At 37.3% G+C, this 1,153,433-nt stretch overlaps 1 protein-coding gene and 1 long non-coding RNA gene across 9 annotated transcripts; one reads left to right on the top strand and one right to left on the bottom strand.

Annotated features, from left to right (window-relative positions):
• Nucleotides 1-197,703: 197,703 nt before the first annotated feature.
• Nucleotides 197,704-200,755, bottom strand: LOC116408468. The gene is made up of 2 exons (XR_004220953.1): nt 200,623-200,755; nt 197,704-198,531 (listed from the first exon to the last, which is right to left on the bottom strand). It is a non-coding gene; the product is annotated as an uncharacterized LOC116408468 (long non-coding RNA).
• Nucleotides 200,756-483,193: 282,438 nt separating this feature from the next.
• On the top strand, nt 483,194-1,063,892 carry tenm3 (teneurin transmembrane protein 3). 8 transcript variants are annotated; one of them, XM_031895440.1, is made up of 35 exons: nt 483,194-483,764; nt 525,899-525,953; nt 557,577-557,641; nt 640,933-641,231; nt 676,433-676,711; nt 736,014-736,073; nt 882,024-882,233; nt 911,378-911,609; nt 941,153-941,391; nt 954,247-954,369; nt 956,309-956,523; nt 965,297-965,507; nt 966,138-966,239; nt 966,427-966,621; nt 968,796-968,996; nt 973,094-973,279; nt 985,666-985,692; nt 989,303-989,320; nt 990,399-990,545; nt 996,128-996,344; nt 1,000,089-1,000,208; nt 1,001,911-1,002,172; nt 1,006,074-1,006,341; nt 1,008,953-1,009,096; nt 1,016,158-1,016,407; nt 1,019,398-1,019,418; nt 1,031,285-1,031,517; nt 1,033,264-1,033,418; nt 1,034,119-1,034,993; nt 1,047,160-1,047,335; nt 1,050,398-1,050,633; nt 1,052,303-1,052,599; nt 1,054,291-1,055,902; nt 1,059,028-1,059,158; nt 1,062,311-1,063,892. In XM_031895440.1, the coding sequence occupies exons 4-35, from the start codon at nt 641,000-641,002 to the stop codon at nt 1,063,064-1,063,066; spliced, it is 8,430 nt and encodes a 2,809-aa protein (XP_031751300.1). In that variant the 5' UTR covers nt 483,194-483,764; nt 525,899-525,953; nt 557,577-557,641; nt 640,933-640,999; the 3' UTR covers nt 1,063,067-1,063,892. The 8 variants fall into 8 exon arrangements, with proteins under 8 accessions (XP_031751300.1, XP_031751304.1, XP_031751301.1 ...); XM_031895444.1 differs by lacking the exon at nt 736,014-736,073; XM_031895441.1 differs by lacking the exon at nt 989,303-989,320.
• Nucleotides 1,063,893-1,153,433: the final 89,541 nt, after the last annotated feature.

Genomic DNA, 1,153,433 nt, shown 5'->3' with positions numbered 1-1,153,433 from the left:
ATTTCAATAAAAGGGTCTAATGAAAGAAGGGACATCAGTGGTTTATCATTTTAAAGATGACATCTACATATTATCATTTAGAAATTGGTAACAAAATGTGTTTTTCATGTTTTACTTTAGTTTTACTATTTTTTTTAAATTAATAAATCATAAAGAAGAAAGGAAAAAGAAAGTTACTAGGGGTGAAGGTAGAGCCCACATTAACCAACCAGTAAGAACATGTATTTTACTGATGAAAGACATGAGGTTATTATAATGGCAATTAGTGTGATTTTCAGGTTCCCATCTCATTCAAAACAGAATTAATTTAGCTTAAATAAATAAATATACAACCTTTCTGTTAAATTTGAATCTGTTATAGAATGGAATGCCCTATTCCTAACTTTGAAATTGGTCTTTATTATGCATTTTTGATTGTTTTTGCCTTCCTCTTCTACATCTTTCCAGCTTCCAAATGGGGGTCACTGACCCTGACACCTAAGAAACTATTGGCTCCACTGGGATCACCTGACTATAGTTGGGAGGGGTGGGAGCTACAGAATGTACAGATGAAGCCACTTGGATTTGTGAGTCAAATGTGTCATGACTCGAGATAAACTGAACAAACTGTGTTATCTTATGTCATGTAAACTCATTTAGCACATTTAACCTTTCAAAGAGCACCATTGTTTACATAAGGCAAGTCCTTAATTAGATGGGACTCTGGGATGCATATTCCTGTGTTTAATGGGATAAGTGAGTTCAATTAGTTTAGTTATTCTGTGTTAAGGTCCCCTTACACGGGCCGATAGAAGCTGCCGATATCAGTCCCTTGGACCGACTCGGCAGCTTATCGGCCCGTGTAGGGGCAGAAACGAGTGGACTGGCCGACCAATATCTGGCCTGAAATTGGCCAGATATCGATCGGCCAGGTTAGAAAATCCCGTCGGATCGGGGACCGCATCGGCTCGTTGATGAGGTCCCTGAACCGACTGCCCCATTGCCATGTGCAGAATTCGATCGTTTGGCCACAGGGCCAAACGATCGAATTCACCTACATGCCTCCCTGATATCGCCACCCGTAGGTGGGGATATAGGGTGAAGATCCGCTCGCTTGGCGACTTCGCCAAGCAAGCGGATCTGCCCGTGTATGGCCAGCTTTAGACACATGAACCATAGTGGCTTCATCTATAGCTGGCCACTGCTCCTGTATAAACTATAGCAAAAAAGTGAATGGTTTGCTTACCACTAAACAATGACCCAAAACGGCATTATGTCAGCCAGATTGGAATGATAAATCTGGAAGCCTTGGGCAATGATAAACATAGGTATTAATCTGAATTTATCAGAAATATTGATAAAGTTCAGTTTCTGAAAATATTGAATTATATCATACCAAGTTTAATCAACCTGAATAGTGCACTTTTCCGGTTTTAGGCGGTAAGTCAGTCTAAAAAATTGGGGCAGTTAAATAAGATCATGGAAATTGAGATTAAAATGAAATAAATTGAATAACTGTTTAATTTTCAACGAGCATTTACATTTATAATTGTCAGGTTTTCTTTAGCTAAAGAATAAATTCAAAGGATAAGCCTATGGTGGTATTCCTTTCTATCATAGATAACATGTTTCATTTTGGCAAAGTATGAAGTTTCTTCAAGATCTCACTGCAGGGAACATTTTCTTAGAATGTATATACATGCATGTATAAATGATTAATGTAAATAGTCCCACAGTGCTTTACATAGTTACAAGCTGACACCACAGTCCCACTCCTATGGTATACTGCTGTGTCCATATCCCATGAAATCTTACTGTTGCATGAATTTAATTTAACATAAATAATGCAAATAATTAACATAGTGTACTAAAAATGACTATATAGTATGTATGTATGAATATATATATAACTGAAACGTCGGACTAATAAAGAACCTCACTTCTCTACTAATCGTTTAAAGCCTCTGATGTTTAAATAGCCTGTGAGTGCCGGTCTATTCCGCTTTCCTATATATATAGATATATATATATATACACACTGTATATATATGTGTGTGTGTGTGTGTGTGTGTAACAGATAAAGTAGTCATTCCTAAATGTTACATTATCTAAACAAATGTTTAAGGGGAATGGTATCAATTATTTAATATTTATTTAATATAATAAAACTTTTAGTTGTCTAAACAAAGATGGCTTCATCACTTGTACATATTCTGATCCCTGCCCCTTTCCCACACATTTTGCTCATTTTGTAATTCAGCAGCATTGCTGTTGATGTCAGTGTTGTATCAACATGTGATGAAAAGACATTAAGAAAGGTTTTATTAAAGGAGAACTAAACCCTAAAAATGAATAGGGAAAAAAATGCTATATTTTATATATTGTACTTACTGTGTCAGTCTAAACTTTCAGCATCTCAATAGCAGAAATGATCCAGGACATTAAACTTGTCACAAGAGCTCCCCATCTTGGAAAGTTCTGCACTTCCAAGCTAAGTTTAGTGGTTGTTGCTTATTATTAACCAGAAAATGAGGTTCGCCCGACATATAAGCTCATACTACTGGGCTGCAATTTAAATTCTAATGTTAATTGCACTGGTTTCTGAGCTGCCAAGTAGTAATTCTGTAATAATTACTAGTCAATCTTACAGTATTTTGTGACTTTTATATTTTACATGTAAAGTATATTGTGAGTGGGCCCCTAAGCTCAGTAAGTGACAGCAGCACAGAGCATGTGCAGGGAATCAGCAGAAAACAAGATGGGGGGCTACTGGGGCATCTTTGGGGGCACAGATCTTCCTGCTAAAGGGCTGTGTTTTCCTAGGGCTGGTACAGAAGCCCCAAACATAGGGGCTGATTTATCAAAATCCGAATTTAGGACCTTTAAAAGTACGTTTAGTATCAAATATGAAAATTTCTGATGTGCGTTAATTGCATGAAACATTGTGGTCCTACAAAAATGTTGTGGTACGATCCAAAAGTTACAAAATTTTCGTATCCGTACAATCATAAACGGCGCAAAAAACTTTCTGACTTCAGTGCATGATTTTGGAAGCCTCCCATAGGACTCAATGGCACTCTGCAGCTCCAACCTGGCCCAAGGAAAGCCTCCCATAGGGCTCAATGGCACTCTGCAGCTCCAACCCGGCCCAAGGAAAGTCTCCCATAGGGCTCAATGGCACTCTGCAGCTCCAACCTGGCCCAAGGAAAGTCTCCCATAGGGCTCAATGGCACTCTGCAGCTCCAACCTGGCCCAAGGAAAGTCTCCCATAGGGCTCAATGGCACTCTGCAGCTCAAACCTGGCCCAAGGAAAGTCTCCCATAGGGCTCAATGGCACTCTGCAGCTCCAACCTGGCCCAAGGAAAGTCTCCCATAGGGCTCAATGGCACTCTGCAGCTCCAACCTGGCCCAAGGAAAGTCTCCCATAGGGCTCAATGGCACTCTGCAGCTCCAACCTGGCCCAAGGAAAGTCTCCCATAGGGCTCAATGGCACTCTGCAGCTCAAACCTGGCCCAAGGAAAGTCTCCCATAGGGCTCAATGGCACTCTGCAGCTCCAACCCGGCCCAAGGAAAGTCTCCCATAGGACTCAATGGCACTCTGCAGCTCCAACCTGGCCCAAGGAAAGTCTCCCATAGGACTCAATGGCACTCTGCAGCTCCAACCTGGCCCAAGGAAAGTCTCCCATACGGCTCAATGGCACTCTGCAGCTCCAACCTGGCCCAAGGAAAGTCTCCCATAGGACTCAATGGCACTCTGCAGCTCCAACCCGGCCCAAGGAAAGTCTCCCATAGGACTCAATGGCACTCTGCAGCTCCAACCCGGCCCAAGGAAAGTCTCCCATAGGACTCAATGGCACTCTGCAGCTCCAACCCGGCCCAAGGAAAGTCTCCCATAGGACTCAATGGCACTCTGCAGCTCCAACCTGGCCCAAGGAAAGTCTCCCATAGGGCTCAATGGCACTCTGCAGCTCCAACCTGGCCCAAGGAAAGTCACGATACCGACACTTGAATGAATAACAAAACTTTTGTATTCTTTGCGACAAATACGATTTTCTCGCACAAATTGTCACAAAGTACAAAAAAAGTTACGGAAATTAACGAAAGAATCGCAGAAAAAAACGCACAGTTCTAAAATGAATTTTTAGCATTTGGACACAATCGTACTTTAATGAATAGGCCCCATAATGTACAACATTTCTGACCTCCTTCTTTAGTTAGGCTTTAGTTTTCCTTTAAGTAATGTTTAACTTCTAATTGAACTCATAAAAAAGTTTTTACCATTACAATAGAAGTTAATCCTCTGGATTAAATTGAATCCTCTGCGTTACATCCATGTACACTAGGATGTCAGTTGCAAACCCAAGAAATTAACAAGCATTTCTCTAATACAATCCAAGTAAATGGGGTGCATAGCTATACAGAAAGAACTCTATAAAAAATAGTGCTCATTCTTCTATCTGCCGCATAGATATAGATTTTTTTTCAAAATCCATAAATACATGCATTTGGAAAAACATACATTTACTCATAGGGGTATATTTATAATGCTGTGTGAAGGTAGAGTAAAACATTACCGGTGATATTGCTCATAGCAGCCAATCAGATGCTTTGCTTTGGTTTTCAAACTCTAAAAATCTAATTACCAGTAATGCTTCACAGCATGAAAAATAAACCCCATATATTTGTTTCAGTTTCACTTTTCACACTATTTTCCAGAATTCTTATTTTTAAAAAATATATATTTTCTGAGGTCAGTATACTGTTCTGGACTTTTTGCCTTGTAATTCTGTACCATGTTAAAAAGGTAATATAAATAAGGTAAAAATAGTTTGGCCCTTTATAAAGCACTCATAAGCCATCATCTAGAACTGAACAAAAGATTTTTTCATGGAACCAGAGAATGTGGCTATTTTTATAAAAGAAAGACAGACTAGCAAAGTGGTTTTGTTTATATTTTGTTTATATTCAAAAGTGCTTAAGTGGCCAGAATGATAAATTTAATCAGTACATGCAAAAATTGTTTACGTATTTTTTTTAACGGAAAGATGCTCCCAGAAGAACACATCTTGCAATTCTAAGAGTGTAGCTTTACCTGCAACTGTGAAAACATTATTTTTCTTCTCTCATTTACAATGCAGACAGCAGAACTGTTCTTTAATATACTCTCTGAAGTGGTCTCTCTAGCTTCCATAAATGTCTAAGATATTTTTCTTTTTTACAAAACTTTATTAGATTAACGTGTGGAATTCCATGTTGATTCTGATTATAATGTGATTAGCATTTTTAATCAGGACTTCTTCCTTCCTTTATGTAATTTAATGGCAGCTTTAGGCTCCTTCTTTTCCTTTCTTACTTCCTTAGTCTCAGTAACTACTGAGTAACACAAGGGGTCTGAAATTCACTTCAGGGATAATAACTTTTTTTTCTAAAAAAAACCCAAAAAACACCATTGTAATCTATGGGAACATATTCATGAAAAGTCTTGTGGAGTAATTATGTACTGTATATAACGTATGTTTTCCCTCAGGGAGGAAGAGTGATTTAGTGAACAAAACATCGGACTTTTCCAATGCATTTTTTGTTAATTTTTGTTATGTGGTACTTTTTTTTTTACATCTATGGACCAGGTACTTGATTTTGTAAAAGAAGTGCTCCTCATTGTTCATGAATATGTGCTTACCAGTGCCAGGTCAAATGACATTGGTGCCTGAGACATGCTCCTCTAGCCCCCTGCCTGGGCAAGGTGGGAGAGGTGGTGACATCTTCATTCCACCCCACCTAACTGTCTCTGACCTACTTGGCAGTAAATCTTCCCCTCCACTCACTGATGTACACAGACCTAGGGGCAGCCAGGCAAAAGAGGCATGTTCCCAGTGACCTACTGTAGGTATAAGTCTCTTCTGCCTACCACTAGTTCCAGCCCTGGTGCTAACATATGTTTAAAACATTGGACACAGTACAGTCTGTTCCATGTGTCAATGGGTGCTATCAGCAGAGATAAATAGAACATTTGTTAAACATTTTGGGGGGGAATCTACTGTTGAAGTTGCTACTGGAGATTTTATCAATGTTTTACATGGAATCTTTTAAAAACTTATTGTTATACTGCTCTCAAGTTCTGATCTCATGTAAACTCAGTAAACATTTCCAAATGATTATTCTCTATTGAAAGCCCTTATTAAAAAAACCTAAGAATAATGCACACAATTAGACCTTCTCTATAATAAAAATAAACTTTCTACCACTAAACAGTTTCCACGTTTGCAAAGCCCATACAGGTATAGGACCTGTTATCCAGAATGCTAGGGACCAAGGGTATTCCAGATATGGAGTCTTTCCATATTTTGGATTTCCATAACTTAAGTCTACTAAAAAAATCAATGAAACATTAATTAAACCCAATAGGATTGTTTTGCATCCAATAAGGATTATTTATATCTTAGTTGGGATCAAGTACAAGGTACTGTTTTATTATTACAGAGAAAAAGGAAATCAGTTTTAAAATTCTGAATTATTTGATCAAAATGGAGTCTATGGGAGACGGGCTTCTGGATAAGGGATCCCATACCTGTATTAAATTTATGCAAAGGCAAATTTGTTCGCACAGAGGCATACATTTTCGTATTTGACTAATTTTTCTGTTACCGACTTTTATTACATTCCCCCCATAAACTGTGAATAAACAAATATGAATAATTATTATTATAAATGTAATTTATCTCATATATAGCAGTAACATCAGCCTTTTATCGATGTTTAGAATAGTAAAATGGCATAATGCACTATATTTTTGCCGTATTGTGATCGCAAGATTTATGAAACGGAATAGATTCGTTCATCACTACTGGTGGTAAATTCATCACAGTTTGTGTTCTTTGTAAGTTAGATGCTATGTATGTATGTACTGTATATATGTTAATGTTGACTCTTTACTCCTCCTAACATCTGTTGTTCAGAAATTATGTTCACTCTAATGATCATATCCAATGAAAAGCACACATTTGGGCTGGGCTCTAAAAATACATTAGTTTAAAATTAACTATTTTTTTCCATGAAAATTTGAAAAACAAATTACATATATATATATATATATATATATATATATATATATATATATAATTAGTTTAATTAAATGGATCATTTTTAGTGATGTAAAGTAGTTTAAGTGTTAGAAATGACAGTTTTGAAGTTTTGTAAAGTCTTCATACTGACAACAGAAACTGAAACAGTTGGAGAAGAATGTACAAAGACGATTTTCAGGCAATTAAATCATGAGAGCAGAATCATGATAGGAATGAAACTAGTAAGTGTCCTTTGTACTGTATCTATTAGGTGGCGTGAATTTAATGTTAATTAGCACAAAACTTAAGGGAGCTTGATCATTTTGTAAGACATTTACATTTGTGTAGCCTGACCCAATGGTAGAAATAAATAATATGCAAAAGAACAAAGAAAGATCAATACCACATCGCCCCTAGCATTTCAGTACTAAATCTAGTAAATCCCCAAATCACTAAAAATTTTACACATTTAGGAATTCAACCGTAGACATTTTTCAAATTATAAAGGCTAAAAAGTAAAAAAAATGGCTTAAAGTAAAACTAACAACAACAAAACATAAATTAATATGTGTTCCCACCAAAACATAATGAAACTAAAATGTAATTCTAAAGAACATTGCAATATACATTAATTATTAACTGGTTTTAAAAATATTTTCAACTGAAAGCAACTGTGACTGCTTCCTATTCTTTAGTTCTGACTCATCATACCAGAACATGGTAGTAGAAGTCAGTTCTCTGGCTTCAATAAGAAACTGCATTCAGGGAGATGGGTGGTAACAATAGAGCAGTGATCCCCAACTAGTGGCTCGGGGCAACATGTTGCTCACCAACCCCTTGGATGTTGCTCCCCAATGGCCTCAAAGCAGGTGCTTAGTTTTGAATTCTTGGCTTTGGGGCAAGTTTTAGTTGCATATTACCAAACAAAGCCTTCTGTAAGCTAAAATTATGTATAAAGTCTACCAAACAACCCATATTTGCCACCCCCTTTTATGATATTTGTGTTGCTCCCTAAGCCTTTTTGCATTCAACTGTGACGTACATGTAATAAAAGGTTGGGGACCCCTGCAATAGAGTATGCATGTCCTACGACTGCTGTGGGGACAAGAGGTATAACTTTTCCACTGGGCCCCCTATTAATAGTTATAATTTTACCCAGTAAAATGTTATGTTTGTCAATAAACCAAAAAAATTATTTAGGAAAAAAGAAAAAAAGGCAACTATATGAATTAGTACCCCTAGAAAATCCTCCCACCGCCCTTCTAAACCAAACAAGTATGCATATTCTGTTACTGCTGTGGGGACCAAGGGTGCAAAGTGCCCACTTGACCCCCTATTGAGTATATTTTACCCAGTAAAACATTATTTTTCTCAATAAATCAAAAATGCAGTTATAATCAGCACCTACCACCCTCCCAAACTGGATTAGTATGCCTCTAGTACTGCCTTGTTTGCCTAACTTGCCTACTGATACCTGTGTTGAGAAGAATATGATTTTTTGAAAAAATTACAGATTACAAAAAATGTTTATGCAGTAAAGCAATAATATGTGCTCTTCCTCTGTGTCCTTTTCTTCCCTACATTGTTTGGTTACACTAAAATGTTAACTGAGCCATCAAATTAGCCGGTAGTTTCCAAATATTGCATTTCAGCATAAAGAGTGAAACGAGTTGAGTTACTGTTGTTGCTAAGCCCATGTGTATTGTCAGGCGGAATTTGATTACATCTAGGGTATGATCAGTAATGTACAGCATCCAATGTTCATGCACAGTACATATAGAAAAAACAGAACTTTCAATAATGACAGCTCAGCTAATATACAGTAATAGGAATTGTTAGCCAATTGCCATGGCATCTGCTGACAAATCACTAACTCAACAACTCAAATAAAAATAACTGGTCCATGCTATCAGTACTTACTGATTCCTTTACTTTCTGACAGTACAAAAGCAAACAGATGTTAAAAGCAATCATCAATTATTTAAAGAATAAAAGAATTTGTTTAATTATTATTCACTGTATACGCAACAACTATCCATTAGCTGTAATTGTATTCATGACAGTACAACATTCACATTTTTTATTCGCTGTGCATGCCAATCTGGGCTGAATAGTAATTGAGTTCATCCATTCAAATATTCACTTTGTTATTATATTTAACAAGCTTGAGTGCGGGTTTGACTCCCATGACAACTCCCCTGTTACTTTCCTATGATCTTGGGCAAGTGACTAATGTCTTTATGCCTCAGGCACCAAACTTAGACTGCAAGTTCTACTACTGGGCAGGGACTCACTTTTCCTGAAAAAAATCCTCTGTGCAGAGCTTGTTGCTTGGTATAAGTGCTTAAGAAGAAAGATAATAATAAAGTTTACATTGAGCAGTACTGCATGCTAAACGATTAAATGTATAAATTTACAATTTATGAATATACCAGTTAGGTCTGATCTTTCCTGCTGTGCGCATGGCTCCACATGGAGTATTATGATTTGGCTGTCCTGCTGGCAATAAACATGAAAATGCACTGTGGATCAGAACTTTTCCCTAATTGGAATGGAACCCAAGCAGGCAAACTAAATTCAAAGTAAGTCTGAACTTTCATTAACCAAGGAAGGCATGGGAGCATAGTGGGGACTACTAAAGTAAAGTACGAAAGTCATGTTGTTTTATATTATAAATGGAAAATATATTTTCGAAAAACAAGAAGATAACAGAAATTCCAATTATGTTACATATTTATGTATATAATGGTACTTTTTTTTTCTTTGTTTGAAAGAGTCCACGGTGGTTAGCAGTCTTATAATTTTCTGTCGTGTTTGTAAAAAGCAGCTTTGCAACTGCAGTTTGGCCTTGAGTATGCATATCTTTGTTGAAACATTAATATATGGTATGTACAATGTACAATATGTATTGTTGTTTAACAGAAAGGTACAGATATGTGCAACAAAAGCAACAGATTGAAAAATAGTTATCCGAATTTTTGTATGATTGTGTCAAAAATGTTATGTAGTAAAAATCGCTTAAAACCATAAAAGTACCAGAAAAAAACAAATGGGAAATGTAGATTCAATAATTAAATAAGCTTCTTTTATTAATTCGTTAAAATATCATATATACAGTAGGTGTACTTTAAGGAATCCTCCTAATGCTATATGCGCAAGAGTTGATGCTAAAGGTTCTTGCCTTATTGTAAGTCATTGTTTCCAAAAGTATTAGAAAAGCACAAAAGTGGGTGTAGGGGTGAAACTATCTATACTGCAGCCTTGCACTTCGTCCCAGAATCTTCAGGGGCCCACTAGTGGCATTTCTTGTGTTATTTGACTGACTGTGAGGGGTAGAGAGACAAGCTTTCCTCCCACATATCAAGAATTTTGTATGTTGAATGTTTTCTTACCAAATTATTTTAAAAGCTCAGAGCTTAAACTGAATGATTTCCGTTACTCCTCTGATCCAGAAATTAAAAAATTCTTCAGTTGCTACACATAGGGGGCACATTTACTAATCCACGAACGTCCGAAAGCGTCCGAATGCGTTTTTTTCGTAACAATCGCTATTTTGCTCAACTTTTTCGTCGCCGTTACGACTTTATCATATATTTTCTGCGACTTTTTCGTCGCCGTCACGAAACATTAGGAGTGGTTTTTCCGCTGTTTACTATAGTGCAATCCGAAAAAATCGCGACGGAGACGAAATAATCGTGCAAAATACGATAAAGTCGCGACGGCACCGAAAAAGTCGTGACAAATATGAAACAATTGCGACGGCGATGAAAAAATCGCTAAATTTTCGTTTCCAATCCGTTTTTTTCCCATTCGGGATTCGGATTCGAGGATTAGTAAATGTGCCCCATAGTCTGTAAGAAAACTCGACTGAGATTGCGTAAGAAAAACTGAGAATGTCTGGTGATTTTTGATAAATCTCCTTATCAGTAACTAGCTATATTATTACCCCAAGCCCTTGCAGGTGCTTCATTTGGATTTAAATAAACTTTAGGATTTTTTTTCATATTCCTTTGTTCTATTATATGAAAGAACCCCATTAACATTTTAAACTACTTTGAACTATATTTTGCTCTAGCTTTAGTAATATCTGTTGTATATTTATCATAATAAAAAGAACAATAGCATATTCAAGATTATAACTGATGACATCACTAAGCACTGTGTATAAGGATATAATTTACAGGATATTCATGGCTCTTGTGTTTTATAAGGATACTGGACATTTGTACTATGTATATATAGCATCAATTATTGGTGGTTGCATAGCCCAAATACAGAATGACCAGTAACAAAATGAATCATAAACAAGTACAAAAGTGATTAAAATGCTTCCACATACTATGGGCTGCAACAATGAGCAATGAATTGTTTGAAAACATTTTCAAGAACTAAATTGGAATTAAGTGTAGATGCATATTACTAAATCCACCATAAAACAAAGAATGGTAAATAAATATATACTAGAGATTCACATTTAAACGAGAAACTTTTAAATATAGATAACCAAAAAGAGTCCTTCCAAATAAGTCAGGTGTGGTGTTTGGAAGGAACAGATGGATCAGTAGAATGCCAATATTGCAATAGAAAATGAATCTAGAATCACTATATAATAATTCTTTTTGACCTCAACATTTAACTGTGGTCATGGTAGGGTATTATATCACTGAGGACACACGCTTAAATCTCCTACTAATTAGCAACGCACTTTAAAATGCAACATAAGGTCAAGAATGTAAATAAAATAAGCCTGCACACAAATACAGTGTCCTTTTGCTAATGTCATGTCAGTATTATGTAATAAAGTCTCTTTGGAGACATGGCTAATATGTATTCCAAAATGTTTCCAGGACACAAATACATTGGTACTTAAATTCAATATTAGTTATTATCTATATTTACATAATGAATTCCTATAATTAGTAAGATCCACTGAAGTACTTACAAAAATGCCAATGGTAAGTTCAAGTTGAAGCTAATAAGTACCTATCAACAAACATTTAACAGATAGTGTTACAGGTCTGTGCTCTGTTTTATTTCTATACACTGAAGCATAACCTGTCAAAAGGAATAAATGTACAAAATTAAAGCTCTTTTATGTTGAAGTTGTCTAGAATTCAAAGCCCACATCAGCTTCTGCCTCTTACAGAAAACCTGTACACTCTAATAAAGATTAGTGTTTTCAGTTATTAAAACTATCTTACTGTAGAATATAGCCAAATAGATTATAGGTTCATTTTGATACTTGCATGAATGTGATGAAAACATAAATATATAAGACAGATGAATTAACTACATATCATATTTTACAAAGGACTGTCATTCTCTGCAAAGCAGTTTTGTGATTTTATGGTAATGGCACAAATCAGTCTCCTATGCAAAATATATAAATCCAACAAATATCTAAATTGAAAAGAAAGGTGATATGCTTAGCCATGGCATGTTATTACAGTGATAATGAATTACTGATATAACCATTCATTGGCACAGTATAGCATCACCAACTAAAGACATTTAATTTGAAATGATTCGTTTTACAGGAATTCCCTATTGGATTCGAAGGCTATTGAATCTAAAAAGCATACAGAGTATACTAGGAATAAGTATAAAGATATAGATTACTAAAGGCAATTTGTACAGAGATACAAATTGTACAGAGATAATTAGTGGTAGAATGACACCCTGACTCACGGTTTACTCTATGTAAGCATATAGTATATGGGAAAGGAGCCCAAGGGTTGTTGCATTTGTTGTGGATGGGAACAATCTACAATGAACAATCTCAAGTATCACAACTAGATCAGCAAACTGCAGTACTAAGAAAGGTCAAGGACCTTGAGAGTTACCTACTAATTGCTGAAGAAGGACTTGGCTGGAACAGGTGGTAATGAGAGTGTTGATCAATAGTTAAAAGAATACTGTTAGTTAATAGAGCTTCTCCAGCAGAATCCTGCATTGAAATCTGTTTTTCAATGCAGGATTCTGCTGGAGAAGCTCTAAGCACGGATTTATTTATATTTAATTTATTTAGATTTTATATTAGATTTATATTTTATTTATATTTAATTTAATATTTATTTATATTTAATTTTAATCCAGGTCTGTCTTGGGACTCCTCCGGTTACATGGGAGCAGGAGAAACAATAGGTTATAAAGCTGCTCTAATGTGTAGCTCTGGCTCCTTCTAAAAGCTCAGACTCAGGCACAATGTACTGATGGTAGAGTAAATTATTAGCTATGTAAATAGTATAATTTAGAAATAAAAAGTATACTATAAAAATCATGACAGTATCCCTTTAAATAACTTTTTAGACTGTCAGAAACATTTCCCAGTCAGTCGAGAAAGTATAACAAATTGACACATTTATCAAATTTCATAGTATTTATTCTTCATGTGTCCAGCTGCTTTGAGCATCCAAACACCATGCTGTTTGAAAGGCAGGTAGCGAACAGAGAGCATCAGTATGTATCTCCTGTCTGAATTCTGACACCATGATGCATATTGCATGTACAGAGTTAGGATTTCAACATTTATTTTCCACACTGAAGTGAATTGTTCCAGTTGAACTTGACACTGCTCAGTCCTTCCATTCTGAATGAAACAAGGTGCCTATTTATGCAGGAGAACCTGGTCTAGGAGGGGGACGTACTGTAGTTCCAGGGTTTCCTACACACCTAGCATTAATAGGTGCAACATACTTGTGCCTACAGAATTGGGCACAGACGTTACTCGCACACTAAACACTGCAAATGACTCCCAGCAGACTTCTACACAATTTCTTTCAATTTGAGATGAAATGCGCAAATAGTTGCATTAATATTGACAAATCAGACACAACTGCTGTAGATGTAGTACAATTGGGCCAGTCACTGGGAAAATGTGGCATTTACACTTTAAATTTCACTTTGCTTGCTGCACTTGTGGACATAAATGTACAATCTTGCCTCTTAATGGGCTTCTAACCAGCACAGATTAGTCTTCCTGAGAAACAAGTAGTACTCCTACTGCCTGTCGCCCATGCAGAGCATATAAAACAAATATAATAATATTATCCAACTGAGGTATCTCAGGTAGACATAAACACCTGGGTTGGACTTGGACTAGGATCATGGGAGATATGAAAGCACCATCCTGGATTTTTTTCCAGGTTTTCTGAATAATTTGACAATAAATAAACCTTAGTACAAAATTCTTTCTGTCAGCTACGACCGAATCTTATACCGAATACCAAATATAGTTCAAATTTACAGCACCCTGTTCTGTTTAATCTCTATTATACATTCGCTCATCCTAAAGTACAAAGGTGTTGCAGAAATTATACAACAGTTTTGGAGATCTAATCCACAACAAAAATAAATATTTTTTTGAATGAAAGAAATAAAATAGACAAAGATAGTTTTAATGTGGAAGTGACAGTAAGAGATGTTTTATCTATGAAATCAAGGACCATACTCTTTCCTTATAAAAAATGTAAGTACTGGAGACAGAAGGCAGTTTGATAAGAAAGGTCAAGTCAAACCATTTACCAATTTAAGCCAGGGAAAGGTTGGCAACCAATTGTGCATTTTAGCATAGTGAAAAAACACTGCAAACTGATTTATATAACTCTATATGCAGTGCAATATATTTCCTGGTAGAGGTTCTCTTACACAGACAGTCAGTGGTATGATATTGTTTTTTGATGCAAAATATGTGTTTATATACAGTATATTTTAGCACCAAATACATGCTTATGACGTGTGGTTGCTGTTAAATACACATCGTTATGATATGCTGGTAAGACATTCATTCAATACATTTAATGCTGAAACATTAGACTGCGGTTGCTCTGAAATGTAAACAATCAGTGTTAAAATTTACAAGAAAATCAAAATAGATTTGTGTTTATACATTTTTGCAGTACTGTTTACAAAACAGTCTAGATTAACCTTTCAGCTTCAAATTGATTTTTTCAGTTGTGTATGTCCTTATATTGCTCTTCTGCTTGAAAGGAAGCCTCATAAATCATATTTTGCATATAAATCATGCATTTCTGCTGCCAATAAAAATGAAATTGTTTGTATACTGCTGTCCCATATAGCTCAAGCATCTGCATGAAAAATTGCATGCAGGCATTTATAACAGAGACTGCAACGATTATAGGACTATGCTACATTGTAGTATCTGGGCATTAGGTATAAAAATTATCCTTCAGTGCAATAAAGGAGATACTTTCCCAGAGTAAACATGTGTCAAATAAAAGAGGGATTGTAAAGTATTCTCAAAAATACAAATTTCTTTATTAAGGTTCTGTAGAAATGCACCATATACAATTATACAGTGAATGATGATGATTGGAAGACATCCATTCATAAAGCTGACCCACAGAAAAGAAGGGAAAGCTTCCAGAAAAAATGACTGCTATACTTGCTGTAAAAATACATTCCTTTGCAAAGGCAACATTGATATCATATGAATGGAACTTTGTACTCTGATAGCCAGCAGGGCCCTAGTGTCTCCGATCCTCATCCAATGTAACATTTTTGTGTATGCTTTATATGTACATGTTAACTGTTATGTCTTTTGTACCCCTCTATTCTGTAAAGCACCTCTATATAAATAATAATAATGATAATTGTCTTAGTAAATAAACCATTCAAGTCCCTTTTTACCAAGTTAACGCTTCTTATTATTATTTGTAATGTCGTTTAAAACTTTAATTAAACTGGCTACTCTTTCTTGAACTTACCATTGTTTCTATTCAGTTTTAAACTGGTGCCTTTAATGACCTTACAAAGAATTTACGCATAAGCATAAAAATATACACTCTACTACACTATATTCCGAAAGCAATTACATGCTGTGTTTATAAATGACCCTGCTATGTATTTGATTCTACAGTAGAACTGCATTTCTCTATCATCTGCGCTTGTATAACAAACTTCGTCCGTATAAAACACAGTTTATATATGTGTATAAATAAAATCCTAGACTAATAACGATGATATGACCTTCTTTATACCATGTTACTTTAAATGTATTTACTATTAAAAGGGCATATTAGAAAACTATTTCTAGCTCATTAATAGAGGACTAATGCACAGTGGCATGAAGAAATATGGAAAGATAAATTGCATTACATGTATTTATACATTTTGTTTCAGTTTGCAAATCTTAAAGGGGCAGAGTGTGCCTATATATGAGCAAAAATAAAGCAAAATAAATACAACTTAAGCTGAAAATGTATTCTGTGTATTCTTTTAATTGTCTTTTAATAAAAAAAATAACATTTTCTTATTATAAAGGCATAATGGAAGGATATTTACATTTACTACCTCCATTTAAGCCAACAAGTTAGTTTAAGCTCTATAAAAGCAGTACCCTTCCATTAGTATGATAAATATATGGTTCTTAAAAATGACTAATACTATGGGAAATACTAAGGTAAATGGGCTGTTTGCCTTTTGAACATGAACTGTTGTTTCTTATGTAGGCAAAAACATTCTAAGTTGGTGAATAAAATAAGCATTATATAGTACCATCTATTCTTGGATCTCTCATTATATGGCAGCTCAGAAACCAGTGCAGTAAGCATTAGAATTTAATAATCAGCCCTGTAGCATCACTTTATATGACAGGCCAACCTAATTTTCTGCTTGATAATTTGCAACTTCCGAACAGCTGCTCAGAGCACACTGAGCATGTTCATGTCACTGACACTGAAACAGCTGTAAATACCTAAATCCTTACTACTATAGAGATGCTGAAAGTTTAGGCTGTTGCAGTAAATTTAGTATATAAAATATGACATTTCTAGTTTATTCTTGTTTAGGTTTTAGTTTATCTTTAAATCATCCTTCAGTGTATTACTGCATCAGGCGTATCAGCCGCCCAGTGAAAAATTCCAGTTTACTGTCTTGCAGGCTAGAATAACTACAGTGAATTTAACTGAGATATTTGCTATTGCATCTCATTGGCACTTTCCAGTGGTATGTCCCAAAGGCCAAAGGGTTGGATCTCTATAAAAATATGTATGAAATACTTTTTAATCCTACTTACTTTGTGGATAATGTTGTGTAGAATTGTTGCAGAATTTGTCCTTATCTACCTATAAATCTGGACTACAATTCTGCATGTGTATATATAAAATTAGAACACAATTCCATTATCCATATCCTGTATCAGCCACTGACTAGATTGAGCTGATCCATCAACAAGTTTTTTTTAACTTTATTAATAGTGTAAAGATGATGATTGAGAGTGCGGCTCTGTTAAATAATGGAAATAAATGGATTATAAAGGATACAGAAAAGGCACTACTATATAGTGGTTCTTGAAACTCTGACTCCTCAATTGTATACAGTGAAAAAAAAATTTGATTTAGAACATTTGCCTTTTCTGTATCATTTATAACCCATTTATTTCCATTATTTAAGGGAACCACACTCTCAATCATCATCTTTTTACTATTAATATAGTTAAAAAAACTTGTTGGGATTAGTTTTAGCCACTCCCACAATGCGCTTCACAATTTCTATCTTTGCCTTCCTGATTGCTGCTTTACAAAATGTGTTATAGTGTTTATATTAGTTAAACACAGCTTCTGTGCCCTCTGAAGTAGTTTTAAACATATTTTCTTTGTTCTTTTTTTACTTCTGATTAAACCGCATTTACTTCTTAAGGGAATAAATTGGGAACAGTAGTGATTTAATATAATTTTAAATGACAATCATTTCTGTTCGGTGTTTTTAGTGGAAAACCTAACGCCCTTAAGGAACTAACATTTGCTTTTCTGAAATTCTAACTTTGCTTTTAGCAATAAACATTAAATAAGATTACGGTCACAATATTCAGTATAGCATGGTTTCTGGTTGGCTCCTCAACAACCTGTGACATAAAGTTGTTATGCCAGGAGTTTATAAACTTGTTCCCATTAACTTTCCTGGCATTAATTGCTTAGCTTCTCCCTTTTCACTAACTTAAGAGGGACTATAGTATACCTTTATAATTAATTTGCTGGACTCTTTACAATTTGTGACAAGCTCCACTCATAAGGCTTCAGCTACCCCATTTTCCATCATCACTCATTCCTTTATATTGGCATTTAAATCCAGCTTAACAAACAGACAAACCCCTCCTCCAATATTTAATGCCCAGTCGTGTAACTCTTTCAGCCATATACTGTATCTAAAGCAAGATAAAAATCAAGCATATGTATGGCAGTTGTTATATTCACTGAATTGTTTAAGTATAAGAGGCAAAAATAATTTTATGTATGCTTGCTATTACAACTACGAAGTCATACAAACCCATAGTTTTGATACAGTTTGTGGGCAATTAGTCCCATATCCCTTTTTTCTTTGTTGTTCTGTTTATTGTGCCCACTAAATGTCCTCTGGTGTAGCAATAATCTCAAGTTAAATGGTAATTGCTCTATTGACAACATTACTGTACATTTTTGACACATCATTATTCATAGTTAACCACTTGACCTGAAATAAATGTTAAGGCAATTACCAATGAGAGCTTTTTATGAGAAATGAATCAAAGTTTAGAGATAATCTAAATGCAAAGCTGATCATGATAGCAATTGGAAAAATAGCAAAGCCAATCAACAGATTTTTATTAGCCAAGTTGATGCCAGTAGATATTATCTAGTAATTTGGTCTTATTAGAAAGAAAATAAAGTAGCTAATTGTTTACTATGCTAGAATTCATTGCTTCTTCCACTTTGCAACTGAATTAGTCTATATGTGTTTCATCTATTTTGTCACTTTGAAATATGAAAATAGTTTAGGAAAAGGAGTCTGCTTTTTCCATTTTGTCACACATGTATTTCTTTTATCACAATGGCGTGTACCTGCATATTATGTATATGTATGTTTAAGGCTCTAAATTATTTGATTCCTTTTGCCCACATTTCACACCTCTTGGAAATGAAATATGTCGCTTCAATAAACTCCAAGATAGTATTTTTATGATATACGATCATTGATTAAAACATCATTTTTGTGTCATATTTAAAGATGTTTTAGGTTAAATTATTTTAGCGGCCAAATTCGGATAATTGTATTATTATTGTGGTTGTGTTAAAGAACCATTTATATTATTCAAATAAACATTCAAGCATTTTTAGAAAAAAAATAAACACAGCATTCCCAAATTATATATTAAATACAGGTACAGGATCCCTTATCCGGAAACCCATTATCCAGAAAGTTCTGAATTACGGAAAGGCCATCTCATATAGACTCCATTATAAGCAAATTATTATAATTTACTTTTTCTCTGTAATTATAACAACAATAACTTGTACTTGATCCCAACTAAGTTATAATTAATCCTTATTGAAGGCAAAACAATCTTACTGGGTTTATTTAATATTTAAAATGTTTTTTAACAAACTTAAGTTATGGAAATCCAAATTACAAAAAGATCCCTTATTCAGAAAACCCCAGGTCCCGAGCATTCTGGATAAGAGGTCCCATGCCTGTAGTAAAAAAAATAAAAATGTTGCTGAACTTTGGGAAAGCTGTCCCTTATGAATTTGCATTAAAGGGGCAGTATAAACCCTTGTTTAACATGAGTTCAATGAAAAGGCCTCGTGATAACCATACTTTTTTCCTATTGTTTTACGCTCAAAAAGATCTATGGATTTAAATTATTTCCTGAGCTAAATAGGGCAAACAGAGAAACCAAACTACTCCATATTTGGTCCATGCAAGAAAGATAGTCAGGTTACCAGTATACAACCCCCTTGCTCCTGTGTTAGGATTTTTTTGTTAGTAGAAAGTCCTTGTGTATTCAGTCTAGTAGTTTTTACAAATTAAAACTTATGGAGCAACATTTGTTGTGGTCTGGTTACTTAACATAATCAGTCTGTTTTCAACAAATGATCACTAAATGCTATTTGCTCATTGGTTACTGTAGTTAAGTCTACTAGTAACAAACTAGGCACCTTTTATTACATCACATGTTGTGTCTGTTTCCCAGACAAGTCCATAAAGTCATTTATGGAATACATGCCAGAACAGTTTTAAGGAAACACAGAACATGTCAAACACAGTAAGACAAAAAAACAAAATGTGGTACCAATGGATTATTCACAAAAACAGGATCCGACAAGCCGATGTTGCCAAGCAAGCGGATCTTCTCCTGATATCCCCCACCTATGGGGTGGGCGATATCGGGAGAATCCAGGGTAATTTGATCGTTTACCACATCAATAAGCCGATGCGGCCCCCGATCGGACTAGATTTTCTAACCTGCCCAATCAAGATCTGTCCGATTTCAGGCCAGATATCGGTCGGGCAGGCCCGTCGGGAGTGCCCATACATGGTCCGATTAGCTGCCGAATCGGTCCAAGGGGTCGATATCGGCAGCTACTATCGGCCCGTGTATGGGGACCTATAGTCTCTAATGGCGCCTGATTGGTGCAGACACAACATGCAGTTAACTCCTACCTTTGCTGGAACAAGTAGCAAGTCTAACATATTTTGAACTAGCCTGCACCACATATAAAAATATAGCCAGTAACACTAAATAAGCAGTTTTCATATATGGAACTGTGGCATATTTTAGCTTATTATAGCAGTGACCCAAAATCCCCAGTTTCTATTGAATGTTTTATGCTTTTTCATGAAACTATAAATGCATGTGGATTTGTTCTCACAATGCTATTATTTTACTTGATGTTCTCTCAACTTGCACATACATACATGTGTATATATCTGTATTAACCATAAACCTTAAACCAGAGGTCATCAGACTTTTAAAGGGAGTTCATAACCCCCTTTGTTGCCAAAAACTTGTATTGCCTCCCCAGCTCATACGTTTGACAAGCATGTAGAAACATGGTCATAACATTGTAATTTCCCCTTAAACTTATCTTTGCCATGGGTTCGTTCTACCACTGAATTTGGTCACCCACATCCCCATAATTGAGAAACCACTGATATATTTATTAAGAAGTGACTGATATATTTGTAAAGAGTATATGTGTAAAGAGTCTCTGCCGCTCAAGCCCATACAACTGTTATTATTCATGTATCAAAACTTTTTTCTTTTGTTTTTTTTAAAGCATACAAAAGAATTGTTAACCGTAACATTATAGAGTATAGATTCTAGCATGGAATCAATATCTCTGAAAGCTAAAACCTTTACTTTGGTAATCTTAAGTACAGTAATAACTATTTATTTGTTATACACTTAAGCTTGGGATGATTTGGTTAAGCATTTTCTGTATGTAGCTGCCAGGGTTTCAGGGAATTAGTACTCTTACTGCAATTACTGCTGGAGAAACACTTCCCTGTGTTCTAATATATACCTGATACACTCATAAAGCCATTCCTGTTAATGCAATGTGTTTATTCATCTATTCCTTTATAGGTTTCACTTATTCATATACAATATATTTACATTTTAGAATATACTGAAATGTAATTATAATTGAAAAGTACATGATAATGACTTTCATTTTCTCCTGTGTAAACCATTAATTTAAAAAAGAACTTAGGAAATACATTAAAATAAATTAATACAAAATTGCCAGACTTACGCTTATTCCCAATATACACTCAATTACTTGGCAGCAATAAATGGTTAGTTTGGATGCTTCTGGCTTTGCACTTAACCTTTATCTTTGCAATACCATCAGTTTGTTATTTAGGTTCCCATGAGCGCCACATGTGCCCCATTTTGTAGCCCTGTCATTGTGTTTAGGAATATACATTACAGTTTTACTGCACCTAAAACAGCTCCTTTGAAACAGAATGTCTTTCTTCTTATAAGAGATTGTCAAAACATTAAGCAAAGTTGTTATGATCATCTGTTTTGTTGCAAATCTGATATATTGCCATGCCAGATGAGACTTGTGTCTAGAGAGTAAAACTGTGCAAAGTTCATAGAGCAGTAAAACATGAGGAGCATCAGTAAGGTAAATTAAATGAGGCCATTAGCTTACAGCTACTTGGTTCCTCATAATGTATCATGAAAGACCAGCTCCTGGAAGGATAGCACAGCGGGAGGATATTCCGCTATAACATGAAAATGCTGAGCTAGCATGATCGTATGGGCTTTGGACATCAATGATATAAAGTGCTACTAGAAAGTCTCGTATTGCTTGCAACATTTTATTCAAGGATACAATTTGTGACTGCAAAGGAAATGAAATGTCTTTTAAATAAATAGCACTTAATATGACTTTAGGATTCTTTTTAACATATAAGTGCAGGATAGCTAGTTTGGAGAACTCCATTTAGAAGAAAAGGCATAAATAATTTGGTAAAGAAAAAAAAGCATACAGGGAAGTGCCGAAAGGCTTGTTTCAATCTGGTAAAAAAAACAAACAAAATTGAGCTTCAGTTCATCTTTCCCAAGGGAAAGCCAAAATTACAGTGGAGTGGCTGGAACAAAAAGGTAAATGTCCAACGCGGGTTCAGTTAAAGTCTAGAACTTTATTCAACTGAGAATCTATGACACTATTTAAAAAGTAAGTCACTCAATGGTAAATTGACACAACAGTTTGTATTTGTACCTGATAATTATTTATTTTTAGTAACATAAAGTAACTTGGGGGTGGGGGGAATGATTTGCCTAAAGCCATATTATCACAATGCTGATGATATTGATAAATATATATTTATGTTATGGGTTTTATTGATTATATGGACTATGATCAGATAACCAGTCTTCCATTTGTCTCTAATCTTGGAGTTTAAATCGCCGATATGTACTTCTTTTTTTATTGTGTTGAATAAGGCTGGGAGTCAGACTAAAACATCAACTTGTATTGTTATTTGAAATAAGTATTGCAAGTGCTAGAAGTGTGGGTCTATGTGTGATATACTGTAACATATCTTATATATAAAAGAGTAGCACCACTTAGTAACTGTCTGGGTGTTAGAGGTGATTTAAATAGAATAAAAAAAAAAATAGCACTATCAGGAATTGTGAAAAATGAATATAAATTAAAAAAATCACATTACATTAGTCAACAGTTTCACAAGTCTGTGAGTACTGTTGTTTGTTGTTAGACAGATATATGGGTGATGTAGTTACTTCAAGCTTCATTTAAACTTGACTTAACTAAATCACAATTACAAAGTTGAGTCTTATTAACTTCTTATATGGTCTGACCATCAGTATTCTCTGTGCCTGTTAGGAGGGCACTTGTAAATAGAGAGATATAAAATTTGTACATGTGTGCTTGTATTAGCAGGAATTTATTTTGTTGTTTCCAAAGAACTGTGTTGCAGTTAAAGTAATTTGCAATTTGGGGAATTGGAGCCAGGGCTAGCACTAGGGTTGATAGAAGAGGCTTGTGCCTAGGGTGCAACACTGAGGATGTGCAGGGCACATACCTCTAGTGCCTTCTTACCCATAGTTCTGGCCCTTCTCTATTTCTGGGGCCTGCCAGCTTTGGGGAGCAAGAGAGTTCTCACAAGATTTAGGGGTATATTTATTATGCTGTGTAAAAAGTGGAGTAAAACATTACCGCTGATGTGCCTTTTAGCAGCCAATCAGATGCTTTGCTTTGGTTTTCTAACTGTTGAAATCTAATTGCTAATTGGTTGCCCTGGGCAACATCACTGGTAAAGCTTCACTCCACTTTTTGTCATAAAACAAAATTAGAATTATACTGTTAATATTCCCATTGATTTGTGTTCATTTTACATAGATCTTAAATGCACAAAATTTGGAGACAGATTTAGCAAAATTCTAATTTTAGAATTTCTAATTTCAACTTAATCACTTAATGTAAAAAAGTGACTCAAGCACAGAGAACTCATTTTTAATGAGTGTTTCAATTTGAAATTTAGATTAAAAAATATATTGAAATTTGAAAACATCTTTTTGCCTGTGATAAAAGCCGAAATTTGGAGTTTCGTAAACTCAACTTGAAATTGCGATTTTTAAAAAAGTTTGATTCGTGGTAAGAAGGTGAATTTGAATGTTGAGGTTTTGCACAAACATAAAAATATTGTATGTGTCTGTTTTGCCTCTATTAAAGAAAATTGCATCCTATTTTATATATGATGTATTTGTCTGTTAGATGTTCACAGTGGCTGAGCCCGGCCATACAGTATGTTAAAAGGAAAATATTTGATGTCTTTTCAATTATGTATTCTATCTAGTTATTCAGTAACAACAAAAATACAAGAGAGCATACAATAATTAGTAATGTGTTTTTCAAGGTTGTGTTTCCATTTTATTTGCCTCATCTGCAATGTAAGGAGAGAATGGAATTCATTTTGTGCTGTTTTCAAAGTATTAAACACTAAAGGTGCCATTTCAGCTTTCATCACTGAACTTGGAATGAAAAAATAAAGTTGCAGTAAGTCTTGACACTGAGAACTATTATATACACAGTATGCCTTGTAGTGAGAGCTCTGAATATAAATGAAACATTTATTTCTTAGCTGCCCGAGGGCAGGAACAAGGGACATTAATAATGCAGCATTTATTTGAAATATTTTATTATAATATACATTTAGAACAATGATAAACAGCAAATAAAACCTTTTGCACATTTTCAGTATCACAAACTAGGGATGTGATTGGCACTTAGGTTACAGTTCATAGCTGTTTTATTACAATCGCAAAATAAGTCCCAACACAGTGCCAATTAGATAGACCCATCAATAGTAAATAAGGCATGCACTGAGGCAGATGTGGCTTTAAGCTTTAGAAAATGGATGCTGCTTCCTGCTGGTGAACCTTGTTGGTCAAGAGAAGTTTATTTTTACATATCTATGGCTTAGCAAATTAGGTAGTCTTAATGAGGAGGCAAATACTTCTCTCTGAGGAATGCTGTTTGTCATAATTTAATTGCACACCATGGCAGTATTCTGTTCCAAGTAAAGAAAAATGTAGCACATGAATGTGCATGTCTGAATAGATACTCAAACACTGCTGCAGAAGCCCAATACGTAATGTACAACATTTTCTTAAGTTAAGCTTTAGTAGAACATAGGACTCATTTTCAAACACAAGTAGACCATGTAAAGAAAATCATCATGTTGTTTACACACAAAGAGTATTTTACCAAAACTCTGCTTAAACAGCAAGCACCATAACTTGCATACAGTTTACAGGTGCTATTTTGCATGCCCTTAAGTTGGCAATTTGCTTTAATCAATTCCTCAAGGCAGTTGTTAATTCCAGGGCTTCCTTGTGTTCATGTACCCTGTACTTGGCACCTTGCACTTTTGTTTCTCGATAAAGGTTGATGAACAAGTTGCCTAATTTAGCTTTCTGTTGAATGAATAACAGTATGGTAGGTAGACATTAATGCAATTTATACCTGTCCCACTGTTAGTAATTGTTTTGTTTCTGACTGTCATACTGTGTACAGTGCTGTGGAATATAATGGTACTGCAATCCAAGTCTGCTCGTGCAGAGCATACAGATGCATTTGACATTGTGAACAAATTCAGTTTATTCAGATATTTTTAAAAAACGTATATGTAACAAAGCTAACAGATCTCAGTATAGTATAGTATGGCACAAGGATTTTTTTGTACAGCTGTAAAAATGTTCCAACACATTCAAATTAATCAGCAGTGTTGTCAGTGTACATTGAGATACCAGTAATGTAAATGGAGCCATGTTGCAGAGATAAAGTGAAATCAGGAAATAACAGAGATTAAGATTTGAACAAAGATGCAAAAAGAGAGAATTACATATAATATAATCATAAATATAACCTCATTATTTAACCTTTTTAAGATTTAATGCCAATTTTTATTGTTTGCATTGATAAGTTACATACATTAATTTAACTTCTTGCGACATAAAATTCTTTACTTATGTAAACAATGAGTTTTATACAGAATCGGTGACCAATGTCACAAAATAATAGGGTAATATAGGTTTCCCACTGGCAGAAGTGCAAGAACACATCTCCACGCTGCTTGGGAGAATGGCTGTGCTGTGCAGCAGAAAAAAAAATAAAATAAGTGTACAGTGTCAGGGGGTGTAGTAGGCGAGCCCTGTCCATATGGGCTGCCAGGAAGGTGGCAAGGACATGGTTCTGAAGCTAAATGCAGGAATTATGGGATGGGTAGGGATAGGTAAGCATATGTGTCTCCTTCCCCTCTTGAATATAGTACAGGTATGGGATCTGTTATCGGTAAACCCGTTATCCAGAAAGCTCCAAATTACGGAATGCCGCCTCCCATTTTAATCAAATAATTCAGAATTTTAAAAATGATTTCCTTTTTCCCTGTAGTAATAAAACTGTACCTTGTACTTGACTCCAGTTAAGATATAAGTAATCCTTATTGAATGCAAAACAAGCCTATTGGGTTTAATTAATATTTTATTGATATTTTAGTAGACTCAAGGTATGGAGATCCAAATTACGGAAAGCTCCCTTATCCAGAATATCCTTGGTCCCAAACATTCTGGATAACGGGTCCTATACCTGTACTGCCAAATGCAGATAGCCCTTAAATTCAAGGGAGTAGCCTCAGAGGTCATAGATGACCCAAATGTGTTTCAAAGTTTGGTACAAACTAAGGACTAAGCATGATCGTAACTATTTGAATATACATGCACATACGTGCCCCAACGTTTCAGTTATTTCAAAATAACTTTCAAAATGCACCTTACAAAAAATATAAAGATGCAATCCTTAGGTAAAAATAGCAGTTTTATCCTTGCATGACAAAGACACTGATATCTGTAGATGCCATTCAGTTTGTATTTTTTGTGTTTTTAAAAATGTTTTAAAATGTAGTTGTTAGCATCATATCAGTTTGTTTGTTTGTCACTATTTTCACTTATCCTTCTATTATTTTGACACGGGCAACAATTTTTGGACGTGCGGTGAATTTTTCTGCAGCAAATTTTTTCATCCATTTCCTGAAACAATCCGCCAAAGGCGAAACGCGGAAATTCGCCGCGAATCCATGCCTGGCGAAACATTTCACCCATCACTATATGTGACTGCTGCTTTGGGGTCTCCCAATATTAAGGGATGGAACTGACTTGGAAAAAATTCAAAGGTTGGCTTTTGTGGAAGTGGGCATTACCAAATACCCTGGTTGACATAGTAACCCCTTGTTTAACAGCCTGTGATAGTGATAGATCAGCTAGAGATTGTTTTGTATCTATTTCCTTAATGCATACATTGGCAGGGGAGCACTCAAGTCTTTTATCCACCTGCTTTGGTGCCAAGGGATGCATTCAAATATATCTCTTTCAATTGGTGGCTGTATAATGCACATATGGTTCTCTTAGTTCCTCTGTTGTTTCTACATAAAATGTTTGTTTTCCTGAGCTAGAAACCAGAAATCTTCCTCTGGTATTTGCAGTCTGCAGATGTTCAAAATCCTTCCTTTTGTTTACTGTATGATGTTCCATGATACTGGAGGAAGGTGATTATCCCCCTATATTTCTCTCAGAGGAGAAAGTAGTGTAGTCTAGAGATTGGTCTATTTTTTAGGATATTGCTTATGTTGTGTTAACAGTACCTTTTCTGCTGTCTAACAGCCCAGACCCACCATGGGTTTACAGTAAGAATGTTCTAGCTCTCCAGTAAAAAGTCAGGCTATCTTTGTGTCTTGAAACTTTTTGTATTGGACAAAATATTAACTGTATAACTCAGAGTAACACTGAACAGAACATAATTAGTTACATAGGAAGAAGAATTATTGGGTTTACAAATTATAGGCCCTTACCCCACATGGTCTAAATAATATATCCGATTTAATGATTTAACATATTTTTACTTATGTTAATATTCTTCCTTTTTCTAGTGATATTTTATACAGCGGCTTTATTTATTCATAAGTAATATTGTGAATGAATACACTTGTGATTTTATATAGAAACATTTTTTTAATGCCAATTTTTTTTTATAAACAATCACTTCTGTAGAACAGGCTTACTAACTGCCATGACAACAAGTTGTGTCTGGATAAGCAAATAATCATTCCCATAAGTGTATTTTATTAAAAATAAAACACTGCTTTTACAATTACACTAGGGAAACACACCCTTTTTTTGATTTGTTTCTTAGATATCTTTAAGTGTTCTTTTACTTTACTGTGTTTTAAAATGTCCCCAAAGTCTAGATAGTTAAAGTACAACATTCTGTTCATTTATGCAACTATAGGGCTAATTTATTAAATGTTTAGAAGCAAGTGCTAGATCCCTTAGGTGTGCAAAATTGCTGCCCTTAGGGTTCATGTTCACATCTGTACCCTTTGCATCACTTGGTGCCTTGTAGAGTGCAAATCTGGTGCAAGATCTATAGCACAACTCCCAGAAAGGACATTCTTTATCTAGGATACAGAGATACAGAAATACTGATGCTAAATATCACCAGTGGATGGGATTCCCAGTCTCTTTTGGGATTGATGTAGTCATTATGTCAAGGCAGCAGTGGTATCTACCCTTGGTGAGACACTATGTTGACAGTTTTCCTCTTCTTACTGAGAATGAGGACCCTTTTATTTGCTCAAAGAATTGTGATTTTAGGATGAGCTTTTCTATTGTCCATCTATTTAATTCCCTTTCTCCATGAAAGCTATGAAAGAAAATATATACTGGAGCATTTGTTTGTGAGAGATAGGAATGCTTTTTAGAAGAACAATGGCTATGACGCTGACTTAGAGGCTAAACTAGTAAAATTCAGATACTAATCTGCTGCTTGAATTATTGACTTATTACTCATAAATGCCTATTATTCTGGTTCTTTACAAACCTTGCCATTTTGATAAGTGCAGATAGGTCTAGGTGTTTTTGTGACCTTATTCTAGAGAATTTATAGCTACATCTACCAAAGAATGGCTAATGGTCTGTTCTATATTAGATAAAAGAAGTTGTACATTGACCTTTATGATAAATTCTTAATTTTCAATTCCAGTTTATCATCAGTTATCAAACCTAAAATTTCTTCACACGTTTATTAAAATAAATAAATAAGAGCCAGTCGTCATAAGATGGGTGAGGAGTAAAGATGGGAAAAACTGTCTAATGTCTTGAGTAACAACAGGAACAGCACTTGCATTTAAGGCATTTAACTGATTTTATTGTGTCACAGACTGGCTTGTGATGAAATGTAAATTCTTTTCACAGGCATTGCCCTCCCTTCATCAGGAAACAAAGGAGTACTGAATTTCAACACAGATCAGCATGTGGCTTAAATATACAATTCTTGTCCAGACAGCGATATAAGGTGGTCATGGCTAGCTGAACACCCAGGGGGTAACAGCACCACCAAAATGTTGGCCATATAAAGTGAAGGTGATTTTTTTTCTAAAAACATCCCTCTACTCATGGGTGTATTATACATAGGCACCCAAGGGCTTGTGCCTAGGTAGTAGCTTTTTGTTGATGGTCCTTTGGGTGCCCACTAGCCACCGGCAGAGAGTTTCTGCAGAAATTCAGTGATGGAGGGGGGATGATGGGGTATGTGGCCATGACATGCGGAAGTGATGTCACATATGGCCAGAAGTGATGTCATGGTCATGCTGTGCGTGCTGTCACCTCTGACGACTAGGGTGGCACTGGACCTAAATACAGCCTTGCCTCTACTGCAAATTTACAGAAAGAGAGGGCACAGTGAAAAGACAGTACTTCCACTTGCACACTTAGGGGTATATTTATCATTCTGTGTAAAAAGTGGAGTAAAACATTACCGGTGATGTAGCTCATAGCAGCCAATCAGATGCAACCTAATTGCTGATAAGTTGCCCATGGCAACATCACAGATAAGGCTTCACTCCATTTTTTACACTCCATGATAAATATACCCCCTAATGTCAGTTATAAAAAAAAATCTACCCAAAAGCTACCACTAGGAGGTCTGTTGCATGGCACTAAGGAAACTTGTAGGGCCTTCAGTGAGGGGAGACAAAATGAATATTCTATCCATGTTTTGTAGCCCCCAAAGGTTGCGGTTAGCATGACAAGCTGATAACAAAGATCACTAGTAGTGCTACTACTGGTACTATTTTTTCTACTAAATAACATGTAGGCATGTACCTATTCATCTAATAGAACTTAGATTATGCTAATTCTATTGAGGAAAATGACTGCTACATGTGCACATTATAGCATACCTAGTAAGTTTTGTATTTGTGTACATAAACATAAATGATGACATTATTGCACACCCTAACCAAAAAAACTAAAATGAACTTCATGTTTTTATTCCCACCAATACTAAACCCTGGCAGTGCCATCGTCTCCATGTCCTGTATAGATAAGTTGGGAAAAAATTGTAAACTGCCAAAAAATTATGAAATCCTCCATTGGTATGTTAATGTATCAGTGAATTAGATTGATTACTGGTTAATTAAAGGCAATAATAATCTAACAAAATCTAGGATCTGTATTGCTGTGTATTGCTACAGCAGGAATGTTCTGAGGCTGGCTACATTCCCTTTCTCTTACAGATGTTCCGTCATTGCTTCTCCTAGTCATTACTGGGCAGTTCACCTTTCTCTTGTTTAGGAATTCAACCAATGCCAAACATTAAATGACCTGCTGTTTGCACCAGTCTGGCTCAATGCAATACAATCCAGATAGCATTCTTTTATTTTTAGCAAATAGTAGGTTATAATCTTTTCACCAGGAAATAAGGGGTGTTAAAAAAAGCAACAATAGCATTAAGTATAATCATCTTATTACTTTGCTGCTACTGTAACGTAGTTAAAACTTCCTTCTCACATCCTTAATCAAGATGCTCTACAGATATTTTTAATGCATTTTACAAGTATAGATTAGTAAAAAAAAATGTCTTAATGGACAGAAAAGACACCTTGGCACTAATGCAATTTGAATGTAGCATCGCCATTAGCTCATTTCCATTCCCTCAGTTCCGTAATTCTTCATATTAGTATTAGTTTTCACTAGTAAGAACACACACTTTTCCAATATCATCGGATGTGTTTAAGACAGCAGTTTAAATTGGCACTAATGTAAACTCCACTAGCTGTGGTCATTGCTAATAATATGGAATGTTGTATATTTGATTAGGCTGTCTTAAAAATTATCTTCTAATTGGAGGACAGCTCAATCAGGTTGCTAGATATACAGTAAATATCAAGGAGATGTGAGACCCTAAACTACGGATGTTAAAGTAAAATAATAGTTTTAAATCTATATAAGTATTAAGACCTTGATGTGTTTAAAGACCTATTTAGGAAGCATGGGACATGGTTTCACATGTTTTTAAAGGACTTGTAAACCCCACACACAAACATTTAACCAGTGAAGAGCCTTTTTTAAAATCATTTGATACTGTACCTGCCACTCTTGTTGTTCAAATACTGCAGCATCCCCTTAGTTTACTTACATAGTTACATAGGGTTGAAATAAGACCAGAGTCCATCAAGTTTAACCCTTCCAAGTAAACCCAGCACACACAACCCACACCTACCAATCTATACACTCACATACAGACCCATACTGACCTATCTATCCACTCACATACAGACCCATACTGACCAATCTATCCACTCACATACAGACCCACACTGACCAATCTATACACTCACATACAGACCCATACTGACCTATCTATACACTCACATACAGACCCACACTGACCTATCTATCCACTCACATACAGACCCACACTGACCTATCTATACACTCACATACAGACCCACACTGACCTATCTATCCACTCACATACAGACCCATACTGACCTATCTATACACTCACATACAGACCCATACTGACCTATCTATCCACTCACATACAGACTCATACTGACCTATCTATACACTCACATACAGACCCACACTGACCTATCTATACACTCACATACAGACCCATTCTGACCTATCTATCCACTCACATACAGACCCATACTGACCTATCTATACACTCACATACAGACCCATACTGACCTATCTATACACTCACATACAGACCCATACTGACCTATCTATCCACTCACATACAGACCCATACTGACCTATCTATACACTCACATACAGACCCATACTGACCTATCTATACACTCACATACAGACCCATACTGACCTATCTATACACTCACATACAGACCCATACTGACCTATCTATACACTCACATACAGACCCATACTGACCTATCTATACACTCACACACATAAACCATATATACCAACATCAATACTAACTGTAGATTTTAGTATCACAATAACCTTGGATATTATGCTTGTTCAAGAACTCATCCAGGCCCCAGAGAATCTTCCATCACAACATCACTTGGAAGGGCATTCCACAACTTCACTGCCTTTTCTTCTACTCTTCTAACCCACTCAGCCCCCTTCCTCAGGAATTTTCTTGGGCTTTTGGCTACTGGTCATGCTCAGTTCTTCTCAGCTTAGGTTACTAAACACACCATCCAGTCGAGCAGCCAGTGAAGAGATGACATTGCTAGTTCCCATAGAAATTTTGCTCTAGATGTCTGCTCTTATTTTTTTCTCCTAACCCCTGCCTGGCGCCCTAGGTTGGTGCCTCTTCTGTCTACCTTTAGTTTCAGCTTTGGAGTACTGTGCTGCCCTTTTCCCACAGTGCTGTACCCTGTGATAGATTTAGTGCAAAGCACAGTCTGCACTAAAATCCTTGGGGTACAATACTCTGTAGATGGGTTCTAAAGGGGGGCATTTTGTTCCTTTTAGAACTCCAGCACTTGTGCCCTTAAAATTTGTAAATGGCAGGTATGGAATCTCTTATTCAAAGTCCTGCTATACTGAAAGCTCTTATTTGTGGAAGGGCCATCTCTCATAGAGAACATTTCAACTTAAATAGCAGTAAAAAGTTGAACCCAAATACAGGTATGGGACCCGTAGAAAGTTCTGATTTACAGAAAAGCTGTCTCCCATAGACTACATTTTAAGGAAATAATTCACATTTTAAAAAAATATTTTCATTTTCTCTGTAATTACCTTGTACTTGATCCTAATTAAGATATAATTAATCTTTATTGGAGGCAAAACAATCCTATTAGGTTTATTTAATGTTTACATGATTTTTTAGCAGATTTAAGGTATGTATATCCAAATTACAGGAAGACCCCTTATCAGGAAAACCCCAGGTCCCGAGCATTCTGGATAGCAGACCCCATACCTGTATTGACAAATGTTCCCTTTCCTTATATAATATGGGAAGAGTCGAGAAGTCTTGTCAATGATTAATATGGGAATCGCTGCTACAAAGAATATTTTTGGTTTTACGACTATAACCTTCAAATGGTAAAGTGAGCTCTTTCTAACAACATTGTACAATGCTTTTCAAGAACAATACAATGAATGTTTTGTTATATTGTCACCTTTAAAAGGCATATTTACAGCATTTCTTACTGACAAAATAAATTGGTGCAGTATCTATTATGTGTGCTTGATTTTGTACATCATTTACTAATTGCTGTTCCTTTATATTGTGTTTCTTTTCTATTAATGTCTTGCTATACTATATAATAAAATGAAATTATACTATTGCACATCAGTAAATTTGAGGTCATGCAATTTAATTGTCTGTAACATGCAGTTTTAACCAAATTAACAGAAAGATAATTCAGGTTTTCAGAGTTTTTGGAAATTACAGTATATCTACTCGGCCCACATTATGAGTGCCTGGGTTTAGTTATGATTATAGGTTTAACAGGAATTCTCTCCATTAGCGGTGTCAGGGCAGGCAAGGATCCATTTCAGATAGAAAGGTCTGATCTAGTTCCCCTGGTGTGAATTTACTTTTACTGTACACCTCTAATCAGGCATATTAATACCAGGATCTCATTTCATGTGAAAGACTCCATGCAGTCACAAACATATTTATTATATTTTAGTTGTTGCAAATTTCAATTGACTGTGTTTTATTGGTTATTTGAATTTGTACTTTTATCTTCATGAAAAATGATTATGTGAGATACTAGTAAAAAAAAAGAGGAATAATGGGTTGGTATTTTAAAATAGACCCGTAACAGAAGGTTGTTCATGTAGATTACAAACTGTGCATTTAACATTTAAATGTTAAAAGACTTAAGGAGCAACACAAGCATAAAAAAGTTCCTGGGGTGCAACAAGGGGCTGTGATTGGCTATTTGGTAGCCCCTATATGTACTGGCAGCCTACAGGAGGCTCTGTTTGTCAGTGCACCAGGTTTTTATGCAACAAAAACTTGCCTCCTAGTCAGAAATTCAAAAATAATCACCTGCTTTGAGGTCACTGAGATCACTGCATAAAAAGAAAGGGGTAGGGTACAATTTGAAACAGTGTCGTGTAGCACTATTTGGATCATATTAGCAAAGTTCCATGACTAAGACACAATGCAGAGTATAGAGTATTTGCTTTTTCCTTTTACTGCTTGTATCCTTTACTTTATGTCCTGCAATAACTGGAGACAGTCTACAACCTACTGCTCACTATTGTGTTACTGGAGTTTATTATGCTACCATTATTATCTTTGTCCTTGTCAAATACGCTTTTCTTCTTTAAGCATCTATCTAGAAACAAAAGCAACCGCAATTCTCTCTTGGTCTGGTCAGGGTTCAAGCAATGGTTATAAGAGATGCTGATTTGCCCCTTGCTACTCACAGCAGAGCACTTGTTACATCCAACTCCCTCTGTTGTGATATAACAATTTTTTTGCACAAGTATCCAGCTAATCTTTACTTTGCTATATCTATGTGTGTGCTGTATTATACTGTACAACTCCAATGCTCTAGTGTCAATGGGTTGCCATCACCCTCCTAGAAAATGTTACCTTTTTTATTGTCTTTGCAAATATGTTTAGATGAGCTAATGTGCTTATCTACCTTAAAACATTCAATTGATCAAGCCATCTCTCATAGGTAATGTTATGTAATAAAATAATCATTTTATTAGAAGGGAAACCTAATGCACTTCATTTACTTCATTTGATACAGAATCTTTTGAATCAGTTCTCTGTACAGTGTTTGCTGTTTGTGTTCGTAAGGTATACTCAGTTTGTTTCTCGCTTTGTTTTTATACTTTTTCCATTGAAAGCCAGCCTACTTGATAATTTTGCCTTAAAACTCCCCCATTTTACTTTGTCCTTTAAAAGCTGCCCCCACCTTATGCCTTAAAATAGACCTAAAATGAACTAAAATATAAGGTCAAAGAGGTCTAAGTGTAATTTAGAATTTTGGCTGTATCATTCAATTAGAAATCATCTGCAAAGATATTTGTAGTTTTTTTGGAGCAATATAACATTTCTTTAAACAGTGAGCTTTACAACTGACAGACAACTGTTCAAGTTAATTGGCTAATGTATGGAGAAGGCCCCACCTCCGTGACACATTGGCATTTGGAAAAGTTGCTTAGCCTTTGTGAAATGTAAACCTACAGACACTGAGGACCGTTACCTGAAGCAGATCGGGGTGCATCAGGAAAGAGGATATATTCCCACACTGTAGAGCACCATCTGTCCAGTTGAAGGGCAAGGGCATGCAACTTAAATTAGGTGATAACAATTATGCTGCTAGGAGCAATGCCCTTTTTGACTACTAATACCCAATTTGCTGTATTGGAAGGTCAATTAAAATTACAGTTTCTTTCATCATACAAAATAAAAACGAAAACAGTTTTTGAGTGGACACCTGCCCCTTTAATGCCACATGGAATCACAGAGACATCAGCAGATCACATTTGTAGAGTGGACAAAGTAGTGGATCTAACAAGACTGTCTGTGAAAGCTGCATAATTGAGACAGTCATACATAGCCAGATGGTCAGGCAATAAGGTCAAATGCAACCAGATTGCCTGACCATCTGCACAAGCTTTGGTTCAATAACTTTCATTTATTTATTACTGTCTGCAAATATGGGCTCTTTACTTTTTAGACCATCTTCACTGCCATTAATAACAATATCACAAAGGACTACATGCAGCACAAATATGTGTCATGCTATGGTGCTTGAATAAATATCACTTTTCTGCTTAAATTACTGCCTTTTGCATACACTTTCATACATCCTTTCCACCATTGATCTCTAGGGTGCCCCACTCACATCTTTGGCCTGCATGGAAACATTCTATTTATAACAAATGCCTGATCTCTGTGACAGTTTTCTCCCCAAGTACCAACCTTTTGTCCTAGTTCCCTGATTTTATACTTCCACATCTAAATAAACCTCTTTGTTGCTGTACCACAATCCAGGTTAATATTTACACATAGAAATCAAATCCATCTGAACTTTTAAAGCAATTTCAAAAACTTTTGAAAACTATGAAAAACATTCACTTATCCTTGGGGAAAATAAAAAACCAAGACCTACTCAGGTCACTATTTAAACAGTTAACTTTGTTGACATTATGTTTCATTTCACAATCTAAAGCTAAGTATGAATGTTTCACTGATACTGTGCATTCCTTTTGGGAATGCTTGTGTTTCAAACCAGTCTCTTGAGGAAAGAAAGCAAGTGTCACAGCATCTCAGCAGCAAGCCAATGAAAAGTAACTGACACAGGAATATATATCTTGACCCATAAAAGTCATTCTGGTCCATTGGGCATCATTTGTCACTTCACTGAAATAGACTATGGCTAGAGTATCTCACTTCTGCAATGCAGAATTTATGACAATGTGTGTTTGTGTGCATTCTCCTGGAATTCAGTTTTACTATGAACTACTGAGATGGGTGTCTCAAGAGTCTTGGGCAATGCTGTTTGCCTCCATTTGACTGATTTGTTGTTTCTTCTACCATGATGTTGTTTTCTGTTTGTGACAGCCTATTTGCAAATTTCTGAAATGTTTGCTAAGCATTTTCACTTCAAAACGCAAAACAAAAGAATGAAAGATGCACACAAGTTGATGAAATATACATAGAATGTCTTTTATTCTTGGAACTCATGTTTATGACATATATATATAACCATATCCTGTGATGCTGATAGATTGTGGTAAGATTATATTACAGAACAAGGAGCGGTGCTTATTTTCTTATATTATCACTATTATGGGTGTAACCCAGTTGTCTATGCTGCTTCAGGCTAATGCAGCTTGCTCTTAGGATGAGCTAACTACATTGTGAAGTCATAAGTAGGGGCATACTGACAGTGTGTGTGTGGGTGCATATATCTTGAAATTTATGAAATTTCATGCGTTAATTTGTGCACCGAAATAACACTAACGCGTGATTCACAAACACTTAGACGCGCTAAATATCGCATTAGTGTATGCGAAAATTAACACCTACTTGGGGCAGGCGGTAATTATAGAAAAGTACAGTTCGTGAGCTTTTGGCAACACAATATGGACTTTGCAGTGGGATTTATTCAAGTCTGTGTTGGCCCTAGAGTGATGCAGCCTCCAGTTTGCAGGGAAATGGGCATTTTCAGTACAGTAATTTGTAATGGCATGTATGGCTAACATGGCGTGCGTTTTTTCGCACGCGGCAAATATTTGTAAGCGCTCGTTCCATCAAATACCGCACAAAAATATTCTTTGCGACTAAAATAACACAAGCAGCATTGCGCGTAAATTAACGCATTTATGCTTTTAGTGAATTGTGCATTAAGACGCGAAAAATTAGATGCAATGAAATTTTTAACGCATGCTATAAATAACGCACGTTTTATCGACCTTTAGTGAATCAACCCTATACTGTGATGCCTATAGTTAGTAACAATAATTTTACTTTAGAGTGCAAAGCCCTCTTACATCTTATGTTGGTTATACATTTTTGTATGTATATATTTTTGTATATAATCTATAGGGATAATGTACAACCGCAAGTGCAGTTGTGGTGTTTCCCTGCAGTCATTTGCATGTAGAATTTCTATTCATTAATGGTACTTCAAAATGGTATCAAAATGCACCCCTTGCACCATATAGTTGCTCCCAGCACCTCTCAGTCCTTCCTGACTCCCAGCAATCTGCGTCGATGGGTGCTTAAAGTATAGGGTGCAGACGTCAATAGCACCCAGAGGAATGGAAATTACTTCAACCGCACTTTAAAAATATTCAGTGCAATTGTATCCAATTTATGACAAACGTTAAAATGTAGGCGCATCATCTGCAATTGTGTCAGGAGCAATGCCCCCTTGCGACTGCAGCAACTCTGAATCTCTAGAAAACAAACACTACATTATGGGAAAAAATGGTGATTGCACTTGAAATCGCACTTTGTTCACTATATGTTTGATGTATGCATCCTTCTATTATAGTGTTGCAGAAAGCTTTGGTGCTTTATAAATATGTGTATAAAATAATAATAATAATGTTTTTGGTTTTTTTTGGAATAAAGTAATATTATCAGTTTTATAGGGAAAAACACATTTTTATGCAAATAAAAGCTTTGACTTTGTGACATATATGGGAGCAATTTACTTAAGGTCAGATATTTTTTCCGATTTGGATTTTTAGCGGTAAGTCACAGAAAAAAAAGTGACTTTTTTCTACTGTGCAAAAAAACGGCTAAAAATTGGAATCCAGCAACTCGCCAGCTAAAACTTATCAAGATCATATAGAAGTCAATGGCAGATGTCCCCTTTCTTTCCTGAAAAATACTTCTTTGCTTCAAAACTTTAGAGCTTGATGCTGTTTTTTGTGCGCCAATTTGAAAAAGTAGAGGTTTGGGTGTGTCAACTTTTTCAGTTCAGACTTTTTAATAAATTGCGGAAATGAGTTTATTCGAAGTTTAAAAAAAAGAATTTTAGTCTGTATGTGTTGAATAAATATTTATTTTAATGAATAACTAAAAGATAGACTATTGTTAAATATCACCTAAAACAGTTATACATAAATCTAATGTTGATACATTCCCTCTTTATAAGGAACAATCATGTTTTTATAAAAAAAGGTGAACAGTAATTATGTGAATGCTCTCAATTATTACTATACCAGCAGCAAGTGGTTAGCATTACTACACTAGATTCAATTCCAGTCACTGTGTCCAAGGAGTTGTATGTTTCCCCCGGGTACTTCAGTTTCCTTCTAAAACATATTAGGAATTAGCTTGTCATAAAACTGACCAATAACATGTGTGTGAATGTGATAGGGCAGAGGCTGATTGATGTGAATAATTTACAGCTTTGCGATCCTTTATAAAGAAAATCAATATCCAGAAAGTTCTAAATTATAGGAAGACCATCTTCTAAAAAGTCAATTTTAACCAAATAACTTTATTTTATTTATTATTTTCTTTTATTTCCTGGTAACTAAGCTAACTAAGCTAACTACAAATCCTCATTAGTGGAAAAAACAGTTATATTCTGTTTATTTAACGTTTATGTTTTTAATGAGATCTAAATGACAGGAAAGCCCTTATCTGGAAATCCCCAGATTCCAAGCATTCTTGATAATACATCCGATACATGTATAAGCTCAGTTAAATCACAGAGGAATATATTGGTGCTGTATAAATAATCATTTCTTTGCTGACATTTTGTAACACACTTTATGCTTATTCCTTATTTTGTTATTTTTTCCTTTCCTTGCTTCGCTTTTTTTAAGTCCTGCACAGATTTGTTCTCCGCTCCTTATCATGTGTTTTTTCCCTTTGTAAAAAGCAAAACGACTCTGACATTTCATAACTCTTTTCACCTTTTAATCTGTGACCAACTTTGAAGAAGACAAGGCTATAATCAACCTGTAGCCAAGTATTGAATAAGAATGTTCCCTGCCTCCTCCTAATAACAGCAATGAATGTGTGGCAGCATAGCCAGGAGAAATTGAAAGCAAACTGGTTTTGTATGCATTTGCACAGGTTGCTGGTAAACGTTGTTAAAATTCACCAGTTCGGTCAAATTGAAAGGCCAATAAGACTTGATTTTTTTTATTTTAATAAAACATTTGTTAAAATGTAAACAAGTTGAAATTTTAGAGTGAAGTTAGAACTGAGTCATTCTAAATTGGCATTTGGCATAATAAATTGCAATGTTCTGGATTGATTAATTATGACTATTGATAAATCGAATGTGTGCTTTTACTACTACCATTCAGCTTTGCAGTAGGACCCAACTTTGCACAACACAGGGATCCCCAACCTTTTTTAGTCGTGACAACAAATGAAATGTGGACTTCCATGAAAATTCGCTGCGGAAAAATTCATTGCGCGGAATTTTTTGCCGTGCGTCAAATTGGGCGCGGCCGCATCAAAAAAAGGGAGTGGGAGCAGGTGTGTCAAAAAGCACAGGAGACAGAAAGCATATACGCGGGTGACAAAAAATAGATGCGGGCGCCAAAAAAGACATGGGTTCGCAAATTTTTTTGCCGTTTCGCAAATTTTATGGTGAAGCCAAATGGGACAGATTCGCTCATCCCTAGTAAAAAGTGTTGATGAGCCACACAAGAATGAAAAACATTATTTGGGGATTCTAAATATGGACTGTGATTGGCTATTTTGTAGCCCAGTGTCTACTCTGTTTGGAGTAAAAAAGTGTCCCTGTGCTTCCAAAACTTACCTCCAAGCCAGAAATCTAAAAATGGCACCTACTTTGGGGCCACTGGCAGCAAAATCAAAGGGGGTGGTAAGCAGCATGTGCCTCCCGAGCCACTGGTTGGGGAACAATGGCATAGCAGATAAACTGGTACAACTGGTTTTACTACTAAAGTAGAGATACAGTAGATGGGGGTCCATTGATATCCTCTACAGATCTATAACATTAGTACTTTCGAGATATACTAATTACTAAGACATATTTCTGGACAAACAGTTATTACCTGTAGATCGATATGAAATATTTTGATTTTCTGGTGTTACCAGGCTGTTAGCTTGATGTTTCTGCTGTCATTCTTTGGTTACAGTATTTTTCTCTGGTATTCTGTGTAAATGAATAAATACTGTTAATAATATAATGTGGCCGAATGCTGTACCATCTGGTGGCTAGCGTTATTTTGAAAGTTACTTAAGCTTATAAAGACCACCTGTTTTATACAGTGAAAAATTAAACATGTGTTTACCCTGATTGTATTTGCCATTGCTGGTGATTTACATTCTCTATGAAGAGTATTAAATATTCATTTGATATTAAACTAATACACTAATTTAGAGACTGTCTCAATAACTAAAGGAAACTACATTTACTTTATATGGTACCCAGGTCCTTTTCACTGTTTTTTTTTTTAATGTTCATAAACTGTTGGCACTGCTGGGGGCTCATTATGTACTGCTGCGTTTTGAAGGTGGGGGCTTATAAGTGTTACAAATTAGGTAATCAAGCAGTTTTATTATGAATGACTTAAGGAGAAGTTAAAGGGGCATCTACTATTGCTCAGTCATTTTGTTTTTTGTTGCAGAAAACACAATTTGATTGCAGAAAAATAACACAGATTTGTAGCAATTTATTATTGCAACAAAAGAGATTTAACCGTGAGTGGACAGAGACAGAGATTTTTGGAAAAGAGTTATGGGAAGCTCCGTGTTTTGTTTGCACCTATCTTGCAATGTTGTTTATTAGTTGCTCAGCAGTTAAAAATATCTTGTTCCTATCTATACATACATTTTTATTTGTTTAAACTTTTTTTTTATTCCACTATTTCAGTCCTACTGGCATATAGTTAGTTAGATTTATTAAGACACGAATGCTCTGAGTGTTCATTCGAACGATCCGAGCGTATTTTCACAGATTTTTTCACGCTTGCGCAACTTTTTTGTACGCCCGCGCAGCTTTTTCATACACTTGCTCAAAAAATTCGGAAAGGTTCTGCTGCTGTTAACAATCGTTCAGTACGAACATTTTTGTGACTTTCAGCATTTTCGTGAGATTTGTGATCTTCAGAAATTATCGTATCCAATCCGAATTTTTCCCATTCAGGATTCGAACTCGTGTTTTAATCAATCGGCCCCATAGATTGTTCACCTTCAATGTCAAATCTTATTAAACCACCAACAATGCTTTCAGCATATCAGAAATCCATTTTCCATTAAAACATTTTTTAAAAAGCCACTGTTAAAGCTACTTTTTATACCAGTCCTTCTTCTGTCTCTCTGAAGGGATGGGAGTGGCCTATTTTTAACCCAACACACTGATACTGATGGCGCTCTTATCAACCCTGTAGACTCGGCACGTTGTTTGGGGGTGATCTTTGACTCTCCTTCTCTGGTCATATTGACAGCACCACTGTCAAAATTTCTTACGCAATATTGCGAAAGTCTGTCTCTTTCTTTCTTTCTACTACTTCTATTTCTATCCTGCCTAGACTACTGTAACCTGCTACTAACTGGCCTCCCTAACTCCCATCTCTCACCCCTGCAGTCTGTATCAAGTACTGCTGCCAGAGATCTCCTCTTCTCATCTAAGAGAGTTCAGGCCATTCCATTGCTAAAGTCCTTATCATTGCTTTCAATTAAACTCCTTCTCCTAATCTTCAAAGCCCTCCATTCCTCTGCTCCTCACTACATCTCTTCCCTTGTGTCTCTGTACGTTCCTGGCCGACTCCATTCCTCACAGAGCAATTGTTTGGTTGTGCCCCCCCACTACTACTGCCGTTTCCCGCCTTAAACCTTTCTGCCTTGCTGCCCCTTACATTTGGAATGCCCTCCCTGATTTCCTCCGGAGAGAATCTTCCCTCAGTCTTGTTAAAACGATACTTAAAGACTACCTTTTGGAGCACTCACCCAGCACCTGATCTGGGATCTAGCACTTATATTGTCACCCACTGTAACCTCCAGCCCTTATATTCTCCTATCTGTGTCTATAAGTTACCCTCCCATTTAGATTGTAAGCTCTGTGGGGGACCTCCATCCTATGGTGTCTTTGATTCTTAACTTATTGCAACTGTACATTGGATTCATTTGTATTTATTGTTATACTTTGTATTTATCTATTATTTTAATAACCACCTGTTGTATTAATCTAATGTTCTACTGTACAGTACTGCGTACATAAGTAGCGCTTTATTAATAAATAAATATAAAAATACAAATGACAATTTTTGTTATTTAAAGCATTATATTCACTTTGTCATTGTGACAATGAACCAAATGGCACTACTTCATTGCTTCATTTGTGCTTTATATACACTATTAATGTAAAGTGTTTTATTTAGGCAGAATAATAGTATGTTTGAATGTACAAGAACTGTATTGTTACTGTATTTACTTTAACCTCTTTGATCTTATTGTGTTAGCTGAATAACCCTTGTAGAACAAAAACCTTTTAAATGGTCTGAGAGAAGCCAATAATACAGTGAAATGCACAAGGCAAATAAAATGCTGTTGTTAAAATATATAATACATACACTGTATCACACAGAAGGCATTTACTGTATAGTTATACTAAAAGCATTTTTAGTTTTTCCATTTTTTTTACTAATTATGTTTATTATTTTATTTCATTATTATGTTTTTACTTTCTTGTGTCAGGAGCTGCTGACCCAATGTTTTGTGTGTGGGCTAAGGAAGAAGCAGAAACTGGGATGTAAGCATGCAGGTATTGGAACACAAGATACTGTACATACTGTGCTAGGCACAGGAAGAATAGACAAGGCAGGAAAGTAGGTACTGGGGCATGATGGGCAATGGCTGACAAAAGTCCATCAGTAGGCGAAAGTGCAAACAAATGGCAGATTGCTGCCTTTTTGTCACTTTTCACATTGCATGGGACATTGGAAATGAGCCCTATTGTGTTTAACATAACAAACCCAATGCTTTTTATGTAATTTAGATTTCTACAGTTTTTCTTTCTCTCTTTTTCACATTTTTTGGGTTGGGTGTATGTTTTCTGTATTTTACAGGGAAGTTGCTATATTGTGGCTATATTAATTGTGGCTATATTAATGCCAATAGTTCCCCCCCCCCCCAAAAAAAATGATACAATATACATTATACTTTGATTTTTACGCACAAACAACATTTTTTTGCTGTAGTACTATCTTTTTTTTTTAAGTTTGACATCAATATAAATATAAAAACTTGTTAAATGACATGTTTAAAATAAATGAACAGTCGTTGAACTCTGCATTTGAATCTGCTTGGTTAATAAAGCATGCATCAGTATGCCCACCCCTTGCTAAAAATGAGCCAATTATCAAACAGCACTTTTCATTGCACATCATGAATGCCATAAAAAACAAAATTATTAGTGATGGGCAAAATAATTCACCAGGATTTGCAGTGAAAGATTGCGGCGAAAGATTTGCTAACTTTTTGGTGAAGCGAAATGGGACAGATTCGCTCATCACTAAAAATTATGTTTGCAACTAATGTGAAAGGTAGAGTACAAATAAAAGAGATAACAATTATGTAGAAAAGGGAGGTCTCATAGAAGCCTAAAACACTCAAAAATCAACAAATTAAATAACATAGACATAACAACTGAGTGCTGGTGGGAAACCACAACTTTATTATTATAGAAAAATATAAATGTAGCCCACTTTATAAACAGTTGTGGCACTACCTGCTGAATTACTCTGTTTTGGCGCTTCCAGGAGTCCTGAGCTCCGCTTACTATGGGGGAAGCAGGGACTTCTCTGTTAAATGGCGTGCCTCCACCCAGGGCTCTGTTATGGGAGAACTACAACTCCCTCCCTGGGACTTGATACTTGGGTGTAGTGCTGCCTGAGACCTCACACAACCCCCAAAGGGAATCCCCTCCCTGGGGCATTCACTTACTGGTATGTAGGTGCTCCTTGAGGCAGACACGATGAACACACAGTTGTGATGAAACAGTGGGTTGTTTATTAGGCAGGACCTCTCCAGGAGTGGCAATACAAACACAGTGCAGGGGACACTCTCCTTCCTTAAACCTTTAGAGTACCTACCCCTGTTGGGTATCTTATCGGTACTCCCGCCAGGATGATCCCTTTTAGATGTCCTCCCCGGTACTACACGCCAAGAGACCCTCTCTAAGGGCTCTCCCCGGTACTCACGCCAAGACGGACCACCTCCAGGACTCATCCCCGGTACTCACGACTAAGTACCCTCAGAGTAGTACCCCTTCTAGCGGCAGCCTAACCACCTACCTAGACTCTTGGGTCCCTACACTCCAGCTGATGTAATGCTGGGGGAGCCTACTCCCTCTACCACTCCTGGAGGGGCTATTTCTGCCCATTCTACCTGTGCCCTAACTACATCTCACTCCTAGAGTGATCTGACACATGGAAACTACTAACTACTCACAGGGGAGCTCCTCTCTCTAGAGGCTCCCAAACTAAGATGGCTCCCAGCACATGGCTGTTTCCCTTATATGGGCCTATGCACCACCCTGTGGCCATTACCCGAACTGCTGGGATACTCCCCATTAACTATAGATATACCAGGCTATACCCATTGTACCTTAACCATTACCCTCCCGGGGCCTATCCTAGGGGTATACATCCTGTGGGGCCCATTTTAGCAAACCCCTACATAAATAATCAATGTTTTGAATCCACTGATCACAATAACCATCCAGCCACTGATTTCCACTTTTCAGCATGCTGCCTTAAAAAAAGCATTTGCTTAAGCTCAGCTATTTGGCAGCAAGAGTTAAATAATGAAATACACTCCATGTCTACAGTAATTCAGTATAACAAAAAGTTTAGAAAATTATTTTTTTATTAATAATAAATAAATAACATATAGAATGGATAGAACAGAGGTATATACCAGATTCAATAAGTACAGCAACTAAGCACCTGCCTACATTGATTGATTGTATACCCTTTGCTAGTGATGAGTGAAATTTTTGCCAGGCATGGATTTGCTGTGAAATTCCGCATTTTGCCATTGGCAAATATTTTTGCGAAACTGGCTTAAAAATTCACCACAACAAAAATTTGGTGAGTGATGAAAAAGTCAAAGTTGCATCAAATAAGTCTGGTCATGTCAAAAAAGTTGCACGCGCGATAGCCGTACAGTATGTCAACAAATTTTCATCCAACAGATTCACTCATCACTACCCTTTGCCCCACTCAACCAATCCTGTGCATCCTGTGCCTTGACTTTCAGCTTCCTTCCAATGGCAGTAAGACATGCCGTCCAGCAAGAAAGTAGGGTATATAACTAGTGATGAGCGAATCTGTTCTGTTTCGGTTCGCCGAAAAATTTGCGAATCTTTCAAAAGATCCGCGAAACGGCGAAAAATTAGCGAAACGGCACGGCTATTGTTTCATCGCCCGCGGCTATTGTTTTGTTGCGCCGCTGTTACTTCGTCGCCCGCGGCTATTATTTCGTCGCGCGGCTATTGTTTTGTCGCCCGCGACTATTCTTTTTTGACACTGGTGACAATTTTTGGACGTGCAGCGAATTTTTCCGCGGCGAAATTTTGCATCTGTTTCGCAAAACAATACGCCAATCGCGAAACGCGGAAATTCGCCGCGAATCCATGCCTGGCGAAACTTTTCACCCATCACTATATATAACTTATTTAGAGGGTCTGAATTATCAAAGTTTGAGACAAGATTATGAATATCAGTCCACTTGCTCAAGCATTATTAGTTGCTTTACCATCAAAGGTGGAACCATGTACAACATGATGGGAAAAAATTAAAGAATAGACTACATATGGTGAGAAGAATTTTTAAGGTTTCAATTAATCTGCCCTTAAATAAATATGGGCAAACTAATATTCATAAAGTCTTGTAAGTTATAGGCCATGAATATTTTGCACAATTTACATTTCCACCTCTTGTTTGTTATTGTTTTGCATAGAATGTATTATTTTTTCAATTTGAAATCTAGTGAACATATGCTTTCCCAATTCTTATTTTCAGTAAGGTGCAGGTGTTATTTGCTTAGAACTCCAATCTGCAGGTTTTCGGGTTGTTCACTAATGATCATGCAGTGATGAATAAGTGAATGAGTTACCACAACAGCTCTGACAATTCTAATGAGCTACACCTGTTCTCTTGTGACAATAATCCCCCCACACTAACATTAAAAAGAAACACACAAACAAAAAATAAATGAAAGAAATAAAAAAATTAACTATGGCTGTTTTTGGGGGGTGGGATGGAAAGACAGACAACCTGGAATTGAAAAGAGTAATATAGTAAAATACAGTAAACAGCAGAACAATTACATTTGTTCTCCTTATACTTTTGTAGTTATTTTTTTAAATTGCAGAGTCTCATTAATAAAGAGTAATCAAAGCACACAGTACAGATAAGATTTCTACAACTGGCCATTAATAAGTAAGAGAATATTGTTCTTAGATCACTCAGTAAATGTAAGCTAATGTTAATAATATTTTGTAAAAGCATGACTCCCCATCATGGGGTATATACCTCCATATTGTTTTCTATTTTCTGAATTATGTGACTACATAATTGTCCTTTTTTTCCGTTTGTATTATATTCAAATAACAGTTCGCGCTGATTAATTTTGCATTTCTAACAATTATTAAACACATTTTAATACTGTACTTAGTATTTGTGTAAACTATGTTAAATATAGGTATAAATTACTGTCCCTGATTCACTTCAATTGAATTAAAGGAACAGTAACACTAAAAAATAAAAATGTTTTAAAATAATTAAAATATAATGTGCTGCTGCCCTGCACTGGTAAAAGTTGTGTGTTTGCTTCAGAAAGACTACTATAGTTAATAGAAATAGCTGTTGTGTAGCCATGGGTACAGCCATTTAAATTAAAAAAAGATACCAGATAAACTGTGTAGAATACAATGGGAATCTGCTACTTATCTGTTATCTGCTTAGTAACCTGTGCCTTTTCTCCTTTTTTCAATTTAAATGGCGGCCCAATGGCTACACAGCAGCTATTTCTATTAACTATAGTAGTCTTTCTGAAGCAAACACGCAACTTTTAACAGTGCAGAGCAATAGTATATAATATATTAATTACTTTTATACACTTTCATTTTTTGGTGTTACTGTTCCTTTAATGTAATTTCCTGCTCTTTTAAGACTCTTAAGATTTTTTTTTTTTTTAATTATTTTTGGTTTAATCTTTTTTTTACTGTGTAATCTTTTTTTTAGTACTTCTTCTATCTGCTGTGAACTGCAGCACTGTTCTGGGGTGTGTATATAGCCTAAATGATCTTTTCCTGTACTATCACCAATGCATGGCCAAACTAGGCTTGTGCTTGCCCTTGTCTTAATATTGTTATTTTTGTACTGTATGTCCATACTTCTAACCATTTTTGTGGATCTTTCATTGATGGATCTTTATTGATGTATTGATGTATTGATGTATTGAATTGATATAAAATAATATGTAAAAGAATGCTGGTACTAATGAATCAGAAATATTGTGCCCAGATGCTGTCCACATACCATCCAATGCCCATATGCTGAAGAAAATGCTCATTCTCATTCACACAACTTATCTTGGTACACTATTACCTCTTCTTGTCACGCCTGTTGCCTTGGGGTTATCCTCGATTCTGCCTTGTCCTTCACTCCTCATACCCAGTCACTTATCAATTATGTCACTTTCAACTAAGAAATATTTCTAATATTTGATCATTCATTACCCAAGATGCTGCCAAAATTCTTATGCATTCTCTCATTGTATCTCGCCTGGACTGCTGTAACTCTCTATTAACTGGCCTTTCCCTCCAGAGACTGTCACCTCTCTAGTCCATAATGAATACTGCTGCCAGGCTCATACACTTAAGCAACAGCTCTTCCTTTGCCGTGCCACTCTGACAGTCTTTGCACTGGCTTCCGCTGCCATCCGGGATAAAATTCAAACCATTGACCCTCACATTTAAAACAGTTCATAACTCTGCCCCTCCCTACATCTCTGATATTATCTCTACATACCAACCAAACCACGTGTTACGCTTCTCTAATGACCTGCTCCTCAACTCCTCTCTTATTATCTACTCATACACTCGCATTCAAGATTTAGCAACGGCTGCGCTCCTTCTCTGGAATTCAATCCCCACGTTTGTCCAACTTTCTCATTCCCACACCTTGGGGCACATTTACTAACTCACGAATCCGAATCCGAAAAATTACGATTGGAAAACGAACATTTTGCGTCTTTTTCGTATTTTTTGCGATTTTTTTCGGCGCCTTTGCGACTTTTCGGAAATCGACGCGACTTTTTCGTTACCGATACGATTTACCAAAAAGTCGCAGCAATTTTCTGAAAAATCGCCAAATACCGATCATTACGAAAAAAACGCAATCGGACGCATTCGGCCCGTTCGTGAGTAAGTAAATGTGCCCCCTTGTGTCTCAACCCCTTCTCCTTATAGAATGTAAGCTCTTTTAGTCAGGGCCCTCTTACCACGTGTATCCATTATTGGTTGCTTTTTATGCAATTCTGTAAGTCCAATGTATAAACCCACTTATTGTACAGTGCTGTGGAATATGTTAGTGCCTTGTAAATACAATAATGAGTCAAAAAGTCAGCATGCAAAGTCAATGTTTTGATTGTTATACCAGCCATTCTGTCACCTTTTTAACTTAAAATATTTACTACCGAGTTTCTATCTCCAAAAGCATTATCAACATAAAGAACTTTTGTAGGGATCTTAAATTAAGAGACAAATTAGAGACAAATAAACTTAACCTTACGGTGTTCGGTGCCATGCATTGGATAGAGCGGTATAATGGTAAAAGCCATTGGAGCAGTGGAAATGTGTTCTCTGGAGTGATAAATGGCATTACCATCTCGCAGTCTGACAGAAAAATCTGGGTTTAGCAGATGCCACATCTGCCTGAATGCATAATTCAGATGGAAAAGTTATGTTAAAGAGGAATGATGGCATGGGGTTAATCTACTGCCCCTAGTTCTATTGAAAACAAACCTTAGGTCTACTGCATACAATTATATTTTTGACAATTCCATCATTCAGGAAAAATAGATTTGGTGATATGGCAGTGAAGGAATTTGAAAGGCCTTCGCAGAGCCCTGACCTAAACCCAAGTGAACCCCTGTGGATGAATTTGAACAATTTGATAATTAGCGAGATATGTCTTGTTTTTCACTTTGTTGAAAAATTCACAAAACAGCATTTTTTTGCCCATACTGCGAATTTTTTACCGTGTGACTTTTTTTTCTGGCCATTGGAGTTTATGGCCTTTATTTACTCATCACTATTAGCAACAGATATGATTTAACATTGCTCAGGGATTAGATCTTTATAGTGTCTGCACTCTGATGCAAAAAGTCACGTAAAGCAGGGTGCACAGCAAAATCAATTGTATAGAATATTTTGAGCAGACGGGCACACCCTTTAAAAATATATTTCTGCCTATATATATATATATATACAGTATATATGTGTGTGTGTATAGCACAGTACAAATGCCGGCACTCATGTTTAAGAAGAATATCAGAGCTTGGGTGCAGTCTAGATGATAAGTGCTCCACAATAAAAATCACTTTTGCTGCATTATAAGCCCTGTGAGTGCAGATTCCTTTATATAATGGGAACTATATATATATATTTATTTTGTTTTAATATAACTAATTTTATAATAGTTATTTGAATCATGACAGGTGGTGTGGTGGTATATTTTATTATAAATTGTTTAGTTTTAAAATCCGTCTGACGGCAAAACAACTGATTGCATGGAGCATATTGCTAAAAAATACTCATTTTGTTTCATGTCTGATTTCAAATAATTCTTTTCAGACAGGGCAGCATACTTATGCACAAAAACTCCCATTATGGTCTATGTTTGCCTAGAAGCTAGGTTCTTTTTGTTCCTTTCTCTATTTCACACTGTCTAGTTACACTATCAGTCATGTTTTCTGGGAAGGGAATACAAATTATTTTGCAAGTACCTATTATATAAATGAGTATGCAAGATTTTAAACTAACAAGGGTTTTTAGGAAGTGTGTAAAAATGTACATTTCGAAATAAAAATTAAAAAAAAGTCACTTGTGAAAAGTTGGGTTTCAAAACTGAAAGGTTAATCACAGATTGGAGATCAAGAAACGGGATTCATTCTACTCACTGAACAAATCTAACATGAATCAATGAGAAAGGTACCAGCTCTTGTGATTAAAGTGACATATTTAAAACAGCGTTCCAAAGAGTAACAGTTTTAGGTATAAATGATAATATTATTCAGCAGTTCAGTACTTGGTCTTTGTCAATACTCATTTTGTATCTGATTACTCCTTTGAATTTAATTAAAGTGCTAAGTAATAGAACAAAACCTTTTGAGTCTCTCTTTTACAGAGTTTTAAAGTCTTTCTTTTATATTATACTTTTGATAATTGTATAACATATTTCTCTCCACTGCTTGGATTAAGCACCTTGTGCAAGGTCTTCAACTTAACCAGACATTCACCTCTCTATTCTATAACATATGTTGCTACCAGACTAATATATCACTTTGATCATTTCTTTTTTTTCTCTCAGAGACTTTCATTTATGACACAGAAACACCAACCACTTTATAATTCAAAATACAGAACGTATAATAAAATCCTTTACTTATATTTCTACCTTGATACCAACACATCTAATACTTCTTAATGTTGCTAATATAGATTAATTGCAATATGTGCCAAAGTCATACAATAAAAACTAATTATCGAGTGGGCTGGTTTATAGTGATGGGCAAAATAATTCGGCAGGCATGGATTCACAGCAAATTTCCATGTGTCTGCATTGGTGGATTGTTTTGTGAAATGGGCAACATAATTCACCATGGAAACATTTGCAGCCCATTAAAAAAATTGTCGGCCATATCAAAAGGATTGACGCACATAATAAAAAGGCATAAAAAGTTATAACAGATATACCGCATGTGGCAGCTTCAAATGATTCTTATAAAATCTTATCCTGACACAGGAAGTCCAATAATAAATTATGTGATCAATAGGGATGAGCAAATCTGTCCCATTTCACTTTGCCCAAAAATTTGCGAATCTTTCAAAAGATTTGTGAAATAGCGAAAATGTTGAGAGCCCAAAAAATCTCATGTGTGGCAAATTTTTTTTTTTACGCATTTCATCATTTTTACGCTTGGAAAAATACTGTTCTATTCATTTTAAGTTTTCATTTTTCTGGGAAAATCAATACAGGTAAATCAGGGAATATTCTTATTGACTTCTTTTGAACATCACCAGCTTTTACTTGCCAAACATTTTATGGCAATTTTTTGTGATTTTTTTTCTTTAATAAGACCTGACTTCAGAAAATATTTGCATGGGTAGTTGCATTTGCATTTTTTCTTGCAACTTTTCACAGATTTTTTTTTTTATTAATAAATCCCATCTATTTGAGGTTGTAGAAAATACTCACATGAATTTTAATATTTGCAAATAATGCTGACGACTTTTCACTACAATTTTTTTCAATAAAACCCAAATAATTCAAGGTTACAGAAAATACTTGCATATGTATACTTGTTTGCATTTCCTCTTTTTGTTTTTTAAATAGAGAAAAATTGCAAGCTCAATTTGTGATAACTAACCCCCTCAGAGTGTCAGCTACATGACTTGCTAAAACTGATTTTTAAGGACTTATTTATCAGTTTTCAACTTTGTGAATTTGAGTCTGTTTTTTTCTAAATCAAATAAACTTGCATATCGGATACTGGCTTATTTATTAATGTGGTTAACTTGTTCGAATAAAAAAATAGGAATACCTTGAATTTTAAAGTTTACGGACTTGAATTAAACTCGAAAACTCCAATATGGCAAAGTTTTGCATTCAAGTTTATGGGGGTTTTGCACTTTATAAATACAAGTATAGGACCCATTATCCAGAATGCTTGGGACCAAGGGTATTCCGGATAAGGGGTCTTTCTGTAATTTGGATCTCCATACCTTAATTCTACTAAAAAATCAATAAAACATTAATTAAACCCAATAGGATTGTTCTGCATTCAATAAGGATTAATTATATCTTAGTTGGGATCAAGTACAAGGTCCTGTTTTATTGTTACAGAGAAAAAGGAAATCAGTTTTAAAATTCTAAATTATTTGATTAAAATGGAGTCTATGGCAGACAGGCTTTCCATAATGTGGAGCTTTCTGGATAACAGGTTTCCGGATAAGGGATCCCATACCTGTACCAGACATTCAAGTTTTTGAACCATAATTTGAATTTTTTTTAGTGCAAAAAAAACTCAAATAGTGAAATACAATGTAAACATTGATAAATCACCCCCTAAATATGAGAGACAAATGGATGAAATAGTTGCTCTATGATAGATTTATATACAACTTCATGTTGGGGAGTGAGCTCAGTAGGGCTTAAGCTGCTATTTGTTAAATATGAACCACCCGATTTATGTTCAATGAAAAGAGTCATCGACATTTTTCTATAGATCATATTCCAACGATATTTTTTTTTGTCTAATTAAAGATACAGTACGGGAGTGCTAATGCCCTGTAAGTTGTAATTACCTTTTAATGCACTGTACTCTGCACTTTACAGATAAAATCATTAGCAACTAAGATGGAAAAACCTACTTGATTAGCATTCTTTGTGGATTTCACTGAAGTTGTGTCTGATGCATGATAGGCAATATCTCTTAATTCAAACTACAGTACAGTAGATGGAAATTAACTGAACCATTACATAATGTTATAGAAAAGCCGAGCTGTAAAATGCCCCTGTGCAGCATACTGTATACACACACTTTGCAATTAAGAACTCCTAATGCTGCAACAACACTTTATAGACTCTTTAAAGTTTTACTTTAACACAACTTTAATGTCTTAAGTGTCTGCATTAAAGCTTTTCGGTATTTTCTCCCCATCTCCCACAGCAGAAATTAAATCAGTTTTAATTTATTTTATTTGCTAACACTGTGAATATAATTATTGCTGTAGAGACTTTTTAATTGTTTTCAACTCAAAGCTGGTCTTTAAGTTGCAATAGACATCCAGTTTTGCGCTGCTTATATTCCCCTGTTCACTCTGACAAAGCATCATAAATCCAGGTATTTAGGTTTATTGAATTTTTAAATGAGGTGATTAGTCGGTGCACAGATGAATGAATTGATGCAAAGCAAAATGAATTTTATGATTTACCATTGCTTGTATATTCCCCTGGAACCGTTCTTTAGAAATTGTTAAAAAATAAAGAAGCACATTGGTAATCAACTCCCTGAGATTTGATCAAATAAACATGCAGAAATGCTCTAAATAAGCATGTGGTGCACACTATTAATTTTCATTACATATGTTAACTATGATTAGATTCGAAGGAAAAAACATAATACATTTCAATTTAGCATAACTGACATGCAATCCGCTTGTCAGTGCTTTCTGTTATTGCTTTAGCATTATGTGCTTTTTAGTTGTCTGCTTTCTCTACTTTACAAACTAATACAAACACAATTTTATGGAACCTGAGAATTATAGGAGAGTAGTGTAGACATTTTTTTAAAGAAATCTAGATCTAAATGTTATTGTAGCAGCTGATCTTCTAGGTAGTTTCATGAAAAGGGAGTCTCAGCTCAAGTTAAATACATTACTTAAGCCACTGTGTCTCTTTACCCATAACAATTCAAAAGAGCACTACATTACTTATAGGGATATCTTTGCAAAACATTTTAAGTAATAAAACTGTTACTGGGGAACTTTTCAAAATTGTATGGTCTCCTAGGGTAAACCTACAGTTAGTGGAATTTTTTAATTTGAATTTTGCAGATTAGTGCTGAATCAATCTGTTATTTAAAGGTTGGGGTTGTTTTCTCTGAAAAAGAGGCATTTGCAAGGGGGCATGATTACTCTGTACAAATACATTAGAGGGGATTATAGTCAGATAGGGGGTGTTCTTTTTTCCTATAAAATTGGAGGAACGTAACTTTTATTTGAAGCAGTGTCGGTGGTTTTTTACGATGAGGGCAGTGAGGTTGTGGAATGTCCTTCCTAGTGATGTGGTAATGGCAGACTCTGTTAATGCCTTTAAAAGGGGCCTGGATGAGTTCTTGAACAAGCAGAATATCCAAGGCTATTGTGATACTAATATCTACAGTTAGTATTGATGTTGGTATATATGGTTTATGTATGTGAGTGTATAGATAGGTCAGTATCGGTTTGTGTGTGCTTCGTTTACTTGGAAGGGTAGAACTTGATGGACTCTGGTATTTTTTCAACACGATTTAAGTAACTGGTACGATACAGCATAGTAAATCTCAAGTAATACACGGGGGCCTAAAAATAGGTACACTATTAATACCACAAATGGGTATCACTGCAATTTCATCAGGTGTGACCAAAATTACTCTGGAATAAAGGACCAAAAATTATGGTGAATGTACTGAAAAGGCCTCTTAGCCCTAAATGGTGCAGTAAGTAAAGGATCCCTTATGTCTGGACTAGAGCTATAGATCAACACATTTTATAAATATTATTTAGAAATTCCTTTTGTCATGTATACATGTTCAGTGGTGGACAGGACTTTGTGAACAAGGTCATTCTAAACATTAACCAGATGCCATATTCTACATCACCTTTAACTATGATAAATTTATGTTACACTGGAATGTAGCAGATTTATTAGCAAACAGCAGTTAACAATTATACTGTTAAAGAGACAGTATACACCTAAAAACATATTTACTAAAAATAAACAAAAATAAACACGATAAATGGGACTTGTATTGATATTACATTCTGACAATTGTTTTAATTAAAAAAAAAATCCATAATTCCTATTTTCTTTTGCCAATATAAAGCACTACATTGAACACATTTTCAAGGGGCTGGTAATATGTTTTATCAACTCCTCTTGTTCTCTGAAAGTCACAGGAAGCTGTAGTGTGAAGCTTCATATTCTTGTGCCAAAATAAGTGAAACCATAGATCTTTATTCATTGGCAAAGAATATGTTCAGTACAAGCCTATTCATGTTAAAAGGGGGAGTACACCGTTCTCTCATGGCCAGTACCTGTAGCCATCATTATGTGGGAGCTTATGGCTTTGTGAGACCAGAGAAAATATCACAAGTGCAAGCTTATGGCTTATGCATAAAATATCTTTGAAGACCTGCTTCCTGTAGGCTAAACAGTGTTCAAATGTGTTTGCTTATTTTACATTCTAGCACTGCAAGTCAGAGTGTTGCAAATCACATTTAGTGACAATTATCTGTTGGCATTTCATGAAGGAGAAACTACTGTGATTAATGAAAAGTGACATTCATCAAATACTTTGGTGTGCTAGTCTCCTTCACGTTAGTGTGCAAGTTTGACACTCGACAGGTGACATGAATAATTCACTAATATTGTCAAACAAATATACAGTTTAGTAAACAAATAATAGTAGAATCTACAAAAGTATGTCAGGTACAGCAGAAAAAGACTGTTTTGTATTTTCCCTGTACAGCGTTTGCTTTTAACAAAAGTGTTATATGTGTAATAGGTAATTTTATTTTATTATATGCATTTGTATTTTTTTTTAGATATATTGCCTACAGAATAGCTAAAAATAATTAAAAATTTCTGAAAAGTGTCAATTATTAGCATCTTAACTGTAATTGATAACACCATTTTAAAAATAAGGTTCATATACTATACAGACAGAGCACATCAGGCTGCAGATGCAAGTACCATTAGATACTAGTGTTAGTAACAATAATAATCTAATATTAAAGAAGGGAAGTTACACGGGGGGTGCCAAATGTTAATCACTTACCTGATACCCTGGGTTGGTGTTCCTTTTAGCAGAAAACTGCACCAGATCAGCATGCACTGGCATATTTCTCCTCCTACCACATGCACCTTGAGATCCACTCTTTTGGAAAGATCACAAAATGGCCAGTTTTCAACACCTACTTGGATCAAATTGGTCTGATGAAATCATTGTAGCGCTAAGACTGCAACAACTACCAATGCAGACCGTGTCCAACAAATTTACACCTGCCCAGTTGATATATCTCTGATTTTGTTTTGCTGTTAGGAGGTCTCCATACATGGGCCAATTACACTGCGTACTAGGTCCGGAGGGGCTAAGTTTACAGCTTCTGTGTGGCTTGTGTATGGTAACTTAACCAATGAACATGTTAGAATGGGTGGAACATTATTTTATATATATAGTAAGATTATATAGTTGAGATATAGTAATTAGATTCGTTTTAGGTAGAATAGTAAAAGATGTGTGAAGATGCAGCGCTAACAACAAACATATTGGATTCAGAGGATATCAAGATCTGTTATGTCAAGAAGTATATTTTTGGCCTTGCTAGCTTGCTAGTTGGGATGTGCAAACTTTTTCCACTGCTACAGTTTTGCAGCAAAATTTCAGTTTTTGCCAGTGACAATAAATGTTAGTGAATCTTGCCATGCAGTCTGTTTCACTGGAAAAAAATGGTCTGTTATACAAGAAAAACAAATTAAGACATTATTATCCATCTTTTGCCTTCCACATCATCTAATGAGATCAGAGCCTGCCCAGATCTCTAGTCGTCCATCTATGGAGCTGTTCCGACGCCATGTTTATAAGAACAGTTGTAGCGTGGAAAGGAGAAAAGGAAAAGTAGGGCAAGGTAAATGCTATTGCGGAGAGGAAGAAAAAACTTAACTGCCTTTCTATAGACTCCAATACATTACAGAGATATTTCATTGTTTTGTAAACCATTTCCACTGTTTCATAAATGTTTTCAGTGAAACACTTTTACTAAAGCTTTGTTGACTCAAATATATTTTATACATGAAATGTCAAATAATAAACTTTCATTTTCATTTGAAATAAATGCCGTTAGAATATATTTTTCTGTCAGTATAAAAAAACGAAGGGGAAAAAAAACGTCCATTTTACATTTATGATCATAAAATGTCCTTCTGACGGTGCTGAATTAGAATCAGCAAGACATGTATGACTGCACTGTCCTAGGAAATTGGGCGTCACTATCAACGTGGTATGTATAACTGTAACGCCACAAGAAAATGTAATCACAATAGTTTCTGTCAGCATGTCAAAAATACTTAAAGAGCAGCCACTGGGAATTCCACCGTAGCCCAGAAATGTCCTACCTTTCCTTGTTTCTCTTATGATAAATCTTTGGTGACCTTTACAGAGAGATGCCATGTTTTGTGTTATAGATATATATTTGGAAATATTTCCCTGTAATATCTTTAGTATACGCAAAATAATAAAGTAAAAATATACTCACCTTGAAAACTTTATCCACACTTCCAATATTGTTCTTATGCAATTACATAATTTGTTATCGATCTGTATTATATATATATATGTTCATAGGTAGGCTGGTGCACACCGGGAATCATTTTAAAAATAACTTTTATTAATTTAATTTAGTTTAAACAATACATGATCAGGTCGACGTTTCGGTCTCCTTATAAGACATTTCTCAAGACCACGGTCTTGGAAGGAGACCGAAACGTTGACCTGATCATGTATTGTTTAAACTAAATTAAATTAATAAAAGTTATTTTTTAAATAACCAGCCTACCTATGAACGTGTATTCTAATGCTTAAATGGTAGCACCCGGGTTGATTTGATATATGCTTAGGAGTGCGGATTTCACTTGGATTTTTTATCTTTTTTATATATATACAGTATATCATTCTATCTAAAGAAACTATAAGATGTTTGCTTATTAGTGGTTACACCTCTAGAAAACTTTTTTATTTCTTTATTTTTTTTTATTTCTTTATTTTCTTGAGCAAAACTTAAAGTGATACTGATGCTGAAAAAAAAAATATGTGCATAAATAGTTACCTATAGGGCATGTTTCTCATTTTTTGCTGATAGGGCTGCTTTTGTAAGTAATTGTTACTAGTGATGAGCGAATCTGTCCTGTTTCACTTCACCGTAAAATTAGCGAAACAACAAGAAAATTCGCAATACGGCGAAAAATCTGTGAAACGTGTTTGTGACACGACTTTTTTTGACACCCGTGTTTTTTTTTGTCACACGCGTCTTTTTTTGACACGACAGCGCCTATTTTGACGCAACCACACCAAAACTGAGGCGACCGCGACCAATTTGACACGGCCACAACTTTTTTTGACGTGCGTCCAATTTTTCTACAGCAAACTTTCGCAAAAGTTTTGCAAAACAATTTGCCCGTGCCGAAATGTAGAAATACGTTGCGAATCTACGCCTGCTGAAAAAATTCACTCCTCACTAATTGTTACTTAAAGTTCCTAAATCTGACTGTTTTGCCAACCTGACTGTCCCTTCTCAGCCTGTCAGTTATAGCTTCTAATGCTAACGGACTCCTGCTGCACAACTATGGCTGCCCCCTCATAGAGGGACATGGGGGATCAGATAGGTAATGTTAAAGCATCAGGCAAATACTTTTATGACAAAACTATTAATAGCATGCAAAAACAATGTTATAATAGATGTAAAAAAGGTTTGATTTCTGGTGTCAGTATCTCTTTAATGGTAGTTGGGTATTAACTACCCTTTATGTCTATTTGTGAAATTTTAAAATTGTTTAGTTGCACATGTGATTGTATAGGATGGTAATTTGCAGTTGGATTTATTTTTATTCACACTAAATTGTCAAGAAGTCATAATATATATCCCTATATAATATATATAATGTGCAGCAGTTTTTGACACACTTTTTTCATGAGCCGATGAGCAAAATAACTAATAATCAAATATTGTTTTTCCCTAATCCCTTATTACTCAGACCATAAGTACCGTAAAAATGTTGGAAACAATATTTTGAAGAAATTACTTTTTAATTCTCCTACTGATACTTTGTATTTAATGCATTTCCTTTAGAGAGAGAATTAGAAAAGCTTGACATGACTAAAAGAATATACTCTCCTAATTGGAGAAAATAATTGGATGGGTTAGAAAGTCACAAGGGTTGACATTTAAGTTATCACATATTCAATTCATGAAGTGAAACATATGAAGCTTCGTCAAACATATGGCTTCATCATATGAATTTTTTTGCTGCTTTAATGTTAACATCGTAAATGTTGAAGCCTGTCTAACTAATAGCTGCCATCAGCATTTTAGTAGTTATAGTTTTCTATGAAATAATTTTGATCGGCCTGAGCAATTTGACAGAAAATTAGCCTTTTCTTGGAAATACTCATAACAAAAATGACCTTGCTTTTATTCTGTGCCTGAATTTATGGTGGGTTTGCCAAACAAGTTTCATATTAATCCTGTAACATACCTACACACACCCATTTGATGGGATTAACCATACAGGGCCTTATAACAAACAGATGTTTGACTTTCCTGTTTCCTGCTGGCTAGCATTTGTTACAAAATGAAAAAACTATGATGGTCAAAAATGTAATTTTTATCTGAAATTCAGTTACATTTTCAAATACAGGTATGGGATCCCTTATCTGGAAACCCGTTATCCAGAAAGTTCCGAATTATGGAAAGGCCATCGCCCATAGACTCCATTATAAGCAAATAATTCTAATTTTTAAATATGATTTCCTTTTTCTCTGTAATAATAAAACAATACCTTGTATTTGATCCCAACTAAGATATAATTAATCCTTATTGGTGGATAAAGCCTATTGGGTTTATAAAATAATTAAATGATATTTATCAGACTTAAGTTATGGAGATCCAAATTACGGAAAGATCCCTTATCCGAAAAACCTCAAGCCCCGAGCATTGTGGATAACAGGTCATTTTACAAGTGTGCATTTCACTGACTGAGCATGGCTTTATATTTCTTGAAAGAGTCAATAAAAATTAGATAACCACATACTGTAAAATTAGAATGCTGCTGTATATTCTATTTGCAAATAGATTTTTTTTTCCTGAAATCCTTTGTATGATTTTTACGCAGAGTAGACTTTTCCATTGCTCTGTTTCTTTTTACTTGTCCATATGAAGCAGCAAAAAAAATGCTTTGTAGAATGGGAAGGAAGAGTTTCCTTGTTTGTTTTACTTTTTTTTTGGCAACAGACTTTATATTATTTAATTCTTGTTACCCACTTTTCTCCTGCCATCAGATGCCCTGTTGTGGTGGGCAGTTTTTTTGTATTATACACAGACACTAGACTATCCCAACAATAGCAGCATGACCTGACAACACGCAGGTAATTACAACATTTAATCAAATTCTGTAATTACCTGGTAGCCATGTGGTACTAAAATCTCATTTGCTGAAATAGACTATGAAGGTGTTAGCAGGACTAAATTGTGCAGATGCTGCTGTATTTCTATCCCTAGGACAACATTTTATATCTATATTGCAACTTAGGAATCTAACCCTGCCCTAAGGCTGCTATTGACTACTCTGCTTGTCCTCGCAGTGCTAGGTGGCTTTTTATTTACTACTAAAAATACAAACAGCTGAATCCACAAAGCAAAAGCATGCCAAATCAAACAAAAGCAATTATCCTACTGCATATCTCAAAAATTACAAAAAAATGGTAATAGCAACTATGGATAATGTAATCATGTTTAAACACTGTAAATATTTACATAATTGGTCCAACTTTTTTATTTATTTATTTTTTCTCACCTATGATAATCATTAATTGTACAGATATAGGATCTACAGTATTATCTAAAATGCTTGGGAACTCGGGTTTTCCCAGTTAGATATCACTATTCCTATACTAAAAATTATTTTTTGCAAGGCATGGTTTCGTGGTGAATTTCCAAGTTTCGCCATTGGTGGATTTTTTCACGAAACAGGCGTCAAAATTTGCAGCACAAAAATTGTCGCCCGCGTCAAAAAACGCTGTGCAACATTTTTGCTGTTTCATGAATTTTCCGCCGTTTTGCGAATCCTTCAAAAGATTCACAATTTTTTCTGCAAAGCGGGACAGATTGGCTCATCACTACCCAATAGGGTTATTTTTCATCATTGTGGATTTGTCCAGTTTAGTTACCATCAAGCACAGGGTACTGTTTTCATATCATAGAGAAAAAGGAAATATATATATTTTTTAAAATTAGAATTATTTTTGTAAAATGGACTCTATGGGAGATTGCCTTTCCATAATTTTGGGCTTTGTGCATAATGAGTTTTTAAATTAGGGATCCCATACCTGTATATTATTACTAACAGCATAGTTACCAACCAGACCAAAGCATTTAGTTAAATAGATGACAAACAGATATAATCAAACAAAGGAAACTGTGTTTATTTCACTTGCTGCAAACTGTTGGATGATAAATACTCTCTATGGGGGGGATTCACAAAAGTGGAGGTAGCCCTTTTTTGGAGTAAAAGTGGTGGAAAAAATGGTGGAAACGCTTTCTCCAGATTCACAAACAGAAATCTGCCTAAATTCCGACTCAACTGCCACTTTTCCGTTTTTGGTGAAAGAAAGACAGTTTACAGACACTTTTGTGAATTTGTAGTTTAAACGACATTTATACGATGTTTTAACGACATTTTTTCCCCGACATTTTCAAAATGGAGAAAAGCTCAGTGTAACTCTGTTAGATTAATTCTAAACTTTTCTGTTTTGTTTCACCCAGTCTCCATTTCACACCTCTGGTTGAGGCCCCATTGGGGGATCGTTAATATATTAATGGGGATTAGCAGACTATTGTTAGGGGACAAGTTTCTGTCTAACCCTAGAACAATGGGTGCAAAAAGCCTCATTAACATTTTATAAACAAGTAAAACACTGATTAAAAAAAGTTTAATTTACATCTTATATATAAAACGTTTTTACCTCACATTTGTATGATTATGCTAGTTTTAGATTAATCAATGAGGCAATAATAACATTTTGTGTGAATATATTGTAAATATTTTTATTAAAAGGAAAAGTAAAGCATCCCAGTGTCCCCCTCTTTAATCACTTCACTGACATTTGCCCCAACTTATCTGTGCCCCCATAGCATGTCCAGAACTACAGAGCTGCTTGACAGCATTGGTCCCCACCTGTTCCCAGCAGCCATCTTGGTGATCAGCAAACAGCACATATACACTGGCACCCAAACTGGGATATTGGGGTACAAGGTTGGACCGGCCCCCAACAGGGCACTGGATAAAAACCCAATGGGCCCTAGTCCTGAAATATAGGAAACATTAGAAAGGCCAGCTTGCCCTGAAAAAAATGATGCATAGTTTCCCTGGGCAAACTAAAATTACCCTTCAGGAAATGCCCCCAAAGTGAAATGACAAATGGCACATGAAATGCAAAAATCTTCTGATAAAATCCTTATTCCAAAATTCATGTAGCTGTGGGACTGGGTTTGATGCCACAGACAGATTTAAGAGCTAAAGGCAAATTCATAAAAAAAAAGTCGGTAAAATGACAAAATCTGAAAACTCTGTCTGTTTAAAAGACAAATTCACAAAAGTAGAGATAGAGGTTTGTGAATTAGGTGGAAAATCCACTTTTATTTTGTCTCAATATCACCACTTTTGTGAATTCCCCCCTATGAGTTAGTGCCAAAAAATTTAGCTTATCACTAGTTGTCTCATATATTTCATATATACCACAGTTCTTTTCCGATATAAGTTGTCTATAAATTTAGCATCAAGGATTGTATCATACTCATCTGGCCAATGCGGTGAATTTTATAAACCATTTAATTTTAAACTATTTTAAATGCCCCTAACGGCATTGATTGCTCATACAACCCACCCATGTCAGTTTATAAAGCTCAAAACCCTTTGACTGGTCAGACCTACTCAGTCATATTTAAGTGATTAACCAATCTTGGTGATGCTTCTCATATTAATGGTGCTGTTATTCTTGCCAGCTGCCTTGAGGAAAACTGCATCTCAAATTAAATTACAAAGTCAATAGTCAGTTTTAGAATTATTTATAACTGCTAAGGGTTGGTACCTTTACTTTTTTGTAGGAAAAATTATTTTATTATTCAGTAGGAAGAAAAAACTTGGCCAATAATACTTATTATCTTGTTACAGTTTCCTTCAGGCTAGCCTCTGTAGCAATAAACAGCAGGGTCAATTCTCACCCTGGAGCCACCCTGAGGCAGCTACAGCAATGCTGCCCTCCCTCAGCAATTGCCTCTCCTGTGCCAGAGGGGTCCAGGGGGGACCGCATTGCAATTGTATTCTCTGCACTAGTAGAGACAAATTTACAGCTTAAGAAATGTCACCCCTGGAAACTTTGGGTGTGTTATATTTATGGTGGTAACACAGGTGCTTGCCCTCTAAACATGTAGCCAGAGGCATGACAGCAGGGCAGAGTGCACAGTACAAAAAATATTGTGGGATGTGCACTTTAGTTTAAAAGTTGTTGGTTGATTAAAAAGTGTATGTAAAAAATGAACTTTTAAACTAAATATGTTAGTAACCATTGTGTAAAAGAATAAATAATACAAAAGATTATACAAGACAACACTGAATCCTAATTATCTGATTATACGGGCACTGTTTTTTAGTTATAAACATAACATCTGTCCCTAGAACCTCCTTATTCATATACTTGTACTTCTTATACTTCTGTTGATCCAAGGAATAACAAAACCCCTCCTGAAGTAATTTACAAATTTGCTCTTTTTAATTCAGATTTCCAAAGCCACTACTTATAAATAGATTATATATATTCTGGAATCAATAATCTTTCTGCTTCCAATATGTTCGTAACCTTGTCTTGATTATAGAGACATTGAACTGTTTTTGTAGATAGGTAGCTTGATGCACACACCCTGTAAACTAGGTGTAATAGACTGAATCACAAAGCTTTTTTGTGTTATTTATCAGCAAGAATTCACACTTCCAATAGCATGCTTTGGTGCACTTTGGTGCAGGAAGGTTTATTGGTTTAAAACTTAGAAGACTAAAAATAAATTGAAACAAATCCCTAAAAAAAAAGGATTCATACAACAATACATTAAAACTAGCAAAACTATAATTAGTAAGAAGCTGAAATGCTTAATATAAGTAGTCTTGTTCTACTACCTTAGGCATCTTATGTTCTATGCAGTGTTTACAAAAATAGGAATAGGGTTTTTTACTATGGTGTGGTGTTTAAATATATTATTATTTAATTGTAAGATATAATTAGTATTAACTGGAATATGACTTACAATAAATTGGACAGTTATACAGTTATATTGTAGAGCACATACAGATGAAGCAAGCTACAGAACATTTAGACAAAATCCACTGCTCTCAAACATGATACCAAAGGGAACTTCAATAAAATATGGTCAAATTCGGACTATGTGGATAACCTAAGATCACATTAAGGGGAAGTAAACCATACTTAAATGTAGTATGACCCGAGAGTGGTGTGACCTTTGATTTTCTGACTATTGCATTACTTGTTTTCAATACTCATAATATCACCTTTGTTATTTTTTTGATGCTATAACTTTCTTTTTTCTTCTTTTGCACTATCCTTTTTTGCCTTCTGTATTTCTCTTTATATAATTAAAATTCAATAAAAAGACAAAAGAAAAAAAAAGATTGAAATCCACTATTTTTTCTGTCTAGAAACTTCAAAAAGCATCTTCCTTTGCTTACCTCTAATAAAAACCTAAAGAAGCTTTTTTATCTTCTGTAAAACCAAAGAGAATTGTTGGATATGATAACTCAAGACTGGGAAGACCCCCTTAAACCCATAGCTGGCATGGGAAATGCAATTTGTTATAGAAAGGCACTACTGCCAATGCCTTGAAAATTAGACCTGTTTTAGCTGTTTATATATTATGAAAACAGGAAACTAAGGACAAGGTGATGACCCCCCCCCCCCCCAAAAAAAGTGTAGTTTTTAAGATTTTTAAAAGGACATGTATCCAAGGCCCTGTTTTAAGGTAGTAAACATTTAAAAAAATGAATTCCCAGATACTTCTCTTCACTGACAGAAAATTATCCTTAAGTACCTACACATTTATATCTGAGAAGCACTGATCTAAACAGCAGAATAGTTTTGAAACTAATGTGTCTATTTACTTCCCAATCCTGCAACAACCAAAAACTCTGATGTGTGATTTCTTGAGCAGGTGTTCCTTGTCAGCTACAGCTATAAGTCACATAATGGAGAGGTGACTTTTTCAGATTTAGATATCATGGCCTCCTCAACTAATGCTGAGCCACTAATATCTTAAAGAAGGAAAAAGAGTTATCGTAATGGCATCCTTAATGGAAAAGTACCCATTAGTTAAGTCCTTTCTCCTACAGTGACATGTTTCAAAGCCATTGTGACCTGGTGTGTGGGAAGAGTATCTAAAATATTTGTCTTATATCATAATTAGAAGACTATAGGGCTACTTCAGCTTGATGAGTCTTTACACGCAGGAAAGCCTTGTAGTTACTACATTTCTTACATTTGTGGTAATAGCATGGAGGCCTATGACCAACATGTATGTAAGAAAGAAATTAATAGATTAACTGAATGATCGCCATAGATTATAAAATTTATCTGTAGCATTTCACTACTAGAAAAATGCTGAACTGGCTTTTAAAGCTGACCCTACATTTCTGCTTGGTTTTACATACCGATACAATAAGCAGAGTTGGGAAATTGGTGAGACCTGGGATGAAGGGCACAGGACAACAGCAGACACAACTTGGAAACCATATATCTGCATGTCTACTGTTGCCTACACTTCCCCTCCATCACTGACCCATGTGACTAGGGCCAATGTGTGGCGTTTGTGCATACAGCACCCAAATGCATGAAGATTAAACAATCAAGTCAAGACTCAAGCTGAAACATTTTAAAATTTAAATATAAGAATGTAGAAATGTAATTGGAATATATATTTTGTTTTATTGAAAAATCACAAAACAACTCATACTGCATATGAAAGGATTAGGATGGGGCAGAATATCGACTAAACTTCAGAATAAATCTGACTCAGTCCATTATCTGAGGCTTCAGGCTGCACAAACTTGAATAAACTGTAAGGAAGTATTATTTGCCATATTTTCCCTAAGTGTCAGTAAACAGTGATAAGCATAATTTTTCGGCAGTCATGGATTTGCGTTAAATTTCCATGTCTTGCTATTGGCTACTTTTTTTGTGAAACGGGCGAAAAAATTTGCTGTGCAAAAAAATTTTTTTTTCTACAGTTTTCTATTCCCTGCACTGCTAAAACTAAATATTGAAACAATATAGGAGGAGCCAGCCGATGAACAGACCAATAGGCTATGTAAAAAATGACCTTTTTGATAGACTCAGCAGTGAAAGTATTACTTTTATTACAAGTATATATATGTTCCCAATTGGAAATAATTAAATAATATTGGAAAGTATTGCACACATTTGCTTTAGTGAAGGCAAAATCTTGTCTAATTTACTTACCAAAATTACCTAAATTGTGTTATCAAAGCAGATGAATTTTATCCACAGGGACAAAACATTTCTCATTAATAACCATTTCAGCTTTTGACCTTCTGCCAGGTGTTAGCTGTACAGATACTGCAAACAAATGTGATTCACCACAGGGCAGGTCACACATGGTAATCGCCGCACAGCTAAAAGCCTGAGTGACACTGAACTGACTTTGTGGCTCCATTTATATACTTAAGCTAAAGCAAAATTTCAGAGATTAATTGTATGTAGTAATTATTGATATATAATTTGTAGGTGCAATGTAACTAATTTATATACTAGTATGGGTTCTATTGCCACTGAAAGGGGTTTTCTCCACAGGGATTTTTTTCCCTTAAGCCTACTGAAGCATTAAATAAACATTAAATAAACATTAGATAAATCCAACAAGATTGTTTTGTCACCAATATGGATTCATACAGCTTAGCTACCATTAAGTACAATATACTGTTTAATTAAACTTTAAAGAAGAAAAAACTTTAAAAAATATAATTATTTGCTAAAATGCGGAAGATAGCTTTGTCATAATTTTGAATGTCAAGTTTCTATATTAAACAATGTCCCTGAACAATGTAGGTCTCTATAAAAGTATATCACATAAAACCCATGTGTAAAACCCTGCTTCATCTAAATAAACTATTTTCATAAAGTTATACTTTTTTAGTATTGTGTGCTATTAGATAATCCTAAATAGATTATTGCCATTTTAAGTACAAAGGGGATCATATGACTCATGGTACACACGAACAAACCAAGGGCACACATACATGTTAGGCCAATTAATGGAAAGAGCTTTTACTACCACATTTCTTTCTGTTACAGTTAGAGCTGCATTATTTCTCTCAGGTGATCTCTGAGGGGTCACTTTACTCAAACACTGGAAATGATGCCAATCAGACTATGAAAACCAGGCACAATTGTGTATTATGCACCTTCAAGCACAATTGCATTTATTTTGATGTTCTGGCCACATCAGGCACAACTCCCCCTGACAAGCACAATGATGTAAAATTCTGGGAAATCCATTCATTTGGCATGGTCACCAAATTAACAGATTTTTACACCATTTTGGCTACTGAAACACTAGTCAAGGATAATCCAATAGCTTTGACTGCATCAGTGCACAATGTGGCCCTCACTGTGTTTTCTTGCCTGGTCAGTAGATGATAAACTGGCTGGTTGTTGGGGGGGGGGGGGCTCCGTACAGGGGTCAATAAGCTGCCAATTAATTCTATAGGAACCTAATCACCAGCTTTTAAGTCATAATTAGCAATTTTTCATCAGGTATGGATTAACAGCAAAATTCTTCATTTCATGATCTGCAAAAATTGTTGCAAAACTGCAGCCAAAATTTTATGTGAATAAACACGCACAGACCCCCAATGTATTCTGCACAGCAAAAAAAATCACCACAAAGAAAAAAAGTCGGCATAAAAACACTTATAGACTCCAATGTATTTGACATGGACAAAGTACACAAAAAATTCACCACAAGAAACTTGCTGTGAAAAGTCCATTGACTGCAATGTTTTGCAAATTTTTCTGTGGTTTCACAAATTTTGGAGTGGCTCATCACTAGTCATTAATCTAACATCAGTCCTACCCCAAACTAAGTAGCAACTTAGTCTACTCTATATGCTTTTAACGGGGTACCATCTCTATTATACAAAAGTACAGTCAATTTTTAAGAGTGTTAATGAAATGTGTTTTACAATAAATCTTGATTGTTTGGTATATATATGTATATATAATATATACAACATCATATAAGACTGCACTCACAGGTCTTGCAAAGTGAAAAAAAAAATGATAACTTATTGGTTCCATAAATTACCATTTTTTTCACATTTTCACATCTATCTATCTTATTTTATATTTCATATAATATAGAAGGACCCACAACAGGACAGCTTTTTAGGATAGTCGTACATGAAAGTCTTACATGATAACATAATCACCAAAGGATTCATTATATATTTTTTTGTAAAAAAAACGTAACGTAGAAAACTAAAAAGCAAAAGGTATGGATTAATAGTCCCAAATATGTGACCTTTTCACAGGATAAAACTGCACCCTGTGTTGTGGCAGATTAAATATATAGAGGGAACTCTTGAACACTGCATGACATTTTTCATGGTGCTTGTCCATTCCTGTAGAATACATTTTCTCACAAGCATAACAGCATTAACCACTTGCCCCTAGATGTTTTAAATGGGGGTTTAACTTTATATTATATGATTTATTAACTGAAAGTCAGAAGCATGTTCAGGTTTATGATTTAATGTAAGAGTGTGGTGCTCGGTTGGGAATTTTGAAATCTCATCTTATGACAGTGGTCACCTCTACAAGATCAAAATAATGATTACAGTTGCTAATCTGTAGTGCTTGGGGATCAAGAAGATAGATACAGATAGTGTCCTTGATCCTATGGTAGCCCCAGGAAGGTAACTTTGCTGTCATATATAAATATTTTTTCAACAGATTAATGAAAATGTCAGCATAAAACTATTTTGAGATGTATATTACCATAACTATATATAGATTTTTGGAATTTTATCAAATGAATTAAGGAAAGCATATAATAAAATAATGCAGAGTTTGTATTTGTGTGTCATACAAACTTTCATTTCACTTTTATATATCATTCATTGTTAAATTTAGTTTAATGGTAAAAGTAAAACCAGAATATTCTTGCCATTATAAAATACATGCAGTCTTATAATTCACCAAATGACTCATTTATGACTGCACATGGGCACTCATTTATGATACTATATAAATAATAATAATCATAATAATAATAATACTTGCATCCAACGACATTCATTCACTTTGCTATGATCGTGGTTGGCGCCATCCTGTTCTGAATCATGCACCAGAGTGTCTAATGACACAGGAAAATCTCTGGAGCTGTTACCTCCAACCTGTTGGTAATTCCAGGCTTCTCACAATGAGCTGCGTCAAAAGGTGTAGCAGACATGCACTCATAGAATTACACACAGCCATCACTTTTGATGGTAAGTGCCAGAAATGATGCAATCCTGACTCCAAAGATTTTCTGTGTAATTTTACACAATTGTGCATGGCACAACTCCCCTTTGTGATCACATTCAAAGCTGCAATTCGCATACTGCTCTTGTATTTGTAAACCTGAGAACTACATGATCATACATACCATTCTGTATTACAAAATCAAATAGGCTTTCTATTTTATCTACAAAGAAAAACAAAATACTGCCCTTCCAGAAGCTGCTTCATATTCACAAGAGCAAAATGCTCTAAAGCTGCTCCCTTTTTTAGTCTTTATATTGTATATTTATTTGTTTGTGCAATTTTCTCTTGGGCAATTTAACTGCTGAGACATACCCTTGGAAATACAAGCTGTTTTAGTCAATTTCTTTCTCATTCCTCTCATTCCTTACATAAGCTTACCTTGAGCCTTCCAGAATCTCAATGTACTGTTAAATGAATTCTGGATTCTGGATTTTATTATTGATTACAATATTTACATTGCAAATAATTCATTCTACCATTTCAAATATTATTCCTGAACCAATAAATATATATTTTTATAGTTGTAATACTGTTGTGTTGACAGCCATCTCAGGTCATTGTGCCTGATTCCGAGCTTTCAGAAGGAGCCAGCACTGCACAATGCAACTGCTTTCAGATAACCTATTGTTTTTCCTACTTAATCTTATTTCTCAAGTTGCAAAACACAACTTGGCTTTCTCTGTCATTGGTGCTATTCATACCTACCACTAGGTGGCGCATGAGGGCATTTTTAGCAATGCAAATGATTTCTGAATTTGTTTTGACCTATACAATGCTAACATTTTCACCAGTCCAGTAAACCTGCTTTTTGAGCGGCAGAACTTTCAACTTTAACTATTCAAAATGTAGGAGATGATTGAGATCTACCCCATGATAGAATGTAATGTGTTCATGTATGTGTCAAGTTAAATAATATTGTTCAGACTATGATGTGGAGCTGCTCAGTCATTACCATTAAGAATCCCTCATTTCCAACTGTTATAATCATAAAAGGATTAGTGCTAAGTTAGGTATTAGGGATGTAGCGAACCTTAAAAAAACAAGTTTGCGAACACGTTCGCGAACTTACGCCAAAAAGCGTGAATATTCACGAACTTTGCAAACCCCATAGACTTCAATGGGAAGGCGAACTTTAAAACCTAGAAAAGCCATTTCTGGCCAGAAAACTGATTTTAAATTTGTTTAAAGGGTGCCACGACCTGGACAGGGGCATGCACGAGGGGTATCAAGGGCAAAAATTTCTCTAAAAAATACTTTGTTGAAAAAGCGTTGCGTAAAAACGGGCAGACCTAGCGGAAATACACGGCGTTTTTTGCTATTTCGCGCTATTGGCACCATGGAAACGGGATTTGCTTCCACCAGTACTAGGCTGAAAAACGCCATGTGTGGTTGTGTGGCGTTTTTTAGGCTGAGAAAAAACGCAGTGAAAAAAAAACGCGGCGAACCCAAATTGCGAACATACGCGGAAAGTTCGCGAACTTGCGCGTTCGCGAACACCCGCAGTTCGCGCGAATTAGTTCGCCGGCGAACAGTTCGCTACATCTCTAGTAGGTATAACCTGTAGTTCCTAAGGTACTGGTGGTTTAAGTTGGCAATCCTTTCTTACATATACATATGACCCTATTTCAATCCTAAAATTGGGAAACATTGTTAGTCTGTATAATGTCCAAGGCATCAAAATGTTCTAATATATACATGTATGATCCATGCTTCATAAAAAAAATACTACAAATGTAATCTTTATGACATTTTACTTAAACATAAATGATTGATCGGTACATTTAACATCATTAAGTATATTCTTTACGCTTATTTTTTTTTTTTTTTAATTAACTTTGAGTAACTTTAACAGAACACCTAAAATCACTTTTTACTTATGACATACTGTCTTTTAGAATCTAATTAAAACTTTCTTTTTATTCCTTAGGTGGAAGATGGTTCTGCTGAGATATGCTCTTAATTAATGTAGAGATCCTGTAAGTCCCACCTCTCAACTGTAATGATTGACATCCAAGGATACCTAAATTACACTAATTGAGATTTGCGTTCACACAGAAATTTTACAAATAATCCATCAGAGAAGGTAAGTGAACAAAACAGCGGTACCACTGAGAAAAAAAAAAAGAAAATGTTAATTGGTATGCTTTATTTATGGCATAAACATTTACAGACTGCATTAACATATTTGATAAACATTTTTTTAATTAATAAGAAAGGGTTATTCTTTCATTTCTTAATCAGCATATTTGTAATTATTCACTGTAAGTGCTGTGAACTTTTTCATAACATACAATACAGTAGTAGACATTGTTTTCTTAAATACAAGTCTAATGAAACAGCTAAGTCCATAAAACGCATATAGTATTTTCATTGAAGAAAATGGGATATTGATTCAGCATTTGGGGCATTTTCTGTATTTCAGATGTTTGTTAAAAAAAAAAAAAAAAAAAAAAAAAAAGATTCACGCTCAAAGCAACTTGAAATAAAGGAAATGAAAATGTATAAGGTTTTCCAAATGCAAGCATGTTCATATGTAAACTATGAGCCTCATTCAGACACTGCTTGATCTACTCTTTGGAACATTGGTGGTAAAAGTCCCTCTTGAGTTTATTCCAGCTCACCCTTTTGTGTGCAGGTTTATCAGTATTGCCATTACAACTTCATTCAGGATGCTAATACTAATGAAACTTGGAGACCTGCTGGGAGTTTATATTTCCCAGGAATTGCAAAATAGCTTGTTCATCCCAAACAATGTTTAAAAGCATACAGAGATGGGCTCCTGATCCTGCTGTACAAATACATTAAGTTCCTTGATGGTGGCACAGTTTAGCCAAGTCATGATCTCATCATCGGGCAGAATGTCCATGACAAGTATGCACCCTCTAAATGAATGTTGCCACCGAATTCTGCATCCTGCTGCCTATCTTTTTCTCTTCTTTTGCTTTCTCTTTATAGTCATTATCATCCGATTCAGGCATGATGCAAAGAAAAAAAAATAGTTGCTGTCTGATGTCATCTAAACATCAGTATATGGTTGTTTATCTTGAAAATGAAAGAAAATGGTATAATTTTCATTACTTTTCCCCCATGATTCTGAAAGTAATACATGCCTTTAACCCTTACCAGTCTATTTCATTTAAAGGTTTGGAGATAGATATATTGAACATATTCCCCCATAAATCAAGCAAAAAATGGAAATATCAGCATTCAGAATATTTATTTATAAATACCAATAGAACATATATACAAATGTTTTCTTCTCAGATAGGCATATTAAAGAACTAGAATGCTGTTTTAGATTGACTGACAGGTGTTCTTGGCATGGTCTATGAATGAAAGATTCACAGAATTATTTTACTGGATCCAGGCACATCAATAACAATTGCTCCTAATATACAACAGACAGAGATTTTGTTATTCCAACTGTTCAAACCAGACTGAATGGTAACATTGGGTATGGTAATAGGAAGAGATTACTGTAGGGATACTTGCAATTTAAGAGAACTAGTTAAAAGGCATTACCCACAGTTATACAGTATCTAGTAGAATTAAGTCTAAAACAACTGGACTTTTTCTGGAGTTTTACCCAATGTTAACACAGCAAAACCTAAATTTTCCTAAATATCCTAATATTAAGTTTTCCTTCATTTTTTGTAGTCCCATCAATATATAAAACAAAATGCAATTCCCTAATTTTATCCCTCCTACCGTTACATTGTTGTTATGTGATCAACATTATGTACTTATGCATTACTGTACTCTTACTTAGTGTCAGGTCCAGATTGTTTAATTATAACTGAAGCAATGACTGTATTTTTTAAATTAATAATTTCCTCTTAGATACACCTGAAGAGATCAGTTAGTGTGAAATTTGGGGTAAATATATATTTGCTATTCCTAGTTAAGAATGACTGATACTCCAATATAACCAATATTGTCTAATATCTATATTTATTTCATGAGCTAAAGGAAGCCCTTACCAAAGGCTGGACCTTCTAGAGGGGAATGGAGAAAGGTTAGACCTTCAAGCATGCTTTGCACTGAAAAATTTTCAGAACCAATACTCAACCAATAGATTCTCTATAGAAAGCATTTTTGAGTAGTATTTGAGCACAAAGTACATAGACATAGATTTGTCCTTCGGAACTTAGTGGAGGAATGATTGTTTTGAAATACTGCAACTGAAGTACTGAAGTCCATGTGTGAGGAGAGAAGGAGGAACCAAAGTGCAAAAGTTTGAAATAAAAACTGTACAGATTTTGTAATATTAAAGATATGAATCAGAATTTCTCATAAAACCTGTAGAATTGACTTTACTGTGAAGTATATCTGCCATAATTACAACTAGTACTGTAAACACTGGCTCTTTGTGATTTCATTTATAGTTATTATAAGGGAATCCATGTGTCAAGTAATCAAGTTGATGACTTGTAAGTCCAATATTTGGATATTGCTTGGAAGACAAATTATAAGTCATAATATATAATTAGGTGCTCTCTTGAATTTATATTTCACAAGATGTTTCTGTTCTTAGACATATTTTTATGAAATGTAATCTTAACAAGTAAGAGTTATTTCCCAACAAGCGAATGTTTATTGACACTATTTTAACAGTATATGTAATAAAGCTGTCTTGCTTCAATTAAACATTCACTAGCAAATATTTCAAAATAGCAATTTTCCAAATGTTGAATTCACTTTCTTTTTTAAAATCAATTTATAATGATTAAAAATAAGTGTATTGTAAAAATACACACATTGGTTGTATCTCTTAGACAGGAAACTGAATGCTTTTTTTTTTTTGTTTTACTTTTTCTGTTATACAGTATTTGTTAATTTGTTATGTTTTACTTCTCCATATTACTCCATATATTCTTATGTTAGCCTAACAAATTTCTACCAATATATTTTTTATAGATCTGGTCTTGGTTTAATTATTAAAGGATAATTTAAGATATAACGGGGGATTCCAAATATTAGTCATTATAATCGCTTACCTGATGCCCTGAAAAATATTTCTGTAATCTTCATTAACCTGGGGTATTTCTGTAAAAGCTCACTCGCTATACTTTCCGCTTCTTTCTTTTTATCTTCAGGCCAGGCAGTTGAATGTGCTGTAGAGTAAAAAAGCCATATTTTTGCTTTTAAGTTAGCTTTAAGTTAGCTGCACACCCAGACCCGAGCAAAGAGAAGATGGAAGAAGTGAAAGAATATGATGTTGACTCAAGTGACTGACGTATTCTTACAACTAATCAACAAGTAGTCTTCATCAGTCTACTAAAAGTTGAAAAAGGAAACCCAAGATCTATTAGTGTATATATATATATATATATATATATATGTATTCCAACTCAGTCGTATAAAACATAGCATTTATTTACGATTTATGTTAAAAAACACTTCCGATGCATAGGAAATAATAAAGCAAAAGCTTAGTAAGCCAGTTTGCCACACTCACGCAACGTTTCGGGAATATTGTAGTCCCTTTTTCAAGCGCAGTATCGTGGCTCCCACATGTCATATGGCGTTCATTCGTAAGAAAATAACGTATATAGTTTAAAGCCGGATGTGACGTGTCGAGTCACCATGGAGACAGGACGCAACGGCGTCCTACCTACACAGGAGCCAGCACATTACCCCGGCTACAAGTAGAGAGAAAAAACTAAATAGAATATCACTTCATGTACTTTTTCAAGGACTACTCAAATACAGCATATACAAAATGATCAGGCGAAGTGTACAAACAGAGTGCCTGTGAGGCTCATTGAGAGATTTACGTTCATAACAATATACATACATATGAAGAAACATGTCCAATATGAGCAATAAAGGATAAAGAAACCTAAACCAAAAAACGAAAAAGAAAACGAAAACAAAAAAGAAACCTAAACTCCAAAGAAGTCTATAAGAAGTCTATATATATATATATATATATATATATATATATATAATATATATATATATATATATAATATATATATTTGGAGTAAGAAAAAAGTCCCATGTAAAAAAAGTTGCGCATGTAAGAATAAATTGTCGCTTGGTAGAAGTGCACACATAGAAAAAATTGTTTAGTTATATAGGAACCAGGAAATTGGACCACTGAGAAAAGTCTGATTTTTCAGTAAGTAAGGGGTACCCAACCAGTCCCGGTGTTCACTGACGCCCTTTTGAGGCCCCCGACTTTCTGCTGTGGTACTGGCTAGGAACCTGCTAACTTTAGAGTTTTAAACTACCAAAATGCAAAGTACAGGTATGGGACATGTTATCCAGAATTCTCGGAACCTGGGGTTTTCCGGATAAGGTGTCTTTCTGTAATTCGGATCTCCTACCTTAAGTCTGCTAAAAGAATTATCTAAACTCTTATTAAACCCAATAGGATTGTTTTGCCTCCACTAAGGATTAATTATATCTTAGTTGGGATCAAGTACAGGTACTGTTTTATTATTACAGAGAAAATGGAAATCATTTTAAAAAATTCAGAATTATTTGCTTATAATAGAGTCTTTGGGAGAGGGACTTCCCATAATTTGGAACTTTCTGGATAATGAGTTTCTGGATAAGGGGTCCGATACCTGTACAGGCAAGGATGAGACAAAAACGTTGTCAATTCAGGCTAAGGTCAAGGCGGGCAACATGTTATGACACCCGCACCCGAACCATAAAAAAAATCAGATTTATTTGAAAATTCTACTTTTCTCTCCAGATCTTGTGCCACATACCTTTTTTGTTTCCCAAGCATATAACGCTTGTCACTTGAATTATCGTGAGTTTGGCCCAAGAACATTTGTCTTATTAAAAGATGTCAGCAAAATGCCATGAAAACTTATACCAAAGTGACTGAGAAGACCAAACTAAATGTTTATCTGGACCTTTGTTGTACCTTTATCACCAATTGAGATTTTCCCTTAGCTCGTTCTCCACTAAAAAAAATATACCTATCAAATTTTCTCACAAAAACATTTAACACCAATAACAGCAATAGGCACACCAGTATTTCATTTATCTGTATTATGTCTCTCACGCCAAGCTGAGTTACCATAAAAGGTTATAGAAACTACACACAACTCAATAACATATTTTTATGTTTGAAAACAATTGTCAAGAGAAGTGATGAGAGTGAGAAACTAACACTCTAGAAAGTGTACATGAAAAATTGAATTGGGAATTCTTAATGGTCTAATTAGCTGAATGAAAAATGAAAACAATTTTAGGGTTTTTTTTTATAACTTTGTCCAAGACTCAAATCTATTGCTTCTTACAAAATGCTTAAAGACATTTAGGGGGGAGATTTATTGACCATCAGTTTTTCGTAGTTTTATAATTTTTTAAAACCTTGACTAAACTCATTTCCACCAATCTCAGTCATCTATCAAAAGATCCAAATTGAAAACGAAAAAAACTTTTTTGCATGGTCATACAAAAGCCAGTGTCAAAACCCCCCCGAAAACCTCTAAAACCACAAAGCAAAAAAAGATCTTCCAGTTGTAAAAGGGGCATCTGCCACTGACTTCTACATGATTTCCACAGGTTTTTAAATGGCGTATTTTTTATTTGGATTTATCTTGGTTTTGGCGCATAATAAATTGTGAAAAAAAAAGTATTTTCTTTTGCTACAAAATAAGGTTTTCAGTGTCACAAAACCCAAACCAAAAAAATTGAGCAATAGCAAATGCCACCTAAGATATGACAATCCACACTCACCAGCACACCCTGGCCTTTCCACTCTCCACCACGATCCAAATAGCACAAAAATACTGGCACAACAGGACTTAATTAAATTTAAAATGTGTTGTGCCTGTATTTTTGCTTTATTTGGACCCTAAGATATCACACTTAATAACCCCCCCAAAAAAATATATATATATATAGCTGGTATTTGACTCCAGACAGATGATATAAAATAATGACACAAATAAATGCTGTTTAGGTTGTAATGTTGTGGGTAACATTGTTCATACTTTGTGATTTTTGAAAAATGTATCTCTTCCCTGTGAATTCATAGAATCTATAGTAAAATTCAGTACAAAAAAAGCAGTACAAATTATATAGCTGTGCAGCAAGTTTTAGTATTTGAATTTTGTTTTCATCTTGACTCTGTAATTACACTTATGGATTATTATAAAATGTACTTGGATTATTACATTTGGGAGAGAATAATGTGAGCTAAATGTGCTAATGTACAGTGAGCAGATGCTTTACACAGGCGTGTTCAATGTCACTTAATTTGCTTAAATAATATAATTAGCTATAGATACTGCACTGTCCACCATGTCATCTGTCATTTCCAGTTTGCCTTTTTTCACTCACAAGAGCATAATGAAATAGTCTGAGCTTTATTAACTTCTATTAACATTGCACTGTGCGTTTGCACTACTACTTACCAAGCAATTGAAGAGTTGGCAGTCTTATCAGTTCAAACTGAGTCTTATGATATCATAATAAAATATATGCTAAGGAATGCCAATATTGGTCTCAGAACTGTCTTTCAGAAGCCCGTCCTGCTCTGCATTTGTTTGATCATATAATCGGATGCGTTTATTCGTGTTAGATTTAGACAGAAACTCTTAAATTGAGTAAGTACTTATTTTAGCATTACATATGCAGCCGCAGAGGCAACCCAAAAAAAGTCCCAACCCAGGAAAATTCTCATATTTTTTATTTAGCCTGTTTACATTTACGGCAGTTTTAAAAATGATTCGTTTTCTACCGATCCTGTGATTCTGTTAGCATAAAATGACATCCCTGTTTTTATTTGGATTGTTTATAATCTATATTAAAGCTAATTAACTCATGAAATATACATTTCTTTTGTTATGAGACATCTGAAATAAAAAATTCTGCATCTTCTAAACTTTATTCTGTATCTTTAAACTACTTTTCCAAGATAGATAGATAGATGGATGAATGGAATAGGCTTTTAATGATACAAAGAGTGAAACTACCTTGCACGTGTCACTCAGTATTTTGTAGTTCATGACATGACAGTTCTGCAATGTTGGAACCATGTAAACCCACTGACTCTAAAGTATTACAAAGTTCTCAAGAGCGTAAGTGAATTTCCAGTGTGAACAGTATTTTATTTTTAAAATTTGGTTTTTAGGTGCAGCTAAATTCATTCCATGGAAATATAAATGAGTTAGCTGTTTCCTGTAATATAATAGTAATTATGCTTCTTACTTACTTACTTACTTACAGATGGAGTAGTGATGAGCAAATTTTTTCACCAGGCATGGATTCGTAGCGAATTTCCGCACTTCGCCATTGCTAAATTGTTTTGTAAAACTTCTGCGAAGAGTCGGAAAAATTTGTTGTGCGTCAAACAAATTTACTGGTGTGTCAAAATGGGTGTGGTTACATCAAAATGGGCATGGTTACATGAAAAAAATGCAAGTGACAAAAAAAGTCACGCAACAAATGCAGTTCAAGGATTTCTCACCGTTTTGCAAATTGTTTGCACAAATTTTATGGCGAAACCGGGACAGATTCGCTCATCCCTAATAGAGATGTAGCGAACCTCACAAAAAAAGTTTGCGAACCCGTTCGCGAACTTCCACCAAAAAGTGCGAACTTTTGCGAACTTTGCGAACCCCATAGACTTCAATGAGAAGGAGAACTTTAAAAACTAGAAAAGCCATTTCTGGCCAGAAAACTGATTTTAAAGTTGTTTAAAGGGTGCCACGACCTGGACAGTGGCATGCAGGAGGGGGATCAAGGGCAAAAATTTCTCTGAAAAATACGTTGTTGACACAGCGTTGCGTTTTGTGCTGTAAAGGGCAGAAATCACACTACATTTCTAAACTTGTGTAATAAACTGCTTTAAAACATCCGGCGTCTACATGCCAATCAAGTCGTGTAAAGGTTACAGCCGGTTCACACGCAAAGACAAAACGCCGCAGTAGTGGATACAGAATATATTATTGCTGGTGGAAAAACATCGCTCAGGTGATTTTATTGCAATGCAATGTCACTACTATGTGTGACGTGTTTGGTGCACTACTATGAATAACAGCAAACAGCACTGGACACATTAAAGAACAGTAAGTTAAATTAAAAAAAAAAAATTAATAATAAAAAAAAAGTGATCTCTGGTTGGTGCTGGGGGTGAACTACTAGGAGCAGCACACCAGTCCCCAACACAGCTAGGCTAATAGCACTGGGCTCTATAAATTACAGTAGCAAAGTAAAAAAACACAAATAAAAAAAATGATGTTTATGTGTGGTTGGTGCTTAGTGCACTACTATGAGCAGCACACCTGTCTCCAACACACACAGACGGAGCTGCAGTACACAATGAAAAGAAGAGTAACAGTAATCAGAAAATAAAAGCAGTCCTTACAAGGACTATTGGGTTACAGCAGATGATCAGCACAGGACAGCTGCCTGCCCACAGCAGCTACATATAGAGCAGTAGAAAGTTGATTACTAGTCAGACTCAGCAAAGCTACCTAAACTGTCCCTCAAACCCCTGCACAGCTCTCTCCCTATGCTAACTCATCAAGCACACACAGGCAGAATGTAAAATTGCTGCTGGGCTTTGGTTTATATATGGAAGGGAGTGGTCCGGGGGTGGTCCAGGAGGGAGAGCTGCCTGATTGGCTGCCATGTATCTGCTGGCTCTGGGGTGAGAGGTCAAAATTTGGCTCCAGCTAAGGCGAACCCAAAATTGCGAACATCGCTAAAAGTTCGCGAACTTGCGAACTTGCGAACACATGATTTTCGTGCGAATTAGTTCTCCGGCGAACAGTTCGCTACATCTCTAATCACTAAGATGAAGCACTAAAATATAGCTAGTTATCCATCGGACAGACAAGTAACAGGTTATGTTAGAGTGTCTGAGACATCATAATCTGCACCAGACTAGTACAATTCTCACAGTTTAGAAAGTATACTGCTTAATATCAGCACTATTTGACCTTTTATTGTAATCTGTACTATAACCCTCTTTATCCTTTTGCCTGCCAAGCACAGAGATGTTTTTTTTAGCTAGCAGGTAAAATCTTGAAGTGTTAGCAATGCAAAAATACAAATTTGCTGTCACTTCTACATTCCCACTGTGGGTTTTGCAGATGTTTTTTCAGGCTATACAATGAGCATAGAAAGCTGTCATCTTGCTTCTGGTATCCTATCATCCCAGGTGTGACTCCCAATAGTAGACAAGTGACAAGCAAGTGTCCTTCTGAACTAATCTGCAGCTGGAGGAAGAAATGAGGGAAAATGGACTTCTAAAGCTGGATTAAACCTGCTTCACCACTATTGAAAAATCTTCAGTATTGAATATGGGACATATAGATACAATTCCTTATATAAAGAGACGTTAATAGTAATTCTTATTTTGCTTTAAAGTTTTCCATTTTCATAGAATACTCTATAAGTTAAAATGTACCTACTGGGTTAAATACAGAGCTGGCTGTCTAATGTGCAAAAAAATTGGTCTATACACCTTCACAGTGCAGCTGAAGCCAATGACCAGTTTTTGGGCCTGATGCACGTTGCATTTTGCCTGGCAACTCCATGGAAAGGGACACTGCTGAAACAAGGGTTAAAACATGCTACATGATCAGTCATTTCTACTTTGCTATGCTAACCCTATGTATCTTTATTTCATGACCTTTCTCAGTCAATAACATCATTTAAAAGTGCTTGTTCAATAGCATTTATGTACACTTGGCATGTAGCCATCTACATCTATATTGGACCTATCAAACAAAAAAAGGCTTATTACGTATCAGCCTCTCAATCATGTTTGTTAAACGCAGTTTAAAAGATTTTCAATATGGGGTTGCACTCCGGGTATGAAGTGTTATTCTACTGCTTGGAGGATGCCTGCACTGATCATTCATCCAACATTTATCTTCACTGACCCATTATGGTCATCATCTATTTTCTTCATACACTTGATTTTATTCTTCTAGAATTTATTCATCAGCTATTTTGTTTTTCAATATGTTTATCCATATTGGTTTTATTTTTATATGCTTACTTTTATACTAAGACTGCGCCCCCTTTGCTTATTCTTATTATTACAAATATATATTCTGCAAAAAACACCCACTTTGTAACTCTGTATATGAAGATCTGTATAAAGATGCTGAAGTTGAGAGAGGTGTTGACTAAATGAGTCCACAACAACAGTCTACTTTCTCTTTAGATTTTTTTTTTATAACAATAGGTTTGCATATGTAACGTGACATTTATGTTTTCATAAAACACTATGTTGTAACCATACGAGAGAAAATAAAAGCCACAGATTTCTCCTAACAAATACAAGGAAAATATCCAAGTCAAATATAATGAAATAATGCAGTTAAATTGCTCTTATAATGTGATAATGCATAATCTAGAGTAATGGCTAACCTGGCCACAGTAAATGTTGTAACAGAACAGGAAGTGTCTTCTATTACATCTAATTGTATGCTTTTAATCGGAAAATATTGCCAGTATAAATGGGAGACTTTATTGTCTTTCCACTGCTAATGTGTAGTCTGTAACAAATTAATTAAGTCCATAATTCGTTAGTCTTTATAATATTGAGAGATATATAATCTTCATTCAGAAGGATAGTATTAATTTTTGTAACAGTCCTTCAGCATTTCACTTAAAGTTACACTATCTTCAAAATAAAAGTGTGTATATGCATGTGTTTTGTGCATGGTTTAGTGAATGAGGGTAGCATTTGCTGGTACACAAAGCTGTATCACCTTTCTTCACGTGAAGTGAATTTAGTTCAGTTAATTTATTATTGTAAGCTTCTCATACATTGTGTATATAATTACTGCATATCTGTGGCAGGGCTTTCACTTACAGATGGGGACAAAGTTATTTAACCTTTAAACTCAGCACATTAATTTACATTCACATCTGACATTTGACTTCTGATGATCTTTATGTTTTATAGTCTCAGGACTAATCTTCTTTCTTTTATTGCTGGGTGATTTTAGGTGGTTTGACCACCACGTATCAAGTGAAAAAGGAGCCAAAAAGAACCTTCATTAACTTACATGTGAATCATATATATGTGCATCTCTCTCTCTCTCTATATATATATATATATGTGTGAATATATATATATAGAAAGAGAGAGATGCAGGAAAAGGTGATGTACCCTGCTAGCCAGTCAAAATGTTACAGGGTACCTCCACCTCCACTTTCTCTCTCTCTCTCTAACTATATATACACAATACACATTACCCCAGCACTCCATTATATAGCTTTAAGAAAAAAATATAACCTAATCCTGCACATAGTAAAGGAAAAATATCTGCATTTGGTAAAAAAGAAACACATTTAGTTAAATAGTATGCATAATCTGGCGCATCCCATCAATGCACTGTCTTTGGTTCAGTCCTAACCTAGTAAAAAAAAAGAGTATATTCTTTGGGGGGAGGAAGACCATACCTGTTTTTCTCCTTATTTGGCATTACCTCTTCCAAAGAAAGAAACCATTCAGCTTTTGAGCTTATAAACACATTCTTAACTGCAAAGATGTCCTTAAAGGGGCACGGTTGAGACAGCAAGGCATCAAACTAGGAAATAGCCACCTCCACTTACCAAATATATAAATGCCTCTCATACCATGGTTCAATTAAAACTTATTGGGTGCATATAGGCTTGTATTATATTTGCCTTGAAGGGGCATGTCAGCTTATGCATACCTTGTACAAATCATGTAACTAAAGGTGTTTTTTTTTACCAAATTTAAAATATATATTTATGAAAATCCTTTGTTGCCATATAAAAAAGTAATTCTACATGGTTCTGATTTACATAGAAAAATGTTCTTTCTAATCCATAGCTATATAATGTATAGCAGGGATCCCCAACCTTTCTTACTCGTGAGCCACAGTCAAATGTAAAAAGACTTGGGGAGCAACACAAGCATCATAAAAGTTCATGGAGGTGCCAAATAAGGGTAAAGATTGACTATAAGGCAGCCTCTATGCACACTATCAGCTTACAGGGGGCTTTATTTGGTAGTAAATCTTGTTTTTATTCAACCAAAACTTGTCACCAAGTCAGGAATTCAAAAATAACTACCTGATTTGGGGGCACTGAGAGCAACATCCAAGGGGTTGGTGAGCAACATGTTGCCCCTGAGCCACTGGTTGGGGATCACTGGTGTATAGTATATAATACAAGCCACTCACCTACATGCACCCAATTAGTTTTAATTGAACCATAGGATGAGTGGCATTTTTTAATATATATGCACTTTTTAACACTCAAAAACTAAAATACAAAAATATGATTTGCAGAATGTAGAGTTCTTGCCATCCTTGAGAACACAATGATCAGTGCTTGGCACCTAGACATCAAAATGTGGTGGAACATAACCATTAATTATAATATACCATTAAGCTTTAAACGTACATTAAAGTGACCGTAAATTTTGTCTGACCTGTTTTCTTGCATCAAAGGAAACAACATTATTTTTATATCATTTAAATGTCATTTTGAGACATTTTGTTCCTAACATAAATTGCTGCAATCATTAAGAAATACATGCAAACTCATTTTAAACTTAATTTGGAAGCTGCATATCTAAAATGAGTTTTCTTTGACATTACAAATATTTCCATTGATTTAAACCACATCTTCCCCTGCGACTGTTTTTCAGAAGTACACTCGCACAAAGTCAAAAGTCAGTCTGAAGTTCTGAGACAAGTGCATGCTTAGAATAAAATTTCTAATTAAATATCAAGATGCTAAATTCTATACAGTACAAAGTCAGAGCTCAGTTGCATTAAAGTAAATTGCTTACTGGAAAGATTATCATTTGTCAGTTGTAAAGTAATTCAGCTCTACTTCAAAGGAATGCTAGTAATGTCTGTCTAATCTAAATAGTAAAATATTTTCTTAGAGAAGGAATTTCAAGGGATATAATAATCAACACAAAAGCAATTATTTGTGTTTAGAAATCTTACTTTAGATTGATTAAAATATTGAGGCTCTATAAGTATTTGTTTATAGTTATTTTTTTACTTTATTTAACTTATTTTCAATTGTTAATATTAATGTATGTTATTTTAACATTTCTTCACTTAATGAGCAGATGTTTGCCTCAGTTAGAGTCGACTTGTCAGGATACCAAGTAATACCCTGGTGGGTCTCTAAGGGGCTGATTTACTAAGACACGATTTCGAATCCGAATTGGAAATTGGAGTTTTTCGGCGTCTTTACGAAAGTTGCGCAAAGTCGCGATTTTTTCGTAGCGTTAACACTTGCGCGCAAAGTCGCGCCTTTTTCGTAGCGTTAAAACTTAAAAGGCGCGACGTTTCGCGCAAGTTTTAACGCTACGAAAAAATTGCGACTTTGCGCAACTTTCGTAATGGCTACGAAAAACTCGCGTTTTTACGCAAAAATCGTAAAGACGCCGAAAAACACGCGTTTTTACGCAAAAATCGTAAAAACGCCGAAAAACTCGCGTTTTTACGCAAAAATCGTAAAGACGCCGAAAAAAATCGCAAAATTACCGATCATTACGAAAAGAACGCAATCGGACGCATTCGGCCCGTTCGTGGGTTAGTAAATGTGCCCCTAATTGTCACATCAGAACTTTGATTGGCTTATGGTAGCAAGCTCCAGATACACTGCATCACTGTTGCTGTTTCCTTTATTTTGCCCTTTACCCTCCATGATAATGACCTGCAGCGAATGGATTATTTGGTGAAAATTTTAAACCTGTCCTCCCCCTCCAATGACCACTCTTCAACTTGCCAGCTTTACTGCAGCCTGCCTTCAAGTATGCGGGAGTATGTCTGCTGAACTGCACACCGACTAGGATTGTGCGCTGGTGTATGGGGATTTCTTAAATTGTTTAAGGTAGCAGTAGAGAGAAGGACATATCAAAGGGGTGCAAAAGACTGAAAAAACAAAGTGTAGAAAACAAAAACATATAAAGTGTATGAATATAGAACTACAAAGATAACAGAAGAGATAACTGTCTGTAAAGGTAAATGGGAAGGCATGCAAAAACCAAAAAGAACATATAGGTCAAAAAAGTAGGGAGAGATGAGTAAAGTAGGAGGAATGAAGTAAAGGAAGGAAAGGAGGAATTGAAAGTAAAAAAGACTGAGGGGATAGCATGGGGTGAAGGACATAAACAAATGAAAAGGGGGGTTACAGAACCACAAACTGTGTGCCGGTATAGAGTTGAAATTATGTTAAATTAAAAAAATTAGGTAGTAGACTTGTGGGCTATTGGCAACTGGTCGTCTGGTGGGCCTAAACTATCCCATTCCAAGACTAGTTTCCTAATATCCAGATTATATGGGAACAAGGGTGTCTAAAGAGCAGTTCATATCACAAGTAAAGCTCAATATCATGTAGACAGTTAGTTCTTGGTTTTCCTTTATCTAAGGATTTTACGAGAATGTATTTGTTTTCTTTGCTGCTATGTTGCTATAATCATTAAGCAACAAAGACATTATAAAGAAGTCCGGTTTTAGGTAGTGAGGATGTATTATTATTTTTTTTTAATTACGTGTTTTGTTTTGCCACAAATCACAACAAAACACAATGTAAAAAAAATAGCCCCTAGATGTTATGCAATTAAACATTCGCGAAAAATAGATTTAGGTTAATAGAGAAGCAAATATACAATTTTACTGATGATGCTTATGGTGCATAAACCATGGAGCAGTAAGCATTCCTACAAAAAACACCAGATGTGGATAGCTACTTTATAAGTGGTCATACAATTTGAAATTTGCAGACGAGAAACAAACCTAAAAGCACTGCAGATGCAATAGCTGCACGGGGATACCGCTTTCCAGTAAAAGCAGAAGATCAGTAACTACAATAAACATGTTGGACCCCTGGAAGGGAACACCATGCAATGACCCACAGAAAATGCTTTCTATATTAGAGTGATCACTTTGTGGGAACCCAATGCATCAGCAGACCTAAGCAGCAAACTGATATCTATTATAGCAGCCAGCAGGTATTAACTATCTGTCAGGTCCAGTGGTTTATCATATAAAGTTGGCAGCGCTGCTTTCAATTTGAATTTCATTTTATTTATTTATTTATTTATTTTTTTTTTTTTATAATGATGTACTAAACATATAAAACTGAATCATGTATAACTCAAAAAAGCTTTAGCTGATTTTAACATCAAAATGTACATATTTTAAAGAGTCATTATCAGCCAAGTATAAAACATTTCCCTCAGCCAGGTGGAATAAGTGTAAGGCTAATGCTTATACTGTATGTACCTATCTCTTGTTAAGAGTTACATAGATCAGCAGGAGTTTTAGGTGCTGGTGACAGTAATGGGAGGTGCGTCCCTGTGGCCTCATTGCTCTGCAAATATCTCCTGCTGTTTCCCAAGTAAGCGTCTTAGCTTAAAGGGTAACTTTGCATAGCTGTTTCATGTGGCATTTAAGTGCCATGTAAGTCTTGTACCAGTCTCATACTATATTTATTAAATGAAACCCTGCTGATATGTTGTACCTTTCATTTTTATATGGTTATATTTAAAGCAGCAGGTGTTTTGTACCATTTTTGCAGAACAGAAAACATATCATATACTGTATGAGCATCAAACTGACCATATATATATCTGCAGCATTGTAGCTCTAAGCAATGAATGTGTGCTGTGCTTTATACATACCCAGGCAATAAATTATGGTGCCTTTCTACGTATATTGCATATTCAAGTAGTACCACTGAAAACAAATATAAGAATATGACAAAAGTCAGATTAGATTGACAGATATCTTATTTTTCCCATATTGGAATGTAAAATTTTCCAGAAAATTTAGCCAACTCTGAAAAAAAAATAAATGGGGCATAATATTACTACAGGGCAAAATGAATCAACCATCCCCATACGTATATTTTATCTAAAATGCAGTAAAATTCTAGACATAATGCTAATTTTAAAGTTAATGTTCCTGTATGGTTTGATGCAAAGCACTAGTATTATAGTGGGGAGATGTCTGAGACAATAAATCTAATCAGAAAGATTCAAATTACTATTAGGAACAGGCAGCAATTCAAACTAGCTAGAAAAGGCGTGAACAATGATCTTCTAATAGAACACATGTTACGGGCTGCACATACTGCGATTCCAAGGGGAAGGGAACAAATCAATTCTCTCGAATGAGGAAGAAGGGTTTAGTACAGTAGAAGAAAAGAACAGCAGTTGGGAATAATAGTAAGATACAAAAAAGACAAGAAGTAATGAAACACATGCAAAATGTTCTAGGGGAAGAATTGTAATGAGACAGAATTCTACCTTAAACTTTCATAAATTATTATAACAAAAACTAAGACCAGAATACAAACCTTTGGAAAAATTAGACCTCTAGAGAAGATGTCTTAAGCACAAACTGGACTGAAAAAGCATTAAATATCTGTACCTCTACCTCATTAACTACCCTTTTGTAATACATGTGGCCAATGTAAAAATACGAGCTTCATCTAATTTAGAATAAAAACCAGTTGTTCTTTAGTATCCCCCAATTTGTCTCTCTTCATGCAGGAGTTAGGGTCAAATCCTGACAGGTGAAATACATAGGTGTGTGCTTCCTTTACCTAAACAATGTATAGGAACTTACGTTCAAAACGTTTCAGAATAAATGGCTGCTACACAAAGCTGCATGTAGAGACAGATTGAGGGGGGGGGGGGCAGCGCAAAGTAACTTGATTATTTCAGAACCAGTACTGGATTTATTTTTTATAAAAGTTTCTTATTTCTGTGAGATGAAGCTTTTATTAAACTTTAAAAATGGATTAGAAAGAAAAATGAGTGATTTGTCCCATTTCACTTCACTGCTAAATTTGTGAAACTGTGGGAAAAATTGTTAAATGGCGAAATTTCCCAAAACAATGGGTGTTTTTTTCATTGGCAAGTTTGTCATGGTGACTTTTTTTTGTGTGTGGCTAATTTTCATAATACATAATACATAATACATATACAACTTTTTTTCTAGAGACAACTTTTTGCGGCAAAATTTTTTTACAAGAATACAACCACAAATCCATACCTGGTGGAAATTTTCACTACAGAAGCTCATCACAATAGTGCATAGGTGAGCATTGCACTGGTTTTCTTAGTTTGATTCTCACCTGGTCACCGTTTGAAAGGAGTCTGTATATACTCCTCATGTCTGTGTGGGTTTCCTCCCACACTCAAAAACATACATATGTGTTTATTGGCTCTTGATGGAACTGAACGTATTGTTTTCATTTTCTGTGATCAAGATAGGATACTGATGTAAAGCATCAGTGGAATGGGTTGGCTATTTCAAGAACAACGAATAAACATTTAAAAGTGCCAAAGGAAGAACCCATTACTTTCCCAGAATACTCCAGATAAAATTAGTTCAGAAATCTGAATCTGATTTTTAATTACAGATTCTAAAGAGTTCAACAAAAAATTCAGTTGGGGAAAAAAAGTCTGATCTAATTTGTGTAAGGCTTCTCTACATATGGCCATGCCCATGGAATGTGGGGTAATGGTATACTTGCCAACTTGCTAATTTCCTATATGAAGCGGCTACTGTAATGTATGTAGCTAGGGATGCTGAACCAGAGTAAGCAGAAAGGAATCTACATAAACTGACAGGATTAGTGGTGAGTAAATCTGTCCCATTACGCTTTTGTGAAACTACTAAAAAATTCATGAAATGGCAAAAACAAAAAATCACAAAACGCTGGTGTAGCACAGCAATTTTTTTGTGCGTGACTTTTTGTTGATGTGCCCGCGGCCATTTTGATGTGCCTGAGTCCATTTTGATGCAACAACACCCAATTTACCGCGACCACAACTTTTATTGACGTACGATTAATTTTTTCATGCCATCTTTTTGGAACAATTCACCAACGGCAAATTCACTGCAAATCCATGCCTGTCGAAAAAAGTCACTCATAACTTGACAGATTGGTCACTTGCAGGTACGCCAGGCCGGTGCAGTTTTCTGCTAACAGGAACACCAGCCTGGGGTATCAGGTAACTAACTACAATTGCTGGGGGGGGGGGCTAACATTTTTGAACCACCCAGTAATTAAACCTTGCCAACATGCAAGACAACGGGTCCACCTGGAGAAGAAAGATTTGTTCACTTTGGGTGGTGTGTGTACTGGGATCTTAGGGAAATAATTAACAACTCTTGTTGAATACTAGTATCAATCCATCTGTGAGGGTATTCATTAGGAAATCATTAATGGTGACTCAATATAGAATCACCAGATAACAAGGTGTAGGCAATGGCATCAGACAATTGTTCAAATAATTCCTGTGTATAATACTATACACTATAATAAGAATGCCCCACCTTTATGTGCGGGTCTGATCACCAGTTGGGACTGTTATCTGATTGTAAAGATTTAATAGCTTCCCTCTCATCCAGTGTAAGATTAAAATAAAAAGTGTGATGTTTAAGTTTATAATGTTGGCATTCCCAGTTCAGCATTTACTGAAAAAGTCAAAAGTACTGTGTGCAAGATCTGAAAATTGTGCAAGATTATTGGGGTGTGCATTCTTTATAATACTCTCTCAACTGTACATTCAGGGTAGGTTATGGCAAACTATTATGTGACATATACCTTTCATTTACAACATACGAATAAAATTATATGAGTGTGTGTGTTTACTGAATATTTTAAAGTGACACAAGTACCGGGAGAAATTGAGTTGAAGTAAGATAACACCCTGTCATGTGGGGTTACTTTTCAAAGTATATGTTTTTATGACAAGCTGTGACAGTCATGAAGCAATGGAGCGGAACAATGCCAAGTGGCATTTTGCTGTGCACTCTGCGACCGTCAAAATATACTTTTATAAACTAAATGTTACTTTGAAAATACTCACAACTGAAATAACCATTTCATACTCTATCTTGATTGGATTTGTTTCTACTACAATGCAGTACATCTACTTGTGAATACTGCAGCTGCATCCTTTCTTAGTTAATTAGTGCATTTTGCTGACACATAACAGAGAAATGTCAAAACACTGTTCTAATAGAGAACCAAGATATGGCATCTGTTTTACTGATGGCTTCAATTCAAATAAACAGGCACATCCTACAGCCTTTATAATGTTACGCAGAATGTTTCAAAATTTTACAGAATATTGTGCTCAAATATATATATATATATATATATATGTCAATAATACATGTTTTTTTTTTCATATATATATATATATATATATATGAAAAAAACATGTATTCTTGACATGGTGCAATACTAGACCCCCTACTATGCCAATATCAGGAAGGTTAAAGATTAGGAAAGCTGCCTCAATTATTGCAGCATTAGACTTTTAAATGGCCCTTGTTTGCCTCACAGTGGGATGGAGTGGGATGCAATGGGTCAAAAAACAGAACATGTTTATATAACATATAATAATTCTTATTCTAAGAAAGCAATCTCTAAATCATTCTTGGTTGAGTTAAACTTTGATTCTGTGAGTGACAAGCCAGAAAATAGACATGAACCACCATACATTGTATTTGCACTATTTACATATGGTGCTTTGCCTAAAATGTTGTGAAAAACTTGAGAAATGGCAAAAAAATGTGCAAAACACATTGATGTTAATGGGTTTTTCTTTTGCATTAAAGGTATTGGGTTTTTTTTTTACTGTTTTTTTTCACCAAAATGGGAATGTTTTTGGTATGTTTTTTTCACGCAAAGTGCATTAGTCCATAGGTGCTTTTTCCAAGGTTTTTTTTTCCATGCAAAATTCCATGAGTCAATGGGCATATTCCTTGTGGCAAAGATTATTGCGGCAAAATGTTTGCAGTGAATATATGCCTGCTTCGTAAATAGAAACTAAGTGCCATTTGATATACCTTAGCTACTGGATACTATACTAAATAATATAACAGTTACTTTTGACTCCCAGCATGGATCTGAAAAGGGATGTAAACAGAAATAAAGTCACATCAACTTTTCATCACATACTGTAGCTCAACTATAATGCAGATGAAAAACTGCAAAAATACCCAAGGCTGTGCTGTGTGTCAAAAGCTTTATATTGTATTTAATATCAGTAGCTTTTGGGTAATATTCAATTTGATTTGCCAGTTCTTTAATAAAAATAAGGGTGGAAACTTTTGCAATATACATTTTTACTATGATATTTTAATAATGTAGAAGCTTTGAAAGTACAATGAAATGCTTTCAGATGCCACCTACAGCAATAATATAGCTAAAATAGCTATTAGTCTCCACAGTATATGGAAAAAAGGTCAGAACAACAGAGAGACTCTTAGGAGGTTATTTATCAATGTTCACATTTTTTTCTGTGATTCAAGGTTTTCGCACTAAAAATAATGAATTTGAATTATGGTTTAAAAAGCTCCAATTTTCAATATTTATTAAGCAAAAAAAAAAAGAACTTGAATGCAAAACTTCAGCACCTGAAAGCTTGCAAGGTCATATAGAAGTAAAATAGGGATTTAAAGTTTTCAGTTTTTTTTTAACTTGGATTTTTCAATAAATATGGTAAAAAAAATATGAAAATGAAACAAATATAGAGGACACGTCTCCGTTTCAGGATTTTGTATGGGTTGCATTGGATTCTGGCACTTTTTCCAGTGTTTAAGGTTTGGGCTCAGTAGACAATTAAAGGTGCCAACAATTAGTTTTCAACTGTAAATAAGGCAATAGGGTTTCTGATTTGGCTCAATATGCAGCTTTCATGAAGGGTTTGATATTCTATCAGTTCAATGTATCACTACTAAAAGGTATTTAATTGATTATATTACATTTAAATGTACATGAATGATAGGCATAAAATCTTTACTTTTTAAAGTCGTAGAAGTAACAAGACATTCTTATTGGGTAGATCTAACCATTTTTTGGGGGGTAGATCTCTAATTCTAATGCAAAAGTAACATAGGTTACTTTACTCGGGTAACTTATTCTCAGCCGAGTGCACTACTTCTAACCTCTATACATTCACTAGGGACCTGTTTTGAGAACTGTTTAAAAGTCACCAAAAAGACTTCTTTGGTTAGAGTGATATTGGAGCAGTAAAAAGTAATGTCTATTGAATGGCTGAACTATATTGACAAGGGTCTGTTTTCAACCCAGATGAACTGTCTAATTAGCAGATTAACTATCTGTGATGTTTGGCAGTAAATGAATCCAGTAATACTGTGGCTCTTCTTTAACCAACCCGCTGTTGGTACACCTGGAATTACTGTAAATTACTTTATATCTGATTTTCTGACCAAATGGGTTAACTCAAAGATCTCTTATATTTATTGTAAAAGAAGAGGTAAAGTAAATGAAAACCTTAAACTGCGTGTTATGTATTGACTCTAAATTGATTTTGATAACAACACATTTTTTTCCTCTTCATCTCTGGTAGTGTCTAGCTTTCATTTGCTCTATGATTTGAAAGCTACTATTATTATTTATGTGTTCTACAATTACCACAAATGACACCTCCCCTTCTCAGCCCTAAGTCACAAATCTGAAACAAATAAATGCTGTTTATTGTGACAGTCTGCTTCTTTGTCTGTAGAACAATGACAAACAACACTGCTGACAACCACTTACATTTTATACTGCTTCTCCACGGCTTATTTCGAGAGCATTCTCTTGAAAATGACAGAATAATGGTTTGAATAAAATGGTTAGATAGAATCTTCCAAACACATACTTAGCATACCATTAAAGGCACCGTCCCCGTCCCCAAAATAGTGTGGTAATTTTCTGATCATTTGAAAGCTATAAATGTAAAAACAAATACTGTTAATAATAAAAAAAGAAAGCTATAGACAAATATTTAACCCCAATTGATATCATCTATGGCACCTGACAATATTACACGCCTAGGCTGCTTACCTGTTGTCACTGGACAACCCTTAATTACTCTGCAGTGGCTTTGAACCACAATGGTTACCTGATATTCCCCAGCCTGGTGCCTCCAACTAGTGGTATCCAGCTCTACCTACAGCATGAACAAAGGCACAAACGTATTAAAGGTCAGTAAACATCTTTTATTATTAACATCCTTTATAACTGAAAAAGAACATAGGTTATTTAGAAAAACTTTAGTAATCCATTATGCCTTTTTTATTTATTTTGTTTTTGATTTCAATGAATTGATCTTCTGAAGTTGAATTTATCCCTATGAGATGTAAGAATGAAATGGGACTGGCTTAAATATTCTGGTAAATGAGCTGGGGGCCCTATAATTATTTATACTTTTTTGTCAGGATGCATTTAATAATTGTAATAATTAGAAAACTAAATAGAATTGCTGGGAAAACCCCAAAGAAAAATTATTCTAGCTTTTGTAAATTTTCCCTAGAGTCTGAAATAATCTAGATGACAAGAAACTCCTAGTAAATGCTTTACTAACTAACTATGGACCCTTAAAGAGTACTCCAGTGAATATCCCCTGCAAGTGCTAGTTCCTACAGCTGGATTGTGAATACTTTGTTACACTGTTTCTTTGTTTGTTCATTACACAGTTTGTTTGCCTCTAATCACCCATAAAACCTCACACTTCCTATAAATAGTTCTAATGTTGATCTAATGTATAAAAGTGCAAAGTACAGGATGCAGAGGAGCCCCAGAATTACAACCTGCCCTGAGGAGGTATTATTTACAAATTTCCTTTGCATGTTGTACCTACGAATGCAACTGATGTGCACCTGTGAATCAAACACAAACATTAGCTAAGAACATTTGGTGCTTCAACTTGACCTTTACAACCCTATTTCCAAACAAATTGTTTTTTAGGGGTACGTTCTTTAACATGAAATTACAAATAACTTAGGTATTGAGTTATCTACAGTACATAATATTTAAAATTAAGAGAAATCTTTATTTGCAAGGGAATGGAACGTAGGGAATGGAACGTAGGGAATGGAACGTAGGGAATGGAACGTAGCTAATGTTGGATGGCCATGCACTTTAGGCCCCCAGACAGCACTACATTAAAAGACAGGCATGCTTCTGTAATGGAAATCATTGCATGGCCTCAGGAATACTACTAAAAAAATTGTCTGTGAACACAGTTCATTGGTGCACAAATGCAAATTAAAACCCTACCATGCAAAGAAGAAACCATATATAAACTTAATCCTGAAAATTTTAAATACTTTTTGGTAATCATGGATCATATCTAGTGATGAGCAAATCTGTCCCGTTTCCATACAATTCGCAGAACGGCAAGAAAATTCGCAAAACGGCAAAAAATTTGTGAAACGCATTTGTCGTGCAATTTTTTTGTCGCCTGCAGCTATTTTTTGTCGGCCACATCTATTTTTTGTCGCCCGCATTGATTTTTTTTTTACGCAACCATGCTCAATTTGACGCGCGACAAAAAAAAATTACACACGCCGAATTTTTCTGCTGCGAATTTTCTCCGAAGTTTCGCGAAACAATTAGCCTATGGCGAAATGCAGAAATTCGCTGTGAATCCATGCCTGGCAAAAAAATTTGCTCATCACTAATCATATCTGCATACTCTGTCCGGACTAGAAGGAGAAGGACCATCCAGCTTGTTATCAGGTTAAAAGCAAGAATTCATGATGGGACGGCAATGCATTAATGCATATTTCATAGATAGATTGTACATCTGGAAAGACACTTGGGTGAATAATATAAAGTAACACACTGATTCTACATCCCTGGATTTTATGTTTTCCTGAAATTATTTACATGTTTTGCCTCCCCATACAGGCAAGCCACACTTCTCTTTCCTAGATTTTATGCTTTTCCGTTTTGATGTGGTCAACTAAGAAGCATAAAATCAGGGTTCTAATTTGGAGCAGTGTATACTGGAGTTTTGGAGCAGTGTATACTGCCTTCCTGACTGGTTTTTTCAGGGAAGGTCAGGCTTAATTCAGCAAGACAAAGTCAAGCTGTATCTGGGGTCTAACTGGCCTGTCTAAAGGTGGCCATACACGAGCAGATCCGCTCGCTTGGCGATGTCGCCAAGCGAGCGGATCTTCCCCCGATATCCCCACCTACGGGTGGGCGATATCGGGGACCATTTAGGTAAAAAAAATAATAATCCGATCGTTTGGCCCTGGGGCCAGACGATCGGATTATGTGGGCGGCAATGGGGCAGTCGGATCGGGGACCGCATCAACGAGCCGATGCGGTCCCCGATCCGACCAGATTTTCTAACCTGGCCGATCGAGATCTGGCCAATTTCAGGCCAGATATCGGTCGGCCAGGCCGCTCTGCTCTCCCCATACACGGGCCGATTAGCTGCCGAATCGGTCCAAGGGACCGATATCGGCAGCTATAGTCGGCCCGTGTATGGCCACCTTAAGGTCCAGACTTTGTCACCCTTTAAAAACATTTGGCATAATTAAAATTATGACAAAGAAAACTTTGCACTGTGGAGCAGCTGAAATTCTATGTTAGGCACGAATGGGACAACAGTTCACTTTGGAAATTACAGCAATTGGTCTCCTTAGTTCCGAAACGTTCACAGAATGTTAAAAGAAAAGGCGATGCAAATTTTGAAATGTGTTGCTGGCATCAAATTCAAAATAAACCTTTTCAGAAAACAATATTTATATATTACTTTTGTGATAAGCCATAATTAGATTTATTGAATTTAGACAGATTTTCTAAACTGTATTTAACTGCATTTAATGAAACAAAATGGGAGGCCAATAAGACCTCCCATGCGTTCTCTTTTGGCCCTCTCCCACCTCTGGTATAATCTCATCTCTGGAATTGATTTTGTTGGAATTGAGTGTGAGAGAAAATATTGCTAGCAAGTAAAGCAAATGTGTTCCTTTTCCCTTTTCACTTTTATAGATCAGCTTCAGTCTAGAAGGCACAAAATAAGTCATGCTATTACTAACAATAACTTCCATTGATCTTGGTGTCTATAGGGTAGTGCTCACCTGCTGGCATTGGACAAACCATTGTAAATCTGCAGGTCTTCTCTTTGCAGGGGGATCCTCAGCTCAGCATCGTCTCTGCAGTCTCCCCCAGGTTGTTCTAATCTGTTGCTACTTTTTGGAGTGGAGTTCCAGCTTCAGTCCATTCTGTGTAGTGCTAGTCCAGAAGAAATTATATATATATATATATATATTTATTTATAATATGCATAAATGTTTGCTTAATAGAGGCAGAATAGGTAGTGTCCACATACATTAAATGCTTTCCTTCAAAAGCCTTGTTGTTTATTTTTAACCCTATAATTGACCACCCATGGGTACAACATAAGGTTTGCTTCACCCCATGCTAAGTTTGTTAAGTACAATATTGATATATGTAAATAAACACAGATTTTTATTGATCTTGAGACTTGCTGCTGCTACATTTCACCATAAATACGAAAAGACATTTCCCTTGTGAACAGTCTTGACATCATATTTGACCCTGTGCCCCCCTAAGCACATGCCTCCATTATCTTCTGTTAATATTTTTTATATACTATACCTAGAGGTGAAAATAGGGTTGTTACAGATTATTTAATGCACTATACCCAGCCGCATCTCAGGGTAAATGCTTTGCCAGTGATATTTCTAACTATTGTATTGCTGTTCTTGATTTAAAAGAAAACACAATAACATTTTAGTGGCCACCATAAACACTATGGACTCCAAGGCAAATAAAATAGGATGTTGGAATATATTAAGGTGCCTTTGAAGCATTTTTAATTCTACAGGAAGAAGAAATTTCCTGTGTTAGAAATTAAAAGGAACATAAATGAGTTCTAATTACTGACATGCTGCTAAATATTTATGAAGGAAACATAATAAGCAGTATCACAAATAAAATGGAAAATCCTGTCCATAGTAATGCACAGATTATGGCATGACTCCTTCCTATTGATTTTCCAACTCCTCCAAAGTACAATGTTTCTAAATGCCACATACCAGCTGGTGCTGTCTTACAATATTCTTTACTACATTTATACAAAAGAAAAATCACAGTTTATTTATCATTGCATGCATCTGGGAAGTCAAGGGATACAGCTGCAATGGAAGCACTTTTTTTCATCAATTTTCTCAATAAAGAAAATGGGTGGGTGTACAACATTTACATCTAAATGGCATGACCATAAAACAATGTAATAAAATAACTTACTCCAAATAGTCTGTGACTTTCTAATGTTTAATAGTGCAAAGAAATGTGTAATTCTAGTTAGCTATTTTGTGGTTACAAAGAAAGAAACTATTTAGCATTTTATTCATAAGAAGGAACGAAGGAGAGAGATTCAAAATAAAGTAATAATAAAATAAAGTGCCTAATCTATAGTTAAGGAATCAGCTTTGAAATGGCTAGTATGTACGGAGAGTTTATGTACACTGAACATACTGTACATTTGAAGCTATTTTGACTGTGTTAAGTTGATCTTACCTTAACTTTTTTTTTTCTATTATTGAATTGTATTTATTGTTGATTTAGGGATTGTTTGTTAAATGGAGCTCACCCCCAGGCTATAATGTTGCCTAATGTCTTAAATAGTGATGGGCAAAATAATTCGCCAGTCATGGATTCACCGTGTGACAAATAATTGTCACCCGTGTCCAAAAAATGTCGCTCGTGTAAAAAAAAAATCATGGTAGCGTCAAGAAATTGTTGCCCACATCAACATTTTTGCTGTTTCGCACATTTTTCGCCATTTCACAAACCTTTTAAAGGATTTGCTAATTTTTTGGCGAAGCAAAACAGGACAAATTCGCTCATCTTTAGTCTTTAATATAATGATGCTGGCAAAACATACTTTATGTTTTCCCACCTGAAAATCCTACCAAGCAAACTGCAATACAGGTTGCTTCCTATACACTCTACTCACTGGGAGGAGTCACTTGTATCCCTAAATCAGTGATCCCCAACCAGTGGTTCGTGAGCAACATGTTGCTCCCCAACGCCTTGGATGTTGCACCCAGTGGCCTCAAAGCAGGTGCTTATTTTTTAATTCCTGACTTGGAGGTAAGTTTTGGTTGCATAAAAAACAGTTGTACGGAGTCTCATTTAGGCTGCCAAATAGCCTATCACAGCCCTTATTTAGCACCCTCATGAATATTTTTCATGCTTGTGTTGCTCCCCAACTTTTTTTACATTTGAGTGTGGCTCACTGGTAAAAAAGGTTGGGGATCCCTGCCCTAAACCAATAGCCTGCACTTCTTATGCACAAACTATCTAAATCCATAGACTAGGAAGTTTTAGGGTTTAAAGCCATAGGGGCATGTTAGCCCTATGGGTCCCTACACTAGTAAAGGGCAATAATTTTGTATTGCGACTATTATTCTGTTACCAATACAAGTATGGGATCTGTTATACAGAAAGCTTCGAATTATGGAAAGTCTGTCTCCTATAGACTCCATTTTAATCAAATAATTCAGATTTTTAAAATGAATTTCCTTCTTGTCTGTAATAATAAAACAGTATCTTGTATTTGATCCTAACTACAATATAATTGATCCTTATCAGATGGAAAACAATCCTATTGATTTTTTATGGCGATCCAAATTATGGAAAGACCCCAAATCTGGAATACACTATTCTAGATAACGGGTCCCATACCTGTACTATACTAATGCTATATAGAACTAAATGGCCAGGAAACAACCTGGTTTAGCAAACAAGCACCACGAATAATAGAACCGATAGAACTTATTGAGCAGTTGCTAAAGTGAACTGTGTACACACTATTCAGCAAGGCAAAGAGATAATAAGGCATGATTCCTCTATAATAGCATAAAAAATGTCCATGGCACACAGTGAGCTTTCTGAAATATAGTGCTAAAACATCTGGAGAATAACTTTGATTCCATTTTGTTGTAAGATATTGTAAAGTTGGAGTGCGACATGTTATTTATTATTATGGAGAAAGATTCAAAAAAGCAATGTAAAAAAGAGCAATAACAGACCAGTTACCAAGGGGGGCTGTATTGGGAATGTGTAAAGTTAGTACTGAAGTGATGATAGAATAAAAATAGATTCATTTCAAAGTGCAATTCAAGAAGGACAGTTTTATCATTGTGTGGGTTAGGTGTGAATAACATTGTAAAAGCAATGTAAAAGGTTGACATTTTATAAGCATTAAAGTGAAAAACCACTGAAAGAGTACAAGTTAGGCAGTTTCACGTAATAAGCACAGGGGTTAAGCAGACACCTTAAAGTGTTTTCCCTGATTACTCTAAAAGTAAAACAAATAATAAAATAGTTTTGGGAAAATATGTTAACAGATTAAAAAAGAAAGATTGTGGGTCTATATTGTGTTTATAGAGAACTAGGAATATGCGGTTTGCGATGAATTTGAAATAATGTTATGATGGAACATTGATCAAGGGTATAATCTTGCTGTGAATGTGGCGTAAGGAAATCTTTTTCCCTCAATTGAGATGAATTGTAATAGCTTCATTGAGTGTTCTTGACCCGGAGAATGAGAATTATTAGTAAGGGAACAGGTGAACATGAAGGACCAATGTCTTTTTTTGCAGCATAATGAATACTTACAGTATGCAACTATGTACACGTAATTATGTAAGGATCCGGCATGGCAGATGCTGAATTGCCTTAATTAAGTGTTTATGCAGTTGATGCTACTGTTGAAGATTTTAGAGATGTAGGAATGACAGGAGCCATAATTAGAATGATTTTGATGATGATGATGAAAAAGAGCCTGTTTGCACAGAAACATTAACTGTTTCTTTTGTTGTTGCTAATTATGCTGATAGTATAGGAACAATTTGAAAGAAATCTGTTGTTATGACTCAGAGTGAAGTTCGTAAATATAAAACCACTGCTTAATTTATGTCTGTATGAGGAAGAAAGAAAACAAGTAAGTAAGAAAGTGCTGGCTTTAATAATTTGACTAATACAGATGAGGGCACCTTTATTTCCTTGGCTTAATTGTCTACAACTTGATACATTTTTTTAAATAAAACATTTGACAATTTTGCAGATCTATTTTGCTAACATTAAATTATGTGATATATGGCACAAAATAAGATACAAAATAGCCCTATTCATCAACCAGCGTTTTTCAAGTAACTCTGCAAATCATGGAACTATGCATGATTCATGTCCAAATGAAACATGTGGGTGGAGTATGACCGAGATGAGTAATTATATTAATAACATTGTAGATGCTTTTAAGTAAGGGGCACATAGTTGCAAACACAAAATTTTGTAAAGTTGTGCGGTGTTTAACATTTAGACATGACAATGTTTGGTATGCTTTGCACATGAGATTCAATCGGGACAAATATAATTTTGTGCACCATGGCTGGAGTTGCTTGCATCCACTGCAAAATGTACCTAAGCACACGCATCGCATCTGCCAAGATTCCACATTATCAGCTGCACAGAATAAGGGCTGTTACCTTATTTATTAGGATACAAATGTGTTGCCTATGGCACAAAGAGAGAGACTCTGACTCTGACCACTCTGAATCTGAATCAGAGTGGTGAAAATGGCATCTCTAACATGTTCAAATGTTACTGCTCCATGTGCGTCATACATGTCATTTCTCAGTTAGTAGTATTAGCATTGGTGTCAGGTCGGCATGAGCATTTTGATTGCCAATAATCTATACCAGAGGACAGCCACAGTTTTTACAAAATAGCTTCACTGCTGCTGGACATGGTCTTCTTAAATACTGTTGGTACTTTCTTCTCTTCCTGAACTTGTGTCTCTGACTTGTATGGGATAGCAGAGTAAATTTCGGCTGTCAGGTAGTTTAATATAAAATATAAAATAAAAATACACAAATAAATAAAAATGCCAACTGGACTTTGCAGTGTATTCTGACAGCTATTGGAGAGTGTGTCCTGCCTCAAGTTGGTGCTGGATTGCAATTTTTTTTCAGTGCGTTGCCTGAAATGCTTCCTTGTGATAGGCTTTGGCTGTGGTCACAAAGCATTTCCTCACTTCTCTCCAACTGCGGTTTTCAGCTAGGCGGAGAGAAGTGGATCTGCTCTAATATGCATTTCCCTGTAGCTGCGCTGACAAGTATAGCTTCCGCTTTCATGCAGGTACGTGCAGTGGAATGGAGCAGAGGTTGGCCCCCCCCAAAAAAGCAGGCATTTTTGGGTGGACCTCAGCTCTTTTGCGTGTTTGCATGCATGCAAGTGGAAACTATAGCTCATTAAAACTTATCTATACTTGTCAGTGCAGTTTTAATGAAGTGCGTATGGCAACGTATTAGCTGCATATATTTCTGTAGCTGCAAGCGTGGTCGCCTCTTCCTGCTTCCTTCTTAGCGCGTTTGTGCCTGCGCAGTAAAGTGAAAAGCCAAACTTGTGTTAACTGAATAACCAGTTAGAGACAAAATGCATTAACATGGTTAAGGATCATGGCTGAATCTGTAATATGGTTATCCTATTTTCCTTTAAAGTAATGCACAAATATATGAATAGTAAACATATATATTGTTCACCCACAGTATAGTTTCTCTTTATTGCTGCTATCATTTTATTGGTCACTCGGACAGGGTTCTGTTTTGGGTCCACATTTATTTAATTTGCACATTAATGATGGATCGGTGGCAGATAAGTTTGTAGATAATAATCTTGACTGAAGCAAGCAGGGCCAGCAAGGTCTTCAGCTGTATTAAATGGGGCATAGATTCACTTTAGGAAGGGGTCATTTTTTCACCTTACAGAGCGCTGGTAAGGCCCCATCTAGAATATTCCATGCAGTTTTGCCCTCCAGTGCTCAAACAGGATATTATTGAGTTAGAGAGGGTCCAGAGAGTAAAGGCTAAAGGTTATGGTAAGTCTTAATTATGAAAAAAGACTGGCATAACTAGGCATAAATATAAAGGGGGATCATATAATAAACTCTCTAATGTTTTATTTACCAGTAGGTCCTTTCAGCAGACGAGGGAATCACAATTAGATGAAAAAAGGTTCCATCTAAATAATAGAAAAAGGTTTTTTACAGTGAGAGCTGTGATATTATGGAACTCTCTTCCTAAACCTGTCATTCTGGCAGATATATTAGACATTTTCAAGAATAGGTTGGATGGATTTTTACAAGTAAGAAAATACAGGGTATTGAAAATAACTGTTAGTACAGGTTGATTCAGAGACTGGTGTAAATGACATCTTGGAGTCAGTCTCCCTCTTAAGGAGAGGCTTCAGATGAGGTTTTTAACCCTCATCTGGATCAACTAGCTGTTAGGCAGGTTTTATATAGACATAAAAGGTTGAACTTGATTCAACATGAGACTACAAAGCACAGAAGGTAGTCTGTAAGATGATGATGTCTGTATGCTAGAATCATATTGATAACCATCAGCTAATCTCCTTGTGTATCTATCATCTATGTGTCTGTCTGTCTGTCTGCCTGTGTGCCTTTCTTAAAATTAAAAAAAAGGAGTGCAGAACACATATAAGTCTAATCCTAGAACACTTTATATTATATTGTGTTATAAATATTGCATTTTGCCTTGTGAAAAAATCCCCCTTCTGCTTTCACTTCACCATATGGCAAATATGCTGTAAAGCTGTAATTCATTCAGGAAACAATGAAAGCACAAATCAAAGCACTTGATATTTAGAACATTTTTCTTTTTTATTATATGTAATATCAAGTTGTATTGTGGAAATGTGTTGTCGATGCACAAAATGCACAAAAAAAGAGTTAGAGAGCTATATAAGCTGTTACTAACAACCAATGAAATTAGATGGTGCATACTTCTTCAAAGGGTAAGAGTATGTTTATTTTTATTTTTCAATTCTTAATAGTGGAGCAAAATCTATTTAACTTTGTTTTTTTCTGCCATCTATGTATGATATTATTGCTTTTTTCAGGATTCTGAAATCATTTTGGATGCCCAAGTTTAAATTTTTAGGGAATTATATGGATAATGATTGTAATGAAACATGCATATGCATAACATAAAGGGGCACATTTACAAAAGCACGAATGCACGAGTGTTCATGCGAACGATCCAAGCGTATTTTTGCCGATTTTTTCGGGCGTCCGCACGACTTTTTCGGACGGCGCACGACTTTTTCAGACGTTTGCACGAAAAAATCGGAAAGGTTTTACCGCTGTTTACAATTGTTTGGTATGAATATTTTGTGACTTTCGGATCGCCAATACAATATTGTCGTGACTAATACGATTTTTTCGTAAGCATTTTCGTGATATTTGCGATCTTACGAAATTTTCGTTTCCAATACGATTTTTTCCCATTCGTGATTCGGATTCGTGGATTAGTAAATGTGCCCCCAGTGTGTAAATGCCTTTTTTAGAAGGATATCTTTCCTTTTCTATTTTGTAAAACAAACAAAATGGTTTACAGTTAAACAATCCTTGTTATAACCTTAGAAGGGGTTAAAATAGCAATAGATGAGGGTTTTTTCCTTATTTTTTTTTGTTTTGATTATCTATGCTTGGGAAGCTAAAATGGAACCTCAATAATCAAGCAGCTAGTAATTTTTCTGTTATTCCTGTATTTCTTCAGGACACTGTGAACCTTTAAGAGGGGCCTGGATGAGTTCTTGAACAAGCATAGTATCCAAGGCTATTGTGATACTAATATCTACAGTTAGTATTAATGTTGGTTTATATGGTTTATGCATGTGAGTGTATAGATAGGCCAGTATAGATTTGTGTGCTGGGTTTACTTGGAAGGGTTGAACTTGATGGACTCTGGTCTTTTTTCAACCCTATGTAACTATGTAACCTTATTGCTCTTTCACCAAGAGTGGGTATAAAACCACCACTCAAGATTATTTTTTGGAATGACACCCTTGTTTTCTTGGATGTCTTCACATTGCTACCCATTTGCAGATCTCTATTGATGTTTGATTTCCTTTTAAGCTCACTTACCCCAAAATTGTCATTCACTGAGATTGTATGAGCTGTTTGCTCAATATATGCATAAATAAAGTGGGGAAATGAATAAAACAAAAGATTCATCTTGTATTACATCTCAACCTGACCTTGACAGTTGATTTGCTACAAAATAACTTATTTAGAAAAAATAGTATTAAAAGTATCAACTAGCAGTTAGGCAGGTTATATATAGGCATTATGGTTGAACGTGATGGACGTACGTCTTTTTTCAACCTAACTTACTATGTTAATACGATATTTAAATAATTTAAATGTGTATATTGTCACTTTAAAATATTATCTCAGATTAGCAATCTGTTACTTTAGCTAAATCATTATTTTAAAAGTAGAAAACACTTAATAGGACAATAATCTGTATATCCCAGATTAATTAAGAATGTTGACTTTTTTGTGTACATGCCAAAACTGAGTGGCATAATTAGAACTGACAGAGCCCCTAAGCAAAATATTTCTCATATTGCAATGGTATATAATCTGGGACCCACACTAGACCTCTTCACTCCCTAAGCCTGTTGAGTCTTTTGTTGCACCCCATAATTCTGTATTCTAAGAACTTTTTTTTCCTTTTACTTTTAAAGTCTCAGTACAGTAAAACACTTTCCTCTGGCTGAAATATTGTGAGCTATTATTATGTTACCGTATGGAGCTGAATTATCAACTGTCTCAAACATTCAGCCTACTAACTAGTTTTTCATAAATTATAACAGGCATTAGAAAGCTTCAAGAATTTAGCTGCCACTTCTAATTCAAAGACAATAATGTATTAATCCATAAATAGTTCCAGCACTAATGGCCATCATTTGAATATATCAGTATGCATAGACCTGTATGTGGCACAAAGAACAGCTTGCAATATTTCTATGCAGATACAATATAAACATTTATTTGGTTTGTATGAAATAGCCCAACCATTTTAAGTATTAGTCTTAATGTCTCATATTAAAATCCAATTAAGTGTGAGACTCCAGTATTTTCAAACCCTGATTGTTTTAGCATTTCCAGCATTAATAACATAATATATTTACCATTAATAAAATATTTATTGTTACTGTATAATTTCTAGATCTAAACAGGGTAGCCGGTGCCTATTTTGCCTTTTTATGTTAGCTCTAATTGTGCAAAATCTGCAAACAATATAAGTTGATTTATGGTTATGAGATATAATACCTGGATATCAAATATTTATGAGACATAAATGTGACTGGCTGTGCAATTAAAATATAAAAACGAGATAAGAATCTAAAAGGTCTGAAGGAGAAGGAAAGTGCCATGTTCATCTAGAATCTCATTTTCCTCCTTTCCATTGTAAGATTTTCCCTTGACATTTCTTTTTTCAGTGATATTTTTATTTTAAGGACACTCGTGGGTATAACTAAAAAGGTTTTGTAAGCACATCGCTCTTAAGATAATTTGGTTTAATTAATTCACTATTATAGTAGGATTTTAACTACAGGTATATGCCAGCATTTTTGTTGAATATGCAAAGACTACACACTTTTATGGTTGTTGAACTTCAAAGGAAAATCAAAAATTATAATTTTTCATAATTAAAAACAGTCATGTCCCAGTTTTTGCAGACAAAAGCATTATATTGGGCATTCTAATAGCAGACTAAGTTTGAGTAAATAAATACATATTATCAAATACACATATGGAATATTAAGCATTGTCTTTGTTTTTATTATTGTTTTGATATTTGAGCATTTTGAAGTTCATGATTTAGGGGAAACTAGGAAGTTCGGAACAAAACTCTGTACACAGCTTCAGTCCATGCCATGAAGTACTGTAACCGCATGTGACTAAATGTACAGTAAAGATAGCCCTTTGGGCATGTACAGAGTATACTAATGAAATGAAATGCACACAAGCTCCTGATAAAGGAAAAGAAAAAGGACCAAGTGACATTGCCTAAGAAACAAAAGAGCAAATGGACCATTATTATCTCAAATTTTGTTCAAAAGAGATATAATTTAATGGCCAATTATTCTTAATAAGGACTAAGGCATTACATTAGTTGGCTAGAATGAAATAGTCAGAATGAGATGTAGACAGATACCCACATTCTGCTATTGCAACACATTTTAAGTGTTCTGTGAATGTGGGGATAGTATACTTGCAGTTGCATTTTTTTTATAAATAGCAAAAAACAAAAACCCCTTTTAAAAAAAAAAAAATTGTACATTAGAAGTATATTGGCATAGGGAGTTAGATTTACATACATACATTTTCCCCATAGGGGAAATTCTTGCCCCTTGAGTGTTGCTTATCTTTCTGTATTGGCATTGGATTATTTTGGGCTTAGATAGTCATTGAACCATGTAGGGGGCTAATGTCATTTGTTATAGGGTGTCTGTCCAGTGACGCCAGATTTGTAGAAATTTGAGCATCTGTCCCTTTTTGTCCAGAATAGTCCTTTCAAGTGATGCAAGGTCGTCCATCGCTCACTGTCCTTCCAGTGGAGGGTCAAAATTCTTTTAGCCTGGAACAAAGCCTTGGTGATGAACATTTTAGTGTGTAACAAAAACCCTTTACTCAAATAGCAATCTCAGATTTTAATAATTTTACCCCTACAATAAAATAATAGTCCACAGAGTCTTCTCTGAGTGCATCATATAGATACGTCTATATAGTGGTCTAAGTGGTTCACCAGGTTTAGTAGTTGGAGCTTAAGTTATACTGTACTTCCTCATTGGTTATAGCAATAATAACCTACCGAGAGTGTAAAGAACTACTGTACAAAAAGGGGTGGCAAACAAACACACAGGAATCTAAAAGACAAAAAAGCCCCTCCCCCCCAGCCAGGGCCTCCAGGTCCTAGCAAGAACCCCTTCGGTCTCCTTTGTCCATAACCATCTAGTCATAAGACCTATAAGGGAAAGGGTGATCTTTGAAACCAAAAGGGTTCCAGAACATTGTGTACCCATGGCAGAGCAAGGGTCAAGGGGGTAAGAAGCCAGATGGTCACACATCCCTCCCATAGATCTGAGGCACCCATTTATTTAAAGAAAAACAATACAAAAATAGAAGTGAAAGTGAATTAGACTGTAAAATGTGTAAGCTTTTTTGGCACTGTAACAAGTATTAAAACACTGTAAGACTCTTATTATATACCTTTGAGTTAGACATGAATACATTGTTGGTCATACATATGCGTATCCCTTTTTTACAGAATATAATGATTAATGATTCAGAAACATAGAACATGTACTGACGCAGCATATTGTAAAATACATCAAAGTTTACTTTGTTCTCATGCTACTACTATAATATAGTTTTCATTAAAATAACCAGAAAAACATAGTCTATTACAGTAAACATATAGGTTACATTTCATTGCTTTAAATGCAAAGTGAAGCTGTAAATTGGTATTTGTGCATTTTCATAAACATACATTAAACACATTATCACACTTTATATTATTTTTCCATGTACACAGGAGAGTTATAATAGGATGCCCCATTGAATGTCATTTGTAATATATGTGCAAATCAACATTCTGGAGAGTGTATAGTTTGCCCAAAGCCAAAGCATGAGTTCTACTTAAATCAAAAGAAGGTTGTCAGTGCAGTTTTAGAATAATGCTTGAAAGGGAGATCAGACGTTTAATGTATCCTACAAAACTAGCAAATATAACTTTGTTGTTAAAAACTGCAAGTGACAGTTCTTGGTGTTCTAGACAATACACAAGGAAAATTCTAAACATCAATATGATAAATGATAGATAGAGAGAGAGCGCGATGATAGATAGATAGATAGAACAAAAATGACTGTAAATAACGTTTTCTTGTGACTTTTTCAAAGGTAAATCTGTATACACTATTAAATACATTGTACATTTTCTTTGATTTCACTGATTATAAATTGGAACACTTCCAGTTCCGAATCTACTTTTTTTCTAATTATCTCTGAAGTCATTAAATATTAGGTGAGCTAAGAACTTGATGCAAAGTTTGTTTTACTTTTTGTATTTAATAAATGCTTTTTTTTTCTTTTTATCATAGACCATTAAAATGTTACCTGTGAGGTTTAGCAAGGCTATTTATCCTGTACAGTGACTAAATATCTCCATTATGCATTAGCAAAACCGTTAATTTAAATCTGATATTAGAAGGTTAGTTAGTTAAAACAAAATAACACTTTGTAATGTTTAATGCTCTTGAGTGTAAGATAAAATGGTATAATTTCCAAACATGGCTAAATTGAATGAACATGTTTACTGACAATTAAATATACTAAAAGTTCTATATGAAATAGTACTGAAGTGTAAGAAGAAAAAAAATAACATTTTTTTAGTTAGAAACATGTGAAAATCTAGCCCAGATAGAACTGAGGTTTCCAGACTTTTTGGTTCAAGGATATCCTTTACAGTCAAGCATATGACTGCCTCCTTAGACTAGACTATAATGCGCAAACTAGAATTTTGTTCACGGTGCATTTAGAGGTGTAGAGCTGAACGTGCCATGAACTTGTAAGTGCTACATCAGTTGTTGAACCAACTTTGCTTGCAATAAACATGTATTACATTTTTTTTGACTATTCATTAATGGACTTAAGCAAACACATAAGGGATTATTTACTATGCATAGTGAGGAGTCAGTATACAAAAGCACTTGCACTGTAACTAACAGATGCTTTGCACTGGATTAAAACACCTGCCTTGTACACATGAAGTGATTCTCACTAATAAGGGAGAAGTAGATCTGGGCATGATCTTAAGGTGATCTTACGCTGAAAGATCCACTTGTTTGCATAGGTATCCAAATGAGCAGATATTTTCCTGATATTCCCACATTAGGTGGGTGATATTGGATTGATCTGATTGTTTGGCCTAAGGGCCAAACATCAAAACCACATGCACGGTATGTAGGCCATCATAGCAAGGGCTGCAGTTTTAAACCTGCCCAATTGACATCTGTCTGATTTTCAGCCAGATATTGGTTGCATAGGCCCATCTGAGGGACACATACATGGGCCAATCCGTCTGTCTGTAGATTTTATTGGCCTGTGTATGGCCACCTTAAGAACTAATAGCGGCTGACTTTTATTTAGCGACATTCAGGCACATGCAGACTGGACACATATTGAGGCCCATTCATTAAAGCATAATGACCGCAATTGCAAAAAATCTTATTTTTTCTTAAGTTTATAACTTTTTGCACTGTTAATGATAATTTCATTAAAATAGTATGACTTTTTCGCGATACATTTCTTATTCCATGAAAAAAGTTGTACTTTTCGTACTTTGCGCAGCGGCAGCGGAAATTTTGTTATTCATTCAAGCTTTGGTATCGTGACTTTCTTTTGGCCAGGTTGGAGCTGCAGGGTGCAATTGAGTCCTATGGAAGGTTTCCAAAATCATGCATTGAAGTTTCAAAGTCAGAAAGGTTTTTGCGCTGTTTCTGATTGCTCGTATTGAAACATTTTTTAACTTTCGGATAGTAACCACAATATTGTGTGTCTAAGAAACAAATTTTCGTGAACATTTTCGAACATCAGAAATTATCGTGGTTACTCCGAATTTTTTCCAATAGTACTTTTAACAATCCAAAATTTGTACTTTAATGAATGGGCCCCTTTAACTAGGCTTTTGTGCCAAATTGGCTCACTGTGTTCTGCAGTTCCACTCTGTTTAAAAAATTATCTCACCTTTCTCCATTGAAATAAATTCTATGACATGCTGTGCCATGTGATCTCAGAACAAAGGTTGCTTATATAAAAATATGGTTATGAGGCCTCTTCAGCTGGAAATGCAAACCTTCATCTGGTGGTTCCCACTTACCCTAAGACTTGAATACAAGTGTTTTTTTTTTATATCAGTGCTATTTATTAAAGGTAATGCATCCAAATACATTCCTTGCTAAGTGCAATTGCTTCTTCTGAATAATTGTATGCAAGTGCACCTACAGTATTGTATCTTAGGAACCCTGAAGCCACTGATGCCTGGACTTGGTGGTAGTTACAGGGTTTCTACAGCAGATTTCATCAATAGCCTTGAGCCAAGAGAGCCAAGAGAATTACAGACTAATAGTATTTCACTGATGAGCACTGGAAATAACTGTAATCCCCACAATGAGAATTTTGACTGCATTTTGTACACTGTCTGGTAAGTAAATGCCCTTTAAGAAATTGAATAGTGGAGATTCTAAACAGATACATAGGTAATATGTTATTTATAATAACTTTACAAAGTAAACCTGAGGACTAATTTGATTTGTAATTGCCAGGGACTCTAGAAACTTTATAGTATTTTAAATTCTAAACTCCCCCTTCCAGCTTGGGACCTTAGTAATGTGTATTGATAATGGACAGCCTATCTATGGGTTGTCAGAAAAATGATGTACCCTTTTTACCAGGCTGAACAAAGTAACTTTTTTGAAAGGCTGTCAGAAGGAAAGAAAACTGAAGATGAACGTGCCAATTGCTTCAATAACTTTTCACCTTTGCTTGAAGTTGTTTCTGTAGCTGAGAGACATCTGTCATGGCCCAGGTTGCATGACACCTGATCCAGTTATTTAACACTCTTTGGTCTTTTTTGTCTCATCTTTTGAATCTCCAAAGTATTGTCTTTTTTTTTTCTTCTTCAGTTTGATGTATTCCCAGAAATTGGTGGGGGGGTGTAGCTAACACTGTATTTTTTACAATCTTTGTCATGTGTACTGCATTTCAAATTATTTAATGACAATTTATATATAAATCTGTCTCTACATAAATTTACAGAAATATGTTATAATGAACTCAGACTATTTTGTCAAAATTGGTTGGATTGCGTGCCGTCATCTTCATTATTCAGTAACAATGACATGATCGAACAAAATCCAGACATTAATTTACAGCTGAACTGAACAGCAAATGGCTAGCACATAATTAGGTAGCTTGAAAAGATTCTTAGTGCCGAAACCTCATTTGATTATTGTATTTCCGTGTACATTATGGACAGCGAAACATCCTAAATTATTTAGTTAAGTAGCTTGAAACTAAACAGACACCACTAAAGCTTCATGCCAATAACTGTAAATTTCTTGGGACCGAAATACATTCAAATGAATATGCTGAAAAATAAGAACCACAGTTTTTAATATATGTTTAAAGACATATGGAAACAAAAAGAAATGTAACATAAATACACAATGTATACAGTATATAAAGGCAACAAAACAAAGCACCAAAAAAGCCCTTTATGAAGCAATCCATCAAAAAATATTGCATAAACATATTTACACTAGGCAAATATTACATCCATGTACTCACTCTCAAAGCAGCGCATAAAGTGACATATAGGGCAAAAGTGAGGAGTGAGGAGAAAGCAGGTACTGGAAAACAGGCAGAACAGCCAAGGTAGATACAGGAAAAGGGCATGACTGACTAAAACAAGGCTGGCAATGCCTGATAGTGTCAAGGCACTGGGCCTTACTTTATGGTTGGAATATGGACCAAAGAAGTATAAACACACACAAAATCCAATTTCCGGTGCCCATGACTTTTTGGAAGTGACTGCAGCCTTTTTTATGTAGCTGCAACTTTTTTCTTACTCTGCAAAATTTTTTTGTGGTGAATTTTTGTGCCCATTTTGCCAAAAAATCTGCCAGTGGCAAAATGCAGAATTTCTCCACAAATCCATGCATGGAAAAAAATTTCACTTATCACTGTTTGCAGCCAAAGCCAGGGCACAGTTCAAGTCAGGCCTGAATCAGAATCAGTCAGAATGTATACTGACCAAAGTCAATATTTAGAATTTCTGATCAGTAACAAATAAACACTGGATCAGATATAGTGTTGATACCATTGTGCAAAGGCAGAATGCAGGACTGGCACAGCCAGATATCTGGCAATGAGCTACACATCCTGGATAGTTCAGTGCTTTTGATCCCAAATAGTAGTGATAAGAACATGGACATGCATTGGTAGATTTTTCAATTGGGAAAGCCCAGTGCATGCAGCCTGCATGTTTAGTCTAGTGAAAGCCCAGTGGCAGGTTGCACATTACTATAACACACTATACAAGCCCATATGAGTTTGTACAAAGGCCTTACTATAATATTAAATCAGAAATGATATAAGCTACCGTTATGGGGTAGTTTCTGTGTTTGTGTTTTCTCTTCTATATGGGAGATGGATGTAGTAGTATAGTGTGTTGTCCTTCCCTACCCAAGATGGGTATGGCAAGGAATTGAAACATAATTTGTTGATTTACTTGTTTTAAAAAAAAATTTCATCACCAAGAATGAATTACATCTTATTGTGGTGAATATTATCTATATCAATGGCCTGTCTCCTTCATCAAGTGCAGAAGGGGAGTGCTCCAGCACATTGCAGTAGGATGCAATAAGCTCACTCTTTTTTTCTTATATTTGCTCCATTTTGGAAGGGTGTGTTACCTGAACAAGCACCAAGCAGTATAATTTCCAAAGGCCAGGGGGAACTGATTCAAAGTTTCAAGTAGCAACCCAAATATCCTCAGCTATATCTATTCCATGAAGTATATCTCCTTTCATTTCCAGGAACATGGATACAAATTCCTGATGTAGTTTCTGTTGAAACTGCAGTCCAGTATCTAATTTAGCTCATTAACCTTCTTCTTTTTATTTAAACAAGCTATGCTAATGGTCCTGTATTTTGTTTACCTCTGAAGACAAAAAAAATATCTCTAAATAAAAGAGACTGTGTATTCGCCAGTCATACTTTCTGCAGTTACTGATGTGTAGAGTGTATCTTATACGTCCAGCTAAAAGGTCTGTGTGCTAACTGTCTCTGAGTCATTCATGTACTTGCATTTGCCTTGTTCTAATATGTCTCTGACATTTGTCATCTCGGGGTGTTTTATCATGAATTTCTCATTATCTGTGAGCACCAAGCATATGTTTCTTGTCTCTGCTGGAGCAGTACAGAATGTACAGAGATCTACTTTTCCATACAGTACACTAAAATGTTTATAGAGTGTAATTTTTTATTAAAATACACAGTTGCCCTGTATTATGTATTGTGTGCCTTTGTTTGAACTTAATATGCACCTCTCATTATGCATACTGTAAGTGTTGCATCTGACTATGAGGGTTTTACATCTATCATTCTCTCCAAGAACTTTACATAGAAATGCATGCATTTCATTTGCTTCTCTTTCCTTCTGCAAATGTTTCATATGCTTGCCTCATTCTCTCATTGCATATTGTCCATGCAACTGTTCTTCAACTGTGTTTCATTCTTCTTCATTGGTATCGTGACTATCTTTAGGCCAAGTTAGATCTGTACAGTGTCATTGAGTCCTATGGAAGGCTTCCAAAATCATGCATTGAAGTTTCAAAAGCCATAAATGTTCTTGCACTGTTTACGATTGCTTGGATCTGGAAATTTTGTGACTTTCGGATTGCACCACGATATTTTAGTACGATCGGGAACATAATTTTTTATTACATTTTTGCACATCAGAAATTATCGTAGTTACCGAATTTTTTCCAATCATGCTTTTAACCACACAAAATGTATGCTTTCATGAATGGGCTCCTTAAAATATGGTGATTTAATTTATGGAAGAAAGGTGTTGTACTGTGTTAGCCATTAAAAAAAATGCCAAAAATGTAACGTTAGGTGATACTGTACCTTTTATTTGCTAAACTAAGAAAAATTGTAAGGTTTAAAGATGATAGTATTACATCCCTTCTTCAGGCTGATAATGTTAAATTATATTAAATTGTACTAGAAGACAGTTTCCTATGCTCTCTGCGATTGCTTTCATATGATGTGTTGTTGTATTGCCACAAACCTTTGTAATTCGCTACAACAGCCGTGTTCTTTAGAAACAGCTGGAATGATAATACACATTTGGACACAATTGCAAAGCTGGTTATGACAATCATTAGTGATGAGTGAATTTGTGTCATGAGAGCAACTTTTTTGATGCAACCTTGATTTATTCAATGCAACCATGACTTTTTTGCTGCGATAGTGACTTTTTTACTCACTTGGTTAATTTTTGTGCCTGTTTGCGAAAAAATTCACCAATGTGTAATTTCACAGTAAACCCATGCCTGTCGAAAAATTTTGCTTAACATTAACAATCATTTACAGTATGCTGAACATAAAGCTGTGTAAAAAATACATCAGACATCGCCACTTTAATACTAGGGTACAGCACTGGATTTCAAATACAGCACCCCTAGACCGCCCCCCATTTGCGCCCCCTGTGCATGCGCAAACAAACCTCCTCCCCAGCGCCACACCACGCCGACACAAGTGCGCATGCGCGGGCATTTAAACTCCTATATGGAGCAGTGGGGAGATGTTCCCATTGCTCCGTATGGGAGCAAAATGTCAAAATTTTGTTGTGGCGGGGCGGCATGTTGCCCCTAAATTTGTGCCACCCTAGGCCTGGGCCTTTGTGGTCTCGCCACAAATCCACACCTGCTAGGGTACACTACTTGATATCATGCATTGCATTTTGGATTAATTTGTGATAGCAGTGAGCAAAATGCTAGTGTGGAAAAAGTGTTGATCTCCATTGTTCCTTTGCTACTTTATTTAATCCTGGTCTTGATGTGAAATATGCAATCAGTGGGCTACTGGGAAATGTAAGGGGCCTTAAACCTGCTAGGTTCTTGAAATACTGTTTAGTCTGTAAGAATGGGTTCCATACATTATAATTGTTCATGCTGCAGAGGTAAAAGTAGATTTTTAATCACAACCCTGCCTGCACAGCACGAGAATGTACCATTCAGCTACTATGCATGTGAACTGACCTGACAATGTATTTAAATGTCAGTTATACTTACAATCTCCAGTAGACTCGTGCCAAGTACGACATTTGCTAACATATACAAGCTATATATGCAAATATAAAATCAGTCAGATTTCTGATGTCTCATTGGCCAATAAATTGTTGAAGGAAGTCTATTTAACAATCATTGTGCACCAACAACCCAAGCATTTCTACCCAAGCATTTCTAATAATGATGTTAAAGATATCTTTCACTGACACAGGGCTTACAAGACAACCAGGAGGAGCTTGAAAAAGGAAAGGGGTTGTAGGTTAAATTCAATGCCAGCCATACCTTTAAATGGTATATTTTATGTATAGATAAAGTTTAAGTTGCGTGGTATGGAAAAATGTGTCATAAAAAAATGGGCATTGACTTCAATGCATTTTGCAAATGTTTGCTGTTTCGCAAGATTTTTCAGCAAAGTGAAACGGGACAGATTTGCTCATTATTAGCTCATGGGCCCCTCCTGGCTTCTTCTAATGTGGTTATAGATGCAAGTGAAACATATGGAAGACAATGGCTGCTTAGGTAAGGCAAAGCCTGGGGGCATTCAGGGCACTTTCTTAGCAAGATTATGCAGAAGCTGAGAAGTACAGTATCTAAATCCACCTCCCCTCCGACTCCCCTTAACTGTATGTGAAAGGTCTGAAAGCACTAGATATATCATTTCTAAGCCTGTTAATGCACACTTGAATATTTCTGGGTCTGACAACTGATATTACTGAAACTTACAGTGGATTCCATTATAATCATTGGGTATTAGGTGTTTCTATGGCCTGTGTGTTTTCAAATACTGAGATGAGCCACTAATATTTTTACAGTAACTTGTGAAACAAAGCAAATAAAAAATGTAATATATCAAAAACTAAACTAATAATCAAAAACTAAAGACAATAAGGCCTACTGGCCCTTTAAAAATGAACAAATGCTCTGTAGCTGCTTTGAAGATTGTACATGCTCTACTGTTATTGCATTCCATATTAAAATCCCTGCATCAAATGAAACTCTTTTCTAAGCTACAAAATGCATTGCACCTGTCTGTATTAGATGTTGAGCTTTTCTTTTTTTTTATTATTAAATTCCCAAATACAGTAAGATTTGTGTAGCACATAGCTTGAGCTTTGCATGACAGACCTACTCAGTTTAGAAACATAGGGAATAAGAATGTTACCCATATTGTTGGCTGTGACTGTGATGACAGATACATGATATACACAGGCCATACCTGAATTGGTGTTTTCACGCCTTTAAAATGATATTCTTCATCCTTAATAGCTGTGATCTACAACAGGGTTGCTGCTTAATTTAATCATCCATATGTCTAGACGCATAAGTGGATACATTCAGCATTGTTATATAAATAACTCCTGACTTTCAGAAATAGTTGGTTTATACAAATCAGTCAATCAATGACTTGTGCTTATTTAACCTACTGCGTGTGATATAATCAGCAGAAGCACCAACCAATTTCTTCTGCAATCCACAAAGGCTCAGAAATGAAATGAAATACTTCACTGAACAAATGGTGGGCTAATGTTACAACATGCTTGATGTACACTTCAAAACCAACCTTAATTTCATTCTTTTAGTTCCTTAAAGAGATACCAACATCAATATCATTTTCTTTTTCTTCTTATTAAAGCCCCAGAACAATGTTTAATGTTAATTAGATAAAAATGTGATTTATATTCCTTGTAAAAAAGCCAATGTTTCATGCAAGGGTGCAATTGCAGGTGCGATTGCAGGTTTTTTGCTCCTACAGTTACAGCTTGGTGGGAAGGTGGAAAAAAGCTTGCAATTGCCTTTCCATTGACCTAAATGCTAATTATCTAGACACTTCCAGTGCACTCAGGGGTCATAAGATTGATGCTTGGAAATGGTCATTAGCACATTTTAGACCAATATGGTCAATGAAGGACCAATTCCAAGCATTTTGCAGCCCATAAAGCTAGAAATAGTGTGGGCAGCTAATTGTTTTAATGGCGATCTGTGCAAATACTTATTTATTGCATTCTTTCATTTTTGCCTATGGTTTTCTTACTGCTATGGATTTTTTTTTATTAGAATTAGTTAATCACTTTCCTATCATGTGTAACATTTTGTAATAAACAACTTATTAGGGGGATCAGATTCTCTGGTGAACTCCTGGGGCCCTATTTTGACTCATTGCCTCTATAGGGTTGATTCACTAAAGTGCGATAAAACGAGCGCTATTTAAAACATGTGTTAACACTTCATATGTATTTGTGAATCGTGCATTAATACTATTTTTATTCAATAATTAACACAATGCGTTAAAATTAACGCATTTGGTTGCGCGCTATTTAACGCACGCGATGTGCGACCTAACACATGCGATAATCGTTTAGTGAATAGTGCATTTTTTTGCGTCAATTTTAACGCAAAAAAAGTATGAGTTAACGCTTATCGACCTTTAGTGAATCAACCCTATTGTATGTTAAATGATTTACCTGAAAGTGGTCAGATTTCTGAAGTCTCATTGGCTAATAAATTGTTGGAGGAACTATATTGAGCAGTCATGGTGCCCAACAACATAAAATAATGTTAAAGATATCAACCAGGAGTAGTTTGAAAACGGAAAATGGTTGTAGGTTAAATTCAATGCCAGCCATAACTTTAAATTGTGTGGAGGGTCATTTCTTTTTCCTTTTTTCTGCATTTGTCCATCCCTTGGAGTGATCGTGAGTATTAGTACTGGTGAAATTTGCACTTGTCCTCTTCAATAATATTCACAAAGCCGTGAAGTTTAATGTTGATCCTTTTGATTCTGTAAACACAAAAATATAAATCATTTTGTCAGAGAGCATTATTTTCCAAAATCATATTTTATCTTCCGGAACATATGATTAGCTCAGTTCTGCTCGTAGACAAGCAGCTAGATAATAGCAGTATTCTTGGCAAACCTTTTATTTGGGATTTATTAAAAAAAGAAGGCAACATTTTGGAAGTAGTCCAGGCTTTCCAAAGTTTCACAAATCCCTTTCAAGGTCATATGAGCCAGGAATTACAACATATTTCTACTAAGCAGCCAACGAGCACAGCAGAAAGTTTTCTCCATGCTAATTGGAACAAATTTTAGCTCTTCGGGTATCCTTCGCTCTATGGTAGACTTTGGATTGTGATGTATCTCTTAAATAAATTGGGGAAAATAATTACTTCTTTCACCTCTCTTCAGGCAGTAGGGGCACTTGGCAATGACATTGTTCGATTACAGGCTGTGTATAGGAGCATAAACTTTCCCACTGTATAATCCGGTCACTGATGCAGCTGCTTATAGCTGCTCAATAATCAGAGGGCATGGTAATTTTCTTACATGGCTTTCCTGTCTGCCATTGCAAAGTCTACTTCACCTGGTGCTTTGATCCTATATTCTAATTAAGATGACTGCCATCATCAACCCTGTGGGTGACAGAACAAATTCTCTAAGCTGGCAGCTAATACCACAGCTTGTTAAGCAACCATGTCAGGCTGATTTTAGGTTCCTTTCTTGCACTTCACTACAAGGCTTTCTAAAAGCACCAGGAGTCTCAATTGAGAGAGACAGTCTCATTGTTTTTCAAAATAACGCCTTCAGTATGCAACTCTGATATGGCTTTGAAGACACAGTGGGAAACCATTTGCAGAAATAGTACAACAAAACACTTTAATATCATCTGTGCATTAATATGAAACCGGTGATAAACATTCCCAGGATATAGACTTCCTCTTCTCACTTACCCAGCTCTCTGCACGGAACTTGAATTTGGAATTAGATATATTGTTAATTCTAAATAGCTTTGCATTTTCTTTATACTAATCCGTAGGTTTGGGTGTGGGGGTGTGACAGACTTATTCATACATTTTTTAACATGTTTTCATTATTGCAGAAACATGCTTTACAACAACAAATATGTACATTGCTTACTGCTATGCATATGCAAACCTCTGGCAGTTTTGTGTCAATGAAACATTCATTTCAGCACTTGGAATTGCATATTTCTCTTTCATTATACTTCACTTATATCTTGGACCTTTGAGACAACTGATTTCCCCTTGCATCACAAGAAATTCCATTGAAATAAAGAAACATTGCTTCTAGACTTTATAGACAGTAGAACTGACAGTTTAATTAAATGGCATAAAAACTAAGGCCTGTCCTATAATATATCAGCTTAAAGGGAAAGTTAGCATACAATACATTTTCTGTCTTGTCAACAAAATTGAGTTAAAACAACTTGCCAATAGTTTTTTTATGATTATGTTTGTATGTTTTTGTTCTTTGCACTTTTTTGTTTTCATCTTGGAATTTAAAGTGGAAGGAAATGTGTGTGCACAAGCGGTTCAAAGAAAGAAGAAGGAAGAGAATCGCTCCCTCACAGCTACCCCGGACTGGTGCAGTTTTCTGCTAACCGGAGCACCAGCCCAGGGTATCTGGTAAATGTTTACAATCATGGGAGGTGCCTAACATTTTGTTACCCCCCCAGTGATTGTATCTTTTCTTCTCTTTTAAACTGAACTGTTGTCGGTAACTCCCACAGTCGGAGGACAAATACATTTAGAAAACAAGGTTTTGCTGTTTTTTATTACTTATATTTTTTACGCTTTTTATTATATATCTTCTTTATTATTCATCTACAATTTTACAGAGGGTATGTAACTAGTGATGAGCGAATCTGTCCCGTTTTTATTCCATGAAAAGATCATGAATCTTGCGAAAGATTGGCAAAACAGCGAAAATGTTGCACTGGCAAAAAACATTTTTTCAACGGGCGTCATTCCTTTAACATTGCACTGAAACAAAACATAGGTTTTTATCCCAGTGAGACTTTGAGGGCTCTGCCTTAACTATCTAAAAATAAACAAGAGCCAGTAAGTCAGCCTTTATACAGTGAATAGCAAACGTTCAAAGTAAGTGAGCAGCGTTGGCAAAGCTTACAGCCTACAAATCTTTTTTTATTGGTCTTCATTTCTGCTTTTGGAAATCTCTACCCAACCCCACAAACATCTGTAGTTTGATTGGTTTATTTTACTGTCTGTCAAGTGAACTGCACTCTGATTGGAGAATCCACAAAGACAAAGATCCAATCAGAGAGCAGTTGTTTGCAAGAGAACCAGCAGGAAGGAAAAAAGTGTTCCACTTTTTAAAGTACCAGAGCAGCCAGTAAGTTACATGGTGAAGTTTTTTCAATTTTTAAGGTGCATGCTGGTTTGGGGAGGCTTAGCCTATCTACCTAATCTACCTATGGCAACACACGACTTGGCCATGGGTGTCAAATTTAATTCCCATCAAATGCAAGAAGCCTCCAGCCAGTGGATCACAAACATAATACAATAATCTTTAATAGACACAGGTGCTAGGATTTCTGCAACAGCCATATTATGGTCACTATATTAAGGGTCAGATTTACTATAACTCTAACATTTCCCATTTTTGTCTTTTTAAAAATTCAAATAAACTTGTTTCCACAAATGTCTGGCATTTACTAAAAAGTCAGAACTGAAAAAGTCTGTTGGGAAAAAGTCGCAGAAAAGTCGCAAAAAGGACATCTGCCACTGATCTCGGCACGTTTTAGCTGGTCAGATTCTAATTTTTAGCTGTTTTGTCGCATAGTAAGGGGCTCATTTAGTACTATCACTTCTGAATACCAAAAAAACAAGTATTTTTTTAATTTTTTGTATTGTGCGTTTTTTTGGCACTTTTTAGTTAATTTGCCCTACTTTTTCGTACTTTGCAACAAAAAACGATAACCCTAAATCAAGAAAAACTTGCAACTTTTTCCTGTTACTTTAGCACAAAAAAATCAGAATCAGAAAAAAATCTTAGCGTTAGTACAAAGCCCTATAAGTGTGGGATCCATGCTCATATGACTTTCATAGTCATAGGTCAAAACATCAACACATAAAGAACCTTACAGAGTAATGAATCACATCTATTGGCAAAGGTATACATTTTAAGTCACCTATAAAAATCAACTAGACCAAAATGTAAACCATAACCCCAAACATCACATAAAATAACCCATATGTAAAACCCTGTTTAATGGAAATTAAGCAATTTCATGAAAAAAAACAAAGTAGCAAACCCTTTTCAAGTAGCAAGTGCCATTGGAATATCCGATATAGAAAAACTGACATTTTAAGATTTATTAAAATTCTGATTTCCATGGTTTTAGAGGTTTTTGAAACCACAACTAAAACCACAAATGTCCAGTCATTTATTAAAAGATCTGCATTGAAAAGCACAAACAAAAATATACAGAAAAAAACACAAAAAACAATTTCAGTAAAAAAAAAATCACAACCTTTAATAAATGCCCCTACAATTACTAAAATGTGACCTTCTGGCACCTACAAGGCTCTATGCTCACATACAAACCAAGGGCACATGCTAGGTTACATCAGCCAATGAATGGCTGGAGCTGTGCTTTTTACTGCCACACCACTTCCTGTCACAGTTAGAACCTGCATTATTTCCTGTCAGGTGACACTCAGAACATCAAAAATTGGTATAAAATGGTAAAAGATGAAATGGCATAAGATAGTATAAGAAATTATATAAGATCCTATAAGAAATTATATAGGACGTAAAAGGGCATTTTTTACATGTTATAGACACTTTAACTTTCTAAGGGCAATTTTTGTGAAGTCTTTTTTATCATGTCCAAGTCTCAGCTTAATCATGTAGGTGTGCCTCAAGTATGCTCAATTACACTCCAGCCATTTAACCTGCTTCACCTCAATCCAATATATATCAATCAAGGGAACTTCTGAAAAATACAGAAAATTTGACAGCTCTGATATCTGTAAAAATAAAAAGGGTCTTTTTGGTTTCTTTGGTTCATTCTTTGGATATTGGGTCATATGGCCAGTGGTAACAGCTTCTATTTTTGTTACATGATTTGAATATTTAACAAGAAGAAAGTAAATCCTTATAATGGTAATGTTAAAATATTGTGTTATGTAGCCCAAATAGGCTGAAATAGATTAAACCATTTGTACTTTATATAAAGGGATGTATTAAAGCAATGTGGTTTTTTTTTAAGAAAAAAAAGGATCGTTCTTGGAAATTTCTAGCACTACCACTGAGACTGTTCTGTTTTTATGTAGTGGTGAGATTGTTTTCATTCAGAAGTGAAAACCATTTCTTCATAACTTGTTAGCCACAAACATTCTGTGATTTAAAATTCAACTGTCTGTATCTCTGGGGGTTATTGAATGTCAGCAGCTCTCAGGCACACAATATTGTCTATGGTTCTGTTAAACAGCAACTGGAACTGCTTGTTTCATCTTTTTTTCCATCTTGATTAAAGCCAGGAAGTGGAAGAACATTTTACAAGTTATTGTAATCCTAATGTGAAAATACTGAATCAGCAAGTAACCTCGACTATGCATAAACTAGAATGACAAGTGCATCAGCAAGGCATCTAAAATAAAAAAACACACATTGATGAATGGGTCCTGCACTCTAATGTGCACTAAAGGTTCTAAAATGTTGCATGATGGACATCAAAATAAAATAGGGATAATTATAGTGTTTGAACAGAAACAAATACATACATATTCTTAATGCGGTACAAGGCATAAATATGGACCTCTGGGCTATCAAAGCTCTGCAAAGTTTGTAATGCTTCTAGTAACCCATAGCAACCAACCTCACAGACCTTTGCCTTCAAACAGGGAATCAGTAAATGCTACATGCTGATTGGTTGCTTTAGGTTACTAAGGGGCAGATTTATTAAAACTCTAACATTTCTATATTTAAAAATTCAACTTAACTCATTTCGACTAATGTCTGACATTTACAAAAAATCCGAAATGAAAAAGTTTATAAACTGGGACTTTTTCTTATTGTCACCCGAAAACTTTAATTTTTTGAAAAAAAATAGCGTAAAAAATCCAAAACCTAAAGTTTTGAGGCAAAAGTAAGATCTATCGGGAAAGAGAAGGGACATTTACTTCTACATGATCTCGGCAAGTTTTAGTTAGCAAATTGTCAGATTTGGATTTTTTAGTCTTTTGGACCCATAGTAGATCTCGAAAAAGTTGCAACTTTTTTTCAGTGACTTTTAGCACTAAAAATCCAAATTAAAAAAAAAATCAGATCATTAGTAAATGACCTCCTAGAAGTAGTGTAAATTTTGCAGCTGGTATTACCATACATTAGCCTGTTATGGACAAACATATTTATAAAGACCTATGTGGTTTAAAAACACCTAGGTAAGTCTAACACACACACTTTTTACAAATAATCACACAATTATTATATTGTCAATAAATTATTGCAATTATTGTAATTAATGTAAGGTGTTCCTTTGAAAGCATATGGGATTATTACAATTTGATCAGTCAAAGGTCTACTGATAAAATCAGTTGCCCAATATGAAAATTGCTTAATACATGGTCATAACACTTAGGGGCTGATTTACTAACCCACGAATCCGAATGGGAAAAAATTCCGATTGGAAAACAAACATTTTGCGACTTTTTCAAATTTTAGCGATTTTTTCGTAGCCGTTACAACTTTTTCATAAATTGTCGCGACTTTTTGTAGCCGTTACGATTTGCTCATATCTTGTCGCGACTTTTTCGTATTGAGCGCTCGTAAACTGCGGGCAAAACTTTCAGACTTAACATGATTTTGGAAGCCTCCCATAGGACTCAATGGCACTCTGCAGCTCCAACCTGGCCCAAGAAAAGTCACGATACTGAAACTTGAATGAATACGAAACTTTCGTACTCGGCGCGAAGGCTACGGAAAAGTCGCGACAATTCGCGCAAGTTGTAACGCTACAAAAAAGTTGCGACATTTTGCGAAAAAGTCGTAACGGCTACGAAAAAGTCGCGACAATTTCCGAAAAAATCGCAAAATACCGATCATTACGAAAAAAACGCATTCGGACGCTTTTCGGACATTCGTGGATTAGTAAATGTGCCCCTTAGGGGTCAATTTGTTAAAATTTGAGTCTGCATATTTTTCATGATTCAAGAAACCCCCCCCACAAACATGAATATACTCAAAAATATTAAGAGCCACAAAAAGTCAGTATTTATAAAGTAAACAATCCTCAAAAAGTCACCAGAAAAAACTCGGCAAGTAACAGCCGGCAAAAAAATGTTCACAGGAATATTCTGTCAGGGTTTTTTTTTTGTTTGTTTTTTAATAAACTAGAATAAGAAAAGTCACACAACTTTTGTAGTGAATTTCATTTCACGTCCAAGTTTTTATTTTCATGAACTCAAAATTTTGATAAATCTGCCCCTAAGATTGCATGCTAAAACTGGTAACAGGTTCATAGTGGTTATTTGAATTTCATATTACCTTCCACTTATATTACTTTAAATCATCATGAGTTTACTAAATACTTAAAAAAGTATACTTGTAAAGTTTACCGCTTTTATTCTATGTCTGGTTCTTGTATACATTAACTTTATAACCCCTTGTTCATAAATGGAAGGTTTTGGCTATTGAGTCATTGTTACTCTTTGCCATAAACAGATCATTCACCCTTGGGTTCCTTCTTTATCTGTCAGCATAGCTCTTGTGTGAGTACTCAAGTATTTGTTATCAACTGATTATTGCATTTCATGGTGCTTTTCAGGCAAGTTGTCTCTCATGCAGCTTCACAGCGGAATGGAGTGGTTCTGAGCTGTAATAAGGGTATCAGTCTTTCTGAAATCAAATTAAATATCTAATAAACACTGGTATCCTGGTAGAATGGAAAAATATAATGTTCGTGCATATGCAGTATAATTTGAGATACTTTACCGATTCATGAAATGCAAACAACAGTTCGGAATTGTTCATCTTTGCAAATAATTTCCTGAATGAACTGGAGCTGAAAATGCCCTTTGTGCCTCATAAATTGTAGTAAACTATCAAACACTTATTCATTTAAATTACAAGCACATTTCAGATGGAAAAAATGCGAAAGCATTCAATTCACAGACACTATAAAAGTGCAGGTATAGTCCTTATTGTATCAGAGTAGTGGAATATACCAATTGACAATAAGAAAATAATCGTTCATGTGCTTTATGCTGGACTATTTTTAAATGCATTTATTTCATATGCCTAGGAAGATTTGCCTTTCTATTCTGTTGACTTAGTGATAAAAGTGTTTCTAACATTTAACAGAATGCTTATTGTGTTGTCTGCCATTATTGGATGAAAGCAAGTACTGTACATGCAAAGAACACAAAAAGACTATAAACCTAACATCATGCTGCACTGATTGTTGGTTTCAATATAATGTTAAATAGCAAGTTCCATGCTGATCTGTATATCTACTGGTAGCCGCGAATAAAGACTGGTCTTAAAGGACACGAAGGTCACAGTGTATTGATAAAGAGGATAGTTAATTTATTGTTATGATGCATAGAGATGCACATAGAATAGTCTAGAGTCCCTTTTACATTTTGAATGTTTTATTGTCTAAATTCATTATGTTTTTCACTCTGCCATACTTTATACTTTCAAGGGAATTTTATGTAATTTATTATAAAATTGAGGTGCAAATTTATGGAAAACAAAACATTTGGATTATGCATCCCACCTATTGATCTGTCTTTCTGTCCTTCTACCAATCTATCTATATGGAATCAATCTGTAATAAATAATAACAACAATGTATGATATTGGCCAGGTGTCTAATGCAATTTAAAGTGAGATTTATCATCATTCACCTTTTTTATCATTAAAGTTACTTTATTAGAGCCAGAGCTATATATAAACATCAAGAGGACATATTTATTCATTTTTTTTGAGTTGTGAATATGCTGTGATTTGCACAAATCTTAATTTGTGAACATGATTTTTTTTCTCAGTTACATTTCTTTTCCAACAAAGTGAAGTTGTTTTTTTTTCATTAGCCCAGGTTTTTTTTTTAAACTAAAATTGCATCACCTAAACCTGTTGAGGTTTTAATTCAACCAGGGGGAATACAATTTGATCAAGATTTTGCTATGATTTGCATGAATAACAACTAAAGTGTAACATATTTGCCCCTAGATTTTGGGAGATAAAGTTGAACCTAAGGCACAATCTTTAGGCACAAGTCAGTATCTTTGCTCTTTCTTAATAAAGGTCCATCAACAGGACCAAGTTATTACATAGTGGCCATAGTTCACATCAAACCCTCACAGAATGTGTGCACCTCATGTTTACTGCCTGCCAGTGCGTATATTTATTAGTATAGCTACCTATGAGAAGAAGCTGAGGGAGTGCCTTTTCCACCTGGATAACTATTCAACATACCAATAATGGCCACTTTTGCCACAGTGCCAACTTGTTATCCAGTAAGCTGTGGATACCAGACTCCTTGTCCACTAAACTTCAGCCTTGACAATAAATTATCCTTGCAGAACTTTCTTAAGGAACTTTTGACAGGCCAGAGATATTTACCACTGCTGTCTATGCTCACCCTCAATACCCTTCCTTCCACTCTAACACTTATATTTACTTTATGTGATACATTTTTTATTTGACTCATTCATTATATCGAAGATATATGCAATGTTAAATTTAACAAGTGTTGCCCTTTCTTTAATCCAAATATAGTTTCTTTTAATTAAGAAATCTCTTTAGACTCTTCAAAGCTTAGGCTTTGGACCCACTGCCTGGAAACATTAATATAATGTATTTGTTAACTCTGTTCCAGTATTCAGTGTACCTCAGACTACCTTGTATGAAATATTAGAACATTTATTCTCAAAGTAGAATCTAGAATTTCTATGTTTTATCCGTTTTTATCTGTGTTTGTATGTTTGTGTAGAAACGTAGCAAAACTTGTTTTAACATCATCCCTTATACAAAATGGCAAACAGGGGCAATACATTTTGCGGAATGCGTTTCAATGGTAAAGGGTTTAATAGTTATCTATTTTATTGGATATACATAAAATGAACTATTTGATCATCAATTTACTCCATCTCTTATGCTCTAGTATGCTCTAGTTTATAAACCTTGTGCCATATACAGGAAGGGTAAGTCATATTAATACCAATTTTTATATATGAACAAAACATATAAGGGTTGATTCACTAAAGTGCTATAAAATGGCATGCGTTAAAAATGTTATCGCGTCTAATTTTTCATGTCTTAATGCACGATTCACTAAAAGTATATTTGCGTTAATTTAGCTGTTTTCGTTATTTAAGTCACAAAGACTATTTTTGTGCGGTATTCAATGCAATGCGCGCTAATTAATGCAGTGCGCTACTTGTCGTGTGCACGCCATATTAGCCATACACACCATTACGTTCGTAAAACTACTTTTTTTCAAAAAAGGCCATTTCCCTGCAAACTGAAGGCTGCATCACTCTAGGGCCAACACAGACTTGAATAAATCCCACTGCAAACTCCATATTGTGTTGCCAAAAGCTCATGAACTGTACTTTTGTATAATTACCGCCTGCCCCAAGTAGGTGTTAATTTCGCACAGACTAATGCGATATTTAGCTCGTCTAAGTGTTTGTGAATCATGTGTTAGTATTATTTCTGCGCGAGAATTAACGCAATGCGGTAAAATTAATGCATTCGGTTGCGCACTATTTAACACACGCATGCAATATACGTTATCGCACTTTAGTGAATCAACCTTATAATATTGGATATATATATATATATATATATATATATATATATATATATATTAATGAACATTATATTAGGAATTTGTATTTTTTATTTTATTTCCATGTGAGCTATAAAGTTTAGGTCACTTTTACTATTATAGTTTGGGAGAATTATGTTCTTTATAAAATAAAAAGATCATTAAAAAGTTGTTTAGTATATTTACATACAAAATATATAAAGTAATAGAAGAGATCCATGCTGTTTAATACAAATAATGTTTTCAAAATACATTGCAAAGGCATTGCCTTGAAAGAAATAATTTCAGCAGTTTGGCTGCCATTGATCTTAGATTTACAAATCTATAATTTGTTGCTTACTGTGCATAATTGCACATCTGTTTTATGGTACTTGTGCTATTGACCTTGTGATAATTAAGCCCTTGAACATTTTACATTTCTCCAAAGCCAAGACTGAACTGAGAATAACAAGGACAAAAGGGTCATTTACTCTTCATTTAACTGCTTTTTATGAGTTCTACACATGTACCCCATAGATTGTGTCTGCTCAGGTTTTAATCTCATCTTGTACTTTTAAAGGAAACAAAAATCAACACTTCTGTCTTGAAGTATTAAAGATAAAAGATTAAGAGAGCATATATGTCTATAAGAGAACAATTTGAAATTTGCAATTCTGAGGGCAAAGGGGCAGCTTTAAAGAGGACAAATGCATATTTATTATATTGGTTCTATTGTTAAATCACATAAACAATAGTTTCTTCCACCATTATTTAAAAAATCTGGCATCTACCCCAAAACGTCCATGTTGTGGGCAAAATGGACTAAGAACTGAGCTTATGTTCCAAGTAAAATTAGTTGTTAAGCTGAGTGCTTAGTGATTTTTGAATTGTTTAATGCAATTTTCAGCAACTACTTGTAATGTGTTTAAAACTAATGTGTTTAAAATAGAACAAAATTTGAGACAAATTATAAAAAAAGCAAGCTATAAAGATATGACTGGAAACTCTGGAGTTAAGATTGATCAGTTAATACTGGTAGTGCAGAGATCGGGCCTTCAGCCCTTGGAGGAGCTGACTGCATTACGTAATAATAACAATAGGAAGAAAAATAAATGTGCGTTATGGTAAACTTTGCAAAGTATATAGAACAACAATGAGTACTTTTATCATTGTACGAAAATAGGAAATAGCAAACTCAATTGCTGTACGTAACACAAGGTATGTGGGCTAAATTACAAATGGGGAAACTTGTCCCCTTAGAATGATATTGCACCTCTCTCTGAATAGCATGCTGCCCGTGCCTAACAGTATACTGAAGAGTTATCACTGGGACTAGATGTGGGTGAGTCCTTAAATGCCTAAAATACCTTGCATGTAAGGCTGGAGAGGACAAAAGAAGCAAGTACATTTTTGTAACCCTATTGTATTATTATTATTATTTATATAGCTCCATCAATTTACGCAGCGCTTTACAGAACAGAGGGGTACAAAATACAGAACAGTTAACGTACATATAAACAATTCACAAAAATGGTTTGCAGTTACATTTGGATGAGGATCGGAGGCACTAGTGGGAGGGCCCTGCTCGCAAGAGCTTACATTCTAAAAATTTTAGCCCAGACACCAATACAGCATATAGAGCATTGCTTTCATTGAACTCTCTTTCAGCTAGGCTGGAGATGTTACTGAACTAGACCATACATCTGATCAAACAGGATTTGTAGACACCAGAGGTTCTTAACCAGATAATAAATGTTTATTTAGCATACACAGGAAGCGCTACTCATGAAGTACCAAAGTAGTAACTGAGGTAACATGGTTACAGCAATAGTCAGTTACAGAGAAAAACTCACACCACCACCAGACTTGGCAGGATTCCACTTCATCAATTCCTTTCCACTATAAGTCCTACACTGCCTGCACCAGGAGGGAGCTCTTGGTGTGGGCGGCCATGTTTAGTGACATGCATGCGCATAACCAGCAGAAGCTGTGCCACTAGCACTTGGGGGGGGGCACACTGCACCTCTGGTGGTAGAAACAATTTCTGGGGTGACATGAGCCCTTTAATAAATGAGTTGGTTTGTCAAGAAATAATCTAATTCCACTTAACAGAGATTAAATGACTGATTAAGGTGACTTCAGATAAGTTTGGCCTCTTCATAGTTTTGTACTACATAGTAAACATAGTTTAATCAGAGATTGACATGAAGGAAAAAATGACATAAAATAACAGAAAAACTAAAGAAAGCATTTGGGAAATAATGAAATTGTTCCATGGTTGTTTGTGATGTTTTGCCAGTTTGTTAATGTGGAAAAATTGGTAAAGAGAGTCATTATTTAGTTTCAATCCATGTATAGATTCTGATGGGGGCTGCTGGACACAAGTTGTAAACTTTAACAGACAATTGATAATCAATCAATTTTATTGTTTAGTAAGTCTTAGGACTGAAGGCATGTTATAGGTTTGGGTTATAGGTTAAATTGGAATCTCATATGGTCCATGTATATGTAATTAGTGATGAGCGAATCTGTTCCGTTTCGCTTCGCCGAAAAATTCGTGAATCTTTCAAAAGATCCGCGAAATGGCGAAAAATTCGTGAATCTTTCAAAAGATCCGCGAAATGGCGAAAAATTCGCGAAATGCCGAAAATGTTGTGTGACAAATTTGTCGCCCGCGGCTATTATTTCGTCACGAGGCTATTGTTTTGTCACCCGCAGCTATTATTTTGTCACGCGGCTATTATTTTGTCGCACGGCTATTGTTTCGTCGCCCGTGGCTATTATTTTGTTGCGCGGCTATTGTTTCGTCGCCCACGGCTATTATTTTGTCGCCCGCGGCTATTATTTTGTCGCGCGGCTATTGTTTCGTCGCCCACGGCTATAATTTTGTCGCGTGGCTATTATTTTGTCACCCGCGACTATTCTTTTTTGACGCCGGCGACAATTTTTGGCCGTGCAGCGAATTTTTCTGCAGCAAATTTTTTCATTAATTTCGCAAAACAATCCACCAATGGCGAAACACGGAAATTCGCCGTGAATCCATGCCTGCCGAAACTTTTCGCCCATCACTATATGTAATATAGTTGATGCAATGTTTCTATGTGTGCACCTACTGTTCTGATTTATGCACCGGATAAAAGGTTGCCATGACCCACAAAGCTGTGTTTTCATTGTTCAGTTCCTAGTAAGCATCATACTGTACTACATATTTAAATAAATGCAAAGTTTGCTAGCAGTGTATAAGACATAATGTAGGATTATTTACATGGTTTGTCTTAGGAGATGTTAACAGTAACAAGCACAGTATATTTTCTATGAATATTATGTTTCTTATTGAAGTCTTGAAATTTAATTTGCATACACAAGAGAAAGATGATAACAAGCTTGTTTGTGAGTGAAGGCTGTAGACATTGTTGTGGCTTTTTTCCCCTTCATTTTGTACACAGTGGAATTTACACAGTCATACCGTACATTTAAGCTCAAAACAACAAAGTAGAATTTCTTTTGTGGGCTGATAGAAAAAACAGTAGGTATGCTATTTTTGAAATCATAAATGTCCTTTCATCAGATATTTACCCCTTTGAAATAGTAGATCTTGCTTTGTTCCTCAGCCTTGGCTTTATTCCAGAAAATACTTGTCAGGGAAAAAATGCTCACACAGTGAAATAAAACCTCCAAATAGATAAAGGAAGGAGATAACTTATTTGCAAAACTAAATACTTTAATGCTACGGTGCCTCACTGCTGAGTCTCGATAATCATTGTATTAGATTGTGTGTTAATATGTAAGAGGAAATGGTTGAGCTGTATTTTATTTCCATTTGACATTACAGGTCACAATATTAACATAGCAATCATTTTCTTAACCCTTTTCAGATTATGTTTTGTTTTTACTTTTCATTTTATTACCATATATCCAGCTAGATAAGAAGGCAAGAAACATTTAATATTCATAAGCAGAAAAAAAGGCAGTCTTTAAAAAGAATCTTCTTACATATATAAAATATAATGTGACCTCAAATTGCGTAAATCTCTTTATGTGGGCTAAGTTGCAGTATATGTTACATTTGAATTTGCAGAATTTTATGTATTTATATACAGTCTAAAAAATGCTTTTCTAAGGGCTTAGTGTGATGCTTCTGTGTATTGTGCATACAGTCTGCTAATTTGACAGGAAAGAGAAAATCTAGGGCAGAGAAGTGTAAGAAAGGCCAGGAAGATGGAGAAACTGGAGGAGAAGGGTGTGATCAACAGCAGGACAATTTGATGAAAAGTCTAGTAGTAAGGAAAAGTTTTTGGTTTTGCTTTTGCAGATAGCAGGTCATGGATATACAGTTTCTATGAATAATTTGACTAAAAATCAGATTGTAGGTGGTACAGCAAACTTGGATTAGAGAGAAAGCAAATCAGCTGATTTTATATTAACGGATAACTATACCCCCAGAATGAATACTTAACCAACAGAGTATCTTAACAAACTGGAATATATATATATATAGGAACAGGTCAAAGCAGGCACTCATATATAACAAAGTAATAATTTGCCTGGGTGCAGTATAAAGTGAGCATACAAAAATAGAAAGAATATAAAGGGAGTATATTTTTATGACAATGGTTTATTTAGATAAAGCAGGGTTTCACATTTCATCTGGTTTTATGCAGTTTATTTTTATAGAGACCTACATTGTTCAGGGGTATAGTTCTCCTTTAAACTTTCAAGTAGTTTAGCAAGAAAAGGAAGCAAAATGATGGGACATAGGCTATAAAGATTAGAGGAATTAATAATGGTTTTTAAAGAATTAAGGGGAATATTCTAATGAACATAGCATTTGTGGTGATTAATAGTGTGTAACCACCTTGGGAGAACTCTGGTTTAAGCTGTATGCCAAGGCTGGTTTTGTATGGGACTTGTGGGATAGGAGAAAACTGAGCAGAATCTAGGAATTATTAAAAATGGATTTACATTTTGGGTGAGTGAGGAAATCAGAACACAGATATAAGCCAAATTTAGTAAAAGGGGGCAGCAGGGACATTAGAGTTGATAATCTTGTTATAAAAGTCTATAAAGTATGATGGCAGTTGTATCAGAGAAAAATAATAAGAAAAACTAAAAAAGCCAAAGAAGTTACTCAGGAGGTTGGTTTCTGACTGCAATCCAAAGCACTACAGAAGAAAAAAGCCAAATCAAGTCAACTTTTGAGAAGGGAAATGACAAGAATGGAGAATGTAGAATAACTTTAAATGCAGGTTGGATGAGAGGGAGAAGGAATTCTATCCCACTTTTTACCCTGTCTCCTGATCTTTGAGTGTGATGAAACTGTAGTCCACAGATTATAGTTACAGACAGGAGGTTAATAGAATTGGTAATAAACAGATTACAGATAAATGCCGGTTGCAAGCAGAAGTGGAGAGCACAAAACAAATGATCATTGCCTTTGGAAACCATTGAAAGGTTTCTATTATGTTGATGTTACATGGAAGAGGAGGGAACATGGTTGTGATGGAACAGAGATCAGGTAGGGCACCAGCTGCCAGTAATACAAAGGAGAGGAAAACGATGTAAGAGTGGGCTATGGTTTATATGTGGAAGATGTTGCTGAAGTTACTGAAAGGAGCATTTATTGTTTTCCAGCTTGCACTGTGTGTGTCTTCTTTGTCCAAATGCCCTGTTTAACTACCATTTACTAGCACTGAAATATTAGCATTTAGGAAATATACTGTAGCACAACTGTGATGTTCATAAAAGGTGTTTGCATTAAAATCAAGTATTAGGAAATCCCTGTATGTGAAAAAGTAATAATAATCTCCAGGTACATGGTTGTCTTAACACAGGCATTGTAACACACGCATGATGTAACGGGAAAACGTTCAGAAGCGGAGCTCTTTTTCCGTTTCCCTGGTTCATGACAGTTTGCAGAGCTCTGCAAATGAAATGGAAATGTGCATTTTATTAAAGTGCAGTCAATTAAAAAGTGCGGTATATTGTTCTGTAATAAGATGACAGCAATTAAACAGTTACACATCTTAAAGAATCATCTATTTCAACAATTTTCCTTAAGAGATTTGCATTTCACATGGAAAATAAACCAATGTGCCATAAACATTAAAATTCTAAACTGCTTTTTTTTTTTTAAAAAAGGATGTTTAGTTCAGTGAAAATGAAAACTACATTACCCAATGTGTTGACAGCTGCTCCCTGGAGCTAAATATTTCTGTGGTGAAGTCTTCCACTAATAAATATAAGAAGTGAACATATAGCAAGTGCTGAAATTACAAGAATGATTTCCATGAAACTATTCTCTGCATCCCATGTGGCATTTTACATGATTTCCAAACTTGATATTTGAAATAGACTTATTGCAAAAGTCATGTCTGCATTTGACTAAAGGTAAAAACAACTTGTATGCAGATGTTGAACATGGTTTTGCCAGATTCCTTACATCCTAGCAATCGTCCTCATATCTATTGTTGTACTGATAATCATCATATAATAAGGCAAGAACCATATGGTTCCTGTGACATTTTTTATCTTATATTTTTATATTTAATGCCACATACCATTGTAAAGTTCAAGATATGTCATATTCTGGTACTTTTGTATAACTGCCCTTCTGTGTCCTTACTCTTTATAACTTGTGTATAAGCCTTCTAGTTATGATCTAGTTGGTTATTAATTAAGGTACAATCTCCACATAGAGAGAGCCAGGGAAAAATATGATTCCACAGTTCTGCATTACTTTACTACCCCACATACTGTGTAGCTCTGGTGGGTCTAGGAAATGTTACAACTAAGGGGCATATTACTTAGGTGTTAAACCTCAGTTTGTCTTCACCAAAATGTGCCTTAATGCATTAGGCATATTGTTATTGTGACACTGCTTACTAAATATAATGAAGCCATTGCAAGATTAATACACATCATTTTTTGTGATGAAAATAATATTTAAAAAATATTGTTGAAAATGCTAAAATGGTTGTTTAGGTACTAAAAAACACTGTTGTATCGACCGATGAGCAAAATATTTAAAAATAGCTAGGGTAGCATAAAAGTGCTTAGCAAAAATGTCATTATATAATTGAAAGAGGTAATAAAGAAATGATATATGTAGAATTTTAGCATGCAGGACACAATATAGATAATGAGATGCTAATGTGATTGCTCCACCTTTTTGATGGCAGTTTGCCAGCCTAGAACTGGTGAAATTACTGGTATGGGCGAAAAATTATGATAGAATCCTATTGAAGGCATAATGGGTACCTGATAATGAAATGGATAATTTGCCGCAGTTACCTGCTCTGCAAATGGCAGTTTATATTGGTAATGCTGGCTGCTGTTTTCACCTTCCACTGTGTAACATAGTAACATAGGAAAATAGGTTGAAAAAAGACATACGTCCATCTATCAAGTTCACCTTAATGCCCATATATAACCTGCCTAACTGCTAGCTGATCTAGAGGAAGGCAAAAAAAACCCCACCTGATGCCTAATTTGCCACAGAGGGGGAAAAATTGTTCCTGACTCCAAGATGGCAATCGGACCAGTCCCTTGATCAACTTGTACTAAGAGCTATCACCCATAACCCTATGTTTGATTTGTTGTTCTGTTAACATGCATTGTTTGCTATTTATTGTCTTTTGTCTTACTTGACTGGTCAGAACTTGCTTTACACAGTCACCTTAGTGACTATTGCAGTCTCCCTATCCCTCAGTCTGCCCCACATATCTGTATTTATAAGCCATTTTCCTATTTGCAGTCTTTAAGCAAAATATATAACAAATAGTCCAGGAAATGAAAATGTAACTCATCTTTCACTCATCTGTATTACCTTACCTCGCTCCTGTTCCTTGTCTCAGGTGATGTCAATCCCAATCCTAGGTCTGGCTCTATCCCTGTATATTCTTCTACATGGAATGTTGCTCTCTCTCTCTATTTAAATAACTAAACCACAAATGATACAGTTGGCCTTTCTCTCCTGTTAATATACCGCAACATTTAAACATCCGCAACATATTACTTGCTGGTCTTCCAGAATCTCCTCTCTACCCACTTAAATCCATCCTTACTGCCGCTGTCCTTTATCTAAATCTCTCTCCAGGACCTCCCAAGAAAGCCTCTTTCCTGGTTACTTGTGAAGTAGTGCCTTAAGTGTAAAAGTATTATACTGTCTTTCAGAGCCCTGTATTCTTCTGCTTTTCTCTATACAGGTATGGGATCCATTATCAGGAAACCCGTTCTCCAGAAAGTTCTGAATTACGGAAAGGCCATCTCCCATAGGCTCCATATAAAAATAATTCTAATTTTTAAAAATTATTTCCTTTATCTCTGTAGTAATAAAACAGTACCTTGTACTTGATCCTAACTAGGATATAAGGGAGACAAAACAATCTTATTGGGTTTAAATAAGGTTTAAATGATTTTTAATAGACTTAAGGCATGGAGATCCAAATTATGGAAAGATCCCTTATCCGGAAAGTCCTGGGTCTCAAGCATTTTGGATAACAGGTCCTATACCTGTATATCTACTCTCATGCCCCCTGGGCTTTGCACTCAACTCTGGACAATCTATGGGTCATACAGTTCACTACAAGAGCCTGAATTAAACCTTCCTTGCATCATGTCATGGAATGCAATACCACATTGTATCAGGACTGCTTCTACACTAGGGGGCACATTTACTAATCCACGAATCCGAATCACGAATGGGAAAAAATCGTATTGGAAACGAAAATTTGGTAAGATCGCAAATATCATGAAAATGCTTACGAAAAAATCGTATTAGTTACGATAATATCGTATTGGCGATCCGAAAGTCACTAAATTTTTGTACCGAACAATTGTAAACAGCGTTAAAACCTTTCCGATTTTTTCGTGCAAACGTCCGAAAAAGTCGTGCGCCGTCCGAAAAAGTCGTGCGCTGTACGAGAAAGTCGTGCGCCGTACGAAAGACGTGCACCGTACGAAAAAGTCGTGCGGACGCCCAAAAAAATTGGCGAAAATATGCTCGGAGCGTTCGCACTTTTGTAAATGTGCCCCTAGCTCTCATATTAAAGTTCCATAAAAAAAAAAATCACTTTCTAGAGAGAGCACTTCACTAGTTTTCATCTGTAGCAATTTATACATAAACCATGCACTTGTTCCTCTCCCAATTTTGTTTCTGTCTGTTTCCTCTTCTTTGTTTTCCTCTATGTGGCAGGGACCTTATCCCAAATGTGTATTAAAACACATAACAATTATGTGTGTATTCTCAATGTCTAATTTGTAATAGTTGTGTGTTATTAATTATTTGTGGTGCTATATAAATAAAATAATACTATACAATACTAACAAAATTGGGGCTTTTGTTAAATTGGGGGATTTTTGATTAATCTCATTGGCGTAATTAAGCTTGAAAAAAATGCATATGTTCACAATGTTTAAATGCAAACATTGTTTGTACTTTCTTGTTACTAAATTGTCTATATCATGATGAATTTTCAATGTTGGTGAAAATACATCATATTGGACATTTTGCACTTTGCTAACTATGCCCTTAATTGTTTGGTACCCCAGCTAGTGGGCCTGATCAGCAAAAAGATCAAGGGTGTTTTTTTGATAAACATTTTACTATAATTATTGTCATTTAGCCTAAACAATAATGAAGGCATAAGAGAATCTCAGTAATATTTTTTAGGCATCACTTGCCACAGAAAATAACTAAAAAAATAGAGGCAAAAGTGGCAATGTCAGAAGAAAAGAAGGAACATTGTCTTGGTGAAACCTGATTTTTTTTTTTACCAAAAAAAACCCTTCCTGCTGAGCATTAAACATATTTAATCTCTTGAGATGCTGGTGCTAGCACACACACGAATACTTGAGTCACGGCACCTTATGAGGGGTAGCATATTCATTTTGTTTAAGACTTTATTTAAAATAAATGTTTGCAGGCAGGTTATTCAGAAGTTACCATCATTTTGGGTCATAGACACTGAGATCTGAGCCACGAGAATATTTCAAACAAGACTTGTTTTGCAAAATAATTTCTTAAATGACCTCTATTAAAAAAAAGCCACATGGGGAACTGGGAAAACAACAATAACTTCTTAAAAGATTCACATAGAAGAAGCTGTCTGCAGGGTGAATTTAATTTTCTTTCTGATAATTTCTGTACTACTTTATTGAAGCAAACAACTAAAATGCTTATTAAAGAATATTAATACTTTAGTGTGCCAGGGGGCACAGAAGATATCCTACATTGATGACTTCTATAAAAGACACCTTTTTAATAACAAAACATTCTTGAATACATTGCTGTGGTAATACAAGAAAAACACATGGATATTAATTAGATATGAAGGATATTCAGAAATACATTAACTTCTATTATCACTGAGCATTGGTTGCTTAATTTGGCAGTGAAATGAAAAATAATTACCATGTGTTAATGTTATGTGCATTTCTTCTTGTGACATGCTTCTGACTGGATGCAATCCGAAACATAAAATGCAATATATTTGTTGGATTAATCACATTTCTTTGAAGCACAGGGCTTTCTTGGATGCAGAACGCTACACTGTGCATCTCACATTGGAACATTGGATCAAATGCACAACCTGCACAAGGGTACAGAGCTGTACTGGGGATAGAAACAGTTTCCCTTTATTTCAGCTTCTGCCCTTAGTGTAGGTCCAACATCCTTGTCTGTCTTCAATAGCACCCTTGTAATTCTACACTTGACTTGTTGGCAACCAAATAATATAAGGGGACTCACAAGTAGAAGTGGTCATGCAGAAGAGAATGCCCAACATCCTCTAAGATGCTGATCCCCAACCAGTGGCAACATGAAAAAAAACAGTTATACTGCCAAATAGAGCCTCCTGTAGGCTACCAAATAGCCAAAAACAGCCCTTACTTGGCACCCTCATGAACATTTTTCATGCTTGCATTGCTCCCCAACTCTTTTTACATTTGAGTGTGGCTCACAGGTAAAAAAAAAAAGTTGAGGATCCCTATTCTGAGAAGTGCAGTGGTCTCTGGGTTTTCAAAAATATTTCTAATGGTTATCAGTTCACGCTTTTCAACTGCAATGATAACTGAAAAGCATTTTAAAAAGTTTATAACCTTTTGGCCATGGAGGGATACATTTGAATAAACATTCTGAGAGACATATAATGAACTCACATGCTCCTTATAGCTAAGAAATATTTCCCCTATATTTCTGGTCAATAATATTGACTACCCTGAGATTTAAAGTCGTATTTATCAAAATTCATATTTGCATCATTTTCATATTTTTTTCCTACTGTGATTCACCTCAAATTTTAAAAAAATGTGAATGTTGCCTAAATTCAAATATCTCTTTTATTTTCTAATAATTTGTAATGGATTGCAAAGCTCACATTAGAAAAAGACCGGAATTGTCAAACTGACTATTACATAACCGTACATGCTTTTTGATTCTGAAGCTTTACTTTTTTTTTTTTGCTTAACAAATACTGAAAATTCTCGATTTTTAAATTTTTATTCAAATTCATGATTTTTAACACAAAGGAAACTTGAATTACTGGAAAAAATAGGAATATTGATAAATCTGCCCCCTAATGTCACCAATTTGATGTTGCCCGTTTAAGTCCAGTTTCTCTGGTATTCAACCCCTGCTTGCCTATTTCCTGTTTTTTTCTTTTACGATCCTGTTCTTACTATTACATGATGTGAGATATGTTATTAATATTAGGAATATACTGTACACGGGGCCCTCTTTACCCTCAGTAAGTTTCAAAGTACTCATAAAGACGGCTGGGATATCATTGATAGTATCATTACAGTGATGAATTGCTGATGGCATAATGATTATGGAAATAATCATTGACTTATCATCAGTCACAATTTGTTTCAAATCAGTTCCTTCAGTTTTGCTTCCTGAATACAAATGTTAATTTAAAAGTGGTTTATTGCAGTACAGCGACTTATAGCTAACTTCCAGAAAACATTAAAACTGTCACACATCATCAGCTACTCACGAATGAAATCACTCAATGAATTTTAAGCCTCAACAAACTAAGTTATATAGAATGCTACCATAAATGTTCATATTAACTGATAATAGTTTTGAAACAGGATATAGACGTTGAAAATAATTCAAGCCAAGTAGCAATATAGTTCAATTATTTGGCTATATTGTTTTCTGTGAATAGTCTATACGCAGCTTGCTGTAAATGGTACATGTAAAAAGTATTTTCTACAAAAAAAACATTTTTATAGAAATATGTTGTATGTACTATATGCCTACCCTTTTAGTTTCCATAATGAGGACAAATAATGCATGACTATAGTCAAGTGTTTCTTAAACTCTAAGGCCAGTTTGCAAATCCTTCCTCCCAAGACAACACACTGTGATTGGTGCTACTTTTGGCACATAGGCGTCCGTGCACTAAACCGCACTTAAATTGTCTATGACTTTCCGCAGGTTATCTCAGAGAATATTATTGCGCCAAGAATATTCAGTGATGTATGTGGAAATCACTGCGATAATTTGCGTTAACTACGTAAACGTAGCAATTTACATTGACGTTCATTTTAGCGAGTTGCAAATATTCTGGTGACAAAATAAGTTTGTAAATATTTCTGCTATACAATAGTCCTCTATTATGGCGTTTATTTTTACTGACACATTTATGGCCAGATATGCATCTTCAAACCTGCTAAACTTTATTAAGTGATTGTGAAGATACCATCAACAACATAATAAACACATTTTACCCAATTAAAAATGTATTCATCATGTAATCCATCCAGTCACAAGCCTTACTCCCATCAATACAATCAGATAAACAAATATAAACCAGTTTCACCAATTGTTTGCATCATATAAATGCACAGTTTAATCTAGCCAATTACAATGAAACTGAATGAAAAAGAATGATGGGTAAAGAATAGTGTGTTATGGGGTATTTCCTGCCCCCTTGAGAACTACATAGATGGCATTTTGTTTTGTTTTTTTGCAAATATTTCAGCAACAATATTATCTTTAGGCCATTTTGCTGAATAGTAAACCTGGCGATAATTAGTATGTAGCATATTTTCTGCTGAATGTGATAACTGGCAATCACATATTTTTGCGCCAGAATAATCACAAATTTATTATTTGTCACCATTTAGTAAACTAGCGTTAACATATTTGGCGTTAATTTTGTCTATAAATTGTGTGACGCCATAGTGCCAATGACTGTGCCTAAATATTATGAAGAATTTATTATGGTTACTACCTTCAGCAAAGTCTATAACACTGTGACCCTATTTTTAATTTTGGTTTGAGTGTTTAAATCTGATGTGATCTGAATAAAGAAAAGTTCAGAGGATGCTTAGACAGAGGACTTTGTAGCTCAAACCAGGCATAACCAGGCAAATTCGCAAAAGGCATTGAAATCAATAGGCACAAATTTTATGCGGGTGACATTTTTTACGCACAACTTTTTTTCTTACTCCATATGCATTAAAGTCAATGGGCATTTTTTCCAGAGACTTTTTTTGTCTGCAACATTTTGGCGACTTTTTTTGTCTCTTATTATATATATATATTATATGTATATATATATATATATATATATATATATATATATATATATATATATATATATATACTGTGTATATATATATTATTTTGGTTATTTGGGAACCTGGTGTTAGCAGTGGAAAAATATATGACCTAGTTTAAAGTTTACTTTAATTCCAAAACATCCAGTTTTGTTTTTTGTTTTTAAACAGCAGACTAGTCAATGCTACCTACTGACTGGATGCTCATTGCCATCCTCATATCAGATGAGTAGAGAAGATGTACTATAAATGAGAATGAACAAAAACTACAGGAAGCAGCAGCTGCATGCAGAGATGAAAATACTAGTCTGGATTGTTTTGGCAAAGCATTCAAATATTTTAAAATTCTGCAGATATTTCAGATATAAAACTTGATATTAATATTGCACTGTAAGAAGAATTCTTGCTAAACTCTACAGAAGAAGAATTTAAATGTCCGCCTTGCATATATATTTAGCTAACTCAAACTCAGACCTCAACAACTACCACAATAGGAAATAATTTAAGACAAGCCAGATTTTTCATTAAATCTATATCCATTGCTGAAAAAGATTCTAAATTTTGGGATTCTCCTCCAGTAGTAGTTGCTGCATTGTCTCGCCTAACACGTCGAACTACCCTTCCGGTGGAGGATGCTTCGAACTTTAAGACCATGGAAAGAAAGATGGATAACGAATTAAACTTATTTAGCAGCTGGAGCAGCAATCAAGCCTGTGGTAGCCTTATCCTTGTCTAGAACCTTTAGATATTGGATCTCATGGAAAATGACGTGCATTTTATATTTAATTTTGAACATTTGATGCACTAACTTTAAGAGCATTTCCTTGGGGGGGGGGGTAGCTTTAGGCTTACCTACTGAAGGAAAACTATAGAAACCCCCTCTCCCCATCTAGGGAAGCCTATTGTTTAGAACAGTGATCCCCAACCAGTGGCTCGTGAGTAACATGTTGCTCACCAACCCCTTGGATGTTGCCCTCATTGCCCCGACACCAGGTAGTTATTTTTGAATTCCTGACTTGGTGGCAAGTTTTGGTTGAATAAAAACAAGATTTACTAGCAAATAAAGCCTCCTGTAAGCTGATAGTGTGCATAGAGGCTACTTCATAGCCAATCTTAGCCCTTATTTGGCACCTCTATGAACTTTTATGATGCTTGTGTTGCTCTCCAAGTATTTTTACATTTGACTCATGTGGCTCATGAGTAAGAAAGGTTGGGGACCCCTGGTTTAGAAACTAGTGGCAGAAATACAAATGCTGCGCACAGGTAAGGGTAATGTGTGAAAAGTCCTCCAGAATACCAGGACTGTGGGCCCAAGTGTTAGTGGGCCTTCCTGATTCTAATCTTTTGTCCTATTTCATTGCCATTCCCTATTTCTGTATGGGAACAAAAAGGCCAAATAGATGTAAAAATAGAGTATAGTATGTAGAGAAGAGACTAGTAGTATAAAGAGGTTAAGTGAGAAGAAGAAGAAAAAGAGTTTGAAGAGTGGGGCCATGGTCAAAGCTTTTTTAGTGGGCTGCTGGCATCCCAGTACAATACTGGTTATATCTAACACTAGCCTGACTTTTTTCTAGTGATACCACTGGTTAAAATAGAAGTAGGTAATAAATCTGCCTTTTGCATTGGAGCATGTTGTGTAGTTATAACTTATATTGATAAGCACGACAGGCAGCCAAGCTGGACATAACAGCTTTTAATTCCACCTGCTTGTATTGCAAATTTTGCTTTTGAAATTTCAACGTGTGTATTTTACTTTGTTATCAATTTTATTACTTTAGTTGTTTATAACAGTTAATTTTTTAGCTTATCCCTTGCCAAGCCTGAAAAATAAAAGAAATTATTAAGCAATATTATCGACCACAGCTTAAGAAACATCTGGATCTCAGCTTGTTTTCCCCATGCCATACTGTTTTATTATATTACATACTGACATGATTTTATGCAAATTTCTGAATTTTTCTTAATGTTTTATCACCAGATCTTACATAAACAGTGCATATGCATAGACAGATTGTCTAGCAGCAAGCAATTTATGGGTCTAATGACACACATTAGCACAAACTGGAGTTCCAGCACATTCAGGTCTCTAATTTTCTATCTCTGTGGAGATACATGTCACAAAATAAAAATTTAAAGCATTTTCTAAGGGAGGAAACATGCCTTCAAAACACAAAAGCATCAAGTGTAATAGTAAATATTTTTCTTGTGAATTTCTATGTACAGAAAGGATTTTCTCTGGTCATGATAGAGAGGAAACTAGACATATGTATGGTTTATATTTCGTTTTAACTCCTTAGTGAAGAAAGTGAAAATCTCCAGCCAAAGGAGAGCAAGTTGTCTAGGCTTGGAGAAAGTAACACAGACAGTTATAGCAAGGCTTAGCACACATACATTGCTTTCAATGGGTTTCTGGTTTAAATCTTGAGCCTTTATTACAGCACATAATTCAATGGACTCATGTGTTTCTCTATGCAGCTGATTAACCATTTAGGCACTAGTTCTTTCACCACAGATTCTAGGTTTCTGGCTTTTGCTTTGATGTTGCCAAGCAGCATGATGTCTGACAACACGAGGAGTAGAGACATCAAAGAGGCCCAGTTAAATATGTATTTTTTAGCAACACATTTACAAACTGATTTGGCAGCAGTAATCCAGTAAAATCCGTGTAATTTCAAATTTTCAATACTTTACAGGGGTACTTCAAATGTATTTTTATTATAGTACAGATTGGGCTATTCTTAGCAACTATTTACATTGTTGTTAGTTTGTTGTTAGTGGATGTGTATGGTTTTGTTTTTTTAATATCAGCATTTCTATCGTATTACATTGAACTCCAAGCAAATAAAACAGTATAATACTGATTTTCATTTGAAATCTAATCAGAAGACATTGGCAGGATTTAAAGCACTATTATATCTGTAATAATTAGTCACATGAACTGGGCTTGGTGTGTTTTTTTTTTTTATTGGAGCTATGAGCTATGTGTTATTAAACCATCCAGGGAGAGGTGCCAAAACAACATTGAATGTGGCAGACAATAGCTGACTTTTTTTTATAAATTTTTGAGTGAATTCGAGTTTTCTTTCTAAACGGAATAAACTTGAAGTTTTTGAGTTTATAAGCTCTAAAAACTTGCGTTTGAGAACAACTTGACGTTGCCTATGACAACTCCCATTGACTTCTATAGAAACCCGCACATTTTTAGTTTACAGGTTTTTTGCACTTAATTAATACCAGACATTTTCAAACCATAACTTGAATTTGAGTTTTTTAAGCTCAAAAAAACTTTGAGAAAAAAAAAATCAAACTCCACTTTGGACACCCCAGCTACATATAGGAGGACCAAGTTCTTTCACTTGTCATTAATTAAAAGCACTTGTACCTAAAAACCCTCTATGTGTGTGTGTTTGAGCTAAACATTTTTTGATAAACTGTATAGATATTTAAGTATGCACATATATGTGCAGTGGCGTTAATATGGAGGGATTGAACTTTATGGACTTGATGGTCTTTTCTTCAATCCAATAACTATGTAACATACGAACCCTTCTTGGACCTTTATTAAGACCATGTCAAAGAAGGGGAACAAACATTGACCTGTTAATGTTTTAATCAATTGATTAAAATCTATTTTTTATAAAAGGTTCCCTGGAGTGAACCAACATTAGGTGACTGTACAGGATGCACTAATGGTAGCACCATAGTTTTAGTGATTATTGGTTGTATCAGAGTTGAGATACAAAAAGGGGAACTTTTACCCACTATGGATGGTACGGTGTGTATCTCTTTCAGCCTTGGGTCCTCTACCAGAGCCCTGGAAGTTTGAGGGTGCTGCTCAGTATGTTGGATGTTCCTAGCACTGCACTATTCTGAGTTCTTGTCTACTAACATGATGTTCCTGCACACAATCGCAGTTACTTGGTTGTGCCACATCTAAAAAATATATAAATGTTATATAAATATCAATATAGTATATTATACACATGAGTTCAGTTATTCAAAATTACACTAACTATGGCAATCCAAAACATTCAGGATAACTGATTCCATAACAATACATCAATACATATATACAGTTTATGCTGAGAAAAAGGTTTAAAAGTTCCATTCTGCTAAAAGTTCATCCTCTTGCAATTTGCTGAACATTCCTATTCTTTTCTCCTTTTCACCTCCTTTCAAAAAGATGAAGGCAAGTTTATGATGAATAGCTTGACAGCCCTTTACTAAGTACGTTATTATAGAAGCTGCAAGGCTACTGAGGCATGTTAGAAAGCCTGTTAGCCAAAGCATCTATGCATAACAGGAGGTCTCCATGTGAGTGTTACCATATCACATAGTTTAGGTTCAGCATTTTATAGCTGACATCTGCTATTGATTTGGGAATAATGCCAGAGCTTCATTTGCTTGGAGTTTATATTTTCACCTTCATTGTGAAAGTTCTGCCCACGAGAGGCAAATCTATTGTTATCCTGTTGCAGATGAACACATCTTGACAGACTTTTTCATGGCATTTTCTGTAAATATAATTTTACAACCAATGTAGCCAAACTCTTTTCTACAAGTTAAACTTTACTGAGGCAATTTACTGTTGCTTTCATTCTTATTTGTTTGAATTTCAGAATTTTTGACATTTAAATACCCAGACACGGTAATGACTATGGGGTTATTTAAATAGATATCACTGTGTATACCTTTACCAGCCCCTCCTGAAATAAATACTTTCCTGTGTTTTGCCGGGTTTATCTTCTAGCTTTTTATATTTCAAGTACAATATTAATGCTTTAAAAGGATCATGTCCCAAGGCTATTTATAGCAATGTGCGTCAGCCGGATCAGACTACGCTCCTTGTAAAAGTACACTTTTTTCTAAACACCTTAGCCTTTGAGAAACATTACGCAGTTCAGTCTTTTAAAAGAATGTTTCTCCGTGCATGCCAATGGGGTGTTTTTAACAGATATAAAATGTATCTTGTCTCCTTGTCATTGAAAAATGTAGGGATCGCAAGATACAGTACATCTAAAATATTCATCATGTAGACAAAAGTCTGGGCAGGGGAGGAAATTGCTGAGCATTGCTGACTGCTCTTATCTCACTTTTTTCTGTACTTCTCATCTTAAATGCTTTCAAAATTCTGGCGGTTGTCTAAATGCATCTGGTAGCTAATATATCTCCATAATATCCCTAGTGATTATATTTATGCAATTGACCTTCTAGAAAACTTGGATTATTATCTTTCATAAAACAGGAGAATGCCACATTATTCGTTAATAGATGTTACATTCGAGGTCCATCTGTGTGTTCGCAAAGCAAGACTTCCTCAAACAACTCCAAGAAATGATTTTTTAAACTAATATGAAAATATATTTATTTGTCGTTATTTCAGGGGTTTTTTTTGTCACATTTGATACATGCTATAGGGTTTTTTTTTAAAAAATGATTTTTAGCACTGTGTTATAAATGTGTTATAAATTAGGACATTTCTGTACTACCTGTCTCGGAGTAATCATTTCTTCCATCATTAACTTAGAGCCGCATGAAGCAAGACATCTAAATGAACCGTGACCTTTCCATATGACCCAAGTCAGGAACTTTATTGATCTTTTTTTTTTCCTTCCTATGGAATACATTTTACATTAGATGCATTGTTGATGTAAAGACAAGATTGCTAAAATGTTCTAAAATGGTTCCTGGTTGGTAAGTAAAAACAATGCAACTCAGATATCTAATAGTGAATTATACAGACATAAACAATATTAATTGTTCACACATCACGTAGATGACTTTCTACTTTGTTGCATACGGCATATATTTAATTTTACTTTCTGCCTTTTTTTTCTTTTTTTTTTTTAAGTCAGATGAATATTGCAAGCTTTCCTTAAAGGGACTCTCGCTTTCATTCCTGCCTGAGATGTAAAATAATATTTGATTGTCAGGATTACTGATGAGGAATTCAGGAAACAGATTAGTCCTGGGGTAGATTTGTATAGAAAGTAATATTTGTATTAATATTATTCTGTTCCAGTCCTTTTCTATTAATCTCATAGTCTGACATTTAGAAACCACAAAACAGTTTGCATTCAAACTTCTTTGTACAGCACTATTTAATTGTTCCTGGTGCTATGAAGCATTAAACACACTATCAATGATGAATGAACATGCAAGTGTGTGTATACAGCTATCTATATACAAAATACAACTATACATCTCTGAATACTGCATAGCTTATTGCTGCATGTGTGTATATATATATATATATATATATGTATCCTGAAAAAAGTACTGCATTCTCAGGGCTTTAAAAAGTGTATATTTTAGTATAATTAGTTAATTAGTCCAATATGCCCAATTATACCCTTTATGCTCGGACACCACTGAGTGGTACATCAACCTCACACACCTTTGTGAAGTGCACCCCAAATCACCCCACAGTAAGAAAAAAAGCGTATCTGTTAACAGGGAGATTTGGTGCACCAGACAGAGAAGGGCTGAAGAGACAGAAGAGGTATGTGCCCAGCTCTCTCTTCTGCCTACCCCTGGTTCCGGTCCTGCATGTGCTCCAGGTCATCACAGCTAGTCCCCACAGACCCAGACCCCTGAATGTTGCACCTATTCATTATCGTACCATCATTCCCAAATAGCATTTAGTAACATGCTCACCTTAAGCACATTAATCAGCTGTAGCTTACTGTACTCCAGGGCAGGATAACTGTTAATGCACACCCATCAATCGCAGAACTTTCCTAAAGCAGGTGCTCGGACCTCTGCAGCTCTATTGTATAGCCAGGACTATGAGATTTTATTTGATGCTACAGCAATGTACTTAGTGGCACAATATGGGACCCTAGGGGCAAATAAGGTCAGATTTGAAGGAATGAACCTTGAGCAATTTATTGTGATTATTGCATTATTAGTTATTGTTCTGTAGCAATTTTTTCCTGAATGAGTATTATTGCATTATTAATTTATATATAAATGTCAGCATTTAATTGTAGGCAATATATAGAACCACATTATATTTGGGAATAGGAAAAAAGGGATGATTGGATTATTATATTACATGGTTATCAAGACAAGCATTTTTAATAAACTGTATACACTATAAAATGTGCAGCAAACACAACAGTAGCAGCAAGTATTTCTAAGTAAGTTTAATGGGTCAGGGGAGGAACAGTCGGGCAGGGGGAGTGCTGGCAAGGGTTGGTTCTGTTACTCAATGACAAAGTGAAAACTTCTAATTCTAATTTTTTAAAGCTTTTTATGGATTTTATATGGTCAAATGTGTGCACAACCTGAACAAAAAAGGTCTCATTTACAAACACAATGCAGCGTTCAAAATTCAGAACAACATCACCATGTTTGTTTAAACACAATGAGCATAAGCCTCAACTTGCACATAACGCAACATTATTTGCATCATTTACCATGGCAGATTAGCTTCTATTTTGCCAAATAGTGTGCAAATTACAGTATTCCTTTGTGAATAGCATCAATTTTGCATCCAATGTAGTGCGTAACACTCATGCTGGTTTTTCTAAATTAGCCCTTTATTGGCAATAACAGCTTTGAATTGGAGGTTAGGAAGCCTTAAAGGGCCCGTCAAACTTTACTGATCAAATATTCTATGGGAAAGTTCAAATTCCCAGTACATTTCTCTTCAATTAGAAGTATACTTACACTTATATAGAAATATGGGCCTACTAGTAGTTTAGGCAGGCAAATCTTCCAGGATTCTCTTCCTCTGTCAGAGAGAGCGGTTGTCTTGTTACCTGCCCATTCTCAGGTTTGGCTAAAGAAAAAGGCTCTGTTCATATCTGCTGTATAGGGAGGGGGCTGGTGGGATTATGGAGATGCATTATTTATAAAATAAATAATGGCAACAAGGGCAAAGGAGAACATCTCTCAGATTTGGTTAAACCTGTCTCTAAAAGTATTTAGCAATAGGAATAAAAGACAGCACTATTAGTAGTAAAGTTTAATTGAAAAAGTTTATTTATGATTAAAAAAAAAATATATAACTTAAATGATAATTTACACATATTACCGCCTTCAAGTAAGAAAAAGGCTTTGTTCAATTAAAATTTGCAATACAATAATACGGTAACATTTGCTAAAATAAAAAGGAGTAGAACATTGTCAAAGATGTTTTTAACTAGGGATGCACCGAATCTAGGATTAATCCACGGTCCTGGCCAAACCGAATCCAAAAATCACGTGACTTTTTGTCACGTAAACACGGAAGCTGAAATTTTTTTTTCAACGTGCCAACATTTAACCCTTCCAAAACCTAATTAGCTTATGCTAATCAGGATTTGGAGTCGCTTCAGTATTCGGCTGAAGCCGAAAAAGTAGATTCAGTGTATCCCTATTTTTAACTTCCCAATTTTCTACATTTTTTATTCAATTAACAACATATATTACAGTCCACCAGTTGTGTTTAAATAGAATTTGATCTTTTTAAAACCTTTTATTAGTAGATATCATAACTTCAATTTTAAAAGAAAACAAGTCAAATATTCATGCATTATTCTGGTAAATAAAGCAGAGAAATGTTTTCCAATGAGACAGAATTCTAATATTTCCTGACAATATGTGTAAAAATCTTCTGCACTGAGGTCCACAGCAGGAGAACTGCAAAACAATAGACTTCATGTGGAAATCTGTCACTTGTCTCTTTTTTCATGCAGAAAATCCTTCCATAATAGTGATCTGTATAATGGAAGTATCTTGTAGATCTTGAGATTACAAATAATATGTACACATACTGTATTTAAAGTCAATTATATATACATTTATTTGTTTATCTATACATTTACATGAATGTGTGTGCGGTTAAATATAAACTATAATTTATTGTAATTCTAAAGAAAGAAAAGTTATTGAAGATGAGCAGATTCTTATTGCTAGTGTAAATATCACATACTCAAATTAGGTTTACAGCTTACCTCTGCTTCAGCAGTTCCTAGCAGGGCACTGGGAGAAACCCCAGCGGGCCTTGGCCATCATAGGCCCTGCCATCCCAGACCCACTGCTTGATATGCAGGGAGATCCAACTGTGGTGGGCACAGGTAGCAGAAATGAAGTTAGCACAATTCGGGGTGATGCGGCTAGAAGGTTCGTGTTGGGGATAAGGGTGCAGCAGGGGGGAGAGAGTGATTTGCGTTAGTGGCCTCCATGACTGGGGTGGAGGGCCCTCAAACTGGCAGCTCTTGTGTGTCCCAAACATTGCCAGTTGACCCTGGGAGTTCCTGTATAGTTGTCCATTATTAGAAACTGGCTACACTCTACATAAAAAGCTACAGTATGAAGCACAGCAGCAGCGTGATAAACTAAAATAGTACTAGTTACCTTGATTGAACTATTGGAGTCTCTGAAAAAAGAGAGCTCTCTGCAGATGTTACTTACCCTATAATCAATTAGTTAAAGTCTACTTTCAAAATCTTCTTTACACTGAGCAGATCACACAGTAAAAGTCCATCAGGAACAGCAGTAATAGAGATGGACACAATTACATGGGTATCTATAACTCCATAGATTTGTCGCTTGACATTTTATGAAATCACCATGAGTAAACATTTTACCAGCCTTTTGCTGGTTAAAAGGGTAAAAAACCAATGGAATGACATTTAGGACATTTTTTGTATTTTTTCTAACTCAACATGCCTTGTCATAAAATAAGAAAAGCCATTTAGTCATTTATTATTCGGACAAAATACAAGTCTTGTGGAAGCAGTCTCTTTAACACACCGACCGAAGCCACAGCATGTGTTAGGGGCTTCAAAACAATACAATAATGGTCTGTCCTTTTATAAGCTTTTATACATGATAGTTTCCATCAGATATGCAATAGCCTAATGGTTATTTCCATATAAAGCAAAAATAGTTAGTTACAAAAACATCTGTTATTATGATCATACAACCTTATTAAACTTAAAGTTTCCTGTAAAATGAAGAACTAGATGCATTGTTTATTATCACCAAATGTGCAGGGCTGTTTGCTAGACATCAGATAGTCTCATCTCTTAAAAATTTATTAACCCATTACTGCCTTTTGTCATTCCTTTTACTTCGCCCTGCCTTAGACCCATGCATATTGGGGACACAAGTTCAGGCTATAGATGAAATAAAATGGGAGGTGTCCCATCCTCAGATAGGTCCATCCGGACAGTCTCTTTAATTATCAACAACATGAGCTTAGTTCTTACCTCCATTAATAATTATAATCAAGTGGGTAACAAGGAACGTTGCTGTTACCTTGGGATCTTGTTTTCATTTGTTGGTTTATCATTCCTACCTGTAGATTTTTTTTTTCTTATTTAAAGAATGAACAGTGAAGCAATGGCTGAACTAAAATAGAAAGGTTACTCTGTCTGCTTTGCTATCATTTCACTTATGCTAATAGATTGTGTTATCAATAGTCAGGTTTCTGGATATTGTTTTAATTTTGCTTAGGCCAACTTTGTACATACTATTATTAAGGGTTAAAGAGAACAGGAGTCAAAAAGTGCAGTTGTATTTTTGGGTCATGCAGCACACAAAAGGTGTGTATACAGTGCTTGCATTGTACAAATGGTGTGTCTATGTCAGATGCAGATAAGTCTTACATGTTGCAATATTTAGCATCTGGGAAAGACATAACATAAGCCTTATGCATTGCATAATGAGTTCACTCCTGGCTGTGTTTCTACTAGATTACATATGAGTAGTCTTCACTTTTAGCTATGCAGGTGCTTTAATATTTTCTGCAATACTGAAGACCCATCTTAGATTCTATCACTTTACAATGGAACAAGATGAAGGAAAGGTTGAATGACTCTTTGATGCTTCGGGGGGTGGGAAAAATATTCCCAGTCCCACAAGTAGAGATACACTATAATGGTTTCCTTTCAGTCTGTGGATTCAAGCATGTCTGCATTAAGAAAAAAAGAGTATGTTAGATTAATAAATTAAGAAAGTGTTTATGCACCTTTTTACAAGCCCACATAAATGAACTAACGTAAATAAGAGGGGAGGGAAATATTTTCCCTTTAAAGAGAATGTTGCAAGTTGAACATGCATTTAGCCATTTGTAAGAAGCAGCCTGTTGTATAGCACAGTCTGTAACCTCATTAATTGGTTGGAATTTCCCTTTCATTAAACAATGTTACAGATTTATTACAGATTTGTTTTTAATGTTTTTATGTTATATACTACAGTTCTAAGAATTCCCTTGCGATATGTATGGACAGAGGGGCCTATAACCAGAACAATTGTTTGCTGTTTAATAGATAGTGGAAGTAAAATAACTTTCATCCATAAGGACATTTCCAGATTGCTTAACTTCCTGTGGAAGGGAAAGAGATAGACTCAATCTCTATCCTTTGGGTCCAAAATCCTTGTAAGTGCCAGTCAGAAGAGAGTCAAGTTCATCCTTAACAACCTTCACAGCAGTGACAAATGGGTAGAATTGGAGGCTCTAGAAACCCCAACTATCAGCAGTGCAGTTATGAAAGTCCCAAAGGATCACCTACAGTTTGACTCCAGTTAAGATATCCAGTGTAATCAGCATCACAAGTGTTGTGTTGTCTCCAGTCAACTGCAAGCCTTTTGAGAATTGAAATCTTTAGGCATGACTGCAGAGAATGTTATAAACACAGAATCAGAGGAAATTCTACAGTGGTTCTAATCCACAGTTAAGTACACTGCAGGAAGATATGTGACCTGATCGACTATACTTAGCAAACAACTTTACTGTGGCTAAAGGCAGGTTTAATTGCTTGATGAGAAGGCTGTCCACAGATTTCCCTCTCTATTACAGGTACAATAGTGTAATCCAGGAGTACCTCCAAAAGGGCATTGTTGAGGATGTGAACATAAGTGAAACCCCAACTTCCTTAAATGATAAAGTTGAGTGTTACTTACCTCATCATGGAGTGATAAGAGAAGAAAGGGCAACAACTAAGCTAAGAATTGTGTTTAATGCTTCTTCTTATGATAAAGGACAATAATCACTTAACGATTGCTTACTGACAGGACCAAATCTTAATCCTGACCTTCTCAAAATCCTGATTAATTTCAGATTTAACAAAATTGCCTTGATGTCAGATATTCCAAAAGCTTTCTTACAAATCAGCATTGTAAAAACGGACAGAGATTCTTTCAGATTCCTTTGGACTAATGATATTCCAAGGCCTAACCAGGAGTCATCCTTATGTGTTTTGAAGATGGTAAGAGTGTTGTTTGGGGCATCACCCAGCCTATTTCTCTTGACAGCTACCATCAAAAACTATTTAAAACAGTGTGAAAGATCGTATCCAAGGTTTGTCTAGGTTCTTAACCAATTTCTTGGTGTGTTTAGAACTTCCACTGTTACAGACTTAATTATTTCACAGACAATACTGTCAGTATCCTTCAGGTTCAGCTGTTAATATGCATGTTTTCTGTGATGCCAGTGAATCTGTTTATGCAGCAGTTACTTACTTACAGTATATCAGGGAAGGTTTTGCATCTACTTACTTTGTTGCTTTAAAGTCACAAGTTGCACTATTAAAGAAGGTCACTCTGCCAAGAGTAATGAAGTATTTACTAGACTGCTTGAGTATCCAGTCTATTCAACCTCATTTAAGGACAGGCTTCATGACAGCATTGCACCGGATCCAAAGTCCCACAACCATTTGTTGCAAATAGAGCAGCAAAGATAAAACAGCATGGTCATACTGTACTTACAGGGATAATCCTGAAGATTTTTAGGATGGCCATAAATGGTTACTAGTGTTGCAGAATATAGGGATATTAAATCGGATAACCAAGTGACTGTATGTGTTAACTATAGTGCATAGATTTCTACAATTGTATTTGGTTGCAGCACAGAGCAACAACTAGGAGCTAAAGCTTTTGTATTTTATACAAAGTTCACCGACAATTTTTAATTTTTGAGTGCAGAAATCAAATGTGGTCGATAGCGATGAGCCAATTTTTTTCACCAGGCACAGATTCACTTCATATTTACACATTTCATCATTGCCAATTTTTGTCTAGAAACTGCCACAAAAATCCTCGTGCCAAAAATTCACAGAGCGAGAGAAAAAGTTGAGGTTGCATCGTGGTCACGTAACAAATGTTGCGTTCCCATCAAAAATGTTGCGGTCACGTCAAAAAAGCCACGGTTGCATCAAATAAGTCATGGTAACATGAAAACAGTTGCATAAAAAAAGTTCAGTGTCAAAAGAGTCGTGTAATAGACGTATTTTGCTAATTTTTCACTATTTCGCTCATTTTTCAGCACTTTTGCGGATTTTTCGGCAAAGCCAAACAAGACAGATTCGCTCATCAATAGTGATCCAGTTTTCCCTTTAGAAAGATTAAGTAAAGTATGTACTGTATACAGAATCACTGCCTGGATATACAGATTTATTCAAAACACCTGCCAGCCAACTAAAAGAATTATTTGTGAACTGTCTGTAGAAGAAATCTTAAAGCATGAAAGGTACCGGGTCAAATTCTCACAAAGATGTGAGTTCAGTGATGAAATCCTCTGTCTTAACACTTGAAGGAGCTTTCCTAACAACTTCAAAATATGACTTAAATCCATGTATTGATTAAAGATGAACTCTTGTGTGTTACTAGAAGCAAATTGACTGAATTACAGGATGTTCTAAACTCTAGGCTGTTAAACTTTTGTAAGAGTACCTGGTGGTCTAGTGGGGCAGCAGTGCCAATTGTGACACCTTTACTCATAGTGATGTTTAGGGTCCCCAGCCATAAACACCAGGACACCTTATTGGGCAACAACTTACAGCATTGCCACAATCTAAGGTTCCTACACTGTCTCACAACTGGTCCACTCAAGAGTCATTGTCAAGGAGGTGGAAATACCACAAAGTGTTTGTGACAAAATTCTGGAATAGGTGACGTAAGGAATATTTGCTGGATTTGAGATCAGCTCGCTACACCAAGGGAGGAGGAGGTGCATTTTTATTTAGGATTGGAATTTTTGTGTTGGTAAAGAAGAGGAGATTCCAAGACAAATATGGCAGACTGGAATCACATCTGTTCATGTTCCTTAAGATTACCACTAGGGTCTGTGCTGAGGCAACCAGTATAATTTCTGTACCCTCTGGAGATCTAAAATGATGAGAGTTCATGTGGGTGGAGCATGTTGAATTTTTATTACAGATTTCTATTTAATGTTTATGTTATGTTTGTTTGTGTTATACAGTATATTGAATACTACAGGTCCTATAATTCACTTGCAATATGTTAGAATGTTTGTAATATAAGCCATTGCTTATTGGTTCTAAGTTGCTTCCTGAACTATAGTCTCCTGTTTAGAGAGTTTCTCTGTGCCTGTGAGAGTATGTGCAATCTCTCTAAAGCTGCATGTTCTTATATGTGTCTCTTTTATATAATTATTTATAACAACAAGACAGAGTTGTGTGGAGCTACACCACTCTGTGACATAATCTGATACCAAGGATCTCATATCCTTGAACTTAAGAGTGCTGTACTGCATAGTTACAACAAACAAAGCTGCCAGAAGTAAAAAGAGCAAGACAGTGCAGTTGATATCTCAAAATGCTGTGCCTGCTTATGATGTACAGTCACATTATGTTATGCTTCTGTTTGATCAAACACAGGATAAAAACTCTGTAAACAATTGGTAAAAAAACATGGAAAAACAAATAAACAACACATTATCCATATTGACTTTAAAGGATAAAACAGCCTCTGTTCCATTATTTTGCAGGCTTTTTGTCATTTACAAAATCTTTTGGGCATTATCCATGCTGAGCTTTTTTTTTCCATTGGAAAGAGTTGTTTTGTGTGCCTTTTGGAGAAATTTGTGATAGATAAAAGGAATATATATCTCACTAACTGCTAGCCGTTGGCGGCAAAGATTATGCTCTGAAGAGTCCAAACTACACTTACTCAGTGGGAGTTATGTGACCAAACAATCTTCACTACGTTTACATCAGAGATGTTCAAGATAAGACAATTCTGTCTTTGAGCAATGAAAATACTGACAGTGACCTTAATCATTGGCTCCTTTATAGATGTACAGTAGTGGAAGAAAATCTAGTTTTGCATGCTGTCACCGTTTTCTTACAAATTAGTTTTCAGAGCCTACAACCCTGACCTGAATATCCAGCAACCAGAGGAAATTGGACATTGTAGTTTAGTGCCTCTTGACTTTGTTCTCATTTTATGTAGATCAGTGCCACCTGTTATTAAAAGGTAACATAAAGCTTGTATGTCAGCTCCCATATGGCGAGAATTGGAACATATCCTTTCAGCATGGAACAGAAACTCTTTTTTTTCTGATTAGATCTGATCTCATTCTACTTGTATCCTCACATTTATGAAACCATTTATATTGGGTTACTTTTATTCATCACGAAAAAATGGAAAAGTAATTTTAGTAGTCATTATTAAACCATCTGCTATAGAGTTTTAGGATTCCCTTGATAACCACCAACCAGGAAACTCTTTCTTTTATGATTTAGATGCATATATATTATTGTATTTCTAATCCTTTGTTTTACATTCTATTCTAAAATATATCTGAATTCTTATATTAAACTTAGCTATGTATACAACTAAGTAGCAGATGACTGAATCCCAGTATTTTAATGTTGTTTTAGAAAATAGCTACTTGACAGAGATAGTAGCAAAATCATTGTGCTATTTATGGGCTGTTGGAAATAGACTTTCTGCTTCATATAAAGGCTGAAGAGAAATGGGAAAAATGAATGATGTGATAAAACCAAGTGGATCTTTTCTGATGTTTGCTTATTGTATCGTTGCAATGCAACCTACTTTAGAATAATTTCATGTTTGAGTGAATTAACCAGGAGATAGCTAATTGGAGATAATAAGATTCTTAACTTAGCATATTTGTTTTTCTCTCCAGCCCATTCAGTTAGCTAGCAGTTTATTCAATAACATTAGTTATAAAAGATGTTAATTCATAAATCAACTGAAGTCCTTCAAAAGATCTGAATAAACATGACGCACCTGATACCTATAAATCATTGCACCAACAACAACATTATGGCAGTGAATATTGAGTCCCCTGATGTTTATTCTGATAGTTTCTTGTCTTTATGAAAATAGCTGGCCCACTTCCTGATCATCAGCATTATACATGCTCATTCTCCTGAGTTGCTTTAGGTGCACATTAAGAATTTATAAGGTCTTATCAGTGTGCTATGTGCATGCCAATTGATAACATCATTGCATTTGGAACTCTTGTGGAGTCATTGTGAAAACAAAAATATTTGCTTGTGGAGGGCTGCTGCAGCTTTCAACACTTTCTAGGTGATGTTTTTACAAAAGGATTCGGCTTGTAGAATGCTTGAAAATAGGGTTTCCATGTTTGGCAAGATGAAAATGTGGCTGCTCTTGCTCTGTCAATTTAGGCTGCAAGGCTTATGTGCTTCTGTGCCTTTTATTAGGCATGTCCTTCCCATACCTGACATCACGTTAATGCCATGTGTGTGTACATTACCTGGAAACCAGCACAGCAGCCAGATGCCAAGTTGGATCCCCTAAGTGAAGTTGGGGCCGGGTGAAGCAAATCATGCGATATGTTTGCATAGGCCATCCGATCACATTTGCAATCACACCTGTACCATGCTTATTTTCAGTTTCAACCCAGGAGAAGCAAGTAATCTGGCTCTGTGAGTCACATGTTAGGATGTGCAGGTATGTGTGTAGGTCATATGGGTTGCAGCGGAAAGCCTATGCAGACTGCTAATTTTTTAAAACCACCTTGACGCCCGAACAGGGGCTCAAAAAAGAGCATATGTCCGTAGAAAGTTGGACATATGATAGCCCTGTCTGAATATATTATGGCTGATTTATTGTCTACAGGTGTCGTACCCCTTATCCGGAAACCCGTTAACCAGAAAGCTCCGAATTACGGAAAGCCCGTCTCCCATAGACTCCATTATAAGCAAATAATTCAGAATTTTAAAACTGATTTCCTTTTTTTATGTAGAAATAAAACAGAACCTTGTAATTGATCCCAACTAAGATATAAATAATCCTTATTGGATGCAAAACAATCCTATTGGGTTTAATTAATGTTTTATTAATTTTTTAGTAAACTTAAGGTATGGAGATCCAAATTATGGAAAGACCCCTTATCCGGAATACCCTTGGTCCCGAGCATTCTGGATAATGGGTCCTATACCTGTATTACCTTTTTACAAGTGGCACTTATGCACACAATTTAAAGTTGAAGATTTAACAATTTATTTTCAGTTCCGAATCAGTTCATCCATGGTAAAAATTTTCTGAACTGTCAATACTTTCATGTGACTTGCATAGAATTAATGATTCAAACAAAATCCGAAAAAATTCAGGTGTTAGCACTCACTGCTGCTGCTGAACAGTGCTTTGTATTGACCCACATATGAATTAATGTTTCCACTGCTCATGGAGCCACAGCTATCAGCTTTGATGTGTGAATGTGTTACCACTTTAAGAAAACAGTTAGGATTCCTTCAGAATTCCCCAGTTTACCAAAAGTTAAAAATCATGGAACAATTAGTAGGGTCATTTGCAGGTAAAATGGTTTGCTCAAATATAAAATAAAAATAATCATAGTAACATTTGTGCCTAATTATGTGTAATCAGATAATATCCTTATTTGTCTTATCTTATTAAAAGCTTAACATCATAAAAGGAAACTATTCTAATATGTTTTAAAATATGTAATATGTATTTAGTACCAGAATAACTGTCCAACACTAATTAGTGCTTTCAAATGAAATAGGAATATTTGAAAAATTGGGTTTAACAGTTTCCTTTTAATGAATCATTAAACATAAAACAAACACTAGGACACAATAAAATAAAAAAAAGGAAGCAGATCGGTTTTATGGAATAGTAACTGTGTTCAAAGAAGATAGCATTCAAGATTTGGCCAATATATTATAGAATCCTATTAGTTTAGGCATCACATTTAATTGTTGTAGCTTTAATGGAGGATTACATTGTTGCATTCTCTTGGTGCTGTCTGTGCTACAATAATGAGAGCTATAGAGGAAACTGCTGCAACTTAAACATGTAAAATATTCATTTTTGTAAATATTATGCTTATGATGTCAGTGAGCCTAAGCATCAATAGAGCCTCAAGTCATCTTTGTGTTGCAAGAACAGACTACAACACAGTGAAAGCTATGGTTTCAGGCCCTCTATCCCCACAGTGTGCCAGATAATGGCATAATTGTCACCATCCTTAGGTCCAGAGGGCATCTAAGTCAACTTGGCTTCAGTGCCACATCTTTGGCTACACAGTGGAGATTTCTGCTCTTGATTTGTTTCCTATGTTTCCCCATCTGACATAGAGAAGGAAAAGTAACAAGAAAGAAATGAATGAAGCAGAGAAAGAAGGGATGAGAAAAAGAATAATAGGGCAAATAATAGAGAAGAGGGAATGCCAGCGGCAAGAGTAGGAAATATTGTGTGCACAGGATAGAAAACCAGTCCAGGTCTCAGTTGTGTTCGGAGATAATTGTATATATACTTTATATATATATATATATATATATATATATTTACTGATAATTTTAACAAATTTGCTGATAATTTTAACAAAGCTATCTCTTGCAATCTTTTTATCCACAGTATTCACTGCATTTAAACTCCTTTTGACTCCACTGACCACTATTTTCTGGTGTATAATTTCTATAATTTACTATTCTTTACAGTATGTTATAGTTTATATGTCCTGGTAGGTTAAACCTGTTTCAAATATTTGAAAACAACTTGCTTACTAGTACCTTTAATAGGTCTTACCCAGGTTGGCTTCAATCTGCAACTAGTGGTAGGGCACTTGTTACATGCGGCACTTCTCTTTCAGGTGGGTCCTTGCTGTACTGTTGGAGGAAGGGTTAACAACGCTGTATTTCACTATAAAATAGATCTTTCAAATAACTTGGGTGCCAGTGGTTCTTTTAAAGTAGATACACTTCTTCATTGACAACTTTGGTTGGTGGAGTGCTAATGCAGAAGTTACACATCAAATAATCACTGTTTCAAATGCTTTCTCAGTCATTAATCACCCAATCACAGCTGTAGTGTTCACAGCACCCAGACGTAGTACTGACTACCTTGATGAAACAACCCCTAGCACTAGGCAAAGCTTGCGGTAGTCTCTTACTTCATGAATCTATCAATTCCTGAGTCTTACCACTTGAGTCCCTATACTGTCAGCATTGAAACAGCAGAGTACTAGCACTTGCTAGCATCCCTATTGGAGCCTCTGACTGCTCTACTACCCTGATCCTGCCTCTCACTAAAAGAGGGAGCTATTACAAATCTTTCCTGGCACTTACTTAACATAGTGAAACCTACCTCTGGTCCTCAGCCAAATACTAAACTGCCAAAGGACTTGCCCCCTGCCAACTGTAACTTTTACCCCCTACATAATTACTTGTGTCTCATTCCTCACTATATGCAACAACTTTCTAAGCTACTCTACTGTCTCACTAACTGGCTATTGAAACATTAAAAATGGAATCACATTGCTTTGAATTGAAGGGTCTGGATCAAGGAGCTTATGCATATATTAACTACCAAAGATAAGTAAGAATCAGGCCCCATGTTAGACAACCACCAGAAGGAGACTTCACTTACAAGTTTGTGCTGTACAGGTAAGAAGCAGCTCCTCTCCTCTGTCTGCAAATGATGGGTGGAAGAGCTCTGAAGGCAGAATGGTTTTACTGCCATAACAGTGACAGGAAGGTAGTCTGCCACTCTAGCTACAAAATAAAAGTGACTCTTTCTTTTTCCTTGTGGCAGATGGTCTGCTGGGGAATTTATTCCTCTCTTTATTTTGAATTATGCCTTTTTCCATCCTATGGTAACTTACCTTGTAGTTACTACTGAAGTTGTATTTAAAAGGATTACCTCTAGCAAAGTCTAGTTACACACTTACATTCTATGTATATATTTGGAGCAACAAAGAAAAAATAAGTATTTGGAGCAACAAAGAAAAAAATGACAGTTAAGCACTGCCAAGACAATACATGTAAAGGTTAAAAATATGGTCTGAATGAAATGCGCTTACTACGTAAGTTAATAAAAATTGTCTTTGTCCACACTATAAAGTTTATGTAATTCAGCAAAGGATCATTTAGCTTTGAAATAAAATGAAATAGATGTGTCAATTAAAAGGCACCAGAAAGATGGAAAGTGGGACATTTTATGCTTTCTTTATAGCCCACTGATAGTGCTGAAACATATCTCCTATAGGAAAATCATTTACTAGGGTGTTTTTCTCTACTCATCTTGACAAAAGGACATAACTGTGCAGCATCCATCTGGGATCCTGTCTATCACCTTAAACATTAACCTTTTATATACCACCACTTACTTAACCAAAAGGAGACCACATTTTTGCCCACAATGCAATTGTCTCTCTGGGCGTTGCAGTGGGGGGCATGAGTCAGACATTGAGTACAGGACCTCCTTGCACCTCGGAAACGCTGTGTTTTGTGCCCATATTTTCAATCTAGCACTGAGCATGGGTTGCCCTCCTTTTTGCACCATCAGCATCTATTAAACACCTGCAAAAATATAACATTCTATGGCTCACCAAAATGAAACTTTTTGAATGAAATTCAGATTATTCCATGTTTAAATTGTTGGCAAAGGCAAGTGGGTGTATTGATGTTTTAACGGATAAAGTACATTGTGCTTCATACAATATGCAAGTGGCACATTTTTTTTCTGGACCCTGAACATATTTTTACTCTTAGTGCAAAATGCATATTACTTATATGTTAGTAGGATTTCTACTACATCCTTAAAGCAACATGTTATTGTTTCTCATTGAAAAATGAAGTCCCTGGAATATCATGCAAATGCAAGTGTCATTTTGTATAGAAGGTATGAAGTTTGTCATGACATTGAACACAAAGTGAACTGTAGTAACTGAACATGCTTAGCTGCAAGCCAAATGGAATGTTATCCCTATAGAAGAATGATGACTATAAGCTTTGTTTTTGAATGAATAAAGTGTTATGTTCTGCATTCCAATATAATAAGGCATTGTTTCCTTGAACTTAAACCAAGCAAAAAATACAAAAGATTTAGTTTGTTTGTTTTTCTATTGCTTCTCATAAATGCAACTCTCGTGCTTTTTCCACACACAGAAATGTTAAGGAAAATGGCTTTATGTTACGTTATAAATGGTACCACTGCTGGAATTTTTCTATCTGCCACTCCATACATCACTGACATTGTATGACGTTCCTTTTTATTCATTTAAATGGCACTTAGTCTTTTCGGTAATTTTTTAAAAGCATTTTTCAAAGCTGTCTTACCTTGAAGTGTTTGGTTTATCTTTATACTTCATGGACTGTGTAGGCAAAAACTATTGTAAGCAAGATCATATTTTGTAAAATGAAGCATGTCAGATCAGAATGTATTAATATAAACCACACCTGTGCATGTACTGCAGCTATTTGAGTCATACTATTACTTTTAGTGTTGCAAACATTAGATAATGCTAACTGTCCATGACATACTGATCCAGCTATCTTGTCTTATCTGATACGCTCTGTTTTTTAATAATTAGAAACTATATACATAGCAATATAGTAAATAAAACATCTGTCTTCTAATAACAATTTCATGTTGTACTATATGTTGACTGATTTGATGTCTTTGCGCAACAATTGCAACTGATTCCTATGAGGGTGTAGTTATTTCATTCACAAGTTATTCCATTTCAAAGATCAGTTATTTTGTTTGCAGCAGAAATAATTCCCAGTGGTGCAGTTTGTCCCAGCCTATGGAATAGATTTGGCTTCCAGCAAAACAGGTAAATAAATATTGGCATCTAAAGTTATGTTAGTCAGTATTAAAGTTCCTGTGAAACCTAGCCAAAAGGGAGGTGTCAGGGCTTTGGTAGTTGGGACCAGATTTCTGGGGGGAAAAGCAGCCCCCAAGGCTCATGAAAACTGAGTAACTTTTAGGCAGTTTATATTTGACTTCAAAGAAAAACAGAACAACATAAAATCCATACCTCTTAATGCACTTTCAACTAGCCCAGTTCAGGCTATCAGAGAGCAGGCCTAACCTCCTGTTGCCCAAACAGACCATTTAACAGAAATTCCAACTTTGTTGTATTTAAAAGCCTCTGGCTCAGCCATACAGACAGCTCCCCTGTGTTTTCCCCATACAGGAGCTCTCCTCATTGTGTCTTTGAGCTGCCTTTTAAGGTGTCTCAGGCAGATATAAAACACCCAGGCTGGACTAGCAGACCTAGAACCACTCTGTTAGGAACCTGGGACAAATGTTCCAAATTAACATTTTTAAAAATGCATTAGATGGATGGTAACATTATATATATTCTGAATGGCACAGTTGCATATACCTGAGCAATGCACCTAGGTCTGAGATAAATCATAAACATATGTGAAAGCCTGCAAACATCCCTTTAAAATATATGGAGAGTTTCTCCTTTCTCTTCTAAATTTTATTACCCCGAACAATTAATACTAGAAGATTAGGGTATTAAGCTACTGTATATACTCTGGTTATAAGCATTTGAGTTGCCTATTTTAATTTTGCATCGACAAAGAAGAAGTGAACAAAATATGCACCCGATGATTAAAAGAATTATTCTCTCATTCCCAGGAGATGCTTTTATTAATGTTCTATCTACAGCAGCATGAATCTGTTTCCAAAAACTGGTTAAAGAAAGTGCAAGGAATAGTCTATAAACTATTTTTCAACAACTTTTATATTCAACTATTTATGGCTGTTTAAGTAAGGCTACACTGCTACAACCAAAAATATACTGGCTACATGCCCTTCTCCCACTTGCTTAGGCCAGAAATTCTCCAAACCAGGTGGACAAAAACCTCCTTTTCATTTAATTATGCGCTGTATGGAATGCAACCATCTCTCCAGACTGCAAAGAGCAAGTTTGGAAGTCAAGTGTCATCCACTGGGAGTGTTTTTTCAATTATTCCAGCAAAATGGACTGTATAGAAAACAAATCTAGCAGTAATCTATGTAAAATTTCAGTGATGTTATCTCAGCTAGTCAACATCTCGTTGTAATAGTCAATCCCCAATGCCTTTAAGTGGGGGCTTGTATATCTTCTCGGACAGAACACACATTTAGGGCTACAATTTGTGACGGTAACTACGTTATATGGGGAGATTTATCAACGTCTGACTTTTTTTCACAATTCAAGATTTTTTTTGTATTAAAAAACTCAAATTCAAATTATGTTTCAAAAATTCAAATGTCTGGTATTTATTAAGTGCAAAAAATCAGAAAACTCAAACGTAAAAATTTGCCATCTAAAAGCTTGTGAGTTTCTATAGAAGTCAATGGGAGTTTTCCTGGGCAATGTTAAGCCATATCTTGAAATGCAAATTTTTCGAGTTTTTTGAGTTTGTAAACTTAAAAATTTGAGGTATTTTTATTCAAATTAGCTTTCCTTATTAATAAATAAGCAACCAAGCATTTGATATGCAAGAATTTGAAGAACAAACTCAAACTTACAAACTCAAAAATTAAATTGATAAATAAGCCCATATAAGCCCATAAGGGTATGGGAGGAAATTTGTAAGTGGTTTGAAAGTATGGGGCGGGACTTCTTGCTCTATATATACTGTATATATATTGTATATATATTTATCTATATATATATATATATTGAATAATATGCATTCTGTGTATGCAGTATGCTCTTCATTTTTTTTCTATCATAGAAAGAGACTTTCAAAGCTGGGCATGAAAGATGAATGGTTCTTTCACAGCTATAATTCTGAATAACATTAATAATAATAATATTTTCCTTACAAATGTCAGACAACTGCTATAAATTATAAAAGGAGCAAACAGTGTCAAATGCATTTAAACATTTATTTTGTTACCTACATATGAAAAGTTTTCCAGAAAAACCTTGATTTGACAAAACCATAAAACCAAGATAAAAACCATAATACACATATTGTTATCTATAAAAGATGTTGTATCTACATTTTTCAGAACTTATTTAGCAACAAGGGCAAAGTCTTCTTATTTGTGACAGACTCACCCTTTATCATTTCTGTCATCTCTTGCTGTAGGCTAATGTGTGGTTGTTGATATATGGGTCCCTTGTTTTCATAACTGAGCATCTCTTATATTAAGGATTGATTCCCTTGCACTCCTGTATTATTTCCTGCACTGAGCAGAACATTTCTTAATCTGTATTGTGTCAGCTGGCTACTTATAAATGAAAAAAAAGAATTGTTTTTACACTGTTATCATGCACCCATGTACTATTTACTTTTTATCAGCCATGGAATTTTTTGTTTTTATTTGTATTGTATTTACTATTTTAGTTGGTGTTATCATTCTGTTGTTCAGATGCTGAATGTCTCTTGCTGAAATAAAGGACATATGCCCCTGAGACCATGTGAATCAATGAAGATGCGTGTAACTATACGAAAGCAATTTAGCTGGCAACCATATAGATTTCTTTCTTACAAACACCTGAGAAATAGCAGGATCTGAAAATCATGTATCTCTATAGTACTTCCTTTGCATTTTCTCTGCTGAGATGGAAAGTGGAGTGGTCCAAATGAATGCAGTTAAAATTCATTCCAGTCCCAGCAGTAATATACTGCAAATCCTCCTCAAGGGTATTCCTTTTCCAGATTTGCAGAATTTACAAAGGTTCATTTAGTAATGTGCAGAATTTAAAGGTATTTCACATTTATAAAAGAGAAAGAGAGGTTCTAGAGCTCCTCCAACCAATTAAAAGCAAAAGTCACTAACTTCAGTTGTTTGGTCTGCTGCACCCACCAATCAGATCTGTGGATTTGTTCAGTGCATGGTAAACATTGCTTACTAGCAGATTACAAGGCATACTGCTAGCATTAATATCTTCAATGCTATTTTGCAAATCAAAGAGTATGAATGAACTATGCCACAAAATTCAGATTTGTGTGTGATAATCAGCTAAAAATACCTTTTATAAATGTAACTTCACATTTCCTTCACCTGTTATATTTTTGCCTTCGATAAAGTTTGGTACTGCCCTAGTGAAGCGCTCCTCTGGTACATTACTTTTATATTGTGTAAGGAAGTGTGTAGGAACTTGTAATAATGAACTATCCAGATACTTGACAAATGAATAGAAGGGATTCCAGAACTGTATTAGCTTGTAGCGACAGATATTCAGGGTACCGGAAATGACAATAATGCTTCGTAATACAGTATTTGTTGTTTATTTGGAAGGAATTCCAAAGGATATAATTATTATGGTGTGTAAAAAGTGGAGTGAAGCATTACCGGTGATCAGCAATTAGATTTCAGCAGTTAGAAAACCAAAGTAAAGCATCTGATTGGCTGCTATGAGCAACATCACCAGTAATGTTTTACTCCACTTTTTACACAGCATGATAAATATACCCCTATGTGGTGCAGTTGCAACTGTTGGTGGGTGGAAACTCTCCCATACCTCCCCTAATTTGTGTTGTGCAGATTGTCACAGTTACACCTGCGTAACTTAATTGATAGGGACACCTCCTTCTTTTAATATACCTAATAAAGGTATTAGGTTTATTAGGTACCTAATAAAGGGATGCAATTCTCAGATACATATGTTGAAAGGGAAGGTGCGACTCTAGGGGGCACATTTACTAATCCCTGAATCCGAATCCAGAATGGGAAAAAAACGGATTGGAAATGAAAATTTTGCGATTTTTTTCGTCGCCGTTGCGATTGTTTCGTATTTGTCGCAACTTTTTCGGCGCCGCCACGACTTTATCGTATTTTGCACAATTTTTTCGTCACCGTCACAATTTTTTCGTATTGCGCTATAGTAAACGCTGGAAAAACCAATCCGAATTTTTCGCGACGGCGACAGAAAAGTTGGGCAAAATATACGATAAAGTCGTAAGGGCGACGAAAAGGTCACGCAAAATACGAAACAATCGCGACGGCGACGAAAAAAAAATCGCAAAAATACAGATCATTATGAAAAAAACGCATTCGGACGCTTTCGGACGTTCGTGGATTAGTAAATGTGCCCCTAGGGGTTATTCTCTTTTTGCTGTGAATTTGCTGTAGTTGGATTCCTAGCATTAAATATGAAGTCAAAGTAAATATATCATTCTTCATAGTCCTTACAGCAATTCTCCCTCCAACCTCCAAAAACCTTGTTTTTTTAAATAGAAACACTGCATTAGATTTTTACCAACTAAGTGGCCCTGAACCTAAGCACATGTTTGTACTTTTAGGTTACGTATAATATTTTACAGTTAATAATTTTCACAGACCAATTGATCATTTTTTGTTTTTCAAGTGCCGTTTATATACACAGTGCTTGGAAAAACTATTGAGACCCGTCAACGAATTCTGCATTGAAATTTGGTTCTATGTTTATTTTGATGCACTGAAAATTGGTTTTTAATGTCACACGGTATTGTATTAAAAAATCCTAAGAAAATGTATTTTTTAAAGCATAATTATACAGTCCCTATTCCTTAATATTTTATACAGTGACCACTATTGATGAGCGAATCTGTCCTGTCTCTATTTTTTTGTCGCCCACGTTTTTTTTGGCGGTCCATGTTTTTTTTTGTTGCCCGGGTTTTTTTTGACTGGACTGTATCCAATTGGGCGACCACGCCCAATTTGCCACGCAATAAAAATTTTTCCAGCAATTTTTTCCCCAGTAAATTTTCACTGAAGTTTTGTGAAAGAATTCGCTGCATATCCATACCTAGTGAAAAAATTCGCTCATCACCTTTTGAAGGAAGTTTTAATCTATTTGGGGAAATTATCACCAGCTTTCCACAGTGTTGGCCCATTGCCCTGGGTTGAAAAAGTGGTTTGAGATCAGAGCTGTCACTGGGCAATAATAAGATATTATTAATACCTTTTTGTTCTTGACTAGTGATGAGCGAATCTGTTCCATTTCGCTTCGCCGAAAAATTCGCGAATCTTTAAAAAGATCTGCGAAACGGCGAAAAATTCGCGAAACGGCGAAAATGTCGTGCGACAAAAAAAATTTGTCGCCCATGGCTATTATTTTGTCGCGTGGCTATTGTTTCATCACCCGCAGCTATTATTTTGTCGCGCGGCTATTGTTTCGTCGCCCCCGGCTATTATTTTGTCGCGCGGCTATTGTTTCGTCGCACGCGGCTATTATTTCGTTGCGGGGCTATTGTTTCGTCGCCCGCGACTATTACTTTGTCGCGCGGCTATTGTTTCGTCGCCTGTGGCTATTATTTTGTCGCGCGGCTATTGTTTCGTCGCACGCGGCTATTATTTTGTCGCGCGCCTATTCTTTTGACGCCCGCGACAATTCTTTTTTGATGCCGGCGACAATTTTTGGACGTGCGGCAAATTTTTCCGCGGCAAATTTTTTCATCCGTTTCGCGAAACAATCCGCCAATGGCGAAATGCGGAAATTCGCCGCAAATCCATGCCTGGCGAAACATTTCGCCCATCACTATTCTTGACCCATTCCAGTGTTAATTGTATTTGAGATCACTGTTGGGCTAAAACGTGATCTTTCCCCCCTCATTTCTATTCTTCGCTATTATTGGGAAAAGATGATTTCTTTTTTTCTACACAGACAATAGAACAATGAAAAACAAAGCTAAAGCTTGAGGGACCCCACCCTCTTTTTCCACAATAAACCTTTTTGTAAAATAAGTATATATTCATAAAACAAAGAAAGGTTTGCAGACAAAACAGCTCTATATATTCAAAAATGAAGACAGTTTTGACAAATCTCTCAAATATGTCAATTTATGTATTTATGTATGTATGTATAACTTTATTTATAAAGCGCCACAAGGGTACGCAGCGCTGTACAATATTACAGAATACAAAATTACACACAGGGAGGACAAGTGATATAATAAATAAATACAATAAATATATATATATATATAAGTGCATGTGGTATGAGACACAGTAGGAAGGAGGTCCCTGCCCCGTAGAGCTTACAATCTGAGTTAGCATTTGTACAGCTTGATTCCATAGAATTCACTTTTTCCAGCACAAAAAAACGCATTAAATATAACAGAATCTCTTTTAAAGGAACAGTAACACCAAAAAAATTAAAGTGTTTTAAATGTATGAAAATATAATGGACTGTTGCCCTGCACTGGTAAAAGTGATCTGTTTGCTTCGGTTTATACAAATGTGTAGCAATGGAGGCAATTGAAATAGGGCTAAATGGCACAGGTTAATAGCGTATAACAGATAATCTCTGTAGAGCACCATTATATTCTACATAGCTTATCTGCTATCTGCTAAGCAACCTGTGCATTTTTTTCCTTTGAATGGCTGCCCCCACAGCTACACAGCAGCTGATTTATATAAAATATAGCAGTCTTTCTGAACCAAACATGCCAGTTTTACCAGTGCAGGACAACATTTCATTATATTTTAATGACTTTACCGTGTTAAAGAAACACTTGCTCCTGTAGGTCTGTCTATTGTATGCTACTGAACCAAAGCTTATAGAATATAGAGTATACAACAGTAAGCTTGTACAACTGTATATATACTGTATGGAATACGAATTTATTGTCATGTGGCAAATGGGCTGTGATTGTCTAAAATAAAACATTTGAGGTACAAGGATTGTAAGAGAAATACAAATATGCATGTTGTTCTATATATTATATATATATTATATTATTATATATTATATATTATATTTATACTAGGTATAAAGAATGTACCAATCTACACCAGTATAATAGTATATACTGATATTTCTTACTGCTGTCATTTTCAAACTCCCCTGAATTGTGATGTTTTTATCAAAAACCACTTATAGCGATCTGTTTTTGTTTCTGTTTCTGTTTTCTCACCGTAATTGGATTTAACAAGATCGGGCAGCTGTATGGAGCTCTAACTTTTATTTTTGTTTCCAAAGTTTTAACATTTAAAAGGTATTTAGCTTCTAGGAATTGAGCATTAAGCTTACCAGATATAATATGTTTAAAGAGGGATTCATTTTTAATCATTAGCAAAGTTGTGTAAATATGTTGGGCATTTGTTCAGTAACACTCCAAACATGATTTTGTTTCACGATAAGAAAGGAAACGCAAACCTGAACATTTTCGCTCAGCTCCTGCTGAAATGTCACACTGATAATGAAATGGCAGCTTTAGGGCAAGGCAATTTTATTTGTATTTTTCCATTATCGCCTAATTTGTTCCTTGTGCCAAAAGTATGGCATTAAAGGAATGCATGTAAATTCTTTGACATTCTTAATGGACTTCCGCCAGTAGTCATTGATACATTTACATACAGTGAAATGAAATACTGTAACTGTGAGGCCTGAAGCTAAGAAAATGAAGACAGCAAACATAAATATATAATGGAACCACATAAGAATATATATTAATATATGTTAAGGAAGATTAAGGACCCCTCAAGCAGTGATTTGCCTATTTTTTATTCAATTAGGTAATCATTTTTCCATTGCTATAAACAATGCAAAGTCCTGGCAACTAATATAGTTTTAAGGTTAGTTTTTCTGAAAGGCATCCTAAGTAAACATACATTAAAGAAGCTCTAAAGCCTCACATTAAATGTGTAACAAACATATATCAAAATTATCCTATCTTGCTAAATAGAGTAGAAGCCACTGATAAGGCCTAGCCATAACATACCAATTTTCTCATTTTTTAGACAATTTTCCTTAAGATAATAAAAGCATCCCTTTCCATCACTTTTCTAAGCATTATATAGAGTATGTACAGCATTTCAGCTGCTTAAATTTTTATGCTTGTACTTCATGTTAGACAGTATGACCTTTTTCTATGTTTTTCATGATACTGTATATCATTGTTCTGTTATGTTTCAAGATTTATACTGAAATTTGATGTAGTATCTTTCTGTTAATCTGCTCCCTTGACTACTTTCAACACAGGAAGGGCCACTGTACCTAACCATATGTTACCTCTCTCTTAACTACTGCCATGGATAAAATCTGTGTCTTGAAAAATAATTATCTTATGATCTGTGATTGAGTAACTATTATAGGAACCTTTTTATCTTTGTTCTCCCTAACTGATTAATAAATGCATCCTACATGGAGCTATTATTCCATACACAAATGATTGCTGTCCTTCTTATCCTTTTTTTCCCTTAATTAATACAAAGCATGGACTTCCATGAACATCCACTTAACCTTTTTCTTTTTAAAACACAATACTATAGGCGATTATATAATAAGTTATCCTATTGTAGATGGCTGAGATTGAATAGCAATAAAAAGGGAAGTTTAATGGTGCCATAGTGTGACTTGATAAGGTTATTAGAAGAGACAGAGAAGTAATAATGGGAAAATGAAGAGGGAAGAGACAAAGAAGCATGTTCTTGAGAGGGCCTTTGCAAATGTACTGGTAAGAGATTTGGTTTAATTCCCCATGTTTTGAATAAAAATAAGCTAGGGCAAGATGTGCCGACACTTATGCAAGACAGAGACAAGCAATTTGACAAATAAAGACAGTAAAAATAATATAAAAAAAGTATTTCAACATACAAAATATATACAAAATAATGAAATAATTAAGAACTGACATTATGCAAAACATGGAAAAATTAAAGATTTTTAAAACCTGTAATAGTGACTTTGTAAATTATAATTGCAATATCCAGTAATATCTAGGACAAACTAGTTGCAACTTGAAAACTAGATTTGCAGTGCATTTGAGAAACACTTAAGCAGGTGTTGGAATTTCAAAAGTGAACTGAAGAAGGACCATAATCTAGATCAGAAAGGTGTACAAGTAAAAGGCACCAAACAAGTGCTTCTCCATGGTAGAGAAGAAGCCCAGATAATCATTCATTTGACAAAAGGGTTTTCAGTTTAACAATTAGAAACAGATATGGTGGTTATGAATTTATCAGATCTGGTCAATTATGACTTGGAGCTTTATCATGAAAAATAATGAATCTTTTCTCATTTAATCTAATTCTGAGCAATCAGGCATGTAAGATGATCTGTACTGATATTGATCAAATAAACAGAAAAAAAAACAACAAACTACAGACAATGATAAATAGTGATTTTATTTTCTTGAAATCAATAGGTGATTTGAATTGATTTAGCAAAAATGCAGGGGAGTCCTGCAGGAAGCCATATTGATTTAGTAGTATCCTTAAGCGAAAACTATCATGAAATTCTTTTTCACTGAAAAAAAATCCTTTCATTGAACAAATTTTTTTCTAAATATTAAAATACTGCTTTTAATATATCCCCATCCCCCAAAGCATATTTTCCCTTCTCCTGCTCTGCCAACTCTTCATCACCAGTCAGTTTTCATTACTGAGTCCTCCAGTGTTTGTTATTGATTTAGTGTATATGTCTGAATTCTTGCAGCAAATCAAAACTGTGGTCTTAAATATTTCTGGTGGCCTGTGTAAAGATCTCATCCAGCTCTTCCAACATGACTGGAGGCTTTCAACTAGATCTTTGCTCCTTCTCCCACTGTGCTACCCCATTCTTCCTCTTTGTTCTGACTACAGAGAGGGAAAAACATGAAACCCCTGAGTACAAAACTCTTGAAACCATCTCACACAGACCTGAAAACACAGAACAAGTGCTTGTGACAGAGCTTGTAAAGCAATAGTTGCCTCAACGAGTTTTTAGAATACAAATGTAATGAATGGTGAAACAGTGTCACCTGAAAGAGACAAGATTAAGTAACCTAGAATAATTTCAAATGCTTTAATAAACATTTGCCACTTGAAGAGATTTATGTTCTGATGTTTGGAAATACAGTTTTGCCAATGTGCAACCACTATTTACCTTTTAGCCAGAGGTGACGCTGAGCTGTGCACCTCCTCCTCCAATCCCTGCCCTCAGCTACACACCCCTTCAGGCCCCAACTCCATCTCCGTCACAATCACAACTCCATGGCTCCTAATGAAAGTCCATAATTGCATTCAGCTGTTGTTGACCCCTTTGAACTCAGGCTTTAGGTCGTTAACGCTTTCTCCATTGTTAGTAAATGCTTTGTTTCATCAATACATTGCATAGTTCTGCAGAATTTATTGTTTTTTAATAATTACATTATAAAGATGCTAATGACTGTTTGCATAGTCATCAGTATTGTTGTCAGTATAAGACCTGTATTTCTGGGTTCAGCTGATAAGATTTATTAACCTCCATCCACACTGACCTAATGGGACAGAGGTATGGCTAATTATCTTGGGTTCCTTGAAACAGAGTACACAAGCAACCATGCAGATATATGCTCCTGGCCAGCATAATGTCCCCTGCTAATACATAGACAGTATATCGAATTTCAAAAAGCTGTCTTATTAGATTCATTAAAAACTGATTACATTTGACCCTAGGTAATGACCTTAGAACCCCTGATCTATATTACTGAATTAATATACATACAGTAGTTGGGAGAATATTTAACATATTTAGACATGTACTGGCAGTTATAATTAAAAATTATAGATAAAACTATAAACAGGTTAGATATTGATGTGAACAAAAATCTTTTATTGCATGACAATTACTATACTGTTAAAAGGTTTATAAATGTCAACATTCATTATGATGTGCCACTTTTATTTGCATTTTCCTGCCATATAACAGCTTTATCTTAATGTGCTAAACATAAACCTTTTGCCTCATTATTAAGAAATCAATGCCTTATCAGAAAGCTCATTATAATCTGCTCAAGGGCCAAGTTTGCTTGTATTTCTGATTATAGATCTCTAAAACATGGCAATCTGGTTGAAAATATTGCACATAATATTAATTGTCACAGTAAAAAGAACAAATAGAGATAACAACACAGTGGAAAACTATGGTATTTTTACAGTGATAATGGTCACAAGGGTTACTGTAGATTTATTGTAGAGTAGAGTACAATATTATTTATGTAATAGTACTAGATAATTAAACTATACCTAAGCAGCAGATTAACAGGACTAAGCCTCTTTTTTCACAATAATCATTGTCATATTATTATATTTTATATTATTTTATTTACAATGAAGTGTATGAAAACAAATCATATAAAATTTAATATGTTAGTCACCCCCTTTGCATTCATCCTTGTTCTTCCACCTCTTACTTCTACAGATGAACTGACCTATTTTCAAGAAAGCTTAGTGTATGGTTGTATCCAGTCCCTACCTGTAGTTTAATGGGCTCTTCCCTTAGTAAAGCTGTGCATTAGACTGAAATCAGATCAGAAAAGACAAGTGATTTCAACTATGTATGACACTTGAACATCCTATTTACTGGCCTCAAATGTGTGTGGCTTTCAAGTGAGCAGGAAAAGGTTCTCCTTTAGAGTCATAATTATAACTACTGACATGAAGGGGCACATTTATCAAAGTACGATTGTTTTTGAATGCAAAAAATTTTTTCATAGTTTTCATACTGTGCGTATTTTTTGCGACTTTTTTGTTAATTTGCAAAACTTTTTCGTACTTTGTGACTATTTGTGTGACAATTTGTGTGACAAACTCGTATTTGTAGCACCGAGTACGAAAGTTTCAGATTCATTCAAGCTTTGGTATCATGACTTTCCTTGGGCCAGGTTGGAGCTGCAGAGTGCCATTGAGCCCTATGGGAGACTTTCCTTGGGCCAGGTTGGAGCTGCAGAGTGCCATTGAGTCCTATGGGAGGCTTTCCTTGGGCCAGGTTGGAGCTGCAGAGTGCCATTGAGCCCTATGGGAGACTTTCCTTGGGCGGGGTTGGAGCTGCAGAGTGCCATTGAGCCCTATGGGAGACTTTCCTTGGGCCAGGTTGGAGCTGCAGAGTGCCATTGAGCCCTATGGGAGACTTTCCTTGGGCCAGGTTGGAGCTGCAGAGTGCCATTGAGCCCTATGGGAGACTTTCCTTGGGCCAGGTTGGAGCTGCAGAGTGCCATTGAGCCCTATGGGAGACTTTCCTTGGGCCAGGTTGGAGCTGCAGAGTGCCATTGAGCCCTATGGGAGACTTTCCTTGGGCCAGGTTGGAGCTGCAGAGTGCCATTGAGCCCTATGGGAGACTTTCCTTGGGCCAGGTTGGAGCTGCAGAGTGCCATTGAGCCCTATGGGAGACTTTCCTTGGGCCGGGTTGGAGCTGCAGAGTGCCATTGAGCCCTATGGGAGACTTTCCTTGGGCCGGGTTGGAGCTGCAGAGTGCCATTGAGCCCTATGGGAGACTTTCCTTGGGCCGGGTTGGAGCTGCAGAGTGCCATTGAGTCCTATGGGAGACTTTCCTTGGGCCAGGTTGGAGCTGCAGAGTGCCATTGAGTCCTATGGGAGGCTTCCAAAAACATGCACAGATGGATCAAAGTCAGAAAGGTTTTCCCGCCGCTTACGATCGTTCGGATATGAACATGTTCCCTAAACTTGCAGTTAGTCACTGTGTAACTGCAGTTTCAGATTAGAAAAAGTGGGTGGAGCTACCAACCGCCAATCAGATGTCACTCATTGACTTTCAATGGGGAAATTTAAATTGCTGCCATTCAGACACTATTAAAACCAGGGTCCCTACTTTGTGGTTTTAACTATATAACTGTGGTCCAAGGTTAGAAAAAACGGGCGGACCCATAACTGATTTCATTCAGTGACTTCAGTTTTTTAAACCAACATGAAGTTTGTCTTTAAACTTCCCTTTCTAGTTGATTTTGTTAGCTTTTCCAGTTAGTAGGGAAAAGCTAATGACATGAATTCTGTTTGGATGTATTTTTGTATATGGTCTTCAGATATCTCTTTACACTTACACTTTAACTGTAACTGAAAGGCCAGTTACGAAGCACTTACATAACATTTATTACAGCAACATTGAATCAATACCTGTTATCCACCACTTTTCTTACATTTAGGGGGGCATTTATCTACATTCTGATTCTTGTGGTTTTAGAGTTTTTCGAAACCACCACTAAACCCACTTTCTCTAAAAGTGCGAATGTCTAGTCACTTATTAAAAGATCCAAATTGAAAAAGCATGAACTTGCAAGCTTTTAGATGCTGAAGTTCTACATTTGAGTTTTTAAATTTTTTTGCGCTTAATAAATGTCGAACATTTTGGGAACCATAATTCAAAATTGTGCAAAACTTTGGATTCCAACATGAATAAATCACCCCCATAAAGCTGGATACAATACACATACATTTACAATAAATATCTCTTTTAAAATCCATTTCAGTTTCAAACATTCTATATTAACACTAACAAATATAGGCATTTCCCAATAAACAGTTTTAGCTTTACATCTTTGAAGTTTTTTGTATGTAGGAAAACTAATGATTCCTCTCTATGCAATACATATTACATTTCTAATTTTAGATTTTGTCATAAGAATGGCAATGTTTCTGTGTAGAGAAAAACAATATGATAGATGTTTTTTAATTAAACTATTGTTAATAAATAGAATAGAAAAACACCCTTTAAAATAATTTTCAAGTAACAGAAATAAGTAACTGCTGGTACATTTCTAGATAAGGAATGCAGTGTATGTACATCACTAAGTGAGTGATTCCAATAAACAGGCATTTTCTGTTATCTCTTTGATTAGTAATAAATTGATTACTGATTATCTGTCCACTTAGAAGCCCCTAATAATAATGCGCTTAAAGGCTGTTGCTTAGAGAAGGGAGGATATTTTTTGTTTAAAGGAGACATATCCTATAAAAATGATGAATGTACCAGGGAATTATACTCCTCTAGATATAGAAGGATTGTGCTTAAAAAAGTTGTGTTTCAGACTGATTTATTGAGAAATTCCCCCAAACCCCACTAGCCCCGCCCATCTGTGCCACTTCCTGCTGGCTGAATTCTCTGGATGAGCTGGGGAGCCGGCGGCCCTCCGTACCCTGCACTGTAGGATAGGAACCAATCAGCAGCTAGGCTGACCTGATAGGGAACTAAAGCCTGTCTGTGCTTGTGTGACTGCAGGGCTGTGATTGGCTCCCCCCCTCCTACTGTGCTTCTGGCAGGGACCGTTAGGACACGCCCACTCTTCATTTCAAACTCGGACAGAGAAGTGAGAGGATCTAAAGGGAGCTCCAATAAAGGGGCCATTGTTACAGATAGGGTTAATGTTTAGCCCAAAGGGAAACCAGCACCGGATATTATTCATAATTGCCTACAAAATTACCTTTTTTTCCCATTTATCCAATATGTCTCCTTTAACGGCAGATAGGGAGCTCTGACCAAATTGAAACATAATTACCTAATAAAAATATTAGACTTATAGAAATAAAGGGGGGAAATCTAGATCAGACCTGTACAGCTGGAGGCCCGCAGGTCACATGTAGCCCTCCCATGACCGCTAGTCTGTTCAAGGGCTCCATAGACATCATTGTATGATGTCATAAATTTTAAATAGCCTGGACCTCTACATCTGCTTTAAGTAATGTCAATATCTGCTGCGTTTTACCCTCATTATCATTAACAAGGCAAGACAACATGAGGTGCAAGAAATCAGCAAAAATTACTTGACACGAGTTTACGTTTAAGGAAGGGGTAAATGAACTAAGACTAAAGGAAAGATGAAGTAGGTGATTTAGAGAAAACTAAGAAAAGGTGTCTAAAGACATGTGGGGAGCTACAAAATACACTGACGGGGGTATAACTGGTACATGTGCACTAGTGGGAGTGGAATTGGCAAGTTTGTTCTTGAAGGTAAACAAGAATTACGGAAATATATGTACATGAAAGTGAGAAAAAAATATGCACCAAAGGAATTAGTGAAGCAATTTGTATTTCTGGGGGTGGAATGATAAAATCAGTTCTGGGATAGTATATAGGGGCAATCAGTGTGCAAGCTTCCTTAAGAGGGCTAGATACATGAGTTGCTGTGGAAAGTCCTAACTTCAACAACTACAACACTCCCTATGTTACAGTATAGAAGAGCAAATTTAGCACAGTAGTTAAGCCTCACTGTATTGCCTGTCACACTGAAAATCTGTTTTGCTTTACTGCCACAGCAGATGTTAAATTATCTTTTAGATGAGAAAAACATTTACTTTTCAGTGCTACAGTAGTTATCACACATAACACAGCCTTTGCTAGTCTGACATGAGCCTCTGACATAAACAATTCGGAGAAGGTGATTTATTTGACATTAACATTTTTGGAATTTGTATGGTTTCCTAGACCAGTCAGTTTAGTGTAAAAGCCAAATGCCGCAGTTTTGGTCTAAAGTAGATTCAGACACAAAGGGGCACATTTACTAAGCAATTATGAGATAAAGTTGGATTTTTTCTTACTCCTAGATAATTTCGAAATTCACAAGTGGGTTTTCACCAGAACTCGATTTTTTGTTATTATTCTCAGAAGAGTTTTTTGAAAATAACTCCCATAGTTCGTGACTTATTAATGTTTAGTTAACTTTTTTTTGTAAAATAAAAATTCAACAGGTTTGATCTGTCAAGTACCATTGAGTCCTATGGAGGGTTAGAATAGTAGAGGAATAGTTAGTGACAGCCTGTCCTTTAAGGACAAGTTAATCCCCTCATCCTCTTGGAAACACATTATTGCTTTCCAAGAGTGCCAATTTTGTAACTTTCAGATCCCACCGCAATATTTTCGTGCGACCATGAAATTTTCGCGCAATTAACGCCAGAAATTATCATGGTTAGTCCGATTTTTTTCTAATCGTGCTTTTAATTGGCGAAAATTCGTACTTTGGTAAATCTACCCCAGAGTGTGAACATTTTGGATACTGTTTGTGGTGAAACTTCCTTAATACACATTTTAGATTCTGTGTTTCTGTTTTGAAACACTGTGTTAATTGAGGGTAAAACTCAGAGTGCAGCTCTGCTCTGGATGCAAGTGCTTATTGAATGAACAAGCAGGGGAAGATTTATCATCGTTCGAATTTGACTTTGAATCATGTTTCAACAACTCAAATTTCTGGTATCTATTAAGTGTAAAAAAAATGTGTAAAAAAAAACCTCAAATGTAAAAATTTGCCATCTAAAAGCTTGCAAGTTTCTATAGTCAATGTTGTCTTAGGCCAAGTCAAGCCATATTTTTAAACTCAAATTGTTCAAGCTTTTCGAGTATGTAAACTCAAAAAACTATGGGGCTGATTTACTAAGACACGAATTCCGACCGAATTGGAAAAATTCCGATTGGAAAACGAACATTTTGCGACTTTTTCGTATTTTTTGCGATTTTTTCGGCGCCTTTACGACTTTTCGGAAATTATCGCGACTTTTTTGTTACCAATACGATTTGCGCGAAAAACGCGAGTTTTTCGTAGCCATTCCGAAAGTTGCGATTTTTTCGTAGCGTTAAAACTTGTGCGAAAAGTTGCACTTTTTTCGTAGCGTTAAAACTTAAAAGGCGCGACGTTTTGCGCAAGTTTTAACACTACGAAAAAATCGCAACTTTTTGCGCAAGTTTTAACGCTACGAAAAAATCACAACTTTCGGAATGGCTACGAAAAACTCGCGTTTTTCCGCAAAAATCGTATTGGTAACGAAAAAGTCGCAATAATTTTCCGAAAAAATCGCAAAATACTGATCATTACGAAAAAACCGCAATCGGACGCATTCGGCCCATTCGTGAGTAAGTAAATGGGCCCCTATGTGTTCAATTGGAGCTGTCCAAAGCAAAATATAAACAATTCGAGTACATTTTTTTGAGCTTGTAGACCCATTACAAAGGATGAGTAACAAAAAGTTTTTTTTTTTCAGTTTTATTCTTTCACTTTTTTAATAAATAACCAAACACTGGAGTTTTATTTGCATTATAATAAAATACACAAAATTACACAAATTCTAATAAACAAGGCCCAAAGTAATGCAATTTTGCAAGTCATTGCATAAGGACAGAGAGAGAGCTAAGCTTCACTGTAATTGATGATAATTATGGCCTTATTGTTACAGTTAAAATGTTTGCACATTATGCTTTTATCATTATATATATTTATATATAATGATTAGTAGTGTGTGCTTCCATGTTTTTTATATGCTATACTCTCTCCCACTGTGGACAACAATACTTTGCGATGAGTACAGCACTACCTGTGTTTTGCAGCATTATAGACAGGAATGGGGGGGGCATATAAGCATCCCTCATCCTGCTACCCTTCTAAGTCATTTACACATGCAAGTAATATAGCATGGCAGTCAGTGGCATACCTTTGTGGGCCCTGGCCCCCTGAAAAAAAAAATATTTCCAGAACCCAAGCCCCACACACATCACAGGTCACTCACTACCCAGGGGCTCCTCCAATTCGCCCCACCTTGCCCCCCAAAACAAGAGGCTTTTTGCCACCCCTGGTAACTTTTGCGTTGCTGCCACCTGAGACGAGTTTCTTAACTCGCATCATGGCAGTCCCTGTGCCCCAGGACTACATTTTATCTGCCAATGCATTCAAAACCATGTGCTGGATTTTTAATCCAGAACAAGGTTTCAAACTCATGTAGTGCATTTCTTTATTATTTCAAATTATTCAGTTTATGCAACCTCTTCAGTAGTTTTTTTTTCATTAGCTGGAGAGAGTTTTCAGTGTGATTAATGAAAAATAAACGAAATGTAAAATAGGAATATTCCTTTTTGCAATCACACCAGCTGGCTACCGAGGATTGGACTGTAAAGAAAGCTCATTAATATCTAATTTGAGCAATTGCTGAAAGTAAACTTGGAACAGCTGATGCCACATTGTTACTTCTGGCATCAGAAAGTTTAGCTAGTTATGGGCACTGGCTGGCATAGACAAAATCACTTGATGCATATTTGTTGATCCTAATATCGATATAAAAATGCAAAGCACTAATTTACAGTGGGATATTAGACACAGCTGTTTATGTAAGCAGGAAAGTTTTTCAGTTCGCTACAGGTAGAAATTTATTATAATGGCCTGAAAAGCATTTCTAATTCCATGATAAATACTTATAGATGTGATTTTTTAATAAATCGGCAATCACAGATTGCTTCCCAAAATTAGATGTGTATATTATAGCAATAACTGCCTAAAAAAGCAAGTAAACTTATTATGATTATGTTGTTTGCATTTACCAAACACAGATGTGATACACGGGAAAGTAAATAGTAACCATTATATTCATTTATTTTCATGAATTATTTATTTTATAGTCTATTCATGCCTAAAAATCAGGAAATTATCTTGAAAGAACAGTAACTCGCATTGCAGATTTTCAGATCGTACAGCTTTGCAAGAACGGAGAGCTGAATAAAGGGCAGCTCTGGTTTGAAGTGGCAGAAGTTCAGCTGGTAGATAAAAAAATAGAAGAGTCATACTGGGTAAGAGTTATATAAATCAAGATACATCAAAAATAGGCTGGAATTTTAATAAACCAGCAGATACAGTAGTTTCAGATTCTAAGATTTTGGCGTAGAGCTCCTAATGGACCAAACAAGTTCAGAATGTGTGTGATTTATAGATTGAAACTCTGCTGAAATGTTAAAATCTTCCTTATATAAGCTTTCTTTTTCTTTTTTTTTTTTTTTTAAATGAGTGTGCGGTACTAAATAAACTACTACAGGTTTCAGTTTTCAGCACAGCGGGAAGTTTCAATCAATGGTTGTTGAATTTGTAGACTTTTTTTTAATATTTGGTTGCCATACATGAAAAAAGTGCAGCTACAACAGAAAAAATGTCCCAAAGGGTTGGAAACCTAGATGAATCAAGATAAAAAGAACACTAAAACACTACTTAAGCTTAGAATTATATTTATCACACGCTAAAATATTCTTTCTTTAAAGATAGTTTTACTCACCCTTAATGTTCTTAATATTCTGTCACATAATAAAAACTATAGATAGAAAAGAATGTCTTGAAATGTATATATCTAATAATTGTATATTGTTAGTTTGCTAGAACTGCAAAGGATTGCTTTCTTCAATCTACCATAGCTATTGTGTCCCAGACTGAAAGTTGGAGCTTACAGAGATAAAGAAGTAACTCTCAGAAAATTCACTATATTCACATCAGTTAGTAGAAATAAAACAGAAAGCTGTTTTATATATATATATATATATATATATATATATAGAGAGTGAGAGAGAGAGAGAGAGAGAGAGAGAGAGAGAGAAAGAGAGATTGAGAAAGAGAGAAAGTGGGAATTCACGCAATTGACTGTTTTATTCACAATGGAGGTTTTCAAGAGAGATATGAAACGTAATAATGCATAACAAATTAACAACAACTCAGAGTTTTTGATCATTAGGCAGAACAACCTGGTTCACTGGCATTTAGGCCATATATCTGGAGGAATGTAGGCTGGGCATTTGAGTAATATAAATCCCCCAAATCAAAAAATAATATCGTACAAATATATTTAGTGGACACAAACACAAATTTACTTAGGTAACATATTTAATGAATACTTTATTGATTTTGTAAATAACATTCAAAATCAAGTGTAATTAAACCAATCATTTAAATAAATTATTAGATGCCAAGGGGAATACCAATAAGAAAAATACAAAGCTAAAGGTCAACAAGCCAGGTCAGGATCAGACAATGGAGTAGAAAAAGCTAGGAGAACAACCAAACAAAGTGATAAAGGCTTGTTGTCCTAAAATAGCTATTGCACATGTGCATTTACAAAAAAAATAAATATGAGAGTGGTGAGGAATTTGTACAGGTATGGGATCCCTTATCCGGAAACCCGTTATCCAGAAAGCTCCAAATTACGGAAAGCCCGTTTTCCATAGACTCTATTTTAATCAAATAATATAGAATTTTAAAACTGATTTCCTTTTTCTCTGTAGTAATAAAACAGTACCTTGTAATTGATCCCAACTAAGATATAAGTAATCCTTATTGGGGGCAAAACAATCCTATTGAGTTTAATTTGATTTTTTAGTAGACTTAAGGTATGGAGATCCAAATTACGGAAAGATCTCTCATCCGGAACAGCCTTGGTCCAAAGCATTCTGAATAATGGGTCCAAACCTATACTATATATTTATGCTTATAGTGTAGCATTACTCTTTATGCATTTTATCACTTGCCTAGATATCAATTCCATAATATTGCCATACTTTGATTGGTTTTAATCATACTTTATTAATGCTATTCATGTAGTAGATAGTGGATAGTTAAAATATGTTATGTATGTTTATGCATGTGCCCAAACTTTATCTCTAACATATATTATCTTTGGGCCTTGAAATGAACCTGTGTTCAATGTAAAGCTCACCAAATGAGCAGATTATTCCCCATTATGCCCACCTTTAGCTGAGTGATATTAGAGTGATCTGAATATTTGGCCCGAGGGCCAATGATTGCAGGCCATTGTGGAGAAGACTGCATCAACATGCTGATGTGCTCAGCACCCCAATGGAAAAATCAACCCTGCCCAATGGATATCTGGACAATTTTTGGCCAGTGTATTGGATGGGCAGGCCTGCTGGCTGGCCCCATAAGCAGCTAATAAGCTGCTGACTAGGTTTGAAAGACCCAAATCAGTAGCTTTTATTGCTTCGTGTACAGACACTTTTCATTGCTTCATTCTTAGAATGTGGTAGCAACCTTAATACATTTGCAAACACATTGAAAAAATATCCAGTATGTGTAATTTTTAAATAGCTTATCCCTCTAATTGTGATGTATTTCTCATTATATTTATGTACATTTTCATTCAGTGATTTTTAATGTTGCAAACTGTACGCAAATTATACTTTCCAAAAATAATTAGATTTTTTTTTAGGCTCTGTGTTGACCTGAGCACTTAGGAGTGTCCCAGCTTGGTGGTCAGGCAACTTTTAGATTATGTTTAGTTTTGACTATGTTACCCTGAGGTAGGGTGCAATTTGTCATACAGCTATATCTTGTTCCTCTTCAATAAATGAGACTGAAAGTACAAGTCTGTAGAGTTTACTGATTTATTAGGATGATGTGAAACTGGGGACCTAAATAAAAACAAAAAACATGCAATACGTACTGGGAATGATATTGCAATAAACAAAATGAACAACAACTAAATGCAAACAATAGAATAGTATAATAAGCAATATTACAGAACATGAGTCTGTTTAAACTGAATCAATTTTAACAGGAACACACATAGATATTAACACAGAAATGTCATGTTTATAAACCACATTACATTTACAAGTGGTTTTACCATAAGGAAGAGGGTGGAAAATTATGTGTTTCTTTCAAAGTATAGTCTACACAATTGTGTTTGCACTCTAATGTATAGCTCTGCAGAACATGTCGGTGCTATTTATATAGAAATGTAATAAAAACAGTCTCAGTATACAGTATATGTTACTGAATTCCATTAAAAATGTACAAATCATAACATCTTATCTATTGAAATTCAATGTCAATTTTTTAATGCATTTCACAGCGAACATTACTTCCACCAAAGCAAATCTGCTTCTTAATTGCTGAGATCTCTGTAATTAATTGTTTATAAACAAATGAATATGAACAAATGAGAATAAGGAATGAAGAACAATCACATGAAAGTTAAATGCAATTACAATTGTAAGAAATAAAACATGACACCCTTATGTGAACATGCATTAAATGCACTATTACTCTTTATAAAAACATTATAAATGGATATACAAATATGGACACTGCAGTTCTAACTTTTATTTTTCTTGCTAATTGATTCTGCTTTCAAAATAAATGCTAAACTGGGTCCAAACATTCACTGTCACTGAATGACTAAATCAATTCTTTCATCTGTATTTAGAGGTACTATTGACATGCTCTCTTGTTGTTTTACTCTATATTTTGGCACTTTTAATTACACACAGACTGTTTTGACACTTTTAATTACAAAATAGATTGTTATATTAACCATGTAAAATGATTTTACATTTCCTCATTTTTTACAGTGCTGGTTAAGAACATATAGATTTTTATAAGGGTCACATATACCTGTATGCCATTTTTACAATGATATGATCCAGTGCAGTTAGAGTTGGCATTATATTTTATAAAACAACATGGTCAACATCTAGAGCTAATGCCCTTGATTCATATCCAGACATTTAAAAAACTTTAATTATCCTGTACCCATTTTTAAAAAAAAAATTTCTTGTGAAAATGATTCTATCATACTACATGCTACCATACTGACTTTCTTCATCTCTAGTCATCTCTGTCATCTCTTATTCTGAAGCCTCAGCACATGGACTTCTAAGGGCTCTGGCACACGGGGAGATTAGTCGCCCGCGACAAAACTCCCTGTTTGCGGGCGACTAATCTCCCCGGATTGTCATCCCACCGGTGAAAATGTAAATCGCCGGTGGGATGGCATACGCGGCGGCGCGATTTCACTGAAATCGCGCAAGTTGCCTCGAGAGGTAACCCAAGTGGGATGGCAATCCGGGGAGATTAGTCGCCCGCGAACAGGGAGTTTTGTCGCGGGCGACTAATCTCCCCGTGTGCCAGAGCCCTAAGATGTCCAGTAGATGTCATTTCCATGTCAGGCTTCATTCGTGTAACAATGAACCTTGCTTATAAGTATAGGCTCCAACAATCTCATTGTTTATTCTACACAATAAACTTTTGTTAATAGACCGTAGGCATCTAAATGTTTCTAGTACAGTTGATTATTAATGGCCTGAATGCAAGCATTTAAAATTGCTACCCTTTAGTCTTGAGGGAAGCACTCACAGATCGGACCTCTACATTCAACAAAGCTGCCATTCAACACCACAGCTATTTAAGATTTCCTCTTTCCTATTTCATTTTCCGCTAAAGTATTCTTCAGCGCAGACCACACTTCTCTTTGATGTAACGTTCATTACAGTAAGATTTGTAAACATGGTATCATTGTTATAGAAATATATTAGCATGCCTCCTGCACTATCCTCACTTTATTAGTTGATGTTTCTTCTGCCTTGTCTGTTATTGAGTGCCCAATTTTAGGGTTATCTTTTTAGTGGGGGTATAAGCTACTGATTGTTCTGCAGAATTTACATTTAATAATATTTACAAATTAGATTACAATAGCTTTTGGAATAGCTTTTTGATGGAACCTATGAATACCCAAAAACTTACTGTAGATCTAAATGAACCAAAAAAGATCACTAACCTTAAAAACCCTGTGCATTTGTTGTGTTAATAGAATATGATAATAACTATAAATGTAGCTGGCCCTATGTAAATAAATTATGATTTTAAAATGAAAAAACAATCCAGAACCCTACCTCCAGGGTTATTATGTCTAATTAAGTGGATTTAATTTTTAAGTGTAAATAAATTTAAATAAATAAATAAAAAAATAATTAACGTTTAAAAAAAACTTGAACTTTAAAATAATTTTGAAAGGTTAAATATTGAGGTTTTTTTTGTTGTTTTTGGCATAGACCACAGAAGCCAAAGGTCTGACTACCACAGAGTACAGAATGTAAAGAAACTACCCATTTAACCTCCTATCTTCTAAACCTGGGCTTTTATCCCTTCAAATAGGTTGATTTTTATCAAAAGTAGAAGATACTTTACAACTACCACTGGTTAACCCTTTCTCCACACTGGAATCTTTTCTGATAAATATAATCGTATGTCTTCAAAGCTCTGTTGCTCTAAGGAAGAATGATAGGACAAATGTCAACTGTTTCTGTTATCTGAAAGGAGGACAAACCTTGATCTTCTCATAAAATTCATCTCCTTTTAAAAAGTATCAGCAAGATACATTTACTTGGATCCTTAATAGTTTCCTTTTACTATACTTAGCTATACTACCTTATAGAGACTTTTATTATATACTCCTTTTATTAGACACAGTCACAAACATCTATTTCATTTTTACTTCTGAAGCATCAAGGTTTAAAATTTATGACTTTACATGTTCTATTCATCTAAGTTGTACCAAACAGAACATTAGTTCTATTTAGTTATATAGTGATATAAAAAAATTATAGCAAAAACTGCATTTCCTTTTGCAATGTTCTTTTGACTGGAGGACAGTATCTAGTTAAAATGCATTAACCATGTGGAACAAGCCAGGAAAATATTGCATCTAAATCCAGTAAGCTTAACAAATATAGTTTCTTCTCCAATTTCAAATTGTTGGAGATAGGGAAACATTGCCATTTTTTAATATACAGTGGTCTTGTATCTTTGTAAATACATTTTGGAACTGATTAAATATAAATGCAATAACGTCCCTAGGTTTAGGAGAGTACACGTATACTGCTAAATAATAGCATCCCACCCATTAGAAGAAGCTAGAATTGCAAAGGCTGGAAACTAAAAATGGAAATCACCTTCCAGACCATTTATACATGAATTAGCTTGAAAATTACGGTAACTAAAGATGTTGAGATTAAACATTATACAAAAGTGATAAATATGTTAAATATAATACGAACTACTCAAAGATCTAAAGCTGTGAAATATTATATAGTACAAATTATAAATAGTATGCCAATAGTCATGTTATGACAGTTTGTATCTGTTTTCTTGGCAATGCTAATTATTGATATTTATATATACTTTTTGCATTTGAACTTAATAAAAATATTTTTTGCAAAAAAAAGTTCATATATAAAACATTTTCTCTTTCATAGATAAAGCACCCCTTTAAACTACCTAGCTTACTTTACTAAATGTATCTGGCCAGGGGATGAAAGCAGGGCTATCTAAATGACCACTAAATAGCAAAAGAGTTTTTTAATGCTTATTTAAAAGACAATGAAACATAAAGATGCCAGGGGGTGCCAAATTTTAAGGCATTCTCCCCTTAACTTTAATAACTTGCATTTAGTGATGGGAGAATCTGTCCCATTTTGCTAAATTTGCAAAATGCATTGAAGTCAACTACCTTTTTTCAGCAGCAACTTTTTTTCCCTATTAGTGGGGGCCTTTATTTTTAGCACTCAATACAATGGAGTCTAAAGGTAAGAGAAGTCTATGGGTGAGCCACTTTTTTAAAATGACACCAGCGGGAGGATTTTAGCAAACAGCCTATAGGGTTGATTCACTACAGTGCGATAAAACGAGCGCTATTTATAGCATGCGGTAAAAAAAATTTCACGTCTTATTTTTCGCATCGATTCCCTAAAAGAATATTTGCGTTAATTTAGACGCGATGCTGTTTGCATTATTTAAGTCGCAAAGACTTTTTTTTGTGCGGTATTTGAAGCAATGCGCGCTAATTAATGCAAAGTCTGCCCAAAGTAGGTGTTAATTTTCGCATAGACTAATGCGATATTTAGCGTGTCTATGGGGCACATTTACTAACCCACGAATCCGAATTGGAAAAATTCCGGTTGGAAAACGAACATTTTGCGACTTTTTCGTATTTTTTTCGATTTTTTCGGCGCCTTTACGACTTTTCGGAAATTGTCGCGACTTTTTCGTTACCAATGCGATTTGTGCGAAAAAACGCGAGTTTTTCGTATTGAGCGCTCGTAAGCGGCGGGCGAAACTTTCAGACTTAGCAGAATTTTGGAAGCCTCCCATAGGACTCAATGGCACCCTGCAGCTCCAACCTGGCCCAAGAAAAGTCACCATACTGAAGCTTGAATGAATCCGAATCTTTCGTACTCGGCGCGAAGGCTACGAAAAAGTCGCGACAATTTCCGGAAAAACGCCAAATACCGATCATTACGAAAAAAACGCAATCGGACGCATTCGCCCCGTTCGTGAGTAAGTAAATGTGCCCCTAAGTGTTTGTGAATCATGCATTAGTATTATTTATGAGCGAGAATTAACGCAATGAGGTAAAATTACCGTATGCAGTTAATGCACCAGAACTTACTTAGGGTGTAACAGAAGTTGTAAACAAAACAATAAATGGCATATTTCAAATTTAAATTTTGCACAGGTCATTTTTACTTGAGGGTTGCATACATTTTAACACTAGAATAATAATATCATTGGTATAAACTAAAAACCCATCTGGTGTAAAAAAAACATTTTTTCTTTAAATCTAGATTCATTACATGCAAAGTATAAATGGCTCTCACCAAGGAAAAATTTTGTATTTTGCATATTAAACTTTATATATGTCATCTTAATTTCCTATGCAGTTTTTAACAGAGTATAATAAGACACAGACCCAGACTTCGTGTGATTTCATGGTAAATTTACCTATAGGGTCTTTGCGAGGCTTCTTAGTCTTAATAATCTTGAACAAGGTGAAAGAAAAATAGGATTATTGCCCTGCAAGCAAAAATTTCTCTTCATATTATACAGTCTTTTGTGTCACAAAGTAAATGCTGGCAAGAGCAAAGGGGGTAATAATCATTTCATTACTCCAATAATCGTGTGTATGACAGCTGGCTGTAGGTAATGAGGGCTACCTGCTTTGAAAGTTGCTGGTTAGCTGTACTTGCTTTTATTTTCTATTATTTCATTGCTAATTGAATACTGTACAGTATAATATGTAAAATGGGACCTCATGAAATTATTTTCTTTATTGTTTTACTCATCTCTAGTTTTAATCTAAAAGGCAATTCCCATGTAAGGTACAATTCAATACAAATTCAATAATAGACAAATATGACTTTTACTGACCTTTAAAATTAGGAAATATCTCAGTATCACAAAAGAAAAACAACATTGTTTGTTGGCCAAGGGTGGGTCTCAACAAAATGCACCAACACCAACCCCCCATCAACGTTATGTGATAAATGCATTAGTAAATCTGACTCTAGATGTACTGACATTTTCTGAGCCCTATAAAATGTGATTTTATTCCTTCCATTAATACTCTTTCCCCCCCTCTATCTCTCTGTGCAATACAAGACAAAATAAAGGTACAAAGCACTGTGCTCATGCAGATAAGCAAAAATAAAAGTCCTTTTCATTATATTATTTTTTAAAACTTAAAGCATTATTGTGTAAAGCATTGGTGCATTGGGTGGGGAAAAAAAAAATCAAGAAATTCCTTTACAGATTTTATAGGTCTAGTGATGGTCTAGGACTAGTGATGAGCAAATATGTCCCACAAAAATTTACAAACCACATTGTCAATGGGTGTCTTTTAGCTGCGACTTTTTCCTGTACAACTTTTTTTGCAGCCATTGGAGTCTATGGGAATCTTTTTTTGACAAGTACTATAAGGACTGGTTTTGTAAGGATATTGTACACAAAGAACAGATTGCTATCAATAGCCTATAATCCAGACAGAGAAAATAGAGAAAGGATTGGGATTGTGTTAAATAATAGTTAAAGAGCATGGAGGGTGGGGGAGAAGCACTGTATTAAATACAGAGTTCTTTTTCCAGTGGATATTTCTCTGCCTGATATATATAGTGAACTGGTAACTGGAAAAGTGTTTGAAGGGAGATATATTTCTCCTAGTTTTATTTCATACTCACTCATGTATAGCAGTTCTGAGTATGTTCATTCTCCTAGGAAGCCTTACCTGTGGAACAATTAGCAAGTTAGATCTGCTAGCAGCCATAGAGGGATTGGGTGCCCAGACAGACTGAGAACTGAGACCTGAGAAAGGGAAGGTCTTTGCCTTGTGGAACAGCATGGATTGCTGCTGGTTTTTCCAAACAAAAAATGACTATGCAAAGTTACTGTGACTCTGTGATTCTTTGGGTTTAGCTGGAAATCTGAGCAGGGGACAAGTAGTAGTGATGGAAAGCACCTTGTGCAAGTGTGGCAAGGGTTTTGTTTTATTTTGTTTATACTTCCGTTTGGCAACAGAGTCTGGAACTGTATGTAATAAACAGACTTTATCATGTGAAAGAACTGATCCTATATATAGGACTCTATGGAGTGTATTTATCATGCTGTGTAAAAAGTGGATGTTGCTCATAGCAGCCAATTAGATGCTTTCTAGATGTTGAAATCTAATTGCTGATTGGTAACCGGTACTGATCCTTAACAGAGATGGAAAGGCTAAATCGCTATGGGTGTCAAATGTAATGCACCTTTCCGGGGTATATGTAGGTGGGTGATTTCTTCCTTTAGCTTTTTCACATTGAGCGAAAAAGCCAGCTTTTTGTGAAAGTTTCACGCTTGCTCCGGCCGGGGCAGTTTTTTTCTAACAGGAGCACTGGCCAGGGGTTTCAGGTATAAGATTTCCATCTCCTTTAAGTTCTTTTGTATTATATGTGCTTGAAAGTAAGATGCCTGCTTCTCTGACATATTTAACAATATATAGTTAAATGTTATATTTATGCCATAAACATATGACAGTATACTGTAGCTTTATTAAACAGTATCTGAAACTAGAAAAAGAAGTAAAAAGCGGATTATTAACTGTTAGTTGATAGTAAGATTATTTATCACAATTGCAGGGGTTCAAAGAGCCCCCAACAATTGAAAGATTGATCCAAGAATTTCAGTTATTTGAGAGCTGGAGATATTTCTGCTATTTCGATATGTATGTGTTGTCCTGGGGAAGAATAAAATTCATTTGTTTTTCTTTTAGTATCTACCTCAATGCCTATTCATAATCTTATCAATTCTAAGTAGATATCGATCAGCTTATTTAGAAGAAGGCGCACTGAGAGTCAGTTTGGCCCAGACAGGCCACTTTCATTTTCCAATGTGTTATTTTGCCTAGGGGTTGGATATGTTTTACAGTAAAATATACATTGATCTCAGACATTCCAAGCTATGGCAATAAGCACTGGGAACTCATAAGAAAAAATAGACATCAGGCTATTAATCAGTCAAACTCGTCATCACAGTTTGTGAAGAACTGCTCAACACCTTGATTTCATCTCAATTTATATGAATTTTATTATGCATATCGATTGAAATCATACTTGATTTATGCATTTCCAATAAAAATAATGAAAAAGTCATGGGCATTTGCTGAATATGTATATTTGCAAATGTTTCATTGTTGAGTCCAATAATCAAAGTAGATAAAGCTACAGCATATGAACTACTGTTTATTTTGTACTAGCCTTAACTTTGTACTAGACTTAAAAATTGATTTTTTTATTCAGCAAATATTACTTGTGATGCCAGACAAAAAAAAAGGAGAAAAAAAGACATTGTAAACTAGGCATTATGATTGTAGAGTACATAAAGAAGTTATAAATAAATGTTGTCCTTTGTATGAAAAGGTGAAATGAAAAAATAGAAATTATCAGATAAATGATTTATACCAGGTTCGGAAAACTAATATACAATGTGTTTTCTGCTTCGGGAAAAGCTCTAAACAACAAGATGTCGTTCATAATAAAAAACATTATCAGTTTAAATTAGGCAGCAAAATTAACATTTTATTAAGCTTTGTTATCTGCTATGTATTGTTAATGTAATCAGTTTAATTTTGTTGTGTTATAATGAATGGTCACTGACAGACAGACGTTTATTACACTGCTCTTCTGGAGTTAAAATCAATATGTAGTTCATCACATTAAAATACTCAAGGAATATTGACCAGGCAATCAAACTGTACATTTACAGAAAAGAAATTAAAGCAACAAGAACCCGTGTGACCCTCCAGAAGACCAGACATATAATTATGCTGTTTTTAGAAGCAAATGTATATTCAAAATGTAATTTCTTTCTTTTGGGAAAACAATCTGATTTATTGTACATCATATGCCATTGATCTTTAAACACAGCGTATGGTATTAACCTACCATAACATTTCCATACAATACAGCAAGGGCTAATTAATTTGACTTTATGACTGGAACCTTGCTATTTAGAAGTACAATGTTAACATTACATCTGATCAAAGCAGACCAGTATTCTATGATATGATAGGTATGATGATACATGATACAATGGAGATTGTTTTTATTTTACTTGTGTTACCCCAGTACAGCACCATTAACAGAAACATGAATTTATCCTAGCTTATAATAAACTCTTGGTAAAGTCATCAAGGAGCCACCAATAACTTTTATTGCACTGTATATTTTTTATTAGTTTACAATAATTGTGCAGAGAAGCATTTGTATAGTAGGCATAACAGTCGGAAGGAACCAAACCCATTCTCAATATTAACAAAAATGTATGCTGTTCATTTTTCATATGTTTCCCAGTTTTGAAGAACAGTTCTAGTGAAGTTGGTTTACAAGGAGTGGTCAACAGTAGTGATGGGCGAAATAATTTGGCAGGCATGAATTCACTGTGAATTTCACTTTTCGCCATTGGGGGATTGTTTCGCGAAACAGGTGACAAAATTCACTGCAGAGAAACTTGAAAAAATGACACACATCAAAGAAAACATTTTTGACGTGCAAGACAATTTTTTGGACATGCAACATTTTCACGGTTCACAAATTTTTTGCGAATCTTTTGAGAGATTTGTGAATTTTTCAGCAAAGCGAAATGGGAAAGATTTGCTCATCAAAAAGTGTGCATGTATAAAGCTGTGAACTATACTTCAGCAGATCCCCAGTTTGAATCACATATTTGTGTGGCCATATATAAACTCTACTTATCATCTGCGCTATATGGACCAATAATCCAATGGGTGTTTATGATTATTGCTTACATATCCATCATGGAATATATAACCTTCTGCTAAGGCTACTGATATCATCATCATTATCCTTTAATTCCATCTGGTTGCCTGCTTCTTGCTATTTATTTCCATCAGTTGACTTGTAAATTGGTTTATCTGTCTTTCACCATGTTAACTCCTTTCCCTAAATGTTTATGAATTAATTTGGCACCACTAAGGGGTTAATTATTGAACATTCAAATTTAGAATTTTTGCTGCAATTCAAATGGTTTTGCCCTAAAACTTGTGATCACAAATAAGTGCTTCCAAAACGTGAATGTTTTTATTAAGCGTAAAAAATTAGGAAATCTCAGATGTTAACTTTGGTATCTAAAAGCTTGTAAGTCCATGTTCAAGTCAATGGGAGTTGTCTTAGGCATTTAACTTGTGATTTTTTAATCAAGTTTTTTTTTTGGAGTTTTCAAACTTTGTCAAAAAAAAATTCAGAGTTTGTAGACCCATTAAAAATGATGAGTAGAGTACAAATTTGATGCATTGAGTTTTTTTTCATGGTTTTATTTGATCAATTTTGATTCCAAATTTTGTAATAAAAAAGCAAACATTTGAGTTTTGGAACATTTCAAGCTTATCTGGTAAAATACACAATTTTTAATTTTGTGTAAAATAGAATGTACAGTAAGTATTGAATTTATTGTGACATCATGATTTTATTATGCATTTAGGCATATTAAATTGTTAATGTAAGCATGTGAGATACCAAGAGAAGCCCATATAAGATGTTTACACTTTCATTGGTACAGGAATGCCAGTTGGTTTTATCTTAATGTGTCTAAATGGAAGGGGGGTGGTTATATACTTCTTTTAGATGCCCCTTAGTAGAAAGGTGGAGGTGTGTCTAGAGACAAGGGTAAGAGTAACAAAAAATTCCAGTGAGCCCAATTATAGGGACTGTGTGAATAAGTAATAACTTGATATTTATATTGATAATATTAATTCCTAAATGTTGTTAAAAATAACAAAATGGCACCAATACTCAACTCAACTCAAGTGATTCAGCACCATACTAAGCAATCATAACATTCTACCAGGCCAAGCAAAGGCTGTTTGCTTAGCAATAAAGGTTTAAAGCAGTATTTGCTTGGACTATCTATGAAGTTATTATTTTACCTTATTGTACCTAAAATTACATACTGTTAATTAAAATGTATTCATATATGGTTTAAGTCTTTTTGATTAGGGATTCATGTGGGAAAAAAGGCTTCATGCAAGAAGTTTGTATGTTGTCCCCATGTCTGTGTAAGGTTCCTCTTACACTCCAAAAACCATACAGGCAGGTTAATTGGATCCTGGTAAAATTAGCCCCAGTGAGTTAATGAGACAGGGACCTTAGAGCATAAGCTCCTCACTCGCAGGACTGATTTGAATGATGTATGACCAGTGGCTCAGGGGCAACATGTTGCTCACCAACCCCTTGGATGTTGCTCTTAGTGCCCCCAAACCAGGTTGTTATTTTTGAATTCCTGACTTGGGGGCAAGTTTTGGTTGAATAAAAACAAGATGTACTACCAAATAGGGCCTCCTGTAAGCTGATAGTGTGCATAGAGGCTACCTAATAGCCAATCTTAGCCCTTATTTGGCACCTCCATGAACTTTTATGGTGCTTGTGTTGCTCTCCAAGTCTTTTTACATTTGACTGTGGCCCACAAGTAAAAAATGTTGGGGATCCCTGATGTATAGTCTTTGTAAAAGCACTACGGAATATGTGGGCACTAGTGACAAGCGAATCTGTCCCATTGCACTTCGCTGAAAAATTTGCGAATCTTTCAAAAGATTCGCAAAATGGCGTAAATGTTGCGCACCAAAAAAAAAATTTTCGCCCACGACTATTCTTTTGACACGTGACTATTCTTTTTGACACCCGCGACTATTCTTGCGTAAATTTTTGGACGCGTGCAAATTTTTCCATCCGTTTCGCGAAACAATCCATGCCTGGCGAAACATTTAGCCCATCACTAGTGGGCACTATATAAAGTACAATAAAAATGTTTAACATGGGTACTGATTACAAAACGTCCAAAAGGTTGCAGTCTTGTAGTATTGCAACTATTAGTACCATTATATATTTACTTGTGCTACAATTATATTGTGTGTGTGTATTTTCTAAGAACTTTATAAGTAATATTAAAAAAATCGATTAAATTAATTTGTTCAGAATTTTTTTTTATAGGAATTACCATAATGCAGGACAATGCATAAACAATTTTATAGCAATTTAAAAGAATGCCATATTAATATTTAAAGCTGCTGTAATTGCTTCTTGCTCGGGAAGAGGTTTCATTTGTTACTGCTTATCTACAGTAAAAAGAATGTTACGCATGAAAAAAACAAGAATCCTTTAGATAGCTCTAATTATATTCTGTTTATATTGAGTGCTTCAGATACTTAAATTTGATGTGCAACTCTTGCAACAAACAATAACGTTTATTGGTTGGCTTTAAATTATTGTTATAGATTTAAAATCTGAGAGAAGAATGGGATTCATGTAGTGAGCTGCGCATTAAACATAAGTATGACCAATATGGCACAGTCAGTAGAGAATGTTTGTCCCTTTACACTACCATTCCCTTTCAGCAAAATCAGCATGTTGTTGGGAGGATTTATTCGTCTGGTACAAGTTATCTAGAGCACTAAAGATACCTGGCAATTTTTTGTTAACAGTCATTCTATAGCGAATCTATAATATTTATTGTTTTAAATACATAGTAGGGATACACCGAATCCAGGATTCAGTTTGGCAGGATTGAGATTTGGCCGAATCCAGAGCGAATCTGAATCCTAAAAAATCACATGACTTTTTGATACGTAAACACAGAAGTTGAAAAATTTTCACCGCACACGGACATTTAACCCTTCCAAAACCTCATTAGTGGATTCGATTTGGTATTCAACCAAATTCTTTACGAAGGATTTGGTGCATCCCTAATAAAAGGGAAAATTGTATCATACTTACCGTGATTTTCCTTTCCTGGGAGTACTCCATATCAGCACTATCTGGGATATCCCCGCCCCCATGCCCCATCAGAAGGATCCTCCCCAAAGCTTTAAAAGCCACCCCCACCCCCTCTATGGCGTCTTTGTTACGAGCTTTAAGACTACCATTGCATAAGGGATGGGAACATGCTGATATGGAGTACTCCCAGGAAAGGAAAATCACGGTAAGTATGATACAATTTTCCCTTTTCCCTGGTCGTACTCCATATCAGCACTATCTGGGACATAGCAAGCTAATACCCAGTTGGGAGGGAAACTAGGCTCTGGCAGACTTCTGGATGGTACTGCAATAACTTTGCTGAACGTCATAGTAACCTATCCATTGTCATGCTAACAACTTCAGGAAAAGAACCTAGCAATGTATTGAAGACTTCTAATAGGATTGGCTGATCTCAAACCAAACCAGGAGAAAGAATGAACAGTGATACTAAGGAAAGAAGATCCTGCTAGGACCCAGACCTACACAGAGAAACACACACAGTGAGTGTGACCCCAAACTGACCATCTCATCGCCACTTGGTTAGAGGTGGACAGTGCCTGACACACCATAAGAACAAACTCCCAGAATTTCACAAAACTATTTAGAGACATACCATTTGACAGCTGTGAAATTCACCGCAAGTGGAAAATACCTGCTAAACCATAGCAGAGAATCCGGTCTCTATACATATCAGTATCTGGAACTAATGCAACATGAACATTACAAGGTAGAAGATATGCATCATGAAGGAAGTACTATAGGCAGAAACCATGTGAGCCCTGTCAGACCTTTATGAGTCCTATATGTGCTTATGCTGACCTCTTGACCGCTAGTAGCACTCTATCCCATAATCTTTAAAGGTTGCTCTCATGCCGAGGTCACATACTAGAATGATAACCCTCCACAAGAGTAACCTAATTCCAGGAATCTCAGGTACTGCAATGACAAAACAGTCCCTAATTTTTGGGCTATATGCTGTCCCTTTATGGGGACTAGCATAAAATGAGACAAGCAGGGCAACCCATGACAGAAGACATGAACGGCAATGCCACTACATATGATATACCCTGGACGGGAAGGCATACTCATAGCCACCATGCCGCTAAACTAATATATAGCATAGGAACAGGAAGACAATCCCAGCCAATGTAGACAACTGGGTAGGAATAAGGAATGTCTTTCAAGTATGAGTTAAGGTTAGAGCTTCTAGACCTAACCAGTGTGTATGCCCTGTATCCGGACTAATTTGATGGAAGTCAAAAACACCCTGTTTCAAGCTTCCCAGCTGGAGGCACCCTCACCCAAGGGAGAATACTTCAGGGCAAGTAATTTACTGTTGCGCAGGCAATACTATGGGCCAGATAACTGGGCCCTAGGCAGGGAGATGTAGGTAGAACTTACCTCTAGAGACTATGATGGCACAGTCCATAAATTGGAAAGCATAGGTCATCCCAAGCAGTGCGAATGTGACATCCCTTGAGAGACCAGGTCATTCCCTGCCATATGCCCTGCAATCAGAACAGTGTATAACAGAAAACCCAAAGAGCAAACACGTGTCCTCTTGGGGGAACTAGGTATGGAATGGCAGCTACCCCAAAACATTTACTTACAGCATGTAATTGGAAGCCAGGTGAACCTTTATATATTCTCAAGCCCTGTAGAATGTATACAATATGCCTAAACAGCTGTAATCCCACAGCCAATTCAATGCAAGGGTTAGACCCTCCGAACCCAACAGAAGTGACAATGATAGCTTAGCAAGGTAATGCATAGTCTATTTAACGGCTGCTTGCTGGGCAAAAAACACCTAACCCCTGTCAACAAAAAACAGCTTCGAAAACAAGCGTTTAGCTGTGAAGCTATTCAAGGCAGAGAAGATACCCAGCAACATAATTAAGATGTAATGTACATGCCATCTTATTACCCTGCTTGAGCTACTGCGATCCCGCAGATGCCATGAGATTGGCTGCAACCTGCCAGCCTTTAGCTCCCAAGAGGCAATACCAACAAGTGTACTGGCACCTTTCAAAAAAGGCTAGTGTTATACACTAGCAATGCGGAGATTCATGAACACACTGATGGGTTTGCTTCAAACCGGTCATGGAGCCAGCCCCTATTTAACTATTTAATGTTTTTGGACTGACTTACCATGTAGATCAAACTCATGAGAGAGCCCTGTCGAACATGCAAGTCAGATGCTGTTCGCCAAGTGTATATACTACTAAAGTGATGCCTCCCTGCAGCACAAAGGAACGCATGTTGCTGGGCTCTAGAATAACTGCAAACTCAGAGGAATGTTTGTTTTGCAGCATATTATGGATCATGGTTTTATGCCAGGCTCAATAATTACTACAGGCCCAATGGCCCCACAGTTGAACTACAGCATGTGAGCATAACCCTTTTGGTTCAGATGTAGTTATAACCGTAATGCATTCCGCTTGCATACCCACAGGGCCCAATGAAACCTGCAGCTTGGCCCATACATACTACCTGGTCTTAGAAGTACTGCAAAAAAGGCCTACAAAACCCAGAACTGGCAACAGCTTATGAAGCTTATCAATAATAGGACACAGTGAACCATGAATTGTGCTGCAGCTTTAGGCATGCTAATAGCACAGATAAAAGAAATGCTGGAGATAGTACTCTGTTTGGGCTGCAGATTCATAAACATGCACATTGCCCAGTACAGCAAACATTCAGTCAGCTAAAGCTCTAGGTATGCTTACTGCCCAAACTGGTACCAGACTCTGGTTGCTGCAGAAACTAATGAATATTATTTTGTACCCCGGCATTTGCAGTTTAAGCATGCATAATACAGGAACCATGAATTGTGCTGCAGCTTTAGGCATGCTAATAGCACATATTTGGAGATGCTAGAGATGCACTCTGTTTGGGCTGCAGATTCATGAACATGCACATTGCCCAGTACAGCAAACATTCAGTCAGCTAAAGCTTTAGGTATGCTTACTGCCCAAATTGTTACCAGCCAATGGTTGCTGAAAAACTAATGAATATTATCTGGTACCCAGACATTTGCAGTTTAAGCATGCATAATACAGGGTTCTACAGGGTTGCTGAAGAACTAATGAATATTATCTGGTACCCAGACATTTGCAGTTTAAGCATACATAATACAGGGTTCTAAACCTTAGAAAAGTGAAAAAAAAAAAAAAAAAAATCTGCTGGTGATTATTGTACAGAGAAACATACAGCATAAGTATAGGAACACTTAATGGCAATGTGCCCATGCATAGCCTGAAAGAAAACTACATGGCAATACACTATTAACACATATGCAGATAATGCTAATCACAAATCAATAATTGTGTTAGTTTACTGGTAGCAACACAAGCCTGGCCTGGGGACCCCAAAGCACGGCCAATAATTGCTGCTAGCTGACAAGGTAGGATTACAGCCCTCTGCAGTGTGCTACAAAACACCTTTAAGTGATCAGAATAAAGGGCTCTCGATTTCTATAATACTATAGCTCTCTAAGCCAATAGTTATGGCCTACCTTAGGCATCAAAAACTGGAAAGAGGTTCCTAAAGGAGGACTGATATAGGAAACCAGCAAACAAAATCAGTATACAGAACCTTACCTTCCCAGCCTATGGTGCTATACTCTGGGAACTCAGGACTGGAATGAGAGCCACAACACCTTTGGCTAATTACATAATTACCTTCAGCAGAGGTACTCTGGTTACACCCCAATTAGCCAGTAGGGTTATACTACAGACCCTTATACAGAGTTTTAAACATAATTAGCCAGGCTACTACTAGCGAGGCACCTGAACAACTTCAGCCCTAATGCAGCAATACAATCTGGCTACAATCGTGATGGCAAAGTACTGGATCCATGTGCATACACATAATTATACCCAGCTAATGCAGATACAGATCTCAGAGTTACTTCAACTCTATAATGCCCTGACTACTATAAACACCTTCCACAGTAAGTGAAATATTAGTGCATTACCTGGTGTAGTAGCAGTAGCCATAACACAGAACTGGTGCAACTCTCTGGGAAGCTCAGCTGGAGTGTAGCTGATCACGTAATCACATTCACCTGAGGCTACTCAGGAATGCATCTAATTAGCCAGTTCTTAGTAGTAACTACACTACAGTGCCCTAGCAACCATAACACAATGCGGGCAGCTGAAAGGAGTTGACGCATTACCCCATGTATCAGCAAGTAGCCATGACACAGGACTGCTGCAATCTCTGGAAAGCTCAGGTAGAGTGTAGCTTAGCACATAATCACATTCACCTGAGGCTACTCAGGAATGCATTTCATTAGGCAGTTCCCAAGGTTACTACATGGCTCTGCCCTAGCAACTGTAACACAATCCAGAGCAACTGAAAGGTTCAATGAATCACCCAATCTGTCTGCAAGTAACCATAATATTTGACTGGTTACATTCAGCTAAAGCTATCCAGGTATGTAGCAACTAGCAGGCAAACTAACCCATTTGTAGTACATAATGCAGCCCAATGTTTAAAGACAGTGGGGTGTCAGGCCCTTTTTTTTTTTTTTTTTTTTTTTTTTTAAACACCTCTTAATACAAAACCTTAGGAAAGACTTTGTGAGGGAGGCAGTAGGCTTTGAACTCTGGCTCTATTAAAAAAAAAAAAATCTCTCCACACAGTAGAACAAAAAGGAATATGGAGATCGCCAGACTCAGGCCACTAACTAAATGTTGAGGACTGCTAACTTCCACCTCCCTCGCCCATCCGCAAAAATATTAAGTGTGTCGGGCCACACACCATTGCCACCAGACACTCACGGCCTGGGAGGGCATACGGATGGGGGGACTAGCACTTGCCATTGGATGCCATTATGACAAACCAGAAAGGCACATGGGATCAAATATACCAACAGCATTGTCCTACCTTATCAAGCAGAACAGAGCCAAAGATCCCAGGATATGAGGTAATGTGCAGGGGAAAAGATCTCATGGACCAAAAAACCCCAGTCCCTAGGTGCCATTTCCGGTCACCTAATGCTTTCCCAAGGCTAAAAAGCAAAAACGTTGCTTCCAATGGAGCAAGGAAAGCAGAAGGAAAAAAAGACGCCATAGAGGGGGTGGGGGTGGCTTTTAAAGCTTTGGGGAGGATCCTTCTGATGGGGCATGGGGGCGGGGATATCCCAGATAGTGCTGATATGGAGTACGATCAGGGAAATATGTGTTAAGACTGCTATCCTTGAGATTTTCTTTCTTTTGATTGCTCTGCTCTCACAGGTGTAAATTACAGATTGCTAATTTAGCCAGGAAAAAGGAAATTTGCACAGATATGTGGTAGACTGAAAGTACCGATAAATTACACTTCATTGTCATTCAACATTTTCCATTTAGTGCACCATACCTGATGTTCCACATTGTAATGGGAAGGATCATTTTAAAAATTATTTTATATGGAAACATACCTTTGGTAGCCCTTGGTTATGCCAGGGCACATGGTAGTCCTATGGAAGGTCACATCTGCTTTCAGGGCCTCCAGCTGGCCACAATATAGTTTACTAATTGATATTGGTTTGGTTCAGGGATCTCCAACCTATTTTACTTGTGATCCACACTCAGATGAAAAAAGTGTTGGTGAGCCACACAAGCATGAAAAAAGTTTCTAGAGGATGCAAAATAAGAGCTGTGAGTGGCTATTTGGTAGCCCCATGTGGACTGCTATCCTGCAGAAGGCTCTGCTTGGAGTAAAATTGTGTCTGTGCCTCCAAAACGTGCCTCCAAGCCAGAGATTTAAAAATGGGCACCTATCTTGAGCTCACTGGAAGCAACAACATCAAATGGGGTTCTGAGCAACATGTTGCTCACAAGCCACTGGTTGGGGATCACTGGTTTAGTACCTAGCTTCTTCATACCAAAAAGATCAGTGAGGTACAAGTGGATACTCTTAGGGGCACATTTACTAACCCACGAACGGGCCAAATGCGTCCGATTGCGGTTTTTTCGTAATGATCGGTAATTTTGCGATTTTTTTCGGCGTCTTTACGATTTTTGCGTAAAAACGCGAGTTTTTCGGCGTCTTTACGATTTTTGCATAAAAACGCGAGTTTTTCGTAGCCATTACGAAAGTTGCGCAAAGTCGCGATTTTTTCGTAGCGTTAAAACTTGCGCGAAACGTCGCGCCTTTTAAGTGTTAACGCTACGAAAAAATCGCGACTTTGCGCAACTTTCGTAATGGCTACGAAAAACTTGCGTTTTTACGCAAAAATCGTAAAGACGCCGAAAAACTCACGTTTTTACGCAAAAATCGTAAAGACGCCGAAAAAAATCGCAAAAAATACGAAAAAGTCGCAAAATGTTCGTTTCCAATCGGAATTTTTCCAATTCGGATTTGAAATCGTGTCTTAGTAAATCAGCCCCTTAGTATCTAGGTACAGCTGGCACTGTTGATTAAATTGTATGATTTAAGCCTCATTTTTTAAAGCCTTAAGGGACGATATATGATTGCTTGAGCAATCGGTTACTGAAATTTCACGAGAGTTTCTGAACTCCCAGAATGTCTTTTTTGGGGGAAAAAAAGCTTGTCAGGTTTTAGGTGCTAAAGTTTGTATCTTTTTCAAAAACACACTAACGGAAAAAAATAAATTTGGCACATAGCCGATGTAATCGGATACAGAAACCACACAGGGGTTCAGCAACACTGCTTGGTTTCATTAACCAATTGCTCAAGCCCGGAGGCCAAAAATGGACCTTCTTCCAACTCCTGCCTTCTCTTAGATACATACACAGATAAAGCAGACTATAGATGTACAGCTGCTGATCAGCACATAGCATATCAACCATCCCTATGGGACAAAAGACTATGTTCGTGTATAAGGGATTATCTATATAAGATTTTCCTCTGTTCTGATCTGAGCGGTCCCTTCTAAATACAATATTCACTAATCTTCACTAATCCTTTCCATATGCAGTCTTCATATACTCCAAAATCCTTTATCTACAATACATGCACATATTCATCAGAGTAAAAAGATTTGTAATATCATAAGATATCGTAAGATCTGTTTCAATCCATCTGTAAAGAAGTATATCAATTATTTAAGAAGAGTGATGCAATAAACAACTTAGTTGGGTGTGCCCTAATAAATCCATTCACTGTCTAAACCTTTATTTAAGAGGCAGAACTGTTTAATTTGAGCCACATATTTCTGCTGGGCTTCAGTGGTGCTGCATATTACTGCTGGGGTACTTGGTTGGCCTTGGCCATGGGTAAATACATTTACCCAATTACTGTATACCTTAACAAGCAGAGAATTAACTCCTTCTCAGGCCTGTTCTCTTAAACCATAGGGGAGTAAGGGATATTTTTCTGAAGAAGTGCACAGCACAAGTCAGTCATACAAACCCTGTGATTGATTGCATTGGAGCAACCTAAAAGGGTCGTATATGTTGATTTCCCAAAATAAATATAAACATTATAAGCCTATTTATATTCAATTTGGTGATTTGTAAATATATTTATTGCTTAGGGCCATGATACATGGGGAGATTAGTTGCGCAGCAACAAATCTCCTTTTTCGTGGGCGACTAATCTCCCCGCAATGCCATCCAACCGGGTAGAATGTAAATCGCCAGTGGGATGGCATACGCTGCGCCACGATTTGCCGAAGTCGCCGAAGTTTTCTCTCAAGGCAACTTGGGCAAATCGCTGAGCCGTGTATGCCATCCCACGCGACAGACTAATCTCCCCGTGTGTCACAGTCCTTACAGATATTGTACTCTGAGACACCAGGCCATTCTTTTGACCTTTGCCAGATGTAGTAGGCCAGCTTTCCATACTGAGGGCAACAACACCAAATTCTGAGTTTATCATCAATTAGAATGTCATTAACAGGTCATCTTATTTTGTTAACTTAAACCTAAAAGTCGCTGTACTAATAGTTGCATAAGCAGAGTAAGCTGTAATACCTCAAAGGCAAATGTAATAAAAACCAGGTCAGTTTTGGTTCTCACAGTGTTGGGGATGTGTGAAACCGAACCAACACCAACAGATGCACACCTTTCAGAATCTGTCATTGCACTGCACCAGCAATATCATCATCAAGAAACAATGGACCTTTTTTCAATGTGCGGAAAAAACATACTTTTTTTTGTTGTTTAGCCTGTATAGCCTGTTATTATTTCACTAAAATAACAGTTTGAGAGAGATTCCTACAGACTTGATTGAGGTATAAAATTTCAGTTGGGAAATTCATTTCTGGGATTGTACTATGTCCCAAACTCTTTTCTGCCTCTTGCTCTGCATGACATTAAATTGAATTTAGTTATGGTTCTGTACTTCAGGAGTGATAGACCAGAGTCAGGCATAATAGTAATGTCTATCAAAGTGAAATAACCCAATACTTTTCATTGTCTCTCATTTTATTTGCACATAGAGTAAACCAGACTGGGTACTGTTTTCTGTCTGATATTATCCTTTTTCATATATATATATATATATATATATATATATATATATATATATATATACACTGTATATATATATACTGTATATATATATATATATATAGCGAACCCAGGGTGGCACTCTGCTTCAGCTCTTAGCTCGGGTGCAAGGTAAATGACTTAAATATCCAAAAAAGACCAGCAACACCGAGTTATGTTCCAAAAACAATCAATTGTGTATTAAAAACGCATGAACAGCTGTTCATGCGTTTTTAATACACAATTGATTGTTTTTGGAACATAACTCGGTGTTGCTGGTCTTTTTTGGATATATATATATATAAATATATATTACATTTACTCAAAAGCCATACCGAAACATATAAATTAAAGTATGATTCCTTATTTTTTGGGACACCAGTGTATTTTTTGAGAGATCCTTGTTGATATGCTCTACAATTATTTGCTACTGCAGGCACGCTATATTTTTGCCTCTTTTCAATCTTCAATTTAAGTATAAAAATGCTAGTTTGTGTCTGCAAAATAACGGTCTCCCCTGAGCTACAGGATCCACATTTAAATTTAGTAGAATAATCTATTCATTCTAACACTAAACATGCTAGGAATAAACTGAATCATTTATGATTTACAGAAAAATGCATTTGAACACATTTAGATAAATGGTTTAAGACTTTAGGCTACTTGAAGGGAACCACTAATCTTTTGATATCTTTGTGATATACACTTATGCTGACTCCAGAAAGTAATACCTTTTTCACAGCATGGAAGGAAGCAATTTTTGTTTTGAAAAATAAATGCTTAAAGCCCCCTTGTATAGGCTACTTCATTGATGAGTTTTATATGCATCAAGTTGTACGCCAAACTGTAAATGCAAAATTGTTTGTAATCATCTGTCCAAGAATTGCTTTTGCAAAGAGTCTAGGTATTAACAATGTGGTCAGAGAATTATGGCAGCAGAACAGTAGGAATGGGGTTCTTTTAGCCTTATGTTGCCAGTTGTGGTACAGAATATAAACGTTTGCATGGACACTATTGGTGCGCCAAAGACAGTAGAAAAGTGTGGGGTATTAGTGTATAAATATTTGTACTGCTGGCACAAGTGCTGGAGTGTTAAGGAGCTTGTGCATTGTCATAAGGTGCAGAGGAACCCTGTGTCAAAGTAAAGGGATCCCAATGCCTTGAGTTCTCTATTTTTTGCAGTTGGGTCAAAATTGAATGGCAATTTGTGAAACTAAACATTTAGTAAACATTACAAAAATGTTAAAGTAATTTTTAAATGTGCTTAGTTATTTAAAAATAAAACAGTAGGAGGGGGTTAAAGGAATACCCTGATGGGAAAAAAACATGGAAAACCTGTTAGATACAATGTAAATTAGGTAACAAGTTAGAGATGAGCGAAATGTTTCACCAGGCATAAATTCAAAAAATAGTTTTAAAGCATGTGATAATTTTTTTTCTGCTGATTTTCGCCACAAATCTTTTCAAAGATTAACGGATTTTTCGGCGAAACGGACAAACAGATTCGCTCATCACTAGTAACAGTGGTTCTTCCACAGTATGACTTTGCGATTCTTTTTTATTTGATCTGTATTGCTTATGCTTTTGTGATAATTGCCTAAGTTTTATTAAATCCAATAGGAAGCATTTTCTGTATATTCCTGTAGATACTTGGCATTTGGGAAAGTGATGTTAGTTAGCCCTGGAATGAGAGGACAATCTCTCCTATTTGTTGCTTTACATACTATGCCAAGCAGGTGAAAAGTATTAAAATGACAAGAAGGACACGCAGGGGAGGAGCCCTGCAGGGTGCATGGAAGCAGGAAGAAAAAGGTGCAGGGCTGAGGGAAGAGGCAGGAGAAGATGGGTGGAGCAGTGCTATCAGGAAGTGATGTAACTGAATGGTGTCCTAGCTCTTCCTAGCCACACCAGGACTAGCAGCATTCTTACCACCTATTTTTGTATTTGTTTAGTATTTTGATTCACTTTTAGTTATTTAAGCAGTTGCAAAAGGGAAGGGGTAAATATAAATAGGAGGTTGGGGTGTTCATAAGTTCTGTTGGCTTGATGTTGCATTGGGCAGGGCAGTTTCGCTTTCACTGCACTTCATTGAACCCAGTCTTGGTTAATGTGCACATATATAGTGCTATATTGCTAACATAATATTTAGATTTCCTATTAACTTGAGTTTCAATACAGGAGTATTACCAAAAATGTGAGAAATGTCAAAAACGTTCAAAATAAGGTCATAAAACAACAGCAAGTAGATAACTAACAACTAAAATATCAGAATCCCATTTAAAAATAAACTGTATGTGCCATTTAATGTAAAATTATACATGGTGGGTGGTAACCCAACTAAGAATAAATAAGGCAATTGTCTTTTCCTCCTAAAACAATAAATGTAGAGGGCTTATAGAAAAGTACAAACCTTTTTTTACCTATTTTATACTGGAATACAAAATGGAAACTTTACAGGTCTTTAAATGCTGAAAATACAATCAACTGCTAAAAAAAAGTTTAAGAATCTTGTTGCACTTACTGAACATCTTAACCTTTGGTGTCAAAAATATATTCCAATCAATGCCAAAATCTTACCCATAAAATGAATCTGTTAGGATTAAGGTTTTGACCATAAAGATTCATAATGGAATACTGTCCTTTCTCTGATTGTTAAACTGATAAATTGCCACATGTTGGATAGAGGGGTAGATTTAAAGCTAAATCATTTGCTAGCACTGTTCAAATTAGTGTTACATTTGTAAGGTAGGGATGTTTGTTTTAATAGAATTTACATTAGTACATATTTTTATAGGAATTTAGTAACAACTACATTTAGTTTTGTAACCCTATATTGGCCTAAAACTGCCTGTTCCGTTTTATTGTCAAAACACCAATGGGTTTGCTCAAAGTATTGAGTGAAGTAGATATATAAGATCAGATAGAGTCACAGATTGAACTGACAATGTAACACCCCTTTAGAGCTATCAGCAAGTGGTCCTGATCCTGCAGTAGAAATGGTTCAGGGAGAAATATGCTAAGCCTGAATATAGATAGATAGATAGATAGATAGATAGATGATAGATAGATGATAGATTGATAGATAGATAGATAGATAGATAGATAGATGATAGATAGATAGATAGATAGATAGATAGATGATAGATAGATAGATAGATAGATAGATAGATAGATAGATAGATAGATAGACAGACAGACAGATACATAAATAGATAGATAGATCTCCTGATTGTTTGAACCTGGACTTTTCTAGATAAGGTCTTTGCATAATGTGGGGCACTGTGCCTTAGCTGCTCTTGGACACAATTGCCAGGGAAATGGTTAACATATAGACAGACAGTTTTAAATAGTGCCTATTTATAAAGATGTCATTATGGCACATAGATAATGATCTGGCCCTTGATTGTATTCCAACTGAAAGTTAAATAGTAACAAATAGCTTTGGAATTCTAAATAAGTTTATTAATGTGCTAGCTTCACTGAAGTATAAAAATACATGTTTTAAGGTAGCCATTGTGCTTTTGTGCTATAAAAAGAACTCTTAAAAATAATAGGCAGAAAATATTATTTCTAAAGCTGTAATACAGGTGCCTGTATTTGCCCTGTTATCCAGAATGCTTAGAACCTAGGGATTTCCAGATAAGCAATCTTTCTGTAATTTAGATAATCATACATCAACTTAAAAATCATTTAAACATTAAATAAACCCAATAGAATTGTTTTGCCTCCAATAAGGATTAAATATAATTAGACAATATAAAGTACAGGTATCGGACCCCTTATCCGGAAACCCATTATCCAGAAAGCTCCGAATTACGGAATGCCCGTCTCCCATAGACTCCATTTTAATCAAATAATTCAGAATTTTAAAACTGATTTCCTTTTTCTATGTAGAAATAAAACAGAACCTTGTAATTGATTCCAACTAAGATATAATTAATCTTTATTGGATGTAAAACACTCCTATTGGGTTTAATTTATGTTTTATTGATTTTTTAGTAGACTTAAGGTATGGAGATCCAAATTACGGAAAGACCCCTTATCCGGAATACCCTTGGTCCCGAGCATTCTGGATAATGGGTCCTATACCTGTACAAGGAACTGTTTTAGTAAAAAAGAGAAAGAGGAAATAGTTTTTAATCATTTTAGTTTTTTTTTTATTAAAATGGAGTCTGTGGGAGATGGCCATCCCAAAATTTGAAGTTTTCTGAATAATGGTTTCTAGATAACGGATCCCATACCTGTATAGAATTGAACACAGTTTTTTCTTTGAATCCATATGTCTGCATATTGGATCTCCAAGTATTATCAGAATTTGTCAGAAAACTACTTTGCCAAAGCTCCTACCCAGCCATATAAAAAATAAAAACTGAAAATGGGGTATACCTAGTCCAAGCACACTGCTGGTACTCAGCTATGGTTATTTGCATTAAAATATCCTCTCATCAGACTCTGTGTATAAAAGGGAATTTAGACATGAAAGTTTAAAGCAAAAGAGCAAAACAGAAATTTGTTAATATGTAATTTCACTATACATAAAATTGTTTCTTTGCACAGTTTAGCATAATTATTTTCCAATGAACGCTATAATGATTACTTAACAAGATTAAGGAGTAAAGGAACAGAAGTGAATGTTTTGTAAGTATTAGACCCAGGTTAATTAGCAGGTGTTAAAATCATCTTAAGGACGATTGCTTGCAGTAGTACGCCATTTGATTTAACAGTGAGCTGCCTTTATGGTTGCTCTGGGAATTAAAGCTGGATGCAGCTATTAAATATGGGGGTCCCTAAGGAAATGAATCTCACATTCACTTATATAATGAAATCAAATTCGCAGAACTGACGATAGCATTTTTAGATGATATTAATTGAGATAATCAAATGCGTCATCATATGCACTGTCCATATAACACTAATATTGTAATCGCCCACTTGACGTGTTTGTATTCACACTGTATGCATTGACTGAATGTAGTAATAGCTGCAAATTGGGAACATTTTTAAATTATGGATTATAATTGCATATCGCACCTTTTTTAATGATGTGCTTATAGATTACATTTGTTTTGCAAAAAAAACTGCCACAACTGAATAAAAAGCGCTTTTAGCTCTTTACCTCTACCTCAACTATTTATTCTTAGGCACCAAAACTTGCTCTTGTGTCATTCCCTATATATGCTGTTTCCTAAATCTTCTGCAGGAACCCTTTATCTTTAGATTTCTTATATGTGTACCTCCCCCTCATATTGTTCTATTGTTTCTCCAAGCTCTAATCAGTCAGGTTTAAGAATAGAACTTCAAGTAACAATTACTTACAAAAGAAGCCCTATCAGCAAAAAACTAACTGGTTCATATTTTTTGAATATTTTGATCTGGAAAGTCACATATATGCAATATTTTATATACTAAAACATTACATTAGGTTTAGTCTCTTGGTGCCAATAGAGGTTTTATTGCACATTATATTTCTGTACCAGCCCAAGGCAACTGTAGCCCTTTAGCAGGAAAGATCTGTGCCTCCAAAGATGCCCCAATAGGTCCCCATATTCTTTTCTGCTGATTCACTGCTTAAAGAATAAGTAAACCTTTTCTTTTTTCTATAAGTAAAATTACTCTAAAAAGCCTCCAGAATTACCTACCTTTGTCCCAGCATTCTGTGTGACCTTCTTACTCAGTTAGAAGTTAACCCTTTCCTTTGCTTACTTGTGCAGAGTGAAGCCCCACCCCCTCTTCCTGTTCAGTTCTCTCTTCAATTCGACTACTCTAGTCGACCTGGAGAGCCTTCTGGGCATGCCTGGAGGCAGCAGGGGCCAGTCTGTGCATTAGCAGGGTTTTTTTTTTTTGATGAGAGACCTGAACAAAAGGATTAACTTCTAACTGAGGAACCAGGTCAGAGAGAATGCTGGGACAAAGGTAGGTAATTCTGGAGGCTGTTTAGAGTAATTTTACAAAAAAAGGTTTTCTTATTCTTTAAGGGCCAAGTCACAATATGCTGCATATGTAGAATATAAAAGTCACAATATAAGGATAATTAGTAATCAATTCACATTACAGAGTAACTCAGAAACCAGTGCAATTTACATCAGAATTCAATAATCAGCTCTACAGCATCAGTTTCTATGACATGAGAACCTTGTTTTTTGCTTGATGATTTGCAAGAACCCCTAGGCATATCTTCTCAACAGAATCTAAGATGGTCACCCCCTGCGCAGGGCTTTGACAGCCTAATCTGTCCCACTTCACTTTCCCGAAAAATGTGAAAAATTTGTCAAACGCGGGTGGTGCACTACATTTTGGCAGGCACGAATGCGTGGCGAATTTTCACGTTTTAGCATTGCTGAATTATTTTGCGAAATGGGGAAAAAAATTTATTGTGGAAAAATTTGCCGCATGACAATAAAAGTGTCAAAAAAAGCCGCAATTTTTTGTTGCTGCAGGAGAAATTTTTTTGCCACGCAGCAAATTTTTACGTTGCGCAAATGTTTTCAAAGATTCACAAATTTTTCATTCATCACTTGGCATGACCTCAAATTTGTGTGCCAAAATTTTACTAAAGCTTTGCAAAACAATTTGCCAATAGCGAAATGCAGAATTTTGCTGCGAATCCATGCCTGGCAAAGAAATTCGCTCACCACTAGTGAGCGAAAAATTCGCGGCTATTATTTTGTTGCACGGCTATTCTTTTGTCGCCTGCGGCTATTCTTTTGTCGCGCGGCTATTATTTTGTCACCCGCAGTTATTATTTTGTCGCGCGGCTATTCTTTTGTCGCACGGCTATTCTTTTGTCACCCACGGCTATTATTTCGTCGCGCGGCTATCCTTTTGACGCCTGCGACTATTCTTTTTTTGTAGGCGGCGACAATTTTTGGACGTGCGGCGAATTTTTTCATCCGTTTCACGAAACAATCCGCCAATGGCGAAATGCGGAAGTTCGCTGCGAATCCATGCCTGGCAAAACATTTCGCCCATCACTACTCACCACTACTGTTATAGAAATTCTGAAACTTTAGGCTGCTGCCGTAAGTTTATTATGTAAATACAGCATTTATACCCATATATGTTTTTAGGGTTTAGTTCTCTTTTAAAAGTGCAAAGAGGAACTCCCCCTGACTATATAAAAACAACATATAATTTTCAAAGAGCTACATTATAGTTTAGATGTTCACAGGCTTCAGGGTCACTTGGGTCACTAAGGTGAAAATATCCATCTGCTGTTTTTAAGGTCATATATTTATGTAGATCTATTTATATATTGTAGTTGCACACCAACTCTTCTCTTCATTCCTCTTTTCATCAAAGTCTATTTCGCCTGCTTCTGACTTGCGAATTGATGAAACTAGATCCGCAAATTGACTGTATCAGTGATATAAAATCCTGCATTCCAGGCGTCAAACCGCATGTGTTTTTTCATATTTGAAATGGTATTCTTTAAATAAGTTGTAAATGTAAAACATATTTGGCCCCATTAAGTTTTTACTTATTATTATTTTTTCTGTTAGCAATTTTTATTATGTAAACCCAAATGCACATAAAGCTGTATGGCTAAACACATTTATTTATTGTATTAGAAAAATCCACCACTAAATTCATGTGTAAAAATACCACATTGTAAAATCATTTCGGAAAATGACAGATATTCAATATGTTAAATTAACATTATTGAATGCCAGTTGATATTCTGAGCAGATTACTTAACATGGTTGTTTAGTTAATTTTGGGTGCAAAAAGACAACTGTCCATCAAATTCAGTCCCCCTGGTGTATCTCCCAGCATCATTTAACCACCTTAGGCTATTTTTATGCAGACAGATATACAAAATTAATGGGAAAATATTCACAGTCCCTATGAAGTGTTTATTGTCAATTTATTTATTCCCTCATACTTTACTGTGCTTATAAAACATCTGTCTGAATATTTACATGTATTTATTTAAATAGAGTATATACTGTATATATATTGCTTATGTTAGCTCTCTTAATAGCATGAGTGTAAATTCTAAACATATGGTGCACTTGCTGATGCAGCCCATGAAGGGTAACTTGTTGCATTAATGAACATCCACACATGCATAAACAGGCAGGTATGTTAAAGAGAGCTTTTTCTATACATAATAATATATTGCTAGAAATGAGGAAAATGTTTTTTTCAATTTAGAAATGTTAACATTTTTATGGTTTGTTAAATCCTCAAAAAGTTGCTAAAATGCAAAATGCAAGGATTAAATACATGTTTTTAAATGGACTATAGCTGTCTCACGTGAAGCTTTGTCCAAGGGACCGTTTCTATAGTAGAAGTCATTATACCCAAGGCACTCATCAGTTCTCGGAAGAAAGAGGATTCAGAATAGTCCTTTGACATTCCTTCACTGAATTAACAATAAATCCCAAGAACTGGAAAACACTGGATATTGTAAGGGTCTATCATTTTGTTGAGATGTTTCTGAAGCAGAGACTCCAAAACTCATCTAGGTAAGGTTCTACAAGGCTTAGTCACAGAAGATGTCTGAGATTCATTCCCAAATGTCCATGGTATAGCTAACCCTTCTGGCTAGCTTGTGGGTGAATTCAATAGGGAAAAGTGCTAAGAACTTTTCTTCAGAGGAGGAAAAAATATCTTCTCCTGAATCCTCCAAGGCAATATTGCCAAATAGACTTTGATACTGCACGGTATCAGAAACTTTTATGGCAGTTTTAATAAAGTTTTTAATACAGCTGTCAGACTCCTTCTGTGTATTCCATGCAAGAGTTACAAAATATTTTTCCATAATTATCCAGAAGTAATTACTCACAAGCTCTACAAACTAGATATCTAGATTTCCTGTGCTTCTTAGCAGCATGGACATCAGGATTAGTAGTGGCCATCTGAAAATAAAACAGACAAATTAATAAAATAATCATCATGCATAATACAGGTAATAGGAAAAACCGGGTGCCAGTCAGAGTAGGCGCACAAAAAAACCACATCATCAAAATATATAGGTCACCTTGCGCCAAACTCTCGCAAGATATCATGTGCGACATCATATATGTTACATATGACAAGTGAACCAATAGTGTGTCTATTCTCAGACAGTAGAGATGTAGCGAACCTCACAAAAAAAGTTCGCGAACCCGTTCGCGAACTTCTGCCAAAAAGTGCGAACTTTTGCGAACTTTGCGAACCCCATAGACTTCAATGGGAAGGCGAACTTTAAAAACTAGAAAAGCCATTTCTGGCCAGAAAACTGATTTTAAAGTTGTTTAAAGGGTGCCACGACCTGGACAGTGGCATGCAGGAGGGGGATCAAGGGCAAAAATGTCTCTGAAAAATACGTTGTTGACACAGCGTTGCGTTTTGTGCTGTAAAGGGCAGAAATCACACTACATTTCTAAACTTGTGTAATAAACTGCTTTAAAATGTCCGGCGTCTACATACCAATCAAGTCGTGTAAAGGTTACAGCCGTTTCACACCCAAAGACAAAACGTCGCAGTAGTGGATACGGAATATATTATTGCTGGTGGAAAAACATCGCTCAGCGACAGCAAACAGCACTGGACACATTAAAGAACAGTAACTTAAATTTCTGGTTGGTGCTGGGGGTGAACTACTAGGAGCAGCACACCAGTCCCCAACACAGCTAGACTAATAGCACTGGGCTCTATAAATTACAGTAGCAAACACACACAGACGGAGCTGCAGTACACAATGAAAAGAAGAGTAACAGTAATCAGAAAATAAAAGCAGTCCTTACAAGGACTATTGGGTTACAGCAGATGATCAGCAGGACAGCTGCCCACAGCAGCTACATACAGAGCAGTAGAAAGTAGATTACTAGTCAGCAAAGCTACCTAAACTGTCCCTCAAACCCCTGCACAGCTTCTCTCCCTATGCTAACTCATCAAGCACACACAGGCAGAATGTAAAATGGCTGCTGGGCTTCGGTTTATATATGGAAGGGAGTGGTCCGGGGGTGGTCCAGGAGGGAGAGCTGCCTGATTGGCTGCCATGTATCTGCTGGCTCTGGGGTGAGAGGTCAAAATTTGGCTCCAGCTAAGGCGAACCCAAAATTGCGAACTTTGCTAAAAGTTCGCGAACTTGCGAACTTGCGAACACCCGATTTTCGTACGAATTAGTTCTCCGGCGAACAGTTCGCTACATCTCTATCAGACAGTCCTGCTACCACCACTGAAGATAAGGGAGCACAACACATCTGTTCTAAGCAGACATGCAGAAACCAAAGCACCATCTCCCAGGAATGAGCATACTCTAAGTACCATCTTGGAAAAGGGTTTACACAATAATACAAGGATAAAAGAGGCATATATCCTGCCTCCCAAATGATCTACCCCTGGGGTAGTGAATTATACAGTCATTGAATCCCACAGGAACCTAGGATAAATATATCTAAGAAAAAAGAAAAGAAAAAAAGATAAAATAAAACAGACAAAAAAACAATAATGGGACTTCCTGGTTACTCCTACTTATAGGTGGGACTGTTTAATAGGAATTTTTAATTCTTTATTCACTTGTCCTACATGTCAGGAAGGCCACTTGAGATCTCATGGTGATGCCATATGGGACGTAAGGGAAATATATAGATATATACTGTATAAATATCATATTGTGAAATTAGTAATGTCAAAATGCACCCACATTTGAGAAGCACCTTATGAAATTGACTTGCATTTTCAGTTATATAGTCATTCTTAATTTCCATAATTTTCTGCAAAGGTGATTCATTACTTTTCTCTTTCCTATCATAGTGAAATTATCTATTGTTTGAAAAAAGACATTTGCTACTGTTTTAATTAAATATTTCTTTTGTATTGTTTTAAATAATCAGTCACTGAGTCACTGAGCATATTGCACAAGTGAAAACATTCATTTCTATTTAAGACAGAAGGTAATATTTTATTTCAAGGCATATGAGCATTTTACTCTTCAAAGTTGGCCACTTCTCACCACATTTTTGTTTCTCTCTCCATTAACCTTTGCAATGTGTAAACTGTTTGTTAATCAAATCTGTCACCCTTTAAGTTTACACTATCACAGAAAAACAGTTGTTCTGTTTTGTTTAGGGGTTTTGGGCACCCATGCTTAGATACATTTGTGCAATAACACCTTTGGTTAATAAACATCTTTCCCAGGTATTAATTGATTGCCTTTAAAGGAACAGTAACACCAAAAAATGAAAGTGTATAAAAGTAACTAAAATATAATGTGCTGCTGCCCTGCACTGGTAAAAGTTGTGTGTTTACTTCAGAAAGTCTACTATCATTTTTATAAATAAGCTGCTATGTAGCCATGGGGGCAGCCATTCAAAGGAGAAAAGGCACAGGCACATAGCAGATAAAACACTATTGTATTCTACAGAACTTATCTGTTATCTGCTATTTAACCTGTGCCTTTTCTCCTTTTTTCCAGCTTGAATGGCTGCCCCCGTGGCTACACAGCAGCTTATTATATAAATTATAGTAGTGTTACTGTAGCAAACACACCAGTTTTACCAGTGCAGGGCAACAGTGCATTATATTTTTATTACTTTAAAGCTCTTTCATTTTTTGGTGTTACTGTTCCTTTAAGGTAGGTTATTTGTTTCTGGTTCTGTGTTTTGTCTTGTTGAACTCAGTGAAAACATCTATCAGCATATTTTCAAGTGACCAAAAGGCTTATTTTAATGAAATTAATTACAAAGTGTAATGTGCTAAAATGGACACAGATGGCCTTGACTTAACCACAATGCATTTTTCCTTTAGAATGCTAGCACCATTGCCAGAGCATTATATTTAACATACTGCTTCTGTGTGATTTCCTAATCACTCTAGTTCAGAGTAAGGGTCAAAATTTAACATCCACTTGGATCAATTTGACATGTTTTGCATTTTGATGTTACTAGGTTCATATAAAGTTAAAGCTCCTTTGTGTTTGTGTGCCTTGTGCACAATTGCATGGGCCTTCCAAATTACTACAGGTATGGGATCTGTTATATGAAAACCCATTACCTCAAAAGCTTTAAAGTATGGAAAGGTCATCTCCCATGGACTCCATTTTAAAAACAAGTATTTCCATTTTCTCTCTAATTATAAAACAGTACCTTGTACTTCATCCTAACTAATTAATCTTTATTGGAGGCAAAACAACCCTATTGGCTTTAATTCATTGCTGGAATTGGGGCACAGGGATACCATTCCTCTGCTTCTTTATTTCTGTAAAACAGCATCCCTATGGGGGTGCAAACATTTTGAGTCCCGGAACATTTTTATTGTAATATCAGAGCTTTCTTTTGCTCCTCCCCACTTCCCCAAAACAGCATATAGAATAAAAGAAATGGAGAAAAGTTATACAGATAAAGAAGGTGAAGGTGAAGACATCAGAGAGCGTTATAGAGAACAGGAAGGAAGAATTATATAGGGGAAACAAAGAGAGAAAATGAAGGTTTGGAAATGTAGTAGATCTATGTCTATGAAGATTTACATTTATCCAGGTCATGGTATATCTAGTATAAATTTAAAGCAACTGGACTTGTTTGGTAATCATTGAAGACGTTTCACTACTCATCCGAGCAGCTTCTTCAGTTCAACTGAAGAAGCTGCTCGGATGAGTAGTGAAACGTCTTCAATGATTGCCAAACAAGTCCAGTTGCTTTAAATTTATTTATACTAGATATGTAGTAGATCTATGCATACTAAGCATCAACCTGTTCATTAGAAGGAAATTGCAAAATGGTTTTGCTTTCAAGTGGGTAAAACCAGGAAAGTGCTGGTGGGTGAGGCTTATTATAACAGTGAGTGCGGCTTATAATTGTGTAAGGGGCCTATATTTAGCATTTAATGCTACACACTGCGTACATACTATCCATTTACTTTTTTCACTCAAATTTTAGCGCTGCTTTAATAAATGTAAAAAAAAAAAAATTGAGCAAACTTAGGGGATGGGAATCTAAATTATAGAAAGATCAGTAAGATTTAAGGAACACGTATGAGATATGTTTGAGTGCCTTTATGAAAAACCTGTGCTTGCAATTTTGCACCTATTTAAAGGACAATGAAAGGTTAATATAAATTAAAAGTAAGTCTAAAGGCATTCTTTTTAAGTACTTACTGCATATCTAAATTCCCAGATCCCTGCTTGCTTCTCTGAGATATGGTGCTGGCAGCCTACAGCAGTGTGAAGCCTACAGTGACATCACTGAAATCTCTCTCCCCTTCCTGTAGGTGCCAGCGGCAGCCTTTCTATTCTCTGAGCATGTGTGTAACTTGATCCTGTCTCCTGTTCTGAGCTACACATGCCCACCAGCCAATCAGAAGTGGATCTGGCAGAGGGGAGGGGGGAGGGAATGAAACACATGTGCAGTATGAAGCAAGGAGGGAAAGGAAGGGAGAATACCTTTTTAGAGATGGCTGCCTGTTCTAGAAAATGTGAAGTAAGTGTGACTGAGTAAATATTTGATTAGGTGAGCCAAAAGTGTGGCGTTTTTACTAAACAATGGGAGGACTATTGGGCAGTATGCTTTTTAAATTTTGACTTGCATTCTCCTTTAAGACCTTTACATGTGTGCTTGTCTTTAAAAATAAATCTTATTTACTGGCAGCACCAGATCCCCTTCAAACAATGAAACCAGTATTTCAGTATTTCATAATTTGGACTGTTTTTCTGTGCAGGCAATAAAACACTAGGCCAAATTTGTTAGTCTATTTGAAACAGAAATGTTATAGGAAAATTACAAGCCTTTGTAGTTTGTGCAATGTAATATTTCTATGTGCCTATATCATTCTATTTTATTAGTACCGTATAGTACAATATATCTTTGAAATGTGTTTTAGAATGTCTTTGTATAAAAGCCTATGTGCTATTCATTTTACAAGGTATTTTATTCCTTTTACAAAATATTGTATTTTTTTATCTTTAAAATGTATATTTCCATTCTAGCACTGCAATTTCCTACAAAAACTTTCTATTGTGCCAAGACCATCATTATGTGTCTAACAAATAGCTTTGTAACCAGTTCAAAGAAGGATAGCACAGAGATGATGGCCTCTTAGAAGTGTGGAATGTGCACGATGCTTCACCAAGTAGCCTTTCCTCTTTCCAAACAAGGATTCCGTTTATTGAATAGACAGAATTGCCTATGCAAAAGTAAGCCAATTTTGTTTTTCCTTTTTGATTTTAAAGCCATTGTGCATTTCTACTAAGTGCATACATATATTTTATTTCAGAAGCTCCATAAATACCCTAAGCATAATAGCAAATAAAAAGGTGTTTGTATGTGTCAGACAGAGCATGATAAAAAGTAACACCAACAATTAAAATAATTCTGAAAAACAACCTTTTCTTTTCATTGAAGTGTGCTGTTATCAACTCTGCCGTGCCCAGCCATATTCTGTTGTCTGAATAAAGTGCCATCATGGAGCCTTAAATAATAAATATTCACAATGTTCCTTCAAAAACCTGAAAGAAATGAAAGAATTTTCAGATATAAAGAAGATGTTAGCATTACATTATTGACCTATTCAGGGTGACTTCGATTTTTGGTGTTACTAACCCTTGAAGGATGGCTTTAATCACTATTTTTTTAATGGACCTTGTGTCCAATCTATGTAGAATGATGTTATGTAATCAACAAAAGATAATAATGATACAAATGTTTTGGTGACTTCATATTCAGCCACACTAACCTACCTTTCAGGCTCCTTATACACAACTGGGTTTATTTGCTGAAGCAGTTTGAATTGCACAACTACATGCACAGTGCAACCATGCTACTCAAATGGCACCCTGCTAGGTTATTTCTGAGTAACATATCTAAATAGCACCTAGTGTACCATATTTGGCTATTCCTTAGTTTTCACACAGTTTTAGGGCACCAGTGTGGCAATCCTCAATGTAACATAGTAAAATACACACCCGTCAAGTTCAACCTTTTATGTCTATATAAAACCTGCCTAACTGCTAGTTGATCAAGTGGAAGGCAAATAACCCTTCTGTAGCTTCTCCAATTTACCTCAGAGGGGAAAAAATTCCTTCCTGACTCCAAGATGGCAATTGGGCCAGCTCATGGATCAACTGTGTGCTAAAAGCTATTTTAATAATCCTGTATTTCCTTACTTGCCAAAGAGCTAGCCAATAGTGATGGGCGAAATGTTTTGCCAGGCATGGACTCGCTGGCGAATTTCCGCGTTTCGATATTGGCAGATTGTTTTGGGAAACGGATGAAAAAATTTGCCGCGGAATAATTCGCTGCACTTCCAAAAATTGTCACCGGTGTCAAAAAGCAATAGTCACGGGCATCAAAAGAATAGCCGTGCGACAAAATAATAGCCACGGGTGACAAAAGAATAGCCGTGCGACAAAAGAATAGCCACGGGTGACAATTTTTATTTGTCGCACAACATTTTCGCCATTTCGTGAATTTTTCGCCGTTTCACGGATCTTTTTAAAGATTCGCGAAGCAAAACGGAAAAGATTCGTTTATCACTACTAGCCAACCCTTCATGGAGCTTTCTAATGTATTGGTCAGTATGACTGATTCAGGACATTTCGCCATTGGTGGATTGATTCACGAAACAGGCCATAAAATTCACCAGGTAAAAATTCACCGGGCAACAAAAAAAAATGACATACATCAAAAATAATTGTTGCGTGCATCTCGTTTTTGCCTTGCGCGCAAAAAAATCACAGACGACAATTTTTTTTTGACGTGCAACATTTCCGACAGATTTGCTCATCACTAATTATGGCTCTTACTGTACAAAATGTAAAAGTTAACACAGAGTTGCACACAAGCACTAAGGCAGTCAGGGTGCTTATCCCATTTCTATTGACCACCCATGCATCAGGTGGTCACAATAAATAGAGTAAGCTTTCCGACTGTACATAAGAGCGTGTGTCTTGTTTTGAGGACCCTGCAGGTCATGCGGAAGGCCTACACAAGTGAGTAAGTGGTTTAAAAAATGGGTGTGAGGTGAAGGAACTGTATTGGACATTATTATGGCTCACTGTAAAAAACCCTTTCTGAAAATTACAATGGAACATCTTTTTTTTTTAATTGGAGTGGCTGTATTATATTTTATATTTTGAAAAAAAAAACAGAACATGAGGAATAAAGAAAGGACAAGTGAGGTTTAATTGGAGACAAAAACGTGCTGTACAGCGGGTGAACAAGATTTCAACATAAATGGTTACAGAAGAGCATTGAACTATAAAAGACAAATATGAATTATTATCGTAAAGAGTAAGAGGAACGGAAAATGTGAAATAAAGTGTATTCAGGGCTGCAAAAGGAAATCTGCTAAAATACATCTCAAACTGCTGAAGTTAATTTAGACAGGTTTAGGTTTTTACTTGTCAGATTACAGTAGTAGCCATAAAAAAGAGATCTACTGTAACTGAAGTAGCTGAACTCCTGCCTATGCACTTTTCTCCAATGAAAGGAAAAGTGTCCCATGTGCAAGATGGGACAATAAAGTCTCTCTGCAAACAGGAGAAATAATATGAGCCCATCCCTACTGATTGAGTTAGTCCCATGGGATAGAATCTATCTGAGTACTTTCTGAGTATGATACTAGAAAGCACAAATCACTTTGACTTTTAAAGCAGCTGGTAAAGCATGGCATTTTTTTCTTGAACAACCCATGTAAAATAAGAAGTTAGATTTACGGGAGGATTATATTAGATTTGACAGCTTTTCCCTGTTAAATCCCAATGCTGTCATTGTACGAGAAAAAAAGCTGACAAATTTACTTTTGTATTGTATAGTATAAGAATATGGGTTGCTAAAACTAATAATTGTTTGCCATTAAATAAGCCTGTTATGATTATCATTATTTTTAAGGGTTTATATATTTTTTTAACACGTCAAGATTTAGACTAGAATATTGGAGAAATATACAAAATGTCAAGCCCTAATGTTGTGCCAAAATCTCTTCAGCAAAACTTTTACTCCTTTGTGTGTGTGTTTGTTAATGTTAAGAATAAAAATAAAAAGTATCTAATAACTTTATAGGACAAAAGAACAATAAATAATATGTAAAACAAATATTATTTTCTTTGTCCATGTACCAGAATGATCATTTCTGTATGCAGTTTGTAGAAAAGTGGGTGGAATTATTAGCTATGACTAAATAATGTATTTCCACAAAATATTTTTCCTGCGTGCAAAACAATTTGTGTTGGGGCACAAGGTTTGCACAAGTTTGATAGAACATTGCACAGGAGCCATTAAAAAGTTAAAATGAAATTAATGTAACCACTATTTAAAAATATGAGGATACTGATACCATGGCCTTTAAAAAAAGCACCTGGCCTGTGGCATTATGCCTTTATAAGGTCGTGAAACTCATCGGTGCCTTCTTTTTACAGTAAGAGGGTACATTAGATGAGCTACCTCTCTTTTTTGTATGAAACACAGACCAAAAGTGCAGTAATAAAGAACGTAGAATGATAGAGTAATTCTATTTAATTGAAGTCATATAAATTTGTGCACATTTATTAAAATAATTTACGTGGAAGTCAGTGAGAATGTTGCTATGAAGGATGGTGGCAGGATGCAAGGTAAATGTCACTGTCTTCATAATGCCACCCTCTTTATAATGCTAGATGTCCCTTGTGTTTAAGATGAACACAACACAGTAACAGAAAAAATGTAATAAGTACTAGTCCCTTAGAGAATATAGGAAGCCTTTTGTATCATAAGTGCATTGTTTGGCTTTACTGATTAAATTATACTTCATTGTAGACTAAAATAAATACCAGTTGTTAAAACCACGGCAGACACATGTAATGTTCAATAGAATCTTGCTGGCCCTGTCTTGCCCTTCACCAACGCCCTTTTTGGGCCCTGGAAATTTCCCCTGCAGAGTCCATCAAGGAACCTGAACACCCCAGAGAATTACCAGTTTCACACAGTACAGGCAAGGGAGAGACAAAACCTTGCTCAGGAACAGGCTAAAGGTCAGGACTGGCGGGTGGAATCGAAGACAGAGTCAGGCAAGGAGCCAAAAACCGGAGATGCAAACAGAAAACAAAGCTTAGGCAGGTTTTGTACACAGTAGCCAGCTTGGGCAATAGACAGGAACTGACCTTAATTACTTTAAAAATGGCACCAAAATTTATGTTTGAATAAGTACTTGTGACATCATGCTGCACTTCACCGTGCTGTGATGCTGAGCCAATGGTTGGTGATGACTGGGGGGCGGCTTTCCTTGCCTGTCTTGCACATACCTGTATATGTAAACTCACAGAGCAGCAAGGCAATTTTATGCGCTGCCTCTTGTACCTTTTAATTGCTTGTACTTCTTGACTGGGATATTAGACTTACCCCTAAATTTAAAAAAATTTAAATGTTTCTGATTCAGAACTTAAACTCTCTTTTTTATAGTTATGATAGCATAGGGGGCTTTCATTAGATGTAGCAAAGACAGAAAAGTTACCAGCTTTGCAGACTTGGTTATTTTCCTATCAAATTGGTGCATGCACACACATTGTAGGAGCTTTCCTAGTCCTATCAGATGGTAAACAATATCTCATTTACTGTCCAGCAATCACAGCAAACAAAACAAAGGATGCCTAATGAGCAATAACATGCTATAGATACAGTGTGCTACCTATGGAGTATCCTTGAGACCAGATCTAAGGGGGACAACCAGAAAGGTGGCGTATTGTAAGTTAACATTTTAATGACGCTGGGGGTGATATCATATCAGTCAAAATCAAAGGAATTCTCTTTTCAGTGAGTGCCTTTTTCTGAAGAAAATAGAAACTGAAAGTATTGTAACTCTTTAAAGTGTTTACCAGTTAGCTGTGCACTCACACTTTGAGAGTTATATTTCTTCAATACATATGACAGGCACTCACAGATCCCACAAGCAGGCAATAGTAGATAAAAACAAAGAAGCTTTATTGTAGACATTTAGACCACATTGTATCCTACAATGTGAACCCAACACATGTTGCAGCAACAAGGATTAGAACTCTGCTGTCTGGACAGAGCAGCAGAGTAGAAAAAGTGCATAAAAGAGAACTCACAGGACAAACTTGAGATCCGCTGCAGACATGGCTGCCCTGGGACACATGGAGGAATTTGATGTAAGTGACCCTGCTTCTTGGGACTCATATGCAGAGACTTTCCTACTTCCTAGAAGCAAACACTATAGATAACCCTGAGCAAAAGAGTTCCTAGTGACTCTCTCCCAGATGGAGTGGCTACCCCATTCAGCCAAGGGACCAATAAACCTAATATTCCACCAGAGAATGACTCTGCTCCTATAGAGAACTGTGACAACTCCTCCCAAGATGTCTCTTGTGGTCAGACTTCTGGTTATGAACGGCCACAATGCAAAAGGGTGCCTCCAAAGTGGATGGACGATTATGTTAGCTAGGGGGGAGGAGTGTTGTGTACCACTGGAGGGAGCTGCATGCCTAAATGTTAGCTCAGCTACTAGGTGTTATCTAACTTGACTTTCTGCTTGATCTCTATGGTTAGATACACTTCCTACTTGCAAATGTCTGTATATAGTTTGCCATGTTGGAGCTCTAATAAATAAGTTATTAAAGCATTACCATTGAGTCCTGTACAACTCCACTGCAAACCCAACAGAATCCGATACCTGTACTGGGAACAAAGTGTAAGCAATTAAGAAAATTAGGTAGGACTGAACCAATACGTGCAACTAAACTGGTTAAGGGGATGGAAGATTTAAGCTATGAGGTTAGACTGTCGAGGTTGGGGTTGTTTTCTCTGGAAAAGAGGCGCTTGCGAGGGGACATGATTACTCTGTACAAGTACATTAGAGGGGATTATAGGCAGTTGGGGGATGTTCTTTTTTCCCATAAAAACGATCAACGCACCAGAGGTCACCCCTATAGATTAGAGGAACAGAGCTTCCATTTGAAGCAGCGTAGGTGGGTTTTCACGGTGAGGGCAGTGAGGTTGGGGAATGCCCTTCCTAGTGATGTGGTAATGGCAGACTCTGTTAATGCCTTTAAGAGGGGCCTGGATGAGTTCTTGATCAATCAGAATATCCAGGGCTATTGTGATACTAATATCTACAGTTAGTATTAGTGGTTGTATTTATAGTTTATGTGAGTGTATAGATTGGTAGGTGTGGGTTAGGTGTGCTGGGTTTACTCGGATGGGTTGAACTTGATGGACACTGGTCTTTTTTCAACCCTATGTAACTATGTAACTATGTAATACACATCTTCAGTGTAAGTGCTACATATGCTAAGATATCTTTGATTTTTTTTTTTATTCTTTAAAATTTTGTGTTTGTATAATACTTGCCTAATCAGTAGTCGGGGTGTTTCTCATGTTTCTCTAATTCATCCTGAAGTAGGACACCTAGGGGCCCATTTACTTACTCACGATCCGGCCGAATGCGTCCGATTGCTGTTTTTTTTGGTAATGATCGGTATTTTGCGATTTTTTCGGAAAATTGTCAAAACTTTTTCGTTACCAATACGACTTGTGCGAAAAAACGTGAGTTTTTCGTAGCCATTCCGAAAGTTGCGCAAAATCTGCCAATTTTTTCGTAGCGTTAAAACTTGCGCCTTTTAAGTTTTAACGTTACGAAAAAGGCACGACTTTTCGCGCAAGTTTTAACGCTACGAAAAAATCGCCAGATTTTGCGCAACTTTCGGAATGCTACGAAAAACTCGCATTTTTCGCGCAAATCGTAAAGGCGCCGAAAAAACCGCAAAAAATACGAAAAAGTCGCAAAATGTTCATTTTCCAATCGGATTTTTCCAATTCGGATTCGGATTCGAATTCGTGTCTTAGTAAATGTGCCCCCTAGGCTGATTCTTATTTTATGTTTTTACATTGTTAAAATTTAAAGGGCTATCCTCTACATCCTAAGCAAGGCTTGCAAGCATATCTTTTAAATAGGCTGCTTTACTGACTGCATGGATAATGTACCATTTTTTTTTTTGTTTAAACTAGAACCCACACGAAAAAATGTTTTATGTTTGAGTTTAAATCAAAGACTTTGTTGCTGCAGACTATGGACTACTAAAAAATTCCACCAGGTGCTGCTCAATGTAGTTGTACCTTGACAAAATGACAGCTAAAATCTGAAATGTCATTTTGCCTGATATAGTGGCCATATGATAAACAAAGTCTTTTCTTGGCATGTGACAAGGTCTGCAAGTACAGTATTTCCTAACATTGCATTCACTGCCTCCCTTTCCCTATTACCTAATATTCTCTCCTAAGGTAAGACCTTGTCATGCTCTGTTTGTTTCTACTTCTATGGCTGCAAGATAAAACTATTCCTCCTTCTACAGAGCTAGCACACGCAATAAATATCAGATAGGAATCTGAAATATGTTGCTTTGTATTTATTTTAAGACATATAAGTAGTGATGAATGAATTTTTTCAGCAGGCATGGACTCACTGTAAAATGTAGCATTTCGCCATTGGTGAATATTTGCTCGAAACTGCCACAAAAATTTGGAGCGACAAACATTTTCAGAGAGAGATAAAAGTTGCGTCAAGAAAGTTGTGGTTGTGTCAACAAACATTACAATCGTGTCAAATAAGTTGCATCAAAAAAAGTTGAGAGAGCCAAAAAATTTGTGTTTAATGAACATTTCATGAACTTATTGCCATTTTCCGAATTGTTCAGCAGCTTTTGTGAATTTTTCAGCAAAGCAAAAGGAGACAGGTTTGCTTATCACTACATACTGAATAATTATTGTCAGTTATTCGTTGTTTTTGTTTTTTCAAAACACATCAGTTAACAATAGGAAGATAGCAGCTCCCAGTAGATATTAGAATAGCACTCAATGGTAAGAAACCAAGTCTGGCTTGGGACTCCTCCAGTTACATGGGAGTAGGAGAAACAATAGGTTACCTGAAAGCAGTTCTAATGTGTAGCGCTGGCTCCTTCTGAAAGCTCAGACTCAGGCACAATGCACTGAGATGGCATCTACACACCAATATTACAGCTAAAAAAATACATTTGTTGGTTCAAGAATAACATTTTAAAGAGTAGAGTGTGTTATTTGTAATGTTAACAGTGTAATTTAGTAATAAAAAGTACACCATAAAAATTATGGCAGTATACCTTTAAATTCATTGCTAACTAATAGCATTAAATAACTTGTTGGCTTTAATTTAAAAATGGTTAAACACATCTAAGCGCATGATTGGTTTGTGGCATGCTTTACATAGAATTGTTATTGAAAGTACCTTTAAATATTCTCTAAACAACAAAAACATTATTGCTTTAGGAACATAGCAAAGAAAAGTGCCAATTTCAGGCTGCCCAGTATTTAGTATGAATGGCAACATCACTGCTGTCCTCTTATCTTTGTCTATAATATGACAGCTTAATGAGTCTGGCCTAGACAGAAATTCACTAAGCTCCATGTACAATACCTCATTGCTATACTACTTAAGTGTCATTCAAATTAATGACAGTTATCAAAGTGCTATAAGGCTCAGTATTAATCAGTGACTCCAGATGTGAGTCAACATGTTATTTGGTATAATTACTTTTTCAATGAAGCCTTGTTCAAGAAAATGTTGAATAGTATTTCCTTTCCATGTTTATTAATTACTCCTGTGAACTGTATTTAATTCAAGTTTTAGATCCCTGTTTATTTCTTTCTCCAGTGCAGATTAGACTCTATTCTTATTCAATTAAATGCTATTTAAAAAAAAAAACATAAAGAGACATAGGCACGGCTTGAAGGCAATAGGCGTATAGCCTAGAAGCCCTTTCTGAATTTAGACTACATTCCCCAATGACTGTAGAAGTTGGAAAGGCATCCTTGGTTTGTTTCAGAACCACATGTTATAAGATTATTCCATGTCTAGGGATCTTTTTATTGTTGATCTGCAGTTTTGATTTTAAATGGAAAAGTATCTGGTTAATGACACTTTTATTGAATTTGAATAAAACAAAATGGGCATAACTTTTTTTATGTCAATTGGGGTCATTTATCAACACTGGGCAAATTTGCCCATGGGCAGTAAACCATGGCATTCATTGTTCTACCTGCAGCAGGCTAAAAAAAAGCCAATCACTGTATGCTTGATATAGGTTACTACCCATGGGCAAATTTTCCCAGTGTTAATAAATGAGCCCCAATGTGCCCATAAGCAAGGAAAAAAAATTCTAATTTATACCCCAGCAAAAAGTCTAAAAATCATAACATTAAGATCAGAACTGATGTATCTGTGTATGAGCCCTAAACTAAAATGTTGCCTACATCTGATCTAGGTTTAGGCCTATATCATACATATCAACTGTGATTCTACATCAATGAATAGTTACATAAACTTAACTTGATTAACCACTTTAGTGGACAAATGGGGCAAAGGTCTGCTCATTCATGATTTTCTGTGTATGGTCAACTATTTGATCTGTTTATTTGATTCTGTTGTGAAATAACCATGCAAAGATTTTTTTAAGCAATATCGTATTCATGAATTTGCGAAAATGGCTAAAAATCTGGGAAACACGGTTGGCATGCAATTATTTGGTCACATTCATCTTTTTTTGCCCAGATCATGCCCATTTTGCAACGCCCAATTTGACGCAACGTTTTTTGATGCACAACAAATATTCGCGGAAGTTTTGTTAAAAGATTCGTCAATGGCGCAATGTGGAAATTTGCTGCAAATCCATATCTGCCAAATGAATTCGCTCATCACTAGTTATAAAACTTTCTAAAAACTGGCATTGTATTGTGTTTACAAAAAGGAAACAATATCATAGGATTATAGAAAAATAAGCCTTTTTGTGCTATCAGAAAAGGTGACCCTAGCTTTAAATAAATCAGTTTTCACTGCTCTATACCCCACAACTCAATATTATATGACCTCTTAAGTGTTCCAAACACATTGTATTCTTTAATCTTTCAGGGTTATAAATTCTAGTTGAACTAGGCAAGCAACAACAGCCTGTCTTCTGCTGGAACTGGATAATATAAATGTGTAGTTTTACAATGAACAATTTGTAAGCTGTAATTATCTGCAAATAAAAGGCTTTTATTGATATTCCAGATAAATGTGATTGTTGTTTTAATTAGTTTGCTACATAAAAAGATACAATTGGAATAGATAAAACATACAAATTTAAAAAACAAGTGTTAGTATTTATCCCAGTCATTCTGTTGTATCATAAATATTAATTGCTTCCAGATGTTTTTAAGAAATATTGTGTAGGCTTTGGATTTAAATAGGCAAAAGCATAAGGGCAGATTTACTAATCCACGAATCTGAATCCCGAAAGGGAAAAAATCATATTGGAAATGAAAATTTTGCGATTTTTCGTATTTGTTGCGACCTTTTCGTAGCCGTCGCGACTTTATCGTATTTTGCGCAACTAATTCGTCGCCGTCGCGATTTTTTCGTATTGAGCGATAGTAAACGGTGGAAAAACCAGTCCGATTTTTTCGCGACGGCAACGGAAAAGCCGCGGAAAATATACGAAAAAGTCACTGCGCCGAAGAAAAAATCGGGGGACATACGGAAAAGTCGCGACAGCGATGAAAAAAATCGCAAAATATTGTAGGATTTGGCCAGATCTTAAACTGAATCCTGGATATGGTTTGGCCAAGCATTTAAATCTGAATCCTGCAAGAAGTGCTTGGATTTGGACAAATCCTGGATTTTGTGTATCCCTGAAAATAATTACATGATAATTGCTCTTGGTTATGAATAACAACATGGGGAGAAATAAATACACATTTCAGTTTGCCTTCCTTGTTCTCGTGTACATTTTTACTTGTTTGCTGACGACAAATAAGAAAATAGTGAGTGTTAAATTAGTGAGCAGCCTTTTATTCCAGCAAGTGTTACAGTTCCTAGTGCCCATGCTGATTTGTACCAGCGTAGGGATGCTAGTGGGTAGTTCATCTACAGAAACTTTGTGCAAGGAGTTAACTATAACTAGTGATGAGTACATTTTTTCAGCAGATATGGATTCTGAATGAATTTCTGCATTTCGGGCTTGGCAAATTGTTTCCCGAAACTTCAGCGAAAATCCTCTCGATCGTCGAAAACAGGCGTGGTTGCATCAAAATGGGCACGGTCACGTCAAAAATAGGCGCAGTCCTGGCAAAAATTGGCTAAAAAAGATGCACGCATTTCACAGATTTTTTGCCGTTTTGTTAATTTTTCAAAACTGGACAGATTCACTCATAACTTACTATAACCCCTGATTTACTGTGTGCCAGAAGGAGCCTTTAGTTTCTGGATGGATACGTTTTTTGTACTTTACTTTAAGCTGTTTTTTTAATTCTGTTACAAGCAGAACATCCAGTACACAATAATTTTAAGAACATTTTGCCTCCTTTACTATGTTCCAGACAACAAGAAAATATGGCAAAATTTTAACACTAACAATAAGAAGCTGATGATTCTCTGAGTGCAGCTCCATCAATAATACTTAGCAGCAATGGATGATATTTTTAAAATACTGCATGTTGGACACAATTCAAATATATATATTTTTTTTTTTTGCGTGCCCTAGTACAGATTCTCCTTCAGCAATAATCCACATATCTAATTGAGACAGCACACTAGGGACTTATTTAGTTGTAAAAAGCTATTACATTCATTTCAGTCTTTTGGCTGATATTTCAGTCTTTTTCAACATCTCGAAAAAAGGCTCAAATATCAGCCAAAATGTTGAAATAAATAACTTTTTTGCTGCTAAATAAGTCCCCAGTGTGCTTTTCCATTAGAGACATGTAAAAAAGGAGGAAATTAGACAGTAGTGCCGCAGAAGATGTGGTCTACCTAGATTTTGCAGAGGCTTTTGATCCAATGCCATGTATATCATTTCCCAAATAAGTTAAGGTCTATTGCTTGTGGGAATTCTATACTCGGATAGAGAATAGACTGTACAGACTTTAGTAATTAGTGCTTGTTTCTTCATCTGGACAAATGTTAAATGTGGTTTTGTAAAGCGTTTTGTATATCCTGTTTTCAAGAACCTATATGGATTATACAGTATATGCCTGTGCAGAGGGTCTAATAGCATTGGTGTTTTATATGAATAGTCACTTGGAGGGGGGATTTACTAAAACTATGGGTTTTTTTTAAATATGTTTGAAACCATGAAAAAACTAATTTCCATGAATGGCAGCCATTTATCAAAAGATTGGAACTAAAAAAGCACAAACGTTTTTGACTTGTCGCATGATATCCACAACTTTTTCAAATTGTTACACAAAAGCCAGCATCAAAAAAAACAAAAACCTCTAAAACGAGGAAAAAAAAATCTTCCATTGATATCTACGTGATCTCGATAAGTTTAAGCTGGCATGTTTTCATAAACTGAATTGTTGTGGTTTTGTTGCATTATAAATGCTGAAAAAATGTTTTTTTTTTCTGCAACAAATTTGGGTTTGCGGCAACAAAAAGCCTGATCCCCAGAAAAATTATGCTTTAGTAAATGCCCTCTTTAAAGGGTTATTTTACCAACGTTCTCATTTGTGAATTTTTAGAGTTATTTCAATTTTAATAAACTCAAAATGTTACCAAACTTAAATGTTTGCCAATCTATTAAAATATTGACTCTCAAAACTAGACTGAATAAAACTCAAGTACACTGAATTTGAATTGTACTCATGATTTTCATTGGGCCTACAAACTACAAATTGCTTAAATTTTCCCTAGGAGAACTCCATTGACGTCTACTTAAACTCACAAGGTTTAGGGGTTTTACATTCAAATTTTTTACATTTTTTGTGCATGATAAATATCAAACATTTGAGTTTTAAAAGTCATAATTTATGAGTTTTAGCACTAAAAAATACATTTTGACAAAAATGTTAATTCGAGTGTTGATCAATCAAGCCCCAAGGATACTGGCACAAGTTATTTTAAGCACCACATTTTTAAAGTGGATCTAAAATAAATGGATGTAAATTAACTCCGACTACTTCCCTTTCCATTTGTATGTATGTATATCTTTATTTATAAAGCACTACTTATGTACGCAGCACTGTACAGTAGAATACATTAATACAAACAGGGGATTATTAAGATAATAATAGATAAATACAAAGTACAACAATAAATACAGATAGATACAAGATAAATACAGTTGCAATAAGTTAAGAGTCAAAGACACAAGAGGATGGAGGTCCCTGCCCCGTAGAGCTTACAATCTATATGGGAGGATAACTTACAGACACAAATAGGCAAATGCAGTATAAGTGCTGTAGGTCACAGTGGGTGACACTACGATACATTTACATTCATTTTCCATTTTTAGTAGTTTCTGAGATGTTTGCCATCTCATGGTAGTTGATTATTTCTCTGAAATATGGAATTCCATAAATGGGATAAAAAAAACATGTACTCGTCTGTGTAACACTTCTTATTTAATACATTCTATACACCAATACGACAAATCCAGAAAAAATAGATGAAAGAGGGATTTTATGGATCCCATGATAAGATGCCTTCCATGTTTTCCCCAATGGTTACATCTATAGATCTAAGCCCTTGAATTTAGAATATGAAGTACATTTTTCTATAAAAAGCTCAGTATCTCAGTTCATAACTTATACAAAAATACAAAGGAGGATTGACGTTGCACTAAAAGCAGTTGGTGGTCAAGTATTTATATCTTATTTAATCTTTCCGTTATTTATTTTAACTTCCACACATTAATTGTTCACTGACATAAATGCATAGTGCTGTATTAATCTGAAATAAGATATTTATGAAAAGTGGATTTTTTCTCTGGCTATTTTCAAGGGATATGCAAATGTGATATGAATTGACTTATTCTGAAGGATGGGTATTTTTTCTTCTAATAATCCTAATTAAATATATTCAGTAAGTCTACTGAGTAAAATGGATTTTTTCATATTTACTTTCTATTTCATAAAAATGGAAAATATTTGAGTGAAACTTGGCTTTCATCCCAGGATTCCATATGTTGTTCATATTAAAATGTGCCTTATAATCTAGACTTTTTGTTAGCTCAGTGCCATAATTGAGTGCTCACCAAGGGATGAAGAAAATGATAATGCAGGTATAGGATCTATTAACCAGAATACTTGGGACTTGTTTTTTTTTTTTTTTTTTAATTTAAATCCCAGTAGAACTGCTTTGCCATAAACATGGATCCATGCTTGCTTATGTAGCCCACTTTAGAGAATGTGCTGCTACCTGCTGAGATCTAGTGGCGCTAATAGGATCCTGAGCCCCGCTTACTTTGGGGAACAGATGTTGCTGTATTATTTGGCGTGCCTCCACCCAGTATAGGGACAGACTGAACTGTAACTCCATTCCTGAGAACTTTATATTATACTTCTGCTTGGGGACTCCCAGCCCTCCTGGCACCTTGCCCCCTCCCTGGGGTAAATTCTTACCAGGAGTGGATCCTCCAGATAGTAAGACACTGCACTCAGATGTTATGATGAACTAAGTGATGTCTTTTATTGTAGCTTGACAGACAGGAGTTGCATAAATCACAAACACTCGTGGGAACACTCTTTTCCCTTAGGAGGCCCTCTCTCCTAGGATACCAGCAATACCCCTGCCAGGTGACCCTCCTTTGGGGTTCCCTCCAGTACTTCACGCCAGAAGCCCCTCTCTAGGGCATTTCCCGGTACTCCCGCCAAGCGGACACCCCCTTGAGACCTCACCCCGGTAATATCCACCGGCTATCCCCTATGGATTAGGCTAACCTCCTATTCCTTCCACTTAGTTCCCTGACTCCAGCAATGAGTACTGGGAGATCTTAATCTCATCTAAGCTCCTGTCGGGCCAAGCTGCCCAGCTAAATTACCTGTCTGCCACTCCTAGAGCGGCCTATAACAGTTAACTCTCTCACTATGCCCTGGCCTGTTATTAACCTCTATACCAAGAGGGGTCCCAGGCAGGAAGACCTGGCAGCACATGGCTGCACAGCCTTATATACTAAGTGTACCACCCTGTGGCCATAACCCTGAACTGCAGGGAAGCTAACTCCCTGTTAACTATTTAAGTGCCAAAGCACCCAAGGTGTTGCACTGTTGAGGTACTACCCACCCATGGGATCTAACCTGGGGGTAACCAACCCAGGGGCCCAACATTTGGAGATCCCTACACTTACATAGAATATTGAATGGCACACTGTGGTGAAACATATGTCTGTCCTGTATTTCAGAGATCTTGAAATAAAAGGTTTCCATTATAGATTCTGTACCTGTAATACTAATTTTAGAAAACAGATGGGTCGCTTGTATAATTTTATGACAACTGGTGGTCAAAAAGGATAATCATTATGTTCATAGTGAAAGAAGATTTCTAGTTTGTTTACTTTTGCCAAATACACAATAAATCATCGCATTCCCACTATAATCCAGTGCACAACTGAATTGAAAATGCAATACAAGGTGCTAAGTACAGTAACTGTATTCACAGATCCTATACTTAATACATTTCTGGATCATGCCGTTGGCACAAAGCTATAGTGATGTATGAAACTGCCACATTTCACCTACAAATTTGCATAACCACAGAAGTTAGCTGAATGCATTGGAGTCAGTGCTCCCTTTTTACCATGTTTTTTCTTGCGTCATTTGCATGTGATTCAAGGAGCATTTTGTCTTGCCCTTTTTTTGTGCCAAATGCATTTGAGTCAATTATCTTTTTTTCTTGCCTCACATGCATTGGTGTCAAAGGGAATTTTTACTAACACACGAGAAAACAAAAACATTGTGCACCAGGCTTCTTTTGTTGTAATGGCAGATTCTGTTAACGCCTATAAGAGGGGCCTGGATGAGTTCTGGAACAATCATAGTATCCAAGGCTATTGTGATACTAATATCTACAGTTAGTATTGATGTTGGTACTGTATATACAGTGTGTGTGTGTGTGTGTATGTGAGTGTGTAGATAGGTCAGTATGGGTCTGTATGTGAGTGGATAGATAGGTCAGTATGGGTCTGTATGTGAGTGTATAGATAGGTCAGTATAGGTCTGTATGTGAGTGTATCGATAGGTCAGTGTGGGTCTGTATGTGAGCGTATAGATAGGTCAGTATGGGTCTGTATGTGAGTGTATAGATAGGTCAGTATGGGTCTGTATGTGAGTGGATAGATAGGTCAGTATGGGTCTGTATGTGAGTGTATAGATAGGTCAGTATGGGTCTGTATGTGAGTGGATAGATAGGTCAGTATGGGTCTGTATGTAAGTGTATAGATAGGTCAGTGTGGGTCTGTATGTGAGTGTATAGATAGGTCAGTATGGGTCTGTATGTGAGTGTATAGATAGGTCAGTATGGGTCTGTATGTGAGTGGATAGATAGGTCAGTATGGGTCTGTATGTGAGTGGATAGATAGGTCAGTATGGGTCTGTATGTGAGTGGATAGATAGGTCAGTGTGGGTCTGTATGTGAGTGGATAGATAGGTCAGTATGGGTCTGTATGTGAGTGTATAGATAGGTCAGTATGGGTCTGTATGTGAGTGGATAGATAGGTCAGTATGGGTCTGTATGTGAGTGGATAGATAGGTCAGTATGGGTCTGTATGTGAGTGTATAGATAGGTCAGAATGGGTCTGTATGTGAGTGGATAGATAGGTCAGTGTGGGTCTGTATGTGAGTGTATAGATAGGTCAGTGTGGGTCTGTATGTGAGTGTATAGATAGGTCAGTGTGGGTCTGTATGTGAGTGGATAGATAGGTCAGTATGGGTCTGTATGTGAGTGGATAGATAGGTCAGAATGGGCCTGTATGTGAGTGGATAGATAGGTCAGTATGGGTCTGTATGTGAGTGGATAGATAGGTCAGTATGGGTCTGTATGTGAGTGGATAGATAGGTCAGTATGGGTCTGTATGTGAGTGGATAGATAGGTCAGTATGGGTCTGTATGTGAGTGGATAGATAGGTCAGTATGGGTCTGTATGTGAGTGTATAGATAGGTCAGAATGGGTCTGTATGTGAGTGGATAGATAGGTCAGTGTGGGTCTGTATGTGAGTGTATAGATAGGTCAGTGTGGGTCTGTATGTGAGTGTATAGATAGGTCAGTGTGGGTCTGTATGTGAGTGGATAGATAGGTCAGTATGGGTCTGTATGTGAGTGGATAGATAGGTCAGTATGGGTCTGTACGTGAGTGTATAGATAGGTCAGTATGGGTCTGTATGTGAGTGGATAGATAGGTCAGTATGGGTCTGTATGTGAGTGTATAGATAGGTCAGAATGGGTCTGTATGTGAGTGGATAGATAGGTCAGTGTGGGTCTGTATGTGAGTGGATAGATAGGTCAGTGTGGGTCTGTATGTGAGTGGATAGATAGGTCAGTGTGGGTCTGTATGTGAGTGGATAGATAGGTCAGTATGGGTCTGTATGTGAGTGGATAGATAGGTCAGTATGGGTCTGTATGTGAGTGTATAGATAGGTCAGTATGGGTCTGTATGTGAGTGGATAGATAGGTCAGTATGGGTCTGTATGTGAGTGGATAGATAGGTCAGTATGGGTCTGTATGTGAGTGTATAGATAGGTCAGTATGAGTTTAATTTAACTATGTAAATTGTTGGGATTTCTTTTGTAGTTTGCTGTCAGGGTAATTTAAAGTTTCTTTAATCTTCTTTTATTCTGATCTATATGCCTTTATAGGAATTATTTCTTGACACTACAAACTTGTTGTTTTTAAAAAAACCTGTATAAAATATATTTTTTGGTATGGAAGCTGTTACAAAACTTAGAGCTTTAGGAAACAAAATCTAAAAACTGTGTGGTTGACATATCATCTGTGTAACGCTGAATTCTGACAGCTTTATTTTTACAAAAATATTGTTCTGTAGTTTGAATATGTCACATATCAAATTTCAGTGTTTGATATGCACTGCTACTTTTCTAAATCTTGTTTACACTTTTGTATGAAAACATCAGTAATATTCCAGACAAGTTGCTTTTGGGGTGAAAAAAATATCTTTATAATTCTTGACATGCATTTAAAACTTCCCTGATTAATAAAACATCATGTTTCTAAATGAATCAATGTCAGTCTATTTACCCTAATGATTTTATGGAGAGTTACTGAATTCTTAAAAATAATGCTATACAGGTATTACTTATTATATACCATAACCCACTCTATCTTGAGAAAAATGCATGATAACTAGTAGGTTAAATTAGACTTCAGCAGACTGCAGAACACATATGCAAAGACATTTACAGGTATGGCAACCCTCACCCAGAAACCAGAAAGCTCTGAATTATGTAATAATAAAACAGTGCCTATTACTTGATGGTAACTAAGCTGCATAGATCCATATTGGAGGCAATTAAATCCCATTGGGCTTATTTAATGTTTACATTATTTTTAGGAGACTTATGGTATGGGCATCCAAATGATGAAAATATCCATTACCCCTTATTTATCCCCAGTTGTGTCTTAATACACAATTAACTACCTTTTACTTAAGTATATTGAGTATTTTACTTCCTCTACTGACATACCACAAATAAGGTGGTGAGGTCCAATTCAGGGATTTTAATTTATTCTTTTCCATTCAATAAACAGAAATGTGTCCAATATCAGTTATTTTGTGCAAATATTCTTACATTTCCCTTGAGGATACTTATATAGCTTTATGGTATAGTTCTGTGATATAATATACACCTTCAAAATTCCATCTTCAACAGTTTTCAACTAAACACACCCCAAATTATTCTTCTTCACTGCTAGAGGTGCCTGAATGTGAAGCAGAAATGAAAACAAAATAATGTCCAGAGCTCTGCGTTTTGCCCAAAGCAAAGGAGGTGGGGATTTTTTTATGAAAGCATTTTATATCCAAATTAATGAAATAACATTATAGCATATAAATAGTAGCACCTTAAAGATATGACAAAAGCAAAGAATTAGAAATTTAAGATGAAAAAAAAATATACATGAACAGCACTAAGGCTTATGTTCTACTGCAAGGGAGGCAGACACAAGTAGAACCCTTGTGTCTTGTGTCTAGGCCCTTCCCCTTTTTGCCATGGAAGAGAGAACTGGGCGCTAGAGATGTAGCGAACTGTTCGCCGGAGAACTAATTCGCACGAAAATCGGGTGTTCGCAAGTTCGCAAGTTCGCGAACTTTTAGCGATGTTCGCAATTTTGGGTTCGCCTTAGCTGGAGCCAAATTTTGACCTCTCACTCCAGAGCCAGCAGATACATGACAGCCAATCAGACAGCTCTCCCTCCTGGACCACCCCCGGACCACTCCCTTCCATATATAAACCGAAGCCCAGCAGCCATTTTACATTCTGCCTGTGTGTGCTTGATGAGTTAGCATAGGGAGAGAGCTGTGCAGGGGTTTGAGGGGCAGTTTAGGTAGCTTTGCTGACTAGTAATCTACTTTCTACTGCTCTGTATGTAGCTGCTGTGGGCAGCTGTCCTGCTGATCTCATCTGCTGTAACCCAATAGTCCTTGTAAAAGCAGTTTATTACACAAGTTTAGAAATGTAGTGTGATTTCTGCCCTTTACAGCACAAAACGCAACGCTGTGTCAACAACGTATTTTTCAGAGAAATTTTTGCCCTTGATCCCCCTCCTGCATGCCACTGTCCAGGTCGTGGCACCCTTTAAACAACTTTAAATTCAGTTTTCTGGCCAGAAATGGCTTTTCTAGGTTTTAAAGTTCGCCTGAAGTCTATGGGGTTCGCAAAGTTCGCAAAAGTTCGCACTTTTTGGCAAAATTTTGCGAACGGGTTCGCAAACTTTTTTTGTGAGGTTCGCTACATCCCTACTGGGCGCTTTAACTGACTATAAAGGAAAAATACAATATTGGGCAATATTAAGAAATGTCTTTAAGCGTTAAAGTTGCGGTAGTTATATACATATACCCTATATATATATTCATATGAACCAGCACTTTATTTCTTGTGAACGAATATTTTTTATTTGGGATACTTGTGTATCCAACATATATATATACTGTATATATATATATATATATATATATATATATATATATATATATATATATATATAAGAAGAAAAAGAAGCCGCTCTCTCAGGACTTAGGTGCAAAAATAAAAAGTAATTTATTGAGTAGACGAACTGACGTTTCGGCTGAACACCTCAGCCTTTCTCAAAGTCAAAAACACATTGTGAATGCTAACATTAGACTGGCGGGAAAATACAAACAGAAACTGGGTGTGACGTCACAGTTTCACGTAGTCCAATACACATCAAGCGTGAAATACTCATTAGCATAATAAACAAATGCGTGTCTCATTGTTTATGTATAAACAAATGCTTTGTACATCCGCAATAAACATAACACCTAAAGAAAGAACCGATACCAGTGGACAGAAAGAGTGAAACTAAAAGTATCAACTCAATATCTGATACATTGTTTGTTTATACGTGATACTTTTAGTTTCACTCTTTCTGTCCACTGGTATCGGTTCTTTCTTTAGGTGTTATGTTTATTGCGGATGTACAAAGCATTTGTTTATACATAAACAATGAGACACGCATTTGTTTATTATGCTAATGAGTATTTCACGCTTGATGTGTATTGGACTACGTGAAACTGTGACGTCACACCCAGTTTCTGTTTGTATTTTCCCGCCAGTCACTGTATTTAATGTTAGCATTCACAATGTGTTTTTGACTTTGAGAAAGGCTGAGGTGTTCAGCCGAAACGTCAGTTCGTCTACTCAATAAATTACTTTTTATTTTTGCACCTAAGTCCTGAGAGAGCGGCTTCTTTTTCTTCTTATCTCGGTTTCACTGTGAAGACTGCACCCAGGCGGATTTGAGATTTATACGTGAGTGCCAGTATTGCATTATGACTTTCTATATATATATATATATATATATATATATATAGCAAAAAAAGGGAAAGTTGTGCTCAACCACTAAATTTTAAACCATTAGGCGGGGGTGCAATGATGTTGTGACCACGAAATACATAGAAACAACAACAAGAGATCCTCTGCACTCACCCATTATCAATACATAGAACATTAAGACATTCGGTGCTACTAAGAAATGCCCTTCCCTTTAAGCAAAACAGGGATTGTTTGTCCATATATTGCAATATACTTCAAGCTGGCCAACTGCGTCAAAGTCAAAAGGGATGACCCTTCAGCATGTTTCTGGTTGTCTGGTTGGGGAATGAGGACTATAGCTAAAAGCTTCTCCATGATTAGATAGTCATGAAATTGGGTGTAAATGGGTGGGGTCCTAATTAGGAAGAATTGGTGGAGGATTTTCAAATTCAATTATACAGTTTTACACAGTTACAATTAAAACCATTTTTTAATTGTTTTATTTTCAAGGGGCCTGTATTCTATATTCTATCAGTGATGAATTTTTTCGGCAGGCATGGTTGCACAACAAATTTCCACATTTCGGCGAATTGTTCTGCAAAGCTTCAGTGAAAATATGCCGCGCAAAAGAAGTTTCATGAATTTTTCGCCATTTTACATATTTTTTAAGCAAAGCGAAATGGGATGGATTCGGTCATCACTATATTCTATAAATACAGTGGTCTATATTAACCAACCTTGGATTTGTAAAATGATGTATATTCATACGTAGAGCTTGAATAATTGTGGGCAGAAATCAACGTACTTACATTTCTTTTTTTTTTCTAGTCATCGGTAATTACAGAAATCTACATGAAGTCAAACAGTGCAGTTTAACAAACCAAGCAAAGCTAAATCATGCTACTCTGCTGACAGTGTTTTATTAAAAGCTGACAATGAAATTAGTCTCAAAGAAACCATTGCATTTGTGTCCAGTGGCGTTGAGTTATTTAAAATGTGGATTTGCGGAGAATGATATATAAACCTGACAATTTGAATGAGTACTCTGATGATTCCTGTTTTAATGTGCTGTAAGGAGTTTGCCGCTGATTGGGACTGCAACTGAAGGCATCATTGTGCTGAGTTTTAGTTGTTTTATGTTTCTCTTTCGGGATTTTCCAACTGTTTAACTGCTTATGTCTGAAAAAAATATCTTGAATGTACATTTATCATAATAATACAGCAGGATGGCACAAATGCTAAAAAGCGCTCCTAAAACAACCAAATTCTATTAAGAAGTTGTAATGCCTGCATATTTTGCAGTCATAGCTATAGTCAATAATAATGTACACACTTATCAAATAATGCTTCTAGTAGATTATCTACTAAAGATTATTTATTTTCTTTCCAATTCCAGAAGACAAAATGCTTCTATAAATTTGCTAGTAATAATCTATTTCCTTATAATTTTTCTCCTGCTAAGAGAAAGGACGATATAGTCAGTTAAAAATGGCAATGTGCTGGGTCTGTTTGCTACTGAAACTATTTGTGTGGCTACCAGAGAGAATTACTGCCTGGAAGGCAGGGTCCCCAGTGTTTCATCCTTAATTTATATTTCAAATATGACAGGTTCATTGCCACAGCCCCATATGGGAAGAAATCATAAAATACTGGACTAATATTTTTAACTTTACCCATGCCACCAGTTTAATAAATAAGTCTTTTTGTAATCCTTCTCACATACAGTATTTATATTATTGGTATGTAAATGTTTTTACCAGCTGTGCTGGTATATTGCAACACTCGCTTGGAACCTCCTAGTGCTCTGTTTTATCACAGATAAATCGGAGGGATCCAAGAGAGTGCCAGGAGATGCTCTTACAAAATCATAAGAATCAGCAATTGCGCAAATAAATATGTTTAAAAAAAAATGTACAGATGTGCAGAAAATCTATATAACCTACAGTATATCACACTGATCTATTTTAAAATTTTGTTTTGCTCTCATAGAAGCAGAGGCTGTTTTTTTGGAGGGGGGGGGTTGAACTGCATCATGTTATTTATATAGTGCAGACATATTTACACACCTGCTCCATGGAGCTTACAATCTAAATCTCAATGAAAGCTATAAAACAGACATCCACTATTTATCCAATATTTATTTTGTATATATATATATATATATATATATATATATATATATAAAATAAAACACAGCCAGCACCAAGGGTCTTATAGTTCAAAACAATCTCAAGTATATTGCATGTATAACCGACGTTTCGGTCCCTTTTGGGACCTTTATGAACTATAAGACCCTTGGTGCTGGCTGTGTTTTATTTTGTATTTTGTATTCCGTGCACATGGGCGGCTATTTATTAGCATTTTGGAGTGAGGTACTGTCGTGAGAACTTTATATATATATATATATATATATATATGATATATGATATATATAAGTGTCTTCACTCTATCTCTGCTTTTTGTTGGAGGTGTACAGTGGTCAAAATATGAAACATTTGCAAGTAGAAACAGCACACTATAGATAAGTAAAAAAATAGTAAAACATTTTATTCACATATCAATGTGACCAATGTTTCGGTCTTAATTAGGACTTTGATTTAAAAAGTCTCCCCTTGTTTCCCCCAATTGTTGCCACAAGGCATTTTATGTTATGTATTAAAAATGCAAAAAACTAAATTAAAAAAAAATGCCCTCCACAACAACAAGGATTGTTTGTTCATATATTTCAATATATTTAAGCTGGCCAACTGCATTAAAGTCATCCCCGGTCTGGCCACGCACTCTCATTTGATTCATTAAAAATGTTGCTGCCTCAGTATATATTTTTTACTGTAGCTGGGAAGGGTGGGAGCTACAACATGGAGTTGGCCACATCACCTGTATAAACTATAGTAAAAAAGGGAAAGTTGTGCTCACAAATACATTTTAAATCCTTGAGGGTCGTCCAATGAGGCTGTGACCACAAAATTCATACAGACAAAAACAAGCGATCCTCTGCACTTATTATCAATATATATATAGGACATTAATACATTCTGTGCATTAATGTGCCACCTAAAATTGTCCTCCCCTTTAAACAAAACAGGGATTTTTTGTCCACATATTGCAATATATTTAAGCTAGCCAATTATGTCAAAGTCATCCCTGTATGTGTGTGTATATATATATTAAAGCACTGTAAAAATGGTTGGTCTTTTTTACACCTACAATACTTCAGAAGAAAACTAATGCTTGAATGTGAATCTGATGAATGTATGAATGTAAGGTAAGAGCTTCTGTGAAGAAATGTTTTCACTGGAAACACAATGCTGATCTCGAGTTTCTTTTAAGATCTTATAATGGGCAAAAAATCTGCATCATTCAGTGCACAATAATGCAGAGATTGTATAAGCCCCAGAACGATGGTATTTTGCTCCACTCATTCTCATTAAAGATTACACTTTCACTGTTGCTGATAAAATAAAAAGCTTAAATACATTATGACACCATTGCAAGACAGAACATGTTACTAGGTGTACCTGTTCTGTGTTTGTATTATCAATGCTATGTCAAATAAACTGTATAATGAAGGGTATTTTTTTTTTTAAATCCCAAGAGAAAATTGCTTACAGTGGAATCATAAAGGTGTTTAGGGGGTTGAGTGAGCTGTGAAGATGTGTCCTTGAACAAGGAACATAGGGGAAAAGTACCTCAGGAGGATTTTATTATGTGGGGCATAGAGGTGAAAGCAAAAGGAATCTTATATTATAATGCTTGAGGGAAATAGCACTTGAAAATGGAATATAGCGCATACATAGACCTTTCCATGACATTTTCTTCTTGGAGTGCAAAGAGGGGAATCCATTTTTAGCATATGATAAAATTTAAGAAACATATTGTGCATTTGTAGTAGTTTTTCTAACTGAAGAAGGGAAACAGGGTTTCAATATATTTCAATATGATTTTTATGATGCAGATACACCAGTTTATTTATCCCTTGTTGTGGTGTGTCAGACTCCACTGGTATGGGAAGTAAAAGAGTAAATATACTGTAGTAAGGGTAGCTAACCATTTATTAAGACACAACTGGGGATAAATAAGAGACAAAGAAAAGAGTCACATACACACGTCAAATAAATTGGTTTATAATTTGGATCCCTGTACCTTAAGTCTCCTAAAATCATTTAAACATTATATAAACCCAGTAGGATTGTTTGCCACCAATATGGATTCATGCAGCTTAGCTACTATTAGTTACAGTAGTTACAGTATGGTCAGTACTTTTTATTATTACAGAGAAAAAGGAAACTCTGCCATAACGCCGCCATATGCATGTATAGGGACAGTGCACCCTGAGCATTCTTATACAGAATATACTCTAACGGATGAGATCAGAATTATTTGAAACAAAACTTCATAAATATGTTATGCATTCCAAATGTTACTCTTTGTTTTGTGTACATTTAACTTTATAAATAAGTGCCTCGTTGGTCTAGTATGACCAGTATGGTCTAGTAGGACTTAGTATGTTTATCAACCTTCAACATTCCTAGGGAATAATGTATAGAAAAAGCACCTTAAAGTTTCATAGCCACAGAAGGCCCCAAAGTCACATTTTACAACAGGACTTTGTTGTGTATTTATTGTACAAATGACATCACTGAGCACCAATTATGATTAATACCATAGCAAGCATAGTTTATAAGAATATATATTACAGGATATTCATGACTCCTATGTTATACGCAAATCTTTTTCTGCTTATACTCCATTAAAGGGAATGTAAAAAATGATGAATAAACCTTACTTCCATTATTTTTCACGATGGCTTTAGAATATTTCTACTAGTTTGAATCTTATTAGTGAATGGCAGGCATTTTTTTTCACATTGAAGCACAAAGCCTTGGCACAATTTATGGAAATTGCAAAAGAAACAATCAATAGCTTTCACCTCTGCAAGTTTTAAAACCCCCTATAAAGGAATATCGGTTTAAACAAGTGACTGCCTCAAAATTGAAATCCAGCTCTTAATGTATTTTCAGGGAATTAGTGCTTTAAACATAAGCAATGGTAAGAAATAAACTGCACTCATTTAAATTGGAATGAGAAGGAATGCAGATTAGTGCAGGACATTATTCCATTAGCACCATACTGTGAACAATAATGTACATTCATGAAATCATCAATAAACATCCAGTAGTAATTATTACTGGGGCAGGATACCAGGTAAACACTCAAGTATAAACTTTCCATTTATGCTTATCTATTTACTGCTAATTAATAACAGTTAATAACTAGCATATAATTGGTTTGTTATTCAGTCATACTGTAACTATTGTTATATCCCACAGTGTGAATGCTGGGTGCTTCTTATACGGAGACGTGTGTACAGTAGGGTTCTATTCCCATGTCTCTCTCCAGCTGGTGCTGATCTTTTATTTTGCATGATAAGACTAAATGCTTTCAATTGTAGTTCAACAGCAGTTACAGTGCCAGCCTGTGAATATTTTTTGCTTATACTAAATAATTTTTGAGGTTTAGCTTAGACTTCAGGACAAGCTTTGTAACACTAGACTTCAACGCACTACCAACTAGCCCTTTGCTTTGCTGTGCTGCACTGGGATGCACTATGCACTATGGATTGTTGACTTACTCTAAGTTGCATTATTTGTGGCGATATTTGCTTTCTTTATTGGCATGGGTATTGAGGTATTCCTTTAGTTATTGAGAAGTGACTGAACTCAGCTTTATGCTTGTATATACTGTATATCAATGTAAAATATTACCTTATAGTTATTGTACATGCTTCTGGTCATTCCCTGTAAATAGTAGAAGCCCACTTGTGATTACTTTTACTTGGATGCAGTTTGTGGGCACTAAGCTAAAACTCCATTCCATACAAAGCCTAAGGGTCAAGCCAGTCATTGCTGAAAGTGTTTCATGCTAAAATATTTACAGGTATCGGAGCCCTTATCTGGAAACCCATTATCCAGAAAGTTCTGAATTATGGAAAGGCTGTCACCCATAGACTCCATTTTAATCCAATAATTCACATTTTTAAAAATGATTTTCTTTTTCTCTGTAATAATAAAACAGTACCTTGTACAGGTATAGGACCCATTATCCAGAATGCTCGGGACCAAGGGTATTCCGGATAAGGGGTCTTTCCGTAATTTGGATCTCAATACCTTAAGTCTACTAAAAAATCAATAAAACATTAATTAAACCCAATAGGATTGCTTTGCATCCAATAAGGATTAATTATATCTTAGTTGGAATCAATTACAAGGTTCTGTTTTATTTCTACATAGAAAAAGGAAATCAGTTTTAAAATTCTGAATAATTTGATTAAAATGGAGTCTATGGGAGACGGGCATTCCGTAATTTGGAGCTTTCTGGATAATGGGTTTCCGGATAAGGGGTCCGATACCTGTACTTGATCCCAACTAAGATATAATTAATGCTTATTGAAGGCAAAACAACCCTATTGGGTTTACTTACTTTTTATTTAATGTTTTTAGCAGACTTTAGGTAAGAGTATCAAATTACGGAAAGACCCCTTATCCGGAAAACCCCAGGTCCCGAGCATTCTGGATATTGGGTCCCATACCTGTACTACTACAAATGTCTTCAAAATGTATGTAAGTCACACGCGAACCGGTTATCCAGAAAATGTAAAATGCCAATAGCGTACTTTTTTGGTATCAGTAATAATACAGAACCTTTTCATTTATGTTTACAAAGCTAGCATGAATAAGTGTGAGAGAATCATTTTTTTGTTGTTTTTATTGTTCATTGTTTAGTCCCCTTAAGGCAGTGGCTCCCCAAGCAGAGTAACACGTTGCTCACCATCTTCTTTGATGTTGCTCCCAGTGGCCTCTTTGTAGGTGCCCATTTTTACATTTCTGGCTTGGAGGCAAGTTTTGGAAGCTTAAAGAGTTGTACTCCAAGCAGAGCCTCTTGCAGGCACTGGCAGATTGCTCCGTGGAAAAATTTGCAGCGCGACCAAAAATTGCAGTCTGCGTCAAAAAAATTATGCGCATCAAATAACTTGTTGAGCACCCAACTTTTTTTTTGCTGTGCAACATTTTTGTTGTTTTGCAAATTTTCTACTGTGATTCGCGAATTTTTAGGCAAAGCGAAACAGGACAGATTCACTCATCAATAATCAACATGCCTTAAGTGTGCTAAAAATCATTTAAACATTAAATAAATGGTTTATAATGGTTCAGAAAAATATACTTATAGTAAAAGACATTTAAGTAGCTTGAGTGTAAAATATATATAACACAATCTCCAGAGATACCATCAAGTGGCATTTTTCAGGATATTTATATCTCTCAATATATACCAAAGAGAGTCAAAGTGATTTTTTTTCTTTTCTATATTTTTAATTTTCACTACTGAAAGGTGGAGATAACTGTACCAAAGCTTTAGAAGTAGATTTATCATGCTAAATCATAGATCCCAGTGCCCCGGTGTGGAGGTGTTAGTAGAACTTATTTAAGTTTGGTTTAAAAATACAGATGGGAAATAGCAGGGACCTTCTTCCGCATTTCACACTCTGAATTTCCCCTGACATGTCTCAATTTTTTATCAATCGAACCATTTTATTTTGTATCATATTATAATCTCTTTTGTCTACCTGTAATCCCAATGTTTTCTCCATCATAATGTGCCATAGAGCAGAGATGCAATTCTAGGCATAGCTGTATTATCCTCCACATGCCTTGCCTTTTACATAGTCATTAACAGATTGCTGGAAATTGTAGTTAAGTAGAAGAAAGGAGACCTGTGTCTTTGTAGATATTTTAGTACATTCTTTATGTTTTTGAGAAAGAGATTTTGCTCTGGTCAGACGAAACCCTTGTGATAAATCTGGAAACAGTGGATTTAGCAAAGATTTAAGCAAACTGTGTTTGCCATCCTTGTACTCTAAGGATGTGTACTCTTAGAATTGCTATGCTGTTATAGGATTATTTTGATGTTTCGGATAGTTTGACCTTGCAGAACACATGATGCACATAAGATGAGCAAGATGAAAAGAGCCTTCTGGGAGTTGGTCAGCTTGGGGGTTTGTTTTGATCTTCATACAAGTTATTTAAAACTATACACGTGTAATATCGATGTGCTGGAACACTTTTATCGTGTATTTTAGCTTTTTTCATTGAGGCTCAATAATTTTGTGTTAAATTTTTAGCAAGCCTTTTCAAATATGCCATTTCTAAAAGCTGGTTTGGAACCTATAAGATATACAGAAAAAAGTATATGATATAAACTCATGTTGTATATTTATAATCTAGAAAATGTTCTGAAAGTATGTTGAGTACTGTTTCTGTAGAAAATGGACAAAGCATTGCACACAATTGTGGCATTTGTATACCAAGTGGGCTACTTATAATCAAAATCAGAAGTTTGGATCCCTGCACATTTTTGTAAAAATAACAAACACATGCAGAGGAGCTAATGTTCCTTTTGCAACTGTGGTTGTGCCCAATAGCAGAGGCCACCAACATGTTTTCATGTACAGCTTATAGCAGGATGCTTCCATACAAAGGGCCCCTGTTACCTTGAATTGGGATTAAGTACAGGACTAATGTGACAGTCTCAGGGTTATCTGATGTGCTTGGAACACATGCCATGAATTCCGTAGATACCACAGTGCATGAAACAAACTTCCTTATTGATGAAGCCTAAACTTCTCCAACAGGGTCAACTGGAAGCACTCTTTAACAACACTACTATAGCTTTAATCTGTGACATTGTAGTGGTAGTGCACTGTCCCACGTAACAAGGGCCCTAGTCTTTCCCTCAATCCAGCATTAGCATACTCATTGCCAAAATGGTCAAAGCTCCTCCTGTTTTAATAACCAACATCAAAATAAAAAACAATAAAAATAGGTGTATTTACGTCCAGTATTTAGGTCCAGGGCTGGCCTAGGCATTGGTCCCAGCATGCCCCTTTTTCAGCAAGTAGTGCATTAGCAGTTGGTCATTCTGTACTTCACATCATAGACAAGACAGGTACAGGTAGATTTAGCTGCAAGTATCCTGTAGTGGGCTGAAGAAACTGGTGTTTTTTTCTGCCATATTGCATATTACCATATTGTCATCTAAAGCATTGCCACTATATGAAAAATTTGATCAATTGTTACATCTAAAAGAACTTGTAGAACCCTTCTTTTCTTTGTTTAATCATAAAGACTTTTCCCTTAGCACAAAAAAAGGGCAGATAATTTACCAAGGAAGTTACTGAGATGCTTTACCAAACCAAAAGAGTGGTCATATAGTCATATAGTATAGTCTGTCTCACGTCAAGGTGACTTTTTCCACTTTTCTGCTCTGAATGTTAAAATTTGTTATGCACCCAGATCAAAAAGCATAATTTAAACTTAAACAGAAATTTAAATGGACAATGAAAGAGAAACATTGACAAGAAATCCATAAAACCTAACAAATTGCATACATGGTCACGATTTTGCTCTGTCCAGAATATATTTCACAACACTGCACCTTGATAAAGAATAGAAAGTAATCTTGCAATAACCTTGGGGAAAGTTCCAGTGGCAGAGCAAACTGATATTTTTATTTTAAAGACTCTATTTTTTTTAAGAAACATATATAGATATACGTATGTATGTAATATATATATTAACCTATATTTTGATAACCACAGCTGTTAGCAACCTAGTTGCTAAACCAGTACCTATGATATGCTAAAGTGTGCAAGAATGAATGCTTAAGCCTTTTTAACACAATTTTCAATAATAAAAGGACTGGTTAACTATGATTAACATTTTATGAGCAGTATTGATGAACATTACTCGTTTGGCAGACTAAATGGCACAAAATGTTCCTACAGTCAAAGTGTTGTTCAATCTTAAAAGAAAATGTTTATTGAAGGAACTGTAGAATTTTGGATTCCCATTTGGTCAAGTTTACATTCATTTGTTTTTAGGGTTACATTTCCATCAGTGCATGAGAGTAACACTAGGGGGCACATTTACTAACCCACGAACGGGCCGAATGCGTCCGATTGCGTTTTTTCGTAATGATCGGTATTTTGCAATTTTTTCAGAAATTATCGCGGCTTTTTCGTTACCAATACGATTTGCGCGAAAAAACGCGAGTTTTTCGTAGCGGTAAAACTTGCGCGAAACGTCGCGCCTTTTAAGTTTTAACGCTACGAAAAAAGGCGCGACTTTTCGCGCAAGTTTTAACGCTACGAAAAAATCGCCAGATTTTGCGCAACTTTCGGAATGGCTACGAAAAACTCACGTTTTTTCGCGCAAGTCGTAATGGCTACGAAAAACTCGCGTTTTTTCGCGCAAATCGTATTGGTAATGAAAAAGTTGCGATAATTTCTGAAAAGTCGTAAAGGCGCCGAAAAAATCGCAAAAAATACGAAAAAGTCCCAAAATGTTCGTTTTCCAATCGGAATTTTTCCAATTCGGATTCGAATTTGTGTCTTAGTAAATCAGCCCCTAGGTAAATGCACCACTGAAGAATGCTGACAAATCTTGCTTTTATTTTCTTACTGTAGAAGACTCATAAAAGCTGTGTGCTGATCAGAAACAACTCTGGTGCAGTTTAGCAGCCATGTTATTATATCGCCCCTGCATGCTAGAGAAAGAGAATGTGGATTTGATCTACTATTGCTGATACTGTGGGTAACAAGTAAGGAACAAGGGATTCTATTGCTGCTGTAGTATCATTCTTCCTTGTTCTGGCAATGAACTGTGGACAATTTAAAAAATGTGTATTAATTCAGCAATACATTAAGAACAAGGGATTATAGAATGCTTTATCCACTATACAAAAACAGTAGCATCTCCTGTCATACTGGCAAAATTATGTCAAAGAGAAGACCCCCCTACTGTTTAGAATTACTTTTATCTATAAAATCAATTAGGCTTCCTGTCAATGGACTGTCTACCTAAGCTCAGCACCCTTGTAAACTGCTAGGTATATGTTTTCTCTTTTGCAGCAGTACAGTGAGGAGAGGTTATCTGAACTATGGAATTGTGCAGTCTTTTAGATAAGCAGGCATGAGATGCTGGGTTAATAATAACAATAAGATAAAGCTAAACATGTTGCTCAACATGTTTTGTCTTTTGTCCTGCTGAGTAGTTCTTCATTGTTGAATTAAGCAGTCTCATTGGAAATATAGACTATGCAGGAATTTGGGGCTAAATAGATGGCAGACTGTTTTGTTAAATTTGATTGTAACCTGTGAAATGCTAAAATCTGACTGGTGGGCAGTTGGGTGGAACTGATTGTTTGTAAACAAAAATAAGTTGTTGACCTCTTCCTCAATGACATGATGGCCCCTAAACAAGGCTAGTTGCATTCTGTGTACAAATGCAACACAAATACAAAGATGCGAAGATGTGCAGAGCAGTAAGAGCACGCCCCTAAGGCTTATGCCACATGTAATGGATTCACAGCCTGTTGATAATCGCAGGCCTGCGCATTGAGATGCACCATAAATGGTCAGCAGTGCATGGCTCAGTACTAGTGATGAGCGAATCTGTCCCATTTCTCGTAAAATTAGAAATTAGCCAAAGGTGGGCGCGTGACTTTTTTGACGCAACCACGTCTTTTTTGATGTGCCCCTTTTTTTGACCCAACCACCCCTTTTTTTGATGCAACCATGCCTATATGGTTGAGGCCCCGTGAAGTTTCACAAAACAATTTGCCAATGGCAAAATGCGGAGATTCGCTGTGAATCCATGCTTGGTGAAAAAATTCGCTCATCACTACTCAGTACTGATATTAGATGCAGTTTTCAGAATGAAATGGTTGAATATGATACTTTGCACAATAAGAGTTTTCATTTCTGCAATTCTATTTAAATATACATGTCATATGTTTACAGTGCAAAGGGTTTATTTCCCCGTGCTTGATTTACTCCTTCAAAGACAGTAAAAAAAACAAAACTGGAGATTTTTTATTTTTTATTCACAGCTTTAGCTGCAACTTGTAGGCACAAGAGCTTGGCTCAACATTATCGTGGGAAGCTTTGAAATATTTGTAAGATGTTAGGCTAAAATAAACTAATGGCTAGCTGTTTTCCATTTTCTTTTGTAGTTTGTCAAAACAGGAGGGTAAATAAACCACAAAGGCACGTTTTCTTTTATTTATCTTTACTTTGGACTTAATGCAACAGATGTTTTGTTGAGTGTATGGCTAATCTGCCTAATTTATCTCTATATAATTTAAAGCAGGTAACTTCAATTAACAATGTAATTAGTAGTTTTCTTAATGATTTCCCTTCATCTCTGTAGATTGAAAATACCCTATTCTTTCAATGAGTGACATTTAGATATTTATTTAAAGTTATTTGACCATTAAAGCATTCAAGATTAAACATTTTTTTATGGGACCGGAGTCATAAAGCAACAGCAGATGCTTCCTGGGGTTACCATAGGAGTTTTCAAAAGAAAAAAAAAAGCAATTAAAAAATGAAAAAGATGACTTTTTTGAACTAATGAACTATAAAATTAATTAAGAGTTAGTAGGCAAGTCCACCTAAACACTGCTATTCCAAATATGTGTAATAGAGTGAACAAATTTACAGCTACACACAACTAGAACATATTGCAACAGTTTCATGCCACAATACACAGACATTCATGACTGAGGATGATAATCCAGAAAAAGTCAGTTTGAATAAATTTTCCCTTCATCTCTGTCAAAGATTTGAACTTAGTGCACTTCTTATTCAGTTCATTCACTAGTAAATGCCCAGATTTACTAACAACATCAAGATAATCTAACTTTAAAAATATTAGGGTACTGGCTCATGGGTTCGATTTCCAGATCCAACTGAGACAAAACACTAAGGGGCACATTTACTAATCCACGAACGTCCGAAAAGCGTCCGAATGCGTTCTTTTCGTAATGATCGGTATTTTGCAATTTTTCCGTTGCGACTTTTTCGTAGCCGTTACGACTTTTTCGTAAATTGTCGCTACTTTTTCGTAGCGTTATGACTTGTGCGAATTGTCGCGACTTTTTGTAGCCGTCGCGCGGAGTACAAAAGTTTCGGATTCATTCAAGCATCAGTATCGTAACGGCGACGAAAAAATCGCAAAAAATACGAAAAAGTCTCAAAATGTTCATTTCCAATCCGAATTTTTCCCATTCGGATTCGTGGATTAGTAAATGTGCCCCTAAGAATTGTTCATCCCTTAATTTGAATGGTAATTAAATCACTATTTAAGTCAATGGAGGGGCAATTCTGGGCATTGTGAGACGAGCTGAGCTGTAAATTGGCATACAGATGGGGCATCAGTTACTTTTTACACTTCCTAAATGTCACTGCACCCCTTACATTCCCACTCCATCCTTTCCTGCCTATAATAGTGTAGGCAGTATATTGGCATGGACATCAGGTCCCCCATTTTAGTGATTTTGAGATGATGTTAACACTTTGGTTACACTTTTCTCAGGACTTTCGCCGGGTTTAATTTGTTGAGTGCCATTGAGTTCTATGGAAGGCTTCCAAAGCCAGACATGGAAGGTATCAAAGCCAGAAAGGTTTTGGGGCATAACGAACTTTTCAGCATGAAAATATAATGACTTTCTGGAACACAATTGTGATATTTTCGTACAAACAATTAAAGTATTTTCAAGACATTTTAGAACTTCAGAAATTATCGTGGTTACTCCGAATTTTTCCATATCGTGTTTTAAGCCCAGAAAAAAATCGGATCTTAGTAAATGTGCACCTATGTGTGTCTGCTAGTGATGAGTGAACTTTTTTGCCAGGCATGGATTCACAGTGAATTTAGGCATTATGCCATTGGTTAATTGTTTCGTGAAACTTTAGTGAAAATTTGTTGCGGAAAAATTTGCTGTGCGTCAAAAAAGTCACTGTCAAGTCAAAATAGGCATGGTCACGTAAAAATTAGGCGTGCTTGCGTTAAAATGGGTGTGGTTGCATCAAAACCAGGCGTGGTTGTGGCACTAAAAGACGCATGAGACAAAAAAATTTGCACGACAAACCCATTTTACGACTTTTTTGGTAAAGCGAAACGTTGACAGATTCGCTCATCACTAGTGTCTAGTGCATTTTTATTCTCACAATGTAGTTTTAGGAAAGGTTTAGGGAAGGATTACACACCAATGTCCTATTTTACATTGTATGTACATCTCACACTAATATGTTTTATAACACCAAAGATCAGAGTAGCTTGGGGCAAGGGAGACATTTTTTAATATTCTATAGCAAGCTATTTTAGAATCACCTTCATGCCCTTATTGTATAACTGCACGTGTACATACATAACATCATGTGCACATAGATTTATAAAGAATTTCTTACTTTTACAGGCTATAATGACCAATTCATCCACTTCATTTAAGAACAAAAGATTTTGTTCAGTGTTATATTTGATTAACATAATTGAACATTGATTTATCCTGGGAGGAATCAAATAACTTAGCTGAGATGAGGAAAGAATTTATTTTTCTTGCATTAGTTTGTGTTGGCCTAGAATGTTTTACTTTTTATTAGCGTGTGTTTGTATTCTACCTAATCAATGAGAAAGAATCTTTGTGATGTTTAACTTGATGAACTACTGTGTTTTTTCCAACTCATTTACTTTCTTAGTATATTTCAGTTGATAAGTGCATTGTACATTCCTTAGTACAGAATACTTTTATTGTGCCTTAGAATATTCCTATAACGACTGAGAATATATTTCTTTTGAATGATGCTCAGGGGTTGGGACCTCTTTCTCTTTTTGTGCAACATCGTTTAATTAAGTTACATCTATAGTATGTGGACTGCTACATAAAGGGCCCTAGTTATAAACCCTCAAAATAGGATTTTTCCCTACCTGTAGGACTTTCTTATTTATGAAATGTCCGAATGAAAATAGAAATGTTGGCTTTGTGGGAATGTAAATGCCATCAGAACAGGAAATGGTCATTAAAATGCTCTTGCTGTCTTGGCATTTTCATTATTTCAACAAATTTATCAATGTATGGAAAGTTTTGCATTTCTTTGGTTATTTTGTCTAAAGGGTTCTATAGCTAATGTCTGTCTGATGTTAAAGAAAGTTCTTTAAAAATAGGTGGAAATGAGAAGAAACCATTGAAACAGACTTGTCAAAAACGTGTTTGAAATTACAGGTTTTATCATCATATGAGTTTAATAAGAAATTAAAAAAAGAAGAGCAAATACATCAACTGATTTTACATTTGTAGCATTTATAAATATGGTCAGTTTTCAAAGAATTATTAGTAAGATCAGGGCTGCCATCAGAGGGGGCATAGGGGGACAATCATCCCAGAGGATTTTCCCTTTTAAGGGGGGCCCAGCTATGCTACAGTTTTCTGATTAGCTTGTGCCCCCTTTAATCATTTACGGGCCGTGTCCTCCTTAAAATTCATATTAAATTTCTTTGCCCTGCATCAATAGATGCAGCACACTAGCACCTAAAGCACATGTGTCAAACACAAGGATCGTGGGCTCTTCTGGCTGTTTAATGTGGCCCCTGGTGACTGTGCCTGACTGTGCAGCACCAATTGTCTGACTGCCCCGTGACTGTGCCTGATCGTACAGTATCTGAATAAAAAATGTGGCTGGCAACTTAGCCCGTGTTTTAGATTTCTAAATCACTAATCACTTATGTGATTTCGTTTGACACCCCTGACCTAAAGGATCGGGCGCAGACGTCAATCACACGCCAGAAACTGGGAGTGACACAAGTGAATAACGAAAATGACACAGACTTTGAAAATTTGGCTCATTTAAGCCCAATTTGCAACAAAGTGCACAGGCAATTACATCCATGACATATGCATTCTGGGAAGAAATGGTGCATTGTTGGAAAAAAAACTAGAAATTTCTCTTGCTCACTGTGCTAAGTGGATGTGCCCTATTGTTATATGCCAAATGTTTAAATCTTAAAATCTATACTATAAATAGGGTGCAAAGTATAAACTGGATACTTTCACCAGCATCAAACATCACATTAATAAATGCTGCTGGTTAAGCGGCTATTTTTCCATCAACAATGCCATAAATGATAGGCACTCTGTTCCGAAGTGATTGCTTTGATACCGCTCTATTGCAGCTAGGTTGTAGTGCAGCTAATAAACTATAAATTCTTTTTTCAATAACTTTTATCTGCAATAAATTTTGAACAAAGCGTCTCCTGGAATGACAGACCCCTCATTAAAATCAGCTAGAAGAGTTCTACAACATATTCATTTGAAGTGAAAACAAGTGTATACACTTTTTTAAGTGGTGCACCCCTTTTAACAAAGAACAGCTTGTTATGATCATTAAAACTTGGAACTATTTTTGTTTTATCAAATGAAAAAAATGTGAGAAAGAACTGAACCATCTAGATGTTTCATAAAAACAACTCAAAGCAGATTGTGCTATATTTTAAACACTGGTGAAAGGACATGTAAAATATCTAAAGAGTGACTACTACCAGGTGTTTGTTCTTGTAAACAATAATGTTCACCAGATGCCTGATGTACCATTTCATCAATGTATTGTGTGTAAACACTTGCAGAGAAATGTTATAGAATATGAGAAAATCTTTAATAACTTGTCTTTATTTAAAAAAAGAGTCAAGCGTTGTTACCACCTTTCTTCAAACATCTGTTTGTCTATGTAGTGCCAGAATCTGCTTACAGTCAATAGAAGTAATTTCTGTACATTAGTATAGCAGGTTTGGGAAAAAATTCATGTAAGGGGTTATATTGTTGGTTGAAGTATGTTAATTTAAGCAGAATAACAGTGTATAATTATAGAATATCAGGAGTTATGACATTCATACCTATAGCTGAACAGAGAATTTTGTGGGCCAACCACTTTGGAGCCACAGGCATTTCCAATGAACTTACATAGTTACATAGTTACATAGGGTTGAAAAAAGACCAGTGTCCATCAAGTTCAACCCATCCAAGTAAACCCAGCACACCTAACCCACACCTACCAATCTATACACTCGCATACATAAACTATAAATACAACCACTAATACTAACTGTAGATATTAGTATCACAATAGCCTTGGATATTCTGATTTATCAAGAACTCATCCAGGCCCCTCTTAAAGGCATTAACAGAATCTGCCATTACCACATCACTAGGAAGGGCATTCCCCAACCTCACTGCCCTCACCGTGAAAAACCACCTACGCTGCTTCAAATGGAAGCTCCGTTCCTCTAATCTAAAGGGGTGACCTCTGGTGCATTGATTGTTTTTATGGGAAAAAAGAACATCCCCCAACTGCCTATAATCCCCTCTAATGTACTTGTACAGAGTAATCATGTCCCCTCGCAAGCGCCTCTTTTCCAGAGAAAACAACCTCAACCTCGACAGTCTCACCTCATAGTTTAAATCTTCCATCCCCTTTACCAGTTTAGTTGCACGTCTCTGCACTTTCTCCACTTTCTTCAGTAAGTTGGTAAAGTCGTCCAGCTGAGGAATAACTGTGAAATATTATATAATCAGATATTACAAGTTTCCAAATTTTCCGAACGTCATGTTCCTAGTTATAAGCCTACCCCTAAGCCTAGGGCACCTTAAATTTGGAGACAAATAATGGAGCAACATCATATTGTACAGTAGAATGTATATATATATATATAAAGGCAGAGAGCTTTACACACAGGGACTTTGCAATAAGTGAAAAATGTGTCCCTGAGGAAGAGCACTGTTAGTGCTCGAAACGTTGGATTTTTTTCAATAAATTTTTCACTTATTGCAAAGTCCCTGCATTTCCTTGTTTTTGCCAGCACCCAGGGCATTTGAACTACAATAGGGTGTGCTCTGTTCAGTCTTGTATATATCAAGTTTCAAGTTTTATTGTCATATACAAATAACAATGAAGCATCATTACTGTAATGAAATTTTTTTGACCCGTGTTCCTCCCAACTTTACATAGACATATTACATATTAAATATAATAAAAGTGAGCAATAAAGGTACAAGTATTTACAATAAAAAAAAAAATATATATATATATATATATATTAATGTTGCAAAACAAGCAACATAATAATAACAAATACATTATTATAAAACACCCAATATTTTATCAAGATTTGGTATGGTTTGTTTTGCATATGCATTGATAATTTAATTTCATAGATATGGGGGAGGAGTAACATTTTTCACCCAGTACCGTTTTGTGGTGAAATTCTGCATTTTGCTATTGAATAATATTTTCACAAAACTGCTGTGTTTTTGTTGTGTAAAAAATGTACTGCGAAAACTGATAAAATCCAATGTATTCTGTGTGGAAAAAGTATCCATGAAAAAATGCCCATTTTCAGCAAAGAGAAAACAGGATATTTGCTCATCACTAGTGGAGGACAATACCTTGATCATGATGGGTCTGAACAACCTGCAATGTAGTGGTTCGGTTCTTAATAATTACAGTTGCTTTACAGCAGAGTCCATTATTTTCCAAGGTTATAGAAAGCACCATCCATTCTGTCATGTTGGGAGCAGCTAGGCTGAGATGTCAAGTGCAGAAGATTGCACATACAGTTCAAACAGAGGTTCTAATTCCAGGCTTATCAGTGTAGGTAAGACTAGTTGGGAACACTACTCAGTAGGTATCAAACAGCTAAATGATAGACAGAGGAGTGTTTCACTAGAGTCAGAAACCAGAAGCAATAGAAACACAACAGAGAGCAGACATCCTGCGCAAGGTTGGGTTTTTATTATGAAAATCAAATGTTTTTTCAATAATGAGAAGAGCCATTAACTAATGGACCACATTTAATGAATAAAAAAATATGTTATGACACTTCAGTGTTTGTAGACAACAGTTTGCTTCATTATTTTGGATTTAACGTGTAGTTGTTACCGTGCATTTGCCTAATTTTAAAAGACATTGATATTCATACATATGTGATGGTTAATTAGCCAACTCAAATAAGTTGTTCTTGAGAAGAAACCATTAAATGTGCCTTGTGCTGGGATGCATCCTCCACTGCTGTACATTTATATTCTTTAGTCCAATAAAATAAAGTCCAATATATGAGTTTGAAGAAATAGTGAAGATCACACTATCGCCATCTATTACTTTGTAATTATGACCAAGTTCCTAAACCCATTACATCTGTAAATAGCTTTATACCTATAAACCCAGACAGCATGATCTTACTGCAATTTCTGAACATCCATTGTTTTAATACAATGCACAACACTTGCATCCATCAAAAGAAAACAGACTTCTCTAACAGACTGTCTTCATCCCCATTCAATAATTTATTTGGTGTAAAGTGCCCTCACCATTTTAAACAGACAATATAGTTTTAGACAAAAGACTAAAAAAAAAAATTGAAAAGGCTGTAATGGATACAGAGCCCCATTAGTGAAGTCGGCAGATTACTAATTCACAAACTACACTGATTAAGCATGACTAATTTCTCATAATTTAATCATGTAAAGCTCAAGGTAATATTCTGACTAGTTGAAAACTTTCTATATATTGTGAATCTTCAGATATATTTGTGAGGTGGCCTTTATATTCTGCAGGCATGTAAGAGTTATTGATAACTAAAAACACCTTCTAAAGGATAATAACATTTTCTCCGAAAAAAAATCTTCTATGGAATTTTTTCAAGATTTAAGAGACCCTTCTTCAATTGTATCAGGTACGTACTCGATATTTTACACATAATCAATTACATGGACTAATTTATACATGATTACATAGTAAATGTAGTGCATTTCTGTGGGCAAGGTCATAATTAGAATTAAAAGTATGTTAGACTAGTATAGGATTTTATAAGACTAGGCCAGGCAACCTTGTGTGTATTACCCACCTTGTTTCTTGTTTAATTTAATCATACAGCTTCACTTTCCTTTATTATTGCAGTGCATATGCACCATAGAAATTAGCCACAACTTAAACACTTCAGAATTTTTCTGTCATTAAACAACAAGGTAAACTACTCATCCATGGGCCATCCTCTGTACTTGCATTTTCTCATCAAGAATGCTCTGTTTGAGTTAATGTAGAACACCATGAACAGGTTAGGTTATGGTATAACTTAGCACAATACGTTCCTATAGGAAGTCCTGAAGCAACCCCTGAACATTTGAAGCTACCACATCCCATGCTAGATAACCAAAACTGATAGTAACAACTAGAAATAGCTTGGTATGTATTCATTTGCCCTTTCTACTTAATATTTTATATACTTAATTGTTTTTTACATGGCCACAAACAGAGGAATGCCCTAGCTGCAGTAGGCCAATGAATTAGATCTCTGTGCAGAGGTGTGACTCCCTCAAGTTCTTTTTTGGACTTAGATGTGCTCTGTTCAACTTGACTTTGTGTTTTGGATGATCAACTCTAGTTCATTTGCATCAGGTATTGTTTGTTCAAAATTATGCTAAAGAGGCCACACCTAAATCAGTGGTTATTTGGTTGGTTTAAAATGATTGAACTATATAAAAGCAATCCTGTGTATAATAGGTATGATAATAGTACAGTTTTGACATGGCTTAGTTGCTAGAATCTATGAAAGTGGGTTAATTTTAAACCAAAGGTAAATGGTGCATATGCTGTGAAGCAATTACTCAGATAGGACCATATGATTTATCTGCAACTCCTACTATCATTGGTGGGAAAAAATGTTAGATTGTGCATATACTTGCAGCACTGTGATGCACTTTCATCTGCTGGTCTCTTGTCCTATATACAAAACTATGACAACCAACCTTTGCTTTTATATAAAGAAAAAAAATGTTTTGTGATTGTATTTAAAATTGGAGTGGAGTAAATTCAAGAGGGCTGGGTCCAAAAACGGATTAAAAAAATACTTGAGTCTAGTATGTCATTCCTCTAGCTTTAGTTAAACAACTCCTGGAAACCCATGATGCTCTTTGTCAGCTGTGTTATCATGTGTTAACATCTGATGTAAATTATATAAAATAAATATTTTGTTTTTTTACCAGGGGCATTTTTTTAGCCAAGTGGCACATCTCTCAAGCTGAGGGCAGTTACCCTGTCTAGAACAACTGTACCACCAGTTTAACTAATTACATTGAAATGAATAGGTTAAGAATGGATTAACAGAGTAGCAAGTTTGGTGTTCTTAGAAAGCAGACATCAGTAGGATGTGCAAATGCCATGGTTTTTTTACAAATCCCAAAATACGTGCGTTATTGCCAAAAAATAGAAAATCGCCTTTCTTTAATGAAAAAAAGCATGCAGCCATTTCCATATCATGTTAAACTGAGATATTTTGGTATCCCATAGACTATTGCTTTCATCTACTGATTGCCTGTTTCCCTGTCCTGGGCATTTAATAAACTTCAATCCCCTTGAGAAATGGGATTTTGCTTAGACTCTTGACTATACATACGGTGCAATCAGACAGTCAAAAACTGTTGGGATACAGCTTGCGGTGCCTAATGCTGTAACAAAGTCATTTTTTCTTTATTTTTTAATCTCACTGCAGGATCTGGATTATCATTAAAGAATCCCTGCTCAGGGCCTCACATGTCCCCAATGTGCTGTTTGTATGATGATAACCCTGCTAATGCACTGAGATAAGATTTAAATTTCAAGGATAAATGAATGTGCAACGCTAGTAACAAGGTTTATTTGTGATACTGTGGACAATTAGCAATAAAACAAAGAATGCAGTGTTTGTTGTTCACCCTGAGAGCTATATATTTTTCACAAGAGGTATTTTGTATATGCGGAAAACAACCCTCAAATCTGTTCAATTCATGAGGGAAAATACAGAAATATGATAGAATCGTAGTTGCTTACTCACAAAGCAGGCATTTCTGCTCTCAAGAGTTCCGCGGTGGTATTTGCATCACTTAGAGGATGAGGAAAGCTTTATACAGATGTTTGACCGGTTAAGCAAATGGGAGATAAAAGCTTAAATTTCTTTGTGATTTTAGAAACTCTAAAGTGGAGAATGTCATACAAAACTTTCCCATAAATAAGAAGACAGAGTCTGTTGAAATGATTGAAAGGGGGGTTTATAGCAGAAATAACCCAGACAGGAAAACATAAAGGAAACATTTCCTTTACTAGTTTGCATTTAAAGTGGCAGTATATGCCCATATATACAGTATATAACACATTTATACATTTATATTCTTCAACCATAAAAAAGTATTCTTGCTCTTTTATTACATAGCAGTAGCAGATAATCCTTTGTTCCTTTCTCTTATTACCGCCCCCTTTAATTAGCTAGTTTTAGTAAAAGATCTGAGCTCTGTATAAACAACATCCTACCGTATTCCCTTTGCTGAGTCTGTTTCTGGCTTACTGATAGGGGGCACCATTATGTCTGGGTTTTATATGTACAATTTAATCTGAAAAATCCCATGACTGTTCCAATAGTGAATAATATAGTTACAAAATTATTGTACTGCTCATCTAATGACTTTTCTATTATGTGCTTTTAATCACAAGGGGGGTCATGTAATAAAAGAAAGAAAAACAATCAGCAGGTAGCATTTACTGCTCACCTGTTTAAAAGCAAACATCTTATTGGTTGCTATGGGCTACTGTTACTGGGCAAACTAAGTGCCTTTTAGTACATGTTGAATCCTTTAACACATATCAAAGAAGATACATATCACTTTATCAAAATCTGTACAACTACTTTAAGCAGGTGAGTGCCATTCTACTCAGGGGTGTTAGAGGTCAGGAGCAGCGCTGGGATTTCTGCATCGTTAGTCTCTGCCGCAGTGAACACGAATGGGGAGTCTAATTATGTTTGAATTAATGAATTGTTTCAGCGCAGAAAGCAAATGGTTAAATCTGAAATGCCAAGAGTTACCATCGTTACAATATTGGTGTATGATGAATCTGCTCTGTTAAATTAGATTCTGTTTTCTATGATGTATCTCAGAAAAGTTCAGTTGTAGTCTACAGGAAATGCAAAATTAAAACTGGAGATCATTTTTTCTCATCAAAATCAGCCTAGTCCATTATGTATAAAAATATGTGTAATATGGTTTCTAAATCTCTCTCAGAGTACAAAATAGACCATGTATATTCCATCATATATTAAGATATTATAGAAGATTTTTTATGCAGGAGAGCTCAACTGTAAATATAGAATGGCATATTCTTAGCAACCTTTCAGTTGGTCTTCATTTTGCGTTTTTTTTATACATTCTTTTTAATTATTTGCCTTCCTTTTCTGCTTCTTTCCCAAGTTTAAATGGTTATCACTGACCCCAGCAGCCAAAAAACATTATTATTATTGTGACTTTGTATTACTTATTTTCCTAAACAAACCCCTCCTATTCATTTTTCAGCTACTTAAAACCCAGTGGGTTTTTTATTCTTAAAAAGTTACATGAATATAAGAGAAGAAAACTTATACCAAAGTAAGACATCTCTGAAGTTTCCTGACATTGCTTATTACGAACAAGATCATTGATCGACAATATGCCTCTCAGGGGCTAATTTATTAATGCTTAAGCCTCTGGGCTCGAGCAAACGGTTACTTAAACCGTGAGAAAAAAAAGCCAAGGTAACTGGATACAAAAACCATGCGTGAGTTCAGTAACTTGAACCAGTTCAACCAGTTGCTCAAGAACTCAGCCCCTCAGAGTTCATATTTGATTTGGCTGAGTGCTGTGGATTCAATATTAAAGTGCTGATATTTAGCCTAATTCCTTAACTAAATGCTGGACTTGGTGCACCCACAGAGAGAATAAATACTTTACCATATAGGTTATGAAATTTCCTGCCAAAAGTCATTTGTTTGTATAAAAAATAACCCCCCCCCCAAAGCACATATTTTATTACGATTGTTTTCATTCATCCATTATTAATTGATGCATGATATCATCTGGTTGATATTTTGGGACTGCTTTTCAAGAGTATGTTTTTACTTGCTCTTGGAAACACAAAACAAAACATTGTTGAGATACATGGTGGCAGGAATTGTAGGGTTCACTTGTGTCCCTGTGTGTGTAATTCAACAGCACAAGCAAGATGAACTCCCCACAAGTAGTGTATGGAGTATGTATGGGAGTTAGTTCCACTTTGAATGGTATCAATACATGCCTAATGTGAAGTTGCCCAAGGCTTTTTATATTGTTCCCATATGTAGTATGTGTGCAAGAGGAACCTTAGATTGTAAGCTCCAATGGGGCAGGGATTGCAACAATAATTACATGCCTCCCAACATTTTGAAAACGGAAAGAGGGACAAAAACAAATGCCGCGAGACCTTTCTGGGCTCTCTGCAAAAAGCCCACTTATTTAATTAAAAGCGAGAAACAATGTTTCTAAGTGCAGGTGATGCTCCTTGAGATTTCTGGGCTCTCTGACAAAAGCTACTTTTAGGCTGATGCCACACCAGGCGTATGGCGTATATTTTCGGCAAGATGAAAAACGCTTGCCGAAAATATGCACCATACGCACCATATGCCCCTACCAGTTCCTGCACCGGAATGAATGGAATACGCTTGGGTGCAGGCACATGTAGCCGATATCCACATAAAAACGTGAGAGAATGCAAAGTCTTGCATTGTTATGCGTATTTCAGCTACATGTGCCTGCACCTGAGTGTATTCCATTCATTTTGGTGCAGGCACAGATAGAAGCGTATGGCGCATGTTTTCGGCAAGCGTTTTTCAGCTTGCCGAAAATATACACCACATGACTGGTCTGACATTAGCCTTAATTAAATTTGTATCTTTTTTTAGCTTCAGTGCAGGGATCAAAGGGAAATGAGGGACTTTTCAGTAAGAATCCGGGACTGAGGGTTGAGCTGTCAAAAGAGGGACTGTCCCGTGAAAATCACAACAGTTGGGAGGTATGTAATTTTAACTAAAAAGCTGTTCACTATTTAAATGAATAATATACAACTTTCCCTGTTGCCAGAGTTGTTTAGCTGTAATTACCAACAAATCCAAATAGACATAAGCATCCAAATCTCTCTGTGAAGCCAAACACACATAATGGGACAATAAATGAAATATGTTATGTTTGCCCACATCTAGTAACCCATAGCAGCCAGTTAGATGTTTGTTTTCAAACAAATTCTACCTGCTGATTGGCTGCTATGGGTAGAAAATTTTACGTTTATTACATTACTCCAGTGGTATTTACTAAAAGACACTATGGGGCAGATTTACTAATCCACAAACGGTCCGAAGGCGTCCGCGACTTTTTCGTTGGCGTCGCGAAAAAATCGGATTGGTTTTTCCGCAGTTTATAATCGCTCAATACGAAAAAATCACGACGGTGACAAAATTGTCACGCAAAATACGATAAAGTCACGGCGACGAAAAAGTCGCGACAAATACGAAAAAGTTGCGCCAGCGACGAAAAGACGCTGAAATTTTCGTTTCCAATCCGAATTTTTCCCTTTCGGGATTCGGATTCGTGGATTAGTAAATCTCCCCCTAAGGGACCTATTTATTATGCTGTGTAGAACGAAATTCACCAAATAAACGGTGTAAAAAAAAAGAGAAGTCATCTGAACACCAGATTTTACACTGTTATTTTATGTAAGTTCGGGTGGAAATAAAAAGTAAAAAAAGACACCAATTGAAGCTGCTTTTAATGCAGCGAAGCTTGGTGACATGTGGCAAATTTTGTCACTGTTTTTTACACAGCATAGTAAATCTGACCCTAAATTTGCCCAGGAGCAGTTGTGTTTAAAAGCATACATCTTATTGGTTGCTACGTGTTACTACTCCTGGGCAAACATTTATTACATACTGTATGGGAGTTAGTGTGTTAATAAAGGATATTATCCTGTACATCTTATCATCCAAGAACAGTCTTTACCTATGGGAACAAGATGACATAGGAATGTATAGTTTCACAATTTAGCTGCTGTTGGCTTTGCATTGTGGGACAGCACTGATTATATATTACTCATTTATTAAAAACCAGAAACATGTTAATATAGAGTTCGCAGTTGATATTATTCCCCGGGGAGGTGTGTAACACTTTGCTATATAATGCTTTTGTTGCATAGGGTTTAAAAAACAAAGTTCATTTTGTGCGATTATTCCACTCTGTCGCTATCGAGTTTCATTAAAGTATATAAATCAGAACCACTGTCAACTCTGCCATTAAGTATTCAATAAGAAGAGGCTTAATGCAATTAATAGCAATTAAAATTATGCTTTTATGATGTCAGCTACCACATTGTAAGAGTATAATTGCCTGTAAGGAATTTTGTACAGTATTTATCCTCTAAATCTGTCCACTTTATATGAAAAATGCCAAAAACATATCCCATATGGGTGCTATTATGTTCTTGTTTTTTCAAGAACTAATCTATCTTAACCAGCATATGCACATTAGGCTAATTTGCTTTAATTAGTTTTTTCCCCTCATTTGATTGTAAGAACGTAGCAGCTGACTTTCTTTTTATATTCAAAGGTACACATGGTAAAAATTTTACTCATTAAATTTCCATTAAGAGGTCAACTGCTCAATAAATATATATTATAACGGGGTCTGAATTTGGCTCTAAATTTAGATGTAGAGTATCAGATATATTGGAAAATAATAAGTGCATAATTACAATCTAAACATCGAGCAGCCTAAATGGAGTTAATTGATTGGCACCTTGATGTAAAAGAGAGACTTTGCTGATTCTGCTGCTGCCGGAAACTATTGTCTGGACATGATTAATTAATGAACTGATTCATGTATCCATCCGTTAAGCTTTTGAAACATATTTGCGGATGGCAGAATATAATACTGTAATAGATTTCCAACCACAGGCTTTTGCATGCACTGATGCCAAGCCTATAGATTGTCATTTTGCTTTTCAGTAATGCAGTTGTATTATTTTATGGACTTTTTTTTCCCCTAACAGTAGCTTAGTTGGTTTAATAGAGCAATTATGCGGCTTTGTATAAAGATGGCATTTCATTAAATCACTTGCATGCATCTTTCTTATTTTGTATAATAAACATTGATTGGAAAATGTATTTTTAAATTGTGAGAATAACATTTTTTTTGTTGTGTAATGTCATTTAGACATTATTAGACATTATTAGACTTAGGGGATTTTCTAGACTTAAAACTGAAAAGATATATTTTTGTATTAACCAGCATTAAAATAATACATAATACAGCAATATACACACTGATTTAGTCAAATGACATATAAGCGCAAGTGTATAAAGTGCATTCAGGCAAACACTGTACCATGCCACACATGCTCACAGTCCAGTAAGAAAATAATAAATTTGGACTTCTAAAGAAAAAAATAAAACTAGAAACTGAGAATGATGATCAGTGTGTATTTTATTGTATACCTCCGACTTCAACTTGACCTATTAGATGTGGTATATATATAAAATGTGGTAGAATCAGTTGGAAAATAAATGATTTCATTACCATAAGTGTGAGGGATATGCTTTAGATGCAAGGTGAACCAATAAGCCAACGTTTGATCCACTGATAACTAGTGATGAGCGAATCTGTCCCATTTCGCGGGAGATTTCACAAAACCACAGGAAAATTATCAAAACATTGAAAAATCAGTGAAGCACATTTGTTCCGCAGGTTTTTTGTTGCCCGCATCTTTTTTTTTTTATGTGACCACGGCTATTTTGTCACGAACACGCTTATTGTTCTGTTGTGACCGCACCCAATTTGACATGAGAACGACTATTTTGCCAGGGCCGTGACTTTTTTGACACGCAACAAATTTTTTTGCAACAAATTTTTGCTGGAGTTTCGCAAAACAATTCGCCAATGCCGAAATGCAGAAATTTCGCTGCGAATCCATGCCTGCCAAATAAATTCGCTCATCACTAATTCTAACTTAGTTTGCCACTTGGCCAAGTAGGTCTGTAATTTTAATATACTCTACCCCAGTATCTAATAAGCAATAAAACAATAAAATCAGGGGCACATTTCTCAAATTTGGGTTAGAGGAAAACTAGTGTTTCCCTAGAATGCTAGCTTATTTAAGGAAAAACTGGAGCTGAATAGTTAAGGGGAAAAGTCACATGCCAGTGAGATTAACATTCACTCCGTCTGTTTTTAATGAGGCCAAAAATCCTAAATGTTTTAATAAACTGGGAAAATAAATACATTTGTTAGACACCATTCCTATTGACTTCTGTTGAACCTTGAGAGCTTTACTTGGTTTTACTTGCTTGTTCTATTTTTTATAAATCCTGTGCAAATATTTTTTCATAAATAACTGCCTAAACATGCATTTGAATTAAGAGTTAACTACTGTATCAAACAATCTCCAGTGTGTGTCAAAAACACTGGGAGCTATTGGTAGTAAATGATGATAAACTAGTAAGGGCTAGGTTGAATACAATATTTGAATTTTATGTTCTGCAACTTAGATGCTCGACTGCTGCCTGGTTGTGAGGGCTTAATTACCCTAGAGACTAAGTAGCAATCAATGGAAGAACAATAAAGGATTACATATACCTGACTCAACCTGTCCAGCCCATTTTGTAATTAAAAATAACAACAGCCATAACACCCTAACATGTTGCAGTTGTTGGTGCTGAACAACTGAATAATCTACATAAGAAAGCAGTTATAGGGCAGGCTTTAGCTACCTACATTTGCTTGTGTGTCCTCCGGATACAGAAAATATACTTTATTTTGCTGTGAAATATACAAGAAAAATACACAGTAAAGAGAAAAGCAGAAATGATAAACCACACAATCTTTTCCTCTTCAATGTGTTAACAAACCCCTCCTGAGCAGGCTTTAGCAATTCTGCTTCATTAGCTCAGCTGGAACCTTGTATCTACAGTTTTATGGAAAGGAACAGTTTTTGTATGATAAAATCCATAGCTAAGTGTGAATGGAACAACAATTTCATGATTGCTGTCTTGTTGTTTAAATTCTCACTTTATAGACTGCAAGCTCTTGTGAGTATGGTCCTCTACCCTTTTTATTTTTAACATTAACCCTTTAACTGACAGCAATATTAAACGTTTAAAAGTTTCTGGCATAAAAGTTACAGGGTGCTACCATCTTAGATTCTACATTTCAGATTTGCTTTCAGATTGATAGAAAAATGCTGCTAGATAACCTTGGGCTTGGCAGTTTAAGGGTTAAATAACATTGTATGTCTGATTCCTAATGCACAGCTCTGTAGAATATGTAATTTGAAAAAGTATTATCTCAGAAAGAAAAGTATCAAAGTAATGTCTGGCTATTGTTCATATTTTTGTACTGTACATCCAAGACCTCATGGTTGTGCTGCAGCCATGTATCATGCTTAGTGATGAGGAATCTCTCCCATTTTGCTTTGGAAAAAAATTCACAAACCTCTCAAAAGAAAATGTTGCGACTTTTTTTTTTTGCCGCGCGTCATTGACGCACACATTTTTTTTGACACAGCGACAATTTTTTGTTGCCCATTTTGTGAAAAAATCTGCCAATGGCGAAATGTGGGAATTTGCCGCAAACCCATGCCTGCGGAATTTTTTTCGCCAATAACTAGTCATGTGGTAATCTTGGTTCAGACTATGAGAATGTTAAGTACAATTTTAATAATGTGTCTACTTATAGAATAATGCTCAGCAGTCTTAGAGGCTGATTCACAAATGGTCGAAAAAACGTGTTATTTTTAGCATGTGTTAAAAATATCACTTCTTATAATTGGAGAATTAACGATCGATTCACAAAAATAACACTTGTCTGAATTAAGAAGCAATTTTATTGTCGTTCTTGTCGTTTTGTATTTATCTGGCCATGACATATTTTAAGCAATATTTTAAAGCATGCAATATATTTATGCATTATTTCATAGCACGAGATATTAGCGCACGCTTTTACGCACGTAACCGTTACTTTCTGAAAACTACCGTTCTGAAAACTCGAGGATGCATCACTCTAGAAGGATCACATACTTGATTCTCTTCTTCACAATCCAACAAAAATCCGACTGCAAACTCCATCTTGTCTTCACAAACGCTCACCAACCACAATGTTTTTTTTAGTAACGCCCACTCCTAGTAGGTGTTATTATTAGCACAAATTATTGCAATATTTCATGCTTTTAATGCTTAAAATATGTCTGTGAATTATGCGCTAGTACTATTTCTATTAGATAATTAACGCAATGGGCATAATTGAGATCTTTGCACATGCAATATGAGTAGTAACGCATGCGAAATTACATTGATGAATTGGTACTTAATTAACGAACACTTTTTATTGCATAAAACTATGCGTTAAGTGTTAACAACCTTTTATGAATTGGCCCCTTAGTGTAGAGTTGGATGAACATGCCCCAGACTTGCAGCTTGAGGAGTAAAAAAAAACACCACCTTATCTGCTTATTGGTCCAGGAGGAGTCTAAAAATACCTGCTGTGTTTTTAAAGCAGGAAAAACAGGCCCGGATTTATGGCGAGGCCACAAGAGAAACCATGCCTAAACAGAGGCAGGGGCCTTCGACACCATCTGTCTGCTACATACAATGCTGTTCTAACATCTGTACCCCGGCAGTTTCAGAACTCTTCACACATCCATTCATGCACTCTCACAAGTAACACCTGCCTCTATGAGTTGCATGATACTTTGGTAATCCTTTCAAAGTAACTCCACAGCATTCACACCTCTGTGAGTTTCAGGTGTCACTTCTCTGAAGAGTTACAATGAGCCATTGTGATTGGATTGAGTTCATATGCGAAGGACTTCCCATACCAGTCATTTGAACTGAAGGAGCTGCTCCGATGCGTAGCGAAATGTCTTCAACGTTTACTTAGCAAGTCCAGTTGCTTTAGATTTACTTACACAGGTATAGGACCCATTATCCAAAATGCTCGGGACCAAGGGTATTCCGGATAAGGGGTCTTTCTGTAATTTGGACCCCATACCTTAAGTCTACTAAAAAATCAATAAAATATTAATTAAACCCAATAGGATTGTTTTGCATCCAATAAGGATTATTTATATCTTAGTTGGGATCAATTACAAGGTACTGTTTTATCTACAGTGAAAAAGGAAATCAGTTTTAAAATTCTGAATTATTTGATTAAAATGGAGTCTATGGAAGATGGACTTTCCGTAATTCGGAGCTTTCTGGATAATGGGTTTCCGGATAAGGGATCCCATACCTGTACTAGATATACCATGACCTGGATGAATGAAAATCTTCAACTTTAGTGGCAGAAAAAATATTCACTAAACTGATTTAGCCAATTGCAAATTTATATTTGCAAAAATGTATATTCGCACATAATAAATGCGCACAGAGGGCATGCTTATGACAATCGCAATCTCATCTGTGAATTTTTGTGCACAATTCGCATTTCTCTGCGATTCGCAAAAAAAGGAAAGACAGCATAGCAGGGCAAAATGTAAGTGTTTAGGGGAAAACATGCACAAACAACCATATGAAAAAATAAAAAAATATGTGGTGCACAAACCTTATAAATGAACCCCGATGTCACGGTCAGGTGTCCAGGAAAAAGCAGAATACTTCTTAGGAAGTAATTGTCATAAAGGGATATTTCATATTTTGGTATCTACAGTAGAGGTTGCTGATAATCATTTAACTGCAAGAGAGGTGGGAATATTGCTAAGGGCCTTCCAAAGTCATTATATGAGGAAAACATCTCTAATAAGGAGCCCATAGGGAACTGCTGATTTGGTATTACCTTGGGTGAGATTTCTGCTACATATAATAGAGACCAAAGATAATATTCTTCATAAAACCTATGTAAAAAAATATATACATTTCAGGATGATGGCAGCACAGTAGCATCTCATTTGCACCAATAATGATATGGAATGTTATTTATTCATTGTTACTCTTTACCCCAACATAAAGTACTTTTCTAGCCTTACCCACATCCTGTATTAACAGTGACCTTTGCAATATTCACCACAAAGACTTTAGCTCTTTTGTGTATAAAGATTTGATGGGCAATGTGTCTACACTGTCAATAATATTTATCTGAATATTCTATTAAATGCATAATATATAGCTCTGCAAATCTATTGTTTCTATTGAACTTCTTTCTTCCTTCATATTGCTCAATACTATTTAGTATGTCCAATAGATATTTTTTTCTATTATCCCAATTGCATTCTGTCCATTCATTAAGATAGATAGAAGCCTATAGCAGTGTAAAAATAGTACACTGTATCTGTATATACACACTAAAGATAAACAATAAAGGATATATAAAAGATCACTGTCCTAAAAAGCTAAGAAACCTAAATATACATTCTTAATTAATAAATATTTGTCACTATTCTGAGTGGTACAGAAAGAGAGATTTATTTAAAGTATTATATTTCACTTTCTTATTTTGTTTATCATAGCTACGTGTCAATAATAAAGCATTAAAATCTGATTACGCCTGCGGGTACCAAAACATTTTGATAACAATCACATTGTCACAAGATAGTGTTTTTCAGTTGGTCACATAACATTTATTGATTCTTTAAGATTACCCGTACAGTTGAATATTTACAAATGACATGAAAGATTACGTGTTTGTTCTCCACTCAACTGAATTCTCCACAAAAGATTTGTCTGAATACAAAGCCAAATGTGCAAATTAAAATTTGAATACAACAAAAACATGTGAGAGCAAAATGTTTTCAGAGTTTTAGCACAGGACATACAGGTGCTTTGCTTTTAATTTTTTATTTTATTATCCTGCAAGGTTCATATTCGGTGATACTACATAAAAAAATGCAGAATAATAGAGACTCTGGATGGACCATGATGCAGGAAATAGGACAGTGACAGGGCTAGGAAGGTGCAGGAAGTGACATCAGTGGCAGAGAGAGGGAGGAATGGCACCATTTTAGGTGATTTTGAGTCCCACGCGCCCTGTAGGGGAGTTAAGGGTAGTTATCTGTGGAGGCCCACTTGGGTTCAGAGTCTTTGTCTGTCACAGCAGGCGGTGGAATGCTTGCCCTGGTGGCCTATAGCCATGGATTGTTATGGCTGAATAGCCGACAGGTGGTGGTGCAGGGCATGGGTCTTGCAAGAGGGGTGACAAGTTGGTACATGGTTTTAACTTGCCCATCTGTTAATCATGTTAATGTACATGTATCTTAATCTGTAATTAAAGCTGTGACTTTCTCTATCCCAAACCTGGATGTTGTTATTTGTGTTTTGGGGGGAAAGGGTTCCAAAAAGTGAAAGTAAAGTGGTACGTTGGTGGTTATCCTTCCCGCTGGGGCTTCACACTGCCCTGGCCATGCTTTTTTTTCTTCTTACTCTTACCAGGATTTTCTTTCCATGGTTATGCTTTAAGAAAAAATTGGAAATGCAGTGAAATCACATTCTTCTCTTTATTTTCAGTGAATCTGCCAAATATTGGTGATTGAATCTTTTAAAATTGTAAATTAATGTAGCTTTTTAAAAATACAACTCCCATTGACTTCTGCATGAACTCACCACAAGATATCAAATTTTTCTACTCCTAGTTCTCAGTTTTTTGAGCTTAGTAATAATAATAATAAATGGTATAATAACTGCCATGTGTACTGGGGGACATTTGTCCCATGTTTATGTTTTTTTTTAAACTATACATTAAAAGTGAAACAAATAACCTAAAAGTTTTTCGATAATGTTTGGCACCAATTAATCTTTGGCACTCAAATTTTGTCCAAACTTGGATTTTATAGTATCACAAACAAATAACAGGGGTCTTGAGTTACATATTTGTTGTGTAATTCTGAAAGTAACGCTTTTTGTGGATGGAAAAGATTATTATAAATATTTATGGGGAAATTTACCAAAGGACAAATTGAAAATGCTACCATTAGTGAAAAATTAGAAAATTAGTAATATCATTTTCCAGGAAAATTATTTATAAAAGTTGGACCATTCAGTCTATGTATTGTATGTATGTATGTATAACTTTATTTATAAAGCGCCACAAGGGTAAGCAGCACTGTATAATCTTACAGAATACAAAATTACACACAGGGAGGACAAGTGTTATAATAAATACAATAAATAAGTATAAATACACGGGGAGTAAGTGCCACGTGGTATGAGACACAGTAGGAAGAAGGTCCCTGCCCCGTAGAGCTTACAGACTAAGTGGTTGGGTAACATATAGGCACAAATTGGAAGGTAAGAGTGCACCAGGTATGGGCATTTGCCCTTAAGTGCAGGACTGGGCAAAATAATGTTTTAGTGCTCCAGAAGGTAGTATCTGAGTTTAATCTTAAAGAGAGTTAGTGAGTGTTCCCTACGGAGGGATTCAGGGATAGAGTTCCAGAGGTAAGGAGCAGCAAGACAGAAAGGTTTAAGACGAGAGAGAGCAGAAGGTGTGGATGGTGTAAAAAGACGGAGGCTCTGAGAGGAGCGGAGGAGACGACCAGGAACGTGCAGAGAGACCAGTGAAGAAATGTAGTGAGGAGCAGAGGAGCATGTATTAGTCCGAATTCATGTAAAGTACAGTGCAATGCTATGTGCATTTTATTTGTACAAATATATAATATGAAAATCTCTTATATGAAAATTAAAATCTCTTAAATGACACAGTCTTTTAAATATACTGAATCCATTTTGGTTTAGAAGAAAATGCCATAATAAGGTGGCATTTACCAAATTAGCATTAACATTTGAATATATCTACTGTATATCTAATAACGTATGTAGTTTTATTGTAACATACTCGCTATAAGTTATCCCTTAGTTTCAATGTGAATCTGAACTGGTTAAATATCTTATAATGTTCCCTATGGAAAAATAAAGAAAATGTAAAAAAGAGGGGGGGAAAGCCTTTATCTGATATGGGAACAAGCAGAATGTCAGTGATTTTCTCTCAGCAACATCAAGTGAATGGACATTTGATATCCTCTGCTCTCTGAAAGATGAAGCAGCATTCTACGTGCCTGTCACAGAAAAGCACTATTGGCAAAATGAAATTTACAATCTTAATTTTAGCTCACGGCATCGTTATTGATGCATATAAATTAGTAACAGCCTATATCCTCCGTTATGTATACCATGTGACAGGGTAATAGGAACTAATGACTAAACATAATAATTATTATACAGCCATATCAAAGGACAAAAATTATTATTTGATTTCAGAACATTGTTTATTAATCTATCTTTTTAGAATGATAAAGAATATTGTAAGTAATATATAATATTATATTATGGTTATATTACAATGAGCTTTGCTTCGTTGTATTGAACATTAGTAATCATTAGTTATGACTTATGTTTTTTTAACAGGATTACATTTTCAGAGCATATCACAGATATTAGTGCCATAACTCATATAATCATAGTATATTGCATTAAGGTTCAAAGCAATAAGCTTTTTTTTTTTAGTAGTAATATAGAGTTTACTATGTGTTATTTATTCTGGGGAAATAATATTTTCAAAAGGGAACATTTTGCTATTATTTTTGTCATTGATAATTTTATTACGTTTATAACTAATTACATTAGTTCTCGTGCTGATTATTGCAACAGTGAAAATAAATGCATCATTGCTAACATGATCGGGATAAACCAGAAGCGACTCGCCACCACTGCCCCCTAAAATAAAAGCACAAATAGCCGACGCATTCTTAGATAGATTAACATTCAACCTTTAACAGCCATTTAGCCAAAAATATAAAATTACACACAAATAAAGTGCTTAATTGGACATGGTACTTATTTTTCTACTACGTTTAATAAGGAGATTGCAAGAACGCTGCCTACACTTCCTAGGTGTGCTTATGCAAAAATATTTTAGAGATTTATTAATGGTGGTGATCATATATTCTAGCTTTACAACTGCTTGTTTACTGGTACCAAAATGATTCCTTGCACCATTCATGGCTATATATTGTTTATCAAATGCTATGCAGACATACATAGTTGTGAGGGTGTGCCCACTGGGCTAATATTATTGTGTACTTCTATGTATGTAAGTAGTACGCTATCTACTTCCTACAGTGCCATGCCCATAAGTAGTAATTAAGGTATACTGGGAAATCAATAACCTTATTTAAGGAATGCCTTTATAAGCATATGTATGATATTAGATGTCATCTATATGGGCTTAAGACAACAAAGGTATGACACTTTTCAAAAGCAACATAAGGATAAGAAAGACACATTTTGTTGAAGTGCAGTTTTCCTGTGGGTTTTTGATCACTTGACACAAGTTGGGAGCAAGAGACAAGAAATATATTTCTGTTATAAAAATGATGAATAAAATTAGCAGAACATAGTTATTTATTTAGGGGTCATTTATTTTCTGCAAGTTCAATGTGAAAAATGGACATAATCACCATGTTTTTACCCACAATGCAGCATTTTTTTTAAGGACAACTATAGGGAAGTGCAAAAAGTCGGAATGGATAAAATTACCTTGTATCCAATCCTTACCTTGGATACAATTCTATGGCACAACTGCAACCATTTTGCATGGCCGCTGCTGCTCTTGTGGGTTGTAAATGACCCTCAATTGTCTGCTATTAATTTCTAAAATTTTGTGTTATTGAGTTTCCTGCCTGGTTCCTGTATTACTTCTGCGGATTTCTGTGGACCTCTGGTCTCTGCCCACCACCTGCCCTGACCTCTGGCCTATGTACTTGACTCTGCCTTTAGAAATTACTTTTCCCTACCACTACAGTATGTGTGTGTGTGTATATATATATAGATTTTAATATCACTATTTCTGTTCTATTTATGTACAGCAGAACAATAAATTGATGGAACAAACAGGGGTCAATGTAACAATAATAAATAAATACAAAGTGCAGTTACATTGAAGATTAAGTGCTAAGAGTGAAAAAGACAAGAGAAAGGAGATCCCTGCCCCGTAAAGCTTATAATCTAAGTGGGAGGGTAATTTACAGACATAAATAGAAGGATATTAAGTGCTGTGGGTTACAATGGTTGACCCTGCATTGTAAGTGCCAAGATGTTAGGCGAGTGCCCCAAGAAAAAGTCTTTCAGTTTATTTTTGAAGAGACATTCATAGAACTACTTATTGGTCTTACCCAGCACATATGCTCCAGACTTGTTTTTGCATATTGCATGGAAATACTTTTTCCTTTCTATCTGCAGAAATTGCTGACGGTAAAACACTTGAATTGTGTAATCATCTAAAAATGTCTTCTGTAACCACCACTATTCAGTCCTATTTCGCTTCACCTAAAAATTTGCAAAACTGCTAAAAAATTTGTGAAACGGAAGAAAATTTGCAAAATGTGCACTACTTTTTTGGCAAGATCACCCCCTTTGTTTTATGCGACCATGCCTTTTTGATGGGACTGCAACTTTCTGTTTACATGACTGCTCCTTTTTGATGTGATTGTGGCTTTTTTTGACGCAACTGCAAATTTTTTGCAGTGAAATTTTGTGGGAAATTTTGCAAAACAATTCGCCAATGCGAATTGCCAATGCAATTTCGAAATTTTGCTCCCATATGGAGCAATGGGGACCTCTGCTCCATATGGGAGTCTAAGGGGCAGATTTATCAAAATGCGAGTTCAAATCCCGAATGGGAAAAATTCGGATTGGATATGATAATTTCTGATGATCGCAAATATCATGAATATGCTTACGAAAAAATCATATTAGTCATGATATTATTGTATTGGCGATCCGAAAGTCACAAAATTCTCGTATCCGAATGATTGTAACATGCAGGAAAACCTTTCAGAACCTTCTGTGCATGATTTTGGAAGCCTCCCATAGGAATTAATGGCACTCTGCAGCTCCAACATGGCCCAAGCAAAGTCACGATACCGAAGCTTCAAGGAATCCGAATCTTTCGTACTCATTTTTTTTTTTTACGCACAGTGCGAAAAAGTTGTGTTAAATAACAAAAAAATCGACGAAAATTCGCAAGGTACGAAAAAGTCGCAGAAAACATGAACGGTCCGATCGAACGAACGATCGGGCCGTTCGTGGATTGATAAATCTCCCCCTAAATGTCCGTGCATGCGTGCTGACGACAGCGGGGGGGTACATTAATGGGAGGGCAGACAAATGGGGGGCAGCCTCGGGGTGCCCAGATTGGAGATCCGGCACTGACCTTGTGAGATTAAATTATACAAATACACAAAAGTTGTGTTAAGATACTAAGAAGAAAAGGAAGCAAATGCCTATGGTTTTTATGATATAGTTTTTAGTGTCCTTTTTTTCACTACATTTTCAATGCATGTTACTTCAGGAAAAGAAATGAACATGAATTCTGTTTTGATCACCATTGTATTCTATTTTTACAATAATCCTTAAGACATCTAAGAATGTGAATTTCTTCAACGGCTCCAAGCAGCTGCTTGCCCTGCACCTCTTCAAGGATAAGTTGTTAATATACATCCTAATCGAAAGCAGATATATGCAATGACCCAAGCCTGCTATTCACCTAGTTACTTACCAGCCAGCGGGAGATTTTGTTTCTGACTTTTCAATGTAAATTGCTATTACTGGACCTTACTTTTCCCTAGTAGTAGATGGTGTTCTTAATACAGCAGAGATTGTCACTCAAATAAAAGGGAAATATAAATGCTTATTAAATACTGTGTTGCCATGGAAACAACACAACTCAGACGAAGAGAGTCAAAGTTTTGAAACGTAATTTTTAAAATGCAAAAAAATTTGATCTGCAAAATACCCCTTGTAAACAATAATAAAGAATGCAGCATATAGTTTAGCTTTCAATGTCACTTTCTTTATAAATCAAAGTTATTTTAGTATGTTTTCTTAAGTCATTTAATATTTACAAGTAAAAGAAGTGGCCCTCAATATCGTAGCAATATGCACGTTTACATTAACCAAGATTTGTTTATTTAAAAAATATGAATTATATTGATTACAATTTTCTCATTTCAATCCATTTTTATATACATAGATTCAGATTAAGAACACTGTGTTTTTCCATGAAAAAATGACATTGTCAAAAAATGTCATCTACTTTTTAATCAAGAATTCATGTCAACCCCAAAAGTAATTTTTTTTCCTAATAAAGCAACTTTCATATGTGAGTTTATTGAATTTTTTCAGTGCTTTAAAAGTTATTTGTAAATGTAATTGGTATAAAAAGCAGTATTTGCTGAACTCCCAGTTGTTACTTTTTAAAGAATGTTGCAAAGGTCAGTCTCCTCCAGCAACACAGGTCTGTTGGCTTGTCTTACATTGTTTCAAGCCACCAGGGCAGAGAATAGAAAAGGATGGACAAACACTGCTTTTCATACAAATTATATATAATTAAAAAAACATTGCAAATTTGTAATAAATATTAGTGATGAGCGAATCTGTTCCGTTTCGCTTCGCTGAAAAATTCGCGAATCTTTCAAAAGTTCCGCGAAACGGCGAAGAATTCGCGAAATGGCGAAAATTTTGTGCAACAAAAAAAATTGTCGCACGCGGCTATTATTTTGTCGCGCGGCTATTGTTTTGTCGCACACGGCTATTGTTTCGTCGCCCGCGACTATTGTTTTGTCGCACGGCTATTGTTTCGTCGCACGCGGCTATTATTTTGTCGCGCGGCTATTGTTTTGTCACCCGCGACTATTGTTTTGTCGCACGGCTATTGTTTCGTCGCACGGCTATTGTTTCGTCGCACGCGGCTATTATTTCGTCGCACGCGGCTATTATTTTGTAGCGCGGCTATTATTTTGTCGGCCGCGACTATTCTTTTTTTACGCCGGCGACAATTTTTGGACGTGCGGCGAATTTTTCCGCGGCAAAATTTTTCAACCGTTTTGCAAAACAATTCGCCAATGGCGAAACGCGGAAATTCGCCGCGAATCCATGCCTGGCGAAACTTTTTGCCCATCACTAATAAATATGTATTTTAAAATTGGTAAGAATTATGTTTTCTTTTATTAGGCAAAAAGATGTTTTTTTAGGTTGACTTGTCCTTTAAATGTATTAAATAGAAATTCACACTGTCAATAAATAAATAATACATATATTCGATAAATAAATAATCTATAAATTCCAGTGAACTGAAATTTGATGTTTTATGTCCGCTGTTTATTTCCACGACCTTTGAAAACCTCTTTGCTTCTAAAAAGAAAGGATATTTGTCTTGTCTTTTAGTTTGAGGCTAATATTATTGCAGAATTCAAAACAAATGGGAAGTCTGTGTATATAAAGGTTAAGACTGCAGCATCTGAGTTGGGCTCTGCAAAATCAATAACATTAATACATCGGTAGACAGATCAAATTTGAAAAATATTGCAGGTAGCACAAAATAAATAGATGTATGTTTTCTGTGTGTGAACATAGATACATTGTACTTCGGTGCTCAGTTAGTGGTTTATTGATTTTATTTTTCTGGTGTTTAGTCATTTTGTATTCAAGGTTGACAAGGGCAATTATATGAGACAAACATTACTCAATCATAGGTCCTACTGCAAAAATAATGTTGATGTAATAATTTTCCATCTACAGAATGTTTTTTTCCCTTTGTTTTGAAGAACTGCTGTGTTTTTAGCATTACCTCAAAACTTCTACTTGATTTTCCTGCTATCTCTCTTTTACCCTACCTCTCTCATAACCCCCCTTTGCAAAGGAATCGTTATCTGTGAACCTGGATTGCAGCCCAGTGCAAATACAAAATGTTGTTGGATGACCCTTTGACATCAATTCATTGACTTGGAGGTGCAAACCTTTCCAACAGAATATGCCTCCATGTCTATGTTAGGAAGAGAAATGGTGACAGAACAGAGAAATGCTGAGATGGAGTTTTCCTATTTATAGCAATAACTAAAAACTAAATTTGTAAATTCAATATAGAGAATATAGAGAATATTCGAAAGTTTTAAAGTTGTGTTTTGAAAAATATCCAAAGCTTGCCTCTGAAAAAAATCATAATGATTTTTCGTGAAAGACTTTCTTTAAGATAGAACTAACCAATTAACATTATATGTTCTCTGTTGAATCTGAACAAACTATACTTTGCACAGTATGTTCACAGTCTATTGCGTTATGGGAAAAAAAAAACAGTTTTTACCAGTTCATAGAAATGACGGACACTAACAAGAACAAACAGAAAAATAACTAGCAAAATGCTTGCTTCCTGTGGTGCAGAAATAAAATAAATAAAAATAAAAACAGCAATACAGAAGACACAAAGGAATGGCAGAGATTTGTCTTTTAATGGGATCTTTCCACTTGGTTAGTTTTTTTTTTAAAGAAATACCTATTGTATAATAAAACATTTAATAACTATGATACATACAGTACATATATAACATTTAGTTCTTAAATAATAAAACATTCCTGCTAAAATTAATTTCAGTGCCATTTAGCATTTTTTAGGTATATTAATGAGTTGGAAACTAGTTCAGTTTAAAAAAAAAAAAATGTTTGCTAACTACACATAGGTGTTGTGTATTATACTGTATGCACTAAATGTTCATCATTTGGATGTCCATTTTTTGGATAATGTGCATTTTTTTAATAGCTAGATAGGGCATTCAGTACTACTTTGTGTACCTTATAGAAACACTAGCAACAAACTTCCCCCTATGTTCACTATATGTGCTGTTTTTTATGCAGTCAAACAAAATGGTAGTTTCCAATTATGCAGATGGGACATTGAATATTGGTATCTGTACAAGTCAACCTGTAACCTTTGAACATGCTGCATTGCATTAGAATACATCACTATTCTCAGAATAAAGTTCATTTGGACTATGGGGAAAGCATGCCATGGTAGTAGGAGCACACAGAAAGGTTAGCGATTGCATGTATATGTACAGTAGAAAAGAATGCCTGTGGAGAGTGAGTCGGGAATTGGGAATGACAGGGCCATGACAAGGCTAGGAAGAAGGGAACTGAAAAAGGTTGTTAGGGATTATGGAGATAGGAGGGGTTAAAAGGGAAAGGAAGTATATGGGAGTGTTCCGGTTTTACCTTGAACAGCTTCCGCCCTTCCTTCCCAGAACAAGGGTGGTAGGGGTGTATGGGGAATGTATTGGAGTGGTGTTGTAGTGGGAGGGGATCCCCGGGAGGGTGGGGGTGGGAGCCTGTGATAGTGGGGTCAAGTGTAGGGCATAACAGGTGTTAGGTCTGGGGCCCAGTGGAGTAAAACACAGAGCCATGCCTAGGAAGGACAGCAGACGGGCCCCTCTCTCTTGGGGAGAATTGTGTGCAGTCTTTAGAAGCTATCAGATGTAACAAAAGTTAACAGTTAAAGATTATATAAATGAGATTGTACATTTCCCTACACTTAACTGCTGTTAGGTTTATGTTGGTTGTTATTTATAATTTATATAACTTAACTAAAATTAAATAATTTTATCTTGTGTGAAAAAGCTCCCTGTATGGATAGAAACTTTGGTGCTATAATCATATTGTCTATCATTTAAAGAGTGATAAAACCCCCTAAGTTGTTTTAACCATGTGCCTCAACCATAGTCCCAACTGCATAATCCAGACTTCCAAAAGTCACTCCCATTCTTCCCTACCTGTATGCCAAAAGCAGAGCTGCACAGTGAGCTTTGTAGTCATCAAGTCTGACAGAATGTCATTCATAAAGGGGTGGACACACACCAGACCCAATCCAAATGGAAAAGATCCCCTGGGTTTACTTGGAAGGGTTGAACTTTTATTTTATTTTATTGCAAACATAAAACTATGGGTTGCCATATGCCTGTCAGAATTTCTGAGGATTGCGGATAAATAGAATTATTTATATGCACTTGAACTGTGTGTCATGATTCAAACTGGCGAACTATAATTCCAGTTATCTATCTCTTTTGTCTTATTTATTTTGTCACTTGGTTAAATTGGCTGTACAATTTGGGGTTTTTTTTGCTTTTTTTAAATGCCAGTTTGTGCTGAGAAAGAAAAATATAATACTTTTATTATGAATTACCTTTTGGAGCATGAGCCCATTGATTATATCACAAAGATGATTATACTTTAATTCTGGTTGTTCCTATGATACCAATTATTGTAAGCCATTGTGACACATCATTGGCAGCGTTTTGTATCTCTGCTGGATTCAGCTTTAATCCTTTGAAAGTAAAAATGTGAAAAAAGGAAAACAGGCAATGTGCACTTGTTTGTGTGGGCTAGCCATTTACCAATGCAGTTAATTAAGATATTGTTTCAGGGCAAAGAGGCAGAAACTTCATGTTCTCCTTTATAAGTTCTAAGTGGTTTACTGTGAAGAATATGGCAAACATGAATGGTTTCAACACTTGTGGCATATGTTATCATTTTCTGTTCCCTAATAGCTGCCTATGGGTTGAAAACAGCTTGAATTCCACTATAAACTTTATGCAGCATCCAATTTTTAACTTTGAGGGAACACTAGCAGTAAACAGACAGAATAAGGAAAAATCCATGTATGTAAAATGTCAATTAATTATCAAACTTGGATTAAAGCTGTCTGCACATAGAGGGACCCGTTTTAATAACCAGGTATGGTCTACCTTTCAGTGAATCTTAAATAATGCCCTTTCCAGACTGTGAGAAGGACAAAGGGAATGGACTTCCCAACTGTGATTTTTTAATTGCAAGCTTTTAAAAATGGCAATAGAAAGGGTTATTGCTATTCTAATTAAATTTTTAGTTTCACTCTGATTTTAATCAAGAGCTTTGGTTGACCACATGGGAAGAACCTTTTAACATATATACATAATAATAAACTGCCCCTCAATAATTAAAGTGCAAACTCCCATCTGATCCCTCCCAGTGCTACAAAAAAGTGTGTCATAGGTCAGAGACAATTATAAGTTTATATGTATTAAAACATTCCGCCTACAAGAGGGGTAAGCAGACATGTACTCGTGTTGAGTAAAACCCCAGCCGATGATGGTATTTAGGTAAAAATTGTATTAATATTTACCCCCATCCCCTTTAGACTTGGATAAAGAAATAATTTATGATGCCCACAGCTACTGAGGTGCTTATATTTTATCACCTCTAAACAACCTAACACAGAGTAGCAAAATAAAGTCAGAGCAATCACACCTGGTCACGCAGAGGTCCAAGCAAACCACACATTTTTAACCACCACCAACACAATTGACCCTAACCATATATACAGCTATGATAGCTATGATAGCTATGATGGACGCATGCAATGCATTTATAGTTAATATGGGGTAAGCTAACTGTTTCATTACTAGAACTGGAGTTGGTTTTTCTAAATTGTACCCCAGGAAGTGAAGTAAGTTCTCTATGGCAAATTTTCTCTAATGAATGGAGGATGCAATGAATGGTGAGTAGTATGGTAGGTTTGCCATAGGCCTTAAAGCACTAAAAACTGAAAATAGCAGTAAGGCAAATGAAAGCGAAAGATTTATTGTTTTGGACAAATGTACTGGGGAAATTTAGTACAGGTATGGGATCTGCTATCCAGAATGCTTGGAGGGGTGTTTCTGTAATTTGGATCTCCATCTTGAGTCTACTAAAATGTCAAGCATTAATTAAACCCAATAGGTTTATTTTGCCACCAATAAAGATTAATCATATTTTAGTTAGCATCAAGTACAAGGTACTGTTTTATTATTACACACAAAAAAAAGGAAATGGAGTCTAGGGAGATGGCCTTTTCATCATTTGGAGCTTTCTGGATAAAGAGTTTCCAGATAACAGATCCCAAACCTGTACCACAATCTTTTAACATAAAGCCTATAAACAGAACATAAAACAATGCTTAACATTCATTCATTTATTGCGTCATTGGTATTATTCACAATTAAAGAAACAATTACCCAGTTACAGTATTTTTTTATAACATACAAGCTATTTTTAAACGATTGTACATAACAATATTCAAATGTAAATGTAACCTATTGTCAAAGTATAATAACATTAATATCATTGAATCTTCCGTTTAATTGTTAGAAATGAGCAAACCAATGTGTACCAAAACGTCTTGTCGTTGAGTGTTGAGGTTCGAAGCACATTTCATAAAATCATTGGAGACTCAGTAAATCATTATGCACACAAGATTTAACTAGTGATGAGCAAGATTTTTTTTATCAGATTTCACCACAAAAAAAACCCCCCAGTAAAACAAAAAGTTGTGTGGTATGGAAAAAGTCACCACTAAAAAAGCCCATTGACTTTAATGCGTTTGGTGAATTTTTGCTGCTACGCTGAAATGTTGTTTGTTCTTTCAGAGTATATATCATTATATATAATAGGGCTAATTTACTTTACAGAATGCAGCACACACACTGGAAAAAAAAGACACATTGGCTCTTTTTTGTACTTAGCACATTGTGTTCTGCTAACATTATACTTTCCCAGATTCACTGGATGCCTGTCTGAATATCACATGCATTAAACTGCATTATGTGCAAAATGTATAATTTGCCCTAATTCTAGTCACAATGTCTTTGTTATAAAGGCAAAATATCAATACAATTAAATATTTATGTTTAGATTTTGTACATAACACCATCCTACTTGGTGAAACCATACAATTCAGTTTTATACTCATAACTTCTACCTATGATCAAGGGTGTCTGCTGTTCTGAAACAACAGTCCCCTTCTCTGTGTATACTATGTTTTCTGGGTCACATTATTAACCTCTTGTCTCTGATATCATCTATTTTCTGTTGACCGACAGCCACATATTAGTAGTTCAGACCTCACACCTGCCTTTCAGACATACTGATTTTCTAGAAGGAATACTGAAATGGGGACACATTATTTCTCCAGTCTCCTTGTGTTTAGCCAAAGTATCATTTCATGAAGCTAGTGACAATATTTTCTTTCTTGTAATGCTTTATATAATTCATTATTATCATGTCTTAAGAACATCCACTACAGCTTATACTTTTTTTTTATTTTCCCACATGAAATGTAAACTTTAGTCCCATTACTTGCTCAAGTGTAAAAGAATAAGGAATCAGGATTCATAACTCCTTTCTGCATGATATAAAGCAACAAAGCCATAAAGGGGACTGCTTTTATAAGCAGCTGCATTCTCCTCACTATGATATCAGGGAAAAGTGCTTAAACCACTAGTGATAAGTGAATCCGTCCCATTTCGCTTCACTGAAAAATTAGGGAAACTAGGGAAAAATTTGTGAAATGGTGCACAACTTTTTTGACGCGACCGTGCCTTTTTTTTTTTTTCACAAATGCAAAATTTCACAGAAGTTTTGCGAAACAATTCTCCAATGGTGAAATACGGAATTTTGCTGTGAATTCATGCCTTTAAAATAATTCCCAGGGAGACCATATTTTGAGAAACAGGGGGATTTCATTCTGTATGTGAGCTAGACCATGTTCAAATAGCTTGATCCCATTACTTCTCTGCTTCACTTCTGAGAGAGAATGAATGGTCTGCAACTTCCACTTAGCTGCGATAGAGATGAGGGCTGCAGAAAGCACCTGGTTTACCAGTCTCAGAGCATATTTTGACAATCGTTTGTAGGGCTTCCCCAAAAGGAGAGTGAGAATGTCTTTATCTAGAGTCTGGGGTGTTATCTGCCATAAAAGGGTCAAGATCTAATCCCAAAACATCTGTATCTGGGGACAGGGGCAAAATATTTGGGTTATCTCTCTGGGTTGCCCAAAGCCACTCCAACCATTTTGGGATGTTTCAGTGAATAATGCATGAAGGCTAAATGGGGAATGATGATATAAAAACATGACAATTTTATAAATGTTTTCCCTTTTCCGAATACAGGTATAGGACCTGTTATCCAGAATGCTCAGGACCAAGGGTATTCCGGATAAGGGATTTTTCCGTAATTTGGATCTCCATACCTAAAAAAAAACAAAAAAAAACATCAATTAAACCCGGACTGTTTTGCATCCAATAAGGATTATTTTTATTTTAGTTGGGATCAAGTACAAGGTACTGTTTTATTATTACAGAGAAAAAGGAAATCAGTTTTACAATTCTGTATTATTTGATTATAATGGAGTCTATGGGAGATGTGCTTTCCATAATTCTGAGCTTTCTGGATAATGGGTTTTCGGATAATGGATCCCATACCTGTGCAAGTGATTCCCCATTTAGTATTGCCCTGCATGCTTTTTAACAGCCTCTTTGGCTCATTTGCAAAACTTTACTTTATACCCAGTCAAGTAGAAATATAAATGTAGAAACTTTTTGGGATTTGTTGACACCATGAAATTCTGAATCAACATATTTTTCCCTTAAAATGGTACATTTTCTCAGTTTAAACTTTTGTTCCGTGATTTATGTTCTATTCTGAATAAAATATTAGAAGTTGGCACCTCCACATCATTGCATTCAGTTTTTATTCACAATTTGTTTAGTGTCCCAACTTTTTTGGAATCCGGTTTATAGTTAGCCTCAAATGTTATCTTAGGGCAAATACTCCATTATCAGTTTTTCTACTAAATAACCCCTTCTGAGATCTATATCTGTACCTTTACAAAACAAGTGTACGACTGTGGATTGGAAGGGGTTAATCTCTTATTACATCTACAGCTTGCATATTTAATGTATATGCTTTTGGTTATCCTGTATTTAAGATTTGTTTCTGCTAATCTCTGGATAGCCTGTGATTTACTTTTTTCTCAAAGACTACATATTCTCTTTTCCTGCTTGTATTTTAATCTTTAGTTTTGATCTCTCATTGCATTTTTTAAGCTTGGCTGTAAGTTCATATTTTATGTGAAGCTTCATATTCAATTATTAATTCCATGCAAGTCATTTAGCATGCATGCAGCCGTACAAAATGAATTCAGTGGTAATCCTGGTAGAGTTAAAATGTACATTTGCATGACCATTTTGGTAATCTTGGGGTGTCTTCACTACGTTTTACTGCTATTATTTTTTACATTTCAGTTGAATTGCCATATGTATAAACGTAATACCTCATTAGCCAGTAGAAGTAACCTTTATTATAGCATCTTGGAATCAGTCTGTATTCATTTCTGACTGTTCAGTCAAGGATTCCGATTCTCTCACTTATAGCTGGATGAGAATGCATTGGACATTCATCTACAGGTAATACATTAAATACTGAGTATTTTATTAAGGAAATTACATGTTATAAAAATTAAAATATAAGTAAGAGGAACTATCAAATAGATAGTAGTTAGTCCTCCACAGGTTGAACTAGAGAAAGACTGTCTCCAGCCAGACCTGGTTCCAATTCAGCCTTACAAGAGAAAAGAAATAAAAATACTTCCAGTTATAAACCCTTCCAATTACTAAAGTATACATTTTTCTCTTGAAAGGGAATTCAATAACCCACCTATTTTGGATTTAATGTATAATTCTTCTGTAAGTAGCAGAAACACTGAAAAGAGCACCACATTCACATGGACATTAATCTGGCTCCACACACAGATTATTGTTTTACACTGAATTCAATAATGTACCTACCTTTACATTAAAGGAATCCTCAAATGACAGAAGTCCTCAGTAAATGTACTTTGACTAATATAATGTGTAAACAGTACAGAAGAGAAGCACATTTGGGAGCCCCTTGTCCAAGAACTTGTTACAGGCAATCTGTGGATTCTGGCAAATGCAAGAGGGGATGCTATAAGATGCCATATACAGTCAATATATAGTGGGTTGGTAGGGGGTAGTGATGTGCGGGTCCTACCCCAACCCTAACCCGCCCGCTACCAAACCTAACCACACCCAACCTGGCTTCTCCCTGCTCCCGCTCCACAATGACGTCAATAGGCGTGTCAAGTGCGGCAGTGTTAGGTCGCGGACTGGGAGGGTGAAGAGCTCAACCCGAACCCACCCGTGACTCGCAAGTGATGTGAAGTGAAGTTAACCCATGGGTCCCGCGGGTATCTCATCAGCCCGCACATCACTTGTAGGGGGCTGCTTAGGCCTGTGTGTAATTGAAATACCGGGATGTATTTTGAATCCAAGTCTGAACCTGACTTGTTGCATATTCTTTGACTGTATTACCGCTGTTTCTTTGAGGTTCACCTAGCAAGTGCCTATTACTCTATGTTACCATAACTTCTATTAGTACAACTGACAAAGGTACTCAAACCATTGTCTTAACTCTTGTGTCAAGGCAAGCTACGGCATGAGCTGTCTGGGTTACAAGTACTATATCAAATCCATTAAGATATCTTAGCCTGTAAGAGCTCTTTAAGTCAAAAAGTGCCACATTTACCTGGTGAAGCAGGAAGAGAACATTTTAACTACTTTATAGTCTTTTGATGCAATTAAACAGTTGTGTGATAAACTTTGAGCATTAACTTTATAAGAGAAGTGATAGATGCCAAAGATGTAATGTGCGGGATTTTGTGATCATGTGTCTCCAGAATTTGCTGGACTACACCCCCCAAAATGTATATTATTATTATTTGTATGTGATATTATGCTGGAATCTGCAGTTTGTAACATATGAGGACTAATGATAAGTCATGCTGGTAACAAGGGATGTAATTAATTGTGGAAGGATTAATAGACTTCTTCAGACAGAAGGAAACAATGTAAATATTTTAAAACCACAGTGGTGCCTCCAACAGCTGCACATGGCAGCCTAAACGAACTCTCATATTTATACTTGTTGGCTCTTTTGTATTCAGTGACACCAAGGCCTGGAGACTTATACAACCCATGAAAGCACTTTTTCATTTTGGAAGATCAAGCAAAATGAATAGAACCCAAAGTCATTTTCATATTCTTTGTTGTCTGTTAATCGCCTCCAGTACAGTAGTCTTTGACAAGCTAATGGCTATAATGAGACCATGTGAAGCAGTAAGAGCCATCTCAGGAGTTACTTTGGTTACACTAAAACACAAGAGCATGTTTTCAGAACATCCTTACAACATCATTTAAAGGACATCTCTTAAAGGACATATACCATGTATAAGTCAGGCACATCACCCCCAACAAACCACACAATTTGTACTGCTTATCTCCCCTCCATTTACCAGTACCCTCACCTTAACAAATAGCAGCTTTCACCCAGTGGCTATTTTCCCTCTCACACATCTTCAATTATATTTACATGTGCAAACAGCACATGTGTACTGTAAAGTTCAATGCAATGAAGAATGGAGGCTTACACAGGCAGAACTTATTTGATAAAAAGTTCTGCTTGGATTGAGCACTGTAGTGGTTAAGCTGAGCTCAGAAGAGGAGGTTAGGAGAAAAAAAACATGTTTCTCCAGCAGAGTTCACAGCTAGAGCAGAATTTCTATGGAAACCAACAGTGCCATCTCTTTATTGGCTGCTATACTGGAGGGTGTGTTTGGTAACCTGAAGTGATAAGAACCGAGCATGCTCAGTAAGCCAAGAGCCAAAGTCAGTTCCTAAGGGAGAAGGCTGAGTGGGTTAGAGGAGGAGAAGGAATCCCACGTAATTAAGGCTGCAGCCTTACCATTAACCTTTGAACAACAGGAGTTGAAGGTATTTAGAGGCAACAAAGAGGCTGTTCACTGATTAAATTCTATGTGGGATGGTTTACTTATTTACGTCCTTTAAAGGGAATCTGACAATTAAAAAATCATGCAAACTCCAATTACATACTATGAAAAGATTTTATGTGTTTCATGACTAAACAAAGTCACTTCCTCAGAAAAGACTTTGTTTAGTCATTAATCGTGTATAGCCCTTCCTACCTGTCCAATGTTTGTGATTTTAAATGAACTAAAGTTTATATCTTTTATGGATTGAATGACCTGCCTTATGATGCAGTTAGCATTGTTGCTGTTTCTGTGGCCAACGTAGATATTTTGGATCACTTGGAGTAGCGGGTAAGCTGTTTCTCCTTCTTCCCCCTCTGTTTTGGCCTGTAAGTGTCTACTAATTTTGACTGTAAAATAAAAATTCATACATTTGTAGCACCCATTACTAGTGATGAGCGAATCTGTGCCATTTCGCTTCGCCATAGAATTTGCGAAACGGCAAAAAATTTGCGAAACGCATTTGTCGCGTGATTTTTTTTGTCGCCTGTGTCTATTTTTTGTCGCCCGAGCTTTTTGACGCAACTGCACCTTTTTTGATGTAAGCACGCCCAATTTGACGCAACCACGCCCTTTTTTGGTGCGACTGCGCCCGATTTGATCTGCGACAAAAAAAAATTACGTGCAACGATTTTTCCCGAGGTGAATTTCCACAGAAGTTTTGCAAAAAATTTGCCAATGGCGAAATGCGGAAATTCGCTGCGAATCCATGCCTGCCAAAATATTCGCTCATCACTACCCATTACCTAGGAAGTCTGGCAGCTTTTTCCTTGTAAAGAAGAATGAGGGCAATGGTACAAATTGATTGTAGAATCCTTTGTTTTAAACAAAAATGTGTTAGGAAACTGAAAAATTGGAAATAGGACCCTGGAATGATTCAAACTGGAGTTTTATTTGGTGTCAGTTTCCCCTTAACATTTTTACTCATCAATTTTATCATTTCAGCTTATACCATATAGAGAAGCCACTTATCATCCCTATTAACTTGACTGAGGAGGTATATTGATTTGTGTCCATGCTGCTTCTTTTTTGGCACAGCTTCTTTATTATATTTGTTAATGATATCTAAATTGGAGTTATGTAGAGCCATTCACTGTGATTTCTCTTTCCTAATTCCTGTTGCAATACAATTTAATATTAATTTTCTCTTGCTACAAGACATTGACAATGCATTTCAAAGACGTTATCAAGATGTCCAATATTAATTAGATATTTAAAATTGAGTAGGGCTATAAAATATATTCCTCTCTTCTGTCCATTAGCAAAATACGCTGATTTTCATTGCACTGTTTGCTTACTGACTAGCTGTCTCTCTGGAATGTAAGTGTCTCTCTTACTGTGAATTGAGAATGTGCAGATTTGGTTTTGTTGTAAATCATAATGACCTCCAAAGACATTTTATCTCTTTTGCCTTAGGTATTAAAAATACATAATAAGCTCCTCGGGGCAGAAAACTAATATAGATGCATTATTGCACTAAATATAGCACTGTGTACAACAGAAAAGAATTAATACCACATTTTCCTAAATTCTTTATACGCTGGTGCTGTTATTTGATTCTGGTGCCTAGAGTTTAACACCTCACTTTCAAACCTGAGTGAATACACTAATACATAAATATTTATCCTGAATACTAGAGGGGGAAGCAGATGCATTTTATACCACAGAAAAAAATAGATTTGGCTAATTCAGTAGATATGGAAAGTTTTTTAAAGATATATAAATGTGAGTAAGTATCTAACTGGGAAGAATAACTTCCTGCTCAGTGCAGATAAGGTACCATTTTCTAAAAATGTGGCCGCCACTCACGGATCCATGATTAGGCATTTAAATAAATGAAAAATATCACTTTATTACAAAACATAATGTGATAGCCTTATGCGATTCTGCACAAATGCACTTAATTACAGGCAATCAAATGCATATGATTAAATGCATTAGTGCACAAAGCACATGAGGCTGTCTGGACACCTTATGATTTTGTAGTAAAGTAATACTTTCCTTTTATTTAAACACTATCGGATCCATGAGTTCCTGTCACATTTTGGTATAAATTACCTCCTTGAGATGCACTCAGAGCCTAAATTTCTTATGCTGAGCTTCAATTGTTATTAGACTTTATGCATATTGTATGATTTTTTTTAATTATTTATGGTACAGGAATATTTACATACTATTGCAACACTTAGGGGCCCATTTATCAAAGTACGATCGCTTTCGAATACAAAAAAATCATATTTTTCATAGTTTTCATACCGTGCGCATTTTTTGCAACTTTTTCGTTAATTTGCGCAACTTTTTCGTACTTTGCTACAAAAAGCACAACAATGTGTGCAACAAAATCGTATTTGTCGCGCCGAGTACGAAAGTTTTGGATTCATTCAAGCTTCGGCACCGTGACTTTCCTTCGGCCAGGTTGAAGCTGCAGAGTGCCATTGAGTCCTATGGGAGACTTTCCTTGGGCCGGGTTGGAGCTGCAGAGTGCCATTGAGCCCTATGGGAGACTTTCCTTCGGTCGGGTTGGAGCTGCAGAGTGTCATTGAGCCCTATGGGAGACTTTCCTTGGGCCGGGTTGGAGCTGCAGAGTGCCATTGAGCCCTATGGGAGACTTTCCTTGGGCCGGGTTGGAGCTGCAGAGTGCCATTGAGCCCTATGGGAGGCTTTCCTTGGGCCAGGTTGGAGCTGCAGAGTGCCATTGAGCCCTATGGGAGACTTTCCTTGGGTCGGGTTGGAGCTGCAGAGTGCCATTGAGCCCTATGGGAGACTTTCCTTGGGTCGGGTTGGAGCTGCAGAGTGCCATTGAGCCCTATGGGAGACTTTCCTTGGGCCGGGTTGGAGCTGCAGAGTGCCATTGAGCCCTATGGGAGACTTTCCTTGGGTCGGGTTGGAGCTGCAGAGTGCCATTGAGCCCTATGGGAGACTTTCCTTGGGTCGGGTTGGAGCTGCAGAGTGCCATTGAGCCCTATGGGAGACTTTCCTTGGGTCGGGTTGGAGCTGCAGAGTGCCATTGAGTCCTATGGGAGACTTTCCTTGGGTCGGGTTGGAGCTGCAGAGTGCCATTGAGTCCTATGGGAGACTTTCCTTGGGTCGGGTTGGAGCTGCAGAGTGCCATTGAGTCCTATGGGAGACTTTCCTTGGGTCGGGTTGGAGCTGCAGAGTGCCATTGAGTCCTATGGGAGGCTTTCAAAAACATGCACTGAAGGTTCAAAGTCAGAAAGGTTTTCCCGCCGTTTACGATCATTCGGATACGAAAATTTCGGACTTTCGAATCGCCAATACAATATTATTGTGACTAATACGATTTTTTCGTAAGCATTTTAGTGACATTTCCGATCATCAGAAATTATTTTATTTAATCTGAATTTTACCCATTTCGGGATTAGAACTCGTGGGGCCGATTTATTTGACCTTTTGTGCACAGGCTACCATAAGGCTATCATTATACATCAATTAACTTCATAAATCACAGTCATTAAAAGCATCCCTTATAAAAGGCGTATTACTACATTGCTTTCCATCCACACTATCTTACTCTTTGTCCAGGTACATGCTCTGCGGCCAGTTACATTACTTCCTAGCTATCTACTTTTCTCTGCAGCAGGTTTTACTATTCTGTGACTAGTTCCATTACTAAGTGACAAGTTGTATTACTTTATTACTCTAAATTGCATTGAATTTTCATTTACATTGTTTGCTCTTAAGTTGCATGTCTTGGTATAATTTCTGCAGTTTTAGGAGAATGCTACCCCAGTAAAGAAATAAGTTACTAGCCAATTAGGTCTCCTTCTCTATATATTGCCTCTGGCAAATATAGGAGATTCTGTCCCAGATTCTGTCCCAGATGCATAAAATGGCTTCATCCATTATTATAACCTCGCCTCCCATATACAGCATTTCAGTTGCTCTTGTAATCATTGGAAAGCATAGACTTTTTAACACTTATTAATGTTATTAGTAAATCATTGAGGGAAGTACTAAGCAATGGTGTAGTGTTTAAAAATGTTCCTTGGCTGTGTTACAGGCATGCACAAGACCTTAGTGGCATCTGCAAATATGGAAGCTTTGATTTATTACCCAGTGTGTTAATAAACAGATTGCTTGCTTACTTAGAAAAATGATAAAAATATATAACATTGCTAAAGATAGTATTTAGTACATTTGTCGTGTTAGAAAAATGAATCTGGATCCCAGCTTGGTGTATGTCAGTTTCTTTGTTTAGTGTAGATTAATTAACATGCAAAGATTCCCCTTTGTAGTTTAGACTGGAGCCTAATGGCCCATTAACCTAATTTCCTGTAGCTAGCTTTTTATTGTTTCTGCTACAGAAGGGTTAGTTGAAAGGTTTTATTTGGTAGCCATTTATTTCCAATCCTTATAATTTGTCACTGGCACCTTTCCAGAAAAAAGGGAGGAAAAAACACAGAAAAAAACATTAAAAATGATGAAAAACAAATTAATTTTACACATTAGAATCATATGATTACTTATGTTCTGTAACAGGCAATGGTTCACCAATGTAAATAAACATTGTGAAGAAATACCTTGTCTTTTAATGCTCTTTACTTGGCACACACAAGGAAAATCGGACTCTGGTCCTATTGTTATCACTTTCTGTATGGTTGGCCCTGAAACATTTTGGGTGTAACTGGTTTGCATATGAGCCCCCTAGCCTCCATTGTGCATTGTAAGGCTGTTTTGTGGTTCACATTTTAATAGTATACTATACCAGATGGTATTGCTGGGGATTTTGCAGCACTGGCTTATGCTTGGGCCCCCCCTAACCACCTAGGTATTTACACCCTGATGATGAAAGCACCTGAGTGATACCTTAGCAGAGAATGTTGAGGACACTAACCTCCTTTGACCCCACCTACTCTACAGGTTGCAATATAGACCTCTTATGGGTCATACTTAATTGGCCACTTTATTATTTTATCTTGAGTGTTATTTAATATTACCTAATATTAGGAATAGAATTTAGTGAAAATTTTGCCCATATTAATAAATTTGACTATTTCAACTGCATGTGTTTTTACTCTTGCACTGTAACCTTGACAAAGGTCTCTGATGAGACTGAAATTTTAAATTAAAGAACACTTACTTTTTTCACTTTAAACTTCTGTGAGTGCAGTTTTTTTGCTGATTTATATATATATATATATATAATAGTCCTTTTGGTGTCTGCCCTCTGATGCCTAAATAATCGCACAAGGCAGGGTGCACAGTCAAACCAATTGTATACAACGAAATATAGTTTCAGACCAGACCACACTAATTAAAACACATGCAAGCACATTGCACCAAAATCCTACTTTTCGGTCCTTATTAGGAAATAGTCCATGAAGTTTTATTAAGGGTGGTCTGGTCTGAAAATATATGTTGTTATATATACAGAATAAATAATGAGCATCCTCTTTCTGTGATAATGAAACATTAGGGGCAGATTTATCAAAAAGTGAAATTAGAGCTCACCACAGTAAAATTCTGCTGGTCTCTATTCATTCCTATGGGATTTTTAGAGGTGTATTTATTAATGTGTAAAAGTTAGAGTTGACCATTTGATAAATATGCCTCTCATAATTCCATAACAATGAATAGAGAATGGTGGGATTTTTACTGTGGTGAGCTCTAATTTTACACTTTAAAAAATCTGCCACATAGAGAGGCATGGGTGTGTTCAAATTAGCACACTCCAATTTTTTTTAAATTGGATTTTATATATTTATTAGAATTTTTGGTGTTCTCAGAAAGAGCCTGTATGATAGTCTGTAATGTGAATGGAGTCCTACCTATGTGAGAGTGGGGCAAATGGCTCTGTGTAAAAGTTTGTGCCAATTAGTATTGAGTAGGGTGAGCATCCATGGAACAGCATAAGTGCAACCTCTATCTCAAGCACTAATTTATGTTAAATGCATTCCTGCAGGAGGAAACTTTGCGCAACTTTAGAATACAGAAGTGATGCAAAGGGCTTTCCACCGGCTACTACTATTTTCCAGTGGAAAGCCATTTTGGAGATCTATCGCATGAAACTGAACCACTCTATAGGTCCTTAGCCTTAACAGGGCCCCTGTGTGATCCAATTACTGGCCCTGCAGTCAAACAATCAGCCTAATTTAGACAACTATTTGCTCATTTAGCAATCTCAACAAATGATTGTATGGGCAACTTTAGTTATCAATGTCCCACAATGACATTGGGTCATTATAGTCAAGTGCCATGAGGTATGTTCTGCTGTTGAGGAATAATGTAATTTGATGCCTCTCTGTATTCCACTTCTTTAAATATGTACTTTACTTCTTTTTATTCATTCTGTTTAACAGTGGAAACTCATATCTTTTTTTGCCTTCTGTAAAGTACTTCTTTCCTGTCTAATGCTTGATGTGTTGGGCTCCCTAGATCTGTTTTGCAACTTCTTCAATCTATTCCAAATCAGTCAGAGAGGCTTAACTTTGATGTCTTGTTCCAAAGCCTGAAATATGAATAAATATAGAAGTGAATAAAGTATGACAGACCTTTCATGATTCGCTTCTTATCTGTGTGATCGTTCTAGTGTCTTTTCAATAGATTCTACTCCTTCCAATCACAACAGTCTATAGTTATCACAGGTATGAAAGCTACATGTAGGAGAAAGTTCTTTGCTGTCTGCATATTTGTACCTCTGGATTGATACATCTAATATCTTATAGTCACATCGAGGACATCATTGTTAAAGACCTAAACCTTTTCTTACTTTTTTTTCTTACCTGAAGAAGTAGCAATATACAGGTCAAGCTAGAGGTTTGCCTTGGGCATATGACACGTTTAAATAGTCATTTTTCATACAACTAATTTATTTATATTTTGCTAGAGAGAAATGTACTTCCTTACAGAAATATCACTATATAGCGAATGGAATAAAGGCATATTTCACAATTAGCTTTAAAGGTTACCTATAACACCAACAATGTTCTTCCTACCAGGTTAATAGAGCCAGGGTTGGAAGAATGATTTTCATAAAAAATGCCCTGAATACTAGACCACCTGCAACAGGAAGGAGCTCCTAGTATGGGCAGCTATGTTGTGGCACCGAGAATAGTGCCACAGCTCTGACTCCTTATAAACATTTATGTGATTACACATGCATGTGCATAACCAGTGTGCTGGAAAAAGGGCCCATTAAAAGCATATGCGCTACTAAAGATTGGAGTTCTGTCCTGGTGCTGGGTGGCCTAGAGCTTGTGGGGGCACTTTTTTTTTTTAAATATTGTTTCCCCCAACCAAAATTCATACTCTATTAGCCCACAGCTCCAGTGGGGTGTGTGTGTGTGTAGCTGTCAGGATTGAAATTGTAACTGCTACAACAGTATCTTAGTATTACCCAGACAAGTGTATGGGAGTTGTTATACAATATGCATTGTCAAGGGCTCAGCGTATTTAGGTGATCAGGTAATCCAGTATAACATTTCAGGGTAAAACGCAGTAGGGGCAGATTTATCAAAATTTGAGTTTTTAAAAAAAAACAGATGTAAAAAAAATAACTGCAACAAAACTCACATGACTCTTCTTATCAAGAAAAAAGCACAACAGCATATTCCTGGCGATAATCTTATTGTTCCATTCATTTTCAATGTGGCTGAAAAACTTGAATGTTTTAATAACTATAAAAAGAAATAAAGTTGTTAGAGACAATTTTAATTGTCTTCTATTGATCCTCGCTCGCTTTTTAAAGATTTTTTCTTTAATAAATACTGACTATTCGTGGTTCTTAAGAATATTCTAAAAATGCAGTATCACAACGTTTTTTCACTGTTTTTTACACAAATATCTGAATATTTTCCATAGTCTTGGATTGTCAATGCCATGTCTGTATGGTGTAAATCAATATATATATATATATGTATATACAGTATATATATATATATATATATATACTGTATATACCTTTTTCTGCACAGGAATTATCAAACACACCACATGCCTTAAATTCCATGAGTAGTTCTTTTCAATATGAAATGTTAAGGATTACAATGGACATCATAAAACCATATCTAAGGAGAAAGCTGTTGAGCATCCAAGCAACTTTTGGGTCAAATATTTATATCTTAAAGCAAAGTTTTCTGACTTTTGTGGTTCAAGTGCCATTTTGAGGGTTATTTGGCCAGGGCTTCCCTTAGCTTAATGCAAGGTTACAGATACTGTATATGAAAACATCAGCTATTAAGACTTAGGGGCAGATTCATCAAAGTACGAGTTGGAATCCCGAAAAGGGTAAAATTCGGATTAGATACGATAATTTCTGATTATCAAAATGTCACGAATATGCTTGCAAAAAAATCGTAATAGTCACGATAATATTGTATTGGTGATCCGAAAGTCATGAAATTTCTGACTTTGATCCTTCTGGATCTCATAGTACCCAATGGCACTCTGCAGCTCCAACCTGGCCCAATCCGATTTTGTCGCACAAAGTGTCGCAAAGTACGAAAAAGTTGTGCAAATTAACGAAAAAGTCGCAAAAATATGTACATTATGAAAACTTGGAAAAAATACAAATTTTTTGTCTTCGGAAACAATCGTACTTTGATAATGTGCCCATAGTTCCACAAATTTCTAGGACAGCAAGGGGTCATCTCAGTTATTATCCTAACTAACTTTTAGGATTAGGTTCTAGGACTAAATATGAAACCAAATAGTCTTTACCCTAACTGGCCTTTTCTTTGGGCCACTAAGCCATTGCTTTAAGCTCCCTTTGGGGAACGGAGCTCAACATTTTTAGAAACACTGAGCTAGAAATGTTCTATAATTTTAGGACCCCTGAATATACTGCTTGATCTCCAAGCTTGCCTAAAACTTGCACAATGTTTCTACACTGCAAACTATGTTCTTTGGTGACATTATTTCAAACAACGACCATATTATACAATGGGCCTCCAAGTTATATTTATCTGCTAAATGAACTATTCTACGTGTGTTCTATTCTGTTCCATTCTACTTTCTTTGGAGATGTTATTTACTCAATCTATAGTTTTAAAATCAAATTCTATAATGTCCATTCCAGACCCGTCATAGCAAAGAAATCCATCTTCTGATGGTGAGATCTTCTTTTCTGTAGTCCCTTGTGGGAGGGGGCAAAGAAAGCATTAAACACTTGCAAATCATACAGTGTATGTTATATATTCTATTGTTAGACTGGTTGAGACCAACTTACTTTATAAGTAATGTCTTAGCTGATGGACTACCCTACTTGGCTAATAAACCTATTATAGTCTACTAGTTTTTGGATAAGATTCATCTTTTATTTATACTGTGGAAAGGTTACTTTATTTAATCAGTGAATATTAATACCTAAGAAAACAGCCTGCAATGCAAATGGTATCCAATGTAAACACATGCTAAGCAATCAAACTTTTGTGCAGTATAAATGCATTGATTTCCCCAAACCATTTAATTGTGCTTTGTAGTTTGCATCTGGAAGAATACCAAAAACAAACACAACTGCAAAGTGCATAACAGTTAATAGTATTTCAATCGTTTGAATTAAAATAAGAATCAATACACTACCAAGTTTTTCTGTTGTTTAAATATCAAGGAGTGTCAAAGCAATTACAGTGGTCTGCCAACTTTTAGACCTGCTCTTGCATATATTTATTGTATTGAGATGAAGGTATTTATTTAGCCTGCAAACCCATATGCAAATAATTTTCTTCTAAGCATTCGTATTGGAAATATATCCATTTAAGAATAATGAAAAAAATGGTAAGTTATTCAGAAACTGCCTGGAACCAATAATGTCTGTTGTAAATAAGACTCCCAGAACTGTACTTACTGATAAAGTGAAGGCTATTTGTCAGATGGTACTTCTGTGGATTATGCATAGTATAAACCAGCAACAATAGGAGATGCATCACGTACTGAGATAATTAAAAACAGCCTTTTTTTTACAAAGCTATAATTTATAATGAGTTATCTGTATTTTGTGCCTATTCATTTTTATATTTTTTCATCTTTTTTTTTTATAATAATACAGCGGAAACAAAAACCCTATTATTGTCTCCTAATAATTCATATATTCATCTCAAGTTTAACCTTGATACTTTTATTAATATATCTTTTATTTGTATGCTAAAGCACAGACAATGGCACCAGCTGTCAGGATTACTCTAACAATACCCTAAAATTAGTTAATAATTGCATTTTTAATGCTTCCTTGCAAAATGTTAAAGTGCTACTGATGCTTCTAAACTAATAGACTTTATGAACATAAATTACCTTATGGCTGTGCAGTTGAAATGTTAAGCTCAGAAAAACCAAAGAGTTTTGCTGCACATCTATTGTTCAGAGTAGAAGTGGTGAAGCTTTCCTTTGTGTTAGAGTCCTATTTAGGTCTAAACCCAGACCCAACCCATATCCCTCACTCACAAATTTTTACCCAGTGCCCAATCTGTCTTACACCTGTCCTATCCGCAACCCAGCCTGTTACCTGATGGGCATCATTAAAGCAGTAGCAACATCACCAAAACTCAGAAATGACATCAACACAACTTTAGAGCAATGTCATCAGAGGGCAAGCAGGAGAAAAGCTTATATTGAGACCTTCGAACCCAACCCACTGATCTGCTGACCAGCCAACTCACATCCATACCTGCAAGTCCTACCTGAACACCACAACCTATAAGCTTTTTATGGGTAACCCGCTGGTATCTGACACACTGTATGACTCTACATTGTGCACTGCCTATGAGCAGTGTTCAGGTATGGCAAACAGAATGCATTCCTATACTCAATTCTTACTTCTTAAGTCATGGCTACAGTCATTTGAGGGGATGCCATTTTTGTATAAGGGATACATTGCTTTTAAATGCACAGGCTCCAGATTCAGCTGAAATACAGTAGATCCTTACATCAAGAATGGAACTAAGTACTATTACATCCTAAAATGCCCCCCTTTATTAGGTGGAAGATGAAAAAGATTTTCAAATGGATTACTATAATGGGACCTGGAAGATGAAAAAGGCTTTCCTTCCAAATAGATAACTATAATAGGACCTTGTACCATTCATATACCAACACATACTTATACTAATCTGGAACTTTTTTGAAACTATGACTTCTGGTGGCTTAATTGTTATCAGAATGGTAAAATTATCTTATATCAACCAAGAGATTCTATTTTAATGGAGCAAAGCTTTCATGTCTTTATGAGAAGTGTACTTTGAGGGCTTTGCCACCTAAAATGTGTTTCATTCTAAGGCTAAATTTTCAGCGTGAATAAAATCATACAATGTATCTTGCTGTTGGCTAGCAAGAAATTCCTTAAAACTCAAAATGAGCTTAATTAGCTCATTCATAATCAACCTTTGGATCACAAAGGGTCTTCTCCACTAGGATTTGCTGTATTCAAACAGGTTTACTTGATTTTAATCACAGTAAAGCAACATGCAGACCTGCAAACATGCAGGTTTGAACAGCTGCCTTATTTCAAAGAAAACCCATTCTTTAATAACTGTTCTGGAAGTTTCTGGTCATATCACATTGCAAGAAATAAATATGTGTTTGGATAGTAATAGTAACTACATCAAGAGTGCAAAAACTCAAGCTATTGGATTGGATACACTTCACATCTGCTTCAGATCAGAATAGAAAATAGAATATACAATTCATACTGAAAAGATTCAGTTATGTATCCTGTCACTCACAGCCAAACTGTTTCTAATGCAGGAACTACCTTGCTGAGTGCTACAAGACCACTAGGTTTATGACTAGTTTGTAGAATGTGAGACCTGCCTCCAACAAACAATCCCTGTACCTGTCTATAGCTAGGTTCTCTAGCATAAACATATGCCAACTGATTTTCTTGACATCTCCTGAACCTTGTTAAAATCCCAACAGGGCTATTATCCTTGACAGGAGGCATTCTTCATACATGCTTTTGTACACACCCAACATTGTATGCTTTAGGCACATGCATTTCTGCTTTTACTGCATATTGTGCCATAATAAAGTAAAACTTGTCCTGAAAAATATGCTGTCTAGGAATGCTAATTTTAGTTTTAATGTTTGAACTGGATACAGAATAAAATTTTATTTTTTTAGGTTTAACTATTAGATCCACAAAAGGAATGGATAAACTAAGTGGTAAATATTGTAATTATGATATTACCTAAGAAAAACTGATCATGTGTCACAGAACATTTACATTGTAATTAAGAAAAATCAGTTATGTGAGCATACAGTATGTTTAGATAAAATGCACCTTTACATTTTGTATAGAAATATACCTTATATCGGGTTCAGAGCAGAAGTTTTCATTCATCCTGCAAAAACTGGTATAGCCCCCCCAAAAAATGTTTTGAAAATGGTCCCATATTTTTCTGAACTTGGCAGGTCATCCTCGTGCCATGTAAATAGCCCCAATATTTATTGACTTGCTTGCATTAAGATACCTATTTTTACAAAAAGATACTATATAGATATTTAATAAATGATGTATGTTGCTTTGAAACTACCTAGAAAAATGTGCTAAAAACCCACAGCATGCTAGCGTAGTTTTAACAAATTATCAGAGAAAAAAAAAATATCTTTATTTATGAATCTTTCTAGCTATTAACTTCTTTGTACCAAACAAGGGCATAACTACAGAGAAAGTAGACCCTTGAGTTCCTGGGGGTCTAGCAGTGTAGGGGTCCAAAAAGGCCCCAATTAATGAACATTTTCAATGTATCTTGAAAGAATAGGTCAACTTGCTGATGTTTAGGTGCCCTAAATTGAATTTGCTGTCAGGCCCAGTGTAGTTACTTATGCATGAAAAGCCACTGATAGTCTGACAAAGTTTTCCTGCAACTGGCAACTCAAATTCCTGAATTTTGGAATGAAATCACCTAAAATAGGATAAAAAAATTAAAAAAAGGGTGCGCTGATACAATGCATAACTAAATATTGCATGCAGCTCAAACACAACATGCACAACCTATAATTTATATGCAGAATAACCAGGTAAATAGTAATACATTTTGTCCCCCTACCTCTAGTGTCAGGATTGCATATTTATTTCCATTGTTGGCAATGGGATACATCAAACAACAATGCTGGGTATTTTGTAACTGCATATTAAAGAGATAAAAAAAATTAGTTATCTCTTTTATTTTCTTATTTGGTAAATTTGGAAAATAAGTATTTCTAATAAGCATTGCATTCATTAACATTTGCTCAGTATTGAGCCTGTAAGCATTTATAGTTATCCGAAGCAAATCATTCCCAATTTGCCTTCTCCCGTCAAGTTTAATGGGTTGAGCTCTTTGTGAATCCATACCTCCTCCTGATTGATGGTTTGTTTCTTCTTTTAATACGAAATTCAGAAAAAAATTCCCCATGGTGAAAAGTGCTTTTTAATTATAAAACCCCAGTGTGTAGGAATGATTCAATTTACACATCAGAAAAGTTCATTCACTTGACCATAATTTGTTTTGTACTTTGCATTCTTCAATGCGGTAAAAGTCATTTTTCTTTTAAATTTGTTCCAATATAGAAACACAGGGAAGGTATAAAAGGGTCATCATTCCTGTAAATGAATTTCTATTACTTAAAGTACATGCAGAGTGTGGAAAAAAAGCCCAAGTACATAACTCTGTAATGTAAAAAAAAAAACGGTAAAGTTGACACTTAATCAAATGCTTCATCAAGCAATCCGAAAAAGCTGTGGGGATGCCCATTCTACTCATTGATTTATTTTTCTCTCAAGGGGTTTAATAGACCATTGTATTCTAATTAAACAAATTACAAGAAATTAATCATTTGTAAAATATGAAGTCAGTGGGAAGTTGACTTTGTTATTTAATTTTAATAAACAGAGTGGCACTGCAATAAGCATATCGGTATGAAATACTTACCAAAACACAGTAAACTTTTTTATTTGTATTTATATGTTATTTTAACTTTAATGTGTCAATTTTTTTGTATTTTTTTTTATATATGAGTGGTTTATATATTAGTGGTCAAGTACAGCCAGAATAATAAAAAATAATACATTGAAAACAAGCAGGTCGTTCTCAAAAACATGTACATTTTGGGGGTTAATATTAAATTTTAGGGTTTGTTTTTACGTGATTTGATTATTTTTTGCACTAAAAATCATTATTCATATCTATTTGAATAATGGATTAAAAAACACAAAAGTTCAATATTCATTAACCAAAAAAAAAAAAAATAATACAACATCTGAAAGCTTGCACGGTAATGTGGAAGTCAATAGGAGATGTCCGAGGCAACATTCACGAAAAAGTAGAAAAGTAGAAAAAAAATGCAAAAAATGACACAAATACGAATGTTGATAAATATCCTACTTAGTATGGATGAGATAAATGAACAAGTCGGTGAAGTGTATTACAAACATATATTAAAAGACTAAAGCCTATGGCACTTGGGGTATTTTGAAAGCCATAAGGATCAAATGGTAGTTAATTTCCTAATTTTTCCAATTCATTTGAAAAAGGCTGCAAGCAAGGAAGGGCAATTTGACTTTAGCATGCATGCTCTACCTCATTTACATTGTAAACTGACTTGACTAAAAACTGTTTAGTCCACTAAACTCTTTCATTTTCAAGGTACTATTCAATAATACTTTCATTTGTAGGAAAGAAGTAGGTATTCAGCATTGCTCTAAACTGACCATTGTATTTTAGTTCTACCAAGAGCTTATACTGGTCTACCATGATAGTCTCTCTTCTTGCTGGCCTTTGTCTTTTCAAAAGGTTTTTTTTTTTACACATATTACTGATATATGTAAATATAATGCATTCTTTCTGTGATAATGAACATTTACGTTAACCATTAATAATTATTTTTATGACAAGATTTATGATTGAGGAGTTCTTCTTTCAGTAATCCGTATACCATTCCATAACCATCCCACAGCAAATATTGCAAATTTGTCATGGTCATGGGATAACACTTTTCAGGTGGAATTGTATATATAGGAAAAGATCAATAACATAATAAAGTAAAAAAAAAAAGAGGTTTACATTATGGGTTGGATTAAAAATATATATACTTATGACTATTAAAAAAGAATGTGAGAGGACCAGCATTGCCTAGCTGTGAACATAGTATGGATGCCTCAACTGAAAGACTGAAACTGGTGCCTTCCCACACCTTAACCAGTGGTGTAATGGAAACTGGGGAATGTAGTCTTCTACTGCTTTCAAGTTGAGAAGTTTTTGTAATGTTTCATGATCCATTTTTTAATTAGGACTTCACACAGCCATGTCATCCTTGTCATAAGTCTCTATCACAAGACGTTCTATCACAATCGTGTGCAAAATAGTATATCTGTTCTGTATACCTTAGTCTAAAGCAAATAAATTACCAAATTATTTTGCCATATCCACTTTTTAGACAGGATCCTGCATTTTGTATGTACTACTGCTCTTGTTCTCAGTACAGACAAAGGTAAAGCTGTGATTATTTAATTTGTGTGTACTTACCTATATCCCATTCTGAGGTGGGTACATTAATTTTTATCATTGAAATAGAGCCATTGTGTAAATTTAGATTTAGTTTTTTTTTAGTTTTTGAGGGTGGCATTTGTTAGCATAGTAATTTATACAGATGTATATATACCACAATCTTATATAAAATGAGCTACTATTTTAATCTCCATTCAGCATTTTAATCCTCCATCTACTTCTGTTATATTTTATTACATGTCACTCTTGGCTTATTTTTATAAACAAGGAGCGTAGCCTTGGGCTATTTTTCAAGAGTGAGAAAACAAAATAATGTATTTCATATGGTTTGGGTATAATGATGCACAGTGTTTGTACTTCCTGGGATTTCAATAACTTTCTATCTCTGCACCTCTCTGTGCCTTGCTGTCTGTCTTTATATTTGCAGCTCTGAAGGTGAAGAAAAATATGCGAGAGCTTTTCTGAAGCTTCAAAGATTTATTAAAACAAAATCAACCTATATCAGCTAATATTAACAAGGCAGTTTACCTTTAAATTAACTCCACTACACAACTGAGACAGTTTGCAACTGATTTATTTTTAATTTCTGTGTTGCACTGTAGTTCTATATAGATCAGAAATTATACTGTGCTGACCCATAAGTACTGAGACTCAGTTTGAAGTATCCAGATTACTTATTGTTTAGTGCTCAAGTAAGAGTTCACAAATTACTGATAGTAGAGGTCAAAACTGGCCAGTCAAAAAAGGACCAGAGTTAATGGGATACTGCCCCCAGAGTAAAGGGCATAACTAGAGTCCATATCAATAAAGTATCCCAAACTCATTACAACAAATTAAGAAAAAATATTTTATAAAAATATCCATGTTAAAAAACATACAAACCTCACAGGATTAAGCCTTGTGCATTTCATACCCTTCTGGATTACATGCAAGTAATTGTAATATATGTTCAACATCTAATTCTCTATTTTACAAATTCCAAATGCAAAAAAATTGAGCATGTTGCATTTTATTAAAAAAAATATTGCTATTAACAAGGTTGTTTTACCTTGAATTAAGTACACAAAATTCTGAGACAGTTTGCAACTAATTTCTTTTTACGTTCTAAGTAGTGATGAGCAAATATGTCCCATTGTGCTTTGCCCAAAAAATTTTGAAGCAACAGAGAAATTTGTGAAACGGAAAAAGATTTGCTCGAATTATGGCAAAATGCTGAAATTCGCTGCAAATCCATGCCTGCTGGAAAAATTCGCTCATCAATATTTCAGACTTATCATTGCCTTTCTGCTCTTTCCCACCCCATCCTAATTTTAAAATGTTATTTGGTTGCCAGGGGGACTAGAAAGTAGATAGCAGAATATGTTCATTTCTATTCTTAAAAGTCATGATATTCAGCACTTGCTTTGTTAGCTTTAGAATATTTCACCATTTATTAGAACTGAAGAAGTGCTTGAAGGTGCAGTAAAACCTTTAGCTCCGGGTACCTGCCTCTTTCATATCTTCCCTTATTATTAACATGTAATTATAAAACTCCAACATATTACACAGCATTGTACAATAAATGGGTGTATACATTAATCATACAAGAAAATATTCAAAAGCAACCAATAACCAATGCAAGGAGTAAAGAGGGTCCTGCCCAAAAAAAGCTTACAATTTAAAAAAATACTTACACACTGGCGTTTGCATGTGCAGCTATTTAAATAAACATAGAACACATCACAGCATATTTATTGTATTTATATACATTGTAATCATTTATAAGCCATATATATCAAATTCTACTCTGCTGACCCTCAAGAGCACCAGCATCATCAAATAATAATCAATGAATAATAGATTACCTATTATTCAATGCTCAATTAAGATTTGCCTGCCAACTCATTAAAAATTTGGATTCAGTTAATTGGATCATATGGTCAACATCCAATTCTCTATTTTAAAAATGCCAAATGCCCAAAAATTGATTATGTTGCATTTTATTCTAAAAAATATTCAGTGAAATGTGATCCACATGGGTACAAACAGGTAGAGTAAAAATGAATTAGCTCATAAGCATATTTACATCAAGAGCATGAATATACAGTAAAAAACATCCTTATTTATGAACTCAAATGAATCATGATTGCTGTTGTTGCAACTTTTACAATAAATAATAGAAAACATCCTTTCGGAATGTTATTTTTCTTTTTTATTTAATTAAAATGTTTTGGGGCAAAGTTCTCCTGGCATTACTTAATGTATGCTTAGTACTATCTAGGCACCATTAGTATTTGGCCTATAAAATATAGTTTGCACATTAAATCTTCCAATACTTCTTACCACAGCATTAATAAAAAATGTGCAGAAACGTAATTAATACAGCATTTGGCAGCAGATAAAACATTGTTCTATATAATATTCCTATTACTTTAGAGATTTGATAAACTTTTTGTAAACTTGACACTGATATGTAAAAGCTAAGGGCTAAATATGTAATGAAATGGACTGAAAAGGGTTAAAACATTTCTGAAAATAAACATAGGCATCTTGGGCCAAATTAACAATCTCTAAAAGCTCTAAAATGATCTTATCTCTAACTGTACAAGGCCATGCTCTGATTTTTTTAATGGTTACAGGGGGAAATGTAGCTTTATTTGTAATGTTTATAATCTAATATTGTTCCATATAAAATAAACTTTTTTTGTTTTGATCAGATGTTGCTCAGAATTAGTCAGATTCTCCACAACAGGCAAATATGTTTAGAGGAATGAATTATTCTTTGATAGATCCTGTCCTACTTGCTGGTCCGTAAAACATCTGACAAGGGCAGCATCAAGCATCCGCAGGATGGATAACCACCAACTTACCCCTTCACTTACCTCATGCGTATATCTATTTCTGGAACCCCAATGCACAAATAATGATATCCAGGTTTTGGGATAGAGAAGGTCACAGCTTTAATTACAGATTAAAATACATGAACATTAACATCATCAATGTATTAATGTATCAACCAATATGTTTTACAACTTTGAGAAAAACACATCCAAGGAATGCTTGCCCAAAACCACAGTTATACACCTTCCTGGGCTACCCCAGGAAGGCATACTTGCATATAGTGCATACTTTTTCTCCATATTCTGCCTTTAATGCTGTAGTCTAAAGAGACAGAGGAGACTCTAACATATTTGGATTTACTATATACATTGCAAAGTAGTTCTCCCTTCAAGCTCATTTTCTGTGTTTGATGGTCCAGATAATCCTGTATCATCATTTTTGCATAACCATTTACTTTTATTAAGAATCTAAATTTCTGAATTTTTAGGATCTTGTCCCTGTCCTGCTTAGGGCTGTCAGATTTTCTGGAAAAAATCCCGGCCTTCCTATATATGTTTTCTATTAATAATATTGGCACCAAGTATCATTTCTACTGACCAGGTGGCAGTCCTAGTCCTGATGGGGAACCTTAAAAACAGCCAGGTTCTTATACAACAACTTTCAAATAGTTATTTATTATTATTATTATTATTACATTAAATAATAGATTTAATAGTAAAGCTGCTCAGCTGTGACTAAATAATACATAATCCCAGGATATAGTAGTACTAGGGAGTCCACATAACCTTCTAATGAATAAATATAGGTTCATCTCTTTGGTATTCAATCAAAGAGTTTTTCATACCTTTGCCCCAAATATATAAAAGGGAGTATAAAAAGGAACTACAAATAAAATAAATTAAAAAATAACATATCACAAAAATAAATATTTCATTAAAAAAATGTTTGCAAAAATTTGCCATTTGTATGTTTTGATTATAAAGACATATTTACTCAACTTGAATTTGTAAAAATATGTACTTTCTAAAATTATATGGTTTTCTGTAGGGCATTTTGGGCCTTGCAAACTTAAGTGTGCTTAGTTGTGATGAGCAAACATGGGCTGTTTCACTACATCAAAAAATCTGTTTTCAAAAGCAAAATCTTTTCCAAAGCTTTGCCAAAAACATTGGAAAAAATTCATCAACTGCTGAAAAATTTGCTAAATGTGACTGCCACGCGTCTTTTTTGACAGACATGACTTTTGTTGACGCAACCGCAACATTTTTTAAGTGACCGTGACTTTTTTTACCACTACTTTTATCTTGCTCTGCAAATTTTTGTTGCAGAGAATTTTTGCAGCAGTTTTTCAAAAGAAATTAAAATCCATGCCTGCCGAAAAAATTCGCTCATCACAATCAGTGGGAGTTTTTTGCTGTGTTTTTCTCAAGCTAGATGCACTGAAGTCAATGGCCATTTTTTGCCACATTTTTTTCATGCCTAATAAAGTGATGTTTTTTCTCAGGTTTTTTTCTCACACCAAATGCATTGAAGTTAGGGATGCACCAAATCCACTATTTTTGGATTCAACCCCAAATCATTTGTAAAAGATTCAGCTCAACACCAAATCTGAATCCTAATTTGTTTATGTAGATTAGGATACAGAAGGTTTAAAGAAAGGTGCATGCTGGGAAAAAATTTCAGCTTCCATGTTTACGTGACAAAAAGTCATTGATTTTTAAGACTTGGATTAGGTTCAGCCAGGAACTCTATCTTCAGTATTTTCTGTTGTTTGTTTTTCTACATCCCTAAATAATTTTGCATTTCATCCATATTTCCTCTTATTGTCAGTGCTCTTTTTATGTACTGACTCTTTTAACTATTTAAAAAGCACTCTTCTTTTAATGCTGCATTTTCCTGCATGAAACATTTAGCCCTCAATAGCTCATCCATAAACCTGAATGCTTTAGAGCTCCTGTGAGACACATATTAAATGATAACTTTGTACCATGTGAATTTGCCTTTTGTTGGTTCAGTACTCCATTACTTCTGAGAACTAAACAGATTATATTGTGTCACAGAAAAAAAAATGTTGGTAAACTAACAGCCGATTTGAAAAAAAAATCTCATGAATTATAGACACAAGAAATTAAAACATGCAAATATTTGTACTGTTCATTTCACTGCCTATCCCTCATTAGCAGGTCTAGTTTACTAAACTCAGGGGAGTAATAAAAGGGTCAGCAGACCCAGTGGCTTCTAGGGTTCCCAAGAGTGTATAGAGACCAGTTGGCTAATGTTTGTGAATTATCCTCCTTAAGATTTCATTTACACAGGTTATGATATAGAGCATCTTTTAGCAGTCTAAAGAATCCAAGGTAATTGCAACTGGATTTTTTGTTTAACTCAACTGGTGATTTGATGTTCAACTTGAGTTGAACTGAATTATCTTATACAGATTCACAATGAAATCCCATTTTCAAAAGAAGAGAAAATGTTCACATATCTGTCCTACAATTTTGCCATGCATTTTGTTTTACTGGAAAATACCTTTTTTGTGCAAAAACAGTGTTGGACTGGAAACCCAGGCCCACCAGAAAACCTTAGACCTAGGCCCACTTTCCTAACTATTCCTTTCCCCCTTTGCTCACCCAACCTCTTTATTCTCCTAGTCTCTTTTATTTACATGCTAGCATCTATTCTTCCATCTATTTCTCCTCTTTCTTCCAATTCAGAAATAGGGAATGACCATGAAACAGGCCAAACGGTGAGGAGCAGTTGGGCCCACTGATACCGGGGCCCGCTGGGAGTTTTCATGGTATCCTGGTGGGCTAGTCCGACACTGTGCAGGAAACAATGCAACGAAAAACACCCACTGACTTAAAAGCATTTGGAGGCAGAAAACTGGGCAAATAGCCCCCCATTGATCCCAATGGGAATTTTTCTGCAGATTCACATTTTTTTTTTCGCAAACGTAATGGCACCATTTTGCTCATCATTACATATTATGAATACCAAGTCAGACTGAGATATCATTTCATTAGCATTTTCTCAAAGCTCAACTCTTCAATCTCTCCAACCATGAGTTATTGTTTAACGCTTTAATTTTCTTGCTGCTCCCTCCACCTTTAAAACAGATAACACAACATACTGTAGCACTAAGGAGAGATGAACATTCCAAAGCAAATTAGGATTTGCATCTGAACTATAATTACATTAACACACGTATCAGTCCAAAGACTACATAAATTAATCCAGCATTCATCCAAATAAACAAGTAATTCTGTTTGTACAGATTTTCATTTGATTCATAATAGCTTTGCGGGAATAATGAATCTTATTATGGAATGCAATAGATTCACATAATGAACCCTATAACTATTCTCAGTTTGTAGTTTAATAATCATATTCTAGTTCAAGAGTTTTGTTTGGAAACCTGAAAATATTTTGAGATATCTTTAATTTTTAGTTTAGTCTCATATAATCAAAAAGGCCTGCCCCTGTGCGTAAACACCCACCCACACATGGACTGATTCATCTACTTATCCATCTGGATTTTAGAATTAAACCTTTTAAACAAGAATAATTTTAAAGGGGAATGGTTAGTTACAGTATAGGTAGAGTCCATGAATGTGTATCACTCAGATTGTAAGCTCTATGGGGCAGGGACCTCCTTCCTACTGTGTCTCATACCACATGGCACTTATATATATAACAGTTTTGTTACTTTTCAAATCCTGTGAGTGCCATAATCTCTCTTCTCTATTTAAAAAAGCCTCATTTTGAAAAATAATTTTTAAGCCCAACTATTATAGTTTGGTTGCTCATATCAACATCAGTTTCCCTGTGCCTGGACTGTGTGATGATTTAGAAGCGCACTTCCTTGTTGTGCCACTGGGGGCTGGGAAACACTTTTCCTTACAGACCCTGTTACTTCAGCCTTCTCTTTTAGACCAAAAGATGATTATTGTTTAATATAAATTGATTGTTGTTTTAATATAAAGTGCATTAATAAGTTTTATATGTTACATTTTATCTAGCAGCTCATCTAATATAATAAAAGAATGTATTCAGATTTAAAAAATATAGTGTCTCCAAGGGACTCCAGGAATTTTATTGCTTTGAGGAGATAAATGACATGCTCAGATTTACTAGAGCTTCAAACCAAAACATTTTAGCTTGATTGCCAGGGTTTTTCTATTTAGTAAACATGCAAAAAAACTATAAAGTACAATTCGTTCTGGTCATTAAATGTCCATTATTGTTTTATTGCATTCATCATCATAAATGGGAGCAGCCGTATAACTTGCAGTTAGAACTGCTACTACAATGAGAACATTACTTAAAGGAACAGTAACACCAACAAATGAAAGCATCTCAAAGTAATTATAATAAAAGGTACTGTTGCCCTGCACTGGTGCAACTCGTGTGTTTGCCTCTGAAAGACTATAGTTTATATAAACAAAGTTTCTGTGTACAGTGATGAGCGAATCTATCCCGTTTCACTTTGCAGAAATTTTGCGAATGATTTAAAAGAATCATGAAATGGCGAAAATGAAAACTGTTGCATGCTTAATTTTTTTACACCTAGCTAGCTAGCAGTGTAGCCATGGGGGCAGCCATTCAAAGGAGAAAAGGCACAGGTTACTTACCCCATTACATCCTACACAGCTTATTTGTTATCTGCTATGTAACCTATGCCTTTTCTCCTTTTCCCCAGCTTGAATGCCTGCCCACATGGCTACACAGCAGCTTATTTATATACATTTTTACCAGTCAGGGCAACAGTACATTATATTTTATTTACTTTAAAACTTTTTCATTTTTAGGTGTTACTGTTCCTTTAAGGTGGCACTTTTCTAGAGCTTACAAAAAGCTGCCCTGTTTTACAAAGCCCGTACAACAGACACTGTCCTGTTTCACTGTTGTGTGGCTACTAACTTCTCTACAGTCCGCTGCACAAAATACTCCATTCATTAAACATTGCACTTTTGTATAGTCATGCTCGGCACTTCTTCCTGTTCTGAATAAAGAGTAAGTGCACCTGTTGACACAGGGGGACTCTGGTGCAAACTGCCACCTCCAGACCAGGCAGTAGCTCCAGGGTTCCCACAGCTGCCAATTGCTGCAGTGTGCTGACACCTAAAGAATCGAATACACATCACTCTCATGCTGAATGCAGAGCCGGATTTATAATCCGGACGCCCTGAGGCTGGCCCCATTTGCCTTTACTTCATTCTCTGAGGTTGCTGACCTTCTTAGGGTCTGATTTTGATACTGGGGCCTTATACTCCAGGCTTCTAGCACATTCACCCCTGGTACTTTGGAGACCAAAGAGGAAGAGTCATGTGATCCCTCCTTTTTTAATAAATAAGGGACAGAAATTGTTCACTAGATTCCCGAGATTGTGAAATTGTGTTTTAACCCATTTATCCCAGCTATATGCACAGCACACTTTCTCTACACTGTAATAGCAAGTGACTGACACTGTGTAATATACTTTGATACATAACAGTTCACTGTACATTTTTAAGGTTAAGAAGATGCTTTACATGAAATTAATTTACTATATGCATATAACTTAAAAATAAACACTGCTTGCTCTAGGCTAGCTAAGTCTCGGTTTCATTTAAATTAGAGATTATTTTTCCCAAATTAACATTTTATTTAGGCTTCACTAATTATCCAAAATTTTGCATACAATTTGACAGAATATTTAACAATCCTTATTGAAAAAATGTTATAGTATATCAACAATGGTCATTAAACATTCTGTAGAATGTTCTGCAAAATAACTGGAGCCAAGATTGTCCTTTAAAATATGTAGGAGTTATCTGAGAAATTCAGTATGTCTTTTTTCAGTCTCAGCAACTATGTAGTATGTGCTATGTTTTTCAAAAAGGTACACTATGCAGCTTAACTATAGATCACTGTTTCTGACCAAGCAGCAATGATAGTAAGAGTTCAGTGCTGTTTTTGTGGCAAAAATCTTAAATTCAAATTAGAGTTTTTGAAACTTGAATTTTTCAAAAAAATCAAATGCAAAAGCTTGCCACCTAAAAGCTGGTAAATTCAAAAGGAGTTTTATTTTAAAAATTGAAGCTATTTTAAAATGTAATGTGTAAGATGAATTTGAATTAGGCAGACTTATTGAAAATGGAGGGTAGAATTTATTCTATTTAACTCTGATTAATTTCAAATAAATGTCTAAAGCTTAAATTGTCAAATAGCCTGAATTACGGAACTCTAATTGACATATATATATCCTTGCCAGTTTTGGGAAATCAAATTTGAGATTTTTGTCATATAACTCTTGAATCAATGTTAAAAGCACAAATGCAAATTTTGATAAATCTGCCCCTTATAGCACAGAGAGTGTTAATACATAGCATAATGTGAACTACAGAGATTCAATCAGAAATGCACAGTTTAAATTCTAAAAATATTCCCCCTTGGACTTCATTTCCTGATAATGAATTCTTATTCTTTGCTCCTTCTTAGTAGGAATACACCAGTTAATGGAGAAGATTTGGGTTTAATAATGATTTTGGATTTGGAGGGCAAAATTGGGTTGAAGAATTATTTAACCTATGATATTCCTGGAACTTATATCAAGGTCATTATTATAACAATGTTTTATCTGCAAGTTCTAAGAGCTAAGGTTGGTTTCAGATAAGCCTATAAAATATATATGTAAAGTAATGTTCATTGGAATATTAAACACAGAGCCATTATACAGTTATTATTTAACATAGGTTTAAAACAAAAAGACAAAAAACTAAGCTATCAAGGAAGTGTAGAAGGGTAAAGGTTTGCCAAACTTTAATTTCTTAGTTCCCCAGAAGGGTTTTCAGACAACTAAATGGGGTCCATTACTACAGTAGGGAGGGGAAGTAGATCCCTTAGCAATGTAAGGTGTCAGGTTTCCCCTCGTTTATAAAAAAGGAAGGTTCCATATGCTCGCTCTCTTTTGGTTACCCCACTAGCCAGAGGATGTGATGTGTTTGGAACAAATACTTAGATTGTAAGCTCTGTGTCTCATACCACATAGCACTTATTCCCTGTGCATTTATATATATATATATATGTATTTATTATAACACTTGTCCTCCCTGTGTGCAATTTTGTATTTTGTAAGATTGTACAGCGCTGTGTACCCTTGTGGTGCTTTATCAAATAAAGTTATACATACAAAGAAGATTCTATTATAGGAGTGTAACGCTTTTCTGACCCAATTTATCAAACCCAGGCTAGTAGTGATATTGTGAGCATGGGTTACATTGCGACACTTAATACAAAGGGGTGAGCCTCCGCTATATGGGAGAATTAGATGGAGCTGAGGGTGTAGTTGAACTACAACTAGCTGAGGTGTGTAGTGCAAATAGAGAATAATGGACGCCAGAGGATTCTTGCTTAATAACTATAGTACAATTTATTGGACAAAGGCACAACTTTATAGTGCAGCAGGGTATACTCACAGACACAGCAGTGTATGATGTCACAGATAGTACAGCAGATGTGACACTTTAGGCACAGAATAACCCACTTGGAGGATGCACAGAGGATTAGTTGACACCTGAGATATAGACCTTTCAGAAGGGAGTGTTCCGGCCGACTGTGGTCCAGGGGAGAGCTCCTAACACTGGTACCTGGCGTCTAATAAAACCGGTCCCTAAAGAACGACTACAGAGCCGGGGTGGACTAAACCTTTTGTTACAACTCCTGGTTGGGGCTATAGACTGCCCTTGCTAAATAAGCTAACTACTCTCACCACTTCTAGAGGGTGCTATAAGTAAAACTGTCTGTGCTGGCTAGTTCTCATTCACGGGGCCCTGTCCCCGACTTATAAACTGGCAGTTCTCTTTACTGAGACCGTGTGTCTCAGGCCCGATGACATGCAGCCTGAGAGAACAGCAGCCAAAGAGGAAGACACTTCCTGGTGCAAGACACTATATAGTCTGCACAAGGGGAGTGGTCAACCTGGGCTAAACCTATAGAGGGCAGCCTGATAACAGTAATCTGAGTGTAGAGGGCTCTGCCCTATTACAACACAGATAACATAAAGATAAGGGATAACACCATAGGGAGCTTAACCCTATGGCTCCCTACATTCACCCGGGGGAAAATTCCATTCCGACCCGGCAATGGCAAATAACATTAAGTACACATTTCAAGCAAAAACAGTAGTGCATTGATTTAGTGCAAAAATACAGTATCCTTACATCCGTTTCTGATACCCTCTCCTGAGGAGTATCTGGTACACTGGATAGCTGTAAAGAAAAGATTAGGCACATACAGCAACTTGTATTGAATCATATACACTTTGAGTGTCCTGTAGGATCACTCCAGTGCACACATGGGAATTCTCCTGAAATACAGGTTCCCAGGCACCATCTTAGCTGTAACAGAATTTTGATTTAAACAAAATATTAACTGTTTCGTTGCTAGTTACGTTACTGTAAACCATATACAATCATGAGTGTCATAATAGATCACTCAGGCACTTTACTTATAGATCCATGACATACCATCTGACTCTGCAACAGAGGTATGACAGGCACAATACTTAGAATTCTTGAGTCACCTTCCTGCCCCTAAACAGTGGTGCTCAGGTACACACTTAGGTATCCTTGATATACCACCTGTAACCTGCAACAGGGATATAATAGATACACTTACACATGAGGACGATCCTGCCTTCACTCAGGGGTCCCCAGGCACAATGCTTGGCTGTAAAGAAATTGTTATTGGGCACAATTTAAACTGTAATACATCCCCACCCATCAACTTTATTAAGTCCAGGCCTTCCACCCAACCCCAGTGTTCATGGATGTCTCGACATGCACTTCGTGGTGTGGAGCAGGCAATGAAGTAGAAGTTGTAGTGGGATGGGGCGCAGCAGTCTTTTGATTGTTCACCCAACTATTAACAATTTTACAGTCTCTCCTTGAGAGCTTCAACTTAAGAACACAAATCCACCACTGTGGATAACTGAAAGAAGGGGTCACACCCTATGGCGGCAAAACACGGCAGTCTCTTTAGAGGTGTGCCCAAAATGGTGGGTGGTTTTCCCTTAACCTTAAGGAAGTATAAACCCACCTCCCACCCGGGGGAAAATCCCATCTGGGATGAAGATCCAGACCGGCATGGGATTCTCAGAGGAGATTGCGGTCATACTTATCCTTGGTCACCTTGAAAGCGACATAGTAGGCCGGATGAGGCTTGTCGATCTTGGCCCCTGATGGTAGGTTAGACAGCAAGGCAAAAGTGCGGTCCTTTTGGAATTTACCGCATGACCGGACTCCATGTTTCAGAATGGTTCGCCCGAACCACCATTCTCTTGCCAGGTTTGCCAGGTACTCGGCGTCCTGGTTCCTCTTTGTGGCATTTTGATGCAGGAGGCCTCCAGGTGTCAGGCCCTCCCGGCGGATGAGAACTCCGTAGAGCCACTCGTCTAGGAGCCGCTCCACTTCATCGAATACCCACTCAGGGGCATAGGGCATATAGAAACCCCACATCTGGTAGACTCTCTCATTTATAAGTCTTTGGACCCGCGAAACAGATCGAAACTTACTCGGGTCTGCTCTCCCTTGTGCTACCCAGCAGGAGGTGTCCTTGCTGAACACATGTGGGGGAGGTGGAATGGTGGGCCAACCTGGTGGATCTCTAGACGGTTTCTCGTTTGGTCGAGGTGGCTCAAATGGGCGTTGCTCCTCATCGGAAACGCTCTTTGGAAGGGGCCCAAAGTCCATGGCCATCCAGTTTGGGACTTGGCGTTGTCTAGCCAAGGAACTGCTGATAAAAATATCACTCCCGGTGGATGGGGTGGATACAGCACTGGCTCCTTCTGGGGTAGGTGAGCGTGACCTGCCCCTACCCAAGTTTAACTTCAACAGTGCCATGTGGGGTTCCACGTCAGGCACATCTGTGGGTGTATTAGGAGATAACTGGGCATCTGTATAACGGTCACTGGGCCACACACTTTCAGAAGCTACTACCGAGATGGCATCAGCAACCTCCTCAGGACTCACTGATCTGGAGGATAACCCTCCCCCTCTCACTTTCAGCGTTGGAGAGGGATGTAAGGGGTATAAGGCCGTTAGCGACGGGGTTTCCGACCTGGAGGTACCCGGACAGTCTGGAGTAGATGCAGGGCCCTTCCTGGACTCCATAGGCCTCACCCAGCAGCGGGTTTTGCAAAAAGGACAACGGTCCTCTAGTTCCTTCCAGGCCTGCACAATCGGCTTTTGGCAGCGGGCACAATAGGGCTCGACCACTATGGAGCCATCTTCAGTCTCCCTCTCCCCAAATGTGCCTAGCCATACTAAACGGTCATTAAGGGGTATCTCCTTCCCCTCACTTTCGGGGTTAAGCTGGCGTGGCTCACTAGCATCGGCCATCACTGGTGGTAAAAATGTAGCCCTGCACCCGCAGCAGTATACTTCAGATCCTTGGTATAAACTGGCTAACACCGATAGGGCAGCCGTTAATCGTTCGTATGGATCAATAATTACTGACTGGGCAGTACGTCTCTAACTACCACCCGGTCGCAGCCGCGATTCCCGGACAGGTAGATATCAGTTAGATGCAGCGGTATAGTTATGCAATCGGTCGCAGCCGCGATCCGATCAGCGATGCCGCTGGCGGAGGTAGCCCACAGCCGTGGGGTACTCACTGTGTGGTAAGCGCTCCTTGCGTTGTCACCCGGGCCGCAGCCGCTGGTCCCTGAGTGATGCACCCAACAGTCCTTCTCGGCAGCCGCGGAGTAAGGTGGGCACTTGTGCACTGGTAGCGTAGGTGATGAAGCACAGAATAAGTGATGGCAGCCGCACAACACTGTTAGTATCCGGGTTAACTCTCGAGTAGTGGCACACGCGTCCTCTCTCTTGGGAAGTACAACCCAAAATGGCCGCCGTGATGTCACTATCTCTGGGAAATGGGCGCCCAAATCTCACAAACAACCCGCCTCTCGCGGGATTTCGTAGGAAAGGCGCCAAAAATCTATATGGGCGGTGATAGACAGTTCCGCCGGCCAATGGGATTACACGGGGGGAATCCTCAAGCCCGAACCCACGGCCAATTAGTTATCAGGGATTACGATCAGGACTGCGGCGCCTTTTGCCTAACGCGTCCGGCAGTGCCTGTCAGCAAGTTTTAAAGCAACACACACACTTTTACTCAGCCCCTCAGGTAATGGCTCCGAAATTTTCAAAATGAATTTAACCCTTCGGGCCCCACGTTGGGCGCCATAAATGTAACGCTTTTCTGACCCAATTTATCAAACCCAGGCTAGTAGTGATATTGTGAGCATGGGTTACATTGCGACACTTAATACAAAGGGGTGAGCCTCCGCTATATGGGAGAATTAGATGGAGCTGAGGGTGTAGTTGAACTACAACTAGCTGAGGTGTGTAGTGCAAATAGAGAATAATGGACGCCAGAGGATTCTTGCTTAATAACTATAGTACAATTTATTGGACAAAGGCACAACTTTATAGTGCAGCAGGGTATACTCACAGACACAGCAGTGTATGATGTCACAGATAGTACAGCAGATGTGACACTTTAGGCACAGAATAACCCACTTGGAGGATGCACAGAGGATTAGTTGACACCTGAGATATAGACCTTTCAGAAGGGAGTGTTCCGGCCGACTGTGGTCCAGGGGAGAGCTCCTAACACTGGTACCTGGCGTCTAATAAAACCGGTCCCTAAAGAACGACTACAGAGCCGGGGTGGACTAAACCTTTTGTTACAACTCCTGGTTGGGGCTATAGACTGCCCTTGCTAAATAAGCTAACTACTCTCACCACTTCTAGAGGGTGCTATAAGTAAAACTGTCTGTGCTGGCTAGTTCTCATTCACGGGGCCCTGTCCCCGACTTATAAACTGGCAGTTCTCTTTACTGAGACCGTGTGTCTCAGGCCCGATGACATGCAGCCTGAGAGAACAGCAGCCAAAGAGGAAGACACTTCCTGGTGCAAGACACTATATAGTCTGCACAAGGGGAGTGGTCAACCTGGGCTAAACCTATAGAGGGCAGCCTGATAACAGTAATCTGAGTGTAGAGGGCTCTGCCCTATTACAACACAGATAACATAAAGATAAGGGATAACACCATAGGGAGCTTAACCCTATGGCTCCCTACAGGAGCATAAGGACAGTTTTTGTCTTTCCAAAGAGGAGGCCAGGAAGGTGAAAGGGCTGCCAGTAAAGGAAATCAGCAGGCTAGGCTTAGGGATAGAGAGACCCTTGGAGCATCGGACCACTGTGAAGTTTGCCTAATGCTGGGGATTGTGCACCAAGGCAGGCAATACTACCTCTGAGTTTTGTGAATGCTACATCTGGCATTGTGTGAGTAAAAACAGACCCAACAAAGAGAGATTGTGAAGTTTTTATCAGTAAAGTTTTTAATTTGTCTTGGTCAAGTTTTATACGTGGGATTAGTGTGGTTAACCCTTTCTCCAACAGTAAAGCAAAAGCCCACCTGAAAAGGGAGAGTCCTGTGTAACACATACCCTACCGGGAGTTGCTGGGAGTTGAGCCCAAGATAACTGAGGAAATCAGTTTTGGTAACTGTGATTTTAGGGTACCCCAACGCTATCTACTGGTTACAGAAGGAGAATATAATGCTGGGAATCAACAAGAGGCACATTCTCTGGTTCTCTTCGGTCGCCCGTAAGAAGAGAGAACAGAAACATGTCCTATAATATTTTAAATGTGAAAGTGATTGCAGATATAATAAGCCAATTATCACCTAGTTCGGGTTGCAGCTTGATAATCAAGCTGACTCCAATACTATTGTATACTATGCTTTGTTTTCTATGCCTGGCACTTATACAAGATAAATAAAAAATATCTAATGCATTTTAATTAATTTCCAAGAAAAACAGACATTGCTTCTTCAGTATAGGATTTTGACCTTCAGCCCCATTGTAGAGTAGCAAAGAAGACATGTAAAAGGTTGATTTCATATTCAGGGAACAGGTTATAAGTGGAAGCATTTTTAGCTCTTCTTTCATTGTGTTTCCTGACATCCTAATGTCCTTTCGTATTGTCCACACACTTTCCTTTACCTCAAAACATCTGCCTTTAGGAAGTGGCATGGAGACTCAGCAGTATAGAAGCTATTGGTATATAAAGGAGGCAGCTAACAAACAATTTTACAATCACTTCTATTATGGACAGTAACACTGAAGGAAAATAGGTAAGCGGATACACATATAGGATTGCTCTAGACGGGACTGTGAAAAAAAAGGACATTTGAATGACACTAAACAACCAAGCAAAAACAGTTGGCTGCAAAATTAGGGTCAAATAACTCCAATGGTTATAGTGTATGCTAGGGATAACAAATTGAAGAGATCCTAAAGAGAAAATATTTCAAGAGAAATCTCCAGCTGGACAATATTGAAAGGAAACTGTGCCGTCCAAAATAAAAAAAAAAGGTACAAGATGAAGGTGAAAACTGGTATTTAATGGATTTATTTATTTCCTTTATTAAAACTAGTCTTAGTATTGATTTGTGGTACATTGCTCTCTCCTATGCCAAAAAGCATCTCAATTTTCTGTGTTGACATTGTGTAACACTGCAGAAATAACAAGCGAAAGTATGACTAAAGAAAAAACAGTGTTATATGTTTTCTCCCTTCTGCTCAGATTATTTTCACAAGTCGCATCTTCTAACAAAGATAAAACTACTCATTTATTACCAAACTTTCTAAATGATAATATAAAAAGTTAGCCTCTGTATTTTATTTGCAAAGGAGGAGAATTCAAGTAATGAATTATAATCTCTCATATGATATAGGTATTAGCACACTGAAGGCTTGTGTCTGTATTAATTACTCTGTACCTACCCTGTACCTAATAATTGGGTTGAGGTTTTCCCCAGAACTTTTTTCCTTTCTACATAGCAAAATAGAAAACTAACTACATATATGAGCTTTGTGTGACTTAATATGGCAATTGTTTTGACTGTGTGGCCACACATAGACTATGCTGAAGGGCAATTTGGCTGATTGAAGCATTGCTGCCTGACAGTACCGGCATGTAACGATACCTTGCAAGGTACTTTTGTGGCCCAATATTACAATTGTCTGATGAAGGGGTACACTGCCGAAACATTGCTGCTACACTTCTAATAAACACGCAGAAGCTAAGCCCCATTTGCTTTATACTCATTGTGCCAGTCATCTTCCTTCCCCAGTCTTACAATTACCAACCTTTCAGTCATGGACTGAGTAATAGGAATATCTGTATTCATTGTGTATGGGAGCTTGTGATAAAGTTCAGAGAACATCCAGCTTCATGCGATTTTGTTTTGAATTGTGTTATATTGCTGGGCTGTATGGTGAGAAGAGCTGGAACTTTGTTAAACTAAATAAAATCAAAACTCGAATTTTTAATAACTCAACCCCATAATGTGTTTGTAAAAAAATAATTTCAAAACTGAATTTTTGGGCCTTGACACTGTCACCATTTTTGGAACTGCTAAACTACTTTTAAACAAACTTTTTCATCGAAATTTGACTTCTCCACACTTGAACGGGCATTGTTTGGTATGTAGCATATGAAGTTTATTTATTAAAAGATTCTGTAAATGTTTCCATCTAATTGAAAGCAAACATATATTTATATATTTATTTATATATATATATACATTATACTATAGGGCTCATTTGCCAAGCCATACACAGTATGCAAAGATACCTACACTTGCCCATTTTTTGCAAAGTTTGGCTGTGTTCAAATAGCCGCAAAGCTCCCCTCCCTAATATAGTGCTGACACAGCATTCCAGTCCCCTATCTGCCCCCTACCTTGGCAGCAGGAGGCACAGCACGCATTGGTGCCCAGTCCTTACCTCCTGCCCTAAAGCAGAGACCAGCAATCTTGGGCGTGCTAGAGCGCTAAAGCTACACTCATTATTAAAGTGCTGACTCTATTAGTCAGGGCTGTATAAGTGAGAGGAGGGTAAAGGTGGCCACACACGTGGCGATTTGCGATCTTTCGTGCGACCATCGGTCGCACGAAAGATTGTCAGATCCGCGACTAACCTTCAGGGCTGAAACAGCAGATAAGGAGGTAGAACAATAGGATTTCTACCTCCTTCTGCCGATTCAGCCCTGAAGGAGTCGACCGATATCAGCAGCCTCCTGCGATATTGGTCGACTTACCGACTTGCCATACATGCACTGAATATCGTACGAAACGGGGTTTCGTACGATATTATCGGTGTGTGTATGGCCAGCTTTAAAGAAGTCCCCCCTCTGGCTCCCTATCTGCCACTACCTTGGCAGCAAGAGGTTCACATTAGAGCCCTGTGCTTAACAACAGCCCAAAAGCATATGGTAAGGACAGGTCTGAGCTGTGCCTCCTGGCTTTGCTCTCTGCACCAAGGTCCAGAGCTTTGATTCAGAACTCATTGCAGAGATCAGCAACTCCGGGGGCACATGCTCTATGTAGTTTCTATTTTTGTTCTCCATAAAGATTTCATTTTTGTCAGTAATGACTTGTACAGTGTTTAAATTGCAATGTTATTTGACCCATACAAATTGTCAACGTTTCAAAAGAGAATTCAACCATAATGCTTTTGTAAAAGAGGATGGAAACCCAAAATAACATTTTGACCAATAAAAGAAAATTTAATTCTAAGCAATTTAACATATATATTATTTTCACTGGCGAAAGTGGTGGCTCCTGTTACATTGTTCCAACATGCAGGGCAGAGAATAACGTTAAAACCACTAAAATGTATAATGAATATATATTGTAAAATTGCTTCGAATTACATTTACTTTAGTAGGCAAAATTTTATTTGGGGGTTTACATCCCCTTTAATAGGAACTATTATGTTTAAATTGCACACAAGCTTTTTCTTATGAATAACAAACATTTCCTGTTTAATGCTGATTATAACTTTTTTCCTATTATTTTGTTAGATGAACAATCTTCATCCACCAGCAAATGGATGGTTACAATCTGCCCTTCAGCTCCTATTAACCTACTCTAGCAATAATACGACCCAGGCCAAGATTCCGCTCAGTACACAGATGGCGTGTGTGTGTCTCCTGAAGGTAGGACAGTAATCTCTTGAATGGCACTGACACCATCAGTCAGTGGGACTCTGCTCTCTTGTGTTTGGAAACTGATGCTGAATTTCTGTACCCACCAGAGCTTCCAAAGAACAATACCAAACAGAACATGTAGTGTAGTGGTTAATTTGATCAGCTCTACGTATTACAAGTGTAACAAATACATTATTCAGAGAGCTTAGGTTGTACAATTAAAAAAGATTCATATACATTAATATATGTGAGAAAGGGAACATTACGCTAAAGTTATTCCATCACACCAAAAAGAAGCTTAGCTTGTTTGGCATGCATAATATTATTCCTCATTTTAAAAGCAAGACTTTATGAAATTAACATTTGAGACAGTAATTTAAAATGCAATAGAAGCAAAATGTAAAATATTATGGCAAACGTCACATAATGGTTAGTACATTACAGTATATTACCATTCATTATTTTTCCAACTCTGACCAGAATAGCATACTTTTTCTGTATGTAATGCATTACTGTCATCCTTGTAAATATGTTGCTGCAGCTCTGGGATTTGTACAGTATTTGTATATCTATTATGTAACACACTGCCACACTGTATATTTACTGGCTTGCTTTCATTGAAATGGTCTAGCTTCCTAGGCCTAATATTATAACGTTCTTTAGGGCGATAATTTGAAGGCAGTTCATGCCTATAGGAGCTTACCGATTACTGTTTTTAAATCTGGTTAAAATGTTGGGATTGCTTGGGTAATGTCTTTATAGATGCAAGACAGAACAAAGCAAAAGAAAAACAAGTTATACATTCAACTATTTGTGCTGGTTGGCAGGACCAGATGTGTCTGCAAAATAATTTTTCTTTTGTGCAAACTTTATGTATGTTTTGGGAATACATACAGTACAACTCAAGCAACAACAGAAAAAAAGATTATGCATCTTGTTGATTATAAATTATTTCATTTATCCAAGTCATGGTATATCCAGTATTTGTAAATCTAGAACAACTAGACTTGCAGAGTAATCACTGAAGACAAACGTTTCACAACTCATCTGAGCAGCTTCTTCAGTTCAACTGTTCCACTAATCCAATCACAATGGTGCAATGTAACTCTTGAGAGGTGGCAACTTGAACTCACAGATGTGTAAAAGCTTTGAGGTTACTGTGATAGAATTACTAAGGTGTCATGCAACTCACGTGTTACATGTAAGAGTTGCATGAATGTATGTGTGGAGTGTTTTGAAACTGCCAGGGTACACAGTATCTAGTAGAATTAAGTCTAAAAACAACTGGACTTTTCTGAGTTTTTCTTGAAAACTTTTCACCACTCATCCAAGTGGCTTCTTCAGTTCAAATGACTGGTAGGGAATTCCCCGCTATTAGGGGGCCTGCGACACTGCTTGTCATCAACATACAATGCCGCTTTGACATCCTTACCCCGGCGGTTTCACAACAGTTCACACTTCCAGTCATGTATTTTGAAGGATTAACACCTGCATCAATGAGAATCATGGTACCATTGTGGCTGGATGATACCTTCTTACACCTGCCAGTTTTAGCTAACACCTAATTGAATAAGTTCAATAGAACCATTGTGATTGGTTGTCTGTGACTGTACTACCATCAAGGGTTTAAATACAGGGGAACTCCAGTTCACTATAATATGTAATGATTGGCACAGAGTTTTCTCAGGTGCAGTAATCTAGAGCAACAAATAAGATGTTTGCTTTTAAACAGGTGACCAGTAAATGGTACCTGCTGCTTGGCTACTATAAGGGACTAGACCTGTAGCAAAGTTTGCAACTTTATTACATAACACCTAGGGGCACATTTACTAACCCACGAACGGGCCGAATGCGTCCGATTGCGTTTTTTTCGTAATGATCGATAATTTTGTGATTTTTTTCGGCGTCTTTACGATTTTAGCGTAAAAACGCGATTTTTTCGGTGTCTTTACGATTTTTGCGTAAAAACGCGAGTTTTTCGTAGCCATTACGAAAGTTGCGCAAAGTCGCGATTTTTTCGTAGCGTTAAAACTTGCGCGAAACGTTGCGCCTTTTAAGTTTTAATGCTACGAAAAAGGCGCGACTTTGCGCGCAAGTGTTAACGCTACGAAAAAATTGCGACTTTGCGCAACTTTCGTAATGGCTACGAAAAACTCGCGTTTTTACGCAAAAATCGTAAAGACGCCGAAAAAATCGCAAAAAATACAAAAAAGTCGCAAAATGTTCGTTTCCAATCGGAATTTTTCCAATTCGGATTCGAAATCGTGTCTTAGTAAATCAGCCCCCTACTGTATGTTATTAAAAAAAAATCTTACTATAAAAGAAGTTTAAGCCAAAAAAATAAATTATTTTTCATTTTTCCTTTTATTTATGTCATTACATATTTTATTAGCTGACACCCTTACATGTATATTTGTGTAGACGAACATATTTAGGTATAAATAATTTAATACATATATGTATAAAATACATTTCTTTAAGGAAAAAAATGATTTAAAGAACTGGAATATTAGTGGCCACTGTATAAAAAGAGAAAGTGATGTTTCATCACATATAGTAGTAACCTGTAGAAAATGCAATGTTTCTGTAGTAATGGCTTTCTTTTCCTTGGGGAGCTGAAGTATTATGTTTGTAAGTGTGGGGCTGTAAGTGGTATGCGCACAATGAGCAGAAGTAAGTTCCCATGGGGTTTGTAAAGCTGTTTGAAACACAGACGCTACTGCAGTTGGAAGAGTACCAGCGCCACAGTTCTAAAGTACACCTGACTTTTTCCTTTAATAAAATAAATATGAATGGACTTTCCAAGATACAATAATGTGCTTACATTCTTTGCATGTGTGTGCTTGTGCTTCTGGCTCCAGAGAAACACAAATTCAAGACACAACGTGCCATAAGATAATATGGAAATACAAAGCACTGCATCTCCAATAAGTGGTGCATATATCATAAAACTATACCAAAATAGGTACAGTATTTCCATATAGTTAATACAACACTGGAAAAATGCGAGGGTATAGTGAATCTTTAAAAGGATTATGTAGCAACTAATTTTATTCTACCACACCCAGTATGTGTTGGGACAACAAGAAAAGGGGCAAAGCAGTAACATGACAGCTGTGTCTTTATGCAAGATTATCAGAGCACCCATGTGGAAAAAAAAAATTATCATTGGTGTATGCTACAAACCACCCTGTATAAGTGAGGCCCAGCTACTATTGCAAATGAAGGAGGCTTCACAACTAGGCCAAGTTGTTATTGTGGGGGACTTTAATTATCCAGACATTATCTGGAGAAATGGGGTGACCAAGTCAGAAAAAGCTAGTAGGTTTGTAAATATGCTAAATTACAACTTTTTTACAATTTCAGGAGGAAATTCAAAAGAGACTTGAAACAAAGTTCCAGGGTAAACCCCGGTTCATGTTCTTCCCGCCCAAACCTAGCCCTCCTCCTCCTTTCACCATTGATATTGATGGCATGACCATCAACCCTGTTAATTCTGCATGCTGCCTTGGGGTTATCTTTGACCAGTCCCTCTCCTTCTCTAACCATATTAATAACACTGCCAAAACCTGCCGCTTTTTCCTCCGCAATATTGCCAAGATACGCCTCTTTCTTTCACAAGTAACAGCTAAAACACTAATCCATGCCCTTATCCTTTCCCGCTTTAGATTACTGCAGTCTCCTACTAAATGGTCTCCCAGACTCCCACATCTCTCCCCTGTAATCAATCTTTAACTCTGCTGCCAGGATCCTCCTGCTCTCTTCGAAGAGGGAGCCTGTTCAGCCTCACTTAAGCTCCCTAGTGTGGCTGCCTGTTAAGCAAAGGATAGCATACAAAATCCTTCTGATAACATTCAAAGCCCTTCACTCCTCTGCTCCTCACTACATTACTTCACTGGTCTCTCTGCACGTTCCTGGTAGTCTCCTCCGCTCCTCTCAGAGCCTCCGTCTTTCTATACAAACCACACCCACTGCGCTTTCTCATCTTAAACCTTTTTATCTTGCTGCTCCTTACTTCTGGAACTCTATCCCTGAATCCCTCCGTAGGGAACACTCACTAACTCTCTTTAAGATAAAGCTCAGCTGTTACCTTCTGGAGCACTAAAACATTATTTTGCCCAGTCCTGCGCTTAAGGGCAAATGCCCATACCTGGTGCACTCTTACCTTCCAATTTGTGCCTGTATGTTACCCAACCACTTAGATTGTAAGTGTCTCATACCACATGGCACTTTATATATTTATTGTATTTATTTATTATAACACTTGTCTTCCCTGTGTGTAATTTTGTAAGATTATACAGCGCTGCGTACCCTTGTGGCGCTTTATAAATAAAGTAATACATACATACATACAAACAAAGTTCCAGGACTGAATGGTATTCATCTCAGGGTATTAAACAAGCTTAGCTCTGTGATGTGGTTCTATTATTCAAAAAGGAATCTCATTCTTAGCCTGAAAGTTATAGGTCTATTAGTGTGACATAAGTGGTAAGAAAGTGTTTCGAAGGGGTAAGAAGGGATAGGATACTTGAATACATTGCAAGTCATAATACTATAAGTTTGTTCTAGTGTGGTTTTATGCATAACAGAACTTGCCAGACTAGTTTAATTGACTTTTATGAGGAGGTGAGCAGGAACCTCAGTGCTTGAATGGCAGTGGATTTCATATACAGAATTTAAAGATCTACAGACTTTGCTAAAGCATTTGATACTGCATTTGGTACTGCACAGAAAGTTAATGATAAAATTAAGGAATATTGGCCTGAAACATAATATTTGTAATTGGATAGAGAACTGGCTAAAGGATAGATTACAAAGAGTGGTGGTAAATGGAACATTTTCTAATTGAGCCAGTGTTGTTAGTGGAGTACCGCAGGGGTCAGTCCTTGGTCCTTTGCTTTTTAACTTGTTTATTAATGGAGCTTCCATTTGAAGCAGCGTAGGTGGTTTTTCACAGTGAGGGCAGTGAGGTTGGGGAATGCCCTTCCTAGTGATGTTGTGGCAGATTCTGTAAATAACTTTAAGAGGAGTTTGAATGATTTCTTCAGTTAGTATTGATGTTGGTATACAGTATATAGTTCATGTATGTGAGTGTATACATAGGTGAGGATAGTTTAATGTATTTGATGGGGTTCGCTTGGAAGGGTTGAACTTGATGGACTTTATTCAACCCAACTTAACACTGTAACTATGTAAATATGTGTTCTAATCATTCCATTTTATAGCTCTCTGTTTACATTGTAAAGAAATTGTATTTCAGTGTACAGAGAGATGCATATTGTAGTAACTTAAAATTTGCTCTGATATTGCTGGTAAGCTTAAATACTGTTGGTTAATTTTAGGCTAATTATCAAGTTTCTTTTATAAATAGTGCAGACAGTTTATTATATGTTAAAAAAATGGAAGTGGGTATAACCAGTCTCTGGCTCCCTTTTAAAACCTGAGGATTCTGGGAGCTAGAGTTCATGGGGTTCATCTCAAGAGATAAGTATTGGTTATCTCTGCTGTAAATTGTATCTTGATCTGTATAGTGGATATGTCTAATAGTCATAATGCATTTAAATAAAAAGAAACATGATGATCATATTAGGATCCTAGTTGTTTTTTCTTTGATCCTTTTCCTTCATCGTAGGTTTTGGTAGTTCTCTTTGCAGTTTCATGTGAGAAAATATTGCAGCATCTAACTGAGAACAAGGCCAATCCATAAAAAAAAAGATTAATGATATCTGAAAGCAATTTGGGGTTCCCACTGGGACTTCTATTCTTGTCCTTGTCCTCTCTCTCTCCATGTCTTTCAACAACAAAGTCCACCAAGAACATTTTGCGCTCTCCTTCCATTGCCATCCTGATTCTTTTGATTTAAATGAACAATCAGATATTTTTTTTTTATTTCTGAAGGCAATTCAGAATGAGAAGATTTCATTCGCCCCAAGTGACAACCATCATCAGGAGACATTACTGGCTCTGACACCAGATCCCTAAAAATTGCACTTTCTTGTCTTTGAATTTGAGACCAACTGCTGAGTATTCACATAACAAAAGGCATGGGAGAGGGAGCTTGAAAAACACAAACCTTCGAGATTAAAAATGAACGCTGCAGAGATAAAGAATAGTTAACTTGATGAGAAAGCTCAAACAATCCTTCTAGACATTTATAGGACTTTAGTTAAATGACATAAATGATGAAGTTGATAATGCTATATGCTATCCTAAACATTTTACAGCACTATAAATAACCATACTGAACAGATGTGTTAAGAACCAAGTTATCAGGATATGGAAATTTGGAATATATTTTTCCCAGTAATAAAACAGTGCTTAGTCTTTAAGCATAATGTTTTAATGGCTGTGCAAGAAAGGCCAGTACAAAATACTTATGGCTGACAGATGTGAAGTAATGAACTAAACTTGTCTACTTATAGCATATTAATGCAGCTGGGTGATTGTAAAAGGGCCATATTACATATAAATATATATATATTTTTTCTTTATGCAGAGTGAGCCTTAGGGGAAATAGCATCCTCTTCTTAATTGTGCATGAGTGTCCATCCACAATATTTTAAAGCAATGTAAAAAGTCAATGGGGCCGATTCACTAAAGGTCGATAAAAGGAGTGCTATTTTTAGCATGCGTTAAAAATTGTATCGCTTATTTTTTAAGACTTAACACTCGATTCACTAAAAGGACAGGCGTCAGAATTAAGAAGCGATCTTCCTTTCCGTTATTTAACTAGTGATGAACGTTTTCCTTGCGCTATTTTCCGTCGTGTGTGTTATTTCCTGCTGCACGCGATATATTTTGCGCTCGTGCATGCTATTACACACGTAACCATTACTTTCAGAAAACTACTGAAAATCACCATTTCCTTGAAAACTGGAGGATGTATCACTCTAGGGCCAACACAAATCCCACTGCAAAATCCATGTTGTGTTGCCGAAAGTTCACAAACCACAATTTCCTTTAAATAATGCTTCATATGTGCTTGTAAATCATGCATTAGTATTATTTCTATATGAGAATTACCACAATGCGAGGTAAAAAATGTTTTTTTGCGCATGCGATATGACTTTGATGAATCGGGAATTAATTATCGCATGCTTTTTAATGCAAAAAAGCATGTGATAAATTACCTTTCTCTCTTGAGCAACTGCTGCTTTAAAAACACAGACCAAAGCTGACTGCTATACTTTATCTTTCATTGCATTCACAGGCACTACTATTTACAAATGTTTAGTAGTTTGCACATTTCAATTACTGCAAATACACTACTGACTCGATTTCCTGTGCCTCCCTTTCACACACCCCAAAGGCTCTGGTTCTCTGATGGTGGCATGACTCAGCCGCCTTAGCAATATTTGAGTCATATTTGTTATCTGTCTGGTTAGTCACAACTAAACTTTTCTTAGTTATACTATTATAATGTTAAAATCCAAAAATCCAGTATTGACCCAGCATGGACATCTGAAATTTTATAGAAATAGAAAACTACAGACATAGCATTTCAGTAACAATTCCCTGCTTGTAACTTGTATAGAAGGTATATATAAATACAGTATATGACTGTACTTTACCCTTATTTAGAAATACATTCCTGCAATGTCTATAGAAATGCATAGAAAACAATTATCGTTTCTCTATTGTGATTATGTGATTGTGATTATCTAATGCAAACATGCATTTCTTACCAAACTCTTTACCAATGTTCTAACTCCTAAAAACACCCATTTACATGGGTTTATCCTATAGGCCAGTGCTGTCCAACTTCTACGGTGCCGAGGGCCGGAATTTCTCTAGCATACATGGTGGAGGGCCGCTAATGAAAGCCAGTTTTGACCACTCCCCACTTCACCCACTTCAAACCACATCTATTTTATCACAATGGTGGTAGCACAGCAAAATCCCAAATGCTTGGTCCTTACTGTGGGGATATCAACCATCATTCATATGTGAAAGAATTATGTCATATTAAGATATACAATTAAATTCCATATGCCTCCTCCTCCCCTGTGGATAGCACAGCAACCCCCAGTACATAATTACACACCTTAGGGACCATTTAATGGCTATTTCCAACTGCTAACAAACTCCCACAACAAACCCCTGCCAGGTTCACCTCCCACAAGTAGCATAGGGCAAGCAGAGTATGACACACACAGGCAGCACTCTGCCTGTCCTATGCTGTCTGTGTGTGCCATACTCTGCCTGTCCTACCCTGCCTGTGTGTGCCATACTCTGCCTTTTCTATGCTGCCTCTGTGTGCCATACTCTGCTGCCCTACCCTGCCTGTGTGTGCCATACTCTGCCTGCCGTACCCTGACTGTGTGTGCCATACTCTGCCTGCCCTACCCTGACTGTGTGTGCCATACTCTGCCTGCCCTACCCTTCCTGTGTGTGCCATACCCTCCCTGACCTATGCTGCCTGTGTGTGCCATACTCTACCTGCCCTATGCTGGCTGTATGTGCCATACTCTGCCTACAGTACCTACAGTCTGAGGTGTGAAGAAGTGAACAATGGGAGTGATTACAGTCTGAGCCTGAGGTGTGAACACTGCAGGGGGTGAACAATGCAGGTATTAAAAGGTGTGAAAAACACAGGGGATTACATTTTTAAACAATACAGAGGGATTACAGCCTGAATCTGAGGTGAGAACCATGCAGGGGGCCAGTTAATCTCAGTACTGATACCATTTAATGCTTACTCAAAGGTAAGCCATCAAAGCAGCCAGACAGGTGGGGGGCCACACAGAGGGGGGTCGCGGGCCGCCAGTTGGACAGCACTGCTATAGGCTAAAGCTCACCCACTGGGTTTTAAAGCAGAAGCCAGGATACTAGTTGATCAGATTCCCAACTACTTATCCCAGTAATACTCTTTTTGTTCTGATTACCTGCTACTCTTGTTGCAGGCACCATCTTGTATTAAGGCCTGATACATTGCTTTACCAGAGGTGTAAATCAAACCTGCTTAACAGCTTCTGGCAAAACTCAGTTTGGTAGTGGATTTAGCTACTGCGCCCTGAGAACCAAACAAAGGAGAGGAAAGGTATTCCAGATATATCCACACAGTAGATTATTTGGGGGGTTTGCTAACCATTGTCAGACTGGGAACCCAGGGGCCCACCAGAAAACCTTAGACCCTAGGCCAGCTTTCCAAACAATTTTTCCTTCTTTGCTCACCCAACCTCTTTATTCTCCTAGTCTCTTTAATTTACATGCTAGCACCTCTTCTTCCATCTATTTCTCCTCTTTCTTCCCATTCAGAAATAGGGAATAACCATGAAACAGGCCAAATGGTCAGGAGCAGGAGGGCCCACTGACACCTGGGCCTACCGGGAGTTTTCCTGGTATCCTGGAGGGCAAGTCTGACACTGATGCCAACATAAAACAAGGGAGAACAAAGCTGGATCATTCAAATGAATAAAAATGGAGGTAGCTATAAAAGGGGTTTGTCAGATTCTATTTTATAGTCAGAAAACTTGTGAATCCATTTTAGGTCCTGTTGCAGCCCTTGAGAAACAATAGTCCAGTATAAAAGGGAACCACAACATGATAGCATCATCCTCAATAACACAGTACAAACACTGTCCAGTTCAAATGTAATTCTTAGCTCATAGCCATCCGAAAAATATAGCATAAAAAGTACCCCATGAGCCACCAACCTTAAGCACAAAACACATTTAATTAAGAGTTGGTTGCGCCCAGCCAAAAGTAATGGCATTTATAACAATAGACTTCATTTTGTTTAGTTTTGTTAATTACCCTTTCATCTCTCTCATCTCTATACTGAAAGCATAAATAAGGGAACGGAGACAAAACAGTAGAGTCTGACATATGGTACTCTGGAGATATAAAATATTTAGCACCTTATGGTGAACATGTAAAACAATTTGACATTATTGATTAATATTTTAGTTGTGATATACAGACAGTGTACAATTCTGTCTCAATGTCTACTAACAAAATTACAAAGGTTAAATGACAAAGCTCTACTGGTTATTTGTCTATCACAGAGAGTTATAAATTGCAGCTTGTCTCCAAGATAGTGTTTAGCCACAATCTGAGATTAATGGTTTTGCATAGACACTTTGGACTCCAAGTGATTTTGAGATGAACTCCAACAAGCAGGCCTTTCTAATCCAAGCTCAAAGATGTCTTGTGCAAAATTTTATCTTGATAGAAATCTGTTTAGATTTCTGTAAAGCATTCAAAGCTGTCTTCTGTAGGCGGCAAAATGGCCGCTTTACTCCTTTGAAAGCTGAAAGCAATCATTGTTAAAAGGAATGTACTTAAGCAAATTGGTAAAGTTAGTAAAATGTCTTATTTTTCTTCAAATAATATGCTGCATGGCCTAGATGTGGGTTCTAAAGCATCTCTTGCTTTTAAAGTGAAAGATAAATAGAGACGCACCAACTGCTAGAATTGATTTTACTTTGTACACTGTAGCATGCATGGAATATGACTTTATAGATTATATTTCGGAATTATTTATCTTACTGAATATTTTTATGTAACTACGAAGCTGTCAGCAAAATGGAGTCTTTTGCTGAAAATGCAGCCATTTACAGAATTTTCTGAAATACATACAGGTAACTGATACCTTTATAAATAAGGCAGAATAATTTGTATTAGTACCAGAATTTAGCAGAAAAGCTTCAGTCCAGGGGACATTCTATCTGGAAAAATGCTAGAGGGAAGCAGCAACATTCTTTAATCAGAAGCCTGATAAGTTAATGTTTAGCTGGTTGTAGTGGAAAATGCTCTCTTGATCCTGACTTCAGAATGTCTGAGACATTATGGTGAATGGTCACAAGCGCTTCTGTCACTACTTCTGCCAAAAAAAAACATGATTTTTTCCCATTTATTATGCACCAAAACTGCAACAAATTTGAAAATAAAAATACACTATCTAAAAGCAAATGTAGAAGTCAATGGCAACTGTCATTTCCAGTCGGCTAATCTTTCTATGCCTCTTGGTTTTAGAGGATTTCAGGATTTTCAACACTTTTATTTGTGCAACAAAACAAAAAAAATTTGGGTGGTTTTTGTGTTTTTTTCTGTGTCGTTTAATCGTGGTTTTAAAAAAAAAAAATGGGCCTCCCTGTGTGCTATAAGACATCTATCCTATGCTAGCTAACCCTTTTCTTACTCAGTCTCATGATGGGTGTAGTCCTTCTTTCACAGATGGCTTTGCAGTAGCTGTTCTTCCCATGAAGTGCACACTGGGCTTGTGTGTTGTCTCCTTTTATACCCTTCTAGCTACACCTGTCTTTCCTTTCTTCTCTAGCTCCCTGTGGTGGCCAGACACTAAAATTATAACTAACGCTTATCTAAACTAAATATTGCCATGTAGTGGCCAAAAACTAAAATTACTGCAAATTCTCTTTGGTCAGCCCCTTTCGCCTACATTACAAACTGGCTGTGCCAGGCATATTTATATGGGCTAAAACATTTATCTCAGAGACAGAGGCATATCTAAGTCTGCTGCTGCTTGTGAAAGCAAACCCAATGAAAGTCCCTATGCTTACCTCTAGTTCACAAATTGGAGTGAAGGGGAGGATGGAAAAATAAGCAAGATATCCCTAGTAAATTGCATGCATGTTGTTGGTTACTAAGGAAATGTGTGCATGTGCATGAAGTGCTCCAAAGGGCAATAATAAAAGTATAAAAACCATAAGTTGTTATAGGATAAGTGAGTTCATAGAAGTTTAGTCCCTTTTTAATGAAATCAGTGCCAAAGCATGCCATGTTCCACCCATGGTCCGGCCCACCACTGTAAAGAGCCTATGGGAAAAAGAATAATTTCAAGGTGGACAAGATGCTAAATTCTAAATATATGATGCTGTTTTTTGCACTTTCTACCTTGCCCCTCTTTCTTAAATAGGCTTGTCTATATAAGATATACTTTATTGCAATGATGATAACAACAAGAAAACTCTCAGCACACTGTATGAAGCATTCAGATCATTCCGAGGTAATATGTGCCAGTACACAATTTTTGGGATAATAAATATTTACAGGTAGAAAATGGCTTTTTGACCAGCCCCATAATTTTTTAAGCACATTGATACTCAGGACACTTACACTCTATGAGTGGTTTAATGGACAAAACAACTGTGACTGGCAGTTATCTATTGCCAAGCCAGGAGCATGTTTTTATAATTCCTACAGTGGCTCAACCCCATTATGATTTTACTACTGAAAATGAAACTGGAGGAACAGTGTTGCTTTTAACAAAGGGAATGATGACAGATATTACTACTGTCCTCAATACACAACTGTCAATTTCTGTAATGCTTTAATAAAGGGAGAAGAAAAACCAGTCAAAAAAGAACTGCACTGGCTGGCCTCATTCGGGGAACAATGCAGAGAGAATAAAAAGCGAAAACACATACTTGCAAAGGAAAACAGCAATACTTAACTACAATAAACAAGCTCAAGATTAACAACATTTGCTCATTTCTTTTGTACGGAAATGAAATAGCACAGCTAATATGGTCAAATGCCTAGAGCTCATTAGAGCAAAAACATTACAAAACTCTTTGCGCTTATTAGCCGTAATAACATTTTTATTGCAGACAATAAAACCCAGTCTTTTTTTGCATGCGTTATCAAACAGTTTATGCTTTTGCTCTTTAAGAAAAATATTGCAAAAAACAATAATCTCATTTGTGTGCGTGAATGGCGGAGGAAGGGGGGGAAGTAATGGAACAAGATGACTCACTTGGGGGAAACTATTCTGTAATTTTTGCTGATTCATTTACTCTTGCTTTAATAATAGTGAATTAAGTTTAATGTACTACAATAGCTGCACAGTTATGGGTATGAGTGAAAAGAGTTTTAGGTAAATATTCTCACCTCCACCTTGTAATGATACACATTTTCTGTATCTGCTGGCAAAACTGGTTTGTCTTTGTTTGTCCACTTGTTTTTCTGTCAGTACCTATCCAACTTTCCAACATTCTATATCCTATGTGCAGCTTACAAGTTGAATCGCTAGTTAAAGGGGAACTCTGGCTTCTGAACCAAAATTTGCAAATTTGCACAAAACACAGAAACTCCAACTGTATCTTTTACTGTAATCTGTTCCTTCAAAAAGTATGAATAAAGACTATTGTTATATGCTGACATACAGCTGCAAAACAGTGCTTCTCTTTCTGCATCATTTGAAATCCTGGCAGTGTAGAAGAGACTAAAACATTGATGTAACAAATTGTAACAACTTCTCTGCAGCTTACAGGCAACATGTAGGAACTACATAACCCACAATGCATTGCACTGTGATGTTCTTTTCCTTACTGACATCATGTGTGCTGGGGATTGTTGGATTTGGAGGATACATGCCAAAGGCACACTGAGGACAGTTCACTACTATTACTTTTAGTCTCAGTAGTCAGCTGGAGTAGTAGCTGGAGAACAGAAGCTTCTGATGAAGTGGTGTTTGAGCCATGAAACGCGTTAAGCTGGGGGGTCTGAGTTTTTCAATATGATTTTAATCCAAGCTATAAATAAAGGATATTATTTTTATTGATTAAGTAGTCCTGGCGTGCTCCATCCAACCAAACAAATCTTCTGTGGGAATGGGCATGACCAGAGTTGTGAGAGGTTTGGCACAGGTTATTGCTTTTAGCAGCACACTGAGGTTATGTTAAACTAGATTAGGGTAAGCTTCTCTAAATAAGTGTGTTTTTAGAGATCTCTTGAAGGCAGAGAGATTGGGAGAAAGTCTGACAGTTTGTGGGAGTGAATTCCAGAGAAGGGGGGCAGCCCTTGCAGAGTCTTGAATGCGAGTGTGTGAGGAGGGAATGGGAGAGGAGTTGAGGAGCAGGTCAGTAGAGGAGAGTAACAAGCGGGTTGGATGGTACCTAGAGATAAGTTCAGAGATGTAGGGTGGGGCAGAGTTATGAACTGCTTGATGTATATTGCAAAGTTTCTTGAGGGGGAGTTCCCCTTTAAATATATGTCCCATTTCATGTTTCCTTCTGTTATATATATTTTATAGGTGATATAAGTCTTTATCCATGTATGTTTTATCATATCATTGACCTCTCCAACACCTGACCACAGCATACATGCACATGTCCCAATTACTTTACAAGGACCACTGTAATAGTTTTAGTAATGGCCATTGTGGAGTATTTTATAATCAGGTTCCTAATTTGTGTCCATATCTATCTATCTATCTAATGTAATCTAGCTATGTATCTGTTTGTCTATTATTCATTTCCAGGCCTATATTTAAAATTTACAAAATGTAATGAATTGAATAGAAACAGTCACTTTCATTTTAAAAAGCTTTTTACTGTATAGCTTGCTAAAATTGTTGCCTAGCCAAGGTCATGGGTCTTTACCTTTTCATTAACAACTGGTGTGAATACTGGTTGTCAGCTGATGAGTAGTTTTGATGCAATTACTGCGAGTTATACCATGTGCGAGTGAGCAAACATGAAGAAGGACAAGTTAATGAAGTCAGCAATGCGTGACATGTCATTTTCCTATTTGTGTTCTGTGATCCAAAATGTGCCCCTTCAAGATCAATATGCATTGAGGGACTAATAAAATCTCCCAAGTGCTTGATGTACTACATCATTTTCTGCTTTATCAAATATAACAATCTTGATAGATTATTGCCTTGCACTGAGTTACACTGTATTGTATTCTAGGAATAAAAAATCCCTACACAGACAGAGAATTTGATAAAACCAAAGAAGAAAATGTAGAACACTGGTGTAGCGGTTTCACCTCCAAGCAATGTATTTAGAGTTTGCAGCTGATTCATGGCAAGAGCAAAATGTTCAGACCACTGGATATAAATTGTAGTTATTCATTAAAACATGATGCTGTCAAAAAAAGCACCATGTCACAAAAATATATTAACTGAGTGGGATCCTAAATGATACTGCCCAGTCATTTCTAATAGAATTCAGAATGACCTCTTACAATGAATTGCATATTGCCCTTGTAGCTCTGGAAGATTTTTCTGGTACAAATATAATACCTCAAGGGTATGAGGCACTATTATAAACTAGCTAGCTGAACAGTAGGGTCAGTTTCTAACAAATATATTGGCTAGTCAGAATATGGCATTGAATAAGTGAGAACGTAAAGTCTACTGTCTCAGTGGTGCAGTACAAGAATTCAAACGTTAGTCCAGATGATTTTTCAGAACATCAACCAACAAGAGGCATCTCTAGGACATCCCAAGAATGTTGACTCTGGTGGTATTTCTCAAAAAATTCACATCAAGTTTCATCATAATTCTGCTCTTTCACTTCTAACTCTTAGTTTTCATAAATTCTGTATAGGTATGCCTATCTACTTTAGAAGGAGGTGCGACATGACAGCAGAACCAACCCTTTTCTTTTTCCGCCTACATTTTTTCCATTGGCAAGGGTTTGTCCCAAGTGGCATCAGGCAACTAGTTTGAATCAAGTTTCTGCTGCTATATTTCAGAACAGGGACTTGGAGGCTGTTCTGAAATGGTGTTGTTTAAGCTATAATATTTCTATATAATTATATAATTAAGTTGTTATATTTTTGTTTAATTATGAACAATATTTATGCTTTAAAAAATGTTCATAAATAGGGATATTATCTGTTTATCTTTTGGCAAAAGACTCCTGGCCAATATCTTGTATGCGTACCTGTTGGCCCATTTAGCAGTTGGTATAATTTGCATGGTTCATTATTATTTTGCTATTATGAGGGGAAAGGCAGGTCTCTGAGCTTCATTTTGGATTACACTTTGCACCCTGCCCTGTAATTAGTTAATGACATATGTTTACCCATTCCTTACACGTGACAAGATATGATGGCTAGTGATGTGCAAAACGTCCCTCCTTTGCCAAAAATGCTGAAAATTTTTGAAAATGGCCAAATGCATTGGACAATGGGCGTTTTTCTTGCACCCAATACATTGGATTTAATGGGTGTTTTCTCCTCAAGGTTTTTTATTGCACAAAATTCATTGAAGCCAATGAGCATTTTTTTTTTTTTTTTTGAGTTTTCTCTCAGCAAGTGCATTGAAGTCAATGGGTGTTTTTTCTGTTATGAACAAAACACAGTAGGGCTGATTCACTAAAGTGTAATTTTTATTGCACTTTTTTTGCGTTAAAATAGATGCGAAAATTAACGCGTGATTCACTACAGTATTACCGCGAGCGTTAAATCGCACATCGCATGTGTTAATTTACGCGCAACAACATGAGTTAATTTTAACGCATGCGTTAATGTGCACGCCGAAATAACACTAACGCATGATTCACAAACACTTAGACGTGCTAAATATCGCATTACTCTATGCCAAAATTAATACCTACTTGGAGCAGGCAGTAATTATAGAAAAGTACAGTTCGTGAGCTTTTGGCAACACAATATGGACTTTGCAGTGGGATTTATTCAAGTCTGTGTTGGCCCTAGAGTGATGCAGCCTCCAGTTTGCAAGACAATGATCATTTTCAGTACAGTAATTTTCCGCAAGTATTGGCATGTATGGCTAACATGGCGTGCGTTTATTCGCACGACTATTTATATGCGGCTATGATTTATATGCGGCGACTGTTTATATGCGCCGACTGTTTATATGCGGCGACTGTATATATGCGGCGACTATTTATATGCGGCGATGATTTATATGCGGCGACTGTTTATATGCGGCGACTGTATATATGCGGCGACTATTTATATGCGGCGACTATTTATACGCTGGCGTTGATTAGCGCATGTACCATCAAATACCACATGAAAATAGTCTTTGCGACTAAAATAACACATGCAGTATCGCGCATAAATGAACGAAAGTGTGCTTTCAGTGAATTGTGCGCTAAGTCGCGAAAATTTAGACGCGATAAAAATTTTACCGCATGCATGTGAATCGGCCCTAGTTTTTTCCTCAGATAAACAAAAACATGTTAATATTCTAGCACAGGTTTGTAAAAGTTGTGCCACTCATGAAAATTTCTTTACAAGTCCATAACAGGTGAATGATTTGCTAAGATCTAACAATGGCAACATAGATAGTTACTATGTATCCTAACACAAAACAGCAGGATTCGGATTTGCCCAAATCTACAGTCCTGGCTGAACCGAATCCAAATCCTAAAAATCATGTGACTTTTTGTCATGTAAATACAGACAAAGGCAAATCCTTTATGAAAGAGGGGTTTGGCCGAATCCGAAAAAGTGGATTCAGCGTATCCCTAAATATAACTTATCAAACAAGAGTCAGAGGCATTGCTAAACATAATAACAATTATGCAACAACTTCTTGTGTTGCTATTGCTGTAGAATAATATTTAATATAATTCTATAGCAACTATACTTGTAAATTAAACTTAGTACGGTATAAATCTTTAAACTTATTCTAAAAAATATGGTTGTCCTCTTTTAAATCCCACATTCTTTGTTCTGGTTTTCTCAATATTCTGTAGAACTTCTAATTGTAATGTAAAGTAGACACATATTTGATATATAGTTATTATATATAACCTTACAACCTATCTTGTTTTATTGCTTAATTAAAGCATGTCTGAAATAGAATGAATTTTGGTCTGATGTGTCAAGGCAGTGTAAATATTATAATAACCTTACATGCTCATTTGACTTCAGTATTGTATACACAGATAGCGGGTAAATTAATCTTTTGCAAGAGCTTAACATTCCATACAATAGTTTCATTATGGCTGCCAGTTTTATAGTCCTTGTTCAACATGATTGCATCTAACTAGAGACAGATGAGCTAATGTACTCATGCATGTGCAGCTACCAGTATTAACTAATCAGCAATGTGTCCTAATACATTTACTACATTTTAATGCAATAAAGGAAAATACCTGATTGGTTGCCCTGGGGATCTGCACTGGTACACGTTTGCACTTGTTTTACTAAAGCTGGCCCACATATTGTAGCAAAGAATCAAAGATAACAGCACATTCAAGATTCATCATCTTTATTAGGGTTGAGTTCTAGATGTTCCTTCTTAGAGGTGGGGCTGTCACTAGATTTAAAAATACTAAAATATAAAGAATTTTTTGTACACACAAACTAAATGCATCATTATTTACTTCAGGGTTGTACAGCACTCCAACTTTTTATTGCCCTTTTAAAGGCTTCAGTAACCATAGGTTAGTGATATAATTGTTATTAATAGTAATCTCTTGTTGAATAAGGGGCCCTCAATATGAAAAAATATGGACAGCTGACAGATAGGTATTTTGGTGCTTTTTATTTTAATTATATCTCATTATTTTTAAAGGAAAACTATGTAGGTCTCTCTCTATATATATATACTGCATACAGCTTCATCTAAATGACCCATTTTTTCATAGAAATATAGTTTTTAGTAGTACGTGCCATTAAGTAATCCTAAATAAAAAATTACCATTTAAGCACTAAGGGACCATGGGATCATAGGATTCACAGTGCACACAAACAAACTAAGGGCAAACATGCATGCTAGGCCCCATCAGCCAATTAATGGACAGAGTTCTGTCTTTTACTCCCACACTACTTCCTGTTACAGTCAGAGCTGCATTATTTCTGGTCATGTGGTCTCTGAGGGAACACACAGCCCATCACAAAATGGTGGCTCAAGGGAAGAGATATAAAGGTGTAATATTTACTTAATATGAGACAAACTAGCTGTTCAATCTGGGGGTATAGTTTTCCTTTAATAAGCCATAGAAATGTGAAGCTCAGGTAGGCACCCTAATATTAAAGAGTACACCATTGTGCACATGGTGGTCACTTTGTAATGCTAAATTTATTAAAGCACAGAGCTGACCACAGTGTTTAATACAATTATGTTTCTTCTGCCTATATAACCAATTCTCTGTCCTTAATGCTGCCTGTTGTAATAATGCAATAATGCAACAAGATGAGACAACTGGCATGCTCATGACAGTACAATAATCATTTTTATCTGCATTTATGTATACTGCCCCCTGTGTTAACCCAGAGCATGTTGTTGGATCAAAATTGTTAAAATGAAATATGTTTTATAGGTTTCTACTGCATTTAGCTGTCCTTTATTTAATGCATTCAAATGTAAAACTCTAATGGGGTTATGTAATATATGGTGCAAACTTCTTATCATGTATACCAACTAATCAGCATGGAATATTTACTGGACACCTGTTTAAATGGAAGCATCTTATTGGTCGCTATGGATTACTGCTCCTGGGTAAACTTTGTGCCTTTTATTACAAATGGTGAAAATGTTAAAGATGCAGAGTGTGTCTCACCACACTAGTTCTGTGTGGGCCTTATACTGTGAATAGGGCGTTATCATTCCAAATCAGGTAAAAACCTTCTTTCAACTATTGTCATAAAGTAGGGTTTATGGAAATGCCATTGAATACTGCATCAGTGTTTGCTTTTACTGGAACCAAAAATGCTAGGGGAAAACCATGAAAGAACAATTATTGCTTTTCCAGCAAACTTTACAGGTGACATTGGACATTGGGGCGGTTAGTGTTCCTCTGGTATCTGCCAAACCCAGACTCATCTGCCATACTGCCAAAACTGAACTGTAAACCATTACTCCGGCAAGCATGTTTCCTCAACTCCATAGTCCATCGGCTTGCACCTTTACACCATGCCAGCACTTGGTATTATGCATGGTAATGTTCAGCTTATGTGCAGCTGCTAATATATTGATAAAAAAAATGCTCCTGAAAAATAGTCCTTGTGCTGACATTTCTTTCAAAAGAACTTTACAACTTGACAGTGTAGGTGAAGAAAAAAGTGCAACCCCCTGGCAGGAACCAGGTCCATCCTTCACAATAGGTAGTCAGACAGTAATATAAATCTAGTGGCACCCACAGGATCTATCCTGTGAAACAAATAACATTTAATACAAAGCATATATCACTTCTAAATATATATTTGATCTAATGCCGAAATGCCCTACAAACGCAGTGGGCAGTCTAAATGTAGATTGGTTTTACTATATCATATAGATGGAAAATTTCCGCTAAGGTGGAAACATTTGCAGGTCTAAGCTTGTCGTGTTTCATTCCAGAGCTAAAGCTGACTTTATCTTAAAAGATAAGTCATACGTTATTGCTTGCACACAGCTTCCCTAAGATTGACATGTTCATTGTGGCAATGGATTATCTAAGACACTATTATGAATGCTCAATGAGTATGCACATTGATTACTGCAATCCTTTAATGGATGCTCTCTTTGAACTATAATGAGCTAAATAAATTTATTGGTTCCCATCAATCAATAGTAAGCATTATTGTTTTCATTTTAATTGTTAGCCATAAAACAATTATGCCATAGCAGATCTTTCTAAGGTCTGTTAGATGGTGTGGGGAAGGCAATCTAATATCAGATAAGAAAAGTTTGGTGAAGCTTATTTAGTGTTTAAATTGCTGGAATGATTTCAGTACCATGATCTATGCAGCCACTTATCTCATTAGTTCATTACTAGTCTTCAACACTGTACAGCACAAATGAAAATAAGGCATCATGCATTAATCTGTGAATGCTTATCATTCTGAATTCAGTTCTAATCAATTACATTTGCCACTGAATCTGTAATTAACATGTTTGCATTTGGAAAAGTCAAACTGAATTCTGAATACTCTGTTCATGAAAAAAAGGATAGAATGCCTATAATATTATCTCTATTTTGGGACACATAGGGGGCCATTTACTAATGCTCAGATTTTTTTTAGCCGTTTGCTATGTGACAAAATGGCTAAAAATCCGAATCTAACAATTCACCAGTTACTTGTCAAGATCATGTAGATGTAGATGCAGATGTTTTGGTGCAACAATTCAAAAAAGTCACAGTTTTGTGACTTTTCTGTGACTCATTCCCACACATACGTTTTCAGTTCAGACTTTTTAGTAAATGTTAGACATTTGTGGAAATGAGTTTATTCAAATTTTTAAAAAGAAAAAAATGAGAAATGTTAGAGTTTTAGTAAATCTGCCCCATAGTATATATACAGTATATTGGTTAAAATAGAGCTGGGCCACATTTTGACAGAGGGGAATGCCACAGCTTTCTATTTACCGGTTATGGATTTTCTAGTGCCATGTTTACCAAAGGTTGAGCAATTCAGTAATCGCTGATATTACTATAAGCTCTCTTAGCATGAGCATTGCACATATATAATAAAAGTAAGAATTAGTATCAGAAAAGATCATAAAATAAAGATGTTTTGTGGAAAGCATAAAAATACAAGCTTGAAAGAGAAGGAAGCTGTTGGTGTGTATTTGGAATTTACAAATTAATGTAATTATCAATTGAATACACAAAATTTCATTATATAGTACATAGCATAAAATACAACTAAACACTTCTGATCATTATGACTTTTCAAAAGTAAATCAGCAAATTAGCTTTTTAATTTTTTTAATCAAATTGTTATATAACCAATAATATGCAATATAACCACCAAATTGATCCACCAGAATAACTAATGTTTTTTACAAACAAAATAACATAGTCTTAAGGGACCATTTATCAATGTATGATTAGTTACAATTACAATTTTTTTTCATTTTTTCTAACATTTAAAACTGTGTGTATTTTATGTGATTTTTTTTCCGCGATTTTTTCGTGCTTTGCGACAATTTGTGTGACAAAATCATATTTGTTGCAAGGAGTACGAAAATTTCGAAATTCATTCAAGCTTCGGTATCGTGACTTTCTTTTGGCCAGGTTGGAGCTGCAGGGTGCCATTGAGTCCTATGGAAAGCTTCCCAAATCATGCATTGAAGTTTTAAAGTCAGAAAGGGTTTCGTGCCATTTACGATCATTGGGATACAAAAATTGTGTGACTTTCGGGTCGCCAATACGTTTACAATCATTTCAAAAAGAAAATTCAGTAACTTTTGAATCATAAGTACAAAATTTTCGTACATTTCGTGAAAATATGTGACATTTTCGATCATCAGAAATGATGATTCACATTGATGAATGGGCCCCTTACTGTTACTTGTATTTTCTTAGTCTTCCCACACAATCACTTCACATTTATATTAATAATCCCCCTTTGGAAAGACTTGAATTGGCGTCTTCCTCTGAAATTTGATCTCTTTTGACTCTATATGATAGGCCTCGAAAGCAAAAACCATGTAAGTAAGAAATATATATAGAAAAAGTAAAGCAAAAGTATACATTGAATAAGACAGGTATGGCATAGATTAGCAGCAATATGCTTGAAATACTTCTGTTTAAGTGTCAGAACCTTTACGTTTCTGAAAAAAAATGACCTGTTCATGGTAAAATTTAAGGTCTACAGAACACCTGTCATAGCAGTCAAATAACCTACCCCCACCTATGATGACTTCCTGATCAAAAGAGAGTCGGAAACACTCCGCCTATGGCAGGCACTAGCTGTAACAGGCAGGGTACAATTGGAAAACTCTCCTCAGTGTTCCAGTGCGGCCCCTATCTTTTGCTTTCAGTTTCTGCCATAAACCGAGTGTTTTGAATGGGTAGTTATAACATGGTTTTTAAAGGTTCTTTGAGGTTTTTTGACCACTGCAGTTCTTCCTGTCAGCATAGTGTTGGGCACATCACCTAGTATGCCATAGGCCTAGCAGAAAAGAAGCATCAATCTGTACAAAATACATATTTATACATATGTACAGGTATAAGTATATACAATATACATTTTGCCAATGTGTAAAAAAAAAAGGCTTTTACTCCCACCAGCAGCCAAGTGTTAGGTAGAACTGTCCAGTGCAGCTGGGGATAGCAATAGCAAATATGTGTTACAAGATAAGTATAATATACCAATTAAATTACCTTGCTATGGTTCTTTTTTCTTTTGTTTGGTTTAGTGAATTGTTCAAGCAATACTCTATTATATTAAATATGACAGAATTGCTGGTTCTCATTCACCCATAATGATATGTCTTATATTTGTAATTAAAACCATGTGATTTGACACAATTGCCTTTTCAAACAGTAAGATCCTGCTGGAAGAGTTACAAGTCAAAACCATTATTAGAATTGTAGTCTGACAAATGAAAAAAACACACACACAAATACATACAGACTCACGCAAAAATACACAGACTCTCAGATACACACACACCTATAGGAAAGTCAAAATACACTGAATTAGTTTAAGGGAGAAGGAAAGTAATATTAACTGGGGGGGGGGCAAAATGTTGATCGATTTTTCTACATGTCAGTTGGAAATGTGTATGTGAAATCATGACTTGTTTGTGTGGGTAATAACAACTAGTGATGAGCGAATCTTTTCGCCAGGCATGGATTCGCAGGGAATTTCTGCATTTCGCCATTGGCAAATTGTTTTGTGAAATTTCAGTGAAGATTTGCAGCAGAAAAATTTGTTGCGTAAATTTTTTTGTCGGACGCGTCAAAATTGGGTGAGCGACAAAAAATATTTCCGCCGTTTCGCAAATTTTCTTGCCATTTCACGAATTTTATGACACGCCAAAACGGGACAGATTTGCTCATCACTAATAACAATCCCTTATCTTATCAGTTAAATCTTTGTATGTAAGATACAATTTTTAGGTGTTAAAATTGACTGTGACTTGTAAGCACTTGGTAGTCAGGACCTAGCGGATTACAGGTTGGAGTCAGGACCAAGAAGGAAGATGGTGTACTGACTGGGCAGGAAATAATCCGGTTCTCTGTAATCAAGAGGTTAAGAGTCAAGGGTCAGGGCAGGCAGCAGTCAATTGTAGTCAGGAATCAAATCAAGAAGGTCAGGAGCCAGAAATCAGTCAATCAGGAATGATAGAAATTGGGGTGTTGAATTTTAATAAACTTTTCATTAGGCTCATTGATCAGTAATGGTGAGGGCCACTGGAGTAATTTTGCATGCTTTACTTCCTGATTGAAGTCATATAAAAACAGTATAGGGCTTGAGGTTATGGAAAAGCTATTCTGTTGGGTCACTTTATCCATGAACTGAACTGAAAGACACTTCTACAGAGACACTTGCCTTCTGGTACTTTCCAAACATCAGTCCCTTTCATATTGTTAAGGCTATACATTGGGAACATACGATTATCCAAGGCGGAAATAATATACTACATGTTAAAAACTACAAAGTCAATACTTATCTGTAGTTTAAATTCTAGTTCTTTATAAAGACTTTGTAAATACAGGTGTTGAACATGCAGTGAGGTTTAGGGCTCCTATTCACAAAAATGGCTTTAGAGAGCTACAAAGGGTCTGGGCAACTTCTGCCATGAAGCTACTTTCTTTAAACTAGTGTTCTTTAGAGAAATGGAAATTGACCTGACAGGTGCACTTCGACAGCAATAGAATAGCTGATACAAACATTTTTTGTCTGAATAGGTCCTGCTACTTGCACTCGAAGGACTGATGCTGCAACTTTTTCTTTGTCAAAAGATGGTTTGAAGTGAATAAGGTCTCTGCTGAAATGGTGTCTTTTCACATGCCAGAAGTTGCTTTGAATCACAATGAATTGATTACATAGTTCTGGGTTGAACAGATTACAACCAACAAGAAACTAACTTAAGTTACGTGTATGTTTGTAATGCTAGAAAAGCTATACATATAATTCAAGAATTAAAAATAAACATAGTATTACTCATTACAGCATTATCTCTACAAGTGTTACAAACAAGTCTCCAGCTATTAGTAGTCACCATCATTTTTAATTTCGATCTTGGCCAAAAGGCTACTGTGTTTAATTTGATTTAAAAATGTCACAAGAAAAGGTAACCCTAGGGATTTCAAGCTGATGATAACTACTTCTCCTGTCCATGTTTCCCCTCAATTGTTAAGGTTATAAGCACCAACATTTTCTGAGCATACAAAGGCCAAGTGATCAAATATCAGCCAGACAGATGTGTCTGATCAGTATAATAATAATGCATATCAGCCATACATGTAAATAGGCAAATTGTACTTATTTAGCCATTTGGTAATATGCCTGTTTTTTAACACTAATTTCATAAATAAGGCTTGTGCTGAACATACATTTTATCTGTTATTTTAATTAGGAAATATATATATGTTTTTGTTACATTTTGCACCAAAGAGTGCAAAATGGCTTCTCACTGATTTGTTTTAATTGTGCTTGTAAGAACAGGATATAGAATATGACTTTATTTTGATTTTGCCCTGTTTAGTGCAAGTGTGCACTGGCCAATATATTACAAAACTGAGGGGTGAACATTATGCTTCATTCAAGTGTTATTAATAGGGAGAAAAGCAAATAAAAGATTGGAAGGCTAGAATTTTTTTTCAAAAAAGGTGGCAACCCTAAGGAAAAGAAATAACAAAGGCCATAGAGATTTCCTATCTAAAACAAAAGACAAAAAGTGTCTGTCATCTAAACTAATGTTCAAAAAAGAGGGTCTATTTAAGCATCCTTACACTTTTACTTATACTCACAGATCAACTACTCGCTTTCCAAGCAGTAGTGTAATCCCTGACATAAAAGCTAGATTGGGTTTCTGTTGTTTGCCAAAAATAAAATAAAAATAGTCACATAAGCACTATAAAAAGGATTTCCCCATACAAACATATAAAGTGGGTATTTCTTTGCAGCATAACGTAAAACTTCCTCCTCCCCCAAACTGCATTACAAACAATTAAAAAAAAACATAAAAATACATAGCTCCTGGATTGGTTGCAGATTATTGGATAGCAAGAACTTTTCTATTGGAATAGAATGTATTTAAATAATATACTTTTGCTCTGCACAAACACTATTGCAAAGGTACAAGCAAGCAGATATCTCTACAGTTGGCTTTAACTAACAGGATGGGACAGGGGTGTTCCCTTTCCCAATATCCTTGTTTGCGGAAGCCTTTATTCTTTTCGTAACAAATGTTAAAACATCACTAAATGCATTGTGACCTAAAGTATTTATTCCCGATATCTTTGTATAAAGTTAAAGTGATTCTGATATTTTAAAAGTTGAAGAGGAGCACATTGCCCCAGTAAGTAGCATACCATTTATACTAATGCATGCATACACCACGCTCAAATAAAAGACCATTGAAAGACTTGTATAAAGATCTCAGTAAACTAAATGAATTAACAAATAACAAAGCTTAAAGTGGATTTTTCCGCTACCTATTTTGCAGCGACCCAATTTGATGCGACCGCAACTTGTTTTGATGCACAGCAGATTTTTCAGTGCCAATTTTTTGCTGGAGTTTCGCAAAACAATTTGCCAATGGCGAAATGCAGAAATTTGCTGTGAATCCATGCCTGGCAAAATAATTCGCTCATCACTGGTCTTGACATATAGTGGGAATGCCAAAAAAACTCTCACTGTTGGGAAAATGTATTCAGCCTAGTAAAGATCATACACAGTTGACTGTACCATTTCCCCCTTCTTTGCACTTCTCTGCCTAAACGTGCACCTAGACCTAACACTTCCTAGTATACTAGAAACAATAAACTACCCATATTACGAATTTTGAAGTATAATAAATAATACTTCCAAAGTGAACGTCTACCATAGTAAAACTTGAGAACGAATGGATAATTCTGATATTTACATGTTGAATCACTTATTGATCTGAGACAATCTAATGACAAACAATGAAACTTAAATAAATGTTTTTTAAGGAAAGAGAAAAGTTTATATGTTGATGGCAGTAGCGTAGTTCTGTTTCATTGCCAAGAAAGGCATTTCTAAGTTTCAATCAAAAACATAAAATGTAAATCACTTCATAATTCTTGGTAGAGGAATATTAAAGGTTTTGAAAATCCATTTTTAAATCTGAGTGAATGGATACAAAAAAAAAAGGTTTATATTAACAGTCAATACCTTATAACACATTATAATCTAATATTATAAAGGCTAGGACAGCTGGGATGTACATTTTGGAAATCTTATGTTTACAATTAGATTTTTAGTGAGACCTACACATAAAATAACTTTGACCTATCTTTATTCACAGGTACATCCTTACCTGATTGCTTCTCAGTTTGGCCTTTTCAAATGCCTGAAATATCAACCATGTAAATACTGAGAAACAAATGCAATAAACCAAATAAATACACAATTCTATCTACGACCAGTCTAGTTTTATTTTCTGTGATACTTTTAGCTCTTTTTCTATCAGATTATTTTAGTGTTTATTTTGCAAAATGAAATGACTTGCTGAGAAAGGCTTTAATAGACTTGCACTAAGATGTCAAATGCCTACTTTATTATGGCCAGGGACCGACAGTCAATTTAAATTAAAATTTATTGAGAACATTAAGAGCTGGAAGGACTTTGGCTAATCACTGTAATGTCCCCAACAAATGGTAAATGAAAGTATAAGGAAATTGAGTTAACACGAGCTAAAAGTTCACATACTTACCAAATTATATTAGAAGATCTACAAATTAATTAAATTACCTAAATCTGCTCATTCTTGTGATGGTACCATCATATGAAAAATAGCTTATGTTCTCTTAAGGTAAAACCAAGTGTACCAGGTTTACAATATATTTCTGGACTGTACTGAAACTGGTCTGTGTATTAAATTACAAAAACAGGTATAGAATGTGTTGGTGTTTTCTGAATAAGGGATCTTTCTGTAATTTGGATTGCCAGAGCTTAAGTCTGCTAAAAATGAATTAAACTGTAAATGAACCTAATAAGATTATTTTGTCATCAATAGGGATTTACACAACTTAGTTAGGATCAAGTACAAGGCACTGTTATATTATTACAGAGAAAAGGGAAATCAATTTAAAAAATTTGAATTATTTGCTTAAAACAGTCTATGGAGGATGAACTTTCTGGATAAGGAGTTTCCAGATAAGGAATCCTTTACCTGTATTTTGTAACTTTAGTGGGCACTTTCTGCAGAAGTATAATGCTAAAAAAGACAGTAACAGGAATAAATGTTTTCTTTTTTTGCTCTACACATTTTTCCTCTACTCTATTTCACTGGAGCTCATTTACCAGTTCAAAGTTGTGCCAAATTGGTGCCAATTAAGTGCCATCCCTTGAATCCATAGAAATGATTGTTTATGTGGCTCTTGTTTGTTGTCAAACATAAAGGGGCTCTTTTATCAATCCAAAATTGTGCCACACAAATTCAGATTGGCATTTTTGAATTGGTAGTGCGAGATGCTCTCTGTGCAAGATACTTTCTGTGCCTCCCAGTGAATTAAAATTCCAAACCAAAGTGCAAAGTAAAGAAATAATGGGTCCAAGGGAGCCCTATCCTAATGGGCTAATTTATCAGTTTTAAAGTTTGTGAATTTGAATAAACAAATTCAAATAAACCTGCATTTGAATGCTCACATATTTATTAATAAGAAAAACTTGTTTGAATAAAAAAACTGGAACACCTTGAATTTTTGAGATTCTGAACTATTTGAGTTTATAAAACTCAAATATCTGGAATAGAAAATATGACTTGACTTTGTCTAGGACAACTCCCATTCGACGTGCAGCAAAAAAAAGTGCCATTTTTTTGACACGAGTCATTTTTGCCTTTTCACAAATTTTTTGCACTTTCAGATTCATTAATTTTCGGTGAACCGAAACGGGACATAACATACCAGTTACTTAAAAGGCTACCTAACACAATTTTCCACAAAATCTTTATAAACTGTGTTTTTGGAAAGTTAAATATTAAAGTGCTATGCTAGTGGCGAGACAAAGTCCCTTAATTTATTTTGTCCTGCTGTAATTGTATTTATTTATTTATTGTTTGTTTTGTAGCAATGTCATTGCAAAGGCAATAAGTATTATTCCACATCTCTTAATGCTATAGTATCTCTTGAAAAAGCAACATATGATTTGTGTGATTGCATAAGATGATTGTGATGGAGCTAAGGTTGATTTTTGTTTGATTGAAGAGTAGCAAAGTGCAAAAACCAGAGCAGGATAGAATTGAGAAATAGTTTAGAGGCACTGAGGTCAAGATATTACAAATTCCTTTTTGCTTTTTCAGCCAATAGTTTTGTTTAATATTATGATATTATAGAAAGCTCACGTTATAGTGTGCAATGCAACAAATGGGGAGATTCTAATTCATGACATTAATTGTCCATTTTCATAATGAAACTTTGTTCAGTATTGCACTTTACCTGGTTTTTAAATTGTCTTATCTTTGTACAGATCCTAATATGTAAACTTGTGGAGCAACAAAAAGTCCTTTGGGGTGCTATAGAGAAGTAGCCATTGTTATTGCAAAATAAATCCTTGTTTCATTGTTACCTAGTTATTTTGGGTTGAAAAAAGAAAATGTCCATCAAGCTGAAACCCTCCAAGGACCCCCTACAACAGATTAACACACATACCTATACAGACCTGTCAATACACTAACATCTTGCATTAAATACATGGAGATACATAATAGAATCTGCCATCACTACATCTCCCAGCTATTCCCACAACTGTATGGCCCTCCCCCTTTGCTTCAAATGAAAGTTCAGTTCCACAATTCTAAAGGAGTGACCTTTGGTTCTTTATTTTTTCTATAGGAAAAATAAGCCCTTCTATCATCCTATCGTCCCATAATTTCCTCTAATGTACTAATGTAAACTTAAGTAAAGAGAAATCATGTCCCCACACAAGCACAATTTCTCTCAGAGAAAATAACTCCAACCTTGACAGTCTTTTATTCCATTTTGTAAATGTGCCCTATTATGTGCTGTTTAGTATCCATTCTTATTCTTAAATCCTGGAATAAAGCAATGCCTTCAATGCAAAATGCATAAAAGTCAATGGGCATTTTTTCACTCATCACTGATTGTCATGTATCCTTGCCTGTTTAAGATGAAGACTTTACAGGCGCTTAACAATAGTTACTACAATGTCAAAGTCTACTTTACTTCTTCTACTGAGCACATGTATATATTAGTTCTGAAAGTTTTAAAAAAATGACACGTTATTAATGTTCCCACATCAATCATTTTATACCCTCAAAACCCTTCGTTCCAACCTTTCTCATAATTATTTTTTGTTTGAGGACAAGTTCTTATAAATAGCAGGCACAAAAATGGGTTCAAATGTTGCACCTTCCTTTTCGACATATATTTACGTATTGGTGAGCAGGTAATTTTCTATAAGCTCTACATCGATGACTGTGGCTTTTTACTGTGGCAGGGTACAGCTGAAAAGGTGACTTTGTTCAATCCCTTAATGACCTCCCAACACCAGTTAGATTGACAATGGAGTTCAGTGATAGCTCTCTACATTTCTTTGGAGATTTTTATGAACAGTGATAGGTTAGGTACTACACGTTTACATAAAGTTACAGACCCTAATACCATTCTCCATGCCCTAATCCATGAGTCCACCTACAGGGAGGTCTTTTATTCACAATTTCTTCAGGTGATCAGATAATCAGATTACCTTTCTGACTAGAGGTGACCCCCATTCTGACTAGAGGTACACATTACAAAATATTCATTTCTATTATAATTGCAGAGATGTATATCAGTCCTCCATTTGTTATATAACTATAAGGGTAATATGACCACAGGGACAATGTTTACTCCAAGTCTAGTTACCCACAGCAAACAAATATAATAATATAGTAGTATAGTAACTCTGCATACAAAACAAATCAATAGCATTTCATTTGGATTTGGAATTTTGGTTGTACACTATATATCACTGTACATTGTTCCTTTGATATTCGATGGTTTAGCACAGTGATCCCCAACCTTTTATATGTGTGAGCCACATTCAAACGGAAAAGGTTTTGGAGAAAAACACAAGCATGAAAAAAGTTCCTGGCTATGCCAATGAGAGCCATATTTGGCTATTTTGTAGCCCCTATGTTGACTGGAAGCCTACAGAAGGCTCTGTTTGGCAACTACACAGGATTTTTATTCAATCAAAGCTTGCCTCCAAACCAGAAATTCGAAAATAAACACCTGGTTTGAGGCCACTGGGCGCAACATCCTAAGTGTTGGCGAGTAACATGTTGCTGACAAGCTACTGGTTGGGGAGAACCCTCCATTCTGCTGATTTGGTTGCTATGAGTTACTAGAACTGAAGCATACTGTAAACTGTTAGTACACTACCTGTCATGACTACCAGCATCACGCCAGCTTGATGGTTCTGGGATTGATTTATAATATTTGTTTCTTCAAGTCAAGTGCCCCAGCTTCACTACATTCAGCTGTTCTGCCATCTCTAACTAAAGCTCAAGATTCAAATGAACCTGCCTTGCAGTCGAATAAGGGAAAAAAGTAATTAAATTCAAGCCCCCTTAGCGTTAAGGTTACTTGGTCAAGGCCAAGGACCAATTTAATTCTGAAAATATGACAGTCTGTATCTCTAAGAAAGGCTAAAGTGCAATAATTCAAAAGAACTAAACACAACAAAGACAATAGCAATACTGTTTGACAACATTCAAAAAATATCTAGTTCCTTGCAAAGTTTTATTTTAAAAATATATTCTTTTGATTAGCTCGAAGCTTGGGAAGGAATACAATTTGCTACTAAGAAGCATGGTCTCCTGCAGACTTGCTTCAAGCAGCTTGCTGCAACAAAAATATATAAATAAAAAAAAACTCTTCAGAGCAGAAATTCTTATGTGAAATGAAAGGTCCTGTCCAATCCTATTTCATGGTCGCTTTGATTACTAGACTGAAGAGAAGCAAAGGGTGTCTATTCATTGTTCACTGTTGGCATAACTATTCAGCACAAAGCAGAAATTATTTTTAATAATCACTGCAGTCATATCATTTTGTCTCAAGACATTGCTTACAAACTGCTCATTCACATAGTAAAACAGAGATACCTTGTCAAATTAGTACCACGCATTTACAGTTCAACTTTAACTCCTACTGCCCTGAATACATTTGCAGCAAGAACTGCCAAATAAAATGTCTGTTTTTCTAATGGGAGAATGAGAAGTTTGGAATACCATTTGGGAAATATAATGGCCGTGGGGAAGCTATTAGGAATGCCTTTGATTGACCTGGGTGCACGCAGGGTCTCTCTTAGGGGGGATGTAGAACTTACATAGCATGTGCCTTTAATGAGGCTCTTTTGCTTTCACTAATCCTTTCTGTCCCAGCCAGAGGGCCATATTGCTTGGAATGTGGCAAAAATCAATTTTCTCTTCTTTCATGAAGTAGTGCATGTCTTTATATTTTCTTTTTGTATTCAAAGCAGTGCAGAGGCCTGAACAGTCTATCCCTAAAGCCATTGCTGTAGTTTGCTTCCAGATACCCTCCTGGTGCCAGCTACTCTAACAGAATATATCAGATATATAGTATACAAGCAGAATTTCAAATCCAAACACCTATGAAATATTATTTCATGCATATAGAGAGAAAAAAAAATGTGATAAAAAAAAGACCATTGACTTAATTCATTGAGTAAGACAAACTTGAGAAAAAAACACCCTTTGACTTTAATGCATTTTGCTTGGAAAAAAACACTGCGTAAAAATGCCCGTTGACTTCAATGCATTTTGTGAATTGTTTTGCTGATTTGCCTGAGGCTTTGCAATTTTTTCAGCAAAGCAAAATGGGACAGATTCGCTCATCACTAAAAATGAATCTATCAAAGTATTGTCCCAGCATATTCTGTATGGAGGCTTGGTAATGCCAGGGGGTCTTGACATAGGTAGGGCTGCCAGGTAGGTAATACCAGCTCATAACTTAAACGAAAAAATTAAAATGTTCCACCGTACAGTCAGTGGCTCACAATGGACTGGTACTTTTTCTTATAATAATTCTTTTTTTGACCTGTGAAACAGAAGTGATTTCTCCATGCAATTTTTCAAGGATAAATAGTTTTTTTTAGGCTCCACAAATTTGATGTTTGTGAGCAAGAACATATTTTAAGTCAGTAAGCAGAAAAAATTATAATTGTAAATAGCTTGAAATGATTATTCATGTGGTGCACAAATAACTCCAGCAGAAAAGAAAGCAAACCCCAGTGCTGAACAAATATTATTTTTAAACATGGAAGACATAAAATCTTAAAAAGAAAGCACATTAGCATGTGAACTCCAAAGTTGCATTATATGGAACTGGCAATCCCTACATTGATACAGGTATGGATTTCATAAAGTAGCTCCTAGTATATAATAAAATGTAATATATTGGTAAGGGGGAGTGCAAAGCATCAACACAGCCAGGAAAGAAATACAGTACTGTGAGAAATGTTCTTCAGCATTATTTAAAATAAATGCATTTATCTCAGGGTAGGTGGCTGTATTCTGAAACATATAACCACATATAACCTAACATGACAATGTTTGGTCATTGTACCTATGTTGCTTTCACATATATTATATATTATATACTCATTAAGGGATAAGGCAAAAGTGTATCTAAGTATATCTAATATAAATGAGTTTTATATGCAGTACTATTTTACTGTATAAAAGGTGAGACACCTGTGTGCCCATGTCTACCTATGCAGTAAATTTAAAGGAACAGTAACACTAAAAAATGAAAGAGCTTTAAAGTAATAAATATATAATGCACTGTTGCCCTGCACTGGTAAAACTGGTGTGTTTGCTACAGTAACACTACTATAATTTATATAATAAGCTGCTGTGTAGCCATGGGGGCAGCCATTCAAGCTGGAAAAAAGGAGAAAAGGCACAGGTTACATAGCAGATAACAGATAAGCTCTGTTGAATACAATAGTGTTTTATCTATTATCTGCTATGTGCCTGTGCCTTTTCTCCTTTGAATGGCTGCCCCCATGGCTACATAGCAGCTTGTTTATATAAATTATAGTAGACTTTCTGAAGTAAACACACAACTTTTACCAGTGCAGGGCAGCAGCACATTATATTTTAGTTACTTTTATACACTTTCATTTTTTGGTGTTACTGTTCCTTTAAAGTGGTAATTGACAAAATTGCTCCCCATAGTATTCATTCACTAAGTACTTACATCCAGGATCTTGCTGCAGATAGGGGATGCATACTGTATGTACCTCCCCCAGCCTTCCTGCATGATATGCTGCTTGTGATGGGTCTGTGATAAACAGTGGAGAAATTGATTTAATTTCTCTCCACTGATACGCTAAGGCTCCAACAAGTCTGTCCCGGCCTGATTAGGAACAATAGGTAGAACGAACTGGGGCAGATAATTGAGTTGCCCTGGCACCTATACGGCTCCTCACCCCTGCATAATAACGATAGGGACTTGCTGGGAGGAAGGGCCAATAGTCACATAAAAAGAGCCCCTAAGAGAGCTTGGGAGTCAATCTTCAGAGAGAGGAAAGGACTCCTGTACATCGGATCAAATGCTTCAGTTACTCTTCGGCCATTGTTTTCTTTAGACTGCAGATATACTTCTGTGGGACTTTCGAACTGACTTATTGTTATTTTACTTCCTTAGAAGAATTTGTTGCTGTGTGATGTCATTGGACTTTAAAAAAATAAAGTGCTAGAATGGCACAAGGTTCCTCTTCAGTGTTGGGGCATACATCTGTTGGGTCATTTTCATGATACTGGTGAATTCAAGCAGTGTTGTATTTATTCAGAAAGCACAGGTCTTTCCACTCCATTCTGGAGCACAAGGACTTGCACCCATAGGATGTCACTTTGGGGATGGGTTCAAAATGCAAAAACACATTTCAGTTTATATCTTGTCATAATTCCTAGAACTATCACAACAATTAAGTTCTTAGGCAGGGTGATCGCTTGGGTATACCACTTTAAACATATTAAGGGTTTGTTGTGGAAGCATTTGCTGCAGGTTACTATTCAGTTTGTTTTAGAACTGCTTTATACACACACCTGAATTTTACACCAGGATATGTGATCACCTACAATCAATGCAACACTCTTAATTAAGGGCTACATGTAGTGCATTTTGGTCCTGCTTTTTTTTTTTACATAGTTTGATAAATAGGCCCCAAAGTACGTTTTATTAGGATTCTTATATCTCTAAATATCAATTAGAGAATGTTCTATCAAAGGTTTCTTAAAAATGCCATAACAAAAGAATAGAAAGCATGGCCACATTGGAGTCTCCCATGATAATTAATACCCATTCTTTCTGCTGCATAACTATATCAAAGATTTGAAAAACTTGGCAAAAGATGCTGCATATAGTTTAAATAAAGTGAAAAGTTGGATTGAAAGTTTCCTATCAACTGTTACACTATTGTTTAGTCATATGTGATCCAAAACCCTTTACCAGACATAAGACATTGATAATATTCTGGTTCCCAATGCACAAGCAGCTAATAAAAGGGCATGAACCAGACTTTACATCTAATATCCCCTATACAGCTCATGTTCTTCCAGAACCACTGTCTATTAGCGGCAAGTCATGTTTTGATCTATAGGACTCAAATGTCCTACTGAATAATTTTATTTTAATGAGGTTATAGGATTAAATAACCCAAGTACTTTTGTATGAAACTGGGATCAGACTGAATGAAAGCCTGTAATCTTTTAATCAAAGACATGAAGCAGAAAGACTGTACATAAATGAAAATGTCATCATATAAATAAAGAGAGGAAAAAATTGCTGCAACGTGCTTTAGCCATGTTAAAAAATAACCTTTTCTAATAGAATAGCAAGAGTATCAAATTAAGACACCATATAGTATATATATCATAGGGAAGAAATTGGAAGCAAGATGCCAGATTGCTCATTAGTAAATTCCAATAATGTCTCACACTGAAATGGAAAAGTCTATTAATATTTTGTCCTTAGACTCACATTTACAAGAGAAATACTAGACTGCAAGCAAGTATGGCTTGCAAGTTAGTGCAGGAATTCATCAGAGTGAGTAATTTCACTTTCTAAATCTGCTCTGAATAACATAAAACTTTTAAGATTTCTAAAAAGAAATTTTATGATGGAGCAAGAATGAACCAGTTTATGCCTATGTTTCAAAGCACTGACTTCTTCAGTCTTTTCACATAGTGCATTATATTCTATGAGCTTTTGGTATAATTGAGAAGAGCTTTTTCATGGTAATTTTGCTGAAGTGCAGGTAGAGGAAATTTACACATTTAATTACAGTAAATATAACAAATTTAACAAATTATAAATTTACAATGAGAGCACAACTAGTGTGGTCTCAAAAAAGGACTCCAAAATAGAAGCCTGCACTATTCCCATAAAGGAAAGCAATAGGATCCCACACTATCTATCTAAAATGTAACTTTTATTGATCAGAGCAAAAAATAATAAAAAATATTATTAATTCCCAACCGCATCTCCCTAAAAGTATGTACACAACCCACAATTTAAAAATAGTTTTGGATACCTCAAATGCAGACTAGTCTATAGGAAGACTCAGAGGGATAGAAAAGTTAAGAAATACTTGTATCCCTGCCTAAAATGCAAATATGTGCTTTCCCTTTAAATGCTTCTTTATTGTTGTTAATACAGTATGTATACTCAAGACTTGCACAAGTGTTGTATAGTTGCACAAGTATTGTATGGTTGTGTCACTTGCATTATTGTGGTCTTTATTCATGGAAATGAAGTTATAGCTAATAGCAAAACATTAAAACAAAAGCAATCATTTGCTAGAGGGGCTGTTTCACAGGTATAAGGTATAAAGGAGCTTTCTGCATGTGGTGCCCAATTATCATTAATGACAAATTTCACTTTAGGGAGAATGTGAGAGGCCCAGACTGAGACCATGGAATTGTACTTTTAGCAAATGGCAGAAAAATGTATAGAATTTCCCATTTACATTTAATTGGACTCTGGTGTCCCCTGAGGGCTTTACAGAGTGCTGGTAAGTCCCCATCTAGAATATTAAGTGCAGTTTTCGTCTTTAGTGCTCAAATGGGATATTATGGAATTGTATTTTATGAAGTGTTAGTTATGAAGAAAGTCTGGCCAAGTTACACAGCTACATACTTACATAGGGTTGAAGAAAGACCAGAGTCCATCAAGTTCAACCCTTCCAAGCAAACCCAGCACACACAACCCACACCTACCAATCTATACACTCACATATATAAACTATATATACAACCACTAATACTAACTGCAGATATTAGTATCACAATTGCCTTGGATATTCTTGGGGTTGTTTGTGCTGGAAAACAGGTGCTTAAGGGGAGATATGATAACTATGTATAAATATATTAATGGTTCATAAAATCTCTAAAAATTTCCTTACCAGGAGCTCCTTCCAGCAGACACAAGGACATCCATTCTGATTAAAAGAAAGGAGGTTCCATCTTATTATTCGAAAAGGGTTTTTTACAGTGAGTGCTGTGTAGTTGTTGGATTCTCTTCCTAAATCAGTTACTGGCTGATACATTAGATAGCTTCAAGAAGGGGTGAGAAATTACAGGGTTACTGAAAATATCTCTCAGTACTAAACCAATCCAGGGGGTCTATTTGGAGTCAAGAAGGCATTTTCCCCCCTCTGAGGCAAATTAGAAAGGCTTCAGAAGAGGCTTACTGTTAGAAAATGGCATAAGGGTTTATAGAATATCTCCTTTATAGTTAACTGAGCATTGGTGCCCCTATGGATCACTTTCCCAATCTGTGATTGGCTGACCTAGGCTGATGTTACCATTTATTCCTTACTTTAATAGAGTTGGAACTAGGAGGCAAGAACAGCTGAGAGTACAACTTGCTGGGTTTCTACTCTTCTTTTATAGAAGGCAAGAATTAGCTTGGGGTTCCATGTAGATTAAAAAAAGATAGTGCCACCACAGGTGAGAGTATTGATTTTAATTCTACCTTCTGGGCTAAGCAATATACAGGGTCCTATGTTGTGGCCTTTTATTCAGCATAAGGGCCAGAAATGACAAATACCTTTTTCAGGAAGCCAGTTTTTTGGGGCAGGAGGGTTTGCCCAATTTTATTGTAATTACCTACAAATCCTATAAATATACCAGTTAAGTGGACCCTAGTGTGCAATAGTGAAATAACGTGCAATGTGCACAATGTGTACTTACAAGAGAAACATTGGGTGTCTATGTCATGCCATTGGTACATGCAGAGATAATTTGGCAAACAATGAACAGCTTGGCTTCCATTTTTTTCTATAGATCAAACCATGCAGCATTTGCCTTATTTTGTAGGGTCACTGCCCATAATAACTGATCTTCAGTGCAAACATTGTTCTTTGTGTGTTGCCTTTTTGCCTCTAATGTGTGCACTAAGACCTGCTGACAGTTTCTGACAGTAGACACCGGGCTACATCAAAATATGCTAAATGCATAGACCTTCTCATTAAACAATTTTCTGCTGATTTTTGTGTTTTTGTAGTTATTAAATCCTCTGCACAGTCTGCTGGACTTTATTTCAGTTTACATGTGCTTTCACTTTGAACCAATAGATCCTATTTTAGCAGTTTATATGCCATACAAACAGGGTCCCTTAAAAATCTATATTTTTTTCTGCCTATTTACGTCTTTCCATTACAATGGAGGTATCAGGGATGAGGTTTGTGGGCTTGTAGGCGGCTGAGTTCTTCTTCCTAGAATTTCATTAATTTGGGTGCACATTCATAATGCAAATAGCCAGTTAAAGGAGAAATGAGTATGCTTTAGTACATTTTCCCTACATCAATTTAAAATCACTAAAGAGCCTGTGTGTCTGGTGCTGTATGCATGAAGAAATGCTATTTAGACTTAGAGTGCACTATATCAAGAGCTAAATGTATATAATATATAACCTTTAACAATATAATATTATACCTGAAATGTGCTTTAAAGTTCAAGCAGAATCAGAAAGGTTATGCATGCATATAATATATAACCTTTTGAAACTCAATCTAATTCCTATAATGTGCTTTAAAGTTAAAATTCAAGCAGCAATAAAAATGCATGAATTCAAATTAAAATGACTCAACAGCCAAACTGTCACAGGAAGTAAAAAATGACAATAAAGTGTAGACACTTGGCAGGTGACATGTATATCTTTCAATTAGTTATTGCTAGGCAGCACAGAATTCTGATGGATCCCAATAAGATAACAGTAAAAATACAGAATACCTAGTTATCCAATGTAATGATACTGTGGCCACTGGGAGAGCTTTATATAATCAAGTGGCATTTAAATGAAAAAGACTGACATGGTGAATAGTCCTGCAGACTTATTTTATTGGCAGGTGTATTGCATAAGCAGAATTATTCCCTTGAACAAAAGGCAGGTATAAGATTGAATCAAAAAACTCAATTTTAACTTGAACAAAAATAAGCTTGAGATAACCTGAAACATGTGCAGGATGTTATTTCTTGGCCACACTGATGTGTTCTGACCTTTTTTCTAATTCCATGTTTATTCTGGTGACAAAATAACATTATTAAACCCTATTCTCTTGCCTAAACACTGAATTGCTCTTTGGATCAAGATATTGTTTAAAGCCAATGCAAAAGGATTGGGGGTTGGAGATGGAAAAGAATTGCGTTGAAAGCCTCTAGATTTTGGTCAAACCTTATTACTGAGTATCTTTCCAACAGCCAACGCTTTCTTGTAATTCAGTATCAATAGAAGGACCACAAGATGGAAATCTTTAAATTGATTAGTTTCAGGACCCTAGCCGTACTGCATTGCCCTAACTTTCTCCTTCTTCAGCTCCAGTCCTAATTTTTGGAAGGAATAGCATTATAAATACATTTGCTTATGTAACACCAATTTTTTTAGCACTACTTTGCCAGTAACCATACATTTGTATCACCAAGTACTACCAACAGAAAATCCATACTGCCAGCCAAAGGGCCAATGCACACTGGACTTATTTAAAAAATAACTTATATTATTTCCATTTAAAATAGGTTAACCGTTTGGTCGCCATCTTGGACCCTTTACATGACCACATGACCATAAAGTACATGAAAATCAGGAGTATAGAAATATATAAAAATGCACTTACCACAGGGCATGCAGCTTGTACCAAAAGTGAAATCCATGGGACCCACTCCCAATTCAATTGGAAAGAGCATACAAAAATGCACCCGAGGCTATGATATTGGAACAGTGTGCCACCAGTAAGAGACATAATATATATATATATATATATATATAAAATGTATAAATTTTCTAAATAAATAAAACACTAACAGTCCAATAATTTAGTCCTCACGTCTTTATTGATTCAGGTTTTCTGTAATTAGAATCTATATACCTTATGTTTCTAATCTAAATAATTTACACATTAATTACGTATTAGTTACATTTTGCTTAAGATTCAGTACAAGGTACTGTTATTATTACACAGAGAAAGGATTTTTTTTTATTTGACTTATTTGATTAAAATGGAATCTATGTTTCAAAATTCGAAACGTTCTGGATAACGTTTTCGAGTAACAGATCTCATACCTTTAGATACAAAGATAGAAAAAACTGCCTTACAAATAAAAGAAATCTTCCTAGTACCTTCTATTCAAGCATGAAAGAAGCAAAAGTGGAAGCCAAGGCAAGACTCTTATTTGTTCTTATGTGTCTTCATTTCAACCTTTTAATAACAGATTTTTCACTTTTGCATTAACACAGACCTATGGGTGAACAGCTGCTAATAAAATGCATACATTTTAATACAAAGGCTGTGTGACAAAAAACAACAATGACCATTGACATTAATAAAGCAGATTATTGTTATTGTTTATTTTTAAATATACCCCTGTGTATTAGATAGCAATGAGGACCTGAGATTTCTTACACATTAAAACAATTTCAAGTAAATCTTATTACCTTTTTGCATATCCAACACCTTTATAGAGGGAGGAGGGCATGAAGTCACGCACACATGCATGCTCACATACAAAACCAAATATTCTCAGGATTGAATTGGGGAAAAAACAGGTGGACCCTAGTCGTGTTAGGCCCAGCCTCCCTTGGCTCACAACAATGCCTTCAGTTCTTCCTTGTGTTTTGGCCCCCCTCCATGGGCACAATTTACCTGCCCTCATGACCAATTTTGAATCTCCATCCTATTGCCAGCTCTACTGTGTTGCACTGATATTGATGTCCGTCATCTGTTCTACCTTGCTTTATGCGGTACTGGTATGAGCCAGGGAGTGGTGCAGTGAAGGAGCAAAGAAGAGCATACCTGCAGTAGCCTTGCAGATTCGGGGTCCAGCCAACCTGGATTAAAATGCGCCTTCAGTCAGCATTAAGAGGAGGATACATTTGCCAGAAGACAGATTCTGATGTAACCAGTCAGTGAACTTTTCAGGAAGGGGGTGCTTGTCATTGGGTCTTTGGTATGCAGTAGTGCTGTAAGCCTTTTTCCTATCTGATTACCCCACAAATTGTATATTTCTGCTCACTGCTTGCTTAATTTTTTTGATACCTACTTCTCAATATCTGACTAATACAATACCCTCCTCTCCATGCTGTCCAGGGCCCCCAGTCATTCAGTTCCTTCTGTGGGCTCTGCCATGTCACCACCAACAATGTCCTCACTACATTTTCTGTTCTAATCAAAATTACCCAGTCATCCCTTACATGGCCACACTGTTCCTAATTATATTCAGTTGCTCCACCTTCCACCTGAAGGTATAGACTGGCCTGCCCTGGCACACTGACAATGGTACTTTGCACTGTGGGGAGAGACGTTCCAGATTGTACTGGGTTGTAATTGGTAGATGCAGCCATTGAAAGGGGCAGTGCAGTGAAGACAACCAGGGCAATAGGCCCTTGGCTTGGTTTTCCTGGTGGGCCCCAGGTACCCCAGTCCAATACTGTATATTGACTGAAATTCCAGTACAGATTTTTTGTAGCTTTCAGATGATTAATGTACATTTTTTATGCATTGATGATGATTATGTATTTTCCATTGTATATATTGTTTATACACAATATCCATTAGTTTGTGCAGTTATTGTTTGTATTGTTCATGTATCCTTCAGAATAATTGCACATGCTGGCTGCCTGCTCTGGCAAAGAACATTATTAGATTGTTATAGTTATTAGTGTAGTTAACTTTACTCTGTGATTTTTAAAACAACAAGGTATTGTTATGCATATAATAAAGGTGTGTTTATTAATGCATTTTATTCCTCTCTGTTTCTACCCACCAATACTTTGTGGGTCTTTATACCATTTCAAATAGCCAAGTCACACCTGCTATTTAACAACTGGGAAGCCTGTGTTGGGCCCAGTGGTCCACTGTGTACATGAGTTAAGGGCCCACCACCCTGCCAACTTCACATTGCACAACCCAGGAATCTTCTGGAACTTGCCTGGCTTGCTGGCAGACAGGATTTTTTCCCAGAATATTGGTAGGCCAGTTCACCCCTGTGGGCAGCCCAAAGATGTCCACAAGTTGGCTGCTTACTAGTGTGCTATTCCACAGGCATTAAAATGTGTACCTGAGGACTCAAGGCACAGCAATAATCTAGTACTTACTTCTTGCCAAGAACAGGATTTCCTTGCACAAAACAGAGGTCCAACTTATTATATGTAGTGGGCTAATTATTTCTCATACAGTATTATCAAGGGTCAATTAAAAAAATATATTTATGTCATACAGTCAAGCCTATGGAGTATATGAGCAGACTGGGGGCCTTCTTGGAGGGCCACATCCAGTCCTCTGGCCTCTAGTTGGACAGCCCTGCACTAGAGGATACTTTTTATTAAAGCAGAGCAATATGGCCATGAAGTAAGTGATCCACACTTCACCTCTGACAGATCTCCTGCATGACAGCAAATGCCCACCTGCAGTAAAAAATTACCTTCACACACACACAAGGGATGTGCCAGTGGGAGGCAAACAGGCTATGCCACATCAGGCAGACAAGTGCTCTAGATTGACCTTATGTCAAACTCATTACATTCATGATACAATTTCATTCCTTTCTTCCACAACTCAGCTTCTTGTCCTTCTGTGGCATTTGTGGCTTTGTACAGGGCCCACCTGGCTGCAGTACCTCTGTCTGTTATTTGTTCATTCATGGCCTAGCGGGGGGAATAAAAATAATATTTTTATGTTGATGTTAATTAAAAATACCAGTTTTCATTTTTTTCTGGACTCAAGCAATAGGCTAGTTCAAAACATGAAGTTAATTTTAGTAAATACATTTTATTGTGTTTCCCTGGTGTTATTTAACTTCAAGACTAGCCTTTCAAGTAAAATTAATTTATTTCTCTAATTTAATTTATGTGGTGGTAAATACGCATCTATTCACACGCTGACCATAAAAATGATGTTATGACTATTAAACACACAGCGAGAACAGAGAGCAAGAAACTTCAGAAACAGAGTCTTTTAATTATTTCACTTTTTTTCATTCTGTGTGCTAGGCGCTCCGTTAAATTAATTACCAGGAAATATATTGTTTTATAAAAAAAAAAAATAATAAAAAGCTGTAAATGAAAATGATCCTTTACATGGTAAATCTTTATAGTGGAGGTTGGTATTAATCTTTAGTGATAATAATTTCATTCAAATATGCAAAGACATATATTAAACTAACTGATGTGCCAAAATATAAGTACCGTTACATAAAAGTAGGCAAAAATTCCCATTGTTTCACGTAAGTTTATGGCAGTCTGAAAAACGTATGGCTGGCAATGGTATTTTTAGGCTTCGTGCCAGTTTAGTGATGAGCGAATTTTTTTGCCAGGCATGGATTCGCAGCAAATTTTCACCATTGGCAAATTGTTTTGCGAAACTTTTGTGAAAATTTGCCGCAAAAAAATTCTTTGCGCGGAAATTTTTTTACCGCACATCAAATTGGGTGCAGTCACATCAAAAAGGGCACAGTTGTGTTAAATCGAGCGCAGTCGAGTAAAAAAAAGGCACAGTCACGTCAAAATTGAGCACGGTCGCATGAAATAGCGTGGGCGACAAAAAAATACAAAAAAAAAAAGACGCGGACGTCAAAGACACAGCAGACAAAAAAAAAACGCGCAACAAATGTGTTTCGTAAATTTTTCTCCATTTCGTGAAATGAGACAAATTCGCTCATCACTATTTATTATTAGTGATGAGTGCAAATTTTTTTCCGTGAAATTGGCACAAAAATTCAAAGAGTTAGGAAAAAGTCGCACTTGCGTCAAAAAAGTTGCGGTGGCATCAAATAGTTTGTGGCAGAATTAAAAAGTTTGAGCTTGCATCAAAAACATTGTGTGCACCAAAATAGTCACATGGTAGCCGCATTTCACAAAACTTTCACCATTTCGCAAAATTTTCAGCAGTTTTGCAAAATTTTTGGCAAAGTGAAACGAGACAGATTCGCTCATCACTATTTATTATTCTGCAGTATCAACACAATATTTTTTCTTTATTGGTGATCTTTTTTTTCTTTGGAATGTTACAAGAAATTATGTGTTGAATATGATGATGAGAAATTTTTTTAAAACTCTAAATTAAAATATTTTCAAAAAATATCCATCAGCATCATCATAATGATATCAGTCAATGTTGAATTGTGATACAGGTATGGGATCTGTTATTCGGAAACCTATTATCCAAAAAGTTCCGAATTACTGGGAAGGCCGGCTTCCATAGACCATTTTAATTAAATAATTCACATTTTTAAAAATGATTTCCTTTTTCTCTGTAATAATAAATGATTTAATGTTTACTGGAACACGTTTCTTTCTAAATGCATCAGTTAATAGAGTTTCTACAGCAGAATCCTGCATGTTTTTTAAAAGCACCAACAGATTTTTTTATATTTAATTTTGAAATTTCACATGGGGCCACAGCCATGTGACTTGTGCTTTGATAAACTTCAGTCACACTTTACTGCTGAGCTGTAAGTTGGAGTGATATCACCCCGCTCCCAGCAGCCGATCAGCAGAACAATGGGAATGTAGCAAGATAGCAGCTCCCAGTAGATATCAGAAAAGCACTCAATAGTAAGAAATCCAAGTCAGGCTTGGGACTCCTCCAGTTACATGGGAGTAGGAGAAACAATAGGTTACCTGAAAGCAGTTCTAATGTGTAGCACTGGCTCCTTCTGAAAGCTCAGACTCAGGCACAATGCACTGAGATGGCGCCTACACACCAATATTACAACTAAAAAAAATAAATTTGTTGGTTCAAGAATAAAATTTTAAATGGTAGAGTGAATTATTTGCTATGTAAACAGTGTAAACAGTGTAATTTAAAAATAAAAGTCATAAAAGCCCTTTTAGTAGCCTAAACACACACAGACATTGCCTGTGGTCTCAGCAACTCCTGGCTGAACAGAAAAGCCTGCCCAGCCAAATCTGGATGAGAATATTAATTAAACAGGTTTAAAAATGCTGTCATTGACCAACTAATATGTCCCAATCTCAACAACTTCACAACTGATTCCCTTTTTCTCTGTAATAATAAAACAGTACCTTGTACTTGATCGTAACTAAGAAATAATTAATACTTACTGGGGGCAAAACAATCCAATTGGGTTTAATTAATGTTCAAATGATTTTGTTATTAGACTTAAGGTATGGAGATCTAAATTACAGAAACACCCCTTATCCAGAAAATCCCAGGTCCCAAGCATTCTGGATAACGGGTCCCATACCATTCCAACTTCTTGACCTGCTTGTATTCCTGACAACGCAGTCAACGAAAACTCCAATTTATGCCTACAAAATACATATAAAAATTTGTAATAAATTAATTTAGGCATTTTGAATGAAACTGTAATTTATTTAGTAATTCAACAAAAGCAATTAAGAAAGCAGTGATGGCTATTGATTTAATTCTTATTTAAAATTAAAGAAAAAATTAAGTCGAATTCTGGCAAGGGGGATATTTCATTAGAAAAGCCTGGATTTAATGGTAAAACTAGCAAACCACTGTAACTTGGAGGAAGAAACCTGTAATTATAATGTTTATGAAACTAAGTTAATGCAAAAAAAGTAACATATAATTTTAGCTTGTTGTTTCATGAATTCATGAAGTTTTTTTCTGTTATAAAATAGGTCAAAGGAATTGTGCAATAAGTTTTAGACAAAATGCCCTCGAAATGCCCATTGGCAAAAGATATAGGGATATATAAAAATATTTCTGTGAGATTTTACTTTGCCAGGTTTGTCAAAATCTTGGAGAGCAAAATAAACTGGATAAAAAGGAAAATAATAGTATTTAAGGGACTATCATATTAGCAAGTAAAACAAACAGTAGGGGATCCAAATCAGGCCATTTAGGCATGCTGCAAAATAAAAGGTAAATAAATATACCAAGGTACTGCAGCATTGCATTGCCTAAATGCTATTTATGGTACTATTTATATGTAATTAAGCTGTACAAACCTTGCTAAAAGTGTATTTTTTTTTTAATGCCTATCAGACAAACTGCATTGGTTACATTAACAATATCAGCAACTGTTATTTATGCTATAATAACACCTAAACCTGAAAATATAGACAAATATAGCATTTCTTGCATGCACTACTATCTTCTTTCCAGCAAAAAATCATTAACTTATATTCTAGTAGGAAATCTGACCTGCAGATGCTCTGTTATTAAGGCAATAACCAGCATAATTAGAGATAATAAGCTCTCATATTCCACTTCTCTGTAACCCTTTCACAATACTAGCATTTAATGTGTATGTTTCTTAATGATCTAGGGCTACAGCGTTTAAAATACATTTTTAATAAAGTAGCCAGATATTTGATAGAAAATTTTGTTTTTTTTGCCCAACTTCATCATCACCGGTAATATTGCCCATAGCAACCAAAAAGCAATTAGATTTTTTTTTTGTAACTTAAATTTTTATTAAAAAAAAAAAAAGAAGAAGAAGAAGAAAGTGAGAATAGAGTAAACATAAACATGACATACAAAGTACAGTGGCATAAAAAAGGATAATCAACAGATTTCATAGCCTCGTTAGGTATTCCATAAGTTCATGGGTGGGATATTGGGTGAGTAGGGTTTTGGTGTCCAGGGGACTATTTGTGTGGTCATAGCTGTGATTATATGGTCTTACTTTAGTGATGATGGTAGGTTTTTGGCCTGAGAAGAAGTGCAGAACCAGTTGAGATTTCTCTGTTTTGAATAGATAATTGAATAAGGTTTCCAGTCATTTTGGAGCTACGAGTTTCAACATGGCCCATGTCTCCAGGAATTGAGTAGTTTTACTCTGTATATGGGCTATTCTGGATTCAAACTCTTTGTTGCTTTTTACTCTCCTTGCTACTTCGGCCAGTGAGGGTGGAGTTGCTCATTTCCATTTGGTCGTGTGTGCTAGACTGGCAGCTGTTAATACTTGATTTATCAGAATTTGAGAAGCCTTGTGTAGCCCTGGGAAAGGTTTTCCTGATAGAAATGTGAGAGAGTCTTTCTGGAGAGTCCGGCAGGTGAGTCAAGATAGTAAGTCAGCAATTAGATACTGTCAGCAATTAGATTTGAACTGTCACCTACAAGTTAGAAAACAAAAACAAACATCTGATTGGATGCTATGGGTAACATGATTGGTGATGTTTGCTTACACACTATAATCAATATGCCCATTTGTCTGATCAATCCTACCAGTTGGAAGTATCTCACAATACTGAATACTCACTATTTATATTTTCTTCATACAATTGCAGTACTCAGCAGTAGACGCAATGTACACTTACCAACAATACAGCATTTCTCATTGCTTGATACAAAATGTATCGTCATATGATCAGTATTGTGTCCTATGTAGCCCTTTTGTTTTTTCAGGTGGGCCTAAAATAGTAAAGAAGGAAATGTCATAGTGCAGAGTGAAGCCCATATTATAAAGCTTTTCAGATTTTAGCAATTTAATTTAACCTATAAAACTTGAACTTTGACTTTCAGCTTTGACCTCATAAGTCTTTGCAGAACTTAACATGGATCTCAACAAGATTATCTTTCACTTTGCTTTACATCTGAGACCTGCCACTATTTCTTCTATGATGGGTTAAAATGGGTCTTTTGGACAAAATGAGATCTTGGTTTTTCTGCTTTTCAATTATTTTGTCAATGTCATGAAAATGTTATCGAAATAATTTTAATTACTACAAAGTTTAATTACCACAATGACAATGACATGGACATTAAAGCACTGACATAATATAATTTTTCAAATATAGAAATAGCTCCCTAAATGGTATAAAATCATTTACTCATGTCCCAATCAGCCCTGTTGCCCACATGCAAGATTGCACTGACCTTAACAGAACTACAGTGTTGACTAAAAGTTTGAGAGAGTTGTGTTTACTAGAAGGTGCCTCTGCAGGTGATTTATTTTGGGTTTCAGAAAAGCCTGAAGCAAATTGGCTGTCAAATTCTTTATGTAAAAAAAGAAAAGCAAAATCATAAAAGACCTGATTATCCAGCCATGACTGCCTTATGCAGATTCTTCACATTTAAATACTAAATGAATGCTAGACTTGCTAAGATATATACAAACTAAACAAGCATTACAGCTTATGTTATTATGTGTTTTTATTTTTGCCATCTGGATCTATATGTCCTGTTTTAGGCCTGAATTTCTGTTCACACTAAATTATAACATTAAATAAGGTCTCAGAAAGGCCTGGAGTGGATCATTATCTCCTTAGTGACAGGGGGTTGGTTTTCAGCTCTGCAACAAATGTGCTGTGTGTATTCATTGTGTGTCTTCTGGAGTATAGGTGGTAGAACATGGCTTTTATCACAGCTACACAGGCAGGGCTCTTACAAACAGAATTTTTTTTATGGGTTTAAAAATGCATGCTGAGTGTATAAAAATGTATTCTGTTGCCTTCTGAACACGAGTGCAGAAGTATAAAAAAAATGCGATAAAATGTGAATGCCATAAAACACAAGTCCTAATACTCATGAGTACAAACAGGTAGAATAAAATGGAATCAGTTAGCTGATGCACATACTTCTGAAACACACAAAAAAGCCTGTGTGTAAGAGTCCTTAAGGTGACCAATGTGGCTAATAGCTTGTGGGGATTGCAGAAATAATAGGGACATATATGTATATTAGTGATGAGCGAATTTCCACATTGGTAAATTTTTCATCAAAACTGCTGCAAAAATTTGCTGCGACAAATATTCGTAGAGTGACACAGTTGTGTCAAAAAAGTTGCATCAAAAAGTCATGGTTGTGTCCAAAAAGTCATGCGGTAACCGCGTTTCACAAATTTTTCAGTGTATCGAAACGGGACAGATTTGTTCATCTCTAATATATAAGATATATAGGTATTTGATCCGTTATCTGGAAACCTGTTATCCTTTTTCTCTGTAATAATAAAACAGTATCTTGTACTTGATTCCAACTAAGATATAATTAATCTCTATTGGTGGCAAAACAATCCTATTGGGTTTAATTACTGTTTATATAATTTTTTAGCAGACATAAGGGTTGATTCACTAAAGTGCGATAAGGCTTATCGCATGCTTTTTTGTGGTAAAATTGACGCGAAAAAATGCGCGATTCACTAAAGTATTACCGCATGCATTAAGTCGCATATTGGGTGCGTTAAATAGCGTGCAACCAAATGCGTTCATTTTACCGCATTGCATTAATTCTCGTGCAGAAATAATACTAACGCATGATTCACAAACACTTAGACGCGCTAAATATCGCATTAGTCTGTGTGCGAAAATTAACACCTACTTGGGGCAGGCGGTAATTATAGAAAAGTATAGTTCATGAGCTTTTGGCAACACAATATGGACTTTGCAGTGGGATTTATTCAAGTCTGTGTTGGCCCTAGAGCAGCCTCCAGTTTGCAGGGAAATGGTCATTTTCAAAAAAAGTAGCTTTATGAACGTAATGGTGTGTATGGCTAATATGGCGTGCACGCCATAAGTAGCGCACATGCGTTAAATAACGCAAACAGCATCGCGTCTAAATAAACGCAAATATCCTTTTTAGTGAATCATGCGTTAAGACACGAAAAATAAGACACGATAAAATTTTTACCGCATGCTACAAATAGCGCTCGTTTTATCGCGCTTTAGTGAATCAACCCTTAAAGGTATGGAGATCCAAGTTACAGAAAGATCTTGAAAAGCCCCAGTCCCAAGCATATAGGGGAAAAGTATTTAGTTTTAGCTTCCAAAGCTGAAGTGTATGATACTTACCTACATGTGTTCCTGGCACAATGTTGCAGAACAGTCACTTACATATGATTTTGCACTAAATACATTTTCAAAAAGTCCAAGTTTAATAGAAAATTAACATTTAATTAACAAAATAACATTTTTAGAACTCCTCTAACTGCTCAAAACCTCCACCAAGGACCTGGTGGAGTCATGGATCTTCAATCTGTGTACCTATCATGTACATAACATACTGGTTGTCATTAGAATAAAGAAAAGGATGGATGGTTTGGTTGTGCCCCCCACTACTACTGCCGTTTCCTGCCTTAAACCCTTCTGCCTTGCTGCCCCTTACATTTGGAATGCCCTCCCTGATTTCCTCTGGAGAGAATCCTCCCTCAGTCTTTTTAAAACTAAACTTAAAGACTACCTTTTGGAGCACTCACCCAGCACCTGATCTGGGAACTAGCACTTATATTGTAATGTCACCCACTGTAACCTACAGCACTTATATTTGCCTATTTGTGTCAAGTGTAAGTTACCCTCCCATATAGATTGTAAGCACTACGGGGCAGGGACCTCCATCATCTTGTGTTGCAACTGTACCTTGTATTTGTATTTATTGTTGTACTTTGTATTTATCTATTATCTTAATAACCCCCTGTTTGTATAAATGTATTCTACTGTACAGCGCTGCGTACATAAGTAGCGCTTTATAAATAAAGATATACATACATACATACATATTAACTCTGCACTTTACTTTATTCCTTGAGTAATCTGCAAGGCAAAAAAAATGCTATAAATATTGTCTTCTCATTAAAAGTCTGAAGCCTAAACGGACTGACAATGCTGTCACAATATATGTTCTTAAGATTCCTGGCAATGGTTTAATCAAGTTGTGCTACTCCGATGTATATTTACTCCATCCTATTAAACCCGGTATGCATATGGTTTCAAACTGACAAAAACCCCAGATCTGATTTCGTATCATACATAACCTACAGCTGATAGAGTGATATGTTTGTCAAAGCACATTCTTAACAGATCATTAGGCAAAGATGTTTACTCCCTATCAAATGTAATGAACATTTCTGATGCAGAGATATGGGACAAGATGATGTCTGTGGCACAGAAGTTTATGCATATGATTATAATACTACATCAATTAACTCCCCCTGATACTCCTTCTATAAATACTTCCACAATCAATTGCAGACAAGCAATATGTTAAAGCAACTTTAATTGATGGAAATTACCATGATACACTGAAGCAAAGAAAACAAATTATCTTTTGGCATGAAATGCACAAAATTATTTTTTGCATCATCTTCCTTTAAAACAATGTGAGGTATGAAATGCTAATGTACTGTATCAATCTGTAGCCGTTTGACAGAGTGTAACACATAGGAGCTTACAAAATGTACTTTGTGGAAAGGTAATATGAATAATTTGATTACAGGTGTATTGTGTATGCAACAGCATGTGTTTTCCATGGGCCTATTAATTATAATTGTATAATTCCATGTTTGGAACTCCAGCTGTATAAGAACTACAACTCCCAGAATTGCTGTGCTAGGAAACCTGCAATGCAACTTCCAACAAGCCTACTGTGCATTTAGCATTTACCTACTATTTCTCAGGGAAATACACATGGTATTAGTGTGTATTTAGTGTTATTGTTCCTTCCGCAGAATAAAGGAGAAATATTATCTGCTGCCTTTTTGACTTTTCGCTCCATGGTGCACACTGCACTTTATATAAAATAAATCCATTTCTAAATACCTTTGCAATAAGCCCCCACCTACTGACCCTGAGGCTATTATGGAATGCCTACAGATGCCTCTTAATCTCTTGTGGCTTGCCCAGGTTAAAAGCAAATCACATCACCATTAAGCTTATAGCCCCTGTACAAGCAAACAGGTCATCAGCGATTTTGTTGTAATTCACTTCTAAGACACAATTGCTGCATATGTAATAGGAAAATTCTCTTCCATTTTTTGTAGCACAGAATTGCAATAGCCAATGTTTTTCCCATAACAATATAAGATGCTGGATTGTTGGTTTTTTACAGTTTGAATAAACTCAAAATTTTAAAGAAATAATGAAAACCCCATAGATGTACAAAAATGTGTAGACTGACCAGTAGAAACGCTGAGTTTTGGTGCGAATCACACATTATTAGCAAAAATGAACAGGCACTCAAAATCCAATGTTGACAGTTCAATTATAATAAAAAAAGTTTATCTCTAGTGAGGTTTACATGTCCATAAAGGCCTTTTATTTGTCATTTTGCACATTTTGTTGTTACTTTTTTTATTTGGCAGTCTTGTACCCTTGTATATATTTTTGAATATTATTTGAGTATGGCTTGTTCATCTACAAACTATATTTGAAGGGTTGCTGTTCCTTTAAAAATGTTGGTATTGTGTTTTCTCCTCCCCCTTGTTCTGTTCCCATTGGTGTTCTTTCCTTTAAATACTGGCATTATGCTGTTGACATTTAAGTCTATCATCAAGTGTCTCTTGGACATAAAGCTTTTTAATAAATTTTTGTTGGCTTATATGTAGTTCCACTGAGTGCCCAACACCTACTCCTTCCTGTAATATATACAGTTTTTCTGGCCCCTGGAACTGAGGGTCTGGGGCTAAAGCACCTGGACCACTATTTCATACTGGTGAGTTCTCGACCTTGGACTGTGCATCCATATATATTCTTAAAGGTGTCACACCAACAACTTCCATTATTAACTCATGCTTATCATCAGTTACAGTACTGGGAGAGATGGAGAATTACAGTACCCTTATGGGTATACCTAGCTGCCTCTGTTTAAAGAATGGGAAGGAGTACGTTGCCTCTCCACACCAATACTTTAGTAGTTGGTAGTACTTTACTACCAAGTTTATAGTCATAGTGGATGGATATGTCTAAATGAATATGTACAGATATGCTGCTAAATATACTAACCATAGAGAGTGGACTTCACAAGTGCCCTGTTGAAGACTAATATAAAGAGAACAATTTTAGTTGGTCTGGGTTTTTTTCTACAGTATTCATACATAGTAAATGTATCATAGTTATCTATTTTCTTGATATATTCTGTATAATGAAAAAGCTGCAACAACATGTCACTCATTAGAAAAGCCATGCAGGTTACATAATGCTTGATAATAACCCCTCAGATATCCCTTTTAAAGGTACAGTAAAGCTCTGCTTCATTTCCACTGTACATGCGCACGACAAACCAACTACGATTGAAACAAATCAGCACAATGAACCATAAATAACTGGTTTAATTCAGAGACATGAATCCGAGAATTGCTCTGTTGGTCCATTAAACTGCTGCAGAAATAGCATATGACAGTTTTTATCAGCAAAAGTTCTCTCGGACAAAGTGCTGAGTTAGTACAAGAAAGTACCTGGCAAAAAAAGCCAGAGTCATGAGAACAAGTTCACAAATAAGGATTTTCTATCTCTATGCTTCTGTATGATTAAATCATATCGCACATGCCTCAAAGCCCTTTAATATGGTGGCTATACGTTTTTTTTTGGGGGGGGGGTCATGGTAGGTCCAGAATGATAACTGGGAATTATTTAATATGAGGAGTTGAAAAACACACTCCAAATAAAACTCTCACAATTAATAGTGTCAGTTAATATGGTGAGAAAGGAGGATGGTAAACTGCTGTAATGCATGTATTTAAATAAATACTGTTGCCGGAATATAAAAGGACTCCCACAGATGCAGTGGGCAATACGCACTTTTCCCAAGAGTTGTGTGTAACACCACCTTCATTAAAGGTAATTGTGTCAAAATGGGCTCCTTGCACTTCTGCATAGTTTCACTCTGTGCCGCTCAGTGTGTCCTGCATTTCGTTCCAAATTGGATGCTGCTGCACATTTTGATGCATGGAACCCTGCAGCTACAGCCACCTCCAGACCAGGCAGTAGATTCAGGGTTTGTGTTAATATGTTCAGTACACTTGTGCTTAAAGAATCGGATGCATACGTCACTCACATGCCAAACACTGGTAATGACGTCAGGCAGGTTTCTAAAATATTTGGTGTAATTTGCAATGAAACACAGGCACACTTGTATCTCTTTAGGTTAACTCAAGGCAATTGCATTAGGTGCAATGCGACTGCATCAGATACAACATCCACTAGCAGGTGCAATGGTGCTTGCATTCTGGGAAAAAGCACTGCATTGTGGGGGGGGGAAACGTGGCGACTGCATTTGAAATAACACTTTCCTCATTGAATCTGCAGGCTTAAATGAGCCATAAAGTGTTTATTTTAATCTGAACAAATAATCCTTTGCAACAAATAACACAGGCTTCTAATCCTTTATAGCAGAGAAAGGCCAGATGGCAGCTTCTCTTTCTATGACCAGGTAGATGCAGTTTCACATGCAGTAAGTACAGCATCATTTTCTGACCCACTGAAATCATTGATCCAAGCATAGGACAACAGATTCAGCTTTCGTCCCATCTTAGAGCCAGAACCACTTGGAAAGACCTACGGTCAAAAGTCTTTTTGCACTCTGTCTCCACACTATTAAAGAAAAGGGAGCGTGAATCTGAATGGCATACTGGGCCTTGAACCAAAATATTTTTTCTCATGGGAAGAGACCAAGAGTCTACTCAGTAGTATAAACAATGGGCAACAAGGCCAATGAGGAGCCACTAGATTCACCTCTGGTGGCAAGACCACTTGATGTTGTCTATGGGGTTTCCCTGCTTTCCAATGCATCCACAGATTGCATCCAGAAATTTTTCATCTTATTGTCAGAAAATGGAGTCTCCCAAAGATAAACTTCATGGCTTCCCAAGAGAATGCTCATCTTTCAGTCTTTTTCACTTTTAGCCCTGGAGATTTCTGGCATTTTGCTTAAGAAAATTCAGAAAAAAAAATCCATTGACTTCAGAGTAAGCATCTGTATAAATGTAAAACTGCCCCCCCCCCCCCCCCCCCCCAGTAAATCTACCTTTTCTTTTTCTTGTACATTTTAGTTACATAATGAAGCAGTGCTGATATTAACAGTAGCATCTTACTGCAAAGACAGTGCAGCCGTAAGTATTATTGCATTGTAACCCGGTATGCACCTGTTTGAGGGACAACATGGGCAGCTATTGTAATCTAATTATAATTGATGACAGTACGTCTTTAAATTGCTTCTTTCAAATGGATTTGAATACATATGAATATAGTTAGATACTGTCTAATGGGACATGTTTCTACCAAGCAAATTAAATTAATGTGATGTCAGTTGCACACGTCAAATTGCTTTTCCTCAAACAACAATGGAAAATATGTTTAATTCTGAAAAACTAATGTGTGAACACTCATTTAAATGTTTTAGTTCAATAGCATATTGAACCAATAAATATCCAGTATCCACTTACTCAGAGGACACAGGGCAATACATTACAGCTTTCTTTCTGATTAAATTAGTAAGTTTCTAAGAGATCACTCAGATAAAATGTAAAAAAAATGCAAGTTCCATTTTTGTTTATGACAGCATATTTTAGTTACATTATGCATATCCAGCTGAGGAAAGTTAAACCTAATTAGATATATAGAGAGTGAAACTTTGAAAATTGTTCTGGCATGGCAGGAAATAAGGGCCCCTGGCAAAGAAAAGCGATCGTATTTGCACTCCTGGCATTATAATTTAGGAGAACATGAAAGAACACCAAAAATTGTATTGTAATGTTTTCTTCGCTATTTGCATTTTTCAGAAAGCAGTGCTAACGTAGACCTGATTTCCCTCTTTTGTGATTTCAGTTTTCAATTATTTTGAGCAGCTAATTCTTAGTAGCTACTAACTACCTGGTGAATAAATGTAATGTATAATAGAATGGGAAAGAGAGAGGGATTTGTAGAAATGAGGGAGGAATCAGTATACTTTGTGTAAAGCTGGGGCGCAGTTAGCTGAAGCCGGAGTTAGTGGGAGCAGGCAGAGATAGGATGGAGATAGGAACTAGGGTTCAAATGACTAGGATAGGAGAGCACAAGACTAACTGGGATAGGGTGACAGTGGTAAAATACTTCCTAGTCTGGAGTTGTTTTTAATTCCACTTCATCTAGTCCTTTATTCCCACATTTACTTCCTTATATCCACTTTTTCTTATTTCCCCCTCTCCCACTCTCCTACCCTGTTGTTTCTCTGGTACCTTATTATCCTCTCCATTTTCACACAATATTATGTGCTTTTATAATTTGATGCTTCCTTTATATTGCTTTTTTCTCAACTTGCTCAGCTTCCCCAATCTCTTCCTCCTTTCCTTCTTTTTCTGTGCTGCCCTTACCCCAGTCTTTGCTCCCTTTCTTAATTAATGAACATGCACAGCTATAGAGAGACCCCTTTAAATAAGGATCACCGTTCGACCAATGTTTAAGCACAGTGCACATAACTGCAGGTTAGCTTTTATTAAACAAAAGCAATGTGAGATGCAGCTTGAATATTATCACATCAATTTTATTTTTAATAAACACATTTTGTTTCTATGCATTGTGCTCAAACAGTGGTTTCATGGTGCAGTATAGCTACTTCTTTAAAAAGCTGTCAGTTCTGGACATAGGGGTCTTGAAGCTTTAAGCCAAACCAAACACAGAGCACACCCCCACTCCCGCACATACTCATGTATAAAGACAAATCAGCACATACCCATGTATAAGTCAAACTGGACTAGGTACTGTATTTTGCCTGTCATCCTCCTGATTTAAGAAGGCCAGTTGGATGACTGGCAAAACATCTTCAAGAAAAATATAGCAAGTCCAGTTGTTTTGACTTTGATCTACTTATGTCTCTGGTCTTTTCACATTTTATTCTCCTTTTCCTGTCCTTTTGTTTGCTTCATTTTTTCTGCCTAATTTATATATTTCTGCTTTTTTCCCCATCTTCTATTACTGTCTTTTCTCTCGCTCACATTTTACCTTGTTTCTCCTCCATTCTCAATGTGCAATTTTCTCATCTCCTGTTGTGCCTTTCCTTCCTCTTGTCAGATACCATACTAGCCTCACTTGGCCACATTCTGTTATTCTTTGAGTCTCCCAATGTGCCACACTCTTCTTTAGTATGTGCCTGTTTCTTGCCACATCCTCTGCCGATCCTGCCCCTGTCTAATTACAATCCCAAAAAGCATTTAGAAGGACAACATTCACTTCATGTTTCTCTCTATATACAATGTTGTTCCGGAGTCCCGATTGGACAGTTTCAGCAAAACTGAGATGTCTATACTGTGCATGCTCCCTGCCCAGTTGCCTGGATTTTCATTCATTTACTTGTATACCATTGCTGCTTCTCTATTTGAGCGTAACTGTATGTAAATTAGATCCCACAAAACATAGGCAGAATGAAGATTATAGCAAATTACATATGAAAAATGGGCTTGATGATATTCCTTGGATAGTCATCCTTTTAAGAGAATTTAGGGGGGACTCCACCCAAACACAACCTAAGCTTTTAGAAAAGTAAACATAATTTCAAGCAGCTTTACATTTTTAATCAATTATAAAAATATGCAGCCTTTTTATGATTTTTAATGTAATAATATGGTTTGGAACAGTTCCCTAAGCCTGGCCCCCTATTCTGCTGATCTGGCTGACTACTTTGAGACTCAAATAAAATGTAACAGTAGTTGACTGTCCTCAGCCTGCCTTCAGCCTGCATTCTCCCAATCCCACAATTCCCTGCACATGTGATGTCAATAACAAAAGAAACATCACAGTGCAATGCATTATGGGTTATGTAGTTCCTGCATGCAGTCTGTAAGCTGTGGAATTTTTTTTACTTTATAAAACTTTATTTTACTTTATTTGTAACATCAATGTTTTAGTCCCTCCTCCCCACCAGGATTTTAAATGATACAGTAAGAGAAGAACTGCTTTACGATGGGTATTTAGTCCAGGGGGCTCAAACTCAATTTACCTGGGGGCCGCAGGAGGCAAAGTCAGGATGAGGCTGGGCCGCATAAGGGATTTCACAAAAAAAAAGTCGGGAGCTGCTGATTGCGGAAATGACGTTATGCCATCATAACAGTTATTATGGGAAGACGTTCTGTGTGCACAATTAGCTCCTTACGTCTTCCCATAATAACTGTTATGATGGCATAACATCATTTCCGCAATCAGCAGCTCCCGCCCGCCGTGCCTTGCATTATCCCTTGAATCGCAATAAAAATCGCAATCCATTCATTCGGCGTTGGTGCGGGCCACAAAATATTGTACCGAGGGCCGCAAATGGGCCGCGGGCCGCGAGTTTGAGACCCCTGATTTAGTCATACTAGTCATACTGAAAAAATAGATTACATTAATAGGTGTATTAGGGGTTTCTGTGTTGTGTGGGGCTCTTTAACAGTTCCCCATTAATGATTCAAACCAGCTCTATTTCATGCTGGAACAAATGTAATCTCTTACCAATCAGATTGTTCAATATTACAGTAATTAACACAGACAGTAACCTATACATATATACATATGTTTTTGGCTCGCTAGCATCCAATAACTGACAATGTAGATACCAAATTACAGAAATGGACATCATTTAATAAAAATGTAATTTATTTGTGCAGTTGCCAATAGCAAAGTGATTTGTCTTGATCAGCCTCCTACAAGCTAGGAAGTGCAAACAAAGACTGACTGTTTTATATTGGTAACTGAACATGTGTAATTTATTAGCACCTCTGTTAGTAAATTAGCTCAGCATTATCCTATTAAGAACAACATCAATACTAATTGCATATCTTGGAATTTAATTCATTTCCAGGGCTGGTTTTAGGGTGGTCTGACAGGGCATTTGTTCTAAGCCCACAGTTTAAAGGGGGCCTTTTTGGGGTGTAGAAGAATTTACAAATGACAGATTATTTTGTGTAATAGTTACTCAATATGTTCTATATACATCAGGGCAGCCCTCTAGCTGCAACTCCCATGATCCCACTGCAAACTTCTACTACAGGTTTGACATCCCTGATTTATGTTCTTCTCCTCACATGGGGCTCCCTAGCATTGCCAGTGGCCTTCTCTCCTCTAACTCCACTCCACTCTTTGCTTCCCCACTGTATGTATTTAATCCTAACAGTCTAAACGTTAATTAAGAGCAATTCTGATGGCTTCCCGTGCATGTAAACTCTCCTACCAAGCTGAAAATAAGTCAAGAAGGAAAAAAATGGTCTTTTAATTTATTCTACATTCAAATAACCAGCACGCTCATTATAACTGCAGTGATATATTACATAGAAACTTGCCACGGTTCATTTATTGTTTAGCAAGCTGCTCCGAGTCGTGATATCATTATGTCAGATATGTGCAAAGGAGGCTGTCAAATTATTTAATACCAAGTGGACATTTTTATTATGTCTTTAATATGTGGAGCTTGTGGGCGCTTATTGTACTGTCACAAAGCAGTTTTATTTTAAACAATCCCTTTTTAAAGAGTTTTCGATATACAAATACATTCCGCTTTGTGCCAATAAGTGTTGTGTTTATCTGGGGACAGAGAGACAAAAATGGCGGGCATCCCGACAGCAGACACTAATGTAATGAATATAATGTAAAGTCGTTCAAATGGAAGTGCTGGAAACATTAAAACTATATTAAAGCATTAAAACAATATTTGTTGGGGTTTTATTTTAGAAAATACACGTTTGCCCCTCTGATTAAAACAACACTAATGAACTTCTGAAGACTTACTCTATATATATATTTTAGTATGGTAGAGTCAATGCTGCAAGCATAAGCAGAACACTCCTTATTAAGTTACTTTATCATTTTCAGCAGCTGCTGACAAAAGTGACTTGAGGAAACTTGTAATGCTAATGTGATAATCGCATAAAAATGCTCAAGAACATTGGCTTGTCTTTATGTACACAGGGCAATAGGAATAAAAAGGCGTAGGAAAAGCATACTGGTCTAAAATTAGGGTGAATTTTGGTGTAGAAAACACAATAATATGTATGTAAGTGGGCAACTGCATTGGGCTGCATTATAGTAAATTAATTATAGAAGTAAAAATGCCCTAATTTGTCTAATAATTTTTTCAGCACACCATTGTTTTGGAGGTCATGGTAATATGATTTCATCACAATAAAGGCTCCAAGACTGCTTCTTAAAGGGATTCTGTCTTGATTTTTATGATGTATTTTTCATTTCTAAATTACATGGTTTACATTGCAAATAATTCACTCTACCATTAAAACTGTATTCTTGAACTAACAAATGTATTTTTGTAGCTGTAATATTGGTGTGTAGGCGCCATCTCAGTGCATTGTGCCTGAGTCTGAGCTTTCAGAAGGAGCCAGCACTACACATTAGAACTGCTTTCAGGTCATAAGCCTGACTTAATGGGTTATACTGATATCTACCACTTTTAGCAATACAGGTGTCAGGGAGCCTCTATCTTGCTCCCTTCCCATTGTTCTGCTGATCGGCTGCTGGGAGGGGGGTGATATCACTCCAACTTGCATCACAGCAGTAAAGTGTGACTGATCAGAGTTCTAGTCACATGGCTGTGGCACCCTGGGATATGAAGAATATGGATAGCCCCATGTGACATTTCAAAATTTAATATAAAAAAATCTGCACTTAAAAAATGGATTTCAGTGCAGGATTCTGCTAGAGAAGCTCTATTAACTGATGCATTTTTAAAAACATGTTTTCCCATAACAGTGTTCCTTTAAGCATTAACATGGAATTTTAGATTATTCACTAGCTTGGCAGCCACATATTTTGTTTGGCAGTTTGAAGCCAGTTATCATTTGAATACTGTCATTTCAAAATGTTTAATATTTCAATCTCATTTTATTTGTAATTCTGAAAAATCACAATCTCTTACAGTATTTTTAAAAATACATGGATATATTTGCTTCTTTGTTCTTGCTTTTTTTTCTTAGTTTCCCTTCTAATAAATTCTTAGTAGTTACATAGGCAAGTGATACATTGGTTAGAAATATTCCCTATGATATTTGAACAGCAAATGAAAGTGAAGTGTACCCATATGCACCCTCATAGTGAGCATATATAAAAACTGTTACACAAAATAATCTATAATCTGTCGTTTGCACTTTTTTCTATATTCCCAAAGGATAAACACCCTGCTTGACCTATCTTAAAATCAGCCCTGGAAATGAATTAAAATCTAAAATATGCAATTAGTATTGACAGTGCTCTTAATAGGATAATGCTGGGCTAATTTACACAGAGGTGTTAAATTACAGAACTGCTTCTTTATAACGCAAAGTAACCACTAGGTATGTGAACAAGACGTGGCTGCCTTTGTGAGCTTCTGACTTGCTGTAGGATACCAAATGCATAGTGTGTTTAATATGGCACCAATCTCTTACACGGTTTTGTTGAACCCTTACTAACATCAGAAATTAAACCTTTTTTTACATCTATCATAACATTTGCATGCTATGTAGAATTTTACCTTAAAAGTAATTGCCCAATGCTTTTACAATACCAATATGATCCCCACATTCCTCTATAAGGGGGTTGCCATATTTGTGCAGCAGTAGGCTGTTAGCATTAGAAGCTATAACTGACAGGCTGAGAAGGGACAGTCAGGTTGGCAAAACAGTCAGGTTTTGAGATTTCAAGTAACAATTACTTACAAGAGCAGCCCTATCAGCAAAAAATTATCAACATGACCTATAGGGAACTTTTAATGTATATTAAATATTAATATTTTGACCACACACAGTATGGCTGCCAATTTAAGTCATATATAAAGTACCTGATGACCCATCCTGGCTGAGCTTGCAAGCTTTACCTTTGCATTATATTGCTGTTCTTTACTGGTGAGTACACCTCCCTTGTTTATCGCTTAGCCTCAGAGCTTAGAAACTAATATTTACCATTTTCTTTATAAGTGTCCTAAGCACTGGTAACAGAAACCAACACAAAAATTACACTAGCTAGATTTTGTAAAGGGCAGCACATTTAGCTAACACACAAACAAGGGTAATTTGGGTCATTCAGGTAGTAGCACAAATCCATGAGAATGGTACCCTAAAGTGTAGCTTCCAATTCTTGCTCCCAGCTCTCTTCTGCCATTGGTAACAGGTTATATATATTTACTGTAATTTACTAACAGTGAGACATTTTGCAACCGATGCCATACCATTGATTTTCTACATACAGTGTATATAAACTGTGCTGTTAAGATCACATACAACCTTGACTGGTCCCACCCTACAAAGTTAGTTTAGTTCAAACAAACAATTATTCTTTTCCAAAAGCTTATAACATGCTCAGTTTGACTACCATTTAACCCTTCTGAGCTACTGCCATTAATCTTAGAACTGTTTTGATTGATTTTTTGAAAAGTCCCACCAAGTCAAAATTACTTGTGATACCAAATTTTAAGCAGCAAAACAAAATGAGGCTAGACCAGGAGCAGATGAACAGCTTATTTTACAATAATAAGTGACAGTACTCTTCCTAGAATATCATAATACAAAAGAAAATATATGAGGGGAACATAAAAATTATGTTACAAGTTATAAAAATATAACTTGTAAAAGTTAACTCTCTTTATTACAAGCGATGCTCATTTTTTCTGTATGGTGAAGTGAACACAGCTCAAAAACTGTAAAATAACTTGAACAATAATATAATATTCACTTATAATCAGTTAAACACTAGCTAACCCCCTCTATAACTCCTCCATATAAAGCTCAGACATAGACAGCAACTAGGGAACGGGATACCATAGGAAAGATATATGCAGATCCTTTTTTCTCTTTAAACCAACACTTCACATTGCAGGGACAGTTGCAATAATGTCAATAATAAGGGTACAAAATAAACAAAATCATAATCATTAGCCTTTATAACAGAAAACAAATAAAACCATAATATGTTATTCAAACTATAAATAAAATTAGAACATATTTCCAACTCAAGTCCTATTTATTATGAATGTAGGTAAATCTGTAACAAAGATAATTTCAATTTATAAGAACTATAGCATATAGTAATACATATTTTTGATTCTGTTTAGTTGCCCTTATATCCAATTGACCAGTCTAACTGTGCAAGAGGGCTGCTGATATGAACACTCCACATCACTATACAATACGTGATTATTGCTTAGGGGCATAGAACACTCATCCCTCTGGGTGCCGGAGAATATGTCAGAACCAGATTTATAATTGCCATGGAGCTTTCGCTGGTTTAGCTTCCAGCTGTCGGAACACAGCATTACAGAGGCGGCAAAAGAAAATAACACATAGTCTATATCAGTCAAAAAGAAGCCATTTACTAGTAGTTCAGTGGGAATAAGGGTGTTTCTTATGTTTGTTTTTGTGTTTTGCTCTATTTCCAGAAACCAATGGCACTGTATCCTACATGGTTTTTCTATTAATCAGTGAAAATAACAGCACAGTGTTTTATATAAAGTGACTGGTTTTCTTAGAAACTTCACTCACTGGTAACTGTGAGTTACAACCCATTAAATGCTTTGAGGAATTTTGTATACGTCTGTGCAGGTTCAGTTTGCTGCACATCTTGTGCTCTCTTAAATACATATATCTTACATTATTCATATGTATTGAAGAAAATTTTGACAAAATAATGCTTTAAATAGATGAGCAAATAAAAGAGGGTGCATGCCATTCATTTCAGAGGGAAATGTTTTCGCTAAGGCTACTGTATATGGACTGCAAAGCACAAATATTTCAGTAATAAGTGTGCCCATACACAAAGTGATTGTTTGCTGCCAGTCCCCTTTGAACCTGTTTTATAGCACTGTCTTTGCCCAGGCTGGTGTCTGTATTGATACAGGACCTTATAAAGCTCTCAGTCACTATCTATTATCCCAATCTTTGATTTTTGTTTGTAGACCCTGACTATTGCCACCTTTACTGATGCCATGTCTTCATCTTTTTTTAGCTTGGCTGGGCTCTTAGGCCTATGATTTCTGGCAAAACTGCCACATTTAGAGCTCTCTCTCTTAGAACCAAACCACTATCCTGGGACCAACTGTAATAAAGCATAACAATTGGTTTGCTCTATTCCGGGACCAACTCTACCGAAGCATAACAATTGGTTTGCTCTATCCTGGGATTAACTCTGTAAAAGAATAATAATTGGTTTGTTCCATCCTGGGACCAACTCTACCAAAGCATAACTATTGGTTTGCTCTATCCTAGAACCAACTCTACCAAAGCATAACAATTGGGTCTTTTTATCCTGGGACCAACTCTACCAAAGCATCTTGGGACCAAATCTACCAAAGCATAATAAGTGGGTTGCTCTATTTTGGGACCAACTCTGCTAAAGCATAACAAATGGGTTGATCTAGAACAAATACCTATGGACTCATTTAAATTGCCTGAGCACCCACAAGGCAAGGAACTGCACTTATTTCGAGGCACAGAGCCCAGCAATGCCTTAGAGACAAATGTTAAATGAATAAGCATTATGGGGTGCAATTTTGTTCAGCTTGGTTCTCTTGTACATGCATCCAGGGCAACTGTAAATGTTCCCTCTGGTTTCTTAAAAGTTCTACCAGGCAAACATTTGAGATAACTGCACTAATTTTATTTGGCTTTAACGGCAAGCCCTTTTATCTTAATAATCTCCCTTGTTCTTTTTGCTTTATTGTGTGCTTGGTTTTCCTCTGGTTGTGCATTTTTTTTGGTATAACAACGTTATGATTACCACTACCAACTGGGTGATTAGGCACATGTGTGTTTTCAGATAAAATAACTATTGCCTGTGTATTGTTTCCTGATGATTCATGTGCCTTTGAAACAAATATTTCATTAAATTTCCCATCTGGTTCCATGACATTTTCATTAGAGGCTTCAGCAGTACTATATTTAGTTGTTCTCCTACATTTGTTTGGATACTTGAATACGTTTGCTATTCCACATAACAGTTTTCTGCTTCACTTAATGCTGTACCACCAATTGCTGTTCTGATTTACCAGTGCAAGGGTTATGTGACCTGAACACAGAGAGTATATTAAAGGGACAGGATTAATGACTTACTCTTTGGATGAAATTTCATGAGCTACATGGGATTGCTTTTACAAAGCCAGTGCTTCTTAAAGATTAAAGATATTACCAAATATAATAACAATCCAGCCCTGGCTTTCAGTTTTCTGAAAATTGAAAAATAGATGTTTAAAAAGGCAGTTTACCCACTTTTCCAAATTGATATCAGTGAATAGTGTTTCTGCTGTAGTTCTGCTGTCGCCAAAGTTTTTGCTTATTGTTTTAATCATAAAAAAAGCTACAGATTTTGTTGTTTCTTAATCTAAAAGGGCAAACAGGAAAACTGAAGCTTCTGTTTGGTCCTTGTGAGGAAGATTATTAGATTGCCAGAATTCAACCCACCCCACCCCGAACCTTCACTGTGATCATTTTGATAGCAGGAGTCCATTATGCTGGGTGGGGGGTATCGGTGCACTGGTAATCTAATTATACAGGATACCTTGTAAGGAACAAATATGTAGTAGTTTCAGTCTCCCTGTTTGTTCTGTTCAGCTCAATAAATAACAAATAAAATAATAGGCAAACAATATTTTTTAGTTTAAGCTCTATTCATTGAACCTACAGTATATTGAAAAGAGGGACTGACCCTTGCACACTGTGTGCCATGCTTAAAAACCATAATATATTATAGTGTGCATACTGTATGTCTATGCCTTCTGAGTGTGCTTATTTTATGTATTCCATTGCTCTGCTCATCTTTCCAACTCTATTTGGACAGTTTATACTTATAAGTTCATCAGACTTCTGATCATTCCTGGCTATCGATGAGTACTGATTGGCCACCTAACTCTTCTTGTTAGCTGTCCTGATTTCTTGTGACAACAGCCTTCTAACAGCTGCCGCTGGCCATTTATTATTCCCTTTGCCCATCCTAGTGAGTAATATTTCTTGCTGCAGTCTCTGTGATTATTGCCTGAAAATTTTGATGCTTCAAAGGTCTGTTGCCATTACATTGTGTTCACCTGCTGTGCTTTCATGCTGGGAAAATCAGAACAGTAGGTAAGGTTTCTCCATGCAGGATTACTGACTTTGATTGGTACTTGCCCAAACAGTCTACTCATCAGCTTTATCTAGCAGAGTTTACACCAGAAAACTTCAAAGAACTTTGCTGCCCATACGTGCTTAATATACAAGAGGAAGTACATTTTAGCAGGTCAGTCAGCAGATTAGAATAACTACGACTCTCTTTTAATATAAAACATAAGGCAAGTTAAAGAGGTGCATTAAATTGGCCATTGTAGCAGAGGATTTCAGAGTTTAAACCAGATTTTCTAACCAGTGTTCATCAATGGTGGGTTTGATGGAAAGAAGTGGTATAAGCACCAAATGAAGCATGTAAGGGGCTGAGAAGATGTAGTACTTACAAGGGTGGCAGAGACTCGGTGCTCTATTCTTTTAATAAGGGTGAGATCACAGGTAAATGGACTGCTCAATTAACTTTCATAGGTAGAGAGAGAACACATGTCCCTGGGACTTACCTTTCTCTCGGTTTGTGTGGGTAAACTGAGGGCTTCGGCTGCCTGTGGAAGGGGAAGAGAGCACACCATTATATGTATGCATAGGGAAGGGCACTTGGGTCCTAACTCTAATGCCTAATGCTGCTTTGGTATAGGTGCTACTAAATCATAAACCAAAGTCTGCATTTCTATGTCTTTATGCCCCCTCCTGCCAACTCTTAAAATATGACCTGTTAGAAACAGTACTGGGCAAGTTTCTCATGCATAGACTGTTCATTTGCTTTTTCCTTAATATGCATGGATATATTTCAACCTTATATTTAGACTTTGTATTTCTTATATTATAATATTTATCAGATATACTACAACTATTTATTACTATATATATAATTTAAACCTGTGGAGTCCACAGCAGACACTTTCTTCACTTTAAGGCAGTTTATTTAACACAGGGGTGCCCATATCAACATACAAAACATAAATCATAAAAATAAATCCTGCCCTCTGGGCGTTACCTTCACACATTTGATAAGTTCACTCACTAAACTGGGCCCCTCGTGGACTACAAATGTTTGTGGTCACCCCTGTACTCACTATATTACTTTGGGGGAATTTCCCAGCCTCCTGGCTTTCCTCTCAATTCCTCAGGAACTTGCAGTTTCTCAGTCTCTTTCTCAAGGGTTTCCTCTGTTCTTTGTAGTGGCAGGCAGCACCCCAGGCCCCTCTGGTAGTTCAAACACAGACAGATATCCTTCCTGCTCTATGCCCTGCTCTGTAATTTGCATTTGGCTACCAGTTGTGAGTTTGGGATGAAATATAGTGTCAAGCTAAGTTACACATTGTCCGAATGCACCTATAGTGCTGCTTTCATATAATTAATTAACTCACAACTCTGTACTTAGCAACTGAGCTATTGCTTGCCAGTCTTTAGGGAATGTAGGCCATAGTTTGCAGGTGTGTTGATCTACTTTTGCATAAATATTTCTGCTTAAATGCAAGGGAAAATCATTTGTCCTGCTTTATTTGTAGTGAAAGAACAATACTTTATTCAGGGATAACAGTATCCTGTTAGAGGGAAAGGGTTTTTTTCTATTCATTTGTCTTCTGCAGTATTTTCATTTGTTATAACCTAAACACTCCATTCTCCCTGTGGTTGCTAACTACATGCACTTAATTTGCTTACAAAAGTTGCACATCCTCCATTTGCAAAATATATTCCTTCAACCCATTTTCTGCAGCAGTACAGGTATGGCATGCCTTATCCGGAAACCCGTTATCCAGAAAGTTTCGATTATTATAAGCAAATAATTCCAATTTTTTAAAAATGATTTCCTTTTTCTCTGTAATTATAAAACAGAACCTTCTACTTGATCCCAACTAACATTACATTAATCCTATTGGAGGCAAAACAAGCCAATTGGGTTTATTCAATATTTAAATGATTTTTAGCAGACTTAAGTTATAGAGGTCCAAATTATGGTACCCCTTTATCCGGAAAACCCCAGGTCCCAAGCTTTCTGGATAACAGGTCCCATACCTGTACCTGAAGGCTCTGGTCATTGCCTCATTTTTTACATACCTTACAAACCTTGACTTCTGTTGTGTCCTTTGATATAATATATATTACAATACCACCTGAAAATATTGCTGTAGGGCCCAGAAACATCTAGTAATGCTACTGAAGGGGAATTAAAAATACCCCAGGTAGAATAAGAACCTCTCAAAAGAGATCACCTCATGCCTCCTGCATTAAATGATATCCCTAACTGCAATGTATTACATTTTTTGTTGTGATTGTTATTAAGACCCTGGCTGCAATTTTTACAATAATCATAGTTCTTCAAAAATATTTCAATAACTTCTTAGTCTTCAAAATATGTGCGACTGAATGGTAGAATCCTTGTCCCCATAAGGCTCTAGTGAAGTAGCTAATTCTCTCCAAATGACGATACCTAGCATAAATATTAATGAAGTATAGCTGCCTAAGATTTAGCAAGTCTACTTTGTCTCCCAAACTTAGCTTTCCATTCGTTCATATAAAATCCATTAGTACAAACACATTAGCTAAAAGGATAGACAAAAAGCTTTCCTAATTGGGATACACCAAAAAATGACTTTACGTTTAGATTTAAAAGGGTCCATATTTGCTAAACTGCATTGCTGCTTTGTATATATGGGCAGATTAATTGTGCTTTGCTCTTTTCTTTCTTTTGACTCCCAACAGTTCCATAGAGATTATTACTAATAGTGATGGATGAAATAATTTGCGAATTTCCACTGGCAGATTTTTTTGCGAAACGGGTGACAAAATTTGCTGCAGAAAAATTTCCCCGTGACAAAAAAATTGTTGTGCATCATTAAAAAAGTCACACCCATCATTTTTTGATGTGTCAAAAAAATGATGGGGGTGACAATTTTTTTCGCCGTTCCGCAAATTTTCCGCCGTTTCACAAAGCTTTTCGGCGAAGTGAAACAGGACAGATTCACTCATCATTATTTACTAAATGTCCTTCAAACAAGGAAGTAGATTCAATTGAGTACTATAGCTATACAGTTTAAACATATTTTGATCCTATTTAGTCTTTTATATCCTGATACGTGAGCTGTTGCTTTTGCACATATATATGAAAATCCAGCATCATTTTTAGAATTTTCACTTTTACTTTCACTTTGTAGGGCTCTCTGTCCTGAAAAGGACAACAATCTGAGACTGACTGTGTGTGTTTTTATACATGTACAGCATACTGAAGCAGCTTCCAGACACCACAGCAGATAACACTATCTGCCAGTTATAATGAATATTATTTTATTATTCTCCTAGTCCTAAAAGATTTTCTTTTTACCCTTGGCAAAATCACAAGCTTGCAAGTTCTGGCACATTCAAAACTTATTCCTTTCTCTATTAATTAGGCACTGAATGTGCCACAACATCCAAGTCTGTCATTTTGTCTAGGAGAAAAAGACAAGTAATTTTATTTTAATTTGGCTTTCAATTTATTATGTTCCATAAACTGATTAAAGTTAACTTTAAGACTAGACTTTAGACAAAACCCGTTAATCATATCTGTCTAGAATGGGATTTAATCTAATTGTTGAAGAGCAGGTGCCTTTAATGTTCCCTCTAAGCTGTGTGCTTATTTGTGCCCGTAACAAATTGTGGAGCAAATAAAAATTTTGCATGCACCTACACACATAATTCAAAACTTGCTGGGACTTCACACAGTTCTTTTTAACTTTTGTATTGAATTGATGATTTTTTCTTACCCTGCAAATTAGAAGGAACATAGTTCACAGTGTATATATAAATACTTCCTTCTGAAAAAGGTTGAAAGAAAGTCTTTAAAAAGTGCCACAGGTGCAATTAAAATTTACAACATTACAGTGCAATTTCTTTTCTATATTCCCCCAAAATTGTATCAAGTCCTCCCATTATATTGAATGAACGTTCCTTTAGGCTCATTTATGAGCACAAGTGCAGCGTCAAAAGGGTAATTTTGAATGCTACATATTTACCCACAATGCAGCATTTTACAAGTTATTCCAGAGTAATTGAGGCTGCCAGAAGTCTGGATTGTGTCATTTCTGGTGCTTGGTGTCCATGTATGTGATAAGTATGAGCACCTATTGATGTTGCGCACTGTGGGAATTCTGGAGTACCACCACATTGAAAATGGCTCACTTGCACAACTCTCTAAACTAGAGACAGGGTGAATGCAGCAGCCTCTAAAACATTTTTGCAGAAGTTCAAGGACAGGTATTTTTACTGTTTAAGGAGAAGGAAAGTCATTTTGGCATTTTACTGCCAACAGATTTGCCACATTAGTGCCACCTAGAACATTATATTTATTTTGCAGAAAGCATCTTACATCTCTTGGCTAACCCCCAACTTATCTAATCTGGTACAGTAGTTTTAAATTATTGCTTGAAAATGTATTGCATAAACATGTAGGGATCATCTAAAGACACTGGGCACATCAGCACCTAGGCAGCAATCCATGGCAACCAATCAGATGTTTCTCTGTTCTACCTGCAGCTGGTTAAAAAATACTAATCACTGATTGGTTACTGTGGTTGACTGCCCTGGTACCAATTTGCCCACTGTATATAACTGAGCACAGTTTAGTCCGTCAGAGTAAGTAACCCAGAAATAGATTCCCCAGAAAGAGGCAAGAAGAGCTGGTACAGAACAACAGACATCAGTTTTGCTTGTACATCCAATATTGACAATATTGACTGGAGGGCAGATATTTATTTTATTGAAGCACATTTCTCCATGAGCCATGTATCTTTTGTATCTAATATTGCAATAACCACAGTCAAACCATATATCTTTAAGTGTATTTTCATAAAACAATAGCATTGTTGTAAGGATGCTCTGTTTGCCTTCAAACAGTTTTTCTAGCAAAAATTCAGTCCAATTCTGCGAGTTCCCCCCCCAGGGGCTTACTCTTAATAACCTATAACTACAAATCACTGTAGCTTCTAGTAGTCAGGGACAGGAAAAGTCAATATTTTATATTTTTTTCTTGTTATGAACATCCTGGGATGACAACAGTGTCCAAATGTAATAATTTCAGATTTTATATTCTCTCAAAAACCCAAGGAGTTATCAATTAAGATTTGTTGTGCTGATGAAAGCAATACAGCACTGAAGCTCAGTTTAAATTCATTTGGAGATCAAAATGTCCCAAGTGCTGGAAATGTATAGGAAAGGATAACAAACGGAGAGGGCAGATGCACAGAGAACGTGTGAGTATTGTACCAGCAAGTATATCGTTGGCTCTGCATGCTGAATATTAGTCTTGTAAAGGTTGGGAAAATGCTGATTTCCAAAACAATCCTTTCATTTAACAGAAGTAACTCGCTGGCCTTAAGCCAGCTACCGAATCTGTACAGTTAATCTAGATATCATTAGCTGCCCCAGCCATTAGGGAAAATATTCCGTTTATTACTTTGTTCTGTACTTTAAATTTGGCCATTTAATAAGTTCTAAGGCAATATTGACACATGGACCATCGTATTCCTGAGCAACCACTAGCAGAATTATTTTTAATTACTAGGGTTTTATAATTCCTATAAGATTTTCATCATTTAAAAGATTATTCATATCATGGAAAGGTTTATGGGTTTGCACTCAGGAGAATGGCTGAGATATGAAAAATGATCAAGTCTGTTTGCATTGCTTCTAATGTGATTGCTTTGAAATGTTAAGATATTATGCAACACGCCACTGAGAAGGACAGCATTCTCCGGCATGCTGCAGAGGCCATTTACACAAATTGCTAGAATATAGTAAACAAACATTTTTAATCTTAAATAAATGAAGAAATCTCTTAACACACATCATTTGTCACTTTTAAAATGCAGATTCACCAAAATGATGACATTGCCAGAGCACTGGTTATGAAATCTTGTTTTATGTCTCATTGAGCTGCATGACCATTTTCTTCTTAATTTAAATGTCCTACTAACTTTGGAAGGCAACTGTCGGAAAGCTGATACCGCAGCTCAATTTGTGAGTCCCGGTGTCAGACCCAATACTCATTTTAGCATGAATTAAGGACAGGTGAGCAGTCAGATTTACAGAACAACTAATTGCATTTTTTTGCAAGTTATAAATTTAAACTCTAGTCTACTATGGCTTTTGAGACCTGGATTTAAATGCCTAGGCACAGTATAGGAAGAGTTACACAATTTGTTTAAATGACACATACATACTTAGCTATATATATAGATATTTGAAAGCAAAAGACGAGGCGTCTTAAAGAGTGTATCTTAATATAAAAAATGAGCCATGCAGTATGGATATAAAACTGAACTTAAAGTTTTCAGACAGTTCTATAGATGGAACTATTTATGCACAGAGTCTCTCTTTCCAATAGAGCTAAAAATATCATTTTGGGGCTTGAAGCTCAGTGTTGCAGGGCACTAATATGGTCATTTCCATGAGGTTAAACCACCATCTTCTCTGATTCTCTTAGGATTTTATTTACAATTTTTCAGTTGTTTTGGGGGGTTAAATAATTTACAAATTTTCTTTTAGTACATCATTATAAGTAATAATTTTAATTATACTGCATGTTGTGGCATTTGTAGGTATATTGTTATCTACAAAAAGAAGAAAGGGGCTATGGAGTAGACAACATAACCCATTCTTCTACATTACCACGTGTCTTAAACTGTTTTTTCAAGCATTATAACTTAAATGTCTATTTTGGTATTTCTCTTTCAATGAAGACTTGCTTTATGGCTTGCCACCTGAAAGATGTTCTATGTTCCTGCAATCCTTGTTCCATTGCTTGTCAACAACCTATGATTTTTATTAAGCTGAGACATCACTAGCAATGCCCTGGGAATTCCACCAACCTATCGCCATACGCCCTACCTGCTAATTCATATGCTTGCATCTAACAGGAGCAAATGGAATCCAATGGGTCACCTAGTTAGCTCTGTCTAAACATTTACACCTAAACTTGTGCTTATTATTAACTTATTCACAGGTCCCCTTAGCAGGCCTTTTTGCATTCCAGGGTCTATACACATGTTCCAACCTCTTTTCATAGGAAGACCAGATACAGAACATAACTCCCACCCAACATTTTATACCACAAGTACACCTGACTTGCTGTTACCTACTGGACTAGATAAGGGCCAACCCTAAGAACATTGTGTAACTACACCCCCTTCCAAGAGGCCTGCGTAGAAATTAAACTGTAGACCAGTTTGGGAGGTGTCTAGCCTAAACACACTGCCAGAGATTCTACATTATTACAGATGGTACATTTTCTGTAAGGATGCACCTTCCACTACCTTAAAAGAATCACAACTTGTATAATCCATATCATTGCCACCTATGGGTTTCAATCCTTATAGTGGGTGTTTAAAATTAAGGAGAACACCAGCTCTCACTGCGGAGACTGACTGAGCTGAGAAGCTTCGGAGTGTGACATGCAACCAGTTCCTGTAAAGACTGGAACCCTCAAAAACCCAATTACAGTTTCTGCTATAAATATACATTTTATATTTCACAAAGAATTTTAGCTGAATGAAAATGACTAAGGAAAAAGTATAATTCTTAGTTTAATAAATATGAAGAGCCTCTAACATACCTCTTACTGCAGATTTGCATTATAATATTGAGGCATTTTTATGAAGATGATGCTCTCTGATTAGGGTGAGGTTTACATTGTGTTAACATTTGTACAATCTCACATTTTCTAATATCGCTAGATTGATGTTGAATAAGCATAAACAGGTTAAAAATGAATGCTTAAAGTCATGGTTAAAGACTCAAACTATTCACATTTTTACATTCTTTTTCAACGTGGCTGAAAAAACGTGACTACTGGAAATATAACAGAAAAAAAGCTGAACATTTCTTTTGTGCTTTCAAGATTTTTTTAAGTGATAAAAATTAACAATTTGAGTCAAAAACATAATCACAAAAATGGCAATGAATTATGGTAAAGAAACTTGTACTGCCTGTATTTTTTTTTGTAACAGTGAATATTTTGGTGGGGCAGATCATTATTATTATTATTAACATTTATTTATAAAGCACCAACATATTCCGCAGCGCTGTACAATAAGTCATTGAAAATCTTACCAGATTTTTAAGGTGGCACAGATTTTGCATGTCACCCATTCTTTAATAAAGGTGCTCCATTTGATATATATTTGATATATCACAAATTCTGATTATCAGAAATGTCCATGTAAGTACATTTAGGCTGTTTTTTGAGTAGAGAGCAAAAGGAAAAAAATAACAGGATAGAATATATACAAAGCCAGGCTAAATGTTAGGTCTAGGGGCCCCATTATTATATTATGAAATAAAAATAGTACCGTTTTTTTAATATAGGTGCTAAATTGCACTAGCTCAGCAACCAGTAGCAACTAATCAGCTTATCATTTTTATCCCCCTACTTTAGTTTAGAAATGAAAGTAAATATCTAATTGGTGGCTGTGTGTTATTTTACTGGGTAGCAGCCCCAATGAGGTCAGCCAATTATCCTGACAATGTCCTATAGTGCATTCAATAGCATCATTATAAAAAGAGAAAATGCACGAAGCCTGCTTAACTGGTTTGTAGCACTATACCTTGCATAAGAAATATTTCAAACAGATTGCAGCATTAAAATTAAGAACTCATAATAATGGCATAATAACATGATGTTGATAAGATACATAATATTGGTGGCAGCAAAATTAAATGCATAAATTACTTTTAGTGAAGTCAATATAATTTCTGCTGTTGAATTCCTAGCAAAATGAACTAGAGATAGAGGCATTAAAGGAGGGGCCATCGGCTTATCCAGTACATTCACTCCCTTGTAAGTGTTAATTCTGCCTCTCGTAGGGAGAAATTGCTGATTGAAATGCTTCAAGATCAAAGATGAAGACAAGATTTACATTTAAAACTTCCAAGGGACCTTGAAAATCGCTATTTAATCTGTAGCTTTTATTTATGAGAATCTTTTGCTAGATTACATTTTTGTGTGCCCCTTGTCAAAAGCATAAAAACAAAATAAAGCTATGAAAGACAAGACCTGCAGCAAAGCGGCTGCTATTGCATTGCCTTCTACAGAACTCATAGAGGTTCAATAAATTTAAATATAGCAAATCTGCCATAAAGCATTTAGATTGCTACATCATTGTCACAACATTGTCAGGCAGCCTTCTACAATATACTGAAGACGGCCCTTTCTAGAAAGAAGAATTTGCTTTTAGTAGAAGCATGCTTGCATACGGAGGATTGGAAAATCTTTATTCTACATGTGCAGCTGAAAGAAAATTAAAGTGATAATTTATGGCAGGAGCATTAAAAAATGTTTTATATACAAAATGCAGTCCAGTTTGTAATGGATTATAAAGAGAATACTCTGTTAGGAACTAAATAATTGGTCGCATACAGATAAGATATTGATATCAGATAGAAAATGATTTTCACAACCCCTCATTGGTTCTAATTAATATTTAGTTTCTTCTTTAAAAACCAATAATGTTATTTATAAATATATTTAACAACTATTATCATATTAATCTTCATTTCACATAAACAAAAACTAATCACATGCACACATAGGGGCACATTTACTTACCCACGAACGGGCTGAATGCGTCCGATTGCGTTTTTTTTCGTAATGATCGGTATTTGGCGATTTTTTTGGAAAATTATCACGACTTTTTTGTTGCCATTCCGAATGTTGCGCAAAATCTGGCGATTTTTTCGTAGCGTTAAAACTTGCGCGAAAAGTCTCGCCTTTTTCGTAGCCATTCCGAAAGTTGCGCAAAATGTTGCGATTTTTTTGTAGCATTCGGATTCATTCAAGCTTCAGTATGGTGACTTTTCTTGGGCCAGGTTGGAGCTGCAGGGTGCCATTGAGTCCTATGGGAGGCTTCCAAAATCATGCTAAGTCTGAAAGCTTCGCCCGCCGCTTACGAGCGCTCAATACGAAAAAGTTGCGACAAGATACGAGTGAATCGTAATGGCTAAGAAAAACTCGCGTTTTTTCGTGAAAATCGGATTGGTAACGAAAAAGTTGCGACAATTTCCAAAAAGTCGTAAAGGCGCCGAAAAAAATCGCAAAAAATACGAAAAAGTCGCAAAATGTTCGTTTTCCAATCGGAATTTTTTCAATTTGGATTCGAATTCGTGTCTTAGTAAATCAGCCCCATAGGAGCCGATTCACTAAAGGTCGAAAAAACGATTTATAGCATGCGATAAAAATATTGTCACTTCTTACTTTTTGCAAGTTAGCGATCGATTCACTAAAAGGACACTTGTCTGAATTAAAAAGCGATGTTCTTGGTGTTATTTATCTGGCGATGAGCGATTTTAAGCAATATTTTAACACATGCGCGATCAAGTTTCAAGTTTTATTGTCATATACAAATAACAATGAAGCATCATTACCGTAATGAAATTCTTTTGGCCTGTGTTCCCCCCAACTTTACATAGACAAAAAAAATACAAATATTAAATATAATAAAAGTGTGCAATAAAGGTACAAGTATTTACAATAAAAAATGCACCGGTGCTAAGTGTCAGTGTGGATGAGATCATTTCCGCCACGTGCGATATTTTTTGCTGCACTTGATATTAGCGCACACTATTACGCACGTAGCAGTTACTTTCTGAAAACTACTTTTCTGAAAATTACCATTTCCCTGAAAACACAAGCATGCATTACTCTAGGAAGATCACACACTTGAACACATCCAACTGCAAACTCCATCTTGTCACCACAATCACCAGCTGCAATTTTGGGTCTGGCTTGGGAACAACTTGTAGCCAGGGTAATCCAAGAATATGGGACACATTCCTCTGCCACAGAAGAATTTAGGTCAGACTCCCAACCTTAAAAAGTCTGCAAAGACAATCTCCTTTATAATATTGTAGCTTATGCATAGTGGAGTGATAAGAATGTAGCCTAAGTAATTCACTAGCCTAAAAATGTTATTAGCTTCCACTGCACAAATCACCTAGTGGCAGAATGCTAAATATATTCTTAAGCACAAATATAGTTGGATTAAAAACAAAAAAGTACAGTACAGTATGGGATCTGTTATCCAGTAAGCATTATCCAGAATATTTTTTTAAATGATTCCCTTTTTCTCTGTAATAATAAAACAGTGCCTTGTACTTGATCCCAACTAAGACATAATTAATCTATATTGGAGGCAGAACAGTCCTATTGGGTTTATTTAATGTTTACATGATTTGGGGTATAGTGATCCAAATTATGAGAAACCCCAGGTCCCAAGCATTCTGGATAACCCCCATGGTTGATAGCAATAAAAAAAATAAAAACAAAGTAAAACAAAAGCATGTAACTGACCATTGTTAAATGGTTATTTCATTTTATTTTATTTATGGCATCATAATATAACTTTTTATTAATCTGAAAACTTTTTAAATGCTGAAAAGCAAATTAAATATACACTCTTTTTTGTTTTTTGGGGCTATAATGGCAAAAAGACAAACAAACAAGAGTTATGGGTAAATATATGAGTATATTATCAATACACTTATGATGCAAATATTGTTTCGGTATGATATAAGGTATTCAAAAATAGAAACATAGAAAATAAAAAATAAAATATTAAAAAATAAGGTTAGAAGATAACTTTCATGGCAATAAAAATGCGGATATCTTTCCATACAGTGGGCCAGATTGAATTTGCTGAAAAAAATCTTATCTGATTTTGCCCATAATTTTGAGAATTATACCCTTAGGTGCTTCGTTTGTGACATTAACTTACACTGTTCCCTTTCTAGCATTTTTGCTTTATAAATCAGTACCTACATTGACAGAACCATAGAACATCCTATGGGCATATTTATTACCATGTGTAAGCCAACATCACCAGTAATGTTGCCTATAGAAACCAATTAGCAATTAGCTGATGAACAGCCCCTACAAGTTAGAAAATAAAATCAAAGATCCAATTGCTTGTTATGGGCAACATCACTCGTGTTGACTTACACACTATAATAAATATGCCCCTATGTACAGATGTTATAGGGATAAACAAAAGTCTTTTATACATTGATTTATATGTGCTTATTATAGTTATGCAACTCCCAAAAAATATTTTAATATTAATAAAATATGTTCTGTATATTTTCTATATTCATTATATGGGCATGTTTATTTAATTCTGTTTAATTGTATTTATTACTGCCTGTGTGTATTTTTGTTCACTCTTTCTGCAAAGCACCATGTATACCTGTGAGGTAGCAGGAATAAATTCATACACGAATCCTATATTACTCCTGAAGTTAGAAGAAATAGAAGTATTCTAGTGCTTATATCATATATTTAGCATAACACATAATACAGAGCATTATTGGTTTTAGGATTGCTTACAGGCACCGGGTTACTTATATAAACAGAGTTTTAGAAGGAATTAAATACTTTTATAAAGATAAGCAGCATGACTTCCTTTGGTATTTAAAGTGTTACAAAATATTTGCTCTCAAAGAAGGGACTGTAATAATACTCATTAATGAAAAAAAAAATGCAGTGCAAACAGTTTTTCCTTTGCGCAAACAATTCTTTCTTTGTGCAAATTTAAAATAGATTTAAGTATTTAGTGTCCCTATTCCCTAGTAGAAGAAACATTGTGCGTTTTATAGACTGTACCAGTCTATCTTACTAAATCAGTTATTCTTGTGTCAGAAGAATACAGTATGTCACTTTTAAACAGTCCCTAAAAAGGCACTAATATTTAATCTATTAACAAATTTTATTACATATCCCCCCCCCAAAAAAATACAACTTAATTTAAATTCTCCCCTCCGAGGACCAGTTTTATCTATACATAGAGAGTTATTTATCATATTAATATTTGTATTGGGTTTTTTTCTGCTAGGCTACGTTTTTTGCCATCAAAATCGTGAATTTGAATAATGGTTATAAAGACACAAATTTATTTATTAGGCAAAATAAGTGGGAAAAAATACAAACAGAAATTTTGATAAATAAGCCTCATAAAATGACTACACTATTGTCTCTATGTGGGCCCCAGCCTGTGTATAATATATAGGCAAGGATCTAACAGGGCACCTTCCCTGCACAGAATTTGCAAAAGGCTGTGGAATAATTCATGCTTCATTTCTGGTATTTTTTACTCGAAGCCATACTCGGTGCCTCAGAAAATAAATGATAATATATCATCTAATAATTTAAAGCATAGAGAAGGCTTTGGGGCGTCTTTATTTAGATACAGTATGTCTCCTTTTCAGCATCCTGAACTTTCCGAAGTCTCAGCCTTGGGGTTCTATTGCACTCTTGATCCCAGCTGCCACTCGGCACAGTCCTGCATGGCACCAGACCAGCTGTGTCTCAGCTGAGTTGACAGAAATCCATGGCAAATGCCTCACGGTGCTTAAAAAAACAAAATCAGTGAAGCGCGGAGCTTACAATATGTGTCTCTAACAGAAATACACCCATTTAAATGAATTCCTTTACACTACAGAAATACATCCACTGAATAAACATAACTACCAGAAAATGTCCAAGAAATTAGCAAATTGCCAAACTTTTTATATAGCATGTAAATAACATTGGAATAATGTTCTACACACATGACAGTCATAAGTGTATTTCCTAAGTGGTATGGTTTTATGCGTTTACTGTATGGCAACGCATGATTTAACTGATCTGATGTTTCCCAATGGAAATATACCCAAGGGAACTGAAATCACAATTGAAAACAATAAAAAGTAGGTCTGGCTGAGTTTTTATAGTGTTGAGCATTGATTACTTTTCCTGTGGAGACAGAGTCATTGGGAAACATGAGATCAGTTTAATTCATAGGGTGAACATATAACACTGCCCTGCATGGCTAACATGTTTAAAAACAGAACTCCACGGCTGTTGTAAATATGAAGCATAAAGGTTGGAGAGTCAGTTTTCAAAAAGTTTTCTTTCTGTTACTGTGGTTCCACCACACAACGCAGGCCATGGATTTTCACATGGCACAGAACAGGTTAGTAAAGGTGTAAATGTTAATTGAGATGATAGTCAGCAACAAGAGAAGAAGGTCAACGTGGCAGAAAGTTGACAGCATAAATTATGTAATCAAATAAGAAACTTCATCCATACTGTTACTAGTATTGATCATCAACCATCAAGCCCTCCTGTAGGCTAATACAGTAAATGACTTCAATATTGACTGAGCCAGCCTTTAAGACATTATTATTTACTTTCATTTTTAGACCTTACCTTTTACCCACCCAGACTATGACCACATGTGTATGTTGCTAAGCTGGAATCTGATGTAGGTCACCTTTTGTCAGGGCCCCTATTACCCCCTTTATATTCCTATACCCACAGCAGCCACTGGGTTAGTTTGCCCTATTGCTAGTGCAGTAGAACTCCACAGCAAATGCATTAATCTGAATTAAGAAAATTAATGAACCAAGAAATGCTTTGTTTTTAAAGACTGTGAAATTTTCTCTGCATGTGTCATTGGCACTATAAGATAGGTTACCCACATGAAATTATTCTAGTAAATATATCAGTGTTGAGAAGGAGGATTATCATGTTTGCAAAAAGATGTGTTATCATCAAGCAGATGTAAAAAGAGAAAAACCTTCATGTTTTCAAGTTTCAATAATGGCTATCATTATTAGCTGTGTCTGTTCTAAGGAACTTGGCAATGCTACAACATTTTCTTTTTTTCCTTTTGTTACAGCTTTGGTTATATTAACATACACATTAATATTTATAAATATTTGATGCTGGGTTAATTTTTCATATACAAAGATTTATATAATACTACCCATCTCTGTGAGCAAGCATTTGCAGAAGGATTCAGATTTCATTGTCCAAATTGTCTGTGCATTATACACACACTGTGATTTTGGAAGATGGTTTCTAAGTACAATTTGCAGTTTAAATAAAACATAAAGAGAAGGCGATCGCCATATCAATATTATTCCTTTCAGTGCAACATGGTTGTATTTAGCCTTTCTGAAATCAAATAAGAGCTTTCATTATTGCATTATAATGGGCTTTGACATTCAGTATTCCCCGTGAATATGGTCGTAATAAAAACAATTGTGCCATATGCCTTGGACCATTAGTTCTCAGACAGTGGGGATGGTTTCCAAACTAAGGCCCAAAGAAATGGATTGTGGGTCACAGACTGAATGACAATGCATCTTCCCTGAGTTATGCTGTTATGCCACTTACAACTATATTTTCATATCCATTTTATTGTTTATTATTGTTTTGTTGCCAAATCTTGAACCACAAATAAGAGTCTGACAAAAAGAGGCTTTGCAAGGGTTTTATTGGTCAATAGTTGAAAGTTGTTGAGAGCTGAACCTGATTGTTTTAGTTATCTAACTCTCTCTGTAATTTAAATGTGTATGGGTTACTGATCCTTGTGAATATGGGTTTTAATCCACATATACCGCCATATGTAATAAAAGAAACTAAGTTTGCACAGGAGCAGTAACTCATAGCAACCAATAAGATGTTTGCTTTTAAACAGGTGACCCAAAAATGATTGGTTACTGCACCTGGGCAAAATTAGTACCTTTTATTACATAACCCCAATAAAGTTCCTAGATATCTGTCTGATGAAGCCATTTCTTATTTGCTACTAGGATGCATGGCAACATTTTAATCCATAACTAAAAATAGATTGCAAGTTCTCCCGAAGAGAGGTTTAAGTTCTAAATTTAAAGTGGACCTGTCAGCCAGACATAAAAAGCTGTATAATAAAAGCCCTTTTCAAATTAAACAAGAAACCCAAAATAATTTTTTTATTACCACATCCATACCCATTATAAAAGCATTTTAAAATCCCAGCTGTCAATCATATAATGCCTGCCCCGCCTCTATGCCTTAGGCATAGAGGCGGGGCAGAGAGTTACTTTCACTTTCAATTCAGAACTTCTTAGATGTTGCTGCTCTCCTCACATTCCCCCTCCCTCCGCACCATGTAATTGTGTAACCAGTGCATGGACATGGGCATCAGGTCCCCCCATACTGGCACAGAAGCAAGATTTTGGCAGGATGCAATGCTTCTTTGATAACAGTGTCCACAAAATGGCCCCTGCCTGCTTGCTGCAATTGTGAATTCCAAGGCTGAAGAAAATAAGATTAAAATAATTTATATAGTGTAAGTAAAGTTTATTTTGCTTGCCAAAAACAATAGAAAACAATTTGAAATTATATCTTAAGGTGACAGGTCCGCTTTAAAAGATTATAGCCCGGTATTCTCACCAAGGTTATTTTTATTAATTACACTGAAATTGTTTCTCTTCAGAATAATACATTATTATTATTCTGACTGGCTTCATTAGAAATGGGTAATTAGTTTGTCATATGTAAAACCACAACGTCATTTGTTCATGCTAGAAATGACATGCATGTTCCAACTGCAAATGACTTTCAAATGTTACCAACTGCACATTTAGAGGTATATATATATATATATTTCTGAGTGGGTTCTTTTTTTGCAATCAATGTTGTTTTTTTTCTTCATGACGGATTTATTTTTAGCAAAGTCACGTTTTTTAAAACAATACAAAGCATGCCATGTTTTAGAACCCGCTAGCGTTTTCTTCATTCAGTAACCCCAAACTGAACTATAATAACAATGGATTTTGTTTTGCAAACTACAGGTAATTATTCCTGAAAATGAATCATGTTTTTTTTTTCAACATATTCACAGAAATGTAGACGGTTTAGTTGCAAAGTCATGGGATGCAGATTCTACAGATTCTAAGTTCTGGGCTACAGGAAAAATTGGGTTAAAGAAGGTTTAATCTATTTTTCCATTGCTCCCATTGATCTTCTGACTAAGGGTGCTACAAGCCTTTAGATAGTAAACTGTAGTGTAAATGGCCATAATAATATAAAAAATAATTTTTTTTATTTCTATTTTATTTCTATTAATCCAAACACTTTAAATGTGCTCATGCTAAGACAATATTATAGCACTTACATAAGGGGGGCATTTACTAAACCAAGACTTTTTCAGGTTGGGCTTTTTGTCCGTGAAGACCCCAAAATGTAATAGAAAAAAAGCACAACTTTTCCAAGATTTATTATTCAACAAAACTCTGACAATTCTGAATCTGAAAATATCCCTTTTATAATTGGAAGATCTTTCTTTGCTTTGTGGTTTTAGAGGTTTTCAGGTTGTTTTTGATGCTGGCTTTTGTACGAAATTACAAAAAAAGTATTGGTTTTACGTGGTTAGCGTATTTATTAATGGGTAAAAGTTAAAGTTCCCATAGGACTGAACACAGCATTGGTAAGCTTTAATGTATTAAGCTCTACTCACATTTTGATAAATCTGCCTCTCATATATAGACGTTCTACCTTAATCAATTCAGCCATTCAGAGTGAATGTAAACACTGTACCTACTTATTTAAGTTATTTTTTATTATGTAGCCATATGCAAATATTGTGGGTATCTTTTTCCCTATACCTTTAGGGCAAAGACACACTGAGCAACTAGTAGCAGCTACTGTTTCTCATCTACTAAACTCAAGAAAATACTGTGCCATAGACAATACTGAGAATTGCATCTGCTAAAACACATGTAGAGACAATTATCAGTAAATGACCAGCATTGTCTATTTTAGTAGGCAAGAAAAGTAGCTGCTTCTAGTACCTCCGTGTGTCTTCACCCTTAAGAAAACATTTCAAGAGAATATATGGGTTACTTAGTTACATAGTTAGGTTGGGTTGAAAAAGGACCAAAGTTTGTCAAGTTCAACCCCTCCAAATGAACCCCAGTGCACACACACACACACATATATATATACAGTACATATAAATATGCTGAATGTATAAGCAGCATCTCGAAATTAACTATGTTCATGGTCCTACAGCAAAGGGTAACCCCGAGGTACTGAGGAAGACTATAAACACTCAGTACACAATTAATGGGTATTGATAAAAACTTGACTTTTGTGTAGTGAATTTATCACCCATGTGTCCTTGTGCGCAACAATTATGATGCGATGGTAATGATTTATCATAGATTCTTAGATGAAAAGGCTCTTCCTCGATATTAACAGCAGTTTATTATTAAATTGTAAATGATTACAACTCCACCAAGAATTTAATGATTCTCTTTGATCAATCTGTAGTCTCAAGAGTTTGATTTAGAACCTTTTGATAGAACACTTGCTATGTGCCAGGAAAAAAATATACAACTCGAGCTGAGGGTTGTGAAACACAATTTTTAATAAACAGTGAAATATTATTGGTTGGATTCAATGAAATGCAATTCAATGAAAGTTTGTTTAGAGTGGCTGTTATAGGGAAAACATGTTTAGTGTAAGAAGGGCAACTATAAATGTTCAACAACTATACTAGAATGAGTTATCCTCCTATGGATCTGTATTTACCAACTTATATTTTCTTGCACATAGCAATGGAAGAGGCAAATATGTTGCCACCAAGGGATTTCTTTATTTGAAGAAATCGATAGAGAGTACTGATACACAAAACTAAAGATCTGAATGGGTGTGGAAGGGAGTTACAGAATACAGTCTGTTTTTTGCATGGTCTCTCAGAAATACTTTTTTTTTGGTGTGGGGGTGCATTTTATTATGGTGTGCCTATAAACCTTTTGTAAATGACTCTCTGCAAATTGCAGTGATTGGTATAGGGACAAATGTTTGTAATAAGGGAATGTTCTTCTTGTCTTTGTCAGCTACAAGCAGTCAACAAATCCATGTGGTATATGCATTACTTGTCTTTGTGAAAGGGACATGTATTACAGCCAAGCCTGGGAAGCTCATAGAATATCCCATTGATCATAAGGCCTTGGCCCCAACTGATTCATTTTAAGAGGATTACAGTACTACAGGTTGAAGAACTTATGCCTTTAGGTAGATAAACTGGGGTTGTCTGACTGACTGGCCGATAGGCCATTTTTTAAAATCTATTGTCTAATATGAGTACCCATATTGATAGAGAACTGATCCACAAATTCGAAGATCTGAGTGAGAGGAAGTTAAAGTCATATAGAGGAAGGCCACTGGATGACTATATTGCCTAGACAGACAAACTTCAGTTCAAAGAGATTATAGCTCAGACTGTCCAAATTGACTCCTTGTGCCCCTATAGATAAACCAATCTCTAAAGGTGATGAAAAGCCATCTTCTCAACCATACTGATGTATGTATAGGTTTACGGAGTCAGTAACAATATAGCATCTAGTGGAAACAAGGGAAATATGGTAATAATGCATCTGTCTCTCAATATTTTCCCTCTAAAGGCATCTATGGCCAGTTCTACTTGCTGAGGACATCGATAACATCTATGTTTTTGCCACCTCTGAAACAATATATCTTCCTTCTCTTATATGTTGGTCTATTAAAACTTATTACAAGCTACAGAATTCACTGCATTCTGGGAGCAGCACGGCTGTAAACCACATTGTAGAAGTTAGAGGACGACTGTAAATCAATGTAATCATTCAGTTGTGACAATGCAATCAATCTCTCAGTCACTGATTTAGCAACATGTAACAACCAACCTCCCTGTCTGTAGATAAATGAAAAGAGCAGTACAATGGGCAGTGTTTGATATGAGGCTTTTTCGGTATAACATTAATATGAACACCCATGTAAGACTGACAGGGAAAAATACACACACGTATATATATATAGGTATATATATATCTTTTTATCTTCTCTTCATGTTTTCAGAAGAGCAAGGCAGGGGCTTACTGCTCAAGCAAGGTCAGAATGGACACCAGGAGAAAAACAGGTCCTGGAAGACCATGCTGAATATCAGTTAGAGTTCTAGAATGTTCTTGGCACTGTGGCTGTATATGTATGTATGTATACATAATTAGAGGCAAGAGGTACTTACCAGGTCCAATCTACTCTTTATGGCTGATTCTAGCTAGCTGTGATGTTACAGAGCTGTGTATGTGGCAGAGAATTGCGATGATTACCTAACCAAGGTATGGGAAAGACAGGGGATGCTACTGGCTCTAGAGATTCATCGGTAAATGCAGAGGACCAAGGAAGCTGCACTTTTGCCAACTATAGTGAGATAACAGCCACAACAACAATATATAATAAATAAAGCCCCCCTGCAGTAATTTGTGGACTATCCAGGGACACAGAACTCCACTAGAGTGGAGGAATTGCTCTGCTGCCTAACAAGCTACAGTATCTGAAGCTCCGAAAGCTGACCAACAGGAGCTCTTTGAGATCTCCAGTGTATATGATGCCTTTGGGAAATACTGGCAGAATGATATATGCATGAGGTACAAGGCTTATACTGTTCTTGCTATCCTTGGATGCCTGCCTTTCTAAATGGAAAGGTATTTTGGGAAAGATAATACAAATTTAGTACCATTAAGCACTGTTTAGGTGGAAGTGTGTGCATTGACTGATCTGTGGCATGATTCTTTCCCATTCTTGCTCATTTAGAATGGCCGCCAGTTAGTTTGTGCCAGTCTTTCACAATGACCCATTTTATTGTATAGACAGCCACGTGTAGTCTTACTTTTGATTATTTATCATGGTCAAAAACCACAACATACAGCGCAACAAATTAAAAATATGTTTTATTGACAACAAAACTACTAATGGTTTTTAATTATTGCGGCTGGATATGCCCTGTTTACTTTCATAAGAATGCCGAGTCCAGGTACACAATATTGTAAAATGATGATAAAACTTTGATTTATGAGGGTAGATCTACAGCTATTATTGTACTAGTTATTGTACTACAACTCGCAACATCTGCAGTACATACAAATGAAGCCTGAGAGTTGTAGTCTAACCACAACTGCAGCAGCACAAGGTGGAGAACTCTATACAATATTATATTACCAATATTTCTTTCTACCAACTCCAGGAGATCCCTTTAATTCTAGGGTCCATGGCAAATGACCTCTCTGCTCATCCCCAAACCCAACCATGTTCCAAGGGAGCAAAGAATGAAATGAAGTGTGGGAGGTCTGTGGCACCCAAGGAGTTATGTCACACTGCCTCCTCTAGCACAAACTGGCGTGTGAGGTTTGATATGCCAAACAAGGTTTCAATTCACTGCTTGCCTTCAGGAGAGCTAAGATGGAAATTTTTTTGGTGACACTGTTATCAATAAGAAAAACTGCTATACTGTGAGAGAAGTGACAGAGTACAACATCTGTTACTCCCTGTGAAGCTGTTTCACAGGTACAGAATTGAAGGCGGTTATTAGAATGACACATACGTTTACAAAAAAAGAAAGTGATGTGGATTTAAATGCTCATAAATCTGCTAATTGTTATGTTAATCATGATGTTGCACGAGCAGCAGCTCATAACAGGATGGAAATCCTTTCCAGTTTGAGAATATATTTGATAAGTCATTCATGGAAGAACTATGCTGAACGCAACCAATTTTTTCTTTGCAGATATTTAATAAAAGTTTGGCAAATCCTTAGGACCTCACCCACTTGCAATGTATAATTGTGTATAAGTCACTTCTAAAAGTAGAAGGAAAGCTTGAATCACCAGGAGGTGCCCCCCAGCAATTGTACTCTTACCTGATACCCCGGGCTTATTAGGTCTAATAACAAAAAAACGCACCAGCCCAAGGTACATGCAGGTGAGAGATCCTCTTCCATCTTCTTTCTTTGCGCTGGCTGCACATGTGAGCGGAAAGCTGCACTTTTTTACTCTACTGCACATGTGTGGGCCTTTCATTTACACAACAAATATAACAATTTCCCATTGTGGCACAAAAGAAAAGTAAAAATAAAGCAGACATTTGTTAACCCCAAAACCTGGTAGAAACCTACAATGATAGATGTCCTTTGAAGTAGGTAAATACCAGCTTTGCTAATTTGAATTCTGATTTTTGGTCATTCATTGTGGTAAAACTGCTTAAGCTCTGTCGGGTTGGACTGGGATCATTGATGATCAGATATTCTCATGCCTTGTCACAACATTGAGCAGGCCACATTTGGGTTCTTGGTGTTAAAGCACTCCAGTGTATGTAATGTTACCTGTGTGTTATTGGGGCCGATTCACTAAAAGCCCAAAAAAACGATTGATATTTATAGCATGCGGTAAAAATATTATCACTTCTTATATTTGAAGAATTAACGATTGATTCACAAAAAGGACACTTGTCTGAATTCAGAAGCGATTTTATTGTTGTTATTTATCTGGCGATGACATATTTTTAAGCGATATTTTAAAGCATGCAATATATTTATGCATTATTTCATAGCACGCGTTATTAGCGTACGCTATTACGCACGTAACCAAGGCAACATGAAAATGTGGGCCGTGACATTCCATCATATATCCCTCTAACTTTCTGCAGACTTCCTGTTCTGAAAAGATTAAAGGAGCACAGAAGTTTGACAATACCAGGAACACCATGGCTTCTGTGTGTTAGTGGCTGCAGATAAGGCTCCAAAACCTCATACAGGCCATAGATTGCTGCTCTATTTAACCTATAGAGCCTCACTATTTCCTCCTCTGATAATCCCTCTAGAGTTGATCTTTCCCTGAAAATTCTAGGATACATCACTCTAGGACGATCACATACTTGATTCTAACTTGATCTAACAAAAATCCGACTGCAAACTCCATCTTGTCTTGACAAACACTCACCAACCGCAATGTTTGGAGTAACACCTACTCCAAGTAGATGTTAATATATATAGTCACAGATTATTGCCATATTTCATGCTTTTAACGTTTCAAATATGTCTGTGAATTATGCGTTAGTATTATTTCTGTTAATTACCGCAATGCGGTGGTCATAGCGCTTTGCAATAATTGAGATTTTTGCGCATGCGATATGAGTAGTAACACATGCAAAATTACTTTTATGAATCGGTACTTAATTGAGAAACACTTTTTAATGCATAAACCTATGCGTTAAGCTTTAACGACCTTTAGTGAATCGGCCCCACTCTGCAGCAGTCTCTTTCTGATTGAAAAAGGTGGTCCTCTAGGAATTGTATTTGCAAAAAGAAAAAATCGGTTGTGCTATCCAAAATGGAGTCTATAGTAAAGTTAACTTGGAGTGCGATTCCTAAAAGCCGTGGCTTCCGGCTATAGACATATTAAGTGCAAAGTACAAAATGAAAGTCATTCACAATTCAGTAGGTGCAAAAATGCTAGATTGAAAAAGGGAATGAGAGGTTCCCGAAACGTCTGTATCTTTCTCACTGATTACTCCAATAATCCTGCATGGAGGCAGTTTTTTGCACCTACTGAATCATGAGTGATTTTCCACTTAATAGAATTAATTGTATTTGGTACTATCCATATTGTCTTTAGTTCTGACACTTTATACCAAATCCCTGCCAATAAAAAGCAACCCACAACATTATGCAACCACCAAGGGGATCAACTTCAACATTATATATGAAATCCATTTTAATTCCAGGCTCAGGACCCAGGGGTTATTTTGCACTTTGAAATGCTATGAAGTTCTTCCATCGCTTTCTCCTCTATTCAGATCCAGAATTTCAGCTTAAAAAATGCCAAGTGGATGAATAAGGTAAAAGGTAAAGGCAGTCATACAAGAATAGAGAGACCTATAAGTGTTTGAATAACACTTAACTATCATTTCCATGAGCAATACAAAGTTTCATTCAAAACCTTTTAAGTGCTATCCACACTACAAATCAGTTTCAGGTGGTTAATTGAAGCCCTGCAAAAATATCCATTGGCTGAAGATGGTGATGGAATGACTCCAGTAATCTTATACACTTTTTACAAAAAGTTTTTTCTGCAATGGAAAGTGGAGTGGAGCATTGGACAGAAATAGTGGAAATAAATAAGTGAGCAGAAAGCTGATATTGGAGAAATGGTGCCATACCATTCGTTGTTTCTATTTATCCCCAGATCCAAAAGCATGGAAGAGTTCTGTTATTCCATTCACAGCTCATTTCACTTACAGTAATGTGAATATGTAGACACCTCTGTGCAATGCTTAGATCAAATGGAGCAAATATCAGTGGGGAACCGTAACATCAAGGCAGATGTATGAGATACATACCATACAGAGAAGAGTTTCAGATGGTCCCTCTGGCTACTTGCACTGCCCATGAAACAACACTCCTGCTGCTGTGGTTGTCAGTTTTTTATAGATTACATATAAATTAACCCATAGATACAGAGCAATGGTGTTATAATAGGCAGCACTGTCATGGGCACAACATGCTTTAAAACTAGCAACATGCCCTTCCTTATAATACTGTAAGTTTATTAAGGCACATACTATGAGTTTTGTCCACTCAAAATTCCTGCCACAAAGGTATTTAATAATGGCTTTCATATATTCTGCTGCATTGCCCATTGGCCTTGCATCTTATGAATAAGCTATACGTTAGATATGTAGCCCATGCAATGTCCCTAGTGTTGAATTGCAACCCAGCACAAACTAATCATGAACCACCTGTGGGACATTCATGCACATCCCACGCATGGAAAATATGATATTGTGCGACTACTCCACTGTGCTCCTGCCTCTTGGTAAATCATCTTCCACTATCTTATACTTTACTGCATTAATGAAATATAGCATCAGTGCTACTGCTCTTCTGTTCTGGACCTTAGAGTACAAAGTTGCATCCCTGTAGAATCTTGTTTCTTGGTTTCAGGTCTTGATTAAAGCCCAGCTTATCACACACTATGATTTAACAACAAGGTTCCAGGTCATTTCTTCATACTTTTATTCTATTACTAACCAAGTAGATGATTGTGTATGTATGTATGCTTTTATTTATATCTATACACAGCACTGTTCATTCAAACAAGGGCTTTAAAATTAATGAGAAATATTTTTTTGCAATTTGTTCTTTGCATAATTGGCAGCCATGATAAAGATTTTATATATGTAAAGTATTGAAAATTCTCTGTCCTACAATTGTAAATTAACCTTAGCATGTGCTTATCATTTGGTGTAAATATTTGAATCAAATATTCAACTATACTTTGCTATTTGTTAATGGGGGGGGGGGTGAAGGCAGCAGCCCGAGAAATGGAAACATTGTGCCCAATGGTGCATCCGTAGATTAATGCTTCCCCTACCCCTGCTTTGGTACAGGTGGGGTGAGTCTTTGTTAGTGGTATAGTTTTGGGAGCAAAAGAACAATGGGAGATATGTTACATGTTTTAGAGAAATGTATTTAGGAATACATTATGCATTTTATTAGGACAGGTTAGTTTTGATTACAATATTTTAGAATATTTACTCCAAGATACTAGGGAAGGGAAGGGTGTCTTTGGCAAGTGAGAGAGATATGTGAAGCACAGACTCTTGTCTGTAAGGGAACAAAGAGGAAAGTGGAAATAGTTGTAAATTGGCTTTGTGTATAACATGCACTGTGTGGCTCCGAATCACGCCTCAATGGGTAATTAAATTTAATGCACACAAGCTCTAGGGTAGTTTAGTTTATAAGGGCAGGCTAGCAGATTTATAACCGCAGGACCAATGACACTTATTGGCACACATTATCCCTTACATTCACTCTAACCATAGACAGAAATGGAAGATCAATGTTTGCAGTATTTCAGTTCATGGGTTTTTGTAAGCAAGCCTTGCAAGACAGACAGATAACAATGTGGTTGTAAAGCGATTAGTGCCAGTTTACTGAATGAAAAGCTGACATCTCGGCTCTATGATTATGCACATTGCAAAAAGGCCACATTAGCCTTTGTTTTCATTTACTGTTAGAGTAGGTGCAAAGTTTGCTCCAGGTCTAATAATCAATTGTAAGGTAGCATTTATGGGGGAATGTAATACAAGTGGTAAATGAAAATTTAAAAAGTAAATGAATGAACAACAAAAATAAACATTTTGCAATGTAATATTCTTTATTCTTTAGATCAGTGCATGGCGCATTTAACAGACTTGAAATTATTCCTGCAAAAGAAATGTCCTATTTATAACCACAAGTGCATGTGCCATCATGCTAAAAAGCATGTAAATGTTGTGTGTACTGTATGTATATCTTTATTTATAAAGCGCTACTTATGTACTGTACGCAGCGCTGTACAGTAGAATACATTAATACAAACAGGGGGTTAATAAGATAATAGATAAATACAAAGTATAACAATAAATACAAGATACATTTACAGTTGCAATAAGTTAAGAGTCAAAGACACAAGAGGATGGAGGTCCCTGCCCCGTAGAGCTTACAATCTATATGGGAGGGTAACTTACAGATACAAATAGGCAAATATAAGTGCTGTGCCATTCACTAAAGTTACATCTGTCCAGACACACTCCTTGAACTTCCGTATAGTTGTGCAAAGTGCCAATGCATCTACCATAGCACATTGTGTCTGGTAAGTGAATGTGTCCTATATATTTTGATGTGGGTTTTTGACCATGCCAGAAATCTCCATAAAACTATATTTATTAGGTATTGGCGGCTTGTTTTTTTCACACACATAAAAATATATTTCCAATGCATTGCTCTATAATAGAACTTTATTAATTATATAATACTGGCAGACGACTGGAGAAATTTCTAAAAGCCCACCAGCAATGAAGTCACGGAGAAGTTTTTCGAAAACACAAAAAACCCTTAAAAAAAAACTAAAAAATTAATTTTATTGTATAAATCTGTACAAGTGGCTAGCCAGTCTACTAACTAATAAATCCAAATTAAACATGTACATAACTAACTAAAAACAGCCTCTTATTTCAAAGCATAAATTACATGTCAAAGTTGATGCATAATTAAAAATAATATTTTGCAAGAACTTTGGTATTTATTTATGAATCAAATTAGGTGGGAGTTTTTAGTTATTTATTGTGGCTTAATAGGTATGTAAAATTCATGGAGTGGTTGTTTTTGCCCTGGTAGTAGTGTGACCCAATGGACACATGTCCAGAAACTTCAATAGGGGACTTGCCCGAATAAGGGATTTAGATGCTGAATTTAGTTGCATTCTGAACCCAACAATAAAGCATAAAGCAACAGAAATTCAACATTAGAGTTGTAGGATCCATTATCCAGAAACCTGTTATCCAGATATCTCTAAATTATGGGAAGGCCATCTCCAATAGAGTCCATTTTAAAAAAAATAATTAAATTTTTTTTAAAATGATTCCCTTTTTCTCTGCAATAATAAAACAGTACCTTGTACTTGATCCCAGCTAAGTAGCACAAATACATACAGTATTGGCCAAACATCCCTATTGAGTTTAGTTAATGTTCATGATTTTTATCAGACTAAAGGAACATATACTATATAAATCCTAATAAACAGCAGGAACAAAAGGCCAGGTATACAGGGAACACTACTTTGCATTGATTTATTTATTTTTTTGCCTCACACCTGCATTTCACTTTTTAAATGATATTCATTAAATTTACATTTAACAGTAAACAAATGTATCAAGACCTTAATAAATTCCCCTACCGTTAAGCATTTATTTCCATAGAACATTCCCCTGTGTCATACCAGCACTAAGTTTAAGAAAACCAAAAAAGATTAAGCTGATCTATTTAATAATCAAGCATCTTTAGGGATCCTTTTTGTGCTTACTACGAGGTACATGACTCCTGCAATCTGTTCGTTTATCTCTTATCAATACAAGTAAGCGTTCATTAAGTATATTAAAAAGAAAAAAAGTGCAGCGTGTGGCTGTGCAGGTTTCCATATCGGCACGCGCTGACTGGAGAGTGAGGTGCTGTTTACTATGCAAAACAAAGCTTTGTTTGGTTCTACTTTGTCTTGCAAGAGAAAAACATTCCACAGTCACTGGCTAAAAACTGATAGATTACACAAGGGATCAATAATGATGTGTAATTTTGTATCCACTTTAATCTATTGCCATTCAGAAAAATTGATTAGATGGGTTCATTATGTCTTTGCAACCACAACTGAGTTATTACAATCTGCATTTCCTTCTCGCAGAGTTTAAGTGAACAACCTGTCAATTATATATGATTTTAAATAATACTGCGCACAAAGTTCCGTCTGTATATCTTGGGGCTTATACCTTAGATGTGATAAAGCAGCAATTTAGGAGAGCGGATTATTAAAATGATGAAAAGAGGGGCTTTTAAAAGATACATCTGTGACTGAATATCACTTCACATTAACAGGAAAATTCAATTAAATGCCAAAAAAGAAACTCCTGTACAGAAACTTTTCAAGCAAAGTGAATAATTCCTCTTGCCACGTGAATTGCCACATTGTCCTAATTTGCTCATGTAAGTTTACCTAACCGAGGGTACATACCAATAAAGCAGGTTGGCTCTTGTACATTTTTCTGCCCATTCAGACTCTTGTCTGAGCCTTGGCTACTCCACTGTCCCTAAGCTTCAGTGCATAAGGTTCCAGGAGCAAACAAATGGTCAGGAAAAAGTGTCGAGATACAAAATTATGGCCAACCAGAACAAAATTAAATAGAATGAGATACAGGAGTCACAAAATAGGAAACAAAGGATCAGGCAAAGATCAAAACCAGGGGTAGGCACTAGATCTGAGGATAAATTAGAATTGGCAAGGTTCTGGGCAGAACAAGACGAGGCAAGGTAACAATAGGAACAGACTAGGAACACACACCCCCAATTGAGCTGGTAAGGGACTATCACAGGTAAACTGTTATAACCTGTCAAATACTTAAACATAATTGCTTAATTTTCAGTAACAATTCCCATATGAAACCCATATAATTACCATTAGGCACTAGAAGCTTGCTGCTTTTCCCAGCAATTAACAAATCCTGCCAGAGAATGAACTTACACTTGTGTGAAATGTTAAAGCATCCATTGGCATCCCAAACGATAAGGCTTATTTTTTACTCTGGTGTGCAAATGCTTTGCAAGCTAAAGGGTACAAATTGCACAAAAGGGGTGCCATGAAGGACTTCTCAATACTTTTGACTGGTTGTATTTTGGAAAGTTTATCTCCAAGTAAGGAATTCTTAGCATTCACCAATTCTTGCTGTGCAATATGTCTTTATTCATCCAGATATGGGGGGTATCTACATTCCTTCATCAGGGAGGTACCTGTTTGTGCGCCTGCTTTTTCATACTTTACACAATCCACTATTTAAGTAAATGAGCCCTTTGTTTATGAATAGTGATGGGCGAAATGTTTCGCCAGGCATGGTTTTGCGGCGAATTTCCGAGTTTCGCCATTGGCGGATTGTTTCGCGAAATGGATGAAAACATTTGCCGTGGGAAAATTTGCCGCACTTCCAAAAATTGTCACCGGCGTCAAAAAAGAATAGTTGTGGGCGTCAAAAGAATAGCCATGCGACGAAATAATAGCCGCGGGCGACAAAAGAATAGCCGTGCAACAAAATAATAGCCGCGGGCGACAAAATAATAGCCACGGGCAACAAAATAATAGCCTTGCGACAAAATAATAGCCGCGGGCGACGAAATAATAGCCGGACGGCGAAATAATAGCCACGGGCAACAAAAGAATAGCCGTGCGACGAAATAATAGCCGTGGGCGAGTAAATAATAGCCGTGCGACAAAATAAAAGCCGCGGGCGACAATTTTTTTGCCGCACGACATTTTCGCCGTTTCACGGATCTTTTGAAAGATTCGAGAATTTTTCGGCGAAGCGAAACAGATTCGCTCATCAATATTTATGAAACAAGGGTGTCTCCTAGGCCTTTTCTTCTCTCTATGGCATAGTAATAAGCAGAGAGTGGCATGGCTATCCCAGGAACAACAAAAACTAGAATTTATGCTCATGGAGGAGAACACAGACACATAAAAAAAACTGTATTTGGTCCTTACATTCACTTATTACCAAAGGGCTTCTCTCTGTGATCTAGTCAGTTCACTAAATACAAGACCTTGATAGTCAGAGAGTAATGATGGATCTCTGCCAGGATCTCCAGAAAATGACAAAATTATCTGGGCCATTTATATAAAAGCAATGTTTGTTACAACTAAATCGAATCTTATATTTGTTCTCGTGTTTCAGTGGCTTCCTTAAAAATGCCCCTAATGTGTTTTATTTGCTGAGTAACATCAGGTCTCCTGGATGCAATTTACCAAAAGGATATCATATTGTGAATGTCAGCGACATAAATAATACAATGCTTAGCAGGTGACTTGAAGATGCTTGAAAGATTTATCAGTAACTAATTGTATGTGTATGTGGACAAACAAATAGCAAAGCATTATTTGCCACAATGGGGAGAAAAAGAGGCATCAAAATGTGGTCTTTCTTGTTCTAGCATATATTCCATTAACACTCTATGGGTAGATTGAAAGCTGTCATTATGTTGGTAATTTTATTTTAATACATTCATATGGCTTTCTTTTCTATACAAACAGGTGTTTCTGGTCTAATGGGTGGGTGTCATCATTTTATTCATATTAATATTTATATCTATATATATATTTAATGTATGTTCATGATGAGTGTATAAGTGATTACAGCCTTAATATAAAATGTTGAATCAGAATCTAATATAATATAGAAAACTAACCCATTTCATTTTTTATCACTTGGCAAATTTGCCCCAGTGCAGTAACCCATACAATCCAACCTGCAGAAGACTAATCAAACTTTAATTGCTGATTGCTTGCTAAGGGTTACTGCATTAGGGCACATATGTCCAGCATTAGTAAATGAGATTGTGACATGTTATTCTTTTATAGAATAACACAGAGATTATTCATTTAAGGGGAGATACATAGAGGCACACTGCATATATTAATAATGGAAGTATGAGCTGAATTTGAGTGCTGCAATAGGTGTCCTTGTCCTTTTTTAAAATAGGTACGGGACCTGGGATTTTCCGGATAAGGGATCTTTCTGTAATTTGGATCTCCATACCTACCCATAGTCTACTAAAAAATAATTTATATATTAAATGCAATGGAATTGTTTTCCCTCCAATAAGGATTAATTATATCTTAGTTGGGGCCAAGTACAGGGCACTGTTTTGTTATCACAGAGAAAAAGGAAATATGTTTTTAAATTTTGAATTATTTGATTTAAATGGAGTCTATGGGAGATGGCCCAGCCATTATTTCTGGATAACAGGTTTCTGGATAATGGAGCCTATACTACAGTAAATTGAGTTGCAGAACTGTAAAGAAGAAGAATAGAATCGCAAATGCAAACTTCATTTACACTTTAAACATTCATTAAAATCACTGAAAATATCTCATTGAAATATTGGTTTATTGGAAAGCTGTTTGGAATTATATTTCCACGTATGGCCACTTTACCCATTATGCTATATCCATTTCCCATTTATTAGTGGCATGCATAAACTTTTTATTTGACAAAGTATCCGATTACAACAGAAAACTGGGATAGGAAAATCATAAAAACACTGCATAGAGTATGTATTTAGCTAAAGGTGCCTTTTACCTCCTTTTATTAAACTAGAGTAAGTTAAAATAAATCTCATTTTAATTTTCAGATTAAAAAAAAAAAACAATTAAACACACCCAGCTTTTTTTACAGAGACTAATAAAGTCTCACCCAGACCTTCTGTGTGATGCAGTTGTACATCTGCTGCTGAAGCCCTGGTTACTACCTCTATTGCCGCTCACAACACAACAGTGGAACGTATATTGTTTATTTTCTTTCTTTTCTCATTGAACTTTATGCAAAAGCTCTTTATGTTGGATTTTGTACTGAGCGAGACTGGTGATTGAGACTGATGGCCAGTAGGAGGAGACAAGAGCACCAGCTAACAGACATAACACAGCCGAATCAAACAAAGAATCCTTTTGCCGTACTTACACAGGGCATAGCTGTCATTTCTGTAGCAGAGAACATTGTCAGTTCTGCTATACCATTACATGCACAAATAAATACATTCGTCTAGAAATCCATTAGAATAGACTTTACTGATATTTACATTGCTTTACTATAGAAGTTATATAGCTACATTGAATTACAAAGCATGCCATTTCCAGTGTGCTTTCAGAGCTTTGTTAGATCTGCAGTCATTGACAAAAAAAAAATGTTTTTATTACTATAATAATTATTTATAAAGCACCAACATATAAAAATGGGTGTATACATTGTACATACAGATTACATGCAAAAACAAGCAATTAGCTATCAAAGAAATCATTTTAATTGGATGGCAGTTACATTTGTTTAGTGCTTATGTGAAGAGCATCTGCAGATATCTGTCTATCATCTAGATCAGGGATCCCCAACCAATTTTATGTGAGCAACATTTAAATGTAAAAAGTGAAAGAATGTACCTGGGGTTACCAAATAAAAGCTATGATTGGCTATTTGGTAGCCCCTATGTGGACTGGCAGCCGATATAAAGCTCTGTTTGGCAGTACACATGGTTTTTATGTAACTAAAACTTGCCTCCAAGCCAGGAATTCAAAAATAAGCACCTGCTTTAAGGCCACTAGGCATAGCTTATTCCTTAATATTAATATTCCAGAGTTCTAGCTTTGGTCAAAATAACAGTTGTGGGTATAATTGCTAATGCTTTCAACAGGCTACAGGGTTTGCATGTGACTTTTTACAAGGGATGCATCCAGTGTCCAACCTGCCCGACTGTCTTCTACTGTTAGTACATTCAGGAAGTTGTTCTTTGTCTTTCGGTAATGGGAAACATCCAGTGCCTGCTCTTCCTCTATTACAGATGATGTGTATTGCTACTGCTAAAGAAAAGGCACAAATTCTGCTACATTAGGAGGTACTGGTAGTGATGAGTTAATTTTTTTACAAGTCATGGGTTCATGGCGAAATGACGCCTTTCGCCATTGGCAATTTTTTTTCATCAAACTGCTGCAAAAATTTTTCCATAACATAAACATAAACCAAAAACATTTATTTGGTTCTAGGATCCCCTTCCTATTCTAATATTGGTCTGGCCCATCTTAGCTCACAGTCGAAGTAAAAACATTGTTGTAACAATCTTACTGCTGTAATTCCAAGATTATCCAATTATATATATATTATAATATATATTATATATAGTTTTATACTAGATAATAAAACTGTAAAATGGATAGACTGTGCAAAATAAACAATATTTCTAATACAGTTAATTTGACAAAAATTTAATCTATAAAGGATGGAGTGAGTGAATGTCTAACATAATAGCCAGAACGCAACTTCCTGCTTTCAGCTCCCTAACCTCTTAGTTAGTCAGTGACTTTGGGAGGGGGGGGGGCACATGGGACATAACTGTTCAGTTAGTTTGTGAGCATGCAGGCCAGATTCAAATGCAAACTAACTGAACAGTTATGTCCCATATGCACCCCCCCACACACACATGACTGATTGGTTACTGACTGCTAACAGCATAGAGAGCTTTAAATGAAGAAGTGGTGTTCTAGCCATTATGTTTGACATCTGCCCACTCCAGCCTTTATCAAGTTTCAAGTTTATTGTCATATACAAATAACAATGAAGCATCATTACTGTAATGAAATTTTTTTGACCCGTGTTCCTCCCAACTTTACATAGACAAACAAACAAAAAAAAAATAAAAATACAAATATTAAATATAATAAAAGTGTGCAATAAAGGTACAAGTATTTACAATAATAAAATGCAATGCAATATTTGAAATTGTGCAGTGAGGATTTAAAGTGGCTTTGCTTAAAGTGACACTGGGAAGAGTCCAGTAGTTATGGGGAGTGTGTGTTGGTTTGGGTAGAATGTCAGCAGTTCAGAAGCCTGATGGCTTGTGGGTAGAAACTGTCTCTGTATCTGCTGGTGCGGGTCTGGATGCTCCTGTACCACCTGCCTGATGGTAGGAGCGTGAAAAGTCTGTGGCTGGGGTGGCCGGGGTCAGAGAGGATCCGCTGCATCTTCCTCCTACAGTGCTGTCTGTACAGGTCCTGCATGGCCGGCAGTTCAGTCCTGGTGATGCGCTCTGCTGATCTCACCACCCTCTGCAGAGCTTTGCGGTCCAAAGCATTACAGCTGCCATACCAGGTGGTGATACAGCCGGACAGAATACTCTCAATGGTGCATCGATAGAAGTTTGAAAGAAGAGCCGCTGTCTTGCAGCTTTTGTGATCACACCAACATGGTGAGACCAACTCAGATCCTCACTGATATTGATGCCAAGGAATCTGAAGCAGCTGACTCTCTCCACCTCTGCTCCCTCAATGTGAATGGGGGTATGGCCTCCTCCCTGCAGTCTCCTGTAATCCACAATGAGCTCCTTAGTTTTGCTGACGTTGAGCAGCAGGTTGTTGTCCCGGCACCATGATGTCAGGGCTCTCACCTCTGCCCTGTAAGCCGACTCATCTCCATCAGAAATGCAGCCGATGATGGTGGTGTCGTCTGAAAATTTGATGATAGTATTGGAGCTGTGTGTTGCTGTACAGTCGTGGGTGAACAGGGTGTACAGCAGGGGGCTGAGCACACATCCCTGGGGGGCACCGGTGCCAGTGTCAGTGTGGATGAGGTGATGTTGCCCGAACCACCTGAGGTCTGTTTGTCAGGAAGTCCAGGATCCAGCTGCACAGGGAGGAACCGATGTTCAGGTCACGGAGTTTCATGACAAGTCTGGATGGTACGATGGTGTTGAAAGCAGAGCTGTAGTCAATGAACAGCATCCGCACGTATGTGTTTCTCTGGTCCAGGTGGGAGAGGGCAGTATGAAGTGCAATTGCTATTGCATCGTCTGTAGATGTATTTGACCTGTAGGCAAACTGGAGTGGATCATATATTGATGTTACTGATTAAAGCAGGGATGTCCAACCATTTTTAATTGTCATCCACACTCAAATGTAAGAAGTGTTAGCGAGCCACAAAAACATGAAAAAAAGTTTATTGAGGGCTATGATTGGCTTTTTAGTAGCCCCATGTGGACCACTGGCCTGCAGGAGGCTCTGCTTGGAGTAAAACTGTTCTGATGTATCACGTGTAAGTTCACCTACTAACGCAAGCGTTCCCAAAGCTACTAACCCACTGAATGTCACAGTATTGTGGCAAGTGATTCATCAAAATCAAGAAACAATTGTGCCAGGCACACATTTCGGAGCAGCAGAAAATACCAAATACACCACACATCACCAGGCCTCACAGCATGAAAAAACAGCATGCTACTCAAGCTGTGTATTGATTTTCAGCAAACTTGTACCTCTGTGTAAAAATAAGCCGCTTCAAAATGCAATGTGAAAGTGTGCATTAATCCATTGCATATGTTTTACAGAGTGAATTCTGCCAGAACTGACCTGCCACTTGAATTTGACCTGACTTTTAGGGGGGGGGGGTTTAAAACCACAGCTAAACTCATTTTTAGAATGTCAATGAAAAACACAACTTTTTTTTATTTGACACACGAAAATCGCAACTTTTTAGTATTGTCGTACAAAAGTCATCATAAAAAACACAAGCACATGTACCTTCTTCAGGACTTTGACAAGAAATTTGGAGTATCCATCTCTTGATTTAATTCAAGAAACAGAGCCCTAGGGTTGCTGAGTAATGGTTGCTGGTAATGGTCCAACTACTGTATCTTGGGGCTATTTTTGGAAGACAGAATGTTAAGGTAAATGTTGTCAATTGGTAACCACTAATTTAATCAGACCAATAGGAGATGTTATTAGTTACAAATTCTGCCCATGGATTAGATTAGCAAACAGGAGAAACATGACATCAGAAGAACTTTTTATGGTATGTTTTGACACTTTCTAAATGTCCACTGGACAGGGGTGATTTTTTTGAAACAACGGTTAAACTCATTTCCAAGAATGTCAATCATTTATCAAAAGATCTGAATTGAAAAACACACAAACAAATAAAAGTTACAAAAAAATGCGAAAAGCACAACCTTTTCTATTTGACACATGAAAACAGCGACTTTTTAGTATTGTCGCACAAATGGCAGCGTAAAAATACCCCTGACAACCTCTAAAACCACAAAGGAAAAACAGATCTTGCAGTTGTAAAAGGGACATCTGGCATTGACTTCTAAATGATCTTGACAGGTTTTAGATTTGACGCATTATTTCATGAATCATGAAAATGTGGGAGGTTTTTCCACAATGAAAATGTGTTTTTGCAATAAACAAAAGCATGAACCAAAAAAATCGAGCATTAGTAAATGCTCCCATAATTCATTATGCAAGGTCTTTAGTAGTGTAAAATAATGGCATGAAACCTGGCATTTGGACTGGCATAAAGAAGACACACATCTTGATAAATTTGCCATGTTTTTATACCACTTTTTACAATCCCCTGGTGTTCATTGCATTGCTTCACAATCACAATAGCTGGTAATTTAAATTGGGCGTTACTGTCTGTATAATCATTTTCAAAAGCTCTACCTTTTCCTGCATTGTCTGTGCTTGTTTACACCTACAGAAATGTGTCATAAGGGTACAAAGGATAAATGTGGAATGACTTATTTTTTTAACTATAGATAGAGACAAGCAAACATTGTCGCCTGGTAAAGTATTTTAACAAAATGTTTTTGCAAATCCACGCTAGAATTGCTGTGTGTACAGAAACAAAAATGTATTTTTTGGTGCCAGAAATTATTATACAGGTTTAGGATCCCTTATCCAGAAACCTGTTATCCAGAAAGCTCCGAATTACAGAAAGTCTGTCTCCCATAGACTCCATTTTAATCAAATAATTCAAAATTTTAAAACTGATTTCCTTTTTCTCTGTAGTAAAACAATACCTTGTAATTGATCCCAACTAAGATATAACTAATCCTTATTGGTTGCAAAACAATCTTATTGGGTTTAATTAATGTTTTATTGATTTTTTAGTTGACTTATTGTATGGAGATCCAAATTACGGAAAGACCCCTTATCCGGAATACCCTTGGTCCCGACCACTCTGGATAATGGGTCCTATACCTGTATAAGAAAATGTTGTCAATATTAAAATTGCTTTTTATTTTGCTGGAAATGTATATTAAAAAAAAATGCAGAAACCTTATTAACTCACTTTCATTTGGACTAATGTGGTTTCACAAATTTCTCTGTGAATCAGGCCCTTTTCACCCATCATTAATTGTAAATAAATCCCATTTCATTCTTTTTAAGATATCTGAACATATCCTAAAAAAATATTGCTTTTCCTGACAATCGGAGGAATATAGTTATTTTAGTCATGCGATGTGACATCTCTAAACCCATTATAAGTAATGTATTTTATTACTTTTTCATTCACAGTTTCGGTTACAATACGAGTATGATCTCATACAGCATCTATTATTTGTGACTGTCTGTGTTTTGAACATTAGCTGTCTGATAACTTTGATTTTTTTACAAGAGTCAGAGCAAAGATAAGCATGCATCGGAAAAGCAAAGTGTTCCTTTCCTATCACACCGTCCAGAAATGCATCACTAATAAACAATCCACTACATAAGCACAAATCAATGCGAGCTATTTCATAAGCTTACCACAGCCAAGAACTTTTAGACCAGCCAGACAAAATCCCATTCTTTAAATATGAGTAAGTCTACGAGAAGTGTAGCTGGCTATACTGATGCCAACATTTTATATTTTTCACACCACAAGCCACACAAATGAAATGTCAATACCAACTGCACTGTACAGACATAATATATCTATGCAGTATTGTATGTACTAGATAGAAATGGGAATATTGGGTAAACAGCATAATATACAAGGTCATTTTTATTATGGGTAAGGGTGTGCCTCTTTATTTTTATTTATGTTAATAAAAAAATCTAATTTTTCTTTTTAATTCAGGGGTTTTGTTCATATGAATCTAGTGTTGTGGATAAGAACTTTCTGTTATTTTTGTTCTAAAAGCGCAATATATTAATATGGATGATCACTAAGTAAACTGAGTTTTACAATTTAGTTTTAATTTCACTTGAATATCCAAAAAACCTGAACAGAGAGATAGAGAGGTTGACAGAAATAGATAGCTGATATGAAATAGATGAACAATCTATTTATTTTTGTTTTGTTAATAGATTTTTTTTGTAATATTTTAAAGGAAAGTAAAAACTAAGTAAGGGTTATCATTGAGGTCTATTTAAATACAGCCATAAGCACTCACAGAAGTCCTCTATCAAAAGAAACAAAGGGTTTCTTGTCTCCTTTTTTGTAAACATGTTTGTTCTTTGGTATCTGACTTCCTCTCTTCCTGCTCCCCCCTCCCATAATTCATAAAACTCACTCCCCCCACCCTTAGGAATGTTTATTCTAAGCCTACAGCAGGAAGCTATGAAGACCAAGCTAAAATGGCAGCTGCAAACTTAAACAAACAGAGAAAGCTTCTAGGGCTGTTTACTCAGGTATAGTAATGCTTTCTGCAGAATAAATATATTGTTCTTGGTGTTACTAATGTGTTGAATATATTGGCAGAAAAATGCCAAAATGACTTTCCTTCTCCTTTAAATGAGTTATTAGCTATGAAAGTCTATAATACACAAAAAAATACCTATACAAAGTTAATTTTAATTAAATAAATAATTACAATTACTGTAAACAAAATATTAAATTAAAAATGTAAACACGTGCACACTTAGGGGGCCTATTTACTATGCTGTGTAATTAACGGCAACCAAATTCATCACACATCACCAGGCTTTGCCACCTAAAAAACTGCATAAATTTTTTTCTACCTCTGGAACTTACATAAAATGACAGCATCAAATCTGGCATTCGGACAGCGAAATTCGACAATTATTTTACAGAGCTTTTTACACAGTTTTTTTAAATTTCATTTTACATAGCATAATAAATAGGCCCCTTATCCTTACTTATACAAACTAAACCCAATGAGCTCACACCTAAGGATCACTAAAGACATGTAGTTGAAAAAGAAGCTGCACAGAATAAAATCACTGATAACAAGCATTAATATAGCTGAGCAGTAGCTTGTTACTAATTCAGAAATCTTTGCTATACTTTGTAATAGCAAGCATTTATAGGTATTGAGTAACAGGTAAAGCTCAGTCAGGCCACAGGCTAATATAAGAAAATAAAAAACTAGCGATATAAATGTGTTTTGGTGCCAAATAATTGCAATTGCATGCTGATGCAGCATAACACCTCATCTCCAGTTCCTCTTAATGTGGGGGTACCCCAAGGCTCTGTACTTGGGCCGTTGTTGTTCTCCCTTTACACGCTGTCTTTGGGAGATCTTATCCGTTTATTCAGCTTTAAATATCATCTGTATGCTGATGATATCCAAATTTATTTGTCGACCCCTTCGTTAACAGTTGAAACTGAGACTCAAATCTCTAACTGCCTCCTGGCTATCTCTAATTGGATGAACCAACGCCACCTCAAACTGAACCTAACAAAAATTGAACTAATGATCTTTCCGCCTAAGCCTGGTCCTACCCTTTCTATCTCTATTGATGGCACCCTCATCAACCCTGTCGATTCGGCGCGTTGTTTAGAGGTGATATTTGACTCCAGTCTCTCCTTCTCTGACCACATTAACATCACTGTCAAAACCTGTCACTTTTTATTACGCAATATTGCCAAAATCCGTCCCTTTCTTTCTAATGCAACAGCTAGGCTGCTCATGCATGCTCTCATCCTATCCCGACTTGACTACTGTAACCTGCTACTAACCGGCCTCCCTAACTCCCATCTTTCCCCCCTACAGTCTATATTAAATATTGCTGCCATAATTCTCCTCCTCTCATCCAGGAGAGTTCAGGCCCTTCCCCTGCTAAAGTTCTTATCGTGGCTTCCTATTAAACAAAGAATATCTTACAAACTCCTTCTCTTAACCTTCAAAGCCCTCCATTCCTCTGCTCCTCACTACATCTCTTCTCTTGTGTCTCCGTACGTTCCTGGCCGACTCCTTCGTTCCTCGCAGAGCAATCGTTTGGTTGTGCCCCCCCACTACTACTGCTGCTTCCCGCCTTAAACCTTTCTGCCTTGCTGCCCCTTACATTTGGAATGCCCTCCCTGATTTCCTCCAGAGAGAATCCTCCCTCAGTCTTTTTAAAACTGAACTTTAAGACTACCTTTTGGAGCACTCACCCAGCACCTGATCTGGGAAATAGCACTTATATTGTAATGTCACCCACTGTGACCTACAGCACTTATACTGCATTTGCCTATTTGTGTCTGTAAGTTACCCTCCCATATAGATTGTAAGCTCTACGGGGCAGGGACCTGCATCCTCTTGTGTCTTTGACTCTTAACTAATTGCAACTGTATTTATCTTGTATCTATCTGTATTTATTGTTATACTTTGTATTTATCTATTATTATCTTAATAACCCCCTGTTTGTATTAATGTATTCTACTGTACAGCACTGCATACATAAGTAGCGCTTTATAAATAAAGATATACATACATACATAACACAACAATGTGACTACAAAATGATTTTACAACATGAATCAATAGCCATGATGTACTGGAAAATGCAAACACGTAAATGGGGGCACTAACCCTAGTCATCTTAGTAAGTCCTTAGAGTACTTCACTCGTAAGAGGGGCTAAAGGACTACATAGTAAATAAGGATAAAAAGCCTGAATAAGACATGGATCATTAATTTTATATTGCATTTTATAACGGCAACCAAATTCGCCACACATCGCCAGGCTTTGCCGCATAAAAAACTGCATACATTTTTTTTTCTACCTCTGGAACTTACATAAAATAACAGCATCAAATCTGGCCTTAGAGTACTTCACTCATAAGAGGGGCTAAAGGACTACATAGGAAATAAAAGATAAAAAGCCTGAATAAGACAAGGATCATTCATTTTATATTGCATGACCTAAGTACCTTCTTCAGGATTCGAAAAGATTACATGCAAAAAATTTGGAGTATCAATCTCTAGATTAAATTGAAGACACAGAGCCCTAGGGTTGCTGAGTAATGGTTGCTGGTAATGGTCCAACTATCTTGGGGTCAATTTGGGAAGACAGAATGTTAAGGTAGATGTTCTCAGTTGGTAACCACTAATTTAATCTTGTTTAGGAGCTTTCTCTATGTTCTTAGCCAAATGAAATGGACATTAGAAAAAAACAGACAAATAAGAGATGTTAATAGTTGCTAATCCTGCCCCCAGGTTTACTTGTGTAGAAGAAACATCTGATGTTTTGACACTTTCTAAATGTCCACCAGATGGGGGATAATAAGGGATTTAAATCTTCAAATCCTAGACATAGAAGCCGCTATTAGATTGTAAACGTATGTTATGCAAACACAAAATATATTTTTTGAATTGTAAATAGCTGGTGGAAAAAGGGAAATGGCCACCATAATGACAGTTTTTCAAAGGGCAAGGTGGAATAGGCAAGGGAATTGGTGTTTTGGAATGAAAAATAGCTTAACATTGTACCAGTTAGTACAACATATATTAACTTAACCAACTTGAGCAATAAATTTTATTAAGAAAACAGGTAGATGTCTGGAAGTGCACAGGAAACACCAGAAGAAGTATAATTGGGTGTAAAGGAGTCAGTGAAATAACTAGAAGAATGTTCTATTTTTCACAATTTCCATAACATTTCTTGAGAAAACATCAGCATTCTTAATTTAATGTGGGTTCAGGTCAATAATCAAGTTAATGAGAATCCACATTCTCAACCCTGGATTTTTATGTATTGTAGATTTTTGTGCTATATATACAGTATATATATAGTAGATAGATAGATGATAGATAGATAGATAGATAGAGATAGATAGATAGAAAATCCTGATTGAGGGTTTTGAGAGTTTTGAAAGCTGCAAGGGCTGAGTACTGGGTATGCCTTTTTTAATAAAATAATAGCAAATAAACTGTAATAATAAGCAAAGCCAATTTAACATTAAACTGTTTTGGCACGCATAGGCAAGGCCAATGTTAGATTCATCTCAAAGCCCAAAGCAAATGATATACCCCAAAACATTTTTTTGGTCAACACAGAAAGAATTATCTTATCGTCTTTAAAACAAGCAGCTACTAATGCCTGGTTATTACAGTCATTGTCAGTCAGGAATCATGTATTGACTGATGAAATGATTAAACTAACAAATATGCATCAACAGTCAGCCACTACATGACCAGAAATATTAAAAATCTTACTGAATATATTGATGAAGGAGGTGGCATTGATCTCCATAAAGAAGAGTGATTGCATAACCCGCTTAAGCATGTTCAGAAGAGAAACTGGAAAGATGCAGTTCAAACTGAATGAAGCAATAATATATAAACCCCTATAGTCCTGTGGATCCTCTCTCATGAATGGTGGAGGTGAAAACTGGGCCTGAATCACTTGCTAAAGCATAAGAGAAAAAATGAGCTTTACCGAAGTTCATTACTCATTTACTTCTCTGAATTAATTCTGTTTACCTTTAGGTAATTTCCCAATTTTAATATATTGCTCCATTAGTAGAACTTGAGTATTAATAATAGCAATACACAAAGTACATTAGAAGATATAGTAAAATCATATTGTTCTGACAGGCACAGTTCTTTGTAACTTATATCAGCCTCAGTAACTCTTGTTCATCCATCCTGTTATGATCTGAACTCAATCATATCAAATAATTTATGTACCATTTTCAATACCAGCTGAAGAAACCTCTCACACAGAAAGCCTAAACAAGCTATGAAGTGTGCAGTGTGACACCACCAAAGTCTATTACAGTGAAACCGCAGAAATACTTTCACGTAGCCTTGTACTTACAAGAGTGTTCAACTACATTCATTCATCATGTTCAGTTATGGTTACAGAGCTGACAACAAAGCGCATATTTTGAGCTTTTTTCTTCTTTCACAATAATCTATCCCATTATTTACAAACACTTGTTCAGATTTTATGTTTTAAGGAAAAACTTCAATGCATATCCTCTTAATTAACTAGAGCAGAGACAGGGCTGTAGGCCTACAAACAAACAAAAGGGGAAATGATCATCGTATCGTTTTTGGTCTCATATTTTATGAGTAATTCCTTTTTTCCAAGTACAAACATTTTCAGAACAGGCTATTTTTTTATCAGTACATGATCACAGCATTACTATGCTACAATGACAAAGTAAAAACCAAATTTTGGTCCTAACTATTTAACTCATATGTTTCATAGGCTTGCATCTCCCTACTTGGTTGCATTATCTTCAAAAAAATATCTCCAAGACTAATGTATTGGTCCTTCAGGTTTTACTACCCTACAGTGCCTGGGAAAGATCTCAAAGACCAACATACCTATTGAGGCTTTCTCACTGTGGGTTTTTTATAGACCAACACACATTTTTAAAGGTATAAGATTACAAATAATGGGATGTGTTTGGGAACGTTACAGCCGGATGGAAGTTTGAATTTCATTCCTGTAGCGTTACTGTGATACAATACAAAGAAGTTGTGGGAGCACTTCAAGGTTTCAGCATAGTTAAAGTGTACGTGCTACTTCAGATAAAGAAATTTTAATTATTTAAACATTTTTTTCACACTTTAATTATACTGTATACATGTATGGGACTTGTTTCCAGGCGTCTCCATATTTTGAGTCTACTAAAAAAAATGTAAAATGAAATAAACACAATATAATTCTTTTGCCTCCAATAAGGATTAATTATATCTTAGTTGGGATCAAGTACAAGGTACTGTTTTATTATTACAGAGAAAAAGGAGAAAAAATCCCAAGAAACAAATAATTTGCTTAAAATGGCTCTATGGTAAAAGGCCTTCATGTCATTTGGAGCTGTCTGGATAATGGGTCTCCGTATAATTGATCCTATACCTGCACTATATTTGTTGTTTTTAAATGGTCTGGGAATGGAAGGCTGGCTTCAAGATGTTGATTAATTTTGATGTATTGTGTTTTTAACTTTCTTTGTCAGGCATGGATTTGTCTTTTTTTTTCAAATCACAGACAAGTTTTGCCTCAAAAAAGTGAAAGATAAAACATCTATTGATTCCAATGCATTTTTAGTGATCAATAAAATTTTGGCACAAGAAAAAAACACCCGCTGACTCCAATTTTTTCCGTAATCTTTTGCAAATGTTTCAGAGATTTCACACATTTTTCAGCGGGACAGATTACTTACTTTCTAAATTAGAAAGCAAGACAAGTATCATCAGTTTTGTTTAGTTTGTGATGCTCCTTATAATGACATGTTCATTGGTGGGGCGATACCCTGATATTTGTTGTAACCAGAATGGGTTACTGTATATTTCCTCTCAAATGAAATGTGAAGGATACAAGAAAGAAAGAAGTAACCTTTTATTCATCATGTACTATAAAAATGTGAGGAGCATCACATCTGGCTACATAATAATAATACATTATTAATACATTCAGGTTTATCTTCCAGCATAAAAAAGTAACTCTGATAGAATTTATATTCAGACAGAACCACCACTGGATAGGCTAATAGCTAAAAACTGGAAGAAAAGCCAGGGTATACAAAGGGAAGCAGTCAAGCACAGAAAAGGTAAGGTGAAGTTAGCATTACAAAAAGAGATTCACAACATGGCCTGTAAAGCTATATACTGGAGTATCTTTCATTTTTTGCCATTTTCCTTGATCTAAGAACCTGCTGTTAGTTTTTATCTGTTTCTATCTAAACAAATAGATCAAATAATACAATGAAAGAAACATAAAAAAAAACACAAACAAATGTTCTTAAGTTTTGCCTAGGACAACTCCCAATGACTTCTATTTTTCTACAACATTTTACATTACATTCTTTTGATTTTTTTTGTTCTTATTGAATATTCAAGTTTGGGAAGCCCTAATTTGAAGTTTTAAAGCAAAAACATTTGAATCGCTGCAAAAAATTATATTGAAACATATTAAATCAGCCCCTTAGTGTAGTCCTAATTTCAAAAGAAACTACCAAGGGACAGCAAAATAGATTGGTAAATCATGTTTTCAACTGGCAAAATTCAATAAAAGGAAAACATATAGAAATACATTTCTACAGTATTTAGTAAATTCATATGTGATTATTTACACACACATATGTATAGAATATTTATGGATCTGTACATTGTCTGGGTAGCATTATATCTCATGAGATCCCGATTAGCAAACAAGTAATACTAATTTATGTAAGAGAGATATGCAATGCATAAACTATTGGCTGCAAAACTTTACTGAATATATGTGTACTTTGCAGATACATTATAAAAAGCCTTCACAAGTACTGCAGTAACAGAGAGTTCATTAGAGGAAGACAATGAAGCTTATGTAGACACATTGGTCTCATTACTGTTAGAATCAAATTCAAGACTGACCAATTTAAGGTAACTTACTCAACAAGATTTAACTGTAACAGCCCACAGTAATAAAGGCTGCCTGCCGAGAAAAGTCAGATGGCAGTAATGTGATTAGTACTCTGCTCAACTACCTCCCCATACAAACTATCTCACAGGTTTTTTTAATCATTTCAGGTCTGTTAAAAGATGACCTGCTTATTTCTGCTATCATTACTTTTCCAGAACGGTCAGCCATATTTCTTGTGATTAGTGTTAAAGGCATATAAAAGTGTAGATAGGAAAATGTGAATAAAAGAAAAAGATTTTCATTCTCACATACTAAATTTTCTGGCTCTACCTCTGACAGCCCAAAAATTATCTCTGCAAGTCTTTAACAGTGTAGTGTAAAACCATACAGGATCCAAGGACTAAAATACAAGGGCTATTTAAGGATGCCATGGGCTGGTATTAAGCCTATTCTTGTTAATAACGTACATGTATGACTTGTATGACATGTATGACTTGTATGAATTGTTTGATGTTCTAGTCAAGAAACCCAATATCACAGCATAGTGAAAAACTATGAGATTAAAAAATCAAGATGTATTAATATCACTTGGATAATTCTGTAATACCCAATGTGTCCAGTGTAGGATAACTATTTGCTCATGAAAGCAATTCTAAAAATGTTCACCAACTAAAAGAAGCTCATATTGACTTCCATTGGGCTTGCCTGTGTAGGCATGGACTTAGGAGATTTAAAGAGTTTTCTTCAAAGTCTTGATTTACTGCCCACACCTTTGTGGTCCAACCGCTCAGCTGTCTTTTGAAACCTGTTCTAGAAAATACAGAAGTTCTAGAGTATAGAGAACTGCAAGTTACATCTTTTGCTGATGATAATTGATCTCAGCTAGAATATATAATATGTCCGGGTTCACTCAGATGGCAGAAGTGTTACCTTTTCCAAAACAACTGACAGCAACACCCAGTGTCCCTTCAAGCAGGGTTTTATACAAAACAAGGCACCTTTAGATGAAGGGTTTTCTTTCATAACCCGACTTGTCCTGTGGAGGTCTGAACCCCTGAGAACCTGTCCTTAAATAGGCCTGAAATAGGATTCAATCCAGTAATTGCACATATTTTACTCACAGCTTTTGTCTTTTCTGCAATGCTGTCTAAGCTGCACCAGCTTGTCTCATTTTCTAGACAAATATAGCCTCTCTCAAGCACACCCCTTATTCACAGCTGATAATAAATCAGTCCCAACATATGTACTGAACTCTGCTCTGCCTCATAGAGACTTTTGAAAGATGACAACTTTCTCTCATACATACATACATAATAAAGTGACAATGGAAAATTGCTGATGTCTCTCTTCATAAAACGGCACAATGATCATGGTCAGACTGCAGAAATGTAGACCATGCAACCTTAAAAGTGACATTTTTAATAGATTCTTGTGCCTTATGTAAAAGCCCTAAATGAAAGTCAAATTATGAAGCATCTGTGCTTGCTCCCTTTATTTAAAAGTGAATTTTGCAGCAGTTATTGCAGGTGAAACCTTTTTAGAAAAGTCTATCACCCATCTATAGGCACCGAGGTAGAACACTAAGGCTCTCACCCTGAACATGTAGACTGCATCTGTTTACAATATTTATAAACATTGCACAATTGAGAATTTTGTGATGCCTTAAGTCTAAGCACGGCTCCCTATTTTAGCCAAGTGAAATCACTGACTGATGAGATTGATTGACAACAGCAGCATAGGAATAAACACTATTAGAATTGCAGAGATGCTGAAGAGGATGCTTAGAGCATTGAGGATCTGTGAAGACTGACATCTCATGCAAAACAATTGATTTTAAGCCTAAGAAGGTGCTGAGGAGTGACTGATTGCCAAGCTCTGCAAAGTATAATGTAGAAATGGGCACTGACTGTATTTTTGGCTACATGCTATATATAAAAAGCAATTTGTGCATGTGAATAATTTTGAATCCAAAATAATGATTTACTTTGCATTTTTAAACCTGCCTCTAATGATTTTAATGATTAACTTAAGTTGCTTTTGAAAGTTCAGTTCCATATCTTGTGTCTTAATGCTGAGCTCTTTCTGCTGACAGATGAATGAAGTTTATCATTACTGTACCAGCAAATGTGACAATCACAACTTATGCTGATAAATTTATGTCACAGTACCTAATGGGTTTTGACTAAAAATGAGTAAACCAAATGCTATTGTTCAAGGTAATAGGGGTCATTTTAAAGAGTGGCAAGGTGCATAGTGCTGTGTTCTTTGCCCATAATATACCTTACTGCCCCTGGGTTGCACATGGTGCCCTTGAGTACAGCTTTAATGTACTCTCAGAACAGAATACAGAGTTGCCCTCACTCTGTATGTGTCTGCACCTAGCAGCGCAATATACTGGAGGCAAGGAACATAGTGGGAAGTGAGTGTTCCTTGAAGAGCTGAAATCTGCCTGCCTTGTGCTGTGCTGGGACTCCTGCCTTGTGCATTTTGATTTCAGTACAAGACACAAGTACCAGAGTATACAAGATGGAAGGGACCCTGTGCTGAATGCCTACTTGAAGATGACTCCCTTGGTTTTTAAGAGCTGGATTTAAATCTAACTACTGACCCCCTACCTCTCTTATAAATGTGCCCCTGTTCATAATAAATGAGCCGCACTGTATTTTCAGTATTATCATTTATGCTAATAGTGCTTTTTATAAATTGAAAATATAACATGTAGGGGCAGATTTAAAAAAATAAAAATGTGAGATTAGAGCCCACCACAGAAGCATATTTAAGAAATAGTGAACTTTCACTTTTTTGTGTGATCTCATATTTTTATAAATCTGCCCCTTATTCACCCATTGTCGACTTGTATGGGTAATGCTGCAGAGTGTATAATATAAAACTCTTAGGGGCAGATTTATCAAAATGTGAGATTAGCATTTACCAAAGGCAAATTCACCCACCTTCTATTTATTTCTATGGGATTTTTAGAAGTGTATTTAGCAAGAGGTGAAATGTCACCATGTAATACATTTACTTCTAAAAATTCCATAGGAAGGAATAGAAAGTGGGTTAGGTGGGTGTGGTGAGCTCTAATATCACATTTTGATAAATCTTCCCCTTAAACTGATTGGGAAACTCCTGAGTCTATTATATTGCCAACTACCATCTATATTAAGCTCATTAATCTCATTAATCTTAAGGCCATTGGGAAGCATGGCATTTTGTAAAAGCAGTTTTTATAACAATTAAAAATGGCAGGAATTGTCTCTTTTCAGTTTCTCTAATGTACAATCGAAAGCCTTAGAGCTCTGAAAGCTTGCAATGTATTTTTATTGTTAGTCAATATAGGTATCATTTCTACAATACTTGTGTGTTTCTGTTTTTTAGTTATTGTTTTCTCATGTACCATAAAACTAGCACAGTAACAGCTTATGGCACACATGAGCAACTGTTCCTTCAAAAAGAATGAAGAAATACCATTTGATATGCTAAAATCCAGCTACAAACAGCTCTTCTCTTTCTGCATCGTTTGCAATCCTGGTGGGGAGGAGGGACTAAAACAGTGATGTTACAAATTTTAACAACTTCACAGCTTACAGACAGCAAACAGGAACTACATAACCCACAATGCATTGCACTGTGATGTTCCTTTCCTTATTGACATCATGTGTGCAGGGAATTTGTAAGATGCAGGCTGAAGGCAGGCTGAGGACAGTCTACTACTGTTACATTTTTTAGCCTCAAAGTAGTCAGCCAGATCAGCAGGAGAACAGGGGGCGGGGCTTAGATAACTGTTCCAAACCATATTATTACATTAAAAATCATAAAAAGCTACATATTTTTAACTGATGTATATTGCAAAGTTTCTTGAAATGATGTTTAGTTTTCAAAAAGCTCAAGTTGGGTTTGGGTGGAATTCCTTTTAACCCTGTACTTTCCATTATCTATTGTGGCAAGCATTACAATAATGCAGTTTTTATTCCGAACACAACATACCTATAAAATAAAATGTTAAACATTGCCCTGAAGCTTGGACTTGTTACCTTTAGCTCTTGGCAACCATACAGATCAAGCATACTTACAAGTGCATGTTATCTTAATATAGTGCAATATGTAGAAATAAAGGGTGTGTCACGATACATGTTTAGATCTGGATTAATCTTAATACTTTATACAAAGCAAATGGAGGGCACTCTGGGCTCAGTAATACAAATGGCCCAATTTAAGTAAACAATGCTAAAGTAATATAGGTTACTAAGATCCTTAGTCCCTCAATAAGGACCAGTATGTATATTCACGAACCAAATTTATCTTGCAAACTTTAAAGTAAAAAAGAGTCAAAGGTGGTAATGCAAAAACACATCTCTTGTAAAACATGTACATTACATAGAATAGCATACGTCACAAAAAATGTGAATTGATAATATACAGATACATACCATCCAACACAAAATTATCTGAGAAGCAGATAGTCTGGCTAGAGAATTACCCCAAAGCTTTCCATATTAATGAGATGATGGAGGGGGCAATAACCCGTTTTTTAAGTGGAGCAAAGTAAAGTAAAGTTTCCCCATATGTAATAAAAGCCACTACGTTTGCCCAGTAGTAGTAGCAGCCCATAGCAACCAATAAGATGTTTGCTTTTAAACAGGTGACCAGTACATTTTACCTGCTCATCTTTAATTTACGTTTTTTAGATATTTTTAATTTATTACAGTAAATTGTGAATTTGAGATCAGTTTGTTGCCACGATTTTCTCAAATGTCCAATGCAATCTTGAATTTTTATAATTTTAGCCCAGAGTGTTATGGCACCTGAAGCTTTTTGATAATCACTTATTGTGGTGTTGATCAAATTACCAAAAGTCCATTCCCGTTCACAAAAAGACCAAAAAACAAAAATGTATTAGGTATGGTGAATTCTTCCTGATCCAAGCTGAGAGATTTGCTTTTGTAAATAATTGTTACTTGAAGTTCCTAAACCTGACTGTTTTGCCAACCTGTCTGTCCATTCTCAGCCTGTCAGTTATAGCTTCTAATGCTAACGGCCTCCTGCTGCACAAATATGGCTGCCCCCTCATAAGGGAACATGGGGGATCAGATAGGTAATATAAAAGCATTGGGTAAATACTTTTATGACAAAAATGAAGGTCAAGCAAAGACAATGTTATAATAGATGTAAAAAAAGGTTTAATTTCTAGTGTCAGTATCTCTTTAATAAATGTTCAGAAGCTCTTTATACAGTAACCACAAATCTGACCCTGAAATGTACCAATAAATTGTTTAGAAACACCTTCTACGTCACCAGTGGAAATAACAATTCCACTCTAACAGCAGAAATATCCTTGTTGATGTGGCTTGTAAAACCTACTTTCCTGAAGATTCAGTAAATGACAGTTATTCATGTTAGAAACTATACAGCATTCACCAGTACCTGCAGTGCAGATATATTTGCAGTTCTGTCATACTGTTATACTACAGGTATGGGACCTGTTCTCTAGAACGCTTAGGACCAGGGGTTTTTCGTATAAGGAGTCTTTCTGTAATTTGGATCTCCATACCATAAGTCTACTTAAAAATTTAAACAAAAAAAAAAAATAGAATTGTTTTGCTTCCAATAAGTATTAATTATATCTTAGCTGTTTTAGCTTTTAGCTTACTGTTTTATTATTACATAGAAGAAGGATTTTTTTTTTTAAAAACTAATTAAAAAGCAGTCTATGGAAAATTGCCTTCCTGTAATTCAGAGCTTTCTAGATAACAGGTTTTCGGATAATGGATGCTGTACTGGTACTAAAGGGTAGATTTTATTGGTTCTTGATGAAAAAACAGCTTTTCTCCCATAGATCAAATTTATTTTTCTTAATAAATTTGTATTGCATCTTTAACATAGCATTTTTATATGATAATTTGCAGCTCATCTGTTGAGATTTGGTTAAAAAATGGGTGCATTATTATTTGTTTATATGAAATTATTTCTATTACTTCACCTAGTTTCTTAATAGTTGTCAATAATTCTCAATATTCTTTACCGCTGATGTAAATCTAACCCTAGCGCTATTTAAAAAATATTATGTGGCATTTTCATGCTCAGGAATATTAAAGTGACAAGTGATAAATAACCCAGAAATACAATTAAAAAGCGCCATGATTTCTGTAAAACAAATATTCAAGAGAGAAAATGGAATATTACCATTTTGATAAATATCCCCACAATCAACGGAAGCACATTGAACACAAAGGTTAATGACCTGAAATGGAAAGGAAAGCGCAATAAAAAAAAGATTCCACTTTATTAAAATACATTTTGGATGTAGGGCATTTATATCCCACACAAATAGTATTATGGACACAGAGCATTTAGAATAGCAAAATGTGGTGCCTAGAAGCACTTCTATGGGTCTATAATGTCCACTTTCCTTTTCTCTATATGTTTCTAGATATGCAGCAGTATAATATTAGGGTTTGCCATGGGAATTTATTAATAACACAACTCTAGTTTAATACTTTATTTCTTTATAACAAAGAAAGACATTGTAACTTTGCACAAATATTTTACTGTTCAATGTAAATTTGGTGTTTTTATTAAAAACAAGTGTAGACAGAAAATAATTTCCCTTTTAGCTTTCACTAGTATTTCATGTGGTTTATTATCTCTAGTGTTCAAATACACATGTTAAAAAAATTGGCATGTTCAATAAATGATAGATGTTAGCAGCAGTTGACATCTTTCAATTCAACAATCCATCCTGAGCTAGTTTAAATATACAGTAGCCCTGTCTATATATACACAGTGGTTAGGCAGCCCATACTGCTCTCTAGCAGGAAAAGAAATAGCCAGTCACTGCTTGTATTCTTCCTTTCGACAGATTTGCTGGACTCCTAGCAAGCCAATTTGTGTGTTTTAGAAATGATTTATTTTAGGGGTGCACAAAAGCATATCTAATAGTATTCGAAAAGGCAGTCCCAGGAAGCACTGGGAATGGTTTCTATCGTTTCTGCTTCTAAGCTTTCAATTTTGCTGCCCAGCATCAACAAGGCTCATGCAAGGAAGCATTAAACCAAACCATTTTTTTGGATCTAAAATGATTTTTTTTTTTTTTTTATTAAAGCAAAAGTTCCCATGAGTATGGCAGAAGTTAGCTTTTGCAGGCAAAACAGAATGAATTACATTTCTTTTCTTGTCCTTTAAATGAATAGCATAGTTTGGGTAAAATTATCGGGCAATTGCATGCCTTTTATGCAGATAATGCTATTTGATGAAAGCGGTGTTTTGATCTGCTAAGGATAATACAGATCCAGGGTTGGATTCATTGGTGAGAGTAAAGCTGTCTTCTGTGATAACTTCATCTCAGCATGAGGTCAGACGGGGAAAACTGGGATGGGGGATTAAAAAATGACACAGTCGGAGCAGTATTCAGTTCCCTGCTGTGCTCCTGGCTGCATACTATAGCTTATGTTTCTGATCTGTTATGGTATTGTCTGCTTTTTCTCTCCCAGAGCAGAAAGAGATTGCTTGAAACTTTTCTTTTTTCGGCTAGAGGGATTAGTTCTGTGCAGCTTTTTTAATTAAAGCATCTGTATCTTTCTCTCTTTTTTTTTTTTAAAGGCAATTTAGGCCTGAATTACAGGGCGAACTGTATCTGTAAGTTGTTATTAGCTATCACAAACTTTGACCTTTCAGTTCAAAACTGGAAAAAATAGGATCAGAAAACCAAAATGTTGTTTTTATTTCCCCTCCAGTAACACCATGCTGCAGGAAACCAGCGCAACTTTTTTTTCTTGCCTGTTACATTTTCTTTATTGGGATATGTGACAGGTCTGTTAGCCTTCAGTCTGCCGCTCACAAGCTGAACTCAAGGACAAACTTTCATGTTGGACTTAAAATAACTCATAAATAATGTATTTTGGTTTAGAAATCTGGTTTTGTTATTCTTTTTTTGTTTCCTGTCTGTTTTTACATCATGTTCAAGTCAGTGTACAAAAAAAACCACATTTTGGGGATATTTTTTGATATCTTCCTTAGTTATTTCATTCATTTACAAATGACATATGAGTTGTATGGATGGTTGTAATTTTTAAATTTCCAAATGGCACCTATACAGTACAGTGCATCTCAGAACCCTTCTGTGGTCTTCGTTTCCATGCATGGTCAGTGTTTTATGTGGGAACGTAATAAAAACAATTATTGGAAATATGGGTGCACTGGGAACAATCTTTTCTTTGCACTAACAATGTTTTCTTTGCGTGAAATTAATATGTGTCGTCAAAAGTATTTAACAGCTCATCTGCAGGGGAGAAAAGACTGCGCGTTTTATGGTTTGCACCGATGCACAGTGCATGTAATAAAACTCCTACTTGAAGGTGGCATATATTTGTTGCTGCAGCTTTTCCAGTGGGTTCTTAAAAGCAAATGTGGAATTAAAATTCTGTCTAATATAACAGCTGTCTAATCAATGATATTATATTACATTAGCAACTTTTACTGCATTTCAAATTAGTGCCAATGGACTATGGTTGTATTGTTGTACAACAGATTCAAGGTTACAAAACCTTGTTTAACTAAAGTTCTCTTTAATATTACTAAAGAAAACCTACAGGAATGAGACATGTTATTTAGAATGCTCAGGACCTGAGGTTTTCTGGATAAGGGGTCTTTTTGTAATTTGGATTACCATGCTTCAGTCTACTAAAAATAATTTAAACATTATAAATAAACCCAAATAGGACGTCTCATTCATCTTTCTTTGAGTGAATATATAATTTGTCCATGATACCATACACCTTTAGCTCTAGCTAAGCGATCCTCTGGGTAGAGACAATATATATGGATATGTGGGCTACATTTTGAGTTTGGGCATTGTTCATATAGTCATGTTATCACTGAGCGTTTTTATTCTCTTTAGCTTTAATAGTTTTTTTTTTATAAAGGCATATACAGACTCTAAATATATATATATACAATATTGCCAGTGAGTGCTTTATATCTTCTAGATATCTTATATCTGTCTAGCAACAAATAGGCAGTACATATTGCTTCATTTTTATTAGATTTTTCGTATTTTACATCTCTGTATTTAACTACTATAGTTGTATTATTACTTGTTATTACTATACTTGTATTTCTTGTCCATATCCAACTACACTCGAAAGCTATCCAATCTCTTTTTATTATAGACTATCTACAATAACAAGATTGTGTTTTATAAACTGGGTATTGGCAGAGTAGCTTCTTGAGATGCCCACAGCTCACTCCTGGAATAGTTTGCTCAGCTCACATTTAAGTGCAAAACAAAAACAATGTAACAATCTGAGATATGTACAACCTCCTTAACACACACCTGCACAATGATCCAATCTTATAATCCTATACAACCCTTACATTTGATAAACCTCTTTTCTCCCCTCAATTCTATATTGCAACTTATTGCAATGATACGGGACTGCATACAAATATAATGGTGACTCATAATATATATATATTAACAAATATTATTAGACTAATAAGGACCAAAACATTGGATCTTTTGTGCAATGTGCATTTTAAAGGCATAACGTTTTTTAAAAAGGGTGTGCCAGTCTAATAATATTTGTTTATACATTGGTTTTGACTGTTCACCCTGCTAAGTGAATTTGTGCATTTGAATGGGGAGACTTTATATATATATATATATATATATATATATATATATATATATATATATAGGGACAGAGAGCCGCACACACAAGGACTTAATAATAAAGTGAAAAAATTTATTGAAAAAAATCCCAAAATTTTTTCACTTTATTGTTAAGTCCTTATTTTGGCCAGCACCCAAGGCATTTAAACCTCTATAGGGAGTGCTCCACTCTTCCTTGTATATATATATATATGTACAAAAATAGAACAGATGCCACACTCACAGGTCTTAGTGGAAAAAACATTTATTGTGTCAGGCTAACATTTCGGTTGTCTCTGCAGCCTTTCTGAAAGACAATATATATATATATATATATATATATATATATATGTATATATTACGAGCCTCCACTTTTTTTATACAGTCCAGTGTTAATTAAAAAAAATAAATAAAAATAAATATATATATATACAGTATATAAACTATTCCAGTTAAAATTTATTTTGTTTTTCTTTTCATTATCTTCCAGTCTCTGGAATCTACAGATCTTCTTAAGATTCTTTCTACATAAGCATATTCCCTCCACACTACAAATAACTTACTTTGCGTCAGGCCCTCTTTCCGACAGCAGTAAGTGGCTATGTGGCTGCATCTGCAGCTTTTAATAATGAGGAATATGTGATTATTTAACTGGTTGCGACGCGCATGAATTATTTCAACCCTTATTTTACTGTTGCCGGTTAAATGTTAAGTGTATTCTAGTCAAAATAATCTTGCCAAATAATAAAGGGAGGTAAGCTTTATAAATGTTTAAATAACGCTAATTAGTTTCAGATTTACTAAAAAGCTAAAACAAGTGTAATTCCTTTTAGAAAGATCAGCCTTTTCGAAACTCTCCGCTAATAAAGCTTAACCCCATCTCGTGTCTTGTCCTGCAGCATTGTGGTTTCATTGCACGCAGCTGATCATAATTTTAAGAAAATCTGGAATAAAAAATGCTGCTGTTGAACTATGGTCCCTATTAGACCTTTAACAAGGCTGCTGCTTTATGTCAACTTGAGGACAGAAATGACACAGTGTAATACCATGGTGCACCAAGTACTTTTACCAGGACATTTCTAAGTCCTCTCAGAGTCTGGGGCAAGTGTTATCTCTGCACTAGGATTGCTAAAGCAGAACTTCATAGTACGAGATGAATTCACTTGGAAAGGTTAATATAGTCTTTCTTTTACATGTATCAGTGTGCAGGAAATGTCCACTGTGATCAGTGCAGCACAAAGTTCAAAGAAGTGGTTAAATCACTGAGCCATGAGGAGGCCTGAGTTTATTTCCAAAATCACATCCTTGTGACTTGACAAGCTCTAATCTCTCTGTAACAGAAGCACTGAGGCTGTGCCTGAAATTTCTGTGTACAGCATTACCGCTTGTACTTGCAATATTATTAAGGTGGAAGCCAATTAATAATTTACTCTTTAAAATAAGAAGTAAAACATTATTTGTGGATTCAAGATTTTAAGGATTGTGTTGGCCATTGGTAGTTGATATATCCTGAATCTTCATGTTGTATCTTTTGCTTATACTAGACTACAACTCCAGGAATCACTAACAGCTCATGCTGGGAATTGTACTTCGGGTTGCCACCGGTGGAAGGGACATTCCCCATGTCATCCATAAAGTACATTTTCATTTTGCAGTGAATTGTTACTGTTGTCATTATTAAAAAAAATACTCCATGGAACATGAATAAAATCCAAGAGAGCATAGAGATGGAAATAGAAATGCTCAGTAGCTAAAAAGAAATGTGGTACAATAAAAAGCAGCACAGAGTGCAGGATAGTTACAAACCATGCTTAACATTGATCTGCCATAAAATTAGTAACTAAACAAAGAGTGTAAGCTTTATAATTGTGTACACAGAATTGTTGCATAGGGCAACTGTACGGATACATATATTCAATCAGTTTGGTGTATTTGAAGATGTACACACAGATAATTTACGGAAGCTTTGAAAAAAATGCCCACGTTGGTCCGATTATTTAGACATTGTTCTGCATGCAAGCTTCACCCCTGGTATTTACGTAATAAATATAAATATATTAAAATTTATATTTAAAAATATAGATTTTGCTTATTTTTATCAGTTGTTTTTTGTGCCAGAGGCTCTATTAATTTTTTTTTATTTTTTGCATATGGAAAATAGGGAGATGTCACTAACAGACATACTGCATTATTTTGTCATGTGATGATGTAACAGAAAAATGTATTATATGAAAGAACAAAGTTCACAAATAATATGGATTCTTAGAGTCGAGTTACAAATATATATTTGGTAATTAGATACTTGAGTACAGTAGTATTTTAGGATAGGAATATAAAATTATGGTGGAAACGTTTGAGAACATGCTAAATAATAAACTGTAAAATAGAAAATATACTGTTTCAAGCAATGAGCACTCATTTAATGATCAGTTTAAAATGTCCAGTTAAAAAGTATGGCAAAAATAGATAAATATTTTAACCAAATAGTTTTATTACGTACTTCTCTGTCTATCTATCTATCTATCTATGCAGAATTGGTTTCTTTTTTTTTTATTTGGTTAGAGTGTGGAACCACATAAAACTTTATATGTATATATATATATATATATATATATATATATATATATATATAAAGTTTGATGTGGTTCCACACTCTAACCAAATAAAAAAAAAAAAGAAACCAATTCTGCATATATATATATATAGAGAGAGAGAGAGAGAGAGAGAGAGAACATATATACAAATATAGTGTAAGATCAAGGATGAACCCAGCACTCACAGGACTTTCAACATTTCGGAAGGTGAAAAACTTTTTAGATTTTTCCATAACATGTTCAGATTTACAGTGCAATATTATTAGTAGCATGTATTTCACTGTTAATGTCTGACCATAATCAATAGAATTCAGCACATTTGCTAAAGCAAAGTGTGCATTTTCTGATCCTGGAAAATAAGTAAGAACAGTTGTATGGTTACATCTGTGGTTAACTGATGAAAAATAAACCAAGTGTAAACAGGCTTGTTGTACAAAGAATATTAAAAGCATATATTTTATATTCAGTAGGTTGTAGATATTGCCTTATTATTCTTATTGTTATTAAGTCCATCATAATGGGGAAGTGAGATACTCTATGTTAGTTGTTTAACCCGTGTGAGTCTAGCTGTGCAGAGATACTAGGATCTCTTGTTTTAATATAGGTAGAACATCCTTGCATTACGTAGAAGCAGGTGCCCAAGTGATTTGTTGGACCAAATATATGTATAGTTGTGTTGTTTCTTTGAACAATAATACCATATTTTATTATTTATTGTTATTTTATGTATAGTTATTTCATACTGCACACTGAGGGGCATATTTACTATAATGTGTAAGCCTATAGCAACAAAATCAAAATTGGATTTGAATGGTCACCTACAAGTTAGAAAACAAAATCAAAGATCTGATTGGTTGCTATGGGCAACATCACTGGTAATTCTGGCTTACACACTATAGTAAATATGCCCCTAAGCCACATGACACAAGTGGAGGGGGGAGGTGGGGGGAGGTATGGAGACACAAGTGGAGGGAGGGGAGGAGGTAGGGGGGAGGTATGGAGACACAAGTGGAGGGGGGAGGTATGGAGACACAAGTGGAGGGAGGGAGGTATGGAGACACAAGTGGAGGGAGGGAGGTAGGGTGGAGGTATGTATGCACGGACACAAGTGGAGGGAGGGAGGTGGGGGGGAGGTATGTATGCACGGACACAAGTGGAGAGAGGGAGGGGGAGGTATGTATGCACAGACACAAGTGGAGAGAGGGAGGGGGGAGGTATGTATGCACGGACACAAGTGGAGGGAGGAAGGGAGGGTGGGTGCGCGCAACAAGCGCGTTACATCTGCACATCCATCTGCACAACGAGCCAGAGTAAGTAATTGGTACAATAACTTGTTATTTACAAAAATTCAATTTGTATTAAGTCCAGCATCAAGAATTATTTTGCCCTTGTAACGACTATTGTAGTACTGTGGTGGGACTTGTACACTGGGGTCCAAGTACTTGATAATTAGTATGGCCGCTTCCTTAGCGTTCCCAAACTTGCTTTTGTCTGCTGCTGTACCATTTTTCTTTCCCTAAAGTTATCTATTTATTTATCTGTTATTTATTTGATTATTGAAACTTAGCAGTAGCGGTTGCATTTCCCACCCTAGGCTTATACTCGAGTCAATAAGTTTTTCCAGTTTTCTTAGGTAAAATTAGGTACCTCGGCTTATATTCGGATCGGCTTATACTCGAGTATATGCGGTATGTTGCTTTTCAGTTACTGGGTACATCCAAAAGGATGGCACTATTAGAATATCATTACTATACTACCATTCTGTATATGAGCATTGCATACTTGGGAAGCTGCACAGTATTTTCCGGCGTACAAGACGACTGGGCGTATGAGACAACCCCAAACTTTTCCAGTTAAAATATCCTCAAGCTCCCCCCCCGCAGCATCCTAAAGCTCGTCCTCCCCCAACATCATCCAGCTCCCCTTAGCGTCCTCCCCAACATCATCCAGCTCCCCCCAGCATCCTCCCCAACATCCTCAAGCTCCCCCCCGCAGCGTCCTAAAGCTTGTCCTCCCCCAACATCATCCAGCTCCCACTAGCATCCTCCCCAACATCATCCAGCTCCCCCTAGCGTCCTCCCCAACATCATGCAGCTCCCCCCAGAATCCTCCTCAGCATCCTCAAGCTCCCCCCCCCACAGCGTCCTAATGCTCATCCTCCCCCAACATCATCCAGCTCCCCCTAGCGTCCTCCCCAACATGCTCCAGCTCCCCCCAACATCCTCCCCCACATACTTCAGCTCCCCCCAGCGTCCTCCACCACCCCTCCCGCACGCCTGCTGCGTCCGACTGTTTCCTCCGGCTGCTTCGTCCGCCTGCGTCCCCCGTCTCACCGCTGCAGCTGCTCTTTTAATAGGTTGCGCCCCATGCAAGCTGACATCACGCGTACGCACGGAGTGCAACCAATAAAATTACCCGCTGACCACCAATGAGCCAAGGGCGGGCCCCCCGATCTTCTGGGCCCTGCATATGAAGCAAGTACCCGGCGTATAAGATGACCCCCCGACTTTGGCATGGATTTTTCGGGGTTAAAAAGTCGTCTTATACGCCGGAAAATACGGTAAGACAATGTTACTATTAGGGGCAGATTTATCAACATGTTTATTGCTTAGTACATTAAAACTCTCCCATGTTCTATTCACTTCTATAGGATACGTGTCATTATTAAATGTCGAGTTCTAACTTGATAAACGAGTTCTAACTTGATAAACATGCTTCTGAAAATCCGATATAAATAAATAGAGCATGAGTGAGTTTTTATGAATCAGCTCTAAAATAACATTTTGATAACTCTGCCTCTAAGACACAGCAATTAGACATGACAAGCACAAGTTACCATCATTTCAATAGATTAGAAGACATTTCTACTTGCAGTTCTTTTAAGAGCAAGTAAAAGCAACCAAAGCACCATATATATATGTGCGTGTATGTGTGTGTGTGTGTATGTATGTATGTATATATATATATGTGCATGTGTGTGTATGTATATATATATATAGATGGATAGATAGATATATTTTAAATCCCTTGCACAATACAAAATAAATGTAGAGTTGGGCAGATTATATTTTGGAAGGGTGTAGTCGAATGACTCAAACAGTAATCTGTGCTGCAGAGACGAACTCCATCTTTAATTGATGAAGCCAAATGATAAAACCATAAAGATCGTTCTATGAGGGATGAATGAGAATAGAACCTAGGCCATCACAGACACTGAAATGAATGATATCTTAAAATGAAGCATTCTTTCTTCATTATGTTCTTCCATATCAATAGAAAGGCATATTTCTCTGGCTATTACTTGGCAGCCTCCTATCTAACAGCTGTGGCCTGCATCCTGATTTTCACCTCTTAAGGGAAACAAGAGAGTCAATAATTTCCTCCTTTACAAAGAGAATTGCATAGGCAATTAGCACAGAAAGGAAGCACACAAATATTTTCTAGCTAAGTGTATTTGTCAGGAATTGACTGCCAAAATATACTTTTTACTGTACGCAATGTTCTACAAAAGGAAAAAAAAAATCTGCAGAAACTGAACCCAGTAGGGCACAATTCATTCTACAACAACTATGTATTGAATATTTGAAACATTAAGCCCTCCAGCTGTGGTATACTACAGCTCCCAACATAACCAGCCTTTGGTTGTATAGTACTCGGGAACTTAAGGGCCATAAAGTTGGTTCCCCTGCTTAAAAATAATAACTTTTTTTTTGTTAACAAGAATAAGTTCTACTGATGTTACATAGGCATTTATTTAGGAACAATGAAACAATGTGGCATCAATTGTTGGGATTTACATTTACACAAAGGTCATATATTTGTGGCTAACAATTTGCTAAATAACATAAATTGTTGTACCTTTTTTATAGTACCCGGGACCACTGAGAAACTATGTGCAAAAGCAGGGCCCTCTTAAAGGAACAGTAACACCAAAAAATGAAAGTGTATAAAAATAATTAATATATTATGTACTATTGCCCTGCACTGGTAAAAGTTGTGTGTTTGCTTCATAAACACTACTACAGTTTATATAAATACCCTGCTGTGGAGCCATGGGGGCAGCCATTTAAATTGAAAAAAGGAGAAAAGGCACAGGTTACTAAGCAGATAACAGATAAGTAGCATAGATTCCCATTGTATTCTACACAGTTATCTGTTATCTTCTTATGTAACCTGTGCCTTTTCTCCTTTTTTCAATTTAAATGGCTGCCCCCATGGCTACACAACAGCTAATTTTATTAACTACAGTAGTCTTTCTGAAGCAAACACACAACTTTTACCAGTGCAGGGCAAACAGTACATTATATTTTAATTATTTTAAAACATTTTTATTTTTTAGTGTTACTGTTCCTTTAATAAATGGTCAAAAGTGGCATTTGCCCAGGGCCCACCACCAGACTTTGGCAATTGCTTTAGAAATCAACTGAAGTGTTTCCCTGAAATGGCAGACCCCTCATTTTAATCCACTGGGAGAGCACTGCAATACAGCATTTAAAATAAATTCAGACTTTTCACTTTTCACTCTGTTTTTTCACGTTGTAATTATGCCGTTACCTTGACTGTTGTTCAAGGATGGTGCATACTTCTACTTTGGTAAAACCAGACCATTTCTTTATCACTTGTCATATTATATTCAGGTTCTTCTGCTTGAGGGAAGTACTATCACAAATTTACTGGGGTGATGACTGGGGACCCACAATAAGATCTTTGCTCTGGATCTGCTGGCTCCTTAAATCGGCCCTGTGCAAATGGTCCATCCTGAACTAAACATACAATCAGAAAAGGTAGATAATAGATTTTATGGGTCCAGCCTGCAAGAAATACAGCTGATCATTCCGCAGCTTAAACAGATGGGTATTGTGCGATTTGCACTTATGGTAAAACAATATTGTTTTATTTGCCCTGGCCCAAACGAGCAGGTCTTTTCAAACTGCCAAAACTCCTGTGGGGGCCCATTTATGATTGCTTGAGCTCTCATGCTCAGGAAAACCCTGTGTACCTAAAAGCTGCCAAAGCTTTTCTATGTTACTAAAGCCCATTTGGGTTCAGATGATTGCCAAGATTTTTTCGGCACAAAACCCCTATGATGCCCATTTAGGAAAGCTCAGGCAATCAGAAATGGGCATCATTGTGTTGGCTAAAATCCACTAAACTCTCTTTACTCTCTGAAAAGACGAACAGGATTGTTAAAATAAATAGTATTATACCCTGGGTTGAAGCACAGTGGACCAACAAATGAGAACAGATCATTTGCTATTGTATACATGACTCCTCAGTAATTTCTATCAATTTATGATAAAAGACAAGTGCAGCAAAGGCTGTATTGTATCCCCCTTTATGAATAACCTCCCATTGAAAAGCTATTACATCTAAGGTTGCAATGGGAAAAAAAACATAAAATGCTTGCACCTCATCAAAAAACTGGCAAATGGAGCACCTTGACCAATTAGTAAGATTACGGTGTGATGTCTGTAAAATGCTACTTTAAATTATTCATAAAGTCTTGAGAGAAAAATAAATTAGCTGCCTACTGTATATGAAACTCTGTCTTCCATTTTTATTCAGCCTGCATTGAAAGCATTCAGCACAAACTGTGTAGTGCATACTTTATATTGCCAAAAACCTTCTTGTGATAAGGTGTGCATTGTTACTCTAATCCATCAGCAGATAGCTGGGTTTAATATCTCTGCTTGAGAGAAAATGTTACCCAGCTGTGCCACCTTAAGATTTCCCACATCTACTTTTCATGAAATTTCTGATCCCGTCGACATTAAACGCAGTGCTCAGAATTACATAAACTGCTATCAGAGTGCTGTAGATAAATGTGTTAATTACATATGGTGCTTGGCAGAGCTTTGATAATGTTAAACAGATGGAAGAAGGGAATTTTGTTTGGTGTCATCCTGTGTACAAATACCCTATGAATATTTACGTGCGCAGTACAACACAAGTTAATAATACCACGTGAGCCGACCCCAGGAAATACGTTTTCAGCAGGGAGCTGGGAGCACATTTATTGCTTTTGTCTGTCATGCAAAAATCTGTGTTCATTTGTAAATCCTGTACCTGCTTCTTCAAATGCCTCATTGTGGTTTGTGATAACACCCTGTGAATTCTCAAATTAGATCACTATGGGGTTATGTATCACTGCAAAAGTGGAGCAATTCTAGGGCTGCGTATGATTTATTAAAGGAGTGAATTCTATTGATTGCAGTGGGACTTGTTTCTTTGATATGTATAGCACTGTTTTTCTACAACTTCCCATTTGTACATAATGCAGAGAACTCTTACATATTAACAGTTTGCTGTCAAAATAAAAAAGATACATAGTTATAACGATAGCAGCTAAGTCGTATAGAAACCGCATTTAGCAATTATCAATTCAAACCCCCAATAAGCATTTTTAACATTTAAATATTGCCTTGACTACTGTATAAACTAAGCTGTTATTACTAGTAAACACTGTCTTCCTTGCATGTTATCCAGGTGATTGTTCATTGTAGGAAAATACATTTTTTTAAAGATTACATTACAGATTTTTATAATTATATATATATATATATATATCTTCAAGGATTATGTGTACTCCCAACTCATTATTAAACTTTATTATAAATAGTTACATAATTGTTACATCAACGTTCAGTCCTGGTCTAGGACCTTGTTCACAATGTTATACCCTAATTACAAATACATTCAATAAAACTTTATATACAAGATTGACCCCACCCCCATAACACGAATCAGCTGCCAGGCCCCTCCGCCCCTGACAAGCATAAACTATGCCTTACTCAAGGTAAGAGGGACCCATATCTGCATGGTCAAAAAGTACATACATAGTAGTAGTAAAATAATTGATGTTCATTATTTATATTTATATATTATATTATAATTATACTAATTATTTTAGTATTACTATGTATGTACTTTTTGACCATGCAGATATGGGTCCCTCTTACCTTGAGCAAGGCATAGTTTAGGCTTGTCAGGGGCAGAGGGGCCTGCCGGCTGATTCGTGTTATGGGGGTGGGGTCAATCTTGTATATAAAGTTTTATTGAATGTATTTGTAATTAGAGTATAAGATCGTGAACAAGGTCCTAGACCAGGACTGAAACGTTGATGTAACAATTATGTAACTATTTATAATAAAGTTTAATAATGAGTTGGGAGTGCGCATAATCCTTGAAGAGATATACATAGAATACAACCACATGCAGCACCCACGAAGTTGAAAAGAAACTATATTGAGGAGGGAGTGCGGACCGATCGGTAACGATATATATATATATATATAGCAAGTATAAAGAAGAATGTCACACTCACGGGGCTTAGTGAAAAAGTAAAAATATTTTCTATTATTTCAAACGTCAAACTAACGTTTTGGCTGTCTCCACAGCCTTTTTCAAAGTGAATAACAACACACACAGCCTAGCTCATAAACCCAGTCTGGCACCAAAAACGGCTGATGACGTCACTCAATCAGTGGCCAGTAAACACCAACAAACATGTACATATATACAGGTAGATGTAAAAAAACATAAATCACAATATATATATATATATATATATATATATATATATATATATATACAAATGTACACTAACATGGATCCTGATACAGTATTTCTAATGTTACCAGTAACTTCATTCAAGAACAATTGGTCTCCATTTTTCTCAGGTGCTTTTTTCTAACTCCACACAGTGGAATCCTACAACTGTCCAACAAAGGGCCAGCTTCAATTTGAAAAGAAGAAATGAATTCACTGTTTATCACCAGAATACTCCATTGAAGCCTACAGAAACTCTGTAATTAAATTAGGAGATGGTTTTCTAATCAAAATGAAACTGGCTCTAAATTGGGTCATTTAAACCTTGGGTTAATTTGCACCTAAGCAGTAACCCATGCCATCCAGTCAGATGTTTGCTTTCATTGTTCTACCTGCAGCTGGCTGACAAAAACAAATCACTGACTGGTTGCCATGAGTTACTGCCCAGGTGCAAATTTGCCCAGTTTATATAAATGAGCCCCATGTGGTAAATTTCCTGAAAGTGGAAGATCGCTTTACAATGACCTCGTAACATATGCAGTTGTGTTTTTGTTTTTTAATTATATGCTTTTCTATGCAGCCTCTTCGCAGCCTGTATAATTCTCCCTGGTTGACGGGGAGCAGTAAAGCATGGAAACCAGGATAGAGGCTTAACTTGCTATTTCATTGTTATTATGTTTTGTTAAATAACTTTCTGAAAATCTGTGCTCCACAGAAAAATACTGGTTACTTTCTATAAAGTGTTACCGGCCAGATTACACTTTACATTGTAACACGGCTTCCCATTCATCCTGTTACAGTGTGTTAGATTAAATACATTTAGAAAGGAGCACTTTATGCAAAGTATAAAAAGGGGACAGAGAGAGAATACCTAGATTTGTATATATACATATATATATATATATATAAGAGGCAGAGAGAAGCACAACCCATCAAAAATAGACAGCCATCAAGGCTGAGAAAGAGTACCGCACTCCCTGGTTAGTGCGAAGGAATTTTCTTTTTTTTTTTTTAATCTAATCCATGGATATATACTTTAATTTACATTGATACTTCACTTTAATTTCAAGTAAATACTATTCTATGAAAAAATGCGACTGTGAGTATTATGTCAGGTTTTTTCTTTAAGGAACATTTCAGCGTAAAAATAAAATTGGTTAAATAGATAGGTTGTGCAAAATAAAAAGTGTTTCTGATATACTGTAGCATGTTAGCCACAAATGTAATCTATAAAGGATGGAGTGAGCCGATAATTATAGTAATAGCCACAACACTACTTCCTCCATTTTATCTTAAACTTACTAAAAAGATATGCGGTCCCTCTTCAAGTCGCTAAACTCTAACAGGAGATAATACAGGGTAGAGAGATGTTAAAGAAACAGTAACGCTAAAAAATAAAAATGTTTTAAAATAATTAAAATATAATGTACTGCTGCCCTGCACTGCTAAAAGTTGTGTGTTTGCTTCAAAAAGACTACTGTAGTTAATAGAAATAGCTGTTGTGTAGCCATGGGGGCAGCCATTTAAATTGAAAAAAGGAGAAAAGGCACAGGTTACATAAGAAGATAACCGATAAACTGTGTAGAATACAATGGGAATCTGCTACTTATCTGTTATCTGCTTAGTAACCTGTGCCTTTTCTCCTTTTTTCAATTTAAATGGCTGCCCCCATGGCTACACAGCAGGGTATTTATATAAACTGTAGTAGTGTTTATGAAGCAAACACACAACTTTTACCAGGGCAGGGCAATAGTACATAATATATTAATTATTTTTATACACTTTCATTTTTTGGTGTTACTGTTCCTTTAAGCAGGAAGTTGTGTTCTTGCTGTTATGTTAGACATTCATTCACTCCAGTCATTATAGATTCTTAACTAACTTTATTGAAAACATTATTTTGCAATTTGTTTACCTTTTTTTTCATTGAACTGTTCTTTCAAATAAGGTATTGCTTGAGGAAATAAAAAACACAATAGCAAAAAAAAAAAATCATATACATTGTATTGCAGTCTTATTATATTAGTCTTATTATATATTGCATAGCTCATGTAATACAGTGTGCTGGAGATGGATAGCAGGATAATTGTTTTGGTTCAGTTTTACGATTTTCCATTGTTTAAGGATTGTTACCAGAATGTTGCAGTTTCCAGATCTGTGCTACAACAACCTGAATGCCCAAGTTACTTAATAATAATTAATTAATATTAAATGACTTAGTAATAAGGTTGCTGACAGACAGGTGCATTGACTTTGAGTGGTTTTCTGCTCTCCCAGTGTCAGGTATGAAACTGTACATTACCACACTGAACACCATAAGCCCTAAATTCTGAGTCTTAGATCCTAGCAGTGTCTGGAACTCTGGATTCTATCAATTCCATCAGTGGATTTTTTTTGATGGTTATGGAAAATGCCTGCTCTGCTGCCTTAAGTCTCCATATAGTCTTCAGCTGGGTTTAGATCCAGTGACTGGGATAGTCATTGTACAGTATACAAATGACTGGATAAGAGGGCTTAACCAATTATTGCTATATTAGCTTTCTTTGCTAAATTGATTTCCTAGCTGTACAAGTACAGAAACACTTGCTTTTAAAAATGTTTCTATATTTTATATATTCCTAATTTGTCTTTTCTTTATTCTTGGGGAGGCCAATTTATCAAAAATTGAATTGTTTAATTTTTGAGCTTTTCCAATTTGAAAAAATGTGAAAAGCTTCAATAAGCCTGCCAAATTTTGAATTAATCTTGAAACTCAAATTGAGAAATCACTTGTAAATCTCAAAAAATAAGCTTATATGTTTAGGAAGATAACGTTTATGTGACCAAAACAGTGGAAAACGCTATGCAACTTTTTTTCTTTTTTTTTTCCATAACAAAACCCAACAGATTCCAACAGAAGCCATTTTTACTCATAACATCCTCTATTTTTTCTATATGTGCCCCCTAAGGTCTTTGTTAACCAGCAGCTGAGAAAGGTACAGACATAATAAAGCAATTTGAATAAGGTACAACAAGTCCAGATCTGCCTAGTTGCCTGGCTGGTGAAGCACAATTATTGCTCTCATACTTCATACTACACATAGGGGCAGATTTATTAATCCACGAATGCTCTAATCGGACTGTTCGTATTTTGCGCGACTTTTTCGTACCTTGCATATTTTCGCCAATTTTTTCTTTTTACAAAATTGTATTGTTGCAACGAGTAAGAAAGTTTTGGATTCATTCAAGCTTCGTTATCGTGACTTTCCTTGGGCCAGGTTGGAGCTGCAGAGTGCCATTGAGCCCTATGGGAGACTTTCCTTGGGCCGGGTTGGAGCTGCAGAGTGCCATTGAATCCTATGGGAGGCTTCCAAAATCATGCACTGAAGGATCAAAGTCGGAAAGGTTTTCCTGCATTTTATGATTGTTCGAATACGAAAATTTTGTGACTTTCGTATCGCCAATACGATATGATCGTGACTAATACGACTTTTTCGTAAGCATATTTGTGATATTTGCGATCGTAAGAAATTATCGTATCCAATCCGAATTTTTCCCATTCGGGATTCAAACTCGTGTTTTAATGAATCGGCCCCATAATGTAACATGTAACTACAGTGTGTAAAGTATTTATTAATTCACCAAATCAATGCACCTAGACTGCACCTTATATTAGTTTGCATTTACTTCTTAACTTAAAATCTTTTAATATTTTTTTTCCTAGGGGGTCACCCTGTAGCAAAGACTGCAGTTTTTTTATCATTCTATATATACTGAAAAGAGATGTAGAGACCTTTAAAATGACAAGTTATTTTGTGTGCACATAACGTCTTAACTATTTTATAGTGCTATATAATACTATATCCTAGTACTGAGCTGAGTACAGAATATTGAAGGCTCAAACTGGTCCTGCACAGAGTTTTTCTCATGCCTGAGGCACAGGGATAAACAAGTGACATGCCCAAGGTCAGTAGGAGCTCACATGAGAATTAATACAAGCTCCCATCATTCTGATTTCAGCATATAAACCAGTCTATAGTGTCAGTTTAAAAAAGAACACATTTTTTGTTTAAAGGATTAGAAAAATACAGCAAAGATATTTTATTTAAATTTAAATGTTTCATGTTTCATTTGAGAGATGTGTGTGTAAAGAGCTATAAATGGATGTGCATATTATGGGTGTGTAAAGAGCTATAAATGATAATGACCCCTGTTCTTCACCACTAAAACAAGTGTATTATACATTATACATTGTGTTGTACATTATTTACTGGGCAGATGTAGGCTCTACTGTACATCCCTACTTCAGCCCAAATAGCAGCATCCATAGGTACATGGTTGCTTATTTATAAAAGCTATCTGAGAGCTTCTGAAGCAAACACACACATTTTACCAGTACACACAGTATATTAAGATAAAAACCTTTTCATTTTTGAGGTTACTGACCCCTTTAAATGTAAAAGAAGTATAACAACAAATGTAAAGGATTTTTTCCATACAGAACACGTCTGGTGCATGTCTTCTAATCCTTCTAAACCGCCGCCTGAAAACCAAACCAGAGCTCTTGTTACTAAGCACTCTATTAAGGCTTATTTTCTGATGTAAACATGCCCTTTTGATGATTTTCAGGGATCAAGTTGTGCACCCCTGCCTTAACAAGCTTTCACCTGCCATTTTTATGCTTTGGCTGGAGAAAGTTTTAAATGAATAGGACTAAATTCTTCTGCTTGATGGGAAATACATCTTAACACCTTAGTGAAAAGAGTTTCTGTTTGAAGTGTCTGCATGCATTTCTTGGATATTCAATTCAAAGGGGTTACGTGCAATCCCATTAGCTATTTCTGATTTTTAATCTTTGTCTGTTCTCTTAGGTAGAATACAGCCAAAGTGCACGCTTTGTAGTACTTTGAGGTTCAGAACTATTTGTTTTGTGCAACCAGAGGATATTAAGGTTCTAAAAAAGAGGAGCACTGAAAAGCCCTATAAAATTCTCGTATAGTAAAAACAATATAAACAGCGTGACGCTGTTTGTTTATACTTTTTCCAGTCCTGCAAGCGACACTATTGTCTCAAAGAAATATGTTTGGGAATATTCACAATGGTCGTTCTCTTGATTTATTCCCTTTTATTTCCTAACACCATGGCTTTGCTATATTCCTTAAGTAACTAAGGCAGTGCAGACCACTTGTTCATTTTTTTCAGGCTTTATTCACACTGGTTGCAAGAAGAAAGAAATCAAACAGACGTTTGGCTTCTACTGATCTGGGTGAAGTCCTGTAAAATGCACTCAACAGTATTCAGTTTTGACCAGTAAGAAATTATGGTTGTTGAGGGACTTCATTTGCTTTCCTCTTGATCTATACATACAGTAAACTTAATCTATGAAATAATTAACTGGATGGAGCTATGTTTACTTTTAATCTAAGCTATTATGTGATTAAAATGAACCTTTAAAATGTGGCTATGGTTTTACCTTAGACTAAGTTATTATCAGATCCTGGATCTTATGCTAATTTATCAATTAACTATAGTCAAATGCTTCCTAATAACTTAAATCAACAACAGTGATCATTTTAAAGAAAGCATCAAAGGGCATATTTACAAAGTGTGCAAAATATAATATTCTAAAAACATTGTAAAATGAAGCACTTTTTTTGTAAAGCGTTTTTGTTGTTATAATGAGTGCATGCATTGCATTCTGATGACAGAAATAATCAATAGCAAAGAGTTGATCAAGCTATTTATAAACCTTTTTCAAGCATTAGACCTGGTGTAACTCATTGAAGCCAATGGGACAAATTTAGGTAGGATAGAAATACTGCCACTGGTATTCTGTAGCACTTATTGTTAAAGTTTCTCTAGAGTAAGTGCTATTGTAAATAATGCCAGGGTATGGTAACTGGGGTCATATAGGTTGCAAATAAGCCTGAAGCATTTTTGGGCCAGTGCAAGTCAAGCTGGGAAACACTCCCATTGGCTGCAGAAGGACTTTATTAGGAATCAGCTCTGCTAAAAGAATTTGCAATTATGTACATATTTTTTAGACATTTCTAAATATTATTTTCTGATATAAAAAATTAAACTATTGCAGATCTAAGAATAATTTTTCACAGGGGAGACCAAAAGAACTTCAGATTTCCTTTTCATGTGCAGAAACAAAATTCATAATCCTAGAGAAATGTCCATTGCAACATGCAATGAATCCAGATTTGTTCAAATAAAGTCACAGAGAACAAGAAACGCCTTTTTTGGCATGTTGCTTTTTCACTCTGTGCAGCCAGCATTAGTTTAGGTTTAAGTATTTTTACCTGCCAAAATGATTATTTATCACTTTATCCAGGGGGTTGAGGGGAGGTGTAGTGAAGTTAACTTGGCTGTTATTTCAAATATGTCTGCCCCCATTTCCTGTACTGCTAAACTTAACCATCATATGTGATGAAAACTTTATTTTCACAATTTTCTAAGTATCCCCTTGGCAAACATGTCAGCAGAAATCTTCATATATGTTCAATATAAAGTACAACATTTTTTCGATAAAGAGTAAAAAGAACATTTTTATAGTGGGTCACTATAATCTACATTGGTAATACTGCTACTGGTCTTTTTCAGTAGTGATAAACAAAATGTTTTGCTGCAAAAAAAAAACACCCTTCACCTTTTAAACAATTCAAGTATTTTTATTTACCTCTATCATTTAACTTCTGACTGCTGAATATCTACCTCTCGTCTTAGGAGTTCCTCAACTAATGGTGTCAGTGCCCAGGATTTTAAGCCATGGGCCATATCTGGTCTTATCATTGATCAGTAAATGATCAGTTTTAAGTATCTGTTACGTATGCACATTTTAAAAACTTTTTGCAGAGCTAAATATCTTCTTTCACGCACCACTATTCTGAAAAATTCTCCTGTTTTATTGGAAAGCTCTGTACAATACAATACGTTTAGATTTCTGTGTAAGTACTAAAACCATTGTATTTTACAAAGCTTATCTGCTACCTGCTTTTTAACCTTTACCATTTAGCCCTATTCCAGCTTGAATGGCTGCCCCCATTGCTAGACAAAAGCTTATTTATATAAACTATAGGAATGTTTCTGAAGGAAACACACCAGTTTTACAGGTGCAGGTACTGTTTCTTTAACTGCTCTATACTGTAGGTGGCTTTTTATTATGTTAATTTAATGAGGAGATGGTCTGGAACATAGGTCAGACTTATTCCATTACTTTTTAAAAGCTAGTGGAAGCACTCTTTGCCTGTTGTTATCATAAAAAAGTGACTTTTCTACTTTGTCATTCAAACCCCCAATGCAAACCTTGACATTGTGCCTTACAACACAGTCTAATTCCTGTTCTAGCTGTTCATAATAAAGATCCTTGACAGCTTCTTTTGCTTCCTCTGTTGGGGCGTATACATTTGCAAAGGACATATTAAGGAAAAATGCTGATCCATTAGTTGCCTAGAGTTCAATACAGCTGATTTCTGTACTCAGTAAGGGAACCAGTGCTTCCTTACCCGCTATCACCACAGCTGGTTTTACTCGCAGGCTGTGCTGCCATTATAAATATTGATAAAGTTGATATATTTTGTTTCAATCTTTCTGATGAAGTTGTTTCTTTTCTACCTATATTCTGTGCTGGTAATATGGCATTATCATACTACCCATGCTCACAGCAGCCCTTTTCTTTGAAAAAAGAATCCACACTGGTCACCATTATCAGCACAGTGAATTATGCACCTGCTCCACCTTTTTCTGAATTTGACTTTAGAGACCATACCGTTTATATCTTACCTATAACCAACCTTCAACTCTTATGTTTTTAAAGAGGAAATAAAATATAATAAAGACGACACTTTCATTTTAACAAGAACCTGCACAAATCTGAAGTATCCATTGTGCAGTAAAAGAAGCAAAGTAAAAACAAAAAAGTATGTATAGTATATTGTATATGTACAGTATTAATATCATTAAGGCATTCGCATGACCTTTTCTCTTCCCTCACCCCTTTGGCATAAACCCTTCGGCTTTTAAGTTATCCTATTTCCTGCAACTTTTTCCTCAAATCTGGGCTATAACTGATGTTATGGCTGATTTTTAAAATCTTTTAACAAACCAATGAGATATCGAGGTGATGACTGTTGCTTCCTACAATCCAAATATTGTAGGAAGTGTGTTAAACTGCTACGGCGTAAGTTATTTTTAATGTTTATGTTGCAGGAAAAAACAGACAGACGGCTGGGAAAAAAGGAGCAGTCAAAAAAAAAAAGGGAGTCTCTCCCCACGCACCAACCAAAATATTCTTTACAGGAGCTGATAGGACTGTGCACTTCAGCAAAACTTCAAAACCAGCGTGCAGTCCTGTGGCTTCTGTAAAGTTATTACATGTTGGACATATCTCACAATGACATTGTTAACTGTTTTTTTTATATATTGTTGGTTCTTTTTTGGTTGAAATAGGTTTTCTTGATTTTGTTGATGCTTTTTATTATTTCCAGTGAATGTACTTTATGCAGAGATGAGATAATAAACATCTTAGATGGATGCCAATTATTTACTAAATAAAGTAGCCCGTATAAAATATAAGGATATTTTAAGTCACCGAGCAGTTCCATTACAATATAAATGGCCGAATGTTGATTATTTTAACACAGGTCATGGAACTCCAGGGAACTTATGTGATGACATCACTAAACACATTTTAGTGATGTGTATTATATTTTATGTATTTTTTGTGTATTATGTTGCTATTTGGGATTAAATACATAGATCTGGTTAGGACTGTTATTATAATGCGCACTTCAGTTTATGGTGTCCAATTGGCACTGATCATCCGCACACAAAAAGATCACAGTAAAAACTATTGACTTTTTTCACATTTGAAAAAGCCTATTGCAATAGTCCCCTCTCCAAGGATTCACTAAAGGGGAGAATGAACAGCGCAATAGAAAGGTGTCCATACCATGTATTGGTATCAGTCCATCAGGCTCACAATCAGATCAGTCTACTAAACTTTACCTGTGCGATTAAAGATTTCACTTCTGTTTTTGACAGCTGCTTACCTTCTGGCTCTGACTTGTCTTGGGCTCCCTGCCACAGGTGAGATCATGCAAGTGGCTAGAATAGCAGATACATTTCTGGGCAGCCACAAGCAGTCTGTGTGGGTTCAGGAGATTAGCACACTCCAGATATAAAAAGCAAGCAGTTGGGGAAAAAATTAACTGCACATTACATAAGGAAATACCTTGGCATTTTTTTTTTTTAATTTTTTTTAGAATATAGGGCTGATTTAAAATGCATTTACAGTGTGCAATAGATGAAACTGCTTATATTTTATACCCAGAATACAGATTTTTTTCCACAATTTCTGAGCAATTGGTGGCATTAGGGGAGTTGCACCTGATGCAGTTTTTGACAAATCAAAAGCAATTACCCTGCATTTAGCACTCTGTGTCAAATTGACATGTGCACGTGATTGTTTAGGCACAAGTCTGCTTTGCCTATTGAAGCATTTTGCATTGAGAACCCTGAAATTATCACCACCTTTGGGTTGGAAGTAGCTTCAGGGTTTCCTCTGTGTCAACAGGTGCATTTGCATGCAATTCAGAACAGAACAGGACAGGAGACGGGATGGATACCCTGGCGCCAAGTGCAACTTTATGGAGGCGCAAGAAGCCATTAATAAATGGCATCAATGTGCACAATGATTGGTGAGACCACCACAGCAGTTGTCATAAATGGACCAATACATTCCCAATACTGACCAGTACCCAATACATTCCCAATACTGACCAGTACCCAATACATTCCCAATACTGACCAGATACAAATCCCTTTAGCAGCAGTGGAAGTTGAGTTACTGGCTGGGGGGTCTAATACCATAAAACAAAATAATTAAGGATATTATACCCAGACTTAGTTCCTACAGATAAAAGGCTAAAAAAATGTAAATTCCTTTAAAATCCCATTAAGATTCAGTGTTTAAAAAAGAAAAAAGAAGCTTAGGGAAAAATGTTGACTGCTTGAGCAAAAATCTGCAAGAGACATGAATTTTCCTGATTTATTTAGAGGAATCCTTTAAAACAGCAGTCAGCAGTAGGCAAGAACCAAATAATAATGTAATGCATATATGTGAGAAAATGACATTATGAGCGAATGGGGCATGCTTCCCGAGGCTTAAATGATTTGTGCAGCTTTAATCACACCTTCATCCAAACATCAATCTTTTCTTCCTCCCACTGACCAAGAGGCAGTGAGAAAGAACTGGAAATGCAGAGATTAGCACTAAAACAAGCTTTTTATACAAGAAGCACTAGTGCAGCCAGGGGGCATCAATGTCACAGTTCTATTGAGAGAGATTTCTCTTTTAGATATTCTCTTACCGTTCAGCCTGATGACATGCTTTGCTGACTTTTCTTTCTGAACTTATCAATATTAGAGAATTATTGACGTAACGATGTATGTTACATGTTGTCACTAGCATGAATTTTCTGAAGAAGGGCCTGTAACCCAGGACGGATCGATTCAACCTTGAAGTCACTTGTAAATTCTTCAGTGTAACTGGAAACGGCTATCAATCTGTAGATACTTTGGGGGTCATCAGTCAAAGTATGCCAGTTTGGGAAAAACCATGCATTAAAGGGACCAAACACTAACCAAAAACTAGCTAAAGAACGTGCTCCAATAGAGCATAACAAATTGGTTCTAAGAATCTATCAATTTTGTTGTAATATAGAGATAGAAAGATTAATCCTTTCTCAGGGCCCACATGTCCAAAATGTTTGCCAGAAATTAAACCTATTTTACATCTATCATAACATTGTCTTTGCATAAAAATTAAGAAAATTGTCCCCTGAATTTGGCATTGGAGCCAGAGAGATATTTGATGGATGAAATATACTGCAGTAGGATGCTGTCCAAGATCTGTTTAATTTGTTATATATGTTATATGTGATACATGCCACAGGGCACTTGTTATATTGTATACATAAGCACTTAGTTTGCATTTCATTGTGTGCACTAAATAAATTCACAGAATATTATGGGTTAAATGGAGGTGAATATGGACTGATCCTCCTCTTCCTGTGGGTATTTAAACACTTGTTTGTATTTGTAGTAATAGGCTTGATAAAGGGCTGGATTGAAACCCGAAACGTTGCCTTTGGCACTTGAGTAAAGATTCACATTTTTCAAAACAACCGGAGTGCTGCCGTTTTCTTCATTTTTGTATTTTTCTGCCCAGGCAGTGGGTACAGCGTGCACCTGGGGCTGCAAGAAGCTATTTTCACTGTGTAAGCACATGTTAACTGATTCTAACATTGTCTTTGCATGTTATTTATCATTTTGCCATAGAAGTATTTCCCTGATGCTTTTACATTACCTATCTGATCCCCCATGTTCCTCTATGTGGAGGCTGCCATATTTGTGCAGCAGGAGTCCGTTAGCATTAGAAGCTATAACTGACAGGCTGAGAAGGGACAGTCAGGTTGGCAAAACAGTCAGGATTAGGAACTTTAAGTAACAATTACTTACCAAAGCAGCCCAGCCAGTGAAAAACGATCAAAATGACCTATAGGGAAATTTTAATGTACATTAATAATTTGAAGAGTAGGATTTTAGTGTCAGTATCACTTCAAAGTAACCCTGACATCTACAACTAGCTTCTCTTTTCAACATTCAGAATTGAGTTATCATCATTATATATATATATATATATATTACATCAGTCTCTGTCCCAGTGTAACCAACCTACAGTCTAAGTTCCTTTTGGCTAAAATGCCTAAAATAGACACAAAGAATGCCTGCATCGCCAGTACAGAGGTATTTTTCCCATGCTGGACAGGATATTTTGTTTTTTGTGGGGCAAATAGAAAAGTATGCCCACATGTAAAAAAAGCTACTTAAGGGCTCTGGCACACGGGGAGATTAGTCGCCCACGACAAAACTCCCTGTTCGCGGGCGACTAATCTCCCCGAGTTGCCATGACCCGCCATCCCACCGGTGACAATGTAAGTCGCCGGTGGGATGGCACACGCGGTGGCGCGATTTCCCGCGTGTGCCATCCCGCCGGCGACTTACATGTTCGCCGGTGGGATGGCGGGTCATGGCAACTCGGGGAGATTAGTCGCCCGCGAACAGGGAGTTTTGTCGTGGGCGACTAATCTCCCCGTGTGCCAGAGCCCTTATGGCAAGCTACAAGTAGCAGCTACTATTGTCTCACTGTGTGACACAAGCCTTATTTCTTGTTTAAGCAGCGAGAGTTTGCAAGGCAAAGCAAATGGCTCATTTATCCAGATTATGTAGATAAGGAGCAGCGCATATAGATTCTGAGGTACTAATTACCTTATGTAATGATTAGGAAGACTTAATTACGTTAGATGCTGGATTAATAAGTGACAAATCTGCTCTGAATTTGTCATCATTTTTATAAGCTTTGCTACTTAAAAGCTGTCACGCTAATTAATTTGTATAGTTCATTACTACATATTTTAAAGTGGAAATACCTTATATCTGGTGGACATAAATTGTTTTCTCTTCCTGTTCACTGGAAGAATGGTATGGCTATAATTTCATATAAACAAATGATTAGGTTGAAAATGAAGTACCTCATGCACAGGCTCATTGTACCAGATGATTAAAGAGGCAGCTTTGCTTATCTACCTGATCTTAATTGACCCTCTCCATGTGTCCAACAGCCATAAATAAACTCAATGTGATCTCATGCTCTTGAGAAGCCAACCTTATGGAGAGTCTTGAACATTCTTCTTTTTAATGTTTTACATATAGCCAGGATATCTCCCTTAGAACACGAGTGCAATGAATGGGTCTGTGCTGAGCATACTTTGTGCCTATTGTTTTAACTGCAAACAGTTTATGTTTTTTGCTATTTCTTGAAGTTAAAGCTACTTATTGTATGGTCCTTGCAAAATCATACTGCCTGACAATCAGGGCATGTATGGTCAGTGGGGGGGGCATGATCTAACCAATAATCATTGTGGATCAAAATTTCCATTGTTTGTTTGGTTCACTGAGGCTGACCACCCAATACAAAAGTGGTCACAAACTGCTGTACAGTTCAGCCTGTGTATGATCAATATATGATGTATGATTTAAAAAATTTGGTCCCTAGTGGTACATTGCCTATAAAGAAATCTAAGCTTTATTTCTTAGTGTGTGAGCCGACACATTTGCAGTCTTTCCTGCAGCCACCAGGGAATGAACTAGAAGTAGGCCTCAGAGCCACCTTGCAAGGGAAAAAATGGGAAGAACGAGAAGGCAATGGAGCAACAGATGTGGTGGTGATGTGAATTTGTTTTGTTTTATTTGTTTAAATTGTCCTAATTATGATATATATCAATAGTTTATTGGTTCTTGCAGGGTGTCCCTCGCATGCCAGTAGCACGTTCCATTGTATTTAAGACACCCTTTGTGCATAGTTCATTCCATAGTTACCTTCCATCTTCAGCTGGGTGCCTTTAGATCTCATGGAAGAGTGATGAAATAGTATGCTATGTATGGATTTAAATTTGTCATTCATAAAGGGATGGCATGGTGATGACCTGGTGCCTTTCCCATCATGCCTTTGAGTAGGAATCAGCTGATGTTTCTGATACTGGGATATGTTTACCTGGTTTGTATTGCACTGATAACTAAAAAGTTGTGTAATGTAATAAATAGTCTTAAGTTTGCTACTAACCCCTTAGCAACCAATTAGCATTTACTGGCCAGCAGTTATAGGTTACTGGTGTGGCTTACTAGATCATATTCATCAGGTTTGAAGCAAATTCTGCAAATACAAATGTAATGAAGTAACATTTTCCCATCAAATTACAATGCCCAATATTCTCTCCATATTAGTCTGTAACCGACCTGTTTTTGTGTCAAGGCATGAGGTATATAGTTTAATGATTTGCCCTAAATGAATACCATCAGCAACCCAGAGGAATAATGTGGTAGTGTTCCTATATACTTTCATTTCAATTTGAGATTATTTAAGGAATACTGAGTGATGGCATCCCGTATCCATCCTATATACAAATAAAATATTATTTATCAAGAAACCCCCTCTATGGGCTGAGTTATACAGAGTACATGCCCTCCCTGCCATGCTCTACTCCTGCCAATCTGTGTACTGTATAAATCTGCTTCATTCGTGTGATACTATAATACATATATTGGTTAATGCTGCACTAATAATATTATATATATTAGGTGAAATAACAGTAAAACACCAAGGAAAGTCTGCTCTGCTCAGCAGCTTATTTATTTATTTTGAGTTCTGGAATTTGAGATTTTGCCTGTCCATCCAGCATGGTGTAAAAGAAGCCTTCAGCTACACAGCTGCTGCCTACTCACACTGAGCCTCCCTCTTGTTATCTCTTTGGCTGTTTCTCTTATAAGTGTGCATAGTAATTGTCATGCTCTTCCAACTGATCATTTTTATTTTCATCTGCACCCTCCTCTAGAGCCAGAAAACTTAAAAGAACAACAACTGTTAGGAACAAATTATTTTCATATTAAAGAGCAAATTATAACAGTTAGAAACATATGAAAACCCTCCTTTACCTTCAGAAAGCTCTTGATGAAGGAGAAGCCTGTCTAAAGAAATAATTAGTTTCTCACAGAAAACTTTCCAGCTGATTTCTAGTTGTCTATCGGTTTGCCTTTCATTTTGACACTTTCCTACCTACTATTTAGTCTGGCATTTAAACCACTCTGGTTACCAGGCTCAGGTAAAGAAGGCAGACAACATAATTATAAATACATATATATCAATACAGGTATCGGACCCCTTATCCGGAAACCCATTATCCAGAAAGTTCTGAATTACAGAAAGGCCATCTCCCAGAGACTTTATTTTAATCAAATAATTCACATTTTTAAAAATGGTTTCCTTTTTTCTCTGTAATAATAAAACAGTACCTTGTACTTGAACCAAACTAAGATATAATAAATCCTAATTGGAGCCAAAACAGTCCTATTGGATTTAATTACTTTTTAAATAATTTTTCAAGTAGACTTAAGGTAGGAGATCCGAATTACGGAAAGACCCCTTATCTGGAAAACCCCAGGTCTCAAGCATTCTCAAGCATACCTGTACTTCCTGCCCCCCCCCTGCAGCCACAGGGTCTGCTTCCTCTGTAGCCAATACCCTAAAATCAGGTACCCCTCCATCTTAGCTTTGTTGCCAGATTTAGCCCAATGTATCCATGTTTCTTTTTATTTCAGTAAAGTGCATCTTCTTCCTAAAAGGGGCACCAAAAACTTAAAGGCTAAATTCACTTGGTGGTGTCTTTAACCATGTGGATAATTTACAGTTGTGCATGTAAATCTTTTATTTACATAAAAAGGTGAGATATAATTGGTTTAATTAATTTAAGTTTTCTTTTTCTTCATAAACACTCCTAATTAAAAAGAAAACCATTAATGGGGGTTTGGATTACAGGATATATCTGTATCCACTGTAAAACCTGTAAATTGGTTATTTAAATGCATGCTCTGTTTATGGCATAGCTTCTGTAATACTGAGTCTCAGATCTGCTGCTGGGTCTCACAAAGAGTGCAGTTTTTCTGAATATTCACAAAGCAACATTCCAGTCCATTCAGATATATATTTCTGATGCTACTGATCTTCTTCAGAAACCATAAACTATGGGTAAAGCCTGAGGATTGAATTGAGAACATATACTCTGCGGCATTCATTACAAATATATGGAATGTGAACATGCAGCTAATACTAATTGTGTCTTCCTGGTATAAACTGATGATCACATCAATGCTTTTTACACTTGCTTTTTCTAATGGCTAAAAGTACTCATTTCACATAGATACTGGTAAATAAAAACATACATTTTCCAAATGGTCTATTGATAAATATGCATTAGACATGCATACATGTGCATACTTTATACAGTGAGCCACTTTTTCAAGTCATGAAATCCCTTTGCTAATCTGTCTGTATCCTAACACCATACATTGACTTAGGGTATTAACCTTTCCAGTTCTGCAAGGTCACAACATTTCCTTGAGGTACAGTACAGTGTATGAATGCCAATGCAGCCAGTGTTTATGTTTTCAAGCATCAAATTATGCCTGTGACCCGAAGTCGTGTTCTTGGGTGTCAATCATTAAGCCGCACAAAGATCCTTTGCCACCTTAGAGCCATAGCTGGTGCTGCTAACAAGGCTTTGTTTGAATCAGTATGGAAAGCAACAAAAGAAAATATATTGCTATACCTAAAGCTTTGCTAAATAACCTCAGTGAAATAACTGCCATTGTTTGTCTTCTGTTAAACAAACTCTATACAAAATTCCTAAAGTTACATTATGGGGTCACTGCTATAATTATGTATGAAAAAGGGTCATCAATTAAGAATAAGTTGTGTGGTGTGTCTTCTAGTCATAATGTTAGCGACCACCTGAGGTTGAGTATAATGAAGACTTAGGTATAGTTGGGGCAAAGATACACAACGTTCTTTTAAAAGGGTGGTTAATTTTAATATTTTATAGAATAGAAACTTTGCAATTGGTCTTGAATATTTATTTTTTATAGTTTTTAAATAATTTGCCTTCCACAGCTTTCTAGCTTTCAATTTGGGGTCACTGACCACGGCAGTAAATAAAAAAAAACTATTGTTCTGTAGACTACAATTTTATTATTATTGTTGATTTATTTGTTGTTATTTTTCATACAGTCCCTCTCCTATTCATTTTGCAGTCTCTCATTTTAACCACTGCCTGGTTGCAAGTTAAGCAAGACCCTAGCAACCAGATAGCTACTGAAAGTCCAAACTGGAAAACTGCTGAACAAAATGCTAAAGTGAAAAACAATAAAAAAACATAAAAATGAAAATCAATTGCAAATTGGATATCATTTTCTATGTCATACTAAAAGTGAATTAAAATGTGAACTCGAAATGCCATCCCACCGGCTAGAATGTAAATTGCTGGTGGGATGGCATACATGGCGTGGCAATTTGCCGAAATTGCCAAAGCTGCCTTGAGAGGAAACTTCGGTGATTTCGGCAAATCGACGCGTATGCCAACCCACTGGTGATTTACATTCTAGCCGGTGGGATGGCATTTCGGGGAGATTAGTTGCCCGCAACAAGGGAGATTTATCACGCGCCGACTAATCTCTCCGTCTGTCACAGCCCTTAAGTGAAAACTAGGATTTCTGCAGTGTTTCCCCTTGGTATAATTGGAAAGCATCCCATTTGTTTGATGAAGCCCTTAGACCAACTAAACACACACACTCTTTACAATCTATCCATCATTACACAGGTTTCACCCTCATCCTTGAACATCCACATTTGACAACAAAGCTTGTTAAGGAATCTTGAAGTTTCACCTTTGAGCTCAGAGAAATCAGACTGCATATATTACCTGCATCCCAGTTAGGCAGAGATCTACTCTAAACAAAGACAGGAAACATAGAATGATATGAGTGAGTGACACTGGGCAAGAATGTATAAGAATTATGTGGTCTGGTGCAGATCCAGGTATCCTAAGATACCCAGGGTCCCTGGGAAAGCTAAACAATGGAATTTGATTCTATGCTAGATGATGTAGCTTCTGCCTTTTTTGGAAACTTCTAATGTTCCTTTCCCAATGAAACAAAGTATGGATTAGCGTTTGTAGAAAATTAGTTGCTAAGATACCATTTAAACTGCAGCAAACAATGAACAAAGTATGATTTCCAATTCAAATATAGGCTTTGCTTAATTACTACAGATCAGCTGGAGTAAACTTTTTTGTTACAAAAATACAAGAATCGAAATTTGTTCCGCTGTAAGAACTTGCATACTAAGCCTGGTCATCTGATTCTGATTGTCAGGACAAACAAGTTCCCATTCAACATGATCAAAGTGGAAATGATCAAACTCACAAGAAAAGCATTGGGATTCATTTTTGCTGAAAAATATGTTACTGTTTCCGCTACAAGTTTTGTCCTAGTTTAAGGTCTTTGATAAAAAATACGCATCAGTTGGAAATTTACCATCTGCATTCCGCACTTTGCAGTGGCCATTTTTCATTGTGTGAAAATGTGAAAGGCAGGAAGAAGTCATCATTTTAACTGTAAGGGTTGGTAATAGAATGAGAAATAAATAGCATAATGTTTCATATATCTACATTTAACAGAAACAATCTTATTTACAGAACGTATGGCAATTTTATTTAAACATATTCTAATATTCACTTTGTAGTTGAACCAAGTCTAGGGTTGAACTATACAAGAGAAATCTGATCATATTTCTTTTTGATCTTTTGTGTGGACACACAACAATCAATGTATTTAAAGATACAATTTCCAATTCCAATTTCGCCAGTGGAGAACCTCATGGTTTTATTAATTGGAGTGAACTGTCCTTTTACCCTTTGATAAATATGCCCATTTATCTTTTTGTATGAGTTGTATCCAACCAGTTGTGTCATTATCTATGTTATATTGTGCTAATATACCACCTTGCTTTATGCTGTTAATTCATTGGCATAAGTATGCAAAGTATTTTTAGCAAAACTTTTGGCACATTACGCTCACAATGTTGTAGTTACGGTTTTAAGTAAAAAAAGATACTTGTACCAAAAAGCGATCCTTGCACTTTGTTAGAGTTGATTTAATTGCCGATCAGTCCATCCCGCCTCGTGTTGATAACATCTTAGATATATCTTACAAATTGATGCAAATTTTGGTGGAGTCATACCAGGAAAAAGTCCATAGTAATCATTTTTAGAGTGACTATATTTTTTTCTATAAACAGGCTGTAAAACACACAGGGTATAATAAGATAGCACTACTGTCCTATTTTTCTCTCACTTATTATTTATCAGAAAGTTAAACTAGAACTCGCCCAACACTTATATTCTGCATCTCTCTATTTATTTTTAAAGATTTGAAAATAATATTTATCAAAGAATGAACTCTCACTTTCACCCATTGATAAATTTACCTTGAGAAATCCCATTGAAATAAATAGAGAGCAGCGGAATTTTACACTAGTGGACTCCGGTGTGCTCTAGTTTCACTGTTTAGTAAATATGCCTCAGTATCTCTAAATTTTAAGAAAGTGTACCAGGCAGAATTATTATGAAAATATGAAAGAACTGCAGATTCAGTTCACTGTTCATTAACTTTTAAAACTGAGCATTGCTTAAACATGGGATTTTTCAACTGAAAATCATAACATTCATGAACATATCTGGTAAGTACAATGTATTTATATTTTCCTTGGTAAGGTAAAACACACAGAAAGAGAAGCCTGATTTCTACAGTGTCTCAAATCAATTTCTTTTTTGTCGCCTTGATGCAGATTAGCAACTCGTTGACTTTGATAAATGACCCTTGCCACACATGGCTTTATGCAGATTTATTTATCAATATCCCAACACGACTGTCACTGGATTCATTTTCTCTAGGCGCATGGCAAAAAGATATGCAAAGTCTTTAATAAGTCAGGTTATATCGGGTTTCAGCTGTGTATCATCTATGTTAAACATAAAGTCTCCATTTAATCAGAGTCTAAAATATTGTCAGGTTGGAAATAATGGGCCACAGTGGTGAAGGAAAACAAACCATAAATTCTTATTTAGACTGCAAAGTGTGCTACCAGAATTTTCTTCTTTGCAATTTGATTTTCTGAGTGCAAGTTGCAGATTCTGCAACTCAGTATCAACTCAGAAAATTCTTTGAAAATGAGGTCACAATCTATGGCTTCAAGGGCACACATGGTGGCATTTTTGTCATCTTTAGATAATTATTAAGCTACCAGTTTGATACTAAGGGAATATTTTCTACACTAAATAAATTAGACTGAAAATGCAGATGTCTAAAGTGGAAAAAGATTTGTAATAAGAATTGTAAGAATAATTAAAATTAAGTATATAATGACAGTAGTACAAGAGACAAATGAACAAACAGTGACATGGCAGTGAGTGAGACTAGGTGAATAGTGACTAAGTTGGTTAAGGTGTGGCTTAGAGAAGACAGTGTCCGTCCATAATATTACATAATGCAATAAAATACAATTGTACCTCTACAAAGGGTACTTTCTAGTCATCCTTAAGAAGACTGTCTCACCACTGTCTTAACCCAAACTTAACACTGGTTATGTCATCGCAAACAGGAAAACCTTATTTAAGCGACATGTCAGCAGTATTTCAGGCAAGCACCACATGTGACATTAATAAACATTTATATCCAGTGCCAGTAAGGCCCCCTACCATGGATTATTGCAGAGATCAATTATGCTAAACATCAGAGAGGCAGCTCGGCCTCTCGAAGGGGTCCTTATGAGATAAAAACAGCAATAAAAAAACAATAGGCAAGCTCCCATAATCTGTGTTATCATAAAAAACACATGTATTCATTCATAAACCATATATACTCACCAACTCCTAGTAAAAAAGGTGTATAACAGATCATCAGACGTTATATGGACACTCACCTATTGTTTTTAAGACTGTAATATTTTAAGATTGTTCTTTATGTTACAGTGGGTTTTACAATATCTTACAGCATTACAATATCTTCTAGGCGTTCAGCAGTGGAACAATTGCCACACTAAGACCATAATATTTTGAAGACCAATTAAATGCTAAATATGCAAGTTTTTTTATGAAATATTTGTTTCAAAAGCTCCTAAAATGCTCTTCATTGCCGTGTTTCGTTTCACACAGTAGAGTTCAGCTTTGTTAAAAGGTTTACAGTCACGAAATATAACATTCAACCTCAAATATTTGATAAAAATTTGAAATGGAAAATTCTTACAGCACCAACATATACAGGGCACATTTTAGAGATACTGTTGTATTTTAGAATTAGTGCTAGCTTTCTAAATGTAAAAATAAAAATGACTTAAAACCATTGTTCTAAATGGCTCGATTATTATTGCAAAATTGCTTCCATGAAAAGCTCACAACTCCCTGTCACTATTGTTGATTGCCGTGTAAAGACTTCTACATTTCCGAAATCATAACATCCCCAAATCATAAGCTACCCTCCTATACATTGCACTCATAAATACTTCAGTATTTATTGTTGCACTTGCTGTAAAGTCATCCTTTTGTGCGGCACTCAGCATTATACAGTAAACATAGGCATTGATAAATGTATTTACATATAGATAAAATCGTACAAAACCTAGTTTTGCATGATTTTTGGACCGTATGTGGGCTCAAAATTATTGTCCCAATAATTTTCGTACCATGGTGATTGGTCATTTAGTTGATCGCCCAGATTAGAAAATTTTGGTTGGCTAACAAAGAAATCTGCACATGTATTGTGTATCGGACTATATCCTTGGGGGCCTACAATGGAAGTCACTTTCGTATGATTGGAGTCTGCCAACTATTTCATGTTCAGAACATTCTCCAATGTGTATTTTTAGGGTTTTACCCTACAATTTCAGTCTGAATTTTAGTTTCAGATCATGTATGGCCACCTTTACTCAAAAAGGAACATAACAATATATCAACTTTTTCTGCAGATGTTAATAACAAAGGATACATATTAAAAGAAAAAATATGGCATTCATATTGTTATAATATTCTAGTGGTGTCACAAAGGGAGTGCTATTATCAGTCGAGCTGCTCAAAGGCAGTTGTGTGCACAGCTGTCACTATGACATCACTGAGATTCCTCATGAAAAATTGTAAAGAAATAAAATTGGCTTCATTATAGGCTGGGTAGAGCTACTCTGCAACAGACAAATGTCCCATAATCTCTGAAAATTCCCTTTTTCCCTGTGTGCTGATGTGCTGTATTGGAAAAACATAATATTTAGTTCAACTTAAATATATCTTCATATTTTCTTTTGAGTCTAGCATGGAATAAAGGCCTATCCTACCTTATGAAAGAAAAGTAATTCTAAAATGTCCTACTGCTTGGACGTTCATTTTCAAAGAATTGGTGAAGTTTCTTTGAAGGTTTTTGGGCATTTTGTTACTGGTTTTGCTAGCTTTTTAAGTGGAGAATAAATGTGTAAACATCTTAGTTAAAACATCAGGTCAAATTCTTTATAACTTTGATGGAAATCAACTTTTTCTGTGAAATATGATTTATTTTTTTTTCATTAAAAGACAGCTATATTATTTATAAGTTTAAACTTGACCAGAACTTCTTACTGCACCCAAATATGGCTGCTGTGATTGAAGTAAAGCAAATGTGCTTTAGAACACAGCCTTGATAATTTAGGTCAATGGCACATGTGGTGTTTTTACACCTCATTATTACACTGTGGCATAAAAATACCAAATATGCATTTTCTACAAATTACTATACGTCAAAATAATCACCCGAATGTGTGTTTTCCCACCGATATACCAGGACAAATCAAAATCTATTCAAACAAATGAATATGCCAGGATTGCTATATGTAGCATTTTTGAGTTTTGCATCATTACGTGGCATCACTGTGTAACTTTACTACATGGCATATTATGGAGTTCCTACAATATCACAATTCATAGCCCTTTGTTCCAGTCCCTGTATTCATTGTAGGCATTTGTTGTGAATCATAAACATTCAGTGCTCAACTATAGATTGCTACAACAATTTGTCATTATTGCATTTTGCATTATCATGTGCACCAATGCACACAACAAAACTTAAACTGGCATAATGTTATGGTGGTTTGTGGGAAGCATGAATTAGTGCAAAGGTTTCTGGGAGAGTTGAAAGTATCATGGATTAAACAGAAATACATTTAGCTGATATATGCATGTAAAAAAACATTTGCAATTTCCACAGGTGTTTTAATGTTGCATTGCCATGTCGAAAGAATACAGCGTAAAAATGCTACATATGATGTAGAACTGAGAGCTTAGTTCAGTTTAGGTCAGGACCCAGTTCCTGACTTTCTTAAAGACCCAATCTCCTACCACTTATCTGACAGGATACCAAAGAATTGCAGAAAAGCTGGTTTAATGCTATAATTCAAAAGGGAAATACAGTCTCGGCCTGGCAATTATAGACAGTAAACTTAATATCTGGAATGAACAAGTCTGTTAAGAGTACACATTCAATATTATGTTCAATATTATGGAGCATTGCATTACAGCATGGCTTTAGCCTTTATAAAGGAGAGATCATGTGTAACACATGTATTTGCTTTGAATTTAGTAAGTAGGAAGTTGGACAGTGGGCGCAAAAGTAGCTGTCAATGGTGCTTCTTTACCAGGACTAGGGTGCTAAACATTGTGCCTCCAGATTATTTTGTATTAGTTTATTAATGATGTAAAAGATTGTATGCAAAGTAACTTATCTATGTCTGTTGATCTAGGATGTCTCATCTTTGCAGAGGTAAAAATAACAAACTGGTAATCCAGGCAACTAAATTGCATATGAGAGTTAGGATAATAAATGTAAGGCTATTCACTTTAGATTAAACAAATACATAGGCTACTTATATCTTAAGTGGAAATATAGCCAAATCCTTGATGAGAAGGACCTAAGGGCCGTGACAGACTGAGAGATTAGTCGCGGGCGACAAATCTCCCTTGTCGCGGGCGACTAATCTCCCAGAAATGCCATCCAACCGGCTAAAATGTAAATTGCTGGTGGGATGGCATACGCAGCCCGGCGATTGTGTGATTGACGCAATTTCGGCGTTGCGTATGCCATTCCACCTGCGATTTACATTCTAGCCCGGTGGGATGGCATTTCGGGGAGATTAGTAGCCCGCGAGTAATCTCGTCTGCCAAGGCAAAAAAGCAAATGTATAAAGAACTAACTCTATCTATTTATAAAATAACTATACAACTGTTTTTGAGATGTTATTCATCACTAGGTTCCATTTAGAAGACACAATGGTTCCCTTTGAGATTACAAAAAAAGAGGGTCCCTCTTAAAGTGTGAAAAGAGCTTTTTACAAAGATGTAAAGGTGCAGAATTGTCTCTCTGAAGCGAGATGCCTTTCTTTTAAGTGAAAAAATACAGGGATATTGAAATTAACTTAATTAGGTAAAACTGTATCCTCCAGGTTAGAAGAATAAGCTTTTAATAATTATGTCAGTCCCATTCAGGGCAGCAATTTTGCCTTCCCTTACATTAGTGGCTTTCATACTTTTTCAATTCAAGTTCCAGATTTGATCAGGTCCCTCTTGCCTCACAACAAAGTTATGGATTTATTATATTATTTTACCCAATATAGTTTCATAATTATGTACAGTAAATATGTACCTACATAATTGCCATTACAGCACACCAGGGTAAGCATTCATGAATATATCTAGGAACCAAAAATTACAGTTAATGCATTTTAAGCTGGACCCACCAGCTGCTTTGGGTCCTTTAAGAGGAGCCAGCCTCAGTGTTGAGACCCTGTTGCTTTTATTGTGTTGCCTAAATATTAAATCAAATGTATTTTTAATCTGTATTGTTTTATTCTATTTTTAAACATGATTTCTAAGCAGATTTGTAGTGGGTAATAACTTTTTAGCAGTCTTTTTTTGTCTTGCAGCTCTCCAGCTTGCTCTCTTGCAACTATTATAGGAATGTACATTCTTTAATAGAGTTGTTGCTTCTATATGAAGATACACTGTTTCCAGAGAGCCTTCCATTAATAGCATTGACATTGCCTGTATAGTGAGAGGGCTCAGTATGAAACAGCAATTTGTGACCTTAGGCAAGTCACTCCCTACACTACATACTCTGTAATCATATTGTAAGCTGTGGGCTCAGTAAGTAATGGCGCCGCTGATATTCTCTGCACACTGCATGCAGGCCCATAATCACTCTTCAAACATTAATTATCACTAATATTTGTTATCATTTCAAACCTGTGCTGAATATTTTAACTAAACAATCCTGTGTCCTTCAGCTAGCAGAAAGTGAAAACCTTGGTTTGGAACTGAAAAAAAACAACAACATAGGAAACATCAGCTTAAGAGCCACTAAAAGGAATGACCGTGTCAGCTAGAAAAAGCTACTCTCTATAAACACGCTGCTTAAGAACTTGCCCAAGGGCTTCATTGATTTCATCATATTTGACTCCAAACAGTTCTCAGGTAGTTTACTTGTTTCCTAAGTTGGCAAAGAAAATGCCTTAGTAGTCTGGTACCCCAAGGACTTTAGTGGTTAACCTGATGTTGTGTATCTCTCTGGGAGCGAAGAGGTTAATGCTATTATTTTGCTACAGCACAGAGCTGGCTTACTGTACCAAATCTACTGCTAATTGCCTGCCTCTACTGCTAGCTTGGCTTTCGTTTGAACTTTTGCTTTTGATTTGTTGGGAAATTGCTAGGATTTGCTTTCTCTCACACACATAGTAGCTTCCGAAGAAAACAGAGAGGATCATTCACTAAAGGGCCGTGTGCCAAAATGACGCTATTCATTTATAATGCATTCCAAGTCAGTAAAATGAGACCAATTGCACACATAGGGGCACATTTACTAACCCATGAACGGGCCGAATGCGTCCGATTGCGTTTTTTTCGTAATGATCGGTAATTTTGCGATTTTTTTCGGCGTCTTTACGATTTTTGCGTAAAAACGCGAGTTTTTCGGCGTCTTTACGATTTTTGCGTAAAAACGCGAGTTTTTCGGCGTCTTTACGATTTTTGCGTAAAAACGCAAGTTTTTCGTAGCCATTACGAAAGTTGCGCAAAGTCGCGATTTTTTCGTAGCGTTAAAACTTGCGCGAAACGTCGCGCCTTTTAAGTTTTACGCTACGAAAAAGGCGCGACTTTGCGCGCAAGTGTTAACGCTACGAAAAAATCGCGACTTTGCGCAACTTTCGTAAAGACGCCGAAAAACTCGCGTTTTTACGCAAAAATCGTAAAGACGCCGAAAAACTCGCGTTTTTACCCAAAAATAGTAAAGACGCCGAAAAAATCGCAAAAAATACGAAAAAGTCGCAAAATGTTCGTTTCCAATCGGAATTTTTCCAATTCGGATTCGAAATCGTGTCTTAGTAAATCAGCCCCATAGTCTTAAAGAACTGCAAAATATTAATTCGTTTGTTCATGAAATGATCATTGTCTCCACATGGTGGCCATATAGTGGCCCAATACAGTTCTGAACGGATACTGTCTAAGAGGGCAGTATAGAATGACAACCTTTTTAGTGTTCCACTTCCTACCCAGCCGATTCACCATGTTGTCCAGCGCATAGAAAATAAAATTTTCAAACCCGCCCAACCAACCATCCCGTATTTATGGGCTTGACCATCAACCCAAACTACACTATCCAAAAATCCAAAGTATGGCCAGCTTTGTCCCTGTAACATCAACTGCAGTTAGTTACAAACCCAGAAGTGACTGGTGTCCACTCAATTTCATATAATGGCAGGTCCATTATGTCAACCAGCCTACACAAGGAAGGCCCCTATTGATAGTCAGTTGCTTTGCTCCCTAATCATGATATTTCAAAGGTGCAGAAAGTTTATGCAAGCACACCCAAGAGACACAAATATAGTGTATTGTGAATACATTGATAAGTGAAAAGAAAGTGGCATCATTGTACCATGTAGGCCGGGGGTAAAAAATGTGTTTTGCATTTTTAGTCTTCAACCATTGTCTCTTTGCTACTATTTATTCTGCGAATCATGATCTATTTTTGTTCATTTGATTCTTTTAATTTTTGCCATATTTTGAAATATAAATCACATTTGCATTGTTCTATAAATCCTTGACTGAGGTTTTCAAATTAAAAAATGGCCACCTACCTCTTACAGCAGCCCCTCAGATATTTGCCAGAATATCTAGACTGGCAGTTAAAGCCTGATCTTGAGTTAGAACAGCTACATACCTATCAACTATTTATATACAATTGACATTACATATATAAATATATATAGTGCTAAGTATCCCTTTTTAATATGTATTCAGGGTGCAATGCATTTCAGTACACCAGAAAGTGTACTCCCACAAAAAAAAACATTTCAGACACATGGGAAGACTGTGTTTTCTACAACACCCCAATGATATCCATTGCTCACATAAAGAACAGCCTTCTGAGGGTGTGTGTGTCCAAAGTGCACAGCATTTGAGTATGCCTTGAAAACATATTCATTGTGCACCCTAGTACTTGTGTGTGGCTTGCATTACCCACACCTAAACACATTGCCAGTAGGTACACAGGTACAGAGCCACACCTCAACCTGTTGCTAACTGCTCACTGGTATTTGCCCATCCCTCAGCACATGTAGGTGTACACAGGCAAATCTGATTCTGCTAACCCCCTGACCCATAGACCCACAGGATTGCAAGCACAGCTAATAAATAGGGGGTCTCTCTCAGGGGAGTCCAGCCTGTTGCACCCTCCTCTCTTCCTCTAAACCACAACCTACAGCATTTTGGGGGGCTGTTGGTAAGATCCTACAGTTTCCAGTTCAGTCACAGCTGGAGGGCTGCCAGCTGGGCATCCCTCATTTTTATACTAAAAATATGAAACAACTGCTAAACTTTATAAAATGCCATTTGCATCTTTCTTCTCTGTCTAAATTAGGGGAGCACATTGCGCTTGCTGGAGGGCCCAGGAGTTATAGGGACCCACTGGGACACTGACTGATTCATTAAAAAATGTCGTTCCCAGAAGTTAGCAGGGTCCCTACAAGGATTCTGCTGTTGAGCCCAATATCTTGTAGTTATGCCATTGCCCCTGTTGCGCAGGGGGCCCCGGGCCACAGCTCCCTTGCACCCGGCTAATGAAGCTGCAAGTTCATTACTGTTTGCAATCAGCAGCGAGCAGACCCCTCATCAGGGCAGGAGGCTGCAGAGAGTCATTCATCAGCATGGAGTGTTCTTCATGGATGACCCCTAAATCATTGCTGGAGTAGTAGATGCACTGATTGGACACAGCATGGGGGAGCAGCGCTACTTTGCATTAGCAGAGCCAGACGAGGGGGGGTGAGGCGAGAGAGAGGCAAGTCGTGGGCAAACCCTGCATACAGCAGCAGTACAAATAAGGCAGGCAGCTTGGATTCTCTTTTATATACATATATATATGTGGGCTTGGAGGTTTTCCTCCCTGTCGCAGAAGGACGGATGAAAGTAGCTTTCCTGCTGGGGAGGATTATAAATATGCAGCCTGCTGCTACTGGGCGCAGTGTTTAGAGGACGCTGGGCTCCCCCCTCACTCTGTGCCGGGGAGGAGCATGCCCAGCTCCTGGGCAGAGGCAGCGGCGGCAGCTGCTTCACGTGTGTGCCTGGCACTGGTGTAGCCGAAGCGGCTCTCAGCCCGGACAGCGTCTCTCTCTCTCTCCCACTGGCCGGCTCTCCGCCCCAAAGCCGCCGCGGCAGCAGCACAAACCCAGGGATAGGGAAAGCGGAGACGGAGGGACAAAGTGCGCTGCGCTGTTATTCTTCTCCATCCGGGATAAGTGGCTGCTTCCAAGGGGTGCACAAGTTGCAGCTTAGACCTCCCCTTCCACTTGTTTGTACTTGGTACGGGCAGGGTGCATGATGCTTCCCAAGGTGGGATACCGGGAGAGGGAGCTACACAGGGATATAAAGGTGAGTGCTTCTACTTTCCGGGAGTCTGGCTTGGGGGACAGCTCACTTAGTATTGGCACATCCTTCACGGACGTGGGGCTGATTTGTGGGCATAACGTTTGTGCTATTGGCTGTCTCTAATGGGGCACAGGTGGCTGCTACGCCCCCCCTCCTTCTTTGAACTTGGTACGGGCAGGGTGCATGACGCTTCCCAGGTTGGGATGCCGAAAGAGGGAGCTACACAGAGGTAAGTGCTCCCTGTACTTCCCTGTGAGTGTGGGCTCTCAGTGCACCTTACATTGGCACCTTATTCCTGGGTGTCAGGTCTGACTGGTGGCCATGGGGTGTGTGCTATTGTCCATCCTATTCTGCTTCTCATCTCCCTCATTTTATGTAGGTATAACTTCAGCAGAGGTTGTAGAACAGATGGTGCCATTGATCTTTCTGACATTCCCAAAGCTGAGGGGAGGATCTGTGCCAAATGACCCAAGCCAGGTAGTCAGTGAAGAGCAAGGGGGAGAACATCTATTTTGGAATTATTGCAGGACTAGCTGAGACCTATTTTCTTTTTCACTGTACTTTTTGGTTGTGCGTTTTGAGGTTAATGGTCATTCATACAGAGGAGCCCAAATGTCAATTTGTCAAAATGTTGGCACAGTATCTACAGTACACAAATGTTCCTATACATTTTTGTGGTTGTCTTTGTAAACCATTAACCACATTGATAGAATAGCGCGGTTTTGCTTCCGTACTGCGCCTGAAATGATGCGACTCCCTGCTGAAATGGCCATTTGCACATTTCTTCTTAATTGATCTGTAAGTAGCCCCTACATTTATTCTCAAACTTCTGCTGGCTCCCCCACTTACCAGAACAGGCATTCCCAACTTGCATGCCTAGAAACTATTGTAGAGCTTTGCTTTTTAAGGGATTCTGGGAGTTGTAGTTCAAGTCCAACCAGAGTTTGGGCTAATGAGTGCAGCGCTAGGCTAATCTCTATGTACACACCTGTGCCTCTGTAGTTTAGAAGAGGTTAAAGCAGCAGCTGACTGGTCTCCTAGTCAATAGAAGGCTGCAAGGAATGAATGTCAGCGTGTGATCATCCCGACCTTAACCCTGCTGGGAAGAGATGTGTCAATATCACCACCAGCTGCTGGGTTCTTGCCAGAAACTTCATTTTCTTATATGTAGGACAAGGGGGATTTTATTGTGCATTCAGCCCTGACATCGCTGCTTGATTTCTGTTAATTGCAGCAAAACAGCGCTGATTTAAAAAGAAGCCCTCTTTTCCCCCCTCTCATGGCTGGTGGGATTGCCGGGGAGGGCGAGGTCGCATGGTGCTTGTTTTTGTTTAGACGGGGACAAGGAAATGAATCAATCGCTTCCAATCGCATGCAGAGTTAATAAACCCAACTTAACCTTCCATGATCATTACAAATCTGATACACATGACTACAGCATGAGGCAGTGAGGAGGACCAGCACTGTTACGCTGGTTAGAAGGTTTCCTCTCTTCTGGAAACAAAAGAGGCGGCTTTCTTTGTATTTTTGGGGGGTAAATTTGCAGGTGTTCTAGAACGGGTGGGTGCTCGGATAGGCTCTGGGACTCATGTTCCTCCCAAGGTAGTTACATTGACTTGGCATGATGTTATTGTTATAGTGGTGCTTAGAAACACAGAATCCTTGGCATTCATCATGAATAAGTCACTCATTTTCAGACTTATTTAAGCAATTGAGCACAGAAAGGGAAGGATCTTAACCCTGCCCATTGCCATACCCTCTTAGGCAAAGAGCTTTTTTATTAGATTATTCCCATCCACTTGATTTAGGCTTAGACACCCTAGTGCTGATAGATGTGAGAAGCAGAAAGGAAAGTTACCTGTAACATTGTGACCATTTTGTAGCCTTTTTTTTTTTTGTCTAGGGGTTCTGTGGTTGAGCTTCTGTTCTGACTTGCATTTGTAGCATATGCCAGTGATTTGGAAGCAGTAAAAGAATTCAGTGGGTGGTCTTTCATTCTTGGCATTGGAAATATAGTTCTGCTTGTTCCTGGTATTTCTACATTTAGGCTCAGTTAAAAGACTGTCTTGATAAGTTTTTTATTTAAGTACTCACACACTTCACCATTACTTCTCTCTGTGCTCCTTCCTGCACAACTTTGCTTTCTTCATTCATTCAGCAACAAAGTAGTGCAAAGAAATCCCACAACATCAAAGCTAATAGCATGCCAGGGCAGTGGCACTTACCTCGTTTTGCTGGCGATAAATATACGCCAAGCAATCAGAGTTTTTACTTATGGCCTGTTTTAATTGCTCACTTGAACGCTTAAGGAGAATATATGTTAAGAGCACAGGTCTGTGATTCAGCTGTGGGGCTTTAAAGGGACATTTTATTAAAAAGATTTAAGTGATTCTGTCTGTAGTCTGCCTTTTGACTTGCATAAGATGAATATTTACTCAGGGATGCTCTTACAACCTCCAGCAGATTGGATTTAATGATAACCCCTACTTGTGGCTTGAAAACTGATTTCTGTCTTATTCATACCATAAACACTGCCAGTGTTACAGAAACAGTCTCTTACATTACACACTGAGATTTTCTGTTAATACATTTAATTTGAATAGTCATTCGGCTGATTCTTTCTTAAGATGCCTGCTTTGTTCAGTGCTGTAGACAAGGGGTTTTTAGGTTGGATACTGATTGACAATCCAGTTGGTTGTATGATTATAGCAGGAATGTCTTGCAAAATGTAACGGCAGGTGGGGTGCATAGCACTTGTGCTGAGCGTAAGGTAGGCCTTGCTCCTTCCAGTGGATACTTCGTATTTTAGATGTTATTTGTTAGCCTATACAGTACTTGATATGAATGTTTCAGCCAGTGTTTGTGTTAGAAACATTTATTTTAAATATCCCAGGTTTTGAGTAATGACAGAATTATTGGGATAACTGCTCATGAAAACATTTTTCTGTTGATAAACATAAAGCTAAGGGAGACCAGTGTCTGTAATCACTTGTTTAGCAAGTTTCAGCGAGTGCTTTTGTTAAACCCCGCTAAGCCATTGTAATTATGTAGAACAGCAATAAAATTGAAGGTAAACCGGGAATCTTTACAGTGTAAGTTGTAAATTAACCTTCTTTATTTGAAGAGAAGTTAGATGGAATTGAATCACCCATAGCAAAACACTGCTAAACATCCATTGGTACTTTTAATGTACTGTAATGTGTATTTATACCAAAAGAAGTACAGTAGTACTGTGAGAATATTGCCCCTTTTATAGAGCTTGTAAACCATTTGTAGGTGCCAAAGTAAGTTTCTACTAAGACCACAGATGCATCTTTAGTGAACTTTAGAATCATTGAGAGCGTCTTCATGCTATGACAGATGGCAGAATCTTTGTCAAAATCAGTCGTACTTTGTGTGATCGGGAAACCTCAGATAATCACACTGTAGAATAGAAAGATGCCATTCTGTATGTTTTTATTTCTGTCTTTACCTGCAGTAAATTGTAATTCAACCACCCCAAGTATAAGCTGACCTCCCAGTAGTCTTCCAGAAGGTCTAATTGTGCTTTTTTGGTGAGCTATGATCCTTTGTTGAGTCTTTTTCTGGGCAGTGACATGTTTGCTTCCAGATATCATTCATATGCTTTTAACTTCTTGAATGCCAGTGGGAATAAATGGCAATTGGTGGTAGATGTCAATGTGGCTTGGTTAAATCAGGTATATTTGTCTGTAATTTAGCAATTATTGTTGAGGAGCATCCTTAGATGTGTTGACATTTTGGATCATACATAAGCGATGTAATATGCGCTTTAGGAATACATTGCTTAAAAACATATTTTCTTGGTTTCAGAGCTGATTAATTGTTGTGTCTTATAAAGTCTGATTTATTCCATACTTTTTCTTACCAGGCATTATGAAGCTCTCCTTACAATTGAGATTAATGTTCCAGAGCATAGAAGTGGTTTGGAGGGTTGCATACATTTTCAGTGCCATTGTAATCAATTTTAGATACAAGTATTCCACAATGGATCGGTCTGCATCCAAACCTGCCTTATTATGGAGAATTAACTCGCTTGGTGATTGATAGCAATATTTCTCCTTATTGAGGAGCCATTTGTTTCCTACAAGTATTAGGGCTTCTCAGGATCTCGGTGTTGAATCTCAAGACCCTAATTGCATTTATTAGAGGGCTTGATTTGTCACACACCGGAAAATGCTGAAAACTGCATTGTTTAATTTTCCTCTTTACTCTGAAACTGTGAAGATGTATTGGTTGTGATTACAGCATGGATGTTTTGGGGGGAAAAAAGGCAAAATCACACAGAAGCACATATAAAAACATGCAGCTATTGGACATTAACACATTCATTTTATACTGAAGAAGAAAAACAATTATAGGCATATCTAGTATTTTTACAAAATCTTAATTAATAAAACTGTCTCTGGTCAGCTTTGCAACTTTCTTTTAGACCTAATATGTCTAACATTTTAATGACACATTTATCATTTCATATAGATAGATAATGTGTTTATCAAGACACTGAAAACTGATTATTTCAATTACCTTCCATAGGTAGACCTAATGCCTTCTCCTTTCTACTACTTTACAGACTGATGTGCATCTCTTTTGTGGACGAAAATAAAAATGTCTTTTGTAAACTCTGACATTCAGTTCATGCTCTTACATACCACATCACTTTTGTAATCTTTGCAATGTCACAAATGATTAAACCCCCAGTTACAATATTGTGATGGTGTCCCCATCTAGGGTTGTGTGCTTGTAGCTCTGTAAATTGTTCATTATTAAATAGCTTATGTGCTCAGTGTAAATCATTGCTAGAAAGCTGCTAAATGTGAGTTATTATAGAAGCCACCTTTAGCTGTGTGCATTAGGGGAAATAAACTGTAAAGGAATATAAAGGGAATTAATGCACAGCTATTTTGCAGACCAGGCATGCACAACCAACCATTTTCATATTAAAGCATCTCTGTGTTTATTTCATTTCATGTTGATCTTGTTTGAAGGAGAAGAGGGAGACAATGCAAAGTTGCATCCATTTTTACATTTAATATAATACAGTTAATATAATAGTTAGTAATATCACTCTATTTTTAATAACAAGGTCCTAGTATCTACTATTTTTAATTCTAAACCATGCTGACCAGTTTTAGTAACTACAGGTATGTAGTTATATATTTAAAATGCCTGCAACCTTTGGCTCCCTATGTAAGGGGTCTTTGCATAATGTAAAGATCCATGCATCTATGCCTTAAGGCTTAAACATTTAAGCATATAAAAAATACTACAATTAGCATCAAGTACAAGGTACTTTCTTATTATTACAGAGGACAAGAAAATCAATGAAACTTGAATAATTATATGTTATAGGACTCTATTGAAAATGGTACTGTGATGTTTTAGAATTTCTGGATATTTGATCCAATATTTGTACTCGAGTACAAGAATGTTTATAAAAATATTGCAGTGGGGAATATCAGGAACAATGTATAGCTTGAATGTATAGGGGTTTTACAGTAGATAGGGCTGTTTGTGTGTTGCCTAACTGCACTTTAGCAATGCTCCCACCTAATATAATACGCACACTGTAATGGCAACCGGTACATCCCAGGATTATCAGTTTGCATTTCTGCAAGCTAGTTGTAATCAAATCTGTGTCTGTTGATGTCATTGATGCTGTGTTGTCTAAAGGTTCTGTGCTGTTTAATACACCCAATCTGTGCGCTGTTTGAAAATGTGCCTAAAAAATATGCCCTAGTACAAGTATGGGGTGTGTAGGAAGCAGACTAATGGAGCTCTGCTATTTTATTTTAATTGTGCTAAAGCTGTAGTTACACGCTTACAAAGCCAGGCTGGGGGCAGGCAGAGTACAAGTGCTGAAATAATTTGACCCTGGAAAAACCTTCTGTGTAAAATGTCTCTCGGTGTTTGTAGGACACATGCAGAAAAGATGAATAGTGACGAGGTTCCTGATGTGTGTCCATTTTTTGTAACCGTTTTATAAGGTGAGACCTCAATACCCTTCTTCAGCCTGCCTATTTCTCATGTGTTTATACAATAAAAATGATATATTCTAAATTTAAGAAATAGGTGCTTTTTGTAAAGCCTAGACTGGGCAATAATAAAGAATACATTTACAATACATGGTAGCATGTTTATATAAAAGAAATATTTTATCAAAATTCATCAAAACCTACTCTTAACAACATCTACCAGTTAATTTGTTTGGGTAGAATTATCATAAATTTATCTTGGGAAGGTATGCAGCCCTTATTGTTTCCTGTGGGGACAGCAGGTGTCTACTACTGGATAACTCCTTGTAAGTTCCGATATAGCAAATTAGGGTTGGTATAAATCCTGTAGCTAGTATTTACATGCTTTTCACTGGGAAATGAAACAAAGCAAAGGTAGGATATGTTCCTAAACGCTTATTTTTAGGTTACTTAGCCCTTCTACCTTACATGCCCGGCATTGCTCCATTTCTTGTATAGACAGGCTGATAGTGTTCTGATGCTGAATACCAAGTCCCAGTTGGGCTGCCCTTTCAGGGAACAATGAAATGTCATATTCGCTTTTGCTTTTTGTTTCAGTAATGACAATGCATTTGAAGTCTAAACTTGTTCTAGGTTAACAATAAAAAAGTTTCCTTTTGTCCTGGTGTTTGAACAGACTTGTGCCACTTATATTTTGGGGGAGCTTATTTATATACTGCATCCCAGTTGTTGTTAACAGAGTCATAATAATTTGGGTAATTATCTGAAAATAAAGATACTTTGATTATCTACTTTTTCGGAAAGGAAGACTTTAAATACAATAGAGGTATGGGACCTGTTATCCAGAATACTCAAGACCTGGAGGTTTCTGCATAAAGGGGTCTTTGCATAATTTGGATCACCAATAAGTGTCTCCCTAGGTCTACTAAAAAAATTATTTAAACGTTAGTTTAACCCAATAGGATTGTTTTGCCTTCAATGAATATTCATTATATCTTAGTTGGGATCATGTACAAGGTACTGTTTATAATTACAGAGAAAAAGGAAATCATTTTTAAAAATTTTAAAAATTATTTAAAATAGGCACTATGGGAGATGGCCTTCCTGTAATTTGTAGCTTTCTGGGTAAAGGGTTTCTGGATAACGTATCCATTACCGGTATACCAGAATTATGATGTGGAGGACTTTGAGGGCTAAACATAATAATCATTCACTGTTAAGTGGAAATATAGAATACATGCATGCTTCTATGGTTGATTTTGAGAATTCAGTAGCCACTTTCCTCTACTGATATATAGAAACCTCCCAGCCACCTATTTCTGTAGAGCCATATGGAACCAGACACATAACTCAGTGAATATCTCATACCAAATATATGATAAATATATGCCATCATAAATTAAATATTTAAATTTATCAACACATGCCATCATGCTGTATTTCATTTGTGCTATAAAAAGCTGATCATTTAATCTTTTTTTTTTTTGCATTTCTAAATACTCACTGGCAGCTTCCGTACAACATTTTTCTCCCTCATCATGAGCGAAGCATGACTAATGGGCAGTTCCAGCATGCTTTTCTAGTGGCTGTTGCAAAAGCATAATTTATTTATATGAAGGTACTTTATGCAGTCCAACAAAGTGATAAACAATACAGAGCACCTCTAAGTGCTAGGGCAGAAATTAGTTGCCTTGATATTCCTTTAAAGAGCAAGAGACAAGAGTCATGAAATACCAGTATAAATTCCCAATCCAGTTCCCCTTGAAATAGTCCCCCTAAATAATTCTATGTTTTTAAACACATTTAGAGATTACTTAAATGTCATTTTCTAAAGTTAAGATTCCAAAGTTGCTCTCTTTGAATAATTATTGTAATTGTATTGAGTATTTGTACCTTTGCAATGAAAGTATGCACCCGTAGAACAATTTTTTATTTTGTTATTGAAGTGGCTACATTATAGTGTGTTTTTATGCTGTAAGTATGTGCTGTTACATTAATAGATTTTTTTTTAATTATATTTATTTTGTTCCATCAGAGTATTTAATGCACAAGGTTTAAAGTAGTAACATTGCTTAGAATTAACATTGGTGCTCTCAATGCAGTGGCTTAGTACGGCTTAAGTCTGGAGACTATGGCTCTGCCCCCTTTTGGCAACTCATTTCAATAGTTGTTACAATTAGAATTTTATTTTTTAAGTAGATGGGGGTCACAAATCCAAGAAGTCTGAAAATGCTGTGTGCTATTTTTCTTACCATTATTAACTACATACTGTTGGTATTTCTGTAATGTGCACTGAGACTAGATGCAAAGGCAATGCCAACTAAAAACATTCTATTTTTAGTGCAAGAGAGCTCATTGTGCTCTTACATTAGCAGTTGTGCCCTATGCCATAGTCTGAGTGCAAGATAGATAATTGGGTCTGCCACTTAGGGCAGCAAAATTCCCCCTTTTGGCAAATAATAAAAAAATGGTAATTCAAGAAAGTCATGCATAGTACAAACTGCATGGAGGGGACACGTTGCAGTCAGATGGATGTGCAATATTATTGCATGCTCTATCTTTAGAACTCGGCAAATATGTGAGTATTGTATGATATGAGCATGGAAATGGTCTGGATTCTGTAGACAGTGCAAATTTTGTTTCTCTGCACAAAGACTATATAAAGCGGGACAATGCCTATAAGGAAGGGAGCTGAAGGCTTTGACAATGTCCTCTGTGGAATGCAGCTAGAAGCTTTAACATCCACAGGAGTAATTCGCCGTGAAACACAGCTAGATACAATCATTTTAGTCAGGTACTATAGTATAATAGGAAATTGTTTCCATGGAACAGTTGGGTACTATGTTACTGTAGGAAATCATTTTCCTGGATCAGCTAGATACCATAGGAAAATTTGTGCGTGAAGACTGCTGGATACTATAGTTAGCGTACAAAATTTTCTCCAGGTCTCTTGCAAGAGATACCATGTTGTTTGTACCAAAAGGCTGCCTGAGCTTTCAACTTCAGTAGTTACTGTAAAGTGTCTTTACTGAACTGCAGCTAGGTACAGTATTTTCCAGAGAATAGATACTTTTTTTCATTAAGAAATTTGTTTTGCATGTGTTTTACAGATATCAAAGTTAAATGGGACTAATAGATATTTGTCATTGCATTATACACTTGTAAAAATAAATGATTCAATTGTAAACTCTATGGGGCTGGGTCTTACTTCTTGTAGTTGATTAACACATAGCAATTTTTCTCGAATTTAAATGTATTTGTGTTTTTATTCATATTGTTATTTTATTATGCGTTCTATTATTATCCTTTTTAGTATACAGCCCTGCATGCTCAAGTAGCAATCACTATATACAAATATTTAGTCATGTTCAGTAGACGAAATGTGTGTTTTAAAAGGTTTTGATATTGCTTTGATGGAAATGTTCCCCAAAATCTTGCTAGCCTAAGGCAGCTGTTCCACTCCTGACTGTCTTCCCAAGCTGTGCAGAATGTCCACAGCTTGGGAAAACCAGCCAATTGTCATCTCAATGGGGTAGGGGGCCAGCACAGACTTATATATAATAATGTATAAATATATTATAAAATATGTTAGGGGCACAGCTGCGATTGGCTACCATAATTCTATGATTCTTTAAAGAAAATATACATCCACTAGTACCCTATAGGGCATTCTCTCCTGGCTTCCAAACCACTGCCTGTTTAGATATGGTTGCTGGGGTTCCACTTACCCTATAGGCACTGAAATTCCATTCGTATATTTAGCAAATGGCTAAATATGTTTTAAAAAATATTAAACACTAAGGGGCAGATTTATTAAGACACGAACGCTCAGAGCGTATTTTGCGCCAAATTTTTTGTCTTGCGCGACTTTTTTGACGCCTGTGCAACTTTTTCATACGCTTGCGCAAAAAAGTCGGAAAGGTTTTCCTGCTGTTTACAATCGTTCGGTACGAACATTTTGTGTCTTTCTGATCGCCAATACGATATTATCGTGGCTAATACGATTTTTTTTGTGAGCATTTTCATGATATTTGCAATCTTCAGAAATTTTCGTATCCAATCCAACTCGCGTTTTCATGAATGTGCCCCTAAATATAGTCATTTTATATTATATGTCATTTTAAATGTAATTTTAAGCTGAACGGCCCCATAAATATTCTTAACAGGTCCAGAATTTCCAGAAACTGCTACCTTGGACAATGCATTGTTACCTAATATACCACTAAATGCATCAGGCAGCATTAGGATTGGGAAAAGTTACAGTGTATATCATAGGCTTGCATCCTAGGCAAACACAGCAGGTACAGTAGAGCTGTTGTAAAAGCAGTGGTACCTTTTATCCTGGGACAAAGTCTCCCTAGCTTTTTTAATAAGAGCCCTTCATAAAAACATTAACCAGATACCTTGTTGGTGCCATTTATAGCCCTAGGCTAAAAGATCCTATGAATTATCCCATAAAGTCTGTATCTGGTGCTGCCAAGTGATAAAATGTAGAAAGTGCAAATTAAGAAAACCACAGCTAATTGGACTTAAGATTCACTAGTTTTTAATGTAGGTGCTTCGTTGTTTTGCTTGTTCACTGTGTTGCCTTCTGTGATACATCAATCGTGTGTCTTTTTTAATACAGCTATGTCTTTATTTCAGCAGTACATTTGGGTAATAAAGGAGAGACCATAAAAAAGAGGAATGAACTAGTAAATGTGATGCTGTTGGTCTACAATTTTTTGTTTGCATCAGCTTACTGGCTGTGCCATTTACATGGGTTTTGCAAGAATTCTATTTTTTCTTAAAAAAATGCTTCAGTGTCTGAATGCTCAGACTGATAATCTGAATATTCTGGCAAATGCCAGAGTGGCTGCTGTAAGCTGCTATTCACTGGCAATTTTTAAGGGGCCTTCGGGGGGCTGTTTAGGCTTCATTGTAATTGAAATGCCAGCCAAGATTTTGAATCTCAGTTCAGACATGCTTGAGTTCACTCAAAGGGGTTAAAATGTCATTATTAGATACAATATTTTCTAGTGTATATATCATCCCTGTGTAAGTGTGTGCAGGGCAGTATAGGACAGAACAGAACAGCTTTTATAATAACCTATCTGTTGTAACTGTAAAGCATGTTTATCAACCACAATGCTAACTAAAAAGATGGTTGAAGTATAATAAACCAGCTTTCCCTTTGTATTGTGAATAAAGACCCACATATTATACAGCATGTGAATAATTGCTGCCAATATAGATAAATGTTGGCACCTAGGGACCCAGTTAAAAACCAGTCCAAAATAAAGAAATTATTTTATGTTTTATCAATGGAATTTATTACCTTTGCCTTTTCAGTTGTTAGGATTAGGCATTCATTTATACTCTGCTTAATACCATGTTCTCTCTCTCTTTATGTACAATATATTTAGATACCTTGTGTTCTAAATTTTCTTTTCTCAAGCAATGAAAGTGTTAAGTTTATTTTGCCTCTCCCATTTACTTGGCAGCTCTACCCCTCTTCATATTCTCTCCTGAGCATCATTTCTCACTACCCCCTGAGTACCTTTGTACTCTGCCCAGTCCGCACCTTTTTAGACTCTCTTATATCCTTCGGAGCTACTTCCTTTATTTATGAAGAGCAAAGCAGTGCTGGGAGAGGAGAGAAAGCTGCCGGCTCCTCTGTGAGTCCCTACCCTGGTATGACCATTTTTAACTTTCTGTGTTCCTTTTTCTTTCAAAAGGAATATTTAACTGCATTTACTTTTGGTTATAGTTTGTCCAGGGATTGCCTTCCACTATCAATTATGTATTGTATAGTGTTACTTTATTAACACAATTCTAAAAATTCCTTGGGAATCTAAGTCTTTAAGTGCTGAAAGAGCCTAGCAGTGAAAAGCCTCAGAGCATTCAAGGTAAAAATGCAGGGTCTCTTCCTTTGCACCAGAGCGATTAACCTTTTGGGTACCAGTAAATGGTCCTATTTTGGCTCATTAAAGGTTAAAGTAATTGCATAAAATAAATTATACTGAATTCATATAGAAGGGGTTTGCTTGGGGAAATGTGTGAACTGTTTCCCCCAGCATTTGATTTTATCTGCTCTGAATAGTACAATTTCTCTTATTTGGTAATATATAGTAACAAAGTTTTGATGTATTAGCATGCAAAAGGGCACCTTTAGAGATCTGGAGGTTTTTAGGAACTCAGATCATAGAGCATCGATCCTTGTACTTTGACTTTCTGACTTGAAAAGTGTAACAGTCTGCACTATCCATCCTGTAAATCTTCTGTCTTTCTTTCTTGTGTCTCAAATGGCAGGAATATCAGAATATTAAATAAGGGAGGGGTGTGTCTGTTTTTGGTTTGTATGGATATAGATATGTTTGTGTGTATGTGTATATATGTATATGTGCACACACCACATATAAGTTAATCTTATAACTCTGTATAAATTCCATTTTATAATTAGTAGACATTCCGACACTGTTTTATTGCATATAGAAGTCTGTTCATTCTTGACCTAAATATGAAGAAAGCATTTGAAGACTCATGATTTGAAACAGAAAAAAAAAAACCTCTCCTCTCGAGATTGTTGTTAAAATAATTTTTTAGACCGTGTCTGTAACAGATTAGTCGTCCCTGTGATGCTAAGTGACCATTATTATGAATAAGAGCTTCAGCTGAAAAAAAACAGGTCATGCAGTAGGAGGATGAAATTAATCTTCATTCCGAGTCAAAAACCCGCTGAAGCTTTTTCTTACCCTGCCCAACAAAAAATAAAAAAATAAAAAAGCATGTTTAATTATCCTCACTTCAAACATGCATTTTTCACAGCTGGATGTAAGTCTGTTCTTAAATTCAAAGGAATAGGCATTTATTGAGCAATCTGAATCAACATGCAGTGCTTTGCTACCCTTGGGATGCAAAGGTACCCTAGTTGGGAGATTTGTGCCCCTTACTCTGTAGTTTTAGTCCATTAGTCATATTGAGCACACCAACCATTTGGTTATATTGAGATTATGTACAGAACATTGTGCATTCCTCACTTATTGCCCCTTATTAGCAGAGCCTTTCCCATATGCGTCCTGTTTTAATCAATAGGAAGCATAAGGGAATGGTCATATAATATAAATAGTGTTTCTACCTGTGACCAAAGATACAAGTTTGTACCAAGCACTGGTCACAAAGGTTACACTCTGTTTCCATTGTTCTCTCTCTCTCTCACCTACTTGAGAATATGGCTGCATACATACATACAAATACTTAAATGTATTTCAGAAAAGCTCATATTTTTTAAACTTGGCATGGCTTATTTACCAATAAAGGGTACATTTACATAATTGCAGTTACTCATAGCAACAAATCAGATATTTTGCTTACAATATGTGCTACTTCTGGATGTATCACTGCATATTTGGCCACTTTTGGTCAGTAAAAGAGGCCCAGCTGATGCCTATTTGTCTGTCTGTCTTGCTAGATTAAAATGTAATATTTATGAACCACACTACTGAATAAAAGTCAAGGGAATGGACACTAAACTGGAGCACTGATATCCTTTTGACTGTAAAGATGATTGAATGATGAATAAGTCGTATCACATTTTTGATAGGTGTAGGGTACCTTATTTTGCTTCTGCTGCATTATTAGGGTCTTTCAGCAGCTGTATTAGATTTTATATTTAAGAAGGACACAGTACCTAATTTTGACACAGCCTCTGGAGATCTTGGGAAATGCCCCAAGTATTTAAGACTAACCACTTGCACAGAATTATTTGAGTTTTTTGTATGACCACAAAGCAAGGCTTTGTCTGTTATAAGTTAATGAAATGGGTTGATTTTAACACATTAAACACAATAAAACTATATTTATCACAATCAATTGGCATATTCTGTATGGCAGGATGGCATTCAGTTCTAGATTTTAAAGCAAGTTCTACGTGACACACTTGCTCTGTGCCTGTGGAAGTTATTTTCATTGTTGCTGCCACTGTGTGGGCTGGCACTGCATCCATAGGGAGTGATAGGTGGAGTGTATGTGGGTGTCCCTGGAATGCTTCCTAGCTTGTGCACCATTAATACATGCAAGGTAAGGATTACAGAGGGCCTCAAGCTACTGTAGAGACTAATACTTATAACCTATGATGGGTGCTCTGTGGATGAGCCCTTCAAGTTTTTTTAAAAGAGCTCTTTCATATCACCAGTGTTTAACACCAAAGTAAACATATTCATAATTATGTCTATATTTAGTTCTTTTATTAGTTGCATATGTCCACAGAATTGTATTGACATTGTGTAGACTAATTACCAAAAGGTAATATGTTTTGAGAATAGTGTTGACAATTTTCTAGTAAATATTTACCTATAGTATGAACCTTCATCTTGTTGGCTGGCCTGTGAGAGTTTGAAGTTGTTTAATTGTAACTTCTGCCACCAAGACAAAGCATTACATCTCTGTTATGTAGTGTGATTTTGTTGAAGAGCTATTATGTACATGATTACATTTTACATTTAATGAAGATTATATTATGTTTTGCTAACATGAAATGACTATAGCAGGAATATGAATAGATATATATCTGCATGAAGTGTCAGTCTATTAGGCAGTGAAAAGGCTAGCAGTAATCATTGTCAAGAAACAGGCACAGAATGCAGTGTATTGAATTTTGTCAGCTTGGTGAGGTTTGATAATAGACTGGTGCCATGCAAAAGTTTACCCAGGAGATCAATAATGACTTTTAAATTAATGACTTTAAAAAATGTCCTTCTTACACATGCCAAATAAGGTGATCCATGCATCAATAATTCTTTCTTGTGTCTTTGCCCTCACTTCTCCTTCAGCGTGCTGTTCAGGCTTTTTCTTATGGTGAAAAGCATTGATGTCTTCTCCATGAGATTTTTTGAGTCATTAGTGGAGGCAAAACAGTCAATAAAATGCAATACAATTAAAAATTACTATAACATATTGTTTCCCCAGACGGTCTGTACTGTCATGAGTTATGTGTCTAATATCTCTACTTGGAATAAAATGTTAAATTCTTAATTTGGCTTTTTTTATTTTTTTGGCATGGAAATGGTTTGGTTTGTCTGTTTAGAATGTTTAAACCTTCTTCTTTAAGTAGACATATAGAAATACTTTACTTAAATACATTTTGTAAATATTGGGCTGGTATGTAGCTGTGTTTACAAAATCTATGCACATGTCCTGTTTCATTTGGATAAAAACACCTTGTCCAGTAAGAAATACTGTACACTAGTGCAAACTATAAAATATGTATAGTCATTAAATTATTTTCTGGGTTTAGACGATGTGTGTTAAATACACATATCAAGGGTATACATAAACGAGGGTAATGACTGAAAAATGATTAGTTACCGCTTATTAAAGCCAGTCACATGCTCTGCAGTTTTTATGCCAATTGGCCACTAGAGACAATTTATTTACAGATAAATAAGACTCTCTGAACATAGTACTATATTTGCTTAGCATGAACTGAAAAATAATAGACATAAAGCCTTCTATGTAATATTGTCCCTTTAGATCAGTGATCCCCAACCAGTGGCTCAGGAGCAGCATGTTGCTCACCACCCCCCTTTGATGCTGCTCCCAATAGCCTCAAAGTAGGTGCCCATTTTTACATTTCTGGCTTGGAGACAAGTTTTGGAAGCACAGAGACACAGTTTTACTCCAATCAGAGTCTCCTGCAGGCCAGTAGTCCACATGGGGCTTCCAAATAGCCAATCACAGTCCTTATTTGGCACCCCCAAAATAACTTTTTTCATGCTTGTGTGGCTCCCCAACTCTTTTTACATCTGAGTGTGGCTCATGACTAAGAAAGGTTGGGAATCCCTGCTTTAGATGTTGACAAGTGGTTGGAATTCATGTTCTTCAGCAACTGGAGAGCTGCAGGTTGTCTATGCTGTTACAGGTGGCTCTGCATAATCCTATTTATTAATGTACTTATACATTACATGATTGTAATTTAAATAAAGCACATCATTTTAAATCAATCAAACCCTTTATCTTTGTCCAAATAAACATTTTCCCCTGGCTTTACTGCTGAAATTTTAAAGGATACTTTCACCAAAAAATGTATAGAAACTTAAGCTTTATTTTCAAACTAGTACTACTGGATATGTTATCCAGAATGCTTGGGACCTAGGGTTTACTGGATAAGGGATCTTTTAGTAATTTAGATCACCATAACGTAAGTCTTCTAAAAATCATTTAAACATTAAATAAACCCAATAGGATTGTATTTCCACTAATATGGGTTTGTGCAGCTTAGTTGGGATCAATTGCAAGGTACTGTTTTACTATTACATAGAAAAAGGAAATCATTTTTAAGAATTAAAAATGGATCCTATACCTGTATATAAATATATTGTCTAAATGTAGTTTCTGTTTTCAAATGTGTCCAATTATACAATTTCAGTTTCTAGTAATTTGCTACTTTTTCAAACTTTTATTCAAACCCTGCATGCCATTTTTTCCTTTGATGTAAATTACATCTCTTCAAAGAGACCAATCCAGCACCCTCCTGGTACACATTTTGCAGTAAACACATGAAATAGCTTATATGAAACAGTGATCTGCTTTAACACTTTCTTCATCACCTGTCCACCTTCAAACACATTCTCTGGTAAACTGTTTGAAAGAAAGCATGTTTTTGTTTGCTAAACCTTTAGGAATATTTACATTCATCCAGAGCTTCAGCTGACCCCTTCCCTTAGTTTTCCATGTCAATAAAAACTCCTAAAATTCCAAGGCAATTATTTTCCTGAAGTGTTTGTATTGCCAGATATAATTTCATAGTTTTTAAAACTGGATGATGCATTTTTACCAAGTTGAGAAATATATAAAGTACAGTCTTATTTGATACACTTGCTATTTTGGATTCAGGAGTAATTTTTTTTCCCAACATGAAGTATTAATGTTCCAACCATTTACAGTATCTTGTTCCAGACGTTCCCCAGCAATTACGCCTCTCTGAGAGGCACAGAGATCTCTTTCTCTAGCTATGATAGTTAACACAGTGGATAACAGGTAGTGTCTTGTTCTAGGCATTGCCCTAAGCGTGACAGTATGTAAACTATTATATTAACTAAGGAAACACACCTGTGCTAATGCCCTGGGTTTTGGGATACAGTTTATCCTTCATTTGGCTTTTTGTTTATTTAACTGTTACCTGTATTCTATAAAATGGCTCTGTTGGTTCACAGATTAAATACAAAAAGAAATGTTATTGGGGCTGTGTGACTAATACAGGGGCCAGATTGCAAAAGTGCAGTTACTCATAGCTATCCATTGCAGTAGCAGAAGTAAAGAATGCAATCTTGCCTGCAATTCGTTATTACCCCCTCCAGATATTTCTAGTATAATGGCTATCACGATTACTGGTCGACATGCAGTTTATTTCTCTCTCAGGTTCATGCTAGATATCACAGTGACTTTAAGGGTGAACTACAGAACTACTAGTAGCAGCTACATGGCTACAAAAATAGATAATGCTGATAATTTACTGATAACTGTCTCTATGTGTGTTTTAGTAGAGGCAGTGCTCAGTATTGTCTATGGCAAGGTATTTTCTGGAGTTTAGTAGCAGTGACTAGTAGCTTAGTGTGTCTTCACCCTAAAACATAAACTAGCAAAGGGAAAAATAGACTGTAGATTATTTTTATTTCACCTCCAGGTTATTTTCCTTATTCTGAGCTCCTTTCTTGGTTAGGCTGCATTGCTTTGTGTATAAAATTGAGAGAGGATTTTATTGCAAACTTTTGCTTTTTAAAGGTAACATTGTAAAATAATTTGCTTAATGGATGCAGTTAGTTTGTAAAAAGACACTGATATACTGTAAGTCTGAGATAAAGACACTGTATGGGCCATTTATGAATGCACCTGCAAGTGTGTGTTCTCCAAAATTGAAGCCATGGAGAGTGCATATTGAAGCAGTTCATTAAAGTACTTGTGTTCACAAATGCTTCTGCTCTTCCACATGGTTTGCAATGCAGTTATTTGACCCGGGCAGCCCTTCCGACAGCCACCGGGCAGGTAGCAACCCTACCCCACTATGAAACTTGCACCTGATTTGCAGGAAAAACAGAAGTGCAATTGCATCTATTCTAACACCTCTGCAATAATTGTGACACAATGGCTGCAATTATTCTGAGATTATGGCAAAAAATACTACATTAAAGGCAAAAATAACACAAAACAAAAAAAAACCAGGGTTTAAAATGGCATACTGCTCTTTGTTTGTAAATGACCTCTTATCACTGCCTCTCATCTAGCTATTGAAAAGGAAAGGCCTCTCTCCTAAGCTGCTAACAATTTACAATATTAGTTGCGCATTTGACTGGAGATGTACACCCCAGTGTTGCTTCTACAGTTTGTTCCTCTTAGTGACCATGAGCTTCTTATACTTTAACTCTTTACTATACATTGGGGGTGTATGTTGATCACACTAGTAATATGTGCCCCCCTCGTTCTTGTTAGGCTGCTCGGGTATGCAAACATTAGATAGAAACCCCAAGAGCGTTGTGATTACAGTTATGGTTACTGTGACTGAAGAAGAAGAAGGTTCCCTACATCGATGCATATCCGACTTGTCATCCTGTTTCCCACCAAGTGATGCTGGACTACATCCTCTGGATAGTTGGAATTACTTTGCAGAATAGACAGCCTTCCTTGCATTGTGAGTTACATCTCACGATCTATTATCCTGCCCATTTTATCTTTTTTAGCACAGTCATTTCTGTTCCGAATAAACTACGTCGAGACTTTCCTTTACTTCCTAAGAATGAATGTAAGGCTTGCCACCTGTTCTTCTTAGGGCAGAAAAAGAATCAGAAATAAGTACTGGTAGTTTTTAATCCCAGATGGCTTTGTAGAAATGTTGCAGTGCACGGATGTGGCTGTGGGAAAATAGGTCTAGTGATTTTATTGCTGGTTTGTTACCAATGAAGATTGTGAAGTTATTGAATTGTAGTATGAGGCAGAGCACAGATGAGGCATAATGAACAGGATATAGTGTAGGCCAGTCCGATGGCAGTGCATATTATGAAATACTGAAGCACAATTCCATATGTGTTACAGTCAAATCCCTTTTATTGAAAATATGGCAAGTATACAGCTGAAGAATAGCAGTAAGTCAATTGAAAGCATTGTTTTTTACCATGTTATGTATAGGTATACAGTATATCAGTTACATAAGTGGGCACTTTGAGTTTGTTGATTTGTATAACAATTATCAATACAAAATGTATACATTTACAATAATGTGATGTGTTTTTCTATCCACCTGACCCAGTGTCTGGCTAGTAGACTCGGTGAACCTATACAAGGCCTTAGTATAATGGCTTCTTGTGTGGAATATTGCACTGGGTAGGTCTACCTAATTAAGACACCAGCATATAGTGTTCATAAAGTCAAATTAATTTCTGTTTAAGCCATAGTCACACTCTTATTTTTATCTAGTTTTGCCTGGACTCTAAACAAAAGTAAAGGGTGCCATACATGGGCCGATTGTAGCAGCCGATTCGGCAGATTATCGGGCCGTGTAGGGGAAACAACGATTGGCCTGCTTGACCGATATCTGGCCTGAAATCGGGCAGTTTAAAAAATTCACCTGAGGTCACCAAGCGAGCGGATCTTTACGTGTATGGCCACCTTTAAGATGATCTGTCGGTTTTCACTTGGCTGGCATTTTACTGGATAAAAGTGATTCTAATGTCATCAGTTGTTAGAGACAGAAAAGGGTAATTTTCTTCCAAAATGGGAACAACTCTAATTAGTTATTTACTGATCTTCTGTTTTGTTGCTGTATAGACAGTGTCGGACTAAGATGGCAGGGGCCCACCAGAAAGCCCTGGACCATGGGCCCACTTTCAAAACTTTAATTCCTCCTCTCCTCCCTCAAAATCTTTATTATCCTAGTCTCTTTTCACATACTATACTCTATCCTTCCATCTATCAAGCTTCCTTGTTCTGATACAGAAGCAGGGAATGACCATGAAATAGGCTATCTACATTAGAAATATACACAGTTGTGCCTTGTAAGTAAAGATAGATTACAGTTCCTTATATTTCAATACAGTCTTACACTATACTTTTCCTGTCAGTTAAAAACAGCAACATTTACTCTCTTCTCTCTCATGTTCTTTCTCTATCTCTTAGCCATTGTTGGCACTAAAGGGACATTTCATCAGTCTGTGATTGTTCTGGGAACTTACAGTTTACCCATACATAATAAATTAATTTTACTGCACGTTGATGTGAAGAAGGCATTGGGCTGTTGTCCCTTGTATAACTTTTAGATCATTAAGTGGACATTCTGTAATCTGCTGATGTGTTTCCAGTGTCTTCAGAACTGATCTTGCTCTGCACATCTGTCTTTCTGTTGTTTAACATCACAGGTCCTTTGTGAACTTGCCACTGACTTCCAGATGCCAGGGCTGAAATCTGTATAGCAAAAATACCGCTTTTGACATTCAGTGTAATGAAGATTCACAAACTTTGGCTAAACAATATTAGCCTTAGATATATAATATTATCCCTAAGATCACATAGCAATCAGTGACTTCAGATAAAACTATATGGTATGGCGCAAGATACATTTTTGGAATTACTCTGGCCATGTCTGTATTTGTCTTTTTTTTTTTTTTTTTCTAAATTACATAAACCAATAATGGAAAAAAATACCTTTTAACTCCTAATTTGGTAAAACACTAGGAATTTATTTTACAAATCGTGTATGCAGCAGTAGACATTTACTTTGCTTTCAGTTGCTCTCCACAAAGTGCATGGGTTGATCAGTAGGTGCAACAATGCTGGAATCCTTGTTCTCAGCCTGCATGCTGAAATTGTAATATCAGTCCTGTGTTTTGCATAAATATCTGCTTTGTGATGAAAAATACATTAACTCTGTTATGTAGGGGGCTTGTAGAGTGTGACAAATGACAGGCCTGAAAGAAATGGCAAAATGATTTTTTGCAAACTGCCGTCAACTAATATTTCAGCAGATCAGATTATAATGAAGGATTTTTATCTAAGCTTGATGCCATCAGTTTTAGTTTTTTTTTTTTAATCTTTTAACCATTTATGCTTTGGGAAATTGTGCCTGTGGCATGGGGTAGTCAGTCAGGTTTGCAACAGTGTATGTTCCCCAGCTCTTCTGCCATCTAATAAGTTGCCCCACTTCCCCCTGTATGGACAGGGAAATCTGCACTGGAAAAATGAAGAAGCCAAATCACATAAGTCTTAATTTAGTATGTATTTACTGTTTCACATATTTTCCCATGATTGATGTCTGCCTAACAAAGAATCTTTGTGTTCTGCTGTGTAATGTGCTGGGAAGCAGTTATGTTCTATTTACATCTTTTCTGTAGGTTTCACACAATAATTCTACCACATTGTGAGAGTTTTGTATGGTTCAGGGGGGCTGCACATTGGCCTTATATTGAAATGGACTGGCCATTTACTCCACATATAATTTGTAACTGCATTGTTACATTAAAGATACCAAGCTATCATCTTGGTCAGTGGTACTTTGACCAGGTTTGTCCTTGTACCAGTCTTAGAATACATCATAAAAAGAGAATCTTTTTCTCACGTTTGCTTCCAGAACAGGCCTGGGTATGTACACCTTGCCTATGACTAAGTGCACTTGCGCACGAAACACGTCAGGTGTGATGGTTTTAAGGATATGAATAAAGATTAAAGTTTTACGGTATCCTATGGCTGTTCGGAGTGCTATCAAAGCTGCAGTTTGCTTCAATTGTATCAACCTTAGAATACATCATAAAAAAATATTTTTTCACTGTTGCTTTCAGAACTGGTGGTTATAGCTCAGTAGAATTCATATCCAACAGTTGTGTTTGCCAGAAGAGATGCTGAAGTGCAGTTCTACTCCTTGATCCTCAGACCAACAATGAATACATTAAGCTGGTTCCACAAGTTATCTGCTTTTAAAAATTCATGCTGGAAACAATGATTTCAGTATAATATCAAGTCATCATGATAAAGGAACCTTCAAAATTCCATGATATTGCTGCCTGGACCATTCCAGATCCCCAGGCACATTTAACTGTTGATGTTAGGTCCTTAATATGTTTTAGTTGTTCTCCAAGCATAAACATAACAATGTTGACTAAACTACTAAACTGTTGCATTTAGAGTCATTAGTTTTCCATTTTTGTGACCATTACACCGGTTTTGCTTTACTGCTTCAAGGCAGCAGTAGCCGTAGCATCTCTATTGTAGATACTAGCTTAGTGCCACTGTAGTCAAACTATGTCTGTGGGCACAGTGTTGATCAGATGTGCACTAAATATGGGACTTCCCTAAGATGCACTCTACTAAGCTGTCTTGGATGTTCAACCATAATTCTCTCTAGCAGATGCTGATCATTTTACATGCTGGCATCACTATGCCTATAATTTCTCCCAATCCATCATATGAAGTAGCAGTTTTTGTCTCTGCCCATGGTAGATGGGCCTTAACTATATATGCTGGTTGGAATTCTTGCATGTTTTCTATTTCCCTGGTTACAGATACAGAAGACTTGTTAAATACAATTCATGGCCAGACTCTAATACATTCTGTCTTTTATTGTTTGTCCTCCATCTCTATATTCAGAAGAATGGAAATCAGTCTTTCTAAAGCATACTGTTTTATACATGTCCCAACTGTTTCAGTCGAGAAACATATGGGCCAGATTTGAGGGGGGTTGAGCCAAAATAATTCTTTTTCATGCCCCCATGGCTACCAAATACATTATCTAGCAAAGCCCCACACGAGCAACATTGGCAGAATGCATAGAAACTGAAAAACAAACTGTGCTTTTACTGATTTTGTTTATATGCGTCCCTCTTCTTCTTTATTACTATGAAATAAAAAGGGAGGTGTACAGCTGTTATATTTTAATGGTATCACTGTTGTGTCTTTCGATCTAAAATCAAAAATCAATACACACATGTTAAAAAGTGTGCAGCAGCACTGAGGCTGTTGCTGCTGATTTGATTTGTGATCTGTTTAATATGCCCTCAGCCTTGTATATGAGAAGTGGTAAAATTAGCTGTATCTATCCTCCCTAGTCAGACAGTTCCATTGTGATGAAAGCATCTGACATTTTCTCGAGCTACCTTTTGCTAACAGTATAGTCCCTTTCCATTGGGGTTTAAGAATATTTAATCCTTTAACGCTGACACATACAACATGCAGTCATGTCAGGTACAGCTGTTTCCAAACATCACTAACAAAATTATGGACAGGTTTTGAAGCTTCTGTGCTGGAAACGAATACATCTGAGGATTCGACTTGCTGACTGTGTTTATGTAATTTAATTTTACCATCTGGAATAAAGTAAACAATTTTTAGGAATAAAAATGTAAAATAGTAAAACTTGCTTTTTTTCTTTAAATAGCATAGTCAGAGATTTAAAGTTAATAAGAGAGTTTGTAAGCCAGGGGATTTGGTAACTGTCACCTATCTAAAAGATGAATGTACAAAAAATGCAAGGAATTTTTAAGAACAAGCAAAAAAGTACTATTTGAAAAAAAGACCAATGGGTCCCAAACCTAAAAGTATAGAAGCCTACCAACTCACCACTCATGGGTCTCCTTTGTTTTCTTTAAGGTTACCTTTATTCCATTTTAACAAGATTAAATAAATCAGATTATTTATATAGTTTTTTCAAAACCTAACATGAAACATGGGATCTCTTATCCAGGAAAACCATTATCCAGAAAGTTCCAAATTACAGAAAGGCCATCTACCATAGACTCCATTAAAAGAAAATAATTAGAATTTTTAAATTATTTCCTTTTTCTCTGTAATAATAAAACAGAACCTTGTATTTGATCCCAACTAAGATATAATTAATCCTTATTGGATGCAAAACAATCCTTTTGGGGTTACATTAATGTTCAAATCAATTTTTTAGGAAACTTAAGGTGGCCATACACATCCAGATTTTAGTCTTCTTCCGACAAACGTTTGGATATCGGTCGTACCTTTAAATTTGATGATGTAAAACTAACATTCAGACTGAAATTGGAAAATTGTCTGTAAACAAAAAATTGTCATGTTTAGGTATTGAAAGCTTTAGCTTTCCCCTGTGGTGGACCTTTTATGAGCCCACTTCTTGGAAGCAAAGAAATAAATTCAGCAGCCTCTTATTTTCAATCACTTACACACAGGTGAGCACCCAACATAGTTTGGAAAGTAGCATTCCACCTGCATTAAGCCTTAATGAATACAAGATTCAAGAGTCTGAATCCTGGAAAAAAATGCTGGCATTTGGCCGAACACAATGTGAATCCTGGGTTCGGTGCGTTCATTTTTGGCATTTGGAACTCAATGCCTACTGTCTGCTAAGAAGCTTTTAAAAATGTGCACTTTAAAAATCGTTTTGACATCATTTTGTGTATGGCTCAGTAGTAGTAAGGTGGTAGTTCTTTTTGTTCTTTCGGGTTATGATGCTTTATTGTCGTCTCGCTTTTAGAGACAATAAAGCCTCAGTTCTATGGGGGCTGAGTTTCTTATTTTAAACCTAATTGGCAATGTAGGCAAACTGTAATGTACCGAGGACCTGGTTATGCTTTTAATTCTCAGTATTGAACCTAGGAAATGGCAACTAGGACATGGGACTAGACTGCACTGGGTCAAGGGGGTGTTTAGGAGCAGGGGAACCAGTCACTTAGGCAAGTGTAAAACAGAATTGTAAGGGTTGTCACATAATGAAATTGCTTACTTGGCAACTCTGTAATCTGTCTAACCTGCCCAATGTCCTGCTCTGAAGGTTGCTAGTGTGCCTGTTCACATGCTAATGCAGATTTGCACTTCATGACAGCAGCACAAAAAAACTTTACTTGCCCTCTTGTAATTTACACACCTAGTAATTTTAGATTTTATTGTCCTTTAATCCTCAAAAACTACTTTTGTAACATAGTTACCTGCCATACTGACTGTTTCACATCAGATATCGGAGACAGTGCCAGGGCACTGAACAGTAGATAAGCACTTAGATACAAATTCCAGAGACAGAAATACGTCAAACACTCAAAAACTTGAAGATAACTGTACAAATCAATTTTGAGATTTTTATATTTCAAAGGAGACAATTTCCCCCATTGACAGAAAACCACAGAAAATGTGCTTGACTGCTTTACATTTATTTGTCATTTTCAGGCACTTTAAGCTAATAAAATATTGCTGTCTTTAGTGTACTTGTTATAAGAAGGCCTAGCACTTACTGCTCTTACCTTTCCGTAGTGATAATTTGCTTTTACTCGGAAGTTAATCGTCTTTTAATACATCTGCCTCGGAAAGAGGCCTTTGTGCCTGAGTGCAGTCAAGGTGACTTGTCTGTGGGGGGTTTCTGGGAATTGTCCTCTTGCCTGACCATAGGATTAGGCTGTGCATGTTCTATTTTCAGCTAGATAATAATTATTCCAGATTAATTAAACATATGTTTTCAGTTAAAGCCATGTTTTTATTAACATAATTAGTAAATTAGGTAATAGTAGCAGCTTTATCCTGCACTGCAATGCGTTGTATCTATTTTGAGTCATTGTTGGGCTGCAGGAATGTCACATGCTGATTTATTCTTGTGATTTTTATATATATATATATATATATATATATATATATATATATATATATATATATATATATATATATATATATATGTATATGTAATACACTAAGGGGCTGATTTACTAAAATTGTTTTTTTTCTGGCCTTGAAAGTATAAAATTGACATGGTATAAGTTCGAATTAAAATCTATCATTGTTGCATTTATAAAATGTCACAATAATGCTTGAATCTTTTGTAAGAAAATTGCTAATTTCCATTCAAAAATCCCACATTTTCGAGCAGAAGTAACGTTAAAACTCGAAAAATTTTGAATATAAGTGGACGTACTTTTCCACAAATCTTTTTATTTTTCCCCAAACAGGAATTGCTCCAGCAGCCATTTTAGGAGCATTGGCACTCATTCTTGGAAAACAATAATGTGTTTAAATTTCACTTATAACTGGGTGAAATAGAAAACAATGGTGGGATTAACTCCTCCTTGAAAATGTGTCAAGGACAGGCTGTCACTGACTATTCTATTCCTCTACTATTCTAAGCCTGCATAGGACTCAATGTTACTCGACAGATCAAACCTGCTGAATTTTATTTTTTTTTTTTACAAAAGAAATTTCACTAAACATTAATAAAGTCCGACTGGGTTACCTGCAGCCCACCAGGTACCCAACTCAAGGGCCCACCACCCAGCCACTGTCTCTTCCTGCTTCCGCTCCGCCCCCCCGCCACCGCCTCTTGCGCTCTGCTAAAATTAAAGATGGCCATGCGCATGGCTTGCTGGTAGGTGGCAGAGCCTATACGGTTCGGGGCCCACAGGGATTTTTCCTGTTATCCCAGCGGACCCTGTTTATGTCTTCCTACTTGGCAACCACAGGCAGGGTCGGACTGGGCTGTGAAGGGCCCACTGGGACTCCCGTCCCGGGGGCCCTTCAAGTGCACTCATCCGGGTGCGTCCTCAAATACCCCCCTCGCAGGGCCCCCACTCGACGTCCTCCCCAGGCGCATAAATTTGACGCATCAGGGGAGGAGCGTTCGAGAGGGGGAGCGCCGGCAAGGCCACAGGGCTAAAACACCTCTTACTGAATGATCTCTTACTTGTGAGATGCTGACAATGGCTGATGTAGAGAGAGAAGAGCCCCTCTGTCATATACCTGTAATAGTTTCAGCCCGGTGTGCGGCAGACAGAGCTTGCAGCTTTAGAGTGCCAGTGATCAGAAGAGCTTCCATGTGAGGCAAAGATGAAGCTCGAGCCTGAAACCAATCTATGCCTTTTCATAGATGCAATATTTTTAGCAGATAACTGCTTCATGCTGTTTACAATCAAAAGACAAAACTGTTACTGCTGTGTTGTGATTTCAGTGGGCATATCTAATGATCATTTTTCTTTTAACGCTGGGAGAAACATAGATTTAACGGTTTGTTTTAGGATAAGGCTTGTTTATCCGCTGCATACAAAATAGGGGCTGATGTAGGCATGCTCCGTGTTTTAGCCTTGCTACTGTTTTCAAACTACATATCCCAGCATTGCCAGCAACTGCTTTTGAGCAATTCATTTGTAGCTGATTTGCCATAGATTAATAAATGGCTCTGATTTTAAAACCTTTTTAAATGTTTTGAGAAGCAGATTTGTGCTTTGAAATAAGGATTTTAACAGAAATGTGGTGCAGTTCTCTTGAAACTCATGCCATAAGCATTTCTTTGGTAGTACAGGTATGGGATCAGTTATTCAGAAACCTTTTATCCAGAAAGTTCTGAATTATATGAAGGCTGTCTCCCATAGACTCTAAGTTAAAAATTTACATCACCATGTACTTGATCCCAGCTAAAATATAATGAATTCTTACTGGAGGCAAAACAATCCTGTTGGGTTTAGTTGATGTTTAAATTATTTTTTAGAAGACATAAACTATGGAGTTCGAAATTATGAAAAGATCGGTTATCCGGAAAAATGCCCAAGTCGTGATCATTCTGTATAACAGGCACCATACCTGTATTCACTTGGGCTAATGTTGTAAAAGTATTAAAATTTACACCTGTTGTAGCAGCCTACAGCAACCAATTAGATGTTTGCAAATCGGTGGCTAGTAAATACGACCTGCTAATCAGTTGCTATGGTCTACACCTGCTACAAGCTTTGCAACTTGTGTTACTTTTCCCAAATTGTCTTGTATAACAACTACTTCAAATAGCCTTTATCTTCACTATCTACCAGAACGTGGGCTGGGTATGTTGATTCCCACAAAGTGCAAGGCAGCAAGCACCCTGTTAGAAGAATTCTCTTTTCACTTTTGATTCACTAGAAGCTTTATGCGTGTCAATTGAGCCCTTGTTTTCTATGAAGAAGTTTTAACTGCTGGCAGTGATCAAGTCTAATTTTCATGCTTGTTATATTCTCTTGCCAGCATGACTCCACTTGGAAAATCATGTTGAATAATAATATTACATTGGGTTTTTAAAAGTGGCAGTATATAAAAGTGATATTAATCACTCTTATAAGTTCCTATTTACCACTGCACACTCGGCATATCGTCAGCATTATTTTTTTACACTTTTCTTCTTCTGCTGGAACTTATGTAAAATAACTGCATAAAATCTGGAGTTTGGATGACAAACTTCTCCATTTATTTTACACATCTTTTTACACTGTTTATTCAGTGAATTTGATTTTTCACAGCATATACCAATAAATAGGTATGTGCGTGTATATAGTATAGTATAAGTAGGTAGGTACACACACACACACACACACACCTGTGTATATATCATCATGTCATATTGTCAGTAAATATAATATCATATACTATGAAGGCATACTGAATGCCGACTCAGGACAGGGAGCCACTAAGTATATGACTTGTGTATTGTGTCCCTTCCTATGATACATGAGTCCATTATTCTGTAGATGTGAAAAAGTATTAGGATCAACTGCAAGTGAGTCCCATAATTTGAAATAAAAACTGGTTTAAAGCAATATTGTTATTAAAATACAATTAATTAGTACATAAGCTTAAAAAAAAACCTGATTTGATATCACAAATGCTTCTTTTAAAGGAAAAATGAGAACATTTACTATATATGTGTGTGTATATATATATATATATCTCATGCAACAGTCATGCTATAATTTGTACAAATCAAACAAATCTCCCTTTCACCTATTTCATCATCATCATCATCATCATCATCATCATCATCAGTGAATATATGACATGCGAAAAACAAGGTCAGACTTTTAAAGGAGGAGTTCACACAGAAAAACACATTTCCTAATCCTTTCCACACAATAGCTTTCTGATCATTACTAACCGGTTAGTCTTTTCAGACAATTTTGACAAGACAGAGTTTTTGTCAGTTATAATTTCATCCTTGCCCTTCACCGAAGCCCTTTAGCCTCCTTACAAATGACACCATGACATTAGGTCCCATGCTAAGCCTTGGCTTGCACACAAGAAGAGAGCTTGAATGACTGCTTTTCAAGAGCCATTTCATCATTAAAGTTTAATATGGCATGCCAGACAACAGTATGCTGTTATATTTTTTATTATTATGTTTTATCAACACTTAAATTATCTTTTAGAATTTTTATATTTGTACACATTCTGGTAAAAAAGTATTTTGCAATGGCAGAAACCAGATGGGTTGATTGAGGAGGCAGGAAAAGCCCTCTATTGCATTTTTATAGCTTGTACATGCAGCATAAATATTTGTGTGTAGTATCTGCAATTCAACACGCAAGTGACAATCTGTGCTTCTGAAGATGCCCCAGTAGCCCCCCATCTTCTTTTCTGCTAATTCACTGCACTTGCTCTGTGCTTCTTTCAGTTTCTGAGCTTAGGGACCCAGTTACAATATACTGTATATAGAGAATATAAATGTAACAATACAAGGCTGATTAGTAGTTAAAGGACAAGGAAAGGCTAAGTCACTTGGGGGTGCCAAAATGTTAGGCACCCCCAAGTGACTTTAATCGCTTACCTTGTACCCCGGGCTGGTGCCCCTGTTAGGAGAAAACAGCACCAGCCCGGGGTACCTGTAGTGGAGCGCTTCCTCCTTCCTGCTTCATTTTGCCAGGACCCCACGACAGGCGCATGCGCAGTAGAGTGAAAGGCTGACTTCTCTGTTAAAGTTCAGCTTTTTCACTCTACTGCGCATGCGCGCGAGCGAGCAGGAAGAAGGAAGCGCTGCAGCTACCCCGGGCTGGTGCAATTCCCTCCTAACAGGGGCACCAGTCCGGGGTAAAAGGTAGGCGATTTAAGTCACTTGGGGGTGCCTAACATTTTTAGCAGCAGCCTAGAACACACTGAGTATGGGCAGTGTCACTGACACTACTAATAAAATCCAAGATGGGAAGCTCCTGTGCACAACTTTGAATGCTTGCGTCATGAGATGCTAAACCATTAGGCTGACACATATATTTCTAGGTTTTAGTTCTTTTTTTGGATAGAATTACACCAAAACATAAGTGTTCTTTCCAGTATTTAATTCTCCATTGTTTGCACCTTTTTAGCCACAGTTTTTTGTAGACAGACGTGAAATTCACTGAGGCTATTGTATGCTAGATTTCATCCATTACAAACTTTATCCATTTAGAAAATAATTTTTTCACATTGCTGTTTTACTGAGTGGTTAACTGAGCTCTTTTATTCCAAATCAGTTGAGTCAGCCTTTTCTCCTTGGTTTGATTGTATTTAAGCTGTGGTTCAGACCCATGTTTCTGTTATGTACTTGTAATAAACTTTAGTGAATTCTTGATCCTGATACATTCATGCTCCATTTACATGCTCTGTTTAAAGTCACTAGTGCCTTTTGTTTGGCCTGTTCTCACTTTCAAACACGATTCATTGGTATCCACCCAGCTGCTTATTTTCTGCATGGTAGATGGCTGTCACTGGTCAACCTATTATATGGTAAGGGCAATGCACCTAATCAAGTAGCCACTAGGTGTACGCTGACCATGCATTTAAAACAGCCGAAAGGATTTCTTGACATGAATCTTGATAAGATGAAGCAATCATAAAACCACTTTACATTTCTGTACATAACCTTAAGCGCCCCTTTTGGAATGAATCATGTAAGTACAGGAGTGGAGATGGTTATTATGCTTGCTTTATCTTGCTAATATATTCTTCTCCCCTTTGCTAAGGCATGGAGTCTAACAGTTAGGTCTGTATCATTTTTACACAAAGAAATTTGCCTCTTTCCTGTACAGATCCTGGGTACAAGTAACTGTTGAAAAAATCCATAACTATGCCATTCTTTATACAGTGATCGCATTAACTTGTGTCTTGATGGAGAAAAACAATAAGTATGAGAAGGCCATTTTAAGTCTTATTACTGTGTGTTGCTAATGCACATCAAAATGAGGTGCAAAATTGCCCTGCTAAATAAGAATAAGGACACACGCTCTTAACAATACATTTGCTTTCAGTAATTTTGTAATTTTGCTTTGGCCAGTTTGCATAAAAACTTCTACCAATGCATTAGCAAATAATTTCTACCTCAATTCCTGTGCCAATTAACATGCTAGCAAATCAGTGGGAAATGATTTGACCCTTTTACATCTCTGTGCATTCTCAGTGCTTGGAAAAGAAGCATAGAATGCAGAATGTATTGTGGCATTTGTGGCTGGGTTATCACAATGGGTGAGAAGATCTAAAGGTCACATTACACTCTACCTGATCCTTCTGCTCTACTTTTTTCTTATAAAACATTTTTGGTAGCAAAGTAGTTTTTATAGATTTTAGTTTTGACGTTGATTGATTAATACATTTCACTATTCTCCCAGTTCTAATAAATCTCTTTGACAAGAATGAAGATATTGTGACATTATACTATGACCTTCTTTTAGTGACCCCATATGTTCTGTTTATAGGTTTTTACCATAATTAAGCAATGTACTGTCCTTTCCTAGACAAAACTTGGCACTGGTTGTTATGTACCCTCTAAATTCTGTATGAAGTCTAGGGTTTTCATGAAATCTATAGGCTGTTGTTAAATGTTGCTTAAACAGGACTGACAGTCCTTACTTCACTGTTTCTTATGACCTTATGTACTTAAGGAAACTCTTCAACTTTGGAGGTGCCAGTGTATTGCCAAAAAAGATGTTAGCAAGGACAGTCAGAAGTTGCAGACATAACACAGTAAAAAAAAAAAATACACACACTGTCTCTTAAATCTCAAGTTGTCAGCATCTTAACTACAGAGTCTATTTTTAAAATTGTGGAGTCATTGGTACCACACAAGGACAAATTACTAGTGGATTTCCACTCGTCTCAGGAGAACCGTATAAGTCTTGCGATTAATGGAGCAAGGCTGTCGTCTGGGGACTAATTGAAAGCACTAGAGTATAGGAATGGTCTCTTAGGAGAATGCATCCTCTTCTTTACTGCTGCCAGATCTTAGCATCCTTATGCTTTATTAGAGAATTGATGGGCAAAAAGCCTCCTTAGCCATGAATATACAATGGATATATATGAAGTCTTGCTTCTGAGAGAGCATATTTTGTTGCACCCACCTAATCATACACCAGTCTGCTGAGAAGGAAAGAAGCTGCTCTGCTGCTCCGCTTTAATATAATATCATTATTTATGCACTAGTGTATGCAGAGGAAACCATTTCCTGGCTATACCTTCATTTCTTCTGAAACCCCACCCACACAATGTAATTTTAAGTTGGGTCTAGTTCTGTTTCCTATTATTACTGTAAGTGCATTGCATGAACGTGAGTAGTGTTCAGGGAAAGGAGGAGAGGGATGATGATTTGAGGGATTTTAATTTTGACTCGAGTGGGAAGGTTGACTGAGCAAATGGAAAACCTTAATATCTTCCTGGCATATACATTCAATATCTTTTTGCAGGTTTCCAAATTAAATACAGTCTGCTAACTCTAACCTTCAAAACCATTTTTTTTACCAAGCTCTAGTGAATGTTTCTGTAAGGAATTATCCCAAGGCTGGTGCTCTGCTATGTTCCAACCAGTTGCCTTCTGCAATACAGCCACTTGCCTTTATACCTACTATACTCAGGCAGGCTAGAGATTTTGGCTGCATACTTAAAAACGTCCATCAATAGTAGGTTTATCCCAAAAAAAACTTAACATTTTTTGGAAAGAACAGATTCTGTTGAATCCAGAATAGGTAACACTGTCAGTCTACTCCATACTACCTAGTTGCAATGCTTTCCTAAAGTTATTGGTTTTAGGGGTCCACTGAACAGTTTGATACCGAAAGTGTATAGGTGTATGTGGCATTTAGGGGACCCAAGGTGAACATACCCCTTATGATCTATCTTTCCTGTCATTTCCACTTCTGCAAAATCAACACATTTACATCCTTTATGTGGGCTAAAGCTACAATAAAGTATGCTCACCCCAGAAAGCCATTTTTGTGGTTTTTGCCTCAAACCACAATGGGTACACATGTCTTTCTATTCCAAAGTACCAAGCTGCAAAGCTTTCCTAAATTTGCTAATAATGACATTTCCAAAACCATTCTCAAAACCTTTACTTTGAAGCATCTTATTTTCTACAGGTCGTTGAGTAACCATCTAAAACACCATAAATATGAGTTTCAGAGGTCCACTGAACAGTTTGATGCCCACTGTCAAAGCCCATGGCACTTACAGACCCCAAAATATACCTTGTGCATATTCATTTTATGGCTTTCATTTACATAATGCATAAACACACAGCAGTTTTTTAAGTGGGGTAAAAGCTGCAAAAAAAGTAGGGTGACCTCTGAAAGCCATATATCACATTCTGACAAATTCAACATGAGTAAAGACACCTTTTCTACACTAAAGTACCAATCTGCAAAGCTAGCGTTTTTTTTTAATTTTCTGAAAATCGCTTAAAATTGTTGCAATTTGCCACAGAATTTCTTACATATAATGACACATCACCCATTTAATGCCCAATATGCATAGATTTACCAAAGTATTTGATATGAACAGACCACAAATGAAAATTAGTGCATTGTGAATTTTCTCGGCTGCCAACTCTGCTTTGGCAAACAAGACAGCTTGTTCGAGTGTTATGTGTTGTAAGACCCCAAGAAAACCATATATTCTTGGAAAGTAGACATTTTGATTAATCCAACATGAGTAATGATGGTATTTATGACTTTTCTGAAAATTGGCTAAAAATATGGCAATTTGCCACATTTGTCTTGCATAATTTCTTATGTTATGTTATATTATAACAAAGTATGCAGTATGTATGGACCCCAAAAGCAAAATTTCTCGTCTGCCAAATCGGCTTTTAGGAAGGAAAACAGAGAAGTGTTCTGATGTTGCTCTGCCCAGAAGAGATCAGCAGCCCCAGATGCCCTTTCCAAACTCCTACCTGAGCAGAGCAATATCAGAACATATCTCTGTGATGCCATATGCCATAGACAGTCACTATATAGTGGGTTGGTGGGAGGTTGTTTGGGCTCAGTGTACCTGAAATGCAAGGGCCTATTTTGAATCCCAGTCCCAGCAATATTTTCAAGCTTGATGAAGAAACAATCAGCCTGAAACATTGCTGCTTATTGTGGTTTCTTCCAACAGATGGAATAAATGCATTTTAACTTTAACAGGAGTGCTATTTTATTTATTTATTTATTATACATATTCTCTAGAATATATTTGTAGTGTCAACCCATTGGGATAGAAAGTTGGTTGTGCTGCAAATAAACAACTTTAGTGTTTATTATGTTAAAAACACTTTAGAGCAGGCATTCAACAGGTGAGATTCTGTACTTCTGGGGCAGGGCCAGCCAGGTACTTGAATACTTCAGTTATGGGTGGTATTAGCAGGACCAATCCCTTCTGCTGTTAGACTATACAAAGAAATTCTATATTACTCTGCCAACATAGGTATTCCCACTGTAGAGGAATGCTAGGGCATCGTTAAATATTAGGTGAGTTTCTACTTTTCACTGTAGCTATGATAACCCATCTTCATGCAAAGAAAAGAAGGATTAAACCATCCCAAACTGTAGAATTTGGACTTATATGGTTCGCTGCTCTATATTGCTTACTGCTGGGACTTAGCACTTGTATGGGAAAACCTAATAAAAGGTTCTAAATTTGCTACTGGTCCAATCTCCTATAGCAATCAAAGGAAGACGTTACAAAAACTGTATTTCTTCAGGAAACAAACATGAAATGCACCATGTATATATCTGGGGTAAATGAAAAATATACAGGGAAACAGAAACTTATTTTATGTTTTGCCACCTATTTATAAACACAGGCATAGCTCATTTTAGTAGGGACATAGTTACTGATTGTGTCTGATTTCCAGGGATAGTATTTGGACTTGGAATTTAAGTCATAACAGGATTCTGGGAAGAAATTCCTTTATTTGGAATTGGACTTGTAGTACATGATTTGATATAGATGCTTTTTATATGGTAGAAAGCTAAACTTATCTTATATTTATTGCTACTGGAGGGGCTGCTATTTGCTGCAAGTGACATGAGAATCTCATCAACCATCCTGATTTTAGTTAGGAATCTCTGAATTTGCAAAGGTGAAAGATGACAATCAGCACCTGTTTAGCAATGCTGACTATATTAGGCTTTTTTTTTTTTTACATGAATAAAACACTATAGACATTTTGGAATGTTAAATACCTGTGCAGTTCAAATGGCAAAATCTCCTGGGTTGACCTTGGACAACTTATTTTTATTTCTCTGCTGTAAGCTTCTTTGCCTTTTAATATTTGCAACTGATTGCGAGGTTAGCAGTGGGACAGAGCACTTAGCTTTTCTGTGCAGCAGAATGAGAAGCAGCTGGTTACACGTGTTGCTCTAGGCATTTGCAGCATTTCAAGGAAGTATTTCAGAGTTGCAGAGCTCCATATGGTCATCAAGGAAAATCCATTTTAATATATAAGCACTTATTTTGTCAAAATGTGTTGGGTTTTTTTTGTAATATAAACCATGCACACACCATAAGTGTATATGGGGCTGTGTAAATAGTTTTAATATGTAGTATATATAGTAATTATTTCTGAAATATAAAGGGACCAGTATAAGATTTATAAGGATTTTTAAAACAATATTTGGTATGTTTTTTTTTTTTCTTGCTGAGCTAAAACCATAGGTTTGAGACAGGCATAATTGATTAGCGCTCATTCTGTCAAATACCGCACAAAAATAGTCTTTTGTGACTAAAGGTAAGGTGCAAACGCAGCAAGACAAGTGCTTTTCAAATAAGCACTGAGAAGCACAATTTTGCACCTACGAAGTACTCTGGCACTTGGGGTTGGGGTTTATTTAAATGACGCCTAAGTAATATAGAACTTCTGTACATCCCTTCTACATTTACAAATATGGATGAAATTAATCAAAGGTGTACAAATTGTCACTTCTATTAATCAGAGCAAAATGTAACTCTTCTTTCCTGTAGTGGAATCTGTATTTTTATTCCGAGAATGATAGTGGTTTGTTTCTCTCAGAGCAGTGGTAACCAGCTCTGTTGTGTAATAATAGATCCTTCCTTGAGTAAATGTGAAAGTATCCATTGTCCTTGTTGGGCTCCTTTCTAGAACAGTTGCTTTTCTGTACTCTCGAGTGTCTTACTGGATTTAAGAAAATGAAGAGTTATTTCTATTGCAGCTGATTTCTGACTGCTGGTACTATGTATATGATACACAAGCTGTATGAATTTTCTGGAAAAAGCATAATAAATTAGCCCTATAAAGGAGGGCTGAGCTAAGCTGGCCCTCAAACCCCACAGCAGTGCACGTTATTTCCTGTCTGTGTTTCCTTTAGCTCTGGGGCTAGGGATTTTCTTGACCAAGTGTTGCTCACTACAACTTCCTTTATCTTCAGCTTGAGGGCAGCAGGGAAGGAACAGGTTCACCATAATATATGATATGAATTTTCAAAATTCCTTTGATACTTGTATGACAAGAAGTCCCCATTAAAAGAAGACTTGCTGTTTGTAAGTAGCAGGGCATGACATTGAGTCAGAAAGTTGTTGTTCATAAAGCATTGTTGGGTACTATACTATATCTACATATCAATTTTCTTTATGCTACTAAAATGTTTAAGCCATGCCTGAGTTATTTCTCTTCCAGTTTAGAAACTGCAATAAGTGTCTCGGCTCTGAAATGCCTTCATCCTTTTTATGGCAAAGGAAACTCCGGGAGTGCATTTTACAGGCTTTGTATTCTGCTGTATTAACTCAGTGGTAAATCTGTCATTTTGTTTTCTGTCCATTTCTGCTTGACCACTGATAAATCAGTCGCTGAATACGGGAAAATTCTGAAAGTACTTAGAACACTAGACAAATATAGCAGCATATGTCTTGGTCTCGGGCAGCTAAAAGCAAATTGCATACACTTTCCTGATGCTCAGGCAGGATCTTTCAGATTTTGTCTCTTGAACTTTTATATCAACATTACTGCTCTTATCACCATTGTAGCTGTCATTCTTCTGATTTTTACCCTGACTAGCTTTCTTTTATCTGTGGAATTCTGGGAAGTGACTGTGTTTTAGCAAATGCTCCCCTCCATGCAGCCTGCAAAGATACAGAAGTAGGCTGCCTCTTCTCCACAAGTGTTTTCTCCCACTAAAGTCTTTTCATCCCACCTGTTATTTTTTCTCAGTTATATCTACACAATATTTGTATGTGCCTGATTAATTCTTGCCTACACCCATATGAGTTTTAGCCCTTTTTTTGTCTCATTGAGACTCATGCGTAGGATTTAAGATTAATAATTTGCGGTTAGGATTCCGCGACAGAAGTGCCGGCACAAATGAAGCATGATTGCAAAATACTTCATATAAATAAGTCATTGTTAGGAGCAGTTCGAAAGTTTGTCTTGGCTGTGCGTGCAGCATTCATTAAATTGTTTGTTAAATAATGTATTCAGATTAAGTAGTGTTTCCCAGCTTCTCCGTCAACCATTATGTGTTCTAGTAAATTAAAGAGAGAGAACCTTTGTCAGAGTTATAATACTCAAACTGACATCTAATTCCCCTAGACAATAATTCTTTCTCTAAGTCTTTCCAGTCTTTCCATTTATTGATTCTTTTGTAGTCCTTTTCCATTGAATCTGTTATAACTATTACCAGTTAAAAGTGTGAAGTTTACCACGTTTGACCCTTCATTATACTGTAAATGAATGCTTTCTGGTATAAAATGTGGCGTTCAAGCCCCAGCTGTAAGTGAATGCATTATGTGAAATAAAATGGTTAATGGAATTGAAAAGCAAAGCCAATACTTTTTTTGTTGTTTCCTTTAAACTGAAGGTAAAGAACGTAGGACAGAACATTGAGTACAACTTTTTATTCTGTATCAGCAGGTTTAACTGTAGGTGTTGCTATGGTCAACTCAGTGTGTGTGCTGAATTCATGTTCATGCACAGATCTTAGCACCCAATATCTGGTTACACAATCAATCAAGACTCTAGCTAACAACTTTTGCTAAAAAAATAAAAGCACTAAATCATAATTTTAGAGGTTAGTTGGAGGACATTACTTTTAACCTCATTAATACCTATTCAATGGGTAGGAAAAGACATATTGCTTACTCCATATTGGCTTTTTTTAAAAGGACATCAAATGCCATCCTGTGTGGTTTGGCCCTCAAGTCATGGTACAAAACCACCTGCTGCATAGAGAATGTGTGTAATGCTGCTCTTCTGGTCAAGGGGAAGAAGAATATGACCAGATGGGCAGGCATACTTTGCACAAAAACATGTTTTTTTTTTGCATAAGATAAAAAGCTTAACTGAATCCAAAGAACAACTGGAAATAATAATAAACAGGAGCAATGTTTTAGTAACTTGGCCGATTTTAATCCCTAGTTAATTTTGCTATGTGGTACCAGAAAGAATGGGGGAGATTTACTAATCCACGAACGGACCGAAATCGCCCGAATGTGTTTTTTCGTAGTGCTCGGTATTTTTTGCGGCTTTTTTGACGCCGCAATTTTTCGTATGTCCCGCAATTTTTTTCATCGCCGTTGCAACTTTTTCGTATATTTTCCGCGACTTTTTCGGCGCCGTCACGAAAAAATCGGATTGGTTTTTCCGTCGTTTACTACCGATCAATACGAAAAAATGGAGAAGGCGACAAAAAAGACGTGCAAAATACGATAAAGTCGCGACGGCGATGAAAAAGTCGCGACAAATAGAAAAAATCGTGACAGTGACGAAAAAGTTGCAAAATTTTCGTTTCCAGTACGATTTTTTTGTGGATTAGTAAATCTGCCCCAATGTGTCCAATGAGGCAAGTAATAGGACAGGCCTTATATCCTTTTTTATTTCAATATGCAGAGAAGAAATGTGCTGCAATGAGATAGAGCTTGAATTAAACTATACCCTCAGAATGAATACTTAACCAACAGATGGTTTTTATCATATTGGGGGCCTATTAAAGAATCTTACCAAACTGAAAAATATATATTGGTAGACATATTTTCCCTTGAGCCACCATTTTGTGATGGGCTGTGTGCTCCCTCAGAGATCACAGAGACAAAACGTTGACCATTAATTGTGCAATGTATTTTATAGAGACATTGTTAAGGGGTATAGGTTTAATACCTTTTAGTACCTGAGTGAAGGTAAACACTCTGTAGAGAAAAAGAATTAATTCTCCCACGCATTACAGTGTGTGTATTCAGTAACATGCAATGTACTCATATTTTCTGTACTGAAAGAGATGGCAAAATAATATTTCAAAATGTTTCTTATAAATTTTCCTTTGTATCAACCCTCATGGACTCCTTGCTAAGGAGGTCTGTGCAGCACAAGGTGGTTTAGGAAAAGCTTTTATCTTCTCCTGTAGGCTATAATCTCTCTCGTGTATCTCTGGAGCACTGCAGAAGAGAGCTGGGGGATAGCTTTTAACTGAGCCATTGAGGCAGCCAGCACCTTAACAATACTAAACTAACTAAACCTGTTTATTGAGTCGCGTTAAGAGAAAGTATCTTACACACTGTGTATTCTTTTGTCCCTTCTTATAAATGAAAAGAAAGATGATGTGATTTTGATTAGGTTCACATAGAAAATACATTCTCGCTAGTAGCACTGGGAGTTCCAGCTGAATGACAGAATATAGCTGGAAGCATGTTAAGTGGTGCAAGACCATCTGTACATGTTAGCAGTGCAGTAATTCCTAACACCGTGGTGACAGATGAGGTGCCAGTCGAAGCTGCAGGTCAAGGATGGATGAACTGAGGAAATTTTCCTGTGTGGGTTGTTGTATTGGTGTTCATCTGCATGGACATGTAAATGAGGTTACAGATGTACTTGATCTGTGCCTGAGGCGGGCACTTGTCAATTTCCCCACAAATTAGCATCTGCTAATTTTATACTTCTTTGTATCCCACTGTGAGTGCACAGATCTTACTTCAGCCACAACTAACCTAAACCGGAGGGATGCCCCTCCTTGGCACTATATCTGAGCTTGAACTACAGTTCCCACAGTTCCCACTGACCTTTGCTGGGAGTTTCAGTTGTAATCACATATTAGACAAAAAACTAGTGACAGTGTATCATTCAGTCTGATTATATTTTAGAAACAAAGATTTTTTTTTTTTCCTATTTGCAGATGTATCTGCCAGATATAATATATTCCTTATATATTCTTATTGATCAGCCACACAGAATTGCCAGATTTCATAAGTTAATATTGTTGTTGACCTGTCTTTTATGCTTTTAATCTGTATTTCGCCTGGGGGGATGTGGAATATTGTTCACAACAGCTGTCAGTTGAAGAGTTTGACAGTTCTTTTGCTTTTCACTCTCCTGTCTTCCAGTATGACAACGGCGTATCCATCCCACCTTTTTCTGCCTTTTCTTTGTCAATCACTTCACTCCTTGCACTTAGAAATTTCACCTTTTTCTCTTTATTTTTTTGCTTTCTTCCACACCATGGTAGGAAATGATCAAGTACTGGCAAATGGTATCTGTCGTGGCTTGGTAGGCTCCATCGGGGATTAGAGACTCGCTGAAGAGCAGGCAGTCTGCCATCATGTCTTACCTGTTCTTTAAAATATGTTTTTCTTACCCAATCCTTTTCATATGATCTCTATTAATTATCCACTTCTCCAACTATTTGATAACAAGGACAGGAAACCTGCAATATATTATTGTTTTTGGCTTGTATAATTGAAGTATTGCATGATATAGCTTTGGGTCAAGTGAGTGTATGTCAGTTGGAGACAGAGGGAGGAACAGGCCCTGTGAAATAATGCCAGAATTGCTATCTCACATCAGAACACTTCCACTTATCATACTCAAAATATGCAATGTCAGGTGAATAGATGTAAATGGAAGTCACCACATATTAAACACAATTAGATGGAGAGGGTTCTGCTCATCTTTTTGAATTGTTACCGTTGAGAACAACCATAGAAAGGATAGAAAAGTAAGCTTTTCTATTCAATGGGATCATTTTAGTATAATATAAATAATGTTCTATTCCATAAGCCATAAAGGGATTGTTTACCTTTAAACTACTATGATGTATACATTTATTCTAAGAGTATTTGCAAGTGGTTTTCATTGTTTTTCTTTTTTGCGTTTCTATGGTTTTTAAATGATTTAGCCTTTGGTTTGGCAGCTCTCCAGTTTGGAATTTCAGCACTATTTGGTTGCTAGGGTCCTGCTTAACTTAGCAACCAGGTAGTGGTTTGAGTAAGAAAATGGAAGATGAATAGGAGAGGGCCTTTATAGTAAGAGAAGTAATGAAAGTATTAATAATACAACTGTGGCCATGCAAGGCACTAGTTTTTTTGGCTGCTGTAGTTAGTGGCCCCTTATCTGACAGCTAAAAAGAGACAGAAGACATAAATAATAATATAAATAAATAAAAAAAACCATTGAAAATAAAAAAAAATGACCAGTTGGAGAGTATTTAAGAATAGGACATTCTTTATCATATTGAAAGTTAATGTAAAGGTGAACTACCCCTATTATTAATTTTTATTTATATTAATGTTTTATTTTATTTTTATTTATTAAAATTATTTAATAGTTGTTGAATTATTTGCCACCTCGTCTCTTTTCAGCTTTCAAATGGGTGTCACTGATTTGGCAGCGAAAATTGTATTGCTCTGTGAGGGTACATTTTTGCTTTTGTCACCTTATATTATTTATGTATTTATTCAGGCCTTCTTCATTTTCCACTCTCTCATTCAAACCGCAGTCTGGTTGCTAAGGTGAATTGGACTCTAGAGACAGATAGCTGCTGAAATTCTAAATTGGAGAGCAGCAAAATAAAGCTAAATAATTAAAAATAAAGACCAACTGCAACCTGCCTCCTATATAATATGGTACTATACTATATGAATAGATGCTAAAAGTTAATGTAAAGGTTAATTACCCCTTTAAGATCCATAAAAACACCTTTACAGAGAATGTGTAGAGAAGGACATTCTGTGCACTGAAAGGTTTGTAATAATAATCCCTCCTTAGTGTGGGTAACATTTCCTGCATTTCTTCTCTAGTTAAATCTCGTGTTTCATTCAGTTAAAGGCTAAGATACTGAAGTCATTAGTACAACATGCATTGGCGATAATGATTATGTCGGCGTCGCAGGTTATTGTATAGGCTATTTATCTCTTGCTTTTTTGTTTATACAGCGCATCTGCTCCTGCACGTCCTGGAAACTGACATTCATTGTCTGAAGAGCTTCTGGTAATATATTTTATTTTTCTCTTATCTTACTACTTGTTTCTGTGGAAGTTCTCCTGTCTGTTTATTCTTGGAACTCTTTTTGCCACAGTGAAATAATCTATAAAGAGAGTCGACCAAAGTTAAGGAAAGGGTCATGTTATGTGCTGCTTTTTCTTGCTGTGACCCTTGTAAGTAACACTTGTTCTGGTGATTACTCAGCTGCCATGTTGCTTTTTTTATGGGAGTTAAAATATGTCTCTCTGACCCATGCCTAAGGGTAAATGGCATACAAGCAATGTTATTGTATTTATCTCAGAAAACACACAGACCACATCAGAAGTTCTTTACATCACTTCACATTAGAAACAAAGGAAATATTGGTGCTTATGCCAAAAATTAACCAGTGTTTTAGAGCTTTAAGGTCCCTTTGTCAGCCTGATAAAGGGACCTTAGAGCTCCAAAAGCTTGCAATGTGTTTGTATTGTTAGCCTTTATAGGTATCATTTCTACAATACTTTTTTGGATTTGTTTTTTTCATTTATTATTTTTGCCACTGGCACACACGGTACCACAGGTTTTGTTTTGTGCTTTTTATACTGTATTTGCTCAAAAAGTCTTTCCACCTTCTGTAATTTTCAGACTACTAATTGTCTAGAAACACTTATGATGCGACACTAATTCATATGCTAAAGTCTAATGCAGAATAAAATAGATAGAAATAAAGGTCCATTGCATTCACTGACTGGGCATTAATATAAGTGGAATATTCTTGTATTTTTAGATAATGTTACATTCTCATTGATACAGTCTAGGAAGGGATAGTTCACTGGAAGTTTAACCAGTGCAGTAAGCATAAAAACATGGGGTTTCTTTGGCACATATTATTAAGAAAACATCAAAATCTATTTTACATTTTGAAAGAATATGGATAAGCAAAGCAATTATGTTTCATGGGTCTTAGAAGTCTGCTACATATAAGAAAACAGATACATATTCTGCAGGAGTAAATGGGAAAAGTGTATTTTTGGTTTAAAGCAAATATTCTGCATTAATCAACCAAGATAAGGTGGCATGCCTCCCAACAGTCCCTAAATTGAGGGCCTAAAAGAAACATGGGCAATCTGAACGTTTGTAGTATATGTAATGGCATATCCTTGTTAAAGCCCCCCTTTTTTTATTTAAGCAAACAAATCATAATACATATGTATTACATTTTATAATGATTGGACAGTTGTAGGCCATTACATGTATCTACCAACTTTGTGTATTGTTATGTAATTTCATGGAAAATAGTGTCAAAAATGAATTCTTTCAACTTCATTTTTTAAAAACATTTTGGCATTTTGTTTCACAGTACCTATGGCAACATTCGTAGTCTTTCCATCTGCTTTTTTTGGTGGAAATGAAAGAGTCTCTCTCTTTACCACTAGAGGCGATGCAGGCTAGGTGGAAAAAATCTTATGGATAATAAAAACACCCCTCCCAGTATCAGTGGTAACAATTAGAACTAACTGCTGGAACTAACTGCTGCATATCTGTTTACATTCAACTTAACTGACAATGAATTCCAGTGAAACCCTCCTTTTCTCAGAGGGCCCCACAGTATAGAGGACTTGCAGCGTGGTTAAATATTGTTCTTAAACTTACAACGTTTTTCTCTTGCCATGTTAATGCTGTTTTCATTACCAAGCACAGTCAATACCAAAGTGCAGTTTCGGATTCTCATAGACCTCTGATGTGGCTAAATCAAGTTGATGCAATTTGTGTCTCATTGATTTTTAAAGTGTATTTAAAATTCATGTTTTAATCCCTTTGGGGCAAAATAGGCTTCGAAAATAGGGCTGCTGTACCAAAGAGACAGGCTAAAATACTTACTACTTCATTTAATAAACAGAACAGGGTTTGTCTTTAGCAAGTACATAGATCTTCCATCACCTGTATCCTACAGAGCAGGAATCACTTTGTTCAGGTAGCAGTGCCTCCTGCCAGTCATAGCCAAAGTAAAGATGAGATTCCTGCATAGAATTAGTGGAGGCTTGTAAAAGAAATAGTTTGATTGGTAGAGGGAATACATAAAACATAAGACTGATTTATTCTTTAAACATAAACTTATCACGTATTCTTTCTAATAGTATTAGTAATAACAATTATTGTTGTTATCATTAACAAGCATTATACAGCACCAACATATTCTATACATCATGCATACAAATTTACTTGCAAATACTGGAGGATACATTAGCTAAAGAGAGCTCTGCTTATCAGAGCTTACAATCTAGAGGAGGGGGTGTGAACAAGATGCGGGGATAAATAATTGCAGTATATCAGTATATGAACCAGCCTCTAAAGCCATTGTTCTAATGTCTCCAAAGGTTTTTTTTCCTGCATTGCTCCTCCATTTTATTGTCACCCCATGAAAGTAAAGTTAAAGCTTCCTCAAAATAGGTTCTCTAAACCAAGTGCTTAATGGCCTTGTTGATGGCTGCTAAGTTGCTCAGAGGCTATCCTATTAAGTACTTATGATCAGTATCCAGCAGCGTAAATTAAGAAAACTGTGAGCTTGCTATTATTTTGGGACTTTAATTCTCTGCCTCTTGAAATTACACAAAAAAAAAAAATCCAGACAATACATATTATTTTACTGTTGTGGGGGGTGTTTATTTATGCTTAATGGTTTTGTGAAGGCATAACTAGTTTACTGCTAGTTATTTTTTGCCAGTGCAGCTGTGGTAGCTTGGCAAACAGAAACCTGGAGTATTATATAAGGACCATCCCTTTCCCAAATTCACAACTAGTGCTAGTGGAGAGAACACCCACTGCAGTGTCAACTGTCTTTTTCATTCCTTTGTTGTCATATATGTCTCTACAAATCTACATGCCTTTATTATGTGTCTGTGTTTATGCATTCTATGTTTATGTTCTGAATTATTGATAAACTGAATATTTGGTTAGAGCTCTACCCTTAACACCAAGGCATAAATCTGCCTACCTGCATAAAGCTAGGTCTCCGTACAGATCAACTAGAAACCGTTTACGAAAAAAGTGTGTGTTCCGAGATATCCTGCTTTATGTGTGGTTTTGATTAAAATCAGTAGCTCCTCAACGGCATAGATAATGCACCAAGCAACACCAGGTTCAGTGTCTGACCTGGTCCTCTACCCCTTTGTTTCACTATATGCAGAATTAGTTTCTAATGCGCCCCTTCTATGGCGTAGAGCATTGTGGAAGATGTTGGTGCTGTATGAATAAATTCTTAATTAGGTAATTGTAATTATACTGAATAAAAGGTCAAGAACTTAAGTAGCTCTGTAATTATTTATTTTAACTGTGAATTCAAATAATTACATATTACAAACTGTACATTTTATTTTCTTAATTAAAGCAAAATCTGCATATAGAAACTGCTTGGATGTGTGAATTCAGCTGCCTTGATCAGGGCTTCTGTCTGCTGGCAGCAGAGTTCAGTTTATCAGTCTTTTTTTATTGCAAAAGTTTATTTAAAAAAAAAAAAAAAAAAACCTCTGTAGAGAAGCCTGAAACTATAGTGTGTTCATCAGGGGAAGGACCATCTGTTCTAAGAGTTCTAGCATTTATCTGGCACAATATAACTATATTCCCCCTACATTACACACTCACAGTACTGAAAAGCCACAGGTTAGATTAACTCTGGATTAGCAGGATCTGTAGAGATGTAGTTATTAAAACTGAAAATTGAGACTACCTAAACACGAAACAGAGTTCCTGATAAACAAATTGCAGTGTTTGAAATGTCTATGAATGAAAAATAATCCCTTACCACCACAAATTAGAAACATAAAACAGGGTGTCATAAAGGAAGCCATCTTTTCCAAAACACGTAGATGGTGTTCATAACAAGCGGCAAACTCTCTTTGCACTTAATGTCAAAAGAAAAAGTACCTCTTTCTATAGAATGTTCTTGCTGATGGACAAACCATCAGTTAATTATTTAACATTATAAGCTATATTCAACAAACTTAATAAATCCATCTCTGTTTTCCTTGCTTTATAATGTAGTCTTCCATCCAGCTGCACAATGAGCAGAAGAAACGTGCTATTGTTGGGCCAATTGCCCATATCTTTGACCAGTGGCCAACCTTTCACACAGACTGCAACAGAACAGCACTACCAGTTCACATATATTCTTTAGAAACATTGATGTTTTAAGTAGGATAACTTTTTAATGAAGCATCTCTCAGACCTTGTCTCAATCAGCAGACAGGGAGAAAACTATATATAGGTTTTTGTTTTTTTTTTCCTTTTTAGATTATTTTGGAGATCAAGCAGATAGTTGTCAAAGCAAAATAAGTACTAATCATCTTTATATTTTATCTATTGCTAACAGTTTGCAGCCAGGGGATGTTAGTCTCTGTACAGTAGAACCAAGCTTCCAACCTTTCGGATCTCTAGTTTGATCATTCATCTTTGGCTAGCAGCTTGCATCATTAATGTTATGCTCTCATAGGCTAAAGCGAAAGCATACCTCCATGCTCAGTGTGGATGAAGCAAGGGCACACATGAGCCAGCATTTGGATTGCTTGCCTTTCCATTGATCATTCAGTCCAAACACATCCTGCCTCAAGCAAGAAATCAGGATTGACGGAACTGTGGGATGAGTTCCAAATCAAATAACATAATAACCATTGTGTTGTTAAGTACAGGGTTTGGGCTAAATGTATTATTTACTATGTGCGTGGGGCTATGCCATAGCGAGATACACATACATTGTAAATAAAATATTTAGCCCAAGCACTCTTTATTATGTATATATATCTATGCCATAGTAAATAAAATGAAATATACAGTTTTGCCTCTGTCAAAATAAGATGTAAGTTTGTATTGGATGTGAAAAATTCATGTATCTTGCTTCTGAAGCAGCAGTACTGTTGTATTGTGCAATTGTGCAGAAGCTGTTCTCCTGTGTCGATTGTACATATACCACTTTATTTTTACTACTTATTACACATTGGATTTCAGTTTCAAAAACTGATTACTTGGTTAAAAAATCCTTAAGAAATAAGAATATCACCTAATTCTAGGTTAGGTTTTTAAAGATTTCTATTTTTGTCTAGGATTTTAGCTGCCTGAGAATTCTAAAAATCCAAAGTGTGCATATTTCTATTCATTTTGCATGTGTAATAGCTTTCAAGGCCACCCTGAGAAACTCTCATTCCTTTCTCTTTGCTTTTTTCTAAAATACTCACTGTCTGCATAGGAGTCCGTGGGGCAATTTTTCTTCTGAACCTTTACGCTAATGGCTCTTTTCTAGTCACAAGACAACAGAAGTTACAAATTCTTTTTCAGTAGGTCATCTGTCTTGTAATTGTAGTTATCAATCGTGGTAATCCTCTACTGAATACTTGGGGTTTAAAGGGCCAACCTTGAAATGCATAACTTTCAAATTCTGCTGCAAACATGCAAATGTATGGTTGTTATCCTTGCAAAGGAACAGCAAATAATGTTACGTTAACAGGCACAACATGTCATTCAAACTGAATTAGGGAAGGTTGGTGGTTGGGTGTCATTTATCATGAACCTAACACAGTGCACCATATTGTGCATCAGGTTAGCCTTCAGTAGTCCAGGTAAAGCACCTATTAATTTTCTGGTGAATAACTTTATCCTCTTGTATTTAAAGGTGCTCCATTGAAAGGCTTGATATTGTGGTGTTTGTGTGCTGCCTTCACTTGTGTACCTCCCTGCTTATGGTAGGGCTTTTTACATGCAACTTCATAATGTTGCATCTGTTCTGTGTAGGGTCTACAGGTAGGGCGCTTATAAATGGACTGCAAATGATGCATTCACACGTGGAAATGCTTTGTATACTGTCATTAAGATATTTGACTATAGTGTACTTTAATGAAGATGACTTATTGTGTGCACAAAACATTACTTTTCTGTATATACATTCGTGTGATCTGGTCTTTTATTGGCAGCAGTGCTTTATCTACTTGTAAATAGTTCTCCTCAAGTGGGGACCCCATTATTCCTTCATTGTTCCGGTCCTTCTTTCCTTTAATACTGGCGACCCTGTCCTTTTACAATAGTATTATTATGATTCTTTTTTTTTTTTTTTCTTCATCTAAGCAGTACTATGGCATACCAGAATCTTTTGCTGATAATCACATCCACTTGAATCAATAAAGAAGCGCAGATTGGCTGACAGTTAGCTATGTGTTTTTTCATCTACAGTGATGAGCAATGCATGTCTGTATAATCTATGCCAGGCGTACACCTGAATAACTTAGTGTAGCTTTGAAAGTGCTGCAGCTCATAATGTACAATGTTATTGTTCTGCCACATTGATTAATGTCTCGTTATGAAATCTTCTTTTTATAACAATACCTGTGGAAGCGTTCTCATCCAATTAGGCAGGTTTTTTTTGTTGTTGAAGAACATTTCACCATAGATCTGTGAGGCACTTTTTGTGTTTGTGATGCTTTCCAGCATGTCAATGTCCATTCCTAACAATACAAGATAAACACCATAATTGGTCGCCTGTTCTAAATCATAACCTCTTCCCTGTTCAGAGTAGTTTCAGTGCTTTGTGCCAAGCATATTTGGAGATTTGTGCTCAGTCTTATTTTAATATCAATTCATTGCAGAAATAAGCCCATTATCAGCGCTTGGTTAGTAGAAGCAAGAAGTCAAAAACCTTTAAAGGTTAAATGCAATTAGACTTTTGTACATGGGTTGTTTCTCACATATGTCTGTACAAGGAAATGGTTGGTATAATCTTCTCAAGAAGAAAATGTGCATCTTTAGGCTTTTCACATTTAACTAAAATTAATTTTAATGAATGTTGGCATAGGAAGCTATAAAACACAGCCCATCAATAAGGTACCCGGTGTCTTCTTGAACACTGCAATTGATGAATAAAATGTTTTTTCTTGTCCTGGTGATGTCGTAATTACTGAGAAAATTCATTTTTAAACACTGATTGCCCCGGAATGTCTAGATTACATGCTAACAGAGGGGGGACCAATTTTAAGTGTTCAGGAGTGGCAATATTTTTGCTACGTTTAGAAGGAGACCGAAACATTGGCCTATATATATCATATATAAATCCTGCATGTAGTTGCGGTCTACAGTAAAAAATTGAGTTCCTTCCTATGCATGTCCTACAAAGGAAATTCAGAATTACTAACTTCTTTATGTATTCTTTGTCTTTAGTAGTAAAATTATACTCCAGCAAACTATTAAATCATTGACTTTCATTCAAAAAGATGAATGGAAAGGCACTTTTACAAGATATAATGCTTTAGACAATGAACTTAACTACAGATGCTTAATCCACCATTTTAACACACATAAAGATAGAAAAACAAAAGATTTAATACAGTTAGAAGTGCATATTTAACAGACATCCCTCTGTTTAAATGACCTGCAATATAGCTATAACAAGCTAAAATATTTAAATAAGTAATGCATTTAAGGTAAACACTACCTAAATATACATAATGAATAAAAATAAATTCTAAGCAACTTACCAATACAAAGTAATGCAACATTTTTTCATTATTTCTAAATGCATTGCTATTAAAAGCAGCAGCTGTCTGGCTGTTTACAAGCACCGTACTCCTGGTTCTGACTCCTGAAACAATGTAGCCAAAGCCAGCTGAGCAGGAGAACTGACTTCTGCTGCATTGTCTCTAAAAATGCAAAGAACAAATAAGCAAATGTGTTTATTAGCAAATAACTTAAAAACCTTTGAGAAATGGTTAATGGTTAAAGGATAATGTACATGGTTTGCTATAGGTTTATTCACCTGTAGCACCAACCAGCAGGTAGCATTAAATGGTCACTACCCAACCACTCAGATTGTAAGCTCTACGGGGCAGGGACCTCCTTCCTACTGTGTCTCATACCACATGGCACTTACAATAAATACATATATGTATATATATATATTTATTTATTATATCACTCATCCTCCCTGTGTGTAATTTTGTATTCTGTAAGACTGTACAGCGCTGCGTACCCTTGTGGCGCTTTATAAATAAAGTTATACATACATACAATAGTAGACACCCTGTCTACTATTTATTTATTGATCCACTGTTTTGATCATTGCCCAAAGGGTTTGCACTTGTAATTGACAACTGTCTTGTGCACAGAGGCAAGTGATGGCAAAACAAAAAAAAAGCAAAATTGCATCTTAATTGTGTCATCAATATGTTGCACTATGCTAATTAATAAGACAGAGTTTTTGTATATTTAAAGAAAAGACATTATGAAAAATCTATGACATTTTTGCCTCAGGGTCTGCATTTTTGGTGCATTTCAGTCTGTCGCTCTGGCACAGCAATGCTGTATATACTGTGTAACCTACATATTATGTTGACTGAAGCACCATTGTTTTTTTCCTTTCCAGTCCAGTTCTGTGCAAAACAATGTGAAAGAGGTTAACTAATTGTATTTGCTGCACTCCTCATGGTGGCAGCTCAGTTCACATACTAGACTAGAAGGGTACGTACATGGTAATTGCATTTCCTTGTGCTGAGGGAGGCCATGACCCATTGATGGCCCCTTTCTATTGGGAGACTCCATTATCCAAGCATAGAAGGAGAAGCACAGAGTTGCAAGTAGAAGGTATTAGAATTCTACATTGAAATGGCAGTTTAAAAGAATAGCTTACATTTTACCATACACAGCTATGACACAATTTTATTTACAATAAATACAGTATAGAGCCTAATTTACTGTTGTAGTTCAGGTGTAACAAGAGTTGAAATTTTCCACGTTTTTTCCACAGTGCAGGATTTCACTCACATGGGAAAGCTCCCTTATTTATAGGTGCAACTGATACATTGGCGCAAAACAAACTTTTTAAGCTCAATTAAATTTTGAAGGACAATGAAAGGCTAATATAAATGAAAAGTAAGTCTAAAGGCATTCTTTTTAAGTACTTACTGCATATCTAAATTCCCAGATCCCTGCTTGCTTCTCTGAGATATGGTGCTGGCAGCCTACAGCAGTGTGAAGACTACAGTGACATCACTGAAATCTCTCTCCCCTTCCTGTAGGTGCCAGCGGCAGCCTTCCTATTCTCTGAGCATGTGTGTAACATGCATGTGTGTAACTTGATCCTGTCTCCTGTTCTGAGCTACACATGCCCACCAGCCAATCAGAAGCGGATCTGGCAGAGGGTAGTGGGGGGAGGGAATGAAACACATGTGCAGTATGAAGCAAGGAGGGAAAGGAAGGGAGAATACCTTTTTAGAGATGGCTGCCTGTTCTAGTAAGTGTGACTGAGTAAATATTTGATTAGGTGAGCCAAAAGTGTGGCGTTTTTACTAAACAATAGGAGGACTATTGGGCAGTATGCTTTTTAAATTTTGACTTGCATTCTCCTTTAAAAGTAATTTAGCTTTTCAGCTGAAGCAATTTAAAAGAAAAATACCCTTTTTTCCCCATTTAATTGTTAAAGGGAGAGAAGTGCCTGAGATGTTAATCATTGTAATGCCAGTCAGGTAGACTTTGTTTAATCCCCATGGCTAATAACATAGGTGATTATTCCATATGTTATATTCTGTTTTTTATGCAATACTAATTTTTTATGAAGTTCCCAAAATTAAGCTTTTTAAAATATTCTTATATTCATGCAAGTTACATTTTACAAGTTATATTTGCACTGATTTATTTAATCCACACATACCAACACTTTCATGAGTGCCTTTCTTGCCTTTTCTTCCTTTATTGTTGCATACATTACAGGTGTTGCTATATTCTGATAAATTTGGGCAATTTAGATATAGAGACTTTTTAACAGGGCATTGTGTATAATGGAATGGAGTTTTTCTAGGTGGTGGGATGTACTTTGGGGATAGCATAGGGGACCAATAATGATTTGGACATTGTGGTGTATTTTGAAGTGTTGGTGCTGCTGTGATTTATTCTAAGGAAAATGGCACACAAGGAGATTTGTTTTACATGCGGCAATCTAAAGGTTACTAAATTGTAAGTCATTTTTAGGAGATTTGTTGCCCTGGGCTAGCACATCAATTGCCATTGCCCTAAGGGCAGTATAGTTCTTTTTAAGCCTTTGTGGCTTTGAAGAACAACAGAGAAGAAGATAAGAAGACAGTGTTGTGTTGTGATTCTGTTCCCCTGATCTCTCAAGAACCCAGCAATGCTGTTTGTGTAATGGTATGCTCGGAAAGGCTGTTAAATCAACCAGTGACCAATGCTTTAAAGGAACAGTTCAATTTAAATATAAAACTGTGCAAAATAAAAAATGTTTTCAATATAGTTAGGTAGACAAAAATGTTATCTGGAGTGAGCAAGATGCCTAACACAATAGCCAGAGCACTACTTGCTTTCAGCTCTCCAACCTCTTAGTTAGTCCGTGACTTTTGGGTTTGCCACATGGGACATAACTGTTCAGTTAGTTTGTGAGTAAGCAGATTAAAATGCAAACTAATTGAACAATTATGTCCCATTTGGCCCCCCAGCAAGTCACTGATTTACACTGAACTATTCCTTTAAAGCTGTAAACACCAGTTTTAATTTCATGTTAGTGACTATTGCGATAAAATGCTCTAAATCAGTGGTTTTAGTCTCCACTTTTAGGTCCTAAATTTGGTCAAGGCCCATCTCATAATGAGGTGACAAATATATTAGGCATTAGTTATAATTACATAAAGGAATATTTACACAGTTAATATGTGTTCACCCTGAATATCACCCTACAACTGACCTACAGGCTGATCTTCTTGGAGTATTCTAAGAAAACAAATAAGCATTCCCCTCATATCTTTCCCTAATTAGCCTTCAGATACGTCACCCATGCCCCACAATCTGCTATAAGCAATATCTAAAATCTCATCCATCAGTTAAGAGTTGTTTTGTAAGAGTAATAAGGATCTTTATAAATAATACTGGTCACAGAAATGCCAGACATTGTCTTTGGTTCTTTCCTGTTTCTCCATGTTGCTGATGAACTTGGTACTTATACATATGTTCAAGGATTTGCAAGTGCAGCTATCTTTCTGTTCACCACAATATTCTCTATACATTTTTTGTATGTAAAAAGTGTTGTAGAGATTTGTCCTAATTGTGTTCCGCGTTACGTTGGCATGCTTTGCCAAGAAAAATGCCCTAGGACAGAAAGGCATAAAGTTTTGGAGAGCAACACAAGCATGAAAAAAGTTCCTGGAGGTGCCAGTAAGAGCTATAATTGGTTATTTGATAGCCCCTATGTTGGAAGCCTAAAGAAGCCTCTGTTTGGCAATTACACTGGGTTTTTATGCAACCAAAACTTAACTCCTAACCAGATGTTTAAAAATAAGCACCTGCTTTGAGACTGACATATGTAGATGATTCACGACTCAAATGAAGTTGTCTTTGCTTGGATAATAACCTCTTAAGTGTGCCATAACCCCATACTGCTATTGCTTGTCCTTGCTTTTTGTCCTATCAACTTTTTCTCTGTTAGGAAAAATGTCCTGTTGACTCAAGTGTTCTGGGTAGGGGGGCCAGAGCATATATATTGTGCATTGAATTGAAGGGATGTTACATAGTCTCAGGTGGAGTCACTTCATAAAATATATTTGGCACAGCTTTACATAGTTTGCCAAAGTGCCTGGTAAAATTGTAATGAAGTGAATGTTATGGCATTCCATCAAAATATGACTTTTTATATGTATACAGTATATATAAATGGCCCCTTGGGGTTTAATTTAAACATCTTTGAACACTGCTCTGAATAATGTGTAACTTGGTATACCAGTAAAGAAAAATACTAATAAATTGACCAAGATTTTTATAGCTCTGGTACCATATGGAAGATATTCTAAATATGAACCTATACCTGAAACACAAATATTTCTTTTTCAGTGTCTTGCTGTGATTCCGGGTTTTTTTTTTTCTCTCTGTTATAAAATTAAGCTCCTGCTTTCCTATGACATTTCCAGGTATATGTAGTTCTGAGAGCTGACCCTTGTTTAAACATTTACACATGTATTAATCACATTCCTTGTGTAGTTTAGTATTGATCTGTATGTCAGTCACTTACCTGCATGCCAGCACTTATTTCCCTCAGCCGGGGAATAGATTCACTAATGCTATTCTTCTCGGCTGTAACTCAGTACTTTTTTTTTTTTTTTCAAGACCGTGACCCTTTTTTCAGCAGAGTCATATATTCTATTATGATTTTGGAAATACATGAAGCAGTTTTTATATTATTTTTTTCCAGTGGTTGGTGAGGAATTCATTGAAATGTCTGACTTAGTTGTTATAGTTTCCATCAGTGGCTCCAAATGTGTGGCCAATGAGATAGCTCTAAACATTTTATATGATGTGACATAATTGATTCTTGGAAACAGTAATAACAAGAACAGTATAAACACCCCTCTAAATAAGTTAAAGGAAAACTACAGCCTAGAAAAAAACTGCAGTATTTTATATACTGAACTTGACATACAAGCCCAGAGGTTTTACAGGACCCATGCCTTCAAAGTTGTACACAGCAGTTCATCATCTTCTGATCCTGTTAGGCCATCTATGCATGTCAGTGACACTGCACATGCTCAGTGTGTTCTGGGCTGCTATAGAGAAGCTAAACTTATGGCTTGTGGGAAATCATCAAGAGGTTACATTCATCTTAGGCGCAAATCCCAAAGCGATTTAGTAAATGACATATTTCCAATGTCCAACAGTGTCCTCGTTAGTAGTTGTTATACTAATAAGTATATATATATATATATATATATATATATATATATATATATATATATATATATATATATATATATAATACACAACAGAAGCTGGCACTCATGTATAGAACAAATTAGTATGCCTGGGTGCAGTCCCAAAGAGATGTATACGAATTCTTGGAGAAAGGTACCACTCAAAGTTGACAAAGGCTGGTGTCACAGCTGAAACGTCAGTTGTCATGCCTCTACAATAAAACTTCTAAATTGAACTATAAGTCCTGCGTGAGCGGTACCTTTCTCCAAGATTTTATATATAATATATATATATATATATATATATATATATATATATATATATATATATATATATATATATATATATATATATATATATATATATATATATAATACACACACACATCAGGAGATCCGCACTCACAGGACTTATAGAATTAATATGGTGTTTATTGAGAAGACTAACGTTTCGGCTATATCACTAGCCTCACACAGCAAAACCAGTGACTCACACAGCAAAACCAGTGTCTAATAAACATTCAGTGGCGGGAAAAGTGGGGAATGACGTTATCAACACATGTCAATCATTAGGGAAAAACACCAAAGAGGGGAATAAACAAAAGAATTTGCAAAAAAATTAAAATAAAAGGGAATATATACACAGAAAATATGGCATATAACAACTATATACAGGAGATTCTGAAGCAATTGTGTCTCAGGAAAGCGCAACATTGTATGTTGATACCGGCAGTTAAATGTAACAAAACAGGGCCCAACTCGTGAAAGAAATATCGGCTACATCATCATAGATTTGTTACAAAGTGTCAGTGAGAGGCAGGAGTTGCAGGGCAAGGACTGCTGTTCAAAGGAGAGCACAACTGCTTACTACTCCAAGGAAAAACGCGTCTGTAAGGTGGGCGTCGCCATGGCAATGTCTATATGTTGCTATGGTCAAGAGTCTGGTGTGGCAAGGTTGTAATGCCAGGTTGTCAAAAGTAAAAAATAATAAATGCGAAATATATATGTGTGTGTGTGTGTGTGTGTGTGTGTGTGTGTGTATATATATATATATATATATATTATATACACACACATACATGCATATAACCAAAATGGTGCTTATCTTCTGATTTAATTAAAACCAGGTAGGTGCAGGTAGGTATGGCTTGCATCATATATTGCACACATTTCCCCAGCACATTACATAAATGTATTTAAAAAAATACAACATTACCTATCCTTCAGAAGAGGGCAGTCAAAATTTTTGTACAGTCCTGCACAGGTTAACCCAGCAAATGATTGTAAGAAAATGCCAAAACCGTGGAAGATGTTCAGTAGCACCCCTTTAGATCTACATGAAAGTGTTATTAATTTGGCATTGTGTCCCTCATTAATAGAGAAGGGTCTTATGTTAAACTGCATGTTCTGCGTTGATGTGGAATGCAGCATGGTTAAACCAAAAAATGCCATTATCTTTTGTAAGTTTAACACTAGTGCCAGCCTCTCGCAAAAGTTTGATAACCCTTTGTGCACTTTTATCTGTTGTTTAACCATCTTATCTGCAAACAACTTATTATTCATGTCTAGAATGAATTCATAGAGCTTTCACGTCCTCTGTAAAAATTTCCCTGTATATTTAAGCAAGCTCATGTACACCCAGGCTAAGCTTTTTACATTCTCCGCCTAGAAAAACACATACATTTAGGTTTTGGTTTGGATAAAGATGTAAGCTCGTTTCTTCATTTCTTTCTCCTTACCTTCCTGTGCCTTGATCAAAATTCTAGGAGAGTAAATCTGCTGATTCTGCTTCCTGCTTTCTGTGGAGAGAAAACTGATTTGAAATAAATCTCATAATGACTTGGAGCATTGCTGCTGAACCACAACAGTATTGAGTCTCAGCTGAGGTTTATAGAATGTAGAACAGTGGTTTGGAACTCCTGCGTGTGATCTACTGCAAACTAACAACTCCATGTCATCTACTAAGCATGCCGTGCTTTTATTTACTCGTGTGTATGACAAATGGCTAGTCTAGTGGTTCACAATTTATTTTTGATTACATAAAAGGTAAATAATTTCTTTGGTCTTTTGAGCACTTTGAGCTTGAGGCATTTTGTTCCATTTAGGAGGCCAGACAAATCTGAGTATTTGGTATCTTTCTGCATGATTTCTGAAAGTCAAAATTTGTTTGTTTTTTTCGGGAAAGCTTTTTTGTACTGTATCAAAAATAATCTCATATACCATCTTAAAGCAGAATCTTTTAAAAACACTTGTCATATCATATGTAGCATGTAATGCTGTTTTTAAGACCACTCTTTGATACAGTAGCTATGACCTTGCTGGTTTTACATGGAACTCTCTTTCTCAGTTGGGCCCCCGCTGTAGGATGAAGGAAGGATTAACCACACTGACCACCCAGAAGAGTAGTTTGGTTTGCTCGTTGCTCTTCTAATTACCCTAAATCTAACTTTAAGATTTAAACTGACAAATTGGCTTCATCAGACTAGAGATGCCTATAAAAGCTGCTGACAGCCAGATTTAGCAGTTTATTGACCCCTGTATGGGGACCTCAGATTGGCCTGCCCGACTGATATCTGAGCGAAAAGTGGCCAGATGTTCCGATCATTGCTCCGATGAAATGTTTAAACCTGTCCAGATGGTCTGCATCCTGTCAATCCGATTGTTCAACCCTTGGGCCCCAAGGTGTATAGCCAGCTTAAGTCCATGTATGGACCCTCTCAGATTGGCTTATCCAGTGAATGTGGCTGAAAAACCAGCCAAATATCTAACTATACAGATGTCTCAGATCTGTGCCCAGCTTTTACGTTAAGACCAGAGTTTAACCCCAGCCTAGGTGCAATGACTAATATAAACTGCCTTCTATTTGCTATGTCTGTTATCCCTTATTTTGTAGAACAGGGCAGAAGAAAACTGACTCTGAACACAGTTAAAGCCCTAATAGCGGTTAACTTATTATTCACTGCCATTCAGGTGTAAATTCTGGGTGGTCCTCTTCCCAGATAATCTGATTCTTACATTGCATTGACTTTTACATGTTGCATTGTCTTATTTCACCAGTTTTCAAACTCTTTTTCCCACAGTTCTTCTTTCCACCCAGAGGCCTCATGTCAGTCTACATTTTCTAAATGAAACATGCAGTGTTGGTGGCCAGATAGCTAAGATAACCTGACATAATTGGGAGCATTCAAGTTAAAAGCAGCTGGTCCATGATTAATCCCTTAACTTTGCTTGTAGCCTTTACATAGATATACCAAAATAGTATATCTAGCATTGTTATTCTCTTGTAGTAGCCACAATTCTGTAAGAAAGTTGTAAGTATACATATTCCTTCAGGCTCATCCAGTCAACATATAACCCTTTGTTATCTGGAACATTTATCTAAAAAAATGTTTTTGCCAGAATCCTAGGTGCAACCACCTTGATTATAGTTATTATAGGAAACTCAGACATGTACAGTTACTTTCTATAATAACTATAAAGCCATTTTGCACTGAATTGTAGTTATTTTGAGTATTCCCAGATGTTATTTTTCTGCCAAGAAGCTAGTATAAGTTCATTAGGAGGTAGACTAAATAAATGAAGTTGGCCATTTGCAGTTATCCAGTTGTGTGTGTGATTTGCAGCATCCATGTTGAACTAAAATGGGGGAAAATATATGATTTGCAGATGAGCAGCTCACCCTTCTTGCCAGCTGTTTTTCCAAGCAGTCTGATGAAACTTCCTTTAGTACCAAATGGGTTTTGGTCAGCTGAACTAGCCATTTCGGAGCACCAAATCCAGGATTCAACTTGGTATTCAGGCAAGATGCAGAGTTTTATCACATGAAACACAAAAGTTAAATTTTTTTTAGTACACGCGAAGCATGTGGTTGTCTTTAACCCTTCTTTATCCTAATTTACATATACAAATTTGGATTCTGTTCAGTCAAATCTTTCGCAAAGTATTTGGGGTTTGGCTGGATCCTAAAATAGTGATTTTGTTGCATTCCTACATATAGAATGAAGAGTCTATCAACAATCCATATTCTGTACATTTAATACAAATGTGGGTAATGCTGCTGCCATCCTAACTTGAAAAGGTTAATGAATTTGGGAAACCTTCATTGTAATACAAAATAAATAACAGTTGTGGAATATCCCAGCAAGCTTTTGTAGCAATATCCCCTGAGGATGGTATCATAGTGAATGTATTGATTAAACATTCTAATGATTACATTTCTGCTCATGTTACTGGTGATTTCATTGAATCACTGCTTGTGATGCTTTTTCATTTAATACAACACACTAGTTCCTTTATATGAACAAATCAATTTAGTGACTGTGAGGATAAGCCAGTGCCTATAGTCCAGTCATTTGGAACTATAGATGTGTCTGATTTCTTTACTCGCCAAATCCATTGTCCATAACTCTTCTTATACTGATTCAAAAGAATCCAGGTTTTAAGTCATACAAATAAATTGTGGATCAAAGATGTTATAATATAACACTAAGGGGCTGATTTACTAATCCACGAATCCGAATCCCGAATGGGAAAAAATCGGATTGGAAACTAACATTTTGCGATTTTTTTCGTAAATTGACGCAACTTTTTCGTAGCCATTACGACTTGCTGGTAAATTGTCGCGACTTTTTCGTAGCCATTACGACTTGCTGGTAAATTGTTGCGACTTTTTCTTAGCCATTACGACTTCCTGGTAAATTGTCGCGACTTTTTCGTAGCCATTACGATTTGCTGGTAAATTGTCGCGACTTTTTCGTAGCCATTACGACTTGCTCGTAAATTGTTGCAACTTTTTTGTTTTGAGCGCTCGTAAATGGTGGGCAAACCTTTGCGACTTTGCCTGATTTTGGAAGCCTCCCATAGGACTCAATGGCACTCTGCAGCTCCAACCTGGCCCAAGGAAAGTCTCCCATAGGGCTCAATGGCACTCTGCAGCTCCAACCTGGCCCAAGGAAAGTCTCCCATAGGGCTCAATGGCACTCTGCAGCTCCAACCTGGCCCAAGGAAAGTCACGATACTCAAGCTTGAATGAATCCGAAACTTTCGTACTTGGCGTGACGGCTACGAAAAAGTCGCGACAATTTTACGAGCAAGTCGTAATGGCTACAAAAAAGTCTCGACAATTTACGAGCAAGTCGTAATGGCTACAAAAAACTCGCGACAATTTACGAGCAAGTCGTAATGGCTACGAAAAAGTCGCGTCAATTTCCGAAAAAATCACAAAATACCAATCATTACGAAAAAAACGCATTCGGATGATTTTCGGACGTTCGTGGATTAGTAAATGTGCCCCTAAGTATTTAAAACATGTTGTCTATAGTCAATGCAGCATGTTTAGTGGGCAGGAGAAAGAATTGCAGCTATGGCAATAAGGTAGGATACACCAAAAGAATAGAAATAATAAAAGTTAATAAACACCAGCTTTCTGTATATGATTTACTTACTTTCTATTAATAACCTTGGCTCCAAGTGCCATTTTAACCAGCCCTTCCTGTAAAATACCAGCCAGGTGGCATCCCTAATTAGAGAAGCTTCACCACTAGGGAAAATTAAGTGAATACAGAAAAAGTCTATCTGTCTAGAAAATATGGGAGTTATATAACAAAAACTGCAAAGTTTCTTACAGATCTAATTACTCATAGCAATTAAACAGCAGGTAGCATTTACCGGTCTTATTGGTTGCTATGGGTTACTGCACCTGGGCAAATCTGGCCTTTTATTACATATGGAGGGGTTTATATTCATAATTCATAGTCTATTTGAATGTATTTAAGTTGCAGTCAAGTTCCCTGCCAGTAGCTTCAGCTATCTTAAGGGGCTTTCTTTGAGCATACCAACATACCCCCCATCCACATCTGCAAGCAGGTTAAGCAATATATCATCTACCAGCAACTGAAGTAATACAATATCTGTAGACTTATCCATGTCTCCTATGCAAAGCAGTGCATTTTGTGTGTGTGTGTGTGTGTGTATATATATATATATATATATATATATATACACACAGTGTTGTGACATTTGCTATTTTATAAACTCATCAGTGTTAATTTAATAACTTCAGGCATGTGCACTATTCTTACTTATGGAAACAAAATTGCACCCATCGGCGCACATTGCACATGCTACCAGACTGCAGTTCAACGAATCACTGTACTTAAAGGGGTTCTTCACCTTTAAAATAACCTTATGATGTAGAGAGTTATATTCTGGGACAATTTGCAATTGGTCTTCATTTTTTTTTTAATTTGGGGGTCTTTAATTATTTAGCTTTTGGTTCTGCAGCTCCCAGTTTGGAAATTCAGCAGCTATCTTGCTGCTAGGGTTTAAATAACCCTACCAACCAGGCAATGGATTGATTGAGCAACTGCAAAATGAATAGAAGAGGGCCTGAACTGAATGATAAGTAATAAAAAAAAATAACAATTGTAGTCTCACAGAGCATTATCATGAATAGGATACGGACATTATAATTCCCCCTGTGTCATCCCCAAGACTATTTAATAAGTGCAGCAATGATGTCCTGGCTGCAAAGCCTAATAAAACCAATGGAAAACCAATGAGGTTCTCTTTAATACTCCCTCCCAGTATCACACGCCTACCATAATGAGATGAAGTTTAACAGCAGCATGAAATCATTCAGCATCAGTTCAAGTGCCTTAGATGTTAAATGATACTTAGAGCTTCCATTTCCAACAACAGCTGGAGGACCTCAAGTTGGACACTGCAGCAATCATCATGTTTTTTCCCCTTTGTTTGACACTTCCCTCAATTACTTTGACTTTGTCTCTTTCCATGATGGTAAAGAATGCCTGCTGCCCTTATAACTTGATAATTTTAATGATCAATGCTTTAAAAAGATCCTTCTGTCCATTTGTAGGGAAAGTCATTTTGTTATTACAATAAGCAGCAACATATGTTGTGAAGCTTTAGCACATTTCAAAATACAGACCTTTAAAATCAATTGCAAACAAATGCTAGATTCGTTCCTACCAATAGATTATTTTATTTTAGGAATTATTTTAATCTGCTGAAAAACATGAAATGACCACTTGCAGAAAGGATCTTTTACTTAAAATCAGATGTTTTTTTCTAGTTACAGACAAATGGGTATTTACAAATTATCATATTTCCCCCCCCATTATAGTAATGAATTCTGCCTTGTTCCATTAAACAAAATCTATTAAATATGTGCATTTCAATGAGCATGTTTTCTTGTTTCATTACGAGTTACTCATTGATCTGCTATTTGGCTAAAAGCCTGTATATGATGCAGCAAATGAACAATTTAGCTTTGAATCAGAGTTTGGTGCGAGCACAATGTGTGTTTGATGAATAGCTACATGCAGACAGCCTTGAAGCTCTCGAGGGTTGACCTGCTGAGGGCAGCGGAATCATTTGTTGACCACCCTCCTATTTAGAAAGTCTAGCCCGGGATTGTCTTTCGGAAACAAGGACTGTTTGCAGATGCTGAATCCGCTTACACGCTATAGTACACATCACTGGAAATAACTCTGTCCGTGCTGAACAGGATCTTCAGCCTTCAAGATCATAGACTACAGATGCCGGTTTTAAGTCACTGAGAGAACATGGCCTTTGTATTGATATCATCTCCATAAATACCCTTCCTATTAGCAAATATTTAAGCTCTGCTTCTGTCAAGCACACACTTAACCCATTCTGTTTCCTTAGAGATAGCTTTCACTCTGTTAATGGTCATAGGAAAGACTTGTAATGTGCTTCATAATAGAAGGAGAACATAATCCTCTTATAGATCCCGTGACAAAACTGAACCAAAACACTATTCACTAGATTTAAGCTGCATTTGTGCTGTTAGAACATAACAGAAACAGCCACATATACTAATTATCTGCCCGAATATCACATATAAGTATATGTATACATTCTCACATATACATAGATAAGTCATACATTGTAGGTTGATTCACAAAGCAAAACCCAACTATATGATGACAAACTTTTGTGCACACCCTGAGTAGGCCCAAGACAAACCATCGGCATTTACCAGGAAGACTGCACAGACTGATGTAATCTTTACACACACCCAATATTTTAATAAAAAACTATCATAGCACTTCTGTTTTCTTACCAAGTGTTTATTGTCTATATGCAAAGAGGCCAGGTGACTGAGTAGTGTGAGCAATAGTTCAGCATTGGCTGAGCTTTCCAAAAAGCACTATGGGAAGAAGAATTGTTAAAGTGCCAGTTCAAGGCGTAATCGGTACACAAATTCCCACCATATCACAGTCTGCATAGTATGCACTAACCGCTAAACAGATGCAAGCATTAGGCTAATTGTGGCTTTAGAGGAGTTTTGTAAATGAGCCCCTTTGTGTGCAGGGCACTAGCAGAAAGAAAAGCAAGTAGTGTAAATAATAACTTTTTGAAACAGCATTTTCTGATTTCTCCATAAATGTTCCTACAGTATGACAATTTTTCAAAAACAAAATCACACCAAAATGTTCCCTGTTCTGAGCCAGACTGTCTCACAGATGGCCATTATATGAAAATGTATTCTTTCATGAAAAAAAAATGTTGATGACTGATATTTTGTATAAATGATGGAAAGCTTGTGACAATTTTGCCATAGGTTATCATGGCTTATGCTGCCTTAGAGCAGGATAACACTGTAAAACATAAAATCCCTGAGGAAAAATGTAAAAACATTCACAATGGTACTAGAAAAATATGCATGAAAAAAAATTTCGGGACAAAATTGATCAAACATTTACAAATGTACAGTTTAAAAAATGTGCTTTATAATTGCTATTGTTAATTAATCAGTCCTATAGTAGGAAAGGGATTTAGGCCCCTATTCCAAACAGTTTGCTCTCTAGATGTGGAGATGTATGTAGTGATGTTAAATGCACAGATAGAGTCCTCAAGTATTAAGGTTTATTAATTACAGTATAGAATAAACTATCCATGAATTAATTTTGTAGTATCAGATAAAACCATATATGTGCCTATAATAGTAAATATATACACACATATGTATATATACCTCTATCACCTTTCTACAGCTTATTCTCTTAATAGTATGCAAATACATGTATTTTGGTCTCTAACACATGTATTTTGCTTTATCAAACTTGTATTGTATCACTGTTTTGTTTTTAAAGAATATGGCACTGCCTGGATGACATACTGAATGAAAACACAATAAAAGAAACAGCTTTTGGAGTCTCACCCAAGGGAGGGCAATTCCAGACTGATGAATAGATAAATCCCATGCTTAGAAAATCGCAGCAGACACAGGTTTACAGAACTATATCTTTTGCCTTTCATTGATATGCCAATAAACTAAACCCTATAGGATTTACACAGTAATACATGTGTAACTAGAAGACAGAATGTTCTATCTCATCTCCCATGTGTGTGTATATATATATATATATATATTGTTTTATTATTAAATTACAGCTATATATACACAATCAATCTCAATCCAAATTCTAATTCTCGTTCTTTATTCTGTATATAACAGCCTCACACACACATATTTTTATATTAAATGTGTGTGTATATATATATATATATATATATATATATAATCTCTATCAGTATATATGTATATTTTTGGGGGTTCTTTTAGATATTTATTGACCCCACCCCCTTTAGTTTTGAGTTTAACATTCATAAAAAGTTCCAGTAGTTAAGTACCTATTTAATGCACTATGTTATAATAATGTAATAAATGAGTACCCTTCAGGTTCAATCATTTTCTCTTGCATCAATTAATAAAAGGCCCTTCTGCAATGTAGGAATGGCAAACAATACAGTCATGTTAGCAAAGTTCATATAAACACAGCAATAGATAAGAAGTATTATGTTTGCCAGGAAAGCAAATTTATTCTACATAGGTAGTTATAACATTTGATTGAAAATGATTGGAAATTTAAGCTGCTCCATGAATACAAAGAAAACGATTGGTGGATTAGCACAGGAAAGGTTGACGACTGACAAGTAAAAAAACTATGCATTGACATGATCATCATGAAGAAGAATCTGTTTGTCTTTAGAATTAGAATAGAAAAGGTGTGAAACAAACATACAGACATGCCTATAACTAGTCACCTGTGGCCTGATAATTTGGTTGATCTTAAGTTTTTGAATGTACTGACTGACTTTACCTCTATGTGTAGATTTAATAGTTTCAGTTCTCCTGGAATCATACAAACATCAACAAATGGCAGTTGATTGTTACATACCATTTTCTGTGCAAAGTCATTTGCTGTGTGTGGTATAGTTCTAATTCAGATTATTCTGAACAAATTAAAGCCATTGTGATGAACAACGCTTCTTTACTGCATTACCATTCTTTTGTTTTGTATTCTGTAGACCAACATCTGTCTTTTAGGGTGACTGCACATGGGAAGATTTGTTGCCCACTGTTAAATCTGCGCTACCTCTTGTGACAGATCTCTTGAAAATGCTTTCCCACTGGCAATAATGGAAATTGTCTGTGGTAAAACATATATGCATCTTTTTTTTTTTTCTAAGTTGGCCAAGGTTTCCTCACAATGCAACTTTGGGTGACTTTGGAAATTAACCGCCAATTTTTGCTTTATTGCCGATGGGAAAGCATGTTTTGGAGATTTAAGCACAGATTTAACCGTGAGCGACACATATTCCGATGCGCCATCACTCTTGGGGCAATGACACATGAGGAGATAAGTCTGCTGTGATAAATCTCCACTACTTTGGGAGAATAATCTCCTGCAAATGCTTTCCCACCAGCAATAATGTAAATTGCCAGTGGGAAACCATACATTTGGCTGCACAAAGCTTCCTTGTGAGGCGACTTAAGAAAAATGAAGCAACGCATATGTCCTGCATTTGCAGGCAATTAGACATGCCGAATAATCTCCTTGTGTGCTATTGCCCTTAGTAACTGGGAAAAGTGGGTTATTGCACACACTCTTCATTATTAGAACCTGAATACTTAATAATAGAGACCAATGAATCACTGGTTTCACTGACTGCTGTTACAGGCAAAATAATCAAGGGCGTGTGGGGGTTAGTAATACCTAATTACATGTATACAATACCATAGATATAGACTAGGTTAGTAAGTGCTTGTAACACCCTGTGTTGTTTTTTTGAGTCGCCTTTCCTGTAAGCTTTTTGTATAATTGATGATACTCCTTAAACTGGAAAGTAAAATGGTGTGTTGGAGGACTCAATGTTCAAAACATAGAGCTCATTTACTTCCTCTGCAAACCTAGTCCTGCGTTTTTCTAGTCCATTCGTTGTGCTCACCACATTTTGTAGTAAATTAGAAGCGTGTAATCGGGATCCAGGTGGGGAAAACCACTATTGAAGTCCCTTGCTCTGTACCTCTTATGATGTAAATGTTTTAGCTAAGACTAGGGATTGCCAGCGTGTTTAGAACAATTAAACTTTAGCATTTATAGATAAATAAAGCAAATACAGATATCATAAAAAGCTCATTGGAATTAAAGAAACTACCAGTAGAGTAAGCAATTATATTACACAGCTTAAGCGGTATCATTAAAAGGATAATTCATGGGACACCATTATACGTTGTAAGACTTTATGATTTAGTGCTATTACCTCACCTTCTTATTGAACTAATAGGAGACCAATCCTTAACTCACAGAAAATAAATATAAATAAAGGAAACACATATAAATATAAAGTATTCATATTTAGTCAGAAAAGTTGTAAAGGACCATTTTCTTGCTTCTCAGGAAAATAACATACAACATAATAACTGCACATGAATTAAATATACACAATTTTGTACTTTAAAGAACATATCAGTTTTTTCACCAAAAAAGTTTAAAATGTGTTTGTTCAGCTTAGGATGAAACAACTCTCTTGCTTTATACAGCTTATCTTTCTTTTGATGTTATTCCAAGAAAATTAAATTGCCGTTGGCAATACCCAAGCAAACTGAATTTGTATTACTCTATTGTAGACACCGAACCATATCTCAGTGGTGCTTGTTACGAATGACCAGACATTTATAGTATGAATTGAAATCCAAGGAATTCCCAGTGAACATTTAACCCTTTTCAGTGCTGGAAATTGCTGGAATGAAAAAGTTTTAATATTACAGTTCTTACATGTTGAGCAACAAGCACCACATTCTGACAGCTGTGAAATATGTCCCCTTCAGCAAGTATTTTAGGGGCATTTTGTTCACCATGGTACATGATATTTCCAGTGGGTCTAATAAGATGCCCATGTTTCCAAGACAGTTCACCCTTGACAAAGCCCTTATCTAATCTTTCTATGTTCACCTCCTTTTGCTCTTCTTTGCTTCTTCTTGTGTCACCAGTAGACACATGTGAGATAGAGGGAAGGTAAAAATAGGAAGCCCTAGTATAAATACAGCCGTGCATGCTTTTGTTTTTTTAGTATTTTAACACATAAGGGAGGAAGATTCATTTTATTAATGAACATTAACAGATTTGGAAAAATGCATGTGGAAAAGCACTGCATGTATTCATAAATTTGCTCACACACTTCCATTAAAATTGACGCCATGTGTTTCTGTGACTTTGAAGGGACAATATTCCCTGGGCTTATGAAGAAAGGGTGCATAGACACTATCTGAACTTCCACAACTAAATATAAATTAATATTACTTTTACACAGACATATCTGATTCCACAGACTGACGGGAAACCATAAAAGCCTGTCTGTGTGTTTGCCAGTTCCCACCTCCCACAGTCTCTCTGCAATGCAACCCAACCCTTATCTTGTGCTATTGGGAAGTGATGGATTCTGGGAATGAAGTCCCTCTGCTTTCCAGAAAATCTGTACATCAGCCACCATGGAAAGCAGAGAGTCTCCAAGTCCCATAAACTATCACTTTACAATGGAACAAAATGAGGGAGAACGTTGCATTCAACTCTCAGCATAAGGGATCTTGGGAAATAGCTCCTTTGAGTTATCATGGTGTCCTTCAGTCTGTGGAATCAGGTAGGTTTGTGTAAAACAAAAACATTAATATTTATATCTGGAAATTCTGAAAGTGTTCTTGCACCTTTTTTACCTAAGCCCAACTGAGCTTTAGCTTTTAACACTGACAAAAAGGTATATTGAAAAAAGGTTAAATGCTTTGAAAAACCCACTAATTCTTTAAACACCTTCCAGACTGTCAGAAAAGTGATAGGCAAATACATGAAATCCCTAATGTGACTTTTGATAAGTCTAAAATAGATTTTAATGTTCAAATGTTTTTAGTAGCCTTAAATCATGGTTTGGCATATTACAAAAAGACCCCTTATGCCCAGGCCCCATTACAGGTAACAGATTTCATAACTGAGCTGTATAAATATATATAGTTTAAATGATTTACACTTTATAGCAGTGTTGGCAGTGCTTACAGGTAACCTGTACACGTACTTATGTGTAAATGGAAGGTTTGCTTAGGTTTGATAGAAGGCATAATTGTTTAAACATGACAGTTAATTTGTGTTTTATATTGCTTTGTCAACGCTGTGAAAAACTATTTAACTTACTGTTCATTCTCTGCTTTTTCTCCGCACTTGTTTCTGTTTGAAATCCGTCATTTTATTCTGATGCTCAACAAAGCAAAGAATTATGCTTAATAGTGTAATTTATAGGTAATTTTCTCGGGTATATTACATTCTTCAGGCAATGCCTGAGTTATCTGCTATGGAAATGTAATCTGGGGAAATGGGTGCCATATCAGTTGATAATGGAAATGGGGAGAGTTAAAAAAAAACTAAAAGGAAGGGGTCAGTTTTAGAGGAAAAAGGGTATCAAACAATATTTTATTATGATAGACACAAAGAAAATGGGGAAGGATTAATAAAGTGGGAAAGTGGGCTAAAAGTAGATGGGTGGCTATTTAGGAGTATTTAGGAGTAACTCATTTAGGTTTAGGCAACGTACTAATAAATGTTGATCATCCTCCTTTCCGGAAGCTGCCTGTCTGAAACCACACCAATAAGTGCCCACCAGAGATTATTGTTGACGAACAGAGTATATTAAGTGTTTTCCCCCAGTATACTCATGGGGGGGGGGGGGGGGGGAATTCTGAACTTTCTTTTACAGTATTCCTCAATTCCTCAGAGCATCACACTGAAGTTAACAGTGACATAAAGGGTGCTTGCTTAGTAGCCAACCCCCAAACATTGTGATAAAATCTGTAGTGCAGGTACTTACCCACCGACTAAGCCAACTACTTTATAGGCCCTCTATAGGTGATTTAGTCACTGAAAGGCTGTGTTTGGGTGGTGCTAGTGCTGGTCCTACATAAAATAGGGAATGGTGTGGATCAAAAAACAGGAATTTATCATTTACTTGACGTGAATACTGTATGTTATGCATGAATGTAGTTTAGGATGAGTGATGACAAGTGGGTCAGAGTTATCAGTAGCAGCACATCACAATCACAATGTTAGATTGAAGAGCACCTTGTATTTTCTCACTTGCTAAAAAGGCATTCATCCCTCTCAGTTGTATTGTCAGTGCAAATGCTTGAGGGAGAGGATTCCACGCCTCAGTTCGTTTTACTATAACAAATTCCCCTACTTTAAGATGAAACTTCCATTTTTCTAATATCATGGGATGCATTTATATCTGCTGTGAAGATCTATTGGTGAATCAACCACAAGAACGTTTATTGTATGTTATACTTATAGCTTAAACAAGGGGATCATACAAATGATAAAGGGCCTTTTTTCCAATGTGAACAATCCCAATATCATCGCTCTTATTTTCACAACTGAGTTACACAATTCACTTTAACTCCGTTGCCTTTTTAGTGCCATAATGCTGTTTTTTATGTAATGACACCAAAACTGTACTGAATATTCTATATTTGGCCTCATGATTATTAAATATGTTTTTTTGCATTATGCAACAAACAATACAAAAGGGAAAACAAAAGAGCAAGCAAAATAAAAATAAGGTAAAAAAATTATGGTAAGCATAATAAAGTGCCTTGTTGTGAAAACTACAATATAGTATTAAATCCTGATCTAAGACATTCAGGTTTCCAATTTCCTTCAAGTCTTGTCACTAGCATTGCCCCAACTTTTCATATTTTCCTGGGGTACCTACATATATAGACCAATTAAGCCAGTGTAGTATGTTCTAAAAGGAGGTTCTCCATCCCAGTGTTTTAGTCAGGTAAGTAAGCATACGATACCCAGTATACAAACTTTTAAGCAAGGAGGAATAAATTAAAAATAGAGGTTTATATCTTAATGGCTACGGCGCACTAGGAGATTTGTTGCTTGCAAAAAAATCTGTGCTACCTACTGGGGGCAACAAATCACCTGAAAATGCTTTCAAACATATGCATCACTTAATTTTTCTGAAGTTGCCCATATGAGGGGTGTTTGGGGAGGAAAAACTAAAACAACCAGAGCTCTCTGACTGTACATTACTGATTTATTCCTCTAATTATTTGCACTGATACCCTCTCTCTCTCTCTCTCTCTCTCTCTCTCTATTTATATATATATATATATAATATGCCATGAAACTCTGTCAGCTTGGCTTTTAGCATGAACAGAGTTAGCAAATTCAAGCACCGTAGTGTTGCAAGTCTTTGATCGGGTTCCAACATTTATAGTAGCCACTAATATATTGTATAGTATTAGATATATTTTACTTTCATACCAACTCCAAAAGAATATATTTTTTTTGGGCTGAAAATGTCTAGAAATATTTTCCCGGTTTGAAGTATTTTCATGGTATGATTTCAGCCAAGAGTGAGCCAAGTTAGTGTAAAGCAAAGATACATTTCATATAGTTGTTCTGGGAGCTCACAGTTCTATTCATTTTAATGGAATGAGTAAGTTAGGTTTCAGAGGAAATTAATGACAGCAGGAGATAGGCCTGTTACAGCAGGGGTGAGGAGAATGGATTAAATCTGGGCAATTCCCAACAAATACAGGGGAGTTAGTAGATCTGGGTTAACCTGATGCATCTCTGAAACTTCCCTTACTCGTGAGCCACAGTCAAATGTAAATAGATTTGGAGAGCAACACAAGCATCATAAAAGTTCATGGAGGTGCCAAATAAGGGCTAAGATTGGCTATAAGGCAGCCTCTATGCACACTATCAGCTTACAGGAGGCTTTATTTGGTATTAAATCTTGTTTTTATTCAACCAAAACTTGCCACCAAGTCAGGAATTCAAAAATAACTACCTGCTTTGGGGGCACTGAGAGCAACATCCATGGGGTTGGGGATCACTGCTCTAAGCAACTAAAATAACTGGAAGTCCCTTTAATTCATACTGTACCTTTATGATTAACTTTTCTTATGATTAATTCTTTTTCATTGATGGTTAGTCAGTGCTTATCATCCAAGGTGGTAGAACATTTTAGCTCACAACTTGAAACCACTTCCATCCTTATATTGCACTTCAGAGGAGCTGCGGCAGAGGTAGGGCAGGGAAAAACCGGAGTTATGACACAGATATAAAATTTGATGTATATAAAATGGCAGCTGTATAAAACGGAACCCTTGTTGAATAAACATCTGGCATTTCAGTATATATGTACTCTGTCAATAAAGACATTTCTGGGTGATCCACTAACAGGTGTCATCAAGTATTGCCAACATGCTTGTCTGGAGGACAAATGGCATTCAGAACTTGATGTCATGTCAAACTATTTCATTTCCCGATGGCTAGAAAATCATTAAAATGCGCAAGTGATTATATAAATCCACTACTAAAAGGATATTTGTTGTATTATTAAAATGCTATATATACTTGGTACCTGGAAACTGTTAAATCTTTATTATTTTGGATTCTGCTCATTATCTGATAATGGGAATTACCACAAATCTGTTTGGTTTTTTTTGGTTTTTTCTTTAGCAAGACAATGATTAAATGAATTCATAGCACATATTCTTGGCAGGCACAGGAAATGCTCATAAAGGCATAAACTCATTCTTTCAAATGTGGATTACTTTGACGCAAATGCGGAATGAATTGCCACAGCTACTCCAGGGCATATACATATTTTTTTGTATTAAAACAAGTAGCCTTTACATTCATTTTCGAGTTCTTTGAGAGGTTTGATGCCTTGAAAAAGATCCACTTTTTTAAAAAAAACAAAAAAACTTTTGTTTTTCCGCCACAAGCCAACATACAGTATCATTAACGTATAAGCTTTTTGTATCATAATATAGTAATATATACATTTGCACCAATATAACATATAATAATATAACAATGATACTCGCTTTTCACTTACCACTTGCATATTGGCACCACCTGTATATTGTGACTGGCAAAATTATAGAGGATTAGGTATATGTCTCCCAGAATATTCTATGAGACACAACAGATGTGAAAAAAACAGACGTTGTGTTCACTCAGGATGAAAATTCTGGTAAAGTGATGGAGCTGGGAGTTAGTTTCTGTCCAAGAAGTGAGGACAAGGAAGTTGGGAATGCGCTTGTACAGTTTTATGGGAGCAAAACTCCTAAAAACTGTGTGTAAAATAATCATAACTTTTCCCAGATTAAGTTGCCCTGAGTCTCTGCTGAAACAGGTTTCTGACTGGTCTGTCAGTGGACCAGCCTCTTGTGGTGTCAATTTTTTTTTTTCGTATATTGTCCTATGTTGTTTGAATTGAAAAGTGCCTATTTATAGAAACACTGCTTGAAAATACCCTTGGGTGTTGTCATCTCTTCTTTTGAAAAGGGTTTTGCCACTGCTGCCATTTCAGTGAATTCCCAAATTATGTACAGGAATATGTCATTCTATTTCAGTACAGTTTGGGGGAATTTTAGATTTATTTGTCCTGTTGAGATTATTTCTAGAGTTTCTTTTACTGTAATGTTCAACACATTGTGAATCATAGAAACTGAAAATGTAAACAAAAATATCTATACATTGGTGTGCAAAACTAGATTTTTAATATTTCAATGCAACTGAAATGTAACAACTCTTTATGTCTATGAAGATTTTCATTCATCCAGGTCATGGTATATCTAGTATAAATACATTTAAAGCAACTGGATTACCAACTCTTTCACTTTCCAATCTTATATCAGAAGACTAGCTGGAGCAAGGTCTTGATGTAGAATTCATTTTGGAAGTAGGACACACACACATTTTGTTGGGAATCGGGAACAATAACATTTATGGAGAAATTGAGGCTTTTATATTTTTAAATTTTGTAAATTGGTGGCTCATTTATTAATTAATTTTTTTTATAGCATTTCAGCTTATTCTTAATAGTATGACACACTTCTGTCTGTATACATGATTGGTTTCTTCCAATCGCAGTATACTACCTACCTTTCATTGTGTTCCCTACATAATCCTAGCTGACCAGTGCATGGGGTATAGGCTAAATAGAAGGAAAATGTTATTAGTATTCGTATTCACATTTAGATAGAATTGGCTTTAATGCTGGATGGCATTTACAATAAATAGGTAAGACATTTAGTAGGTGCAGATTGTTGCCTACTGTCACAGGCAGGAATAGTGATAGGGGGTAGTGTAAGAAGACTGAACCCCACTTTGGGAAAGCAACTATTCACTTTATTTGGCTATTGTTAGGAATTTGGGAATTGTAGTTCAAAAGCTGCATTCTAAATGTTTTACAGCCTTTTATAATACACAAGGTGGGACTTACAGGACTAGATTGATTGGGGGTACTGGCTAGGTTGTCATATGGAAATATTGCCTGATACAGATAGAAGACATTTTGTTTTAGTATCTGACACATGCTGCTTTGCAATTTAAATCGATGATCTACGTTTGCATTGTGGTATTTACATATACCAATGAAGTCTACTCCCTCTGTACTTGTGATCTGGGATCTCTGTGCCAGAATAATGAGAGGCATCATTACCTGCTGTAGCATTACTCTGATTGACAGTAATATTGCAGTATTTTTTTTAAAAAAATGCATTTTATTTCTTTATCATTCTTGTTTCCAGAATCAAGACGTGATTTCCCTTCCACTGCTGTATAAAGCTTCCAGAACAAATAACCAGTATCAAAGGTAAGAAACCACACCATCAAGCTTCATGTTGGTCAGCATCCAGGAATGGTCAGGGTTATTCAAGAGTGCTTGGAGCTCCAGCTAGAAGGGTGCAGATTAGACAGTCTAAATTTAGTTAGAAAAACATAAATGTGTGGAAGTCATATATACTTCCATTTAATACACAGTTTCAGTTACAATATTTATCATAAGCTGTATGTAAGCAAACAGAACTCTTGTGTAATATTTAACTTGGTAGCTTTCCAATGGAAAGGGAGAGAGAAGCTGCAAGACATGGTGCTTAGTCTTACAAGGCACACCAGCAAGCTAGTCAGCTTCAGTAGTTGCTCATGACTACTCTTTACAAATCAGTGTCATCCAGAAAGAATTGCCTTTTACAAGGCAAATATGAACATATTATTTACCCTTTAACTATAAGAAATAAAAATAGTATATGTGTAAAATACTGTATATTGCTTCTAAATATCAAGAAAGTGTATTACCATTATCACTTTTGAAAACTGTATTTCAGCTTCACATTTGAAACCTGCATGACAATTCCCTTTTTTCCTAGATGAATAGCCACAGTATAACTTAATATTTTTTACAAACCACGTACAAAGAAAACATTAACTGAATGTAAATTCTCCTTTAAATAAACAGATAAATCTTACTTTTAAATAAAGAACATCCTTTATTCTAGCAATACTGAAGGCTGAAAACAGCCTTGAAACTAGGATTCCTCTTTATTTTCTAGCATGTAGCATTATCTGCCGTGGCGCCCTTATCTAATTGTTCACCACCGATTCTTTGAAGCTTACATGGTTGGCTTTTGCAGCCGTATAAATAAAAATTTGCACGTTTTCATATGAAGTTTAATAACGTAATGAAGAAAGTGACAGGCAGATATTTTGTGCAATCCCCCAAAGCCCAAATTAGAATCAGAGATATATCTGGAGTGTGACACCGTATAAAACCAATGTATAAATCATGCCACCAAACATAAAGAAGAATTGTTAAAGAGAGTTCATTAAGACAAAAGTGTGCATTTTAAAATGAAATTGGAAGGATTGATGTGCCAATAAAGCAGAGACAGAGGATACGCTTCACAATTAACTAAATCATAAAGATTTTTATTTAATGGTTTCAAAAAAAGGTTGAAATAAAAATTTGCTTAAAGACAATTTTGTTTGTTTTTGATTTTTTTTTTATTTGATGTACTGTAAGTATTAATGAAATATTGTAGCTGCACTACAAAAAAAAAAAATAAAAAAAATAAAAGATTTCATATTAGAGTTTCACATCCCGTGAACTCTAATAGTTGGAAGGATGGACCAGACAGTCAAAGACGAGCAAATATAATAAACTGTGCAGCAAAAGATGTCACACCCCACGACACACAACAGAGCATAGGGGTATTTAGAGTAATCTAGTACTGCAATTAATTTAAGTGGCTTTGTAAATGTAACATATATTTAAGCAAACCTAAATGTAGACATCATTCATTTAGCTCAGCTCAGTGACTTGTATGATATATATGGCAAGCTGTTGCTATTGGTAAGAGTAAGTGCTGCTGTTTTCCCACTAGGACAGTAGCTAAATAGTGACACCGAAAAATACCCCAAAGGCAGATAAACCTATCCATCTGAATTGGAACAAATGGTACTACAGGATTATCTAGGCAATGAATTTTTTAACTGTTTAGTTATAGGCATAAACCTTTTCATATGACCAGACATAGAAATTTCTGGTTGCTAGAACTTTAAAGCTCCACCCACATATAACTGAAGGCAAAATACCCCTACATCTAAAGGCAGTGTTTTATATAGACCTTCTTTACCATTAGGGTATAAAAGATATTCAAATCATTGTAAATAGATCATCAGAGTTTTTCCCATAAATGAAAGGCCTATGGGCTATGGTCCATAATGATGCTGTGGCTGCCACAGATGTCCTTATAAAGTGACTTTATAAAAGCTATTATGCAGTGGACTGTGATTGGAACACTGTTTTCTCTCTCATTATTCAGACCAAAGCAACTCATCATCATTAATCTGCACCAAATACCATTTCTACTAGTAACATTTCTACTATGAATATTATTCCTCCCACCAGCCCACAACTGTTATTTGTCTTATCTATCCAGCAGAACCTCCTTCTGCCTAACATTATAGGATATATTCCCTGCAGCTGTTGTTTACTATGATCTAGTGCCGTCTCACTACATGGATTTTATGTAACACCTGAGGTACATTACATATTTATTGTTGACAAGGATTTAATAAAGGTACTGGACAATAAAAGTAAAGAAAGTGCTCATCCTGCTTACACATGATGGTTAACATTAACAAGCTAGGCTGTTCCTTAATAGCTGAAAAGAGATTGATGCACTCAAGATGACCAGATAGATCTCAACACTACCTGCCTAAAGGACAGAGGGGACTTCAATAACAAGATGACAGATACATCTGAAGAGACTTCTTTGGTCAGTTGTAGAGCAGCCAACTGCATCCAGTTCTGATTGAACCATTGAATTATTGATGCCTTGTACAAAAATAGGAAGTCATGTGTTGTTCATACCTGGCAAATGTAGGAAAGACCTACATTTAAAGGGAAACTTAAAAACATGCATATTTTTTCAGCCGCCAATGAGTCTCTAAATAGATTTGTGGGTTAGCAAAGTCTTTATTAAAATTTGCATTTCTCATATTTTTTCGGTAAATGACTTTTAACACATCCCTGCTTTGGAGTTGTAGTCTATAGCAGCTGGACAGCCGCAGACTTGGCTTGAACATGTTTCAGCATTTCAGAGGAATGGATGCACATGGCTTGTTAATCATTCCACTGTAAAATTCTAGTTAAGCTGCTGATTTTAGCCATTGGAGGGAGATTGTGTTCTAATCTGATAAAACATGGGATTAGAAGGAATTTAAAATAAATAGATCAACAGCAGCAGCAACAGGCCATGTGTCAGAGTAAACACTTCTTCTATTATTGCATTTTGGGCAGTTATCACACAAAAAGCACTGAATGCCAATTACACTGAATTACAGGGATATGTATTCAACAAGCAAGCCTTCATCTTATCCTCGCTCAGCCATCTAATTTGTAGTGAGTTATGAAATATCCATGCAATTATTGTGCACTTGAATCTCTCCTCGTTGTTTTAGCAGTAGGTATCCATCTAGTGAAACATACCATTTAAGGATACAGTAGGACTGAAACGCTATAATTATGGGCTGCCCAAGTATTGCCTTTTCTGATCAGACAAACCCTAGCCTGACAGGTTGTAGAGTGCAGTTCCTTTTGTATTAATATTTAACCTTGTTCGTCCCTTCCGTTGCACAGTACAGCCTGCCAAGTGGTAAAAGTGTTGTTCACCTTTGAGTTAACTTTAAGTATGATGTAGAGAGTAATATTCTGTGACAATTTGCCATTGGTCTTTGTTTATTTGTGTTTTTTTTTTTTAATTATTTCACTCTCCAGTTTGGAATTTTAGCAGCTATCTGGTTGCTAGGGTCCAAATTACCTTGGCAACCAGGAAGTTGTTTAAATGAGAGACTGCAAAATGAATAGGAGAGGGTCTGAATAGAAAGATAAAGTAATAAAAGGTAACAGTAACAATAAAATTGTAGCTAGCCTCACAAAGCTGCTGCTGGGGTCAGTTAACCCTATTTAAAAGCTGCAGAGTCAGAAGAAAACGGCAAATAATTCAAAAACTATAAAAAAAATAAACATTGAAGACCAATAAAAAAGTTGCTTAGAATTGCCCATTCTGTACTAAAAGTTGCACAACTGTCTGCCCCTTTGGTATGCATTACAGTTGCACCCTCTTCACTCTCAGGCCAATATCAGAAATTTGCCCCTAATCAAGCTGTTCTCTTGAAGTTTTTGTGGAATATACCTTAGACACTGAATTTAGTATGGCAGCTCCTATCCAAAGAAAATGACGTGCAGATAAAAGGGATATTCTGCAAACTTTAAAATTGCACTATTACTTTTCTATGTAGTTAAAGCAATAGTTATAGAAAATCTTCATAAACAGGGTGTATTCTCCCTTTAAATGAGCAGACTGATGTGCTTGCAAGCAGTTTAGCAGTCACAGCTTTGCGTTGCTTTCAGGCTGTTTGCTTTATCAGCTGGTATGATGTCCTCTCAGACATTTGTTCTTTCCCATTTGTGTGAGTTTCAGAATCTAATTCGACACACCAGAATGGGTTTGTAATGTTGCATAACCGTGATTACCGTACTTTCAGGGTAAATGAAACATATGCGCAAAGCAGGCAGCGCCTGTCGGCTTCGAGTAACCTCCGTTCATCTTCCCACAAGCACCTCACCCATTGAAATCATTTTTAGAACATTACAATGCCCTTTGGTAACACAATCCTTCTCAAATCATTTGAGTGTTCTCTGCATTTCATGACTTGTGAAAATCCCTCACAGTAATATCTCTAGATACACATATCATATAGAAGATATTACTTGGCAGTTTCAGAGCCTTGCTCTGTCTTCCTTTCTTTAGCCTTAAAATAATGGCCCTTCCTTAAATAAAAATTGCATGGCTTGTTAATGTCTATAAATACACAAGGTGTTGGTTGTTAATAGTGTTTTTGCCAGAAACAGGGCATTTTTATTAGAGGATGTAAGCAGATCTGTCTGTTATCACTTTTTAATTCCCATTGCTGTCAGTAAGCCTTAACAGAAGAAAAGAGGCAGATTAATTTCTCTATCAAAATGAGGTATTTGAATTGCAATGTTCTGTTTCTAAGTCATGTTTATCTATGAAGAATAACTGCGTATGGCAGATATACTGAAGTAAGTAATGTAATATTATACACTGCGTAAAAAAGGCCCCGTCACCTGCAGAACACTGGAAGGACATAGAAGCATTTCAATGGGATAGCAAGTATGGGGAGAGTTTCTTTAGTGCAGTGATTACCAAATTATGGAGGGGGTTCATGGAAAAGTGACAGGAGTAAATTCAGTTAGGGTGAGAATCCCTGCTGTAGCGGTTATATGTGTGGATTTAGAAATTATTGGAATATAATTAGTAGTAATTATTGGAATATACCTGCAGGCATTGGTGTCCGTTGTGGATTGAAAAACCAACCTTTTATTTGACTTTGTTTATGCATGTTTTGGTTTCAACTTGCTAATAAAAGATGTCATGTAAATAAATGCTACAAACCAAACTCACACTGGTAGGAAAGCCTAAAAGTGCGCCTGTGCTCCTTTCCTTTCCTTGCCCAATGTGGCTGAGGTTTCCAGGGTAGCTGGCATGGCATAGGGTGATCTAAGACTTACAATGACAAGTATAATTTGTCAGTGATACTAAGACCAAGATGTTTGAATGCTGAATATGTATGTACTGCAATGAGCAAATTATAATAGTATCTATAATTTAGTCACTGATTTAACCAACCAAAGGGCAATTAAGGAACACAATTTCTAGGCATTGAATCATTTTTAAAGGCCATCTCAAGATTCCACTTTTCTATACTGTAATAATTGATTCAGGCTTGTGTTTCTTTCCACATACAATAGTTGGTGTATTCCTCCAAGGCCAGGTTGCAGTGCCATGCAGTGTACTGCCACAGGGTGGGGTGCAGGTGTATTCCTCCAAGGCCAGGTTGCGGTGCCATGCAGTGTACTGCCGCAGGGTGGGTTGCAGGTGTATTCCTCCAAGGCCAGGTTGCGGTGCCATGCAGTGTACTGCCGCAGGGTGGGGTGCAGGTGTATTCCTCCAAGGCCAGGTTGCGGTGCCATGCAGTGTACTGCCGCAGGGTGGGGTGCAGGTGTATTCCTCCAAGGCCAGGTTGCGGTGCCATGCAGTGTACTGCCGCAGGGTGGGGTGCAGGTGTATTCCTCCAAGGCCAGGTTGCGGTGCCATGCAGTGTACTGCCGCAGGGTGGGGTGCAGGTGTATTCCTCCAAGGCCAGGTTGCGGTGCCATGCAGTGTACTGCCGCAGGGTGGGGTGCAGGTGTATTCCTCCAAGGCCAGGTTGCGGTGCCATGCAGTGTACTGCCGCAGGGTGGGGTGCAGGTGTATTCCTCCAAGGCCAGGTTGCGGTGCCATGCAGTGTACTGCTGCAGGGTGGGGTGCAGGTGTATTCCTCCAAGGCCAGGTTGCGGTGCCATGCAGTGTACTGCCGCAGGGTGGGGTGCAGGTGTATTCCTCCAAGGCCAGGTTGCGGTGCCATGCAGTGTACTGCCGTAGGGTGGGGTGCAGGTGTATTCCTCCAAGGCCAGGTTGCGGTGCCATGCAGTGTACTGCCGCAGGGTGCAGGTTACATTTTGTACAGGGACAACGCCTGGGAAGACTTAGAGAAGGAGTTTTGTCACAGGTGTATGCAAATAGTACATTTAGGGAGCACTTGGGGATTAATTTAAATTGGGGTTTTGGAATTAAACAGAAGTAATTTTTGCTGTCAATCTGATGGGTTGCTAGATTTAGGCAAACCAAAACCTTTTTATTATATTACCCAACATATGCCCTTTCCATTCTCATCATTAAGCACATGCAAGTACCCCTGAAAACCTGTTATATTCATTGGATCTTGAGACTTTTTGTTTATCAACCTGTTATTTAACTTCATACAGCAGCGCCTTGGGATGGTTGTTGGAGGCCCAGCAGTAAAAGAATAACTGCCATTAATGTAGTGGCACATACCCTGTTGATATGGCTACATTTAAGGGCTAACAAAAGGGTCTTATCTTGAAATCACTGATCCCTCTTAATCTTGATTAAATCTGCAGTTGCTTAGTGACCTCACTAACCACAACATTATATTTTCATCCAAATGTAATTGTGTGGCTATAAAGAAAAAAAAATATAATATAAAATAGTAAACTGAGATAATTGCATTGCACAGAAATAAATAAATATAGTTGTGCGTTCAAAATACCATACAAATTAAAACTGGAACAATTCTTTGTGCTATTTATTTATATCCTTCTACTCTATTATATACAGATTGGTGCAAGAAAACTTTACTTTCTATTAATATAAGTTTAATACGTCGCTGTGATCTGTTCTTTGAAAGAGCTTGATATATTCCCTATCATATAATATATTAGCATGGGTCATATTACTCTAACTAGGCTATCAATATTTAATGAGGGCCGTAACACCAGAGTCATATATACCAGGGCATTTTAACTTTCAGCTTTATTCTAAAGCATATGCAATCAGATACAGCTTGACTAATGGCAGCATCCCTTGGAATATATTACGTTTATTCTAGTTGTGCTTGGGAGAGTTTCCGTTCCTTTACGGTGCATGATAAATAGGTCCATATGAGACTAGCCCATGGTTTCTGTACTCTAGAACACCATTATATGTGTATTATTATAGTTCAGCTAAAGGGCAGCAATATTGGCAACACAGTTTGAATATACCCTCACTGTCACACTAATTGGGCGACAGGGTCAGAGTTTGATTTTGTTCGAAGGACTGGAGCCTGTTGCAAAGGGGTAACTAACAGCTTAATGTAAATGTGTTATATACAATACTCCTTCAAAAGGTCCGTTTTTTTAAAAACAAAGGGTTGACTTGTGATGGAAGGTTAGTCATTCACCTGCTTATCCCTTCTTACACTACAAACAGCTAATGCATGCTGATCCTGTTATTAAAAGATATTTTAATCCGCTTATTTTTCTTGCTCATTTGATGTTCCACTGCCTGCTCTGTGTCTTCGTTAGTCAGGGAATGGGCAGTCCCTATACTAATAATTCTGGTCTACATTCAAGGTGATGACATCATGGCTCCGAGTTTTTTATTCTGTTGTAATGCTGATCTTATTGGTCAATATATAAGACTTATCAAATCTTTGTCAGAAATCTTTGTTTACTGCAGATTAAAATAAACATTTTAAATGAGCAGATAAAACCCATTAAAAAAACCTGTATGTACCAGTTTATTTCACTAGGTGGTATAATGTGGCAGAATGGCTATACAGGACCCCAATTGTATTGTAAGTCCAGGTAATTTATGTTAAGGCAGACCATGACACACCTTAAAGTCAGATGTTTCAGCAGACTGAAATAAAAATATACCTGTTGTATTAACTAAATGGCTAACAAGGTGTCCCTCAGCTATTCACAGAAACGTTATGGAACCATAACATATATAAATGGGACATTTGCTGCTTAGACTGGAGTTTTTCTAATCGTCAAACATCGACCAAATATATAACTGCGAGTCTTTTCTTTGTAACCCACAGATGAACATTCTAATATCACTGGTGCTGACTGATAAACACTTGCCAAACCTGGATTTGTGAGATGAACCAATAATATCTCTAGGCTTAGAAACAAGCACTTAGTAACAGCTCATAGATATGTTTGAGGTCACGCCAATCCATGCTGTACTGCCCAGTGATGTCATGTGGCTGGGCTCCCAGTTTATAGCGCTTGTGCTGCTGCTGCACTGTAATGTCATAGCACCAAACACAGTGCCAAATGCAAAATACAAGAGCCCAGGATTCAGTGACAGATGAAAGGTCTCAGTTCCTGAGTGCACACTACTGTGTAACTTTCTGGTTCCTGACTTCTGGCCTGATTCTAATGTTCCTTATTGCTGCCTGTCCTGACTTACCCCTGCAATCTGACTACGCTGATGCTTACCCCTCTCAAGCAATACAAAGGGAAATATTTCCTTCTTACCTGCTGGTCCCTCAGAGGGCCATAAAGAATTAATTATATACATAACATCTTCAGCCAGGGATGTAAGGAGGCAGAGAGCATTTTATATGAAGAAGTAGTAAGATACGTACCTAGATGTGGGTCTATAAAACCTCATAATTTGCAACCCATGCAGTTAGCATATAGAGGTGAGTGAATATATTAATATTTCCTGCACCTGTATCCATGTGTAGGACACTGAAATATACATGGCACTTTTTATGTAATAAATGTTACATCTTAGCTAGCCATGAAGCCTTTTCTCTTATTCTCTTTCATCTTATATTGCATGAACCCACATGCAGTGCATTACAGTATCAGATGTGTACCTTGACATCACTGCAAAATAAGTGCTTCTAGCATTGGCTGTTCATGAATACAACAACTACAGAAAATAATTTTGTATTCATACATATAGCAATTACAAAATGACACCAGATGCATGCATCATATATATATGGCAGCCTAATCTTAAGAGAAAGACAATTTTACCTTTGTGTTTTTATAAACTGTAGCACTTTTAAATAGCTAATGCTATTATTTTCTCTATTCACTGGCAGAGAAGAACACTCCAATATGATAAATCTTTGAAACAGTTGACTTCAGTGACAGTCACTATGATTTGCTTATCATGTAAGGACTGGTGGCAAACACCAAGTCACTTTATGGGAGAACTATTGATTTTATTACAGTTTCCTGTCAGTTATAAGAAGAGCACATAAGACAGTCTAATAAGTAGCCATCATTGGTATGGAGCAGTCCTATTTCCTAGCTGAGGGAACTTATGAAAATGTCACAAATAATTGTAACCCATTTTAAAACAAAGTGAAATGTGCTGAATGGACTATTACCAGTATGATGAGATGTTAAAATTCGGGTAAGAACTTTCCTTCTGCAGATGATTAATTAAAAAAATGTGTAATGTCTATGTCTGCTTCATATCATGCCTTTTAATACTATCTTCCAAAGCACTGTCTGAGTGCTTTGTTGAACAATGATTGTGTGGGTTGTACAAGAGAACGTCTGAGAAAAACTAGTCCTATGGATACAAGACATTTCTCTAAGATCCCTGCAGCTCCATGTTAGATGCATTCCTATTAGATATGAGAGACTAATGTTCTACATATAACCACACTACTCAACACTAATAAGTAGTCTTTTTTTAATGTGTGTCCAGTTTTAATAGCATGATCATAAGCACAAATCTCGCTTAATTTTTCATAATCCTCTATATTTAAAGGGCAATGCTGAGAGAACACATTGAAAACACATTCAGCAGGTGCGGTTTGAGGGTTAAGCCCTGCTAATGATGTGTCTATAAGCGCACATACTTACAATATCTGATAAGCCTGGTGTTTTCTACAGTACCTGCTGTTTAACCTACAGCTTAAACTACAGTTCCCAGCATTCTATGGCTTTACAGTGCAGGAGGAGTAACAGCTACAGCATCAGCTTCCATAGTGGATTCACAGAAAAGAGTTTTTATTTTAGACCAAAGTTTTCCATTATGCTTAATGCATGTCACTTTGAAATAAAGCTGAAAAGTACACGAAAAACTGAAGAGTATATAAATGTCTAAACATATATATATGTTTATAGTTTTCATGGTTACAGTATACTCAATAGTTTTCAAACCCATGCATTTGCTAGAAATTCACTTTAAAGGAGAAGGAAAGGTAAAAATCACTGGGGGGTGCCAAATGTTTGGTAAAAGGTAAGTGATTACAATCACTGGGGGTGCCTAGCATTTGGGACCCCTAATTGGTTTTTACCTTTCCTTCTCCTTTAAATCTTAACCTGTCAATTATATCATGAGAAATAATGAGAACTAATATGTTCTGGAATCCCTTTTCCCAAAAAATAGCTGTAAAGAAGGTAAGATTGCATAAAAGATGCTGAAAATGTGAAGTAGTGCTCTGGTCAAGAGCAAATTTCCATCAGCAGGAACCAAGCATGATGAAAAGACTGCACTGTGCCTGGCTAGTCATTGCCAAGAACGTCTGCCAAAGTTTAACTAGCAGCCCGACTCTAACACTTAGCAAACAATTGTGCAAGCATTAGTTTTTTGGCAGTTTTCATGAAAATGTGCTTTCCAAATAATGTTTACCACTGCAAATATTAAATTAATTGATTTAGAAATTTGTTTTTTGCACAGTGAGGTTAAAGAAGATTTATTTAAAGCAGAATATACAGCCCCACCTTTTAATCGGACATTTTTTTTATAAGAAGGCTCTGACACAAAGTTGAATTGATCCAATATATGGCAATTCTAATGGAAATCTGTATTGGTGCTATGCTTCATTCTGGAACAGTTTATAATGTCTAGGAAGCATACTGCCTATAGCATCTATGAAGGGTTGTGCATTTTCTGCATTATGGGTATAGAGGGCCAGCTAACTAGCTGCTAAAACACCACAAGTATCATTCTGGATATTTCAACAGAAATTGGTTGACCAACAACCCACTATCACCACCTGTGTCCATCTAACTAATAGGCACGCTGCCACAGGTAAAGCTTTTGGGTGACTTACAGATGTGGCAAGAATCTTCAAACTGAGGCATTAATGAAATACTTTGGGCCCGATTCACTAAAGTCCGAAATAAGGAGTGCTATTTATAGCATGCGTTAAAAATCTTATCACTTCTTATTTTTCACTCGATTCACTAAAAGGACACTTGTGATAATTAAGAAGTGATGTTCTTGGCGTTATTTATCTTACAATTACATATTTTAATGAAAAAAACTATGCGATAAGCGTTATAGGGGCCGATTCACTAAAGGTCAATAACGCTTATTGCATAGTTTTTTTCATTAAAAAGCATGTGATAATTAAGTACCGATTCATCAAACTCGCATGTGTTAATCCGCATATCGCATGCACAAAAAAACCACATTGCGTTAATTAGCGAATAGAAATAGTACTAACGCATGATTCACAAACACATATGAAGCGTTAAACGTGCAAAATATCGTGTTAATCTGTGTGAATATTAACCCTACTTGGGGCAGGCGGTACTTAAAGAAAATTGTGGTTCGTGAGCTATTAACGACACAACATGGAGTTTGCAGTCGTATTTTTTCAAGTATATGTTGGGAAATGGTGGATTTCAGAAAGTAATGGTTACGTGCGTAATATATTGCGCTCTGTGTAAAATATCGCGCGCTGTGTAATATATTGCTTGAAAATATGTCATCGTAAGATAAATAACGCCAAGAACATCGCTTCTTAATTATGACAAGTGTCCTTTTAGTGAATCGAGTGAAAAATAAGAAGTGATAAGATTTTTAACGCATGCTATAAATAGCACTCCTTATTTCGGACTTTAGTGAACCGGGCCCTATGTTTGCTAGCACTTACTTTATGTAACCACTTGCTGACATTTAGTTCACTCAACATAAGCAGAAGAGCTGGGTAGAAAATTCAGAAAATCAAAGCTTTATAGGATTCATTTGGTGAATTAATTATCTAAGGACGCCTATGATGAGTGCCACTGTGTTGTGAGTGTTGAGGAAATTCTCATGATAGAAAGCAAAGACAAATTTACTGGGTATACTTTGTACTATGTGCAAACTTAAAAGTGGCCATTGGCAGGAGAGCCTATAGTGGTAGAATACATGAGGTGTCACTGTGTTTTTCTAGTACACTCTATACCCTGTACCCTGCACACAGTACTGCACCAGTTTATAAGCTATGTTAATCACATTTAATTGAAATATTGAAACGACCCTTACATTTATTGATTTATGCTAGTCAGAGCATTAGTGAACACGAATGGTCATACTTTACATGAACTGCATGAGTTCAGCTGCATCGGTTGTCACATGCATATTAGACCCTGATGCCTGTGCAGAAGATAGCAACATCATTGATGGTCTTTCTGCAGGGGACCCAAACCTTTCTTACTTGTGAGCCACAGTCAAATGTAAAAAGACTTGGAGAGCAACAATCACATCATAAAAGTTAATGGAGGTGCCAAATAAGGGCTAAGATTGGCTATTAGGTAGCCTCTATGCACACTATCAGCTTACAGGGGCTTTATTTGGTAGTAAATCTTGTTTTTAGTCAACCAAAACTTGCTGGTAACCAGATAACTACCTGGTTTGGGGGCACTGAGAGCAACATCCAAGGGGTTGGTGAGCAACATGTTACTCACGAGCCACTGGTTGGGCATCACTGGATTACCTGTGACCCACTGCATGTGTCCTTTGGGAGTTGTAGATGAACACCCCTTGTAATTGAGAAAGCAAATTCCTGCTGTGTGATGTGTAAAGCAACATCAGGCCTGGGGCAACATGGGTGATAAGGTCAGTAGAGGTAAAGACTCAAAGCAGTTTACTGTCCTACCAAATATTATGGTGCAGTTGAATGCTATGTAACCATTGTAAACTGCTGGCTGTAGGAAGGAGTGTAGTCCAGTAGGGCTTGTGAGAGTTGCATGCTGTGATCTAGTTGAGTGGCTGTTGCAGGGTACATGACAAAGTGACTTTGCTGGCCCTGGCCTCACTGATTCCATATATAAGGCACAACCCTCAGCTATGCTTTGTAGACACGGAAAGGTAAATTCAGACTGTAGCAAATCCTCCAGATGCTTATTCTTTGGACATTGTAACATGGATAAAACTATAATTAAAACACACACAGGTTAACATCTGAGCGTCTCCATATTAAAAGTACACTGTTAGTTATGAGCTGTTCAGTTGACAAATGCCACCCACAACATATGTCACACTTAAATGAGGTGTCTTTAAAAATCCATAGAGGATTTACGAATTTATATCATGGAGAATGGATCTGAAATGCATCTAGTACATTGATTAGCCATTTCAAGGTCTGATTTATTCATTTTAATTTACTGCAGCTTGAAGCCAGGGCCATAAGGAACACTGTTCTCTCTCAATGTGCAGGCAAAGAAACACTGTATGCAGGTGCTTTTACTTACACTACCTGGTTCTGATGAGTTAAGCGTGATGGCTTGAAGAAACATCTGGAAATCCAGTGCTTTGTTTTCCTTATTTTGTACTTGTAATGGGAAACAAATTGAAAGAAAACTTAATATTGTGCAATGTAATGACCATTTGAAAAACAGGTGTTTTGAGTAGTCATAGCTTTGTATTGCTTCCAGTTTTTAGAGCAAATGCAATAATGCATCTTGTACCGCTGTAATGTGGTTTTCAAAGGGAAGAAAGCACAGTATGGTAGTTATGGGCTACTACTGCCTCTGGCCTTTTGAACTTTCAGGGCTCTGTTATTATTGGCTTTGATAATTGCATCAAACAACAAACATTTTCAATTCCAAATGCTTTCAGTAATCATTTCACATGTTTCAGTATAATGTGGAAAAGCATAAAGTGGATTAAAGGAATGCCTTTTTATTTTATGAACATCATTCTAAAATCTCAAGAGAAAAGGTCCAAAATGGGGACCGAAACATCGGCCTGTTTTCTTTTTAATGATGCTAATTAAAAGTTACGTTTTTTATTCTTACTAAAAATACCAGGTGTGCATCTATATTTTTGATTTTGTGTATTGCTGAGATTGGATAGCACCCAGGTTTAATGCTTTTTTGCTTTTTTGTTTGGTGTGCTTGAACTTTCAGACTAATATATATATATATATATATATATATATATATATATATATATATATATATATATATATATATATATATATATATATATATATATATATATATATATATATATATATATATATATATATATAGTCCTTGATAAAGGTCCTAATGAGGACCGAAACATTGGTTTTTAAACAATGAGTTTTCAATGGATTATTTCATGCTATATAATATATATATATATATATATATATATATATATACAGTTATCGGTTGATCTTCCCGGAAGTTTAAAGTAGCTTTAAGTACCACCATAACAGCACCCTGACGGCACAGAACCTTTGTGGACCTTCCCAAAAAGAAGACTCTGGGTCAGTTACATTTTGCGGTCTTTCCTGTCTGTTTGTGCTTCCTATGAGTGGCTTTAGTAGCCCTTCTTTGGTAAAAGGTTTGCCAAGTTAAAAAAGTAATAAACATTTTCATTTATAGAAGAATAATCATTATACAACTAGTTATAATATTGAACCTGGGATGGAAATAAATGGTTGGCGAAAGACTGGAAAGAGTAGAGTTTCCCTTATTAATATGCTTTTAATCTATAAACTATAAACCTTGTAATTGTCTAAAGTGCTGGGTGACCTGTGAGGTTATTAAAATATAGATAAATACAAGACAGCATATAGGGATTATTAAAATTGATAAAGCAGAAAGAAAAGGTTATAAACGGTAGAAAACAGAAGGAGCAAAGACACTGGGTTGATAGAGATCAGATCAGATCAGATATTGGGATAGACAGAAGGGACAGACAGAGAGCACACTAGTGATCACACGGCAGTAAAGCAGATAGTGTGGGAAGAAAGGGCATAGGAAATTAACGCTGTGAGTAAAGGAGGGGGCACAGAAACATTAATTAGATAGTGGGTGGGGGGGGATCGGTAGAGATGGAGATCAGAGACAAAAGATAAAGTAAATATAAAGGGTAAGATAAGAGAGAAGAAAGGGATGTGTAGATAATGAGGAGGGAAACATTTTTAGAAAATGAAGATGGAGCGTGCAGGCAGGCAATAAAGCCTTTCTGTGTTCCACTGTCCCTTCTCTGTCTTTGGGTGCATTAATAAAGATAAGGACTATAGTAATTAAACCAATTCAGCAGAACAGGACTTCCAACCAAGTTCTGCCCTTAGGGCAGTGGCATACTAGACTTTTTCATTGCTTCGATCTTCCCAGGGGAAAAAAATACTTGCCCATGGTAATGACCCTGGCATCCATTTCATGATGTAATTTATTATAAGTGGATTGGCTGTGCTACCCCCCAAGCTGCTGTAATCAGGGACACAAAATGCCCCAACGTTTTTCAAAGTTTAGGTTTGTGGAAATTCTGGCCTTGCTCTCTGTTTCATTTTAGACTTCTTTATTTTATGGCAGGGATTCCAAAACTTTAGGGCTGCCTTTCTGAGGGGCTTAGAGCATTGTGCTCAACCTGAGGGATGGTAAGGGTGAGAATAGGGATGTTCTTGAGACTGGATGACTGATACACCAATATTTTCCTGTATCTGTACTCATTTCATAAGCTCTGGGGGGCCTTGAGCAAAGTTTACATCTTCAAGAGATCCCTGGCTAAAAAAGTTTGCCTACCTGGACAATTTCCAGTTTGGCAGCTGACAATACACACAATGTAGCCTATTCATAGACCTTAATAAACTGTGAAAGTTTAATCAGTGAAGGTAACCGTGCTGCCAAGGGTTAACGATTCAGCTCTCCGTCTTGGTGTACACCTCCACCAGAGTGTAAAAAACAAAAATAAGCTTAAACAAAGCCACCAGGAGAAAGCAAAATACATTGCTTGCTGCTAAAGGTGCTTTATTCACAGGACATCTTTTGAGCAACAAAGGCCCTTTATCAAGTGTTGAAACTATGAATTTGAGTTTGCCCCCTTTGCCGTAGCTCTAAATAAAGGCTTGGCCAGATAGCTTCCCACTCAGCCCCTTCAATCCAGTAGCTTATTGGCTAGGGGCAATATCTGGCCAAATATATATCAAGCAGATTTAAAAATCCTATCCCCATAGGCCCACATAGTGATCTGTTTGTTATACTCTGGCCAAAGAATGGATCTGCCTGATTTGACCAAGTGAATGGGTGGCCAAATCGAGCTAAGATCCAATCATTTGGCCAGTGTAAGTCTGTATGGCCAACGTAAGTTTGGTCTGTCACAAAGTTATCCTCACTACTGAGATGAGTAACTTTGCACTGGTGCTGGAACCCAAACAAACCAGTCATTTAATTTAATAATTCAATTGTTATGGGGTAATGCAATAAAAATTGTATAATGGGGGGATTGTAAAAATGCTTGGTCCCTAAGTATATTATAGATGGGTAGTGAATTGGCATTTTTTGTTTAGTACATTATTCCTATTGAAACATTAGTGCAGGATCCTAAATTACAGGCTGACATTCAAAGTTGCTGAAAAGCAGACAGTATTTTTTAATAGCCTCATATTTGCAAGGGCACTTTAATAATCCTGTGGTTATATCAAGGAAGCTCATAACAGTCTAAGTACTTTACCTTAGACATCCTTTTTATTAACAGATCTATTAACCATTTTAGTACTGGGGGAGGGGTTGATTCATTGGAGGGCACTTTATCACCAACGTCAGGGTACTACGTGCATCTACTTCTTCACTAAGCAAATTTGTTGGCCTAAAGTAAAAGGTTGCCTGAAAAGCTGAGGTAATATTTCTTGTACATTTACATCCAGGTGATTTTATCATCAATTTGCATAGGTATATTCTAAATTTCCTAGCAACCACCCTGTTCTGTGGTTTGGAAGCTACATGGTCCAAGGTAGCTCTGTATTAGCAACAGCAATTGAGGTCTGACTAAGCAGTCTTTCAGAGGGTGCAACAGTGGGTGACCAAATAAATATCACCTAAGATTTGTCTTTTTTTTTTTTTTTTTTTCTTATAACCTGTGATTTTATTGGTAAATGAATGTGGCTGAATATTCTGCAGTATTCCCTGCAATATCCACCTAGCAGAATGTGCCTTGGAACATATGGTTTCTCTAGCCACATTGTCAGGCTTAATGATTAGATGATAGCCTTACTTAAACGAGCAATCAATAAAAATGAGCCAGTTGAGATATCAGTCGCAACTTCCTCCTCGCACACATCCCGCTCAACTCACTCAATGATTGCTGCATCGCTTTACCACATTTACAACCCAAAATAACATGTTGCCTAATGAAAGATAATAACATTATAAGAAACTTTCCAATATACATTCATTACAAATAATTGTACTATATTTCTTATTGTAATTGTTACTGAAAGCATCTGTCTGTCCAGTGTTAATCTCTGCACTCATTGCTCTTACTGATTATTGAAACAATGTAGCAGAAGCCAGCTTTATTTCAGCCAAGACTTGCCTCAATGCTTTTATTATACAGCTGGCTTCATTACATTGTTTCAGTAGTAAGAGCCATGTTTAAAACATGAATTTGTCTTTATAAAAGCAATGTAATGTGATAGTGTAGAGCCAACATATCTTGGACGTGGTTTTAATCCACTTAACCTCTTGCTCTGACACCAAGGCTCCTGCCATCTCTTACAAAGTAGGCCCCAACCCCACACTTTATGAACCTATGACAAAAGGTTGTTAGAACTCTCCGTTAATTATAGTTGCTGACCCCTAGCCCTTATACAAATGCTTTCTAATGGTCTCCAATCTTTTCTCAGAAGATAGATAGGGATAGGTATGTAGCATGAGTGCATTATTTTTACATTTGCAGTACAGGCAGGGAACAAAAATATTTCAATAAAAGAAAATGCACACTGTTCAAAGACTAAATGCAAAGTATCCAAAGACAAAGGACCAACTGAGCTTACAATCTAATTAAGAGGGTAGCTTACAGGCATACATATGAACAGTAGTTGGAGCATTGGTCTAAATTGATACAGTGCTAATGCTATAAGTGGTACAATTAGAGCTTACAGTTGTTTTGAAGCAGTTGTCAGAGAGTTATTCATAGAGGAATTTTCAGGGTGGAATTCCAGAGGTGAGGTATAGTAATAGAGAAGGGTTTAGGGATTCAGTGTAAGGTGTGTGCAAAGGAAGGGGCACTGAGAACTAAAGAAGAGAGGACTAGAAATATATGGTCACACAAATGAGGAGAGGAGGAGTTACCCTTGGTTTTACAAAAAGATTTTAACAGAAAAGGAGTTCTGTCTCTATAATTTGAGAGCAGGAGGATTTTGACAGCAGACTCATGGGAGGAGAAGTAGAAATCTGTTAGTAATTAACAGTAGTCTAGGTAAGCTAGGATAAGAGTATACTGTGGATGAGTGATTAGTAGTTGACTACTAAGGGTCATATTTCAGCAATATCAAAAAGAAAAATGCACAGGTCTTGATGATGGTATCAACATGATTAGGAAAGGGAAGACTTCACAATAACCCTAGATCAGGGTGTTGAATCAACAGGGTTATCAGCAGTATTATTTGTAAAAGAAGAGTAGAGGGCAGCTTTGGAAATGCAATGAGTTTAGCTTTTATTAGGTTCAATTTGAGAAGGTGTTGATTCATCCAGGAGGTAATAGGCCAAGATCTGGGTCGATGTATGGTGTTTAGTGAAATGGTAAATAAATATATTTGCATATCATCTCCATACGAATGAATGGATCAAGTATCCCAAAGAGAGACAGTGTACAGGGAAAACAAAAGAGGGCTGATGTTAGAGGCAAAGGCACCCCACTAAGGATTTAGAAGCATAAGAAACAAGGAAACAAAGTTTGTGATACACACATTAGTATAAAACTTTTTTAGCCCTAGAAAATAATTACAATAACTGTTTTTTCCTAGCACAAGGTGGGGTATATAGTTTTGGTAATGACTTTCGTTGCCTTGTTTTTCACCCTCCCAGGATGCAGCAACACAATATGAACTTGGCAGTGAATGTTCACAGTGCATTTAATACATGTGTATCCTGGGATCAATGCAGAGGGTGCAGCCAAAAGGTTGGGACACACTCTGGGCATCTGGAGTAAATGGGAAAACTCTATTGAAGTGATCCCCAACCACTGGCTTGTGAGCAACATGTTTCTCGCCAACCTCTTGAATGTTGCCCCCCTTGGGGTCCCCAAAGCAGGGGGTTATTTTTAAATTCCAGCCTTTCTGGCAAGGTTTAATTGAATAAAAAGATGTACTAACAAAGCTACCAAATAGCCAATCACAGCCCTTATTTGGCACCCCCATGACCTTTTATGATGGTTGTGTGGCTCCCCAAGTCTTTTATACATTTGACCGTGTCACCAGTAAGAAAAGTTGAGGACCCCTGCTTTGTCTAATTTTAGCACAAAGATATCTCATTATGTGTTGTAACTGCAAGCACTTACCCTACAGAGCAAGGCACAGCCCAAGTCTGACATCTCTCATGTGCAGGGTTCTGTCTTTTGTTGCATGCTGTATTATTTGATTTTACAGTTTACCTTGTTATTTTTGTGTGTGGTAGTGGAGCAAATGGTGCTTAACAATTAAACCACAATAATGTGCTAGCAGCACCAATAATAAGGAAAAGCATAGGGATCTTGTCCAAGGTCATACTGAGCTCACAAGGGGATCTAATGAGAGTCCAGTGTCACAGCAAAGTGTTTAAGCCATAAGAGCCAGTCTTTCTCCTTCTCATTTCTTTCATAATTCAGCCAAGCTGACTGCTTTACAGTGAACTGTGTAAAGAACAATAACAAATCTAAAATGATCCATACTGCTTTTGTTAGCAGCCAATTAACTGACTAACTGAATAAAAGATGAAGCTGTTATTCCAATATTTCACGGATCAGGACAGTTTTCAGGCAGGCTCATCCAGAGATATCTTTTACATATTTTTTTTTCCTTGAGACAGAAGACTGTTCATTGAAGAATTTGTTTCAGGCTGAACACATGGCACTTTCAAAGTTTTATTGCTGGAAATTCAAGGCTTGGTGATATCCAAGATACTTTGGGGAAAAATATAAAGCTAATTCAGAATGTAAAGCCACAGTTCTCTATGATCAAACATAGATTATATTGTTACTGTTGTCAACAAAGATTTTTTTGTTCTTTGACAGAGACAAGCAGTATGACTGGAAACATGTGGAAAAATGTTCTGACCATACAATTAACTTTCTTAAATTGCTGTTTAAAGTTAAATACATAGATGTTGAGCTATTCTTGGAAACAGGCTAATCCTATTAGAATATTGTGTGTGTGTATTAGCAGATATGGCTGTTCTAGGTACATGAAACTACCAAATACTGAAGAGCTCAGTCTTCTACACATAATAAATGAAAGTAGTGAAAAACATAAAATGTGGCCTTATAAACAGTGCGTAGTAATGTTACTTGTATCACACGATTCGTTGAGACTGGTGTATTACACAATCTCTCTGTTTTAAAAAATAAGGACTGTGACAGACGGGAAGATTAGTCGCAGGTGACTAGTCTCCCCGAAATGCCATCCCACCGGCTAGAATGTAAATTGCCGGTGGGATGGCATACGCGGTGCCGCAATCGCCAAAGTTTCCTCTCAAGGCAATTTCGCCAAATTGCCCCGCCGCGTATGCCATGGCACCAGTGATTTACATTCTAGCCAGTGGCATGGTATTGCAGGGAGATTTGTCGTGCAGCGACTATAGCCTTGGACAATAGGGGGTGATTTTATTATATATTTATAGATACTAGCTGCATCTGTCTGCCACACATGTTCTTGCACCCTTCCTACTCATATAGTCCAACAGCAACAAATCCTCCTCTCTTACTTTGCTTGTGGACCTGTTAGATCTCATTAGTTGTTGTAGTAGTATGAAAACAAGTTGAAAAACCCTCATGTCTCCACTTTGTTCATGAACATAAGTAGGTTTTTTTGGTTAATTCACATGGGTTTTAAAATAAATATATTTTAGGTTATGGAGGGAATCACTAATATTTACCAGCCTCCCTGGTTCACTCATTGTCGCTTCTTCCTTGGGACTCCAAAGCTTCTGCCGTAGATTTTTATTACAAAAGTTCTTCCACCATGTGTGCATACTGCTGGTGAATAGTATCTGGATTTGAGAGTCAGAGGTTCCTTATCACATAATCCCATTTATTGTTTTTTTTTCACAGATCTAACAGTCCTATGTTGTCTTTCTTATATATATGCTTTCCTTCCATTCCTTTCTTCCCTCCCTCACTTTCCTCTAGACCTGTAAATCTATGTGACTGAGATTGTATGTATTATTATTATTAATATACCGAATCTTGGCACATATGGCAAGAGATAGACAGCACTGTTCTGATGAATTGGAGTTAGTCATTTTCTATTGCTATCCTATGGTTGATACATTCTTTAAAATAGTGTCATTAAAATTCTGTGGTTTGCCTACAGACGGTGTCATCTTATCCCACAACCTCCTAAATGGCAATACAGTTAATAATTCCTAGCTGTAATATGGATACATAATTATAGATTAAATGGTAAAGATTTGTATGCAAGGCAGCGAGATGTTTATGTGATACTTTTTAGGTAGATCGAACAGGAATTTTGGCAAGCTTTTTAGGAAACATAACAGTTGGGCCTGTTTCCTAGGAAACTATGAACACCTACCCTCTGTCTTGCTGAAGGAAAAGTATATAATGTACTAAAAACAAAGCTCAACGACATTTAAATTCAAACAAAAGTGGGACATAACTAAGAACCATTGCACAAAATAGTTTTTTATTTCTTTAATCTTACCCCTGACCTTTGGATAAGTGGAGTAATAATACATATCACATGGGATAAGTCAGATCAGAATAATTTAGACAAGTGTATATGATTTGATATACAAAAGTGTATAGTTGTACAATATCAAAAATTGTATTAACAATAAGTTGGCCTATGTATATCTTGTTTTTAGAAACTAAAAGGCCCATGAGTAGCTTGATTGCTACAGCAAGTAATGGCTACTGAAACCAGCAAAAATGTATCACCAAAATATTCCCATTGTTAAATATGTTAAGAGTTTTGCATTAAAGTCCCACGGGAGATTAGTCGCCCGCTATAAATCTCTGCTAACATGGGTGTAGGGTTGCCACCTGTCCGGTTTTGACCCGGATTTCGGAAGGGCTGCCCAGGTCAAAACCTCCTGCCAGGTTTCCCTTATTTGGAAAACCAGACAGGACTCTGTAACATTGACATGGCGATCTGGCAATCCCCGATCACCCCGTCATAGCCCCGCCCCTGTGATTTCATGGCCACCCCGCAATTTCACAGCCCCCATGACGTCAACCCCTGCCTGGCTTTCTACATGGGTGACTAATCTCCACAAAAAGCCTTTTCACTGGAATCACTGGTGGAAAGGCTTTTGTATCGCTTCAGTTTTCAGAAGTCACGCAAAGTTGCCTGAAGGAGGAAATTTTGCGTGACTTTATTGCCCACAGTAGCAGAGATTTAGTGTGGGCAACTAATCTCCCTGTGGGACATTGTAAGTAAGCACTTCCTTTTTCTGCAAAAAAGCATTGTTGTAGATGGGGAATACTATGGTTCAATTTGCATAGCAAATACTTGATAAGATGTTAATAATATTGCAATCATAGAATATAAACGGGGGTCAAATGCAATATATATAATCCTTTTTCACAACAATGAAATACATCCAAAAACACTATAATTCAAAAAAAGATCGTACAGAAACACATGTCAGCGTTTACCAGATATTAAACTTTTTTTAAGGAATACTGTCATGGGGAACAGTTAATAGAGCTTCTCCAGGAGAATCCTGCATTGAAATCTGTTTTTTAAAAGCACAGATTTGTTCAGATTTAGTTTTGAATTTTCACATGAGGCTAGCCATATTCTTTATTTCCCAGGGTGCCACAGCCATGTGACTGAGCTGCAAGTTGGAGTGATATCACTCCCCTCCCAGCAGCCAATGGGCAGAGCAATGGGAAGGCAGCAAGATAACAGCTCCCAGTTTATATCAGAACAGCACTCAATAGTAAGAAATCCAAGTCTGGCTTGTGACTCCTCCAGTTACTTAGTTACATAGTTACATAGGGTTGAAAAAAGACCATTGTCCATCAAGTTCAACCCAACATGGGAGTATGGGAAACAATAGGTTATCTGAAAGCAGGTCTAATGTGTAGTGCTGGCTCCTTCTGAAAGTTCAGACTCAGGCACAATGCACTGAGATGGCGCCTACACACCAATATTACAACTAAAAAAAATTCATTTGTTGGTTCAAGAATAAAATTTTAAATGGTAGAATAAATTATTTGCAGTGTAATTTAGAAATAAAAAGTATCCCATAAATCATAACAGAATCCCTTTGAGGTCCTCATCACTTTTTAGCATTGATGATATTTTTATGGGATTGAATACTTATCATAAAAACAGGTAATTGATTACTATTTCTCATGGATATCTAGGCATGAAATAAAATCAAAATGAGTGACAAATCTTTTTTTTTTATTTCCAAGACCAGTGTTTGCTTCATTTCCATGAAAGAGTCCCTGTGTCATAGAATTTGTGTTGTTATGACCTCAGTAGATGTGTGAAAAGGTGATTTATAAATGTATTTTCTTTTGGGTCATAGACTTTGGAGATCCTTCTGTCCTTGATTTTCATTGTATCTATTGTACAGTGTTTCTTTATTTCCTTCTTATGCCATTGTTATCATACCTCTTGCATATAATAGTTGGAATAGAGAACCATGAAATTCTTCCACAATGAATCACCTGGAACCACTTTTTCTGCTTGTTTTGTTTTTGAAGATGAGCACTTGATGTATATTTTTAATTTTGTTTTACTCTGAGGTTGCACAATAATTATGCAGCAACGCTAGAAAAGATGAAATATAAGCATTGACAATGTCAGAATATAATAACGGAGTGTTTAATTATGGCAGGAATAAGTACATATAACAAACAGCGCTCAGACATGGCTTTTGCTTTGGAATTGTATTTGTCACACCAAGTGCACTCTTATTATTTGTCTTGCCTAAGCAAACAGACTAATGGTTGCTTAAGAAGGTGTCTGGGGAAGCATGTCAAACACTAGGTGTATCATGCAGTCAGACTGATGCTGGGGTGGAAAAGTCACTGGTAAGGGGGATGGGTGCAGTGACCTTGTTCTCTCAACATTCTGTCTTTACACTGAAAGGAACAGATGAGATCTTGAATTATTCACATCTCTGAAAGCTTATAATTGTTAACAGTGGTGGCAGAAGCACAATATAGAGACAGTGTGGATTTTTAGTCAAGATGTCTGGTTTCGTAAAACATCAAACAATTCCCTTTAAGAAAAAAAAAGGTCAATCTGTTTTAGACAGTATGTATATTTTTTAATAATTATTTACTTTCAGCCAAGTATTTTAGATTTTCAATTATTGGTAGTTACCCATGGTTGTCATTTATAGAACTTTCGCTATTAAGTACAACCAATAGTACTTATTCTTCTGTTAGAAATACCCTTCCTCTTAGACACTGATCCCAAATCAGTGGCTTATGAGTAACATGTTGCTCACCAACCAATTAGATGTTGCTCCCAGTGGCTTCAAAGTAGGTGCTTATTTTTTAATTTCTGGCTTAAAGGCAAGCTTTAGTTGCATCAAAAACACAAGTACATACACACAGAGCCTTCTGTAGGCTGCCAGTCCACATAGGGGCTAGTAATAGCCAGTCACACCCCTAGGTTGCCAAAATATGCTTTTTGAATACTTGTGTTGCTTCCATACACTGCAATGTGACTCAAGGTTAAAAAAGGTTAGGAACCTTTACTCTTAGTTATTCATTCTTTTCTAGTAAGCTCAACCCTCCCATATATGTGGCTCTTTCAGGACCTGCCTGGTTTGGCGCCCAGGTTGTGTTTCATTTTTCTGCTAAACCACTAAAGGCTTTTTGAGCTTGGTTTTGTAAATAATTGTAATATGCATCAAAATTTGTGGTTATTGTTAAGACTAACTGCAACTGATTAGTGATGAGCGAATCTGTCCCGTGTCTCTTTGCAGGAAAATTTGCAAAACTGCTTAAAATTTAGCAAAACAGTGACTTTTTTTTTTGACACATGCAACTTTTTTTTTTACTTGACATTGTCTATTTCTCATTCTGCAAATTTTTGTCAGAGTGCAGTTTTGTGGCACTTTTGCAAAAATATTTGCCAATGGCGAAATGAAGAATTTTTCAGAGAATCCATGCCTGGCAAAAAAAAAATTCTTAACCTGCTACTTTTCATTGGTCTTTGTTACTCCCAAACCAGGTTCTCTTTTTGTGGTAGGTCTATCACGCTGTAGTCAGCCTGTTGTCAGATGGATACAACCTTCTGTAGTCCACTCAGCTTTATCTTGTGGTCTATATTTTCTACCGTTGACTTTCTTCTTTAAATAAAATCATTCTTGTGTAGTTGACACATGCACATTTATTATATATTTATCTACACCCTGTATTGTAAACAGATTATCTCTTTTCAGTTGACTCATCCTGCTATACTTAGCATCACTACCAAAAATAATCATTCATCACTCACATTTGGGCCATTAATGGGCAGGTCTCTCATGGAAAAGATTTAAGCATTAAACTGTATTGTCATAATCAAAAATCTGAATCAAATGTGAACATTGTCCAAATTATACTACCCCACCCCCCAAGAGCAATCTGCATCTGAAGGCAAGACATTGGATGGGTGATAATGCTTCTGAACAGTGCTAAGCACTGTATTAATCATAACTACACATCTTCCAAAAATTTGTATCCAGTACACCTTTATTTACCTTCCTTATTCATAGTATCAGCTTTTGGGAAATGTTATTTATTCACATGGGATCTTGTATTTCACATACTGGAAAGCAGAATAATAGAAAAATAATTGTTTAGTAGAACCTTTTTGATGAGAGAGGAAAGATTTGCACCAAAATGTACAAGGGATTCCTTGTTCTTAATATTTATTTCAGACCTGGCTTGGATTTGGATTTTTTTTACTAGCCTAACAAAAAAATCTTTTAAAGCATTCATGTTGCACCCTGCAATGTGCTAAATAAACAACTCTTGGGCAGCTACAGGGTTAAGTCAACAGGGAATCAATCATTATATAGTGATCTGCCATTTGGATCCTGACTTTGGCTTCCACTCTAGGAAGGATCTGTGACTGTATTTTCTAGTCAGTTTTGGCATTAGGATTAAAATAATTCTCAGTGTTATTTCAGCTTTAATCACAAGGTAAAATATTTTTCTCTTACATTTATAGGAATGTAGGTCAAAAAGGTCCAAGTTAATATTTCACGTGGACTGATGTTGGTTCTCTAAGAATAAAGGAGTGCTTGTATAGTTCAGGGATTCCTGAGCTGTGAGTCAGGATCCATAACTGGGTCCTGAGTTATGGGCGAAGGGTCACCAAAATTCCCTTTAATAGAATGAAGGTTTTACCTACAATAGGTAAAGGTAATTAAAAGGAGGTGCATAATTAATTCTAGACCAGTTCTTGGGTCACAAAGCTGACTTCTAGACTTAATCTGGGTCCTATGAGAAAAAGGTTAGGAAACGGGTATAACTGGTTCACTGTTTTAGCAGGTAATTTTCAGCAGAGTCAGTTACAATTAGTGTAGCACAGTCTTTCCAAATTGGGTTTTACTTCTTCTTGTGTGTGTTAGATTCCTTTTACCTTGGCTTTGACAACTTATTTAAGAAACAGTTAAAAATGCACTTAGAATAAAAAATAGTTGTACTAAATCCATTGAATCTTGAATTCAACCATTAAAGTGGAAATGGGTGCAATTAAATTGGCATTAAATTGCAGATTTGCAAGGGGTGCTGTTTAACATTCTCAGTTTATGAAGAATATTCATGTGAAAAGTACAACAGTATTTAATCTAAAGTGAAGCATAGTTAATTTACCATTATTATATGTATATATCCGGGGTGAATGGGGATTAATTAATTAAATGGGTTTAAGACATTTTTGCTCCTTGGTGTTTTGGTTATGCTGACCTGCTGTGGGGGTTTTTCTAGAATCCCCCAAATCTGCTCCCGGTAGGTGTAATACTCAAGTCTCAGAATTAAATGAGAGTTTTGCAGATTTTGATCCATTCTTTTCCGACATTGTTACCTTACAGTGTTGTGGTCCTGGATTCAATTCCACTCAGGACACTGTCTGCAAGGAGTATATTCATCCCATGTTTGCTCTGGGTACCCATGTTTACTCTAGAACAGTGGTTCTCAACCTTTCTAATGCCGTGACCCTTTAATATAGTTACTCATGTTGTGGTGATCTGCAACCATAAAATTATTCCTAAGACCATCAGAAATATGTGTTTTCCAATGGTCTTAGGCAACCCCTGTGAAAGGGTCGTTCGACCCCCAAAGAGGTCCCGACCCATAGGTTGAGAACCGCTGCTCTAGAAACATAAAGGCAGATAACACAGAAAAAAATGCCCGCTCTCTGTCTAACCCAGGCTGTACTGTTGACCAGTTGCTAGAAACTCTTGTGCTAGCGCTTGGTCTAACCCACATTCTGGTGTTGACCAGCTGCTACAAACAATAAAAAGCCATTCTTTGTACACAAAATAAAAGAGAAAGGTTGCCAGTGTTCAGTTTGCCATTAAAAATAATATTTACAAAAAATGAGGTGTTATTACCACACTTTGGCCAAAATATGTAAGCTCACGTGCCACGTCAAGGCCCCTCATTGTACGTGAGTCCTACACTGCTTATTAACATTATAAGTAAGTGATGCAATTAAAATCATGTCCCCCAGCAAACAATGTGACTGAGTCCCAGTGGAGCTTTCAGTCTAATACTACTCAAAGTGATTTGACTTTATAGCAGAAAAGCGTTTTCCAATATGAAGCCAGATCACTGAGAGTAATGTGTATATATCTGTCTGCAGATACAGTAATATAAAGTTATTGAACACGTGTAAGTGATAGCAAGGAGCCTATGATTAAGGGCGTGATGCCTGAAACGCGTTAGGTCCATGTCAGCAGCCTTGCCATAATAAAGTTTTTGTGGCTTTTTACCCCGGAGTGCAGCTCATCAATCTTTGGTCTAAGACTAAGTGATAGCAAGGTTACACTGTGACAGTACTCGAAAAATGTTAAAACTTTGCCAGGACAGGCAGTGCAGAGAAATAAAAGTAAAGACAAACAAAGTAGCAAAAACAAACCAATAAGTTTATTCTGCATGTACAAAGAGGAACCATAAAACTAGATTGTTCCATTAAGGTAAATATAATTATATGTCAATCTACTCCTGAGGCGGGAATATTTACCCCACTGTAAATCCTTAAACAAGCGAAGTTCTAGAACTAAACATCTCTCCACACTGACAGTGAATGTACGTATTATGCTTTCAGATTTCATTCCCATGACTTAATAATTGCTTTATTGTTAATGTGTTAATATCCGCTGCTGTCTCTTGAATAACAGGGTCACCTTTGAATTGGGCTTCTAAATGTTTGTTGATGCAAGCCAAGCTTTAGGCAGCTGTTTCTCCTGCTGAGAAGCATTTAGCATTGAAATAGGGCTCAAGGCTGAGATAAGTGCTTTTTAAGCAAGTTTTAGAGTGATTTATTTTCTGTTAATTGGACGTGATTGTTATCACAGCTATCATCAGTCAAATTATATCACAAGAACATTTAGCTGTTGCCATCAGACATACAGAAGCATGTGAAATGAATATCCTCCGGTCAGGACCACTCACAGATACATCAATTTTGTCTGTGTAGACATAAATAAGTTTCTCTGCAAACAATCACAAATCAATTAAAGCATCTTTCTTGAGACTTTGTTTCCAGCAGTTTACTCCTTCCAGACCACTGTGTGTGGTTTTTTTTTATATATATTTTACATAATGAGAGAGAGCAGATGAGAGCGGGGGAGGTCACATTATTACTGGGATTTATATTTTACGTTCATTATGCATCTCGCTGGAGAGCTTGTTTGCCAGTAAATTTATATTTGTTTTATATGTGCATTCTTTTCTGTTGAAGGCTTTAACTAAATGGTGGTGCTCAGACGAGAAACAAAATAGAATTTTAATGCAGCATTGGGAAATGGCATGTTAAGTATTGCTTTTGTCCCAGCGTAAATGTATACAGGACTGCAGGGATTCCCAAGACCATATGAGCTCAAAATGAGATTGGACATAGAATTTGCCTTGAATTAGTCTTTGACATTTCACTCAGGTTTCAGAGAGGGAGAACAAAGTATAGCACAAGCACAGTGTGCAGTTTTTGAAATGAAAGAACTCACTAGGAAAAAATAGATGATTAAGGTAATTTGTATGTGTCGGCTGTGTATATATTCATTATCATTCCTACAGAGAAAACTTTCTTGCCCGTCAGTCACAGAATATGTCTCATTTGTATACAGCTAGTCTCTGACCTCTAACATTGGAGGCCAAGAAGCTGACATACTTTACTCACTAAGCTCTACTGACCCAAATAATATGGCAAGCTCTCCCGAGACAGTAACCCCGGCCATACTGCACCTGTGCAACGTGTTCAGTTCATTTCTGATGGACCAAAATGTCACCACTTTGAGCATACAGAGTTCCTTTCCTTATATTCCATTAATTCACATCTGCTTTTTATTTCTCCTTGCCAGCATGAAGGTGTCCAGTTTACATCTTTAATTAAGATACACCAAGCAGCACTTATGCTAGCCTGAATTTTAAGTCTTGCTTGCAAAGCTTCTATACCTCAGTTTGGCTACTGGCTCACTATGTATGCTGTACACAGCTTATGCTAAATCTATATAAAACCTAATTTAAGGTGGCTGATATAAGCTGCTGTCTCTGCCTCTCCAGGCTAAGATGGCAGTTTATTGGTCCATATATGAGGGCCCAACCATGGTCTTCCTGACACAAATATGTCAGATATTGTACCTATCAGGTTGACTTGAAAACCCTATTAGACCCTGATTCAGTCTTTGTCAGAAGCGTGTACTCAAGATCCTGTTAATATCCATTTGTTGGCCCAAAGGCCATGTGACCAACGAGCCAGCTATTGCTCAGCACATTGGTGGCCAAATCAGGCAGAGGTGTGTTATTATATCCCCAGCTTCAAAGCACCAAATCATTGCATTACATTTGTTTCACTCTAATTACTATGTAAAAAATGTATATAACAGTAATATTTATAGATAACTGTAGTCAAATTACCTCGACTTTGACCACCCCTGTTCTATGATTAACAAGGTTACACATACATAACATGTTTTTGACAGTTACTCTGTTATGGGTTAGTGATTGCATATAAGAATCTATGTATTTCAGCAATATTGATCAAGAAGAAGCAACTTGAAGCTCACAGAGAGGTTAATCCTTCCAGTTGGCAAAATTATTGATTGCATGAGTCGCTATGATGATCTTATATCATAATCAAATTTGTCTTTTGTTACTAGAACTGCATTTCAATTCATTTTTAAATAGTACTACTGTTTGACAAACTCCACTTTTGTACAGAGAGATTCCCATTGCTAGTGAAACTTCCTTTCTGTACACTCAGTAAATGACTTAGGTTAATATACAAATATTTGCATTGACCTTCAGTAAATTTGCACTTGCTGATGATACCACTTCTGAGACTCCTTTTTTCTTATGTAAACACAGCCAATAAAATCCTCTTTTGTTAGTAGCTCACTCACCCTAATGAAATTGGTTACCTGTATGTGAACTGTTTCAGGTGTTGCAACTGTTCCACTATCTCTGTATGCTAGAATGCCATAAGTACATGCATCTTTTGGTAATATATCATTCCTAAAGATGTCTCTAAATTAAATTTTCCTAAATTCATAAGACTAAATATAAGTAGCATTCTTAATACGGTGACTTATGTGTATGCTCAAAAATCTGTGCGATATGAAACCTGTTTCTCCAACCTGTGCTCTTTAGTGTGCAAGTCTTTCTGTAACCTGCAAATATCTAGCTCTGGTTTGACATGTTTTTACATAGTTTAGCTCTGTCTGCACACACAAAACAAACATGTGGTGTGCTATCAACATTTACTCACAGCTGGAATTTTCACATTTACGTGTCTGAGATGAGTGAAGGGAGTTCTCTACCCTTATCTAAAGCCAAATCTGCAGATGTTAAATGGTCATCAACTACAGGCAATACATTTTATTTGAACGCTGATTGGCTTGTGATTACATTGTGGCCATCTGCTGATCATTTTGTCAGGGCTACCAAAGATAAAAGTACTGGATTTTCAGTTAAGTGGCCAATAGTGTTGTGCACTACTTAGCCAACTTGGCTACAGATCTGGTCTTTCAGTAATTAAACCTAATACGAGCCATATCCTTCTTTTGTTAATGTATCTTTGCCTGACTTAACTAGATAAATGAAGGTGCCAAATTCAGCTGATCTGGTCTTTTGGCACCAGGCCAGTGGCTCAATCTCATAGGGTGTCAATCCACAGTCCATTGCAGCCCTCATCCAGCAGAATTTTCCAGCTTTCCCAAGGCTAAATCAGATATCAAATAGGAATGCTATTGCCATGCCATGAACGGCCAGTAGGCAACAAACTGCTGGCAAGATCTGCCTGTGTATGGTCACCTTAATACGTGGCTGGTTAAACCCCTTGAGTCTTTTAGCTGCTAGTTGCATTGTTTATTAATTAGAAAATAGATGATTTATTTCTTTATATAACACTAACAAAGTTAATAAAGTACATCTATTTTTTTATTTTACTTATTTACTTTACATGTTCTAATACTCTATTCATATAAGGCACACATATTATACAGAGGTTTAAGCAGATTGGTCATACATGTGCTTGCCACTGTAGAGCTTACAAACTAAAGAATGAACCAATTAGCATCTCTATGGGGCTGATTTACTTACCCACGAACGGGTCGAATGGAGTCCGATTGCGTTTTTTTCGTAATGATCGGTATTTTGCGATTTTTTCGTATGTTTTGCGATTTTTTCGGATTCTTTACGAATTTTTCGTTACCAATACGATTTTTGCGTAAAAACGCAAGTTTTCCTATCCATTACGAAAGTTGCGTAAAAAGTTGCGCATTTTTCGTAGCGTTAAAACTTACGCGAAAAGTTGCAAAACATACGAAAAAGTCGCAAAATGTTCGTTTTCAAGTCGGAACTTTTCCAATTCGGGTCGGATTCGTGGGTTAGTAAATCAGCCCCTATATGTTTTAAAGTTTAAAGTTGGAGTATCCAGAAGAACTAATGAAAATACCCCATCAAAGAAACTTTAGTTAAATTACAGGTAAGGAATCTGTTATCTAGACTCAATTTAAATCAAATAATTCTTTTTTTTTTCCCTTTTTCTCTTTAATTATGAAACAGTACCTTATACATGATCCTAACTAAGATAAAATTAATGTTTGTTGGAGGCAAAACAATCCAATTGGGTTAAACTAATATTTAAGTCATTTTTTACTAGACTTTAGGTATGGAGATCCAAACTACGGAAAGGACCCTTGTCCAGATACTTCCAGATCCCAAGGATTCTGGATAACAGGTCCCATACCTGTATAACAACAATAACATAGTGTATATTTGATGCAAAAAGCTATGGGAAGTACATTGTGTGATCTGTTTGAAAGCACAGCTAGCTGCTTAACAAAGCTCAAAAAAAAGAACTTAGAATAATATTTGCCTGACTGGAGTTTTGAGGATTACTAGTTCACAATTTGATTTTTTGCAAAGTTTTTTCTCCAGCACTGCATCAGTTCAGCAATTAGGTCAAGGATGTTTTCTGTATTTGCTATTCATACAAGGTTACAATTGGCCTCATCAAAGAGAATAGCTGTAAACCAAAACTAAAAGGCACGTCAAAGACAAAAACAATCAAAAATGTTTGTTTTAAAACTGACTTTGTTATAAAGATTCTGTATTTCTATATACATTTTTGTATTGTCCATTTGTTTTTTTATTTCTGATTACTGTAAAAGAACTAGCTTTCTATTTGAAAATACTTCATTACATTGCTATATTGCTTTATTTGAAGGGGTAGTGCAGTTTAAATAATAGAAACAACTAGTAAGATACTAGATTAGATTTAGGGGCAGATTTATCAAAACACGAGTTCGAATTCCGGATGGGAAAAATTCAGATTGGAAACGAAAATTTCTGAAGATCGCAAATATCACGAAAATGCTTACGAAAAAATTGTATAAGTCACGATAATATCGTATTGGTGATCTGAAAGTCACAAGATTTTCGTACTGAACGATTGTAAACAGCGCCAAAACCGATCTAAAAATATGAAAAAGTCGCGCAAGCGTTGAAAAAAAATTGTGCAAGGTACAAAAGAGTCGCGGAAAATACGATTGGACCAATCGAACGAACGCTCGGAGCATTCATGGATAAGTAAATGTGCCCCATTGATTTAGGTAAGGTACATTGGATTTAAAAAGCAAATCATGCAGTTTAGAGTATTCAGAGCAGGAGACAGTAAGGCCAGAGCAATGGAAAAAGATTGGGACCTTAGTTTTAGAAAAAAAAGAATAGATAATTGAGGATGTTCACCCTGATTAGCCTTTAGCTGCTGCTGACCTCCACCTTCCAGCAGCCCCTGTGGATGTCTAAAAGTTTTGAGTGTAAAGAACTTAGTCACTTTAGATAATTCACAAAAATGTTTGTCTTAAACATTGTACATTATCATGGTTTGCCCCTGCATTAGTGTGTCAGTGGAAAAGAGCAACTGTTAAAGTTCCAAACAAGCCTTTTTTTAAAAGTAATGTAATAAGATATCCGAATATCCTTAAAGAAACAAACTAACATCATCAAATTTTAGTAAAACATTGTGAGCTTTTGATTATTACTATTAATATTAAACATAGCAACAAGTGTTTTATTAGATGTACTGTCCAAGTACAACATACTGGAAAGGCTGAGGACTGAAACACAGCAAATTTGACATGGGAAGATGTCTAGCACTGCTATCGGCTCAGGATTTCCAAAAATCTACAGCTGAGAAAACTATACCAGAAATGTTCTTTGTGGAAAAGCCATTCCTTTAAGGTGGAGACAAAGGTAAATGACAAAGCTACACAAGGAACAGGGTGGCAGCAGGTGCTCTGGATTTATGAAATAAAACTTGAAATATTTGACTCTTACAGATAACAGTTTGTCCTCCTAAGGACAGGAGAACACTACATGGATGAATGTCTGTAGGGAACAGAGAGCAATGATGGTGGTTCCCTGCAGGTACTGATGGCAAACTCATTGCTAAGACATACAAGCAGGTTCTTATCATTTGTGCAGTTCCATAAAGGAGGTGTCTAATTGTTCCCAAAGTCACATGGCCAAGATCATAAAGAATCATCTTCAGGGAATATAAGAACAAGTTATTGTGCAGCAAATAGCATGGCCCACAGAATCCTGGTCCAAACATCATCAAGACCATCTGGGATTACTTGCAGAGATAGAAGCAAGCAAGTCCGCTGTGGAACTGTGGCAAGTGCCCTGGCATGCTTCGAGCACCCTACTATATAAGTACCTCTAGAAACTTCATGCAAATGTACCTAAAAGAATCACTGCTCTGTTAAGGCAAAAAGTGGTCACGCAAATATTAGCTTGGAAAGGCTTTTCAAAGGGCTAAACACAGAACGAAAATGAAATGTACTTAAAATGTTGCTTAATAAATATACATGTCAGTATATTGCCCTTGTAAACAAAAAAGACTTTGCAAAGCAAAACCCTTTACGGGTTGATAAAAGTGTTGGTGTTAAGGTTGTCGAGAAAAAAACATGCCTTTAAGGTATTCAGGTTAGATGGGACAGCTAAAACTTTTACCAGGTACAAGGTGACCAATAAAGCATGCAAAAAGCTATCAAGCAAGCTAAAATAGAGGTGGAAAAGGGTATTGCACTAAGGAAAAAATGAATACAAAGTTATTGATTAATAATCCAGACTGATAGCATAAACAAAAGGATTTGGAACAATAATTTCCCTTTTATAATATAAGGTACAGTAAGTGGTTTCTACCCTAAAATAAAGACCCAAACTAAAGCTAATGTGTTGGAGCTGTTGCCAAAATTTCCGGCACTCTGCTCAGAATTACATTGCATTTTTAATGTGCCGTTCTAGCATTTTTTTTATTTCCTAGTGGATAGGGTCAAAAGTTTAGTTGTGTATCCTAGAGATTCTAAAATGTTGACATGGCTGCACATGTATATAATACTCTTTCGTCATGGAAAATACTGAATATTCTGCTATTTTAAACCAAAATTATAAATAAAATTTTAAAAATTTTAAATTTTAAACCAAAATTAAAAATGATAAATTTAAACCTGGAAATTAAATGAAACTTAATGTGACTTCAAAGCTTTGGAATGAAATCTCCATTCAAAACATTGTTGGATAAAGGCATATATAGATTTACCTCCCAACTGTCCTGATTTTCGCGAGACAGTCCCTCTTTTGACAGCTCAACCCGCAGTCCCGATTCTTACTGAAATGTCCCTCATTTCCCTTTGATCTCCTGCACTGAAGCTAAAAAAGGTACAAATTTAACTAAAAGTAGCTTTTGGCAGAGAGCCCAGAAATCTTAACGAGCGTCAACTGCACTTTGATACATTGTTTCTCGCTTTTAATTTAAACAAGTGGGCTTTTGGCAAAGAGCCCAGAAAGTTAACAAGCCCCTCCTGCACTGAGATACAATTGTAGCTAATAAGCTAAACAGGTCTCTTGGGGGAACTGAGACTTGCAGCTTAAAGGGCAATTTCAGCTTTTTCAGGAAAACTGCATAACACATAAAACAGGACCCCAAAACCCCCAGAAATGTGTTCAAACTTAATCTGCCAACCTGCCAAATTTAGTCAAATGGAAGGGGTATTTAGGGGGTGTGGTTGCACACAAGAGGTTGTCCCTCTTTCCATTTTCAAAATGTTGGGAGGTATGATTTACCTCCCTCTGGCAGATCAAAACAAAACTAGTCCCTTAGTGAAATAAGAGCACAACTCCACAATGCCATATTTATGTGACCTTATGTGAGTGATATGTGTGTGAGTCTGTGCAGTTGCACTGCCTCCTCTAACAACTGATATCCCGGAATGGCTAATTTCTTTATCAGCAAGGAACTATTATAACTAACATTTCTGCCGTACTCCTTCACCTACTTCCATTCTATACTTTCACCTATCCTATGCAATAAGTAATAGTAATGGCTAAAATATAATATTGTGGTTTCACTGATGCCCAACTTACTATCAGAAGTGACATTTTTGCAACACTACTTATCATTACACATTGTTTTCAAGTACACTTTCAAACATTTTATTGTGCTCACAGTGCCCATGCAACATAGAAAATGTTCCTTACTTGTAACTCTGCATTTACTGCTCATTGTGACCTATGAATCCAACATTTATTCCCCTGATAGGGATGCTGATGCCATGTACCTGTTTGTAGGTTAGACATACGTCAGGGGTCCATCCTTATTAGTGGTGTGAAAAAATAAATAACACTGCAATAGGATTGCTTTCTTTTTCTAGAAAAGAAAGTCATGCCTTTCTGTCACTATTATGTTTCTTCCCTGTTAAGTGTTATTTTTACTGACCAGGTGGCAATATTAGCTGCAAATGACAGTTTGTTTGGGCATATGGCCCTTCAGAGGAATTATGCACCTGATGTTTGCTGACAGAAGGCAACAATCACTACTAATGAATGGAGGTGCAGCCACTGAAGTACTAAAACCAAGGTAATGTAATGCCAGGAGTCAGGCTATAAAGACATCATTCTGAAAGTGTGAGAAATGTTTGCAGTGGTGCAGCAATTTAGTGGCAAATTCAATGGATTGCTTCTACTGTATATAGATCCATATACAGGTATAGGATCTAGTTGTAATGCTTGTGCGAGAGGTTTTCTGTTTAAGTGATTTTTCTGCAATTTGGATCACCATACCCTAAAGGTGGCCATACAGGGGCAGATTCTAGCTGCCGATATGTGTCCCTTAGACCTATTTGGCAGCTTTTCAGCCCGTGTATGGTCACCAACATCTGGCCTGAAATTGGCAGGTTTAAAACTTAGTCGGATCGGGGACTGCATTGGCTCATTGATGCCTATACCCTTCATTCTAATTCAATCGTTTGGCTCCAGGGCCAGACGACCGAATCAGCCCGATATCGCCCACCCATAGGTGGGTCGTCAAGCGAACCAAACTTTTAATCATTAAATAAAACCAATAGGATTGTTTTGCCACCAATATGGATTCACACTGGCCAGTTATTTTTACAGAGAAAAAGGAAAAAAATTGCTTATAATGTGCTCTGTGGGAGATGGTCCTTTGCAATAATATGGAGATTTCTGGATAATGGGTTTCCGGATAAGGGATCCAACACCTTATGCAATAGCTTATTTTGTAATACAAAAACAACAGCTCTTTAGATTACTCCCAGTTTTATCAATCACAAAGTCACCTGGCACTATATTCTCTTTTCAATTAATAAATGCATTAGTTCCATTTTTTTTCATACAATAACATACATTTTGTTTTTCTGTCTCAAAGATCATTTCAGTAATCTAATCAATCTCCAGATCCACATGTTGGTCGGCAGGGCTCGGGTTTACAACACTTTAATGCCAGGTTGCAGGACTCTTTGAGTTTATCAATAGGGAATTTAGAAACCGGAGAAAGTGTTGAAATGTTGCAGAGAGAAGAGAGAGATCATTTTAAAGATAATTATGCCGTCAAAGCACTAATCACGTCTCTTCTCCAAAAATGGCCGCACATGCAGTTTTCCTGCAGTCTGCTGCTTAGCGTAGCAAGTTTTAAATGACTTCCTGTGTCTCTAATATCAGAAGAGATGTGTATTTTTATTTTCCCCATAGGTTTTTTGTTTTTTTTTCTTAACCAAAATTTGTCATAGTGCTTTCAAAAATCCTAAGTTTTTAAATAATGATGATAGATGTTTTCCCCGACATCTATTTTTAACAGAACTTTGTACGGTATGGCTAGTTTTGCATTGTTTATAAAGTAAGTTGATCTTCACTGTTCTAGTTGACAGGGGAGAGCACTGTAACAGCAGGGGTACAACTATTAGTGTGAAAGAGCATGGTGAGTGGCTGAAGGGCAATGTACAACAGCTGTTATCATTACAGGAAACCTAAAGTGTAGCCTTCAGTCTGAAGTTTAGAATTAATAACATATTTTAGTGTGATATGTATCACTTTCACCTTTTTATGCATATGTGTTTTCAGTCTGTCTGCATTAGCACACCAGATGCTGTTATTATGTATGTGTATCCTTATAAAGCGATACTACAGACAGGTGCTAGTGAGTAGCAACAATTTATAAACAAACAGTTTAATAAGTTTCAGGTATCACAATAGAGCAGAGACAGGGGATCCCTGCTGATAGAACTTGCAGTCTAACTGATTATATAATTACGTAACTTAAAGACTGGTCGGAAAATAAGTGCCATGCACAATGCCTTAAAGGAGAAGGAAAGGCTAATAAAGAGTTAATCTCAAGCTGCAGGCATACCTTCAGTTGTCTCAATAGTGCCCTTAAAGGAGAAGGAAAGGCTAATAAAGAGTTAATCTCAAGCTGCAGGCATACCTTCAGTTGTCTCAATAGTGCCCTTAAAGGAGAAGGAAAGGCTAATAAAGAGTTAATCCTACCTTCAGTTGTCTCAATAGTGCCCTTAAGTCTCCCCATATTTCACCTGTTCAATGATCAGAAGCCTCATGGGAAGAAAAAAACGCTGAGCTGTGTAAAGAAATTTCCCATAATGCCTCACTCCTGCACCAAGACCCAGACCAAGTGAACATGCTCAGTTAGTTATACTATGCGGAAGCTTCCTGCTGATTGGCTCAGATCACACATTCCTAAGGGGGGAGTGAGTTCTTGAGGGAGGGGGGAGCAGGAGAGGGGAGAGAGCAGAGAGCCGCATGTCTCTGGCACAGGAAAACAGACAAGAAATTATGTGTTTCTTTTGAAAGAGAAGTCAGTGCAGGGTTTCTTTGAGTGCTTATGGCTGTATTTACATAGACCTTTCTGATAAAGCTTACTTAGTTTTTACCTTTCCTTCTCCTTTAATGTCCCTGCCACACAGGGTTTTGTCTGCCTCCTTACTTTTTGTGATTCTATTAAATGACAAGGGCGCAACCAATAGACACAAATTCACACTAAATGAATTACTGCTGTTTCGTGGTTAAATAATACATAATTATTAGGGATGTACTTAATTCACTTTTACCCAAATGTTTCTTGAAGGGTTTAACAGAATCCCAAACCAATTCCGAACTGTAATTTTCAAATGCATATTAGTGTAAGGAGGGGGAAAATCTGCACTTTAAAAACGTGTGACCTAAAGGCATGTGATTTTAAGGGTTCATATTTGATTTGGCCAAATGTTGCCGGAAAAGCCAGGATTTGGCCCATCCTTAATTATAAATAGTTACAATATATAAAAAAAATGAAAATCCCCATTGTATACCAGTGTCTCTTGTAATGGTAATTGGTTGTTTTATTGTATATTTAGGGGTATATTTATCATGCTGTGTAAAAAGTGGAGTAAAACATCACCAGTGATGCTGCTCATAGCAGCCAATAAGATGCTTTGCTTTGGTTTTCTAACTGTTGAAATCTATTTGCTGATTGGTTGCCCTGGGCAACATCACCAGTAATGCTTCACTCCACTTTTTACACAGCATGATAAATATACCCCTTTATGTATATCCCCATTTAATAGAATAATAAATAGAATAATAATAGTGGAACAAGTTTATTCTTATAGTCATAACCTTTCTCTTCTAATTCTGAGTTTCCAGTATTCACATGGAATGAATCACTGTTAGTTGCTGCAGTTCAATTGCAGAAAATTATCCAAAAGCGACATGTTGTACTTTTTAACTTTTCACTTGATATGACCTATTAGCCCGCAACCCTTCACTGAACACAGGGCTGTTACTTCTAGTATATGATGCCGCATTGACAATGCCACTTGTCTGAGCTGGGTTTTGTGCTATTCCATTGAGATCTAAACAAAGAAATTCTCTTATCTGCAGTGACAGTTACCCGTGTTAACTTTTCCATGAGACTGTATGAAACAGTATTCCTGAATCAAACAAAAATGGCAATATATCTGTTTGTTATATCCTGTGTCTTTAGACTTCATTGCTGTCACCGAACCCTTTACTGAAGATGAGGTATTTTTACAAATTTTCTTCAGTATAAAATTATACATTTTTCCAAATATCTAAAAACTTTGCTTCTTAACCTTGCTTAAAATGGTTCCCTGATCACACACAAATCACAACACTATAGAGTGTACAGAATTGATTTGCTGTTTGTATTCCATATGCATTACACATTAATAGATGGTTAGTGGTTCATGGATGAAAAAAAATCATTTAATTTTATTTGGAACCCCTCAATCACCATTAAATCAGGTTCCTTGTAATTTTATATCTTTTGGGGGGAAATGATTTTAAGTTGGGGGTTTAAAGGATGATAATGTATGTAAGGCTTTAATAGAATAGACTGGACAGATCCATTAAGGGAAAAACATAGGTGTGACTATCTCATCCCTTAGACAACTTAGGTGTGCATGGATGTATACCAGAGAGTCTGCACTTTAGTGAGGGTTCTAGATAGAGACTGTGAATTTTTTTAACTTCATTACAACTCCATTGGTGGTAGTAAGTAGTCTATAGACACACGCAGCAGGATTCTGACCCTGCAAAAAAATACATATTGTGCCACTTACAAGCCTGTCACCGACATTTTGATCCTGAAGCATGATGTGAGGCTTGAAACCTGATATCATTATGTATGACTGCAATATAGTATAAGTAACATACTGAGTGTCTGACTTCTGATTGCCTGCAAAGTGGTAAGGGTCTGCGTATTTTATTGTGGCATGAAGCAGATGCATTAAAAGGCCAGTATAGCCCCTTTTTTAGGTTCAATGAATAGGGCTTGTGCTGAACACTTTTTTGCCTATTATTTCATTGCCAACAATTGTTTTTTTGTTGTTATTTTTTGAGCTAAACTGGGCAAACAGGGAAGCTGAAGTAAGGATAAATTATTTGTGATGGAAACATTAGGCAAAAAGGATGTTTAGCACAAGCCCTATACACTTCTGTTGGACAAAGGGGTATATTGTCCCTTTAACAACCCTCACAATGAGGTCTAGTTAGGAGAAATGTAATTTTATTACTCATCTTTGGCCCCAAACCACAACTCACTTCCTACACAATATACTGCGCCCTGCGTTAAGACAGCATACCTTATGGCGTGTCTGTTCTGCTAAAACACGTTCTCCACTTGGTTGTGCTGATGTGGCTTCACATTGTAGGTGTATTTTTGCTGATGCCTGCCAAACACAGGTTCCATCTGTACTGATATTTACAAATATACCCAAAATGGAAAAGGTTGGATTGAGGCCTGCTATGTAAGCGTTTTCTCATTAAAGATATATTGTCCATAATTAGGGGAATAATCCACTTGAAATTTTGACAGGCACTACCTATGCTCGTAGCGCACCGCTTTCATCTGGCTCCTGCATCAAAGTATTATTTCATTTCATCTTTAATAATGAAGTGAAGGAAAGCACATGTCAGACTCCAGCACTTATTTCGCAGTAAAACTTGATTAAGTACAATATTGATTGTGATGTATCCCTCTTTTAAAAAAGGGAAATGTTTTAATCACAGGCCAGAAAAAATATCAGAGTAAAACAAAAAATAACCCACCTTTCCCTGTTTTAATCCATCATATGAATGGTCTGTAATTCTTCTGTTTCATTGTGATTTAATCTTGCCATCTGAATTATACATAGACATACGGGGAATGGAAAACACCTGTCAAGAAGAAAAATCTCTTCTTTTAGAGATTTAAAGCAAGAGCACTTAAGCTGAGAATTTAATTCTTTTTTTTTTTTCTTTTTTTTCCCCTTCTTCAACAAAAATTGGATAACCTGGAACAGGGTCACATCAATTAGAAGTACATTTGTCAAGACATGCCTGGACTAAAGGCGCTGTTTTCGTTCCTATTCATCATCCTGCTATAGAAACCCCTTGAGCGATATTTACAGCCACCACTTCCATCACAGCTACAGCCATACTAACATGTAGATTCCAAATTGTACACTAGATATTCTAGGGAAGTATTTCCAGGTCAGTAATAGACTTTGTCATAGTATGCAGATATAGAATTTCAATTGTATTTTTGAAGTGGTTAGTCTAGGGAAGTCCTCCAAATGACACAACCAAGGATCTAACAATAAGGGGATTAGCCAAAACTGCTGCTGTGGGGCCACATTCTGCACAAGGCCTGGACCATGGCCTGCCATGGCTATGCACTTTTTAGAATGCAGCAGGCATCTGTTAACTATTTACAGTCAAACTGTGCCATTCTGCAACATGGGTTTCAATTGCATTGTCTCTGAGGATCTATACAGGTATAGTTGACCTAAAATAAATCTGGTGCGCTCAATTATAGTTTTAGACAGCATTTTTGAACATTCCAAATGCAGCTTTTACAGTTTCACAGTTTTTGCCTAAGTAGTTTAAAATACTCTTATTGTAAATGAGGAAAATTCAAGGTTACGCTATAGATTGCCATGCTAAACTTAGTAATTATATCTTCAAAAGCTACTTGGTTGGCAATGTCTGCTCTACAGCTTTGTTTCCATGGATAAGATTGCATATGCAAACTTGTTCTGGGTGCCTTATTTAGGACTTTGTCTTAGTAAAAGTGCTAAGCACCATAGGCAGCCCATCCAGCCACCTCGCCTACAGCACTGCTCCTCTCCCATCACGCTCCCCCATACTGTCAGTGCACATGCGCGCTGTAAGCACAACACCTAAACCATTACCAATAAGGAGTGGACTATGTGGGGACAAGGGCACGGAATAGAGTAGCAGCATAGGTACATGCCTAGCACACCTCTAGCATTGCACCCTAGCCATGTGCCTTTTCTGCCTACTCCTAGTTCTGGCCCTGCTTTGAGTTGTTTAGTCAGCAAATCCAGTCTTGCATTGAGAAGTTTAGTATGGGCTGCTCTATTCATTTGTTTGTTTTAATTTGATTAGTGTTAAGTTAAGCATTCCTTGATCACCAGTGTAAAGAAATAGGTGGGATACTGTGGCCACTGGCTTTAAGATTGTAAAATCTTGGCGTGATATTTTTTAATTTTTAGGGGGACCTACACTATACTAACATAGTGTTTGCATTGTAGACCATGTTCTGCAGACTAATTCTTTAAGGTTCTGGAAGGGCTTCTGCTGATTTACTTGAAAAGTTATCTAGGATTATATCATTGTTTATGTATAATTTAGGTACAGTTATACTCATGAAATGCAATGAGTTCTAAAAATAAACTGTATCTGTTATTTGAAGGACCAGCAGTAGAAAATGAGTGTGATGTTTTTTCCTTCTCATGGCAATCTGCCTTTCTTTAAATTCTGGTATGGTAACCAAAAACATAATATATCATGTGAAATATTTACATAGGATTGGGTCATTGAAAGACCTGTAATTTGCAACAATATTTGTTTTGCTTGCATTACAACAAACCTATTTAGAAAATTATCTGTGACAGCCTTAGTGCTTACTAGAGTGTGTACCATCAACCTTAATTCATTAGAAGAAACAAACGTGAGTAAAAGTTCACTAAGAGTACAGGTATTTTTTGGTCCATACGTTCATGGCTATGATTATAACATAATCTATACCAGTTAGGTCAAACTGGCAGCCCCCCATCTGTCTGGCTGCTGTGACTGCTTACCTTTGTGTAAGCTTTAAATGGTATCAGTACTGAGATAAACTGCCCCCCTGCATTGTTCACACCTCAGATTGAGGCTGTAACCCCTGCATTGTTCACACCTTTAAGGCCTCAGATTGTAGGCTCCCACATTGTTCACCTTTTCACACCTGAGACAGACTGTAAGCAGTTACTTACATAGACATGATTGTTTTCCCTGTCTCCTTCCCTGCTCTGCCTGCCCTGCTTTACCATTCCTGTGTGTGCCATACTCTGCCTGCCCTATGCTGCCTGTGTGTGCCATTCTCTGTCTGCTCTATCCTGCCTGTGTTTGCCATACTTCGCCTGCCCTATGCTGCCTGTGTGGGCCATACTCTGCCTGCTCTATGCTGCCTGTGTGTGCAATTCTCTGCCTGCTCTATGCTGCCTGTGTGTGCCATTCTCTGTCTGCTCTATCCTGCCTGTGTGTGCCATGCAGTGAGCACCAACCATTTGGGTGGGTTTTTTTTTGGTGTGCTACCACCGTTAATGTGGGTATATTGTTAAAAGCTTTTGCGATAAAATGGTATGGTTTGAAGTGGGTGTGGATTAAAAAAGGGGAGTAGTCAAAACTGACTTCCATTATCAGCCCTGTAACGTGTAGGTCAGAAAAATTCTGCCTTCCGCTACCAAATAAGTTGGACAGCACTGATCTATACAATCAAACACACACAAATAGCTTAAAGCCAATGAATCAGCAGCCCATATTGTTGACTGTCATATATCGATCTTAGTTACATTTCAAAAGACAAATGCCTTGTAAAACATTACATAGTGTACAACAATTTCACTGTTAAAACAATGTATTGCAATTAAAAGACAGATCCGTGCTCAATTTAATAATTATAGATTGTGTAAACTACAAAAGAGGGAGCAGAAAAAATTAAAAATTAAAGATCAACAAAGCAAGTAATATTGAAAACTGAATTTAACTCCAAAGGCTGTTGGTTTTCCTTCAAATATCCAGAATGTTTCTCGCCTCAAGAAATTTGCTACCCCTTATATGTTAGACTGCTAGAAATGCAGCTCATATCATCATTGCCTTAAAGCAATGAGCTCCCACGTTCTACTTTGAAACTAATTTCAGAGAAATAGAATAAAAAGGCATAGACACCCTATCATGAGCACTCTGAGGCCTGACTTCCTAATGACTGTGTTTAAACTTTTATTATTAATGTATAAAATGACAATTAATTGTGCGTATTTTAAATTCATTAACTGCTCTTTTCTCTGAGCATCTAATAGGCAGTAATGAGAGAGGTAAGTAAAGATCAGAACACTTTTACCATGTGGTTTAAACTAACCGCTCACTATCTCATAATTAGTTCTATCTACAGTTACTATTTACTGGATGGTATGAATGAATAATCTTAGCTACAACCAATTTTCCGATTCTATCTCTTTGGAGAAACAAATGCTAAAGCTCCTGCAGACCACAAGGATTCCACCAAAAATAGAAATGAATTACAAGTGCCAGTAAAACTTTAATTGTGAAGACTTGACACAACATTTGGTTACCAAACATCAGTTTATTTTACAAAACCATGCTGTAATACAATCTTTTATACTGTACATTTCAATATCTCTGTATATATTGTGAAATCTTTAATAAAAGTTTTAAAAGAAAAAAAAAAGTCAAGCCATATTTTCAATTCAAGATATTAGAGTTTGTAAACTCGAGGTATTCAAGTTTACCACATTAATAAATAAGCAAGCAATCGATATGCGATTCTATTCGATTTAGAGAAACAAACTCGAGTTAACAAACTCAAAAATTGATAAATAAGCCTATAAGTGTCCACAAAATGGTGTCTGTCTGTTTGCTATGATTGTGAACTCCAAGAGCAAAAGAAATAAAATTTAAATAATGTATATAATGTAATTATAAATTTATTTTGCTCAACTAACACAACAAAAAAAAATATCTTTTAGGGTGGGGACAGTACACAAATCACTATATATGTTCTTGGCATTAATAGTTTGTAAAATGACCCCTCCTGAAAAAAAAAAAAAAGAGATTAGGTTAGAGGCCAGAGGCCTCCCAGGGTAACAAAGCAAAAGTTTTTATGTTTATATTTTATGTTTTTATATATTATCTAACCTGCCTGTATTCTTACAGTACTATGCAAGTAAAGCTTAAATGCCCACTAAAGGGGGTGCTTTTTAGCTACACTTATATCATCACCATTAAAAACCAATTATAGTTTTTTTTCCAAACATTTTTTGATGGTAATCCTTATTACTAAATTTTAATAAAAGAATGCAGAAAAACAGGTAACTGATCGTCATTATTTCTATGTATCAATTTTTTAACCAAAAAACTGATATCCTTACTAGAAGACTTCAAGAACGTGTCTCAAGGCACTGCGCTAAATGCAATGAGGCCACAGCAATAGTGCCCCGACCCAAGAAATCCTTGGAAACAAAATCATAAAAAAAATTGTGCTGTATGCCTAACATAGACACGACATGCACACTAGCAATTGCAAATATACATCAATAAATTCAATCAAATGAGACCCAACCTTGTAATTATAGGGCTACCCAATGGTGCCTCTCTGCTTTCTTAAAATGATATACAGGATATATAATATTGAAAAAAAAACTGTAAAATATTCAACAGCCAAACCACTTTCAAAAAATTTCTTTCACAGTTGTTTCATGGGGTGCACAGCATATTTCTTTATGCCCAAGACCACAACAAAACCCCCAATAATACCATTAAACTTTGTTACCTCTGGAGATGCTGCAAGACTCAGCAGTGATACCTCATCACCAATTTGACCTTGACATAAAACATAATTGCAAATTGGGTTCTGTGGGCTGCTGGAGGGGGGGGGGGCATATTTTTCTGTATGTGAACAGCATAGAAGTAGCAAATATCAATTTTCATGCCATCTTATGTATAAGCAATTATTCTCCAAAGTTTAGTTACCTGACCTTTGAAAGACCTTCATTTTATCATTAAGAGCATCATCCTACTCCACTTGTGCCAAACAAAATAACATGCAAAAATGTATTAGTAATGCTCATTCTATGTCCTTAGTAGAAAGATTTTAAACATCTCTTGGATGGAAGTGGTTTCACATTTAAAACAAGCCAAGAAGCAGGATATACAGCTAGAAAACAGTGTAACTCAGAATTTCACAAGAGCTTCCATCTCCCCACAGGCCTGACTGTTTTACCTTCACAGACATTATCATGATGGATAGATATAATTTATAACTATTACCAGCATGAGGTATATCAATTGAAGGAGACTAATTAGGGGGTTCCTCATTAGATTCTTAGATTAAACTGCCCTTATCTCCTACTACACCAAAAACAAGGATTTATTAATAGTCTCCGAACTGCAGGGGGTGTGGACTTTATCATCATATTTAGGTTACTAGATATTCACTAGACACTTCAGCGTTATATTAATTAGGACTTATCAAATATTTCTCAGTACTCTGCTTAATGCCAAGCCTACATATTACATCAGAGTACAGAGGATTTATTACTTTGATTTCCACTAGCCTTTATATTATCTTCTCTTTTGTTGTTTTTTACCTGACGTTAGAAATTCTTGTTTAGGAATGATAAGTAGCCTCTATAGACACATATTAACTATCTGCTGATCAGTAATTTGTCACACAGTTTACATAATAATTGCTTATAATTACAATGTCACATAAATTACCAACTACCAGTTATATCCCTTTCAATATGTCATGTTTTGTATTAGTTGCCCTTTTTGAGATATCAAGTATGCTAGGCTTAATTGCCCCCTTCTACATGCAATGCAATGCTGGGGCAGACAGTTTTGTATTGGTAATTAAACTTCTTGTAGATACTGTTACAAGAGGGGGGTGTAAAAACACGGTTCACTGAAGATATACTGTGCCAAGAAGAAATTAATAAGAGTAGTAATGGCATATATTCCACCAGTTAGCTTTATTTTCCTCTTCTTAGTGTGCAGACAAAAACAGGGGACAGTTGGGTTCATGCATAGAACAGAACACTGGCAAAAAGCAAACAAACAAAACAAACACACATATCCCATCAGGACTGTCTGCAGGTTAGCTGAGTCCCTTGCCAATTAATTATGTATTCACTTATTCCACCTTCTCGCTTGCTAGTTTGAGTATCTCTCTAGAGCAGGTCTGCTTCGTCCACCACTGAATATCTCACTTCATTTGTTTGTAAATCTGCATTGTAAAGTCAACCTGCTTCTGGCTAAACTGAGGAAAGAAAATCCAAGCTATCCTGAACTGAATACCGTCTAAATTGTTAAAAATGCATTTGCCAGTTCAACCCAAGATACTTTTGCAAGGGAAGCTGAATAAGGACTTAGTTGAAGTACAGAGTTTCCTGATGGGCAGAATGTGATTTATTAGACTCCTGTATTTTAATATCCCACTGAGTATATTGGGATGTTGTCAAGCATGACTAGCATTAAACGGAATCATTATTAAAGCAAATCCATGCTTTGGCTGCTTGGCCATAGTCCAATGGCAGTGCCATCGAGCATTGATTTATTTGTTTATATGTATTTATTCCTGTGACCCATTCTGACCCGATTCCAAGAAGATTCATCACAATTCCTACTACAACGCCTCTGCTTAAAATAGTAGATATTGACTTTATTTCTATCTTGTTCAGAAATTCACTTCTTGTCTATTTATAGCTACAGTATGGAACGTTTTCGTTAAGATTTGCATTTTACGTCCAAGGTAGGAATTTTCTAAGGGGCAAGCAAGCATGTGGCTGATTTATTGATTTAGTGCTGCACTTGCATTTTTTTCTATACTGCGCCAATTAACTTTTCATGTTATTTTCAAGAACAAATAAAACACTTTTTAATTAGCCAATAACACCTGTTTAATTATTCTGTAATCATACCGTGTATTTATAGTTAAGTAGCCCATAATGGAAAGCTTCTTCTGACAGCTCAGAGCTATATTTGCATATATACCGTGTGTGTGTGTTTTTTATTGCTGTGTCAAAATACAATTGTTGCATTCTATAAAATCCAAATCATAAAGTGTTCTGAAAGGGAATCGGCTGGGGTTATTTAATGAACTTACCAAGCATGGTAGACTTCTGTGTGAAAGAAAGGAGGCCTGAGCAGATCCTACAGCCTGAGAAGGGATATAATAGGAGATGAAGACTGAGAAGTAAGAAGGAAAGGAAATGGAATTCTTGAAGGAGAAACAATATTTGAAATGAATAGGGGATTTAACATGATGCCAGCATCCTACAGACCAAAAACAGTGCTTGATTGAGAAATTTTCTACTCAGCTAGCGAAGCTCTGAAATGTGAGGAGCCCAATCAAAGACTAACAGATATTGTATTTATTTCCCATGTAGTGTGGCTTACCAATTATGGTATATAAACACAGAAACAGAGGTCAAAACTCAAGTACTAGTTTATGAAACAATATAGTGTTTTCTTTAGCAAATTCTAAACATATGATTTTCCTACAGCATTGAAAATGGGCTTAATCCTTTAATCCCATGTCTGTGATTAGTCTGAATCTCCCTCTGTCTCTACTTTTCTTTTCCCAATGCTTTCATCATTTGAGTTGCATAGTATAACGCCTTATATTTAAATCCTGTCCTTACTGAGCATTTTGTACATTTTTAGCAAGATAGGAATCGCCCACACTTGTAGCAGCACAGAGACAAATTGAACAAAGTATATAACTTGCAGTCACTGAAGCACAAATGATAAAGCCTGACATTCTATTGTAGACTTCTGTTAAAAATTTAATTTGGGACCACATAAAGAGCAGGATACACCAGACATATTAAATACTTTCAGTGACAGTGAATGTTGCACTGTTTAATTATTCAGTCATATTTAATTATATATATATGTAGTGCACCCACCTTTGAACTCTCTAACAAGATACTTTATAATATATGCATGCATATTATTCCAGACCAGCGGCTGTTTATAAACTACAATTCCCAGCATTCCGCATTTGTCATTGAAAGGGCTGCAGGCTGGATGTCCTAGTGCTAAAGTCAGGATAACAAATGTACATTTAAACGATAAACGGTCAGAGGTATTTTCCTGGTCTTTAGTAAATTGAATTCACAATTATTTTTTTGCCATACTATAATCTTATAATGAAACTGTCTTATATTTATTTTTATAAAGAGGGTCTGAAAAAAGATGAAGAGAATCCTGTAACGTTTCAGCAGAAAAAAAAAATCTCATTTGGGGTATTCATTTAAGAGCAGATACCATTTTGTTTGAACAAACATGTCTTCACACCGAAACATGACTTTCCAGTAGAGTTTTATTAGAAATAAAAATTTGCATCACAGAAATATGAATTATACTGGTTAGCACCATCTGCAGGCAAGAGCACACATTTAAATATGAAAAGCCTGTGAAAACACCTAAAAGCATGCCATCGTATTTGTAAATAATGGGAAAAAGTGTTAATAAATATGAAAGGAAAAATATACAAAGGGGACTTTTTTAAAAAGAAAATATCTAAAAAGTTTGGGAAAAGATGTTTATAGTTATTATAATACAAATTATGAGATTGTAGGCAATGTTTAATACTCCTTATTTTTACCTCATTATTTCACAATATCACTCAGAAGGGCATTCCCCAACCTCACTGCCCTCACCATGAAAAACCACCTACGCTGCTTCAAATGGAAGCTCCTTTCCTCTAATCTAAAGGGGTGACCTCTGGTGCGTTGATCACTTTTATGAGAAAAAAGAACACCCCCTATCTGCCTATAATCCCCTCTAATGTACTTGTACAGAGTAATCATGTACCCTTACAAGCACCTTTTTTTTCAGAAATAACATTAATATCCTTAAGGACTGGAGCCCAAAACTGCACTGCATACTCAAGGTGAGGCCTTACCAGGGACCTATAAAGGGGCAAAATTATGTTTTCAACCCTTGAGTCAATGCCCTTTTTTATACAAGACAGCACTTTATTTGCTTTAGTAGCCACAGAATGACACTGCCTGGTATTAGACAGATCCTTTTCAATTAAGAATCCCCCCAAAATACCATTTAGTGTATAACTTGCATTGATATTATTTCTTCATAACTTTGAACTTTTTAACCTCATTTTCCAGTTTGCTGCCCAGTTTTCCAATTTTGTCAAATTGCTCTGCAAAGCGGCAGCATCCTGCATGGAACTTATAGTTGTGCACAATTTAGTGTCGTCAGCAAATATAGAAACAGTACTCTCTATGCCCACCTCCAGGTCATTAATAAACAAGTTAAAAAAGCAAAGGACCAAGGACTGACCCCTGCGGTACTCCACTTAGAACATTGGCCTAATTAGAAAATGTTCCATTTACCACCACTCTTAGTAATCTATCCTTCAGCCAGTTCTCTATCTAAGTACAAATATTATGTTCTAGGCCAATATTCCTTAATTTTATCATGAATTTCTGTGTGGTACTGTATCAAATGCTTTAGCAAAGTCCAAGTAGATGTCATCCACTGCCATTACAGCGCTGAGGTTCCTGCTCCCCTTATATTGCTGTTCTTATTAGTTATTATTTATGTTTCACTTCATCTTCTATTTTTGTTTAAAAACTGGCCCTCTGTTGCTGCAATAATTAGCTAGCAAATTAACACCTTGCAAGCTGGTGTAGCCAGAGAGCTACAAAACAATGCATTGCCATAACCCTGGACTATTGTGTATAAAGACATATAAAACCACGGGGTGGGGAAGCACTGTATAAAAATACACACCTTGACTTGAATCTCTGTAGCTTAGCAAGGAAGGAGCCGAGCGACATTTACCGTACCTGCTAATACACTGCGTTTACAATTTTCCCAGAGGGTACTGATGGGTTTACATGTGGAAGGATGACATTTGGAGATGATTAATTACATTTTCAAATGATATGCATAAAATGGAATTGTTGGTGAATGCATTTGACTAACAAAGGTTTTGCTACATTTTAGTTCCTTGAGTTTTCTGCTCATATCTTGGGTTCTAGCATAACCTGCTTTCAGGTACCACAAGTTGTTAGTTCTAACCTCTTTTTAGCAGACATGTATACAGTATTGCCACTAGTTTAATAAGTAATTTAGACCAACAAAAACTACAATTAAAGTTTTTTTTCATTTATCAAATATGACTGTTTTTTTTTGTTTTTTTTAGGGCAAGGGCGCACGTTGCATATATCTGCTTCTCTCAGCCCTGCGTTTTTTAGTCACAGAGCACAACGAATCAGAAATCAGCCTGAGAAAACGAGAAAGCAAGCGTTTTTCAGGCCGAATTCTTATCCGCTCTGCTCTGTGTGCCCAAAATCAGGTGGTTACTGTCATTTTTAGTGCAGGCACATGGAAGTCTGAGCCGAATTCTTCAGGTGCAAGTATACTGTGTTTCTTGACACAGGTTGGGTTGCCACTAGTGTTGGGTCAATCTGTCCTATTATGCTTTGCCAAAAATTTGGGAAAATGCAAAGATTTTCAAAACACATTGAAGTCAATGGGTGTTTTTTTCTTTTTGCTGCAAAACATGGCTAAAAATGTTGCCCTTTCCAAGTTGCCACCTGACTGGCTGGTAAATCTCCAGTGGTTACGTCCCCAGCCTGCCTAAATTCCCTCCCAAATTAACTTTCCCCACTCCCTTACTTCATCCTTTTTGCATCACATTTCCTCCCCATGTCCATGCAAACTGGCATTGCCACTGGCAAAAGGTGGGCGGTAGGGAAATCCTGGAGCTATCGCCAACTTTGAGGTGTTGGTAGCCCCAGAGTGCTCCTGCATCAATAGGAGCAATTGCTTGCAATTGGCAACAGGAGCAACTGGTGACAAACCAGATTTACTGGGGCTTTCCAGAACTTTTAATAGCATTTACTTAAATAATCGGTTTATACCTTTGAAAGTATGATGAATATTATTCATAATGACGTTAAGAAAGGAGGTATAAATCTATCTGGGCAGTGTTATAAAAAATTTTTAACATTATGCCCTAACCAGCTTGGTACCCCTAAACGCATTTATACGTGTAGTCTTTTCACTTTCCTTTAATGACCAATTTAATGAAGGAAACACACAACCTCTTTTTATCAGAAACTGGATGAAAAGTTCCTTGTTTAAGTTGAATCAAATGTTAATGTTTTATTAAGCCTTATCTGCCCTTGATAGTTGCAAAATACAGTTACAGGGCAATGCATTTCCTTTAAGACGAGATCGCCGGCAGCAACGCTCCCTCTGCTGCTCGCTACGCTTCCCTTCACGCTCATCAGAGTTGTCAGAGTATGCAGTAAGAGACGCGGGGAGCTCTTTTCGGCGGGGAATTTACAAAAGGTGTGCAATTCTTTCAGCTTCATCAGCTGCTTTCAGGGGCGATCTGGGAGGGATTGTGAACTTCTCACCCCGATTAAAAGATATCAAATCCAGATCACCTTTGTATAAACCTGTCACACGTCACAGACTCTGTCCTGACTTGTCTCCTCCAACCAGATTCACTTAACCTAATGCGCGAGTGTTTACCACATGCACTTGAACTGCGTTACACACTTGAATAACTGATAGGGTACTGTAAGTGCTACTGTGCTTGTGGGAGCAACAGGGATAGCTGCTACATTAAAATCTTTTTTCCATTTAGCAAAGTGTGTCGACTTTTCAACTGCTTCAGAGAAAAAGGAATCCGTATTCCAGCCAAATTCCTCTCATTGCTTTCTTATGTCCATGGGTAATAAAGGAAAATCATTTCTGTAGATGGACTCATTTAGGTAAACAAAGCCTGAACCCCATGGGTGCCTCATACTGAAATTAAAGGAGCTTTCATTGTATTTTGCTGACTTTTATTTGTACGTAATCCAGTAGTAGTCGGCATTCACTAAATGTTTGTAACAGCTCATGTAATAGAATTCCTTTTTTAAAAAAATACATTTGTTGTGTTGGTTTCGGGCCACCGTGACTGACAGCTTAGATAATCAGAGAACAAGATGGAACTGGGCAGCCATATTTTATTTCAGTACTTCCCTGCTCAGCATTAACAAGGACTCATATGAATGACTCATATAAAGCACTGTGGCACATGTTGGTGCCATAGAAAAGATAACAGCAGAACGTCACTCCAACATTAAAATACCATCAGTGTTAAGTCCATACTTGGTTAAAGAAAATTATATTTCTCCTCTACTTAGCCCACAAACACATAACAAGCAAATGGTTATCATCAGAATCCCCAACCTTAAACGGCTGGAGAACACTGGTAAACCAAGCACTTCCTTATAGGGAAATCGCATACAAGAATAGAGGACATGCAGATAAATATGACAAAGTATGGGGCCCATGGCTCGAAAACCCCTGCACACCAGTCCACTAAAAATCAAAAACACACAAATGTTCACCATAAAAATGGCCAACACCTCCGAACGACCACAGTGTTGCATTACTAACTCACAACAACTAATGTTGTATATAATCATTCTTTTCTTTTTAAAAATTCAGATAAATTAATTTCCATGAATGTCATTTATCAAAAAATCTGAACTGAAATAGCATGTGTAGGAAAAGTCACAAACAAGTAGTGAAAAATTTGAATTTTTCAACTTGTCGCATGATAACTGCAACTTTATTGAAATGTTGCACAAAAACCTGTGCCGAAAATTTTGAAGCAGAAGTTTCAAAGCAAAGAAAGATCTTCCAGGGAATATGGTGAATTGTTGGATTTGGAATTGTTGCAGTATTGTCACAACTTTTATTCACTGTACATGCTCTGTGCTGCTGTCAGTTACTGAGCTTATGGAACCACAATATATTGTATGTATAAAAGATAAATGTCACATTATAGTAAATAATATAGATTATGACTGCATGGTAGCTGTAAAGCCAGTGCAAGCAGCATCAGAAATAAATAATCAGCCCTATAGCATCAGCTTCTATGACAGACAAACCTCATTTTCTGCTTCATAATTTGCCACAACCCCTAAGCTTAGAGTGTCCCCCCAGAGCCTACTGAGCATGTGAGTGTCACAGACACTTCTAATAAGATCAGAATGCACAATTAAGTTTGTGATAGACAGGATTGAAAACCGTTTCCATCGGCGTAGGGCCAAGCAAAATCTCCATGGAATAAAGAGTGCAATACATGCCTAGACATAGCTTAAAAAAAATCTCTGATAACCCAATTTAACAACCATAGGCTCCTCTAAACAACTGAGTAACGATCTGAAAAAGAATTAATTAATGCCCACAAAGCCTATAAAAGATTGCAAAACTTTACTATCCCTACTAATTCCACTGTCCATAATATCTTCAAGAAATAGCCGTTAAGGAAAAGTATAAGTATAAAGTAAAGTATAAAGTAAAGTATAAGGTAAGATTTGGAAGAGCAAGAAAACCTTCACAAAACTACTCTTATGCTGGCCAGAAAGGCAAACCTGCTGGAAGGTTTGGCTGACACAGGAATGGTGTTGCACTGTTACATTGGGCAGTGTTGCTTGCACAAACATGATATATATGGAGTAAAACAGCATCTTGACAAGCCAGAAGTCCCCTAACTTAAGTTACAATTCTGTTGGTGGTATCTTTAATATGCAAGATGACCAAAGAAAATATCAGAATTAAAAGTGATCTGCAAAGAAGAATGGCAAAAATCTCTACAAGAACTGAAAGACTCTTAGCTGGATAAAAAAGACATTTACAAGCTGCAAGCTGGGTCAAATACTGTTACTAAATACTCACTTACTAGGGTGCACAAGCATTTGCATATGCCAAAGTATTCTTTGTCTCTTTGTTTTAGAGTTTGAGAAATAAACATCTAGACAATTTTCTGGTGGGCCTATCAAAGGGGCTCATTCATGGGCATGGGCTGAATTGGCAACTTAAATCTAAGTCATGACAGTAGAGACTACAGTGCACATTATTCCTATCTGTAAACCCTTTTCAGTTCTTCCATGCACTCTTTAAAATTGATGAAGCCTCTGTATTCTCAAGCATACCTTTGAAAAGTGCCCGTAAATGATTGTACAAGCCATCTGGAATTGTAAAATTCACAGTCTTAGACAGCAACGTGAAGAATTGCTCTGGCATGTAGCATGGATCCGATATACAATGGTGCCTGCAGTTAATTCAGTTTAAATGCAGTCTTTTTGTTGTTTGGTTTATTAAGGGAATGTTCTGCATGTATATTTATTTAAATGCATCCCATATGCTTGTTTTGATTAGATCAGTGTGAAGCAGCAGACCATCATATACAAGACTCTGATTAAAGATACAGTTGCAGGAAATTCCTTCTCAGAATGCACTGTTGTTTCTAAGGTTACTTATTTGGGGTGGCAGCTGAGACAGCACTGTTCCTTGCCTAGAGTGAGAGAAAAAACTAACAAAAAAAATCAGTCATTTTGCATTTTGATTGACTTTTACAGCTTAATCTTTTTTCTCTTTATGGCCACCATTCAAATGATTTAATATGAATATTTCATATAAAATAGCCGATTGTGGCTAAATTGCCCTAATACAAGGATTACATACTAAGTCAGTGAGGATAACTGGATCTAATCAGCTAATACCCCATCCAAGAACCAAGAACAAGAGACACGCTAAAGAATAATAAGAAAGCAGGTGTCATCTGCTTCCCCTCTGGCCTCCTGTCACTATAAGGCATTCCCCTGGTTTCTGACATTACCCTTTCTAACTTAGGAAGGGTATGTAAAAAAAACAGGGGAATGCCTTATAGCATTACTTACTGAGTTATGTTTCTCACCACCCCTTTTGATGTTACTTCCAGTGGCCTAAAAGCAGGTGCCATTTTCAAATTTGTGGCTTGGAAGTTTTGGAAGCACAGAAACAGTTTTACTCCAAGCAGAGCCTACTGTAGGCCAGCAGTCCACATTGGGCTACTAAATAGCCAATTACAGCCCTTATTTGGCATCCCCAAAGAACTTTATTCATACTTGCGTGGCTCACCAACACTTTTTACATCTGTGCCTAGCTTACAAACAAAAAAGGTTGGGGATCCCTGCCTTAAAGTAATGGGAGATCAGGAGGAAGTGGTAAAAATCAGGCAACTCCCAGAAAAACCAGGGGACTTAACAGCTTTGCAACCCCACAAAGTATTTATCATGTGGTTGTAGCCTGACAGCTTGCGGTCTTGCAACAAGTTATTTGGGCAACACTATTGATAGCTAAAATGGTCCCATTGTGCCTGCTCTGCTGTGCTGTACCAGTGGAAATAAGTGTGCTCCTGCAGAGCGGCACAGCAGGGCCCAGAAGGAGCAGCTTGTGATGGATTTGATGTGGGTAATGATCCCTGTTTTCCACACTGTTCATTCAGCCATGTACGAAGGATTCTGTATTCCAGTTTTGTTTGTACCTTGTCAAGGATAAAGGTTACTACAAAAGGGGCGTTCTTTGTTTTATTTATGACTTCAAACAGACTATCCTCTTATATATTAAATAGAAACTCTCATGCTTAAATATATTCAGCAGAACTGAACAATTCCTAAAGTCTTATCATATTTACTTTACTTTCCTTCTGATAGGACAGTTTTGTTTAAGCATAGTTGACATATGTAGTTATGATTGTTAATTATAATACAATAGCTTGTGGGTTTGTATTAACCTCAAGTATTAAGCAGTATCTGGCATCCATAGCCACACCTATTTCAAATGAATGCTGAGCAGTATGCACTAGATATTGTTTAAACATGCCTGTTCTCTCTGTAGGTCATTGATTGCTAAAACTGGCAGTATAGAAATAGTATTATCTATTTGAAAATGGAGGAAATAAGTGTACAGATTGTCCGGGGCTTGCTTTCAGCAACATCAGGGAAAGAGGAAAATACCCTCCTTTTTATACAGAGCTCATTCAGTCAGCACATGAAATTCTGTGAAAAAAATATAGAAATATTTTTTAGACAGACATACCTGATTCCCCAGATTTAAAGAAAACAATGATAGTTTATCTCTGATTTGTAGGAACCATTTCACAACCCCACGTTTGGCTCACTGCAAAGAATCAAACAACCTCTCCTTGTTCCCTTATGAATTGAATTAATGCTATTATACAAAATGGTAACTTTAGTGGGGATTTAAATTGTTATGACAAATTGGGTAGTAGCTCCTATGAATATTTGGGTAGCTCAGACACTGATGCTTTCTAATCCAAGGCAGGAATAACATCAGTTGGTTTCTAATATTTGTGGTTGTACTTCTTTCTCATAACCTAAACATCATAAACCTGCTTCCCAGCATGATCTTTCATTTGTCATACATAAATGACCACAAATACCAGTGTGATTGGAACTAATGCCAGTAGAACCTCAGTCCTGGTGGATCATGGCAAATGCAAATGAATTTTAGGTATTGCGTTTGTATTACAGCATAAAGGTATTCACATGTTTACTGTGCCTGTGAGCCATGCTTTGTTTCTAAAACCCAGTTCAGTCCTGCCTAAGGCTAATGCCAGATGGGGCTGATTCTCTGCCTGCGGATAAACGCAGACTGCTGGCATCAGCCTTTCCCTATGCCCACACCCGGACCATAGCGCTGGCTCAGCTGCAGGCACAAAAAGCACATTTCAGCATCAAACTGCATACTTGTGCATTTTGTATCTGATTTCCGTCCCGCGTGCCTGCACCTGGACCAATGCAGTGACTCTGGGTGCAGCCACAGGGAAAAGCTGATGCCAGTATAGGGGCTGATTCTCAGCCTGCATTTTTCCTCATCTGGCATTAGCCTTATGGGTGAGCCTGGTAACCAAGCCAAGATGAATTATTTATTAAAATAAAATGAGCAGCTGTGTTTTAATAACAGCAAATTCTACAAATATTACAAATGCGTGATTGTTCATTATAATGTGTGAATGTTTGAAATGTTGCCTATTTATACATATGGTATTATGCACATTTTCTTTATTAAATCATCCATTTATTAAAAATATCCCCTTCCTGCACTAATTAAATATGTTCCGCAGTTCTACTTGTTTGTAGACCTTAACCTCTCTTGCCTCACACAGTGCTTTAACAAGTCTGTGACCCTGAACACCAACTTATGTTTTTTAATTGGCTCATTTTGATTTTTCGGCCTCCAAAATTCTAAGCAAGTTGCAATTTCTTTTTCTCAATTCACATTACTGGCTTAACAAAAAAAGTCACAGTACATCAAAAAAGTAATTTGCTATGTTGGATGGCTTTAAAGTGCTGTGTATTTGAAGTTCTTCATTCTGAATAATAGTAGGTCATGGCTGCAGATCATCCCAAGCACCTCTTACCAAACTGTCATTTTTCCAGTTCAGTTGATTTCTGACATGTCTCACTCCGTCATTCGATGAGTTGGAAATTTCATCTATGTCTTTGCCTCTTTCTGTTTTATTTATTGCAAACCTTGTGTGATTAGTTATGTAGCCAGGAAGTTGTGTTTCCAAAATAGTTTTGATTTGGAGATTGCCTCTGCATTTAAAATTAGTTCATTTCAACCTATATTTACTTCCCCAATTGGTTGCCTGTTGAATAATCTTATTATAGGCTGTAAAAGTCCAGGAATAGCCTTCAGCCATCAGTGTGACATATATATATCTATAAAATATTTGGATGGGAATATGGCCTTGGTGTAGAATTTTAATAGAAGGCTCAGCGATTCTCATCCGTCAGGCACTGAGGGAGTTAACGATCACCAGTGAAACCCTCCGTCTCTGGTTCAGCAACTTGGACAATAAATCTGCATTATTCATAATTAGCATTAGTTACATTTTGAATTATTGCATTAATTAATTTTTAATTAGAAGCAATAGGAGAATGTCTGAAAGCTCAACAGGATTGCACTGCTGGTAAGGTCACTTTTACGGCAGAGAATAATTTGAAGGAGATTTAATGAACTTGCTGTCCTTACCATTAAGGAAAAAGTAAAATAATAATTCTAATAATTACATTTAGGGACTACTGTAAATATTTTGACAAGGAACAAAAAAAACCCAAGCAGACAAAATGGTGTAAATCTCTTAGTACAAATAGGCAAATTTAGAATGTATCCTAATTTTAAAACCGTATAAAAAGTAAGCCCAGCTAATAACGTGCAGCATTGCATTTTATTTCTCTGCTAAGCCATAAATTCCTTTGATGGATCATTTGGTCAGAAAAAGCGGATGGGCTGATATAATAGCAAGCATGTTCCTAACTGTTCCTTCATTTGTGTGATCCATCTTTTATCACCTGCATATGATAAAGAGGAATACATTGCTTTCCTCGCCATTTGCATGAGATCATTATTTGATTCCTTTCCTCTCGCACACAGACAGCAAAATAACAATGAAATAAGCTGAGCTAACACCGCGCAGGCTGCAGAGTTATAAATTAGGCTGTCACTTGTCTGACTATGTTTGGCACTAGTTTGCCCTGATAGTTAGCACCTTTAAAGCTTGAAAAATTGCACTGACTGGAAAGACTCAGATGTTTTGCTTTGCACAGTAGCAAACAGCATTGAGATTAGAAGCCAAGACATAAAACTTGGATACAGTATCAGAAAGGGCTTGTAGTATCTCTCTTCTAGTTTTAACCTTCTGGGTTAGTAGAGGTCTCTTTTATCAGTTACTGCTTCGCTATGAGAGCAGCGTCAGATTAGTCCACCAGGGTCATTCCCCATTTCTGTATGAGAGATAGGGGCAGATATGGAGGGAAAAACAAGATAACTGTATGCAAAATACATAAAGGCAGTAAGTAAAGAAAGGAGATAGAAGGGTTTGCAGAGTGGGCCTCTGGTTTTGTGTGGGCTCCTAGCCCCCCAGTTCTGCACTGTACAGGGGCATTTCTGTGTGACTTGAGGCAAATGTGTCCCTTTACAAGGATTTTTTCCCCTTTTACCTGGTCAGGTAAGAACTCACTTTTAAAGCTATCCCTTGCCATTGCAAAGCATTAGAAACCTCAGTTGAGCATAATCAGGGCCCTCAGGCTGTGGGGTAACAGGTGTGGTCAAGACAAACCCAGAGCATGATACTTCCTGGTTGGTTCCTATAATGTGGGCTACTCTTGTGCTGTTAATGGCTAATGCTTTCCAGTAATAGCTGGCTGTTTGACTGCGAGTAGGGGTGATTATAATGATATAGTCATAAGGGATTCTGTATTGCTTGCCATCAACAGGGCCAATTGTAGGCAGGATATGGTAGTAATTATCCAGTGCACCAACTATAAGATGAATACCATATCTATCCAATATATATCCAATAATAAATATGCAAATATTCAGAAAAAAACACAGGAAGAAACCACATACGTTGCTGCTCAATTTAAAGCATGATAAAAACATAAACCCTGCACATACACTTAGTATATTTCTTCTGCAGTAAACCACTAATTGAACAAAATAATTTAGAGCATTTATGGGTACGGATAAGCATTCTAATGAAATAGCTCTTTTAAATATTCTGCATGCTTTATCTGTATTAAAACAATTAAGGAAAATGTTATTATTCTGATTTTAGCAGCAGTGTCACTCTTCTCTCTGTTACAAAGAAACAATCAGTTGCTCAGAAATAGATTTTATAATTACTAGATAAGGTACTCTGTGTTTTGAGGAATTAGAGAAAAGATGAAATGATACGTATGGGCAAATAAGAAGCGAATTGCAGGTGGTAAGGAAAATATTTCTCGCAAACCGTTACAGAAATTCAGTTTCATTATCAACACAGACAATATTAAAGGAATACAATAGTTTATTCAAGAAAGTAAAAGCTGTATTCAATTGTCCAAAATCTGTGGTGACCACAGAGATGAAAGTGGTTGTTCCTCAGTTGAGTTTGTTTGGATCACAGTTTGGTTGGACCTGGGGTTTTTCAGATAAGGGGTCTTTCTGATATTTGGATCTCCATACCTTATATCTACTAAAAATCATTTAAACATAAATTAAAGCCAAAAGGATTGTTTTGCCTCTAATAAGGATTCATTATATCTTAGCTAGAATCAAGTTCAAGGTACTGTTTTATTACAGAGGAAATCATTTAAAAAAAAAAAAGAACAATATAGAATTATTTGATTAAAATGGAGAATATGGGAGATGGCCTTCCCGTAATTTCAAGCTTTCTGGATAATGGATCCCATACCTGTACATATATACTATATGAAATGTATATGAATGGTGCTTAATTATGCCTCTGTGGTTAACGGAGTGCTTTTATATAGCCAAGGTGACTTTTAATATCCTTATTTTACAACAGGGGTATATGTTTTATGACAGAAATTACTAAGCATTGATGCATTGATTGTATGTGTGTGTATGTATATATATATATATATATATATATATATATATATATATATATATATATATATATATATATATAAAGCCAGTAAAGCCAGTCGTCCCTGCATTTCTCTCTATTAAGAGAAAATACATGGAAGTTAAAGCCTTCATATGAAACAGACCTATTTTCCCTTAAAGCAATAAACTGTATGAGTCAGCAATGGAAACATATGTAGGCAGAGGTAATGAGTCTGTGTGTAGGTATAAGTAACCATGAGATCTATGTGTTAAAGTATTACTTACTTTGATTAATCTATTTCATTTTTCACCACGGCACAGATCTATAGCACAAATTTGATTAATAACTACTTTAGTTAAATAATAATGTGTGCATTGTTCAATTATGTAAGAATGAACTCCCCTTGGACGTGCCAAGTGATCTATGTATCACAATGACTCTATTAAACCTAGGCAGCATCTGAGTGATTTACTGTTCAGTCCATTAGCTTTCACATCTACAGAAATGTGTTTACTGACTTTCATACGTTTACCAACTCTCTAGACAGGTAAATCTATGTCAGACAATAGCAAGATGCCAGCTGCCATTGTTAAACATTTATCAAATTATTCCTTCAGCTTTTTCTTTAATGACCTGTTTGTATGACTATTCTCATTAAGAAATGTGATATAAACACTGGTTGTCATTTATGGCTTAATTACCAAATTATAAAATAAGGAAACATTTGTGCTTTTTAAAAATATATGTTTAGTCGAGGTCAAAAACCCGTAAAATCAAACAAATCTGAATTTTTTTTAATAAATATGCTCCTTTTATCTATTAGGCACTTTAGTACAATGCAGAATCCACAAATAAATTGAATAACATATATATATATATATATATATATATATATAATATGCAATGCCAGATGGAGAGCACACCAAACTATATAGACGATACCTGGGTGCCAGAGCAATGTTATTGGAATACAGGTAAAAAGTGTCGGCACTCACAGGATTTGCATGAAATACTCACAGACAGCAAGTCATAGTCAGATGTAATAAGGTGAGGTTTATTAGTCCAACGTTTCGGTTCCTTACTAGAACCTTCCCTGACGAAGGTTCTAGTAAGGAACCGAAACGTTGGACTAATAAACCTCACCTTATTACATCTGACTATGACTTGCTGTCTGTGAGTATTTCATGCAAATCCTGTGAATGCCGACACTTTTTACCTGTATATATATATATATATATATATATATATATATATAAACATATAACTTACAGGAAACCATGTCAAAGAGAAAAAATGCCCTTGCTAAATCGCTTTAATTTATTATAAAAACTTATGAGCCTGACAAGCAATCGTTGTATACGTTTCATGCCCTCCCAGTACTTATAAATAAGCATAAAGAGACCAAACCATGAACCCATCCCATCTACAAAGGGTTGTCTTAATGCCTGTGAATAAGTGCCATATGGGCATGCACAAGGCCATTGCTTGTTGGGATTGTAAGACTTTTTCTAAGATGTAGTATATAAACCTATATATGTATTGCATCTAACACGCAGGACTTTATTTTTTCTTTTTGTACACAGGCCTAGTAATCACTGGGGCCATTCCCTTGCATCTTTACAACAAGGGTAAATTTCTCTGAATGATCTGTTATGATGTGCTAAGAGCCTGGAGGTGCGGGGCGCAGTGTCAGTGGGTGCAGAACAGGACTGTCCTTACCACGTGTGATAGGGAATAGTGCATAGAAAATACCACCATTCCATTCAGTTTATTGAGTAATATTACCTTCAAAATATTCTTCTAACCTTTCAGAAGGAATATAATTATGTCTGTTTAGTCATCTCTTAATACTTCTATTAAACAGATGAAAAATATAAGAAAGCCTACATGGCAGTTTAATTGCCACTGGGATATTGCCCAGATTGACAGTAGCCCTATCAGTTTCAGCAAATCTATCCAGCTAGGAGACTTTGCAAGAAGTGAATTTCTATAGAAAAAAGTTAAGTCTCGGTGAAATCACAGGAAGAATTTGTTTTAGGCTATTCTGTTCTTATGTCTTTCTTAGTTTGGGAATTACACATGGAGAAGGTGGGGTTCAAATATTTTTTATCAGACTGCTGTTTTAAATCTGTTTTCCCTGTATTTTTAAAAAAAATAAAAAAGAGACATCAGATTGGCAAAGTGTAATAAGCCTTAGGGGAGCTAAGTGTAAAAGTTACTGAATTAAACACAGCTATTTTCCAGCACAATTTAAAGGGCCTGCAGGCATGCTGAAGCCATTGCTAGATGTTACATTTACCACTCTGCAACATGACCCTAAGTCCTCATTTGCATTTTGCAATGAAAATATTTTCACCAGCTTGCTTTAACTGCCACACTAGTCATGTTAATGCAATATGGTCTGATAAAAAAGTAATTTGCCTTGTATATTTTTCTTTTCATTGCCGCTGAAGCCTGTGCAGCTTTCAGTGACAGAGAATGAAAATTGGGGTGACAGAATATGCCTGCTTTCCCTTTAGCAACGCTCCATCAATACGTTGGTAATTAATATTTGTATTTTCATGGAAATTATTTAAGGGAAACAAGGGTATGCTAAAATCACTAAACATATGTAAGATGAATGAGAGGCAGAAACAAATATATGGATAAATGGTTGTGCAACTGAAAAGAACTATGCAATCAGCCAGTCTGTCTTATTCATTTCTTTTCCCTGCAATAACATGAGAATAACTCAAACTGTACTATGGAGAATAGCTGGTTATCCCTTGGGCAAGTCACTTCATCTCCCAGTGCTTCAGGATCCACAACCTGCCTGGAAATATTGATTTGACATTGTTTCCCAAAACAGTAAAATGCATAATATTGCATTTGTATGTATTCTGTTACAACCTTACTTTGTCAAAAAAGGCAAACACATACAGAGCTATTGGTATGTACCAGTCTGGGCAATGGTAACCTGTTATGCCTGTGAACACTGACATGTGGCAAGGGTAATTTTGGCTTATTTCAATATAGCAGTGGAATGCCTACCTTTAGAAAAGGGCACTCCTTTACCCCAAAGGTTAATTCTTTAAAGTTTTAACCAAACAAATATAATATTGAATAACCTGTTGCACTGATACTTTTGGGTAGGTATCCCTAAGTAGGCAGCCCCTCTGTGTTATATGCATAACAGCTATTCAAGGGGGCAAATATTAGCCAAGGCTGGTCCAAAATACCGCCATTCTACCAAGTACAGGGAGTCAGACCCAGACTGGCAATCTGTGGATTCTGGCAAATGGCGGAGAGGCTGCTGTAAGATGCCATAGACAGTCACTATATAGTGGGCTAATGGGGGCTGTTTGGGCCTCTTTGTGTCTCTTGGGAGAAGAGAGACTGAGTGGAAGCACCAGTGGCATAGAATGAGAGATGGCAGTTGAGATGACAAAGAAGGAATGGAGGGGTTATGGATAGATAATTAAACATAATTGTGGACATTATATTATTTGGTCAGCTTTATAGTCTGTATTTGTTCTATCACCTATCCAAAGTTCTTTTCTTTTCATATATATATATATATGAAAAGAATGAGTTATTAGTTCTGTTTTAACCTTTTATTGATGATGGAAAAACCCACACTTTTCCAAGGTCACAGCAGGTATCTGTCGATGGCACCACTGTCTCGTTACGCCTCCTGCTAATTTACGCCACATATCCTGCTTGCCTCCCGCTGTGCCTTGCAGCATTGCTTACCTGCTTTTCTGTCATTTGTAATAATAACTCACAGGCTTTCTCTTCAGTGCAGGGATTTTAATTTATTTTGGAGATACTGAAAATGTATTTAATCATATATTTTACTACACTATAAATCTATTTTCCAGATGAATCGGCTTTTATCTGCATGTTTTTCTTATTGGAAATACAAAAACAATAAACTATATGAAGAAAGACAGCAAGGGGAAAAGTCATGAAGAATGTAAAGTGATCAGAGCCACTTTGAACACAACCTTTCTGACCTTGATATAATGCCTACAAAGTATAACAGAAACTCTTCACTGTCCTTTGTGGTTTGTGATGTTAAAGACCATGTCAAAGAACTACTGAAAGAAAACTTTGCCAAACAGACAATTATTTCTAGAGGATACATACTGGTGGAACTATTTCATATTCCACAAATGCTATTTTATTCTAAGGAGCAGATGAATTCTGCACTGACCAACAAAGCTCATATCATTTATGAGTTCATGTCATTTGCTCACTGTCTTAATGATCCAAAATGTTTAGTTCATTTAGCTAAATAGCTGTATTTTATCTGTTCAAGCATAATTTCTTAAGATCAACTATGTATTTGCACATATAATTACCATGTGATTTCTCCCTCTGTGCTCACAGGTTCAGACATTGTTCTTAGGTCTGACTCCAGGCTAAGGTGCTGTTCACCCTTGGCTTAACTTTTAGTATGAGAGTATTATTTGCTATTGGTTTTTTATTATTTGTTTTTTAATTATTTAGATTTTTGTTCAGCAGCTCCCCAGTTTGGTTCCTTGGGTCCAAATTACCTTAGCAATTGGCGACTGGTTTGAATGAGAGACTGATATATACAGTAAATAGGAGAAGCCTGAATAGAAAAATAAGTTAGAAAAAGTAACAATTACAATAAAACTGTAAACTCACAGAACAATAGTTTTTTGCCTACTGGGATTGGTGACCTCCATTTGCAAGCTGCAAAGAGTTAGAAGAAGGCAAATAATGATAAAAAATAAATAATTAAGACCAACTGAAAAGTTGCTTAGTATTGGCCATCCCATGATACATTAAAAGTTAACTTAAAGTGAACCACCCCTTTAATGAAGGTTCAGAGGACTAGAAGTAACTTCTAATGAAAATTTGCTCATTCTGGACATAGTTGAGGTTTTTTCGGGCACATATGGACCATCATTTTCTGGGTATAGTTTTGTAACTGTAAGACACCTAACTGTAGGGCTGAACAGTGTAGGGGTTTAAAAGTAGGTAGAAAAAGGCAGGGTGTGTAGAGTATATAGATTTTCAGAAGGGAGAAGACATTATCAAAATGTGAGTTTAGAGCTTGATACATAAAAACTCACCCACATTTTGTTCATTTCTATAGGACTTTTAGAAGTGTATTTGTCAGTGGCTAAAAAATTCACCATTTGATAAATACTCTTCTAAAAATCCCATAGGAATGAATAGAATGTGGGTGACTTTTATGTATTAAACTCTAAACTCATATATTGATAAATCTTCCCCTTACTCCATATTTATATATATAAAAAAATATATATATTTTATATAATATATATTGTTCAAATAGTAGCAAATGAACCCATATTTAGAGAACTGGTATAGGACAGCAATGCACAGTCCCAGCTGAGCTTCTTACTATATATATATGTATCCTCAATGACCCAGTACGCATTGTGTCATGCATTTATCATCTTCCATCTTGACCTCTGCAACCCTTATTACTTAACTGAGCTTACCCTTCCCTAACTGGCACCAGTGTACAGTATGGAGAACTATGACTGCCCCTATTAATCATTACTCCTTACCCATGTAACACTGCTTGGTCAGTCCCTACTCTGGCTATAGATGAATAAAAATCCAGGTCATAATGTATAAACCTATTAACAACACCAAACACCTACAACAGGCATATACATTGTTAATTGTATAGTGCTTTTTCATAGGACTGGCTTTAAACATTTCTGCACATAGATCAGCAGTAAAAGGGTTTTAGGAAAAATGGGCAATATTTATATTTAGTTATATTCTGTGGTTCATTGTGACCTCCTCATTGCTGCAGAGGAATGTTCCAGGAGCACTTCAGAACTGGAATGTTTATGTAATGCGGCACTAAAATCCCTAATTCTATTACGTTTAAATGTTTTATGTGATTTGTCAGAGAAGCTACTCAAGTGTCAAATGAGTCACCACTTTCCTTCTGGGTCTTTGTGTTGTACTTGTTATTTCGTGTGAGCTTTTACAAGGCGTAGTGGAGGGAAAAGGACACTCTGTGTTCATCCATGCCCTGCGGTAACTCCCTCTGGGATGTTGCTCTCATGTTAAGGAAGAAAATTGGGGGAAAATGTAAAACACTCTGGAGACTGGGTGACCGCGAGGTCACTTGGACGTTCTGCGGATTTTAGAAGTTGAAAGGAAGCGTTTGCAGTGTAACCTATAGCTCAAGTTGCATGGAAAAGTGACAGAGTAAATTGCTTCCTTTTATTCCCGAAACCTCTTCATTGCTTACACATGTTCCTTCTTGTTTCTATCCTCTGGATCGTTAAGAGTGTTAACATACACAGCGCCTGCTAATGCTCATCCATAGGATTCTGCTATTTCCGTAGCACTCGAGGCCAATGGCTTGCTAGATTCGGATCATAAAGTACTTTAAGGGGCTCACATAAAATATCAAAGGATTTATTTCTTATCTAAATTAGGGTCCCAACCATTTTGCTTTTATATTTTAACTGTTAAACTATTTATACAGGTTGAGCAGTTTTGTACCGGAGTTATCAAATATATTTCATTTCTATGTAATTTTCAGACAAGTCCATAGAGAAATAAAAAAAAAGGCTGTTTAATTTAATTGGATTTTATTAAAGCCAGCCTGTTGTTCAATTCTGTTGCTCAGTTTTTTTTTGGGGGGGGGGGGGGGGTAAATGGAAATATTCTAAGCCACATTTCAGTTGGTATTCTAGTTTATATTTCTAACATCAAACTGAAAACTTCGGGGTCACTGACCCTGGCAGCCAGAATAAACAGACTGACAGTGAGTCAATAGTTGTGCTAAGGTTTCCACCTGTCCAGTTTTTGAAGGGGCTAATTGTCACCGGCCCACACTTTGACATCACAAGCCCAACTCAAAAAATCATAGACTCATCCCCTTTGTCCTTTTGTGGCTGGCAAAGGTGGCAACCCAACTCATCTTTAGACCATCTATTATCAGTCTTCCAAGTAATATTATTTAATATAAGCTGCTGCCTAATTGCTATGGTAGTTAAACCCAAGCAATGCCATTTCCAAATAAAGGGTAAATAAATAAAAATGAAGATTAAATGAAAATTGTCTTAGAATACTACTGTTTTTGCCATGATAACATTCATTTTAAGGTGTGCTGCCCCTTTTGTTAATGGGGATGTCTGCCTAAAAAATGGTTTTGCATGATGAAAGGAAATTTAAGTCTAAGAACTTTTCAGCTTGGCTGTTTATATTAACTGCACTGCTGGTTTTGACTGCTGAACAATGTTGCAGCCAGCTAATTAAAAAGGGAGAACTGAATTCTGCGCCATTGTATTGTATATTGTTTAGGAACCTTATTTTATAACTCCCATTTCAGTGAAACTCCTGTGCCAATGTCTAGATAAGAGATTGGCATTCTGGAGTGGGTTCAGCTGTGATTCCTTTAAAAATGTTCTGACCTGTGGCAATTCACAAAATCAAAATAAGTGATACGGAACCTAACCTTTCTTATACCTTCATTTTGTGCCATTGTGGTTCATGGCTTATACTTGTCCAACTTGCGCTGAGCTGATATTCCACTGGAAGTTTATCATTTTATGCAGATTGTACAGAATTAGCACGGCCTTTCAGCTTTTTGTCACCCAACAGCTCCTTGGGAATTGAAATGAAGGCATAGCAAATACAGTACCCATTAATCAGCAGCTTGTCTTGGCTTTCCAGGTAGCATCTGGCGGTAAAAACAAAGTGCTCATTTCATACGACTACCACACAAGTCGCAAATGAGGCATATAATGCAAACTTAGGTAAAAGTCTGGACTCGGTGTGTAAATCACCCCCTTGATTGCTGATGGTATGCTCCTACTAAAATCGAGCACTACTGCCATTTACAGTGTTCCCAAGATAGAATGGATTGTGCTGATTCTGTTAATATTTCTTCTGTACACCTGCTCCAAATACTCATCAAACCAAGCAGCGCTGGAGAACCACAATCATAAAGCAGTAATCTCATAACAGAGATTAAGCCATCATTCTGAGCCAAAACAAAGAAGGCGTGCTGATAAAACAATGGCGAAAACAAAATCAAAATGAAATAGTGCCTGACATTAAGGAGACTGTGTAACTGGTTGTTCCAAATCATGTGGAAAGGCAAAAACAATCATTTCTTACCTTTTATTTTTGCAAATGTTATTTGTACATGTAACAGGCATGTTACATGTAAGCCTCTCACTGCTTATGGGGGGGTTATTTTCTGTTGCCAAGCAAACTTTGACAGGGATCACATTCCAGCAAAACCAAGGGTGCCGTTGTGGTAATGGTCACAATTTAATCCAGTTCAAATTAATCAGTACCCAGTCCCTGCATTGCAGTTGCGAGCATATAATCTTTGTGCAAACATTAGGGAACTATAGGGTAGCAAAAAATCACCCCCCCCCCCCCAAGAGAATATGAGGGAAGACTGGAAAAGGTGAATGAAATTGTAGGAAACACGGGGAGAGAAAGTGCAATGAGAAGAGAACAGAGCAGATCAAATAGTGTTAGGTATTATTGGGAAAATAACAAGTAAAAAGTGGTTGGAAGGTAAAAACAAAAGATCCATAGTACAAAGGCAGCATTAAAAGAAAGTGGAATAGGGAAAAAGGACCTGAGGAGAGAAGAAAAGAAAGTAGGATTTGGTGAGGAATAATGGAATTGGGAAAGGGAAAAAAAAACTTGAAAAGCTGGAATATGGATAAAATGTTAGGAAAAACACCTAAATGGAAATGGAGGAAGGAGAAGGGGCACAACAGGAAAGGACTGAAGGAGGAAAGAAAGACAAAAAGAACCACAAATAATGGAAGGGAACAGGTAAACTAAATATGCAGGGGGGCCTGTACCTACTATAACACATGTAGGCATCATACAGACCCTGCTTGTTGATCTAGATCTAATGCTTGAATAACTATGGGGGTCCTTGCCATGGATGAAATTTAGAAAACACAAGAATGGCTGGAACATTACATTCTTTAACCTCATTTTTTTTTCTGGTTTATACATTTACATTTAGATTGTAAGTTAACAATTCATGTATCTTGGCTTACTATTGGCTGTAAGCATAGGTATGTTTCCCAGGGCTTGGCAGCCACGGGCAGGTTTTCAGAATGAAGGCACTGGAGCTACAGAGGGAGCCCAGCACCCCATCGGAAACATTAGAACTTAGCTTAGACCTGCTATTATGACACATTAATTAGGTCAGTAACAGCTAACTTTTGGCACTCATCCTGACCTTTCTAGGTGCATGATGGGAGTAGGGCTGCCACCTTTTCTGGAAAAAATACCAGCCTTCATATATTTGTAAACTTTTTTTCCCTATTAATAACATTGGCACGAAACACCCTTTTTCACCGGCCAGGCCAGTTAAATACCGGCCAGGTAGCAACCTTATTTGGTAGCTATAGTTTATCTTCAGCTGAAGTGTTACAGGCTGGGAGGTGATATATTCCCTTTATAAATTTCCTTCTGCTTTTTAAAAAACTGCACCTGCAACATCACAACTTTATTTTTGCCTGTGTATAGAGAAATTAAAAATATATTTGTGAATGTTCCAAGCTGTTCCTTCTTGAAAGAGCTGCATGAATTAGTATTCTGATTTACTTTAACATCCTTCCTTGAATGAGGCAAAATCAAAGGAATTGAAAATAAATGAATAAAACAATATGAAGGACCTCTGCATTTGTAGCTAAGTAGCTGTGGTTATTCCGAGAGCTAAAATGAGGTGTATAATTGTGCTATAATTTTGCTCTGTGACTGAACAGAATTAAATTTGTTCTTGTACAGTCACTTATCGGAAACCAAAAATGCTTTATGCAGCTTCCTAAATCTCCTTGGAATATGGCAACCGTAAAATGTAGGAGTCTGCTGTTGACAAAAATGTAGCTTTTATTTCATTGCAGAAAAGCAGTATTTCAGTGTTTTGCTGCTGGTAAGAAAAAGAGATTGGGGATCCCATCATTATTATCAGCTTTTAATAATTAATTGTATTCCCTTATGTGAAATATTTGCACTACGCCATTGTGTCCTGTCATGAATATTAATTCAATGTTTCCGTGACATTGCTTTTGGAATGGGTTAATTTGCCCACAGCAAATCATTTCTCTGCTACAGGCAAAACATTTGCTAACAGTGCTGTAAGCAATACATTGCAAAATACCCCGGAAAATCTACATTCCAACCTATTGTAAGCAAACAGGACAGGGCACTGGACTCGGGACTTTGGCTGCCAAAGCCATAGATGCCTATCATAGCACAAGTTAATGCTCATCTGTTTGGCACGGAAGCTTTGCACATGTTTGTTCTGTTGCCCCTCAGGTTGGAGTCAGAAGAGGCATTACTGAAAATATCACATTGAACCTTAGCATCTCTGCATCATTCTCAGCTCTCTCTGTTGTCCCTGCATAACATCCTCCAGTCCCAGTGCTACACAGGGACAATTAACAGGTGCCCAAAGGGATATTTAGTAGGCCTCCCCTCCGCACTGTGCCCCTAGTGTACACTGCACTGCATTCTGTTTCCTGTCAGTACATTACCCTACTGACTATCCCTGCACAACATCATAACCTCCTCTTGCCTCTCATTGAAAGAATCGCCCCCTTATGTTTATGCATTACACAACTGAAATCCCTATGTTGTGTATATGTTCCATCATTAATGTAATCTCTCACAGCAACATCAATGGTCCAGCACCCTCAAAACATGGTAAAAATAAAATTGTGTATTAAACACTTTCTCCAATGTAAGGTAAGTGATATGAAGTTACGGTGGGTCCAGGTGTTGAAGCCCCAGGCCTTCAGCTTAGGGAGCCAGCCAAGTAGTGCAGTTTATGTTAAAGGTTCATGTTGATATGAGAATCTTGGCCAAGAGAAGAGACAATAGAATTTCTGGGCAAAAACAAATGTAAAGAAAGGGCAGATTAAGTAGAACTTTCTACATCTACTCATCATTCTGAACACAGACTAGTCAATGCAAACTTATAGGAGGATGCTATGTTCCTGTGCTGTATAAACTTTGAAATTTAGGTATTGTATCACTTCCATCCAACACCGTTCCCAATAAGAATTAGCTGCTTAACAATCCCCATTGTCCTCAGTGTTTCCCAAAATCCACTCCACCATCCCTTAACTTTAACCTCCAAAATCAAAGTCTAATGAAAAAAACTGGAGAATGAGTTTTAGCCTTAATATTTCTTTATCTTAGTACAATAATTATATTTCTTCTGTCCCTGAAATCATTAACCAATTAAGGCATCTTTGGTGACATCAGCTAGTTACTATGTATTTACCAGAGGCAGAACTGAAAGTCATGTAGGGTATTGTATTTATATGCCTCTCTCTGTGTCTCACCACTCACCTATCTTTGTGCACCACGATCCGTTTTTCTTTTGAATATGGTCGTTACTTTTAATGCGACCGCCAACAAATAAAGTTAAATAAATACCGTTGCATGCCAATGAAATCTTTTGTCGGATTTGATACATACTCCCCTTTGGGACACATGAAGCTCCGAGTGAGCCTATTGCTGCTGAAACATTACCGTTCCTAACTAGCTCAGGATAATAATATGGTGCGGTTGAATTATTTTCTTGCACAGAGGTAAACCACATCACTGCAGAGCCTGATGTGAGAAGCCTTACTGCCGATAAAGAAATGCCTCACACTGCTTAATTGGACGTATGCACTATGCAACAAATAACCACGGATGGCTGAAAAATCAAATGAATTCAACACAGCGCAACATGGGACACAACATGGAACTCTACACGAAAGCTTGTTTAAGAGAAGCCAATCTTGCTATATTATTTTAAAATAATAAACAAAATATTAATACCTCCAGGTGTTAAAGGGAAATATTTTGCAGAATATGTCACATTTGCACGTTAGTGAAACCTTCCATTCAGGAGAATGCTGTTGCTATCATCAGAACAGCTGATAAGAGAGAGCGGTTCCACTAAACACACTTTGCTGAGAAAAGCACTATGGCATCCCCATCTTATATTTATAAATCTAAATACACAAAGAGTTTGTTCTCTATGTGCAATAAACAATGGCATATTTTTTAACAAATAGGTGTCAACTTCTCTGTGCTTCACCAACTTGCACATCATTTTAATGAAATGAGTGAATGACATTTTGAATATAAGAAATGTATTTCTTTTTAGTTAGAGCCCAGATTTCTAACCCTGTGTATAACCATTGCTCTGGCACCAGTCAAGGCTTTGTCCAGTTTGCACCTGGATGTATTGCTCTATAACTACTTACATTGCTCTAGGGCAGTCACATTGATGTGAGCTAAATGAGTTTGTTCTCATAGGTAATGGTCTACGGGCTGCCAATGCGCTGGTTACATGCATGGCTATATGTATAAGAGAGTGTTCACCTGTAAGGGCCCCGCGTTCACTCCTGTAACCACAGCCTGCAGTGTGAGGGAACCACTCAAGCATTTTCAGTAACTTTCTGTTGGATTTGATGCACTTAAAGAAAGAGACTTGTCTGGTAGGATTTACGGTATTTGTTCAATTATAAATACCCTGGCAGAGTTTAGACTGGCGATAGTCAATCTTTGGCACTCCAGATGCTGCAGAATTACTGCTTCCAGCATCCTTCTGCTCCCTCTACTGATAAAGACACGCTGCCTGGGAGTCACAATTTTGCAACATCTGGACTTCTGACAGTTGCATACCCCTGGTGTAGCATTTTAACTCTCCCCCCTCTGAGATGTAGGTAATGCTAGGTAAGGACTCATTCCCATTAGGGCTATTGTGCAAGGAAAGGAATACAATTGCTTTTGTATTGTGTCTGATTTTCTAGCATAGATTTGTTTTCTTTTGTTTCCAGTTTTCTTTTATTTTTTTGAATTTTTTTTTTCTATTCATTTAAGCCTGTACATAAATGGCTGTATGTTCTTTCTTTTTATATTATCTTTTCCATTGGACACTGGAACTCCCCCTTTCAGTCATTTCATTATAGTCCAGTCCAGTGACAAACAGTGGCAGCATTATAAAAGCCAAAAATGGAAATAACACATAGCTAAAAATAACACTGGTGGGCACAGCCTGTAGGACGGAAAGACTGAGCCAGTTTCCAGCCATTTGCGATGCATCGGTTGATCCACGAGTAGAAGCCTGTGTCAACAAACCCTAAAACTGTAGCGCTGGCAGAGACTGGCAGCGGCAGCAGAAGGGTTCATTTTGCCTTGGTATTTTTTGCAAAGAGCACCTGGGGCTACGTGTGCATTTGCGTGCAATAAATTGAGCAATTAGCCTTTCAATTGAAACTGGAGGAGGATAACAACTAGCGATTAAAAGATTTAATATGTGTTAAGTGGTTTCTAAAAGAACAGCCCTGCATATTTTGTAAATTAACGTAAATGAAATAAATACAAGTGAAATTGTGTAACATAAATTTAACGCAGTGAGAATATATTAAAATGGCAGAAATTACCCTCCCCCATGTTAATGACAAAGCTATAAAATAATGTTTTAAAGTATTAATATTGGATTACGCACACTGTAAGATGGGATGTGCTGGCGAGGAAAATGCAGTTCATTTAATGCTCGTATAAATATTTTGGCATCACAGAATTTATGCTGGTGATTAAACGCACTATTTGTACGGCTTTAAGACTTAATAATCACTCTGAGTTTATTCTTTTATTCAATGAGACCTATTGTTTATGCCCCTAAGAAAAAGATATATTACAGAGAATTAAACGCCTTCAAACTACAGGTTCCCAAACAATGCTTGACTTCCCGTAGGAAGGTTAAAGCAGTAGATGGGGTGGGGGGGGCATAGACCAAAGCCTGAGTTGTTAGATAAATGCTAATTCTCTTCTTTAAGTATTTATTGAGCCCCAGTCTGAAGCCAGTTGGGGTGGAATGAGGGCTGAACTCTAACAAATCTTTTAGGTGGAAGATATGTGCCCCCAAACAAACCCCAGTAGCCCCCCATCTTCTTTTCTACTGATTCAATGCACATACTCTGTGCTGCTTTCAGTTACTGAGCTTAGGGACCCACTCACAATATACTGTATATATAGAATATAAATGTCATAATATTTGGCAATAAGTAATTTATTCAGATTCACATTATTTAAACCAGGGCAGTTAGCATCAGAATTTAATAATCAGCCCTGTAGCATCGCCCTCTGTGACAGACAAACCTCATTTTCTGCTTGCTAATTTGCTACGACCCCTAAGCTTAGCTGCCCAGGGCCCACTGAGCATGTGAGATGGGCAGCCCCAGTGACAGGTTTAAAGCCCTGGATCATTGCTGCTTTTGAGATGCTAAAACTTTAGCCTGGTGCAGTAAGTTTAGTGTATAAAATATTGCATTTTAAGCTATATTCATTTTTAGGGGTTAGTTCTCCTTTAAAGAATTAATGTTCCCTTCCTTTGAGGTAACAATCGTAACAAATGTTTATCTACAAAGATACATAGATTTTTTATTTATATTTGTATGATTGTAAACTTACTAAGCCTCCATTAAAGGAGACATATCATATAAAAATCAAGAATATACCAGTGAATTATATTCCTCCTAAATATAGAAGGATTGAGCTTAAAAAGTTGTGTTTCAGACTGATTTATTGAGATATTCCACCAAAAGCCCACTAGTCCCGCCCATCTGTTCCACTTGCTGTTCCACTTCCTGCTGGCCAAATTCTCTGGATGTGAAGGGGGTCGGCGGCTCTCAGTACACAGCACTGTAGGATAGGAACCAATCAGCAAATAGGCTGACCTGATAGGGAACTGAAGCTTGTCTTTGCAAGGATGTGATTGGCTATCCCCCTCCTACTATGCTTCTGGCAGGGACCGTTAGGACACGCCCAACCTTCATTTAAAATGCACACAGAGAACTGATAGGATCTATAGGGAGCTCCAATAAAGGGACTGTTTTTACAGATAGGATTAATATTTAGCCCAAAGTGAAACCAGAGCCATATATTATTCATAAAAGGGTTTCTTCCATTTATTCAATATGTTTTATTTAAGTACTGAGGTAACCACATATGGTGGTCCCAGCTGTAGTCATATTCTTTGATGGCTGGCATGGTTGCATTCCCTGGAAATAGTGTTTCCTGACCAAAGCTTTGTCCTCACAGGCTAATTGTCCCTCACATAAGCTTTCATAAGGGAGAGATCTCCTAGCCCAGCACAAGGGTGCGGGAGTGCTACAACCCCAATGTTAGGCAATGGCGAGGTATTTTAGGGAGATTTGTCACCCACGGGTTTAACTGCAGGCAGCAAATCTTTGCCATTGCCCTTAAGCTTTTGATTTTACTTGAATATTGTAAAAGGAACTTTAGCATAAATAAACAATAACAGGGATGGCTGGCCATAATACTAGGGAACTGTACTGGGCCAGACATCGATCCCTTTTTGCCAACGCCAGTAAGGACAGCCATAAGGGTGCAGCAATTGGAATCTGTCCCTGCTGCCTTTATCACTTTACTGTAAGGCTGATGCCACACCAGGCGTAGGGCTGATTTTTCAGCAAGCGTTTTTCCGCTTGCCGAAAAAATCAGCCCTACGCCTGGTGTGGCATCAGCTTAAAATATGAAATAGATTATTATACTTGATTTTGGGTGGTGGTGTTCAAGTTAGATGTCATTAAACAAAACCAACAGAATTATAATTTTCTTAAATTACAGGTATAGAATCGGTTATCCTGAAACCAGTTATTCAGAAAGCTCCGAATTAATGGAAGGCCATCTCCTATAGACTCCATTTTAAGCAAATAATCTGCATTTTATTTTTTTGAAAGATTTTTTTTCTCTGTAATAATAAAACGGTACCTTGTACTATTGGAGGCAAACAATCCTGTTACATTTATTTAATGTTTTAATTATTTTTTAGCAGACCTAAGGTATGGAGATCCAAATGATAGAAAGACCCATTATCCGGAAAACCACAGGTCTTGAGCATTCTGGATAACAGGTCCAATACCTGTTCATATAAAGGGATGAGACTTCTATTTGAAGGAAAGATATTTATGAAAGAATCACTTTTTCAAAACCAGTTGTCCTTATGGCACATCTTTCTATTTAATTTCCATAAAAATCTGTGTTTCAGTGCTGTTTTCATTTGCTTTGGTTTTTATGTATCTCTTCCAGGACACTAAATTACTCAAGCAAATGCAGTATCCCACAGTACTGACAGGAACTGTAAAAGGCCTGGGGCAAGACTAGGAGGAAAATTAACTGAAATATCAAGGGAAGCAGGCATAAAAAATCAAGAGCTAAAATTGTTTGTTAATATGAAACCGTATTCATAAATGTATAGAGACCTAACAGTGAATATGAATTTAAGCAGAAACTGTCATCCCTTGTAGACATATTTTTGCTCTTTTTAGTACAAAGCCATGGAAATGATTAGTATGAGACTGCATTTCTATCTCCCTGGTGTTCCCCCAAACAGTTTCAGTAGGAGACACATGTCCCTTGCACTAGATTATTATATAAAAACAACACTAGGATAATGCTTTGCTTGACCCAATTTATGATTAAGTGCATCTGTGCACGAAACGCGTCAGGCGTGGCATGTTTTTAAATAGATGAATAAAGATTACGTTTTAAGAGTATATCCTGTCGTCCGGTGCGCTTGGATTCACCCTTTACAATCTTTTTGACCCAATTTATTAACCTGAAAAGGGGCAGGGTCTGTGCAGATTTTAGGTATAGCTGGACATAATGGAATATGAATAAAATATGGATATGGCCAGTATTTCCAGGTATGAGCTATGGCAGCAGTGGCCGAGCCACACAAGCACAGTGACAAAGTTCCCTCCATTCACTGAATAAACGCATTTGGGAGTTAAGCAAAGAGCAGTGCATTTGATTTTAGCACTATTTGAAATGTAAATATTTGATTTAACTGATATTGAGACCCGGAAGTGCCATGACACATCAATACTTCAGCCAGATTGCTCCCCATTAAGTGAAATAGGAAGAAACCACAAGTCTAATGGCACCTACTAGCACATAAACTGCCATTTAACAGTGAATTAAACCTTAAACCGTTTTTAGTGTTTCCCAACTGCAGTGCCATGCAAGCAGGGCCGGATTTCTCTCTGAGGAGCCCCGAGGCCGCCCCCTCTGCGCATGCGCGAACGCGACCCCTGTGCGCATGCGCGAATGTGCCCTCTCCCCAGTGTGCATGCGCAAATGCTCCTTTAAACTCCCATACGGAGCAGTGGGGAGAGGTTCCCGACTGCTCCGTATTGGAGCCAAATTTAAAAATTTTCTTGCGGCGGGGCGGCATGCCGCCCCTAAACTTCTGCCGCCCTAGGCCCGGGCCTTTGTGGCCTCTCCACAAATCCGGGCCTGCATGCAAGGCTCAGTTCATGTGTCTTTATACCAAAATAAAAAGAAAAGTAACGTAAAACTTTAGTATAAACCTAGAATGTGTTATTTACAAGCAAAGTCATGCATTTCCAAATTATAATTATGCTTATCCGGATGATGTTGTGTAAGAGATAGCCAACCTCCTGTAGCTCTCAGGATAGGAGTGTACCATTCTCTGATTGTTCCAGTGTAAAGTTCCACAGTATTTAGAAACTTTCTTTCCCTTAATGTCCCCCTTTTATTTACGTCTTAATTCTGAGAGTCAGTCAGTAATGCTGAAGGCCAAGCGGGTCAATATACTTGTTGAGAAACTATCATCTTTAACATGTCAGTCACATACTGAGACTTTAGTAATATATATATGTATGGCAGTTATTAATGTGCCTCCCATTTTTGAGGAAATTTACCAACCTTCCAGACTTCTGCTCACAAATTCTCTACAGAGCTTGCACTCACCGCAGAAAAATTCATTCACTTTCCATTCATTCCTATGGGATTTAAAAAAGAGTATTAATCAATAGGTGAAAGTTAGGTTTCACCATTTGAGAAATACACTTTTAAGAATCCCTTAGGAAGGAATAGAAAATATTTCTGTGGTGAGCTCAGTCTCTCTAATCTCACATATTAATAAATCTGCCCCTTGATTGCTGTATATTTATACAGGTATAGGACCCCTTATCCAGAATCTCCCCACCCTAACCACATGTGACGACATAACAGAACTTTGAAAGTAACTGTGCCAAAATGGTAGCATACTACATTGTAAATTTCAACTCAGCGGACTCAAAATGACGATTTTGGTTCCCCTACGCAGCCATCAGAACTACTTACATCAGCGAATGGAAGGAGTCAGCATCTAACAGGGACATACAGCCTATGGCATAGCTACCAATAACATAATAGGCACCCAGAGAGGACTATCTGGGGCCCGAATGGATGTACTTCGTCACACGTGTTCTCTCTCTTTACGTAATTCGGAGCTTTCTGGATAACGGGTTTCTGGATAAGGAATCCCATACCTGTACTAATTTACTGTTATTTATTATAATGTTGTTTTGACTGTGTGTACTTCTATATATTATAAAACTGTACAGCGCTACATATCCTAGTAGTTCTTCATAAAGTTATACATACATACAGTACATACATACAGGAGCTGGGCCCTCTGCCAGCAAATATATTGTATTCATTAGTCTATGAATGCAACATAGACTGTATATCTCATACTAAAAGATATCTTTATATGTAGTCGTGAAATAATAAAATCCTTTGCCCACGCTTCTGCAATTAACATTTATAATGCTATAACTGATTTATTAAGGTTTAAATGAAAGAAGAGGTTGATAATGGAGGGAGCATGACAGATGCAAAGGACCATGGTGGCAGGGATTTATCCCATACTTTGACATCTGTATAATGTCTTTATAATAAATATGGAGCTTGTTCAGATTTCTGTCATTGTGCAACTGATTTCTTTGGTATGAATATAGTAGCTGTATGATCTGGTAGAAACAGATAGTGAGGCCCCTAATCTCTACCTCACATTGGCAGATTTCCTATGTATTGCTACACGTGCCATACGGACCCCATCAGTGGTGCAGCAGTCGTCCTGCTCAAGAGTTTAAGTTAATCTTCATGTTATTGGGGTGGAAGGGAATTACGTTCGCCAAAGTGTACTCTCTTGTTACAAAGATTGAGAAAGTATGGAATCCCAACACTGGCACTCCCACCAGAAAATGAAAATGCTTTATACAATACTGTAAATGCATAGTAAAAAAATGTATTTCATATTTATTGATATGTTTTTTGCAGTGGTGGAATAGATTTCATAATCCCTTTTTCAGCTGAAATTAACAATTCAGTTGGCTGTTAGAGATCAGCACTGCTATTAAGCGCTAACACCCTACAGAGCAGAATAGTGTTGTGCTATTTAAACCAGCCAGAGACATTCTGAAAAATAGACAGTTCTAACACCATTGAGAAATGTGTCAGTTTGTTGAAACAAGCTTTCGGAGCACCCAGGCCCTTTCGTCAGGCAAAATACAAATGACAGCTGGAAAGACACAGCATATATACTGTTAGATCATTGAAAAAGAGGTCGCTGTCCAGGTGTGCCAGTTTCTTCCATTTGTTCTTTAGTTCCATATATGTGCGGCACATTGCGGTATCTTTGTTGAAATAGAAAGTGTCAATAAATGGGAAAATGTTGCTAACACTCGCCCCCATTATTGTGCAGTCCAGAATCATGTAAATTTAGGATGGCAATAAATATATTGGCATTGATAATAACCATGCCAACTCATAATCTTAGGAATCTAATCCCCACTAATGCACTGAGCAGACTGGTCCTTGACTAATGTTGTCGGCAGGTCACTTCTGTAGTATTAACATTCTGAAAACAACACTTTTATTGCTGTAAATAATCCTATGTTCTGGACTACATCTCACTCCAAAGGGCTTGTAATAAGACTGACCCATATCTATTGCAGGTCTCCAAGGGGACAGATATGTATTTTACATTACATTAACATTTATTTATAAAGCGCCAACATATTCCGCAGCGCTGTACAATAAGTGGGTTACATACATTGGACATACAGAGTAACATATAAAGCAATCAATAACCGATACAAGCTTATGTATGTCCGCTTATGTATGTCCGCAAAGAGCAATTTTTCCCACTATGCAGCGTTTTAGAATTCTATTGCAATTGCGTTCGCAAAGGGGTAATGCTCTTGACGCAATTGCACTACGCTTACCACGGTTGCGTCCAGTTCACAACTGTGTTTTTGATTTGTCACAGATCGGACGCAGTTGTGCCAAATATTTTCTAATTGTGTCTGGCCTCATTTTTGGTGTTTGGCAGGTAATGTGTGCCCTATTCTTCCAGCAATTGAACTGCAGCGATAGACATAGGGCACTGAGGGAACCCTGGAGCTACCGCTTGGTCCATAGATGGCTGTAGCTCCAGGGTTCTTCTGCATCAATAGGTGCAGCAGCGCTAAATTCAAAATGGAGGGCAGGCACCATTAATGACTATAAAAAGTATGGGAACCGAGCTGTGGGGAAAGTATGGGGACCACAACTGCAATTGCTGATGTACACACAACCCCTATAGTCTCTCTATCGAAAACACAGGAGATGACTAATTCCACCCACCTTCTACCACACATATCTACTGGAATAACCACACTGGAGCTAATGATAGGTGGTGTCTCGGAAGGCACTTTGTACCAATGATATAGTTTTTGTTTCATGTCTAATGTTTTAAATTGTCAAGCAAACTGGCAGAATAAGCATATATGAGTGTAATTTTACATATACAGTAAAACCCCCATTTTTACATTTTTGGGACCAGGAAAAAAAATGTGTAAAATCTGGGAAAATGGAAAATCATGGAAATGCATTTTATATTATTGGGACCACAAAAAATGGTGTAAAATGAGGAAAAACTTAAAATCAGTGAATGTAAAAGTAAGGTCTCACTGCATGTACATTTTATTTTGTTAGAAAGTTCCATATTTATTTGAAATGACTTTGTTGGCATCCAAAGAAGCTAACATGGACCAGACTTACTTTTCTATATTAAGTACAGTATTCAGTTATCTTGTTAATTCATTTTAGAAAGTATAATTCTGCCAGTTTTTATAGCCAGATACTCGTTGTGCAGTTATTGCTGTCCGTTTTTTCTTTTAAATGCTACTGTTCATTTGTATTTTCCCTGTATCCCAGAAGCCCATTGTACAGACATTTCTCAGATGTAACCGTAGACACACTTTTGTTGCAAAATGCAATTGAATTCCGATTTACTTTTGTGTTCTCTCTTTCTAGGCAAATCAAGTGTGAGAGGGGATTTTTCAAGTAAGCCGGACTGTCGTGGGCACAGAATGAGCTTAGCATGGATGTAAAAGAACGAAGGCCTTACTGCTCCCTGACAAAGAGCCGCAGAGACAAAGAAAGGCGCTACATTAATTCTTCAGTGGACAATGATGGGTGTAGAGTGCCTACACAAAAGTCCTACAGCTCAAGTGAAACCCTGAAGGCTTTTGATCATGATTCCTCCAGGCTTCTGTATGGAAACCGAGTTAAAGATCTGGTTCACCGAGAGGCAGATGAATATCCAAGACAAGGTAAGTCATCTGTAGAAAAAGTTCCAGAGCAGCTATAGGAGGCTGTCAGTGTATTACTGAAAGACCCACCTGCCAGTTGTGTGTTTCAATGGGATCAAACACCTTTCATACATCAGTAACTCTTAACTTTTGGCTGCGAAATAAGTATCACATTGTAATGTTTTCTCTGTCTATCATAAAATACCATGATATAATATCTTAAATTCAAACAAATACATAATTATATGCTTGAGACATGCAGAACAGCTCTAATTGAGAACGAAGGCCTCGCCCCGCAGATGGGGGAACATTTCTACAAAAAATACTTGTCTTACATCCATTTTTCTCTCATTACTCAAACCACAAACATGCCCTTTGCTGTTAGCAGCCTGTAGATTGCTAGTGACGATGGCTGTAAACAAACCAGAAAGAAAGTGTCCTCCCGATGTGCAGTGAGCAAAATCAAATTGTGCTGACCTGCTGAAACATCAGTCCCACCTAGCAGAATTTACTGGAATTGCAATTAATTAACACATTTCTCGTGCCAACTGGCAGCTGTACAAGTTTTTCTTTTCTAGTTAAAATTAATTTAAAGTTTTACCCATGGTGGTTAATAAATACACCACTATTGCGGAAGTTAAAGGAAAAATAACACTCGGTTGTGTTTAGAAAGTATATTAGTTCATTATAATCTTTTAAAAGGCGCTGCTTGTTATATGAAGCCATACGAACATGCTACTCTGGTCACTGAACCTCACTGGAACAAATCAGATATCAGACTGACTCAGCATAGTAAATCCCTAATGGGCAGTGCATTATCCCTGGGAAATCTTTATAGACAGGTACTTCTTGCTAATGTAAAGAGCGGGTTATAGGCTGCAGTAAACTGCTCAGCATTGCAAAGATTGAAAGGATCATTTATCAATACAGTTCAGTATGCAAATTGGAGTTTTCAGATGCTTTTTACCCACAATGCAGCATTTCCCCCAGAATTCCAGTGTAATTGTGGCTGGGGAGTTGTGTTTACAAATTTGGTGACGTTCTGAGAGCTGTAATGGTGCCACCCATCACTAAAATGCTATTAGTTTGGGATACTTTTTCCACAAGTCTGCTGTGTCCATTGACACAATTTAGTGTGAAGACCCACGGAGCTACTAGTAGCAGCTACTAAAGTCACGGCTACTAAAATAGACAATGTTGATCCTTTACTGATAATTGTCTCTGTGTGTTTTAGCAGGGGCAATTCTTAGTATTGTCTATGGCAGGGGATTTTCTGGTGTTTAGTAGTTGTGAAAAAGAAGTGTCTTCACCCTTATAGTTGCAGGGTTCCCCAGCTTCATTAGACGCACTTGCTTATGAGAAGAGGCCACACTACCTTAAATGAATAGCATCAACACACAAACTGCATCGATTTTAGCACCGCTGCAGTAGTAAACTTACTTCATCCAACTTGTTTTGTCCTTACATAACTTCTGGGCCATGGCATTTTTGCTGTGCCTTCATTGTGGATACTTTAGCCCTTGACTTCACCTGAATGTGATGTGTTTGAATCTTGGCCTGTCATGGGCCTTGCTGCCTGGAGTCAGACCACCCAGAATTTCTGAGCAAGACTTCTTTAGAATAAACATTTGTTTGGTCCATGTGCCTTACTATAACTAATGAAAACAAACTGTAACCTGGCATAGTAAAATGCATCATGGCTACAAACATGAATCAAGCAGGAAGCCCAGTGTCAGCTGACTTCTGGGAGTTCTGCAGTTGTTTGTATAGAAGCAGCAGATCCAGCTGTGTTAATAAAACAAAGTGGTGAATACAGGGAGCCATCTAAGGCTGATCTTCTAGTTCTTTTATTTGTATGAATAGAGCTTAATGTAAAGGTTGGAATATTAAAAAGTGTGCCCCACAAAATGAAAGAAAAAATTAATTTTGTAGTGATATATGGCTGAAATACAGTATTTGAACCACAGCTGTCTGAGACCCCATAGTTGTATAGGTCATAAAAAGGGGGGAATTGGTGATCATATAATGTGTTTAACCCCTTTCAAACTGAGATTGGGTATATAGAATTGTTATTTGCAGTTTGTCAGTACAGTTATGGGATCCCTTATCCAGAAACCCGTTATCCAGAAAGTTCCGAATTACGGAAAGACCATCTCCGGTAGACTCCATTATAATTAAATAATTCTAATTTTTAAAATGATTTCCTTTTTCTCTGTAATAATAAAACAGTACCTTGTACTTGATCCCAACTAATCAATCCTTATTGGAGGCAAAATAAGCCTATTGGGTTTATTCAATATTTAAATAATTTTTAGCAAACTTAAATTGTGGAGATCCAAATTACAGAAAGATCCCTTATCCGGAAAATCCCAGGTCCCGAGCATTCTGGATAACAGCTCCCATACCTGTATTACCAAGGATAAAAATTAATTGAGACAAACTCAGTCTGGAAACTCAGTTGAAATCAAGAACATTTAGTAACAACAACAGAAATATTTGCCTAAGGAAAATTATAAATTCCAATGTAAATGTAACTATAAGTAAGGTGATAAGGCTGTTTTTGAGCAATATTTTTACCCTGACACGATAATTCAGGATATTTCAGCCTTTAATAAATGAAGTGCTATAAATCTAACTGTATCAAGCCAGTCAGTAAGTATTTCAGCCGAGGAGGCTGACAGGCCTTATCTGCAGCCAGAATATTTGTTACTGGGCTTGTCTTACAGTGTACAAGTAGAATTCATTTTGAATGAGTTTCACTTTTTACAGGCATAACTGATAAGTAACCTTAGAAAAGAGAAACGCTATGGCAGTTAAGATGGGAATTTACAGGAATGTGATATAAAATTGTGGCTGAATCAGACATTTGGAAGGGTAATGAAAATCATTAAAAAATGCTGATTGATTAAGTACCATAGATTCATATTAAAGGAAATGTGTGCAAAAAAAAAGAAAAAAAAGAAACCAAATTGTTCGGACTGACAAACAGCATGGAGACCTGTGTGTGGGGGTATATAATGAATATAATTATATCCTTTATAAATGGTGCTTAATGATGTCATCAGTTGTGAGCGGTGCTTAGTGATGTCATTTCTGTCACATGCATCCCTGAAACTTGTGTATTCAAAGAAACCTTTGCCCGTCATTCAAAAAAATTTTGAATTTTAGACATCGCTTTGGAACCTCAACCCTTTATAAAAGCACTTGGCCTTTATATGGACATAGAATTCCTCTGTGACTTATAATATCCTTATATTTTACAATTAATCCTAAGAGAATCCTGGTTGATTCAGTTACACTCTTTGAAGAGAGCATATACCAACAATACTAAATATCTGTTATCTGGCACAAACTCCATAAGAATCCAGATATATGGGTTATTTTCTGCAGCTATATATATATATCTCCCACAGACTCAATTTTAAACAAATATTTCAACTTTTTAAAAAATGATTCCCTTTTTTTATGTAATAATAAAACAGTAGCTTGTACTTGATCCCTGCTAAGATAAGGGATAAGGGATACTACCATGGGAAAACACGTTTTATTTTTCAAAACACATCAGTTAATAGAGCTTCTCCAGCATAATCCTGCCTTGAAATCTGGGGCTAGCCATATTCTTCATTTCTCAGGGTGCCACAGCCATATGACCAGTGCTCTGATAAACTTCAGTCACACTTTACTGCCAAGCTGCAAGTTGGAGTGATATCACCCCCCTCCCAGCCGATCAGTAGAACAATGGGAAGGCAGCAAGATAACCGCTCCCAGTAGATATCAGAATAGCACTCAATAGTAAGAAATCCAAGTCCGGCTTGGGACTCCTCCAGTTACATGCGAGTGGGAGACACAATAGGTTACCTGAAAGCAGTTCTAATGTGTAGCGCTGGCTCCTTCTGAAAGCTCAGACTCAGGCACAATGCACTGAGATGGCTGCCTACTCACTAATATTACAACTAAAAGAAATATATTTGTTGGTTCAAGAATAACAATTTAAATGGAAGAGCGAATTATTACATTATATTTAAACAGTGTAATTTAGAAATAAAAACTATACCACAAAAATCATGACAGTATCGCTTTATCCGAAAAACCCCAGGTTTTCAAAATTCTGGATAACAGGGCCCATATCTGTATTTACCTATGAAAGCAAATACATGTATTCAATTAGATATATGCAATATAGCACAGTGGCTATACATTGAGTTGTATTCCATTCTTAATAACATTATTATATAAAGAGTGCTATGGAACATGGGCTGCTGTTGGCCTTAATTGAAGGGTAGCTAAGTCTTTCCAGATGTGCCCTTGAAGAGGAAAAACAATTATTCTATAAAAGCTCTAGTGATTCAAATCACAAAACAAGTCAATATGTTGTTTGCAAAATGTAATTCCAGAACATTTTTTACCTGCCCTTCTTGGATAAGAGTACTGTAGAAGAGTAAAATAATTCCATTCATTCAAATTCATTTACAGGTGTCCATGAAAGCAGTATATTACATTATAATTTTTACAAAATAATGGCACTCCCTTTTTAGGTAGGGGATCCCTGCCCAGATTAGGAAGGCTAGGGAACGGGGTTATAACTAGGCATATGAAATGTGTGGGGGGAGGGGATGAGTGACCAGGCAGATAGTATAAGAAGAGATATGGGGAGTTTTCCTTCTTTTTCCATTTGATAGCATGGGGTGAAACATCCCACCTTCCCACATCTAATAAGGTTTGTGGGGATATTTGGTTTGGTCACAGATGAGACTCATATTCCCTCTGCCTAATAGAGTAGAATTTAGTATCTCCTTGTGTAGTGGTCACAGGAGCTAGCGAGCAGCAAATGTGGCTTACCTGCTTTCACTTTCCCATTGGAGCACTGCTGTGTCTGGTGGCTGGCAAAACACCAGATTCGTAATCACACACTTTTTAAAGCCGTGTGTGCACTTTTAAAAAACTGTTGTGTGCAGTAAAAAATATGGCAGATAAGGTAGATACTTTCTTATTTTTACAGTAAGGAATATTGACAGCTGGTTAATTGTAACCCCACTTCAAAGTTAAACACAGGCAGTAAAAAAGTGAAACTAAAAAACGGTGACAGATTTAGGATTTTTATTATTGTTATTAAATATGTTTAAGTACTGGCATTTTCCTCTTTAGCAGAGTTGAGAGATAAGTCTGCCACATAGTCAGATCTGTGTGTGCTCTGATAACCATATTGCAAATCCATTGCTGCACCTCGGGGACTCCTGCACAATAAGCAGGGGCTCTCTCCGTTTAACTGCTAACACCCATCTGTGCACTCCGCATCATGCCTGGCACACGAAGATGAAATTGTCTCAGCTCCTGGACAAAAAAATAATGCCTCCGCCACACAAAATATCATTTTCTTCCCGTAACCATTCTCCCTGGTTGATGTATTACCTTGGCGCTACTTGTATAAACACCAGTCTCAATGCTTCTCCACATGGTAGTCATTTAAACAACAATATGAAAATGTGAGTGGAAGTGGTATTTATTTGGATACACATGTTTCACATTACCTCTGCTTTATTTTCTTAATATAATCAAGTTGTCAAGTAGAACAGGAATTCCTGAGATCCAATCAAATGTATGTATACATGTATGTGTAGTTTACCTAATTGCGTCTGGTGGGAAACTTCTGAAAAAAAGAGAATCTTTTGGTATCGTATTATCAAAACAGAGGATTCCTTTCAAGAAAAATAATAATCCATTGGCTTTTGGAAGGTGTTCAGTTGTACATTCCAAACTCACTAGACTGTGAGAGGCTCTGGCATAATGATCAATAGTTTGGGAACCTTTCTGGTATCCAAGGCTTTTTTGCTTTACTCACTGCTATAGTTTGTGGCCTTATTTAAGCTGAAGCTTCCCCAGAGGGCATTGCCCATTATATTTCTATTAAATGTCCAATGGCAACTTGCTTTCTGGGTTTAAATACCTGAGAATGCTGAGACCAATACCTTGAACACATTGACCAGAATTCCTAATTCAAAGGAAACATACCCTAATTATGGGTCATGTTTACCATTCATTTATTTTCCCTTTCCCTAATTATGAGGATATGGCTGATTTTAAAACAAAATAAAAGAAGACGAATCCAAGTTGGTTGAACAAACCCCCTACAATAGCATGGGGACATCTGGGCACTCAGAAGATTTCCATGAGGGTCACAAAAAAAATGTATATTTTATTGAAAATACATTAAAAAAGTTCAACATCTATGGTGGCTCTACATGTTTTGTGCCTTAGTTATGGGCTAATGACTAATGGCATAGGGCCATTTTTTTTTTTACATTCATTTTTTTGTGACATTTGTGGAATTCTTCTGAGTGCCCGGAAGAGTTTTGCTGTTGTAGCTGGATTGTCTGCTCCCTGACCTGAGGGTGTGGGGCTAGTGCACCTAGACCAATTGCTCCACATCATGGTAAGTGTTTGTCCACAGTGGTTACTTGTGTCCTTTTTCTCATTTTGATTAATGTGAACTATCTCATATTTTGAAAATCTCTTTTTCAAACCTTTATTAGACTTCTGTTTACGTAGAGATGCAGGGTTGACATTCAGATATTGCATCCACTCAGCTAATGCAGGATAGCCTCTCCCTTTAACATTTTCTAACTCGGTGACCCAAGTATAGTGCTGTTAAAGGCCTCAGCCCAAGCCAGCAATCTAGTTCTCTCATACTGTAAGCTATGCCTTTGTTGTTATGGCAGTAGGCTTAAAAATAACATATTTCCAGGAATAAATCAGTGTGAGCTGAAAACCAAAAACCAAAAAAACAACCACATCCTCTCCTTTGTGTACCAGCCTTCTTAATTTGGAGGGTGAAGTTCTGAGAGTGGAATTTGATTTATGTAGCCACTAACTGCATATACCCAAATGGCCTTAGTTATTTCATAATTACAGTATTTCTATCAACGCTCCCCCCTCCCATATGACACCAACATTTACTTACCCCACCAATAATTTTCTGCTGACAGATTACTCATTTAACTTAATTAGCCTATTGGTTCTTACTTTATCTTTAAAAAATATTTTGTGCATTATGATGTATAATGTATAGTGAATTAGAATAAAGCTGGAAAAATAATTTAATTTTGGAACTGGCATAACCAGGACACGTGATAGGTACGATTCATTTGCAAAGCTACTTCATTTTAATCATGGAATTCTTGCTCCTGTGATAACAAAATTTGGATATGCAGTTTTGTGAGTTTGTGTCGTACTCTGTCATATTTAGATGCCAAGGTTTTGTCTCTGTCTAGCTAGAAACCATGTTTGTGCCTTGACTAATCCCATCGACGATGATAGTAATACTGTCTGCATCTAGCAAATGAAAAATAAAAAATATAATGAGCCAAAGTGCACACCAGGCACGCTTTCAAATGCCTAAAGGAAATGGGCTGTCAATAAAAAGGTAAAGGGTGTCTCAGAGTCGCCTATCACTTATCTTCTGCATCCTGCTCTCTGATCCTGCATGTCCCTAAACTATTCTATACTTGGGAATCAGTTGTTGCTAAACTGCAGTTCTTAGCATGCCTTAAACAGGGTTGTTGATCAGGACACAATAGGAGATGTTAATGGTGCAGATTTATAGGTCAGGTATGGGACCAGTTATCCAGAATGCTCAGGACCCAGGGTATTTCAGATAAGGGATCTTTCTGTAATTTGGATCTCTATACCTTAAGTCTGCTAAAAATAATTTAAATATTGAATAAACCCAATAGGATTGTTTTGCCTCCAATAAGGATTCATTATATCTTAGTTGGGATCAAGTACAAGGTACTGTTTTATTATTACTAAGAAAAAGAAATTAGAATTATTTGCATTTAATGGAGTCTATGGACTCCATTAATTCGGAACTTTCTGGGTAACGGGTTTCGAGATAAAGGGTCCCATACCCGTAATAGGATTTATACAATGAAGTCTGTGGCGTTCATGGGCAGCTGAGGGCTTAAAAATGGCTTGCAATTCCATACCCTGCTAGTGTCTCTCCAGAAGGAAAGCCCCAGAATAGTTGGAGTAGTAGATTTGTATTTAAGCCTTTAATGTCATTAAATGAACAGTTTCTGTGTTGCTATTTCTTACTGCACAGCTTCCACTGGGTACTGACACTGAAGCTACTGTAGTTTCTGCTGCAGGTTTTTGTGTGCAGAAACTTGAAGACTTGAAAAAGAAAGTAAAAAAGTTCATGTTTTAGAAAAAAAAGTTTTATATACGCAGGACTGTGGTGCAAACATATTTATATGTGCCTTTGTCCACTGATTTACTAATACAGCTTCAGGTGGGACAGACGCATGTTGTTTAGGAGCTAAAATGATTATTATAAGTGTAGCTGTTCCATCCCTGTATTGGCTGTCCCCTGGCAAAGGGTTGGGCTCTCACTGTAAACTGGAGAAAAACATCACACAGATTAATTCACACAATATTCTGGGTGCCAGTGTTTATTAAACAAGTTGATACATTATACGATGTAACAGGTATGGTACAAATATCACACATTTCATTTCCTTTAAGTTGTTATAAAAACACCAAGCAGAGCTGTGAGCTCCCCTGGCTTCCAGCCACAGCAGGCAAGGCACTCCATGGTGAACTACAAGAGCTTCTCCATTACAATGACTCTTTGCACCGCTGGAATCAAAAGAAGCAACCAAACAAGCAGATCTGCGCCCAATTTATCCACATTCTGGGCCAAATTAGGGTGTTGATCATCCATTGAGGCCTAAAGAGCAGCCATAATCTGCCTATGTGTGGCCACCTAAAGAGTATTAACTGCGTAAATATCTTGATAGAACTTGAGAATGATTTACTAAATATCCATAACTATCTTTTACTGCTTGAGTGACCAAATGCAGTTCTACTCTACCACTAACTAGCCCTCATTCATTCAGACTCTCATCCTTGACTTCCGCTTAGGTATTCTGCTACCTAAGAGTTCTTTATACCTACAGCTGTAAGCGACTACTCTTTCCTCCACAATTACAAAGACCAGCCCTTTTCTAACCGAACTGCAAAAAATAATTCACATAACTACATAAATTGAGGAAAAAAAATTAAAAATTTCAGTAGTATTAAAACTTCTTTTGTATAAAAAAAATGAGAGTATCAAAAAAAAAAAAAATTATACGTGCCTGTATCTGTGCCTGTATCCGTGCCTTTAATAATGCTGATCTGCAGGCTTTTAAGCAAGCACTTTCACAGCAGATTCCAAGTCCAAACAAGGCATATATTTCAAAGTATTGTTTTTAACAAGGTTTGGAGTACCTATTCAGTGAGACTTGTAGACTTATTTAAAGCAATGCGTCTCTTTAGAGAGATAAAAAGGAAATAAAAGAGGCAAAGCCAGACAGCAGGACAAAAGAGTCTGCAATGTAAAGATTTCATATCGCTGTCATGCAGTAGATGAAGTTGTTTAAGGATAATTAACGCAAGACAGCAACCTGCTTCATGAAGCATAGGCACTCTAATCACCAGAGCAGCAGTCAAGGGTTTTTTTTTTTTATCTCTGCATGGAAAGACTTTACCTGGGAAAGGAGTCAGTCTGTAATTTGTCTATAACATGTTGTGTTTACAGCATTTTTCTCTGTGATCTGGAGCTGTGATGATGCTCTGAAGCACTTAGAATTTTTAGAAGTATGTAGAAGTCCTGATAGCAGTAACTTGGTCAGTAAATGTTAGTCTTGGTATGCTCTTATATGTGCTGATAGAAGCCAGTAGCCAGCCATGTTTCTGGCTTTGCACTCTGCTACTATTTTGAAACTAAGGGGCTCATTTACACTTGCCGAGTTCATGTAGAAATCAATGGCAAAGGTCCCTTTCCTTTCTTTTGCCTTGAAACTTTAGTGATTTCGCTGGGTTTTGTAGGAAAATCATGACTTTTTAAAATTGTAGCAGCGAAAATTCGAAAAAGTTGCGTCTTTTGCGACTTTTCTCGCAGCAACTTTTTTTTTCGACATTTTAGAGATTTGGCAAAATGAGTTTAGTTGAAAATTAAAAAAAATGAGAATCATAGAGTTTAAGTAAATCTGCCCCCTAGTCTTTAGTCCAGTTGCTACAAAAAAAAATCTACAATATTCCTTAACTAAAATCCCTAAAATAGTTCTACACCATTTTTCCCAGTGCTACAGCTGCTGTTAGATGCAAGGTCCAGCATCGTCAGTCAGCGGCTGTATAAAGAAGCACTGTTAGAGACCCTAGGCATCTGCATTTTGTTGGATGTTGATTATGTTTTATTTGTAACTCATGCTGAACACTATCACTTGAAGCTTATGAAATGCCTTATCAAGCAATTAGTTCCAAAACCTTTTTGTCATTTATTGACATACTATGAGCTCCTCTGGCAAACTGCTCCCTTTGGATCACACTCACAGAACTTCACTGTGCAAATGTATAAAAACTGTGACTTCTGTATTAATAGTTTCCATATAATGTTTTGCACACTACTATATTGTAATCAAATATTATAAAGTAGGATACCCCTTAATAGATTTTAGAGTGTTTACCTCTATTCAGTTGCAACATTAAGTGGATTGAGCTGCGTAGGTTGATCGCACCCAAGCTAATCCTATCTTCTGAAGTATTTGGTGAGTGCGGAAAAAAATGACACATTTTAGTAAAAAAAAATCAAATGGTTGAAATTGATTGGGTAGCATTATACAGACAGCTGATAGAGCAACTAATCAGTAGATAGAAGTAGGTTGGTTCCTTGTCCTTGTTTTGGCACTTTGCACCCTGCCCTGCAAGTGGAAAGGACAGGGCTGCCATGTAAACACTGGAACTGCACTCTGCACCTGGTGCCTCTTAGAGCTCTAGGACATGCATCTGGGGTCGTAATAAATGAACCCTAGATGTCACTCATGGATCAGCATTAGAGAAATAGTAAAGCTGCTCTACATTTGCTTTACCTATATATGAAATGAGCAGCATATGATTCATATATAGAAATATGCTCAATAAAAAACAAACACAATAAGATAAAACACTGCATTAAAATGTTTTATACTTTCTGTTACTCCTATTCACTAAAATGTTATTCAAGGCCTTTTTTCCATGACGACCCTATAGAACGTCAGTCCTTTTTATTATTTGACATGATGTTTTTTGAAGTATTTTACTCTGAATAAACGCTGATATAAATGAGAAACCATAGCAGGTCTGTACTGAACCTGAAGTCAAATATTTACATCTGTTTGCTCCATATAAAATACCTGTGCACTAATGTCTCTAAAAGCTCTTTCTATTCACAAATTCGACCTTGGCTTCCTTTTTTTGCCTACTGCATACCATTTCAGATGTAAACCTCCCTGGTTTTAAATTGTTGTTGATTTCAAATGCTAATCCACAAATATCTAAAAAGCAAGAGCACCATTTCCTTTTATTTGGTTTCAAAATAAACATTTTTGGTGATGCTTCCTATTTAACAAATCTTTTAATGCTTTAAATAAGCAATCCCCTGCTCTTTGATTTGTTTTCTCATTTTGAAGTAATTGGGGGATTTACTGATGCATGACTGTATGGGTATCATTTCCAGAAAGGTCTGCATGGGTGATATTTGGAAGAAAAAATAGGCTGGGAAGTAGAAAAGAAACAGATATTGGTTGGGATGGAACACATACAGCTTTATATGTAGCTTTATAATGACCACCATCTAGAAATCTTGCTGGTAAACCACCAGAAATAGTTGGGGTTTTCTTCCCAGAGCCTACACTTGGAATGAATTTCCACTGGATCTGGAATTAATGTGGGAACCTGAATCTAAAGTCATTACTTTATATCATGGTTGCCTAACAGGAAGCCTCCAGCTAATGCCCCAGCATCCACAAACCCCTATAATTTATATTCTCCTTAACTGGAGGCTGTAAAATTGTAGGGGGTTACAGGATTTTAAGCCAGCGCTAAGAAAAGCCTTGATGTCCCTTCTGCCTTTACATCAGCCCAGAAATCAGTGGTAGATAAAGGGTTACAGGAAAGGTAATGTGTCTGCATGGTTCCTGGAAAATTATTTTGACAGGCATTTATTGGTCTGCTAATTGTGTAGAACTCTAATGGGCACCTTATGATACACTTGAGACTAAAACAAAAGTGACTTACCTAGAAGAATGTCAGGAGCCAGATACTTTACAGAATTAGAGTGATTACATATAAGGAAAACTATAGCACAGTATTTGCTGATGGAGCTGTGAATATATAGTTCATCACCATAATTGAGGCCCTCTGGTAATTGGTGAATTGTGACTAGGATAGTCTCTTCTGACAAACCCTTGTTGGAGTATGAGGTTGGCTACCATGTGCCATCCCTGAGATGCCCTGTGGCTTATACTGCCCCTATATTTGTCTCTGTATCAGAAGACGCTCCCAAGAACAATTTCCAGCCAGCAATACCTGGGAGTGGGAGAAATCTTAAGCATAATTAAAACCATCACATGGAGTTAGTGAGTAATTTTATTTTTTGAAAATCTGTTTGTGGCTTTTTAGACAATGACCATAATTCCCAGAAGATTAGTAGATTTCTACAACATTTTAATGTACAGTATTTCCTCAAAGATACCTTTAAGCCAGAATGTCAGGCTGAGGCACTTTGAGAGCATTTTCCAGTACTGTGCTATCACTTTCAGAGAATTACATACTGTAAATTGCTGGATTGCTTCTATCTGGGACACCATAAAATTAAAAAGCTTTTATAGATTTACACTTTGAACTTCAACTCTATATAGGATGGTGAGCCTTTTGGGAAAAAAACACATTTCCATACAACTCTCCATAAATATTCACGAGAGGTAGAAGTAGAGATCAGTGATCAGATCCATGTTGCAGCTCCGAGACATGAATCATGTGTAGAGTCATTTTTGTCTTTGGCTATAGAGCCAGTGAGGAGCTCATAGAAGAGTGGAGCAGAGTCTGGAATTTTGGGGCTGGGAATTTCGCAGGATCTCACAAAAACACAAGGTAAAGGTGGCCATACATACAAGGTCACCAAAGGAGCAGATCTTTTCCCAATATGCCAACCTAGGGTGGCCGATATTAGGCTAATTCGATCATCGAACGCTGAGCATAGTAGCTGTAGGCCTGAGGAACACATCAGTGAGTCAATGCAGTCTCTGATCTGGTGGGAAAATCAAACCTGTCTGATCAACACCTGCCTGATTTTCTGCGCTGCCCATCGGTGGGCCCCATACAGGGGCAGATAAGCTGGCAAATCGGTCTAAATTACTCGAATCGTCAGCTTTAATCTGCCCGTGTAGCCCCTATGCTGGCATCAGCTTTCTTCCTTGCCTGCACCTGGAACCACTGCGTCGGTTTGGGTGCAGGCACACGTGGCAGATTTTGGCAAGGAAATGCGTCAGTATGCATGTCGGCACCAAAATCTGCCACGTGTGCCTGTACCCAAACCGACGCAATGGTTCCAGGTGCAGGCAAGGAAGAAAGCTGATGCCAGCATAGGGACGGGTTTTCAGCCTGCATTTACCTGAATCCACCATGTGTGGCACTGGCCTTATGGTTGGTGATATTGTCTGGCAAGGTTTGGCACCCTTTCTATTAAGTAGTGATGAGGAAAAATAGGAAAAAAAAATGGAATAAATAGGAAATTTAATTCCAGGTTTTCTTAGAGAACTGAATCTGACCCATAATATCATATATAAAGTCACTAGATCTTATATTAATAAATACTTTGTATCACATTGAATTAATTTTTGAATACATTAAAAATGGATGCACCTATTTTGTCATTCAGAATGAGGGTATAGTCTCTAATGCATTCTGAGCATTATCAAACCTCATCTTCCTATATTTTTCCCAATTATAATATACTGTTGTTTTTTTCTTTTATTTCTGTGCATGAAAATTGTGGTTAAACTGATCAATGAACAATGTATTAATGATGTATTTTCCTGTGTATAATTCTTTAAAGGAAAGGATAATGGGGAAAAGGTATAGGGTGTATCTGCTGCATGGGTGGGGCTTAAAGTTGCCCCTAATGTTGGTGTCTGAAACTTTTTTTGTTTACAGAAATGTGTAACATAAATGATTGAAGATTTTATGCAGGAAAGATTATTTGGCTCCTTATCCAAAAAAGCCATTATCCAGAAAGTTCTGAATTACAGAAAAACTATCTCCCATAGACTCCATTTTAATCAAATTATTCACGTTTAAAAATGGTTTCCTTTACAGTACCTTCTATTTGATCCCAACTAAGATATAATTAATCTTTATTGGTTGCAAAACAATCCTATTGGGTTTAATTACTGTTATAATTATAATTAATGTTATAATTGTTTTAGTAGACTTAAGGTAGGAGATCCAAATTATGGAAAGATCCCTTATCCGGAGAACCCCAGGTCCCAAGCATTCTCGATAATGGGTCCCATACCTGTATATATATTTTTAGGACTTCATTGTCTGATATAAAACACAAAATTTAGTTGTACAAAGTAAACACAATATTTATTAGTAATAAAAATCTTTGTTTGGAATGTCTTTATACAGATCACAAGATTCCAAAATGGTTTCTAATATCCCAATTTTTTTTAATTTTTTTGTATCATATCCTATAATAGATGGGGGGTTGTTTTGGACAAAGCAAACACAATAGTTATTAGTAATTTATGTTATGAGTCCTGTGATCGTTATACCCATACTCTGCTTGTGGCCTTCTATGTTGATACAGATCATGGGAATGTGACTTGACTTCCAAAATCCTTTGTAATTTCAGTAGGGGATGCATGAGTGGAAAGTAAACACAACATTTATTAGTAATAAGCAAGGTCCATGATCTCTATAAATATTATTTAGCCTGCAGCCACATACTTATAGGTTCAGGGAACTTGAAGGGTCCTTTAATATCATTTAGTTTTCAGCAGGGGCATTGTCACTCATTATAGATGACTGGTAGGTTTCTAAAAGTAAACACAATATGTATTAGCAATAAGCATTTGTGTTGGGAGTTAGACGATATGTATAAAGACATTTGGCCTCTGACCACCCACCTACATACAGGCCATGGGGTTCTGTGCTTTATACACTTAGGTATCAACTCCAAATAAAATCTAGTAGTGTTAACTTTTAAGATAACAGCATTGCTTAGACACGAGCAATCATATTTATTTCATTGTGTCACTGAAAAGCAGAAATATGTAATCGTATGCAGGCTGTGCGTTTCTATTGCTGTGATGTGCCATTGCCAGAATTGTTTTAAGTAAAGCGACTGTGTAAGCAAACAGAACAAAAGTCGGTTTTGCAGGAGAATAGGTTAAAAGTTTAAAGCAGATTGAAATGTTTAGAATTGCATAAGCATGTCGGAGACGGGTGAAGGGCACATCAATAAGGGTGCTGTTTGTTGTTAGAAAAAGAACCATCTAGTTGGGCTTTTTATTCCTTTGTATCCTACTCCCAAGGGCTGTCCCCAAAGCTATTCACTAAAGCATGATTGCCCTTATAAATTGGAATCTGCACAGCACTTCCACTCCAGGCTGAAAATGAAAATAATTTCAGCATAAGCATGTTCAAGCTAAATTGCCAATTATATATGTGGCTAACATTGCTTTTTAACCTTTAAAAATCACGTATGACAAATTATGGATTCCCGAGTTTATCAAGGTTTAACTGCATTTAAACACTGATGCAGAAATATCACTGGATTTATCTATTTTCCCCAGTTTAATGGGAATAAAACGCTGTTAGAAAGCTGATGAAAATGTAAGTAAGCCTTTTATGATCTTGTTTCTGTTCTCGCAAAGCTGGAAAAGTTGGCTGCATCCAGTTAAAAAGGAAAAACACCTTGAAGCCTAGCACAATGAGCTGTTCTGCTCGCTGGGGCTGAGCAAGGCTCTTCCATGAGAACCTGCAAGTGTCCTCAAGTGTTTTCCAACTTTTCAAACTACTGCTAAACCTTTTCCACTGTGAATGGCTCTGTCTAAGCGTACAACTATCTCCTCATGTCAAGATGTTCTTTAAGCTAAAGAAAGCCCTTGAAATTTTAGTAAGTTCTATACAGTTTTTTCAGAATTTTTCAACTATTCAATATGCCACTAGATTAATGTATCATTTTTTTTCTATCATTCTTAATTTTGACTAGCTCCCTATAACTGCTGGTTATGTTTTATGCGCAAACAGGATCACATTATAATGAAATCATAGTGAAGGGGTATGGGCAGAGAAGTTAGGGCATTTTTCCTCACTAGCTGCACATTGGGAAAACACATACCGCTTAAAGTAGACCTGTCACCCAGACATAAAAAGCTGTATAATAAAAGTCCTTTTCAAATTAAACAATAAAATTAAACAGGTTTAAAAACCTTGTCGGGGCAATGACCACATCAGCTAGTTGATGCAGTCCTGGTCCCGAGGGCCTGTATCCCTGTTTTGATGTGATCCTTTGGCTCCATAGCTAATCAGATCAGCTCTTGAGCTAAACAATCAGATCAGCTCTTGAGCTAAACAATCAGATCAGCTCTTGAGCTAAACAATCAGATCAGCTCTTGAGCTAAACAATCAGATCAGCTCTAGAGCTAAACAATCAGATCGGCTCTAGAGCTAAACAATCAGATCAGCTCTTGAGCTAAACAATCAGATCAGCTCTAGAGCTAAACAATCAGATCAGCTCTTGAGCTAAACAATCAGATCGGCTCTAGAGCTAAACAATCAGATCAGCTCTAGAGCTAAACAATCAGATCAGCTCATTCGCTACCTCACCAAACAAGCAGATCTTTCAATGTTTCACTATGTATCACAGCACTGACATGGTAATGTTACAGTCACATAAGAACAGACCACTGAGCTAAATATCTTTCAAGCCACTTAAAACTAATTCTGTGTGTGCTCAGAGCATAATCTAATGAATTGAGCACTCAATCCTGCCATGAATTACTAAGGACATGAGCAAAATATTCAATCGACGTTAGCATGCTCTTAAAGGACATTTTGTCCTGAAATGCTGTCATTCTCCTATACTTTTGTGATCCTTTTTGTCAGGAATCAATCATTTTTGGAAAAAAAAACCTGTACATGGCTTAAATAGCAGCTCTATGCTCAGTTCATATAGAGGGCTACCAGTGACTCGCCCCTGGGATGCCAGTGACAAATGATGGCATTGGTGCAGGGACCACTAGCACATGTACACTGGCTTCTGTGAAGGTTTGCACCAGCATGAGGGGATAGTCGTTCACTTGAGGATACCTGCACAGTTACAGGTATAGGACCTGTTATCCAAAAGTCTATTAAAAAATCATTTAAAGAAAAACTATACCCCTGGCTGATACATTACACAGCTTTAAATGAACAGTAACACCAAAAAATGAAAGCGCTTTAAAGTAATAAAAATATAATGCACTGTTGCCCTGCACTGGTAAAACACTACTATAATTTATATAATAAGCTGCTGTGTAGCCATGGGGGCAGCCATTCAAGCTAGAAAAAAGGAGAAAAGGCACAGGTTACATAGCAGATAACAGATAAGTTCTGTAGAATACAATAGTGTTTTATCTGTTATCTGCTATGTGCCTGTGCCTTTTATCCTTTGAATGGCTGCCTCCATGGCTACATAGCAGCTTATTTATATAAATTATAGTAGACTTTCTGAAGTAAACACACAACTTTTACCAGTGCAGGGCAGCAGCACATTATATTTTAGTCACTTTTATACACTTTCATTTTTTGGTGTTACTGTTCCTTTAAGAAGGGGTTGGATGGCTTTCTAGCAAGTGAGGGAATACAGGGTTATGGGAGATAGCTCTTAGTACAAGTTGATCCAGGGACTGGTACGATTGCCATCTTGGAGTCAGGAAGGATTTTTTCCCCTCTGTAGCAAATTAGAGAGACTTCAAATGGGGTGTTTTGCCTTCCTCTGGCATTAACTAGCAGATAGGCAGGTTATATATAGGCATTATGATGTTGAACTTTTTTCAACCTAACTTACTACATTTTATCTAAATAAATGATTTTCCTAAAAATATACTTTTTTAATGGTTTGTGCCACTGGGTACTCCTAAATTGAAAACTGCAATTTTAAGTATTAAGGGCCGCCTCCTGGTATAATAAGCACACATACGTTCGGTCGAATCAGCCAATTAATGGACATCCACAGTACATCCTGTTACAGCTAGAGCTGCATAGAGGGCAATAATTACTGATAGATATATATATATTCTAGTTTGGTCAGAGTCTTTAACAGGCCACTTAATATGATAGCAACTATTTGTTGGTTAAGTATACATTCATTCAAATGAACCCAATAGGATTTGTCTCCAATAAGGATTGATTATCTTTATTACCATAAAGTACATGGTACTGTTTTGTTATTACGGTACAGAAAAAAGGAAATATGTGTTAAAATTTTAAAATATTTGATTAAAATGGAGTCTATGGGGGATGGCCTTCCTGAAATGTGAAGCTTTCTTGATAAGGGATCCCATAATGTATAAAATAAATGAATAGGTAGGAAATGTATTTGCCATCTTGGGGATGTAGTGACATGCTAAAATACTTTCATTTAAAAATAATGTATTGAGAAGGAGTGTTTTTAAATGATACCTGCACTCCAATAAAAACAGGACAAAGAAAAACAAAAATGCCTATGATCAAAAAATAATATGAAAACCAAAAGCAAAATTACATATATTACTGTCATCTGCAACTTGCTCAGAGTAAATGTAAGCTTCCTTCTTAGGTTTAATGGTCATACAGAAGAATAGTTGTATTTTATCTGAGCACTGCAGTGGATAGCAGCCATTCAAACTGCTCACACATAAAACTGCATGAGAGTGCTTACAGGGAACAGAGCATTCTTATCCCTTTACTCCACTAAAATTGAAGTACCATGATATCTCCCTTTCTCTCTCTGAAACAGCTATCCTGTACTAAAACTCTCATCCATGTCCTTCTCTCATCTCATCTAAACTACTGCAGCCTACTACTAACCAGTCCCCTCGACCTCCTCTTCCACCTTCAGCCTACGTTAAATGACAGTAATGTCTTAAAGTTTGCATCTACTGACCCATCACCTAAAAATAAATGATTGCCTATAAATGTCTTATTTTATATGAGAGGTTTTCATTCTGTAGTCCTGCAGGGAGCAATAAATATAATTTGACCACTGTTTTATTTTGCTATGAGTCTTTTTTCCATATTCATCTTAAATGGTTGCCCCGTGCAGCTTTTTTCAGCCATGTTTCTGGAGCAAACACACATTTTTTTTACTATTGCAATAAATATATATATAAATTCACATAAAACCTGTTCTTTTTTGGTACTAAAAGATCTTGTAAACCAGTTCATCTCCTGTAAAGATCTTTAATATGGCTGCCTGTTAAACAAAGGATAGCTTACAAAATCTTCCTGCTAACCTTCAAATCCATTCACTTCTTTGCTCCTTGCTTCATCTCTTAACAAGTATTTCAATAGGTCCTGGCCATCTCCTTTGTTCCTCAGAGCCCCTATATTTTCACTCCTATTATTGCCGCCTGACCAGGCTGGTATTAAGCTGGTAAATTTATAATAACTAGGCCTTCCCATCCTACAATGCTGCTCTGCCCCCGCGTACCTCTGACCCCCTCTCCCAGCTCCCCTTCTATCACATCCTACTCAGTTCCCTTCCAATTTGGCCCATTTCCTGACTCAGCTCCTTATGTGTTAAGTCTCCATCTTAACACATAATTGATATGCCCCCTCGCAGATTCACCCTGCTCCCTGGCTGAAGCAACACCCCTTTTTAGGCCCTGACTACTTGAAATGCCAGGTCCTGTGTTGAAGCCCAGTCCAGACCTAATTCATGCTACCCTCATCCAGTGTCATCTGCCATGTGAAAACCTTTCTATCTTGTTGCTTCTTTACTCTGGTATTTGTCCCAGAATTTCCATGTAAGGCACTCACCCTCATCCTCTTAAAATAAATTCTCAGACCCTACCTCTTGCAACATTAGATCAGTATCTGATCCACTGTTAGCACTTATGGGCAAATGCCCGACCATTGTACACATCAGCACTTCTTTCCATTTGCTCTTTGTACGTTACCCACCCATTTAGATTGTTAGCTGTATGGGACAGGGACTGCCTGCCGTCTGGGTTCTCTTAACACAAGGGATTTAAACTTTTGTTTCTCTGTATAGTTTTATTTATTTATTACAATGTTCATCTGCCCTCTTTGTTACTCTTCAGATATAAGTAGCGCTAAATAAATAAAGATATACAAGCTTACAATAAACTAAGTTGCAGCTCAACTTGCCGCATCTTTGGAATGAGCAGTTAAAATATTATATGTATAATTATTACTCAATCAATTCTAAAGCTCCAGCAACAGCTTTTTACGTTATTTTTTTTAACAAATAGGGTTTTACATTATTTTAATAAACTGGGTTAACAGTATGGAATCAGGGGACCCTGCTCACAAGAGCTTACAATCTAAAGGATTGTAATACTGCTACAATTTTTTCAAATAGTCATATGTAAATCTTACTTGTGCCTTTGCCATTTTGCTTTGGTTCGTTTGCTTATTAAATACAGTAGGTTTGCTTTGTTTAAAAAGGATGTGCATTACTGGAAGCAAGTCTGTCCTTTCATCTGGCTGAGTGTTTATAGCCAACCCAAAACAATAAGCAGCACAATGTTCTTTGTCTAAAGACTACTTTTATATAAGCTGTCCTTACACTTCACAATTGTAAGTAATTACAACGTGCAAGATCAAGACTATTTAGTATGCTTCTCCATTGTTCCAATGGTTTTTAAATGAAAGAAAATAAATTAATTGGCGATGTTGTACTAATTACCATAATTCCCAAGTTTATTGCTTTATAAATATTAGCCACTCAAGTCATTTCAGAAACTGAGCATTTAATCTGTCATAATAAATATCTTTGCTAAGTGTAAAGGATTTTAGCAGATCAGGTTATTCACCCCGAATTCTTTTCTTGACAAAGCAAATAAAAAAGATTCATTCTGATAGTATTTTAAGCACCTTTTTTGAATGACTTGTTATGTCACTCTGCTTGCTATTGCCTTCTTGTCAATTTATTTCTAAATGATTCAGACACTTACATCTATTATCTACAATTAGCTTTTTTTTGTTTTCTGGAATAACGATTGTCTTTACAACCAAGGTGCAAGGAAACCCGTTGTCCAGAAACCTCTGAATTACCGGAAGGCCATCTCCCTTAGAGTTCATTTTAATCATACAATTCAAATTTTTAAAAATGATTCTTTTTCTCTGTAACAATAAAGCAGTACCTTGTACTTGATCCTAACTAAGGTAAATTAATTCATTAAATTCATTTATCCTCGTTGTAGGCAAACCAATGCTTTTGGGTTTATTTAACTTTCAAATTATTTTTAGTGGGTTTAGGGCAGTGGCACATGGGGAGATTAGTCGCCTGCGATTAATCTTCACTATTGCGGGCAACTAATCTCCTCGACATGCCATCCCACCAGCAAGAATGTAAATCGCCGGTGGGATGGTATACGCTTCATCGCCAGCGAGTAATCTCCCCGTGTGCCACTGCCCTTAAAGGACAATGAAAGGTTAATATAAATTAAAAGTAAGTCTAAAGGCATTCTTTTTAAGTACTTACTGCATATCTAAATTCCCAGATCCCTGCTTGCTTCTCTGAGATATGGTGCTGGCAGCCTACAGCAGTGTGAAGCCTACAGTGACATCACTGAAATCTCTCTCCCCTTCCTGTAGGCCACCAGCGGCAATCTTTCTATTCTCTGAGCATGTGTGTAAATTGATCCTGTCTGCTGTTCTGAGCTACACATGCCCACCAGCCAATCAGAAGCGGATCTGGCAGAGGGGAGGGGGGGAGGGAATGAAACACATGTGCAGTATGAAGCAAGGAGGGAAAGGAAGGGAGAATACCTTTTTAGAGATGGCTGCCTGTTCTAGAAAATGTGAAGTAAGTGTGACTGAGTAAATATTTGATTAGGTGAGCCAAAAGTGTGGTGTTTTTACTAAACAATAGGAGGACTATTGGGCAGTATGCTTTTTAAATTTTGACTTGCATTCTCCTTTAAAGTATGGACATCCAATAACGAAACCAACCCTTATCAGGAAAACCCCAGGTCCCGAGCATTCTGGATAACAGGTCTCATACCTGTCTTAAGTATTACACGTATAGGTCCCTTTAAATAGAATTTTATAGCTTATTTACATCAGAATTAAGTGCTAAAACAGTTGCACGGCTTCATTGTTTACCCAGTACACCTCATCCTCCTGGTACTGGAAATTTCATGTAAGGGATAACAGATGGATTTACACATGCAAACGCCTTACCTGAACATTAACCACAAGGTGCATCTAGAGTACTGTACTTGCAGTAACCCTTTACTTCAAAGTACACCACATGCTTGCACAAGGCAGTACACAGCCCAATGTAATGGGGGGAGGCACAAGTGCTTTTGTGTGTGGTTTTCTAAGGCCAAATGTGTTCCCACTAGCAGGCCAGAACTGGTGCCTACCCTTTTGTAACTGAGCCCTTCTCTTTTATAACTGTACAGAACTGAGCCCTTATCTCTTATAACTAGACACAACTGCCAGCTGGCCTTATTGCCGCTTCTATAGTGCATTGCAATTTTCTTTGCTGTGGTAGTAGAAGAATTTTACATCAACATCAAAGTAAGTTATAGAATACAGATAAACCAGGCCCTCTGGGTTATATTTGCATTCAGTAGTCAAAGTTGTGTATTAGCCATTCAAGTTGTGTAAAAAATTATTCATACTTACCTTTATCCAAGCAGCATCTGTGCACCCAATTGGCTGTCCTATTATTCTTTAGTGTCTGAAAGGAAAGTTCATCTTAAGACCAGAAATGCATCATTTAGTAGATACAAGTAAAATACATGTATATATATTTAGCATATCTTGTGCATAAACGTTTAGTATTGGTTGTTTTTGTTGTGTCGTTATAAAACCACTATATCTGTAGATAGATAGATAAATATTCCCAGCATATTTTTGCAATAAAGGCAAAAGATGTATTTAAAATAATAGAAGAAAACGACTTATAAATTGAAAGCAAATCATTAATAATAGTAGAAAACAGACTAAATGTTGTATGGTAAACAAAAATACAAAAAAATAATTTGTATTAAATATTATAAGACCCTTTTGGTGTTTTCATATTCTGAGTGTTCATGCAAGAGGTCTATGAACATAATAAGTCATGTCTTGCTCATATAATATGTACCATGACCCATAAATAAATCTGTTTCCTACAAAGCCAATAGAGCCACTGAAATCAAACCATATAAAAGAAAAGCAAAAAGCCCATGAGAACAAAGAAATTATTGGGAGAAAAAGGAAGAATAATGGATGAAAAGGAAATAACATAAGAAGCAAGCTGGACTCTAGAGGAAAAATGGATGCATATGAAAAAAGAAGGAAACACAGAAAGAAGATAAATGGATTATATTATAGCCATAATATAGTCCCCAATCGCCTATAATAAAAGATGTAAATGCTCTGAGTGCTATTGGAGACATGTATCCTGTATAGATCCCTGCACAATGAGCCTAGTAGGTGGTTATTTTCTGTTTAGAGATATTTTGTCACAGATTACAATTTTTATAGCTGTTAAGAGATGAATCCTCCATCTGCAGTTGGAGATGAATCTGAAAATGTTTCTAGAGATTCCGATGTAATTCAATTTCTTTTATCTGCCTTGTCGCTGTGCCGGCCTTTGTCTTTTATCTGGAACCTTCATCTTGTACAGTGCACAGACAAACAGACCCCTACAGACTACAAGACAAAGGTCAATTGCACAGTCCCAAGTGTTCAAAGAGAGTCAGTGATTGGGTCCTTTTTTTATAATGCTATCTGGTTTCATTTTCTCTTAATGCCTGGAATAAAGGCTGGCCTAAATTGCCAACCATGATAGTTTTAGTAATTAGCAATAATAAATAATACTTTATGCTGTATCATTGGTAGTGAGGCCATTGGGTACAAGCTGTTATGAAGTTGCGATATTATTTAGGCCAAATGTTGTTTGCCTCCTTAAAGCTGATGCTATGGATGAGACACAGTATCAAGAATAAAAATTATAATAGGTTACTGTATTGTCCCACGGGACTGGCTGAATGTAATTTGTACTGAAACAGCAACAGACCAACTTTATTTTTTCAGGCATTTTACACCATTTCACGCCTCAGTATTATATTCCCACAATTTACATTTTTTTAGACCCTTAGTCCCAGGGGGTCATTTAACAGTGAAACAAGTGCTGGGTAAGTGAACGCTTCATTCTGGGGTAGGCAGTAGGGAAAGGTTTCTTTTGCACCAAGCATGCAACAGCACTCTCTGATTTGCACATCTGAATAATGCACAAGGGGGTGGTTGGGGGGGCCAGGATAGCAATGTCTATGTGCCACCCCACCCTACACCTTATGAATACAGTGCTGTTCAATGCAGACATTATTGTATTAATTTGGAAAGCCTAGGTCCTTTCTGAAGGGCAATGACTGGCGCTCATGGCAGGGATGGGTGCAAAGTTCTAAAAATATGGCAGCTGCTCCTCAGTTTTGAAAAGAAATCTCCTGTTATTTGCACTTTACACATTGCACCCTTTTGCATTTTTAAAATGGAGCACAAAATGCTGTGCCTAGCTATAAATGTGCTACTGCCTGTGGTGTTCTGGAATTAGTGAGGGTAGGTTGCATGTGATTTGCAGACCCTGGGGCGCCACAAGCCACTGTATGTAGGGGAACCAATTTTTCCACCATATAGTCCTGTTGCACTTGTCTTTTAGCCAAATAGTGAATGGAAATTTGGAGTCACCAGTAGCATTTCTGGGGTTATTGTGTATTCCCAGGGCTGTTCAAATACATGGCCCAACACATAATAATGGGGTATTTGCAGTTCTAATGCCCACTCTTGACTCTTTTTGAATCAGGTTGTTGCTCCATGATGTAAATAAGGGGAAAAGCTAATTCAACATTGTAGCCTCTGATGAGTAGCTCCCTCTGTACTTCCTATACTGATCGATATTTATATGTTTAATGTGTACCTGCTTCTATTGTAAATATGTTACAAATATGTAATAATAATAATAACTATAAACAATAATAATGATAATTTGGATGCCCTTAGGCTAGTAGGGTACATTGAGCCATTTTGGCCTTACGTCAAAACCAGCCCTGGATTGCTAGCACGTCCATCATTTGAAGTTTCTGCTTATGTTTTGCTATAACCTTTTCTTTTAAAAAATGCAGAGCCAGATATCTCCTTATTAGAGCAATCAATAGCTGTTGATCTGACAGCGAGTGTTAAAAAGACAGTAGCCTACATTGCCTAAATCTGCTCACTCGGGTGCAGTTTCACTGTTACGTCAGTTACAGGGATATTGTTGCTAAAAAATAAAGCACAGCTGTAGCTACTCTACTTTTGCATGAAAACAATGTGCAATATTATATAAATTAGAGTAGTTTGGGAAAAAGATGTCATATTGTCACTTTTTCTGCTTGCACGGAGAAATCTATTTCCAGTCAAATGGAGACGGACATTTTGTGTGCTTTTCACCCACCTTAAAAAGCTTGTGTCCCCTAATGTGAAAGGAACTTTTGTGAAAACGTCTAATAATAAAAAGTGGTAATTATGTTTTTAAGTATTTATTTAACCTTTTGAGTTTTGTGTCTGTTTTTTTTCCCATTGCATTTTTAGTGGGGGGTCAGGAGGTGAGCTGGGATATTTTATGGCAGGTATGGGTTTTATTTGTCTTTAGCAAATAAAGATAAGCAGAGAGGAAAAATATCCCGTCATGACTGGGCAGACTGTCGCTGATTGCACAGTGACATCATGTTTACAAAGCAAACTTAAATGCCTGATTTATTGTATTGTAATGATTGTGCAATTAGCTAAAATGTATGTATTCATTCTTAGAGAATGCGGCTTTTGTTAACCCAGCGCAGCTCTGTGGCATAATGGGGCTGTGTGTCATGTATCAGGTGGAAAGCAACACACTAAAGCCGGCCATACACGCACCGATATTATCATACAACACCTTGTTTCATACAATATTCGATGCGTGTATAGTGGTTTCACGAGACAACCGATATCGCAGAGGCTGCGGATATCAGTCGTCTTGCACGTAAGATCATTATGTCCACCTTTATAGCCTGTTTATATCAAAACTGTTGAACATATCAATGTTTTCTAGAGAATAGGCCCTGAGAGAAAATAACAACAGCATTCACTGATAAGTTTTTGGTAATTTGATAAGATTCTTACATAGGTCACTTATTAGGATATACTGTACAGTAATAGGATCTGTTATTCAAAAACCCATTATCCAGAAAGCTCTGAATTACAGGATGTCCATCTCCCATAGACTCCATTCAAATCAAATAATTCAATTTTTGAAAATTTCCTTTTTCTCTGTAATAATAAGATATATCTTATCTTGTTCTTGATCCCAACTTAGATAGAATTAATCCATATTGGGTGCAAAACAATCCTATTGGGTTTAATTAATGTTTAAATAATTTTTCATTGGATTTAAAGTATGGAGATACAAATTGTGATCCATCAGGGAGGGTGGGGGTGGAAGAGGAAAAATTCCTGTCTGGCCCATCAAAAGATTTTATTTTTTTTTGCCTGGGGGGCCAGAACTTGCAAGTTACGCCACTTGGTCTTGGTCTTCAGTCAGAAGGTACAAATTTGAGGCAGTTCATTTCTCTTTAGTAAAGTGTGAGAACAAAACAATTCTTGTTGCCTTATATAGATATATAATTTTTGAAGAGAGCTGCTAATGAAATAAATGATGTTGAGGACCACTAGGGGACCATAATGTCCGTGGATACTTACAGTGATATTTTTACAGGAGCCAGCCGTGTTATGGCTCCCACTTATGGGCACAGATATAAAAATGATCTAGGGCCCGGCAAACGATAACTTATGACCCCACACCTTGCAGTTCATTGAAGATGGAAAATGGATGAAACACCAGGATTATAAATTGGGTATGCTTTCTATTTCATCACATAATTTACCTTCCTAATGCTTGTCTAAATCAAAGCAGGCAATAAAAATGTTATTTTACGTTAATAGCACAATAACTGCTGTACTCAAACTCACTGAATATACATACATATGCTTCCAAAGAAATGAGTGATCAAAAACCAGAAAGAAAGAAATGAAAAGCCTGTAACCTGATTCATCTAACATTACATAGCCAAATTTAGTCAGACTCAGTCCAAGCACTTTTGAGTTCCCTTTCAGAAAACCACATGGTATTTGGATGAAGACGCTTTGAGGATCAGATAGCCTGAGAACAGCTCCGTGAGATTTGCTGAAATACTGGGAATAACTTTATACAAGGAAACAGTACAAAGATGCCAATGTTCTTTTGTGCCTAGGTTGCTTTGATAATATAAGAGCTAGTGAGAAAGAGGATTAGAATGGGAATACAGTGATGAACCGTATGCTCAGCACTGTAGCACTGAAAGAAGCATCTGCCTCAGTAGGATCATATGTTGGCCGGCTCGTGTTCATCTAGTACTCACCTCTCTCAGTGTGCAAGAATCCCACTTGTAATGTAACTTTATTCAACTTCACTTTAATAAAGTGCCATACACAATGCCATATCCTCCCAGACCATCCCATTCTATTGCCAACTACCCCATCCTTGTTGCCACCTACTCCCCATCCTGAATCTTAATTTCTGGCCCATCGACCTCTCACTGGCATATTGAATAGTTTTTTTTTTACCTCTTTAGCTATTTCTCTTGCCTCATTTGTATGGTTTAAATTCATAGATACACTTAGGGGCAATTAGAGCTCACCACAGAAATGTTCACCATGCTGGTGAGTGCAAAATAAGTCAAATATGTGAAATAACTGATGCCCATTTAACCACATCTCCCAGCATGCTCAGTCAGCTGTCAGTTGGGAACAGTTTGCAGTGCCTGGAAAGCCAGAATTATATAAAATGTCTGTTGAGCGAGAATAGTTTAACTACGGGTCTGGCACTGTTGTTCATCAACCACCATTCCCTATTTGTCAGGGGATTCCGGAATTTTCTTTGCCAGGCAATGAGTGGGTGCTATAAATCAGTCTCAGACTGGAGAGGTTCTGTTTATAGCCACAGAATTATATTACCATTTGTCTAGAAATAAAAGTGCGGAGTAGAAATTCATCAAGGCAACAGAAACTTCTGTCTTTGCTATAGTGTGTTATTTAGATCACTCATAATTGTCACAAGCACTTTTATAATCATTGTGCTAGATTTAATTTTAAGCAGTCAATTAGTTTTACATTTATATTGATTAAGCAATTGCATTTAACTTTGCACTCACTCAAGCAAGCATTAAATTGGCTGACTGAAAAGGTAAGGCTCGGGAAATTCAGAGCACAACTCCTAACCAAGTTTATATAAATAACAAACTGCCATTGCGGAGAGGATTCCTTCTGATACCATATTGATAAAAGCTCTACAAATAACCATTTACACTTCCTGGCTACACGTACCTTTTAGGTATATTAATAGCAACATAGAATTATCAGTTTCCTAATGTAATGAAAGTTGCATTGATATGTTGCAGAGAATGCTACAAAAACTATATACCCAGTTTATAATTAAAAATTATATTCTACGTATTTTCTCATCAGGTAGTTAGTCTAAGAATAAAGGCATCAGTCATGCAGAAGTGGTATCTATTAGACTGGCTCAAAGGCTTCTCTGCAACACCACCTCTAGTGGAAATGTATAGGTTGCCCTGTTCTATTGATTCCATAAAAGATGTCAGTTGGAGGTAATTAATACCACAGCCCCCATTCAGAGGCAGAATATGTAGAGAAAGCGTGATTTATGTGTCCTTTTTTTAAAGATTCCCATAGAGATTTTGATGGAATTGTAGGGGTTAACAGAATAATCTGAGTATTCACACATGCATTGATTAGAAAAGCCTGTAATACCAGTATACGAAAATGCCTCAAAAGTATTGCATACAAAAATGCATGATATTTAATGTAACCTTTAAGAAAGATAAAGACTGATATGCAGCATTCTGCTTTAAAATTAACCCCTGCATTCCTGCAGTACCGAGTCAGTTTCTCTTTTACAGCACAACAATCACACCTTGCCTACAGTATTTGAGCTTGACCCTTCCACTGAACATATATTTAGTTTTTTTTTTTAAATGTGTTTAGGTCACACTGCCAGCCAGTATGATAGACCCAGATTCTAGTATATTTGCACTTGTGGCTGTAAAAATGACTGATTCATGTATCTCATATACTGTATATCAATAAGTAGGGTTCTTATTACCCTACTTCATTAAATCCATGAATGACAGATCCATGAATCCGGAGGGTCCCGAAACGTTGCTCTTTGCTTGTTTATATGTACTTGGGCAAATAAAATACAATTTTTTCACGGCTTGCATCTTCAGTGTGCTACTGGATTTTTTTGCTGTTGGATATTGACCCCCATGCAAGGTGAGGTTCTTCCAGTATTTGCACCTGATACCCGTTTGGGTAAGTTAACAGAGGGTTGAGCTCCCCAATACTGCTATTGCTATGACAGATCCATGAATGGCATGAAAATGACTGATTCATGTATCTCATATATATCAATAAGTTGGGTTCTTATCAGCCTACTGCATTTAAATCCATGATCACTAAGTTCAATATACTCGCTTTATGATGACAGAACTGAATTCTGATTGTCAAAGGTGACCTTTTGTAATGTTGCAGCAAACCCTAAGAACACCCTTAGCATTTTCCAAGTGGGCTTATAAAACAAAGGTTTGTAATATTATTCAAAAATCCTTTACATTTAGAAATGACAAATTTCGCCTCAGTAAAAAGAAGCTAATGTCTGGCTGTTGGTTTTCTAAAAGATCATAATGAAGGAAAATGTGCCTTAGGTCAGCGCAGCTGGGGCTCCTGGGAGTTAAACCAACATTTTGTTGATTTAATGTTTGTGGTCAGTGATGCTGATTTTGCATCTTCCACAAAGTACGTGAGCTCATAAAAAGCAAATTGTGTCCACCTCTTTGCAGAGCGGAGCAAGCCAATGTATTTAGAAGCAGAAAGTCCACTAAGTGAACATTTGATGGATTGAGAGTTCAGACACTAATGGGGTAAATGCAAACAATGGCAGTAGATAAATGGATCCCATCCCGGGGAACTTGTTGATAAGTACTGTTAGATTCCGTGTTAATCATAGACCTTTTTAAAAAATGTTTTCGTCTCATTACTGTTATCCATTTTCAATGGCAGATCAGAATGCAGCCGCTCAGGATATCAAACGGCTGAAAAAGTAATTAACGCTGCCAGCTCAAAACTGTTCATTTTGCTACTCATCTCGCTGGGAAAGGTTCTTTTAATGGCAAGCTAATGTCAATTCTGGACATATCTCTAAAACAGGAATAGGAACTCAGTAGAAGCAGTGGGGGTGAGTTGTTCTGTCATGTTTAATTGACGCTAGTCTGTTTTTTAATGGTAGCCAAAACTGGACTCACAATAAACAGAACATTGGGCAGAATGAAAGAAGGTCTGACTGCCTGCAACTACTATATATACAGTCAGTGCTTTTCTTTTATGCAAACTTTTTGCCCCGAACTCCAACAGCACAAGGTGACAATTTTATGACCAGCTGAATCTGCTATAACATCATGGTCTATGGCAACTACATTGTAGCATCCATTATCAGGAAACCTGTTATCCAGAAGGCATGGAATTAATGGAAGGCCATCTTCCAGAGACTCAATTTTAATCAAATTATCCTAATTTTTAAAAAGCATTCCCTTTTTCTCTGTTATAATAAAACAATACCTTGTACTTTATCCTGACTAAAGGTGTCCACAGGCTGATTTCAGCTGCCAGTATCAGTTCTTTAGACCAATTCGGAGCTTATCTGTGTCAGTGTATAGGCACCCCCGACAGGCCTACCTGACCGATATCTAGCCTGAAATTGACCAGATCTTGATCGGGAAGGTTTAATTTTTCCTTTAGATTGGGGGCCGCATTGACTCATTAGTGTAGTCCCCGATCCCACCCCGACCGTGCCTGTGCCCGCCATTTTAATTGATTGTTTAGCCGTAGGGCCAAATGATCAAATTAGCTGGATATTGCCCACCCATAGCTGGGCATACAAGGGGACGATCCGGCGTTTGGCAAGGTCGCCAAGCGAGCAGATCTTACAGTGTATGGCCAGCTTAAGAATAATTAATCCTTATTGGTGACAAAGCAATCCTATCCTGTTTATTTAATGTTAAAATTATTTTTTAGTAGACAAGGTATTGAGATCCAAATTACAGACCTATTAAAGACCTATTATCTGGAAAACCCTGGTCCTGAGCATTCTGGACATGTCCCATACCTGTACTTTATTTGAGCAAAGCAATATAACAGCTGCCTTAGGACCTCAGCACTGTTAGTTTTATGTGACTTCTGCTGCTGTTCTATTGTAGATCTAGAGTTGCAGATTTGGACTTATGTCACAAGTAACAAGTAGATACGAGAGTAACAAGTTGATCGCTTGTCGCCAAGAGCAAGTGATGTGCCTTTTTGGGCACCATATTTGTGTCACATGATTAAAATGATACATTACACTATTTGCAAAACAAAGGTAACTTTTTACTTTATTATATAAGAGAGCTTTACATAACAAATAAGTCATGTTTTTCCACTTTATTATATAAGAGAGCTTTACATAACAAATAAGTCATGTTTCACTGAAATTTGAGCTGAGAGAATTTCTACCATAGAAATATAGAAGGAGAGTAAGTCTTTTATCTTGAGTCTCCATTTTGTGATGTTCTGGGAGTCACTGACTTACTAATCACCTGACAGAAAATAATGCAGCTCTAACGGTGAGAAGAACAAGTATGGGTGTATAAGACACAGCTCTATGTGTGCCCTTGGTTAGTGTGTGAGCCTCATTTATAAAATGGCAGTAGTAACATATATTATTAACCAATGACATATTATAATAGAAAAACAGGTTTTTTTTTTTATAAAAAGGCTTAATTTATATGAAGTGTTGTTTTACATAACGGCTGTTATCTCTTTAAACTAAAGTTCATCTGTGGCATTGAGCTAGATTCAAATGTCTGCTCAAATAGTGCATGACTGCAAGAAAGTGCCATGGCAGGAGAGTGAATGTCAGCTGGAGTGGATAACAAGGGCCCCTGGCTGACACAAGTGCATTAGAGGGGATCTGTCAGTCTCTGGATTCCTGTGGTTTCCTATGCAGGTGTTAGTTATTTAGGAAGGTGAGCCCCCGGCCCCTGCAGACGTGCCCAGGTCACCGTGTAGAACATGAGGTGTGAGCGTGAATTAGTTAAGGGGACTGCACATTAAAGAGGACGCTGCGTCTCTAAATCCCGTCTCTGAGACATTCGGCACAATTAAAATGAGGAATAAAGAAGATTGGACGTTCCATGCAGTTTAGCTATGCAAAACAAATACAAGCATGTGAAATTTCCATTAAAACAGCTCTGTGTGACAAATCACGGGGGAAGATTGATTTCTTACTCAGTCTGATGTATTACAGGTTTTTCCCTAATACATTAACATGCAGTTTTCTTTGGGAAAAATAGATAACGCCTGGCTATCTGTTGATTAAAAGACTACAAATGAATAAGATGAATATCACTTAAGTCAACAGACTTCTCTATTTATTGTCTGTGCCTCCTCTGCACATGTAAAACACTTGTGGAACGGCTTTGCGGATTAGGCAGGACACCCGACGAAATTTACATTTACTCTCCACAGTTTTTATAATTGCATTTGAAATTGGGAGATATTGAAATGCATTTTCCCCATCTACGTTGTCTGAAACAATATTTACATTTATGAAAGTGGAAGTTGGACAATGCATGCAAATCAATAAGTATGTATTTATTTAGTTGTGACAAAGGATATCTGTTTTATTTGTTTTCCTCTGGTTCTCATTTAGTTCCCTTCATTACGGCTATTTCCGGAGTAACCTCGGAATATCATTTGATATGCCATATGTCTACCCCCCCCCCAACCTTTCCAGTGTCGCTGATTTACTCATTTGTCTGGAATGTAGTTTTAACTGGAGATTTTACTTTGTCTCTGAGAAAAATGTATACCAGTAGCAATGGCACCCATAGGCAGTAATGTACTGCAGAGATGTGCCATAACCACAGATAGTCCCAAGGGCATTTTGCAGAGGGAATAACTGGAATTTATGCCTGGGAGTTCACTGCGAACACACCTTTGACTCACTGCGAGTGGCTTTCTCCTGGCATCAGTGGGATGTGCCATGGGTAGCCCTACACCGTGAAATTATCAACCCAGCGACAGTCAAAATTCCTAATGAGCCATAGCCCGATAAAGCCATGTAATGTATCTGTAATGTGCAGTAGTCAGTGAGTGTATCCTGCATACATACATGCATTTTTATAGCACTTCTATGTATACATAAAGCAGCCCTGGTACAAATTTATAACCAACAAATCATATTTACAGACTTTGAATTACATCTTCTTCACTTGTGCACATATCATCTTATTACCTTGGGATACTTTCATAAATACTGTGCAGAATCGTACAGTAACTATCAACCCATCTGTGTGCATTAGGGTTGCCACCTGGCCAGTATTTTACTGGCCTGGCAAGTAAAAATGGTGCTTGATGCCAATGTTATTAATAGGGAAAAAAGGCTAAAATATGGGAAGGTCAATATTTTTAGTCTAAAAGTGGCTACCCTAGTGTGTGTATAGGTTTTCATAACAACCACTACTAATCATAAGTCATATTATCTGTGCAAGATTTATATGTATTGTAAGTATAAGCACATATATCTTTTGGCAGGTATCTAGCAAGATTGTATATTTTGTATATTGTAAGTTTTTACATTTACTGTATTGCTTGCAAGATCTACTAAGCAAGCACCAATTTTCATGCAGTTTTCATTTAAACCTAACCTTTAGCCAACCCTTTAAGTATGGGAACAACTTAGGTTACATTCAGGTAAATCAATGTACCTGAGGGGATGACAAATCTGATTTACGTCAATGCAAAATGCAGTGTATTTCAGAGTACACAGCAAACTGTGAACAATTGTGAGATAGTACCAAAAGTAAATGGTGCTTTTTGGCTTGATCTCTGCTACTGTACCTCATTTGGCAGAAGGCAAATCCTTCCATCAACCAGATCGATCTGTGCCACATTTGTTTTATAGAACCCTGTCTGATACACATGAGACACTTGCCAAAAGCAATTATAAAAAATTAATTTCATGTTCATACATATGGCATTGGGTTTGTGATTTGGCTGTATGTGAGCCAAAAAGAAAGGCAGTCTCCAAAATATTTTATTGTACCAGTTTGTTAGTACAAAGAGGCTGCAGAAGTGACCTGACACACTTAGTTTGTGTGTACATACTTCTCTTTGCATTGAATATTGGGCCAGGAGCTTCATGCATCCAGGTGCAGTTCCCAAGAAATACTGACCCCACTTACACTGTTATATACAATTATTCAACTTGTTTTATTGGATGTACGCGAGTCCTGCCCTAATTTCACCTTCATCCCACTCATGATAGAGTAGATAACAGAGTAGATGGAGGCGAAGTAGTTGGTATTATTGTGTGTCACTTTAAAGAAAACCCATTCCACAGATGTACAGTTCATACCATAGTAGGGTATATTGAATAAATCAGTGATCTTAGTTCCGAGTCTATAGTAGATGTATACTGCCTCTGTATAAAAGAGCTTTAATGACCCATTTTTAAAATGGGTGCCACTGTTATTAAATATGATTATGGCTAATACCATAATTTATTCACTGAATTTTTCTCATTAGAAATCAAAATACCTTTAGTCACTGGCATTATATTTGGGATGTACCTATGGGCGTCCTTCCAGATGAACCTTTAGCTCCTAGTTCCCCCACTGACAGCTATGGGTGCCTCATGCTGTACATCACTTCATTATACATATTATCATAACAGGTGGAACAGAAATAAGTCATGCGTCCATCAAGTTCAACCTTTTTGTCCACATAAAACCTGCACCATTTTTCATTTTTTCTAAAGTCTGAACTTGTAACTTTGTCCAGTTTGTTGTTGTTTTTCCTAATTCCTCTTCCATTTAGTTTAAGGAAAAAACCTTCGGGCAATGGGTTCTGTGTTACCTGAACAGGCATCTGGCACAAAGTTCTGTTTGTGATATTTAAACAATTTGTTTTTTGTGTCAGAATAGTTTTCAGCTATAAACAAATTCTCACTCTCACTTTGCTTCTATTTTTATCTCCTTTCATTTAAACAGGTCAGAATTTCACTCTACGGCAGTTGGGTGTCTGTGAACCAGCATCACGCCGGGGACTGGCATTTTGTGCTGATATGGGGCTTCCACACCGAGGTTACTCCATCAACGCAAGCTCCGATGCCGAGACTGAGAATGAAGGTGTCATGTCGCCAGAACATGCCATGAGACTTTGGGGCCGGGGGGTGAAATCTGGGCGCAGTTCCTGTCTCTCAAGCCGCTCCAACTCAGCCTTGACACTGACTGACACAGAGCATGAGAACAAGTCTGACAGTGAGTCGGGTAAGTTAAAAGAAATGTTGAAAGTAGCCAGATACTGTATGTGGAAGATTTGGCAGAGAAGCTGTTTAGCCAGTCTGAGGTGAACCCTTTGATCCTGTTTGCTTTGATCAGCCGCAGGTTGGTAAATGAGGTTGTTATTTCAAAGCAATTTTGTTTTCTTCCTAAAAGTATACTCTTCAGAAAGAAAGCAGTAAAAGGGGTCAGTGTTTTGACCGCTGAGATACTTCACAGTGCCGGCACCAAACTGAGTCCAAATGGGATGTATTTAAATCTAAGAAGATACATTTAGTGCTCCATCAAAATGATAATACTTTAATGGGGACGTGTTGGTGTATAGTGAGTATGAAGAACACCTTGCCTGCAATATTATGTTGCCTGAATCAACAAGGTTATATTATATCCATTATTCCTGTTCTCTTATTTTATATCGGTTGGACAGTGCGTTTTACAAAGGGGCATTTTCACATGTCACATTCCCAAACATTTGTTTTTGTTTAAAAATGTTGACTAATACAAAGTACAGAAGTGATGTAAAAACATAGAGAATAATAAATCATATTTTACATTGACATTCTTTGCATTCATAGCATTATAAGCTTGCTTCCATAGAGTTGCAGTAATTTCTTCTATTTAAAGCAGCTTTATGTAACTCAGCTATATGGGCGAGGACAGATGAAGCAATTGGTTGCCACAATTTTTAAAAACCCAGTCACTAATCACCAGCACTTAAATGATGGCGACTTGTACCATGAGGGAAGATTTCAGACGTGGCAACTTGTATGTTAGCTGTCTGGGTTTTTAAAAATCGAACTAATCACCTTGTCTGTCTTTGCCCTAAAGATTGCAAAAAAAGCTTCATTGCTTTATTCCTGGTCAGAGAAAGACCTTACAGAATGCATATATGGGAAGTATAGAGCACAAGTCTAGGTATCTCTACACACATCTATGGTTGGCAATCATCTGATTTTATAAACAGCACTGTTAAGAAGCATAAGGGCTCTGGCACACGGGGAGATTAGTCGCCCGTGACAAAACTCCCTGTTCGCGGGCGACTAATCTCCCCGAGTTGCCATGACCCGCCATCCCACCGGCGAACATGTAAGTCGCCGGCGGGATGGCACACGCGGCGGCGCGATTTACCGAAATCGCAGAAAAAGACTTGCGAGTCCCGAAATCGCGCCGCCGCGTGTGCCATCCCGCCGGCGACTTACATGTTCGCCGGTGGGATGGCGGGTCATGGCAACTCGGGGAGATTAGTCGCCCGCGAACAGGGAGTTTTGTCACGGGCGACTAATCTCCCCGTGTGCCAGAGCCCTTAGGGTTGATTCACTAAAGTGCAATAACACTTATCGCATGCTTATTTGTGTTAAAATTGACGCAAAAAACCCACGCGATTCGCTAAAGTATTATTGCATGCGTTGTCGCATATCGCATGCGTTAAATAGTGCGCAACCAAATGCGTTAATTTTAACGCATTGCGTTAATTAGCGGGCAGAAATAATACTAACGCATGATTCACAAACACTTAGACGCGCTAAATATCACATTAGTCTGTGTGAAAATTAACACCTACTTGGAGCAGGCAGAAAAGTACAGTTCATGAGCTTTTGGCAACACAATATGGACTTTGCAGTGTTATTTATTTAAGTCTGTGTTGGCCCTAGAGTGATGCAGCCTCCAGTTTGCAGGGAAATGGTCATTTTCAGAACAGTAGTTTTCCGAAAGTAATAGCGTGTATGGCTAATATGAGTGCGGTTTTTCGCATGCGGCGACAAGTAGCGTGCTGCGTTAATTAGCATGCGTTGCATCAAATACCGCACGAAAATAGTCTTCGTGAGTTAAATAACACAAACAGCATTACGTCTAAATTAACGCAAGTATCCTTTTAGTGAATCGGGTGTTAAGATGCAAAAAATAAGACGTGATAAAATTTTTAATGCATGCTATAAATAGCGCTTGTTTTATCGCACTTTAGTGAATCAACCCCTATAGTATTTTTAAACTGCATGAAGAATTGTACTAATATATTTCTTCAACATATAAGCTGATTTGACCAAAATGGAAATTTTGCCTGGGGCATGACACCTATCAATGTTGGTAACACTCATACTAGTGTGAGATGGGTTGGACTTCATTCATTCATTGTGGTGATTCATTCATTCGTCAATGTCTTATTAGTTTGGTTGGTCTAATTTAGTCCATGTATTTGGCTAGATTGCATGAGATATGACTAGCTATGGTCCTACCAATCAAAGAGCCCCAAAATCAACCTAGTGGTGGCCAGAGTACTTCCCAGAATATTGTGCAATTTAATGAATCCTTCAAAACTGTAGCAAGGTCCGTTTTTTTTCGGTGCATACCTTATACACTCAATGATATACACCTCAAAATGCACTCGTTTGGTAAGGTCACCAAAGCAGCAGATCTTTGGCTGATATGGCCACCTTGTGCTGGTAATATTGGGCTGATCATAATAGGTGCCTGTGCAGGCAGTTGGGAGAGGTCCACATCAACAAACCAATGCAAGCTTTGTCCCAACAGGATTTTTAAAGCTATCCAATAGGTATCTGGCTAATACATGGGCACATAAGCTGCTGACTTGATCTGAAAAGATCAACTTAGCAGCTTAAATCTGCCCATGTATGGCCAGATTTACCTAACAAAATTGGTAGGTGATGGCTTCTTAAATTACATAGAGGGGGTAAATAAGATTATCAGCCTATTAAATATGTAATCCACTTGTATTACAGTGAAAGGAATGCTAAACTCAAAACAAAAAGAAGCCATTCTATTTTTCACACATCTTTATTTCTTCTGGGGTGGCATGCTTCCATTCCAATTCTCACCCATTCGGCACTGGTGAAGTCACACTTATAAACACTTTTGAGAATGTATACAAATGTGTATTTGTGAATTCATTTTCACATAAATGAAACATAACTTACTGTGGAAGTGTAGTATATTCCTAGTATAGTTCTGCTTCTGAAGTATACTAGTTCTGATTCTGAAAATTCACAGGTCATTTTCTTTTTCCTGCAAGTCTACTGAATCGAGAAATATTAGCCCCCCCCCCCCAAAGAGAAAGCCAATGATTCCTGTTCCTGTAAGAGCAATTTCAGTGTTTGCCAAGAGCCTTGTTACTACCAAGCAGAAAAGTATTGGTTCCAATGGTCTTTGAAGAATATTTAAGCAGCTGTCCAGTAGAAAGCAATGACATAATAGGGGATTTCACAATTGCTTTAATTTCATGCAAGTTAAAACCTGAAACACTGGCAACAGTACAAGTAAGCGTCCTAAACAACCAGGAGGTCTTCAAAGAGAACAATGGCACATCTCAAAGGAGCCCTTCAGTGTGAATGCATTAATAACATCAGTCTGAACTCTTTTTGTGGAAATGGTAGAAGCTAGGCAGGGTTTCATCAGGATTTCAGATACGTGCTTTAAAGCATCCTACAGACCTATTCTCACTTTTTACATGAATTTCAAGCAGTGGAGAGGTTTATTATTTGTAAGTACCCCATCAATTAAAGTTGGGCCAAGTTTCCATTGATAGTGAAAGTGGTTTTCAAACTAATCCAGAAACAATTCAATGAAGAGCTGTGCTATACTTCAGTAGAGGAGGTGAAAAGAATGCATTCTACTCCAGGAGAGACAACGTAAAGTGCTGTGAGAATTAGTTGGATTTTGTTTGTCTGTTGTTTCGCAGTTCTCTTTGTGAGGAACAGGGTGGGCCAGAGGGGATTGTGCATGTCACCTGTTATCCTCTGTGGAAGTTTAAAGCGAGCTTTTATAAAAATTTATCCCCAGGGCCTGTATGCAATCAAAGATGTCTTTCTGTGCTCCTCTTGAAGACATCTCAAAGAAGTTGCAAAATCCTAGGATGGATGAGCGAGCATACAGAATAGTTTATTAACAGGGCTCAAGTGATTGAAGAACAAATTTGATCATGCTTAAAACTTTCTGGCTGATGAGAGCAATTGAAATCATAGTAAAGAGAGGAGTGTGGCCTTTGATGTGCATTGGGGAAATGGATTATGGTGCAATTAAAATCCACAGAAGTACACAATCTTACATCTAAACAGAAGACTTTTGCTTATCATAAGGAAACAGGCTTGTTTGTTGCAAGGGTCTTGTTGAAAAACCTTCAAATTTATTGCAGAGATAATAAATTCTTGCCATGTATGCTATTGCAGAAATACAATTCTCACAATCTCCTTCCCACTGCCATTACCAGAAGAGCTAAGGTGTGAATTCTGGCATCGTACTGCTATAGGCTCATAGGTTACCAGAGCCTCATATTTTATATAAAAAGGGCCAGTTTTAGAGTAGGGCAAACATGTAACATAATCTTCATAACTCACCTATAGATGAAAAATTACCAAGGACTGCAATTTCCACAATCACATGACAATGACAGCTGAAGGAAGTTGCAAGTTGGACAGCCCATCCTTTAAGGGCAATGTCAGACGTAGCACTTTGCCTGCAGTAGATCGCCCCAAAATATTTTAGAATCCAGGCAAATGGGCAGCACTCCATGAAAAACATTTTACCCCAACAAGCTGGCTTATTTATGGGAAGATACTATACCTTCTTTTACCATTTCCCATTGGTGACGAAGAGGTGTAGACCTGACATTACACTAATGAGAGCTCCAGTCGCTCTTCTTTGCCAGTTCCCTAAGCCTAGTCATATCATAGTGCCTAATACTGCTCAAATATTTGCTGCCTTGTTTGGTGCACTTTTTTTGTCGAAACAATGCAAGTTTAACAGTTATACTTGTCCTTATATGTGTTGCCTTGTGGTACATAGGCCTCTGCAGGCTTTGTCTGATTTCCCTGCTATACACTCCCAATGACTGGCTATACAGCATCCTCAATAGATCAATCTGCTAAGTCTATGCCATATTCCAAAGATAAACTGAGGTCAGTATCATAAAAATCTAAAAATATCATCATCTCAGAATTGAGAAATTATCAAAATTGTTTCCGATCTATTATAAATTATTCAGTTAAACCAACAGGATTCATAAATAATAGAGTCAACACACTGTTAAAATGCTGGAGGCAGATAGCAAGATAATAATGAGGGAATCCCATCCATTACAGGTTACGGTGTAAGTACCAGACAAACAATGCACTAAGCAGAAGTGCTTTTTCCATCTCAGAGTTAAGTGCATTATTTGGAGATATGCGAGGGTTCGGGGTAGGTGTAAGTGCAGTGAGGGTAATGCAATTGCTGGTCTCTGCGGGAAGGTTACGGAAAAGATTACAAAGATAGGACTTGGATCTAGACCTTAAAATGAGAAATGCAATGTCAGGAATGGATAAAGGAAACGCAGAAGACAAAGTATTTACATGATGTACATTTCCTGCACAAAGACTGGGCTGCCGATAACCCACAGATAGACCGAAGATCATTTCTTAATGTCAGAAAATAAAGATCGTATCGAATTATTCTTTGAAAATATGTGCTTGCAATGGGAAAGGTTAAACGTCTCCTTTCTTTCTCCCACAATGCCATTGGTGTGTTGTGCTTTAAGCTTCATAACAGAGCACTCGGGCTAAGGTGGTCAGGGATCCAATCAGAAACTGATATTTAGTAATTACATCACTGCAGAATTTTAAGCTCAAATGAATTATTGAAATGAGAAAGCTTAGCAAGGCAAGGGAAACAAATCCACTGTGCTGCAACTACATTTTTTCAAAAAAAATTTTAAAAAAAAACTAAAATGGAAGTGTGTTTTTGAAGGATCATTTCTGCACGATTGTATCTCTTAAAGTGCCTTTCTGTTTCAAAACAAGAAAGAGTTGTTTTAGGTCTATGTACATATTTCACTTTGGTATGTTATTTTAAGAAAATGTTTGTGGGAAAAATCCACTGCTGTTACTTTAAGTAGACTTAAAGACAAGAAATGTGATAGTAAATGATAAACTTGTAGCCCTATAATCCCTGTTCTGTCTTCAGACATCATTACAGTGAAGGCCACATTAGTCACTCTCTCATTGTGTCTACTAGCTTGGTGGCCTTGCAATATGTAGTATCTTTAAGGATTTTATCGTAAAGGGGGGTCACCATAGGTTTGTGGTCTACTGATTTGACTGAGGGCAGAGGCTATACTCTATACGCCTGAAGAATTTGGTCTTGGAGCATGGCAGGCACTCCTGATTATTATTAGTACTGTTAATATTTCTATATATTGAACTATTAAAACTCATAGAATACAATATTCTGATACACAGCTGTCCAAAATTCCCCATGTTGTAGGCTAATTATTTTAATGTTTCTCTGTAGACGGCTTTGTATTATACCAGTACAATCTGGGGGTCATATAAATGCCCGGGAGGGCTGCCCAGGTCCCAGGAATTATATGTGGGACAAATCTGCATTTATAACGTGCCATGCAGAATGTGAAACCGACAAAAAACGTAACCACATTGGGCACTTAAAGCTTTTTCTCATGTAATTTTACTTATCAAGGGGACATAGCAAAGAGCGAAAGAGTTAAATCATTGACATAATTAGAAAATGAAAGTGAAGGGAGGGCAGCTGATACTGCAGACACTGGTATGAAACCATAAAATCACACAGTTTAACATTATGTTGCAGTTTATAGCTTACTTTAATTATTTATAAATTGATATGCAGAGATCCGGAACATCAGCACTACAAATGCAGTTTAAATGCAGGGGGAATGTGATCTGGAAAACCCACAGACTTATTGCAGATTTGATTTGCGACCCTTACGTGGGAAAATAGGAACAAGAAAGAGGAGGGGAAGAGTGCTAGACATGAAGCATTTAACCCTGCTATGTATGAAACATCCCAGCCTAAAACAGACAGCAGCCACCCACTGGAACACAAGTTTATATGGCAAAACTCCACCCACATTAAATTTAGTTTAAAGCTGCCCATACATGTTAAGATTTTCTCTCCTTAAAAACCAATTTCAGTGCGATCTGACAAATCTGTCAAATTATCGTAAGGTTAGTGGGCAACGATTGATCACACATCTGGCGATTTTTCCTCCAACATCGGTCAAAAAATCAATTGGGCAGGTTTGAAAATTTTCATTGTTAACAATGAAATTCGCCCATTGTCCAGTTGTTTGCAGGGCCAAGCAGGTAATTCTCCTAGCTTCAATTAGAGAGTATCGCTTGAAATGGTTGTTTTCAAACCAAATCATACTTTGAACTGATTATTTTAAGATAAACTTGGTTCTACGATAACGAAAAGATCTTAAGGTTCTCTGACTGTCATTTATTTGCTGCTTCACAGTGAAAAAATGGCTAAATAATCAGTGGCAGAAATGTAGCATAGAGCTGTAGCCGAATCACAGGTATGGGATCAGTAGGTCCCATAATGTTCTTAAAGGCTTGCTCTTTTGGTTTAGCTATATGGACAATACTTGTTATTGGCTAAACAAACCTCTGCTGTACAGATTGGTGTGAATAATGGCATTCTATCCTTCTGAGCTAAGGGAAGGAACAGAACTCTCTCAGATCCAGCAGCGCTTACCTGCAGGCCACAAAATACTGTTGCAACAAAACTAGCAGGCCATTGACAACTTTTGTATAACCCTTTAGTTTGGATTTATTGTGTTACACACCGTGCCACCGCCTTTTAACACTAAATCCCACAGATAAGCATGTACTGTCGGCAGTCCTGCCATGAAATATTACACAGCCAGCGACTGAGCACAAATAAACAAAGGCTTTGTTTTATACAGAGAGTTAAAGAAGAACACACTGCAGTCCTTATTATGGTGGCCAATGTGAAGCTCTTTTTTTTTTTAAAGTATAAAATAATAACTAGTTGGACAAGACGGTTTCCACTTCCAAAGGGTTGACTGGTTTGCTAAACAAATCAGAATAATTTTTTTACTTCACCTTTATAATTGGAAAAATATTAACCCTGTACATTTTTCACCTAGCGACTCTGTAGCTGCTATAGAGCTGTGTGTGGTTCATATCTGATTTAAAAATAAATTTTTTTATTTTTTTTTTTCAAATAATATTTTTTAATTTGTTGATACAGGCATGGGACCTGTTATCCAGAATGCTCAGGAACTGGGGTTTTCCAGATAATGGGTCTTTCTGTAATTTGGGTCACCATATCTTAAGTCTACTAAAAAATCAATGAAACATAAAATAAACCCAGTGGGATTGGTTTACCTCCAATAAAGATTAATGTCATCTTGGGATCAAGTACAAGGTATTGTTTTATTGTTATAGAGAAAAAGGTGTTGAATGGGTTTTAGGATAAAAGATCCCATACCTGTAGTATATGATACTGATATGATGGGGACATTCTCCCATAATTCAATATGTTCACTACAGACGCTACTGCATAGGCGTCTGTAGAGAATGGTGGTGCTGATCTGGTAGATAGAACATCCTCCAAGATTCTCTAATTTATTATCTGTTTTGCCTCCTAGCTGTCCCTTTCTTTTTGCCTGATCACAAAAAAAGATGTGGCTTGGAATAGGAAAAGTGGCCAAAATGTCCAAATGTTTTACTTGGAATATTGTTAGTAAGTATACCAGTCTTCAACATGGCCTGTAGCCAGCACTAATGATGCATAACAGCTTTTAAACAATAGCATCTATTTGCAGAGCCTGGTATAAGTGATATTACATATCTTCCTTTATTTTACTACCTAGGAAAGCAATCTGCATCTCTTGTCAACAGATGTTCCTACTGCTTTAGTAATTGTAATTAAGGATATTTTTGTTCCTGACCTCTATAAAGCAAGGATTCATCCCTTAAATTCAGCTACAAGATACCCTATATTATTCTACTGAAACATCAACACATGTCCAATTGTATAGAAACAAGCATAATAATAAGGGAATCCCATGCTTTACAAGTTATTGTATATTAGACATACAGCGGAGTGCACATAAGTGCTTTTTCCATCTCAGGGTTAAGTGCATTACTTGGAGATCCGTGAGTGGTCAGGGCAGGTGTAAGTGCAATTAGTGTTTGCAGCGAGGGTAATGTAATAGCTAGTCTCTGTGGAAAGGTTATGGGAAGGATTGCAAACACAGGACTCGGATCTGGATTTAGAAATTAGACGGTGTCTAGCATAACAAGATGGAAGCGCTCCAGGCAAGTAATATACTGGCAATATTGTGCAGAGAAAACCAAAGTTCACATGGCCACAGAGAATAAGAATGGAGAGAAGAACCTTGAAGAAGGAGAGTTGAAATGTGTATGAATTAGATTTGTAAAATCAGATCAGCAGTAGCTTCCCAAGCACCACTGGTCATTCATGATTGTGATGTCAACGTGATGAAATAATGTTAGATAACTGAATCAGCAAGTAAGCCGCTAACAACCATGTTATTTGCTTCCAGCTCTAAATGGAATGGAGTTAAGTTCCTGTTACTAACAAGAGTTAGTGCTTACATCATAAAAGACAAAACATTATTTTAACCTCCAAAATGTTTTTTCAAGAGATATTATTATCTGTCCCCAAACCCCATAAAATGTTTCTCCTTTGGTAGACAGCTTTCCGTCTACCCAGAATCCTTGAATGAATATAGTTACACAGTTACATTAGGTTAAAAAAAAAAACAGAGTCCATCAAGTTCAATCCTTCTAAGTAAACCCAGCACTCACAAACCTAGACTTACCTATCTATACACTATACACTCTTTTCACTAAAAAACTTTTGTGTTGATTTAAACTATCTATACACTCACATACATAAACTATATATACCAACATCAATACTAACTGTAGATATTAGTATCACAATAGCCTTGGATACTATTCTTGTTCAAGATAGACTGCCATTGCATCATTACTAGGAAGGGCATTCCCCAATCTCACTGCCCTCACTGTGAAAAACCACCTACGCTGATTCAAATGAAAGTTATGTTCCTCTAATCTAAAGGGGTGACCTATGGTGCGCTGAAAAAAAACATCCCCTATCTGCCTATAATCCCCTCTAATGTACTTGTACAGATTACAAGCGCCTTTTTCCAGAGAAAACAAACCTCATAGTTTAAATCTCCCATCCCCTTAACCAGTTTAGTTGCACGTCTCTCCACTCTCTCCAGCTCAATTATTTCCTTCTTAAGGACTCACCAAACCTTCACTGCATACTCAAGGTGAGGCCTTTTCAGAGACCTGGTTTAAGATCTTTCAAGTTTCAAATTCCAGCAGCTATTTAATTACTGGAGTCCCACTACCTTAGTGATCAGGCAGTGGTTCTGTTTTATTATTACAGAGAAAAAGGGAAATCATGTTTAAAAATTAGAATTATTTCCTTATAATGGAGTTTATGGGAGTCTGCCTTTCCGAAATTCGGAACTTTCTGGATAAGGGGTTTCCGAGTATTGGATCCCATACCTATATGTGTAAATCAAAAGCTGAAATGAGGCAGCAGTTGAAAGCAAATTATTTAAAAATGATTTAAAAAAAAAAATTTGAAAAGTTGTCAAAAACAACATTCTATAACATACAGTTAACTTTTTTTAAGAGATAAAACTCCTTTCATCTACTCGCAATAATTATTCTTTATATAGTGGCACTATCTGTTCCATTAGAGTTCATAAATTAAGTCAATATCGCACACTATTATATATTTTATCAGGAGTACCTTAAGCCTTCTGTGTGGGGGGGAAACTAGAGAAATCCGCACAGAGAACATAAAAACTGCTTGTAGATAGGCTCACAGTGTTGCAGTGCTAACCACTTTTCAAGTATACTGAACACAAACAGCACTGTATACAATGTGTAGAGTTTCTACTCTGAATGTATGAATAAATATTATATTGTACATTGTTGGCTTTGCTGTGGCCCGGTTGGTGCTATGCAAGCATCAGGTTACTTATGCAACCCAAGCAATTCAAGTTCTGAACTGTGTGCCTTTTCTGGATATCAGTGTAAAAGGAAAATGGAATCCTAATGTTCTCAGTTACATCATCCATGTATATTTCACTTGTGTCATTTGAAATGTGTTGTGCTGTTTATAGAGCAGGTCATTCTCACAGAGTAAATGGGTTCATCATTTTGCTAACTCTCTGTCAAGAGCGGTGACTAATTAGATTTATAACAGGAGTGAAGTAGAAGGCATCAGGCAAGGGGCACAAAAGCATGAATGATGAGTTCTGCCCAGTTCCATCCCTTCCCAGTCAGGAAAGATTTACTGCTCCAGAAAGAATAACTTGTGCCACCGATTCATTCTCACCTCCATGTAACCAGACATAGCTTCATTTTATACTTAAAGATGATGGGGGGAAAGTAGTAAAACATGTAAATTGAAAACAAATAGCGTAAATAAGAACAAAAAAAAAAAAATCACATTTGACAATGTAATATTTTTCATTAGACAGGTATTTCATTGCAAATATTAATTGTGCACCACCTGCAAGTGCAGCAAGCAAAAATAGATGCAAATTCATGCATTTATTAATGTTCATACAAAGTGTGCCTACTGATATTTATTTTGTATCCATTTCCTGTTATTTATATAGCGCAGGCACATTTCTGCAGCACTTTACAGAGATTATACATCATTCACATCAGTCCCTGCCTCAGTGGAGCTTACAATCTAAGGTCCCTATCACATTCACACACACTATGGTCAATTTATCCAGAAGCCAATTAACCTGCCTGTATGTTTTTACTAAGATGCTAAGAAACCTGCTATTACTACCACCTTAGATGTGGCGTTCATTCCAGGGTTCCCACAGTTCCTGCTTTGGTTATGCTAGCTGCAACTCTGATGCCTAAAAATGCATGAATTCTGGCATATTGCACCCATTGGGGTGGATGCAACTTGTAGTGTTGCTTTAAAATGCTGCATTGTAGAAAGAAAACTTGGCTATATGCTTAAAAAACTGTACTTTACCATGGTTGTAAATTAGGCTTGATATCTCTGCAATTCTATACTTTTAGGCTAATGCCAGATGGGGCTGATTTTTAGCCTTCAGGAAAATGAGAATCGGCCCTTACGCTGGCATCTGCCTTTCCCTGTTTTCCTTTGCACAAGTCTAATAAAGCTTCAGCAAACTATTTAGCAACCCCATCTGCCAGTGGGAGAAAAGTTGCAAATGTGTCATAAGTGGGCAGTGTCACCATGTTTAAGCGAGCCTTAATAATGCCATGCTACACTATTATCATTTGCAGTGTAATACCCATCTACTGAAGAATATTACATTGTGTAGTGTGAATTTTTGTTCTTATTTATGTAAATGTTTTCCATGTTTGTAACTTTTATTATACTGCACCATTATTGCTCCTCTCAGCTCAGAAAGGTCAGAACATATATACATATAAACATTAGGCCCTTCTTATTGTGATTATAAAGAATGTAAGAGTTCCTTTCTATGAATTCTATGGTCATTGTCATGATCAATCTCCACAATGTTCTTTCCTTTGTCCCCAGTTGGGAATGCTGTCATAAGCGCAAGTGTCTATTTAATCGGCACTTAAACTATACCGTAGGTATATAATATCACATGCAGTCATTAAGCTATGTATGGATTTTATGGAAACATTCAGCCCAGTGTAAAGTTTCAGTCAAAGAGAAGCCATTTAAAATCAGCTTTAAGTCATTTACACTAACCACTAACCACTCCAGAAATTATTTGCCACCTGAGTTTGTCGCATTGAGTTTAATCTTTTAGAATGTAGGAAACTATTGGTGTCACTTAAAGCATTAGTCTAGGATAAATGTAATGGCACACCTTTAGAAATTTGACAATTAACTTAATTTTACACATAAGGGCATGACAAAGCTTTATAGGTACACAGCCCTGTCTTTTCCTATGACATATATATATATATATATATATATAATGTATATATATATTTATATAATATTCAGGTTTAGAGCAAGTGTCTTATAAGTGCACATGGCAGGATCAAGTTCCGCTTATCTGAAGGTATCTGAAGACCATACATGTTAAGATCCTTAAGGCTGGGCAATATTGGGCTAATCAGGTTGTTTGGTCCTAGGGTCAAATGATCAGATGAAAATGGCAGATATAGGGGACATCAGACCAAGGGCCGCATCATTGAGCCGATGCAGTCCCCAGTCCAACGGGAAAATCAAACTTGCCTGATCTACATCTGCCCGAGTTTCTAATTGAATGCAGCTTCTATAGATGGAGGAAACATTTGGCTGGTGTCTAGATAAAGAAACACGTCCCACCATGTCACTCCATTTAATATATAATTGTTACACTTGTTGCCATTGGAATAATGGTTGTGTGCTGTGTCATGCCATAGTTTGCCCTATCTGGATGCCTTACTTTAATTTCACTATGCCCTGTGCTTTATCTGTATGCCAATCTCTGCCATGAATTTACTGAAAGGCAGGGGGTGAAAAAATCCCATAAGCATTAAGATTTTACTTATTTGGCTTGCCAGCATTACACAAGTAAAAGAAAATAATACAGATAACAGTAACCACTGAATTTGGATTTTGTTCAGATTCATCTAATCCCTTTTTCCCAATATGCCCTAACTACAAGGAAGCCAAATTGGGCTGAATGTATGTGGGAGACATCTTGCTTATGCACATGTCAACGTTAAATAGAAGATAAATATATCTTCCCTCTGTATAATGCATTATCTGGAAAATTCTGCCTGATCCGGTGACCCAGTAACTCAGTGCTGTCCATGTTTAATCAATCTCCCTCATAGGAGTTTTTGTAATCCATTTTAGCACAAATCACCTCATACGCCGCTGTTATGAGTCAGTTGTGCCTTCTAGCACCTCTGTGCTTTGTCATATGCCGCTTTTTTCCCCCCCTTCCCTTCCATTGTTTCAAAAGCATTCCATAAGCATTAGCATTCTGCAATGTATGGCTTCATTTATAAGAGGTGCGATGCCAGCAGCCCACTAAAAGACAGGTGTTCTAGCTTGGCATTGTGTTTCGCTAACTCCTTCCCTTCCCTGCTAAAGGCATTTGGCGGCACATGCTGTAGGATGAAGTAACACAAAGCTTTGGGGAATTAGAATCACTCTTAAAAGGGATGGAGGAAAGAAGGCAAAGCAATGCGTAATGATTCCTGCAGGCGAGTGTGTGTGTGTTGCGCAGAAAAGGGCAGCTTAGCAATGCAAAGCAGATATATCTTATAATTGTGAGCAGGACTGCTGCAAATCCTTACTATAGGTCTGTTCTTATTCTCTGCTATAACAGCAAGCTATCAGCTGCTTACTTTAAAGGACAACTAAAGCCAGGCATAAGCATGAAGTATTATTGTACATGCCCAGAAATACAGTATCCCTATAACAGAATCATTTATTCCTTATTGTTCTTTATGCATCTACTGTATATCACAGGAACGAAATTTCACATGTGATAGTATCAGTAGGAGGCAATCAAATTATTGGATCCATAGGTACTGCAGGGCTTCTTCAGAAAGCCATCATACATGTGTTCATCAGCAAACCTTCTGCTATTGTTCAAACTGGCAGGTGTTTGCAGGGTATTTACTTGAGGTGTTGAAAGACTTTGCCTGCTGGCTGATCTACTGCCTTATCTCAAGGAATGAAAAGTATGTATAAGGCTAATGCCCCATGGAGCTCAATAAATCTCTGCTATCGTGAGTGACTAACTTCCCCGAAATGCCTTTCCACTGGCAACAAAGTAGATTGCCTGTAAAAAAAAGCCTCTGCATTTTCTAATGTCGCCCAAAGTTTCCTCTTGCAGGCAGCTTCACGTGACTTGAGAAAAGGAAGCAACACATAAGCCTTTCCACTGGCGATACACTTTGTTGCCGGTAAAAAGGCATTTCGGGGAGATATGTGTCAGAATGTTAGCAGAAATGGGCTCACAAGTCTTATAAAGTCTGGCACAATTGGGGGCCAAAATACTTGGCAAGAGACTTACATGAACATGGCCATTAAAGATCATAAAGTTTGGTAAGAATTGGGGCTACTATTTAGTCATTTATTGACTAGATACGAAGCAATTATATTCAGAGATGTTACAAAGAGAAAAGAGAAGCCCATATCCCATATGCACAAATTGGGCCAGATTTATCAACATTCTGATTTTGGTGGTTTTAGATGTTTTTGAAACAAATTAAAATGCAGAATGAAAATGAAAAGAATAAGAAAACCAAGAAGAAAACACACAAACCTCTGGTTACATTTTTTTTTTTTCTTTTAATAAACCTGAGTTTAACATTTTTTTAATGGAACCCATATTAAATCTGGGTCCCAATCAGGGAGAATAGAATTAACTATGTATTTACTTAAAATTACTACTGTAGAAAAATAAGTCTCATTGTAGAAAAATAAGTCTCTATATCAAATTCATCAAGGGGACCCACAATAAACAGCATGGGGAGCCAATTTATGTTCTCAACTTATAGGTGTAGACATTATTTATGGCATTGGTGGTGCACATTCTGAGGGAAGGATCCTTATGACATTCCACTTACATGGAAACCTCAGTGTCCACTTCCATTCCAAGGGCTGGTTTCTTATCACTACTGAAGAAAAATGAGAAGTTATCCGAAAGCGGAAATGAAATAGATCGAGGAAAGAGAACTTCTAAAAATGTTTAGTAGAGTTCATGACAAATATCTCTTTCTCTAATAAATCTCTAAAACCCAAACAGAAGTTGATGGAGGTTAAGTGCCGAACAGAAAGTTCAGTAACAATAAAAGACTTAGTAGGATCATTGTTAGAGATAAAAAACGCTGATTCACATTTGTTCAAGAGGAAACAGTAACAAGTAGGTAAAGTTGTCTTCTCCTCTCTCGCTCCATTCCTAACAGCCAGTCTCAAATGCTGACCACTCTGACACCAGAACAGAGGGGAAAAAATCGTTAATAGAAATTAGTATTTTCCCACAGAAACTGAAACCAAAATTGGCATAAGCGTAAATGAAAATGCCAGACTTGGATTACAGATTCACAAAAGTGCAATTGTTGCTGCGAGCTTGGAAATGTCAGTGACCGTTTAAAGGATCAGAGAGGGTTTTGCAGGTAGAAGAGCATTCTCAGGTAATGAAGGCAATATTATCTATCTAGCTGAAGTTCAATATTCTTGGGATGGCAGATTTTTTAAAAGGTGTATCAGGGGATGTGTTCTTGCAAAAAATGCATGCTTCTATTGGTTTAACCTTTAACGAGCTTTTTTATATTCCCTGCATTGAATCAAATCCATCCCTGTTACCCATAGCAATGGATTCATTATGTACTAATACTCGCTTTTGCGGTGCATGTGTCACACCGGCTGAAATATTCATCAGTGTTTTACCTTTGAAATCTATTACTCAGCTACATCTCACACTCTTTCTTCATGCCATGCGTCTGCCTTAAAGGGACATAGCACTGGGACAGTAATCATTTTGTTATAGCCAAGGGACCAACCAACCAAGTTTTGGACCAGCTGTAAACAAATGATACAGTATAAGCCCTGAGCCAACACATTCAGTCATGCTGATGCTTTTCCATGAACCTGAAGACAAGGGAAATCTATCAGCCTTAATAGCCAAAAAGAAAGACCCAAGCTAGTACTCTACCTCATATCAAAAGGCAGTAGGAACAAATAAGTTATTGTCTGAAGTAATATACAGTCCACCATACTAATGTGGAAACACCTTCATCAATAATTGCTGTAGGCACTTTTGTCCAATCATAATCCTTCATTGTTTGGTGCTGAACTGGTCTAATTTGGCACATTTCTGATCTGTTATATTGATCATGCTGTGAGAGGTGAAAATAAACAGTAGTGTGCGTGCCTGATTCCTCTTAACTGAGGCTCGGGAGGCCATAGTATCAGAGAATATTATTAGAGGAGATTGTGTTTATGGATACTAAATACTAAAAATTTGAATTATTTGCATGCATTTTACTATAGATGCCCTTCCTGTAATTTATAGCTTTTTGGATAATGGGTTTCCTGATACCTGATATTGCAATGGTTGCATACTAGGCAACCATAATGGGGATAATGCATATTAATGGCATTAATGTCAGTATTGATTGCAATTGGGGTTACAGTATTTAGCAGAAACCACATATACAGTACATACATATTTCTTTTGCTTCCAATGGAAAATGTGTTCCTACAATAACTGGGCTTATAATACAGGTATGGAACCTGTTATCCAGAATGCTTGTGACTCAGGGTTTTCTGGATAAGGGGTCTTTCCATAATTTGGATCTCCATACCTTAATTCTACTAAAAAATAATTTAAACATTAAATAAACCCCACAGGATTGTTTTCCCTCTCCTCCATAAAGGTTATTTATATCTTAGTTGGGATCCAGTAAGGGAAAAGGGAATATTTTTAAAAAAATTAGAATTATTTGGTTCAAATGGAGTCTATAGGAGATGGCCTTCACATAATTCAGAACTTTCTGGATAACAGGTTTCCGGATTACAGATCCTTTACCTCTTATAAACAGTAAACCCATATTTTCTAGTATTACTGATAAAAGTGACCTTAGTGGGAAACACCAGTGCCCAATTATTTCAAAGGCATTTTTCTGAAATTCTTAGGCTCCCCCCCATCACATATTTTAAATATTATTAAAAGCTGCCACCTGAGAAAAAACGTGGATCTTTTGATACGGTCAGGGTTATTTCCTTACTTGCTTGATTTATGTATCGCTTCCTGCCATCTTCTGCATGTATTTTACATACGGCTCATTCTAATGCTGTAGTGCAGAACTAAATTAATTACACACATTAAATAAATGTACGCATTGTCGCTTTACAGCAAACATATTATTTTCCAAGCATTTGAAATCTATGATTAAAAACACTATGCTGTGACCATCGCTATGGTAACAGTGGCAGTGCGTATTGCTTTGACACTCCCAATTAATAAATGGGGTATTACATGTATTTTTTGATAGGAGCTCTGTCCTTGAAAAGGAACGTAGTGCTAAATACAGTGTGTTTATAGCCTTGAACAAGTTATTCTTTTCAGGGCTGAGTATTCTTGATTGCCGAGACTTATTCAGCTAACTTTTGGCCTGTTGCTTTTATGGAGTGATGTGTGAATAACAGTTTAACTTAAGTGCCAAGTCTTATTTACTGGGGGAATACAAAGATGTATGAAAAACATTATGTGGCAGGAAAAACAGACACCACTGGTTATGATTATACAAAAAAAAAATGAAACCGTTAAACCACTGCTGTTTAGTAAAACTTTGCACTTCTCTCTTTATCACATTAAACAGTTAGGGGCACAGTCATTAAAGTATGATAGAGTCCAAATACAAAAAAAAAATATTTTTCCAAGTTTTAGAACTGTGCGTATTTTTTTGTGTTTTTTTTTTCGTTAATTTGTGCAACTTTTTCGTACTTTGTGACAAAATCGTATTTGTCGCAACAAGTAAAAGTTTCAGATTCATTCAAGCTTCGGTATCGTGACTTTCCTTGGGCCAGGTTGGAGCTGCAGAGTGCCATTGAGCCCTATGGGAGACTTTCCTTGGGCCGGGTTGGAGCTGCAGAGTGCCATTGAGCCCTATGGGAGACTTTCCTTGGGCCGGGTTGGAGCTGCAGAGTGCCATTGAGCCCTATGGGAGACTTTCCTTGGGCCGGGTTGGAGCTGCAGAGTGCCATTGAGCCCTATGGGAGACTTTCCTTGGGCCAGGTTGGAGCTGCAGAGTGCCATTGAGCCCTATGGGAGACTTTCCTTGGGCCGGGTTGGAGCTGCAGAGTGCCATTGAGCCCTATGGGAGACTTTCCTTGGGCCGGGTTGGAGCTGCAGAGTGCCATTGAGCCCTATGGGAGACTTTCCTTGGGCCAGGTTGGAGCTGCAGAGTGCCATTGAGCCCTATGGGAGACTTTCCTTGGGCCGGGTTGGAGCTGCAGAGTGCCATTGAGCCCTATGGGAGACTTTCCTTGGGCCAGGTTGGAGCTGCAGAGTGCCATTGAGTCCTATGGGAGGCTTTCAAAATCATGCACTGAAAGTTCAAAGTCAGAAAGATTTTCACACCGTTTACGATCGTTCTGATATGAAAATTTTGTGACTATCACAAACAATCGTTTCAATACAAAAATTTATATTTTTCATATTTCATATTCAAACAGAAAGAATTTTCTTGACATTTACGATCATCAGAAATGATCGGATTTCGTGATTCGGATTCATACCTTAGTGAATCTGGCCCTATATTTTTACATTTTTCTGAAAATTAAAAAAAAATGAAACACCTTGCTTTTTTCTACTTTGGCAAAGTCTATATAGGCAAGTCTACATGAACCATTACATTAAAGGAACAGTAACACCAAAAAATGAAAGTGTATAAAAGTAACTAAAATATAATGTGCTGCTGCCCTGCACTGGTAAAAGTTGTGTGTTTACTTCAGAAAGTCTACTATAATTTATATAAATAAGCTGCTATGTAGCCATGGAGGCAGCCATTCAAAGGAGAAAAGGCACAGGCACATAGCAGATAACAGATAAAACACTATTGTATTCTACAGAACTTATCTGTTATCTGCTATGTAACCTGTGCCTTTTCTCCTTTTTTCCAGCTTGAATGGCTGCCCCCATGGCTACACAGCAGCTTTTTATATAAATTATAGTAGTGTTACTGTAGCAAACACACCAGTTTTACCAGTGCAGGGCAACAGTGCATTATATTTTTATTACTTTAAAGCTCTTTTATTTTTTGATGTTACTGTTCCTTTAAAGGAATTTAAATTTAGTGTGACATAGACAATGATAGTCTAAGACAATTTGCATTGCAGCAGGTATCTGGTGGCTAGGGCCTTGCTTATCTTAGCAACTAGGCAGTGGTTTAAATGAGATACTGGAACCAAAAATAGGGAAAGGGAAAGTTAAGGAATAAATGTAACAAAACCATAAGCTCATAGAGTAATAGTTTTTTGCTGCTGGGGTCAGTGACCCCATTTGAAAGAAAATGGAAAATAATTTAAAAGACCAATTGCAAAGTGTATAAGAATAGAACATTCTATAACATACTAAAAGTTAGCTTAAAGTTGATCAACCTCTTTAAAGGGGCAAATGTGAAAGTGGTAGGATTTTAAAGTGTACTGTACAGTTATAGTTAGCGTACCTTTAAAGACGCTGTATTTCATACCTGTTCCTTTATTTATATAACAAGGAGGAGTTCTATGACAATATATCTGAGAGAAGCCACAGAATTGTATACAGTAGTTCATGGAACTCAATGATAACTCTGAATATCCCTGTTTGTTAGAAAACAAACGTGGTTGGTTGTTTTATTTTACTGGACCTGCTGAAAATTTTGCGTAAATTATCACATTACCTTCTTAAAATGATACTGGCATGTTTCTAGAACTGATAGGAGCGTTTCACTACCAAAAGAAAAAGAGGACCGCCTGGAGGCAGCACGACAGATACAATATTAGGGGCCATTTAATGTTATGGCCGCCTTTATTTTAATAGGCCAAAAAACTGGTACAGCAGGAAGTGAAGATGAGCTGCAGCGCCTTCAGTTTGTCATCTGTGGATGCACCATACATTGGCTAATGTGCTGCATTGGTTAGCATAAATAATATCTGACTTCTATCTATATGCATGGCCAGCTTGATGCTGGGCTAGGGGTTGTCTTTTAAGGGCATTTTTGAAATGTCTTCCTTATGACAATTGCCTTTAACATCACTGCTATCAATTATTGGAACATGGCAGTCTCACTTTAATATGCAACAACGTTCCTTTAAAGGCATTAGCATTCCCTCACCATTTAGTCTACATGCTGTAAGCTGTCTGACACCTATGTGTGCATACATCGATCTCTTCTGCCTTATTTCCATTTTGTGGTAGAAATTCCGCTACAAAAACATGACATAATGTGCAGTTGTGAACCACTTCTAGCGCAGTCAGGATTGGGTCCCTCTCTGTTGTTCAAAATGATCCGGTCAGTAATTGTGTGTCTCTCAAATATAATGTAAATACTGTGACTGGGCTATTCAGTAGTGAATTGACTTTCTCTCAATGAAAATCAGAGTCTTTTGACAGGCCGTTAATGCATACATAAAAAAATGCCATAATGTCTATACCGAAGTCCTTTTTTTACCTGCCATTAAAACAAAATGTACTGTGCAATTGTATTCATCTATTCTCTCCCTATTTTTGATGTTATTCACAAGGCGGGGAATAATGGCAACATGATGACATGCCATTGGGAATCATATAACTTTGGTTTCTATGAAGGTCATAGCCGCATTTCCATTGTTCACTGACTTGTCAAAGTGCCTTAATTCTTTGCCATTCCAGTTTCCATACAAAAGTGCCATTGTCATCAATCTTCTAACAATAATCCATCTTTCTCCTAATTCCATCAGAAATTTAGAATGGCTACACACATGGCATAACTCTCCAACAGGCTTAGTTACTAGATCCCATTTGTACAGTCCCTGAATCACAATTGCTTCTGGATTTTCTGTATATTTATTTCTAATATTTAGGATTTCTCAGCAGCTGTTAGAAGAATTGTACTTTTTACTGCTCTCTGAGCCCCAAGATGTCTTTGGAAATAATAAATGCTTATTATAGGTAATATTTCACAATTATATTATAAACAGCTTGTCATGTTTAATATATATTTCTGTCCAATGGTTGGATTTGAATGATGCAATGAATTCACATCAAGGAGAATGTTGTATTTATTGTATTTTTAGGTTGTACCTTCCAACTCTGCAGGTGCCCCACATGGATTCATGCTGATATCTCAGTGGTTCAGTGTCCTTCTAGATCTCTGTGATATAACTAATACACAGATTTGCTTGTGGATAGATATTGTGTTGGATGACATGCTGAATCTGGAAACATATGATTTATAACTTAGGTCAGCAATCTGTGCGCTCTGACTATTGCTGCTTCATTCATCCCCAGTTAATGTGGCTTGTGTGAAGCTGATACGCTTGTAATTCCATAGCGGCTGAGAGAAATGCTTTGCTTTTCCATATCTGCCCCATGAATGTGCTAATAAAACTGAGATGTACAATAAGCTCTAAGCATTGTTACCTTCTACTTGCATATAACAAATTTGCCTTCCTCTAAACCCCCCAAAACACAAACAATGGACTTTAGGTCACATTGCATATGTCTACCCTTTAAAGATGAAAATTAACTTCAAATGCATTTCAAAACAAGCAAAAGTGTAATGTGAGTAAAAAGGAACAAGGCCAGAACATCAACACATAAGATCAATGGTGAGAGAAGAGCTAGCAACATATACACTGAAGGATTGATGAGAGAGGTAGGAAGAAAGACAGGAGCGTGCTTTGTTCAAAACACCAAGGGAGCGCCAAGCGCACAGGGGAAGTAGGGGGTCCACATTATCAAAGACTGAAGGTTTGCTAAGTAGAATTAAATGGTGTAGTGTCCTTGGACTTTAACAGTGTGGAGGTCATTTACTGCTTAGTGAGTGCAAAGCCGATGTATATTTCAGGAAATATAAATAAGAGGACAAAACATGATTTTGTTTTCTTAACACACATAACATTTCATTTACTATGGGCTGGGGTGCAGTTGTTGAACTCTAGGGCCAAGAGTACAGTTTGTGGGTAGGGGCACAGTGCTTTTGTCTATAAGTTTTAAGGGGGCCATAGTGCAGAGCTCACAAGAGCAAATGAGGTGTAATACCCATGTATTAAAGTTTTAGTTTTCAGACATCAAAGCTGAAGCTTTAAAACTAGTAGCGATATTCACTTAAAAACTGGATTTGGTTAGAATCCTTTTGAATAGCCTTTACATTACATTGCTTGAAATGGTGCCATGATTTTGCTACCAAAGGTCTCATTTATAATGGCTAAATTACAATAGTGCAGGTGCTGACAACCAATCAGCAATTGGTTGTCGGTACAATGTAAGGTCTTACTCTAAAAATACTTTTGGCATGGGTTTTGAAGACATACAAGGGATAGCAGAAATAGTCCTGCGGTGTGCATAATAGATATTTGCTATAGCCTGCATTTAGAATGGTGGAAGTTGAAAATAAAGTTGGCAATAAACGGGATCTATTTAAATTATATTTTTGGCAACTAAGCGTCTCCAGGTAGTCATTTTTGTCAGCGATGCATCTTCATTTCCAGAGATGCCCTATAACAATAAAAATAACATTTCCCTCAATCTCTGTTATTAGTCTGCATATTTAATTGTACAGTTGAGCCTGATAAAGTATAGTATTTGCAATCACAAAGTCCCACAAGGCATTACCGTAGCCTTTTGCCTTCTGCATGAAAATAATTCCACTAAGCTTCCACCTTGCCAAATAATTAGTGATACTGGTAAAATCACAGTAACTATTTTTTTGCAACAGCAGTTCAAAAGAACAGAGCTGGGCCAAATGGTGTTGGAGCCCAAGAAAATACTACTTGACCTGGTGGCCTGCCTGCCCCCCATGCACACATATCTGCTTGTCCATCCCAGCTGGTTGGTCCCTATGCCCAAATGCCTGCCATTCAGGCTGCACTGTGCCTTTGTTGCTTATCCCTAGTTCCAGCCCAGGTAAAGAAATACCACAGACACTGCTCAACGCTGTCTGTAATTAAAGTTCACATTATAGTGATTGGAAACTAGGCTATTACTGGCCAAAATAGGGTCACTTTAAAAAAAAAAAAAAAAAAAAAGATAAACCAACACAAGAAAATCCAGTATTTTTCATGAGGAACACAAAGTTTTATTTCTCTATGAGTGTGGACCCATGACTTTCTCCCACTCCAGACCCTGTAAACTGACCATAGATGGACTGATAAATGCTTCCAACTTGCCGCCCCACACATGGGCGTCCGCAGAAAATTTTCCAAGGGGGGGCAAGTAAGCTAGCATCATCCTGCAACAGACAAATATATATATATATATATATATATATATATATATATATAAAAATATATTTTTTTTTTTTGCAGGATGATACTAGGGGAGGCTAAAGATGGCCCATACACAGACTGACCTACAGCTAATGTGACACTTAGTGGATTCGCTGCTGGCGTAAAAAGTTAACCTCCCAACTACCTCTTGCCGTTCCCACTGACTCCCAGGGATACTGTACAAAAGTGCGGGTGGGGGTGCTTTTTTTTTTTTACCCTAAAATGTTTAGGATGTAAAAGTATTCATACGCGCACTTCTGTTAGGGGATCTGCAAACATTTGTGTTTGTGATCAGTTAGCTTAAAGGGGTAGTTCGCATTCAATTCACTTTTATTTTTAATGGTTTTTCAGTTATTTAGCTTTTTGTTCAGCAGCTCTCCATTTGGTATTTCAGCAGCTATCTGGTTGCTAGGGTCTTATTTACCCTAGCAACCAGGTAGTGGTTTAAACAAGAGATGGGAATATGAATAGTTAAGGGGCCTACTTAGAAAAATAAGTAATACAAAATTATAATAATAATAAAATTGTAGCCTCACAGAGCAATATTTTTTGGCCCCCATTTGAAATCTGTATAGAGGCAGAAGAGAAAGGCAAATTATTCAAAAAAATTAATTAGAAAGACCAATTGCAAAGTTGCTAGGAATAGGCCATTTTATAACATACTAAAGGTTAACTTAAAAGTGAACCACCCCTTTAGATGTGTTTATGTTAGTTTTATAGCAAGAAAGGCAGTGGGTACTGACTCCCCATTATATACAGTGAGACGCAGTCCGTATTTACAAACCCAGCACATTATATACAGGGAGATGCAGTGGGTACTGATGGCAGATATTCAGGCCCTGGCACTATAACACTGGCACTGATACACAACATTGGCCCCACTGTAACTTACTATAAATGAACAAAACAATGACAAAAAAAAAAAAAAATAGTAAGTGCAAAAAACAACAACAAATATATAAACACACAATGAGCTTTTTCAGAGGGAAAGAGTTAACTTACCCTCCATGTGTTAGGGTAGGGGATAGATTATAAATTATTATAGATGTCAGGTCAGGCAAAAAACAATTTAATGTCAGCTAGTGATTCTTTAGAACTGTATAGTGCCTGTGTATAGTACCTGTGTATAGTACCTGTGTATAGTGCCTGTGTATAGTACCTGTGTATAGTACCTGGGTATAGTGCCTGGGTATAGTGCCTGGGTATAGTACCTGGGTATAGTACCTGGTATAGTGCCTGGGTATAGTGCCTGGGTATAGCGCCTGTGTATAGTACCTGTGTATAGTGCCTGGGTATAGTGCCTGGGTATAGTACCTGTGTATAGTGCCTGGGTATAGTGCCTGGGTATAGTACCTGGGTATAGTACCTGTGTATAGTGCCTGGGTATAGCGCCTGTGTATAGCACCTGGGTATAGCACCTGTGTATAGCGCCTGTGTATAGTGCCTGGGTATAGTGCCTGTGTATAGTGCCTGGGTATAGTGCCTGGGTATAGTACCTGGGTATAGTACCTGTGTATAGTGCCTGTGTATAGTGCCTGGGTATAGTACCTGTGTATATAGTACCTGTGTATAGTACCTGTGTATAGTACCTGTGTATAGTGCCTGTGTATAGTGCCTGGGTATAGTGCCTGGGTATAGTGCCTGTGTATAGTGCCTGTGTATAGTACCTGGGTATAGTACCTGTGTATATAGTACCTGTGTATAGTGCCTGGGTATAGTACCTGTGTATAGTGCCTGTGTATAGTACCTGTGTATAGTACCTGTGTATAGCACCTGGGTATAGTGCCTGTGTATAGTACCTGTGGGATGAAAACTGCAGCAAAAGTTGAGAGTTGGTTCTTAGGTAAAGTTACAGCTGCAGATTGTTCTTTTCAGTCTTTATTTCTGTTTCCAGTTTGCAAAATCTCCCGATCCCTGTGTGCATCTGTGCTCTGATTGGTCAATTTTACTGTCTGTCAAGGAAGCTGTGCTCTGATTGGAGAATCCACAAGAAGAAAGATCCAATCGGAGCACAGCAAAAACGGGCTTGAGAGGAAAGTGCAGAAACGGAGTAAGGTTTTTGTTTTTTTGCTACTTTTCCAGGGGGGGGCAAGTGCCCCCTCTTGCCCCCTTCTGTGGACGCCCATGGCCCCACACCAAATCAGTGGCTTATCAGCTTGTGTATTGGGATGTATTGGGCCTGCCCGACCAATATTTGGCTAAAAATCGACAGATACCTATCAGACTAGAAGCATGTCAGCACTTTAATGCCATCTTTGCCTTGATGGGTAAATGCGTAATGTAAACTCAGGCTGATGCTTTTCCAATTTTTCCAAGTGCTATTTTTTAGCACTTTTTGAGATATTTTTTAGCAGTTTTAGTTTAGTTCAGAGTCAACCACTCATAAGTTAACTAAGGAAGTACATAGACCGTGAGGGTTGCTGACACACTGGTATAAACATGCTACCAGCTAATGCAACATTATTCCATTTAAATGTCTCACATGGTTTTACTGAATTGATGATGGTACAGGTATGAGACCTGTTATCCAGAATGCTAGGGACCTGAGGTTTTCCGGATAAGGGATCTTTCCGCAATTTGGATCACCATAGTTTAAGTCTGCTAAAAATCATAAATATTAAATATTGTATAAACCCCATAGAACCGTTTTGCCTCCAGTAAGGATTAATTATATCTTAGTTGGGATCAAGTACAAGGTACTGATTTATTAGTACAGAGAAAAATAAAATACATTTTAAAAATTAGAATTATTTGCTTGTAATGGAGTCTATGTACTGAATTGAATGTGAATTTTCTGGATAATGTGTTTCCGAATAAGGGATCCCATACCTGTACAAGCCACTTACCTATAGTTATTATCTTTTTAAAACCTACCCATGCTACTCTATTTGCTTACATGGAAACCTACCCATGCTACTCTATTAGCTTACATGGAAACCTACCCATGCTACTCTATTAGCTTACATGGAAACCTACCCATGCTACTCTATTAGCTTACATGGAAACCTACCCATGCTACTCTATTAGCTTACATGGAAACCTACCCATGCTACTCTATTAGCTTACATGGAAACCTACCCATGCTACTCTATTAGCTTACATGGAAACCTACCCATGCTACTCTATTAGCTTACATGGAAACCTACCCATGCTACTCTATTAGCTTACATGGAAACCTACCCATGCTACTCTATTAGCTTACATGGAAATCTACCCATGCTACTTTGTTAGCTTACATGGAAACCTACCCATGCTACTCTGTTAGCTTACATGGAAACCTACCCATGCTACTCTATTAGCTTACATGGAAACCTACCCATGCTACTCTATTAGCTTACATGGAAACCTACCCATGCTACTCTATTAGCTTACATGGAAATCTACCCATGCTACTTTGTTAGCTTACATGGAAAACTACCCATGCTACTCTGTTAGCTTACATGGAAACCTACCCATGCTACTCTATTAGCTTACATGGAAACCTACCCATGCTACTCTATTAGCTTACATGGAAACCTACCCATGCTACTCTATTAGCTTACATGGAAACCTACCCATGCTACTCTGTTAGCTTACATGGAAACCTACCCATGCTACTCTATTAGCTTACATGGAAATCTACCCATGCTACTTTGTTAGCTTACATGGAAACCTACCCATGCTACTCTGTTAGCTTACATGGAAACCTACCCATGCTACTCTGTTAGCTTACATGGAAACCTACCCATGCTACTCTATTAGCTTACATGGAAACCTACCCATGCTACTCTGTTAGCTTACATGGAAACCTACCCATGCTACTCTATTAGCTTACATGGAAACCTATCCATGCTACTCTATTAGCTTAGACGGTGATGGGACAAACAGATCTTTCGGTGTTCATATCTTTTTTTTTTATCAAAGGAAAGAACACAGACAACCTTTAGCATGTAACTGTGCTAGAGCTACATTTCCCAGCATCTGAAGGAGCATCAGCACTGAAGGTTGCCTTTCACTGATATACATTAGTCATTCTCACCGGCACGCCATGACAGATTAATGCTGCCAGGAAGCTGCCTTGTCTTGCTTTTTAAGAACAGGTCCTTACACAAAATATATTCTAAAATTGTCTTTTTTTAGGCTACCTCTTTTTTGAGCATTTCATGAAATAACAGCAACAGTTCTGTATATCACAGCAGCACGGAGATAGTCATGATTCTAGAATACAAATATTTTCCTTGCACAGCCACCCATATTACGGTAGAACCGAAAAGGCATATATTTAAGACCTGTAATGAAGTCAAAATGTCTTTCTCTAAACTTCCACTCCAAACAACTGCGCTCTTTTATTAGTATCAAGGGATAATCTTTCAATTCATTGCCCATGTTAGCAAATCCTTAGATCTGCTGCTGGTTATTAGACAAAACTCAGAACAGACTTAAAATTGATTCTCTTAGGTGATATAACTTTGCCTCTTGAAAAACTGAGCCAGCCATATGATTATTAAAAAGTAATGGTATCCTACCATGTGGAACAAGCTCCTGCTATTTATATTGTGCAACACAAATGAGCCTGCTTTTATAAAACAGATTCCAGTATCCTACCTGAGTGCTAGAGCTTTTATATACAGCATATTTATTCCAACTCTTAGTGCTCTGACCTTTGAGTAACATAACATTAGTGGGTTTTATTTGATTCCAAAGAAATCAGTGTTGGTATACCCTCTCTATTTTTTTTTTTAGCCTCATTGCATATTTTCTATGTTGCCGTGTTACGTAGATAAGCAGGTCAAAGGGCTGATGAACAAACACGGTTCAGTTGTCACATCTTCTGTACAGAAAGGGAATTGCAAATAGATGACAAGGAACAAAGTTATGTGCTACACATCCCTTCATTCTTGCATACCGGCATACAGAATGGCTGATTGCAGTTGTATTCACCCTTGGGAAGACATATCTTACGATAAGTATATGTTGCCTGTTTTTGTCTTTGTGTCTAGGCACAGGGAACTTTATTATTATTTATACAGAGCTATCATCTCCTGAAGCACTTTACTGTATAAGTGGTGCTAAGCAGAAGAATCTTTGCAACACACACAAACAACAGCTGCATCCCATTGAAGCAAACACAAATATTATTATAACTGCAGAGTCTTAGGAGACAATAGAGTTAAGAATCCAGTTAGCAAAAGCCATCTAAGAGGAGAAGTAAGACATAGGGTGTGGGCAACCGCTGTAGTAATAGAGATCGCTGCATTTTACGATATTGGCTATGAGTGTGTTATGCAGACAAGTAGACCTGTTTTGGTGTATATGGGAGAGGACTTAAGTAGATGAGCGAAAGTCTGATGGAGGAGGAAAGGAATTATATCTTAGACAGATCATGGATCATTTATTACCTGGGTCTGCCTTCTCTATAGCTTTAATGAACCCCCCTCCCAACCACTCTCCTACCTGAGAGCTAGTGGGCACGGAGAAGGGAGGGGTGGGCCTCTCCAAAGATATTTTTGTAGGGGAGCAGCGCAGTCTAAGAATGCCACTGCCTGTTGCTGCTGTCACCCATGAAGATGGTGATAGGTCCAGGTTTCCCATGGTGTCCGGTGTTATTTGCTACAATCAACTTGCACCCAAGGAATCAGACTCGGGTGCCTTTTTGATGCCATGATTTCAATGACGCAACTAGTCTGAACATTTTCAGCACAACTACAACTATTTTGATGTCAAAGAGTTCAACTAGAATCCCTTGATGCCACAATGCTGCTAAAATTGTAAGAAAACACTGCATTGTGGGTAAAAGCAGAAGAATACTTTGCAGTCCTTTTGTTGCAGGATAAGTGTATGCATCTAGAGACTGTGTTCATGGGATAGGGTCAGTTTAGATATGGTGAATTTATACAGATTTTTATTATTCTCTACAGAATATGTTACAAGTATGCAATGGTATTTTGGTTACATTGTGTGTAAGGAAGGGTCAGATACTGGGACTGATTGTAATATGTAAAGAATGGAAAGTTCACACAACTATTCCCAGTGAGTTTTACACATCATTAATGCTCTGGTACAAGTATCACCTGTACTTCCCCAGCAGAACATTGGCTACTCATTAGCGCTAGCAAGCTTTTACATTAACATATTGGGCAACTGTAAGTCATCAGTCTTGCACTGGGCAGCTAAAGTCATCCGCAGAATATAACCTTCAATCCCACTGACATTGCATGAGTAATTTGCAATGTAAACACTGTATAAGGGGCCCCACTAAATGGAAATGGCGCTCATAGCAGGCAACTAGAATAATTATAATATCTTTTGATCTTTTCATTTTTGTTTCAAGACGCCTAAAGCTTTGAATAAGAAGAACCCAGATGTCATTTACACTACTTAAAATGTGAAAATAAAATAGAATTGGCAAAAACTCCATGAAATCGGCAGCTCTATTTTTCACATGCCCTTCACTTGATCATTTGTTACAATAAATCAAGTTCAAAACAAGTGCTGCGGACAATATGTGCAATACATGATCCTTTATACCATGCTAATCAATGCTGCTCTGCCCCTCAGGAAAGAGTTTTTCTAGAACTGCAATGATTTTACAGGACAGATCATTGTCTGTAGAAAGAATATAAAAGGCACTCAAGGCAAACACAGTTCTTAAAATAAAGGGATTCTTTAGTTCTGCAGTGTGTGCGGACCAAGCAATGGCTCATATGTGGGCTAAACCCACCCCATATGTTTTTATACTACACTTTTTTTTCAAATTGGCAACCTAGCTGAGTTTTAGGGGTGTGCAAGCTGTGAAGGTATCATGTGTAGTGGGTTTCCAAAACTGGCTACTATTCTTTTGTGTAAGTCACTGTTTTTCAAATTGTCATGGGCAACTGCTGTACTGTTTCACTGGGTGACTATAAGGCTGACCTGCAGTATACCAGCAATCGGCAATATACAGTGAAGTAACTAGTAATTCATCTCTGGTCTTAGGTCTGATTCCCCCATCTTTCATTCTGAGATTCTTTTTCCTGACCCAGCACTTTCTTTAGTGAGGGTGGCACAGATGCCATGATTGTTGGTGGGCGATGGCACTTCCTAGGTTCCAAGTTGCACTACAGGTGATATATTCTAGGAGTAACATCCCATTTTGTGTAGGACCCAAAACTATTCATGATATCTTAACTCTATTCATCCTCACAAAAATATCCGTGAGTTTTAAGAATAAGAAACATTCTTTATACTATGGGTATTTGTTTGTGTCCAAAGTACTTTGAAAACTGGAACAATGAGGGGTCCCTGCAACACATTCCTAAATCTGGCAATTGCTACTACAAATCTGGGTTTTTGTATAATTTAAAAGCTGGTTGTACTTACTCTCCTGCCTCCTTTCCTCCTCGCTTCTGACCAGGATCTAAAGGGAGGAGGAATCAGATGTGGGTGATTTTTCCCCTGCCTCGCCTGTCTGATTGGCTAATAAGTAGGTGAAATATTTTTCCCAAGGCTTCCATAGAAGTGGGTCCCATATTGGTGGCAATCCTATTGGGTTTATTTAATCTTTAAATGTTTTTTTTAGGTATGAAGATACCTAGAAGAACCTCTTACCCAGAAAACCCCAGGTCCCAAGCATTATTGATAGTAGATGCAATACCTGTACTTTGAATTTAAAAGGTTGTCATTGTGACAGTGATCACAATTCAGAAAATAACTGCAACAATTTCCTATTGCTGAAAATGGTACACATACAATGGCCACCTTTTCTGGAGAGAAATAGCAGCTTTCATCTCTCTCTCTCCTATTAATAATATTGGCAAATATGAAATTGATTTCTAGAACATACAGGCCAGTAGAATCCCAGCTCAAGATCATTGTCATCTAAAACAATATGCCTGGGTACATTAATCCACTGCATTTGATCATTGCTACTTGTGGCAAGCAACACACCACCATTGACCCTTAGCAGTGTAGGCTAGTAGTGATGAGCGAATCTGTCCCATTTCGCTTCGGCATAAAATTCGCGAAATGCATTTGGCGCGCAACAGAATTTTTTTTAAGCGCTGCAAATTTTTCCATCGCAAATTTCACAGAAGTTTTGCAAAACAATTCGCCAATGACGAAATGCGGAAATTCACTCCGGATCCATGCCTGGCAAAAAAATTTGCTTATCACTATAGGCTAGTAATCCACCTGTAGATGTGTGCAATTTCCACAGAAATGGACAAAGCAAAGTGTATGTTCTAGCAATCTATTGAGCAGACACAATAGCAAGCAGTACTAATGCTGTGAATGTAAATGCCACTGATAGTTTCCCTCTCTTCATGTAAAGATCAAGAATCAGTGGGGGGAATTGGCTTCCCAGAATGAGCACCGTTTGGAGTCTAATAAACAGGTAGCAATGTGGCAGAGTCACAAGCGGTCACATCAAGGTCACTGAATATAGCTAAAAATCTTCTTTTTTTTACTCTCTGACAGAGCCATTAAATATTCATATCCTGTTCATACAGCAGAACTTTTCTTTGGTTCTTATTTTTTGTATTTTTCCCTTGCTTGTCAGAAAGTTGTCTGAGCAGATAATTCCATTGTCTTGTCTTTGCATCCTAAAGGCCAATGCAGTGAAGTTTCTTCCAATTAAAATGTACAGTGGGATACAGTTTCCCCAGTAACATGCACTTTAAATTCCGGTTAAGGTATTAAGAAGAAAAATGTAATTGATATATTAAATTAAAGGGTTTCCATAGTACCAATGTGAAGTATTGGGGAAATTAGGATTCCTGCTCATGTTAATCTCTGTTTTATTTTTTTAAGGTTAGACTTACCACTGCAACATCTACTGCACTTCACATAGTCACCTACCATTATGTGGTTAGTGGATTTTTTAATACAGAATTAGTGATGAGCGCCTTTTTTCACCAGGCATGGATTTGGGGCAAAATTCCGGATTCTATACAGAATCCATTTGAATAATAAATTCTTAGGGGCTTCTTTATCATTTACCTACCTGTTTCTGACGCAAAGGCATATAGGAGACATGTCAATCATTAGCAGTGCCTTCTGTCTGTTAGTGCCATTAAACACCCACAGGATAGAGGCCTCTTAGCGGGTACTGACAACTACAGGGTGCTGGAATGGGGATGGTATATGGGTGCCTTTAATTGCCTCATATGCACATACCAAGATCTTTACTCCTTGAAAATTGGCATGGAGGTTGCCTTAATTGTCCAGGGCTAGAAATGTTAATATGTTAGAACAGTGATCCCCAACCAGTATATACTGTATGTTGCTCACAGACCCATTTGATGTTGCTCCCAGGAGCCGTAAAAAAAGGGGGCTTATTTTTTAATTCCTGACTTGGAGGCATAAAGACCACGTGTACTTCCAAGGAGAGCATTCCGCAGGGTAACATTCCATATAGTGCTACCAAACAGCCAATTACAGCCTCATTTGGCACTCCCTATAATGTTTTTTTCTGCTTGTTTTGCTCCCCAACTCTTTTTTTACATTTGAATGTGGCTCTCTGGTAAAAAAAAAAACCCGTGTTAGAACAGTAGAATCCCTGTATGATCATACATTAACATGGTACAATGGGTTCCAAAAGATAAACCACATTTTACCTGGGAATTATTAGAACATTGCATTGAGCTTGTTGTTTTTCAAAGTCACAAAAATGGAAAAAAAATTAGTTCTATCCATATTTTACACTTATTTGTCTTCATTAATTCAGGTTGGGAGCTCTGTACTGTTTGTCTGCCAGTGTCACCATTGTTCATTCATTCCTATGAATTTTATCAGTAACTGTGTGAATGAGGCCCAGTCCAGTGTTTTCCAATATACTCAGTCTGAATACACATTACTAGATATTTCACATGAAGGCACAGGGGCTCATTGAATGTTTGGTCATTAAAAATTACTTCCCGGTATTACAAAACCTTTGGAGCCTAAGTTAGAGAATAAGGGGCCCAGGGCAATATTGGAAGTTAATGTTATACTTCAGTCATCTAACAATTTTAGGACCATGCTGTTTATGAGGTGGTGTTTATTTGGTGCTAATGTGGCACAATAAAAAAAATCTGGAATAAGAAGTTGGAGAGATCTGTTGGTATAAGGGCATTATCTAGTGGAAGGATCCCTAGTAAGACTTTGGGCTTAGGCTAAATGTCCTCTGCATTTCCCATTAGGCTTGTCCAGGTACAAAAGCAATTTTTACATTTGATGAAAAGTCACTATGAAACTCAGGTGAAATATATCTCTAAATATTTATATAAAATTATGTCTGAAAGCTAATTAAATAGCAATTTGTTAGCCGAGTTTAACCGCGTTCCTTGGATATGCACACAAACAATCATTGCCTGTTATTCTGAGCCGAGCGGAATAGAAGAGCTCTCTGTAGGACGCTTGAAGGTGGGTGTATAATTCAGATTCGGAAAAGAAGAGTGTGAGATGTTTGCTGCTACATTTATCAGTAGATGTCTAATAATCAAGGCCATTAGAAAATTGCAGCTTATTCAATTTTAAGACTTTGGCAGGCTTAATGTTTGAATTTATACTTGGGCTTTGTCCAAAAGCATCTCTTCTTGAGCAAACAAATAAATGTTGAAAACATCACGCATCTCTGGGCCTTATCTCTCAGAAGCCCACCTGTCTTATAATGAGACTTATAAAAGAAGCGACAATTTCTAAGCAAGCACTTCAGATGTAATATGAGGCCGCAGATAGGAAAATGTGGCCTGTGTTACCAGCTGGTGAAATACAACACGTTACTTTATACGCAGAAAGGTTACATTTCTAGTACCCCAGACTGAAAGGGATTGCATTATCATATAATAAAATCACAGAATACTCATTTTTGGTTGCTTGTATTTACAGCGTCTGAGTAGTTGTTTCCTGGTGCAAAAGAGAGCCACTTTGCATAAAATTATAGATTTAAAAACCACTGCCAAGTTCCCTGCTCTGCTGTTTCACTACTTTGAATTCCCAGAATAATGAAATCTCACCAAGTGGCCTTTAGAGAGGAACCCTTTTCTTTTAACTGTATATAGACCCAAATTGGTGTTAGTCTATTCTGTTTCTCCACAGGTGCATTGTCACTTTGTGCACTTTAAAGGTTTTTTTTTTTTTGTTAAATTAACTTTTAGTATAATGTAGTCAGTGATATTCTAAGACAGTTAGCAATTGGTCTTCATTTTTTATTTATTTTTTTGTGTTTTTTTAATTATTTAGATTTTTGTTCAGCAGCTCTCCAGTTTTGAAATCAATACCTAGCTGGTTGCTAGGGCCCAGGTTACCCTAACAGCCAGCTAGTGGTTTAACTAGAGAGCGTGAATAAAGGTGGCCACACACGTGGTGATTTTCGATCTCTCAAAAGATCGTTCCAACCCTCCACTAACGTTCAGGGCTGAAACAGCAGATATGGAGGTAGAAACAATGGGATTTCCTTCTATGGCACCCGATCAAAATCTTTTAACCCGCCTGATCGGCAAGTCGACCGATATCAGCAGCCTCCTGCGATACACGCACCGAATATCGTATGAAACGAGGTTTTGTACGATATTATTGGGGTATGTATGGCCAGCTTAAGAAGATAATTAAAAGTAACAGTATTAATAAAATTGTAGCCTCATACGCCAATAGTTTTTCGACTGCTGGGGTCAGAGATCCCCATTTAAAAGCTATTTTGGGTGCCCCTAAATCACCTTACGTCACTCCCCCCTCCCCCTCCCCCCCACACACAGGTACAGTAGCTTCTCTTCTCATGTCCTCCCCACCGCTTCCTCACTGCCCCTAGTCGCTCGCACTCCTCATCATCTGGTCCTGGAGCACTGAGGCATTGGCACACAGAAGAGTTAAACAAATCTCCTTCTTGCCTATTTCCCTAGTGCTCCAGGAAAAAACAAATGCAGTTGGGCAGCATGCCGTCCTTAAACTTGCACTGCCCTAGGCCCATAGCATACCACAAATCCGAGCCTCAGAAAGAGGCAGAATAGAAAGACAAATAAATCAAAAACTGTAAGAAATTAAAAATGAAGACCAATTGAAAAGCTGGACATTCTATAACATACTAAAAGTTACTATAAAAGTGAACTGCCCCTTTAAGAGGTGCTAACATCCAACCAACCAGCAGCTGACTTTTTAAAAGTGTTCTTAGCATTAAAACAAGAAACCAAAGGCCTGGTTGGTTGGGTCACTTTACTTGTACAGCCCCTTTGTGTATGGCCCACTACACTGCTGGGCAGCACCAGGGCATGTATTACAGAAGTGGGCGTATGTAACCTGTACATTATTCATAAAGCATCAATTAAGATCTGCACAATTTGCTACCTATAATTGCAGGTCCCTATGCATAGTACTGGAATTAAAAGGGGCGAATGTGTGCATCTAGCTCTGCTGCCTGATGAATTAGCCCCTGAGTATTCTTTGGCCTAATGTATTTCTTTAAAGTAGTAAAGTCAAACAGCAAAAGGCAGGCTGTACTGGCAGCTGAAATACAGACACGCTATGAGCCCAGCTGACATACCATAAAGCCACATACACATATTTTCTGCAGTACAACCCACAGACTGCAAAAGTGAAATAAAATCAAAACAATGTAGTTCCCCTGTTTTTCTCATTGTGTGCAGTGGTCACTGTTACCCTTCCAACAACCTCTTCCCGCTCAGAGGTATCTCTCCAACTGCGGCGTCTGTCAATTCTCTTAACTTTCTCCAACAACCCTGAAGACAGATCTGAAGCAAAAAATAAGAAAAGGACATTTGTTTTATTTATATTTAATGAAGCAGAAGCAAATACAGTGCAAAAGAAATATATACATTCAACAAAACCATGTGTTTTGGGCATTATATATACTGATCCAAGTCACCCTTTTCTTTATATAAAAGAAAAAAAAAGACAAATGTCCATCAAGTTTAATCTCTTATGCCTAACTGCTAGCTAGTCAGATAAAAGAATTGGTAGCTCTATAGGATTGTAGGGTTGCCACCTGTCTGGGTGAAAACTGCATATCCGGATTTCCAAATTAGAAAGTCCGTACAGGACATTTGTTAATGGCATGTCAATCTGCCAACTGCTGATTGCCATGCCATATCCCTCCCCCTCGCATCATAACCACACACCCCCATAATGTCACTCGCCCCCAGTACCCACCACTCCACAATAGGATTGTATAAGTAGCAATTCTGCTCCCTCTGATTGGCCAATAACCCTTCTGAAAGATGATCATTGTTGTTGTTGTAGGATACGGGGTATTGCCCTTCCCACCAGGAATATAGAGACTAACCAGATAGTTAAATTGGTTCAATTCTTACATTTTTCACTACTAAATGTCTTTGCCGCTGGAATTTGCAACGACTTTTGGCTATAGATTTTGTTGGTTTTCATATAAACCACGCATTTAAAAATAATAATAATTGCACAGATAAACTGAAAGAAAATATGACTTGAATTTATCTTTAATAAAAAGCTAGCTTGAGGGGAGCTCCAACCTTTAGTAAATATGCCCTATACTTCAAACTGTTTTTGAAGCATATTTACAAAGTAAGGGATCCCTTTATCATGAATACAAAAGGGGCAACGGAATAATATATCTTAGTAGGCAGATGGTATAAGGTAATTCCATTTTAGGTATTAAATCCAGAAAATGATCCTTTCAGTAGCTATGTGAGTGTATTGTGGGGCCCATTCATTAACCAACTGAATACATCAATCCTAGCAAAAAAAGTGAGGGGCAAATTTTATTGGCATCAGGGTAGGCATTAACAGTGCCATGAATGCCATTTGCACTGACTTCAACTCTCGAAACTGAGAGCTCAACGCTCAGAGGAAACCTTGTGCTTAGCACCTGGCCAAAGCAGATTCAGAGTGACTGCCGTGCAGCAGAGGATGCCCTTGGGCCTGAGTGTGCTACACCTTATAGAGGAACACATACATACACAAGCATGTGTGTAATGTCAGTTATCCAGTTGCCTAACAATCATAAATGAGCCCATATATCTGCTCATCAGTATCCCTTTGCCAGTTTTCCTCTTGCACTATTATTTATGTTGCACCTTGGTTTGCATTGAATTCTCAGGAAAAGACAGTACAATGGTAAGTGGATCCCAAGTGAGCCTCCATTTCTCCTCAGCCAGCTGTTATATAGCTGAAAAAACTTCTCTATTTGAGCTCCGCAGATGCTTTTGCATTTGACAGGACATGCCAAGCCTTTGTACTGCCCAGTGATGATGTTCTGAACCAAAGGAACTTAATAATTCATTAACTGCTACATGTCCTTTGGGATTCATCTGCGTGATGCTGTTCAGCCATAGGAGGAAATAAAATGAAGATATTCGCTGAAACGCATTCTCTTCCATTTCTGTCTTGATCTTTTCTTTTTTTTTTCTGAGTAAGGGGGGCATGAATCCTCAGAGAGCTCTTCATATCTTACCTGGTTTGTGATCAGAAAATAAAAATGTTCCGCTTTGTCAAATAAAATTGCTACATAAGTTTTTAAATCGGCTTCTGTTCCAGAGAGCATTTTCAGGGGGAAAAAAAATTGTCTTCATGGAAGTGGTTTCTTTTTATATTGTAATGCATTGCTTATAGAACTGGCTAAAATTTTACATTAGAAAAGGTTCAAGGAGAGGAGAGGATATACCTTTGATGGTCTTATGAATGCTGCGCATAAGAAAAAGAGAGAGGGAAAAAATAGTGCAGAAAAAAATACATCTTGAAAACCGCCTGCTTAAAAATGGGCTGAAATATGATCATCTTACATTTGGAAAATATGTTTTCCTTCCACAGCAAATCTGTTGTGCCTACCAGCCCTCCCACAGAAAGCTGCCGGCGAGATGAAGTATAGCGTAGCATGTGTCTCCTGTGTTTTCCCTGCATTATGTTCTATTTTATGGCTTCATTGATATAACGCCGAACTCTTTTACTATTTAAATTGTAATTCAGCCAGTTCATATTTTCCTCAGGAACAAGAACAAAGTATTTGCTGCAAACATAAATTGTGTTTAGAAGTATGTAAAGTTGGAGTCAATATGCCAAGGACCTTTTTTTCTGGCAGATAAAAGGTTAGCTGATCCTCATCCGATTTTTGTTAGCCTGAAATGCAGCGAGATAGCAAGCGCCTGAATACAAAGTAATATTTGCAAGTATAAAGATGCTTTGAACCTTTTCCATTCATTAGCATACTTGGGAGGTTTCCAGCTGAGCTGACCCTGAGATATGTGACATGCCACCATTTCTTTCAGCCGGCTGCTCCTTAATTCTCTACTTATGTAAACACTTCAATAAAGTCATTCCAAATATCCCAGGTCGAACACAGGCAAAACCATTGGGCTTGAAAGAGCAAAACAATAGACAGGTGGTCAGAGGGGCCATGTGGGGCCATCAATTCTCTGCCCGTTAGATGCAGGGTTTTTTTTTATTGGAGCATATTATAAGGTGTTGGTCCAGGTCAATTATTTGTGGGTCAAGAAGAAAAAAAAATCCCCTTTTAAGGAAATGGGTTTCCCTTGCCAACTAATGCTATTTAGGTATTACCCAAGAGCAGGTGTGGTCTTTTGTATTATAATATATGGGGGGGGGCTTCATTTTTATTGTTTGTACAACACTGTATCTAAAGTGATTTTTCCAAATTAGTTGAAAAGGAAGCATTATTATTTTTATTATAGTCAACATATTCCACAGTTCTTAAAAAAGATTATGCATCAATCAAAACAAGTTTTTATACATACTCCACTGACAGAGATAAGCAATTAAATTAACAAATGGAAGTACCCCTTTTACTTATTAGGACATTTTTTAAAAAACAACTGTGTTATCTCTTAGTGACGCATTGGCACTTACCAAGGAATTTAATAGCTACTGTATATATATGTATACAGGGCAAATAGGGTAGAATTTAATAGTTATTATATATATACCTGTATATAATATTTTATAAATATAAAATATTATATACAGGTATATATATATAATAACTATTATTAAATTTGCTGTACCTATTCAGGGCAAATTTAATAGATACTGTATGTATTCTGCACAATGGGGTGGGATTTAATAGTAACTAAATAATTTCAGGGCAAATGCTGTAGGGTTTAATAGTTACTTTATATATTCAGGGCAAATGGGATAGAGTTTAATAGTTACTATATATATATATTCAGGGCAAATTGAGTAGAATTTCAGAGTTACTGTATATATTCATGGCAAATTTGGTAGAATGTAATAGTTACTGTGTATATTCAGGGTAAATGGGGTAGAATTGAATAGTTACTATATTCAGGGCAAATTGGGTAGAATTTAATAGTTACTGTATATATTCAGGGCAAATAGGGTAGTATTTAAGAGTTACTGTACATATTCAGGGCAAATGGAGTAAGATTTAATAGTTACTTCATATATTCAGGGCAAATGGTGTTACAAAAACAAGAAAGAAATACATATAAAAGTACGAAAAAGATTGCAATTATTAAAGAGGAACTGTCATTGATATAAAACTGTATTCAAAGTATAGTGGATGCTTAATCATTTTTTTTCACATGTAGATTTTATTATTTTTTTCTTAAAATTTTTGACATACTGTACATGGTTTTTTATTGTGCTCCCTAAACAATTTTCTTCTGCAAACAACCCACCCTTGCTATTTGCCAGTGTATTACAAATTACTAATACATTTTTTTATCAGCTGGTTAGAGAAAGTGCAATTGGTCAGTAACTCACAGCGTGTACGCAGCCAGTAACATGGTTAGGTTGAAGAACTCACATATGGATTGTTAACCATAGAACTGTAAGAAAACAAGTAACAGCAGTAACATTCACGGTTAAATTGATCAGATTAGGCACAGAGAGAGAATCACTGATTCCAATAGCGCTGTTAGTATATAGATTTGATTATCTTCCCTTTATGACTCATGCAGTTTCAATGGCATCAGCATGACACAAACCTTAGTAGTCAAAGGTTCTCATGAATTATTGTTTACACTATTCTTTTGATTTATATGTCTTATAAGCCCATATATATTTAAGGGGAAAAAATGAGTTACATTTTTTGACAGTAAAGACAATTGTTGTCTTAGGAAGAGCAGATAGCTAATAGCCTTTATTGACTGATAATCTTCTTCTTGGTGAATTGTCTGAATTTTTTTTAACTGACGTCCAAGGTAGTTTAGTTCCGAGCATTGATCTATCATCAGATCCAAAAGTAAGGTAAGACAAGCAAGGCTTATTGGCTGTAGGATGTGTTTGAGGCCAGTAAGATAAATCATTTAGGCTGTCTTTTTGCAAGTTTGAGGTCACAATTCATTCATCTTGTTAACTTTGCTCTATCCCTTTAGTCACTTCAATTGCAGGATTAAATATTGAATAGTGGCAGATCATTCAATATATGGGTCCTCATGCTTTGGCAGTGTCAGGGTTTTTTCAAGCAGAGAGGGGAACTGTGCACACATTCCATGCCAAAAGTAATCGTGCTGATGATCTGTTCTGTAGAATTAATCCCACTATGATATTATCAGGCAATTCTAAGCATATTGCATCATTCCTGATATGACACTTGAGAATCAAATAGAAGAAATTCAGCATTTTAGTTGAGTCATACAGAAAAAAATGTCCCTATTTTTTCTAAAGTTAAAATTCGAAAGAGTTCTGCAATCTTTAATACTGTGAGTACAATGTAAGTCCAGGTTGCCCCTCCAGCAGTCCTCCAGCTGCTCTTGAACTAACATCACCCCAACAGGTTTATGGGTTTATTTAACACACTGGCTTAGTAAATTCTGCATTTTTTAGCATATCCTGAGCAGGAATGCACACTAATGAGTTTTAAACTGTGTCTATAAGAAACAAAGACATATGTGTGAGTAAAGGTGGGGTTTTATGGGTAATTAAAGGCAAGCAAAGCTAACATCACCATGTATGATGTGAAGCACAGGGTGGAGCAATATAATGGCCAGCACTGTTGGGAAATGGAGCATTTCACTATCTGGAAAAAGTCTAGGTTCAGAAGGAATTGGTAGGACACTACCTGCCTACTAATGTTTGGTGGAGGAGGAATAAAGGTCTTGGGCTGTTGGGGCTAGGGCATCTAGCTCCATTGAAAGAAAACCTTAGAACTACAGTGTAGACTGAGATTCTTGACAATTAAGTACTTTCTACTTTGTGGAAAAAAATTGGGGAGGGCCCAGTAATCATTTAGCAAAATAATGCTCCCATGCAGTGAGGACTATACTGAATTGGTTTGCTGAAATGGGAGTTAAAACATTTGACTTTGTCTTTCACAGAGCCCTGACTTCAGACCAACTAAACACCTATGGGATAAATTGGAAAGCCAACCGTTAGCCAGGCCTTAACAGTGCCTAATCTCAGTAATGCTCTAGGGATAGAATGAAAAGAAGTTCCACCAACAATGTTCCAACACCTAGTAGAAGTTCTTCCCAGGGGAAAAAAGTCAGTTTTAGCAGAGTGGACCAACCTCATTAATACCATTGGGTCTTGGAATCAGATGTTGGATTGGCGGGGGCCAGATATACAGTATGTACCCATATAGTTTATCAATGATCAGTTTTACCAAGCAATAACTTTTGAACTAAAAACCTTTCAAGTACTGGCATACCCTAGACATTTATTATATTGCAAGCCCCTAATTGTCTAATGTCCCTTTAAGAACCCTAATCCCCTCTCTAAAATTACCAACCACCGTTAATATTAATAAACGCCTCTAGGAAGTCTTTAGACCTGGAGATGTAATTGCATAAGAAAACATGATCTTTAGCCCGCAGAATAAAAAAAAAAATCCAAATTTGCCTGATTATATTTTCTGCAATATCCTGCTGGGTACAATAAAAAAACAAATCTACTTTTTTCCCCACATTTATTTCATTTTGTATTATTTATTAAATAAAGGTATGCTGTAGCAGCCTCATTTTCTTTTATAACAAAATCTTGATTAAGTAGGCACCAAATGACCAATAAAGGATACAAACATAACTAGCACATCATTTTTACGTTCGATAATTATCACACTTACAATACTAGCAATATTGAACCAAAACAAGAGGGACTAAACAGAATAGTCAGGCGCTCTTGATTGTTTCAATTTAATGATAAGCGTTCTTAGCCACAATGGAGCCTTGTTCTGCTTAATAAAATATTCATTTTAACTGGTGGTTTTAATTAGTTTTCGTTCGTTTACCTCAACATCCCATTATATTGTCTTCTCCCTACAGTCTAATTGCTAAAGTGCAGTCCATTACTTTTAACTCCACCCTTTGTTGATACTTTGCCGAAGTTCATCTTTGTCTCTGTGTAGTAAAAACATTTAGGGATGGAGCTGAGAGTGCTGGTAATGCTAACTGGAGTTATAGTAACTAGCTTGTTCTGTAATATATGGACACATATAAAGTGCTAGGATCACCTTTTTACTTTAGGTTTTTTTCTTTACATTAAGTATTATTGAAGAGGTTAATGTATAATTATTTGGAACTTTCCATAGCTGTGTTAGGCGTAACTGGCTCACCAAGCAGTTTTTGCTTTTGCATACCACTCCATTGTTGTCTACTGTACAAGCCTAGGCTTCCTTTTCTCAATCCATATAACTCCTATCATGATATGAGTTCCTTACAAGCAGCCATCAGATGCACAGACTAGCAGACAGGCTCTACAAGTATTAGGGGTGAGTCTAGCTCAGAATGAGTGCTAATGGGAAAGTACAGGCATTGTTGCATCAAGAACAACCCCCAAAGTTACAACTTGATACAGGAAGCAGCAGGGCTCTCCCGTTCAAAAACATTTCTGGACAGAGCACATGGTACAGTTTTGTATAAATACATAGGGGGAAATTATTACCAATTGGATATTCATGGTTTTATATTTTTTCTAACCCCAGCTAAACTAATTAAGTTTGGGAGAAAATATTTGTGTGCCCTACAACAAAATTGTAGCAAGTTTTTCCTGTATATATTTCTTTTTTAATTCCAGGATACATTTTCTTATAATGGGCAGCTATGGGAAACAAATGTGTGTGTTATAATAGTAAATAATAGTAAATTGTGAGGAAAACATTTCTATGCCACAATGCAGGAAAAAATGTTGAAATTAGGTATAAAGCATATTCAATACATCTTAGCTGATCAAACATCTACTTATGTCGCCAATTGTTTTCATCTTCCACATTTTTCATATGTACCCTATCCCTATATTAGAATATAAGCTCTTGTGCGTAGCTCCTTCTAAATCCACCCTATACTCTTTTGTTAACTTATTATTGATATAAATCAAAGGACCTGCCAACCCCAAAAAATATTTTTTGCCTAATAAAAGAAAACATAATTTTAAGCAACTTTCCAATATACAATTACTATAAATTTGTAATGGTATTTCAATTATTTGTATATATATATATATATATATTGCTATTAAAAGCAGCGTTTGTCCTTTTCTATTCTCTACCGTGGTGACTCTGAGTTTTGATACAATGTAACACAAGGCAGCAGCCTGACAGACCTGACTCGCTGGAGGAGACTGACCTTTGCAACATTGTTTAAAAAGTAACAACCAGGAGTTCAGCAAATGCAGCTTTCAGTAGCAGTTACATTTATAAATAACTTTTAAACCATTAAAATAATGTAATAAAATCATATTGGAAAGTTGCTTAGAATTATGTTTCCTTTTATTAGCCAAAATTTTTTTTTTTTTTGTGATTGACATATCCTTTAATGTAAAGCATTGCATTACTTACTGGCACTCATAAATAAGTGATTCTGATAAAATATATTTTCTGATTGTTGGTTTACTGTATTGTATTCTCAGACATCTGTGAACACCTTTTTCATTATTTTATAACTGGGCTTTGCAGTCAGGAGGGAGCCCAAATCTTGGAGGCAAGGATATTGTGCGATGGTATAACAAGAGTTTTACAGGAATGATTCCTATTGTAGTGAAAAACCAGGGCAGTGCACTAAATTGGAAGTTCATCTAAAATAAACCTTAACAATCTTGTAGACAGCACTAACCTCAGCGACTTGACATTTGGGCTTTATCTTGCTGTATTGCATTATTATGTGCTTATTGAATTATGTCGCTTTATATTCTACCTTAGTAGAATAACTTGGACTTAAAACTAATATTACGAAATCAATGACTCAAGCAGTGAATATTCAGAATAACTGTGAGACTAAAACAAATGTAAAACTTACATTTAAATAAATTAAATATCAGGATGTTTTAATTCCGAGATACTTTCCACCTAATACCTGACAAGGTGCAAGTTTTATATCTTTGATATCTGGAAAAAACCTGATCAAGAAAAAAATGCTGTCATGGTTTTTAGAAACTCAATCCAAATGTTATGCAACCCCCTGATACCCTGGGGTGTTTCAGGAACTTGTTAGCAGAAACTGCTCTGGCCCAGGGTACTTTTCAGCGAGCACCATGGAGACATCCTCTTCCTGCTTTCTGCTTTTTTGCACTGGGTGCACATGTGCAGTAGAGTGAAAAGCTAAACTTTAAGCAAAAAGTCTTTTTCTCTCTACTGCACATGTGTAGGGCAAGGGCCATTGGAGAGAGAAGAAGCAGAAGAAGACAATCACTCTGTGGTGCCTGCTCAGAAGAACCCCAAGCAGGTGCAGTTATCTGCCAGTGATCCCCAAACCCAGTGTCTTGGAGCAACCCCTTTAATGTTGCTCCCAGTGGCCTCAAAGCATTTTTTAATTTCTGACTTGGAGGCAAGTTTTGGAGGCATAAAGACTAAGGGGCCGATTCACTAAGGGGCACATTTACTAATCCACGAATCACGAATGGGAAAAAATCGTATTGGAAACGAAAATTTCGGAAGATCGCACATATCACGAAAATGCTTACGAAGAAATCGTATTAGTCACGATAATATCGTATTGGCGATCCGAAAGTCACGAAATTTTCATACCGAACAATTGTAAACAACGGTAAAACCTTTCTGATTTTTTCGTGCAAACGTCCAAAAAAGTCGTGCGCTGTACGAAAAAGTCGTGCGGACGCCCGAAAAAATCGGCGAAAATACGCTCGGAGCGTTCTCATGAACACTCAAGCCTTCGTGCTTTTGTAAATGTGCCCCTAAAGGTCAATAACGCTTATCTCATGCTTTTTTGCGTTAAAAAGCATGCGCTAATTAAGTCCCGATTCATCAAAGTCAAATGATAATTATCGCAAAAAAGCATGCGATAAGCATGCGTTAAGACGCATATCACAATGCGCATTGCGTTATTTCTCGCATAGAAATAATACTAACGCATTATTCACAAACACATATGAAGCGTTAAACGCACTAAATATCGCATTAGTCTGTGCAAATATTAACACCTACTTGGGGCAGGCGGTACGTGGTTGTGGTTCGTGAGCTTTTGGCAACACAATATGGACTTTGCAGTGGGATTTATTCAAGTCTGTGTTGGCCCTAGAGTGATGCAGCCTCCAGTTTGCAGGGAAATGGTCATTTTCAGAATATTAGTTTTCTGGAAGTAATGGTATATAGCAAGCGGCGAAATATATTGCGCGCAGCGTGAAATAATGCGCGTGGCGGGAATTCACGCAAGAAAAACGCTCATCGCGAGTTAAATAACGCAAAGAACAGCGCGTCTTAATTATGACGCCTCTCCTTTTAGTGAATCGAGCGTTAAGTCTAAAAAAATAAGAAGCGATAACATTTTTAACACATGCTATAAATAGCGCTCGTTTTATCGCCCTTTAGTGAATCGGCCCCTAAGTGTACTGCCAAACAGAGCCTCCTGTACTCTTCTAGTCCACACAACCACAGTCCAAATAACCAATCACAGCACTTCCTGGTCACCCCCTAGAATTTTTTTCATGCTCGCGTTGATCCCAACGATTTTTTATATTTAAATGTTGCTCACGGGAAAAAAAAAAGGTTGGGGACCCCTGTTATATGCTAACACGAGCACTGTCCCGAGTATTAGGTAAGTGATTTTTATCCCAAGCAGGGGTTGCCTATCATTTTGCTCCCTCCAGTGAATTCACCTTTCCTTCTCCTTTGATAAATTAGTCCCTTAATAAAAAAGGAAGAAGATATGGCACAGACACAGCACAGAGAAGGGATGTATGGAGCTCTCATTCACTTAATGAGTGAATCAACTTGCATGTACAGTATGCATTGCAGGGTTTGTGCTAATTAATCTCTCCTGCTTGTGCAGAACTGAGGGAGCTTTGTTCACCTGTCCAGGGCAGCTAACCTTTGTTCTTGTCACCACAGCATTCATTTTATGCAGTCCTTTCAGCTATTAAAAGAAGCTTGGAGATGCACTTCAGCAATTGCTGGATGGTCTAAGACTGGTCATATATGATTTAGTTACATATGATGTCAAAGATTCCAGAATTATTATTTCAAGGCAAATTAAAGGGATTCTGTCATAATTTTTATGGTATAGTTTTTATTACTATATTACACTGTTCACATTGCAAATAATTGATGTAAAATGTTATTCTTGAACCGATAAATGTATTTTCTAGCTGTAATATTGGTGTGTAGGTGCCATCTCAGTGCATTGTGCCTGAGTCTGAGCTTTCAGAAGGAGCCAGCGCTACACATTAGAACTGCTTTCAGGTAACCGATTGTTTCTCCTACTGCCATGTAACTGCGGAAGTCCCAAGCTGGACTTGGATTTCTTACTATTGAGTGCTATTCTGATATCTACGGGGGCTGCTGTTTTTCTACCTTCCCATTGTTCTGCTGAGGGAAGGGAACTTGCAGCGCAGCAGTAAATTGTGAAGTTTATCAGAACACACGTCACAATGCTGCGGCACCCTAGGAAATGAAGAATATGGTTAGCCCCATGTCAAATTTCAAAATTAAATATAAATAAATCTGTTTGGTCTATTAAAAATGAATTTTCATGCAGGATTCTGTTATAGAAGCGCTATTAATAGATGCGTTTTGTAAAAAAAATATATACCTGTATAATGCTGATAAACATTAAATGTTAGCTGTAAAACAGTAATAATGTAGCTTTGAACTCAAAAAAGTCAACCTAAATGGGATTGTGACTGTGAGCTGAGCTGGCACAAAAGTCTGATAGATAGGCTAGAGAATCTGTTTTACAGTACTCTAGAATCTGGTCATTGCACTTTAACCCAGGCTGATATCATGGTTACACGCTCAGTGCAGAGTCAAGGAAAAAGCGTTGCTTATCAAAAATAATAAAAACTTCCTATAACCATCTAATCAGTTCAGTAGCTCTTAGATCTGACATTTATTTATTTAGTTACTGGAACAAATGATCTCTTCTGTGCATTATATCAGTGTATTGCACAAAATATTCATAGATGCATGTACTAGTATATAGACCAGGCTGAGTTATCTAGTAAAAACTCCATAATAAATAACCACTCTGTGTTTATAATAACTACAGCAGCACCCAACAAGAGGTAACCCACACGTCAGATGACTGTTTTTTATTAGTGTTTAATACAAGTAAGTACTGGCCGCCTAGTAGGAAGAGGGGTGAAGGAGTGTTTCACTATAAACTATTGCCATTGGGCAGCTCATTCCCTAGCACATTTATTTTGTATCAAAGGGAAAATACAACTATTGCACATCACACTGAGAACAATACTTCAGCTGAACTTATTTCTGTTATAAAGCTGTCTTCCTCTTGCTAAGTTAAACTACAAATCTATCATCTATCTTTCCCTTCAGGATGAGAAGAAAGCACCATGTCCTGGAGTTTTATTGCAAGAAAAACACTGTTTTTCACATGGAAACTAAATGAAATGATGGATCAGCCTGAGTGGCCAAACCAGCCACTAGTTTTGTTCTGTGTATAGTCGACATAAAGGGGGTCTTAGTTCTCTGAGCTCTTCTGCAATTTACATTCATTTTCTATTTTAAGTGAGATAGTAAAAGATTTAGACAGGGTTAACTGACTACCCATGCAGCTGGTCACAAAGAATTGTGCTATGGGCCCAGCACCACAAGGCCAGGCCTGTGTAGGAGTTGGTAGAATCTATTGAATCCATAAGGAACCATATTGGTCTGATTTACACTAAAGCATTGCATTGGCTCAGAATGTTGTTGGAAATGGAGGAGCGGTATTCTACTCTCATTTTGGGGGTGATATCAATTTACTTCAGAAAGAACTTATTGGCAGGCGAGTGTCTTGGCACTGAGATGTGAGCCTGCTTTAAACATTTAAAGATATGAAGCCAAGGTCTGTTACTGTAACCACAAACAGGGCAAAGGGTTGGAGCCCCAGTTACGCCGTAACAACATATTTCTGATTCGCTCTAAAGTTACAGCTCTTTAGTATGTAATATAACACATTGTGTTCAATGGTTAGCAGTTAATCTTCCCAGGCTTCTATAATAAATTCCACTTAAACATTAAAACTTTTTTTTTTTCTGATTTCATCTGGGTAACATTACAAATCAATGGAATTCAGAATTAAATCTCCCAGCTACGATACCACAGAAAATAATTAAATGGAAAGTATACTCTGTTTTTTTTCTAGGCAGGGTTTATGTTCCATTTATTTCTATTAAACAAAGAAATTATTAGTGCATATCTTGCTGTGCACACAGTATTCCGTTTCTGCATATTTAAATATAGATATAGATGCCTTTCAACTGCTGCTTTGCTTTATTCTGCATCTAAATGTATATTTATATATATATATATATATATATATATATATATTTTTTTTTTTTTTTTTTATATATATATTGATTTTATAGTGGGGATTTTTACTGTAGCTGCTCCCTCTCAGGCACTCCTGAGCTCTCCTCCTAATGTGAAATCTTCTGTTTTCTGATGTAGTAGTTAAACTTCTTAATGCAAAAAATGCTTTTCTTTATCATTCCCCAGGAACCATAATGGATCCATAGTCCCAAAATTGCCCCAACCCTTTCAGTCCTGCTCCAGAATTCCCATCTTCCATTCCTCCATCCTGAAGCCTTAGAGCAGTTCCTGAGCACCAAACAACAGCCTTTATTCAGAATAATTTCCTTGGACCTGAGCTGCTGTCTCCTGGTACCTGGAGCTTTTCTGCAAAAACATTTTGCATATTCTGATTCATGTAATTTCACAAATATTAACACAAATCCAAATATACTAAGAATGAGTGTTGTAAACACATGATATGCATTTGTTATGGCAGTTCCATAAATACCATATGAATAAAAATGCAAATACAGTACATTATCTGCAGAATAAGCCATGTATATATGTTTAACTCAATGTATATATATTGATTCCACCTCCCTAAAATAATTCTGCCCCCCCCCCCCCCCCAAATCCAGGCTTGATATTGCAAAGCAGTTCAACATGTGGATTGTGCATTTGTGAGCCAGGTGACTGTAAGTAGAATTTAGATTCAGCCAAAGGAATAATAAGTTTCATTTCTAAAGAGGAACCCTGTCCCCCTGTTTGTGTCTCCATTTAGAATGATTGGGCAAATGCTGATGGATCTGGCCATTCAGGACGCAATCAGCTGAACTTGCTGCATCTATCTCAAAATACATTGAGTTTTATTACAGCCTCTTTTTTCTTTTTTTCTTGTTTGGTTGTTTACCCAGTGCTTTTTATGTGTTAGAACAGAAAAGAAAGAAAGAAAACAAGGTCAGAGCATCCCTAACTACTTCTGACGTTTCATCCTTTGAAGGCACAGAAGATAAAAGCACAAAGAGCAACATGAAATATTAGTAGCAAATCTTCCCATAGAGCAGCATGATGATAATAGGCTGATGGAATTTAGGGGAGATTTTCATGGCACACAATTAGCTCCAGAGTCACTAAGCACATGCCGTATGTTTAATTAACACTGAATCCCTGTTATTCAAAAAGAATAAAATATAATAGGAAAGCAGAGATTTATCTGAAATTCCTTCATTACGAGATGCCTTCAACCTGACACAAAGGCCCTTAAAGGTATATTTGAAGGAACTCAAAGGAGCAAGAGTTCTTTCCATAGTTGAGAGAGTGAGCTGCAGTCACACAGAGGCCAGTGGCTCCATGTCATCTAGAATATTATGATCCTAACCTGACACTTTAAAGACCTTATTTCATTTTCCCCATTTGGTTATGTCTCTAAAGTTGCACTATTTTAGATGAGTTACATACTTTAAAAAGAAGCCATCACAGAAACATTAAGAGGCAAAATATGGTGCAAATTGCAAAAAATGCATGCACCCTGTCCTGCACACCAAATGACTTGCCACAGGGGTCTGCACTCCATTTTGGAGCACAAAAAAAGTGTCTGTTTTTAGAAATAAAAAACTGTCTGCATTCAGCAACACTGTATTCACAAAGTTCAGACAGTTCTTTTCAAGTCAGAGCTATTAGTTTATAACTCCCCTCATTCCAAACTGGAAAATCAGGGCATTTTTAGGCAGCAGATACAATCATATGCCAAAATGAGCGCCACTTACTGTAGTGCAAGTACCCTTGCTACCCTTGTTAAAAGGTTTTTGAAATATCAGTGCTGTTCCTAAGGGTAGCAGGGTGGCTCATTGGTTAGCATTGCTGGCAATAGGCACCAGTGTCCTATGCAAGGATGGAAAATTCAGTTCAAGATTATCGCTTTTTGCATAAAAGTCACATCACTTTACAGTTCTGGACCACTCAATAGTCAATAGACTTGTCAATGTTTACAATTTTAAATATGCCGATTATGATATTATATTATGATATATATCATATATATTCGGCCAAATCCAGAAATTGTGGATTCAGCACAGTCCCCTTTCATGTAACTTGCGCCCCAATCATGCACAGTGCATCTACTGAATAAAGGGAACCAAGAAGCTAGGGAATGAATGCTGCAAACTTGCAGAATAGGGCACAAACATATGCTGGTGCTATGTCAGTAAAGGTTAATAATAAAACACAAAACCTTTAATACATAAGTAGAAAGGGGGGTTCATTATATATATATAATATATATATATATATATATTATATATATAAGTCTAAAAGTTCAAGCATACCAAACAAAAAGGCATTAAACATTTTTAATTTATTGGGTAGCAGCTCTACTCCTTTAGGGAAGGGGTTAAAACAATCCGTAGAAATGTCTGTGTATGCTCTGCAGAATGTGGCCTCTTAACCTACTGTGTGAGTATTTATGTTAATACTGTTCTGTACAGTGTATATTGATTTGAAGGCAGATAACCTATAAAGCAGGGCTCCCACCCCTCCATATGTTTAGTCCTCAGAGCTTCAACCTTTATTTTTTCAAACAATCAACCTGCCTTTTCTCATTACAGCTCTTTGGGTTCAATAGTACGTTCCTTTGTTGTGTGCATTATGGGGGTAACAGAAACTTTTTGTTTATCAATAATACAACAATATATAAATGAATAATCCCTCTTGTTTCTTGGTGCTCAGATAGTCAATGTGTTTCTTAACCCCTGCCCCTGAGCTGATATTTTCTACCCCCATTGCACAAGATCAGAGAAAGGTGGAGTCATTAGTAAATCCCTGGCCAACTGTATTGCTCACAAGTACAAATACATAGACATGCCTGCCTTCTGCCTTATATAGCCCTTAGCTCCCAGCTAATGAATTAAACACTAAGACGTATTCTAGCACTAAACCTCATGTCCAGCAAGCAGAAGATGTATTTGATGCATTTAAGTTTTTATAAATTCCAATAACAGGTCAGATTTATTTGTGCAGCAAATCAATGATTCAATAGATACAGTTTGAAGAAACTATTATTTGCAAAACACTTCTCTTAAATTTGTATTTTTCTGCTGTTTATCACATTAGAAATGTGTAATCCAGCGCTGACTACATGATCTGTAGTTTTCTGAACGATGATGGACTAACCAAACTCCATTATAACCAGTATTTGTGGGATTAAAAATGAATGCAAAATTGTGGTACAGGTATAGGACCCATTATCTAGAATGCTCGAGACGAAGGGTTTTCCGGATAAGGGGTCTTTCTGTAATTTGGATCTCCATACCTTAAGTCTACTAAAAAATCAATAAACCATGAATCAAACCCAACAGGATTGTTTGCCTTTTATAAGGATTAATTAATTTCTTAGTTGGGATCAATTACAAGGTACTGTTTTATTATTACAGAGAAAAAGGAAATCAATTTTAAAAATCTGAATTATTTGATTAAAATGGAGTCTAAGGGAGACAGGCTTTCTGTAATTTGGAACTTTCTGGATAATCGGTTTCTGGATAAGGGATCCCATACCTGCTCCCTGGATCTGTGCACACAGGAGTGGATACCAATGCCAATTCTCACTGCAGTGTGGATGCCCACTCCATGGACACAGACCCACAACAATGCACTTGCATTACCAGTGAAATCCACTACTGGGCACAATTGAAAACACCCATGAGTACAAATCCTTAGATTTTTTCAGGAGGTGAATGTACAACCTTTTCATTTCTGTTCCCTTACCAAATGTTAGCCCCAGATCATACTCGTATAGCTAGTTTAAACCAGTTAGGTATGTGCTACTTGCAACCTTCCAGTTGATGTTGAACAGGCTGTCAGGGGATGGTGAGCATTGTAGTTCAACCACAGCCATAGGACTGCATTCCTAAATCCACAGCTGTTCTGATAAAAATCACAACATAGCAACTATTCTTTTTTTTTTTTTTTTCCTTTTTTATTGTTACCGCAAGTCATAGGGAATTGTGGTGGGTAATTTACTAAGTCTCCATTTCTTCACTGGGAAATATTATCTACTCTCTGGCTTCCAGTGTTGTTTACATTGTATATCAATCAAAGATAAAATGCCATAGGCATGAATGGCTGAGTTAAGGGCCGGGAAATGCAGCACTACACTATGGAATCTCCAGAGTTAGTCTCTCCATCCATCATCAGAATCTTTTAGACTCTGATATCCATGGCAGTCATAAAACTGTCTAGATAATGAATAGACAGGGCTAACATGCAAGATAAAATATGCTATCTTTTTGCTCCCTGCTGCTGCCTGACCACTTTACCTGTTCTCTGCCTACCCCTGCAGCAGCTGCTCTTCTCTATGCACGACTGTCTGTGCACTCATTACTGGGGGAGAATGTCACACCGGCACTCACACCGGCACAGGTGCATCTCACAGTACAGTGGGCGCTCACTCTTGTTTCACACGGTAACTGCAGCCGCAGATATGTGTGCTCTATGGCATTGACCAGAATTATATTGAAAATATGTCCCTCATTGTTGTGTATTTTACTGCTGAGATATTTAGAGCACTGTGTAATGTGCCCCAGGGGCAATGAGGTGCTGGGATAACTCATGACCGTATATTGTGGCCCTGTGAATGGGTTGGCCAGGCAGTGCCTTTGCAGTGTAGGGACCAGGTATAAAATCAGCTGAAGCTGCTTTATTAACATTAAAGGGATTGTTAGAATGTTAGCATGTTATCATAGCGCTCCAGCTACGGTTCAACTTCAGTTCCGCCACCCTCAGCCAACTGCTGCACCTATCTGCTGTATATTATATTATTATTATTATTATTATTATTATTATTATTATTATTATTAACAGAGTATTAAGGATTCATACTGAAGTCAATAATAACAAGCAGCTTTCCCTACCTGACAGCTGACAGCTTTGGTATAAAAGAAGAAAGAGGAAAGCAGCTCTTGTTCTGTATAAAACAAGGATTTTTTTTTATTTAAATTGTTATTACTTCTCAGAAGAATATCTCACCTGAGCGCAGTTGGATTTGTCAGCATGACTGATCCACTGATTGAGCCACTTGTGCGATGTGTTAGTGTATTTGTAAAATCTGTTCTGTCGGGGACTTTAGAACCAGAAAGAGAACCTACTGCAGAGCCAGGACCACCCGCCGCTCTCCAGCTGTTGTTGCTCCACTTGCTTGTATTATATTGATGATGGGATGATGGGAGTTGTAGTTTCACAGCAGCTGGCGATCTGCAGGTGGCTCGGATTGATCTATAACCTAGATTAGAACCACTGTAAATATTTCTGGGAATAGATAAAGAATGGTCTAAACTTTTCAGAATAAAAACACACAATTCCCACAAAATAAAAACTTCTAGGCATAACCTGTCATTCTCTAAAAGTCTTAAAAGCGGTAGAAATATTATATTTTTCTATTCACAGCTAAAGGGCTCTAAACCTAAAATGCAATTTGCTTCATTAATAAAAGGCATGCAAGAGTGCTGCCCTGAGTGAGGTGCTCATTAAGCTTCCTGTCTGAAACGTCTAAACTATACATGTGCATAAAGATATATCATGTATCTCCATTAAATATAGTGTGTAGCAATGCTCTGTAGGGATGTAGTGGCTATCTCTCCCTGCCTATTTCCCAGTAAAGGATATGGGCTAGGGAAACTACTGGGCAGCAATGGGTGAGGGATAGGGATAGGGAGAAGGCTGGAATAGCCCCACTAGTGAGATATGAATCAGGGGCCCCCCTCCTAGTTATGGAAGGAATGGGTCAAAATCTGTGTGTATGATCCCCCTTCCCTCTGAGGGAGAAAGGGAGATGCTTATCTGAAAGATAAGTTAGGGGATGGGTAGGGGGCAGGAGGGGGGGTACCTCTTGCCAAACCACTATGTGCCACAGGTTTAAAGCCATCTTCCCTAACTCCTGTCTGAAATCTTTGTATGGCAGTGATTTCCATTAAACAAAATGATTTGGGAATAAGTATTTTATAGTACTAGTGATGTAGTAAGTAGCCAGGATAATACTGACCCACGAGAGTCACATAACAATAGGGAACATATATTTAGAAGGCTGTTCTATTTAACTGATAAGGGATATTAAAGGCAGTAAAGCACTTCTTCATGATATGCTGTTCCTCCTAATATGTGCGGTCCTGCATTCACACGAAACCAGGCCCATCCCGAACAAACCAAGACATCTGGTGCCTTTTATACAGTGGGCCCTCAATGAGATATACGTTTGCAATTTCCTTCATAGGAAATGGTTTTGCTGCCTCAGTGTTTATTAGATAAGATCTAACAAATGAGATAGGAAAAGAAGTGCCAGTTGAATATTATAATGTCAGCTTATACAGCTCTTTGCATGTCCATGGCATATTCTGAAAGCTGCTGCACCTTTAAAGGGCAACTAAAGCTCAGAAAATAATATTCTCACAACACACGGTTGTTATATGTGATCCACAGCATAGTGAGCTAGTGTATAAAAACATATTAACTCCAATCCTCCCACCACCCACCTACCTACATTTTGAACATTACTTGTGCCATAGCTTTGCCTTTCTTCTAGAATTTAGTAGCCCTTTAAAGGGGTAATTCACCTACATGTTAGCTTTTAGTATGTAATAGAATTGCCAATTCTTAGCAACTTTTCTGGCATCCAGTGGCGGAACAATAGAGAAAGCAGACCCTGCGGTTGCGTGAGAGGGCCTGGAGAACAGGGGGGTACAGACCTTGGGGTCTGCCTCCTCTATAGTTGCATATCAACCCCTGCTCCCCACTGGCTCTCAGGTAGGAGAGTTGGCAGGGTGCGAGGATTTATACATGAGCAGGTAGGGGGAGGCCACTCCAAAGATTTTTGTTTGTGTGTGGGGGCAGCTCAGAGTAGTAACACCACAATTTTATTGTTATTGTCAAATTTTATTACTTATCTTTTTATTCAAAACCTCTTCTATTCATATTTTAGATTGCAAGCTCTTTTAGATTGTAATCCCTTGTGTTGGTTTAATGTATAATGTTCAGGGCTGCGGAATATGTTGGTGCTTTATAAATACATGTTAATAATAACAATGATGATGGTAATAATTTTAGTCTTTAATTCAGACCATTGCCTGGATGCAATAGCTGCTGAATTTCCAAGTAGCTCAACGGAAAGCTAAATAATTAAAAAAACACAAATAATAAAGAATGAAGACCAATTGCAAACTATTTCAGAATATTACTCTCTACATCATATTAAAAGTTAATTCAAAGGTGAACAACCCCTTTAACGGAGCTTTGACACCCAACAATAAAGAATAGAATGTGTCATCTTAAGTATAACAAAATATAATTTGATGTGTAATGAAAATGGGAAAATGGCTTCCTCTTTCTCACAGAGCAGCACTTCTGCCCTGCCTTATGGCTGAGATTTTAGCTCGGAAAGAAAACACTGGAAAACCAGAAACCATTTGGAAATAAGTTACTGTCATCGATGCGCTGTATTTCAACCCCGGCATATTTATGTGCACAGCTGACACAACGGTAGCTACAAAGCCCATTACACAAAGAGAGGGAGAGGGGGTTCAGCAGGCGGATCGGTATTTTTGATTTCGGATATGACTGCTCATTTGCAGGGCTCATCATGTTTTAATTACTCAGCAGCTAGATGAAAATAAGCGAGGTCTTTTCTTCAGGGCCGATGGTAGCAAAAGGAATGATTGCATCTGTTTAACCCCGTGATGTGCAACAACTCATAAATCAATAATTATGTTCCAAGGCACTCCTGCATAACAGCTGATGTATCTGTTATTAATAACAATATGGTTGGAGGCAGAGGCTCTGAGCGAAATTTGTTTTCTGCACAAATGCCTTGTTTTCATGCCATGAATATAACTGGAGGAATTTGAAGCAGTAAAATGGAACCAACATCGAGCTATTAGTTAAAATATTAAAAACATATGCGGTGGCTACAGCTGTGTTTCCGAAGCAACCTAGCAGCCCACACACCTTGTGTCTTGTTAATTAACTAGAGGTGATGGGGCAGACCGTAGCATTTATTTGCCTCAGGCATAATAAAAATAAATATATTGTAATATTGATTTGGGGCTGCCAGACCCACTATTAAATAAATGACCTCATTTTTTTCAGAGCTAACAATCAGTATAAAGGGAATACAATTATGAAAAGTTGTATTTTGCAAATCCATTAAGGTACAAGCAGCACCGCACCATGGTCTGGAATACAAATATCAGAATTCCTGGGTCAGAAAATATAATGGAGAATAAGTTAGTGCCATGAAAGCTTTAAGGTGTGTAGCCGATACTCATCAGTATTCTACCTATCAGCCCATGGGCTGAACAGACAGGTACTACGTGAGTGGCCATTTATGGTATCACCACTTTTCTATTGTCCTCTTTGTTTGGGGTGGCACCTTGAACCACTGGAACATGAAGAAGTTAAGGGCGAAGACACACTTTTTAAAAAGTCAGTTGTGGTAACTAATCGCGGCAACTTTCCCATCATAGGACACTTAGAAGTCATTGCAACTAATCGCGCACAGTTTTGCTGCACGGATTAGTCGCCATAAATTTTTAAAAAGTTGTGGCTACCAATTGCCTTGTGAGTCTTAGCCCTAAGAGCAGCTGCAGCTCCTCTTTACTTTCTCATCTGCTGATGCACAATGACCAAGTGCTAGGGCAGTAAAATACTGGCCTGGTGGCAACACTAATTCCATGCTGAATTCCATTCAAACCTGCCTAATTTTAATGACCAATATCAGGTCTGGCCTGGGAGTTGAAATAGGCCCCAGCATTCCAAGGACACAGTGGCCCAACAGCTCACCACCAGCCCACTAATTAGTAACTGACTAGGGCATCTGATAGCAGCCCCTCTGGCATTTGCCAGAATTGATTGCCAATCCAGGCCTGACCAATATATATGACACAACATAACAAAATAATTTGAGGCTTTGTTTCATAACTTGTTATCAGTCAGTGTATGGCCAGCTTTGGTCACATGGAGTAAACTACATCTATTGTTTGTGCATAATATGAATGAGGAAAATTTTAGGGCAACTTTGTAGAACTGAACACAGTAATCGAGCCAGTTTGTGGGAATGGCAGATAAGTAATTTCCCTTGGGTTTTTAGCCACAAAGTAAAAATATTAATGTCCTACATGTGACTATTACTTTTCAATTTCTTCATCTAAAAGGAAGTAAAGGATGTCCAGCCTGCAGTCACGTCCACTAGCTTTTGATGGACTTCAATTTCCAAACCAAACAAAGTCTGTTTGGAGATTTTGATAATTGTAGTTAATCAACATCTGAAGAGCTGCAGATTGGGGATCCTTTATATTTCTATTTTTACTTTTTTTGTGCTCTAGATTCCTTGAAACAGCAGATCCATTGTCTGCTGGGGGGCATAAGTTTAGGAGGTCTGGTAGGTTTGCTACTGTTCTAGTGAACCATAGCACCAAGCAACAGATAGAACATCATGGGTAGCAATGTAAAAACAAGTATATGGTTGGTTGCTATATATTTTGTAAAAATGGACAAATGTGCACCAGCAATGGGAGATTTGCTTTCATTATTCGACCTCTGATTAAAGTTAATTATGGGTTACTGCCCTGGGTCCATTTTGCCTCATCTTATTTAATGAGCCCCATATGTACATAGAATGTGCTGATGCCATGTGTCCTCAGCTAATAGCCCTGCAATGAGAAACTTTCATATGACAAGAACCTGGCTACCACATTCATATGGAAACTGGGTGTACAGTATATACAGTTATGGAATCATTAGTACAACTGAGTAGTCATTATAGTTGGGAAGCTGTCGATGATTAAACCTGTTAGTGCTGATTAATCTATTAAAACAAACGTGTGGGAAGTAAAAAACCTGTTAACAAAAACAGAAATCTAAGCATTTCTTCAACCTGTTTGTCTACAGAGGATCTTAACTCGGCCTTAGGAACGAAATGGCTGCAAGAAGATAGCTGTCGGTATACCGGTGAGTTATCCGTGGTCTCTTTAAACCATATACTTCATACCCAAGCTACAACCCACAGTACAACAAATGCTACACAAGTCTTGTGAGCTAATTCCATAAAGAGTATCAGTTCCTAAATGTTTTACAATATTTCTATTTCAGTTCGAATTTTTCTTTTTCACAGTTTGCTTTTGGTTCCCCTGTGGCTTTTGTTCTTGTCTCCCGTTGCTTGCCCCAGAAATTCTGTCTGCAGTCAATATCCCATAACGTAGATTGGCACTTGACCTCTGCTTGACAGTGTGGCTTGCAGACTTCCCAAATTACAATGCCTGTTTGAAGTTTAACATCCATGAACAGCTGGCTGAGAGGGGGCGCCTGGTCACATGTTCCATATTAATTATACAGAGTCAAACTCATGCTCTGGTGTCATATTATAGGACAAGGACATGGCTCAGGTACACAAAACCAATATGAATAAGAAATAATATAATAGTATTGAGGTTTCCTTTTTTTTCTTATAATATCTTATGTATTCTGCCTCTTTCTCTCTAGGAAGGTTAGTAAGTCAAAGTGGTCAACTTTACAGTGAACATTAAACTAGAAGATTAGCTAAACTGAGACCATTTGATTCTTATAGAGCAAGGCACACAAATGAGCCTCAGCAGTTGTTCCCCTGGAGACACAGATGATACAACAAATGAAGGCTCGCCAGCCATATTAATACATACCATAGGCAAATCTGCCTTCCTGGGGCCTTACTGTTAATCCATGGCCCAAAAGCTTGCCTTTCATAGAAATAAAGTAATTACTAATTAACCCTCCTCCTAACAGTGTCAATACAGATTAAAGGGGGTTTTCGCCATTTTTTTTACTCCTACTCAGGAGACGAGTTTCACTCTAAGGGCAATGAATACTCACTGTTACTAGTCAGCTGCCATGTATCCAAAGCACAAGCAAAAAAAAACATAAGCTTTAGTAACTAGAGGGGTTGTGGTTTTAGTCCTCTCCCAATGGCATGTAAGGAAGGAGACCATTAACAGTTAAATAGCACACTGCCCAAAAAGGCCGGTTTTAGCATGTGCTCGGTGCCCCCAGCATTAGAGGATCTTCTCGGGGAGAACAGTGTTAAAAGATATTTTTAGTATAAATAGCCGGGTCTGTCCTGTCAAAGTCTTTTGGGGGATGTTGAAAATTGCTGTTCAGCAATGCATTGAGGCCTGTAAAGGCAAGATTGGAGCCCTAGATTCCTGCATTGTAGGAGCCCCCATCTGACTCTTCCACTGAGAGATTCTATATACTCAAATATTTTTTTATTTTTCCATGTCCTGTTTTCGTGTTGATCTCTGACACACAGAGAAATTGCAAGATACACACACACACACACATATATATATATATAAAGGGAAAGTTGTGCTCAACCACTAAATTTTAAACCATTAGGCGGGGGTGCAATGAGGTTGTGACCACAAAATACATAGAAACAACAACAAGAGATCCTCTGCACTCACCCATTATCAATATATAGGACATTAAGACATTCGGTGCATTTAAGCTACTAAGAAATGCCCTTCCCTTTAAGCAAAACAGGGATTGTTTGTCCATATATTGCAATATACTTCAAGCTGGCCAACTGCGTCAAAGTCATCCCTTTTGACCAGTTCCTACACTGACTTATGCGATTCATTAAGAATTCTACTGCTTCAATATACATTTAGCCAGGGCTACCCATAAGTCAGTGTAGGAACTGGTCAAAAGGGATGACTTTGATGCAGTTGGCCAGCTTGAAGTATATTGCAATATATGGACAAACAATCCCTGTTTTGCTTAAAGGGAAGGGCATTTCTTAGTAGCTTAAATGCACAGAATGTCTTAATGTCCTATATATTGATAATGGGTGAGTGCAGAGGATCTCTTGTTGTTTATATATATATATATATATATATATATATATATTTATATATATTAATATATATTAATATATATGAAATATATATTTTTCCTAATTACTTAGAAAAGCTAGCAATGCTGTTAGTTGAACTCACCAAATAAGGTGATCAATTTCCATTTTTATGGCATGGGTAATTGTAAACAAAATATTATATTCTTTTGGAAGTACTGATTTACATTTTAACAGCTTTAGAGGCCTCTAATGGAATAAGGATTTAATTCATATATCAGAGCAATCAATAAAATATGAGAGGGACACTTAAACTGCCTCACCATCTAGGTCTGGCATCTCATTCAACGCCTAGAAAGTCCTTCACAGGCAGTTTATGAGGCCTACTTGACTGTAAATCACATTCAGTCCATTTGTGATGGTATTATTTCTGTATACATGTATATTTTTAATTTCTCTGATGCATACTTAAGTAAATGCTCTGGCCCCTGTTCATACATAATACATTCCATCTAATTACAAGAAAGCAAAACCTTTAGAAGCAGGCATTCCGTTGGCAATTTCTTACCTTCGCCCAAAGATAACTCTCAGAAATAACACCCAGACAGTTGCTGAAATGGAGCATTTGAGGATTACATTGATCAATAAATCTCTTTAGCATTGTGTCTGCAGGATGGCTGGGCATGATGGGAGTGGTTCTGTAGCTCACAGTCAGCCAATTAAACTGCCTGTAAAGGTGCCCATACACTATAAGATCCGCTCGCTTGGCGATGTCGCCAAGCGAGCGGATCTTCACCCGATATCCCCACCTATGGGTGGGAGATATCGGGTAGCAAGGGACTTAAAAAAAAAATAATCCGATCGTTTGGCCCTGGGGCCAAACGATCGGATTACATTTGAGCTTATGGGGCAGTCGGTTCGGGGACCGCATCAACGAGCCGATGCGGTCCCCGATCCGACCGGATTTTCTAACCTGCCCGATCGAGATCTGGCCAATTTCAGGCCAGATATTGGTCGGCCAGGCAGCTCTGTTCTGCCCATACACGGGCCGATTAGCTGCCGAACCGGTCCAAGGGACCGATATCGGCAGCTATAGTCAGCCCGTGTATGGGGACCTTAAGAGTAAACCCACTCCTTGCAGATAGTACCCAAGCCAGAATCATTACATTGTCAGGGTACCATTATAGCATTAATGCTACTTGTGTATTCTATACAAAAAATGGATATGGAAGAAATTTTGAGCTATATAAGAAGTGTGGAGGTTGGCCCTCCAGCTGTTACATTCCAGATGACCAGCTTTCTCCAGAGTGGCATGTACAGATTGGGCATTGTGCAGCAAGCTTAGGGATGTGGTCAGAATTGGGGCAACTGGTAAGTGTTATATTGTGACATCTTCCTGCAGTCTTCACTAGTCTACATGGAGCACCAATCTCAGGTATAACACACAAGGAAAGTTGCCTTCCAATCTAAACAAGTCATGTTCTTGGAGAAGAGGTGGGAGGCTTGGTAGACAGAAATAATTTCAGAATAAATTGGAGAGATTACATTCAACTATTTCAAGTAGAATCTATGCAACTAGCAGCATTTAAGATGATAAATTAGCCATTGTTGGGCTGATCCCCAGTCCCCTCTTGGCTTTCAGTTAACAAATGCCAAAGTGGATCTCAAAGCTTTTTGTATTTTTACTGTCTCTGGTCAGTAGCTTTGCAGTGGAGTAAGGGGTCAGCTTTTCTCTATTCTAGGGTTCAGCCTGTGTGTATTTAGTGCCTGAGAAAGGATAACACTTCATTAGTACCCAGCAGAATGCCAGAACATATGTATTCTGCTAATAAAGAACAAGTTATTCTCAAAACCCATCAATTGTAGTCCCTATACACTGAATGGGTCAGCAGCATGTCACCCATCTATAGACCTGTAATTTAATACCTTATTGTCTTCTTCTCATTTTTATTAATGCGTATTTTTTATTTATAGTTTGACAGGGAGGCTGTCACAAGTAAAAGAATAAACATGCCTCTCAGGGTCATCCAATTTAAAGCCACAATGTTCTGCTAGGATGATTGCACAGATTCCGGCTGCGTGCTCATCTGGCAGCTGTTTGATATGAGGTGGGGGGGGGGTAAAATCGGCACAAATAATATCGATATGATAACTGCACTTATGCTCTATACAGCAAACGTGCTTTCTCTTTTGGTTGGGTGCAAAACCCTACATTTTGAGTTTTGGGCATTTTTGTCATCAGTTGAATGGAACTAAAAATGAAGTACTTAAATCAAACACATGAATGTTAATAAAATGTGACAACTATTGGAGTTCCCTGCAAAGCCAGATTTACCAGCAGGACCATTCCTTGGTAGGGTCTTAATGGAAGAGGAGAAAAGGCTATTATAGTATGGCATACACACTGGTTTATAATTAGTTTTCAGTTTCAGGTTTTGTGCTTTGAATACCATTATCTCTGAATAATGCCCTGCATATTACAATAGCTTTACAACAGCAGCCCAGGGGTTGCTTCCTGTTCTGACAATTCTATATAAGAAATGTGCATCTGTAACAGCATTTTTACCCTGAAGACTACAGCGAATATAAAATGTGGCTTCCTAAGAGGTGTCCCTAATATATGAAACAAGCACAGCAGGGACACACATCAATATTGCAGAGTCTCAGGCACAAGAGGGACACCCATCAGTAGTGCAGGTTCCCAGGCACAGGAGGGACACCCATCAGTAGTGCAGGTTCCCAGGCACAGGAGGGACACCCATCAGTAGTGCAGGTTCCCAGGCACAGGAGGGACACCCATCATTAGGGCAGGGTCCCAGGCACAGGAGGGACACCCATCAGTAGTGCAGGTTCCCAGGCACAGGAGGGACACCCATCAGTAGTGCAGGTAGTTTCCAAGGCACAGGAGGGGGACACATTAGTAGGGCAGGGTCCCAGGCACAGGGGGACACACATTAGTAGGGCAGGGTCCCAGGCACAGGAGGGACACACATTAGTAGGGCAGGGTCCCAGGCACAGGAGGGACACCCATCAGTAGGGCAGGGTCCCAGGCACAGGAGGGACACCCATCAGTAGGGCAGGGTCCCAGGCACAGGAGGGACACCCATCAGTAGGGCAGGGTCCCAGGCACAGGAGAGACACCCATCAGTAGCGCAGGGTCCCAGGCACAAGAGGGACACCCATCAGTAGCGCAGGGTCCCAGGCACAGGAGAGACACCCATCAGTAGCGCAGGGTCCCAGGCACAGGAGGGACACCCATCAGTAGCGCAGGGTCCCAGGCACAGGAGAGACACCCATCAGTAGCTCAGGGTCCCAGGCACAGGAGGGACACCCATCAGTAGTGCAGGTTCCCAGGCACAGGAGGGACACCCATCAGTAGGGCAGGGTCCCAGGCACAAGAGGGACACACATTAGTATGGGAGGGTCCCAGGCACAGGAGGGACACCCATCAGTAGGGCAGGGTCCCAGGCACAGGGGGAACACACATTATTAGGGCAGGGTCCCAGGCACAGGGGGGGACACACATTATTAGGGCAGGGTCCCAAGCACAGGGGGGGGACTCACATTATTAGGGCAGGGTCCCAGGCACAGGGGGGGGACACACATTATTAGGGCAGGGTCCCAGGCACAGGAGGGACACACATTAGTAGGGCAGGGTCCCAGGCACAGGGGGGGACACACATTATTAGGGCAGGGTCCCAGGCACAGGGGGGGGACACACATTATTAGGGCAGGGTCCCAGGCACAGGAGGGACACACATTAGTAGGGCAGGGTCCCAGGCACAGGAGGGACATACATCAGGTACATGATGAATCACTGAAATGAAATGGAGACCAGTGAATGCCCTTTGCATGTGTGAGTATGTACTGTATAGAATATTTAAAGCGCCACCATGGAGCATTTGAGGGATGTCACTGGAAGTCATGCTGCCTCTCTGCCAGGAGGGATTATGGCAGAGATAATAGAGTCTGAGTAGATAATGGGGTCTGTGGCTTTGTAGTTGTTATGCAGATGTGTTAAACTCTGCAAACAATCAATTTCCCATTACAATCAATATTTCTATATAACAATAACTGTGATGAGTTTCACGCTCCGCTTCCTTCCTCCTTTTATCCTAGCATGTGTAGGCATCAGAGATTCAAAGTGCCACCATTTGATGACATTTAGCCGTATCTCCCTTCCCAGTCACATTTTAATTTACAAATCTGTTGCAGATCTAACTATCATTGCATAACGAGTATATTGCAGAAAGAAAGGCCTGACATCCATCAGGGCTCCCAGTGAAAGTCATTTTGATGAATCTGCCACGCTAATTCACAGCATGACTTTCACGAATAGCAAGCCGCGCACATATTTCTTTTAAAGGTTCGGGTCCTGCTACATGTGAAACTAGATGCGGCAGGTTCTGACATAAAGAATCAAGATCAAACAGTCTAGACTTCCCACAGTGATGACATTGATGCAGAAATCATTAACACTGTAAGCTTTTTGCAGTTGTAATAAAATATTTAGGAACCATTATGCTCATGCCAACTGCACCTCTCTTTACCCTGCGCCATGCCTGGCGGATTAACACTTTCAAATATTTAATAATGCTAGTGAGGGCATGCAAATAAACTGACTGGAGCGGCGTGAAGTGCTCTGACTTGTGTCGCTGTGACACTCTGCCAAGTACACACATCCAGGTCAGCAGTTTCATGCACATCCGCCTCCCATACTGCAAAGCTCTTCTGTGCCTCGGATTTACATGGATGATGTGGCAAACATGGGTATGAGCTGAGGTAAGCCAGAATCTGTATTCCAGTAAGGGTACTGTATGCCTTATAGATGACATACGTGTCAGTTTTGTGTTTCAAGCACATGTTGAGTAACTTAATGTAAGAACATACTCTGGGCTAATATAGGACAGGTCAGGACTGCAATGTATAACAGGCCCTGGCATTTCAACTACACAGGGTGACTATCAGGCCCAGAATTCTGCATCACAATTGATTAACAGTTTGATTTACTGCTTCTAAAGTTTTGATGATTTCCCACAACCCACTTATCTTAGCTTTTCAGCAGCCCAGAGCACACTGAGCATGTGCAGTGTCACTGACACTTAAAAGGCAGCCTAATAAGATGGTATGATGTAGGGGACAGCTTTAAAATCATGAATCATTACTGTTATAGGGCTTCTGATTTTCTGGGCTTGTACAGTAAGTTCAGAAGACAAAATCCAGAATAGTATTCTAGCCATATGCTTTTTTAGGGTTTAGTTATCCTTTAATGCTCAAATAGATGTGTCCCCTAAACTAGTGCTTTATCGAATATACTTAATATGGATTTAGATATATATATATATATATAGAGAGAGAGAGAGAGAGAGAGAGGAATATAATTAGCGCATAATAGCTGTTAGATCTTTTCAGTCCAGGTTGTATATATACACTTTGTTTGTTTCCTTTGAAAAGGGTAAAAAACAGTGACCAAAATGTTGGGCACTAAGTGAATTATTTTTGTCGCATTATTAAGACCTGTTAAGTGCTATACTTACAGTAAGTGTAGCGTGCTCCTTTGAGATTGTGTGTGTGTGTATATATATATATGAGGGAAGTCCAGGCTGTGACTCTTCACTTGTGGATCAACAAAATATGAAGGAAATCTTGAGCCCCTCGATTGGGATTATAGCTCTAACCCTTGAGTATTAACTATGACAGGACCTACTGAGTGATGCTGCTGAACCCCTGTCATCTACAAGCATAATCGCATTCCCCTATTAAGCAATGATCCCTCAGGAGTTACTTTGTAGCCTGTGTGTAGCAATGTATTCAGCTGACTAGTGTCGTAACTTGGATGTGCTTACTCAGTATAGCAGGACCATTGCTTGAAAAGGATGCTGGGACTTGCAGTTCAACAGCTGATCAGATTAAGGAGCTATAAACAGATAGGAATTATTCTTTTCTGGAGGCAAATGGGTGCAATCTGCTAGTAGCACTTCAAGGTTGCTTTGGATGCTTGTATGGATCTATTGAACTGGCAATAAATCTATCTGGACTCCACTTAAAATGTGCTTATCTCAGAGCTGACGGTCATTTCTATATAAAGTAATCCTGTTCGCCAGAGCCATTTACTGCTCCCCGCCCTGCAGAGAAATCACCTCCTGTAAGCATTAGCCGCAAACCTTTTGCACGAGGGATGGCTCTCACTTGCTCACTGACAGCAGATACACACCAGGGGGCATATTTATAAAGCTGTGCAAAATCAGTCTTGTATTTATACCGGTCCTTATGTCTGAATTAACACCAATGGCAGAAATCATCCCTGACAAGGATTTTGTGTAGTTTAACCCCAGCTAAAGGGCCACAGTTTGGCCATCTCTGTCTGAAACGCTCTCTCCTCGGCCACTTACCTGTACCTGCTCACACTCTCATACACTGCTCAGCATCTTACATTTGCCGCTGGCAACAACAAAGCTTTTAATTCTTAGAGCCCCTTTGAGTAATTACTTTTCTTGCACCCACCAGGCACGATCCTTCACTGATAAAGCAGGCTATAAAATGCGTAGATATTGCTGGTTTTGCTGGAAGCACGAATTGCAGCCCAAATGTTTTGCCTAAAGCCCAGAAGCAATTAGGAAACATCCTGACAACAAATCCAGACAGACTCATTACTCATGATTTACAAATACTTTCCCGAGGACTAAAAAACACGTTTCGGTCGAGTGTTTGGATGCCTGGGGGCATAGCGGGGGCATGCAACGCTTTGCTAAATGAAATGGTAAGTGGTTGCTTTTAGAACACATGAAGATATGCAGGAAATTTAATAGACTCCACAGTGCGTACAAATTAGACATATTTGTGCATTTCTTTTTTTTTCTTATTTCCCAGCCTGTATACGGTAATGTTAATTATTGTCGGTTCTTGTTGACTGCATCTACATCCAAAGCTGTCACTCACGTATAATGGCAATAATCATGCTGAGAGTAAGTTGTACATGAGGCTGCAGTGCCGAGTGACCCAGCAACAACTAGACGCAGAGCTTAACCCTTTGGCTGGGCCCAGTAGGCTCCAAACACTTATTTATGAGCCAGTTTTATGTTTCACACATGCACAAAGTTTAGCCCACGTGCCAGTAGCACCAACCTATGAACCTGCTAGTTCTTGCTAAAATTAAAATAACCATTTTCTTGCACTTTCCAGGAATTTTAAATATATTTTTAATGTGAGACTAAATTTCCTATAAAACCCTACAATACTGTAAGGTTTATTAGCCAGAGCTGATTGTCACTCCATCACACTACCCAGCAGGGTGGCACAAAACTCTCATAGAATAAGTAGAGTTTAGATTGCAGCTCTGCCATACCGACAGGGTAAGGGACCCAGAGATCTGTACTATGTATGTGCTTACAATTAAATAGGGTATATTTAAGAACTGCCTTTCTAGTACTAATGAGGTTCTGATGCATAAAGGAGCATTTATTGCCCCTAGAAGTGGTAGCCATGAGTTCCATGCTCTTAAATGAATTAGGTATGTGTTTAACTTTTTATTGTATACCATGCAACACAAATAATGGCACTGATGTGTTAATGTGGGGATAACACTGTTAACACAGTCCATCACTTTCTGTGAATCTGAGCTGTGTGATTGCCAAGTGTTTGCTCCATTTGTCCCGTCTGTCTGTCGCACTGTGCTCCAATGGAAGTATTATTAAGTATTACTGCTACTGTAACCAGTTACCAGCTTTAGTTTTGTTATATATACTGTATGTTGTATAAACTGACCATGAGATGAGAAATATACAAGCATCAGTACTCTGGCTAGAGCTCTCAGTATATATATACAGTATATTAATACTGTATTATAGTAAACGTTTATTCTATTACTATATTTACTCTATATACTTCATGACTGCTCTTGCGAAGTCTGTAATCTCCTTTGTGGGTCTAATAATTGATTCCTGCTGCTATGTGCTGAGCCTCAGAGCCCTTGTGGGAAAGTGACCCATTGACTTCAGTGAAGCATATTCCACTGAGCCCACAGGAGGCATATACAGTACCAACAAAGGATAAGATGAGTATTGGCTCCGACAGTGAAAGTGATATGGCTGCTCCCTCTTGAAGTTGACTTAACACGGCAGGTAAAATATCTCATTTCATATCCGGAGTAATAGAATCTATAACAATAGCCCTTGTGCTGCAGCCTGGAAATCTGGCCTTAGAGTTGCCATGGCCAAAGATATGGAGGGTAGCCATGAAGGCAATGGATTCCTTTTTGTAATCAAGCAACATCATACCTAAGAATGCCTGACATGCTATCTTTCCTAAATAAATCAGCCCTGGGTCTGCCATTGACTGTGCTGTTGACCTGGGTTCAGAAACGCTGATCCAAGCTGGATATCAGATTGCAGGTTAGCATCCTCCTTTTGTCTGTCATCCTCTGTCTTCTAGAACACCAGCCACTACTGTCTGTATATGTGCAATAACAAGCACACTCGTAACAGGCTACCGGATGAATGTACATATTCACTGTGTATTATTTATATTAGCATTTTAAGTAGGCACCTGCAGACCTCCCGGAAAGATCAGTGAATAATAACCCAGCTTTATGCGCCCAAGAGAAGAATGCCTATACTGAGTGAGAACTGTTAACTTCTTCCCAGCATTCACACCTATTATCCTCTATACATAAGCCAAAACTGTCAGCCTGTAATGCCTTGAATAGAGCGTTGGCTCGGGATAAATACAACCGCACTGACACATTCTACAGGCTCTATGTTTAGCCCTTTCTCTTTTTAATTCTCAGCCTCCCCACTTGGTGGCAGGAGTGAGGGAATGTCATTTTTCTCTTTCAAATTCTTGTTTAATAGCTATTAAGAACAAAAAAATACCCCTATCCCCATGTTTTTTTTATGAAGGTGACGGTTTCACATACATATATATATATATGGTTATATATGGTTTAATACATTTTTCACTTTGCAAGACCTGTGATTGCAGATATATATATATATATATATATATATATATGTATACATGTTTATGTAGTTATATACAATGTTCTGCAGCTACTAGATCATGTCAAGATCTAAGCATTTCTAGAAAACCCGCCTAGTAGAGGTGCAGTTCAGCAATTTGCATTTATTAGAATTATTCTGGATTTTTCAGTAACCTTAAGATAAAAAAATGTATATATATATATATATATATATATATATGTACTGTATAACTATACCAGTCAAATCTGTTTTCTTTTTATTCAGTCTGTGCCTGATAGTAAGCTCTTAATGTTGTATATGTTATATTCTATATATTAGATTATTCAAAATAAATCAGTGCGACATATAAGAAATGGATGTTGCTGAGCTGCAGTGATTACAAACTGCACTTATATACTATTAATACAACCCTGCTAGGTGGTATTTCTAACAACTCCAAGGAGAAAATGACATTCCCTCACTCCTGCCACCAAGTGGGGAGGCTGAGAATTAAAAAGAGAAAGGGCTAAACACGGAGCTTGCAGTATGTGTGTCCATGCTGTTGTATTTATCCCGAGCCAACGCTCTATTCAAGGCATTACAGGCTGACAGTTTTGGCTTATGTATAGAGGATAATAGGTGTGAATGCTGGGAAGAAGTTAACAGTTCTCACTCAGTATAGGCATTCTTCTCTCGGGCGCATAAAGCTGGGTTATTATTCACTGATCTTTCCGGGAGGTCTGCAGGTGCCTACTTAAAATGCTAATATAAATAATACACAGTGAATATGTACATTCATCCGGTAGCCTGTTACGAGTGTGCTTGTTATTGCACATATACAGACAGTAGTGGCTGGTGTTCTAGAAGACAGAGGATGACAGACAAAAGGAGGATGCTAACCTGCAATCTGATATCCAGCTTGGATCAGCGTTTCTGAACCCAGGTCAACAGCACAGTCAATGGCAGATCCAGGGCTGATTTATTTAGGAAAGATAGCATGTCAGGCATTCTTAGGTCTGATGTTGCTTGATTACAAAAAGGAATCCATTGCCTTCATGGCTTCCCTCCATATCTTTGGCCATGGCAACTCTAAGGCCAGATTTCCAGGCTGCAGCACAAGGGCTATTGTTATAGATTCTATTACTCCGGATATGAAATGAGATATTTTACCTGCCGTGTTAAGTCAACTTCAAGAGGGAGCAGCCATATCACTTTCACTGTCGGAGCCAATACTCATCTTATCCTTTGTTGGTACTGTATATGCCTCCTGTGGGCTCAGTGGAATATGCTTCACTGAAGTCAATGGGTCACTTTCCCACAAGAGCTCTGAGGCTCAGCACATAGCAGCAGGAATCAATTATTAGACCCACAAAAGGAGATTACAGACTTCGCAAGAGCAGTCACGAAGTATGGAGTAAGTGTAGCAACAGAATGAGTTTTATCCAAGATATATGTGCCCAGTGCTGTGGCCATGTGAATGATAAAAGCTTGAATATTTCTCCTATCCCACATGGTATCTATGCAGAAAATATTAAAGTCCAAAAACATAAAATTGCTGGAACCCTGAAGTGAGTTCTAAATCTGGTAACAGATGATCGTAGTAATAAGCTACTCCCAGCGGACTGAAAAAACAGACAGGCCTACAGATGGAGCAACTCTGTTTTGATATCACACAGCTCATTTGTGCCAAACGTAACTGACTGAGTAGAAAAAAAGAAAGGAGACTTATTTATACATAAAGTGAGACACATTCCACCCATTCACGCTATTTGTCATGCCTGGTATATAATAAGCTATATATTGTATTCATTTAAGGACATGGAACCTAGAGACACTTCCCTAGTGCCACTTTTAGGGGCAAAACATGCTCTTTGATGAATAAAAATCCATACTGCCAGCCTCTGGTACCATATACTGGAAAAATTAAAAGAAATACATGATTAAAAATAACAATAAACAGTAACATTTTATATTAGGTGCTGGCCAGCCTGACTTTGTTAAACTGCTACTCCTAGCACACAAGCTGTTGAGAGCTTGTGGTGGCTATAGATTGGACAGCCATTTTTATAGTAATCATGGGGACGGGAATATTCTGATGTGCCCCACGTTCTGCCACAGCTAAAGACGACTATTAGTACCTGTAATACTATTGCCCTTTCCTTACTGATGTATATAGTAAAATTGTAGCCTAGGTTAAAAGGACCTATATCTACTGTGAGGAGTGCCGGGAGACTGGCGCGTGTTCTTACCTTCAGGCGCGCCGGCCCCCGGTCTCCTCCTGTACAGCGCGCTCCTGCGTGCACCTCTCCACGGCGCGCTCCGACGCGCAATGGCATGGGGCGCATGCGCAATAGCTTTAGGCTCTCTGGGCGATGCGCGCTGATGTCACTATGGTGCCAAATTCAAACTTTAAAAGCGTTTCCTTGCTTGTTTTCCTTGCCCAAGCTGGTCCTGAATTCCTGGTGCCTTGCTAAGCTGTCTTATATCTGATTCTCTGATTTTTGACTTCCTGCCTGACTTTTTGACTACGATCCTTGCCGCCTGCCACCGACCTTTGCCTGACTTTCGACTTCGATCCTTGCCGCCTGCCACCGACCCTTGCCTGACCATGACTCCGATTTCATCTTAACCCTTGGTACCGCGTTTGAATAACCTTGGCCGTAAGTAGGATCCCTGCCTCTCCCACCGCAGAAAGTCTGGGGCCCCAAAAGGGCGTCGGTGAACACCGGGGTCAGCAGGGCTCTCCTGCTTACCTAAGGGGTTATTCCAGGCAGTTACCGGGCTCCTAAGCATACAGACTGTAACATCTACCTTACATTATGTAGCCCCTTTTTACAAGTATAATAAACTGACGGAAGTCAAACAGAGACACCAGTGGTGGCATAAAGGGGAGACTTAAGGTGGCCATACACTGGGAGATTTCAGCTGCTGAGTCTGATTTGGCAGCTTATCTGCTCGTGTATGGGCATCCTTGACGGACCCATCTGACCAACATCTGGCCTAAAATTGGCCAGATCTCGGTCGGCAGGTTTGATTTTTCTTCATAACGGGGACCACATCGGCTCTTTGATGCGGTTCTCAATCTGATGACGCCTATGCCCACTGTTTTGACTAAAAATGACTAAAAATGGCCAACCATCGTATGCACATGAGCAGCTTTCCACATGCTCTCTCACAATACATGCAATTAAGGAATCACTTTAAAGGGGCAGCCTTTGCTATGACTTTTTGTTTTTTTGCGGTCAAATTAGTGTCTCTTTAAAGTTCAATGTTAAATTTCTTTTGAGAAATCTGCCATAAGCTGTCAAGTGGCTCCTGTTCATGTTCACAGTAGTGTGTCTCCCAGTGTGTTGTTAAACAGCTGTTAACAGGTTGTGCCATGTAATAGTCCGTCTCTGTCTGTAATGTGATAGATCTGGCCAGCTGTAAAAATGGTAAGTGCAGTCAGATAATTAGAGGAAAAGACAGGTACTTATTGTACATTTTCTCCAAGTGTGCATTTCATCCTCTCCCTTTATAGAAATCTGGCCTTTAAACGTTCTTTTGAGCTGAGGTTTTTTCCTTGATTGGACACAACGAGCTCTTATTATCTACCTCTGCATTTTATTTGATACATTTGGGCCCTCTCAAATCCCTGCGCTGCCACAGAAATGGAAAGTTCAGTGTGTTCTGAAGCGGTGCGATAAGGCAGGGGTTAAGGTAATCAGCATTAATTATGGGCCAAGTTGTGATAAAATGACAGGTCTGCCGCTGAAATATAACACAGACGCTGTAAGAAAGAATTCCTTCTATGGAAGCAGCAATTCAGGGTGAAATGAAGCAAGGCCTTCCACCACTCCCTTATCTGAAGCAAATAGCCACCTCTGCTTTTCTATTGATCACTCGCTCCGCATGTTTGTAGTGTGGCAAATTATATGGAATCAGTGCTTGACAGCCCAAAGCCAAGGTGAAATTGCAGATTACTGACTAATTAATCTGGGTTATTAACCCCCAAGAAGGCATAGATCAGAGATGTCCTGGCTTAGGCCATCTAGCTGTTATCGAACTATTATATTAAGCTTTCAGAAGGCTTAACGTGCTAGAGGGTCTTGCTTCACTTGCTGCTATCAGAAAAGGATTTTTTCTTACCGACGCCTGCTCGCCAGTCAGGGCTGTTGCACTCTCATGTAATGTTGCACAACACGTTTGCATAGGATCTTCATTTTTTACATGAGAAACACACTCCAAGGTTTAGTCCATTGTTTCCTATTCGCTAATCAGCCTAATATCTAGGGACGAGCAATCCTACTGATATTCATTTTGTTGAAAGTTCTCTTGGCAGCAGCCCAGACAGGAAGCTTGGCGTTTCGTTTCTAAACATTAGTTTGGGACATAAAAAGTCTGTTCCACTGCTGAAAGAAACAGCTGTTTCTCAATGCTGAAGATGCAGTGACATGGCCATTGGACTTATCATCATGTCTGGTTAGCTTCTTTATCTTCTGAATGTTGAAATGCAGCAAATGATTTGAAGGCTCTGGAATGGCCAACTTAGTGAAGCCAATAGTGTTTCATCTTTAGATCAGCATTAAAGATTTTCATGCCCAGAAAGTGAGATTTGTCAAGAATGTAGTTATTTACATTGTATCTTAGCAGCAATATTCCATGGTGTGAACATCTCCAGAACCTACCAGCAGAGCATTCTCACTTAGAGACAACACTGTCTGTATTTTCTGTATGTCACTACTTGTTTGACATTCCAAAGTCATGTTCTGCTGTCAGAACTCAAATTGCTCAGTTTGTAGAAAAAATATCTAACCTGGGTGCTCATATATATCTGGTGTGATACCTGGGTTTTGCACACATGTAAATAGGTGTATTGGTATGGCAGATACAATGCTGCTAAAAGACAATTCAGTGGGAGAAAATTGGATGCTTGCGTCTCATGGGGATATGTCATTACGTTGCTTATTTGTATAACACCTCAAAAAATGTTACAGTCGCCCCATTGAGCATATACAGATGCTGAATGGCATCTTAAAATTCCACTTCCACTTAGGGGCAGATTTATCAAAATGTGAGTTTAGAGCAAGCACTCACACAATACATGCACCGGCATGCTTGTTTAACCCTGGGTGCCCCCACCCAGAGGTGGGTTTAACTGAACATTCTTACATAGCATCTCACTTGCCCCACAGTATCCTCTCCCTTTCTCCAAATTCCATTGCACAATTGGCTAACTGATTTCACATCCCTCGCTGTTACTACAATGTTCTGCTTGTGTTTTTCTCTGTTACTGAGTGGACTGACCTGTAAGTGTTGATTGAACCAGAATGAATGGGACATGGTTTCAAACTGATACCAAGAGAGATAGAAAGGAATGATTTTCCAGGCATGTAGGCTGTAATATGTAAACAAAATTCCACCCGTCTGCTAATGGTCTTTATGAAGCAACCACTAGTTTTCCTATTAGCTCAGAAATAACTATGATAAAATTACATTTAAAAAAATGGAAAGATTATTTAAAATATTCTTATAAAGATATGCAAAAATTGTAAAAATGTTTAACTTTAGTTTATATTTTTTCTTTTCCACTATTTGTATTAAATCTAAAACAAAAGTGTATAACTTATCATTCCCTATTACATACTGTAATTCTACCTCTGAGGCCAGGCCAGGGGCAAAGAATGCTGGGAGCACAAGTGTACGTCGGGCCCCAGTTCAGGATCCTCAAAGCTTATATTCAAATTAATAAAATGTTAGTTGTAATTAGGAAATCACAATTGAGTTTAAAAAAGTGCAAGTGCTATCTATTAGCCACATACAGGAAGGTCTAAAACAGAATATTAAATATACAACAGGAGATGCAAAAATAATGTGTTATTTGGAACTTTTTCCAACACGATAAAGAACGCTGTTTAAATTAACAATGAAGCTGTGGTATATGGTGTTTTTAGTCTATTTTTGAAATTGCTTGTAAACTACATGTCTGTCTGTTTGTCTGTATCCATATACGTAGATCTATTCTGCATTTAATCAGACAGTGAATGAATAAATATATGTCTATGGGAAGATTGAATACAAAAATAAAGGTGCACTTTTTGGTTGGGAAGATACAAATATTTATATATATGAAAAAAATTTAAAAGTTGGTGGTTGAAGCAGCTGACATGACATTCATTCTTATTAAAAGTCATTGTTTTGGACATTTTTGGACAAGGTTTTATTTAGGTAATATCGCCATAGAAAAGCACATTTTGTACAGAGATTGTTCATCCTATACATATATTTCCTATTAATACCTGTAAACCCTATTTTACATCATTATAAATAAACCTTGCAGTTTTTTATACATTTCAACAGTAACTTATAGATTCGGTAGTTGTATGTTTTGGACATCTTTTCCATTAGAAATGGGGTCACTTAACAATAGTTGGATACAATTGCTAAAGTACTAAGGGCTGCAAATTATGCCACCTTATTACTAATTTTTAAGACGAATATAGGGGCTCTGTAGCTCAAGGCAAATTAAAAATCTGTTTCGAGGTGCAGAGTACAGCAGTGCCAAATACAGGCAGCACTGTATTCATTTGGTTCCATTCTGGGGTACAAGGACATCACAGGCGCTCATGCCAGGAAAGGGTGCAAAATACAAAAATAAAACTTTTGAAATCTTGCTGTAGTCCTAAGCCAGCAACAGAAAAAAAACAGTGCAGAATTCCAAAGAGCTAATCCTTTTACCGAGTTTATTAGTATTTTCTAGCAAAACCTCCTTCATAAATAAACAAATGAACAAGTGGACATGTCATTCCACAATTTCTATTACGGGAGCTGCAGATGGGAAAAGAGCCCCCAAAGGGAATATCTTTAGCAAATGCTGCAGCCTCTTCCTTTAGGGTACCCCAAGGGCAACAATTTAATTGTCAAAGAACCTCTCCACGCCTACACTGGGCAACGACTGTGCTGAATCGGAGAAAACGTGCGTGTTGTTTGATGGAGTAAACGTGATTATATGTGATGATTGCCAAACAAGACAGAAACTAGGATACATCACTAAAAAAAGAAGAATATTCTATGGTCCATGTACAAGCATTACTCTAGCAGTAATGCACTAAATTCCACTGTAGCAATGTATCAAGTTTCGCTAAATTGGGGCAAAACAGCAACAATTTTAGCATAGCGTATCATGGTTCTTGATGGAAAAATAGTTTTATAGGCATCATCTCAAAGTAAAACTTTAAAAAAATAGTTGAGAAAATTTCACACCATGGGGAAAAAAAGCTAATCTGTTTTTGTGAAAAAAAAACAAACAAACTTGACCTTTAGGAAATGTTTTCTAAAACTGAGACTAATAGAGACAACTTCAAACTCTGTAAAAACCCTTCTGTACCGATGTTGATATTGTGTTCATGCCAAAGTAGCTTAACCAGTTTACCTTTGTTGCGAAAGATGTATATGACCCTTTTACCTGTTAAAGGGAATATATACCCAACTTTGTGACTTCTGACACAGGTCATTGCGCTTATGTAGACAAGGTATGTTTGGGTAAAAAAAATGCATTTATATGTATACTATATGTGTACAGATAGTGTTTATGCACTACATAAGTTTAGATAAGTCCATTCAGATAAGTCCAACTGAATGGGCTCATGTCAAAAAGAGGTTATATTTTTCCTTTAACAGAAGGCCATTGCAGCCCTGAGTCACCTACATCGAGAGCACAGTGTAACTGTGACATTGTGATATCTTCTTTTTAGACAATGTTTCATTAAAGTTAATAGACCGCTCTCTTGTGGTAAAAATTAAGCAACCACTTGGACTTTAATAATACACAAAGACAACTGTTTATTAAGTTCCGGTTATTTCTTTTAAGGTCCCCATAAATGTTAAGATTTGCTCGGTTGGTGAGATCGCCAAGCCAATCTTCACCCGATATCCCCACCTACGGGTGGGCGATATTGGGGAATGTGTAGTCTAATTCGATCGTTTGGCCCCAGAGCGGCAATGGGGCAGTCGGTTCGGGGACCGCATCAACGAGCCCATGCGGTCCCCGATCCGACTGAATCTTTTAACCTAGCCAATCGATATCTGGCCAATTTCAGGCCAGATATCAGTCGGGCAGGCCCCTCGTTTCTGCCCCTACATGGGCCGATAAGCTGCCGAATCGGTCCAAGGGACCGATATCGACAGCTACAATTGGCCCGTGTATGGGGACCTTAACTTTCTGCAGCTGTTATCAATACTCTTATAATCTTACAGGGCATGAGGCTTATTTACTGTACTAAGGCAGAATCTTATCTATGAAAAGTAGCACCTAAAGTCAATTCAAACCACATCTTGGTAGTCAGTGTGGGTCCATTAAGAAATGTGTTATATGGGCATTGTCAGGTAGGATCATTGCCGCTGGCCCCTTGACATCAATGCACCCCAGCCCCAGCTCATCATGTCCATTCCCATCATTACCACAAATCTTTGTCCCCTTCATCTGACCTTCCCTACTACCCTACTACCCTACTACCCAGACCTAGGGGTAGCCAGGCATAAGACGTTTGTGCTTAGTGCCCCTCTCTTTGTTGCACCCTAGGCTCGTGCCTCTTCAGCCTACCACTAGTTCCAGCCCTATGCTTGGTGTCATGGCAGGTGGCTCAAGTCTGTAAACTACAAAAAGGCTGGCATTATGGTAGGCAGTAAGGAAGAAAATTTCAAGTCACATGCCAAGGTCATACGCTGTCAAAGATGCATGTCCAGGCTTACAGAAACTCGGTTCAAGTGTAAAGGTGGCCATACACGTGGCGATCTGACGATGTTTCGTGCGACCATCGTCGCACGAAACATCGTCAGATCCGCCACACACCGTTCAGGGCTGAAACACCAGACTAGGAGGTAGAAACAATAGGATTTCTACCTCCTTCTGCCGATTCAGCCCTGACGGCAGATTTTGGTCAGGCGCCTTCTATGGCGCCCGATCAAAATTTTCTAACCTGGCCAACGGGCGAGTCGACCGATTTCAGCAGCTTCCTGCGATATCGGTTGACTCGCCGACATGCCATACACGCACCGAATATCGTACGAAATGAGGTTTCGTCCGATATTATCGGTGCGTGTATGGCCAGCTTAAGAGTACCAGCACATATGCATAAATAAACATATAAATGCTTGATTGTATAAAGGAGAGCAAGTATCTATATATATATATATATATATATATATATATGCATCAGGAGAGAGCCGGCACTCACGTCAATCGGGTCACAATAGCCTGGGTGCAGGTCCAAGTGAAGAATTAGATACAGCAGCGAAGAGATCCGCACTCACAGGACTTAATCTGGTGTTTATTCAGTCTTCTCACAATAAACACCAGATTAATTCTATAAGTCCTGTGAGTGCGGATCTCTTCGCTGCTGTATATATATATATATAGCCATTTATGGTTACATTCTGCAAACTATAGCAGTGAGGAGTCCAAGAGACTGTTACAGTTGTAGGAGTTGTAGGCATCTCCATAAATATGAAATAGTGTGATAGCTACATTTTGGTAGACAGCGTGACAATAAAAAGTGCAGTTACATTAACCTGCTGTTACAGGGACTCCCCCACCCTTCCTGTCTCTCTGCAATTCTTTCTTCCAAACTTTATAACCAAGTCCCTGCTGCCTTAGAAATTAATTATGGTTTGGTTTTTCTTGTTCGGGCTGATCAAAATGCCTCACATGCAGTGCTGCAAATTATGAAGTGTAAATTAGGGCACTACTGTGTAGGAAAACAAGTCCCAGGAAACCAATTTAGCAAACCCCCCAAGGATTTTGTGGGTCCTCAAAACACTCCTTCATTGAAACAGTGTCAGAAGAGGGTAGTGCCAACCAGAAACACATTAAATGGAAAATAAGATTTACAGAGAAGGGTGGAAATTTCTATAGCAAAAAGTGAGGGACAGATGATGAGATTTTTAATTAGTCGTGTTTGCCTGCTTATTTATGAAACAATAAAGCTGACTCAAGAAGGAAATATGGTGTTTTTTTCCATTACGTAGCTAGATAAAATGTTAAAAGGAAAGAAAAGCGAAAAGCCACTGACAGGTATTATTTACATGAAAGGTTATTTTAAGTTAATTTATTTCTTAAGTAATCCATAGGTTTAAGTTTTTATAGATTTCCATTTAGGCATTGATTAGAACATAAACCTTTAAAGAAAAAAGTTTGCAGGGCAATTAGATCAGTTTTAAGCTTCATGTTGGTTCAGAGAAAAGCTACAAGTAATCTCTCTGCTGTAACTAATCAATGGGTAGCTTCACAATACTGAAACAATAAAACTGGATATGAAATGGGGTGAAAACATAGGGTTTAGGATTAATTATGAATGTAATTGTTTTTGTTGTAGCATTGTTTCCTCTATTTGTGTGCCTTTGGCTGTACCTATAATACCTTGGCTGCACTGTAGCGGTTGCTGTGAGAACTCTGTATCTCCGGGGCACCTCTGAGGGACATGGAGCAGGGACAGAGTGGATGTAACAATTGGGGAGAATGGTCATTTTCCCTCCCTGACACCCTTGAAATTCCAACTTTTAGGTCAGTTAGGGTAAGATTTGGGCTGAACATGTATTAGCTATCCTAGATATGTTTGAGACTGTTACTGAATAATGTATACATCAATATTTTCCTATACTTTCCTAAATACATTTATTTTACCTGAACACAGTGGTAGAATCTGTCATTCATTTTGACATTTTTAGCTTAAAAAAAAAAAAACAATGAATGGGACCAAAATAATTGGATTATGGAGTAACCTTTTGTCTTGTGAGCAAATCCTGACAGTTCCCTTCTGGGGGCTTTCTGGAAAGTAGGTGAAGTTAAGGTGGCTTCAATGTGGGGCGGTGGCACAACTGGGCATGAACAGCATGTTCTATCTGAGAATGTTTTAGTATTCTGAAATGTAGAATATGCCCCTCCCTCCCTTGTGATAATTAGGATAAGCTCTGGGGTGAATCTGCTTTTCTGTTTATTCAAGGAACAAAATGCCACATGATTGTTATGACCTTGCTATAAACAAATATTTGAATGCAAAGGGGGCCTTGAATACAAAAAGTCTAAAACCTACTTGGGTGAGCTGATAATCATATGGGAATGTTTAAAGATAGAACAAGCCTCATTTGTCTTGGTGCCTAGGGGCCCTTTTGGCTTATATTTCTACCTGCCTTTTCTTGTAATCTTTGAAGTATGTTTCTGTCTCTGTAGATAGATAGACCGACAGTGTTTATACACATAGACAGACTCCGTGTATGTGTCGATGTGACTGTCAGTCACTTCGTAGGTCAAAACATATCACTGTCTTTTAAAACAAAAGTGAGCTTAGTTAAACCAGATGATCAATAGTTTTCTCCAACATAATGTAGTATCATTTGCAAACAAGAACGCTGCCTATCCTTAAGTAAAGATAATGAATTTGTCACTGTCATGCAGCCTTTATAATGGGATTGTGACAGGTTTCTAACATCGGTCTCCCAACATTCCTCTAAGCTAACACTGAGCACAGAAGCTGTCTCCATACACAGTACTTGAAGCAGCACCTTCTGTTGTCCAAAGATAACTAATCCTTATTGTTTCTCAGCGCTCAATGGCTTCTCAAGGTGACTACAAAGTAGAAGACGATCATTATTTTGGCGTGCAGGTCTCCCTTACCAGAGTTTGCTAATTAGTCTGCATCCTCACATATGCTATTAGCAGCACAGAAGATGCAACCATATTTGCAATTAAAGCACTGCCTTGAGAAACCTTAAAAGCTACAAGGAACCCGTGAAACTTTTGTGAGATCCCCTGAAGAAGAACATCATGAAAAGTGCTTATGCCGCAGTCCCCGTTTTCCTTCACTTGCAATGGAATACATTAACCATCATTTCTATGACTTTCCCCCATCCCTTGGCTAATCTAGCAAAGCTCTATTACTCGAGAAAAAATAAACTGCAGGAGTTATCACTGACCCTGAACAATGTACTTTTTTCTATTTTTTCCCCCAGTTTCCATTTAGAAAATGCGTTCATGTGCTAAAACAAAAACATATGGTAATAGAAGAGAAATCCTGTAGATAAATAAAGCTTTCAATATTTGTTCCAGTATGGTTTACATGCCTGACTGCATCAGATCTTCCCGTGTTTCCTTTGGTTGTAGAACAACTTTATTCCAAAATCAAATAAAAAAAGGTTGCTTAAAATGGAAGCTATGAATAGGAAATAAGGTTACAGATGATATTTCAGCTGTGATTCATTCCTCAGTCTGCACGAGACAGAAGATATTCGACTCTTTTGTGTGACCTTATTCTTTATGTTATCTTAACAATAAGATTAGATACCAGATGTAAGGTTGTATCTTTTTCTTATCATGCCTTAAGCTTATGGGCTAGGGGTGAGAGGTAAATACAACCCTTAAGGTGGCCACACACGCACAGATATTATCGTACAAAAAGATATTCAGTGCGTGTATGGCGGGAGACAAGGTGAATGATATTGGCTAAAGCCTTGAATATTGGTCATCTCATCAATCAGGTGGGATGGAATTTTTTAATTGGGTGCCTTTGAAGGTGCCCAAGCAAAGGCTAGTATTTAGGGCTGAATCATCAGATAGAGGTAGAATTCTTTTGTTTCTACCTGCATATCTGACAATTCAGCTCTGGACGTTAGTGGAATGTATGAACCACTGGTTGCAGGAAAGATCATAATTGTAGCATGTATGGCCACCATTACACTCCCACACATGAGCTGCTCTTTATTGGTTAGTTGATATACATAGAACAGTGTGGAACTCTGCACCCTTGGTGCAATGCCATATTCTCTCAAAAAGTAAAAGATAACAAAAGGTGGCCATACACAGGCAGATTTAGTCTGCCGGTTCAGCAGCTTCAGACCGATTTGGCAGCTTATCTGTCTGTAGATGGGGCCTACTATTCAAAATATAAATGTACATTAAAAGTTACCTATAGGTCAAGTTTATTGCTGATAGGTTTGCACAAATATGGCAGCCCCCTCATAGAAGAATGTGGGGGATCAGGTTAATTTAAAAGCATCGGGCAAATACTTTTATGGTAAAAGAAGAGAATAGCCTGCCATCTTTCTGAAAAGGCAGTTTTTAGTGCCTCCATCATTTCCACAAACCTGGCTTGTAATAAGGCACCAGTATGTGTAGCTGAGTTGAGCTGCAAGGTAATACACAGTTTGGGAGCCCCGGGAGACAGACATAGGGGCACATTTACTAATCCACGAATCCGAATCTTGAATGGATAAAAATCATATTGGAAACGAAAATTTCGTAAGATCGCAAATATCACGAAAATACTTACGAAAAAAATCGTATTAGTCACGGTAATATCGTATTGGCGATCCGAAAGTCACGAAATTTTCGTACCGAACAATTGTAAACAGCAGTAAAACGTTTCCAATTTTTTCGTGCAAACATCCAAAAAAGTTGTGCGCCGTACGAAAAAGTAGTGCGGACGCCGGAAAAAATCGGCAAAAATACACTCGGAGCGTTCACATGAACGATCGAGCGTTCGTGCTTTTGTAAATGTGCCCCAAAGTGTTAAATAATACTCAGGGAACTTGTTTTTTATTGTCTCACAAAAAGACATTGTAGAGTCACACACTTATTGTAGGTGAATTATGCAAGGCGTTGGTATAGGTATTTTGAAAGAAACACCAGCCCCATAATTTAAGAGACTTCCATGCTGTGTTGGCTACTAATCAGTTTTAGATCTATGGGAAACGCAAAGAGTTTATATTAGGAGATATGGTGAATGCTAAAAATTCATCCATTTGCCTTAGCAACTATCTGTACCTGCATAAATATGGAAAAAACTATATTCGAAGAGGAGGAAGCACATGTGGAATTCAAACATTTCAAACAACTTGCATTTTCATTTGACATATGCTTGCAGATGTTTTTCTTTTTTGTTCCCTGAGAAAATGAAACAACTTAATTGGAGTGTTGTGTTCAGGATACTGACTGTCAGCATTTGCACTGAACACAGACAAATAGGTTACTGACTTTATGTGTCTTGTAGCAGAGACAGTTCTCAGTATTGTCTATGGCAGGGTATTTATCTGTGACAAGTTGCTCCGTGTGTCATAGCCCTTAGATCAGTGGCACATGGGGAACTTTGTTAGGCACCGCCCACTGATAATAGTTGTTTCCCTGAGACCCCTGACTGGTGCCTCTATTTTTTGAAAACTGCACCTACCTGGGGTATTTCTGTAGGAGCTGAAGGAGCACCACGTCTCCTGCTACTTTTCACTCTACTGCATATGCCCCCCTGGAGCAGTGCTGAAGAGAAGTAAGAAACGAAAGAATATGGCCATGAAGAAGCTCTTATGGGTACTTGCTTACATCCCAGTGCTCCTGTTTGGCAAAAAGTGCACCGGCCCAGCATCTCATGTAAGCAAGTATAATAGCTAAAGGGTAACTAAGATTTTGCCAGTGGGTAAATCATTCAAACCATATAATCACTTGAAAATGCCTTGGCAGGCACTGGGGTATACAGGGTAATGTGCAGTTTATATTAAGTGACCTATAAAAGAATCTTGCCAAACTGGTATATATACAGTATGTGAGTAAATATTGCCCTTTTACATCTTTTCCTTTGAGCCACCATTTTGTTATGGGTTATGTACTTGGTTGTAGATCAGCTGGCAGGAAATAATGCAGTGTAACAGGAAGAAGTGTGGGTGTAAAAGACAGAACATTGACCATTAATTGGCTGATGTGGCCTAGTATGTATGTGCGCCCTTGGTTTGTTTGTGTATGTGAATCGTATGATCCCAGGGGGCCCTTAGTACTTAAAATGGCAGTTTTCTATTTAGAATTATCCTATTGCACATAGTACAAAAAAAGGTATATTTTTATGAAAATGATTTATGTAGATGAAGCAGGGTTTTATACATGGGTTGTTTTAGTCAATATATTTTTATACACACCTCCATTGTTCAGGGATAGATAGATTGGGGGTTGTGGCTGATTTTATAGGAAAAAGAAATAGATTACAAGAGGCTGAGAGACACAAAATGTAGGAGCCAGTAAAAAAGCCTGGGAAGAGGAAGGAAACAGATTGGTGTTTATTTCTTCTATTACAAAACAATTCCTGCTTAGTGACCTTTACAGAGTGTGCACTGCGTGTGACATAGTCCGTCAAACATCTCTGACATATCATGAAATGAGCCATAACTGCAAATAGTTAATCCATCGTGGCAAGAACTGCATTTTCTAAATGTCCCAGTAAAAGATGGATGCGGCAACCATTGTTCTTAGAGCCGGCAAGGATGATTAGCTGCAATCAAATTATTGATTGCTGATTTATCACTGAAGTACACAGCTTTCATCTAAACGTGTTTGTTTGTCACCCAGCTAGTGTAAAGTGAACACATAAATCCCGGCAGTATGAGATAGGAGGTACATTTCTCCAATTAGTTATAACTAGCATGTAAAAAGCCCACTCACAGGAACACTAAAATCAGTGGCGCTTTCCTACCCTGAAAACGGCATAAAACCATTTTATTGCCATAGAGAACACTGCCATAGGCGAGATTCCAAAGGTATTTAACTGTGTGTTTCTTCCTGGTGTCAGTCTGGGATTATAAATCTAAAATGAAATTTGCAGGGGGAAAAGAATCAACATCTAAGCAGTATGGCATCTCTCGAAAATGTGCAGGTCAATAAGATTTATCAAGAAAAATTTCTTTCTTGGCATCATTTTTCTTCTTTCGTGTAATAAAGCAGGAGAAGGTCAGCGAGGCGGAAAACATGTGCCTGTTTGCCTGCAAATGCCTTTATGCCAGTAAAGTAACAGAGAGACTTCTAGGCCTGGTATCATCTGCTGCTGTGTATCTATTGTAACAGAACCTCATTTTATTGCAAAGATGCAGTTTTTCTGTAAATATCAATTATTATTGCATTTAGATGCAGTACTAATTGATCTATCTATCTATCTATCTGTCTGCTTATCTATCCATCATCTATCATTTTATAGAATACCATGCTAATCAAAAGGCCATAATACTTTGTGGGAAGCACAGGTCTGGACTGGCAATCTGTTGGTTCAGCTGTAAGATGCCAGAGGTCACTATTTATTGGGCTGGTGGGGGCTGCTTAGGCCTCTTTGCAATTGAAATGCCAGGACCTATTTTGAATCCCAGTCCTGACATGGAGCTGCATGTAGGTTTCATACTGGAAATCCATGAAAGCAGTATACCCAAATTTAGATTCTGCTGCCATTAAAAGTTATGTATGTATGTATGTATAACTTTATTTATAAAGCGCCACAAGGGTACACAACGCTGTACAATCTTACAGAATACAAAATTACACACAGGGAGGACAAGTGATATAATAAATAAATACAGTAAATATGTGCCATGTGGTATGAGACACAGTGGAAAGGAGGTCCCTGCCCCGTAGAGCTTACAATCTAAGTGGTTGGGTAACATACAGGCACAAATTGGAAGGTAAGAGTGCACCAGGTATGGGCATTTGCCCTTAAGCGCAGGACTGGGCAAAATAATGTTTTAGTGCTCCAGAAGGTAACAGCTGAGCTTTTTCTTAAAGAGAGTGGGTGAGTTTTCCCTACGGAGGGATTCAGGGATAGAGTTCCAGAGGTAAGGAGCAGCAAGATAGAAAGGTTTAAGACGAGAGAGCGCAGTGGGTGTGGATGGTGTAAAAAGACGGAGGCTCTGAGAGGAGCGGAGGAGACGACCAGGAACATGTAGGGAGACCAGTGCATTGGGTGTTAAGCAATATCTCAACAAAAGGTTTAAAAAAATGGACGTTCCCACCTTCATGTGTAAATACAAATGGGCCAGAGATACAGTAGGTCAGAAACCCAAACTGGTGGCCATGTTTAGACTGGGTCTCCATTACCCCTTATATTAATACAGTCAATTATATTCCTGCAATAGGCAAGATTAATTAAAAATAATACATAACCAGGGCTTGGGTCACCCAGATTTATTCAAGGTCCTATATGTAATGGCACAATGATAGAGGCTGAATTTGCTGTGCTCTTGTAATTATAAGCCTTGAAGTATATGTAGAAGTATAATTTCATATAAATACTTATACACACTGGTGATTGGGCTCATGCAAAAAAATAAGGATGAGGAGATGTATATGTGAGGCCATGTAAGATGATGCGTAGGATTGAAACTGAATACTACGTATTTATCCATCTTCTGTCTATAGGCAGGTGTATACTGTATCTCATTTGCAAACTGGGAATGATAAAAATGGAATTACATCTCTTATATGCCTGGTATAACTTACTAAACATGGGCCTGCAGGTGTAAGATGAAAATAACTGCATGGGAAAGATAGAACTTTGCTAATGATAGTGTAAGTTCTGAGCAGCTATTATCTTGTATGAAAACGTGCCATTGATTCTTCCATGTCTATTAACCGTGAAAAAAGAAAAAGGTATCCAGCTTTTTATTTTTGTATAGGGACAGAAAAAAGAGTAATCAGAGAAAACAATGATCTCTCACAATGTACCTGATATATATAGGGAAAGATCTTCTTGATTAAATGTTGAAGTGTCTCAACTAAAATCAGCACCTTGCCTCTAACGTATCTTTACTGCTGTGAGGGCATAAGTGCCAACTAAAAAAGAAGTTACGATGAGCAAAAAAATACCTAAATTGGTTGACTCACTTTTACCAAATGTTTGAAATGTAATGTGATATGAGCACACTGTTTCTGTGTTGCTGAGAAGATTTGATTTGATCAGTTGCTAGTAAGTGAAAACCTATTGTTTAACTACATTTTATAGGGCAAGGTATCATACTCAAAACCATAAAATGGTGGTGCTGCTTTTCCTGAAAGCATTTCAGAAACTCAACAGAACTGGCTGCATTGAAGCTGACTGTGTATCCCCTAGATGTATATGGGTAGTGCAAATGTATTAGAGAGCTATAGAGACCAACCAGCAAGCAAGAATATGCAAGTACATGAAACCTTGTGGTGGCGAAACAACTGAGGGTTACAGGGAAAGAACAAAATGTAGTCCCTGGCTGATGCTTTCCACATACATGTTTGTGCCTGTTAAATTACACACAACAAATGGATGTGAAAGTCTATGCCCACTTACCTCCCAGCATGATGTCCATTATGTCTTGGGTTCAACTTGTGCACAATTTACTAACTCGGCAAAATTTGTGGTTGATAAAAAAACACCCCAAAAAATTGCTGTAGAGCATAGTTTTTTACATTAAGTCATATTTATGGAGGCTGCTATATTTCCTTGCCTTGTGTAAAGCAGGCAGCCATCAAGTGGCACAGTAGGGGTTCTATTTATGGCTGTATATGAAGCATTTCTCAGCCAAGGAATAGAACACCTTATATTTAATGGAAATATGCAAACGAGAAAATAATCCCATTTCACACATGTGGAAGAAGTGGAACATGCTCCCGCTTCATGCTCTCTGTTCTTTAGGTAGAAATGCTGTATAACAGGCATCACTGTTTACCATGCACATGAACTCCAGGCTGACCTTATACAGCCCATTTACCAGTTAGTTCTGTTGTTTATTGTCTGTCAGATGTAATTATACTGAATTGAGTAAAAGTACCATTCAGCTTCCTCCTCCAAGATCCCACTAATAGTCAAAGAGTATAAAACTACTTCTCTCATAGTATAATGAGACCATAATGCCCAGAGCTTGATGAACTCCAAACAAGACTTTGACATTTCCATTTAACTCTGAAGATAACCACAAATTTCTCCACTAAATATGAATCAATGAGAGTTTTGTTTTTTTGTTTTTTAGAAATCTCAAGGTGAACTAAGTGCAGAAATGTTGATACTATTATTAATTTTTAAGAAGCCTTAGCAAGAGCTTATAAGCACAATTCTTGAAGAAGTCTCAGAGAAGGACTTGAGCATTGAAAGCTTTCTGTGTATATAAAAAGACTTGCATATCTAGAAGATTATGAGATGCTTTGTCACTGTACGTATACAAAGGCTGATACTGTATATCTCCAATATTATACCACCCCATTCCTTTTATACACCTTATAATAGCAGTTACAAATAAAAATAATTAAAGTTTAAAGAATGCTAATGCTTTAGGGAATATTATAGTAGTTTGTCTCTAGGGAATCGGGTAACACTACCAATAGTATCAAGCACAGGATAACTTTTTTATGCTCACTTCGGCTCAGCATTATACTGCTGCATATCTTTGTAAATGCCTATGGTTTGTATCCTTCTTTCCTATCTCAGTTGGGAAAGGGTGTTTTGATAACTGCTGCCACCCACAGATTGCTTTCCATTGACAGTAATGAAAGTGTATCGAGACACGCCAGCACAGGCCATCATAGCTTGAATGTTTGTGCCATACAGTATGAACACTGCAGGCGGTTTCCTCAACAAAGACCTGTGTTATTGGATCCAACCTTTCTATTTCCTTTGCAGGCCATAACTAAACTCTGCAAATGAAACAGGTGAGGGGTTGTACCATTGCCAAAGCCTAGTCTGCTGGGTGATTCCCTTGCTTGGAGCTCTTTGCAAGCATCTAAGATGGTTTTATTCCTGTGCCCTTAAATACTGGTCATCTTCTTCTATGATCGTTTTAAGGATTCTTATACAAAGGCAGCATATTTTTTATTATAGTCAGTAGCTCAGTCTGTTGTTTACTGCAATAAAACACTTCATTTTATATACTATTTAACAACCTGTCAGCACTTTTTGTATAACAAGTAATTCTGTGAACTCGGCAACTGCTATTTAATGGACTCTTTTAACCCCATTAATCCTGTGTTATCACATCAAGATGACTTCCAGCAATATGATATGCAGTACAGTGTGAAATATATGTTGAGCATGGGCTCAACATACATTGAATAATGCATTGCATAATTGGGTAATCAAAGCTGTTCTTTAGAAATAATCAAATAGGTTCAATATTTCCCTCTGTTAATGATTATAAGAAGCAACTGTTAATTAAAGGACTAAATACATATCACTGACATTCTGCTGGAGAATATACTGACGCAGTGCAAGGCATTAAATTGTCTTTCAGCAGGTAATAAATAAGAAAAAACTAATTATGGCTTGTTTTCATCATATCCATGTAAGTCTATGTTCCTCTGTGAGGCTTCATAACAAATACAGTATAGCTCAGAGGAGGGTATGATTGTACATATATAGTGGCAGAGCCCAAAGTTGGTAAGTGGTTCTGGAAATGAGACTATTGTATCAACTGCACATTGACTCAAGTTTACATAAACAAATCCCTAGTATAAATATACCAAGGCGCTTATCAAATTTATTTATACTGATCAAATCAGCAACTAAATCATGGCTGTCACCCTTGCATCCTCTACAGCAAATTTAATTGGATTTTGATGAATGATAAATGTGCTAGTATGATACTGGAAAGAAAAGGCAGATTTCAGAAAATAAGGCATTCATAGCTACAATTCATCAAGCATGGAAAGGGTTGCCACCTTTTGGCTTGTACATTACCTACTGGACGGGGAGAGGGGTGGGTGGCTCTTTAAGGGTGCAGTCCATGACATAAGGGCTGGTGTTGTGATGCAAATTGGAGTCATGATGTCATCAACCAAATTGTAAGGGAAATTAGTGAGTAGGGTGGGTATCTATGGGATAGAGGAGGAGCTAGGATTTGGGCAAACTGGAGGGATGCTGAGAGAGGTGGCCTTGGCTAGTCTGGTTAAATACTAGCTAGGAGGCAACCCTAGGTATGGATTAAGACCTTCCCTCTGTTTAGGACCACTATGGATTCACGCATCTTCGCTAACACTAAATACAATTTACTAGTTCTTTATTGAAGTGAAAAAAACATCATCAAAAATATACTTCAGTGGGTATTCCTGTACTACTGCAAAAACTGGTGGCATTTAATGCTGGGTTTATGCAGTTTTGTTCACCAGAATTTTAGACTCTACATATTTGCTGAAAATCATTACACAGATTTAATCATTCTTGTGGTTTTACAGTGCGTTCTTTGGTAGTTAAAGTATTGATCAGCAGAACAACGGGAAGGGAGCAAGATAGCAGCTCCCAGTAGATATCAGAATAGCACTCAGTAGTAAGAAATCCAAGTCAGACTTGGGACTCCTCCAGTTACATGGGAGTAGGAGAAACAATGGGTTACCTGAAAGCAGTTCTAATGTGTAGCTCTGGCTCCTTCTGAAAGCTCAGACTCAGGCACAATGCACTGAGATGGCACCTACACACCAATATTACAGCTAAAAAAATACATTTGTTGGTTTAAGAATAACATTTTATATAGTAAAGTAAATTATTCGCTATGTAAACAGTGTAATTTATCAATACAAAGCATACCATAAAAATCATGATAGTATCCCTTTAAGGTATTGTATTCCCACTCTCCTGTTGTCCATTTTTTTAAATAATGGCTGTACTCTATAATAAAATATTTATCTTCTCTTTCCACTGATGTCCATTTATTTATGCACTGCCTTGGATTTAAGATCTGCTAAAGTCAAATTTACTAGTTCTATAAAATATGTACCAGTGAACCAGTGACTTATTTCCAGACAGACAAACCTCGGCAAAGGGAAAATTATTCTCACCGGCACGTATGTTAACTCTACATATAAATGCAGGAATTCATGTGCTATTTTTTCCAGGATTAAAACCTGCACTGCTGTGAAGTATTACATGTCAGTGTATGAACGGAAATTAAAGTTCAGAATCTCATAAACTGATTTACCTGGAGGATGTATATAAATTACTCCAGTATAATTCTTCATTGAGCCGATGCCTGAAATCACAGAAGGCTCAGTAGTTAAAATATAAATGATCTGCTTTTTTTAACCAATCATTTTTCTGTATAGTTTGCATATTCAGGTTGACATGTGCAACCTTTTATTTATGTGCTCTTTCTACTTTACCATTTTAATAATCCCATAATGCTATTGCATGAGGCATGTGGAAAGAAATGAATGTGCAACTGCCATTGTATCTATCCAAATAGGGAAAATCCATTTACTTTATGTGCTGAATAAAGGCAGAGGACCATGGACTGCCGAGTCCCGGGGGCCACATTTTTAATGCAGAACCATTTTTTTTGGAAGAATTAACCATTTGCTTTCTTAAACAGAGCGCAAAGGCAGAGGTTCCACTAAGGACTGTCCCATTAATAGATGAGCCTACCCATCTGGTCTGCACCTCTGCATGACACGGAAGGCTAGAATGTGACATTCTTTAGGACAAAGACACACACAGCTACTTAGTAGCAGCTACTTGTCATAGATACTAAACGCCAGAAAATACCCTGCCATAGACAATACTGAGAATTGCTAAAACACATGTAGACACAATTATCAGTAAATGATCAGCATTGTCTAATTTAGTAGCCGTGACAGGTAGCTGCTACTAGTAGCTCCATGTGAGTAGATGAGGGAGTAGTGCTTAGTTCCTAAGGGCACAACCCAAGGTATTTTTAGCTAAAGTATCCTCCTGTGGCACCTTAAGATGCTGGATAAAACCCTGAATTCAAAGCAAATGAAGAAAGCCAAAATGTATGAATGGAGCACACTTGACTTTGTAGCACACATTACAACACCTTTTATTGTGGGCAGCAATTTGCTGGTCCTGCAGGAGTACTGCCTTAGGCAAGGTTCTCATCTTGCCTTTTGAATAAAGTTATAATAAATTCTAACCCACTTAAAATTGAAAACTGGATCCAAAAGTAGCTGTCAGGTACACTTAGGGGCTGATTTACTTACCCACGAACGGGTCGAAATGAGTCCGATTGCGTTTTTTTCGTAATGATCGGTATTTTGCGATTTTTTCGTATTTTTTCGGATTCTTTACGAATTTTTCGTTACCAATACGCAAGTTTTTCGTATCCATTACGAAAGTTGCATAAAAAGTTGCGCATTTTTCGTAGCGTCAAAACTTACGCGAAAAGTTGCGCATTTTTCGTAGCGTTAAGTTTTAACGCTACGAAAAATGCGCAAAACATACGAAAAATCGTATTGGTAACGAAAAATTCGTAAAGAATCCGAAAAAATCGCAAAACATACGAAAAAGTCGCAAAATGTTCGTTTTCAAGTCGGAACTTTTCCAATTCGGGTCGGATTCGTGGGTTAGTAAATCAGCCCCTTAGCCTTGTTTCAAGTTCCCTTGTGCACCCGGATTACAGCCATAATTGATAGGTTCTAGTTTGCAACTTAGGCAACAGCCACCAAAACATGACAATGTCTTAAAAATCAAATTACAGCCACCACCAGTGGGCAGCTGCTACAGGGGACACAATCTCTAAAGGAGACAAATACAATGACCTAAGATGGCCAAACATGACTGGTCAGCCCATACCTCCAGTGGGGGAAACCATTTTTTGATCATTGGTGCCCTTTAAGGTAGTTGCTCCTTTTCATTTTCATAATTATGCCCCTTTATCTGCATAAAGAAATGACTGGACAATAAATATATGTGGATAAAATAACAAGATGTGGATTTAAATACTAATTCTTTTGTGTTCCATGAATTCTGAGAGGAACAATTAAAGTTCAACAGCATTGTTTCCCTTTCGCTCACTCATAATTCATAATAATGTAACTTGACCTCTCCTCATCTTTGTTTAGCATTCAGTTAGACTATAGCAAGACTATGCATTCAGATTCCTAACCTCTCAGTAAAGGGCTTACGCATATCAGAAGAAATGTCCATTGTGTAATCAGTTGCATTGTGTGTTTAATCGGGATCTATAAACTACTGATATATATACAGGGCTGCCCACTGATGTTCGTCTGACATGTAACTCCATCAAGTTTCAGAACTGTTGTCTCCAAACTTTGTACAAATAAATATTTGAATAAATGCTACCATTTGCTTCATTTTCTTGTTATTGCTATTATATGTTCCCTCTTTGTGCTTTTCACAGGCACTAGTTGTTTTATTTTTATTATGGAGGCTGAGCCTCCGCCTCAATTGAGGCTGATTTTAAGGTCTAACAGAGCTAGGTAGATTTTTAAAAATTGTGGGTAAAGTGTCCATCTAAAACAGCCGGGGGATAATACTGTATATAGGAAAACATAGATATATTGGGCATTTAGCCATAGTTTCAGGAATATTTTGGACTGTAAGCTAGTCCCACGTTTTTTGGAACCACTATTATTATTATTTATATAGCGCCATCAAGAGAGGAGGAAACCAGTGGTTATTGAATGTTTGGGGGGTTTAGGTTATGGGCATGAATGAAAAGGTGAGTTTTAAGACACCTTTTAAAGGCTTGGAGGGTCTGGCAGTGCCTAATGGGATGGGGAAGAGTGTTCCAGAGGATGGGTGCAGCGTGTGAGAAGTCCTGGATGCGAGAGTGAGAGGAGGTGATGAGTGAGGAGGAGAGAAGGAGGTCATGTGTAGAACCACTATATAGATATTTCATATTGTTATTTGTTTTTCAAATTTTACGTTTTCAGGGTGATGTATGAGACTAAAAAGATCAGGGTTGTTTTTTATGAATTCCTGCCCCTGCTTTTAAACAATGTTCAAATTTATAAAATGTAATTGGCAAAAATGTGTCTTCTGCCTCTTTCTGCAACTCTAGTGTTTTCATTCAAATATTTATTTCAAATATTCTTTCATTTTTTCTGAAGCCACTGTATGCTATTTCCCTGTATCTAAATATATATAAATATATATATGCGTGTGTGTGTATATATATATATATATATAAGTATTCCTCCACAATATTAAAAAAGGAATGTCTGTACAAAATTCCCTATAAAAAATATTCCCATCTAAAGGTCAACCAATGGTAAAATAGTTTGAGAGACCTTCATTATCAATTTACCTGGACAAATGTTCTACTTTATTGTTAATCCGTTGTTGAACTTTGATCACTCTCCTCTAATCCTTTACGTACACATGTAGTAAATTATTGCACATATTTAAACGTAGGGCTGCATTTTGGCTTGCAGGGTGCACAGGTCAAATAAATGTTTCCATTAGACATCACAAGTTTAAATATATGGAGTTGGCTTTACTATTTTCCATTAAAAAATATTTATAGATAGCTTACCCCCTCTCCCTGAAGCCTCCTCTTAAAATCCCCGGGCGAACAAAAAATTCTTAACCTCTTCTTCAGTTTCTGGCTAAATATAATTTGCATGGGAACATGTAAGATTGAACATCTAATATAGCTTGAATTCCACTCTTCTTATTCTTCCACCAGAGTCAGTGCCTGTCTTCCTCAGTGTCAAGACAATTGTTATTAGATTCTCTATTATACTTTAATGGTGTTCTTTCAGCTGTGGGCTTCTTGTTCAATGATAGGAACATACAGTTTAGCTTTCACAGCAGCTGTATATCAGATGGTCAAAATATTGACTTTCTCAGCTTATCTTAACAGCAGCCATGGCAATTCTCTCAAACAGGGAGCTGCCGAGGTTGTGGGCTGCCCACATTCTTTTAGAAGCCTGGTGATTAGAACGGGGTCGAATGTCATTCAGGGCTCCTTGTGTCCATTACAACAGAAAACAGGACTCCCACTATAAAGACATATTTTATTTAGAACAGAGGTATAATTTTTAATCTTATCAGGACAATTACATGTTACTGGCTCTTCATGTACTAAACCACCTGGATTTCAAATCAGTAATTGCTGAGTTCTAGAGTGTCAGTGAGCTGTATATGGCAGTTTCCACAGGCACAGTATATATATATATATATATATATATATATATATATATATATATATATATATATATATATAAATGTATTTCAATAAAAGCTCTTACAGAATCTGAAACAATGACACATTCTTTGAAGTGTAGACCGAGTGCATTATATTCAAATTGTTTATAAAGACCTTTGACTTTTTTTGATGTTACTTGCCCTTTAACATGCCAATTAATTTTTATTCTGTCTTTCAGCTTGCTTTCTGATGTTCTGATGTTGCTTCAGAACATCTTAATCCCATTCGTATGAATGGAACTGATGTTCCTACCATCACTGAAATGTGGCTTCACAGCATATTAAATAAGGCCCCCTGGCCAAATCCTTTTATCTCACGGTACCCTGGGCAACCTAATTATGCTATGCAATTTTGGGCGAGTGCTCTCCATGACTTCAAATTGCTACTGTGATATATAATAGGAACAGAAACTGTAAATTGTGATGCGTTCTTCATCCGTTAGAAAGGGATAGCGCATAGTGATTCTGCCTGGGGTTTTGCAAGCTCTATTGTATATGTGCCATTTTCTCATATAGTGATGGGATGCATACAGTGCACACATTAAATTGTGTCACAGAAGTGTGTGCCTTTTGAAAATGCAATATAGGTATTGGACCTGGGGTTTTTGGGATTCTATACTTTTTGTCTACTAAAAAAAATCACATAAAAATTAAACTCAATAGGACTGTTTAGCCTCCATTATTTATTAGTTAGGATTCTGGATAACAGTTTTCTGGATAACAGATCCCACGCCTGTACTAATACCAATAAAATAAGTCATAATATTAGGTTGTTTTTTTGGTTATACTAATTTGAGTCAGAACTTGTGGTTATACAGTTGAGGACTTAATAGTGCTGGAAATCGCCAGAATATTTAATGTAAAGAACTGATAAAATTAAACAAACAAAAAAAAATTTCATGATTTAACACCCCAATTAAACAAATGCTCTAAGGGTCTTATGACACCTTAACAAACAGATTTAAAGAGGCAAGATATGTGTCTGTGCCCCTACTTACCCCCCTACCACTGGGGTTTGGGGTTAAGTAGAAATGTTGGGGGCCCTAGCATTGCCAGTGGAGATAAAACCTTTACATTTGCCATCCTGGCCTTACTTGTCAAAGGAATGCAGGGTCATCAGTGGGAGCATCACAGTAATGTGGTTTGGGTTGATAAAGAACCTCCCATTGTGTTTCTAATCATCTGCTGGGATCCTTTATTTGTCGGTGTGTGTGTGAGTGATTATAAGGAACATCTGGAAGTACAGTGTCCCATACAACCTTTTGTATAGATGTTTCATGCCCAACATTGTATAGTGGATCAGTGGAACTTCACTGTATAAATCATGTTGCATACCACTTTTTACACAATTAATAATATGGATATTTAGCCTGAATGCAATACAACTGAAAATAATAGCGTATTAGATGGTGGAAAGTACTAGGCAGAAAATGTTTTCATGCTACCTGGATAAGTTGATAATTTAGAGAGAAAGACATAACATTTGCTTATGCCTGTGTCACACTTGGCAGCTTTTCCTGTAGGGATAAACACCCAGGGAATTCATCCAGCATGATAAAGTCTTATAAATGTTACATGCACTGCTGTAAAAAAAGAGAGGGAAAGATAAGTATAAATATTTTCAGAGTTTGAAATAAAGCTGAGCTTTTATTACCATACATCATGTGAACCCAACTAGCTGGAGAGGACAGAAAGTGTAGTTGCACAATATGCGCATTATTCTTACCTGTGTTGGAAGAGTCTACAAATAATTGGCCCCCTGAATTTAGTAAATGGAATAGCCATATAGGGGTGTCTGCTGAAAATGGTACAACCAACAGATATTCACTCTTCATAAATGTATATTGTCTATGGCAGGGTATTTCCTGGTGTTTAGTATCCATGAATAAGTAGCTGCTACTAGTAGCTCTGTGTGTCTTCACCCTAAAGGGCAGCTGTAGAAAATGTATCAAAATGTTATAAATACAATTTATACATAGTTTTTATTAATTATATATTGCCGCATTCGGGTTAGGAGGATGCTACACAACCAAACCACTGAAATAGTTCCCTGTGACTAAAGGAAGTGAAAGCAGTGCTTCCATGTGGCTTTGTGGTATCAGGGTGTTGAAAAAAGGGCCATTCCTTTGAGGCAAGGATTTATATAGTTTGTGATGTGGTAAGTTTTGTACCGAGTGTAATTGTTAGGTGTGTCATGCTGTGTTTCATGGTGGTTACTGGGTGATTGAAGCCTGTGAATTGGGGGCTTGTAGCTTCTTGTTGAGCGCTGTTATTTCATTATGTATTGTCATTACTGTGAATAAGTGCTGTGTTGGGGAGCGTGCCTTGGCTTTAGCAGCTTTGCTGAACATGTTATGGTGACTTCTGGTAGAGCTGTTTATGGCACAAAGCAGTGCATACGTCAGGCTGTGCCGCACTGAAGGGCTTGGTGTTAGTACTGACTTGGCTGCCACAAACTCTCGCAACAAATATCTGTACAATGGTTCAGCCAATTTCTGTAGGTACAAATACCACAATAACATAAACCCTTCAGTTTTACAAAGCAACACTTGCAAAATGTATATGGGGACAAATTCACATTTTTATTATTTTAAAAAAAGGCGAATTCGTCAAAGTAATTATTAAATAAACCGGCCCGTCATTATTTATTCTCCGTGACTTGGATATTGAGGAATTTCAAGCAACAATGTGGAAAATTGCATTCTTTAATTCCCATCCTGTTCTGTAATATTTATTGTTTATTTCACATCTTTAAATAACAGAAATATAATTCCCAGACAAGGAATGTGCAAATATGGTCCCAGAACTAATTTGATAAACAAGAGATCTCTAACTGTTTTTGTTCTTCAAATCCCAGTGTCCCTAGACAGCTGGCAGCAGGTTGGAAATACATAAAGCACACAAATATAAGGCACCACCACAAGTCTTCCTGCTGTTACACATTGCGCTTGGATTTCTACATTCCCAGAATATCTGCATTCTCCATTTTTAGATTTTGATTTAAGTGATTTAATTGCAAACAAATTTGCGTGAAATATTTTCCTTGGAGCCGAGTGTCATATTGTTACACGTGCTTTTATCTGTTTTAGGCAAAGATTTGTAGCTGCTACTTGTAGCTGGTTACAAATAGTTTTAATACAAATGTTTGTATCCAGCTTGAAGTTGCAGCTATGAATCTCTATGTTTGGTTTGAGCCTTTACAGGTATAGGACCTGGAGATTTGGATATCTATACATTAAGGGGGTTATGTATGAAAATGTAGGCTTGGGAAATTTTTGTATTTTTTCTACTTCAAATAACCTTGAATTTTTTTTAAAAAAAAAATTGAATGTCACCTTATTTATTAATAAATCCGTTTTAAAAAAGTGATTGAACAAAACCATGACAAAAACTTGAATTGTTTTTTTGTCACCATTTTTAATGGGTCCACGAGCTCAAGAAAAATTCAAAAACTCAAGAAACTCAAATTGACTAAATAGCTTAAATTTTGCCCAGGACAGCTCCCATTGATTTCTACATAAACCTCACATGCTTTCTGATGCTAAGGTTTTACATTTGCGTTTTTTTGTTTTTTTTTTCTTAATAAATATCAAAAATTCATGTTTTTTAAACCATTTCATGATTTTTTAGCACAAAACACTTTGAAAAATAACCCCCTAAGTCTACTAAAAAAACCATGTAAACATGGATTAATTATATCTTAGTTGGGATCAAGTACAAGGCACTGTTTTATTATTATGGAAAGAGAGGAAATCATTTTTTTTTTAATTTAAATTATTTGATAAAATAGACTGTATTGGAAATGGCCTGCTGGTGATTTGGAGCTTTCTGGATAATAGGTTTGCGGATAACTGATCCCATACCTGTACACCATTACCCATTCAGTTATTGTTTTTCATATCTGCTTCATAATACTTTAGAATTGATCAAATCTACTGGTAGTTGATGACATAGATCGTTTGCAAATCAAATTAGCAATTCAGGCAAGTCACAAATTGACCTACCAATTAAATTTTGATCAGTTTCCTCAAATTGATTTGTGGTGGCATGTCCTGAAACCAATCACAATTTTGCAGTATTACACATCAGCTTGTGGCACCAAATTACAAATCAATTCATAGAACATAATTGTGAATCGATATGTAATTTCCCCCCGAACGAACACATTCAAATTGCATGTCACATTTTTCTGCAATTTCACAAAATTCAACATCGGAAAAAACTCTTTCAATTTCGATCCACTTGCACTGAATCACTCAACACAAATTGCCAGACATAAATATTTTTTATATAAATAGATGCAAAATATACAGTCATATTGGCTAAGTGTATCTGAGTGTAATTCATATTGAATATTTATTCTAGAGGTTGCTGGCCCAGGAATGAATTGTTTGTGCTGTTAGCATTGTGTTAGTGTAGAGCTACATACTTCAGTTTTCAATGCAGCCTTAATAGAAAATAGATGTCGCTACGTAGCTTCTATTCTTAAAGAAAAAGCACATTAGCAGATAATTAACATTTTTGAAGCGACCTCCTAGTCACATCTGGTAAAAATATGCCAGCTTTAATGCTATTAACCTTAATAAAACAAAGACATCTTGTCAACTGTAACATTTTTAAAAGTAGTTTCACAGTTAGCTTTGCTATTATTAAAATTTTTCGTGATTTATAGAGGGTCGGCAAAGTTATACGCTTGACTCAAAGAAGGCTGACATTTTCCCACTTTTCATTGCCCTAGGCAAGGATTTTCCACTTATCATCTGATAAAGAATCATACAAGCAGAAGAGACCTATTATAGTCTTGCTATAGTGTAGGCAATGCACAAAGAGAGTCAGGTGTTTGTGTTGCAGCCAGGGTGGATGATAATAAACATGGCTTTGCTGATCTTGGTTCAGTAGGCTGTGGGAACACAAAATAAGAACCAGATGCATTATGCATTGTATTCGATTAAAATTTCATATTTTATTTGGGAGAGAAATTGGCAATGTTCTCCTTGGCTCTCTGGTGCTGAAAAGGTCGGTCCAGAGACATGATTTGTTAAGAACGCATAGGAGCGCCCTTTTTACTCTCCTCAATTACCATAATGGTCATGCACTTGTTCACCTGAAAGATAATTATGTAGCATGAATAACATTGTGTGCCAAAAATATGTTCGCAATTTCTTTTGCATTGGAAGGTCTTGTATACTACACAAGTATCCTAATTCATACTGAGGATTCTCGATTTAGGGGCATGTCCCTGTGGGCTCGATATGCAAGCTACTTGTCTTAGGCTGTGCTAGATGTCCTCTTGTAATGGCTGCTCTACATATTTATCACGGTTTTACTGCAGGAAGCAAATAGGATTCAAGGAAGTGTGAAAGCTGGAGAACATTGAGTTCAGTGTTTACTAAGCTGGAAGAATACAAGACAATGGGAAGGGGGAGAAGGAAGTGAGTGGTGGATTATAAATGCACCAGAGAAGAACAAAGCTGTGGGCTAGCCTGCTCAGTGATTATTTGGGGGCCACTGTATCACACTATGGCTACAATACTATTCATTGTTTTATTTGATGTGAATGACTGTATGGCTATGTAGTACTGTCAATATTTAGCAAAGGTATTACACAGGCCTTATGTTAAATATAAATGGGGTATGTAGGAAGGCAAGGGAATGGATTTGAAAGGACTAAAAAAAGATTTAACCTGAAAATTTAAGTTCTACTGAGAAGAACTGGAATGGGAGATGGAAGACTTGAGGGTGAATAGGAAATATATATTCAGGCAAAGTCCATTATCCAGAAAGCTGTAAATTACAGAAAAGCCATCTCTCACACCTTAAACCTATAATTTTAATTGATTTAATTTTCCTCTGTAATAATAAAAAATAACAAAAAAAAAACTAACTAAGCTGCATAAATACATTTTGGTGGCAAAACAATCCTATTATTATTATAAACATTTATTTATAAAGCGCCAACATATTCCGCAGCATTGTACAATAAGTGGGTTACATACATTGGACATACAGAGTAACATATAAAGCAATCAATGACCGATACAAGAAGTGAAGAGAGCCCTGCCCAGAAGAGCTTACAATCTACAAGACTATTGGGTTTATTTCACATTAGAATGATGTTTGTAATGTGAAATAGAAACTTTCACGCAGATGGAATGGATTTTTAGAAGAAAAGGATGACTAGCAACAGAAAAGTTAGGAAGGAAGACTAAAGGGTAACAGAAGATAGAGAAAACACATTAGGGGCCAATTTTAAAAACATCATTTGTAAATTTTGTTAATTTTTACAGTTATGTTCAACAAGACTGCAATAAACACTTATCTTCCTGTGTATGTACTTGTCTTCAGTCAGTATATAACATAAGATTGTAATCATGGCTTTAGCAGTTGGATGTACTGTAAGAGTCCATGTGAGCCGTGCATGTCAGGCTTGGCACAGTGCCTTGCTTGTGCTGACAATATATAGCTCTGATAGCCAGAAACAGCTGTGGCTTAACATTTAATTGAGTGCAGTCTAATTAGCACTTGTTATAAGAATATGTAGTGTATGAACTCTCGCTGCAAAAATGGTTTCAGTCATCTTAAATAGCTCATAGATCTGTCTGGATGCTGTGACATCCTTCACTGTTGCAAATGTCAGTCTCTGCAGCTGGTATTGACGTTTATTTAATATTACTAGTCTTGTTCACAAAAGCAACATCATTATTATGCTCCATTTTCTCAGCTGTAATTCACATGGTAGTATTGTAGCAAGTACACAGTCACAATGCTGCTTTCAGATTAAAACATTAATGTTTATTGTTGGTATATGTGAGGTTTTGTTTGTGGATTACAGCTACAGATGCACTGTATTCCAACAGGACAATATTCAGGATATGCTCCTGTGTTAATACAGGTAAAATTCTATATAACCATCCGCACCTCATGTCTTGAGCATTTAGTCCAGGGATCATATTCATGGAATATATGATTGAGTGAATGCATGTTCAAAAAAGAAACCTTATTTTTAGACAGTCCTATTATAAAGAGGCCACTTGTCTTTTGCCATTGGTAGAAATCAGTGTGGCTTAGTCAAAATCAGTGATTTGCTCGAGAAAAGAAAAAAATCAATGAGAGCCGACAGCTTTGAAAAATACTAGAAATGTGGAAATGCATATTTAACCCCCCCTAAGACTTCCAGACCAGCACTGCTGATTGTCAGCTCTGAATTGACTCACAGAAGTGTTGTTTTAGCTGTAAATCAATCAATAGCTTCTTCTTTTCCCTTTCCCGTTGTGATTGCACAAATGTCTTGTGATATAAAAATAGATCCTTCAACTCCTGATGTTTATGTGTGTATATATGATTGGAATGCATGGCATTAATTCATCCTTAAGCACAGGACAACAATGCAGCTCTTAAGCAGCAGAAACGTTTTGATGGACAGCTGGTGAAAAGACTTGAGTAAGAATTTGAGAGTAGAGTAAAAAGTGAGAAATCGCATAGATAGTGACAAAAAAGTGAACATTTTGATACATGCAAAATAGAATTGTTTGAATTGTTTCCAACTTATTCATCGCTAGAATGGGTGTGGGGTTTGTTATCCAGAATGCTTGTCATATGGAATAACATTATTATTAACATTTATTTATAAAGCACCAACATATTCCGCACTGCAGCCTTAAGTCTTTTAAAATTCATATTAACTTTAAATAAACTCAGTGAGATTGTTTTGCCACCAATATGGATTCATGTAGCTTAGTTACCATCAAGTACAAGGTACTGTTTTATTATTATGAAGAAAAACGAAATGCAAAAAAAAAAACTAAATTGGACTCTGTGGCAGATGACCTTCCCATAAATAAGAGCTTTCTGGATATAAGGTTTTCAGTTAAGAGATGCCATACTTGTATAAATATAAATATAATATTTGAGAGCTGCAAACAAATTAAATAATTAGTAATTTCTACATGTGAACTAACATGTGAGTTAGTTTAAAGGCGACTACATGACTGCTTAATGTGACATCATATTTTCTACTGCACTCTTTGCTTCACAGCCAATCAACTAGTCAAAAAGAGACACTCATTTACTGTTCCACTGATGTTGTGAAACATTCTGCTGGATGGTGTGAAGGGGTTAAATGGTGGGTAGAATTTGTGGACCTTAATATATATCATTTAGGCCAGTCACCATTGGTTTCTGTGATAGGACAAAGACATCTAGGCTCCAACCCAAAACCAGAGTTGTTATTAGTTGAGTAGGCAACTGTTTGCTGCCCACTGGATGGTGCCAGCTGAAAGTCACAGCCGATCTTCAGCTGCTGGAAAGAATTTCATTAGTGTAATGTGCCCATACAGGAGAATAAGCATGCAACTCTTATGGCAGGGAAATGACCGGTCTCTTTCCAACGTTCCATTTACATTACATGCTTTCATGCTGAACAAACTAATCTGTTTTTTTTTCATTTGTTCCTACTTTTTCAAACTGAAGGCACTGAATATTATGGTGTATATTATGGTGAGATGCCAAGTGTCTGAAATGCAAGCTGTAAGCCAGACGTTTCCAGGTATTTCTTCTGCAAAGTGTTTAGTTTCTTTGTTAAATATAGTACAGCTACAGTCTTTTTTTGCTCAGCTTTAAAATTACAATTAAATAGCTGTTTTATAGTAATGGTCCTTTAGTAGCTATCTTTTTCCTATGCTCTGGGTCAAACTGGACCCTGGTCCTGTTGGGCCCCACCTCTCCTAGCAGGGAAGTAGTGGGGGCATATTAGTGTGGTAGTGTGAGAGAAGTAGGACAGGGCAATGTACTGTGGCAGCATGTGATGGGCCCTTGACCCAGCCTCCAGTGGGCCCGGGTACCCCAGTCCAACCCTGCCAATGCTTGTAGATATGGTTGCTTTGCAATGTCATATTAATGGAGCAAAATTTATCCAGAGCTTTGGATCTGATGATTGATATGTTACCCTTCTATTTTACAGTTGTGTGGAAAATGTAGGCGCTTTCCAAACATATTTATAATAATAATACAATTTTATCATTATCACAGCTTCTTTACACTGAAAGGAATGCAGTGTTGTGTGAGACATCTGATTTCAAAACAAACATTGCTCCATCTGTATGTCTTAGATGCCAATTCAAAAAGCTTAATGCTAGGCAACTAAGTTGCAGAAAATAAACACTACCATGGCAAGCAGTCCTTATAATATACATTACCAGATGATATCTTCCTATACACACACAACTGCAGAGCAAATCTTCCAGTGGTGGACAAACACAGACAGATTAATTTGCTATAGAATCCAATGTCCAACACAACAGACCTTGGCATGAGTACACAGCATACATGGGAAACAAACCTCCATGAGTCCTCTCCTGCATGTAAATATGCCATAGACAGCAAGGCCTTTACCTTTACACTGCCCCTCCAAGTATTGTTTGGGCCCACCTAAGAACCAGTTCCATGGTTTGGGAACCTGTACACAAGAATGTACATTATTAAGGCCATAATTTGTACATGCCAGCTACTTGTACTTACATTGCTGTTACCTGTAGCAAAAACATGGCTGCCAACACTTGGATTATAGATTCAGATAAATACTGAGTGATCTATGGACTTAATCATTGTTTCTTCTGTTTTCATTTTTCTAGGCAAAAATATGCAACAGAATCTCTTTCTTAGATAGAGATGCTTTTTATCGAGCGCATATCTGTTATCTGCTGTGTAACTGTGCCATTTAGCCCTATTTCAATTTTTATAAACTATAGTAAAACTATCATAGTGTTTCTCATGCAAACACATTACGGTGCAGGGCAACAGTACATTATATTTTATTTTATAGTGTTTACTTAGATACAGTTCAATTTTTTTTGGTGTTGCTGTACCTCTAAAGCTAGCACACACATGCTCATCTGCATCACAATAAGTAGGAATGTAGTTTGTGATCATATACCATTTGTGAAACCTCTTAGTAGCTGACAGGCAGCAATTTTAACACCCCTGAAATACACAGTGATTATTTTGTGGAGGGTACATTTATTTAAAAAAAATAGCAAGAAGTGGTTTTTAGATTTTTCTCTATTTTCCATCAGAAGTCATTGAGAGTTTTTCCATAAGTTTTAAACTTTCCATTTAATGAATGTGGTTCCATTACAGGCAGCTGTGTGGGCACAAGAAGGCATGCCGATATATTATTAAATATATTTATTTTGTACTAAGAGTAAATAAATATTGATATACGCACCAAATTCCCACACCCGGCTCTACAGAAGGTTCTTCATCAGTCACCTATAATTGTTATGGCGTAGTAAGAGGGGGAAAAAGCAGAATTGATGGTGCTGCAGATTGCGAAAGTATAAACAGAGAGATGAAACAGGTGGTCAGCCGTCTATAGATCGATTACCACAGCTGAGCAAAACAAACTGGCATGACAAAGGAATAACAACACAACACATAAAGAAGCTTTTTATCCCGATGAGGCGAGTTTTCCACACAAGCATCCGCCGCCTGCCAGTCATTCACAGAAGTGTTCTCTAAATACATTAGATACTCTTATGAATTCCCCTTATCATTGCTCTCACCTAAGCTGATATTTTTTTTTTTTTAACCATTTTTCAGTGGGTAAAGGAAGATGAAACGTCTTTGCTCTTTATAGCCTACTGAACCTGTCACATTTGGTGTTCGTGACAGAAGAGCAACAATACTGCTGGCTGAAATCAGGCAGAACCTCTAACAGAAACTCTGCTCCTCGGGTTAAAACCATCACTAGGTGGCTGCTCTGGTGTAGATGGAAAGGGAGATAAACAAAAAAAGCCAGAGATTAGATTATAGAAACAGATATTCACTTCCTCCTCAAGCACATGGGACTTGTTAAGACAATACCAGAATATAGTGGTTAGTATGGCATTTGTTTATAATAAAATTAAATGTGGGTAAAACAGTTTTTTTGGAGAAAAAAATACAAAATTGGAAAAATGGTTTATAGAGAAATATATGAGGGTAAAGGTGCTTGTCTCATTGTTACATTTATAACTACTCAGGGAGATAGTTTTATCTGATGCTCGGTCTAGGGAATGCTCTAGGGCAGTCTTGTCCAAATGGCGGTCTGCATCCGGCCCACGGCCCCCTCTGTCTGGCTGCTGTGACTGCTTACCTTTGTGTAAGCTTTAAATAGTATCAGTTGTGAGATTAACTGCCCCCCCTGCATGTTTAACACCTTAGATTCAGGCTGTAAAAATGTAACACATGTACACCTCAGGATCAGACTGTAAGCCCCCACATTGTTCACACCTCAGACTGTAGGAGCAGTGCCAGCATTGTGTCACTGTATGTACTGCCTTCCCTATGCTGCCTGTGTGTATGGCACACATACAGTAGGCAGCATAGGGCAGGCAGAGTATGGCACACACAGGAAGGGTAGGACAGGTATAGCATGGCACACATAGACAGGGCAGGCATAGTATGGCAAACACAGGCAGGGTAGGGTAGGGCAGGGAAAGTATGGCACACACAGACAGTACTCTGTCTGCCATATGCTGCCTGTGTGTGCCATACTCTGCCTGTTCTATGCTGCCTGTGTGTGCCATACTCTGCTGCCTGTGGAAGGTGAACCTGGCAGGGGTTTGTCTGGGAGTTTGTCAGCATATTATAATATCATATAATTTTTTCATATATGAATAGAGCGTGATGTCCCTGCAGTGAGTACCAACCATTTGGGTTTTTGCTGTAGTACCACCATTAAAATGGGTATGGTCTTAAAAGATCTTGAGATAACATAGATGTGGTTTGAAGTGGGTGCGGTTTAAAAAAGGGGAGTGGTCAAAACTGGCTTCCATTATTGGCCCTCCACCACATAAACCAAAAACATTCTGGCCCTCGGTACCACAGAATTTGGGAATGCTCTGGGGTTCATTTGGAAGGGTTGCACTCAATGGACTATGGAAATATATGAAAATCTTTCCAGTGAAAGGGTGAAGCTTTACCAGAATTGGCCAACCAAGCGGTAGGACATTATGTGCTGATTTTGCCAATTTGATACATAGGTATACCATACAGACTTGTCTAGGACTGTGCAGCTGTCACCTAATGGGATTATTCCCACCTGATATATAAAGAAGCCCTGAACAGGGCACATCACGGTGACCCTGCTTTTGGTTTCATACATGTACCAACAGACTGTATGTTTTTGGCATTCCATACATACTACAACAAGGCTTCTCCCATATGCGTGCAAGAGTTATTGCTTGGTAAAACTGAGCAGGTATATCCCCATTTATCCTGATCATTTGAAAACTACTTTCCATTAGAGCCTTGGAATAAGGTTACCTCGACACACATTTTGTTAACAAGTGGTTGAAGGTATCTGTTGTCTCATCACACAATGAACAAGCCGAAACCAGTTCATCGGCTCCATGATACAGGTATGTTAATACATTGCAATAACTTCCATTTCTCAGCTACCATCCAAACGCCAGTACTGCTGCTGTTTTTCTAAGATGAAAGTGAGCAGTTAAGCGGATCTAATTCTGAAGTGCTTAACTGAAAGGAACGTCAGGGTACTTTGTTCAACTTCCCACATGCTTAAAACTCCAACCAGATTGTTTTGATAATGACAGCACTGGGTCAAAATCTCTTTAAAAGTGAAAGGGCTATTCCTTATAAGGAAGATATTGTTTTGTTTTTTTTTAATAATGTGACTTTCACTTATTTTGCTTTTAAAGGGCAGGAATGCATGAGGGCGTATTGCGTGCACAGAACATTCCATACCTGCAATATTTGTATTATAGAAATCAGCCGCCAACTTGCTGTCCACAAATATGGCAGCTTCCAGTCAAAGATTAATATACAGAAAATATGTATTCTATCTGAGAAGTAGGTTTTTTATTTAACCGTAACAATTTATACTAGACTTATTAAAACAGGAAAACAAATTGAAACACATGAAAGGCGGCTTATAGGTCTCAGAATAATTAAGATTCTAAGATAATATGCATTTTTGTATTTGGTTGTAAAACTATTCACCCCAGCAACCCAACAGAAATGCAGATTAATACTTAGGCTTATTATTTTGGACCTACCTTTTCAGGTCTTCCCACTTTTTTTCAGGGGCAGTATACCCTTTTTAGTTCAATGAATAGGGCTTTTGCTGAACACAATTTTTGCCTGTTATTTTAATAACAAAAAAATCTACGATTTTTGTTATTTCTTGAGCTAAACAGGGGAAATAGTCGACACTACGCCATGTTTGGGCCTTACGAGATAGATGATTAGATTTCCAGTATACAACCCCCTTCCTTCAAATTTTTTGTTGTTTTGTAAGCAATAAAAAATGAATATGTACATTTAAAAGTTGCTGATGTGATGGTTAGTCCATGGGCCAAATGATTTGATCTGCCTGGTTCGGCATCCCCACTTGGGTAACCAAATTGTGCAAAGGTACCTTGCAGCCTTGCCAAATGAGCATCTTGTTAGTGTATTTGTCCTATCAGAACTGATTCTGGTTTATAGCTTATACAGGCAATCTGGTAAATTATTGAAATGTATTTAGTAGGGAGTTATAAGAATGCCAAGAGGTCTGGTTACAATGTTTCTGGAGTCTTTACAGCAATGCCGTCTTCCATTGTGTTTGGAGGAGAGTTTCCTCTGCTTCTAGATTTCAGAGCAAGCTCCACCTACTGGCTGAATGCAGAATTGTTTTTAAAATGTATTACTAATAGATTACTACAGCTTGTGTATAAATGCAAGTATTGCCTGATTTTTTTTTTCTTTGTTAAAACATCTTATTTAGACTTTAGCATACATATAAATAGAGAGAGAAAGATTCATATGCCAAATTAACAGTATCCCTTGCTAAGTTCATTACTGCAGGAAGGATGTTTTCCTTACACTGGTATTTCCTGCTTAATCTGAAAACTGTGTATTTTAGGTAAACATTTTTGACAGAAAAATATGCATTAGTTTCAAATATCCTATTATTGTGTTGCTAACTTATTCCTCAGACCTGCTGAAATCCCTACCATTGTGCAACAGCTCATTAGAAATATAACCGAGGAAATCTGAGGAGCGCGTGTTTGCAAAAAAAGGGGAAAATATTGAAGAAAGGGCTTTGCTTGAGCAATGAAGAAATGGAAGTGCCCGTTGTTGAGCTGATTTCAATCAAGTGTGTTTTAAAAATTCATGAATACTCAAAGCATTTTCTTTTCCTTTGTAAAAACATCATCATCATAAGCTTTTCTTGGAAAGTCAAAGAGACCATGAGGATAGCAGTGCCTTATTCTAAAGGAAATGTATACTTTGCTAAGTGGCTTGGTGCCATCTTGCTGTATGACAACACGGTCGCTTCTAAATGTATGTGTTTCAGAGCTCCACACACCAAACTAAATCCATTCCAAATCTGATACTAGATCACAGGATAGAAACCTAATTAAAATACAAGTAGTTGATACTTGCAACCTAAACTTTGTGAGGAACTATTTTTGGAACATCATTCTGGTTTCATTTAATCTTTGTCTCTTAGTGGTCAGTTAAAGATCATAATTTACTGTTGTAGCAACAAAGTCTCATACCCTCCATTAAATGCATCATACAACACCTCTTCCACAAGAAGTAAATTCCACTATCCATCTCTTTATTATACTATCTAAAAAGCTAAAATCAAATAAGAAAAACATCCCATGTAAGTAAAGCCCAGAAGTTGATGATTACTGCCAGACCATCTGGGCTTGTATGGCTAATTGTGGGGGCCGCTCAGATTTATCAGCTTCTGTATTTTTTCTGATATTCAAGTTTTTTTTATGTTAAAAATCATGAATTTGAATAATGATTTAAATAATTTTAATAATTTAAAAATGCACATTTTCTATATTTATTAAGCAAAAAAAAAACCCACACATGTAAAATGAAAATGACACATACAATTTTGATATATAAACCTCCACGAATGCTCTACATTATTCCTTCCAAAGTAACTGAACACCCCTATTGCAATCACTTAACCAACCCAGGTCCTTCAGATTAAATTCTTCACTGATAATTCCTATTTATAATCCCCATACCAATTTCTACTAAGAAGTAATCCAAACAGTCCAAACAGTGATATGCCAAGGTCTACATTGAACTAATAGGAGGACCACACGCTTCCCATGGCCATGTGATGACATCCCATTGTTAGACAAGAACAGAAGTGCATAAGACATCACAGGTTATAGTTGTGACACACATGCAAACAAGATAGATCTCATGAGAGTTTTTGTCCTGTAAATGTGACCATAAATATGTCAGTACCTCCTGTGTCAGTGTAAGAAATGGATTTATAAAATGCCCATGATGAAAGGCCAAAACGACCATCTGTGAGAGGTAACCCAATATACAGCCTGCCTGCTGCCCAACCTCAAAAGTGGATGATTTTGTCTAGAAAGAAACCCACTGCCTTACATATTGACTGTCTAAAGTACAACTTGGCTTCTTCTCTCAACAAGCCATCACAGCCTGATAAGTTCTTGTTTGAAACAGTAGTGTAATTAGCTGTCCTGCCCTGGGCTATTTTCTCAAATGATGGGATCAGTTTTGTGCAGGTTTTTTTTGCTATAAGTCTATAGGCCAAGTGTCTCGGATTGGAAACAGTTCCTGGAATGCAGAAAGCACAAATACTTCTGTTATCATCCCTGCAAATGAAAGAGGACAGCTGCTTACATGGATTACACTTAGTTATTTCCACCAGAACTGTGGTGCTTGCGACCAGTAGATCGGTCTGCCTGAATTTGTGAGCCACATTCTTCTTTTAGATAAAACAGAGCTTTTTAATATTTTTTTTTTTATTTTTTCCAGAACTCTCAGTATTGATAAGCAAAGATGGATAATTGTAGTCAGTGAGGTTGGTGAAAATAACATTCCGCAGAAAACGTTAGGAGAGCCGCGAATATAGTTTAATTAAGACCGCGTGTGTTTTCAAATCATTGTACATTTGCAGAGCTGTTTTCACAGATAGCTTCCTAATGCTGTCATTACATGGTAATCTGTAACACGGCAGCTCATGATCACTGTTTCAGCTCCTGGAAAAAAATGTAAAAGAAATAAAAAAATAAAAAAACTCAGTTAAACAAAACAACAAAGGTACGTGCAGCAGTAAACACATGGTGTGAAACAAATCCCCAGAACCCCCAATATTTGTGGCTGAAATCCTGGAGCAATTTGGAAAAGTTAATTTTCGCGAGAAGTCACATATGTTGCCACTACCACCCTTGGAGACCGAGAAATAGATGCACATATTTATTTTGCTGTCTAATTAAGTACGGATTTGTGGAATATATTCCTTCTGCGCTACTAATGAGCTCTTTCAGTGCTTTTCTTTTCTGTTTCCTCCAGAATTCCGCAATAGAAAAGTTATGACACCTGACAATCACTGAGTCGTCTTGATTTTTTTTTTTTGTAACGGACACCAAAAAAAGCCCCATCTGTTCCGGCCACTTATCAAAAAGACACCGTTATACATTTCAGGACATGTCTGTAACTAAATATTTATAATATATATGTGCAAAGGCTTCCTTTCTTCTTTGCAGCTTGTTTAGACATTTCCTTCCTGATTGTAAATAGCAATTATCTGCAAGTATTACATGCTGCTTAGCTGCCAATTAGGCTTAAAATGCTATGAAAACTGGCAAATATTTTTGAAATAAACAAAACTAAATCTATTATTAATAGTAAACCATATAATACATATGTATATTTCTTCTTATGGCATTTATTTACTGAACACAACATATTTAGCAGCATTTCTGTGTATGGCCATTCATATTGTATCTGTCCCTTTGGCTGGTCAGAGGGAGTACTATATGGGTCTGCCTGTGTATAGCCTTACATAAAATAAAAATTATTTTGGTTGAGAAGAGAACCTTTTTTACTCCTGAGCCACACTCATGTTAAAAGTGTAGGTGAGCCACACAAGCATGAATTAGCACTGTGATTTGCTATTTGATAGCCCCATGTGGACTAGTGGCCTGCAGGAGGCTCTGCTTGGAGTAAAACTGTGTCTCCATTCCAAAACTTGTCTCCGAGCCAGAAATAAAAAATTGCCCTTTGAGGCCACTGGGAGCAACATTATAGGAGGTGGTTAGCAGCATGTTACTCACGAGCCACTGGTTGGGAATCACTGCCCTAGAGATTAAGCCTTACTCTCCAGTGTTTAAATCACTGACAGGGCAGTGTGCTGATCAGATTTCCAAATGCAGATCAGATTTACCTCTACTGGGGCTCATCAATGCAATGCAGGATTTTCCAGTTAGCATATGTATAGCCATACCTAGACTGGACTGGAGGTAATTGGGGCTTGGACTAAAAAAAAAAGGGTAACAGGGACAGGTGACACAAAGTTATATTCATTTTGTGCCCATAAGTTTACATAGCATGTGTGCCCAGTATTTGTAAATTAGTCCTCAAGTGGGGCAATGGCCATAGCTCTTGGTCATTATATGCAGATACTTTCTTATGATCTTGTACTTTTCCTTCTCTCTTATAAACTGTTCATATACATGTTTATAAAGAACAGTGGAATAGGGATTTATGGGTTACAATGAGGACCCTGAAATGCCCTCTGCTTTATGTACTGCCTATTGATTTGACTGAGAAGGAGATACAAAATGTTGTAGCTGCAAGGAATAAACATATGCACTCCAACTGCATTCATTTGCATTGCCAAGTCTGTGCTCCCTTAGTGATGGTAGATCAACATTAAATTTAATGAAGAAAAGTGAATGGACAAAAATGGTTAATGGTAACATGAAATCATTTGAGTAGTGTACTAGTTCCGTCTTATCTGGGATGTGAAAGGGGCATATTCTTGTACGGCTGTTCCCTGGACAATAGGTTCAAAAAGTTTAATTCCTTACCACAGGGCTACTTTAAATCACTAGAATTGAAACATTTATATGATACTAAAGATATCCATGCTTGAAGCTACAATAAATGTAGGCATGGAAATGGGCAATGGAAAAAGAATTTGATTTAATTAGGTTTCCTGATAAGGAACCTCTGTATGGTCTTTGCAACAACAATTGCATTGTGGGTATCCTAAATATAGACATGTCAGGTAACATACAGTGGGGCTCATTTATAAACAATGGGCAAATTTGCACCTGGCCAGTAATCCATAGCAACCAATAAGGGCTCTGGCACACGGGGAAATTAGTCGCCCGCGACAAATCTCCCTTGTCACGGGCAACTAATCTCCCCGAACTACCATCCCACCAGTGAAAATGTAAGTCGCCGGTGGAATGGCACACGCTGCGCAGGCGATTTTGACAAATCGCCGAAGTTGCCTCGCGAGGAACAGGGAGATTTGTCGCGGGCAACTAATCTCCCCATGTGTCCGAGTACTAAGTGATTACTACTGCCCAGGCAAAGTTTGCGTAGTGTTTATAAATCACCCCCACAGCGCGTATATTGTTAATATACTCAAAAACTAAGGCAGCCTTTGCTAGCCCACTGGATGCCTGCAGCCTGTCCGTTATATTTGGGCATCCCTTTGATACCCATGCCCTCTTGCAATGCTTTATTCTGCCACCCTGAAAAACATATAAATAAACATAATTCCACATAAAGAAGAGCAAGAGTCTGGGAAAGATTGTATCTTTTATAAGCACAGACAAATTAGACATACCCTACCCACCCAAGGAATTAAAGCACGCCCACACCCAAGGCAGCGGGAACGTCTCATTGAAATGTAAAGTCTGTGCTTGTCTAGAATTGATGATAATGATTGATTTTGTATGGTTGTGTTTTTTTTGCTTTTTTAAGCTTCTAAAGTTTTAATGCAGATGGATGCAATTATGTAATTTACATAAACACGGCACTTGTGCCTGCCCTATGGTACTGCAGCCAGATCACTCTTCATTACTAGACCTGCCTACAGTCCAAAGAGAGTTGACTTCCATTGCTGGCGACTGACACTTGCTAAGGGGTAGATTAAATTGTCACTGTGCTCTCTGGAGTCAATTTAAATCACATGTTGCTTAATCTTCCAGAGAAGAAAGGTCCCCTCAGAAGCGTTTCCATGTGGGAGACACATTTGCTTGTTAAGCACTGGTGGTTTTGGCTACTTAAAACCACTTGTCATATTTGGGTTGCTTAATGAGATGAAATTTTGCTGAGTCAATTAGATGCACATTTTTAAATTATACACATATATTCTTCTTTAGCAAATCTGTCTTTTGTATTAAGCAGAACATCTCTTGCATATCTCACAGTTGACTCTATTTAGTTGGGTCCATCCAGATGTGTAGGTCCAAAAAGGAGTAGACTTACCAAGAGATTCAAAGCACATTTACAATTGTTAGAAACTAGCTACACGTGAGAATACAGTTCTCCTGACTGGTCACTTCACTGGACACAAGAGCTTTGGCATAGTGTCACACAAGACCCATTCTTGTAAATATTTGTGTTTCATAAGTAAATTGATAGACTTTAGTGGCTGTTTTGAGTGCGTTAGACTGATATCTGGTCGGAAATTGTCCAGGTCTTGCTCAGGCAGGTTAGATCTTGGTTTGATCAGGGACCACATCTCATTGATGTGGACCTTGCGCTGACTTTTCATATCCTCTACGTTGTAATGCGATTGTTTGACCCAAGGTGGGCAGATCAGGGGGAAGACTCGCTCATTTGGCGACCTTTGCCAAACAAGCGAATATAACCTTGTATGGCCACCTTTACTCATATTTAACTTCAGTGCTGCAGGATAAACACTGCAACCACTGGCTTCTGGCAAGTGATACGTTCTCATTTAGAAGTCACTTTTTGTAGTCATTAGCCAAGCTTGTTTTGCATTTTTTATTTAAATACAATAAAACATTCAATGTACATTCATATGTATCCATTTTATACTGATTTGCAGTAGCATACAGCTTGTTTTGCCCTTTAAAAGATAGTAGAGGTAATTTACTAAGACCTGGGGCAGAAGTGCTGGCTGCTTTGTCCTCACTCCAGATTAAAAAAAAAACTGCATACATTACAGAGAGCAGGTACAGGCCAGCCCTGTCTTCACCTTCTCCCCCTTCTGTCTGTCATGAATACAGGGCTGCTGAAAGCAGGCAGTGCTGTATTCATGGGGTTGGCCTCACGTTTTTGCATGAGGACTGATGGTCATACAATAACATTGTTGAAGGGTGTCCTTAATGCCACCTACAACTCTAGAAATGTTATGTAAATGTTATGGTTTGTGGCCTTCATTTACAGGCATATGTACAAACTCCATTTAGTCATCTCCGCACACCAGCTAATAAAGTGCATCATTACAAAGGAAACCCATTATATATGTTTTTATAAAAATGTTGTTACAATCCCATTTATCTTTTCAACTCTCCCATTACTAATTTAATGTGAAAGTATTTTGTTTGCATTCAAGGCTGTTTTTGACTTCTGCAACCTTGATTGATTTTGTTCACTCTTTGTAACCCTCCCACACCACAAGCATAATGTTAAAATATTTGACATAATTTCAAATACATGCAGCGTTCATCAAAATAAAGCATGTGGTAGCAAGCCAATAAAAGCTGGAGAATGCTTTCTAAATTATGCCTGGACAGATGGAAAAGTAATTCTGCATTTTCACACTTCTGGCTTAACTTTGCTAGCTAATTTTATGAGTAAAATAGCTTGAAAATACTAAGTAAATTGCTTTATATGAGGGGAACTCCATGACACCCTGAATGTTGGAACTGATTTATTAACATTTGAAATAGGAATCCTGCATGTTTTCCAGAATCATTTTATTAAGCGGATTCGATTACATAGACCTATTTGATACGATTGGATTCCATTGTCATAGATCTATTGGGATTGACTATTCCATAATCATCATTTGTTAATCAGCCCCCTACTGTTAGTTCAGGGCAAGGCCAAGGGCAGCACCTGCTTTAGGAAAGAGACAACAGAGGCAATGATGCTGGTAGGTAGGGATAATGGCATTTTAATATATGGGTGCAGATATCTTACTCAAGGTTTAAAGGGGCCCTATAATGGTTTTGCTGTGGGGCCCAGTATAATTATATCAGGGATGTCCAATCTGTGCCAGTCTGGACTTAATATAGGCTTAACAAACCCCCCTCTGGCCCAAAAAATAGTGACCGTCTATGGCATCTTACAGTAGTCCCTCTGGCACAAAATCCACAGATTGCCAGTCTGGGACTGAATCTTTACAACCCTAGCTGGAAGCTGAAATTCAACAGATGGAGGGTCATAAATTGGATATTCATGAGTAATATTTCTTATGTTAAAGCACTTTCTATTGAATTACCCCCTTCTCTAAACATAGTCCACACGTTAGTAAGTACAAGTGGTTCTGGTGCTCAGTTGCCTACATAGACCTGTAGCATGGTAACCTACGGTGCCCCAGATTAGTTCCTGAAAAACAGAAGATTCTGACTTATGGGTTATTACAATTTTACACCTATCCTGGCCCTCAAGGCTTGGAACTTTATGGACAGCTATTTGATTTGATCAGGCACATCATCCCCCCAAAATGGCTTTGGAAACAACCACAGCAGTGCCACATAGGTTAGTCACCATTCTGCTGCTCCCAATATGGGACTTGCAGCTTATTCCTTCAAACATATCACTATAATATAAAGGTAAGCAGATGGTAACCAGGTCCATATTATTAGCCTTTTATTCTTTAAAATCACCAGTTATACACAGGGGAGAATGTTTGTATGATTAAGTGTATACTCTGTTGATGAATCAGGCATTTGCTCTCCCTACTATTAAAGGATTTGTGCATACCAGACAGGGGGGAAATTTCAACTGCATATATTAATGTATGCATTTTTTTACACACATATGGCTTTGATAATTCTCATGGCAAAGAGGCCAAAAAATGTGCTTATTAAATAAATCCTAACCCCCACACACACATGCTGGTTTACTGGATACCTTACCAGATGTACAGACACAAGCAACAGGCTTCTGGTTTCAGCCTTTACAGCAGTGCAGACGAGCAAGGGTCCCTAGTGGTATTTTCCTTGCACTGCACCTGGAGATAAATGTTGTCGTTCACAAAAGACAGTCCCTTACAGTTTCAGCACTCAACGGCAAATTGTTGTTAAGCAATTAGTTGTGACATTTTCTAGACATGTTATTAACACACTGTCTCCCTATTATACCCACAGTTCTAGCTCCTATGCAGAAAAGGAGGTATATATCCCCCTGAAGGAATCCGGTTGATTTAAGCAGGTTTTACATATAAATGAGACAAAGGAAGTTGTACTTGTTTATATTGCTGCCTGCTTTTTGCTTCCTGTGGAGTGCGGTAAAAAACACAGTATTACAGGGAAATTAAGCATCAGGATAGCAAGTAGTTCTCTGACATAATTACAGGTCAAGCGGCTGTTCCATGTTTAGCCCATGTTGATAAATGCTTGCAACTTCTGAGCCATAAATGGTATTGAGCGGGAGCTTGACAGCTCTGTTGAGAGACCAAGTGATTTTTCCGCTAGAAGTGGAGAATCGAGGCAGTCATTAAGGAGCTTTTTGTTGGATTTCTTTTATTTAACTCTGTGCTCAGATCTCATGCAAACCAAAGCCTTGTTTTAGAGATCAAGGAAACAAAACTAATGTAATTACTCCTAATAATTCCTAAGACCTTATTAATTATAGGCTGTAGAAGCAGTTCTTCTCTTCACACTATCCCAGTTTCAAGAGGTATGGGGGTAAAAGATATCTCTTAGCTGAAATTGATTTTTACAATGTTCAAGTTGAATAGTTTAGTACACGTCTGAGAAAAGCCTGGTAGTGCAGAAACATGGTATTGGAGAGTCTACATAATGCCAACTAGACATCAGTTACTAGCCCATTTCTTGGTACAGGTATAGGACCCGTTATCCAGAATGCTCGAGACCAAGGGTATTCCGGATAAGGGGTCTTTCCGTAATTTTGATCCTCATACCTTAAGTCTACTAAAAAATCAATAAAACATGAATTAAACCCAATTGGATTATTTTGCATCCAGTAAGGATTAATTATATCTTAGTTGGAATCAAATACAAAGCACTGTTTTATTTTTACAGAGAAAAAGGAAATCAGTTTTAAAAATCTGAATTATTTGATTAAAATGGAGTCTATGGGAGACAGGCTTTCTGTAATTTGGAGCTTTCTGGATAATGGGTTTCCAGATAAGGGATCCCTTACCTGTATTACCATTTAGCTTTAGGTGGTGTTAGTGCACCGGGAGAGGCAAGTCACCTTAGCTTCATCGGAAAAACCCTAGACAAGGCAGACTTGACTGCTTATAAGGCATAAACCAACAGGATGAGGCAGATATCAAGTGGTGAAACGGGTTCTACATTTACATGGCAGGAATTTGGCAAGAGAAGATCTAGGAAGAGACTTGAAGAACAAGGGGAGAGATGGTCAGCTAATTAGGTCCTTTGTTTTAATGAAATGACCAACTTTAGTTTAAGGGAGCCTTTTACAAACAGTAGGATTTTTTTTCCGATTAGGATTTTTTCGGATCATGTAGAAGTCAATGGCAGATGCCACTCCCCTTCTCTGGCAGAAGCTTTGGAAGAGTAGAGGTTTCAGTGACACAATTAGAAAAATGTCTAAATTTCGCTACTTTTTCCTGCACAGACTTTTTTAGTTCAGACTTTTAAGTAAATGTCAGACATGTTTGGAAATGAGTTTGCTTGAATTTTTAAAGATAAACCCATTAGTGTTGAGTTCTTTGCCATCTGTTTTAAGCCATTGCTTTGCAGTCTTATCATGATAAGACACATGCTTCAGATTTAAAAAGCTGGTGGGTACCTCCTTATCAGTGGATTTAGGAGGTCATAGGCCAACAGAAAGGCTTTTGGGGGGAGTGTGTACCAGCTTTCCTACCATAGCTCACTGTATGGTACACTTTATGGTGTTTATTAAGGTGTGGCTAGAGTAAAATATACGTCACACACATTGCTTAGGACTTTGGACTAAATTTTGTGTTTGACCACAAAACCTTTCCCCATTGCAATTGGGTTACTCTCATGCTCTTTAGCAAAAAGTTGTACTTTCTGATAATTCTTTTTGAGTATTAGCTTCATACTGTGGGGCTGCCCTTCTTTAGCAGGTGCTGGGCATCGTGTTCTTCCAGGGGTACAAAATAGAGAAATAATGCATAACTCATCTTAGTCTACTAAAAAAAAAAAAACTGAAGCTTAGGTGCTCCCAAACAGTGTGCAAAGCTGGTACAGGTCCAGAACCATTATCCAGAATCCCGTTATCCAGAAAGCTCCAAATTACAGGAAGGCAATCTCTCACAGACTCCAATTTAATCAAATAATTCAAATTTTTTAAAATAATTTCCTTTTTTCCAGTGTTAACAAGACAGTTCCTTGTACTTGATCCCAACTAAGATATTATTAATGTTTTTTGGGGGCAGAACAATCCTATTGGGTCTATTTAATGTTTTAATTTCTGTAGACCAGAAGTATGGTGATCCAAATTATTAAAAACCCCAAGTCCCAATCATTCTGGATAACAGGTCCCATACCTGTACATACTCTTCTCAAATGGCTTGCTGCAAAAGGTTGTTCTCCACAATTTAAGTACTTGGGGATTAACACAGCTCTTCAGCATTTGAAGACCATAATGGCCAACATTTCAGTCCAGGATATACTTCAGTAAAATGAGAGAATTGCTTATGGGTTGAATACTTTTTGAAGGCGCTGCATATAAACACACACACAAACAACTATTTCTGCACACTCCCCATTAGCTTGGTGTTTGCATACATTCTAATAGAAATAACATATTTTGTTTTTAGCAATAGCCCTGTGTTTATTTGCATATTAATCTGCAACATGTCAAAGCAATTTTCTGGGTTTTGAAGATTCCACCGAGTTCTGCACTCTCCCTTTTCCCTCATGGATTTGCAGCAAAATATGTGTCATCTGAGAAGCCTCTAATCAACAGATGAAACGATTTTTGTGTTCTTCTTTTTTTTAAGTTGTAAAACTTTGACGCACTAGGTGAAATCTTAAAAGTGCTTGAATTTTGCAGTAGTTTAGAGAAAACTAATCTAATAGCGCAGCCCTTTTCCGGATGTGAGCGGAGAGTAGAAGTTTTTCATTATTTATGGAGGCATAACTGGGGAAATGTCTTTCATACCTTTGAGATATTTAAATTGATAATATTTTTATGAACAGTCTCTGTTTTAATTGTCCCCTCCATTAGAAAGTAACACTCAGAAGTGTATTGCATTGTGTACACAGAAAACACATATTCCCTTTCTATGTGCTTGTAGTTATACATATAAGCAGGAGCTGCCGTATTGCTTGTCTTACCCGATACATAGTTAGTAAAAAGACTGATTTCTTTATGGGAACTGCTCTGGCAACTTCCAAGCAAATGCACCCTGTAGATGCAAGTATGGAGAATGTATGTATATCTTTATTTATAAAGTGATACTTATGTACGCAGCGCTGTACAGTAGAAAGGATTTTTTGTTCACTTTTACACAATACTATCTAAGGATACACAGAGGATAAGACTAAGATAGATGGATAGATTGAAAAACAGACAGACAGATAGACCGGGGCATTTCTGGGGTCCTTGCCGTCCTCTGTATTTTGCAATTTCCTTCTCAGTTAGCCAGACTACAGAAACAATATATTAGAATCCAGCTCTCCTCCAGCCAAGACTCCAGTTCCCACAATGCCTTGCACAGTTTTCTTATTCTGCTGCTCAGGTTAATCTCAGAATTTACAAAGCATTGTGGGAACTGGAGTCCTGGCTGGAGGAGAGCTGACTACAGATATGATGCTGCAGTGGTGTGAGTAGTAGGGGAATGAAAAGGAGACAGGTTGGACTTAGCCCACGGGACACTGGAAAAAAACCTGGTGGGCCCTGCCGACCCAGACCCGATCCAGACTACTCTGCCTGATTGTGGCAAAGTATAAGGTATGCATGGGGGGGGGTGGCGGGTGATTGGGGCCCCTGGGGTAGCAGCCCTGGTCGGCCTTTCACACCCTAGACCGACCCTGAAAGATGGAAATGCAAGAGAGACAAAAACTGATTTCAGCTGCAATTACATTTACAAATATCTGTAAAATCATTAACATTTTTAATGTTGGCCTTTCAGCTGTTGTTAAACTATAAATATATAATGTGCAGGAACACTCCTCAAAACTCAACTTCTACTTAAAAATCAGCCATTATAAAATACAACAGAAACCACGTATTACACGGAGGCTGAAAAATTGGTGTAAAGTACAGGATAATGTAAAATCAGGAGAATGCATTATGTAATATGTATTGGGGAGACCACAAAAATAAAACTGTAAAATGAGAGAAAACTTCATATCAGGGTATTTAAAATTGAGGTTTACTGTACATGAAAAACTAAGAAAAAGTCTCAAATGCCACTGAAAAATGAACAAAATGATTACAAACCATTAAAACCATAAGCAACCCCTTACAGATATGGGCTAACCAGTTTCATGCTTACCCAGCACTTAATCATAGGCGGGGATCAAAGCTCACCTGAACCCCAAGATAAAAATGTGCCCAGTGAAAGAAACCAGCTTTAAGCAACCTTCTAATATACATTAAAAAATACCTTGTGGTTTAAAACTTATATAAAAACTGAATTTGAATGGAAAACAGTATTTGTTTAGTTCTGACTCTTGCATGGTTCTGTTAAAAATCAGATGGCTTTTACTACATTGTTTCAAAAGTCACAACCACCAGGGCGGAGAACAGCAAAGGACAAAGTCCTGCCAGAAGCAAAAGCAAATGATTTTAAATAATAACCATAGCGTATAAATGTTTTAGCCAATTGGTCAAAATGAGATTTCCTCTCACTAGACAAGGGGTTCTATTGGAGTTTCTATCCATCTCTGCCCCTGCTCCTGCCCCGGCGCAATCACGTCCCATAGCCGAGTGAATGGGCAGTGCGGGCCGAGTGGGAGAGCCGGGACTTGGGTGCCGCTAAGAGTTAAGGGAAGCCCGCGTCTGCCCCCTCCTTCTGCCTGGGTGTAAACAGAGGAGCGGCAGCCTATCATGTGTGATTGGGAGAGAGAGCCAGACTGTGTAACGTGATACATTATAGACTGGTACTTGCACTTGCACAGCTCTGCCCCTCACTCACACACACACAGGGACCGGCAGCCGAGCACAAGGTACCCAGCCAGACCCCCCCCCCCCCCTGCTGCACCTCGTGGTACAGTCCGCCTGGATCCGCTCCATCCTCACTGCGCCCCGGTGTAACGCTACTGCCGCCGCCACTGCCGCTGTTGGAATGGGAGGAGGCTGCGCCTGTTAGAATCCCTTACACAAAAGCACCATTAGCATCTGAAATGAGGTGGCATTTTAACCCTTGAGGGAACCCACTGAAGATCCATAGAGGTAACCAAAATGCTCTTTATATTCTGTTGCTTTCTGTGTGAGAAGATCATTTGCCATGTACTAAGCGGTTTGCACTGGAGCAGTGGGTAGTAGGGGTGAGTGGGTCCGTTTGGTGTGAGCAGAGGATGCCTTTTGTTGGATGCAGAACAGACTGCGTGGTGCTGGGATACTCACCCTGCACAGATTTACTTAATGTAGTAACTTTAATCCTAATAATGCTTCAGGCTGTCTCTTTAGCTCTTGTGCAACTACAAGTCTCAGCCACGGCAGTCAGAGGATGCTTTGTAGTTCAGTAAAAGCTTGAAAGATACAGGTAACACATGTATAGTGGGTACAGTGAGGAGATGATAAGTGAGCTCCCTGCACATCTGGACTGTGCCATGCAAGTACTGCAATCTCCTCTCATTGCATGTGTTGGTACTGCTCCCTTTCACCCTGCTCCATTACTTCCCATCGTTATACCCCTGATATGCCTTTGGATTGTAAGCTCTTGTAATCAGCTAATATGCTTGTGTGTCCCCCTGTGGTACAGAGCTGCTCAGTAGCAGAGGGATAAGTGATTACTGGAATGAGTGGATGATCCCTCCTGAAACCCGGCAGGTAGCGTTGCACTGCCCAGACAATGTGCAGCAGCAGCAGCAGGGCCGGGCGAATAAACTGTGCTTATTGTCCAGCAATTCCCCAATGGCAATGCTGCTCTGTGTTTATTGTCCAGGCATTCCCCAATGCCGTGCGACTCCCTGACTGACAGATTAAGGCGGGGGCACACTGTAATTTGGGGATGTCCATGGCTTAATATAATCAGATGCAGTGCTGGGAGATTGTGCAGCTTGAAGATCTGATTCCCCCACCTCACCAGAGTGGAAATACTTTCAGTAATTGAAAGCAGATTCCCGTCTGGAGTTGTGCAAGGCAGAGGCTTCTTTCTTAAAATAAACCTTTTGTTCGGCGAAACTTTCTAAATGTTCCTGAAAGCAAGCGTAGAGCTGCGCCTGACCATTAATAATTTAGCCTGATAAATTGCCCATAAATACAGCTCGAATTAAGTCAATGGAACTCTTACGCTGAGTGAATGCTTAGCAGCCTGTGCCTATCTCTGTGCGTGTCTGTGTGCATTAGTATTGTCAGCCGCACGTACAAGTGTGACATTGTATCCTCATTCACAGCCCGCCTAGCATGGGGAATATTTCCCTTAACTCCTTGTGCTTTCTCTACCCTAAGCTTTAACTATGATTGGGCTTAACTTCCCAACTCAGAGTGTTGTATCTGCTTCCCCTGTTATCTATGAACTCTCAGTCACCCCAGAAAATCACACACAAATCTGATTGTGTGCAGGGATTTTATATTCAGGATACAGTATCCTCGTATTAAACCGTGCAGACAAAGAAAGGAGCAGTTCTTCCCATGTGGGCATCCAGAACAAAAGGTGATGGTGAAGGACAGGGTTTGGAAGGCATACATTGAGTCAAATCAGCTATATTGCAAATGGATCCGTCAGTACAGGTGCCAGCGCGTTTCGTGCGTGCATTAGGCCCCTTGATATTAAGCACAGATGACATGGACACTGGGCAGGAACAGAACCCTTGAAAACATTAAAGAAACTTCTTTATTGCAGTGAACATTTTACTGGCATTGGCTTTATTGCACTCAAGGTGTTAAGTGCTGATGCCATTGATATAGCGCATATTGGTGATGCAATAAATATACAACATTGTGATGTAATAAAAATGAAAGTCGTTGTAGCTTGTTTTTTCCGCTTTAATTCATTGGCTTTGATGCGTAGTTCTGTAGTGAGGCATATGGCAGGGTTATTCTGGGGGTGTTTAACTTTGTGGTTTTGTCTCTTGTTCCAGTGGAATTGATTGTCTCGCCGAGGTGCGAGGGATCTGCGCAATGATTTAGTGGCGCTTGGTTGTGGGGTGAGCAAGTCTTGGCTCTTCATCTGAGGCATAGCATTCTGTTTTGGGTGATGTGAGATTAAACAGGAAAGAGGGGGATCTTCCCTGTGTGATTAAAATACCTGGGAACATCTGATATTCTCCACAAGGGTCCCTGATGAGGTGCGACCTGACGTGCATAGTGATTTATTTTATAGAACCGTACAGTGTGACTCATGCAAGAAAGAAAGGCATAAAATACATTTATTGCTACAAGGACTCTGCAGTTCAGCACTTGCCAACTTCATGTAGACCCCTGTCTTGTATAAAATGAGAGCAAATTGAACTTTTTTTTTAGATTAGATTAACTCATTTGGTCCAAGAGGAGCAGAGCAGATGCAATTATTGGTGCAAGGAGAGCCTGCAGTGTTGTTTCCGAGTGCAGAAGCTATTTATTTGTAGCATGAAAGCTGACTTTAGTTGAACTCCTTCTAACCCCTTCCAGACCAGCCATATTGATTATGTGCTTCACTTAAAGCCCTGCATAAGCAATCAGTGCATGTATTATAGTGCAGGAGGATCATCAGCGGCAGAACTTGGAGCATTACTGACAATCGTTTACTGTAAGGTTACAATCCATGAGGCAAATCCGCTGAGGGATGGGCAAAATCTATTACTCCTGCTCTGTATTCAAGCGAGAAACAGAAGCCCAGCACTCAGAAAGGGAAGGTTACATTACAGCTGGCCAGCAATGTCCGGCCAAGTTTCTCCATCCAGAGCTGAAGTCATGGGGCGGTGGGACAGAGGTTTAACAGCAGTAGAAAAATGAGCATCTTGGAGTGCTCTTCTGCGCAGTAAATCACTCTGTAAAATTCATGTAAGTGCTTACAAGAACTGGAACAGAACTCTTTCCTTCTTGTGGGACTTGGAACACCTATTTATCACACTAAAAGGGAAGTGTATGTGTGTATGCATATATACATACACATTTATATACATACATATACATTACTGAACCCGTGGATTCATATTTATATATATATATAGAGAGAGAAAGAGAGAGAGACTTATATGGAATTATCTGTCCATATATATGTGTGAGCTTATACAGAGCACACACATATATATGGACAGACAAGTAGATAGCTAAATGGTTGATATATTAGATGAATGATAAATATAAAGAAAAATTAATGTATAGATGGAAAGCTATATGAAGCAATAGAAGGAAGGATATGTTGATAGAATGATTAAAACACAGACCGACAGATAACAATATATAGTTATAACAATACAGATAGATAATAGATACAATAGATAAAAAGATAGAACATTTGATGGGCAGATGGACAGAGAGATGATAGATTGTGCTGGCTTTGTAGACCATTTATTGACTCTTAGGGGCCTGGAAATATTACCTGGGGCTTAAATGTGATTCCTGGTGAGACTTAAATTAGTGGCTGTTTTTAAAATTAGTTTTATTTATCTTTATGCTTTTTCTCTGTCTGTCTCTCTTAGCACATTGGTGCATGGTCTATATAACAAAGCATATCTGGTTAGAATGTACAGTTTTTAAAATGAGGGCAGGGATAAGAGATGGAAGACTTCCCCTGTGCCTGTAAGGAGAGGGCACAAAGTTGGCCAAAAGAACCGACTATTTCTTTGCTGAGTGCCAAGTATGTGGAACACCCATTGCTTATGGTGGAGGGTTAACCCCATGAAGGTTTTTAGCACTCTGTCGTCAGCAGTATTGAATTAGAATTTTATTATTACTTCTCTGCTTTTTCCTGCCTAAAGATTAAACTGTCTGGTGGCAGTCAACTTTTCCCACTGAGTCACTTTTATTTCACCGGCTGCAGAGCAGGGGGAAAGTGATGGCTTCTTTAATACGAGTAGCATTGTTCTAATTAATGCAGGGAGATGGATTAAAACCCTGCATTGGCGGTATTTGTTTCTGTAATAGGCACATTATATAAGTGTTGCTAAGCACCTGTCACCAGGGCCAGTAACTTAAAGTGACCCAGCCACTGCACTTACGCTGAGCCATAGCTTAAGTGCATTTCTAAAGCATTCACAAGTCCCAGCACAATGGCTGTTGAGAGGTACAAAATCCTATTTTTTATTGTGATTGCCAATTAAAGGATAGAGCTGCTAAGATTCATTCAATTCAGCTTCAAAATCCCCATCCACTTTAACCCTTTTCTATGTAACTTTTCTAGCCCCCTCTGGTGGATCTATATGGGGAAGTCTGTTTCAGCCTTTAGCAGGGATTGTATGGCAGGGACTATCAGGCAGCCATACCTGTATCCGAAATAAAAGCCCCTTCCAGTATAGCGGTAATGAAGACATAAAATGCTTCCTTCACAGTGTATTTTGAATGCAGGAGGCCTCTTTGCTACAGCTTTTTTTCCGTCCCCCTATTTAAACGTGACATGTATTGAATGCAGCAGATACAATCAATTCTTCAGGTCCTGCACTAAATCTGTACACTGCTCTACACGTGACTTTATTTCCAATGCACCTTTTGTTATGTGTGCCATGCAGTTTGTTTCTTTTTCCACTGAATAGGAAAATACAAATAAAGGAATCCCTGTATACTGTGGTCTTTGTTTGATTGTGATTTCCCCCCCACCCCCCCCCCCCCGCATATATCTTCCAATTGTCACCGCTGCCTGTCTTAACGGGCTTATACGCTTTAGCCGCAGAAAATGTCATATGTGACTAAAGGCAATTAGCAAGACATCCGTAATCATTCCGTTGTGTGATCCTTTCCCTGGTTCTGTGTGTTTTGAAAGGGTTCCACTTTCAGACAGCAATTTCATGTCTAATATGCCTCATGACCATCATTTATCAGGAAAAAAGCCACATGGTGATTCACCAATTAAAATGTGTTGCCTCTGGATTAATTCCAGCCACGGCTCAATTATATATATGACATTTTAGGCGCATTTTACTGGGCATTTTTTATTCTTTTGGTGTGTAAAATAAGGTTTTTGGGCGCATTTCGTTCAAGAACCCATTCCTGAAAGAGGCAAAGTAGTTATATTTCACGACGCAAGAGCAAAAAACAACATTTCTGCTCTTAAATCCCGTATTTGTTACCATTTCAGTTTATTTAAGAACAGAAAATACAAAATCCTGGCTGAACTTGAACATTTGATCTTTCTTTTTGTTTTTAATCAGCCAAAAACCAGAACCTCAGACCTCTGGAAGTGCAGCAGAAGCGCATTCCTCTGTGTCCTCAAGCTGCCAAAAAATAGAAAGGGGAAGGAGGTTGTGGCTTGGAGCGTCTCCTCCGAGGAACAAAGAAATAACTTTTGTTTTCCCTTTGACACTGTTGATTTTCTCAGTGTGTGCATATATATATATGTGTGTGTGTGTGTGTGTGTGTATATATATATATATATATATATATATATATATATATATATAAAATTGTGGGAAGGGAAGGCTTACAAAACAGTTAGTTATTTAGCTAGTACTTGGAATGATGGACTATCTGTTCATATTTTCATTGGCAGTTTGTAGGGCAAGATAAAACAAATGGTTCAGGTAGGACATGATTTTATAGGGGTGCCCTGAGTCCATGTTTTAGGAAACCTTATGGAAATGGGCCAGATTTGTGCAGTTTCTGCATGAGTCAGACTCAGCCAAATCCTAGTTTTTTTGTTACTTCTCAGCCTGGGATATCTAAGGACAAAGCATTATACCTCATATCATATGAAATATTGATGATCACAGCTAGGTTTCGGCTGTTACAGTGAATCACAGTTGACATTGTGACATTGTGAAGTGTTTTTGGATAGGATGACCATGAGGTGCTACAGGGAATACATGTAGCCTTTTTCATTCCATCAGGTCTGAAAAGGCTTTTTCTATTAGAGATGCACTAAATCCAGTTTTTGATTTGCAAAATCCAAATCCAAAATCTGCACCCTAATTTTTCTATACAGATATGAGCAAAATCCAAACAATTGCAAATACCCAGAAAAAAAAAGTGTGCTTTCAAGTCACATGACTTAAGGGGTCGCTAAGAACTTCCAATTCTTCAAAAAGTGGCCAAATTCTGCACTTAGTAGGACTCCTAATGCCCGTTTTGTTTAGGACCTTAGAGGTTCAGGTTGGCATCCGCATTGTAGTTTCATAAGTGCAAATGTTGGTATCAGTATAAATACTAGGGGAAATCGCCTGTGCTTTATTTTTCCGCTTGCTGGAGGGAACTCTCATTCCTACGCCAGTCTTTAATGCAGTGCCTATGGCAGTTTAAATACTCTGTAATTATTACAGCATCCTCTGCAATAAGCGCAATTTGTATGTTTGTAACTAGAATGCACAAGACATGACTGCTTTTTCCAAACAAAATAACAAAATATCCAAGCAGAGCATGTTGCAACATGTGTGACATTCTTACCCTGACCAATTCTGTAGTATTCCCACGGTCTGATAAACCTTTCATATGTATCAGGGAAGGTCAGGGGAAGGTCATAGAACAAAGAATTGGTCATATTTACTGTTCCTTATAACATATTAAAGGGGAACTACACCCAAATAATAATAAAAAAAATTTTTTTTGCGTAATGAAAGAAACTTCAGATGAAAAAACGGTATTTTTTTTTTTTTTACAGTTATTTATAAATGTATTTGAGCTGAAAAAATTATTCTGTGCTATTTCTGACTCTTGAAATGATGCACTAAAAGCCAGTTTTCAGGCTCCAGTTCAGGATACGTCATACATAGAACAGAAATGGCCAAATAGCTTTCAGTAGGAAACACATTTGCAAATAACATTAATACCAATTTGATTTCAAATCTATTGAAAGGCTGCTTAGAATTTTCTTCTATGATACTAATATTACATTATGTGGGTGTAGCTTCCCTTTCATTTTAAGACAGATGAGGGAGTGGCAATGTTTGACTTTTCAGGTTTTAAACTTTTATCAAACACCACTTGCAAATCCATACTACCTAAGGTTCCCATCAGTGCAATATAATATCCATATTCTATGCCTGTAGCAGTGTTGAGGGTCGCAAACTACTAGTCCCAGTCAAGGTCAAGGTTGTGACTAACGAGGGTTCAATCTAAATTGAGAGGGAGACTGGTTAGGACTTGTGAGCGTTGATGTTTAAACTAAAGCTTGCCATACAAGGGCAGATTTAAGATACCAATTTGGCCCCCTTAGACCAGTTCGGCAGCTTATCTACCCATGTATGGGACTCTCGGCAGGCCTACTCGATCAATATCTGCACGAAAATCGGGCAGATGTCAATCGGGCAGTTTTAATTTTCCACTAGGGCCAAATGATGTGATCAGCCGAATATCCCCCACCTTAGGTGGATCTTAATGTGTGTAGCCAGCTTAAGACTACAAACCCTTAATGTCTAAGAGCAAGACCAAGTTCAACAGTGCACAAGGCTAAGAAAAAAACAGATCAGATGAAAATATGGTCCTGAGACTGGTCAGGACTGGTGTGAAGAAGCACAGTGCCATATTGAGATAAATAGTATATGTCTGGCTGTTAGAAGGGTGTGAGGCAGTTGCAGGAAGGAATGCCTAACAATTTTAGCAATAGTGCATAACTATTGTTTTACACCACAAGTTGTACCTTTATTAGTGAGGTCCCTTATAAGTATGATTGTGGACTGGGTACTCCCTGCAAGGAGTTTCCCCTATCTGTGTGTGTTTTCTCTGGGAACTCTGCATTCCTCCCACTTTCCCAAGTAATACAGACAAGTTCATTGGCTGCTAGGGAAACTGACCCCACTGGACCACCTGAGATTGCAGGGCACTTATGTGACTGGGTAAATATGTCAGTGATTGAGAAATAAAGCATAATAGTAACATATAAACAGGTATTTCTTTGCCAGTAAGGCCAGAATATGTGTGGACAAACTAAGAATGTGTAATTCTATATATCTATAATTATGTACAGACAGATGGTATTGGGCACCCACGCTAGCATCCCTGAAACAGGTAGATTTGAGAGATGAGCCTGAGATGTGGTGCTTGGGTGGGGCCCTGTCTGGGGAGAACAAGAGAATGTTTCTACGTCTCGCAGATGGAATCCAGGCATGTTTGTGACACAAGACAGATACTGCGCTGCCAATCTGATAGGAAGCACATCAGCCTGCTACAAAGAGCTCATTATTGCCTAATAGCAGTTACATTCCAGACTATTGGCACAATATCATCTCTCTTTTAGTTTATTATTTATATATATATATATATATATATATATATATATATATATATATATATATATATATATATATATATATATATATACACATATATATATATATATATTTTTTTAAAAATATCTTTTCACTTCCATTTCCAGATCTCATAGCATCCTGCTGTGGGGTATTGTCTTTCAGTCTGTGAGAGGTCACGTTTTCCAGGATGAGTGAAGGCCTGACCTTCTTAGTCCTGTAGAGATATAGGAATAACAGATGCCACATTAATGTTCCCCTTTTGTCACCAAACACATGCATTTGCTTTCCTAAGATAGACAGGTACATAAAAGAGAGAACATTGTGTAGACAGGGCTGTTCCTAGAAAGGTTCTGGGAGTTCTGGGAGCTGTAGTTCAAAGGTAGCCTAAGGTCTGGATTTTGGACTTTCTTAGAATATTATGGCCTATATGAATTTTCATTACACTGATCTTTAGCCATAGATCAGTTTGCCATAGAACATTTATATTTACCATCTTACCGTCAGAGGGCCCCACTTCTCACTCAACTATTTTGCCTTGTATGCCTATATCTTTGTCATATATTCTGCAGAAAAAGATATAGAGAGAAGAGACTAGTAGAATAAGGAATATGAGGAGAAGATGAAAAATATGTGGAGAGTGGGCCAATGATGTAAGGTTTTCTGGCAGTCCCCCAACAATACGTTAACATAGAACCAAAGGTCAATGCATGCTGGAAGAGGTAGTTCTGCAGCATCTAGGTACCTAAGCTTAGGAAACAGGGCTTTATAGAAACTGGGGTTGTATTGACTGGGCTAAGCTGTTTGCCTTGCCTCTGGTATAGTTCAAAGAAAACAGTAAGGACTAAACTTTTATAACCACTAGGGGTGCTATTAATGAAAAACTAAATAATACCGCTAAGGTGACCATCTATATGGCATATCCAAATAAATCAAAAAGTCCAGTATAACAAGCCATGCCTTTGTGTGCTAATATATCCGCAACACAACTTACTACTATAGGAGTTCTTTTACCATGAAATTTGGTGCATACCATGGCACCATTACCACACCTTGAACTGTAATATATCCCCGTTTAACCTACCTGTTGTACAGATAAATAGAGAGAACAATTTATAGAATAATTATGCTCTTCTAAAGGAAAGCACCATGAAGCGTATGGATCTTCTTTCCATAGCCCTGGGCACATTCAATCTATTTCCAATACTATTAGGTAGGTAATGGCTGCATTGTGTTGCAGAACGATTCCATTTGCCTCCTTCTCTTGGGGAGCTAAATGGGTTAAATCCATAAACGGTTTTAAGTAGTTATTAAGGGAGCTTGAAATTGTAGCCTGAAACCCTTTCTAGGTTGCTAACTTTAAATAAAGCAGGATGTTGTGTTTAACAAAGCTAACATTGTTAACCTTCCCTAATTATTAAACACTTGTTTAATTTTAATCATCACTTGGAAAAAAACAACAAAAAAACGTGCCCTAGCGGAGGAGACAGCTGGTTAAGCTCTTAAAAGTTTCGATTCCCGCGATAGCAGGGGGGCAATACATCTTCTTAATTAAGTGAATCTTTGTTTAGGGAGATGCTTAAAGGCCAGTGTACTTAAATAAGGCTATTTAGATTTGTGATAAGGTCGATGGTAGATGTAAGTGAGCAGTTTAAGCATATTATCCTACTGAGCAGAACTGGAGCATTATGGCATAGCAGTTACATCATACAGTAGCGCGAACATTTCCAATTAGCTGATTAATCCCATGGTTGTCGGATACATCAACAAAACTATTAGGGACAGATTATGCGTTGAAATCACAGGCAATCTTCAGCAATGCAGCTGCTGCATTCTGGGAGTTGTAGTTCTTCCACAGCTGCAGTGACAAAGGTTATAGATCAAGCCTTTCGGTTATCGTACTGTAGCTATTGGCACTGCAGTATGCCACACTCTGATGCCTCTACAAGTCATGTGATCTACTTGTGCCAGCTGTGGCATTGCTTTATTAGCATTATCTTTATTTCATAACAATCTTATATAAACATTTTCTCTTTTACCTATGATCACAATAATGGCAACTTTGAAGACAGTGCTTTTGTATGATAAAGGAAACACCTCAGCCGAAACCCAATTTCTAAATATGGTATGTTTTTATTGCTCTGATTCTCACTGCATAAAGGGCCGGCAGCCATAATTAAGCAATGTTTAATGGAGTAGCTCACCTTAAAATAAGTGTTTGCTGTGTTATAGGCAGATTGCAAGTGGTCTTTATTTTTAGATTGTGGTTTAGAATATGTACATTTTTCACTGTGCAGCTTTCAAGCTTTCCAATTATAACCGCTATTTTGTTGCTAGGGCTTAATTACCCTAGCAACCAGCCAGCAGTCTGAAACTCATTATGGAAAATGAATAGAGATAAGAAAGAATAATATTACAAATAGAAAGATCAGGTTAGATTATTCCAAAACTATAATAAAAGCCCAACAGTAAAGTGCCTTAGAATATTACTGTGCAAATCATACTTATTGTAAGTTGAACTTCCCCTTGAATGTGTCTCTGTTTATATGTTTTGCTTAACCGCAAATTCATCTCTTTCCTTGTCAGATTTCCCAGCTGCCACATTTCATTGCCAAACTGTAAGTCTGCGATACAATAAGACAAGCCACCCTCCCGATGCGCCGGATTTCTGGTCCTGCGTTTATTTTGTGCGTTTGATGGATAGGGGCAAATTTGTCTTCTTCTCATTAAAAATGCAGCTGCCTGACCATTCCATCGCTGCTTTTAAGGCTCGTTTAATGATAATGTTTGGTCTCTTTGCAATAAGGCTGCTGTTACGGCTACTTTTTAAATTGTTATTAAGCAATTAGGAGAAGAGACCTGCGGACTTCAATTTTAGCTCTGAGAGAGAATTTTTGCTCTTTGAGCTTGGGAAATGGCTTAACCCCCTGAGGCCCGGCAGGGTTACGCTTCTTGTGCCGATGCCTGAATATCACATCTGCAGAAGGGAATAAGCAAGACATTTTCACAGCAAGTTGTTAATTTTTCAAGCTTGGATAGGGACTTTGAAATGTAAAACCTGACATATTTCATATCAAATATATTCAAAACAACCTATTATTTTGTTTAAGCGATACATAAATTACATTTACAGCAAGGTAAAAACAAGCAAGGCTTTAAAGGGACTGTCTCTCTAATGATCAAAGTGAATACCATGCAGTTCCATGGGCTTATTTGTGTATACTTCTACACTGATCACCTCCTCCTAGTCATCCTGTGATTAGCCCTTGTGGTAATATGCTGAGGGATGTCAGAATCCCTGAAGGCCAAAATAGCTGGATATGGATCATGGGAATTGTAGTTCATAGTATCCAGAATGTAAGTTCTTACACAAATATCAATGGGTCATCTTCTACGACAGTTTCTAACCAAAGCTGTTACAGGGTGCGTTGTAGCGTAGTTGCAGCGTAGCAGCGTAGCAGCATTAGGTTGCAGGTAGCACCTTCCAGATTTAGAGTTATAAAAGTGGAAATGAACAAAATGAATGTGTCCTGTGGAAATATCCCAATATCCAGTTTTTGCTATATTGCATGCAGGGTGCCTAGGGGACAATGATGCAAGGTGTGGGGCAGAGCAAGTTGCTTCAGGGTAAATTGCATGTTGGTGGTGCAGCGCATGAATACAAATCATCATGGTAAGCCGTGCCATCTCATGATGCAATTTGTAGAATCAGAACATGCAAGCCACGGTGATGTAAATGCCTGTAAGTCAGTGACAAGTGCCTGCTTCTGGTGCCGTGACAAAACTGCTGTGTCCCCTGACGCTCGGTGTTCCAGTTTCAAACTTGGGTCTCTGGGGCCTAAACATAATCACGGGGCTTAATGTGTTGTCTAAAACAGGTAGACTTTCTGTTCATTTCCTGCTCAAAGTGAATGTAGATAGATAGATAGATAGACAGACAGATCTAGATGTATGAAAAATCTTCCAGCAGAAGTAAAAAGCCAAATGTTCAGTGGAGCTGTCTTTTCTACAAAGCTGCTGAAGGGCAACCATAGCCTCCACACATTTTGTCCTAAAAGAGGAATAAAAGCAAACCCCCTACCAAATCGCATCAAATTCTCTCTCATGGGCCCTTGCTCTTTACATGGGCTGATTACGAATAGTGCAGCTGGGTTCCTTAAGGAAGCCATGTCTTGCCTTACCATACCCGGTGCACTGAGAAGGAGAAGGCACACTGGCACATTTGATCCCTGTGCTCATCCACAAGTACTTAACTTAGTGTGTGAATGATACCAATGTAGGAGAGAGGGCAACCACTCAACATAGGGTAGATGTGTGCAGGGGGTGGATTAAAGGGTCAGAACATTAGCTGAATGCAGTTGCTTTAAAAAGTAAATCTGTTTGCTAATTTGCAGACTTAAGCTAGCCTTTAAATTTAAGGAATATTAACATTGATGGGTCAAGGCCATTTGTTCAGCCCTCATTTCCCCATTAAGTTCTAGTCTAAATTATTATGTTCAGTGGAGTTGTTTCCCATTTATTGCATGTTGCTCGGTCCTGTCATAATCCCAACAGTAAGTGAAGTGCTTCATTACCGCAGACAGCTTCTTGTGAAGCTCGGCAGTGAGCCCTGCATTGGTAACCTCATATGAACCAGCTTTATAGCCCATGATTACAAAATGTGGGTAACAAGACCGCAGCTCACCGTCACACTCATGCACTTATCACAGGCTCTTAATATGTGCTCTTATTTTATTTGTAATGCAGCAGCCTTGTGCAACTCAGTCCAAGAAATATAATTGAATGCAGAAATCTCCATAGTCACAGGTTGCACATAGTTCATTACATAGGGAATCACTTATACTCCTACACAAGGTGGAACATCTGCTCAGTGACAAGACAGGGATTAAAATGTACCCAGTAACTGATTCATGTTTTTTTTCCTAAGGTCTGTGCTGTTTGATGTTAAAAGATGTCAGCCCCCAAGCCCTAGCAGTTGGTCCCTATGCTATCTACCAATTGGCCATTCCTGTCAGCAGAGATCAGGTCCTGGCAAATATCCATATAGATTTGTAGGATGCAGCCATGTATGGGATGATCCCTTGGGATATCACACATGAACCCCCCATCTAGGCACAGTCCAATAGACTGCACTTAACCTACAGTTGCACTCAGTCCCTATGCAGCAATAGGCATGGCAGCTCTAGCTCCACATCACTGCCAATGAGTAAAGCACCTTGCAGCTCCCGCTAACGGGTATCTCCTTGAGTCCATCAATATTCACTATTTGCTATTAAACATACTGAGTGATATAGAAATTCACTGTTTTCCCAGGAACATTCCCCAGTGAGTGTTGAAACCAGTCTAATATTTATTTATTTTTAATATTACTTACATTGAAAGCCAGCTGAGGGATGCTGGGGAACGTAGTTCAGCAGCAGTTGGAGAACCGCAAGCGGATACATACAAAAGGCCATCCTAAGCATACATATCCTTCCATAAATCTTTAATAGTATCATTTGCAATGAAGTGTTCTTCAGGACTGTGCTTATAAAAATACAGTATGCCTCACATAGCTCGGTCCCTAGACAGCCTGAGAACTAACCGTGCATGTTATACTGGCATTAAAGGAACAGGAGCATGGGCATATAAAATCCTCATCAATAAAAAATAAAGCCTCTTGTAACGTTTGCAGAGCTTTAACTGCAATTCTCTGTATACTGAGGAAATCTGAGCACCATAGATAATTTTATATATCAGACTTCCTTTGCTGTTACCTAGGCTAGGGCGATTGCTCTTTGCACAAATAATGCCACATAGTCCAACTTCTGTTCAGATACTTGGCTATATCTCTAAATGTTATAACTTAGATTTCTATGTATAAATACATTGTATTCTTCTGTTGCCATGGGCCCCACCCTATTTCAGCCGTGTAAGGCCAATTCCAGCTGTATCCAGATGTTCTATTTTCTCGTGGATCATTTCACACCAATGTAAATAATGGTGTAGACACAATCACAAAGTCTATATTAGAAGCAGTAATATAAATGTAGCTGCTCAAAATATTCTGTTTAGTTCCCTGTGCAAATAAATTCCATTTCTGAATATCTTTGGAAGCATTAACTGTGTCGGGCTTTTCCCCTTTGGGGGAATGTAGTTAAAGGTGCAAATTTTCCTGCTGGCCTAGTAACCTATAGCAACCAATCAGCGGGTACCATTTATTGGTAAGCTGTTTTAAAACAATCAACCAAGTACATTACTAATATTCAAAAGAGCTAGATCACATGTCAGGCCTGGACTGGGATTCAAAATAGGCCCTGGCATTTCTAGTGCACAAAGGCCCAAACAACCCCCACCTGCACTCTAAATAGTGGCTGTCTGTGGCATCTTACAGCGGCTTCTATGGCATTTGCCAGAATCCACAAATTGCCTAAGCCTAAGCATGAGTATTTGCAAATGAGTAGTAAAGGCGAAGTAAAGCCCCTGAAGGACAAAATGCGTTATCTGTTTGTGTTCTTGCACAGTGCTGCTGTACTATTTCCCACTAACATTGAATACTTATGACATTCTTACCTCTCCCTGCTGCTCTTTGTGGGAAAGAGTGTACCACAGTTTCTATTTAATTAGTCCACAGGCAATAATAGGCCAGGTGGCTTAGGACAGGGTCACCCACGTACCCCTACTATCACTTAATTACTATAGTCCCCTGCTCTGATATTCCTTATAAGCACAGAACTTGCTCAGTTTCATCTGTTATATAAATCATTGGAAAACAAGATAAATGTATTTATTTGGAGGACCCTGATGGAAAGGGATTTCAGAGCAAAACCATAGCTGATACTCCCATCCTCATTTTTTCACGGCTCTGTCAGATGTAGCAGATGACAGTGGAGTTTGACTCGCTGCAAGCTTATTTTTAATTCCAATTAATCATTTCCAAGAAATAGATTTGTGATTTCAATTTAGAACTTGATTCCAGATCAGTTTAATGGACGTGTTTTGGAATCAGCTGGTTGAGGGGTTAGAGCTTTCTTGCCTTCCTTTAGTATCATTTGACAATTTGCATTCATGGCCCTCAGCCATGGTATCTCTAGGGAGAGCAAGATGACAAAGGGGGGCGGGGAGGGGGGTCCAGCACCTTGGACTTATATGTTATATTGTTATATTTGAAATACCTGGTCCTCAGGTCTGGACTGGGATTCAAAATAGGTCCTGGCATTTCCAGTACACAGAGGCCCAAACAACCACCCACCGGCCCAATAAATAGTCTATGGCATCTTACAGCAGCTCCTCTGGTATTTGCCAGAATCCACAAATTGCCAGTCCGGGCCTGATGCACCTCTAGTTTTTCAGCATACATGAGAGCTGGTGAAGAAGGCTTTCTTTTCAAAGCTGATAGATTTCTTTAGTGGCTACATTATGGCTACGGTATAAATGAATGGGCTGATAGACTTCCTCAGGCCCTATGGTAGTCCATGGGTTATCAGCTGCACATCTGGAGCATAATAGAGAACTGGTTAGTGTTACAAGACCTTTCCTCATGCATATTTATTCTAAATCCAAATATTTATTCTAAGTCCAAATTTCCATTCGGAAATCGAATGCCGTGGATTAAATAACCTTCTCATCTGTGGTTTACTTTTAAAGTGATTTTGACACCTTCATTAGGGCATAAATTGTGTCCAATAAACTGCTGAAACAGCTGCATTTTCAATATTATTTTATATGTCATTTACCAAATGCTTCCATATAGATCACTTTTCCTATTTCACAGGAAGGCTTTTAAATGATTTGCATCCATACTCCTTAGCCACTCCCATGATGTTCAGTACATTGTAGTTTGCCATTTTCCTGTTCATTAGCCACTCCCGTGAGGTTCAGTTTGTTGTAGCCATTCCAGTAAGGTTCAGTACATTGTAGTTTGCCATTTTCCTGTTTATTAGCCACTCCCGTGAGGTTGTTTGTTGTAGTTTGTCATATTTGTGTGCACTGACAAGGAAAGTAACTTTATCAGGGCTGCTTGCATGGTATGAGTCTTGGCTCCAAGCTTCATAGGTGCCCACTGGAAAGGTAGCATAGCTAAAAGTTTAAAAGATTATTTGTTGATATTTTTATACATATATTTAATATACATTTCAAAATTGTTACTGTGGTTATGTGTGAAGGAAAAGCAGATACTGGAGTTTAAACAGTTTACATGGGCATCTTCTCCGGGTCACATGTTTCTGTGGCCTTTATTACTCTCCACTGTCTGTTTATAGACTTTATTTTAGCTACAAAGTAACAGAAAGGCTGTGATGGTAAAGTAATAGCATTTCTGCCTCTTGTACAATGATATTTTTAGGATGCCATAATTAGTTTAAATACACTATGATAAGGGAAGTAAATAAAATCCAGTGGAAGGCAAGATAGTTATTAAAATGTAATGACTTAACCACAGTTCTTAAATAAAGTCTGATTATTATTCCAGAAAAGACGTATGGGACCAATTGCTTCGTTCTCAAATATTTAGAACAGAGCAATGTGATTGGCTAAAGCTTAGCTCAGTTATAAAGCAATGACTAAAACACTATTCTTAGCCTTAGCTGATTACTATCCCAGAAAGGGTAAAAGTGGTATCAAATGTTTTTCATTCTTAAATATTTGAGAAATGGCGCTCTAATTGGTTTTGTAGGTTTAAACAGGCTGAACCTATCAATCACACAAAGAATTCCGCAACGCACACTTTAGCTGAGATGTGTACTTTGCTTTAGTCACTTCAGAGATCTCGACATTTGATGTAACAAAGACTTCTAAAGAGACCTGCCAGCTAATGCACCAGAACACATTATAAATTGTAATAGTGATCATTAAAAAGTATCTAAGCCTATTAGGTTACTAACTTGAATGTAGACATGAGTCAAACCTACGTGATCTGGTTCCATAAAATGATTGTATGCGCATAGAATGAGCAACTCAGGAAGGACTACGGGGTGATTGGGAGCAAGAAAAATTATTGGATTCTGTACACAATATGAATTATTTGTGGTGACTGCTTAAATACTTGTGGTGAAGGATGCTGGGAGTTGAGATCAACCAGTTGGTTGTAGAGTGCATTGCTTTGCTTTTCAGAACCAAATGAAGTATAAAATGGGGGCAGAGGTGTTCAGGTTATGGGCCCTTTTTTTAAACTACGGACAGAAATGGTCTGAAAAGGTTTTCCATAAAAATGTAATACATCTAAATGGATATTTTATTGAAATAGTCAAATATGTCTGACTGACAAAATTGTTAGTAAGTAAAAGTTCTTGCCATTAAATGAGAAAAAAAGCTTGGGATAAAAATGCGATGGAAATGAAATACTGCACTGAAAAATCATGTGTTTTCCTATTTCAACCAATTTGCTGTTTTTACTTTTTATTAATCTGCCCTTTCTATATTGAAATGGTGTAAATGGAAACATTCTGCCAAATCCAGATCTGGAAATGAAGTGATAATTTTAGCATTGTTTTTTAAAACTTTATGAGGGTTATGTAATAAAAGGCAATAAATGTTTGTCTTGGAGCAGTAACTCATAGCAACCAATTACCAAGCAGAATTTACTGGTCACCTGTTTGAAAGCAGGCATCTTATTGGTTGCACTTGGACAGACATTTCATAGGGGTATGCATTCAAATTAAGTCTTAAAGTTTTTACTAAATTGATTGTTCCGTTGACTACATCAGAGATGCATAGTTGCAAATATTCAAAAATAAAGTATGGGCTGCCTATGGCCACACCAATTTATTCCTAATTAAACCCCCATAAGCCCACTAGTTTTGGATCCAACATATTTGGCCAGTTCTGAAAATTTTGTGATACAGATCTGGAGGTTTAAATGTTCACTTCTCTACAGGACTGTTTTTAGTAATGGCAGGGACTAAAATCAATTTTGTCATGCCCTTTTATTTACAGTATATAATATGGGACTTTCTGACCTCTGATTGCTCTATGAAAAACCCCAACAACGTTAGTGGGTGGGTGCTGTGAGTTGTACTTTAACAACAATGCTGCTGTTTTATTACTGCAATTTAGCCTTCTTATTTAATATCTTCGGCACCTACTTCCCTCACTCCTTCCTACCTACTGTATTATATACATGTCCCACTATGAGTGGAGCCTAGCGTGCCTCGGTTTGCAGCCTCTGTAAGACATGCCTGCCTCTACATGGTGGTGAATGGGGTACTTATTTTAGCCCAAAAGGTGCACCTCTCATGGTGAAACTATAACATCATTCTTGTGATCTGCAAATGTTGCTTTTACAGTTGTTGAACAGCAGTAACCAGCAGTTTCCTGTAGTCACTAGGTATCCGAGCATATTGAGTGCAGTAACTGACCAACAACAAGCACAAAATAAAGAATTCTCTATCTAGGCTTCAGGGGCCATGTTCCCTCTTTGTGAACTTGAACTCCCAGCAGACCGGTAGTAATAATAATTGTTCTAGTATGAATAGTAGAAAAAAATTAGAATTTAGCCATTGTCCCATTATGGTTAAAATGTTATGGAATGAAAGTTTAATGCATATGAATAAAAATAAAGTTTCCGTTTGACTCCATCTGGCCCCTTTGTTTAAGAAAATAAAAATTCTTGTCATTTAATGAAATCCCTGAAATAAGTAGCGCTTTCATGAAAGGACGTGTTATGCCACTCGCCGATTTACCCTTTGTCGGAAAATGAATATACAACTGAGGAATGTTAAATGATTTTATTGTTATTCAAGATAGTGACATAAATCTGCTGCGAATACAGACAGGAGACACAGACATTTTAACTTGGTTGAGAAAATTGATCGTTGCCTTATTTCTGTTTCGGGAGAAACACGGTTTACTCTAAATTAGATTTTGGAATTAGATTTATTATTATGAATGATGGACATCAGGTAGAACTTTATTAATAATTATATCCGTGCAATGAGAAAATCGTTCTCTGGTTCTGATACATTTATTTGGATTGGCTTTAAAGAAACGTCTTAAATAACTTGATATATTCCCCTTCTCTATAAGTTGTTGGGGAGACGTTATTGAAGTTATTTGATGGGTATTTGTCAAGGTCATATCATGGCCCTTCAAATAAGTTTCTATTTCTACAATACTGCACTCTTGTCCTAAGGAAGAGAACATGGGAAAGAGCACCTTTTTGTTAAAGGGAACATGTACCCTAGCTATACGTTAATGTATATTTGCTCTCCTGAGCACTTTTGCAATTTACAGTAATCATATTTTATTAGAACCAGGTTGTTTTCCTGGAGGATTGACCTAGAGGTTTAGCTGCTAGAGACCCTGGTTCAACTCCCTGTGGCAACTCCTTATGACCCTGGACAAATCATTTAATCTCCTGGTGTCCCATCATACTTAGTGCGTCTATAATGGCTGCCTTGCTTGCAGCCATTATAGACGCACTATAAAAAATGTTATATAAATGATTCCCTCCCCCACCAGGCAAAAAAATAAAAACTTGTATCTATTGAAGCAGGAAGCAACTCCTAATGCTTCCCTGCTCAGTTCAGTTGCTCACAATATATGATCTAACTGAGCAGAAAAGTGTCAAGATATGCTTCCTGCTTCAGTAAAGTAAGATTTTGCCATTCTATGTCCGACTGTCATAGTTCAACAATATCAATGTAAAAAACAGTAATATCACTCAGGGGCGGGCCAAGCCAACTGGGCGCCCTAGGCAACCTGGTCAGCCTCCTCGTCCCTTCAACCTCCAATGACAAGAGGCGGGGAAAATGACAATGGAGCGCAGACTAGGGGTAGGCCGGAGTGGACCCCCTCATCATTGCGCCTAGGCAGGTGCCTTTTCTGCCTACCCCTAGTTTCGGCCCTGATATCATAAAATATAAGAATAGTTAATGCTTATTGCAAAAGTGCTCAAAAGTGTGCTGGTAAGATATGTGTTCCCTTTAAAACCATGAAGGGTGATGTGGAGCATGTTTAGATGCTCTCTGCCTTTGTCAAAGTAAGCAACATGGCAGCATCAGCCCATAGACAAATATAAAATATGAACATTAGATTGAATGCATCTCTGGTTTTTTTTTTCTACTAAAAATAGTTTCCATGTGGCTTTTAAAATGTTTATATTTGAACATAATGCGTTAGATAATTTAGTATAATAGGCATTCTCCGATTATTGTCATATGGTGAAGCAATTAACTGATATTCTGTAGGCAATATTAAAAAATGAGTTGCCCGAGCAGCTTATAAACGGTTGATTTCCTGAAACATTATAAGAATAAACACAGTTTAGATTTCAGAAGGTATTATTCTACTTAAATTAAGGAGCTCTCCAGAGCTGCACATGGCTTTGCAATATTGAATAAGTTCAATAAAATAATGATTTTTAATCCAGAGAGCTGTGTTTAAAGCACCTTCCAGAAGGAACCACCATTTCATACAGCTGCATGTGTTTTTGAAAGTACTCTTGTATCCAGCTAATACAAACCGTTATTATGTCAACACAGCATTCTGACTATAATTTGAGCCTTTGTTACAGTACATGGGGGCACATATGTGCATACATTGGCACCATCGTAAGTGATAAGTGTGATTAAAAATTGCAGGCTGATCTGAATGGAAGGGGGCTTTTTCGGGCCATATTTATAAAAGGCAAGCACTTTTAAAGAACCTACCTGCCTAGAGCATTGAGAAACGGAAACACTGATTTCTACAGAGTGGGAAAATTTGACCGGTATGTTTTTTCATTAAATGTAATGAAACAGTGATTGCAGTTAAGCTGGTCATGCCAGTACCAATAAAATAGTGCCATACAATAATTATTATTATGCTGGTTGACCGATCCTGGTAGCTGTCGAACTATGGATATTGGTTGGATGGATATAGTTAAGAGGAACCACAACTTTACTACTGAACCAAACAAACACAACAGAAGAAATGTGGCCATCCCCTGTTGGCTCCTCATATGGTTTCTGTTCATTAGGGCTGATTGGCGCATATTATGGCCACCTCTACAATAGACTAAATTGAGTTCTGAGGACAGCTGCAAGCTTTTCAAAAGAAGAATAATAACTTGTGCTACATATTCTTAGGTGAAATATTTAGCTACAGAATATAACCCTTGAGGAGTCTTCTAAAACCCAATACATGCACCCAACATGCAGAAAAGTCACAGAAAACTTTTGGAAATTTGATATTGTTGTTTTGATATGTCTCTTAAAAAGCAGCAGATCTGCCATGCTTTACTCCACATGAAATACTTGGAGGATGCTGCCATACCAGCCAACATACTAAATTAGACTTTTTAGACCTTTTTAGCCATGCCCCTTAGCTCAGTATCCTGGCAAAGTAGATTCAGTCCTGCTAAAGTAGGCTCAGTTCCTGGGTGGTTGCTTGCTTCTGTGCCGCATTGGTACATACCTATGTCTTGAAGAAAAATGTAAGAACTAAGTAATTATAGTGCGAGAGACAGAAGGAGACTTTATTACAGTTGTACCAGGCTTCATTGAAAGCCCATCAGAAATCAAAGAAGATATATCCAAATAGATGGGAATATTATCTACCTATGGCTACGGCAGTGAGGGAGCTTAATGAATTCAGCACTACTAATATATCAAAAAAGACAGTATAATGGTTATGACAGAGAGCTGAGCTCCCAGCATTTGCATTGTTATGTCCTCATGTATATAAAATATTACCTTTTCCTGGGAGAGAACAGTGAGGTTTTGGAGCAGTAAGGCAGGCATATACATTACAGCCCCAGCCTTTCCTGTCGCTTATAGCTAAGAGTATAATTTCCTATGCAAAGAGCTTATAGAAGCATTCTGAACTTATAAGGCCAGCAATAGGCTGCATATAAATTCCAAGCCTGGGTTAGTCGCTCAGTGAGTCAGTATTGTAAATGTTATTGGAATTTATTATTGGTATTATCAAACACCGCAGTACACCTCTTAATCCCTTTGTCGCACAGTAGGTCATTACTGAAATTGATTCTGACACTCTCTTGAATCTGCAAAAAGGTTAGAAATGTCCATCCAACAAAGTTCAGGCTATTTCTAAATTAACTATATCAAAGCGCTTGTGCCTTTTTTCCCCCTTTCAGACTCATGCATGCGCCATTTAATATTCCATCAAGTAATTGAATCCTTTATTATTCATTTCTAAAGTATTTAATATTAGGTTTTCAAATAGTGCTCTTTATCTAGATGCCCCGCTTAGCCAGATTTGCTTTTTTCCTTTATTTTAAGATACTGTTAACGTGTGCCTGTGTGTCTCTCTATATACATATATATGCACTTACCTGGTTTTAAAAGACTTAATTGAGCATTTTCTATTAAAATTGCTATTCTCAGCCATCATTTCTATTCATCCTTGCAAAATCTCCATTTTAGTATCTTTGGGCTGGGGGGCTGTGCTATTTTGTCATTAGTTTCCTTCAACAAAACTGGGATGAAAATTTTTGGAAACACCTTGTATAAATAATCCTGATTATATTTCCTTTTTTACCTGGGCCACAAAATTGGTTTCTGGCCATAGGACAGCAAAGCTGTGCCACTTTGAATGGCCTGCAACAATAAGTTTTACAAAATAAGCTGGCTATATACCTTGAGATCTCTTCTGGATTTGGACACCCAATTGCTGGGCCAAATGTGCAATTATTGCAGTACTTGCCCAATTTTCATACCTTCCCAACAGAAATTGATCAGGATAACCCCATACACAGGTCAGTAAGCTGCTGTCCCAGCTTTAAGGGGTAGAGAAGACAGCTTACGGTATATCCACCCATGTATAGCCAGCTTCAAGTTCCCATGGTGCAACCTTTCTCATCCAAGTCCGACATGTACAGCGTGTGAATTGTGCCACCCAGGGTTGGTGAAAGGTGATTTGAACACCCCAGTACTTACAAGGCGTAGGAATGCTGGACATGGAAATGTTTGTTTGCCTTTGCACGATAGACCTTTGGCCTAGCATTATGGAGCTATTTTGTGCCACATCTTTTATGTTCCCATGTATACAGGACCTAATAGTGCCTAAACCCGGATTAGAGAGAGAAGAAACATCACATAGTTTGTATGTGTGTGTCTCAGTGCGTCTGTGTGTGACCTCCCTGTGGCCATAATGACTAGATCCCGGAGTTGGGATTTTACCACTGATCCACTGCTTCTTTTGTAGCATCGGGTTATAATATATTCTTTTAAAAGGACATTAGCTATTCATTGGTCAGTGTCCATATTGATCAAATGATTGGACATTTCTGCACACTTTAAATTAAATGGTGAGGCAGTGACAACATATATTTGAGTGGACTGTAAACTGATCAATGAATCTGAAAACGATAAGGGTGAAGACACTCGGAGCTCATAGTAGCAGCTACTTGTCGTGGCTACTAAAACAGACAATGCTGATCATTAACTGATAATTGTCTCTACGTGTGTTTTAACAGAGTCAAGGTCAACAGATGGCAAGGTATTTTCTGGTGTTTAGTAGCCATGAAAAAGTAGCTGCTACTAGTAGCTCAGTATGTCTTCACCCTAAGTTGTGGCTACTTGGGAGAATAAAATTCTAGAGCTTGGTAAGGTGAAACATGCATTTCTTTATTTTCAAGGGGGAGCACTATATTTCTCAGTAGAATAAAAAGATAGCACTCCAAAACTTATTGATAATTGCATTAATTTGAAATGGTTCTGTGCTGAACAACCTATTATTTACTTATATGACCTTTTGAACAGAGAATAATGTAATGTTACTAATATCTATGTCATATATCATTATATGGGTCATTATAGGGATTGCGATGCAAGACCTCAAATCATGTGTTAGGAGAAATACATGACTTTATAAATAATGTGTTAGCCCCAGTGACCACACTCATGGGATCAGCAGGCCAAATCCTATACTAATTTTTTAATAAGGGAGTTAGAATACTCCAGGAGGGCCATGGGAAGAAATAGGGAAGGTTGGGACCATCATCAGATTAATGGTGCTTAAAGACAGACAATAAAATCCTAGCATAGCCAGTAAGATCTATGCAGAGCTCAAAAGAAATAAAGCAAAAAGGTAAAATAGTTAGACATACACCTTTTACCAGTTCCAGGGATTAAACAAAACAAAGGTATAGTGCCCTTTAAATGTTAGTATCATATTTGAGATGTTAAGCTTGGGTATTTTTGATGGTTGGCGGACTGGGATTTTTCTCTCTCTCAGAAGGTCCGCTCTTACTTATAAGAGTCCTTATTAAGAGATAAGAAATTCCCCAGGGCAAAATAAAGCAGCCAGATCTTGAGACTTGCAATGTATTTCTTTCTGTCTCCGGCCAATTCACAGGAGAGCAAATGTAAATGTATAGAAAGAGGAATAATTCTGTGTATTATTGTATTTGGAGTGTGTGTGTCTATGATCATTACATGGAAATTCATCCTGCGGTTCTGTGGCTTCAGCTTCTCTATCTTAACCTATAAATTGCAGCCTTACCTTTCTGCGCTATCACAAATGATCTTATAAATCTAGCACAAAGGATAAAAAGTGGAGTTATGGTACCGAGTGTGCCCTTAACATGAGGCACTGAACCATTATAAAATACATTTCATCTCTGGCTGTGTATCATCGCTTTACCTTAAAAAACGCTTATATAAAAATACTGTATCTTTAACCATTTCTTAGCTTTCATTGGAGGACATTTAAGATATTAGAGAGTAAGCTTATGGGACAGAGGAGGGTATTATCAGTCTTACAGTGATCTATCCACTAAAGTGTTGTTGATGGTGTATGCAGATAACAATGCATCCCTGCATGGGGATATAGTTATTATTATCCTTTATTTAATATACTGCTGTCAGATTCCACAGCACTCTAAAGAATTTATACATAATTACCATGAGTCCCTGCCCCAGTGACGTTCCCTATCACATAGTTATGAAGTTATTATGTAACATTTAATAATGTTAGCAATAACTAATGCCCCTGCGTGGGTGCAATGATGTTCCATTAAGAAACACCTGCCCTGTATAGGGCGTACTCGGGGGCTGCATAATGCAGCAGTTAGTATTAAACAAACTCTTTTCCAAAGGGAGCAGCCCTGATATGACCATCTCTCTCTAACAGCACCAGATGACCTTTGTCTTTGACATTCTACCTGCTTGTTTTAGTGGAAAATGTCACAGATTGAGATGTAACTGCAATCTCTTTGATTTCCTTCCCCGAGCTCTTCGCATGTTCAAGGTTGCATCTTTTTTTATCTTTGCATTTAAAAAATGACTTCTCATCATATACCTGGATCAAATATCTCTAGAGCATTTACTGTAAAGTTGTAATTGTGCCCATGATGGGAAAACATGCCCAAATAATATTCAACAATAATTCTATTCCTTTGTAGCTGCTGTTAAGTTGGAAGGGGCGGCATCAGGAAGATTCTGGGAAAGATAAACGACGCTCATTTAGATAATCCCTCATTGTGCTACATTATCATTTTAATTACATGGGAAATATATATTTAGTATTTATACTGTAAGCTGAGTTTAGCTTCAGTATGTTTATTTCATAATTAGAATATAGCGTGGATTTAGAACATTCCTCTGCTTATTTAGTCTGTGTGCATGATAGGGACTGCATGTTCCACTGGGGAAGGGACTGATGTGAATGATACATAATCTCTGTAAAGTGCATCATTACATGTTGGTGATATATTAAAGGATAACAAAAGTTATTAAAGTTGCACAGGCAATTGCTGCAGTGTTATTGTGTTATAATTTGCCCCCACATGGGATAAGCAGGCTTTTAGCTACTCTTTCAGCTGATGGGCAAAGGACTAACCAACATTCTGATTGAAGAACAGTTTAAACTGACTTCTAGACACCTTTATTTGGTTGGCAAGTTATCCAGCTGTCTGATTATATTTCTTTTATTAGCGTATGGTGTGCTATATGGCAACTCCAGTGTGTATATATAATTATATATATAAAGGGAAGAAAAATATGCCTAAAATATAACTTTGATTGGCTTAATTGTGTGTATTTTTCAGCCATATTAAGAAATTGTTTTTTTTAGTCTTTTAATGGTTTTTCCAGATTGTTGGCAGATAGATAGAGTTTAGTTGAGTTTGACTGCATTAGATAGGTCCTGTTTTCTTTTTTTCCTATTTTGATAAATAGGGACCTTTATCCAATTGCTATGCATATCTCTCAATTCCCTGTCTTTATGCCATGGGCAAGTACATTATGGAATGGTATGGTCTGCTGTCAGACCCCTGCACCAGGGCATAGAGCATAGACTGGGTGGTGACATATTAAAGCAACATGTTACAGTAGCTGTGATCCTAAAAGGTCACACTGGAATACTTACAGATATATCTCTATATCGTCATTGATAAAAATGTTTCTACAGAAAACTGGTTTTGTAGCAAGTTCTAACAGGTATGGGGATGCTGGTGGGTATGTGTCTGGTTCCTTCTTCCTCTCTTGCTCTCGGAGGAATACACAGGTACAAGAAGTGAGTGCTTCTCTCTAAGCCGTGACTGCTGCTTGCTTTTGCTCTACTTTAAAGATCTGCCTGTAACATTCATGCACCATAACAATCTGCTCCGTCTCCTTTGGCAGTTTAAAGAGAAGACTTTGCAGGAATATATTGTTCCACCATCAAGGTACAATAACATAGACTATACTGTGCATGTTACATGAAGTCAAAGAAATGTTCTTTTAAACCCTTTCTATGTAAGCCTCCTATATTATGCTTTTTGCTGTAGTTTATACTGGAGCTCAGTGTTGTAGCTCTCATTCTCCCCAGCTAAAATCAAGTGATCCCAGTGGTGGCCAATAAAAAGGGAAACCATATTGGAGTTTTGAAAGCAAGCAAGTTGAAAAATTAGAAAAATGTGTAATGAAGCAGTAGAATTGTTAATGAATCAGATGAAAGTGAGTGTAGGACTGGCCAGGCTGGGGGGGACTTTGAAGTAGTTGGCCAGCTTGAATATATGGACAAACAATCCCTGTTTTGTTTACAGGGGAGGGCATTTTTAAGTAGCCTAATGCACAGAATGTATTAATGTCCTAGATATATATTGATAATGGGTAGTACTGAGGACCTTTTCTCTTTGTCTACCCAAATCAACGAATAAAGTATTTGCTTTCATTTTTAAATTGTGCAGTAAACTCATCCAAATGAATTGCTTATTAGTTGCTAATGGTAACGGCACTTGTGTAATTTAGCCCTACTGAGTTTGCTTGGCAACTCCATTTTTCTTAAAGGTAACTAAAACCCCTGTTAAATGTGTTTTATATTAATTAGTTTTATGGCAGCCCTAGAATGTATGCAGAGGCATTGTACATTTTCTTGTAACGTAGAAACATGATTTTCAAGGTAAAAACCCCAAGGGTAATTTATATACCATTGAAAACAATTTACATTGGTTGTAACACAATCAGGTCCTCATCGTGGAGAATGTGATAAATTATAATAGGTTGGTATGAACGCGTATACCAATAATTATACAGCCTTTTGTAAAGGTTATTACTTCTTACATGCAGATGAACTGCGTGCATTGTAGTGTTCTCTCAGGTATGTGACTTTTCCTGGATATTATGGTGGCCCCTGTTACCAATTCAGCCAATCAGAGGACCTTTTATAGACTTTTAGACTTTTATATCAGACGCAAATATTTTGAGGATAATAATGATAATTTAAGATAATATAAAGCTTGCTTCAGTTTATTAACCAGTAATAACTGCAGGGTCTATTAACCAGTCACCAGTTTGAGCAAATTACCAGTGATGACAACCCAGTTGTATTATAAGACAAGTGTATTTTAGCCACATGCCATTGAGACCAAGCCATGCCCATTCTGGCAAAAATACATGCCCACATTCTGCCCAGGCTTTGCCCCCAGCCATGCTCCCTTCTTCAGGGCCAGAAGTAGGGGTAGGTAGAAGAAGAACGTGCCTAGGGTACAATGTTGGAGGGGCTCTGGGCAAATACTTCTGTTTTCCTACCACTAGTCCTGCTCTGCGACTTATACATTACTCTGTGGCTCGGAAGTTGCCACATCCGACTTTTTTAAAAGTCGCACCAGCTAATCACCCCATGTGTTTTTGCCCTTAATGGTGGCAGGTAAGTGAAATTAAGGTGGAAAATCTGACAGCAGGTAACTGGGCTGTTACTTTGGCTGATTAGGTGAGAGGGGGCCATCAGGTTGACTCCCAAAGAAATATTGTCTGTTGGCATGTCTTCCTTACTCTCAGTATATTTCCATCTAATATAAGAGGGCATATCAAGGAATGAGGGTGAGTAATCTGTAGCCCTCAGTATACAGAATAGTAAAACTACAACTCCCATCACCCCCTGACTGCTTAGAAAGTTGTTGTGAAATGAAGATTTACATGACCTTTACTTTTTTTTTTTATATTTTTCTTTTAATTCCATCTCTTTTCAACTTCAAAAGCTTCTTCATTAAATCAGTGGTTATAAATATATTTATCACACTTGCCCACCCTTGCAATAAAAAAAAAAGCAGTCTGCCTTCTCACACATGAATACATAATTACAGCGTTTCAAAGTGTCTTGTTAGAATGGAGCCCAGCTTTGGAAATGCAATTTTGGAAAAAAAAAAAAACGAAAAAAAATAAGATTGCCATTTGTTTTTATTAAGCTGGGATTTGAATGTTTGGAATAGCGCACTAAGGGAAGCATTGTGTTTGAAACAGAGGTAATATTCCACACATGCTACGTGCAAATTATTATTTTTGGAGCACTTTCCTTCCATATAAATAAACATTAGAGACTATGCCTCAAAGAGATGTGTTGACTTTATGCGCCTGCAGATGAATTGCTTTTTGTTTTTGTAGTTCTTAAGGTGGCTGTAGAGATGTGTTATCTTGGCTCAGATTGGACCGGTGTGAAATTAAGTACGCTTAATGATGCCATCATTTTCTCCCATCCACCAAACTGCTGTTCAAGCAAGATTTCTCATTTTCATTCATTATTCTGGCACTTTTCAGGACTTTAAGCTGTTCCATCTGGCTGCACGTAAACCACAAGTCTGTTTAGTCGGGTGGGGGGGGGGGGGGGCAGTAGAAGGTGGTGCTGTGATTGATGGTGGATTTAGGATACACAAACCTGAATGACCTTAGCTAGTTAGAAGGTAGATTATTCAGCTTCTCTTTTTCATCAGTCCATTTATTATTTGCTTTTCAAAAGGGATCGCATATTATGTCTTTATATAGCTCTGACATATTGAGTAGTGCTTTAGAGTCGATTTCCAATTGCTTCCATCAGTTCCTGCCCCAATGGGGCTTTAGTCTAATTTCCCTGCTACAAGCACACAATGGAGTAGTGGTTCCCAAATTGTATGGCTGGGTCCCGTAAGGGCACATAGACTGAATGTCAGTTAGGGTGAGATTTGTTGAGTATGCCTTTTTGCACTCCTATTAGTGTACTACTAGAAGCCTAACTTATGTTACTTATGTTAAAATTTGGGATTTTGGTAAAGCTGACACTTTGCCAAGGGGAACACTAGCCAGAGAAGGGTTTAAATTGAAAAATCCACCAACCACTTTCCTAGAGGGTCAGTTTTATTACATGCTCTTTAGGTTTTTGGACTGCTTACAGATCCCCATAGAGTCAACCTGGGCAAAACAGAACCTTGTGTTCAGTTTAAGGATTGCAGCACTGTACCACCATGATACCTGATGGCCTAATTGGGCATCACACAGACCTGTAGATATTTGTCCCAAATTCTGCAAAAGTCTTATCTGAAGTTACAGTAACATCAACCACTCTTTCAATATGTACACAAGATAAACAAGAATGGTGTTTGTATAATACAGGATAAACTTGTATGCTATTTGATTTCTCTTCTGTCGAGAAAACTATTGGAACTTGTACTTGTTCTTGGTATCTGCTTTGAATCTGTAATGTAGCCGTACCTACTTACTGTGTCATGCTTGGGTGCTTTGGAGAGGCCTTGTATGATGTGCTGACCCAATAGAGAAATCTCCCTTGAAAGTTATTGTTAAATAGTAACAACCATGTGTATGTGGTCACTCCTGGAATTATCTTTTGAGGCTTATTGAAAGGTAGAGTTGTTTAATTTCGGAGCCCTCTTGTGAGATTGGCCAACAGATACACAAAGGCAGTTGTTAAACTATAGTCCCAGCAACCCCTGCAGCCACTTTAAGTCTCATACAGATCAGAATTAGCAGGAGATGCAGCAGAAGATCCTTGCTTCAGAACAACACATTCTACCTGTTTCCTTGCCCCCCTCTTCATTGTTTAATGAGCTGTAGTAAAGCAAAGAAAGGAGGATGTTTAGACGTGCCAGAGCACTTGTCACTAGGAAGGCAGGCTTTGGCTGCCTAATCAGACATATTGTCCATGCCTACGCTTACAGGAGACCTCTAATGAAAGAATACTTATGCACAAACTAGGGGTAGGCAGCGCCTGCATCTTACTGATTGCCAAATAAGAATCTATAATAGGGTATCGTCTGTTTAAATGGGGTGGCAGAGTGACTGATGGGGGAGATGATAAAAGGATAAAATGTATTCCTCCTTTGTCTTATTTATTACATTCCCTCATCAGTTGCTGTTCACTTTTCAAACTGCATATATTAAAGCTCTCAGATATTTGGTTTTTTTAATTAAGAGAAAGGGAAAACATCGACAAAAATGTAATGGGAAAGTGCCTTCTTGATGCTGCAAACTGCGCCGCTTTTGTAAAACTGTATCATGCGCACTCCATGATTGCTTCATCCATTTACTATTAATATCCTTTTTTCTCCCCATTTCCCCTATTTCATCATGCCGCTGTGAATGTTCTCTATTGTACACTCTGTGTTTCAGACTCGTTTGCTGAAATGTCAAGCAAATTGAAAACATGTAGCAGAAAATAAGTAACCAATAAGTAAATCATTTGCTATTCATTCAGGGAAGAATAATTCTGGGTAGAATGATAGCTTATGGGAATTGGTTCATTTGTTAAAAATCCAAAATGCTTATTTTTATCGTTACTGTAGCAAATGAACTGTAGGAACTCTTACCATTTTTGGTGAATTTCAAAATAGCAGAAATCTATTGCATCCTCTACAATTTCCTGAGGTAGACGTATGTGTTCTTTTTAGCGCTTTTTGTGTCCTTTGGCAAGCCAGGGTATTTTGATGAGAATTGGAGATTCAACAAGCTCTGGGCCCAATATTATTTTAACTGAATTGGTTTGCTCTAGGTCTAGAAACTTATAACAACCAATCAAATGACTGTTTTCAAATTGGTAAATGTTGCATCCTCATTGGTTGCTAGACCTGAAACATGCTTTTTGACTTGTATTACAATTTCATAATATATAAAAACAGAGCAATTTTTGCATTGGTTGTAGATATTGATGTTATCTTGTATAAAGGAAATTCTATAAATACAATGAATACTTCCATTTTGTAGACATGGTGCCATGTAGAGTATTTTTAAAAGAAGTTTTCCGTTATATAGAACCATTCTGAATACAATTCTGTATGTTAAGTAATTGTTCTTTTGTGTATTTTACTTTAATCCTTCTTTTACTAAGCATATTAGTTCTGCTAATGCATCTTCGTCCTACAGAGGGTTTTAAGCAAGTGAATCCCTGTGTCTTATGACACTGAGCCACTGGTTTTTCTGTGACTAGTATTTGATTCATGAGCTTTCTGGAAAACATATAATAAAAGTGCTGAGAATAGCATTATATTTAAAAAAAAAGCAACTCTTCTCATAGCTGTTTACTGCACCCAAAGGGAGCTGTTGTCTCTGAAGGCCAAATGCAGACAGGTAGAGAGCCATAGTAATGTGCATTTGCTGTATGTGCATGATGCAGCCACAGTGTGCATTAAGGGCAATGACTGACTGACTAGATGCCAGATATTGCCCCCCCCCCCATTTAAAGTCAATGGAAATTGCTGTCAAACACTGGCTACTGGCTAGTTGTTTTATAAACTCACTGGGCTGCATTTTTGCATATGTGTCTGACACAAGAAAGGAATCAGTGCTTGGCACACTTCCCATTGATTTTGAAAAAGTGGGTGATTTTTAGCAGCACAGGGCGACAGAACACCAGAAGTAGCCCAGTCTTTTCATTAGACTGGCGACAAAATAGTTTTGCTGTGGGTGAGTCTTTAGCAAAGCAATTTTTAGTTCTACCATTTACAAAGCAAGTGGGGCTCAATTTAATTATTGCTGGGGCTTATGTAAATGTAACACACGTATACTGTATGCAGTATATATACTGAATATATATATACCATATATATATACTGAATGCACATGTCATTTTTTAGTCAGGACAAACAATGAGCGACAATATTACTGCTGCTGTTGCTGATTGGCTTGCCAGGTTATGGAATTGAGTTGCAGGGATATCTATTTATGAAGAGTTTACCAAGATAGATTCCAGTAAATAAAAGCTGTAACTTTAGTGTCTTTTTCTTGTTGACAAGAAGGCATTGTCGACCGTGGGATCTAATGGCCACGTGTCAGTTCTCAGATTTGCTGTGTAGGAACCACATGTAAGGCAGATAATTGCAAGCGTGTGTGCTGATAGCAGATATTGGCTGCAAGGGTTTTTAACATCTTTTCAAAGAAATAAAGAGTGAGAGCGAGACAGTGAGACAGTGAAAATGCCCCTGCATGCCCCACAGCAGAAATGTTCTGATTGCATTGCACTGGCATAGACTAATATGATATTTTTAGCTCGGAGCTTCCAGACAAGAAGCCTTATCTTGCATGCTGCTTGCCAGCATTTACCTCTGACAGGTTTGCATTATGGGAGACGTATATGTTTTAGTCTTATCCTCTCGGAAACCACAACTGGATATTGCAGTGGAATGGGATCTGTTTTATTTGCTTTTCCCTCAGGATAGCACCACTCTACTGTAATACATCATTCACTACTTAGACGAGGTCATGATAAAGAGAAATGAAAGGGTTCACTAAGCTTTAAAATGAACAGAGCTTGCCATGGCGGCACTGAAACCTGCTAGCGCCTCATCTGTGACAAACATTAGCCTCTGATAGACCTGTTGTGTCTGCCTTTGGTTGTTGCTTGTTCTTAGACAACATTGAAATTGTGTTTGTTTTTTTTCTTTTAATACTATATTTAAACTATTTGCTTTTGGTGTAAGCATGAACATATATATATATATATATATTCAATTTGTTAATTTCATTGTATACATACATAATATATATATGTAGTTTATCATAGGCAGCAGAATCAGCTCAGAATCTAATGCTGAGGATACTTTGTTTGCTTTTCACACATGCAACCACTGCAGGTAGCCATAGCCATTTTGTCTTCCCCTCAAGAGCTATTTTGAATTGTTTGAGTCAGAGAGAGACTTGTGTATAGGTTTTATGGTGTGCTGTACCCTGTGGAACTGATGGTCATTTTTATTTTATACCAAAGAGAGGTGAACTTATACAGCTCCACGGTGGTGCTTACAGATGAACTGAAGTACAAGGAAAGGCACCCCAATGGTTGCAATCACTAACATTACCTATTATGGTGCGCACCATGCCAATGTCTTGCCCTTGCTCAGTGGCCGTGTGTAAGCCACAATGGATGGCTGGGAGAGGAGGCAAGATGGCACACACATTGCTTACTAAAGTTGTATATGTGCCAGCCTGGGCAGTGGGTGCCTAATAAATTGCCAATTCCCAGTGCTTAACCTATTTTTTTCCTATATTGCAATGCATCTCAATCTAAAAAGCATCTATTAAAAAGAGATAATCTGAAGATGTGTATGCTTATATTCAGTCTTCTGGGTCAGCTACAGCACCAAGTGACTTAATGCCACCCCCCTGCTATTGCAGACAACTTAAGTTCTCCTTGCCCCACGGTACTGGTCAAACTCTAAAGTACACCTTTATTTTACACCGCCCTAGGTTATGGGGAACTAACTGAAGTACTTAATAATGTATTTTCACAACACAATTTCTCTGTGCACCCCACAGTTCATTGTGTTCTGACCTCAAACTGTGTTGCATGCTCATATGCCTAATATCTGATCTGCAGGAACACCGGGAGACATACTATCATGGAGCACCGTCTGCACATTCCTTGTTTCTGTTCTACGTAACATTTAAATATGTTCTTGAGGATTAGTGTGGTTTCATACAAAGTATATGCCATTGCCATGGAAACAGCTGTTTCATTTATAACCTATTGTTTTTTAAAGCATCAGTTGCAAAAATATTATTTAGAATGTCTCCTGCTGTTGAGATTAACACGCTTGTGTCCATCTGCCTTCTTTTTCAGTGCAACCAATAACATTACCTTTGCAGCCTTGCTTATTATATGAACTGGAATGCATTGCAGTGGTTTTTGGGAAGGTTATGAGAGTTGTTGTTTCCAGCAGAAGAAGGGCTATACATTTGACACTTTAGCTTTAAATCCTGTAATAGACATGAATCATTTATATGATAGGTATTTGTTTGCATGATGGTGTGGTCAGGAGATCAAGTTGCTTATTGAGTACTGCATGTAAGCTAGTGAGGCAGTCAGCACATATATTCTCCCCATGTCAGCAGTGTATCCGACCAACTGTATCTCTGTCACTGTCAGTTAAGGCGGCACCTCACCTTGATGTGTTGCCACTGTCATTTTTCCTTCATTGCTCAGCAATGGCCTTCACAGCAGCATTTCTTCATTTAAAGATAGTTATATTAAAATCGCTTTCATAATAGTACCTAGTATAATCTGCATTCTTTCATTAGAGAAGCCCTCATTCATCCTTTATTTTTCAATTTCAAAGTATCCAATTTTACGTATTATTGGCATAATTAGCATTCCTTTAAGAGTGAAGGTTAATGATTCAGGAAAGAATCCATTCACCATTTAAATCTAACATTCTTGGGCCTTGGCCTTTGCTTCAAGAGGCAGCGCGATCACTGGAGGAGTAGAACACAATGGCTTGGGGCACAGACAGCAATCACTGTACTTTCATCCTTAGGGCTCATTTGCCCTTCAGTTTCTTATTCACACAGAGGGTTTTGTGTTGGGTAGCAATGCATGCTGGCAGATGACGAGGTCCACCTACGGGGGTCCCTGTTTATTATTAATATTTACTGGCTATTCTCTTTCTGGGACCTCTCTTCCCATTGTTATATTTCTCTTAACTGTTGTCTTTAACCTCATCTTCCAAGATTGCCACCAACCCTGTTTCATCCTCAGGTACCCTTTAAATTAGCATTTTCCTCTCCAATCATGGTGAACATGTTTTTTAAAACATCCGCATTTGACTTTTCTTTCTAAAAAAAAAGAGGACCCCACAAAGTTTGCACCACTTTAAAGGAACAGTAACATCAAAAAATGAAAGTGTATAAAAGTAACTAAAATATAATGTGCTGCTGCCCTGCACTGGTAAAAGTTGTGTGTTTACTTCAGAAAGTCTACTATAATTTATATAAATAAGCTGCTATGTAGCCATGGAGGCAGCCAATCAAAGGAGAAAAGGCACAGGCACATAGCAAATAACAGATAAAACACTATTGTATTCTACAGAACTTATCTGTTATCTGCTATGTAACCTGTGCCTTTTCTCCTATTTTCCAGCTTGAATGGCTGCCCCCGTGGCTACACAGCAGCTTTTTATATAAATTATAGTAGTGTTACTGTAGCAAACACACCAGTTTTACCAGTTCAGGGCAACAGTGCATTATATTTTTATTACTTTAAAGCTCTTTCATTTTTTGATATTACTGTTCCTTTAAGCTGTTTCTTGGTGTAGTTGCACAAGCATTCTGTTTCATTGGCAACTAGAGCACTGGTTTATTAGAGTTTATAAATTATACATTGTACAATCTGCAATATGACAACTACCAAGGACATCATTTGTAGCTAAATGTAGATGATTGATAGACAGACAAACAAACAGACCCATTGTTAGGGGTGCTTTTGAGCTTATGATGTGGCAGTTACACTCTCTTCCCATTGTCACATTTCCAGTTGAAACAACAGAACTTCATCTCTTGCAGGCCTGGTTCCAATGTCTATCTTCCTCATGACATCCGGGGCTTGTCAGGCCCACTGTCCCAATGTGCCTCAGTGACTAAACCTTGAATTGTATCACTCATGTATTGTAAGAAAACAATGTTCTCAGAGGAAAATTCTATCTTATTTAAAGTTAAGAGAACAACTTTTGTGTCTTCAGAGGTGTTAATTACAGAGATTTTAGTGAAGTAATCAACAGAAAGGTTCTTCAAAAAGCAAAAACTACAATTAACAATAATAGGCTGCATTTCGCAACTCAGACATTGTTGATTTGTCGCATTATGGGTGATTTTTTTTTTTCCATTTTTAGAATGAGACACTTTTATGACAATGTAGATAACCAGCCTGTGGGAACTGTAAGATCCTTTTGTAGCTGTGTGCCAGTTTACCTGCAAGTCCGTTTCTTTGTTCAGTAGGAAGTAATGTCTCGTATATCTCACAATGACTTAGGGTTTCATATGCCACAGGGAGGATTATATCTATAGAATATACAGCACATATGCTAAAGGGAGTGTGTTTTAAAAAGATAATGTGTTTCCATTACCTACGGGGAGATCTTTGAACTCTGGACTTTTTGAAAGTCGCTATGTGGGCACACTGTTCTGACTTTATGATTTTATAATAACATTTTTTGCAGATTTTTTTTTAGAAAATCCATGCGGAAAAAATTAAATTCTTATACCCTAAATCCCTGGCACAATGTTTTATCTTCTACTGCACAGAGAACAAAATGCCCCTAACCACCTGTTGCCCTGCCTGATACTACTGCCAAGTGCACAAGTGAACACACTGAAGGGGCTGCCGTAAACCTTGACGCCCCAACTTAAGATCAGTTCTTCATTCAGTAGTGTAAGGAGCCAGAATGCAGTGATAAACAAAACACCCAGTGTTATGTTGAGCTGGGTTGTCCAGGGCCACCGGGGGCTGCTACCTTGAGTCCCCACCACCCCAGCTGTTGACAATAGATTTCAACTGCATGAACCAAGTCCTAAGTGATAAATACACAAACCTTGGCACTACGCAAGTCACAGGGCCTCTGCTTCTCTACTTCACGCTGCTGGTGGAATTCTGGGTTGTAAATTGTGCAACATCTGGAGCACAGAGCTATGCCCACCTCTTCCCTAATTTCTTTTTAAATACGTTTGTAGTTTGGCTTTGAGCATAGCCTCATTGTATTTTTCCTAGAATCTCATCAGTATTGGCAATGCTTACGGAGATGGTCCAGACAGGACATTTCCCAACAGACCATAATGATTTTTGGATTTACTAAACAAAATAGCATTTTCATTAAAAGAATTTATTCTGAATCAGTTGAATTCAAACCAGGAAATTATCAAATTAACTGGAAAAAACACGTAAACAAAGCAGCCATTCTCATGCTTGATCTGCAATAATGAATCCTAAAAATACAGACAATGATAAATATTGATACTGTTCATACCAAATCATTCAAACTGACCTTTAAGATCAGTCGGCCAGTAGTATCAATTCCATCCAACCTGCAGCATTCTCAGATAAATCTGCTCCTCAATAAATTGCCAATGCTCAGAAAACACAGCAACGAAGTAAGAGATACAAATCCTTCTTATAATAAAAAAAAGCAAAACAACAATTCCACGACTGAAAAATTTATTTGTACTCCGTGAACAATACGTGTTTTTCTTTTCAGCAAAAGCGAATTCCTGTCAGAGTCTTTTTTTTCCTTTGCACGTTTGAGATTCAGAAGTGACAGCCCCGCAATTGTTTCGGAACAGAACATCTCTGTCTATAGAATAGGAGTTCCCATAAATCATCTGCTTTAGAGGCAACAAAGTTGGACAAAAGTTCTGATTTTTTTTCTTTTAAACAAGATGGCACAAATACTTGTCAGGGCTCCTTTTTTATTTGTCAATCACATCTTTACACATGATTAAAACATATGAATTCACTTTGTACATAGATTGGCATTGGGCTTTCTCTGTCTTTCTTACCGTCTTTTTTTTGTTTTGCTTATTGGTATGACTGATATAAGCCTTATGCATTATTTATATATATAATTGCTTCATGCATTATATATTGTTGTAAATATTGGGTCTTTATAAGTTAGCAAAAACTTTTAATAGTGAATGAAGTGATAAGTGAAATTTTTTGTGAGATTTCACCATGAAAATATACCGTAAATATACCCTTACCCATATACCGTAAATATACCCATATACCCATGCATGGTATGGACAAAACACCCCTTGACTTCAATGTGTTTTGCAAATTTTTGACTTGCAATTTTTTGGGACAGATTGGCTCATTACTAATGAACAATTTAATTATATATTTTATAAAATAAGTAAAAAAAAAAAATTTGCTTTGAGGTGCAGTAACATGTATTTACCCCGTATATTAAACAATTTGGCTAATTTAGGAAGACTAGATATTTTTTTCACCATCATTTTGATGTTATAATGTTATAATTGATTTTGTTTTTGTGAACTCCCGCCACCAAGATCATTTAAATGCCCTTCTGTTTTTTGATCTTTCACCCCCCCCCCCTATGTAAAAAGTTTGAGCAAATCTGGAATACAACTGAAGAATTCAGCAACACAGGGCAATGATACCCGCAGCACCCTTGCATTTTCCTGAGGGTACTGGGGACTATAATTCAGCAATGTGTTAAGACTGCAGAATAACGCTCCATTAATGCATGGCCAAGAGTAGACACTAGATATGTACTTAAAGAAGCAATGGCTTGGAGACTTTGGACACAAAGAGCATGTTTTATGGGCCTGGTGAATAAAAGTGCTTGTACAAATATGCTTTGCACATATACACAGTGACCACGGGCGGGCCACAGCTATGGTAAACACTTGTCTTTCAGCACATTTGCAAATGGAATTTAAAGACTATTTTCAGCAAAGCACTAAGTGCAGCTATGTGTCATCATTAGGTTGCTTGTGATTAAGTGTGTCAAGAGGCACTCCGTATTTGCTGGGGTATTGCACAATGTACTTCCTTTTGTTTCCTATTAGCAGACACATTCGTAAAAGTTATTGTTATTCATACAGAAAGCATCCGCCGCCCCAGCGTAGAAATAAGCACTCGACTTAATAAACTGTATAAATGACACCAAGGGCCATTGCCACACATAACAAGAGCAATATTTTGCTATTTGTCCTTGTCCTGCGCAACAAGGACACACAATTTATTCAACAAAGATGCCTTTATTCTAGATTGCAGTGCTTCTCGACAATATAGACTTGAAAGAGAAGTCTTCTTACCTCATTCTGTGGCTGCGCCGAAATGCTGAATAATTAATAAGGAAAATACTCTGTGCACACAGCATGTTACTGCGGGATAGGGTTTAACTCTGTCGGGGCCATCCAGGCACACAATTTATTGTTTATTTGGATCCTTGTGGTGTTCTGGATCACTGAAAAGAAATAACAATCCTGGAAAAAAATGTAGCTAAATATTTGTGAGATGCTCATTTACAGAACGGCTTTTGTTATTGGTAGACTCCACTGTTTGTATTATGTTTCTGTGTTTAATAACATGAGTGAACATAATGCCCACCTAATTATCTGCACATGGACTTTATTTAGACATTTTTAATATCACTGTGCGTTTATAATTTCTGCAGTGTGGGAAGGATACATCAGAGGGATATCTGAGATGGTTGCTTTATGAGATGCTGGGTACGCCTGCTTTAGCTCTCCGGAGAATGTGTTGCATGTGTTCTCGCCCCAGCAAAGGGACACTTAGGAGATTTGCAAACAAGGAGCCAGTTGGCGGGAATGTAGAGGTTTTGTGCTTTAGAGAAAAAAATTCTCATATTAGAAACTTGTATGCGCTATCCTAAATATCTGACTGGTGTGTCCGAAATTCTTGTGGCCTGTCGCTTCACTATTGGAACTGTCAACCTTTATAGTTATGTGTATGTGTTTCATATCATACATGTGTATGATATAATGTGCATCATATAATACACATCAGGTATCTCTGCTACACACTGTAGTTTTATCCAACTGCCTCAAATGCCCAGCACTTCATACAGTGCTCTTAACCATACGTCTCCATTGGTAAGAAGCTGAGGCCACTGGCACTAACCACTGAAACAGTTTAGGGAATGTAAGTGCTTGTCAGGGATCTCATGTTCCACTGAGGATGTTTCAGTCACTCAAGGTTGTGTAAAGCAATTCATGGATGAAAACACACACACACGATGCACACAATACAGACTGCAGCACAAAACACCAATCAACAGACAATTCTGGGTTGTATGAATGAAGAGCCACGCAGTATGTAAGAATGGAAGGAATGCCTTAGTTAATGGAATTTAATTCGTAAATGGCTATTTTGCTTTCCTTTAAAAGCAATAGAAGATGGGGAATTTAGGGTATTTTATTGTCACAGCTCAGTGGACTAATTACTTCATCACCAGGCTCTTTGGAACCCCCACAGTTCCAGGTGATTACCTTAGAAATCACAGGCAGAGATCCAAGAGTTTTCTCACTCAACCCCTGAGTTGGAAATTGTTAGTGGCCTGAAAAGCCCCATATGCCTCACCATATTTTTTCCTTTCTTTACACATGCACACAAATTGTGTGTGTCTGTGTGTTCCACCATTGTTTGTGTGGGAACATTGAATTTGTACTCTGTGACTGTGTCTGCTAGAATTACTTGTATTGCAAGAACTGCCTATCCACAACATACTTGACCTTGAGAATTGCAGAGAGTACTTGGCATCAGACACAATGCAGTTTTACTAGAAGTAAAGTGCCAAAGGTACCCACGGAAACCTGGAAGTGCAAGCCATTGTAGCTGCAGTCACTCTAAGCAAATAAATATATAACAAATTAGGTCAAGTTGGCCTGGTTTTTCCCTGTTACCCAATCAGCTGGCCCAATTACCAGGTTAGGCGGGCCACAACATACGGACAGAAGTTTGCTATTTGTTAATTGTATGACTGATTAAATCATTTCTGCTAGTCACGCAGGTGGCAAATTTACCTCTATCATTTGTGCTTCCCATTTACTTACACTGCCAGCTTTCTAGCATTATCATTACATTTCTTTCAGTTCTGAACAATTTTACAATTAAAGAGATAAATCTGGTTACATTTGCTTATGTATTATGTAATAACTTATGCCAGTACATATGTTTGTCCTTTCCATACATAGAATTCAAAATAATGCTACCGGATTTGCTGTTCTAAGCAAGTGAGGGAAATTGTTTCACGTTTTTTCTGGTATATTTTCATTGAATTTGTTCCTTTGCCTATTCTATGTTTGTTTTTCTTAGTGCTTGTCAATAAACAATGTTAGCAACATAGAGGTGATTCCAAGGCATCTGTTGATAGAACCAGAAGGCCACACAACCATTGATACTAACATTACACATATCAAGGTGCCTGGTACTCATGGAATAACCCCTACCATTTCCTGATCTGCTGCTCTCACATCCTTGCTGATGAATGCCATTGGATGGTGGAAAGGTTGGATGGTGATCCTATAGAATTCTGGGGTCTGCATTGCATTGCATTGGCATCTGCAGGCTAGTCTAGCAGCCACCCAATGTTTCCTTCCAGAGAGAAGAAAGGAAAACCTGGACTTTTGGCTGCTGATTTTTTTATAATTGTATATGCATAAGGGGCTGAGTAGCAAACAACCCCATGGAATCATTAATAAATTCTTTATCTTATCAAATGCCATTACTTGCCTGACAAAGTAGATTGGTTAACAAGAAAGATCTGTATTTATCCACTAACTTTGTCATAACATTTGTAGTGGCATTAGTGGATCACTTTTCTGTAACTTTAAATTGGCTCAGGAGGATCTTTCATGTGTTGTGCTAACTTCTCTTTGGTGACCAGTAAAGGGCCAGTAAATCACTTTGTCCATCTGAGGCAGTGTTCCCCAACCAGTGGCTCATGTGCATCATGTTGCTCCCCAACCCCTTGGATGTTGCTCGCAGTGGCCTCAAAGCAGGTGTTCATATTTTGAATTTCTGGTAAGGAGGAAAGTTTTGATTGCATAAAAAACAAGTATAAGGCCAAACAGAGCCTTCTGTAGGCTGCCAGTCCACATTGGGGGTATTAAGTAGCCAATTAAAGCTCTTATTGGCAACCCCAGGAACCTTTTTCATGCTTGTGTTGCTCCCCAACACTTTTTCCCTTTAAATGTGGCTCACGGGTATAAAAGGTTGGGGATCCCCGAGCTAAGGCATGTTAGGTGTGTATGTGTGTGTATATTTTGTGTATGTATATATTTCCTTACATGCATATACCAGAATTTTTTATGTCTTACTGATTGTATATCATATAGGAAATTTAATTGTAAAATTTCATGACAGAGCGACTTAAAAAAAAACCCAACACATAAGCAGGTAGAATCATCTAAAAGAGAACCAGAACTATGAATTTGTAAGCACTTGGCATATCAGGAACATATTTGAAGAGGGAGTTCAATCTCCTTGCCAGATGTTGATTTTGGTGCAATGTGAGCCACTGTGTATCAGCTCTGCCACCTCATCAGCTGTAATGACTATCAGCTGTCTGAAGCGCCTGGTATTCTCCTTCCAGCAGAAGGCTGGGGCTGGGACACCAAATCACAAAATATGAGCACAGTGAAAGCGCACAATATGCATTTTTTCAGAGGCACCGGCGTGTAACAGGGAAGTCTGGTAAGCTTAAGCAATGCTTTTTATTCACACTGTGGTCACATACATCATGGCACAGCCGGAAAACTACTTCCTTTCAACAGAGGGTGAAGACGTAAGTATGGAGTCCTTTCTATGCATATGTTTTCCCAAAGGAGGCGGCGAGCCTGTAATCGAGAGCGCAGAGCTGCAGCAGACAGGCTGATCTTTTTATAAGAACTTTTATTTACACAGTAAACAAAAATCTGTTGGTTGATTAATTAGGTTTTAAAAAGCACTAAATCAGCTGAAGCTTCATCTAAGTGACTATGTTGTAGCTACAGTAAATTCCATGCTATTCAGCATTTTGCCTTCAGGTAAAACTTATTAACACGAATATTTAGAAAATATTAATTTTTCTATTTTTGTATCTGGCAAGCCCTGACAGAATAATCTAGCACCAACATATTATTAACCATTACAGTCAACTATTAGGGACTTTAATGTTCAAACTTGTCATTGCCCAGTTGAAATAAGGCATGTGTCTGGGGAGAAAGACTGGTAGAAGCAGCTGTAGGTAAAAGGAGTAAGATAGCAAGTACATTTGATCATAACGGCACAGTAGGACAAAATGGATATAGTTGCACTTATTAACACTGTTATCTAACCTGCAGGATTCTTCCATTGTTGAAGGGCAGTTTCTAGCACCCACAAGTTGCCAAGAACTGAGTGTTGACAGAAATGCTAATCAAAAACAGCAAAGGGTCTTTGAATGGACAGTCATATATTATATCCACCACTTGTTACTAGTGGTCTCTTTTTTTCCGATATTGCATGTATTCTTTTCAACTGAAATAATAAGAAATCATCCCAGGAAGAAAACTAAATTCTACATATATTTTTGGCCATTGCTAGGAAAGACACGTTTGTGATCCCTGCAATCTTTTCAGAGAACAGTGGTGATCAAAATGGCCTTGTTGCTGGCAGTCGCTTACCATCTATGTAAATGGGATGCTGTACAGCACACCATTGCTTTTAAATGTTTATCCTATGGAAACTATGACTAACCATACATGGGCAACAATGTTTGTCAACTTGGCCACTTAAGATCAACTCAGCAGCTTAATGTAATAAGGGGGCAGGTTGAAACATTTTGTTGGGTGAGAACGACTTGTGATTTGATAATTGGCTTTAAATCCAAACAACTGGATCAGCCCAATTTGACCTACCACCAAATCAGGCAAATGTCCACTCATTTTGTGAGCTTCAAGTGTATGGCAGCTTTAAACCTTCCTTAGAGATAAGGAAAGTTGAGTACTCTATAGGACGGCTGTTTTCCCATGATCCAAATAGGAAGTAACTACTGTTAGAGAAGGATGTTTTGATCGCTAGGGTTTACCCTAAAGAGAACTACCCACACCTATAGACCATTTCCCAAAAAAAAGATGACGTTAGTACTTATTGCAATCCTAAATGTTGATTTTTGCTTGCAGAGTAAATCATTCTTGACTTTCAAGTCAAGTTGTTTGTTCAGCAGAAAGTGCTAGGAAAGTTACACAACAGTCATAAATGATGGCCATATATTTTATAACAGAGCATGTCCTATGTGGCATTGTTATTCTACTTTTAAGTCTATATATTTTCCTACGCGTATACTGGATCTGGCACTCCCCATAGGCAGTGTCTTAGCGTGAATATTCAGGAACACAGAACCAAAATATACATTTCTGGAACAAGACCCTGGAGACGGCATTTTGATTTCTCCTTGATGATTTTCCATCAGATATTCTTGTAGTCCGCAGCTCTCTTTCCGAATCGAGTGATTGAAAATGTGGGACATTACCTGGACATTTTCTGAGCGCACACTCTAACCACTAAATATAGAATGAAAGGGGGGGTGGGGGTAGGAAATAAGTGAAAATATGGGCAATTATATATGAATAGTCTGTAGGATGAGCATTTTTCTCAATATTCCAGTGCTAATGAATAGCAGCATGGCTGTTTTCAAGTGTATATGTTATTCTGTATATATCATATATACTTATACATATTATTATAAATCCACCATCCTATGTTATAAAAAAAAAAAGAGATCATGTGTGTTTCATAATCATATTAACTGCCATTTAAAACAACAGTTTGCTATAGTTAACATCCATTCTTGTAATCACAACCCAGGAAATATTGCTGGGTACAACTGCTTGAACTCCTGCTAAGGGCTGCTATTTATTTCATGCTGTGAGAGGAATACGTGTTACCGCTGCCCTGGCTGGCATGGAAGGGGTCAAGGAAATAATAAATATTTTACTCTGCAGCTAGAGGTCTATGGAGAGTCATCAAATCATGAGACAGTCACACAGAGTGACTTGCGTCCTCTCTATAAATCACATGGACTTTCAGAATGATGCCCTTTTCAGAAATGTGCTGGATGTGTAAAGTAGCTTCTGATAGATGCAGAGAAGTGGTCAGCTCGGTGTGAAACTGACAGCTTAAACCCAATGATTGAAATAAGTGGCTGATAAAAAGTGACTTTCATATGGCTCTTGTACCTAATTGGAAATACTGAAGAGTGTACCTTTTGACTGCTGACAAGGGCTGTGGCCAACTGACAATATCATAAGGGTTCATAGGTGACCCATTTTAATACTGTTCCCTCCAATAACATTTTTACTTTAATTTCACGGCCATACACACATACACACACACATATTTATATTATATACACACCAAAAAATATGGTACATCTTGCATGTGATATAAAGGCACATGGTAACTTTGTTTTTATAAAAATAATTGTATAATTATTTTTGTTTATATCCTTCTCTCTCAGGTTGCTGTTTTTGTCTTGCCTAGCCTGTCTTAGGCTTGCTTCTGTATCACTTCCCACAGCCTTATTTTATAACCCCATGTAAGACGCTAACAGGGTCTGTGGCCTATGTGCCAAAAATGGTATTACTTACACAATGCCATTTTTATTCCCTGCAGAATAGACATTCTGGAGTTCTTAAACATGAAGCCTAAAGTAAATCGGCCTTTAATTTGCCCTATACTACAGTATATTAATGCATATTATTTTAGAATTCTACCGTCCACATCATTTTATATGAAAAAAATTATATAGTTGTCTTACATTTTGTGAATGCCACATATAACATAAATGTTACCAGTTTTTCCAATATCTGATCTATTTGTGGTGCAGTTTGTGTGTTTATTTGTAGGAAATATAAGGGGTGCATTTAATTAGGGGCTTTTATAGTTATATTGCTAGAATGGCCTTCTGCTTGATAAGGTTTGATTAGTTATTATCTGTCCTATTTATTCCTATTTGATTTGTTTGTACATGCCCTCAGCCTTGTTTACCATCACTGGCAGGGATTATTACTGATTAACGCAGTCCCATGTCACAGACACAGCTCCTCTCTGCGCTCGGCTCAGTACCCTGGACACTTTCTGATTGGTGTCTTCATGTAGTGCAATAAAGCAAAGATGGATTGTGTGCTGTGCTCTGCTGGGATAGACTGACACATAGATCAGCATCTGCGCCAAGATGTTCCTAATTAAACAGTTACCATGGGCTGGAGGATTGAAAGGAGCTTCTGCTGTTTTATTCCTCCTCAACCCATAATTTCTGTTTTTATGGTTATCAACGTGAGGGCCCATCTGTACACATTGTTTCATGTTGTTCCTTTTTGTTTGATATCATTACTAGGTTGATGGCCATTGCATAATTCTCCTCTATACACAAGATGAAAATGTACATTACTCTGCTCATCGCTGACTGCAAATAGAAGCTGTTTAGTTACTGGGTAAATATGTGTTGTATCAGAGGTAGGAAGCAATTACATTGTGTTGATATATATCAGAGGGTAGGAGAGACTAATATAGGCTCCTACTGCTATTGCTGTTGAAATGCACAACTCCTGTTGCCTTCATTAAGAATCATTTTGCAACAAAGCTGGAGGAAAGAGGGCAGAACAGTTGCTGGCGAAATCCTGCCGGGTTCATGGTGATTGGCCACTCTCAAGTTACAGCAAGCAATTCATGGCATTGCTTAGAATTGTAGCTTGAATGTAAGTGACAGTCAGTTGTTTTCTGCTTAGCAGAATAGGGGGTATTTATAAATGAGGCACTTTTCTTTCAGTTAGGGCTGCACAGATAGAACCTGTGGGTCACAGGTGCCCCCCCCCCCCCCCCCGCCCAGAGATTTTTATAGCTTCCAGCCTGCCTAAGGGCTTCCTTGACTTCTTTGTAAGACATCATCATTTTGTGATAATGTGGCCTGCCAACATGTAGTAAAGAAAGAAGATAACTGGCCAACAACATGGAAAACATATTAAAGGTATGTATAGTAGGTATGTACAAATCAGGTATAGTCTTGGGGGGTTTAGGCAGTAAACTCAATAGAGTTTGCCCCATTAGATAAAACCATAGCCATGAATTTTCTGTGAAAGGACAAAATACTGTGTTTTTTATCATTAGGAGCTTTTTAGCCATCCTTGATAATGTAGTCATACTAACCTTTTCTACAATAAGTACAGATTTCCCAATTGCGTAGGACTGCAGGCTCTTTATGTGTATATTGTCATAAGCGGTTATTTTTTTTTACCTAACACTATGCTTGCTATCACTGCCCATTTAAACAAAATGACTTCATGAAAAATCTGTCAGCAAAGGTGTCATTTATACAAAGCAGTAAATGGCTAGCTCTGTATATTAAGCATATGTTCAGTATATAGTATGGGTTTAATGCGGACTAAACACTGGCAAAAGGTGACCCGGTGCATATGCCAATGACAAAATCGACTTGTAGCGAGTCAGAGCAGGCTTTCAGCCTTATGAAATGGGATTGCAACAATCCTCTCCAAAATGACATCTGAAATGGCATTAAAACACAATTTCCCTTTGAGAAGGTTTTAAGGCACTTACATGAAAAGTGACACCACTTTGCACGCTACTGTGTCAGCATTATGTGATGTGTTGCTCATAACTGACATTAATCCATTAGGAGTGCGAGGGTCATTTATTTTCTTCATAAAGGCATTAAATACAATTATTGATTTCTGTTCAATCAGCAAGAGTTGCCAGGCCTCCTTGAACCAAGTGTATTTCCATTGCGTATAAAGATGTCTTATTTTTTGCCTGCGTAGTCCTGGCCTTTAGAAAATACAGAATGAAAACATTTTCTGTTTGTCATTAATCAAGGTTTAAAATATCTATATATAAATGCATTCCTTATTTAGGGAAGAATACCTTTATATCCTACAGTTTACAATTATTCCCACCCTGGATATTTGTATTTATTCAAATGAAGTAAAGACCTGTGAGGGTAGACTTGCACCTATACCTGCAATATGCATTTTTACCTGCTTGGACCCACAGCAGTTTTAACCACAACCTGACTGCTACCCACTGTCATTTTTTAAAACTGGAACTGATGTTATTATAGGTATGGGACCTGTTATCCAAAATGCTCCAGAATGACCTGAGGTTTTCCTTAAGTTGTATCTCCATACTTTGTCTGCTAAAAAATTATTGAAGGAGAAGGAAAAGCTAAATCACTAGTGGCTGCCAAATGTTAGGCACCCCTTAGCGATTGTAATCACTTACCTGAAACCCCTGTAACGGCACCGGCCCAGGGTAAATGCAGGCTGGCAATCCTCTTCCTTCCTTTTCCTTTAGCAGCAATTTCAGGGCTCTACTTCACATGCACAAAGACCGAAGGAGGAAAGTTCGCTTGCATATACCCCGGCTGGTGCAGTATCCCTCCTAACAGGAGCACCGGCCTTGCATTTTGGATCCCCTAGTGATTGTAACTTTCCTTCTCCTTTAAACGTTAAATAAACCCAACAAAATAGTTTTGCCTCCAATAAGAATCAATTAGTTGGAATCAAGAACAAGGCACTGTTTTAAAATTGCAAAGATAAAGGAAAATGTTGAATTATATTATATATTATGTCTTATTCAGCCATCAGTGCTGATTAAATGCAGTTGGTTTCATCCAAAATTAAGGCCTCCTTTAGAAAACATATCATTTTCAAATAGTAGACTACAAATAATTTTCAGCTTTCCATTTTTTAATTCATTGTTACTTTTTTCTGAAATACATTTCTTTGTAGCGTAAGAGAAATGCTGCAACGGATATATCAGTTCTAAAAGATGCTCTGTTATGGGATAGTAAAGCGCAAGAAACATGCTTATTAAGGGCTAATGCTCAGAGGCTGCACGGTTTGCAAGGATTCAATAAGATTTTGGGAAATAGTAACATCTACTTATGTCACTGAGCAGAATAGTGCCTGCACTGCTCACACTAGCACAAAGGATAATATGGTCATTTTCAATCCCAAATTAGTCCCTTTTATAGTTTCCTGCCCTAGAGCTGTTGGCTAAATGCTGTCTAGTTATCCAAGCTATAGAACACATCAGGTGTATTCGTCTGTCCAAATAAACTATATGGAGATATGTGTCAATTCTTGTCATGTCTCCTTCAATCTCTTTTTTTTAAACAAATGTGTGAAGAATACAGATTAGCCACTGAATTTCCCTTGACCCCCAGTGGCTGGTGTTGCTAAGCACTTTGTGCTGAGTGCTTCTGTATTGTGGGCAGCTCTGGATGCCGCCTCGCCAATAATTAGAGTTTAATGTAACTGAATTTGGATAGTTAGTCTCTTGTACTATGTGGGCGATCGCTGTACTCAGCCTTTGCTAAAATAAAATGCAGCGAGGGGAAAATGGATCTGTCTGCCACTCTGATGGGAATCTTAAAGACCATGCAGAAGAGTCACAATAGATGTATTTATTTACTGAATGTTTCATATGGGAAAATTATAGTGCTCTTAAAGTCTTTAAAGCAGTCATCTGCACTCATCTGACGATTAGAAGGTAGAACATCCACCTCCTGAATATCTCCTTCAATTTAGGACTTACAAAAATGCATTTTAGAGAGTAATGTTTTCTGTTTCATTTACCTTGAGCCTTATTTGATTGTAAGACCTTGTGTACAGTGTGCTTCATATCAGTTGGTCTGAAGTGTTTATTTATTAACACATGTTTTTTTATATTATTTTGGGAAAAAAACAACATAATGGCTGCTGGCATTTCCCCATCCAGTTTGCTCTTTCTACTCTCCCCTTACCTTTTACAGAGTCCCCTTCCACTTCTACTCGCTCTCTTTCTATAGTTCCCCTTCCCTTGGTTCCTCATATATGTTTGTTACAAGGATGTTGCCTTGGCCCACTGGTTACCAGGTGTCAGGCTTCTAACCATTTGGCCTATTTTATGTAATTCCCTATTTCTGTATGGAAACAAAGAGGCTAAATAGATGGAAGAATAGATAATAGTATGTAAAGAAGAGACTTGAGGAGGTGAAATAGTTTGAAGTGTGCGCCTATGGTATAATATTTTCCTTTGGGTCCCTGATATATCACTCTGATCATATTGCTCTTAACTGTACAAAATTAAAATTTAGGCTATAAAATAAATTCCATAGCTCTATAAAGGATAATAATGGTAGACTGAATGAAAGCTCCCCTGGCCAAAACTCTGTGAACATAGTAGAATGCGTGTTTGGCTTTGCAGCACTGTACTCTCACATACATGAGCATACCTTTTGGTTTATGTAGCAAAGAAATGCATATGGGGCCCCTTTAACTGCTCAGCATTACTGGGGTAAATGAAGTGTTTTATAAAGGGGCAGTGGTTTCACTCATGCTAATTCTTGTGGACATGCTGAATTTGCAGGGTTCAGGTAGAGCTCCATCTTGTCCAGCGACTTTGTGTTCTGTGAGCTACTTATGTCAGTGCGAATTCGGTGAACTAAGGGAGCCGTCTGTTGCTTATTGTGCTGATATTGCAGAACACCCAATATGGTGGTGCTAAAGAAACTATATAGTCTCTGTGCCAGGGTGAATGTTCACATCTCTTCCTTAATTAGTATCTTTTAATTATAAACTTTTGGGAATGTTAGAAGTCAACTCCTTGCTACCCACCGACGCGGAGAAATGAAATCCAAATGAGGCTGCCGTTTCATCAAGGTTGAAGTTTAAAGGTCGCCAGCTAAAATCAATTATTCCTAGCAGTGTACTTTTAATTGAAGAGGCAATCTGGTACTTTCTACTCCTTCCAAGTTAGAAAAAGTTCTTGTATGCTGTATGCAACAGTAACCAGTTATTTTATTTCAAACATGCTGTTGTTATTATAACGTATTTGAATTATTTGCTTTTCGGTTTTGCCTGTACCCAACCCAGTAATAAAACTGGATGATACTAGTGCCCTGGTTGGCTTTATTTTTAAAAGATTATTAACATGCTGCCATTTAAGTTTTTTTTCTATCTATCTAATCTATCTATCCATCTATCATCTATCTATCTTTCTATCTCTTCAATCTACATCAAATTTTGATTGTTTGCTGTTTAAATAGCAAATGTAATTCACTATCTTGTTCTTCTTATTCAATTCCTGCACTTTTGCCATTCATGTGTGCCCATATGCCGTGTTTCTTCTTGCCATTGTTTGTGCGGACATGTATAAAACGACGCTTTAGGGTGAGAAGTAATGTTTTTTAAGGAATGTAAGCATGCCAGGCTTTCAGATGTCAAACCTAAAAGCATTTTTACAAAGGAAACACAATCGCAGCTTTCAAGGTAACAAAGTGGATGAATAAAAGGATGATCTAATTGTATACAGATAAAATGCACACACTTTCTTTTAGTGTTAAATTAAACTTAACGCTAGAAAATTTGTTTCTCAAAAACACATTGCCTTCAGAGTAGTCTTCAGTATCAGTTAGGTTGCTTCTGAAAGTGCCTTCCTCAATAACCCAGGACTTAGCTAGAAAAACCCTAAGGACTGTACCAGTTGCTTTACAGATTGCTTTTACCATTGATTCACCAATTGCTTACAGAACTTTGCCCTTTAGAAAAATAACATTTTTTTCTGACAAAAAATGCCAATTACTGCTCTATCTTCACATAGGAGCAATAACATACTTATACAACACACGTGCACTTTGCTCAGTTTAATCAGGAACCAATTAACTTGCCTGTATATTTTTAGTTTAAGAGGAGACCAAAGTACCCAAAGGATAACCATATGACCCAAGGACAACATAAAAACTCCTTGCAGGTAGTGTCCTGGTTAGAATCTCAGGTTCCAGTACAGCAAGGCAACAATACTAACCACTGAGCCTCTATCTACATGTATTGTATGTACATGTCCCACCACTGCTGCCCTACCGCCAATATCAACAGTGTAGCTCTAGCAACAGCTTGGGATCCATAGGTTTCCAATCAATGTTCTTTATATTACCCTTATATTACTGACAGCAACATCCACAACCACTGGCCCACCCTCTTTGTTTATGCAGATTAGTATTTTCTAAAGAAGTCATGTTATGCTTTAGATTCCATTTAAATTAAAACTTTAACACTGGTGGCTTTGCCAAGGCCTATGTCTCAGCCTACGTCGTTTGATACTCTGGCATACTATGGCACAGTAGCATTCCACTCTTACTCTGATTTTTGCTTCCTACCATATTAGACTGACTTTTACAGGAGATAACCAGGCTTATTTATGTATAACCCTTCTTAGTGATTAGACTTATTAAGAATCAGCAGGATGCCCTACTGTTGTTACAGCTTCACATTAAATACATTTCTTTTAGCATAAAATTTTAGCTTCATATTGTGTATTCATTCAACAAGAATTGACTCCTGATTAGAAGGCAGCGTGCTACTGAGTACATTATCAAGTTCAAAGATTGACACATTGACATTTTTTTTTATTGCAATAGTTTTTCTGTCCGCAGAACCATATTCAGCAAATGATTCCTTGTCATATTGTAGTTCATTGGCCTATTTATCTGTTATTTTCTTTTTGCCACGGTCCATAAGCCCTTTCTAGTGTATTTACCAATAGTCTGGCTTCTCACTTGCACTTCAGTGCTTTTTCCAGTTACATTGGAAGCAATAAACCCAAGGAGGCAGAGAAATGCACAACACTTGCAACATACATGCATTAAATCAATATACCTTATATGATACCAATATACCTATACTCTTTATTATTGTGTGTGATTTTAAATGGCGTCCTGTTGTGTTAAAAGTGGAGATGTGGAGATGTTCAAAGCCATGTTGGTTAACACCTTTTTAAATATGGCCGAATGTGTTCTCATGTATTATTGCTGGAAAATGCTGCCCCACTTCTAAACTGAAAGCAGATTTTCCCTAATGCCCATTGCAGGTATAGAGCAGGTTTGGTGCACAGTGTACATTGTATCACACATGCATACAAATAAATATCTGCATTATTCTATCTAATAACCTCTTCATTCAGTAGTCGCCCCTTCTATAAGTAAAATAGGGCTGAAGTCTCAGAAGGCAAAGGGTTAGACATTGGCCTGGCGTAAACCCTGAGTAGGCTTATGCCCCACATGTCGTTGAATAGTTGCTGCTGCTTGTGGCTGGCTAAAGGTAGGTTCCATTGTGTTCCTGTCGGGTATAATAAGCTACTTTGTGCTTACAAAAGAATAAACAGAATAATGTAAACCACAGCTAGAAACTACTAATCTCCATAGGTGACATGAACTTCGTGGGGAAAACACAAGAAAAAGTGACATAAGGTTCATTAATACACTATACTGTGTGTAATGTGGAAGGCATATTTAAATAATAACATTTTCTGGTTATTGGTTATTGTCTATATTGTTTCTTCTTGAGCAAGAGGGATAAATTAAAATGTTTCCCACAGAACCACCGGTTATGATTATTTAGCCAACTCCAGGCGTACAGAAAATAATGAAGCAGAAATCCTGTCTTTGCAGCTATGGTACATAGTAATAAATTGTGGCTTTCCTATAAAGATGGCCCTGTGTGCCTATAATCCATTGTATTGCCTCTGCCACTCCTTAAGGAATCTCTTCTTATTAATAGATAGTTACAAAGAAGGCCCTTAGATGAGTTGCTATCCTTAGATAGGAAAGATGTGTGTATACAAGTACATCGGGCATAGTTAAATGTAATAAAGATTTTGTCTCTAAGGACACTATATTATATTTTCTTGCAGATATCCTTGTTTTTATTAGTAATGTCAGGGAAAATGAGTCATAGGAGCAAAGCAGCATTCTTGTCATTAATACCACTTGTGTTTACTAATCTTATTTCCCCAGGATATCTAGGCAAACACATCATCTAGATAGGACACATTATCATCTGTTACCTATTACAGAGAACTTTGTAAGTAATTGTAGGACAAAAGAGAGTTTAACCTTCTGTTTACTGTTCCTCTTTGCCCTGCCCCAGGTTCAGGCCTGCCGGCTAATCACAGGGGTGGATCAATGAGGCTTGTTTAGACATATTCAGAAGCAAAAAAAGACTGCTCAGATGAATGACTAGCCATTATATAGTACAATATAATATGTGGCATATCTGTGAGACCAGCCCAGCATTGCTTTGTGTGTGTTATGGGCATTCCTAGGAATTTCTCCTTAAACGGGAATTTCATACTTAACAGTTTAATAATGATAAATATCTAGCATCACAATCTGCTTTCTAAATTTAAGGTTCAAGAGTGTAGTTGTAGATCTGTTGGCAAGTCAGTGAAGCAAATAAATCACCCTCCAATAATGATGAAATTAACGAGGATTTTAGGGTGAATTAATTTGAGTAGAACCATTTTTTATACCTGTTGTAAGCTAAATGGGACATGATTAAAGGACTTCTTAACAAAATAATTGTTTTCAAGTAATGACCTTTCAGTTTCTTTTTATCTTTCATTTTCTAGTTTGGCGGGGGGGGAGGGGTTTGAACTGAAAATGATGACGAATGTCAGCTAAAAGGTAGTGTGTTTACACAGTCTACAATCATGGCTGCCATCTTGGATTTTTTTTTGCTTGTTTTTGTTGCCTAATGAACATGTGCCCCTCCTTGGCCTGGTCCTCATTGGTTTAGACCAGGACTGTATGTTTCAATGGGAGTATGAGGCATGGAGAACTGGGCATGATCCACAGGCAGGGTCCTGAGTTCTAGAAGATTACTAAGTTCCATCGGCTCCTTGTACTTGCTTGGAATGGAGGAATGGCATAGCTCCTGTAGTACAAATAAAAGTGAATGTTATTTCATTTCTGAAAATAAATCTGGACTGATTCCTACTGCATGTGAAGCAAGAATAGTAACAGAGACTGCCCTATATCACAACTGAAGTGCTCAGTCTGTACAGTTAACATCGACATTAAAGAAGGAATAATTAAGGGAGATAAAATGATTACCACCAAACATTCATGCCGGTGCTTTGGAAACATATTTGTGTGGGAATGTGACATGGTGGGGCCCTTTAGCATTAAATTCAGAATAACTCAAAATGAGTATTAATTTATCATCACAATGCAGGTATTGTATTTGTTCTTGTACAATGGCAGGGGGAGATTTCAATCAGCACCGTCGCACTCACAATTAACAAATATCTCCTAAAGATTCACAGCTTTATGGATTGGGAGATTTAATAAAGATTTAAACAACTTTTCCACGCATTTAGTTACCCAGGAAACCTTTATCTTTAACGACTTTCACTTCTATTTGATGGTCACAGTCACTCGTATGAAGAATACTGAAAATGTCACTGCCATTAATTGATTTTGCCGGGCTTCTAATTTTGTTTGAGTCGATCTGCTCCACTGAGGGTGAATCTGTAAGCCTCCAGCTATTCTTTAACTACATTTCCCATCATTCATAGGCAGGTGATGGCAATGATAATGCTGTACATTATTATTATTATTAGTAAATAAAACAGGTCTGTGTAGTCCCTCCAACCTAAAGCTAGGTGGCCACTTGAAGCTGTAGCTGGAGGGCTGCAGGATTGGTGAGACCTGTTGGAAAAACCCACATCTTGCTATTTTCTGCCAGCCTACAGAGCTGGATTTTATTCAATGAAACCTGAGCACAGACGTGTTATTAATGTATTATGACAAGGCTTTTGACTTTCAGGACGGAGAGGTTCTAGCTATCCTTTTCCAGCTTATAAAAAAAGATAATGGAAGAATGCAGTGTGGGCAAGCGTTGTGCATATACTCTCGAGGTGCCCCTCCTATCCAGTCTGCTTCAGTGAGACAGAGAGCCACAAAGCTTCAAGTGGCAGAGTTAAATATTGTCCCTCTTAGAACGCTTGAATACATTTTCCGGACACTGATCAGTGCACTGCTAGGATCATGGTTATTTGTTTATTTTTCACCTTGGTTCTGGGCCGTGCTGACCCAACTAATCTGCTGCACATGTAGAAAAAATGATTTATTATTCATAGCGGCCAGCAGCTTAAGGTTACTTTCTAGCAGAAGGAAAGATTCATGCCTTTATCCCCTTCTCCCTGTCTGGCACAGAGATTGGAATGTATAGTCTAAGTAGTGGGGTTATGGATACAAGTGAGGAAACCAAATCACCATCCTGATGTTTAATGGATTTATTAGAGCAAAACGGATACAGTACTGATAATTGTGGTAAGTAATAAAATAACCCCCCCCCTTTTTTTTCCGCCTCCGCTGTCTTAGTTGTCTATTTCTTCATTACGTTTAAGAGCGCGGCATTCTAAACACAGTACTTTGTGTTTTATGGTTTGGCCTTCATTTACTTAAAACTCTAGCAGTTCACATCGCTAGGCTCATTTTGAAGACGGGATGTAATTACAACAGTGCTATCTTATGCTTACCGATTGCTTTTTTGGAACAATTTAATCATCATTACTTGTGGATACTGTAAATTGAATATCTCCCTTCTAATTACATTAAACTCGAGGGTTGCATCTGCTTGGATTTCCAAATACCAAAAGTTCACGTTTTACTGTCAAGAAGAGAGTTGTTCCCGTATTTGATCTGAAAGCTGTGCTTTATTGCATTATATCGTCAGGTACAAGCTGAGAAAGATACATGGTAATTAGCTGTTTAATGAGAAGCCTTAGCATAATAGGCTGGCGGATGGAAGGTATTATATAGAAGTTAAATTGGATTTTTCTTAGACTGGAACCAGTTGACTGCTCTGTGATACCAGAGCGTAAGGCCTGCTTTATTATAAAGGGTTAAAGGGAAGCTAACATTTTTCGTTACTTTATCTTATATTTTTATGGATGTGTTTTTTTTTTCTTTTGCAAAATGTTTTACTAAAGTACAGTGCACTCATTTATAGTATTAAGACTGGCTAGACTTTAAAAACCTGATAAGCCGCTATGTCCATGCTGCTTTCTTTACATAGGTGTGTCATGATGTGTACATATAAACATACACTCAATGTGCCCTTTATAGACAGTAATGTATGAGGCATAAGGATTCCTTCTCTGTATATTTGCATTTGTATATAGGAGATGGAAATAATATGTTGTTAACTTAGCAGGCAAGCACTTGGATAGACCATGTTGTAGATGGGTGCAGGTTACAAATAGTTATTTAAAATACTCAGCAACTCAAAACAAAATACAGAATAGACTTGTTTTGTGTGTAATACTCATGCTATGACTAAGTGTCATTCTATTTAGGCACAAAATAAAATGTTTATGTTTTTGTTTTGAGTTTATAGTGTTATCACTGGTCCTTAATAGTATGGCGACAACAGTAGCAACTCCATCCCTTCATAACCACCAGGAGTGCTGGATCATTCTATGTAAAATGTCATTAGAGCTACTCCAGTTCATGTAGTGTATAAGGGCTAATAGGTATCATTGGATGCATGCCCAGGCCGGTTTGGGTTCCTTTATATTTATCCTTAGTTCCTGTGCCATGCTTTTTGTAAACTGTTTGTGGATTTAATCCCCTTTGTCTTCACTCTCCACATTTAGGCTGTAATCTCTACGTAGAGGTGATTATGGCCTAAGAAAACAAACATGTGTATGCTTAAAAATATAAACAGTAGAGCAATACAGTAAAGGTTAGTATAACAATTAAATGTTGCAGACTTTTGGGGCCACCAAGGCTTCAGTCTTGGGGGGACCAAATAACTCCTGCAGCTTTTTCTTAACTCTCTGTCATGTAGTAATGCTAGACCCTCTGCCTTCACTAGAGGCTCTTTTGTGTCCTTGTTCCAACTACCCATTCTCCATAGCACAGCAACGTCGCCAGTAGGCGAAGGATGAAGCTTCAGTCTCTTTCTGCTATGTCATGTGACTGGACAAGCCCAACAGCACAAGGGCCACTCAGTGCAATTCCAAACAACTTGCTTGATCAGTTTTTCATATAAGGCAAACAGTAATTACTTCAGGGCTCATACTCGTGAGCATTTGTTCCTGCGCTCCCATGCAGTGGCGTTCTGCTTGCACCACAGGGGAGCGCAGGAGGAAATGCATCCTATCCCTTATAATGGGGCTATACTAATACAGGCACATGCGTGTTTGGTGCTTACATGCGTCTGTGTTAGTACAGCCCCATTATAAAGAATGAGATGCATTTCTTCCTGCGCTCAACGTAGGAGGATGTCACCACAGGGTGAGAACAGAGTATCTCTTTAAGTAAATACACCATTTGTTCTATCTAGTGAGAAAAACAGCATTTAATTAGTAACCTGTACTCTCTTTGTTTAGTATTTGATGTCTGTTCAGCTGTAACGGGTCTGTAAATTATTGCAAGAAAACAGGGATTGTTCCAGAGAGAGATTTGATTGATTTTTCTTGGTTATTGTCACTGCACATTTAAGTGACACAGATTTTTGTACTTTTGTGTTTTGGGTGGTTTTGTGCTTTCACTGTGGCTTTGTTATAAATTCCCAAACCTGCTCACAGCTTTAGTTTTCTTTTCGAGGTAACGACTTATTTTCCCAGGACACCCCCTGTAGTCTCCCTTTATGGCCCATAATAAAAACCTGCCTAGACAGGACAAATTGGCGAGAGGTGGGAAGAGAGGATTAAAGCTTTGCCTGCAGGGGGACTGAGAACAAAAAAAAAAAGGATTAATACAGGGGAAATATTTCATACTGGCTAACTGCATATACCAGGAGTGGCCAATTTGTTGGCTCTCCAGCTGTTGTTGAACTACATGTATCACCATGCCCCAGCCTTCATCTGCAAAGTATGTTCACTGCCGTGATTCATCCATGTAATGTGGTTCATTTTTCTTGCTTTGTGTTATTTTCTAGAACATGGATTTTACTTATTTTACTGGAGAATTAATTCTGAGTTTCCCTCCATTGGGAACATAACATATGTTCCCAATGGCAGGGAAATCAAAATCAAACCCTCTGATTCTACAAATGTGCCAGTACACATAAATAAAATAAGTGCCCAAATGTAAATGCTTAGTTTGCATTTTGTGGGATGCATGCCTAAAATATGAGGCCCAATGTCCATAGCCTAAGGGTGAAGACACATGGAGCTACTTGTCACGGCTACTAAACGCCGTAAATACCCTGCCATAGACAATACTGAGATTTGCCTCTGTAGAGACAATTATCAGCAAATGATCAGCTTTGTCTATTTTTGTAGCCGTGACAAGTAGCTGCTAATAGTAGCTCTGCGTGTCTTCACCCTAAAATGGTTTATCTTCCTCAGGGGCTTGACTACAAAGGATGCAGACCCTGCAGGGGGTTGCTGGGGGGGGGGGGGGGGGGGGGGCAGGAGTATAGGGGACCCAGTTTTTATAAATGTTGGTAGAATAGATTAACTAATGTTTTGGGGTCCTAAACTGAATTTTATGTGGGTCCCTGTAACATTTATTATAAAACTGATCTTCCTAGTATTGTTCCAGAAAAACTGGCATAAATATAAAAATAAATGGCATAAATGATGAGCCCAAGCGTCTATTTGACTTGCTTTGTAAGAGCATGCATGCACTGGTACCCAAACCTGCGCTCTGACATTTGGTGTGTTCTGGTAACATTCAGCATCTGGCACCCAGCTAGTGACCGCTGACAGTATGGCAGTAAGGGGAATACTAATGCAGTCAACCCACTTATACCTTCCTTACGCAGATGGAGGCAAAATCAGCATGACAATATAGCATAATAGACTATTTAGTTGATACAAGAAAATAGAGAAGGCCCAGTGGGAACCATGTTTAAGAGAAATCCAAATCTTTCTGATATTTTGGATAGCCCAATATTATTTTACTGTTGTGCCTGTTACCTTATTGTTTTGTCTTAAAACACTGTGTTCTGTGTATATTTGATATAGGCTCAAACGATAATTGAAGGTAGCATTCCAGCCACTATTATAAGCGTATCAACAGCATCAATGGAACAGTAGACAGGCAGTGAGCTCTAGTGGAACACACTGCAGCCGCTGGTTGGGTGTCAACATTCCTTAACACTTTGTCTTTTCAATTACAGTTTTATGTCCCCAGCTCTTTGCTTTTCTTATAAAAGCAGGATTTGTGCCTGGTGGTGCTCTCACTGTGGGATGCCGTAATTGTAGTTACCAGCTGGAAAACTGCAGGTTGGACATTCTTATTAAAGTCATTAAACACACAAGCTAGTAATCACAATACAAGGAAATTATTTCATTGATGTGCTTGTGTAACCTGCATGGGAAATGGGATCACACACTGGCAGGCTTTACGGGTTGGGTTCCAGTTACAAAGTGAAAGGCAAGGAGTCAGAGGTACAGGAACAAAATCCCAAATGTTATGCAAGGTTGTGACTCGTCTGAACAAACACAGATATGCCTGTCTGTGTGCAGGCTGCGGATAAACCTTTATATTAGGGTGTACCCTTCCACTGCCTGGAATTTATCATTTGGGCTCCAAATATTATTATACATTGTTTTTAATTCTGGACCCTAATTGCAGTCTTTATTCAAATATAAATATTCATTTACCAGTTCCAGAAATAGTTATTTAGCTGAAAGACTGAATCACGATCAAAGTTTTTTTTGTTTTTTTTTTTAATTTAAATTGAATTGTAAGTTGTTGTATCACTGCTTATATCACTAACAGAGCAAGGAATACATACATGCATTTATGTTGTCATTTTTTAATTAGGGTGTCCTTTTTCCCCAGTGTTTATTTGTATTTTAAAGCCCAAAAGCCAAGCATGCTGGGTAGAGTAATATTTTTCTTAAATGACCAAAGTACGTGGCGTAGCCAGTGTGGATAGTCTTAATCCTATATAATGACTTTGGTTCATAAAATAAGCAAACATCGTGTGTAATAGAATGTACAAACACAAGTCGGGGATATCTGACCCTTGGGTTTAGTTAACCTTAGCAATGCATGACTGAAGTGGTAATGTAACGCACTGATCATTCGCAAACTGTTAAAATAACCTGATAATTCAACACTTGTACTGAAAAGCTGTTAGATTAACACATTCCCTTTATTGCAAGACGCCAGCATCCCCCCCCCCCCCCCCCCCCCCCACAGGACTGAGAGAATACTTGTGAAGAGAAATATCTGCGAAACTCAATACTTCTATTATTACAAAGCTTTTTTTTCTGGAATGACAAGAAGCCTGTTGTTCCCAACACATGCATGTGAGCCCTGCACTGATCTAGTTACGCATTGGTCCTGCATTGTAATATTATAAGTCCCGCTCTAAAATTACACGTTCTCCCTGGAATAATGTGAAGATTGTTGCCGGACACTCTGTGCCTGTAATATTCTGTTACTTGCCCCCCCACTATTAATATATGAAAATGTTGGAATTAATAGATACCTATCAACATTGATATAATCTGTCCTTTAAGCGATACTAGCACTAGGCTCTAGCACAGTGACTCCCTAGTGGCACTTTAACTGCCACCACGGTACAACTCATCCTTCAGGACTTTCATTACTTCCCCTATCACCATTTAAAAGAGGGTTGCAATATAAGTAGACCACAGATATTTATATACCCCTATCTGTTTGTCTGCTTTATGAAAAACAGATGTTTGTTTGACTTTACCTATCTTTTATGAAGCCATATATTCCATATTTATTATATTATTCTTTGATAAATACATTGAAAATAATTAGGTATTTGCACCATGACAGTGTCAGATGTGCAGCAACCCGGCTGGGACTATTTTTCTTTAATGCACCGACCGTGTTCCTAATATTCATCTGTTTTCCTCTGTGCGTTGGCATTATACCAGATGTCTGTGAAGATTGGAATTAAAGGTCAGACTAACAGAAATAAGCAGTGAAGGAACAAAGTCTTGGGGTCCCCTGTGCAAGACATTGTTGTAGCCCCACTTTCTCTTCCAAACCATATAGAAGTAAATAATCACCTTCATTTTTCTATAATGTTTGAGAATATAATGCTTTATTTATGTATATGCAAGAATACAGAGATTTGCCTGAAGCATTAATTGAATCCTGGCTTCTGTGCAACCCTAGTTCCTTTGTGTAAGTACTGATGCTCATCACAGCGGCCAGATAAACCCCATTTATAAAACGCCATTGAAACAGTGGCCTCTAGTGGCTCGCTTGTTAAAAACAGTAGACAATATATGAATATAATAAAAGCTGTGTTTTTTTCTAAATTGTTATTACATTTTTTATTTATATATAATGTATAATATCCAGTTAAAGGAAAACTATATATCATAATAATGCTTAAAAATTTAATGTAGAACTGCAAGGGCAAATACTAAACAGGCATTAGCAGGACTCCTGCGTCCATGCTGACATATATCCAGGAAAATGCAGCCTGGAAAGCGCACATAAGTGACCTGTGTGAAAAAGGCAGTGAGAGTCTTTACTGAGCTTTCCTGCAGAGAATTTGATTTAGCCTGCTGGGGTTCAATATCAGTCTCAGAGGGCAGCCAACAGGTTAGGATTTTAAGACTTGTTTAATGACCACATGTTTATCTGCTTAGCTTTGCCTTAAAGATCCCTAATATAGGCTTGCATACATATGTCTCTATATGGTTAAACTGGTTTTAACATTTTTAGGCCCTGGCATGTTTTGTGCAGGCTCCTGTGCAAAACCCCTTGATAAAAATACTAAGCCCATAGCTGGTTTAACTACAGCTCTCAGCTTTCTTTCAACAACATGCTAAATTTGTTTTTTTATGAAAAACTTTATATTTGGTTTTGCAACCCTTTTAACTCCCATATGTGCTTCTAAAATAATTACACTGATAATTAAGAAAATCTGCAAAGGCAAGCTGCCACTGTGTTAGATGATGGTGAAGAGCGATGTTCTAGTTATAAACATTCCTTTATCAGAAAGTTTCATCACTGAAGGGAAACTTACAGGCAGTTGTCATAAAGGGGATTGAGTGGGTAATTTGGGGCAGTTTGCGTCGGACTAGGGTATCTTGGGCCCATTGGATCAACGGTTTACCACCCAGCCACTGCCACACTGTACACTCCCCTGCCCACCCCCTTCGCCGCCGCTCTCCATCACACAACTACTTACACTCCCTTGTCAAATAGGTTGCACCACCAGAAAAACACAACTGCGGAGGGCACGGCCATATTTAATTTAGTATTCAGGGATTTTTACTGGTGTCCAGCTGGGACAGTTCAACCCTGGCCACTTTGGCCATGTATGTTTGGGCGCCTTGACTGCAAGGAAAATTTTAATTTGATATGATTATATAAGGCAGTTGGCCATAACAAAGCTTCCCTTTTCTGGATCCTAATACTTTATTCTTGTTTCCTACACATAGTACTACAGGCCTATATATTATGACATTTATGGGTTTCGCTGAAAAAAACTCCAAACTACGATGATTTTATACCAAGATAAAATATTTTTTACATGATTTTTTCGTCCTCGAGCAACATTTAATTGCTAAGCTTATTCATATATATCCATAATAAGCTGAATGCCCCCAAACAGTTGGGAGTGTCAGTTCGTTGATACAAGCTCACACCAACCTTTCAATCAAAAGCCTTCAACATAATAGCTGGATGCATGACGCTTTAGGAAAGGAAACCTTGTTATCATAGGCAATATTATTCTTCTCATGAGGTTGTTTCCTTTTTTTTAATAAATATTTACATGCTATTTATCAGTGTTTGTGTATCTGGCACAAATAAGGAGGCCTCTTTGGCTGCCGATTGTTAGCAAGCTGAGCTACAGGACTATTGTTATTAGGAAAAAAGCTTTCCTTATTCATTCTGTTGGTTAAGCGTTTTATAATAGGACTTTACAGCCGCAGAACTGTGCTCGCAAAGTCATTGTAACGCATTTGCATTTTTATGAACAAATGGAAATCTCAAGAAATAGCAAAATGAAATATAAAACAATTCTTGAGAGAAACAGAGCAGAAGTAGAGATTGAGATGGGATTTCACGGCCTTTCTAAGGGTTTTTTTTTTTATTATTCAATAACATAAACGCTTGCTTGCTATATACGGGGGGAAGAAAAAGGGAAGCATTTAAAACAGTGACACTGCTGTCTTATCATCCCGAATAATTGTACTTTAGTGTGCAGCCACTAGAAAGAGAGCGAACTAGGGAACTAGGCAGAATCACATCCAATTATAACCAAGCTATAGCCTTTTCATTAATGGACTCTAATTTCTTTTTATGTTTTCAGAATTTGTAAAACATATGACTCTGAATTATTCTGTTATTTAGACTATGTTCTTTATATTTCTGTAGATTCATGCATATGGTTGCTCGAGTTTTGCTCACTTTTGCAAAAAGAAGCAAAATGCTTCAATGAAACAGTGTTGCAGTGGTCATTTTATTATTAAGCAAAGAGAGAAAGCCTGCTTAAATGTTGCAAGCATCCCCACCACACTGCTCATACCCCTGGAAACCCCTTCCACTTCTACCACCTTCCCACAAAGCCTGGGTACTTTTAGGCCTGAGATTCAAGACCATTAAGGCCCAAACAGCTCTAACAGGCTCAATATAAAGCACTGGTCTGTGGCAGCTTCCAGTGTTTGCCAGAGTTCCCAGATATCCCAGAGTATCTGGGAAGTATAGAAAACTATGTTGACTTCAGTTTTGGATGTTTCAATTTGTAAATTATAAATATAATGAGTTATCCACCATTGTTCTTCATATTATTATTAGGTACGGCTCTGGTGCCATCTGAAATGCCAAGTATTTTCCTATTACAAACACTTTAGACACAGACAGATATTTAAGAATGTTCAACTTGACACCCATCAACTGGGAACTCTTGTGTGACAGCTGGTAGAGGATGGTGCCTTTTGTAAGTAAATAACAGCTGAGGGGTCACTGTCTGGACATCCCTGAGCGATGGAAATGAAGTGTGAAACCCCTGAAATAAATGATTGTAACTATTGTTGGCCATAGAGACTTTGCATAGAGGACAATTAATTCCCCATCCCATGCAGCTTCTTCATTGTACCTATGTGCAGATACCTCAGGAGCAAGAGAACTAAATAATGTCTTTATAATTAACATTAAAATAGCTGTAAATATTTACAAGCAGAGATGTAGCTCCTATATATATATATATATATATATATATATATACAGTATATATTTGGTTTTTTTCAAGTTGTTGCTTAGGTTTTGCAGGTGCTTTTTTGTTTGTTTGTTTTTATTTTTTATAAACCTGATAGGCTATTGGCTCTGCACATTCAGGCATAGTAGGAGACATTTTTATTAACTTGTGCTGTTGGTTTAGCATGGTTAGAAGTTAATAATTAGTAATAATATTTTTGCACAGGCAATGTAGGTGAGCCTGCAGTGGAAAAGCCTATAGAAAAGGTAGGAAAGACACTTGGTATGCACATAGTTTGCACAGACGTGTACAAATGTACATGCAATAGGGTGCAACAAAGAGGGTACAGCTATATTTATTTAAATGGGTGATTAAAGGTACTGGAAAAAAGTGCAGTTTCTGTTATAAGGTGTTTTGAAGGCTGGAACCACACATACAACTTTGCTATGTAAGGCTTCTAACTTTGCAAGAAATGCTTGGAAGGGCCCCTTACAGCTAAAAAAGCTGACACAGGGGATCAATAGAAAGAGAATTACCCCACAAACTTGCAGTTGTTGCTGGGATCTCCTGAGCAAAATATCTACATGGCTGGACATAAGCCAGTGTTGGAGATGGGACCAAATGAGGTGGTACATGTGAAACTTGGGGTTCACTCTATTGCGCTGTGACTTTGAGCCCCTTGCTGGGCTGTTAGTTGTGAAGTTACCTGCAGTTTTATTCACTTCCCTTACGCAGGGTACAAAACACTACAAATAATAAGATCTTACTAATGGGTCCTGAAATATCAGGATGACCTGCTGTGCTGTGTACCGATTTTGTTTTTCGTGCTTTAAATTTATTCCCCAAATTGCACTCTGATACACAGTTTGATGATGGCATTTTATAGTTTCCCTCACTCCCATGGATATACAGTCACGAAACTATATTAATAGCTTTTAAACCTACTGGGGTCTGAGCATGGGACAATGCAATATGCACAGCCGGAACAAATGGGAACATTAAAACAAATTGGCAGTGCGGCAGCCACTATACAGCAGCCCAACTGAATCCTTTATTATCCTCCTGTTGTACAACTTAGGCACAGCTTTATCAGTTCTACTAAATAGGAACGTTGATGGTTCAGTAATACAAAGGAGGAGTCCTTTAATTTGTGGAGGCGACAGTGCCTAATGATGCAATCTCAGTAATCCACGTTGGGCAAGCATGGGGAGATGTGATTACAATGGGGCAAGGATAATATTGGTGCCGGAGATGAGTTGGCTTATTGGCTTTTATGGCCTGTATGATGGTGTTGACTGTTTGTCTACTTGGTTGTCTTGCTGGGAGGAGGTGGTTTGCTTGCTACCTATCTTAGATATGGTGCTTGGTATCTGGTTGGGATATGGTTAGGGTTACCACATTTTCTGGAAAAAATACCGGACTTTCTATATTTTTATCTGTTTTCACTATTAATAACATTGGCATTAAGTATCATTTTTACTGGCAAGGCCGGTAAAATACCAGCTAGGTGGCAACCCTAAATATGGTTCTTGGTAGTTGTGTAGCATCATATATGCTTATAATAGGGCTGATATGATGTTGCCTTTCTAATGTATATTTGCATTACTGTACTAGGGTTGTACTGGCTGGCTAGCATGTGTACAAATATTTGGTTACTTCCTGTGCATGTAATAGTAGTTAGCCAGCTTATAGATCTAGTTAACTCGAAGTGTACTAACTACTATTCATCCGTGGGGACATAGGGGTGGCTTCTTAGGTTTCAGGCAAGCAAGTGTTTATTATGTGCTGGCTTCAAGATTTGCAGTTGTTTAAGTGGACTACCTTATATGCTTATTGTCTTGGATCAAATATCAATCTATGATGTATTTATTATTAATTACATAGGATTATATTTTATAATACCCAGCTGTCGAAAATTCTCATGTCTGTGTGTGTATTCTGCTGTGGGCTTGGTGTAGCCTAAATGCAAATCTTGTAACTTAATATGTAGGAAGGTGGATATGTTCTGTTTATTATTGAGTCTACGCACAACAGGGTGATATGTGGTAATCCAGACACAGTGTTACCTAATAAAGTATATAACTGTACCGTGTTATCTAAAAACAAAAAATCATCTAATTTTATTTGTAAAAGTACATGGCATGCAGTGTGTCATAGAGCCATTTACAGTAAGTCAGGGCATGAATTGGATAATAAATGAGCAATACATTTGTTTTCAGCATTTTTGCTTGAGACGTACCAAAAGTTTGGCTTTGGCTGAATAACAAATCTTACATGGAAAAGATTTGGCTGAATGCTGAGCCGCATGAAACTCATAACTAGCATATTAAAATGAGACCGCAGCTGTCTTCAGCAATCTGTTTCAGGAGAAAATAATGTGTCTTCAGATGTCCAGAGTGGCAAGCTCACATGATAATAAGTATTTGGATCTGGTTCTTCTCAATGCTAAGGGCCAAGGAAATGCACGTATTGAATTATTACATAACTACAGGTCTGGATTTTGGATTAACCGAATCCATATATTAAACGAATACCATATTATCTGAATATAGAATAAATGAATCCTAGTATTCATGCTTTACTGTAGGTTGTAAATGCTGGCCTTTACAACAGCTCTACGCTATGAATGAAGCAGGTACACATTCTGATACAAGTGCTATGCTAAATGCTTATTTGGAGGCCTGGACTGAAAATCTGTGGATTCTTGCAAATGCCAGAGGGGCTGCTGTAAGATGCCATAGACGTTCCCTATTTATTGGACCTGTGGGGTGTTGTTTGGGCCTTGGGTACATAAAATGCCAGGGTTTGTTTTGATTTGCAGTCCATGATTTGCTTAATTGAGTCTTTTTTGGCTAAAAAATACTAGTTCTAATGTAACACCCTAACACAAATTATTCCTGGTCCCCCTGTAGCACAGGGTCTGCTCCCCCTATTGTTAAAACACAGGTATAGCAATTTCTTCACTCCAATAAGTATTTTAGTTCCTAGACAAGAACTAGGAAGACAGACAGACCCCCTAGCTATAGAGACGGTGTTTGTTTGGGAATATTCTATGCCTTTTCCTTAAGGCTTCAGCTATATTTGTTGTGTTTCTGTTGAGACTGATGGCCGCAGTCCTACATTGTGTGGAATAGGTACTTGTGATTAATATATTGTTTTAACATTCACATTTGCAGGCTTTTTACCCAATGCTGTATACTTCAGTTAAACATTATGCTACAGACAATCCCTGTATTGATTTTTCAATGCAAAAAAAAAAGTCACGGCAAGGCATCAGCCCGTTCTCTGGATTGTATCATTATTGTGGAACTCCAGCTCCGCCGATCACGCTGAAGATTTTAAATTAAGACTTCGAGTTTCCTGCGGTCGCTCTCGCATTTAATTCTTGGGGAGAAACATTTTCCCTTCATGTGCATAAGCAGCCGATAAGCTCCGCTCCAGCCACAAAATAAATTGCCCACAGGGCGTAATGAGACGCGTGTCCAGCAAATTTCCTGCGACTTGCAGGAGTGCTTCCTCTCTGCTTGGGAATCGATGATTATTTACTGTCGTTAATTTGGTTAATAGCGTGGCTTGTGCATGGCCTGGCAATCCTGCACTGCTAGAATAACTGGAGTTATTTGCAAGACTGAGTAAACAGCAAATTAAAGGGTTTTTCCCCCTGCGTGTTTCAGACAGATTAGGATAACTCTTCTCTTTAAGCGCGCTCTCTGTTTGGGGCTCGCTGCACGCTGATGTTTTTGAATTAGTTTCTGTTATTTAGTGCTTTGTACAATTACGTTGCACAGGAGCACAGAACTAAAATTCATGGATTACACTGGCGGCACGTAGAGCACTTCTACTCTCTTGGAGAGGCTTCTTATAACAAATGCCTTGGCTACTGCACAGATGCTGACATTTAAACATCTAGGCCCAATTTGGCTCGAGAAAATTAATTTTTGATTATTTTAGTTGCGATCGTTAGAGCTGCTGCATGTGAAAAATAAATCCATGGACAAATGGGAGCTTCAGACTTAAAGCATGGTTTGATTAGGGTCATGTTATGAGCAATGCTTACTTCTAGCTGTTAGATTAGCTATACGGTGTCCCTCTTTTTCCCACATTCATCAGGGAATGTCAAAAGTTGTTCACAGCTGAGGGGTGGCAGTTTAGAGATACTTGACATGTGGGCTAGAATTTCCTAGTCAGTAGCCATTTAGGATTAGTTTTTCAGCTTCTTTCATTAAATTAGTCATCAGACTCTAAAATCTCATATAATAGTTGATTAGGTTAGGTGCTTTGAGAAGGATTGCACAAAATGAGGCCTTAGGTATGGCCAGGGCATGGTTTGGTTTGTGCTCCTTGTTCTCCCCCTCCCTATTTGCAACCCAGTTCAGCCTCCTGCCTGTACTACTACTAGCATTAAAAAGAAGGGAGCTGAACCAGGGATGGGGTTTAAGGGCTCTGACACACGGGGAGATTAGTCGCCCGCGGCAAAACTCCCTGTTCACGGGCGACTAATCTCCCCGAGTTGCCATGACCCGCCATCGCACCGGCGAACATGTAAGTCACCGGCGGGATGGCACATGCGGCGGCGCAAGTCTTTTTCGACGATTTCCCGAAATCGCCCCGCCGCGTCTGCCATCCCACCGGCGACTTACAGTCGCCGATGGGATGGCAGGAGAAGGCAACTCGGTGAGATTAGTCGCCCGCGAACAGGGAATTTTGCCACGGGCGACTAATCTCCCCGTGTGCCAGAGCCCTAAATCTCTCATGCAGTTCCCAGTGTGGCTCCCTTCTTTCTGTTACTAACAACATGCACAAGGTAGCCCACAGGTTGCATGTCCCTCCCTTAATGCGTGCCCCCCTAAGCTTTGGCTTAACTTCATATCCAGGCCTGAGGTGGAGCAGGCAATATATGGTTAACAGATCAGATTTCTAATATCAATTACTTTCAATTCAACACTTCCTAGATGTTGCCTAGATGGCGCATACACAAGATTTTTGGGGTGATATTAAACTTCCCTAAATAAGTGTCCACAAAATGGAGCCTGCCTACTACTACTTAAGAGCCGTAGGTTGGAATCTGTTTTGCTTTGGGATCTGCTGCTACTAAACATAGTTTTATGCTACTGTGAATGAGTCTCTAAGGCCTTTTGGGGGCTCCTAGAACTGCACATGATCTGCTGTGATAAAATGAAATATCCACACCACTCTGATTAGACAGTTCCCGTAGTGGTTAAATTATCATGAGAAATGGTAGAATGTGCGCTAAACTTTGCCAAGCAAAATTTGAGCAAACAACATATGGGTGCCCTTGTTTTACTCAGCAAGAAAAGCCATAGGACACCTTGTGTATACATTATTTTTAATCCATAAATGGTCAGTGTAACGTCCCTGTAGATATTTCAGTCCTTGCTTGACACCACTGAGATGAAACCTCAAGGTTAAGAGAAACACAAAGCCTCACCAGAATCAATGTTTCAATAGCCGTGAAAAGAAAGTACCTCCATGAAAATTCATGAAGAACATAATGTTTAAGGGCTGCTTGGTACTTTTTTTAGAGGCATTTTGTGATCAACTATTTCCTTGGCATTAAGTAATTGATGAGCGATGCCATGGCTCCCTTAGACACAGGTCAGTGCACAAATGTTTTTATGGAGCTATTTGTCTGGCTGTAAGTACCCTTGCATGCAGCTGAGTGCTCCCTGTGTCCCGTTATCTCATTATGTCGCTGTTTAACCAATAGTACACATTGGCCTGTGCAGAATATCCGCAGAGCGCAAGCTCCGAGCCGAATACAAAGACCTGCATTAGCCGTGTGATGTTTAATTCTGTAAGCCTGGAAGGGAGCCAGTATTAATGTCTCATGTTTCTGGAATGAGATTAATACTCCCAGCTGCTTCAGTTATGCGGAAGTATAAAGTTTACCCAGGAATTAGGAGTTAAAGCTCCAGTCTATGGCCTTTGATTACCATTCTGCTTGTTTCAACAAGCTTTGATTTTAGTTTCCCAGGTCCTCTTGGCAACGCGGCAGCAGGGTTGTTTTTTTTTTAGCTGAGGAGTAATGGCATCCTAATGTTTGCTGAGAGCCTGTCAGGTGGGATTGGGAACACAGGGACATTATTGCTGATGTTTTGGGCATGAGCTGAGAAGCACAAGGACGCAGTCGCGCTTCCGCACCTTAAAGCTCTGTTATTCACAAGGTAGATGCCACTTCAAGGCAAGTTGCTTCCTGCTGTGGCTGCTGCTGTCTGTGCTATATCCTATACTGCCATTGTTGTATATTTAGGACCCCAAAAAGAGTCTTTGCACCTTGACCTGTACTACATCTCCCAGCATCCTCCAGCCGACTGTGATTTCCAGTAGGTTACCCATCAATGTCTAAAGCAATTCCACTTAACATTTTCTCATTGCTCACCTCACTGCTTTTGAGTGACACACATCCAGATCTACGTTGCAACACTCCCAGTGTCTAAAAGCCTATTCTTGTTTCAGACCCTGCCTTGCTATGTCACTCTCCTAATGGATCCATGCGGTTAATTGCAACAAGGCCAAAGACAGAATATTTTTGAGGGCGTGGGAGTTACAAGTTGTTGTCAAAATGTATAATTGAAGCTGGTAATAGATGAGGAATCCATATGACTAATCTGAAAAATGACACCCAGAATAATAAGTTGTGCTGATACAGGAAAACTGAAGTCAATAAAGGTGCAGCTGGAAGCATACTGATCACTGCAACCTTGTACTGTGGCAAGCCCAGTCCCATAGGAAAGGCCATTTATTATCGGTACTGCATGCACACACCATCCTTCAGGGCACGGCCAACATGTTGGGACTGAAAGTCTTTTGTATTCCTTGGAGTCAAAGGGAAACATCTCAAGTTAAGACCAAAGACCTTATATTCCATTTATTGCCACTGTAAAGTGTGGGGATATAGAGGAAATGTCATAAAAAAGAACAAAGGTAAATGCTTTTAAACAGATGACCAGTGAATTTACCTGCTATTGCTTAAAGTAGTGACTTTTATTATATTGCCTCTAGCTTGTTGTATGCATCGGACAGAACCTTTAGATGCAGAGAACTGCAGAGAATCCCATTCACAATACAGGCAATTTTATCAGGAGCCAATTCACCTCCTGTATGTGTTTGCAGCATGGGAGGAAACCAAGGTACCTGGAGGAAACCCGGTGGGGGAAAGACAAACTCCTTGCGTATTATATGTTGTCTGGAACTGAACCTAGGGCCCCAGCAATGCTAAACACTGCACCACCCTCTAGCCACCTATATACCCAGACTGCAGGTATTATGTTCTGTTGGAAATTGTCCATATTATATGATGATTCTGTTTATGTCTGGCCAGTTTATGTGCTCTGTGTTCTCCAGAGCTGCTGAAGGGATGATTGCTGCTGAGTACTAAATGGATCCTCTAAGTCGAGGTACCAGGCTTGACTGCTCATACATAGCTGCATAACGTGGCATATGTTTTTATTCAGCACCAGTGCCATTAACCCTGGTTCAATACAAACATATACTGTACACATGGCTATGCGGTTGAGTGACATTTATCCATAGTCAAAAACAAAAACAATACAATGCACAAGTATAAATAATTAATAGATTTTTAATTTGAGGAAAAAACATATGAATAATAAATGATTCCATATGAATTATATATGACAATTAATAAGTGAATACCTACAACAATAAGCAACCATAAATGCTTATTAATATTCACTCTGAAATTAGTGGTATAGAAAATATTTAAGGTGCACCAATAAAGAGCAGATATTGAGCCATGCGCTCCATGTCTGCATCAGTATATTTGTTTGTACTAGTCAATATACCCCTTGGTAATAGGCCTATCTTAGTTTTTTCTTTTTTTTTGTTTTGAAATATTAGTTAGTTCTGTTATTGCTTGGTTCCTGGTTCTTCAGAGCCAAAGTACAGGTAGCTTTTCAATTTACCCCCTGTATAATGAATGCCTCCTTATCTGTAAAATAAAATACAGGCTGCAGTTGGGTAAAGGAAGGGACTTGATTATACAGAGCTCACTTTCTTAACTTTCCTGATTTCAGGGGGAGAGGTACAGGTATCGGACCTGTTATCCAGAATGCTTGGGACCTGGGGTTTTCCGGATAAGGGATGTTTCCGTAATTTGGAGCTCCATAACTTAAGAATGCTAAAAAAGTCTGCTATTGGCTTGTTTCGCCTCCAATAAGGATTACTTACTTTTTTTTTTTTTTTTACAAATTATTTGCTTATAATGAAGTCTATGGGACATGGCCTTTCCGTAATTCAGAACTTTCTGGATAACGGGTTTCCGGATAATGGATCCTATACCTGTAATACAATCAAAACTGTTTCTTCTATATAGCGAGAACAAAAAAAAAGTATATAAAGGTTAATTGCACCTTTAGCTGAATATAAAAGAAAGTACTGTCTCCCTCTAATAACATAAGAACAACATGTTATTGATAAGTACGGATCTGATTTTCTTGGATGCACAATGAAAGATTTTCCATCGATGAGACATATATTTAATTTATAAAGTTGGTCAGTCAGCCTATCAGTCTACTTCCAAACAGAACAAAATGAAGATGATGGCCAAAATATATGCAAACAGGGCTAGATTAAGGCAAAAGGGATTAATTTATTCCTTTGATGTAGGATGGCTATGAAAGTTTTCATTCATCTAGGTCATGGTATATCTAGTATAAGTAAATCTAGAGAAACTAGACTTGAATTCAAGTATTACGCAGCAAGTCCAATTGCTCTACATGTACTTATATTTGATGTAGGATATATAAGTAGGAGCTGCCGTATCTCTTATTTCACCCACAGACCAAGGTGCAACATGTCACTCTGACATACAATGTACAATTGTCTGGGGCTGTAATGTTTTTTTTAAAACCAAAGAGGTTGCTGGTTGTACAGTTATATGGAAGATGTTTCAGCTTTGTCGTGTTCAGAAGTGGTGGATTCACAACGAGGAATAATAGGTACTTATGAGAGAGTTAGGCATAAGTGTCAAAACACAATTATGTCACTTGCCTCTAATGTAATATAGTTCTAAGGCCTCTGAATAACATTGTAGATAGAATATGACTGATATAAGTGTGCCTGAAGCGCAGCAAAAAAAAAAAGTAAAAAAGTTACAGAGGAATTTTTTTTTTAATTTAAGTTGACTTTGATTTTCTCACCCGGTCACCCACAGTAATTCAATTTTATTCAATTTTAATTCCCCATAGAGAAGCATAGAATAGCACCATCTAGAGGAGACCGACAGTGTTGAAGTTAATAAAAGAAACAAAAGTTAATGTAAAATATCTATGAGCAGGAAAACAGTATTGTAGCCTCTGGTATACAGAAGCAAATATGGAAATATTATATGTTTTATGTAAAAGAAATTATACCCTAAGATTTTACATAATGTGGGATGAAAATATATATATTTGTTCAGATGAGCTTCCTCTCAAATGAAATCAAAATGTTCACGGTATACTCCAGGTACTGGAAGAATCAGTAACACAGACATGTCACTTGGAATGACCCTTTTGCTCACCGATCCACCTTCTTTCCCTCCTGTGATGTTGCTTTAAAAAATGCTCACTGCTGGGAAAGGTCCCAGGTCACGACTAAGAACTGGAGTCGCACATTGTTAAGGAGTACAGAATGGGATATACTAGGTTAGTGGGAGGAACGCTTAAAGCTACCCAAATATTAAATGGAAGAGAGAAGAAAAAGAGATCTTGGAGTATAGAGAACAGATGAAGCACTATGATGTTTAGCTGAGGGCCTTTAGTTGGGTGCGTGATATTCTCAAGAATACGTAGCAAAGCTGCCGTTGAACTTTCTCATATTTAGAATGTTATTAGGGCAGTAATAGGAATCCAATTACAAAATGATGAGCAGAAGAAGAGCTTGCTGATGAGTTGAATGAGCCTTAGCATGCATATTTATGAATATTAATTACAGTTATGTAAGCTGGCTTGGATCCTCTGAGACCTTCATGTGTAAACGTCTCTACCATTAATAAGGCTTTAGATTTCTTTAATTGAATATTGACATTTCACAGGGCAGATGAGAGAGAGTGAACAAGCTAGCAAATCCTGTCTCTGACTGTGCAAAAGTTCACTGCTGTACTCTGATTGGATCCTTGCCACGGGTGGCCCTCAGTCTCACCCTAAGGGTCTATTGTGCAAACAGATTTGTCCTGAAAACATTGTTTAAGAGTGTTATAATGTCATTCTGGGACTTAATCTATCATTTTCAACACATTCTTGCTGCTGGTATTTTTTGTATTGCATTATGTACAACGCCATGATGCCCATATAGTCTCACAAAAGTTTATTTATATCAGGTCAAAAAAAGAGACAAAGCCTGGCCCATTTTGTACTGGAAATATACGGGATCATTTACGATTGCAGTTGCAGCCATTTAACTTAGGCACAATTGTTACAAAAGGATGCCATTCATTATTCATATTCGTGTCCAAAGCTTCTAGTTGCACTTCACCCCATCCTTTGAATTTCCCACAGGGTTCCTATTAAAGCCTGGGAACCTTGGGGCTATTGTCACCTTGAAGGTAGTGATAGCCCCAGGGTTCCCATATTGGCCTGTGACAATTCTTGTGCCTTAGGAATCAGATGCCATTTTTGATGCTGATAGCTGGAAATGACGACTGGCCAACGCCAAAGGATTTTAGCCCAATTACATGTCATTCATGCTGAAACGTGGGCATAATTGCAAAAGGATCATAAGTGGATGCCAGTGGGTAAAGCCAATTTGATCACTGTGGATTTCCCAGACAAGACTAGGGAGATGGACCTATGTATTCTTTCTAGGAAGTTTGAATACTTTCTCCTCACTAAACAGCCCAAATTAATGGGAAACTATTGCTCCAAATCATCAATTATTATGAAATAGATGAGCAGACCTTCTACGTCACTAGGACATGCTTCCTGCGGGCTTCTTGTGTAGCAATTAAAACATAGAATCAAATAAAAAAAGCATATGTCCACTTAAATACATAAAACTTGTAGGTATAGTTCCCTTTTTGAGCAAATTTTTTTTTTAACTTTATTTATACTTTGTTACTTGTATACAATTAGACAAGCTTGTACCTTTAATAAAGAACTGTGAGTCAGAATATTAAACTGTTATATTTCGCCCACTTGCATTGCTATACAGTGTGGTGAGTATAAAACACCAGAGACCTTGGCATTTGATCTGATAGTTGTATTATTAAATGCAATACAAAAGTTATAGCTGTAAAATGTCAGAACATGTCTGTAATTCAAACAAATACAATCTAGCTCCCCGGTAATGTTTGCTTCTTGTTAAGTACTTGTAACGTTTGGCCCGTGGAGACCATCTGTTATAGGGTAGTGAAGCCATTTTTCTCTTGACCCCACTTGATATTTATTTTCTTCTATCGGCGCTAGTACGGGGATCAGCACTGCTCTCTTTGTGGCTCTATGAACAGATAGTTGGATGACTATTGAATTATAAAACACAGAAGGAACAGTATACTAGAAAGGATATTGCGGGCCGGAGAGAAAGAGATGCTTGTCAGGGCATGACTGGAGATAGTTGGGTTGGGTTAAGAACTTGTTCTGAACATCTTCATTTTCCAGTTGGGAGTTCTTATATTCTTTATGTATATAGCTCTGGCATATTCCACAGGACTTTGCAGAGATTATAACATTATTCACATCAGTCCCAGTGGAGCTTACAGTCTAGCGTAATGTAAGAAATGCTACCTACTGATTGGTTGCTATGGGTTATTAGATAAGTAGCAAACTTAAGACCTATTTTTACATTACCCCCTTGGGTCCTTATCACACACGCACTAGGGTCATTTTCATCAGGAGCCAATTAACCTGACTGTATGCTTTTGGAGAATGGGAAAAAATCAGAGTACCCAGAAGAAACCAATGTAGACACGGGGAGAACATACACACTACTTGCAGACTGTGCTGTGGCTTAAATCAAACCTAGACTCCCAGTGCCGCACAGCAGCATTTCTATCCTCTGCACCACCATGCTGCCCAGTGTTACAAACTAGGTATCTAAGAAGGCATGGTGAGATGGATGGTGCCAAGAAATGTAAATCTTGATTCAGAAAGCAGTTCTGTCACAGTCTTCCAGTTTACCAGAGCCACAGAAATGGCTACCTGGCAGACAAACACTTTGTACCCTTACCAATAAGCCGCCAGTAACCACAAAGTAGCAACTATAGGCAACTAATGTATAGTCCCAGTATGTCTTCTTCCTTCATACACCTGTGTTTTATTGTCTGTACTAGAATAAGCCCAGTATTTTAACAAAGATTAAGGAAGCCTCCTGGCCTGGAAATATACTTCTTTGTCTAATATAATGACATGAGTTATGCCCAGTTAATGGCCCTCAGGCTTTTAAAGTACAACTCCCATAACTCCAGACAGCTAAAGGTTCTGCTGATTTGATTTTTCTTCAGCCCAAAGGCTGTGGCAGAGAGCGCACACTCTTAAGCGTGCCTAGTTATTTCCAGTTTATGGATCAGGGCCTTCTCTGCAGGAGTACTCCCAATCTCATGCATAATTCCTTTGCATAGATCTTCATATGTAATTAGATGAATGGATTCCGAAGACTCTTCTCCAGCAAAGGAAACACAATTCACCATTAGTTTAATGTAAGTTACATCCCCTTTGGAAAGATTTGCCAGTATCCCATTGTTTTATTTGTATTAATAAAGAATTGGCCAGCTGCACAGTGCCTTACGGAATTCTTTACGTCAGCCACAATGGGTTCTTTTAGTATTTTAGCCATAGGAAGGAACAGAATTGCTCCGTTATAAATTGTTATGCTTTGTAATGGCTGTGCAAGAGCACTTTTCAATAGTGCTATTTGCATGTCGAGTTTTAATTAAGAGATAACTGTCGCCACAGGTTGACTGCATAAGGCTGCAATATCCAGCCGAGAGATAAATGCCACTGCCAAGCTTTACAGGTTGAGTAGCAAATGGGGGGTCTATAGTAGAAAATGGATTTATAATTAAAAGCATGAGCCAAAGTGATGCTGAATTTAGTTCTGGGTGTGTTAGATGAAAAAAAGTACTACCTTTTAACTTATGACATGACATTTTTCCTTGCGCACAAACAGGAACAGACTCACTGTTGGCAACCAGCATTGTGATCAAGTCTAGTGATAACTGCATATAGATGATGTGCCCTTTAGCTTTCAGCTGCACAAGAGCTGTACTATGAAATGAAATATAACCATAATGGACACACATTTGCAGAATGCTACAGCAGGTTTTTTTTTATACCAGACTTTCTTTGTCATCTGATTGTTATGGTTTGCAATATTTGCTGCCAAGGATGCATCTGGCACAGGGGTGTAAGCTTTATTGCATAAGAAAGACTGACACAGCGGTGGGTTATATTAACATAATAGTGCTGTGTGTGTGTTATGTTCTATGTGAAAAACAACAGCTTGAGTGGTGCAGAGATTAAATTCACCCAGTGACCATTACGTTATTCCTTCATATGGTACAAAGCCATTAGCTTTTGGTTAACTGGCTGCTACCTAGGACCTAGATTGCAACACAATTCAGGCAGGTTATATATAGGCATTATGGTTGAATGTGATGGACGTATGTCTTTTTTCAACCCAACTTACTATGTAACTATGTAATTCAGATGAGGCAGCAAGTATTAAGCCTTTAAAACATAGTTTCACTGACAATGGGGTGTGTCTGTAGAAGAGCCCAAAGCACTAAACAAGGGTCTAAGATTTGTGGTGATTTTTTAGCTGCTGTCCTAGATAGGCCTGCTCAGTGCCCAATGTGTCAGGAATACTGATGCCATTCTAGTCATGCATGCCTACAACATATTGACAGTTAGTAGATGGGGCAGGTACTTGTTTAAGAACAGCCATCAGAACACATGAGAACACATCATCAGAACAGATGATTAATTCAATGCAAGGCTTGTCAGTGGCAGAGAGGAGACATTTAGAAATATATAGCAGTTGATCTTTGTTGGGAGGCTAAGTCTCCCTAAATCTGCCCAAGATTACAGGCATATATATCTCTTTACCTTCTGCTTTCTGATTTTGTAAAATTCTCTGTCCTAAAGCATGAATTTATGGTTCCATAGCAGTGCACATACATTGCAAGTTGGTGGCCCATGGTAGAGCCTGAATATTTGAGCAGTATAGTGAGCAGTCATAGGGAGCTTACAATAAATTCAAATCATTTTCAAAGTAAATATTTTTGTAGGTAAAGCCCCAGCCACTGGTGTCTGATAAGGAAAGAGTATATCTTTGCAATCTGCCCGTGCTGGCTTCATCTGATTATTTTTATCCTAGAAGTCTGAGTAATCCTCAGTCTGTTCATTAGCGCACAATAAATAAATGATAAAGTGGAAACATATGTGGCTGTGAATGTTTCCTTTTGTTCGGCTCGTGTCGGACATGTAAGGTTAAGAAAACACAGCGAGTGCCTGAGAGTATTATAAGGGAGTGGACAGAATAAGAGATAAGAAATGAAAGAAAGACTGAAGAGAATTTTCTGTATCTGGGACATTTTACCTCTGCTGAAATTGAAGTATGCTGAAAGTGAATTATTGTGACTGTGGCAAATAAATACTTTCTAGATATGTCAGTGAATAACAGTAAAAAGGAAAAGGGGGAATAAACTGCTTCCTTTTACATAAACAATAAAAATAAGAATAAAAAAAGAAGAGTTGGGAGTAAGCATTCTGTGTAACAGAACTCTGCTAAGGGTAAAAATAATGTAGCCGCTTGGAGTCCCCTAAAATGTACACAGCTATGCATCATGGGATATTTGACTGCTGTAAAGCCTCTTACACATGTTGTTTTCAGGGCTCTGAAAAGCCATCTTGTTCATAGGTAGTTCCAGGAAGTTGTTCATTATACTGGGGAATCATTTGTCTTGCAATAGCTGGCATTATTTATACAAGTGTAAGAGCTAATGTCAGCAGCAATTTTGGGGGAATTTAGAGCAATTTTTTTGCCATCAATTAAAGCCAACTCCAGGTTCTGCTATAAATTGTGGAATTTTTTTTGGCGCCAGACTATTTCTGTTGCAAAAGACAACACTAATGAATAGCTTATAGGAATTATTTCCTTTGAGTATTGTTTCCCAACTAGACTCCCTATTCCCTATTAGACAATTTAGTTGCATTTACATGCCACCACTCTCCAAGTGGTAGTAGAAAAAGGGATAGATTTGGCATGACTAGGTGATAAATCTTATTACTAGACCTAAGTAACCAGTTTATATTAGGTCATAATATATATAAAATTAGGCCATAATATTAGGCCATAATATATATAAAATATGCAGTTACAGAAATGATCATGGTTTGGTAAACTGGATATGGTGATTTATGGGGGATTTTTTGCCAGAGGTTGTTATTGCCACAAATGCCATTGTCCTACACTCCCTAAACAGCTTCTTTGGGTTGTTCACCTTAAATTAACTTTTACTGTTATATTCTGAGACAAGTTGCTGTTGGTCTTCCTTTGTTATTATTTGTGGTTTTTGAATGTTTTAGCTTTTTATGTAGCAGCTCTCCAGTTTGGAATTTAAGCAGCCACCTGGTTGCTAGGGTCCCAATTACCCCAACAACCAGGCATGATTTTGATAAGAGACTGGTATATGAATAGGAGAGGTCCTGAATAGAAAAAAAGTTAAATGAAAGTATTAAAATTGTAGTCTCACAGAGGAAGAAAAATATTTCAAAAACTATAAAAAGTAAAAAAGTAAAAATTAAGACCAATTGTAAAGTTAACTTTACCACCATTTTCAGTAAAAATGTTCATGCTTCTTATATTTCTTGGGCTTGTGCTGGAGATGGATCAGGATACCCGCAGCCTTTATATTCCTATTTAGACATGATAAATCACAGAAGCATGGTACCATGGCAAATGTTCTTTCTCTTTTTACCTCATGTAAATATGCTGTATGTTTAAATGCAATACAATATACAAAGCAAGAATTACCGTCCAGTTATTGGTATAATCCTATCTTTCATAAATCTAGTAAGCACTACGCTTTGAGCTCTAGAGAAAATTTGTGCTGAGCTGTAATAGATTCTGATCCACTGAGGAAGACTTACCATTTTATCCTATGGAAAAACCAGTGATGAATTGTCACCTAGGATAATATTTTGAGAACATACTAGCATTTAATCCAATGTAAACTTGTGATAAATTGTTCTACACCATAGAAGTATTTACACCTGCCTCTCGGTGATGGCCTATAATGAGCTGTAAAATTGATATATTCTGCCAGCGTAAAGTGAATCTTCCTGTGATGCTATGGAAACTCTGTCTCATATATATATATATTTATATATATGCTGTGTGTAATTTCCAAATTCAGATTGATTCCCGCTGTTTGATTTTTTGTTTTTGTTATTGAGCTGTCTGACTGAACAAGTGCTGATTTATTTTCTGCTCAGCTTTCAATATTGAAAAATATATTCAAACACACATCGCTGTGCTTATGGGCGAAACAAATTATTGTATAAATAAGAACCATTAAGGTTTAATGCCTTTGGGAGCACACACGCTTAGTCTATAATTTGTCTAAATAAAAGTACATGTTTTAATATATATATATATATATATATATATATTAGAAAATCTTACCAGTGCTTTAGCATTAATGTAGAATAAACAGTTATTGCCTTTAACATTTACTCAGTTTGGGCCTGTCTTTTTTCTTTTTTTTGAACGACCCTTGGCCTCGCGAGCCGTTTGTTAGACATGGTGCTCCACCTACAGGCAACATCACATTCTCCTGTAAATCTTATTTGCTTGCTAGGTAGCAAGAGGGAAATATGCTGCTTGCACTGGATATATCTGTCATAGGACTACAAAAGTAAATGACATAGCATTCCATGCAGTTTTACATTGATAGGGAGGGGATTGCTATTATAATTTCTGATAACTGTTGCTAAATAGAAAAGGTTTTAAACAAAAATGTGATTAGAAATATATTATTGAGCATCAATTTCATTTTTTTGTTTGACTAAGGAATTTATTTTATGTTTGCCCGTTTCATCCATTCCAAAAAAAAAAAAAGATTTATTTTTGTTTTACAAAAATGTTTATTTTCATTCTCAGGTTCTCCCATGCCATCAACAACATCTAGTCCATCAGTTATTGAACAGTTACATTCCCCTTCTCCATCACCCCATCTCCATGACAACTCGAAGTGGTTACTAAGCACTAGTGGTAGCCGACCAATTCAAGACTCTGACACTGATGACGAATTCAGTGCCAGCACATGTTTGGTGCATCCTGCAGCTCTCTCAGAGTGTGTCCCATGTTATGGTAAGAATAGGACGTCCTGTCCGCAGTTTGAGTGCTTCTTTCTCACAATGTTATGTTAGCCTTTATTTTCTGCCAATGAAAATGATGATGCATGATCCATGCATAGTAGCCATTACCTACTATAAGTAATTATTTTTGCACAATAAGAAACCCATCTCTTGCTGGCATTTACTATTTAATTGCCCAGGTTTATTTAACCATATTCTTAATGTTGCCATTATATTGTCTGTAGAAAACTTATAATGCAGTGTTTTGTTGTGTCTGTTTGGTATTACTAATAGTGAATTATTTTTGGGGCAGTTCTTTGTTCTCTATCTTTGATGATGAAGCAGACTTTCCTGTTGCTTCTAATAGATAAGGAGTCCCATGTTCATGTGTGTTTATGTGTCCATCCGTGTAGGGTTCCCATACATCCCAGTTTTCCTGGGATCTTCCCCTTTTTAGCTTTTCCTTCTGGACGGGAAACTATAATGTTCTTTCTTTTCGGCAAGTGTCATGCAGTTTTTGTAAGAAACATGTATAAACAAATAAGGGCTTATATTTAAGGGTTAAGATTTTCTAATCCCTAATTTACTGTTACGGGTGGTGTGGAAAGGCACAGGAAAAGAGAGTCATGGTATAAAATTAGACCTTAGTAGAGTTCAGGGAATAGGCATCTGTTGAATGAAGACTACCAAATGATAGACTAAATCCTGATTAATCACTCAATAAGCAAGAGCTGGGCTAGATAGAAGAGCAACCTGAACTTCTTCCAAGGAGTGAGAAGGGTTCTGCAAGCTCCAGGTGCTGACCTGTATTTTGTTGTGGCAGGCCAAGAATTCCTGTTGTACTTCTCTGTCATCTAGTCTGTTAGTAGCAGTCTTGAGGAGTTGGTAGAACTCAGTAGTGTTAACTTTAGCTGTGTGATCTTCTGAGATGCTGACAGTCTCCCACAGCACAATTCCTATTCCTCAATCTCCTGCATGTCCTGTGGAGTCCCCCCTTAACTAGTCCCCCTTAACTTAATTTACTCATTGTGGGGGAGAGGGTTTCATTATTCATATTTTGGCCTCCTGTGGCAATGTCTGTTTTTCTGTGTCTGTACAGAAGTCTGAAAGAGTAATGCCAGTGCCATCCTACATTATACAAGCTATCCGAATAAATGAACGGTTCCTTGGTTTATAAGACTGTCAGTATTTATATAGTACGTTTCATGAAAATGTTGCAGTAGATTGTAGCATGAGTGCAGCTTATTAGATGACCAAGACAAGAGTAGAGCAGAGGAGTCGGTAACTAACATAATAATGGTATAAATAATTCTAGCTTTCTATGCTTAAAGATAATGTACTGGAGATTCCACTCCAAGAGAACCAGAGAAAATCATAAAAGTATGCTGGTATGTTGATAACATTTCCTAAACTAATCAGTCTTGAAATAACTTATAACAGTCAGTTTGTGATATGTTCTCCCAGACTCTTTATTTACTTTTATGTGTAAGTGATTAATATTAAATGTACCGGATACCATTATGAGGGGTTACAACTATAAAGTCCTGATCTAGTCATATGTTAAGTTACTTGTAGATTTGTTGATTAATATGTTTAGCTAAATCATTGATTCTGAATTAGTTTGGGTGTATCGTTATTTTTCAGGCTACATGATGCTGCCCCCATACACTTGCCATGCAGTGACAGCCCAGGAACTGTTCTATAACATTCAGCTACAAAGTTCCATGGTTCATGAGGGAATGCACAGATGACAAACAGACCAGATGTGTCTTAGCTCCGTCAGTGGAATGCTACAGTTGACTCTTTCACCTTTTTCACAGTGTCTAGTGCAGGGCAAGCTGGGAGTAAAAAAGATCTGAAGAAGCTAAATGAACTCCATTGTTCTACTGTTTAAGCTACTGCATATAATAAATACATGTGGGTATTGCTTACTTATTAGTTGAAAGGAACAGATTTGTCTTTAGTTGCCACATGAATGAAAATCAATGTTTTCCAGCATTTTATGCCAATATGTTGAATTTAGTAAATGTATAGACATTTAGGGGTTCTAAACTTTACCAAACTTTAAAGGCCTCATTTACATCCGCAAATTCAGTGAGCAAAGTACACTTGCAATAGCCTTGTGTTTTTCTCGCAATTAATTCCCATAATTCCAAAGTCATTGTGGACACAATAGTTAGGAGACTGGTCAGAAGCTCCAGGGTTCCCCTGCGTCAGTAGCAGCACCTTATTGGGAACAGAGGGCAGGAGGGACTGAGTGGCATCGAGTGCAAGTAGTGCATTTTGAAGCAAGTTCCCTTAATAATAGTGGTGTTACACGCCCACAGCACTTGCAGATGTAAATGAGGCCCTCAATTCTGTGCCTTTTCCAAATGCAATTTGCCTCCACCATGGTGTATGCTTTTTTTTTAAAAAATTAACGTTGAAAACGTCCAAGGTTTCAGTTTTTTGGAATCCTACATTTTCTCAGCATTCCTACGTCAGATGCATGTTTTGCTCCTATCACACGTTATGAGCATCTAAAAATCAATATTTAACTCGGCCGTGGCATTTCACCCATAAGCGCGGCCGTGCCAGTTTAATAACTGGTAGTGACTGAATTCATTAATCCATTGTGAAATGTCAAAAGTGTTAGGCAGCTTGTGTTGCTTAAGAAAACTGTTCATTTTCCTATTCAGCTGTGCCTTTAATGTGGAAATAACATTTGTGCTACAGGTACATATAATGTGGCATATATTTTTAGATGTGAATGACAGTAGTTATGACAAACTATGTCTCCAGTTACTTGTATCCAAGATCTAAAAATGCAATGCCATTAATCTAATCCATTCTCTAGAGGTTTACATTTTTCCCCTTTGTGGCACCTTTTTTCAGCAATACATAATTTTATTTTTTTCTACAGATTCCCATATTGTGCATTTTATTTGGGCTTATACATTATTTGTTATAGATACAGGAATAAGGTTGTAAGATGCTGTCTGCAACATCTCTGTCTTAGCATATAAGCAAAAAGTCTTTGCTGTTATGTACACACCTTCTCCTTGAGTCACTATGGGAAGATGATGGTAGAATATTTTAGCCTCACTCCTCTTACTGGGGTCAGGATGGTTTATAGCAGTGGACTTTTTTAGTTCAGATCTCCCTTGGAGGTCCAACTTTTGGTCATGGCCCCTTTAGGCCATACCAAGATTATAAGTATGGGATAATATTGGTGTATTGGCCATTAGGTCATAGCTTCAAAAATATCTAAGATATAATATTGCCCTACTTTACCTTAAAGCTAGGCTTTCAGGCGTGTCTAGGAGAGCAAGTAGGCATACCAGCGCACACAATAATTGGTTTTGGGTGTAACTACAGATCTGAGCCCTACAGTTTCGGAACCACTATAGAATGTGTATAAAGAGCTACTGTCTTCCTTTCTGTGTTGCTTATTCTTTCTAGTATAATAAATGATCTCACATCTCTAATTATGAGCAGATTCCAACTGGAGTTTGTGTCATTTTGTATTTGTACTGTTTAGTAAAATTGTAATTGTGTTCCTAGTTTTTTTAAGCTTAAAAAAAAGTATAGCAAAAGCCATTTATTACAAAAAAAATATTTTTGTGATGCCTCATACATTACATAGTTCTTCTATACGTTATACTAATATATAACTTATTTAGAGTTACAATTCTTATTATACAAGAACATGTTAGATTATAGAACATCCTTTTGCATCCTATACCCCATATGCTCAGGAGCAGTAACACATGGCACCCAATCAGATGTTTGCTTTTAAACAGGTGACCAGGAAATTCTACCTGCTGATTGGTAGCTATGGGTTACTGCTCCTGGGCAAATGTAGTGCCTTTTATTGCATAACTCCATATGAGCATTACAAATTGACACCTTAAAAATATATGTGCCAACCAACAATAAGACTGCTTTAGCCAAATCAGAAAACTGCTCAATTAATTGCAACAATATCTTATACATGACCGGAATTGAGTGAGTATAGAGACAAGCATCAGAACACATGTCTCTTTTGTTTTTGGTTGGAGGGAGGGCTTCAGACAAATTGGGATTAATTGCATGAGATAGAGTAGTCTCTGAAGCATTATGCTGCTTATATACAAATATACTCAAGGTTGATCTAGTCCCTTGGGAGGGTTCAGTTTAAGACCTGTTGACACTGGGTCATCCTTTAGAAATTTAGATGAAAGTAGGTTTTACCTGCAGCAATAAAAAGGAGCTATTTCAGAAAGCGCTGTCAAGATGTCAAAGTCAACACTCATGGTGGCTGGTATTTTATTTCCATTACCAAACCTTGTAAAAGGGGTTGCTTATCTATTCAGCGAAAAAGGGCTAAAGTTGGGATACCTCCTTATTAACGGATATAGAAGATAAATCTGCTTGCTGTTTTGGGGTCAAGAAGAAAATAAGTGGCCTCATCTATGATGAAATTCAATATTGTTATCTGATTTGTTTGCTGTGTCCTGGATCCATATAAATATGAAGCACACAGAATATGCATTATCGGCAGAACATGATGAATAATTACTTAATTATAGTAGTAGGAAGCCTAGATTAAAAATAATAATGGTACTGTGCAGTGCAAAATATTGTACTAATTAGTTTCCGTATATAGCAGCTTTGGTTCTTTCCTTCAGTGCCCTTCCTGTCAGAATTCTTGTGCTTCTGCCCTCCATTGTTGTGACAGCATACCGAATGCCACCCATGCTTACCTTGGGTAGGGAGGGGGTCACGAGTGTGTAGCTGACATTAGAAGAACAAAAATCTGTTTAAATAGAAATGTAAACCTTAAAGTTAGTCCAGTGGTGACTTGTTGTTGTCCCTGGGTAAGTGCTGTCTGAGGCTCCCACGTTGCCTGTACTGAATATATCAATTTGCCGGAATTCAGCCTGGGAGCACATCCCTATTGATGGCCAAACATCTCAGTCTGAACTCCTCCTTATGTGGGTGACTGGTTTTGTACTCTACAAAAGCAAAAACAAAGATTTAGCCAAATACCAATTAAATGCAACATCTAATTTGCTTATATGAAATATTTACCCACATGAAAATCTTATTGTATCTAGAATCAAATCCTGTGTCCAGTGCATACACCCTTCCTTCCATACATTTATATATGCTCTTATTGCAATGCAGTATGTGTATTGGCCCTGTGCAAAGAATTTTCAGGGTCAACACACACATGCTGCACTGTGAACAGCACTTCGTCATCTGTTTTTAACTCCTTGATATCTAGATTTATAAAAAAAAATCGAAAAAATCTTTGCTTTTTACAGAAACAAAATTATTCATATAATGGTAAACCTTTTTTAGAAATGTTATTTGTTCTACCCATTATCTGTACTGTATAACTTAAATTTTAGTCCAGCTGTAACAATAATTTCTAATCTCTTTGTAATTAAGTTCTTCTTTCCCTTTGTTCAGAACCTCTCTTTTCCCCTCTTCTTTATTTTGTTCAGTCACCCTGATGAAATACACAGCCTGCAATTACAATATTAGTGGTTACTTTCAAGATTTAATAATAACATTGTAATTGGATGGCCCCTAAGGTTAATTGGAGCACATTCTTGGTTTGGCTATAGCAGGTAAAGGAGTTTAAACTAACACCACCATCATCCCTAGCCAGCTATTAGTGAGTGGCAGAGGATTGTGGGAGTTGCAGTTATAGTACAACAAGAGGGCTGCTCTTAATCTAGTTTCCTTTTATAACTAGAATACACAGGATCACTGGAGCTCCTGACCAAAGTATATCCCATTTTATTTTAGGGATTTAATATACAGCAGTAATGAATGGGGTGTGCAGTTGGGTAGATTTCATATTAGGGGACACAGACATTTCAAGAGGAGTCAGTCTGGGAGAATGGGCAGCTGAGGTAACTAACCCATAAAGATTGCCTTATAGGAACTAGCACATACTGCCTGCACCTGCTGTGTGTTACACATAATTCATGTATAATAGCTTGGTTTAACCTATGAAACCAAAGGGGACCGCTTGAAAAAAAAGAAATTGAAACAGGACAGAAATGTATAAAATATTGACCCGTTTGCATCGCATTAAATTTTGAGGTCCCCTGTGCATTTTACCCTCTGCTGTTGAAGTATATCTGTAGCGTTAAGCATTTCATTAATGCGGTCGCACTATTTTATCTGTGCCTGCATTTCAGATGCAGTAGACAGGGGCTCAATCGTATGTGCCTAATAAGGTTTTATGGCTGCTCAGCAGGACAAGGCAGATTAAAAAAAAGAATTCTGTTTCTATGTTTTTTTTTTATTGTACAAAGAATTGTTTGTAAGCAGTTGCGCAGGTCTGTGTGCGGATGCATGGGTGACATGAATCATGCTGTCACCGTGCCATTAGGAGCACATAGGAACGCAACCCTAATATTGGAAGGATGCAGCAAGCTGACTATAAGACACATCAGGCTCTCTCTTGCTCTCCCAAGACCTAGGATTTCTATTGTCAGATGCAGTGGGCATGAAAGCAGCAATTTTACAGCACAAAAACTCCAATAACATTTACTGCGGTTGGCTGAGATTGAAATGCACACAGTCACTGCTCAGTCTTGGTTGCTTAAGCACCAGCTCCCCTTGGCGCTTGGCCAGTTTGTGCATTTCAAAAGGGAGACAAGTTCTTTAAAGAAAGACTTTCCCTTATAACTTGCTGTGGGGAGAACAGACTGATCAGGCATAGGGTTATTGCATTACATACTTGACTATGCAGAGTGGAATGCACTGACTAAATTGGCAGAATTATTGGGCTCATTTAAATAAGTGCGAGGCATAATATCATTGCCAAACAGACACTATACCAAGTAGCACTGTGTTATTTGCAGTGTGTTTGCTGTTCTGCTCATATGAAATCCATCTGTATTTATTTGTAAAAGACAAATGCTTTGCCTGGAACGACTGCTCGGCGCTGCACATGTAATGGTTTGGCGATCCACGGAATAATCCTCTTTAACCCTTTTTTATAACTGTCGCTGGTATCTGGAGAGAGTCCAGGCTCCAGTGTATTTGACTAAACATGCACCGTAGCAGCCAAGCCTTCTTTAAAATGAGACTGCTTTGTGTCACAGTGTCTGTCGTTGTTTCCTTTTTTAGACAAATTCACATAACTTGGTCTTTTCAAAAGTATTCAGATATATTCATGTTAACCCTTAAGCAGATGAACAGTTCCAGAGCACAGGTTGAGTTCCTCCTAAAGGTCCCCATACACTATAAGATCCGCTCGCTTGGCGATGTCGCCAAGCGAGCGGATCTTTACCCGATATCCCCACCTACGGGTGGGCGATATCGGGTAGCAAGTTGCTTGGGGCCAAACGATCGGATTACATTTGCGGCCATGGGCAGTCGGTTCGGGGACCGCATCAACGAGCCGATGCGGTCCCCGATCCGACTGGATTTTCTAACCTGGCCGATCGATATCTGGCCAATTTCAGGCCAGATATCGGTCGGCCAGGCCGCTCGTTTCTTCCCATACACAGGCCGATTAGCTGCCGAATCGGTCCAAGGGACCGATATCGGCAGCTTCTATCGGCCCGTGTATGGGGGCTTTTACTAAGGGGCAGATTTATCAAAATGTGAGATTAGGGCTCATCACAGATAAATTTACCTATTTTTCAATGGGATTTTAAAAAGCATATTTATCATTGGGTGAAAGTTAGAATTCACCATTTGATAAAAAAATGCTTCTAAAAATCCCATAGGAATGAATAGAAAGAAGTTGAATTTTTCTGTGGTGAGCTCTAATCTCACATTTTGATAAATCTGCCCCTTACAGATTGTTCCCATGCTTTGATTAGTTATACCTTTTATATTCAGCTTTGCAACAGGGACAGGCTAAACTTGACAAATGTCAGGGAGTTTTATTAACTTGAGGTACAGTCACTAGAATTGTGTTTACACCTTATCTGTGAAATATATATTTTATGTAGTTGCAGCCATTAGTACCAAATCTTTAACTGCCCCTTCCCTGCATTGCATTTTAGCAGAAGTGCAAATACAAAGGGTGATTTATCAACCGTCGAGTTTGATTTTTTTTTTTGGCACTTAAAAAACTTACATTTGAGTTATGTTTTAAAAACTTGAATGTCAGGCTAATGTCAGACCAGGCGTATAGCGTATATTTTCGGTAAGCTGACTTTACATTCTCTCGCGTTTTTATGTGGATATCAGCTACATGTGCCTGCACCCAAGCGTATTCCATTCATTCGGGTGCAGGCACAAGTAGGAGGTGTTTTTCAGCTTGCCGAAAATATACATCATACACCTGGTCTCAGGGCCAGATTTCTGTTTTGGGCGCCCCGAGACCGCCCCTGTCGGTCGCCCCCTCCCCACCCATGCGCATGCGCGAAAGCGCGGCCCCCAGTGTGCATGCGCGAAAGCGCGGCCCCCAGTGTGCATGCGCGAAAGCGCGGCCCCCGCGCCCCCCCCCGTGCGCATGTGCGAAAGCGACCCCACCATACGGAGCAGTGGGGAGAGGTCCCGACTGCTCCGTATGGGAGCCAAATTTAAAAATTTTTTTGCGGCGGGGCAGCATTAAGCCCCTAAACTTCTGCCGCCCTAGGCCCGGGCCTTTGTGGCCTCTCCACAAATCCGGGCCTGCCTGGTCTGACATTAGCCTAAAACTTTGCCATCTAAAAGCTTGCGAGTTTCTGTAGAAGTCAAGGGAGTTGTCCAAGGCAAAGTCAAGCCATTTGTTCAATTCGAGTTTTATTCGTTTGTTTCGAGTTTAAAATCGAATATTAAAGTATTTGAGTTTTTTTATTCACACAAGTTTACCACTTTAATAAGCACTCACTTATTAAAGTGGTAAACTTTCAATATGAGACTTTAAAGAAACAAACTCCCTTAGCATTTCCATTGTGAGCCTTGGTGCTGGCTAAGTCACAGTACATAAGTTAATGCACGGACATATCAATGCACATATGAAAATGCCTTATTGTTATACTTGATGCTGGCTAGTTTGGGGGGGGGGATAAAATCATTATGCTGTATTTAAAACAAAGTTCATTTACCTGCAGCTTCCTACTTGCTGCACCTTTTTTGCCAGAGGCACTTCTTTTCTTTTCCAGTAGCCAGACCCCTCTTCCTCTCTATAGTAAGCCCATGTAAGAAGGGCATCCCTTTCTATTGATTTTTGTTTGTTTTATCTTCTTTCAAATCCATATGCCTGATTCCCATTGTCACAGTGCTACAGGATAAGGGATAGTTTTATAAATAAAAGATAGCCCCAGATTATAGTTATTTTACATGTTACAAACATAGACTCAAGCCTTATATCCCTTTAATTTTAATTTCCCAGTTAGTGAGAGAAAGTTAGCATGCCCCTAGTCAGTTATTTCCCAAAGCTGTAAATATTCTCAGCCTTCAAGATCCGTGTATTTCAGATCCTGGACAGAGAAAAATGTTACAGTGAAAAACCAAGCAGCCATAACTGTTGCTTTAATCACTAGTCAATGCCATGAAATGTACAAGAAACAATAAAGTGCAGGATTCCGGGGAGTGCTGGAGTCTCCTGGCAGGAAGAGCCAATGATGTTTGAACCACATGTTGCTCACAAGCTGTGGGCTGGAGATCTTGGCATTAGAATCTCAACAATCAAGGCATCACGTAGCTTCAGTAGAAGTTTAATATCCGAACACAGCGTGGGCTTTAACAGGCTGTGGTTGTTATTAGCCACTAGGTGCCTAGTTCTGTTTTTTTTTTCTTTCTTTCTTCATTAAAAGTGCTTACTTTCCTTTGCACTTTGGAAAAGTATATAGGATCCTGGCTTCAACGAAAATCCACTTTTCTTTGCTGCCAAACAAGCACTTTTCTAAAAGAAACAATGCTTAATATGTGTCCCTTTTTTGTTGTCAGACTTTTTTTTTTTTGCCAGCTGCATATCTATGTTTCAATGCTTTTTCTTCTGAAATGTAAATACCAATGGTCATATGTTGTTAATCATGGTTCTGGTTTTCTATATTTGTAATACTTGGGAGCTGGTGAAGACTGCAGCTGAGCAACATGATCATATTTTAGGCTTACAGTTGTACAACTGCTGGAAACGCCTCAAGGCAAACTGACTTCAGCAGGTCATGGAGTGTATTTTTGTAGCAGTAGGTGTCTTTCAGCATTAGGTCGCTTTGAGTCAAAGATTAAATAAAAAAGTATGATTTATGTGGTGCTATCCTGTTCTCCACTTAAATAATGCATTTATTCTTGTTGTTGTACCCAAGCAATACAAATATTAATTCTGTTAAAAGCAGTCTCTCCTCAACATTCTTAGCTCTTCATGATATATAGAAATTCATGTGAGAGATACAGTTTTGGGCTCAATCACTGTATTGGCTATGAACATACTGTGTAGATTTGTCATATTGATTCCCTCTGCTATTACTGGACACTTAGGTTATTGCTCCTATTGATAGCAGATCTAACCTCAGCTTCTAAGCCACACCTATCTGTTGTGAGAGGGTCATTGCATATTTTAGAATTAGAATTTAGAATTTGACAGAGTTTACCACATAAAATTTCACCCACTTTCCATTCATTCCTATGGGACATTTAGAAGCGTATTTATCAAATGGTAAACTCAAACTTTTACCCATTAATAAATAAGCCCATAGGAAATGAATAGAAAGTCAGTAAATTTTTCTGTGGTGAAAAATCTATCCCTAAATAGCAGAATAACCACCAGAGGTTGGGCCGCACAGGTTGAACCTGCGGGGCACCAGTTGGACAGCACTGCTCTACACTGTTAGTATTATTATGCTTTATTTATATTGCACCAATATATTCTGCATCACTTTACAGAGATTATGCATAATTGACATCAGTCCCAGTGGAGTTTACAATCTAAGGTTCCTATTACACACGCAAAGGGGGTAATTTATAAAAACTGGGCAGATTTGCACCTTGGCAGTAACCCATGGCAACTAATCAGAAGTCTGCTTTCATTGTTATACGTGCAGCTGGCTGAAAAAATGTAATCAATTTATTTGCTGCCCAGGTGAAAATCTGCCCAGTGTTTATAAATGAGCCCCACTGCGTTCAGTTTTATCAGTTATCAATAATATTGTGTGTTGTTGAAGGAAACTGGAGTTACCCATTCAAGCAGGGGGAAACATACAGACTACATGCAAATAGCGCTGTGGCTGGAATCAGACATAGGGCACCAGTGCTGCAAAGAAGCAATACTAACCATTGTACCACCATGCAGCAGCTCATTGAGTCCATACTGAGCATGTGGCGTTGGACAAGGCTCCTGTCTCCTCTGTAAACTCAGTGTTTATTGGCCAAAAGAACAGCATTTTTATATTTTTCCTAACTAACTTATACGTCTATAACAGGCTAAAAAAGATGAGAAAATGGAGCAAAACAGATAAAAAGATATACAGCCCCATAGTGATTAGGTTGGATTGCTCAGGTTCATAAAGCTCTGTATGTGCTAGTATGCTCCGGGCAGTCTTATTTAAAGATTCATTTCCACAGTAGCTGATTGTCTATTACAAAGACGAAGGGTATTTGTCCAGGACCTGCAGAGAAATCCCTTTAGGAAGCAGAAATGGATGTTCTAGAGAATTGGGCTTCCTGATTCTTTAAATGGGCCCAGCATTCCTATCAGGCTGGTACAGATGGGTCTGGCCAGTAATTGCGGATAGGATGAGCTGCACAACATGGGGCGCGTGGGAGCAAAGTGCGCTTTGTTTTCAGGCAGAACAGCTTCAGATTTCGATAGGCTCACGTTGCTCACCCATTTCTGACACGCCGCTGGCTTGACAGCAGGCACCGTCGGCAGAGGTGATGAAAATGTGAAAGGGAAAAGATGGTTGTTTCTTTGAAATGTCTTTGCTGGGTAACAGGAGCTGAATTACATCTTTAATTGTTAAACAAATCACTGCTCATTATGCTCATGGTATGGGGCTGCATTCATCTCCATGCTGGCTCCGAACCAGATAACGTAACAAAGATAGGGAAGTATAATAGGAAAATTGATCTGTGCTCGGAGGATTTCTTTGTGGCAAATAATGAGCAATGTCCTTTATTGGATATTCTGTTTCTTGTGTTAAATCAGTGTTTCTAGCTACGAGGGAATTCCCTAAATTGGCATAGCATGAACCTTATATGCATAATAAGAGCTCTGGCCCTATTATTCTCTCTCAGACTGATAGTCATTAAAATGATCACCACCTGAAAGCCATTAGGAAAGCAGACGGGGGCCTGTAATATCTAATAAGCTGATTTCACTAGAGGTGTCTTGCTACACAGAAACTTGTCTCTAGAACAAGGGTGGCTAATGTTTTTGAATGATTCTTTTAAAATTGCAGTAATGGTACTGTATGCATAGCAGTGTATATGGCAATGGCGATAATATGGCGGCACCTTGCAGAATTGTCCTGGGGGCTCTACTTGAGGCAAGGAAATCAAGGGGCAATAGATAACACCCAATAATATTACTAATGAGTTCTCAGCAAGCAAATTTCTATTAGCCAAATGAAGCAAGCTTTTAAATTTGTGTTTGGGCCATAGAATAAAACTTCATACTGCCCAAATCTTACAGGTATTAGGAAGATCAAGAAAGGGTGCTCCAGTGCATCTATGCCATAATCTGACATTAAGTTGTATGTCATACTTTATAGTGGGCAACTGTCCCTGTGGAAAAGTAGCAGGGCACCATCCTTATGTTGGCAAGGGAGAGAAAATAGCTACTGTAAGCTAATATAACATATATCTGAAATATAAGGGTCTAATCAGACTGATAAGGGAGAAATGGTCTCCTTGCATGGAGTTAAGCTTAATTACTTGCTGGAAATTCTGACTGACTTACACCATTAGAAATTGTGATAGGCTTGCAGGGCACAGGTCTGTTATGCTAAAGGTAGAGGAAAGTGCAACAGAAATATCCAAATACTTCTCTGTCAGTCTGTACTTCGCTATCTCTCATTGCATCTCTCTCTCTGTGGGCTTCATTAACTATTGCCCTGTGTTCAAATACAAGAGCAATAAAGGGTATGAAACCCACCCCTTAGATCTTATGTACAGAAGACTCTGCGCCTTTCTGTTGAAGTCAAGGCAGCCCTTTCCTTACAGCATGCCATAGGCAAATGGTACATTCAGGGCTCTCCTGTGTCTTGCAGCCCATGGCACTACCTAGTCTACACATCTGAATGATGCACAAACTGGGGGGGCGTTTTAGAGAACAGTCCCCTAGCCAACCCCTGTGAATGCTGAACTGTAATAATCCAATTTAGGAGTGGAAAGCTGCTAGAAATGGGGCAATATTTTTGTACTATGCACATGCAGATAGATAGATAGATGATAGATAGACAGATGATAGATAGACAGATTATAGATAGATAGTTAATGTTTTTTGTATTTAACTCCCTATGAATATATATATGAAATATATAATATGAACAGCTATGGCCTATTCAACCTTTCCAGTTCCGCCTCCTATAATATCAGATACACTAGTTATTACCATAAGCCATTTATATTAACTCATAATGAATTCTCTGGGCAGTCTGGTGAACTCATAAGTACATTATAGTTTGTTTTCAATTATGGTTATTACAAGTTTTGCATAATACAGTAGTAATGTATTCACTGGGAGGAATTCAATCCAGCCTGAAAGATCTTGCAGGATAAATGTAATGCATTATAAACCATGATTAGGAAGCATTTTTTAAACCCACACATTTTAATTAAAATAAAAGGCTGGGTTGTGTGTATTTATTGACTAGGTTGCCTTTGGTAGGGGTGGGGCCATCCTTACCACTAGAGGCACTGCCTGAACACCAGAGAGGTTGCTATGTGGCTCGTTATTGAGATTTCTCCTGCCCTTATACTGTTTAAGCTGTCCCACTATGGGCGGTGCCCTGGTTAGTTGCCTCTTCTTGAACCCCCAAAAGTAATGTTTATTCTTAAATACTAGGCTGGTGTTTGTTGCTGTGCGCTCAAGGTGTGTGGCTGTGAAACCGTAAAAGCCGCTTTCGGTCCAATGGCCACTCTTATTAATGTGTGGCATGTAGCACGATGCTAAATTCAAAGTAAAAAATGATTTAATTTAAAAAGAGAAGATGAAAGGATGTAAAGAAGAAAGGGAAATGCATAATCAAATATTCACTTTAACTGAAGTGAGAAAATGTAATTTGAGTTTTTCTTTATGTGACAATCCCTTGTCCAGACCTAAGGCAACAAAGTGGTAATAGTTTTACTTAGAAAGTTGATTTATTTATTTCTCTCTTTCTTGAAGGACTTCAGAATTACTTCTGACAAATTAGAAGTAGCTGATCGTGTTTTATGTTAATAACGCAAGGCTTTTTCTCTAGTTCTTCCAAAATGAAGTTGATGCAGAGGGCATATCAGTCTGTAGGTCGCTATGTGTTTTATAAAGGGAACATGTACTTTTTATGGCTTATAGCACCAGGGTTTTGCACCTTGTACCCTGCAGGTGGTAAATGACCCCTACTATATAAATATGGAGAGAAGCAACTGCCATGTTCCTTGTCTTTGCAAAGTGTTACAGCACCCCTAGTGGACATAGATAATGGCGCTGCCTTCTATGTAGAACTTTTTAGATTTACAAACATAATGGCAGCTCCCCTACATATAAGTGTTGTGCTAATTTTTTTTTATACCTTGTGTTTGGGCAGGAATCAAAGCTTTTATTTTGATCATTAGTATTCTCCTTCTTAGAAAGCAGATTGCTCTTGTGCCAGCCAGTAGTGAACCTGTTACTCAATGATGTAACATTAGGCACATAAGGAAGGAACTGTCTGCTTTCAGAATTAGCAACAAATATTTTTAGTAAGGGCCATTAGGATAATCAATTATGGATTTAGAAAACTTAAAAAACATTTTGTTTCTGTCATCCCTTAGTTGTATTTCTATTTTTCAACAATACTTTGCTATTGTTAACAAGCACTTTTATGCCTAGTGGGAGGGCTTTGTTTTATTAAAGTCTATAACTGAGATTTTATCCCCTTCCCAACAACCTTTTTGGCAGTTGCAGTTCCCACTTACAAACAAAAATATGCAGAGAAAGACCTATGATAATAAGTTGTACATTGTACAGTGTATAAATCTAGTATATAACACATTTTTTCCTGTTTAAGGGAGATGTCCTGTTCCACCAAACGAAAGCTCCGTCTGTCGCCTTGAGTGCCAGTGAGGTGTGTAATGTTCTGCATCTCTGGCACCTGAGGGATTTCTTTCATTCTCTGAATTTTGTATGTGTTGACAACCTGTGGTTAGACTGCGTTATACTATGCGTCTGTATAGTGTGATTTCATCACTGCCATTACTTTTAGGAGTTTTAGATATATTTTTTAATGATTGTTTAGTGTTTTAAAGTGGTGAGGTCAATTTCTGCAGTATTTTTTCTTGGTGCTGTAGGTAACCTACTCCCACTAAAGCTAGCCCAGAATCTTAGCTCCATACCAAAACTCTTGAGTTACTAGACAACAATTGACAAAAGGAGAACTGTAGATCAAAATATATATAGTTTAAACTGAACTTACTGTGCCAGCCCAGAGGTTGAGCAGTCCTATAAATGTATTCATCCACATCTTAAAACTTCTACTTCTACATAGCAGCTCTTCACCTTCTGATCTTGTAAGGACATCTTTCGAATGCCACTGACACTGCACATAATCAGAGGTCTCAGGGCTGCTGCTCACCAGACTTAGGGCTTGGGGGAAATAATCAACATAGTAGAATTTGAGGTTACATCTGGCAAATATTCAATGCTGTGGGGTAATTACAATGAAAAAAGTGATGTTTCTTTGCTGCCATTTATAATGTGAAGCTAAATTAATTACTAAACAGCATTGTACAATGATTTTTATGATGTGTATGTATGTATATATTATGTATCTAACAGCTTTAAGAAGATAGGGTGCTACTTGGGACATTATAAGAAGCAGAGAGATCTTAACTCCTAAATAAGCATCATTCTTAAATCTTTAGTTCTCCTCTAATTAATTGTTTTGCCAGATACCTACAAATATCTATCTCTATTTCGAAGACATTTATTTTACCTTTTGTGTCTGTCCCACACACACATGCATGTATCTCATTGCTACAGGACACACTTGTGAAACTGTTGTTGAAGCAAAGCTGTGTGTGACCTTGAAAGGGAACTTACATTGCCTCTCTCAACCATAACCAAAACCCTCATAAAGTTCAGCAGAGTCTTCCCTCCCGCGCACAGGGAGCAGGGGGATATGGTAATGAGAATCAGATGTGTGTGGTGAATTCATGCATAAATCCCTGGACTGTAAGGGAGAGAGGAAAGCACAGCAGAATGGTGTTCTTATAGGATGTGTTGGCTCCCCACTAAAGGGGACCTAGCGGTGCTGGAGTTAGAGAGGAGAAGGGCCCAGGGCAATGTGGGAAGGCTGGTGGAATAGAGATGCGTAAATCACAAATGTCCAGCCAACCTGTTCTTAAGCTACAGTTCCCAGCACCCCTTAACAGATGTACCGAACAATGTACAGAACTACTGTCATAGGAGTGTGTTGTATACTGTGTTTTATTATTTATATGCCCTTGGGTCTATTACATTTAACAATACAGAGCTGCTTATTCTTTAAATCAACCTTTGGTGACAAGCATGTTGGAGGGGCCAGCCAGTATTTAGGATCATGGGTTACACACCTGATTTCATACTACAGGTATTGCCATTGAGTCCATTTTAAGTGCAAACAATTCTTTTTTTTGCAAAGATTTGATTTTTCTTAATAATCTGTAATAATAAAACAGTAGCACCGAAGCTGCACTAGGCCGCAATCAGTTGTTAAACAAATTCCATTCAGTAAAGGTGCTCGTGCCAATAAAGGTGCTCGTGCACTCTGTGCACTTTCATAAAGTACCTAGTGTTGGCCTCCAGGCGAAACCAATGCCACTGTAATTATGGAGTTACAGATGCATTGTGGGTAAAAAATGCGTGGCGATTGTGTCTGAAGTTGCACTTCGCACACTGCAGTGCAGTAAATAAATGACCCCTAAAGTGTGACACTCCAAATTACAGAATGAACCCAGTAAAATTGTAGTTTGCTATTGTTCTGCTGCTGGCCCAGCTACGTAAGCCCTGTGCAGTTGCGCTGCTTAGTACCATGTGATAGAAGGTAGGGGAACCCTGGCATTGCCTGCAGCCCAGGGATCTAGTGGCACTGATATGCGCGGCTGCTCTGAGATAGAATGAAGTGTTATATTTGGATCGCTGGCCTAGAGCAGGTGCTAATATATGAAAGCAGGTTATACACCTGTCATCTGCAGTGGAACAGTAATCCCCAGTTCTTCACTTTGCTGGAAACTGTCTACCCTGACAGAATTTCTTTCGGATGGTGCCCTTTACAGCTTTCCATGAGCAATTCATCAAAGTCAGGGGGAAAAATCAGCCTTTGCTTTTTAATGTGTGTGTGTCTTCTTATGTTTGAGGGGAATATGAAAATATTTTAAAATTAGATGCAATAAAAAAAATCTACTTTTCTGTATTTTCTTAAAAGCGTGCACTATTCATAACCTGCCTGCTCCCCCATTCCTATCACCACTTACATATTATATAGTTTATATTATATTTTATTATCTACTGAGCTAGTATTAATGTCTTTCTCTCTCTTACTATTATCTGACTGAAGTATGAGGGCATAGCTTACTGTGCGGTCTGAAAATGAATTCCGTACACGTGTATATACTATAGTGCCGATCTCTAATGGAACATCTTCATAGGAACCACTTCTACCATAATATCTAGTGGATAAAATTAGTTTATGCAAATTGTGTCTGGAGAATCTCTTTGCCAACTCAAGCAATATGGCAGCTGCCACTCAAAGCTGTGAATGCAAATATGTTTTGTGCATGATGGGTGCTGATTTATAGAGATGGAATACACTCATTAATGAATTCGCAATGCCCTACCGGATGTAAAATTCTCAAAGGTATTTGCACCCAAGCATGCCTATTAGCATCTGATGACTCCAAACAATTATAAAGTACAGGACCCAATAGACTCAAACTTTGCCAGTAAGTTGCCAGTAATTCCACTGTTCCCTTGTGGCTACAATGCAACTGACTTGCAGCCAGGGAACTGGACACCAGTGTTGCTATTGTTATTTGCAGTCAGTGCTATGAGCTCTAGTACAGCAGGAATATGAAATCATTGACACAGATGAAAGAAACCTTTTCTTGCAACCTTAAAGCATTTGCTGATGCCAGCATGAAATGTAATTTGCCAGGGATGATTGCATATAGAAAGAACTTTTTGTTTTCTTTTTGTCCATCATTTTCTAAAAAAAAAAAATGTAAGCTGCAGAACTATGTAAAAAAGGCATAGATTTGGTTATCCGTTGACCATCACTCTGCAATATAGTACTGTCTTCAGGTGCTTCAACAAGGATTTAATGCCTTTGATCAGTTGTACGTAGGGAGAGTGTGAGAAGCTCAATATCTTGCTACATATGTACTCTAATCTGTGCAGCCATTCCCAGTCTGGCAATGGATTGTGGCTGGGGGATAGCAGGTAAAGGGATTCAATTTGTTAAGAAATCTCATGGTTTAGCATGTGACTCGATTAAACTCTATGAAAAATACAGAATTGAATAAGGAGATACACTTTTATACTAAAATCTGGCCCAAAGTGGGGTAAGAGTGCATATATAAAATGTGAGTGTGGCTTTGGAATCACAGGTATAGTAGGGAGAGATGGTGCCTATAGTAGCAGTGGGATAATAGCCTCTGGGAAGGGACTGTGGCTGTGGGATAGCAGGTATAGTAGGGAGAGATGGTGCCTATAGTAGCAGTGGGGGGATAATAGCCTCTGGGAAGGGACTGTGGGATAGCAGGTATAGTAGGGAGAGATGGTGCCTATAGTAGCAGTGGGGGGATAATAGCCTCTGGGAAGGGACTGTGGCTGTGGGATAGCAGGTATAGTAGGGAGAGATGGTGCCTATAGTAGCAGTGGGAAAATAGCCTCTGGGAAGGGACTGGGGCTGTGGGATAGCAGGTATAGTAGGAAGAGATGGTACCTATAGTAGCAGTGGGGATAATAGCCTCTGGGAAGGGACTGTGGCTGTGGGATAGCAGGTATAGTAGGGAGAGATGGTGCCTATAGTAGCAGTGGGGGGATAATAGCCTCTGGGAAGGGACTGTGGCTGTGGGATAGCAGGTATAGTAGGGAGAGATGGGGCCTATAGTAGCAGTGGGGGGATAATAGCCTCTGGGAAGGGACTGTGGCTGTGGGATAGCAGGTATAGTAGGGAGAGATGGGGCCTATAGTAGCAGTGGGGGGATAATAGCCTCTGGGAAGGGACTGTGGCTGTGGGATAGCGTGTATAGTAGGGAGAGATGGTGCCTATAGTAGCAGTGGGGGGATAATAGCCTCTGGGAAGGGACTGTGGCTGTGGGATAGCAGGTATAGTAGGGAGAGGTGGTGCCTATAGTAGCAGTGGGATAATAGCCTCTGGGAAGGGACTGTGGCTGTGGGATAGCAGGTATAGTAGAGAGAGATGGTGCCTATAGTAGCAGTGGGGGGAATAATAGCCTCTGGGAAGGAACTGTGGGATAGCAGGTAAAGTAGGGAGAGGTGGTGCCTATAGTAGCAGTGGGGGGAATAATAGCCTCTGGGAAGGAACTGTGGGATAGCAGGTAAAGTAGGGAAAGGTGGTGCCTATAGTAGCAGTGGGGATAATAGCCCCTGGGAAGGGACTGTGGGATTGCAGGTATAGTAGGGAGAGATGGTGCCTATAGTAGCAGTGGGGGATAATAGCCTCTGGGAAGGGACTGTGGCTGTGGGATAGCAGGTATAGTAGGGAGAGATGGTGCCTATAGTAGCAGTGGGGGGGATAATAGCCTCTGGGAAGGGACTGTGGCTGTGGGATAGCAGGTATAGTAGGGAGAGATGGTGCCTATAGTAGCAGTGGGGGGGATAATAGCCTCTGGGAAGGGACTGTGGCTGTGGGATAGCAGGTATAGTAGGGAGAGATGGTGCCTATAGTAGCAGTGAGGGGATAATAGCCTCTGGGAAGGGACTGTGGCTGTGGGATAGCAGGTATAGTAGGGAGAGATGGTGCCTATAGTAGCAGTGGGGATAATAGCCTCTGGGAAGGGACTGTGGGATAGTAGGTATAGTAGGGAGAGATGGTGCCTATTGTAGCACTGGGGGGATAATAGCCTCTGGGAAGGGACTTTGGCTGTGGGATAGCAGGTATAGTAGGGAGAGATGGTGCCTATAGTAGCAGTGGGATAATAGCCTCTGGGAAGGGACTGGGGCTGGGGCTTTGGGATAGCCGGTATAGCAGGGAGAGATGGTGCCTGTAGTAGCAGTGGGGGATAATAGCCTCTGGGAAGGGACTGTGGCTGTGGGATAGCAGGTATAGTAGGGAGAGATAGTGCCTATAGTAGCAGTGGGGGGATAATAGCCTCTGGGAAGGGACTGCGGCTGTGGGATAGCAGGTATAGTAGGGAGAGATGGTGCCTATAGTAGCAGTGGGGGGATAATAGCCTCTGGGAAGGGACTGTGGCTGTGGGATAGCAGGTATAGTAGGGAGAGATGGTGCCTATAGTAGCAGTGGGGGGATAATAGCCTCTGGGAAGGGACTGTGGCTGTAGGATAGCAGGTATAGTAGGGAGAGATGGTGCCTATAGTAGCAGTGGGATAATAGCCTCTGGGAAGGGACTGTGGCTGTGGGATAGCAGGTATAGTAGGGAGAGATGGTGCCTATAGTAGCAGTGGGGGGATAATAGCCTCTGGGAAGGGACTGTGGCTGTGGGATAGCAGGTATAGTAGGCCATGCCCCCAAGCTAACCAGACTACATCCCTCCTTACCATGGTCAGTCCCAACCCTGCTTGTTTTCAGTAACTCGCCAATCCATCTATCTTTTTTTTGTGTTGTATAATTAACAAGTGGCCGTGGTTGGAATTGGGTTGTTATTCAGATTTGATGATTGTGGGTTTAAGTTACTGTAAGTATAAGGCATCTTTGAAAACCTGAGCAAAATTTGCAGGAACAGCCTGCAATAAAAATCACACACGCTTCATAAAACACCACTTGATTGATATCACTTGCACCATTAGGAACTAAACGACAAAGGATGTAATTTCAGTTCTAGCATGCAATATTAATCGAAAAGCCTTTAAAACATCTTGCTGATGGGAAATCTGACAACGTGACATTCGAAGAATCGTCAGCGAAAGTCATCTATCTTAGTCGCAATTTCAAAGTAAATACTGGAAAACATACAGTTTAGTCATTGTAGGTTTGCACATAACCATCCCATGTTCTTCTGAAAACTCAGTATCCAATTGCCCCATGTCCTATACATCTCAGTTACATTATATATATAGGGAATGTTGTATTCCAACTGGTTTCAAATGTCTAAGAAAGCAACACACTTAATCATAGCTGGCACTCGAAACTTCTCTGTGTTCCTTTGAAAATAGAAGTACTTGAGTAGGGCATACACCCATTTATAACCTATGTCCTTCCCCTGGAAACAGGGTCAGACTGGCTGGGAAGTTTATCAGAGGATCCTCCAGTAGGCACAGACCCTAGGGTGCCCCAGCCTAGGACAATTTCCATTAATCACAGTAATGTCTAGAATGTTTAGCACTATCTATATTATTTTGTAGGATTGGGCCATAGATATCAGGTTCTTTAGTGGGCCCTAGGAGGTCCAGTCTTACACTGCATGGAAGCCACGGACTCCATTTCTTGCAGAGTCAACCATGCGCAACAGAATAAAGCATGTTCTCAAGTTTCATAAGGTTCTCATAGGATTAGATTTAAGCATTTACTAATGCAAGTTGAGAAGTCTGCCAGGTAGTCCACTGGTAATCGTAGTGTGCACATTGGTTTAAATGGTCTCTTATCTCCTGAGATGTTTAGGTAAGTCAAAGTGAGAACTTTTATAAATCTCAGAATCTCATGTAAAAACAGTAAAGACCAAGCAGAAGAATTTTTTTTAAATTTATTATAATATTTTATTATGAAAGGTATAACTCTCCTTTCTAATTAAAGTGCTACACACTCACCTACAGTACACATTTTGTTATGTCATTTCATTCCTGATATTTGTTTTATGTTATAGTAATTATTTGTGTGTGCAATGAAAGGTAAGTGAATTATTTTTTGTTTGTGCCGAGTGTGTCCTGTAGATTTTCTGTTACTATTCTCGTTTGCGTGGTGCACTCTCGCCGCTGAGACTTGGCAGACGCACAGTATTATTTGGCCTTCTGCAATAATTATGGAACATTCATTAGAAGCTATCTGCTGAATTGAGAGTATGAGAACCTGCTTTAGTAGACCAACATTAGAAGTCATTATTATGAATACGCCTTCAGGTTCCCAGTGGTGTCTTCAGCAGGTGTAGTGAACACCTCTTCATCAAATGGATTTGCTCAGACTACAGGGCTAAGCTTTTTCAAAGCTTCAAAGTCTAAAAGGCAAAGTTCTATCCAAAATCAGATTAACTGCAGGCTTTTTTTAAGAAAAAAGGGCTTGCATGTAAGTTTTGTAAAGCTGTTTTTCCTTTAGCTAAAGTTCTCTTTATTTTAATAGAGTAAAACACAGGGCTGCTGTACTGCTTCACACAAGGTGGTCGCCTTGTTCAACCAACAATATTTTGGCTCCTGCTTTTCTCAAGCTTACCCCCGGGTACGTGCAACCTTAACCCACATATTGTTTGATGCCCAGAGCTTGATGGCATCCCCTCACTGTGGCCTCTAATAGAAGTAGCGACCATATCATAAGGTACCAGTAACGTCCTAATTATAATTATTCCTTTGATGGGCATACAAATTATCTTCCTATCCTGCACATGTAAAATGGTTTCTTTGGAGAAGTTATTACGTCTTCTGTGTGCAGCCGTTTTCATCTCTTTTCTACAGAAAAGAGTCCAGAAAAAAAACCAGGTCCAAAAACCCTGCCTAATGAAACTAAAGGCATTGTTACAAAAATGGCAGCAAATTACAATGTTTTTTTCTTAAACCAAAATTCCAGTGCAACAATTGGTGCCTCCTAAATAGCATTTAATTAAAAATAAATGCAGTGTCAATAACATTAATGTGTAATTCACTTGATGAAATGAAACAACCCCATTTCATGAGGAAGATAATGATCTAGTCCTGTATTTTTAGGCCTGAATTCCTCTTATACTAAATGATAACATGAAAAAAGGTGTTAAAAGACCTGGAGTGGATCATTATCTTCCTCATGACATGGGGTTAGTTGACAGCTCTGTGAAAGTCAATTGCTTGTTTAGGAGCAACACACCAAGGGAACCCTGAAAGAAACTAAAAGGCTCCCCTAAATCTGTACGCCATGTTTTTTTGTGTGCAGTTCATTCCTCCCTAGCTATGATCCCTGCAGCGCTTTGTTTCTTGTTGCTCCGGTTAGAATTCTGGCTGCAGTGATGTAGGCCTTGAGCAGGTCCCACCAGGGGAACAGCCAATGCTGCACTTGCACCCCCTGCTTCCCTTGGTTTGCAATTTGGGAATTTTTATTTCCTGGTGTTATATAGATATAGATAAGCTGCACATGGTTACTATTTATAAGAAATGTTCCAGAAGCCAAATATGACTTTTATACTGTTGCTTTCTACCCCATCCCTTTTAGCTGAAACTTCTCCAACAGAGTATATAATAAGCTCCAACTGTACAGATGATCACTTGGTTCATGGCTTTAACAGAGGGCTGCATTTACTATGTGCTGTATCAAGGAGAAAAGCCTTCACTGATTGAATCTAGACCAGTGTGGCATTTGAAAAATCACTGGTGCTAATATGACACAAAACTGAATCTCCCCATTACTCATTTCTCAATAGAAAATGGTTTTAACCGGGAATGATTGACCAAACTGCTAAGATGCTGTAAGTTTTAACCTTCTGTAGGGAATCCACATCAGACTTGCACAGTGATATTGGTGGAATGGGAACAATCATTGGCAAAGAAAACATGAACTATAGATAGCTGTTTATTTTGTGTTCTGTTATGAGGTTGACAGCTTGTAGTGGGAATGTATTACAGACAGGCAGGGAGAGAAAGCAGCTCTTGGTACAAGCCAAGGCTACTTCATAGTGAGTGGATGGAGAGCATTACCTTCCAGATAATTATTCTGCTGTTATTTTCACATTCAATTTGAAACACTCTGGTAAAAATTCATAGACCAGAGGTTTCTTTAAACTGGCTCTTCATCTTATTGGGTTTGGAGGTGAGCCTGTCTCCTAGTGCATATGTATCTTTGCAGCCTTCCCAGCAGAGCCATACTGTTACACCAGCAATAAGATTCCAATGACTTGAGTGCCCACCTGTTTAAGTGAAAGATACAAATGCATAATGTACTCTATACCTGTAAGAAATCCACATTTCTATTTTTTTTCCTAACAAACTAAATGGTTTCACTACCCCTTAGTTGTCCGCTTCCTTTGGCGACCCTGCTTCTTGGAGCTGCCAATCAGGAACTCACATAAAGAAACAAAATTCATCTTTTATTCTTTGAAATTCTTTTGAAATTCGTGGTTTTGACTTGAAAAATACATTTTTCCTTATTCTGCCTTTTGTGGGAGTAAGTGGTTTATTCTCCTTTTTGCTAGTGCTGCTGTGTTTTTCTGTAAGTCATGCCTCTGATCACAGGTAAATATTTTGCAGTGATTAGGCTTTTTTGCAGTTTTAGGATTTGTCATAAGGGATTAGAATACTCAGACATGTTTTTATGAGTCACAGAGCACAGGTGGAGGATGTGATTCGCCCCCGAATATTCAAGCAGAGGTTTTTGAGTACAGCCACCTACACAAAACAACAACTGAATTCTCAGGGCATTGGCAAGCAGCCACTCTTAAAGGAAACCTGAAGCTATTTTATATTATTTATCTAGACTGTACTTGAATTATACCTTTTTTGGTGTATCCCACCTAGAGTGACTGATCCTGTACCTTCTGTACCCTATTGGAGACTTTTAGTTGATGAGTAGAAGCATATATCATCTCTTTCCAGTATATTGAATAGTACTAGTTGATTATTGCATGGCACAAAAAGGCACGCATCTATCTTTAAGGCATAAGTAGCACAATTTCCATTGACTACAAAGGTAGTGGGATTTTTTGTTGATGTTGTTTTGCTGTGTTCCTTCCCTTAGAAAATGAACCGTGACTTAGCACCACGTATGCCACTGGGCTTAAAATAAATGTAATTCAATTTTCTTTTAGTGTTGATGGAATATTGCTTCGTTGCAATTACACTGATTACACCTAACACTTATTAGCAGATGTAGGTGAAAGCAGTGTGTGGGGTGTAAACTCTGAAATCCTGATTCATCAAAGTGTCTCCTATAACTCACTGTTTGCTGCCCCACGGTGTAAAACAAAGTGCCAGCTGATGGGATGTAAGAGAACCCATTTGATAAATATACTCCATAATGTATCTATAAATGGCCCGTCTATTTGATATAAGTGTACTGACAGATGGGTTGGGGAACTAATAAATCAGCCATTGCTGTATATGTTGTGAAGAATTTAAGCTGTGAAGATACATTACTTTTTTATTTTTACTAGAAACTTTCAGCAAGAAGGTTTTGGTTGCAGTACTATTCCCCTAATCACAGTGATGTGTCCAGCCTACCAATTGCATTGAATTTCATGAGCTAAAAGCCATATTTATAATAAAAGAGCAGTCCAATAGTAGTCAGGGAGGCCTGTCTGTTACTGTAGATCTGTTGTCACATTACACTGCCCTACTGCATGTAGCAAAATGCGAAAGAACTTGAAGATAACCTCTGTCCAGACATACAGCCTATATTGGAGTCATAGTATGAAAATGCACCAAGAAAAAGAGCATGAATTTCAGTGCGCCAGCAAATAACCATGAGTATTTCACAGAGAGACCCCAGTCATCCTTACTTACTGGAAAGTAGATAGAGAAGAGACATAACTGCAGTGCCTGGGGGACATGGCCTGAAGCCAATATCTCATGAGCTTTTATCTTTATATGGTGAACATTCAAAAACCAAGGTGCAGGGATAGATATATATATATATATATATATATAAGTCCAGAAATGATGCACACAGAGAACTCCAGGTACTGCCTGGGTGCATGGTTAACGTAACATTATTAGTAACACAGACAAACCGCACTTACAGGACTTGTATGAAGCAAAAAAATGGTGTTTAATTCAATACATATATATATATATATATATATATATATATATATATATATATATATATATATATATATATATATATATATGTCTAAAAGTAACCTGCACTCACTCACGTTATGGAAGGCACAGGAGCCTGGGTGCAGGTCCATATGAAATATGCTTTAATATATATAATGTTCATTTTAATTTCAGTAGCTGTTAAGACAAAACTCCATAGACAGTAGAAGCACTGGCAATCCTTATTATTGCAAATAGATGTTGTTACTGGCCTTGTCTGGTGTTCAAGCAATAAATCCGCGCCCCTATGTGTCAGTGTGAAGGTGCAGACAAGAAATGTTCTATGCATATATCTCCTCATAATTTATTTTTTATTCTGTTCTGTTTATAACGTGGTTCACTTTCCCCCTCAAAATTGACTGAGAAATATGAGAAGCAATATACTAGTGTGCCATTACCCTGTCATTAAGGTATATGGTTGGTAACATTGGAGAAATGAAATTCTTCATTCTTGATGGGGTTATAGGAAGATATCAATCTGCAGATACTTTACCAATGTCAGTGATCAGTTACTACATTTCTGTTGAGGCAGATACAACGCCGTTTCATACTGTACATTAAACAGATTTTTCTGCCGGATCAGTTTCCTTCAGACAGACTTCTTTTAATTGGGTGCTTGCTCTGACTGGTTAAATTACCTTGTAACTGTCTTGTTGAAATGTGCCTTCAAGCCCTCAGCAGTGATTCTAATCAAATACAATGACACCCACTGGTGTGGATAAAGGCAGTACTGATTAATTGCAGTAAAATCCACCTGACTCATAACTTTTGCATGAATTGATGTGCCATTTCTACCCACCCATCCACAGGAAGCCTCTCGAGGACAAAAAGAGGCAAAATAACCCTAAACATTTACTGTTAATACACAGTGCTTGCTAATACTATACATGATAACATGTGTCTTGACATTAACAGCGATTTAAAATATATTTCTCTGAAAGAATGACATGCTTGTGGGGTATCCTGTCCCTAAACCAAATAGTGGCAATAATTACTCCATTGTACCCTGAGGTGCAAGCATTTCTGTGGGAATACAGTTAACTGTATTTTATACTAGAATATAAATATTTAAATAGTAGGTATCATTTTATTTTCAAAAGGGAAGCACAGTGTCTTTCAGTGCAGAAAGCATTAATAATAGGGATCAGGTGCAAATTTCTATATGCCAGGAGTGTTAAAACCATTATGTTAGTTGCTATTTTGCACCCTCCTGGCATATAGCAAATTAAATGCATATCACTGTTGTCCAGCTTGGATCATAAAGACCCGTGCTTCTTCCCCAAATACAGCACTGGTTGCCTTCTGCACCACTGAACAATAGGCCATGGGTGGCACAGAGGGGTACCCTATTATATGATCTGGACTGGGATTCACAGAGGCCCAAACAGTCCATATCAGCCCAACAAATAGTTAGGGTGAAGATACACGAGGCAGTTAGTTGCTGTGACTAATCGACCCATGTGTCTTAGCCCTTACTGCCTATGGTAGCAGCCCCTCAGGCATTTTTTTACACACTACTTCTAATTTGATGGTTAAATGTAATGATTTAGGCCCACACTGGGATTTTGACTTTGCACCCAGGTATTTGGTGATACAGATATGGGACCCAGAATGCGTGGGGCCTGGGGTTTCTTAATAAGGGGCCTTTCCGTAATTTGGATCTCCACACTTTGTCTACTAAAAATCATTTAAACATTAAATACACCCAATAGGATTAATTACATCTCAGTTTGGGTCTAGTACAAGGTACTGTTTTATAATTACAAAGAAAAGGAAATATTTGATATTATTTGATTAATATGGACTCTATGGGAGAAGACCTTCACATAATATGGAGTTTCTGAATAATGGATCCCATACCTGTATAACCTGATCAGCTCACAAGAAGACAACCTAAGTCTGCTCTATAGTAAAGATTCTGGTCTATTCCCCAGTTCTTATGAGTGATGGTTCTTCTAGGACAGGGGTTTATAAACCTTTTTTTAAAAGGCCTCAAGTGTTAATCATATTCAAAGCCCAGGTTCTTTTGTAACCTGTACAAAGGTTGAGTGCTATAAGACCCTTGGCATTAGTGTTTGATATTTTTTACAGTATATTACAGAACCAACTTTGGCCTTACTTTAAGGAATTGTTTTTGTTTGTGGTGTTTATGGAAGTTCTAGCAAACAGTAATATTGATATAATTCTATTGAATGAAAACATATGCCTGGGTTTTTAGTTACAGCAAACATCTCTCGGAATCTTTATTGTTAGGATTAGGAATGCCAACTCTGATTTGCTCCGGCACGCATTTGTACTCAATAGGTTGGGGAGGAATCGGGAAATCTGTTCTGCATGTGTTGTAATGAATGTAACGGTCATTAAGTATATGAGTCTTCTGACGTTGTAATCAGATGTGATTCAGTCTGTTAAATATCTGTGCTGCAACATCTGTTTCAGTGAGTGACCTTCTGCTAAATAATACTTAGTGTACCTATTAGGGGATAGGAGCACAGACTTGCCCTATAGCAGGTACGCAGGCTGCCTGTTGGAGATGATTGCAGTTAAATAACAATGAAAGGATACACTTCAGCAATTATCAAAGTTCCATGTGTGTTTGGGGAAACTGTGCAAAGAAATCACCCATTTAATTGGAATGTTCGACGTGACATTTTACCCCTTTTTAAGAGAGGTTACTGATCTCTAAAAGCACAGTGGGGATCTGTCAGATACTCTTTGTAAAAAGCGCTAATACAAATTGAATTAGAAAACTCGGCTATAAAACCAAAAGCAAGTTTACCATCTGTTTTAATGTTAATTAGAGCGTTGGGTGCCCAAGGTAAATTTATCTCTGTGGGAATGTCATGTTACACCCTCTAGTAAAAAGCATTTTTTTATTGTTGTAAAACAGCAGATGAATTAATTACCGTGGTATTAATTATTTTTATATCCTCTCGCCCTCCCAGAGCAATCGCCAAACAGCCAAGGCCAGTCAACCCTGCAGCCTTTGCCGCCTTCTCACAAGCAACATCCCACTCAGCCGTCCGTCACATCTCTCAACCGCAATTCCCTGACACATAGGAGGAACCAAAGTCCGGCCCCGCCGGCTGCATTGCCCGCCGAGCTGCAAACCACACCTGAGTCCGTCCAGCTGCAGGACAGCTGGGTCCTTGGCAGTAATGTACCACTGGAGAGCAGGTAGGTCTACTGAAATTGGCTATCAGGCCTCCTGTAATAATTTGTTCTTCGTTTGCTCAGGTCCCTGTTAAAAACAACATTAAAAAAATGCAACACAATTTTAAATTAAAAACGTAAAAAAAACCTTCGGCTAATAAATGAGATCATTATGGCAAGAGAAATGTACATAAAAGAACTGTAATTCCAGTGATAGCTACAAGTGAGCTAAGAGGTAGGGAGCTGAAAATAAGTATTTTATTTTAAGACAAATGAAGCATAGATTTCAGATAGAATCAGGAAAGAAAGCCAGTGATGTTATTGTTGTACCTGTTCTAGTTACCCTTATTGAATGGCTTTCTTTGAACTAGATTATGTCCTGGACACTGTAGGTATAGGTATCTGTGTGATTTCCTCAGATACATGCAAAAGACAGAGCACGTTGCTGTGTGAATGAATTGGGATTCAGTGTTGACTCAATGGTGTCCATTAGACATATGTATAAATAAACCAAAATGTGTTCCTGCTGGTAATTTGTGTACACAGCGGCAACTCACTGGGGTGGTTTATACAGTGTTCCAGTTTTATTGCTTGGGTAAATAGAGTTTCCTCCCAGCCATAGGAGACCTGCTAATAAGGCCAGCGCATACAGAAGTGTTTCATTCACATCAGGGTCAGCAGCCCTTTGCAAAGCTTGTACTGGAGCGGCTGAGAGATTGCCATCAGTAAACCAACAGTTCTCCCCAAAGGTGGCATGAAGGGGAAAATAAAATATGCATCTGCTGAGAGCAGCCAAAAAGCCAAGAGAATTAGCAGAATCACCAATTGCAAATGGAGGAACGACAGGAAATATGTGCAGAATGTATTTGCGACAAGCTGACCAGCCACAGCAAAGGGACGATACTGCATTGACTTAAAATTCTGGCCTGCAAGGTTGCCTGCTACTGAATATCATTAAAGCTAAACTAGTAAGCGTATTGTCTGTTTCACTTGACCCTTGTTCTAGCCAGAAGGAAGGAGGATGTTATAACATTCCAGTATGTACCGTATGCATTATAGTAGTAGTAAACCATCATTCTAAAAAAAATATTAACAATTAAATACATATTGACAATATAAACAGTTTAAAAAAACTGTAAATAATATATGAATGATTTGTTGTTATTATTATTATGAAATAACAATAATTTATTAAAGAATAGATTGAAAACCTTTTATGAAAATGTACCTGGTTTAAACATGATTAGCAGAGGAAACTATTCAGGTTTAAACGATTGTTGCATTCCAGTCCAATTTCTGAAATCAAATCCCAAATAAAATCTGCATGGCCCCACAGTAACATTAATCACAGACACCGTTGCTCACTTCAAAACATTCTTCAAAAGCCAAAGGCAAATGATGCATTAAAACTTTAAAATGAATCCAGGTGATGGAAAATGTGTTGAGTAAGCGGTATGTAGGCCATCAGCACATTGTATCCAGCAGCGATGCCCGGAGAGACCGCGCGTTAATGCAGTCAGTGGAGTTCTACATTAGGCGGTTATGCCTGGCTGTGCTGATTCAGGGAGGACGGAAAGTTTGTTCGGTGGAAGTATTAAACTGTATTGATGAGTACTGCAAAGAATTAACTTCATTTCTTAAAATCAGCATGAACTGGTTCTTATATCTCCTTCCAAGTATTCTTCTTATATCTCCTTCCAAATATCTTTCCTGTCAGTCATGTGTGCATATGGAGCCTACTGTACCAGGGCCAAAAAACTTGCAGGCTTACAATTTAGAATGATGATAATGTAGCCACTTGCAGCATCCAGCATTCAATTCAGTCGCTGTCTCTTGGGTAAACTCCACATAGGGATTTATGAGTACTTAGAACTAGCTGCATGGATTTTTTTATAGCAAGGACAGAAGAATTGCCAGCCTGAGAGAGCTTTTCAGTTTCCATTGATATCAAGTTGTTGGAAGAAAAATGCCACGACTGTATGTGATACAGCCCCGAGCCTCTTAATTGCCTTTACTGGTATTACTATAATTTATGTGATTCCAACTGAGGAAAGTCAGTTTTCACTTATTGCAACCTCCTGCACTCCTTACAGTCAGTGTGGAAGGATAGCAAGCCCCCCCTTCTCAGTTAATTACCTGTATAATGAAGATCTCTGGGGGCAGGAGATCATTATTTGTCATTGCCCAGCAGGTCCCATGGGGGGAGAGTACATTTAGAAATAAACCAATGCCTGTTCGCACTTTTTGATGAAAATAAAATAGAATTTGTTTGATTACAAGGCTAGCTAAGTCACACTGGGGATTTAGTAGTGTAATTCTGTTGTGTTTGTGTGCTTATAGTAATTCTAGTACTAATCATAAGACGTAGTGTGTTCCGTTGATTATGCAGAAATTTAAGCTACCGAAATGCAGTGTTTTATTAACTTGTCAAGTGACAATAACAAAGGCATTTGTGGAGACATTTAATATTTAATCTGTTTGCTAGAAAGGCTTGGCCATGCAGAAGTCCTAGCCTGTTAGACCTGAGCAGTCACAGAATTCATAGAATCATCCAGTAACAGTTGCACTTGTACAAGTTACCCTGTGATTCAGTTGTGGGAGTGCTGCTCCTTATGTGAAATAGTATAGCCAGATGGGATGTAAAGGCTTACTGTTTTGTATATTTGCTTTGGTGAAACACAGTATGTGTGTTCATTTATACATAGAGTGAAACAAATCACTAGAACTACCACACACATTTCTCCATGGAGGGCATTTTCAGAACTCCTGACTGGGTCCTACTTTACCAGAGTAAGTAATAGTTCATAAACCCCTAGAATGTACTCACCACATAGCACCCACCTTCACTACAACAGACATGCTTGATTTCTCTACACTAAGGAAAGTTATCAGGCTCGGTAAGTGGGGCTGTCTGTATCCTGACCATTATTTGAGCAATGGAATATTAAGCTGTAAATGATTTGCTAGGTAATTAGGAGCTGCACTTTTATTACTCAGCTGCTGTGTTTGTTTTACTTTTTATTTAAACTGACTTTTAAGAGTAAGAAGCTGTCAAAAAAACGGACATCCCATTCCTCTTCACATCAGTTATGACATTGTATACAGAGATTTATTGTGAAGCTCATTAGCAGACTGTTAAGTGTCCACATTTAATTAGCACTCACTGAACAATTAATCAGTGCTGTAAATCACCGCTGTCATTGCACATTCTGAATTAAATTAAAAAGACTGAATTTCCAGGTGATGCACCGGATCGAACGTGGCCGGCAATGATGACGATTAGGCTTAGGGCTGTGATTTGATAAATAAAAATATTGGCAGCTTATCTCCTATAAAAAAGGCTTAGGAAGATATAATTCACAACAGTAAAAGGAAGCAAGAAGGCTTTATGCCTGCTTTGGATACCATAGCTGAACTGTGTTTCGTACAGATGAGTATTCTGCTAATATTGATTTGCTGCTGATGTTTCTCCTGTGATTTATAGATTGTACACTGTATTGTATATGCTATCAGTTTGCTTAGCATAGGTGAATTGTGCTGGCATTGGTATAAAGTAAACCCAGTGACCATGAAGGACCATATAACAGAGAAGTATACCCCTCTTGTCATCATTTGTTTAATAAATACAGGCTGATAGGCTTTGAGATAAAAAAAAAACAGCTCATTATACAGAGGGCATCTCAATGAAGTTGTCATTTGTTTTGATTGTGCTCATTGCAACAAGAAGTGGAGTTTACTCTCAGAAATTGCCCTATTTCAAGCAAGAATTAAAAACATATTAACTAATTAAAACAATAGGCAAAAGGTACTTCAGTAATTCAGGCCAAGACCTATTAATTGAAGCAGTGATGAAACACAGGGAATGCTCCCCATTTGAAGAAATTAATTTCCAGGTTGAAACTCAAGTCAATAGGTCTTAATAGAGAATGAAAAAACAGTACAGTTTTCCTGTAGCGATGGAATTGGGGGAGAAGCATTGGGTGGCTTTGTGATTTACTTCAAGGTAGAATGAATCGAATCACCCTTCCATGTTCGATTTTCAACTGACCTTGAATTTTTATTCTGGACCTTGACAACTAGATCTGTGTAATTCAGGCAGCAGTGGGTCAAAATTGTTTCTTCAGCGGTGTATAGCCGGCTAGACAATAAATAATTAAATGCTTTTAGTCGCAATTTAATAAATGGCATAGTGCTAGTGTGGTTAGCTGTAAACAAAGTGTCTAAGCCGTTCTGCACCATTACGATTATCCAGGGGTACTGTAATAGCAGCAACAAAATCTGCCCCAGCCTAGTAACCATTACTGACCAAGCAGCTGTTTGATTTGCTATGGATTGCTAGCCCTTGGGCAAGGGTTGCACTTTTTTTTTGTTTGCAGTGTCCCTGTATCTCATTAAAAATATGTGTCTTGGTATTTAGCACATTTTTCTGTACTAAAGTGAAGCCAAGCTCCTTACCCAGTTGCTCACGCAGATTTGTGCTTATTTTAACATAGGTAAAACTAAACATGGAGTGTTTATAGAAGAGAAATATTGCATATTAACCTTTAACTTTGCTGCTCTGACCTTAGATTGCAATACATTGGGGGGCATTTAATTGATTCCTTAGTGACTACATAGGATCTGCATTAAAATCTGGACAGCGTTGCCTTGCCGTTGCTGTCCATGGTGCTGGATTTCCATTACAACCAGTCATTTTCACAATTTTCTAGCACTCGGCAGAGGTTGCTGCTTATCTAAATTGCAGCAATAGGACATAACCAGTTACGTTATCCGTTTTACGCATCCGAGGCCAGGGGGTTTATGCATTCACATTTGCCTTTAGCTAAGTGGCAGCAAGATTTAGGTGTGCATCTCCTTCATCTAACTACAGTTACTCACATTGGACTTTCCTGGGTGTCAGACTCTACATGGGAAAAACAGAACCTTTTCATTGTACAGGGAAGAATGCAGAATAGTTTAAGTTAATTGGTCATAAAATTGCTGAGCATTATTAACCATATATACAGCAGATTTCAGTGTGTTTGTTTCAGTTTGTTTGGAATAACAAAGAGTTAGTGTTATCTAATTATATTCCAACTGCATTCCCAATTGTGTTCCGGACTGTATTCAGCACCCGGTTCCTGATTATGTTGCTAGCTGCTTCCCAGGCTGCCATCACTTGTGTGACTATAGGCAGAAGAGCAGACTTAATACCTGAGGCATGCAGTGCACTTCAATAGGCAGCCTAGAATTCGCTTTGCTGCAGGCATGCCTGGTAGTTACTTACTAACAAGCTTTCAAAACATTTTTCTGTCAGTAAATATGCCCCAAGCATTTAATGACAATAAGGTGTTTTGGCTGGGGCAAAGAGCAGCACTTTTTATCAGTACCTTTTATTTGTAAAGCACTAACAAATTGTACAGCATTGTAAAATGACAATTGTCACGCAGAAACAAATCCCAAAGACTGATATTATTACAGGGAAAAAAGGTTAATTATCCACATTTAGAAGAAAGTAGAATGGCTGAAATATATGCAGTATACTTGCTGTTTGTAGCTCTTATTTATTCTCATGTATATTTAAAGCATCACGTGCAAGGGCTTAGTTTTTTGTTAAGAGTGAATATTCGGGCTGTGTATATCTGGAAACCAAAAATGAATTTGTGAGGTGGGACCTGCCATACTGCATCCAAAGGCTCGGGTCATTTAAGAATGTAGCATTTATCAAGATCTCTGTATCTGCCATAGCACTTGGGATGCTGTTTAAGTTCTGTGTAGATAGTTCTAAACAGTGGTGTAACTTTGGCCTGTCACCCATCCCACCCTCCCATTAAAATGTTTCTAAGCCCCATCATCCCATGCATGTAGCTTCAGGTGCAAAAAATCATGGCTCTACTGTTGCCCTGAGGCCCCCCCCTCCCCTGTAGCTGCTCACTCTGCTTCCTCCATAGTTACACCACTGTTTCTAAACTCTGTTGAAAAAAAGCAGTATGGCAGCAGTCTCTTTTATAAAAGACAGAGAATGAATCTTTTGTGCTTCATTCTTCTTGTTACTTTTTAAAGAGGTCCTACACCCCATCAAAAATTCCTTGAATAAGGAAAGAAAATACAAATCTGCCCAGTATTCAATGGTTTTAAAGTTATTGTAAAAAAATGTAATTGGGTACAGGTAGTAGTTTTGGGTACAGGGCCCCTTTAAGAACTTACTGTAACTGCACTAACAATAAACTGCTTTCTGTGACATGAGTGAAATAATTTATTATTTATAATTTATTACTTTCCATGTGGCAGTTTCCTTGTTTTATGATTTTAAAACCATAATTGCTGATTATAATTTTCCAAACAATGATTTTCATTAGGCAAGACCTACATGTGCTAGGAATAAACAATATGTTATTATTAATGTGCTTTATTTATATCTAATGCCTGTATTTGTTTAATAAGCATTTTTATTGTATTTACATTGTGTCTATCATTTTTGTATTATTTCATATATTATTATGGGACGTACATCCATATTCAAGTATGACCTAACCACAAAGGTAACCATGAAGGTAAGACGTTGGTGTAGGTACAAGCATCTCAACATTAGAGCTTAGTGTGCCGGTCACTTAGCAGTCTGGGAAACATTTGGCAGACACATTTGCCCTTATTAGAAGCACTGAACCACAAGTCAATTAAGGTCAATGAGATTTTTCAAAATCCAAAATTACTTGATCACCCTTTCAGATGAATCTCGGGGTAATAATTGAAATGAGCGAAGTGATCTATGTGTGGTTCATGAGCCGTGTAGGTCCCATGGAATGACCCTTGCTACTTAGAAATCCAATGATGTTGGATGGACTTAACCGTGTCTATTAATTTCATGCAAAACTGCTTTGCATGGATATCAGGCTTTTTAATCAGATTGTTTAATGAAAAAAATAGCATCTTAGCGTCTCAGCGGGAGGTCAGTTAGCATTTAATAGTTGTGTGGATTTCCATATAGTCCAAAATGGGAACTGACCGGAGACAATTCCACTCATTATGTCACAACTAGAAAAAAATTCCCAAGTGTCAGACTCCTACACAAATGGAAGTGGGCAACACAATCATGGCTTTATTAAAGGGGATCTGTTACCCTAAGAAATTATTCCAAATCCTTTTCTTTCAAGTTAGTTGAGCAAAATAAACTTTACTTACACTATATAAATTATTTAATTTTTTCCCCTTTAGTCTTGGAATTTACAGTCACAGCAAGCAGGCTGGCACTATTTTGTGTACACTGTTATTTAGACAAGCTTTGTTTCACCCCAAAATCTTATGAATTTGCCATCTAGGTGATATCTAGGAAGTGCTGAATGAAAAGTTAAAGTAATTATAATTAAAAAATCTGAGCTGTCAATCATATATTGCCTGCCCCGCCTCTAGGCCAGAGGCATAGAGGCGGGGCAGGCAATATATAATTGACAGCTCAGATTTTTAAATACATTTATAGCAGGTATGGATGATTTAATTGGGTTTCATGTTTAGTTTTCAAAGGATTTGTATTAAACAGCTTTTTATGTGTGTGTGACAAGTCCCCTTTAAGGCAACACCTGTTGTGAGAATCTGATCTGTCCACATTGGAAAGTGACTGGGGACAAATGCACAAGTTTTGTACCTTACACCCTTACTGTGAATAGAAATAGATGTTGAGTTTTAACCCACTGTAGAATGGCCCCAGTATAGCAGTGACACTGTGCCACCATTGCAGGATTTACAGTTCAGGGCGTCTCTCGGATCTGCGCTGCAAGTTTAGTGCCAACACACACCATGGTGAATTATTGTTTTCATATTTTACTTAAGCAGAGAAATTGTATGAATCCAATTTTAGGCCACGGTGACTTATCACTGAGCTGTCATTTTACCTGGAAGAGAGAAAAAACCTGTAAATGTCACTTGCAGTAGGATAACCATCTGCGGGTTTTTAGGCATATTTGGCCGATAGCTGACAGCTGTGATAACATCTAATGATGTGCGGGTGTGTGCCAGGAATATATGAGGAATTTACCTGCCTCTCTCATATAAATGCTTTTGGGACAAGCTTATTTTTCCTTTCTTTATCAGATTTAGATTTACTTTTTTGTAATTCATCTTCCTAGCATAGTGTCACAGGATGGTGTGATTTATCAATGCAGGAATTCAGCGCATATTTAGGGTTTATTGGAGATGGATTAAGGGTTCACTTGTGGAATGTTGGTGACCTGCAAAAAAGTGCAGCTCAGAGAATTAAGCTTGGTATCCTCCAGCTGTTGTGGGGTATATCTCCCAATTCCAATTTTGACTGCAAAAAAGCATGGGGCTTATTAGCATGTATGTGGGTATTAGGCCATGTCTTGGTGTAAATGGATGTGTAGGAGGTGTGTTGGGAGGGTGATCTAAAATGTCACTTTTTTTAAAAAAAGAAGGGCAATTTGAGATATCTGACCAAGTGCCAATATGATATTAGTTGGGAATGCCATAATTTTTGTCCCACACAGGCCATTAACTGAACATTTGATCTGTAGTGTCCATGTCAGCAACCAACAATTTGCTCCTACTAGGAGAGGGGCAGCATTTGTAACGACCCCATCACATAAACATAAACAATAAACATAAACCTAGTGCTGTGTGTATATATATATATATATATATATATATAATACTGTACCAAAAACATATAGTAAGGTAACTGCAATTACCTTTCTCTTGTGTTCTCTCTTCGTTCTTCTCTCTCTTATTCCATTAATCCTCTTTATTTTCATAATTTACTTCCCCATTAATTCTCTCCACAGCATTTTTCTATTTGAAGGAGTAGTTCATGTAATAATTAATATTCAGTATGATGTAGCCAGAATGTTTGTGCTATACTGGTAGAACTTGTGATTTAAACCACTATCTGGTTGCTAGAGCATAATTACCCTAGAAACCAGGCAGCAGTTTGGAAGTCAACATGAAAGGTTCATTAACGAGAGCCTAAAAAAACACAAGCAATTAAATATAATACTAAAAATACAAGTGAAAACTCACATTTGTATTGTTGGCTACTAGGGTCAGTGACCTTGACAACCAACCCTGGCATTTTTAGCTTCATGCCAGAAATAGGTAGAATTTGAACACTAATAGTTGTATAGCCATACAAAATAGATAATGAAGACCACCTGATTCAACTTATTTACAAGTACAGGTATGGGATCTCTTATCCAGAATGCTCGGGACCTGGGGTTTTCGAGATAAGGGATCTTTCTGTAATTTGGATCTCCATAACTTATGTCTGCTAAAAATCATTTAAAGATTGATAAAACCCAATAAGCTTGTTTTGCCTCCAATATGGGGTAATTAAATCTTAGTTGGGATCAAGTACAAGGTACTGTTTTATTATTACAGAGAAAAAGGAAATCATTTTTAAAAATTAGAATTATTTGCTTATAATGTAGTCTATGTGAGATGGCCTTTCCGTAATTCGGAACCTTCTGGATAATGGGGTTTCTGGATAAGCGATCCCATACCTGTAAATATACCCTTTAAACTCTGTACTCATTTTGTGCCTAGTGCTGCTCCTGTATTTTTTATACCTTCCCTCATCTAATTTAAAATCCTTTACGTAAACATGTTACAAGAGCAGATCAAACTGGCAACAGATGCACTGATTTCCCTATTTGTGGTCATGTTTTCTCATTGCAGTTGCATTTAATTATTCTATTTCATTAATTCTTTTTCATTCTTGACTCCAAAGGCTCAGCTTGCCCATTATACCATTTCCCACTGTGATGTGAGGTTCAGAGGAAGGATGTGCATGTGGGCTTGGTCACACAATAATAAGAAATACATATGCTCATTTGCTGTGCATGCAGTAATATAGCAGTGCCAGATAGGCATTATGTGCACAGAACATTCCTTTGCTATTTTTGTGTATTAGTTGAAACTGTTCTAGAACACAGGGCTAACTGCAGCCATACCAGTTTAGTAATCCATTGCTATGAATGTACAGAGTTATATTTTACTCTATGTGCACCTAATAGTCTCTGAATTTGCATAAATTCTTCCTATGTAGTAACAACATCGCTACATAACTTGGGTGCAGCCATTTACTTTAATTCCCTTGCAAGGCCTCATGGGATATGTCACATTTGTTGGCCCAACAAGTACCAATGAGCCGGACAGCAGAGTTGTATATGGGGATAGAAGTAGTGATAAAACTGTGGTAAAAAAGAATCCCTGTGTGCACAATAAGCTCAAGGCTAATGTCACGTATAAGGAAATTTGTCAGCGATTAGTAGCCGTGACTTTTCTCCAGAAAATCAGTAGAGGCAAAAATGTGTCCATTTATGTCCAATCACTTCCCATTATACACAACTAGAATCTTACATAATATGTAATGACAGCACAGTGTTTTGTTACTATGTTTGTAAAGGTTTAGTATTCTTTGTGTTTCCTCTATAGTCACCTTTACACAAAAGCCATGCTTTTTTCAGCTGCCTGTCTCCCACTAATTACACCAAGTTAAGCATCTTAGTAAATGGCTGCAGTGAAACACTTTAAGGCCAAAAATACATGGGCATCTGCCTGTCCTACATCTCATTCCCAAGCCAAGGATATTAATTGGAACTTGGCCTTGGAACTTTACCCTTTGTTCTTTCAGGAAGGCTTTCCACTAGATGCTAGACCATCAATGGTGGAATTTATTCTATTAGTGAAATTGGGCACTGATGTTGGGCCATCAGACCTGCTTTGCCTCAGATCCCAGTTCATTGAACTGGTGTTGAGATGGTTTGAGGTCAGGGCTCTGTGCAGGGCAGTAAAGTTCATCCACTACCATCTCCGCAAATCAATTTGGTATGGACCCTGCTGTATACATAGGGGCATTATAGTGCTGAAACAAAAATTGGCCTCCACCAAACGTATGCCACAAACTATGAAGCTAGATTTAGTAAAAAATGTTATTGTATAATAAAGGTACTTGCATCCAAACACTCTTCTTGCACCTTTGCATACAGTATATATATGCGCTGAGCATCATTGTGTCCTTTCTGCCTAATTAATCAAGTGCAAGTGCACCTATTGAAGCTGATTAAACAAACTTAGCTCCTGAATAGATGCAATTCCCACTCCAAACACTACACATAAATTATATACAGTTATATTGTAACAATTTAGGATAGACCGGGTTATTACTTTAGGATCCTTTCTGGATGCTTTCATTTTAAAACCTGCCATAATGTTACTGCAACATCATCCATGGATGTGTGAATTCACCAGTTGCTAGCAAGTATAGTTCAATAACAGTTATACATTTATGAATGTGTTCTGGGAATATTCACCATAAATTATGCTTTATTTGCTTTTGAACTATTTAATGAAATATTAAATGTATGGTTACCAAAGTTTACATTTAAGCATTTAATGATTTATAACAGGCTTGGGGATAGGAATCATTTGGTTTCTTTTTGTTAGGGCACAAGCAGTAACATATAGTACATATAATGTTTATTGATTTATATGTTTACCACTGTTTCTCCCTTTAAAAATTAGAATGTTAGCTGCAATGTAAAAGAACACCAGAGAATGGCTCACAGTGGAATATTGTATAAATATTGCAATTTCATTTAGTATTTCATGTCTTTCAATTGTGCTTGCAACAATTAGTGTCTAAATGGGTAAAACTGGATGAAAAGAAAATAAGAAATAAAATGACGAGCAGTTGCCCTTGTTACTATGAACCTAATAATGTTCTGTCTTCACAAACCTGACAATTTGGTCAAATATTGTTGCTGAGAAAGTTGAAAAGAGCCAAAAAAACAACTTCATAATTAGCAGGACCGTGTAAGCAGAGTCACCAGAGAAATAGCTCCCAATCATGTTATTAAATAGAAATACCAGAATAAATCTGATTATAATGCAGAGAATGGCAAATGTTATACTGAGTATAATAATAAACTCTGCTCTCAGTAGTTTGGAAATGCAAGGTCCTTTTTGTACTAAAAACCAAGGGAACAGTTGCCACAATTATCAAGAAACCTAGCTGTCCCTCTGGGGCAGTGCCATACAGCAATAGTAAATACAAATATTGCAACAAGCAAACTCAGACCAATACAAATAGTCCTGAGACCTCTGCTCATGAAAACTTAATTTTTATCACCCTAGGAAAGTCATCTCTTCTGGTGAAAAATAGAGTTTTCGCCATTTCAGTCCCATATACACAGTTTTTTTTACCAATGAAAAAGAAAACAAAAAAGTTCTTCTATGTAGAAATTAGATGCAACAATTTATTTGAATTCCACATTTTACACCTTGCAGTCTTTAGAATTTTAAGCCAGTTAAACATAATATAATGTATATGTTATAGTATTTCTTGTGATTTTGTATTTAGCTTTGAAATACCAGCTTTATGGACACATCATAAATCAGATTTGAAGAAATCCTATATGCATTATATTCTATTGTTACCCTGTAAATAAGATAGTTATTACTGCTGCATCACGGAGATTAGTGTATTCTTCACTGACCCTTCCTTTTATATGACCTTTATGCTGTACAGTGCTTATAGATCTGGCAGTTTAATCACCCTAGTATGTACCCCAAGGCTCTTCAATCTCTGTCTCTCTCTTTGTTGTAGAACTACAACACCATCCATCTGATGGTGGGAATTGCAGAACAGTAGCTGCTGGAAAAATAAAGATTGGCGAGCACTATTACATTAAACCCTTTGGCATCAATCTAAAGGTCTTGCTAAAGGTGGCCCCTGGCAGTGTATGAAGTCTCCGAGCTCCAGAGAATGTATTCACTGTTTAACTGTAAACATTAGTACAGTTTCTAATGTTTTTTAGGAACATATATACTGATATACCTGACTGCCTCCCTCAGTTTCAACCCTAATAGTGTAAGCCAAGGAAAAGCTTGACCTAGGCAATTTTCTTTTTCCCTCCTCAGTTGCAGGTGGATAAGCTCTTACTGGTTAATTATTAATCAAAGAAGCGCCCAGATCATATTTGAACCCCACCAAAAATGATAGAAATGCATAATCTGCAGTAAAGAGGCTCTTTCCATGCTGATAGTACCATCTTCATTTTTCATAGATGTCCTGTTGTCAAATGCACTATCCAAGGAAGAAATTACTATTTGCAGCTCTATTTAAAGAACAGTAACACCAAAAAAGTGTATAAAAGTAATTACAGTATAATGCACTGTTCCCTGCACTGATACAACTGGTGTGGATGTTTCAAATCCCTACTATTGTTTATATAAACAAAGCTGCTGTGTGGCTGTGGGGGCAGCCATTCAAAAGACAAAAGGCACAGGTTGCTTAGCAGATAACAGATAAAGCCCCATTCTATTCTATCGAGCATATCTGCTATCTGCTATGTAACCTGTGCCTTTTCTCCTTTTTTCATCTTGAATAGCTGCACAGCCGCTTATTTATATAAACTATAGTAGAGTTTCTATAGCAAACACACAACTTTTACCAGTGCAGGGCAACAGTAGATTGTACTTCAATTTCTTTAAAACACTTTCATTTTTGTTACTGTTCCTTTAAACTTGAGAAAGTTTATGTCCTTAATTTGTGGAAAACATCTTTTACACTAAGCATGTATTAAAGGTCACATGCCCCCAAAAGTATTAATAATAAAAAAATGAAACTATTTCCTAATTTATAGTATGGAATAATTTGTATTTACCACATTTTAATCAATGATTCAGTTTAATTTTTTATAACTTTTCCCCCCTAAGCAAAGTTATTTTGTGGCTCCCTGAGCTCCTGCTTATGGCGAGTTGTGTAAACAGTCCCACCCTACTCAATACTGCATGAAAAGGGCAGCATGCAATTTTTAAAGGGCTGCTAAAAAATCTCCTAAACAAGCAATGCTCTTTGATAGCACCGAGAAGCAGCGATAGTGTATGCAATGCACAGGTTTGGCTGAAAGTTAAACTGAAACTCATGTCTTATTCTTATGAAGTAAATCAAAAAAAGCAGAAGCCTGCACCAAAGGCGTGTGCAAAAGTTTTATTGAACACGCGCTCATCATTTCTCTTTGATCTAAGTGGATGTTACCACTGAGTTTTGTACAGCAGTGAAAAGTTATGGGACCACATTGGTAATCTCAGCCGTTCATAACACAGACATCAAATCCATCCAACTATTCCTCTTTTTAACCTCTTGGATACTAAGATGACTTGCAGTGTAATGAGCTGGAGACCCTGAGGTCTTAAATCTCGCTTCTGCATTGCCAAGGGTATTCAGATGTGTATGAACTAAGGCACCAGTCTTCCTCCTCTGAATAATTGATGATACACGGTGTCAGCTTATATTAGTGGTCAGATCACCCTTGTATCTGTGTGCGGCCACATCAGGAAAGCAACAAGAATTTGTGTTTTTGATGAATGTTCCTTTTCGGTTTTCAAACTCAAGTATGAAACCTGAGACAGTTAAGGGCGAAGGAGAGGCCCTCGTGTCACCATGTCAACAACAGCATCCTATGTACTTTGAATGGTTTACAGCACTAAATAATATAATACAGGTATAGGATCTATTATTCAAAACTCTTGGGGCGTGAGGTTTCTGTAATTTGGATCACCATATATAGGTATGTGTTTGCTTTGGAATCCAGGGATGGATTCATAAGGCTAGTGTCACACAGGGCAGATTCTTGGCCTGCATTTATTTATAAATGGATAAATGGAGGGCAAGAATCCACCCCTACACTAGGAGAAGTTGAGGCTGCACCTGGAACTATTGCTTTGGCCTGGGTGTAGCCACATTAATGCAGTTTCAAGCCAAATTCCACTTAGTGTGGCATCAAAGCAGTGCCTCTGGGTGCCACCACAACTATCATATTTTTCCATGCTTTGCTTTGAACTCCATGGCTGGATAACTAATGGTTTACTTTTCAGTGTTAGTCTATTGTTTGTTTCACATTCCCTGGGTAGTGCAGTGTATATCTGTGGCCAATCACAGACATTTAAATTTTTTTTTTTTTTTATTAAATCAAAATTTTAGAATAGTTAACTAACTGCTAAATTGCTTATCTCTAGCCATTAGAGATCCTCACAACACTAACAGCTCTCCCCCTGCTTTGTACGTTAAGTAAGGGATGACTGTACTCCCTTGGTATAGTTAAATCAGTTCAAATTAATGCAGTAAAACAGTATGGCAAATATGGTAGGAAGTGGGTTTTGTGTTCTCTTCCCAAAGGAAAGTTCTGTTTATATCCAACTTGTTTATAAGGGCTGTAGCTTCTAAAAGGGAAGGACTCATAAATCGGCTTTGAGATTTGTATTCGGTGCATAACAAAGTAATGGCAATCTGTAGGCTTTATGCTGACACACTCCTTGGTGAGCAGACAGGTTTCCCACTAGAACCATTGACTCTCGATGCTGATTGCCTGCCTATTATTTTTCATATTGATGAATCGTATTAAATATGTAAATGTGCCGTTCATCATTGTTGTTTACAGCACAAAGCAGCAATCCCAAAATGGCTTTCCCAGAGCATGTGCTGGGATGGCTGTCAGGTGATATTAATTCAGGTAACATAGCAAGCAAATTTATCTTGTTTGTAAGCTTTTCATTTTGAAAATTATGCTGGCAGAGATCAGCTCCCGGTGTGAAAGTTGTCCAAACATAATAGCGCATCAGTTTGAAAGCATAATAGATATGAGAATGCAACCCACTAACAGCGTGACAGTGCTTTTTATTAGCCTCGCCACCACATTGCATCCCAGTTAGAGCCATTACATATCTCTTCCTTTCCGCCTGTGTCACTTGTGATCTATTTACATATGAATGTTGGGAGGCTTAAGAATTGTTAAGTCATATTCACATCTCCACAGCCGTGCCTTATGCCTGAACATTACTCAAAAGGAGAAGGGGAGGAAAAACTAGAAAGGAAGTTGGTTTCATGCAGAGCTGGGTTATACACATCATTTGTATCATACAAGATCAGGAATATCACCTGGCTGAAATTAACATTTTATATTATAGTGAAAATATACATAAATATAGTGAAAAGAAAAGGACATACATTGTAAAGAATAAGGGTGTAGGTTATTGTTTGCACAGAACATGCATTAAAATGTATAAATAGAAGTTTCCATAGAGCATGCTACTGCCTAGAGCTCCCAAGTTCCATCCATGTATTACAGTAGTCTATGGAAAATGGCTGAAATATTCAATATAACATCACATCATTTTTAGAAATACGAATGTTTGCTCTGTGCACACTTCAAATTCTGTCCCTTTTATGCACAGAGAGGGAGTTATAGGAGAGTAAACATTACCTATAAACAGAATATACCATTTCCATTTATCGTAGAGAATTTCAGTCATTTCATAACGTAGCTTTTCACCAAAAAGAGCCCTGCTCTGTATCTTCAATGCACAGAGGCTCAGAACTATAAGTATAGTTTTTTCTGGTCACTATGGATTTTACTGTCTAAATGACATTCTTTTTTTATTTTTAGTCTCCTAAATTTCATTATTTTTTTTAAAGGATGTTTTTATTTATTTTTCCTATAACAAATAGGTATACATAAAATATTTTACTTTAATAAAACAAGTGTTCCTATGGGTGACAATATTCATACTTTGGGTATATTGTTTGATATTGTATAAATACTCTACATTACAATTAAGCCTATTACAGCTACATTTCCTTATTTGACATCCCATGTATTACCCAATTCAAAATATATATGGTAATTATCAGCACTGGGGTAACCTACTCCATTTTATGTAGTTGTAATAATGCCCACACTTTAATGTGCTGCCACATATTAAGGCACATATTAAGGCATTTGTTAGCAAACGTCATGAATTGTGAAATTAGCATTGTTATTGAAACTGCAATGTTTATTCTGCACTCATTTAGCTAGAATTGGTTTCTTAGTGGCTTTTATTACATTTTCCAGTAGGAACCCAGCAATTAGTATGGATTCTGCAGTGTATATGAGGTTAATATGGTTACCTTTAGCTGTATATTTTCCATCTATTTTTTTTTTAAACACCTTTGTTTTCCTTTTTACATGTACCAAATGTTCTGTTCCTATCACATCTGCACTAACAATCAGCATTAAAACTGCCCATTAAAACCTTAATAGGTGGGAGTCATCATGCTAGTTATAGAGAGTAAAATGGCTGAAATATTCAATATAACATCCCATCCTCTTTATACATAGAAATGTATGTTCTGTGCACACTACAAACTCTGCCCCTTTTATTCCAAGATTTTACATTAATAATACAAGTGTCCCTATGGGTGACAATCCTATGGCATCTGCACTTACAATCTGGCAGAAAGACTGTCCGTAACAGGTGGGAGTCATCATGCTAGTTAACCATGCTAGTTTTAGAAAGTACATTTCAAATAACCAACCGGCCTCTATTTTTATGGTTCTTCCATTGGTGTAGGACTTTCAGGCGCACAGCCTTGCTCTAAACTGGTCTTATACATTTTCATTTGATTTGGTTTTTATGTATTTTTGGGCAAAGGTCCTAATCCCACCCCAAACCCCCAGTGTGGAAAAGTATGGTTATTTTCCCTTCCAGCCATTAGAACCCTTACACTATATAATTTCATCAGCAGCACAGTATTTATTCCCTTTTGCTTGGGTATAGCAAGTCTATGACAAGATGGTCTTAGTGGAGTTTAATAATATTCTTGTTCAAAGCTGTTCTCTTCGTTCCTTTGATTGTGATTGTGTTGGCCTCAATCCTGTCTCCTTCTTGAACTTATGCTATCCTTACAATCGCTTCATTGTTGAAGGGACCTGAATGGGATAATGAGAATATCTGCAGATGTGTATGTGGAAGATGAAGCAAAAAGACTTAGCTTTGTCTCAGCCTTCCGTTACAGTTCTATTTAAAGAAGTACCTATAAAAATCCTAGTCCATTGGGAGAAGGCCCTTACATCCCCATTGCCCCCGATATTAACTAAACAATAGCTTTGAGGAAATGATAATAGATTGAAGTCACTTCAAGGATTTTTTAGAGTAATTTTTTTTCCCGTATGCAGGGTATCTGTATAATGTTCTGTGAGCTAGTAGAGATTGCCGAACTTTCTCATCTTACTTCCTTTTCTGCCAAGTCATACGCATTGGTATGTTGTCTGCTCTGCTGAGGATCCCTTGGTTACACCCTTGTCATTAAATTGTTCATCCTTTCCTAGTCATTATGAGGAAGCCTGATACCAAGAACCTGTAGCTATTATAACATGGATAAGTAAAGAGCAGGTGACACACACATTTGCTAGAATAAATGCCAAACTGTAAAGTAGGGGTTTTAACTAGCTAATTGCCTAACCTAAACTTTTAATGAATTGCTCTAGACAACACATTGTAATGCAGACCCGAGACCACAAATATTTTAAAGCAGCAATTTAAACAAATATGCTTACCATTCACATATGCCATATGTTAACCCAATGCTATAAAACAGTCAGCCAGGCATAGAGAGCCATATCCTGTCTAGGCTAATTGGACGGCCTTCAACTAAACTGTCTTGCAGGTGTTGGCTTACTGTAACACTTTCGCTTATGATCCATTCAAAGAAGCCATGATTTCAGTGCAGTGCTACAGAATAAAAGGAAAAAAATCTTATTTTAGACATGAGTTGTTTTAAATAGAGAAGATGAAGAAGAGCCCTAGGTTGAAGAACCAAATTAAAGGTAATGAATTTTGAGGGAGAAGTACAATGCCCTTTTCCCAAGACACTGGCTAGCCACTGTGACCAATTTGCTCTGATACGATGGGAAGTTCAAGTGACGAGTGGCCTCCTCTTCCGCAGGTGTTGTAGTGGGATTTTAGGTAACCAATCTTATGTGCACTCAGCTCAACCAGATCAACTAGAGACATAGAAATTAATGATAGACTAATTCAGTTGAAAACTCCAGTCCATTTAGCATCTACTTAGAATTATTTATTTGAAAATGTCTACAGTGGACCACCATCTACACTATGGGGCAGATTTACTATGTGGTGTAAAAATAATGATAAAACTGTGTGTGACAAAATGAGATACATTAATCATTTGTAGAATTAAGTGGGAGTGAATACATTGCTTGCAGTGACTGTAGAACATCTCCATGCAGTGGTTGTAACTAAGCTGAGGTTTAAATAGATGGCGCTTGTGTGTATGAAAAATACCTTAGCATGCAAGTAATATGGCAGATGCCATTATTATGCGTATATGGAAATAAGCAGAATGTTTTGTGCACACAATAAACTGGAAAATGGAAGATACAATGTGCTCTAAAGCAACATAGCATTTATTCTGTATACTCTGGTGACTGGTTAAATCATCAGTAGAGAAAGTAAAGACCAGGTATTTGTATTGTATTATATTCATATTAGTTTTTGCCATAGACATATAAGCCATGTATTTTTCACTTGACAATCTTGTTAAAATAACGCGGCCGTTTCCTTGTGTGAGTTGAGGCTCATTGTTCCTGCGACTGCTGCAAGTGCTTGCACCGTATTGTACAGTCACCTGTTCCATTTGGCTCTGAGAGTTATTTATGCAGCAGAAGACTAAAGAGACTGCAGCCTTAGGCACAGAGCTCATACTGGGCCTCTCACAAAACCTGCCTTGCTTTTTGAAAGCTGGAATAAGCAATGCGTTTAATACTGTCGTATATAGGTCAGTTTCACTTCCAATGCTTTTCAGGATTGGATATTCTCCTAATGCCAAGTCTACATGCACAAGGGACAAGTCTAACTGTGCTAACTATAACCCACAGGAGCATGGCAGCTATAGAGCATTATTGTAACTGAACCTGAAGTTCTTACTTATTCATAACCAAATAGTGGCACTCACATAAATATTAGTAGGAGATATGTTATCTAGAAACTCCAAAACATGGCAATGTCTATCTCCTATTCAAACAAACAATTCTTGTTTTTCACCCTGTACTTCATTTTTACAAAACTAGCTTGCTTATGGGTAACAACCCTGTTGAGTTTTTAACCCTTTCCTTGTAGAATCTACATTGTTTGCCAGGAAGTTACAGAAATGTAGAATCTTCATTTCCGCAGTCTGTTCTCATCATTGAGAATAATGCATTGACTTGCAACACGTGGTGACAGAGTGGCTGTGGGCCCTGCCAGTAAAAGGTTAATGTTTTAGTAGCCCGATGGCATGGGCATTCTATTACAGAACAACCCCTTACCTGTAAAATCCCAGGCATATCTAAATATATATTAAAATAACTTTGTGTGTTTTAACCGACACCTTTTTGGAGCTGAGATGCATATTTAATGAACCTTTCCCTGAATGAATCTGTTATTTATATTACTACAACTTGCATATTGACCTGGTTCTTATGCAGAACATTAAACCAAGCTTCTTCTGCAGATTTGTCTATATTTGTCGGTATATTTGTGCAAATGTTACATGTGGGCTGTATCTTATTTACTACTGTTTGTGCATTGCCTTCCCTGTGTATACAGTATGCCAATATCCCTATTAGCCCAAAGGCAATAAATATGAAAACCTGATAAATAAATAGTGAGTTGCCTGCTGTGCTGGCCTTTTGAGCCTTCCTCCACTTCTTCAATGCAACTAATTATATAGCAGAGCGCAAGTAGCAGGACAACACTGGGAATTAAGTACGGGCTTATCTGTAGGCTGCACTGGTAGCCACTCACTTCAAAGGCTATTCCCCATGTCATTGTGACTGGGTGGGTTTGCTGAAGACAAGCTGCACACTTGATCGTACATGCAGAGCTGTGCAGAATAGCACTCGGTTGATGCTACAGCTAGCACAACATGCAGTCTCTCTCCACGTGCATTCCTCCTCTGAATATATGCAGCACCCGGAAGGAGAGGTATGTGTGCTCGTATACATTTTATAGTCTGGCACCCCTAATTGCTTTGCCATAACTGATCAGAATAGGTTGTTTTAGCACTGGGCTGTTCAAGCTTTCCCTAGCATTGTTATACTTTTTATAAAAATTGTTATACTTTTATAAAAATGCTGTGTATTGTGCTTGATCCAATATACGAAGGCTTTGCATTTACTGTGGGCTTCAAATTAGTTGAAACAATACTCATTTATCAGCACATGTACTGTATTTGCTTGAAATGTTTTATTCTTAAGCCTTTATCATATTTTGCTCTTGCAGTTTCTTTGAGGCACCTATATGTAGTTTGGTCATATTTATTTATTTATAGTGCTTCTTGTGTTCTAATATCTTGTCATTCATAATTAGGAGATTTGAAGTACATATGTTGATGGCATGGATTTAATGTGTCCCAATTAAATGAGAAAAGATCATATAAAACACGTGTTTAGCGTTTTGAGGCTTGGAGGACTTGAATGGAACTTGAAGCTTCTGATGATAGATACAGAATGGATCTGAACTACATAACTGTCAGCTGTACTAGTTTCCTGGGATACATGTAAAAAGTTAGAAGGTGTAGGGCCTTCAGCAAAACTGGGTGGTGTTACAGTGGCTGTGCAGTTATTAAAGGGAATCTGGGACTTACCTGGATGAATAGATCTTTCGGGTTATGCTTTTTAAGGGAGCTGTACATTATCCTTAGTATAAATGAATTGTCCTTTAACAGGAATACACGAAGTCTAAAAATAATGCAACTCTGAGTTTTAGCTGTTGCTTCACAAAAACTTACACTGTATGTTCAGTGATCACTGGCCAAAGGCCTGACTTGCCCCAAAGTAACTGTTTAGGTGATATTTGCAGAACTTCCCAGATTGACATGAAAGGGCTAAATATGAGAGTGTGCAGCCCAGTTTATAACAACTGATATGCTGATATTTGGGACAGTGGTTTTGTTTACATGACAGAAATGTGTATTCAGCTTTCAAGCCCAAAAAGTTAGGCTGTCACTTACAGAACAATCCAGCTGTCAGTAGCAAAAGCATTTCTATTTAACAAGTTTTCTTTTCATTTTGAATTACAATTTGCTGTATTTAAGCACTGCTTCTACAACGAAATACAGTACATGAGAACATTTGTAAAGACAGGGTGAGCTTACTTTATGACTAGCTACTACTGGTACAGATAATGTCCAGGACCTGGGGTTTTCCCAGATAATGGATCACCATACCCTTAGGGGCACATTTACTAATCCACGAACGTCCGAAAAGCATCCGAATGCCTTTTTTTCATAATGATCGGTATTTTGCGAATTGTCGCAAATTTTTCGCACGCTCAATACGAAAAAGTCGCGACAATTCGCAAAAGTCGTAATGGCTATGCAAAAGTCGCGACAATTCACGAAAGTCATAATGGCTATGAAAAAGTCGCGACAATTCACGAATGTCATAATGGCTATGAAAAAGTCGTGACAATTCACGAAATTTGTAATGGCAATGAAAAAGTCGCGACAATTCGCACAAGTCGTAACGGTTACGAAAAAGTTGCCACAATTTACGAAAAAGTCGTAACGGCGACAAAAAAAAACGCAAAAAATACGAAAAAGTCCCAAAATTTTTGTTTTACAATCCGAATTTTTATCATTCAGATTCGTGGATTAGTAAATCAGCCCCTTAGTCTACTAACAAAGTAGGATTGTTTGGCTACCAATATGGATTCATGCAGCTTAGTTACCATCAAGTACAAGGTTTTATTGTTACAAAGAAAAAGTTGAATTATTTGCTTTCTGGATACGGGTTTCTGGATAACAGATCTCTTACCTGAATATGTAGTGCAATAAGGTGTTGTTCTTGCATTCATCCAAAACTTCTTATTTACTACTTATGGATATTTCCTGATCATTCCATCCATGCTAACACAACCATTGCTCACCGTTGCCTTGTCCTTTTTCTAAAAAGACCATGGCTGCAGGAATATGAGTATTGGAGAGCAGGCATAAATCTGCTAATGACTTCCAAAAACACAAGCTAAAAGCAAACATTATAACAACATTAACCACAAAGACATATAGGCAATGTACTTAAATGCCACATACCATAGTCCGTGTGAATTGTAGATATTACACTGGGGGAGCTAATCTCTGTAAATAATGTCCTGCTAATGCAGAGAACTATTTTCATGTAGCCCTTTGGCCTATAAGTGTGTTTAATCTCCTACACCAACACTTGTGTTGTTGCTTGGCAACTTTATTGCATGAGTAGAACTCAATTTACCCCCATCCCCCATGAATGGAACCAGCACATTGCAAATGGAGAGAACCTACATGAACGTAACTGATGTGGCTTTTGGCTACAATTTGTTACATTTGACTTTAATACAAGAATGCTCTGGACCTCGGGCTTTCTAGGTAACGGGCTTTCCATAATTTTGGTCTCCATAGTTTGTTTTTAATCATTGAAACATTAAATAAACACAATAGAATAGTATTGCCTCCAATAAGGATTAATTATATTTTAGTTAGGATCAAGTACAAGGTACTTTTTTATGTATGTTGTATATTTTATTTGAGATAAAGAAAATATGTTTTAAAATGTGTAATTATTTGATTAAAATAGATTCTGTAGGGGATGACCTTCCTGTACTTCAGAGATTTCTGGATAATGGGTTTCTGGATAACGCATACCATACCTAATATATATATGTGTTAATAGACTAAAAAATGTAAGTACCATTCTTTCCCAAGTAGACTCACTAATGGATCATAATCACACAAAAAACACATTGTATCTCATCCACCATATAATTTTGCGCCACTCTTAGGTTGGTAATAGAAATTATAATGTGGCTAGTTGATGAATTTGGTGCTTGACCTTGTGAAACAACAACTTGGATGTGATGAAAGTGAAAACATATATATATGTGCAACAAAAAAAAATGATGGAAGTCATTACAAGATAGCAAAGCATGTTTGGCGGCCCTCTTACAGGCTGCATGCAAGGAGTTAGCTCTGAGTACAGAGAGAGTAAAGGCATGGATATTTCTCTATCTGTGATACAGACAACATTCCTTCCTGCTGCTCGCTCATGCATGGGCACACAGTTGTGACAGGAGCCCACAGAACATTTTGTATGCGTGTATGCAGTATAAAATCATTCATGTTGCCATGTTTAATTGTCCATGGATAATATCTGAAATGAGCATTTTTAGACACACGCAATGCATCATTCCTACCAGATATAGATATTGCCAAACTGCCTGATGTGTCAAGTCATTATACAAGATTACATTCAACTAAATTGCATGCAACTGTTGGATGTTCTCTGCAGCCAACTCTGTCTTTTTATTTGTTGCAGTAGTTTAAGGGCGAAGACACACGCAACAATAAGTCTCTGACACAGTACTGTATGGCGGGAAATTCGCCACAATTAGTTAAAACCAACTTTATTAAAAGTCATGCCGACTAATTACCACCTACTACAAGCACACATATAGGGGCTGATTTATTAAAACTCCATAATTTCTCTTTTTTTTTTTTATTTTCAAATTCAACGAAATTTGTTTTCATGAAAAGGAAAAGTTGCTCTGAGAAGTTGTATAAAAAGTGACTTTTTCGTATAAAATTTTGTGATAAATGTTAATGGTGACCTTGCCATTAAATCTACATTTCATGTATTGGTTTGTGAGGGAGACACAAGCTCTGTTCTACATATTGCATTGCTGCAATCTCTGTCTATCTTGTTTGACCTATGTCCCTTCATGTTAGATTGCAAGCCCTTTGGACAGGGTCATCTTTACCTTTGTAACATGAAATAATAGTATAATAAATAAAGGAGATATAAGTTATTGCTGAGCAAAATAATACATACTGCATATACACAGGCACATTTGTCAAGGCTGGAAAGTGTTATTGTATTAACGCCTTACCCCAGACTATCTGACTATCAGCCTACATTTATATATATATATATATATATATATATATATATATATATATATATATATATACACAGGGCAACATTAAAAATACATTGTACAGCACTATTTGTATAGCACATACTTAGTATAGACCAATATCCCTGAGTACCCAGAATTCTAGACAAGAATGATGTTGTATTTTATCCCTATAATTTTTATTAAGGTAAAATAAGCCTGTAGTGGTCACTCGTATTGAAGCTTTTAATAGCTTATGTCCAAGTGGTGTCCCTGCAACATCCACATGCATCATTTCACTGTCAGGGATGCTGTAAGTTGTAATTTAAAGACAGCTGGGGGTCTGCAGGTTGGCCGTGCCTCCATTAAATTCTTTGAATGCTCCCTAGGGAGTTAAAGATACTGTGCTGCCTGGGAGGGATGCATCATGTCTAAAATCTATATTGTATCTGAAGAGCTGTGGCAACACACTGCAATCCCAACGTACAATAATTGTTAGCTATTGCAGATGTAAGCCGGAGCCATTCACCTCCACATGCGCGGCACTCTCGTTGGAAAATAATTAGTGCTGCAACTATGTCGGAATGGCGCCCCTCATGTTTTACATACAGCTTCTCCATTCCCGCTTCCTACAGTCCTCAGCAGACTTCATCAAAACTGACACTTCTGTAATAGAATCGCTGGTAATTTGAAAATCATCTTAGCTTTAGGGCTTGCGAGCACATGGGACATAAGTAGCCAAATGATGTGGGGCTGAAGGCAGTAAAAACATGTTGACATCTTGTCAAACAAATTGACAAGATCTTAAGTATTATCCTTGAAAATGTGCGGATTGAGAGATAAATATGATTCTTTTGGGTCATGGTTTAGCAATGTCTCTGGGAATGCGCATCTCAGTCTGAATAAACAAATGTTGTGGAGATGGAGGCACAACGAGCTGCCTTGCTCTCTCATCTTTTGGCATGTACTGCCAGAGACTTTTTAACAATGGCAATCATTTGCCTGAATTTGCTTTTCATTGGAAATGTTTAAAGAAGGTTTAATGAGAATTCTGATGTGTGAACAAGTTCTAAACATGTAAACAAACCATAACTTTTGTTCTGGAACTTTGTATTGCTCTTACAGACTTACAAATTCTTAATATCTTGAATGCCAATAGCCACGTATTCTTAAAGGGGCAGTATACAATTTTTTGCAATGAATAGGGCATATGCTAAACATCCTTAAGCTAAAAAGGCCCAATAGGGACACTTAAACTACTCCATGTTTGGTCCTTGCAAGGTTGGTAATCTGATTTTCATAAGTAAAACAATAGGCACAAGTATGTTCAGCACAGCCCTTATTCCTTGCACTCATGTTGAAAACAGGGTAAACTGCCCCTATAATGGGCAGTCATTTTACGTAGCAATCACTACCTAAAACACAATCATCATCATTCTTCTCTGTTTCCGTTAGGCCAGTGGCACGCAGCACTTTCTCCTCTGGCGTTAATATATCAGCAGAGAATCAGCTGATCTGCTCCTGTCCACCCTGTTTGTTGTGCTGAATCTCTCAGTGTGCACAGGGTTTGATTTAGGTGCAAAATCTGCGCCATGTGAGTTTTAAGTAAACACTGTAGGACTTATTGACAATAACCCAAGCAGTGCTCAAAGTGCACAAAAGGCCACATCTATTAGCTATTTTTTGCATTTTGCCCACTACATAGAGTATTGTGCAAATAGCTGCAGTCCTCTCAGAGACCTACTCCACTGGTTAATATAGTGCTGATTGTGTGGTTGTATTTAAATACACTATGCCATCTTCTTGCTTATTCTAAGTGGATTGTACTAAAGTAGCACCGTTATGGGGGGTGAAAAGGAAGCTTGTGACTAGCCAGTCTGAATGATAATCTTAGATAGGACTAAAACTGTCACAGAATCTAAGGGGGGATTATGATGCATTTCAATCAGACAAATAGAACACGACCTATGAAGGTATACATGCCCTTTACCTAGCGATCAGACAATTATTCCGGGAACACAATGAAAGAAACTATGTGTAATGGTAACTAAAACTTTTGCGACAGAAATGCTTAAACGCATAAACTTGTTTAAAAAAACTAATCTGTTTATTTAATTGAAATGTACCCTTAGGCTACTGTCACTAGGTTCAATTTTTTTTGCCCGTGATGTGACAAATGGCCCCTTACGGGGACAGGCTTAGAAAGAGAGTGTCAGCTGAGTTAACATGCTCCCTGCTTAGCTTCCTGTGCCTTCCCCGTCAGCATCACCACTCACGGAATAGACACCGAGAGCTCTATTCCCCCACAGCAGGTGATCGCTCTGAGCGTGCCTTGGTCTTAATGGGGTCTTGCATGTTGGAATGACCTCTGCCCAGGCCCCTTACCAGTGCAGTTATTACTAGGCAGTTATGGGCAAGTGTGACCTTTGTGCCTATATATACATATACTTTAATATTTCTTTAAACAAGACTTTGTGTTTACATAAATGTTTGAAGGAAAACCCAAGCTTCTCTGAAACAGTCACTGGTTCTTGGATTGTATTTGATGTACCCCTATAGATGCTATGTGCCAAGGAATGTGTGAAAAAGAATGTGTTATATATAATTTGCCAGATGCAAAGACAAAAAAGTGTTCCATATATGTTGTGACAATATGCTATTAGCATTTAAAATACGACAGCATAGATTAGCATAAAATATGTGTCTTGCAGATAGGCGCTAAATTCTGCACCCATAGTCTTAATACAGTCTCCAAGATTAAACAGAACAACATAAAAAAATAAATCGGATTTCTGTATTTAGTACTGTGGTCACTTCGGTGAGGCTAGACATGCATTATATGAGAGAAAAGGCTAAGGCTTCAACTGTTACGGCAGATTCATGCTGGAAAGGGTTTTCTTTACAATACAGTAGAAAAGTATAAGTTGTGTTTAAGGCTCTCCCGTACACCGATCAGATGGAAAAGATAGAGCTGTAAATAACTTTTTCAGTCCCCAATGTTTAGCTGCTCATTGGAATATTTTATTTTCAAGTTCATCCTTGTATATTGTTTTTATTTACAGGTTAGTGCCCAGGGTGCGCAGTGGAACGCGTTGTACGGAAACCATAAATAGCGGGTTTTTTAAAGTACAAGCGTTTTGTCTGCTTCATCCATTCCAAGATCTGGACAGATAAAGGACACATTAAATATATCACCAATTTCCCTTGGATAAGTCCTTGTTTCATAAAAGCATACAAATGAACTAAAGAAGGGAAACGCACAGGCAGCACAGATTGCTTCTTTCACACTGGAGAAAAAGTGCTTTTGTAGCAAACTTTGAGCTTTACAAATAGCATCGTTGTGCTACGCTAATGCATCCGGCACCCTTGGAAAAGGTCAATGCTGAAAAGTGACAGTGTGCGCATTTCCATGTCCTCAGCGGATTTTAATGTGTAGCTTATATTTACGCAATAAATGCAATCACTGGAACTGTGAGAGTGTTCATAAGTGGTTCAGAGCAGGTAGTCTGGGCCTTGTATGTATTGGGGCCACTCACAGATGCACTTTGGAAAATGAACAAATGCACCCCAAAATTATATATTAGCAGTAAAGACTGAACTGCTGTTCATGTGGTATTTGAATATTGACTCTTGGCAATGTTCCATAGATGTACATTTAACTGTGGCAGTAACATCTGGGAAGGGACTGTGACATAGCAGGTATAGTAGGGAGAGATGGTGCCTATAGTAGCAATGGGGCGGATAATAGCCTCTGGGAAGGGACTGTGGGATAGCAGGTATAGTAGGGAGAGATGGTGCCTATAGTAACAGTGGGGATAATAGCCTCTGGGAAGGGACTGTGGCTGTGGGATAGCAGGTATAGTAGGGAGAGATGATGCCTATAGTAGCAGTGGGGATAATAGCCTCTGGGAAGGGACTGTGGCTGTGGGATAGCAGGTATAGTAGGGAGAGATGGTGCCTATAGTAGCAGTGGGGATAATAGCCTCTGGGAAGGGACTGTGGCTGTGGGATAGCAGGTATAGTAGGGAGAGATGGTGCCTATAGTAGCAGTGGGGGGTAATAGCCTCTGGGAAGGGACTGTGGCTGTGGGATAGCAGGTATAGTAGGGAGAGATGGTGCCTATAGTAGCAGTGGGGGGATAATAGCCTCTGGGAAGGGACTGTGGCTGTGGGATAGCAGGTATAGTAGGGAGAGATGGTGCCTATAGTAGCAATGGGAATAATGGCCTCTGGGAAGGGACTGTGGCTGTGGGATAGCAGGTATAGTAGGCAGAGATGGTGCCTATTGTAGCAGTGGGGGGATAATAGCCTCTGGGAAGGGACTGTGGCTGTGGGATAGCAGGTATAGTAGGCAGAGATGGTGCCTATTGTAGCAGTGGGGGGATAATAGCCTCTGGGAAGGGACTGGGGCTGTGGGATAGCAGGTATAGTAGGCAGAGATGGTGCCTATTGTAGCAGTGGGGGGATAATAGCCTCTGGGAAGGGACTGGGGCTGTGGGATAGCAGGTATAGTAGGCAGAGATGGTGCCTATTGTAGCAGTGGGGGGATAATAGCCTCTGGGAAGGGACTGTGGCTGTGGGATAGCAGGTATAGTAGGCAGAGATGGTACCTATTGTAGCAGTGGGGGGATAATAGCCTCTGGGAAGGGACTGTGGCTGTGGGATAGCAGGTATAGTAGGCAGAGATGGTGCCTATTGTAGCAGTGGGGGGGATAATAGCCTCTGGGAAGGGACTGTGGGATAGCAGGTATAGTAGGGAGAGATTATGACTATAGTAGCAATGGAGATAATAAACCTATTCATAAATATTTTCCTTTGTGTCTTTTACAGGCATTTTCTGTTCAAAACAGGAACAGGGACGACTCCACTATTCAGCACTGCAACGCCAGGGTACACAATGGCATCTGGCACTGTTTATACCCCTCCCACCCGACCACTTCCTCGCAACACCTTATCAAGAAGTGCTTTTAAATTCAAAAAGTCCTCCAAGTACTGTAGCTGGAAATGTACAGCACTCTGTGCCGTAGGAGTATCGGTACTGTTGGCAATACTACTATCATACTTCATAGGTAAGTGAAGGGGAATGCCTGTGTCTGCATTCTTTTTATTCAGTTATTAACTTTTCGTGCTCATCTGGATCCCACAGTGGCTCAAAAACCCACTGGTAAATGATAAGTACATTGATACAATGAGAAGTACATTAATAAGTGCAGAATGTATATTAAAGTGAAATAATAACACAACCAAATCACACACAATATATAGTAAAACATTAGAGCCTGCACAGTATACATGGGTCCAATAAATATGCTTGTTTAACATAATCTGGAGCATAATAACAAATAATGGTGCACTATATTTAAGCAAAAAACACGATCCTTAGAATGTGTCTCTATGGATTGCCCTTTGTTGTCTTTAGCATGTGCAAAACTCTGCTAACACCTGGCTTAAGTGTGAGACAAACAGAGCAGCTGCAGAGCTTTAAAGTTCATCTCTATTGCCCAAAGCTACCTTGTGTTTCTTCTCTATACATTTGTTTTGCATTTTCAGCACACACACAAACAGTGATTCTTTCTCCCATAAGGAAAAAAACCAGACATATTAGCACCACTCTGAGTGGCTCCATACCCAGTATGACAGCAGTAATCCGAGATAAAGCTCTCCTTCCAACTACTTAAAGGAGCAATGCTTCTATCCAGGGTATTTTGGTTAATACCCTATTGATAAAGTTGCTGTTGATTAGAAGAAGACTAAACATATCTGTTCATTCTTGGCTCTAGCGTAGCCTCCAGCCATTTTCTTTTAACTCTGCTCCTCAGCTGCTGTTTCAGGCTCTGCATTCAAAGGAAGCTTAGTTTTGTTAAACATCAACAATTTGGAATCGGAGCTGTCTCTTTTCCCCAGCAAAACTTGTGCAGATCTTAAAGAGACACTGCTGTTACCACAGTCCTGCAGCTCAGAGAGCACAGGGATTAGCCATTTTATTTATACAGCATTTAAGCAATTAAAATGGAGAAAGCTGGCCACTGTAGACAGTACTTTGGGTTGAATTGGAAGGGGCATAGTACCAGTGTATATGGAAGAGAAGCCAATAAATACTTAATCTAAGTTAGAGATGCAGTGTATAACCTCTGGCTGTATAAATCTTACAATGTCTTCTTCAGTGTTGATCTTTCCCACTAGGATACTAGGAATATTCCTGGTAGGCCCAGATGCTCACCCAGTTATTTTGCCTTGTATGCATATATTTTTTTCATTCATCTTCTCTTGATGAGAACAAAGAGGGGAAATGGAGAGAAGACTAGATTAGGGCGAAAAATTTTCAACTTCCGTGTTTATGTGACAAAAAGTCACGTGATTTTCTGGATTTGGTTTGGCCAGGAATCCACGGCCCTGACGAAAAAGGCCAAGTCCTAAGGTTGGGACCAAGTCAAATTTCAGTCTAGTATTCTATTTAAAATACACATGGTAGGACTAACTGGCACTTTATCTACACCAAGCAAGTATATAGTCTATAATGCCAACATATACGTACCAACCATGAACATTCAGTGTTTCAAGGCACTGTTATAGTTGATCATGGAGACCTGCTTTGAACAGCACTATGTTTCAGAGGTCCCATGACTCAGAATAAGGACCCTTGAATTAAAGCACAACCTTCATACATGTTGCAAGCTTCCAGGAGCCACTTTAAGTAGTGTAGGATCCATTCTGCACTCCTGTTCATCGCTAACCAATCTAAGAAACAAAATAGGGCCTTACATTTATACTTTTTTCAAAAGTGTTTTCTGACTGAGAGTCTAGGATAGAGGCCCTCCCTTTCCTACCCTAATTCTGTCTCTTTGCTCTGGGCAGTATATACTATTTATCCCTCAAGACTACTGTTATTCCACCCATTCCCTTTGGTGCCAAATCCCATCTCCATCTGTTTGTATAAAATACAGATCTGGTAACATCCCCACAATATCTACGGCATGGTATTTACTGCACCCCCGTCTTCCTGGGGTTCCTCCAGTGTTTCATCAACATACAGGCAGGTCTATTGTATCCGGACTTTAGATTGTAAGCTCCTCTGGTGCAAGGAATCACGTATCATCTCAGTAAAGCAGTGTGGAATACGTTGGCACTATATAGATTAAAGATAACAACTGGAAGCAGTGCCTCAAAATCTGTTCCCCGAAAGCCTTTGTGGCCTTTGCATGATTCCTGCCCTGCAGAGCAGCTGAATGCCATTACCGATCATAGTTCCGTGCTTAATTGCACTTGTCGTACAGCTTTAACCATCTATAACCGTGCACTGTAATTTCTGCATTAGCTCCTCTAATAAACTGTGTACAGGAAAACAAAATTCATGCTGGCCTTCCGAAAAGAAAGGAAATTGCTAAGTTTTAGCTTCTTCTGTGTGGTTACTAACTTTCCGTACTGTTCCAAACAGCTGAACCATTCACATTAACTATTAAAATATAATCGCTTTTCCCTATCTTCGGCAATCATTTACTGTAATTTAATACGGTATGTTTGGATATAGAAATATTTTGTACTTACTGAAATTGAACCCTATTTTATGCTAAGTGCAAAGCATAACAAAATATTTACAATGCCTTAATGCTGGGCAGCATTAATATTTAATTGACAATGCAAATGGCTGTTATGTCAGGCTTGGCGATAACAAAATATTTAATAAGAAACAAAAGAGCTGGAAGTTAGGAAAATATTCTCATTGGTCAGAGGTTTAACCTGTTCATTGCTGCTGCTGTGCCCTAAATTGTTGCAGTTGTGTTAACTACAGTACCCTGAATACCTAATGTTATACTTAATAGCAGCTGGGAGGGATTGCATTATAATGTGCACTTGTGGTTATACTGCTTAACACTGGTATGTGATTGCAGAGCTTTATAGTGGAACTAGTAGAAACTTTGTCTGTGTAATGACCCTGATCTTCTCCCCCAACACTTATCTTGTTCATTGTAACAGACATTATAACAATGGTGTATATATTACTCCTTTAAACAAAATCCATCTAAAATTATTCTAAGCAGTCCAAATAAGCAATGAGAAATATTGTTTCAAACAGACCAGTGCTTGGAATCCAGTCGTGAATTGGTACTTACAATCAGAAGAGGAAATGTAATTGGCTTTAGAAGGATATGTTTTATAGCTCATTAAAGGTTCTGGTTTGAGCTGCTGCGGAGAGCAAGGAGCAAAGCCTTGTACATACACAGAAATAGCATGAAGAATGTGATAAATTCGTTGGGCATTGGAGAAATGCCATGGGACCTTCTGCTACATTGGGGATGCTGCGAAATTTGCAAGACCAGTTTATTAAAATAATACAGATGCATATGAGTAAATAGTGTGCACATTTTTCTTGCTGGTTTTATAGTTCTTTATTTTTGTCTAAGTGCTACCTCAAAACAAGCATATTATTCTTCTCTCATAGTTTGTAATCATGTCTACCAAAACAAAAGGGCATGAGTAGAAAAACACAGGTTAGTCCCATTTGTCTCATAAAAGGACAAAGCACCTCCCAAGCAGCAGCCTCTCTGGCCTAATTTCCAAGGCAGCTGCTGGTTTCCATGAAATACCTACAAATTGGTGGAGGGAAAGCTGCATTAGTCTGTGGTTGTATGCAGCCTTGGCCATTTAGCATTAGCTCAGCCGGAAAGGGGTAGTGTCGGTAAAAGGGCTTTAAGGCTTATTTATCATTATGTTTTTACTCACAGCGCACTCGAAAATTCCAATATAACTGCATGCACCACAAAAGTCCCAGTTTACCAATGGGACACAAATTAGTAACTGTAGGTAGTCTTGATGCAAGTTTTTTGTACTAAACTTGTGTGAATGGTGTAACTTCCAGTGCACACAGAAATGAATTTATAATTGCCGCTCCCTTAGACCAGTCCTTGAATGCTTTAAGGCGGTGTAAACTATTATTATCTATGACAAAATTATTGCAACTTTTTAAGTATTCTTTAAAATTAAATGTGTTTTCATACCAGCACACATTTTTTTTTAATAAGGTGTCTATAGGAAAGTCTTGCTCATTGGAATCATATATTTCACATAAAAAAACTTTAGGTCAGAAATTAATTTTTCTTGGTGACAACACAGAAAAACAGGTCAAAATTCAGAGAATGTTTTAGTAGAGCTGACAGATAAGACATTATATTGTGACCTCTCCATAATATATGAGAAAAATCCCTCATCATGCTTTCTGTTAGGATCTATATACCTTTTGCTAAATGCTACATTGTGCTAGACTGGAAGACAATTGACACCAAGTGGACCTCAAATGCTAAAATTGGAGAAAGCATCAAAATGCAACAATCTATGAAAAATGTAATCAGTAGACTGTAGAATAAAGGCAGCCATAACTGGGCTAATATAGAGTCATTACAGGCAGAATAACTGGATCATGAGTGTATTAGCTTTATAATATTGATGGTTCAGTTGGGCCTCAAGATCAACCACTTGATAAAGAAGTTCAGTCCGGTAACCTAATGGTAGAAAATTATTACTGAGCTAATGTAATAAAACTCACACAGTTTTCATCAGGTCTAATAAGCCATATTCACCAACCAGATGTTTGTTTTCAAACAGCTGACATTGCCTAGTGATTTCTTGTAATGGGGAGAAACCTTTCACTACTTTGCAATTGTAGCTATATTTCCTTTAAAATGGTGACAGCAGTGCAACTAAGCATTACTTTGACCATATCCCCACATAAAAGTAACTTTGGTTCACAATGGGATTTGCGACCAGTTTCATAGGGATGTGTTATTCTGACTGTGCTAGGAAAGGGCTGCAGCTGAAGCTGATGTATTGGAAGAATTGACCCCTTCGCTCACTGCAAATTATGAGAGAATGTGTTGGAAATCTGAAATATAAAACCTAGTTTTTTGACTTTTTATTGATTTTATTTTTTTCCCTGTGAACAAAACTGAGAAAGGAAAGGCTGAGTTGAAAATATCAAAGGAGAAAAATCTAGTTGCTTTCGATTTGATCCTCTTTTCCTTTGATACATGGGCTGCAGTTCACCCTAGATCTGCAGTTTTGCAAGCCTTTGATTAGCAGACCTCAGGGAATTAAGAATCATGCAAAAAAGTGCAAGGACTCCTTTGCTACAGTATTTAGTCAGGCAAAGCCTCTTGCTGACTGGTCATAAATGTAATGGTATGTAGCCATCAACTAGGTGCTGTCCTTTACAAGTACTGTAATAAGCTCTGTAATGTGCCAGGGCCATCATCCTGTGTCTGGCTGCCATTGCCCTTATTTCAGGGATACTTCTTTTAATCCAAGACCCTCTTTGATAAAGGAAAACATCTGCAATGTCATTAACAATGCTAATTGTCATTTGCCTTTTTTAGTGTTATGAAGGTTTTATTTTAAGGCACAACTTGCTCCATTACTCTGTACAGACACAGTACATACTAAGTGCAAATGGTGTTTTTATAACTAATACTATGCTCAAGACCCAAACCTATCCGCATAATCTATATTTTTGGAGATGAAAGAGATATCGAGATGAAAGAGTTGCTTAATTTGTCAGTCAGAAATATTTAAATATTTAAACTGCCTTAGAAGTGGTGGGTGCCCTTGGAAATAGAGATTAGAATACTTGAGCACTAAAAGGAAGGAGAGATACAGTACATTTAATCAGATAGGGAAACTTCAGGGCTCCAGCTGTTACAATAACTATAATTTCCTGTTGTATTTCTTCTCCGGTAAGAGATATGCTGGTTGCCTATGTCAGCATTATCTGCTTTATTTATATAAATACTGTATGATTTTAAAAAATATATATATATATATATATATTAGTTTTAATGAGGTGTTTTAGACATACATGAGCCCCTTAGGCGATTAAATGTAGAGGGAAGATATCATCAAGTGGCCACGTGTTGCACATGTCAGCATCTGGCTAGCACAACTGGATAGACCTTCAATGGTTGGATAGACCCCGAAAGGTTACATTTCTTGTAGATTCTCTGGATGAGTAAGAATGTCAACAGGAGTCCAATGGTCAAACTGATGACTTGTGATTTGCATTACTTCCTTTTTGTTGCTTCCATTGCTTTACAAAGAGAGTTGTATCCCTGACTAACAAGAGCTCATTTATTCACCAAGGAGAGGCTTGGGACACTGTAAAAAGAAACAAGATTTTGGCATTGGCATGTTTTTAGTGGAATTTGGATTTGAAAATGACTTTCATTAAGGTTATGTACAGGTACGTTCCCTTTGTCCAAGTCAAACTAAAGTATTAAATAGTCAGGGTCATTGTGGCTGGTTTCATAATTAGCAATCATTCAGGGTATAATCTGCTTTTTTTTGGATTTTTGGATGTTGCCTCAGTATGCATAGTTTCAGTATTTACAGTCATACAGTATATGCTTTTCAGTGGTTATCTATTTTTGATTTTCTTTGTTTAATATCACTTTGCAAATATTAAAATGAATTGCCCTTTAGTATTTGATACAAAAACATATGCAATCTTGTAGTAAAGTATATAAACAAGATAGTAATCCCCTAACATATTTTCTTTAATTTACACAACTTTAGTATTCATATTGTGCACCACTTTTCCACTTTTGCAACACTAGACAATCAATAAGGAGGTTGAGGCTCTTTTAGTAGCTGAACTAACTTTTTTTTTATTAAGGTTTATTTAGGTACCAGTCCTTTCTCCGGTGCATAAAGGAGACCATGTAATAATGATGGTAGTATATAGTGTCGGAAAACCTTAGACCCTTAGCTTTCCTAACTATTTTTCCTCCTTTCCTTACCCAACCTCTTTATTCTCGTAGTCTCTTTTATTAACATGCTAGCACCTATTTATCCTCTTTTTTTCCATTCAGAAATAGGAAATAACCATGAAACAGGCCAAATGGTCAGGAGCAGGAGGGCCCACTGACACCTGGGGCTACCGGGAGTTTTCCTGGTTCCTGGAGGGTCAGTCCGACACTGGCAGTACATCCACTGATCAAAGGCCAGTCAGTTTATGGGCAGTAAGCATGTGCAAAACTGAAATCACTGAACCACTTAGTTAAAAATGTGATCCCTTATCCAAAGTAAATATGTCCCTGATCTGAAATAATGTTGTTCCTTATTTAATGTAAATAATGTGAACCAAAACTTGACTTCCTATTGCCAAACTGTAACAAAAATAAACCCAAATTTTACAGAAAATGCACCAGTATTTTTCTTTTGAAAGTACCTGTAAAATGGACAGATAATGCATCTTCTATAAAATAAAATATTATAGAAAACATTGCCTAAACATCTTGTGTAATGAATGGCTCGAAGCTCAGCTGTTGTTTTGTCTTTCAGTAGTAAAACAAGCACTTGAGGAAGGTATTAATGAACTGGGTTAAATTCTATTTCTGCTCAATCCACTGTGTCACCAGCAATGACAAAGTATCAGAAATGGCACTGAATATGATGCTATTAAATGACTAAGCAAGGCAGCCCTACGCTGAATGGGGTGTGAAATAGAACAAAGGAGTAAACGGGGTTTGTGGGGGCACAGATCTTGAATACGAGACCGAAAAGGAAAACACAGAAATAATTCCAGACAGTTAAACACTTTTATTGGGAAATATTTTACCGTTGAAATGCTCACTTATTTTTATTCCATCAGAAGCATTTGGCACAGTGTGAAGAAAATCTGCTTTCTAAAAACCGTTGGCAGACAAATGTAACGAGTCTGTTCTTTGACACACTAACAAAGAAAGGAAAACAGATGGATAGATTGTGAGCACGAAATACAGTTGAGTAGTTGCAAAAGAGATGCCATGGTTTTTCAACTGGCAATCCCAAAACGCTTGTGACACAAAAGATGTTATTGCAGAGACAAGTGGGAAAGACAGATGTAAAAAAAGAAAAAATCCAACAGACAAAGGCTTGTCGATGCAATGAAATAACCTTCGAATCTGGCAGCGCATTGTGCTTCTCTAGAAATCTGCATGCCTGATGGGTCCAAGTCTCTGATAAACATGTTGCATTGGAAGCTGGGGATGTTCAAAAGCCATAGCTCTTCAACTAATGCTCCACAGACACTAGTTTGCTTAGGGTCGTGGGAGTAGCAGTTCTGTAATAGCTAGAGGACAATCTAAACAAAACCCCTATAAGGATGTAGCATCAAACATATAAGCATTAGAAATCATGGGTATTTCAAACAAAACCGGCTCCCTGTGGCAACCCTCTTTGCTTCCTACATTGCATTACTTTCTTGACAAAGGCTTTGGGGCCATCATGGATCTCTTGTTGTCAAAGGAAATACATTTAGAATGACTTTGTAGGAAAACACAACATATGTCAAACCTCTTATAGTTGTCTGGAACTAGGATTTGGTGCAGCCTTCTTTGACACAACCATTTTTGCCTCAGGAAGGTCCAATCGGATGTCTAGTTACAGGAAGTTTTACATTTATTATGTATTAACTTCTAATGAACCCGTACATAGCTGCATCCTGGCAAGCATTTCGAAAACAAGCTATCACATTTTGTTACTGCTTAACAACTTTGAAGTGAATTGGTTAATAAATAGTTTACAATGTGTACGGCAACCTGATGTTACCCCCCCAGCAGTGTGCTTGTAATGTATTAAATAGTGCCTTTGTTTAAAGTGCGGTAACCTAGGGTGAGAATAAATGGTAGGCCACGGATGCATTTGCTGGTGCTTGTTCATTATAATAGTGGCTAATGCATTTGAATTTAGAGATTTGTGTTTTTAGTCATAGTTAAAATTCTAATACAAGTTTTGAGGGTACTGAAAAGGGGCTATCCTGTATATTAACAGGAAACCTAAGAAAAAGAAGTAGTAAAAACTTTATTGTTAAAACAAAGATGTACAAATTCCATTTTATTTTAATTTGGTGAAGGAAGTCAGTTAAAAATTTAGGCTTGAAAAGCATTTCATAAAACACACCTGTATATGATGATACAAAGCCTTTATTGGACTATATTATATATACTCTTATACTTATGTACTGTCACGGTCTCACCTCATTTTGAAAATAGGAGCAACACAATAAAATCTAGCATAATTGTATATTCAAAATCCACTTGTGGCCACTCCCTGCTAGAATGCTTAGTTGGAAGAGCCAAAAGGGTCAATTAAATGAATGGTGTCCTGAAAACAAGTACATCTCTGTCCTCAAGGGCAATTCAGTAATGTGACTGTACTGTATGGAAAAAGTTCCTGTACAAAATCCATTTAAAAGGGTCAAGACTGATAGCTGCTCGCAGCACTTTAGAGAAGGGTTGGTAAACAGACATCATCAGCTTGTGATTATTGTGGCTTTCTTTGACTTCCATTACACAGGAAGCAGAACTTCACTCTTGGACATATGTATCAGTTTTGTGTGACTTAGCAACATCCTTTAGATTTGGCTGTATTGATGCATCTGGGGCAAGCAGACACATCATTTTCCACTTAAAAATTAAATGATACATTTCATGTTTCAGATGCAGAAATCAAGACTGCTGCATGCCTATATGTTTTACTGAAGATCTAGAGCAATGAATACAAATAAAGAGCAATACAACATTTGAAGTAATAGAACAGGGAAATGAGATGATAACATTTACAGTTGTTTTAGACGAGTTGTGAATTGTGGGATTTCTGCAGGTGAGCGCATTTTCAGGTACAGAAAGCCCCAGGCGGTTATGATGGGACTGCTAAAGGAGAACCTGTTAGGAAATGTCAGTTCAGATGTAAGACTTGCTTCCAATACATGTTCTATATAGAGAAATGATAAATACAGATGGACAGCTGAAAACCCAAAATGGGTCTGCACACTACAACAAGCTGGATATATACACAGCAGGAAATTCAAAACAAAAGCTAATTTATGGAAAAATATGTGTTTCTTATCAAAGCCTAGCTCTGCTGGGAACCATATAACACACTGTAATCCTTACATGCAGATGCTTTCATCTCACATTACCCATTTGGTATCATTCCAAAGCCTCTCATCATACCTTATCACCCTGTGTGAGCCTGCTCACTGGCGGAGCTGCTTGCTGTTCATTACACTTCATTGCAGGCCCTTCAGGCAACCAAAGAGGGGCATTTAATGAAGCCTTCCTGTGCTGTGTGTGCCATAGGAAAAGTGCTTGACCTTAGTGGCCCACAATTTCAAAATATTAGAATGTTCTATAAAAAAAAACAACAACTGTCTAATTGCAACTTTATTTTATTTATCTTAATAATATCCTGGTAGAATAATTTCCTCCAGAATGCAGTAACCAAAAAAAAAAACTAATTATCCCCCTGATAGCAATTGTCCATCTGTTTTCCGTTCAGTTCCCATAGATGCTGGTGTGTCACTGGAGCGCACAAAGTGGCATTCTAGTGTTTTTAAATTCAATGGAATAATATCTGGACTTCTTTTATAAACTGATAAACCTAGAAAAGGAGACAATAGGGGTAGTAAGAAGGACCCCAGTAGCTCATGGAAAAATTATATGTCCATTGTCTTCTGAGACTAAAATGTTAAATGCGTGTTGGCATGTGTTAAAAAGCATATGTCTGAATTTGTCCTGCTGGCACTTAACCTATTGGGTAATCTAGAGCTCATTGTCTGCAACTCTGGCCTTTAAATGGAAAGTGTTCACTATTTATAAAGAATGTCCTTTGCCAATCAAGTTTCTTTCAGTTGGCAAGGTATAATGTTTAATTTCTGTTGCTATATAGGGAGATAAATTGCTGTAGCTGGCATACATACTAATACATTTTGTTCCCTAATCCCTTCACTAATTGCCATAAATATTACTCTATCAATAACCCATTTGACACATTCTTCACTAAATATTTTACAAGACTTTTGATTTGACCTTACAGTTACAGTCTAATTTATTCACAAACTGTGTGCACAAAACAACTCATCTGTGTATATCTGTAGGCATACTTACACTATGACTGAATGCTTCCACATTGCTTAGCTAGACAGGGGTATTTTGCAATGATAAAATGCAGTGGCCTTCCCAGTAGTCATATATCTAAATGTACATAGACCAGGTGCTCTACATACATGTCAGAGGGTGCAACCATATAATTATCATCGTAGTTAGCCAATAGAGGTATCAACTTTACACTACTTATGTGAAGTTTTACCATGTAACTATTATACAGTAGAACACATACATGGGTGTGACCACTCAAATCATGAGAAAGAACAGAGGTGGTTCAGAAATGTGAGCTAGGTTTGGTCCAATACTAACACCAACTTAGAATTCATGCAAATTGTAACTGGTTCAAAGCTGATTTGCAAATGGCTACTTTGGGTAAGAACTGTCAATTTATAAGGATATAAATGTTAAGTATAGGACTATTGATGTAAATATGGGATATTTTGATTGCATGCAGGAGTTGTGATTACATAAATGGTCTTGTCATCTGTTAGCTCTATTTATGTGTACATTTGGCAGCCACAGACCTGTACATGTAAGCACTGCTTTTTTATATACACTTAAATGAAATGATGCAGATATATTTAGTGACAATGCATCAAATAAGAATAAAGATAGCAGTAGAATAAAAACTGATGTACTGGAGCAATAAAACAGGCTGTCTGTACATTATGCCATTTGCCTTCGCTCCTATCTTCACCTAGATCCTATATGCTTCTGTAATAAGAACACTGATGCCGATGCTTTATCATGTTTTATTGGCACTGTTTTGCTGCAGTTTATTTTAGCAAGTTTTCACTGTAAAGTCACTTTCATAGTAAAAAAAAGTAATCCCGCAGAGGGGAGATAAATGAGTTAGAAATTCCACATATTTTGCCCAAATTAAATCTTCCTTTTGCTTTGCTGAATGTTTTGAGATATATTGTGGAAAAATTCAGATTGCAGGGGCTCCTGGTCCCAGATATCTAAATCATTTCTGCCAACCTTATAAAATGACAATTAGTGTCATTTCAGCCACACACCTCATATACATGGCCTATAAAGTCTCCAGTCTGTCTGAAGCACTGGGTAAGTCATAGTTTCAATTTCAGCAACAGAAGAATTGTCAACTGTCCCAAATTTCCAGGACTTATTAAGTCTTATTAAGTGTCCTTGGGATGTACCAAATCCAGGATCCAGTTTGTAATTTGGCTAGACTCTCAAAGCAAAAGTACCCCAAACAAATTCGAAATATAATATTAAAATGGAATTCACCATGGCATTGTCAGTAAATGAATTGGTTCTTTTCATTATTATGTAGGTACTGCATATGCTCCATGCTCCATGCAATGTGGATAACATGAATTTGGCAGAGCACCAGCAGTGCAGTGTCAAGCAAGTGGGGTTAGGGGTTATATAACCGTTCATGCTTAGAAACAGGACAGAGAGAAGATTTATGATCCCTACAAGCAACTGTATATCAAACTTTAAAAATAAATATATTGCTCTTGAGTTCTTTTATGTATGTTATGTGTAGAACTGCGTTAGTGGAAGGGTTTTTAGTTCCTTTTATTTTATACCCACAGCTGGAATGTGAACTTTGACTCTCACCATCCTTAGCCTGCTGATCACTGGAGGCATGCATTAGTGAACTATGGACTAGGGCACTTAACTGAACTGCTGCCTTCTTAATAGTGCATAGGGATTTGTTTCTTAATGTAACAAAAATGCCACTGGCCAATGTCAAAATGTAACCAAGTCAAGACAGGGGGTATAACCTATTCATTTACATAAAATACTTCCGTAAAGCAGGAACTTGCCCTGCAATGCCTGTGGGTTCATAAGGGAGCAAATGAAAGGAAGATTTATTGTAGAAGCACTAATATGCCAGGTTTTTTTGTTTTGTTTGTGCTTTTAGCCAGAAGATGGAATTCTTACTACTGCACGCTTGTCATGTATCTCATTATCCTCTCTCTAATTGCTCCAAATAGAAAATCTTTAACATCATGTTTTGGTTTTTTTTATTCCTATCAGCCATGCATCTGTTTGGTCTCAACTGGCAGCTACAGCAGACAGAAAATGACACGTTTGAGAATGGGAAAGTAAATTCCGAGGTGGTGCCAACGCATACTGTCTATATACCCTCTGGTGATAATGGTAAGGGAACCTTCGCCTTCCTTTTTTGTCCTGTTCACAAATGCCACACTCTATTAGTGGCACTGAGTGCTTCTCACGCTTGAATAACACATATTGTACCATCCGCACTTACACTGGTTTTTAGGGCATTATGATTTGTGTGACAGTTCGCTGACATGGCAGCAGCCTGTCTATGCCTATAGTGTCAGTGTTCTTGTGATAGATATGTAATATTAGTAAAATTAACAGAACATAGGAATAGTAAATTATTTCATATTTGTTGAATTTTATGCTGGGTTTTGAGTCTCCAGTTAAATCAGTTATAGATGCTATTAGAATGTGATAACACACATTTGTCCCCAGTCCATTACCTTATAACAAGCATATCTGAACTAGACTGATGAAATTGCTGAGTGGTTAGTGTTATATTTAAGGGTAAACTCATTTTATTTTGCTAGATACAAGTAGATTAAACAACTAAAACCCTGCACATCCATTAAAACATTCTCTGGGCAGAAGAAAGTACCAGCTCAGGCCACCTCCCCAATTCAAAATCAGATATGGGTGTCTTTCAATAGTGTCGCATCCCTTGTGAAACGAGGCAGACCCAAAGTAGGGTTAAGCAAACGTCTCTTCCAGGCTTTAGTTAGAATGCTGAAAAAGTGAGAACCACTGATTCTGATCCTTCTGGTACTTGGGGGCATTTATTTGACATCTCGGTTTCTATTCGCTGCAAAAATCATCATATACAGATGGTTTTTAGCTTGCCAGTACAGTCTGAGAACCGCTATTAGCAACAGAATATATTCCAGTCTCTCTCTAGCCCTGTCCTTAAGGGACATTTTCCCTGCAGTTATGCTTGGCATGGAGGCAACACTTTTCTTTAAGAAGCCTTAACCCAATTTTATTGCCCTTCTGCAAAGAGAAGGTGACGTTCATATAATATTCTATTGCTTAAATGAATATTGATTCGTTTTCTATTACGAGAAGGTTTCTTCTTCCCTTCCAGTGGCTTACAGTATATCAGCAGCGTGAAGTTGTGTTGTTATTTACACAACATGTTATGTGCGGGTGACATAGTGGAGTGTTAAATATGAATCAGAGGTTATGTCATTAGGTGATAGCAAGCTATCATTTGTATATAAATACTCACATTGTAATAAATAGTTAATTTGCAGTCTTGCTGGGGATGTGCCATGTGGCCAAATAACTGTATATCAGTGTGTCGTGTGTCTCAGCAAGTGATTATCACCAGGTAATTGCCTGATAAACATGGATGCTCTGTAAACTGAATTCTGCTATTGTTGTAATATAATACTAGCAAACATCCTTTAATGTAGCAAGACTTTCTAGTAGTTAAATTACTGCGGGTTTCAGTGGTATCTGGAACTGTTTTACTTACAGTAGCAAAGCTGAATGCATACAATCTGTGTGCAGTATCTGTCTGTCTGTCTGCTTGTTTATCTGTTTGGCTGTCTTATTAATCTTCTCTGTAACCATCTTATCTATCTGTCACTCTCATTATTTCTGTCTGCCTTTCTATCCGTCAGTCTATAATGGATAATATACCTATATGCTGTAATTTTAAACGAGAGCCACTAAGACATTTTGTCTGGTGAGGCTGAGGGCTGTTATACAGGCAGGACATGAGATTCCAATGTGACTACTAATATGCTTAAATGATTTTGCAGTGGCTGTGTTTTCAAACATAAAATAAACAGATACATGCATGTACCCTGGATAAACAAGATGTTAAATATTCATTTCTTTTATCACTGTCAACTCATGCTACTGCCATTGTAGCACCATAATAGCATCCCCTGCATGCATCCGAATGCAGAATGATCCCATTTCCCTGTATCTGGAATAAGTCCAGATGAATCTCATTGCGATTAATTCCCAGTCTACCTAAAAGTAATTTAAACAATAGCGTTGCTTTAGATTGCCATGTCTTTCATAGGGAAATCTGTTGGACTCGGGCAAGAAAACAATACCATCGACTCGGGAGAGCTGGATGTTGGCCGCAGAGCAGTCCAAGAAATTCCTCCTGGGGTGTTCTGGAGATCACAGCTTTCCATCGATCAGCCCCAATTCCTGAAGTTTAATATCACTCTGCAGAAAGACGCATTAATTGGAGTGTATGGGAGGAAGGGATTGCCACCGTCACACACTCAGGTAATTGAGCCACATTGGTGTTCCTTTTGTTTGTAGTTGTGGGGGTAAATCAGAGGCTTATTGATGTTGCTTCTTTAAAGTTATTTGTTCATAGAATTGGTTGAGAGTGGTTCTGTATTGCAGAAGGTGCAAATAATTGCAGGGGCACAAAGATGCTAACATTGTGGGAAAGAATGCTGCTTCTTCCATAAATATCACATTGCATACTGCGCTGTTTTGTAAATCTCTTCTTCACTCTCAGGTCTTTCTGCTAATTAATCTCTTAAGGGGTTAAAATGATGCATTGTATTGTACATGGGATAGCATGCTGCCCAATGGTTTCTAATCTTAGCCATAAAGCACGGAAAAACTGTTGCTACGGGAGAGACAGGAAGGTGACTTAAATATTTAATTGCAATCCCCAGTGCACTAAGGGAGTAAATTATATTTTTCCCATAACTATGCTACTTAATTTAACTTTATACTTTGTTTCAGGCAGGAGGTCACACTATGGGGCACATTTACTTATCCACGAACGCTCAGAGTGTTCGTTCGATCGGTCCAATCGTATTTTCCGCGACTTTTTCGGACCTTGTACGACGCTTTAGCGCGAAAAAGTCGGATCGGTTTTGCCGCTGTTTACAATCGTTCGGTACGAAAATTTCATGACTTTCGGATCGCCAATACGATATAATTGTGACTAATAGGATTTTTTCTTAAGCATTTTCGTGATATTTGCGATCTTCGGAAATTTTCATTTTCCAATCCGAATTTTTCCCATTCTGGATTCGAACTCGTGTTTTGATAAATCTGCCCCTATATGTTGGATGATGGTATTCCTTTAATCGTTTACACTTTCTGGCCTTTTGTCCTTCTATAATGAAACAGAGTAATGTGTAAATGTATAAAGCAGTCGAGTATGATGACATAGCGCACTTTGTGTTTAAAACATCCTTCCTAGCATCCGTATTAGGTTACAGCTTGACCATGAAGAGACTGGTAGAGTAATTATATATGTGTGAATTATTTTTACCTGCTAAAGAGGTTCCAGGCTTCTTTGTGCCAGTGTAATTTCCTGTTTAACAATAGCCTTACAATAGGAGATCCGTAGCAATTCTCTGGTTGGGTGAGCATGGGTGAGGTCAGTTGCAAGAGGATTAGGTTCCCTAGGAACATGACTTTCTCCTTATGAATAGCAAACACAACTGAATGTTACAGCATGTTGCACAGGCTATGGAAAGTGTAACAGTTGTATTTGCAGAACTAAAGTAAACTAGTGAGTGACAAAACTGGTGCCTGTTTAACTAACATAATGAACTGGGGGCAATAATCCTCACTGCTGTGGGGGGAATATGAAATGTTATTCAACTAGGCCTCTCTGGTTTGCACTGTAATGAAAACAGTATGAAGAATTGCCTCGAAATTCATGTAAAGGGAGCCCCTGGGATGGAAAACTGTTTAGTTTGTCTTCTCTCTTGATTAACAATAATTATAATACCAATATCTTCTTTCATATCAGGGATAGTTGTACTCAGCAGCATACAGAGAATTATCCAGGCGTACTGTACTCCTGCACTCTAGTGCCTGTAATTTGTTCTTATTTTTGTGCCAGAAGCAAAAGCAGATAAAGTGGCTGGCCTAAGGTTACATTGCTAGATTCTATCCAGAGAACAGAATATCCCTATATGCTAGCTAGAACTTATCTAATGTTTACCGCATCTACTATAAGCGGGGCTGTCACCAGCCTAGCCAGTAAACACCTTCCAACACCGGGGCTAGTATTACAGATTTAATGTAATTGTAAATGTAACTGTAGAGCTTAGGAAATGACACCCTTCCCCACTCAATTGCACATGCAAATTTCTTATGCATCACTATTAAATCAGATATAACTTCTTCTTACAGCCAATTTGTAATGCATTCTGGGTAAAAAACATGCCGAATTGCGTCCAACATCGCACTTAGCATATAGCTCTGTTGTCTTTGCCAGTAAAAGAGCAATTGTGTTACTCAGAAGCGCAGAATATTGGTTAATAGGTATGTTTTTCCTTTAAGAAGGTTTAGGAGTCAAAGAAATGCTTAGATAAGGTAACCCATAATGGCCAATTAGCAGTTAGCCTTTAAAGGGGCCAATGTTGTGTCCATCCAAGCTAACAGCCTTGAAAAGCTAATGTCAAACAGAATGAGTAAGAGCAAGACCCGCTCTCATTTTTTCTTCAGCCAAGCCTCCTTCCACCCACTGAGTCTGCCAGGCTGGCCTTCTACCTACCAAATTTTGCCAGGCTGGCCTTCAACCCACTGTGTCTGCCAGGCCCCCATCCACCCAATGAGTCTTTCAAGCCTCCTTCTACCCACCAAGTCTGCCAGGGTGGCCTTCCACCCACCGAGTCTGCCAAGCCTCCTTCCACCCACCGAGTCTGCCAGGCTGGTCTTCCACCCACCAAGAAGGGGCATCAAGAAATACATTTTTTTGGACAGAATTACTGTAATTCAATAGGAGTGCATTTTAATTTGTTGAATCTGATGCCTTTTGACATGCCATGGATAGCAAAAAGGTTGGGCACAATGGTGAAAATCAGCCTTACTAAATCTAGGCGTGTATGGGTGTTTTGCTAGTAAACTTTGGTTAAAATACTTAAGCAAGCACCTGAATGGTTGATTTTAGTTACACCTAATGGCACAGAACAAGCTTTTTCTCCACACTTTTTGGCATGTTGGCAATAGCTTTAGAAATGAATTTTGCCCAGTTTCCTTGGCCTTTTCTAGCTGTATTTTGTTAATAAAAAGTTCTTCCGTGTTAAAGATTTTACAAATGAAATGTGTCAAATACAAAAGCATAATAATACAAGGAGGTGGAAGAGAAAATTTATGAACGCCACGAGACAAATGTGCAACTAGAAATTCTACAGCTACAATTTAAAAGTGACAGTGATGTGAAACCTTTAATGCTAACAGAGCTATTTGCCGGCATTTACTGCATTGCTGATTTATAGGGGACATTTTCATTTGCTTTTTAACACATTCTCTGCACTGCTGACAGCATCCTGATGTGTAAGCATAATTTACCCTGTAAATAAGGATTTCCAAGGGTAGCTAGCCTGAGGGTTACCAGCTGTTGTTGAACAGACTCTGTAGCTGCTAATACTGAGACTTATTGACTCAATCCAGTTGTTACAAGGTGTGGTTCTGTATAACTAATGTGACATACCTTGTTATATTGACTGGCACCCAAGATGGCCACCCTCAACCCCCCTCCCCGCTTAGTTTTCATACATCCAGGCCCCAAACTCCTTCCCTCAAGCTTTGCAAACCACCTGCCACCTGAGCCCAACCAAACCACCACTGCCCTCAAGCTTCTACTGCTGCTCACTACCTCTTGCCACTAGTCAGTCATGCCAATCCCCACCACTCTGTCCATTCAACACCACTGATCCACTCTCCTACCAATTGTGTCCCACTACTTTTGTGCCCAAGACACATGCCTCTTTTCCCTAACCCTAGTTTCAACCCTGGGTACATCTGCAGCCACAGTGGAGAATAGCACTGAGAACCTTAGCCAGTGGCATTTGCTTGACACTAAAAGCTACTGTCACCTTCAAAGCTTCTGATATCTCAGATGCCTCTGACAGTTGCTGGCCAATGACCAGCAAAAAGTATTGACCAGATGGCCACCACTGATCACAACAAGCACTTGGAGTACTAAAACAACATGGGCAGATTTAAACCTTTCCCTGTGGAATTACCCTTCTCAGTTAGAAGGAGGAATAAAACATTAAGGCAGTAAGAGAGCCTTTGACAAACAGTGGCTTCTCTGGGTTTTAGATCTGCAACCCCTGGAGGTCCAGTCACAGATTTTCCTCGGATTATTCATTATCACAAGTGCCCAAATCAATTCTGAATGAATTTTAGCTATGGGAGCAGTGCAGCCAACTGGTGTGCCTCTTTCATGATCAGGTTTATGTGAGAAAGCCCTTTACTTTGCTGGAAATGAAAGAATTCCTGTTTATGGATAAAATCCAGTAGAGCAGTGTGTAGCAGGCTTGTTGTGAGGAGTCTCAAATACATCAGACAGAAATAATTGACAGCGGTTGTCTATTGCAAAGCAATCAATGCTAGACTGAAAAGTCTTTTGTGACACTTGCTAAAATGTCAGTTTCATTGCAACACGGAGATCAATATGCTTATTTAAAGAGACTTTTGGAAATAACAAAGGACTTTAATAGCTTAAAGCAAAATTAAATGAAGGAGAACGCACATCCTTTTTTACTCGTGGAAAGTAATGAATTTGGTTCATTACAAGAAAAAAAAAAATTGTTAGTTCATTGGGAGACAAGTAAATCAAGATTTCCCCCCTTGTCTGTTCAATAAAAGACCACTGATTTGCTGAAAACTGCTGACAAAATGGACATGTTTTTCTGTTTTTCCCTCTTTTCAGAGTGGAACAATTATACTGTAAACAATATATTGTATTTTGATGTGAGTACATGACTGGGCTGATTGTGAAATGGAGAACACAAAGGAAAGGTCTTTTGCGAATTATGTGTTGCCTATGCTCCCTCCTGTGTGCTCTATAGCTTCTTATAACTAAGCAGAACACAGTCATCTATTAAAAGTGGAGATATAGCATTTCTATTCTATTGTTTATATTTGAAAATAAGATCAGTAATGAATTATGGACGTCCCAAGTCCCAGGCAGTTCTAGATTTTGGTGGTTAAATCTATTCTTTGCTTATGTCTGTAGGCTAGCACCACCAGTATGAGGATGGGGTTCCCCAGAGTCCATGGTTCTCATAAGTCATGCATTGGCAGCAGTGCTAGGTAACATATAGAATTCCGGGCAGTCCATGATGGTGGACAGGGTGGCTGAAGACCAGGGCTTGGTCTAATTTATTCTCAGCCCTATGTTATTGCAAGCAGTAGACTGACAAAGGACCTTGGTGCAAAATTTTATGCAGCAAATGAATTTAACTATGGGAGCTGTGCAGCCAACTGGCATACCATCTTATGATTAGGTCTGTGAGCAAAGCTTTTTCTAAAATTGGATAAAGTGTGGAGCAGAATTAAAGGGCTGTGCAGCCTGCTGTTGCCAGCAAGAAGCATTACACATCACTGTGGACTAAAGGACACCGGAATTGCGAAAGCAAGTGATGCCCTTATCTAAAAAATCTATCAGGCAAACTACTGGGTTTGCTATGTTCTTACCCTGGTGAAGAGTATGGAAGGCAATGGCAACAAATTGATTGAATGTTTTCCTTATATAACCTATTGGTGAAAATGTGAAAAAGTGCAAGAATTTCTAACAACAGTAATACTGTTTTGTACAAGGAAGGGCTACTGTAATGCATGTAGCTTATCTAAAGCCTAGGGGCTGATTTACTTACCCACGAACGGGTCGAATGGAGTCCGATTGCGTTTTTTTCGTAATGATCGGTATTTTGCGATTTTTTCGTATGTTTTGCGATTTTTTCGGATTCTTTACGAATTTTTCGTTACCAATACGATTTTTGCGTAAAAACGCGAGTTTTCCTATCCATTACGAAAGTTAAGTTAAGTTTTAACGCTACGAAAAATGCGCAACTTTTCGCGTAAGTTTTAACGCTACGAAAAATGCGCAACTTTTTACGCAACTTTCGTAATGGATACGAAAAACTCGCGTTTTTACGCAAAAATCGTATTGGTAACGAAAAATTCGTAAAGAATCCGAAAAAATCGCAAAACATACGAAAAAGTCGCAAAATGTTCGTTTTCAAGTCGGAACTTTTCCAATTCGGGTCGGATTCGTGGGTTAGTAAATCAGCCCCCTAGAATGCATAATTATCATACACGAAGGAGGCAGGCACAAGCCATTGAGCCATGGAGCCTTGGTAATTCATAGCACAATGTTATTCTCTCTCTGTCTCATTTGACAGTCCTGACAAACAAAAAAAGGTATGTTGTAACAAAATATAAATATAAAAGGAACATCTGAAACTGAAAGAACAGCGAAAAGTACAAGCATCTGACCAATTTGCTAGTCCGGGTCACTGAATGAAAGAAAACACCCAACACTGAAGAGCCGCTTTTTTAGTCTTGATCCGATTAATCCCCTTGACCTGTTTTTTCCAGTCTTTCTGTGTCTGTGCCCGTGGATACATCCTAATGTGTCAGCATGGCAGAGTGAAACCCTCAAGCCTACAGCAAGATTTCATTGTGTCCTTTTCTATTTCCCTAAGCATTCACTAACATGACCATTCACTTTCCAATATCTGGTGGAAAATTGAAGGTTTCCATATAGTTCACTTCACACAGTATTGCCATCGCAGGGCTCGGCTATGGAAATCACCAAGCATGGAAACAGAATAGAACGTTATTGCAAGAGAGGGCGATCCTTAAAGTTAATGGTTAGTGACTTTGTGCTATGAAGCTTGCACATTACCTGACAAGTACTGTGTATATATCAGGGAAAAAAATTCACTTTCTCTTTCCGTCAAGAATATCACTGTAATGTGTACTTGCTTCATCGCTCTATTATGAAGACCTCAAACATCTTACTGCTGTTAACCTCAGCCGGTGATACAATATTCTGTGTTACATGATTGTTTTAACCCTTACCAGTTGTGAAGGGGTAAAGCAAATCAAGGCATAGTTATAAATATATACATATATGGGCTCAATATACCATCTAACTATATGTGTCTACACCAGCTATCTATGTACATATATTTTATGTACCTAACCATCTTGACAAAAGAGCAGAGTGGTACTCGAAATGTTGCCAATTGCTATATTGCCATAAAAAATGAGAATTTTGAAGGAGTGCTGTCATATGAGATACTCTGTCTATACAGTGTGTGTTCTTATGACATTTCTGCCCTCTCCTTGGATTAACACAGAAAGAATCAGCTGAATGATGAAACCATGCAGGTCAGACCCTTCAGATGTCAAATGTAAAGGCCTTCTGAACAGATCTGAAGGCATAGGACCCAATATTTCTTTAAATGTGGCCCATCCCATGTGCCATATACACAGGCCATTGTGCCAGGCTCAGATGTAAAGCCAAAGGGTTTCTCTTTCAGATGTGCCTTGTGATATTTTTCTACTTTGTATCAGTCAAAAGCTTCACCCCTTGATTTTTTTTTATCATTATTACACATTCATGAGACTTTTGAAAAGCTGTCTGGGGGGAGTACTAAGAGTCGATTCCTATTCTCCCTGTAAACCAGAAAAAGTTAAAAGTGAGTTTAAGGCTTCCGGGGCTTAATAGTGTGCGGCATTATTGGAAATGACTAATGCTGGTAGTTTGAAGGGTCCTGCTGTTGTTCCTATCACTTGACACAGCCGCCGAAACTTCCAGGGAGCAAGGAAAGGTCTGCAGGAGTAAAGCAGGTTAATAAATTCACCCCTGGAGTGCTCTTTGTATCAAACCTCCACTCCACGCACACAAATAAAGAAAAAACCCTCCAGGCTTTAGCCTTTTACTGTACAGTTTATTCCGATCCACACGTTACATCACATCCATTTAACCAATTCTGATGGCTACTTGGGGTTTTTTTATTTTATTTTTAGATTTATTATTTTCACTGTATTAGTTACACAGAGCGCAGAAAATTACAAATGATGGTTAAGGTCCACAAAGCAAATAAATCCAGCAGGGGAGATACATAGAAAGGAGCCCCATCGGAATAACAAAAAGGCTTTGCGTGATGCATGCAGCGTGAATGTAGAATCCTCGGGAGACTGTGTACTCACACCTTTTTATAGAGAAACTAACTCAAGAGAGAGCATAGAAATATCCATATGGGGCATATGGAAATATATTATTGACAGACATAATAAAAACCCTATAAATGATGAATTATGTAAGCTATGCACATTTGTATTACAATACATTCAATACTGCACTCTTTTATTCAGCAGGCTTGAATTTCTTTAGGTATTGAATAGCATTCCTGCTAATCATTTTCACATTTATACTTGTAAACTGGAGCTGTCATATTTCTTGCCCCGGCAGCTGTATCCTTTATACTGTAGGTTGCTGCCCCGGTAGTCACAGCAATGGGGACTTTACTATTGCAGTCTATAGAGATTGCATTGGAGTTTTGATTGTTCCCTATTATGCCTATAAATGCTAATACAAAGTAAGGGAAAGTTCCTGGCACATGGTAATTGATGTCATCACACTGTCTATTTACGGAAAATAAATGCAAGATAAAGTTGGCTTATGAATATTTAAGAGAAGGTTATTGGAAAATATTATTTATTCTATTAAGAAAGAGTATTAGATAGATTATTTGTCGAATTGTCCATTAACCAAAAAAAAAAAAAGTGATGACCTTGAGTTTCAGCGTTGGCTCCGAAGCTTCTTCTGATCTACAAACTCAATGTCCGATGCTGTTCATGGCTGCTGGAAGTTGACCTTCGCAAAATGATGACAGTCCCTCATTTTCGATGATGAATATGATTTTTTTTCCCAGGCTGGGGGCATATTTCTCCAGGCCAGTTGCTTTCTGAATAATTTATTACCAAGAAACTGAGCAGTGCAAGTCGCAAGCCTGTTGCAAAAGGTCTATATCAACAAGCTGCATTTCCTGACATAATTTCATGCCTTCCTCAATTCCCCATGATGTTGCTATACTGATGGGCTCTGCATTGTGCTGGCCTGTGCTCAAATATATTCCCTTCTCCTTTTCTAAGTATTATAATTGGTTTTAAATAAAATATACTGTATTTAAGCATTACAGTTTCCTTTTTACAGAATTGTTAGCACAGACAGAAATAGTATTGTTCTAAACCTGATTTGTTTGATTTCTTATAGTATGACTTTGTGGAACTTCTGGAAGGGAGTCGGTTAATTTCCAGAGAGAAACGCAACTTGCCCGAATCAGATAAGGCCACACGGCTCCCGAGGTCTATTAGCCTTCATGAGGCCGGATTTATACAGTATCTCAACTCGGGAATCTGGCACATTGCTTTTTATAATGATGGTAAAAACCCAGAACCAGTGTCATTCAACACGATTGTCATAGGTAAGTTCAGCTATATATTTAACCATAATAAAGTTGTGACTTGTTTTACTTTCATGGAAACAATGTCTTATTTGTAAGATTAGATGCAAAATCATTGAAACTATCACAAGACTTTCAAACTCTTGCATTTCCGATACATGTGCCTGCACCCGGGCGTATTCTAGTCATTTAGGTGCAGGCACAAGTAGGAGGCGTAGGGCGGAATTTTCGGCAAGAGTTTTTCCGCTTGCCAAAAATATCCACCCTACGCCTCGTCTGGCATTAGTCTAACTTTGTGGGGTCCAGGTTCCATGCTTAATGCACCAACAGCCTGTCATGTTTATTCAGTCACAACTAATTAATGTATAACTACCTGCTAACGCAGTCAGCAAGATTGTCATTTCACATTAGTCAGCCAGCATTAAAATATGCCATGTTTTGGACATTGTCATAACAAATTGGACTTCCTAATCCTGACTTACACTGGCAGCAATTATCGGAAATAAGTCAATATTTGCTTTCATGGAATTTCATGGAATTGTTACCGCCAGGCAAAATGCCTGGCGGTAACAAAGAAATAGAAAGGGTAAAAATGGAAAACTTGTCAGGTCCCCTGTTTAAAGACAGTCTCGCTCCTTCTTTTATTTTCAGAGTCCGTTGTGGAATGCCCCAGAAATTGCCATGGAAACGGAGAATGTGTTTCAGGAACATGCCATTGTTTCCCTGGATTTCTAGGCCCTGATTGTTCCAGAGGTACACAAATTGGTTTCTTTTGTAAGGCAAATATAACTGCGATGCTGGCACACAAACCATCAGCCATTTAAGGAAGTCGCGTCTGACACGGAAATTTATTTGCCTTTTTCTTTTTAATGCGTGTCAGTGGTCCAAGTGCAAAAGAATAGAGTGTCTAATTCTTATATTGTCATCTTTTATTACACAGCAGCCTGCCCTGTATTGTGCAGTGGAAATGGGCAATACTCCAAGGGACGCTGCCTCTGTTACAGCGGTTGGAAGGGCACGGAATGTGATGTCCCCAGTACTCAATGCGTGGATCCATTGTGTGGTGGCCATGGAATCTGCATTATGGGATCCTGTGCTTGTAATTCAGGATATAAGGGGGAAAACTGTGAAGAAGGTATCCCTTAAATTCCTCTGTTTTTCTTGTTTAACAACAGACCCAGGTCCTGGCTCTGGGAAAGGCACACAGATTAGAATCAGAAGCACAATCAATTTATTACAAGGGATATATATATATGTGTACCATATATATTTGTCACTTTTGTTTTATTATTCTAAATCATCCATATGTAAAACATATCAGTGCAGTTGGGCCCATCTACAAGAATATAAACAGGATTATAGGGAGAGTCATGTGTGTGAGCTTTTTATATTCAGATCTTGTAATAAATGACTAGACATTCAAAGTTTTAGTGGAAATGAGTTTATTCATGGTTTCAAAAACCTCTAAAACCGCAAAAATCAGAATGTTGGTAAATCTACCTCCACGAGTTATCTTGCAGTTAGATTTTTATTGACATTCAGTGTAGGGTAACTCATAAGAAATGTGTTGCTTCAATGGAAACAATGGTTTAGACTTATTTGGAGAAAGATAACTATATGTCAAGAGCCGTAAACTGTACGCATCATGAACGTCATAGCACTGATAAAGGGAGCAGCAGATTACAAAAGCCCAGGTCAGAGAAGCTGGAAAATAGTCCAAATTGGGATCAAATGGCAAGGCTGATACTGGCCAACAGTCTTCGGACAATATCCGATACAAAGGGGGTTGCTCACAACAGGAAATAAAAAGGAACGGAAGCCTGGTAGCAGGATGTCAGAAGATCAACAGGGTGTATATAGAACTAGTTGGGCAATAAAAAATACGTGGAAAATAATTATTAATAATTAAATAATTATTTTAAACTCTTTACATACCAGAGTTTATAGGAGTTATGGAGGTGACTTAACAACTACCAGCATGTTAGCACCATAGATTCTGTGTTTGCTTGGTTAAAAACTTTTTTAACTAGTAAGCATGACCCTATACCAATGTGACTGTATAGATAGATGTTTTCCCCGTGTTCAAACTTATCAACCTATTCTGTCAATGTAGTGATTTGGATGTTGCTAATAGGAACTATGAAAAAACTGGCAAGAATAAAACTTCTATGCTATAATAAACTACAAGTAATTAGTTATTTTATGTAAATAAGATATATGTTCTCTCTTAAAGATTAAGCAGCTCATTAATCCAAAAGTAATTCCCAAACTGGCTCTTCTTAGCTATTGCTGCTTACAGTTTTCTCCCAATGGAACACGGAGAATGATGGGAGCTGTAGTTTGGCAGCAGTTGGATAGCCACAGTATGAATATTCCCATCTCACAAAGCTGTTCAGACTTGTCTTTAGAGAAAGGGAAGTTAGTCACAAGGAAACTTAATAGCCTTGTCATTAAGCAGATGTAATTAGGAAATACAGTATGTGATAGTGTTACGGTCCATTTTGGTCTGCTGTCTAGTAAGGAAACCACCATTTTCTTCCTTCAATAAAATTGTTTTTATTGATCTGCGTGTGCAAAGCAATGCAATTAAGTCCTTGGAATTACATTTTCAGACCATTGACCTGAAAGTGTACGGTTTTATTGAGTCAAATTGCTGAATTAAGTCTCATCATCCAGCACACATTAATGGGAGTTAAAGAAGATATACAGTATTCAGCTGATACATTAGAAAACAGCAATGGGTCTGCAGAGTGTGTCTAGGTCAATATGTCATATTTGTGAGAATGCCAGTTTTCTACCCTGCCATTGATTGAACAGGCAAGCAGTGTGCTGGAAAGTCAATTGGTGCAAAGTATTATTATTGTAAATAAAAGAGGAGCTGTACATACATTGTACTTGTGCTGTGACTAGCCCATTCAACTAACAGAGAGAAAACTTGGGTTATGTTCATATTGATATAAGGAAGTTCAAATGAAAGGTCTTAAGCAGATCTGGTAGCCATCCATCATCAGACGATAAGCACATAAACTAATAAACATGCTATACAAGGCAATGACAAATAGTGGTCTTATTTATCTTTATTTATATGTGTATAAATACAAATATAGCCAGTGTTAATGCTGGGCATGGGAAAGGTTTACTTCCATATCTTTTGTTATGTGTGATTGCCTTATGATTGCTGAGACCCTGGAAATAAGCAGTAGGGAAAGTATTTGTGCTCACCAAAAAAATCTATTTTTATAGTATTATGTGTAGTTATTTTTCTTTTAAACATTTATTTTTTCATTTTTCCCTCTCTTTTTCCAACAGCTGATTGCTTAGACACATTTTGCTCTTATCATGGAGTATGTATTCATGGGGAATGTCATTGTCATCAAGGATGGGGCGGAAGCAACTGTGAAATTCTGAAGTCCATGTGTCCAGATCAGTGTTCTGGCCATGGAACATACATTCAGGAAAGTGGAAGCTGCACCTGTGATCCCAACTGGACTGGCCCAGACTGCTCAACAGGTAAGTGCATACTTTTGTTGGTGGGAAAGGTGGTAATTTTTTTATTTACTGTATAAGCTTACGGATGCAAAAGGATACTTCAGGAAATAAAAATGGGCTCCATTAAGGCATAATGGTATAACAATAATAGGTCAATGCCTTTTAACCATGTAGCCCTCATTTGCTCTGTTCTGTAGGCAAGAAGGGACATTTTTGTGTTCTATTGTTTCCTTACTCATTATTCTTCTGTAATATACTTAACCCTCTGTTTTTATTTATTTCATAATATTCAATTCCTTTCCCACCGCTTCATCCATTAAAATGATTCATATGGCCAGGGGGTCAGCCAGAACATTAAGTCTATCCAAGTGGGTAACATCCAGTGACATTTTAGTTCACCCTTTCATTCTGCGACAAACAATCTGTCTTTCTTTTATTCTTTAATCCATTCTTTTTCATTCTTTCTTTTTCTGAATCTGAAAAACAACAATGCACTTTCGGCACCATCATTTTACTAATGTGAGATCAGTGATCTCACATTAAACTCTCTTTGTTCAGGGTGTAGGATAAGAAAATATCTAGTAACATTTTTATATAAACAGTGTTAGTACTTTGAGTGCAGTACGCCAGGAGAATTTTTTTATGGTTCTTTTATTGAGACAACTAATTCGTACCTAGAACAGAATGTAGATTTTCTTTTTTAAGTATAACCTTTTGAGGTACACATAGACTTAAAAACACGGGGTGACCTTCAGACATCTATAATCATGATGTAATAAATCCAAGCATAGAGAAGCAGTTTGTTCTGTCGCCAAAGGGAAGGAATTAGATCTCTCGCAGTGTATAGGTTGAAGATCAACACAGCTTTCCTCTGTCTTCATAAGCCGTCATTCCATTAATTAGACCTTCAATTCCACTTGAATTAAATTAGCTCTAATTAATAAGTTCATTACAAAGATTGACGCACCCTGTTCAAAGCTTGTGTGCTAAAAACTGATAAACACCTTCACCCTAATGAAAAATTGATTAGATGGAAGAAAAAAGGGTACCTGTGAAATAAAGCTCTCTCTCCTACCGCCAAGTTGATATTCTTCGGCTTTGAAGTTAATCAAACCATCATGGGTCTCTTAATAAGAAAATGAACACTCTGTAATCGGAAAGATTTTTTTTTTCTAAAGAAATGCCTTTAGAATAGCAATATATTATAGTTTTGTAAAGTTAGTTACTTTATAGTTCTAAAGAATTCCATTTTACTGTGTTATCACAACTATACAAATACTAAGGGACTGCAGTCACAACTGTCACAAAATCTGTTTGATTGATAGATAGATGCAAACATTCATGATTAAAGATGCATTATTTTCCTTTTTTTCATGGCCTTATTTGCTAAGGAGCAAGTATCAAGCGTTATGGCTCTAAAAATTAATATTTTCACTTTATTATGGCCACAAATAAAAATTACATGTTAAATGCATCTTGTGGCTTTGCATTCCTTATATAGTAAAGTCAAACTTTCTTGTTCAACTTCAGGCTGGAATTAAGCACTCCGTTAAAAGATCTGATACGTAAAAAAAAAATATATATTACAGCAAAATCATAAATAGAGCTGTGGGTGTTCGTGTGCTTTTACAGCCTCTTTGAAAAATTGGCTTTTAAAGTGCCGCCTAGAGGAAGTAGGATTCAGTATGTAAGAGGCTGAATTATTACCTTCTGATCTCATCTCTTTTATAAACCCTTCAGGGCTCCACTGTCAAACAAATACTCTTTTTTTAAAGGGGTTAAATAATCAGATATTATGCAATTTTAGCAGAAACATTTTCCCTTCACTTCCGAAGCACCCCTTTTAATTCTCTTAGCCCCATGTCTATAAATGCAAAATTGAATGCTAATGAAAAAACTGCCTTGTATTGTCCTTGTAATTCTGTTAAAAAATATTGGTGTGTGTGTGTATATATATATATATATATATATATATATACCCACCTTTAAAATATCCAGCTAAGATGGGGCTGAAAAAATACATCATCTCACCCTTATTATAAAAAGAAAGCTATTCATAACGTTGTCACCTATACCATTGCTTCTTATGGCATTATAATATATTGCTCTGTGAAATCACATGTGAGCATACTTCTGCTGTATTGAAAGCTCTGCTTGCACAAGAGGTGTATAAAACACTGCATTCTGGCTATATGTATATATTATTATAACAAACCCCTTGCGACCTGGACTTTAATGCTTCCCCCACAGTGTAAGGTTAATCTACACTTCCTATGTTAGCGCATATGAGCATCTGGGATACATGGTCCATTTATCTCTGTTCGTGGCAAGGTTTGCCCATGAGCTATAATTATACAGCCATGGCTTTTGTCAGCTTTGCCTGTTATTGCAATAAATTAAACGGAGGAGCAAGAAGCAATGCCTATTTAAGTCTAGAGGTTACGGCTTACCTGCAAAACAAATCGAAGGAAAAGCACGGTCCCACATGGACTTAATTTAACTAATTGAACACATAACTATAGTATGAATAATAGGTTTCCTGAAGATTCTTAAAACCATATCGGCTCTCGAGGAGTGTTGTTGGTTGGACAGCAGAGATGCCTACCAGCAAAACAGGGCTTCTGTGTTAATTATATTCTCTTGCTCAGAGCTTCTACACTCATCAATGTTCATGTAATGAAATGGATTACAAATGAGTTTAATTGATCCTTTTGGGTGAAAGTCTGATCATTTAACTTCTTTGGGGAAGAAGACATTAAAGCCTGCACATTACTAAGGTGTAATATTCATTTGGAATCACTTGAAAACCATAAAACCCGCAGCTTTAGAGGCTCACAGTACAACTATAAATATTAAAACTAGAAGCTGCAGCAAGTTTTCCTATGAATGTTCATTTGTTAACACTACCATCAGGGATAAAAATATGTCATCCCTGTAATTCCTTTCCTATTTCTAAAGAAAAAAAAAAAGTAAGTGATTAATCTATTGCTATAATTTTTGTTTGCCTAGAACTGATTTATGTTTGAGATGAAGTATACTGAATTTAAAAATACATTTAACTATATTTAGTCGTGCCTGTCATTATGCAATAAGATTTTATTATTCATTTTATATTCATTGTTATTCATACAGTCATGAAAATATAAAGAGATTATTCTGGAATTCACATGTAGGATGCTATTTTAGAATACTTGGGGGCCTACATGTAATTGAGGCCAAAATGTTCTCATATTTATTAAGGGCCAAAATGATTTGTCATCTGGTTAAATTATATCAGAAAAAAACTGTGTAAAGCATCTTTTTTTCCAGTGTAATTTACCAAAGAAAGTGAATGAGAGGCAAAATTAAAAGAGTTATCTATGATAATTGCCTTGGTTATGAGGCAAGCAGGAAATTATTGCCACAACTAGCTATAATTTATATAGAAACCACATACACTTTGATGAGCTTTATTATAGCCACTGATGTAACAAGTGTAAGGATTCAGCATTTTTGGGGGTAACCCTCCTAAATGTCACATCTGCGGCTTTAATAAAAAGGTGAAGCTTCAAAATTGACTTTGAAGTGTGTGCAGTTCCTATAGGTTGTATTTGGGGTCATATGGTGATATCCTGCATGGTGATATATAGTCATATCCAACAACCTCACATGAAAACTTTATGAAAAGGAATATTATACAATGAGAATAACCACAGAAATTGGTATACCCTCCTCTGGGAAACATTTCCTTGTATTATCAGCGCTTTCCAACTAGAAGAGTTTGAAATCTGTAAAACTCATTGTGCCCCATTATCTAAATACTTCAACAGTTTTTTTTACTTTCCTATTCATTTTTCAAATTTTAACATTTCTTCCTCTTCTTCAGGCCTTACAATTTTTGTTGTTGTTGCTTTGACCAATACTGATTTCTAGGTATCTTCTAAAAATATTAGTAAAGCTGCGTCTCTTAAAATGATGCTTCTTGTTCTAGGTTCCCAGTCACCTACATATCAGTAAAGCCTTTATTAAAATCTCACAGAGGATGGCCACAATGTGAAGTTCTTTTTTCATGGACTTCATGACATCATGTTCATTTCTAATGTTCTGTAACTATTTTTTTTTTTCATCTTGATATTTAGAAATTTGCCCAGTAGATTGTGGCACTCACGGTGTGTGCATGGGTGGAGCATGCCGTTGTGAAGAAGGATGGACTGGTCCTTCCTGCAATCAAAGAGCCTGCCATCCCCGTTGCTTGGAGCATGGCACCTGCAAAGATGGGAAATGTGAATGTAACCAAGGGTGGAATGGAGAACACTGCAATATCGGTAAGCTGCGCTACATGTATTCTAATTATTCATTAGAACGAGGCCCTCCATTGTTGGTAAGCTATGCTTATTTTGTTCTAATTATTAATTTTCAGAATGGAAAATGTTCGACCCAGTCATAAATACACAGGAGGTGGGCATAGTTGATTACTTATCTTTTACTTTACCAGATCCTCAATTGGTATTGTTTAAAAGGAATAGATGCACTCCCTTGGTGGATGCTGAGATTTGTAGATCAATAAAAATTACAAATGTGTAATTAGTTCTTGGCAAAAACCCAGGAATCAATCTGGCAAGCAAGCTTTAGGATTATCGATAAAGGGCTCCTGGGTAATATGTTTTTCAAGCTGGGGTTCGAAGATGCAACCATTCTTGAGCCAGGGCATTAAAATCCTTTGTACTCTATAGTCTAGAGCCCATGAGCATTATATAACTTAATGGTTAAGCCAATGTGAGGCTTTATTGCATTTCTGGTGATGTCCAAGTATCCTCCTAGCTTCCTGTCCTCCTTCATAGTGTAGATCGAAAGCACCAGCCTCTTTCTACTGCACTGAAATGGCCTGACCTAATATTTCATACTATCAAATGACTGTATTGCATTGAAAGTGCCCTGGTTAATGCATATAATGTTACAATTATGTATAACAGTAACATTTTAGGTAATTTGTATAGTGATGTTTTAAATAGATGAGGGTTGAAAAGTCACTTTGCATGTAAATCTGCATTCAGTCCCTTGTTAGTTAATCTAGACCTTGACTATAGTGGGAGGACATTTTTGTTAGGACAAAGGGAATGCTGCATTGTGGCTAAAAACACACCACTGATTGTTTGACGCAATGCTTGCAAAGTTAGGTGCTATAAATCTAAAAATAAAGGGGGCACTGACCCAAGTAAATTACATTTATATTTTGGAAAGGAGTATTGTATGTGATACATACGGAGAGATTTGCATTTGCTTCATATTTCTTTTCATGGTTCTAGATATTCCTTGATATTCTATTCTAGATATTTCATTATAACACAAGCGTGGGATTTGCATTTGGGTGGGAAGGATATAAAGCGTGGTTAAGTCAAAAGAACTCTCATTGCCTGAGGCCGTTATGGCTTGGGCATGTCTCATTTAAACACAGATCTAAATATTGGCATTTATATTTACTAGTCTTGTTAATCATGTTAGTCTCAGATGGAATGCAATTACTAATTCCTTGCAGATAAAACATAAAGGTCTGCTCAGGTTTTCAACATACAAAACACAACATCTAGTGTAAAGAGCCTGAGAAGATAGTTGACTTGCATAAGCTTTCTGGTGCAGAGAATCACAAGCATAAATAAACTGAATGTAGAAAGCCACAGTGCAGTTTATGTTTATTTTATTGGCCCTGGAGAAAGAAATCCCTATTTGCCAACATTTTATAATAATTTAGGCTTTTATATACCATATACAGTACAAAAGTTCTCATAGTGTTCCACAGTTATGTGACTCTCCAAATACAATTACATTATTATTACTACTTTATGGACTGAAACTGCATCCTAGTCAGAAAAGACTATTCCTTTTTGGTTGGTCTGAAACTCACATATTTCCAGGGACAGAGATTAAAATATAAGAATTGTCCATACAAATTAAGGACAGATGGCAACTACAGGATTCTGGCTCTACTTGAACATACATTTTAAATAGGAACTAAAACCTAATGGTCCTGTTTTTTATATTTTTCTGTTTTCCTGTACTGGGTTAGCACAATTTGCAATGTAGAAAATAAAGTGGCCCAAGGATAACTGTAAAATAAATATTTGTTTTAAAAGCAATGACTCAAAAACCAGTAGAAGTCATAATCCAAATTTTTCTTTGTGGGAGAATACTATTGATTGTGTTTTCTTTACTCAAACTCTATAAACATGATCCCAGTGATATAGGTTCTAGGCAAAACAGAAGGGGAGTGTCCCAAGGCAAACTGATAAGTAATAAGGTTATAGAGTAGCATGTGTAGTAGTAGCGGTATGTAGAATACTATGTAGTTGTAAGATGATTTGTCTTGTGGGGCTTAGAGGCATACTAACTCGATACTGTTAGCTGGAGAATCACTGTTTCAATGCTTATCCAGATAAGGGCATCACATTTACCAAACCCTCTGCCTTCAGCAATTGCTTGTGCAGTTAATCAGAGCAGTTCTGCATGGCTTTAACATAAAACAACGCACTAGTATTTCCGTGGCTAGCAAAAAACTCAATTGGCCTAAAATTCTCCACTGACCAAGTATAGTATTCCAAGTAAGCTCATTCTCTCTGATTATATACAAGACTGAGACTATTTTTTTCTGAAAATGGCTGATCATTGGATTGGAATTTAGCACGTGTAGAACTGCATTATTATCTCGAAGGACAGATTAGTGCAAATCAATGTAGATATGACTTGGCATGAGTGTTTAGATTTATCGTAATGATGGTGCTCGCTGTAAAAAGCTCCGTAAATATGACTTTATATAAATACAGTCCACTATGCTATCCCAGGGGCAAACAACAGTCTCTTTACTCTGGCAGAAGAAAATGTGCATCCATGCATGACTATCAGAGCATTTTGGCCGGATCCTGGTTTTACTAATGGATTTATCTTCATGTTTCTCTGTAGACTAGAGTGCAGAAAATGCAGTGATTTAATATATTTTCAAAGCTAACCATATTTATCAGGCACTGTGCATTTGTGATCCAATTATGGATAAAGTAATGTGAGAAACATTGAATTATAAATTTTTTTATTAATCAAGGAATTAAGAAGATGTGATGATATGGGATTGGTTTAATTAGTCTTCAGTCATTTTTCCAAAAATGTAACCTTGGTCTTTAAAGGGAATGTTCACCCTTACATGAATGTTTAGCTTTTTATAAAGGGCCTTGTATAAACAAATAGCTCTTATTTTTTTTTTATTATTAGTTTTCATATTCTCTTTATAAATAATGTCTGTTTGTTGGGGTCACAAACTCACAAACTGCAACCAAAACCAGTATATGGGCTCACTTTCATTGCTGTTCTTATTTTTTTTTATTATTTTTGCTTGTCTTTCTTTTAAGACCCACTCACATTGATTTAATATTCTGGCTTCCAAACTGCTGCTTGGTTGCTAAGATTAATAAAGCCCTACAACCAGATAGCAGTTAAGAACTGCAGAAGAAGCAGTGTAAATATGTAAAAAATGACAATTATATATTGTCCGCCCTGCCTCTATGCCTCAAACAATTACTTTCACTTCCCAGTCTGTACTTCCTAGATGTCATTGAACTTCTCAAATTCCGCTTCCTTCCTTACCACCTATAATTGTTTAGCCTGGGCATGGACATCAGGTCCCACATTCTGAACCATTACCAAGATTTTGGGATGATGATGAAGTTTATCTTAATAATAGTGTCCACAAAATGGTGCATGTCTGCTTGATGTGCATTTCTATAATTTATATAATGTAAGCAAAGTTTATTTTACCTGTCTGGCACAATAGAAAATAATTTGGAATTATATGTTTGGGTGACAGGTCCCCTTTTAAACCTGAGGAAATGCAAAGAAGGACCCATATAACACCCACTTTTCTGTGCTCCTCTCATCTATACCAATCTCTGGCTATTAGGGCTTTGGGGAGATAAGCAATGTTTAGCAATGGAGGAGAGAACTTGTGCAGGACAGCCATACTATTATAGAGTCTAGACAACATAATATCTAAATATCTAAATATTTTTTAAAAAAATTCAAAGTACAAAGCAGTTGTTATGTAAAAATATAAGGACTTTATGAAGGGGGCATTCATTCTCTAAATGAATCCCTCATCTTTGAAGGGATGTGGCACCTTCATTTCCACATATGTTACTAAATTACAACTGTCAAGTTCTCAGCAACTGTTGGCTGATAGATTTGTCATTCACCAACACAGTTTCCAGACTTATGACCTCAGAGAAACCTTCTCCTTACAGTCTCTTGAAGAGAAACAATACAAAACATAGGACTGGCCATATTAGCACTGAGTGTTTTATGCGTTGGGTAATATATCTCTTTTATTTAATAAAGCACAGAAGAACTTCAGTAAAGTATGATGTGTAATTTATTTCTCTACCCAGAGGGGGCGGAATTATGTCTTGTCTGGGGAGCGACCACTCTGACTTTCCTCATTATTGTTATGCACAAGGGATCTTTAGACTGTTAGTTTGACAAAGTACTTGCAATGAATAGTGTTTATGGCCTTATGTTGGAGGACAGATTACGCAGGTAGCACAACAAATTCTGCACTGGGCAGAGTCTGGAGATAGGACACTAAAATATAGAAAGGTTAACGTCATTGTATAGTGTCACATGGGAACTCCACAACTGCAATGGAAAATACTAAAGCCTGTAATGCTGATTTAACTCATACAACGCCATGTCTGAAAGCTTGCTAACTGTTATGTTGATACACTGTAAAGCTGCTTCAACATATATCAGCCCCTAGAAAAGGATTCTGGGAGTTAAGATTTAGCTGAAGGGCCATGGAGTAGACAGCCCCACTGTGAATTTTTTTATGAATATAAAATGATAGATAAAAGCTTGGGAATTGCTTTGTCAAGTTTTGTCCCAAACTTGTTAAAGTCTATAGGACTCTGAAGGAGGTATGAATTTAGTCCCTATGTCCCTTGTGACCTGCAGCCTACATTCTCTGTGCCTCAGAAACTCCAAACAACATGATATATATTATTTTTTTTTATGGTTTTATGTCGAATTTTAATATCCTCATAGCCAATACAATTTAAAATATAGTGAAAATAGTGTATTTTACAGATTATTTGAAAGCACAGAGAAGCAGTGTGTATAGCAGATATTCAGTGACGTGGCGCAATTACCCTACACACACAAAAGTAACCGAGGCCTCACCCCATATGTACACATGCTTTCCATTCATTTTTCTAAAGGCCTTTATTCTCACTATGGTGACCGGAAATAAAAAGGAACCTTCATTACCGGAACATTTGGAAAAGGCCACACTGACAGTATTATGTTCCCAGTTCACTGGGTATGGAGATCAACATCCCAGGTGCTATGTGCTTCCAAGAAAAAAGGATTGAAAGGCTGAATAACCCTTTCAAGCCTTTGTGGAAATAGTAAATATTTAATTCATAAAGCCTTTTGCAAACCATGGATGATGTTAACAATAATATTTATATGAGCCTGATTTTTTATATTTTGAGAGGCAACTAAATTCCTATACAGGAATCTGGTAGCAGCTGTTTTTTCATGAGGCTCTCCTATCAGTATGAAATGAGTAAATAATCATGTTGGTAGGAAGCCTGCTCCATCCCAGAGATCTATGAAATCACAGAGCTGCCACATACTGTAATGCTGTCTTAATACATGAATTATATTCTTCAATCTGACTTGCAAATAAATACATTTGCATGGAGCCAATACTGCCTTGTTTAGATTTGTCAACACCTCTTGCTTTTTTCAGTCTTGAACATTGGAATGGGTGGATATGGCCATCTGCTGTGTCACTTGCCTGCAGCCTCATCACTTAAAGCATGAGACAGGCTACAGCTGTTTAATTGCTATAGTGCTGAACAATTATCTTCCTGCCCAAAATATATATTTATATGTGTATGCCTAGAAAGCATGTGGTTAAGCATAAGTGATCTAATTGTGGACTAATATCATTAAGCTTTCATTAATTAATCCCACATGGAGTAATGAACAATAAAAAATAGGCATTCTTCATTTCAGTAAATGGGAGAAACAATCTATTGAATTTAATTAGTTGAGCGTGATCAAACTATTGTTACTCTCATCCTAAATGTCTGACCATATGTTGTTAAATAAGCTCCATCTGATTCAGTCTGACCCAGGAGTTATACAAATAAGTGAAGGCAAAACACACCAAGGTATGAACAGATAAAAGTCTATGCCCTAAGTGATACGGCTACTCGAGTGTTTTGGGCAAAATCCTGTGCAAAAGAATTGTTCTTGTTGATAAGGTTGATATCAGTTGTGGTTATCTTATATGTAGGGTTGCCACCTTTTCTAAAAAATAAAACTACCCTTTTAATATTTTCATTTTTCCTACTTAAAGATAACATTGGCATCAGGTATGGTTTTATTGGCTAGGTATTAAATACCAACCAGGTGCCAGTAGCCTTGTTGTTATTACTACATACGTCCCAAACTTGCTATATAAGTGGTATTTCTAGGAGTGACAACATGCAGATGTAATGCCTACAAACCAAACATTTCTGAAATCTGTACTAGCCATTTTTATTGGAAGTACTTTACTACCAGTATCTATTTATTGGAAGTACTATACTACCAGTATCTATGAAATAAATCACTTTATATGTGTTAATTGCTATCAGGATTCCCAGTCATTGCAGGGCTCTCCAGCCCACAGTGAGGCACTGATGGATAGTAATGTGTCAATAGTTGTTTAAATACTTATGTAATGAATCCCTTACACTACAAGAAAAGCCTTCTTTAAGCCTCTGTTCAATTGATGAGGCAGTAGATTGAAATAATTTGTGTAGCAGATGCTAGTAGTATTGTTCATTTAGAGCTGTCACTGATGTAGACAGAAGGTAGCCTGTTTCAATCATCACCCTGATACTGAGGCATTGGGGCTAACATGGGCTGCCTGTGATTATTGATATTGCATTATACCTGTAGAGCATCGGAGCTGACACCTTGGTCGGTTAGTTTGTTTTTACAATGCCCAGTTTAAATAATATTATAAGCTAAATATGTTTATACAACTGTATAACTTGGCTGGACTGTGTTGTCTGCATGTTTTCATCATATCTTTGAAACCAGAAAAAGCCATTTATAGCTGTGCTCACAAGAGGCAAGTTATATGGCCTTCCCCATAAAGCAGGGGATTCAGAGAAGGTAAAGCAGAGAACTAGGAAATGGAACAAATGGAAAAGAAAAAACTATAGAGGGCAGTGCAACAAAATAACTTCGAATAGGATTAATAGGTCTCTATGCTTTTCTGCAAAGTCTCAAGCATCAGTCTGACCAGATTTTTTCAAAAATAGATCTGGTAACTGTACATCACTTTTATCCTACTTTTGTACTCAAATATAATAACCTTAAGAGTTTTCAATAGATGTCAGTCAAAAACAGTCCTGTTTAGACAAAAATGGATAGAATCTATGTAAGGGCCTTTCTTTCTATCTTATTACTGTAAAATACTTATACTTTATGGCCACAAGTTATGTGGTCACTGCTTATTATCATTTAAGCCACAGCCATAACTAAATTATACAATCATTTTCTTGACATTTCCCCTGATAACTAGCTGTTCCTTGCCACCTAAAGTAAGGTTCTTACCTTCCTCATGGAAAAAGCAGCCCTGTTACCTTTTCAGCAGAATAATAACCCCATGGCAAAATAAGGTCTATTGGTTTGCTAAGATGGGAGTGGGAAAACGTTACTGACCTGCACAGAGCCCTGATCTCAATGCATTTTAGACCTAGTCGCCCCACATCATCTCGTTCATTTGAATAGTAGCAAAACCCACAACAACAATACTCTTGGTTGTGGAGTTCCGCATCTTTGCCCATATAGTGTATATAGAATTGCTTATGTACAGGATTATGTTACATGACTCTAACTTGGGTTTGATTTCTTATGACAACTCATTGTGGCCTTTAGCAATTCACTTAATCACCCTGCAGCTTAGTAAGACTGTACGACTTATTGCACCCTAATAAGCTGTGCCTAGCACTGCACATGTATGTAGAACTACATACAAATAATAAAGAATATACACATTTTAAGCAATATTTTTTAAGCCATTAGAGTTTGAGAAACATCTGTTTTTCTGTTACTTGTGAAGAATGCAAAAAAGAACTGCTGTAACTTTATTAAGCATTGACTTCACCTCGTGAGCTCCAAAAGACACTCAAATCCATCATAGTGATAAAGGCTATAACCATTGCTAGGAATTTACTGGGTATCTCCTCCTGAGTTAGTTAATTTTACCTGTCACATTTTGTATTATTTTCCTAAAACATCTGGGATAACCGTGGATCACAAGACAGCACAGCATGTTTCGAGTTGATAATGGCTCAGAGGCAGGTTTTGTTGGAACTGGAATCCCAAGACAAGCTTCCAACACAATATGCGTATCCATGTGTGTTTGTCTTTGTAAAGTATACACTCAGAGTATTCTCCTGTGAGCAATGCTTCCTTCCAGTGGCATATGTATGCTAGCAGCTCTCAATGGCACCCCATTGTTTCCTCTCGTTATGGCTCTGCAGTTCTTGAGTTTGTTGTGCACTGTGGATATTACACTTTGTCTTGTATTTCCTCCCAGTGCCTCTGCTCCTAATGGCCTTATCGAGTCGTTGGTAATTACGGGGAATAAAGCCACAAGATTACATTCATAGAGGGGGAAAAGAGTATTATCGTGAAGCAGACCAGGTAGCATAATAATGCAGTAGAATACATAGGAGTATAATTAGACATTATGTCTGGCAGTGGGGAAAACAGCAGCAATGCTGAGTTTTTTTAGCTCTGGTATTCAAAAACTACCAAGCCGCTTTCTGTTCTGTCATTCAGCACGATTTTTCCCGGAGGACTCAGCTGTTAAAGTGTCATGTTTGTGAGAGGTGTTTGCATGTTGCCATAATGAAATGTTCATTTGATTTCTGCACAGGATTTGTAAATAGGAAATGTTATCATTCTGATATATTGTGATTTCATTATGTGTCGCGTTTCTAACAAGATGCGAGTTTGTTTGGCACCAGATCATTTTTCATAGTCTGCAAGGATTCCTCCTGTTGCCATTCTCTGTGTCTCATGTTCTCATTGGTCACGAGGATAAACAATTTTTTATCATCATCATTTATTTATATGATGCCAGCACATTTCACAACCTTGTTTGCATAGTGTTCTCTATAATATAATGGTAGCAATAGAAACGCTAACTCTAAGGTTTAATGTTATGGAGTTCCATTTTAGAATTGCAAAGGCTGGATTATTATCTCAGCTCTGGACTGGAGTTAATTCGACATCTCTGGCAATACCACACTGTTGTGTTGGACAAAAATGAATGCAATGAACATTCCGAGTGCCAGAAAAGTCACAAAAATCTGTGCAGCAAACATTCTTGGCTTTCCTTTCTCTGGCTCGCCATTCATCCCAGCCAACACAATTTGCCAGTCCTTTTAGCAACAGGTCTATATTTTTGTGCAGATTACTTAAGCTAATTGGGAAGAGAAAGCTCTTGCTGTTCAGCTTACAAGTATGTCACTGGATAAGTCCAATTCTTCATTCTTTCTCTTTAGTCGTTTGACGAATGTTCAGCCAAATTAATCAGAGCAGATTTGGCTGCCTCTCCCGAGCCTACTACAAACTAGCAGCACAATCAAAGTCCTGCTGCAAATCTGTCCAAATTATACAAAATGCTCGGAAAATACTACACTAACAGAAATGTTAAAACCTACTAATAACATTTGAACACTCACCATCTGACATAATAATTCTGGTGAAATGTATATAAGAGTTACCACTGTTTAGTGTATTATGCCTAGAAACAGGTTCCTGTTAGGATAAGAATCATTCACATTCGATTAGGATAAGAATCATTCACACGGTGCGTCTGGATAAACTCAGGGCTAAAGGGACAGATATCTACAAATGCAAATTGTGTTACTCCTCTAATCCTTTATGACAAGATAATCAGTAATAAAATAGTGCGGTGAACACCAATTAATGAACATCAAATCAATGGGCATGCTGTTCCTGCTGATTAAAACAGCAGCTGATTGGAATAAATGGTTTTAATATACTTATTCCTAGACTCGTTTCATTTTATCATATCTAGTGAATCTAGTGCATGAATAATCTAAGAATGATACCTATGTGCCTGTTTAATGGGATGCTAATAGCAGTCATTAGAGAAGGCCACGATCAGAACTTCTAATAGGAGACTGGCGCTTTCTGACATATAATGTGCCCTGCAAAGGATGTTTAGAATAACAATGCAGTGTGACAAGTGTAGGACCTGTGCCCCCCCCAGGATAATGCAGAGATCTGTATAATGGACTTAACTACTTCACTGCACAGCAGAAAGCTATAAATTTAAGTGAGTAAAATGCTTCTTATGTGAGTAAAATGCTTCTTAACTTCCTATAGTCAGTGATTGACTGGGAGCCACAGGAGTCGACTCTTGAGTATTTCCATAGAAAATCATACAAATGGGCAGCACTCACATAGCACTCACATGCCTTTATTTCAATTCTAGACATGGAGCAATGTTTTAAGCCCACCGGTTCTCTTGAAGCTGGTTGAAGGACCTCAAGGCTTGTAAAATTGCTTTGTGCCCAGGAGGGCAACAAAGGCATTTTAACTTTCTGGGAGTTTTGTCCATCTGTATGATTTTCCTTAGAGAAGAAATGAAGGGATATGCACCATATTAAAAAGTGGTATATGTTGGGTTTGTATGTCCTGATAAGAAAGAAACCCACTGGTTAAAATAACTCTGAATCACTATTAGCCAGAGATTGTGCCAGATGCTGGCTGCATGGAAGTTTATTTACAGATGATAGGTGTCAGCCATGAGGTATTAGGTAGGTAATACAGTACAAACCAAGACTTCATTTTCAAAGACAAATCTTTGCAAACATTACATAAAAAATGTTTTGGTTATTGTGATATTTACTCATCTATTTTTTACTCCTATATACATTTAAGGGACATAATGTGGGTAGGTGAAAGTTCTGTGCCCCCAATAGTCCTTAATATAGTCAGATAAACCGTTGCATTCTTCCCCTTTACTTGCAGACATTTTCACATAATACATATTTGCTTATATGAAGCATACAGCTTTAGGGTAAGGTGACTCAGACATATTGTAAGCCTGCAGATAAGCCCATACGCTTAAAAAAAATCTTCTCATTGTGCCTGCACCCAGAAGCATTAAATCCACCCAGGTGCAGACATGCAGCTAAATATCCGCCAACAAATGTAAAGTCTTGCTTTAGTTAGTGTATATGGCTGTGTGAGCCTGCATCCTGGCGGATTCAATGATTCCGGGCACAACAAGAAAGTGTATGGGCGTATTGTCAGCCTGCGCTCATCCACAGACTGACAATATCCCTGTGTGACCTTACCCTTACAAAATACTTATTGACAGATGTTTTTACATATGTGAATTAAATGTTGGATCTCTGCTTCAGTTCAAAACCATTCAATACATTTGGTATTGTTTAGCATGCAGATAATGAGTAGAATTTCTAAAAGTCTACAAGGATTTTAAACTGCATTTATATATCCTTTATCCGTAGAAGCACAATTCAGTTCAAATCACCTAGAATATCATTCCGCTGATAAGCTCTGCTCAGTGTATGTAGTCCTGCTGCCCACAATTGCAACACACAGCTTTGGGTTGTGCTTTGCATAATTGTCCGTATTTGCTTTCATGAATTACTAGTTTGTGTAAGCGTGCGGTAGCATTATTGCTTTCCAATATGCCGATTACCCTTGATCCAATTCAAGATACTGACCATGTAAATTGCAATACTCATATTGTTATAGTCTACCTTGCAAGAGAGAGCTTTTAAGCATCTCTGTGGTTATTCTGCTGTAATTTTCATTGGTAAGTCTTTCATGGAAATGTACAGTAAAATCAGATTGCATTTTTCCTGCTGTGATTATGTGTGTTATTACACAGGACAAAACCAGCAATCAGTGCAATAGGGGCTCATAAAATACCTCCTTTTACAAAGGCATTGTCTCCGATTTTGTACCTTATATTCAAGAATATATTTTTTTCAACATTATGATTGCTCTGCATATGTTTAATAAAAACAAATGTTTGTTTTGATTCTTGCTCTTGTTAAAGGGAGATAGAATGGTCTCTTTTGACTAAGAGGGTGCAACCACGTTAGGAACCTTTACAGGAAGTGCTAAACTGCTGCTGAGGCTTTAGTTTCAAGCTTCCAAATACTTTTTTTTACTGCTAATTAGGTTAACTCTAAGTTCAGCAACCACTGTCACATAAATGGTGCGTCTATTGCCGGTAACCCACAGCATTAGCACTGGAACTCCCACTTTGGCTGTTGCTGAATATAGACTTCTTATGGGATTTAACGCTAAAATATTGGGTTTGGTTTGGGGGCCCTAGGTAATAGGGAAGGCTGGACTTCAAGTCTGAAGGACAAATATGTTAACTGCCAACATGTCCACACAATATGAAATGTTTAACAATATGAAATTTGCATTTATGTATATTTTCTCTGTCCTGTTTTAAGCCATGTAGGTGCACTTTTCATTCTAATGAAATATATACTGCCTCTAACAGCACTAGCTGCTCTCTGTCTGCATGGCAATACCTGTCCTGAACTGTCTTGTCTTGTTCTCTTCCCTCTTTCACTTTCTCAAGCTCACTATTTGGATAAGATAGTTAAAGGTACTGTATTCTTCTTTCTTTCTTGTCTAATCTTAATACATTGGAGTAAATATAAAGCAAGTTATATTCACCCCAATGTGTATGTGTTATATTATCCTCAACAAAACACCAGTAACACCAGTTCTGCATTATTGAGTCTTCTTAATCAGACCGATGCTGTTTCTGTGTGCATTATTACATGTCTAGCATTTGCTGACTTTATTTTTAGTATGTGTTATTTTCAAAATGTGTAAATGCATCCATTTTGCTGGCTCTTAAAGTGATAAAACACTGCATCTCTAGGTTCTTTTCTAATTTCTTGCAAAAGTTCCACAAAAGATAAATGTTGCTAATGAGCATTCGACGGCGCAAGGTGAATTCCTACGTCTGAAATTTGTCATAAGCAAATCACCTTTGGTGCAGATTTGCATCAGAAAGCACAATGAGAAAATAATGATTATTTTGTGGAGGCTTCTTGCTATTTCTAAATGACAACTTCCTTGCTGAGTATTATGGGAGTTGTAGTATGCTGTAACTTGAGGGATGCAGGTTCCTTACACGGACATCTCAGACACATGTTTATTTTTCCTCATTTCTTCTGCTCCTTAACAATAGTTTTAGACCTCAAATCATCAGTGATATAGACTGTTTCAGCTTTTCTAGCTAATTTTGCTTCACTTTTCTAGTCATTAGACATAGCTGTGTTTCTAGTCATTAGACATAGCTGTGTTACTGTACCAGTGTGTTATTTCCTTTCCATTTACTTTCTTGGTTACCTTTCAAATCATCAAAATGGGTTTTGCTATATTTTCTCTCGCTTTCTTCTTTCTTTCTATTAGCAAAACCAGCTTGCATACAACCTTCTGATCCCCCTGTATGCCTTGTTTTTTCCCTCGACCATCAGCCAAGCTCCCACTTAATGCCCATTATTTACTTTAATACAAATATCTCCATTAACTATAAATTGCTAAAGGAAAAATTAACTTTAGTAAAATACTAAACTAGAGCACCTAAATAGGATTTGAGACTAATAAACTATATTTATGTTCAACTAATAGTAAAAGCGTTAAATGTTTTTATATGAGGGAAAAATGTGGCATTCAATGTTGTGTATGGCATAAAAATAAAAGCACTTTTTTTGCAGAAATTTTGCATTTTGTCTCGTGCTCCCCCCTATATATATTTTTCGATTGGAAAAAGGTGTGTATATAAAATATTCTGTATTTGACAGAGCTAAATATATATGTTTTTTCCTTATCTTTATACTTTAAATGCATAGAGCATTTTTTTTTTATAAAATACTTTTTGAACCAGTAGATAATTATAATTTTTCCTGACTGAAGATATGCAACTGGCATTTATATTATGACCTTGTTGCACCCACTATATTTCAGTTTCTTTCCTTTATTGTCCTCTGTTACAACGGGTCACTGACAAAGATTTTTTCCCTCTTGTTATCAACCTATGGGAATGAATGAATGCCATAAGGTGCCCTCAGAACTGGGAGAAGGATTACTTTAGGAAAAAGAAATAGACATAGTTTAAAAAACAAAAAAATAATTAAATAATTATGTCCTATAAGCTTCAACAAGTATTTAAATATATAAATACATTATGTATAAATTACGATGTTGAAGATCATCAGAAGTAACATTGCTACTACAGGTATGGGATCCATTATCCAGAAACCAGTTATCCAGAAAGCTCTGAATTATGGAAAGGCAATCTCCCATAGACTCCATTATAAGCAAATAATTCTAATTTTTAAAACTGATTTCCCTTTTTCTCTGTAATAATAAAACAGTACCTTGTACTTGATCCCAACTAAGATATAATTAATCCTTATTGGAAGCAAAACAATCCTGTTGGATTTAATTAATGATTAAATTATTTTTTAGTAGAAATGAAGTATGTAGATTCAAAAGACGCCTCTTCTGGAAAACCCTAGGTCCTGAGCATTCTGGATAACAGGTCCCATACCTGTGTATACTTTCCTTGAGAGACTGGCTATCTTGTGTAGTCTCAGTTCTTCAGTGAAAAGTCTCTTAAAAATCAAGAAATATTTACTAGAAAATGGCTGGTGTAGCCTGTTAGTCAAGCTATAGAGATGTGAATCAGAAGAAGCACAGAGTAGACTAGCCAGCCAATAGTATTATGAAATCACAACCAGGCAACAAATACACCCCATATCCATAAATGAAGAAATGAATGTACCCACCCACCCATCATTATATTTACCTTTTTCATATGCCAATTTTCTTGATTTTACCCTAATTACACGGAACATCAAATATTAAGCAAAGATTCATAAATAATACTACCAAAGTCACCCTGGCAAGCTGCAATGCAAGATCTTAGCTGAAGGCAGTCATCTTTAACTGCAGTTCATGTGTTTTTATGGAATAGGTCAAATCATTAGAAAATTTGATTAAAAAAAAAGGAAATCTAAGAGCATCAAAGTTCTTTGTTCTTAAAGATTTTGTTTAAAAATGTACTAACACATACTGTAAGTATGAAAAGGCTTTAACCCCCAATAGATGATTTTATTGAAAACCACAGACTTTTACATTTAATGGTATAGCATATTGAAACCCCTTAATTTCAAGTATTACAGAATGTGGCTATATCCCTTTTCAGCATAGAATTCTGTGGTTTGTTAGTATTCATTTTGGATTTCTTAAAGATGGCCGCCATTGAAGCCCCTCTTAAAGCTGCAGTAATGTGACTTTTTCCTCTGCATCTCCTGTTCCCTAACTGAACGTGTGGCCTGTGCATGTGTATATTCTTGACAAGTTGCCATTGTGTCTTTTGCAGTATCATTTAATTTTTTTACGTGTGCTTAAAATGTGCTTAAAATGTTGCAAAGACTGGCATAAAGGTATTCAGGGAAAATTATTTACTATATGGGTGAGTCCTTTCACTTCACTGTCTCTTCCACTCTGCTCTGTAAACCAAATTGCTTAATCCTCCAATTAACGTCACATTGGCCTTCAACATGAGTTTAGAGCACACGCACCCCCCCCTGAAAAGGTTAAAAAAAAAGCTCCCCATCTCACAAAATCCTAATTATAAAAGAGAAAAAGAAGGTCATTATAATATTTTGTGTAAAGTTAAGCTGGAATAAAAGTCAATTAGGAACCAGAATTTTAAAGAAGGAATAAAAAGGAACGGGGACATTTGGTTTTATAAAGTGCCTAGCATTTAATGCTGCAAGTTAAGCACATTCGGCTCTCCAAATTGCAAAGACAACTCTTGTAATAATTAGACCAGAGTCGGTGGAAAAGTAATATCCTAGTTAATAACTTTTAGGGAAGATGTCTTATTGTTCCAAAAAATTCCAAAGACTCTTAACACACTTAACTATTGAATTCCTTGAGACACCTAGGTCCTCCATCTAGTGAGCGGATCTGGAAATGGGAAGCACTATCATTATGGACCAAACCATTCAGTTAAAACACAGTGAAATCTATCATCAGCAAAGAGGCCAGAGACTGCTATGTTTTGTTATTGTATTCTTGCATCCTTTTGTACATGTATTGTCAGACTGAAGACATTTGCTCCATTTTAATCACCGATATACTAAATAATTGTAATGGTTTCATAAATTTTCCCTTCTTGCTCATAAAAGCAGACAAGATAGGATATAAAGGTAACGCTGCAAAAGCCTTAGGGAGACTGTCACAAAAAAACCCCCCTCACTTTCTGCTATCTGTCTTGAAGCACGTCACTACCGTGTTTTTGTTGAGTCTATCAATGTTTTCTCGTGGTCCTTCTGGTATTTCATTTTGTCTGTCCTGAGTAACCAAATTTGCACAACTCCTACATTTAGTTCAAAATCCTGTCAGTCCTGTCACATTCGTTTGCAGCCTGATTCCCCCAGTGAATGTTAGTATAGATGCTAATCTGCTTCACTTTATTTCTGGGCTTTGCTTCTTATGTGAAAAAGGAATGTACCTGCGTCATAAAGTATCGTCAACGTAACTGGCAGATACTTTGTGCAGCACTCAAAAAGCACTGTAAATTCACATGAAAACTTTATCCCGCCAAAAGATATTAAAGGTGTCGTTCATCATATAAAGTTCAAATTTGTCTGGAGAAAAAGATTTTCTTCTCAACTCCCATCCTTATCCCATAAAAGCTGAATTAAAACAAGTACTTTTGATAACTCACATTAAGTTATATACAAAACATTCCCTGTTTTTGGAGGGCCCCCCAAACCTGTGCAAAATCAGAAATTTGGTTTCCTGTCCATGAAGTGTTACCTGGAGGGCTGCACCTTTAAATCCACCACCTCTAGCTGCAAAGATCTCACATAACATTATAAAATGTCAGATGAAGTATATTGTACTTCCAGAAATTCTATTAATATGAGAGTGGATGACATTATGCATGGCAACACAAATAGCATTACTTTCTGATTGCTCTGCAGCACATCCACCTCTACCCACTACTGAAAAATGAAATTTTAACAAATGTTTGGGAAAAAAAATAAATGAACATCAGAAAAGAATGCTTAGATGTTTAGGTAATGTCATTATAACTCCAATTTGATGCGCAACTTAAGTATTTACAATCCATTCAGAGTGACAGTTTGTGCTATATTCATGTGCAGTTACAGTGTTTATGCTTAAATAAGGCCTGTAAGTGTCAAATGTTTGTTTTACAAAGGGGTGGTGCTTTGGATTTCTGAAGTCACTTGGTATGTCCTTATGTCTGTGTCTTTGCAGATGGTTGTCCAGGTCTTTGCAACAGCAATGGAAGGTGCACTTTGGATCAAAATGGATGGCACTGTGTTTGCCAACCAGGATGGAGGGGCACCGGCTGTGACGTAGCTATGGAGACCCTTTGTGCTGATAGTAAGGACAATGAACAAGGTAAAAGGTCTCCCTTTCTAGTTTCTACTCAAATGAAAATGTTATTTGAATACTTTTTAAAAACGTGTCCTAGAATAATGATTTCCAAGATAGTTTTCTTTATTTCTGTACAAATTGGAGAAAAACATGTATGGAGTACACAAACATCATTTTTAATCGAATATTCTATATTAAATGGAGTGGTGTTATCCAGCGAGTCCCAAAACACAGCATTGCCCTTTTCAGTATTGTCCTACTTACATACAAACAATTCTTCATTGAATACACAACACACTTTGTTATACAGTATATAATGTTACTTTCTTAGCAGTTAGCTTATTTAATTTTTTCCACAAACATATATAATATGGATAATGATAATACAGTAGCAAATTGCATTAAAGAATGAAGTTTTAGATAAATGCACTTTTAAAAATGCTAAATTATGTTTCAGGCAGCTGAAAGACTTTATAAAACAAAACAAAAAAAATTCTAGCTATGACAAATGGCAAGGAACAAAATTGCAAAGAAAAAAATATATTGTCTAACTGCTTATTTCAGACTGTCTTGGTAAGTGGATATCAGCCATGAGAAGTTGCTTGGCAACAGAGTGTTCCATAAAAGAACTGTTACACTGGGGCTAGCATTCTCTGCCTGTGATAAAGGATTTTAAAGTAAAATTACTAGTTTTGTTTGATTTATGCCTTCGTTATATTTATTTTATTACAACTTCTTGCCCTTCTTGACTGTAGGGAGGTTAAATGGGGGTGCTGGCACACTGTTATGAAGAGAGTTTATGATTCAGTAGAGTGTAAAAGAAGATATTTCCTTTTTATTATTAGTGTTACTTTCCCCTTAGTGTGGATAAATAAGTTTTAAAGCATAAGAGTAATGTCACATGAGGAGATGTATCTGTGTTTAGATGCAGTTGTTTCTCTAAGTGATGGAATTGGTACCAGTCAGAAGACAATTGGATTGGCTAAAATAAGGGCAGGCATATGTGATTTTTGCCTGAAGACATTTTGTGGCGATAGTCTTGAAGGTGTGCCATATACCAGTGATTTTCCCACTGCTTGCTTCTCACTGTTGTGCATTTGGATGAACATGACAAATCTAGGGTTACCCATGGCTCTTGCTATTGCTCAGTGTGAAGATACATGCAGCAATCTGCTGTTATAGTGTACAGAACTAATTGTGTGAGTCCTTAGAACTGAGAAACCCACTAAGCCTCAGATAGCATGGGCACCCCAAGTGGTGAGAATGTTGGCAGATATGCTGGAACATTCACTACATTTGTCTTTTGGATACCTTTTTATGAAAATAGTCTTTTAAAATTGATTTCTTAATAGGCCTAAAGGTGGACATTTGGTGTGGCATTTGGTGGCATTTGATGTGGTTTCCTAATGTGCTGTGTGTTTCATCTAGTTTTATAGTGTTTTCCTGCAAATTCATTGTTTCTGTATATAACAGTTTATTTAAGAATTTCCTTTGCTGATGCCACTTTGGCACCTTATCTACTAAATAATGATGTGTATTCCCTTAGAAAGCATTTCAAAGGGGAATACTGCATTTTATTTGGGCACTTGATAACTGTTGTGGCTGTATGCAGGTGAAGCCGATTGGAGTGGGTTCTTCATATTCCTTTGTATAGAGGAGAATTTGTTTATTTTCAGCTTGCCTCTCCTATGCACAATTTGTGGCTGAAAAATATCTCAATGATACATATTGCAGCCATTTCTAAAACTCTTGGGGGCAGCAAAAATTTCAGCAGATTCACCCAATGACCTGCTATAAGTCTGCAGCTGTGTCTCCACACAATTACTTTAACAAGCAGCTTGTGCTACCAACACCTTTTAAGCACCGCACAGCAATCATCTGGCCAAATCTTCTGAGAGTTTCAAGTAAGGATTAAGCACGGCAAACATATATTTTTCTTTTTATAATGTAGTCAACTTACACATAAATACGGCTGATCTGATGCGAAATTCAGATTGCCCTATAAATTTCAGGTGATAGCAGGGAACACTGGCCTCTGCTTAGTGATTCTTCCCCATAAATATAATTTCAGTGTGCAGTCCCCCTAAATACAGAAAATCCAAGCTATCACACAAATTCTCCCTCCTTGGCTTTTCTAATTTTGAATAAAGGAAAAAGAAACCAGCTCAGATCCTTGAAGAAAATGTACAATATAGTGAGTATGGTTTCACAGGTTTATAGTTCTGTATAGGGCTAGGTGCAAAGTGCAGAAAACAGGTGCAAACGTCCATGGTTGTCACACTTTGTGCCCTGCACTTATATGAATTTTTGCAGGTTTCTGCATTCTAAATTACATGTTGCCTGCGTTCTGTTGTACTGTATTCATGAGGTGCTTAGACATCCTCCCTTCCGCTCTCTACCTGTCCATGATGAGCACGTTAGGGAGCGCCAAAGCTATGCTCTACACCAGCGGTCCCCAACCTTTCTTACTCGTGAGCCACAGTCTAATGTAAAAAGACTTGGAGAGCAACACAAGCACCATAAATGTAAATGGAGGTGCCAAATAAGGGCTAAGATTGGCTATTAGGCAGCCTCTATGCACACATCACACATCAGCTTACAGGGGGCTTTATTTGGTAGTAAATCTTTTTCATTTTTATTCAACCAAAACTTGCCACCAAGTCAGGAATTCAGAAATAACTCCCTGGTTTGGGGGCACTGAGAGAAACATCCAAGTGGTTGGTGAGCAATATGTCTGGCACTTGCTTTGCAATTCATAGTAAATGACCCTTTATTTTTTGAGCCCATGTCCAACTTTCTTTGACTTTACTCAGTGCTGTAAGGGATGTTGTCCTGCCACAGCCATTTAACTTTTACCTCAGTTGGGCCGTGTGGTTTCTCCTGTTAGTTATACTAGATAATAGTTGGGACTGACAAGCAGACAAAGAATGAGAAATGCTTTCTCAGTTATACCGAGTCAAATTCATAACCATCCGTCATTCGCTTGGGCAAGTTGCTGATAAACTCCCCTGAAAAATAACAAACAGTGTGTCCCTGCATCTTGGCTGGTGAAAATGAGATCCTTCCTCTGATTGATGTCAGCAGAAAGGCTTGTAAAAAATGCATTTCCAGCTGATTAGTTCAGAACGTGTCAATCTCATGCAGTTTTTATGACCTGCAGACTACCAGCCAGATGTACATTTGCTTTCTATAAAATAACAAAGATGAATTACTAAATGCTAGAATTTCTTCCGCTGCACTTTAGCTCCTATTTCTCAGCAGATTACGAGGAAGTTTCCAATTTTACTTTTTTTGATGCAACCCTAAAGTTATATAGGTAACTTTCTCTAACTACTTCTAAACTGTTTATGGATTGGAAAAGATTCTGTTTCCAGGTCCTTGTAATATTTCCACTTCATTGTCTATAGCCCTGCAGGTGTAGTTGCTGGGAGACAGCAGGGCCATGATATAATAAGTCAATGGGCAGATAATAAGGTGCCATGTAGAGCACCCAGAGATATCATTCTGGCCCCAAGAAAAGATCATGGTGCAATTCTGAGCAATTGGCTTTAGAAGATTTAGAAGATTACAGAGCTGCCCATTTGCAACTGTATCCCAACAAAGTATTTTATGTGTATCCTTAGGTCCTTGAACTGGGAGACTTGTTTCAGGCCACATGCAGACTCCAGACTTCTGTTGCAGGGACAAATGTATGGCAGGGGCAGAAGGGGATTTTCCCCAGGAACCCAGCATAAGAGGGTGACCCTCTGATGTATTGTGTGACAGTTTTCAGTATATGCATTAGGATGTTTAGCCTGCAACCATCTAACTACTGACCCATTGTAAGCCCCAGTATCCCACCAACTGCTGAAAAGCTGGGGTTCCAACTTTTCTCATGAAAATAAACAGCAATGCGAATCCAATTCCAAAGTATAAATCTCTTCATAAAAACATTATCTTTCAAAAACTTTAAAAAAGGGTTGACAGTTAGGGGGAGGCTTAGATGTTACACTTTTTGTGGCAGTTGAAAATCATTTCTTTAGAAACCATAGCACCCCCTGTGGAGCTCATGCAATTTATACCATACACACTAAGAAGGGAATAACCCATTATACATGATACAAAAACCACTATAAACACGGAGCATTCAGCACTTTGAATAAAGAATCTACAAGAGTAGATTGTGTATTAAATAAATTGAAAACTTATAATAAATATTTAAAACTGCAAAGACCCAATCAAGAACAGATATAAATTTATCAAAATCACACCTATATTAATAAACCACACTAGAATTGTATTTATAATTTAAAAAATGGCATTTAAAAAAGGACAATTCCAAATTCCTTATAATTTGAAAATTATTTGCCTTCCAACTGAAGTCAAAATTTTCAAATTACAAGGAATTTGGAATTGTCCTTTGTTTAAATTTTGTGTCATTTTGATAAATTTTTATCTGTTCTTAATTGAGTCTTTCGAGTTTGGCTGCCAACTGCTGTGAAATGCATCAAGCCTGAGCCTCCCCTTACCTGTCTACCCTTTAAAAGGTCTTGAAATAAAGATTGTTTTTATGAAGAGATTTGTTCTCCATTGTGTTTGTCCTTTTAGAGACAGACCACTTAGCTATCTTTTGGTTTCAACTTTTCTGCAATTCCAGAGGACACAACTTCTTTATCTCTTTCCTTCTGTAACTGTATTGGTATTAAATAGTTAATACAAGTCATTTTGATTTTTAATTTAAAATTAAAGCTAGTCACATAATTATGGAGTTGGATTTGGAGGACCCCAGTAAATATATTTATAGATATCATTATTATTAATTCAAATGTTTGAACCAAACAAAGCTTCTTCATTACAAGCAGATCCCCAAAAGCATGTGACTGGCATAGGAATACTTCTAGCACTATGATCTGACTGGAGAGAACTAGACGGTATTCCAAATTGGATCAGAATTGCAGCCAAGTCTGTAGTGTGTACGAGGCCTAAACAAACTCATTATAGTAATCATCTCTACCATCTGGACATCTCACTTGAACCTGTTCATTACTAGAGTCAATTTTTCTACTAGGCAGGATGGCATTTGGCTGCAATGTACCTGCTGTAGGTGTAAAAGGACGCATGCATCTCTGGTGTTAATCTGTGTGTTGAAACGGAAACTCTTCACTGATTCTGCATTGCACAGAATAAAGCCTTTTAAATGAGACAATAGACTGTGATCTGCTGTGCCTAAAGGTACAGCAGATAAAAATCCATCTGATGACTTCCAAACAGGAGGCTTATTAGCTGCCTTTTTACTCTCCCGAGCCTGTCAGCTGTTTAAGCATGAGTACTCTCTAGCAGTCCTCCATGCAAACTTAACTAGACAGTGAATTGCACGTTGAACATTATTTTGTTGTATCTGACTAATTTCGACTGGTAATGCGTGCATTCCGACAATGAGGATATGTTTTCTTACAAAGGAAAGTAACACTCCTGTTATTTCATACAATTAACTCCTCACTTATCCAGGCAACTCGTAGCTCCAAATGCAAGCAGAAAAGTATAACCTAGCAATGAAAGTGTTATTATAGTGCAGGAGACATAATCCAGTAGAGTATGAATTCAATCAAGTGACTTTCTTCTGGCAGATGGCTTAATCGACTGCATGGACCCAGACTGCTGCTTACAGAGTTCCTGCCAGAATCAGCCGTACTGCCGTGGCCGCCCTGATCCACAGGACATTATCAGCCAAAGCCAGCAGTCACCATCCCAGCAGGCTGCCAAACCTTTCTACGATAGGATCAGCTTCCTTACAGGACCTGACAGCACCCATGTCATGCCGGGAGACAACCCTTTCAATAAAAGGTAAAACTGTCACTCTGACACACACAAAAATAGGCCACGCAGAACTGCAGCCAGACGTTACCTGAGAGAGCCTTTGCTTATTAATGGTTTTGTTAAATAACAACAATAGTTATTAAAGATTTAAGTTGTCAGTTACTAAAATGAAAAACAATAATATTTGCAATCTATGTTGGTGCAAATAATATATAGTATTTCCCTTAAAAAAAAACAGAATTTTTGCATTATGAAAGAAGATGGTAGCAACTTTCGAATATACATTACAGGTACATATATTTGCCTTTTTATTCTCTGCAGTGCTTTTCCTGACACATAAAACATAGCAGAAGCCAACTCTTCTCAAGCCAAGACTTTATTTCCCACAACGCTTGCATGTTCTTTGCTTAACAGGTCTGTAAAGAAACATGCAAGGCATTGTGGGAATTGAAGTCTTGGCTGGAGGAGAGGACAAGTTTGGAGAGAATAGAAACAGGCAACAGCCTGTTAAATGTACAAATACCTGAACAATGATTATATACACACACATACACTCACCTAAAGGTTTATTAGGAACACCTGTTCAATTTCTCATTAATGCAATTATCTAATCAACTAATCACATGGCAGTTGCTTCAATGCATTTAGGGGTGTGGTCCTGGTCAAGACAATCTCCTGAACTCCAAACTGAATGTCAGAATGGGAAAGAAAGGTGATTTAAGCAATTTTGAGCGTGGCATGGTTGTTGGTGCCAGACGGGCCGGTCTGAGTATTTCACAATCTGCTCAGTTACTGGGATTTTCACGCACAACCATTTCTAGGGTTTACAAAGAATGGTGTGAAAAGGGAAAAACATCCAGTATGCGGCAGTCCTGTGGGTGAAAATGCCTTGTTGATGCTAGAGGTCAGAGAAGGGTATTAGTATGGTGTTCCTAATAATCCTTTAGGTGAGTGTATATATATATATATATATTTAGAGAGAGAGAGAGTGAGTTGCTTAGAAATTAATTATCTGTCATATTACTGAATTTTCATTTATTAATCAGTTTGGACCCACACGCTTATCATTGTGATCAGCCCCTGCCATCGCCAGCATTAGAGTTTTTTTTAATGTTGAGGCTGTTTACTCTTGTGTACTTTCTCCAGTTATTTGTTGGTGTTAAGTTTGCATCAGTTAAATAATAGATTTATTGATCTTGACAGTCTGGCAAATCCCCAGTTCATATAAAAGACTTACTTTCCTATGACTATGAATTGTTCTATGAATATCACTTTAGTTGTAGACAGCAACTGAAGGTTAACTCTTGGCTTGTTGATAACAAAAACCTGGAAGTGTAAAAATGCTATAGTGTATGGGAAATGAATTTAAACTGGTGCATAATATCATCTTACGTCTTATACAAAAATAAAACAAAATACAAAAAGACATTGTGTAATTTCAATATTATTTAGTACAAACTAACAAAGCAAGAATTTGGGATGATCAGTAATCTGCTATGCCAGCTGCCGGAGGTGCATATTTTCTTATAGCAAGTGGGTGACACAATCTCTAGGTAAATAAAGACAGTGTCAATCAATTAGCAATTAATCTATAGTAAAAAAAAAGATATATGTTTCAATAGCTAAACTTTAAAGGCGCAAATTGCCCATATTTCTTTTGTATTTCTCCCAATATAAACTTGGTTTGTTTGAGATCAGAGAAATTGTCCATAGAAAACTCCAACAGCTGCATAAACATTTTATAATTTCATAAATGTCTAAACACGCTGACTGGATTTGTAGAATAAAATTGCAATTATTCTGATGTCCAGTGTTAGAAGTTACTTATTGTACATTTTTGGTCAATATTTTCTATAGACCAACAAAGTGTGTTGTGTTGTGTATGACATGAAGCCTCAGTAGTGCGGCAGCAGATAGATACAGGACTCTAATCCTCAAATAAGTGGTTAATTCTTTCTTAGTATGGTTTCTAGATTTTAGTAGAATGATAAGAAATGTCATGGTCACCTGATGGCCTTTGATACACCAGTCAGATCATTAGGCAGAGACTTCCGCACCCTCCATGCAAGTCTTGGGAAGTCTATGGGAGAGGGTTTATGGCTATTCTTGAGAACATTTTCCCACATCAATATGAACTACTTCTGTTCTAGAATTTTAAACTTTAAGTGTATGTATTTATATTTAAGCATGCTATACTCTAAACATTTTCATTACATATTAAGCCTATTTTGGAATTTCTACATCATACTGTAAAGGTGAAAAAGGACACATATATGCCATGATTTGTTTTTTTAACCTTCCAAGATCATTCCACTAAATATTTCTGTAACTAGACTCCAGAACTGCACTTCTGATTATGAACTTTTTATTCCATCCAAGAGATGGTTATATGTAGGGGTGTTATTTTACACATTCCCATTATTAGTCTATGAGCTTGCAAGCTGCTTGAGTGGTGCTTTACAGAAGCCGTAATGATCTAAAAATCTACCAGTAACCAGAGAGCAGGTGCCTTATGTCCTGCTGAGTGAAGGAAGATGATTTACATTAGAACTCCTGGGCCTACAGTCATTTAACTGTATTAATGCAGTTAGGCGCAGCAGTTGATTAAAAGTTGTTGCAGGAATGTTCCTTATTGCCCCCTCTAAATCTTCTGCCTTCCATTCCCAGCAGATTTTCCAATTGCCTCACAATTAATTGGAAAGTATGGTATTCTTCGTGCAAGTGCCAGAGACTGTGTCTGACTAGTAGAGCTTCATACACTGAAGAGGGCTTTTATGGCTACTGCAAATAAACAGACTAATCATTTTATGATTTGACTTTCCAAAGACGTTATTAGGCCTTTTGCAGAGAAATAATTCCCGTTGCTGCCTTCTGCCTCTCTTGCTTAAGTGTTGTTAGACTTTGAGACTAGTAGAACATGTGCAAGCTTAGAGCTTGCACCATAATAAAACTCTGGTTGGGCTCATAAATCTTTCTATTTTTAGTGCGCTATTCTCATTTGTATTCCTTAATGCATAAAGAACAATAAACCCAGAGCTGTGTGGTATTTTCAGTTCCTTGACCTGTATACTGCAATGTCAACTCAGTGTTTATTTTCCTTTCAGAATCACTGGTAAAATATTATTCATACCCTGTTTATAAATGTGCAGTAAAATATATGGCCAGTGCATATGTTAAAATAAAGCATCATTCAAAGCCTCCAATCAAAGAGTGTCCCCTAGTGGCGAGATTATCAGCATAATGCCTCTGTAACTAAATACATTTTAAAACAACAAACTATGGCTAGTGGCATCAATTTCATACAAGGGTGTTATCCACATTGTACTGAATCCTGTAGCTCTGATTGGCTACAGCCTCATGCAAAACAATTACTCACCCAGTTCTAGCATCTAGATATTGCATTGGTCGGACTCACTTGCTCTGAAGTAGCCAGTAACAGGTTAACATTGGCAATGCTAACTTTCCAGTTATTATTGGATTTAATATTTAAGTTTTTGCTAGAAGGGATAGAAGTATATTTTACCACATAGTCACTCAGTGAATTATATTCCATTTTTAATTTTACGCTGGAAGATACTGAAGGAACCAGAGAGTCACTTCTGAAATTCATGGGGAATCTTTGGTTTCTGTGGAGCGCTGCTCACCATTAGCATCTTTGTACAGTAAGAGCGTTATAGACCTGAGGTAGTAAAGCATTGAATCATGGTATGAATCGCATTTCAGAAGGCAAATGTACATAACCTGAAGTCTTCCTTTCTCACTTCACTGCAGCCTTGCATCTGTAATCAGGGGCCAAGTTCTTACCGCTGACGGAACACCGCTCATTGGAGTCAACGTGTCATTTCTGCACTACCCAAACTATGGCTTCACTATCACACGCCAGGATGGAATGTAAGCTTTGGCCTGAATAATTGAATCTCGATTAATTTATGTCTTTAGCTACTGAGATAATGTGATCTTTACATTTTTTACAGCTTGGTCAGTATGCTATAGTCTCTCATTTAGTTGTTAATTTGCCTACAGAAATGTCACATGCATAGTACCCTCATAATGTGTCACATCTGGAAACATATCAGTATTGCTTTCAAGTTGTCTGAATGCCCTAAATGACAGAAAGTCATCTATCTATCTATCTATTAGGATAGAGAAGGAAAAGTCAGGACTTTCTAAAAGAGAAAATGGGAATTGCAAAAGATTAAAGACTTAAGGAAAAATATCACATTTATGAGTAGCGGTTATCATCCACAAATTTTCCCTTTAATACAGTTTGGTAGATTATCTCTATAGCGTCTACTAGCTGTAAATGTCCTTTTTAGATTCCCTCTGATTTAACATATTATGTCATATAAAAAAGTCTGGAGAGTTTATGGAGAAAGTTGGAGGCCGTGAAAATCTAATGCAAGAATCAGTCTTGGGCCTCTGATAGGATAGCTATAATCCTAAAGGTATTTAGTAAGGGTCTAGGTAGAATGTCCAAGAGCAATAAAGGACTGTGACAGCTATTAGTAATATCTTGAAAGATAAGTATATATGGAATGTTCTTTGCACACAGAAAACATGTTTTACATCTTTAGATGAAACCTCCATCTTTCATTGTCAAGGGATGCACTTGATTCCTTCGGAAATTGGTACTGGTGAATAAGGCATCAGTGACTTTATTGTATTGTATTTAAACAGCGAACATATTTCCCCTTCAACTATTTCCTGTCGGCAATCTGGCTAGAGTAGTACATTTTCAGCAGTCTTACTTCCCCTGCTGACCATGTCGTCCCTACGTCAGAAGGTTAATTGCCTCTTCTCCAGCGTAAACAATACATGCTTTGCCTGTTTTTCTCCATTAACTAAGATCTTTCATACCCTGTATAAACTGTGTCTTCTCTGTGCTTTCTTGGTTACAGTAATGACCTTTTTGAATACTGGAGACCAAGATCACACTGCTATTCTGAGACTTTCCATTGCTTAGTAAACGGGAAAACATATCTTTTCTTCCTGTGAATCCAATACCAATTTAATAGAGAACAATTATCTTGCTGGTCCTTCCTGCTTCTGACTGGCATTGCTTGCTACAGTTCTGCTTATTAAACTCAAATACTCTATGCTGCTTCTCCATCAACAGTTTAAATCCAAAGCATTTAAACTTACCTTGAATGTCATCTAACACTTACCTGCCCCTATTGCCGGTTTGTCAAAAAACCCTCTGGAAGGATATAATATCATTGATAGATTTAATTGGTCAAAAAGTTTTTACAACCATAGATAGATTGTTGTCAATGCCCTCCAAGTGATTAATGAACAAATTATATAAAAGTGGACCAAATACAGAACCCTCCTGCTGAGTGAATACTTTTTGTAAACAATACTTGAATCCGTTCTCTGTCATGTGCAAACAGAACCACCAAGGCCAAAAGAACTTAATGTAGAATTGACATAGTGGTGGTCAGTAACCTTGGCAAAAATCTAACAAGATCATACGTGGTTTTTGCTCTTTGTGCTTATGTTCATTAATGAGCCTTTATATTCTACTGTATTGGCAGTTTGAGTGTTGAATTAGCATATCAGTAGTACAAAACTTTCTTCTAACTTTCCTCCTAAGGTTTGATCTGGTAGCAAACGGAGGTGCATCCCTGACACTGGTGTTTGAAAGGTCGCCATTTCTAACACAGTATCACACTGTGTGGATTGCCTGGAATGTCTTTTATGTCATGGATACCTTAGTGATGAAGAAAGAAGAGAATGACATCCCTAGTTGTGACCTGAGTGGCTTTGTTAGACCAAACCCTGTCATTGTCTCTTCTCCTTTGTCAACATTTTTCCGAACCTCCCCTGAGGACAGCCCCATAATTCCAGAGACACAGGTACTTGAATTTAAAATTCATGTGAATGAAATGTATTTATCTTCGTCATATCTACCCCAAATTTACTGACTTATATGTCATATACTGTCATGTACTGGGACTCAACCTTCTCAGTATATGACATCTGATGTGAATGTATTGTTTAACTAGAATTACATTTTTTATTCAATCCAAATTAACTGTGTAACTATGTAAATAATTTTTCTTCTGTTTATTTGTTTCTTTTAACCACAGGGACTATATGTATACAAATGCACAAATACACTCTAACCTAACAATAGCTATAACTATGACAATATACCACATGCAGCCCTCATGTAATTGTGAGCGACAGCTCCCTACATTACCAAAAGCAACTGCTTGTAAAACGATGCTGGGCATGGCAGTTACGCTGTACATAGTGGACTTTAGGTTTCACATCCCTACTATTTGTCAATTTCATATGCAGCCTTTCCAAAAACTATAAAAAAAAGAACCGAGGGATTATCCCGTTCTTATATTTTCTTCAGACAATAATATGAAGAATCTTAACATAACAGACAGCTGTTTTATTTAAATTCTGACAATGAGATGAAAACCCGACAACTGAAAATGCGTGGAAATAAAATGTGAGAATGATGTAGGCAAGCAGAGTCCCTTTGCCAAAATATTCCAATAAAAAGGAATGCTTGCAGCTGCTCCCATGGGAACCCTCCGAATTCTTATGTTCTGCAGTTGGCTATGCATATCAAATGAGCAGAGCTTGGTGGCTTAGCAACAATAAAAGCTAGCCTTCTTTGTGTAGGGATCTTATTATAGACTGTAATCCTGTCATTGAGGGCTGAAGTGAAATAAAGGTGCTTGGTTTAGTTGCCAGATCTGAGTACGTAAAAATCTGAAATCTCCATGACTAATGACTGCACAGGGCTTTCAATCATCAAACTGTACTTAAAATGTCTGTCAGTTTCCCATTTGGAAAAGCCAACCACTTTGCAACAGAGCAGCAATAGCAGAGCATGCAATTCGTGGGAGTTTTTATGTGTCCTGTTCATGAAAAGAAAGGCAATAAGAGACCAAGTGCGTTTGATAATATAGAAAACAAATATATTACATTCACTGGAACCTCATCAAATCTGACTTTTTTACAGGGTGTATATGCTGTTCAGTTAGCTAAAACCGTCGACATACTTTACAATGAGTTATACCAATTTATTTATGAATCTGAATAAGTAATCAGAGGCTATATATAATACAAAATAGGAAGGGGCATATTTATTATGGTGTGTAAGCCAACAATCAAATATTTGTTTTTATTTTCTAACTTGTAGGTGAATGTTCAAATCTAATTGCTGATTGGTTGCTACACACTACAATAAATGGACCCCAAAGTATATGTTACAGTTGCCATTGGGGAGTCATTTTTCTTAAATGGATCCGGTTATCATTATATAAATGTTACTGGTTTAATGGTGGGCTTAATGGTGGTTTAAAAGTGGAACATATTCTTTTTCAATTCACTTTGATGGTCATTGCCTACTTGGTGATTGCCTACTTAATGATTAAAGGAACAGTAACACCAAAAAATGAAAGTGTATAAATGTAACTAAAATATAATGTGCTGCTGCCCTGCACTGGTAAAAGTTGTGAGTTTACTTCAGAAAGTCTACTATAATTTATATAAATAAGCTGCTATGTAGCCATGGAGGCAGCCATTCAAAGGAGAAAAGGCACAGGCACATAGCAGATAACAGATAAAACACTATTGTATTCTACAGAACTTATCTGTTATCTGCTATGTAACCTGTGCCTTTTCTCCTTTTTTCCAGCTTGAATGGCTGCCCCCGTGGCTACACAGCAGCTTATTATATAAATTATAGTAGTGTTACTGTAGCGCAAACACCAGTTTTACCAGTGCAGGGCAACAGTGCATTATATTTTTATTACTTTAAAGCTCTTTCATTTTTTGGTGTTACTGTTCCTTTAAGAACCATTTGAAATAGTTCTGTTTGACTGGATATTCCATCAGACTCCAGAAATTCTATTTTATTGGCCTTTTAAAATAAGTATAAATAAAATTACTAATGGGTAGAATTATTCAAATCATTTTTGCAAAAAGTTATTCTTTTGTACCATAAGAACTAATGAAATTTAGCTGGGGAACATATTATAATGCTGACATTTTTGTTGAAAATAATATAGAAAGTCTTAAGAAATAGAAGTTAGCATATGGGTAAAAATTGAGAAATAACAAAATCATTTGTCAAAACACGTTTTATAAATAGTTTAAAGAAAATTGAAGAAATGCACAAACTGCTCTTGTTAGGGTAAAACAGCACAAGGCATTTTAATTGCATCATGGGGGTGAGGAAGAGAAATTTTACTGAAGAAAAAATATCAAAAAGTATATTGAAATTATTTAAATACAGACTCTTTGTTAAACTGGTTTTAAAGAAATATTCCTTTCTAGTGAATTCGAAGACACAGCCTTCTCCATTCCACACCAAAGGGACCTCCGAAAACAGCTTTGCTCCACTATACCTAATCTCCAAATGTAGCCTTGCACAGTAGGGTAGAATTTGGCTTTGTGGTTGTAACCACCAAGCATCAAATTTAAGCTTGGGAAACATATTTTTGTATACATTTTTCAAAAAGCAAAGTTATGATTTAAACTAAAACAGTGAAAAAATGTTTGTGAGAACATATGCATGTATATATATATATATCAGTCCTTGATGTGTCTGCCTGCACTCTAATGCAAAAAAATTGTATATAGCGGGGTGCACAGTCAAATATAATATACACAAAAATAGACTGGCACACCCTGTAAAAGCAATCAAAACTTTATTGAAAACACATTGCACACAATAATTCTACGGATGTTCTTCCTATAATTTAGAACTCCCCCCCCCCACTATAGAGCCTATAATCTTCAGTTCAGTTTTTTTTTAAATATATTTTGTTTATTTGAGGCTTAAAGCAGAACTATCATATATTGTTAAATAGACACATTTAAATCAGTCAGAATTATTTTTCTTTGGTTAATAATAATTTTTTTATTGTGTTGAACATTTATATACTGGTGCAACCAACTGATTTCAACCTCTTTACCCCTATATAGTATAGTACCACCTATCAAAAGCAAGATCACCGAAACACCATGGAACATTCATCTACTATAATGTACAATAATCCAAATAAGAGAATGTGCAGATAGGTCCAACAGCCAAATTGCAGAGGGAAAATGAAATTATATATCATCTACCGATGCCCATTTTTTATTAAACTTTATCACTGGCAAGAATAAGTCACACAGTTTCCATTGCCAAAGGTTAGATAGTGCTTTGTACTTTATAATTAGAAGAAATCTTCATTAAAGAATTCACACTGAAGATATTGTTTAAATATTACATGAAGTTAGTCCCGCAAGGCCTCAGCCTACACCACACACACAACAAACAGACTGAACATTGAACCTTCAAAGCTGTGATGAAGTGTACATTTCCTGCTGTGCATTCTCAGATTAGTCCATACATTATCTAACAGGTGGTTCCTTTATGCATTTCCTGGTAGAAATACAATATTTAATTGTAACCCAGTATTTGGTGTTAGTTGTAGGTAAATAAAGTGCGGTTTTGCTATTGTCAGCTCTCAGGGGCATAACAATATTAGGGGACAGCCTAGACACCTTTATACTTTCAATAGTATGGTGAGAAGATGTCATTACTGTGTGCGAGTGCCTCCTGAGCAGGGGATAGCCCCTGGGAGAATGGGGCCATTCATTTTAGAGCACTGGGAGGCAGAGAAGCTTATTATAGTGTTTGAAAGTGAATAGATTTTTTTAAATAAGTGCCAAAAACATAGTTTTAAAAAGCACATTCCCCCTAGTTCTCTCATTCTAATTATTATTTTGTTCTGCCTTTAGGTCCTTCATGAAGAAACTGCAATCCCAGGAACCGACTTGAAATTATCTTACTTAAGTTCCAGAGCGGCAGGATATAAGTCTGTTCTAAAAATTACAATGACCCACTCAACAATACCTTTCAATCTAATGAAGGTTCATCTTATGGTTGCTGTAGTTGGAAGACTTTTCCAGAAATGGTTCCCAGCATCACCCAACCTTTCATATACTTTTATTTGGGATAAGACTGATGCCTACAATCAGAAGGTCTATGGGCTGTCTGAAGCTGTTGGTATGCATTAAGCTTATATAGTAATATCCATTTAAATATTGTGTTGTGTTTGACTGACATGTAAAACAAGACTTTCTTTCTTAGAAAAATCATCCAAAAAACGAAAGTATTTATCTTTTATATAATACAGAGTGTGTACTCGTTTTTTATTTACAGTACACCCAGCTAATGAAAGGTTCACATAGACATGCTCATTCAGTACTTAATATATCAATAGAGCATTAAGCCACCTACAAAATAATTCTGCAGCCAACAGGAAATGTATATAGAATGCACACACAGAGTTAACATTTTAAGAAAATTTTTAGGTGGGTCATTGGCCCAATTTAACCAATGTTGTAAAACTCTAGTGTAAGTTGGTTGATTTAAACCATTGATTGGATATTGGTCTAACCTAGACTTGTTTTGGTTTTAACCTCAAATATTATAGTGGCCTTCATCCATGATTTATGTATCCTCTGATTGGACTTTACCCTTTTTCCTCTGATTGGGTGCTGGTCTCCAGCTTAATTCTGTCCAGCCTCAAATATCAGACATCTCGAACATAGGATTTTATGGCCAGTGTAGTGTTTTTGTAGAATGCGTTTTAGCTTTGGTTAAAATTCCAAACTTGAACAGTAATTGAACAACATCAAACGCTGTTGTCAAAAATATACAGAACTAGAGCCAGTACTTTGATAAGAAATCTCAGTTCCTGTCATTAAACAACAATCTGCTGCCCCAGGTGACTGTTGTTTAAAGCACTGAAGAACCAATGTCCTGAAGCAGTGCGGTTCATCCAGGCAGAAGCAGCAGGGGTGTGAGGTAGAAGAGCTGCCTCAGCTCATCAAATACTGTAACTGGGGAAATATGTAAAAAAAACACTGCTGGGTAGCTGGAATTCATCGCATAAGGTGTTAAAATAATATTATCTGTGATCTCTGTTTTCACCAGTATTTTAATGTCTGTTTTATCATTTGGAATATGTTTAATAGCCAGAAGATTCAAGACTGTAACCCAGTTAATTATATACCAGCTCATAACAAAGGAAATTAAATCATGCTGCTTGCAGCTAGGGGCTGGCGTTTGGCTAAAACTTAATGTCGCTTAAAATATGTTTTTAACTTGAAGTTGAGGGCTAATTCTTATGTATTTATATGGTGGTTTTGTCAAGCTTCCCGTCTGAACTTTTACTGCAGTCAAAGATCATTATCTTTTAATTTCTGCGCAGTTGAAGAATGCTTTCTTTCACCTATATATTAAAGCTGTCTTTTCAGATGTGAATTCAGACGTGGTTGGTGCGCCATTATGCAATCAATTAGGATGTTAGCCATAATGTTGTGATTTGCAGTGGTCTGAATAAAGTAGCACCTCCTTAACACCACCTTAGAGAATATGATAACATTCCATCTTTTTGTGAGGAGGCTAATTAAATTGACTGATTCTTGTGTAGAAGGCGATACGCAGCTTATTAGTTATTGTAAAAGCAGCAACTTAGTCCACTGAGCTGTGTAGGGATGGTAGAAATCACTTAGCTATAAATTGATAGAAAGGGCATTATCTAATGCAAATGGGGTGATAAATAGTCTTAGCTGCTATGTGTTACCCTGCCATGTTGCACATTAACTCCAGGTATTCCATACTACATGATTAATACGGGGTAGCCATTGCACTGAGATTGAATTTGAGTTATTACTATGACCTGGCTTCAAGTAGTTCCTTGAGGAATAGTGGCTTTTTAAGGGAGTAAAGATTTTTAAATGTTTTATGACTTAACTAAAAAGCACATATTAGATTAAGCACACCATGCTACTGTTAAATTGTCTGTCTTATTCTATTGTCGTATTCTATTGCTCTGCCAACTCCCTAAGTTAGTGGAACTCGTGTTAAGATCAATATTGTTAGTATTCTTTCATCACTAAACCCAGTCTTAAAATTGGTTTACCCATTTGTTAAAATTCAGTGGTGTAACCACACTATGCTACTGCTTGACCTGTGTCATTTCTGGTCAAATAGGTTGGCACAGTATTTTGTATATCAAAATGTTATTTTTTTATCCTTTATTCATGTATCCTTTATTCTGCAGCACTTTGCAGAGATTATACATCATTCACATTATGTCCCAGTGGATCTTACAATCTAACTCTCTCACACACATTTCTACGGTAGTTAATTTTATCTGGAGCCAATTAATCTGCCTGTATGTTTTTGTAGTGGAGAGGAAACCCAAGTACCCATAGGTAACTGGAGTACCTAAGCACAGGGAGAACATAAAAACTTTTTATACTTATAACCTTAGACAGAATTAATTATATACCCCAGCACTGTCAATAAGCAATGCTACTCTTTTTGCCACCATGCTGCCTGTTTCAATTAATCCATCTATAATCTATCTAGAAGATAATATAACGCCATGCCATGCATTAACCTCACCCTGTTATATTTTATTACATTTCCAAGGAGCATTCTAGTATAGTACATAATATGCTGATAAGCATGTAAGCATTACACAACTGATCATTATGCAATTGAAGGATAATGCTTACTGCTGAGCATAGCTTCTGTAAGGAGGGAGTTATTGTAAATCATATTTACCCTATTTATTTATAAAATATATCATTTTGTTTTGCAGTGTCAGTTGGATATGAATATGAATCCTGTCTTGACCTAACGCTATGGGAAAAGAGGACTGCTGTTTTGCAAGGATATGAGCTAGACGCCTCAAATATGGGTGGATGGACTCTTGATAAACATCATGTTCTGGATGTCCAGAATGGTAAAAGTTTGACTTATTTTCTGTTTTTACGTCTTGGTTCATTCTGCATCACCATATAGTATTTGACATCAATGGGTTATCTGTCAAAGCCTTTTGAGCTCAGTGTCAAGGCTAAATGGTTGAAGCACAGTAGCTAATGAAGCTGTGGTATTACTCCTCTAAAGTTCTTTCTCAATTTCTAATGCCTAACCTTGATCAAAATTACTCCAGAACATAGAAAGATGCAATGTGAGTGGCAAACAATGGCTGCCATTAATTTCCTGTCAACAGCATCTTTCTCTACTTTCTTTCTGTCACCAAGGACAGTCCAGCCATTCTTTATCAAATAATATTTGTTGGTTGTGGTTAGAAATTATTTTAAAAAGTGACAATGCTTAAAGTATAATTCTCATATAGCTTTCTATAGCAGTATACTATTGTGTTCCAAAATATCAAATAATACAGATATAGCGTCTACTCTGGTAATGCTTGGCACTGGTGGAGTGCTTGGCCAGATGATTTGGGTCTCCATACCTTAAGTCTGCTAAAATAATTTTAACATGAAATATACCCAGTAGGATTATTTGCCACCAATATGCATTCAGGCAGGTCAGTTACCATCAAGTACAAGGTACTGTTTTATTGTTACAAAGATAAAGGAAAATGTTTGTGAAGTATTAGAATTATTTACTTAAAATGGACAATAAGATAGATGGCTTTCCCAGAATTCAGAGCTCTCTGGATAACAGATTTCCGAATAAGGGATCCCACACAACTATGAAATCTATTATAGCAGATACAGGCATGGGATCCCTTAAATCATTTTAATCAAATAATTCAGAATTTTAAAACTGATTTCCTTTTTCTCTGTAATAATAAAACTGTACTTGTAATTGATTGAAAAGATATAAATAATCCTTATTGGATGTAAAACAATCATATGGGGTTTAATTAATGTTTTGTTGTTTTTTTAGTAGACTTAAGGTATGGAGATCCAAATTACAGAAAGACCCCTTATCCAGAATACCCTTGGTCCCGAGCATTCTGAATAACAGGTCCCATACCTGTATCTGTTAACTAAAAAAGCTCCTTAAATACGTCAGTACCATTTCCCATGCTATCCTGTTTAAGTAAACAAATCCTAATTTTTTTGACCTACAGTATTTATTTTGTATATGTATAGGATCCGTTTTCTGGAGTCCTATTAACCAGAAAGCTCAAAATTATGGGAGGGCCATCTCCCATAGACTCCACTTTAATCAAATAATTCACATTTTTAGAAAAGATTTTCTGTAATAATAAAACAGTACCGTGTACTTGATTCCAACTAACATATTGGGTTTATTTAATGTTTTAATGATTTGAGGTAGATTTGAGGTATGGAGATCCAGTTAACAGAAAGATCCCTTATCCTGAAAACTCCAGATGCTGAGCATTCTGGATAACAGGTCCCATACCTGTACTTTATGTTAATTAAACTACCATATGTCCATGTTGTTGGACAAGAAATTCTATTGTGTTTCTAAGAAGTTGCGGTTTTTGCAGCGGAGATCCAAATTACATAAAGACCCCTGGATAACAGATCCCACACCTGCATTTTAATGTAGTTAATATTTAGAAAAATGAAATAAGATGCTTACGGAAGAGCTCATGTTTCAGTGCAAGTAAGTTTATATTAACACTTGCTGAACTGGATACTGAATTGAATGCAACAACAGAGACAGTGCACTATAGTCAGTAAGATGCCGTTGCTGCTTTTCACATGTGTCTAACATGTACCTGTTTTGTCTACCATTTGATCTTTGATGGTTTGTTTAAGCATTTGCAGCTCAAAGGGAGTCATTTTGATTGTTTCTAGAAGGAATAGTTACTGTGCAGGTATTGCAGCTTTAAAAGGTAAAGAGACTATGTAAGTATGATTGATATGAATTTTCTGCCCTGAGTCCCAAGGTGAACAAGTCTAACAGATTTGAGTTGCATTGAACAGCACTGTTAGGCAAGCGGTAACATCCAAAGCTCTATTTGTCTAATTGAATAAACAAGGTGGTTAGTTGTAATGATAAGGTGGATGAGCTGGAGAGCCGCTTTCTGGGGAGAGTTGTAGACAGTGACAGGTGTTTGTGCGGCTCGCTCATACACAGTCATAAATATTCTAATGCTCATCTTTCCATTCCACGATAATAGAGGAGAAGGCTGAAGGACCTATTTCTCAAGCTAATGACAGGATAAATCATATGCAATAGTGCAGATAGCTGACTGGAGGATCCTTCTGATGAAAATTATAGAACTCTTCATTCTCGAGGGATACAAAAAAAAAAGTGTTCCTTGTGATTGTTGCAAATGATGAAATCAAATGAGAAACACCGGGAATTTTTGGCAGTGTTGATCAATTCCTAATCAGCCCGGCATTGTAACAGAATATTGTATATGAGGCATTACTCCCCATTTACATATACCCTTGTTTTATTTCTCTTCCTCCTTGATTCTTCATTGTTCGTTTAGCCTCTTGCATACATTTGCCGTCTCTATTGGCAGTCATAAGCATTTACAACAAAGAATTTTATTTATTTAGATTTTTTTTTTTTCTTCCCAGAGCTTTGAAGAACATCCCTCTCAAGTTTCCTTTTTATAGTTTATTTGCAAGGCTGATGGTTTTAGCAGCATCACAGGGAAAAAGTGTAACCATTAGCCCATAGTAGTGCCTTTGAAATTCAGTATCCTCAATCAATAAAACATGTTTAGGTACAAAGTACAAACTGACATGTGGTTTACATGGATTATGGCAAATAGTGATTTATTGTGACATGTTCTTATAGAAAATAATAGCTGACCATTTATAGCCAGAGCCTAGATGTATTCATTGATCTACCCATAGCTAAGGGCACTGATAATGGATAACCTTGTCTGGGTTTTAACATTTATTTCAGTGAGAGAAATTTACCATTGGGCATATTCTTCACTTAGTCATTTCCATAAGGGCCATTACTAGCGTGCTGAATCAGCAATGGATATGCAAAATCTGTGCTTTTATGTTTTTATATGTTTTCTTTTCCTGCTTTTTACTTTTTCTGTTTTGTTTTTTTTTTAAATGTTACATATGGAAATTCAGCATTTATGAAAGCAAATATTAAAATTACCAAAATAACCATAAATACAAGTGGTTTTAGGGTATAGGCTTGGACCAGAATCCCAGCATCCCTGGGGGAGACAGAAAAACATAATGGAGCTCTAATATTGTTTTACAATTATAGGTATGAGAAACCTTATCCAGAAAGCTCCAAATTAAGGGAAGGCCATCTCCCCTAGACTCCATTTTAATTAAATCATTCAAATACTTATAAATGATTTTCTTTTTCGTTGAAATAATAAAATAGTACCTCGTTCTTGATCCTAAGATCTAATTAACCTTTATTAGAGCCAACTCAATTCTTTTTTTGTTATAATTAATGTTTAAATGTTTTTTAGCTGAATGAATATCCAAATTATGGAAAGATATGGAAAGATACCTTATATGGAAAACCCCAAGTCCCCAAGCATTAAGGATAAGAAACCCTATACCTGTAGTAGATATTCATTATACACTGTGCAGTTTAGTGCTTATAAATAGTGCCGGTCAGAGCCTGCATGGCCTTTCAGCAACCCATGTGAGCTCATTACATGTGTGATCTAATTTATGATTATGGTTTTTATTAAGGACTAACAATTTTCCACATTTTTATAAAATATAGTGGAAAGAATATAGTGGAAAAAGTAGAAGCAAACAGAAGCACACCAAGACAATATGTAGCGGATTTGTAATAAACCCCTTTCACATATAGTAAAAAAAAAAAAATACCAGCTTATATCTTCCTGCCCTGTTGATATAATCATATTATTGCCCAGACTCTTAAAAAAGAACTAGCCAGGTGGCAACACTACAAATACAGTTTTATACACTCTTACAGTTTTTATACATTTAACAGTATATTTGGGTATTCTTCAACCTAACATTTTTTCTTGTGGCAAACAAGAAACAATTATGAGTCAGCAACTTGTGATGAACTACAGACATAAGACACAACATAAGTTTTGCAGTAAGAAAAATGCTAAAATCTATTTGAAAAGGTGCTAGTACAGTCAAGGGTATATATATATATATATATATATATATATATATATATATATATCTCAATGGCACCATTCCTTTTATTATCTAGGGGGCATGTAAGTAAATAGATATATACAGTACATATATATGTGTGTATATCTATAACATGTACATATGTGTGTCTATTTATAAAATCAAAAACAAATTCCTGCACTGTAGTATAGCAGAAGGTTATCATTGCTAACCTTGTTTTAAGATGTATTATGATTTTTTTTCTTATATTTGTAGTAATTACGACGTGTATTGATTTTGAAAAGGTAATGCAATAGGAAATATATAGATGGTATATTACATTGCTCTCCATTGTGGTGTTCATGAAATCAATATCCTGACACAGATCACCTTCACATCCTAATGAGAAGATAAATAAATCGAAAGGCTCTTACCTTCTGTAAGAAAAACCTTAGGAAAGAAAGTGCCCTAATTAGACCTTAAGATTAAACAGTGTGGATGGTTTTTCTATTGGAAATATCCTCTTCATATATGTCAGAATTTGCCAGTGCAGCATTTCCTAGAGCTACAGAGAATATATGAATGTTTTTGTGTCGGAAAGAGAATATATACATATAAAGGCTGATTATGTGCACATTGATGACAAATGAGTCATGTGAAAAGGTTTTAGCAAGAGAGGTGAAATATTAGGCAATAAAATGGTTTCAGTCATGTAAGTGGCGTCGAATCTTCTGTTTGTGATTTGGATAATGCATTAGATCATCAGTGTGAAGAGAAGGGTGTAAATTCTGGGTTTACAAGGGGTCCGAGGTTGGGGGCGGCAACACTATGCATGACTTAAATTAACACATGAAGAAAAATATCATTACAGGAAATTAAAATATGCAAGAATCTGATAGTGTTGCTTACCTGCTCCACAGGGCAAGGAAGCTTTTAACCCCTTCATAGCTAGGCAGAAAAGCAACAAAATTGCCAGGTGGGCAGGGAAAGAATGCAATTCCTCTAAATAATTTGTATTAATAATAATGAATTTAAATAGCATAAATGCATTGCAGGGAACAGGGCGAGAGAGAACTGCTGAATGTATAAACAGTGGATAGCAGCGGAAATAAATAAATAATGCACATTAGAAAAGCGTTTCAAATAGCAGTTTTGCAGAAATGTAAAAACGTCTCTGTGATGTGATATATTATACCCTTAACCAGTTTTTTTGAACGGTCTCTCGGACCAAATGAGAAATATTTGCAAATAATTGATGGAAATATAGAATACATCATGGGATTTCATTTGTAGATCCAAGCTAGTCCCTTTCTCGTGTTCCCTTTGCTTTGGGAACACAGGGGACAGTACAATAGCATTAGAGGCTAGACGGAAGCGTTGAAAATGTGACAAGCTAGCGCATAATGTGTCTGCCAGTCCCTGTTTCTACACCAGATTAGTTTGATGCATTCTCCTCCAGCATCAATAAATCCCCGAACATTAACAAAGAATGAATGGGTGCGGGAACTCTTAGAGCACACTTAGATTTCTTAAAAACCGCATCTTTTCACTCAGAAAGTGTTCTTTCATACAGATGTTTTTTAAAGCAGGAAACACTGCCATTATTTTCTCTTCCGGCATTGATATTCCTTGGAAAGTACCTAGGTGAAAGAACATTTTATGAGTGTAAGTACGCGATATTGAAGCAATACATAATTAAAATGTGCTTTTAAAATATCTTATGGGCTAGTTTCCTTGCTTTGATTCCTTACTTTTTGCAAAAGCACTGAAAGAAATGGGCAAAATCAGAGACTTCAGAGTATGTACTGGCTGCAAAGAGATGTGAACAGCTAAATTGCATTTACCTTTTAAATAAGCAATATATGAAAGTGGGAATGGCTGCCATTTATAGTACCTAGCCCATTTTAGCATGTTCTTGCATTTAGCCTTATTAATTTAGAGAGCTTATGGGCACTTAAAGGCATACTTGTACTAAAATTCACACTGCTTTTATATATGTGTGCGATTTAAAGAGAGTGTTCACCTTTGTACAACAGTTGCAAATCAAACAGTTCACATTAATAGAACAATCCTTGCCATATACATAGTAACACAAATGTGCAGCTGAAGAGATACTCACCTTAGAATCGTCCCTCTGCTGATCCTTCACTTCTGCACAGACCCGTCCTGGGGGGTCAGTGACCCCTATAAACTTTACAGTTGCTTTTTTACTTCCTTATATGATGCCTCACTGGCAGCAGACTTAACTCCTATTGGCTGTGTTTCCTGTCAGTCTGACATTGCTGCAAATCTAATATAACAGTATGTTGGATTTGTGATATGCTGAGTCTGATTGCCTATGCCATTGCAAGGGAGAAACCAAGCAACCAAAGAATTTGCCTAAAGAAATAAGTGCAAAGCCTGGACTTGATGATGTAAGCATATAGGAAGTTCTCAGTGTGTCCAGGTTCAAAATAGGCCACTCCCTTCTCTTCAGAAAACTGATTAGAGAGATAGAAGAAGTACTTTTTTTATGGAAAATTTATTTTTTTAACATGCTGAGAGCATTGTTGGTAGTTTAAAATGATTTGGACATTGAAGGTCAACCACCCCTTTAATTCTCTCAAAAAAGGCGGACAGCAAGAAAGAGACAGGTCAAATAATTCCCTTTATTCTGTTATAAGAATTAGGTGACCAATGTTAGCATAAAGGAACAGTGCAATTATAAACCTTAAATAAGTGTGCTTTAGTGTAATGCTTTTTATTTGCCTGTCTCAGAATCAATATGGATATATTCTGGTAAGGGTAGTACAAGCACACGATGTTTAAACTATTCCTAGTAATCTTCCAAGATGTTCTGGAGAAGGAAATATCTGAATATACTTACAAACATTAACTTTTAATGCTGCATAAACCAAATATTATTTCTTATATTAATTGGCTACTTGTTTATCCCAGCATTCATATCACTATAACATGAGTATATTTTTTTTCTAACTTTCAGGTATACTTTACAAAGGGAATGGAGAAAACCAGTTTATATCTCAACAACCACCTGTTATTAGCTGTATCATGGGAAATGGCAGACGGCGGAGCATCTCCTGTCCAAGTTGCAATGGTCAAGCCGATGGTAACAAACTCCTGGCTCCCGTTGCCTTAGCTTGCGGAATAGATGGCAGTTTGTATGTTGGTGATTTTAACTTCATCCGCCGGATATTTCCATCAGGGAATGTGACCAGTGTTCTTGAATTAAGGTAGGCTTGATGATAATGAAATCTACCTGCTTCCTGGGCATTTATATTGCTATGATTATATAATCAGGTACCATATTTCATATTTTCCATTTAATCATATAGTGATGGATTAATCTGGTTGTCTAATCTAAGAATCTGACCGTATAAAAATGAGGTTGCTAATTGATTAACATACTAAGGCTTTTTTAAGATCTGACCTGGAAAGTAGCAAAGCCACCGGTCGTTCTTACCATACCTGAACCTCATATGTACTTGATCATCATATAATAAAGACACCAGGAGCCCAGGATGGAATTTAAAGGCTGCAGCTTTATTAACAAGATAAACATTATCAAAACAAAATACAATAACTGTAACTGTAAACATTACCCCAACCAGAATGCTTGCCTATAACTCCAGGCCATCGCTATGCCGGCCATCCAAATGTTGCTGCACTTGGATGGGCAAGTAGAAGCAAAGATGGCCTCACTCAAACCTTGCCTCCAGGGACCCTTACCCAAAGAGGTACCAGCCAACTCTACAACTCCTCCCTCTAGCCTTCCTGTACCCGGTCAAAGCTTCCCTCCTTCTATTGTGCTCATCTGGGAAGACCTAAAACAAGAATCGATCACAGCAAAAAAAAAAATAGTGCTCTTGTGTTTTTAAATGTTTAAATACAGACCCTTTAATGGGCCTATTTTTTCTAAAAATGAAATAATAATAATAATGGTATTTTTTTAACTTTAACTGAAAAAAATGAGCAGTCTTGCTAGTGCAGTCTATGTAGTAGCGGCTGAATATAATTTTTGCATAATAAGTATTGTGTCTTTACATTTAAACACCTTTTTCAGATAAATTGCAGAAATGTGTAAATTGTGTAAATTGCACAAAACGCATAAAAAAGTGCTAAAGCACCAGAAAAAAAATACCTTAAAGGGAAACTGTCATCTTTAATAAACTTTAACTGGCCTACACTGAGAAATAAAGTTGAGAAAAAAAGCCGCTTGGGAGATATAATTAAACAGATTGTCACATGGAATCACAGCTTGTCTGTACAGAAAGAATATCTGGTTTGGATTTGTGTTGCTATACATTATTCCCAGGATCAGTTGCAAATCTCCTGGCTTCACCTGTCTGGTCTCTGTGCTAAATGAACAGTTTGCCAGGGAACCTGCCTGTGTATGGCCACTTTAAGCTGCTATAGAGCAACTACTACAATTCTATTTAACTGAATCTCTAGCAGCTTTGGGATTAGTATTTCCTTATATGAGGTAAAAGTGGACTGTAAGGTTTTTGAATTCAGCCTGTACCCTGCTGTCCCTCATGGCCTCTGCAACTTTCTGTACAGATCTCATGTGCTGAAAAAAATAGGCTGTTAAGTTTGCCAGTGTGTATTCCATACTCTAACAGTACAAACTCTGCAAGGGGTTATTTGCAGAATCCTGTTCTCCATCTAAAGTTGTCTGTGATTATTATTCCAAGCGAGAAGAAATCATGTGACCAGACAAATCAATTAGAATAAATACACAACGATAACAACCAGAGTTACCACATTCAGAATCTTCTTCTGCCATTTGCCTGCACCATGTGCTCATACATATTAAGCCCCAGTTAGTTGGTTGGTCATCAGTGGTTTGAAGAAGCCCACTAAATATTGTATACAGAATAATACTATCCATTTAACCCAAGAAAAAGCATTGTCATCATCTCTCTATAACAGCCAGACAGTAAAATGTCACAAAGTAACAATATCCATTTGTACTCCAAAATTGTGCCACATATCAAAGGAAATTGCCATCACAAATTACCTGGCTGCATTTTTGCTTGATAGAAATTGCAGAGCCTCATTATGTATAACACAGAGGCATAATAAGCATCAAAAGGAACACAATATGAACACAATAAGCATTATATAGAGAGTACAAATGTTATGTACATTTTATATAATGCATGCTTCAGAATGCAGTACAACAGATAAAAGAATAGTATTACTTCTGTTTGGTGATGGTTACCAAGGTGGAGCTAAAAAGAAGGGGCCTGGCCCCATGAGACCCCCAAGGGGGGAAACTTGTAGCCTGGTGTTTTAATGCAACTCCCACTATTACTCCGTATTATTTTTAGAAAACCATGGCCATGTCTAGGCAATAGCAAAGCTGTAAACAAAGCACTCTTTCTTATCTGAATCTTCCCTCCATAGACTCCTTTAGGTTACATTCTGTTAAATGTTACTTGATGATTCAAATGTCTTAGAATTTCTTTGGCGAAGCACACACACATGACCATGACTGTGACTTGTTTCCATTTGGAAAAACCATGAGAAAAAACACACTGTATGAACCCAAATTATTGTTTCTGAAGAACAGGTTTTTATTACGATGAGGTGGCAAAGCTTATCAGCCATAAAAAGCACTGCATCTGAATCTATAAAGCTTGATTTATGGCTTTTTGGTGACAGACAAGAAATTTGGGGGGTCCTGGCTGAGGGTGTTCTGCTTCTATTTGAAGAAGGACATTGTTTTTCTTTATTGTGCTTATTAAACTATTGGCCTATGCAACATCGGGCCACATGTTATAATGGGCTAACAGAACTTTACCAGTCTCTAATGGACCCCAGGCTAGGACTCACTCTCACAATTTTTCTTCCCATCCCAGACATTTGTATAGCTCTCTGAATGTCAAGTTCTTTGATGAGACCAAGGGGCCCCATTCAAAAACTGGGGCATAGAGTTTCCTATTGAGCAATTGGTAGTTTGTTGCACTCATTCACTGTGTTCTGGAAAATACATTTTCAAAAATGTAGTTTCAAGAGTCCCATTGCAATGACTTTTTTACAATGCTTGTATTTTACACAGATTGTGTGATGGACCTTATCTAATCTTGCCACATACCTGTTTGCAGAATAAATTGCCTGACTGTGAGGATGTTTTCCATTTCCTGTTTTTCATTCACACCTTGACTCTAACAATATGTAACTTTCTTTCTCTTCACTTTCTCTCCCTGCTTCCCTCAAGAAATAAAGATTTTAGGCATAGGTAAGCATGAATACCTTGAAGCTCTACTTCTTTTTCTACTTCTCTCATTTTACTCATTGTTTGTGATCTGTCTGTAACAATAATATAATAGTCCGTATACACATGCCCTAATATTTTGTGATTGGCATTACACTATAATGTGGTAATAGTTTCATATAGATTACATCAATTGTCACAGCCTTATCAAGAACACATTATGTTCAGGAATACTGTTTATTAACCTGTGTTATAGCTGTGTAGTTGGATCAATAGAGGGTCAGCCACTATATGAAATGTATAGATTTGTGAGGGCACAAGATTGCTAAGGATTTAATAAGCGTACTGCTGTGTCCTTGCTTATTCTTAGCCCTGTATGGAACACTCTAAACGTAGACCTTCTGTTGTAAAGTATATTATCAACATATCCTTGGAATATGACATATTTTGAAAGAATAGACACAATGGGCCAAATTATCAGTGTAACTGAGACTGCAGATTTCTAGGGGACGGAAATATTACATCACAGACCGCCTCAGTCTCTGTGGAAATAGCTGGTTGCTATTGGTTTCCGACCTTTTACACCTCTGTTACTAAGTGAAGCCCCCATGAGAATTATTTGATCTTTTATAAAGTTATATGTGTTGAGTTATTAATATGATATACATTACTAATGAACATTAGAACAAGAACTCAGCCTTTACCTAATAAGGCTTTCCATAATTATTACAGTCAGTACCCAGGCCTCACCGAGATCTTTACTATGATTACAGTTGTGGTTACAGGTACCTACAGACATTGCTGATAAATTATTATTTATTTAGTCTTCACATTAAAAAATATAATTAAAATCATTGCACTGCTATGCTTCAGCACTACCCCTTAAAAAAGTAGCAACATCTTCAAATACAAGTTTTTTCATGTATTTCACATGTTTATTTTGCTAGCCACTAGTTGGCATTTTCCTGGGTTGGCAATGAAGGCTCCTTTGTGGATGAGACTCCATGATCCTCCATGTTGTGTAGCAATGGCATATAGCAGCACTATTATGTTTTATAATTAGAGGTGGAATGTAAGGTGCCTTTTCCCTACCCAGAAGTGGAAATGGTAATGTGTTCAGGAATGAAAAGTATTGCAGTACAGAGTGGGCTATAGATAGATGTTCTAGGAATGTATTAGCAAAATGATGTTAAAAACAAGCAATTGTCAGACCAGTAAAGCAATTGGCTGAAGTGAATACCCCCCAGTGGAAGCTGATCGTGCCTCCCATTGTGCGTCCCTAATTTGCACGTCATTCAGAAGCGCCAGTTATGGGTCACTGGCAGGCAGTAGGTATAGGGCTACCCTCCACTTGCCTGTGCTGTACAGTAGGTGCAATGCACCTTGCACTGGATTTTTTTATGGTATGAGGTGGAGGGCACGGCCAGACACTTTTTTAAACGGGCACTAAGGAGTACACTTTTGAACCCCTTAGTGCTCTTTCACATGGGTCTGGAAGCTTAGTAAATAACCTCTTTTGTCTACACTTAAACAGTTGTTATCTAAGTGACTGAAAAACTCATGCTTTGTGCATTAGCTCCAAAGGGAGACAGATCAGATGAGAAATGTCTGCAACTTAATTACCTCTGCTGCTTTGATACAAAAATATTCAGCCTGCTTTATGTATTTCTTCATTCATCTCTAAGACTCAGTAGATGGTTGATATGAATCTCTAATTTTTTTCTGCTAATTTGTTATATACGGGCTGCCAAGAAGCATTTCAGCAATGAAAACCAAGAAGGGGTTTCATTTGACCTCTTGCATGATGATTAGGTGCCAGAGCTCAGTTTGCATGAAGTAGAAATTTAAAACCGTAAAAAATGTTAAAAAAAAAAAAAAAAAAATCAAAGACCATTAATAGTTTGGCACATGCCACCAAGTTCTGTTAAAATGTAGATTATTGTTGGTCAGGGAGAAGTCTGCAAATACAGTATAAAGTCAGTGTTTCACTCTGAAATCTATTAGCATTACAAACAGAATGCTTTTGTGGGAAGAATCACAATCGTACAATTACTGGCTGATTTGGTTTAGAATAGGGATAGAAAACCTGTAATGCTGTTGTGTTACTCCCAGTAACAACCAAAAGACTCATTGGAGCAGATTCAACTCTAACTTTCACCAATTGATAAATACGAAAAATCCCTTAGCAATAAATAGAGAGCAAGTGATTTTTTTGTGTATTGAGCTCTAATTTCACACTTTCCCCTTAGAGATGCAAAATGGTGTAGTCCCTGGTTTAAAGCCTGTGGTACACTGGGGTGTCTTGACCCACAGTAGCGCTCTCAGGGAGATTTACAGCAGCCAAATACCCCTTCCTGCCTGCCCCATATAAATGAATGCATTGCCTATGGCAGACAGACAGACTGGAGCACAGAAATAAGTGTACAAAACACCCAATACTGTAGGCTAAATATTAAACCTGGCCTTATTAAATTTACCTGTAGATCAAGAGGTTTGCAACACCCTAGTGACTTTATTATTACAAGTATTTATAGAGCACCAACATTTTCTGCAGTCCTGCACAATAAATGGGTGTATGCATTGAACATACAGATTTAACTTCATAAAGGACCATGCCCAGAAGAGCTTACAGTCTAAACATTGGGATTGTGAATTTGTGTTCGGGTCCATAAGTGAGAGTCTCATCTGACACTGCAAAATACATACTGCATTTTTTGCCAAGACCCCCTGGCCTTAGCCTACTACCTCTACCTAGTAAAACCTTCTCACTGAAAATCAGTGATACCCCCGTCAGAATCTTTATATATTAGATAGAAATCTACAGAGCAGTAAAGAAAGTTCAAATAAACTTAACATGCGGAAAGGATTTTAAAATTCATTAGGGGAACAACTTAATGTATAAGAATGTTGTACACTTACGAAAGTGCAAGCAGGTTCTAGATAACTGACAGCTATTGTAATAAATCCATCAGAAAAATGTACATTCTCTAAACTTTAAAGGTTTCCTTAGCAACGACATGTAGCTGAATATCTCATCCCTTTGTGGGAAGATGTTGCTTTTCCACCAGTCCTGCCCTTTGAGACAATACAGTATACCTTATTAAGCATTTAAATACAGTTGCAATTGTTCTAAATTTATTCTTCACCCTTATTGGACCAGTTCTCCTCTTATGGTGGCAATCAGAATTGTAAAACTTTCCACACCAACAGGGCCCTTAATCCCCTCACTAGGTTGTACAGAAGTCAGCTTACTGCAGGTCACCACAGTGGGGGTTGATGAACCCCCCTGGAGAATAATAGTTTATTATGCCTGCATTAAACTGGCTATAGAAAATGCTACCAAATACAGAAAAAAATCCAAGTAATGTAAGTTGTTCTTTTCAGGACACGACCTGTCAGTAAATGCAAAAGTTAAAAGTCTGAAATGCAATACCTGCCTAAGTCATATTCATGGGATCCTATTCCAAATGACAACTGAAATATTACATTAGCTATAGTATTCATATATTTCCTTTGTTCGGAGCAATATTTGATTATTTTTCTCTTATCAGACATAATGAACAGAGCGTGGATTTGGGTTGCTATGACAGTGATTAATGATCAGTGTGGGAATGAAATAAATGTGTAAGTCTCCATCAAACCCACAAGAACAACAGACTGCCTGGTCGCCCCAGTAAAATGTACGTTATGACTATAATCTCCGCCAAGCACAATTTGATCTCATTTAAATATTCTTTTTAATTCTTGCAGAATCATTGCAAAAGTCAGAACTTTTCCATTAAAAATTTAAAACTGATTTTGAGTTATTGGGCCTTGGCAGCAATTGTAATAAGCTGTTCTTATCACCCTTACACAGTTACAACGGCGAAGCCTGAATTATCAGCCAGTTTATCTATTGTTATTTAATTGTTATATGTCCCTGACAAGCTATTCAACTCTTAACTATAAAATTTACTAACAAAATCAATAGAGGAATGCAAAGTCATAACAGCGAATGAGATGCAGACAATGTATAAAAAGTTATGTCTGCCAGACTGATGGGGCAACGGCATTTGCTGTTAAAACAAGATTTAACCTGTGTTGAACCAATACCGTTGCTTTACAGTACAGTATGTTGTCCTATGAATTTAGAAAAAAAGATGAGGGTCCATTTGCAACGCACAACCGCAGTTGCCGCCACAGTTGTCGCCTGCTGTATTGTAGCTTTGCCACTGAAAAAATTGTCTTCCTTTCTTCTATGAGGGCCCAGACTGAGTTTAGGATTCAACCCTGTGACCCAATAACTTGTTTAGAATTAATTATGGATATCATTTCAATTACTGTTGTCTGTTATAGTAAGAAATGTCTTGTTTTACAAAAGGAGACCCTCACTGCAGCACGATCTACACTCCAATAAACTGCTTTTTCTTTTTAGGAAAGTTTTTAAACAGAATCTTTAATAAACAGACGGTATACTTGCTGGTTTGGTTGTTTAGCTATATTACAATTTTAGACTGAGTAATGTACAATGAGGATTGGATCTCCTGAGCATTAATATCATGTTCATGGAATATATATCTTTGTCTGCAAGTCAGGTTGCTCTGAAATTTGGAAATGTGATCACTATTGCTGCTGGAGATATGTTTCATGTAAAGTCTTTCTATGATAGAAATCAAAATTGCTGGCAGGTACCAGAATTTTTCAAGAGCATTCTATTGACAGGTTGTCTAAAAGTCTCTAGCAAGGCAGGCACTCATAGAAGAGACGCAGAGAATCGGAAAGAAAATTCTTCTTATTGATTGCTAGTCAAGCTCTTTTTTTTTACGTGCTTATTTATCTATGTAATTGGATTTGAATGCCGTTATAGAAGCATCAAGCTTATAATCACTAGCAACTACAAGGTGCCCTCTGCATGGCAGATAATATAATGTGATCTATTATAGTCTTTCTGGCTATATGTGCTGGACATGGCAGTGTCTTAGCAGCATGAGTGGTGTGGTGGCTGATTTAAAGAAACACCTTAGCTAATCAATTTATGGCATTTAGCCAATGATCAATACATAATTTAGATTTGCAAATTGCAAATTTAATTTATGGAGAAGTGAAACTTTCAGATAGTTATTTCGTTTTCAAGGTAAGCTATTTACAGTTGTGACCATTGCTACGTGTTTAGAACAAGCTGCTGGGGTTGGCTAAGGGAAACGTACACACTCATCACCAGATCACAAGATGCACATGATATGCATTATACCCCATGAATGAATGCTTAAACAGATAGTTTATATCATATTAGGTGCCCTATTAAAGAATCTCACCTAACTGGAATATATATATCAGTAAATATTGCCCTTTTATATCTTTTCCCTTGAGCCACCATTTTGTGATAGGCTGTGTGTTCCCTCACAGATTAGCTGACAGGAAATAATGCAGCTCTGACTGTAACAGGAAGTAGTGCGGGAGCAAAAGGCAGAACTTTGTCCTTTGGCTGATGTGACCAGAGCCGGAACTAGGGGTAGGCAGAATAGGCACCTGCATAGGGCACAATGGTGGGGGGGCACCAGACAGGTACCTCTTCTGTCACCTACCACGGATTCCGGACCCTTTCCCCCATTGTGCAGCGGCCCCTGTAACCCCCCTCTGCCCTGTCTGCATATGCGTTGCTTGGCCTGGCACTGGATGTGACCTGACATGTATGTGTGCCCTTGGTTTGTTTGTACGCATAGTGAATTGATTGATTTCAGGGAGGTGCCCTTAGTATTATAAATGGCAATTTTGCCCCACAGTCTGTTTAAACTGGTCATTGTCATACCTCTTTCTATTGAAATATGTGCTGTGATATGTTGTGTCATTGTGTGCCGTGGTGCACCCTGTGTGTCCAATGTCAAAACAAAGTTTGCTCCTTCTGTAGAACAAATGGAATTTATAGCAATAGTTCTATACCTTCTCTGATTAAATGGGGTGTTTTCCTGTGGATAAATGACCTTCCATTAAACCAAGGAAAATATAGCCAGACACAGATCACCAAATATGCATTTACTGAGCCCAAATGTGTTGAAAATGTTCTTTTTCTGGTGTAACTTGAGAGTGAGAGTCATACATTGTCATTATTTGATTTAATTGCTTTCCTATTTCATCTATGAAGTACCATACAAAGCGTTTTGGGCCAGGTGGACTGTTGCGTTGAAATAATTATTCCCGTAAAAATATGCTTGTTTTGCTAATTGTTTTAAATAAAGCCCCATGTTGTTGTTGCCTATTAATGAACAATTTTAATAAGCATTTACAGCATGCAGGCTCATAGCAGGGAACTGAGTGCCTGTGTAAAGAATTTTATAATAACAATAATAATAATGTTGCACTTAAGTATCCCTGTATACCAGGAAATATCAAAGCACCTTTGCCTCTTTATGCAGAGTCCTAGCATGATTAGCAATCAGATATAATTAGTATTTTTTTATGTCCATTAGAAGCATGGAATGCTCAACCTGCTGGGCAAAGGTCTGAGTCTGGGGCCTCTTTTGTATTACTAAAGTTCTAAGGGTAGCCATTTAAATAGCTAAACACTGCTTATTTGTTCAGATGGCCATATGCTATTTAAATGAACTACATTACAGGACCACAGCTTTGGGCAAAAGCAGGGTTTTACAACCGGTGTCTCAATGGATGTAGCTGAAATAGAGTTGTTTATTATTACTAGAGGATGTTGATCAGGCAGTGATTTCTTAGCCCAGAAGAAGAAAACAAATTGCATGAACAGGCCACGGTGCCCACTTGTACTTATAATGACAGCAATGCACATGTATTATGTCAAGTGCCACTGAGGGCTTTACATGGGATACCCCTGACATCTAGTTGTGCTTTGCCTTCACTGAATAAGTTACAATATGGGACACATTAAAGAAGAATACTTTATAGAGATGTCAGAGATTACTGATTTACTTGCAACACCCACCCCTCTGCTGATATCATCATGCCAACCACCCAATTTGTGTCATTATTGGGGAGGGTGGGGTTGCATATTGGTTTTATATTAGCTTTTAAATTAGTTTGAAATTAAGACTTTGGTTTGGGTTGGCAAGCAGCTGGTTAGGGTCAGGAGTGCTTGGAAATTTTTGTGACCAGTTCATTGCTGCTGCTATTTTATAGGTAAAAATAACTGAAAAAGCAGACACACTACCCTATACAGTGTGTCTATTAAATCTTACTACACTATAAGACCTAACATATGTGCACACCTGTATATACAGTATCTCATTCCAAAACCAATGTAAAGGTCATGCTTTTGCTGCTAAAGTAAACAGACCTTAACCAATACTCTTCTGCTGGAACATTGTTGATAGTTTTTTCTTTTGTTCCGTTGGGTTGAGGCCAGGGCTCTGTTTTTGCCAATGAAATTCTTTAACTCACATCTCTACTAACTAGTTCTATATAAACCTAACTTTGTTATTAGGGGTATTATCCATCTGAAACAGGAACCCCAAACTGTTGCCACAAAGCAGGAAACACAGAATTGGCAAGAATGTCATTAAATGATGTAGTGGCACCTGCGTCAGCAATGATAACTGTGGCTTTGACACCCAGTTCCCATAATCAGATGGGCCATGCACATATATATTTAAAGGCCACAGTTTACTGTACTGTCATTTTTGCAACACATTTTCACTGCACTTCTTTTCCTTGTACCTGTACTTGTTGATGGAATGTATATCTCCTCTTCCTTGTATGAAGGACGCACTGTGTTACGGCTGAATTATTAACTTAAATCACATGTACTGGGGAGCAGATGTTTAAAGCTTGCAAGGAGATGCAGATTTATTTTTTGCTCCTTATTTGTAAACTCATCACAAGTGGAACTAATTGTTCTTGCATTTGTAGAACAACTGTATTTTTTGTTTGAATACTAAATATAAATATTTGAATCATATATATTTTTACCGTTTTACTTTCCTGACTATGCTTAAGAATCCTTATTCTTGGTGGCTAAACCATCTGTCGTGTGAGGACTAGATTTGTTTTTTTTTTTTATTTTGTTAACTTGGATTGTCAAGTCTATGGCTGCCCAGCTGTGTCTGATATTTACTTCCTATAATCCTTAGCCAGACAGTTGACGAATGGAATTCTAGTAACCTGCACACTTCAAGTCTAATGACCCACACAATCTCTCCACTCTTATACCATAGTTGCCATTTTATAATGGGGTAGATAAAGGCACATAGGTACCCTAAACCCCCTTTGCAGAATCTCAAACAAAATAAACATAAATAGTTGTCTGATAAGATTGTAATTAATCCAGGTCATAAAACACAATACCTAATCAGTTGGCAAGCTGCTTGAGTGAGTGGTGAAACATTTTTTAAATTATGCTTGAGAACCACCTAGATTACACTCTGTCCCCCATATGTAATAAAATACACTAAGTTTGCCCAGGAGCAGTAACCAATGGCAAGCAATAAGACCTTTTATGTCCTTATTCCCTAAATTGGTATGCACTATTATTTGGAATTGTTCCAGGTTCATAAACAATAACCGAGCTGACCATGGCTAAGATCTTGCAAAGTGTTATCCAACCCATGCTGTATGAAGGTTACCAGACCACTTGAAATATTGATTCACTTATAGACACTTCTATTAAATGGCAGTTTCTTGGCTGCATTACTAGTTAACAGTATTTAAATAAAAAACCATTCAGTGCTGGCCTTCTAGCTGGATTTTTTAGAACTGTCCCTGATTTCCCACATGATCTGGTAAACTTAGCCCATACAGAACACTGACCAGAAATGTAATTGCAAATTACATAATTATATAATTTATGTAACCTTTTTTTACTAAAGCATTTGGAAATTATGTCTGTGATGCTAATATGTTTTTTTTAGGGCTCAAGGGGTTAATAGGACTTGTTAGGGAAATCATATAATTAAAATGCAAGCACATTGTATGTGAAAGAGCCATTCGATTTTTAGCGTAGCAAGAGCAGCCTGCATGCTGTGAAAGTAATGTTCTGCTGGCACACAAGCCATTTTAGTTTCTTTTTCTTCCTTCCTTTCGCTTAACATCTCTATCAGCTCAATCAGTGAAGAATTTAATTATTCTTATTTCTTTTCACCTTTCTCCCCACCCATTAAGCAAATGTCAGATACACACCACCACCTACTGATCTGGTGGAGAGGTTCAGATATCCTCCATGCAGAGATAGAACCCCAAGGGAACAGCTTGAAGTCACTTGCCCTCGATAATCGGCAAGTGGCAAACTGAACTGACACTAACGTCTGAGCTGTATTGAGGTGCTGCTTGAATGGCATGCTCTGCTACACTTCACCTTTGTTTAAATGTTATCTTTGTTAAATCTCTAAATCTAAAAGACAGCTATATGCCAAGTAACGAGCTCCCATGCCCTATTTCTCTAAATTCACCTAAAAAAAATTGACTCCTCGGTGCAAATCACATACTGTATTTAAATAGAAAACAGTAAAAGGAGCAGTGTTAAACATGCAAAAAATTACAGACTTGAATGTGTGTTCTAGCAAATTAGTGGCACTGCTGTTTACTAAGTGGGTAATTTGAAGCTGCCTGTATTTTTATTAGGCCGTGTGGCGGTTTCCTTGCAGAACCTGTGCCAAGGAGTTCAGCACTGTGAGGGCGCGTGTTGGGCAGATGCGGGTTTAGTGAGCCATAACACAAAAAAATCTGACTTCATAAAATTCAGCTATAATCTTCCAGAAATATAGGTGGTTTGTCATTTTTTATTACTTGCTAATATCTAAAGGCAAGCATCATGTAAAAAACTCACAGGTATAAGCTAGTGTTAATTAAGAAGTAGTATATAATTGCCACCTGGTAATTAGTATACTAAAAGCTGTGGCAGTGTGAAATACTGTATATGTATTCCCATACATTTATAGATAGCATATAAATAAGTATATTTATATTAATTGAAATCTATTCTATGTGTCTCTTTTAAAAGGGTAAGTACTTAACATATTTATACAAAAGGCCATTTTGACTGTATTATTCTACACATAAAGAGTTGTTACACAACTAGCCTAACTCATCTGTATATAAAAGCTGCTAAACCATTTGTATAGTCAAGGTGTAATAAAACATCATCCATTGACATCTAGAAGATGATCACAATGAAAATGACAATGATAATCGTGACAGTGCTTGTCTACCTTTTGTAAAAAGATGTATTCACATCAATACTGGGCCAATGATTGTGGTTTTCAGCTACCCATTGTGTGCTGCAGTCACTGACCTGAGGGCTAAGGGATAGGATCAGCCTGATTATGCTTTCTACTTGGGTGGCAAAACTGAGCCAAGGTGTTCTTATTAGACAAAAAGAAATGTCCTACAAACTTGAACTGTTTCAGTGGCAATGAATAACTATAATATCCTTAATGCAGTGGCATATTTCTGCAGTGGTCTCTTTTCTCTACATTCTATACTCTATTTTTCCATCTATCAAGCTTCCATGTTCCCATACAGAAATAGTTTTGGAAGTAGTAGTCAGCACCACATCTTGTATTTATCCAAGTACAGATGATCCGGAACAGAACCTCTTATGTTTTAAAATGAAAATGCCTTTATTGCAAATTTCAGGGGCAAACAACAGCAGTTGTTTGCCCCTGTTTGCATTTTCATTTTAAAAGATACCCATACAGAAATAGGGAATGGCCATGAAATAGGCTAAATAGTTAGAAGCAAGAGGGCCCACAGACACCTGGGCCACCAGGAGTTTATCCTGGTGGGCCAGTCCAACATTGAATGACCCAGAAATATAGGTTTCTGGGCAACAATCGCTCCAGTCTGCCAAGATTCCTATAATGGGAATGGGCATGTTTCAGCCAGTGTCCTTAGGCAGCCAAAAGCATTCTTCTTTTTTTTAGTAAGAAAAAATACATGAATTGATAGATTTTTTAGATATATACTGTAGATTTGACCAATTCAGCAGCTATATTACCCAGTCTCTTATTCTTTGCTTTATTTTGCATTTTTAGCAAATAAAGATACATTTTGTTATTTCATTGTTTTTTAAATATAGCTTTCATTCATTTTCACTTAATATTACATTGCATTGCATTGCATAGTACAGAATTATCCAAATGATTGCTTTCTGGTACAGTTTGGCAGTCTTAGGGCTGTTAGGCTGTTGGATGCAGATTGCCAAAGATCCTTCTGCTTCTTTCCTCAGCAGTCGTCAATATATGACTTTTCTCTTGTTGAGAAGGGCAACTTGCAGACTTGTCAGGTATCATTTGGCACTCTGCATTCATCATGTAAAATATTTCTTCCCTATATAGTAATATTATTTATCTGTACACTCATCTATAAACTGCTGTTTCAATGTTCTGTAAAAGAGGGATTTCATAGAAGCTGTGTCGGTTCTACAATACTCCAAAGCTCTCTGTGTGGTGCCTTTACTTTCTTTGCAAATAGCTGTATTTTAAGTCCTATGGTGCAGACTGCAAGATCTGTTTTCTTTATGATTGCTAATTGTTATAAGGAGAAGAGAAGGGGGGAGATTTATTTTGAGGTATAGTTTTGTTGGCTTTTGCAAAGAAAACATGGATTAAGTCAAAGTCTTTGTTTTCTTCTCCACCAAAACTCAGGTTGTGGCTATACTTGGCTGTGACCTTTGTTAATAGAAAGAAAAAAGCTTACTATAAAATTATGGTGTCCATTTTAATCAAGCGTAAAACATTTTTATTCTTTGTTTTACTTGTCTACTATTTTTAAGTGATTCAATGCTCATCTATCTGATTTTGTCTGCTTTACATAAATCTATGTATGGAAGCCCAATGATTACTTTTGAAGGCCATGTTGGGTTTGTAAGTGCCATTCAATATCCTCAAGCATTGCATAAAAGTATACATATGCATCAATCAACATTTTTGTATTGTTTGTGTCTCTGCAGCAGCAACTTAGCGCATCGCTATTATTTAGCTACAGACCCTGTGACTGGAGATCTTTATGTTTCTGATGCCAACACTCGCAAGATATACCGTCCTAAATCACTCTTGGGTATGAAAGAATTGATAAAAAATGCTGAGGTTGTTGCTGGAACTGGGGAACAGTGCACCCCATTTGATGAGGCAAGATGTGGGGAAGGAGGCAAAGCAGTAGAGGCAACTCTCACAACTCCTAAAGGTGAGTCCATCAAGGCAGTAGTAGAGTCATTGTGGTTTCCCACATATTAGCACTTTATCATTCACGAGTGACTCATTGCTAACAGCCAATTCTTTCCTGTTCTTTTATGCACTTTCTGTCACGTTGTGCCGCCTTATTTCCATTGTAAGGGAAAAAGAGGCATGGTTTTCCTAGTAATGGTCACATTATTTTTGCATTAATGGAAATGTAGAGTTTTTTCAGATGTTGTAAAGCTGTCCTGAAGATTCTTAGTAATCACAAAGATTATAAAATAAAAAGCTAAATTCTAGAACAACAAAGCCTCACCTTAGTGGTTCTCATTATACATGGCTGGCATTGTGCCATTGATGTTTCATTGCTTTATGTCAGCATGTGACTCAAATAATTGACCTCCAGGAGAGGTTTTGATGATTTGCAACATAAGAGCCATTTCAACCGAGCTAAAGGATTTGAACATGGGATTAACATACTGTTCTTCTGAAAATCAGAGGAGCCATCGAGTTTGATGTTATGTCCATGTTCAAAGTGGGGAAAATGAAAGTTTAAGGCTTTTATTTTGTTTAGAACAGTCATAAGGTAGTGAGCTAGTTGTCCATGTTAACTCTTAGCACAGTCATAAGGTAGTGAGCTAGTTCTCTATGTTAACTCTTAGCACAGTCATAAGGTAGTGAGCTAGTTGTCCATGTTAACTCTTAGCACAGTCATAAGGTAGTGAGCTAGTTCTCTATGTTAACTCTTAGCACAGTCATAAGGTAGTGAGCTAGTTGTCCATGTTAACTCTTAGCACAGTCATAAGGTAGTGAGCTAGTTCTCTATGTTAACTTTTAGCACAGACATAAGGTAGTGAGCTAGTTGTCCATGTTAACTCTTAGCACAGTCATAAGATAGTGAGCTAGTTCTCTATGTTAACTCTTAGCACAGTCATAAGGTAGTGAGCTAGTTCTCTATGTTAACTCTTAGCACAGACATAAGGTAGTGAGCTAGTTGTCCATGTTAACTCTTAGCACAGTCATAAGGTAGTGAGCTAGTTCTCTATGTTAACTCTTAGCACAGTCATAAGGTAGTGAGCTAGTTCTCTATGTTATCTCTTAGCACAGTCATAAGGTATTGAGCTAGTTGTCCATGTTAACTCTTAGCACAGTCATAAGGTAGTGAGCTAGTTCTCTATGTTATCTCTTAGCACAGTCATAAGGTATTGAGCTAGTTGTCCATGTTAACTCTTAGCACAGTCATAAGGTAGTGAGCTAGTTCTCTATGTTAACTCTTAGCACAGTCATAAGGTAGTGAGCTAGTTCTCTATGTTAACCCTTAGTATAGTCATAAGTTTGTGAGCTAGTTCTCTATGTTAACTCTTGACTGAAGAGAAAAGTTCCCCAAACATTTTGCAAGGGGTTAAAAAGGGAGAAAAAGAATCCACTGTTAATTTCTTCTTCCTTTACCAGTTAGTTGACTTAATTAATTCTTTTACAGTAAAACAAATTTTACAAAACATATGTAAAAGTTTTTATTGTAATACAAAATGTAATCTCGTCTATCAGTTTTCACATGACAAACCTTTTTCTCACTGAATTAAATCTGCTGTATATACTTGTATGTAAAAATAGTTAGAAAACGTCTCAACAGCTCATATTTCTTGTTAAAACTTATCTGCAAAGTTATGAACAAAATATTAATGGAAGGCTGTATTATTAATTATTAATGGAAGTGCAAGCCCTCTGTAAACGTATCACCTTTCTTCCCGTAAAGGAATTGCTGTAGATAAGAATGGAATAATCTACTTTGTTGATGGGAAAGTCATTAGAAAAGTTGACCAGAATGGAATAATATCCACCCTACTTGGATCGAATGACCTGACCTCAGCACGGCCTTTAACCTGCGATACCAGCATGCATATCAGCGAGGTATGGAAGCACACAACATGTATTTAAGTCAACATAGCACAAATGCACTGCCTCTGGGATATAATGTAGGAGAATTTTTTAGCATCCTACCAAAATGTCCTTGCAAACAGACAGGAAGTGCAACTCTAGTGCAAATGCGCATGCATGTTCCATACACACCAATTATTTTAATTGAAGCAAAGCATTTGTTCCATATTTCCCAAGAGGTATTTCATATTTATTTTCTTAATGAAAACCAACGCTACATTGTAGAAGTAGTTTCTGTATGAAACGCTAAGCTTGACAAGGGACAAGTGTCCCTGATGTACATAATGGGCAGCCTGTGTCAGAGCTGGCATTTGCTTATTGTTTACTCATCTGAATTAACACAGGTGGTACAGGCAGCAGCACAGATTTACCAAAAACCATATGAACATTTGTGCCATATTTCAGCAGCTGGGAAATGTAAATGTCTCATTTCTTCTATTAGCTTTCCAAGCACAGGTCTTTAATAAGATTTGGTTGTACAAGGAGAAAAGAACATGGACGAAAAGGAGTGTAGAAAAGTCTGCTGTATAAAATTCATTTCCTGCTTGGCATTATACCAATCAGTTTCTTATCATTAAAGAACACAGTACTTTGCTTTTAATGTGTTTTGTAATGTGTTGTTATGTAATTTTCAGCTAGATTAAAGGATTCTATTTGTGTTTTATCTCTGCAGGTTCGACTTGAGTGGCCCACAGACTTGGCTATTAATCCAATGGATAACTCTGTTTATGTATTGGACAACAATGTAGTATTACAGATCACTGAAAACCATCAAGTACGCATTGCTGCTGGAAGGCCAATGTATTGTCAAGTCCCTGGAGTTGAGTACTCATTTGGGAAGTATGCGGTGCAAGCAATTTTAGAATCAGCAACAGCAATTTCTGTCTCTTATAATGGAGTCCTTTATATCACAGAAACAGATGAAAAGAAAGTCAACAGGATAAGACAGGTGACAACAGATGGAGAGATCTCATTGGTTGCAGGAATACCATCAGAGTGTGACTGTAAGAATGATGCTAACTGTGACTGTTACCAAAATGGTGATGGTTATGCAAAAGATACCAAGCTAAGTGCTCCATCGTCCCTTGCTGCATCTCCTGATGGCACACTTTACATTGCAGATCTGGGAAATATAAGAATCCGAGCAGTCTCTAAGAACAGACCTTTTCTTAACTCAATGAATTATTATGAAGTTGCCTCTCCAGCAGATCAAGAACTTTATATTTTTGATGTCAATGGCACACACCAGTACACTATGAGCTTAGTGACTGGAGATTACCTTTATAACTTCAGCTATAGTAATGAAAATGATATCACAGCCGTGACTGACAGCAATGGAAACACCCTTCGCATCCGACGAGATCCAAATCGCATGCCGGTGAGAATAGTCTCTCCAGATAACCAGGTGATTTGGCTGACCATAGGCACCAATGGCTGTCTCAAGAGCATGACCGCACAGGGACAAGAGTTAGTGTTATTTACTTACCATGGCAACAGTGGCCTTCTGGCAACCAAAAGTGATGAGACTGGATGGACAACTTTTTTTGAGTAAGTGAACAGTTGATCTCATGTTTGTCTGTCTTTGTCTGTATGTCTATGTGTTTAAGTCTGTATTTTGTATGTCTATATTTGTACACCACTGTAGGGAAGAGACTAAGTCATATAAGGGATGCATAGTATGATGAGTAATATTCAATTAAACTAAATAGATTTTAGAAATCATTAGGCCTTTCCAGGAATATATATAGAGGTAAAATTATGTTTTCATTCCTTGGGTGAATGCCTTTTTATACATACCATTGAGTGACTCTGCCTAGAATTACACAATTTGTTATCCACAAAAATCCTCAAATCTTTCTCAGTTAATGATGCCCCTAACTCATGTTGATTTACATGATAGCTTTATAAATATCAGCTAGTGTTACATGGTTGGTGTTGCTGGACTACATTATTAATGATGTTGCTGCAGTTGGTGTAAGCAGCCTGTGATTTCTACAATATGTTTGTTTTATGCATCTGGTTGCAATACCATGCACATCATTTCTGGTTCACCTTAGATCAGGGGTGTCAAACTCAATCACATAAGGGGGCCGAAATCTAAAACACAGGCTAAGTCACGGGCCAAATTTTTTATTAATATACTTAGTAAGATACTAAGGGGTATATTTATCACAATGTGTAAAAAGTGGAGTAAGCCATTACCGGTGATGTTGCTCATAGCAGCCAATAGATGCTTTGCTACTGTTGAAATCTGATTACTGATTGGATGCCTTGGGCAACATTACTGGTAATGCTTCACTCCACTTTTTACACAGCATGATAAATATACCCCTTAGTCTTAGTTACTTTGTGAGGAAAATGGAAATTGATCAGGCTGGATGGTCAGACGCACTCACCAAGGGCCACATAAAACAGCCAGGTGGGCCGGATTTGGACCCCGGGCCTTGTGTTTGACATATATGCCTTAGACTATATACGCCACAAGATGCTGGACCTGGCATTGTTGACTCCTTAACAGAAACATGTGATTTGGGAGTTTCATTATACAGAATAGGGTCCACAGATATATAATAATGAAAAAGTTGCAAGTAGTTTTCCCAATTGTGTTTCTAATTGACCTTAATCTGACTCATGCATGTTTCAAAAGAACATTGATACTGGATATTCCACTGTGTCATTCTCACTTGCTTCCATGCACATTTAGGTCTGTCACTTTACCGCTGAGTTTGATTATGAATGACAGTGACCTCAGATGAAAGGCCCTACAGCTTTTGCTTAACTGAACCTGCCTTCTTGTCTCTGAAACTTTTTTACATTTCATAACGTATCAAATATATTTTTTAAGGTAACTGCTCATTTGTCTCTTTTTCACGATAGAAATATTACAATTCAGATAACCTAAAAACATTAGGGGGCAATGCTTTAAGCTGCTGTAGAAGTTGGAAAAAATAATTTATGAGCATTTCAGCTTCCAGAAGGACTTTGATTATTTGCGTTTTCTTAGCATATGTTGTAAATTAATCACAGCCATATGGTAACTCCAGACATTATATGAGGACTTTAAAGACCTCTCTTGAGCAAGATGCTGGATAAGAGAAATATAAATCTAATGCGTGATGTATTCCCATTTGCCATTTAAAATCCACATTTGTTTTTAGTTTCTCTACAATGGCAAATGTTACAATTAAAATAAAAAAAAGCAAAACATTTTTGTCATATATATATATATATATATATATATATATATATATATATATATGCAGATTGTTTGTTCAGCAGGCTAAGCAGGTACGGTATATTTCTAAATGTATAAAACTATGACTTCAGAACCAGTACAGTCCCTTGTAATTTATAATTTAGAAAGAGGGGATTCAAAGAATGTGTGGAGAATACAATATATCTGCATATGGGCTGGTATAATATAAACACATGTAAGAAGAATTACAAATATTGAATTGGAAACATCACAATACCAATTTATTACAAAGAACATGTTGCAACCATCTCAGTCTGAAACATTCCCACCTAAAATTAAAATAAAAAAAAACAATTGCAAATTATTTCTTAAATTTCCCTGTACTGCCTGGAAACATCACAATTCCATGAGCGACTTGATTTTACGAAAGCCTCTGTATATACAAATGATAAAACACACACACATTCCAGACAGCAAGCTGCAACGTTATAACATTATTATCACCCTCCATGGTTTACACTGTATAGGAAATAAAACCATATTACAGTAAGTTCAAGCACAGATTGTTTATTTATTTACAGACTCATTTCCTTTTAATAGATCTTTTTATGTTGCTTCTGCATGTATATTCTCATTCATGGCTGAAATAACAACAACGAAAAAGTTTAAAATGTCCATTGAGCTGTCAGTGTGCAATACAGTGACATGTAATGTGTAACCCTGCCCGTTGGCTATTGTCTCTTGGGAATCTAGTAAAATCCCTTGTGTTAAAACAGCTTCCCCAGTGCCTGTAAATACAGCAGATGAAGAACCCAAACCTGCTCTTGCTGAACATACAATACAAGTAGTAAATCAGTCATAGTAATAGTAGTTGAGTGCCAGATGAGAGACATAGGATTGAGACCTCAGTCTACTTGGCTCAGGCTCTGGATATACACTATAGCTTGGGTGGACGGCTTGCTTTGCTTTATTAGAGCAGCTTGTTTTTAATATCGGTGTTTCTTTCCATGGCTGTTTCCTGACTTCTGCTCTGTTATAAAACATGTCTGGAATCTCTCATAAAACATGGGCAGACTGCTGTGTTTTGGCAAGAAAGAAGTAGTTAAAGTCCCATGACTACCATGAAATCCGTTTCCCTATGCAACCAGAGAAACTGAATAAACCATTTTTTCAATTACATGCAAATTGCATTTTTATACTAATCTTCCTTAATTCAAGGTTACATGGGGGCCGGGGGTTTGCAAAAGTAGTTTCAACCTATTCAGAGAGTTGTCTCTCTTTAAAAAGTGGCTTTGTTTATTCAGTTTTGTTCATGTGCTCTGTTGGATTTGCCGAAATGGGATGTTTAAATGTTGTTTAAATATCAAGATCCTTGTCACCGGAGGGATTAGGAGTAGGGTAGCATCAGTAGAGAAGCAGATCAGCATATATTAGGAGGCTGACACGCTTGAATTGATCAGATGTGATGAAGCAGAAAATGTTTTTCTAGAATACATGAAAATGATTCTGTCATTTTAAAGGGTCAGCGAATCTAAAGCACATTATACCCTTACAATTTTTTTTAATGTATTCTTTTCACCTACAATGCAGCTCACTCATCTGGTTTCTTTGATTCCAAATATTCCACTAATGTCGCTAGAGTATGCATAAAAAGCCAATGGGTATGCAGCGCGTGTCCTACTTACTGGAATATTATACATCAAATAAAGTTTCACCGAGCACAGCATCAAAAAATCCTAAAAAAGGATAATACTTTGTTTGAAAGGCTTATACTCTAATTATAAGGACTTTGCAGTTGCAGTTTGGAAGCCTTTTACACACACACAAAATATTGTATTGTATGGATGTACTGTATATTATTAATTATTGTCCCTGTTAAAGAGAACAACATAAGGCAGATCCTATGTTAGCCCTTCAGATGTTGTTGAAGTACTATGTATAGTGCTTAAAATTCAACTATAGTTGAAGAGGCCTACAAGCAGGGCTGCCTCCTGGCCAGTAATAATGATGCTTGATACTAATGTTGTTAAAAGGAAAGAGAGGCTGGTATGCTTTTCCAGAAGAGTTGGCAACCAAACCTACAAAGTCAGTAGCCCCTTTAACTAGGGTTGCTACCTTTTCTAAATAAACTTAGCAGCCGAGGGGGGGGGGGGTGATAAAAGGGGCAGTCCATGATGTAGGAGGGGTGGGGTGATGATGAAAGGGGGCAGAGCTACAATGTCACAGATATCACAGAAGGATTGGGGGGGGAAAAAAAACAAGAAAGAGTAAGTGTCAGTTTGGAGTGGGTTTTTGGCAGAACAAAGGCTTAAGGGAGTGGATGGTGGGCTTAAGAGGGCGGGCCAGGGGCTTAACTGCAGGGTATTACAGATTTACTGGCAACTACAGTACCAGTAAATTTGTAATACCAGCCCCAGCTTTGGCAGGTGTTTTACAGGCTAGGCTGGTAAAATACTGTAAGGGTGGCAACACCCCGTGCAACTAAAATGCTCCCCAATAGTCCTAGACTATACTTGAGCAGCAGGTAGTTCAGCTACTGTTCATGAATATCAAAAATATGCTTAATATGAGTGTATTAGTTTGAATAGTACAATCTGTAGAGCTCTCTATCTGTACAGCTTCTCTAAATATAGAGAAATAAGTGACAAAATGCATTCGTTATGTAAAGGCCTGTTGAAGTCCTCTCCCTAATTAGATAGGCAAGATTACTGTAGCTCATTTAAATGAAAGTCATTAAACAGTTTTTAACTTTGAAATGCTCTTAAATGCGTAGCTAAAGGCCACCGTGATTCAGTCTCCCATCAGCTTTAGACCATAATAATGAAAAGAAATGCTCTGTTTGGAAATAGCCTTGAAGGAAACATAGTGAATCTACTCGACTATTCACTGATGAACATTCTGATGCGCCCGTTGTGCTGAGTGGCACAGATCCTTGGGTAGCCATCACTTTTCTAGGGGAATTATTAAACATTTAAATGATGTAGTGATATCAGGATAATGAAAACAGTGTTTTGTAACTTGAACAAGTATGTACTTGTATGTTGTAGAGAAATACTCAAGACACATGCAGTTACATACTATATAGCCATCCTTTGCTTAAAATTCAAATATGTATCCTAAGGAGCCTGCAGCAGCAAGGTTTAACCAATGACCTGGCATCTCGTATATATTTGGCTAACCATTGCAATAGTCTGAGGCCTGATTAGATTAATGATTTTTCTAAGTGCCTGTTTTTCATGCTACACATTAATGATGCAGTTGTATCGGCATACCAGTTATTTTTCTCTCTTACTTGTTTTATTGGAGTCAACTATGCCCATTTTAAGTGCCTTATGGTTGATAGAAAGATGTGGCTCCCCACGCAGAAACACATGCATGTGACTACTACTGCACATACATTAACATATTATAATCTGTGTTAGGAAACTATTGTGTGACCTGTTCATTTACAGGTAGGGAAGGCAGTATTTGTGTAGGTTCTTTGTATGTGTGCTCAGAAGTTCTTACTTGTCCTTATGCCTGACTCCTTGAAAGAAAGAAACACATGGCGATGGGGCTTTGTTGCATATTCACCCACTGGGCAGTTATGTTCTGCCAGTATTCTGAGCTCTTGGTTTGCTTCCAGTCAATGTAGGACTGTGCCGAGGGTCAGCTAAAAGCTGCTGCACCAAAAATATAGTTTTGTAGATGAACAGCACAAAATTCTACAGCTGCATATTTAGTGGAACCAGGGGACCTGAAGAGAAATGACTCTGTAACATTACCTAGAATCGACCACAGATTTTTGCCCACGGGCGCTTCACAGGTAAATCCAGCTCTGCTGCCAAATTTACAGCTCTTCGTAATATTGCTACTTTTTTTTTTTTTACAAGGGAGCTGTAGCAGTAGGATTATAAGAATAGAAGAGAGGATTCAGTTTTTTTTTTACACAATCTTTTCTGTTGAATTTGAGCGGGTTTAACATATTAGTAAAGCCAATAACAAAATAATAGAAATATATATATATATAAAACATGAAATGCTTTTCAGAAGGCAGACTGTACATTGTATGGTTACTATATTGTTTTCATTTCTTCTTGCCTTTCGAGTAGGGTATAATATATCTCTCAACATTTAAATCCCAGCATTCCCAAGCAATACTTACTTAAAGGACATGATCTGTTCCGTAAAGCAACACATATCTATTCACTGAAGTGACTGCTAGTATTCTGAGTGAAGTCATTCTAACTTAAGTATTTCGGTGATCAAAAGTTATGATGGCCCTTAGTGTGGTGAAAGCCTAAACGGAACCCCTTCCTTTTCTTGGGCAGGTCACGTCTCTAAAGAACCGTTATATTAGGTGAAATGCACATAATGCTCAAAAAAAATATCATATAGATGAAATTCTGTGATCTGGTACATGCTGATCTCTAACAGCGAGGTTTTCATTTTTATCATTTGATGCCATTATGCTTATTCTGTTCTGATGTTAGTCTAAAGAGTAAGTAAAGAGGTAACTACCATTTAGATAAATAGAGGTAAAAAAAAATATTTATTTAGTAATATTATTTAATCTGTCTTCACAGGCAAAAAATTTTTAGGGATTATTATTTATAACACTGGGCAAATTTGCCCTTGGGCAGTAACCCATAGCCAGCTGCAGGTAGAACAGTAAATCTAACATTTGATTGGTTTCCATGGGTTACAGCCCACAAATATGCCCACTGTTGAAAAATGACCGTGACTTGTCTAAAGCTGGCCAGACTTCTGCTGATTTTTTTAGTGGTTCAATCAGCATAGTTTAGGAATCATACACAAGCTAGTGGGATGCCATCTTAACTGGGATGGGGTCAGGGTGGGGCACCACCATTTCAGGTAGCCTAGAGGTTCTTCCTGTGCTAAGCTAAGGGAATAGAAAAGCATTTACGAGAGGTCAGCATAGTTCTCCAGACAAACCGTAAAGCTGGGAACCTATTTAAATTTTACTTTATAATGTCATATCCAAATAGACTTTTTATCGTAATCCTATCACAGCAGATAGATTTCATTGTTGCTCTTCTGTTTAACATCATATAAATTATACAAAGGAAATGTATAACCTTTATACAGCCAAAGTACAAATGGATATAACTCCAATTCATTGTCATGGAAGGATAATAGGAATGACCCGCAGTGACCTTGAATGGCTGCTTTACTAATTGAATCTGTGTGATAATTGGATATATCACTAGCTTAAAAACTATGTCTTCATTCACCTCCCTTTTCATCTCTTACACATTAAGCATTTCACAACTGCTGGCAAATGTTCAGATAGGACACACTAAGGAAAGTACATAGAAGTCTGCAGAATTAGATTAGAAAGTACTTTTTCTGTATCTAATTCTGTGACCTTTTGCTTGACAAAACAATTTTCATTTCAGATCACGTGATTCTACCATTTTTAGCACCCTGCCAATCATTATTGTATCTCAACGAATGCTGCTAACCTACTTTCTAGCCTATACTGTTTCTATAATAGTTCTGCATTTTTTTATATACATGGACATTAAATATAGCAGTTCAGTCTTAATAAGTTTACCATGACCATAAACAGAATCCTAGAGTGAATTTGGCTACAGGTAATTCATTGCCTGCGCACTGAGCCCCACTGCTTTTTGCCTTGTCAAACACATTACACTGAAGCAGTAAATTGTAAATTACAGCAGTATAGCAGTAATTTGACAGCAATGACACCTGTACCTATGCAATCTGTTAGATATGTGTATGAATGTATATATATATATATATATACATATATATTGCAGCTGTTGTTGACCAGATTTAGTTGAGATTTGTGCACTCTCTCTTAGTTTCCTTGAAGGCAAAAGCTCTTGAGTGAGTCCCTTATTTAAAGAAATATTATCAAGGGAAATGTTCATTAATTAATAGAGCTTCTCCAGCAGAATCCTGCATTGAAATCTGTTTTTCAAAAACACAAACAGATTTTATTTATACAGGTATCGGACCCCTTATCCGGAAACCCGTTATCCAGAAAGCTCCGAATTACGGAATGCCCGTCTCCCATAGACTCCATTTTAATCAAATAATTCAGAATTTTAAAACGGATTTCCTTTTTCTATGTAGAAATAAAACAGAACCTTGTAATTGATTCCAACTAAGATATAATTACCCCTTATTGGATGTAAAACAATCCTATTGGGTTTAATTAATGTTTTATTGATTTTTTAGTAGACTTAAGGTATTGAGATCCAAATTATGGAAAGACCCCTTATCCGGAATACCCTTGGTCCCGAGCATTCTGGATAATGGGTCCTATACCTGTACTTAATTTTAAAATTTCACATGGGGCTAGCCATATTCTTCATTTCCCAGAGTAAACTTCAGTTACACTTTACTGCTGAGCTGCAAGTTGGAGTTATATCACCCCCTCCCAGCAGCCGATCAGCAGAGCAATGGGAAGGTAACAAGATAGCAGCTCCCAATAGGTATCAGAACAGCACTCAACAGTAAGAAATCCAAGTCCGGCTTGGGACTCCTTCAGTTACATGGGAGTAGGAGAAACAATAGGTTACCTGAAAGCAGTTCTAATGTGCAGCGCTGGCTCCTTCTGAAATCTCAGACTCAGGCACAATGCACTAAGATGGTGCCTACACGCCAATATTACAACTAAAAAATACATTTGTTGGTTGAAGAATAAAATGTTAAATGGTAGAGTGAATTATTTGTTATGTAAACAGTGTAATTTAGAAATAAAGTACACCATAAAAATTGTTACAGAATCCCTTTAACTTATCCAAATCCATATATATGAGATGGCATTGATGACTGAGATGTTTTATATTTTAATGGTGTCTATCAGGTAGAAGAATGGCGGGCACAGAGGCAGACAAAGCAAAACTTGAAGCCTGCCTGTTGCAGTATTGGCTGAGGGGAGCCATTTTGTGTCAATGACAGGAGATGTCAGCCCCAAACTCTTTGCTAGCCCTATGACAATATCCATTTAATAAGAAACTGATAGTTATATGTACCCAGCAAACAATTTTAAGAAGATTGAGAAACTGGGGCTGAATTCTAAGCATATTTGCATTGCTTCTGAAGGGGGCAATGTATCTTGGGTTACAAGTCTGGACTGGGGTATAAAATAGGCCCTGGCATTTTAAATACCGGAGGCCCAAATGGCCCCACTAGCCCAATACATAGTGACTGACCATGGTATCTTACAACAGCCCCAATGGCATTAGCCAGAATCCACAGTTTGCCAGTCCGGTCCTGCCAGGTTGTCCCCTAAACCTAATCGTCAGACACTGTCCTGCATGACCACCAGAGCAAGTTACCTTTGTACAGTTACAGTCTCATGTTTCCAAATCACACAACTGACCACAAAGAGCATTATTTCTATTAAATTCAGACTATTAGGAGCACTGAAAAAGAGAACAGCTCAAGTGAGCCAAAGACAAGTTAATACTGAAATGTAAAGTGCAAATTAATAGTTATAATTTAAAGCAGGCTTTTAGAAGCAGTGCCACAGAAAAGCATGTGCTTGCACCAGTTTATTTTCCTTTCTCCTGCTTTTAAATAAACGTAGGCGTTAATGTGAGAAGGCTGTCATTATATTTTTGTCTCGCTGCTCTACAAGTTTGATTAACTAGCTTATGACAGTCTGCATCTACATGTAATGTGCATTCCACAGCATCTCTCTTAACACTTTCCAGACTTTTGTTGCAAAGCCTTGACACAGAGCATAGATGCCAAACATACATACCTTCGAATGTCAACTAAAAATCTCAGCTTCATATATTGTATAGGAAACAAGATTGTTATACAAGTATGTTGTTATTTTATATTCTCGTTGTAATATCTGCCAGCCCTCACAAACATAATTATGAAGCAGCACATCTTGTTATATGCGATTGAGCCGCCATGGTGCCTTATGTTATGTAGTGGGATATCAGCCTGCAATAAGCCATGGATAATTGTCTAGTTAGTCTTGTCCTGAAGCATGCAGCTGTATCAAACATCTTCCTATTACAGTCATCCCTGAATTCACTGATTGTTATACCATTAATAATACAGGTTTTCTACTTATTTAGCTCCCAACGTGTAGCATTGAACAAGAGATCAAATGTTTCTTTTAGTCTCTGTAAAGGGCCTATTCATCTGTCTTTATCATTATGGCCTTGTGAAAAGAATTTATGTATTCTCCAGCAGCGACCATCAGCTTACTTCTAAAATAGCAATTAAGATTCCTATATATATATATATATATATATATATATATATATATATATATATTATATATATATATCATTTTTTTTTTTTAAATTATCCTTCTAGATATACAGTGCTTGAATATACAATGAAATGGCACTTTGTGCATTTATGTATCATTATTGCTGTATAACACAACAAACCATGACATGCTTTTATTCATTATAAGGAACTTCTATGTCAATGTTGATGTACAGCAGCTTCCATATAAAAAAAAAATAAAGTTCTGTCGTAGAGGCTATGGCAAAAGGGACAATTTAAGCACCACTTAACTCATGTGGTCCCCATGGTCAGTTGTTACTGACTGCACTGTAAAGTAAAGTTATAGAAAAAAGACTACAAAGCCCAGTATTAGGGAAGGCATTCTTGCACCACAATATATTTCAAAAACCTAAATAAACCTTTCTGCTGAAAGTCCTACCTAGAGGATGTTAATGTTCTTTTTCTAGATAGCTCCACAATGTGCATGGTACAGAGTAGTCACTCCTTTATCCCCTGCCCCATTCCTGAGGTTATTGTTGCAAATGCACCTAATAATCTGTGTTAGCTGTGCAGTTTAAAGTAATCTACCGTATAAAAGGTATAATAAAATCTGACCCACAAAATTTAATCATAATCTTCAGTGTAGTTTATCCCTAAACCTTGAGCAAAATCAGGGAACACAATACTTTAGATCCAACAATACTTACTAGTATCATATATTACTATAGGGCTGAAATGTTACGTAGGGCATTACATAGATTGTTTATCATATCAGTCTCTGCCCTTTAGAGCTTACAATCCAAGGCCCTTATCATTTTCACCAGGAGCCAGTTAACCTGCCTATGAGTCTTTATATTGTATTGTGAGTAGGTGATTCTTGGCTAATAAGAGCCAGTGTTGTTTACAAATCTTCTGTGTTGTTTAGAATTGACCTGTTTTTAAAAATGACAATTTCATTGTTGTTTTTTTAAAAAAATGACCATGTTCTTACTGAAGAACATAATCATAAGCACACAATCAGCTTATTAGAGCGAAGAAAGTACATGCTCTTTCTGGTGGTGCAACAAGCCTTGTAACGGTGACTTTATACTTGGAAATCAGTAAATTCTAGTGGCACAAAATATGTCCTTTGTACTAATGCAGATGTATTCCTGCAATTTCCTTGTTGCTATGCAGTGTCTTTAATACTGCAGCCTACCTGTGTTTTGTGCTTCCATTGCTCAGCCATATCTGTAAGCTCTGGGCTAAGAAACCTCTTTATCTAAATATCACTTGCCTCACCTCAGAACATGACAGTTTCATTTCTTGCCTGTTGTCGTCCTGTGATAAAGCAAGAAATCTGTGTTTTATTATAGGAACTAGAGGGAAACAAATTATTGGCAAAGCAACTAGGCAGTATTATGTATATATATATATATATGTGTGTGTGTGTGTGCATGTGTAGCCTGCAGAATTTAATCCTCCATTATGTACTTTTGTCTGGAACTGTGAATATGAGAATAAGTGGCACTGACTTTGCTATCATGGAAAAGGATAAGAGCATAGTGAAGTTAAATGGAAATTCTTTTATCTGTTATAGTTTTATAGTCATTTATACATCATTTTACCTGCTACAGTTGTTGTATTTCTTGCTTTGAAGGCAAGTTCGTCATTGACAAAGTGCTATATGGTAGCACCATACAGTGTGGAGTAGTTAGTGTTTTACTGAAAGCCTAAAGACCACATAGCTTGATGAAAATATCCCCACTTTCCAACATCTTCAGGTAAACATCCCATGTTGTGCCTTTCTGGTATTTTCCTCAGGGATCTGTTTACTGAAGCACTAATGCTATGTTATGCTATGGCTAAATAAGAATAAGCAGAAAAGGGATCCTGTACACGTACCCATATCAAGCTGACTGTGTTATATTATTATTATTATTATGCATAATTCCCTTTTGCTATTGGTTTACAGAGGTGCAGTGGCCAGCTCTTTGTTGTAGCTCTCATTTTTACCTAGATTTTGTGATCCCTGCAGTGTCCAATAAAAACAGCAAACATTTGGGACCTCTAACGTTTAATCTTACAAATCTCCATGTTCTGGACTTTCTAAATATTTTCATGAAGATAAAACTTAAAATAATTTCCTGCCTTCTTTGAACAGGAGGGTGGAAAGCAGTCATAATTAGAAATAATGTTGTAGCAACCGGCCATGATAATGCTCTCACAATCCAACAAATTAGTTGACTTTTAACAAAAAATAAAATGACTTCTGTCATAGTTTTATTTTGTCGCTGTTTTTTGTTTTAGTTACGACAGTGAAGGTCGTCTTACCAATGTGACTTTCCCAACTGGAGTTGTCACTAACCTCCATGGAGAAATGGACAAGGCCATCACTGTTGACTTAGAATCATCTAGTCGGGAAGAAGATGTAAGCATTACTTCCAACTTGTCTTCAATTGACTCCTTCTACACAATGGTTCAAGGTAAGCAACGTAAAAACTCTGCAGCTTTGTACAAATGGTTCTAGTAGCTGGAAACAGATGCTTAATTCCATCATTTCCAACGGAACTGCAAAATCATAGGTTTCTTGGTAGGTTCCTTTCCAGTCTATTTGCCCAATTTCTTTCTTGCACCAGAGCTTTTAAAACATGCATAGAATCATCAGAAAGCCAAGATCTACACAGGCCCACAATTCCTTGGGAAGCCTAGCCAGATAAGTACAGTATGTGTGGGCAACATATTGTTCAGTGTATGACTCATGAGCTTGGGATTTAGATGACCATTGTTTTTTTTTTTTTTTGTTAGTTGATCAGATCTCTTAAACTTAATGGCCAGGCATTGGATGTGCACAAAGACTGCCAACAAACATATTGTTATTCTGGTATAGGTATGGGATCTATTATTTTGTGGTTTTCCGAATAGTGGGTCTTTCCTGAATTTGGATCACCATACCTTATCCCTTATCATTTGGATATGATATAAACTCAATAGGATTGTTGCCACCAATATGGATTCATGCAGCTTAGTTGCCATCAAGTACAGATGTGGGATCCAGAAACCCGTTATTCAGAAAGTTTCAAATGATTTCCTTTTTTCTCTGTAATAATAAACAGTACCTTGTACTTGATCCCAACTAACATATAATTAATCCTTATTGGTGACAAACCAATCCTATTGGTTTTAATGTGAAAATAAGCTTTAAGTAAGCTTAAGGTATGGAGATCCAAATTGCGAAAAGCAATGGTACCGAGCATTTTGGATAACAGGTCCCATACCTGTACTGTTTTATTGTTACAAAGAAAAAAGGAAATAATTAAAAAAATGTTAAATTATTAGCATAAAATTGTCTCTATGGGAAATGGCTTGCCTCTATTTTGTAGATTTTTGGATTTCGGACTTCCAGATAACTGATCCCTACCTGTAAATTGCACTTTGTATTTATATAACATATAACAGACCTAATTTCATTTCAGGATTTCTATAGTACAAGTTTGTGTTATCTTAAAAAAAGAAAGCATACTTTGAAATGTGATTTTGGTGTTAATAACAATATAATTTGTTGACAATACTGTGCTGTTCATTGGGGTCCTTAGATAATCCTCCCTCCCCAGGTTAGACTGGCAAATTGGCAGGTTGTTCTGATTTGAAAAAAATTACTTCAATTTCCACGAAAATATGATTGCTCCCTGTGTATTCTGAGAATATATTTTTACTCCAGGGAGTGTATAGCGGAGATTTTGTAATACTGCTTGCATAAACACAAGAAAGGAACCTGTTTAAAGTTTTGACTGAGACTGCATTAACATTGTTAAAGGAGGTGCCAAGAGAAAGAAGCCGTGTATTATTGTGATGGTTCCTGCTGCAAAACCACTGGTGTAACTGTACTATTAAGAACTAAAGTGTGATGTTATTTTTGAAGGGGGGGGTGATTATTTCAACTCTGCTGCATTCCCTGCCTTTTTGTGGCCTTCCTGCTGGTTATGGTCTGGGTCAATTCTCTAAACTGCATTTATTTACTGCCACAAGTATGGGGATGTAATAGTCATTTCAGTGACTGGCTCTCTCTACCCATACTCCATCCCCTACTTTCTTATTTAAGCTAATTATCATGGTAGGCCTTTAAATCTGCATTCAGATTTTATTTTCATACCTAAACCTTATATGCCAGAGAATACAAAAGCCAACACAGCATGTCGGTGGGTTCTTTAATTTTGTGTTAAGAAAATGTGTGGGAACAGGTTCACTCAGACCCGGAGAAGCGTTCTTGCTGATTTCTAACTTTTACATAAAAGAAATATAATCTGTGTAACTAAAAATAAATCAAATGCTTTTAGGCCACTAGGCAAACAATACCTCAATTTTCAGTCACTTTGCATGTTATTAGAGCCATAAAACCATTAGCAGTGCTCCACCTCACTCTATGCCATAATGCTTCTTATTAGGCTTCTAATGTTCTTGTACCCAAGGGAGCCCAACTTGTTACTGCAGAACATATAGTTCACTTTCTTTGCTATGTTTCTTCTGATTGCCTTTTTCAGGCTTAATACTATTCAGGTTTTCTCTTACCAGTAACCAAATGATTTATTGTAACTGCCACCCCCATTGTTGTTGGCAAGTCTTTATGCCCATATTGCGAGTCACAGCACAACTTTGCTTTCCCAATAACTTCCAGAGACAATTTGCTTTATCTCTTTACTCCCAGCATGGGATCCTCCTTCCATATGCCTGTTCCAGGTCACAGGTTCTAAGCTCCATTTGTCACAGTTCCCCCAATAGGCCAATACTTGTATCTGTAGTCATACAAACTAGACTAATCGCAGCTATAAAGTAATTGCTTGTTAATTTATTACAGTGATGAAGCATTAAAATATTGGATTAAAAAAAAGAAATGCTAAAGTGCTAAATTATTTCTCTTGCTACTGTTGGGGTTCTTCCAATAAAACTATTTTAAATCTTTCTAGTAGTTATAAAAATATACCATTTTATTAGTGCGTTGAAAAATAGATGGTATTGTATAATACAAAAGACATGTGTATGTAGTTTATAAACTTTGGGCACATTTGCACCTGAGCAGTAACCCATGGCAACCTATCAGAAGTTTGCTTTCATTGTTCTACCTGCAGCTGCCTAAAAATCTAATCACAGATTCGTTGCTCTGGGTTACTGCCCAATGATTATAAATGGCCTTCTCATTACCAAACAGACCCAGAAGGAAATGATGAACTGTTTTGAATGCTAGCGTCAGGTTGCATGGTTAACACACAGGGATGCAATGGGTGTAGATCATTCTTCTCTAGCCTTGCCCTATGAAGGTGCAAAGTCTGTACAGATTCAATGTAGTGTGCTCTCATTAACCTGTAAATAAAGGGGCCCCTTGCACTAATGGTTACACAGCCCTCTTCCAGATAACGCTGTATCACTTGATGCCACCCAGCTGTGTCTCCCCTGTTTCTCTTTAGGGGGTGCCTGTAGGTTTTTAGTAAAAGCCTTCTCTGGAATTGTTGTGTTATGTCTAATAATTGTTTTGTTTTTGTCTTTTTTTTAGACCAACTGAAGAACAGCTACCAAGTTGGGTATGATGGGTCTGTAAGAATTATATATGGTAATGGAATGGACTCTCACTTCCAAACAGAGCCTCACATTTTAGCAGGTCCAGCCAACCCAACAGTGGCAAAAAGAAATATGACCCTTCCAGGAGACAATGGGCATAACCTGGTCGAATGGAGATTCCGAAAAGAGCAGGCTCAAGGAAAGGTCAATGTGTTTGGTCGGAAGCTCAGAGTAAGCACATATAATTATTACATATTAATACAGGACAATATCTCTGATTTACTATATTACAGTATATGGTACATCTGAATAAACCAATTACCAGTACTTAATGGACAACCAGTTTCATTCATGTATATTAATAAGTGCAACTGTGAGGTACTTAGCACGGAATTAGAATACCACTTCGGCATAATTAATTACATGCAAACTCTAAAATTAATAATTCACTATAGAAAAGATTTTTACATAATAATAACCAGAAGTCAGTAAGATTTTAGTTTGCATGTATTATGTTGCATTGAGCTGCTCTTCAACTTCTTATGTGTTTAACAGCCCTAGGTAGTAAATCATGTGCTCTCTGTCTCTGCTGTTTGCCCTGTCGTCTTTCATTATTCTCTGGTGACACCATGTTCTCCTGCATTGCTCTTTGTATCCTGGCACGAGAGAAATGGGGGCAGAGGTGGCATTAAGAGATGTGAAATATTAGAGTACCTTTTTTGCATAGTATATATATATATATACAGCTGCTCTGTGTAAAGCATTTTACATATTCACAAAAAATTACTCTTATGAGCAGATATATCAAAATGTGAGCTTAGAGCTTAATACATTAATACTCACCCAAATGTAAAATTCACCAATTGTTAAATACGCTTCTTAAAATCCCATAGGAATGAATAGAATGTGAGTGAGTTTTTATCTATTAAGCTCTAAACTCACATTTTGATAAATCTGCCCCTTAGTGTTTCAAACAATGAGACATAGAAGTCCATGTAAAGAAAATATAACAAACCTTTCAGACAATAAAAAGCTCATTATGCTACAGTATATCCCATTGCAACTAAACTATTAATTGTGGCTACTGCAGAGCCTTAATGTTTCCCCTTAGGGTGTGAGTTATTGGTATCCTTGCAAAGACCAATCATCTTGCTGCAAATCCCAAGATTATTCCTTGTAGAAAAGGACATTAATTGTGTAATACTGTTATTTTTATGCATTTAAGGTACAAATATATTTGTAATTCATTACATAGATTACTGGAATGAGTTAAAAATTCCACTGACCTTGGGAACTTTGCACAACAAACAGTAGCCATTATTTGTGTTGTGATTTCCAAAAAAAATAAATTGCCTATGTATCTAATTCTAATCCAGAAACATTTAAGTAATACGGCTGCATCAATAATCAGTGACAGAGGTATTTTTCATTCGGCAGCATTGTAGCTCATACGATGGTTTATCTCTGTCATCTGTCATTGTTGATGATAAAGTTAAATGCGCATAACAGTTTTAGTATATGGAAGCACTCGTGTTGCAAGACTTCGTGGGTGGCGACCGCCTTCCTACAAATACCTATACACAAAAGACCTGTGACCGTGAAACTTTTCTGTTAATGCTCATTAGTCTTTTTTTGAACAGATGACTACATTCAAAAGACCTCAATTTAAAAGAGGTTGTGCAAATGCCAGACTGACTCTGTGCTTAATGAAACCTTTTAAAACAGCAGTTAGTCTAATGCCTTACACTTATACCAGGTAGTTGCTAAATTAATTTACTAGCAGAGGCAATCAATCATTCTAAATGGTGTCTATACAAAAAAGCTGCTAGTTTGAGAAGTAATAACTGCTTAGTTCTTGGGCTCTTTGATTTATCGAACCATCTCGTTTGCTTTATAAAAGGTAAATGGCAGAAACCTCCTCTCGGTTGACTATGATCGAACCACGAGAACAGAAAAAATCTATGATGATCACAGAAAGTTCCTGCTGAGGATTGCTTATGATAGTTCTGGTCATCCAACACTGTGGCTTCCAAGCAGCAAACTCATGGCGGTCAATGTGACTTATTCGTCCACTGGTCAGATTGGCAGCATCCAACGGGGAACCACCAGTGAAAAAGTAGAGTATGATGCGCAGGGAAGAATCGTGTCACGGTTGTTTGCTGATGGTAAAACGTGGAGCTATACCTACCTAGAGAAGGTAAGTTCCATCCACCTCTAAAATGTGTCTAAAAAGTGGAGAATATCCGGCGGACAACATTCATTTACAGTTTTCCATCGAATATTTATCTAATTAGAGCTCATTTAATTATACACACATATACCAATCAGCAATTAGATTTGATCAGGCTAACTGTAACTAGAGATTGAAAAAAACAATCGGATTGGTTAATATGTAACCACAAATCAGCATGTGTGCTAATAACTTTTTCCTTGACTAGAACTCTTAATATAATCTACAAGGTTCTATATAATAATTCCATTTCAATATTATATATATGTGTTAGTGTAAAAGATTGATTTGTCTTCTCTGTAGGTAGGTAAATGCATGTGACACTTTTATTTCACACAGTACATGTGGGACTAAAGTATTGTAGCACTGTGTATTCTTCCTCATTATTGTGCTTTCATATATTAGAATGATCTAGGCTTCTGCTTGAAGGGGTGTTTTTGTTTTGCACAGCAGCAAAAATGCCTGGCTAAGTGAAAAATATGAAATTAAAGTATCCCCCTTTGCCATCCTAATAGTGTTTGACTTTAAGTAGACTTTTGCTAAGCCATTTAGGGAATACTACTATTGAAGTGACAACAAAATAAACAGGAAGCCAATTTTTCCACTCAGACAGCAATATAAAGGATTGCTTCTGTGCTACTGCCTTGCTTGGGTAGCCAGCTTATTCATTCACTATACAAACATTAACATACAGATTTTATGTCTTTGTGAGTTCAAAACTTGCAATCTGTCACAATTTAACATAATTCTACATGCTGAGCAATGGAACATGATTAAAAGCACAAACGATGCCAAGCATCACTACATAAAGTACTCTTGTACAAGGCAACATACTTGTCAAGTCCAAATGGAATTTTAATGCAGTCATACCAAGTCAGTTTGTACCTCTGTGATGATAAAGGTTTAACAACAGCAACAAAGAATCCTTTAACATATATGCTCAGTGGCTGTATGAGCAGAGGGGAAATAGTTATGGCGCTGTCTTCCATCTGAGTCCAAAGCGTTTTGTACTTAAAAAGAGCAGCTGCAACCCTGCGTTTGGTCAATGAAAGTCATAATACTCTGTTCCCAACTCATGGCTCTGGGCCTGTTTCTGTTGGGAGAGAATAAACAAAATGAATGTGTTTGAATGTTACTCATTATAATTGCCCAAAAAACTACTCTGCTAGAAAATAATGGTGCTGTCTCAGTCTGAGATCTTCATATCCCCTAATACAATCACACGAAGAAGACTAATTGCAGGTAACTTCGGTGCTCCTAATAACCATTATCAAAATATATGCTAGTTAGTTTCTAATTAAGTAGCTGTTGTGTTTCCTATATTCCCTTGAAATATTGCCATCCTAAACCACATCACTTCTGCCTCAGATATTACATATGTCTCACCCATAACCATTGACAATCTGCTTCTTGGCTGTTTGTGCCTGCCAAAATAATGTGACAGCCCAGCACATTATAAATCTCTTGCTTCTAATTGACCAATAAAGCATCTACTAAATTAAGCAGAGAACTCTAAACATATAAGTTCAGTGATGATTCAATTAAAAAAAAAAGAGTTATATTCTCGAATGAAAAGGATAATGATATTTTGCACAAAACTTGCTATGTTTTCTGTATGGTTATCCAATTCATCATAAAGATTATTATTTCTTTTCCAGACAATGGTCCTTCTGCTTCACAGTCAACGGCAGTACATCTTTGAATATGATCTACTCGACCGTCTTAGTGCCATAACTATGCCAAGTGTAGCTAGGCATACCATGCAAACTATACGTTCCATAGGCTATTACCGAAACATATACAATCCTCCAGAAGGCAATGCCTCGGTCATAATGGATTACAATGAAGAAGGACAACTCTTGCAGACCGCTTATTTGGGCACGGGCCGAAGAGTCCTGTTTAAATACAGGAGGCAAACGAAGGTCTCTGAAATACTGTACGATAGCACAAGGGTCAGTTTTACATATGATGAGACTGCAGGAGTTCTAAAAACAGTGAACCTTCAAAGCGATGGTTTTATTTGCACTATAAGATATCGTCAAATTGGGCCACTGATCGATCGGCAGATATTCCGTTTCAGTGAAGATGGCATGGTGAATGCCAGATTTGACTACAGCTATGACAACAGCTTCCGAGTTACCAGCATGCAGGGTGTAATCAATGAAACTCCTTTACCTATTGAATTGTATCAATTTGATGATATTTCTGGAAAAGTTGACCAGTTTGGCAAATTTGGGGTCATTTATTATGATATTAACCAGATCATTTCTACAGCTGTCATGACCTATACAAAACACTTTGATCCCCATGGCAGAATCAAGGAAATTCAGTATGAAATACTGAGGTCACTAATGTATTGGATTACTGTGCAATATGACAGTATGGGAAGAGTGACAAAAAGGGAAATAAAAATTGGGCCTTTTGCCAATACTACTAAATATGCTTATGAATATGATGTAGATGGTCAACTCCAAACTGTGTATTTAAATGAGAAGATTATGTGGAGATATAATTATGATTTGAATGGAAACCTCCATTTGTTGAACCCCAGCAACAGTGCAAGGTTAATACCATTACGCTATGACTTGAGAGACCGAATAACAAGGCTAGGCGATGTACAGTATCGGCTAGATGAAGATGGATTCCTTCGTCAGAGAGGCACAGAGATTTTTGAATACAGCTCCAAAGGCCTTCTCACCAGGGTTTATAGTAAAGCTGGTGGATGGACTGTAATATACCGTTATGATGGTCTTGGTCGGCGAATATCTAGCAAAACTAGCCTTGGCAAGCATCTGCAGTTCTTCTATGCCGATCTTAACTATCCCTCAAGAATAACTCATGTCTATAACCATTCCAGCTCTGAAATTACTTGTTTGTATTATGACCTTCAAGGACACCTCTTTGCCATGGAGGTAAGCAGCGGAGAAGAATTCTACATTGCATCTGACAACACCGGTACACCTCTTGCTGTTTTCAGTAGCAACGGCCTCATGCTCAAGCAAATCCAGTACACTGCATACGGAGAGATTTATTTTGACTCAAACCCTGATTTCCAGCTGGTGATCGGATTCCATGGTGGTCTCTATGATCCACTCACCAAGCTAATTCACTTTGGACAAAGAGACTATGACATATTAGCTGGGCGCTGGACTACTCCTGATATTGAAATTTGGAAAAATATTGGCAAGGACCCAGCTCCTTTCAATCTGTACATGTTCAAGAACAACAACCCGGTCAGCAAAATTCATGATGTAAAGGATTACATCACAGGTAACACATACACTATTGTTCTCCTTAGTAACACATTTACACAAGGGCTGAAGTGAGAAAAATCATGTAAAAGCATCAGTTTGCTCTGTGGGACTGCATAATTTGAGACAGGTAGGGGGTAGGTCAGCGGAACAAGCCTCTGGAATTAGTAGCATTACCTTGAAGACTCAGCCAAGGGCTTTCACAGAAGAGTGCTGAAAGTGATAGTGCCATACCCTTGCAGGCATACATAAATAAGCATTCTTGCCTGCTTCCAAATCTGACTAATGATTTTTGCCCTCTTTTTATCACATTTTTAGCTTCCTTGGAAGGCTGGATTAGGTTTGTTGTGAAGTTATTACATTTGCAACTAAAGCTTTAATTTGTTAGAAATGCAGTAACGATTTGATAATAAAACAACTCCTGTTGGGTGCTAATCATGGCAACGAAAAGCCAATTTATAATGCTGAATTAGGCACCAGCAGTTTTATTTGGGCTCTTTCTTTTGTAGTTGATTTGCACATTTTTGTGAAGTAAATTTGTAGTCCAATTTAGAAAAATGACTTAATGGCTGAACAGTTTTATAAAGACTGCTGACTAATATATCTGTATCTGTTATTTGGCAATTAAAGGGACCATATAAAGTTATATCCAACTTTAGCCTTATAAATGGAACTTATGCTGGAAATGTTTTCTGTCTATGAGTTAGTTTGAGCTCAGTATGCACAGAGAAAAAAGGTACTGATGCTGTTTAAAGGTAAACTATTCCCCCAGAATAATGAAGGTCTCTATAAAAATATAGCATAAAGCAGCTCATATGTAAAACCCTGCTTCATCTAAAGAAAACATTTTAATAAAAATATACTTTTTTATTAGTATATGCCATTGGGTAATCCTAAATAGAAAATTGCCTTTTTAAGTACTAATGGCCATGTAATCATAATGCACGGTACACACAAACAAGGGCACACATACAGGCAGTGTCGGACAGGCCCACCAGGATACCAGGAAAACTCCCAGTGGGCTGAGGTGTCAGTAGGCCCTTCTGCTCATCCAGCCATATTGCTTGTATGCCTTTACCATGGTCATTCCTCATTTCTATATGAGAACAAAGAAAATAAATAGACGGAAGAATAAATAATAATCTGTATGTGGAAGTGATTAAGAGAATAAATAATGTGAGTGAAGAGAGACGGAAGTTTTGAGACTGGGCCTACGGTCTGAGGATTTCTGGTGGGCCCCTGGCACCCCAGTCCGACACTGCATACAGGTTAGATCATATGAGCCAATTAATGGACAAAGTTCTATCATTTACTCCCACACTTCTTCCTGTTACAGTCAGAGCTTCATTACCTCCAGTCAGGTGATCTCTATGGGAGCACACAGCCCATCACATATATATACTGATATACATTCCAGTTTGGTAAGATTCTATAATAGGCCAATTAATATGATATCAACTATCTGTTGGTTAGGTATTCATTCTGGGAGTATGTATAGTTATTCTTTAATAAAACATAGCAAGAATGTATTTTTTTAATCAAAACAATTGACATGTAGCCCTATTACTGGGTTAGGGTTGAATATAGGTCTCTAATATACCTCTTTTTAGGATTTAAGAGAACTTTGGCACTCAAACGTAGTTTGCTAAGAAAGAAATGAAATACACTTTTCACTAGACTTAAATTGATTTGTAGGCACCAAGGAAAATAATTAAATTATAAAGGTATATAAATATGTACTTTAGAAGTTCCTGCACTCACAGAGCTAAGGACGCTGTCTAATAACCGCTGAAATGAGATGCGCTGCTCTTGACAAAAGTGAAGGGAAAACTAGAAGTCTCACATTATTTTGACAAGCAATTCATCACAGATTATTTAACCACTGAGGATGGGAAAGCCAGTGATGCTCCTGAAACCACCTGAGCCCGTGTATGTCCCCTTTGCTGAAAGAAATGTCAATTTATTCTCTCCTTTGACAAGTCCAAAAGTAGATTGTGTTGTCATAGAAATAAGATGAGGTTATGTGTTATTCTAATGCAGCCTACATATAATGTGACATGTGTGCTATCACAGACAATAGCTAATTAGCAAGTCCAGAATACTTTTGTTTTTTTCCATAACGCTGAAAAACAAACCTTTTGTGCTTGTTCAGAGTGACAGCCGATGACAGCTTTATAGACTCTGTGCTGAATATCTAAATGTGGCTTTTTATTTACCAGACTGGGTTTTTGATTTATGATTTAATTAAAACATTATATGTAATTGCATGTATTTATGCATAATATAAACAGATGATAGATAGATAGATACATGTAGATGCAGATATATAAATATATAGACATAGGTGTATAGAAATAATGCAAAATAATTCATGTAAAGTACTTCCAATTATGTTTATGAATGTTGACTTTTACTCTTATTTCCCCAATGGAAGGGGTTTTAGCTCAACCTGCTGCTTGAATATCTTGATCTGGAGATAAACATTAACTTAAAGTGGCAATACACGTAGCAATTCTGATCTTTCATGTGACCATTTGTCGCACGAAAGATCGTTCTCACCCTCCACTGACGTTCAGGGCTCAAACGTCCGATATGGAGGTAGAAACAATAGAAATTCTACCTCCTTCTGCCGATTCAGCCCTGAATGTAGATTTTGCTTTGACGCCTTCAATGGTCCTTGATCAAAATCTTTTAACCTGGCTGATCGACAAGTCGACCGATATCCGCAGCCTTCTGCGATATCGGTCGCCTCTTCGAGGTTTCGTATGATAATATCGGTGTGTGTATGGCTGGCTTAACACTCAAAGTAAAAGTAAATGTACATGCTGTACATGCTGTATTAGATAACAGGCACAACTATGTTTTACAACGTGTGGCATAATATTTGTGGTAAGGCAGTTAACAATTTGAAAGTGTTGTTTGTAAGCATGGAGGAAAAATATTGGCTAATACATTAAGATTAATAAAAAGAAACCCATTTGGTGAGGAATTTAAGAAAATGGCCAAGCAGGAATATTGTTAGAGTTGCTGATGTGCTAGAAGGAAACTGCACAGGGCTGCTCTACTATGTATGTGTGTACAGTATATAATATTCTATGCATATGTCTATATAAATTGTATTTTGTTTGTTTTTTTTTAATGTAGATGTCAACAGCTGGTTGGTTACATTTGGTTTTCATCTGCACAATGCCATTCCTGGTTACCGTGTCCCCAAATTTGATTTAACAGAGCCATCTTATGAACTTCTTAAGAGCCAGCAGTGGGATGATGTGCCGGTATGTTGAGCTATCTGATTTTTTCTTCCCCCCTCGTGTGTGTCTCCTTGTTTTTTAAAACATATCTTTAAGTGTCAATGGATATTTTAATAAAAGTCCACTTGCAACATGCCACATGACTGTAAATGCTATAGATTTTTAGCAAAATCCTAGCCTTCTGGGGAAGCAGCATAAGGATCAAACAGTGGAAGGAAAGCCAGCACGCTAGCCAGAAACAATGCATTTACTTTACACTGGAAAAAACACTAGCATTTACAGCATTGTGGTTTGGCAGAAAGGCCGCCCACAATATGTACTACATGGTGGTCGTTTTTTTGTGTTCTTTGTAGGGGAGATAGTGTCCCCTTAGGCATCTAGTTAATTGAGTTTAGCACAACCCTGTTCTTTCAGAAATATTTAATTTACTAATAAAGGCAGTTTGTACATTTGTAATACACCGGAAATTGCCTTCTCTTCGTACATAATCAAATTTAGCACATTGTGTTATACAGAAAATGGCTCCTGTTTATAAGTAGTGTGAATCTTCTCTTAAAGCATCATCCCTAGAGCTTCCATGTGGCTAGTGTTTGAATAATTCTGTATTCCACCCAGCCAGTAAAAATTCTTCTTGATGCCAATGTTATTAATAGGGAAAAAAGATAAAAAATATAGGAAGGTATTGTTTTCCAGAAGAGGTAGTTTTACTGCACTGATTGAGAAGAATCCATATGTTCATTTTACATCATTTCTCACAAGGCTAAACTGGATGTAGATTCAGCATGAAAATCATCCCCAAATACCAGAAGATATGACATGAAATTGCATTCTGCATCTGTAAAACTGCAATTGTTTCCTTTTGTTTTGGATGTTGAAAATAGTGGCAAGCGTCCAGTGTGTAATTGAAAGCCAGTCAAGCCTACCAATAAGCGCTCAGAGTGCCTATTAAAAGGATTTATTTTTCTCTGATCACTCATTTAAACAAAAAACAAAAAAAATATATAAAGGAAAAATGCCTATGGTGGGAGGGACGATCAGAGACAGTTACATTCACCGGTTTATTCCTTCTCTACGGCTCGGTGCTTTACCAGTTATAGAAGAATGGATGCTTTTCCCAAATGCATTGGGCCTTTACTGCAGCCAAATGAGTCAAAGCACCAAAAAGGAAAAAAAAGTGTTATTTGCAGATTCAGTCAGAAACTTTATTCTTATGCACAAAAGAAAACAAACTAATAGATGACAAACATGTATTGAACCGAGGTGTTGCTGCCCTGGATGAGTTGAGAAACTCGCCCGCAAGTTACCAGGGGTGGCAGTCTACCCTATACAGATTGGGGCACTACCAAAGTATATTAGTTTCCTTTTAAAAAGACACAGAATGACTGTATATTACTACAGGCCCTAGGATAACTAGTTCTAAACCTTTATTTTAGTTTACATGTTCCTATAGTTTATTCTATTTTTCTGTGAAGCTGCATATGGAATCTATTACCCTGAACACTACTGAGAAATACATACTTCTCTAAACATTGCTTGCTGTTTGGCACACAGGCCTTACCCATGCTGAAGAGCTGGTCCTGTTATTAAAATCAAAGCTTCTGGAGAAATCTGAAGAGGTCTGCAGGCAATTAGATAGTAATTTCAGTTCCACTTTGATCTATTGTTTGCATGGCGTATGGTGCTCATATTACAGATGTTAGCAGTATCATGATAATCAGGGGGACATTTGTGGCTATAAGAGGCACATTATGCAAATATTACACTTTTCTGGGGTGTATAAAGCAATACATTATGTGCTGGTAAAATTGTGTTTTTAGAAACATTAACTCAATTATTCAACATATTTACAGACAGGCATGTGTGTTTCTCTAGATTGACTAAATGACAGAACAGGTTAACAGAAGTACCCGGAGAAGTTGAAATCACACTCTTTTTAATTATTTTTTTTATTGAATATCAATGTTATGTTTAATTGCAGAAATCTAGATGACATCCATTCTAATTGGGAAACAGATACATGGATTATCTGTTTACAACTGGGTATATTCTTTGTTGAGATTTCCATTAGCTCAAGGCTATCAGAACCCAGCAGGGAGACATAGCTATCCATCAGGCATAAGGAAAATAGCATGCAGTCTGTGTCCCAGAATTTATATACTAGCTAGGACAGAGCTAAACATGGTCTGGACATAATGGGGCATAACTGGACATATTGCTGCATTTGTAAAATATTGGGCTGGCGTATAACATTTAGCTCTAGAATCACCAGTTTACTGCCATAGGAATTAAGTGGCTAATTGGGAATTTTGCAGGTTATTTAGCTGTTTGATTTGTGTAGGACAAATCGGTCAACGTATTCTATCAATAGAAAAAGGTGTTCATCTTGATCAAATATTTGATCCCTGGGACCAAATCAACTGGTCTGAAATGTAGGATCCCATTGTAGGGATTCATTATGGATCCGTGCAGTAATAGGTTTAATTGTAACAATCAGTACTAAATCTGCCCCTTTATCTCTATGGTTGGGATGTTTTACACATTTATAAGCCGGATTTGTTATAATCATCAGTGCAGATTTCCAAATCAAAATTGGGTTGCACAAGAGCAGTTTTAAATCATGCAGACAAGAATGGCTAAGCATTGGGGCCCAGGGGGCTCTATAATGTTTTCATTTCCATAAGAAAGTCCAAAAATAGTATGCACAATGGGCAATTGTACTGGTATCACCAGAAACACTTACTTGTGTATTCTGCTCAAAGCATATCAGTGTACATGCTAGATGTCTGTGGAGAGAAGTTGGGTCCCCATTCCACAGTAATTCCACACCAGCCAGAGAAGGAAAACGATTGCAAGCAGGTCTGCTCCAATCAGGTCTTTCAACTGAGCCTACTTATAGTAATGACTATTCCCCTCCCCTACAACTCCATCTCAATCTTGCTTCTAACTCAAGAAGTATGTTATTAGAAGGATATTACTAATAATACAAACAACAGGTATCCTATACTAATCATCTGGTTGGTGGATGTGGGTTATTATATCTGGTGCACATTCCCATGCATTAGAACTTTAAGACTTACCAACTTTATATTGAAACATACATCCACACAGTATATTATAGCCAATATATTTTTATGTATCTGCTTAACTAATTTTATTTTGTTTTTTTTTTTTTGCAGCCAATTTCTGGAGTTCAGCAACAAGTGGCCAGACAAACAAAAGCATTCTTATCCTTGGGGAAAATGCCAGAGATTCAGATAAGCCGACGCAAATCCAACACAGAGAAATCCTGGCTTTGGTTTGCCACAGTAAAATCACTGATCGGAAAAGGGGTCATGCTAGCTGTCAGTCAAGGCAAAGTGATTACCAATGCACTTAATATTGCCAATGAAGACTGTATTAAAGTAGCAGCCGTTCTCAACAATGCCTTCTACCTGGAGAATTTACATTTTACCATAGAAGGAAGGGACACACACTATTTCATCAAAACCACAACACCAGAGAGTGATCTTGGAACCTTAAGGCTGACCAGTGGACGCAAAGCCTTGGAAAATGGCATCAATGTTACAGTGTCCCAGTCAACTACAGTAGTGAATGGAAGAACTCGCAGGTTTGCCGATGTCGAAATGCAGTACGGTGCTTTGGCTCTTCATGTACGTTATGGAATGACTCTTGATGAAGAGAAGGCTCGTATTCTGGAGCAAGCTAGGCAAAGAGCGCTCTCCTACTCCTGGGCCAGAGAACAACAGAGAGTAAGGGATGGGGAAGAAGGTGCCAGGTTGTGGACTGAAGGGGAGAAAAGACAGCTGCTTAGTGCAGGAAAAGTCCAAGGATATGATGGGTACTATGTACTCTCAGTGGAGCAATACCCTGAGTTAGCGGACAGCTCAAACAATATACAATTTCTCCGACAAAGTGAGATAGGAAAAAGGTAACACAACGGCCTTGTGAAGGCTGCCAAAGAGACAAAATACACGTGCTTCCGCTCAACGGGAGATAGAAACTGTTCCGCTGCATTGCTATTTGAGCCTGTGTTTGCTCAGATATCCTTTCTGTAGCACAATCTCTGTTGGACTCTGTAGAGAAAGAGCCTTCCTGAGGAATAGAAACGCTGTCGGCAAACCCCGCCCCCCAATGTGTTTTTACAAATGACCTTAAAGGTGATCTGCTTTAAAAAAATGTTTACATATGCATATCACTGCACTCGGACTGGAGAGGAAAGCCTATAGATTTTGCAGTAGGCTCTTATAAATGTTAATCCAGGCACTGTATTTAAAATGACCTGTACAGTGTTTCTGAATATTATTGAAATGTTGACCTTTGCTTAAAAAGAAAAAAAAAAGGAGTAGTTTCTCGATTTCTCTCTCTCTTTCTCTCTGCATAGGATGTGGTATATATCATTGTTACTTTTAAAACGTGGATCAGAATTACTGTTTATAGACAACTCAACTGCTTTTACTGTGCTGCTTTATAAAAGGACATTGGCACAAGTGACTAACGCTACCATGTGACTTTAATAACAGATTTTACAATGCTAACATGGTTTGCCTTGAGAAAAATCTATTGCAAGTAGAATTCTCTTCAAGTTTCAGCAAAGGAATCAGCTTTTTTTTGTAAATTATGTGAAACAAGTTGTTTATGGATTTTTATAGGAATTACAATTTACTGTACATCAAATATTAGTCTCAGAGGAGTTAATTTATGTAAAAGTGTTTCAGAAAGTTTATATATAAAATAAAATCATAAAAAAAATGAATGTAAGAGCCTTTCTATTTGTTTTGTAGGGATGGAAATCCAGATGAAAGCTAGTGTTACAGTATTTCTCCTGCTGCAGCTGAACTGCAAATCCCATCATGCATTGCCATTTGTTAACTGGCTCTCAGCCATAGCTCGCTGCTAAGTTTATGGAAAGATTCTTTTGGCTGCAATGCTTTTCCTATGTCTTTTTTTATTTTGCTGGGTAGAGCTTTTAGAAGAAATACTTTTGGAAACAAATTCCCTGTAGAACAAGCAGTGATACCTGTAATGTGAGCAGTTAGAGGTAAAGGTAGTGCATACTATATCACAACGACGCCTACTGTATTGCTGTAGCATTTAGAGAATCCACTTTTCCAGTGAAATAGTCTGTTCGTGTCTGGGTTGCTTTGGAACGACGGAATAATCTGAAACACAGAAAGATAGTTTGCACCACTTAAAATAATGTATGAATTGTTCTCAGACTCGCTCATTAGACTCTGCTCTTTGGGACTAGTATGTAGAACAGCTTCATGGTTCTTGTACAGCTCTAGTTACTTGTCTGTGCTTTACCTTTTACTTAGGGTATATCAAGTTAGCCTTCCCCTTGGCCACACGTGGAGTTTATCTGTGCATATTAAGGCATAAAGAATTGGGTCAACGCTGGCCATACACTGGCCAATCATCCCATATGCCAATAATCTTGATATTAGTGTGAACTGGCCACGCAAATAGACAAACTTTTTTAAACTGACAGTGCTGTGCCCCATTTGGCTAAATTACAGGTAGAACTGCCAGGAACCTTGACCGCTACAGTCCCTTACTCACCCTTATCCGGTGAGTTTTTCCTTTTAGTCGGTCGTCTTAGTTGATCACACATGGCCGTGTTGAATGTATTCCATGCAAACACAGATGAATGTATAATATGGTCAAAAATGCAAGGGATTATGGGAGGAGTCTGTACTGTCGAAGGGTGACTTTAGTCTCACAACGGGATCCATTATGTAGTCATTGCACTCTTGGGGGGGGAGGGAGGGTTAGCAGAAGAGGGTTCAGTATGTCACATAATATGTAGGGTCAGTGCAATAGACTGTTGCAAACGACTTCAGTGTGGCTAAGCTGCAATGGGGGTTTTTCAACATTATCCAGGTAAGGGATCCATTATCTGGAAACTCTTTAACCAGGAAGCTCCAAATTATGGGAAGGCCATCTCCCATAGAGTACATTATAATCAAATAATTCTAAATTTTCTCTTTAACAATAAAACAGAATCTTGTACTTGATCCCAACTAAGATGTAATTAATCTTTATTGGAGTTGAAACAATCATATTGGGTTAAACTAATGTTTAAATTATTTTTTAGTAGTTTAAGGTTTGGTGATCCAAATTACAGAAAGATCCATTACAAACATTCTGGATTATAAATCCTATACCTTTATATTACAGTGTCAGATTTCTTTTTATCATGGGTTGATGTTGAGAAATTATGAGCAATAGCACTTGCACTGACTGTTGTGATTTTGTCTGTAGGGACCATTATATTGATTTTTCAAGTATTAACCAAACATAGCATGATATTTTCTAGTTTAGTCTGGCTTTGAATAAAATATCCCATTTATACAGAGAGGTTATTATTCACCTAGCATGTGCAGTCTCTAGAGACAACAGTAGAACAGCAAGCTAACCCCCCTATTATGCTTAAATACAAGTGTGTTGGGGGGTGGGGGGATATGGTCTTTTGGATCCATAAGCTATACCTTCACAGACTAGTCTATAATATTATAAATAAAATAAATGGAAGCTTACTTTTTTTACTTGAGGCTGCCCTTGGCTATAGAGCTTTACAATTAAAAATGGAATAACTGTGAATTTGCCTTGAGTTTATAAGCAACTTACTGTAATAAAGACAATGACTTTTTGGCTGCATACATGGATGGTAAGTTGCACAGATCTGGTTGATTCTATTTTCATTTACAGGATGGTCTCTGTATTTCCACAGCTCCAGAAAGAAATCAATGACTCCTTTCTGTTCTGATCATTCACATCTTATTTGAACTGTATCAGAATAGTTATTTGGCCAAGTGTTCCTAGAGAAGTTAAGCCATATAGTAAAAAGAAACAACCAAATTGGTTGACCAATCTATGTGAAAGATCAGCTAGCTCTAACAGTGAGTTGAGCATTAGTGACTGTCGGTGCTCTTGTCTATGGCCGATTTGATCAGTGGGACTCAGGAAAAGACTGGGAGGAGCACAAAGTTACAGGGTGCAACTACAGTAGTTCAGATCTTCCTATCATTGGGTTTCTGTATCTCTGCATCTCATATTGTAGAGGAACTTATTTGCCTTGAAATACACATTCCCCAACATTCTGCAGCCAGAAGGCACTTATCAAGCATGTACTGAGGGTAGTACAGCCTGAAACATTAACACTATTGGGGGGTGGAAGAATAATTTAATTTTGAAAGGGACACTAAAGGGCACCCATGTTTTAATTTATTCCTATGGGATATTTAGAAGTTTATTTATAAAATGGTGAACTCTAACCCTTTTGCTTCTAAAAATCCCATAGGAATGAATAGAACGTGGGTGAGTTTTTATGTATTAAGCTCTAAACTCACATTTTGATAAATCTGCCCCTAAGAATTACATTTTTATATAAAGTAGACATGTTCTGAGACAATTTGCAATTCTGTGTTGCTTTATAAAGGATTTGACAAGAAATGCTACAGTTTATGTACCAACCCAAGGCATAAGAAGCCCCCATAAGCATCTCATCTTCTTCCTGATTCACAGCAGAACATGTCCTGGGTTGCTGCCATGACCTAATCTCAGGTATCAATTATATATTCAATATAAAATAGGCAATATAATGCTGATTAGTAATTAATTCAGATTCACATTACATGGCAGCATAGGCAATAGATCATTCTACATTACAATTATTGATTAATAATCAGCCCCGTTGCATCAGCTTTTATTACAGATGTAATGCTTTCTTCTAATGTCCTGATTATCTTGTATGACCCCTAGCTAAGCTTCTCAGCAGAAGCCTGGAGCCCACTAATAATCAGAATATGGGGATTTGGGCCTGTGACAACCGGAATGCATTTTCATTGTAATGATAGATTTTTTATTGTTACTTTTTGTTTTCTTCTGGTTCTTCCATGTTCAACCTCTAGTCCATCATTAGAACCTCAACCTGGTTGCTGGGGTAAGATGACCAAATATGACAAGAAACCGCTAAGCAAAACAAAGGCCGGTTTCAAACTGTTTAAGAATACCATTATTATATATACAACATTCATTACCATAGAAACAGAATACAGTAAATATATACAGAAAACAGTAAATATATACAGTATATTCTTTACAAATGTTTCATATAATGCAAAGATTATAAAAGCTGATATTATATTGTTAGGTCCAAACTATTAACATAACAGTAGGCCAGGCCTAGAGTATTAGTTGGCGTGTATACTCAGTTATTGACGCTGTCTTCTAAAGGATTTTCCCAGTTGTGGCGAATGAAGGCTTCCATATGAATAGAAAGTGTTTATTACAAATAGATTCTTCTGAGCTTGCTTGTCTTCTGTATAGATGTGTTTTTGAGCTCCAATACTTAAAGAGAAGATAACTGTGTTCCCCAAGTTCCCTAGGCAGGGCTGGAGTTAGAGGAAAGCCAATGATGATAAAGGAAAGCTATATAAATCAGGGATATGCACAGCCTGGCCATCCTTGACATGGATATAACAATAGGCTGATAATGACTAATGTAATTTTCTTGCCTGTGAAGCCCTCTCTGACCAGCCCATAGGTCAACCAAATCAAACCCAGGTTAAACACATTATATCTACTCTATAGTTAGAACTGCCATCTCCATAGGTCAGGTGAATCTATATGAATCATAATGATATTGTTATTAGCCTGCATTCTTCCATACATTCTGCGCCTCGTCTTTCCAGACGTACTTTATTTGCCCACAGCAGAACTGTTTTCACATATATTGTAACACTGTGCAATGTCTTTAAAACTGATATGGTGGTGACCTGTCTCTCAGAATGTAACTGCAAGATATGGCTTGTATATTTTTAAATAAACAAACCTATTTACATATTCCTGTATGGCTTATGATATGTTAGTATGTTCTTTTATTTGACATATTGCAGATCCTCCTTATAAAGCTGTTTCAATTGATTTACACCAGAAAAAAGGCATAAACAGTAGTGTAAACTAAATGGCATATTTATAAAGCTGTGTATTTTATGCAGTGCATCTTCATCCCTGAAATCATCATAAAGGTGTATATTGCCTTTTACACCCCATCAGCACCATAATTAACACTATTATTTTACACCGTTTCAGACCCGGCATTAACTCTTTCTTATTCAATGAAAAAAATTCAGGCTGCAAGAAATTTCCAGGATACAAAATATTGTAGAAATTGGCAGTGACTAATGACTTATTCTTTCATGGCATTTTTCATGGGGCAGCTGCTATTTTTTGCTGATTTGTAGCACTTTTTATTTTATTTTTTTTACACGGCTTTATACAATAGCACCTACACGGAAATATTAAATTAACGGAATGTGGCAGAAAACACTCAAAGGGTAATTTGCACCTGCAAGTGCATTGTGCAAAAAGCAATGTTGGATGCAAATTGCATTTTATTCGTAATGCAGGATTTTACCCTTAATTGCAGTAATTTAATCTGATCAAGAATTTATGCACTGCGATTAGAGAAGAGCTAAAGCTTAACAAAGGCATAGGTTAGAAATGCTGTACATTATGTTTTGGCGGGTTTCTACCAGCCCAGGGCAACCACAGCCCTATAGCAGGGAAGATCTGTGCCCCCAAAGATGCCCCAGTAGCCCCCCATCTTCTTTTCTGCTGATTCCCTGCACATGCTCTGTGCTGCTGTCACTTACCGGAGAATAGGGGCCCACAATATACTGTATATATAGAATATAAATGTCACAATATAAGGATTATTAGTAAATAATACAGATTACTGGTGCATTTGCAGCTCTGACAGCAGTGGAATTAGAATCGGAAATGAATAATTAGCCCTGTAGCATCACCCTCTATGTATAACAAACCTCATTTTCTGTCTGATAATTTGCTACGACCCCTAAGCTTAGCTTCAACAGCTGCCCAGGGCTTACTGAGCATGAGTGTCACTGACACTCCTAAGAAAATCCAAGATGGTGACTCCCTGTGCACATCTTTATATGGCCTGGTGTATATAAAATACAGCATTTCTACCACATGTTGTTTTTAGGGTTTAGTTCTCCTTTAAATGTATTCTGTCAAAATGAACTCATTTGCACATACCTATGGTAGCTAATTTGATGCAAGTTGCAATTATCATTTTCATAGTTGGGATTGCATTATTTCTGGTGCTCAACGTTAATAAGAAGTTTGAGTGTGTTTCTTTTGTGGCTAATGCCACACATAGCATATGGCATATATTTTCGGCAAGCCGAAAATCGCGTGCCGAAAATAGCGCCATACGATTCTACACGTGCCTGCACCTGAATGAATGAAATACGCTCGGGTACAGGCACATGTAGCAGATGTCCGCCAAAAATATGAAGTCAGCTACATGTGCTTGCACCCAAGCGTATCTCATTCATTCAGGTGCAGGCACAAGGTAGGGTAAATGTACAGTAGACAGGGCATATTTTCAGCAATCGTTTTTTGGCTTGCAGAGAATACGCCCGTGTGGCATTAGCTTTAGATTCAATTTTTTTTACTTATTGAAACAACTTACTGTGGGGACTCTGGAATTTCCAAAATGGTCAGGCAGGTGGTACCTTCAGGGTTCTAAGCATCAAAAGGTGCACTTATACATGAGCAGAAAGGGAAGGGAGGATGCAATGGCGCATGGCATCAATAAGCACAACATTCACACTTGCGGCTGCACTGATATATCGCCCCTATAGTTTGTTATTTGGGGAAGGTAAGATGGGCTTGAAACTCCAGACTCAGCAAAGTCAGGATCAAATGTATAAATCTGATTGAACCAATATACTATTTCAACTTTATGGGGTACTTTAAATAAAGTCATAAAGTTTGAACCTTGTGTAGTAGGTTATGGCAGACAATTAGCAGGTAACCACATCTGATTAATTGCTATGGGTTTAATTATATTACCCAGTTCTTTAGCATGTAACTGCACGTGCTTTAATGCACATGTGCTATTTAGCAGGCACCTTCATTGATGTTGAATTCTAGGAAACAAATGTGTGAAAGAATATGTTGATTTTGGTCTGAAAATACATCTCGTTTGGGCTATGTGATAGGAAACAAAGGGGAGCTTCCCCATGTGCTGCCGCGCTGTGTACCTGCTGCACAATGCGTTTCTGCTAAGATTAGCTGGGATCAGGTTGCAGGATGTCGGCTGAAATTGCGACACAGGTGCATAAATGTTCTTGCTGTGTGATCAAAATCAGCCAAACTGCCAAGCCAAATCTTAGCAAGTAGCGTTTATCTAGTTCTCCTATATTACAGCCCTTTGCTAATTATTGTAATGGGGTCCACCAACATAGTCTGACTCATTTGTTTGTTGGATCGCGCTGGTTCTGGCAGTGCTGCCTCCCTGCATCCATACAGCCCTTCTCATTAACCTTTGTCTTTTGCCAAGGAGCTGTGTGTGGTTTTTCAAAGCTGCATGACAAACACAGCTGACAGCAACCCCCTTCGCTCAGCGAATAAGTAGCCAGAGCACATTCTCCCACCTCTACAGCTTCTCCTCTTTCGTTTTTTTTGATAACTTGTTTTGTTATCTGCTATTTGGAAAACTTCCTGGGACCATGAAATCACTACAGAGCTTCCAGAATGTAATGGAAACATAATACAGCCTCGGAAGGGCCTTGTCTGCCTCTATTCCATGCTCGCCTATCACATTTGTTGAGAAGCAATGCACCGTGTCATTTGAAAAAAGAAAAACACAGATAATGCTTGCTTCATGTGCCATAAAATCTTGAGGTTTTTTCTGTTTTCTGCCATCCACTTCCATTATCTCCTTTGTGTAATAATACAACTATAACAGCAAAATGTTTTATTCATATATTAACTGCTACTAGGCCAGCACAGGCCCAAACTGGTTTTAATACAGCCTGCACTCCCACTATTGCTAGCATTTTCTGGCTGGACTATTGGAGTTTATTTACTCAGGGGTAAAAAAAATAGGGGAGTCAGTAGCTAAAAGAAGTAATAGCCAGATTTACAGAACAATCCACTTGTCCAGGGAATTACAACTATTGTATTTTGTTTTTAGATCCCAGGAGACAGCCCTGTAGCTGTTTGGCGTCTACAGAGCAACCCTGGCAAAGAGATCTCAGCTACTCAGTCTTCAAAGGAAAGCTATAACCCCAGAATGAATACTTAACAAACAGTTTATATGATATAAACTAGTGGCCAAATAAAGAACCTTGCAAAACTGGTATATATATAAATATATAATCAGAAAAAATGCCTTTTTACATTTAGTTCCCTTTAGTGATGGGCTGTGTGCTCCCTCAGAGATCACCTGGCAGGAAATAATGCAGCTCTAACTGTAAGGCTGATGCCACACCAGGAATATGGCGTATATTTTCGGCAAGCAGAAAAACGATTCCCGAAAATACCGCCATACGCCTCCTACCTGTGCCTGCACCTGAATCAATGAGATATGCTCGGATGCAGGCACATGTAGCCAAAATCTGCATAAAAACGTGGGACTTTGTATTCTCTCGCGCTTTTATGCGGATATCGTGCTACATGTGCCTGCACCAGAGCGTATCTCATTCATTCAGGTGCAGGCACAGGTAGGAGGCGTTTGGCGGTATTTTCGGCAAACGTTTTTCCGTTTGCAGAAAATATATGCCATATGCCTGGTGTGGCTTCAGCCTGACAGAAAGAAGTGTGGGAGCAAGACAGAACTTCATCCATTTATTGGCTGAGGTGACCTAACATGTATGTGTGCCCTTGGTTTGTTTGTGTGCACTGTGAACCATATGAACCCAGGGGCGGCTTTTGATATTTAAAATGGCTATTTCCTATATAGGATGATCCAGTTGCACATACAGTACTAAAAAGGTATCTTTTTATGCAGTTGGTTTCTTTAGATAAAACCCGGACTTTACATATGAGCTGTTTTATGAAATATTTTCATAGAGACCTACAATGTTTTGGGGTTTAGTTTTCCATTAAGCAACGAGTGTGAATTTAATGTGCGCACAGAATGTCACATATAAATGTCATGAAACAGAGTGACCCTTACCAGGCCTTTGGTAATGGAGTAACCATTGAGCAGCTATGGGCCATTCAAGGTGTAATTTTGGCAGCCCCTCTGCAGTGTGTGACTGTACCTGCTGTAGCTGTATCCCCTCTGATGGCTGCCCTGCCTTCCAAGACACCCGCTGAAGTCTTATCACGGAGGTGAGGGCACTGACCAGTGAATGAAAGTTTTGGCGTCAAACAGGAACACAATGGAGTATGCAATGAAAATGTATTTCCATTGCTTTCATACCTAGACAAATCAATGCTAACTGCTGATTAGTTTCCATGGTTAACTGCACAGGGGCCAATGTGCTTGGTGTTATCGAATGAGTCCCAGACTGCAAGGAAACAAAAGTAGCCAAGCCATTTGCTTATACTACTTTCCCTGGAATTGTCTATCGCTATAAATATCAGTTAAACTTGTTGTCTGAGAACAGAATGCTGTTAACGTGAATTATGCTGCTGGAATAAGATATCTTGAAGGTACAGTAAATGTAGCTCATGGATCACTTCTCTTTTAGCCGTTGTCGGCAGCTCCTCTGTGGTTTGAAGCTGTATTTGTCCCTATAGTTAGACTAAACTACCATTTTTCGTCTAGACGGCAAATAGATTACTATTCTGTTATATCTCCTTGTTGGGCTAATAGACTGCTGGACAGCTAGGAGTCTGTTTGGCATGTCCTCTCTTTTTCATGTTCACAGCAATATATCCATCTTAGTATATACTGAGAAGGGAAATAACTGCTTTTTAAAGCTTGTTGTGCAAAATGAGCTATTTGGCCAACAGAAGTGTTCTAGAAGAACTGTACAGACAGAAAATACCAACTTTATCCACCAGAAATCCTAATAAATGGCCAATAAAAATCATATTCAATTGGTATGTGTATTTCTGTAAATATTTTACATTTTTTATGTTTAAGGACAAGTAAAGCCAGATTCACTAGAGGGGGGCAAAAATTTTAGCCCCCTCCTCCAATGAATCCAATCCCCAAGGCTTTTTGATGCGCCGGTTTTTTAATTTTAGAAAATGATTCTACCAGGGGAAAAGGCAGCTCCACACACTGCCATCCTTCCTTTCCCACACTTCCCTTGCATGTTCAAGTCTAATACTGGCTATACAAATAAAGATCACTAAACTAGGGAATCTGGGCAATATTGGGCTGATCCAATCGTTTTTCCCTCACAATAGTGGGAATGCAGGCCATCGGGCACATGATTGAGCCAATGCAGTCCTCACTGGGATGTGATTTTAAAATCTGCCGGATTGATAATCTCCTGAAGTATCATTTAAATAGGCCCATCTGAGAGCCCCACACACAGGCAGAAAAGTTGTGGAATTAGTCTGTAGGGGCTGAACCGGCAGGCCCTGGGTATGGCTTAAAGGAAAACGATACCCCCCAAAAATATAGATCTCTATAAACATATATTGCATAAAGAAGCTTATATGTAAAACCCTGCTTCATAAAAATAGTTTTTTTACTAGTACAAGTATGGGACCTATTATCCAGAATGCTCAGGACCTGGGGTTTTCTGGATAAGGGACCTTTACATAATTTGGTCATCACTACTTGTAAGGGCCCTGCATTAAGTACTATGTGCACGAAACGTGCAAGGTTGTTGCTCTGCAATTGCTTGAAATACTATTTGCTTTTCCTTTACAGCACCAGATGGTGGGATTTGTGAGTACCTGCTGCAACTCTGTCGGTGTAGATTTCCTCCTCAAGCTGTAGGTCTGGGGCATGTGCACCCTGCCCCTACTTTGTTATTGGTGAGCTTTTGTACCTTTAGTTACACATTTTAAACTTTATTTATCTTTAGGAAATAATGCAGGTTGGAGGGTTTACTTTAGCTCTTAAAATAGCAGTGTTTCATTATGGAAATATCTATTTGCACGTAGTAGTAGAATATATTTTAGTAATATTCCCCTCTCCTATCCTTAAGGTGGTCAGTACTGTGCCCAATGAATCGTACTGTAGCTTCCTTAAAACAAGAATACACCAAGGGGCGTATTTATTATGCTGTGTAAAACTAATTCGCCGAAAAAACGGAGTAAAAAGCTGTGTAAAATAAATGGAAAAGATCGCCATCTGAACACCGGATATTACGCCAATATTTTCCATAAGTTCCGGTGGAAGAAAAAACGCGTAAAACAATTACGCCGATTTTACGCCGTTTTTACGCCATTTTTACACGGCGAAGCCTGGCAATGTGTGGCGAATTTTCTCGCCGTTTTTTACACAGCATAATAAATATGCCCCTAATTCTACTGCACCATACTGCATACGGCACCATATTTGAAGTGTGATACTGTTTTCCTTTGCTCCATGTCCTGGAGATGAGGTTCATAGTGTGACTCTCAATCCTTATTATACACTGAAACCAAAGTAGGGATTGGAAGACTGCCCTGAGCCTATCCCTTACAGCTCTGTTAATATGTTAAATTAAACAGCTTGGATTATAGCTAAACTTTATGAAATGTTCTGTTCTTTATCACACCATTGTGGGTTGCACCTTTTAGAAATCCTTGAAAAGATTGTAATTGAAATGAATTCTACAGATAAGTAAAGTGCTGAAAACTGTGGGCATGGAACCAGCTGGCACAGCTCCACTTATAGAAACAGGCTCCTTGGGGTCAGTATAGCCTTGAATCCAATATGTGCCTACATATCAAGCATGTTATGGGGGAAAACTACCGCCTTGTGACTTGCTTTATTATAATTAGACTATTAATGAGCTTTGTTAATGAATTACTCATTACAAGTTAATGAAATAAATCAGTTATACAATACAGGCAAATATTGACAGTGGTCGTTCTCATTGTTTGTTATTATTATTCAATAAGAGCATAGGTTACCGGGTGTTAACAAAGATACACAATAATTCATCGTGGACGTCCAATCTGAGGTCTGCTGGGAGTTGTAATATAGCTGAAGCACAGCCAATTGGACATTAAAGCCCTCTTTAGTTTATAAGCACAGGATTCACCACTTGACTCTTCTATATTTTTATTTATTTATTTTTGAACCTAAAAGTGAGATTAGCCTTGTGTCTGCACTTTTAGTGTTATTTAACTTCAGTAATGATACTTAATGAAATTATATTAAAGCCAAAAAGCTGTACGGTTATGTATGCAAGACTAGTAGATTAAATAGTCCTTGGTTTCCCCTTTAGCTTATTATTACTGTGTGCCCTGAATGCCTCTTGTACAGCAGATTAAATCCTCGTATTGCTAAGTACAGCACATTGTAATATCACCAGCCTTGGTGGCAAAAAAAATAGCACAAAGCAAACAATTCATATAATTAAATTAATTATTTAGAGTGCTAACAGTGCAGCTTTTCTCTGCGCTCCGTAACTGTCTAAATGGTAATATTGAAATTGCAGCTCCTTATGTCCCTTTCTTCTGTTTGATTTCAACATGAGCAGAATTTACTGTATTAGCAAACAGATTTCTCATCTATTACATAGTTACCTTGAAAGATACAGCTACATACCTTTTATCTTTATTTAAACCATCCTTCCTTGTGCATGCACCTTTTTTGGGAGGTTTTTACAGCCTCAACTGTCCATTGTTCTACTGACATGGCAGGTAGTCTCCCCCGGACTCAGGCTGTACTTTGTATGGCTTCCAACTATAGGCACCCACCTGAGCTAACATTATTTCTCCTTGTAGCATACTGTGGCATATTCTATAGTGATTGTAGCCCTATAGATACTTACGCTACAGCTTTTCCTAAGAGTAGTGCACTGCTAAATATGACTCCTCACATCGGCTGGGCCCTCTCAGATGTATTGGAGGAAGAGCTCAACTATATTGTTCCTGAGGAAATATCATATCAGACGGAACTTACTTTGTACACAAAAGGTTCATGGCATAATTCCACATCACCATACTCACCTCTGGTGTCTGCCCTTTCAGTATATTGCAGTCTTACAGTGTGCTCCATGTGCTCCAATCTGGTGGTTGTTGCTGGGGAGCAACCTCACTTAATTCTCCTGTCACACTGTCTGTCTTACTACTCCAAGAGTGTACTCTAACAGGAGCTACCTGCCACTGTCTTCATATCATCACAGAGTACTTTATTCATGACTTTACTAAGGCTTGAGTTACCTTATGACTTAATTGCCTCAGACTCTCTATCAGCATCCGCCTCCTTCATGGAGTGGTTCAAAACCAGAACTGTGTGCTTCTTCCCCTTTTATAGACTGAGGGACAGGAACTACACTTACTACCCCTGGGCATAGAGAAACACATCTTCCCCCTAGGGCACAGGTTAAAATTCACACAGTAGGGATGTGTAATGTCTTCACATTCCCTACACAATCTTATCCTGGGGCTGTACAGTCAGTCTCCTGTTTGCCTTACTGTTTTACCATTCTCTCTGCTCTCTACCTGCAGTTGCTTTCCTTTCCAAACCCCTAAAACACACTACCTTCTTGTATCTGGCATACATCTTACTAACTGGTGTATCAACTGATACTGTCTCTTTAGGGGTTAACATGATGGGCTTCCTGACAGATCCAGTGCACTGCTGTCACCTCTCCTATGGAGGATAAGAAATGGAAGAGAAAACTGTCTCTCAGGGAAAAGCAGAACAGATAGTGGGTATGCCACAGGAAGGTCACCAAAATAACCAGTAAATTAGCCACTTTTTATATTTTGATACATTTTCAACATTCTTCAGTTTTACATTTATAGAAAGTATGTAGAACAGATTTATGCTATAGGTATGGGGATCTGTTATCCAGAATGCTTTGGGGTTTTGTAGATATGAACAGAATGGGGTCACATTCTCTACAAAGGTGTGACTCTTGAGCAACATGTTGCTCCCCAACAAGTGGCCTGAAAGCAGGTGCTTATTTTTGATTTTTGAATTCCTGGCTTGGAGGCAAGTTTTGGTATAAAAACCAGCTGTACTGCCAAGCAGAGCTTCCAAATAGGGGCTACCAAATAGCCAATCACAGCTCTTATTTGGCACCCCAGGAACTTTTTCATGCTTGTGTTGCTCCCCAACTCTTTTTACATTTGAATGTGGCTCATGGGTAAAAATAAAGGCTGGGGACCTCTGCTCTACAACAATTGCACTGCAGTGATCTGCTTTGTCTGTTCTGCTTTGTCTGTCCTATTCCTTATCACTGACAGCGCTTCTCCTCTGTCTGTAGGATTACATGTTATTTTTTAGGTGAACTAGGAATGTGTTCAGAATGATGTTGCGTAAGTGTAATTTATCTGAATATTCATTTCTAATAGCTTATAATAGGCATTAGGCAGTCATGTGGGCTTCCATTAGTTCTGTCGGACTAACTACACCTGCTCTAAGTGATCTTGAGCCTTATACTTAAGCTGCAGTCAGCCAGCAATCCTTAGTAAGAACTGCCTCATTTTCTTGTAATTACTTTCCGAGAAGCTTCTTTATTCATGCTTCCATAACACACTTCCATGTTTCCTGCGCTCACTTGCTCAGTTTATACGAACATGCTGAATTATGATTCATTGGCAAAGATTGAAATAAATTGTATTTTTCCCAGCATTACAGAAAGCCAGTGCTTAATGCTTGTAACATTAGCCAAAGCCGAAAGGTTTCCATATCTCGCCTACTTCATATATCCTTCTTTTCAATCTTTGTGCTGTTTAATGTACCAGCAGTTTGCCCTTTATAATATATATTTATCATTTAATGTTACAGACTGGGGTTCTAAACAGCAACAAAACTTAGCTGTCAAAATTTAAAAATAATTCTTAGGAAATCTTCGCCAAATCCAGGATTTGGTTTTGGATTGAGTTGACTCCCAACACTACGCTGGATATGCATTTAGCTGAACCTTTATTCCTCAGCTTAACTGACTCCAAAGCCATGAAGTCATGTCATTTTAAAGCTCTGGAGAAGTGAATTTGACAATTTTGGCAAATGCAATTTTTGGGGAGCTTGTTTGTGTTTGAAAATGCCAATTAGGGCTTTCTTTTAGTTCAGAGCTTGGCCAAATCTTTCACTGGAGCTTCTGCCAGTTACAAGACTTATGAATTTTTGCAGATGTCCTACACATCAAAATATATTATATACTAAAAGGGGCACCATTTTCCTTTTTTATCTCCTGGACCTCATCATATAAAAATATTAAAAGCTAAATGTCTATATTTTTCTGATTGTCTACTAGCTTCTATAAAAGAGTTATTGGGTCAGATTGGTTTAGTCTTGGAATTACCTTTCAAGTATGTATTTTTCCTCATTGTCCCAATCTTTTGGGGAGAGTTTAGTATTTGAAAAATAATGGATTTGGTGCATCAGTTATTTTAAGTCTTTAGAGGTTTATGAGGTAACATAGTTACATAGTTACATAGTTACATAGGGTTGAAAAAAGACCAGTGTCCATCAAGTTCAACCCATCCAAGTAAACCCAACACACACAACCCACACCTACCAATCTATACACTCACATACATAAACTATATATACAACCACTAATACTAACTGTAGATATTAGTATCACAATAGCCTTGGATATTCTGCTTGTTCAAGAACTCATCCAGGCCCCTCTTAAAGGCATTAACAGAATCTGCCATTACCACATCACTAGGAAGGGCATTCCACAACCTCACTGCCCTCACCGTGAAAAACCAACTACGCTGCTTCAAATGGAAGCTCTGTTCCTCTAATCTATAGGGGTGACCTCTGGTGCGTTGATTGTTTTTATGGGAAAAAAGAACATCCCCCAACTGCCTATAATCCCCTCTAATGTACTTGTACAGAGTAATCATGTCCCCTCGCAAGCGCCTCTTTTCCAGAGAAAACAACCCCAACCTCGACAGTCTCACCTCATAGTTTAAATCTTCCATCCCCTTTACCAGTTTAGTTGCAGTCTCTGCACTCTCTCCAGCTCATTAATATCCTTCTTAAGGGGTTTATGAGGTAATAAAAAGTCTAAATTAACCCATAGCAACTAAACACAGATGTATTTTGTGCTATTTGGTTGCTATGGGATACTAGACAAGTAGCAAATGTTTGATCATATATAGCTGTTAAATTGGGGTGGCCCTTAGGGTTGGTGATTATTCACCCCTAAATTAATAAAGCCCTTTGATTGGAAAATTTCATTTTTTGGTAAAGGCTTTATGCCCTGCGATCTCTGACTGTGTAAGCTTGTCACGGCACTGCTCGCTTACGCTGTATGTTGATATTTGCCTTCATTTGCTTCAGAGATGCTAATCGGTTTTGCCTTGCAAACGAATTAAGTGCCAGGTAGAGACCATAACCCCCTTTTAAATATTCATCGGCTTTCCTCCACTCAATATCAGATGGGATTCTGACAAAATCACAAATAGTGGCCTGACTAAAACTGAACAAAGGGTTCTTGTGCTCTGGGCTACATTCCATCAGGGCCTGAAACCTCATTCACATTAACTTTACTTAACTGTTTCTTTCATTCTGTAAATTGTATATTAATGCAAGATGCAAACGATGCCTATACAGTAAATTAAAGGAGTATTTTCCATTTATAAATCAAGCTATATTTCACAGACATTTGTAAAATCACACTCATCTTGCAAACCACATACAGGGTGCATTAATACCTTTTTGAAGTCTTCAGGTGCTATTGCTATAAAGGTATGGAACCTGTTATCCAGAATGCTCAGGACCTGTGGTTTTCTGCATAAGAGATCTTTCCATAATTTGGATCAACTTGAACATAACACAGGTTTATGGTTCAGACGAGGAACCCCATATTAATTAAAAGTAGTGGGTGATTGGTTAAATACACGGAAAAGTATGGAGGCATTTTTCCTGCAAAAGAGACATGTATACGGAAGGTTTTGCTCTCAGCATAGAAAGGGTTTTTAAATTGACAATGGCAGGCAGTCACTGGAATTGCAGAGACTGACAGTAATAGCAGTAATTGACTTATTGATGGAGTTTGAAAATGGATTGGAGGACTATGCGGTGCTAATTATTATATGGGTTTTATCATTTGAATCAGAGATGTATCAGAAAGAAAATGTGGGGTCATATCAATATCACTGACTGTGGGCTGTTACCTTCCAGGACTTCACTCTAGCAGCACAATATTCCCTGTATCACTGAATGTCACACCATTCCAAAGTGTAATAGATCCACCCCCATGCCAAATAGTTGGCAAGATGTATTATCTTCAAATGATTCTCTTTTTTTCTCCATACATACCTTTGGTTATTTATTTCATCAGACCACAGACACCATGCCTCTCACTTATCTAATGGGCAGATTTACTAAGGATTGTAATTGGTTCATATGTTTTGTACCAAAACACGTGTAACAAAAAAAAACGTGCATTTTTCACCATTAATTTTGCCTCAAAACCATGAAAAACTCAAATTTAAAAATATGCCATCTAAAAGCTGTTGAGGTTCTGTACAAGTTAATGGTAAATGTCCCAGGCAAATTGTAACAATCTATTATTAAATTATGGCCCAAGGAAAGTCTCCCATAGGGCTCAATGGCACTCTGCAGCTCTAACCCGGCCCAAGGAAAGTCTCCCATAGGGCTCAATGGCACTCTGCAGCTCCAACCCGGCCCAAGGAAAGTCTCCCATAGGGCTCAATGGCACTCTGCAGCTTCAACCTGGCCCAAGGAAAGTCTCCCATAGGGCTCAATGGCACTCATCAGCTCCAACCTGGCCCAAGGAAAGTCTCCCATAGGGCTCAATGGCACTCTGCAGCTCCAACCTGGCCCAAGGAAAGTCTCCCATAGGGCTCAATGGCACTCTGCGGCTCCAACCCGGCCCAAGGAAAGTCTCCCATAGGGCTCAATGGCACTCTGCAGCTCCAACCTGGCCCAAGGAACGTCTCCCATAGGGCTCAATAACACTCTGCAGCTCCAACCTGGCCCAAGGAAAGTCTCCCATAGGGCTCAATAACACTCTGCAGCTCCAACCTGGCCCAAGGAAAGTCTCCCATAGGGCTCAATGGCACTCTGCTACTCCAACCCGGCCCAAGGAAAGTCTCCCATAGGGCTCAATGGCACTCTGCTACTCCAACCCGGCCCAAGGAAAGTCTCCCATAGGACTCAATGGCACTCTGCAGCTCCAACCCGGCCCAAGGAAAGTCTCCCATAGGGCTCAATGGCACTCTGCAGCTCCAACCCGGCCCAAGGAACGTCTCCCATAGGGCTCAATGGCACTCTGCAGCTCCAACCCGGCCCAAGGAAAGTCTCCCATAGGGCTCAATGGCACTCTGCAGCTCCAACCCGGCCCAAGGAACGTCTCCCATAGGGCTCAATGGCACTCTGCAGCTCCAACCCGGCCCAAGGAACGTCTCCCATAGGGCTCAAAGGCACTCTGCAGCTCCAACCTGGCCCAAGGAAAGTCTCCCATAGGACTCAATGGCACTCTGCAGCTCCAACCTGGCCCAAGGAAAGTCTCCCATAGGACTCAATGGCACTCTGCGGCTCCAACCTGGCCCAAGGAAAGTCTCCCATAGGGCTCAATGGCACTCTGCAGCTCCAACCCGGCCCAAGGAAAGTCTCCCATAGGACTCAATGGCACTCTGCAGATCCAACCCGGCCCAAGGAAAGTCTCCCATAGGGCTCAATGGCACTCTGCTACTCCAACCCGGCCCAAGGAAAGTCTCCCATAGGGCTCAATGGCACTCTGCAGCTCCAACCCGGCCCAAGGAAAGTCTCCCATAGGGCTCAATGGCACTCTGCAGCTCCAACCCGGCCCAAGGAAAGTCTCCCATAGGGCTCAATGGCACTCTGCAGCTCCAACCTGGCCCAAGGAAAGTGACGATACCGAAGCTTGAATGAATGCAAAACTTTCGTACTTGGCGCAAAATACGATCGTATTGTCGCACAAATTTTGTCGCAAGGTACGACATTGTCGCAGAAAATACGCTCGGATTCCCTTGGAGCGTTCGGACATTAATAAATGTCCCCCTTAGTGTGGGTCCTTCACAGTGAAATGGTGGTTTTGTTTTGCATACCTGACCAGACATTTTTATTGGTCTTCCAGTTCTTATCTTTACTTCAACAGTATTTCCCTTTTTATTTTCTTATAGTGGAATTTTCAAGCAGGAAACGTTTGTCTATTTTACAAAGCAGGGGAAGTCTTTTTATTTTCACATCCTTATGCGGTTGCTTGGAGGAGCCTATGGCTGCTGAGTGTAAGCACAACACCCTGAGACAGATTGCAAAGGTCAGAGAATTTTCTAAACTGTGGAACTGACTTGGATGAAGACCTAATGAGTCAATTAAGTACCGAGACCTTACCAAAAATAACACTAGTGAATAAACTGGATGGATGCCAAAACTTCTACACATGCCACATTATATGTTTTAGTTTTGCCGGTCTTTTAAATTCAGCAAATTAAATTTTGTAGCAATATGTCATGTTTAACTTTGTTCCCTGTAGATTGTGTTAACTTGTTTTCACTTACCTAAACAGCAAAATATATCATTTGGGCAGGGGGGCACAAACCTTTGAACACAAGGGTTTGTTGATTTGGGGAAGACATATTGTAATTAAATCTGAGGTTAATTCATTCTGTATTATTTAAGTGGCTTGCAATTTTTTATTATAGAAACTTCCAGATTGTTTGCATTCTAAATTGAAAGGAATTTGTCATTAAAATATGTTGCACCGTTATTGAGATTGATATTGTTAGAAGTTCCTGCAGTATGTTGTTATGTGGAGCCACGACTGAAATAAAAGAAAGTTGTTTTATATGGCTGAATGCTTTGTAAGAAAGCTATAGCATATGGTTTGGGGTTGGGATGAATTTAAACAGCCTGTTCTTTATGCTGAATGTCAAGGTTCTTCAGCAACACGACTGTCTTCCATTCAAATTTACACAAAAAATATGTCAATATCGGTTCATCTTCTTCTCAGCAGGTAATAGTAATTCTTTTTTTTTCCCTTGGTCAATTCACGATGCCAACTTAGCAAATTGTAATTCTCTGCAGGGAATCTGGTGTCCTACTTTTTTAGATTTTAAGTTAAGTTTGCAGTGAACCTTTTCCATGAAAGACACTGGCAGTTAATATGGAACAGTATCTTAGCTTCACACCCCCCGGAGTTAAAATAAAGAGTCCTAATCAGAGATTTTGATTTAGATTAATTAGTTTGGCACTGCTAGACAGTCAACCTCTCGTTTTTTGCCCTACTTTTATGTTTAATTCTTATGTACGTTGTGTAAAGCAGCCCACAGCGTCCACACAGTTGGAGCTTGCTCAGGTTTCCATCAGGAACAGGCTCTGCTGGCAGCTTCACTCTTAACAGTGACATGTTCCTCTTGATAACACACTGACTTACTATGAACCGGGGCAATCTGCCTATATTTTTCCTGTTAAGTGAATGGCTGTGTGCAGTGTTTGCAAAATTAACTTTTACCTTAACAAAAATGTTGGTCAAGGATATATTTATGTAAACAAGTATATTTATTCTCTTATATATATATATGTACATATGAGTATACAGTATTTGTGTCTATTATAGCAAATGTCCAATATATACTAAATGAAAGGTTTAATAAAGATTTAATAAACCATTAACTATAACATGGTCATAGATATATAAACATGTATTTATTCCCCTTATGGTAATAGAATATGACTTGCATAACAATGTAGTACAATCTTCTTAAAAGGGTGAGCATATGCTTTCATAATATTTGCCCAGGAACTGAAAACTCGCTGTCCATGTACATTTATTTTGGTCTATAAATCTCAAATGGGACACTAATGGAAAAAAAATGTTTCTTTTATAAAGATGATGAGAGTATGCAAGTACATAATAAGTAGCATGCACTAACCCATACTAATGCGTAATGGTCACCCTAACAGAGACCAGCACCTCCTATGATTGGAGTTTATTGCTTTGGTTGACACTGGACTTTTATAATATGTAAGGCTTATCAAGACACATCAAAGGCCCCATTGTTCTTGGCTTGGACCCACCAGGGGAGCCACTGGTACTCAGAAACAACAACTTGATACAAGAGTTCACTGGACTGTTGCTTTAAAACGAATTCACTCTTTTAATTTAGGAAATTAGCCTTCCCACAATTCGTTATGGCTCTTGCTTCCAATGAGCTATTATCCAAGACTGTGTAGGACTAGATTGAACAGGGCCAACTATATAACCTGACATCTATCACATTAAACATCAATATAGGAATTGTCGCTTTTATGGACTGTTGCTTTGAAATATTTCAGAATGTGAGAAGTCTGAACAACATTTTCATGGAGAGTGCCAAATCTACAGCCAAGCATGGTTTTGCAATCTTCAAATAGCATAATAAAATCCAGCAGAAAACCTTAAGTGCTTGGGTGGTGTTTTTGGAAAAGTATATATAAAACCAAGTGAGGTTTATTACCAAGCTGAAGATGAGACCTGTCCTGGCTATATTCCATATCTGCAGCCTTCCCCATCTGCTGCTCTTTGTGCAACTGCTTCAATGCTTAACAATAAAAAATACACCAGTAAAAAACCCTGTAAAAAGATGATCTAGCTGAAGTAATTAAATATATTTGCACAGCACTGAGCTGACTGGTCTTCAGCTGTTGGCTTGTGGTCCAGGTATTTAAAAAAATCAACTTTCTCTTTAAGTGTAAGTGAAAGTTAATGACAAGCTGTACAAGTGATTATACTGTGACCCCTGCACAGATATACTGTGCGCTAACTACTAATGGGAGGAAAATCTGTCGTATGTTTCCTGCCAAAATCTCTAATGGCGCAGAAACAATATGCAAAGCTTCAGGGAGCTCAAAATGGCTGGTATGAAAACATTAGTTATTGGTTTCATTGATTTCTAAGGATTATGAGAACTAAACTATTTTAAATTTGTTGACATGTAATTATTGTATCAGAAAAGTATTTGTTGTTTTTGGTTTCCTTAATATGTACCAGAGATTTCCAGGAAGCTGTTCTCCTATTGCTGATCGGCTGCAAGTTTCACAAAAATCCAAAATCTTACAGGATACAAAATTATTTAACCATGTTGGCATAATTGTGTGCTCTATACTGGGTAAATAATGGTGCAATTAGAGTATTATTTTGAGTATTAGCACTCATTCCTACATGCCTACACATCCTTCAAATACAGAGAATATTAAGTTTGCTAAAGGAAGAAGTTTAGAGTGCACTGGGTTTCACTGATATCAAGTTTTGTGGATGACCAACTTAATTTGGGTTTCGCCAGGTTTAAAACCCAGCAAAAGTGGCAACCCTAGGTGTAGCTCTTGTAATAGTCACTAGGGTTGAGCTACAAAGTGCAGTCCTGAGCTCCAACATAGGAGAGACAGATTGGAGGTGTCTCTCCCAGGTCATGGTGCCTGTAGAGTAGGGATTCCAGTTGATATTGAATGAGGATAGATAATTCCCTGGAGGTGATCCAGGCCACTAGAGGGTGTTGCAGAGGTAAAGTGAGATTCCTACCAAGTCTGTCCTCTGAGGAGTGTCAGCCTGTATTGTGCTCTGATGCCTGTTCCACATGCCTCTGAGAAGCTGTGTTGTGAGTAATCCTGTGGATGTTTACTAAGTTTTTTTATTTATGTTTTGCTTTGTTGTTTGCAAGAACCTCTGGTGCCCTCTGTATTTATTTTTCCTTATAGCAGCAAGGGAGGTGTAGTGGCACCCTTACCTTCCTCTTCCATTTAGCGAAGGCCCATTCTGGATGAGAGAGTCCAGGATAACCAATGTCCTACTGCTACTAGTCCGGAAAGGCAGTTTTTGAGCCAAAATAGAGGTTACGATACCAACTGACAACACCAGGACAAAAATGAAGTTATACAGGAAAAATAAATTAAATTATCATAGCATATACTTATTATAAACTTTATTACTGTTAAGATTCAAAATGGCAGTTGTAGGTTACAGCCCCTTCATTCAAACAAGACTTGCCTTTGAGATTCCAATGGCATGACCTCTGCTCAAAGCCCTTTGACATGAACAGTGTACCACATTGGCCTGCAGGGTAATGGATCACTATCCAGTTCTGATGAAACCCAGGATAGGACCATGCACATGTTCTTCTCCAGAACAATAGGGGAAGAAGTTTAAAAAAAATCATATTGCTAAGGTAGCTTGGAATGGCTGTTGAACACACAGAGGTAATTATAGCCCACATTTTATTCCAGATACATAAAGGTTGCTCTGGTTTCTATATTGGAGATGGCCATTTTGGCCCAGCCAAGAGATGCATGGGAGGACTGATCTAGGACCTCAGAGCAGAACTTCCATACTATATAGAACCCATATAGCTAAGTGTGTGAGTTTGCCTAAATTATTACTTGATTCCCTATTTAAATTTCACATTTAACATGTTCATCATGAAAACAACTTTACAGTGACACACTTAAGCTTGGCTAATTGTATTGCTAGCACTGACCACTCCTAAAGTACTGCCTACATGTTTTTTAGGTCATATCATTACCACATGTGTCCAAAGGTTTGTAAGATATCAGGCGAATAACCTTGAAAAGATGAAGATGAACATTTGGTTAACACTCCACTTCCGATAACCTCTATGGGTACCATTGCAAACTGTCTGAATTTAATACCCTGCTGAAAATGATTGGATCCTGTAGGGTGGAATTTTCTGGCAAGTTATTACTAGTTGTGTTGTAACCTAACAAGCACAGGGTAATAACAACTGCAGTAACTTTAGGTTTAATACAGAAAGCTTCCGTTGAGCCGTGTAGTGATTGAAGAAGCACTCCAGCATTGCATATTAGTACTTTCATGAGAGCATTTCTGATATATTTTGCTTACAAATATTTTCAGATAAGCAAATTTCTTTTAGAACATCCTGGATTGTTTATCCAATCTCTGACTTCAATGCAAGACTGCAGAATGTTAGTATTTCACTTTTGTTTGCTTAATCTGTACTTATTTTTTCTCTCAAAAGTCTTTTCTCCTGGACCAGCAGGTGGTGAAGTGAATTGAATTGTGTCACCAGGAATATCTGATGCTGTTTAAATGTTTCCATTATGCTGTAGTGCTGAAGTTACATGTGTAGTTAGTGCATGTGGAGAAGCATAATGCCTGTAAAGAAATGAAGAAACTGCAGTTCCTCAAGATTTACTTTCTGGCATCGCTATGTAGTCTTTTAACACTATCCTGATTTTTTCTCTTATACAGTGAACTGAACCACAACTTTCAGGATCTTCCAGCAGACAGTGATTGTTGGGAATGGGATATAATCAAAACTTGGTACATATTACATACTATAAATTTTAATTATGGAATCTGACATTTACTTAGGGCATTAACATTCAGTGTGAAGAACCTCAAGCATAAGATGTTCTTTAATTCTTCCCTTGATTGACACAGCAGTAACTAGAATACTAGTTGCAATGGTTACCACTTGATCAGATCCATTGACTACTGTAGAATGTGTTCCTTGTGTAACCTCTGAGGCAATGTAACCTCTTCTGGATCAAGCCAGTTTCTTCAATTGTGCCACGGTTAGCAAAACTTACTGTAGCATGGGTTCCCTGTGTCACCTCTTCTGTATCAACTATGAGTTATACAGCTTCACTTAGATATAAAAAGTCTGAACTTGATGGAATCATGTCAGTTTTTTGTGCTTGAGGTTCTTGACTTCTGTGCTTAATAAACACAGGTATAGTAACTAGAATACCAATAGCCATGGTTAGAAATTTTTTCTCGGGTTCATTAACTGTAGCATATGTTCCCTTAGGAACATCTGAGCAATGTCACCACTTCTGGATCAACTAGGGAGTAGGCAGTCAGACATAAAAAGGTTGACTTGATAGAATTGTGTCAGTTCCTTCAACCATAGCAATTGCCTCATGAGTTTCTTGACTTCTTTCCTTCATAAACATGGGTTCAGTAACTAGAATACCAATAGCCATGGTTAGGACAACTTGCTCAGGACTATTAACTACTGTAGAATGTGTTCCTTGTGTAAACTCTAACACAATGCCATGCTTGTTGGGTAAACTATGAGTTAGGCAGCTTCATAAACCACTGCAAGAGATAAAAGGTGTTTCAAATGTTTTTACTGCACTTTTTTAAAGTTCCATTGGATCACATTTAATTTATTTATGGAGTATATTATGGATAAAGACAAGCTTCTTTCCCCCAGACAATAAATGGCTGATGATCCTTTTTTGTTAATTGCACATATACTGAAAGCATCCGTAAAGGCTGAAAACAATAATGTCATATCTAAACAGACTAAAGGTGGCCATACACGGGCCGACTATAGCTGCCGATATCGGCCCCTTGGACCGATTCGGCAGCTAATCGGCCCGTGTATGGGGAGAGCAGATCGGCCTGGCCGACCGATATCTGGCCTGAAATTGGCCAGATCTCGATCGGCCAGGTTAGAAAATCTGGTCGGATCGGGGACCGCATCGGCTCGTTGATGCGGTCCCCGATCCGACTGCCCCATTGCCCCCCACATAATCCGATCGTCTGGCCCCAGGGCCAAACGATTGGATTATTATTTTTTTTACCTAAATGGTCCCCGATATCGCCCACCCGTAGGTGGGGATATCGGGGGAAGATCCGCTCGCTTGGCGACATCGCCAAGCGAGCGGATCTGCTCGTGTATGGCCACCTTTACAGATATGCTTACAAACTGTTTGTATGTTAAAAAGAAAATGCCTGCATTTGCCTGCTGTATCCAGGGGCAAACAGTACTTGTACATTCAATTTATTTTCTTTAACTTTTTTCAATTTGATGTGATCCTTGGTTAAAGAAGCAGCCTATTTATCGAGTAACTAAGATATTTTTTCAAGCAGCATGAACTTTTGTTCAATACCACAGTTCTTATTTTATAGATCTTGTCCAAAAACAGTGTATACACAGTGTCACCCAAACTGACACAATTAATTAGTGACAGCATGGGAAGCAAATCCATCCCTATTAATTAAGTCCTATCCTGGCAATATGTACAAGTCTCGCTTTGTTAGCAGTTTCACATAGAGTCTCTGAATAAAACCACTCAGACACCTCAGTAGGGTTTTTTAAATATAATTTATTGTTTTAACTTTGGTCAGTGTAATTCTAAATTGACTCTTTGTGGACTTATACTGAAACAAGTATCCAAAATCCCGTAAAGTAGAGAGAGGGAAGCAAATACATAGATCCATTTTGTGGTTTTAGGTTGTGCTATGCAGTCTTCGCTATGAAACTACTCACTAAACCAGTTGTGAACCCCATATTACAGTTATAGAACCCATTATCTAGAGGGGTTTTCTGAATAAGGGGTCTTTCCATAATTTGGATCTCCATGCCTAAACCTACTAAAAACTCATTTAAACATTAATTAAATCCAACAGGATTGTTTTGACACCAATAAGGGTTAATACTATTGTAGTTGGGATCAAGTACAAGGTACTGTTTTATTATTACAAAGAAATAATTTTAAAAAATCTGAATTATTTGATTAAAGTGAAGTAAAGGAGGGATAATGATGTTCCTACTGCTTGTTGTCCCTAGTGTAAATATGCATTGTTGATGATCCTTATTGAATAATTGCAGTTATTCCATAATCTATAGGAGGAAGGGAAACCCAGGTTTTAGTCTGTTGAGCATGCGTTAAAAATTTTATTGCTTCTTATTTTTTGCGACTTAACACACGATTCACTAAAAGGACAGGCATCATAATTTAGACGCAATGTTCTTTGCGTTATTTAACTCGCGACAAGCGTTTTCCCGCTGTGCGTGATATATTTCGCTGCGTGCTATATTAGCACGTGATTTAACGCACGTGACCATTACTTTCGGAAAATTACTGTTCTGAAAATGCTCATTTCCCTGCAAACTGGCGGCTGCATCACTCTAGGGCCAACACAGACTTGAATAAATCCCACTACAAAGTCCATATTGTGTTGCCAAAAGCTCACGAACCACAATTTCCTTTAAGTACCGCCTACCCCAAGTACACAGACAAATGCGATATTTAGCGCATTTAACGCTTCATATGTGTTTGTGAATCATGCGTTAGTATTACATCTATGCGAGAATTAACACAATGCGAGGTAAATAACGCATGCGATATCGCACTTTAGTGAATCGGCCCCTTAGTGCCACAGCTTTTGGGTGGGTTTTGCACTGCCTTTGCAGTATTTGTTTGAGACAAATTTGGTAAGTTAGCCCCGGCAGGATAGTGGGGTTATTGGTAGCCTATGACTTGCCTATGACTCTTGTGACAGGAGACTCCTAGGTTGCAAGTTTTCATGTTGCACCTACTATCTTGTTTAGCAGCTGACATAACATTTAAAGTTATAGTTATGTTTCATTATTTAGTAAAGTTGCTGCCTATTTCCTGCGTCATGATCTGATGTTTCTGGGTTTGGCCTTTGGTAGCTATGAAGCATTCTTCAACTTACAGTGGGATTTATTTGTATTTATTAGTATCAATAAACATTATTGTATCTCAGAAACATAAGTTCTTGCCCCACAGGAGCTTATAATCTAAGGTCCTTTATTACAGGGACACAGCACATTAGGGTCAGTTTCATTAAGAGTGAATCTGTCTAGAGCAGTGGTTCCCAACCTTTGGGTCGGGGCGCCTTTGGGAGTCGAACAACCCTTTCACAGGGGTCGCCTTAGACCATCGGAAAACACATACTGTATTTCCAATGGTCTTAGGAACCAAGACACCGCTCCTCTATGGTTGGGGGCCACCACAACATGAGGAACTGTATTAAAGGGTCGACATTGGGAAGGTTGAGAACCATTGGTCTAAAGTACAGTAGTAAACCAGAATATCCAGAGGAAACTAAGGGGCACATACAGATACTGTAAGATAGTCCCTAGGTCTGAATTGCACTCAGCAGTATATTTTTATAAAGGTTCTTTTGAGAGCAGTTTATATTCCTACCTTAAAAACACTTATGTTTTTCATTATTTTGTCCAGTAATAGTGACACGATTTATTGTGAATAGACCTATATATTATAAAACTTTTGAAGTGTTTTGGGGTATTTTAAAGTGTATTAAACCGTTTTAATGTGTTAGCACATTATCACTCTCTTTTATACAGCCTGTGTGAATGCTTTTTCTTTCCTTTGCATTACTTAGAATAAGCTAAGTAACTTCAAGAGCCATGTCTTTATAAGCAACAGTTTTGTTAGAGATATCTCTGCTTTAATAGCTAAATGCAGTATATGATTGTTTTGTTCTGTTCCCCCTCCTTTGCTGAAGAGCAAGTAATAGCTTTAACTTCTTTAATAGCTTGCTCTGAATGACATAACATTTCAGATGCTTTAGTAAAGTTAAGCTTTAAAAACAAACTTTTATGTGTATGTGGCATAGGGTTTTATGCCATTCTGTTTGAAGATTTCTTATCACAATAACTGAAGTCAGAACGCTGTATTATCGGTTACTAAGTGCTCTCATGTAAGAGTCTGCTTGTGTATTGGGCAACATCTAAAAATCCTAGGCTGCAGAATGTATTGTGCCTGAGCAGTCAGAAAGCAGCTTATTGTAGCCAACATATAACCAAAAGCTTTTGCAGGATCACACATACTGGCTATTATTATTGATTTAGTATAATATTAGTAAATGTAAAATTCCCTTGATTTAGTATAATATTCGTAAATGTATAATTCCCTTGATTTAGTATAATATAAGCATATGTATAATTCCCTTACTACAAATATAACACAGTGCCAAAGGCAGAAGAATATGTATATGGAATAATAAATTAAAAGAATGTTGATAATATGAAATTTGGGGCTGTAAATGGAAATTTGTAGAACGTATTTTGCGGCATCTGGGCATCCAACAGCATATTACGTAATTACATAGTTACATAGTTAATTTAAGCTGAAAAATGACCAAAGTCCATCAAGTTTATCCCTTCCAAGAGAACCCCAGTGCACACACATAGACCCATACCAACCTATCTATATACTCATATACATAAACTATATATACCAACATCAATACTAATATTAATACTAATACTAATATTAGTATCACAATAGCCCTGGATACTATGCTTGTTCAAGAACTCATCCAGGCCCCTCTTATAGGCATTAACAGAATCTGCCATTACCACATCACTAGGAAGGGCATTCCCCAACCTCACTGCCCTCACCACGAAGAACCACCGACACTGCTTTACATGAAAGTTCTGTTCCTCTAATCTAAAGGGGTGTCCTCTGGTGCGCTGAACCTTTTTAGGGGAAAAAAGAACACCCCCTATCTGCCATGACAACCATGACAGTCTAACCTCATAGTTTAAATCTTCCATCCCCTTTACCAGTTTAGTTGCAGTCTCTGCACTCTCTCCAGCTCATTAATATCCTTCTTAAGGACTGGAGCCCAAAACTGCACTGCATACTCAAGGTGAGGCCTTACCAGGGACCTATAAAGGGGCAAAATTATGTTCTCATCCCTTGAGTCAATGCCCTTTTTTATACAAGACAGCACTTTATTTGCTTTAGTAGCCACAGAATGACACTGCCTGGAATTAGACAACTTGTTATCTACAAAAACCCCCAGATGCTTCTCAATTAACGATACCCCCAACACACTACCATTTATTTTCCAATGCTGCAAACTGGAAGCATTTTGCTTAGAACTTATAGTTTTGCACAATTTAGTATCATCAGAAAAAAAAACCCAAACAGTACTTTCAATTCCCACCTCCAGGTCATTAATAAACAAGTTAAAAAGCAAAGGACCAAGGACTGACCCCTGCGGTACTCCACTAACCACACTGGTCCAAATGTTCCATTTACCACCATTCTGTACTCTATCCTTCAGCCAGTTCTCTATCCAAGTACAAATATTATGTTCCAGGCCAATATTCCTCAATTTTATCATTAAGTTCCTCTGCAGTACTGTGTCAAATGCTTTAGCAAAGTCTAATTAGACATCCACTGCCATCCCAGAGTCAATGTTCCTGCTCATCTCCTTTTCATTTAGTCGTAGTATAATTAGTCTTAAATAATGACAGCATTTTAAATCTAAGAAAGGGAAGAGTGTTTATTGACAATAGGCATATTTCAAACAATGACTTTTCATGTTTTGTCAGTCATCGCTTGCAGAGTAAAACAAGAAGGATTTCTCATCTGAGGGATGTTAAATTCAAAAGCCCATTTGGCCATTGGTGGTCAGAGTTTATATAGAGATCATGAATGATTTTTTTTAAACAAAAATACACATACAAATAAGTCTTTCTGGTTAGAAAGAAGTTGAGCAAAATGGTTTACTGAACATTTTTTGAAAAATAATTTGAACATAAACCAATTAATACAAAATAGTATATATTTTAATTTAAAGCATGGTTTTATTTGAAAGTAAGGTTCGTGCATAGAGGTTAGACAAACATAAACTATAGTCAGAACTATAACTCATAAAGATAAGAAAAACCAGAGAAAGTCATAACATTTGAGGAAAGTGCAAAGAAGGCATTATCTTCTAATTACTAAGCCATGTTCCCAAACTGGTGTATGTCATCATGGAACCTCATGAACTATATGAATTCATTACACTGTAATTAAGCAACATACGTGGTTAAGGTTATGAATATGTGTGCCAGTTGAATTTCTTAGTTTTGAAACTTCAGCAAAAATTTTCAGCAGAAAAATGGGCATGTGTGACAAAAAAAAGACATGGGTGACAAAAAAGTTGAGCGACAAATGCGTTTTTGCAAATTTTACGGTGAAACAAAATGGGGCAGATTCGCTCGTCACTAACCTCAACCTCTTTTAGTGACAGATGACTTTGGAGGAACAAAATCCATTTTGCTAATTTTCTTGTTGTTTCACAAATTTTATGCTGAAGCGAAACGGGACAGATTCGCTCATCACTAACCTTAACCGCTTTTAGTGACAGATGACTTTGGGGGAATGTTGGGCAGGAGTTACAGTTGCAAAGACTGCTTACTGTGCTGATGTTCTATGGGTAACAGAGACTAGGGGGATGTTGTCATGTTAAGGGAGACATCATTCACCAAAAACCACAGTGGGGAAAAGCATATACTGCCAGACTGTGATGTGTCTGTATTGGTTCCATGTGCAGAGCAATAGCAGCACATCTAGCCTGGTTGCTAGGCAGTAAGTAGGCAATGCTGTCATATAAAGCCTGTCAGGAAGAAAATTAATTTATATTTCCTTTATTTTGTCAGTAGTTTTATCTTCCTTTTCTGTAGCTAACTGTCGCAGTACTCCCTGCCCCAAACATCGTAGTCATGTAGCTCCCAGCTGCTTTTCATTAATGACCATAGAAAACACTTGCAGTTTATTTTTAAGAAACAATATACTGTAGTTCTTTTATTTTACAATGTTACTCTTTTTTTCTCTTTTGCAGTTGTGTGAAACTTTGATATGGCCATAAACTTTAAGTTATAAAGACATAAACTACATCTCCCGGTTTCGCTTCTATTTTACTTTTTTTCCCTGTAGAAATACAGTTTTTAGAGAACGTTGCTTCTCTAACATGAAGCCTCGATAATGCAAGAGCCAAGCATCTGGGTTTGCAACCACAACAACAGAATAAAACAAATTTACTATTCCAAGGCCCTTCTTTGTCCCATGGTCATTTCACTCGTAAAAATATGTTTATTCCATGTAAAGGCATGTTTGCTGTGATATCCTAAATGGAGTGTTTAGAGCAGGGGTAGGGAACCTACAGCTCGCGAGCCAGATGTTGCTCTTTTGATGGCCTTAGAACACGTCTTCTATCCGCTGAGCGCAGGCCACGCCCTCTTCCGCATCACATCCGGCATCCTTGGGACCCACCTTAACTTGCCACTGCGCTCGGCTGATAGAAGATGTGTTCTAAGCCTTAGAACACGTCTTCTATCAGCCGAGTGCAGATGTTGCTCTTTTGATGGCCTTTGAACACGTCTTCTATCTGCCACACCCTCCTCTGCATCGCATCCAGCATCATTGGGACCCACCCTACCTTGCCCGCAGCATCCGCGGCCAAACATATTGTATGGCTCTCACGGAATTACATTTTAAAATATGTGGTGTTTATGGCTCTCTCAGCCAAAAAGGTTCCCGACCCCAAATTTAAACCAGTTCCTGTGTCTCTTATAGCCAAGTACCTAGAAGGTTGAAAAGTCCTAAAAAGTGCCCCCCCCCCCAATGCTATAACGTTAATGACAGTGCCCTCTGTTGCAAATGCTAAAATAAGCTCCAAAATGTTAGCACAAAGCTTGGTGTTTCACAAGCTCGTTGTAAAAAAATCATATCCCTTTTAAAGGCAATAATAAAACCCAGTATTAAAAATACCAGCGCATTGTTCATGTACATGGGGATGCACTTAGGCATAAATCATCTAACAATCCCACGCCTCTAACAATAAATCATCTACAAGGCATGACTTATAGTCAAAGTATGGTTTGGCCTCAATTGGGTATGGTCAGTTGAAAAATGTCAGAGGTTAGTCAGAGAGAAGTCACAATGCTGCATTTGTTATATGGGAAAATGACATAAAGTGGTTTATACTTTCTGTAGCATTGGTATGTTCCTGTACTAATAATGCCAAGAAAGAAAACATTCCAACTGCTGATTTAAGACATGTTTTATAGCTGAAAGTTGATGGTAATTAGAAGTGAGATTAATGGAATATTTGTAGAAAGTGTTATTTTTAATGTATAATATACAATGTAACTATGCATAACTTACCAGCATCAAACTAGCTTTCCCTTGCTAAGGGGACTGAAAACATCTCAGTGTGTTACAGCATCAAAAGCATCTGGATAATTGCTCTGCTGATCCTCAGTTTGCAGACCCTTGTACCCCAGTATTTTAGTGTGAAGTAAATATTTTTATATTTTTTTTTTCAGTCAATGCCATTTTGCAGGAATAGGAAAAAAAACATATGAGCTTAATTATTTATTTCCTTTTTTCTCTTTTACTGTCTACCAATGATACTTTGATGTGATACAAGATTATGTATTTGGAGACCTGTTGTCCAGAGTTCCAAATTAAGCAAATAATTCAAATTTTTAAAATTGATATTCTTTTGCTCTGTAATAATAAAACAGTACTTTGTACGTTAATTCTAACTAAGCTGCATGAATCCATATTGGTAGCAAAACAATTGGGTTTATTTAATGTTTAAAAGAATTTTAGCAGACTTAAGGTATGAAGATCCAAGTGACAGAAAACCAGAAAACCCCAGGTCCCGAGCATTCCAGATAAGAGATCCTATAGTCTATAACTATTTTTGTTTACTGCTAGAATTCACAAAGCCAATAGATATTTAAGCGTTTTATTATGTGTATCTTATAATATTTCATATTTGCTAAGGGCCTTTATGACATATACATACCAAAATAAACCACCAGTCAGATATAAAATTGTGGGTACAATCCAGACCTAAGCAGTGGCCTTCTGCCAATCACATTAAAAGGAAAAACAGATTTTTGCTATATTCTGGACTCAAAGGGTAAAAACTCAAGTTCCTCAGTAAGGTCTCAGTGAGGCCTGACACGTTTTGGGTTGAAACCCTTAATTATAGGCTAACAATGATGACATCATTGCAAACTAGTAAAGACTCACATACAGCGCCATCTAGAGAAAAGATCATACTATTACAATGTCTGCCGTATGTTTACATTCTAATAAATAAATGACTCCTTTTGTATTACAATTATCCTCATTGTTTTTATTGTTTATATTGTAATACTTGATTTTAGGACCTATAAATATTCCAAGTAATGTAAAGCAGCTATTGAGAGGGTTTAAATAGAAAATGAACAACTGATTAGTTCACTTACAAAGAACCCCCCCCCCCAATATGTGACAAAATCAACACTAAAAAGATGAGGGTTAAGATCATACGTTGGTTAAAAAATATTTTTATTACAGCAGAGTGTAATAGAGTCAAAGTGCTTAAGAATTTATGTTTCTGATGAAGCTGTGAAACTCTGCCCGAAACAGGGACAGCTTGGTAAAAACATTTACACTGAATGTGGCTTATGGACCTTATGAAAGGAGAAGGAAAGTAATTTTTCCATTTTACTGCCAGTAGATTCGCCACATTAGTGCCACCTAGAAGGTTATGTTTATTCCGCAGAAAGCTTTACAATACCTGAGAAAAGAGCCTTAGAAGTTCCTCCGTTAGCAGCTGCCATTTTAGCTTGGATTCTTATGGGGGGGGAGCAGGAGAGGGGAGGGAGAGAGGAGAGAACTGAGCAGACTAGTGCCCTAAAGGAGCCCTAAAAGAGAGGAAGTCTTATACCGAAGAACATGTTCACAAAAAAGGAGACAAGACATCCTGTGTTTCTTTTGATAGAGAACTCAGTGCAGTGTTTCTGTGAGTGCTTATGGCTGTATTTACATAGACCTTTCTGATAAAGCTTCCCTTCTCCTTTATACATTCAAGAGTAAATACCAAAGCTTACAGTAGTTCAGTTTTATCTATGGCATTAATTCTGATTTTAAATGGCATGATAGAATATCTGGTATGCTACCAATGGATTTAATGAAAAGTTCTGCAATTAAATATTTAAAAAGATTTTACTGTCTCATCTTGGCAATTAAAGGCCTGTAAGTTTGACATTTGTAGTGATGAAGTTATGTGAAAATTTGTAAAGAGACAATGGGAAGAGGTGTGCAACACATAGCTACACGCAGAAATACAGATAGCTAAGATATGGTTAGTGAAGGGTTAAATTAGAAAAAAACAAGTCTGTAGAAAGCATGATCTTCACCTAAAGTGAACAGGTACAAGTGGGGTAGCAATGTAGAAAATGTAGATCTATCCTCTTTCTCTCTAGTGAAATGGAAATGTCCGTATCATGGCAGGCTTCCTCTTCACTAGATAAAAATGAGAAAGTGTTTTTACATTTTAAGCAGATTTTTTGTCTGCATTTGAAAGATATTGAACCTATTGTTTGTTTATATATGTTAGACATTTGATATTAGCACATTTGGATGCTTCTGTCTGTCCAAAAAATATTTTGACCCACAAGCATGTATCCTCTACCACCTGTTCCCTTTATATAGGTGGTGCTCTCACCATTTCCACCATTTCAATGTTATCTCCTATGTTTGTACTTCACAGAATTCTGCATAACAATAAATATAATAAATATAGAGCTACACATCTTCATAACATGAGATTTATAGCATAAAAATGACCCCAAAAAGTCTTGTTCTAAATGGGGGGGGGGGGCACAGCTTTAGGGTAATAGAACATAGGGGCCCTTTCAGGCAGTCTGAGTGCTGCATTATTGAGTAGCCCAAAAAATATGGTTCCAAAATGTCCATAACCACAGGCACAATGAAATGGCTTACTGATACAATGCCTAGAAATATTGCCTGACAAGTCCGCCATGTGCCATTTCTCTGCACCTGAAATCAATGGATTTTCTTCAGAAGCCCACAAAAATAATAAAGTTGACACTGACTAAATCCAAGGTAGATAAAAAGGAGGGAAGGAATTACATTTATAGCAGAGGCTTTGCCTGCTCTGTCCTTGGAAGATTACGTTTTGTTGCAAAGGAAATTCAATGCTACTTAAATATAGCAGTACTATATAACATTTTTTTTCTATTTTATAAAAAGGCCACTGAGTGTTCTGTCTCTGTAGAATTGTTGCTTTGCACAAAAAATACATTTCTTTCAGTACGCAGAACTAATTGTGATGTTAACTAGCAACATGGTTGATCACTTTATTGAAGTGAAGGAAGCACATGTTTAACTGCAGTGGTAACCACTGACCTCTCACAGACAGATGCATGCTATCTCAATATAACGCAAACAGCGGCAAGCATTGAAATAGGCTCTGCTTCTGCATGTTGCGAGTCAGCAAGAGTTCCATCTATCATATCATAACATTTATGCGACATAGCACCTCTGAATCTTTTACCTTTTCTTTGTAAAACTAATTAATTTTCGAATTACAACCTGACACAAACATAGCACAAAGAGGAAAGGCACTTTGCTAAATTGATGTTAAACAGTGCATGATTAAATTAACTGCTTTATGTTAATTTAATAGGAAAAAAAACACTTTCTGAACATTTATTCTCCTTACTGTCTTTGTGACTGAAGCTGGAAACCTTCCAGTTAAAGTTCTGGGGTTAGAGGTTCAGCTAACCTGCCTTCATGTCATTTATGTCAGCAGATGCAGCATTTCCAGCACACTCCCTATGTTTTTTCCCCCAAAATGCAGCGTTTTCTCCCAGAAGGCAAAAGTAATTGGCTCCACAAGCAGACATTGTCCCTGGCAGAGCTGCACTGCATCTGATGCAATTGCTTCTGATTGGCCAAAATGGATGCAACTGTAAATGTGCTTAGTTGCAAATCAGTGCAGTTGCTGCAAATATTTTAGAAGCCTGACATTTCCGGTGTTTAATGTCTGAGCGACGTCTGCACCTAATTCTTTGGGCGTAAGTGTTTTGCACCTATTGACGAAGGGCATGAAGGGAACCCTGGAGCTAGTGCCTGGTGAGAAGGTGGCAGTAGTTCCAGGGTTTTCCAGTATCAATAGGCGCAACAATGCTCAATTTGGAACAGAAGGCAGTGTGCAGGGCCATATGCAAAAGGGCTCCAAATGCACCGGACACAGCGGCTTGCTTAAAACTCGATTTTTATTACTCCATTTAAAAACAATACGCCTGACGCGTTTCGTGTAAATATACACTTAACCCTAACCACTTCTGAACAACGGTGAGTTCTTTGCATTTAGGATTTCATATTGTGAGAGCTGATATGATGGTGTTGGGAATTTGACCTAGATCAACTGTGAGACAGATCCGGGGTTTATACACCCGGATCTCTCTTTTGTATTTGGTACGTTTTATTTACTTGATTTCCTGACATTTGAGACATTTAGGTTAAATTAATTGAGCCATTTCTAAGTTTAGGTTACTACCATTTCTTAGTTTGTAGTTTAGTGTGCAGGGCCAGCCAGTAGTGATCTGTCCCGTTTTGCTTCGCCAGCAGGAAACGGCAAGAAAATTTGTGAAACGGCGAAAAAGTAGCGAATCGTTTTTTTTAGGGAGATTTGTTTTTGTCTCCCGTGCCTTTTCTGTCGCCCACGTCTTTTTTAGTCACCAATGTCTTTTTTTTTGTTGCCCATGCTTTTTGACACGGCCGCACCCTTTTTTGATGCAACCGCGACGAATTTGACACCCAACATATTTTTTTGACACGCAACAAATTTTTCTGTGCCAAATTTTCACAGAAGTTTCGTGAAACAATACACCAATGGCAAAATGCGGAAATTTGCTGAAAATCCATGCCTGGCAAGAAAATTCGCTCATCACTACCAGCCAGCAGGTGGCACCAAGTCCACCTAAAAGCCTATATAAGGCAGTACATTAGCTATGCACTTCCTCTTTCAGCCAGACAGACAGACAGACACACCAACTCATGCCACCCAAACCTTGCTAAGGTAGATAGAGAAGTAAAAGTTGATAACTAGCTCATTCTTAACTGGATAGCTAGTAAGGACAGTTTGGGTCCCCATGAGGAGTAAGTATTTGGTGATTGTACACCAGATAGGGATTGTAGGTGCATAGGATTAGGGTAAAGGCCTGGGAGGAAAGCTGTAGAGAGACTCATACTTGTGAAATATATAGAAAAGTTTCCTGGTTGGTTTATTCCAGCTCTGCATGCTGAGAAGACTTTAATAAAGTCAGTTCTTTTTCAATGGTCTTTGTCATGACTACTGTTCTCAGCAAAGGCCTACACTGTTTCCAAAGGGAAAAGGTAACAACCACAGGTACCAGCTTTAGAAGTGTCTATATGTTTTTTTTAAACAATTATATAGGCACCCAAAGGCCCCCCACCTAAGGCTTCTGCCCTGGCACAGGCCCTCGAGTGCAGAAATGAGCTTCATGTACCTTAATCTGACTGTGTCTATAAAGTGTAGCATATAGTATCTAGTGACAAATGGCAAAACACATGGAGGCTAATTTTTGCCTGTGAATGCACACAAAGGTTTGACATCGCCAAATGCTTCTGCGCAAGTGTACAACAAATTCTCCATAGAAACTGAAGGAACCTTAGGGAATAACACAGCGTTGGGGGTCCAAATGTGGGTAACTCTCTGTAAAATACCTCAAACATTAAAGGAATTAAAAAAAAAAAAAACGGGGATACTGTTATAAAATGTTATAATATAGATGAATATAGATGTATGCTTTTAGACAGGTGAGATGTAAATTCTGCCTTCTGATTGGTTCTTATGGGGCATGTTACATAGCAAAAGTTTACTGTTTTTTTGGAAATAAAACACATGCAATCACCCTTACATCTACTTGGGGATAATAAAGGGGCGTAGTGCTTTTTTTTTTTAACTTTTTACACTGCAGTCCAAATAATAAGCAACTCCTATAGTATTATATGTAACATACTAAACACTAAGAGCAGATTTACTAGTATTTTAAAAGGTTGAGAATTTAAGTAAAAATGGCATTTTTTTCCCTATTTCTGAAAAGTTTTATTTTGGAAATTTTCTTTTAAATTTTTATATCCTACTAATTACTAAAACATTTTTACTTTTTACCTACAAGTATCTGACTGTTCTGAGGTGGCACAATCTACATTAGCATTCAAAATATAGCTTCAAAATCTTAAAAAGTCACTTAAAAGTTTTTCACGCCAGGATAACCCTTGGAAAGTCTTGAACAGAAGAGATTATTTTTTTTCTGCTTTTCCAGGTTGTATAATATGTCATTAGTGATAGTTAATCGTCAAAAAACATTTTTTTTTCCATGAAAAACATAGAAACAATGAATGTCAATATATTTGCCTCTATGTGTGACGACAGTTGTCTGATTAGGGCAATATAGCTTTAACTTGCAGGGGACTGTTAATGACAGATGTAAGTAGGCCGCAAGTATCCTTAAAAAGAATAGCTGAATAACTAGAAATTCTAGCTACTATAGACATATAACATCCCCATTTTATCATTATGCCATGAACTACAGCCTGTTTTTTGTAGCAATTTGTCAGTGCACCGAGTCTCTGAAGCAGCCTGAAATTCTGCCAAATATGTAGGGACTTGGTAGATTACAACTTGGTAACAAGATCTACTTTATTATTCCCATGTCATCTAAATAAAGCAAATATACTGCTTAAACACACATCATAAATGTCCTTTTATATACTGTCATGATATAGGCCTGTAAGGGTTAATCAAGCAGGCCAAGGTATCCCAAAATCTTCCAGAAATGTGCCAGAAAGAGATATATAACAGGCCTCTGGTCACTAGGGTCTGGAACCAGCCATGTGTAAAGGCCTCACATCCTGGAATGCCCAACTCTAATCCCTGGCTGATAAGAGCCATGCCATGTGGGGGAGTGAAAGCCCACATGGGGGTGAATTAGAGTTCACATTGGGACCCATCATAGGTGATGTGGAGGTCACACCATAACCCAAACTCACAAACATTTATTGTCCCAGAACCCATACTATTTATACTAGAGCAGTGCTGTCCAACTGGCGGCCCCCCTCTGTGTGGCCCCCCACCTGTCTGGCTGCTTTGATGGCTTACCTTTGAGTAAGCATTAAATGGTATCAGTACTGAGATTAACTGGCCCCCTGCATGGTTCTCACCTCAGATTCAGGCTGTAATCCCTCTGTATTGTTTAAAAATGTAATCCCCTGTGTTGTTCACACCTTTTAATCTCTGCATTGTTCACCCCCTGCAGTGTTCACACCTCAGGCTCTAATCACCCACATTGTTCACTTCTTCACACCTCAGACATAGGTACTGTAGGCAGAGTATGGCACATACAGCCAGCATAGGGCAGGTAGAGTATGGCACACACAGGCCGCATAGGTCAGGGAGGGTATGGCACACACAGGAAGGGTAGGGCAGGCAGAGTATGGCACACACAGTCAGTGTAGGGCAGGCAGAGTATGACACTCAGTATGCCTGTGTGTGCCATACTCTGCCTTCCCTATGCTGCCTCTGTGTGCCATACTCTGCTTGCCCTATGCTGCTTGTGGGAGGTGAACCTGGCAGGGGTTTGTTGTGGGAGTTTGTTAGCAGTTGGAAATAGCCATTAAATGGTCCCTAAGGTGTGTAATTATGTACTGGGGGTTGCTCTGCTATCCACAGGGGAGGAGGAGGCATATGGAATTTAAGGGTATATCTTAATATGACATAATTCTTTCACATATGAATGATGGTTGATACCCCACTGTAAGGACCAAGCATTTGGGATTTTGCTGTGCTACCACCATTGTGATAAAATAGGTGTGGTTTGAAGTGGGTGGTGGTTTCAAAAAGGGGAGTGGTCAAAACTGGCTTCCATTAGCGGCCCTCCACCATGTATGCTAGAGAAATTCCGGCCCTCGGCACTGTAGAAGTTGGACAGCACTGTACTAGAGGTACCAAAACCTGAGTATATGTTTCATTTAAGATGGCCTTTCATACGGGTCCAAACATCGCTGGATTTGGGTTCTCGGTTTGTCAGATAGGAGTATCTGGGCAGGGGCAGGTCACACAGTAGTGATGTTTAGTCTGTATGGGACCGGTGGGATCATTTAGAATTGATGAATCTAATTTCATCTTTCTATTATGTTCCCACAAGGAGTTATGGACATTGGTATCATTGGACCAGTCCATACACTCAGTCCATACACAGGAGGATATAAAACTCACGCTGTGTCCTGCTAATGGCCCCGCCCCTTGCATTCCTGAGGGAGGGGGAGTGTCCAGTTACCTGATCCCCTGCAAACTGGGATAAATAGTCAGCTCTTCTGACTATACTCTGATATTCTGTGGAGGACCAATTTCTATTGGAAGTTTATCCTGTGGTTTCCCCTTGCCTCCAGGACTAGAAGGACTTTGCTTGGTATAGTATAGGACTTCTATATTTTTCCCTTTTATTTTAAAACTGTTTGTACTTGTTTTATCGTATGTCCTTTTTTGTAACATCTTGTTTTAACTTGCACTGTTATACTTTTTATAATATTAAATATAAAATTTAATAAGTTTGTCCTTGATGCTCTAAAACGTACCTAACCTCCGAGTGTGTAACTGTGTTGTGTGCCTTAGCCCTCTGTATGCTGTGTGCTGATTAACCCTTTGACTGCTGGTAAGGAGAGTGTGTGTGTCGGTTCTTTACATTAACCCTTTCTCTACCAGTGTGCTTGGCATCTCTCATCGCCAGTGTAAGAAGTATGAGAGTGGTGGCAGCAAGTTGTATATGAGTTGTGAGCATTGGTTGGTCTTTGGGGTGCTGTGATGCTAGTCTGACCTGTGTGTCAGGTGTGTGAGACTGAGCAGGGGACCCTCTAGACAGCCACGCCTACAGTCACGTGTGTCTGAAGTGCCGTTCTATTATTTACTATATTTATATACTATACTATTCAGAACATTCTTCTGATTATAAAAGGTTTGTAAGGTAGCCTGATATAATAACCAGGATCATTTATATGTCATGTCTCACTGCAAAATCTAATAGAGAAATGAAGGTGCACACGAGGTGCACTGTCACTGTTACACATCTACATCTCAGCATTAAACAGCAGTGCTAAAGGGGAATGCAATATATAAATGGCTATATACTTTGGGCACACTGCTCCTTTAAGCAGTGTTTTGCACAATGCATTTAAGCCTTAACTAAGAACACCCACAGTGCCCCCATCATGCTTATAACTGATTTGTTTATATTCTAGCGCAAGGAGCAAATACAAGGCAATATAAGAATCCAAAAACCAAAGAAGTATTCAGCAGCAGCAGGTATGGGAGAATAGGCTTTACTTTGCTTACCCCTTGTGCTTCTGTCCAAAGCTCACAGTAAAAGGGAGCAAATGGAAGCACATTAGCTTTTCCTCACATACTGTTGTGAAGTAACAATTATTTTTCAAAATTCAGAACACAAATTTAAAAAATGAAAATAGAGATTATATGCAGGACATTTTTTCTAAATAGACACAAGGAATTCCTATGCAGCCCATTCCTATGCAGCCCTATAAAGGGGAGTGCTAGTATCACTAACTATCCCCCCCCAATGCTCAGAGATGGGGCATGAACAGACAGGTTGTCAGAGCTGACAATTTTGTGTTATGTGGGCGTTTAAGCTTGATTTTAAAGGACTCTAAATCTAGACCATCACTTTATCATCTGTGACACCACTGCACACATCACACAGTACAATTCAAACACTCTCTCTGTTCAGTATTAGCTAAAAATGTCAGTTCACTTCCTGGAGCTTGCTAGTGACACAATGCCAGTTGGAAACTAAATTGGTTATTGTTTAATGTCAAAACACTAAAAAAGCTACTTATTAAAAATGATATGAACGAAATACTATCCTGGCTGACAAAATGGGACTTACAGCAGCATTCCAAATAAGCACTGAGCTGTGCCCTCGCTCTCATCACTTACAGTGTGTCCCAAACTGGGTGAAGGACATCAGTAGAGAACTAACTCACACCTCCTCATGGAAGGTGCTCACTAAATATGCCTAACTATCATGCACTACTAGAGAACCTCTTTATAGGGTCGAGCGGCTAGCCCTAACTCCAATTAGCCATGTTTTCATAGTGTCCGTTATGAACTGACCTAGGCCTTACAGATTCTGTATGCTTCATATTCTCCATTCATCCTTGGGAAACAGTGGGAAATACAGGTGTATATAATATAAGGGCCATTTATAGACACCCTGTATACAAGAGCAAGAGTACTAAGTTATGCCCCTTAGTGTACATTCTAAAAGCACTTGTGTCAAGGGTCTGGCTGTGTTCTGTACCTAATAACATGAAATCCAGCTCTAGGTGCAAAGTGCAGCACCAATGGGCACATGCTGTGGTGTCCTGTACCCCCTCTGAATTACAAGCAAGTTAAGGGATGGGTATTGGGCCAGAGGGGCTACCCTATTTGCCTACCCTGCCCACCCTTCATACAGTGCTGCTGAATGGAGTGCAAGGACCTGTTGCAATTTGTCAGGATGCACGGAAAGTGCAAAAACATGGTGAATTGCACCCTTTATTTGCATATATTTTTTTGCACTTAATAAAAGACCCTTTATGACCCACCCCCTTAAATTTAAACACTAGGAAGTTTATCTGACACATCACTAAAGGGCAGACTTTGCCACTCTGTTCCCCCCTTATGAAAACTCACTAAAACTCCACAACCCCTATACTCTATGGGGAATAAAATAATGGGGCTGCATTTTAATTATTGCTATATTAGGAAATGTTAACTGACCAGTCGTCCAAAAAAAAAAATACATCAAATAATAAAATTCTCAAAGGCAAAGTGTAACGAAGTCTACAGACATTTAATTTGCCATTGGACATTTTTACCTTATTAATGCACTCTGGGGTGGTAAAAATTGTCGACTTCTAAATCCAAAACATAATAAGTATATTAATAAACTGAGCATGGTTCCTTAATTAATGTCTTAAATTCATATCACAAGTTCACAGTCTCCTAAATCAGAGCCAAAACCATAGTCTCATTTAACTTGTCTCCTACATGCGCAGCAACCACAGGCTGTAGCACAAAGTCCCCAACAGGGAAGCGTTATGTGACTAGATCTGCTATCCCGCGGTTAAGGTGGTGTCAGTACTATTGCACGTAAGTCATTTTAAAATGTTCCAGAAATGGCAGAGGCATGAAATGGCTTTTATTCTGCTGTACTAAAGTGGAATTTTCAGGAGTTAAATTTTCACTTACGAAAAACATTTTTTTTTTGTTTCTGCCGAGCTACGGAAGTAGCTGCAATTTATTATTTTTTTCTTTTATTCAAGATCTACCAATATATATCTATTATTAACTTCCCCAGCCATTACTGTCACTTCTAACTGTCACTCTATGTGTGGATGCCATGAAACATAGCGCTAGCTCATTTCGTTTATCTAAAAAAGATGGAATAAAAAAAATGAGGAAGGTCACTGGGCTTTTGACATTTCGAAGACAAAAAAAAAAATCATGCTTGTGAAAGGCAGGCTGTATTTTTCCTGCTCCTTTTGTTAACTTTTGTAAATGTTATACACGTTCAAATTATAAGCGATTCTTCTCCTCTTAAAAACACCATGCTTCCAAAGAAGACCTATTTGTATAGTGCAAGGATAAATCATCTCGTACTTATGTTTGAAATCTAATGAGGAGGCAGTGCAATGGGGAAAAGCATGAGTTACATTTGCTGTTATGCACCTGACAGCTGTTACAGAATGATTTATTTGTAGCGATGATTTTTATTGGTTATGGGATCCTTAACATCTCAAACTCTGAGAATATAAACCTTTTAGCAATGCCTAAACTTCTTCTGCAGTACGAAATGGCTTCCTATTTAAAAGCCTGCAGACTCCCCCCCCCCCCCCCCATTAATCCCCTAGGAAACAACCACTTGAGAAAGCAGATAGGTAGGCCCTCACAGTGCTCTAAAATACTTGGCTGATCTTGAACATCAGTTGGGAGGTTGAACATACAGTAATTGCTTCTAGTTCCGGGGAAAGACTTATAACTTGGCTCGTTTGCATAATGTCAAAATGACTTTAGGGTATTTGTAAATATTCTTGTTCTTCAGTTTGGTGCTGAAGATCTTATTCCATCTATTCTTTGTGGATTAGAATCCTTGCCTCAGTAAATAAAGCACCGGCACAGCAGGGAGCAGGAGCGAATCCGAAATCAGACAGAATCGATATGTATAAAATACAGAATCTGAGATGTAAAACTGCATGCAAGTTAGGCTTACAAACGAGCAACATTGCTTTTAACACTATAATGCAGTTCAGTAAAAATATATGGACTGAGAAGTTTAGAGATGAGTTCATTGCTGTGGTACAGTCATTTACTGTAAAAATTGTGACACCATAGGATTTCTTGGTACAGTCAGGAAGTCACTCTTCCAGCCATGCTGAGGCACAACAGAAGTGCAGTTGCAGTGAAGTCGATAAGTAGATTGGTTCAAATGGGTAGTTATAAAGTAGTAGATAGTAGTAGTAGTAGTAGTAGTAGTAGGTAAAATAATAGTAAAGTCTCAGGCAATGACAATAGAGAGGTAATGTTACCTCTATATAAGGCGGAGTTAATAATAGCGAAGCAATATGGGCAATGCAAAAATGTCTCATTGCAAAATTGTATTTTTTATTCTTATTACATTTTTATTCCCTTATATGACTTTTATTGCCTATTGCCCTGAGAGCTTTTGGGGCCCCTTCTACACTATTGAGAGGAACTACTTTTACTTATTACTTAACTACAGCTAGCTAACCTAATCATCCTGACTGGGATTAAGGATCATATATTTTAAAAGATGAAGAGACTATTTACTTGAAATTCGCTTAAAGGAAAACTATACCCCTAAACAATGTCAGTCTCTATAAAAATATATTGCATAAAACATCCCATATGTAAAACCCTGCTTCATCTAAATAAACCATCATAAAAATATACTTTTCTAGTAGTATTTGGGTAATAGAAAACTGCCTTTTAAGTGCTGGCTCATACGACTCACAGGACACACAACTATGCTGGGTTACATTTGCCAATGGCTTGACTACTTCTTTTACTCCCACACTTCTTCCTGTTACAGTTAGAGCTGCATTATTTCCTGTCTGTTGATCTCTTAGGGAGTACACAAACTTACCCAAAATGGTGGCTAAGGGTAAACTCTGAAATAGTTACCAGTATATATTTCAGTTTGGTATGGTTCTTCAATGGGTCTCGTTTTAGGATCTACATTATGGGGCCCATTCATTAAAGCACAAATTTTGGCTGGTTAAAAGCTTGATTGGAAAAAATTTGCAGTAACCACGATAATTTCTTATGTGTGAAAATGTCATGAACATTCTTTTCTTGGTTGTACGAACATATCGTGGTTGCGATCCGAAAGTCACAAAATTTTCAGTTCCGAGCAATCGTAACCGGCGCGAAAACCTTTCTGGCTTTGAAACTTCAGTGCATGATTTTGGAAGCCTCCCATAGGGACTCAATGGCACTCTGCAGCTCCAACCCGGCCCAAGGAAAGTCTCCCATAGGGCTCAATGGCACTCTGCAGCTCCAACCCGGCCCAAGGAAAGTCTCCCATAGGGCTCAATGGCACTCTGCAGCTCCAACCTGGCCCAAGGAAAGTCTCCCATAGGGCTCAATGGCACTCTGCAGCTCCGACCTGGCCCAAGGAAAGTCTCCCATAGGGCTCAATGGCACTCTGCAGCTCCAACCCGGCCCAAGGAAAGTCTCCCATAGGGCTCAATGGCACTCTGCAGCTCCAACCCGGCCCAAGGAAAGTCTCCCATAGGGCTCAATGGCACTCTGCAGCTCCAACCTGGCCCAAGGAAAGTCTCCCATAGGGCTCAATGGCCCTCTGCAGCTCCAACCTGGCCCAAGGAAAGTCTCCCATAGGGCTCAATGGCACTCTGCAGCTCCAACCCGGCCCAAGGAAAGTCTCCCATAGGGCTCAATAACACTCTGCAGCTCCAACCCGGCCCAAGGAAAGTCTCCCATAGGGCTCAATGGCACTCTGCAGCTCCAACCTGGCCCAAGGAAAGTCTCCCATAGGGCTCAATGGCACTCTGCAGCTCCAACCTGGCCCAAGGAAAGTCTCCCATAGGGCTCAATAACACTCTGCAGCTCCAACCTGGCCCAAGGAAAGTCTCCCATAGGGCCAATAACACTCTGCAGCTCCAACCCGGCCCAAGGAAAGTCTCCCATAGGGCTCAATGGCACTCTGCAGCTCCAACCTGGCCCAAGGAAAGTCTCCCATAGGGCTCAATGGCACTCTGCAGCTCCAACCCGGCCCAAGGAAAGCCTCCCATAGGGCTCAATGGCACTCTGCAGCTCCAACCTGGCCCAAGGAAAGTCTCCCATAGGGCTCAATGGCACTCTGCAGCTCCAACCTGGCCCAAGGAAAGTCTCCCATAGGGCTCAATGGCACTCTGCAGCTCCAACCTGGCCCAAGGAAAGCCTCCCATAGGGCTCAATGGCACTCTGCAGCTCCAACCTGGCCCAAGGAAAGTCTCCCATAGGACTCAATGGCACTCTGCAGCTCCAACCTGGCCCAAGGAAAGTCTCCCATAGGGCTCAATGGCACTCTGCAGCTCCAACCTGGCCCAAGGAAAGTCTCCCATAGGGCTCAATAACACTCTGCAGCTCCAACCCGGCCCAAGGAAAGTCTCCCATAGGGCTCAATGGCACTCTGCAGCTCCATCCTGGCCCAAGGAAAGTCTCCCATAGGGCTCAATGGCACTCTGCAGCTCCAACCCGGCCCAAGGAAAGTCTCCCATAGGGCTCAATAACACTCTGCAGCTCCAACCTGGCCCAAGGAAAGTCTCCCATAGGGCTCAATGGCACTCTGCAGCTCCAACCCGGCCCAAGGAAAGTCTCCCATAGGGCTCAATGGCACTCTGCAGCTCCAACCCGGCCCAAGGAAAGTCTCCCATAGGGCTCAATGGCACTCTGCAGCTCCAACCCGGCCCAAGGAAAGTCTCCCATAGGGCTCAATGGCACTCTGCAGCTCCAACCTGGCCCAAGGAAAGTCTCCCATAGGGCTCAATGGCACTCTGCAGCTCCAACCTGGCCCAAGGAAAGTCTCCCATAGGGCTCAATAACACTCTGCAGCTCCAACCTGGCCCAAGGAAAGTCTCCCATAGGGCCAATAACACTCTGCAGCTCCAACCCGGCCCAAGGAAAGTCTCCCATAGGGCTCAATGGCACTCTGCAGCTCCAACCTGGCCCAAGGAAAGTCTCCCATAGGGCTCAATGGCACTCTGCAGCTCCAACCCGGCCCAAGGAAAGCCTCCCATAGGGCTCAATGGCACTCTGCAGCTCCAACCAGGACTCAATGGCACTCTGCAGCTCCAACCTGGCCCAAGGAAAGTCTCCCATAGGGCTCAATGGCACTCTGCAGCTCCAACCTGGCCCAAGGAAAGTCTCCCATAGGGCTCAATGGCACTCTGCAGCTCCAACCTGGCCCAAGGAAAGCCTCCCATGGGGCTCAATGGCACTCTGCAGCTCCAACCTGGCCCAAGGAAAGTCTCCCATAGGGCTCAATGGCACTCTGCAGCTCCAACCCGGCCCAAGGAAAGTCTCCCATAGGAATCAATGGCACTCTGCAGCTCCAACCCGGCCCAAGGAAAGTCTCCCATAGGGCTCAATGGCACTCTGCAGCTCCAACCCGGCCCAAGGAAAGTCTCCCATAGGGCTCAATGGCACTCTGCAGCTCCAACCTGGCCCAAGGAAAGTCTCCCGTAGGGCTCAATGGCACTCTGCAGCTCCAACCCGGCCCAAGGAAAGTCTCCCGTAGGGCTCAATGGCACTCTGCAGCTCCAACCTGGCCCAAGGAAAGTCTCCCATAGGGCTCAATGGCACTCTGCAGCTCCAACCTGGCCCAAGGAAAGTCTCCCATAGGACTCAATGGCACTGTGCAGCTCCAACCTGGCCCAAGGAAAGTCTCCCATAGGGCTCAATGGCACTCTGCAGCTCCAGCCTGGCCAAAAGAAAATAGGATACCAAAACTTGAATGAATTCTGAAATGGTCGTAGTCTCTGCGAAAAATATGATTTTTTGTGGAAGTTAACGCAAACCACAAAAAAGTTGCGTAATTTTAACAATGTTATCGTGGTCATTACGAAAAGTTCTATAAATTGGAAAAATGTTTTTTTCTGAAAATTTTTTTTTGGTGTCATGAATGGGCCCCTTAGGGGCACATTTACTTACGCACGAACTGGCCGAATGCGTCCGATTGCGTTTTTTTCATAATGATCGGTATTTTTCGGAAAATTGTCGCGAATGGCGATTTTTTCGTAGCGTTACTACTTGCGCGAAAAGTCGCGACTTTTTCGTAGCCTTCGCGCCGAGTACTAAAGATTCGGATTCATTCAAGCTTCAGTATGGTGACTTTTCTTGGGCCAGGTTGGAGCTGCAGGGTGCCATTGAGTCCTATGGGAGGCTTCCAAAATCATGCTAAGTCTGAAAGTTTCGCCCGCCGCTTACGAGCGCTCAATACGAAAAAGTCGCGACAAGATACGAGCGCATCGTAATGGCTACGAAAAACTCGCGTTTTTTCGTGCAAATCGTATTGGTAACAATAAAGTCGCGACAATATCCGAAAAGTCGTAAAGGCGTTGAAAAAATCGCAAAAAATACGAAAAAGTCGCAAAATGTTCGTTTTCCAATCGGAATTTTTCCAATTCGGATTTGTGGGTTAGTAAATGTGCCCCTTAGTGTTGGTTCAGTACTCATTCTGGGGGTATATTTTTTCTTTAAAATTGTTTGTGTAAGTTTATGTCTGCTACAAGTACCCCATTTGGGTTAATGTGAAGTAATCACATGCTGCACCAAAGTGGACTGTTAGGACCAAAAAGGTATTACAGTAGAACATAAGATATTCTATTCAAGGGATAGGAGGGGCTACTAAAAAACAGAAAAACATAGAGTAAGTAAGTTTTTATTGCCTAATTTACTGGAGTACAAAATGACAATAGTCAGTGTCATTGGGTTAATAAAAGTTATCCTGTGCTCTACATTTGCTGGCTTTGATCTGTAGCTAACTCTGTAAACACACTGCTACTAGTAGAGATTTACTCAGCAACTAGATCTGTAATTGTGCTGGCAGCATTTTGTCTGTCTAAAGCTGGCCATACGTACCGATGATATTCTATGAAACCTCGTTTTGTACGATATTCGGTGCTTGTATGGCAACTCAGCAAGGTAACCGATATCGCAGAAGGCTGGTAGAAATCGGGTGGGTTAAAAGATTTTGATCGGGCGCCATTGAAGGCGCCTGAACAAAATCTGCCTTCAGGGCTGAATCGGCAGAAGGAGGTAGAAATCCTATTGTTTCTACCTCCATATCTAACAATTCAGCCCTGAATGTCTGCGGAGGGTGGGAATGATCTTTCGTGTGACTGATGGTCGCACGAGAGATTGAAAATTGCCATGTGTGTGGCCACCTTAAGTGATCTGCAGATTTTTCATTTTTGCAATAGATGTTGTTGTAAGATCATCTCTGTTTCAATATGTAGATCTAGTACTTTACAATACACTGCCCTTTCAGACTACAGCAGGTATGAGCAGGAATATAGCTAGAAATCATTGTGCACCTTGGGAATGTTTTGGCCAGCAAAGCTTCTTGATAATGGATGATGGAGGGTACACAAAGTAGCACAACACTTTAATGTTTAGAGGCTGGTGATTCTGTCATGTCTCCAGCATAAACTATTATATTTATTTACATAATTCCCAAATTCCTTCTCTGTAATTAACTCCTTCTGTTGGCCAGTCAGTATACCTTCCCTGCACCAACATTCGGTCCCTTGCAGCCACCTAATTTTTTTTTCAACTGAAATGTTTATTGGTTTTATTATAAACCACATAGAAAAAAGACTGTTTGTTGCAGTACAGCCACCTTATTTTGATGACCTAGCACAATGCTTTATAAAATTGTTCTGTTGATGAAGGACATCATCTCCCACCTTATGGTAGCATTGCTGGTAAGCCCATGGCATTTATATTTAGCCACCACTACATTGCTGCACATAAAAGTTTGTCAACAACGAGCTGAATATCCATATTTCCATGGTTGTGCTTATTGTATGCCATTGGTTACTGTTCACTGTGTACCATTCCCTGACTTTTTTACATTTCCTTTACTTTCTTGTCCAGTTTCCAGTCTCATCCTAATACTTTAGTCAACTCCAAAGACTTATATCCTCATTCTCATATTATGGGGAAGATAATCTGCATCCAAACTACATACTGCTGCAGGGTAACACATAGGAGGGCAGAGTAATATCTATAACCCCAGCCACATTAGATAGATGGTAGAGCATCATACTCAGCATCTCATCAAGCTGTGTTAATGAATACATGGTGGGCTGGACTATTTACATAATTCACTACAGCATTTAGACAGTGCTTCAGTTGTACTACAAAACTATAGTAATCCTAAAATAAAAAAATATATGTCATAAAAAGTTAATACACATCAAATATTTATCTTGATAATACTTAGGGGGACATTTACTAATCCACGAACGTCCGAAAAGCATCCGAATGCGTTTTTTTTGTTATGATCGGTATTTTTGCGATTTTTTCCGTCGTCGTTGTGACTTTTTTGCGAATTTTAGCAACTTTTTCGTTGCCGGCACGACTTTTTCGCGAATTGTCGCGCATTTTTCGTCGCCGTCGCGAAATAATCGTACTGTCGAGCCGAGTACGAAAGTTTCGGATTCATTCAAGCTTCAGTATCGTGACTTTCCTTGGGCCAGGTTGGAGCTGCAGAGTGCCATCGAGTCCTATGGGAGACTTTCCTTGGGCCAGGTTGGAGCTGCAGAGTGTTATTGAGCCCTATGGGAGACTTTCCTTGGGCCAGGTTGGAGCTGCAGAGTGCCATTGAGCCCTATGGGAGACTTTCCTTGGGCCAGGTTGGAGCTGCAGAGTGCCACTGAGCCCTATGGGAGACTTTCCTTGGGCCGGGTTGGAGCTGCAGAGTGCCACTGAGCCCTATGGGAGACTTTCCTTGGGCCGGGTTGGAGCTGCAGAGTGCCATTGAGCCCTATGGGAGACTTCCTTGGGCCAGGTTGGAGCTGCAGAGTGCCATTGAGCCCTATGGGAGACTTTCCTTGGGCCGGGTTGGAGCTGCAGAGTGCCATTGAGCCCTATGGGAGACTTTCCTTGGGCCGGGTTGGAGCTGCAGAGTGCCATTGAGCCCTATGGGAGACTTTCCTTGGGCCGGGTTGGAGCTGCAGAGTGCCATTGAGCCCTATGGGAGACTTTCCTTGGGCCAGGTTGGAGCTGCAGAGTGCCATTGAGCCCTATGGGAGACTTTCCTTGGGCCGGGTTGGAGCTGCAGAGTGCCATTGAGCCCTATGGGAGACTTTCCTTGGGCCGGGTTGGAGCTGCAGAGTGCCATTGAATCCTATAGGAGACTTTCCTTGGGCCAGGTTGGAGCTGCAGAGTGCCATCGAGTCCTATGGGAGACTTTCCTTGGGCCAGGTTGGAGCTGCAGAGTGTTATTGAGCCCTATGGGAGACTTTCCTTGGGCCAGGTTGGAGCTGCAGAGTGCCATTGAGCCCTATGGGAGACTTTCCTTGGGCCAGGTTGGAGCTGCAGAGTGCCACTGAGCCCTATGGGAGACTTTCCTTGGGCCGGGTTGGAGCTGCAGAGTGCCACTGAGCCCTATGGGAGACTTTCCTTGGGCCGGGTTGGAGCTGCAGAGTGCCATTGAGCCCTATGGGAGACTTCCTTGGGCCAGGTTGGAGCTGCAGAGTGCCATTGAGCCCTATGGGAGACTTTCCTTGGGCCGGGTTGGAGCTGCAGAGTGCCATTGAGCCCTATGGGAGACTTTCCTTGGGCCGGGTTGGAGCTGCAGAGTGCCATTGAGCCCTATGGGAGACTTTCCTTGGGCCGGGTTGGAGCTGCAGAGTGCCATTGAGCCCTATGGGAGACTTTCCTTGGGCCAGGTTGGAGCTGCAGAGTGCCATTGAGCCCTATGGGAGACTTTCCTTGGGCCGGGTTGGAGCTGCAGAGTGCCATTGAATCCTATAGGAGACTTTCCTTGGGCCAGGTTGGAGCTGCAGAGTGCCATTGAGCCCTATGGGAGACTTTCCTTGGGCCGGGTTGGAGCTGCAGAGTGCCATTGAGCCCTATAGGAGACTTTCCTTGGGCCAGGTTGGAGCTGCAGAGTGCCATTGAGCCCTATGGGAGACTTTCCTTGGGCCAGGTTGGAGCTGCAGAGTGCCATTGAGTCCTATGGGAGGCTTCCAAAATCATGCAAAGTCGGAAAGGTTTCCCCGCCGTTTAGGAGCGCTCAATACGAAATTTCGTGAAAAAGTTGCGACAGCGACGAAAAAGTCGCAAAATGTTCGTTTCCAATCCGTTTTTTTCCCATTCGGGATTCAGATTCGTGGATTAGTAAATCTCCCCCTTAGTTGTTGATTATTATTTACATAATACAGTCTTTAGCAAAGTATATTTTGTGTCAAATTCCTCATATTCTCAGAGGATCTGCAATAATTCTGCACAGCATTTAGTCCCTTTTAGTTCTTTTGGAAAAAATTTTAATAAGAATGCTCACGGGGATTAAACCCTTTTAAATAAAAGGGCATTTGTGATTTCCCCTCCTGTCTATAAAATTTCGTCTGGAGGGATTTCGTAGGGGCATGTGCTGAATGGCACTCCAATGTTACAGCTACAAGAGAGAAAGCATCTATTAATGGGTCACTACACCTACACCAGGCATGCAGAAATATATATATACAAAACAATTGTAATAAAGTGAAAGGCAGATATCAGTCCCTCTGGTGGAATATAGAAAGTCCAGTCCAACGCTGATCTTAAGGCACACAATGGCAGAACTGCTGAACTGGTTGTGTTAGCTTTCACAGATGATCCATATCAGAAAAAAGATAAGAAGAAAATGAGCCCCATGAGCAAACATTTCCTTCAGAAAAGCGACAGCAGTCCCAAAGTGACTGCTTTACAACATGTCACACGAGGCATCATAGGAGGTGACATTGATAAGATATTATTAGCAAAAGAGTAAGAGTGCATTCATAATTTGAATACATTATCACCACAAGGTCTGAATGGATGTTCTTCCTTTCATGTTTTCAGTATGTAAGTGATCTTTATCACTACTGTCTCATTTAGCTTGCTGCGCAATACTTGCAGAAGATCATTGGCGTATCCTCTTTATAGTCTTTTATTTGGTTTTGTCAACTGTGAGGTTTATTTTACCTATGGAACATAGGTGATTGGTTAATAGTTTACTTATCACTGTACCAGTGCTTTCTCATATTCTGCCATTATCCCCTCCATGTTTAGAATACCGGTAACTTCATTGACAATATTTATTATTGGTGTGTCTGACAATTCTAGACCAATGTGTTTATATTGCTATATTTTTATTTGTATATTTTCCTTTTTGTTCCACCCACATCCCCTTTACTTATGGAACTCCCTGTTTTATGGAATTTCAGGAGTTGCGTCTAATTAAAAGGAAGGCGGAGAATTCATATATCAGTTTGTTGATTCCCATGTACAAAACCCCCTCTTAATTATAAAATTTGCATTCTAGCTAGTGATGAGCGAATCTGTTCCGTTTCACTTTGCTGAAAATTTTGCAAAATGGCAGACACTACCGCGACCACGCCCGTTTTTGACCCGCAACACATTTTTGGGCATGAATTTTCTCAGAACTTTCACAAAACAATTTGCCAATGATGAAATGCAGAAATTTGCCTCGAATCTATGCATGCCGAACAAATTCGCTCATCTAATTCTGGCTAATTCTAGCCATTCCACCCCACCTCACACTATCATATATTGCACACTCTTTGGGCTGGACCTTCTTTATCTGTTGTATTGGTCATTGGTTGAATTTATTAAAGTAATCTGTATGTTAAGTTCATGCACCTATTTATTGTACAGCACTGTGGAATATGTTGGGACTTTATGCATGTGTATTATAATAATATTGGTTGATGATTGGATACCTGTCAGCCTTTGACAAAGACCTCTTTCCTGGGACTAAACATGAGTCCTGGGCATATGTGTGCTATTTCATGAATGAAGGTAAACCATTCTATAAATATATTTCCAATAAATCTCTTTTCATATAGCCATTATTATTTTTTTTCTAATTTCTAAGGTATCTTTTTCATATATTGAATTATTTATTTGAGTTTTCCATAAACCAAGTGCAATCTGCAATGTACTGCTGACAAACAGCATGGTTCTGTTGTTTACAATCAAAAAAAGCACACAAATCAATCTTTTATATCTCAAAAACTATATGAAAAATAAAAAGAAAAAACATTATGTAATCATTTTAAGCAGCATATTATATATCAGTGACAGTCCCTATTTAGGTTTTATCTTCAGTGTATTTTCAGCAGAACATATAGGTTTTTCTGCACATTAGTCATTAATATGCCCTTATTAACATGGGCAAAATTTGCACCATTTAAGTAACCCATAGCAACCAATAAGATATTTGCTTGCATAACCTCATTAAATATCTATTTGCTTTATATTCAAAATATAAAAAACAGTCATTTACACCCTGAAAAATTATATATAGCACCTAATTAAGAAATTACGGTCAAAGGCAATCTAAAAATAATTGATATAAAATAATCATAGGCTACAACTAGCCATCACTCCCAACAACAGTCATTTACACTGTATAAATATATATACACTAATGTAAAAAAAAATTCAGGCAGATAGGGAATTTAGAACATATCTAATAATAATAATTATAGACAGCAATTGGTCATCACTAATTTAACTTCAAGTACAGAGGTCCTGTCTTATTACAGCAGGGTAATTTGTGATTTACTGGGAAACATTTGTTACCAAAACTGTTTTCAATAGGAATAAAAATAATTTGTTATGCAATATTTACCCAGCAAATGCCTATCATATGTTGCACTTTAGGGAAATAAGCAAGGTATTGATGCAGTGGGAAGATCAATATGTCATCTTAGGGGACACTTTAAAATGATAGATAATACCAAAATGGATAATATACTATACTCCGAGGATAAAAACACACATAAAGGTCAGAGAATGCAATTACTTTCCTGAAAACCTATCTAGGCTGGCAAGATACAATCTCCAGCAAGATTTTACACAGGTATAATTAGCACATATATCAGCTAGCTGTTTTAATTGCAAAATAATATCATTAGGCTTAAAGTTTCTTTAAAGTAGCCATTCCGCATGGATCAAGTTTATTTTAAAAGTGACACGCTTGAAACTTAAATCGTGCACATTAGCACAACCCTAGATCCTATTAAAATGTAATTCTGCTTTTAAGCAGAACACACACTAGCACGTGAGAACTCCACAATTAGTATGGGAAAGGAGCAAGGTCTGATGAAAGGACATATAATTGCATATGTTTCTGAGAGAAAGAGCAAAGTCAATGAGAGCTTGCTAGGTCTGAATGGCAAGTTAATAGCATAATATCAGCAGAACAAAGAAAGACAAACGGAGCAGAACAAGCAGGTTTGGCAGAACATCAAAAAAGCTCATAAGACACTAATAGATGAAAAAAATAGCACTCAAGCTGCATTACCAAAGATCCATTACTTTCCACAGGTTGGGCAAATTAATGGAGATTCTGATACCTGTCAAGTCGGTGCTACAATCATAACAATAAAAGAAAAAGACAGAGAGACACTAAAGATATACGTCAGAGCACTTAGTAATGCCACGGTAAAACTGCTGTCAAGGTAAGCCTGTCCAAGATTAATTACAGGAGAAATAACCTTTTTGTTTGCTAATTATTCTGTACTAAATATTAGAAAACTATTTTGGAAAGAGCTTACAACGAAATGCATTGCATGAGTCATAAAAGAACCCATGGCTCATAATCCCCAGCTACCAGCAACTTCCTAGTGGCAGGACATCAGGTGTCAGGGAGGTATGGGATCTGTTATCCGGAAACCTGTTATCCAGAAAGCTAAGAATTAAGGCAAGCCTATCTCCCATTGACTTAATTTTAATCAAATAATTCACATTTTTAAAAATGATTTCCTATTGGGTTTGATTAATGTTTAAATTATTTTTTATTAGCCTTAAGATCTGGTGATCCAAATTACTGAAAGATCCCTTATCCAGGTCCCTTACCTGTATAAACAACCATATCTATATAATGGACTTTTAAGCATCCAAGCATTTAAACTCAAATGCAGCCAGTTGCAATTGGCCATAACAACATTATAGGATTGTATCAGTGCCATGTATACACAAAAAGCCAAAATGATATACATTTTGTATAGGACCCATTATCCAGAATATTTGGGACCAAGGGTATTTCCGATAAGTGGTCTTTCTGTAATTTGGATCGCCATACCTTAAGTCTACTAAAAATCATCAAAACATTAATTAAACCCAATAGGATTGTTTTGCTTCCAATAAGGATTATTTATATCTAAATAGGAATCAATTACAAGGTACTGTTTTATTACTACAGATAAAAAGGAAATCAATTTTAAAAATCAAAATTTTCTGGATAAAGGGTTTCCGGATAATGGATCCCATACCGGTATATGTATCAGATAACAGCATTCTACTGACTTTCTCTACCCTATTTTGCCTCTATATGTTTTTTCTGTTGTTCATATTAAAGGAAAAGGTTTGAAAGTCATAACCTAAAACCTAGAATTAAAAATGCATTGGCTACAGTATGTACAAATGACATTTTTATAATGATGATTTTGCGAATCACTATGTAGTTTTTGAGTTGGAGTTAAAACTGACCTCAACCGGAGATCAAATTAATCTTGATGGGTCCTAAATGAAATAGTCTATTGTGCCCAGTAGATTTGTTGCGGAACATTTTAGTGTTTGCAATTGGAAAAATCAGAAAATGCATAGAAAAAATGTATTTTGTGCAAGATGCCTCTTAATGAAAACATTTTTTTGTCAATAAATAGAAGCTGTGTGTTAATGCTCAACTATAGGAAAATAAAAGAAACAGTAATGCCATAAAATTAAAGTGATTTAAAATATTTAAAAACTGTTGTGTTCGCTTCAGAAACAGAAAACGTTATATATTAATATACAAAAAAGCCACAGTGTAGCCATGAAGACAGCCATTAAAAGGACAAAAGACATAGGCAACATAGCGGATAGCAGATAAGCTATGTAGCATATAATGGTGTTTTGCAGATCTGTTATCTGCTACTTAACCTGTGCAATTTAGCCCTAATTCAACTGCCTCCATGGCTACACAGCAGTCTATTTATATAAACTATGGTAGTGTATACAGTATATCAAGAACATATAATATAAGGTGACAGCTAAAATTTTCATAGGTAGTTGTATTTAAAGGATAAGCAATGGTAAAAACTTAGTAAGTGTTATCAGAAAGGTTTCTGTAAATACACAGCTCTCTCCCCCTCCCATAAAAATTCATAAGAATTCATTCCCCATCCCATCCGAATCTGTGATCTGAGCTACCAGCGGCTAGAGCTGCAGCAGGAAGCTACGAAGCTACTGAGACCAAGCTAAAATGGCAGCTGCAATCTTAAACAAACGGAGGGAACTTCTAGGGCTCTTTACTTAGGTATGGTAAAGTTTTCTGCAGAATAGATATAGCATTCTACTGTACAGCGCTGTTCTACTGTACAGCGCTGCGTACATAAGTAGCGCTTTATAAATAAAGATATACATACATACATACATTCTAGGTGGCACTAATGTGGCCAATCTATTGCCAAAATGACTTTCCTTCTCCTTTAAAGTGCAACAAGGAAAACTACTATAAAGTAGTTTCACTTCTCCCAAAAACTTGTGAAATGGTGAAAAATTCACAAAACAAATAAGTAAATTGGGGGTTTTTTTTCCCATTCCACACATCATTTTTTTGCGCCCATTGGAGTGTATGGGTGGTTTTTTTTTGGGCCAAACTTGGTGCAAAAATTTTGCTTGTCACTAGAGAGCACCTCTAATAATATATCCAGTTTTAATATCAATAAAAATGCAAATACATTGAAACCAATGCTATCTGGTGGCAATAGACTAAACTTTATGCAATGTCTAAGTTTTCAAGATCATTTATGTAAACGGCCACATTGCATCATTATATACAGCAAGCTATTTACCTGTGCTGTGTGCCATACACTTGAGTGAGGCTTGACTGATAGCTTAAACAGATATATTATACTGCTGTCACATCTCATGGAGAGACAATGTTTAGACTCCTAGACAAATGTTGCGATATACCAAACTATGAATTAACTGAATACACTTTTCATGTTAAGGTGGTTTTAGCTGATTTACTTCTATACTGTATATTCAGCACAGTGTTGCAGGATATTTGCCACAAGAGAGCATGTCTGCATGTGACAATGGTGAGAGGGAAATTCACACATATTGATACAAGATTGATTTGATCTCTGGTCGCTGTCAGTTTTAACACCAACTCACAGAACCAACTACCTAGAAAACAACTCTAACAATATAGAAATCCCATTGCAAATAGCATTTCACCAATCCTAAAAAAAGATAATAGTAAGTTGCTCAGTTATGCAGTAACAGGAGGGGGAAAGAAAAGTTAATAAAAACTTTCTAAAGCCCTTTTAACGGCTCCCCAGTGATAATTGTGAGCACAGGTGTATAATCTCCGGGCTCTCCACCAAAACTAATTACAAATGAAGTGATAAGCTCACCCCGTAAAGTATATGGTCCGGGTGTATAAATCCCAGGCCCTAAACCCTCCAACACACAACTTCAAAACAGTCCTGGCAAAACTAGTGGGAAATACATTCACCAAAGACAAGTGGTGGTCCTGGTGCAGTGCCCTGAACCTGTAGCCTGAGGTATTAAACGAACATCAATTGGAGGAGAAATGGCACGCACTCCTTGGTCCACTAAAACTTGTCTTTATTATAGAGATCTTAAAACAAAAAAGGTCCTGGCGCATTTCGTCTACAAAAGATACGTAATCATAGGCACTAAATAAGCATTTCACATCTGGGAAGTCACATCCTCAGAGAGTTCCTCATGCACCTAGCAGACTGGATATTGATAAGAGAAAATCCAAATATGAAACTGTCGGAATGCCTGTTGTCCATGGGTGATATATACAAGCTAAAGGTGGCCATACACTGGCAGATTTAAGCCGGCAATTTGAGACCCTCAGACCAATTCGGCAGCTTATCTGCCTGTGTATGGGGACCCCTGACAGTCCTACTTGGCCAAAAATTGGGCAGTCGTCAATTGAGCAGGTTTGATTTTTCTGTTGGATCGGGAGCCCCATTTACTCCTATACCCGTGTTTGTAATTAATCTGATATTGCTCACATTAGGTTGGCATATTGCTGGCAAGATTCAATTGTTTGGGACCTCACCAAATGAACTAAAATGAATGTGTATGGCCAGCTTTAGAAGAGAATAAATGACAAGTAATTCAGATAGGAAGTCACATGAATATAATTTGTATCTCTTGTATCTGTGGCTGTCTGACAATTCACATAAATTATTTTGTATACATAGATATTGCATCATATCTGTTGGCACCAATTGAGGTTTTATTACATTGATTTTAATGATATTTTTTTTTTTTCAATTAAAAGTGCCTATATTGTTAGAGGCTCTCTTAGAGGCATATATTATTAGAGGCTCTCCCTTTATATTATTAAGCCATACAATAATGCTGTTATTAACGCAATGCATATTGGTGTGTGGAAAAAGACTCCATTAGCACACAAGTATACTAAGTACTTGCAATGGACCTTGTGTGCAATCTACCAAGGCATAATTAATTCCTGGCATTATTGTTAGTACCTGCGTTGTTGAAATGCACGCAAAGTTCATATGCACACTATTTTGTGGCCACTCATCATTACGTTGCATCACAGTTAAAAAAAAACCTGGAGATATCCACCAAAATATATTGCACCATTGGCACATATTGGATCCATATGCTTTTAGTTGCCTTGGTAAAATGAGTTTAATATCCCACTAATTATGTAGCAAAACTAAAAATAAGACTCCTCATTTCAGACTTCAAAATCATTTGGAAGTGCCAGATGTGTTCTGTTCATTTCATTTCCACTGAGCTACACCTTCTATGAATGCAAGTTGAGGAAAATACATTAAATCAATAAGGGACTGCAGGGAAATTGATCAAAACAACATTATGTTCTTTGAAATTCCAAGATAGGCCTGTAAATTGCCACATAAACAGTTCTATGTATGTGAAGCCAGGCACAGCTGTCAGTCAGTGCATGCTAAACAAAATGATTGTCTTAAGTACAACAAGTTACATTTGCATTTCAAAACACCACTGTAATCGCAATCGCAACATGGGTTGTAAACATTCATTTACTATGGTTTTATTACAAAGAAATGAGGTATTTAATAGGAAAATATGTTTCAGATATCATTGACAAGAACACAGACCTTTGAATGGCAAAACTGTGGCCCTGAAAATAATGGCTTATTGATGATCGTGTAAATCATTTGTGTGCAGCTAGTTCCAGTTGCGTGACGTTTCTGCATATCGAGCTGCATTGTTAAGGCCTGATGAGCTATGGAGCAAAGTAACACATCCCAGCGGATAGAAATATTATTGTATGGCCCATGTTTGTTAAGTTAAAAAAGTAAGAAACTGGCAGCACACAGTAAAAGGGAAGTATTGAGATTTTCAAAGGGATCAAGGTTTCTCCAGTTTCATGTATTTCCCTTACACAGAAAACTACACATAGGCAATCTGTATGGCTCTCCTTTTGGACTTAGCTAGGACTTTAGAGGGACTTTATTAGGTCCCTTGCAGGTATCATTCTGATGTCACGTATGGCAACATATTCTACAAAATTACATCCCAGAATCTGCATAATGCTTACAATATTATAAAACAAACTAACTGGAACAGTTGCTATAGAGATTTTAGTGCCGGTGGAGCTTACAATCTAAGATTCCTGTCACATTTACCTCTACACCTGTTCAGTCAGTTTGATTAGGAACCAGTTAATCTGCCGGTACGTTTATGTGGCATGTAGGTGGAAACTGGAGCAACTAAAAGAAATACACACTGACATGGGAAAACATTATAGGTGGTATTATAGAGTTCCTTGTGCACCTGGTAACTTGGCAAAATGCAAACCAGCTATGAGAAGCTCTGTTCAATTTGTAATGTATAAAAACATAGAGGAATATAGATAACAAGTACAGGTATGGGATCCCTTATATGGAAACACATTATCCAGAAAGCTCTGAATTACGGAAAGCCCGTCTCCCATAGACTCCATTTTAATCAAATAATATAGAATTTTAAAACTGATTTCCTTTTTCTCTGTAGTAATAAAGCATTACCTTGTAATTGATCCCAACTAAGATATACATAATCCTTATTGGATGCTAAACAATCCTATTGGGTTTAATTAATGTTTTATTGATTTTTTAGTAGACCTAGGGGCACATTTACTAATCCACGAACGTCCAAAAAGCGTCCGAATGCGTTTTTTTCATAATGATCAGTACTTTGCAATTTTTTGTAAATTGTCGCAACTTTTTCGTAGCTGTTACGACTTTTTCGTAAATTGACGCGACTTTTTCGTAGCGTTACGACTTGCGCGAATTGTCCCGACTTTTTCGTAGCCATCGTGCCGAGTACGAAAGTTTCGGATTCATTTAAGCTTCAGTATCGTGACTTTTCTTGGGCCAGATTGGAGCTGCAGAGTGCCATTGAGCCCTATGGGAGACTTTCCTTGGGCCGGGTTGGAGCTGCAGAGTGCCATTGAGTCCTATGGGAGACTTTCCTTGGGCCAGGTTGGAGCTGCAGAGTGCCATTGAGCCCTATGGGAGACTTTCCTTGGGCCAGGTTGGAGCTGCAGAGTGCCATTGAGCCCTATGGGAGACTTTCCTTGGGTCAGGTTGGAGCTGCAGAGTGCCATTGAGCCCTATGGGAGACTTTCCTTGGGCCAGGTTGGAGCTGCAGAGTGCCATTGAGCCCTATGGGAGACTTTCCTTGGGCCGGGTTGGAGCTGCAGAGTGCCATTGAGCCCTATGGGAGACTTTCCTTGGGCCAGGTTGGAGTTGCAGAGTGCCATTGAGCCCTATGGGAGACTTTCCTTGGGCCGGGTTGGAGCTGCAGAGTGCCATTGAGTCCTATGGGAGACTTTCCTTGGGCCAGGTTGGAGCTGCAGAGTGCCATTGAGTCCTATGGGAGACTTTCCTTGGGCCAGGTTGGAGCTGCAGAGTGCCATTGAGCCCTATGGGAGACTTTCCTTGGGCCAGGTTGGAGCTGCAGAGTGCCATTGAGCCCTATGGGAGACTTTCCTTGGACAGGTTGGAGCTGCAGAGTGCCATTGAGTCCTATGGGATTCATGCAAAGTCTGAAAGTTTTGCCCGCCATTTACGAGCGCTCAATACGGAAAAGTCGCAACAATATTTGAGAAAATCGTAACGGCTACGAAAAAGTCACGTCAATTCGTAACAGCTACGGAAAAGTTGCAACAATTTACGAAAAAGTCGTAACGGCCACGAAAAAATTGCAAAAATACGAAAAAGTCCCAAATGTTCGTTTCCAATCCGAATTTTTCCCATTCGGATTCGTGGATTAGTAAATCAGCCCCCTAAGGTATGGAGATCCAAATTACGGAAAGATCCCTTAATAGCCTTGGTCCCAAGCATTCTGGATAATAGGTCCTATACCTGTACTCTGAATGCGCACTATTGCATTGTCAGTAGTTAGGCATCACCTTTTGTGATTTTGGTTTGGTTATTGTTAAGGTTCTTCTGTTAAACAAACCCAGTATTTTTCAACATTTTTCTAATTTTTCTAATCTATTTCTTCTTAGGATGTGTGCTGACAAACAGCTTCCAGTAAAGGTCTGTTTTGAAGTAGACAAGGGGCAGTACTTTTTACAGTTTAATTTTTGCTGGGGTAATGTAATAGAAATCAAAAAGTTTCACTACTATCACTTACTACATTGTTCTACTTTAGTTAACATTAATATGCTGTTAGGTGTTTTATAAACAGCTTTTCTTCCCTATGGCTGTAAGCTGGTATATAGCGATATGTAGGTATAATATCAAATGGGAATACTTATTAAAGGGGTGGTTTACCTTCAAGTTAACATTTAGTTTGTTATGAAATGGTCCATTCTTAACAACTTTTTAAAAAGCTTCTTTTTTTTAATAGATTCTGAATTACAGGTCCTTTTAAAAAAATTAGCATATTGTGATAAAGTTCATTATTTTCTGTAATGTACTGATAAACATTAGACTTTCATATATTTTAGATTCATTACACACAACTGAAGTAGTTCAAGCCTTTTCTTGTTTTAATATTGATGATTGTGGCATACAGCTCATGAAAACCCAAAATTCCTATCTCAAAAAATTAGCATATCATGAAAAGGTTCTCTAAACGAGCTATTAACCTAATCATCTGAATCAACAAATTAACTCTAAAAACCTGCAAAAGATTCCTGAGGCTTTTAAAAACTCCCAGCCTGGTTCATTACTCAAAACCGCAATCATGGGTAAGACTGCCGACCTGACTGCTGTCCAGAAGGCCATCATTGACACCCTCAAGCAAGAGGGTAAGACACAAAAAGAAATTTCTGAACAAATAGGCTGTTCCCAGAGTGCTGTATCAAGGCACCTCAGTGGGAAGTCTGTGGGAAGGAAAAAGTGTGGCAGAAAACGCTGCACAACGAGAAGAGGTGACTGGGCCCTGAGGAAGATTGTGGAGAAGGACCGATTCCTGACCTTGGGGGACCTGCGGAAGCAGTGGACTGAGTCTGGAGTAGAAACATCCAGAGCCACCGTGTACAGGCGCGTGCAGGAAATGGGCTACAGGTGCTGCATTCCCCAGGTCAAGCCACTTTTGAACCAGAAACAGCGGCAGAAGCGCCTGACCTGGGCTACAGAGAAGCAGCACTGGACTGTTGCTCAATGGTCCAAAGTATGTCATTCGGAAATCAAGGTGCCAGAGTCTGGAGGAAGACTGGGGAGAGGGAAATGCCAAAATGCCTGAAGTTCAGTGTCAAGTACCCACAGTCAGTGATGGTCTGGGGTGCCATGTCAGCTGCTGGTGTTGGTCCACTGTGTTTTATCAAGGGCAGGGTCAATGCAGCTAGCTATCAGGAGATTTTGGAGCACTTCATGCTTCCATCTGCTGAAAAGCTTTATGGAGATGAAGATTTCATTTTTCAGCATGACCTGGCACCTGCTCACAGTGCCAAAACCACTGGTAAATGGTTTACTGACCATGGTATTACTGTGCTCAATTGGCCTGCCAACTCTCCTGACCTGAACCCCATAGAGAATCTGTGGGATATTGTGAAGAGAAAGTTGAGAGACACAAGACCCAACACTCTGGATGAGCTTAAGGCCGCTATTGAAGCATCCTGGGCCTCCATAACACCTGAGCAGTGCCACAGGCTGATTGCCTCCATGCCACGCCGCATTGAAGCAATCATTTCTGCAAAAGGATTCCCGACCAAGTATTGAGTGCATAACTGAACATAATTATTTGAAGGTTGACTTTTTTTGTATTAAAAACACTTTTCTTTTATTGGGCGGATGAAATATGCTAATTTTTTGAGATAGGAATTTTGGGTTTTCATGAGCTGTATGCCACAATCATCAATATTAAAACAAGAAAAGGCTTGAACTACTTCAGTTGTGTGTAATGAATCTAAAATATATGAAAGTCTAATGTTTATCAGTACATTACAGAAAATAATGAACTTTATCACAATATGCTAATTTTTTGAAAAGGACCTGTATTTGCCTTCTTCTTCTTCTCAGTCATTGAATGTTTCACTAACCACAAAAGCCTCTAAACTATTGCTTTGTGAGGCTACAAATACATTGTTATTGTCATTTTTGTACTACTTATCTCTTTATTCAGATTCTTATATTCCAGTCCATCATTCAAACAACTGTGAAGTTGCTAGGGTATTTTGGACCCTAGCAACCAGAGCTGCTGAAGTTCCAAATTGTTGAGCTGCTGATCAAAAATCTAAATAATTCAAAAACAACAAATAATATAAAATAAAGACCAGTTGCAAATTGACGTAGAATATTACTTTCTACAACATACTAAAAGTTAATTCAAACCCTTTAAAGATGAGAACATGTAGGTTGATCAGTGGTATCTGATTAAGGCATGGATAGATGCTGCATGATTATGTCTCAGGTAGGTACCCAGGTTCAGCTTGCTTATGCTTTCCAGATTCTATTATTAATATATACAAATTATTCACTGACTAGAGGCTTGCAACACACTGGAGGGAATCCACATCCTTTAGAAAAATAAATAAAAGGCAGTTATTGTTGCATTGTTAGGAGACCTGGAGACTAGGAATTCACCATCCCTACTGGAGACAGAGGGTGCATCAGACTGATCCATAGTGTAATGGCATATAATGGCATTGGGACAGGCTATTAATGTTTTGTGTGCAAGCATTATTTCCTTTCTCTTTGATGCCATTTCCCCTTTATATTCTGTTTTCTGCCCTGTTGCCATGGCCCAAGCCAGCTTCAGATCCCGCTCAAACATGTATTTAAATATTTTTTATTGTAATTTGTTTATTATTGCTGGTTTCTCTGGTTTTTGAACATTGTCTATCCTTGAATACAACTCTTGGCACCTGTCCTTCCCTGAACATAATTACAATTTTGCCTTATGCTAATTTGTACTTTGCCTTTCCCTAGATTATTCTCTAACATATAATAGGTTTGCTGGTAGGAATGCTGTGGAATGTTCCGGGGCCCAAGAAGGATTTCAGTGAATATTGGTGGTAACAGAGGTCTCCTCCTCATTGGAGTTAAGGTGGCCATACATGGGCATATTTCAGCTGCCAATTTGGGTCCTTCAGACTGATTTGGTAACTTATCTGCTTATGGGGACCCCCGATAGGACAACTTTAGTCCAAAGTTTTTTAAAAGATGACACACCATGTTTTTCCATTATAATAATAATTTCACTGATTGCAGCAGTCTTTTAGCAGAATTTATGTATGGCAGTCATCACACTAAACATATCACACTAACACACACATCACACTAAACACATTGCACTCCTTCCTACTGTGTCCCATACCACATGGCACTTATTCCCTATGCATTTGTATATTTATTTATTATAACCCTTGTTACTTCCTGTGTGTAATTTTGTAAGATTGTACATCGCTGCGTACCCTTGTGGCACTTTATAAATAAAGTTATACATAGATACACTAAAAAAAACTACACCTGTATTGTTTTCCTGACCTTTTTAAAAAGTGAAGGTGAGCAAAGCACATTTGCCCTATGAATAACTTTCTATGCCATTTTCATCAAGCACTTTAACCATGTCCTGGTGTAGTTTATACAAAATTCTTATTCTATCGAATTGTAATTGATTTGGTTAGTACATCATAACAATACAGAGAATGTATGGAGCTAGCATTCAGGATTAGGATAACACAATTTAACCAAATAGGATTGTATTCCTTCTTTGTAGTAACAATAGCTGAATACATATGGATATTGCACCACATTTGATCACACAGTGAGTTATTACTTGGGTTTAATCAGGAAGGTAAAAATCTATCTCAGCCAAGGTTTAGACTGCAGTTAGTTTGTAGAAATATCTGAAAACCAGCTCGCGGATTGCCATTAGTTAGCAATCAGGTGCAGTTTATTGCAACACACTATGACATTGTACTCAATGGAAGATCAATAGAAGTCATTGTACCTTCATGAATGCATTCCTGCAAAGATTGCAATCAAGCTAAATCCTGTGTCTGTGGGTGTTTAAGTAGGGTTTATATCCTGAAAATCTGCTGTGCTGCAATGATTGAACATCCTAAGTAAGAGCTATATGAAACTGCATTGACTTGTCTGGATCCCTTAAAACTGCACAAGGTTCTTTCATGACATTGCCAGTAGGACTTAAAAAAACCGTAAACCCATCAGGATCTTTAATGAAATTGACATAGTAAAATTCATATCTTTGGCACATACATTGCCTTTTATATTTTGTAAAATTAATAAGCAGTTCTTAAAGAATATGAAGGAATTAACTAAACATATGATAACTGAAATAAGATGTTATATTGTAAGCTATTGGGGGGCGTGTGTGTGTAATGTTATACTGCTGCATACATTGTGTACATTTTCAACTGCACTGGCCCAATTTAATTCCATTAAAATTTCATAAATACACTGGCTATGTAATGAGTAACTTCATTTTATGACTAACAACTAGATTTCAAAATGAGGCTAAAATAACAAGCTAATTTCATATGAAAAGTCATGTCGAAAACATGTAAATTATAGATGCATAAATCCTCTATAAAGAATTAGTGATGTTTTGTAATATATCTGTGATCAAGCTGGTGACTTTAATAGCCTTTCATTATCTTGCTGGTTTGCACAAAAGTCTAGTGGCTACTTGCTTGCCCCATGAAACATAATATATTCAAAATGATTTCAGTACTGATACCTAATGTGCCCTGACAATTATTTAGATGTTTGCGATCTGAGAGATTTTGCTCTCAGAAAAAAAAGATATATAGCACTAATATGCGTACAGTAGGTGCAGAAGACAAATTAGCTTTGAAGAGTCTTCAAAGTGTTGGAAAATTAAGGAAACAACTTACTGGTTGTTATAGAAAACTGCTCTGTTTGTTAGTCAGTCTCACAGGTAGTGGCTTGTCGGCATTGTGCACCTTATGCTGGTGTGATGTACTAAACTCAGTCTCAGAAGGTGCAGGCTAGGCCATGGGGCAAGCAGCAAGTACAGGGCCGCTCCTTCCTGTGTCCCCCATACTAACTGAATGACACACAAGTTATAGCACAGGTAGGGGGCTGGAGGTGCGATACCTACTGTATGTGCCTCCTCCCTTATGAATTTAGTGGTGCTGAACCTATTCTACAGTATTCATCTGTCCCCATAGGCAAAGTGGCAAAAAATGTGTAAAAATGAGCATTAAAATATTGAACAACAAAATATGTCAGCAAATGCATTAGACAATCTAGCAAGATAGGCAGATTGATTACTGATGAAGGTTAAAGGCAATTATCAAATACATTTTCTGAGTTAAATACTGTAGATAGATGAGATTAGACATGCAACGAATATTATCAAGGTGATTTATTTTTAATCCCATGGTTTCTTTTTAATCCCATGTATATACATCAAGGCAATTTTAAATTAAAGCCATAGTTTAAATACTGTTACTGCTTTTAATGGTTTCAGTATTTTCAGAATGAAAATTTACTTACGTGCAATGGCTTAAATATTATTATGAGTATTAATAGTTACAGTATAAGACTATGAATATTTGGCAAAATGAAGAATGGGGGGGGGGGGGTGAGTAGCAGGCTTGAAAGCAAACATCTTATTTGTTGCTATGGGTATATAGAACAAGCACATTTTTCACTTGTTTTTTCGATCTATGCTTATGGTCACATTGCACATTTTATAAAAGTCATAAATGGAAAAAGTTGCAAAAATAAGAATAAACAATTGATATTTCACAATGCACTATTCTTCACTCCATACTATTAGAAATATTATTGCACAAAGTGCATATCCATTTAAAAGGGCCGTATGTTTTCTGCAAAACTGATGACTTTGTCAGTAAACTGACAGAACTAAAAGACCTAGAAGTCCAATTAAGCTTTATGAGAGTCCATTGCAATATGTGTACTGTACATACAGTATGGGACAAAGTCACTGTACTCTTCACTTTCCAAAATCCTTATCAACATGTGCCATTCTGCAAGCATTTGTGCCAACTGGGGTAACTGTATGATGTATATTTATAAAAGGAATTAAAAGTATGCAGAAATGTCTATAGGGATATGTTATTATGTTGTTAAAAAAAACTGCTTCACTCTGCATGAAATGAGTCTCTCAAGGGATATCTACTGAATAGCTGTTAATAACAATGTATGTATTTTTTTAATTAAATAGCTTTTTCATAAAATATTCAGCAACCCATGTGAAGAAAATCATTTACCATCCCAAATTACTTGCGATTTTCTCATTTAATTGGTTTCTGTAATCTAGTATGTGATGAAGAGAGAGTCAGAACATTTCAATGCTCAGGCAGGAACTTTCAAATTTATTAATATTTAGAACAATTGTATGGTCGATTTAATTCTGTTTTATGTAGTGCACTCTGCAGATAGTTTAATAGAAGCTAAAAACAAGCCCTACAGATTACTTGCTGTGTTATGTTTAACTAATATTGTCCAATCATTGTCCTCTTATTCACTCTAACACTCCAGATTCCTGCGAGACAGGAGAGTCTTGTATTGTACTGTAGGTTTGAACAACCAATAACTACTGATTCTTACAAAGCTTGGGGTAATGGTGAAGTGTGAATAGATCAGCATCACAACACCTATTTGTCAACCTACGCTAAACTCCCAATGGGGTTTCATGAATCATTCACATTCACACTGGTGCTTTATGCAACAGAAATATAAATTAAGATAAATATGGTCATTTCCATGAAGTCAATAGATTTGTTCCGGGCTTTATATTACTATAGCAGGACTCCTTCTAATGAAGATATTCAAAGGTCATGTAAATAATTACACTATCTTTGACTAGGTTAATTATTGTTTTGTTTAGACAATACTCCACATCAGTATATTGAACAGCATGTCATGGTGCTGATACCTCCTTATACTCAATCCAAGACCTGCTTTATGGTTTAGAAGAAGTACCAATGATCCCTAACCAGTAGCTCGGAGCAACATGTTGCTCATCACCACCCTTTGATGTTGCTCCAAGTGGGCTCAAAGCAGGTGCCAATTTTTAAATTTCTGGCTTGAAAGCAAGTTTTACAAGCACAAAAATGCATTTTTACTGCAAGCAGAGCCTCCTGCAGGCCAGCAGTCCACATAGGGCTACCAAAGCACAGATGTCTGGCACCTCTTAGAAGAACCCACCTATATAAGCTACAATAAAACACTAGCCCCTAGGATTTCAGTTTTCAGTCACATTTAGGGGCATATTTATTATGCTGTGTACAAAACAGCGAGAAAATTCGGTACACATCGTCAGGCTTCACTATGTTAAAAACGGTTAAAAATCTGGTGTTCAGGCGGCGATCTTCTCTGTTTATGTTACACAGCTTTTTATGCCGTTTTTTCAGCAAATTCGTTTTACACGGCTTAATAAATATGCCCCTTAGTGTAAATTCTTGAATGTGCAGTTTGATTCTATTAAATGCAGTTTCTTGTTTCTTGTTTCTGCTCTTTTAATGCTTTCTCTGATTCCTGGTCTGGCTTGCCAGGGATTTTGCAACATATTTTATTCTTTGTCCTGTTTCCTTCCTCTCCTACTTGCTTGTGTCTTTTTCATTTACCAGTAGGTGCTGTAGGCCTTAGTGTATTTGTGACCCCTTAGCCTTGCATTACATCTATACTATTTCTATCTATCATGAACTCCATCTTCTTTCTGTTGGTTTGCTCACAATTCCTTGTTGGCCTTGTTGCAGCCCTACACTATAAGAACCAAAGAAGGTGGTAAATGACAAAATAGAACCATCTAGGCTTTAGGTACCACAAGTGATACTGGCAAGAAATTATGGTAATTCTCCAATTTACATGCTGATGTCATGCTTAGATAACACTCCCTCTGAGAGCTGAACACTTCTCTCTGATCTATCAGTATAAATGTTGTGCCATTTCAGTTCTCATTTGCATTTTGCCTGATGAAGGGGCCTTAGAGCTCCGAAAGCTTGCAATGTATTTTTATTGTTAGCCAATATAGGTATCATTTCTACAATACTCTTGTATTTGTGTTTTGTTGTTTTTTTATTATTATTTTTGACACTGGCTAACACGGTACTACAGTTTTTGTTTTCTGTAGAGTTGTAATGTGACCTTTCCTTTGAGAAGATGCAACCATGCTTCCCCTGGGAAGAATAGGGCAAAAACTATAAAACTATATAAAACTATATGAAACTAACTATATAAAAACTTTATGCTGAACTGCAGCCCTAAGTATAAAGCCCACTGTTTCTATTAACCTTTTACATGTATTGTTTTACATGTACCGTATGTTGTTTTCCCTTTACATATACCTGGGCCAAAGAATCAGTACCTGCATGCTAACAAGTTACCTGCAGTTTAATAAAGGTAGTAGATAATAAATGCAGCACTACAAATGCAGATCTGAAATGTCATCCTTTCCCCAGAAACTCCACTAAAGCAAAGATTGTAGGCATTTTAGCAATAAAATTTTACATAAACGCAAAGTGCCTATGTAGAATAAGGTTTTCCAAATTCCATGTGACTACCTGTTTGATTTGAGGAGCAAACTGCAGATCTGTCAGATTCAGAATGGACTGCATTCCTGTCAGTTCTGAACCTTTGCCAACTTATTCCAGCCAGACGTTTCAGATGGCAGCTTTGATTGCCTTTCCTGTCACGGAGACTAATTCTGTGCCAAGTGTTATATTTTATTTATAAAATAATATTCAAGAAGAATGATTCTTTTAATTAAATATAAATGTGAACAGAAAAATGGTTAACTTGTTAGTATAGCTAAGGTTTCTGCTAATGAACCATTAAAATTGTTTGGAGAGCTGAGCAATGGACCATGGTTAAGATTCAGAATGGATTTTACTGGAATACAATATAATGTGAATCAGCTATTTTTGCAAATTATATCAACATGCTTGGCCTGGTAAAGCTGCTCAGATAGATATGGCTTGTTACAGTATTGCTTTATTGTTGCACATGTAGATGTGGACTTGCTACCCTTGTAGTAGTTTAAATTACTTTAAACAAAACAATTTATATTATTTATTTATATAGTGTTGACACATTTTTGCACATTCACATGAGCCCCTGCCCCAGTGGAGCTTACAATCTAAGGTCCATAGGACACACAGTATGGTTATTTTTTTATTCAGGAGCCAATTAACCTGATTGTATGTGTTTGGAGTGTGGAAGGAAACTGGAGTACATACAAACTCTATGCAGATAGTCAGATAGTGCCCCAGCTAGAATCAAACTCAGGACCCCACCACTGCACCACCATGCATATTACATATAGGTGTCTATACATATTCATATGAGGCCCCAGATAAATCCAGTGCCACTGAAAACTTCTAGTTGCCTTGTCATTAGATCCTGTTAACTTTTTGCTGCCCATTAGGGACTTAGAGTATAAGCCAATACCAGTGTTTTTATAGTCCTTGTGGCAAAAAGAATTCAAGGTTTGCCTTCTGTGAAGTGAAATGGACTTAGAAATCAAAACAGGAACAATACAGGAAATCTGGGATTACCGGCAGGTTCAGACTGATGGTGATTGAATGGTTCCCTTGGGTCAATGCATGCATTCACATGTAATTGGTCATAGCAGGCTGAAGGAGCACATTGGTGCAAAGTTTATTAGGGATGTAAAGTTTAGTCTGCATTGGATACATGCAACTTGCGGCAACTTTACATCCCTAATAAAACTTGCACTTGGGCCATAAATAAGCCCTATTTATAGGTATGTTTAGATACTTTGGTGGTTGTAGTAATAAGAGCAATGCATTTCTTAGTGAAGTAAACCATTGCAGCCAACCAGTCTAGCAAAGGTCCAGCAAATGCAACATTTTGATGTTTTTGTTGTGTTACTTGCAGGTCAAATTATATAAGACCCTGTAAATACTGTCAGATGGGAAGACAAACAGCAGAAATGTTTTGTGTTCCTGTGCTGCTTTGTCTGAGCAAAAATAATCACAATAGGCAGAGGCTGGAGACTCTTAGGTGTTTTACCAAACCACCAATGTCATAGTTCTGAAATTGTAAGTTCCTCTAGAGCAGGGGAGCCACACAAACATGAAAAAACTTCCTGGGGATTGCTAAATAAGGGCTGTTATTGGATATTTGGTAGCCTTGTTGGCTTCCTGCCTAGCTTTGTCTGGAGCTTGCTGCCAAGTCAGAAATTTAAAGAAGAACTAAACCCCCCTAGGTAAAAAAAAGTCCCTTTAACTGTCCTCCATGAACCCCCTCACCTCTTCAGGTCTCACCATCGACATGGACCCTGCGTGAACATGCACAGTTGGAACTGATTCCCAAATAGCCCCAACTGGACATGTTCCTGTAGGGTCCGTATGACCCAAAGCATTTTCTAATGGACAGAAGATGGTTTCTAGGTACTCTTCTGTCCTGCTCTGCTTTTTTGGGTCAGGTTTTTAAATACGGCCACTTATCAATGTAATAGGATGTGTGAGAAGGGAGAGGTGAGGGGGTCGATGTAGGGCAGTTAAGGGGGCTTTTATACCTAGGGGGGTTTAGTTCTCCTTTAAAAATAAGCACTTACTTTGTGACCACTGGAGGCAACATCAAAAACAAAGATGAGAAACATGTTGCTTTTGATCCACTGGTAAAGTATCACTGCCTTGAACTCAATACAATTCCAAGCTTTTTGTCTCCACAAATAATCCCTTCATGGGTGGGTGATAAAACACTTGATATTTCCTCCATTTAGTCGTATTGCAATTGCCAGGAAGGTGACAAACTCTCTGAAATGCGGGAAACAATTTTAAAGCAACAATTGAGAAGCAAGTGCATAGCCAATTGCCATACACCAGAGTGGGGTGTACTTTTTAACATTTGGCCCCCTACCAAGGGACATACTAATCATTTCAGTGTTGGATACAATCCATGTGCAAGGCCTCAAAACTTTTGAAAAAGCTAAGGAATTTGAAGGGGTTGGGGTATTTTTTGTCAATGGATAAAGTACTGGTGAGAAAATATAAAAGGTAAAATTGACTTTCTGATACAGACACCCCTCTTAGTATCACCTTTCAAAAATAAAGAGGCAAGACATCTACACAGCAACTTGCACACCTTGCAAAGAGGAAAACTGATGACTCAGTTACAGTTTTTTAGGCCATCTATATATGACCAACATATGTAGAGACTGGAACAGGGAATAATTATCTAAAAGTAAACTATTCAGCCAGTTCCAGGGCCAATCAGAGAACATATAGGAGGAGATGCTTTATGGACAGTGAGAGCGTCTTCCAGAACATAGATATATCTAGTCAAGATCAAAAGCCCAAAAGAATGAAGAATCCCAAAGTTGTCTCAAATACCATACATTGGAATACAGTTAGCTTGTAGTGCGCAAAACAGATCAAACAAAATCAAAAATAGAATTAAGCTCTAGGAACAATAAACTTTGAAAATAATTATACTTGCCTGCTTTACTTGCTAGTGTTAAAATGTTTCAGGCCAGCTGGCATTTGTTCAGATAAGTGATTAAATACAGTGTGATTACAGCTGATCAATGTTTTATAATCACAATAAACATTTCTTTTTGCAGAAGAAACTTCAGCTACAAATTCACATTTAAAGGAAAAGGCAAATGACAACTACTTTTTCATTCATCATAGAAGGATATTAATGGTAATGCTCAATGAACAAACCTTTCCCCATATAAGCCCAGTACAGAAACTGCATTTATGAACAAAAGGTGACATTATGAAGAGTATTAAAAGAATTTATTAAGTTGCTTGCTTCTACATTTGCTCCTGTACTTCTGCATGGTTGGAAGTCCACCCTGCCTGTTCTAGTAAATGGTGCAGTTATGCCTATTGGCACTTAGAAACCCTGGAGCTACTGCCACCCAAACCCTTGTTGTAGTTCTAGGGTTAACTGCACCCACTGAAATGCTAGAAGTGATACAACCATCACCATAATGCTGGTGAAACTTTCACCCAATTTGTTTAAAAAAGCAAACACAAGAGACAGAGTGCAGAGTGTGGGAACAACTATGCTGGATGTATGCACTAAGGCATTTGCACCTGAAATTGCACTCTGCACCCTGCACTTATTTTTGTAAATGATTGCTATATACTTTTATCACCAACCTTATGCTTTTTCTTAATCTGGTTTTGCTTCTCAGTCTTTTCTGTAAGAATGCACAGTGTAGTCTCTTCTGTGCTTTTCTCACATCTTACGTACTTGCCATCTTGATTCTATTCCTTCAAAACATCTCCGCAATCCCACTCTCTTTGTTTCCCTTTATTTCTGAATTACTCAAGCAGTTAGTATATAACCAATTGACCTTCTTTTTGATCCTGGTCTGTTTGACCCTGTTTGACCTCACTAAAGATCTCCTGGTACTGCCCTGTCCTAGTTTTTCTTATAATTTTTTCAATTACTTTTTTAGAGATTCCTTATAATGCTTATATATTTCTCATCTTGGCAAACTAAATAAATCAAACTGTTTTTGGCAAACAGGACAGCCAGTTTTGACCCAGACATTGCTTTCAAAAACCTGGCTGTTCGGGTCGAAACTGGACAGGTGGCAACCCTATATATTCAACTAAATACTGTTGGTAATCTCCTCCTTGAGTGATTTGCAGAATGATGATAACATGTAAGTGGGGACCCTGTCAATTATGGCTCATTTTCTAATAAATAAAGCCAAGGAGCTTGAATCATTGCATATTTCTGCCTGGGTAAAGCCATCAAACCTATTTTAATTGTTTACATTTATATGAGAAGCAGGCAGAAAAAAGGCGGAAACTATGAGCTAACACTTTGGAACAGAGAATAGTTCCAACAGGTTTGAAATTAATAAATGTTAAGACTTTAGTTACAAGGAAGGCTAGCCAAGTTGGAATTGTTTGCCCTATAATAGGCATGCCTAAAGGAAAATATGCTAACTGATTAAAAATATATTTAGTGTCAAAGTAAGACAACTCTGCAGCCCATTTTGCTTACAAGTATATATAGTGGGGACAAGGTCACAGCTTAAAAACTGGAGGAAAAAAAAATTCACCTTCAAGAACAGAAAGGTTTTCGCTGCAGTAGGAGAAATAAAGTGAGGGATTTCGCTGCCACAGGGTTTTACTTTGGTGGATGCAATAAATGCCTTTTTAGCACAGCAGGATATACAGGCTTACAGTAATTAATTTAAACAAATGTAGTTCGTTGACCTCAGGAAATCTCATTGCCATCTTGGAGTCACAAAGGCATTTTTACCCCTCAAGGCCAAATTGGTAACAGCTTCTTGAGTGTTTTGCTTTCTCAACAGCTTGCTTTGCTTGGATCAACAGCAACAGAAGGGAATCTGTAAAAGGTTGAACTTGACAGACCTCTCCTTCAATAATTAAGATATATACATATACATAAGTAAAGATTTTATTATCAGCGGCTTTGGGTAGATGCCTGTAAAAACTTCATCATCTTGTCTGAAAAATGTGTCAACCTCTGGTTTTGTAACAATGAAAGTAACAGAAAAATCTCTGGCTGGATTGCAAAACTATTCTACTGATCTTTAACATTAGCTAAAATTATGGTAAACCCATAATTGGTTTTCCAATGTAAAATTGTATTGATTTTTTGACATCCAGATAGAATAACAATCCATGGTGCATCAGTTATACAAAGTGTTTAAAATCTGCTGCACATAACAGTGTCTATTGGTATCTCATGGCCCCCAAATGTTTTGTGTCTGTGCAGTATCCTAATATTGTGCATCTATAAGCCGTTTTACACTTTATAGAGTGCTTGTCGTGAGGTTTTTTTGAGAGAACAAAAGAGTAGAGGGAGAGAGAGAACAGAGAAAGTACAAGAACAGTGTAGGTTGTGGAGGAGTAGTGGAGTGAATGAATAGTACATATCCTGATTGTATGTTAGTTGGAGAAAGTCCATGTCCCTTTAAGTCGCAGAGGAATATAAATCCCATCTAGACCAGATCTTGGTAAACTTTGGTATGGTCCCTCTTAGTCTTGTCGTCATATTTTCAATCTCCCTCATGTTTTCTATTCTAGAGATAACCTCTGTTCTTTATGGTGGTAGGGTTTTTTTTCCAATTTTGTGTAACTGCAAGGCGGGCTGCTGTTAAGATATAATTCACAAGTCCCTGTTCATTAGTTGTTACATTGTCTAAGAGTTTTCCAGCTAAGGTAGAGTGAATGTCCAGTTTAATTTCCTGAAAGAAAACTTTATGTATTAATTCCTCTATGCCAGGGGTCTCAAACTCGCGGCCCGGGGGCCATTTGCGGCCCTCGGTACAATATTTTGTGGCCCGCACCAACGCCTTCTCAAAAGCAATGAATGGATCGCGATTTTCATTGCGATTCAAGGGATAATGCAAGGCACGGCGGGCGGGAGCTGCTGATTGCGGAAATGACGTTATGCCATCATAACAGTTATTATGGGAAGACGTTCTGTGTGCACAATTAGCTGCTAAGGAGCTAATTGTGCACACAGAACGTCTTCCCATAATAACTGTTATGATGGCATAACGTCATTTCCGCAATCAGCAGCTCCCGCCTGCCGTGCCTTGCATTATCCCTTGAAAACCAATTTTTTGTGAAATCCCTTATGCGGCCCAGCCTCATCCTGACTTTGCCTCCTGCGGCCCCCAGGTAAATTGAGTTTGAGCCCCCTGCTCTATGCTTTTCCAAAAGGTACTGATAATTGGACAATGCAACATTATGTGCTGTAATGTCCTGGTTTCTCCGCAGTTTTGGATGTGTTTGGATGTATCTTTTGTTATTTTTCTGGAGTATAATACCAAAAGAGTAAGGTTTTGTAAATACTTTCTAATTGCTTAAAACGTGATACATTTTGCCTAGCGTAATCCCACATGTTCCCCACTCCTCCAATGGTAGTTCTATTGCAGATATCCTTTCCCATTTAAGCATGTAGTTGTGTTTAGGGAAGGGATCTGTAGGCAAATCATTTAACATGCCATGGAGAGTGGAGATTAAGGATTTCTGCGGGAGACCCCTTCTACCAAGGTTTTCAAAGCATGTAAGAGATGGTCTTATATGCATATGCACATTGTTTTCTGAGCTTAGGTGTCACTGGAAATTATCAAAGCCATAGCAGAAAGTGTGAGAGAAGCTGATGCTCAGGTAACTGACAACAGCCCAGAGTATGTGCTAGGAGTCAGCTGGTAAGAAATTGGGAAGCTACTCAGTGCATCATCAAAGGCATAGAATGTTACTGATGAAGGTCTGTGGTGGCTTTGAGCTGGCACAGAAGCACAAAACATAAGGTACAGCATGCCAAGCCTATATTTTTGTTGAGTTTTAACTCCCTTTAACCTTGATAAGATTTCTTAGAGCTCATATATTATTACCCTGGACACAAATACGAGCAAAGCTTAGTGTTTTTGGCAGCAAGACAGCCCTGAACGTTATGGCACCTTGCCTTGTGGAACCTGGAACATTTGCTCTATTTTTGCTCATGTTGCCCCCCTCCATTTCAACTGTCCTTGTGTGTTGCATGCAGCCCACAGCTGATACAACTTTTTATTATTGTTTATCTGCAAAGAGAACAAATGTATACTTGATAAAAAAAAGATAAAAACTGGGAGAGACGGGGTTTAGTGGGTGCTACAGGCATGCAGATAATTCACTTTATAAAGGAGGTCCATGGCACAATCTTTATGGCATGATGTGGACCAAGAGCCACATTGAACAATTTTGTTAAATTTATGAGTGCATTAATTGAAATTTAAGACTGTATGGGAATTCAAAAAAGATGAAACTTTGAACCAGTGTGGTAACCAATCACAGCAAAGCAGCACACATTTACTTTCATTAGTCTGAGTGCTCAAGACTAAGGGGGACATTTACTAACAATCACATTTTTTTTCATGATTCATGTTTTTTTGTGCCAAAATACAATTTTTTCACAGAAAAAATGCAATTTTTTTGCAATTTATAATGTGGCAAATGTGAACACAAAAATACACCATCTAAAACTTCATGTAGAGATCATGTAAAATTTAATGGCTGAAATCCATCCAACCTTCATGGTTTTCATTTTTTAAAGCTGTCATTTGTGCGACTATACGAAAAAGTCATGGTCTACGTATTGTTACACTCACTTTCGCATTTTTTTCACTTTTTTCATTTGTGCTTTTTTAGTTCAGATCTGACATTGGAAATGAGTTTAGTTGTGGTTTCAAAAAAGCTTTGAAACCATGAAAAATCTGAAAGTTAATACATGCCTCCCCCCGCATGTAATGCTAAGCTCTGATTGGTTGCTGTTGGTGCAAAATTTATGAGAATTTCCATTTCCTCTAAATGAAAAGTTGGGTGAAAAGGAGCATTGGTGAGACAACATTTGTTGCCAAAACAAGATTTTATCTGGATGCTCCTTAGGTTGATGGCCCACGGGAAAGGCATGCATGTCACTTAATTTTATGAAGTTGAACAAAGTTTCCTCCTGCAGGAAACGACTTTGGAAAATGAAGCGATGCATATGATTTCCGCCAGTTATTCACTTTTTGCCAATGGAAAGGCATTTTGGGGAGATTAGTTGCCCATGTTAGCTGAGATTATGCAAGGGTGATATATCTATCCAGCCTTAAAGAGCAAGGAAAGGCTTCTACTATAGCCCCTAATATATTGTAGAGCCCCCTTGCCTGTAGCAAATCACCAACTTTATTTGTTAAAGTAATACTAAGTAATACCTCTGGGAAGTTCAGATCTTCTAAACAGGTGAAATATGGGGACACTTAAGGGCACTATTGAGACAACTGAAGGTATGCCTGCAACTTGAGATTAACTCTTTATTAGCCTTTCCTTCTCCTTTAAACTACAGGACTTTTTTTTTCTTGCCTTTTTAATTCTTTTTTTTGGGTGCATAAATCCAATATTAGCCTTGAGGATACCCAAAGCAGAAAACAGCAGAATTTTAAATTACTTTCTACAGGTATGGAACCCATTATCCAGAATGTTCTGGACCTGGGGTTTTCCGGATAAGGGGTCTTTCCACAATTTGTATTGCCTACATTAAGTCTACTAAAAAAAATATTTAAACAGTAATTTACCCCAATAGGATTGTTTGAGCTCCAATAAGGATTAATTATATCTTAGTTGGGATCAAGTACAAGGTACTGTTTTATTATTACAGAGAAAAAGGAAAGCATTTTTAAAAATATGAATTATTTGATTAAAATGGAGTCTATGGGAGATGGCCTTTCCGTGATTCGGAAGTTTCTGGATAATGGGTTTCCAGATAAGGGGTCCCATACCTGTACACAAATGATGATGTATTATAATTTCTTATATCTTGAGAAACCTGTAAATTAGAGACAGACTAAATTCAATTCAGCTTGAGTTAAAAAAAATGTGTATCTCACCTTTCATTGCTAAACAAACATGACAGTGTAATTCTAAAATAGGATATGAAAGGTAACGGATTATGGGCGTATATTACCTCAGTAAGCACGTTTTGTTTAGTAATGTGCAAAGAGGAAATTCAACCCAGCAGCACATTTTGTCGATTGCTATGCAGCTATAAATTGACATATGGAAAGTAATTTGATCGGTGTTTTACTGCACTTGGCACAATGATATACCCAAAGGTTGAAATAACAACCACTGATTGGGCTGGGGGTTTTTTTTAATGCTTGTTATAAAACCTTCTGATCAGTATAGCAGATTTCAAGGGTTCCTTAAAGTTCATAGGAAGCTATAGAGTATAAAATGCCCTTAAGAATCTTAAATTTTTACTAGGAGTAAAAAAAACTCACCTGTTACCTCCACTCCCATTACTGAAGTTCAAGCAATAAAAATAGAAGCTTTTATGTAAGCGGACGTGTGCAGGAAACTGCTTAAGAAGTTAAAAGCCTGGCAGATATCGTTACAGATAAAGCAGCATGCCAGTGGATTACATTAAGAATCCATTTTTTCTCCAACATTTTTAACTCCTTCAAGCTTTGAGACCACTGGTAAGATGTGGTTTTTATTCCTATAGCACTACAATTATTGTTTTTATACACTCAAATCATTACAGGAAAAGTTACAATTGGTTGTCTGTCATAAACAAAGTAATTGTCACTTTTATGATTTCATTGCTTGGTAAGCTGGGGTGATATTGTCTAGGATTCATGTAAAGATACCAGTTATTTCTCAATGGAAAGCAGAATCATGTCAAGCTAAGAGACCTACATTTGATGCACATATCCCATCATCCTTTGTCAGCTAGCAAATAAGTGAATACTACATATTTTTTATTCTACTCTATACCGGCTTTGTCTTTAAAGGAGAAGGAAAGTCATTTTGGCAGTTTACTGCCTATAGATTTGCCACATTAGTGCCACCTAGAACACTATATTTATTCTGCAGAAAGCTTTATCATACCTGAGTAAAGAGCCCTAGAATCTTTCTCTGTTTGTGTAAGATTGCAACTGTCATTTTAGCTTTGTCCTCATAGATTCCTGTTTGCAGTCTAGCCCTTATAGCTCAGATCACATATTCCTAAGGGTGGGGGGGGGTGAGTTCTTATGGGGGGGGGGGAGTGGAGGAGAGAGGAGAGAACTGCACAGACTCTGTGCCCAGGGAATGAAGGATTTTTCTAAGAGAGGAAGTCAGATAACCCAAGAACATGTTTACAAAAAAGGAGACAAGAAATCCTGTGTTTCTTTTGATAGAGGACTGTATTTCTGATAAAACTTACTTAGTTTTTACCTTTCCTTCTCCTTTAAGCTACTAATGCATATTTTGAGTCCTCTGGACAAAACAAGACAATATGGGGCTGGTAATGATCTCTCTAAAAAGAAAATTCTAAAAAAAAAAAAAATTCTAAAAACTAAATCTTTTACTGCATACGTATAAAATAATTATTTTACGTTGCAAGGTGCTATTATTAGTGTATTGCTTTGCTTTATCAATTTTGTATTACATGTGTGGTCATAGTATGGACTTTAAATTGGACTTTTAGCACATACCTATGCACTGATAATTTATTATGCAAATGTAATTGGTGATGTCACACCCATACCCTTTAAATGCTGTTTGGCCTCATCGAGTTTGTCTGGTGAAGGGGTTCACCCTGAAACGTTACTTCGTTGCACTAAATAAATATATAATATAATTGCCTTGTTGTGCCAGCATCTGTGTATCTAAATAGTGACATGACAAGCACATTAAATACAGTTAGAGGCAATGGGCTCTTTAGCTGCAAATACATTATATGATAAGAAACAATGGTTCCTAACACCACAGATATCATAACCCTTTCAAAAAACAAGTTAGGCCGAAGGCTGGAGAAGGATTCAGCATTATATAGGTTAAAATAAACCCAGAAATCGTTGCATTGAAAATTTTTTCCCATGCCCCATCTAGTGGTAGATATGTGTGTAGCACCCAAACATGTGAAAGCCAAGTCCTTTTAGTGACTTAGGTGATAGCTCTAAATAAGGGAAACAACAGGTTATCTGAAAGCAGTTCTAATGTGTAGCGCTGGCTCCTTCTGAAAGCTCAGACTCAGGCACAATGCACTGAGATGGCACCTACACACCAATATTACAGCTAAAAAATACATTTGTTGGTTGAAGTATAATATCTGAAATCATAGAATATATTATTTGCCATGTACACAGTGTAATGTATTTAAAAAATCTACTAATTTGGCTGCACAGGTTAATTATTCGTGCCATAGAAAAACATTTCTGAGAAACAATTTTGCTAATAGGAGCACATTTATTGTGGGGGGGGGGGCGTAAAATGGATACTGCCAGTACTGTCAGGTAATTTTCTGTTGAAAATGCTTTCATGAGCTGTTAATGCACCTTGCTCCTTTTAAAAATATAGGTGTGCTATATTGTTGTTAATGAAAATGTATGGTGCTTGTCCATTAGGTTAAATTGAGGGACTCCCATATTTTAAAGAAACAATATATAGTTGCAAGAATAAAGATTAAGGGGCACATTTACTAAGACACGAATCTGAACCGAATTGGAAAAATTCTGATTTGAAAACGAACATTTTGCGACTTTTTTGTATTTTTTGCGATTTTTTCGGCATCTTTACGACTTTTGGAAATTGTCGCGACTTTTTCGTTACCAATACGATTTGCGCGAAAAAACACGAGTTTTTCGTAGCCATTCCGAAAGTTGCGCAAAATCTGGCGATTTTTTCGTAGCGTTAAAACTTGCGCGAAAAGTTGCGCCTTTTTTGTAGCGTTAAAACTTAAAAGGTGCGACGTTTCGCGCAAGTTTTAACGCTACGGAAAAATCACAACTTTTTGTGCAAGTTTTAACGCTACGAAAAATCGCCAGATTTTGCGCAACTTTCGGAATGGCTACGAAAAACTCGCGTTTTTTCGCACAAATCGTATTAGTAACGAAAAAGTCGCGATAATTTTCCGAAAAAAAACCGCAAAATACTGATCATTACGAAAAAAACGCAATCGGACGCAGCTGAAATGTTTGGTGAACATGAAATCTGAAAATAAAAATGAAAAAGGAGAAAAAAAAACAACTTGGCAAATGCAACAATCAAACCAATGAATAATTGCTCATAACCACACCAACACCAGAACATGAAGTTAATTGCAATAAAAGCACATACTCTGCTCAGAACATCAGGTAAATGTATGTTTGCAAAAAAGCAAAAAAAACTGCTCCTGTCCCACCCCGTTCCCTTATATACAGTCTAATACTCCTCCCCAACTTTCAGTTTCGGAAACAAAAGCAGATCTAGTGAATGAGGACTGGTCGGGTAGGTGTGGGAGGAGCTCCCAATAGTTTCAGTTTCCTGCGCATTCCCCTGCTCAGTCCTTCACTGCAGACCTGCTCTGTCCCACCCTTATTCCTGGTCGCTTCTTCACCACATCTTTTTCGGGTTGGACTTTTTGTTGCCAAAAACCTGAATTTGTTGTGGAAAAGAAAAGCACAATTTTCCCAAGATTTATTATGCTCAAAACTGCGGCAATGCCAAATCCGAAAATATGCTAGTTTTTGTTGCTGGCTTTTGTGAGACAATACGAAAAAATTGCGGTTAAGTAGCAACAACTAAGCAAAGTTGTGGTTTTCGTGAATTTTCCACAACTTTTTTTTGTATGTGCTTTTTCATTCATGGAAATGTTTTTTCGTGGTTTCAAACAAATATAAATCCTAAAAAAAAAATAGTTTTATTAGATCCCCCCTTAACGCACAGTTTCCAGTTATATAAATATTATCAGCCTTTTCTGCACATTATTATTACAGGACTTTCCGAAAAGTCGCCGCAAAAATCGCAAAAAATACGAAAAAGTCGCGAAATGTTCGTTTTCCAATCGGAATTTTTCCAATTCAGTTGGAATTCGTGTCTTAGTAAATCAGCCCCAAAATGTATGTAGTTCTAAATTAAGGAAAGATCCCTTATCCAGAAAACCTGAGGTCCCAAGCATTTTGGATAACAGGTCCCATACCTGTACATTGAATTCAAATAAAGATGATCAGATTTTGGGGGGATTTCAACATATCTCCTAGCATCTATTATTCATATTATAAATGATATACTTTGTCAGTACCGCCGCTTCCTATACGCAGAGTATGTAGTCTGCGTAGGGCACCAACAGACCAAGTCATCGTCGGTGGCTCCTTCTCTCTTATGCGGCAGCGACAGGCCCTTTTATAAGGTTGCGCCCGTGCGTATGACGTCACATGTTAGCGACGAGGCGCAACCTTGTAGAAGTGCCTGTTGCCACGGCATAAGAGAGAAGGAGCCACCGACGATGACTTGGTCTGTTGGGGGTTCTTTCTATGAGGGCAATTGGGGGCACTGTGTGTGGGGGCTACTGTCTATGGGGGGTACTGTGTATGAGGCAATTGGGGGCACTGTGTGTGGGGGCTACTGTCTATGGGGGGTACTGTCTATGGGGCAATTGGGGGCAGTGGCACTGTTTATTGGGGCAATTGGGGCACTGTGTATGGGGGCACTTTCTATTGGGGGCACTGTTTATGGGGGCAATTGGGGCACTGTGTATGGGGGCACTTTCTATTGGGGGCACTGTTTAAGGGGGCAATTGGGGCACTGTGTATGGGGGCACTTTCTATAGGGGGCACTGTGTGTGGAGGCTACTGTCTATGGGGGTACTGTGTGTGGGGGTTACTGTCTATGGGGCAATTGGGGCAGTGGCACTGTTTATGGGGGCAATTGGGGCACTGTGTATGGGGGCACTTTCTATTGGGGGCACTGTTTATGGGGGCAATTGGGGCACTGTGTATGGGGGCACTTTCTATTGGGGGCACTGTTTATGGGGGCAATTGGGGCACTGTGTATGGGGGCACTTTCTATTGGGGGCACTGTGTGTGGGGGCTACTGTCTATGGGAGGTACTGTGTATGAGGCAATTGGGGGCACTGTGTGTGGGGGCTACTGTCTATGGGGGTACTGTCTATGGGGCAATTGGGGGCACTGTTTATGGGGGAGGGGGCACAAAAGTAAATTTCTGCTTAGGGCACCCATTTGGCCAGCAGCGGCCCTGTACTTTCTGCACATAAGTATGTATTATTATCCAGTAAGAGAACATTATATTTTTTCTTTAACTCCCTGTATCTAACATTGATATTGTTATTGATATACATATACTTTTTTGCTGTTGCATTTAATACTCCAAATAGCATAGTGTAAAATAAATAATAATGTACAGAAACAGTATATCATAATTAATATGAGATGCAGGGAGTTACAGATAAACCAAAAATGTTCTTTAATGGGATTAAAACTACTACTACTTTTGTATATGCTTTATAACATTAATAATAGATAAACAGAATAGAAGTGAAAATAAAAAGAATGATAATGTCTATTTGAATAAAAAGTAATAATAATGTGCAGAAAACATTTATCACATTGATATTACTTTCAAGTGCAAACACTTACGGCAAAATTATTATATTGTGTATGCGAACATCTCCAGGATGTTGCCCATAGCAACCAACCAGATCTTTGCTTTTGTTTTCTAATTTTTAGGTAACTATTCAAATTTAATTGCTCATTGGTTGCTATGGGTAACATCACTGGTGAAGTTAGCTTATACACTATAATAAATATGCCCCTTGTTTGTGAATTATACACATAAAATAGAGGGGAAAATATTTGCCCAAACAATGTGCATTAGCCACAAAGCCCCATCACTGTTGCTGGACCCTACAGAATGGTAGTGAGCTTCAGGAGCAGACATCCATGTTGCGGTATTTGTTTATTATAAACGCTTTTCACTGCTGCCTTGCAATGTTGGTGTCCAAGGTTGTATTCCAGCAAGGGCCCTATCCTGATGGATTTTTATGTTTTCTTGTGTCTGGGTTTCTTCTTGGTTCTATGGTTTCTCCTATTACATACGGGCATCCTGATTGCTCGAGGGTTAAACTGCCCATAGTGTGTCTCAATGTGTTAGGGACATATATAAGTGATCTACAATCCACAGTGTCAAAAGGCAGGATCTGGCAGCAGCATTAGGGGAATTATGTGCAGGCAAATATGTGCAGACTGGGAACAGAGAAATACAGGCAGGAAGGTGGGAGGGACTTTCTCTGCTACTGTAGAGTTCTGTCAGTCAGAGCTGTGACCACTTCCTGTCTGCAAAATGACACTCCCACCCCTCAGTGCAGCCTAGACTGTAAAGCAAAATGATCTTTCTGTAGCTCTGACATAATGATATTTTCATGCATTCAAAAATGTTTATTATTAAAGATGAGTATTATATAAAATGACTCATTTAACAAATTAATTAAATACCTAATATTTAAGCAAATAAAATATCCTATTTACAGTATATTTTTAAAAGGCCTGTGGCCCATGCAAAGAATACAGGGCTGAGAAATAATGCAGTCTATGGTTGGGCGGTACTGTAACCCTGAATTAAACTAATAACATTTAAAAAGAAAACCCTTTCTAAATGAACCTTTAGCGTTATTTTTTCAGCTGAAATAATTTCAATTTATTATGTAAATAATACATGTTGATGGCAAAGTTTAATTACAGTACCTTTAGGTAATTTAATTTTAATACAAATTTTCCTAATGAAAAAGTTAAATGATGTATATCTAGAATATTTAAAGTATATTAAGTGATCTGTTAATGAAAGAAGCTATATTAAATCCAGGAAACAGAAATTATCTTGATGTGGCTTTTAGTTTTAGTCATTCAGTTGCTATTTACTTTCTACTAAACACATTAACTATTTATCATTGTTGATTAAGAACTATTTATCAGTATATATATATATGTACACATATATAAATATTTGTAATATTTGTATGGGGCTTCAATCAAACTTGGAAACTACAACACTGGGGCACATAACTACAACATTTTGAATTATTTCATAATTGACATTTTTAGAAATGTTTTAAACAAAAGACATGGTAAGATAAATCCATTTTGAGTTCATTACACCACACAAATCTAAAAAATGAATGATTCAACTGACTGATCTTCTGATCTCTCTCTATACCATTCTCTCTATGGTCAGATATTTATGTGGTAGACAAGACTAAGGACTTGGTAGGGGCATAGTGAACATGTCTTTCTTCTATGTGTCTATGAAGATTCTCATTCATCCAGGTCATGATATACAGTATCTAGTAGAATTAAGTCTAAAACTTAATTCTACTAGATACTTTCTTCTATGTAATGCTTATGTAGGCCTAAGTTATGGGGTATACAGGAATACAGTGGTGTAACTTTCACAATTATCCAGCTGTATATTGAAAGATTGTAAGACATGGACAGTATATTTCTGTAAAGGTACCTGGTGGTCTAGTGGGGCGGCGGGGACGCCCGCCGCCTCCTCCATTGCGGGGACGCCCGCCGACTCTTCCTAGGGGTGCGCGCGCTCGGCGCGCAGCCCTTTAAGCTCTGGAGCCCATACGCGCATCCGGCGCATGCGCGTTCTCTCCCTGGCTGCGCGCGCATGCGCACTTGCGTCTTTCATCCGGCGCTGCGTGTGACGTCACTATGGCGCCAAATTCGAATATTTAAAGCGGTTTCTGCAGCATAATCGTTGCCCAACGTAGGTTTTCCTCCTGTGAGTTCCTGGGTGTGTTATTCCTGTTCTGCTGATCTGTTTTGACCTCTGCCTGTCTTTGAACTTCCTGTACTGCTGCCTGAACCGACCTTTGCCTGAATTTTGACTACTCTTCCGGATTCCGTTTGGTACCGCGCTGCCTTCTTGTTGTTGACCCCGGCCTGACCTCTGACTACCCTTTTGGATTCTGACTTGGTACTTTACTCTCTGAAACGTTGCTGACCCCGGCCTAATCCCCGACTTTGTCTTCTTGTGCCCATTCTCCCTATAGAACGGTTCTGGTTCCCTTGCCTGCTCAGAACTCTTTCCCTGGGCTCCTCACTGTAAGACCTGGCGGCATCCGAGTAGCGAAGGGCTCCTCCCGACGTGAAAGGCGGCGGTTATAGGCAGAAGCGTGAGCCGAGACCAGGCCCTTGGGAACTGTTCTGAGTTTTGGGATACCGTCCGTGACAATTTCAAGTTTATGTTTGCAGTAGACATTAAAAAACACAAGATGTTTTCGGTAGTCATTAATTAATATTTAAAATTGTCCAAATGTGCCTAAGCTCATGCAGTGCATTAAGGGTTAATTTCCTACCTCTCCCTATTAGAACAGGTTGCCAATTAATTAAACCCCAAAATGTCCTCATTACTTCCTTTCTCCCTGTGTCTTCTCACAATAACAAGCTTGCTCACCTTAAAAGTTTCAGGCCAATATTTCCCAAACGGCTGATCTAAACATTAGTCTTTCTAACCACCCTTTGGTCAATAGATTCCCTAAAACTAACTTCAAAATCAGCTCACATGTTAAACCTAGTGTGCCTTCACTGGGACTTAATCTGGTCCTTAACAAATTATGTATCACTCCTTTTGCATAGGGTTCAGAAGACCCTAAGGCTTGTAGCTCACCCACCTCCTGGCTCAGGTGACTGCCCTGATAAACATAGCTTTTAGCGTAAGATGCTTGGAAGTTATGTTCAATAGCATATTTAAGAACCTAAACCCAATACCTCATATGTTTGCAGCCTTTTTTGCAAACATATTTGGCGTTTGTTTGGCTTCACAAATGAGGCCTCTTGCCTGCCCAACCTGCAGCTTTTGATGAGAAGGTGCTGCATGCAGTCCTTGAAATTTCCCTCCTCAAGGTAGAAAATCCCCTTATTGTGCTGCCTGAGGTCATAATGGAATAGGAAAATTGGTATATTTACAATGACATTTTTTTCCATTAGTCTGTAAGGTCAACTAATTAATTTCTGCTGTATGTTTTGGTCTGGTGTCTTTTATCACTTAGCTATGAATACATCATGGAGAGGGAGGGAAGAAGGATGTATCAGGGGATTAGGAAATTGATAATTGGCTACCTGTCCTTTCTGTTGGGGAATTAACTCATATTGTGCTTATATGTATCTGTAAATATACCAATTATCATATTTCATAATGTCTAAAGTAAGTGCTATAAGTGCAGAAATATAATAAATAATGTACTGAAACACAGTAAAGAAATGTTTTCAGTAATGAATCCATCAGTAGATAACCGATATAAAGTGCTTGGAAGTACAGTTCTCTTAAGAAAGATGACAACCAAAGTAAAGTACTTGGAAGATCCGTTATATCAAACATAACAACTGTATTTGTCACCTTAGAAAGCCCCATTCTACCTGTCTAAACAAAGAACGCTGTATTAAAACTAATATATCCCCTAGAGAGGTTTAGTTACTAATTTTTACGGTTGTGGTTTGTGACCTTTTCCTTGATCACAGTTTAATGCTTTAATGTTAATTGCTGCACAATTTTGACTGTTAAAGCTAATCCAACTGCCCCTCAGTGTAGCAGTAAGTATATATGGCAGTACACAGCAAAGCCAAGCATAGCAGAATCTCATTAATGCATATTATTGGTTTACCATAAAGAAAACAAATATTTTTACAGTAGTACAGCATTTACATTTTCCTAAACAGGTCACAGAATCATTTTTATATTTACAATCTGGCCCTCAAAGAACAATCCCATTCACTGGGAATCAAAGATTGCAAACAAGCAACTGCTAATCTCTCTATATCCACTATTTGCTTCTATTTATTATTTTCAAATTGGCACTCCAATTAATACATTGAGTATTGTAATTATAGCAACTGTATACCTTCATATACAATTCAACCTACAGTACTGCACGTGTCTGCGGATCAGTCAGTTCCAGCTGAGTTAACTGAAATTAATTTGCCTCATTGAATAATATTTACCAGCCTT

The sequence above is a fragment of the Xenopus tropicalis genome, chromosome 1, assembly GCF_000004195.4.
Source record: "Xenopus tropicalis strain Nigerian chromosome 1, UCB_Xtro_10.0, whole genome shotgun sequence".
Classification (NCBI taxonomy): domain Eukaryota; kingdom Metazoa; phylum Chordata; class Amphibia; order Anura; family Pipidae; genus Xenopus; species Xenopus tropicalis.
This window is presented reverse-complemented; position numbering and strand designations above follow the sequence as displayed.

Coding starts and splice junctions, on each gene's coding strand:
- tenm3 (XM_031895440.1), top strand. CDS start 641,000: ATGGATGTAAAAGAACGAAGGCCTTACTGCTCCCTGACAAAGAGCCGC. Junction 676,712..736,013: donor CAAGTCTGACAGTGAGTCGG/GTAAGTTAAAAG, acceptor GTTTGTCTACAG/AGGATCTTAACTCGGCCTTA. Junction 954,370..956,308: donor TATACCCTCTGGTGATAATG/GTAAGGGAACCT, acceptor TGTCTTTCATAG/GGAAATCTGTTGGACTCGGG.